The sequence below is a fragment of the Falco biarmicus genome, chromosome 8, assembly GCF_023638135.1.
Source record: "Falco biarmicus isolate bFalBia1 chromosome 8, bFalBia1.pri, whole genome shotgun sequence".
In the NCBI taxonomy this organism is placed as follows: Eukaryota; Metazoa; Chordata; class Aves; order Falconiformes; family Falconidae; genus Falco; species Falco biarmicus.
The window spans coordinates 32,277,299-33,426,439 of NC_079295.1; the positions used below are offsets into that span (position 1 = coordinate 32,277,299).

General features: G+C 42.7%; 10 protein-coding genes across 31 annotated transcripts; 3 read left to right on the top strand and 7 right to left on the bottom strand.

Moving 5' to 3' along the window:
* Window positions 1–1,598: 1,598 nt before the first annotated feature.
* MYLK (myosin light chain kinase) lies at window positions 1,599–218,018 on the bottom strand. Of its 2 annotated transcripts, XM_056348444.1 has the most exons (32): window positions 217,846–218,018; window positions 156,456–156,613; window positions 128,209–128,416; window positions 126,346–126,394; window positions 123,208–123,373; window positions 120,564–120,729; window positions 117,752–117,788; window positions 115,592–116,166; window positions 112,470–112,673; window positions 111,224–111,358; window positions 105,603–105,755; window positions 86,606–86,743; window positions 85,729–85,926; window positions 84,278–84,524; window positions 76,557–76,637; window positions 75,307–76,196; window positions 64,940–65,056; window positions 61,826–61,912; window positions 50,369–50,419; window positions 48,393–48,520; window positions 45,744–45,897; window positions 32,887–33,189; window positions 29,238–29,273; window positions 29,046–29,139; window positions 27,827–28,030; window positions 22,586–22,803; window positions 17,055–17,178; window positions 9,030–9,182; window positions 7,908–8,031; window positions 6,562–6,691; window positions 5,585–5,704; window positions 1,599–3,742 (listed from the first exon to the last, which is right to left on the bottom strand). In XM_056348444.1, exons 1-32 carry the CDS (start codon window positions 218,006–218,008, stop codon window positions 3,495–3,497), a joined length of 5,859 nt encoding a protein of 1,952 aa, XP_056204419.1. In that variant the 5' UTR covers window positions 218,009–218,018; the 3' UTR covers window positions 1,599–3,494. The 2 variants fall into 2 exon arrangements, with proteins under 2 accessions (XP_056204419.1, XP_056204421.1); XM_056348446.1 differs by lacking the exons at window positions 105,603–105,755; window positions 111,224–111,358; window positions 112,470–112,673; ... (6 more) ...; window positions 156,456–156,613; window positions 217,846–218,018 and adding an exon at window positions 99,454–99,554.
* Window positions 218,019–246,176: 28,158 nt separating this feature from the next.
* CCDC14 (coiled-coil domain containing 14) lies at window positions 246,177–256,904 on the bottom strand. 5 transcript variants are annotated; one of them, XM_056350014.1, is made up of 13 exons: window positions 256,710–256,904; window positions 255,987–256,042; window positions 255,031–255,106; window positions 254,310–254,382; window positions 254,076–254,216; window positions 252,803–253,042; window positions 252,619–252,713; window positions 251,260–251,605; window positions 250,407–250,548; window positions 249,727–249,806; window positions 249,069–249,287; window positions 248,855–248,987; window positions 246,177–247,496 (listed from the first exon to the last, which is right to left on the bottom strand). In XM_056350014.1, exons 1-13 carry the CDS (start codon window positions 256,740–256,742, stop codon window positions 246,512–246,514), a joined length of 2,619 nt encoding a protein of 872 aa, XP_056205989.1. In that variant the 5' UTR covers window positions 256,743–256,904; the 3' UTR covers window positions 246,177–246,511. The 5 variants fall into 5 exon arrangements, with proteins under 5 accessions (XP_056205989.1, XP_056205988.1, XP_056205987.1 ...); XM_056350013.1 differs by having other exon boundaries at window positions 251,161–251,605; XM_056350012.1 differs by having other exon boundaries at window positions 249,069–249,284; window positions 251,038–251,605.
* A 37,901-nt stretch (window positions 256,905–294,805) lies between these two features.
* KALRN (kalirin RhoGEF kinase) lies at window positions 294,806–823,104 on the top strand. 9 transcript variants are annotated; one of them, XM_056348127.1, is made up of 60 exons: window positions 294,806–295,193; window positions 462,197–462,271; window positions 474,501–474,615; window positions 501,951–502,143; window positions 506,402–506,914; window positions 530,146–530,268; window positions 538,911–539,102; window positions 545,738–545,869; window positions 551,950–552,180; window positions 577,218–577,340; window positions 602,562–602,753; window positions 617,028–617,197; window positions 623,145–623,319; window positions 634,912–635,107; window positions 640,874–641,040; window positions 647,149–647,268; window positions 650,004–650,222; window positions 653,577–653,726; window positions 654,663–654,777; window positions 657,426–657,541; window positions 658,115–658,237; window positions 660,784–660,966; window positions 662,048–662,166; window positions 663,362–663,428; window positions 664,345–664,454; window positions 666,790–666,859; window positions 668,576–668,665; window positions 673,582–673,674; window positions 674,971–675,082; window positions 676,828–677,018; window positions 677,436–677,537; window positions 678,239–678,381; window positions 680,038–680,140; window positions 720,384–720,413; window positions 721,929–722,175; window positions 761,161–761,444; window positions 762,302–762,406; window positions 768,185–768,315; window positions 771,943–772,009; window positions 773,318–773,421; window positions 775,872–775,941; window positions 776,513–776,599; window positions 777,382–777,474; window positions 778,549–778,599; window positions 778,939–779,016; window positions 779,927–780,112; window positions 783,636–783,807; window positions 788,275–788,402; window positions 789,289–789,536; window positions 792,838–792,961; window positions 794,324–794,383; window positions 805,116–805,143; window positions 805,610–805,781; window positions 807,930–808,051; window positions 809,556–809,687; window positions 811,436–811,600; window positions 812,485–812,563; window positions 813,746–813,946; window positions 814,865–815,003; window positions 817,262–823,104. In XM_056348127.1, exons 1-60 carry the CDS (start codon window positions 295,121–295,123, stop codon window positions 817,805–817,807), a joined length of 8,745 nt encoding a protein of 2,914 aa, XP_056204102.1. In that variant the 5' UTR covers window positions 294,806–295,120; the 3' UTR covers window positions 817,808–823,104. The 9 variants fall into 9 exon arrangements, 7 of the variants coding, with proteins under 7 accessions (XP_056204102.1, XP_056204097.1, XP_056204096.1 ...); XM_056348122.1 differs by having other exon boundaries at window positions 294,809–295,193; window positions 762,305–762,406; window positions 788,164–788,402; XM_056348121.1 differs by having other exon boundaries at window positions 294,810–295,193; window positions 788,164–788,402.
* A 265-nt stretch (window positions 823,105–823,369) lies between these two features.
* UMPS (uridine monophosphate synthetase) lies at window positions 823,370–828,961 on the top strand. 2 transcript variants are annotated; one of them, XM_056350121.1, is made up of 6 exons: window positions 823,375–823,546; window positions 823,825–823,978; window positions 825,587–826,255; window positions 826,949–827,124; window positions 827,637–827,751; window positions 828,555–828,961. In XM_056350121.1, exons 1-6 carry the CDS (start codon window positions 823,403–823,405, stop codon window positions 828,734–828,736), a joined length of 1,440 nt encoding a protein of 479 aa, XP_056206096.1. In that variant the 5' UTR covers window positions 823,375–823,402; the 3' UTR covers window positions 828,737–828,961. The 2 variants fall into 2 exon arrangements, with proteins under 2 accessions (XP_056206097.1, XP_056206096.1); XM_056350122.1 differs by lacking the exons at window positions 827,637–827,751; window positions 828,555–828,961 and having other exon boundaries at window positions 823,370–823,546; window positions 825,587–826,484; window positions 826,949–827,083.
* Window positions 828,962–850,023: 21,062 nt separating this feature from the next.
* ITGB5 (integrin subunit beta 5) lies at window positions 850,024–914,261 on the bottom strand. The gene is made up of 15 exons (XM_056349841.1): window positions 914,008–914,261; window positions 909,800–909,885; window positions 900,674–900,878; window positions 895,509–895,758; window positions 891,260–891,428; window positions 885,057–885,218; window positions 883,475–883,570; window positions 882,346–882,435; window positions 878,611–878,745; window positions 875,150–875,579; window positions 856,917–857,139; window positions 856,112–856,215; window positions 852,503–852,619; window positions 851,169–851,335; window positions 850,024–850,612 (listed from the first exon to the last, which is right to left on the bottom strand). The coding sequence occupies exons 1-15, from the start codon at window positions 914,111–914,113 to the stop codon at window positions 850,517–850,519; spliced, it is 2,436 nt and encodes an 811-aa protein (XP_056205816.1). The 5' UTR covers window positions 914,114–914,261; the 3' UTR covers window positions 850,024–850,516.
* A 10,991-nt stretch (window positions 914,262–925,252) lies between these two features.
* On the bottom strand, window positions 925,253–952,740 carry MUC13 (mucin 13, cell surface associated). The gene is made up of 15 exons (XM_056349446.1): window positions 952,482–952,740; window positions 949,193–949,246; window positions 948,355–948,408; window positions 943,370–943,423; window positions 938,634–938,672; window positions 937,846–937,965; window positions 936,777–936,883; window positions 935,143–935,201; window positions 933,603–933,748; window positions 932,171–932,296; window positions 931,408–931,522; window positions 930,226–930,263; window positions 928,050–928,137; window positions 926,827–927,040; window positions 925,253–926,005 (listed from the first exon to the last, which is right to left on the bottom strand). The coding sequence occupies exons 1-15, from the start codon at window positions 952,537–952,539 to the stop codon at window positions 925,955–925,957; spliced, it is 1,323 nt and encodes a 440-aa protein (XP_056205421.1). The 5' UTR covers window positions 952,540–952,740; the 3' UTR covers window positions 925,253–925,954.
* Window positions 952,741–957,038: 4,298 nt separating this feature from the next.
* On the bottom strand, window positions 957,039–1,016,469 carry HEG1 (heart development protein with EGF like domains 1). Of its 5 annotated transcripts, none has more exons than XM_056349147.1 (23): window positions 1,016,357–1,016,463; window positions 993,345–993,620; window positions 992,081–992,311; window positions 991,411–991,704; window positions 990,551–990,748; window positions 989,744–990,052; window positions 989,021–989,335; window positions 987,618–987,947; window positions 986,402–986,710; window positions 985,415–985,744; window positions 984,433–984,732; window positions 983,555–983,896; window positions 981,185–982,549; window positions 978,834–978,953; window positions 977,070–977,164; window positions 975,695–975,753; window positions 975,110–975,270; window positions 973,231–973,365; window positions 967,713–967,755; window positions 967,564–967,601; window positions 966,933–967,020; window positions 965,325–965,499; window positions 957,039–963,628 (listed from the first exon to the last, which is right to left on the bottom strand). In XM_056349147.1, exons 1-23 carry the CDS (start codon window positions 1,016,439–1,016,441, stop codon window positions 963,479–963,481), a joined length of 5,748 nt encoding a protein of 1,915 aa, XP_056205122.1. In that variant the 5' UTR covers window positions 1,016,442–1,016,463; the 3' UTR covers window positions 957,039–963,478. The 5 variants fall into 5 exon arrangements, with proteins under 5 accessions (XP_056205122.1, XP_056205123.1, XP_056205124.1 ...); XM_056349148.1 differs by having other exon boundaries at window positions 985,415–985,741; window positions 1,016,357–1,016,462; XM_056349149.1 differs by lacking the exon at window positions 1,016,357–1,016,463 and adding an exon at window positions 1,002,979–1,003,370.
* Window positions 1,016,470–1,021,831: 5,362 nt separating this feature from the next.
* SLC12A8 (solute carrier family 12 member 8) lies at window positions 1,021,832–1,076,771 on the bottom strand. Of its 3 annotated transcripts, none has more exons than XM_056350100.1 (14): window positions 1,076,677–1,076,771; window positions 1,072,122–1,072,342; window positions 1,071,176–1,071,322; window positions 1,068,114–1,068,305; window positions 1,064,363–1,064,594; window positions 1,047,246–1,047,359; window positions 1,039,786–1,039,873; window positions 1,038,211–1,038,298; window positions 1,034,945–1,035,091; window positions 1,031,416–1,032,091; window positions 1,030,440–1,030,537; window positions 1,028,087–1,028,204; window positions 1,025,816–1,025,876; window positions 1,021,832–1,023,242 (listed from the first exon to the last, which is right to left on the bottom strand). In XM_056350100.1, exons 2-14 carry the CDS (start codon window positions 1,072,188–1,072,190, stop codon window positions 1,023,077–1,023,079), a joined length of 2,196 nt encoding a protein of 731 aa, XP_056206075.1. In that variant the 5' UTR covers window positions 1,072,191–1,072,342; window positions 1,076,677–1,076,771; the 3' UTR covers window positions 1,021,832–1,023,076. The 3 variants fall into 3 exon arrangements, with proteins under 3 accessions (XP_056206075.1, XP_056206074.1, XP_056206076.1); XM_056350099.1 differs by lacking the exon at window positions 1,076,677–1,076,771 and adding an exon at window positions 1,075,478–1,075,978; XM_056350101.1 differs by lacking the exons at window positions 1,047,246–1,047,359; window positions 1,076,677–1,076,771 and adding an exon at window positions 1,075,478–1,075,979.
* Window positions 1,076,772–1,089,855: 13,084 nt separating this feature from the next.
* On the bottom strand, window positions 1,089,856–1,125,092 carry ZNF148 (zinc finger protein 148). Of its 2 annotated transcripts, XM_056347932.1 has the most exons (7): window positions 1,124,936–1,125,091; window positions 1,103,988–1,104,333; window positions 1,102,648–1,102,773; window positions 1,099,469–1,099,592; window positions 1,098,731–1,098,814; window positions 1,092,731–1,092,849; window positions 1,089,856–1,092,411 (listed from the first exon to the last, which is right to left on the bottom strand). In XM_056347932.1, exons 2-7 carry the CDS (start codon window positions 1,104,315–1,104,317, stop codon window positions 1,090,819–1,090,821), a joined length of 2,376 nt encoding a protein of 791 aa, XP_056203907.1. In that variant the 5' UTR covers window positions 1,104,318–1,104,333; window positions 1,124,936–1,125,091; the 3' UTR covers window positions 1,089,856–1,090,818. The 2 variants fall into 2 exon arrangements, with proteins under 2 accessions (XP_056203907.1, XP_056203908.1); XM_056347933.1 differs by lacking the exon at window positions 1,102,648–1,102,773 and having other exon boundaries at window positions 1,124,936–1,125,092.
* LOC130153799 (translation initiation factor IF-2-like) lies at window positions 1,124,398–1,130,383 on the top strand. Its single transcript, XM_056349140.1, has 4 exons — window positions 1,124,398–1,124,773; window positions 1,124,909–1,125,385; window positions 1,125,727–1,125,812; window positions 1,129,895–1,130,383. Exons 1-4 carry the CDS (start codon window positions 1,124,398–1,124,400, stop codon window positions 1,129,931–1,129,933), a joined length of 978 nt encoding a protein of 325 aa, XP_056205115.1. The 3' UTR covers window positions 1,129,934–1,130,383.
* The last annotated feature ends 18,758 nt before the right edge of the window (window positions 1,130,384–1,149,141 follow it).

The following is a 1,149,141-nucleotide window of genomic DNA, read 5'->3' on the forward strand; positions in this document are numbered from 1 at the left end:
CATTTTGAAAGCCTGGCACTCATTACAGAGCAGAGAGCTATGAAGTCCTGTGCTGTGTTCCTTGTGAGCGAGGAGAAACAGCAATACAGAAGTCTTTGCGTGCCACGCTTACAATCGGCAAAGGTCTCCGTCAACCAGAAATATGCACAGGATGCTTGGGTGCTTGGACAGGCCGGTAATTAAGTAAATTAAGTTTCTGAAAATCCAGAAACCCAACTAATGAAAAACAGCAGCCAGTCCCAAATCTTCCATCTCTTCAGAAGACTGAATTTCACACAAAAGAAATACAAGAATTAAGTGGTCCATCTTGGGCAGCACCAATGTCTTGCATAACCTCTGGTATCGGGCATTGTTTCAACCGTACCACACCCCAAGGGTGGCTTGCTGCAGACGTGATACAAGCAAGACAAGGTTTATAGGAGAGCTATTACCTTTTATTAGACTAATTAGGATGACTGGCAAAATGAGACAGGATTTCAAGTACATAAAATCTCCTCCTTCAGTGAAAATAGAATTCTGTTCTTCAAACAAAGAATGCAAGGTCAAATGCAGGTTGGAGTCAATTGCGCAGAGTTGAATTAGATACCTATCCCATCATTTTTGAAGTAGGGCTCATTGTTTCTTGCATACTAGAAGGAAAATTAATAGGAGGCAGCAGGGAGATGGCAACCTAGTTATATCCTTGGGGGGAAAAAAAATTAGGCAGTTTACAGCCTGTGGGACGTGAAAGGACTAGTAAAGGAGGAGAGGGAATGGAAAATCTGTGCAGGAACACCAGTACTGAGTCGGTGGGTTTTGATACGCAGCACAGGTACCCACTGGCCTTGCCATGCCCACAGACCAGGCCATCAGAGCCGGACCTTGTGCTGCTTTGTGCATCCGCCTACCTGAACAGAAACCAGCAGTCAATGAATAAGGTTAGGTACGTTCAGAAGACAGTAGAGCACACCCTGCAAAGATGACTTTTCAGTTTCAAAGTTTCAAAGGGCTGAAGATCTGCTGGAGAGGCATGTTGCTACAAGCAGGATGTTTCACAGTCTTTGTGTTAGGGAGTTTCTGCGTGGTCCTGCATGGTCACGGTGTCTTGAACTGTACGTTAGAAGTCTGCATAAAGGCATTGCAAGCGTATTTGCTAAAAATATGAACCTTTACTGTTTTTAGGAACATTGGTCTAAGTACATGTCTACATTTAGACTTCCCTGATTTTTTTCTCTCTTGCTCTTGTGGTGTTTCTGAACTGTATGTTTCCCCGCTGTAAGGAAATTCTCAGCTGTAAAAGAAAACCGCAGCTGTCATGGCACCCCATCCGTGGTGACCCTTCTGTTCATTGTGAAGGATGCGATGAGGCTGGAGAGGTGCAGCAGCGCACATGGCTATAGCCAGTGCCAGCCCTGGGCTGTACCTGACAGCATGTACCGTGAGCCTGCACTGAGGGGGTGCAAGTGCAGCAGCACCACAGAGATCAAGGAGGATTCACTGTTGTCACCTCATCCGTTTGTGCGCCGAGCCACACTCGGGACAGAACAGAAGGCTGCTGCTACCGATATGCTTAGCCAAAGTGAACGCAGTGACGCCTGCAATAGAGTATACAAGGAGCATGCTTTGTGGTATTATTTATTTAGGAACTGTGAGTAACTACAGCCGTAGCGTTCTCATCTTTGCAATTCTGATGGTTTAACACACTGGGAGAACATTAGCATGTTTTTATTAAGGTACAAAATACACCCCGTTGTTGCCTAAAACATTTAAAAAAACGTGAGAAAAGCTCTGTATGCTCTAAATCAGATTCAAAACCTTTCTGCATAAGGAATTGTGGCAATACTGTGTTTAGTATAACAAGAGGGTTTTATCAATTGCAAAGGAAAAGACATGCTTGCGATCTGAACCTAGCAGCAAAGAGTAAAGCAGTTAAAAACCATTGTGTCATCCACATTAGTTGAGCTTTGAATGTAGAACAGCAAATCATTTGAAACACATACACAACTAGGTAATACCAAACAACCTAAGGTTGATATCGTACACACCTGTATTAAAGTACACTGACTACTTAATGGTGAGGATTTAAGGTAATTGTTTTTTTTGAAAGAGGTAACCTTTGAAATGCAGATGGTTGCACTTTACACACAAAAAGTGGGCAAGAAAAAGAATCACTTTTGGAATGATACATAGATATAAGACACACTGGTTTTAGATTATGCATATCACCTTGCAGCCTCTGATATTACCTCTGGACAACAACAAAAAAATCAAAAAGTGCCAATACTGTGAAAGGAAAGCAAAGTTACTAAGTCTGAGTGCGTTAACCATTTCTGAGAAAAAAACTGGGGTTTGAACTTCTATGTTTTCTTCTGTTTTTCTGCATTTTTAAGAAATGCAGCAGCCTTACTGGTGCAGGTTGAAGACAAAAACAATCAAGCTCATAAGGTAGAAATAGGTCCTATATTGGTTAAGATTCTTTGGGAACTGCTAAGTATAAAGGAGTTTGTAATCCAGACTACTTTTTGGCTACTCCAAAAATCTGTGGGAGTTTCCAGCTTATCATCAGTTGAAATCTGTTTTGCAATCACCAAGTAAATGCAAGTAAAACTTTAACTGACCTGATATTCCATTCACACACATGCACGTAGAAGTCACTGATTGCGCAATAACCTGTTTTTTCACAGCAGCATATATATGAATCGTGAGTCCTTATTAGACTGACCAGAACAACAGAAAATATGCTCAGTCATTGTGTTTTCAGTCCGTTTCTTAAGTAGACAGCTGAAACTGCACTGAAGTGACAGGTTCTATAAGGGAAAGGTGACAAGGTGTGATCAGCTGTTTAAAAGCAAGATCACAGGTATCTCGGGAAACCACCTGGATGTTTAACTTTAGCCAGCATTACAGTGGCACTAACAGCACATTGAGAAAGGGCAATAAATGTGTTTGAAGTCAGGACTGTGAAATTCTGTTTAAAACAAATGAAAAATTAACCATACCAACATGCAAATTGCAATGCTGGCTGTGTCAGACCTTCCCTTACAGAAGATACCACTCAGGGAGCAGCCTGTTTCTTAGGGCTGGAGAGATTTGCTGCATGTCTGGCAAACGATTCCTTGTAAAGTAGATCTTGGGGAGCCAACTTTGCTGCAGTTTTGGCCGAGGAAAGTGATGGTATAGAGCAACGAGCTCAGTAAACAGAATGTTTTTCTTTAAGATCTTCAGAATATAACTGTAGACTTGTTTTCCACACATTTGATTTAAAAATAGACTGGGCAACTTAGTTGATGACTTGCTTAAAGTAAAGCCAGTCATGCTAGCAACTTAAAATTGCCTGATGGTTTGAATTAATGCCCATACGTAAGGCAAACAGGTATCAACTGATCATGCTGAAAAAACAACCCTCCAAAGACCTACGAATCACACAAGGTGCTTTTGATAGCTTGGTTTTCTGAGCCTTATAAGGAGAGTCTTTAAATACATTTTTTTTCATTTTGTTTTCTTTGAGCCTTGTTTCATTCTTCCTCCTCCTCATCTTCATCTTCTCCTTCTTTTCCCATTGTTTCCACAAGGAGTTCTGCGGTGCATGTGGCTTCCCCAAGGCTGTTAACAGCTTTGCAGGTGTATTTGGCATCATCGTCCCCACATACTTCAGAAATAGTCAAAGAACAGTTCCCATCCTCATCATAATCTATCTGGAAGTGACGGGACTCCTTGACAGGCTGATCATCTTTGTACCACATCACCTCAGGGTCAGGATAGCCTGCAGCAGTGGGGAGAGAGGAGCAATTGCAATGAATGAGTGTTAACTGACCTGTAATTACTTTTAAGGTCTCTTTCCCTGTCTGTATATGGACATGCCAATATACAAATACCTCATTGAATTCCAATTAAAATGATGTGAGGCTTTTTTACTTCACATTTACCTGAAACAGCTTTATAATGAACAGCAAAAAATTGAAAGTTAGCACTGAGGTACTCACTAGATTCCTCTTTCCACTACTTTAGCAGTGACTGCAGACAGCTTTTTTGTGCTTGTCAAACATCAGCCAGCGAGGGACTCTTGACAGCGTATTTGAGGCTTATTTCACATTGCAGCTTTTGTAGAAACCACAGTTCCCAACACCGAGATTTAGATTTTCAAGGATAAGGTGTTTTGGGCTACAACTACAATCTAGCATCCTTCTCAGGCTCCTTTATGGGGCCATTCTGAATCTTCCTCCTGATCTGCTCCTTACACATCAGCCTGTCCTGTACAGGGAGCGTGGCACTCCCGTTTCCTATTTGTGTTTGTTAGGACAAGGGAAGGAGTCTAAGAAAAGCATTTTTATTATGCATGTCAACAGGAGTTCAGGGGCCTTTTGTGAAGCAAATGGCTCTACTGTACTCGAGCAGGGCTGTACAATAAGTGCTGGGGAACAATCCCTTATACAGTACTCTTGGCTGCTGTAACAAATTGAAGGCTTGTTGTGTCAGCCAAGTTCTGGACTGTGATGGGAAGATGACTTTCCACTGAGCAGAAATAAAGTGCAGGAACCCCTGACACACAACAAATGTTACAGCGATACACTGAAAAGTTTGGAACATCAGCCATGGTACATCCATCTATTTTATTCCATGCAGTACTTCTACACATACGCCTCACGCTGAGCATCCATCAGCCACAATAATCCATCCTCGCATCTCTGCTGTGAGGTAGGAAACACAGGCAGTGACAGAGATCAGGCGCACAGAAACAAACAAGCAGAAGGTCAGTGAGGCAGTTTCTGAACCTCATTTTAAGATTAGAAATTGTCTTAACTTGGACACATGCACTACGCTACCCACTCCATCCATTTTGTTTTAACAGCTTTTCTCTTCCCAATTTCTAGTTTTCATCAACAGCTGTGATCCAGAGGCTTCAGTCTCATTTCGATAGAAGTGCTAGCGGTCTTGGCCTTTGGACTGGTAGGCTGACCAAGCCCAAGCTCATTAAGTGCCTTCTCATAAAGTTTTTCTATCTGCATATTCCAGTCTGAGTTTTCTTTCTTGAACTCATGACTTTAAGAAAAAACAAACCAACAATACAGTATTTTCTAGGTGTGACTTTTGTAACCAGCGCAAAGTATCATTACTTCTCATGCAAATACACTGCTAGGGACTTCCTTGCCATTAATATAATACATGTACGGCTTAAAGTTATCTTGAGGTCACCTGAAACTTGCATGTCATTTCAGACAAGTTACTTCCTACTTATTCTGGGTTTCTGGTTACTAGTCTCTAAGAGCATACTCTTGGAATTCATGGTACTACGTTGCATCTTGTTTTTACTGTTTCTACCCTCAAAAATCATCTACTCTTCCCACTTGCTGTTCTGAATTAGTGATTCACACATTGACTCTTGGAGACTTGTGTTCTGTGGCAAGCACAGAACAAGCTCATGCAGTTCCAAATAATTTCTGTTATTGCAACACATTCATACTGTGACATGCATACATTGGTAAAGTGAAATGGCACCAAATCAACAATAAGACAGAAGAAAAAAATTGAAAAAGTTAAACAGCAACACAATGCAGAAAGCTGGCAAGGAAGGAAGGAAAGAGAGAGATATGCTAATTCAAAGTACCTTCAATTTTGCAGTCAAATCTAGCAGCGCTTCCTTCCACAACCTCTATGTCCAGGATTGTTTTAGTAAAATATGGCTTTACATGGGGCTTTTCTTCAGCCACTTCCTCAAGGAAAGCATCTGGAGGAGAGTGAAGAGATAGTTAACTATTTTACAGACATGTTCCCAAAAGATATTTTAATTTTTAATTACCAGATGGTAATGAAAGCATATTTTGCTTCATTTAAATCTGTAAGGCTGTTGGGACAGTGAGGACATTAGCTGCTGAGTTTTGTGCCAATCTTCTGCAGCTGGACAAAGATTCAGGCCATAAATAGAATAAAATCAACATGCAGGCCACCACGCTACAAATCATCTTTAATTTTTCTTTGAATTTGTTTCTAACCTAACCTGGATCAGAGGGGTGAACCAGTTCAACTTGTATCAGGCCCACAGTCTATGTGGATATGTCAGAATGACTTGCTTGGTTTTCAGAAGCGTCAAACATTTGCACCTCCAATTACTACACACCACAAACCCACTTTTCAAATGGGTGCGTAGGGGAATAATGTAGACACATTATGGTTTTTTTTCTTAAATGCCTCTGTCTGAGGAGCATGGTTAATGCGGAGTACATGTCTTGGTTACAGCAAGCGTTAATATTTTATTGCTTACTCGCTTGCATGAGAAGGCAATACATCACTGTAATCTTTGTATAAACATGCATTCCCAAGCTGATAGAAAGTGCAGCTGACAAATCTGCCTTAATTCTTTGGCTTTAAAAAGACAAGTTTACTGCCCATACTTATACTGGGGCATTTTGAATAGCAGAACAATACGAACAATGAATTTTTGATGGATTTCTTAAAAAAAAGAAAAGATACAGACAACAAGTGCAGGAATAACCAACTCGATGATTGGTCTCTAGCGTTTTGCTAAAAGTTTTAGTAAGATTGATTCAGAGAAAACTAAAAATAAGGTGCAGCAAGATTCCTTACCTTCGTTCTCTACTTTGTCTGCATTTATAGGGCTGGTAGGCGAGCTCCCAGAGGCCTTCCTCCCACTCATACCAGAAATCATTGCCATGGACGACAGTCTTCCTATTGCTCGGACAGCATGGCCAGTTTTCTAAGACATAACATAAAAGGCTTCTGATAAATCCAATCCAACAGGCATGTGATTTTCTGTAACAATTGTGCTTCAGACAAATTATCTGGGATCTCTGCAAACCTCACTGGAATTGTTGGACAAACTGCTTATATATAGCTCTCTTGTTTTAGGAGAGACAGAGCAGGCTGGTCTGAATTACCAAATTTAGTTGCAGATATAAACTTCCCCTGATGAACTCATACCTAAATGAATGTCTCTGTTAGCTGCGGATGAAAAGCACTGCACAAGAGGAGGGCCAGCAAAAAAAAAAGCATGTCCTGTTTAACGGGAAGTTAACTCTGGTGGTGGACGGCTCCCTCAGTGCCATATGGGCTGGACTGAGTTTCATCAAGGATGAATAACAAGCTAACACGGAATGAATGAGAAAATACCATCTGGACGATGGAGGCAGACCTCTGACAGACTTGAGAATCAACCACCAGGATACTAAAATATGCTCAAATTACATTGCCTCTAGTATGGACACTTGTATTTTTGTGCTGCTTGCATGAGCTCCTAAGAAACATGTACAGTAGAACGTAAGAGGAAATAGAAAGTAGATTTACATAAATTAATACTTTGTAGGCTACTCAAAAGGCTGGATCCAGGATTTTATACGTCAACTCCCCTAGCCATTAGGGGGGCACAGATGGACCTCCTATGACAGTTCTAGCATTAAAAAAAAAAAAAAAAAAAAGAGCTGTGGAGACCAAATATGTCGAAGAAAAGAATTAAACCAATCTGACAGAATCCATGAGAAGCTTGGTGCTCCAAAGGGACAGAACTACTGGCTTAGGAAAATGAAACTACCACAAAATGAGGTGTCTAGAGAGGCCGGGCAGGTAAGTGTTTTCCTAGTTGTTCAGGTTTGTAAGGGTAACGCAGTCCCCCAGCCCTCAGTGGCATGGAGAGGGCAGGGGAGTGAGACGGTCATGCTCCCAAAAGAATAGGAAAAACTGTGCTTGAACTCATACACTTTTTAGTAGCCTGAAATGGAGCGATCACATGTTGACATATATATGCAGCCGTGCACCCTCCTACTACTCATTGAAACCAAACCTGCTTTACTGCATTCATACCCTGGCCACACTGGAGTTTCCACCAGCACCAGAAACCACCTGGGATGACATTTTTCTCAGAATCATAAACATCAGAAATAAAGAGATTAGTAGGATAACTAGCCCAATTCTGTTACCTGCCATTTTCTTCTGGCCATATATTTCTTCATCCTATCTTTGGAAAGTTTTTTGGCTTCCATGTTTTTGGTGTCTTTTTGCAGCCAAGGGTGCTGAAGACATTGAGTACAATTTAAGCGACTCCTGTTTTTATATAAAAAGACTGGTCAGTGTTGCCATTAATGATAGTTGAACCTACCTGCTTTAACATTATTTTTCGTGCTCTCTTCTGGGAGCTGGTTTTTCTGTTGCCTAAATTTAGCAACATAGATCACATGGCACTGCTTTCCAGCCATGCTTACCTCTTAAGCTCACTTTCACAATTTCTGTAGTTTTTTTTGAGAGAAAACTGTGCATTTTAAAGTGTTAATAAAACATTATAAAACAAAGCACGAAAAGCCATATGTTTTAGGCACGGAACACATACAGCAGAGCCACAGTGGCAGTGATTCAGCTACCTCACGCTGGCAGAACCCTGTCCCAGATCTCCTTTCCTTCACTTAGAGATTCCGCCTTTCCCACCACTTAATACTCTCCTGCACTGCAGCACTGAGCATTTCACAAAACAGAAATGCCTAAATCTCAAATCAAGCCACATCGCCACTTTGTTCATGGTACACAGATAAATAACCCTCTGTTCTCCATCCATCTGTCTGCAAACTCATTGCAAGAAGTACATTTTCTTTCCTTGGTTTGTTCAGTGTCTGCCATAAACAGGGCTTCCAACTCTGATTTTTTTTTCTTGCCCAATTCCTAGATTTATGGGGAAGCTGCCTACTCAGAGGTACTGCACTTAAAAGCAACACATCGAAATAAATCCAGCAAAATTGCAACCCATTTAGTTCAAGACAGAACATAGCATGCAGGAATCTGTGTCACACAGCGGTGAAGATAAGAGTAGCCACACGAAACCTCAGGGTGCATCTTGCCCAAGGAAAGAAAAAAGCAGAATGAGCAGGCGATTATAAGAAAGCGCTCTATTCAGACCCTGCACGTAAAATAAATGAGAGCAGCACACAGAGCTCCTTATAAAGTATTGCCAGAGGCGCCTGCATCAAGGTGGAGATTCCCGGTGGGGAAACAAGAATGACAGGTTCAGCTAATTGCAAACATAGAAGGTGTATCAAGTCCAACAGCTTTACTTCATGTCTTTCTTCAGTAGATTGCTGATAAAGTCCTTGGCATCATCAGAGATTTCATCAAAAGCCTCATCATCGAAGTCCCATGTTGCTGAGGTAACATTGGCTAGGGTTTCATTGTCGTTGTCTCCCATGAAAGGAGAAAGTCCGCTGACCCTGGGGATAGAATACACAGACACAAAACTGTGTCAATTTGCAAATTGTCAGAGAAGTAAACTAAAATTGTCTGTGACATCTCCCATGCTCTGCAGATCTTTATCAGTAAAAGCTCCCTTAAAAAAAAATAAATACTTGAGGCTAACTACGGGTAGTCTTATAGGAAGGAAACTAGAATTTTGACTGTAAAACTGAAGGGAAGATTTTTGCTGTTTCTTTCTTTTTTCCCAAGACATTTTTGAGGAGAATAAAGTGTGAGTGGAGCATACTAGTTGGTTAAATGACTTGTCTAGTTCTGCATAAATACTACTGCAATTTTCCCACCAAATTCAGTTGAACAGATTTTTTTCCCGGTGTTTTCAGAGTGACTTTGCTGCCTTTACTGTCAAACTAAGGTTTTTTGTACATTTTATCCCATTTACAGCTGCAGAGATCACCCAAGAAAGATGCATAAAGAAATCATGAAATCGTGAAATCCACAAGGCCATTTTGTAAACAGAATCACCTTGAATTATACAGCCAGATAAAACCATACTACATCACTGCAGGCTGTAGAGTTATGCAGATGCACCCAAAAGTAATTTGCTCTTTATGTTCTCAATCTGTCATGATGATGCATCAAATGGAAGTAATACTCTTTTATAACCTAAGTTGAGCTTCCAAGGCTTTTTACTTCATATAACTGATAAATTGCCAAAGGCAATTACAGAACATCATGGTGTCATTTTTGCAGAGTATCTTTCTCCTGTTGAGTGTTGCCCTTTATTATACTGTGTCTTTGTGCATCCAGATTCCTGTATATATCACCCTTTCAGTAAAAACTTTCAGGTGAAATGTTGCTTATTCCTTAGAATTAGAAATTATTCAGTTTTCTTGGTCTTCCTGGCATGCAATTTACATAATAATTCGTTCCTCATGAAATTTTATAGACTTTATTTGCTTTCTCTGTACAATCAAGTTTATCAGCTACAACAACCAGTTACATTTCAACAACAGTTTTTTAAAACAGGGAAAAATAAGTGGAACTTCTTAGGGTTCTGAAGGTACTATATGGATATAATACTATATGAATATTGTGATGCTACTGAATATCACAGAAGAAACTGGTAGAAAAAGAGATTGGGATCAAATGAAGTGAACTAGTAGATTAATAATATTAGTATAAACTCCTCCAAAGTTATTTTGCTACTCTTTTGTTACTAATTACATTCAAAATATGATTTGGAATTTGTTCCTAAGGGTTTTATTTCTATAAGCAAAGCAGAAACACACAGTCTTTGAAGCCTCAGACAAAGCAGATACTAAATCTTTTACCATTTCTGGAAGTTGTGTGCAGTACAGCAGAGTCTAGAATCTTACGTGTACACTTCAGAAATTTGCTAGTAATAATACATGAGATGAAGATAAAAGGTTTGTTTCTTCTCAGGCAGAAAGAGGTAAATCAGAATTGAAGGTATTTGCTGTCTTACTTTCCATTATATGGGGTGCATCTAAATGCAACAGTGAAGCATGACTTTATAAATCTATAAGGTGACATATACCACCTTATATGAACATATAACAGGCATAAGCTACAGAAAGCTGAAAGATTAATGTACCAAAAAATGCTTACATAAAACAACTTTACCATGACTGTTCTCTGTCTTTGACACTTTGCTGGAAGAGACAAGGTTTCTGCCTGATAGCACTGAAGCGCTGGTATAGCTGCAGCGCAATGAGAGACTGTTCTGCCCTCATGCACATCAGCCATCACGGCCAGGTTAAATCGTTGAAGCAAAATCTCCATCCTGGAATCTGCAAAGGACTCCTGCAGGGCCTTAGACCTATCTCCACTCCAGTATTTAAGCATTTTCTTATTTATGACAATGTCATTGTTCTCTATAATGTTTTAGAAAGTGAAACAATCTCATCCAGACAGCAGCTGTAAGTTTTGGGTTTCAGATACTGATTGTGAAGGTGTCTCTTTTTTGACTATGTAGTAAGTACAACGAGGTCTCGGCCAGTTCCGTGGCTGCTAAAAAGGCCTGTACAGCGAAGGGTCTGTGAAGTATTTCTTTAGTTCACTGTCAGTATGGGAGATGCAGGTCTTCATCCAGTTAAGCTTCCAGAGGACGCACTTGGGCAGCCAGAGCAATAACAATCCCATTTCCCTTCAATACTTGATCAAAGTATGGCAAAGGTGACTGCTGCATAGTATTGCCACAAATAGTATTGTGCAGCTCTTGTGCTACGTTAGGTAATACTTTGGCCTGTTTCCAGAGAGTAACGCTGCAGTAGTGAGAGCCCATGTCTGTGTTAAAAGACTGCTACAGGTACAGAGACATTGCCTCACGGGGAAACACCACTGCTCCACGCTGCCGTAAGAGGCAGTGCTTATAAAGACGTCTAGCTTTCTGGACAAGGGGATACTGTGTGTGACACATAGCTTTTGAGGGATGAGGATAAGTGGAAGGAGATTAGAGAGGAAAAAAGCACTTTGATTGTTTGGGTTGGCTTTTGGTTTGGGTTTTTGGTTTGGGTTTTTTTGTTGTTGTTTTGTTTTTGTTTTAATTTTAGTTGTTGTTGTTGTTGTTTTAAGAATTGCATGACATAATTCTCTGCTAAAATCTGAAATAGTGTGGTAGGATTGACCCATCACATGCATTTGGTAAATTACCAGACGGGTATCAGTTAAGCCTGCACTCTGTCACTTCCAAGCACCACTGTAACAGTACCCATTTAAACATTTCAATGAACCTATTTTTATACTTCTGAATGAGCTGTTGCGAATTTATAAGGCTAAAATAATTTTCTCTCTCTACCACAGTTTTACACTGTGATTCATTTGCTTTGTCGTGGAAATAATTGTCAGGAGAACTAGATGTGTGTCTATAGTCAGAAAACAAAATCCAGCAGCTAGTGTAAATAATAACCAGAAATTCTTATCTTTAGCACAGATTTCACTGACCTATGTCTTGGCTGTTCATTTCTTAATGGCCATTTAAAGTAATAATGGCCCAGCAACTCTTTTGACAGATTATGGAAACAATTTCTTTTTGGAATGCTGAAGCTAAGTGATAAAGATGAGCTACCACTCCAGAAAATTAATATACTGAGCTTACACTGGAAGTTACTATTAGACAAGCAGCAAGTTGTTTACTGAAAACATTTTTCCAGCTACTTAACCAGGCATCTTCCTGGCATGTTAAGAACCATTTGTTTAGAAAATCTTTCACAGTTTCCACTTCTAAATAAAGAAAAAGATATTTTATCCTCTAGAAGTACCTTAACATTTATTGGGCTGTTCTAACAAAGCTCCGAGTACAGATTTGGAAATTTTAAGATCAAAAGGGTCCAAGGTGGTCACTGGTCTTCCTGCCTATGTAACAAACACCATAGCATTTCACTTGAAAATCTTTGCATTAAGACTGCCACTAATCCAGGAAAGATGAGTTTGCTGCACGTCTCAAAAAATCCAACTTTGAGCATTCCTCTGCAAGCAGTGCTTGCAGCAGCAACTGGTCTGGGCTGATGGCACTGAGCTCCTCCTTACAGTGTTTCCATTGTATTAGCAGTGAAGAAAAGTAACAGATCTTGCTATGAAGAGAACTATCTGCTTCTGATAAACCTGTGCAGGTCATGTCAAATGTGGAGGTCATGTAATAAGGTAATTCTTTTACAAGTGATATCAAATGGTCTCAGGCTACTTTGTGGGGGACATGCGTCCACTGAACAAAACCACCCTTTCCTTAGCTGAGGGCCGACTGACTCCCACACTGGTTGTCTCAAGGAAGAAACAGACCACTGAACGCATGTGAAGGAAGACAGCTCATTGCTGAAGCAAGGGTGTTACTCTGTTCTCATCCTTATTTTATGTGCCAAGTAGATTAATGAGTAATCACAATTTGCCAGTGCTGCTGAACAAATAATTAATTTTCTTTTGAGCAGTACAGTCATGACATTAGAGCCCTCCTAACTTGCTTTATTGAAAGAACAAGGAGTGTCTGCTCATCTTCATATTAACAAGGCTTACATTTTTAATACGACACAGAGCCAAGTGTAAGCCAGCAGCCTGAGTATCTTGCCTTATCAAAGTCCCAAGTCAGCACATCCAAAAGATGAACAATGCTGAAAGGCCTTTCAACCAATCCAAACTGCCAAGCAAGGGAGGAATAACAGCAGGAATGAATAACATAATAGATAAAAAGGAAAGGCAATGTTTGAAGAATCAGGGTGCGTGTTATTAGGAAGGCGCTGAAGGAAAAGAGTATACAGCAAGATCAAATGTGATATTAAAAAACAGCCTAAAATACAGCATATTTTAATATGCGATTGACAGAGACCAACTACTCTGACGAGATATAGACTGCCTGGCACCGACAAAGCAAGAAGGACTGATGGAAGGCAAGTAGAGGTTTGCATCAGCCACAGCCAGTTCCTCACTGAAGGTAGTCAGATTCTGTGGTGACAGAAGGAAAAGGGCTATCCACTTTCAATGTACTTACGCACTGCACTGATATCTTAGACCAAAATTTGGTGTGAATTAAAATCAGAATTTAGAAATTGTTTCAGATTAATAAATAGTGAAAACACTGACTATCCACATGGATCATTAGAAAATAACTAGAAATAGAAAAATCAACAAATTCAGCAATGCCCAGAAGAATAAATGGGGCAGAAGGAGCTGGAAAGAATTCAGGAGGGTTTAACCTTCATTTAGATAAAATTAGCGTAAATGCAAAAAGAAACACTGAAATAGACATAAATGGAAATTATATACACAAGCTATATAATATTTGTGGCCTGTTATTTCGAAGGCAATAGTTCAGCTTAAGTATGTGGGACAGTACTGTGATGCAGAACAGGACAGAGAACAAGATAAAAGTGGAAGATAAAAAACTGAGGTGGAGAACACAAACAGGGAAATTTTAAGGAAGAACAAAGACTGATGAAGAGACAGGACTGAACAAGTTATCCAGAAAGATTATAAAGATTTAATGTGTAGCTTAAAAATGTGGAAAGAGAACCCACGAGCTGTAGGCTGGAATTAAGTCAGTCATGCCAGAAGGAAGACAAATGCAGCACCCCAACAGAGAGTGTGCTGTCTGTACAGAGGGTGTGCTATCTGTACTTATGCCTGCATAGCAGAAGGCTCGGGGAGAGGTTTTGCTGTGGGGTTTTGGAGGAGCACCGTCACCCTGTTCCCTACTAAGATTACATCTCACCCATGTACTATTCTGCAGGGAAGACCCATCACCCACAGAGAACTCTTTAGCAGCTCTTCGCTATACCTTGTTTGTATTCATTGCTGTACAGGACATAAAGTCTCTGTCTAGGCACGTTACAGTCTCTCAGCACTCTAGAATCCTACGTTAAAAGAAGTGCTATGTCAAGTCATGCAATAACATGCTCCCTGCTGCTTCACTTGGGACAGATGATGGATACAGCAGCTTTGGGCCATCAGCCACCTGCAGCAGACCTGCCCTTAAGTCCAGTGCTGCTGCTGTGCTTGCCTCTGCCTTCATGGCCCCCCTCACCGTGGCAGGGGGAGAGGGGATGCAAATGGCCAGTTACAAACACGGTGATGGTACGTGACACACACCAAATGAGTGAGTCTTACACTTGGTGTATGAGATTTGGCAGTTCTGAGCTTATAATGAAAATAGGAAAGCAGAGCTACAACTGAAGAGAGGTTGTAGTTCTCAATGACTTTTATTTGCATTCTGTAATGGTGATGTGATGGTCCATTTTGGATAACGGCTCATAGTTGTGAGTCTGCAAAAATAGCTGGGCTTTAAGGAAGTGAAGACAGATTGGGAGCCTGTCACTTTGGGGTGGAGAGGGAAAGTCCAAGCGATGACTCACAGCTCTTCCCTAATTTCTATTACTTTATTCTTATGGGCAGAAAGACAAAAGCCGATTATTACAGTTAATCATTGTTGTGGCAATAGCTATGCATCACAAAGATCTGTGTTTGGGTAATGTAGTTTTTCCCTCACGAGGACTTAAATGAGCTTAAAGACACCTTAGCAAACAAGTAATTTCATAATATATTTCACAAGGCATATTGGGTCATCTAACTCAAGTGTAACACCACCCCAGTCCCATCAGCTGAACATTACAGCATCCAAGTATCTTGCTTCAGGTAGCACAGAGAAACTGGGCAGAAGCAGTTCCGCCACTTCCAGCAGACTGGTCTTTGCTAAGACATTTCACCTTTTCTCCATCTGTTTCACCTGCTCCCTTTGCCTTGTCTACTCAGACGACGACAGTGTTCTCCAGCACGTACCGTACTAGAGCGGCAGCCCTGGTTGCGCGCCTTCAGAAGCACACGCAACTGCTGTCACCGATTTTTGCCTCGGTTGGCTGACATGTCACTGCTTCTACTATAGACACATGAAAACTCATCATAGACTAGGACAACAAATGGCGGCAAAAGACGTTCAACTCCCCAAACGTGCGTGTAACGCCGCGGTTGATGTTTGTTCCTCGAGGTGTGAGAGGCCTCTAGAGGGCAATGCAGCACCGGTGGAACCGCGGGCTGCCCACCGCCGTGCGCCGCGCCCGGCAGCTCCGCGCCCGGCAGCTCCGCGCCGCGCACCCAGGGCGCTGCAGCTCGGGAGGCCTCAGCAGCTAGAGAAATACATGAATTTGTCATCCGAGTACTGCGTGTGTGGTCTACGTTATATGAACTACAGCCTGATCCAAACGAGCTTTCAAGATCTAGAAAGAAATGCTGGAAGTGAATGGAAAATAAAGGTCCTGGAAACAAACTGCCAGAACAAAGTGACCTTGAAGAGTGTGGCATGCTTCGCATAAGAAACAGAAGATAACAGAAATATTCAGAGTCTTTGCTGGGAGTAAGAGAGGTGATGTAGTAGCTTTTGCACAGGACAAGAAAATCCATTATGTTGCTTAGTTTGGAAATGAGAAGTGTATGAGAACAAGTATAGGCTGACAAGGCAAACAGAATCGCAGAAAGACTGAGTAAAGGTGCGGCAAACAACTGTGCGTTGCCATGTGTCAAGGAGAGGGTAGCCAGGGCAGAGGTGACTCTTTTAAAAAAAAAAGTTATGAGAGAAGCCTTTTAAAAGAATGAGTGCAAAACAGTCTGCCACTTACTATTGCAACTGGAGCAAGGGAGAAAGAACAATGCTCCAAACAGAGCTCTCTCTTTCCATTTGTTTATATGGCATCAAATGCGTAAAGTCACAGCTGGAAGAAGATCGCTTGCTGTTCTAGGAATGGAGATCCTATTTCCATATACGTTTCTCTAGACCCACTGAAGTTCATAGTCACATGTTATCAAATCACATAAAGATGAGCTGGAGCTAACCGTCCTCTAAAATATTTCCATGAACTTGATCCATGCTGCTTATAAAACATATTTATCCAGTGGTTTGTGCTTATTAATAAATTAAAATGCACTGTGAACAGATAGGGTAATGCTGGGATACTTTAGTCTGTCCCATGAGGGATACAATCTGAGTAAGACAACTCCAGAATTTCACAAAAAAATTCTCCCTTGGGAATAAAGGAATGGAAGTCATAAGCTACTAGTGCATGCCCAAACATTCGTCTTTAACATCTAGGAAGGAAAAATAGTTTAAAATTAATAATAAAATCCTGTCACATTGTCTTTTTAAATGAGATGAAGTGTTGCTGATTTATGATGTAAGATGTACAACACTGAAGGGCTGAATTTCCAGAGCTGCTGGTTCTGCAATTTACCAGTTGCACCCTTTAGAGAACAGAGAATTTTTATTAAACATGCTGGAGCTGCTAATTAGACTACAAAAGACCTGGAAATTGGAGAAGAATTCAGAAATTGATGGGAATGTTGTATGTTCAGCAACTGTCAGGATTTGTGTTAAAAGTAGCAAAGGTACTCACAAAATGTAGCAGATAACTCCTATACTCCACATATCTGTTTCATATCCAATAGGTTCATAGTTTATAACTTCTGGAGCCACAAACTCAGGTGTCCCAAAGAGAACTTTCAGAGAACCTGCATTTTCTGTGAAAAGTGGAAGAGAACATCATTAACTTCTGCATGCAGATTTTAAAAAACAATTATTCCCCAGTAACAGGAAAAACACTATTTTCTTAGCCGATACATGCATAGCAATAAAAAATTACTTATTAAACATCCTTAAGTACACAGCACTGTACAAGGCACATAATAAAAATTCCTATTGCAAGAAATTTCCATAAGACAAAGTCTAAGAAAGAGGATAACTTCTAATTTACATTTGGATTACTGAAGTACAGAAGTGTTTGAGCCTCCATCACTTTAGCAGTTGCACAAGAGGACTTCAGGATTCCAGTGTTAGAAAGAAGTTGAAGTTTTCACAAATAATCGTGAAAGGTTTATCAAAGCTCAGAGATTTAGCATTTTATGCTAAAGAGAAACAGTAGTGATAGAATTTTAAGAAATCTATTTTAATCCAACACATTTATCATAGCTTAAACAGGAAAGAAAATCAATACTGGGTTGCCTGTCTCTGAAATTTGAAGTGGCACAGGTCAGTGGTGAAACAAGAAAAGAAGCAGATGATGTGTATCTGTCAGATCACTACCTTGTCAGTAAAACCGGGCTTGCCTACAAGCATATCTGTGGTGCTCCAAAGTGGTGAAGGGGAGCCATGAATGCTTAGTCATCAGCTGTCACCCCAAACTTTTACTCAGCTGGCCTATCATACAGGTGTCCTACGTCTGGCCCTGCTGAGACTCTGTGTGGGTGATTTTAAAGTGATCTACAACAAAGCTACTGCTAGCAATGTAAGATGAAAGAGTAAGGTCGTGGGACACATGAGCTCTCTCTTCACCTTTCTTGTGTTGGCCTACCAGTGTTGCTCTACTGGAAACTAAGGTGGTGAAGGTAGAATAACAATCTGTCCTGAACCTAGTATTCCGGTCTATGCTGCCAGTGTGTAACTATCAGTGATATGTCTAACTTTTAGTCGTAGTGTGAAAGACAACAAAAGTCATTTACGTAGAAATGATTTGACAGATCTCAGTGGGCTCATTTTCATCAATGATCATTGCAAATAGGATGGGAAGAAGAAAAGAATAAACAGGGTCATGAAGGAAGCTAAGGAATGGATTAGGGACTGGGGAAAAAATGCCAACCTCAATAAAAAAATTATGTTATAGGAATATAAAAAAGAGTCAGGAAATAAATTGTTTCTGACTTGAAACAGGTTTGGAATTAGGTTGAAAAACTCTTGTCCAGTCTGCACATGTGCCTGAGCAACCAGTATTTGCCTTAAGTGATATTCATTGCATTACATTTATCTCTTGTGCAAGAGTAGTCTCCAGATTAGGCACAGCAGAATGACATAGTGAGGAACCATTCCTCTCCAAAGCGATTACCATCTAAACAAAAAAAATGTGAATGGGAAGAAAAACAGATGTAACAGATTCTAATCCTGCTCCTGTGAAGGTTACAGAGATATGCAGCTCTATAAGCAAGAGAAGCTTAAAAACCCTCAAACCATGGCAGATCAAAGTTTTAAGAAGACTACAATAGAATCTACTTGTCCACAACACTGAATCTTCACAGAGTATTTTTATTTACCAGAATTTCTTCTACCAAGTTTTGCAACATAAGTGCTGATCCCAATGCTGAATCCACACCTACAGTTACTGCCATCAAAAGCTGTTTAAGCCATTTCATAAAATAAAATCATATACCTAAGCTAGTACTTTTCTGAGGTAGGGAAACCCCCAGCTTAACAAGTGAAAATGGAAGGATATATCAGGTTAATAAATTGCCTTAGTGATTGAACAGCGTGCTTGAGGCAACTTTTAAGCAGTACCACAGTAATTCACCCACAGTCATGCCTGTTTCCCATTTTAAATGCTGTGAAACTTTTTTTGCTCTCCTCAGGTACAATGATGGCAAATTAATTGCAGAAACCTCATTTTCATGTTATCCCTGCTTTCGGAGACCATTCTGTGCAGAGGGTACCCATTTCCAGAGACAGAACCAGACAGAAGAACACCTGGGAGCAGCCCCAGGAGTTCACCTAGATCCTCCCATGAAAGCTCACCAGCATCAAGGCCTTCCTGCCAGATGTCTGACTAGCCTTCAAAAAGCACAATCAAAAGCTATTCCACAACATCCCTACACGCACATAACCAGAGTTTTCTTACCCCAAACAATAGGATTATTTTCCTAACATCCAATCTAAACTGACTTAGCCTAAAACAAGGGCAGTGTCTTCTCCACAGTGACCATGTGAGGGATCACCTCTCCTTTTCCAAGCACAAATGGAGAGCCTGAGATCCTGTCTTCCCATTTGCCTTCTTTTTAAGGTCAACACCTACATCTTTTTCCGGCTGTCCTTACGAAAAATTACTGAAATTTGTCACAAAGAGCCTGTTTTCTAAAAGCTTCATCATGACTGTCTAAATCTCGGGCTCAGATGTTCACATCCAAGACTGGAGGCTTTTCAGTGCATTGTGTGAACTAACATGAGCCACTGTGTATGCAAAAGGCTGGTCTATGAAATGTGCTGCCCATAGGTCAGAGAAATGCTTTTCTGAAAACATGGCATTTGAGTGCAAGCATACAGTGGGAAACAACTGATACAGCGTTTTCTGTGTATAAAAGAAAAGAGAAAAGAATAAGACATTTTCTCTGCATTAATATGTCAAATCTTTACCCAGATGTTTACAAGCTTAGTACACAAGTAGGATCTGTGTTTGGATATCCCTTAGTTCAGATAGAAAGCTGACAAGCTAGCTGGAAACTGTTGCCGACACTGTGTATAATCAACTGATTAAAAAGATATATCTTTACAGTACTCAAAAACCATTCTGTTTTCTTCTCAAGAAGTTTATCTTAAACAATTTGCTACATGTGTTCCTCAGCACACCAAAAAAGGTCAGGAAAATATCCCACTGCAGCTTTGGTATTTCCTGACAGTGTAAGAGAACTAATTAGCTGCAGAAGATGACTGCAGAAGGAGCTGATCCTAATTTCTTTAAAACTGATCAAAATACCGAATAGTGGCATTAGTTTGCACTAGTCACAAAAAGTTAAAAAGTACATCTCAGAAGTTGAAGTGCAAAATCAGCCATCGTTCCCCTCAGCAGTCCCTTGGTTGAGATGTTTCTGCTCAGTCAGGGTCAGGTCCATAGCGCAAGGGCTCCAGTCCCACATATTTCAAAGCCAAAGTGAATTTGACAGCCAATTTGAAAATCACAAGGCTTGAAGGAACACAAGAAATGGAAGAATGTGACCTCAGTGCACCATGTAAGTCAACTGGCAAGAAAAGGGCACTTAGTGTTTATAGCAATTTTTGTAAGTAAATTAAATAGTGAAAATTGGTTTTGGAAAACATCTCAACCAAAATGTGAACGTCTTCATGATCAACACGGTGCTTTTGCTTTATGGGTGTGCAACAGGACTGCGCTTTCTCTTCCTAGGGCAATGCCACATACAATGCCACAGAGTTACGCAGAACGGCAAGCTGATGAAAGAAACAGCAAATACCTATAGTGTAACTTTGCAAGAAATAGCAACATTAAGCCAAATGAATGCACAGTACTGTAAAATCAAAATCAGTGTCAGTGCCCATAGCTCTCATCCTTCTACATCAGAAAAAGTTATATATAGGTTAGAGATTTACTACATATGGCATGACTGTAGCAGCTCACAAGCTAGTGTGAGCCATCCAACATACAGACATGCCGCGAGATTAAAAGAAAAATGCAAAAGCTGATGGCTATGAGCAGCCTACTGAAAACAGGATCTTCCTTTTGCTAAATTTGGGTTCAACTGTGGTTTGAAGTTAAAAATGTAGTCGAAGAAATATCTATAAAGAGGCCATTCTGTGGTTACATTTTCTCCCTCGATGAAATCCACTCAATTCAGCAGTTAATGTATAGTTTTCAGGCTGACAGCTGGAACGTCATGGGATGAAGTCTTTCACATGCCTCTGATAACAAAAAATTCAGCAGTGGAACTTACATAACAGTTCATCTGTTTCCTCAACAACAACCACATCCAGTTCATGCTCCCAGAAATCTATTGGCTCCATACTGATGAAGGAACATAAATGGCAGCAATCTCTTTTTTTTAATGAATGAAATAAACACCTTATCTCTGAGTTCACAGTGTCCATGTGACCAAGATTCATGCAATACCCTACTGGAGTTGAATGTCATCGATGAATCTGAAAAGCAGATTTCTTTTCCCCTGCTCATTCAAAATATCATTTTTTATTTGTTTTAGTGAAATTATGTTCTTGGGTATGCAGTAATCTGTTTCTTAAGTGTCAAAAGAAGTCAAATGAGTAACATGTAGGCAGATAACAAAAACCAGAAGGTATGGTTCCAAACTGTACTCTTACAAAATAATTGTTCTACTTTTTAATAAATATTAAATATCATTTTGTTTAAAAAGGGAAGGCAAAAGGTTACAACTAAGAATCTAGCTGTGGGCCTCTTTCTATAGAGAGTAGCAATTCATATGAGTTGTCCCAATCAATTTAATGACAGAAGAGCCACAAATCTCAGCTCTCCCTGTGTAACGGGTTCATAAAGTATTTTAGCTCCTTCCAATTCCTGGAATTATTTTTTTTTTTCTTGTGGAAATACAAGCTTAAAAAAAAATCAGTGTGTGACGTTGGTATTGTTTTAACAGTAGCAAACACAACTGGAGGGCTGCTTTTGAGCTGAATCAGTGCTGAGCAATATGAAGACAAGAAGCCCCCAAGGTCTTTGGCTTTCAAATTGCATGTTGGAAAGCTTAGACCGAAATGAATAATAGGGAGCAGCTAAAAACTGCTCAGGAAGAGGAGGACCTTGTCAAATTGTCACCCCACCCCATTACCCTTGCATTATTGTGAGGTAATACTATTTTATTAATCATTTTGAGCATGACCAAAACATGTTTAACACGTATGACAATATGCTGCTGTTTAGGATAAGAAATGCTAAAATTAATGCAGATATGTAAATTGCATGTAATTATCCATATCTGAAAGGTTTCTAGCACACCACCTTAATGCTTGCTGTTTAACAAAAGTTTTGAGGATTTGTAGTATTCATGAAGATCAAAGTTTTGGTCTAATTTTTACAGTCAGAGAGTTAGTTTACATTTCTGTAGCAAATGTTAATATTTGTTAACATTACTACTACTGTGTATTTTATCTTGTAATCTACGGGGATACCCTAGCCGTAGAAACAGGTAGATTGTATACACTTCACTGCAAACTCCTCTTGAAGATGAGGTACCAACTCTTGCTCTTGAATGTCATCTTTGTCCCTTTTCTATTTTTTCCTAACTATGTATAGGAAAATTGTCTATTTACTCTTTATACATGAAAGAATATAATAGTAAGTATGAATTACTGCTTGCCCTGCCCTTTCCCTCATGTCACCGAAACAGACATAGGCAGAAAAGTCATTACCTAATCTTCTTGCAAGTCCAAAGTCAATGAGTTTGATACTTGTACCAGTCTTGTTGACACACATAATATTTTCTGGCTTCAAATCCAAGTGGACAATACCCTGCTTATGGATGTACTGAACTCCTTCTGAAATCTGCTTCATGTATTTAATGCACTCTCTCTCTGTCAGTTCAAAGTCTTCATCAATAATTCGTTCAAACAGTTCTCCTCCAGAAACCCTAAGAAAGAATAAAAAGAGGACTTCTGTAGCATTTTCATTTTGGGAGTAATCAAACCATTTCCTTTACAGGAATACACATAGTTCAAGCTTGCAATAGTCACTTCAAGGCACAGTCTAGGTTTTGTCAAGGCACTTTCTGTAGACCCAAGGATCACATAGGAGGAATCACCTCTTGTGTGTGGTATAAATCAATAGATTTTTTCCATTCTGAATCTCTTTTCCAGGTTAGGACTGTGAAACACATACTGTTAGCCCAGGCAGTAGGGATGTAGCTGGATTTACATCCTGCCTTTAGGATTCCATCACCTGCAGCTGGCAGTGAAGTGTGTGCCATGTGATTGTCACCCTGCTGACATGTTTATAACACTGCTCCAGACTCTGAGCTCATGTTTATCACTGGTTCCTTCCCTCCTATGGTCCATCACGACACAAGTGCAGACAATGTAATTTAGAAATAAAGAAAACTAAATCACAGGGGATGGGTCCCAGGAAAAAAGGACAAAACTTCTAGTAGGTGAGAAAAAATTTGGGAAGAGAGACTGACTGAGAGTGACAAAGGCTGAAAAAGGAAGGATTCAAATGGTATGGTTAAGTGGAACGCAAAGCTCAAAGGGTAAATTACTGACCTGGGTGAGCTCAGAGGGAATTTCCTCCCTAGCTATGACAGGACAAGGATATAACCCACAACTCTTTCAGTGCTGGTATTTTTAGCTGATCACCATCATGCTCCTAGTAGGTCAATTCCATTTTTGTGCTTATTTAAGATGTGAAATAGCTGCTCTTTCTAGGGTAGAATCTCCTGGAGTGAACTGTTTGTGGAACTAAAATGGGACATTTTTAACCTAAACTTAATAAAGCAAAGCTTAAGTTGTGGTTTGTTTGTTTTGTTTTAAATACTGAGTAATCACTCAATTGGTTTATCTGCTTACATCCAAAGATGGGAAATACTTTTTTTTTGTATGTGGTGGGTAAATGATCCATACGGAAAGGAGCCAATGGTGAAGAACAGCTTTGCTTTTAGAAATCTATTCTAAATTAAATGCTCCATGGTCTTTATATGGCTTAATATTTTGCAGCATTCATGCTTATTGCCAAATGTAATTGCACATTTCAGATACAGAAACAAAACACACAACTGAAACCTGGCCTTGCGGTTTTTGCAGGTTGTCAGATACATGATTATATCCCTCACGTACCAAACCGAAATTGAAACATCTGGAGTTATGGACATGTTTGTTGCTTTGGCTGTAAGATTTCAGAAAATATATAATTAGAAGCACTATTGCAGTTTGCTATTGACATGAAGATTATAAGAATAGCATATGCTTGACAAACTGAGAAGTTACGTTGGGTAATAGCACATTTGTAAGATAAAGCAAATAATATGGCTATAGCTGTTGAAAAAATGGCTGTAAATCAGAGATCTAGTATTTTCTTACTTCAGTAAAACATTAACCAGTCTGGGGGTGTTTATTGTTTACCTGGAGCATTCTGCAATTCCAAATTATAACCATCCTAATACTAAAAAGCACCAGATTTTTCTTGACTACTTAACACAGATAATGATAATTTATTCTTACTATAAAAGTGCTGTACTTTTCAGATCCCTAAAGTGAAAAATTTTCAGAAATCATACTATTATCTCAAGCACAACTTTTTCACGTATTATTTGGAAATCAATGATGTTTTTCCCCTGGGACATCTAGACACTCTGGTAACATCATTAGATTAAACTGCAATTGCATTTATAGAATGCATATTTTTGCATTTATCTCCTGAGCCAAATCGAGTTTAATTTTTGCCAGGTTAGGAAGCTGAATTGAACCAATGCAGATTAGGTTTTACATATACACAGAAGTTGGTTTTCTGCATTCACTAGTTCAGAATCTAAATGTCATAATCTTTTCTGGATTCTCCTCTTTTCAGTCTTCTGTAGATGAGGTCACAGACAACAATATTCCTGTCTATAGGGTCACAGAATACACATTTAAAAAATACTTTATTATAAGGTTTTGGTCATGAAGGAACAGAGATAAGAATCTGCCTTGGAGTTGCCCAGGCAAATACTCAACTGCATTTTCATAAATCTGCCTTCAAAAAAAAGAAAAACTTCGTGCCAACCTAAATCACACCAAATGAATGGAATTTACTGCTGAAATTGTACTTTAATAATCTTACTTGCAATATAATAATTTTCTTCTAATCTATGTCCAAATAAGATGACTATCTGAGGTATGTAAGAACTTCAAGACACTTAGCTCCCCGCCGGAATGCCATTCACAGCATGCTACTATTCCTCAGATACTCTTTTTCTGCTGAGATGCTTGTGGAACCAGTACATCACTATATTTGAAAAGGAAACGCCTGAGATTTGCCCCTGACTTCCAGCAAATGCTAGAGGGGAGGGTTTCCAGGGAAGAGCATGTCAAGCGAGTTGAATCATTATAATATTTGATTTTAATTGAATGATACAAAATTCTGAATTTATTATAAGTATGAAATTAAACCTTATAAACTCGTGGCATGGCAAATATTGTAAAGAGAGAGGGTGAAGTTCAAAAAGTTATAAGAAAGATAAGGGAATACAATTAAAATGAAAGATTTAGGATGGGTATCAGGAAGACATAGCTCCAGTTTGAGTGGAGGGGGAGTTTCTCAATTCCAGTCACTGCTGAAATCTGGCTTAAAAGGAGACTGGTGGCAAGTGAGCTTGATTTATTTGAAATTCATGCATTTAGAGTCTGATGAGAATTAAGAGAACAGCTTGGATACTAAGAATTTTCAAAGGTATTTCCCACAACTTCTTTGATATGCAAAGAAATATTAGCTTAATAGCTAAACATAAATAGAAATGATCCATCAGTGGCTTTCTTACAATACAAGTGCATTGGCCATGCTGGGACTTTGTCAGCTGGGTAACACATGGCAGTACAGAGGCTACCGAGTCATCTGACGCGAAGGTGTCACACAAGCATCTCACTACCCAGGCCTGCTCCAGACGAGGGACAGACTGCTACTGCTACTGCCTGCATACTGCTTTAAGAACCTGCCCTCCCGTGGCTCTGGACACTGTGGAATTTTCAGTGGATGGGGGTTCAAAAGCCAGAAAAGGTGGTCACCCCAAACTAAAATCACATCCTATTTAGATTAGTTACAAAACAGCTTTAAATTTGATTACACTTCTCTATATTTTTGAAAAGTAAACCCCCTTTGTTGGCAGGGGGGAACTCATGGAGTGTAAAGCCATATGCTATTTAAAACTCTTCATAGATTTCCTTATTTTCCATTAGGTCTGCCAGCTCCCAATTCCAAGCTGAGCAGGGCTCCTTTCCCTTACCATCATCAGCTTGCTCAGCCGCCGAATCTAAAAATAAAAACACCTTCTTGCACTCAAGTTCCATGGATGTATAATGGAGATCCAGTCTCTGAAATCTGCTAGTGCAGTAATAGTTTGCACATAATCCAGGCAAGTGCCGAGCAAGCAAAATAGTCATATAGTCTCTTTTGCTTCTAACAATTTGTATCTTATTCAGCACTTCCAGCCAGCAAGAAAACTGCTTCTCGCAGCAGACAGCACGTGAAGTAGATGTGGCAGCAGAGCAGTGACTGATGTAACTTTTTGGGAAAAACACCAGCACAGATCAGGATTTCATTTTCTTTCCAGCTGCTACTACCACAAGCATGGGATTCACACTAAGCAGGTGTGCTATGGATGATGTAAACGTTGCTCATGTCGGGCATTATTGTTTTTTAAGTCTGACCCTTATTTTCCACCCCATACTGTGCAGATTCTTTTCTTATAATGAATTCTGGTGCATGATCACGTTCTGAACCTTCTTTTTTTTCTAGAAGTAAATATCTACTATCTTTAAATACAAAGATAATCAAGTCACAGCCCTGTGTGATGCTTTACAGCACAGCTTTTGTGGTGCTTTTCTGCTGCTCCCCACAGTGGTGTAGCATAAGTAGCTCAAGGCAAACAATTTCTGGCAGGTAAAAATAAGTGTTGCCACCTTACTCAGCAAGAACAAGACAGCAACACAGGCTGTCTTCAAATTCAGCTTTATTTAATTGTATAGCTTTGGATGAAGAGTGCAATGACTTTACAGTAAATGAGAAATTCCCTTCCACAACTGCAACACCTGGACCATCATGGAGAATCTGTGTATTGACATTAGGGCAGATCAATTCATGTTTAATTAGGTTTTTTGGGGGAAAAAAGTCAGTGTTACCAATCTTCCTGCATCTACTGATCTAGATTTAAAACATTCACTCTGTTCACCTGTGGAGATTTTTTAGACAGCACTCCCGTATTATAAATAAATGTTTGCAATCAGAGTATTCATGTTTTTGCAGGAAAAACACACCAGACTAATCCTTTAAAGTCTCTTAAAAATATAAAAACTGGATATAGCACTTGATTAAAAGCAAAGGGTACCGAATACCTCTTGGGTACTATAAATTTGCCTGGGTTAATTTTTCATGGAAGTTCAACTATTTTGTTAAAATGAGCATAGATGCTTGCTGTCTTTTTCTTCTACTATCTGTTGTGCACCAACATTCAATTCTCTGCAAGATCAGTGTTTAAGTGAAATTTGATGCAAGCTTCTTAAATACATGTTTAGGATTGCCTAAAGAAAATGTTTGGGTTTTTTACCTCCTTAAACTTGGTTTTGGTTCTAAACGCAAGTCCAAATTCAGCTAACTTTTTTACTCTACCCTTCCAAGCTGGCAATAAGAGTGATCTGCAGAAAAACACCACATGTACTTGATTAAAAAACAAACAGACAATAAAGACTGTAACATATCTTCACTGATTTTCAAGATACAGTACAGATTCACTTACACCGTTTAAACAAGTTGGATAAATAACTGGAAAAAAATGCAAGATATGAAAACAATCCAGGCCCTGCAAATCCTGAAGCTTTTGACAGTCGCATGTCTGGGTTAGTTGCTACTTTTGTGTGCACAACTATTTTCAACATTATTGGTTTTGTTAGTGTGACCTGCTTTATACTCACATTTCCAAGACCATAACGATGTTGGCTTTTTCTTCAAAGGCATCTACACATTGGACAAGTTTTGGATGATGTAGACAGTTCATGATGCTGATTTCATCCCTTATGTTTTCTTTTTCCTTAGCAGAATATGCTTTGAAAAATTTTCCTGCCCAAACCTTTCCAGTCTTCTTTTCAACAAGCCTGAAGACTTGTCCAAATTTCCCCCTGAAAACATATAACTATTTTCATAAAACATTTTTGCAATGTACGGGCCACCATGAATAGCAACATTTTACTAAATATTCCAGCACAACCACTCCATTCTGAAATAAGAATGTCGTCATATCAAGTACTGTCCTGTACTGCTTTTGTGCAGAGTAATCTGCAAGAACCTTTGAACAAATACCCCATTTAGAGATACCCCACTATTCCAATTAGCAAGTTTTATATAAGAGGGTTCAAAAAATGGATTCCTACCAGGCTGTAATTCATGTGACTCAAGTCTTTCTGCACAGAATTTTCTGTATGTTGTGCACCTCTGAAGGAGCCGCAGAAAGGACACATCTCAGGTATAGAGCATAGGATATGGGTGAATTCAGAATCTGAATGCTAGAAGCTTCAGTACTATTATTTCACATTGCTGTATATATGTACAGCTCTTCCTCTGTGATGCACTTCTCAAGATTTGTTAATGGCAGCACACAGGATCCCCTGGCCTTCAGCACCACCAGCAGCACAAATCACTGAAAGATTATCATGGCATGCAATTCATATAACCACGAGTTTGAGCACTGGAAAACACAGCCAGGCTAATCACTGACCTTCACTGAGCAATACCACTAATGTTCTTGGGATTATGTCTGCTGTCAACAGAGATTCTAGCCCGTGGGCAGGATAATCTTCTTACCACTAATGGATATAATGGAAATGCAAGTACACAATGTGTACCTTTTTTTCAGCTGGCTTTTAGAACACTGAACAACAAATAAATCCTCTAGCTGTATTCACTTGTGGGCTCTATTTTCCTTGCCAGAAATGCATGTAGTGCCTATTTAAAATTATCAGTTAATAGGAATAAAGGAGGCCAACACATGTTTAAATGTATTTTTACTGCAACCGAGGAGCCCAGCTGGAATGTTGAAAGTACAAGACACCATCAAAGAATGAATGCACATGATCTTTCTAATTGACTGGTAGCCTTGAAAACTCTGTGTCTTCAAAAGCACGATACAGTACTTACGATCCCAGTCTTTCTTCAATATTATAGACATCTGAAACTTTTTGTTCAGTGTTGATAGTAACCGTCCGATAGTTGACGTCTGTTTCTTTCCCTTCTACAAATAAGTATTAAGGACCATGAGTAAAACCTCCATGAAACATGAATGAAAAACACAGATTTACATTTGTCCTGATTAAAATAAGAACTCCTTACCATCATCAGATAGCTCCACTTCATCCTCTTTAAGTTCTATGATGAAGATAAAAAGACATGAATAACTTGTTATATAGGATATGGTACTTACATAAGATAGTCAAATTGTTCACAGTAACATGAGCAACTGGTAGTCCTTATGGCTAAGCAGCAAAAAGCAGACAGGGAGTTTGTGCATTAACTTCGTAATTAAAATCTCATCACCGTGTCTGCAAGGCTATTGACTATCACCATCTGGTCACCATTTCTTAGTAAACCAAATTCATGTGTTTTGCAGTACTTGGCTATTATACCTGCCTACTAGAAACACTAGGATGTTCACAGTCATGTAATAAAAAGCTTTAGGAATGCCTTAGTGAATTAGAAAATATATTAAAAATATTAAAAACAGTAACAATAATTCTTGTTCAATGATATACCCTTTTCTGACTTTTCTATGCATTTTTTGGATTGTAAATTAGTAAAGTGAGTCTGTACATGAGAAGATTTCCTGCAAAGCATCAAGATAAATTTTTCAAATTAAAGACGACTATAAAATTTGGACAGCATGTGCTTTCCTGAGCATGGCTGAATTTTGAAATCATTGAGGTCCAAACGGAGCCTCAGTTCTGCAGGCATACTCAAAGGCAGGCAGAGATGTTGGCAAGCCAAGTGACATAAGACAGAGTAAAAGCTGGCCTGAGTGTCTTGATTTTTATTTTTAATTTTCATGTGCATGAACTGTCAGTAGAACAAGTTTGTATGTTGCTCCTTATGTTGCTTGCAGGTATGAGGGGAAGGGGGTTGTAGCTGGAATGTTGTTATATATTACTTACACTGCTTGGGCTTGCTCCCAAGACCTGTGGCTATGACCAGTAATTTGAGAAATCGCAAAGGTAGTTACACAGCGACAGGTACAATTCTCCCTTTAGCTGCTGAAACTGCACTTTGCCACCATAAAGTGCAAGCCCATCCAAATGATTTATCTCCACTGTATCAACAGATTTATGTTATGGAACATTAATGCGGTGCTCTGGACACTGTTAGGTGTCTTAGAGTATAGAGTTATATGCAGTGGATGAGAAGAAAACAGCAGAAAAAAAGGGTGCAGGGTGAGCAGATACCTGGTCTGATGCATGGGCATCACTTTTTCACATCCAACCCATAATGCTGCATCTGTATTCTGGTAGCAAAGCCAATGAAGTAGATATAATCTGTTACTAAAGCCCTTCTCTTGTTTTTTTCTGGATTTGCAGACCTTCTGTTTCCCAGCACAGACTAGCTGGCGTGCAGCGATTTACCAGAAGGGCAGGGAGGGAAGGGAGCCTTCCCCACTCAGGGGCAGCTGTCCTCAAATCCTCCTCAGCTAGAAACCACACTTGCGTAGAGCACATCACATTTTCCTCCCCTTTTAAGGGCTGCATGAGGGAGCTGATCCCAACCACACTGCCAGTAGTTAAAGTTTGCCAAATACTGATTAGACAAAGAAGTCAGCTCGCAGTTCTGCAGCGACACTTTGGTGAAACATTTTGGTCCACCAGTGGAAGCCTGAATTAGATAAGTGCAACGTGTCTGAGCTTGGTAGACGCTGAGTAGCTGTGCTAAAGCTTTTCTCAGAGTTAACGATACCAAATTTGCCCTAAACATCACGATGCCTACTTTAATCTGTTGTGACTAACAACATTATTTTAGTAGCTGTTTTCTTTAAATGCACAGTGAAAAGTTAGCCATGCCTTTCTTCACTAAGATTATATTGAGATTGCTAATGTGCACTGGCCACCGCAGCATGAAAATCAGTAATCAGTTTTTGTGGTAGTGACGGAAAATCCCTAGTTATTCAGTTAAGTATTTCAATAGATGGCACCTTAAAGTCCTGATCTGAGAGGTGCTGAACACATGTATTTTCCACTGCCTTTAATTAAAGCACCGGTTACACTACACACCTGAAAAATAACACTTTATATGACTTGCCCTTTCTCCACGCTAGCTGCAGTATCAAGAATTGAAACAAGAAGCCCTGGCATTGAAAGCACCAAGTCAACCCACCCTCCTGCAAAAAGAATACATTTTCTTTTCACTCAAAACAACTTTTTTTGTTGTTGGTTTTTATATGTATCACAATGATTCATACACTTTCTAGGCTTTTTGTATTAAATCTAGGTAAGAAAACTCTCAGTCTTTAAAAGAAAAATAGCTTGTTTGCTTTGATCCAGTACAAGTAGTGCCTGCTTTAGGAAAAACAAATATAGGGAACAGTCACGTCCCCAACTCTAGGTGGTGTTCATCCTGCAACTGAAAAAAAGAGGGCATTCAGACACAGGGAGTTTATTATGAAGAGCCAATACTGTCTAGCTTCCTTCAATTTTATTGCTACTCTTAATGTTATTTCCCCTGCTTTAAAGAGAAGCTGCATCTTGATTTAGTTCAGGTTTTAAATCTTTAAAACGGAGGAAAGTAATTTCTCAGAAAGTAATTTCTCAGAATGCATCCAGTTCAGCACTTGAAGAGAAATATGATTTATGCTTGTTTGGAAATGTTGAGAGGCTTACAGAGTTGTGTGATGCTGCACCACTTTGCTATCCTTTTGTCTCACTGTGGCAATAAGAGATAATATCACAAGGATTATGCGACACATTTAAAACTCCAAAGCCCTGCATACATAAGTAAGGAGGGAGAGATACAACACAGTCCACTCCTCAAAAAAAGGAAGAATGGCAAATACATTATTTCTGGTGTGTAGTCTGACTATCAAAGTGATCCTTGCACAGTACATGGATGTGGGTGTGCACAAATATATGCATATAATATACATTTTTGAAAAATTAATGCTGATTTTTGTATGTTTAAAAATTTGGGATCAGTTTCTGATTAGGTTCTAAATTGCTGCAGCTCTTCCTGTTAGTCCTTTCAGAAGATTTTAAGAAAAAAAGAAAGAGCCAAAAGAAACAAAAAAAAATTTTAGAAGTACATGCAACTGGAATTAAAAACCCTAAAAAAATATTTTTAGCACCCATAACACTGCAAAACCAACATGCTGAGTAGGATAGCGTTGGATTCACAAGATCAGTGTACTAGGGGCAACAGGACTGAGGTGCTCAACCATGCTGGGATTTGAAGCATGGGAACTAGGTGTGAAAGGCTAATTCAGTTTTTGCTGCATATTCAGTGCTTGGCTAGCAGCAAGCACATTACATTTTCCAAAAGCAAATTTGGGATAGTGTTTATGGCTTGTTTTTCCATGGTGTGTCCAGTATAAACTGTAATCATTATGTTTCAGGTAAGCCACCAAACATCATTTTCCAGCTGAGCATGGTCTGAATGTGTAACTTAATGTGTGAAAGGTTTCATCTCCCATTACCTGCGTGCTGAACTACGGAAGTCTGTCAGCTAGCACTCACACAGCATGCCAGAAGTCAAATTAGTGGTTGCTTTCATGAGGCAGGGTTTTAGGATCCCTGAAGCCAAGTTTCTGCACTGGATGCATACAAAACTTCTATGCTTAGATGCCTACATGAAGTCTGCAAAGGGACTTGAGCACTCTTACAGCCAGCATAAGCATTCATTGCACAGAGGCGCATGCAAAGGAGTGTGTACAGCTGCCTGACCTCACTGGGGACTGTTAAGATAGAGTTTAATTGAATATAATTTTTTTTTTCTCTTAAAAACTAACCTTCTTGTTTCTCTCCAACTTTTACCAGTTCAGATTCTTGACTAGGCTCGCTGATGCCATACACATTAGCAGCTCGCACACGGAATTTGTACTCCCGGTCAGCCTGCAGGTCCTGCACATTGAAAGAGGTGCTGCGGCAGGTAGTCAGGTCTGTCCATTTGTTATCCACTGAGTTCCAGATCTCCACAGTGTAGGACTGCACCGCACTTCCGCCATCATAAGAGGAGCCATACCATGAGAGAGTGAGGGAAGAACTCCGTATGTCTGACGCACAAGGTGTTCCAGCGGGTGGGTCTGGTTTATCTGCAAAAACATGTGCAAAGCACATTAGATGAAATCGCGCAGGTATGAGGCAGGACTTGCGTTAGGGTATTACTGGCCTCAGCTAACAGCCTTCTTTCCATGCCATTGCTCTGCTTCAGAGGTTTGTACTGCAGGGAGAAGGAACAAATGCAGCACAGACAGACATACATGAATTAGCTAACATGGATGCCAATCCCACATGGCTTGTTCAGTTCCCTGGGCGTCTTGCTAAGCCATGCTGAAGTCTAATGCCCTTCACAGCTATCATTACAGAAACTATGGAGGCTAAAACCAGTCACAACTATGCTCGCAAGTAATAAAACCAAATCTCCAACAATAATCTTGGTGATCTTCCTTAGAGGTTTACCTCTGTAACCGTCACCATAGCTGTGATGATTCTTCTCCAGCTCCATCTGCTTCGCTACTTCAGAGCTACTACTAACCTTTCACAGCCTCAGAATGTGCCACTCATCCAACTATACCTGGGTAGCAGAGAAACAAAACCCAGTTTGTTGGCACAGAAACACAGACCTTGAAGGATGACAATTCAGCTAACAATTTAGTGAACAACTTCACCTATGTGCAGTTTTTGAAAGCCTAGTGCATTTTTTTTGGCGAAAAAGAATTCAACATCATTCAAGTATTGAGATTTTTTAAATCTTGTGCATTTTGGAAATTGTGGGGGAAGTGAAAGATAGAAACTATAGAAACCTTTAACTGTTTTTCCTGTTAGAGGCTTGCCCCCACAGTACTTATTTGCACGAACAGATTCAGTATCACCAGAACCTGGTGTGCAGATGAGCAGCTAACTATGCAAACATGTGATACAATACAAAAACCTTGCAGTTACCTGACTTTTTCAAAATGAAGTTTAACGATTACATAGTCATTGAAATGAATGTTTTCCTAAGACAGAAGAATGTTGACTTTTAAAAAAATTACTGATTAAGAAAATAATAATGGAAGTTAAGCGCTTCAAAAGACTAAAGGGAACAAATATCTTCCTTGGGAATAATCCTCTCAGAAGTAAAACCTACAAAATAATGATGATGTTGATCTGGATGAACTAGTGGCCAAAGGTTGAATGAGAAATCAAAGAATGGGATAAAATGACAGAAGATTAAAAGAAAAAGATAGAAAGTGTGAAATGCTATGAACAGTGGTTACACTGGACAGGGACTGATCTGTCCCGTTTTGCTGGTTAAAATTGCTAAAAGGACATTATCACTTTCTCCTTAAGAAAAGCAGAGCTGGCAAAGCAGCCAAAAAATACAGCCACTTTCTCAGCAGTAAAAATGTCCAAATGCTGGGGAAAACTGCTGTGGACTTTGATCAAAGCTGTAGACTGTATGAGTTATCCCTCCATACTCAAATTATCATTCCTAGGAAAATCGCTGAGCAGACACAAATAACCACAGTTTGCCACAGAGATGCTTTTAGTTCTTGGGCAGAGGCATGTCTCCTCTGACTGCTGTGGTTTTGCTCATAGAGAGGGGAAATGGGGTAGCCTAATCTGATAAAGACTTTTAAATATCAGTTCACTATCTGGAAGATGCACGTTCCGTTGTTCAATGATTTCCCTGAAAAAACATCAGTTATTCCTTTTAGTTTAGTTATGATGGAAAATCCATCATGCTCCACTACTTAAACTTATTAGAAGATACATAAATGGTATGAGGGAGAAGGCTGGGCAGGAGGAAGGGGGATGGATATGAAGGGTTTGCCACTGCATTCAGCATGAGAATGCCCAGGCGGAACAAAAAGAGTGCCAGAACAAAGGTTATCTTTATTCGTTTTGGCAACACTTAAAACACCATTCCGCTAGGAGTCATCATTACACACTGCATCTCTTGTTAAACACAAATTAATTAGAGACCAGATGTCCTTAACCTCTGGAATGGCTTATTGCACTGCTCAGCTGTCACATTTTACTCACCTCATTTTCTGGCAGAATAAAAGGGGCTATTACCAAGCATGAATTTCTAGTATAGATACCACGAACTGAATCAGAGAGGAGTTAAATGTTTTGTCCAAGATTAGAAAGAAAGATTACAGCAAAGGTGAGAACTGAATCTTGGTTTCCTGGTGGCCAAATAGCAGCACCCCTCTTCCCTGTACTAGTCTTGCCCCAGCCTCCTTGGGGCTGCAAGAAGCGAGAATCCAATACTCACACCATTCACAATATCAGAACCCTTGTACAATACCGCAGCAGCCACCAGGGAGCTGGTTGCATGGCACACAAGGACTGTATGATTTTAGTCAAACAGTTTCACTACAGCTTATTATCCATGCAGACCTTGTAGGAAATGATGCTACCTCTGTCCTCTTCAAAATATGTACAGAAGAATAATATTCAGCTCTGTGGTTTTTTTTCCTCCTATATAATCATCACTGCATCATCTCAAGATGCAGATAAAAGAACTTGAGTAAGTAACAGCTGGCTTACCCTAAATCCAAACAGAACAGAGCAGTTGCTGATAGCAAGAGGAAAAAACTTTGAAGAAAAAGCTCAGCCGGTAGTCTATCACCTTACAGAGGCATCTGTTCAGATTTGTCAAAGTAGTGCAGATTCTCTGACATCTGCTATGCACACAGCTTAATCTGGATGGTACGTGTGTGTGTGTGTTTTGGGTTGCTTTATTTTTTTTTAAATTATTAGCTTGCTGTAATGCTCTGCACTGAATTTTGCATTGAAGGAGGAAACAATGCATATGCTTCAGTCTTTGCAGAGCACAGTACCCTGCTTCCCATGCAGGACATGAAAATGCAGTATCTCTCTGCTGACTTTCAACACACTTCTGTTTCCACATGAAGCTCTGGGCATGATTTCTCAGTTGCCTAGGCCACAGTTACCTTAGTCACCTCTGTTTCCATGACTCACCTAGATAACTGCAATCCATTTGGCCAGCACAGTTTACAGAAGCAAGGCTTAGGTATGCGAGCACTGGACAGAAAACATCCATGGCCAGGGGAACATCAGAAGTAAAGAAAATGCTACATGGCTTTAGTCTAATCAGCCTTGGGAATATTTCTACTTTACTGATAAATTTTTCCCAGTAGGCAAAGATGAAAACCTGCAACCCTGGCTGGACTCTCTTGATCTAAAAAGATACATGTGTTTGTTTGAGGTCTACCGTGTGCCGCTGCTTGCAGATCTGCTCAATGTATAAATACTGGAGTAGTTGCTGTGGGAGATCGTAAAAATGAAAGTGTAATCTTTGTTCTTTCTTAATATGACAGATGCATATGTACCATTTTAACGTGCTTAAAAATTGCTTGATATCAGACTGGATGGTATTCTACAGCTCTGCACATTCAAAGAATTTGCAGATGGTGTCTCCATGTGTCTGTTTTGTTTCTCAGCAGTTTATTCTATGGGGATTTTAAAGGTTACCCTTTATTCATCTGTCTGTATTGAAAGCTAGGATATTTTGCCAAGCTACATTCCCTTCTGGAATATGAAATCTCTATCAGCACAATTGACTGCTTCCAATAAAAATATCCAGTGGGTTGAGGAGGGGTGTGGATGTCAAGCACAAATCTCTATTTTGTCCTTCTGTTTTAGTGTTTAGCATACCATTAATGTCCTTGAGCTACCCATCTTCAATATTTCATTTGCATGTCATGTGCAGTCTTTGACACACACAAACACACTTTATACTTAGGCTTATATTACGAGGGCTTTATACAGGCTTCATTGGACCACAACTTTGTTTTTCCTGTTCTAGACCAAACCATAGCCACAAACCAACTAAGGGAGTGCTTCCAAAAATACACTGCTTCCTGTGAATATTTCTATAGGGGAAGCAATTAATCTAAAATATCGAGCTCTAACTTCAGTTTCACTATTATATGCAACAAAAGAAAACATGTCTATATATTCCACCATAAGGAAACTAGGGGTATTCCAGTCTTCGTTAACGTACAGCATACATATAACACCAAAACCAAGACTTAGTTATGCTTTGTGATATTCTAGATTGTCACAGTCAATATCCACACAGTCCTGGTGGTCAGAATCCTACAAACTCCATTGCCTTTGTAGGAGATAGTACTTACAACTCTTTTACTAGTATTTACGATCACCTCATTTGCCTAATTGTATGACTGCTGAGGCTAACAAGATAGTTGGAGGTCGGACAGTTAAGGACTAAGGGGAGCTCAAGCACAAAGCTCCCTACATAATCGCTTTAGGAGTATCAGTCAGGTTGCCCCAAGCTGGCTCCCAAAGCCTAGTGGCAGGCAAAGGAGATGGGCAAGCAGCTAATTTGGCCTCAAGCCTCACTCCAAGACTGTTCTGCACAGCAGCACAGAGACTGCACAAAGTCACTGACATTAGTGGCACAGGGGAAACAGCAGCAGCAACTACTCATATGTGCTATATGCCATGCATAGGGGTGTAAGAGGGGATGTGGAGAGCTCTACTGCTTTCCTCCCATTGTGCTGCAGGAAACTAGCCACAGATTAAAAGAAAACTACTTCCCAACAAAGGGAGACATAAATTACCAATACCCCAGAGCAAGGAGGTCAGATTCCAGTTTATTCTTTGTGGCATGAGTTCCTTAGGGCAGATGTTAAGGTCAAGAGGTGGCCTCACATGAAACGTATAAGCCTCATTTAAGACCATACCAGGATTGACAAATGCACTTCTTATTTACTCCTGAATTGAATTCAGTTGTACTCCTTCCTCAGACAAATTCTCAGAAATACTTTGGTAAACAGGTTTTTATATGCAGCCTGGATTAACCTTTAATTAATTTGTATTTGTACACTCTGAGAAGCATAAAACAAGCATGCTCAGCCTTTAAGCCATTGCTATTTATGAGACAAATTTGACTTGAGGTCCTTGCCTTTTGTTCAGTAGCATGTAACCCGAAATTCCTCCTGATAAGGAAAGGTACTTTTTCTCTTTCTTCGTAGGTGTAGAACCAACAGCTCATCCAGGACACCCACATAACACGGAACTGTGCTATCCAGATCTCACTGCCTTCTCTATGTGGCTCAATTTACAGAGTCCACAGAACACAAGCACCATTCCAGGAGACCAAAAAAGGCAGCAATCTCCTTATCTAACTCTGAGTGCAGGGAAATGGAAATTGTTCTGCTACTTGATGTGAGGGTCAGGCTGAGCCAAAGCAAGGCAATAGGGTTTGCTACACATTAAGAGCTTGCGGGGCGCCAGTGGGCTTTTAAGAAGCAGTGCCATTCCAGTGGACAGCCTCTGGAAACTGAGAACAGTATAACTGCAGCCTATGAAAAGAGTTATTTTTCTTTTATGAACAGAGACAACACTGAAGCAATGCCTCTTAAGTAGTTTTCTTTATCTGTTCTCAAAATTGATTTGGTTTTCTTTCTAAATCCAGTTATCATGTTACTGTATAATACTATTATTAGCTATTGTGATATCTGTCTGCCAGATAAAGAACAGACAGAAAGAAACGATTTAATTCCATTCCACAAGCTGTTTAGCCAGAGAAGGTATTTAATATGCTGCAAAAGCGAGTTGAACACTGTCCATGCCGACAGCACTGGCAAAGACTTCATTTGAAATTCATCAGCAGGAGAAAAACGAAACCATAAAAGGTCATAACTGAACTTGGCATTATTGCTGACGGGGCTTGGGGTCATGGCAGACCTTTCTGCTTTGCTCGGAAAGCTATGCCCTGCAGCTTTTTTTCCAAGGCATAGGAGTGCTATAAGCAGAGATATTATTAGCCCTTAACACGCTGTAACAACCATTAACGCCCTTCTGGCTGTTAGTATACCATAGGTTTAGGATAAAATTAAATTAGAAAACAATGCCTGTGTTTTCCTGCAAAACAACAAAGAGAAGATGATATGAACAGCAATTTACTGCTAATGAAACAGCCTCCCCAGCAGAGCCAAAGACAACATTGACAAGGTTAGTTAGCTCAGGGGACCAGAGTTTGAAAGTCACACCTCCTCTGTAATCCACCCTGCAGACTGCTGCTAGCCTCCTTGAAGTGTGATCCCTCAGCATATTGCCCCTCCTGATAACTCTGACATAAAGCTATTTAAAAACTGCCCTTTTGAGACCTGCAGATAAAGTAGCTTACAAATACTGGAGGCCCAAAGCACCACTTTGTGCTGTTGTTCCCGCCTTGCCAGCCAGGGCAACTGAGGCATAAAAGAGAAAAATGACCTTGCCCAAGGACACGCAGGAGAATGGAGCTGGGAACGAAACCAGAGCTCACCACTCCCATGCACATGGCCTCAGCACAAGAACATCTCCTTCTGCCACAGGCCTAACGGAACTAACAAATATACAGTGCATTCTCAGGAGCCCTTTTTCTAAACCATCTGCTCTTATGCCTGAACCAACAAGCTACTTGAATTACTGATGTGCTACACGTTAGGCATCTGGTTTGATAACTGATTGAATTAGAGCTCCCATAAAGCTGGAATAAATGTTAGGACTAACCTCAGTAAGACTATCAGTAGATTCCAGGACTCCACCAGGGTGAGCTGGGGTCCTTGGAACCTCATGTTCATGTGCAGGAGTCCTGATGAATAGCTTCTTAGTAACTAGGACATTTCTAGCATTTCACAGCATGTAAAATAAAGTAATTTTGTTGTGAGAAATACTGTCATGATCTTTCCTTTTCTTCATCAGAAGAAAGGTGAGGTAAGTTATCGGGAAAAATAACTAAGTGGGGAGTTCTACTGGAATTTCTCCAAACAGAAATTGAAATTAGATGGCTCTTCAAGGAATAAATCTGCATCGGTGTACCAGCACTGATGCATAGGACAACGTAAATTGTTTTTCCTCTATACATTTTTATCTTGCTGTGAAAATTTAGTTTTGATACAGGTGCAGAGTTGCAGCACCAAGCATTAGCAGGGAGGCTGACAGCCGAGGTTACAACGCTGTTGAACTAAAACAGCAGCAACGTAAAACATCTCTTCCTTAACCACCAGTCTAGTTGCCCTTTAACCATGAAACTGGTGACAAAAATCCTCCAGCAATTCAGAGGAATTTAAAAGGCTGAAGGTTAGAGACCGAGTCCACCCACATATTCTTAGGAAATTCACTGCATTCTCGACCCTAAGTGTAAACAAGGAATCACATGGATATTGCAAGATACAATCTGTTTCTCAAAAGAAGATGAAGTTTCAGAAGCATTTGCGTTAGTACTTCTGAGCTGCAGTATTCTCTGTGGAAGGCTCTGTGTTTTTACTGCTTCACTATCTGCTTCACAGATGACTGCACTTACTTTTCCAGAGAGAGCACACAGTTTCTGACCACCGCTGGATCCACTCGGTCTGAGCAGCTAGGACTGAGCCAGATTTCTCAGACACATAAAATGCTGATAGTGCCACTGTGAACTGTTGGTTACACTACCACATTTCCTTGTAACAGTTCAGGGCAGAGAACTAATGCTAATATAGCGTGATGTATGTCACTTGTTGAACCAGGACCAAGCCCTTCATATAAGCAATTAATAATCCTACCGTTGTATTCAATGACTGTTGGAGTTAGTGCCGATAAGTTCTTAAGCTAAACTTTTATTTTCTCATTTTTGCTTGGAAAGATTCTGGTCATACAGGTCCTGCTAAAGGCATAGAAGTTAACAGTTTCCTCACAGAAAGTAACTTCTCCACCCCAGCTAAAGTATGGAATCGTAACCTCATGCAGAGGAACAGTTATTAGTGAATTTGTGTTACACTGCTTGCATGCCTGTGTGCAACATGGTCATATATGTGCCTTTAAGTATTTGGTTTATCACTTTCCAACAGCATGTGAGGATGCAGTACACAGGATGTGCACAAATGCTTAGAGTAACAACAAACTCCACAATTATCTTTAGGCCTCTCAGGGTATAATGATATTGCTCTTATTCTTCTGCATACATCTACCATCTAGCTCGCTAATCACCATGATAATATTTTTTTCATACAATACCACACCATGAACAATAACAATCTGAAGAATTTATAAAAGACAAACAAGGTAGATCAAAATCATCCCCCAGGTAGGTAGTGCATGTGTTTTTACTTCTATGTTAAAAAAAGTAAAAGATATCACTAATATCCAAAGTACTCACCAAATATTAATCATCAGACCCCCCCCCTCCCCCTGTATATTAGGCATGGAAAGATGAAGCAGTTTGCTCCATATCATGAAGGAAGCTTGTGGCATAGCTGCAGAACAGATTACTTCTCTAGTGCCAAATTGTCCTTGTTGAATACTCCGCTATTCTTTTGACTGTCTGCCATAGTATCCAGCTTGAGCCAGTACGAAAACCAAGTTTCTTTTTCAAAAGTGGTTACAGACTGGGGTATTCCTGTCACATAGCTAACATGTTTAGAACATAGATTTGATAAATTTACCCATATACATCCAATGAATGGCATGAAAGGAATGAATATTTCTTCCTGTCACTGTGGAGTGAGGGCTCTACCTAAATCTACTGTGCCTAAATCAGTCCTGTCTCACCCTAAGGTCACCACTGGTTCATTTAATATAGCTTTGGCAGCAGAAGTCCGCTTCAATCTGACACACTGTCTGCTGTAAATCATTAGCTCAGTCTCACATCAGGCCATTTTGACTTTGGAGCAGAAACATGTTGAAAATCTCTCCAGAGAGATCACTCAGCTAATGGCATTGCTTATTTAAGAGACCTAATCATAACAATAGAGAAAAGCTCAACATGGACATTTTGGGACCAGTCAACCCTTTAAAAAAAGACATTGCTTAACTTGGATGTCTCGCTTCTATTGCAGGTCTCCCATTATTATTATTAGGGCATATACAGACAGTTATACAATGAATCAATGTGAAGCTCAAGACTCAGTCCTTGTGGCTCAGTGCAGTTTACTCATCACCACACTGCAGTGCCTGTCAATTAACAAGTCTCCTCCAACCTGATTATGTATCAGTGCATCTGGTGTGTGGACTGCAAACAGCTCACACTGGAGGCTGAGCGTAATGGACATTTTGTTCCTTGATGTTCATTAAAATTGCAAATGAAAAAAAGTCCTTAGAATAAAGTTGGGTTTCTTTCAAGAGCATCTTTTTCCGTGGCCCAGACTGCACTGAATCATATACTATTCAAACTCTTTAAATGTCAGAACCCCTGCTCAGTTCAGTTAAGCTTGCTGTTGAAGTCTGCGTCTGACTGTGAGTCGTTAAATAAAAGACTTTAGGAGCCAAATTCAAAGGAATGCAGGGCAGCTTTTTTTTTCCCTAAAAGTAATTTTCTAAAAGTCATACCCAGCTACAGTGTACAGTCTAGGACTGAGAGTTTAAATCATAGCAGGATCATTTCTGATTTGAATCCTGGCAGATAAGCTCAGTCCTTTTTATCTTCTGGTTAGAGTTTAAGTCATAAGGGTTTGGTTTTTGTCTTTGACAAAGAAAGCTCTTTGACAACCGAAAGTATAAAACCAAGATCCAGGATGGTCTTCCATATCCTCAGGAAGGTCTTTAGACCTTCTGCTCAAAGCAGGATCAGCTATAAGGCCAGACCAGATTGTTCAGGTGCTTACCCAGTCTGAACTTGAATACTGCCAAGGATGGAGACTGCACAGCTTTTCTGGGCAGCCTGCTCCCTGGCATGTGTTACAGTCCAAATTTAATTTGGGAAATGCTTATTGGAGTCTTTCACATGAGGAGTTTGCCCACCAGCATGAAGACTTTGCAATCCACATGGTTGTAAGGAGTAATAATACAAGAAATGTTTCTTTATTTCCATATTTTTTTTATATTTTTTATATTTTTTTATATTTTTTTATATATTTTTTTATATTTTATATTTTAACAAATGTCTGATTTGAGAAAATTCAGAACAGACAAGGCTGTTAGCTAGCCCTTTGAGAAACATAGCTCTAGGTTGGCTCACACACAGTCCTCCAGAAAGCAGATGCTCTGTATTTATAGTTTCCCTCAGTACATTCAAGACTCACTTGCAGACTGTGGTCAGTCAGCAGTGTTTTGAGCACACAGCATATGCATAGATATGCCTTTTATTGGTAAACTTTGAGGGCGGCAGCTCACGCAGAGTTTAGACCTTATTATAAATAGCTGAGGCAAACAGAGCTGAACTCGAGCGCCAGGGCTTTCTGCGCAAATGCTTGTTATGAATGTGGGTCACGGCAGGGAGTGCAGGTTTCTTCCCTGTACTTTGGGTGGAGCAGAGAGAATGGACAGGTAAGAATTTAGGACTAAGAATGAGCTTTGGTAGATTAAGAAGTCTCACATTTCGCACATTCAGAGAAGCTTCCCTATTTTGACTGGAGCAGGCTCCGGAGAAAAGTACCTTCCAACTTTCATGAACATTTAACGTCTTTAAAGGTGCAAATAGCATGAAGGATTTTATCTCAGTGGTGAGATTCCAACCCACTCCCTAGGAGGAAGACATTTATTCTCCCTTTCCCACATTTTTGAGACCCCAGATGGAAGAATCTGGCCTTAAAATGCATATGTAGCAAAGTAGGAATCTTGAGGCTTTGTCGTGCCTTTGGCAGTGCTGACATCAGCGAGATGTCTCACTGAAAAGCTTGGCGATTTTACAAGAGGGAATTTATTCTTTTTAGTTGGAAACAGATAGCTTGTCATCAGCCAAAACACATGGCAAACTCCAGCACATTGTAAGGATTCTTCACCCAACTGTCCCAAAAGCATCTCTGGGAATCCCACTGTTCTCTGGCACATTTCTTATAGAAGAACAAAGCAGGAGGCTGAGATGTAGCTTTATAAGGTTATAGAATTCAAAGACTTTCAAACAAATTAACTCCAAAGGACAGAAAACAGTGACTTATATAACAATGAGTCAAGGCTCATACAGTGACAAGATAATAGGAACTGTTGGCCTCAGTTCAGCTAAAAAGCATCCATTGCGCCCAATAACCTGCTATAGTTAAAAGGCTGCAGCAGTTGCCTAGGAAAGAGTGAAAAAAAGGGAAATGTGAAGAGCAAATAATCTCCTACCATTCTTCTAGCTGCTGATCAGCTGTGTTGGGGCTTTGGAGCCAAAAGCTGTACCCAGAACAATGTGTATGGTGATTATTCAAGGACCAATTTTTCAAAGTGTTAATTTTTTAACCTAGCTATACTTCTGACCTGTACAACGCACTGTTGGAAGGGGTCATACAATTTGCCTATGCATCATGTCAGAAATACTTTTTCTGTTTTCGTCTAATCTTGAATTCTTTGGCACGTTGCTGGAATCTACTTGATACCTATACTCATTCATTCATTTATCTTTTAACTGCAATGAAAGCCACAGATCAGATGAAAGAAATTCATTTAAATAACCAGGAGGCCTCCATTGACAATATGTATAGCAGTATGCAATGGAGGGACATTCACTCTTTAGCAGTGGATATTCTACTTGAAAGTGTGATTCTGCTCATTAAACTTTGTACGTTACTCACTGGATTGCTGGAATGAATTTCCACTCCAACTTGGGCTAATGGTATTTTGCCTCTGATTTCAGTGGTGTCAGATTTTCATCTCTGGCCCTATACCTGCATATCTTTACTTGCTCACTAGCCCATACATCTGTTAGGACAGCAGAGCCAAGGCAGTTATGAGGGTGTGATTTGGATGCAGCCTTACTGGTTGAACTAGAATTCGTCCAAATGCCTGAGCAAGCTCTGCCCTCCCCGCCGCCTTGTGTCAAAACCTTTCTGCAGGCCACAGATAACACAGCCTAGAAACACTCCCATCCTGAAGACTAGTGTTTTAATGAAATCACCCTCTTTGCTCGTAAAACTTCCCTAGATCTCACTGGAAAATATTCGTTGTGTATCCACACCAGGGCAGGTTCATTAGACCTTTCAGAGCAAGATGTCACAGCTCTAGATTTCGTCTCACACTCAAGCTACCTGTCTAGGCTGCAGTTTTATCAGCAAACATCCTGCAACTGTTACCAGTATACAACTGTCTGCAGCTGTCCACAGCCCGCTACAACAAACCTGATGGCCTGAATGTGTCATCTAGCAAGGCTGTTTGAAGCTTTAGAACACACGTGTGTAAAAGCCCCAAAATGAAGGGCTTCATATTCAAAACAGTGCCTTTATTCACTGCTTTTTGTCACTATAAACCAGCAGATAAGGAAAGTAATTTCAGTTAAAAGGATAAAATCTCCAGTCTTCAAGCAACAGGATATTTTCAAATTCACAGTCTAATAGAAACCACCTCAATCCTTCTTGAACTAACAGTTTTAAAATTTGCATCTAGCAAACATCTGGATGCTGCAAATATTAATGGGAAAAAGAAGTGGTATCTAACAAAAAAATGGAGACATGAGCTGTTTTATTCTTGTGGATTTTTTTAGTCTGAGCTATTTTGTTCCTCTATCTGTAATTAGTGATTTTTTCTAAATAAAACACAGTATATTGTTACTGACCTTGCTGATAATTCTTACTACTCACTGTCCAGTCCAGACATTTCTTCAAGTACTAGTTTTTCATTTCAGTTGTCTTATCTGATTGCTTTATTTAATTTTTTGCATGCCATCATATATAAAGCAAATGTAGAGTGATGTATAGAGAATGACTAGATATCTAAAACATTATTATGGACTTACCAACAACTGTAAGGTTGACTTGTGCTTGTCTGCTGCCAAGTTTGTTCTCTACAACTAGGGTATAACATCCACAGTGTTCCTGCTTTGTTGATGATATTGTTAGCTTGCTGCTGTTTTCAGCATTCTCAATTTTAATATATTCATTTTCTTCAATCTGCCAAATTCAAAAGAAAAAAAAAGATTTTGTGGGATAAATTTCTTCACATCTGAAAGAGCTCAAATTACAATACAAGGTTACCATATTGAGTATTATCTGCAGATAACTATTACAGCAGTGAATATGTGCAGCTGGTAGTGTAATCAACACAAAACATCTAAAAATGCAGTGGAACATTATAATGGCTCCAGTCCTGCAAAAGCAACAGGGAGCATTGGTGTTCTGGGACTCCACTAAGGAACAGGAATTTCACTTTCTAACTCCTCTTTGACAGGCTGAAAGTGCCAAGTGTGTATGTAATTGGCAAAAGAACTGTTTGGTCTCACATATCTCGCAGAGACCACAGCAGAACAAGGGTTTAGCTCCAAACACCCTAATTCAGACACCATTTCCCTTTAAAGGCCAATGTGCAAATCATCCATAGCTGTGACTTTTGTCCTCTTGTCCCAAACAGCCTTATTCTGTACTTCCACATAAACCAGGGAAACAGTTTCTTGGGTTTGAACAATTGAAGATGATGTTGACTGGAACGGAGATGTAATGCTACAGCTATGCAGAGAGAGAGATACAAGAGCAGATTTAGCTTTCCTATAGCATTTTTATTTTCTGGAGGCATATTCTGAACTAGTTTTTAATTGAAATAAAGCTATCATAGCATAAATGACAAAGGAGACTTTAATCAGTATTTAATCAGATATTTTAATTAGTATTAGCTGGAGACATGACAGATTATTTAAAAACCTCATAATCCTATACTGCAGTTACAGAAACTGTACACTCTGTTCTTATGAAACAGACAACATAATGTCAATGCCCTTCTTCCTCCCACCACTTCCTTCTTAGATAAGTGACTCTTACAACGTATTCTCAGAATTCATTAAAAATGAAGGCTATTTAGTTTGCCTTATCTTGTCTCATATATTCAGAGAATAAGAAATTGCAAGGCTAAGAGCAGGACTGTCCTTGCTTTCTCCTTAACTGAGATAGAACACATGCACTGCTACATGCCCCAAAGCCTGCTGCCCTCACTTGTCCTCCTACAGTGTTTATGAACCTTCCTGAAGTCTTTTTCTTTCCTCATTCACCTGTGATAATAAACCATTTAAAAATTTATGTCATTTTAACATATGATTTTTTTAAACCTTTAGATTGTCTTATAGTAAGTAACTAAAGAAGAAAGTATAAGATATTAAAAATAACATTTTACAAAGAAAAAAGGTGTAGAATCACAGATTATGGATCTGAGATGGTATTATGAGCTGCTGGTCTCTCATGAAATAAATTTTGCATTTAAAAACGGGCTTGAAATCTATGTAAATAGACTTGTTGTATTGAACAATGAACTCAGAATTCTGCACAAACCAGAAACTCACTTTTGAGGGGTATATTTTACCCACATGTTACAAAATAGCTCAGCAAAACAGGACACTGAATGTCACTGGAACTTCTCAGACCTATTTTTGTAGAAATGAGTAGGCCACTTTTAAGCTCCAATCTTGAAACTAAAGAATTTTAAGAACATATAAGAGATAAGGAAAAAACTACCCTTTCCCCTAAATAAGAGGTTATTTGGGGTTAGCAAAGACAGACTTTGCAATACCCTTTGCACTAGCAAATTGTTTTGAATTCCTTCAATTAAATGCTGACACATCTGGATTTACAGTCTAAACTTCCTTGTAGGAGGAGATGTTTTTATTTATGTTCTATAGAGTGCATAACAAGTTCAGAATGAAATAAACAGAATAGCAGCTACAGTACATATTTACATTTGCTATATCCTAACAGGGCAGTTCATCTTCCAGTTTGCACTCGCACCTTGGGTTACTTGATTTAAAATGGTTTTATTATTTGTTAAAGCAACTCTCTTTAGAAACTGCCCTTAAAGGACACATGTAATAGAGTTACAGGAAATAAATTCAAGTAGAAGGAACTTTAAAACTAGGGGGTGAGAGCACTCACAGCAGCATAATCACTGTTGTGCCTTGTGTGGTGATGTTTGTGTTGTTAGATGTTTCACTCAAGCTTCTTATATGGCATTTTGCCCCTCTGACATAACTTTAGACCAAGCATAATGAAGAAGTAATTTTTGAAGGAGAGATATTTCCTGTGACAGATATTTTTCAGACACCTACGTCTTTCACATCACCTATCCTTTAATTACATGGTCTAAAGTTTTTCTCAAAGGAACAACCGTTTTTAATAGGAGGGGACAGACAGCAACGGGTTTAAACTGTAGCAAGAAAGACTTGAGTTTGGCATTACGAAAAAATTTCTAACACTATGGGTATTTAAGCACTACAATAGGTTGCTAATGGAGGTTGTGAAATCTTCATCATTGGAATGTTTCCAGCAGAGGTGAGGAAAACACCTGGCAGGAATGACATGTACTTTGCCAGTTCCTGGGGGAGGGAGAGGGACAAGATGGGTTGTTGGTGTTCCGTTCCAGCTTTACTTTTTCAATGATTGTTTAAACAGAACAGAAAACAATTTACCTGCTTACGGAATTTCATCCAGGTGCAAGTTATGGGTGCCGTTCCTACCACCTTGGCAAACAATTCCACTGATTCACCTGCACGGACTTTTCTGTCTTCTGGGAACTGAGTAATCTGAGGAGGAGTAGCTGATGAAAATATAAACAAACAAACAAACAAATAAATAATCTCTGTAGGTGACTATACTTTGAATTTTTCTTAAAATTCAAAACACTTAAGTATCTTAGCTCAACAGTTTCAAAACACCATTTGAAATCCACATTAGCAGTTGTCTGTTGCTTGCAATGAAAGTTATGTGAACATTGTTAATTCTACTGTAGATAAGCAACAGCAATCTACCTGTCAGGAGTTTGCTTATGCAAAACTAAGGTACAGAAATCAAAAGACCAAAAGTGTTAAGATCTACCACCAATTCCAAATATACAGCTTATGAAATTTTGTTTTGGGTTTGTTAGAAAAACTTTTTTCTTTTGCACTTTGCATTTTTGAAGACTGGCTCCAGCTAACTTCATATTGATTTGCATGTCCTGAGGGGATCTGCAAACCTGCTCCCTAACATTGTCAACAGCATTCAGAAAATTTAAGACTCAACACCTGCCTACAAAGATTCTTGCTTCATAGCCAGGGAAACATCATGTGAGACATCTAATAGAGAGACAAGGGAGGAAATTTGTCCATCACACTGAATTTTCCTGCGATCAATAACAGATCCTTTTGTTTGTGTATTACAGTTTTCTTTTAAATCTTGCATTCCCATTCATACTCCTCCGTTTCTGAATCAGGTATTTCTCCTGATTTTTTAATTCTTTATTATTTTATTTTATATAAATGTATAAATTTATAATTCTTATAAATTTTATTTTTATTTATTATAATTTTATTTATTGTTATAATTTTTAAATTTTTAAATTTAATTTATAAATTAAATTTATAAACTAAAACTTCCCTCTCACTGTTTGAGTATCAATAGACAGCAGAACATCTCTTGCTAATAGTGCTACTTCCTGACTCTTGGTTGTGATGCTGAGTGTGCCAGACTCCCTGGTAGCTGCTAGGGACAGGTGCCAGAAATATCACAGCGCATACAATTCCAGGATGAAACCTGTTCTGTTGCTTTATAAGAGCAGTACAATAAAAAATAACTGGGGCAGGGAATGAGGGCTGGGGGAGAAGTGGGTTTGAGGACGTATAGACAGAAATGGTAAAAAGCATTCCCTACCATTAGAATGACCTTGCTACCTAACGTAATGTTCCTCTCCAAAGCACAGGGCTACTGGGCGTGAAAAAGTACTTTCTTTTTCTTTTCAATGTAATTGAAACAAAATAGCTCTGCCCCGCCCCCCCCCCCCCTCCCCCTTGTTGTTTGGAAAGTGGGTTTGTTTTGAAAACATCTGAAGGAAACTAGGCTGAAGCACCTATCTGGCACAGAAAACAGCTTGAAGAGTTTAAAAGTCTGAGAAAGTTTTCAGACACTGAAAGCAGGTTTCTACAGAGGAACATTCTGAGTAACTTTAAGTATGGATAGCTTTGACTAGGAGAGTGCAAACACATGATCAGGTTACGATAATGCCAGTTACGAGGAAAAGTAGAATCTATCAGCTTCTTCATGGTAACTACTCATGCAGAGGTGGCATTCTGTGATACATAGAAAAATCTCTTTCACAGGAGGCTAAGGTATATTGTGGATATAGCAAAGGACATGAGTTACAACACTACTGCTGACATGGTAGGATTTTTTTTTTATAATTGCTATAGCTTATTCAATATTAACTTTTTTAGATGCTCATTATTTAAGTCTTAGTGCGGTGTAACCTTAAGAACAAGTTTGAAAAAGGGTCTTTGCTTACCAAGCGTTTAATCACATATGTAAATAAACTTAGTAGGCAAACAGCTGTTCGTAGAAATGCAGTGTCCATTCCTTAAAACTGTATTGGTTTATTATTTATTCCTACAGGATTACACATGCAACAAATTACCTGCTTTTGGAGGAGTCTTTGGAGCTGGTTTCTTCTTCACTGTTGCTTCACCTAGTTAAAAAAAAATAATAAATTCAAAGGTGAGCTTTGGAAGATACCAGACTAATTGCAAAGCTTACTTCCATAGCTATGCTTTGTTGGCACCTGAAAATATATGTTCTTTCAGCATATTTAACTCAAGAATTAAAAATATTTTTAAAAACATTGAATGATCCTCAGAATATTCACAGTTGAAGCCAGAACTTCTAAAAGAATCAAATAAACCTGCCACACATCTCTCATAGTCTGTCTGTTCATTATAGCAGTTTAACTGGGGTCAATTCTGATCAGATTTCCAGCATAATCAATGCTGAATGAGCTCAGTTAAAACTAGGGGGGTTACCACCACATGCTGCTGCTGATACCACCTGTGAGCTAGCAAGGAAACAGCAATATATGGGCAGTAAATACTAGTATCACCCCTCCTCCTCCTCCTTAGGCAGGGACAACTTTTTGCTGTATTCAGAAAGGAAAGAGTCATGGCATCAAAACGTACAGCCCAGAATTTGAAATATGGGCACATAAAATTTGGGAAGACAATGTTCTACAAATAATGAATGGTAAGCAGAAAGACAGTAGAGAAGACAGGTAGATAGAAAACAGCTATTAACTGTTTTTCACAAAACAAGAACTAGGGACCACCAAATTAAATTACCAGGCAGCAGGCATCAAAGAAACAAAACAAATATTTTTAAATATAGCATGGATAATCTGTTCACAGCCAAGTAATGTTTTGCAAGACAGAAACATAAACAGGTTCAAAAGGACAGATTCATAGGAGTTAGGTCTAGTGGTGGCCATTAAATTTAACAGTCTGGATACCTTCAAACCCCTGAATTCCAGAAGTGGAGGGGCTTGTTCCCTTTAGAGCACTTTCTTTTTGTTTGCTATCCTAAGCATCCTCGGCAGAGGAAGGACTCTACTGTGAAAGGACATTTCTTATTCTTTTATGCTCAAGCAGGCAGCTTGACTGAAATAATCTGGCTTTTAAGATGTTATTGCCTCCCACAGAAGCAGTATCTACTAAGTGCTTTTGAATATCTTGCAGAATATAAATAGGTGCCTAGTTATAGCCATAACAGTCTCAAAAGGTTTGAATTTTTTGGTTCATTCTTTACTGAAGTTATTTCAAAGTCACAAGACACTGAGCAGCAAAAAAATCCCCCCGAATCCACCAAACAAATAAAAAGAGTCTATTATTTTACCCCCCTTTGCTGCAGTATGATACCCAGGGAACACATCACCTGATGCCCCATGAATAAGGAGTCGTGAGCTATGAATCCACCATGGGAGTTTAATGTTACAAGCAACAGACAGACGTGAAGATTCATTTTAAGTTTTAGTGTCACTGGAGATAGTAAATGATGCGCTATAAGTTGCTAAAAGACCAAATGCTTTAATAAATAGGTAACGATTCAGCTGTCAACACCAGTGTTTATTCAGTTCATTCTGGAGAATATTTCACTATGCACTGAATATAGAAGAATTTTTTGCCACCTTTTTTATACACTTCCATTTTATAGTAACTTTCTCTCAAAGTTTGCTGATCTTTCATATGCTCAGTCTTTAGTGATTTTGTAGAAACCAGAAACACAATAATGGAGAGGTAGGATATTCTTACAGTACTTACAGCCGGGTCAAAAAAGAATACTTGGATACCGCCCAAGGAAGCCTTTCTTCAATGACAGCTCAACAACTAGTTAAAGTTTAGATTAATACTTATGAGGTGTTTAACCTAGTATAACTGGACCATCAGGGCACAAGCTAGGTATCTGTCCTGCCACGTCTTCTGTGTGGGCTTTACTTCAGGCTGTAGTCACAGTTACATGGATAAAACTACTTATCAGGTGCCAGCTGGAAGGGCTGTAGAGTCTGGCCTATCATCTGCTGTTAAACATCCCCATTAATGGAAATAATCTATTAGTTACTCATTAGATGCATAATCCCATGCAAACGAACTCAGTTATATGATTTAAAAACACATAAACGTTTTCGTATGCACACATGCTGTATTTGATGTCAGATCCTTGGGTCTTTCCTGAACTGAGAATGAAATAACTGGTTACCTCCTCTTGGAGCTATAACTTTTAATACAAGCTAAAGCAATAACATTAATTTACTTCCACATTCCATTAAGCCCCATATGAACAAAGGGCACCAAGGATGAGAAAAAAGCACCGTCTGTCAAATGCCACCTTGGGTTTCAGATACTATTGCTATTTTTCAGAAATATCACTGCAGACAAATAGGAAAAGCAAATTCCTTAATCCAGCATGATTTTCACTTAGTTACTGCCTCTTGGCCTACACTGTATATCTGTTGCTGTACCTTACTTAACAAGCAAGGTGCTAGTGGAGTCATCAGACTCTAAATGCTCATGTTTCACTCTGACTCTTAATATCTCAATATATTTTTTTTGTCTTGGCTGACAATGTCATTCTCTGCCTTTGCATAATACATGCACAGAATGGATATTTATATACTCAGATAACCTGCCCACTTTTCTTTGCCTACTGTCAGCCGCTCTTGGTTCATCATGGAAGGGCCCCCAATAACATAATTTGTTCATTCACAACTACAGTCAGTGACATTCAATTAATCACTGCTAAAGAACAATGTTTCAATACAGGCTAGGATGTATAATGAACCACCAGGTATTATATTTACGCTGTAAGTGGAATAAATGCATGGTGCCCCTCCTGGCCCTGCAATAACGAAGGACTGTGCTTAAGACAGTTCAAAAGGCTCTCACCTCAACGAAGATTTCCATAGCAGGAAAGCAAAGAACACAAACCTATCACCTCATTCAGCTAGGGTACTTCTTTTTATATATAAATACAAACTTTTTGTTTAATTTTTAGTTTTTACCCACCAGGACATTACATTCACTTAACTGAGGATACACAGACTGTCACTGGACTTCATCAAACCATGCAGATTACAAAGGGTTGCTGGAAGGTCTAGCTGAATATCCTGTTTTGCAGACACAAATAGCCCTGAGCTGACATGAAAGACAGGAGCACTGTGGAAGGGGATGAGTACAAGGATGTCTCTCTGGGTCTGTAAAGTAGACTTCTTTGGCCAGTAGTGTGCACTCCACTCTTCTTAGATCTTCCTTAAGAGTACCAGCTCATCACATGCATCTTTTTGAAATGCAATTTTTGTTTGAAAAGCTTCTGGAGACAGCGAAAAAAATCTAATAAGATTACCCAAAGCTTACGAGGTCAAACAACTGTTTTCATTAAAATATTCAAACCTCTTGGGAATGTTAGTTCAAGTCTGCCTCTGCTGCTTTTTGAAAAAAAGACAGTTTGTCTCTCTTTTGATATTTACATTGAAACAGGCTGAAGTTGAAAACCAGCCTGGAAGATAAAGGACATAATATTCCCTCCTTAAATGAATCTGTCTTCCAGAAACAACTTAATGTAAACATCACAGGGCTGGTATTTACATAACTTTATAGACAGGTTTGCCTCTTAGAGAGCTTGTGCCTGGGTGGGGGGACATAAACTAAAAAAGGTAAAGATCCCATACAGGCTGATAGCTGTGGGACATTTGGTTGTGCCGTTCTTTGCCCTGATGGTGAATTAGTGAGAGCAGATATGTTCAGAAGCCTCTAACTTTTTGTTTCCCTTTTTTGGAATTTTACTAAAAATAGGCATAGCCCTCCCCTGAAATGGCTCTCTGCACAACTTGCTTTCATAAAGCATGAAGTAAAACTTACGGTCTGAAAAAAACATCAGTACTCAAGATAGCATTTCCAACCAGTCCGTAATTCCCATTGTCTTTATTGAGGAACATGCCTAAAATCACGTGCATGTCTTCCATAATGATGGATTTCAGGACCTGGTAAACAAGTACAATCAGTACCTAACTCTGTTAACATAAAGAGCAAGACATTTCCCTGCTCCTGTCTGTTTGTGGAATAGCTTTATTTTAGTTCAGGATAGGAGAAGGGCTAATGACTTACTAATGACACTATAGTCATATAGGAAACCATTTTCCCCTCATGCAAAACTTTTCAAGATTTCATCTGAGAGGAACTAAATTTTTTTTTCAGAGTTTCCATTTAGAGAAATTGAAAAAAGAAGTCATGTCTGTAATGTGTCAGATATCATGGTAACAAAAATATAAGGAGATGGAAAACCAGATTCAAGTCTCTGCTCCTTCTTCCCTATCTCACTTGAATGCTTCAGACATGTGGAACATGACATTTTGACGTGTCTCTCTGCCACATGTAAATGAATTACAGTGTAACCTCCATCAGACCCTTCTGGGGATAGATATCAGGATCTGAATCAAAGGTGACTGTTGACTGTAAAGCTTCTCTACTCTCTGCTATGCTAGAAAGCATGGACTGACTGAGACCTAGTGCAGAACTTGGCCTTGTGGTCAAGGCAATGAATTATTCAGTTCTAACCTTGCTTCTGTCACAGACTTCATTGATGGAACAAAAACTTATTACAGGTATTAATTAGCACAGACACGATGAAATAGGAGAAAGATGATGGCTACAACTGTAGTAGAGAAAGACAACACATCATTACTTACCAATTTATTTGTACATTCATGAACCTGTGCTAATTGCGACAGTCACAAAACACCAGTAGCCTGAAAACTTCATCAAGGTTTGAAAGCTTAAACAATTTCACTTCATTGTTTCTCCATGAGCAAATTCCTCGTACTGTTTCCAAATAACTGTTTATTATCTAAATACAATAACATAGAAAGCAACCCTGGCTTAAATTTGATGACAAGCAGAAATTAGAAAACTAAATACCATACAACTCAGTTCTTTGAGTTCATGTGTTTCAAAGCTTTTTAATAGTTGGATTTTTTTTCTTGTCATTAAAAACAACTGTCATTTTGTTGCAGCATCTCATATTTAGTTTCTAAATTGTGCAGAGATTGTCCTCTAACTGAAAAAAAATCCAGCCTCCTCCTTCTCAAGAATAAAAATCCAGGAAATACTCACTCTTGCATCCCAGTCAAGAGAGAGCTAGCATATACTAGCACACTCAGAGCTTCAATAATGCAATATAGTACACTGAAAGTAACAGCATTTGAAAACACCTCTACTGGAGAAAGAAACAATTTCATATCAGTTTAGCAGCACGGTGCTTGAGCAATTTCTGCAATTTCTGGAATTAAAGCAAATCTGAGAAGTGCAGAAGAGATCCAGTATCAAATAGAGCTTATAAACAAATCAGGTCATGTGAATTCCACTAAAAGCTCTGGTGGGAGAAAGAAAGCAATGTTAGTTTCTTAAATATAGATTTAATTTTCATATTTCTCATGTGCTGCAAGAACATCTACAATTAGATGCCAAAATGCTGTGCCCAAGTGTGTAGGAACAAGAATCCAAACTAGGTTACTAGCTTGCTACCCAGTCTATTATGTAGGAAAATGCTGTCAGGTCATTTGGACATTCAGGACCTCCAAATTATTTCAGTGGGAAAAGCTAAGTGTTATATGCTTTTGCACGTTAATTAAGCAATGGGATTTAGGTTCCTTGTTTTATAGAGAAGAAACTGTGGTAAATGCTTCTATTACATGCCTAGATCTGCAATTTCTAGTCAATGACTTAACTGGGAATTAACGATGCATGGCACCTCTTCAGTTCAAGTCCACGTTGCAACAACTGTACTCATTTTTCTCTGTGTGAGACAGTCAATAAACATTTCTGTCTTCTTCTGTCAACATACAGATATGTAGGATGGACTGTATGAAAAACACATGGAAAATACTGTTCTGTGCCAACATTAACTCAGAAAATGTCAGTATGGTGTGAGCTGTATAGTAATTTTGCAGAGATTCAAAATGCCTACCCGTCATTAGCTAAACAGTGCTGAACTGGGCATTAAGGAGAAATCAAGTACACAACAAATTAGTTTCTCCATTGCTGTCTTTGTACAAACAGTAACTGAATTTTCTTTTCATCTCTGGAGGCAACCAACCTTCAGAGTCATCAAGTTAAATCTTACATTGCCTTTTTTACTTCAGCCTAACGTGGCTCTTAGGACTCGTGCCACAGTTATTCACCCTTGGACCCCAGTCTTGAGGAATGAAGTCAGCACTTTTCATTATTCAGAGTTGCAGAGAAATCATGTCTTAAAAATAGCTCATGGCAATTTTATTTACATACACTAGAGGAGGGATTTTTCAGCTTCTCTTGGAAAAAGTTTGGTCAGAGGCTTCCCTACCAATGCAACTGATATTGTTCCAACACACTAAGTGCTTGCACCCCTGCACAAAACGTCGTGGTTCTTCTTGCAACAGCCAAGCGTAAAGCAGCATGGACCTTCTGGGAAATGAATGGGACTGAGAACTGGTTGGAATAGCCTCGCTGACCCTCAAAAGCACCTCAGACTGTCCCAGGGACCAAAGAGGACAGCAACAGCACAGTCACCAGATCACAGCTGCTACTTGGTGCTCTTATTTCTGCAATTAAAAGAACATCTCCGACCTGATCAGTTACTTTCTCAGTAACTGAGTTCTTCCCTTAGAAAGTGGCAAGTTTTATACTGAAGACAAAACAGTCTGACATGAAATGAAGACTCTGAAACTCTTTATATTCATCAGTGCCATGCTTCAAATAATGTTGACAGAATGGAAAACAACAAAAAACTTGAAGTGATTACTGATTTAGTTATCTATTATCTAAAATGGACATACCAAGTTTAATGTTTTAACGACATTTTCTTAAAGTGGTGCTTGCACACTTGGATTCTCTGACTGTTTATTAATCAACAAAAGATTGTTTATTGAAGAGTAAATAACAGAGCTGCATACTAATCACTTGGCCACAGACTCACATTTTTTCCATAGTAATTAAAATGCTTAGAATCCACCCCCCCCCCCCCCCCCGGAAAAAAAACAACAACAACCCACCATGATAAGGAGTCCTGTCTGACATATTTACTTTTATGACATACTTTTCCAGAGATGCCACTGCTCAGACTTGCATTCAAGTACCAGTAATGATGAGAAATTAGATCTGGGAAGATAACAGTGCAGCCTTCCAGAGGATTTGATCTGGACAGTGTCAGTGGTGACATCTTATTAACAACTGTCAGCAAGAGAGTACATCATTACTTAACCAAAAATGTGTTTGACATGAAATCAAACATTTCATATAGTAGCAGATGTAAAAGATTTATATCAGCAAGATACCAAATAATGCTAAATAATGCAATTTGGGATCATTTACTTGAAGATACAGGGAAGAAGTTATTTGATGTAACTTTATTTTTAACTGAGCAAAACTTTCATTTGCAAAACCAAACTCTGTGCTGGGTCATCCCTTCAACATATGAGGTTTAGATATGAGAACAGCAGATTCAACAAGTCTTATTCAGATAAGGGAATCCAGGATATCCTGTTAGGTTTTCATACCACTGGTATGACAGGTGATAATTGCCATCTCTTAATATTTACTGGAATTAGTGCTGTGAATTAGCCATACAAAATACAGTGGGCATTTCTTTCCAAACACTTTAATCCAATGCTTACAATTAGGAGGGTTATCTTCTAAAACATGAAAGCCCATTCTTTTCTCAGTAACAGCAACTGGGATACAGTTTCTTCCTACTATAGTAATGTTATGTTGCATGGCTCAGCCCTGGTGAAGTTTAAAAAATAGCATCTAACTCTTGTAATATGCCATTTCCCTCAGCAAATCTAGGAAAAAACCTTCGGAAAAAAGTCCTTTAGGAAAAGTCATGTTTTATGTAAATTTTTGGCATGTCAATTTAAAAAAGTATCTGTAGTATTTTGGATATCGCATGCAAAATAATCACAAGACAGAGAATCAAGAAAGTTGGGTTTTAGACCTGCAAATGGATGTGCCTGATCTTGGGCTAACTACTCCAGCTATGGTTTACTGCTGTTTTGGTTCTCAGCTTAAGACACATTATGGAGGACAAATATTAGGAAGTGTGGAGCAATAGCAGATTTTTTGAAAAAAAGAATATTTATTTTTAAAACTTCAAATCAGTATTTACTCTTTAAAATCTCAAGCAGCACTTTGATTTTTCCACAGTCTGATGGAACAAAACCATTTATTTAATAGACACTGAAGGTTTTGCAGGTGGCCTTGATAATTGAAATAAGTAATTCCCTTTAAGCCTAATCTGAAGTAACTTCTAATTTCAAGGGGAATTGGGTGCCCAAATCCCTGTACAGCAGATGCTTTCAAAGCTCTCTACAGAAATGCTTAAGTGGTGTTTTTGGCTTAGTAATTCTGTTGCAGGGCTATGTTAAACTAGAAGACCCTTATATTATCCACTGATTGTCTGGCATAGCATGGAGTATGCAGTATAATAAATAATGAAAGGTTCCAATTTTCCACTGCCTCTTCTAGTCTTTTATACGTCTGCAGAAGAAACCTAACACTTTATTATTCTAACTCAGTAGCATTTCATATCCACCCAGCAAAGACACAAGTGACAAAGCCTGAGTCACTACAGTCAGTGAAGAATGAACTATTTCCAACATTAAAAAAGAAGTGTCTTTCCTCCATTCTTCCTCATGATTGATTCCACTCAGATTCAAAGGTGGATCTGTTTGTTAATCTCAGAAACATTATTTATTCTGTTTATCATAGCAGATTGCATTCTGCAGAGTCATAACTATCAGTAAATTCTGGTGACAAAATATTAATGGTAAGAAAAAAGAAATACATCATAATTTTCCTAATTTGCTAGCATGGGAGCAACCTTTCTGCATGTAAACACTGCAAGCATCCATTCAGAGATTTCTGAAACCTTGAACGCAACAAAGCTGCCTTCATAGATGTTTTTCTGAAAACAACTGCTTGTTCTAAACCCGAGTCCACCATGTATTGCATTTCAAAAGAGATAATGCCCCAAAATCTTACTATTGGATTTCTATAGCCTACAAAGTCCAAGCTTCCAGTAATAAAAAATGTTGTCATAATGAGCAGTCAAATGACCTGGGTCAGTAACTTTTCTCACAGTGAGTAATTCTACAGATTAACATACCAAAAAAACTCATTCTCCTTTACAAAAGGAAATCTACTGATCTTTCCTTTCAGGAACTAAAAATTATTTACCTTCCTGAGGGTTTCTACCAGGGCAAAAAACGAGGACCACTTAATAATTTGTCTGAAGGGAGAAAAGGTTGACATAGATTCTAACCATGAAATTTAACTTGTGCTTTCTTACAGAAAAAGTATAGATTATTTTTTTCCTGGGAAGTATTTCTAAAAATGACAGAGAGTATATAGTTTCTGTACCCCATACAGTATATACTGTTGTGAATGAATTCAGTATTCAAAATTCAGAATTTATTCAGTGGGATTATTAGGAATTTTTGTTCTGCAGTTCTTCAACATAATTCCTTACACTCTGCTTGCCGTTAGGACTGTTGGTGAGTAATGTGGCAACAGAGACTAGAAGAGATCAGAGTAAAAATTTATCTCCTTATTAGACTGGGACATCTTAATTCACAGTCATTCTTTAATAACCTTTTTGAGGGAAATACAGAAAAGATGCACAAATATCTGACTTGTTAAACCCACTCTCTTTCAGTTAAGGAACTTTAAAATCTCTACATCTGAAAGGGATTTCAGTTTAAATTGAAACTATGAAGTCTACTGGATCAGTTTTGTATATTTTGCCCCTGACAAACGTACAAATATAACACTCATTTCAAGCAGACAAATACCTACAGTCCTCAGAGACTGAGGCTGAGATGTTAAAAACCACATGTGGAATCCCTGCAGCCAAATCCTTTTTAAATTAAATATGCATTTTTCCAAAGTTCTCCAAAAGCTCTTCCAAAGCCCAGCTTCCTAACATTCTTTTTAGTTACATTGATGTTTTAAGTGTAACAGGAAAGATGTTTTAAAGGTATTTTGAAAAAAGAGCTGATGAGAACTTTAAGAACTTTAAACACTAATACAATATGCCATGGAGCAACCTTAAGAAAACCATTCACCCTCATTTCAACCATCCTTTCCCAATAATTTCTGAAGCCAGAGCTGGTAGCTTCTGTTTTGTTACCTATATCCAGTTTCCATTAAAATCAACATCAAGACAAGCAGTGATTTCAGCAGGATGTGGATCAGGTAATATATCCGCATATTTAGACTTAGTTCCCAACTCACAATTTCTCCTGGGAAAGCTACTATCGATAACACTGCTGGAGGATCAGAGGAAATATTTCTGTGTGTAGGAAATAATATTCAAAACGTTATTCCATGGAGATTTAAATGGCTTTAAATCTTTCTTTTCTATTGATATTCAAGAACAAAATGATTGTTCTTAATTGCTATTATTTACTACATTTGAAGCTCAGGTGCAGAGGTGGACCATGTTGGTGTGACCCGTCCCACACCCCCAAATGATTGGCTGGAGGGAAGGTTACAATGCTCAGCCAGCAATTCAGAAACAGCTGTAGCTCAGGTCATTGCTCTATGCAAGTCAGCTATTCCAGAAGCACAATTATTACCTGTGATTATCAACCAGTAAAAAATTTCACTGAGTCCTGCTGAAAGCAGCTGAAAATGTTCCATGCTAGAAAATCAGGTTGTAGTTTTTGTTTTTTGGGGGGGGTTTTTGTTTGTTTTTGTTTTTTGTTTTGTTTTTGGTTTTTTGAGAGCACACTGGATAAAATACTTTGTTTCCATTAGAACCATGTCTTTACATCTTTTTTAGGAACATGGTGAACATCTTCGATAGGCAACTTTCAGTGTCCAGTTTTTGATAAAAGACTATTTTTATAATATTTATTTTGATAAAAGATATTTTTATCCCATGGACCCTTAGTTTCAAAATACTACTTAGTAGTAGTATTAGGAATTTCTAAACTGGTATTATTGTTCTGCCTTTACCATTTGAATTTTCCCCTTAAACAAATGCATGTATGCAGGGTAGCAAACATGGGAATTTATAGCTGATTAATTATTTCAGAAAGCATTAAAAGCAAGTAAAAGATTTAGGTTTAAAACAAGGAGTGTAAAATTCACCAAACCACTCCTCATCGTCATGGAAAAAAAGGACAGATTATGCTACAGCACATTTCAGTCAAGATCCTTTGCCTACCCATGGTAAGACAGTATATTGTCTGCACGGGACACAACATGGCTTGAACCAAACTACTCAAGAATTTCTGTGCTTTTTGGGAGGCAGCCCAAAATAAATGTGTGTCATCAGTTTATTGCACCATTATGGAAAAATGAGAATACAATGGGCTAGGTCTGACCTCACGGTTTCAGCACGTAGTTCTAATTCCCGCAAGGCAAAAAAATAATTTCTCATGATTTATGTGCAAGGGTTAAAGAAATAACACAAGCTTCCGATACTGTGCCTGCAAACAGAAGGGAATAACCACAGAATGCCAAAGCACTCTTTTGTTTCCACTGGAAAGAAAGTAATCAAAATCACTGTCACTTACTCTCTGTTGGCAGCACAGGGGGAAGTGTGGTCTTAGGCTTCTTGGTCTTCTTCTCAGTAGGCTTTGAGGTCTTTGTGGATGAGGCATCTGCCATCAAAACAAATAATAAAATAGAAATCTTATTTGAAAATCAATAATGAAAAAGCTGCCTATTAAGGTCAGTTTGTTTTGGATTTTTGTTGAAATTTAGAGGAAATTGCTTCCCTTCTGGTTCTTAAGAAAGGTTTTCTTAATGGCCTTGCTGGAGAATGTCACATTCTATAAGGAAAAGGGAGCAGAGAGAGAAAAGCCCTCTATGAAAGCAGCTGCACTGAGAACCTGAGAAAGCAACTAGACAAGAGGTGCCATCTAAGCTGATGGGTCTATTTTAAATGAAAAGGACAAAGTACAATGTGCACAAAGCTGCTTTAGGCAGTGCATGGAAGAACGAAACAAAGGCATATCTGAAGTATCATTTAATCCTAAAAGAATCTCTTGCCATGTCATTTTTCTATTCCATTGTCTATGTGATCTATGTAGGTAAACACATTTTGAAAAGTAGCATTTCCTCTGAATATTTAAATCTTTCCAAGAAGATATTGTTACACATGGGTTCATTCCTGAATAAAAATGGCAAAAAGAACACCACAGAACTCAAATTTGATGAATTTCATTATTCTCAAGGTTGCGCAGCTCATATTCAGCAGCCACTCAGCACTGCAGGCTCCACCAACAGCTAAGAGTCAACACAAGCTCTCTTCCATGTGTATCGCATATGACATAGACATCTATAACTAGAAGGTGCAACCTTTTTTTAGCAATGTTTTCCCGGGCTGAGCATGTCATACATTGCAAATTCTAACAAGCTCCACTTGTTAGATTGTTCGATTCTGACATTTATTTTTGGAAGAAAGATCCCAAATCTGGATTATGATCTCAGCAATAGCTGTATCAATTTATAGCTTTCAAATACTCATCTTTCAGAGGATTTGTACATGAGATAGCGGTTTGGAATTTAATTACCAGAGAAAAGATAACATGAATATTATGGAATCACCTATTTCAGTCACCTACTGAAATACTACTATTTCAGGTGCCAGAGCATGAAAGTTCATCAAAGTTTCCTAAAAGGTTAATGGGAATTTAGAATCTCCTAGCAAGCAATTCAGAGCACAAGGCTGTGCCAGATCTGAGTTCAGACACTCAGATTCTACAGATTTGTCCCTGACCTAATCTGACAACCAAAGTCAAACATTCTTTCAATCCAATTTGAGTCTGTGGGGCTGAAAGGAATAGAATGATATTTATGGTTACTTGTGGAGTCTAAAAATCAGCATCTGGGATGATGACAGCAGACTGCATAGAACAGAGCATTTTTTAATGGTTGTTTTAGACCACAATTCTAATTTAAAAATAACAGTCATCCCCTCTGCTAATCACAGGCATGGGATATCAAATGGCGTCTCTCCTAAATAGGTGGAGCTTGCTGTGGTGCCATTCCTCAGAAACCTCTTCTCATCCATACAAAGCATGCTGGTAGAAATGGAAAAGGCAGATAAGGCAGCCAGTATCAAGGTAAGGAATGTGGTCATTCTGGTGCCCAACATCAAGTGAGCAGTGAGCTTCTAATGCCATGGGGGCCACTACCAGAGTGAGCCCAACACCTGATGTAATGCCATTCACATAATCATGCAATGAGTCTGTCATGAGCAGACAGCCTCCCATGATCAAGACTGCAAGCCAAATTCTACCTTCAGCCTCCGAGAACATGCATTGCCCAGCAGGAAATTGGAAGTGAGAAATATGCTTAGGTAGGCTTCAGGAAGAAAAGCAACTACCTGAAGGAGATCAGAAGACAAAGTCAAAGGAAAAAAACATACAGTTGACTGAGACACTTAAAAGATGCTAAGGCAGCTCTGGGGAACTACTCTGTGCTAAGTGCTGGATTATCTGATCCTTTAATGCTCTGTATCTGTGGTAGTTAAGGTGTTACAGTGTACTAGATTTTGCTTCAAGCCTCTTCTTGATAGTCTTCTTTGAACTTCAGCACTGGTAAAAATTACCACTTTAAAATATAGAAATACAACTAATAGCTTATCAAGTACCTAAGCCAGGCTACATTATGACCATAGTATCACAGAAGGTGCTATTACAGGAACCAATATAATTAATTGTAATTATATGTGTAATTAATTCTTTTTCCAGCTACATGAAGACTGACCCTTACTGGTGGAGTTACAGGATCATATTTTTGTCTCATACTACATTAGGAAAACAAATAATAGGTTTGGTTTTTTTAGACATCCTGCCACAAATACCACATCTATAACTCAGTTGTTAAGGCTTGATACCCAAGATTTAAGTTACTGGACTTGTTTAGTTTTGTGTTCTTTCTAGATACAACGGAAATTATCATGGTATTCAAGAACGAGCTCACCAGAAGGTGAGCTGGTAAGAAGCATATTTTGTTACTTAAAGTTCACAGCAGTTTTAAAAGTCTGTGCTCTCAACCTCATGACAAAATATTTCCCCAAGGCCAAGATTACTTGGCAAGAGTACAGTGTCATCAGCATGACTGAGGCTGAAAACGGGTACCTCAGCAAATTATCCATGTTCTAAGGCTCTGGCATACGAGGGTAGTTAAGCTGCTAATCTGTTTATTTTTGCTTACTTCCACTAGAAAAACCAAATGACCAAACGCCAGTGAATGCAAAGAATTGAAAGTTCTAGACTGAGAAATGTGCCATACATGGCTCTGAGGCAGACTGGTACGCAGACTGGTTGGTACCCAGGCTCACACATCGAATTCTTATGTGCTCTTAAAGAATACATACAGCTCAGAAATAGATCTTCATGGGTTCAACTTACTGCTCTAAAAACATTGCAGGAACCCAGTGAGCAGCAGGAAAACATAGATTAATGCACAAAGCAGCCAGAGCCCTTGGCTCTGTACTGTTTCTGTGCTTATGCTCCTTTATGGTAGACATTTAATTACATATTGACTGAAAAGTGCAGAAGGGAAGGGGGCAGAGTTCTTTTTTGCGTATGTGGTTCATAAAAGCTGGTATTGCAAAATAAAGGGGGGAACAAGGAAGTTCTAAGGAAGGATTTTCCCACATCCAGAAAAGTACTTACCTTCTACCAGCACTTTGCAAGCACATTCGGCTTTTCCTGCTGCATTCTCAGCTATGCATTTGTATTCACCCCCATCTTCAGGCATGGCCTTCTCAATGGTAAGTGAACACAGTGTCCCTAATAGAAGGGGAGAAGAGATGAAATGGGTATTATGTTGCAGTTCACAAAAACCTTAGTGCTATTAAGGAACAGAATGCATCAACTGGTCCAATCCTTTAGTACAGGTGATCTTCACTGCTAGAAAATTATGTTTTGTTCTCAAAAAATTCATCAGAATTGGAAGAATTAATGCTGAATAAAATTAAAACAACGATAAAGTGAATCATATTGCTGTTCCCTGGGATACTCAAAGCTGTTCCTGCAGGGCTAAAGCTGGTAATGGATGAGAGTAGAGATGGCCCAGAGCAGAATCTCTGTTGCTGTTCTTAACAGGGATTAGAAGTCCTCACTCAGATAATTTTCCAAAAGTGCTAGTAGTAGGACTGTAAAAGGGTCCATCTGCAATATTTTAAATCAGCCTTAACTCTAACACTCCCATGAGCATCCACATGTGAAAACAGAACTTCATTTTAGCGCCCCAGTTTAAAAATGGCACTGACAGACATTTTCTTTTTGCTTGATTTACTTAAAAGAACAAGTGTCTGGTACTGTAAAACATCCATTAGAAAGTCCAATATATCAGCAGCAAATTTGTCAGTGCAAAAAATCCATTTCTTTTCAAGCAAAAAAGCAAAAGTTGACTTAATCAGGTTTGCAGAAACAGGATGCGACATAAGTTCTGTAGTCACCAAGGGAAGCTTGGTATTACCCAAGGGAAATACATTTCCTCTTAAAAAATCAAACTCTGTGAACCAAGACAGAAAGTGTTCCCAGTAGCTGGGGGATGAGGAAGAAGAACCATGGTTTACCTAATCCCTTATGTTCACTTGCATAGCTTGGAACAACAAAATACTTTGCTCCCTGGGGAGAACCCCAATTAAAACACTCCAGAATTTCCCCATGCAAATATCCCTCATTAAGTGACGATGAAGTGTGGGTTTGCTTTCTTCTTCCTCACTGGAAAGCCTGGCCTGTCCCCTAAACACAGCCTGAGACATTGTGCACTTCCACCCATTGCTGTTTGCTTGTCCAGAAATGCCTCCACCCTCTGCTTATTTCAGCCATGGTAATACCTTCCCCCCTTCCTTCATTTACCTTTCTCACAGTCTTTTCTAATTAATGGCAAGATTGGATAGATGATCTCTTTTAGACATTTCCGTTGTGTCCTGAGACATAAAGACATTTCCTAGCACCTCCTGCTATTTCCCACATTTCTCTCTATGTTAACTGGCAGCTGCCTTCTGTTTTTCAGTGTCTGATCCCAGGCTCCCCATCAAATATATCCCTTGTGATGTGGCACAGGCACAGGTGACAACGGTCCTTGAAAAGAAAAGCCTCTATCAGAATAGCTTTGGAAGTTTACCGGGTCCCTTTAGAGGCTAGACCTCAGTTCTGACACGGCAATTTACTTTTGGCATTCAGATTTTCCCTCATTGTAAAACTGGATGTTATTATGCAAGACAAATCTTATTAAAAACATATAAATGGTTCCCAACAAATCTGGTTTGCCAGACACACACAAGGGTTAGAAGAAAATTAATTTTTTCCCTTGTCATCATCCTCCACAAAATCAAGAAGCTCTAAATAATGACTATTTTCCCCCTGAGAAACAACACGAAAACTATCTCAGGAGAGGAGCACTGACCCCTCACTCACATGTGCTCAGCTGCCCACAGGGTGAAAAGAAAAGCCATGTGCCTTCCCTGAGGCAACTCTTCTCCATGAGTCAGGCTACAGCCAAAAATGTCACGAGCTACAGTTCCATTCCAAATGGAGGAGGGACACTAGAAAAGTATTCTTGCAGTCATCTAGCAAATATAAATTCACATGTCTCTGCTGTTTAAAGAGTCAATTGTAGAGCAAGCCAAAGAAAACTTCCAGTCTAAGAATTTGTATAAATCTATGTAACATGATTAGAAAGGATCACATATTAGAACCTAAAAATGCTATTGCAAAAGAACATAAACTATGGAACAGACACATACATATAAAAGAGATCTCTGGCCGTCTTACTGCAGGAAAGGAGTCTGACTTGTAAGGATCACTGGATCATTAAGGAACTGGAACAAAGCAGCATTTACTTTAGTTTCCACTTGAGTTTTCTACCTGCTCAAAAGCCCTTCCTCAGCTCATTGAAGACAAACGTGACAGTTATTCCTCACCACTCATACTGTTGCAGTGTTGTCCATACAGCATACTGCAGCAATATAAGTTGACAGATTATGAGAAACAGTTCCTTATGCAGCATATACAAACAGAAACATCCCACCCTAACAACAAATCTTTCTCTGCAATTATGCTAAAATCTAGAAGCAAATCCTAGGGTTTTCTCATGACAATCCACAACTCACCATATGCATGTTAGTTTTGCGTTTAGAATCTAGCCCCGGCCAGGGTGCATGGCAGAGGCCTGAAAGAACCTGCATTTGGCTTTGTCCACTGGAATCACAGTCCTCATGAAATACTGTCAGTCTTACTCCTTCCAAAAAAATACATATATGTGATTAATTTTAATTAAGGTATTTTGTGAGAAGGAGGATGAAGGAAATCTGTTTTTTTCAAGGGCTGCATCCTCTTTCTCCTGACTCCTACCCCCCTGCAGCAGTTATCTGTATCTTATTCCCTTCCACTTCATACTCCCCAGCAGCTATGCTGGAGCAGCACATACAAAGTACATGAGGACTGCTAGGCCTGTTGCTACCACCAGGTGCAATGGTGGCAGTCTGCCTCAGTGGACAGTGAAGGGGAAATGAGATAATTTGGGTGATTCTCCTTTATTTAGCTACTAATTTTCATGAAACTGTGGACTACAAGGACTTAGTGTGAAATTGGCCAGTTGTTCAAAAACGTATTAACCAGGTTGGGTCAGGAGTACAAGGGGAGGCCAAAAGGGCACATGGCTGTAGAAACCTCATTTTATTAGAAAACCAGAAAAAACCCCAAACCTAAACTGGCAATGAGATTTCACAAGGATAGGAAACTCCCCAACAGGCCTGTGTTCTGTGATCTAGAGCTACAGTCAATTCCCGGGGCTAGAAGGCCAAATGTCTTTCAATGAAGTATTTGGTATTTCCTCTGTAAAACTCCTTTATGGCCTGAAACAAGCTTATTTTTTTCATAACTTCAAGAAAGCCCAAACTGGCACAATAATATCCAGCTGGGTATTCTGAATTCCAGCACTTCACAAATCCCAGTCAATTAGAAAAAAATTGTTATCCGTTTTGTCCCCCCATCCCTCTACTTTTTTTGTTTGGAACCAGCCCACAGACAGTCTAAAACCACCGTCACAAAGTGCAGGATTGGAGTAAACATGAATACTGGGATCTCCCACTTCGACTTCAGAACTAGTGCAGCTCTAGAGAAGACCTTAACAGCCACAAAAGCTGACAGTTTACTGGAGTTTCTTGTTTAGATACACAAAGCCTTTCCTTTGCATTTTGAGCTATTAAAGGATTCTCTGACTTACTCAAAAATAGTGCAAGCCAGTTTAAAATATCTGTAGGCTTCTGCATTCTTTCCATGAAACACCACAGAAAGTCAACTTCAACTATAAAACAAATACACAAACCAATAAAAAACAGCTCCTGAGTCTGATTCCCTGCACTGGCATCTATCTGGCCAACATCCTGACTCCTATCCATCATGCAGACTGAAGTTTATGTCTTTCTCATTGGCATCCCATGGGATAAAGAAGTGCTATAGAGTATTTAGGCAATATTAATAAATACTAGGCCCTGAGAAATCGTGCCTAGGACCCATAAAAATTTTGTTAAGGAACTAATTGGCCCACAGTGTTAATAAATCACAAATTGTATGGGAAAGTGCAAATATGTGCTAGCGTCACAGTCATGTTTAAAAACAGCAAGTGGGTTGACCTGGAAAATATTGACTACAGTTACAATGACAACAGGCAAAGTAGTGAAAAAACTCACAGGAGTTTCAGGGAAGAAAAAATGTCAAATTTAATTATTGATAATTGATAGGGTTTTAATGAAAACAATGTAAGAAACCTATGTTAATTACTCATTAGATTACACATTTAACTGGCAAATGTACCTGTATAATGTTTGTGTTATCTCACATTATTCTGCTTGTAATTAATGCTCTATTACTATAGTAATGACGTTAATTTAGGAAGAGTTAGAGCTGCCAAAATAAAGATCTCATGAAGTGACAATAGGACATCAACAATTGTTATGTTTCTGGTGGATTTCTTCTGTGATCAGATTAGGACCAAAGTTATTCAATATTATTGAACAGATATTCAATATTCAATATTACTGAAAAGTTATTCAAGTTATCAGTATCTGTGATGTAGCAGTATTAATAAATTAAAGTTGATCAGCTTAAAGATGATAGAAAGATTGCTGGAAAGGGAAAAGACAGAAAGAGAAAGAAAACAGGTCAGTCTGCATAAGCAATGTCATTTACTTGTTAAGCTGAGTTCTATTCACTCAAAGAAAATGGGCCTTAAGATAATGAAGCGACAACCATCCATGGGCAGCACGGGATGCTCTATTTTCAGAAGGTCTGAAGGTTTAATACAGCAGTAACAAACATGAGCTCCACTGAGGCAGGAAGAGGACCAATGACCTCCAGTAAGCACAGCAATAGGAAGGCGACCTTCATCTCACTGATGCTGATACTGACATACAGTTCTGCTGCCTGTTTTCTAAATAGGATAACTCAACAATCAGCAGCTAAAAAGGAGGTATTAAAAAGAAAACCAAACCAAAACAAAACAAATGCCAGTCCTCCAAGAGCTGGATAAAGTGCATTATGGAGAGAAATTTAGTAGGAGCTTAACTTGCCAAGTTTTGAGGAAAAAAAGATAGAAAGGTATCTTGATTACAAAGCCATTCTATCAAGTACAAGTAGTATATGGAAGAAGAAACCAGATAAATTCAAATTAGAAATGAGACATCGCTTTGTTTCTTGATTTAAAAACTGAACACTTAAAAGAATGATCAGACATTGCAATAATTTACCAGTGATCATAGCAAATTTCTCTCTTTTGCTGTGTTTAAACCTATACTATATGCATTTCTGGAAGAAGGAAGATTCAGACAAAAATGGGAGTATGGAGGGAAATTTTGTGGCCTATGACAACCATGGAGTTTGTGTCAGAACAGATGCTCAGATCATCTCCCTAGCCTTAAAAACTCTGAAGCAGCTTTTTTTTTAAGCTGCAGAATCCATCTACTTTCAGCAGTACATAGAGTTGTGTTAATTACACACCAAACTCTTGCTCAAAGTTAATTAAAAAGAAATCAAAAAATTCATGGCAGATCCTAGTCAGACTGACAGACACAGACTTGCATGGCCGATAGGAAGATTTGGGAGTTATGTTAAGTCACAAGAAAGTTGTTAAGGCATTACTGCTAACAAGATTACCAACTCTCTGTGCTGCCAAGACACTTAGGAAGAAAAAGATGCCGTCCTAAACAAAGCAATACAAACTGTGCATTTTTGAAGCTATACCATCACTGTGACCTTAGCCTATATTTAGTAGTTCCTCCTCAACCTATATAGTCACACAGTACTAAATCTAGCCCAAAAAACCCAGAGTAAGCTGACTTAAAAAATGGCAACATTGCCAGTTTTGACTTATATTCACTGTGCACCTCAATTCTCCAGTCTAGTAAGGATACCAGCTTCCAAATGCCTTTCACTGTTGTCATCCAGAACAACTTTTGTAACCATGCAAAGATTTTCTATCTGGATTTTCTGTCCAAGAGTGAGTCACATAGCAGGACACTAGCACAGGGCACTGCTGTGCCAACTATACAAATGTAAAACAGAATAGTTCCTGCTCTAAAGAGTTCACCGTGTGAGGAAGCTTGTTCTACTCAGTCCTTATATGTCTAACTCCACTGTAATGTCTGCTAGAGCCTTCTTAAAAACTTTTTTCCAAACAAAAAGCCCCCATAGCTTCAAACAAAGAACTCTCTCATACTAAAATCAGCTGCCTCTTAACCATACACCACCTAACCTGCCCGTATAAATACGTAATGCTCTAATTTATTAGTACCCTCTTTTTGTGTTTGTTGCAGTTACCATTTATTTTGAGATTTCACAGGCAAAACCCACATGAATATCTATCCTAGGAAAGCAGATAGCTGCACTCTGACGAGTGTTGGAAAGAAGAAAAACATAAAATCAAACCATTACTAAACTCCTACCAGGTAAGACATGTTCGTAAAGGAAAAATGGTGTAAGAGCTCACTTTGCCATAAAATGATACTTTAACAAACTAACAAATGATTCATGCCAATCCACTGACAGAATACAGGGGAATTATTAAAAGAAATGGAGAAACAAGTATTAATGTTCATGATTTCAAAGGGAAACAAAACAGTATTAATAGTTGAAGGAATGAGATTGATCTTAGATACGTTGTGACAGTCAGTATAATGCTGCCCAGATTCTGACTTTCAATTGCTAATGTAAACTTAAACCTGGAGTAGTAGAATACATTGCAAGCCCTAGACTAAGTACTAGAATACAGCACAAATACTGCATAAATGTACTTGACGGTATTTTTTGGAGCAGGATTTAATTTTTCCTTTTTCAAAGACCCTACTAATCAGTGATTGTTCTGATCCTGGTGTTTGAATTTGGGTTTCTCCGATAGTACAGATATGGGGCGAACATCCTGCCTTCTCTTGCACACTAATGGCTAAACTGCCTTGGACAAGCAATGCACTTGTTAGCCTCTTCAAACGCAGAGGAGATGAGAGTAGAGTTGTTTCTAACAGGTAAAGAGCCTTACTATCAGCTGGGACAAATATGCCAAAGAAAGTTATTTTCAGTGAGTGACTACATAAAGGGACTAGTTAATTTACCTATCCTGTGAACTTGTTACACACAAGTATACTTTTAAGTCTGCCCTTCCTGGCCAAATATGTGACTTGTTTTATCAGGTGGGCATGTTCCTGAAATCAGATTTTATTTATTTATGTTCACAATATATTTGACACCAGAGATCAGCAAACTGCTCTTTCTGTTTTCTGGCAATGATATAGAGGGTTAATATAATTTCCAAAAGAAAAATACATGGCATTCTGCAGGTTCATGTATTACTTACAATTAACAGTTTGTGGGACGGTGGCCCATACTAAGATGGGCTTGTAGTATGGTAAGAAGCTGATAGACATGTCTCACTTTAGATAGAGAATTTTCCAGGATTCAGCTCACTAGAGCAAGTAAGTTATTCTTCTGTGAGATACCTCTGGAAAATTTTCCACACATATGAACCTGTGGTCACCACCAAACATTACAACAGCACAAAACCAGCTGTTCAAATAGCTAAGAATAGATCCAGTCTATCCACTTCCATAGCAGATTTTGTTGCTGAACACAAGAGGAAGAAGATCATACCAAAGAAATAAAAAATGGCTTTTGTGAGATCTAAGCCCATTAATGTGAGCTAGGTGCGTTTGCTCTGAATTCTTCTCCTTCCTCACAGACTCAGCCTTCTCTCAGCTGAGGATGACTTTAGGGGATTATCTCCAGAGCCCATTAAATGCTGCTCCAAGGTTGGCCAAAGGCACTGCTGCTGAGGGACATGACACCTGCGGCTGTGATGAACCTGTCTTTTCAGCATTTGGGGCAAAGGATGGAATCTGGAATTTTGGCACTGGGATGCTGAGTACTGCATCCAATTTTATTGTTGCTTTCTATGTTTAAAGCTGCTCCAAACACATTCTGTGAGGCTAAGCCTTACCGTTTCTCTATTGAACTGTATTTCCTGATATTCATCCTGAATTCATTATTTCTCAATTCTAGACTGTAGCTCTAATTATTCCTTCTCTTCCCATGGTTCCTTCAACTATATATGTGTTCCTAATTAGAGGGAAAGAGAAAAAAAATCAACCTCTAAGAAAACTGGAACTTACTTAAAGTATCATGTGTACCTAGTTCATTGCTTAACAGTTGGCATGAAAGCATCTCACGGGGGGAGAGCAGCCACATACTGTTCTCCAAATGCCAAAGCCAGCAGGTACTGTCAGGAAAAACCCTAAACTGACCATCATGCAATGCATCCCCTCAGTGTACCAAGGGTATGTAGTAAGGTTTGAAAAAAACCAGTTCTAATCCTCATTCCATTTCTTTCCATTAAAGGAGAAAACTGCATGGTTTACTTCCTTGTGTAATATTTCTAAGATCCTCTGCAAATATGTGCAAAAAGAAAGCATAGCTTTGAAGTGCTAATAATACCAACTACCTAAGCATGATACTAGTGTAATAATGTAGACACAACTCAAACATAAGGACAGTTTCTTCACTCCCTGCAAGAAGCTGTCCTGAAACAGTGGATTCCTTAGCCAGTGGTGGCCTTCATTCCTTACCTCTATGGAAAGGGCTGCTGAAGTGTGACATCCTGACAAAATGCCACCTCTGGGGTGTTATGACCAAGAGTGTCACCTAGCCCAGACAAACTGGATGAGACAAGTCACATGCCCTGCTCAGGCAGGTGGTAGAGCATTTTTGCACATGAGAATTGCTTTACTGTGAACACAACTACACTGGATTTTCAGCTTCAGAGTACCATTTTATAAAGCAAATACAAGTTGGGGATTGTAACAGTCAAATACTCAGATTATATCTATCAAGTAAACAGCTCTCAGCAGCACCACAAGACTCAAGCTTTGAGACTTTAGGAGGCTCTACCATGGTCCAGAAGCTTTGCTATAGAGATGCTATCTGATCTACTATGACAGGAAGCATGAAACTTTGAGGTGTATAATTTCTTTTCACTCTGAGCAGCTCCAAGAAAACCCTTGAAAACTTGCTGAGGAACTCCAAGAAAACCCTTGAAATCTTGCTTCCAGTTGAAAGGCTGATGAAACTACAGTCTCTCACCTTCCTAATCCTGTTAGTCCTTTTTACAAGGATAGGATTTCCACCAGTCAACCTTTTGTCATGCATATGACAGTTACCCCTATTCTATATAGTCCCCTCTGGTGAAAATCATCATGTACTCACTCATAAATAAAATTTTTATGCTACTTCAGACATATGCCAGACACAATGCACCTGCTACCATCTCTCTCCACCTACTTACTTTGGTATCTCCTTAATGTAGTACTCAGGTACCTTCCCCGCCCCCTGCCCTCTGCCTGCCCCCCCCCCCCCCTCCCTCCCCCCCGAAGGCAATGTTTCTGATTGCATCCACTTTAAAAGAATCCTTATAGTTCAGTGCTTGGAATACTGCACAAGGATTCACTGGTTCTGGTGATCCATTGTGCATATCCATTTGGTTGTCATTTAATAACACTGAAAACAGTCTGGATTAAGTGACGAAAAACTCATAATTAAGAGTGCAGACCCCTGTGTCAAGCTATAGTTCTTGCTGTGAACATGAATTTTTTTTTACTACAACATGCAAGATTGTCATTCTCCATGTAATTTGCTCAGTGAAGAAGTTGGTTTGGTGGTGGTTGGTTTTTGTTTTTGTTGGTTTTGGGGGGGTTTTTTTGTATTATCAGTTATTCTCTCTGTTTTTGTCCCAAGGAATATATATTTTGTCTAGACACAATATTAACTTTCATACAAAACCAGTTAGTAGGGTTTGATTATCCAGAATGTGGAATATAAAGAAACCAGTTTGACAACAGTAAGTGTTCCCTCTAAGGACTTTTACCAGACTCTGTACTGTTTTGAAATTAGTTACAATTCGTCAGACCAGTATGGTTCAAACATTTCAGTGTCTGTAAAGGCAACAGAATTATCTGTAGTGGGGCATTAAATAAACTGGAAATAAATTTTCAACTCTGATCTTAACTATGTAACTTGAAGTTGTAGTAATGTCTTTCTGTAACACAACCCCTTTCTGGTTCTGTGCCTCTTATAGCAATAAAAAGCCTGAAATATTAAACATACAGAAGAATTAAATTAGAATTTGTAAACCAGCAATAATATTATTCTGTTTTCAATGTTCTAAATCCTTAAAGTTCAGCTTAAATAAACGTCATGTACCAGCTCCTTAAACAGTGTTAGCAATGTAAACAGCATTTAAAAATGCAAGAAGTTCAACTTTATAAAAATTACATCTGCAGGCTGTTAAAGGAGAATCTGCAAGAAATGTCAAACAATACTGTTCCTTGTGTACTCCACTGAAATAACAAGAAAGTTGCATCTGGAAACAGTTACTGGCACAAGACTTAAATAAAGTATTGAGTTACCTTTAATGAACTAAATATTGTTAATCAAAAGCCGGATATACCAATGTGCCATCCAGCTGGCTTGTAATTCAATTAATTTACCTTCTTGGGAGATGACAATGGACTTTGATGATTTGATGACTTTGCTGTCTAGAGTCCAGGTGACAGCTGCAGTGGGATCAGAGGAAATCCGACATTGTAAGACTAATTTTTCACCATCTACTACTTGAGCATCCTGAAGCTTCTCTGTAAAGGAGGGTGCTGTTCCTTTGCTTGCTGGTGGTTTGCTTGCTGTTGGTTTGTTTTCAGCTTTTTTCCCAATTATTCCACCATCCACGACTGCACACCCATGTTCACAATTTCTGTCATTCTTCTCTTCTTTTTTCACTGCTGGTTTGGTAACAGGGGCTTGAGAATTGGGGGTTGCATTCTGGGCTTCAGAATTGGTGCGGGCGTTTGGTGTTGGGGTGCTAGCACTGCCATTCTCTGCAGGTGGCTTTTTCTTGGAGCCCAGCACAGATCTGAAATCTGTAATGGCTGGTTTAGGAGGTGGCACCTTCTCTGGCAATGGGGTTTTTGGGGTGCCTTTCTTGGCCAGCACAGAGCGGAAATCCACCTGCTGAGGAGCATGAACCTTCCTTTCCTCCTCTGACAAGGTCTTGGGTTTGACCTGCCGCTGCAGGTTTGCTCGGAAGTCCATTTGCTCGGCTGGGATTTCTTTCAGTTCCTCCTCAGAAAAACTTTTGGTGCTGACTTTCTTGCCTAAAATATCACGGAAATCAAGTTGCTCAGCTTCCTGCTGCCTCAGGCTCTCCTCTGTGTGTTCCCGAGTTTCCACTCGCCTCTTTAGCACACCTCGGACGTCTTCCTGCTCTTCCTCAGCTGGTCTAGATTCACTGATATTCTTTTGGAAGCCACTTGTTCTACCAAATGTTAGTTTACCATGATCTCCACCATCTCTTCGGTCTCCAGAGCTGGCTGATTCCCTCCCACTATGATCCGAAAAAGAAAAGAAGAGAGAGAGCCAGGAAAGGGGCTGGTTTAAAAATGTCAGGGAACGATCTCAGAGCAGGAACAAAATGTGTTTATAGAAGGGGAGGTTGATTAGAGGAGCACACTCCATTAGTTTGTTGCATCAATGATGACTTCAGGAGCCATATAAGGGCACAAACAAAAAAGATCTTCTCTACTCTGGCTTGGTACGATGTGCTTAGTCTGTATGATGAAAACAATTTGTTGGGTCACATTTGGGGATTAGGTTGAACAGCAGCCAGCCTGGGTCTGTAAGGGCAGGGAATTAACGGAGCAAAAAATAGAACCCACCCATGCAAGTCCCTGGGAAAAATACTCACTCTCTGAGCATTTCTGCTGTGGAAACTGAACTCTCCCGCAGCATCAGAGACACCTGGCAGCTGCATTCTCCAACTTGGTTCCTGAAATATTTAAGTGAAATCAGTAAAGCAGAGGTTCCTTCTTTGAAAACTGTAACTTCCCTGACCTATAGGATTGTGTATTGCACTATAGCAGCCCATCCCCAGTGTGGCATCCTCCTTTCCTATGCTGAGCATTGCAGTGGTTGACTGAGTGCATTTGGTCCCCTTATATTTGGAGCCAAGCTATCTCAAATAGCTTTTACTGATCTGTTGCTGTCTACACTGGGAATAACATACTCTCTGAACAAAAATCAAAGCAATTTACAGAAAGAAACAGCTGCAAACAAACAAGCTGAAGGAAAACAAATACAAAAGCTGGAAAATCAAGGCAGAGGAAGGGTCTGTTTTGCAAAGTTGAAAATCTTTCCAGCTCTGCCTACTGTTTATTTATTCAAACCCAAGCTCTTAAGTTTTCCAGTGTTAAGATATTAAAAGCAGGGTCTCATTTCCTTCCCTCCCCCCTGGCCCAACCAATCAGCAAAACCCATCTACATGGATTGCTCCAGCCTGTACATGTTTATATTAAAAAACATAAAAGTGTCACCATATATGGAACTGAGTACTTATTCTTCCTTTTGTAGAGGAATACCATGGATGCCTTCTGGAAAGGGCTCCCATTAAAGAATTCATTTAAAACGCTCCCCCCGCCCCCACTGCTCCCTCCCTCCTGCAGATATATCATTCTTCTATCCCCAAACAGCTCTTCTCCACTTAAGACAGGAGATGCCAAAAGCAAAATTTAACTCCCCCAGGGCAGCAGTTGTGTAACTGTTGCCACTGCTCCCCTGAGCTGCTGTTAAAAAAGCAGACTTGAATTGATTAAGGACTAGAGATATCTTTTATTAGTGGAAACAGTTCTATCCTTCCCAGTTTAAGCTTGTAAATGGACTACAAACTCTTGGATGATTTTTCTTTTTTTAAGCAAAAATATTTTTTGCTACTGAAAACATTTATTGGACATTAGCAAAACACATGTGCAATGGGGGAAGGAAGGAAAGAGAGGCAGGTTTTCCCAGCTGTATTCTCCTTTTGAAAGACTTGCTGTAAGAGCACCTTCAAGTCTACTTTGCCCTGAAGCTTAAAACGCAGACTCAGGGTTGCCTTTCTGTTTGCCATAAGCAGATTGTCTGGCCTGTTTTTTAGATGGTGCACAGAAATACATTCCTAGATAGGGCTCTGTTTGGGTGAATAAACTATAATTTCACCCATTTGAAACTTGCAATGAAGTCACATGGTAGACAAGATGATTAACACAGATGCAGCACTACGTTATGTCTTTATAACAGCAATTAGCCATCACCTTTTCAGATAGATTTCCCTTGCTTACTGTTGCTTTAGAAAATGAAACAGTGGATCAGCCTAATATGAAAATCAAGCCTTTAACACTAAGAAGAAATTGGTGGGGTTAACCGAAGTAACTGGATTGCAATGTAAAGGCCCTGCTGGTAGGAGCACATCTTAGTTGACCTTAAGACCATTAACAAGAAGCCATAGAAATGTTTTCAGCACTTGATATCCAACCAGTCAGAATATGTACACTAGAAACTGTTATTGGAGGCAATGTGTAAGGACAGCACTGAAAGCCATAACCCTAATTTCCTTCAATACAAAAGACTAGAGATACAACTGAGTGCCAAACAGAAACTGTCCAAATGGCAGAAGCGCATCCATGTCAATGCAGAGAGTACTTAGGTCCTGCCCTTGAAACCTGCCATTCTTACTTCCTCCTATATGTGACCTCCACTTGGAAGCAAGAGAAATGGAAAGAAGGAAAGACAAATGGCAAGATAGAGAACTGCATGTCACCTCCTCCCAACACACTGCTTGGTACCAAATGATGGCAGGGTGCCAACATTGCTGGAAACCTCTCATCTTCAAACAGTGCATTTCAAACTGGTCGCATTTGCCCTGTTGAAACTCATGAATTTTCTTCCTGCTTCTCCGAAGCTTTTAAGAAAAGCAGTCACACTCTGAAACTTCTTATTCACCAGTGCTACAGGGCTGTTAGCAGGCTGTTGGTTCCCAGAAGATACCTCCCTTTTAGGACTTAAAACCAATCCAAAGCTGACAAAATAGGAGGAGCCATGAAAGCTGAAGTACAGACGATTTATAGCATACTTGAAATAGGCAGGCACCACTCCTCAGCTTCTGTCCTGACTGTATGGCAAAAAAATTTGCCCACAAGAATTGTGTCGTCAGTGGGAGAGGTTGAAGTAACATAGACAGCACTCTCCCAGGAGAGCGATCTAGGGATACTGAAAGTGGTTCTGACCACTGTGAAGAATAGTAGCATTTCTGCAGGACCCATTTCTGCAACGCATCTTCCCTCTGCAAATTCTTCACATGTGCAAAGAAGCAAATAAGGAAGGCAAAGTAAACCTCGCTAAACTAAGCTGGTTTTCACAGGGTTTGGAAAATAAAGGAGGGGGTAAGAAAGCAGGAGAGCATTTTGTTCTTTCTATTTTTAAAACCTTGGGAAGCACTTACAAATTATGGCAACAGTGGGACATAGAAGTACCTAGACAGAAAAGTTGTTCACAAAGTAGTTTATTGATCTTTGATCATGATTTCTGATTCAAGTGGATGGCTGAAAACTAGACCACTGGATAGAAACCTTCAGTCTGTGTCCAGTTGATCATATCCCTGTTGAAAAGTGTAGCTTTCTCAGGGAAAGTCCTGCTTATAGTCAAATCAAAGTGAAGTTTGTTACTGATTTTAGGAGCAAAGAGAACATAAATTTGTCTTCTGAATTCAGTTGCAGAGTCTAAAAAGATGAAGTTAATAACACTGACCCACCTTGGAGATCACAAGATGGAAAAAGAGACACAAGCCAAGAAAAATTAAGAAGGACTGGATGGTTTAGACGCTAAACTCAATCAAGAATAATTCTGGAAACTTTGTAAATGTTTTTACATTTACGCAATTTCAGACTCTAGGCAAAGCAAGATACATAGGGGCAGTTAGAAAAAAAATAGAGCTTTGCAGTACACAAACACTACTTCAAGTCTTTCATGTCTCTGCTGTTTTGAAGCCTGGCAATAACAATATTACTTCTGCAACTTCTCCTTATTGGCATTTTATCAACAGAACCCTAGACAAAGAAAGATCTTAGTGGCTCTTTTATTGTGGAATAACAACAGACATGGATAAAACCTATGCTCAGTAGCTATGCTGTAAAGAAGTATCTGGAAGGTTTTTTTGCCTGACTTTTGCAGGATTGTTTTGTAGAATGCCCATGTACAGGACTTATCTTTAAAATGTCAAGGAATAACAATAAAAAAACCCACCAAAAACAAATAAAACCCCAGCTGCAAAGCCTGAAGCAATTTTAAAAATAGCTCTCTGTCCTATTGTGGGATCAGTTTTCCCTGGAATGGCTTTTATGTCCAAAATATCTTGAAATACTAGTTTCTTGGCAGAATTTACTTGAATATTTTCACTGAACCTTAGATGAGACTTATTGTCTGCATGTCGCTAGGAAGCACTCTCTGGAGGAAGAGGAAAAAAAGCATTGTTAATTATAGTGTGGGGTCACACCAAAAATTCCTACTGGTCTACCAAGTGTAAAACAACTATTGCAAAGCAAATTATGTTTTATTAAGAATGAACTGAAAGAGACAAAGAAGTTGATCCCTACCTATAGCTCATGCTTCAGTGTAGTAATTGCAAAGCCTCAGAATGACTTTTTGCAACTTTTTTGTGAGTTACTTAAATGGAAAGAAAGTCCAGACTCCATGAAGTTTAACCCCCCAAAAAACAACTAATCTACTGGATCACAACTTTAGCTGACATAAAGCAGAGCAGCTCTACTAGCTTCAAAGAGGACACACTGATTTACCTCACTTGAGGTGTTTGTCCAAACAAAGGGTTTATACCTGAAAGACCAATAATTTTATTTGCATTTTACAGCATTGAGTGGGGGAATGGAACATAAAGGGGTCATGTTTTTCTTTCCTAAAAATAGGCAATGTGCAGATAGCAGAAAACAAGGTTTGCAAACTGTATTTTACAGAAAGACAGAACTATATTTCCTCTTTAGTGTAATGGAATGTAATCTTACAAAGGCTTTTTATATAACCTGAACTGCAGAGTATTCAAAGCGCCACTGATTTAGAAGATGAATGTTTACCTCTGATTTTAATCAGATTATCAGAATCTCTAAATAAGATTAATCAACACTAACCAAACTTTGTAGAAGATGAAATCCAGGAGAAGAGAAATACTTAATGTCTGAGAAGGCAAAGGTTAACAAAGCAGATGATTTGTTTGAAGAACTGCAGGAGGGTTTCTGAGGTCTCTCATGTTGACTGTACTTTTATAAAGACAAAGGCTTTGCTCAACAGTCTCTGTCCAGTACTCCCAGACTCTCTGCTTACCTTTTCATTTACGATGTACACACTGACTGAAAGAACATGAGAAAGTCCTACTGGGGTAAAAGGATACCAGTGCTTGCATCACTGGAGGGATGCAAAGGAAAGGGGGAGAAAAAGATGTCTGTGGTTTTCTGAGTCAAAAGCCGATTGTTATTTCCCATTTCAATCATGATGGTTTCACAGGTGTTCTGACTGATTTCTTAGCCCTCAGCTGCATGGGCCAGCATTCTGAAGGCTTTAATGTTCACATTTCAACAGATGAACCACAGTCCTGGGTGAATCAGTTTGTTTTATATTTATGCAACACCATTCCTTGTGGCCTGAGCATTAACAGGCTCAATGGAACATTATTAGGACAATTAAAATGAAGAATGCAAGTGTAGAGGAATCAGAGGTCTGCAGAGGTTTAAAACAAAGACCAGCAGAGGCTATAATGACTGCCCTCTTAAAAGTGAGACTTAGTCTGCTGTGTAGTAAAAAGCAAACACATATACTAAATGATGTTGAGGTATGGTAAGACAGAAAAACAACCAGCAATCATTGATGGATCACACTAGGATTACATCGGGCTACACACCCTTGCCAGCTCACTCTGATGAAAGGAGAAAGAACTAGAGAGAGACACACAGATCTTTTGTTAAACACGATTTTTTAAGACCAGAGTTTTAATTTGTGAGCAACCAACACAAAAGAACAATTGTGGAGGTTTTAAGACTGAATTTAGAGCTTAAGAATAGTGGAGAAGAAAATTGGAAAATAATTAACACTGGTAGGAAAACATGCCCAGATTAAATTAAGGGAGTTGGAGAAGGAATGACTCCCTAGAAGCAGCTATGCAACATGCTTCTAAAATTAATACATGAAAAGAAGCTGCACATTTTATTTGAAAAAAAAATGATTATGTTTAAAAACAGCCCACTGTCAACTTCTCTATAAACTCCTCAGTGAATTGACTTGTGGTTTTTTAGTTATTCCATATTTTTAATGGACTTTGTAGGAGTTTTTGAAAGACAGGCACCAAATGCAGCTCTCCTCCTCTCAGGTACCGTTAAGACTGTTTCTGAATATATAAACAATTCTCAATCAAGTATTCAAGACAAATGCAAGCAGTTAGAAAGCTATTTAGACAAGATTATTTGCTGCTGAAAATTATTTTAGCTCTATTGCAAACCTGAAGTTATACAGCTGACATTTGGCTCCTTGGATATTCCTGAGGCAGTTACTTCTCTGTTACTCATAGTATACAAGCAACTGCCTAAAAGCGTATAGCTTTCTGTTCCCCACACAGTAACTGAAATTTTACAAATGACAGCAGGGTAAAAGGAGTTATCAGCATTCCCCTTGCTTTAATTGCAGCATAGCTGTACTCATTATTAGATTAGAAAAAGCCAACATGAATGCACTGATCTTTGAGGGATGCCCAACTATTTCTCCAGTACAAGGATTAGAGAATAACTGGAAGTAACATGTAATCTGCTATGTTGTTTTCTAGCTACAACTTTACTTCTCATCCCACCCAAAAAATTGTTCTCCCTTGCTGATTTTCTGAAATAACTTGTTTTCGAAGTGTACATTCTGTTATATTCTCCAGCTATGATAATGTCAGACTTCCACTTTGACAAATGTCTTCAGTGATGAATTTGGCCTGGTGATCACCAGCTACACCTAATCACTATGGTCGACTTGCTTAAGTCAGTCACAAAAAATCTTCCACAAAGCTCTCTTGGCTCTCCTTTGTGTTTCCTGTTCTCTTTCCTTCTTCCATCCCTGAAATTTTGCTGAAATATCTGATTTTTTTCAGTTTAAGTGAAACCAGCAACATATAAGAGAAGATGCCCATGACCAGAGACACATACCTAAGTGTGGAAATGCACCAGCAGAAGGTAGCAATTCTCACAGTTCGGCCTGCTCTCTCATGTAGAGGTTAGTGACCTTAATGAAGTTGAACTGGCATTTCTAATCCTGCCAGAGGTATTAAGTGTTAAAAATGCCACTGATCCCCCAAGAGATTTTTCTTAGGTGCAAGGATGTATGGAGACATGACCTGTGCAAATCTGCAGTTTGTGAATGCTGGGCTGATTACAAGCAAGCCAATTACTCTGAAATGAGTCACTTCACAATTTATTGCAGAGTATGAAGGGTCTGAATCTACTGAAGAGCTTATTTGCAAAGAGGTCATGGCACATACAGCTCTACCTACATAAATGTTAGTAGTAAGACTTGAAATTAAGCGTAGAAACACTTAATTGTAGGAAATCCTGGTATACAATAGCTATAATTTTCTAAATCACTCTTTTCTGGTGGAAAGTGAGTTCCTCATCTGACTTTAAATACTAAAATATACCGAAGCTAGTTTGTGGGTGCCTGTGATAGTCTATGGAAACATACTTTAGAGCTAGGCTTCTACACAGTGACATGTCCATCATTTGGGCAACACTGGATGGAAAATAAACGATAACTATAAAATATTAAACTCCCTGTTTAGAGGATAAACAGGTTACATCTACTAAGAAATGCTCTCTCTCCCTAAAGTTGTACAGTAAGTTTTCTATAAACACATAGGTGATATGTAATTACACCCAACCTTCACCTTTGGAGGTGGAAAATGCTGTGGCACTTTCTACAAGGTAAAGAACCAACAAATCTGTTTCTTCATTTAAAGGACAGTTATTTTACCAGGAAAAAAATTTTCAAAACAGCGCTTACAAATTTTATAGGAATGACAAATAGTTCAAAGCACCAAAGTGCCTAATTTCAAAGATACACCAGAAAAAGGAGACTACAACTTCCATATAAAATTCAGACATTTCAAACAAGGCCAGGGAACACCTTCTCCCCTATGGATCACAATCTTGCAGAACAGGCCTTCCTGGTCAGATAGTTCCCGTGGAAAGCAGGCATCCTTACAAATATTCAGAGATGGCAAACATGATAAATAGTATCTCCAAAATCAAGACGTTGGTTGTGGTTTCCTTGCTAAAACCCCAAATTGCTTCTCATACTACTGCCACAAAGCTTTGTTTTTCAGGATCACAAAAGGAAACTCTATAGTGCTCTGTCCTTCTTTCTGACCCTTCTTGTGTTTCCTCTTTCCTCTGTGAGTTTTATTAGTTCTTTTCATCCCTCAGAAATACTTTGTTCCTTTAGTACCCCACTGTGTTGTATGAACAGAAGAGAGCTCTTGTCTTCTTCAGGTGGGAATTTCAACTTGAGGGTAAATGTAAGTAATTGTTCCTAGGGAACAAGCTCTTTTCATAGCAGACATACCTGAGCTGAATTTCATACTGCCCTGCATGACGAGACTGCACATTCCTCAAGATCAGTGTGAAGATGTCTTCATTTTGCAGAATTTCACATGCTGTTCCTGGCATTATTTCTTGCCCGTCTTTGAACCAGTGAACAGTGGGGAAAGGATCTCCAGCAATGGCACAGGATATAAGAACACTTTGCCCAGGCGCTGCTGTCACTGATCTCGGTTTGCTAATGAACCAGGGCTGAATACCATCCTGAGGTTCTGTCGTTTACAAACACAGTTTATGAATCAGGAGAAAATGCCAAGCTTGAATGTAACTAATAACTAACTGGTCTCAGGTAAAACAATCACAGACAAACAAAGCTTTTTGAACATGCAGGGTCGAAGTGTTTAATGTGAAAATAAGTCAGGCTCTAATTTTGGAAATAGCTTGTGTCAATACTAAAATTAATCAGTTACTTAGTACTTTCCTGACTTGATCCAGGCTTATATTAAAAGCAAAACAAAGAGACTTTAAAGCTGCCCTAAAAGGAATCTTGAAGATTTGTCCTTAGAGAATATGGGTAGGAATAGCTTTAAGGGCAAGTGACAGTACTATGACTGCTGTGAAGTTGAGAGCTCATGTCATAAATCATCATTAACAATTGCATAAAATTGTGTTTAATATAGAAGACTGACCCTAAGGCTAGATCTCAGGGGAGCTTAGAGAATGGAGCAAGTTCTGAATTCAGAGCAGACAGTGACAACAGGCTACAGATCCACCCCTGGAGGCACAGCTCCCTGAAATCCTGGGGTTAAGATCCTTTACATTAAAAACAATAAAAGCCTCCCATTGATTTCCAGTAATTCTCAGTAATTGCTATGGGAAAATTTTGGCACACAATAAGATTAGATGAAGTCCCCTGTCATGAAGGTAGTGAATGCCCAATCACAGAAAGTTTGTAGATACTTCAGTGTTTACTGCGGGATTTACATCATATGTGGAGATTCAAAGCCAATTTTTTTGAAGCTAGTTCTCAAAATGCAGAAACCATGTGTTCCTGCTACCACTATAATGCTAATATTAAAACCAGGATACCTGGCATACCTGGCTTCTAGACAGCTTTTCCAAATACTCAGGGCTTTAATTAGAAAGAAAAACATCATTAAATGGTTTACATTAAGTCCATAGCTCAGTAAGCCTTATAGTTATAATCTGAAGCTGTATTTAGCAGAAGTTTTGCACTGTCCCTAGGAATAGGACTTAGGAATGCATTTTTGAAATAGTAACATAATGTTCCTGAGTAAGAAGATTTTTTTAAAGTTGCTTCTGCTCAATATCCTTTTTAATTCAGATGTAGAGACTGAGAACTAGCATCCTTCACAAAAGCCCTTATAAACACTCATGTACTTTAAATAGATACTCCTCCAGCACATCGGAATTATTTTCTTTTAGCATTTCCTTAGGGAAAAAAGAACTTTATACCTTGTACTGTCAGTGTAGCCTGGGTTTGAGTTTCTCCCAATTCATTCCAAGCTTCACACGTGTATTTGCCGGTGTCTTCAGGAAATACTTCCTGGATGTACAGACTGTACTCATTGCCTTTTTTCTCAAAGTGGAAATCTTCTGTCTCCTGGATTTCTTTCCCATTGTGCAGCCAGATAATTTCAGGAGGTGGGTTAGCTGAAAAATAGGAAACCACAAAAATCAGACACACACATAAAACCCCACCATATATTAATTAAGAATATTAACAAGGTTGGTTTTTTCTGCCACCTGATTCTGCAATTTCATCTTCAAAACATTCAGGAATTTCATTAATTCAATTGATGCTGTGTAATGTGGAGTAGTTCTAAGTTTGTCTTATTACCATTAAAATACAAATTAATAAGGGATGCATATATACAAGAGAGGGAGAATGAGTTCTAGATCCCACATAGGTGGTTATCAAAGGTTTCTATTAGCAAAGTTCATACCAGGACTGCTCTTTTCTAGAGCACTAATCTTACCCCAGCTGACAGGAATTCAATCTTGTTTGGTTCATGACAGAAGCTATTACAAGTCCACTGTGACTTAGTTTTAATTCAACAGCAGGACCCAATAATAACCTTATAATCATCATTATTATTATTCCAATAAAGAAATACTTGTAAGGGTTTGAACACATTAAATCTGGACAATGTTCATCCACCCTGAAGATCAGATTAGACAAACCTGGCTTTTACTTTTGAAAGATTGACTCCTTGAAATATTGTTTCCAAATGCAAAAACACCTGCTAAAAGAAAAGGCCAGTGGATAAAAAAAGCACCTATTTTGCAGTAGTACAATTTTTTTAAATAATACTGTTCTATAGCTACACACCTGATACCTCCACAGTCATTATCACTTGACTTCCATCCATTACTTTGAGGTCAGTCAGGCCTTTAAGGAAAATGGGTGCAAAAGTCTTGTTTAACTTGGCAGCCTGTGCACTTTCTGTCTTCTTGCTGCTCTTCTTTTCTGTGAAGTCAAGAAGAGGAAAAAAAAGGGGTCTCTTACTGGAATTTTCATGACATCTTAAGTGACCTTGGGATCAAACTGATTTTGAGTCAGTGGTCTAGTTTCAGCTTTCAGAAGGCAAAAATCACTGAAACCACCCAATACAACTGTTTTGCCTTGCCAGTACTCCAAGCAGAAAGTGAAGGAATGGGAATGGAATCATCCTTCCTCCACATATACCCTTAAATCTTTGTTAACAGATATCACAGAGTATCATACAGAAATGTACACTAATTTTCCCCAAGTATACATGTTCAGGTGCAAAAAATGTCCCCAACAATTTACAATCAATATTAGATGCCTTTAATCACTGCTAAATTCACACAAAAATCTTAAGATGTACTGCAAGTTTCTATTCTCATGAGTTAAAAATATAAACCCACAGGAATATAGGCTCCACCACTCCGTATGAAACTGCAAACCATTTAGATTTGTACGCGGCCAATATCAAATGGGTTTACCTTCTCCATACTCCTCTCCTGGATTACACTTAGCCAGCTGATTGATGATAGGAAAGATTGAAATCTGAGATTATCAACATAGTTCACAAAACAAACTAGGGTTGTTTTGATTTTGGGGGTTTTTTGAGGCTGTACAATGACATGATAAGCTCTGGAGTGAAATTAATCACTCTTAAAAATAAAATCTATCTGTGATAGATATGTAATTTCCAGTATCCACAGTGGTCTCCTCTGTCTTGGATTCACCGGCTATGAAGCAAGATCATTTAACTATGACCTATATGGTACACTAGACCAGGAAAGATATTTCTGCTCTAAGAACCTGAGCAAAGACACTTCTGAAACTAAAGTAGTGATCATGACCAAATATAACATGTCATAAATATTTATTGGTCACTTGGATACACTTTTTGTTTTGTTTAGCTGGAGTTCAGACCTCTTATGTCTTGCCTTTAAATTGCCAACCCTACTTTCGGTGCGCACATGAAAATAGCTTCATTTTGCTTATTCCTTCCTTAAAAATTTTCAAAGGTGTATCAAGATGATCCAAAACAATATTACAGCAACACAAAGTGCCAGGCTGGAAAAACCCATGATTCATAAAAGGATGGTGATTAGAAAAACTGAAACCACCTCACTGACCACGTCCACTGAACCTCTGGGAGGCAACAAGTTAAGCTTGTCCCAGGGTTATTTGAGCTCAATGTAAATTTGGAAGCCGCCTGGAGAGGATGTTTTTTCTCTACTCTAGCAAAGCTTTTTCTAGCCAAAATCTTGTCTCCCTGGCTTATGTCGTAGGTCTTTTCCTGGCACTGAGCAGTGAGACATTGATGCATGTGAAAATGGAAATATGGGACCTGACAGACCCACTCAGCCTGGTGTTACGGACTTACTACTCTGAGACGCCTGATTCACCATCAGGCCGCACTGATCAGCCTTAGTGCTTCCTACAGCACCTGCCTGTGACTAGTGCTGTACAGAAAATAGCCAATGAAAAATAGCCAAGAAAATGAAGTTGGGTCAAACCCATCTACAGTAATAAACTGCTGTAGTTCACCATATTCCTCTGGTTTGTACTGTTTACTTAGGGAAACAGCTTCAAACAACTGCTGTACTAAGCAATATCGGCACATGCTCCTTCACTACTCTAATGCCTTGCTGAAAATCACTTTGTGCTTCACACTTGAACAGACTTGGGAGGGAAAGCAGAAATCCATATAATGAGAAAGAGGAGGGAAAGAAGAAGAAGAGGAAAGGAGGAAAAGGAAAAAATAAGAAAGTAGTAAGACAGTAAAGAGGCACAGGAAAAAGGGGGACACAAGAGATGATGTCTCTGTTATCCCTTGTTTTGAAATAATTCATAACATCGCAAATTGAGAAGGCAGATATGCTACAAAAGGAGAGCAGGGAAAGGAAAATAAAAGTTGTGATTCTGGACCAGAGAAACAGACTTAAGGTATGATCAAAGAAGTCCAAGCCTTCAGAGAAGGACAGATAACAAAGAAAAGAGTGGAACCAGTTCGTATAAGAGAGTTAAAAGTGACAAGGAAACAAATTTGCTAGTAGTGGCTCTAACAGCAATTCTCCCAGAACAGACCAAGCTGCTTCCAGCAGAGCCCTGGTACAAACAGCATTAAGTACTAGCAGCACTCCACATCCCTCACAAATGGCTCTTTGCTTTATTAGACTGGCATGCCTGTTCCATGTAGTCTAAATAAATGGATTTCTGTAATCAAGGAAGACAATACAGTATAACAGCCTCAGCTTATTAAAAAGGAATGGGTAAGCAACTACAGAAGGAATAGAGCACCATAATTTCCCAAAAGGAATTTTTCAGCAATGCTAACTTCTCCAAAATATGTGCTGCAGAAATGAAAGTTTCATGTACTAGAATAAAACCACCTTCTTGCAGAGAGCTTCATAAACATTAAAAGGAGGGAAGGAAATAATTAATGGTAATTACATATATGAATCACAAACCCAACAAGATTACAAAAAAGTTAGGTATTAGTTTCTGAAGTTATCTCAGGCAGAGGCATCTGGCACTGGTGAACAGACCTACTGATATGAGTGATAGTAGAAGCTTTATTGGGGTTGCAGGCCTCTACCCCTAGAAGAATGTGCCGCAGGATTAAAGGATGGAGAACAATTACCATTGCTACTGATCAGTGCTCCCTATTTGTAAGTGGAGCTGTCAAATTGAAATGAAGGGGTCCAGAACCTGCCTCACACAAGTCACAAGAATAGCATTTACACTAAATTTAGGCACTCCATATGTTTATGCTGATCTCTTATACAGACCAGTTCTGTGCTTAAACATAAAATTATGATGATAAGTATCAAAACCCAGAAGTCTACAGTATATGAGTAGTCAAAAAATTAAATGGTACAGCTTCAACAGTGCAAGAAAAGTTACTGGAGAGAGGACAGAATTATTTCATTAGGAGAAACAATGTCATCACACAGAGGAACATTAAGATGGGTTATTAAGTCTGAAATATTGAAAACTTGAGCATTACTCCAGAGACAGAAACAAAGCCAGCTTTATATATCAACAATATCTATATCATAACTTTCTGAAGACATTTCTATCCTTGTAAACCTATCACATACTAACGGACACACACTTTGATTTAGTCCTTGAAATATCACCTGATTTCACAATACCTATTACAAAGCAGGAGTAAAAATGCCTCCCTTTCTATTGCTGATGATCTTTGGACCACAGGGGCAGCGAAGGCCTTTCTTTACTACAGATATGAAATCTGTTGTATATAAGAGCTGAAAAATTAGAAGCTATCACAGCTAAGGCAACCAGTATTCCTTTCCAAATGTGCAGCATCCAGGATATAGTAAATCTATGGCTAAATAAACTGACTCCATGGCAACCTGAACAGGCTTTCTTCAAAACACAAGCCTTCTCCCCTACTTTTATTTTTTTTTTAACAGGGATCTCTAATCTTATGCTACTGTTGTTCAGTAGTATATGTTGATCAGTAACATATGTTTATTGTACCAACAGCTTAAGCAGAACATCACAAAAACTGTCAAATGTTCCTTGACTTGGAGGCAACAATTAAAAAGGCTTAAGTTCTAATCCATAAATGCTATTTGTTCATTAAGAAGTCATAGGGATTAATTTCATGGAACATTTCTTCCTTTAATTAAAATTTGATACTGTGAAATTCTAGACTTAGAAAAAAATTAAACTGACCTACTGACAGCTTCAGCTTCTTGCAGATGTTTTACACAAGACAACACAGCCAGTCTAAAACTACATCATTTACTTTTATTCAGTCTTACTCTAAAGTCATTGCATTTTCTCTGAAGGGACCGATACAGTCATGCAGAGGCCAAATTGCAAAGCCTGAATGTTAACTATTTTCAAATTTTTCTGAAGACTGTAAATGCTTTTAGTTGTTTATTTATTACATAGCACTATGCATAACTCAGTGCTCTTCTGATGAAGGCTTTAATGTTTCAGAATTTTACCATGAGATAGCAGCACTGTACATTTTCACAGCTTATTTTAATATACCTAAGGGCTTCTTCAATTTTAGCCTTTACTGCTCTTGTCTGGAAAAACAGCAGTTGATTTGGTTGTGGAGGGTACTTGGGAAAAGAAGGGATGCTGCTCGTTCAGGATCAAGAAAATAACTACTGTTCCTATTTAGGGTGAAAATATATTGTGTGATTTTACTTCCTTTTGGAAATGCTCGGCTAATTATTTTTCCAGGAAAGTAGTACAAGGAAAACCATACACAAAACCCCAGGCACTGCTAGCAAAAAGTAGCTTCAGAAAGCATAACAACCGTAGAAGTTCACATGCCCTGGCCAAAGCTAAGTGCTAGCTAGTCTCATACATACGGAACAAAATCTGTGACTTGCACCAGCAAAGCAGAGGGCAAGGAGATAAGAAAAAAGGACAAAAATAAGCAAGCTGCATGCAATGGAAGGCCAGTATTAGGGCTAGCTTCCCCTAATTCCCACAAAGCCCCTTTCGCCACATGAACTCTGCTGGGGTTCAAAATTCACATGCTGTTCAGGGACAGCCAGCTTCAGCGTCCAAAGCAGGGGAAGGAAGAGAAAGAAGAAAGCATTGGTACAGCTCGCAGCTCAGGTACAGCAAGTCACTATGCTTCCCACTGAACAAGCTCTTTCGTAACACCGCAGGGCATTTTTGCTGCCAAAACTACATACAATAAAAATATGGCACATCTGGAACCAGAAAGGAAATCTGGAACCTAAGGAAAATCTAGTTTGACATTAGCATAAGGGCATGATTTTGTTATATATCTACACATCCTCAAGCTTTAATCAACTGGATGTGAAAAATGGGAGATCTGATCTCTTCCTGTTATGTTAATACGCTTTAATCGCCTATAGCCATTTAACACCTCCCTCACCACTCTTACTTCTTACTACATTCAAGTAGGTGTAGGTTCACCTCTAAGAATGAGAAGAAATATAAGAGTTAAAAAATAGGAGTACTGCCATAGTGACTAAAAGAATTCTACTCCAGGAAGTTAATTTTCTCCCGACCTTTCCTTTCCCTAATCAACTTCTGCTGCTGCAGTGAGTTCTTCCCAGGTGTATCATGTCAAAGCAATTCAGGAGGAGTATCAGGAAGCACTGCATAGGAGTGGGCTTGATAAAACACAGGTACATTTCAGTAACTTGTTTTCAGACCATGCAAATAGTTTATTTTATAGTAGCTTATAAAAGCTGCCACAATTTTTAAAGTTGGTTTCATGCACATCAAATCACGCAAGTTAATACAGAAGACAGTATGATTTTCTCAAAGGCTGCTTATAGAGCACTGAATTCTTAAAGCACTCACAAGATTATGAGATCAAGAAATTTAACAATTTTTGCACAGAGATGTGGTCTGGCATAATAAATAAACCCTGCTGGGGTATTCTCTGGTGAGCAGTGATCTCTTCCTCATTTCAACAGGTTTTTGATAAGGTGTTAACGCAGGGTGATAGATTTAAAAGTCCACGACAATGATCCCACTTGTATAGTTCCTATGGGTTTTGCCTTTCCTCAGGCTTTAGTATTCACGAACGTTGGGAAACAGCAAGATTCAGTGCACAGCTCAGTGGGAAACACAGCCTGGGAGACCAGAAATAGTAACCAAAGCATTTAAAGGGTACCTTATATACCCACATATGTTTTCTACAAAGCAAAAGTAATAAAGGCTTTTCCCACAGCATTGCCTTACCCCTAAGGGTTCATTTTTTTTATTAGACATTCCAATAAGCATCCAAATCTACGTTTAAAAAAAACCACTGAGTGCATTAAATTCACAGAGATTATAAGAATTAAAACTTTTCCAGTTTCTTACAAAAATACAGATTCTCAGCCTGTTTGGGAATGGGAAAAGAGATTTATTGCCTCTGATACAAAACTATTTCTATTAATCTCTTATTCTGTTTACCTGGGTTTGCATAATAATAAGTTAATCTATCTTCAGTGACTATTAACTTGTATTAATAGAAATTTAAGATGATAAAGAATGATTTCCTATTATTTGACTTTTCTCAATCCAGGATTTAAAGAGTTCTTACATAAATTTAACCTCCACATATCTGCAGACTGGAAGTTATTGCAAGAGGAGTCTTACTGTTAGCTGTGGGCCTAAGCCAAAATACACTTGAATTTTTTAAAACCTAGACCTGGATCAGAATTTGGTGTTTGAACACAACTGTAAACATCTTTTTATCAATAAGAAATGGTGAGTTATTGTGTTGAAGGTGTATATGTAAAAGCGGACAATTCATGCTGCACAGAACAGTTAACCTACTACAAATCAATTACACAGTACACGTGCCAGTTTAACTGCAAGTATGCAACCAACTACTTACTTTCTAAGGCAAAAGATACAGGTAAATCTATACACTTGGAGAGAAGCTAAATACAAATCAATAACTGCACTGTGGCATTTCCATTCCCATATTTGCTGTTGAAACTGGAGTGAAGAAAATGCAGATTAGGATGCAAACTTTAAGAAGGTTTCCAAAGACCGGACCTGGGTTTTAACTGTTTTCACTACAGGCTAGGTAACATTTTATGGACATCATCTATTCTAGTGAATTTTCTTGTTCCTTTGCCTACCCAGATGTACTGAAGACTTCTTTTTAATGTGAGCTGCAGAATGCTGACATCTCCTGTTGAAGTATCATGCTCAACAGTGCACAGAATCACACAATAACTGAGTTTGTAAAGAACCTCTGGAGATCGTCTCATCCAGCCCCCGTCTCAAACAGGGTCAGCTGCAGCCCTGCACATATACACCTGCAGCGCAGTTAACAGCTGCACAAGATCAGGGTTACAACTGGTTACAGTTCAAGGACATGAGAGTAGAGAGCTTGCTGCCTTATGTTCAGAACGCTGCAAACAACTTGCACTGTTTACTCTTATAAGAGTTTTAATTATACTTGAGGAATCTGTTTGCCAGAATCATGTGGGTAACTGCCAAATAATGCCTAGTCTGGGCCGTGCGAAAGGACTGCCTCAGCAACGTTTACCATTTATGGTGTTTAAGTATCATTTTGGCTCAGAGGCTAATAAGTCAACTGAGCTGAGGAGAATGCTTAACTCAAAAAGCTCTCTGTGTGAGCAAGCTCAGAGAGAGAAGCAGCAGATTTCACTGAAATCTCTCAAAGCAAGACTCAGGTTCACACACACATCTTGAAAAGTTTCACCTGTCCAAATATTTTCAATGTTAATAAATGCGGCTGTTACCAGATCTCACATTAACAATACTATCAACTCAAAAATAACAGATTTTATAGGACAGAAAATTGGTATTAGGACACTCATCTCATCTGTCTATCTTCCTGTAAAGTATTTTTCTGTCTCAAGCCTGAAGTGATATGGTCAAAATATTTTCTGCAAGTTTTCCAAGGGTTCCAAACTTGATTTATACTGGCATTAAAAAACAAGAGACCTCTATGTTCTTGAGACATAAAGAGACATTCATGTTTTACTAAAGATCTCAGGTTAGTATGCCAGTTTGCAAATTTAGTTCATGAGAACAAGACGTTTAATAACCTAGCAGTGTTCTTTACACACCTACCTCTCATCATTTATTCTTGCAGTTACAATCTGGTTTTGTAAATGGAAGGCAAGATTTAAATATCCTTGGGAGATGCTTTCGCTGAAGAGTTGGGCCAAGTTATAGTCTGGATGCTCTGCCTTGCGTTACACAAAAACTGTTAACCCAAGATTGACAATGCCCTAAGCCTACACTAGTCAAGGTGGCTAGGGATATACAAAGGAGGCTGAGTTCCACTTTATTCAGTCTGGCAATCTATTTATTTTACTAGTCTTCCAGCCCTAACCTACAGCTCCAGGTACACTCCTTCTTCCCAGAGTCTTTCCCTCTGTATGGGCTATCACCAGGTCATCAACATTTTAACCTCTGTTTTGTCTACTCAGTTTGTTCCGCAACCCACAGCATTTGAAAGAGATGCCACCCCAGAAATCCCACTATCAAAAGACCGATTACATCCATAATAATTATGATTTTGGAGAAACAGTCAAAATAGAAGAGAATAGACTATTTCAATTGGAAGGGACCTACAACAATCACCTAGTCCAGCTGCCTGACCACTTCAGGGCTGACCAGAAGTTAACGCACGTTGTTAAGGGCATTGCCCAAACACCTCTTAAACACCGACAGGCTTGGGGCATCGACCACCCCTCTGGGAAGCCTGTTCCTGTGTTTGATCACTCTTTCAGTATAGAAATGCTTCCTAATGTCCGGTCTAAACCTCACCTATGCAGCTTTAAACCATTCCCATGCTTCCTGTCAATGGATCCCAGGAAGAAGAGCTCACCATCTCCCTCTTCACCTCCCCTCCTCAGGAAAAATCTCAATTTGGAGTGCAAGGGACAGAGATACAGAGGAGCCAGATGGGTTCAGGGCAGATAACTTTGCAGCCAGCAGACCAAATTCCTCAGTGACAGTCTCACTGGAAGTGTTCGCAGCAAAGTGATGTTTGCTTTTGCCTTCAGAAATGTCTGCTTTATTAATAACTAACCCTTTTTACATCAAGTAATTGCTCTTTCGTCACTGCCACAGACAGTAACTCCATGGAAGGCCTGAGTGTTTATACCTATCGAATGCATTTATAAGGCATCTCGGCTGGTCCACTGCTAACAAATTCCCCAGAAGATACCTATCTAAGACGGAGAACTGGAGAAAAGGTGCTTCACATATGCTAGATCCAGCCAGGTTAGCTCTGCAGTGAAAATGTGCATACTGCTGAGGCAGAAGTTCACCCTCACATGTGCAGTCTCAATTTTTTGTATGGCTTCCCAGAAGAATTTAACTTAATTGTACTTTCATGATGTACAGAGATACCACTTCCATTAGAAAGAAAAAAAAAAAACGGGCTGTGCATGAGATGAAATGCAGTGTAAGGACAATAGGAACAGGCAATCACATAATTGACAAGTACCCCCGAGGATGTCACTGATATGAAGAGTTACAGCCCCTTCAGCCCTTCCCTCCTCTGGCAAATAAGTTACCTGTAGTAATATCAAAATAGTTCTGTTCACTCTCTTGAGTAAGTAATCAAAAGGTTACCATACTAAGAATGCTTTTAAGGAATCTCTCAAATAAGACCAGTAAGACCCAGCTTGAGACCAAGGAAGCACTGAAGTTAGACTAATATAAGGGGAGGGAAGGAAAAAATACATCAACATTGTATTTCTGGGTCAAAGTTGGTATCAGGAGCTCATTCTAGAGCAAGGCTTGTTTGGCATTTTAGTCCAGAAAAGGTAAGGTTGTTCTAGTATGGCATTGTTTGATGAATTTATATTAAAAATACGTTGTACTAAGACATTACACTGGGGAAAACAAAACAAAACCAAACCCAAACAACCAACAACAACAACAAAAAAGGGAAAGTCTGTGTATGTGGACTGGCAGTCAAAGCTTGACTAACATGAAGCTGCATGTAAACACCTCCAGTAGTATACAGCTGTACAAATTTCCTGCCTTCTGTTCCTTTCCCCTGCTGCAAACAAACGACCTGCTCGTTAGGACTCACACTATACCTGTCATAAGACACTTGACATCTCTGTATTGTTCCAGCATGTGGAAGAGAAACCTTATTCTTCTAAAAGTGAGGTATCTTTGCTTGACAAAATTAGATATGAAGAAGTGCTGCAGCAGGTGTTAGAGTGGTCTATCTGCCTAGTTAGATATATTTTCTGTTCCAAATATTCATACCACAAATTCTGTTACGTGGACATTTTTGCCTTTTAGGGCAAGAGAGCTGCATAGACTTGCAGAACTAGTAAGTACAAGGGAGGACCTGCTAAATTTCAGCATGGGGGCCTTGTGTGTGTTTTTTCAGCTTTGTTTTCATTTTGGTTGGTCATACTAACCCAGGGACTCCATGCTGCAATGCAGTTATATGCTTGAGCAACATGCTGTTAAATTTGTAAGACTAAACTGAGGAAACAAACCTTTAAGAACTTGCCATCCTTACTTGGCTATGTATACACCAGCTTATGTATTTAAAATTTTAGATTTTTTAGTCACCTAACTCAAAGACAGATGCTTCCCTTAGGCCAGCCCATTTCTTCATTACTTAGACCTTCCTTTTCTACAATCCTCCTTCTCCTCCTGCATATGCTATTCATAAAGCAAATCTTTATTCATCACCTTTAAAGCTCTTCTTTTTCTGATGGTGCTGAATATCCCTAACTTAGACACTCACAACTCTTCTCCATGGTCCTCCCATTTCCCTATACTTTTGATAATGGTAGTCACAAAAAAATGTATACAGAGAAGAAACACGCACATCACCCTGCTCTCAAATCAATCCCTTCAGCTCAATGAGTCCTTTGATTAAAAGCCATTTTAAATTTTATTTTTTTTTGTGAGACCCTGACATCCTCTGCTTTTCTGTAAGTACTGGCCATGTACCTGTGCTTATGCAAAAACCTTTCTTTAAGTGAAACTTCCATAAGATATTTGCACTGGAGCATATATATGTTTGTGTACATGTTTTACATCATCTGGTAATGCAAGGTACTCAACAGGCTTCTAAATAGCCAACATGTCTGTTCCCAAATTTGAGAGAGATTAATAGAAAAGGACAAAACTCATACCAACAAAAGTGTTAATTAACTTTTTTTAAAAAAAATTGAAAAAAGTAAACAGAAAAGTAAACACAGATATATCCTTAGAGTCTGTCTTGCTGCCTCTATAATTTCAATTCTAACATTGGGAAACCAACTTGCTTAAAGACCTATTTCACCTTTTGATTTGTAGTTTAAAGGCAAACATCAGTCCTACAGGTACTCTTCCACTTGCGACTCTCACCCTGCCTAAATTTGAAGCACTTAGATATGAAAAGCTCAGATGGTAGAACAGGTCACTTCTAGCACTTAGCCATTTTACTAGTGTTGTGGTTTTAATTGTTACATAACCATTCTACAAACTAAATTTCTTTTTGGTGGCTACTCCATCTAATGTACCGTGACTGATGGTACAGAAGTCGTTAAAATATGCATTTGTTCTTTGTCATTTTTTCAGCAATGTTTGCACAACAGGATGGTGTTTTGATAAATTCAAGTTAATCTAGTAGTCATGGAAAGGAAGCTTGGCAAAGCTAGGCTGGAATTCAATTCATAGATGTAACGTAAGCTGGGTGAATTCATAACCACATGAGAAAAGCAGGAAAAAGGCCAGAAAATGAATGCAGACAGAAATGATGCTTATTGTCAGAAACCAAGTCAATTTTCCTCCAGAAAAACACATGCTACATCAAACTCTCAGATGCTTTGGGACTGATTTTCAGTGATTACTTCTGACAAAGGCTCCTTCCCAACCTACAACTTGCCTAACTCAAATCTACCTGCACAATGGTAATTTCTGGAGAGTTTTATAAATGTAGCTAATCCTACAAGAAAGTCTGATGGCTGACTGTGTGAGTTCCCAATAGCTAATCCACATCAGCTTAGAAACATTATTTGGGGTAACATTATGCCCATGTTTTCAGAATTACTTAGGCATCTGTTCAGTTAACAGGTTTTGTATGTATTTCGATGACTTCCACTTTTCATCTGGAACTTAAGGCATTATAGAAGTTGGCAATCCAAGATGTGACAGTCTGCCCCTTGGCCAATGCAAGGCCATTCCCAAGACTGTTACAACAACCATCTGTTTTCTGTCATTGTGCTACATAATAGCCTCATGTTCACAGCATTTGATCACTTCACAGTTGAGAAGAGAATCAGATGTAGGGGGGGGATTTTTTTTCATCTTTTTTTTTTTTTAATTAAACATTTTTTGTCAGCATCTCATCTTTGGTTTTTGTTTATAAGAAATATTAATGCAGTTCCTGTCATTTAACTTCTGCTTACTCTGCAAGCAGTTATCCCTCATTTGCATCCAAATTTGGTTCCCCTTTTACTGGAAATGAATTATAACAAGAAGCTGTCTTTCGGGAACATTGTTTATATTGATGGCACAAATCCTGTATCATTGAAAACTTCTACACATTTTGCTTTTGTCCTTCATTTTTGGTCTTTGGCTGGAATTGTGTTTCACATTTGGTTCTGAGGTGCTGAGAGAAGGCAATTTTTTTAAAAAAAAGAAGCTTAGTCTTCCAAGGATTACAGCTGTTAGTGGCCTGTACAGAGTGCTGGACTGAGAACTTTGGGACACTCTTGAAAACACTGCAAGAGTTTCTTTGATGCTCATGACAGCTTACCTCTGACCTTTCAATACAGCAACAAACCCCCCTTCCTTTCTCTTAGAGCTCTGAAACCAATTCTTACATAACCAAGTGGTTCCCCCAGGCTACTGGTCTGGAATGCCTTTTGGACATTTAACAAGACTAAACTTGCATAATTTGGAAAGTCTTCTATAGCCCTTTATATTTATATTACGCTTGAAATACAGCAAAATGCTTTCAAATAAATAGTGACTTTGAAAAGCTGTCACAAATATTTCATCACTGTAGGCAAGTAAGACATCATACTTTGTTTACTTTAGGCAGAAAGATATATCTCAGAGAAACAAAGCTGTAGCCTCTCAATTAGGTCTTCAAAGAGAGGCTGCTTATTGCAATGATAAACTTCTTTAAAACATTAGTGTCTAAGAGAGGTCATTCTGACATAGAAAGAAAAACAACCCGTGACCTAAAGATAGCATCTCTCATGACTGGAAGAAAAGATTCCTACCTGAAAGGCTTTCTTCCACCTGGTTATATTTTATGGTCTCACTCACACCAGATGGAAGAGTGACAGGAACAAAACAAACTGGTTTTCCAGAAAGCATCTCCCCTCACTGCTCTTACAAACTGGTTACAGCAGGAACTCTGACAGGCTTTCAGGTGACTCTAATCTGCTTGTCCAACAATCAATGAATGACTACAGTAATCGGATTGTAAGGGCTACAGACTTCCCAACATAGACACTTATGCTGGGGAGGCTGCACTGAAAAAAAAAAAAAAAAGAAAGTGTGAACAGAATGTGGTAGGGGGGAAGGGGGATCAGATATGAAGTCAGGAAATTGCACTGTGGGCAAGGAGGGAGAAATGAGCTCAAGAGCCAATGAGCAGGAGCAGCATTATTTGCTGAGTAGTGTTTGCTCACCAAGGGAGGCAGTATTAAGCCTCTATTCAAAAAAGCAGTGTGCAGAAGTGGTGTGGGGTGGCTGCAGAGCATCAGAGCCCACAAAAGTACCCTGGCTGAAAGCCTATGGTGCTGCTGTCACTATCTACACACTTCATGCCCTCCCTGATGTCAGTCAGTGACACTGCTGCCTAGTGGGAGGAGGCTGGAGAACTCTCAAGGAGCCTGAAATGGGTCAGATATTTTGTTTGTCATCTACTACAGAACTGTAAGAGAGAAAGACATTCTCTTGGGAGTCCGCCCTCATGTAACAAGCACTCCAGCTTGATACCATACCTAGAGAAACCTGAAAAAATCATTTAACTGCCTTTCTCACATGCAGAGTCTGTTTGCAAAAGAACAAAACCTTCCTACACACAGTATTAATTTGGTTTGGCACAATAGATTGAGTCCACCATATGGTCCATCCTTACTCCTGTTCTCCTTCAAGCCTGTAATCTTGTGTAGTACACCCGGGTATTAGCATGAATGTCAGGTGGTTAAATATCCCTTTGACACATCTTTTCTACAGGTGGATCTGACCTATAACACCTTCTCAGCAATTAGCTAACTGACAGAGACAACCGTGTATCAAAAGGCCAATCTTAGGTATGAGGCAGACGTGAAGAACTGTTACTAGGCCTAGAAGCGGGCCTTACCTTCCAGCTATACTAGTTATTACCACTAGTTGTCTTGCCTACGTACTCTGATTGTCACAGCCACTGCAAGACACTAACACTGGCGCACTATATAGGTACATCCAGGGTCAATTAATTTCTCACCTCAGTTTCCTATTCATAAAAATCTCATTAAAATGTTCAGCCACACTGATAAAAACCTGATTAATATTAATATTCCACTTCAGTATCTACAATGACCATCAGTATATAATCACTGCATATTTCAGGTGACCTGAGTGTACCCTGCATAGCCCTGTTAAGGAGCTGTTTGTTGTTTGCGTTCTTGTAAATGGGATGTCCGGTGTATTTAAAAAATGGCTTGTATACTTATTTTCGTATCACAAAACAATATGAAAACTGTAATATTAAATGGGAACACCAACCCAATTGCCTAGCTTGCATATATAATTACAGAAACAACTCAATCATGCACATATTACTTAAAAACTTTTTTTAAAAATTCTACATTGGCCCCAAAGCTTTCCTGATTTTCCTACATATAGAAAATGATGCATAAGTTCAAAAGAAAAAGATTCTAGTATTTGCAGAGCAGCAAACATTTCATTTCAGGAATGTTTATCATTGAATGTTTGGGTAACCTGGACCGTCTTTTTCATCCCTCAGGTTTTCTTGTATTAGACTAATTAATCTAGCATTTTATCCAATGCACCCCACTCACTGGAAAATTTGGTTAGAAAAAGTTCTCATGGTGAAAACATTTGTTAGGCTTGTTCTTTAAAGAAGTGCTGCTCGTTGTCTGTAGTTCATCTCTACCTGTATTTCAGCTGTAAAAAAACACTGTCACAGGGAAGACAGCTGTCAGGATTCAATTTAGTCTACTTAGCCTTTTACAAGGCCAAAATTAGCTTCACCTTGATTAACTTACTTTCTCCACAGACTACCTAATGGATCTATTCCAATTTACTCAGCCTTCAGATCACTTAAATGATCTGGAGATGTTATTTTCTTGTCTTAAATATGCAGAAGACTGAGAAGTTTGAATTTTTTAAGACCATTGCATTTCTTATGCCCCATCCATATGAAGCGTGGGACTTTTCCAACACAGTGCCAAAAGCCTCCTACAAACAGCTTCAGAAAAACCTTCAGTGTTTTTACGCACAAAACCAAGGGAGGACTGAGGTTGCTCAGAGCTAGGCAGAATTTATCCTGCTTAATAATAACGAAGCAAAAGACAACCATAAATGAATCTGAGGCTGATGACTTAGAAGGAATGCTATGCCACAAAAAACTTAGCTAGTTATCCAAGGCCCAGCACAAAGCATGCTGAAAGCATCCTCCCCTCACCTTGTGTTTAACAGGACTTGGAGCAGTAGTCCTTTATAGGGCAAAGGGACTTTAAAATGTTGTTTCCTACAATAACTGCACGAAAGGAAATTTTCTTTGACAAACACAAAGCAACAGATCTTGTAAAGGGCAAAGAATGCACAAAAGATCATCAGAAAACATAATATGTGGCCAGATAACACCTGTAACCTACTAGCAGGTTTAAGTATTATCTTGTGTTAGAATTCAGACATGAGGATTATGTTGTAGTTGTTTTTTTTTTTCCTTTCAAAGTTTGTCACTGATTATCCATGCTGCCAGTATGGGACTTTTCTGAGTTATCTGTGAGATTGATTTAATTTAGATGGTGGAACTTTTTGCTTTTGAAAATAAAACTGAGTTTTACTGTTAAGACAGACAATTCTTTGGCCAAGGCCAATTGTATGAGGTTCAACAAGGTGCAGTGCCGGGTCCTGCACGTGGGTCAGAACCACCCCAAGCAGCTCTACGGGCTGGGGGCAGAGCGGCTGGAAAGCTGCTTGGCAGGAAAGGACCTGAGGGTGCTGGTCGAGAGCCGGCTGAACGTGAGCCAGCAGCGTGCCCAGGTCCAAGAAGGCCAACAGCGTCCTGGCTTGTATCTGAAACAGTGTGGCCAGCAGGGCCAGGGCAGTGACTGTCCCCCTGTACTGGGCACTGGTGAGGCCCCACCTCGAATCCTGGGTTCAGTTTTGGCCCCTCGCTACAACAGGGACATGGAGGTGCTGGAGCGTGTCCAGAGATGGGCAACGGAGCTGGGGAAGGGTCTGGAGCACAAGTCTTATGAGGAGCAGCTGAGGGAACTGGGGCGGTTTAGCCTGGACAAAAGGAGTGTGAGGGAGGACCTTAATGCTCTCTACAACTACCTGAAAGAAGGTTGTAGGCAGGTGGGGGACAGTCTCTTTTCCCAAATAAAAGGCAATAGGACAAGAGGAAATGGACTTAAGTTGTGCCAGGGGAGGTTTAGATTGGAGATTAAGAAAAAATTTCTTCCCTGAAAGGGCAGTCAAGCATTGGAAGGCTGCCCAGGGATGTAGTGGAATCACAACTCCTGGAAGTGTTAAAAAAAAGCACAGATGTGGTGCTTAGGGACACAGTTTAGTGGTGGACTTGGCAGCCCTGGGCTAACTGTTGGACTTGATGATCTTAAGGGTCTTTTTCAACCTAAATAATTCTGATTCACTCCAGGTAAAGTTTCCCCAATGACCACAGTAGATATGCCCCTCCATGAGACCCTTGCTGCATTAGAACTGCAAAGTCAAAAATGGCAATATGAAGTGAAATTTAGACCCAGATAGACTTAAGAGATGTGTCCAAGGAGCACAGAAGCAAGTTAAAGAAAAGAGGAATTCTGACATTGGCCTGATACTGATGCTATGCCAAGAACATCAATTCCTTCTTAGATTAAATACAAATTACTTTTCACATACAAAAGGAAAATATTTCTCTAGCAATGAATGAACAAACTGAGAACTGCATGAAACCTGAAATCATGAAGATAAAAAGGAACTGGAGAGAGATGGGTTACAATTCAGAAACAGTTTTATCAATGTTTGGTCAGGAGAGGATTTTTGAAGTTTTTTCTCTTTCTGCACGTACAGTGATTTCCTGCTGTAATCTGTCTGTAAAAGCTGAGCATTTAGAGAAGCCTCAGCAGCAGCGTTCAGAGTCTCAGGGAACTCTAATGCCAGTAAGCATTTGCTAGAGGATCTGATGGAAAAAATATATGAACAGATAAGAGATTTGGAAATCGCGATTTTAAATTTGGTACTATTTTCAGTAGGCAAATCCACATTGATCTAAGTCTTGAGGAAAGTTACTATAATCCTTATGGCAACAAGAACATAATGAGTTTTAGGGAGGAAGGGAAGGGGACAGCTAAAGCTGAAAAAGTATTGAACACATGGCTTTACAGGCTGTCACGCGTGTCCTTAGTTCTGCTCTTTTTCTTGCACCCACACTCCATGACTCCCAGAAAATAGAATGGGATGCAAAAGGGAGGAACAAATTCCCCCTAATAGTGGCAATGTAGCATTCTAGCCCCAGACTAGCTAAAGTACAGGAGTAATCCAACTCATGCAACAGCCTGAAATAGCTCAGCAGAGCACACAAGCCTAGGGGAAGGCTAGCTCACTATTGTTCCCACGTTAACATTGTATGTCAACCCTAAAATAATTCAGAAATGGTTAGTTAGTAAGAAAGGGGCTGTCTTTTTGGCTTCTCTGTCCCACTGAAGAATCAGCAAGTCCCATGTCAAAGACAGCTCCCTTGAGGTGGAGCACTCTTGATTGCCCCTTAGCTAATGCAGATAAAATGTTTCAGAGAAATTATAAATGACAGCTTTGAGAACAGATTAATTTCAGGCTCATTTTAAATCAGTGTTTTCCTACTTTATGCCTTTTTTTTGGGAGCGGGAGGGAAGGGAAGGAATGACTGCATTTCCAATTTGGTAATCAAGAAATTAACTCATAGGTTTACCAGAATTACTTTGTTTTCATTTTAAGCTTGTCTAGAGTTTTAAGCAGATTCATGCAGACAGAATAGGGGCATGCATATCACTGAAGTGCTGTAGACAAACACCACAGAACATTGGCAAACAAACACAAATCATGCGATCCCAGGGATCAGGGTACATTTCCCACCAAGCTGTGTGTATGAATTTGGAGCAGGTATTATTTGGTCATAGACAAATGGACTAGTCCCCTCGGGAACTGTCACTCAACAGTCCGTTGGACAGGCAGTGCCAAACTATCATAACTTCAGGAAAAAATAATTTGCAGATGAAAAATACCAAATACAGGCTTGATTGTAGGGGGAGGGGGAGTCTGAGGGAGAGAGACTTTTATCTCCATAACATGGAACACCTGTATAAACTGATTCCAGGTGAAATTTTAAGAATAATGACAATAATACTGATTGATATGACCTCACTGTTCAATTTACCCATGGAATTCTATCACCTCTTGTCTTCACTGCCATCTCTGGTCTTTTAAACTGTGTTTGTTCAGATCCTGATGCAGAATTATGGCTTTCATGGACAAATCAGCTGTCTCAAATCAGCACTGAGGGTATCAAATTAGTGATATTTGCAAAGAGGGTGCTCTCAGATTTCAGAGACAACAGATCACCTCAATTGCTTACTGCAACATTCTTCTGGTACTTTCACTGTCAACATTATGCTTATTTAGAGATATACTGATCCTAATTAGCTGATACATATACCTCTTCAGAATTATCTCTAATAAATCCTGGTAGCAAAACAAGAATATTGGCATTCGCTATCATAATTGCAGTCCCTGGCACTGGTCGCTGTGCTCTGCCTTTCAAGAGAAAGGGGTAGCATCTGCCTACTCACCACAATGCACTCTGCCTGGTGGGTGATACTGGTGGTACTGACCTTATTTTTCTTTCAGCAGCGACAGTCCTTTCCTACACTGGTACACCTCTTCCAAAACTTAGCCTCTCTGCTCTGTACCACACTAAGCCCTTCTTGCTAAGGTCACAGCATTACTACTTTTTCCTGAAACATGCATATTACCTTACATTTCATAGTCCTTAAGCACTTAAGTTGCACCCACCTCTAAAGGAGAGAAAAGGTACCCAGCTTAGAAAAAACACAGAACCCATTTACAACCACCTCTCTTAAGGATTCAAGGTTTTTTAGAAAAGATTACAGCTGATATCCTTGCAGTCGTTACAGCAGGTCGAGATATTCACCTTTGACTGTGACTTGAGCACTGCAAGATGCCTGTCCTGTGTTGTTTTCAGCCAGACAGGTATAAATGCCATCATCTTCTGGTAGGGCATCTTGGACAGTCAGTTTTGCAACTCCATCTTCAAAAGTGGAATGGGCATACTGAATTGGCTGGTCTGTAGACAGAAAGGAAGAGAATTGTCTTAATACATCGGCCACAAGTTTCAAAAGCAATTCCTGATTTCAGTGAAATATGGATGCCTAACACCAGCCAGTATATTAAAGTGCAGAGCCAAATCCTGCTCTCTAGCGCATGGCCCCTGCTCTCTAGTGACTACAAACAGCAGCATCCCCAGCACAAGCAGAATATGGTTGTCAGACAAATCTTGTCATTAGGTTCACTGGGTGCTATCTTGAGTAGCAGTGAGAGAAAGAAGGTTTATCTTTGTATTTTGAGTAGATTCTCTTTCAGGTGGGTAAGAAAAGAAATGTCTTCTGTGTATGCTTCAGACATTGTCTCCATCTTGTACTTTGCCTAAAACTAGATATTAGTGTTATTGTCTAGATGTGCAAAACCTGTTGGGCATGGAGAAGCACTTGAAGTCCTCCATCAAGTACTTTGTAGTGGAAGACATTCCAAGAGAGACAGCAAAATCTATGATGGAGCCAAGAGGCTGATTTACACAGGCAGTCAACCTATACTACGGTATGCATAGTCTGGTAACAGAGGTACAGTCTGATCTATGGTGACATGACTATTAAAGAAGAACTATTATTTTAAGAAACTGATTCCTTGAATTGGTTTGGAACATGCTTAAATGTTAGTGTAGACTGGTTAAAGTTGCCTTGCCATTGTTTCAGGAACTGTCATCAATCTCAGCCTTACTTTCTGAAATGCTGCTGCATTCTGTTTTCCCAGTATTAAATAGTTTCCACTACTGACTCATCATTGGTTGCTTTCCCAGTGTATGCAATGCTGAAGAGGGCCTGATATCTGTGCATAAACATCATGCTGGAAAAGGAAATTGGGGTCATCTGAGAGAAGAAGGTGAAAATGCAGAGAAATTGTGCAGAACTAAATCGAAGATATCTGTCACTTGGGAAATCATGGTCAAAAGGAAAGATCAAAATTTATTTCATTGCCAAAATTACTTTAAAAGATTACGACAAAGGCTCTGGGGTTTCTAAGAACCAGCTCTGCACTACGAACAGGATAAATTAAACGATGGAACAGATTTTTCTCTCATCTCTGATTTTCAACACTAACAAAATCAGAAGGCAGTCATTATCTATGCACCATCTATCTGCATATGTAATTTCACTCTGAAATACAAACACGTGCCAAAATCAGCATGATCCAATAATTACATGTATTATAAAATGTGGTGGTTGATCCTGTTTTTCTTTTTTTTCTTATAAGTCATCTGTTTGTTAAGTTAACAAATTTTCTATTGTATGAAAAATGGGTGAACATTTAATCAACTGCCCAGAAGACTCCAATTTCAGAATAAATTCTCTCCACCATCTTCACAGGTCATATATTCTTATTACTTGTTCCTTTGAGCTCCCTTTCACTCAGTTACACATAGACTGTTGTAACTATTAGGTGCAATCACGTATTTTTTGCATGTGGGAATAACATTACATTCAAATATGTACACGTACAGCTGAAAACCCAAGCAGACAAAGCTTTCTGTAAGAGGACATGGCACACTGGACTGCCTTCCTGGTCTGAGTGTAGAATATCTAATCTAACAGGGATCCTGTCTAGGATTCTGACATTGAAACTATTAATGATGCTTAATGGTGCTATGATGATAACTATATCAGAAATACACTCAAGATAAAAGCTGCATCATCAAAAACAGAACAATGCTTTTTTATTTCTGTTGTAAATAAGCAAATGAATAGGGTAAGTGTTCTGTGTGGAAAAAGAAAATGCGCTCTCCTTCACCATGTCATCAACTTTTTTTCAGGCCATCCTCTTTTTCACTCCAGGCCCCAACAAAACTGTGACAATTTTTTAGCTCTGTTCACAAAGTAGTGCATTAATTTACAGAACAACCTTTTCATCAGACCCCAGAAAACAAAACTATATCAGCCCTGAGGAATAATGAGCAACAAGATTCTAAGTTATGTCCATTGTACTTATATTTTGATCTAATAAAAACAACTCTCCCAGTAGTGAAATGTTCCCTTCTCCAGAGGCAGAACAGTCAAATTTCCATGACAGCTTGGCAGCAGGAACAATAACAAAAAATACCTTCCTTCTGGCATGTTATGCCAGAAGAAAGGAAAGTTTACCCTGGCCCATGTATTAAAAGCGTTCTGGAGAGATCAGACAGCTATCCTAAAACCAAATGCTGCTCAAAGAATTGTGATGCTAAAGTCATGGTCATCCTGTTCTTACATTCAGCAGGAAGAGCTTCAATTCAACTCGGGGAAAAAAACCCACATGGAAAGCATCATGAAAAGGAAGATATTTAAAATACAGTCATATAGACCTTATTCCTGCAATTTAAAAAGAAGTTACCAATAAAGTATTTAAAGAAGCTAAAGTAAATTGGAGTTACATACTGAAGTATTGTCACAGAGAGCACATGTGAGAAGTTATTTGTAAGGCTTTGGTGAGACCTGAACTAAAACACAAGAAGTTTACTTTCAGGGAATTTACCAGTAAATCTGTGCAAATTCAGAAAGAAACTTAAAATAAGGGGCAGAGTGAGAGCAACAGGACAAAAGAACCATCTTGAAGAAGTTGGAAAAATGCTTTAAATCATTAAAATAGGGATAAAATCTAAGAAAGAAACTGAAGATGGTAGAGCTGCAGGGAAGAGTAAGAGCTCAAGTAAGAACTACCTGACTGAACTGTGGATTTTATCTGTGCAGTGTCTATGAATATGGAAGGACAACATCCTCACAGATGTTAAGAAGTAATTACAAACAATGCATAGCATACATCACATATTTTTTGTCTTGGTTGACCTGAAAGAGAAGTCAATCTATATAATGACTTGGAAAATGTTTTATATTTGTGTTTAGTCACAGTAGGTAAAAATGCTCAGTATCTAAAATGGTACTTGTATGTAACATTGTACAGGAAGTTATTGCAAGTCTTTTAGTTCTAAGGTGGTGTGGATACCTTGGAGATTGTGGGAAGGCAGACTGGACAGCATACAGGTGGTTCAGTATCAAGAGCTGGCCAGCCTAGGAGAGACTTCTGCTTTTTTTCTATTTTTTGTTTGTTTCTCAAAGCAGCCTTCTGTTCATGTTTCTGATGATTTGAAAGCTTGGTCTTTACATTCATTATTTCACTGAAATATGCATACTTTTCTTACTATTTCTTTCAAAAATTAATTCTAGTTTGCTATCATTCTCATGCTTAGAAGACAATTTGCATTTGATATTTTCTTGTGAACTTCACACATCTTGCCCCATGTGATTTTTTTTTCTATGGAGTTCTGAAAAAGTGCACAGACTCAAGGCTTTTTCTGCTCTTCACACTACCCCAACAACGAGTAGGATGAGGGGGCACAAGAAGCTGGGAGGGGACAGAGCCAGGACAGCCGACCCCAATGGACCAAAGGGATAGTCCATACCATAAGATGTACGGACTCAGCATATAAAACTGGGGGAAGAAGAAGGAAGGGAGAGACACTTGGAGTGATGGTGTTTGTCTTCCCAAGTAACCGTTATGCATGATGGAGCCCTGCTTTACTGGAGATGGCTGGTCACCTGCCTCCCAATGGCATTCATTTGCTTGTGTGCACAGCTTTTGCTTTACCTATGAAACTGTCTTTAACTCAACCCACGAGTTTTCTCACTTTCACCCTTCCAATCCTCTCTCCCATCCCACAGGAGGGGAGGGGGGCAAGTGACTGTGTGGTGCTTAGTTGCTGGCTGGGGTTAAACCATGACATGCTTGGATGCAATATAAACATGGTTATACCTGAACAAGGGGAGTCTCATTTGAGATTAGTGAGAAGAAAGGTCAAATCAGAACAAACATCCTGAAAAAGGCATGGAGGCACAATGCATACTGGAGGCCTACAGAAATATGTTGTTTATTGATCTCTAGGTTGTATTTTTCAGGAGCCAACAGTTTTCTGGTTAGCAAAACAGAACATGGTTACATCAATGGAGAAGCTGTGTCTATGCCCAATGAACTGTAACACAAAGTAATCTGAAACAGGAAGATGCTCTGTATGTGGAAGACAACTGTGCATAACTACATTATTCAATGACTAAGGGAAACCTTCATGAGCAGGGGGTACCCTTGGAACATGAAGATGAAATTACACCCTATGCATCAGAGTTGCTCCTCCTGTGCTGCAAGACACAATTCTTACACAGCAAAACAGTGATTCTAATCACATCTGCAAAGGAGGAACTGCAGAGTAGACTTCAGACAGAGAAACAACTTATTTCCAGCAGAAGAGTGTCAGAGCCTTTACTCACATGTTTCATGTAGTAAATAAGGCAGTGGCCTTTCTGTTCTAGACATGGAGCTACTGGGAAGGGAAACAGACTGGGCTGTGGGAACATACCAATCTCAAGGGCATGGTTCATTTGTCCTGCCACCTTTTTCAATTAACCCATTTACTCTGAACAGCTAAAGAGAAACAGAGATCATATGCAAACAATTAATTTTAAAAACAATTCTGGAGGAAATATCTTTGTGGCAAAGTATGCTGTTCTTTGTCTTTAAGTCATACACACATACACACAGATAGCCTGGGAGAGTCTGCAAAAAAATCAGTTGCCCTTCAGGAGTAATAGAGGTGATCAACATTTAAGCTGAATAAATGTCTAGTGTTTAATAGATATGACTCTAAATGGAAAGAGACCTTAGACAAAGCATGTAGTCTCTGGATCTCTATAATAATTTGGAATCTAAGCAAAACACTGATGTTTGGGCCCAATATTAAGAGAGGACTGTAAGGGAAACGTGCATGTTCAGTTGTGTAATTAGGGCAGGGTTAATTATACAGTCTGATAAAAGAGAAAAATATTTTACTTATCCTCTTTTTTTAGTCAGCTTTGGGCAAGAATTAGAATCTCAAGGAACATATTTCTAGTAACGAAGCAAGCAGAAAAGCTGGATTTTAAGATCTTCAGGACATAACTGCTAATACCAATTATGACCTGTTTGGCTGATGAAAGGATGGAATTGGGCATCGTTTTCCTTCCTACCGTAAAGAGTGATATACTGCACTTATTTTGCTTAGAACTTATTATGCCTGCAATATCATGATGGCAACCCGTTATTCTCAGAGCAGAGGCTAGTGCCAAAGGAGTGGGGGTAGCACAGGGTTCCGCACACAGTAGCAACACAGCCTTTGCTGCAGCGTGGTGAAAAGCTGAGTGTAACAAAAAACCCCCAAAACCAGCTGCGTACAAGCTTGTCACCAGAGCCCCCTGCTGGACATACGGGAGAACTGCAGTAAGAGAAAAAATGCCCAAGAAAGCAACCCTTCGTGCGTGTTACTTGTATGCACACTGATTTTCTTCAAATATTCCAGTGGGTTGTACGACGGTGATTCAGAGTGCTTTGTGCAGTATTCACAGCCTTGCTACGGGTGGCATTCGAGGCTGCGGATGGAAACGTGTGCAAACATGTATTGCAGACCAGGGGGGTCCTTACCATTGAGGAGCCAGGTGATCTGAGGCACAGGTACGCCTGCTACACAGCACTGCAGCACGAAGTCTTGCCCTTCACTCACAGTGCATCCTTTCAAGACACTGGAAAAGCATGGAGCAATCTCTTGGACTTTAGGCCCTTCAAAACCAAAATGAAAACAGTTCATTTAACCCAAATTGACAAAATTATCTTTAGCAATTACTGACTTTTTCTAGGTATGCTTAGGAGACATGGCTGAGCTAACCATAGTGAAATGTTTTACTGGGGAATAGAAATAATTTTGAGCGATGGACTGGTATGAAGAAAGGAATGGTTCCCCTATAAACTACATGGCATGCATTGCCAGCCCTCAAGCTGTATCTTAGGTGGTGGCTTTTTATGCCAGAATCCACTATTTGCAGCCAGGCACTAGAAGTGCACACAACATGTTACCAGAGAGCTCAGCACAAATAGGAAGGGTAATCATTCTCTCTTCTTGTCTGTCTTCTAGTCCCTGTCCCAGATTCCCCTGGCTGGCAGTGAAACAGAGTGACTTAAGGATGCAGTTTACAGGTCTCTCATGAGACAGAAAGAGAGGATCTTGGGTATCCTGGTTTAACCTCAGGCACAGCAAATAGAGTAATGTTGCATAAACATGATCATACCTCCAGGAAAAAGCCTAAAACCAGGTGAAAAGATTAGAATTGAGGACAGGATTTGCTAAGAAGCCAACAAATCTTTCAACCAGACTAGCAAGACAGTGCCTTCAAGCTCAAAATAATTTGTCGTTGGGAGAGGTACTTGAATTTATCAGAACACAATTCTCATTCCTTTCCCTTTTCTTCTTATTCGCTTTACTGCACAGGATTGGTTTGTGCTTGCAAAACATTTCAGATACGCTGTGTTCTATAGAAATGCTAAACAACTCCAAAGAAACGAAACGTAACAACAATAAAATCTTTGGCAACCTGCATTAAATACAAGCATTAATAGAAAACCTCAGTGGAGAACAGGTCTCCTGTGTATAAAACATTCAATGGTATGGCTTTAGCTATACAAACAACAAAAACAAAAGGTCACAATGGAATCTGATGCAAAATGTGGCTTGCCAGCCATCCCACAGCACCTTATTCACAGAGCTAGGAATCAGAATTAGCCTGCATTGACAAGTTGTAATATAAATTTTGTAGCCACCGCCCTCTGAAAGCTTAGAAAACCCCAGCCACAGTTTTCAAAGTGCAGCTCAGTGGGCTCACAAGAGCTTACTTACTTCTGACAGTTAACAACCAGCTGGTGGAAGTCTGACCTTTCGGGTTGAAAGCTGCACAGCTATAAGATCCACTGTGCCCCAAGCAGGCTTTCTTTAACCACAGGCAATGAATCCCATCTTCTTCAAATATTCGGACATCTTCTCCAGCTTTAATTGGTTCACCCTCTTTGAACCACTCCACATCTGGTTTTGGTTTCCCTGAAACTGGACAACGAGGTATTTGAATTTTCATGAACAGGTATTTCCCTTAGTGTAATTCCATTATTTGCTTTAGTATAAAATAGGTATTATTTACACACACATAATTATATAAACCTTAATGAGCAATTAATACACAAAACTATCTTCAAAAAGACAGTTTGATATTTCTGATCTTCCAAAACCTCTTGGCCAGTCTATCTTTTAAAATAACTTGAAAAATCCCAATCACTTCTATCTGAACATTGTTTCTCTAAAAAATACAGACAAAATGGATGTGATGAGATATTAGAGGAGGAAGGAAGAAATGTCTCCCCAGTCCTTCCTACCCTGCTAGACTGGTTTCCCAGAGCACCTAGCAGACCTTTGCAATCCACGGTACCTACCGCTAAGGTTGTTTATTCTGGGACTGTTCAGCTGGGAGAAGAGAAGGCTTGAGGGTGATCTCATCAATGTATATAAATATCTGAAGGGAGGGTGTAAAGAAGATGGAGCCAGGCTCTTTCCAGTGCTGTCCAGTGATAGGACCAGAGGCAATGAGCACAAACTGAAACACAGGAGGTTCTCTCTAAACGTACATACTTCTTCACTGTGAGGGTTACTAATTACTGGCACAGATTGCCCAGAGAGGTTGTGGAGCCTCCCTCCCTGGAGATATTCAAAAGCCACCTTGACATAGCTCTGAACAACCTGCTGTAGGTGATGCTGCATGAGCAGGAGTGCTGAACCAGATGACCTCCAAAGGTCCCTTACAACCTCAAGCATTCTGTCATTCTGGGTATTTTTTTTCCAGACTAGGGTCCAGATGTAGGCAAAGCAAGCAGCTTCCTAGGACAGTAAACTTTCAGGGAGCAGAAGCAAAACAACTGTGGCTTCACTGCCTGCTTTGCCAGTGTCAGAGCTCTAGAGAACCAGATTTGGCTCCTAGTAATGCTGAAGGAGGTCTGGACTTCATAGGGCAGTTGCTGTGATGAGCAAAGCGGAGAGGTTAGGAAAGAATGCCACAAAAAGTCTCCCATCCCATCCTTCACTTACTACAGCAAACAAGGCTTCCACATTGCTGATGTTCCTTCCCAGCTCTACCCATTTCACTACAGCAAGAGTGCTCATGCCTGGAAGAAGTTACAGACGGTAAAAGAAGGCAGGAATATCCACAACAAAGAGATATGATATACTGCAGGAAAGGCTTCTGAATGGAGAAAATAGAAGGATAGGGGAGTGACTTATTAAGAAGAGGAACCCTAAGCTAGGAGCAGGATTTCACCTGATATAAATGACTATAAATAGGAAAACAAGGAATTCCTTGGGTTTTGGGGGGAGGGAAGGCAGTCCCTAAATCCAGCTACAAATCCATAAAAAAAATTTGGAAGGGGGCAGGTTACCATTACACCCACAAATGGGGCAGAAAACTGAATGCCTGTTGCATACATCAGAAAGCAGGAAGTGTCCTTTTTCTGTTAATTTTCTCCACTAGAATCTAGAAGTTATTATTCAGAAAAGATTCTATTTCCTGTTCAGCAGAGAAGGAGCATATTGGAATCCACAGACAATTAGTGCAGAACAGTGGAGGTGGGAGAACCTCCAAAAGCTGGGGATCAAAACCAAACAAGCCCTGAAGTGTCAAAGAACCTGGATGCTTCGTAGCAACTGTACAGACCCAGAAGCATTGCTGATCTGACAGCCTGGCAATCAGAAGCCTCCTTCAGGGTGTAATAACATTTCCATTGTCCATTGCAACCAGGAGGCAGAGAGAGCCTGTGAAAGCAACCTTGGTCACCCTTTGCAGAGAGCATTCTAGGGAAAGTTTCTCAGATCACTTATTAAAGTGCACTAGGGACATTCCACTGTACATTCCCTACAGATGCCTTGCCTTTGCAGACAAGAGTTTGTGCCTTGGGTGCAAAGCCAAACAAAAATGTATTTCAATAAGAACTGAATGATCTCCTCGGTTTCTGTACAGTAGGGACTATACTTCCCTACCAAACCGGATCATGAATTAGTTAAACTTTGCAAAGTGATTGAGAAGCTCTGATGAAAAGTAATCCATGTTCTTAGTACTCATATACCTAAAAAGTAAACTATTCAAAAGATGTCAGGATCTTTGGAGTATTTTCTCCCCACCTTACTGTGTGGGCTTGTGAGATAAATTGTATTCTTTACTCACAATGCAAGAACTATCAAGAAATGAAATAAATAACCATGGTTTTGTTGTGATTTTTTTTTCCTCCAGAGACATAAAAACCAATTTCTCTTTCACTCATGGGAACACTTGGAAGTGTGAATGTTATTTAAAAAAATAGCAGAAAAACGCTTCAAAATTATTGTCTACTGAAATTCTAATTTAAAAAAATCTACTCCCTGGATTCTGCAAAATGCAGCTCCCATTACTCTTCTGAGAGATTAAAATCCAGTCAAATTCTGCAGAACAAACTCTAAACCTCCCTTTTAATTATGACTTTATCATTTCAGCTGTTAAGAAGCATTCAGATCAGCATTGGGTTGACCAAATATGAGGAGTAAAAGTAGATGACACAAGGGAAATGCAGTGACTGATTGTAGTGTCGTATCTAATAATTTTTTTGGCTCAAGGGCAAAATATAACTAATTACAGTTCTAGAAAGTATACCATCCATTTTCTCTCTTGTGCCCTCATATAAGAAGCCCTAACACTACTGCCTAGAACGAGTGCCATTGACTACATCTGGGGAAACACCAGATGGGGAAGAGATGGACGCTATGGCATGGGATGATCTGAAAATTTCAATGTGAAGAGTATTGTGGAAACAGCATGAGATTCTGCATCTATTTCCAAAATGCTTTAAGAGAAGGACATCTTGCAATGAAGGAGGAATTGCTTCCCCGCTTCCATACACAGAAGGGGAACTTGAATAACCCCATGGCTCTGATAACTTTCATCCCTTTACCTTTGCTCTTGAATTTGATCTCCTGGCCTTCTGATGCTTCCAGGCTCTGTGGACAGCTCTCAAACTGAGGGGGAATTCCCAGAGGCTCCCTCTTCTCCTCTGTTACAGCCTTCCGGGCTCCGGATCGATTTTCTGCTTCTCTGCTCCTTGGACTGACCTGCCCTGTCAGAGACAGGGTTTGTTGAGTTGACATCAGGGGCTGCACAGCCCTTTTCCTGTCTTCACCCTGTCTGACGAATGTAGCCTGGGGCTCTGCCTTTGGTTCTGGTTGCAGTTTGACAGCTTGTAGTGTGATGCTGCTTGAAGTTTTCTGCAAGACCTGAAATCCCTTTTTTCCTTCTTTAGGTTCTTGAGGAGATAGTGCATTGGCTTCTTGGAGCTGTCCCAGCTTACTGTCTTTGGCTTCTCTGGAGATATAGAAGGTCTCTTTCTTTGCTGACACCCTGTCTTTGGTTTCAACCATGAGTTCAGTGCTGCTGGATTTCAGCTCCTTAGCAATGCCATTGCTAGTTGCCTGTTTGAACTCTGAATTTTCAATGGCTTTAACAGCAAGTGTTGTTGGTTTTGGTGGCATGCTGAAGGAAAAGGATAAGTTTACAGATATATGACACTGTATAAATACTAATTATTATTATCAGCAATGATACAAATGTACAAGCCCTTAGCCAGAAGGTGAACTAATTAGCCTTTAGTTTCCTTCACGCTGATTAAGAACATGGATGAAAAAGGTGAAGGAGAAAGATTCATAAAAATGTCACCAGTGCTCAGACACTGTCTCAACTGAGGATTTTCTGGATATAAATCCACTGCTCAGATTTTAACATGTTTTGTGAGTCAGACACTAACCTTGCATATGCTACTTTAGACAGAGAGCAATTACGCGAGACCCTGGGATGACCATGATGTAACACTACTTCACGTTTTAATAAATTGAGGCCACGTATAATTGTAGCTCAAAACATCACATAAAATAGCTCCCTAAAGGAAAATGAAAATGTAAATTGTGCAGTGAATTTACTGTTTCTAATTATGGTGTCCTGTAATTCAGGTGATTTCGGAAGAGTACGGCTCAGGAAACTGGACTTCAGTCTAGGGGAGGGAGATGGGGGGGGTTGTCAAAAAAAAACAGAAAGTCAGTTGAATGGATGTAACAATATCATCTACGGTTTTATTAGGAAGAGTTTCTCAGAATTATGATGGATCTGCTGCTCAGCAGCACAAGAGGGCACAAGAGTAGCTGACTAATTGGAGACTTGAATCCGTTTCCTTCACTGAACCTGACTGCCCTGACCACTAAGCTATTACCTGTAGAGCACTGTGTCTGTCTCTCACACTTCCAAAGTATTACTCCAAGGCAGAATTGGAACATATTTGGAATATGGGAAGTAATTTCTAGCCCAGCTCTATTTTGCTATATTTAGTGCCACTGACTTATTCTCTCAGGGAGATTCAGGATATTTAGTGTAGCACTTTCTTCAGCCAGAGTTAAATGTACTAGGGAAATAATACCTATGAGATTTGCAGTTACAACTGCAAGTTTTTTACATTTTACATTACATCTCCCTCTCTTTTTTTTTTGTTTGTTTTATTTTGAATAAAAAAATGGAGGACGCAAAACTACTATGGTCATTTAACTTCAAAAATCTTGATAAAGTCCCAAAATATGATTTTTTGTTTGTTTCTTACTACTTTAACCATACTTCTGTGTGTATTTTCAGACAACAGCAAAGACCATGGCTATACCACATTTTGCTTATGACAGCAAAGAACAACCAGCTCAGTACTGACAAGATGCATGCATTTTTTTTGACTCCAAAAAGGAAATTTGACCAATTTGGTACAGAGTGTAATTTCTCCTCACATAGTTTTTGTTCAGATTATATAACTATTTGGCTACATGGGAACAGTGAGCATAAATCCATCTAAATTTTGCTTTTCTGAAGCAGACTAGAACTCTGCATTTCATAGTGTTGCCACCAGTTCCACCAAGTTATTTTGTAGGAGTCTACCAGGACAGCTGAATTTGACAGTAAGAGAGAAATTCATTCCAGCATTTTCTAACTTCTAAATACAGACCGACCCTCGAAAATTTATCACTTTGTGAGGAAGGCTCATGCTGTAAATGCCAAAATTAGTGCAAGTATTCCAGTAAAAACATACCATGGTGGCTGAGTGTATGTGTCAGTCTTATCTGGACCTGAAATCCAAAAAGAAAAAAAACAGGTAACTTATACATACAATTCTGTACAGTATTCCATAAATTTGAAATATTTTAAGCAAATAATATACTTAAGAACCTTCACTCTTCATATTTTCAATCCACAGAAGTCAAGCTTGTCTATCACCACACCTGAAATTTGATATGGACAACAGCAAGCTGCTCAGCTGAAACACAAAGAGGTCTTGGTGCTTTGAGAACTAAAGGTTCTGTGAACCTCAAAGACTCCTTGTTGGGGAAGAGAAGTAAGGAAGAGATTGCAACTGGGAGGCAGCTCATCAAATCTTATGGGAACTCCACACAGCTTGTAGAAGTGGAGAAAAACAAACCATCAGTACTACACCTGAGCATGCCCACAGTGAAAAACCAAATTAACAGTAGTCAAAACTCCCCAAACCTGAGCCCACCTGTAAACTTTTACCAACTCACTTGCTGTTTAGCAAGTGTTACCATGTTTAACGTGAATAACACAAAAGCTAATACCACATTTCTTCACTTTGCAAGACCACCAGGAAATCTGGGAACACTGCTGAGCTATATTGATTTGCCAAGGTACCTCACCAGCTGCATTGAAATAACTAAGCACATACCTGCCCATAGTCAGTCTCTTTTGTTCGGTCAGTCTCATATGTGTGTAATCCTCCATGCATTCTCCCAGACCTTGACAGTATTTGTTTCTCTTGGGGGCAGCATGAGATAATAAATAGTTGGAAGAACAGAAATACCACTCCAGATTGTGTACCAACCACATCTATCCACTTTTCCCTAGTTAACACTAAAGGATGCAGCTTGTTTTCTCCTGGTCAGATCAAAGTTACGTCTATGCTGTGGTCATCTGTGAGACTAGAAACTACAGTAGAAAGACATGTAATAATGAATTTGCAAGATAATGGATTTTGCAATTCATCAACAAATACTCCATAAAAATGCTTTCAGAGTCTGCCTCAGGGAAAAGACAAAAACATGTGATGGATGATATCCTGATTTCCACTGTGTTTTGCAAGTAAAAATCCACATCTACATGCTTGGACTTACCACACCATTCAGAGTGACCAAAAGAATCTATTTACACACACACACAAAAGTTGCAGTGAGAGAGGGAAATAACCCATTGACCTCACTTCAATAAACCTGTCAATAAACAGTAACAGAAATTCTCCACATAAAAATTAAAGCTGAAAAGAGACTGGATAAATGCAGAAGAGGAAGCTGAATAACGGCTAGTTACAGACAGGACAGTACCATGCAACCCTGTCTATCAAAAGAACATTTTTCCCCTCCCTCTCCACTATCCACTATGGGAACCTGGGGGAAAAAATGTAGCTTTTGGAACAAAATTATCTATATATGAAATTGCATGGATTTAAAAGAAAATGTAGTAATTCTGAGCCACTTGATTGTCTGCTAGCATCTTGCAGCAACTCTTATGAGCTGATTTAATTGATAATGAAAAAATTAGGTATTATATATTGTGGTTAGGTAAGTGGAATCATCCGATTAGTCAAGTACATTGCAAGAGAGTGCCCTTTTTACTGACCTGTACTAATCCAAGAAAGAATGCCCGCATTATTCAGAGATGTAGTCAGCATCTGAAGCAAACATATACCACAACTGACTTTGTGACCCCAGTTCTGCAACATCTCTCAGGGCAGATGTACCCGTTACACAACAGAAAGCTCAACGCTTCAGGGAAGCAACAAAGGATCAAGTTTCATGTTTAAAAAAAGGCTTATTGAAAAAATGGCCCTTTCTATGAAACATCAGCTGAACAGGCAACCTGTAGAAGCTTCTACAATGGCTTCATCAGATTGGAACCTACAGATAAAATGTACAGCTTTAAGTTGTAAAGGCTAGTTGTGATTCTGAGGATCCAAAATGTAAATCCTCTTGTTATTTATATTCTTGATCACTTACAGAGTGACAGCATTGATGTGAACCTAAAAATCTTGCCTCAAAAAATTCACTGCTGGGTGCGCATGTAGCCCACGGATCTTATGACTGCAGCTCAAGCCAGCAGCTGTTGACTTAATTATTTAATTGGGTCTAGTGACGGCTTACCCACTGACTGACAAAATTCCTCTTTAGTGTGGTTGCTGAAGGCTGTTATGATTTTGAGGCTGATGCAAAGGGCACCCTAAGAAGCATCAAAGTCCAAAATGAACTGTATATGATAATGCATATATGGAATAGAACAACCTAAACTATTTATACAAAGACACTTATTTCCTTTAACAGCAGTGAAATAGGCAGGGTTGGGAACTGAGAAGCCTGAATTTTAACCTCATTAAGCTGTTTTTTCTCTCTTACAGTTTAGAGTAAGGGCCCCATTACTTACTTTCCTGGTTCTACAAATACAGATACAATTATGTTTCCCCAAAGGGAGCTGGTATGAATGTTCATCTGGTGTTGGTACTGAACAAATAAAAAATTAATTACTGATTATAATGACAAGTGCAAGGTTTCCATTCATTGAAATTAAAATCTATGTTCAAAACATATGGAGGCCAAAATCTCAGTAAAAGGGAAAAAAAGTTGGTTTTAAAGAAAGTTTTAAAGCACTTGGATAGCCTTTTCCCATTGAACCAAAACAATGTTTTCAGCTGTAGCACACTCCAAGCTGTCACAGTATCATTTAATAAAAAAAGAGGAAGCTAACAGGAAAAGTGAATGCTTATACTAAGAATGCAACAAAAGGCATTTTAAAGGAATGTCTGTGGCTCATTTGTGCTCTCTCCTGTAAGATAGTTGCTGTACCTTGAACGGTGAGCTCTGCAGACACAGATGCCTTCCCAGCGCTGTTTACCACTGTGCATGTGTAAATTCCCGAATCAGCAAGCTGAGCATTTTGGATTTCCAAGAATTGGATGCCTGTTTTCTCAAACATGTTGAAACGCTCATTTTCTTGCAATTGAGTATCACCCTGCAAATATCACAAGACACCATGAGACCGCTTGCTATTGGTAAGAGAAGGGGAGCAAGAAATTTTCTGGTAAAACATCAGGTCGAAATGCCTTTCTCCTCTTCTAGCTAAATTCCTTCTATGAACAATACTCAGACAGCATAAACAAAAAACTGCATCCAAAAGTTCTGTAATTCATATCTGCAGAAGGCTGTTTTCCCCTGAATTTTGCCACCCACTCATCTCAGTTTGTTTTTGGCTTTTCATTATTTACTATATCCATATTTCTAGAAAAATATCTTTTCACTGTATGTGGGCTCAAACCACTTTTCTGTTCATGTTTGTTCCAGGAAGTCAAACATCACGCTTTTAAACAAACAATCCAAGTTGGGGAGTAGTTCTCTATCCCTCAATAGCTCCTTTATGCTGTATCACTTCAGAAACTGGAAAAAAATTCTGCAACAGAGAACCTCATCTCTGGCCAGGTGGAGGTGGCAGAAGGCACTAGACATACATTATGAGAGGCATTGCTGCAATGCTGGAGTTAAATCAAAAGGTACAGCTTTGAGGCCGGAAGAAATGTGTGTAGTTCTATGCTTTCTGTTACATAGACTAGATATTCAGAAGAACATTTTTTGCCCTTAAATTCAGTGAAATAGTTGACTAATAACTCATTTGTGAGCAAATCACTGCTTCTGCTTCAGCTCCAGCCATTAAAGATGAGTCCCTTGCTATCAGGCATAACAGCTTTTCCTATCCTAAGTTTAGGAAGGGCAAGCCTACGAATGTATGATTTGTAGGGCTTTGGTCAGTAATCTTTTGGGAAACATTATAGTGTTTTCAGACACTGTCAGTCCTGAAGTCTCTATCAACTTACTTCTATCTGGGTGCTGTAATTCCTATTTGAATAAAAAAAAGCTATTTCATGTCAGGGGTTTGGTGGTGATACAGTAGAAGCTTCTGTTCTTCACAACTTAACAAGTAAGAAAAGGGGAAAAAACAATAAGCTAAGACATTTACACAAAAGCAGATTCATTAGTTCCAAAAACTGCAATTTTATTTGTTTAGAAATCTTACATGCTGTGTGGAAGGTGACTGTATGCTGGTTCTGCATCAGCTGTATGTGGTCCAGCAGCCATGAAAGTTCATTTCCATGATGCTGAGGCAGAGTTGAAATACCTATCATTCCATCCTGACATGATCAACAGCATTGCAGACCTGAGCTTGTTTGCAGCTAGCCAACATGCATGATTACCTGTTAATCCATGCTTTATGAATAGGGATGCAAAACCACACTTCACAACAAAAATCTGCCAATAAAAATCTGACAAGGAGCAACAACACATTTGCACTTTACAGAGCATGTGCGTCATTAAAAGACAGCTTCATAGTGCTCAAAATAGGTAGTAAAATATTATTATGAATGCCTCACGAAAACCAGTTTAACCAAAAGTAATGGTTTGAGGATACGTTCAAGAGAGTGGACTGACTATCTGCAGGCCAGCAATGGTATTATGACTACTGAATCTCAGAACAACACATATGGCTCTCCTAGTATGTAAAAAGTGGTTAAAGATCTTGTGTATGCTCAAAGGAAGAGCTAGGACTTAAGTCTTCAATGCTTTTTTAACAGTCTAATGGATTTTAAATATTTCTCATTTATAAAGCTCTTTTTTTTTTTTTTTTTTTTTTTTGTAGATGGCAGATGCTCACATTTCCTAATTTTAATGTAGATCTGAAGTTGGTAGCTCAGGTCTCCTTTATTTTATGTCAGACACTTTTCTGCTACTACTGTTTTAGCAGAGGTCAGACTGAAACAGTTGAACTGTTGTTCATCTTCCTTGAATTATTTTTTTTAATTTGCTAAAAACAATCACGCATGCCAAAACCCAATCATATCTGTTATTTCCTAAACAGTTAATTTTCTTTTCAATTAAATTTCATTTCTTTGCAAACTTCATCTTCATTCTAATGTGCAGGTAAAACCCAATGTGAATGATACAGAAAAGGCAGTTTATGACTGAGACACTGACATGGAACTTGGGAAATACAGTTGTAATTTTCACAGCTGTCAGAGTCTCCTCTGTAACCACAGTCAAAGCATTAAATCCTTGAAGACCTTCTCTATTAAACAGAGGTGATGATATTCATGTTTTCTATCCCTTGTCTGTTTCTCTTGTCTGGTTAGTAAGGTCTTTGGGCACGTATGTCCCATACTCACTATTTTTATAATGGAACCTGGATCTTGTTTGGTGCTTTCAAAGTACTTTTTTGTACAAACATTTTCAATGAGATAGATAAGGGAGAAGTTATACTGAGAAGGAATGCTATTCTGTGAGTTTATTCAGCATAAAAATGAGGAAGAATATGGCTCTCCTTGCATGTAAATTCTCACCATGACAATTTGCAGTGGCAAGTTCATTTAATCCTTTCAAATCACAAAATTTTAAAAGAGAAATCAAATGAGAAAGAAAACATTAATGTTTTGGGAAATCATACCTTAAACCAAGTTACTTGAGGCTGAGGTCGTCCTGTTATTTTACATGAGAATCTGCCTGTTTGGCCTTCACGCACAACAACTCTATTCGGCTTTGTAGCAAACTTGGGTGGACTCTCTCCCCAGATGCTTGGCCTGTGCTCCACAGATGGAACAGTAAGTCTTCCCCTGGAAAGGCAATTTACATCCTGGTTTTACAGATGAACTGGAAGCTGTTGTGGTTAGAGCACACTTCAGGAAGCATTTCAGACCAATGATCTGCCAACAAGGGTATATAATTGGTGGTAACCAGGACTGTAGTTACACATTTTTTTTGGCCAGTGAAAGAAATGGAAATGCTGGTGATAACTGCACTTGACTCCTCATGCAACTGAATAGTATGATGCTACACACCCTCATCCAGCATACAAATAATTCACGTAACAGATCCTGGGGACAATTTCAGTTGCTTGTAAGCAGAGCTGGGCAAACCAAATGATAGGAAACACTGCATACATTTAGTTTTTTCCCCTTTTCTGTTTCTTAATTGCCTCCTAACAGATTATCTGTGCATACTACTTCACTGTTCACAGTTCTTTTTCACGTAATTTGTTTTCACATTGAGTGCAATGACACAGTGATTTCTGATTTATGAATCAGCAACTTGGTTTTGTAACATTTTGACATGTCTTGGTAAAGATTTTTGATTTGGGGAAGGCTTCTGTTTGCAATCTCATTCACTACAATGTTTGCATAGCAAACATGAAAAGGATACAAAACCAAAGTACACCCATTACAGGTGAATGTCTGTTAAGTCTAAATGCCCAGCTCTACTTATATGGATAGCACAGCTGGGAAAGGACATGTGGAATGAAACTAGAGTGACATCAGTGACTGCAGTCCAAAACTCCCAGTTACACAGCCGTAAAACATAAAACATCAAGCAGAATTATTGCAAGGAAAAAAAAAAAAAAAAAAAAAAAGGTGCAACTTCAGGTCTATTAACGTCAAAAGAAAACACACACTCTTTGCTCTGAAGCCCTGGTAGAACAAAGGCACAAATTAGCAGATGGTGATTTCCTTTTTTTATTTTTTAACCTTTAATTTCAAGCAAACTGAACAATTTTCAAGGCCTTCTTTTCCAGACAGCCTTTTACCACATGCAAGTAAGATGTGTCAATATCTCACCATCTCTGCCAGATGTCAGATACTAACAGAGACTGCATCGCCTTAGTCGAACGTGCTGCCAAGACATGATGGTTGCCATATAGGCAGCTCGAGGTTTCTGAGTAAGAGATGATACCATAATGAAAGGATTTATATGGACAAGAGGACCAGCAAAAAGTCTTGGGAGAGAAGGGTCACTGTAGCATGTTAAAATGGAAAACAGTTCATCATATAGTTAAATATCTGATAGCTTTTAATGTCATCTTCCTTATGCTACCAGTAAAGAAAAGCATAAATGTGTAGTAAAGAAGCCTTAATGATCACCATCTTTAGGTAGTGTTTCTGTATTTATATATCTATACACATACACTAAAGCATTAAAAGAAAATCACTAGCTACCCTGCAGCTTTATGGCTGTTTCCTAGATATACAGAAACTGAAATGTATAGTTTCTTTCTTTTCCCTCCTCCCTGTTTATGTAAGGCATAAAGTTTCCATACCATAAAATTATTAATACTGAGTAGGAGTAAAACACATAAGAATGAAAAATGAGAACAATCGCTCTATCTCCATGCAATGCAATGGATTAGGATAGCGCTTTAGAAAGTCTGAATGTGTAATAAAACCTAACACAACTTTCTTGCTTTGATTATTTAGCATGCTTATTTCTGTAGCACATTTGTGACATAGACATTATCATGTAAAAGCCTTCCTGATTACTCAGTTTCACTTACTATTTTCACTGTTGCAAACTCAGTTAATTTTGAAACCGAAAACGTATATAAAAACAATATTCATATAAATGACCAAATTAAAATCTTCGGTTTTAACTATCTGTTTTGTGATCACTAGCATAATCAGAAACATATTTTTGTCTACATCCAAGGCAACTAAGTCCCAGGGATATAAATCAGAAATAATTCTGCTTAAATTCAAGCTACTTATGAGGACTTATGAGAATTAATTACTAATTAATTCAGCTGTTGGAAGAATTAGGCCTGGGGCTTTTAAAACAGAGGCATTCACTTAATTGTAAACGATCAATGAAGTGCAGAAAGTACGCGACAGCAAGAAGGCTCCTCTGTGTGCCAGCATAGATCACCCCATGAACCCATTCTTGCTAGCAGTTACTCCAGACTGGAACAGTTCTTTCTTCTGGACTACAGTTTACCCACTGTGTTGCTTGGACATACTGTAATTATATGTGAGAGAATACTAATTTCAGTTGCTTTTATTTCTTACTGGTGACTCTTAAAGCAGTATTTACTCTGGCTTTATAAGGAGACTGTCAGATCATGGAAGATGTGGGGAAGGATTTCTGAATATCAGAGAGTAGAGATAAGAGAGTGCACTATTGCAGCAGAGGAGGGTGCAATACTGTGCAGATACCAAGAGAACGTTCTGTTTTCAGCAGGACTAATTCCTGTCAGTATGAGGGAGCAGTAGCTGTATCAAGCTACTTATGTCTTCCTGACAGCTTCAGCCATTTTACTTGCACAGCAGCTCTCATAGTAGCTATCCTGCTTGGGATAAATGGAGACTTGGACTTGGAGAATTTGAGTTCACAAATACCAAAGTGTGTGTTTTCAGATGTTTCTGTAGCTGGGACTGCCCTGCCTCTCAAAGCCCAGCCTTTCTTGTATTGCCATCTCACAAGTGTGAGCGAATCGCGGCAAGCAGTTACTCTATTCCAATGCAATGCTGTGCAGAGCTGCGTCACCAACTACCAGAGTTTGTTTTCCTCCGTTACCTCTGGTCCTTGCACAGGTAAGGAGCCTTGGGGAAAATTTCCAGTGAGGAATTACTGAGAATAGGACAAGAATCAAACCTTTTTGACTGGTCTCAAAGTGAATCAGAGCTAAAGACAAAATGCCAGAGCCACTTAAAATGGGAAGAAGTGGTTATTTTGTTTAGAAAGGGTCATTTTACTTGTATTCCTACCAAAACATATTTAGGTGTCTGTTAAACAATATCAAAGCCAGTGGGCTTCTTACCCAGGGTTTTTGGTGCTGGATGGCAGGCTGTATTTCTTCAAGGAGTTTCCTGTAAGCATGGGACAGAAAGGCAGGAATCAGAAGTTTTGTCAAGACCATTGGGAATTACAGATACTAAAGACTACGTAAAATATGCATTTCTCCAGGTTTCAAACATAAGGAAGGAATGCAACATCTGCAAAATAAGGTTATGTCATCTGTAGCCCAAAGTTAGGCTCTTCAATTTCAAAAACAAGTTTTGGTAGGGTTACCCTCTAACCACTGGCCTCAGCAGTAACGACAGTGCAGATTATGCAAAAATATTTTTAAACAAGTGAATGAAATAGTGTCTAACTTGTACAGTACAGAACTAATTCAAATTAAGACAGTAAAAAAAGGCGTTTGAATTCTGGAAGAAGTCTTACTTTATTTGGTTTGGTTTTTAGTCCTGTGCTAGCCCTTCTGAAACCTCTTCCGTAAATTGATTCTTTTTGAAGCACAATAGTTCATAGCGCTTGCTGGTGCGAACAACAGGGAAACCGGTACTTTGTGGTGTAAGCTCAGCGCCACCTACTGCACTCATCATTCCTGGTAGCTCTGGCACATCAGAAAAGGGTAGTGACCTGGGGCAGAGCCAGAGTGGTAGCATGATACAAGCAACTCCGATGTCTGTCAAAAAACCCGTTCGTTCCAGAGACTTATAAGAATCTAAATTACTGTCAGATAGGACAGCCATGCAGGACGAAAAGACTAGATTGTGTTTCAGTCACTCATTTTTCCAACTAGCAGCCAGCCCCACGTAGATGTCTTTGTTCTTTGCTGAGAACAGAAAAAAATCTGTGCTTTGCTATCTTGGTGCATAAAGGGATTTTTAGAATAAAGACCATGTAATGCGTAAACTCTGAGAAATTCAGTCATTGTATGCTGCCATGAAATTGCTTTTAAACTGCAGCAAAACCCAGGTCAGAAAAACTGACATTAAAGGAGCTTTAAAAAAAATCCTCCACCTCCATGCATGTTGTCACTCATAAAAGTTGTCATAACTTATAACTAGGGGAAAAAAAAAAGGTTTTGCACAATTTTTACAACAGAAGGCGGTAACAATCATGCCAGATCTATGCATATTTCAGTACGTACTCTGAGGATATCTGTTAGAGATTTTGACTCTGAATAAATGCTGATCGTTTCAGGACTGCTTCAAGAATTCAACACAAAGTTGTGACTTGAGGAGCTTTGATATTCAACAGATCTCTGACATGAGCAAATTGCAAAGAGAGAAGCAGTACAATTGATTTCCATCCTTCCCTGGCTTTGTGTCACTCTTTAAATTTTACATTTGGCAGTTTGCAACTATCTAATATGCAGATGTTCTCTTAAAAATTCCAGGGTTTGATCTTGGCTGTTTCCCGTGTGACATTAAGCATGCAATTACAACCAGGCATTCCGCTTAGCAAATGGAAGCATGCATGGAGAAATCCAGAAACCCATTGCCTCAATGTGCCTATCTGATAGGCTGCGAAGCAACCAAGATCGCCACAGGTTTTACTGCCTGAGAGAAAATGCTAACTCACCAGGCCTTTGTTTCTGTCCTGGGTGGTGGCTTCAATGAAAATTACAGTTTATAGCAAAGTCTTTAAAGCTAGGTCTTTTGTTACCTGGGCATCATCATACACATCTGGAACTGAACACACACTTTATCTAGCTATAGACATGTAGTTCCCTGCAAAACATCTGAAATTATGAAATGCAATTAATGAATCTTACTCTTGCACCAGTGAGAAAGCATGTGTGTACAGTTGTGATTTTAACTAGACAGTTTAACACAGCTTGTTCATTTAATTAAACTGTATATAATCATCGCAACAACAATAAGTATCCTCTTACCTTCCACTGTCAGTTCCACAGTCACTTGACGAACCCCACCATCATTTGCAGCCTCACAGGTGTATTTACCACCATCACCTTCCTGTACACCTTTGATTACCAAGCTGAATATCCCTCGAATGCTGCGGTCCACGATGTAATGGTCTCCCTCTGGGACAGGATGCCCATTTCTGTACCACGTGATCTGAGGCTCGGGGTAGCCTCTGACCTGGAAAGATGTGAGAGTGAAGAAAGAACATAAAAAATGATGTTATTAGGAAGAAATGTTGGACATTTAGCAATGCAGTGGAAAGTTCTTGACACAGGAGCTGTTAAACACATACTCTTTGCAAGCCAAATGGCAGAACATAATGAAACAAAAAAACTCTTGGATAAGTCAAACTGTTAAAATCATAAGACTAGTCAGGCAGATAGACACCTATACAGAGAAGTTTCCCGCTAGAATGGTTTACTAGCAGAAACATTGTGATCATGCCAATGAAGAATCCTGACACCTGGGACCCTGTTGTTCAGAGACTCAAGAACAGTGGTGCTACTACACATCTAAGCATACAAGATTGCAGGGTATAGACCAAAAATTTCTAGCATGGTTGTCAAGGATCAGGCTTATATTGTAAAGCCGTATGGAGCCATCTAGTTTTCAAATGTGCTAAGATACAGTAGCTCCTGACAACTTACAGGCAGGAAATGTAGCCACTTACCAAATTTTCTCTTGATCTTTAAAAGCAGAAGGTAAGTCGCAATTTGAGAAAGTGTCATTAAGGGTCATTCTCATGTTATGCTGGTAGAGGGACTATAAAGACCTAGACATATTCACACAAACACACCACTAACCTAAAGAGCTTTGTAGTCTACTGGGAGCCCAAAGGAGAGTTTTCAACAAAATAAACTAGCCCTGTGCTCTTAAAAAGCAGCCATATTAATATACCCTTGCCTGCTATTGCATTAATGATGCTTTCAGATTTGCAGGCAGATTCTCAGTTGGTATAACTGAGAATGAAGTTATTGATTTCAATTGAGTTGTTTAATTAGAATTTGTGTCTTTCATTACAAAATGGGAAAAGCAGCCATACACCAGTTTCTATCAAAGAATTAACTCCTCAGGCAAAGATCCTTTCTCTGCTTTATGAGGGATGCCATCTTCTTTGAAGGTCACTTAAGTATGTGTTAACTGCTAGAACACTTCCCCAGTCATCATGACAACTCCTGATTAGGGTATTTCCCCCTTCTTTCCTATACCCCCACTCCGGTATGTTAGCTCTCCATCTTCTGATTCTGTGATCCTTTGCCTACATGTCACGAATTAACTGAGTGGATCAAGATGAGCTGGGATGAATAATAGTTGTGGCTGTGTTTGCTCACTGGGAAAGCAGTAATGTTGCATTTTGAACTAGGTTATCACATCTTGGCAACTGAACAGGAAGTCACTCCAACCTCCAGGTGAGCAAAATATTGATGATCTGCCTTGATTTGAAGAAGGCTTGGTTGTGGCTTGCACAAATTCCTCCCAGCATTTTCCTCTCTAGTTTCCAATCTGCATTTCAGGTCTGCTTTTTTCTGACTGCACAGCACTTACTTTCCAAATTACAATCTTTAGCCAACCGACCTTACCCATTCTTAAGTTCTCTTCTTTCAAAACCTTTCATTTTTAATCCAGCCCCACCTCACTCCAGCTGGGTTTCTCATCTGTTGGAGCTTAACCTACAGCTGTCAGAAATTTTTCATTTTCCTTTAATTCCTTGGGTATCAGTTCAGACAAGTTAATTTTGCCAATGATGTGGCAACCCCTTCTTCCTGGCAATACTTAATATATAGATAGAGGACGTTAATGTTTGCCAAGAGCATGAATATGCTGAATAAACTGGACAAACTTTCCACTTCTGGTGCAAACTTCTTAAGTTCTTTCTATCTTTACCAAAGCAATAGCTATGTTCTATGAAGAATAAGTTATGGGAACCGGCACAATGGGTAATCGATTGCTGTTTAAAAATACCATCGCATCTTTCTAAAGCTTTTTGCAGCCATGCTTTCCCTTTCCTGTGCTTTCTGAAAAACACCTCCAACTCAACCATGTCCCCTAACACTGCTGTAGCATACTGATTTAGTGCTGGCTCAAAGGGCAGGCTCCCAGGAATATCTCTCTCAGCACGTCATATTTTCAGAAAAAGGGAGTTGTGAAGCAGCAAGATGAGATTTTTACAGTAGTGTAACCCTTGTTAATTGATAATGTGCTCACTGACTGGTAGAGAAAGTGACTTGTACCAAAGAACTGTTTCTTACTATTAACTTGTCAATGCCCTCATACCTATCTTTTCATTTTAGATTAAGAAACTAACAGAGATTAAGTCACTTACCCCATGTCAGAGAGTGTAATAGAATGGAGCTTCTGCCTCTCATTTTTGCTTCACCAGATTTGCTTTCCTTGAATGTGGAATATTTCAGGCAAAATAGATTTGAAACTGCTATTTCAAGTAATGTAATACAGTAAAATTACAAAGTAGCACGTGAATTTGTGTGAAGAAAGAACCACCTTTTCAGTGTATTACATCACAACCTCTTACTAATATTAGCCTAGCCACATCTGTTTACAGCTGCTGAGATTCTGACCTATGAATACAAGTCATCAATTACACGTCATCTAATATATTTACTATTTTTTCCAGTTCATGATCAGTCCTTCTGGTGTTTTCTGCTACGTATTGTTCAACCCAGCTTCAAAGCTCCCAAGCGTAAACCTTCCATCAGTTATCCCAGGGAACAACTGGGGTTGAAGCAATGCGAAACACTTTCCTTTCATTTTTTGTTTTGTTTTATCATATTCTTAAGTCCTTCTTGGACCACACAAGGCTGTTTTTACGTGACCCTTCAAGGTCTGGTAGACCATTACATATGTCCTTCCAGTATCACATGGCTGAGCCTACATTAAGTATTTTTCCATTTCTTCCATGTGTGTTTATTTTATGCTTGTTACATCTGTATTATTTTGTTCATCCACACCTCTACACCGAGGAAATGCCACACAGAAAATTACAAACACAGGCGATCAGCCAGCATGCCATTTCCTTTCAAAAGGTTGAGTCATACCCTTCCCAAACTCTGTATTTCTTCTCTTTCAATTTTTTTTTCAAAAATGAAATGATGGGAAAGCAGAAGTTTACAGAATTGCTCTGTTGCAAGGATTTATTTCAGGTTTGGGTTTGGAATGTGTTTCAAACTGAGCCAGCCCCCTCTGAAATACATAGTCTTGCCATAAAAGTGTCAGGGACCCTTAAACGAATCACTGGTTACTAGGTTTTGATCCTAATGGATCAATTCCAGAACTGCAGCAGGTTTTATATTCCTCCCTAACCTTTCCAAAGCTCACTAAAAACATCTGCCTTGAATAAATCCACAGCAAAGAGAAATTTATCTGCTTATTTAATGCCCAGCAGCAGAAGCTATAACCTTTATTTACAGCTTGGCCTGTGTGAGTATTGCCAGTTCCAGTGAGGCTACAGCTTTTCTTTCCCTGCTCTGCAACACTAACAAGTGGAAAGTTGACAGCAAGCAGCAAATAACCATTGTATTAGCACAAACATGAGTTTTGAGTTTTGTCTTCCTGGAAAAGTCTGCTAAGGTAAAACAAGCCTTCTGCTCTGTGTACCATCACAGCAAGTGGGAAGAGCTGAGAGAGAACCTGTTGCCTGTGAAACTTGCAGAGCTAAGATTCAGTTCTGCATCTAGGTCTGGGGGAATGCTATTGAAAAGGGATGGTGCTGAGTTTTCAAAGAGAAGAAATAATGACAAAACCCACAACAAATCTACTGAAGCTATACACTAAAGGATAGTATTACTAAAAAATGTGCAGCTATGAACTAGTCCCCATTGTCACAAGCCTAAATGCATTCAGTGACCACTAATGCCAAATATATTCAGTGACCCTTTTACTTGTTTGAAAGTGCAGGAAAGATTGTCTAAAACTTGACCTATATCTATGCTCCATAAAAGAGCTTTTTATACACCAATTTAAAAAAAAAAACCATAGGTTTGCCTACTTAAATGCATCACAATTGCAGTAGCAGTTTGGCAGTAGCAGTTTAGGACAACAAGATGCACTCTCCTGGCTCATGCTTTTAACTTCAAAGTCACATCCTGCTTTGTAATAACTGTTGCTGGCTCTGGTGAGGTTAAAAATGAACACGAACCCACAGCACCCAAAAAGTCAGCCACAAGTGACAATAAACCAAAGCCTAAGTAGTTGTAAAACACTGATGGCACATGTACTATTACTGAATGTTGCTCACTTTCACGTAAACTTAAGACTATTGGAAATGATGGCCAATTTCACATGACATATTCTAGCATTACATTCATTATACTGACTGAGGGGTTTAGTGCTTCATGTTAAAGAATATAAAAATGTCTTGTGTGGCTGCTCAAGGTCAGATCATTACACAAGCAAGGAGATCAGGAAGAAAACAGCTATCAAAAAGATGTCTTTGCAAAATCCCTCCCCCTCAATTACATCATATGTAGACAGGTGCCTCAAAAGTTGTATTAAGACTGGCAATGATACAACTGTTATAAAATTGCTCATGATTTCATATGCTGCAATATGAATTTCACTAATAACTAAATATCCTCTCAAGAGACAATCCTTCTCCCATGAAGTCAGAATTTTAAAACATTCAGATTCTGTCAGCACATAGTGTTCAGTTGTGCTGTTATTTCTGTAGACCACCTTTGCCTTAATTTCACAAAATCCAGAATTAAGACCTATGTATGTATAGTATTAAATTACTAAATAAAAGAATCAGTTCTATTTGGGTGGTTTGATCCATCTAAAGAAACTTGACTTTGAATTTACCTTTGAAAGTCAGAAATATTCTCTATTCAACTTCTTATATTTCACACACTATTGAAAATGTAGCTTTCAACCATTTGCATACCTTGCTGCTTTTTGTGGAAGGGTGTCCTCATTGTAGGCTGTTAAAGAATAACAGGGTACCTAATATAGTAGGTAGTATTTAACATCCTAAAATAAGCAGCTTTGCTGCTCCTGCAGTTAAGTGACACTGCTTTTTGATACCTGGTTCTCAGTTGGAAGAACTCGGTATCCTAACATCCCATTTATATCTGAGGCAGAAAAATACAGAATATATTTAAGTGTATGGATGTTTTTGTTGTTTTAACTAACATGTGCACTGATATAGGGTTATGCAAAAATAAACTTTTACACTTGTCTGGAGACTTTTAGGGATATTCAGCTCTTGAGGCTATTAAAAGTGATGCACTTAGCCTGTATTTCATTCATTGCAACACAGAAAAATAGTTTATTAAAAATGATAACTGTTAATAGCGTAGCTACTGCATTTATAGTTAGACTTTAGTGTCTGGAAGTGTTAAAACAGCATAAAACCAAAGTTTGGGTGACCTAGGTAACAAGTCTTACAAGAATGGCAGTAATGAGAAATGTTTTCTAATGCATAAAGGTACCTGCAAAGCAAAAGAGAATAAACTGCTTCCCACATCCACAATGGATAGGACTTTTTAAGAGAAACTGGCCACTATGTTGGCAGATAATGTCTGACAACAGTAACTTCCTTTATAAGAACAGCAGGTGTTGTGCTTATTTGGCTGCCTGCCTATCTTAACATTAATGAATACCAGAGTGAGGCAACTGTTTAAGAAGTGTTTGTAGACTCCTCTACTCCATGCCCACCTTCAACCAGAAGTCAATCATTTCTGGGAACTACATCTCAGAAAAGGCCAGAGATCAGAAGTTGCAAAGGGATAAAAAAAGGATAGTTGCCAAATGTCACCATTGAGCTCCCAAATATATGTTTTGGGCAGATCATGAGAAGTCACACCAGGAGGAGATGTCAAGGGAGACATGGAAAACCATTCAGAATACCCAACAAACTTTGACCTTTAATCTGCTGCCTGCAAACAAAGTCCTGACACAAAAAAAGAAGGGACTTGGCTAGCAAATACTCATTACTAACAGAGTGTAAACTGTTTACAGCTTTTGCAAAACTTAAGAATATTGATCCGTCAGCTTGTATCAAGAAAGCAGCAGAAGAAATGCGATTTAGGTAGCATGAAGATTCTGTAAGTGCAGATCTACTCAAAAGAAGTGAAGATATAGGAAAAAACAATGTATAGCACTAAAACTTGAATTGTGGTAGAGACTGTGTAGGGTAACTCTTCTTCCAGTGTCTAGGTATCAGCAAAAATGGAATATTATTCACTTGATTGCAAGTTATGTATTAGATCGGCTCATCTGAAGGTCATACAGGTGAAGATTCGCATGCAGCACCAACAGATTCAATCCAGACAGTAACAGCTGTTCTGTGGATGTGATGCATCCTAGGTCCTACAAAGAAAGAGGTGTTTCCCGTAGTCATTAGACTCTAACCAGCATCCTCTACTTTCCTTGAATCAAAAGCCAAGAGTTTTTGGATCTGGACCTTGATCAAAAGACTTGTCAGGGGAATGAGGTACTTGAGAGCAAACTTAGCAGATGATGCTAAGAACTGGATACACAGTAACACATGCTCTGTCCACATGGACTGAGCTGTGCTCTCAAACTAGAAAAAAAGGCATTTCTTGTAATAATTCATACTGATGTGAACTCTGAATGTCATTCTTATGAAAAAAGTACTACAAAACTATGGAAAATAAAACGTGAACATCACGAATACAACCTCACCTAACAGCTTTATATTTTTATTTTAATTTAAATGTTTTTGTTAGTGCAGATGGGAAACACGGCTCTGGCCAGAACAGCTCTTTTATAAGTCTTGTAACAAAGCTTCTGTTAGGCTCAAGCTGCAACAAATGAACAGCAGATGTTCTTGATAAAGGAAAGTGGACATGATACATTGTTAGGCTCCTTCTGACACTTCAAACACACACAAACCGTATCTCAAAAATAGTTTACCCATTTTAAAAGCTTGCTTCTAAAACAGAGAACTTGCCTGGCAAGGTTAAACATGAAAATGTTAAATATTTGGAGACTTAGCTATGAACTTGCAAACAAAGCAAATAACCTACCTCTTCTATGGAGCAGGCTAGAACCTACAATTGCCTCATTTAAAGTGAAACTGGAATACACATTAGAACTAAACACAGCTCACATCAAAGCATTACCTGTTGTACATACAAGACACAATAATGGTCTTTCTGTAAACCTTGGGTATGTTTTTGTTTAAGTGTTGAACTCTGGTACACTACATCTGGTGTTTAGGTTTCTTGTTCCACGTGCATATATTAGTTCTTTGAGCATAACCTTAACTGGAACACAGCTCTGACGATGCAAGTCTTCACAACTGGTGTGTGCAATTATTTATTTCTTCTCCCAAATGGTGTGGAGCAGGGAGAGAGAAATGACAACACAGGCCTTAAAACAGACCATTGCTTTGCAAAAAAACTCCAAAACAAAATCCCCAAACTAAAACCCCAATCAAAGCCAGCAACAATAAAAAAAGATCAAAAGCAGAAAGTGGAATCCAGCATCTACAAAGCACCACCAAATGCTAGAACTCATTCCTCAGGCACCCATACCTGGCAATCACTGCATTCTGTTCTTAGATAATCTCAGACCATGCATAATTATGTTGAGCTCCTTCTCAAGGTTTCACCTACAGAAGTTTCAAACCATACACATTTTGCTTGATTCTCATTTATGGCAATGAAAATAAAACCTCTGCCAAATTGAACTCCTTGGTAGTGCTGATGTTACCATCATGAGTGAAGGAAATCTCATATTCTTTTAGTCTCAAGTAGAAAGATCTTATACCACAGCAGCAGTAACACACAAAGGCTGCAAGGTTTGTCATCATCCCATTTGCTCTGATGGGAGATATGGAAGAATTACCTGGAGATGCAATTCACAGAATTCAGTGCAAGAGTAAGGAGACCCAGAAGGTAAAAAGAGACTTTGCGCTTTCTTCCTATTTATTAAAAGATGTTCCTTTAAAATTACTATTTCAATGCAACTGCTAAGTGTTCCATAAGATGTTTACTTCTTCCTAGTCCCATGGAAAAAACTGTGGCCCAATTTCAGAAGATGGTAAGTAATGTATTGTTCCCACTAACTTAAAACATGGTAGTGAGTGCTGAACCTCTAGCTCATTTTGACTGCTGTACCCAACTATGAGGATAAGAATGAAGAACAGTATACTTTATTTTTAAAAATCTGCTACACCACACCACACCCCCCCATCATAAACATACATGGACTGAGTTCAGATTATGGGCCCTGGATTTAATCTGAAGATCACAGGATACAATTACAGAAATCAGGTGAGACAGAAGCCAGGGAAAAGTAAAGAGTTAAAGGATTCTCTAAATTTTCACATGAGAGACACTTTCATAGAGTTTCACTTTGCCCTGTGGTAATGTGCAAGGGTTTCTGCAAGAGCTCAGCAAAAAAAGACCATTTATCCTAAAAAGTGTGGAAAGATTTGATCACATGGAAGAATAACTCTCTGCCATGCTTCTGTGCTTATTCTCTCCCTGACTTCAGCACTGTCAATCTAGAAATCTGTAACGAAAAGACAAAAGTTTATCTTATACAAAATTCTTTGACTCTGATGAAAACTCATTAGATCTTGCTTCATTAACTCTGCAATGCTCCATTGTGAAACTTTACAGAAATGATACAAATAAAGCTGTTTGGATTTTCAGTCTGAAAATGTCAAGTTATGAGATGGTCACAAAACCAGGTTTACTTTGCATATAGTGAAGATGTAGAGAACGGCTAGAAGTTACACTGGAGCAAGTGTAGTACCTTAGTACATCATTAAGGCAGGCCTTCCAGAATGCATGCAAGGCACGGTCTGTTTTAACCTTGTTCTCTGACATTTTACTGGAGCTTCCTATTTTTTATAATTTGGAAAATAGCAAATAAACATTCTTCATTCACCTCCATGTCATTCATGATTGTATAAACCTGTTTCAAATCCTCGTCTGTTTGTATTGTTCAAGCTGAAGAGCCCTTGTTTTTTTAATCTGTGCTTGTACTAGGAGCTGGAGCCGTGAAATACCTCCAATGATGCTTGTCAAATTTTGTCTTTTCTAGTCTGAGGTAAGGACAGAGCAGAACTGCAAGTAGCATCCAAAATGTGGGAACCCACAGATTTCTAGATTGACACAGTAGATGGTTGTTTTTTTTTTTTTTTCTTTTGAATTTTTTTTAATGCTATTTGTTATTTTTCCCCACCTTGAGCTGACTAGTCAGAGAACTGTTCAGGGCAAGATCTCTCTTTTGAACAGTAAAAGCTACTAAAAATGGAACCAAGTATATTCTATTTTTCTACTTCGTGTTCATCAATGCCTAAAGGCATTTGACCTTTTATAGTCCAAGCACTAAACAGAATAAGAAACTCTTGCAGATGGCATTCTACTAATTTTAATTCTGACTCTTTAAAGTAGTTCTACATTATTTGAAAATTTTGTTATCCCACAATTCAACATCTTTTTGCAGATAGCAAAGGTGCTGAACACTGCACATACTACCACAGTTCTTTAAGGGGATCAACATTTATGATACTCCCAGCAGGGAAGAATTTATGACCTATCCATGGAAGACATGGTCTGCTAACTGAAAAGCAGAGAGCAGCTGCAGATTATTTCTTCTTCAGTCTTCTACATTTAATCATTTTTTTAGACAATTCAGTGTGGAGAGTTCCCAGGGGTGCATGGGAGTATTGGCTTTGTGCTCAGTCACCAGAGTATGGTTGTTTGAATAAAGCATTACTTTCCCAGGTACCATAACATCTACAAGTCCATTTGTCCTAAAGTATTTCTGAAGGACTCAAGTGGAATTTCAGAACAGCACTGGGTGTCAAGCTGCTATGAATTCATTTAATTTCTAAGTTCAAACACCAGCCCAGATTAATGCAGCTCTTAAGAAAATGCTTAAGCCCTACATATGTCTTTTGGAATTAATCAAGTGCATAGGTGGTTTTCCAAAAATAGATTTTATTTCATTTAAAGTATAAGTTTAAATTTGTTAGATTTAAAGTAACATTGTTATAGCAGTCTTTGGACAGCCCCAAAATAACCTGAGTCATTCAGATGAAATACAGAACACTATCAAGGTGGACTCTACACTTTCCAGTATAGTGAACACGAGGGAAACACACTGTATAGAGAAACACATTTCTGTGTAGCTATAATGTCAATCAGCAAGTGAATGAAAGGTTGTAAACCTCTGTTACACTAATGGGGGTATTTTTACACAGGTGGTGCAGTCTCAGAGTGGCAGTGGTTTTTTGATGGAACTTTAATAAATCATTCTACCAGCAGCAACATCTGCCTTTTTACTCTCCCCACATTGTAGCCAGCTGACCTGTAGCCATTAAGTGCATGAGGAGAGTTTTATGTAAACCACCCATACAGCTCACCTGGACCATTTTTCTTCTGCCAATACAAGTTTTCTGAACTTGAGATGGGATTGGAAGTAGACTGAATCTCTGTCCATCTTTAGATCTATATTTATATTTAGTCATTGTCCATTTTTTCCCCTTTTAAAAAAGTTTGTCTAGGTTGACAATTCAAAAGCAGTCAGATGCCATAAACCTTGGATAAAGTCTAGGAGAAAGCCTAGGTTATTTCTCCCATTGCCACCCAGTTGCTGTCCTGGATCCCTCCTACTCACTTGTAGTTGTTGCACATTTTTCTTGAGTTACACTGGCACACAAAGACAACAAGGTCTCTGCAAAGTGGTGAAATCCAAACACTTCATCAAAGGAAGAGCATGCAGGATACAGAGTTATGTACAGACTGAAGACAATTTAAGTTCCAAAATAGGTAGCTGTCATGTGGGAAAGTATCACTGATTCCATAGCTGAGAATCTGAAACATGGAGACATTCGGAGACTTTGCCAAGCTTACACTAAAACGAAATTAACTTTCCATGTTTAGTAATGTTAGATCAAATAATCTGACCATATTTCCTCCTTGCCAACAAATTTGTTATTGCAGCAATCAATGCAGAGACTGAAGTTGCAGCAAAGGAGGGCAGATGAATGACTGAAACCATCAACGTCATATTAACGTGTCTGCATGTAGGTATCAAAGTGCACAGTATTGAGTAACAGTAAAGAGGGTCCAGACAGAATAGGTCCAGAGTCTTGCCACCAAAATGAGAAGCACGTAGAACAGTATTACAAATAAGAGAATGCTAACTCACCACCATAGAAGAATGTGAGCAACATCATAAAATACAACTCTGTCAGCTCTCAGTAATTTCAATACTGCCGTATAGCTCTATGGAAAAGAAGTGTCTGTAGAATGGGCCAATAAGATTTCAAAGGCAAGGGCAAGCACAAGAGCTCTCAACAAGACAGGGAAGATAAACTTTGCAGCCGTCTCTTGGGTGAAACTCTCATCAATTTTAATGAGAATTAAAAAAAAAAAAGCTAACTCCAAAGTGGAAGCTTTTTTTCTTCCCAAGGAGCAACTGATGTTAAGGCCTTTTTAAAAGTGTTAAATTTTATGAGGTACTGAATAGTTTGAATAGCTTAAAATGCCAAAAAAATCAAAGAAATGGCTGATCTGTGTGCATGGTTATGGGTCATTTAGGATTATGCAGTAAGAATGTAAATGAGTTCAAAGGGAAACAACTGTGGCTGCTGAATGGAAAGAAGGCTCTCACTAGTTATTCCACATAGCCCAGTAATCCCCTAAAATGTGCTCTCTTTCCCTGTCCTTCTCTTCCTCCCCATCTTTGGTGATTTTGAATCAAGATGTAAATCAAATATTACTAAACGAAGCAGCTGCCTTAAATCAGTAGCAATGAGTTTAGGAGCACCCCAGAAGCTTCCTGATAGGACACTTTCATTTCAGAGCAGCAGCAATCTTTGCCACAGAAAACAAGATTTTGAAAAATCAGATCGGAGTTTTACTGTGTTGTGAGAGCTGTCAGAATGGGAGCAGTTCATTCATGTCCAACGGGACAGCCTGATTTACGGTGTTTGCTGCTGCTTCTAGTCGGCAGCACTAGAAGAAAGGCTGAAACACGAAACAGTGTAACACAAAAAAAATAGATTGTTGGGAAACTGCTGCCCCTCTGCCCACTACAAAAAGCTTAGCTTTCTACACTTGACAAAGAATTTTACTTTCAGTTGTGAGTCTTTCATTCAGTAACAATTCAGAAAAGCAGATGAAGATTGTTTAGACCAAGCACAAGCACTAGGAAGGCCCCTGACAAGTACAGGGTGAAATTAACACCGTTTTGCCTTGTCATTAGCAAATTGTGTCTATGTCCCCACTTAGAAGGAAAACTGTAAACATTTAGCTGTTTTATCTCACAGGACTGATCCTAGAATCTGGACATGTAGAGCTACAGCTTGAGATTTGGACATCAGGGCAAAAAACTCTGTTGATAGCACATGAAAAAAGCAAAACTAAGCAGCGTCAATTATCTTCAGAGCAATAATTCCTTCATAACAATAATATTCGGGATTTGAATTGGCAGTCACTTTTTAAAGATGACAATCCCCTCTGTTTCATTCCTTTCTCATGGAATGACCATCATTCACTGTAATAACACTTGCAAAAAACTAATTTTTCCATTGCATGTTACTTTAGAGGACAAAGATTTTTATTTTTTTCATTTACTGATGTGAAGTTTCTGTCTTAATAAGATGTGAATTTATTTTACATGCCAATGAATACTAGTGGCCCTATCCTCTTGTAGGAGCTATGCCACTGACCAAAAGAGCTCCGTCATTTCCTAGCTTGATGATGCTGTTCTTAGGAACTCAATACGTGCTATCAATAGGTAAGGAATCTCTATGAATTTACATGAACACACAGAGTATGCACGACCTACTGTGGAAAACTAATAAAAAAAGTAAAAATGCACTTCCTTTCTGTGCCTAAAACACACAGCTACTGGAAAAGATGTTTGGAGCTATGAAATTCATAATTAAGGGCAACAATCCACAACTGGCATGAAAGGTGGTAAACAAAAACTGTGCTCTGAACGAATGTGCCCATACTTCATCAATTTCCAGCCAGACAAGATCTATTTCCTGCAGTGTAGGAGTCTGGCAGTAGCCACAGAAAGTGCTAAAACTGGATTTTGTTGCTGAGTTGACTGCACAGTTGTATGTTCATTTAAACTGCTGATAGTGATGAATGCTGCTGGCAAAGGCAGTGCTCTGGATAGGTTATAAAAATTTTCAACAGTTATTTGTACTGCTTCGTTGGTAATACTACTTGATAGGGCTGGCAAGCACGCTGGGTGTGAAATGTCATTTGTTTTAGATTTCATTAAAAAAATAGGAGTGATGCGATTACAGAGAGGTATAACACACAATGTTGGATTGTGAAGATATGAATACATTAGGCAGCCTAAACACCTAGCATTTCTCACTGCAGTGTTTATTCCACTACGTGCAACTTACTGCTATGCATTAAATAACTAAGACTTCCATACATAAGCTTATTGCAAAACATCAACTACTCATTAGCAACTGTCAGTGATATTTTTATCCTGTAATAACATCCAAAATCCATAAGCTTTCCAGACTTCACACATATACTTTTTAGTAACAGCTTAGCAGAGATAACTCATACAGTGCAATATACAAAGGGTTGTGTTAAACAGTTGCTACTCAGCCCTAGATTTTTAAAAGAAAAACCCCTCAAAGTACTCACTGAAATACTAAGTATAAATTGATATGGCTATACATTTCTAGTTCAATAGTTCAGAATAAATATTTATAGACATGCTGAGTTCAAGAGAAATTTTGTGGGCTTGCTGCTTCTTTCTAATGCTTTCTCTCAAAACTAGAAATTGCTGTGATCTTGGTAAATGCAACACACACGTGCACTCAAAAGTAGCTACATTTGTTTAGGTTGTGGAAAAAGTGCTTACTCTGCATATGCTTTCAATAGAGCTCCACTTAACTGCAGTTGCTGGCATTTCTACTGAGAGATCTGAACAAATCCAACATAATGTTTTCCATTAAACCTATGAGCATGTAATAGTCTCCCGAGCAGACAAAGCTTTGTCTGTGCTTCTGTCCATTAGCATATCCCAACAGGCAAACAAACTAGCTTTTTTTGTCAAGGCACTGAGGACCCAGTTCCGACATTATGTTTTCATTAAGTGATGCTCTTACTCCAACAGCAGTCACCTAGATATTGGTGATATTTGCACCTGTTACAAACCTTCACTTCCTCTTCCAAAATCAGGAGATACATATCTCCAGTAAGAATAGGTTCATGTCTAAGGTACTGGATGGGAATGGAACTCTTGGAAGACAGCAGGTCAGTTCTGAATCTAGGTACGTATTTCTGTGTAATTTTACACAAAACCATAAGTTTCTCTGTGCCTTAGTACTCCACATGCATGTCAAGGTGGGTAACAATGACCATTTCCTCTGTTGGTTCAGCTAGTGTGGCCTGTCTATGTATTAAACACTATTAGGGCTCTAGTTGAATTAGGCTGTTTAAGTGGTACCATGAAATGAGGAAAAATCAATACCAGTTACCATAGTTCTTTAATTTGTGTTTCCAAGATTTTATCATAATTTTTCTTCCAGTGCTCTGGCTTTTAACATAACTTAGTTTTGAAATATTTATATTTGCCTCCCTGTAGAGATGGACTGCTGAGTTATTCTTTAATAAAGAACCACCAGAATTTATATAGACAAAAGAATCAAACTTAAGTATATTGAACTCTCATTTCAGGGTGTTCACAGAAAAGAAAAATTCTTTATTCATTGTTTGCCTGCTGAGTATGGGAATGTGATATGAATGAGTTAGATTTCAGATAGGAGATACCAGCTACTTCAGTGTGCATGGGGGTGCTTTTACAGAGCTTTTACAAAACAGTGTGAGCTACACTAATATGCTAAGCTTTGCAAAAACTATTTAAATAATACACACACCATAACTATAGACTTGTATATTGTAAGACACATGAAAAGAACAGCAACCTCTCAAGCCACATTGCTACAATTTGAGTACTACCCAGCTAGAGGATAATTACCATTCTGATTCAACATAAGTCATGAGAGCACAAAGCTGGATGAAATAAGCTCAATATTTTATCACCAAAAGTTAAGTAACCATGAACAGAATTATTTAATTTGTCAGTCTTTGCTTCTCCATTTTCTTTGGGCTATATGTGCAGATTGTTGTCATCTTTAAATGATAAGTTCTTGTACACATTACACATTAGCATACAGTATGATTTTTAATTAGTATTTTAGTAAGCTCAGCTGTTGTATTTATACTAAACAGTATATTCCACGGAGTAACATATAGTATTTTGAAAAGGTGCAGAAAAGCAAGGAAAATTCAGAATGATAAAATAATTTATTTTTCCATTTCACCTTATTCTGCATGTGAATTACAAAGGTCTCTATATAAGCAATGAAAACATGCAAAGCTGACTTGGAATTTGTACCAGGTTTTAGCCGACAAGGATTGCTTTGTTCTGTCTGGCTGCAGTTTTATAGCAATGCACTGATTCACAGAGAATAAAGCTATCTTCATCATCAGAAAGCCTAGAGAAAGATTTTATATTTTTTTTAATGGAACATTTCCAGGCTTTCACTCTTTCATGCAGAGTGGTGTATATTCTAAAACTCCTCTGAGGAAGAAAGGCATAAGAGATCAGATCATCTCTAGAATCCCACTACAACATATTGTTAATGTGGGAAGGCTAGCCCAGAGGTCAGGTTGCTAACTTCTAAGCCAACAGACATGAATTAATTCCCAACCAATAACCTGGCTGTGAAGTTGTCTAGAAGAATAAATTCAACATATTTAGGCAGACAATTCAAGGCCCTTATACTGGACTAGTCGTCTCAGGGGCAGTCAGGGGAATGCCTTGCTTTTCTGGCTCCAGGTGCAGAGCGCTTTGACACATAACCTCTGACAGCAATAGGAGTAGCAGTGTCTCCCTCATCAAGCACTACCCCAACATATCAATGTCTCTCCTCTTCCAAAGGTTAATTCCTCCACATAAGGGAAGAGCACAGATGTGCATTCACTGAACTATGAACTGGGATGACTTTTGGCTTAAAAATCATGATGAAGGCATATTTGTCACCAGACACTAAACAATGACCGCTGGCAGCTGAGGCACAGAAACGTGCCGCTTCAGGCACCTGCTAGAGATTCAGTAACCTCCAGCAACATGGCCATAATGTCTTACAGACTGAACACTAAAAACTGAACTAAAAACCTATGGAAGGACAATCTGGCCTTGCCTACTTTTGCTCCTGCCTGTGTGCTCTGGTTGGATCCGAAACCTGGTTCATGGCTTGCCATGTCTGGGGCCATCAGTAGACCTTGTTAGAGCACACAGCACTGCCTGCTGTGTTTGGAGCCTTGGGACTGTGGCCCATTGGTGACGGCACAGCTCATGCATGGCTTACTTTCCTTTGGGGAGCAGCCAGCCCTTGCTGCTCCCCGTCAGACAGACTGGTTTCTCTCCATGAATGGGTTGAATTGTACAAGATTCACAGCAATGTTATTTTCTCTTCAACATGCACTTAGATGCTAGGGAGTCCAGATGTTACATGTGAAAAAAAAGTATATTGTCTGGTTTTGCCCAGTAGGTTTCCAAACTTCATGCTGTATCCATGAGTCAACAAAGCCAAGTAACATGTGAAAAGCAGAAATTTTTAGCTTTAGTGTCTAGGTGCTAGAGTAAGTGTGGACTGAGCAAAAACCACAATGCGTAATGATGTTTTGATTATAAACCTTCTCCACATGTGGTCCTCTGCAAAGATTCTGAATGCATCATGCTTGCTGTCTATTAATGACTACTTTCTTTTCCTACAGGGCAAAAGCAGAATTATACCAAAAATTGTGATTTTGTGCCATTTGGTGTAATTTAGGTCAAACTCTCAGGTACAAATTTATAGACAGTCAAATGCATACTTTGCTATTTTACGTGCTCTCATAGTTACATATGGCACTGAACCCCTCCCTGACCTTTGTGGTTTCATCAGCCAGATGAAGGCAGGGTGCTGGCATGAAGATTAAGCCTCAATAATGGTGAGAGATGGCAAATATATTATTAGTTAGCCAAATGCATGTCTGATAAGTATTCCATCTTACCTTTTGGGTCAGCTAAAGAAAGGAAATATGAAGTTATTCCAGCTAGGGGCATATTTCTGTAAGAAAAAAAAAAACCACAACCAAAAACCAACAAAGGAAACGCCCTTTTCTCATTTCATCCCTCTCACACCACTATAAGCTATTGCAGCACAATGAAAAGTTAGTTAACTGCTCACACTATTGCAGTTACTACATCTTCTTTAACCTTTAAATCTATTATGACTGTGAAAGGAGACAAATGCACAAGTCTTCCAAAAAGCAAATTTAAGACTTCATAATGAGAACCTGCAGTCACGTTCCATGTACGACTAAGAACGCTTATTTAAATAAGAAAGCACAATGCTACATGACAAGTTTTACTGCCAGTGGAATTGACCACAACAAAGACTTATGCACTGGCCCAGAGGAGTAAGGGAGACTAGCCTGGAAAAGATGATGATACTTTTCAAATTAAAAGCAGAACTGAAGAATCTAACAAGACTGTTGAAATCTAAGAGATTCATGATTAACCATCATGGGACAAGAAAAATAAGAATTATACTGACCGCTTCTGCCCTGACTTACACAGACTCAGACTCTGAACATACCTTAATTCAGCTATTTAGGATATGCTGATTAGCTAGTTTTATCTTGGGAAACAGCTAGATTTTCTTCTGCTCTCTCAGACATTTTATCTTATCATCCCTAAATAGTGGACTTTATGATTAGTCATGGTATTTGTTCCATCATTACTTTTGTGAAAGACAGAAACTCCTTTACACCACAATATGAACATTTTATATCTCCTTTTCCTCTTCAAATTTGTCAATAAATAATTTAAGAAATTTTTATCTCATCTCTAATTAAGGACTATAGAAAAATAGCAAGTCCAGAAATTCCCACCAATTAAGTAAATTTTCTTCAAATTCAGCCTTAGAGACATCCCTATAGATAAATCCTTAAACAAACACACTTGCCTTCTTTAGCTGACACAAAGCAGCACAAATGCATGGTCTGGCTTCAGCTAAAACAATTCTGGCTTGAGTAGATATTACACAAAATAAGAGGAGATTCTCTTTAGCTCCATACGTACATTAGTTGAAGTGCTCTAAAAAACATTATTATTATTACCATTATTATTTTAAAAATTGGCTTTTGTATTCCTTTAATTACAGTATTAGTACCAAAACAATGAAGAATAGGGACCCAGTCTTTCTGCCATTGCACAGCAGCAGAGAACTGTCTCCAACTGGTTCTAGATAAGTAATTAAGGTGGGAAAGGAGACAGAAAGAAAGCAGGATAAATAAGTGTGATAGTGGCAAATAGCACATTTCTTCCACAGTTTGGGGGTAGGGGGCGTTCTTAAAACAGTCTCAGTTGTACAAAAAAAGTCAACCCTGAGTAACAGCAACTGAGAACAGAGATACTGTATGTCCAGTCTTCCCCAGTCATGGCCTCTTTCCTGCTTAGAAATTTTGTCTGGGTGGAATTTGAGAATATTCAGCATTGTCTAAGATTTCTGAATGTCTGGCTGATGGCAGCAGCTCTGCAAAGGGTCTGACCAAACTCTGCTGCCAAGCATCCAGAAATCTTGGCTGTTGCCTCAGTGCACGCACAGATCAGTTGCATGGGACAATGTACGAAGTCCAGCACTTTTGAGAACCATCACACCCCCTGCACACAGTGACAGGGAGACAGGTATGAAGTGAATTTATGAGTTAAAGAGACAGAGGCAGAACTGGAGCTCACAGACCACCATTCCTGTCTAAAAGCTAGAAATTCCTTGAGCAGCAACTTGCACCCCCTGCTGTTTTTTCTAAAGGACATATACACAAGGCAGGGAAAATTGGTGTCAACACATGAGTCTTTGTGTCAGTTGCTGAAAGGAAGTGTCTCTGAATAATTCTGGGTGTAGGTGTCACTGTGTAGGAAAGCATTTTTGTCGGAATCCCACCTTAACCACTTCCCAGCAGAGCAGCCACTCCCACTTTGCCCTTGTCTAAAGCTGAAACTCTTTTGAGTCACTGTTTTATAAGGCAATGCAGAGTTATGCAATAAAATAACACCAAATAAAATAACGTATGCATTTCTCATGAGAACATGTAAATGGATAAAACCACAGCACTGTGGTAAGTGAATATAACAGGAGGTCAATTACACCAAGGAAGAAAAAAGCAGTAGAAGATGCAAACATAAAAAAAGACATGCAATAAGTTGTTCACAGCCACCTAACTTGTGCTTATTTCCCTTTTATATTTCAGCTTTCTATACCCCAATGTCTGTCTAATACAAAATGTTTCAGTAACTTCTGAGTGCACCACATTTTTCCCAAGAATGCTTACTGGTACATGGAAAGAAAGATTAAATAAAATCTCCAGTCAAACTGATAACTTTTTCAATTCTTTGCTCACAAAAACACACCTCAGTATTTCATATCAGGTTTCTCAGAGTATCACAGTGCATGATAGTTTTACAGATCAGTCCAAGTCCTCTCACAGCATCCACTTTCATCAGACAACTGTCTCCAATGCAAACGTGGATCTTTCCTGAGTTTCTTCCTCATATGGCTCAAAACAGGCAACCCTCCAGAAAGTGCAGATCCAAAACCACTGGCAGCTTTTTGCAGCTAGCTGCCCAGTACATCCAGTAACAAAACCATCTCATGCCAACAGCAAAAGATTTTGTGCCACGTCATCACCCTCTGCCATTATATGGGCTTCTCTCATCTCAGATCCTGCCATCTCTAACCTAGACATACAGTGTAATTAAGCCATACTTCTGGAGTGCCTGCTGACTGAGGCTTGGAAATGGAGCACACACTTGTTGCTTCAAGTCCAAAGCAAAGGGAAGATAACAAAGGTTTTGCCATGCAAAGCTACAGCAGCAGCAACAGTAAACCAAATTGGTTAGATCTCAGTTTTTCCATTAGCAAGTAGTTGAAAGGATTTACACATGCCATGGGAGTGTTTCCCTTAAATGCTTCCCTACACTATCTCTTAACACACCACATAAATGGGTCTCCCTTCCATCTCAGAACAGATGGCAGAATCACTGTCAATCTTCTAATTGCCTCTGGTTTCACATTGCCTGATCCCAGTTTATTTTCTCAGGCACAATATTTCAAAGAGTACCTGTGCAACCAGCGGCAGTAAAAGCATCTCAGAAGTTGGCGAATCGATGCACATCATTGGGCTAAACTGATTCAAACAGATATATAGATAGGGTGTTGCAACAGCAGGGTGGTAGAAGGACAACTGGAAAGCACATTAAAAATGGACAGGATTTGACACTGACCTGGCTTGCCATCAAGCTCCCTTACTTGGAGGGGGATGGAAGAGCAGAACAGTAACTACTCAGTGGGCAACAAACTGAACTAAGAACCTCAACACCTACTTAAAATATGAACTACACATCAATACATGAAATCTAGCTCCCTGGTATTAGAATACCAGACTAGATTTAGTAGTTTGATATCTTGGTTCTGGCAATGGACCATATATGATGGTTCACATGAAGCAGAAAAACAACCCCGTACTGCACTGTTGCCAACCGTGCAATGCTTTATCCAAGGAGAAAAATTCTTTCCTGTCCCCTAGGCAATCAGTTTGTGGTCCTTAGCATGACATGTGGCTGTTCCTCTCAAGCAGAGCTGTAGCACAAGTATTCTTCAGGCTCATAAAATTCATGACCATCAATATTACCCTCAAAAATTATACATGTGTGCAGCCAAAGCAGGTTAACTGCTTGCCGCAATCGAAATTTACGTAATCAAAATCTATGTAAGTTTTGATTTTTACAGAAGCTAACATGGACTAGGGAAACCTGGATGAGAGTGCCAGCATTCACCGACTCCTTATGCAGGCAGTCACAGTGCAGAGCCCTGTTGGGGTCAGTCCATCCTGCTGCTCTATTCACTACACACATCATCAGGACTACAGGGTCCCAGTATTTTTTCATGCCACAGAAAGTGCATCTGCCTTCTAATATGTCCCCAGACACTTGTGAAAGAACTCTTCAGTGCTTCTAAACACAGGAAGAGAACCAGAGGATTAGCTTGCCATCTTAATACACATGTGGCAAGGCTCACAAACCCAAGCAAAAGCTGAACCTGAGCCTTAACACTAGGATGGACCAGTTCAGGCTGAGAGCAATGCTTAAGCTATGAGTATAGGTGGATGCGGAGTGGAGTCAGGACAACATCTAAATAACTGTTAGATTCTACAATGGAGACATATCTTCCCCTCTAAACAGTTACAGTGGGAACTTAGAGCTGCATAAATAAAGTTGTCTAATACTAAGAAGTCAAATTTCTAAATAGGGAGGAGGTCTTCTCAAAAAGAACGCAGTTTGAGACATAACACAGTCTTCAGAATTAAGTCGCTGAGCCCGTAGTCTCTGAGAGACCAGTAAACAGGATACTAAGAGATCAGATAGGCACAAAAACATGTGAAGTTGTGGAAATCTGTGGCCACCCTCTGCCCATCAGAAGAAAAGGAAATTTTTACATATTTGCAAATTCCAGTGAAAAAATCTTTCTAGAGGCTTCTGCCCACCACTCATATTAATACATATTTGCCACGCTCATGAGATTTACAAAAGGTAGTGAAATTCACAGGAATGCTTAAGAGCTTTATTTCCTTTGACTATATGGAAAATGACAGTATTTGCATGCATATTGGTCTACTGTGGTGTTTTGAACCTTGGCTATAGAACAGTGCAGCTAAGTTTCAGAGAGTGAGAGACTGAAACAAATTAAATTTTAAACTAGATATATGGCTAATGATCTTGTACTTGTAGGACAGCACAGCAATGTGCTCTGCGTCATAATTAAAGTATTCCGCACAGTTTCAGAAAGTGAAATATAGGACCACCCAAAGTCTGAAAGAATTTGATAGGATACAGTGCTTGGATTATTAATTGTTCAAATGTTATCAGCAGCATCAAAATACCTTCTTACCTGATAATTTACAGATGCTTATTCAGGTGCTACAGCTGAAAAGGATTTCCCTGTCCTCTCATATGACACTTGCCACAGAAACCCCCATGATATTTGCTACAAAGAAAGGAATCTTTTTCACTAGTATGCCATTGAGCATTATAAAATGCAGTGATGTTCAGATGAATTAGAAAAATAAAGATACATAATCACCATTTAATGTTGCAAAGCACTGAAAGATTCCAGTAATTAATAAAACTGAGAAAGAAACAGCTTAAAACAAAGGCTTGTAACATTTTGGCCTGCTCTTTTCCAAGAGTATCTCAAAGGTTCTGATGGACAAGCTACAATGTCTTAGCACAAGGCAGGAGATTACTACCCTGAGCTGTTCGCCTCACACATGATGTGCAATTGAAGAACAGTATATCATTCAATTCCTAACAAGCTGGGAACCCACAACACAATTTCATAATAATCTGGGAATGTTTCCCTAAAAATCACCTCAGCAATTGATGGATGAACAACTGAGATGCCCATGCAGCAGACTTTTGGGGAACATCTAGGGAAAGTAATCTTGCCTTTGCCTTACTAAGTGGTTCCACACTTCAGCCAGTGCTCCAGGCCAAAAATCGTGCTCATACACTTGAAAGATGATGAGCTAATTTTTTATGCTGAGGTCACGTTGGAAAACTGAGAACTGCAGACAGATATAAATAAACTTGCTGCAATTTTAGTAAGAAAACTAGGGTGGTAGTCGGAGGAACAAAAAAAAAAAAAAAAAAGGATTCCTGTTAATGGCAACTCCAGTTCCTGTCTACCTCCAATTTCCTACATTTATGGGCTATTTCTCAATTTCTGCACTCCCCTTGATCCTCAATTGAAATTTCACACAATTTATCTTACACCCGCTGGAAAGAAAAGTGACAAATTTGACTCTGAGGCCCTTTCTTCCTTGTTCACTTAATGAGAGTACAGGATCATCACAATATCAGATTTATATCCTGTCTTGGATTCTCAAAATATTTGTCCTTTCTGATAAGATAAATTCCACTTCAGAGCAACTCTTTGAAGAAAATCTCCTGTCTAGCCATTTGTAAAACTTTTTGTTTTTCTTTAGCCTGAGTCTAGTTTAATATTTATACTATGTGATGAAGCAGAGTATCAGGAAAAACCCATCAAAACATCTGTAGCCTATTTTTCAGCACAGAAGAACTTAAGTATGTTGAGTAGCTACTTCTATTACTAAATCTTAATAAGTTGTTTTTATTAAGATGGTCTTTCTCAACAGGTCCACCGTTCTTCTGAACCTCTGGAGCATTAAAGTGACAGAACAAGCAATATTGTACTAACCAGCTGATGACAGACCCAGATGACACAAGCTCTGCAGGCTGCTGCAGCTCTCCAGTGACAGTATCCTTTCAAACAGTAGTGTTGCATTCTCCCTCACCCTGCCCATGTTTCTAGACTAGAAGCACAAGCAAAATAGAAATTTGAACCTACCAGTTAAACAACAGCCCCAAACACCATCTCTCCAACTCTGTTACATTATAAAATCGAGCTTCTGTGTTCTGTTGTTTAATAGTCAGTATAATTAAAACCTAATTGTTTTTTTCATAAAACAGTAAGGAGAACACGCTGTGCTCCATTATTCTTATGTCAAATTATCATAATGTAGCTTGTCCCACCCCCAAAAGTAAAAATTCATAGAACTATTTAGGTTGAAAAAGACCCTTACGATGAAGTCCAACCATTAATCCAGGACTGCCAAGTCCACCACTAAACCACGTCCCTAAGTGCCACACTTACATGTCTTTTAAATGCCTCCAGGGATGATGATCCAACCACCTCCCTGGGCAGCCTGTTCCAGTGTCTGACCACCCTTTCAGTGAAAAAATTTTCCTAATATCCAACCTAAACCTCCCCTGGCTCAACTTGAGGCCATTTGCTCTTGTCCTGTTGCTTGTTACTTGGGAGAAAAGACTGACACCCATCTTGCTACAACCTTCCTTCAGGTAGTTGTAGAGAGTGATAAGTTCCCCCCTGAGACTCCTCTTCTCCAGGCTAAACACCCTCAGATCCCCAGCCGCTCCTCACAAGACTTGTGCTCCGGACCCTTCACCACCTTCATTGTCCTTCTCTGGACATGCACCAGCCCCTCAAAGTCTTTCGTATGGTGAAGGCCTTAAAAGTGAACCCAGGATTCAAGGTGGGGCCCCCACCACTGCCAGGTACAGGGGGATGATCACTTCACCAGTTCTGCTGGCCACACTGTTTCAGATACAAGCCAGGATGCTGTTGGCCTTCTTGGCCACCTGGGCACGCTGCTGGCTCACGTTCAGTCAGCTGTTGACTAACACCCCCAGGTAAAGGACAGGAGGGCAAGCTTCCCAGCCACTCTTCCCCCAGGCCTGTAGCACTGCGTGGAGTTGCTGTGACCCAAGTGCGGAGCCTGTCACCAAGCCTTGTTGAACCTCATACAACTGGCCTTGGCCCATCAGTCCAGCCTGTCCCGATCCCTCTGCAGAGCCTCCTGCCCTCTGCACATCAACACACTCCCCAGCTTGGTGTCATCTGCAAACTGACTGAGACTGCATTCAGTCCCCTTGTCCGGATCATCAATAAAGATATTAAACAGAGCTGGCCCCAACACTGAGCCCTGGGGAACACAACCTGTGACCAGCTGCCAACTGGATGTAACTCCATTCACCACTACTCTTTGAGCTCTGCTGTCTAGCCAGCTTTTACCCAGCAGACAGGATGCCTGTCCAAGCCATGAGCAGCCTCCTTCAACATGAGAAATGCCTAACTGCTAAATATGCTTTTATTTAATTCTTATCTTTATGCCCAGCCCTCAGCAATATATTAAACTGTCAGAAGGGCAGGGAGAGGGGAAAATCCCTGCTTGGTTTGCTTCTTATTAATCACTGAAACAGTCTGGTAAGAGGAGAGGGAGCATGAGGACCTGAGTAAAACATACCCAAGTAGGCTCACTACATGCAAGCGCCATAAAGGTATTACATGATGGAGGGACACTTAACACTGAGGAAAAGATGCTCAGTTTAAAGAGAGCTGGGACCAGGCAGGAATCTGTCTCTAGGAGACTTGCCTGACAGGTGAGAAAATTCTCTCAGCAGATGACAAACTCATGGCAAACACTTCATGTCCCCTTGCTCCTTACTTTTGAGAACAACCATGCTTTCTCCAGCTGCTTTTCTTCATTCCTTTTCCTTAGGGTCATCTTGGCTCAAAAAAAGCTTTGGCAGAGATTTTCTCACCTGCAGGGCTTGTCCTTCTCTCCTGTGGCGGACAAAGACAGACTGCAGTTTGGAGGCCAGCTACAGAAATGTCTGAGGAAATACTGCATGAAAATTACAGCTGGGACAGGACAAATGGTGCAGGATTCAGAACTTGCTACTGAAAAAAAAGACTGAAAAGTTCTTCTAGGAACATTTTATTTTACAAGTTGGTGTGCCTACAATTTAAGCCCATGTCTCCCTTGTCACATTTCTAGCTCCCTTTCACCAATACAAACACACTGATGAGGATCTTTAGCAACCCAGCCTAACAAGATTTGTTCAAATGTTTCCCATGGGAGACAGCTGAACCTGGCCAACTTCTATTGATCTTCCACCTGTCCCTGTGCCAGAGCACTTAAAAGAAGACACTGACTGTGTTGCTTTTGTTTGTTGACCTCACTGGACTTTACTGCTACAGTTCTGCTGCTCCAGCCACGTGTGTGCTTTGGCAGAGGGTGAATAACTTCAGAAATGTTGACGTCTGCCCCGTGTTCCCTTAGCAGGGTTTGGAAATCATGGGGCATCTTTACTTTTGGAAAGCTGTGGGGAAAAAATTGACTGAGCCACAAGTGACTCAACAAGCAAAAAGCTTAAGCTAGAAATGTAAAGTATACCAAATTCTTCCCCTTACTAGAAGGGCTACTACAGGAACTTCGATGAGATAAGAGAGCAGGTAAATTTGTACAGCCCATCCCCACCTTCCTTCTCTTTGCTTTGTAATATTCAAGCTTCAAGTATTTAAAGTATATTTGTGCTGCAAGACCAGTCGCCAGGCTTCGATTCTTCAAAGCCTTTCTGACTTCCCACTGACCAGTTCATGTAAAAATATTTTGCCTTGTGGAGAAGCATGCCATTGGCCAGAAATGGGAAAGTGGTGACATAAATGTGGGGCGAAGACTCCATTTTTGTATAGTGCTTCTACAGACACCAGGGAGCAGAGGTCTTGAAGGAAAAAACCAAGAGTAAGATAGGAAACATTCCCTTAACATTCTCCTTCCTACAGTCTTGGAAATTTGTGGGATGCCTTTAATTACATGAACCTTCTTGATTGAGATCAAATTGCAAGTTTGTACCTCTGCCTTCAGATAGGGTGGATTCCAGGAAAATTGGAACTAATTCATAATGATAAAGATTGGCTGGTTTATGTCTTCAGCTGTGTTACATGTTAGTCTCACCTGTGTTGGCTGAGAGGTAAAACAAAGCTCCTCCAGGGCAGCAAGCTGAACTGAACAAAAAAACAGGCAATGTTCCATGCATAGCAAGAGGCTCAGGTGACAGACAGTGGCTGTAATTGCATCATCTTGGTTTGCCAAACCGTTAAGGCAGGCTACTTGCCACAAAGTAATTGCAGATCTCATGTATTTCAGCAAAGCTGTGCTCTTAATGCTTGGCACTTAGGAAAGCACTTTGAGCATTAAAGGTTTATTTCAGCTATATGACACGACATGCATGCAAGTAGTACATTATCATCTCCATTTTAAGACTGAAAAATTAAAGGTTTCAGCCATGCTCATATACCAAATGGGCAGAACAGGAATTTGGATTTTCATCAACTAAATTCAATCCAGGACTTCAATCAAAACATTGTTCCTTCAAGAAACTTAAGCCTGTCAATTTAATTCATATTGAATTTGTGTATTTTTTCCAAGCTACTAAAAAAAAAAACTCAACACGTCAAACTTTACCATTCCAGTCTTCAAAGCAACTGCAAAAAGAGAATAGGTATCCCTGAAAAATTTAACAGAGAGAGAGTTTCTGACTGGTGCCTTAAAATTACAATAAAAGCAAGCTAATTTTTTTACAAATCTTTTGAACTGTTTGATATAAAACTGTTCTTTGGTTTAAACAGTTACATTGAAATTTTCTTGTTTTATGAAAAATGGCAACTTTTCTTCAGAAAGACAAATCCAAGAACTACTTCTGAGTTTTGGTTTTGCACTTACAATATTATATACTCAAAAAAAATTGTTTTCCTGCCCAGTTCCTGTCGAAAAAAATCCCAGTTCCTGGCCTGGGCTTGCATAAAACATAAGATAAATATCAAATGCCCTTTACTGGCCCTCTGTTTAAGTTAAGAATTTCCCAAATTCCTTCTAGCCCTTGCTTTTGTTACAGGAAAGTTGCAGTTTCCTGCCTCTGTCAGACGAGTCCTGCCACTGCAAAGATTAAAAATGGGATCAGTTTGATGATAGAGCTGTCAGCACGCAATCAGAGCATGACATAGACAGAAGGAAGCTGAAAGAGCTGAGAAGGAAAACTGGCAGCTCCAGGAAAAAGATTTCCATTAAGAGAAGAGAAAGGAAGTTCGCTAGAACCAAAAAGAGATCATACCAGGATTGAAGCATGAAAGATGTGTGGATGCCAGTAAGCACAATTCAATGTCCCAAGCAGGAAGGGAAGAGGATAACCTGAGATCCACACTCTGCTACACACCCTTTCAAACCCTTTGGGTTAACACATTTCCTTGAACAAATCAATCTTTCCTCTGAAAACGCTCCTTTTGCTTTCAGATTAACAAGTATAGCAGGTGGTGGAGATACAAAAATGTCACAACTCTCCTTAGAGATTCCTAGCTTGACTACTAGGAAGAACATGCTGTAGCAGGGTCAGATTTGTGTTACACACAAAGCTTCACAAACAGGCAGATGTGGGATGCAGGGCAATGAATATGCAGTAGGAGAATTACTCTCTGATTATAGACAGCTCTTGAAGCAGTCTTCCACTGATATTAAAGCTCAGTGCCTGGCATGCTCAACTAGGTTATACTAAGCACATACTCGGGTTTTGCAACACTCTACTTGGAAACAGACCCATAATGGTCACACTACCTCAGGAGAGTAAACACTGGTGTATTCTTGAGTGAAGGCCCTGTATGACAGAGGCAACTTCACCATTTTTAAGGTAGCTTCAGGAAAGGGCAAAACCACATGGAGAAGTCCTCCGTATTTCTGTTTCTTACCTTCCCCTCAAATCTTGCTGTGGTTCCCAGCTGCACTCTGATATTTCGAGGCGGAAGAGTAAATGCTGGTGCTTCAACAGGGACAGGGGGGCTGAGTGTCAGGGAGGTTTTGGCAACTCGAGTAGATGTCACCAGTTTCACGTCCCCCATGATGTGCGCTGTAAAAGAGAAACAAGTGGTAATATAGAAGTTATGATGATTAATTACTTACATTATGGTAACAGCTAAGAATCAGATCAGAAGCAGATCATTCTGTATGTATGCTATATTCATATACTTAGTTAAGAGTTTTCAGCCTAAGGTGACAAGTGCTATTGTCTGGGTGGGGAACTGAGACACGGGAAGGTTGCCTGGTGTGCCTGCAGTTGCTGTCAGGGTCACAGCCTTGAGCTGAACTCAGTTTGAACTCTCATGTCCCAGACCAGAGCCTTAACCAAAAAGTCATCCTTTACAACTGCATTAAAAGGTAATAACTTATTTCAGGAGGATATTTTCACAGCGTGACTTTGATTTTCCTGGCCTGGAATACACCAAAATCAATAAGTCTCAAAAGCAGAGCCAGCATTAAACAAGTACTTATGAAATAAAGAGAACTCTGTTTGCACTGGATTTAAGTTGCAAGCGGGAATGTGGAAAATCTGATTTTTCATACCATGCTTTCAAGATCTTAAGAAATATCTGGATAACTCCCTCCAAAGTACTGCTAGTACATAACAAATGCTTTTGCAGAAATTCCAAGTCTCTACTGCAAATCTTTCTACAGCAAATATGCTGGTAAAATAGCATGGAGAACAAATTTCATAATGCTACAAAAATGGCATTTTGGAGATCTCATTACAGATATCTGCCTCACAGGTGACTCTTCTGCTACACATTTCATACTTCCCAAGAAAGCAAAAATTATTCTATTTTTGAAAAGTAAAATTTCAGGTTTTCTGGAGAAAAAAATAGTAGTAGCTTTAGTAGCTGACCCTAGTGCTAACTCCTTAAATAATCTATGTAAATTTGAAGCCCCACTGTAAAATGCCTATTTAATAGACAAGTTTAACAAGGAAAAAACACCTGAGAAATGGATTGACCCACCAACAGGTCATGGTGAACCAGTGAAGAACACTGGGCTTCCAGTCATAATCCTCTGCTATACACACCAATCCATAATATATATTATGTTGTATTTATTCATCTGATTCTGATGAATGTTACAATAAATAATAGTTAAGTAAACAGTGAAACTTCAATTTGAACAAAAGAGAAATCAATTAAACTAGGGACACATTATTCCTAATTGTATGAAGGATACTTTTCTTAGAACAGGCTGGAGTTGTTTGAGGAGCAGGGGAACACAACACTCACTCATTTCCAAATAGGACTTACATTCCAACATCACTTATGTGCCACAGTTTTCCACGTAGCATACCTGACATGCTCTATAAACATACAGAAACACCTTCTCTATGCTGATTGAAAACAGTTTAAGAGGGTAGACCCTCTCGTGGAAGTTATTAGTCTAAAAGTTAGATGTTCAATCTGAACTGGAAGTTTTGTCTCCCTCACAGTCAACTGAGGCACCTCCGGAGGGTGTTTTGTTCTAAGATGTAGGAGCCACAGAGCTTCCTCCTTCATAGTATGCACTTGTCAGGAACTGTAGTTTAGAAAGCAAATCCTTCCACGATACCAGCTGATTTATGTATGCACACAGTGTTTTTTTTAAAAAAAAATCTTGGAATCTCCTTCTTCAAGATGATGTGGACTTTGGATTTCTCTGGAATGGTGTCCTGTTGGCATTTCTGTATATCAACATGCAAAAAACCCCAAGAAAATATCATAGCAGTTCTAACAATTGTATTGCTGAGACCAAACACATAAATGGAATAGAAATGTTTCCTTAACTATGATGCAAAAGTTTAAACCGAGAAATTCTGCCTTCCTTTGCACAGGAGTTAAGCTCGCAGTGAATATCTGTATTGGCACCCAGTCACCTCAGAGCACAGCATGTCCCCCTTTCCAGTATAAGCAACTCTTTAAAACACAAACAGACAAAACAACCCCAAAATTATCTCTGCACCTTATCAAAGAACTGTATGAAATCATAATATAGTTCAAATAAGGAAGAAACTGATTGTATTCCAGAGACAAAAGATGAAATCAAAGACTTGGTACTTTTCTAACAAATATACTTGGCACCCTAACAAAAATTGAGTCTCTCACAGCTAGTTACTGTGATGAACAACCATTTGCCTAAAAAAGTGAGAGAATTTTTCTTTCAATTAATTGTTCTTTCATTAAGGACAAGACTCCAAACTCAGTTCACTCAGCTGAAACTGCAGTTTATTCCAGCAGACTTTCAATCAATTATACAGCTCTAAACTGATGCATACTGAGCACACTGAGTCCATATTTACTAGCACATTTAAAAAAAAATATATATTATTTTACAGATTAAGATAAAACATCTTTCAAATCCCAAATTACTGTAAATATCAACTGTGATATTTTGTCACTTTTAGTATACAACATTGCTAATTTTGTATCCACTTATCTCTTCTGAACTGGCCAAAACCCCATTTTAAGTTCTATTTCTAATTTTCTTTTTTTCTCTTTCTCTAAGTGCTTCCTTGAAATTCTCTTTTCCACAGATGATCTTCACTTCTTGACATGCTCAACTAACTTCCCAATCCTCAATTTTTCTTCCCACATGATGTTCCCCTCTGCTAAGCAGCACCTTTCCAGAGCCTATAAATGCCAAAATCTGCAATATCTCTCTAGCTGTGAAACCCTTCATTAACAAATCAGTCTGCCAATACAAGCCTGCAATAAAATTTTCAGACCACCAGTAGTGACAATAACGTGCCAGGCATAATACAGATGTTATGGAAGTCCTCTCCAGTCTGAAGACACTGTAATGACATTTGATTCCATAATAAGCCAGTAACAAAACCTATCCTTCCACACACATCTGTATCAACTTTGCAGAGAGTTTACAAAACCAAAACATCATCAAAACCACACATAACCCATAAATTTTATTTTAAAAATAGTATTGTAAGAGTAGTAACATTCAGAATGCAATTCAAACTTGATATTTACCCATGCAAATGGAACTCCATTTTGGCCAATGCCATTATAACGGCTGAAACAAGCATGAGAAAACTATATGCACTGCAGGTGCTCACAGGATTATTTTGTAGGGACAAAATGCTCAAGTGTCAGTCCTTAGGTACAATGCACTGCTTATGTAGGGTGACTTTAAGGAACTTCTTAGGCATGACACCTGCTTACACACAGAAACCTCCACACTGGAGCTACAAGATCAAACTCACCAACTACCTGAAACAGAGCCATCGGCACATGCCTGGAAAATACACTGCATTCAACATACGCTCATCCTCCAAGCATTACTGGGCTCCGATATATCCGGATTTCACTGGATGAAAAGTCCTGGGCCTAGGAAAGACTGATGAAGACTGAGCTAAAGGTCAACACCAGCTTTGCACTGATTTTTCTAGTTATTTGATCAAGCTCTGCACAAAACAAAATGGAGGAGAAAAAAAATAAAAATAGAGAAATGGTGTGGGTGTGTGTGGGTGTGGGTGTGCAGGGAATGGGAAAAAAATGAAAAAAATCCTGAACAACTAAGCCACTCTTACTGGTCAGGTTAAATTTCTATTGCATATTGGTAAGATGCCAAAAACTGCCAACAAATTGATGCTTAATATAGTGAGACTGTAAAGCACAAAATAAAGTAATAGCTAGTCTTTGCCATAAACACATCTTGCATAGATTTAGGTTTTTCTAAATAAAGTGTCTAAATGGGATTAAATTTACAAGTGAATATTAGCTTAGATCAGCACAAGCAACTTTCTAGCAACACAAGCCTCTAATCATCCTCATACAGAAGTCTGACTTTAATTAGCTGTGTATGGTGAAGATGCTTCTAGTAAATAATTAGGAAGTTGGTTTTTTTTTCCATCTTAGAGGATATTTAACAATTATGTTCCCAAACAAATAATTCCATCTTGTGCAGTCTGGCATTACCACGGAACTACCATGTCCAAATATTTTTAAAGAAATAACATTCCAGAGACCAAATGTTGTTCAAGCTTAAAATTTGATAGACAGGAAGTAAGCAGACATTTAAAAGGTATGGAACGTATCTGATTTTTATTTTTTTTCCCCTTAAATTTAGGTAACTTTCTAGAATGAGCTTTTCCCTAAAATCTTTTTCTTAGGTATTTCAGGCTTGCTGCTGAATAAGATTTCAAGGATGCTATGTGAACTCATAACATTTCATTCTGCATGCAGTGCGCACTTAGACTATGGTCTTTAAACAAAACCAACTGTAACTGAAGTTGCAATACAAACATTGTGGTATTAAACATAAAAGAAAACCACCACGCAAATGTTGGCTTGTATGGTAGTGATGTGGTTAGACAGCATTTCTAATCTGGATTATTTTTTTTTATTCTTAATCCTTTCTAAAAAGCACATAAACCCTTACAAATTCTCACAGTGTGCCCTCTAATCTTTCTAATACCAAAGCAGACTAGTGTGTTTCAAGCATTTTCTACTGGGAACAAATCTCTGTCACTCAATACTCTGCTCACAAAAATAAACCCCAAAAAAGCAAACACTAAGAAATCCACCACTTAGTTTTTTCTCCTTCACTTATTTTGTATAAGTAAATACTTACCATCAGCTTCCTATATAACCATTTAATTATACTAATTTCCTTTTACTGAGTCCTTCCTCCAAGGCAGAAGAAAAATGTAGTTGCATAGAGGGCATGAGTGTGCGTATGAGAAAGCAAAGTTGTGCAAGTGAGAGGAAAATGGAGCTGCCAGCTGAAAAACCTTTACTTGGCTAATTGATAGTGCAACTCCACACCTAAACAGCCCATTTTAATGTGGTCCAGCTACTCTGTTGTTTTCACCAGACTGCCTTTAATAACATCTGAACCATCTCTTGAAATCTGGGTAGCACTCTTTAAATGTAGGAGCAGAAGGACAGACAGCCCAGGGGCTGGAGCATTTGTCTGCTGCTTAGGAGTCCTGGTTGAATTCCCTGCCCCATAATGGGCTGCCTGCATGACCTCAGGCAAGTCGCTAAGCCTCTCTTGCCATGGCTCCCCATTTGTAAAGTGGGGATTATTGTACTTCCTTACCACAAAGAAGTGCTGTGAGGATAACTATATTAAAGGGTAGGAGTCAGGCTACAGTAATAGGGCCACATAAATAGCATAACTAGCAAAAGGCATAAAATTGCTATAAACTTCCAGGAAGCTGGATTTCATTATAGCTTTTTTTTAATGAATCGTGTTTTTTTCAAAAAGCACATATTTTAAAACAGTAGGTAAATTTCTATTCCCCTACACAGACCACTGATTTCAAGAGTTTTGCTAGGGAATAAGTGTTATTCTTCAAATATTCAAAGTATTATTCTTCAAAACCTTCAGTATTTAAGAAAGCTTCTTTCATTTCTCAACTTGCTTGATAGCTTTCCCTTTCCACACACCTTACTTCCTTTCCTATAGTCTCTTTCTTTACCAGAAGGACTAACATGTGGTTACCATACTTCTATACCAATCTGTAAAGGAACACATTCTTCACAGGACTACAGAAATGAATTTTTGCAGCCATATGCCTTGAGACTATCTTTTCAGTCTTGCCCTCCAAGACCACACAAGGAAGTGTCCTGCCTCCTGTCAGCTAGCAGTACCTAAGAAACAGCGTGTAGGGAAAACAATAAACCATAAAGGATCAGCAAAGCTGATGAAGTCATGGGTAGATTTAACAGACGGGAAGAGGTTGGAAACCAGAACAGGAAGTGAGGGACTTGCAACCCCACCCGTTGCAGCCACCTGTTCTGGGAAGCTTCTCCTTCAGCAACTATAACAGGTATTGGCCTCTGGTGAAAGAAGAGCAACAAGATTATTCTGTTGCACATAGGACTAATCTGAACCAGCCACACTAATAATACAAGAGAAAGATCTTTTCTTTTTCTAAGGGAGTAGTAGGATACTGTCCACAAAGTCATACTTTCGTGATGTTCGTATCTTGTTGTGCTTGTGCTCTACTATTTCAGGGTCTTGCTAAGTGTTGCAGTCAAGCAGCACCTCAGAACATGTCCTGACACTATGGGACCAAGTGAAATTTTGTACCAGTCCTGACTCAGCTGGTGTTTCTTCCTCTGTTGTCTCATCCATGAATGATCATCATCATCTCACTCGTTCACAACACAATCAGTTTCTACAAAAGCCCTTTTAGTCACAAAAAAATCATCCCTACACAAATGGGAATTACAGATTAATTTACAGCTTGTGCTAAAGCTTAGGCTCACTAAAATGACAGTAAAAAAATTCTGAACTAAATTACAATTTCATTTGGGATCATCACATCAAAAATTTTCCCACAAGTAAGCAATTTCTTCAAATCCCCCATCATTTCAGTGCCTTGGATTTCACACTCAGCAAGCCAACCACGAGTCTTTGCATTAGCAAGAATCTTGCCTGTACACAGAAAAAGGAAAGAACAGTTTCAAACCGTTCCAGGTGCTCATTTTAATAAATTCCTACTGCAGCCCTAGTTTTATGCTGATACAATAGCATATATTGAAATACTGTCAAGCTCCAAAGAAGATGTAGGTGTGTGAGACTGTGATATAGAGTTGGAGCTACAAAGTATAGTAGCAGCTTTCTGAAATCAAGCTAGGTCATTTTCTTATATAGCACTGTGCAATATCTTCTAGGAGTTTGAGCTACACTGAGATAGAGAAGAACAAAAATGTTTTGTGGCAGGTTTCCTTTAGTCCACTGTATGTCTTGGGCATCCTTGAAAGAAAAAGGATGATTCTTTCCACATACTCTTTCAGGGTTTCTACAATGTTCAGTCCGTAAGTAAAAGTGGCTAACCTGGTGAGACCGAGAACAAACTTCATAATTAATACTCATTTGACAAGTCTCTTATGAGACAAAAAGATAGCCACATGGCTTGTGTGACAGAACTGAATTGGTTTTAGGAGATCAGAGAGAGAGGTAAGAAGAGAATCCATTTGTCTGATCCATAAATTTGATGCTTTTATTATATTTGCAGCATGTGCATTAACCTGAAATGGTTTCCATGGTACAGTCACATAGCTGGGTGAGGAATTTCATCCTTATCTTACATAAAAGCATAACTCAAGATGATACTAAGTGACCTATGTTTTATATAAAGATGTGTTTTGACTACTATAGGCTCTAATAAACCTCTTTATTTATGTAAATCATATTAAGAAATCTAAAAATTAAAAAACAAAAGTTAAAAATTTCCACATGTTCTTATCAAGGAAAAAGAAAACCATGCCCTCCCTAGCCACCTATGTTGCTTAGCAAATAAATCACTAGCAAGGATATGACCTTCTTGCAGTTACAGACAGTTATAAACATCCTCTATTTTTCCTCAATTTCATAGTACTGTTTAGGGTAGTAAAGATACAGGCCCACTGGATTTGTGTATAGATCTCTAACTTCACCTACTGTCAGTAGTCATGTGGCTGCAACAGAACGTGTCTTACGTGAGCCCTGATATGTGCTCTTGCACAATTGTGTCTTAAAGGTTTATTGATGTATTCAAGTAGCTGCAAAAGGTATTTCAGGAACAAGGAAGGATGTGGAAAAACATATAAAAGAGAGAAATTGATGTATACCTTTGATAACATATTCATCTTGATTATAAACAGACATGCTACATTATTCACTTATTCCATAACCACTGAGTATTAAACTTTAAGAAAAAACATACCCATTACAAAGCAGCTGAACATGTGTCTTAAGAATGCAATGACATTTTAAGACTCAAAACCTTGCATGTTTAATTTAAAACATCAGATTAAGCAGCAGCAAATCAGAACAGACCACAAGAAACAGCTTCTTTGCAGCTGTTATCTTAGAAGAAATACAAGTAACTAAATGTGACATGTATTGGGCAGGTTCAGTACAGCATCCATACCTAAAAATTATTTTATAGCAGCAAATTGAAGCCAGAGGGAAACCCAGATGGCAAATAGGATGCAAGTTGATCTTGTTCTTACAGATTTTGAATAGAAACTTTTTATAGAAACATGTTGGTCAGAGTAATTCAATCTGACTTCAAAATCTGCTACAATCCTATTTTATAAGCAAAACTTAAAAAAAAAAAAAAAAAAAAAAGGGCCAGACCGACAGAAAGGTTTTCAGTGTACTAAGCAGCAGGTCATTGGCAATAAAATTCCAGTGGTTTTCCTTTAAAGGATCATTTCAGGTACTCAATATATACCAAAATCCAAAGACTTTAGTCTTGGGAAGGTTTGGACTACAATTCTCAATCTGAATTTCATCATTGACAGCAGCCCTCATAAAGGAACAAACTTCCAATAATACCTTTTATAGTCCTTGAACAAGGATTTTCAGGATATGCAGAGCATGCACTTATATTTGTAAAAAGAGAGATCGTACCAGTCCTCATCTCACCAATAAAATTTTGTACTGAATTTGCACCTTGTAGCTTATGTGTTACAAGTACCAAAAATAACTGGTAGAAGCTGGTGTTTATGATAGAAAAATACATGTGTCAAAGATCATCCAAAATTCAGGAGATTTCTGGGTGTGGATATGAGATATGACCTCAATCACTGGACAGCAGGACCTGGACTAACAGCTCATTTTTGCAGAAAGGAAAACAATTCTTTAAGTGCTGTGCTGCCTTTCAGGATATACACTGATGCAATTAACAGAGAAACCTGTAGGAAGACATTTGTTCCAGGTGATCTTCACACAGCAGATTAGAATTTCCAACCAGTTTCCTCTCTCCAGCTCACAGTCACATGACATCAGTGACTGAACAACCCAGAATACCTGAGGATTAGCTGGGAATCCCAGCTGACCATGGATTTAAGAGAACTTGGGTAAAACATTTGAAATAGACACTCTTGAAATTTAACTTGCAAATCTAGAGTAACTTTTAGTGCCAGTGGCAACCATGTGAAGGTGAAGCACATCAGTATAAGCTGATAATATCATGAAGTTTCAAGTACACAAGCACAAATTTGCAGCTACAGCTCTAGTTCAGACTTAATACTCAACATGTACAAGCCCAAGAACACAGTTTGCTAACAGCAATACTTAGCACTTAAACAATACCTTTCACACAAGCCCCTTAGAAGACATTTATATGTATTGTCTCCCAATTTTGAGGAAGGAGAATGATTCGGTACTTCAATGATTTAGTATAAGACTATAGAGCTGGGAGGCAATTAAAAAAAAAAAAAGTAGTAAAATCAGGATGTCAAAGATCCAAGGACCGAATGAAAAACTGAATCTTTTAAAAAAGAAAGAAATATCTTATTTCCTGTTTATTTTATAAGGTAATTCCTTTCAACTGAGTGCAGGTTTCAGCAAGGCTTCTAGCAAAGGTAACAAGTTTAATTCTGGAGCAAGTCAGCATGAGGCAAGTTTTGAAATGTCTGCCTACCATTTGATTTAAATTATAAGTTTTATAGAAAAAGTCCTTGTTTTGCTATGTCTTAGCAGTGGTAGAACACTATGCTAAATCAGCAGTTTACAGTGAAGTTGTTTGTTGAGCTTTTTAGGTTCCATCTTTCAAAGAGTAACCACAATATTAACCTTCCTTGATGCTGATGCTGTAGGTGGCCAATTGCTATTGCCCATTTCCAAGCCAATAGGGCCATAAAATTGCATGAAAGGTTAAGTCATGGAAGATTTGTGGTTCATAAAACACAATTTTTTTAGTCTCGAGGTTTTGCTTTGTGCTTTAGTTTCATACATAGCCAGAACTCCAAAAAAAAAGACAGACGCAAGTTCGCCAAGTTGTATGCCATTTGGGAAAATGAACACATGCACTCTACTGGCTGACATGTGTGAACCCTGGGGTAATGTTGGAAAGAAACCTGTTGACTTCAGCCAGCAACAGACTGGGCCATGGATAAACGTCACTAAATTTCAAATTATACAGCAAATACTTAATACTAAAGGAATTAGGTTCTTCGTTTGAAAGAGCCACTGATTCTTTATGCTGAGATACGCTGCACAAGGCCACATTCTGTGCAGCCTTCTATTCTATTAAGTCCCATTAACTGTCAGCAGAAAAAACTTAGCCCATAAGTTCTCCTTCGAGTTTATTTTTTCTGGAAACAACAGTTTTATTCGTGTATGGAAGCCAGCATACTCCAACAATCATTGGTTATACGTCAATTCTTAACAATGTATTTGGCACTGTAAAGCAAACAGAAACACCACCTTGCTGAAAAAAGTTATGACCTAGATGTGAGATAGGACTATACAATGATAATATCTTTTTTTTTCTTAACCAACAGAGTTGGTTTTATTTCATAAAAGCACTAGGAAGCATACAAAACTTCTTGCTCACAGTTACAGCATTGACAAGAACATTTACAATTAGACTGCAGAAGAAGTTTTTCTAAGGTAGTAACAGCTTTCAAATTTTCAAGATAAAGCAATGTCTACTAAAGGGAATGAGCTTGTGCTTGGTCCACAACACCCTCACGGGACAGTTTTCTGTGATCTTTTTCCTGTCCCTACTCACAGAAAGAAAGAAGTGAAAGCTTTAAGAACACAGTTCAGGAGAGCTGTACCAGAGATCATCAAGAAGTTAACACAGTCTTCAGATCATGAAACGTGAACCCCTACATACATCCTTTGAGCTGGAGAGTTCTTTTCTGCTTTACCCCGAGTGTCTAGGGTTTAGTAATAATGTAACCAAAGATGATAAACTCCTAACACTGAAGCCATCAGTCTGTTCTCGTAGCTAGTAAGATTTCACATCCAGTGCTGCATGCCGCACTCCAAGCCTGAACTAGCTGGAGACTTTGGAAACAAGCAAACAAGAAGTGGTAGCATTTTTACAAATTCTTAAACAGAATAATTCCCCAAATGGGCTCCACTAGGTGGAGAAGTTAAGTGTTCGAATACAATTACCACTTTAATAGCTTGCTGCAGAGAAAATGAATACAAATTTATTCTCAATGTACATGGAAAATTACATGTGAAGTCATAAGCTTTTAATTGTACCAGGGACAATTTAGACATTGGGGAAAAAGTTTAATAAATAAAAAGTGAAGCAGTCCTGAAAGAGATTGCTCAAAGAGTCTGAAGTCTTCAGTGCTGGAAGCTATACAAATGTCTGTCAGGAATGACATGTACAGTTTAGCCCTGGACACAGGAAAGACCGGATGGCCTTCTGAAGTCCCTTCCAAACCCATGACTCCATGATTCATCTGGCAATTGTTGTTAAATTTGGACCATGACATAGGACTTTCACATGCTGGATATAGGTCAGCAAGACAGTTACTATTCTGTAGAGAACACTATAAATATGAGGAAAAACAATTGTTATAGGGGGGGGGGGGGGGAATCAGCCTATGAAAATGACTACAATATCAATATATAAATCATCAACATTGCAGTGTTTAGCAAGGAGGGAGATGGAATCTGATTTGATCTTACTTAAGCACCGGTTTGCAAATCTCAGCCAAATGTCCATTTCTGATAACAAGTGAACACATCTTTCCTTTGAGACTGCAAAGAGTGGGACATGCAGGCAAATTAATGCTTTTAAAGACACTTCCATTTTCAAACATACAGAAACTTCCCTGTTACATCCCAGCATCTTATTGAATAAAAAAGTCTTTACATACTTTTAAATGAGTTTTTAGATTAGAGAGTTGTGGTAATTTGCTTAGATCTCATCACATTTGTTCAGCTATGCTCTACAAAAGCACACAATGAGCATTCTCAAAGCCACCATCTTAAAAGTGTATGTAAAAAGAGATTCAGATATGAAACAGTGGTTTTAAGACTTCACATTTCAGTGGGGCTGGTATGAACAGAAAAGTGGTTGGACTCTGTCTGAGATCCAGGTCTGCCCTGACTCCCCTGCTTCCAGCTGGGAGACAAGCCCAAAAGTAGCCCATTTTCCTTCTTCTGCATGGAAATTCATTGGAATGGCTCTTCTCATGAAATCTGGGCCCCATCCAATCCTCAGCCTCTCTTTACACAGTATAGCTGTTCAATTAACATATCAGCATTTACTGTATCAGCAAGAAAAAAGGTGGTAGAAATAATAAAATCTTTCCATCATGTCCACAAAGCGAGTTCTCCTATACCATTTAAAAAAAAAAAACCCAACAAAACTGAGCAAGTCAAAGAACTGTGATGTTTTCATGAGCGTGTTCTATAGAGGCTTGATCCTGTCAGTCACATTAACTTGTCTATCACACAGGGAGTAAAAGGTCTAGCTCTCCTCACAGGCAGTGAAAAGATGGGAGGTGAATAACTTTTCATGTCCCTGACAGGCATCAGTGATCCCTAGCCTGGAAAGAACAGAGGGAGGAAAAAAGGAAGAGTTGAGATTAAAAACAAAAGAGAATGAGAAGGAAAAAAGAAATCAACACGAGATTAAAACGACAATTCTGCAGTTCTGAGGATGCAGAAAGGCACTGAGGAGTGGAGAAGAGTACAGTCACACAGACAGTGGGAATATAACAAAGAACATATGAAGAAGGCTGTCAGAGGCCACCAAAATTCAGCTGTGCTGACAGTATGGTTGAGAATCATGATGGTTCTGTTAAATTCTACAGCTTTAACTGAAAGACCTTCAGAACATTTTCTGTAATCCCCTCAATAAGAACCGACAAATAATCCAAGAATGGCTGAGGTTCATACAAATCTCTGTTGACTTTCACCCACAGATTAAGTTGTTGAAGAGTCATTCCTCCCATGCCCCCCTTCCCAATCTTTGTTGTTTGTGAAGTGTCTTACATTTCTCCCCACCCAAGTGTCTCAATCAGTCTGTCTACCTGTCAGTCTAGGGAAATTCTCCTTTATAAGAGATCCCAACCACTGCTCTGGATGCCAATGCTGGAAGTGAGCAGGTCAGAAAGACACCAATTATACAAATGTTTACACAGATGTGAATAAAAATGTGCAGTGTTGATATTAGAAACAGAAATGCATTCTTCGGTTTAAGATGAAACATTAAGGATTTTTTAAAAAAAACACATATGAAAAAAACTAGTTCTTCAAATGTCGCCTATACTTCATATCCATTCATCCATTACTTCTTTCGTATATCTCTTGCATACACAAGAATTGTTCATGTTTTCTCCATTCTCTTTTAAGTTCGTTTTGCATGCAGTTCCTACCAGAGGTGTCTTCTTTAATGACAGATTAAGAGAATCATCCCTCTCCTGCCCTTAAATTACCTACTACCACCACACTGAGATACATACAGCATATTGAAGTCTTAATTGAGATTAAAATATGATCTCTGTCAAATTTATTCTGACAACCAATTTCAGTCATGGAGGACAGGGGGCAGAACCCAACCAGTTTCTGTGTTTTGTTCCTAGTCACATATTTTATTCCAGTATTGTATCCGAGGTGAGCAACAAAGTAATGTCTCACTTCAATTTAGCTGAAGTCAATAGAAAGGCTGGCAGTGTCTTGCATGAGACCTGAGTAAGGAACCAGGTCCAAGGCAAGCTCTTCATTTACAAGCACTTGCCAGGAAACTTCTGTGTGCTTAATACAGAGCTCTGCAGGCTCTGCAAACCAGTTTAGAACCAGGTGCACTTTAAAACTCTGCAGAGAAGCTCTAACGCAGACGTGCCTTATTATATCATTTATCAATTAAAAAAGTAAGAGTATGCCTCAGTTCTAGAAGATATCCATGAAAAAAGGTTTTTAATTAACTTGGAAATAACAACAAAAAAGGTAATCTGATCTTTGATTAGTATCAATAGGATTAAAAAGTTCAAAGAATTTTGTAAAGCTTAGGGAGGGGGGTTGAGAAAGTATCAGTAAAGTCCATCCCATTTTGCCCTTAAGCAGTCTTTTTCCTATATCAGCAACAACCAGAAAGTTACCTTATGAAATTGTCACAGAAAGTGTCAAATTGGAATGAGAATTCTGCAAACACAGAAGTCCCCTTTTAGACAAAAAAATATCCACACTAACTAGAATCTAGAAACTAGCACTGAGGAGGTAAGAGAGGATAGAAAACTGCTTTTCCCAGTGGACCCACAGACACAGCATAGATGCAATTCTAGCAAAGGGCTGTTTGGCCAGTTGCACAAGATTATTTCGTTTTCTCATGAAGATTTATTGGAAAAAGACTGCTTTCATAAAGGCAATTATAAGGATAATCTATATCCAGAATCAGTAAATAGGGAGTAGAAATCATTGCACTGAAAACTGCAAAGGTACACAAACAGGAAGTTCATTGGTCTTGCTGAGAAAATTCTTGGAATATTTGCACCTCATGTGACAGATATCCAAGTCTGCTGATCAAGGAATGGTTAGGCTTCAGTTTTCAAACATGCCTCCAAAATCACATGCAAAATAATTCATCATTGAAAAAAAAACCAAAAACAAACTTGCGTGAGCACACTCATGAAAAGAAACCAACCACCTAAGTACCCAACTATTTCAAGGAGAAAAAGAAAAAAAAAACCAAACAAAACTTAATTGCATCTAAAGGCATCCAAATGAGGATTATTTTTTTCTTTTAACATTAGATATAGTTTCTGAGGAATCTAGCTCTGAAGACTGAGGGATAAAGATAAGATTATTAATACAAATAAGACCATATGAATATATAGGCTAAGTAAGCGTATTGCTAAACAACTCCCGATCAATATAGCAATATTTTGACAAGTAACAGTAAATCCTAAACTCTCAGTAACTATGTATAACACTCACAGCACAGGAAGCCAAGATGGCAGTAAAAGCACAAAGACATTTTTGCATAGCAAGTTAGAGGTCTGTAGTGGAATTCCTACTATGCCACAGCAAAGTATACAGTTTGTATCCCCCAGTCCCAGCAGTGCATTGCCTCACAAGTTCAAACAAAAAGCATAAGGATGTCACTCGTTACAGGTTACAACACAGGAAGACTTCCCCTATGGCTCAAATACTATTCCTACTTTTTCTGTAACCACAATAATTTTGCTACTATTTCCAATGGCCTTTCCCTGCCAATACCTCCAACATTTGCCAGCTAAAAGAAGTATTGCAAAATATTTACTAGTTAATCAAATCACACATTCCCCTGTGCTGCTGCTTAGCCAATGGGTTTTTTTTACTCTATCACTCTACCAGCTACTGAAATGAATCCACAGCTCTGTTAGCTTTTAGACTTTCAGTTTTGGGGTGGGTTTTTTTCCCCTCCATCAGCTTGATCTCTCCCATGCATCTTTGCCATGTCAGCTTCAAACCTGAACAACTTTAGTGAAGACATATAGAGAATCTATAAGAAGCATGACCCAGTCCTAGCGCTGTCCCTGGGCTCTGTGAAACACTTCTGTTTAAGAACTGAGGAAAGGCAGAATGCAAATTGATTTGGAAAGTTTCAAGTTCCCATGTTTATCATCTTTTTCGTCCCCTGCATTTCTTCATGGCAGTATGCAGTCTATTGGAATGCTGAAAGGCTCATCTCCTGCTTTCTGAGGTTTTGTTTTGGTTGGTTTGTGCGTTGTTTTGTTCAGGGCTTTTTTGAGGATGTTTATTATCAAACTTGGAGGGGTTTTTTTTCCTCATTACCTTCTTGATTCCTCACATCACTGCTGAGATTATCTACTGCCTCTTCCTGCCTCCTCTGTCCTCCCACACCAATGAACAATGTTCCAACATCACTGTCAGATGCATTTTAGTTGTATGGGAGTACAGTGGTTTATTCTATGGACACTACTAATGATGGCTGAAACAATAAATGCATGGCTTATGATGCACCAGACTACTTAAAGTAAAAGGTAAAGCATGGAGGCCAGACAAGCACAGGTAAATGATGGGGGTTTTTTATGATTACTATTATGTTACCATAAGGGAGAAGAATGTCATAAGGAGCTAAGTTGTAAGCTGGTATAAATCAGTCTGTCTTCATAGGGTCACAAAAATGAACCAGTTTACACTGGCTAGAGTTTTGGCAGCTCAGTATAAACCCATTAATCATGAACTACAGTTCCACAGTTCTACAAGATCTGCAACCTCAGTAACCTTGCATTATTTATTCTATTTCTTGTCTGGCAGGAAAAAACAGCCTCCAGGAATCTGCCTGGTGAGGTACAGGACAACAGATGATTTCTGCTTCTGAGGCAACAGCCTTATGTTTGGAATGACTAGGTTATCTGAAACCAGAGGCACAGTAGCTAGGCAAGAGTTTTATTCTTTAGATTAAACAGAATGGTCCTGTTTTCAAACAGTGAAGATATTTCAAACCATCTTTTTCATTGTTTTAATAGATAACCTTTAAACAGTGTAATCCAGGCAAATTCCACACAACATCTAGTAATCTAAAGAGAGGACAGGGAGCCCAGACCTCCAGTCTGCTTCTGATCTGGATTCCCTTTCAGTCTGTGAACTTTTCCTGCCTCTGTTTTACCAATGCATTGAGAAAAGAGTGCTATTCATCTCAGAAACTGCTGCAAGAGTTGGGTTTTTTAAAAGTATGTTTGACAACTCTAGAGCAAAACCCTGCTGCAAGAAATCTGTAGGGCCTGAGTCTAGTTTTTAATAATCTTTACTGTTTGCACAGTAACTGCCATTCATGTCAGCTTTGTATGTTCAGGAAAGACAGCCAAAGAGTTTCTACATAAGAAGCCCTTAGCAAGCAGATATTTAGGCATTCAGAAATTCAGATTGGCTATAAAATAGGTTATAGAATTTATGCAGGCTGTCATAAGGTGTCTATTGCAACTTTATGCTTTTTCATTAAAACAAACACCACAATCCACTCTGAAGATTTAAAATGTGTGGCCAGATGCAGTTTTGTTTTGAGGACATTTCAGTCCAAGTGATCAGAGGCAGTGTTGTTACTTATATGTGGTTCTACATCATACATCTGAATGATTTGCCCAACAAGTGATAAAGAAAACTGCTTTTCTAAGATCCTAGAAGATGACATTACACAGTATATTCAGCAAAGCATCAATATTTCTAACACACCGAGTCATGATCACAAAAAGAAAAATAATTCCCTTCTTGAAGATTCAGAAAAGAAAAAAAAGTAAAAAAAGAAATAAAAGCAAAGGGCAATTCCCACAGTCAAGACAGATACCAGAAAGACTTGCTATAGCCCTATTTTCTATTTTAAGTTTTCTGATGGGGGATAACAGCAAGAACAAATAACAGGATGCAGCAGAACTCTAAATAAGAATTGGTTTGTTGGTTTAACAGACAAAAGCATCTTTTTCCTAGCACTATTATCCAAGCCCATGAGGTATCCGAAACAATTATTAATCACTTACTACAAAAAGGTAGTTACTCCTGTGGTGGAAAAGACAGACATTATCTGGAATTATTGGCACTATGAATAAAGAGATGTCTGGCAAAAAATATTAAATAAACCAATTTTTACAGGTTTTTTTGATATCACAATTGGAAATCTTTAGAACAAAATTTGAATAAAGAAGAAAATTGCCCAAATTGAAATCGTTTCTTGTAAGTCTAAAACTTAGGCCAATTTCCTTAGGTTGCCAAACATTTCAGTTACCGTTGCCATCGCTAATCACAGCAAGTCTTTCCTGCCAGTATTGGCTTTTCTCTGAATTTGAAACCCAAGCTTAATGCAAACCCACATCAAGCAGAAATGGGATAAAACAGATGCACACTGAGCCTGTACGGGTAAAGCTGCAGAGATTCTTGCTGCTTTAGTCACAATAATCATTTTTCAGCTGAACAACTGCTGGTCCAATTCAGCAAGTGACTGCTTTGCTCTGTGCCACACAAAGCCACAGGAAAACGAAGCTAGCCTTCTATTTTTATTTTTTTTTTTTTAATGTAGGTTAGCTGGGACACAGCAGCATAGAATCTTAGAAGCTTGTAAAATGAATTAAGCAGACAAATGCACTGTATTTGTTTTCAGTTCAACAGGAGGCTCTAATATTGAATACATATGAAGGAAGAGACATGTTAAATTGAATGAGCCTGGAGGCTTAAAGTGATATTAATTCCACTTGCATTCAACCATGTGAATCCAATGATCAAAGGGATTTAGAAGCAAGAAGGGAATAATGGAAATATCAACACTCAGCAATATTCCGTTGCCTCGGGGCAGCACAGGACAGTAACAGATGTCAGGAGAGCAGCAGGGCTATCTCTTCTCACATCGAAAGGAGACAGGAACTACAGTCACACCAGATTTTCATGCCCCAATCTCAAATCTTCAAGACACTTATGAAAAGGTGCCAGTTGCACTTTTACCCTTCTGCTTTGTAAGCTTAAAAACTTTCTATATAAAGCACCACTAGTGATGGCTAATTTCTCTTAGCATGACTTTGTAGAGATGAGAGAAGAGCACCAAAACACCATTGTAGTGATTGAAAAATTGCAGATAAGTCATTGAAGAGACCAGAGACAGACCTGTTGAGTAATCATTTATTTGAGCAAAAAAAACTTGTCATAAGAGAGCAAGTCTTTGGTTTAAGCTGTTTAAAAAAGCTTTCCTAGATCCAGCATATGTATTATGCATTATCCAGAAGCGATAATGAACTGAACTAGAAATACTAGCTGATTTTAAAATCAGTCAATCAAGATTCAGAGCAACCGTCTGCCAGAAAGTTCCTCCTAGCACATGAGAAATCTTCAGTTATTCATTATTGCATGTTAGCATGCTAGGGGTTCATTTTCAGTCCTGGGCAGAGGGAGAATGGGGGGGTTCTCTTTCCTGTATGCTGGAGCAGAAAAAAACCCAGAAATTCACCACCCAAAGAGATTCTAAATAATGCTTTTCCAAACTAAAAAAAGGATAGAGATAACTTTCAGACTCAATTTCCTTGTAGATAGCAGGTGCTATCTGCTATATTAAATAATTAAAACAAAGTAAGAGACTATCCAGTTGGAAGACTAATGGAATTTAGGGCACCTGTAATTATCAATTTTATTTTTAGACAAAGTAGAAGCTGAGACTGCTAGTCCTGAAGTGACATGCTGCCAAATGATTAAGGATTACCAAGTGGTTATATCATAGATTTGCTTTGCTTGCAAGTGACATAATACAAGGTACCACATACAGACTCTGACACATGATCTTGTGATGTTTGCTCCTCAGGAAAAACATAACAGAAGACAGGTTTTCTATATCGTTGCATAAAGCATGGGGTTTTTCTAGTAGTAGCCTGTCTTGCAAGAGATAGGCTTCAGTGTTTTCTACTTGCTGCAGTGACTTAACTGCTGATGGTTTCATGCCCAGTTACATTGTACCATCACAAGACAGACAACAGGTAACAAAGCTTAAGTGAAGACTGGACCTTTGTCTCATCTAAAGGGCTGCCCGGATTTCCAACAGAGCAGACCCAGATGGTGCCAGTTCCTTGCAGTTCAAAAGGCAAACAAATATTCTTATGTTAAAGGAGGGAAGGAAAAAAAAAAAAAAAGTCACTCAGTAACTAAAAGGAATCAAAGTCAAGTCTCAACTGCAGGCCACTTCTCTGGCAGGCCTGATCAGCTCAGCTTGCTAAGGTTTGTCAGAGATTCTCCTGGCTTCTCCTGTAAGTGTTAGTGTGTAACAGTAAACAATACTGAAGCTTGCACATAAAGTTTTAGCCAAGTTCAATACGATTTCACTTCTCAATCAAACTAATCATGAAAGTAAACTTTCACAGTATTAGCACCTAAATTGGCCTTTACACTCTTGTAAAACGACAAATCAGCTTAAGACTGGTATATTAATTTTTTTTTTTGATTATACACCAGGCCTTAATTCTGTCAAAGAACAGACCTGGTATTGCCAAAGGCTGTACCTTTAAAACAAGTAGTCAAAACTGGTCATACAACAAATAACTTCATACCTAGCTTTAGCATTTAACCTGCCTCAACTTAAAATTGGGTTAATACCTCACATTCAAGTTCTGTTGAGCTGAATGGGAAGGTTCCCCTGACTTCACAGACTTTTGGTCATGCCTTTTGGCAAATTTCATCAATTACACACTTTCAGATTCTTGTGTGCAAGACATCCAGTCCAGAGAAGTGGAAAGTATTCTTGCAGTAACTTAAAATTGTTGGTGATGAAACACTCCTCCCCAAGTGTGTTTGTTTATAAAGGAGCAATTGTTTTGGAGGACTAGGAGGTTTGGATTTTACTGTTCTTAAATGTTTGTTCTTTGTCTTTCTGCTTTAAGTTTTAAAAAGGTGCTAGTGAAAACTTCCCTGATGTCCTGCTGCATTTTTAAACTATCTTAAATTTATTTTGGGAAGGTCCTGTGGTACCTTATAAGTCTCCCAGAGCGTAGAAAGGGATTTTTGTGGGCTTTCTTTTTGCCAGATTTCCCCATGCTGTGTGTATTTTAACTACTACTTTCTTTAGACTTAAGTGCTGCATATGTTTTAACCCTTCTTATACAGAGCTATTGTATCTTCTACACAGAAGCCCCAAATTGTCTGTTAGAGGCAAACAACCTTACATGTCATTTAAATAACTGTTAAGATATCCTTACTGTTCCAACAAGATAAGGATTGTCAGTGTGCAAAATAAACTAACAAACATCTCAAAGATATATAGCTTCAGGAAAAAAGTAAATAATGAAAAATAGATAAATGACTAGTTATAGGTTTCTAACATCTTCAAGCCACCTGTGCTGTTCAAGGTACTTCTTTCCCCATTCTTTGGAGGCCACCTAGTTGATTTTGAATTTTAAAATACTGTAGATTTTAATAATTTTTAAATCATGGGGAAAAAAATCTGGGGGAGATTTGTACTGTTAAATAAATGGAACAGATAAATGCAAACCATATAAAGCATACCAGTTTACCCTCTGGTTTGAAACTACCAGCCATTTTTCCATAGTGCTAATCCTACTCAACACCAGTCCCTTTCCTTAAGGACTTCATTGCAAACTTTGTTGCTTGCTGCACAGCCTTGCACCTACATAAACATTTTTATGAATTTGATGAGTCTATGTAGGTAACTAATCTTAAGTATGCACATCTAGATGGAAATAAAAAAAAATGAAGCAACAACTATGGAACAAGGAGACAAAAATCTTAATACAGCTTTGAGTCAGAAGAAACATGGTCCTGGTCAAGTGTTCAGAAGCAATGTTACTGGCATCTGACAGAACTGAATGCTTTGCAATACTTTTTAATTGATTTAAGCAAACATTAAGGAAAGCAAATGATTTAATGTCATTGATTGATTCTGAATTTACAGGGCATGAGAAGCATCACCGTAACACAGACTGGGGGTGCTACTGACAGGTTTAAGGCTCAGAAACAGACATCTGGTAAAATCGAAGCATATAAACAAGACTAAATGAGACATCTGCTCCAAGCTACTCAGTTCTTCCAACAGGGTGAAACTGGCTTGCATTGTTTACAAATAAATATAATCAGGTAAATCTGTTGTTTGTTAAAGCATTAGGGAAAAAAAAACCTTTACAATGCATCTTGGAGAAAGACCTCTGTTAACTTGAGCTCTCCAACCCAAAGAGCTTGAGGAAACCCATGCTTGCATATCATTTGAGTTTACCTTTTCATTCTCTTCCTGTTTCCTTTTCCACTCTCATGGGTCACTTTATTAGTTATGTTTAACAAGGAAAAATGTTTCCTAGCAACAAAGAACATCATCGCTTCAGCCGTATGCTTACCATTACACCAGAGGCTCCACCAAAAATCATTTAACGAGGAAAAGATTCTAGTGTTTTCAAAATACTTTGGAGACAAACTTATTCATCTACAAAGAAAACATACAAGTTGTTTGTACTACTACATATGTAGTATTCAAGCCTAATGTGCTTAAGAGACCAAACCTTTCTTTAAGGGAATCTGAGTAAGAAATTAAAAGCATGAGCTAGATTTACAGCTGTAAATTCTTCCCTGGACAAACAGCTTTCCTATTAATGCTTCTTCTACAATCACCTGCTTCCTGCAGCGTGATTTAATTGAGAAGACAATTAACCATAGCATAGTGACTTCTCTTGAGCTGAGCCAAGTGCAGTACATTCAACTCTTAAGTACTAAAAGCCAGATTTTTATATAATTTATTTCAAAGAGGTTACTAGCACAAACCAATAAGAAAAAGCAGCACATATGTCTTCCACTGTTTTAAAGAACAATCAAGATCAACTTCAGAGTATTTTCCATCCTAACAAATTGTTTAGTTTCTAGGCTCAGCCCAGCTTTCCGTGCTGCACTGATTCCACTAGACAATCTAGTTACTCTGCCTATCAACTGCTTCAGAGAAAGTACATGATAAATCTCGCTCACTGAGAAAGTAAATCAAAAGAAAAAATAAGATATTCAATAACACCCCAAAAATACACAGGTGAATTTTATGCTAATTAAGATAGCGTATGAACATTCTGGAAGCTTCTATATTTTCAGTTTTGAAGACCTGCATAATCTTTCAGTAACTAGCAAGGATGATGGCACCATTCTGGTTAAGCTGGAGGTGTCTACCACTGTTACCACCTAGACTAGGTCTCTAAACAGTGTCCTCTCTTAACAAGGGACTATACTACAAGTCAATTTGTAAGCGATGAAGACCTATGTATCCTTCTTAACCCCCACATCACAGGAATAAAGATGGAAAAAAAAAGAAACAAAACCCAACTAAGAGACACAATTAAGTCACTGCTGACAGCCCTGCAGCAGAGCACCTCCTTCCTTAAAAGAAGGAAAAGCTATTGACTGTTCTTGGCACAATATAAGCTTCTACTAGGTAGAGACAGAAAAGGAGATATGGAACTTGAACTTCTGAGTTTCTGTGGAGTACCAGGAGCTATCTTGACTTGCCTTCACTCATTACAATTGCTATTTTGTTTCTTGCTGAAAAAGTGTATTTATCACTAACGCAAACTTGACATGTAAAACCACAAATAAATCAGGATTTTACAGCGGTTGTTGAGTATCAAAATATCTGCATTTGATCCTATAGTGATCATCAAGAGATTGGCTCGGTAGTGGAAGTACTGCAGCATCAACAAGCAGAGAAAATAGATTAAGCAATACCTGCTTATGACCTCTCACTAGTGCCAAAACTTGGAAAAAACAATACTAAATAAAAACCTAATGGCTTTAAATGCTGGAAAAATATACTTGCTTCTCTGGAATGAACCTCTAATCCAGACAAAAAATTAACATATTTTGCTCTTGGAAATTTTGGCTGCTCCATCTATATTCATATTCTTTCTTTATGCCTGCAATGACATCATCCAATAATCAGGAAAATGGAAATTTATTGCAAGTTTAATTCACAGCTCTTTAAAGCACTTTACAGAATTAATGAATTTATAGGAATGGGGTTACTACCTTCAAGAGTTTTATACAGATGTTACTTAGAGGTCCAGACACACATGAACAGTGGAAAAAACAGTAAATGAGAATGCAGTCAGTGATGTCCCTTTAACCAGAAGAGGACTATACCAGATCCTTCTTTTTCTTCCTATTAAGATTAAAAGTTTAACCTCGGACCTTTCAGTATCTTAGAAATTAATGACTAATTTTCAAAAATGTTTTAGTCTAGAATTTTCATGTTTAATGCTCATATTAGTTCATTGCTTCTCCTTTTCTTGACTACATAATATAATCTTGTCTATCTAAAATTCTTTGGGGATTTCTGAATCCATTTGAGAAGGATACATTCACAAGAGGGGACTGGAAGGATTACAATGACTTGCATCAGTTTATTGAAAAGGTACAGTTCCTTAAATGTAGTCTCTTAAATAGAGCCTCTATTCTTTATATTGTGCTGTAGGGTGGTGCTTTGGGTGGGCAAGTGGACAGGGAAGGAAAGTCCAAATACATAAAATATAGCAAACTTAATCAGGAATTAATCTGAGCTGAGCCATGTCTGGCAAAAATGTATGCCACTCCCTGTAAAAAAACAAACCTGAACCACTCCTAATCCCCATGAGATTTTCAATAACTAAAAAAAATATTCCCCTGTACACTGAGATCCCCAAACAGACGTTTTATTTCTTCCCTGAAGAATTGTGCAAGAAGCGTTTCCCACTTTAACAGCAAGCCTACCCACAGGAGAACCTCTCCTCCCCTCACATTGGCTCTAAATTACAAGACATCCAAAGTAGACAGCACATAGCCATATTCACAGATAATGTGCCATTGCTGAAATTCAGTGCTTCAGCCATTCTCTTTGCCCCTGCCTAGCTCAAATCTAGACTGGTTTTGGTGCCTTGTTAATAAACTGAGGCTTGGGATTAGCCTAGTGCAGTATCATGCCCCATTCAGAGCCAACTGGTACAGAAGACAGATAGGTACAAACCAACTTCCTCTTTTCCTTTGTAATAGCTAACTCAGCAGTAAAAGGGGGCTGCTACACGTAGAACTCTGCAGAAAAAAAATAACTGGGAAAATAGTGCAAATTCAAATGAGACAGCCTGCCTGGTAAGAAAGTGTCTTGGCTAGGAACACACTATCCTCTATATGCTACTGAGCAATCTGCAAATAGAGAAAACAGATTCATAGTTTAACACCACCCCACCCCCAAAAAAACCCCAACAACAAACAAAAACACACAACAAAAAAAACCCCACCACACAACAAATCACAGAATAATCACTGTTCTTTTTAGTCAAGCCTTGTGATGTTAGGTTTATGATACCCTATCATAGGGAATAAAATTCACCCTAGTGATACAACTATTGGCATCCATCTCCCAAATTGGGACTCAGCAAAATGTTTAGGGTTACAGCTTGTATGCTTGAGCTTTGTGAACACAGATGAAGCAATAAAAACAATGTTTAAAAACACTCTGTATGATCCCTCCCCTCTGAATATTTCCAAGATACACACAAAAAGTCTGCAAGAGTGAGATGTAGAGACTGACAGCATACGTAGAAAAGAATTTGCCACCTCTCTGAAGATGATCTGTTCCCTACAATGCCCAAGAAAACTGATGCGTCCTTCTTCCACGTGTATCAGTAACTACAATCTCTAACTCTTCTATAAATTCTTCTCTTATAGAGAAAATTATATTCTGGTGTGCCAATCACCAGACTATTTAATTTCTATGGGTCTAAAAGACACCAAAGCAATTTCCAATCAAAACAAAGAAGATAAAGTTTATAGCTTCATCCAGGATGATTTGTGTATTTTGGAACAAACACAGTCTCATGAAGTAAGGTTACTTGAAAAAAAGAATGTGTTTACATGAAAAGCACTAGCACAGGCCAGTTTTTCACTCAGTGGTGGAAATACTGTGCTGTTGCTCTTGAAAATTTTGCTTAAAACCTGATTGCTTCCAGCTTTTTCTCTCAAATTCAGATCAATACATTCTTAATTAGACATTATATAGGCTTGTCTAACTAATATAGTGGCAACTTTTTTAAAGATTGCTGATTACTACTGAAATAAGTTGTTCTCCTTGTGCAATACCATGCATGTTTTCATTATCAGTAGCTGACTCCTCAGACAGACTGAGGATAAAGGCAGCTTATTTTTATTTTGTGTTTCAATTTGAGTATGAGCTGAGAAGTGAGGCATTTTGAAGATTACCGGTTTTCCCATAGCCCCGACAGAAAAAGACAGCAGACCTTCCTGTGGTTGACACACCTAGCAGTAGTACTACCCAGCTGCTCTTTGTGGCTCTCTTCACTCAAATTACTATTACTGTTTTTAAAGGTCACAGCTACAGTGGACAAAATAACCCAAATCACCCTTGTTAAGTTTGAGTTTTAGCCAAGTTTCTCCATTTGACACCAAAAATTAACACAAGCTTCCCTTGCTTCTTGTACACAAATCTCACGCTTCAGCATGTTCTGGGCCGACATACACACTTGTGCTCACTCATTCTTAACATATTTGACCTAAGTGAGTTCTCAAAAACTGCAGAAATGGGACTGAAGCTCAAACGTTTGTCCCTGTCCTCTGCTTTAAGGCTGGCTGTACACTCCGGGTTTTCCTTAGCTTACCTGTGCTGCATTACAGAGATTCTAGCCTTCATTTGGCCTAGGAGACTTTCAGCATGATTTACAGGAAGACAGCCTGCTGCAACTCAGGAGTTAAGCGATATGGTACCAATGGAGAGGTTAACTATCAAAGTCACATAAGCTCTTATGAGGCTTTCCTTTGGCACCAGTTATAAGGATGCTTTATAACATATATCTGTCCTCCAAAAATAAGACAACTCTAATTAGCTTCTTAAAAGGTCTTCAGATAGACTATAAACTGGACCACAAACTAGAAACTTGAACTGAACTCAAACTGGCAACTGAGAACTTTTACTGAGTTCAAAGTTTGAAGATATTATTCCAATCACTTTGTCTGAGGTTGGTGGGATACAGCCCAAAGAAATCATGCAAGAATTCCTCCACCTATTTAAGATCCTTTAGAGAAGACATCCAGTCACCCCAAGATGTCTCTAAAGCTGTATTTTTTAAGATTATTAAACATTTTGGCATCTCATTTCCAGTGAGAATTAAACTCTCCTTCAGATTCTGGGTCTGATTCTACTTAGTTGTATCATCAGTGAACTCCTGTCTAGGCAGGTACAATTATAATCAGTCAATTTTTATCCTTATGAAAAGTTAGGTGGACTGAATTTCTTTAGTCTCTGGCTTCAAGGCATTTTACCAGACAATGAATCATTCTTTTATCTCTTTCCTGATTCTTTTCCAATTTCAGCCTCTTTCATGAACGGTGGCTACTAGAATTGGATATGGTAAGCGTATAATGGTCTCTGTGGTATTACAAACAAAGTAGCATCCACACCTCTCTCCTACCTGATGTTTCTTTCCCTTCTCTACATCTCAGATCTCTTGCCTACAGCATCATAATGCCAGTCCTTATTTCCTTTTTTATCCACTACTAGCCCCAAAATGTTTCTAAACCTGCTTTCTCAGATGTAACACCTGATTTTCTGTGACCCACTTTCTGCTCTCATGTACACGATCTAGCAAGTGACTTAAACATAAGATTGCCTAGCAGTAAGATCCAGATTAGCACACATACGTGCTCCTTATATTATTGGTTAAACAACAAATACAAAAACAAACAAGGAAAAAAACCCTGCCCCACTGAGGCTTGTATGGTGTCAGTAAATCCTTAGAATTAACTACTCACCTAGAATCAGAACACGGTGTACTGCAATCAGGGTGCTTCTGATGTGAGGGAATTTCCCGTAAGATTTCAGTAGAAGAAAAGGTCAGGAGACATTAATGCTTTTGTATGTGTTGTATAGAAATAATATGAAACACAGTGTGGATAAAAGTATTGAAATTGATCCATTTCCACTGACTCTTGGAAACTAACACTGGGTTTTTACTGATGTATTAATAAACGAACAAAATTCATCGCTGATGCAATTGATGCTAGTGATAGATTTATTTGGAGCATTTAGCCTGTTAATCACATTAGTGAAGGCCCAGCTGATAGAAAAAACTCCTTGGAGATGTCCGTACTTTCCCTTCCAGAAATACTAAGAAACAGCTAGTGAATGATTTAGGGATTTTCCATACATATAGTTTATACAAATCTTCCATTGCTTCATGCTAATGACAGTCAGACAGGTAGCAAATATCACAAACTGGGAAAGACAATTTCAGCAGGAAAAAAAAAAAAAAAAAAGAGCAGGGATTTTGCTAAAGCTGTTTTCTACTGAAAAGCTTATAAATGGAAACTTATTTGGCATCTTTTATGGAGCCGAATTGGCAGAGTAAGATGGAAAGCAGTTCTGTATCTCATTACTGCCTCTACTATCGCTAGCTGGAAACTTTGGAAAAACAGGCCCCTTTCTGTTTAGATACAACTGTGCTGTTGCTGTACAGTGTCTGGCTTTCTCTTTCCTTCTCCTTAGTACTGTGACATCTGCATAGAAAGGCTCTTTGTCTTTTTAAGGCTTCACCTACTGCTACTTATTCTCTACCTGATGTCTATTTGTGGTATCATAGGCATTTCCTAAACAACAATTACAATGTCAGCAAAAGATGGATCAAGTACCACTACACAAACACATGTAATTAAGTGTTCCTGACTTAATTTCAGTTTAACTTTGTGTAGTACGCATTTTCATTAAGGGAAGATAAATTTTAGTTTTCTAAAAGGAGACTGCAAATTAGTACATAGAAAGAGCTATCCAAGCTTCAGTTGAACCAAAAGAAGGCCTGGATTTAAGGTGAGCATTAAGTGCTGGGAAGAAGTGAGATGTGTAAGAAAAACCTCTGCTTTCATGTCAGGTTTCCCCCCAAAATAAAAGATAACAGGAAAAGAGATCAAAAGCCATAATACATGCTTGAGTGCAGTAGGAGAATCATTTCTAAATAGCTGCATTGATAAAGGAGTTATAACAGCTACTTTAACAGAACAGGAAAGGTGTCCTTCGATCTCATGTAAGCCTAATCAGGGCAGTACAGTATTCTATAGACATATCCAGGCCAGTTCCAATGCAAAAATAGCAACATTAGCATGCTAATCCACCGAACTAAGTATAACTCTTGAGACCTAAGCTAATTTTTCCAGGTGTTTCTTCGCATAAGACTTATCAGCACATACAGCAAAACCATGGACTCAATGTTTTGCCTTGCTCTTCTACCTTTGGAAATGGCAGTTTCCACTCAGGAGCAGCAGCAATCTGAATTCCATCATTACACTGTTTAGAGCCTGACATGGGAAAGACAACACAGTCTAGCAGGCAGAACAATCAGGTAGTAAGAATTCAAACATCTGACACTATTTCCAGATTTAAAAAAAAATCATTTTTCTTTCTCCTTATCTTTGCTTTATGTATTGAAATTCAGTGTAAAGAATCTGTGTGCTTGTACAGAGTCTAGCACAATGGCATCACAAGCAGTCTTTTTTCAGTGTGACAAAAAATACTACATCTTTTGTTTCCAGGTTCTCACAGTAGGGTAGGGCTCTGTCTCACACTTGAAGATGTCTGGAAAATGGAATACTATATCCAGATTAAGACAGAAGAAAACAAAAGCTTGTCAGCCATATAGCACAAAGAACCATAGTCTCTTCACACATCCAGTCTTTAGCTACTCATTTCACAGCTAACACTGGAAATTAGCCCCCCACCATCCTCTTCTCTCTCTAATAAACTGACTGATTTCTCTTAAAGTCACATACACTCAAAGGGCACTTTTGTTACAATTGGGCTGTATGTGTTCAGACAAAACTATCTCCAGTCAGATTGGGCTCTTTAGACACAGTGAGATCAAACAGTTCACAAAATCCTTTGATGGAAATTTAATTCTTTAAAAATATGCACAAGGTAATTGAAAACACATTTTATGATATTTCAGATTATAAACAGTAGATCTCTGGCTGGGTTGAACAAATAGTATTAAGCCTTTTTCTTCCTTCTGAAAAACCACAGTGCTTGGCAGCGTGAGACACTGATGTGTCTCCTGTACCAGTGCAGGGAAACCAGTGTTCATAATGAAGAGCTTGTGTTAGGATACAAATTACACTCCAAGAGAAGAAACTATTTGTAAATACCAGTTATTGTTCATTCAAAGCCATTTTGTCAAACTAGTGTGTTTTTCCAAGGTCTAAGCACAAAGCCCGGTTATTATATTTATCCTCCCTCCACCCTTTCCCTTGCACAAATCTTCAGAAAAACACAAAACCAAGAATGTTTTACTCACAACCTCCAGTTTTATCATCAATCCTATGCACCCTAGAGCACAGAAACATTAACATAATTGTAAGATAAAGGTTCAGAGTATAAAATCCAATTCTACCTTTGCTCGATATTTAAACCACTTTATTACTGTGAAACATTGCTGATAATTCTGTATGCATGCTTTATAGAAACAACAGTTACAGAGGGAGGTACACTGCTTTACCCATTAACTGACACCTCCACACACATCAAAATCTGTTTAGATCCATCACTAGTACTTTGTGCATTTTCTGTATGAACAAGGAAGCGCTGAGCAACAAGTGCCATGGGTGCTTCATGCTGTCAGACTACTCTAATTTTGCTTCTATTTATGCAACAAGGCAGAGCCTTGTGTTAGGCATCAGAGGTACCACCACATAAGAACAGAACTACCGAGGTCTCTTCATGTTCCTCTGAAAAAAACAGGATGTTAATGGGATGGGGTACAGTTAATATGAGGACTGATATGGCAAAACCATTTAAGAAAACAGTGCCTTTGTCACAGTTTAAGCATTTCATGAAAAGGTACAAACTAGTCTGAAAGAGGTAATTTCTAGTCAAAGGGGGGGAAAAGTGCAAAACCAGCCTTAACTTACCCCAAAGGAGTTCAGGAACAGATAAGTCCCACAGAAACTGTGGGAGGTTCTGCTTCAGACTCTGCCTGAATCACACTTCACTATGAACCTTCCAATGCATGGGAAGTGTCTCAATGCATTTAAAAGGTCTATCAATAAGTAATATGAGTATAATAAGCCTGTCTCCCCTTCCTCCCATTCTTGAGGGGAAAGAGGCAAGGGAAATCCAGAACTATCTGGGGTTCCTTCTATGGCAAAGCCACAGAAAAATCTGCATGCTCAACACACCAAGAGTCAGGCTTGATTTGAGTGCACATTGTTCTTCATTATCTGTTGCATTTTTGACAGACTCTGAATAACCCAGTCCCTACACTTTCTCCTCAAACTACAGATTAAACCACTTCAGTCCTAAAAAGGAACAGCTATGAATTTTATTTCCACAGAGTTGACGTTTCTCTTATTTTTCTTCCAAGTCAATGGCCCTTGAAATATATGGGAGTTTTACTCCTGACTCGTAACACAGGCCAAGGAAGGTTTGAGAAGTGGGCCAAGACTGATGTAGCCTTTCACTAAGGTAAAACGGACCTTGTTGCTTGCTTCAGATTCCTCACTGCTGGAGCCACAAATGAGAGAGCAAAGACAAACACTTGGTGAAACGATGGTACTCACCCACTCTCTCTGCTTCCCCTCCTGCCTACTTCTGTTGACAGAAGTCTTTTCATTGTATGGGGGTTAAAGAGAAGCCTGTATTTTATGGGAAATGCTTTCCCCAACTCAGAAGAAACAGATGATATTTGAACTAAGGTTTCCTGGTCCGTTAGTTTGATTAGAACACACAGTGACTGAGAAATCTATGCATCTGAAATGGTAGGGTATCATGCACGCTTCAAAACCATGCTTGTGTTTTCCCCGGGTCACTAAAAGAATGTGCTGCCCTTTGTACAAAAGGAATAAGAAATTAATGTGTGAAGCCTAAAGGCTCCACTCTTCCATAAACCCATTTTAAGGAATTCTTCATCATGACTGAAGCTTTGAGAAGTGAAACGATCCAAAAGGACAGTGAGATCAAACAATAAATCAAACTTTAAAGTGAGAGCGCACTGAAACTGTGCAGGAACTGCAATTCATTGTGAAGGCAGGCATCTGCACCTAGGTAAAACCCAGCAAGCCCGTGGTAAGGCAAACCTGAATAGGCTGCTTATTGTTCTGCACCACTCTCCCTGGGTGAAGTGAAAGTACAGGAAAATGAAGTCTTTCCCTCTCACAACTAAAGATAGAACAATGCATATCCCAGGGTAGCATTGACTTGTTAAACAGTTTCTGCTGGCTCTATTTTAAAGCTCTCAGGACTTTGAAGTGGAGTTGTAAACTCAATTGATTTCAAACAAAAGGCTAATGTAATCCACTTTCAGCACCAGTACCACGCTGGCAGTGAATACATCCTTCTCAGTAATAGAAATTACTTATTAGGGTTTAAAGCAATTCATTTCAGTGTTTTCAAGTCACTTAAGAAGTTGGATAGGAATGATCTTGGCTGAATTCAGCCACAGGGAAACAAAGCCAATCTCTGGACCTGTTTTACTGGTGAGATAGTAAGGGCTCCAGGAACACTGGCATTAATATCTGACACATTCATGTGCCCTTTTTGTCCCAAGCTGCTTTCCAGGTATAGTAGGTTTGTATGTTGTTACACCCAGCCCTGGAATACAGCTGTCTCTGAGGTGGGATACACAGCTTTAGCTATGCAGGGTCAGCAGGATAAATTAGGGCAGTGGTAGACTGCATCAGCTTAAAGAACTGGGCAGCAGTCATATTCAGACGCTGGAAAATTAATGGAGAGTTTGGGAAATACTGGCCACCCTTAAAAATTTTATAACACAAGTCATGAAAATGAACCAGTTTAGGAGTTTGTGGCAACAAGATCAGAAGTCTCCAAGAACAGCCAAATGGAAAAAGATCTAGGAGGGAACTGATTAGAAGAATATGGGACAGATTGAATGGAATTACCAATTGTAGAAGTCTAAGAAAAACAGAAACAAGTGGAACATAGAATAGGTCAAAGATTTTAAATCTTTCCAATAAGTTTCACAGCATTTGGCCCTTTCTTTTGGAAAGTACATGTGATACACGAGGGAAAGTAACGACTCAAGGCAGAATATGAAACTAGGCAGATTTTAAGGTGGCTCTTACACAGTTTTACATATACACATGAAAGCTGCATTGCCTGTTTCGCTGTGTTTTTCAGTTTCTAAACAAAAGGTAGGACAGGTATTAGCAAATCCATTAAGTCAGGATGGAAAAACCTGCAGCATAATTTTGGAAGGCCAGTGCTTGGGCAATGGGCACCCTGGATATTTCAAACCCAGAAGCAATTCAACCTTTCTGGGGTAACTGCAGGCCTGTTCAATGCCCAATGAATAGAATAGAGATAATTTTGTCCAGTAAATGTATTCTGGACTAGATCTTCTATTTGACCTTTCAGGCCTCTTGGCAAAAGTCTACTATGTTATTAATGTCCAAATAGATTTGGACAAGAAGAATCTTCTATTACATATATTAAAATTAATATTCCCATATTGTTGACAGTTTCCGATGTCTGTCCACTCCTGACTTCAGCAGAACTGACTTTCATGAGAATCCAAGAACTCTTCTTCCTAGATAACGTATCTACACTGAATGTCTTTCAAAGCTTTACCTTACTTTCCTCTTCTACCTTGATACCATTTCATTCCAGACTGAAGCACTCTGAGGCTCATGGTCTTTTCCCCAAACTATGGCACTGAAGTCTTTTAATATAACAGCAATTTGAAAAATATCAATAACGATCTGTAGTTAGAGCAATTAAGTCATGCTTGATATAAAAGGAAGAGAAAGGAGATTTTTAGATGCATCTCAGCCTCTCAGAATGGTTATATAGCAGCTGGAGCTGCCTTAAAATAAAACCTCATTCAGTAAATTTCTTCCATGTTCTCTAACTCAGATGAGCACAAACCCATTTTTAAAGGGCATATCAATTCCTCCTGAGCCAGACTACATAGCAACAGCACTCTCTCTTTCAAACTAATCATTTTGTGCTAAATGAAAAATAGAAATTACTCTTTACTTCTGTCAACAACAAAATACAGCATGCATTTCCCTATATCAAACTTCTGCTTACCAGGTAGGAAGCACACTTTGTCTCTCCTTCAGTCTAGATAAGCAACAACCCCACATCCAGCAAGAAGGTAAACCTTTTTGCATACCAAGATTCTCAAAGAATTCAGTGAGCAGGAGACTGCCAGCAGGCAAAGCATGACTAACTCCAGTTGAAATGTCATAACAAACGTCTATTTTGCCCTTTCTCTTTATTCATTTCATACTTTCCATTGTTTACTGCTGCTCATCTGTAGCTGATGTTTCTTTAATTGAGCAGACTTGGGCTGCACAGATACTCGGAAGCCAAGTGTGTAGTTCACCCTGTGCTGTTAAAAGACTGCCCCACACAATGCCTTCGTTACAAGCTCTTCCATTTTTCTAGCTGCTTTGATACACAATGAAACAGTTAATGTTCACCTTCAAAGTTGTATCAATACCCTTTGAATTAGCCATCCATCGAATGAATGAGGATAATTCACACCTCAAGGCTTATTGTTTCAGGCTGCCTGCCAACTCGGGTGGTTATGGCTGCAGCAGTTACCCCACTTTCTAAAAGGTTTCTCCACAACTACAAAAGCTAGAAAGTTAGTTTGAAAACTTCTGGTCATAGAAAATAGAGTATAACTGTGGTATTTGTCTAGCCCTCAGACTTTACCTGGTCCTTTTCAAGGAAGCCTGCCTCACCAGTTTAAAAGTCCTGTGTTTAAATGACAGTTCTTTTGTTTTCCTCAGGACAGTATTTTTCAACATGACATTCTTCTTAGGAAAGCAAAAAAAAAATTTCCTCAGCTCCCTGAAGATGGCTTGCTTAGAGTTGCATAGGTTCACACTGTATGAAAGCTGTATTTTAGTATGCATGGCCAGGGAAGAAAGCAGTCACCTCTGCACCCCCAGAGGAGTGTGAAAGCTGGAATATTACATAAACCACAAAAATAGGCAGTGGGCCAGATAGCAGAAAGGAAAGCAATTCTCATTCCTAAATATCTGCTGGTTTCCTATTGATTGCAGTGGGAAACTTCCAAGTTCCCACTCCCAGTTTCTGGGACAGCAGCAAAAATATACACACTTTCTGAGCACACCACTACAGAGGTTAACAAACCAGTGTGTCCCTGCAGCTTCACTGCACTGGCTCACACATTGCTGATGTGACACTGGCACTGACCTGGAATTCACTCATGGCAGTTACAGGATTAAACAAGCAAAATCCAGAACAAAATCTCATGTGCATTTTGCCTGTGCGAAATACACTTGTCTGTCACTTGTCAGAGGAGCTTTACAGAACTAACAGCTTACAGTGTCACTTCCTTCAAATTCATAAACATGAACCAGAGCACCACACTTCCATCCCTTCCACGACAAAAGCAGGAAATTCCCCCCACCCATTATTTCAAGGGAGGAATATTAAAGCTGAAAGTGGACAAACAGAAAGGTTAGTGGCTGAAAAGAAGCACAGGTCCCAACTGGGAAAGCAACAGATAAATTACCTAGATAACAGAAAATGAATTCAATAAATAGAAGTGGAAAAGGCTTCCAAGACTATTAAAGCATCAGCAAGTGAAGCTGAAGGGAGTGTATAGGTGCTGCAAAAGAGAAAATGGAATTGGGATTAGCACATCACAAAGCAATTGCTCTCATGAAATCCACAGAGTGCAGTCTGAACAGGTAACAGAAGTTCCTCGATGATGCTCTGGCAGACAGGGCAACTATATGCCTTGATATCGGAAGAGAGGAGTACAGAATAAATATGAGGATGTAGTTTGAACATTAAGTGGAATGTTACTAAAATATCATGTCTGTAAATGGAGTCAGACAGCTAGAGATGTTGGAAAGCAAGCCATAAAAGTGCCCCAGTATCTCATTCTTATGCATATCCTATCTCCAGTGACCATCAGTAGCAGTTGCCTTGGGAAAGAACACATAAAGCCAGAGTAAGCTTACAGCAATTCTTTCTCAAATACACCCTCCTGGCTTCTGGCAATCAGCAGTTTATGGACTTAAGAAGCCAGACCATGGTGTTTCATAGTCCCCGAGTTTAACCTCTATGAATTTAACCTCTTCCTGAACCCATTTTGGCCTTCTTGACGTTTTATCGCAGTGAGTTTCGCAATCAATTGCACATGATTATACTAAAAAAAAAAAAAGTTTGTTTTAAGCTTGTCTGACTTTTACTGAGTTCTCCTTTTATTCAAATGAAGCTATGACTGATTATTCCTTGTTTACCTTTACCACATCAGATCTAGTTTTATGACACCCTTAGCCTCCAACCAAGATTTTTTCCAAACTTAAAACTCCTGGTTTACTTTCTGGCCCTATGGGTCATTCCACCCATACCTCCTATTTTTCTGCCCATTTCTGAATCCTTCTCAGGATTCTATCAAGCCTTTCTGAGTTATAGTCAGAGCTGCAAATAAGGTTTTAAAACTGTTATAGTAATTTTTTCTGGTTTATTCTGTATTACAATTTCTAACTTTGTTATTTGGCCACCCTGGAATTGACAATTTGAAAGAACTATCCAAACTAATGACAAAACCACTTCTTCCACATAAGAATTTAAATTACGTTCCCATCAACATATGGTGTGGAGATTCTCAAATCCAGTTTTATTTGTTACTACAATACCATTCTGATAGGCAATCTAGAATTAGCCCAGATACCATGCTCAGCACCACATCTCCCCAGTGCAGTAAACACAAAACACTCAATCCAATTCAATAAAGTTTTTCACACAGAAAGTTGTTCTGGGGAGAAAGCATACCATGAATTAGTCTCATATCATCCCTAGCACTTAGAACATTTGACACAGAGCAGATACAGAAAGCTGCAGAAACCATTCCCTCCATTTCTTAAAAGTCAATCTATAATGAGTAGAAGCCTGAAGAAATGCCGCACGCTCGAGTCTCACCCTCAGCACTCTTGCTTTTTCCCCTTCTCCAAGAGCATGATATAAGGACATAAATCAGTAGCCTCAATTCTTCACACACACATACACCTCCCAAGTTAACAGAAATGATGAAAACCAGCTGCCTTCTAATTTGCCTCTGTTCTAAGTAAGCGATTCCCACACTTATCAATATTTCATCTAGCTATTTCTTGGCACCAACATTTTCCACATCACTTAGAAGTAAAGGGTGACTAAGAATGGGAGGGGAGAACGTAAATATAACCCCCACACAAAAGAAAACCCCTGCTAGTGTCAGGTTTCACAGTGGAATACTTCCTTGGCAAAATTATTGCCTTCAATGATTTTTTGCCCTCACAACATGACTTTAAGTCATTTTCTCATTTTAAGCAACCAGAACAAGCAACACTAATATAGATTCCTTTGGAAGTAGAAGAAAGCTCCTAATTGACTAGCTCTTCAATGTTAACTCAGACAAAGATTGACCAATATTAGCCCACTCTTAAAAAAAAGAGGTAGTCATTCAGTATATACCTCAAAGGGTATGTGCAAAAGGTTGCTTTTTTCTCACCCACCAAGAACCCAGGTTCTGTGCATGCAACACTGTTTCGAAACAACTGGCTCGGGACGCTTCTAAGATACCAACTCTACAGGTTGAATACTGCTTGCCTGGACAGCAAGTGAGAGAAAGTTATTTGCAAAGACTCTTGGAAGGCAGAACTGTAGTTTTATCCCAAGAATAGAATATGCACACACACTCCCTCCATAGCACAGGGAAAGTCTCTGCCAGCTCCCTGGTAACCAACTTGCTGTGTTGTTGACTAGACTATTAGAAAATATTAGATAAAGAAAAGCACAGATTGGCAGTAATGCCCTGGACGCAGAAGACATGAGTTGAGCCACTATCAATTTCTATGAGAAGGGATAACTACAGTGGCCTTTGCAATGGTGCTTCATCTTTCCAGGACAGAGTTCCTCAACAATTTGCTTGCAAAAGAATGGGGCTTTTGTGTTTTTAAGTGGAAACTCCTTAGGCCAGGAGCTGTGCCTGTTGGTGCTTGTACAGCAACATGAACATGTTTCTAATCTTCAGTCTAGATGATCTTAGATCCACACTTTACCAGCTGCTACCAGTGACAATATTCATCTCCCTACCACTCCCCAACCTCCTGTTATTGTATTCTTAACCCTCCCTTCTTACTAAGTACAGCATTCACCCAAGTGCAGGGGGAGCAAATTATTGCTGAAGCTCTCTGAAAAGGCAGGCAGAAAGTTCAAATGCAACTATATTCCTTCTAAAAAAAAGGATTTTCAACTATATTCCTTCTAAAAAAAAGGATTTTCAACTATATTCCTTCTAAAAAAAAGGATTTTCAACTATATTCCTTCTAAAAAAAAGGATTTTCAACTATATTCCTTCTAAAAAAAAGGATTTTCAACTATATTCCTTCTAAAAAAAAGGATTTGCAAGAAAAAGATGCTGCAGTAAGGAACACAACACTGAACAAGATTACTGCTTTTAAAATTATATATGATTTCACAATCTTTAAAGTCAGGAGCACTTGTCTTTTATATGCCAAACTGCTAGGCAGATATTCTACAGCTACTATGTGGAGTTTTAAGAACACGCATCTTTAGGATCACACAATATAGCTGTAGATTAAGAAACATAGGACATTATGATTTCCAGGAAAGATCTACAGACAGAAATTGTTTGTAACATCAGATAAAACCCACAAATGAAAATACGATCAAAATGTATCATTGTTTGCTGAGATCCAGGAAAGTTCAGATTCGGGATGACAGACAGCTTCATAAACTTTAGGTTGGATGAGCTGTCCAAATTTATTAACTATGAACCAGGACCCCAGAGAGACCGAGAGCTTACCAATTTTGAGAGATGCTGTAAGAGGTCCTTATCTTACCCACAGATGAGGATGAAAGAAGGAAAACTAATAAACTGATAACATAATGGCAGAGTCCCAGAAATATTAGCTGGAAAGGTTGTCTACACACCCCTAACACAAAGCAGAACTACCATCAACACGTGATCAGATCAGCTGTGGTTTTGTCTAGCTAGGCAAGCCTCAAATGCCTCTACAAACAGAAGTGTCATAGCATTTCTGGGTAACCAATTCTAGTGCTGCAGTACCCTCCTAAGCTTCAATGTGAACCACTCAAGCTGCAGCTTGTGGACACTGTCCCTCATTTTTCCATCTGCTACTACTGAAAAAAGCTTGGCTACTTCATCTTTGTAACTCCCCTTCAAGTGACTGTAAGATGCTATTTGATTGACAGATCAGTAGCAAGAAGGTACATGAAATTTTTGTAAGTGTCCCACCAGAGCAGGAGAAACATAACCATGAAATCTCTTTGAGAGTGAGACTGAAGAGTCCCATTTTCAGTTTCCCACTAATTTACAGTATTTTATAACAGAATAGTTAAACCAGCATCTTTCATTAAAATAATTTAGTTAGAAGTGACATTTTTCTTTCACGCAATTTAAAGAGAAATAACTTTTGCCCCAGTGTCTGATTCCCAGCTCTCTACTCCCAGGAAGTGAAATAAGAAATATCAATGCAAGCTTTCTTTCCCCATAAGGCAGGGGTGGAAAAAGAGGAAGAATTTAATGAGTATTATCTGCTCTGTTAGCACTCACAATGGCTATGATTGAGAAAAAAAAACACCTCATGAAATACGTAAAAACTGATTTCATTACAAAATAAGTGTTTTCTATAGAAACATCACTAATAAAATGAATCCTCTCTCAAATTAATTATCATCACAGTCTAAGTTATATACTCAAATTTATGCTATTACAGGACATTTGTACTAGCCCATTTCCTTAACCAAAACAGACACACAGTCTAACAAGACTAGTATGTTTAACGTTAGCATGTTCATGCAAAGACACTGCACTTTCACAGTTATTTGTTTTCTTTCCTTCTGCTTCTGAGCACCTTTGTGATGTGTCTTCATAAAGCAGCTATTGAATCAACATACAGAAAACTTACATTTTGCAATATGCATTCATGTTATTTTAAAGGTAAATTTTTGGGCAAACTAATCTATTTAGGGGGGAAAAAAAATCATCCATTTACCTCACCAGAAGCCAAAACTTCCCTAGGTAACTCTCAAGGTCAATGATTCAATGAGTACATAATGTTTCCAATTTAAACTACCTGTGTTCTTAGATAAAACCAGACTAATGATCAGATCCAGATTGGGTGCAAATCCAGTGACTCCATATGCCCTCAAACACTTTGAAAAGAATAATCATGGTAATGATAAGCGCCAGCTGATGCGTCCAAAATATGAAGCTGCTCATGTCTGAGTAAGAGTTTACTAAATGTAGCCATACTCATAAAAATCAGCATTGCCATACTGCCCCAGTCTTCTATGCACTTAAGTCAAGCTGCTAAAGCAGCACAAAGATTTTTCTGTCCTCTTTCTACATAAATTTATCTTATTAGGTTGCTTATTCAGCCTGTACTAAAACTTTCAAGGCCAAGAACTGCTGCACTTCTTAGTTAAATAAAGACTTCTTTAAGAAAATGTATCATAATTTAGACAGATATGTGACTGGTATGCTTTTAATCTTAAAGTATGTTCTATACAGCTGTAACTTAAGGGTTTTGTGCTTTTTCTCAGAGTACACTTAGCTAAGAAAAAAATCCGCAGAATGGCAATTTTAAGAAAAACAGAAGGAAGAAGTCCAACATTTGTAACATGAAACAGCTGTTTCCTAACTAGAGCTTGACCCTGCTCTTCAAAAAGCAAAGCATTAGTTATGAAAATAAGGCGATGCTTGGTGAATTTCTCAATGGATATAGGATGATTAGGCCAGCAGGCAACATTAAATACTAAGTGTTCTGTGCTACATGCATGCTGAGCTCACTTAATGGTTCAGTTGCCACCTTTTTATGAAAGTAAACAGACGTAAAGGAATATGCATATTTGAATCCCACACCGATAAAAAGTTGTGCTTGCTTCGGTATAGGCAAGTAGGTGGTGGTGGGGTCTATTTCTTTTTCTAAAAACGTTTGAACACAGATTTTAACAATTTCAACAGTCAAAGTAAAAATGAGTGGAAAGTGCATGTAAACTGCAGAAAGCAGGAGCTGGAAGAAAGCAGTAGTGTATCGAGCCAACCATTTGTCTAAGCCCTTGTTTTCCCCCCATCACCTTTTCCCAAATCCAACTAACAGGGAACAAGCATCAAACAACCAACAGCCAGTATCCCCATTGGAAGACTGGTATCTTCTATAGAGTTCAGCTGCAGTGGTATTCATGCTCCTTTAAGACTCCGTTTGAACAATGTCACTATGGAAACAGTTCTGTGATGCCCTGCACCTTATCAGGCCTTCCTTATTTAAATTCTTTTCTTGCATCTTCAACAAAGCCATTCATTGAACCTCAGCTAATCCAAGATTCTGTTAGGGGTGAAGTTTTCGTTTGGGGTCTTTTTGTTGTTGTTTTGGTGTGTCCCGCCTCCCCCTTCCCCCGCCCCCCTTCAGTACCCTGCCTCTTCCAAAAGGTTCTCTCCTCTACTAATGCCACCTGACAAGTTTTGTTTGAATCTCATCTCTTCAGCTCCTAGCTCAAAAATACTGTGTCTGTATTTATTGCCAAACAGATTCTGTATTTTTTTATGCCTCCTGACTCCAAGAGACAAAGTTTTCAATGAAAATTCCACTCATTCAACAGCAACTTTTTCATTTTGGTTTTAGCTGCTAGGAATCTGCCTGCATCTACATCAGATGTGCCTGTAATTTCTCTCTAGAGAACTCCTAGGTTAGAGGTATAAAGGGTTACATCTCTGTAATACCAACAGTTTATCAGTTCCAGATGCATACAGAATCCCAAATCCTGTGTTTACAAATTCCAAATATTAGAATACTTTAGGGGAACAGAAAACAGGAGGGGAGCTGGGAAGCTTCAGGGTTGCTTTATTCAGATGAAAGAGGGCAAATCTGGATTTGCCCTCACTGCATTCAAATCTGCTGCAGTTAAGAGCCAGAGCCAGGCTTTTGCAAACTAAGCAAATGATATAGCCTACTATACTACTACTACAGAGCAGTAAGTGAAATGCACGCTATCATCCTCCATCTAAGCAGATATGAGCCAAACGTTATTTAACCTTTGAGTTTTTTTAATATTTCCCATAACTGTAATTTAAAGCAAGGCTACAAGGGACATGTTTAAGGGAAGTCTCTAGTACTTTCCATTGTGTGGGGAGGTGGAGTCTTACCAGCTTGAGTGAGAGTTTCATGAAGAGAAGGATGGGAGTAATAAAATAGAATCATTTTATTCACTTGCTACCTTTGATACTCTGGGTTGGCCGAGGAAGCAAAAGATAAGGCAACACAGTAGCCTAAGATGTGCTGTGGCTCTCAGTTCCCAGGGTGGACTGGTATAAATACAAAGGCAATTGTGACTAACTGTCCAAATGAGCTTCACAATGAAGAACTAATCAAAACCTCCTTATGACTTCCACTGGGACGAAGCAACTGTACATATGCTGATGCTTTAAAAAAAGGTGAAATTGGAAGAAAGCATATGACTCAAACATTCCCCCTTTATATAATTAACTGCATTATTTTTAGGCTTTCATTGAGCAAGCTGTCTGATGGAGGCAGGAGCAGCACAATTCACAAGCAATACTCACTGGGGTTCAGTTACTATTTCAAATGGAAATGAGGACTCACAGGAACCTCATAGCAAATCAGTTTCTTTCATGTTCTTGCTACAGCAAATTTATATTTTCTTTACTGTTTACCACCTAATAGCTTTTATGAGATGTAAAAGACAACACACTGTAGTAACAGATTTTAAGTGATATTTTCCCTGCTGCTTGCACAGCTTGTTTAGGTTTACTGAGGAACAAGTTTGAGATATGACCAAGGAGGAGACCTGCATACCTAAACAAACCTGTTTGTTCAAGTCCTTCAATCCAAAAAGGTAATCAAATTCACATTTTTTCTGTACACCTAACCATGGAACAGCAGCCTTGTTTCCTACTTCCACACAGATCAGGAATTTGCTATTCTACCTTAGCCTATACCCAGAGGAACCACAGCAAAGCAGGTAAGCTCCCTGCTCCCAAGCACGTCATTGCCACCCTGGAGAGTCATGACAATAGCAACATAGTTAGTAGAGAACACAGTTTTCAGAGAGCTTCTCAGATACTTCATGCTAAATTCCACTGATGTTCAACAAAACATATATTTCTGAAAAACGCTACCTACAAAAAGCAAAAAGGCAGACACCAAGTAATACACATTCCAGCTTCATCCTTGTGTATTAAAAGGGAAATTTTTAATCTTTTTATTTATTTATTTGTAGGAACTACCAGACTTGGCACAAAATAAAGTGTTACTTTGTGTTACCCCTTACATTCTCAAACTAATCACTCCTCTTAAGTCATCTATAGCAGCTATTACTCTGCATCATCTCTTGCTACTGAAAGACTAAACACGCTGCTGATTTTCAGGAACATAAAAGTTAGGATTTAAAATGAGGAACTAGGAAGTACCGTACTCATTTTCTTGCCACAGCTCACCTTTTACTGGGTAAGATCAGGGCATTTTCAGGGACCCTGTGCATAAGGTCATCAGTGCCTCTAACCTCTTGCACAGATGGCAAAGGAACACAGCAAAAGGTCAGCTGTGCCTTTGTAAAGGAACAGTTCTACACCCACAACTGCAGTTTTGCAACCTAATTGGGTTAGCTTCCATGAGTACATACCTTGCTGGTTCATTTTATTTCTCACTGTAAACATCCCTCTGCTGAGTTTTAGCCCCACTCTTGATAGCATACTGTTAAAAGAGAGAAAGCAGAGAAAATCAAACAGAAAAATACTGAAATAATTCTGAGTAACAGGGGCCAGGATAACGAAACACATAAAAGTCATGAGTGGAAAATGAACGTGAATACGTTTAGGTTAGAAATCAGAAGAATGCTTCCATCACGGCAGAGAAACAGCTTCCCATAAGAAAGAAACTTAATTCCACTTAAAGTTCAGAATATGAAAGAGGTTATATTGCACAGCTATTGTAAATGAGGCTGGACAAGCCCCCCTAGACCACTGGGTCTCATTCCTTGCAAGGCTAACACTGCAGTTGGATACTTCTGTACACCGCGTTATGCTTTCATTATGTTGTACAGTTCCTTCTGAAATCACTGAAAGTTGTGCTTACATTTCTGAGGGCAAATCTGGGCAATTTGCCTTTAGCCTCATACCACTGAATATACTTCCCTTTCTCCCTCCCTGCCCACAACTTTAAGAATTAAGCTAGGAACATAAATCTCTATTTCAGATTTCCTTGGTTTAGACAGACTAAACCAAAATGCTCCCTGCCCCTCTCAAACGTCTATAGCAATGAACCCATTTTAGAGCAATTTCTTCTCCTATGGATTATACTAGCCAATGAAATAGATATGTATTTTCTCTCCACATTAATTCAATTTTGTAATCCAAACTAGAGAAAGACTTTGGTTGCTTCTGTATTCTTCATGCTGCTGTGGGTCCTCAGAAGACAACTGAAGTGGTGAAATGAATTTGGAACACTGGTTTTCCTCAAAAGCTTTCTCACAGAAAGCTTTAGTGATCCTTCCACTTGAGACTGCTCAGCAGACAGTTGCCATTAATTACTGCATGGGAACACGTGGCTAGATACACAAGACAAATCACACATTAGTGATTTAGTTGATTTAGAACTATGGCAGAAGGAGTTGGCTTTCTCCTGTTGTCTTGTATGCATCACTTCAAATTCCTATAGCATTTTTACTGGCCTGGATATAGATAGAAGCAGGTAGGACTCAGGAGTGAAGCTGATGAATCCCAAGTCACAAACTGACTTTAAGCAAAGTAGGTAAGTGGAGCTTTGCCAAAACCATGAGCCTCTCATTGCTACACCACACATTACTAATCTAGAAGCTGTAGCAAGTTTAAACTCACCATTAAACCTGGGTCTAAATGGAAGCCAGTGTCTTCATGGCCTAGAAGAAAACTAAGTTGATTATTAAGAGGAAAAGAGTTACAGCCTTGCTGGTGCAAGCAGCAGTAAAACCAACTGCCAGTTCTCTTGGAATGAGAAGACATATTGCAATAAGAACCACATTTTCTGTAAGAAATCTCAGAGAGCGTTACTAGCAAGTTGTCTCTAACATCTCAGATTTATAGCATGGCTTGGCTCAGAACCACTGTAATTTCAGAGCTTCCTCACAACAGAAACTGTTATTAAAGTTTGAAATTCTGGCTAAGGCTTTTACCCCTATAGCAGTTTATTATCTCCCTCTCTTCTAGTGCTGGAAGCCCAACAGTACAATGGTCTCCCTAGGTTGTATGTTAAACCACGTGTAATAACAGTTCAGAGCTACAGTACCCACCTTCTAATAAAGCACATTCTGCACAAGCCACCGGGGGCATGTGAGGTCCTGAGGTCAGCAAAACACATCATCTCACTCCATCTTGATCTCTTCTGACATTAAGAGATCAACAGATAAGAAAGGAAAAATTTTGCCCTAGCATGTCCATAGGTAGAATCATGCATTTATGTGGATGTGATGTGAAACAGTAATGCAATGAAGGCCGGAAAAAAAGTCCAGGGAATTTTCCATTTTATTCCTTATAAATTATGACTCACAAAATGTATGTACGCTACTGTTTGCCCAGAGAACAGCTCCTCTAGACACAGTTGAACTAGTTATAAAATGAGTTAGTGATGGTGAAACAACAGTTTGCAAATGCTACCCAGAAAGTAAGCTAATTTTCAGTTTATTAGGATAGGGATTTCCCACTGCATCTGGCCCCCTTCCCCTGAGAGAAATGAAACACTTTTCTAGGAGCAAAAGAACTCAGATCCAAAGGAAGAACTACATTGTGACACTCCCAGTCTCCCAGTTGATTCTTCTGCCCAACAAGTCTGAATTTATATATTGATATATGGAAGAAATCCCCTTGTAATGAAAAGGAGATTAGAGGTTAATCGTTGCTTTAACAATAAAATAAGAAACCACTCACAAACCATTTCAGTCTTATGGGTTAAATGGAAGCAGCTGTCCATGTGGCCATTGTGCAAACAAAAGTGTGTCAAAAAAAAAAAGAGCTATTTCTTGGTGGCACAGAAGAACAGATAGAACACTAGACTGTTGTCACAAAGGGACAGACAGGGAGGAAGGTTAGAAGGGACAGTTCAGTCATTTATTCTGACCCACTGGATTCTGTCAGCAATTCATTTTAACCCCTTCACATCTATATTGATACTATCAGTGCTACATGGGTGAAACAAAAAACCACACAGGAAGACAGTTCCTTAATAGTGGTGTCTCAAGAATTTCTAACAGCTGCTGCCTGCTGCATTGACTGAAATCAAGTCTCTGAATAAATCCTGTGAAATCCAGTATTTTCCCCAAGAAACATGTCTGGGATTATCCCATGAATTCCACATGCACAGGATACATGCAGCTTCAAAAGACAGTTCCCTGCTGACTGAAGGAAGAGCAGGTATTACAGTGCTTTTAAGTCTCTGCAAACAATATAGACATCATACCCTTTACTGTATTACTCTATAGACTCCAATAAATCTGTGGAATTCAGCTTACCACAAGGCTACTGTTTTTCAGAGCAAGTGACCCAATGACTGGTATTTATTTGCCGAGACAAACTCCATTTAAAAAAAAAAAAAAGAACAAAAAAAGAAAAAAAGAAAAAAGCTGTGCTATTCCCCCCTCATCACCACAAAGATGACATCTTGCTGCCAATCTGCCTGCCAGGAAACCATCTTGAAACAATATAAATACCACAATCTATAGGCATCCCTCCAATGCATTAATCAGGTCATCGGAGTTCAATAACTGACAGCATCTTTAAGAACTGGAAAGGATAAAGCTGTGGTAACAAGGCACAGTCAAGATCAGTCCCCAGGGCCCAGTTAGTTCTTAGTCTCCTTTGGTTTATTCCTTTTTCCTTTAAAAAACATACAGCAATACCATTTTTTTCCTCTAGTGTTTGGGTTTAAATTTACTATTTCAGAAAACTTCTAAGTGCAAGCAAGGCCTCTCAGTTTGACACACACACACAATGGAAAACATTTACCACCTCACTGAAGGAAACGCAAGTCCCCTCACACATGAGCCAGGAAGAGTCACAGACTTCTGCCTTGACAGTTGAGTTATCCATATAAACCCTTAAAAAGGCACTGAAAGAAGTCTGGAGATAATTAAGTGGGGCATGACAGTGATTTGAAGATTGGGGGAAATATATGTATATATTTATATTAAATATATAAATATATACAAAAATATATTGCAATTGTAGCCAAAAAATGTACAAAGTTCAGTTTAAGATGGTTACAACGTTTGTTATGAGAGAGTAGAAATACCAGATGCTAAAGTTCTCAGAGAAAGACATGGAAACTAAGGGCTGGAAACTGAAGCTACAGAAGTCTAAATTTGAGGGTGCCTTTCTTCTAAAGCATGAGAGAAGGTATCAAATGAGAAAAAAAATATAAATAAAGCATTGCATGCAATTTTGGTCTCCTATCTTTCTTTCTTAAACGAAAAAGCAGGTGGCTTTCTAGAAGTTGTTTTAATAACACAGCGTATTGAGTATAAGATCAAAAGGCACAGACTTCTGAAAAGCAGGGAGTAAAAGCAAAAGCCCAGGAAATCCCCCCAAATTAAAGAAACAAACAAATCCCAACTATTCAGTTCTATCATTTCAGTATAGTTCTCCATTCAAAAAAGTAAAAATAAATAAATCACTGCACTGGAAGTAAGCAGCTGTTCATTATCTTAGAGTAAACTCTTTGGAGGCAGTGACAAGGTCTTCCTCAGTGTTTGAAAAGCAGCTAGCATAACACAACTGGGAAGTTAATTGTTGCACTACGTAACACTATAATACAAAAGCGAGCACTCTGCTTGTGTGCTGAATTTAAGTTAAACAGAACTGTTTAAAACAGCAGCACCTAGTCCTGACACTAAACTTAAACTCAGGTATTGTTTTTGTAAATTGAAATTCAATATTTGTCAAACAGTTCAAAACTTTTAGGTTTTCTAGTGAGTTGGGGGGAGGGTTTTTTGGTTTGGTTTTTTGTTTTGGTTTGGTTTTTTTTGGGGGGGTGGGGGTGGTTTGGTGTTTTGTTTGGGGTTTTTTTTGTTTGTTTGTTTCCAGAACTCTTTGTCTCCTGTAAGCCTGGAAACTGCAGAGCAGTTTCCCTATAAAACATGTTCACATTCTCTCATTTGAAGATGGAAAAGAGTGATCAACTGTCACCTGGAAAGGGCAAGGTTCAGGGAGTCCATGCAATAAGTTTAAAGGGTGATTTTTTTAGTCTTATTCATTTGTCATGCTACAAACTTCCAACAGTAGCTAGTAATGGCTTCATGTCCAATTTATAAGCATCTAAAACTCTTCTTAGTCTGCAAACAAGGTGTAATAGCTATGAATAACAAGAAGTCAGACTTAACCTTTTAAAACCTTTTATGTTGGGTCTCTCATTGTGGAAAAAATTAGTATTTTGGCTTGCCACTAAATTAATTAGATATTTTTGAGGTAAGTAATCCAGCTGAGCCAACAGAACTAATATTAATGTAATATTTTTGCTCTGTAGTTGCATTAGAGACTCACAGAGAATTGGGTTAAAAAATACACCCAAGAATAATTCTCCAGTGAGCTCCAGAAAGTCTGCATATGAAGCATGCAGTTTAAAGGTATGAACTTCAAGATTTGATAATACCTAATCATTCTTGTGGGTACACTGACATTTATAAGTGACTTTCCCATTTCTATTCCTCCCCCCTACCCCGACACCCAGTACATTAAACTATACATAGACTAAGGCTATGTTATGAGTAATTCAAGTATATTCACTCACAATTTTTATCCAGCAAACTCTGAAAATGATTTTAGTTAGAATAAGACAACCTTGCATTCAGAAATGGAATCAGAAGATTCACCTTGCTTGCCTTTTTTCAGGCCTTAGAAAGGTCCTTTCAGACTTCTTTCCCTCTGATGGTTCTTTGTAAAGCGTTTTGAAATGTAGTGATGAAAGTAATAAGAACTCTGTATTTGACCATACCATTTGAAAAACATTCTAGTAGAAATCCTGCAAATAATTCATTCATTAATGTATTTTTCAGTTAGAAGAACAAATTAATATATTGAAGTTACTGATCCTCAGAATCAGACAAATGAAGTCTGGCTGGAACAGCTACATAAAACTACCAGTCTTACTGTAAAGTCGAAAATGACATCTAGATAACAAGCAAAATCCTTCTGAAGCCTAGCACTGACAACAATTCCACAGCTACATAACAAAGCCTCCACAGAAACAAATGATCACAAAAGATCCTGATAACCACTGAAGTTTCAATTGATAAGAAATCCCTTGAGAATGGATTAATCATATACAGGACTAAGTCTTCTGCATCTTGCAGTCCAGATCTTTATAACACACCACTGTTTCATTTAACATCATTTCCCTTGCATGTATTACAACGAAGTGATGAGATACAGGTTTTCACTACAGATATTATTCTAGTCAGCTTTGATGAAGAAATTTCTCTGGACAATTTCACTTTCTTTTTCTTTGCAGTAACTCTTAAAAGTATACAACACTACTTCATTATTTAGGTCCTCATATGATGAGGAACTCCTGCAACTCATCAGCAGAGTCATCACACTAAGACAGTTTGTACATTTCCAACAGCTTTCTGGTCCAGGCAGATAGTAGTTTCAACAACAAAGCACAGGCACATAGCTAGATTTGAAGCAAGATTGGTGCAGCACTCACAGGTTAAGTAAAGGCTCAAACAGACAAGCTCTGCAAATGTAGGTGATTCTGTTTACAGAATGCAAGGTGACTACTACAGCAGGGGACTGGATGTGGCCCAGAAAAAAACCACAAACCACCATACAATCAAACACTCCAGTCCTATGCTCCTAACTAAAAGGAAAATACGTGACCTTACTGATAGAGTGCAAAGAGAGCACAGTACTAGGTTTATTCAGCTATCTAGGTGTTATTTGTTAATATTAGCTTTGACTAGTTAAGCAATATTAATGAACAGTAACTTGTTCACATATCTTGTTTAAATACTGGCTTGCATCTGCAAAAGCATCCCTTCAAAGTGCATCTGTAAGAATAAACATTGTACCTCTTTTTAAAATGCATGCACGTGCTTTACGTAAGAACAATCTTCCCGTAACTGCACAGAAATTAATGCAAACACACTTCAGCTCCTGTAAACATGTCCACAGAGACCACTCATATAACCACAGAGTATTCTCTTTAGGTTTTTCCATGTCTGCAAAACTGGAAAAGCAAGGCTATCTTCTTCCTGGATGTTTTCAGTGTGGGGGTGGGGGGTGGGAATTTATACATATTCTATCCCAGGATTTCATAAGTGCAAAGTTTTATTCATCACTGCCTATACTGTGTGTAAGCAAAAAGTAATATATGTAGCTATGTAGCTCCATTAGCATCTAGCACAGCTACATGCACAGCTTGTGCCTTTCAATTTTAATAGATGGCTTCCGCAGAGTATTGCAACATTAATAGCTGCCATATATCAACAACACATGAGGACATTTAGAAACACTCAGTATTTGCCCACATGGGAAAAAAGGGACAGTATAGTATCAGGCATTATTCTAGATCCATATACAGTTCTGCAGCAGAAAAGAGACTCCTAAGTATAAGCTACCTAACAGGCAGCCTTTATAGCTTTGTGTTGTAACACAAAGAATGGCACTGATGCTACGGGTGAAACAAAATCAGTGTCCAGATATTCAATTTTAAGAAAGGAAACTGTATAAGGATGTGACAAGAAAGAAAGAGGACACTAAAAAGGAGCAGTTCAAAAAGAAATAAGCCTCAGGGAGAGTTGGGAGAGTACTGCAGGGCATAGGTCAGCTCTTAGAAAATGGATTGCTTAAGTAAAGGCAGGGAAGCCCATAAAACATGGCAAGCCAAATGTAAGCAGGAAATTAAGAGGGCTAAAACACAATCCAAAAAGTGTCTCCAAATGAAGATCATGGTGCTAGTAAACAGCTCTTTAAATATATCAACAAAGGTGTAAAAGGGGAAGACGAGGATGATAAAGCTGTAGCAGAGAAGCTCAATGAATTCTTTCTATCAGCCTTTACTATCAAAATCTTCAGGGAGATTTGCAACAAAGAGTGCAATGGCTGTGGAAATCTTGCAGAGGAGACAGACCAATCTGAAGTAAATTCAGGAAATTCTCGACCAAACAAGGAAGTTGGATGTAAATAAATCACCGGGACAGAACAATGTTCACACAAGTTCTGAAGAAATTCCAATATGAATTTTAAGAAGCACTAGCCAAGGCATGTAAGCCAGCATTATAGAAAGCCTCTCTACTGGAGGACTCGCAGATCCTGCCTGTGTAACTTCCAGCCACAGGAAGGGTTGTGCATGGGAACCACAATGGCAAGTCTGACTACACTAACAGGAAGAGCAAACACATTAGAAAGAATAAGAAAGCAAAGGATGGAGTTTAACAGACACTTTTTAAAATGGAGAGGAATCAGCACCTCAGTCCCTCAGATCAGCACTGGAACTGATGGAGTATGTTCATCAGTGACAAAACTGTGAAAAAGGTTGGCAGGTAGGCTTTAGTGTAGACAAATTCCAAGTAATTCATCAAGGCAGTACCAGCTGTAACCATTCCTACTCAGCAGCTGGAGCCGTCCTTGACAGTCCTATACAGTCATTGGTTCAGCGTTCAGCAGCAGTCAAAGAAGCCAGCAAAATACAGGGCATGATCAGAAAGACAGCAAGACTGCATTTCTGCCACTTCACACAGCCTGAATGCTCCCACAACTTGAGTATTGTTATCTGCTCTCCACATACCAAGGAGGACATAATAATGTTAGACGAGTGCAGAAAAGGGCAACCAAATGGAAATGGAGCAGATACTTTACGTGGGGAGATTAAAAGGGCTGGGATGACTCAGCCTGGAGAGACGGCTGAGGGTGGATATGACCAGGTATAACAAAAAAAAACCAAACAAAAAATAATTAAAAAAAATTATGAGCTGTGGAATACAATCCTACAACACTAAAACAAGGTGGAACTCAATGAAACTAACAATAAATCTATTTAAATAGAAAATACTTGTTTACTTGGCAGGTTACAAGCTTCTGGAACCTACTGTCACACAAGGCTGTGAATGCAAAGGATGCCATGCTTTCAAAAAGGAATTAAACTCCTGGACAACAGGTCCATAAATGGACACTTAAAGGACTAAACATCATGTATGCTCTAATATTCTTAACACAAGTAGGGAGATAAGTGGATCTCAAAAAACAGCTGTTGAAGAATCTTCTGTTAACTTGTCAGATAATGCTGGGCTAACTGGAATGCTGAAGCAGTTTTAATGCTACAGATATTATTTTTTTTAGGTAGGCTTGGTATTTGCACATACACCACCACTACCTGAAGATAAACAATGACCAAGATTCATCAGTGCTTCAGAAAACTACCTCCTGCCACTGTGATAACCGGACTAGAATTCATAGCATGGTTTAATACAGGAATATTGGTTTAGAGATCTGCTATCTGCCAACATGTTGACCATTGTCTCTTAGTATCTGATGATACCTACCCATAAACAACGCAATAAAATGAAATATACAAACGGCTGGTATTCTTCCTCCTGTGTAGCTTCCAGATTAATTTTGTTATTTTGTCTCTTCTCTAACCCCAGCATAGGAGCAAGCTGATAGAAAGCAACATATTCATTACCACTTATGACAGGGGTGGGAATGGGACAGGGACAGATACGAACACCAAACAACAGGAAATAAAACAATGCAGACCAGTTACAGGTGCCAGAGCTTTTTTTTTTTTTTTTTTTTTTAACGCCCTTCCTCCTGAAAGCACCTTTTACATCTATAGACACAGTACAGACACCCATAAGAAATTATTTTACCTACCCAGGTAAACCAAGATTTTAATTTATTTTTTAATTAATGACAAAAGTTTCATTTCAGAAGTGTTTTTTAAATGAATACCATCTTTGAAAATAGTAAGTTATTTATAGCTCAAAAAAATTTAATCAGCAAAGCTGTATTTCCTGTCTTGCAAGTGAAATATAAGCTCGAACAGAAGGAAAAAAAATACCTCACAAGAAGTGCAATTACAGCAAGTTTGTCTTCAAGACAGTAAATCCTTTGTTTTGAGATTCAATTTAGTTCACTATCTTGTAACTGCCAGTTTTAAAAGAATTTTTTTGGTTTTGGGAAAAAAAAACAGCTCTATGCTACACAGATCAAAAACTAACAGGGCTTGACAAACTTAACTCTTATACCCGCTCTTGACATATTATGTCTCAAAACCTTATGCTTGTAATAAAACCAGCTAGAAAGGAACTAGCACTGGAAAGCTAGATAGTGAATTCCGTTAACCACAGAATGCATAACAGGCATGAACAGACATGAAACACCATGAGTATTTCCCTTCATTTGGTGAGAAGTAGGCTATGTTAATGTAGTTCCCTACACCTACACTACATCAATAACCATACATTGTTAACGTAACATGAGTACTTGCCATTCACACAGGATCCTGCACACTGCTCATACATTGATGAGCAAAGCACAATATAATAAAAAAACTCAAAACAATATAATGCCAAGTACTAAAACATATTGACACGTTCATGTTTACTTTTACAGTCTCAAAGTGGTGAAGAGTTTGCAGTTAGAGGATGGTACATTAAGTCTAAGGTCAAGATCATGCATGTGAAGAAAGGAGTAATGTCCTCACTGTTTTACCTGGAAAACAATTTGAATCTCTCTGACTTTCTGTCCTTGGTGTTGAGATGCCATGCAAGTCATTAACTTTTGCAACTTCATTTTCTGGATGTCACCATAGTCCAGTCAGGAGTTGAGCCCCTGCTTCTGTTCAGGCCAACCAGTACCAGCAGTCTGGCCTCCCTGTCTCACCGCCCACAGCTATAGCTTGGAAATACCCTGTAGAAGTAATATCTGACACAAAACTGGAAGTTGTAAGAGCTAAATGGATAGTTTGAGAACAAAATAGTTTTAGTCATCTGACATTAACCAAATAATGGCATAATTTCAGGTAAAATGAAGGAGTAATACTTCTGCTGACTAAGTTTAGATGCTTTTGAAGAAAACCCATATAAAACAGCCTTTTAAACAGCCACACCGACCTTTACTTTGCATGAGATGTGCTTAATCAATCAGTAAGTAGCCCCAGTACCTATGTTCAGGTTGACTTGCTCATGTAACTTGAGTAAAATTCCTCATCGGTTGCAATAAAGCTTTGGTCCCACAGGTCAGGGCTGAGGCAAAATGGAGTAAGTGCTTTTGAGCCTGCCTGGCAGCCGCTCAGGCCAGCCACTCTGCAGGGCACGGCACAGCTCCTGCCTCCTCACCTGAGGGCATCCCCTCAGGGATACTCGCTGCCATCCCTCAGCCGCACCTTTATTCACATCTCTCACACTGACTGGCAGGAGTGAGGTGGGCAGCCTGTCAGGAGGCCGCCAGCCGCCCCGAGCCGGTCCCGGATGGTTCCCGCCAGCTCTGGCACCCAGGGGAGCCCAGTGGAAATGCCACCACACGCCAGAGCCTGACCATCATGCCAAAGCCATCCACCAGAAAAGTGTTTGGACACAAGGTGTTAGGGAAACAAAATGGCAGCTGCTGAGGGGGACACACACTGTGGGGTCCTCCCTGGCAAAGGGGGCAGCGGCACACCCGAGGGACGGCCTGGCTCAGCGCCACCGCGCTCTGTAACCCACAGCGAGCGTGCAGCAAGCGGGGACTGTGAGGGAAAGGGCTGAATAAGTATTTATGCAAGCGACTTCGTAGTTGTTTGTGGTGGTCTTGTTCCTCACTATCTGAATCAGCGATCAGAGGTTTGTATTGATTGCCAAGGAAATAATAACAAAAAAATTAATTCTCTGACGCAAACTGGTCTTGGCAGCAGCACAGAGGTAGCTTGCCACAGACTCTTCTGCAAGACAGAATACTACAGGCTGTTAAGGCACATCCCCGAGCAGGGCTGAAGGGAGCACAGAATGCTAACTCGGCAGCTCCCCTGGGAATGCTGAAGTTCAGGCTTCAAAAACTAGCAGCCTCCTCCATTCAAATGTGTTCACTCACAAGCATGGGTGTTTTCACAGCAACAGGAAAAACTGCTGTACTGCAGAGGAACAGCAAAATGAGTAGGAAGACAGGGAAATTAAGAAAATGAAACAAGCCTTGTTTCACCACTCCCCTGTCAGTGAGAAAGATGCACCCAAATATTCATAGACACGCAAGCCAGGATCTCTTCCTAAAAAACCTGCACGATACACGCTCAGATATTTGCTTGCCTCTTACTGATAGGAGTTTAGTCAGCACTAAATACCTCCAGCTGGTTTCAAGTTACAGACAGGGGAAGTAGTACCATAAAATTCCTCACAGCCACCCAAACCATTACTCTTCTATTTTCTTCCATGTGGGGTCATCACACCCCCTCTGGAAAGCTTAGAGGTATGATACCACTGCAGGCATCTTCAGAGAGAGCCTAACAATGGCGTATTATAAGGCTCGTTGTAACATCCTTTCAATATTCTTAAGGTCCAGTGATTTAGAGGAGAGGGTCTTTTGTGTCTCCTGTCAGTTTCAGGAAGCTCCTGTCACTGGCATGGAGACTGCATATGGAAGAGAGCTGCTAAATAGACCAGTTAAAAGAATATAGGCCCAGTTTCGCTCCCACATTACTGAAAACCATGAATGCTGCAGCTCCGTTGAGGTCAGAGGAACTGCACTGCTGATGCTGGGGGCGAGACACCCATACACCAGCTGTTACATTTCAAAGCCAGGGCTCCCTCTGCCACGGTCTCACAGGATACACCCCCTGAGGCCATCACAGCCAGAACGTCAGCATTTAAACAGTGGCAACATGTGCACAGGCAGGTCCCACCAATCTAACCCACAACAGCACTGGAGTAAACTTACAGTGCATAAAACAGAAAAGGTTTCTGACCTCCAAAACTAGGCTGGACTTGTACTAGTGGTGTGAGGAGGTAGTAACACTTTCAGACACAAGTATTGACTTAATACCTTCTTCACCTCCTTCCACCAAAGTAAAGGAAACATTATTATAAAAGATCTAAGGTAAATAACCTTAGTAAAGGTGGCCATTTTTGACAAATTTCTCTTTCCTGTGTGTTTTAAACTCAGCTTGCTTGTTGCTTTGGTTTTGTAACTTCCCTTTTAATATAAACAGTGCAAGATCATATAGACAATAGTTCCCTGACCTAGACTTAGAGTGCTTCTTACAGAACATGCTCTCACACTTTTTCTTTACCTAAACAGACTGTTAATCCTTGTTCAGGATTCATCTGAATCTTGTTCAGAGACGGTTAGTAATTTTTTTAGATGACACTGATTCCAATTACATGACATAAAAGATATGAATAAAAAAAACTTTCCTTCAGTATTTAGCAAACTGTTTGTGCCGTTATAAGGAATCAATGGCATTATATATTTATTCTGTTAAGAGACAAGCAACTTTGTAAGAGTTAATACTGCAGAAAATATTATACAACTATGGATATTTTGTAATGGGGCATTAAAGCAGGCATCCTGGTTATTTGCACTGCATGTTAACACAGTAATTGTGACTGTCAGTAGATACACAAAATGTCACATCCTTGTCTCACCTTGTTTATCTATTGTTTTGCACCATGTGCATTCATCAAGTTTATAGCACTTAAGAAAGCAGTATCACCTTGAAATCAAATACAACAATGTCCTGATCAGAACTAAGAACTGGTAGCTGTAGTTCCTTTCATTCCTGCTGCTTGCAAAACACAACTCTTACAGGCCCAGAAGCAAATGAGAAACTTGCAATAGTTCCAGGCAGATAAGAACAGCCAACTCGCAAAACAGGGATCTTTTCATTATTTGGAACATCTAAGAGAGCGTCTGTGCCAGACCAAGTACCACCGTGTCTCTCAAGCTACTCAAATCCTGCTCCTCTTTGTAAGGGTATTTGTAACTCAGCCCTTGGTCTCCCCATTACCCACTCATCCTTAATATTTTGCCAAAGTTAACAATCAGGATTGTGATTTTTGCTACTTAACAGCATTTCCCACTGAAAGCTGGATTACACTGGTTTAGACAGTATATAAAAAGTCTTGGGATAAAACTACAGGCTTGGCTGTCAGATTATCCTCTACATAGTTGCAGTATCATTTTTGGCACATCTTTCTGTTCAGATATCATTCTGTCACTCTGCAGATACCCCAGATCACAAGACAGCTGACGAATAACAGAAGCAGCAGTAAGAAGACAACTCAGGGCAGTGGTCTTAACCTGCTGTGCAACAATTAGAAATAAACTGCGGTGGGCGTGTAAAACAGCACACACCATCACTCACTCTCCTCAGCCAGGAGGTCTGCAGCTTCAGACCACCTGTGGACTCACTGCAATTTATCACGTTTCAAAAGAAACTGCAAATGATGCACATGACTTGCAACTAAACCCTCTCTTCCTTCTCCCACAGGTTATATCTTCCACTTTCAAACAGAATTTATGGTCTGTTCTAATCCTTCCTTGATGAAGAAAATAACTGAAAGCACCCCTTGGAGACAATTCTGCATCCTGTGGCACATCAGCTTTATCACAAGCCCTAAAAATGCCTTTGGCACCAGAAATCCTGTGCATACAAAACAGGACTTCAGTCTGAATAATTAGTATGCCATCAGCTGGCCATGGTTTTGGCAAATGAGTGAATTTAATCCAATTATAGCAGAGGTGACGAGGTCAAGCTGACTTACTGAAGAATCACCAGCAAGACTGTCCTCAAAACACAAGACACCACAGTTTGCTAGACTTATTTAGAGAGCTGACACACTGTAGTAAGGTTTAGCAATGCTCAGACTTGTTACAACAAAGGTAAGTGCCAAGAAAGTACTTTGTGCCAGCAAGCAGAAGAGGAAAGGGATTCAGCAAGAGCACACTTTGTAAAGCACTTTGTAAGCCTAAGCACTTAATTGCATTTGGCAAGAGCTGCATCCTATTCCTCTCTCAGAAGTTGTTTTATCTGCAACTTGATGCTCACAGCTACAGCAGTGAATGGAGTGGGGGAGGAGAAGAAACTGGGGGAGCCAATGAGAAGACTACAACTACCAGTCTGTCTTTGCCTAACTACCAAAGCAAAACATGAAATATTGGTATGTGCAAGGGCTGATCTGCACATCTGATGACTCTGGAGAGCTCCCGTGTAGAAGCAAGTGAAGACTGCCTCGCATCCAGGCTCTTTGATCACCTACAGGGGCAGGGAAATTTGTTGTGGAGTTACACACCTGTATTTATACTTTAGCATTTACATAGGAATGGCTTGACTTCCAGACATTCTGAGTGAAACCATATAGGTTAGTGTAAATTTGAAGATACAGCCAGAGTTTTTGTTTCTTTTCCCTGTCTCTGTTTATAACGCAGTATTCACAAATATGTTACGATATGTTAACCCCAACTCATTGTTCCCACATAAATGGAAGACTCAAAGGTAAATAATGCATCAAGCCTCTTTAATTAAATAAGAAGCATGGAGGAGGAGTTTCTGCAGACCCTTTTAAATCTTAAAGCCTGCCAACTGGATGAACAAAAGGTAGATTAGGCTCACATGATAAATTCCAGTAAACCTGAAAAGCCTTTGTTAATAAGTCACTAAGGGAATTTTTTTTCCCCTAGAATTTCTGCTCACCAGAAGTGAGAGTTAAGATTATTCGAGCGGGTTTGGTTTCCAGCAGCATTAAATGGGTATATCCCTCACAGAGCTCTAATCTCCTCATTTCTATAGAACTCAATTCTCCTTTCATTCCTACTAAAGGAGAACCAGTTATTTCTAGCTTTTATAGGGAGCAGCTGCTGAAACTTCAGAGGCAAAAAAACCTTTATGAAATCAGTCAAGATTCCCAGGAAAATTAAACTGAAATTCTATATCAGGTTTAATAGCAACAGCAACAACAGAGGTACAAACATACTTTCATTTTGGTATTTCTTTCATGTAGCAGGTTGCAAATGATCTTTTAAATTTCCATTCATAAGTTAGCATTCAGTAGCTTGTTCACAGAGCTAAATGACCTGTTAGTCTAGCAATTAAAAAACTCCTCTGTTTGTAGAGATGCTTAATGAAGACATTATTAGAGACAGACCTTGCTGTAGCACATTCAACAGACCCTTTACAATTGCCCAGGAAAGACTGAGATTTTAGCAAATTCCATCCTGTAATCACAGACAACATAGACAACATGCAAAGCTGTGATAAATAAATAAATTAATTAAAAAAAAAAAAAGGCCAGAGTCCATCCTACCTGTTTCCATCTGGCTTCACTAATTAATTCTTTTCAGTACTACAGATTAATTGTAACTTCTCTGCATGCAGTGCTGAAATCCAAACAGCATATGTAATCCTAATGTACATTACAGGAGCATTTCTGTCAGTGAAGGAGATGAAGGCAGCTGTACAAGGCTTGCTAAGATCCCACCTGGAACAGTGGATGCCACTGTCATCATTCAGTTCAGAAAAAGTCTTAAAAAGTCTACTACAACAAGTGTAGCAACATGTTTCTAGAGCAGCGAGAGAAAGGACATTCTACCTTCCAATGGGAGGTTTAAAATGAGTAATTTAACATCAAAGAGAGAAGATGGTATTAATCAGCAAAGGGGAAGGAAAAAAATTACCTTTCTTACCTCCTAACTCGTATCTGTGGAGTAAAGTTTGGAAAAGCTATTGAGTACAGCTCTAAACACAGGAAAAGCAAAAAACTGCTTTCACTATGAACTTGACAAGTTTATGAAGGAGAGGAGCAGAGTCTTTTTGCAAAAGCAGGATGAAACTGTCCAGGATGCCTTCCAGGCCATGCTCAGGCCCAAAACAAACTACCTAGAAGAGTCCAACAACCACAGACTGTGGCTTCTAGCTCTCCAGCGTCTAACCAAAAACTTTAGCCGCCTCCCTACATGGCTTTCAAACAGAGCTTCTGAGCACACTTTCTGGATTTGGACATCTATAACTTTAAGGCGCAGCATTTGGAGCCATTCTGAACTCTATTTACATCTGCATTTTGTTTTAGGAGGACTCTGAAAGTCATTTGTAGCTGTTGGTTTATAGTCTTTCTAATACAGTGTATTTGGCCTGCATAAGGATATTGGTATGGATTTTGATTGACTGTAAAAATAGGATCATCGCCCAGAGGAAGTCCTAATAATCTTAAAGGAGGAGTCAGGGACAACACAAAACAGACCAAAACCTGGTGAAAAATCATGTGTCTTAAATTTAACTTAAGCCAATGACAATACGTAATCATTGCTTCAGACTTTATAAATTCCCTTTCAGCATTATACGAGCAAAACAACAGAAGTTCACCGATTTATTTCCTTCATCCTTCCTTGCATCATGTAGTAAGGGAACTAAAGCTATGGAGAGATGCTTGCAACAGCAAAGTATCAGATTTCTAACTTTCTTTGCAGCAGACCTTTTAAGATTTCCCTATTAAGACCAATAAAAATTGGGTCAGTGATATTAACTAGCGTGAGCCTCCCACATTTATATAAAATCCTAGCTGTGATGTATATTAAACCAGGTGGGGTTTTTTTCTGCTCATGTCTCTCTCAAAAGGTGAGATACTAACAATATATTTGCTGCCTATCCTAGTGCTGGTCCTCTGGTGGCAAGCATTCTCTTACTGTGACTAACAAGATTATCCCAGTTATTGCTGGAGTTAAAACACTTGTCTTGTAGCGTCAGAATGAAAAATGTTAAGGATGAGTGTAACACAGGTGTATTATGGAAACGTGTTACAGTGAGCACTATGTTACAAGCTGCAGTGCACATAGTGACTAGCTACAGAAGAAAAGTGTAGTTTGAGGAAACAGAAAATACTGTGGATATGTGCCAGATGAAAATTCACTATTCATGCCATCAAAGAGTTATTAGTAAATTTAATTCTGATTTAAAAACAGAAGGCTCCTAAATTGTGCTCTTAGAGCCTAGTTGCAGGAACACCTCAGCAAATATAAAGTTGCACAGGAAGACATTTACCATATTTGGCAAATAATAAGCAAGTCATTATAAGGACAATGAGAAAAAAAACCAAACAAACTAAAGAACTAAAAAAAAAAAAAATGTGTGCAGGAAGTAGGGGGAGGGAGGAAGTTGTTCTGTTTGGGATTTAAAATGTGAGAAGAATTACTCTTTCCCTTACAGCTTCACTGACAGCAATGGGATTTCCAGCACTTTCACTGAGAGGTGGCATCATTTTGGAGAGTCTTAGCAACTCCATGCTGACCTTCCATGCTTGGAGGGTCAATGCTTGGAAACCCTCAGAAGGAGGGTGCGTGGAACCAGGTATTTGCATTTATCTTCTCAGCTATTCCCTTTGTAGGGAGCATAATCCAGACTTCAAAACATTTTTTCTGCTTCCTGGCTCTGGTAGAAGCATTCCTATGGATTTACTATGCAGAAGACAGGAAGGGGGCTAAAAGGTATCTTTACACTGTAAGTGAAGGGAAGAATTCTATCCTTTCGTCCCTGGTCTCCAGCCCCTGGTAGTGTGCCATGCCACTCCCTTCCAGTTGAGTGCAGGGAGCAGTGCCAGGCCAGAGTCCAGATGCCCACATACAGGAAAGAGGATTAAATGGCAGAGAATCCCAAAAAGCATATTGCCCTATAGCGTGAGGGCAGCACACAGAGGAGCTATTTCACCTCCTCCCCCCCAAGTTAATGATTTTAAGCATTCATCTCCTTCCCCCATCCTCGTGCAGTATAAGTGGTGCCACCAGGATTTATCCTTCTCTGATACCCTAAATGTGCTGCGCAACACAGCACAAATTACTTTGAGAACAGCAGAAGTTTTAAAAAAGCCCCAAAACACCACCACATACATTCTGTCCAAAAAGTGTGAAAGATGCAGATGCACAGCAAAGGAACACTTATCTCTACGTGCACCTCCACATATACACCCTTGAGTTTGAAAGGCTCAGAAGCCCAAGGGAGAGCCAAAGCGATGATCGTTACAGTCTAGGCTATGAATGCTTGTTCTTAACTATCCTTTGCTACCTGCCAGCAGGGAACAATAAAACCATAACAACTCACACATAAAAGATGACAAGTACTTACTACCAGGCTCGCTTGCTCCCGGGTTAAGACGCTCTGGGAGGGGAGCCGTAGGTGAGCACCTCTCCCGGCAGGAGCCCGCCTGCCGCTCCCGCATGGGGCGGGATGGGAGCTGGGTCGAGCCACCCGCAGGGAACCGGCAGCTCCGATGCTCCAAGCCCGGCATGTGCCCGCAGCCCGCGCCGCTGGGCTGGCCGGCTGCAGCGCGGCCACCTCGTCCCTCCGGAGCGGCAGGTTTCCCTCCTCCTTCCCCGCCTACTCTACCGCCCCCTCCGGAGGATGCCCCGGTACCCCGCGCCGGTGCCCGCCCCTCGGGCTTCCCTCCGCGTCCCGGGGCGCAGCCGGCAGGGACGGCCCGGCGGGTCCGGGCGGGTCCGGGCAGCGCCGCCGCAGCCACCGCGCCCCCCCCAGCCCCGGCCCGGCGCCTCCGGCCGCAGCCCACCTGCCGCTCGGCCGGGCCGGCCGCCGCTGCCCCGAGCGCTGCGGGAGGGGGAAGCGGGCAGCCCGCGGGGGAAGCGGTGCCCGGCGGCGATACTCACTGCGGCCGGTGCGGCTGCCTTAACTCCTGCCCTGCGCCGCCAGCGCGGGCTGCCGGCCGCCGCGGAGCCTTATTAGGCAGCGGCCGCGGGGCCGGGGGGAGCCCCGGGCCCTGCACAGTGAGCGGCGGCGGGGAGGGGCCGGGCAGCCCAGCCCAGCCCAGCCCAGCCCAGCCCCGCACCTGCGGAGCGCCTGCCCGCCCGCGGGGAGTGGAGTGCGCAGGGGTGCATATGGGTGCTGTATGAGATGTACACAGAGAGCTGTCTAGGGATGTGGCAACTGTATAAGGTGCCTATGGGGATTGTACACTCTGTGTGTATGGGGACCGTATGGGGTGCACGCATGGGGAAGCACGCAGGGATGTGTTTATGGGCTTGCATGGGATGTGCGTAAAATATGTATGAGTTGTATGTATCTTTTCTGGGGCGGGCGTATGGTTTGCATATGGGGGAAGTGCAGTAGAGGGTGTATGCGAAGGTCGGTATGGGACTTGGATGCGCTGCCTAAGGGGTGTGTTTACAGGAGTGTGATATGCATGGAGAGTGTAGGGGTCTGGATGGAGCTGCAGCCCCTGCCAGCCACTATCCCGACCCACCAATGGGACAGTGGCACTCTCTCAGGCACACAGGGGACTTGGAGCGGCCCCATACCTTCCCCCCACCCCCAGAGCCTGGCTAGGGCTGCTGCACTGGCATGTCTGCCTAGGGACATCCAAATCTGGGGCAGGGGATTTAGTTTAATAACCCATTTACAGTTAATTATGTTAAGTGCTAAAGTAGTGTAGAAGGAAGAGCAGACGAGAGATGGGGACAAACTGACTCCTCTTCAATACTAAGGCCTTAGAACTGCTGTTCTATAACATGGAACTAGGGACCCTGAAAGAGGGGGAGGGGGGTGTAGGGAAACCCATGTACATTGCAAACTTCAAGCCTTTACACACTAGTACTTTTACAAATTTTTATTTACACATTTAAAGAAAACAATCAACTGACTTTGTCTGAAATGGATTTATAGATGGATCATAAACACACATGGGGATAGACACACCAAAAGCCCAGGTTCCATGGATAAAGGCTTTCCTTCATGTCATCTTGCATACTGCTAGGTATCTTAAAATGTGGTTCTGAACTACTACAGAAAAGGGAAAGCACAAGTGCAGAGAACTTGCCTCCTCACCAGGCTCTAAAATAGCTCTAGGGGTGAAGGAGCAAACCACAGTCCAGGCTCTAATTATTTCTCTGTACTTTGCTGTGGCAATGTCAGAAATTTTATATTTGCAGAGACCTCAATGTTTTTCATTTTGATTCCAAGGTGAATTTTTCAGCCATTGACAGAGGATGTGTCCTGCAGCCCAAGTAGGAGGCGGTGCAAGATGCTGGCTTTTCCCTGTACATAGTTTGTGTTACTGAGCAGTTACCAGTATGAGCCCAAGAAGAGTTATAGCTATCCCTTTTGCCTCTTTAACTTCCAGATGCAGTACAAAGTGAGTGAACTAGGAGAAATTGCTGCTGCCTCTTCAAGAAGTTTTCTGCTGGTAATGATACTTTTCTTACTCTTAATTCCCTTAGACTGACCCTTAGCTAGGTAGCTAGGAGCATAAAATGCTTTTCCTGTTTTAAAGGCTCTGGGACTTTGGAAAAAAAAGCTAGAGACCTTTTTTTAAAACAAACAAACAAACAAACAAACCCTGAATCACTGAAACAAGAGTCCTAAAGAAAAGTGACTTAATTTTCAGATGTTCTGAATGCCTCAGTTCTCACTGGCTCTGTTGAACCTTCCTCTTCAGATTTTCTGTTCTGTGAAGTCACAGTGGAGTGTCAAGGAAATTTTAAGAATATCTATAAAATAAAGTAAACCTAGGAGTTGGCACACACACATTTTAAAGACAATTACTAGCCAGTTCACAGGTAATCTGTAAACCATGTAACACCATTCATAGCATCAGCATTCAGCTGTACATATATACTATGCTAATTACATGCAGCCAGGCTGTTACTCCTAGGATTTTTCCTTCTCAATGCATGGTGGGGGTATATTCTGGACTGTAAAGATGTTTCCCTTTAGTCCAAAACAAATGGACATACAATCCTTGACTTGGCTGAAGTGCATGCCTCTCTGTCTATAGTTGATTTCAAATGGCAGTGCATGTGCACAGAGTCCAACAGCTACATACCCACTGGTATATGAGCTGTTAAAAGAAAGGTGCTTGCTATGTGAACATTTTTCTTTCTGCAGATACAAGTTTATTTGGCATTAGAATACGGAAAGAACATGAAACTCTAAGATAGCCACACAGACCCCAGCACGAGATAGCTTTGACCTTCCCATGCCATGGCTGACCAAAGTCTGTATTGGCAACACCTTTTGGGAAAGAGTTTTCTTTTCAACATTTTTAAGTGTTCATTCCAAGAAGCTGCTGCTCTGCATCATGATTATATTTTCTTTGCTGATATCTAGCCTAGCCTTCATGAAACTCCTTTCTTGTAAAAATTCTCATGTCTTACCAGGGAACTGCTGCTCTAGACAATCTTGTAATAGCATCACTGGCTCTGCTTTCAATTTAAAATGATTGCTCAGGCCTTAAACACTCACAAAGAACAAGGCCCAGTGTTGCCAGTGAACGCACATCTGCCTTCAGCTGAGAGGGAGGAGTAGGAGACACTGGAATTGGGATGAAAGCCACTGAGCTACATAAGGAGAGCAGACGGTGGTGCCCCTGCTGGGTTTCAAGGGATTGACTCATTCTCCACAAAGCTCACATATTTTTCTCTCTTTTCTTCCTGTTTTTTTTTTTATTTTATTGCACAAGTCCTATCAAGAAGAAAAAAAAAAAAACAGCAAACAACCACCAAAACCAAAGTGAGGAATCTCCCATCCTAGTAGAAGCCTGTATGACATAACACTTTGTGTCCAGTTACAGGTTCTCCTGAATCCTTCCTAGGACTGCTGATCTAGTTGGACCTTTGTCCTAAGACCCCTCTAGGATGCTGAAAGTCAATAGTGTCACTTCTTTAGATGCTGATCCTAAATCAAATCAAGCACAAGATAATTAATATTCAGATATGACATTTAATGAATGCTGCTGGCTTGGATAATCCTATGCATTCTTAACTGGCTGCTTGAGGGGGTGTTCTTTTAATTGTAAACATCCTTCACACAGCTGCTCCAGGGACGTGTTTAAGAAACAGCGGCTGGCTGTGTTTAAAAGATTTCAACTCATCTTGACCTACATTTAGATTTTTGTTGCTTACAAGCCATAGACTGTAACCAGCACAACCCTCAGAGAGCTTATATAGCTTCTGTAGGACAAGGCACAGGAAACAAATGAAGGATGAAGTTACCCTGCTGAAGTGTTTGGAAAAGTGAGTTACTGAAGCTGAAGGGTTCAGATGATTATCGGGTGATTAGGAGTACAAGGAGCAGAGCTGCATAAAGGGAGTAAAGATAACCTCTCCTTTTGCTGTAAAATCTTTTAGGCTCCTTTCAGGATAAAGTTCAGAAGGTGCCCAAACACAACTGCACTTTTACATGCACGTCTTTCACACTTAAACTTCTGCTTCTGAAATTGCTTAAGTACAGGGCTTGTTCTTGGTATGACCCCTTTTTAAGTAAGGAAACTAGAGAATCAGATGCTTAGGAAGTAACTTTGTTGGGAAGGAATGCATTCATCCATTTCCCAGAGCTAATCCTTTTTTTTTTTTTTTTTTTTCCTCTTTCTAGCATGTGAGCGCCTGTTTTTGCAGAATGTAAGCACTGATTTTAAAAAAGCAATGCTGTTTCTAGCCTCTTGAGATTAGAAGATAATCTTCTAAAAGTGAGCCACTGTAATATCTTCCCAAATCTGCAGGCAGACTAAATTATCATCCCCCATCCTGCTTGTGTCTTTGCTGACCAGGAACATACAAAGCGTTGAGAAGCCTGTGAGTTTCATGCTGCAAATAGAGATTGAGTACTTAAAGAGGGAGGAAGCCAAGAGGTCAGACACAATGTAGTACTAACACTGGCATGCAATGTGTAGGCCAGCATTAGTTCACTCAGCTCAGGAGCAAGAAAAATTAATTAGATGTGTCAGCAAAAGACCAGATAGGCAGTTTATGCCTATCTGGTAACATGTGCCAGTATCCGAGTCTTTACACTTTTAGGTTTGTTGGAAAAAGAAGACAGGGCTGTAAGCATTTGGCTGTTGGGGAAATTACAGATTTAGAAACTCAGCAGCTGTTTTATCCTCTTGTATTTAGAGGTTGGAATAATGTATAAGCTAGCAGCATAAACAAGGAAACACTAGCAATTTCACTGATTGTAATAGCAGCTGAAACGTGCAACTTGTGTTTCAAACCAACAGTCTGTTCAGACTAGCAGACCAAATATTTGGTTAGACTGCAAAAATTCTGCACCATCATTTTTCTAAAGCCACTGGTGGCAGAGAACTTCCACTTTCACAAATTAAAGCATCAAAAACATTAACTATTTCTGACTGTTGCTGAATGAAATCCATCAGAAGAGTACTATTGTTTTTCATGTGAGTCAAGTGATGGATAAAGGGAATCGTTTCTCTGTGTTCCACAAAAAGGCATTGATAAACAGGTACTGACTGAGGCTACATTGACCATCAATGAATGGAACATTATAAAGACAATCAACAGAAAGACAGTATCGCCACTCTGCACCATGCAGTTAGCTTTGTCCTTTTCTTCATGCAATGGAAACAGAGAGTACCTGCACATATGGGGAAGACACAGCTTTTTGTCCTGAAGTTCTCACTTTAGCAGAACTAATTTCAAATTGACTGGGTGTGTTTTTTGTGAAATTTGAAATTGTGAAATGTGAAAATTGTGTGTGAGATATATCAGAGACTGGGAAAAAATCAACAAATATGCTTATTAACCATTTCTACAGAGCACACTTATGTTCTGCTCAAGTAATAGCTGAGAACTAGAGAGCTTCCATTACATATGTAGTTAGTGCCTGTTCCCATTCTGTACAGAGACCAGCCAAGCTTTCTGCAGAGTATAATTTACTTTTATTACAACCTTCAGTCTCTAATCTCAATTTCTAGCCTAAGAAATAAGCACTGGTAATGGCTACATGGCAACATCATGATTACAGTGACACACAATATTCTTGCTTTTTTCTTCTCCTTTTTTTCTTTTCTTTTTCTTTCTTTTTTTAATATGAAGCTTAAGAGTGCCATGCAAATAATTTAACCCTTAGGAATGAAACATAAAACAGTGTGATAGAAACAACTGCTGGTAAGTCTCATATATCACAAATTTGTTACCCTGAAGAAGTAAAGATAATAAATTGAAAATGTATATTTGAAGGTTGCCTAATTCATGGCAATAAAGTTGTTATTTGACAAAGATCAGATTAGGTAACTTCAACAGTTACAGGAGCATAACATAACATTTGTTATTAAAAAATTTTGCCAGGAAATTCAGTTGCGGTTATCAACCAATACTCAAACAATGGAAAAGCAAAAGGACGTTAGAGTTACCTGGAAATGCAACATGTGCCTGACCATGCTCCAGTGCACATTTGGGATTGCCAGCCACCCACAGCAGGAGTTCCACAGAAATAGTTCACCATCTACATTTTGGAAGCCAGCCCTAATTACAATGTAGACATGCTTAGGCTTCTGGATTTATATCTAGATCTCTATTGCCGAGCAGGTAAAAACATGCAACTAGTGGAGGGGAGGGGAATGCTTCATGCAGGATTTCCCCAGTACTTCCAAAACAACTGTATTTGCACATCATTTGTGTATGGCACACGCATCTGAAGATACCATACAGATGTAGCTAGTACAGTTTACAGACCTAGGGAGAAAGGAAATTAATTCTTTACTTGTGCTCTTCCTTCTTTTTCCGTGAGAGAGGAAAGCATTTATTCTTACCAAACATAATGAGAGAAACCAATCCTGCTATATCAGCGCCCTAGCTGAGAGTTATTGTCAGCAAATTCCATCTAGACTAAAAATTTTAAGTCCCTGTGGTGTGTCAAATTTCTGAGACTATAAGTTAAAAATGAGTTTGAGCAGATTAACTAGCTGGGACTTGAAGATAAAGCTGGCTTCTCTGAAAGAAATGTGTTTTGCACAGTGTTAAGTGTGCTTGGTTCCTCTTTTATGCAAAGGAAGCAAAGGAGTTTTGAGAAAAGAGTTTTCAACAGGGTCTTTTTCTTTTAAAACTGTGGAAGGCTTCCAGCCAGTCTGTAGCATTGGCCTGAACTTTGTTTTTCTCCAAAGCAAGAACCCTTTAGTTTTCAGTGGCTTCCACATTTTTTCCTCCTCCTTTTGTAAAATGTGCCAGTGAAGTCAAGTGGGTTGTATTAACTTAACATTTTTCCAAACATTCACACTTAGGACCAAAAAAGGGAATATTTAATAAACATAACCAGGAATATGTTGGAATGTTGATCTTCTGATGATCATAAGAATTTTCAGTCATAAGGTCTAATTAAATATCCCAAGTTGGAAATGCTTCCAGTGACTGTTACGTCTCCTTGTTATCTGGTCAAACATTTTCAAGTCAGCCCAAGAGGCTTCTGTGCCAAAGTGATATTTTTAATGTGAATAACACACATGCACAAGAGACTGCATTAAAATTCATCTAGGGTAGTGACATTCTGGCATCTCAGATTTAATCTGAAAGCATCAACCTATCTTTATGCACAGGGGGCTAACTGGCAATGAAACAACCCTGCAGTGGTAATCGTATGTGTTTGTTTATAACAAAATTTTTTAGTCTAAGAAAAAAAAAATGTCTGCATGGTCTAGGATGGGAATTTGGACTACTATTGCTGACATTCTTGAATTTTGATGGAATGGAATTAAAGAGAAATAAAGACATCATGTGAGACAGTTTTCCAAAAGTACCATGCAATGTTGTTATCCAAGAATGAAGCATTTTTGCCAAGATTAGATAAAGACAACAAAAAAGAAACCCAGAGATAACAAATGAGTAATTAAACACTTCTGATTAGGACCATCAGAATTCCAGTAGCACCCAGATAATCAGACCTGCTTTGTATTAACTGCTAAAACAAAAAAAAACCCAAAAACCAAAAAACATGGTAAGAGACATTCAGTGCCCTAAGGAGCAAATCCTCTAAGTAGACAAGTCAGACAAAGGAATATCATTGTTTTAGAATTAGGGAACTGAGGCACAGAATAATTGTCTTGTCTGCAGCCAGTCTGTGGTAGGACGGTAATTGAATGCAGATCTCCTTACCACATGCATATTCTCTATCTATATTCCAACTGGTCAGCTGAAACAGCCTTTCATTACTGCTCTGTCAACATACCAAGAATTACACAAGACCATGAACATCTCATATGTTCACTTCAAATCCACTTCTTCCACCACAGCATTTAAAAGCATGTAGCCAGTGAGAAAACACATACCGTAGACACAGTAAGTTCTCAAACCCAGAGAGCAGGTTGGAAGTTTACTGTCCAGCTGGAGACTCCCCCCTCTGAAAAATTCCCACTGACTTTCTATGTTGGACTCCAGCTGCCTTTTGCAGGATCAAGTTTTTCTTTAAAAGATCTCTAAAAACATTTCCAGCTTTTCTTCCTACAGATAGAAGGTGAATCTTCATTTACTTAAGCCAACATCTGCCTTCTTACTGTATTCTTACCACACTTTTCCTCATACAGTGAACGGCGCTCACCTGTCCAAACACAGTAAACGTGATCATTCATAAAGTAGGACCACCACAGCACCTTAAGGCAGTAAACGCAATTCTCAGCTCTACCAGCAACCAGCAGAAGCCAGGAGTTAATCTTATTTGTAAGTGTCAATATAGTCTTTGGAGAAATTAAGCAAGGAAATAACTACAGGAAAGTTCTGGAAGACCAAAGAAAGTTACAGTCTGGCCCTTATCTGAGCTCATTGACTTCAGACAAAAGAGGGATTTCACAGTCAAATTCCACTTCTAGGCTGTAACACCAGGAGGACACAAGGTGTTCCCCGGCTCCTTCCAAAACAAACTTTTCTTTTATAGATCCATGAAAATATCTCACCCGGTGGGGCTTCACAGGCCTCCTGCAGTACAAATAGCCCATTACTTAAAGTCAGGCCATTTGCTTTACTAAACACAACCTTCTCCAAAGCATTTTTGTGTTACGCATTTGTGTATTTTATTCATACACAGCTTAACCTGCTGGGAATGAGGGAGGAGAGAGCAATTAGAGAACTAAGTGTGAAGGCCTCCATTTGCTCACAAGACAATCAGGCAGCTATTTAAGATTTTTGGCACATGGGCAATGATATAAACAGCTTTTCAGATGCTTAAAACGAGGAATGGTAATAATAGTAAGTAAAAGCAATAGAGAACATTTTGGTCCCTGCTTCTCTTTGTTTGCAATCTTTGCTTGAAATCTGGAACTTGCTTGATCTCACTCTGCAAGAAAAGAAGCTTGGTCAGCATGAGGCAGATTTTACCAATTAGGAAACAGATCTATGACTCCTTAGAAACCTGGGGGTGCCAGATCAGTATTTGTAGACCTCACAGCCTTTGGGGTAATGCTCCAGGTGCAAGTTTTAACAGAGCGATGCTATAGGATATAGGGATGTCCTACGTCACATTACGGAGAAAGCAGTGGACAGAGAGATTGCCAGCGTAGCTTGGCGCTGCTGATAGTGCAGCCACATTAGAACAGTGCTGTGCCACCTACCTGGTACTTTCCAGAGCAGCACAACCACCACACAGTAAGCAATACATAACAGCAAGCCCCGACACTGCTTCTCTAAAGACATAAGCGACAAAATAATTACTAATAAGCTTTTAAAATCAATTTGTTAATTCGGAAGACTCAGCGTTTGCTGGTGTCTGTGAACACATTCAGATTCTTTCAAGTCATGCAGGTTCTCCAGTCCCAGCGTGTCCCGTGGCAAGAAGCTCCATAATCTAGCCTTGTGCTGAGAAAATGTATTTCAAACAAATATTGACTACTGCCTATCCAATACAGCTTATATGAAAAAGAAACTGAAGAGTAATCTGTGCTGGCTTAAAATTTGTTTCTTACAAAACCACCCAACCTCCTTCCATCTCCTCCCCAAGGAAGGTGAAGGGATGCCTGGAATCTGCGTGCAGGCCTGAGAACTACATAAGACAGGTTCTTATTCCTTTTTGGCAATTGCAAAGCAAGGAGTAAAAAAGGAACGGTTATGTTCTTTATTATAAAATACACAATTAATATATCCTTCTGCTGCCAGCATCTTACACCACCAGAGGAGGCAGGTCTAAAGTATAACTTTAAAAAGCAGAACTGTTTGCCATAGCTCCAAGGCATTAAGATATTACGAACTCTATAATATTCCTGCAAGCAACCTCTTGTCTAGCGGAGGGAGACCACGTTTAACAGTGCCCTCTCGTGACTGATGGAATAAAAAACCCTGGTTACAAACCAGCTGGTCCGCCAGATGTGTTGGTGTCTTACCTTGGCAGAGTGCTTTGAAGAAGATGTAGGGCAGCCTGCAGGTGAGCTAGTTTTCATTATGGATAGAAAATGAATTAACTGTTCTCTAAATAAGACAAATCTCTGTCAAGACAGTTTCCAAAGCAGCAACTGGCTGACAGAAGGGATCAGTGAACTCCATCTACCAGAAAATAACAACAATCAGAGCTTGCTACATGAAAATTATTATTATTCTGTTATCAGTTGCAGAGGACAGTTGCATTTTTAATATGAAACTGAGGAAACATCTTCTTTTTTGAGCTAATGAGCTACTTTGTGTGCCTGCAAGCCTGGCACAACACCATCAGCATACACAACAGCTGAATTTTGTTCCTGGAGTTAGACCTTCCCCTCCATCTTCAGAGGAAGGGTTCCCTTTGCTGGAAGCAGAACAGGGCTCCCCAAGGAGAAGGAAAGTAGACGAAAAGCAGCTGACTCTGCCACGTGTTCGCCCTTAAGCTAAGTACAGAATGACTTCAGAGTGTCCCTGAACTTTTGTGCTGGAAATGGGAAGAGACTGAACAAAAAAATGAGTAAAAGGCCAGGCACACATAGTACCAAAAAGAAATGCAACTACTCAGATCATCTTCCTGGTCCTATTCCACAGACTCTGTATAAAATATGCCGTATCTTCTCATACGTGCTCACAGTTCCGCTCTTCTAGTAGAGTGTCATTATGAATTACAGTTCCAGGAACAGTTTCTTTATACCAGTTATGCTCTTTCTTTCACCCATGCTAGGAAAAATAATCTTTTAAAAATAGCTGCATTGTCTTCCTTGCAGAGAATCTGCAGACATCAATGTTGGCATCACTTTTGCCTGCAGCCCTGCAGTGAAACATGGGATATTCAAGTCACCTCCGATCAAAAGAACCAGTTATGTCATGGGCTGCTTTATACCCTTGTAGTTCCTAAATTTTTGGCAGCCAAATCCAAGCGAGTACACTTACAGTAAACACTCTATTTTCACACAGCACTTATGCAGCTTGGTGTCTGTTCCAAGCTGTGCCAGCTCTGCAGGCTGCCAACCCCAGCCCCTGTGGCTGATCCCCAGCCCAAGCACCAGGACAGTCAGATCCTTGTCACACTGTAGTCTCAGTTACTCCTGCGCATCACAGGATGCATTGCTGGTTTTCAGCAGATAAGCAATAATTCACTGGATACCAGACAAATAAAGATTGGGTTGTTTGTATTTCTTGACAAACTGCAATTTCAGATTCTAGAGGTTTTTTCCTGCTGATTAACACTTATAGGAAACCTTCACCTAAAATTCTCATTCACTGTAACAGACTGTGAAAGTCAAGAGGCCTTTGCCTAATTATTTTCTCTCTGCCTGCAGATTATCTAGCTTCTTCAGAAGAGCTCTGTGGAAAGGCCAGAAGAACACGTGCTTCTGTGAGGGCTGAAAAAATTAAATTTTCTTGGGGAAATTTATAAGAGATCTTTACTGTATGGATTCTTTAATCTCGGACTACATGTGCATTCTTGCAGCAGGCTTCCAGGGCATTTACAGCTTAATTATCTTGTTGTTCCCCACTTCTGTCACATTAGCTTGAAATCGGACAATGAGTTTGAAAGTCATTAAGGGACACAGACAGATACCAGGATCATATAAGCCTCATTTCCTTAATAAACTAAATTAACATTTCAGATGTGTCTGGTTCTCATTGCTTATAGTCTAGACAAAACAGGCATACGCAGGGCAGGCAGGGTCTTAGAGCTGAAATTTATTTTTACCCCATTTTCACAAAAAAGAAATTGTAACTTCACAATTATAACTTCATGGTAACTTCACAAAAATAATTTCAAGTGGTTTTGGGGACAGCTCAAGAGAACGATTACAGAAGTGGCAGCTTTTCATTTCTGTTTCTAGATTTATTCCAGCATAAGACAATACTGGTCAAAAGCCAGGAGTGTCTAAATGCAGTTCTTATTAGGTAGATACCTGCTTCAGACAGCACTGATTGTCAAAGCCATTATTGTTTTTAGAAACAATCTCTAAATTGTGTTTTGGGGTGAACCAATCTTCCCACTGATTCCAGATGACAGGGAAGGAACCAGCACGAAGACATTAAAAGTAAATGTTATATAAAAGTTGCAAATAGATCAGTAGGTGTATGTTGGTGGCAGGACACGAGCAGTAACCTGCAAACTAATGGTAAGTCTGAAATGGAAAAAAGGAAGAGGGAGAAAAGCAGACAAAGGAGTAGCTTTGAAGTACACTCCAATGTCACAGCTGAAGGACTCCATCAGAAATAAAAAGGAACATAGATGCATATTGCTTTATAAGTGCTCATAAAAACTGGATGTGCAGTGAGACAGGTATAATAAGCTGAATGCTGTGAGTTAATCCGTACTTTTTCCGCAAGAGCACTGAAGCTAATACGTACCGGCATTAGCTTCAGTAATTACTCTATGCAGGTGCATACATTTGCTGTGCCTGTAGCCAGCTTTGATGCTGCTCCAACACAAGCTGTTAGCTGGGAAAGAAAGGCAGCTGTGGGTGGGTATTTTGTACCTGGCATTCATTAAGACATTCAGTATATATATCCCTGCTGCAGGAGCTAGAATTTGGCTCTGGTCAAAGTGTGTACTTTGTGGATTTTTTTTCTGGAAGTGCTTCTGATATAGAAAACTGTGACTAATGCTCTTTTATTCCACCGTAAGGATTCACAAAATATTCGTCTCTTAAAAACAATGTTGTTGCTGTAGGATATTTTTGCCTCTACATGCATGCATGTATGAATATACACACGTATATGTGAGTGACTGTCTTTAGCACTAAGACAATGTTTAGTCATTAAGCAGAGGACTGAGATCTTTCCAAGCTTAATCTGAAAAAAGGCTGCTAGTTTGCCTCTCTGACCACCAAAACAGACTAAGATGCCATTGCAATGCAGATGTCAAATCTGATTATTGTTTCAAAAAACAATTCTTTTAGATGAGCTTAAAGTATTTGAAGATTGATGGCTGTGACAGCTCAAAGGGTTAAATAAGTTTTTGGTGAAATACAGAAATAAAGGAGTGGAGTAGAGCAGAAATATCCTAACCAGCAGATTCTTCTAAGTAACACTGTTTTCAAGCTTTCCCCACATTTTCAGATACGTACTAACCACAGCTTACTTACATCACCAGACTTCTGGTGTCATTTCATCAGAAAGGATGTTTCTACTGGAGTGTTACAAAATGGCTACTATAAAGATGAAGAAATAAAACCACCACCACCCAAAAAAAAAAAAAGATTATAGAAAAGGTGTGAGATCCAGGTGAACTAGGGAAACATATGGCTGTTTATCAGTGTGTTTACTGGAACAAGTTAGATTCAGTGTTTCTCCCACACTCAGTAACCTACTTCTGTGCAGAAAGTGTCTCTGGAAAGGTACCTTGATAGTTTTATAAAGCAGGGTGTGGGTTTTTTGGTGTGTGTGGGGTTTTTTGTTTTTTTGGGGTTTTTTTAAGATCTGGAAGTATTTCTGGTACCTCTTAATTATTCTTAAATCGGATTATTGCTCAGACTACTTATCTCACTACTAGTACTAATTTAGCACCCTCATGGGCCACCTTCTCAGACAGGACAAGTGTTCCAACAGAAAGAGCAACATTGCTGACCAACTACAGTTTCTAGATATGGGTGAGAAGCACAGAAAAAGAATGAACATTTCCATATGTGAATAGCAAGTGTCAGTCTCCAGACTTGCCGATTCCCAATGTCTTTGTAGACATTAAAAAAAAATTACTTACAATTTTACCCCTTAATGAAAAAGAGAGGCTTCCTACCAGCTGTCTTTCTCTGAACACATGTAAATCAGAAACACCTCAGTTGAAACACTGAGTTCACCCTGAAACATCCAAAAGGCTGGGGTTAGAAACAAGCAAAAAAGACTGGAAAATCAACCCCCAGATTAAAATGCAGAGAAAAGCCCCTCAACCTATATCTTCTGCTGCCAGATTTTAATTTTCAACTGGATCTATTTGAAAGGTTGATAAGTCGCACATAATAATTTTATCCTGAAATCAAGTTTATTAATAACTTAAATGTGTCTCTCAGCTGAAAATTGGAAATTAGAGGTAGCCTAGTCACATCAAAGTGAAATGTTTTCATTACATCTATGCAGCTGAAACCCCATTTTGATTTCTTTACTGCCGACTTACAGTTTGGGTAGTTTTCTAGATCTCAGCTTCCCTGCTTTTAAATGAAGGTTGTAATAATAATAATAATTACACATATTCTTTGCCTATTTGTACTGGACTTCCAGAACTGAAAGATTTATGCTGTCTTTTTCTCTACATGTATCCCTCATCTTCTAAAAATAAGTTTACAGTCTTTTAACCTCGTAACAATACAAATAATTATGTTGACTTCACAGGAAAATGGCCTTAATTAATTAACAGAATAAGCTAGAGAATCACATTGGACTCCTATTCATCAGTAGATGCATTCAAGTGCTAAATTATTTGCAACAAATCTTGTAATTAAAGATTTAATATTTTCTCTAGTGCAATAGGATTTTTTCTCCGAGAACATTTCAAAATCATTTGTTTTATCTCCAAAGAACTGAGCACATGAACAAATTAGTTTATTCATGGAACTATGGCTTTTAATAAGTTAATCTCATTAATGCAAATGTAACCATAAAACAACAATTAATCAAATCAATCTAAACCCCCATATGCTAAGCAATAAAAATACATGCTTTCATTATTTATTGAAAGCTACCTAAGTGCTAACAGATTGACTGTTGTTAACACACCTCTTCCTGAGGCTTCAGGCTCTACAGCTGCCCTTGAAAAGCCCATTTCCCCATTACACCCAATCTTTATCCAAGGCATCAGCTTTGTCCAGAACTGACTTGGCTTCAGTAAAGCCGAATAATTTTAGTATTTTTATGCACATAATGTCATCTGCTTTTAATGTGGCTATGCACCCATGCAATCTAGAGAGAAGGTAATAAAGAAGGGACAGTAGGATTGTGAAATTATGCATGGTACCACAGAAAGCATGTCAAGCTGTTCCGGTATCTTGCCTGCCAGTACGGGACTACAGAGTATCAACTGAAACTTCAAGGCAACATATTTACAACTGAATGAAATACCACTTATTATCACAGAATATAAACAGCTTCCAGAGGGCTCTGTCTCATATTATTGAAGCCAAAAAGCTAAAAGAATAATAATAAAGACAATTAGCCACCTGTTTGGGTATTAAGAATTTCTCTAGTTTTGTTATAGGTTGTATGAGCACACACAGAATATAAACTCATGGTTCAGGATTTACCACTAGCTGCACAGGAGCACTACATTCAAAGTTCTCTGAAAGACAGGAAACACAGATGCTGTGAAGTTTGGTTCGGCATCACTTCAAAAAAATATTTAGAGGGAGAAAGAACAGAAAAATAATCGTAAATTTACACTATACTGGGAATTGTTGAAAAGCAACTAGAAGCAGGTCTAAAACAAATAGAAGGAAAATGTCATTTTGGAAAATATAAATTATTAGGTCTAAGAAAAAATAAACATCTCAAGAGATAAGAAGGAGCTTGGGAAGCTCCGCTAGTAAAATAAAAGCTTTGCTGAGCAATGTACGAGCAATACGGCAAAAGCCACATACACAAACAAAGCAAACCAAGGAATTCATCCACCACTTCCCATGGGCCGGCAGGCAGGCACCCAGCCATCTTCAGGAAAGCAGGGATCCATCATGTGTGACAGTTACCTGAGAAGACAAACACCACTACTCCAAAAATCCCCCCATTCCTTCTTTCCCCCCCAGCTTTATCTGCTGAGCATGAGATCACAGGGTATCATGGGATATCCCTTTGGTCCATCAGGGTCAGCTGTCCCAGCTGTGTCCCCTCCCAGCTCCCTGTGCATCCCCAGCCTCCTCGGTGGTCTGGTCACTGGTGGGGTGGGGTGGGGTGAGGAGCAGAAAAGACCTTAATGGCATGTAAGCACTGCTCAGCAATAACAACAACATCCCACTGTTGTGGGAATTATCAGCACTGTTTTCAGCACAAATCCAAACCCCAGCCCCATACCAGCTACTGTGAAAATGAACTGTAGCCCAGCCAAACGCAGCACACTCAGGCAGGGTGTCACTGCCCGGGGAAGGGCTGGTTCCCTGTGCGCTGCGGACGGTGGCCTCTGGAGCCCTGTGTTAGTTCTGAGCACTTCTGTCACTGTTCCCAGGCCAGCACCTTGAAAGGGTATCAGAGGAAACTGTGTAGGGGCTGGAACCTGACTCATAAGCAAAGGGGGTAAGTTACTCAACAGTTTGGGTAAATCATGCCTGCTAGAGCACTCAGACAGTCACTAACAATTAGTACTTAAATTGTGTCAGATGATGAGAATCTAGGGCTTCCTGATTGGTTATGTCTCCATTTTCTGTCACTTGCTTGGGGGTATTATTAACATCTGACTTCTCTGTGTCTTGGAAGGTGATGCCACTAGTCCCCAAGATGACCTTTACAGACTGATGAGAAATTATCCCATCTCCCAGCATCACAGATATACCTTGGATTGCAGGCACCCAAGGGCATTACCATTTTAATTAGATTTGATGTTTCCAAAGAAACAGCATACCTCATGCCTGCTAGAGCTAACTGGAATCCTTCGTAGGACCAGGCATGCTTAAACAGAAAACAGAGGCATTCTAGCAACAATTCTTTGAAAATAAAATTACAGAGAAGAAGCCTGAAAGTAATAGAATATAAATTGTGATGACACCCAACTGTGAAGTTGTCCCTCAGGTGTTTCAGTTGACTCAGCCATCCTGGAAATGGAAAGACACATGATCTCACCAGCCAGTGAGGTCATGCTGTCAGTTGTGGAAAGTATTTTTAAATCCTTTATTGGGGAAAAAAAAAAAAAAAAAAAAAAAAAAGGTCTCTATCTCATTGAATTTTCTGTCTCTTTCTCACCCTCTATCTTATCTGTTTTTAGTCCCAGCCTGACTTTCACTGCCATTCACTGTCATTGTAATAAGCTGGACCCAAGCCCTTTCCTTGAGCAATGAGGGAAGAGATGGTGCTCCTAGATATGTATATCTAATAAGATCAGTAGTACTGTCTAACCTTGCAATCCTTAGAGCATTCATTTATGCTTAAATGACTTTTCAGATGATCAGAATGATACCAGGAGAATGGCAAGGCTTTGAAACTCATATAATATAGCAAGTTTTTACTGTATGTATGTCTTAGAAAACCTGGAGCCTTCACTTTGCTTTGAGCTCTTCAGGAAAAATGCATATCAAATGTAATGGTACAGGCAGCAAGTCCAGCATGAGAGCTCAGCGGTGCAGGAGAAAGACCTTTCCCAGGGAGCTCCACCTCTATATGGGAATTTCTGCTGAGAGACCAGATCACAGTCACCAACTCGCACCTTCTCCAGATGTCTAGGGCTTGTCTTTCACCAAAACATATACATGATTTGAAAAGAAAATAAATAGGACAAAAGAATGAATTCTTACAAGAGTGCTTGGTACATCCAATGCTCAGGTAGAAGATGACAGAGTCCCACTGTCAGATAAACCGTACACTCGCAAAAGGAAAAAATTCTTATGAAAAACCCTGCTGAAAACTGGAGCTTAGCAAGAAGTTTAGCAATAATTCCTTCCTCAGCCTAATTAGAAAACATGTGAATAACCAAGGAACTCCACAGTACAAGTAATATAAAGCTGCCAGGAGCTGTTTGCTAACTCCTGGGACCCAATAGTTATGTTGGCATTTACCAGTCAAAACAGAATGTGGTGGAGTGGAAGTGTTTTGATTTACATTCATCTCAACAAATACAGTCAGTACTCTAGGCTTTTTTCTTATTTATTATTTCATAGAAATGGTCAAATAGTTAGCAGAAAGATGAAGGTATAGGGTCCAGAAGTTGGTTACTCTAGTTAAAGCTTGCTTACATTTTTTTTGGCTTGTTTTACAGGTAAAAATTTTCAAGTACTTTCAATTACTTGTTCTGTATTTCTTAGGTCTCTGTTTAATCTCCAAAGCCTTTGTTGAAAATATATACTGTAATGATAACTCTAGTGAAAAGTTGTATATATTCTTACATTATGTATAAAGCCTTTTTAGAGGTATAGTAATATATTTCAATGGCTTAGTTTTGAAAAGAGTAAGAGGAAACTGCTCATTTTGCTCTCGCTGTTAAAATGTATTAGCTTTATACAGGGCTTATGTCTGTCATCAGGGTTAAGGTAGTGATTTCTGTTTATCTTTACGTAGTGACAGAATGAGTGGCTAGGAAAGCAAAGCTCTTACCTTCAAAAAGTCAAAAATAATGCTCTCTAGCTTGTAATAGTGATGCCTCATTGCTGTGGTAATTTTTACAGTATTTCTTTAAAAATGTTTTTCCATTACTAGATACAGCAGGTTATAGCTAGTGCAGAACTGAAAAGGGTAAGAAGAACTTTTGTTTTATTTAAAAACCATGCGTTAGTTTCATATCTCTTTGGACTCTGAGTAGCTTCACTAGTAAGTATCAGTCCTTGATCTGACTGGAAGCAGATCAGGAATGGCTGTGCAAAGGCAGCCCCTTAATGCTACAATAAATGACTGATTTGAGTATGTTTCTTACTAGCAAAGTGCTGCTTTTGTTCCAGAAGCACCAGACACGCAAACCTGCATTTACCACAAAGTATCAAATCTTTGTTCATTTGTGTTAACCTTTTCTGTGTGCAGGGAAGCTCTCCCTTGTAAGAAATGGATCAGGAGATGTCATCTTGGTGCTGATAAAAGAGTAACACAGCGATTCTGAATCAACCAACAGAGCACACATATCAGGTTGTACAGATTTCAGTGGGGTGATTATCACTGGTTGTGCTTTATCTGAGATAAAATATTTGCTGCCTTCAACAAAGGAACCTAAAGAGTATGGATTTAAATCTTTCTCCTTAACTGTTCTGGAACAACCCTTTAAGTTCTTTCCTCCCTTCGGAAAAAGTCACTTTTCATTAAAATCTGGATACCACTCTATTAATAGTCCTAGTATTCTCTAGATCAAGGGAAGCCTTTGGTAAATAGTTTGGGACTGAAGCATGAGAATATTGCCATTTATTATCACTTATGGATGGAGTAGGAAGAACAGAATAACTGCAAGCTTAGTTAAAGCATCCCTTCAACTGTTATTTGCTCTATTAAGTAGTGTAGGGACTGAATAACAAATACACATCCTGATCCTAAAACTGAGATGCAGAGTGCCTTCACAGGCTTGGAGCCTATATACTTACACTGATCTCCAGCACACACACTTTTATGAGTGCTCTTTGGGGAACTTGGTTTGGAAATAGAGTCCCTGGAAGTCAGAACCATGATTTATAATGCACTACCCACAGACATTCAGATGCCATTATGCTAAGAGTTTGTTTCCTCCAGTGGGTAACCGAGGAAGACTCTCATCCCAGTAAGGGTTGCATTGGAAGGAAGATGGGAGCAGAACCATGCACAACATGATATTTGCAAGGAGACAAATATGGCAGGAAGGAAAGGGAGAGGCTTCAATATATAAGCATAAAGCCACAAAGATTAGACCAAGAAATGCACAACTGCTGCAGAAAAAAAATGCTTCTCAGTGTTAACAGAATGTTTCCAGATTTGATCAACCGTAAGTGCCATAATGCACAGAAGGAATGCTTGAATTGTAATCTTGATTTAGTTGTCAATATTTGCAAGACATGGATGGGAACAACAAGACTAGTTAACGCCCCCTTAAACTGTCAGAATAACTCCTTTAAAATCCTGCAAAACCACAAACATGAAATCTTTAATGACTAGGCGTACGACGCAGCCAGACTGTCTAGAGCACAGGCTGAGAATGATCAACTTCAAGCCTTGTGACCCAAGTAATGAATCTTCTTGCAAGCCTTTAAAGTAATCTTCAAAAAAAAAGAAGGCTATTTTTGCTAATTTTTGGAGCCCTGGCTGATTTTTCAGCAAAACCCAGGCACTGTAAAATGACTGTCATTTGCAATCCTCCCATGTCTCTTTAACAGGAAAACTAGTCTTTACATTTAGGCTAGGTATGTTCCTATTTAAAAGGTGAAGAAGCTGCTGCTCAGTTGCTTCAGCAGAGGGGATCCAGCTGAAGAAGCCAAGTGGGGGAAAACAGAACTCTAGGCTTTTAGAAGTGGTCTCTGGATTTTAGAAGCAAAATGTTTCTTGCCGTGGCTTCTGTGGGATGAAATGACTGATGAAACAGTTTATTGGGAAGAAGTGGCCAAATCCAAAGTAACCACTTTCTGTAGCATGGCTGGACGACAACAGCTTTTGTTGTAGCTGGGTAAAACAGCATCTTAGAAATGCCCAGAGCTGTTTACAAAGGAAGAAAATTAAATCGGCATCAGATAAGTTTTAGAACTGGTCCCTTTGTACTGCCATGGTCATGAAATGTAGAAGTCATGCAAGATGATACTTGAAGAGCCTTAAGCAAGAAGGGGCTAGTACTGCAGGCACAGGAATACATCCTACCGCTTTTGGAACCTTTGGTGGAAGTTTCTAAGAAGGCCGACAGAACAGATTTAAAAAACTTCTCAGTAATTTGAAATATTAATGGTGAACATGTGTTGTAACTGCAGTTAATTAAGTGTTGATAAAAGAATCTGAGCATAAACAATTACACACTCCCTCGAATATTTCCTGAGTGGCACTAACAATAGCAGCTCTTCCGTACATGGCCTTAGACAGTCTGCACGAGCAGTGTCTGAGGCTCCTCGGTGGGTTTGTGGTGGTGATTTCTGCTCGCATTTCCACAGCCAGCTGCTCAAGAGAGGCTGTGCTGTGGCAAACGGCCTCCGAGCCTGGCTCTCGACACAGTGCCTTCTCAGGGGATGATCTTAATCCTTTTGCAAGGATTAGGGCTGGGCTAGGAGGTGGCAGAGACAAAAGTGGAGTAAAGGCAGTGATGGCACGCAAGGGAGTGTTTAGGGTGCATTCAGCAGACACAGTGAATGAATGGGGCTGGGCTGGGACTGCTCGGTCCACACGCATGCTGCTGGCTGTTGTCTCAGTAGACGTGGTCAGCATTGCTGCTACACTTGCAGGTAGATATTTGTGACTCCTTGAGGTAGGGCACCTCAGAGGCTTCTTAATCGCAGAGCAGTGGTTGCAGGACCCTGCTCAAGAATGCTCCTGGGAAGAATGAGGAAGCTTCACCAGGCACATGCCTATGTTTGCTCAGTATACGTTACGCTGTGCAAACTGGATTGATGACAAATATGGTTTTTTAAATAAAAGTACCACTTTTGAAAGAACTTGCTTCAAAATCAGATCTCAGCTTGTCATTCCTTAGTCAATGTCTGCTATGAAAGGAATCCCTTAAACTAGCTTCATTGCTTACAGACAGGCTCTACTGCTCCCTTGTATGGAGGGTCATGGTTTAAAAGCTGGACTAGGTGGCAACATTCCTGCGTGCTTGGTGTGAGCAAAGGTGAAAATCAGTAGCCCTTATATTTCAAGCCCTGGCCCTGGGGCCAGTGTGAGACCTAAAAATGCCATGGTGAAAAATTCTTTGAACAGAAATGCAAACTGTGGTTGGAGATGCTAGTGCTAGGGTGACTAGTAGTCACGGTGAACTGCTGCATCTCTGCAGATTAGGAGGGAAGGGGGGTGAAGGTTGAGGGAATGTACGGGAACATCTGCACAGACCAGTAATTCTGTGTTGTCTGTCTGAAGTCTGCGGGGCAGAGCACGGTTCCTGGTCCTGCTTTCCTTGTGGTTCTTGGAAAGGGGGGGCTGGGGCAAGGGTGATGTTGGGATGATCTTAGTTCTGAGACTAACTATGAAAGAGAGCTGGCAATCCCTAGGGGAATAAAGAGAACCTGAAACTGATGTTAAAGCTATTTATATTCTAGATTATGCCAAGAAAAATATTTTACACTTAGCTTAATATCATAATTGCAAGTCCAAAACCATCACTGCTAGCTTCTAAATACAGAATAGAATCTGGGAGGAGGCAGTAAGAAAATATATGTTTTGGCTGTATGATTGCAGCAGAGAAGTAGCCAGAATTTATCATGGGCTTGGACAAAACCAGGAGTCTTAAAAGAAATAATACTTCTAAGCAGTCTTCAGACATGCAAATGCTTAAAGGGCCTATAAACCACATAATGTTAACTGTAGCACAGATGGCCCCTACACTTTAACTAGTTTAAGCTGCCTTTTTCCAGTTCATAAAGCACCATTTCTACGCTGTCTTTGGAGCATGGTGTGAAAACTTCAGTATTGGGTGTTCATGTGCATGCAAAAAGATTTTCAGCATGTGTCATTGCTGGTGAACTTGCAATGCTACTGGTGCCACTCCCTGGCTGGGGGTTGTCTCGTGGCTGTGCTCTGTGACAAAGGCTTGTGTGTGGCCAGGAGAAACCTTTAAGGGTACTACTGGGGAACCTATGGGATAATATTCTCTCCACTCTGTCCTGATAAACAGAGTATGTCTACAAAAGCATTTGGTTTTCAGTTCAGCCTGGTGTTTGGTCTTCAAACAGCATGTGAAATCATTCACTGAAGATGCATTTAGGTATGACCACAGCATCTGTGTAGATCTGAAGTTCACAGCTGACATACCTTGTTTACACATAATTTAATTCCTGGAAAGGATCACCATGTAACTACGGCACTCCTGTCAAGTGTTGGAAGGGAAAACAATGGGGACCATGGGGACCAACATACCTTTGCACAAAGACAATCTGATGAATACCGCTTTCCTCACAGCCGCACCGTAGTTTACTGGGAAGCCTTTGAGGACTCCTGACAACAGGGGATTGCCAGTAACCAAAGGTGTGGAGTGCTTACAGAGAGGCACCTTTCCCTTGCCTACACTGCAGTAACATGAAAAGAACTAAAGTGAATACACTTACAAAGACTCTTAAAGATTGTGGAAACAGTCCATTTTCATCTCAGATTAAGAGAAATCTGGAGACTAGAAACTGAAACAACCATTTTCTTCTCTACCGAAAAGATTTCTCAGTTTATGCACTATGTCGGTGTAATATACCATGTATGCACAAGTGTGTGCCGTTTTTAAAAAAAAAAAAAGCCAAAAAAAGCACATAAACTATTCTTATGCTGAAGAAAGACCAGATCAAATGTAATACAAATGGAGGGCTGGGGGAAAGAACAGGTTGTTCTGTTCAGGCTCCTGTCTGGTTACAGCTCACATCGTAGGAACTGTTATGGAAGTTACTGTCACTCTTGATTTCACCTTAAAAGCAGATAGGCTAAAATAAGCTCAGTAATAAGATCTCATCTGCTATTTGTTTGTCTCCCCTGTACCTCAGGCTCTGCAGGCAAAATCCCTGCTCACTCGTATCGCTAAGGACTACTGAATATCCGTGAATTCGGCTGAAGGCAAATTGACTCTAGGACTTCGTTGTGCAGAGAAATTACTGAAGGAATTCCCTGACTTTTGGGGAAGACAGATACTAATCTCTAACACTATTTGCATTAATCTTGACAAGAACCACTTGAGATGGCCTGCCTGAGCTTAATTGGAAACAAGTCATTAATGTGGGTAGTCTGATCTACCCAGGACGGTTTAGAGCTAAATCTGTGTTTGGACTGACTTGTCTGTCATACCCACTTTAACACCCCAAAGCTGACTTGATATTCTCAGCTCTTGTAGGTTCTGGTTCTGGTGCAGCAATAGATGTGCAGACCTGCCCTGGCTGGTCCATTCAAACTAGAATATTCCTCTGCCTTATTTCAGGAGATCATTGAAGTGACTAAATCTATAAAGTTGGGTTGTTTTTTTAATTTCGTTAATCTGTTTCTCTGATCTAACCAGCCAGATTAACTAGGGAAATGTTTCTTTCCCTTCTAAGGAAAAAAATCACCCTTGTTAAGGATGCCTGCATAAGTCAATAACTTAAGAATGGTGCTTAAGGTACCAGTAGCAATCTCTGTTATTTTGTGAAATGCACCGTGAGCTGGAAAACCTTCCTTCCATACAGAGCTGAATGCTGTTGCCACTTGACCACAAGCGGTGTCAACAGGTAGCTTATTTACACACACAGACGCAGCACTGGCCTTACATCAGCAAATAAGGCGTCTTTGTTCCTTATGAAGGAACATATTTGTCCAAGTCTTTGATTGACTTGGACACAGTCGCAAGGCAGCAATCCTTCGTGTCTGCAGGGAGTTATCGCCATTCCCTGGTTCTTTGGATGAGACACTGGACTATAGACACTCATTGCTCAAGAAGTCAAAGCAGGGAATTATATATGGGTTAAACTCCAGTATCTTGGATTCTGCAGTATTGCCTAATCTTTCTTTTCCACAAGGAAAAGGGCTCACATAAGGAAAAATTACAGTTAAGATCTTGATGAACTGAGTTCCTTTCCACGTCACTGTGAAGTGCAAATGTCAACTTCACAGAACATACTTTGTAAAAATGAAACTCCTGTATCTTCTCTCTGTGGCTACAAGAAAAAGCTACAGGCAGCTACACGACCACTGAAGCTGCAGCTGCTGAGCTGTTCTTTGTAAATTAGTCCTTGGAACAGGACAGATGTTTCACAGCAGCTATTACTGAACATAGAACAATAATTACATGTTGAATATACAAATTTCATATATCCCTTACATTTGGAGGCTGACACAGTGATGGGCACAACCTGAAACCAGCTTTGCTGGCCAAGCTGGAAAGTTCTGCTAAATACTTATTTGGCCGTCTGATCAGCTAGCTACCTGTGATAAACTCCTCAGCACAACTTGGCATCGTAAGGTCCAATTCTAAATCCTTTTAAATACTGAAAATATACTGTAATATTTTGTAACTACTTACAATACAGTGGAAGAAAATCTGAAGCTGTTTTTTCAATGACTGCAGTAAAAAAGCAGGTGTGGAAAGAGCAGACCTTCAGACACAGATGAGACGGTTCCCTTTTGAACTGCCTCCGGTGGCTCTTTACACTCCTGTTACCCTCCCTCATGCAAACATCACCTCCTAGCTACAGAAACCCAGGCACCGCAGCTGGTTGTCCTTTGTGTGATCCTTCAGCTCCCAGTAAGGCCCAAGCTTTTATGAGACAATGTAACTACCTGAATTTAAATACTACCTCTTTTTATTATTTTTCTTGTAAACAGCAGCAACATTCCACGCACAACAGAAAAATGACATGCATAATTGACACTGTTTCCCAGCTCATTACTGTGTTCTCTTACCTCTTCCAAGCTATCCTAACATAACCTTAACAAACCCAGAACAGAAACAGAGCTTGAATTCTGTCACAAATAGACTTTGACTCCTCTGCCTATAGCGACTGTCCCTTGCTGTAGCAATGTGTCCAAAAGCAGAAGTCAAATGAAGATTGCATTGTTCTTATTGGAGTGGTTGGCACCAGTGTTGAGCTTCCACAGGTAAAAATTCAGTCCTGTTTCCAAACAGAGTTACAGTTTTTAGCAAGTGTAACCAGGGTCGGTGAGCAAACAAAGTCTGGTGTTGGAATCTAACCAGGTAGCTCAGTTGGTTGCATCAGACTAAAAAAGTTCTTAAAAGTAGTGTGGTGAGGAATGTATCTCAGCCCATGAAATGCACAGGTCTGACGTCTACTTGCTTGCAACAAGGATGAATCTTGGTAACTCCTAATTTATGCAATGACAAGCACTTGCCATATCCTGACTGGTGAAGAGCAGCAATGTATGCTGCAGTGTGAGCTACACTTGGAGTAAGAAATAACTCTTCAGCTGTTTTACACACCAAAGATAAATATTTCTTTCCACTCAAGTCATTTGGCATCTTATTTACTATGTACTTCCAATGCCGTGCAACTTTGAGTGGTGAAAATACGCATGTGACAAAGCATACAAGTTCTAGGACTTCCTTTACTTTCTGTAGGGATTATTTACTAAATACAACACATTAAAAGAACGAGTTTGTAAGACATATTACTATTATTTGTCTTCTGTTGAGCTTACCTGAACACTAGAGTTACACTGACTTCCACCGTTTCAACACCCCTGCCTTGAGTTGAATCCTGGAAGCCTTTCCCACCTTTCCCACCACTTCCATACTTGATCTTGCTGGCTTTTGCTTCTACAACAGTGCACATGCATAATGCCCGCGTACAGGAAATTTCATATTTCACCTAAAGTTGCTGTAGCTCTGACTGACATGTCTGAGTACAAAACAAAGAACTGTATTAAAGATGACTCCTGTTTCTTCTTAGCTTCTCCTCCTTCTATTTGAAGGATACACATTACAAACCTGCTCGTATCAAATTGTTCCCAAAAAGATTTTCCAATTGTCAACTCATGCTTTGATATAACTAACTTTGTAACGACAGAGGACACAAGTAAGATGGTGTAGCATCTTCCCCCACTGAGATAAAAGCAAATGCAAATGCTCTAAATGCGAGAACATAATTGGGCATCTTGACACCACAGCTGCCTAATGCAGACTGCAACTAGCTTTGGCCAGGACAAATAACCTCCTTCAAACAGAGTAAGTCCTAGCTGCAAGACGACAATTGAATTAGTTTGTCTACTAATGATTATTCTTTCAGTCTTTTCTGAGCCTTCTCTTCAGTTTTAAAGACTGGAACTTATTGTAGCTTCTCTTTAATCCTGTCATTATCATTGTTTACATCTTGCTTTGCTTCTACACTGAAAATGCTTGTAAATATTTAATTAAAACCTGTTCCCTTTCATACCATCAACCTTACTTTGAATCTGAGCATGAGCAGTGTGGAGAGTAGTAAGAAATCCAGGCCAAGCCTCACAAGCATTCTAAATCACTGAAGTCACTATTTAGTCTAACTTTCCCTTTTCAAAGCAGGACTGCCAGCTGGCATCTTCTGTGGTATGTGCTGTCTTCATACCTTTTTATTGCTGTTACCAGTAACTAAAATAATCAAATTAACTGCTCAACAGTACAATGTATGGATAGTGCTCTACTTTTAAAACATGTTCATTCAAGCAACTGACCATGGAAAAAAAAATACATTCTTCAAAGTGGTAAAACTTGAGATTTTTGTCCTACATGGAAGCATAAAAGAAAAGGCCAGCACCAGGAAGCACAGTAATGTTTTCTAGGAAAAAAAAATAAGCAACACTGCAGAAAAAGCAGTCGTAAATTCAGGTCCCTAAGTTGCTGATCTCTTTCCAAAGATCATTTTTTCCCTGAAAAAACATGAGTCATGAAAAGCAGCGTTCAAGCACTGCTAAGGGTGTGAGAGGAACAGAATGGTAGCAGTAAACCAACTTTCTGTACCTGTAACATAAGAACTTGAATGATGCATATTCTTGACCCTGAGGTCTGGAAAGCCCCATTGACACCACCAGACAGGAATCATTCCCCCTCCGCTCACTGTGTCAGAGCCAAGTGGGTGACTCAGTCCAGACTCTCTGTACGTATGACCAATAGATGTTTGACACCTCAGTAACTGTGGTATTTCCATGACTTCCTCACACTGGATATTCTAGTGCTTCGCTAACTGTACTGGTTTGCCAGCTTTCACTAATGCCTAATTTGTCTCCTTTGTGTCAGCTGAAGCCTGTTACTGCTTCTGTTTCTCAGCACCAGCCTGTTCTATGTTTATCCACTGATATTATAGTCTCTTTAGATAAAATCAAAAATTCGTAAAAACTATGACCTGAAACAGAATTGTAGAAAAGGATGGAACTTTCGATGGTTCTATTCTTGCCCTCATCTAGACTCTCCACTTAATCAACTTTTTTCTTCAACTGCAAATGCTCAAAACAGAAGACCGAGTTTTACCAGTGATGAGTGAAAAAGGATTAATTAATGTATTTTATAGGCTCTACCACACACTGCAAATCCCCTGTGATGGCTGCCCTTGGATTTTTTTTTTTTTTGGAACAGCATGATCCTGACTTCGCAATTGTAACTCTCAACATTACTACATAGCAGTTCCCCAGACTCTACCTGTGGAACCTCTTGCCCATGTATGGCACCTTGCAATTGTTCTCCTGCACTTAAGTTCCTCTTTAAAAAATAAAACAACAAATAAAAGCAAAATAACTTCAAGAGACCTACCTAGTCGAGGTAGAACACTTTATATGTTCAAGGCAGCTCCCCTTTCACCAGTTAAATTCCCACTTCTTGATTAAACCCAATTTGGATTAAGAAGCAATGCAGCTGAGTAAGTCATCCTGTTCACCTGTTTCTTTGACGTTGACTCTACTGGTTGCACACCCTTCATGAACCAGAACAAGGAGCTTGTTTCTTGAAACACATGGTCATAACTGAGGAAAATAACTATGCATCTCATTTTGTAACACTCAAATTATAATGAAATAAAATTTATCACACCTGTAACTGACTTCAAACTCATCTCTCAATGCTGTTCCTACCACTTTGAAAAAACACACAGGAAACGCATGTGAGTGTCCTTTATCATTTAATGGAAAAACCATACTGCCAACAGCACACCAGTTTCTTACAGTTATTATGAAGTGCTGTTCTAAGAATTAGTTTTGCAATTACAGGGTATAAACCTAGATCACAGTTTAAAACAAGTTATTTCAAGTTGTACACATCAAGGGAAACAGCACCACAGCTTAAGGAGGAACAAATCCAATCCATAATTTAAACTGCTAGGAAAGAGTCATTTCATACCAAAAAAATACAAATATTTGTATCAGTACCATACTTATTAATATACCTCAGAAAAACCTAAATAATCCAGACAAGTGCACCCCATTTTGTTTCCTCATACTCACTGTTTCATAATGCTGTTTTGCAGAGTTCTTTGTAACCTAGCTATGTTGGCATCCAAAGCTGCTAAGCTATTCTTGAAGTCCTCTTCATCTCGAGAAGTAAATGTTGAGAAAGAGGATGCACTCCACTCAGACTTCCCTGATAGACCATCACAGGAAATGGAACTAAAATCAACTATTCGACTGCCTTTTTTCTGAGAAATTTCTTTTGGAAATAGCATTGGTATGCAAGGGTATGTACTAGGCTGAGGTTGGTCTGGGTTATCTGTGAAGTCTTTTGCAGCTCCGCTTGGAATGCCTTTTGGCCTCATTTGGACTTTGTCTACTTCTGGCTTCACTTTATCCCCTGTAACTTCAAGCGTGTTTTCCATAGTCTTCTTCACACTGTACCCAGCACTTAATTTATCCGCAAGAGTTGGATCCTTTGATATCTCACATTCATTCTGCTGCACAGAGTTTGAGAGCTCACAGTGGTAATCTAACATCTTACAAGCCCCTCTACTTTGGGGTAGCACACCAGTTCTTTCAGAGATTAGCTGCTGTTTTTTAGAGGCACTGCTAGTCAATGGAATATAAACAGTCTCATCCAACTTGTTTTGGTCATCTAGTAAAGTCCCAGAATCACTAACTGTTTCTGCATCTTGCTCCAGTGAGGTTAGTAGTATTTTGGGAGTTGATGTTCCTTTTTCTGGGAATGTACTGTTTATTTTACTTCCTTCAGTTGCAACCTTTTCATAGGCTAGATTTTGCATTTCTAATTCTCCATTTTTATTTGAGAACTGAAGTTCTGTATCTGTCAAAATATGATCCTTTTCTAATTTTTTAAGGTAAGTCATTACTGAAGTACTCCCAGGAAACGGATCAGGTAGCATCTGCTTTTCGTGGTCTTCCAAGAGAGACTTTGAGAGACTTTTTTCAGATTTAGGTCTAATATTGTCTACCATGAGGTCAGACAGAAGCTTGGCCATACTGCCCTGCAAGGTTCTGTTAAGGTAAGATCAATTAATCAGACTTAAAAACGATCACGAAAAAAATAGTTAAAAACTTTTATATAACACCAAAACATTAGATTTATCAGACTGCAGCAAAATTACAATTCTCTTTCTATGTGTTGTCCTACAATGTAGTACAAATATGAACCAATTCCAAGTTTCTTGAATTTCTTTCTTTGGCTCAGTTCAATGTGCCTATAAAGTAACTAAAATAGCACAAGCCAATGAAGTTACTGAGATTATTTTCATTTTGTGTGCTTACAGTACTATAAAATGAAATAAATTGTCAAGAAACTGTTAAAAAGCATATAGAAACAGTTATCAAAATCAGCAAGAATTTCTTCCGAATTATTCTGCCCGCTGCATCTAAATAGAAAATATAATAAAATAAATAATTCTTCTTGTTTTCTGCTTTGTACATCAAAACAACTGAATGCTTAAATGCTTATTGTATATAGCATTTGCAGACACACATGTAATAGGACATCACTATACTACCATCTGGTGGTTAGTACAGTAGTCACAGAAGTGTGAAGTGTGGCTAAACTACTACAGAATCTGAAGTATTGATTAAAAAGATTCTGCTGTTCCAGGAAGTATCAGCTATAAACCGGACAGACAAGTTTTAACTTCCTCCGCACATCATGTCCAAACAAGTTTTATGTACATACCACTTTGCACATGCAAAAAGCTATTTAAGTCCAGCTTGTCACTATATTCATCATAAAAGACCATGACAAAATAAATTCACAGTAATAGGTCTAAAAGATGGTAAGTACCACCACCTTCATCCAGTGATCCCAGAACTCCCACCTTTACCCATAATTAATATTTGGGTATGATCTACTTCAAATGTGTGTACAATTAAAGAAAGGACTGTTCATTCCCACAGGAAGAGCTTGCTGTGGCTCTTGAAGTGAGTTCTTCTCAAAACAGACCAATTTCTGTGTGAAGTGTGAAGAAAGAAAGAAAAACAAAATAATCCCTCCTTAATTCAGGTTAAGAGTTAGTTTCCAAATTCTACAGCTTCACAAGAAATACCAGTAGGCTTACAGGTCTGTGCACTTCCCGTGGAGCTCCTTATTGGCAGGTCTGCTATTAAGAAATAAAACTCTTGACAAGTTATGCCAGATAGCATTTCACTTTACAACAGAACTCAAATCATGGAGCATGACAACTGTGTTTTAATGTTATAGCACCCTTGTAGCAAAAGTAACTACAAAGAGAAGTATTAGCCTACATGACCTCCTACCACCAAGATATTAAGATTACAATAATCCAAAGTATGGGGCTGCAAGGGGAAGAAAAGCAATCTCAAGGGGCAAAACCCCATAGTTTAGCCATTAGTACCTGGTTAACTCACGCAGTCTGTTAACTTCTGCGTCACGCTGACGTAACGTTATGCCCAAAATCTTATTTTCCTTCTCTGAAGCTTCCAGCTTAAACTGAAGGCTCTTCACGTTTGCTAATGCCTCTTCCAGTTCTAAAATGCCAAGAAGAATTTACCTATTTATTTGAAGTTTTAGAACACTGAATGAAGAATGAACGCTTTTAAAACACATACCAATCTTGAGCTTGGTGGAATGAATGTCATAGTGCTGTTTATTTTCAAGCAATTCTTCTTCTTTATCTTGAATATCTTTTGCGAGATGTTTATTTTCTTCTTTCTGACTTTCTATTATTTTAAGTAGTTCTTCATTTTTAGCCTGCAGTGACTCAAGGCCTTTCAGTGATTCTTTCAATTGACTCTGGAGCATCATATTCAAGGACTGCAAAGAAACTACTACCAGAAGTAAAACATGAAAAGTTTAAGCGTTTTGTGTGGTACAGTTTGAATTTCTAAATCAAACTAAGTTTTTAAATAATCTCGGTAATACAAATTTTGCTTACAGACAGAAGGGGTTTTTGAGGCAGCCAGATAGAACTCATGCTTTCTTCTTAATTATCTGATATGTAATCTTCATTTTAAGAGGCACATAAGGAAAAATAATCTGCTCGGCAGCCTGAAGAGCTGAGTCTGACTATGTGGAGTTCAAACAGGCACAACAATCTATGCAAATGCAGCTGCACTGCTAGACGCACAACACTTAGATCAGTTGCCACTAAAGGCCACAACATATACTGGTATTTATTTATGTATCTATATCTTTATATGTCCATCTATTTAAATAAAGCTTTAACAAAATGTCCCTAACAAACATCATTCTCTATTAGTACTTTACATTCATAGTTGCAGGTCTGTCCAGACGTCTTCTCACTTCTTTCTTGTTCCCCGAGTTGTTGGTTTAATATTCTTAGTCTCCTAAATATGAATTGTGAAAAAGCAAAAATTCAGAAAGTTCAGAATAAGTTCAAAACCACTGCATTTAAAATTAGTTCGGTAAGAAGCTGTTACTGAGAATTAAATATCACAGAATGTTTCAGAAATATAAAAAAAGGTCTTAATGCATTTTCTTATATTCCTATATTTCTTCAATACAAAAGACCCTTTACAAGTTCTGGTAAATATCTTTCCCTCTGAACTGCTACCCAGTTATGGATTTGAGAGCTTCCCTGAAATGAGACACATTTTTGCATTTCAGAATACACTATACACAGAATATAAGCAGGCTAACTAGATACTGCAGTTTTTAGAGAGAATGATGATCCCGCCTAGACAATGGCCCAATCATGATATAACTGAGGCTACCGGAATATCAGTATTAACTGAAGTCTTGCTATGTGTTAATTATTTATTTTTAAACTATGTAGTCTTACCAACACATTTTCTGCCATATGTGCCAATGAAAGGGCCATAACACTTACACCATAACAATGATAAAATATGCAATTTAGAACAGACCAGTTAAAGGTGCTTTAGGTGCCTTTGCAGTAAACACAGAATGACTGATGAGTTACTAACCTACGCAGCTGGGCATTTTCACTTCTGAGAGGCTGTAAAGCTAGTGCTATTTCAGCTTGTATATTCGTACTTCCCACTACAGCTGGCAGCAATGATACGCAGTCTTCTATTTCATTCATCAGCCTTAACATTTCCAAATCATCTGCAAATAGTGCAAGAAAAAAAAGATGCCGTAAACATATAAACCTGGAATATGACAGTAATATTTTATATGTGACTAAGCAATCTACAAAGTGATATAGCGTAGTATCTACGTTTTTTTCAAGAAACCCTCATCTTTTTATTTTAATTATATTTATTTATTTAAAAATTTTAAGCTTGACTATGAAAACCAACCTTGGTGGGATTGCTATTGCAATCCTTCTACACTGCTCCCCTTCTCAGCGGAAAAACCACTGTACATGAAATGAGAACAATCTTTACCCTAGTTCTTAAAGTAATGCTAAAATACTCCAAAAAATAATGTGACACTTATCCAGAGTGAAACATGAAGCTATTACAGTTGTGGAAAACCACTCTAAGATGTCATATATCATCTGACACTTCCAGAAACTGAAGTGATCACTCATTTAAAGCAGCTCTTTTGTTATTTCCATGTAATCACTCTACTGCACAATGAAAATGTCCTGACCTTGATCTGTTATCAGTGCTCTGAGCTCTCCCAGAAGACACTTTACAGTCTTAACTTTATGGGCTGTTTCTTCTGGACTTTCTTTTCTAGATTTTAGAACTTTCTTCACAAAACTTGTCTTACAGCTTGTATCCCTCACTGGGGCTGTGTCAAGAAGATTCAACTCTTCTTCGCTGACCAAGTCCTCACTGTGTTCATCAGAAGTATTCTCCTCCTTGTTACCTGAAGCGCTGTGTTTTGCCGGACAATGATGATGGTGCTTCTGTTCAGTCCCGCCGTTCATCTTTTCATGTGATTGTAACAGGGCCAGGTGAGCTTGTATGCATCTTATCAAATCCGCTTCTTTCATTTGTTGCTCATGGTTTGGGGTCATCTCTCTGCCAGAAGATGATGGAATGAATGTAGGCACTGTAGAGTTACTTGGTGCACCTGATGCTATACAAGGGATCACACTCGAAAGAGCAGTGGCAGACTGTATTTGCGCAGCAGGAGCAGCAGAAACTACTGGGGAAACCACAGGTCCTCCCATTTCTGGCACATATTCATTGCCACTGCCTACAGGAACATCCTGCATAAAGAATATTCGTATTAAACAAAAAAGTAACATGATTTTTTTAAATCTTAAAAAAAAATAGCACTACCGTTGTCTGACTCAATGTAGTCTTCATCATTCTTTGCAAGTTATAAAAGTAACTACAGTTCATTAATTGCATAATTTTCCAGTATATTAAGGAGTAATTAAAATGTAAATGTGGTTTAGATTACCTTTATTTTAAATGTTATTGACAACATTAAAGCACCATTCTTTTTCAGCTGTTCTATAAAGAAAAAACCTCAGCAGCATTTTGGTGAGGTTTGGGGTTTTTTTTTGGTTGTTGTTCATAAACACTCATTCCTTGACAGGAAAAGGGAATAAAAAAACCTCACAAAAGACAACACCATCACCTTTCAATATTTTAAGCAGACAAACTTCTTAAAAGGACAGCACTAGCTATACATGGACTGCCTAGAGATGGAAGGTAAGTCTATAGAGTCTTAACAGTTCCAAGGTGCAAGCCTTTTACCACATTTCCCAAGGCAGCAGCTGGAACTCTCCATTAGTTCTATTTTATGCCCTGAATTATTTCAAAATGTGGCTCTAAGATAATACACAGTGTCTGAAGAAATAATCAACTTGATCATTGGTAGGGCAAAGCTACATATGAAACATGATTTCTTTTATGAGGAGTTGGTCAATGATCCTAAAGTGCATTATGGAGAACATAATTATTAACAGTAACGAGTAATCCCCTGCACCTTCCATGTTTGCTGTCCATTATAGAATTCACCATGCAGAAACATGCAGCCAGTTGCAATTACCTCTAATTTCATTTTTTGGTGTCTAAATAAAATGTATTTTAAATAGCTGTAATTCTTCTTGTTATTCTGTTCATCACTATAGGTTGAAATATGCAAATTGTTTTCTTAAGGAAAATTATTACATAATCCCAAGAAGACCCACACACTTGAATAAATGTATAAACAAATTGGCAGTGCTCATTTTAAATGTCTGCTAATAGTCAGAATCAAACTTTTACTTACTGACTGAGTAGATAAGGGATTAGCTGAATGCTGCAAGGACTGAGCTGATGTGGAGGTAGGTAATCGATAATTAAAAGCTGTAACATTTTGACATCCTATAAGAAAACAAGACTCGCAGATCAGGGCAATTTGGGGCAAAACTCATACAGTAAACAGCAGGCTCTACATTAACAGTTCCACTAACCATGATTCGAGGTAGGAAAAGAAGCGACAGTAGGGATTTCATTACTGTTTTGTGGTGGCTGGCCAGTTATCAGAGACATTTGAGTTTGCACATGCTCACACAGCTTCTGATGCATCACAGGAGAGTGCTGACTGCAAAGCACGTGAACTGGTTGAACCATCTGATTCTGTGCTGCACTGGAAAGTTCCTTCTTGGTAGAAGGTGTGGTGAACGAGGCAAGTTTTCTATTTGATACTGGCACTGTAGAGAAAGAAAGAACAAAAAACCCAGCTGAAGTTGCCCATCTTCTCCATCTACATGAACCCTTTGTGCTGGTCAGGCAGACTCTGGCAAGTTCCTTTGAAAAAGAACACCAAAAGATTCTACAGACTAAGATTCTAGTCAGATTTTGACTCACCAGCAAATCAATTCATCAGGTTTTTCCCTCCAGACAGAGTAACCTAAACAAGTTGGACAGAGGGCCAATTCTAAAATGCAATTCTTAAAATCTCTACTTAGCTGCTTTCTAAGCTTTTAAACCATTTGGAATAACCAATACCAAAGCATTCTCCAAACCTAATTTTCTTTATGTTGGGTATAATTAAAACTCCGTACTCTTACAGTGCTGGAAAGATATCAACAATGTGCTCACCTTCTACAGCTCACAAAATAGGCATTCTGCTACACATCTAGTCTACAGGCCCTACCTGTCTACCGGATTAAAAATCACACAAAAGAAGCGGTGTGGAGAGTGAGAAACATTAATAAAATGTGAGAGCAGCTCAGCCTACAGCACTCCATCTACCTTTCCATTCAAGTGGAAAGCCACTAAACCACTTGAGTTCCTATTACTCATTGCAACACTTTCTTGTTTCCAGAAACCAATCCTTGAGAGAAGCCTGGCTGGACACCTAGCACCTGGACAGTTTATAGTTGTGTATCCCAAACAGAGACCAAGCACTGTAATGCTTCACTGTCCAAAAGAAATGGGACATGGGTATTTTCTGTTCCACACTTCCTATCAGCTAAACATGATGATGTTGGTATTTATAGACACACTCAACTTTCTTCCTTGTACATGAAGTTCAAACATCTGTGAATTTTAGTAACTGTTTAGTAAACAATTAAGGTTTCTAAAAGACAATGAGTAACGTCTACATCTTTTTGTGGATCCAGCCCTGGATCAACCAATAACAACCAACAACAATTATCTGAAGCCTTGTTTTATTTCAATAAGTTGAGGAGTCTCTCAATGCTGTTTGAGAAAAAAGCAAGCCTGTGAAAGTTTACTTACCAATTTCTTTTCGGATGTGGGCAGGGGTAATGCTTTTTTTCAACACTTTCTTCTTGGAAGTATTTCCTTTGGTTAGCAAAGGCCTGGAAGTAATTTTAATGGAAGTTGTTTTCCTAGGTTGTTTATGGATAGCCTCCTTTCCTAGTATTAGTCAAAAGAAAAACCAGTCACAAAGCAAATCAAAACAGTCTTACAAAATCTAAAAACATAACTTAAATTTTCAATAGGTACAACCTGTAGCCTCATTTTGTAAAATATTCTTCAGTAAAGCTGCACAACGGTCAAGCCCATTATGGATAATATCAACCTGCACAAAGAATGATGCAGTCAGAAAAACAGTCTCACTGTCTTCTTTCCGTAAACAAAGATACTATTTCAGAGGGAAATGATCCCCACTCCATCATCTGCAAAAGAACAACTGATAACCAGCAAAACTGTGTCATTTTCCATGTATTACTTTGCAATTACATAAAAGTTTGCAAACACACAAATTTTGCAAAATAAGTAAATTGTGTTGTTGCATGCGTGTCCATTTGCTGGATGTTAAGCTATTATCTACCACCTGTTTCTGTTTTGGAGATAACTGACTCAGCACTACACACAAAACAGTGCTGCAGCACTGACTCCATACCACTCACTTTTTGGCACAAAGTCTAACAAACAGGGCTATACTTCTGCCAGAACCAGCCCTTGTCTATGAACTGCATAGTTGCGTTTGCAAAATACATCCTGTGCCTTAATGTGGTTTCTCAGAGCCAAATTCACTGCACACAAAGCCAGCTTGCTGATACCTCAAAGCACAGTACAGACACTCTTGCTAGCTTTGTAGGAGCTATTTCTAGTACAGATGCAGTAGTATTTACATTAACCTGGTTTTCTTCTATTATTCAAAGTATTCCAATTTCTCTTCTCTTTAGAAAACAGGGATGACTGTATTAAAAAGCCATTGAATTACCTCATTGTCAGAGTCAGGGGAATAGAGAGAGCATCCAGACTCTACCTCAGAATAACATCCTTTTCTTAAGCCAATCCTAAAAAAGTCAGATTCACTGTTTATACCACCTCCTTAACATGCAAATTAAAATATCACTTTTATTCAATAATAGCAAACTAAAGCAAATTAATTTTGTCAAGAAACAAAGTAACCTTTTTCTGAAAACTCTGCATTGCTGCAACAAACATGCTCAGCAGATATTAACAGCTTACTTCAAAGCAGAATTCAGTCTTTACTCAACAGTCTTACATAGAGCTAGTAACTATAAAGTCTTACGAGGAGCAGTCGAGGGAACTAGGGTTATTTAACCTGGAAAAAAGGAGGCTGAGGGGAGACCTTCCCGCTCTCCACAACTACTTGAAAGGAGGTTGTGAGGTGGGCATCAGTTTCTTCTCCCAAGTAACAAGCAACAGGGCAAGAGGAAATGGCCTCAAGTTGCACCAGGGGAGGTTTAGACTGGAGATTAGGAAACATTTTTTCACTGAAAGGGTGGTCAACCATTGCAACAGGCTGCCCAGGGAGGTGGCGGAATCCATCCCTAGAGGTACCCATTTTAAAAATGGGTAGGTGCGGTGCTTAGAGACATGGTTTAGCACTGGATTTGGCAGTCCTGGGTTAACACTTGGACTAGGTGATCTCAAAGGTCTTTTCCAACCTAAATGACTCTATGATTCTACAGAAAGGAAATATTTTACTTATAAAACATGCAGAGAGTCAACCCTGTACTACTACATGAAAAATTTCTATTCAGTCTATTCATGGGCTGCTTAGAACCTGGCCATACAGCCTTTCAGCTAAAAATGGCTTCCAATACATACAAAGAATTTTTGGCTAGTTGTAAGGTATGACAAGTATAAGGTTCCCAAACGCTGACATGTACATTCAATCTTAGGTAGTATTCATGATTAAGGTCTTACTGTTGTCTTCCATTTCTTAACTTAGCCGCTCCTGTTAGCCTTCCAGAAGACAGTACCTGCCAATTACAGAAATATACTGTGATTTTCGTGAAGTACTTTCCCAACATAATTGAAGACTACCATTGCCCCCACATTCCAGAACAGCTGCTGAGGCAGATCAGTTAAAGGTAATTTACAGCTCTCAGAGCAAGGATGCAGCCCGCTGCTGCCATCAGGGCCTAAATCTCCCAGTTTTGGTTTCAGAAAACACGCCTTTACAGCATGAAGCTTTATTAATTTCCATAGCACTCTACAGTTACAGTAATTCACGGAAGGCCACAGCCAAGGGCCGACCTACAAAACACACATTCCAGACTGAAGCCAAGTTCGATCAATACACACGTGGCCTTGTGGGATTTCAAGAATAAACTACAGTCGCTACGCAAACCCCGGACAACCACGGTGGAGAAACACTGCAGCGGCAAGCTGCCGTGCCCCTACCGCACAGAGAGGCGCCGAGCCCCGAGGAAGGGGTGTCGGGCTCAGCCCGGGAAGGCAACGGCACCCAGTGCCCAAGGCCCGACTCCCCCTCACGCCGACCGCCCTGCTCCGCACTGCAGGGGGACGCCCCTCACCCCCCTTCAGGCAAATCTGGGCTCTAATGAGGCGGCTAAAGAAAGGCTGAGACCCGACTGGCCGGCAAAGGGGCTCCAGCCGCCCCCGCGCCCCCCGCCCCGCACGCACCTTGCAGGGCCGCGCAGCCCCCGGCCGGGCCATGGCCCCGGCGCCCCGCTCTGCCCCTCCCGCGGGGCGCGCTCCCCGCGCCGGCCAATCCCGACCCTGCTTGGCTGACTGGCGGGGCGGCCGTTACGGGGGGGCGGAGCTAAAGCCCCCTGGCCTGGTCCGCCCCGCTTGGCGGCTCCTCGCTGCGCGCCGGCGGTAGCAGGCGCGGGAAGGGGAAGGAGTTACGTCACGCAGCGCGGTCGGGGATTGGCGGAGAGTGGGCGCGAGGAGAAGAGAACGGGGATGGGCGGGGCTAAGGCGGGCTGTGAGGGGCAGCTGGTTGTCTGCGCCTCTGAGGGGAGCAGCGCGGCGCACCCCTGGCAACGGCCTGTCCGCTTAGTAAGAAGAAATCACCTCACAGACCTGGGTCCTCCTGGCCCAGTGCTGTCCTCCTACAGCGTCGTGTCTGATGCCGTAGGGATCCTTCACGGGCAGAAGTTCCTGTGGGTCAGGGACTCCATGCAGTCATAAAATACATGGAAAAATGGGACTTGCAGATGGGTAGGCCACCCTGAGCGAAAACTGTGACACCTCCATGGGAGGGGTTGCACATAAAGCTACCTCAGGGCCTCTGCTTGGCTATGTAGTTGGTGTCCTGCAAGTCATCAGGGGTGCAAAAGGCAAAAGCAGGCTGGTAGCGGTCAAAGGGAAATGATGATACTTCATACAGGCTAAAACCATCAGTTCTTTGTTCTTCATGCTGGCTTTCAGCTAGTGTTAAAATCTCTGGCAATCCCTGAAAACGTCTGTGTACATGGATTGTAAGGGATGATGCCGCAGTTTTCACACACATACACACAGGCATATTAGTGTTCTGCATACATTTGCTTTTATTAGCTGAATAAATAGACCTTCTGAAAACATGGCAGTGAACGCAATTACATTTACTCAGGCTGAAAATGTGTTTATATTACTATGTTATTAAGAGTACTATAGCAGAAGTGCATATAAATATTAAACATCTGTGCTCTCCCAACGTGTAAATTATACAGGACAAAAATACATGTGGAGGAAAAGGCTCAAGTCATTAATCAGTGAGAAACTGCTTGAATTACAAATAATTGAAGCATATATGTGGTTGTATTTGCAATCTTAATACTTGAGGTGCTGTCCACTTTTCATGAAGCATCACTGAAAATAACAAAAAGCTTATTCTTAAACTAAATAATTTACAGTTTAAGTTGAAATACCAGGGTGAAACAGCAAACTACACAAGAGTGGTATGCTTAATAATGGTGAAGAAATAAATACCCTTAGAACACAGCTTTCGGGGACCAAAGATTTTTGAGGGGACATTCCTCAGATAAAGTAAAACAAAGCTCTTTTGTTTCAGAAAGGAAAGAAATCAAACAAAATTAAGCTAATAAAGGCAAGACAAACCATTTGTAAAACACTCCAGTTTCACCAGAAAATGGGGCTTTTTCAGTACCCAGCAAGGAAAACCAAGTAATGTTCTCATTCAGTGTGAGTTCTGGAAGTCTCCTGCTGCCAGTACTAACAAGGTCTAGTGACCTAATAAAATACTAACCTAGGCATGATCAAACATTAGCAGAAACTAACATTAAGCTTTCCTCTGAATGGGTGTCGTGGTTTAACCCCAGCCGGCAACCAAGTACCACGCAGCCACTTGCTCACTCCCCCTCACCCAAAGGGATGGGGAAGAGAACTGGAAAGAAATAAAAACTCAGTGGTTGAGATAAGCACAATTTAATAAGTAAAGCAAAAGCTGCGCACACAAGCAAAGCAAAGCAAGGAATCCATCAATACTTCCCATTGGCAGGCAGGTGTCCAGCCATCCCCAGGAAAGCAGGGCTCCATCACTTGTAACCCGGGAAGACAAATGCCATAATGCCAAATGTCCCCCCTTTCCTCCTTCTTCTTCCCCCATTTTATATACTCAGCATAATGTCATATGGTATGGAGTCCCTCTTTGGCTAGTTTGGGTCACCTGCCCTGGCTGTGTCCCCTCCCAGTTTCCTCCCCAGCCCTCTCTGGCAGGGCCCAAGAAACTTTAAAGTCCTTGACTTAGTATAAACATTACCCAGTAACAACAAAAACAGCAGTGTCCTGCCAACTTTGTTCTCACACCACATCCAAAACACAGCGCTGTACCAGCTACTAAGGAGAAAATTAACCCTATCCCAGCTGAAACCAGGACAGTGGGTTACAACCAAAAATTAGTGTGTACTGAACAACAGAGTATTTCACAAAATTAGGAGCCTTTTATGAGACAAGTACGCCAAGAATATCAATGATAAATGATATTGATTAAGACTAGTTTGGTAGATGCCCAAACCCCCTTAAATGTACAGTTAAGGAATAAAGCTATAGCTTGGCTAATGGGAAGAGCATGAACAGCTTTTTTTGTGTATCCGCTTATCCTTCAATCTACATATAACAAATAGGAAAGGGGAGATGAATAGCAATGAGTATGTAGTGAAGAATGCAACCTACAGAAAACAGGTACTTGATTTGTAAAAGACAGGTTTAAGGCGCTACTGTGAAAATCAGCAGAGAAACTCTCCAAGACTCATTCTGGCGTTTTAGAGAGCAGGCAGTCTTGTATTGCAATGCTGGGTGCACATGTGAATGGTTTTGCAAAGATGAGTGCACCCATTGCCCGAAATCGTATAGGTTATGTAGTGTTCAAGTTATATGTATTCATTAGATTTCTAAGAAACCATTTATATATTCATGATATTTCCCGGAATCATCATACATAGGCTATGATATGCTAATACACTCTGCCCATGTGCTGCGAAATAAGTCAGTGGTCTTTTAGGGGTCTCTAGCGGTGATCTATAGTCTTCATCAGCATGTCCACTAATTGACCTCAGGGTCCGCGCATGCGCACAAGGGGTCTTCTAGGGAGTTGTACAAATATAACAGTCTTGAGTGGGTTTGTTCGAATTTGTAGCCTTGTCCCTGTTCCTGTTATCTCTAAGAATAAGCCTCAATTCTCTTATTTGTTACTTTCTTGTCTTCAAAGCTCCTTTTATCACCACAGAAGGCCACAGCTGCACATTCTAAAAAGGTTATATTGACCTATTCTTTTAATAAAAGGTTAGTAAAGCAAAAATAAAATACTGTAGGCTATAAAGGGTTGTCCTGATCACAGTAGAAATACTATCAGAGGAAGGAGAAATTTAGTAGAGAACTTTTCAGTTTGATAGGTAAAGATCTAATGATGAGATTAAGATGAATATTAGGGACCCTAGAACTGTGCTGCAATTGTAAAATGAGTTTGAAAATAACCTCCAGAGTGTTGTAGATTTTCAGTGTCTCAGTCAAAGGTAATCATACGTATCGAAAGCTACAGCAGGACTCACTGCGTGGAAGATCCATGATCTGCATGGTTCAGAAGGGATGTCATAAAATTTTGATTTTGTGATGTATTTGGAATGAATGGGTGTATAAACCTTATATCTTCTTCCTGATATGTATATATAGTAGAAAAACACAAACAACTTAGCTTTGGCCTATCTGCCCACATTTAAGTGAAGTATCTTATGTAAAGCACATTAAATGTTCTTCACCTTGAGAAGTTCTCACAAGGACTAGATCATAAAGTTATTGAATTATTACTTGTAGAAAACATTACTAATATTAAAGCTGTTTTGACCTTTCTGAGCTGATGACAGTTTAAATAACAACCCAGAGTTTTCTGAAATCTGGTGACATTATGCTGCAAGTACTTGTGCATGAGTTTTGACTCTCATAAGATGGCGCCACGTGAACATAAAATAAGCAGCACTGCATTGAACCTAAAAAGTGACTCCTTATTTACGTAAGATAAATCAATGCACATTTTTGTTCAAGTAACAGGGCAGTTCCACTAGTATTTCATATAACTTTTGCCAGAACTTGTCTTTTCAGGCAATCCTACTTACAGGAATAATTTTTATTAGTGAAAGTGTCTGTATGAAAATAGTAATTTTTGGCTAGAACTTCATACCACTATTTATTTATTGCTCTACTAAATATAAAATCTACCGTGACATCAAAATAGCCTTTAAAAACACATAGGCTATTTTCACAATATGCAAGTTTAATCGCAGATCTAGAATCTGATGGCTTTAGGGCAAGAGCAAACTCTAACAACAGATGAATTTCTCAAAATGTTTCTCATTTTCATTCTAAATTAAGAAAAGAAATGGAGCAAGAGAAGAAGAGCAAATAAATTATCTAAAGAGAATTGCCTGTAATTAGAGTGTTTGTCCAAATTTCCCATGAGGCAAGTTTTGGAATTAGTACTAGCAGTGAGAGTATTGAAGACAAGGGTCAATGCAGTTTGTCCTACCAAGGTTAAATCTTGCTCAACTCTTGGGTTTTTAGGAACAGATTCATTGATTAGTAAGTCATAATATCTGAGAGACTTTTAAAATAATACTTCTTTTGCAAAGAGCCAGTAGGGCTTTGTCCACAAATTTCTGCTTGAAGCCTTAGCTTTGATTTGAGCTGTACCAGATCATTCAGATGATCTCAGGTCCCTTCCAAGCTAAATGATTCTGTGATTATTATTCAGAAAAATTTGCTTCTACTTTTTTTTTCCTTCAAGTCCACTCGTGGTTACCTCGGTGTCATCTATTTCCTTGCTCACATACATGGCCTAATCTCATCTGAATTAAAGCTTTCAGCTAGAAAATAAAGTCGGTTATACCAATATAATAACAACGCTATAACCAGTGCTTTGCTAATTCTCCAAATGACCCCACATATGAATTATGGAACTATGCAGTCCTCAGTTTGTAAACATTTGCCCAACACTAGTATTTAGGATGACAGAGAGAGGGGTCCTTTCCTAAGATCTGCAAGTAAATCAGTCTCACCAATATATCTAACTAGTCATGTCAGCTCAGTAACCTGGTTATCTTCCACTGATAATAAAATATGATAGAATGGAATGGAATGGAATAGAATAGAACAGAACAGAACAGAACAGAATAGAATGAAATAGAATAGAATGGAATAACATCCATTTTCCTTTCTTTATAAAATGGCTAGAAGAATTGAAGAAGCAACACATTTAAATGCTGTGCGAAGTATCTAGGTACTTTTCTGAATCCATAGTGAAATTTGTGACTGTATTTGCTGGGTTGTCAGCATTAACTGATATGCTTTTACATTCTGGTTTCTTGAGGTTATGTTAGAAAACTGCAGTCTGCTGCCCATATGAATTGACTATCAATTGCCATTAGATCCAAAACCACTACCTGCCTTTTGGTTTTCTTAGTAACTGAAAACACATGTTATGGTAGTAAGTTTCCCTCATATTCTTGGGTTTCTTTGACTGAGATTGTCTGAATATTAGGTAGTGGTGAAAAGATGCTGATCTGCTTCCTTTGACAAAGAAGTTTGCTCCAGTCATCTACATTAACTATACAAATTCAGAGTGTGTGAGGAATAGCAATACAAAACCAGGATACTTGTAATCAGTCAGATCTGCTGAGTGACGCTGGCAACAAAGGAACTCTTTTGGGTTTACCCTTACAGCTATGGCATAGCGCTGCAGAAACAACTTTAGCAAATTGTTAGATGAAGCTTGCAACCTTTGTCCCTGTCTCTCCAGCTGTCTTCCCCAGTGCTTAACCTGTTGCAAATTATCTGGAAAGGGAAAAGCTGGAAAAGAGCCTTCTACAAATATTCTTGCTCCATTGATCCCTGAAAGAATATAGTTAAAGTAATTCTCTTATTCCTAAAAAGGATTTCCTCCTGACTTTAAAAACAGCAGCTGGGTTAGTGGTTAGATGGTTAAAACATGTGATTACTGTTTCAACAAAACCATTAACTCAAAATCACAGTGTACGGCATATTCATCCAGGATAGCATGAAAGTATTAATAAACTTACAGCTTCGATCAGTCTACATGCCAGTGCTAAAAACTTCAGCCACTCAACTTCTTCTATGAAATTTCCAATATTCATTACACTCACAAATAAATTTTCTGGGAGATTCAGTGCCTCCCACATGTGAGCTGGTCCACCTACATGCATTATAGCTGTCCCTTCCATCTGGAGGCAAAAATTATTAACACAGTTATTAGCGCAAATTAAAAATGCATCACAGGAAAATGCATGCTATTTTGCCTCTATTCAGAGGAAGTTTTATGTAATCCAGTATCACACCCAAATTACTTGAATTGGGCTTGACCTAGGCTTTTCTTTTTTAAGTGTGTTGTGATGATTAGGGGCTAGATATATAGGGAGCATCAGTGATATCAGAGACTAACTGGATGCCTAAAGCACATTTGTTGGGTAGAGTTAAGAAAGACTATAGCAAAACCACTCCATAAATAAAATGGGAGGAAAAAGGGGAAGCACATAATGATTACAAGTTATAAAAATACAGATAAAATTAACAATGTGAGTACAGGAAATATTCTGTTACATCTGGAAGGATGTTAATTTTACAAGAGTGTGGCCTGACTATAATTTTAAATGTGTTAGTGGACATTTATTCATGCATATCCTTTCTTTGGCAACAGTGGTATGACTTGGGTGAGCAAGTGATTTGACTACGAAAACCATAAATCTTCAGGGCCAAAGGAAGCACAGCTGAAGAAATAATCTACTTTCTACTATATAAAAACAGCTAATACACTAGTGTTCATCATCTGTTATTTTTATATTAACTATACAGAATGTTTATGGACATAGAGGTGAAAGCAGATTATCCAAACTGAAAATGTAATCAGTATAACAATATTACTGGAATAATAAATATAGTAAATAACAGCCTATGGATGTAAATTATCAATGTTTTGTATATTTGCATCAGAATTGGGGGAGATATTTCTTGCTCTTTGATCCAGGACCTTTAAGAGCTCTGGTGTGATGTCTTTCCATTCTGTCCAGGCATCTTTCCTGATGTCTGGGGGAACATCACCACAGGCCACAACAGTTGTAGAGTAATTCAGATCTATGGCATCAAACTTAAGATGTCAAAATAAAGAAGGCAAGTCTAAAGGTCTCCCGGATTTGATTTCTCCTTCAGCCCCAAGGCTGGATCAGAGATGTCTGTGCCCATCCTGCCAGGAGCTTGTCTAGCCTGCTCTTGAAGACCTCCAGCTTTTCCATGTTTCATTCTATGTGCCATGGCCCTGAGGGCATCAGTGGCCTGAATGGCCCTGGCCAGCCTTCCCTGGCATCATCCCCATGCCTGTCCTTGAGCCAGGACTCTTATTTCAGCGCAGTCCGGGGCCATCAGTCCCTGCCCCAGCAATGCTGAAGGATGTCAGGTTGTAGCTCCACCACAGCCCTGCTCTGCTTGGCCATGGGCCCTCCTGATCCCAGTCTGCTGCCTGACTGCTTGGCTTGACCTTGGACCTGCCTCATCACCAGGAACTTGCCTGATGACATGGGCTTGAGCTGCCTCCCCTGGCCTGCCCTGGTACCTTGCTGGGGACAGTGGGATGGACCCAGGCTGGCAGGTCTCTGCCCTGCCAGTTGTGGCACTGCAGTGGCTCCTGGCTTCTCACCCCTGAGGGAGCAGCTGGCCCCTGCTGCACTCTGTGCTACAAAATCCCTCTGAACAATCTGTTGCAGTTCTTTGCTGCAAAAAAGTTTGTCCTGCTCCTAGTTTAAATCTTCCCTGCTGCATTTTAAGCCACTGTTTTATTTTCTATTCTCCATGAACTTGGAGAGCATCACTTCCCTTTCTTCTTCGCGGTAGTGTTTTAAAAATTTGAAGACAATTACTATGTCACCTTTGATATTCTGTTTTCTATGGTAAACACCTGAAATTGCTCAATCCTGCCTGTGTATTGTGTTTCATAAAATTTTAGTTACTCTTATCTGGAGTCTTCAGCTGATACACATCTTTCTTGAAATATGATGCCCCAAACTGGACAAAACACTCCAGCTGAGACCTTACCCATGCTAACAATAGCAGAAGGATTACATCATCTGTCTATAAATGATACCCCTGTTTATATTTCTCAATACAATATTTTTCTCTTTTGCAACAGCACAGAGTTCTTAACTGATGTTGAACTTGAATTTCACAATAGTCCTCAAAAATGTCTGCAACAGTATGAACTATCCAGCTATTGCTAATGTGTATATTGTTGCTGAATCCTGGCTCGCTGTAGAATATTGCACATTCCCTTTTTGAATGGCTATCTTTCCACAAGATTTTTCTAATTTGTATGTTAAGGGAATTTTTAATCTAGGTTTCATCACCTAGGTCCTTGTGATTAGAATCTGCTCCCTGTAATCTACCCACATGTAGCTGCCTCTACACACTTCTTGTATCAAATACTTTCCCTTGCTATCAGCAAAGTAATTAATAACACAGACATTTCAATTATCATTTTGATTCAATGTCAACAGCGTAGTATGTAGTCAGAGAACATTGTAAGAAAAAGTCAGTGTATTACATCTGTATACCACTTGGTTATTCCAGTTTAGGGTTGCTGCTGCAGTGGATTGGCTTCAAAACATGGCGATGGGGTGATGGAGAAACAAGTTCACAACAAACCTTGTAATTAATGGTACATATCATGCTTATATCATTTTAATAACATTATTATTGAATATTATTTTTGTCAATTTGAGGAATTCGCCAATATTTTAAAAAAAGCCAGAATCTTCTGTCTGTAAAGATTATAAGCTTTGGTTATTTTTCCAGTAAATTAGGTAAAACATGGGCTTAATGCTACAGTCTGTTTAAATGGAATCTCAGCTGGTGTCAGTACAATTCCATTTACCCTAGCTAGGAAGCTGACCTGTATGCTCAGTTTAGTCACTGGGAACTTTCTGAATCTGATTTTATCAGAGGTTCAAGTGTTTTTTTTACTCTTTTTAGACTTAACCTAAAGCATTTGAAATAATTAGGAAACCTGCTATTTATTTAATAGTAGGCTTGGAATTATTTCCTTTACAAACCAAATAATAGTGTTGAAAATGTATCATTAGCTGCTCCCTGAAACAATGTAAGAAATGACTGAAAATAAGCATCTTAGATACGTCTCCTTAGGCCTGGGACTACATCAAAGGATGCAAGCAACAGCTGGAAGATAAAAAGTTGTCTTCATCTTAAATAATTTGGTAGAAGTAGAGTATTGTTGTCTTCACCTTAATTATCTCATCAGAGAAAAACAATTGTCGATGTAAAGTAGACCTTGGTCACAGAAAAGCATTTATCCTCTAAAACAGGGTTCATCCCAACCTGTTTTATAGGATGGGAACTATGCTTCACTTTTTCTCATCTAGTTCCAACAGCGTCTTGGAAAGTCAGCTTTTGATCTTCCCCATTTCATTTCAGTATTTTCAGCTAAAGTTCTCAAGCGATCATTTTTACTTCCATTTATGGAACAACTGTGTAAATCCTTCAGTGATAACCTCCTCCTCATAGTTCCCTAAAGGTTTGCCCGAATACTTACAAAACCTTTCTCAGGATCTGTGTCATATCTCTTTTACAGAAAAAAAATTATAAATAAATCACCTAAAAATCACTGCCTTCAATTTTTCCCAGCCTGGTACTGAAAGTGACTGGAGATCTTTTCCTCTCTCATGACTGTTGTCTTATGATAAATGAATTTAGTGATCTCACTCTGCTTTCTAGTGAATATGTTAGCATAAATTATGACTCCCACGGCAGAGAAAGCTGAAAATATAAAGACTTGAAAACAGATTTTGCTTCTTCTAATATAAGTCATCTCAGATTACTGCTGAGGGACATTGCCTGGCTTAGGCAAGGGAAGCCTGAACTCTTAGTGTCTGTGTTTCTCCATATGGAGAGACATAAAGGAGCTGTATAGGAGAATTTCGCTAAGGCAATTGCTACCTTCTCTGTCCTTCTCCAACAACTTAAATTAGCAATATTGAGTATAAACTCAGACATACTGTAACACTTGTTACTCATGGGACTGGTTGTCTTCTGAGGTCTGTGAGTCCTGCCTCAGGTGGACAAGGGTCTCCTTCTCAGGGCTGAACTAAGCTGAAGTGACCTTATATTTTGGTCATACAGAGAATGGCCTGACATCAAGAGACTGTCCTGACTTTTGAGTAAAACTTACCACATTTTTTTTACCCCTGTTGGGCTTCTGTCATTTTTTTGGGCTTTCCCCCTTCTCTTTGGTTTGATTTCCAGAACTATAACTTAATCACAGCTTTATTTCCTTTTTCATTCTCAGAGATGGAAGTGGTAGCCTCAGTCTTAGCTCTAACTGACACTTTCATGTGTCAGAACATATGAAAGAAGCTTGCTGACCTAAAATAAGCTATTTCTGTGCTCAGTGTGTCCCACTGAATCCCTCACTTTCACTTACATCTATAATCCCATTCTGAGTCCAGTAGTTGTCATCTCCCTTAGTTTATTCTTTTGTTTCTTTGCCTTTTACTTGCACCTGAAGTGTCATCCCTTTGGTTATGGTGGACCTACCTTTACAGGGTTTAGTGCTGGCTTCTTGCTTCCTGTCCCATCAGGATGCAACGGGAATGTCCCACATTAGCAGTGTGACCTACACTATCATGTTGTGAGCTTAGTGAGCACTTCAATATGTATGGGATAGACCTTTAAAAAGACTGGCTTCTAAGTGTGCTTCAATTTTTATTTACCTTAGGCTCAAAACGCAGGCTTCTTCTAAAGATTTCCAGAGCCTGATGTTAAAGAAATGTCCTATTTCTTTAACAAAAAATTCAGGAAGGCAGATCTGATTTTAAATATTTAATTTAGTGTTTGGATTATGTTTCTGCCCAAGAACCAGAGGACGAAACTGAAAAAAACTGTTTACAGTCTTGAAACTTATTCATCTACTTTTGCTGTTCCAAGTGACTAAAAGTGAAATGAATAATAAAAAAAAAAGTGTTATATTAATCTCCCAGGTGATTACTAACAGAAAAAATAGGACTTTTGTCTGAAATTACATCTTGGCCTATCTTTGAAGGTCAGGAAGTGCAGGAGAGATAGCCTGCTGCTTATGGAAATGAAACAATGTCAATATACAACTCTCTTCTTTCAAGCAGGTTTTTTTTTTGCCACAGATACAAGAAGCTAAATAATGATGCTCAATTGTCGTTCACCAAAGCATACTGGGTACTTGGGTTTAGCTAGCTGAAGTCTGTGCTGAACTGGTTGTAGGCTTGCTGAGGGTTCTTGATGGAGTTCTCATGCTCATTTATATGCTCCTCTATGTAATGTTTCAAGTTGTGAATAGGCTTTATATGTTCCAGAGAGAATTGTTGCTAACCAATTAGCACTAATAATATTACTTTCTCTTTCCTATTGATGTCAGAGTAGTCTTCTGTACTTGAATGTGGTGGGAAGAGGATGGGCATCTAAATTACTGAGGACTGGATCATGCTGCCTTGTAGGAAACTGGGAGGAATATAAAACAGAACAAGGTTCCTCCGTTGGAAAAGAAATAGTAAAAGGCCACCTTCGTCTTTCCCCTGCACAGAAGGTGCAGGGAATCCTGTCTCTAACACTTGTAAAGAATCTGCAGGAGGCACTGGTCTCAGCAGCAGTTGGATTTTGTTCTCTTCAGGTTGTCAAAGCACTGCATAAACAACAGGGCGTAGGAGCTTGGTATAAATTAAAATATTGGGTTTATCTTCTTTGTAGACTCCCCATATCACCTGGGGATGAATCTCTGGGCTTCCTCACCTTCAGGATTCTCAGAAACTATTTGAGAGTCACTGAAAATTCACCCTGAATGCATATATGTTATTATTTTTATCTAGATAAACATATTTATTTTTAAACTTACCGCTATCTAAGCTTTAACAGGCAGGTAATTTTAAATCATGTTTTGTGTGCTGTAATAAGGCAGAATATAATGATAAAAACATCATGTTTCAGTCTGTTTTCCCTTTAAGACATTGTGTGATACAGCATTTGCCCTAGGGTTGAAAAAAATCATAGCAGTAATCTAAGTATTGGACAAATTGTCAAGGGAGCTTAATAGCATTTATATCGCAGCTGAGAGGGTGCAAATGCGATAGAACATGGGCATAGTAACTTTTTTTCTGCAGACTGCTAAGAACGGAAACAAAGCTTACGGAGAATGATTTAAATCAATCTGAGGAACTGCAAATACAAACACTTATTCCTTGAAAAAAAATATTAATTTAAACTAGGGCTTGATTAAATAATTCACATGATTTTTGTTATGATTCCTATTTATATTTTATTATTCCTTGCCATAATTTCTTACTGTGCAGAATAGTTCATAATATAGTTCATAGTTCATAATATAGTCCTTGTTTATTAGGAATCTACGGAGAAACATGAATTTTATGATAAAAACAAAAGCTTGATAATGATGAGCAGATCAAGGTGTGCAAAGGTCTCAGAAAACTGCTGTGCAGTAACCAAATTACTGCTAATGGAAGTAAGTTGGCAAGAGGTTGCTATGGACGTGCACGCTGCTAGCGTTAGGAAAACTCTGCTTTTATGCTCCTTCCTCCCCCAATTTGCTCCTAGTGTTTCACCCTTCTTTAATCCATGTTTTTATAAGAAGGTGAGCAGAGAAGAGGGGCTAATCACTCCTTCATGGGTTGGAGCACTTGGATCATTTGACAGAAACAAAATAAAAGCAAACTGCCTGGGCAGTGGAGGCGTGCTGTGTTTGTATCCTGTCTTTTGGAAAGAACAAATAGTATGTGAGAGATATGGGAGAAAGACAATGCAGATGAGTTTGCTGGTTTTGTATCACCATATCCTTAAATACAGAGGGGAGACCTGAATGCTTATTATTTCCCTATTTGTAGCCACAGCCAAGGGAAACAATAGCCTTGCACATACAGCATTGCATATATTGTCTGTTCTTGGGCCTTAGCAGGGTGCAGTATGTGTGTAGGTGGAGGGTTTTGAATACTGAATACATTTTTGAATCTCAGATATTCCCATCTTCATCCCAGGGATACATCTTTCAGCAAGCCTGGGAGGTCTAAATCAATTATTTACTGTAAGTTCCCTGCTTGGTCTTGTTTTTTTGCCATTCAATCTGACAATCTAAGGGCAGCAAAATTCACTTAGGGCGTCTCCTCAGGCTGCAAATTTTTCATTCCCTAATTCTCTGGTGCAGGTGGGATGACACAGGAACAGCATGTGGCCATGGCTGAAGCAAAGTGTGCTCTCACTCATCCTAAATGACACCTGAGCCTTTCTAACCGCCTGCTGCAACACTGGCTGCCTGACACTTGGTAGGAAAAGAAAAAAATGACGGTTACGGCCTGGTTGCTGAATTTTCTTATTTCACGGCCCCTAGACTTACCTGAGTGGCAGGAGGAAGTCTGTTTATCACAGTTCATTTGGATCCTGTCAGTTGTTCCTCTGCTCCAGTTCTCCTGAAAACTCCACGCTTCAAAGAGAAACAGATAATAAAGCAGCCAGAGTGAGTGGTTTTCTCTCTTCTCTCTCTGTGACCCAGCCAGCGTCCAGCAGAGAAGCTGCTATACACCTGCAGCAGGGAAGGGGCACTGGCTGAGACAGCCTCAGGTGTACTCTGCAGCTACTTCCCAGCCAGCTGAGGAAGAGGCAGAATAGGTATTGTGCGATGGGTTGCCAGCTACAGCAATAATGACTGATCCTATCAAAAGCTTCCACTTTTCAACTCATCATCAAATACACATTTTTCTTAAATTGGCACCAAATGGACTACAAGTCTGTAGCAAGGTGAAGACATAGCACCTCCGATGCGCTGATATGCAAACATGTTTCCTTTCTGGCCTTTGCTTTGGGAGATGGGGAAGCAAAGAATGGTGGATAATAGGAGGAGGAGAAAGGAGATTCAGTGAATAAGGTGTGGATAAAAGATGGCATTCTGTATCTTCACAACAGTTCTGTGCACCTACCTCACACAACTGCTCCCTGCCTTTCAGTTTCTCCCTTCTTCTGCCCTCTGTGGAGTCCTTGTTCCCCTTATCTGTATCACTCTGTGTCAGGGAGGAGACTGCAGTGTCCTGCTGCACCTGCCCAGGTGTTCCCCGGCACTGAAAAGAGCAAAACAGCCCACTGGAACATTTTTCCATAGAAGGGTCTGTGGGTGATGGCGTTGCATTGCAGAGTTACAATGTTACATGGCAGCTTGGGGAGAGCGCATCCCTGGGAGAAATTTAATTTAGGGATGTCTGTGGACCATATATCACCCCTTCAAAGAATCCACAGGGACTCAGCCACCAAAGTCCCTGCTGCAATTTCTTTTTGGGCTACTTGACACATGATTGGGAGGTGCAAGAGTCCAAACCATGAGTGCAGTGAAGCCTCCACAACCAGACACAACTGTAGGAACACTGCTGTGCACTGAGCCACAGCAGGTGAAAACACATGGGTCTTAAAAAATCAGCTGTGTGCCCATGTGGTATCAGACTAAATGTATTTGTTCCTGGTTGCCTCCCTAGTCCTCCTCCCACACCACAGCTCACATGAAGAGATTATTTACTGACAGCATTACAGTAGTGCCAAGGGATTGTTGACACCTCTGGTGTCAGAAGTTCAACGAGTACAATAGAGGAGGCCTCAACATTTTAACAGGAGCTCAGACATTCATCTGTGTTTTCTCATTCACAGAGGTTTAAGCTAGCATGATTCCTTTCATGTTTTCCACAGGTTAAGTGCAAACATAAGGAATTACTTGGGTGTGGTTGTTGTGCTGCAACTTACTAAATCGCAGAAATGGTGATGTACATCCAGTTGGTGTTGACACTAGATTTTAGAGCAGTCATATCTATGATTAGTAATTTAATAACAAAAAGAAATAGCCAGAAAAACTTCCAGAACTCCCACTCTATTAAAAAAAGAAAAAGAGGCTGTTTTAAATGTTGCTGAGCACATAATCATTCTGAGACCAATATGTTGACTTTAGACACACAGTATGAGCCAGAAAGCCTGCAAAGGTGATGCTCACAGACTGGCTCAGTCAGCAAGGAATGGGGAACATGCAAATTCGCTGAGACTGTGCCTTGACACAGCTCAACAGCTGAGAGCATCTGTGAGACCTCTCTAAGGCTTCCCAGCAGGTTAGAGGTTCTGCTACAATTACCTTAGAGCGCTTACTGCTTGATGGAAACCTAAAAACATCTCTTACGTATATCTTAGCCTTCATGTAAGCCTGTGAGGTCCAAGTATGCAACTGCTGCCCTAATGAAGGGTTGGACCTTGGTTTGTGATGAGGTCTGTCTGAGCGCTGCCTTGTGCAGAGATCTCACTGTAAAGTAAAGGCCTTGAAACTGTCCCAGCAAAATATGTGTGCTGAGCCAGGAATCTCACACAGACAGATGTCTTTGGGCAATCCAGTGAGCTAAAGGAGGTTAAATGGGTAAAACTGAGGCAGGGAGGATGGGACTACAGCTACATTTTCTTTGCTAAAATTTTAGAAGTTTTTTTTCACTCCTTGCTGTGGCTTTGGTAAAGATACTTTACCTGTTCTAGCCATGATTTCTTGTGTTTTAACTGGGAACTCGCTGGTTGGGGGAATCTTTAAGAAGAAAAGGATAGTTTTGTAAGCCCTTTGTTACAGTAGTTTGGGGGGCACAGAAGTCTGGGGAACCCAGTCTGCTTTCCTTCTTTTGTAGGAAAAGCTTTCAGCTGCTTTTTTTATTTACTCCACTCAGAAATTTGACAAGAAACATGATGGTGAGGTAAATTCCTATTCTACCTTTGTGGATCCCTCTGCGGGATTGCACTGAGTGATTTGGGCAGCCCACAGTGCCAAACCTCTGAGCTATGTGCAGTGTCCACCCACACGTGTGCTGCATGATGAAAACCATTGGCAAATGTTATATTTCTGACTTTTATTCTCCCATGGTGCAGCTTGGTCAGGCCCCTGGTCACCTCACCAACAGAAATCTGCTAGTTTAGATAACATCTCCTGATTTGGTCTGCTTTAGCTGGTTGGGTTTTTTTTGTATTGCTAATGTAAAGAGACTAGAAAGTTACAAAGAGCAGTACATCATGAAAGATGGAGATGCTGTGGGTACATCTACATCTATACATAATTCTAACTAATATCTCAATGAGCAAAATATCTAAAGAATCTAAATTTGGCTTTCACTTTTAGTTCAGGTCCTTCACCACATAACTGGAACTCCAATAATGCTGCATCAGTATACCGTGAAGTGGAAAACACCAACTCAATTTTAATAGAACCCATACTGAAAATTGGAAAATAAGATTAAAGATAATATTTTTGACTTCTGGGATTTATCAGGCTCTAGGAAAAATTTTACATTTTCAGATGAAGAGAAACTGGGAAGCTAGAGCACAAAGACGAAGAAAGATGAAAGCAGTTAAGAAAGGAGGAGGTGAATGAGAGGAAAAAGAGGTGGAAGAATTATGAAAGGGTCAGGTAGCTTACTAGGAAGGTAAAAAAAGGATCAAAGGATAGGAAGCCAAGTACTAGAAGAAAGAATTATAATTTTCAGCAGCTGGGGAGAAGACTAGAATAGAGGAGTCTTAATGGTGCACAGTTGAAAAGGGCAACTGAAAGGTACTAAATCAAAAAATGATAGCAAGACAGAACTTGTGGAGGAAACAGCAAAGAAGACTAAAGAAAAGCAACTGCTAAACGGAGAAGCTTGCTGTCATTTGTATCAAGGGATGGTAGCAGGAAAGCAGTAACAACTTCACCTGTTCTGTGAAAGTGATGCAAAGAGAAATATACTTCAGTATTGTGTTCAGCTGAGACTCTTTGGCAAACTGGTGGAAGCAATTAGCACAGCTTATTAGTTTAGCATTCTTTGAATGCTGCTCTGATGGACCTCTTTTTGTCTAACATATTTACAAACATTTCTTTCAAACCATTAAGTTATAAATCAAGAAATTAATGAGAAAATCCTGGTAAATAAGATCCTGCTTTTAAGGACTTGAGCTTGGTAGCAGGGTCTGAATGATGATCTTCAGGTGGGAATGGGTTGATATTCAGCCAGGTCATCAGGTGGGAATGGCAGAGAATCAGAGTGATTTATCTCATTTTCTGATTCTTTTTTTTTCTGTATCAGCTTTTGTTGCAGTCTTTTTTTCTGTAGATAGAGGGATTTGGGCTCTTTATCATGGGATCCTTTAGCAGAATCCATAATTTCCTTAGAATCCTTGCATTTCATATGCAAGGAATCTAAGGAAATTATGATAAGCAATAAGACTTTCTATGCATGTTTTCTTTTGCGTACAGGTGTGGTTTTTTCCTGCTGTATTTTGCAGTTATTTCTGCATTCTCTACTGTGTGACAATCTTTTGTGAAGGTTTTATCCTCATATTGTCTCAACAACTGATCAAGATTTTTGGCACCTGTTTTAGATTTGGTCCAAGCAGATCAATATAGGGTTGTTCCCCCCTCTAATTTCTATGACAAGAGTAAAAAAAATCCAGAAAAATCAGGCATAGGTACAGTGTTTTCTCTGGAGAAAAGAAAAGGTGTGCCAAGAGAGAAAATGTATTGTTTTAAAATAAGTTCTTCTCACTAAATCATAATTACTGATGAGATTCCACCCTGTTTTCAATGAACTGAATAGCGACATTAATGTTTGCAGTTTTAGTGCCATTAATGCAAATGGCAGAAGACCTCCAGTCCACCCTCCCTCCCTATAGCGTTCTGTTCGCTGATGGGATGATACATCAGCAAAGAAATACTGAAGTCAGCCTGTCACAAAATACTGAAAATTTGATGGAATAAATTATCTGGTCTGCAGGCTGTAGAAAGGCCTCAGTGGTAGTTAAAAAAAAAAAATAAAAAAAAAAAAGTGGCATTGTTAAATTTAGCATCTGCATAGGACTTTCTTCTAAGGGTGTGACACAGTTTTGAACATAACCTGATGTAACGAAATGTCAGCAGAACATGCTTCATAAGAAAACCTAGTTCCTTGAGACACTTAAAAGAAAACTGATTGCAGTGGGGAAACAATGGTGGAGAATCATGCATCCTGAAAGGGGGATGGATATAACAGTCTGAATTCTAAAAATTCTCATACTATTCTGATAGTAAATATCGGCAATAAAATGGGAGGAATTTATGTGTATGTGCTGGAGGTGTTATTTCCCTCCAGTGATGACTCTAATGATTTTTACCTGGTGGGCATTTCAGCAGAGCAATTTGTAGAAGACTTGTATATATGTGTGCACATAGCACAAAGGAAGCTGGAAAACAGTGTAAGAAAAATCAAAACCAGAATTGGTTATTTACTGTCACAAAAAGAATAAGCAGACAAAATATTAAATGGATATACATTGGCAGACTGGAAAAAAATGGCCAGTGCCTTGCAAAGAACCTATTAATTTTCTCTTTTTGACCCCCTTCTGTGCTCACCTCTAGTTGTCATGTGTCTGTCTCAAATCATGAGGTCTCCTGTGCAGATGCATGAACATACAAGAATGCTGACATGGGTTCTCTTTAAACAGTATTAGGAAAAAAAAGTATATGGAAACTTGTCACATGTTCTAGTGAGCTATTGCATGCTGTAGCAAGTTTCTATAACCTGTTGAGATGGGCATGTGGCAACTGAGGCTAAGCATGAAAAAGCCAAGGCTTCTGGCCAGAGGGAGCAGTAGCTAGAGAGTTTTAACAAGGGGTTCCCAAATGGAAGTGGCAACCCGATGGAAGTGCTCTGTAAGAGTAATCTGGGGTTCAGTCCTGCTGCTTATAGGCATCAATGATCCCTTTGGTGCCGTCATCTTCTTGATATCAGGGCTTCAGCCTGGGACCTTATTCATGGGGTTTGTATACTGTGCATGACAGCCTGTAAGTAGGCTATTGTGTTTTCAACTCCCTACTTTGCAATATGTTTTTTCTGAAGTTTAGGTGTCCTTACTGTCCCACATATTACCCAGTATGACTCTTTCTTGCCCAGTTTTGAAACTCCTAAAGTTCTGCAGCCAAGACAGGAGTTTCTTGCTCTACCATGCTGGGGGAAGAATCATGTCCTGTGACAGAGAAGATGACGGGGGTTAAAATGCCGCCTTATTTCCCAAATTAGCCACAGGGATCATTTCAATAAGTGGCATTGTAAATGATAAATTAGAATGACGTCATTCTCATCATGTTATTTTAATGTAATTAAGGCTCAGAAAGACTCTGGAGCTTCTTTGATAAGCAAGAAAAAAATGCAACATGACTACAAACTTTGTAGTGAAAAAATAAAGCCTTGCCTTTCATGACCTTAAAGAGTATTGTAATGAAATTCTTTACCAACTCAGGTACTTACCATAAGAAATCCTTTAGGTACAGAAAGTCTGTCTCCTACCTTTGCCTAAACAAGATGAAATCAAATAACTTTATTTTTTAAGTTTTGTATTAAACCTAAACTACAATTCCCTGGAAGAAAGATGAAGGCTTGAAATGGGGTATGGGGGAAAGGTAGACCAGGGTAGTGCCTGGAGCGCAGCAGGTTGATACGGGGCTGGTGGGCGGTGGAGGTAGCAGTGGGAGAGGAACCCTGGGGTGCCCTGGAGCACAGCCACATGGCAGGGAAGAGAAAGACCACCCCGGTGGGGCAAGTCCTTCGCTTTGAAGATGAAGTGGTAAAAGGGCACAAGCTGGGATCCTGCCTCAGGTGATCCCTGGTGGCAGAGAAGCATTGACAAAAACAACTTCTGCTTAAAAGCAAGGAGACACAAATTTTAGCAATTTCCATCAATTGCTAACAAGGAAAAAGGACAGAGTCTAATACTGATGCCTAAATAACAGGCAAATCTTGCTATATAGCAGTTGTCTGCTAATCAGGAAGGCTACTAAATCACAGCTTTAATTTAGAAAAAGAGCTGATAGTTTTGAACACATAGTGAAACTAGAGAATCATATAATCATGTTGTTACAGAGCTCAGCCCTTCTTTTGTCTGCCCTGTGCTATTTGTCACTTTTCTCTTTTAGATCATTTGAAAATGAGAGCCTGATTTCTCTTCTGGCATTGGACAGGCAATGAAACAAGCCTGCACAAAGCCACTTCATGTAAGTCTGTCGTCACAGATCTGAGATGTGGTCTTGCCATTACTTATTGACACTGGTGAAAAGAGCAGTGTCTTCTGCTTCTCCTGTAAAGCAGCTCTCGTTGTACAAATAACAACATAATGACCACAGGAGGAAATGGCTTGGCTGTGAAAATTGGAAGGAAACTACTGTTGATTGATCTAAAAAAAAAAAAAAAAAAAAAAAAAGGCCACTGTTTGGAGTATTTAGTCTAGCCACAGACAGAATCTCTTTTCTTCTACCTTTTGCTTTGCTTTGTTGGATTTCTTACAGCAAAGAGAGGCATCTCTTTGTTTTAAAGACAAGTTGTCAGTAGCATAGCTTTGCCCACACTGTGCGTTCACCATATATTATGTGTATGTGGGGGAAAGCTATGAAAACATGAGGAATCTGCATATCCACACTGTATGTACCATGGGTTTAGTCTTCATCAAGGACTTCAGAGGAGTATGTCCTCTGTGAAAAGCAAGTGGAGCAAGTTGTACAATGCCAATGAGAGATAAACTCTTTATTGACTGAATCAGATTAGTTAATTTAATTGTACCCATAGTCTGTGAAAAGCTAGTGAAAAGGCGAGTGTTGCATCAGGTTAAGAGAAGGGGAATGAAGCCATGAAAAGGCACAGACTTGATAAGGCATAGTACCGAGTTAAAACAGCAGTTGTGATGACTAAATCAGAGTCCTGAGCTTTGGACATATACCTGACTCGGAGGTTTCTTTTCTTATCACAACAGGCTTCTTTGTGTCTGGAAATCTTTTAAGATTATTATTTGAGAACTATTTCTGAGCAATGAAATGATGCTGGTGCCTGCCCAACCTGCTGCTAAGCTAACAACGAATGTAGAATTCAATCTTGCCATAGCATCGCAGTGTTGTAGTTGTGACGATCCAACCCAAAGCTATAAGCAAGACAAATAATATAGCAAAATGTGCTATATTTTATTAGGTCAAATGGTATTATTGGGAAAACCAGACATATCTGGGGGAATGTAAACCTCTTTTTAGGGAAAAGTATTGCAAAGGCCTGAAGGAAGACTTATGGACCCAAAAGCATATCTGGTGTTTCCCAATTATATCTGCTGAACTAATAAAAGAAATTCCTTGTCTTTGCAGATTGTATCTCTTTTTGTGATAGCAGTGTGATTTAAGATACAGGATCTTTGCTTTTTATCCTACTTGGTTCTGCTTATCCTCTGTGATGTGGAGCTGCCCATTGCTGCCCTACCTTTAACCTACCATGGGAGAAATATCAGATGAGTTAAGAAATTATGGCTGGAGAGAGAGGTTTTAGTAAAAGCTCACTATTTTCTAGCTGTTCTGTCCATTGTGACCCAACATAGTGCAAAGTTTGGAATAACTGTGAGGCTTCAGTAAAAGCCTGAAGCAGGAGAAGCTTTAAGTTAGTGAAAAGCCACTTTAGCATTATATCTTATTGCTTGCCTTTAGATAAGGAATAAACAAAGTGGAAAGGAGGTCCACACAAACACAGAGTTTTTATCTTGCCTCTTTGGATTTTAATGTGTGTTTTCTCCTTATTCGAAATAAATGGCTTTTGCGAATTCAGTCAGTGGTTAAAAATCGAGAACTTTGAAAGCTAACTTTAAACAATAATCCTTGTGTCTAAAGACAAGCACATCTGGATCTCAAATCTTTTTGGCCATGTCATGAAGACAGTTTAGAAGTAAAACTTTTGGAAATATTTCCAAACTTTCCCAAATCTTTCTTTCACACCAAACCCCCCTTTATTCTCTGCAGAAGATGCTTTTTACTTTGGTGTGGTCTGAAATACACAAATATAAAATGCAATTTATTTAATTTTTTACTGTCTTCTTCAATGACTTATTTCCTTCCTTCTCTAAAACTAAAAACCTTGGTGGAGGAAAAAAAAAGTGTAATTGTGTGTGCTCATTAATCCCTGTATCCTAATTATACACAGGGCAGGATAATTGTAGTTTGAACTCAAGGCTGGCTGTACAGGTCTCATTGAATTTTAAAATATGTTTCTGAAAAATGGCTTTAATTAGATTAAAGTGATGGTGCTGCTATTTTGGGTATGTAATCTTCAAAAGCTATTTGTCCGTGAAGATTCAAAAGCAAAAAAAAATAAATGTTTTTGATCTTAAAAAAGAGGGTTTGTCCCCAGAGAAAGCTGTCCTAAGAGTGGTCAATGACACACTTTAAATATGCAGCTATGGTGTTTCTTATTCTCATTCATGATAATGACAAATTCAGAAATGCTTAGAAGTGATATTGAACTTGTGTTCTTTTTTATTAGCTCTGAAGTCTTAGGCTAATGATTCACATTCCTATATTTTAAACTAATGCAGATTTATGGGACTTCAAACACAAAGAGCCCTATGCTTCCTCAAGAAGCAGAGCACAGAGTGAATAAGACACTTGAAACACGCTCCCCAAAGTGCCTGACACATGCTTTATTGCACAAAAGAAAAAAATTCTGTAAAGTTACAGTCATGATTTCAGATTATTAAAGGCTGCATAGTGCAAAGATCTGATCAGTGAAGTCGGTGAGGATTTTTGTATTGATTTCAATCAGTGGTAAAATGAGAAAAGTTTTGTACAACTGGAGTCCAGAGCATGTTAAAACAAATTGGCTGAGGAGCCTTATCCTGCGTTATTAAAATTAGTAGAAAATGAAAGTTATCCATTCCTTCCTGTGAAGAAATATTTTAGAGAAAGTATAAAAACACAATTAACTTTCAAACTGCTCTCTAAATAGCAGGGAAATTTGGAGGTGTATGAATCTACTCTGTTCTGTGGATCTTGAGGATCTTTATCAAAGCCAATGTTGTCTGTGCAAATGCCAACTAAGTCCAGGGGTGATGTTCCTGCCCTCGGCCCCTCCTTTGCTGTACTCCCCTTGTTGCTGATTGCTTTGAGCCATAGCAGGGACCAAGAAAGAGGGAAGGCAATTTTAAATTGCCTCCCAGCAGGAATTTTGTGCTAAAAATCTAGCAGCTACATTCTCGTGCTCCATTACTATAATATTGCAGAAAAGACAGAAGAGGCTTTTTTCTTAAATTACGGATCTCTAGTTGCAAAGGAATAAAGCCCCTGGAGAGAGTAATTTGGTGCTGAGGCAAATTCTTTCTGTCCTCTGTTCAATAGCAATCTATTTTTAGATGGTTTGGATAAAATTATGTTCAGCCTTTTTAGTCTTTGACAGAAGATCAGAGTTTGTTTGAAGACTTTCTGTGTAAGCCTGGCATCTCAGCAATGGGTGCATTTGGTTGCTGAGCTGAGAAATAAGGCCGTTCTGGTAATGGAAGGCTGTGTGTTATTCAATAACCTGCTTTCCCATGCATGTAGAGTTCAGCCCTGCAAATCTCCTCATGAATCACCTTCTTGTTTATTTTCTACTCTCCCTGATTAATTCCCTGAATTCCTCAGTGCCAATGTTTGTAATGGGAGGCTGTTCAGAAGGCCAAAATACCTCTCACTGGGCACTTATTATTTCTGTTTTCCCTTTGCCACTAGGAAGAAAGTGTGACCAGTGGCAGAAAGATTTGCTCATGCATTTATTTTTTTAAGGTAATGGATGCAACTATCCATTTAATGCTTACCTGTGAGCACAGCTAGAATTAAAACCTACGGATACCTTGCTGATTTTTTATTATTAAAAAAAAAAAGGTATCTTCATTGGATATTCTTTCCACTGCAGTGCTAGGGAACATAATAATTTGGTTATGCCATTCTGAAAATATGATTTTTTTGGTGCTGGTTTTTTGATTGGTTGAATTATTTTTAATTACTTGGATTGTATCTCCTGTAATAAGAAAAAATGAATATTTACAGTAGAGGGAGCAATAGCACCATTACTGCTCTATTTCTCCTTGGTTATCTGTCAGTTGTGTTATAGCTTTATATAGCAGATATCTAGAAAAACAACAGTTATCTAGGTGAAATGATGTGGTCTTTTCTGTAGTAAAGTTTCCCTCATGATTCATATTAGCTATTGAGATAATACTTTATTTTATAAAAAGCAGAAAATTTTGCTTAGGGAGTTGTCTTACAATACAGCTGGATGAGCTGAACAGCAATACTGTTTCCACCTGACAGATTTCCTTTTTCAATTGCCATCTTAAAATCATGCTCTTATCAGGAATTTTAAATTATAATCAGTGTATTTGACACCCTCCTTTTGAGTCTTGCAGAATGGTTTAAAACCTTTGTGTGTGTTTGTGCTACCTGTGGTTAACAAGACCCTTCTGGTGTTGCTATGGTAATTGTGAGGTTACAGTATGCACATCCTGGATCCTCTGCACACTCAAATGGGAGTGGGAGAGGTGATGGTGGTTCAGCATCTCTTTGTTCAAGCACATGACCCTTAGGCGGGAGGTAGTCAGAAAAATCAGGAAGTGATTTCGGAAAAGGCATCTTAATACAGGATGTGTCTTAAGGATTCTATTCAGTGCAACGTGCCTTACCGGATATTTGTAATATATACATCAGCCTTCCCAGACTGGACTTTAACTGCAGGTCAAATAAAAATCAATGCCATTACTGGGCAACCCATTTTCACTAATCCTTTGGGTGGTCACTTGAGAAAGATTTTTGTATAGCACAATCTATTTCCTTACATCAAAAAGCTTCTTCAAAAGGAGGAGGAGGATGCATTTGGCACTGATGTGTTAGCTGAAGTTTTTGTGGGAGGCTGCAGTGGCTGCACACCAGTGTAGGGTGCAGGCTGGTGCTTCTCCAGATGCACAGGTCTGGACTATGCAGCTGAGAACAGAAATGTGCCTGAATGCTGGTCTGAATTGCAGCTTCTGCACCATCTTGACTTCAGTGCAATTACAGGAAGGATATTTCTGCTATATGGGTAGGGATTTCTGAACAGATTGGCTCCTGCAACATGTGGTGGCTTATTTAGGGCAGAGATGTGGCACATCATGGGAAGTAGTTCAGAATGGAGGACTAATCTTCGGTAAAAACAGCAGGGTGAGGGGTTTGGCCTGAAAAAAAAAAAAGGAATAAACAAACAAATGTGGATTTTATTTCCGTCATGAAATAGAAGAAAAAAAGAAAGCTGGAAAATCCAGAATTTTCCTGTGGGGAAATTTTGAATTTTGGGAGACTGTTTTTCCTTAAAATGTAATACTTGGATTGAAACTTCCCAGTGAGTTCTACTATTCAGGCTGCAAACTCTTCCGAACCAGGGACTGTCTGCACATACAGTCTAGATAGCACATGTCAAGGTAAAACTCTGATCAGTCTCTAGATATTACAGTAAAAATGAGATATTACAGGGGGAAAAAAAGTAGGAATAGAGCTTTTCTCTGGTGGTCACTGACAATGAATAAATATTGATCTTCAGAGTGCTGTCTTTATGAAACCACTCTTCTTACCAGAAATGCACTTTATAATCTCTTTGGAAGGTGATTAGAGGAGAGAAACAGGAGAGAAAGAAAAAAAAAAGGCTTATGGCTCAGATGATTCCTCTTGGCATTCAAGATGAACTGTCAAAACAATGTAATGTATTGTAACTGACACATTTAAAAAGCTGAATCACAAATGCATAAATGGTTCTTGTTCATGGCATGATTTAAATGGAATGACTCTGATTTTGTTTTATTTAATTTGGACAAAATGTTGCCTTTGCAGAATCATGTTGATGTCACTTCCATTGGCTTGTTAAAGGTTGTTCACCAATGATTCACAGCATCGTCCTTTCATTTCACTTTGACAACCAGCATTGCCTCCATACATGCACACTGATATTGTTTCATTCTGGTATGGTACATCATCTTGATAGAACCATGGAAACATTATTTTGTCTTTATAACGGTGTTATAATTACATCATAATGTCTTGAAGCAATTAGTATTACAATTATATGTTACAAAAAGTGTGTGTGATATGTGCATAGAAGTCTGTGCTCTAGCATTTGTTAGATTGTTCTGGAGTTTGTTTGTAGCCCTCCAAAGAGTGGTAGTTTGTAATAAATGTTTACACACTAATTAGTGTTTGGTTACATTTCAGAAAAAAAAAATAGTTCTACCTTGTCATAAGTAATTGCCTTTCTCTGTGTTAATTCAAAAAGAACTAACTTATTAAAGCTATTTTTAACCTAGAGGATGACCGCAAGGTTGACAATTTATGAACCAATTAACTCTCCACTTTTCTTTAGCACTCCTTGAGCATCTCGGAACAATATGCACTGGAATGAGGGCTCCTTGCCACTCCTATGAGGTAAATAAGTATCACTATAACCATTTTACAGAAGTATAAAAGAGAGGCACAGAACTGTGAATTGCTTGAGGTAATTTTGCAAAGCTATAGCAGAATTGTTACAAGATCCAGAGATGCCTGTGCGTGTAAAAGAATGTCTGTGCGTGCACACACAGCCACTCATATATGTGCAAATCACCCAGAGGCTTTATGAAAATATGGTAGTATTTAAAATCTTATAAATGGAAAAAAAAATAAATCCAGATATTTGTGTTCGCGTTTAGTGTGTTCCTTCTGACCAGGACCAGCCTGTTTCCCCCTTGTGAACAGTGTAACTGGAAGGCAAAGAAGGGCATGGGACTGGGAAACTGCTGGGTCATCCGGCCCTTCCATTTACTGCTGACTACTCTGTCAGCTGTCCAATTTTACTGATCAACCCCCAACTTCATTTTTTATTTAGATAATTTGTATTTCATTAAGATAATAGAGAAGAAGGTGCGAAAACGAGATTTCTAAAAACATGGATAGGAAACTGCCAATTGCAGGAAAGAGAAAGCATTGCCCTAAAGAATCAGAAACTACAAATAAGTCAAACCCTGCAGTTCTCTGTTTGAAATCTGGAAGAAGGCCAACAGTCATTTTGCTGTAGCTGTGAGTATTTCCAAAATGAATAAGGAAGTGACAGCCCTGGAGCTTGAACTGTCTTTCTGTTGACTTCTACAAAAGTTATACTGGGCTCTGAAGAAGTGTGTATCTTTGGTTGGAGGATGGACAGAAAGCAACATCTATTGGGTAGGATCAGTTGGAGGTTTCTGAAACCTTTTCATCGATCAGTTTCACAGAGGCTGTGGAAAACTTTTCCAGAGGGAGACTTTGGAGTTGACTCCTGTTAGTTGAAAGTTCACAGCAGATTCTGAGTCAGTAGCTCCTCTGCCTGATGTTAGTGTCTAAAAATGTCCACCCACACTGTTATGGACAAAACTATAGCATAGCAAGGAGGCAGCTCCACGCCTTGGCAAAATGTGGCAGATACAGTAATTTCTTTAGGGATTTTAAAAAAATATTTTTGTAGTCTTTGGCACTTCTACAGAACAGTGATGGAGTGCCTATGTCTACCAGACTTTTGGCATAATCCCAGTGTGGTGATGCTTTCCTTCCATCCTCTTTGCCTTCTCGTTTATCTCCCACTCCCCACCTGGCTTTGCAGGAGATGGCAAGAGCTTCTAGGAGGAAGGAGAACATGTCAGTGAGCAGTATCAGGCTTATGGTGCTCTTCCCAGGTGCAAGGAGGACTAAAGCAAATGCAGGCACTGCTGATGCAGTGGGGATGTTCAACTCCCTTGCACAGGAGAGTTTGGAAGCATCAGGCTCTGTTTTAAGTGTGGGCTCTTTTGTTAGCACACCATAAACCACAGAAAGTGTTATTGGGCCTGAAACAACAAACCACTGTGTCCCTGGCAAGGAGGGGAAGTCCATCTAGCTTTCCTTTTCTTTAGGGACATATGTTGGAGTATTATTCTTTTTCTAATGTTTTCATGGTTGTGTTTCTTGCACCACTTAATGTATCACAGCAAAATCCCATTCAATATTAAGAATAATCACTTTGTAGTGTAAAGAATATGCCTTTCATACATTTCATAATGATCTAGAAGATTAATTGAATAATGAGGTAGTGAAACCAAGCAAGAAAATATGGAGGACTGGGAGGATGTCCAAAAGGATTTAATACAACTGGATGTTTGGGCAATGTGATGGCAAATGAAATTCAGTGAAGATAAATACATAATAATGCATTGGGGGAAATAAATTAAGCTGCTCATGTGCACTGATGAATTCTGAATTAGCTGCAACTTGTCAAGTGTAAGAACTTGGTGTTACCATGAGTAGTGCAAGATCTAGTAACTGATGCAGAAGAAAGTAGTGGGGGAGATCCTGGAGCACATTAGTACAGGGTGGAAAGATAATTTTCTGAGCAACAGTCTTTAATGAAAACATATAGAATGGAACAAATGTTGATTTTAATTCAAGTAAGAGAAATTGCTCCTGACTAAACTTACTGAAATTCCTATAAGTTTCACAATCTAAATGATGAGTTGCGCTGATAGTAGTATTTGAACCTGGGATTTTCAGCAATAAAAACATCATATACTGATGAGCCTGAAAAGCATTTTGAAGAAATCTGGTCTTAATATTAGAGGGACTTTTGCTTTTCATTTCACTGGGCCTAGGATTTTACTCCAGTTCCACAGTTAAAGTCAATAGTAGACTTATGACACTTATGTACACTACTGACTAAAACTAAAAGCTGTTATGCCGGTGTTGCAGAGGCAAGGCATAGAAAACCTATATATTCTAATAAATTAAACAAGATAATAGCCATTGCCAAATAAATAAAAATATTTAGTAGGGAACTTTAAACTTCATTGCCAAAATAAGTTTTAATTTGGTTTCCCACACTTTAAGTGTATGTGAAACTCTTCTTTCTGTTGACTGGGGAAGAATCAGCCTAAATATGAGTGTATATAAAGGGGCAGGAAGGATGGCCTTGGCAAGAGATTAAAATAAGAGCATTGAAATGCCATTACATATAAACAAATATGAATTCATGGATTTCAAATGATGTTTGACTACGTGAATGATAATAATGACTGCAGTGTTTGCTTTTGTTGCCTAGGAAAGCTGTATATGTTTACAATATTGACATTTGAATCTAAAATTCATTTGTCATGTTGTGCTGCTCCATTTTTTAGCTGATGAAGAGATTTTTCTCTGAGATAAAAGCTTTTCCTGGCATAACTTGCCATCGGATATTGTTTAGCACTTGCAGAACATCAGATTTGGAGCAGGGGTGGCTGGGGTTTGGGTGTTGCTTCTGTGAGCAAATGGGGACAAATGTGGCTGTGGCACAGACTGTGCGTGCAGTGTCGTCTGAAGGGAGTAAACAGAAGCTGGAAGCGGAATGTGTGTCTTTTGGGCACCAAAATATCCTTCTATAGCTCTATACCACCCACCCTAAATGGGAATGTGGAATTCACCTCTGTGCAAAGGGTCTGTCAAGGCTTCTCATAGGAGTAAAATTTACCCTGAAGTATTGTGTCATTCACCTGTAGATTTAAGAATATTTCATGGAACCATAATGAATTCAGCCTTTCTTGAAAGTGAGAATACCCTTGCAGATAGGTTAATTATTATTTAGAGTGGTCATTGTTCTGTGGTATGTCACAGTTCACAGCACAAAGAAACCTTGCATTCGAATCTGAGAATCCTTACTCCCAATATTTGTTTCTACCTAATATATATTTGTTGTTGTGGCTTTGGCACTGGAGTAAGAGTATTTTTTCTTTGACTACATACCAGACTGAATATCGCTGAGCATGTACTGCATGTATGCAGGTTCAGAGTATTTTCAGTAGCCGTAACTGCTCGAGCGGCACAGGCAGTCTGTATTTGTTTCACTTTCAGGGCACTTGGCTTGTCTTTAGCTACCAACCATTTAAAACAAAAGTATCTGAAACAAAATTATTTTCACTTAGAGAGACAAAATGTCAGATTTTGAAAGAAAAAATTTCTGTATTCTTTCTCAATATTTCTAGCAGAATTGTTTCAGTCAGTTTTACCAAAGTTGTGTGTTACAGCAAATTTGTCAGAAGTTAAAAACTGATACTAGCAAAACTCTACCTTGCACTGAAACAAGAAAGGTTGCCCAGCCTTCTCTTTCTGGGTATTTGTTTGTTACCCTGCTGCTCCCTGCTGCTGCCCCAGACAGCTCTACTTAAGAAATAGAGTCCTGATGAAATGAGTTCTGCTTTCTCTAATCACTGACAAGATGGTGTATGAAGGCCTTTGTAGACTTCTGTCTGTGTTACACACCAGGTCTGATGGTAAAATCCCTCTTCTACTAGAACGAAAGAGGCCTAGTCCAAAGTTGCTGCATCTTGGTAGCCAGATGGCCTGTGGCCTATAGCTCGGACTTCTTGCAGCTCTGGCGCATGAGCTGTCTATGAAATAAAGTGTGCTAACATAGCATAGCATAGCATGGGTTTGTCTCTTCCAGATGTTCACCAGAGTACAGGGAAGAGCTGACATGACAGTCAAAGAAAGGAAGATGGTTGGTACTTGTGTACAGTTTCTAGATTCATTATATCAGTCATAACGATACAGAGAGCTTCCTTTTAGCAGATATCAGCATTTCTAAACAGATCCAGATGACCACTGAAGGTTTACCCTTTGAAGGAAGGAGTACTTCAGCTCCAGCAGCTGTGAGGCATTATGTTTTCAAAGATATTCAGAATCATGTGTGGTCCTTAAGAATTTATAGCACAGCTTCCCTGGAGGGCAATTTTGATACCAGCCTTTATCAGACTGACAGGCGGGCCTATAGATATACCTACCCTGAAGGCAGCTCTTCTACTGCAGAAAGTATGTCAACCTTACCTGCTGTCATATAAATGACCTCCCTCTCAGAGCAAGTGTCACAGTCGCTAGGAACAATATTGCTTTGCAAATTGTACCTTCAGATACTGTCTTGCCCCTTCTGCAGAACAGTATCATCTGTGACTTCCCATCTGGTTCCTAATTTTATCTCCTTCTAAGCTCTCAGCTCACCAGATCTGCACTTCTGCATGAATATTGGTTCCATCAGCACTGGAACTAAAAATACAAATATCAAAATGGAAATTTGTACTGAAAACCCAAATTATACAGAGGCATTTGGGCCTCTTTGTGGTACTGAAGTTCTTCCTTGAATGTTCTGCCAGAGAAGCATCTCTTGTAGGGTGAAAAATATATCTGTAGTTATTGGAACTGGCACAAACCTCATCAAGAATCTCCAATATACCATATGCACATTGTCATCCCTGTCTGACTGTCTAGGTCTCCTGGTGAACTATGGGAATCTGTCTCTCTGACCTTCTAACACATGGAAAGTGTAAGATACCTCGAGCAAGATGTGGTGGCAGTAGAGAACTACTTTTAAAGCTGAGAGCTAAACTGGGCTTTGAGCTTTGCGAGGTCTGAAGTGCCAGGTCTGTAATCATTGTGGAGTGGTGTGGAAGGCTGGCCCTCAGCCAGGGAGCCTGGGAAGCACAAGGATGTGGCTGGTTGGACACATCTTCCTCCTTGCCTAGTTACTAGTCTTTGGTTGCAGTCACACGTGCTTATCTTGTACTCCCAGCGTCCCAGCACCTTCCCTACTTCACATTTGCCTGTAGCAAGTCATACTGGCAGGGAGCTGGAGCTACTGTCCATCCTTGTGAACCTCCACTTATAGGCAGCAGAGAAAGAAGACCTGCTATTAGGTGGAAAAGAAAAAGCCAAAGGAACAATAAATGAAGAACATCTGGAAACTCTCCAGCCACAGCTGTAAACCAGGCTGAAAAGATATCTGGGGAAGGTGGAAGATCTGCTCAGCAAGGCTTTTAAAGCTCTCTGGAGAGAAGTAGTTACGGGAAAGCTGGGAGACACTGAACAACCGACCTCTGCTCCTGGTGTCAGGAAGAGTTATGACTGCCCCTGAGATCTAGTGGAAAGAATGGCTGTGCGTGCTTTCCAGGAGCATGGGTAAAAAGTCAAAGTCACTGAATGACTCTGGTGCATCAGATTTGGCCTCAATACCTCACTGATTGCATCCTTCAGCAACACTGATTATGTTTTCAGAAAAAACAAAATCCAAACTGCCACAAAAAAAAGCAGCTGAGGGGCATCTTATAACAGTTCCTCATGTGAGGCTCTGCAGATATGCTTCTCCAAATTTGTAACATGAACAATATTGTGATGTTCACTTAAAATCAAAACGAAATGTATTTGATGAACCTTATTCATTTGAGTAATTGAGAAAAAGACATTCCAGTTACTGGGTGGAGTCTGATGTGAGCATTACAATGTACATTTTCAGTGTTACAGATATTGTAAAGCACTAAGTAGGATAAAAGAGCTGCTACATAGAGGGTCTGTAAAGATTGCTGGCAGGATTTATGAGGACTGTATAGTGTAGTTTGTCGTAAGGAGGTCTAGGGGATTTTAGAAGGTTGTCAAAGATGACACCATCTGATTCAATAAGAATGCATGAATCATTCAATGACCTAAGGATACTTTTAATGTGTTAGCTGATTAATTTTAGGTTTACTAGGGCTTCTTAGGAAAATCCAAAGCCTAAATACTTTAAAAAATGCAGAGATCCAATCATTTAGTTTTCTAACTTTTTATTAAAAAAAATAAAGTCAGCTCACATTGGTTTTAGTTTTGCATACAACACTACTACTTTTCTTTTGTCCCAGGAAGAAACTTCTTTCTCACACTAATTTATACTGGTGAAATGGAAAAGAGGTTAGTATTTATGTCCAACCATGTGTGAAATTAGTATCCTACAAGTGCACTGAAATGAATGCTTGTGGTAATAAAGTAGTAGTCACTGTTTAATTTTAGTGCATGCTTCACCTTAAAATTGGTTTTCTGAATAGCTACTATGTACATTTACATTCTTCCCAAAACACTTAAATATTTAATACTTCCTTTTTCTGATCTAGTTCTGTAACTCTTTCTGCACTGGGCAGAACTTGCCTGGGAGGTTGCATGGAGTTTAGGAGCTCTTGCTAACTAAGTGCTGCTCAGTATTGCTAAGAACCTGGCAAACTTGCAGAATCAGGATTAAAAGTTTGCAGGAAACTTAGTTAGAATAAAATGTTCTAGCTTAACAGTGCTTAGGACTGATGTTCTTTATGTATATGAAGGTACAGTGTTGACTTGGCCAGCACAAGCCTCTCTTTTCTACCCTGCTGTATCACAAGGAGCCTGGCTGAGGGATATCACCTTTATGATCACATTCCTTCCCCCCACCCCCCACCCCCCGGCTTTGGTAACAGAATCTGTGATCTATTAGCACTAGCAATTTATTTAATAGATGTATCCAAATAGTTACTGGGGAGAAAAGGATTTTCAGTCACATTTGACTCTTTCCAGATTCATATCTCTAAACTTGGAGGAAGACCTGTATCTTCTTCTTGCATGTATCGGCTGTTTGCATTTTAAGCTTCTGTGTCCAGAGTGGCAAATGCAGTTCAGTGTCTCATGGAAGAGGCATTTTTGGCTGTCTGCTTATGCTGGCAAACCTCTGCATTGCCACAGTGATAAGACTACTGTATATTTTGTAAGTTGTCTTGCTAATTGTTATCACTTTCTTCTGGATGGGGTGGCGTTTCTGGAGAGGAGTGATTATTGCTCAGCTTTCTGTCCAAGTCTGGGGAAATCAGAACTAATGTCAACTCCGGAAGCAGGAGACTAGATGGCAGCTGAGTAGACATTCCCACTTCAGCTTTGATCCAGATGGGGAGGATAACAATAGCAGGGATGATGCTGGGGCAAGGGCTTTGGCATGCGATTAGACCTTGTTCTATGTCTGCCCCGTACAGCTGTTCCACATCTGAGTGAAGGGTAGAGCTAACCTATGTCTGCGAATGTAGATGTGAGTGCTGCAAAGCCGACCTTGATGTGTATGTGCTGCCTACAGAGTGCAGAAATAATCTTGGGCATATATGCGGGCATTTGAGTCTAAGTATATGAAACATGCCTTCTGCCTCCTCCATCCTGCCCTAGAGGCTTCTCTGCATGTCATATTTCCGGGGACTTGCAGATTTTCCCTCACAGCATTCCTGATAGTCTAGAATATGGATGGAAACTTTCACCCCCTGTGCCTGGTCCCATTTAAAAGCATGGTAGTCTCAGCTCTAATACCTAGACATAGGTCTGAACAAGTCTTTGGGTGTGAGAAGTTCTTCTCACATACCCCAGAATGTAGCTGCAAATAAGGTATTAACCAGGCAGCCTTAGGTGCTTTTAAGACTTACATTTTCCTGCTCTGCGATTGAGGTTTTCTCTTTGATCCTATCTATTAACACTCTGTATTTAGATGTTGCTGTCACAACGAAGGGGAGGGACTTTCTGCACAAATAACGGTCTCTGCAGCACCTTGCAGACTGCAGCTCGTCTGATGAGCCTGGCAGGATGTTTTCTCTCCCTGCCCCTTTCTGAATGAGAACCCTTGGCGCATGTACTGTGTTTTGCAGCCTTGACTCCTGATTCTTTGTGCGTGACACCCAGATTGCATGTGCTTTCTCAGAGTGCTGTACTGTTTCCAGCAGCGTGACTGTCCTAGAGCCTTCAAATACATTCCTCTTGTCTTGGGTCGATGAATTTTACTGATTTCTTGTTGAAATTCTTCTCCCTCCTCCCATCCTATAGTTTGCAAGCTCCTGAGATTTAGCTAAAAAAACATTTCATCTCAGATGCTACCTATTGCCATCCCATTGGAAAACTTGACTGTAGCAAAGGCCTTAAACTGAAAGACTGCATGACAGTTTCTGATCTTTGAGCAGTTTTAGGGGCTGTCACGAAGAAAAGCATTCATACCTAACTAAGTTGTTCGGTGTGGATTGAGGTATTTGTCAAGTAGAGCCATGCAAAAGATTAAAGCAGTATCTGTCAGTGAAACTAGTGTATTTTGGCTTATGTAATTCTACAGGGTTTTGGGTTTTTTCGTATTTTGTTTTTCAAGGAAACTGTAGGTGCCTTCAGCATTATATCTGGAAAGTGAATTATACATTGCAGAAAGTATTTAATTCTATATTTAACAGCTCTTCTTTGAACAACAAAAACTGTAAACTTGTTGCCGGGTCTTGAACTGAAGTCATGGTGGTTCCTAGTTGTTAATGATATTTTACAGTGACAGCCCTGTTCTGCTCGCAATGTTAATAAACATAGTAGCTAGCTTAACGTCTGGGGTTGCACTAAAATTTACTGATACCTGAATGTGGTTCTCCCCGTCATGCATTGCCGTGGTGTGTGCATATGAGAGGTGTGTGCAAAATGTGACAGCAGGACTGTTGCTTCAGTGGTAATGCCATGAAAGCAGTGAATATACTGTGCAGGACTTCGCTGGCCAGTGGAGCTGCAAGCAGAGAAGAACAAACTTGCTGTTCCTTGCACAGCAGAGACAGGCAACAAAAATGCATGGCTTAGTCTTAACATACTTTAATGAAACTGGATTAAAAAAAATCATCTGAACACCTTTACTCTTTAAAAAGTAGAAGTTCCCATTTGTTTCAGAGTATGAGAGATCTGGGACCCTTCTTGTTATAATGAAGTTCTGTGATATAGTTATTTGTTTTCAGAAGATACTAGTATCTTATATGGTCAAATCTAAGTGCCTTAACTTGTTTAATCATTAACCAGGAGCCTGTGTAGGTATCAGGATGGTAGGTCAGCTAAACAAACTGCTCTCCCTCCCCCAGCAGTTTCTAATGCATTTGATTGCAGGTTATACAGACACAGATGTTTTCTGTAGCCTATATAATTTCTACAGCTGATGCCGTAGGCCACGCCTGCAGGGTTCTTAGGCAAGGAGAATATAAATTTCTCTGTCATTGACAATGTTAATTCCCTTTGGATGATCTGAAACCTTCTCTGCTTATAGGTAACTCCTGTAGCTTCTAAGAATGCTCCTGAAGGAGGAATGCTTTGACTCTAAAAATCACCAGATTGTACTAAATCCTGGGTGGATTCAAAGTGCTTTACAAGGAAGCCACGTTCTTCCTAGCTACCAAGGCTTTAGTGCACACTCACAAATCAACCTGTATGTAAGAGTCCGGGGGAGAATGAGGGTTAAGGAGGGAATCTGAGTTGTGGGAAGAGAATATTCAGAGATGAGATCTTAAGATGGGATTTGAAATAATGTAGCTGGCTTATGTCTGGCGGTTGGAAGGCTTTTCTGCATCCTGGTGTGATGTGGAAGGGGTGAATGGTCACTGAAGAAGGTCTGGTGCTTGTACTGTGGTAATGCCCTATTGCTGGTGTTACTAATACGGAGGTGGTCCTGGCATCCTGGTTGTTCTAAGGAGATGAGCTTAGAGGCAGCACAAATGTCCGCAATGAGCTTTGCGAGCCTGGACATAGCTTTTGTGTTGATGTTTTCTGAAGATAGTTGTGAAACGACCCTTTTTATCCATAAACATAAAAAGGTAAATGTCTTCAATTAAAAGCAGCTGGTGTTAGGCTTGGGAAATGGGCAGTAGATCAGAGATCAGAAGGGCTGGAATAAGGCAACCAGGGGGAAACTAAATGCTAGATAGATCTGTATAGGATATTTCCTTCTATTTCTGCTGTCCCCGGGCATGACATATGATTTGCTTCTCAATTCTCTTTCAATTCCAGTAGTAAACAGTAAGGTCAGAGACTATGTGACTGGGATCTCTGTGCTCATCCTGCCAGGTCAATGCCATTTTGACAGCTAAGTTTCTGCAGGGAAATTTTCAGCCTTTTTATCAAGTGCAATATATCTAGTCAGTGAGCATCCATCCAAACCCATTCTTCCTCTACACTCTATTGAGAAGAGATCAGATGGAGCAAACCCGTGGTCCTCTGCTTAAAATACTCTGAGCTGAAACAGGAAAGGTTCTGCCAGCCTCAGCTGCTAACATACCTGACAGACTGAGGTCTGATCCAGAGACTACTACTTACAACCAGTTGGTCTGAGACTTCTGTTTTGGAGTATTTTTTTCTTAAGCTGCACTAGACTGATACTTAGCTCTTTTGAAGTGCTCCAGCGAGTCCCCCTCGTGGTGACCAGGTTCCCAGAGATGTTTTGTCCTTATCTTCTACAGCTGACTTCCTCCCTGTGCATCTATAGAGTCCCTTAAACATCAGAGTTTTTCAGTGGCAAAGGAGTGGTGTTTGGGCACTACCCCTGCAGGATAATGACACTGAGGGCACGAGGACTTGCCGGCTAAAATACTTGTGTTCTTGAGGGTGGGAGATGCAATTTTGCACCAAGGATGGGTTATCCAAGGGTAGTGCAGCCAGAGGGGTGATTGCTCCAACAGTTGCTTTTTCTTTCCAATGGTAGAGGTAGCGAGGACGAACAACTGTGAGTTGTGAGAGTAACTCCTGTTTTACAATGGTCTTTTTAATAGGGGGAACAGCAAATTTCTCCTTAAGCAGGCTGCTAGTTCTAGAGCTGTTACCTGACTGTAGAAGAATGAGGAGCTGGTGAGACTTCAACAGGTGAACAGGAGAAGAAAGAAAAGCGCCCAAATGGCAAACATCTGTCTTTCTGTCTGTGCTTGAAATCTTGATAGCTGGTCTCAGGGAATAATACCCAGCTCAGCTGCTAACAAACAAGTGTTCCTCACAGTGCTCCTTTAGAGACAACAATTGTCATCCCAAATCACAAATATTGGAGCTATGGCAGAGAAATCAAAATTATTTAGCTAGCTGAATCAGTGTCTGAGTGGGGACCAGGGTCTTGGCTTTTCAAACTCTTTTTTTTTTTTTTTGCTCTCTCATTACCTGGGACTGTGAAGGATAACATACGAAGGCATACCTGCAGCAACGTGCAGTTTCATTGATCGTTTCCAAAGCAATTGTACCCCACAGCCCAGGAACAAAAAAAACCCCAAACCCCCGCAAAAAAAACCCCAACCCGCCGCCAAACTCCAAAACAAAGAAAAAATTTGTTTGTTTGTTTGTTTTTTGTTTTGCCGTGTAAATCACACCGGCGTTCACTTTCGCGCGCCGAGTACCTGCCCAGCTGACAGCCGAGCGCTGCGCCGTGCCCCCGCGGTTATTCATCGGGGGAGACATGGCAGCGGCGCAGGCCGGCGATGCTCAGCCGTGCGGCTGCGGAGCGCCGGGGGATAGGGAATAAAGAAACCCACCCCCCGCTGGGGCGCCCGGGCCCGCACCTGTGCCCGGCCCGCTCCGCCGGCGGCCGCTGCATCCCCGCCCCGGGCGCGCTGCTGCGCGGAGCGGCCGCGCCCCGCGGAGGGGCTGCCCCGGCGGTGGGGGGCGCCTCAGCCTCCCCGGCCCGCGGCCCGGCCTGGCTCAGGAAGTGCCGGTAGGGAAGCGGCGGGGGCGGCCGCCGGGGGCCGGGCTGGGCTGTCAGCGCGGCGAGGGGCAGCGGCGGCGCGGGGGAGCGGAGCAGGTCGGAACAATAGCGGGTGGAGGGGAGGGGGCCGGCGGCGAGGCTCGGCACCGGCACCCGCACCCCGCCCCGGGCCGCGCCGCCCAGCGCAGCCCGGGGGCAGCGCAGCCCAGCCCCGGGGCAGCCGCCCCGCAGGCACCGCGGAAGGGATGATCCGGGCGGCGCTCGGCTGGGCTCGCTGCTAAACGCGCCTCCATCCCTCCCTCCCTCCTCTTCTCCCTCCCTCTCTCCCTCCCTCTCTCTCGGCTCTCCTCCTCCCTAACTCACTGGATATTACCAGCCGCCGGGCTCGCCGCCGCCTCTCCCCCAGCCATGAATCCTGCCGAAGGGGCGGCGGAGGAAGGCGCTGTCCCCGACTCCGAGGTGGATGCTTTCTTCCGAACAGGTAGGGGAGCCGCGGCGAACGGGCCGGGGCAGCGCCGGGCCTTGCCTCCGCCGCGGGATGCGGGGCTGGCGGCGGCGGCGCGGGCACCGCCGGCAGCGGAGCCGCGGGGAGGGGAGAGGAGGGAATGGAGGGGGTCCCCGTCTGCCTCCTCGCATTGTCCGCCGCAGCCCCTCGGCTCGTCCGTTCCCCTGTCCCCGCTCCCGCCCCCGGGAGGAGGATGCTACTGCGGGGCTGCGCTCCCGCCGCCGGCCGCCTCGGGAGGGGACCGGCCGGGCCCCCGCCCCGAGCAGGCACAAAAGCCCCGCGGTGATGCTCGGGGAGAGCCGCCGCCTTGTCGCCGCCGCGGGAGGCTGCGCCTGCTGGGCCCCGCCGCCCCCCGCCCCGGGCAGCGGCGGCGGCCGCCCGGGTACCCGCCGGTGTTCGGACGCAGCCGGCTGCCTGCCCTGCCGCCCCGGTCCGCCCGGGCGAAGCGCCGGCGCCCCCCGTGCCGCCCGCGGGTGGGCAGCGAGGCAGAGGCGGCCCGGGCACAGCTCGCCCGCGGCCCCGCTGCCGGCCCGGGGTGCTGAGCTCGCGGGGACGGGCTGGCGAAGTATCTTAGGGCAGGGCGAGAGCCGTGTGGGTCGGTCTCCCGTTTCAGGGGATGCTGGAGTTGAAGTGTAGCTGGGCTACAGCAGAGCGTGGTGTGGGGCCTTCGCTAATGATGCGGTGGCTAATTAAATTCTCTGGGCATTGGGTACGTGCTGGGGGTCCCTGCTGCACCACCCGTTTGTGAAGTGGTGTTTGTGTGGGAGCCCACTGCTCTGAAGCAGGGCTTTGCACAGGGTCAGCATCTCAACAGAAACAACTTGTGGTCTGCCTTCCCTGCCCACCCCCCCCACCCCCCGACAAAATCTGCAGTATTATAGGCTTCTTCACAGATTTTTAATTAAAAATTGTAAAGGATTTAATACTTGTTTCATAAGGGGATTGACCCTTAGAGTCTAGGACTGAAACTTACTGTCATGGCTGTTTGTCAAGACTTTCCTTTTCAGCTGTTTTCCTCCTTCTACCTGCTCATTAGCTACACACAGTGCTTTGAGCTCCAGTTACAAAAAAAAAATAATAATGTAATCACCAAAACTTTAAAATCCTGAAGGCTTGCAGCAGCTCCCTGCTATGATAGACTGTACCCCATTTGTGTGAAAACTCTTTGATCTAGAGGATAACTATAATAAGGTCTGGCTGTGCGTATCTTGTGATCCACAAGCCATTAAGCCATAGGATATTTGCCTGTTGATCGCCTACCTGGTTACAAGCTCATTTCTGAAGTCTCAACAATGACAGATTTGTTTATAAAAAGAAAAATAACCCACCAATTTTTCTTCTGAAAGGAACCTGTTAATTAAGTTTTCCCCCACCTTTTCTTTCTCCCTTCTTTCACCCAAAGCTGAATCATTTCTCTGTGACACTGCCTTCTCAACATAAGCACGTTAGCAGAATTGAATTTGGAGAGAATCAAATCTGTCTATCTTACATGAAAAAAAGTATTCCTAAGTGAGGAAAAAGTACAGGAAGTCATGTGGCTAGCCATTTCTCCCAATCTGCTTCCACCTGAACGTTCACCTGTAGATCCATGAATATGCTTGTCACCTGCCTTATACATTTAACCTGGAGATTTCAGAAAGTCTCCTAACACTTTGGCTTGCTGAGGGGAGAAAATCACAGGAACCTGGACTTGGAAAGGTGCCTAGGCCACATCCTTGTGCTGAACCATACATGCATAGGCCGTCCCTGGTGGTTGTTTCACCTACCTTAAGCTTTGTGGAAGGAGGTGGCAAAATTCTTGTTTCTGTGCTGTTATGTAGCATCTTGTGTCCAAAAAGATGACATGAAAAAACCCTATTCATTTTGGTTGTCAGCTGTTACAACAGCCACACAACATCACTGGGAAGTAGGGGGGGGAAAAAGCATGAGAGCAGACAAGACTCGTGAAATTGCACTGTGTGCTGTTTCCTGCATTGTTTGTGCCACCGTTCACTTCTGGGGTTTGTGCGCTGCTCTTGTGCCTGTCTGAAGTTAGTTTTAATGGATGGCAGAGAGAACAGCTGATGTGGGGCTGAGGAGAACAGCTGTAGACAGGACACAACTGACTCTCCCACTTGTCTTCTTGGCTGTCAATAGCAATTGTGCCCGAGTAAGGACTGTGAGATAGGGTCTGCTCTGTAGTAGCTGCAGAGACCTGCATTGACTTAGCATCCTTCTTCCGTTGATACCAGCGCTTTTTTTTTTTTTTTTTATTCCTTCTGTCCTGATTTATATGCTGAATCTCTAAAGCATAACTGTTGTGGTTTACATACCCTTGAACATTCACATCAAATAAAAAATGAACCTATGTGGTTTAAAGATTAGCTGCTCTAATAGCACAAGCATACACTGAGCTGTCTAAACTCTTCCCAAATTCATAGCCACTACATGAAAAAGCATGAACTCGTTATTCTCAGTGAAAAAAATGGAATTCAAACAACTACTGTCTCACTTGGAGGCTTTTAGCAACTGGCTGGGATTCGCGCTGAGCTGGGAGGATCGATAGGCTGCTCCCTGGTACCAGCAGAGGAGGCTGATGCAGAGAACAGAGCGGCTCCCCCAGCAGCACCCCAAACACTTGGAGGTAGCAGTCCCTTATCAGCTATGGCAACTGAGATAGCAGCTCTCTGAGCTGTACCTGGAAAGTAAAACTGGAAGAATTAACAAGAGGTAATAAAGGAAGGTTTGTTCTGATGCTTACACTGATGAGAACTAGGAAGGACTTTTTAAGAAAAAGCGTGGATTTAACACCTGTGTGGTTGATGCTGGCAGTCAGCTAAACCTCTCAGGAGGCAGGCAGGGTAGGGACTATTCTAATTTTCACCATCAGATACACGCACAGAGTAATTCAGTCTCCTTTTAGAGAATCACTCCCATGTAACTGGCATAAAAATTAACAGGCAGAGGGACTTTAAGGGCAGAAATGACTACTACAGTCTGCAGCTCTGATTTCTGGGATAATGCTGGCTGCTGAATTGAGGCAATAATTTCTGTGCAACATCTATCCCTTCTGTTTGAGCTTATGTTTGAATAAGAAACCAAATCTATGCCTAGGTATGTCTTGGTAAGTTTCATGTCTATTTTGTGGACAAATAAAATATGAGCAAGTTCTCTGGAACTCTGGGTAGTCTATATTAAATGTATACTAAGACTTTTATATTGCGTGGAACTGACTCCAAATACTGCTTGTTTCAAACATAAAGTAAGTCACCTTGTAAAGCATACAAATGACAGATACCCCTTGGATACAGACACAGAAGGGAAGCTTTACTTTTGTGCCGAAGCTGCAGGAATTTCTGCAGTATGTTTTGGAAGCAGGGGTGAAACATGTAAGGAAAACCTTTACCAAAATTTTAAATATTTACAGAGGTCAGTGGCAGAACAATTTAGCAAACTACCAATTACTGGAAAAGGTAATCATCGATATTTCTTATCCGCTAGCAGGTACAGTTTTATTTTCTGATTTATTTTTATGGCACTTAAGTATAACATTGATTATGTCTGATATGAAGATGCTGACTTTGTTATCGATACTTCCTGTGAGTGAGTTGAAAATTGATATTGTTCCATCTCCTTTGACTGCAATGAATTATTCTGTTTGCTTTCTGCTTTCCACCAGGCAGCTATACTTCCAGTTTTGTTCATTTGTGCACAAGTGACTGGCAGCTCCGCTACTTAATAACTTTAAAATGATTGGCAGTGGCCAGGCTGTTTGATCAATAGACGTGCTTGAAATGATGTCTGCAGAGAAGTGCTCCTTGAGGTTGATGGAATCAAGTGTTTCCTCATAGAGCAGATAAATTGATTCAGTCGAGTTGTCACTGGGGGTGAGGTGTTCGTGTGATGCCTGGCTTCCTCACCTTGAGACTTTGTAAGGCCTGGTCTGGTAATGTGTGCTCATAAAGGAGTTTCTGTTGTAGAAAAGACCGTCAGGTTGTGCCTACCACTTGGAAAGCTCCTGAGTTCTTTGAGGTGATGCTGTTAATTAAAATCTCCACTGCTCTCTGGAGGCTTTGACCTCTGACCCTGTCAGGATTATGAGGTTTGTTCCTTTCTTATTGTCTAATGTAGGTGGTTTTTCATGTGATTGATGTGAGGGAGGAGGATGGCTATCATGTGGGGACCCAGATCCTCCTAAGCCTCTTGTCACCGGGTAGCCCAGTGCATGGAGAAGGCTGTGTGGCTCTGCCCTGCTGTTGTCCCATCTCCTCCTCAGGACTCTTGGAGGGAGCTCTGCTAGTCCAGGAATTGGCATGTAGATGTGGCAAAGGATCTATAGGTGAATCAAGAGTTCTTGGTAGGGAAGAGGACAGTCATTCCTATCTCGTCCTACAGACGCTGCTCAGAAATGGGGCAGAACGTGCTGATTTGTGGGGTCTTGTGTAAAAAGGGAAGGATCTCTGTTTGATACTGGAAGGGAGCAATTTACTTTGGTGATTTCTGTTCAGAAAAGCATTTATTGCACATACTTCTTCCTTTCTTCTCACTGAGAAGTACATACAGGGCAATGGGGGTGACAACTGATAGTAATTTACAATGTTCTTCTGGATGAGATTGCATTGTGTTATAGGGCAGTAGGAAGATATTTATTCTCTTGATATTAACTCAATTAACGCTGAACAGAATTACTTCCAGAGGAAGAGGCCTTTCACACCCAGCTTCTGTTTAGAGCTGCTATGCATTGAGGTTCACAATCTTCAATTTCCAGGACACGGTGCAACAGGGAATGTAAGCTTATAGCACAGACATTAGTAAAGTTCACAGGCAATGCAGTAAGGCTTGATACGGCACCTACAGAAGTTATTGGTGGGGGGGAACGGGATGGACGGACCTGTTGCTGACACTGTGTTTTGAGGCTGAAACTGAAAGAAGAAAAGTGCTGTCCCAAAGTCACCAGAGAGGAGCCCTGTACAACCGTCCTAGTGCTTCTGTAGCCCATTTTGCATGTGGCCTTAGATGGCCATGTGTGTTTTGGGATGATGAGCTACATGGATGCAATTGAACATCCAGCTTGGCCAGGCAAACGCAACTATCGCTGTTTCCCAATACCTGCCTCCCATAGTGTATTTTGTCAAGTCCGATGATAATAACCTGCTGGGGAAACATGAGAGTTTAAAAATGGGAGCAGCTTTGATGGGTTTGGTAGGGGGTTTTCTTTGGGTTTCATTTCCAAGCACACCCTCGTGTTAAGAGCCTGCTGGGGAGTCCTCCGGCCAGACAGGTGCTCTGGGCCTTTTGAAGGTGGGGGATGAAGTATTCTGTTGTTTCAGCTGCTGTGACCTTGAGGTCCCTAGGAAGGTTGGTTATGGATGTATAGCAGCTTTATTGCTCCATGGCGACATGTACCGTATAGTACCCAGTGGTATTTTAAGTACTTCATAGTTATATCAAAGAAAATACTTATGGAGTATTAGGCCTTATAAACCCACAGTGCTATGCATTTTATGGCTGGAACTTAAAGTCAGTCATGAAACAACTTAGAAGTATTTGTGCTTTTGTTTGATTTGGACTGGTGTCCTGCTTTTAATATTTCTTTGGATAAACAACTCCCGTTTTACAGCCTTGCATGGCACACGCACCCTGTGTTTAACTGAAGGGACTCTGCCACTTGGGGAATTTTGCCTGGCAAATCTGGCAAGAATAACAGTGAATATTACAGTATACGTGTTGCAAAAGAAAGCTGGATATGAAAAGAGAAGTCAAATATGGTTGTCTGAATGGACAACTCTAAAGTGTGGAGGGTTGTAAAAGAAATATTTTATCCCCCCCCTCCCCCTCCAGTTCTGGGACAGATTGCATTACTGTCGTGCAGATCCAGAGGACTTGAGAGGAATTGTTCGGGAGTTTTCATGGGTGTAACTGAAAACAGAACTGGGCCCAGGCACCACAATGGCAATTGTAAATCTAGGTTTGAGTCAGTAACCTGTGCGATATGTGGCCTGCAATGTGTTCGAAGGGGACTTAGAGCATTCCAGGCTAAAAATGGAGCAATATTTCAGCAAAATATTTAAGTTTTCATGTCTTATTTCAGGTTTGGTTCAGAAGAAACCCTGTATTTGAATCCAGGGCAAAGATTTTTCTCTTTTGGAAGTCATTGTGAAAGTCATTATGTATGCGATTACTGTGGAATAACATTAGTTTCAGTTGCTTTTCACTTACTTTATTTTTGAACTATTCAGTGATGGTTCAAAGTGGTATATTAAAAATATGTGTGTTCAACGCTGGCATGTGAAATACTGTGTGAAACATTTATTGAAGTTTAAACAATTCCTGTTTCCTAATCAAAGGCTTAAGAGATAATTCTGTTTCTCTGTTTAAATATAAATATTCATTTTGCTTGCTCATTTTCATTAACTAGTGCCTAGAATAAATTGTGGTTTATTTGGGTTCTTTCTCTCTTATCAACATGTGTGGCTTTGTTACTAAAATCTAGGATTGTTTTCTGTTTCTTCCAAATTGCCCGATATGATGACTGAGAGCATGTAGGTACATAGGCCTAATTTGTCACATTCCTGCTTCAAGGCAACAAATTGCCTTTAAAACTAAAAATGAAATTCCTTTTTTTGTAACCTTAATTACATGAACCAGCATTTCAGTTTCGCTGATGGAACAAAACTGCCATAATTAGGCAGACTGTAGTTTTTAGCGTAAGGTCACATCATGCTTTGCTGAGAATAATAAGAGGAAATGATCTTCAATTTAACATCTCGGTGACTGGCAGGCCAGCTGCTCTGGTCATTTCTGTTAGTGAAGTGGCCTTGGGAAAAGGGTGAGTGTGTGCTGTTTGTGAGAGAAATTAAATTAGCCTTCTCGCATAATTGGTACCCGTGTAGACTTAGTGGAGTTTTCAGGTTTTTTAAACAACTTTTTTTTTTTTTGTAATGCACATAATAAGCTGTGCTTAAGTGACAGAAGACATGCCTTACCTTTAAAATGGAAAAAAAATAAAAATCATTGCAAGGAAAGATTTGACTCCAAGGTGTTGTGCTCTCCTGGGTGCTGTGAGCCTTTCCTTTGCAAGGTGAGCGCTCAGTAAAACAGTGAAGGCAATAGGTCAGGCATGCTCTGGTGCAGCCAGGATATGAAGAGTGGTAGCTGGCCCAGGTTGGTATGTTACCTGAAGTTAGAATGTACGTAGTGAAAAGAGCTTTGTAAAGGTTCCTTGGTAATATCAGTGTGGCTGGCATGGTTCCTGACTCCTGGAGTGTACCCTGGCATTCCCGCTGTTTTAATGGCAACTGGCAGCCTACACTGGGAGCAGCATGGTCAGCTGGAAACAATAGTGTCTGATTCTTGTTTGTCAGCTGGGACAATAGCCCTGCTGATGGGCTGTGGTAGAGGAGAGCGGGCTTCCTTTGTATGGCAGTGCAGGCATGGCAGATGGCTAATTGGACATGATAAACCACGGGGGCAATGGGGGAGAAAAAGGAGATCTGCAGGGATTATCAGCTTGTATCCCCCATGTTATGGGGAAAAAAAAAAAAAGTATTTTAAAGATGTTATCAACTTTAGCTCTTTGCCATGAATATATCATTCAATAATGAAGAAAGGGAGACATCCTAACTAAAGTCCCTCCTTAGCTGATGTGAAGTCCACTTTATTAGCTGGGAGCAAGTCATATTACTGTATGGGAAGGCAGACAAACACATAGCCCCCAGAGACGCTGACATGGCACTTAGGAAAATTAGCAGTGCATATTTTTCACCAGTCTTGTAAGTGAATGTCAAACTGTTGTGCCAAACAGCATCCAAGTTGAAAACAAAGAGCTTTGCAGCAGTGCTGTTCAGGAGTGGAAAGTTACGCTGTACCATAGTTTGTCTTGATACGAATAGACGTCCATCAATGTTGGAACACTGAAAAGCTAAGTTGATTAATGAAGACAGAATTTATTTGTTTAAATGTGTTTTATTAGACTTAATAGAGTATACACTATGAAGCCAAAACCTGAGGCCCTTGTGTAAACTTTTGCTTATTTAAAGCAGCTTAGTGAAAAATGAAATGCAAGCCTCACGGCTAGGACAAAAAAAACCAGAGGAGTGGAACACTCTCCTGTGAGGAAAGGCTGAGGGATTTGGGGTTGTTCAGCCTGGAGAAGAGAAGACTTTGGGGAGACCTCATTGCAGCCTTTCAATGCTTGAAGGGGGTTTATAAGAAGGATGGGTGTAGACTTTTTAGTAGGGCTTGTAGCGATAGGACAAGGGGTAATGGTTTTAAACTGAAAGAGGTTAGATTCAGACTAGATAAGGTGAAATGTTGTACAGCGAGGGTGGTAAAACGCTGGCACGGGTTGCCCAGAGAGATGGTAGATGCCCCATCCCTGGGAACATTCAAGGTCGGGGTGGACAAGGCTCTGAGCAACCTGATGCAGTTGAAGGTGTCCCTGCTCATTGCAGGGGGGTTGGACTAGGTGACCTGTAAAGGTCCCTTTCACCCCAAACTATTCTGTGTTTCTGAGGTGTGTGGCAGCCCCAGGCAGTTTTCAATATGAGATGTGTAGGCTTAGCTGGTAGCTTCAGTGGCTCTAGGCTGTGGGCTGTGAGCCCAGTGGTGTGCCTAAAGCCCAGTAGGAGCAGGCAGAAGTTCATCCCACTGGATGCATTTTAATTCCTTTTTTGCTCTGCCTAATTAAACAGCAAGAGAAAGCACACTGCAACCTTGGGAGTAATTCTACAATTTTTGTTCGTCTTGCCCTCTGTCTGGAGGTATAAGAAGTAAGGCGGAAGGGAGGTCATGTGCATCGGTGGCTGCTGCAGTGATCTATAGTCATCACTGGCTTTAATTCCCTGTTTTGTAAAATGGTATCAAGTGCCTAGAATACTTCGCTGCTTTAGTGTCTCTCATAATAACGTTATGGTATGTAACAGATATGTTTAAATTGTAGTAAAAATAAATCTGCAAGAGGCTAAAGGTAATAGCTAGCAAGAAAAATGCAGTACTTTGTGGAAGCAGATTTACTTTCTGTGGAAATGTCTGGACTGTGTTTCTCTTCCACTGTTTACTACGGTCTTTTCCCACGGGACAAGTTTAGTGGAATCTCCAGATGAAAAGTTTCAGCGGGTTGCCTTTCGTTTCAGCAGGCCCTTCAAGTGCTGTACCGGTCAGTCTGTGTAGCTCTTGAAGCTATAGGTACAGGAGAGCATTTGAAGGATTGTGAGTGGATGCAATAAAACTTCCAATAGGGCTATCCTCCTGTAGGGCCTATTATATTGTCACCACGTTACAATGGTTCTTTACCAGAGTTTATTATTTGTATTATTGTCTCAGTCACTGATTAGTTGGTTTTGAAGCAGATGCTGCATGACACTGGACAAAAAGATGATCCCTGCCATCACGTGCTTACAATAAATGCTGTCACTGGGTTATGAGTTCATTTAACCAAAGAATTATCTTTCGCTATGCTTTTCTTTTAAAGACACCTAAATGACAAGCCAGAGGAATTAAGGATTCTAGCACGGGGTGTGGAGCAGGGGGAATGGCTGGGAATAGGTACAAGCAGAAAAATAGGGAAGAAATGAGAAAACTGTAGGGAAACCTAAAAACATAGAAGAATGCAACCAAGTCATCTAGCAGAGCACTTCAGAGTTGGAGGGCACTTGGCAGAAAAAGGGATCACAGTCTGCATCCTTCATGGAAGGGAAGCGGGTGATGTCAGTGTGGGGAAGGTCAGAAGCCAAAGGAAATCACATAAATGAGACAGTAAGAGGTTTGATTGGAGTTGAGCTTTTGGGATGGAAAGCCAAAGGTAGATTTTCTGACATGTCAGAGAAAAAAATTGACAAACTTTGGCTGGGCACATAGTGAAAGGAAGGAACAGGCAAAGCCTGTGCATGTACCATGTTCAGAGTGGGGAAGGTAGCCATAGGAGGTACTGCAAATCACAGGAAAAATATCAAGGTTTTCTCTTATAGGAGATGCCCATCACCATCAAAGACCATCATTATCACACTGCAGTCTTTTAATGGTGACTACACCAAATGCTTGTCTTGCTTTGACGCTCTGGAGAGAAGTCATTTCCCTATGAAGTGAAGACACAGCCAAAGTCTTGGGTGTTCTGCTTCACGTTTAATGCCTCTTGCTCAGAGAAATATGTCATGAAGAGCCAGCCTCCTTGGATCTGACTGCCACTGTGTTCACAGCAATTTAACTTTCCTGCTCTGTTTTTCTGTGCTGAGGCAGAGAGTTCAGGAGTGATGCTAATAGAGCCAGTCTGAAGCATTCAGATAAATTTAGCCCAAAGGAGCAAGTCATGCCTACTGGGTAAATAGTAATGATCTTGTGAGCTTCAAGGACTCAGATCTACGGTGTGCGAATCTCCTGTTAACAGCTTGCTCCTATTCAACTCAGTCCTGCTCAAAAGTTAGCTGGGATGTTAAATAGGTCAGCTATCTATTACAGATTCCTGTAATCTGTCTGCTGCTTCAGGTTATTTATCAAATTCCTAACGAGATGGTCTTGAACTATTTGAGGCCAGAAGAAAGTTGTTAACACAGGCCCTGTTTGAAACACCTCTGGTTCTAAAACCGAGCAGAGGGAAAAACCTGTTGGTTAGATGAGTTCAGATCAGTTAACGCTGATCTGTGTGGGTAATTGGAGTTTGTAAAAATGACACTTCCCAGCATGTAAGCCCGTATCGTGGGAAAAGATTATTTTATTTTATTTTTTTAAAGAAAAGCTGCTTTTCCTCATCGTTGACTTGTGCAGTAAGGTGTAACTGGCAGCTTGGACCTGGTTGCTGCAATTGGGATTGATTTCAGTGCTTGATCCAGGTTCAGCTCCATTGTGATCACGAAGAAGATGAGGGGGCTGGAGCATCTCTCTTATGAGGAAAAGCTGAGAGAGCTGGGCCTGTTTAGCCTGGAGGTGAGAAGACTGAGAGGGGATCTTATCAATGTATACAAGTATCTTAAGGGAGAGTGTCAAGAGGATGGGGCCAGGCTCTTTTCAGTGGTGCTGTGACATGATAAGGGGCAAGGTGCACAAACTGAAACACAGCAAGTTCCATATGAATATAAGGAAAAACTTCTTTACTCTGGGGGTGACAGAGCACTGGAACAGGCTGCCCAGAGTTGTGAAGTCTTCTTCTCTGGAGACATTCAAAACCCACCTAGATGTGGTCCTGTGCAATGTGATTTAGGAGAACCTGCTTTAGCAGGGAGTTGGACTAGATGATCTCCAGAGGTCCCGTCTAGCCCTGACCATTCTGTGATTCTGTGATGTTTGTGCATGGGAACCCTATGATGCTCATGTGCAATAGTTCAAAACCAATGGCTGTTAGGTTCTTACTCAGGTAGTCAAAGGACAGGTTTTTACAGCATCCACCTCAGAAGTCAAGCAGTGTTCAAGATGTGCAGGATGAACAATAACTGCTTTGCTTGGCTCAGCCATCCTCAGGTCCCCTTGGTGTGCTGTAGTAATGGAGATAATAGTAATTAGCAATAATAGGCAGAATTAGTACAGCATTTCAGAACACATAGTCACAGTCTTTGTTGTAGAATAGGGAAGTCTCATCAAACCTGTCTATAAAAAGGGGATAATCAGGCACAAAGCTGTACTAAGTGGCTTTCTTGAGGCTGCATGGACTTTGTGCGCATGTTCTTGAAAAACCCATCCCCTGGCGGTGGAGCAAACCCTGACAAAGCACTGCATGCCTTTGCCTTCTGTTGGCAAGGCATGGGCCAGGAAAAGCACCCCAATCCCTTTTACTGTAGGACTGTCAAAGGTCACGGCTGAAGTGACAGGTGAGATCAGAGAGATGTGCAAACACTCGGCTCTTCTTTTAAAACACTTTATATAGGTGTCTATATATGGATGCAGGTGACCTGCTTCAGACAGGTTATACATCTTGGCCTTAGTCCTGGCAATGGGATTAACATACTTTGCCTATGTCCGCACCAGCCAGTCAAACGGTCTTAAGATTTATTTTTTTTTACACTGACCGTATTTTTAAATATACGTAGGTCAGAGCTACATCTGGCATAGAAAATGGCCCTATGCCAGTGGCAGCGGAGGAGCTATAGTAATTTACACAGGCAGAAATTTTGGCCTTATTTCAGCTGACAAACTCCTGTCAGGATGGGACCAAAGAGGACTAGTAGCAGAGTAAGGATATTTCTAATTTAATGTGTTAAGACATCCAGATTTTGCTCATCATGGTGGTACCCCTATGCTAAAAAAACGAGGCACTTGGGGTCTGGGTCCATTCTGCTCGCTATTTGGTGTGGTCCCCTGTGCCTTTTTTGTAATGAGCATGCTGCTGTGAAAGTTACATCTATTAAATGCTAAATGTAAGAGAGATTTAATGGCATGCTATTAAAAAGTTCCACCTACCTAAAAATGCTTTGCTTTCCAGCCCAGGTTTGCTAATATATTCCATATTTCACAGAGATCTCATTATGAAGAGAATGCTGTCAGGAGCCATTTACAGCCCTGATCCTGCTTTTGTTGTCTTTTACGAGTGCCAGATTCCCTTTCGCTGCAGAGCCAACCACTCTGCCTTGAAGTTTATGCTGTGGATGTCTCCCGTGGGCGCATTAGTTACTGTGGGCTTGGGGAACGTACCTCCTGACTGGTTCCACACAGCAGAATTTAACAGAGCTATAACCATCGTATATGATTTCCTTTTCTTGGTCTCATTTTTCCTCATACTTTTTCCTCTTGGAATATATCTAGCAAATGTAAAACCTGTGTGTTGCTATTCCAAATGGGGCCATTCACTTAATGTGGCATTGTCCAGTGTAGAATAAATACCCATGGCCTTCTGAAGAGTGCTGAATTGATTGCACGTACCACCTGTATTTACCAGCAACATTCCCCATGTAGCATGAATGAGACAACTGCAAACAGTTGTAATTAAGTGCTACTCTGAAGAATAATTTTCACACTGACCAGAAATAAAGTCTGATTGCATTTTTCTATGGGAATATATAGACAAAGGAAAGTTTCTTCTTTGGGAGTTATCTTTATATTTCTTTTCTTTAGACAGAAACAGTGGGAGGTATAGCACAGGCACTGGTCACCAGTCCGTGGACTGCAGAGGCTGGTGTGGGAGCTCTCTCTCTCTGTAAATGCCTGTGGTAGGTTGACCTTGGTTGGATGCCAGGTGCCACCAAGCCTCTCTGTTACTCCCCTCCTCAGTAATACAGGGGGTGAGAAAATATAATGGAAAAACACTCGTAGATCAAGATGAAGGCAGCTTAATAAAGTAAAAGTAGTGTGTGGAAGCAAAGAAAACCAAAAGATTTTATTCTCTACTTCCCGTCAACAGGCAACGTCCGGCCACTTCCCAGGAAGCAGGGCTTCAGTATGCATCGTGGTTGCTCCAGAAGACAAACGTCATAAATAATGACTGCTCCCCTTTCTTTCTTCTTTCTCATAGTTTTTATTGCTGAGCAGACCTCACATGGTATGGGATGTCGGATATCCCTTTAATCACTTTGGGTCAACTGTCCTGGCTGTGTCTCTTCCAAAGATCTTGCCCACCCCCGTCCCACTGGTGAGGGGGGGTTAGAAGGTTGGAGAGACACCCTTGATGGTGTGTGAGCACCACTCAGCAGTAGCCAAAACACTGGTGTGCTACCAACACAAGCGCAGCACTGAGGGCTGCTGTGGGGAAAATCAACTCCATCTCAGCCAGACCCAGTACAATGCCACTGCCCGTTCATTGCTCCCTAGACCAGAGCACGGCCCTTACTTTTTGGTGGCTGCATCTCCCCAGCAAAGGCTTCCTTTGGCTCATGTTTACCTGGAAGATTTAGGAAGGAGCAAACCTGCTCCCTGGCTCTTTTTTTCTAGATGTCCCCAACCCAAAGACAGGGGTCTTGTGGAACTGAACAAGAGAGTTTTGTGGGGGGAGTCTGTCACTCCTTTTCCTCTTGCCCTGCTCCTGGGGTATGCAGTGACCTCTGTTTGCACATGAAGTACCTGAATGTCAAATGGACAAGATGGAAGCTTTATACAGATAAAACTCAAAATCTTTAAACTAGTAAGACACTGCGGAGGGCAGACTCTAGTTGCCTAACTAGCAGGCAAGCAAAGTGCACAGGCAAACAAAGCAGGACTAAGCTCCTTTTTTCTCTCTTCCTTTTTTTTTTTTTCTTCCCATCTAACACATAGCTACATTAAAGCTATGGCTAATGACTTCTGAAGGGATCTCCTCCTCTGGCTTCCTTTTTGTTCTTCCAGTCTATGTATCTATTTTCCCTGAGAGCTGTTCCAGGAACTGAATTAAAACCTCCCATGTCATTACTTTTCCTTTTGGTGTGTGGACACTGTGCAAACGGTGGCTCAGGCAGCAGCCTGAAGCAGTTAGGTTTCACAGGAAGCCAACTGGAGCAATCTATTTTTAAAATGTTACTTTGATGAATTGGATTTTATGACCTGATTTCAACTGGTCTTGGGTGCCCACGTGTTGTGCTGCCACAGCGTGAACCCGCAGGAGCATCTCTGTTTGCTGTTTTGCCAGTGCAGTCCTATCTGCTTTCTTTATCAGACAGCAATAAATTGTTCTTTCCATCCGCAGTCCTGCTTGTACTGTGTGTTGATAATGGAGAGTTGCAGATTGTTTGAAAAACTGTGCTTGTCATTTTGCAATTTCTTGGCTGTGCTGTTTCCCTTCAAGTGGTGGAGTCTGGACTTGGGGCCGTCATCTGTTATGAAACACTATTGCATTTTTTTATTTCAAGTATCTGTAAAAAAATATTTAAAAATCCTGCATGACCAAAGAGTTCATGTGTAAGTTTATATGTTTCATCCTTAGCATTTCTATAGAATTATGGATATAAGTACTATGTAAGACCTTAAAGCACCAGAGTTGCAAATACCCACACCTCTCAGCTACAGTAAATGAAACTTGAAGAACCTTGATCTGGAAAGCTGTGGGCTGTTGCAGCATCAATCCTTGATGCCTCATCTGGACCTATCCTTGCACAGGTCCTCTGAACATCTGTGGCACAGAAGCTTTACAGCAGGTCTTTGGCAGGTACTGGCCTGGACTTGTACCTCCTTATAGGAGGCATTCAGCATGTAGGAGTGAATATAAATCTTGTATTCAGTCTCTTGAAACTGTCTTAATATTTCTATTGTGTAATTCTACACAATGTTTCTATTGTGCTGAATTAACTTCAGTTTATTCTCAATCCAGAAACAAATGGGAAAGCTGTAATGGATTGCTTTGGCTTAGGTATTGATGCTCGAGAAAGCTGTGTGTTTCAGTGTTACACTTTTATACATGGCTAAGTAAAAGAATGTGTTAGTGTGGAAGTTTAGGACTTGTCATGGAGGTGTTTATCATACTGTAATCCTCCTGGGATTCTGCTGATAAATGGGATTTTTAGATAGAAAGCTCCCATGGATGGGTAGGTGCTGATGACTCAATGATTGACACCTATCCATTTGAGCCCCTAAGAGGCACTTGGATATCAAAACTGCACTTTTTTTTGAAGTTAAGACTGGAGGTTCACAGTTTTGAAGCTGTTGGTGCAACTAAGGAACCCTGTAAGCAATTTCTGGAAAGGAAGGCTACATTCTTAATATCCTGGCCAGATTCCTCTTGAGATAGCTATTTTCTCTGCTTTTTTACGTTTCTGCTCTGAGGTTATACTTTGTAATGCTAGTGTGCATGAATAGTTGATAAGTTTGACTGTATGAATTGCTGTGTTTTAGTGTTGAGAGGTAATTTGTATCTGTGACTCTTTCACAGGGCTTCAGGATGAAGATCCTGTTATTCTTAGCACCTCCACTGTCTTTGCATAACCTCTCTCACTTCAGGCAACGTAAAACAAACGCAGCTCTGTGGCAGGAACAGCACATGCAGACACCACGTCCAGGCATCCCGTCCTTCCCGCCTGCTATTGAAGTCGTCCGGGAACACACGGGCTTCCCCTGCGTCACCAGCCTGCACCCCTGAAGGAAACCTCCTCGTATCTTCAGCTCTTCCTGTCCGGCTGCTCACAGGTCCAGCACGTCACAGCTTATTGTTTAAGGTGGCAAAGTGCATTGCGATCCTGCAGCGCAAAAAGGGCTGTAAAATGCGAAATGTTACTGTTGTTAAAGAAGTTTATAAGAACAGCACGTGTTGGTCAGACAGAGCTTTCCTATTTCCACCACTTGATAAGAGGCTTGTGAGTGAACACCTGCTGTACGCAAGGAAGGGGAAAGGCAGGCTCCGGTTTCCCTCAGCATCCCAAATCAATGGGTGCTTTTTCTGGTGCTGACTGGAGCTGAGTTTTCAGTATCTCATCCCTCTTCTTCTTTTTGGTGTGTTGTGTTCACATAGGGTTGAATTAGGGTGCAGCAGCTGAACTGCAGGTTTTTCTGACAGGAGCTGTTGACCATCTGCATCCATAACTTTCCTGAGGCTCCCTTAGGTAAAGCCTGGCATGTTTTATCTGACAGACAGCTCGACTGATATTTCTGATGGCTTACTCTGCTGGTGTCAGTGCACCTAGGTACAGCCAGGAACTTTCATCCTAAAGTTGTAGGTATCCCCAAGTTATATTTACAAGTGGCAATGTTGCAATAGAAACGCCTCAGCAGAAAGGCTGGGATACAGGAATGAGCATTACATCCCTGTAAAATGAAACAGTCTTGGGTGGGAACCATAATTTGGATGCAGGAATCTTATGTGCTAGAACAGCATCTTTTACCGGGCTTTTAATTTTATTCATCTCATCTTTTCTGATCTATGCCAAACCAGAAGATTCCTCAATTATTCTTGTTCATCTTTAAATATCAGTTTTCTCCTTGTTATGGAAACTGATCCATTGCAGAACAAGGATTTTTTTGCACTGGAGTAATCCTAAGAGAAAAGATTGCTGCTGTGAAAGCGAAGCCCTTGGTCTTGTTGTTTTGTGTTCCTATTGTCATCCTTAAAGCTCTTCATGTTAGACTGTGAGCAGCCCACATCATCACCAGCTTTCCCTGCTGCTGGAGCCTGCAGTGTGACCATAATCCTGCATTTGCCATCACAGTGTCTTCCCATATAGTGTGATTTTACAAATCTAATGTTGTGCTTTCTCTGCAGGAACATTAGCAACAACAAGATAGGCTGCAAATAGCAATGTTAGCAGAAGAAAGCAAGTATCCTGTTGTTTAACAGTGCTGGACAAGCAGCAATTTATTCTTCACCTCGTAGTACCAAGGTTGTAGTTAAGATTAGTGGATAATGTAAGATTCTGGAGATGAAGGTCCTCCTTCTGCTGTGGTCTGCTGGATGGCATTAAGCAATTAGCGTGGCTCCATGCCTCAGTTTCCCTCTGAGAATTGGGTAATCGGCTGTGGATGAAAAGCCCTATAAAATAATAACGCTTAAGGTAGTGCATATAACAGTTATTAACAGAAAACACTGTCATCATCTCTACTTTATAAATATGAGGAACTGAGGCAGAAAATGGTTTGCCAAAAGCTATTGATGTAGTCAGAGCAAGAGTCCTCATTAGACCTCTGGCACTGGCGGCTGCCTGGCCAGCCTGCAGGCTTCGTGCTGCACAGCACCCTCCTGCCCCTGCCTCCGAGTACCGCAGCGCTGGTTAGGCGCAGAGGACATTGGTGTGTGGAACAGATTTAGGCTCATTCCTTTCACTGTTCTTGCTGAGTGAATTGGAAAAGTAATAAACAAAATGGGTTTTATCAAGGAAAAAGGTTTTAGAGCCCTCCATTTTTTAACAAGCATATGTTAATACTACAAAGTATATGGGACAGCATTGTCCTAATTAGTTTTCTGTTGAAATTAACAGCCTTTGAGTTCAATAGGAACAGATTTAGGCCAACACAGTGTCTTTGGAAAATTCACAGGACTTTTTGCCCTGTGGTTTTGAATATGAGCTGAAGCTTCAACATCATGGAACCTCCTCTGAGCAAAGCTTTAATCTTCATTTAAAATGTTCTCCCTCTTTAAAAGCCAGCTTCTTGGTGTAATTTGAATCCATCTTATTTTAGGGTATATATTTAGTATCCAGCTGATTTTTCCCTCTAAATTTCTTGGATAGCAAGTCCATTAAGAAATCTCAGTGTTGCCAAACCAGTTTAAGACATTTGGAACTTCAATTACCTGCTGAACTCTTAAAAGTAATTTGGTAATGAAAGCAGTGAATGCATTCTGCAGTGTTTAAGGATTGCTTACAGAGATAAAATGGTTTTGGCTGAATGTCAGATAAATACTTTTGTGCTGAAGCATATGTGCAACCATTTTTTCTCCTCTTTTCTGAATGAATCTGAAGAGTCTAGTCCTTCAGAATATCCCCAAACAAATTTTGGATTACTAGATCCTGTGTTCTTAAATGAAGACAATCATTCGGTATTTTGCACCTAAGGAACGTCTTTCATCTCTGGATCTGGCTGTATTTTACAAAGCTAAATACGTTCTGTCTAACCGAACTTCTGTGAAACAAGGAAATATCATTTCCCATTTTACAGCTATGTTAGCCAGCAGGAGGACATGGTCTGGCTTTCATGTTAGGCTGGTAGCAAAGATTGCTGGAAAATGATACGGGATGGCATGCCTAGGTAAGAAACTTGGGAACAGATTCTTGGAGTCTCGCTGTTTCAGACACCGACTCAAATGTAATCCTGGGCACAGGTCTTGCAGGTGAACAAAGGGTGCAAAACTGTTTCCCTCCCACTCTGAGTTGCAGATTATGTTTGCTTGGGTCCCTTGGTGAGCCCTGCCCATGCCTGGGAAGCCAAGCAAGGGCTCTGGTGTGCGAGACAGCAGGCAGCATAGGGGGAGAGAAAGAGCTGAACTGCCTTGCTATTGTACAGGTAACAGATGGTGTTTTGCTTATAGGAGAGAAGCTTCTCAGCTCCTGCAGTGTGCTTCCATTTTAAAATTCATCTTTCTGGAGGTCAGTTGACTGAAACAAAGACACACCTAGCTCTGCTTCCAGAAGTGATTGAAGCCATGCCCTGTACTGTGAGATGCCTGTCTCTGTGTGCGGCTATGTAGTATTAACAAGCCAATCCTATTTACCTGAAAATGAAGAATTTAGTTGAAAAATGAAGACCATTAGTACCAGCTTTTTTTTTTTTTTTTTTAAACTTGTGATAATGGAATCTGAAGCTGAGTGGTTTTTTCTCATGAATCATACCACAACTTTTTACACTCCATAGTTCATCTGTGACACTGAATGCAACCTCATATGCCATTTTTTTCCTGAACAGTATCTACAGCTGTGACCAGATGTGCTGCCTGGCTTGCAGCTGAGCTGGGTTTGAAGGCTTTGAATCCAAGCTAGGCTTAAAGTGGCTGAGCGCTGTCCCCACCGTGGCAGGGTCAGTATCTACAGGTGTAGCTGCACGTGTGCAGTCCTTCTCTAACCCAAATCAGTCAAAATCATCTGGGTTAAAGAAAATTCTCCACGCTTTTAAATAGCAAGCCAACCTGGATCATTTTGACACAACCGGGTTAGGGAGTGACTGTGTACCGATATAGCGACAGATTGGAGGGGGTGGTAACCCAGCTCGGCTGCAGCCGAGCTGTGAGTTGAACCACAGGCTGAATAATGCTAATTGTGGGCAAGTTCAGTAAGCTGCCCTGGCTTTTGTCCTGTACAATAGCCTTGTTTTATAGGAAACAATAAAATACTCTTAAGGGCTAGAAATGCAGCTGATTCCCATGTTTGGCCTCTGATTATCAATTTGCAGACTGATGCCATCTATAGTAGATGTATGTTCCTGCTGAAGGGCCTGGTAGTGGCTGTTTGTTCCCCTACAGGCAATTTAGAGTAACTTCAAAGTTCTTCTAAAATGCACTTGCTTTCATGGGCTGTAAGGAAGCTGCTACCCAGGCAATATTTTCTGGATAACAGCAGGGATTTTCAGATGTTTATGCACATGACTGACACATGTGTAGTCTTTACATGAGCAATGCTCTCTGGGTTTTCTCATCCTTCTAAACATGCTGGTAAGGGGGCAGATACAGCAAGGCTTTCTGCAAAAACTGAATGGAAACATTCAAGATTTTAGTTCATAGAGGACAGTATAAAAAACCCTGTAATGTTGTCTTGGGCAGGTTTGTAAGCGTGTGTGTTTGACTCTGGACTTGACAGTGATCTCATTGATTTCTGCTGTGCTGAGACTTGATTCCTCTGATTTAACATCAGTGCACATGAGTTAGGCTTGCTGAAAGGGCCATTCCTTCTTTCCCCTCAGGGAACCTGTTGGCAGTGGTTGTGCAGGTTGCGTCCACACACTGTGACCTGTTTGCACAACAAGCTATCACTTTGTGTCACTTGCCAGCAGACATTTCCAAGATACCCTCAGCTATAAACAAATGTCTTCTCAGCCCGTCTGCCCTCCCCAGGAGATACAATCCTCTTGTTCCCATAGCGCACGCACTGGATGCTGTGATCCAGCTCCTCACCAGGGCAACATGTTCTTGCCAACATGGGGCCTCTTTCAGCTTCTGGTGCAGGCAACACCAGGGCAATCCTGTATCAGTGTGTAGGCTCGTTCAGGAGAGTTGAGCATTCGTATAAATAAATGTAAGAAGCCCTGCTTCCTCACACTCACAGTGGTTTTAAGGTGCGTGGTGGTGAGGAGAGATGTGCGGGCCATGGGATGGGGTGCGCCCCAGATGCTGGGGCCCATCTCATTGCCTTCAGTAGTCCCATCTGGTGCATGTTGCAGCTGTGCTGATGATGGCATGTGGCAGCTTCATGTCTTCTAGCCCTCAAGCTGATGACAACCAAAGAGAAATGACTTTCCCTTGTCAGTGTTTATTTCCAAATGCATTCACAGTGAGACTCGGTGCGTCCTCTGGCTGTCTGAGGTGAAGGCTTGACCTCTCCTTCTTTCAGGTCTCTTGACATTCACTTGTAAGGAACAGACCTAGATGTTGCAGAATGTTTTTCTGGGTCATTGAATGCATTATATGCTTGTCCTTCACAGAAGAAATACAGTATCTTTCATCTCAACCTGTCGGCTTGTTTTTGTTGGTTTTAATTTAGTTGTAGTTGTTTAAACCAGTCATCTTGTCAATAGGCATTATTCATACAGGGAGAAATAAAGTGATTCATACTGGAAGCATGCTCCCTTGTGCTCACACTCACACAGGGTTGTAGCACAAGGCAACAGCCATGAGTCCAACCCAAAGCGCTGGCTGCTGCTGTGCAATCTGTAGGGCCATTTACACCTGTGGGGACATGATGCAAAATCCCATGGCAGTGCTCAGACACCAGTGTGAGAGACACCAGAGCGGAGTCTGGCCTCAGCTGGTTGCATTTGGCAAATCTGTGATTTCTGCTGTGTTATAAGAATGTGCTCCCAGTCCAGGTCCTTCTGCTTGCTGTGTTATAGCAGAGACATGTCTATATGCAGCTTACAGACTGTCTCCAGCATTTTAGAAACCTCTGTGCAAGAATGGTTTATTTGCATTTTGGAAATGAGCTTGACTGACACAAAAACACAGGAAAAGCTGAAGATAGATTCAGCCTGCTATCTGGTTGCCTTCAAATCCTATACCTGCCTAGAGGCCAGGACTCTGTAAGCTCATGGCTTGAGCTGGAATTGGCTACCTTCAATCTTAAACACTACTTTTCTGCAACAACTATCTTTTACTTGTAGAATTGCAGTCCAATTTCATGGTATTCAGGCTGTTCCACTTACCATTTCTCATGCTTTTTCTATGCTATCACTGCATTCCAGTAGTGCAATGGTCTCCACGTCATCTCATCCTGAAAATTTTGGTGGTAATAATAAAAATGTCCATGTTTATTGATGGTTTCAGGAGAAACCTCTTCAGCTTTCAGCTGAAAAAAGAAAAACAGATCATTTGACATGTTTGGACAAAACCACTAAAAACTGAAAAAAAATTGTTTGAAAACTTCCCAGAAAATTAGAATAGAAATTGTTAGTTCATGAGTGGTTTACGTTTTCCAACAAAAATAGAAATTTTTTTTGGAGAACAAGAGGCACTTTCCTTGGATTATTTTGCTGAGTCAAAGCCATTTTTCAGTGAGAAGAAAGTTTTGCTGGAAACTCCTCATTCAGCCCTGCTCCTCCAAATAGTTGCTTAAGCATCTCTTAAAAAACCATTCTGTTTGCATCACCAGTAAATTACCATGCTTTAATTATGTTCAAAATGAGGCTGGTAATATATTAAAAAACAAACAAGCAAGCAAGCCTGCGACCTGCACGTGCCAGAGTTAATGGAGCTGTCAGCTCTGTTCGTGCCATGGTGATTGATGGGTGCTCTGATGGAGTGGCCTCTTCCCTCTTTCTGTCTTGTCTGCATGTTAATGCCTCCACTCGTTGAATAATGATGCACTTTAATACAGATTTGTCTTATTTTTGTTTCTGAGTGCTGGCAGGCCGAGGTTATGTCTGTGTTTCTCTGAAGCGCCCAGCATGCTTCTGGTCAGTTGGAATCATTCAGCAGGAAGAATTTTACCTGTAGAGGAGTAAGCCCCTGCCTTATGGGAGCACCAACCAGTGAAACCAGTTGCCATGTTGTATTTCAGTGAACCTGCAGATTTGGTACTGGGAGTAGATGGGGTCTATATCTCAGAGCTTATGGGATTGCATGGATGTGTGGGGGTATGCCTGGCATTTTGGCATGGTTTCAGTGTGGCAGAGATGTGGGTTAGAGGGTATGAAGAGCACGCGATGGGCTGTTGGTGGGCTTCTTGCAGGAATTTCTCCAGGCAATTTACAGGGGAGCCCCTGTGCAGAAAGCAGACAGGCAGATCTGTGCTTGTGTTGTACTCATGTCTGCTGAGTCAACGTGTGAGGACTGGTGTGGACACAACCAGTGGAGTTGTATGAGATTGCCTTGTAGCTATTCTGTCGGAGGTATACCTTATGTGATGGATGCACTTGGCTTTTACGCTTCCTGTACAGGCATCTGAAGCTCATGTAAACCTTCAGAAGCAAAGTTTCTCTCTGTGGACATGATTTCTTGTGGAAAGGTGTTCATAATTCCTTCAAAAGAGTCCACAGCTTTTCCTAGTCACAGATCACTCTTTATTCACTTCTCTGTGGCATGAGGGCAGGTAGTCTCCCTGGTGTAATGCAGTTCCAGTTTATCCTACTTGATATTACTGTCTCTAATATAGTTATTTATGATAAGGCCACAGCTCAGCATGTTATTACATTTACAAGCTCTTGATTACATCATTAGCAAAAATAAATATTTTCAAAGACAAGGGCAATTTAGAGATCCTGGTTTAGGTGTAGCAAATTAAGCAGCCAAGGCAGCTGATAATCTGTGTAGCACGTACAAAGACTAGAGATTTAACAGCGTGAGGAAGAGGGCTTCAGGGACCTATGCCACCAGTGCATATGGGATAGTCTCAAAGACTGCAGAAAGACCTTAAGATATTTGGAACAACTACTGCTTGTACAATTACCATGTGTGAGGAGGGTATACGAGAAGCAGAAGGAAACCAAGATTCTCACTAGCAAAACATAGTTCTTTGCATGTTTTTATACTTCTCTGAAATTTTATTTTGGGAGTCTGGTGGGTCAAAGAGGTTCTGGGGCTGCTGTCTGTGTAGCATACTTGGAAATCAGTAGATCAAAGGACAAGTAATTCTTTCAGGATGGCAATTTCTCCCCTTCCTCATTTACTTCAAAGATAAGTCTTGAAATAAAAGAAAATCCCCTGCTCCCATTGACAAATATTGCAAAATATAGCATGAATATATAGTGTTCGGGTGGGGAAACAGCAACGTACCAAGTAGCTGCAATCAGTTTTCTAGCTATTTGGAAATCATGAAGTATCACGGTTCCAGAAGGACAACAGGGGCTGCAGTCTGCAAACTCTGCTCCCTCCTGCTCTCCTGCAGTATTTATTGACCAAACTGTGCAAAGTGCTGTTAGCCACCGAGGCAGTTTAGGATTTGTCTCCCTTGCTTGCTTTGTTTCACTAAGGGCTATGGAGCTTTCATCCCTTCATCAAGCTACTCTGGAGAGGTTTAGTATTGCAAATATGCCAGTGCATGGTACAGCTGTCATATTCCTGCTGCTCGAGCAGAAATTTATGGCAAGGAAAGACAGATACATGTGGTGTTGGGTTATGAGACTGACAGATTTGCTGTCATGTCTCATAGTAGTTTAGGTGAGATAAAGCTGGGTTTTATTTATTTTATTTTGTCATGGAGTGCAAAACTTGAGCAGAAATAAGAGATGTTTAATTTTCCATTGGTGTAAATTTGGAATTTCCCCAAATTGATGATTACAGATGATCAAAAAAAATTAAAGCTTACCTAAGTGACTCAGAAGGAGACAAGGTGCAAGGCAGTGATAAACACAACCACATTCACACTGAGGATGGTATCCCAAGCCTCACATGGGACAATGTGAGTGGTGCTCATCTGCAATGGGGTTATCACAACTTTATTGAAATTGTTTTCACGTGTGAATTGTCTTCCTTCCAGTAGCTGTCAAAATCCTGCCTTGGGTAGCGTGTCAGAGTGGTCTGATCCGGCTGCAGGAGGCCACCCGTGCCAGGTCCCCCGGAGAGTTTGTTACATGTGGCTGATCGCATGGAAAGATGCACTAAGCCACATTAAAATGAAGCAATTAGGGGAAAAAAGTGGAAATTGGGTTTTAAGCCAAGATTTTGAATAGTTGCTACCAACTTCTTAAATTTTCTGGGGTCTGCTGGTAGTTCCTAAAAAGGTGTTCAGAAAACAGGGCTAGTCCATGCTGTAGCATCCTTTGGGGTAGTTTTTGGTTAGTATTTATGTATTGAGGCCATTATGTGACTATTTGTGTGTCAGAAGCTCTTGCCTTCAGCAAACCAAGTAGTGAAATAAAGGTCAGAGTTTCCTTCTCTTCTGCACCTTCACAGTAGGTCCATATGCCCGTAATCTGTCCGCTGAATGTGATTTAGGACGTCTAAGAGGAAAAGGATATTTTCCTGTCTATATGAGTGAATTTTTGTCTCTGCAGTAAAATGGGAAGAATTAAAAGGAAAAAAATCCATTCATTATGTAATTTCCTCTCCTACTTATTGTATTTCCTTTGAAAAATATAATCCATATGACACTTGGATATTACAGTGAATTTGTTTTAAAAATCTTACAGGTGATTCCAAATACTTATTGCTTCCTTAGTGGAAAATAAATTTCTAGAGACTTCTTGGCAAATGTCTTTATATTTTTCTTTTTTTTTTTCTTATTTTTCTTTTTTTTTTTTTTTCCTGCATCATGGTAACACTTCCTTGTCTAATTTATTGTCCAGCTCTTCAGAAAAATAAAAGAATGTAGGAAAGCTGGGTTTATTTGCTCTGCGCATGGTTTGGGCGTCATTCAGCCTTGCTCCTATTTGGATAGTTTCAGCTTTTTAACTTGTTTTCTCTTCCTTTTTGTTTCTATGAGGTTGATTTTTATGCTCCTCAGTGCTTCTTCAGGTATTTCAGTATTCACACAGCAGGGCTGGTCTGGCTAGCACAGCATAAAAGCATGGGCAATTTACTGGCCTTGCTGTGGGATGGTGAACAGAAAGAATTAAGACAAATACTGGCCCTCGTGCTCTGGAAAAGCAGCAGTCTGGAATAGGAGAACAGTAATATCTGTATTTGCATGGCTTGCAGAAGATGTGGAATATAAATCTTATTTATTCTAGGAGTTTTATTTTTGCATTTAAAAAAATTAAATTCAGGCATACTTTTGGTTAGTGGTTGGGGTTTTTTTTTGGGGGGTGTTCTCTTTTTGTTTTTACTTGGCACGCTGGCATGACCAGAGCTATAGAGAGAACATTGAACTGGTTTTGGCATGCAGCATCAGAAAATGTGCTCTGTCCTTCAGGCTGGGATGATTCCTTGGGGATTTCTTAGAAAAGCTGGATATAGTTACAGCCCCATCTACCTGGACATGACTCACACATACATGCATGTTGGAGTGCCTTGCATTAGTGCAGGTTCTGCATTTACCACATTACCAGGGTGGCATGATGCATTGCTACTAGCTGTCTTGTGTAACACTTACCTTCATTCTGTAGAACTTGTGCCAAATGTGTATTTTTTTCTCCTTTGTCTTGCTTACGTCTCTGTATCCCAAGAGAAAAGCTGCTCTGTGTATAGTTCTTAAATAATAGTGCTTTTCCAGTACAGACACTCAGCCCTCTCAAAAGGAGACCACTATTTTTGTCCAAGATAGATGTCCTAAAAAAGGAAAAAAAAATTACCTTTATGATTGCTTTGAAAATCTTGACATTCACTGCCATTTTCTAGTGAATGGATTTCTTAGATGCCTTTGCCTATAGAGGAACCAAAAAATTAATGTCTGCATTATTGGCTTCTTTTTATTATTTGTATATTTTTGGTACCTCAGGAAGAAATTCTGATATTGAGAGAAAAATCCAGAGATGTTTTTTCCTGCTTACCTCTGATGTCATCAAGCTCTGTTGTTTAAAACCAGATATAAAAATGTATTGAACATCTTCTGGTGCCTTTGATTGTGAATTGGCACCAATTCATATTGTGCCTTGAGAGAGGCATCTTGTTGTTAGCTTTCTGAAGGCTAATTTCTGCTTTACCTGGAGTATTTCTTCAGCTATTGCAGCAGTTTATCTATTTTCATATTCTATATTCTGTGATTTTCAGAATCATAGAATGGCTTGGGTTGGAAGGGACCTTAAAGATCATTTAATTCCAACCCCCCCGCCGTGGGCAGGGACACCTTCCACTACGCTGGGTTGCTCAAAGCCCCATCCAGCCTGGCCTTGAGCACTGCCAGGGATGGGGCATCCACAGCTTCTCTGGGCAACCTGTGCCAGTGTCTCACCACCCTCACAGTAAAGAATTTCTTCCTAATACCTAATCTAAGTCTACTGTCTTTCAGCTTAACGTCATTACTCCTTGTCCTGTCACTACATGCCCTTGTAAAATGTCCCCCTCCAGCTTTCTTTAAGGCCCCCTTTAGGTACTGGAAGGCTGCTACGAGGTCTGCCTGCAGCCTTCTCTTCTCCAGGCTGAACCACCCCAACTGTCTCAGCCTGTCTTCATAGGAGATGTGCTCCACCCCCCTGATCATCTTCATGGCCCTCCTCTGGACTCTCTCCAACATGCACATGTCCTTCTTATGCTGGGGGACCCAGAGCTGAACACAGTAGTCCATGTGGGATGTCAAAAAGAGTGTAGGGGAAGAATCGCCTCCTTAGACCTGCTGGCCATAGTTCTTTTGATGGAGCCAGGATTTGGTTGGCTTTCTGGGCTGCAAGCATGCATTGATGGGCCACGTTGAGCTTCTCATCCACCAACACCCCCAAGTCCTTCTCCTCAGGGCTACTTTCAATCCATTCTCTGCCCAGCCTGTATTTGGGGGTTGGGTTTGCCCTGACCCAGGTGCAGGACCTTGCACTTGGCCTTGTTGAACTCCATGAGGTTCACACAGACCCACCTCTCAAGCCTGTCAAGGTCCCTCTGGATGGCATCACATCCCTCCAGCGTGTCAGCTGCACCACACAGCTTGGTGTTGTTGGCAAATTTTCTGAGGGGGCACCTGATCCCAGTGTCAGTGTCACTAACAATGATGTTTGTACAGCGCTGGTCCCAGTATGGATTGCTGAGGAATGCCACTTGTTACTGGCCTCCATTTTGACATTGAGCCGTTGACTCTGAGTGCAACTATCCAGCCAATTCCTTATCTACTGAATAGTCGTGTGAAATCCATGTCTCCCCAGTTTAGAGACAAGGATGTTGTGTGGGATAGTGTCAAATGCTTTCCACAAGTCCAGGTAGATTACATCAGTTGCTTCTCCCTCATCCGTCAATGCTGTAACCCCGTCATGGAAGGCCACCAAATTTCTCAGGTATGATTTGCCCTTAGTGAAGCCATGTTGGCTGTCACCACTCACCCTCTTACTTCCCATGTGCCTTAGCATAGTTTCCAGGAGGAAACTTGCTGGGCATGGTGGTGTCGCTGTCCGTCCTGTAGTTTCCCAGGTCTTGTTTTTTTCCCTTTTTGAAAGTGGGAGTTACATTTCCCCTTTTCCAGTCAGTGGGAACCTCACCATACTGCCATGACTTCCCAAATGTGATGGATGGTGGCTTAGCTGCTTCATCTGCCCGTTCCCTCAGGACTCAGCAGACCAAGAGGAATTGCTGACATCTGAACACCTTTAAGTAAAATATCAAACCTCATGGCTTCGTTCACTAGGCTGCTGGAGTGCACGTATGCTGGCAAGTTTGCTATATTGCTGTGAGCCTTTAATAGCTAACATACTCTGTATCACCAGTTCATTAACCAAAACCACAAAAAAAGCAATCAAAACCTGCAAACTCAGCCCTGTGAGTACCTGAAGTAACCAGCTGTTATAAACACCACATACTGCAATTTGAAAGCAACACATAAAGTTTTCTTCTTCTCCATCATTGTGAAAATGAGTTTTGATACCAGAGCCTTATGGATGCTTAGGCGAAAAGATTCAGATTGCAGTTCCTCATATTAGACATGTAAGTACATTTTGGACTTGTATTTGAGTTAAGACTGCATTTTGGAAAAGAGCAATAACACATCTCTCCCTGGCTTCTGCAAACGAAGTCACTTGCTCAGGAGTGTGAAATAGGTGTCCCATGTTAAGTAGCCAAGATGTTGGCTGTAGCTTTCAGATGTATGAGATGTGGAATAATTTATACTCAAGGTTAGCTGGAGCTTCCCTGCACCCACTGTGGTGGCAGGACTTGTGAGGAGCAGCCGGTATGGTGTGCCGAGTGCTCGTGCAGCACAAACGATGAGGTAGTCTTGTCTGTTCTGGACAAGCAGAGACACAGAAATACTTCTGGTCTGATTCATTAATACTGGCATGTTTGAGCCTCCACACCAAATAAGGCTGTGGTAGCAACAAAAGGTCAATTGTCTGTGACTTGTGCCATCCATGGTTGCTATTATTGCTTAGTTTGGTGATCAGGTGCTGTGATAGACCAGTTCACTTAATGCCTCAGACATGTGGCCTACAGCCCAGTGCAGAGAAAAATTAAGAAGGAAAAATATGGCTTTTTTCTAAACAGTGCAATTAGGAGCACAGAATGACCGCTGCATCTCTGGCAAGTATTAAACAGTTCTGAGACCCTTTTCTGCCCCAGTTTGCTCGTCATGGGGTGAATTCATAACCAGCTAAAATGTCAATGTTGTAAAAGGTTAACACCATTTAAAGAAGCAAGAAGCAAGGCCTTTGTAGGTTATTAAAATGTTAGTTAGAATCTGGGTTCCTGAAACCTCTAATGTAACTGTTTTCAGTTGTCCTCCTTCCAGTGAAGTCAATGAGAGCTTTGCCACTGCCCACGGTAAGCTTAGATCGTTCTGCAGCAGTGAGGAACGGGAAGCGCAGCGATTTACTGAGCCAGCCAGCTCTGCTCCAACCACCAAAAATTCCCTTTCCTCTAGCTGCCTGATCCTTTCTTTCATTGCTGTTCTAGCAGAGATTAAAAGCAGTAGTGTAGCAGTGATATTGAAGGCTTGCTCAAATTCACATCTGTCTGCTGATGTATCAAAGCTCTGTGCCCTGGTATCTGCAACTTTTCCCAAAATTATAAAGTACACACATACAGAGAGGTTTCCCTCTGTCTCTCCCCAGTGCCATCTGGGCTTTGTTTATCTGTGTGTGAAGTGGGGGATTTTATGTGGCCTCCTTGTGGGTAGCCTGGTGAAAGAAGTGGCTTTTGCATCCTGCGATGGAGGCTGTTGGGAAGGCAGCTGAAATGTTTGAGCTTTTATTTGATGTTTTGTGCTCCGGTGAGCCTAAATCTGCTCTGTCTTTCCTCCAGTTCCATCCATTGCAGTTTATTTGCAGTCGTCCACCTACAAAATATTAGCCTGTGACGGTTTACGTGAGCTGAAGCATTGCTCCTGTCTGTAATTTTGCCTTCATTAATTGCTTTTTAAACCAATTGAGGACCAAAAAATAGAAGTGAATGTTCTAAGAGGACATTCTTTGTCCGTGAAACAAGGGGCTGCCCATCTGTCCCTCTCATCATGTCTGCAGTGTTGCCTGTCCTCCTGAGTGCCACTGCCTGTTCTTGCTCTGCAGTGGTTTCTTTCTCCGTGGCTCTGTGCTGGACTGGGAGGCTGCAATAGGAAACTTAGAATTTAAACTTTAAATCACATTCCTACAAGGTAATGATATGGAAATGTGGAAAGTGAACTAATTGTATTTATTTGTTGCTTGTTATTTTTTGACTATGGCCTTTCTATGTTTTGTTTTGGTTTGTTTTTGGGTTTTTTTTACAATGAAATCCAATTCCAGTTTTTCCAAATACTTGAATCTCTAGTCACACTTTCTATGAAGCAGAATATGACGCAAATTGACTGCAAAGGCTATTCTTGCACAAGTTGCAAGGAAACCACATGTGGTCACAAACCTGATCTTACTTGAGAACATTTGAGATGTCACTTTACCCCACACCATCCTGAGCTGTCAGATTTACATTAAAGCTGATAAGAGAAATTTTCTTCACTGGACTTCCTGCTTTGAAAGGAGCTGTATATTTTGCTGACATGGTTTGATTTTGCTGAAATTGTGACAGAAGTTGGACCATTCCCAGGGTCCCTGGTGTGGAGCCAGCCAGCTGTGTGGGCCACTGTGGGGCTGGCGATGTCCTCTTGGGAGAGTACGTGGTGCCAGGGCAGCCGGGCATGCAAACCGCCATAGGGCTGAGGATCCTGGCATCACAGGATCTGTGGCTCAGGAGCAGGCTGCCAAGATGCTAAGGCCCCATTTTTCTTTTGGAAGAAAACCAGGCTTTTAAATACTAAAATCCTGCGTTAGGCAAGAGCATTTCTCTTCCCAGCTCTAGTTATTCCTGACCCAGAAGGAAGATGACCATCCCCAAACCCCTTCTCTCAACAGTTAACTATTCCTCGGATGTTTCCCATTTAAGTATTTGTTTAATGTGCTCCTTAAATCCCAACAGAATGAGATACAGCCCAGGCAGTGCGAGGGAAGTCCGTTTAGTCTGAAACGAACTGTATGAAAACTTCCTTGGTTATTCCATGGAAAAGTTCTGCAAAAGCTGCCATGACTGCTTTTTAATTCTTAGGATCTGCTATGGTGATAAAACTGTTCCTGTTTATGAAGCTGGGTGAAATACATAATATAAACACACACTTTATGTGTGGAGGCTTATCTGGTACAACTGAAGGATGAGGGCTTTGGGCTGGCATCATTTCCCATTACAGAACTGTTTAATACCAGTCCAAGAGGAGACATAACCACAATCAGCAGCAGGTAACAATACAGCAACACTCATTAAAACAGGGTGAAAATTATATATTGATTAGAAGTTCTGTCATGTCCAAGAATGTGACGGATGGTTGATTTGTAGGCAGGGAAAGGTTATTTGCTGTCATTTATTTATTTATTTCAGCCATTAAAACACACTCCACTTGCAAGACCTGGAGAATATGTGCAATAATTAATAAGCTGACAAAGAAAAGAGGGGATGTTGTGTATGTCCTGTACCAAAACACTGCTGAGCCCTGGTGAGTTAATTCATAGAACAGCTGTGAGACGTGGGGGATTATTAGCATCTCTGTTTTACAGATGGCACTGAAGCATGTAGAGGTGGATGAAAAGCTACGATTTGACAGTGGTGGGCGAACAGAAATAGACCCGATTTTCTCATGCTTAACTGTAGGACCTTCTTTCTCCCACCACAGCCTCTTGTAATAAAAATTAGAGCCTGGCTTTGACATGGTCCAAGTTTTACTTGAGCGTTTTGTCTGATACTCTCTGAGTTAGTAGTAAAGGAGGACAGGGGAAGGATTTCACAGAGCTGGAGCCTCAGAGGGATTGCTGGCCTATTAATGGGTTGGATTACAACCAAGAAACCAGTGAGAAGCTGGTCAGCCTGGCTCCCTTAAGCTTTCTCCTGCTGTTGCCCCAAGCAAGCAGAAAGCTGCTGGCTGTGTTAGTGAAATAACCCCACTGTCACCCGCGCAGTAACCTCAGACAGGCTCCGGGAGAGTAACGGTCAAAAAGTTGTCTGCATTTGATGGAAGTGAGAACTGAAAGGAATGTGTCTGCCTATTTTGGCAGCCTTACATGCACGTTTCCTACAGAAAGATGATTTCTCACATGTGATATGTTGGTGCAGGTCATAACAGCCTGAGCCTGCTTTGTTGGATTTCAAAGAAAACAGCAGAAACACTACAGCAGTAATAGCTACCCTTATGAGCATCTGCCAGGCAGTCAAGAAAACCAGGTTTTCAGCACCAAGCCTTCACACTGCTCCAGTAATAGAAGCGCACTGCCCAGAGTCCTCCATGAGCTTACTTGCCTCTTTTTTTCCTCTAAAAGGCGGCAGAACTCCTTGAGACCTTCACTGATGGTGAAGTCGTTACCCTTGTAGTTTGATGACAAGCAGAGCTACTTGCTTGATTTCTTGATGGCAAGTAGTTTGAGACATCAGTCAGATCTGGTTGTATTAGTCATTCAGGTGGGATGTAACCATCTACACCAGCAAGTGTTGAGCTCAATAAATGCATGAGATGGGACAGATGAAGGTGAACGGTTTAGATGAATGACAACTTGTAAATAACAGTAATTTAAGAGTCTCATAATCTCTGGGAATGCATGGTTTGCTCCATGAGCTGATGTGACTGCCTGGCATCACTATGATAAGCTATGCTCTGTGGTTGTGTCGGTTGTGTGTCTTTTTTTTTTTTTAAAAAAAAAAAACAAAAACAAAACAAACCAAAACAAACCAACAAACTCTTTGGGTGGTGTCTGTGTTTCCTGACTGCTGGCATTAGCAACACACAGCTCTGAACAGTCATAAAAATCTAAATAAAGTTATAAATAGAAGGCAGTGATCTCCAGAGAGCTACATGCTAATCTTAAGAAACAACGACTTAACTTTTAGGGAATAACATGTTGAATGTCCCTCTAAACTTGTCTGACTGGAGTGTTTGGCACGTATGAGTGAAGTTCTGATAATCTGCTTAAAGCTGTTGTCTTCACCCATCCATCAATGATGAGACCACTGGGATTCTCCTCTCTTTTCTTTCCTTTTCTTTGTTGTCTTGCAGTGAGTTTCTCTGTATCCTGGGCCCATCTGTCCTTTCTGCCACTGACAGTTTTGGAGGGTGGTTTTCAACAGCTGAAGATCATCTTCATGTCTAAAGACCTGGTGGATTAAGAGCTTTTCAAAACCTTTTAAAAGATCTGAAATTCTCCAAGTTCTAATTTCAGACTTATCTTTTAGGCAATCAGTGATGGATGACATTTCATGTTTGTCATTGTGCCAGTGCATGATTCTAAAAACAAGGTGAGGGAGGTACCCACTCTGCTGTTTTTCTATGAGTATGATATTCTTGATGCCCAGTTTGTCAGCTCCCAGCTTCAACTTTTTAATTTGGAGTTAGTCAAAGTACAGTTTATTCAACACTCTCATTAGGTATTTACATTTATAACTTCTGATTTAAACAGATGCAGCTTGCAAAGAGCCTCAGAGATCTTCAAAGAGTATTTACCAAAGGTCCAAGAGAACAAAGTTCTTCTAATTGTATCCTAAACTCATTAGGGATGTTATGCTGCTGGTTTCATGCTAAAAATATTTGTATTCAGCAAAAGAGACACTTCCAATTTGTACATCTATCGATTCTTACAGAGCACAGTTGTTTTCTCAGGATACTTCTTACCTGCACACTAATAAAAAAAATAAAGAAATAAGCAAACAGGACTTGTAAAATGGACATAGAAATAGAATTTCTCTAAAACTACAGAGAATGCAAAGCCAGCTTGTGTGTGGTCTAGATGGTAATACTGGGTGGTGTAGAGGACTAAATAGTAGTGTGTCAGTTCCTCTGAAATGTCACAAAACAAAGCTACTCTTCTGATGGCAATTTTGGAGAGACTGTTGCCCTGAGTGTAAGTTTTATAGCACTTCTTTAGTGGTTCTTTTTGTCTGTGACACAGTTTTTAGGAAGCCGTAGCTAAAAGTAAGATATAAAGACTGGAAGTGAAACTGTAATGTTCTGGTCTAATTTTAGGTAAGGGAACACGTTTTGGTGAATTTAGAAGATGGAGGTTTCTTGCTGAGTAAACTCAGGCTCTGTAGCAGCACATTGAATTCTGTTACAGCACTGCTCATCTACAGTGAGTCCATTTTTATCAGTTAAGGTGCTGAGTGATATTAGAGCCAAAATTACTGCTCTGGGGATTAAGATGACAGTGCAAAGCTGAAAGGAGTATTTGCCTGGTGTACTTTCAATGAGTATGTGTATCTAAGTAGGGGAAGACAGCTTTCTGTCATTACAGAATTCATGTAAAACAGTTTAGTCTCATTGTGGCATTGCTACAAGAAGTACAAATGCAATTTTGAATGCACTCCTTAGTTTGTGCTGTTGAAAAGTATGAAGGTCAAGATAACCAAAGGACATCATGAGATGATACAGGAAAGATACAGTAGGAGAATATAATTGAAAGCAAGTACCCGATTACTTGTTCCTGTCCGCTTCGTAAGTGGTCAGAGAGGGATGGAGTAATGTCGTTAATGCACAGTCACTATAGTGGTGACCAAGATCCTTCCATACCATGCACTTCATGTTGAATGAGGCACACAAGTTAAAAACTAAAACAAAACAACAGAAGACCCCACCGACTTTAGAGCTGGTTAAAGCAGATTCATTTGTATGAAGTGTTTGGGAATTACAAGTTTTAGCAACAGAAAGTCCTTGCTGTGCTGACTTTTCTTTCTTTTGGTGATACAAGTGAAAATAGAAATGTTACGTAGCACACAAGAAGGACATGACAGAATCCTCTGATTTACAAATGTAGAGCGGCTTATCAGGTTTTGCGTCTTCTGAGCTGAGTAGGAAGGTCTTTGTCATGTCCCAGTGAACCATGTTGTGCTTATCCAGTAATGATTTAAACCAGACAGTGAATACTATGAGGAATTATCTTGAACATGAGAATTTTTCGTCCTTTTACTGGGAAAGCTCAGCAAGCTTTTATTAAGTTTCTGGTGACATTTGAAGGCAACCATCAGGGTGATATCTGCCCTGGGAAAGCAGCAAGGGAAGTTTCAGGAGGAAGCATGCATCTCAGGGAAAGCAGAACAGCATCTGAAGTGCATTGCTTGATGATGCCTTTGGCATATGGCATACTTGACAGGTCCCAATAGACGTCTTCTGAAAATTGGTCCTTTCAGTAGTTATTTTGTGTAAAGGTATAAACAAGGTTTGCTTGTCAGGATTTTACATGTGTTTCTCATAAACTCTGTGTCCAGGTATCTAAGGAACAGTTTACAACTTAGCAATATGTGAGAATGGAAAATATTATTTTTGTTCTAAGTGTTATTGGCGAGGTGACTGAAGCTTCTCATAAAGCATCCAGTGCTTCTGAGGTGCCTGTGTCCCTCAGGAGCCTCCATGCTTGGAAATGGATGTAACTGATGGCTTAGGACTGACTGCATCACACACTCAATAGGAATTTGAAATTTCCATAGGAATTGAAATGCTGTATGTCATTCAAGCTAAACATATTTTGGCCTTTTGAAAGTTTTCAGTGTACACAGGCCGGGTCTGATCCTGCTCTCATTAAGGCTAATGGGAGCTTTGCCATCAATTTAATGGAGTAGGAAAGAATCTGTCACAAGCCGTGCCTATCCAGGCCATGGATTATTTTGTAAAAGTCAAGGCCTTTGCTTTAGTTGCTCTTTTTCTCATTGCTAGGTTTTTCACTATTTACATTCCACGTGTACCTAGAGACCCCGGCTGAGCTTCACTATGCTGTACACTGTACAAACAGGTACTTGGAAGAGAATCCTGCCCCAAAGAGCTTGTAATGTAAACAGGAAGATAAGGGAAGGCTGGCAGGTGAAGGAAAAGGGGTTTGCAGAAGGGACACATCTTGCTTGGAGTGGCAGGCAAGGATGAAGACTGCAGCTAAGTGTCTTTGGTCTAGGTTCTAGTGCTTCCAAGCACACTACTCTGTTCTATGCTGGACTAATTTTGGATCTATTCTGATGGAACTTGAGGGAGTTTTCAAACTGATGTCAGCTTGAGCACTTTGCTGTCTGAAAGTGGCAGGAGAAGGGACAGATGCTTGTCTAATGGGGAATTACAGTGCCTGTTATCGTGGGAAATAGAAGCAACTTATGCCATTTCTCTTTGGCTTATCTGGTTCTGTGAGTAACCGTTTGACTTCTCAGGGAAGCTGTCCTGATGCTGAATTGTTCAGCATTCTGTGTGGTAGAGTGCCAATAAGACAAACACAAGTAAGCTGAAGTTTTTCCTATTGGCTTTTCAGAAATGCCAAAGATCCTTGTTAAAACAGGAGGAAAGAAAGGCTCCTGGAAACAAAAGGCACCATTATCATTAGTCTTAGATGTTTGCAAGGCAGATGGTTTTTGGGTTTCTTTCTTCATTAGCTTGTGTTGGAGAGGAGGAAATGGATATTTTCATTTGGTTCATTACTAGTGAAAGTTCCCTACCTTCATCAACTCCTCTGAAGTTTGTTTCATTTCTGTACTTGTATTTATTTCTCTATTGCTTTGCATATTCACAACTCCTTCAGGAAAGGGAGTTTCTTTTCTGTTGTTTCACGGCAGCAGGTTTTTCCGTGAACCCGCCTTCACCTGCTGGGGGAATGAATTGGCAAAGCTTAACAAGTCCTGGGTTTGTCTCAACTAATTCATCTAGTCTCTTTAGGGCAATATCCCAATATCCCAGCCTTTTTCTGACTATAGGGCAAAAATTTTATCACAGGAGAACACTAATTTCAACTGTGAGCAAAGACTGCATTGCCCATACAAGTATATTTATTTTAACTATGTTGGTGCCAGACTTTGTGCCAGGGTGAAAGGTTAAGTAATGGTTGAAAACTCACTTCCAAAGTTGATGTTGGGGGAAAATTTTCTGCTAAATTTTGAGTGAAATTAATTCAGTCTTGCAATAAGAAAGATTACAAACCAATCTGCTTGCTCCCTGTAGCAAAAGTCGCCAACGTGTACAACATGACAAGTTGGTTATTGCTGTTAGGAGCTTTCTTCTGTATATGATACTGTATATGAGAAATGGAATGCTATGGTGTATTTAAAGGCTATGCTGTAAAATGCATATGCACGGGGGGTAAAATTAAGGTTGCCCGGGCAACCTTAATTCTGGCATTTCCTGATTTTTGAATGCTATTTTGTGCAACCTTCTCATTGCCTCTGAGTGGTGCTTGCACTGTGTTCTATTTATATGCACATGGTATAAACCGAAATAAAGGTTTCGTAATGTTAGTGTTGGATTTCAGCTAGTTATTTGTTCTTCATGCTGGAGTTGTTTTGTGTTTTGGGTTTGTTTGTGAACATTTTAAACAGTTAATATTCAAAGAAAAATGTTACCGCTTTTGTTCTTCCTGTACTGAAGACAGCTCTTTTCATTTGAACCTGTTTGCGCAGGGGTAAATCAGGAAAGAATTTGGCTCAAGTGATTTCTATTTCCTTTGGTATTTTTCTCCCTTGTTTTACAGTAGTTCTGTATGCAGTTTTTCAATGAGCAATATGCTTCTCCTACAGTTTCACTTTACTAGAGAGATCAGGATGGAAAACATAACATCCAATCAAAGTGATGTAATCTCCAAGGGAAAAAGTTTCTTTAGCCTGCTATAAGTAGAAATTACATTTCTTTTTAGCAGGTCTCCTGGATCAAGCTGTTTAGGGCTTCTTAGAATGGAGTGAGCGCATCCAAATGGATTTTCTCCAAAGTAAAATGTTCTCTTTTTTTGGCTGTGCTTTTAATAGCAAAAGTTATTTTAACCCTCATCAATTTCTAATAGGTCAGAACAGTGAAGTTGACACTGAATCATCTGAAAATGTAGCTGATAGGTAATATTAAAATGGGACCGAGGAAACAAGGACTGCAGTGTAACCCATGATGTATGGGGAACTCATGGAAGCAAAGATAAATGAAATGATTTTTATTGGAGGTTAGAGCAGGAAGGAAGCAGGTGGGTAGAACTAACACTAAATCAGGTAGTTCTAAATATGGTCCAGGTTATTTTTAATATTATGCCACTGTTTCTTGTAATGTTGGGGCAAGTGTTTTGATTTCCTGAGGCCCAATGATGGAACAGTCAAACATATGTTTTTTGCAGCCATGACTGATAGTAAAATCAGACTTGCAAGATAACTAAGGGAAGAACCAGGTCAGTAATTAATTCATCTTGACTACCAAGATCAGTAAATCTCATTTCCCTGATGAATATGAGAGATGAGGGCAGGTAAATACCTTCCTAAAGGTGTGGAGGGGTGCAGTGCTGGAGCAGCACGTCCATCCATGAGTTCATGGCTTTCAGCAGCCTGGTGTCCAACCCACTAGACGTGATCTCTTTCTAAAAATGTTTGCTTGTACTGTGATTTAAAATTAGCATTCCACCCCTGCACATCATATGATTTTCTAGCAGGGGTAGAGTGAATATGAAGTGTTCAGGACACTCCCAGTATCAGCTGTTTTCATCTAAGTATGACTAAGGAGGGGTTCGATATCCTTCAGACCTGCTTTCTGGGCTGGAACGTGCTGTTCCTTTCTCCTGTCCTGAGCTTCACAACGTACTTTGGGCCAAAATGTCTGCTGAAGTAAACAGCCAGAGAACCATTTGAGTTTATACAATCCCAGACAGGTCTTCCTCCCAATGGGGGCTGGGAGAGGGTGGGGAGTATTGCACTGTAACTTCCCCGCATCCAAACACTGCAAGCACATGGAGTTTGGAGTTAAGGAAACAGAATAAATCACTATGCTATTATAAGAAATGCACAATTAAATCAATCAATCTCCTTTATACTAATGCCCTGCAATAATACTAAATATGTGATTAAGGCATTTTAGTGGTTGTGGTCCTAGAATAGATGCAACTGATTATAAGGCACATTTGAGTTAATTCTTCTTTTCCTTGTGGTGTCTTGTAAGGCAGATGTTTCCTGCAAGACAGAAGAGTTGAATCCTTGATTTAATTTGCAAAATGAAATTCAGCCCAAGTATTGATTTGCTCCGAGTATTGTCATAGTAAGATCATGCAATGACTTACAGCATTTTGTGCCAGCTTCTTTCTCAATCAAGATCACTGGGAACTTTGTCACCAACTTCCTTGGGAGCAGCTCAGTTCATATGTACTTGTAATGCTAGTGCTCCCAATTACCAGGGCCTGAGGACAAACTGGTCTTGGAGGTGACGGTTCATAGCTTAGAAAGCCAGTGGGGAGAGACAGGGATTTTTTGATGGGAGGTTTTCAGTCACTTCCTGGACCAGTTGCAGCCTCAGTGACATGTGGTCGTCACTGCTGAGCTCCAGTATACATCACAGCTCTTATGGCCAAAGGCCCTTGCACAGATGCACCTCTAGCAGCACAGCTGCCCTCATCCTGCACTGGAAAAGACTAGAATAAATCTGACAAGCTATTTTAGCTACTTTTTTTTTAACTTACAAATGCTGTGCCCACAGCCCCATCAGCACAGTTGTCCTGGTTTAATTGCATTGACACAAAACTTGCATTGGCGCAGCTCTCTGAGCTGGAATGAAGACCTTGGCCCATCTTTGAAGAGCATGGTGTGCAGGTGAAAATATGTGGGCATTTGACACCACCTTTGTGCTACTTTTAGCCTTCATTTCCTGTTTCCTTTTCTCCAGACCATGCCATCCACGGTGATTAAAATACAATTCTTTGTAAAGAAATGACATACACCGGTCTTGGTCTGGAGATCTGCCCCCTGTACACAGTGAAAGTCAGGTCTTGGAGTTTGTTACTCTGCTTTATAGACCCACCACCCCTCTGACCAAAAAACCTGAAACTTTTCCTAGTTTATACACATCAGAGCTACTGTTACCTGCATTTATCTTGCAAAGCCACCTGTAGAAACTCATTATCTTCAAATTTACAAACTCATTGTGTTCAAATTACGCTCCCAGTGATATGTGTACAACCTCAAAGAAGGAAATAGGGTTGGCCAGATGACACAGGAGACATAATTCATGAGTAATTGGTTTACGCAGCACTGGACCTGAAAGGATTTGTGTTATTACTGGTGATGCATGAGCCAGGAAAAAGTGGAACTTGGCTTCCAGCTGAAGATGAAGTTTGCAGCAGTGTTGTTTTGCTTTTAATCTCGATGTCTTGCCGTAGTGGTTCTTAGTAGCTGTACAAGCCATGTAAACCTGTTGGACAGAGTCACCGTGTGGGGCTGAACACCACCACACAGGAAGATGGCAACCCTGAACACGAGGAAAGCTCTTCCTGAAGAACAGCAGTCCTCTGATGAGGAAGACAAAACTCTTTTTTTATTTTTTTTTTATTTTTTTTTTCCCCCACCATGAAAATATGTGATGGAATCTGAAAGCCAGGAATACTTTCCATCTCCTAATTCTCAACTTTCAGATCAACATCAGGGTATGTCATTGTTTGAAAATTAATGGCTTCAAGCTGAGTTTTGTCACAACATCCACAAGTTCTCCTTTACAGTCCAGCAAAAGCACAACCAGCACTGTTTAAGTTGCTGTTTTAGTCAACTCTTCTGGCTTGTTTACTTCAGCATTGTTTGGCTACTAAATGTAACTGTAGGGCCTAAATTTTCACTGTTAACACTCAGGTTTACTCTGTTAGAATTCATTTGAAGCCAGTGATGCTACATTGTCATAAGAATGAAGTAAAAAAGAAATCTCTGGCTTCAATCTAAAGAGTTACCGGGTGCTAACAGTTACGAGGAGAAAGGGCCAATATTTTCAAAGCAGCATCCTAAAAAACTGAGACATTTAAACCCATATATGGCCATGTTGTTAACACATGCCTGCTTTCAGACATACTGGATCTCTGCAGCCCTTGTTGACATAAATGGAGATGTTTGTTGCTTATGCTTATGTAAGGCTGTGGGTCTGCTTTACACATGTGCATGCCCAGCACTGGAGCACCCAGGAGTTTGAGCCGCAGTCTGAACTCCCAGCTGTCTGGGCTGGGTGGGTTTGCCACTCTCTCTTCCTTTTCAATGGACTTTCTGTACCAGCCCTCCAAATTCGTGAGCAGATGAACCAGCTTGGAAGCACAGAAAACCAGACAAGGCTTTCTTCAAATCTCATCAGTACTTTTCCTTACCATCTAGTTTCTAGCTTCCAGACCGTAAGATCAGGGCCAAAGCGGGCTATTGCTGAACAAGATGAGATGGACCCTTTTCTGAAATAAGCTGCTTCTGTTGCCTCTTGAGTGCTCTCAGCCTCAGGAGCAGCAGACAAGGACCATTATTCAGACATGGCTTGGCATGGAGCTGCAGTCACTAAGCTTCCAGGCTGACTACAAGTTGGTTCAGTTGAGCAATTTTATACAAGGCCACTACAATTCTTTTTTTTTTCTTCTTCTGCTTGTAAGAGAATAAAGAATTCAGATTCTTTGAGCTTGAGTGGAAGGAAAATGATACTTTTCTACAGGATTTCCCAAACTGCCATGTAATTCAAATAAATAAGTCTGGATTTGACCAAATTCCCTTAAGAGGCTTGGTGATACCTGAGCCATTGTTTTAACTTAATGCTGTCTGATGGGTTGATTATACTTAATGCCACAATGCTCAGAGGTTTGTTTTATTTGTTACATTGTGGATAAAGAAGTTCCATCTGAAGATGAGGTCCTTTTTATCTCTTTTAGAAATGAACAAGTCCCGTAATTGTTCATTTAACGAGTAACAGTTTGTGGCATGTGTCACTGTACGGGCTTTTCAGGTGCTTTCCAAATTTGCATTTCTGATGAAGGATCTGTATGATTTTGGTATGTGCATAAGGCATGATGATCTTTCGGATTTTTCAATTCTTTATTGCAGTCCCTCCCTCTCTCAGTGGGAGTCAAATTCCTCACTTCCACTGCTGCAAATTTATTGTAAACCTATACAGTATAAACACATCCTTGCTTCCTTGTAAAAGGATGAGAGTCACTGGCATAATGTTCCTTGTCTGTTCTTGGCTAGTGGCATGATTTGCTGAATGATTACCTGTAGCTGTCAGATCTGAATTATATATATTCTTACCCCTTGTGAGGATAAAACCATGGGAAAGTATCAATCAAAATGTTGACTCTGAAACTATTGTTAGTAAACTGAACTTGTTAAAGGGCATCCTGCCCCAATGGCAGGCTTGCCCTTGGGATGCTGGTGGGAAGGAGAGTTTTGCATCACGAGGGCTCTGGCAATCACAGGGTGCTTAATTATAACATCATCTGGCCAGGAAAGAGTGAAACATGTGAAACTGAAAACGAAAGAGAGTCTGGAGAAAGAGGCAATATTGATTCCCTCTCCTGACAGAGGTATCTTATCTGGTATTTCACTGATATTTTGCAGTGATTAAATAGACAGAGAGGATCTGTAAACCTGTGATTTAAGGTTTTTGTGTTTTGAGGTTTTTTAAATATTTTAAAAAAAGGTTGTTGGGGATTTGGAAGAAAGCCTTTATGATCTCTTTAGAAGGGGAAGACTTGGTACTACACCAGCTCACGAGAGACTGGCCTCATGGCATCTCTTTTCCTGCAGAAATAACTGTTAGTTATCTCAGCTGTAGTTTGAACTAACCAAACAAGTATTGCACACTGGGGAACTGCTCTTTCCAGCCTCATTTCTTTCTGTCATTTGTATGAATAATGCCATGTCATGTGTTAGCATAATATACTCCCCATGTTCTTGCTGTATTCTGAAGCATCAACTTTATCTTGCTTTCCCCTCTCTTTGATGGTTTCAGTGCTGTTACATTCCTGGTGTTTCAGATCGTTCCCATATGAGCTAATGACAGCAAGCAAAGTTATAATTCTGATCATTTTATTTATTTATTTACCATTTGGTGACACCAGTAGCCTCCAGGAGGGTCTAAGGTCTTTCCCAGGTTCTGTAGAGATGCCTGCTGCCTAGCATCCAGATTTGAAAATGTGTTTAAGCACCTAACTTTTATTTTACGCTCCTAGATCCCTACTGAAATGAGTATGAATTTAGGTTCTAGACTAATCAGAATATTTAGACTTTTATTTTCCATTTATTTCAGTAGCTAGAGTCTTTATATGTAAAGACTAAGTCAGACAGTAAACGTGAAGTAGGTTACAGAGTGCGTGCTTTAGCCTTTTAAGTTTGCTGGTAACAGTCCATAAGTAAACTCTTAATGAGTCACATGTCAAAATGCCTTTTGAAATCTGTGTTTTGCTGCATTAACTGCTGCAGCTGAGGCACACGACCCTCTCGATGTGGCCTGGCAGCAGAGGGGACAGCACACCGAGTCCCGCTCGTGTTGATTAGGCATGCCCAGAAGTGATATGTCTTTCCTTGCCAAAATTATAACCTCTGCACCTGGCCACTAGTGCTGTTATAACTCCAACAGACACATATGGAGCTAGTTTTCTAATTGGCAACAAAAGCTTATTTTTATTTGATGGCACTTCAGTCCTAAGTGGGGAATATACTATTATTAATAACTTACTGAAAATATTTTGTAGCAAATTTATCACTAATGCAAAATGTATTTTTCTTTTTTTTGGAATACCTTCTCTGATTGCTTGTTGAATACTGATAGGTACGGCTGCAGTGGCCTATGTAGAAACTTGGATTTGTGGTAACAAGGTCTTTGCTGACTTCGAAGCATTTACATTGGAAACTTGGCGGTTTCATTTTGTCGTTATTAATGTAAATCTGAACTGTAACTTCGAGCTATTTGCCAAATGTTTCTCATAGGTACTATTAACCAATAGCTAAATTTGGCAGAGAGGGGGTCCCATCCCAAACCCCCAGACAGCAATGAGGTAGAGGTCATGTTGTCATGAACAGTTGTGTTGCTGGTGTTACGGTGTATATGAACAGCTACATTCAGGGTCCTGTTACATTTAGCAGTTGTTCATTCATGCCTGGGATAAGAGGTGTAACCCTCACCTACCAGGAAGATGTTCATGTTTTAATATACAAGGCATACAAATTGCGGTGAAAAGACATGGCATTCTGAAACCCTAAAAGCTGGCAGGTGACACTCCTGCTGTCTCTCTCTCTCTGAAGCATTTTGTTTAAGACTAAGGGTGACCGTGGCAGGATCAAGAAATTTTGGTCAGTAGCTAACCTTCAAGGGGGGGAAATAGCCCTTGAAGAACAAAGTGCTTATTTAGTCACCGTGCTGTATATCTGCACGCTGCTTCTCAGCAGGTTTTTATTTAGGAAGGGAACATATGGTATCCCTCTGCCCCTGCCTGAATCTATACTTGTAAATTCGTCTTGCCACAGTCTGAATTGCTTGAGTTGCTGCCCCAGTATCTGCGACACCAGGGCCAGGACAGTGTAGCATGTCGTGCAGATGGGTGACCATGCCCCATCAGCAGTGCCTGCCTTTGGCTGGTCTTCATGAAGGCCCTGTGACCCACATTACATGGCACAGATCCTCGCTGGGATTTGCAAGGCACTGGTTATCCATGTCCCTTGGTTTTCAGTAAGATCTCAATGCTTTGCCTTCCTCTGGCTCTCTTGGAAATTTCAGCCTGACTGCTTCCTAAGCTGGGTAGGGGAGCTGGCTCTGCACGCAGAACTGATGTTTCATATCGACAAGGAGGGCTGAGGTGCAAACTAAGTTAAGAAACCTTAGCAAATCTCCACTGATGTTTTTTAGTCCTAGCAAACGCTTAAAATGTCTCAGGCTGCTGCAGGAAGGCACCGAGTTGGAGCTAGTGTATGGCCTTACACCTTTGAAGGGAAATAATAAGTAACTATGCTCAATGAAGTAGCTGATACCCAAACGCAGCTGGTTCAGTGGTTGAGAAGTGCTGTTGAGTTACATACTGAATCCCTTCTGTCCTCTGAGCTGCAAATTCGTTAGCGTTAACTCTCAGTAAGGCTCCTGTGCCATCAGGGGCCTTTCAAAGCTTAGTGCTAGTTTTGATGCCATCACAGCAGGGCAGTGGTACCCACCCCAGCAGCTGGGCATCTGGGGCAGCCTTTTCAAACAGCCCCAACACATGCAGCCCATTCGTGCTGGCAGGAGGAAAAAGCTTGTAAGGTAATGGGTCACTCCTGCAAGCACCAAGTTTAGAGGGTCCCTGTGTCATTACAGATAGGTTTGTTCGTAGACAAAAGAGGTCGTTGTGGAGACCTCCCCTTTCCACAGATGTTACTTTTTCATTAATATCAAAGAGACTATTTGTGCTTCTCAACCCGAACATGGGGCCAAAGCGATAACTACTCTTACTCTTACAAAATTCTTCAACCAGAAAGAGGAAATGTCCAGCTTTGAAAAAACATTGGCATTCCCTTTATAAGAAGAAAGATTTTGTGTTGAAGGAGAAATGAAAAACATTCCCAGACCTGGGTAAGGCTCTTACATAAGCCGTCCTTTCTTTTCAGATGCCCAGCAGTAAATGATGCAAATGAAAAAGATACAGTGTGGGGAGTACTATTTCAGTGTAATCTTCCACCTCACAAATGATGCCTGAATGATTTTATTATAAGAACAACATGGTTTGGGGCACAGTGTCAGAAAGTCAGCTCTTGCCTGGAGCACACATTTGAATGTCAGTAACCCCTCTGTTGCCAATTGTCCAGAGAAATCCCTTTTCCTTATCTTTTAAAACTTTTTCTGGCTCTTTCTGTGCTAAATTCTACCACTGCATTTGAAACAGAGACCCACGCACTGAAAAGCGAGGTGCCCTCATGTGGGCTGGTTTTTCAGTGGCATCACTAAACGGGCTGTAAGTTAGGTGGATTGCTTCTTGTTAGTGTAAGTTAATACTAGGTGTCGGTGTTTATACTGTGACTAGGTCTTACCAGGTTGCGACTGAAAGGCTTTGCCACTGTCCCTTGCGTCAGGAGGGGCCTGCAGGTGCTCTTTGGGAGGGTGCTGTGTTAGGGAGAAGTGTGCAAGGTGGGCTGCAACAGCAGTGTGTGGCACTGCAGGCATGGGGACCTGTAGAGGTACTGCATGAGCGACACTGGGTTTCAGCCTTCCCCCAGGAAGGGATCTTCAGAGAAGTGTGTGCTGTGGTGGTACTGCAGGAGCAGTTTGCCCACGTCAGGGATAAAATACAACCCCCGAGACCATGGTAGGGGGATGAATGTACATCAGTGAGATTTACCTTATGTAGGCATATATTAGACAAACTGTCATTGCTCTGTAGTTTGTGCTGTCCTTCAGGGGCTATGCCAAGGCCTGCTTGTTTTGGAAGAAGGACTTTCCATCTTGACCTGTGTGCGCCAGCTATATTGAGGGATATAATTAATTTTTGGTATGTGGTTAGTGCATAACTTACCTTACCTTCAGGGCAGCATTACAGCCTCCCAACACAGCGTGCCAGATGTGTAACTCGTAGGAATAACCTTCCTTGGGCAAGGTGGGGCCAGTTCACCTGCCGCAGTTTTGGTTGCCCCATACTGCTTCCTGCTGGGACGCTGAGATGCTCAAGTCTCTTGTTCACTGCTTCTCTTCTTATTTCAGAGGTTAAGCTCTCTGGAGTGGATGTTGTCTTTACTGTGCATACGCTGGCCAGCTCGGTTTTGGTTGACAGTTTTAGCTGCTGGCGTTAACACAAGGAAAAGGCAAAGAGCTGCTGCTGGGAGGAACCCAGCCTGTGCCACTGACCCAGAGCAGCAGGGATGGGGGAGCTGCTCTCCCGTCCTCTGTGCAGATCCTGTGGACACTCAGAGGGGAGCAGCTTTCCTCCCCCAGTGCCAAAGAGCTGGCCTTTGTTTTCTGGAAATCAGATAAACCCGGGGGTGGCTGGGATGAGGGAAGCAGCAGCAGGAGATGCGGAGGGGTGGGCAAGGTTTGGCTGGTGTATGGGGAGGGCCAGGAGGGCTCCCAATGCCTTCGGTGGCACGTGGGGAAGGTGGCAGTGGGGCGACTGCTGCAAACTGGAGGGCTTTGGGTGCTGGAGAGCGGATGGGTGAAACGATGATTCAGTGACTGGTTTCTGATATTCAGGCCTGCTCACCTAGCTACTCTAGCTAATAAAAAAAATGATGTTTTCTCACCTGTAATTTTTAACTAAAGTATATTTCCTCCAAAAACATGCTTCCTTTCCCTTTCCACTCTCCCCCTCTGTTCCATGTTCAGTCCCAGGCAGCAACTGATTCCCAGAGCCATGGAGATGAAGCTCTCAGCACTTGCCAGCTTCTGCGCTTTTGGACCTCATGCTGAACGCTTTGCTCTTGGCTGGCTGTGTAGGGTGCAGCACGTTTAACAAGTCTGAGGGCATCTTGCACGACAGGGAAATAGTAAAGCAAAGGAAAGAGTTTTTCTGCCCAGTACATAATTAAACTAGAAAATTTATTGTCACAGGAGGCTGTTGGTATCGAAATTATAAACGGATTCAGAAAGGGATTAAATGAATTAATGAAAGAGAAGTCCAGTAAAAAAGCTTACAAAACAGTTAAATTAGAATTTGTTCCAGAGAAAACTTGTAAACTACTTTTTGCTGGAAAAGCATCCTGGAGAAGTATCACTTGTCAGGTATCTGGGTCTTATATCTCTTCCGTGAGGTTTCTCTAGGTCCATCAGTTCTTCCTTGGGTTGGGTTTAGGGCTGAACAGGTGTAGCACTTCAGCACTGATGTTGTCCAGTATGATGCCTCTTTCTTGGTAACTTAATTCTGTGTGAAGTATGAGGATAAAAAGAAAAGACTTAATAAGATAAACAAAGGTGGGACATGTGCATGTATATTCTCTCTGGTCTCAAGAGACCATCACAGCGAGGACTCTCCCGAGAAACAGAAGCAGGTTCTTGGGACTTGTGGGCACATGAGTCTTGTGGACGCTCTGTTCATGCTCACAGCTCTTTGTGTGTCCTGTGCAAACTGAGCTTTAAAGAGAGCATAGGAGCATTTTGTTTCTACCCTAACTCACTGTACAGGTATTATTTGCAAATTATTTTAAGCAGCAACACATCTGAGAAAATCTGCAAGTTTTTTTTTAGTAACCTGTAAACAAAATTAGAGGCTTAATTAGGTAAGTGAATTAGTTACTCTGGTATTTTTGTTCACCTCTGCTTTTAGACCAGATAGTATTAGTTCTGTAGTTGATATTGCTTGTGTACCTACTTAATTATCATTGTGCCTTATCGGATTCTAAATATGTCACCTGTAGTAATGTGTAAAGGTGTCAGTGTGTTTTCTTTTTTTATCAAGCATGGGACAATACTGCTGTATAAACATCTTGCAATCTTGATTTCCTTTACAACTTCTTTAAGCACTTAACAACTGCAAAACCCCAACTTCAAACACTTCCTACAACTACTTAGGGATTAACTTGAATTAAGATAATTTGAGTGTTGGCATATAACTATGAGTCGGGCTTTAAAAAAAAAATCTTTGCAAAATGAAAGGATTCAAATTTTTTTTCCTAATAAAAACAAACAGCTGTGTCTCCCATATGGTATTCCCTTGTAAAATATTTACATTTGAAAGGCGCCCAGACTCCTTGCAGTAGAATACAATTTAAACAATGAGCAAAAGAGAAAAAAACCCTATTGTTGTCAGCTCGGATCACAAAGGTTTTTAGCATGCACCTACCTCCTTCCAAACTCAGCAGTAGGCTATCATCTGGGTGTTGGAGGATTTTCCTTGTTGAGTAACTCAGTGTTTCCCTTTCTGAAGAAATAATAATTTTCATCAAGGCTCAACCTCGTGCAAATCAGAGAGTGTGTGTGAGGAGGAGGATATTATGAAGAAACTGGGGGGAAAAAACACGGTGAAAGAATGGAATGAACTATTAGTACATGAAGTTTTGTAATGGTTCACTACTCTGAACTGCAGAAAAATTGGCTGTAGGAAAGTCTCCCTGGAAGCACCATTGCTCCTTGGTTAGTGGAAGCAGTTTCCTTGGCTGCGTGGCTGCCAGAGTCTGTCTTTTTCAGCCTACTGCAAGGATAAATGTTAACTTTCCAGCTGGAATTGCTCTGTTTGCTTTCACAGTGAAAACAGAACTAACAATTCTGGTAATGTTATTAAAAAATATTTGTCATGTCAAAAAGTCTTGCTGCCTGTAATTACGTTTAAACATCCCAAACTGAATAGCAACATTCAAACTCAGCTAGAGTATTTGATTAGGCTCGGTTAATAGTTACTAATGGGTGTGCAGCTTTTATGTATGACTCGAGGGAGAGAATGGGGGAATTAATGGCAAGCTTATTTGGAAAGCTGTGAATGACTGAAGAGCTACGAGGTCTTGAACCTCATCCTGTCCTGTGCATGGGGAGTGGGAAGGCCTGTTTCATAAAGCAAAGGGTCTGATTTCACCAGGTGAAGGCAAGATCTTAATAGAAAACAAAACACTTTTTATGTCTGATGAATGCAAGGGTGATGGGAGTTTTTTTTCTTTTTTTTTCTTTTAAAAAAAGTTTCTGTTCTGTCTCAAGACCGCAGCAGTCTCTTTGCTGGCAGAGTTTGCTGTTGACGTTATGCTCTGCAGAGCAAGGGGGACCTCAGCCTGTAGTGTTTCAGCAACAAACTACGATTACAGGCTCTTTCATGGAGCAGGACACATCATCTCCTGAGTCTGCCAGATACGAACAGTAGTTTAATAAGGTTTTGTCTCCTGGGGAGTTGTATTACTAGTAACACCACCAGTACTACTAAAGCAGTACATCACTCCCTAATGTAACCACAGCTTGGATAGTTGAAGGTGCTTTTCACAGGAAAGACTGTTTCCCAGGGCAAGATCTGCCTGCATGGACAGAGATGAGCACTGCCATCATCCAGGGATGCCCACAGCAGGGCGTACACTGGGATGGTGTATTTATAACTGTATTGGTATGATTGGTATAAAATCACATCCCTGGCCGGCAGTCAGGTGTAGAGGAAAATGGGGTGCAGACCTGGCTTTGGTAATTAGAGAAATCTGTGCAGTTCTAATTTTATGTCACTCTTGTTTACCATGGCCCTTTGCCTCCCCTGCCGTCTGTGAAGGTGTAGAAGTGTATTATGAAGGAAGTTGTTTTACCCTATGCAATGCCATTGTGACACCCCAAAGAATTAGTTTCCAGCACGGTTTCATCCTTTCCCCTGGTTTTCCTGTTCTTCCCATTCTGAGTGAGCACTTTTCCAGTTGTAGTAAAAGAGTTATTTTGAATTATTTATCAGCTCCATCCAGTGCATGTTGCTCCTCAGGAATAAATGCGAACTCCTGATAGAAATACAGTTTTATGCATTTTGGCAATAAGCCACAAGATGGTCCAAAAAAAGCTGCATCTTTTTATTATATGCAATGTTTGGACTTTGGGAATAGTTTATATTCAGAAATAATATCTTGCCAGTGCCTTGAGAAAAGCCATGAGACTAAAGAATGTTTGTTTTTGTTGCTTAAAAAAGATTGTAAGGATAATGTTTATGACACATCTGATGTTTGAGATAAACTTGTTATTGGGGTGTGAAGCAGCATACTGGTTTGTTGCTGTTGTGAATGGAGGAATTAAAAGTTCTGGGTTTACAAAAGCTCTTTTTCTTAATTGCAAAAGAGAAAAGAAGTCGGAATACGTGAGCAGGTAATCTGCATGCTAAACCAATGGTGTCTAAGTAAATCCAGATGATGGATTTCTGACATGAGTGCTAGAAACTAGTGACCATTTTAAAAGAATCTCAGGAAAGGCACAGCTATTTTATACTGGAAGGGAAAGCACCTGGCACATTTACATGTATTTCAGAGACGTACATCACCCATCTCTGTTTTTGGACAAGTCTGGAGGAGATGGCAGGAAGATAATAACAAGTTCAAGGGGTGCTGCTTACAGCAAAAAAACCCAAAGCAACGTTTTTAACCCCTTGCTGGCTGCTGCTTTTCTGTTTCGCCATGTGTTGCCCTGGAACAGCTGTCGGCAGCTCCAAGCGCACCATGCTCAGTGCACACAAAAGCTCAGTGACACAGAGGTTATGACCTAATGTTAATAGTGCTGCCATTTATTGTGTGGCTGCCATGGGACTTCCCCTGCTTTGTCTAGGGTCCTGCCTAACCTAATATTCTTTTTAAAAGGCTTCCTTGCACAAGGAAGAGTTATGAAATCAAACTTTCTCTTTTATTGTAGCAGCTTGTGTTTACTCTTGATGCGCTTGCTCAGAAAAGCTATTTTTGTCACCACTGAGGAAAGAGAGTAGGTTCCTGTGCATGCCGTTTAATCAGAGTTTCAAATGGTTGTTTTCTAGGGGACTAAGAAAAAAAAAATCAGGTCAGTAGTCAAGGGATTTTTTAATATTGATGGTGACAGTTTTTATTCTGCAGGAGTTACAATCTAGATAAGAGAGGCAAAAATACTTGGGGACAGATATCTGGCTTTGTAGAGTAAAAATGTTAAGTGTTGCTGCAAGGCTGAATGTAAGTCTTTTTCACTCGAGTGCTTTGCTGTATTCAGTCATACAGTGGTGTAATTTTTGACCATAGATTTTTGCTTTCAAATTTGCCTGCTAGGATCAGTGTGTCTAGTCTATGCACATCTATTTTAAAACTAGCTGTAGTTTGTTACTTCGTACCAACCAGATGATGGGAAGCATATATTTATTACGTACTTGGGGGTGTCTGTTATATTTGTGCAACAATAATGTGAATAAATACAGCAGATCAGCTATGATTAATGATGATAATACTAATTAAAAAAGCAGTCCTTAGATATCTAGAAGATACCTATTTTCTGTCTAGACAAATAGAAGATCTATCTTATCTGCAATAGAAGATAAGTCTCATTCCAAAAGGGCAGCAAGGATGAAGCATTGTCCTCCAGTTCCAAAAGCACACTAGAAACATATGTTCACATTTGTCTGTGGTTATTAACGTATAGCTAACCTGTAGTACATATTTGGGCAGTCCTTTTTGGTACTGTGAAGGGCAATAGTGTGTACACACACTGGCCAATTCATTATAATTAGTTTTGCAAACTGGGAAATCTAGAAGAGCAAAGGTTGATTAAGCACAGGATAATTGGAGCTGCAGAATTCAGTAAAATACTATTAGGTTTTTACTGTGCCCAAGGGATACCTAGGGGAAAAGCAAATTATAGATACGTCATGGTAGAGACAGTGGGATACAGCGCTGTCCAGAATTATTCCCGATGTGTTTATTCCAGTGTGTAGTTAAACTTGCTCTTCAGTTAGATGTAATTAGAAATTCAAGTGCCAGAATGAGTAACGTATTTCAGGTGCTTGTATCTGTTGTCTTTAGCTGGTGCCTAAAACTGAGATGCCTGAAGTAACTACGTCCTTGTTAAAATCTTTGTCAGGTTTTCATTCAGAAAATGATAAATGGATGGGCAGGAACAGGAAACGTTTAAATCCTATAAACATAAAAGCCTCATGTGGCAGCAGAAACAGAATAGCGGCTTTTTGCCAAATGCCTGGGACAGACACAGGGCCCTGAGCACCCCCACATACTTGTGATGCCGGCACTCAGCCACATGGTGAAACTCTAGCTTGCCAACTTTGTTTCATTACTTGGAGAATCTGTTTCAAATTTACGTATAAAAAAAATCCCCCAACCTATTAAATGTGGCTCATTACCAAGTTTAAAGGATATCTGTAATGGATATTTGTCAAACTTGCAGGTAATAGAGGCTACCCTTTGGAGACTTACCTAAAATGACCCTTTCTGTGTTTAAACCATTTGCTACCACCACTGCAAAATGAATTATAAGGATATTGTAAAGGAAACATATTGATTAAAAGACTTCTGGGATCCTTTAGCAGTGGTTCAGGTTTGTCACAATGATGCTGTCAGGTGCCTGATGTTTCACAACTGGATGTTTTGTAGGGGGACACTCATTGTATGTCACCAGAGGTATATGAAAGCCCAGTTTCTAGGGCAGGGGACGCTTGTGTGGCGTGTTGTTCAGCATCAACATACCACCTTTTGAAAAATGGGTTACCAAAGTTGGCGGCAGTTTGTTTGCAAAGCAAATCATAGAAAATATGGACCTCAAGAGGTTGTCTAGTCTATTCCCTACTTCATTTTGGGGACAGTGACTCTTGTGTAGTATCTGGCAGCTCCAGATTTGCAAACAACAGTGTGTTTGCAAACAGTTGATTGGGTAAAATCGAATGCAAAACTGAAGAATTAACGTTTCATTATTTGGCTAATTCAGCTTGTGGCCCAGTGCCAATTAAATGAATTTTTTGTAATTCTGATGCAAGTGATTGGGATGCCTTCATTTCCTGAATGTTGTAATCCATTTATTGTCTCTTTATTCTCTCCTGCTCCATTCTATAGTATTTACTTGCTGCAAGTTTTCAGATGGGATTTTTGAGTAACTGAGAATGGAATGAATAGATCCTGCACCAGAAAGTGGAAATATACTGACTGCTCTGTTCCATCCGTACAGTGATTTATCTCTATTTTCATCTGCAAACCAGCTGCCCCTCTCTAGTTTCTAACTCTGATTCAGTCCTCTTTGCTATTGTTGCAGTAGTCTGGGCCATAAGAAAACTTCTCTTGTGTTTCCTTGCTATCCTAAGACAGTTGAAGTTGTATCATAGCTTTCCCGTTGTGTCCAAGAACAGAAGTTTCAGCTACAGAAATAACCTGAACTTAATTTTTCTGGTTTTTTTTTGTAAATGTAAATCTTGGATGGCTGTTTGCTGAGACCAGCGATCCTTATGGCTATAAATGAGAACAGAATATGGTCCTGCTAGTTTATAGAAAAAAAAAAAGAATAAAGAAAACCCACATGGTTTGGGCTTTCAGTGATGTTATCTTTTGGTTGCTGATCTGTTCAATGGTTTTCAAACTATAATTTCTAAGAAGTTGCTCATAAGGCATCTGCTGAAGGATTTTTGGCGTAAGCAGTTTGGCAAAGTGCTGGTTTAATGGGATCTGTATCTGGGTTCTTGACTGTTACCGCTTCTACTGGCTTATCGTTTCTGTGCTGATTTGTAGCTCTGAGTTGTGGTTCCCTGCAGTAATAACTTTGGCCCTTTCCACTGAACAAATGGACCAGATTCAGAAGTGGAGTTGCAGAGAGTTTGCAAATCAGGGCCACATGTATAGATTTAGTATTTGCAGGAGTATGGATTGAAGGTGCATTTCTGTCAGGGGAAACACGCCAAACAGGATGGAGTCTCATGGAAGCCAAAAGTTTGGGTTCTGCAGTGAAAATGCCCCAGCTGCAGTGATGCTGAAATGACTTGGAAGAACGACTCTTACCTAAGTTGGCAGCAAGACCATGAAAAAAACCATCTCAAAGAGCACAGCCCTTTATGAGAGAGAGGCAGCACCCTGTGAGGTTGTGCAAGCCTCTGAATGAAACAACCTCAGTGATAGCTGCATGCCTTCTTCAAGTATTCTTGGGTTTATAGCAAAATGTGAGAGAAATTCTCAATAATACTGTAGAATAAATTTCTGTCCTATCTGTGTGCAGAAAAAAAGAAGGAATAAAAAGCACTGAACTTTCCTAAACCTCAGAGCATTGTCGTGGCATGATGAAATGGATGATGGAGACCTGTGCATGACAGTTCCCTCTTCTGCATGTTTAGTAGCCACAGGGTCCAATGTGGTGACAACAGGCATTTCCTGGCTGGGCCTGTAATTCTTAGAGTAGAATATTTTCCATGCCTAGAATATGATAAGATCTGAATGTCCTCCTTTTATAGCTGAAGAAAACAGTCATCTGACCAGTCATTTTGTTCACTTAGAAGCTGTGCTCAGCACTTTTAAATTCACAGTTGACTAAGTGATAGAGAATAGTTAGATTGGACTTTCAGTCTTGAAAAATGCATCTTGTGGAAGGGACCACAAGCTGTTTCTGCTTTTGAGGCTCAGGCTACTCAGGAATAGAGAAGAATTCCCAACTGGTACATGCTTCTGTGTGTATGGTATCGAATAGTATGCAAGAGGGAGTGAATCTGCACCAAGAGATGGTTGATGTGGAGGAGCTGATGTTTGCATATTGTGAATTTCAGCTGTTGCGCTTTGGACTGGCCCCATGGATGCCCAGATCACCCATTTCTGGTGTGTATGAATCAGCCACTTGAGCATCATCCAAAAGGATGCACTTTGGGCATCTGTAAGACCCCTTGGCAGCACAAATCAAAGCACAGTAAGTGGGAGCAGTTGGTAGATTTCTTCAAAAGTGCACTCTGGACCTCCGCCGTCATACTAAAGTAGCTGTGCTTACTCTCACCCCTTGCGAGGTGAGCAGCCACTGCCTGCGTGGCCAGTTTCTCACTTCTGTTCTTCTAACCAGCCATAATTATTGTTGTGGCTCTGAGGGATGACTGTATCGCCAAAACTCTCCTCCTTTGTATTGCCTTTCCTCACTGTGATGTGTTTGTCTCTGGCATCACCTGTAAAGCTCCACCTTGCAGTGCAGCCTCTACCATCTGTTACGTGGGCTGTGCTGTGCCCCCTCAGCCAAGCGAAGAGCAGGCACCCAGCCTCCCCCACCTAGCCCCTCCAGCTCCATCTCTCCCAGGGACATCCATGCACACATCAGCACTGTTCCCACTCAAGTGGTTGCTATTTTGGAAAAGAGCAGAGAAGATATCAGCCCCTGCACGGAGCACTTACTGGAAGTGCCTCACTGACTCACAGCAATTACTGGGATATCTGAGGTTAAGGGAGTGATGAGTAATTGAGGTCTTCACTTCAGGGATGCCAAATCCTGTCTCCTTGTTTACCCTATGGAGAGAAGTGATTTGCAAACCTGCATTAAAGAATGTCTAATAGGTGGATTTCACACACACAGACACCACCCCACCCCCCCCACCCCACCCCCTGCCTTAACAAGAGTAGCAGTGTCTCTAAAATGTCCCCTTGCATTGACTGGAGGTATTAGCAAGGGCGGAGGGTTGCAGACTGCATCATCTGTGAAAGGGGTGCAGGGCTGTTCTCTCCACCAGACTTGCAAAAATTGTCCTGTGGCATGATCTTTTCCTGCATAGACCCTGGGAAAGGTGATTTAAGTATCAGGGTCATGCCTAAAATTTACCTGTGGGTCAGCAACTATGGAGCAAGAGCCCAGTGAAACCTGGGTGAAATCAGATTCTTGCCAATAGTCTTCCAAAAATGCCGTGTGCCTCTTTACCAGCTGGTGCTCCATGTCCTCAGCAGACTAACGACTGATGCCTGATAGCAGACATTCCTGGGAATACAAATCCCCACGCTGCCGTGTTATGCATTCATAAGGCAATTATCAAAATGGAGGTGATTTTGCTGAGCATATAATTTGGATGCTGAATAATCTTAGTTAAATGTAGTATCAGTGCTGAGAGAAGACGGTGTTTTTCGTGCCTGAACATCTGTATCTTAAAGCAGAATATAGCCCAGCAGATCTGGTAGCTAAAGCTTGTTAGTACTGTGTACCCACAGTCAGAGTCGATTTACTGCCATCGCCTCACCCATTCTTCCTGAAGCAGGTTCTGTTGTGGAAATGCTTATAGCAGTTTACCTGATACTAGATATTCATATGGATTATTGACTCCTGTGTGCAGTTCCAGCAGATGTACCAGGTGGTTGCTCCTCCTTTTCTTTTTAGACTCAACACGGTTTTACTCCGGGCTTTTCCCCATGTCTATAAAATTCAGAACAAGTTTGGCTGTCATTAGTCTCTTGCCTGCTTTCCATCCCCAACTTTTCCCCTTCCTTTCCTTTGTCACGATGCCTGCTGTGCCATCTCGTCCTGGAGGATGCCTGCCACAAGGGACTGGAGCTGCAGCCTATACACATTTAATTCTTGAACTAAAAATACAGAGATGTCATTTCAGTCACTTCTACCCTGAGGCCAGACAGGCTTGTGGGGATTTTTTATCATGTAATGAAATGCTTCCAGTGACATGGTCTAAATGAAGAATAATATCTTATGCATCTTGTAGAAAAAAATTCAAAACTGAAATGTAACTAAAATTGTTTTTAAAGCAGGACAAATCATGCTGAATTAAAAATACAGAAAATTTCTTTTAAATGCTGTTTTCTGAAGAACGTTGGGTTTGAGTCTGATTCACTGAATTAATGAGAGGCTTTCAGAGATCAATGTCTGTCTAAAAAATATTGGCTTCCAGTTATGTAGACCACATGCAACCTGAAGACCTTTCACTGGAGAACAGTTTCACTTGGTATCTACTCTTTCAAGGCAAGTCAAGCAAAGAAAGCATTGCCTGCATATAAACCTTCATCCCAACCTCTGGGCAGAGTGGATCTGGGACTGAGGAGTGGCTTCTAGTGTCATAGCTTCATCCTTTCTTCTCCTTAGGATCAAGGCAGAGTGAGCTGTGGCAGCTCCTGGGTTTTGTTGCTTTATGGGGCTGCATATGGCATGGGTTCACAAGGCAAACCTTCTCTGGCGTCACATTGCCCAGCACTTTCTGAACTTGGAGAGTGTCTTCTGTCGCACAAAGTCTGAGATCTAAACCCAGAAATGAGCCAGATCAAAGGATTATTGCCTTGGTGGTACTAAGCCCAGTGGTATGCACGGTGGTTTTCTGACTAATTTTTGGGATTTAAACCAGAAGCCTGTCATGACCCTGGGGTTTTCCTCATGCTCAGCAAGGCACGGGCACTGACCCTGGGCAGACCCGGCTTTCTGCACCAGCACCATTCAGCCACAGCCTGGTAATTGTGCAGCCAATTAGTCTTTGTTGCGAGCATCTGCGACAAAATACATTTTGTTTTAATAACAATCATTATTTGAAAAGCCACTAAAAATTAAAACAGATGCAGCCATTATGGAGCTGCTCACATTTGTGTGGCTCTACCTGCTCTCTTCAGTCATGAGTGAAATTGTAGCTTGTTCAGGGAATATGACAGACCCCTAAGTATGGTGATCAGGCAAAATATTTTCACCCGGCTGCCTTCACACAGAGGAGCTCACACACGCCTGTGTTCCCAGTGGCTCAGGGTGAGACAGCGAGCTGACAGATTTCTGAATTCAAAATAAATTCAAGTCAGCCTCAAAGGCAGTGATGGGAGGGAAGCCTGCCTCTCTCTCTCCCCCTCATCCCTCCTGTGAGTATTAAGTCTTGGTAAAATCCCCAAATTAATGCAGGCTATAGTTGTGTGAGCATTTTTGAGCTTTTGAAAAATATTCTCCCAGGAACTCAATTAAAAAAAATATCTTTCCTTCACCTGTAGTAGTGGGAATGTGTTTTCTGGTAATAACAGTACCAGCAGTTACCATTCTTACAGAGACTATCTGTTATTTTCAAGGGAAGAATGTGCAAGAAAAAAATGCATCAGCTGGGCTCTCGTGCAACAGTATTAGAAATAGTTTTTGAAAATTTTGTCTCAAGGCCTGCGATGATATTCTTCCATTTTCTCACTATGCTCATGATCAGGTAATGCTGCGGTGGGTGATGTAAGGAACGCTTATGTCTGCTATGAGAAGTAATGGGGACTTGTTGAATTTCTAGAGAATACAAGACCAGGAAAGGACTTAAATGAGAGAGGGGTTTCAGTTTAGTACCAGTCACACTGGCGTTTTCCATGTTGGCCCTTATTTGCCCAGAGTTCCCTCCCTTTTGGTGCGCAGTCCATGCCATGAGCTCGTACAAACAGCAAGGTCTGTATTCTTCATTTGCTAAGGAGAAAAGCAATAGTATTCTTTTCTTTTTCTAACCTTTATCTTTCACATCAGATCCTTCTTCAGAAATCTCTGTTCCTCGTCTGTTCTTACTGCCTCCCTTTTTTTGACTGTTCCCTGAAGTTACAGACGTACTGCATTGCAGGGGGCACCAGGATATGTAAAAAGAGGGAAACCCATATTGTGATCTTTAGTTGTTCCCTTTCAGTCTCCTTTTCTTGATATTTCAAACTGTGCTGTGTGTCCAGTAGCAGCCAGTTAAGCCAGTGCCTGAGCATTTCCATTAGAATCAGTGGGATGAGTAGTGTCAGGAAGAGCTCATCACCCAAGAAGATCTAAAGCATTACACTGGAGTTGCAAGTTAGATCTCCTTAGGGACCTATTGGCTTTTATTTATGTTTTCTTAATTTCGTAAGACATAATAAATGCTGGTGATATCAGGGAGATGAAGTGAGGTGATAACGCTCCTGAGAAAATGCAAGTGTTGAATTTGTGGTGTCCAGCAGCAGAACATGGAGGTGATGTGATGGAGTTGGTACCAGGTGTGTCCCAAGGGCTGCCTGAAAGGGCTGTCAGCTGCCAGCCTGTATCTCCTGGCAGTACTGCCCCGGTTCAGGGTCTCATCGGTCTTTTATGCAGGGTCTTTGCAGTGGGGAAGAAGCTTCTCCATGGTTTTTGCTCCGGATGTCACTGCTAAAAAGATTATTAAATGACAGTTATTCACTAAAAAAAATTCAACAGAGGAAGAGATGCATACCTAGATTGCATAATTTAGGAAAGTTGGTTAGGGACAGTAGAAAATCTTTTATAACTGTATTAGGAGAGCTTAAAAGTGAATCACCCAGTCCTTCAAAAAAATAATTGATCCTAACCGTAGTTTTGTAGGGGAAGTTGCTAAGTAGAAACTTTTTTTACATTTTTCAAGCGATAATCTTGGATGCAGTCATGTTCATGGACTTGTCCAAAACACAGACAGGCAGTTTCAGAAGGAGATTAAGAGAGCAGGAATTCCTGGCTCTTGTCCCTGTGTTCAGACCGTTTGCCCTAACGGAGAAGAGGAAACCACAACACACCAGGCACTTGAAGTACACTCCATTAAAGAGAATATGAGATGCTTAAATTAGGCCCTATTTCAGCAAGGTGCTTTCAGCGTGCTCTTAATGTTGTGTGATATATGCAGCAACTTCACGTGTTTTCCATAGGGTTCCTCACACTTAATGTTTGCTGAATCAGGCAGATCTTCTTTTAAAACTTGCTAGTTAATTAGCGATCTCCTATTATCTTGTGCCCAGAGCAGTTTCCAAACTGCCATTTTAGAGCCTGTGGGTACAGTTAGCTTAAAGTAATCAAGATAAATGTCAGACTTGGAATGCTAGTCCTATCCAAATTGCATGTTAACTAAAAATACTGTTTGGATAAGCATTATTGAATGCAAATAATTTTAAAGAACTGAACCGGCCTGTGTGTACAATCTGAGACATTAATGATCAGGAAGAAGAGGAAATAAACAAAGAAGTTATTGACATATTAAAGAATAAACCACTTATTTCTGTCAGATTTGTGACAAAAGGTTTTGTAGTAACTAGGGACCAGTATTTTTCTCCAGCTGTTATAACTTAGCTTAAACTTAAGGTTAATTTGTCAGTTAAAGTAGAGGCATAAGATGATGGAGGAAGAGTGGTGATGTGTTTATACTATGCGAGAGAAAGTCTGTGTTCAGTTCTTGTCCTTGCGATAAATGTCCTGTTAGACTGTGGACAAATCTCTTTAAGCTTTGTGTATTTCATTTGTCCTTGGTTGTGTATCCAGAGTTTGGGCTTCCCAGAACAGAGCCCAGTGTGTGTGTACAATTCTAGCACAATGGGCAGGGCATCTGATTATTATATGTAGGTCTTTTCGAAACACAAATAACATGCAATTTACAATATTCAGACCATAAAAATGAGAAAAAAACCTACAATGTTCCCTCATTTGTATTTGTTTGGAAAAAAAAAACCCCAAAATTACTTTCCTGGCTTCATTTCTGTTCTGATACTGTGGTCCTACAAGAAGTGATGTTGTTTCCCAAGGAGGTATGCTGAAGTTCTCCCAGCTCCTTCCCGTTACCACTGAGGTGACCTGCGCTATTCAGGGCTGCAGTGTCAGATGTGGTGCTCTTTTGTTTTACCTCACCATAAACCTAATCTAGATAACAGCCCAGACTGTATTTTGCTTTACAGTATTTGCTGTGATCAATAAGCCATTATTCAAAATGCTTTTAAATATTAACTACCACTGTTATTTAAGGTGAATATTACATGGTAGAAGTAAATACTATCATGTGTGGAGCTGTGAAACAGATGATTTTTCTTTTGTGTATATATTGGACACCATCTTTATATTTCTAAAAGTTCTGCCTTTAGGGAAGATTTGTTCTTAGAATTTGCAGTTATCCATTGCTGTGGTTCTATGTATCTAAAATATGCTTGTTTAGATGGAGAGTATGTGTTTAGATCTTGGGATAAAGAAATATCAGAAGTAGCTTTGAAACTTTCAGCTTCAACAAAACCTACATCTGGAAGAACCGATGGCACTGAGTTTCTATAGGATATTTGACTTGCACATCTTCTTCCCAGTCCTTGTGTAGCAGGATTGAACCAATGTACTGTTGTTTGGTCTTACCTTGAAATGGAAAGAAAAATGGCCACTTGTCATTTGTAAAATTGCCATCTCTGTTGTCTTTCAAATTGGTTGCTGAAGGAGACCTACCCTATGAAACCAATTGCACTTTAGAAGCCCCACAGAGTACAGTCATTAAAAAAAGTTAAAAGATTAATGCCATCTTGTAATAATTTTAATATTTTTTATATAATAGTAAAATTAAATTTGTTTTCTTGGCATTGGTGATGACATAATACTGTTGTGCATTAACTCTGAAAGCATGAGGTTGTATTTAAAGTTCATCTTTATCACATAGGGTTTTAATTTCAGTGAGATGTATTTTCCAAATCAGTTAGGAAGTATGGAAAAATTTACTCACTGGGTGGAATTCATCTATTAATTTGAACTGCAATAGAAGTCTGTGTAGGTGATTTTAATCTGCATGCTACCAGTAGTTCTCGAAGGTGGAGTAAGATGACATTTTATGATTTGCCAAAGTTGTTTGCATTTTTAACAGAGATACATGGCATTACTATGGTTGAGTGAAAGGAACTTGAGGGAATTAAATATGAAAAATTTAAGGCAGAGAGAAGAATGTTCTTTGTATATGTAAAATGACAGCCACCTATCACTAATAGTCAGAAACTGCAGTAGATGGATTTTTTTTATTTCCCAGAGTCTTGCAAAATTGTCCTGGAACTGTCCCAGACTATTCAGGAAATCTTTTTATGGCAAGAAGTATCAAAAGGTACTGCAAATCGCAGACCACTTTTCAAGCTGTCATATTAAGCATTGCTTAGATATAGAGAAGGAGTTTCCGAGTATCCTCATTGTCAGCCTGCCTCAGCCTCTCCAATTGTTGAAGTTTTACTAATGATATCTGTAGGGAAGCCTGACCAACAAAGAGCTCTGAATGCTTCCTTTTCAATTTATACAGCCAACCTACAGATGATCCAAGTGCCATTAGGTCGTGAATATATATTCACAACACACACAAGAAGAGCACTGCATAATGCATAAGGCTGCACATCAGTAGAACTCTTGAATGCCAGTTTAAGCACGAGATATTTTTTTTTCTTTCTTTCTACTAGGACATGAATAGACATTTACAGGTGCTGCAGTATTGGGGCTGTAGCTATCTGGCCAGCAGTATACACCTGCACTAATGCAGAACCTAAAGTGTAATTTGCAGCTAGAACTGGAAAAACTAGTCTCTGGCTTTTGTACCTGTGTATTACTCTGAGACATTCAAGCAAAACTAGCTAAATAATCTCCCCAGAAAAAGCTGCAGATGTAAAAAGGTACTTAGCAATATTCGATGAAAATATAGGAATAAAACAGACACCTAGCTAATGCAGCTTGAAATTGTAGGTCTTCAAGGTTTGCCTGAAAGTCCATTGAACTCAATGGAGGGATTCTTACTGCATTACCTAGGACTTGCATTTGCATGCAAGCATACACCGATATTTTGGAAGCATAAAATATGAATAATTGTCAAAGTGGCACATGAAAATACATTGAACAGTCACAAAAGCTGATGAATGCATTAACAGGATCGTCCACAGATTCTCTGTTTTGTGTTACAGTGGTGGGAGTTTGGAGATAATACTAGGTGAGGTATAATTAAAGGGCTTTTCAATTTAATGCTTCAGAGTTTGAGGTCTACGTGGTAAATTATCAATCATTTAGCCCAGACTTTATTACATGCCCTGTGCAGCTCAACAGCTTCTGAAGAATACTAATATAAATGCTCTGGAATGTAACAATGCAATATTGATTTGATGTATATCCTGTTCAATTTGAAGATGGAGAGCAATGTTAGCCTCTGGTCTTTTTCCTGGTTTCCTGTGGCCAACACGTAGCATGTCCCATCCATGAAGCAGTCATTGAAATCAACAAAGTTTCATGGGTGGAACAAGCGCAGGGTCCACAGTGCTGCTTCCCAAGGGTCTTCCTGGCTTTCAGCAGACCAACACTCTGTTCTGCCATGTGACTAAAGACATTGCCACTGGGGAAAAAATCCCATTCTCTGTTAAACTTGTGTAAACTAATTGACATCACTCAGGCTAAAGGGGTTTTAACTGTATAGGGGAATTAACTGCAGGATAAACTTGGCAAAAATGGGAAAATTATATGGGAAATAATAAATGTTGAGCTTGGGAATAACCGATCAGGTCTTGTGAGCATTTGATGGATAATTTTCATTCATTAGTCCCCTTTTTCTCCCTTCTAAAGATTGGCTATGATGACTTGTTGATTTTTTTTGCTTGTTTGTTTTTTTTTGTCTTGAAAGAGTTCTTCCCTCAGCTGCTGGGATTTTTTTGCTTGTTTATTTGTTTGGTTTTTTTTTTATTTAATTAAACCATGTTGCAAAGGTTCACTGCAGGGAGGAGAGGTAGCTTCCAAATACACTCAGCACTCAGAATAGGTTTTGGACAGTACTTTGCTGAACCGTACATAGCAGGGATGCTCCCTCATGCAGATAATGTTCAGATGCCAATGCAATTGTACAGGTGTGAAAAATGTATCTGTGGTATAGAAGCAGCTCAAACCAGCTGCTCTCTGATAATGTATTTACAGAGTCTTCTTTGGCATTTAGTACCATATAGTATCACTAAGGTGATGCAAAAGGCTGTTGCCTGCAGTTACAATGGCAGTAATGCTCATGGGACTGAGATGATAAATGTTGACTAAAGTGAGTAAATAGACTGGGTAGTGAAGGGCTTTTCTGTGTTTCTTTGTGAGGGGTACAGTAATAATTTGCATTTTATTTTTACTTTGTGGGAAATCTCTAGTTCCTGAGCAAGTATCATTACTGGCATGGCTCTTCTCATGTTGCATCATGAGCTGTTCCTATCAATAGAGTGGGATTTTCAGCATTTCTGTTAATGAAGAGGGGGTTTGAAAACCTGTAGATCTTTTCAAGCAGTGTTTCATGCCCTGCAGCATGCATATGAGTGCTGGGAGTAGACTATGGCAAGTCAACAGGCTTAGTGTGAAATTTTGTGTAATTTACTTGAAATTAGACACAGGAGGTCTTGAGCAAAGAGTCAAGTGTTGAGTAACAGAAACGTCTGTGGGAAATGCAGCCAAACAGCTTTAAGGTGCTTTAGGGGAATGAAGGAGGTTGTCAGCAATTGAAGGAGTTGGGAGGTTTTAATCATTTAGAAATGTGGGTGGGACTGTCATCACCAGCCACTGCTGACCATAAAAGCTCATTCCTGCAGCCCTTAGGCAAGGCTTCCTTGCCTGAAATGGTTGTATAATTACACCTAAAACGTCCCATCAGTGTTAACGTCTGGCAGGTCATTTCATAATGCAGCTTTTGATTATAACTATGTAAGCATCTTTGAGGTCCCAATAACTAAACATTATTATTAGCTGGTGGTTAGGAGCTTATATCTTGTGTTGCCTGTCCGCAGACGAGACCAAATGTATTTACATTTCGTCATAAAGGCACATTATATTGGGATGCTTTGGTAGGCATGTATAGATAGGCTAACAGCTCCCATGCCATAAAGAACCACGTAAAAAGGCTGATTCTTGACATGGCCCACACAGTTATGTTTGATGAACCTGAAAATGTTTTGTACAGAGGGACCTTGCAATGTTTTGTCTAATTGTCACAGAATACTAATGATCTATCCAAGTTGCTGTTGTTTTCCAAAATACAGTGGTAATAATGAACCAGGAATCAAATGTTCCCAGAATCTTGCAGAATGATGTAATATGTTTAAATATGTAAACTGTGTAAGTGACTCTCTGAGTGATTTGAAGGAAGCCTATAAAAAGAAATTGAACATCGCCCTTGGTTGCCCTGCAGCAAGGGCCCCGCTCAGTGTTTTGGTTGCTCAGGGTGGTCAGCAGTGCCCATGGGACATTCCCGGCTGGTGCATAGTGCTCCTCTCTCGATTTCTCAGAAGGTTGCACTGAGGCAGAGATCATGCCAGCTGATGGCTCTTCAGTGTCTGTCATCCACAGGCTGGCTGAGCGGGTGATTTATGTTGTTAAACAGCAGTTTAGGGCTGGTGAGAGCCCCGGCGGCGGCTGAAGTCATTTATTTATGTGTGGAGCTGTCCTGCACACAGCAGCGTGATGGCTGACCTGGCATGAGGAAAAACCCAGGGCTGCCTGCATGGGACCCAGCAGTCCTAGGTGTTCTGGTGACTTTCTGACATCGATGTGTGCCCAGAGGAAGTGGCCAAAGGCCACTAACATTTCTCCCATCCATCCGTGGTTCCTGGGCCGAGCTGGGAGGATGCTGGCTTGGTGGGTCCCTCGGGATGAGCGACTCATGCAGCCTTGAGCCACGACAATGCTTCCAGCTGCCAAAATGCTGTGTAGGGTGGCTGTGGAAATGCTGGAGTTTTCCATGTAAGCAATGGCTGGAGCAGGCATTACATGAATGGCATGGGAGGTATCTCCCAAATGAGAGCAGAAAGTGAGAGGATTGGGAAAGTCTGGAAAACATGGTTGCTATAGTACAACCTTAAGGCAGCACAGGGATTTTGCTCCCAGGAGACCTGAGATTGACTTGAAATGGTGGCATGGAAGTGACTGTGTACTGCTACCAATGCTCTAAATTGTCCCACTCCATCTGAGGAATTGCTGTATTATATATTGTTGTTTGTCATAGCTGCTGGTAAACAGTTTCCTAAGGCAGGAATGGACTGGCAGAATAGTTAATTTATGGGTTGCTTTTTTTCTTTGTCCAGTCCATATTCTGCTTCTTACTGGAAACAAAGTTGTTTACAGTTGGGCTGGATTACCAAATTGCCACTGATGTTATCAGGAGGGATGATTTAGCATTTATTTATACCCACCCATTAAGAAGTGATGGACAGTGATGCTTCTGGCAATCTGCACCTACTATTATTTAAAGGAGCCAGTCACAATTTCATGCAATCATGGCTTCTTGTTGTTGTCTCAGAAAGCAATTAAAAGTTTAATTAAAATCAGCACTGTCTTTATTGGCTACAACTGTAAATATCCTAAAATGATCAGACATGTGTCTGCAGCCTTTGGAATTGTGAATAGTGAACAGTTGCCAAATGCTGAAATGAAGGAAAGTGTTGGCATGCATTTAAAACCCATATAAATGCTAAATTAAATCTTTTAGATTGGATAATAATCTCCATATTTTTAAAAAGCTATTTTAAGTATATCAGTCTCAAAATAAAGCAAGGAGGCAAAGGGAACGGCATATACTTTAGACAGGACAACATTACTCATCAGACTTTTAACTTTAATGATCACAAGGCTTTTAAAAGACTCTCTGTGCAATACTGTAATGTAGACCATATTTTCAGCTGAATATTTAGGACAAATAGAGTCAGTTGCTACAAGACAGAATTAAGCCTCCAAGAATAAGCTTTTGAGAGGCACTGGGACTGCACCACAGTGGGAAGAAACTGGTCACTTCTGTAGTTCTCTTCTCCTCCCCATTACACTGGAGTCCTGAGATTAAAGCTCAGTCGATTGCAAAGATAATGTTTGTTTTTTAAAACTTTAATAGATTTTTGTTGAATTCATGTTTGGTGTTAATTTATGTCTTTAATTTAAGAAGATTTTGGCATATGTTATAGGCAGCGTCTTGTACAGGAGAAACATGGATTTGAGGAAACTCTACCAGCATGGCCTGGGTCTAAGTGAGTGCAGATGTACAGATTTAAACTAGTGTGGATATATGTCGGAAAACTTCCCCTATTTTGCTCATTAAAGGTTAAATCACAGGCTCAGTAACTAACCTCTTCTTGATTAAAGGAATCTGTAGAGCGAAGGAATGTCTGCATTCTTGAGGTGCCAGGCTGTCAGCAAAATGGAGGAAGGAATTAAAAACAATGTAAAAAATATATTTATTTTTTTTAATGTCCTTTCTGTTTCACATCCTTGAGGCCAACCACCAGGCCTGCAGGAGAGGAATGTCCTTTCAAACAGCATCTCAGAGTTACTCAATGGTTCTCACCCAGGATGTAGTAAAAGCCCTTGTAGTCCATGTGGTGGGATTTAAAGCTGTGGGATGCTTGAGTGTTTGCCTTGTTTGTTGTGTTTTTTTTTTCATGCATAAAGGAAACCTCAGAAATGTGCACAATTACTAATATTAAACAGTCAGTGTGTGGTAAAAATAACATTAGATCTTGATGGAGTTATAGCCGCAGTGCTGTTCTCGCTGGTAACAGCCACACGCTCAGCCACTCCACCAGATTACGTCTGCCAAGAAGCTGACTACTCTGCAGTCTATATGTACATAGAGACTGTTACTGTGGACAGAGCTGTTATTAAAAAGGCACAGAAATCATGCTTTCTGTTTTTTCTGTCCCACCCTGAAATTGCCCTCCCAGTGCCCATTGCAGGGTTTGGTTGGTTAAGAACTCAGAAGCACAGAGAGGACAGAGTTTGCTTGGTTTTTTCCTGTACGTGGGTGCTCAGCTTGGGCCTAGCATTTGATTACAGCATGGAAGTGCTGTTTTTTCTATGTTAGAAGGTAATCTTTTTCACCTAATAAGTGACTTGATGAAACAGAGAAGTCCAGATTTCCTTCTGTCGGCTGAGGCAGGCATTCTTCAAGTGTAGTCCCGTTCTTCTGGCCTGCTTTTGTTAATCGTTATCATAAAAATTCCTAAACAGGCCAAACCCCTCATCTTTCAGAAACGAGAGTAGCAACAGTTCTTTTGGTCAGTGACACATAGGAAGAAACATGAAAAAAAATCCTTGACCTGAAATTTGGGAAATGTAGAGGTGCATGTTTTGAAACATGTATAATAGATGTGGCAGAGAGCAAAACAAAACCTGAACTTTAAAGGAATTCAAAATCTAAAACTTAGTTCTGCAGTTTGGACTCTGCACTGGTGAAGTTTTTTCCCAGAGAATGTTGCAAGTGAACTTCAGGCAAAAAATCTGGTTTAGTGTGAACTTGGTAAGCATCAGTGGTGTCTTGGTACCAGGATAAAAGCAGTAATCGTGACAAAATAAGATGTTTGATAATGGAAAACTTAACAAATATCTTGTGTTGTGTGCTTAGAGTTGTAAACATATGTAAATTGAACATCTGTTTCTTATCTTCCTATCAGTCAAAAGATATCGCCAAACACAAGGTTGTTTAGGTGTGGAAGGTTTCACCTTCCTTTCTGGCATGTTATAGGGATTATTTAATAAACATAGGTAGTTGGAAGCCTTATGCAATGTTGTGAATCTCAGTCTTTCAAAAAATTGTGGGTTGAGTTCACCAATACCTTAAAAATAAATGAGATATGCACACAGTATTGAAAGTATTTTCTTGCTTTTTTTATATGTATTCTGGACATTAAGCCTCTAGAATTTTTCCTTTTAAAGTTTACATTGATAATGAAGTTTCAAAGAAAGTTTCAGGAGGCTTCACAGAACTGAAGTTTTACATCATTTTCTCGTATGTGTAATATACGTACTTCCAGATGAGACGCAAATGGCACTTGTTGATATCCATCCAACACAATGCATTGATCATAATTTAATTGTATGTAGTAATATCTCACAGATTTTACTGAGATAAAATTTGGAGTTTGGAAACAAATTAGTCTGGCTTATTCGAACACGTTCAAATAGACACTCCGGGAACCTGCAGAGCTCTGGGTGTTTTCCGTTTCTTGTAAGATCTCCAAGGCCATATTAGAGCAAACTGCATCATTAAAAAGCTGTACAACTGCCACAGTTGTTTCTCACCAACCTGTAATTACAAAGAGTTCCCACCAATTTGCCCCACTGACCTCCAATGAAGGCAAATGAGTGTTTATCTGGCATCGTGTTGCAAACTGTCCTGTGTGTTTCTTGGACATTGAACTTTTATTTCTTTCCGCTTTGTTTCTTTGTTTTTTAGGGAATCATGGGTTAGTAGTATTTGCCTAAAAGTGGTGAAAAACAGGAAAAATAAAAAGTTAAAGAGGAAAAATAATAAAAAAAAAAAGTTAAAGAAGAAAATCCGTTTGAAGCCACTGGGAAATTCCTAGTGTCACTTGAAAGGTCTGTTGTGGGGGAAGATAATACAAAGCCCTGAATTTTTAAAAGTGATTAAGATAAACAAGCAGTGTTTCTTATCCTTGAGCTGGTTACAATCTAATCCAAGCAGCTCAGTGTAAAAGTGCATTTTTGGCCTTAATTGATATTTTTAATAATGTCGGCGCACAGTCTGAGATGATCACATTTTGCTTTGACAGCGTAAAGCATTGTGTAAGTTTTCATCCATACGACTGAACTATAAACATTGCCTTAGCCAGCCCACCAGAGCTTGAACGTTTGAACCGGGAGCCGTCGTGCCACGAGCGCAGGAAGGAGCTATTTTTCTTGCCGTGAGCAGAGTTGTCAGTGGTGGTTTGCAGGGACAGCAACAGGGGCTGGCTGCAAGAGTGTTAGATATATGGGTCTGATCCCATAGACTGGTCCTGGTCCTGAACTCTCAGAGGAGCAAAACAAGTGTGTATGTGTGCGCAAGCCAGGTGGGACTAGACCCTGAGACAGTTTAACTGCCTGTTTGTGGTGCAATTTCAGTATTAACTGTGAAGAGAGAAATTCTTCAAGTACTGATGGATATGAAAGCTCCTGCATGATGCCTGTCACAATATATCCTCCCAGGTTGTTTGCTTGAAGATGGTTTATTTTTTTTTAAAGACTTTAGTAATTCCTATATTTATATGTATATATCATATATATATATAATATTTTATATATCTCTATATTATATACCTATATATTTAACTTATAATTTAGAAGAATGCCTACCTGAGCCGACAGAAGGAAATCTGGACTTCTCTGTCCAGGTTCTTATTTCTTTTTAAGTCTGAGGCTGAAGTTTTTGTTGGAATCCCTATCCGTCAGCAGTGCCTCTTACTACTGGTGGGTTACTCCTCCTGGCCTTGGAGCACGCTCACCTCCAGCCAAACAGGACTTTTTCCAGAGGGTGGTTCCCTATTACTCAGAGTCACACTGCCCTGTGCTTAGAGGGGCAACAAAAAAAGAAGGATCTCCAAAGAAAACACAAATTCTTATTTTTCTTACCCATGGTGCAAATCAAGGCTTTGTCCACTTGTTGCTGACCCCAGGGTGTAGGGAGCAGGTGGCAGCTGGGGAAGCTGCTGGTGGTGCTGGGAGCAATCCAAGCTTCTTCTCTGAGTTTGGATGCTCTTGAAAAGCTTTGGGTAGCAGGCCATTTCCCCCAGACTGCTGCCGCAATGTAGTGGACCTGTCTGCTCTGGACCTGGCTAAAATGATGCTGACATAGGTAGTAATGTCATAAATTACAGAGAGATTTGTAGGCTTTCTGCAGCAATTTCCATCACTTGAGTTCAAATCTTCCATTTTAGTACTTTGGCAGCTTAGCTTCTGAGCTGTCCCCAAACCCAGGAGCACAGAGGGTGAAGCCTACAGGAGGGAAAAACTACAGCTTTTCCAGGCAGCAGTTATGGTTTGATTTAGGGTTGAGGGGAAAAAAGCTCACTAAGGAACAACACCAAAACCAAAAGAAACAACATTGAAAAAAAAAAAAAAAAAAGAGAGGGAAAGGAAGATAAAGCAACGTTCTGTTTGCTTTCAAATTTGTAAAAAATATTTTTAAAAATCAGTATTTCATTATGTTATAAAACCATACCAGTTTTATCTTACTCAATCCATTTTGTTTATTTGTAGTAGGAAAAGTTTTTCCTTGTATTCACTGAAACTAAGTTATTTTTTATTTTGGCGTACTTAGTGTTTACGAGAGTGCAGGATAATGTTGGTGAGAGCCAAGCACCATAAAGAAACATTGCAGGCTCCCCACACCAGCATTCAGTGAGGGCCAGGATCTGAGCCATTTAGGACATTTACTCCCACTGAAGTCATTTAAAGTTCTGCCATCTGGTACCTTCCACCTATATTGTTTTTCCTTTAAATCTATTTGCAGCGTGTCTGTCCTTTTAAAATAAGTTTCTCAATACTTCTCTTTGTTTGCAGAAGCATGAGATCATTGTTTTTGATGGTTAAGAGTTTCAAAAGAAAAAAACCATACTAATTTGCTTCATGTAGCTTGTTTAAAGAAACGAGCAATGACATTCTTTTTATTATTACTGCTTCATCCAAAGTCCATATATCTTTTTTACAGTCTTTGGTGGCCTAAAATTATAAATAACATTTTAAAGTTCGTTTGCTTGTGGGGAAAAAGAAAAACCAACCTTAGGACAAGCTGGCTGTGCAATCTTCAGGCCAAACCTACAGTGTGAAATGACAGAGCTGGGAGCAAACACTGGTGAACAGAAGGGATGCAAATAAGGCACTGTTGGGGTGGGAAGGCACAAGATGAGTTAAGCTCCGAAGATGCTGCTCTTGAGAGTAAATAGGAAATAAGACGTGGAAATACCATACCTCTGTGTCTGTATGAATTCAGATGAAGTTAGTCTTGACCCTTGTCCCCTTGCATCCTTTTCTTCCTCTGTGAGAGGAGAGGAACTGTGGTTGTGGTTGGCTCCATCATGAGAAAACTCAGAGCTCTGAGTGCTGAGCTAGCTTGGATTTTAAGAAAACGAATAGCTTAGATATGTGTGTTTGCATCCAGGGGCTGCTGCTGTGTGTCCCCCCCTTTTACCTTCTTCCACTGCTGTAAAGAACAGGGTTGCTCTGAGTTTCCTCATCGTTCATTGCTCCCAGTGTACAGGTCCTTCAATTCATTCAAAATACGAAGTCAGGAATCCCTCTGGACCAGTTCCTCCTTGCTCAGTTAGGTATGTAGTAAAACAAAGAAAAATTGGTACTATCATGTGCAGTACGGTGCTCGCTGTCTGTGCTGACTCTGCATCACCAGCCAGCTGGCTCCTCCAGAAGAATTTTAGTCCCCTCTGAAACCTGTGAAACACTTCACAAGTTCACACAGCCTCAGTAGCCAGATCTTGCCAAGGTTGGCTGGGATCCACACCACCTTGTGTGCAGTTCAGCATGCCAGACTCCTGAACAGTGCTTATTTGGAGCTGGTTGGTGGTTGTGTATTTACCAAACAAACCTTGTCTGATGATACACATCCTCTTTGTGTATCACTATCAAATGACAAATCAACGTCTCCTTATTTCCCATGACACATATCTGCTCTGGGATGGGGAGCACACAGAACTGTACAGAAATTCAAACTCCGGTGTCCAGCTAAAAACTGTCTCCTCATGTGATCTTCCTATGTCCATGTTGCTGTCTTCCATGCCAGTAAAGAACTCTTTCTACTGTCTTGTAATGTCTGTACTGATCCAGGGAACAGTGGCAACATGACCACGATTTTGACTGCACAAGATCTAATCCTTTGCAACAGATCCTGGTTTACTTCTGTGCAATTGCCAGATCATCAATGAGGGTCAGTTCCCTGAAGATACCCTTTAAGATATGACTTTCCAGAGGGCAAGACAACCTGGACAGCCATCTGAGCAGGAAGTTTATTAGCAAATATGAATCAACTCATAAGTAATACAGGCAATATTCAAACAGGAATGTTCCTGCTTGTAGTGGGTTGACCCTGGCTGGATGCCAGGTGCCCATCAAGCTACTCTATCACTCCTCCCTCCGAAGCTGCACAGGGGGAGGAAAAGTATGATGAAAAGGCTCATGGGTCGAGATAAGAACAGGGAGATCATTCAGTAATTACCATTGTGGGCAAAACAGACTTGATGTGGGGAAATAAGTTTTAAATTATTGTCAGTCAAAATCAGAGTAGTGTAATGAGAAATAAAACCAAATCTTAAAAACACCTTCCCCCCACCCCTCCCTTCTTCCTGGGCTCAACTTCACTCCTGATTTTCTCTGCCTGCTCCCCATCCCAAGCAGCGGCGAGTGACGGGGCGGGGGGGAGTGGCAGTTCTGGTCAGTGCATCACTTGTTGCCTCTGCCGCTCCTTCCTCCTCACACTCTTCCCCTGCTCCAGCACGGGGTCCCTCACACATTCCTCCACAGAATTCTCCAGCAGGAGTGTCCTTCCCAGGGGCTGCAGTTCTTCACGAACTGCTCCAGCGAGGGTCCCTCCCACAGGGCGAAGCCCCTCAGGAACAGACGGCTCCAGCCGGGGTCCCCGCGGGGTCACAAGTGCTGCCAGCGGCCCTGCCCCAGCCGGGGCTCCTCTCTCCATGGGGCCACAGGCCCTGCCGGGAGCTGCTCCAGCGTGGGCTGCCCATGGGGTCACAGCCCCCTGCGGGCACCCCCTGCCCCCGCGGGGCCCTGCCCGGGCTGCGGGGGGATCTGCTCCCCCGGTGCCCTCCGTGGGCCGAGGGGACAGCCCGCCTCGCCGGGGGCTTCGCTGTGGCTGCCGGGGCATCTGCTCGGGCACATGGAGCCCCTCCTGCCCTCCCTCTGCCCTGGCCTGGGGGGCTGCAGCGCCGCTGCTCTCACATACTCTCACTGCTCTCTCCAGCTGCAGCTGCTGCTGCCTGGGGTTCGTATCCCCCTTCTCAAACACGCCACCCCAGACGTGCTGCCACTGTCGCTGATGGGCTCAGCTTCTCACAGAAGCCACCCTCGTAGTCCCATGCTACCAAAACCTTGCCACGCAAACCCAATACACTGCTTTAGACCTTTCTACTAGCAAGGAAACAAAAGATATTGTAATGACTTTTCTGGGATGTCCAGGGCCAGCCTGGAACTTGGAGCTCCTATGTGCACACCATCCCAGTCTAGGGGACTAGTCAGAAACCTCTGACTAAAATGGATTTCACAGCCCTAACACAGTTAAGACATTTCAGTTTTTCAGCCTTTGGTATTTGCACTCTACAGTTTCTTACAATCATGCCTTTAATCCTCGATTTAATATCTTAGAGGCAGGGCCAGGCTCTGCAGCCTACATGTCACCAAATGGATGCTGAATGGCTTTTTTGTAAGAAGGAGCTCACATAAATATTCAAGACATCCTCATCATCAGCAGAAAAGGCTCAGTTATAGAACACTTACCTGGCAAGGTAGGAAAGGATTTCAGTTTGGCTCACCGACACCTTCTGTCTCTGTCCAAAGCACAGAGCCAAAGTATTTTAAGCCTATCAGTGCTGAACAAGTCAGGCCCCCCAACAACATCACCACAAGTTCTATTTTAAAAATGATCTGCTTTTGCTTTCTGTAAAGATAAGAGTTTAATTTTTTTAAAGAAACATGCGTCTTCCAGGGCCCATAACTCAATTTTGATGGGACTTCTGAGACAAATTTTGCAACCAGCATCCTCATTCTTTCCATTCCATTTATAGGTGAATGGGAGAGCCACAAAGTTTTACAGCAGGGCTCTTTTCCAGTCTTTTGTATGCATATATGGCACAGAGGCCTCCCAGATATCTGTCAAAAGTGATCTTAGAATTCCATCCAAACTGGCCAATATATCCATCAATATTCTTTCTAGAACTTGAAGAAACATGGAAAAGCTGAGCTTACAGGACATTTGGGTACAGTGGACTTTATACAGACATGTATTTTAGATCTGCTTTTTGGCTTTTTGCACCTTCTGCAAAAATAATAATAAAAGAAAAGCCCATCTATATCAGTGTAAGGTAAACTAAGCCCAGCTCAGTTTGCATTTTCAAAACATGCTCTTCGCCAGACAGCTTGTGGCACATGTAGATGGTGGGCTGCTCAGAGGACCAACACTTCCCAGGATGTGTGCCTTTACTCCAATGGTGTGCATGACTGCAAAGCCCTTGGTCTGCCTGCAGTGGGTTGTTAGAAATACCTGAGCTAACCTGGGTACCAAAACAGCCTCACTGCAGCAGGGTGGAGTCCCTAGCAGGCTCGTTTCTCAGAAGAATGTAGGTGAATTCTGAGTAGTCATGTATTTAGTGGTTCCAGCACTCAGACTACCTCATCTGCACTGTAGAAATGTTCTGTGACTTCTTTAGGCTGGATAAAGTTTGTCATAATCAGACACAGAAGCAGATGCAATCCTGACAAGCCATAGCAAGTGTGCTGGTAAATAACCATTTAGATTTACTTTGGTAAATTATTAGTTAATAATTTTCTGTTTGTGGAGTGTATGAGTCATGACTGATCTATTCACTACTATGTTGAAGTGTCCTTCCTCCAATCTACAGATGATGGTATTCAAATTGTCCCACAATGAAATTTATTTCAGTGTCCTCTTTTGCTGGCAACTGCAAACGAAGACAAGAATTGTTAGAAGTTAAAAGAGCCTTTGTGATGGTTCAAATTAACAGTTATGAGGTTGGGGGGTGTGTTGGGGTGACTCAAGCAATCTGTAAGAACAACATGCTTGCTTAGTGCCTTTCATCTATGATCTGTGATAAAAATGAAGATTGTTTTCTTGACTCGGGATCAGCTATGGTAAACTCTGACAATGTGTTTGTATGTGCATGAGAAACTGAAAGAAAAAGGAAATTTTAAGAGAAGAAGTTAATGAGTGGAGAGCTAGGAGTTGTGTTGGTTGCAGTACAGTAACCCTTTTGCTTCAGACAGAAGTTTTGGAGACTGGTAAGGGGTAGCTGATTGAAGAAAAAGACAGTGAAGTTATTGCAGACATCCACCAAGTGGGTAACTTCTTTGTTCACGGTGTTGCATTTCCCTGAATCAGTGTGTTTAGTCTCAGTTGTCTGATAACGACTTTGCTCGTTGTTTGAATGAGAAGTGGGGATATTTAATTTGTGTCATCAGAGGTTAGATAATGATAAATCAAGGCGACTACTGACAGGTGGGAATGCTTAGTCATAACCAGCCACTCCTGGAGGCTGTAAGTCTATGATCTATCAGTACGTTTGTTTTCTTACAAGTGATAAGGGAAAAAGAGACCCTCTACAGCAGCATAGATTAGGTATTATTTTCTCTCCTAATGCCTTAAAGTACATCTGATCCTTTTTAAGAACTTGTGTCTACTTATCCTATTTAATTTCATGGAATACTTTAAGCCATTCAAGTTATCCACAGGTAGTACAGAAGGACTGTTAAAAAGCTGATATAAGTGTCTCCCTCGTTGTACTGAGGCTTGGAGGAGCAATAGATGCTGACACTGAGAGAAAACGCCCTGGTATGCTGGATGCATTCATGGCAATTAGTCAAGGAACTCTCAGTAGCAACTTACATTTCTTTTGTCTGTGGCATCTTGAGAATATCCTTTCCCAAAGCAGAATAAATTTCAGGAGGGAAAGAACACTACAAGGAAATTCCAGATATGAAATACAATGTTTCTTCAGTGTTACGGTGAGGAGAATATTTGGGCTTGTAAGAACGTGGAGATTGCAATACTAGATCAGAACAATAATCCCTTTAGTGCAAATTTCTGGGTGGTGTTTTCTGTGCTTTTAATATTCTTTTGCTGTTTCTGCTTTTTTTTTTTTTTTATCCGTGCTTATTGAGAAAGATGTGCATATAAAGCACGTTACAAAAGCAGTGGTGCTATTTTATTTCAGGATGTTACATTTGTCATATAATTATCTCTTTGATGTAACAGTTTTGTAGCACGCTTTGTTTGCAGTGGCTATTGAAAAATGGAGGTTTCTGTCAGCTTGTGTGTCTACTTCTTAATAACTGCAATCTTCTGCCACTGAAATTCATTGTAAAACTAACTTAATCATAGTGGAAATGGGTTTTCACCTAATGTTTGGGTATGTGCAGAAAGATCTAATCATCTAGCTTGGTAAGACACACAGCGAATGCATTGACACAAGGTTAGGATTCAGAAGGAAAATTTCATAAAGGCATTGTTGATTTGGGTCAGGATTTGAACAATGTGAACTGTTTTGAACTGGCATCCTTCCTCCCAAAAGCCACAAAAAAGTTTTCAAGGCCACATGGTTTGTCATGAAAAACTGCACCTGGCTTAGGGACTGCAGTCTGGGGTCCCCTAAGCTAGGCTCGCTTAGAAAGCCACAATAGCCAAAAGAAAATATCCACCATTGTTAGACATTTTCAGGGCAGCAGGAGTAGAAGGGAGTTTTGTCTCTGGGGAGGGAGAATTTGCTGGATAATAGAGGAAGGGGAGCAAATGAAGGAATTACGTGAGGGGAAGAAAAGGGTTAATATATGAGCCTTGTGGTCTCTTTTGATGATGTATTTAGGGGTTCATCACTGTAAAAGCTGTAAAAGGTTGATGGGTACCTGAGCATCCTTTGGCATATACACAGGCTGTGGTGTAGCACTGTATCCAGACACACGCAGAGCAAAGAACTTGTCCTTTGTTACTGTCCTTTGAAAACTTTGCTGTCAAATGGTATTTGGGTTCATTCCTCAGCATTCTCTTTTGCAACCTTAATTAAGAAAAAGTTCAAGGAAAAGCTGTATATACAACCCTATGAAAAAGCCACTGTGGCCTTGAATCTTCCTTTCCTCTTCAGATGTTGCTGGGGACGCATTCCTTCAAATGCTGATATTGCGTTGCTTCCAGACTGATCCATTTTAGGATTGTGGTTAAATATCATATTGTTGAAATTACCGCTGTTGATATTAAATTGGCTGGATGGTGACTCTTGCTTGGGGTTAGCACAAGAATAAATTCCTTCTCTAACGATTGCTTTCAGGTTCAGCGCCACTAACATTGTGCAGCAAATCTGTTCTGAATGTGCTTAACTAAACCTCTTGGCATTAACAGATGTGTTGTTTCCACTGGTGTACACAAAACAGATCTTGCAGAATTTCTTTGTTTTGGGAAATCTGGACTCTTGAAATCAAAGGAGTGAACTGAATATTTAGAATAGATTTATATATGTTTTAATTCTTGCCCTGTGGAAATACTATACTGGCTCTTAGATGAGATAGCTTTAGATTTATGTCCGGTACTGTTGACAAGATGCCTCCTAAAATTTGACATCTCAGTACAGTGCCACATACTATGTCAATGTGGAATATTTTTTACTCATTTTATATTCATTTAAAACCGGTTAGTGCCAGCAAAGAACCCCTAAAAATTAGTACTCTCTGCCAAAGTAAGCTTGGAGCTACACAGGGGATAGAGCTTGAGAAATGCAATGCAACACTCTGCTCTACCGTTTCTCATTTGCTTGTTAGATGCAACATTTCCATCTTGGTTCTTCTGTTTGAGTTGTCTGATGTATGTAGATGTTGCTGCGTATCTGTTAATCGCTTAGAATTTTCACAGCACTGTATGAGATGCAAATATCACCATAAGCCCTTTCTTGGGGATTTCACAGCCTAGAAAATGGGAAAAATCAAATAAGAACCTGAGTCAGTATATAAATAAGTTACCCAACCTAACTCAAGGGACAGAGCAGCCCTATAGAAAGTGTACATCTGTATGTGAAATGTATGTTCTGATCTTGGAAAAGAAATGAGCCTTTCAGAGAGGTCAGTATAAATGGGGAACATGAACTGTCTGTGCCAGTGTCTGGGTGAGGGGGGAACTGCAGGATTTTTTTGTGGGTAGTAGCTGCAGAGCATGAGGCAGAGAGGAACGTGGGACCTGTTTATGCTGCAGTTTCTCAGGCACATGAAGTGTGGTAGGTGGGTGACCCACAGTAGGTGGACTGGTGGGGCATCCTCCTATGATGCTGGAAGATGAGCTGTCCTTGAGATGGTAGGTGGTGGGAAGGCCATGCCTCAGCTCGAGGACAGGGTGGCCATGGTCAGCATTAGGTGGCTGCTTTAGGCAGCGCCCTTAGCCATGGTGTTTAGCTCAAAGGTCTGAAGGAATTTGCAGCCTTTTATCTTCTAGCAAGAGGCCCTGTCTTCTGAATGGAGAAAGGCTGGATCAGAGAGGATCATAAAGCAGAAAGTGATTTATTTTGATGATGACTTTCTGGCTGTTGTTTACACTACTGATACATAAACTCTCTCCTATCTCTCTCCGCTCTTTTGTACCATCTCCTGCAATCTACAGCATCCAAGTGACACTACTTATGTTTATTAAACAAACTTTTATATTCTGGCTCTCTTGCAGCTTGCTTCAGGTCTTACTTTTCTTAATTGAGCCATTAATAGCTTGACTCCAAAGGGGAAATAATCTTTAGAATTATTCCTGGTGCCTATAGGGACAATGTGGGAGTCAATGTCTTACAAAACCCTTCCAGAGACTAACCAAAAGTAATTGCTTAATCAAGGGGGACTCAACATGTGCTCTATGCACACAGAGCGATTTTGGGGTGTTCTTTTAGTAAGGGAGATTGTTTCATGACAAAGGCTCTGCTAGAGGAGTTCACTGAGTGTTAAAAGGTGGCAGATTTGTATTTATAATGTGAAACTGAGTAATTTGCTCCTTTCATTAACCTGTAGAAAGTGCAATTGCCAGAGGTCTAACAAAATCTGCAGAGCTGAGTCCTCTTTAATAATGACCATCAGTTTCTAGTTTTAACTTATGAAAAAGAAACATGATAGTATTATGTGCAAAGCCATTATTAACTCTGTAAGTCTTTGTAATTAATTTTATGCCTTCTTTTAACAGTCTTTTTCCCTTGGTCATTTGCATTATAAATCTTTCCTGCAATGCCATGGGTTTAAATTTTTAAAAGTGAATGTAATTAATGTATACACAAGTCCCTTTGTGTTGTAAACAACGCTAGCAATCCTGACTGAATGACTAAACAGATCTTTTAATTCTTTTGTTGTTACTAGACTACGAAACACTGTCAAGAATTTTAACACCATCATCCCTAGTGATGAATCTGATATTAATTGCTAGACAAAAATTTTCTTAAAGCCTGTTTTCAGTTGTTTATATAGTCCTAGCTAGGTATTAAGAAAGCATAATCAGCTCAGATAAACCGCTGGCATGTTTAGACATACCTGGGACGTGCAAACTGTGACATCTCTATACAGAGCAGGAGAAGATATAGAAAAGGCTTTGCAAAATATAGATAAGCAACTGGAAAAATCCAGGTTGTTTCTTAGCCCAGTTTCTGGAAGACCAACACCATGGTGGTGGCTGAGAGATACTGCCAGTTCTCTGAATGATAATTTTTGAGCCCAGTGAGAAAAGGCTGAGTATGAATCGAGTTACATCATTACTAGACCACAGAGAAGCCCTATTGTAAAGGGTGGCTCTGAAAACCCGAGCCGTAGAGAAGGCTTTGGATCAAAATGTGCCTTACACCCCAGGGAACCCCTCCACAAGACAGAAACCCGTAAGAAATGGGTATAGTTAATACTAGTGTTGATTGTATTTAATTAGATCATGAGGCTGGGAAGCAGTAAATCTGTTTGTCAGTTGGGTTTTATTTTTTCTGACTCTGACCTTGACTTGCTTCAGCTGCCTGGGTAACATTTTTTTAGCCTCTTGGATAATCTTTAAAAAGATTTAAAAGTTTTGCTGTCTGTCCTACTCATGGTGATAACATTATGCTCTACCTACAGAAATGGTATTTAGCCTATGTGTCACACAGACCCACTTTGCAATACAAGTATGATATTCTCATTAACAGGGATGTTCCTGGAGACGGTCTTATTCAGCCATATGAGAAGGGCAGTGTTCCTGAACGTGGAGACTTACAGCTAACTTTGTCCTGCAGGAAGCTTGATCCAGCATTACCATAAGGCCCTTTCAGAAGTTGTAAGGGCCTAAAAAACCCCCAAAGGCTCTTTTTTAACTTCATGTTATTTCTCAGGAAGAACAAACACTAAGCCAGTGTTAAGGTTAGGGTGAAATCTTTCCCAGTTTCCCAGTGGAAGTTTTGCCAATTGCTTTAGTAAACCCAAGCTTTTAACATATTGATTCATTAATGAGTGAAAATCCTCACAAGGAGACTCAAGAAGCACACTTGCTACCTTGAAAGTTCAGACGCAATTTAGACTTTGATGAAAACAAGAGAATGTTAAAAGGTTTGGAAATACCCACTGGAAATCAACAAACCATAAGCCTCTCCCTGACTACAGTTTTCATCCATACTTCAGGCTGTTAACCTAATAGGCACTCATTGATAACAGCATTAAAAACCTATTGATAAATTGATGAGAGAACTTGTGAAAAACGGATGGGCTTGGGAAGACTCCCTTCCCAGCTGCATATCAATCTGCAGATAGTTCCCAGCCTTCCAAGCAAGCAATCCGAAAAGCGGTTTACTTTGAGACATATCAGGATGGAGTTCTAGCAGCTGGAGCTGAGTGAATAATTACTTCAATTACAATGCATTCAGCAAGAGGTCAGTGAATATTTGGTCTAAAAGCATATATAGTACTTAGCAGCTTAAATGTGTGCAGATTTTTCAGCTATGTATATATACAAAGTGTCACTTTGGGCCCGTTGTGAGAAGCTGGGGACAGCACCAGGAGGTCTGGTTTTTACAGGCTTGCTGCCGGTGGTGGTTGTGGTGGGCTGTGGGGCTGGAGGTGTGACGGGGGGCCGGTAGCCACAGGTCAGGTGCTGCTCGCCTCGGGACAGGACTCAGAGAAAACTCAATTGTGTGTCTTGGGTTTGGACTGCAGGCTCAGTGACACCTGAGACATTATGCATTGATACTGCACGTGTGGCTGTGTTGCCCTCTGTTAATATTATGCAAAAACTGCACAAAAATGCTATTAAACTACATGTGAAATTAATTGCAGATAATATGGAGCAGACCCACGAACTGTCTCCATGGTCTGTCTGAGATGCCATGGTCTGGTAACCACAAATACAGATTTATTTCTAGGTCATATAACCCACTTTAGTTGTGACAAGTAGTTAAGGCACCTGACGGGGTGGTCAGGAAATAGCACGTCCTAACTCCTTCATGACACACTTGTCCTATTTGTGAAGTGGAGATATTAATTCTTCCCATCCAAAGACCATGAACACTTTTTCTAGATGGAAAATATTCTTATTTGGAAGCATTTTCCTTTCCTCTTTTTTAGCCTTTCAGTATGAGCATCCCTGTCTGCAAATTCTTTACTGCCTTCCCTGTTTGTCTTTCAAATGGAATGGTTGAGCTTCATTGAGCCTACAGCAGCTGAAGGGCAGCAGGGTGCTGCCCAGGTAAGAGGCCCAGACCTGAACTGCAGCAACTGCACCAAGTTTCCAGTAAGTCATCAAGGAGTCGGTTGTGTGACAAATAGAGCATCACACCATTAAACTTTGCTGCTGTGTGCTGGATTAAGTAGGAGAGTGTGTGTCAGGATGCATCTATTGATTTTCTTGCAGATTGCACAACTTTTTAAAGGAATATATTTTACTCAGCCAGGGTCTTTAAAGATCTGAGCCTCTGCAGTTTAATTCACTTGGCTATTTTTTTTTTTCCCCACTGGAACAAAATCCCATTTGATACCAAGATAGTGAGAACTAGAGAATTGACTGTCTTCCTGTAGTAAATCCTACGGCCAGTCATGCTCTTTCAATAGTGTTTCCCATCTGATATTTTTTTTTAAGTGGTAGTAATTAGACCTGTAATGCAGTCAGATGTTTTATCGATGGTAAACTATGTAAACTAAGCTTATTAAAGTCTCATTCTAAGATTTTTTTTTTCTATATCTTGGTTTGTTTTTTTTTTTTTTTGATGGCAGTTCTCTGCATCACTTCCAAAATTTCCATCTCACTGTAGCAATACCGATTATAATCTGCAGTTGTTTTCTAGTTCTTTGTCCAATTCTTTTCCTTTTGCAGTCCTTTGCAGATCCCTTTTGCAATATCACTGAGTAAAGGACTTGAGTTCAGCTGCTGCAGCTCATTAATCTAAATTTCTTCAGAGCTGCTGCCTTCCAAAGACAAGCCCCATGTTCCTGTGCATATTGCTTCTTGTATATTTTTTCACCTTGTTTTGTAAAAATACATGGGTTTTGAATGGATTCCTTAGCAACCCAGATTGCCGCTGTATTAGACTGTCCTGTCCTCATCACCGCTTGCTACTTGACCAGGCTCAGCATCAGTCAGGCACATATATTAGCAGCAAAGTTACTTCCATCTCATGAACACTGATGAAAATGTTCAGTAGCTGCAAGCATAATAACAATTCCTGAAGAAGCCTCTGCAAACACCCATCCCTCATGTGCAATTCCCCACTGATAAGTATTTTTGAGGTCTGTCAGTTAGCCAGGTCTGAATTCATTTAATGCATCTGTCATGCTAATTTTTAATACAAGTGTTGCACCGCACTAAATCAAACATTTCAGCAAAAGATAAGTGCACTACATCAATACAGCCAGACTTGAGCAACCACTCTTGCAACCTCATTCAAGAACAAAGCCAGGTTTGTTTGACAAGATATTTCAGTGATCGAAGTATGAGCTGAGATATTGACCGTATTCATCTTTATCAGTTGTGTTTTGTATTAACTTTTACATTCATCTGTCTGAGGCCGATGTCAGACTCTATAATTTATAGTCATCCTAACTGTCTGCTTATACTTTTTCAATGTTGGCAGAGCATTAATTCGCTGCTAAAATTTTTTTCTCTGGCATTAATTTGCAAGCCAAACTTCTTAGATAGGCTTTAAGACCTTTGGATCTTGCTGCTTTATGGTGTGTTTTTTTCTTTCTCATATATGCTGCCTGACAATGATTTTTGGTTTTTCATTACCCGGAGAAAGCTTCATCATCTTTACATTATCGGAATTCATTGTCCTGCTTCTTTCAGGGCACAGTGCTTTGTCACTGGTAGCAATTCAACTTCTGATGTCTTACAAAAAGGGCCTGTATAATTGCTAAGATTATAATTGCTGGGATTTCTTTTTCTTTAGAATTTTATATCAAAATTTAAAGTGTACAAAAGTACAGCTGAGGAAGACTAATTTACTGTAGAAAGTAGATGAACACTATTATTACAGAATGCTTGTATCTAAAATGAAAGTTCAGCTTGGGCTTCTGGAGCTGCATGCTGAGTAGTTTTCCCTTTAAAGACTTTTTCTCCTCTTGCAGTGAAACCTTTTCACGTAGGGCTTTGTTTCCTTGAGAAGATTTCATGCTGCTTAATGTCAGTAGATACACCCATGACTAGTCAAGAGGTAGATGTCAGAAAGGCATCCTGCGACGTTTGGATTCCTGAGGCAAGCCGGGTGCCCTGCTCAAGGAAAGGAAAGAAGCTGAATGCTGTCTCATGCAGCAGTCAGTAATTTTCCCTGGTTAAAATGAAGCTTTGAATATAAAGCCTGATACTCCCTCCCCCACAAGCCTAATTGAAACACTTATGTCTTTTGTTTAAAAAGCATAAATCACTGTAATTTCATGTACTTGTACATGGCATAAACCGAAGCTATCAACCTGTTCGTTACAAAGACCTGTATTACTGTGACTTGCTGTTTGTACTTTTAGTCTTTGAGGTTATTCTGATCTGTGACAGCATGGCCAGGAACTTGTGTTTCCTTCTGTCTTGTCCCATCCTACCGTATCCTATCCTACCCAACATTTATGTACTGTGCTCATCATATCCGGAACTGACTGTTTTCCAGTGGTGCATTATGCGATCTGAAGAAGAGCTGAAAGACATGACAGCATTACCACAGCTTAAGGAATTACTATGATTTAATGAATAACTGACTTTGACAGAGATGCTGTGCTTCCAACCTCAACATAAGATGCTATTAACAAAACATGTACAGAAGCCTGGACGTGTCTATTCAAGAAAGGTGCCAAGAAGGGCTATTAGGATGGTCAGAAAGCTGGAAAATATGTATATAGTGACCTCATTGAAAAGATACTAAAGATGTGGCTTGCTTAATTATCTAGAAGAATGAAGACTGAGGGTAGATAAGGTTTGTTTTTCTGTAAATACAGGAGGAGATAATCTGTTACTCCACCACTAAAAGAGGTTGAACTCCATATTCTTGTGTAATCCAGATTGTCCAGGAATATCAAGTCAAGTTAGATTGGGTTAGTAGCTGGTCTTTAAACTTTTCTATGAGTTTTCCAGGAAACAGGAAGCTTAAACTTGGTCATCATTTGTAAGAACATTGTGAAGTGCTTCAAAGGTTTAGATAGATCCTTTCATATCATGGCCAGTGTCTATATCCATCCAGGGCTGGATCAGATGTCTTGGGGTAACTTCATTCCTATGGCTTGCAAGCATCCTGTAAATACTTTTAATGACAGACAAAAGGAAAAGATGGAGGGTCCTGTGACCTACCAAGCACTAGGTATGTGTACCATGGCTTGAATGGTGCATAGGCACGACTCTTTTTCAATGAGCCTGTACGGAACGTGGGGGGTTGTGGAAACCATGGGTGGTTATTATCTGAGAAGGAAATCCTGGGCTGTGGCCAGTCATCATGGACTGGTCCTCTCATTCCTATGCTGCTGGACCCTGGACCCAGGAGCCTGGTCTTCAGAGAGCATGGCTGGTGTTGCTCAGCAAAGGCTACGGTTATGGCTGGTCCTCCTGTACTCCCTAAATCCTTACAGCTCCTACCACCACTGGGAAAACAGCAAAATCAGACACAAAAGTTTCAGTGACAGCAGTTTTAGAGTGTTTTTAATTGTCATCCCAGTTGATCATCTGCCTTCCCTTTCAAAGTTTTCTGCTGATCATTAATTTGATAGATTCAGGATGATCCTGGAAATATACTTGGAAGACTTTTTTGTCTTCTCTTTTGTTTTGTTCAAAGAGAAATAATTAATTCCCCTCCTGCTGAATTCAATTCTGTTGCAACTTAGTTTTTATGCCTCATCTTACCACTTGACAGGCAAATATGTTTGTGTAAGAACTGGCTTATTAAAGTGGGATAGCCCAATAAACCAGAAGTAAACCCACTGAATCCCAGTAATATCCTTGCCTAACAAAAGCCAAATCCCATGCAAGTGTCCTTGTTTGTTGTTCCAGATTACATAAAAGTTGTGCCAGCCAGTGCTGGGAAATAAACTCCTATTTTTCTTCTGATATTTGAGTTTGCAGGTAAAAGAAAAGAGGAAATATTCAGCCCTTTGAACAGGAATGCCATCTAACCTCAGCCTTGAGGTAGAAGCCAAATGTCTGGGTGCCTATCCTGGAGGTCTGCGGCGCGGGGTAATTTCAGGGCAGAAATGATCCAGATTGTTGGGTGCCACATGGCTGGATACTGACCACAAATATTCAGTCACATTTGGATGACCGATGTTTGTGGTGTTCTGGAGGTAGATGTTTCTTTTTGTCTTTTCCTACTGCCAAGGCTTTGTCTTTTTATGAACATCTTTGGTGAGTGGGAGGCAGAGTTGTTGAGTGCAGCAGGTAAGCAGTAATTCCATCATCTGGAGTAGTCTCAAGCTGTTTGGAGAGGATAATGTTCCTTTCTCCTTATTAAATGCTAATACCACATTGGCTTTTGAAAACCTTTCTTTGCTTGGGTGTTTGGCTGGCATCTGCAAATCCTGGTATTGTATGGAGGTGGGCTGAATATTTCAGTAGCTGCAGAGTACTGTGTTCCCATAGCAATGGAGAAACCTTCATACCTTGCACAGGCACTTGCATGATTCACAGTAAGGAAAGGCAATCGAGGGAAAACAGTGGTAAATCCTACACAGTCGTAGTTCTTTGGGACAGTTTGTTGGTTTTATTCCTTGCTGAGGGGGAAATGCTGGTGTGACAGTACTTGATGAGTTGATCAAATCAAGCTGAAAAGGAAGACAGCTGGTATGATTGCATGTACTGGGGTGGTAGTGCTCACCTGGATACATGTTTAGTATCCTGGCTGTCCAGTCCACAGCTGCCAGCAGGTAGGGTGTCCTATTTGTGTCTGACCCCACACTTTGCCAGAGGAGAAGGAATTTGGGGACAGCATTTTCTCTGTAGTGCCATTCTCCACTCACCCTTCCTTTTAATCAATGCAGAGTAAAGCAGCTATGCATTGTGAATACTGATGCACTGAACTATTGAGCGTACAGCTGCATAATTACGGTTATACTAACTTTCAGGAGCAGCCAAATTTGGGAGCGGGTCTGAAACGATGAATTGAGAGAGAGAAATATCTGAGTATACTTTCTATAAAATAATCTTCTATTATTTTTGTACTTTCTTTGCTTGATAAAACACAGAACCAGAGAAACAGAGAAAAAGGGAATCTGGATTGTGTAGCTAGACTGTCTTCTTCTGAACAGTGGGTCTTAACAGATAACCTTAAGCAGGCTGGAGAGTCACCCAGACTTCTCCCTTAACAGCCTCTGTCTCTTTGGGAACAGAGGTCACATCTGTGTCCCCTGGATTTGGAGGCAAGGAGGTTTGCTTGGACAAGGACATCAAGGACTGGATGTACTTGAAAGCAGGTTAGGGCAATTTGTGCCCTGTCAGTAATACAGTGGGGTTGTGCCAGGATGCATTCTTCTGGCTTGCCAGAAAAAAAGCAGCCATGGTTTTTTGCATGTATGAATCTGCAAGAAAGAGCTTCAAGGGCTTCTAGACCACACAACCCTTGAGACCACTATTGCAGTGACCTTTTGTGAAAACCAGGCTCAGAAACGGCTCATGAATGCTTAAAGGAAAGGATACTGTATTAAAGAGTTGTTTAATTAGTATGAACAGGCATATTGAGATCCCCTATCTGGAAGATGAAGTCAGTTAAATTGAAACAGGAAAGATGGGTACCACTTTAGCAGTCAGGGTTATAGAATCTGCAGTAGTTTACCAATGGATGTGGGAAGTACTTAATTACCTGGAATATTTCAATAAAGATTAAGTATCTTTCTGAAATAAGTAATCTAATGTGACCACAGCATGTAGCTTAATTTCTTAAAAACAGCTAGGAAGTTTCTGCAACTTGTCTGGAGTGGTGGATTTAAATTAGTGTACTTGTGACAGTCTCTTCTATTTATGCTTTGATATTTCTGCAGATAGCTAAGTAGTAAAATTAAAGGGGTTCATTAGGCAATTGATTGACACCAAATTCTGGACTTTGTACTTTTAGACCTAAAGAATTCTCAGGGCAAGTTTCAAAATGCTTTTTGACTCAGGCATATTTATTATATATGTCTTACTGATGAAAAGGAAAAGCATGCTGGAGTAAGGTGCCTTGCTTAAGATCACGCAGGAGGGCTGTGACATGACTGAGAGTGGAAAACTGTCTTTATTTGTGAATTATTTGGTTTTCTAGCCCTGAGGAGAGTCTATAGCATCTGTAATGATATATTCTCTTCAGTTAAATTAGCTCAGTAATACTGATACTTGATCTGGTGATCTGGAGACTTAAGATTCCTCTGCCTATTGCTAAGAAATAAGGGGTAAAAAAGCAAGACAAGTCTCATTCATTTTGAAAGTCTCTTTTATTTTGTATCCCAGAGCTGAAAGAAGTGTTTAGCTTGTGAGTTTAAATCACTGTTAGCAGATACTCTTAGCTGGCTGGCTGAAAGAACCTTGACAGAAGTTGTAGTAAAAGCAGATGAAAAATGTTAAATATTTTTCATTCCATAGAACTTTTGACCATCTACGTAGGTTTTCTGATAGATTCTGGCAAAGACAGACCAACAGAATCATCATGTGCTTGCCGTTTTTGTATTTAATAATATGATACTTCCTCTGTCAAATCAGCAGAGGTGATATGAGGCTTTTCCACAGGCTGTTTTCCTAAACAAAAAAATGCACAATCATGCCTTTTTACTACATTAATTAGTAAATAGCAACACAATGGGAATACATATAATGCCTTTTGTCTGTCAACTTTACAATACTTAACATAAGTAGATAACCTCCTAAATTAATTCAGGGGGAGAAAAAGGTGAGGACCACATAACTCAGTGCATCAAACAGTGCGAGAGCTGACAACAGAGTTCCTCAAGTTCTGCTCCACCTGCAAGTGGTTGTCAGCTACCAGTAATCAGTCAAGACTTGTGACTTCTATTTTTATATGACTAATGACAGTGGAGTGTATAACTTGAGCTCATTTTCAGAGCCTGAACCATAAACAATTCTAAGAGTAAGTCTTAAATGTCTCTCAACATCATCTGCTATTTTTAAATAGTTAGGCCCGTTTTCATGTAAATGTTGATCTCTTTGTCTTCTAAGGAAAATAAAATGTACTTTAGGGCTGATTTCAATCTGATGAAAACCAAGGTATCATGGTCAATCCATCTAGCAGAAAGAATATGTTGTTAACTGAAACGTTTACTGTTAATGTCCTCTGATAAGAGGGATGAAATTTAGGTTTTTGAAGAATTTAATCTGAATTTTGAAATGTATCAAAGAGCATGGTGAATCAGAAAAGCTTAACTACAACCTTCTGAAAGTTCTCCTTTAATGTGCACTCTACTGAACTTCTGCTTCTGAAGGTATTCGAGAAGTCTGAGAAGCTGCATTCTCTTTACAGAAACCTCTCTTGATTTAGCCCATGAGCAACTGCTGTGAAGATCAATAGCCCACTGGTGGCAAGTCATGAATTATATTGGCAGGTTTTTTTTAGCGTGAAAGAAAAAAACCCATGGTTTTAAAACAAAACTAGAAGGTTGATAATGCATTTCTGGTACATTAATAAGATTTCCTTAGAGCTTCTGCATAGATATGTACAGACACATTGGTGTAATTCTTAACCAGAGTGAATATTAGAATAAATATTTAATCAAACCACTTATAATGCAAATCATAGAGTGAAACATAAATCTCATGTACAATCTTTCTATTCCTTGTTCTGAATTTTGATGCAATATTATTGACTAATATCAAGTTAAATAATTTTGGCTAGTGTGGCTGGATTTCCCAGAGTTGTATGTACTCTGCCTGTCATTTACCCATCTATGGACATACCTGATTTGCTGTCTTTCCTTCAGGAACAAATAAAATAATAAATACCCAGAATTTTTAGTTTCTCCATCATGAACTTACAATGAGTAAAATAAAAAGTAGAGGCCATGTCAACAGTTTGCTCAGTAATAAAAAGTAATAAAAATAAATAATAATAAAAATAAAAAATCAAACTCAGCTGTAATTAATTGATGTATTTTTTGTCTCAAGTGTCTCTTCAGCAGGTTGGTTCTGGTTTTATAGGCTGGTTGTGCTATGAACAGCATTAATAATATAAACCAATACATAGCAGCATTGTTATTAGACCAAGAGGAACTTTCAGAATGAGTGTTTCAGGAGACTGGGCTGTCCCCAAGCCACCTGTTAGAGAAAGTGGGACAGCCTGAGCATCTGATGTCTGCTGATGTGATACACTCTGAACTCTTTGGTTTCGTAAATTTACAGGCAAGTGCCTCTTCTTCCTTCCCAGCTCTCTGATAACCTGAAGGTGTTTCTGTGGCCTGGTGCCTTAGCTCCTTCTGACATATGAAGTTCCCAGGTGTCTGCTGGCCTTGCAGCAATGCAACTTCTTCTTATTATTATTATTATTATTAGTAGTAGTAGTAGTAATTTGAGACTAAAGTGATTACTTGTAGTCAGTTTCTTGCAGAGGAGGTGCTCTGATCTGTGTCCAAAGTACTTCTGGTTTGGTCCCTTACCCAGTAAGGAGGCAGATGGCCCAAATAGGAGAGGATAAAGAGTTTCTTTCCTGATGTGTTGCTCAAAAATAAACATTTTATGCTGCTTCTCAATGTATTCCCTGCACTTCGTGTTCAGTGCTGTCAGCGTAGTGCTACAGGGGAATGGGTGAAACCTGATTTTTTGTGTGAGAAACTGAACGTTATGTAGAAGGCCCCTCAGTGATCTGGTGAGTGTGTTTGAACATTTTAAGTTGCCCTGGCTCCTTTGCTATTCAGATATTTTAGTGATAAGCATAGTGTAAGCATTAGAATCAAGAAGTTAGAGAGTCAGAAAAGAAAAAGAAGCAGAAGAAGGAATTTTGAGCACTGTGGATAAAGTCAATGCTTTTGAAGGATTAAAAAAAAAATGATGAAGTGGTTTTGACCATAGGGATCTGTATTGGGTGTGCGTGGCAAGGTTTTGGTAGCATGGGACTACGAGGGTGTCTTCCGTGAGAAGCTGCTAGAAGCTTCCCCTGTGCCTGATGAAGCCAATGCCAGCCGGCTCCCAGATGGACCCAGTGCCGGCCATGGCTGAGCCCATCAGCGACAGCGGCAGCGCCTCTGGGGTGGCGTGTTTGAGAAGGGGGATACGAACCCCAGGCAGCAGCAGCTGCAGCTGGAGAGAGCAGTGAGAGTATGTGAGAGCAGCGGCGCTGCAGCCCCCCAGGCCAGGGCAGAGGGAGGGCAGGAGGGGCTCCATGTGCCCGAGCAGATGCCCCGGCAGCCACAGCGAAGCCCCCGGTGAGGCGGGCAGTTCCCTCGGCCCATGGAGGACACCGGGGGAGCAGATCCCCCCGCAGCCCGGGCAGGGCCCCGCAGGGGCAGGGGGTGCCCGCAGGGGGCTGTGACCCCATGGGCAGCCCACGCTGGAGCAGCTCCCGGCAGGGCCTGTGGCCCCATGGAGAGAGGAGCCCCGGCTGGGGCAGGGCCGCTGGCAGCACTTGTGACCCCACGGGGACCCCGGCTGGAGCCGTCTGTTCCTGAGGGGCTTCGCCCTGTGGGAGGGACCCTCGCTGGAGCAGTTCGTGAAGAACTGCAGCCCCTGGGAAGGACACTCCTGCTGGAGAATTCTGTGGAGGAACGTGTGAGGGACCCCGTGCTGGAGCAGGGGAAGAGTGTGAGGAGGAAGGAGCGGCAGAGGCAACAAGTGACGCACTGACCAGAACTGCCACTCCCCCCCGCCCCGTCACTCGCCGCTGCTTGGGATGGGGAGCAGGCAGAGAAAATCAGGAGTGAAGTTGAGCCCAGAAAGAAGGGAGGGGTGGGGGGAAGGTGTTTTTAAGGTTTGGTTTTATTTCTCATTACCCTGCTCTGATTTATTGGTAATAATTTAAAACTAACTTCCACAAGTCAAGTCTGTTTTGATGTGATGGTAGGTGGTGAACGAGCCTTTTGTTGTATTTTCTCTCCCCTGTCCAGCTGAGGGGAATGATGGAGTAGCTTGATGGGCACCTGGCGACCAGCCAGGGTCAACCCACCCGAGGATCTTAGATTCCAGATTCTAATTGTCAAAAGTAAATCTGTGTTTCATGCAGCACAAACATACGGAGCAGCAGTGACAAACAAAAATGAAATCTGCCTCTTGTCATTGAATTATAAATAATATCTAACATATGCATGTAATTACGACCAGGATTATATATACAGAGAGCCAAGGAAGGGCTCTTCTGTAACATCTACGCTTAAAGAATCAGCAAGATCTTTCCAGTCCTGTAGGGATTACATGAGAGCATGTTCATTTTACAAATATGTTTGTGGTCCTAACATGCCAATTTCGATTCCTGTTGAATTATTATTGTCTTACCTCTCTTCCTGACAGATGTTTAACCTAGAGATCTTTAGTTACATTGTCTGCGGGATCTGGAAAACCCAGGAGGTAGATGAAGGGCTAAACTTCAAGGCCAGGTTGTCTTCAGATGCCGTGCTTGTACATACCCCCCTGAACAAAATGCTGACTGTGGCAAGGATTGAGCGAGACTAAAAATGGGAAAGAACAAAACTTGTTGAGAACGTAACCAAAATGGTAGTAAATCCATGGTTAGTTTTGTAATGGCTTTCTTCACTTGTGACCAAATTATTGCATAGTTCACTGTTACTAGAATGGCAACACCTGTACTGCTCTCACAGCTCTACTACTGGTGGAAGTGTCAGATGCAGTGGAGAAAATCCAACTGCCCAGAGAGACAAGGAATGCCTCTCACTTGATAACAGCTGAGTTGCTTATTGCACATATTATTAGTGATACTAATCCCTTAAAAACCGTGTCTATCGCTTGTTCAAGCAGATAGGGAAAGTTCATTAGTTTTCTCTGCCGCTTCTTGGAATAGAATTCAGTTAGTGCTTAGTTCCTCTTAGGAGAGGTGACGAGCTGGAAACTCTTCCCATTAGGTCCCACCTTAATTCACTGCTAGAGAAGTATCTTGCTCTCCCTGATGTCGTGCGCCTCTTGGCAATGCCCCTGGTGTGAGCTGCTGGTCAAGGAATGCAACAGCAGCACAAGGAGCACAAGAGAAGATGGAGCCTTCTACTCCCATTGATTTGGAAAACTGGTCAGATCCTTGCATACTTCAACTCCTGAGTACTTTCACACCAAACTCACTAATGTTTGCAGTTGTAATTTTTGAAAATCAGTTATTTGTTTGCATTTCTGGTCACGATCATGCAAAACAGAAAAAAGTTACAGGTACCTTAGATTTCCTGCCAGGATAAGGCAGGCAATTTTCCCATGCAGCTTAGTTGTAGCTCCTTAGGGACTAATAAAAATTATAGTACTGTATCTTGTTTAAATCATTAAGTAACTTTATCCAGTTTTGTAGAAAAAAATATTGTCAGATTATCTGCCTGCTTTGATGTAGAAACTTTTCCTTGGGTAAAGCTTTTTCCACTGAAATCTTATTCATGTCACTTTTATTATTTTATTGTTTTCACACGTGGACTCTATTATCAGCTTAGGGATGAAATGGTGTTTCTGTATTCCTTTAAATAGAGAGTTCAATGAAAATATTATTAATCTTTCTGGGATATTTACCCAGCATTACGAGGAACATATCTGTGGCGTCAGTGTTAATGATTTTATGTAGGAAGGAATGACATCTCTCTGTTGACCCTAAAGCACTGTGGGTTTGCCAAGTATTGTTTTGCAGCGCAGACTACTACTGATTACTCTGGTCCCATGAAAGGGTGTATTAGCTGTAACATTGATTTTTCTTCTGCTCTTACATAGAGAGGAAAAATGTGTTTGCTACAATTCATTTGAAGGAGAATCAGACAAGTTTTGTGTATTCCCCTAGCCTCAGCTGACAGGGAAGTTTGGGTCCTGCCTTCCTAGGTGATACTAAGGTGGTAGCACAAGAAAGGGTGGATTTTGAAATTGTGGGTTAATGAGCTCCAGGTGAAACTTACTGAGCCTATCCTGCCTTGTTCTACTGGAAACTGAGGCAGAAAAAAGAAAACATTGGCCTTTCCCAGGAAAAAGTAAAAGTCTGGCTCTGAAATGGAGGGTGGTAGTGTAAGCTGATGAAGCGTCCTGGCCAGGACCTGACCACTGCCCACAGTGGAGGACACCAGAGAAATACTTACAGGTGTAACTGTCCTCTGAGCAGATCAATTCTGTAGCTGTAGGAGGCATGACGGACCCCCAGTGCTGCAGTTAACTCTTGTCATGCTGTCAGGCTGGAATCTGTCTCATGAGTTTATTTTTAGAAGTGATTTGACAGAGAGAGAATTCCTGAGACTTGCCCTTTCCTGGTGAGAGGAGCTCTGATTATCCCTTTAGCTGCGGCATTCTTGTTTGGCTGTCTTTAATCTAATCTACCTCTGGAGGCATTTCTGTACTGCGCTCATTACTGTGGTATGTGAGCACTTTGTGCAGTGAGCTGAAGAGCAGAGGGAAAAACAAAAACCTCTGGGCAGGATCCTGCACCATGTTTGGCTTCTCTGTTTTTTAGAGAGATGGTGGGTGGGGAACTGTTGAGTTTGCCATCCCCTTTCTGTACCCTCTGTATCTGGCGCCAAAGCGGTTATTGCTTGCTGTGTTTCCTATCCCACCACCATGTGCTGGAGGACTTCCTATATGGGGGTTTCCACCAGGACCTATAGGCCCAGCATGCTGTAATGACATTGTCTGTGATGGGGCTACTGCAGCTCTTACCCAGATAGTACCCTTGAGTTGCAAACCAGTGATATTCCCCATTAGCAGCAGCATGTTTCCTCCTTTGGACCATTTCAGTGACCTGATTTTTAAGTTTTTTTTGTTTCCTGTGCTTTGAACTACTGATTCTCCCTCCCTTTTCCAGCTTGGACACCAATATAGCTCCCCACAACCTGTGGCACTGCCCTTACAAAAGAACTTTTATCTTTTCCCTCTCATGAGCTTGTATGAACCATTAATTGCCATGCAGTCTGCCCATGACAGGTTTAGTCACGAGGCCTGAGTGTGTGTTTGCTTTGTATGCTTAATACCCACAGTGGGTTTTGTCCTATTCCTTAGCCAGAGGTGAATTGCTGCTGGATATGCAGAGTGGAGAGGAGCCATGCTCAGAAAAGTAGAAACACAACCAGCTCACACACTCGGTGTCAGCTTGACATGTCAGGGTCACATTTTCCTGCAAGTTTCCCTCTCTTATATCCAGAGTGTTAAGAAAAAAAGAGGCTGAAAGATGCTGGTTTGACTTCGAACCTGGGTCTCCAGAAAATGCAGTTAGCTACGCCAACTACCCACCACCTGTCTTCCCAGCTACATCTCCCCATGCAACATTGCAAAGAAACATACTTGCCTGCAATGGTTCAAATTGTCTGGTAACTGCCGAGGTGTTTCTTTTTTCCTCTTTTTGGCAAGGCATCCCTGTGAGGTGGAATACTTCTGTTTTCAGCAGTGATGGAGAGAATAAGAGGTACTCATTCTCCATCTGCTGAGCTCTACTTAAACTGTTATTCCTTCATGCTTTCTCCACCCTTCAAAACATAAAACTGGCAGAAACAAACAAAGCTGTAAAATAACAGCTCTGAATTAATAAAGCTTAATTGTGCCAAGTGCTGTTAAAAAGAGCATTGCCCTCAGTACACTCTTAACACTTCAGCTGTTACGGCTGCTGGGAAAGTTGTTCATTTTTACCTGTATGGATACTGTGGGGTTAATAGACCCCATGTTAGGTCTGTCAGTGTTAAAGTCATTGTCTGGAACAAGTGGAAATCCTGTGGAAGCAGCTATGAATGCAGTTGAGCAGCACAGCTAATAGCCTGGGTGTTAATACCTGGATCTATGGGATTGCCAGTGAAAATACCCAGAAATGGGCTGGGCACAGCTAGGTTACAGAAGAACCTAGTAGGAGCATGCACAGTGCTGCTGGGAAAGGGGTGGGATTTTCACTTGAGTCATCAAAGCTGATGTGCGTGTCACATCTCTTGGACAAGGCTAACTGAGCAGTGTAATGCTGATCTATCACAAACATTTGTTTAAAGTCTTCCAGGAGACTAACCCAAACCCAGGCAGGGGTCCCAGTGCTTTAGCTGACTGTCAAGCAAAACTGCTTTGTATTCATAGGCAGGTAGCAGCGTGTCTGAAAATCTGCCAGATTTTCTATTTAATTATCTATGAGGGCTGTTTCCTGTTTTGCATTCTGTGAGGAAATGCAAGAACAAGCTCCTTCTGCCAGTGATAGGGAAATTCAAGGATGCCTGGGAAGAGGGGCTTTGCTGGGCCTGCAGCTCTGCTGGAGATGGGCAGAAATGTTTTGGCAGGGTCCATACGCAGTCCATGGAAGCTGAAATGTTTTGTGCTAACGTGCTAGTCTCAGGGATATTTTCTAAAGGAAGGATTTGGGAACCAAGGTAGGCCCTGATTGCTTCTGAAAAAAAGGAGAAAGGTCTCCATCACACCTCTCACTTTTTCTACCTTGAAATAGATATTTTGACTGCACTGGTTTTCCTGTAAAATTTGAAAAGGTTTTCAGTCCAATGATGAACTCAAAGAAAAGAAAATAAATGATCCTTTGTCCAGCTCTAGGTTATGTAGGGCAAGGAAAATGACAGGCCAACATATCTGAGACCCTAGAAAGCCCATCATTGTTTTTTGTCAGTAAGAGGATGCATATCCTGTGAAGTACAGGCTGAGAAATGAAAATCTCTTTAAAGACCCATGCTGATTTTCATTGAGGTTGAGGTTGTTTTTTTCTTTCCTGTCCTTTGATTACTAATTGTTGGTTTTCTCTGAGGTAAGAAAACTGGTTGCTCAGAGCAATAATCTCAAGCCTGCGCCTGTCAGATAAAGATAAAGATTAATTGGCTGGAGCGAGAAGGGTGTCTCATTTAGATTATTAGTTTGGTGTTACTGTCATGGGGCTACAGGTGAGACAGCTGCCTGGCTAAATACAGCTGCCTGAAGATCCCATAGCATGACTGTGTTGCTTATAGGTAGCAGTAGGTCTGGAGCTGTACTGCACTTTTATTTGCATGTCACTTTTACTTGCACTAAACATGATTTATTTGGAGCCTGATGGAAATATTAGACAATAGAATAAACTGAAGTTGCCAATGTTCTGAGTTGTTTAAAAATTCATATTAGAGGTCTTAGAGTGCAGTGCTCCCATGAAGCAGTAACATCCATGGATTAAATCAAGAAGAGCTGAGCTCAGATTCCAGAGCCACCATTGGCGTAGTGGATAGTGCTGACAAAATAATTTTCCTTAACATTTTTCAAAGGTGGCTGTTTGCTTTGGGAGCAGAAGCTCATGTGCTGTGTGCTTGGTTTTCAATGCCAGAGCCAGGAACTGGTGCAGATGCTTAGGGCTCACCACTGTTGAGAATCTGTCATGGCCATCCTCATATCTGATGAGAGGACATTAAAGAGTTCAGAGTCATGGATGCCTTTTGAAAACTCTGGTGATGGGCATGTGTAGAACTCAGGTGGTAGCACATGCTTCAGCATCTTTCAGTCCCTCATACAAGTACTGAGGAAAATGTCAGCAAAGATTTTGGTACAGTAAACGAAGTAGAATGATGAAATATGCAGAATCTACAGTGGTTCAGCCTTGAAAGGCTTTGACAATGAATGGGAAATTCAAGATTTAATTACTTATTCAGGCAAACCAGGTTCCTGGTGTACCCTTTCTTTCAAGAAGGGGTGTTAGTAAGTGAGCCTTGGTTCAAGAAATGTTTCTTAAGAATGAGTTATTTGAGTCAGAAGGGAAAAAATAAAAAAGCTTTATGGACATTCAGGGAAACTTAGGCTGAGAGCAGGTCAAGATACAAAGGAGCTACTGCTATACCCTTTCCCTGCAACTTCATACTAATAATTGGAAAACTACATTAGCAGATGCTGCACTTTTCTGAGGCGAGTGAAAGATGCCATAATTAAGGGAGGGCTGATGTATTATTTAAGAGTAATTTGCAATTAGTGTTCCTAAGTGCTGTGCTATATTATTAGTTTCTTCTCTCTGTCTTGATCAAATGCAGTTGGATAATCTGCAAATTAACAATGATGGGAAAATCACTGTGAGTATAGCTCTGGCTCTCTAGACTGAAAAGAACTGGGAGAGAAATTGGTAGTTTACTGCTCTGGTTGCAGAGGGCAGGTGGCAGGGTGGTGGTTATGGGACACTGGGGCACCCATGGGCATGAGAGATTTTGGTGGTCTGGTCTTTTCAATCAGTCCAGAGTTGTGATGGCAGGGCTGAGAGGCAGGGGATTTGTGCAAAGATCCTGTGGGTATTTCTCCAAATACTTCCTTCCTAGCGACAGGATCTCTGCATATCAGGAAAAGCAAAGCTTTGCTGTCAGACCTTCTGGATGTTTGCTGTAAGAGAAACCCACCTGTCCCCAGGTCTCTCATCCCTGCCTGTGCACTGGCCTTATCTCACCTGCTCCTGACTTTATCTCTGTCACTGAATTCACTGAAAAGGTCATAATTATGCTTCAAATGGCCAACAATGACTGGAAAAATGCCCATGGCTTAAGTATTTTCCTTAAGGTTATTGATGTTGAAAGAATGGATGTCTCTTCCAGTGTCCATGCTTTTTCACTTACAGGCTTTGAGACCACAGAAAAGTTTTCCAAACCCTGTTGGAAGCTCTTTCTCCACATAGACAGGAGGTGGCACATGTTGCTACTGTCCCATAATGTCAAATGAACAATTTTCTCAAGCTCTTTGTCATCTTTTTGCATTGTCACATTTTTCTTCGCTTTGGCAGATTTATCCTTGCAGTGGCTATGGCCAAGAATGATCAAATATAATTGATTATTTCAGTCTGTTCCCCACTGTTCGTGGCTTTAATAATGTGATAGTGATATAAAAGTGTTTAACCTGGGAAGTCAGTACAAGGAATTAAATATTTATCGTAGGTATAGTATTCCAGGGAGTGATTCAGAAATTATTAACATGTAGATTTGCATACAGGAGCATTAAGAAACCTCACAAAGTGGACCATTCATTTCTAAAAATATATGCAGAAACATGTTTTGTTTTCAAATTTTCAGGTATATGAGTTTAAATGAAGCCTAAAGAGCTGTGATTGACATGATCCTATAATTCTGTTGGCTTCAATGTCTGATTATGCTACGTATCCCGTAGGGCAGCTATCTGTAAAGCTTTTGGTCTATCTGTGATTGTCAGTCTTGACTGTTTCTTTCTGAATCAGCAGGAGTTTTGAGCGGTACCACTGTGAGCACCTAGTCTTTCAGCTAACGGAGTAACGGTGAATTTGCATGGTTGGAAGCAGTCAAATAGCTGTGGCTTAACAAATTCTAGTTTATCGGGCAAAACATGGTAATCTACTGTTGGTGTGCTCGTAGCTTACTCCACTCACTAACGTGGTGAGCTTAAACCTCTGCGAAACAGCTGCAGATATCCCCTGAAGCACGTTTTCAGCAAATGTCTTTTATTTCAATGCTGGAGTGGGCTTAAAGTGCACACATGGTTATTGCAACTCAGTGGATGGGCAGTAAATTGCTGAGCTTTAATAGCTCAATCATTTTTGGTTATGGGAATGTACCTATGCTTTCTGGTTTTATTAACAGTTTGATTTTTTGTTATAGGCCAAATTTGACTTGGCAATGGCAAGCTGGAAATGCTTTTGATTTTTTTTTCAAAATCAAGCAGAACAACTTCACTTGCAATATTTTAAAATGTTTTATATTTGTTGTCAGTAGTGCTACCTGCCTATATAAGCAGAGCCTTCTAGGATCTCATTTCTTCTGTATGGGCAAAAGAACTTGCTACCCAAAATAGAAAACCAGGAGGATTTAAAACCCGTTTTCACTGAAAGGGTATTTCAATGTCTCCTATGTTTAGGCTGGCAGTAAGTGAGATACACACCCAAGAATTAAAGACTGGTGTTTTTTTTTCTCTAAGCCAGGTCTATTAATGCATTTCACACTGGTCTGGCTTGTAGACCTTGTGCTGAATCCTCCTGTGGACCTGTCAGTTATCTCGCAGAGATCACACACCACTGTCCTGTTGGAGGTTAGGGCCGATGGAGGACATACCTGTTCTGTAGCTCTCAATTATCTTTCCCTCTCCGGAAAGATAGGAAGAGCTGTCTTTGATCCCACAAAGCTCTGCAGATGTTAAAGGGAAGTACAGAACAGAACTGCGCTTACTTACAGGTGTTACACGGTATCTACCTTGCCATCAAGTTTTAACAGAAAACTGTGGCTTTCAAAAAGCTTTTTGCATTTAATGAAGCAAAGAACTGCAGCTGGAGTCCCCCCATCATAATCCTAATAATAACAATTTCCAGCACATTTGCAACAGAGTGGCTAGAGGTGTTTAAGAATCATAACTAGTCAGAATTGCCATCATCTCTTTTCCCTAATATTGCCTTCAAGTTTCTCGTCTCGTGGGGGAGGAGTGGGTAGCTACCAGTGACCGGAGGCCCAGAGGTGCCCCTTATATTGCCTTATTTCCTGTCTTATGAACAGTGGAAGTTCCAAGCAGTGGCTTCTTTCTTTTTAAAAGCTGATTTCCCCTAGAGTTATAAGGTTTATTCATTGCAATAGGCGTTTCTTGTGATAGACTTGGCTTAAATGTCCAAGATCTGTAAATGTCTGATACTTAAATGTTTCTGTTTTCTTTTGTATTTTCAGTGTTCAGAGCACTAATGTAATATGAACCTGGGAGTTTGGTTATTAATAGATACAGGGATGCTACTCTGAGGATTAAATTAGATTCAAGGTACAGCCAACAATGCACATAAATTTTCTTTCTTGTAGAATTCAGGCTAATGAGGAGCAAGCCTGATAGAGAATTGTCATTTTTATGTACCATCTTGAGCATGATGGGGTAGCACGTTGTTGAATCAGCTGTTTTCAGAACCCAGGTATCAATCCTGTGGTGGTGATGAAATTCCATAAAAAGGAAAAATAAAAGAAATGGAAAAGAATAAAACCATGAACTATGAGTTGAAATATTTTATGAAACACGTGCTAAATCTCCCTGCTGTAGGACCAGTGGCCTACAATGGAGCAGAGCACTGGGCCAAAAATAGTAAATCTTAGTCTAAGTGAGTGAGACAATTTTACGCACAGCATGAATTCAGAAAGGGGAGGAAGGGAGGAGGCCATAAGACCAAGACAAAGCTGAGCAGGAACAAAAGAGGTAGCATATGTATGTGAAAGGATGCACTCATAAAAGGGAAGAAAAACTGACACAACGTGAACAAAATAAGATGAACTGCTTTTTTCGTTCTATGGCACTTTGTCTTCAATGTCAAAGCCTATTATACCATTACACCATTTGTGTGCTGAGTACTAAACTGTGCTTTCACTGTGTTATATGTTGTTCCCAGGAACTTTACTACCAATTCTGATCACCCGGAGGCTTGATTTTGCGTTACGTCGGTGACACTGGGGTTAGTCCTGATTTATATCATTCTAATCATATAAAAATCACACACTTCATTGGTAACACTTAGCATATCTTTAGGGTTTATCATTCATTGATCTCAGAGCACTCTGTGGCAGTAAATAATGATCATTTTCAGCATGTGGCAGATGATAAAAAAAAAAAAAAGGAAAGCACAGCGCACTTGCATGTTTTGCCTGTGATCACATGGCATGGTGGGGAACACAACCCAGATCTCCTGATGCCTTGCCTATGAGATCATGCTGCCTCCCTAAATAAAATCAAAATGGAGTTCTGCAGTAAAACGGAATGAATCTGCTCTTGATAGCAGTCTTAGTGAGATCAGCAGTGGGCCTCCACTTAATAACACCATGTTACTGCCAGGTTTACTGGGAACACTATTAGACTTCCTCAATAACTGAGAAGAAAGTGCCTGAGCTTTGGTTCCCATCTGTACACAAAATGCTGTAGCACATCGCAGCAGGAGCACTTCAGCAGGTGAAAAAACAATCAGTCACCTCACAGTTTACATAGCAAACCAAGTATTTGCTATATCCATCCAATTGATATCATAGCCCCCCAAAAGCATTGTTTTTTTCCCCTAAGCTGGCAGTGCCCTCATTCGTGTTTATTTGTGAGTTTCTGAGGCTCTGCTGTCTTCCGTGGGATGCATGTGTATCCCACTACCTCTCTCCCTCTTTTCCTACCTCATTCATAATTGGATAATGTGTTTTTAGTGTTGTGAAACAGAGATTGTGTTTCCACGCTACCAGTGTCACAGGAAGTTCAACCTTTACTAATCAGAAAAGACTGAGTGATTTCACCTGGAAGGGAGTTCAGAACAAGTGCAGCACGCACGGGAGCTCATCTGGTGTCCCACCACGGGGATGTGAGAATGTGGGAGCTGCGTAGCGATGGTCGTTGGCAAGGGCTTTGACCGTGTGGAAAATACATGGCAATAGGGAAAAGAAAAAGCAGTATCCGGCTACAAAGCAGCTGGAATGACTGCTTATGCCTGCCCTAGTCAATCTGCTCAGCTGGCACAATGTTGCTGCTGCATGGTAATGCTTCATGGAGAAATGGAGGTGCCAGGGTCATGTTGCTGAAGGACACTGAGCTCCTGTGTGTGTTCCCCAATCAAAGTTATAAATTTGGGTCTTCAGACTCCAAGGTAAGTGATGTATCCTGTAAACAAAACTATTTATGCCAGTGTTTCCCTTACGAAAAAAATGCAGACAGAAAAAGAGGTTACTTTTTCCCTATTTGTAGGTCTTTCCCTGGAAATCTACTCTTGGATTTTTTCTACCTCTCAAGAAATGCTTTATATCCAAAGGACTGGACAAATGGTCCTAGCAGATGTTTAGGCCACCTTGGTGCACATCTGTTTATTTGTGTTGGACCTGTTGGGCTCTATGTGGTGTGTGGGCCACAGATCCTGCCCACCTGAGGCAGAGAAGTCTTGCTTGCAGAGAACAAGCAGAGACTTCACGGTGTAGACAGGACCCCGGTTCTGCACACCCTTTCCCTGTGTGTAGCCCATGGGTAATCATGGAGGCATGAAGGGCATCAAGCAACCTGACCCCAAGGTATCTGCTGGTGACTTTTGCAGTAAAGCTGCCTGATGTCAGTGCAAATGTAGGGTGCCCTGAATTAAGGTGCAATTTTCTGGGAAATAATAAACTTAGGGGCAGTGGAGCCTATGTATGTGAACGTAAAGTAGTCTGTGATAAATGGGAGGGCAAAGGCATAGTGCTGGTTCACAGAAATGGAGGCTCTGGTTTTGGACTTTTAGAAAATACAACTGTGATTCAACTGTGTGGATCAAGATGTGTGATCCAGTAGAGGAAGGTGTAGGAATCTGATCATGAAGTATCTTAATATCGCAAAATTGACCTGTAATACCGAATTCTTGTGGTGCTATGCAGTGACCCATTGCACTTTCACATACTTCTTCACAGGTGTGCATGATCGTGGCATCTCTCAAGATACATCTCTCTCATGATACCATACTTGATGCGTGGCAAGCTGCTTCTGTAGTGGTGCTTTGCAATGACTGACCATGAGGGCTGTGTTTTCTTAAAGGGTTTAAAAATACGTATTTAATATGTTTGCTTGATGGCAGTGAAATATTTTGATTTCTTTAAAACATCATAATAGGAACAAATAGCAACTTTGAAGTTGGTGTGGAGTTCTGGCCTTCCTCTGCTTCAGTATTTCAAGTTTATACAGAAAAGAAATCCTGGGTTGTCATGGTAACTGCTTTTTCACATGTTCACCTTCTGTAACGTGCCATAAATCTTTCTTATGTGCTAGATGGACAAAGAGAAGATAAGGAGGTAAAATCTAAGCTCAGAGATCAATGTATGGAAAGCTAAGTATAAAGTGTGGTCACATGGAAGTAATTCAGGCAGTGCAGAACACACAAACTGTGCCAATCTATCTGTGCATCTCTCTATTTTAATTAATAATCCTGTCATGGGAATACCTGCTTCATTAGGTTCCCTGTGTTCGTAGGCAATCCAGTAGAACTGAAGTGGTAATGTTATGTGTCTGTCTCATGTTATACATGTTATATATGCCACTGTCATGCAGCTCATGGTTTTCTTAATGAACATTGCAGCCACCTATTTATTAATGGGATTTGCTCAAAGCAGACTGATAAACAGTGTCCGTGATGACCTCTGTGCAAAATCATTACTGCCTTGCAAGGCAGTTGGTGTCCCATAAATCAGTAAGATTATAACTCCCATGTTCTCTACAAAATGCAGCTTCTTGTTTGCTTGGCCAGGCTTGCGCCTTTGTGCTGGGGATAATGCCAGTGAAGGGGTAATCTCCCATTGCAGTAGTAGATTTTTCTGCTAAGTTTTTCAGACATATTCGGCATATAATTTGTAATCAGTGTATAAATCCTAGTGAAGAAAAGCCTTAAAATATAGAGAACTGTGAATCATAACTGGCAAACCTGTCTTGGTCATTTTTGGTATTGAGAGTGGAACACCATTCTGGCACAAGCGGTTTCTGTCTTGAAAAACTTCCAGACGAGATGGAGGCAGCAAACAAAAGCTTTAAGGGTAAAGACAGACACACAGGTGTGAAAGAGCTTGCTGAACAGCATACAGAGGTGCTGCAACATCGCAGGGAGCAGAGGGAAGCTGATCCCTGGGTCTGTCTGGCTGCAAAGTGTCCCCCAGGTTTGTCCTCAGTGCAGGATTCTGTATGTGTTCATGATTTTACATGGCACAGAAAACTGAACTTCTCGGTGTCCCCTAGTGATTGTAACATTGATGTATGCAGCAGGGTGAAGCAGGCTGAAAACTCCAGAGTAAGAATCTTTTGACTGAAAAAATCTGACTTGGCTTATTAGCATTTGTCCTAGATTTCTGTGACATCCTGGATGCTTACAGAGGAATATGAAAAAAAGCAATTCTTGGTCACACACAGTTGTGGTGGAGCTTTTACAAGCATTTGATAACCTGATATTCATGAGGCTCTTGAGCTCACCTCATTTTTTCACTGTTTTTCCTTTGTGGGATATGTGTTCATGGTGAAATACAGCATGGGAGACAGTACATTAAAACAGGAATAACTGGGAACATCCTTCTCTGCAACAGGTAGATCAAAACAACCCAGAACTTCCAACAAAAGCTTGGCTTTCAGTTCTTTTCCTATTTTTACTGGTGGCATGAAAGCCTCGTGAGAAGCTTAATAGAAAGCAAGCACATGTAGCTGTTGAGCTTCATCTCTTTCTTAACAGATACTGAAAGGCAGTTTTGCTATAACTCTGAATTCTTGATCTGTGCTTCATTAGTTTGGTGTAAGGTGAGATCTGACACCTGAAATACTGGTTTCAAAAGCTGTCCCATGTTCCTGTGATGGTCAGCTGCACTACAGCACCACATCGCTTTTCACCAGTGAGATTCCTTCTGCCAGGAAATAAACTGAGTTGAGGAAATTACCCACATATCATACTTACGTTAAAAGTGTTGTAGCAGATTGTAAATATCCATACTATCTTTAGTTATTCTGGACCTAGGGAGCAGCTCAGACAAAACCCTAAGATTCAGACTCTAATTAGTAAAGGAAAAAAAGCTGGACAGCACCTGATTTTGTTTGTATTGATTGCTTTATCCATTAAGCTTACATACAGAAAAGCTTTTGTGAATGAGTATCAGGCTGTAGGTAGGCAGCACGAAATTGCTGCTAGCAGGATGCTTTCCTTATTGCCAGACATGCTATGGATGGGGGCATCAATTGCCAGGAAAGTATCGAGCAGCGAGACAAATGGCTGACCTTCTAACAGGCAGCGTTAGGGACTTGTTATGGACCATTTCCTCCACTTTGGCACCTGTCTTGCCCCCCATCAACACTTGAAACAAAAGTGCCTGAGAACCAGAGCTCGCCTTGACCGCAGGGCTGCTCCTGAAAGAGCAGGGGTCACTTGCTGAGATTGCTTGGGAGCTTCTGTGTGTAAAGAGAAGGAGCTGAAGTCTTCACCAGACCCCAAAAGTCTGATCCTTAAATAAGCGGGTGACAGGTATTAATAATTTAAAACTAATAATAACATGCATTCTAGAGGATAAGGTTGCAAAATGGCAGAGCAGAGGTGATTAGGTCATGACAGACCTTTATAAGCTTCCTGGGTGCTCAGTTTTCTCAACTTTCTATGAGTCTGGGGTCCCAAATGATTTAATTGGTGCCAAAGCACACAGGGTTGTGCTGCAGTCCCAGTCATTCAATGTATTAGAGCATAACGTGGGTTTCCTGAGTTACCAAGGTTTTCCTCCAGTTGAAAACAGGACCTGGAGAGGAGACAGTGGGACTTAACACTTGCCCTGACATTAAGTTGGGATGTGGCCAGAGTACACATCCAGAGGAGCTGGAAAATTTTCCTAGACACCATAGTTTAGATGTGCCCATGTAAACACTGTCTGCTTTTCCTAAGTTATTTGACGGTGTCACCTGGATAAACTTCTGCAATGATAGGCAGTACTTTTGAAACTCAATCTCCAACAGGGGATACTTGCATCCCAATTTTAGGCATTTGATCTGGGTACTTCAGTCAGCAACTTAGGTGATCTGTACAAGCTCACTGGAGTCTCCAGAGGCAATTAAGAGCTTCTAAGCATCAAAATAGAAGCCACTTCTAAAGGGTAGGGGTTTTTTACATGCCTCTTTCTAAATCTGAAAAAATGCAATAATGCTTTTTAACTGCATTGCAGGAGTCTTACAAGAACTCATTCAGTGACTGTTATGAGAGAGCTGGGACAAAAAGATAGAAAACATCTTCACTCTTACTGCAGCTGACTATTGCAGCCAGATGGAGGATAAATCCAGTTAAATATGTCTCAACAAGAAGAGTATTAGGTTCCTAGGTGGTTTGACGTTAGAGGGAGCAAAGCACAAGGTGAAATTAATATCAGAGAAGATGAGGATGTTGACTTTGAACATGTGAAACAGAGTGGAGATGGTGATATTTTTCTAGTGGTTGCATAAAGCTTTGTTAGGAGGTGGAAGTGAGGCCTTCTGTCTAGTTGAGGTCACTCAGTTTCTGCATTAAGAGATGAAATCTTACCCAGCTTCTGACCAGCTTGAAAGGTTTCTTGAAGCACTGAGTATCTCTTCAGCTTGGATTTCATACAGGGCATGACACAGTGAAACCCTCATCTGGGAAGGGATCTTGTGTTGTCACTGTGCATGTAATAATACATGTGCTTCTTGGCTAAAACTTCTTGGGTCTGTTTGCATTTGATTGAACTTTATGTAGAAGTTCCAGATGCATCCATGATTTTGTTAGTAAAAGAGCTAAAACCGGTTTACAGACAGAAGGAATCATCCCCTGTTGTCACGATTCTTTTTAATGCATCAATAAAAGATGATAGAATTTTTTTCTAGAGAACATGTTTTTCATGCACTGGGGTTCACTTGTATTGTCATTTCTTCAAAAGGGAAAAAAAAAGTTTAGTTTGTTTGATTTTGCTGGGTGCAATCATCAAATCATTAACGTAAAAAAGGATAAAGCAGCAATGAAATGGAAATAATTTGAATGAATCATATTTAAAGATTTATCTGCCTTAATACTGTTTCACTGCCTTTTTCTTTTCTAATTCCAGTCTGTGGAAGATTGCAAAAAATGGAAAGCTTTTCTTCTTTCTCCACCTTCTAGAAATCTGTATGGTAGGCAAAATGTATAGGCCCATCCAAAAAACGGTTAATGAATTAGAATCCTATTTGATTTTAAAGACTCCATCAGGAGACAAAGCAGAAATAGTCAATTATGATATTGTGTCTTTATATGTAAATTACCTACCAGATTCCTTCAGAATACAGTTTAGTCCCAATAAAATTATATGCCCATATCCTTGTATATCCAAAGCACATAATATAACCTTTAAACTTTTATAGGGATTAAATGTAAACTTGTTGTATCTTTTGAAGTAACCGTAATTGATTGAGATGACAGAAGTGTGACAGCAATTCCTCTTTTAAGAAAGTAATGTTGCTTTGCATTAATCGTCCTTGGTTGCATGGAGAAGGGTGGGTATGACTTTTCAAATTAAGCAGCCACAGAGAAAATCACTTAGGGATTTTCTTCAAGTAAGTTAATGTTTTGAAAATTATTTTAATTTGAAAGCAAACAATCTTGAGATCTGGGTTGGAGAAGGAGGAGCAATGTTTTATTTTTATTCCCATTTAGTGTTTCAGCCTATTCCTTGCCATTTTTGTTGCACTGAAAAAAATAATTAACTTAATTGAGTTCATTTGGAAATAGTAACAGAAGGATGACAGACGCGTTGTTGCTCCTCTCTCTAATGAGGGAGCATTGTCTCATTCAGTAGCTGCCCAGTGCTGTGCATGCATGGAAGGAGTAGAGCGGTGGTCCCACTCCCTTTGCCTCTTAATGAGCAGAAAACGTCCCCCCACTTCATCACCAGCCTGCAAATAATAGCTGGAAAGATGGTCCTGCTGGTTCCCTGCTGGGAGTGGCAAGGACCATCTCTCTGGTGCCTGTTTGGGGGCTTCGCTCTCTAGGTGTCCAGATTGAACAACTTTTAGTAGGTGAAAATTCACCAGGAAAAATAACTGAGATGGAAAAAGTCAAAAGGGCTGAGGGGGATGTTTTTGTTTGGAGGCAGGAGGCAGATGCCTCTGTCCTCCTGTGCCTCCACTATTGCTGAGCAGCAGGCAGTTGGCATCGCTGCTGTGGGCCCCCTCCAGTCGAGCCTTTCTCTAGCTGTGTGTATTTACAGTCACAAGCTCTTTCTCAGGCTTTTGCTGTGCGTTTGCACACCAACATGCATGCTGGCTCCCGATTTCTGTCTGAGCTTCCAGGTGCAACTGGTCTGTGAATAATAATTCTGTACACCTGAGCAAAAACTTCACTTGGAACAGGAGATTCACCTGGAGGGATCCATCCAGTGTGAAGTTTTTACTTTATGCTGCGATCATGCAGTAGAAGCTGAATAGACAGAAGACTGAAATGATCACTCAGGTGTTTAGTCTCTTTACTTACCTAGGTCATCCTTTTAGAAAATAATTAAATTTTTTTCAGTCAATTTCAAAGATGAAACTGAGGCTCCATTTCTTTTTTGCCTTGCCTGTCTGATCACGGGCATCCAAGGAGACAGCCCAGCAGTCAGGAATGGGTGTAGGGGAGGTGGGGGCTTGTCCTTTGTGGCACATCACCCCCCCTGGGATTCAGGCATCCTCCTCCTCTCGGACTGCAGTTGGGTGGCTCCATTGCCTGTGTTAGGGCAGCAGTGCAAGCTGTGGGTGAAGGCAGCTCCTCTCTTGCATTAAGCCTCACATGAACCTCCAGAGATCCAAGTTTGTCTCATTGTTTATGGTTTCAGTCTGGATGTTGAAAACATCTGCTAACCTGTCCACAGGCATGAAAAAAAAAGGGGGATTTATGTATTTTAGTCAACTTGATTTAAAGCAGTAAGAGTTATTGTCAGACAAGGAGGTATCAGCTTTTCTTCCTTGTCGAGCGAGAACCACCACATGGCCACAGAAGATTGTTTCTGGCAAGCACAGACAAAGTGCAACGATGTGCGTGTTTCCTATGAAACATGGGGGATCAGCCAATGAAAAATGCTGAGCCGTTCTGCAGGGGCAAGGCACGCTTGGCTTTCCTCACTGCCGAGTCCCATACCCCCGGGGTGCTTCAGCTCCTGAGACCTTGGTTTACCACACCTCCCCTGTGAAGCAAAACACAGACACACATGCTTGATGTTAAACCTACTCCTAAGTCTTATATAACTCATTAAATACAAGCATATGCGTTTAAATACTCTCCCGAGTGACACCCTCACAGCACATGCCAGCAAGCACGTATTTAATTTCATGCATTTGGTGAAATGTTGTTTTTGTTTTATTTATTTTTATGCCTGGTGAGAAGGAAAAAAAATATTTATTTGATTTTTTCTGCAACTTTCTGTATAGGGAGTGTTGAAAAAAGGCACTCTACACCATCAGTTAGAGGCTTTTGCTACCTACTAAATCTAATTACTTCCCCCTGTGGTTTTTAAAAATAAGTGGTGATTTCTAAATGAGTGTGGTATATAATAAATTAGGTTCTTTCCATAGTGACTTGTATCTTTAATATCTGGCTACAAGATAAGAGTTGTTAACGATTGGGCATGATGTGTAGAAGATGGTGGATCATTCCCAGTGCCCAGTATACCTTTGACAATGAACAAGTGGTTACATTTATGAGTTAGAAAAGGAACATATATTGCTGCAAATGAGATGCTACCATACAGTCCCTGCTCAGCAGGAAAGGTCCTGCCTTTGCTTGAACGTGGCATGAACATGGCTTTACTGGAGCAAAGCATGCTTTTGAGGAGATTCCTCATATGCTTTTCTTCCCAGTTAACACCGGCTTCCCCCTTGCATGAGCAGTGCTATTTCCTTTTTTAGTCTGAGCTGATCATTACAGATTTAATTCAGCAAAGCTTTTAAGCATGTTCTTAACTTCAGTGTGAAGTTAATGAGCATGCTTTGATGCTTGTGGGTTCGTTGCTGTCCTGCCTGCTCCTCTGATTTGAAACAAGATCAAACTACTGCTGAAGCAGGACTAAAGCTACCATACTTTAGATGTGTCTGGGTCCCGCACTTCCAGGGAGTGTGGGGTGGACCTGCTCAGCATCTGCTGCCCAGCTGTGCTGCATGTGAGTGGCATATCTGGCATGTCTGAAACACCTCCTGGTAGTTTTCTGTCCTGGAAATCCTATGCAGGAGTGTTAGATGCATAAAACTCAACTGTTGAAATTTCAGATCTGCAAGTGAATAGCAGTAGGCCCTGTAAGAGTGGAGGGGAGAGCGTGGTGTCTTAGATCTCACTGCTGGTAGGCCCTCTTTAATATTTATATCAGTGACAGATGAAGAAAACTTTGGCCTAATCACTGGATGCTAGGTATGAGTTGGCAGCATGCCTGTTACTGGGAGTGAGAATGTTAAATTTGCATCAAGGACTGATACAGTTTTAGAGTCATATAAAATTGTTAGTCATCAGGCAGCTGAAAAAGACCACTAACCAAAGTCCTTACAGCCTTTAACAAATGTTAGAAACATCACTGCAAAGCATCCAACCCTTGTACTGGGCATCCTGCCCACAGAGCTTATGGTATTTTGTAAAGGGTGAAAGTGTGATGTGTGAATGTGTCAGGTCTGGTCCTTTAGGCTTTCCTTTTAATGTACATCTGAAATAGCTTCAAAACAGGTCAGTGTAGGTGGACTTTGTGAAACTTCTGTGAGGGAAAGATTGCTCTACCAGGGAAGGATCCAGAGTAACCTGCAAGGGCTAGAGTATACGTAGTTTGGGACCTGTGGTGCTTCAACAAGCAAGTTCAAATGAGAGGGTGCCCATTTGTCTGGGACTCAGGGACTGGTTTGGATTTATCATGTATCTGGAATGTCTGGGTTTCTGGCCTCTGCCAGAGCTTTGGTGTTAATCTAACATAAAATTCGTTCTTTAAAATAATACTGGTATCTAAGAAAGGTAAAAGGAAGAACAACAAAGGAAAAAATATGACCTTTTTGGATGTATCACTGATAAGAGCTCTTGAATTGATAAAGGTGGGCCAGTTTGTATCACCAGAGGTTTTGGCCTAGGGTCTCTAGGGAAAGATGAAACACTTCCACTTTTCTAGAAGCTGTATTGGCTTAGTAAGATTTTTACCTTTATCTTTTTTAAATAATGTCTGCCATGTCTGAAAAGGAATCCCCCTTTCATGGTTTGGCATGAATGTGCAAGGGGGGTTGGTGAACTATGAAGGGACCTGTTTGAAAGTTCTTTTTCTCCAGAAAGCTTTCTGAGGGCTGTGAAGTACCAGACAACATTTTTTAAAATTATTTTTAAATGGTTAAGACATGGACTGGAAAACTGTAGGCTAGTTTACTTAACATCTGCTGTTAGGACAGGAATCTCCTTTGGAAGCTTTCTCAAGCGATGTGGTAAGAAAACACCTGGAAAGGTGTAGCTTCACTGTGGACAAGCAGGGTGAGTGCTGACTGGGGAAGTCATGCTCAGCCGGCTTTCTGGTGACACATTAAGATATTAATGCCATGGCAGAGGAAAAGCATTTTGTAGAACTGCACATAGACCTAATGGTGGTGGGGGAAGGAAGAAGGCAGGTTTTGGAAAAAGGTCTGCCTGGATAAGCAGTAGCAGAGGAACAGCTGTATGCTGCTGGAAACTGGCCTCACACCAACAAAAGGTCATTGTAAATGGAAAATTCAAATTTGAAAGTGGTCAATGGTGTGGAGCCTTGTGGCACAGCTCTGCTCACCCCCACCAGCTGGTGAGGCAGCAGGATGGGTACCCAGGGAGATGTGATGGGAGGCTTGGGGCTACCAGCCTCCCAGACTTCCAGCAGCTGTGCACATGGTGGCCCTGCAGCTGGAAGGCCATCGTGCACATGGGACCGTGCCTTCCCTGGGTTGTCTGCTTGGTATTGAGAGTACGGTCAGTGATAGAAAGAGTAAGACGTTCTCTCCAGGTATCACTGCCTTTATTAAAACAGTGTAAATAATCATGATTCTGGTTTTTGTGGTTCTTTTTGTTTTGGGGGAAGGGGATGGTTCTAGTGCAAAGGTTCAAATTGAGGCAGCGCTGAAACTTTCCTATTTATTTTTGTCATGCTAAAATGAGAAATATAAAGTGGCCATGGTGTCTTACACTCAACATCTATACTGGTACAAATGCATGTAACTGTATACATTCATCTCTTTTGGACACAGGAGGGAATTCTTCTTGCTCATCTTTAAAGGTCATTTTCCCTAGTCTGTCTAATAACAAAATATTAATTAGAGTAACTAATATAATCCTCTTTTATCCCTGAGAGTCTTCTCAAGCCTGCATAACCTTGAAGGCTTAGTGCCAACTTTTAGTGAGTGCAAAAGATGCCTTGGATTTGTGGTTGTGATAAATTCTTGTGCTGTAAGTAAATGAAATGATCAAAATGCACAAGCAGCATCTGACATTAATTGCATGAAATACTGTTCTATTGAGAGTTAAACAGAAAAGAAATTCACTGCTGGAGACTCCTCATCTTTAAGATTGATGATAACGTGGGACAACAGCCTTAAAGTATATTTAAAGTTCATTGAAGGCTGCTGACAGGGGAAGCCATCTCGATGAAATGCACTCTTTGTGTGGGATTTCCTAGTTTCCCAAATGGGGATTGGGCTTAAGAGAAGAATGTGTTAATAGAAGTTAGATCTTTTGGGTTTTCCGTATGTTCTCTGTAATGCCCAGCAAATCTGTTCTGCTGCATCATATTCTCAGATTCAGAAATGAGGTGGTGCAAGTATAGACAGGTGCTTAATGCACTCTATTTAAAAAATGTCATTTCCATTCCTGTTTGGAAGCAAAAGCACTGTGAAGCTTATTAGTGCTCAATTAACATAATATACTGCAGTTATTATTCTCAGAATGATACCAGACATCCCCCTCAGAGGGGGTAAATTGATAACTGGCATTTAAACAAGGCTGGAAACTAGCACTTAATAGTAGGTGGTAAAAATACAGAATATCGTTGTTCCTTTTCTGAGTTCAGTTAAGTCTGGTTGCAGGTGAAGAATTAACCACAGTCTTCCATCTTTTGCTAAGAAAAAGTAAAAAACAAGGAAAACCTTAGGCTGAAATAATCGTTATACTTCTTACCATGGTTTGCTGTCAGTACAGAGCTTAGAGAGAGGAAGGGAAGTTTTATGGTCCTCAGCTTAGTACTCGATGGACATTTATGGCCTTTATTGGGCATTTCTTCTCAGGCCCTGCTCTCATTTTCTTAAAAGACAGGGATAATAATTTTTCAATCTGCTATAATCTCCTAGACCTCTTAAATATGGTCCTTTACCGCTAATACAGGGGGGAAAAGCTTGCTCCAGCTAAAGCCTTAGGCAGAGTCCTCTGCAACATCATGGGGGGAAAGTCCAATGTTACGTTAGTGCCTCAGAAAGAAAAATTCAATGGGTACTATGTAGTCCACAAATCAATATGATTTTCAGGCTTCCAAACAGAGGAAAAAGGAAATATTTCGGTGTTGTAACAAACAGTTTATGTGAAAAATCTTTTGCTCTAGGCATCTCATTCTTTTTAAAAAAATCATTATTTCAAACAGAGGAAGTTTTAAGACATTAAAGTGAATTCTCATGCTTAAAAGAGCGGTTGCCATGGCAGGATGCCAAAGCTGTTGTACGTAGATTGGTGTGCTCCACAGACTTAGCTCTGTGCAGCAAAAGCTCAGGTTGGGAATGACCTGTTGTTTCCATCAGAGAGCAGTTGGGTGGGAGGTTCTTCCCTTGCTTCACCCAGTAGTGCCTCTCTGTTATATGGAGTGCTTACTCAAGTAAGAGCAATCAGCACAGAAAATTTTGGAGAGCTAGCCTTGATTTAAAGTGTAGTCCCTTCTAGAAAATGTCAGCTGGAAAATTTGTCAGTTGGAAAACTGGAAAGTATACAGGGAAAAGAAGCTGGGTTGCGAGACCTGTTAAAGATGTGGGGACTTATGAAACAGAAAAAATGGTGATTGGTCTGAGGGTGTTTAGTTATTTTCATCACATGCAGAACCCAACTAAAATAACTCATTAGGTTATTTCACATCTAACCTGAAGTAATTATGACAAATAGATGGCAGAGAGGAGCTGCCTTCATGGGCCAGTAGTTACCACACTTTCCTCTGCACCACACTTTTCCCAGGTCCTTGTTCACCACACACATTCAGCAAGATGCTTGAGGCCATGCTTACATCCATTACAGCACACTTGAACATATGATTAAGTATTTTATTAAATAGAAACATTTGCTGAATTGAGGCGGTCAGTCCCACATCAGCCCTTACTCTGATTTGCTGCCGGTCACCCCATCCGCAGGGCTGGGTGCCCTCAGCGGGGCCAGTCCCCTCACCGTGCAGCAGCATCGCAGGGTGCTGAAGGCTTGATTAGTGTTTGTGCAATGATCTGAAATCCGTGGAAGCTGTCGCAGGAAGGCAAAATATTACAAAAGATGTCCGTTCTGCTGCACTTGTTAATGGGTTCTGGGATCCCTTGGAGATGGAAAGTCTTACATAAACGTGAAATTTTAATTATTTCATGTAGCATTGCTCATGCAAAGGTACTGCAGACCTGCTTCTATCCGATTAATGTCTGTGGTGTTTAATTTCCACCATGTTTAAGTATCAGTATTGGACAAATTGAAACTACAGAGAAAACCTAATTTGTTGTTTTATATTGATGGTAAAACTCCATTATTAGTTTTTATGTAGCTTAATAAAGATTATGTGCATGTCTTAATTATGCATAAAGCTGTACAATGGAATGGGACATGAGTGTCCAGTATTTCAGTGATTATAATAACAAAGCACAGTGGAAAGAAACATAAATAAATCGGACCCATTTTTAATTAATATCAGCCTCTTTTGAAACATGTCATGCAGGTCTGAGAGTGGTGCTGCCGATGTCCATTGCAGTTTAATAGCCTCCTTTGTGTGGTTCCAATTTGCATGAGATTTACTTGGGAATTGATTCTTCTCCAGTCCTGCTAGCTGCTATTTTGGGAAGACAAAAGGGACCAAGTATGGTTCTGTAGCTCAAGCACAGGGCAGGATTTCAAGAGCTGAACCCCGACAGGCTTTGTGTGGCTGTCGGGCTGCTTTGTTTTCCTGAGATGCTTGGGTCTGAACCCTGAGTTTGTGAGCTTTCTGTCTTACAAAATAGCAATAATAATAGTTCAATTATTATTTCCAAAAATAGAAAGTACAGTTTTCATTGGACCCCAGGCATTTAATAATCTTTTAATATTTCTGCAAGTTTTGAAGATGGGGAATTGCGGCTCCTTTATAGAGTGTGAAGCACAAATAAGTGTCTGTCTAGGCTTCTAACTCCTGCCTTGGCAGCCCTGTTCACAGTGCAAGGAGCAGCGCAGTGCCTGAGCCCTGCTGGGTCAGCTCTTTCCTTACCTGGGAACCTGGCTGCCTCCTCAGGGTCCTGCAGGAAGGGTTTGAAGTGATTTAAATAGGAGGCAAGGGCATATAGGGGGCAGGAATTTAGTAAGGAGGGTGTGACTGTGTATTTGACATACTGCAGTGTAATGGTAGCCCAGAGGGCGGGCTAGAGAAAAGGCTGTAACACTGAGAAATCATCACTGAATTATGCTCATGGCCTTTCCAGTCCCAGGGTGTTGGTATCTGGAGGGAGTGAAGGTGGCTTTGAGCCATCCAAGGATCCTTCGCCCCATCGGCTGTTTGGTTCATGCCACAGGTTGTAGCACAGTACTACGACAGGTCACCTTATTGAAGTGGCTTTTGATGGGCAGCTCACTGCATTTTATTTCCACAGGGACTGCAGTCTTCTGAATTTTTACCTTTGTAACACTGGCTGAAGCTAACTTCTTATGTAGGTGCAGGCATGGCTGTGTGGGCATGTAGCACCAACTTGACAAGCCTGTGAAGGGGTACAGGTACAGTGCCAGCAATGGCACCATCCAACAGAAGATCAGAGGTGGGAAATGTAATTTACACCATAGCCCTTGGCATCTCTGTTGACTTTGCAGGCAAGGGTGCCAAGCAGTGTTGGTGATAAAGTGATTATTGGTATAAAAAGACCTATGTAGCAGCATCAGCACGAAAATATTACAAATTTCAATTGAGTGAAGAGGTAAAATATAAATAAATAGAAAGAAGAGCTCGGCTGAAAAATTGAGGGTGTTGTGACAGGGTTTCTATACAATTTTCAAAGTAGAAACATAACTCTAGCACCACCTGAGTCCCTAGGAGAGGCCAATCCTGCATGGTCCAGATTCTTATAGGAAGCAGAGTGTCAGTGGGAATTGAGATGACACAGCTCCTGGCAGGATGAGGCCAGGAGCTGGCATGTTTCACAAGTGGCTCTTTTTGCTGTTAGCAACCAGCTCTTCTTTGACGAGTAGCAAAATAAAATGAGTGATGTGCTTTTTTGGTTCAAGGAAGAGTTTTCAAACGTGATGGAGAGCTGCCAGGATAAGAGCAACACTCCTCCCTTGCTTTGCTTTTGATGTGCAGTGAAGATGAAGGCATTACCTTGAAATAGTCTCCTGCACTGGGCAAACAGGAGAAGATGAAAGGGAAGAAAAGTGGGAAAACAGCCCTGGTTTAGACCATGGCAAAGGCACTGTGCAGAATAGCCTCTGTAAAATGTGTCACGATAGGAAATCAATTTTGAATTACACTGTGTGACGCATACTGTATTTTCCATCCTTCATTATAATGAGCAAGCACACCCTTACATAATGATGGCTTTTTAAGAGATTGCCTTTGGCTGAATTTATTGCCAGACAGATCTATCCCATGGCACTTAAACTTCATAATGCTATGAAATGTGCAAGCTGGCTGAAGCGGTGGGAGGATGCTTGTAAAACTTCATGCCAGTGAGGGCCATCTTTCTTTTGCTCTTATGCCTCATTGAGCTCTTGTAATGGGTGAAAACCAACACAAATCGATGCCACGTATCTCTTGTAGGACTTGACTTTCACCTCCTTTTTGCTGTACCACAGCGGTATTAATGCTGCTGTAACAGGAAGAAGGGGTTTTCCTTAGCATCGAGGTCATATGTCCATGTAGCATGTCCTGCATCTCTGTACCAGCAAGGAAGGCTGAATTGCTGGCATGGCTGAGCATGCAAAGATGGTGACAATTGTTGAAATATCTCTTTGCACAACACTGGGTAAGGAAGCTTATGCTCTGTGTGTGGAAATCCCCAAATGGTTTGGAAGTGACTTGATGGAAGCTGTTGGCATGTGATGTCTGCAGTTTCATGTTCCTTCTCAAGACGTTTGGGCACATTTTCCAATGTTACCCCTGTTTCGCGGCAGAGCAGTGACCCTGAGTGAGCCTGTTGGGAGAGACAGAGGGGGAGACATGTTTGTCTTCCATGTGCATTTGTTTCCTCAGCTTTGCAGCTGAGGATGCCAACGAAGATGCAGGTTGCGATAGTTGCTTTTTGCATGTGGGCATCTCTCCCTTCCAAAGCCTGTGGATGGATGGATGGGTGGGTGGGTGAGTGGATGGATGGAAATCATTTCATGGAAGCCAGATATTACATGTGGGTAATAACTTTCATGGGCTGGATTTGAACTAGTCTGCTATGGAGGGAGTGCTGTATTAGTAGGTTTCTACCTTCCAGCAGCCAAGCAGATGCACTTCTAGTCTAAGTTGCACTGACCCGACCTCATTGTTTTAGAGTGTATTCATAATTGACTTGACAGATGAGAATTTCAAATTTTCTGTATTTTTGTTACTAACTCTTTTTCTGAAAATAATGTGGTGAGATCCCCTCCCCCCTTCTTTTCTTTCCAGAAACTGGAGTAATATTTAATGAATATGAACTCCCTTTCAGCTTGGGTGACATTTTCAGCAATGCACAAAATGAAACTCAGTGATACATTTACTTCTGGAAATTTTAGCTGGAAATCACTAACCATCCAAAATCACCCTGGAATGTCAGAATGCTTCTCACTGAGCGTGTTATAACCCCATTCGGCTGCATGAGATGCTGATTCACTAAAAATAGAAAAACTGAGGACTCAATTCCTGGTTTTATGCAGTGAATTTAAAAGGTAATTGAATAGAAATGTTTTTGAGTTTCCATATTGAAATCTAAACTGAACTCAAAATTATTTGAAAAATGTTGGTATTTGTTCTACACTAGTCTATTGAAATGAGGAGGTATCTTCTGGGTCTGAGATGCATGAGAGGTGCCCAGCACGGAGCCTTGTCCTGACAGGCATACAGGAGTCCTTCAACATAAATATTCTGTGCAGCCCTGCTTCACTGGCTCTTTAAGGGTTACTTCACTCATGTTGAGAAGGTCAAAACGCCAGAAGGAAATTGAACATAACTTCTTGACATTTGAGATTGTGAATTTTCCTTTTGAATAAGAGCAGTAAATTTGCAAGTTTGTAAAAATAAAACTCTAAACCCTTCAGATGGTTTGGGGTGGGGGGTGGGGGTGCCTAATTAAATCCTCCAGGTCAAGCAGTCCTCGCTTGTCTGGTTTGATTTTGGTGAGCTGCCTGAGCTGGTGCATACAGAAGCGTGCCGCTGTTTGTTTTGTTTCTCAAAGCACAACTGTTACGAATCCCCCAGCGACAACAGTGGACTTGGACGTGCTCAGCTGTGGCAGATTGATCATCTCTGCTTGCCCCTGTGCTACCCTCTGAGTCACTGGCTGTTTGCATAGCGTGCAGGGATGGATATACATCACTTTATTCCTTTGAAATGCAGTAGGCTGGGGGATGCTCAAGTGCAGATCTGGTTTGTACTTGAACTTTTTCTGTTCTCATCCTCCTCCCTGTCCTGTTTATGCCTTCACCTGGTCTCAGCTGGTCCAGAGGGCTCTAGGTTTTGTATTTGTGAAGGCGGGGGGGCAAGGACTTTGGCTTACTCACCAGAAGGACGTGCAGTCTGTGCAAGGCTGGGCTGCTCTCTCCATTGTAACACATGCAAGTTTGTGTGTGTGATCTCTTGATGGGGAAGGAGAGCCACCACCAGCATCCAGCATCCCTCTGTGTGTGCTCATATGAGGTGGCAAGAGAAATAATTCCCATACTGCAGCATAAGGCTAATTAATCACCGTCTTACTGAGAAAGCCATTGAACTTAGGCTTGGGAGTACATCTTGACCAACAAGTTAAGCGTGGCTGAGACTGTTCTTTAGCAGTGAGGGCATCTGGCATGGGGCAGCCCAGAATCTGTACTGATGCCATTGTTTAGTCTCCAAAGCAGGGTGTCTACATGCAAATTGGGAATGGTCGATGGCCTGTTGCTGCCCTGCTTGGAAATTGTTCGGGAAAGTGCTACTCAGCCCAAGCCAAAATCCTGCCAGGTGCCATTTATTCAACAGCAGAGAGCATTGTCTTCCAAGTTACATTTAGTTTACTCATCACATGCAACCTGTGTAGTCTGAGTGAATGACCATGTCACAGGCAAACCATCTACTCCAGCTTCTGGAGGAGGCAAGAGGAGCTGGCTGCTCCCCAGCTCTTGTGAACTCCAGGAGGCCAAACTCCCCTGGCATGTCCTGCAAGGTGGGAAGGGAGACCAGAGTTCTCTGAAGAGAAGCATGAAACCTGGGCTTTGACCAGTCTGACTGGGATCAAAAAGTGCTGCACCAATGCAGAATAGTGCAGCTATTTTATTAGAATTTTCCCAGGGAAGCATGGAGTGGTCAGTGAGGGTGTCTGGAAGCAGAAACGGGCTCTGTTTGATCCACTTGTGTAAACAAGTGGTAAATCTAAAGCCAAATTCAGATCTGCTTTGCAGCATATAATCTCCCTTGGCTTAACCAGGGTTAACGAGGTCTAACCCTCAGCTGGTAATGGTCCCTGAGAGGTTCCTTCTCATCTCCATAATGAACCGCAGATTCTGCCTTGCTCACTAATAATTACTTTGACGACAGTGCTGCGCCCAGATCGAGGAGTTGTTTGTTCTACGTAACAGAACAAGTTTCCTATTTATGTGTATGTTTTACATTGCTATATTTGTTATCACTACACTTATCCAACCAGTCTCTTCCATTTCCAATTTCTATAGGTATCTGCAGTACAATTGTATTGCAGATACAAATATGGCAGTATTTCTTGTACCTCTACTGTCTCCTGTATGGGGTTGCCCCAGATTTTGGATGGGTTTTGTTATCCCTTCCTACACAGGTATGTTTCAGCTTACAGTCACCACTTCATCCCCTAGCCCTTACAGGGTATTTAGTCTGTGTCTGAGCGAAGCAGGGAGTCTTCTTGGCTTCTGGTCTAATGTGGGAGCCTAAGAATATTAGGCACATAAATGGGACAAATATGAAGTCATATATTTTCTAAGAACTATTTCTACCTACTTTCCTGCATGGCGTCACATCTTCCGAGATTTTAACAAATTTTTGTTTTCTTTTCAAAGACAAATATTTCCTTTCCTTTTACATGCTGCATACAGCTTTTCAGAAACATGCAGAGGAGTTTGAAACACCAGCTGTTTCCTTTCAAAATTGCTTTGAAGTTCCCTGGGCCATGTACTTACTTCTCACTTAGCTCCTGGGTAGCTGCAGGGTCCATGCTCCATGCAGACTGCGAGGGAACAGTTTCCAGCCTGTCAGCCTCACCCAAGGGTACCTGAGGCTGCCTTGTCTCCGACTTGTGACAACTCAGTCATCCCAGTCCCACCGTGTTGGAAGGAAGTAACATATGTATGACTGTCATTGATAAAAAATTCCTGTTTCTTGTGCCCTGTGAGATGTGTCTTCATGTTAAAGAGCAGCAAGGCAAAACATTTATTGACAGTTTAAATATACATTCCCATGCAATATGCAGTCAGAATTTGAATAAAAATTATATAGGAGAGGTGGAAATCATCACAGCTGGCCTGTCCCAAAGAATGAAGGGCTACAGCAGAGAAAATGTGCTCAGCCTTCAAAAAGTCTAAAGACACCTGCTGAGAGAAGTCATTGAGGGAATGCAGGAACGGTAATGCCGGACTTGCTCCTGGAAACATCCCATTTCAGTCTTAGGAAGACTGTAAATGGTTGTCAGGATAATGTCCTGACTTGGCCCTGACACATTTGGGGTCATTACTGGGATGCTGGAGCTTCCCCCATGAGCACTACTCCCACGCCTGTGACAGAGACTTGTCTGGTGTCCCCATTGCATTGATGCTGCCCTTGCTTGGACACAAGCAAGTGTCCTGGGGTGATTGTTCCCACAGGGGTGGCCATCCTTCCCTACCAGCTCAGTGCCAAAGTCTTTGTACAACCAAGAGCCTTGAGACATGTTTAAAGCTGAGAAGAGGCAGACTGCAACTTGGTCTCTCCATGAAGGAGACGGCATTGTGTGGGCAGGTGGTGGGGCTCCTGGCTGTGCTGTAAATATTGGACTACATGGTTCAGTCTAATTCCCTCTGTCCCTTCCTTGGTCCCACAGAAACGATTTAAGGTGCTCTGGCTACCCCTGGGCAATTGCAGCTCTGCAGCTTGGCCACCAAAGCCATCCTGGCACCTGAGACGTGTCTGAACATTGCATGGCTTGGCTGTGTCCATGCTGGTGTACCCATCACCACACACTGCAGGAGGTTTTCCCCCTGAATGATGCTCCATCATTAAGAATATTAGCACCAGGTGTAACTATTAAAGCACGTTTATGAAATATTTGTTCTGATGAATTCATAACATTGCTTTTGTTGCTCTCAACAATGGTAATTGCTTCGGTCTCTGGAAAACCCTGCAGCTGAGAGATAACCATGGCCTTTCTACTGCGAATATGCCTATGGGTAACTTTTTACGCGTATGCAGCCTCATTAAGCCATCTGTAGAAAATTAGACTGGTTGCTGCATAATTGTTTGCAGGAACAGGAACTGGGTTCATCGCCTTGCCGACAAAAATTGTATATCTGTCTAGAGACTGATGACTTTATTTTAATTTGCATCAAGGCCATGGTAATGAAGTAGGCTTGATGAAAATGAAAAACAGACTATGAGAACCTGGCATCAATAGTGAACTACTGATAACACGGTCTCATTTTCAGTTCATCCTGAGACTGTGCTGTGCTAGTGCTGGGAAAGTGTCAGCTCCTTACTTGGATCCTGAGAATATCATTCTTTTAAAGATCTACCAATATCAATGTTGTGTTCTCAGTACTTTTATATACAAGTAGTTTCTTTTTAAAGAAAGCATTTATTAGAATTTCCTTTTTTTTTGTTTTCTTTCGGAAAGGAAGGACAGTCCTTGACTTGAACACTTGACTATGCTGGATTGATGGTTTTGTTGCCAGCTTTTCTTCTCTCTGATACTGCAGTTTGCTCATGACATAAATGGGATCATGCTCCTTCCCGTCTCCTACTCTGTGTGTATTGTCTTTAGGGATGGTCTTGTCCTTTGGAACTGTTAACTCCTCAGGTTCCCAGCTAGTGCAAGCAGAGGTTGCCAAAGGAGGGGCTAGCATGTCCCATGTGCCCAGGCTGTTGACCCAAGTGTGCCTGACTTTGCTCACTTGCAGACAAACCTCTAGATGCGAGGCTGCTGGACAGCAGAGCTCATTGCTGTGCTGGTGACCACACTGTCAGGCAACACATGGTGCACTTGGGTCTCTACCATGTCTTAGACACCCAAAGTTTGGTGGCTTACATTAGCCAGCAGAGAAATTTCAAATATATGAATGGTCATTACACTGTCAGCATTTGCCTAATTTGCTGAAAATCTTCATTCATGCCACGGTTGAAAATCTGTGCTGTTTTTCCAAAGTGTTCATTCACCCTCTAAATCAGCATGTGTTGTGCCGTTAGGCCTAAACACATTGGTTTGCCACTAAAGGCAAAACTCCAGGTGGAGGAAACTGAAAGACACCCAAGCAGCTCAGCTCTCTGAAGGTGCTGTGGGTGGGACTGATGGATCCTACTTCAGAAGTTTACAGTATTTACACCTGCATCGTAGCTAATCAGGATTCTCTTTGTTGTTAATTATGAGATATAGACACTCTTAGAGAGAGATGCATCTGATTTTTTTTTAGACATCTCCTTCAAATAAGATGAATTGCCCCCTGTATCACCCCATTTCTCTGTTCTCTCCTTTGATTCTGTTGTAAGCCATTTGCAGCTGATGAAGGAAAACCACTGAATGTTGGCCTTTCCAGTTGTCTTCCAGTACCCTGCTGTGAAGGGGGAGCTTGCACCTGCCGCAGCTCTCTGCAAAGTGAAGGTTCAGCGGGAGCCGAGGACTTAGGAATGCTCTAAAGTGTTAGCTGAAGAGACAGTGATCAATGCCCACAACTGAACATACTCCCAAGCTTGCACAGTGCCATAGGGCTTTACTACTTTCTGTACAGTGCATCTTTGCAATGTACTCTGTTTCCCTCGCTTACTTTTCCCCTGCTTTACTTGATCAAGGAGCATCTTTGACTTGGAAGAAAGCAGTGAGAGACTGCAGCAATCGGCACCCTTCCACTCTATGTGCTATTTACAGCTGATAGAAGCTACTTTAGGTAGAAAAGTCCTAGCTTACATTTTGCCAAAACGCAGAGCCATATATTACAGTCAAGGAAGCAGACATTGCAAATGATTTATTTCATACCATACTCTTGTGAGGCAACCATGGTTGAAGTGTAAGCACACAAACAGGCCAGTGCCATTAGAAGGCCTTAATAAATATTAATATAAGCGTGTGATTTCTGGGTAAGAAAGAGTGACTGGTGAGCAGAGTGCATGCTGATAGCTGTGCACAGATTAAGCCTTTCCATTTGCTGAGCTCATGCGTGGCCACAGAATTACACGGGGAGAGGAGGTGCACCAAACTGGGCAGATGCATCCTTAATGTCATCACGTAGAGACTGTCTAGTCTCTCTAACTAAAATGAGATGTGTCTTTGGGTTTTTTTTTTTACTTTTTGATCTTTTTGTGAGTGAAGCTTGGTTTGATATTATTTAGTAAACTTTAGGACATGATGATTTGCCAAAGTACATAATTTACACCAAATCTGGCAGTTTTTGCCAGCAAGAGAATACATTATACATGTGTAAGTAATTCTATAGCTTCAAAATTATTTTTCATATTTTCAACTTTTAGGCTTTAAGCAATCAGAAAATGTTGAACATCTTTATTTACCAACTTTTCATTCATGAATTGTAACAAACTTGCTAAGAATACAAATTGATTTTCAGTTAAAATGCAGAAAATCTTCACTGTATAATTGTTTTAATATTAATGAGGTAAAGTTACTTCACTTGTGCTGGATGCAAAAGATATTTTTTTTACTAATCCAAGTATACTTGTATTTTAAAATATTTAAATATTATTTCTAGGTAATTAACTAGACCCTTTATTTTTGGACAGCCTGTCCTTCCAAATGAATTAGATCCCAGTTCTCTACACCCATTTCTTTTTCATGTATCAGAAGAAGACAAATCTTCCTGTTTGTTTTCCCATCCAATACTCAGTCTTTTTCTTAATCCTGGGTGAACTGATTACACTGACTTTATTGAACTAAATTAACCTAAACTAAAAGGATCATTCCACTGCGACAGTAAATGCTTGCAAGGGGGGCAGAATTTGGCCCTAGCGATAGATAAAGCAGTATCAAAAGGTAATAGATGTACTAGTTTTTATTGTTTCCAGCACTTGATGATTATTCTCCAAACCTTGACATGTTAAAGTTGTCTGTAAAACTATTTAACTGAACTCATAACTCAGTTGTTTCTAGGTCCCTAATGATCAATTGGGTATTATTAGTTATTGATTCCCAGTGCTGGTTTTGATCTAAAATGAACAAGATTTTATTTTGGAATGGTACATAACACCTTTAAATGAGGTGAAAGGGTTTTTATGTCCAGAAATATAGAGTAAGAGGTCTAGCCTAAGTGAGTAACCATCGTATGATTTCAGAGTTGAATGTAAATATAAACTGAAAGACTTCTAGCAAAGATAACAGTTTAATTTTAATACAGAATTCTAATTATTTATCTTTGAGATTTGTAAAGCTAAGAATTGTTTATACATTGGAAGTCAAATACAGAATAAGTATTATATATGCAAAAGAAAAAGAGACATGTAAATATATTGGGTTGGATTTAGTTGAGAGGGGTTATTAAATTATTCAGTTCTTCATGTGATATTTAGATAAATAAAGTCTAATTTTCCACTATGCAGCTGATCTCATTAAAAGGGGAAAAAAAACCCTTTAATGTTTAAACCATCCTCTAATTCTGAGCAAATCCCTAAGAATGTTCTAAGGAGAGAGAATTCTTAAATCACTGGATTTTGTATCCTAATTAAATCTCTTGACAGCTCTGTGTATTACGTGCAGCAGTGGCTCAGTGCAATACAGGAGGTGGAGTTCAGCTTTTCATAGTTCTCCTTTTTTCCAAAAGAAGGCTCATGTTGCTTTTTTATTCTGTGTACCGAGAAGCCCCATTTCCAGGTGATCCGAGTTCAGTTACTCCTTGGAGGTGTTATGTTTTCTGGGTTTTTTCTTGAGTGGGAAAGGGGGACTGTCCAAAGGAGGGGTGGATGTTGCTAGTAGCGCAACAAATTAGGAGGAGGAGTGGATCCATTTCTGAAGTTGTCTGAAGAATGAAGTATGGGATTTGACTGTTAGATTTTTAACCATAAATGGATTAATTAGAGTGTGACTGAGGTCATGTATAAAAAAGGAGCAAGCTAATTAATTCTGAGCAGTACTCCAAATGCCTTTTGTACTGATGACTGGAGATCAAAGGCTAGAGCAAATTTTTTAAGATGGTATTTCTTTAAGTGAATAAATGAGCCTTACTAAGGGTGGACAGGACATTCTTTTCAGAGGAGCACAGATGATCCAGGTGTATTTTGTAACTGGTTGATATGCTTAGAAGGGTCTGGTTTTTAATTGATACTTGTGTATTCAGATATATTATGCTCCCATGCATTATGGCAGAATAGATTTGTACTTTTGCATTTTTGCAAATTAATTTAAATGCAAGGATTTTTCTCCTATGCCTTGGGCTCAGTTATCAGAGATTCTGGAAATTGTGTTTATTATGGTTAGGCTGTAGCTGCACCATTCTAAGAGTTGCATGTGCCTGAGGGACTCACTCGTCATCCCTTTTGAGGGGTGCAGTCAGGTATTCTCCTATGCTGTGTCCCACTTCCCTGCTGCATGCTCTCCTTTCTTTCTGCTGCTACATGGGAGGTGGCTGTAGATGCACAACCAGATTTAGGTTTTGTGGAAGTTTGTTGAGTCCAAGTTATAGTCATCTTGTATCTCTTTGTAACGTCATTTAGGACAAACTACACCCATGCCTTCTTGTTTTGCACTGGGCTTTTGAAGAGTTACGGGTTCAAGGCAATAGTAATGCACAATAAAAACCATCTCCTGTGATGTGCTGAAATGCCTGTAATCAGCACTGAAGCCAAGGGAAACTACTTGCACTTGTACTAAGCACTCAGCTCAGTACAAAGGAGCCCTGAATGTTGGTGAGGATTAGTGAGTCTAAGTGCCACCTTAGATTTTCTTTAAAATTCCATTACTGCAGCTTTAAATAGAAAGAATGATTTCCCTGAGCAGAACAAGCCAAACCCAGGTACAATCTTGTGAAGTCAAGAGTAGTAGAAAGGCAAGTTTGAGGCAGAAGGACAGAGGTACAGCTCACTGAAAACTGCTTCTCTCTACAGTCACAACAAAGCTGTTAGTATAGTTTTCATATATTGTGTTTGGTGATGTTTTTGCACAGCCATTTCTCGTTTTTTGACCTGATACAGCATGGTATTTAAATGTTGACTTTGGCATTTCCACGTGCTTGTGATGTAAATTTTCTGTGTTGAAGCTGAGGAAATTTTTTTCTTCCAGACAGGAAAAAGGCAAGGAGGGGGCTGCTAATTTTTGACAACTCCATTCTGAAATGAGAGGTATTTCCATTTGGATTGTTAAGTGAACGGAGTAGGTTTTTGTCACTTGTGGGGATGGCATAGACCAAATGATGTCTTGAGGTCCTGTGTTTTGATTTTGCTAACTATGTCATAGAAGTGACCTAACTGTTCAGAGTTACACCATGTAATTAATGAGGTTTATCCCTTTTCCTGTTCTGTGTTTCAGCTACCAAAATTTAAAGGATTGTTTAGGAGTGAGAGTCACTGGCTGATGCCCAGGTGGAAATGCAGAATTTCCTGCTGAGGGTGTTGAAAAGCTGGACAGCAGATGAGGTTTATAAGAAATTGCTCCTGGCAATCTCATTGGTCAGATGTAGTCTGATGTGCAAAGACTTGTGAATGGAACTGAAGGAGGATTTATTGCCCCCCTGCCCTGGACGGCCCAAGGTGGAGTGCTGTTCTCCAGTCTATGGATTGTTTGCAACATCCCTGTTGCTTCACATGCATCACAGCACAAATTGCTTCAGTTTGTAATGCTCTTAGAGAAATAGAACCTTTTGATGACAGTAAACATCACTTGATGGATAATCCGAAAGAGTTTTTATTGACCTTTGCTTCTTTTTATATTTTCTGGTTTGTTTCTTTTTCAGAAAGTTGTGGCTGGGGTAATCCATTGGAGAACTGTACAGTTTCAGAAATGAGAGTAGCAGCTAGCTGGAAGCTTGAAAGCATCTCCTATTGCCAGATTTGACCAGCAGCACAGAAAAAATTGAAATTAGCTGATTCCTCAGAGTTTTTCTCCTCTGTGCAGAATGAGTTGATGTTCAAAGTCTTTCAGTTCTCGGCTTTGGTTTAAGCCAAGAAAGGCTTCCACTTCACTCTTTGCAGATGGGTGCTCTGCAAGCACCTCTTTCTCCACCTCATAATGGAGTACCCAACAAATGGCTGCAGATGTGACACTGGTATTCAGACACTGGTGAGGCCACAGTGCACCACCAAAGGCACCACAGCCTTTGGGACCACGTCGTTTTAAACCTACTCAGTAGCAGAGGGGCTCTTTGAGAATCCAAGCCAACAGCAGAACTCTTAGACTTGAAAAAAATCCTAACTGCATCTAAGGACAGATCTGTGTACAAAGAAGTGTAAACATCACCTTGTGTGTCTTGTCAAAGCCGCTTAAACAGCTTTCCTATAGCTGCAGGCAGTTTCTATTTGGAAGACGGATGACTATCAGCTAGTGCTCAAGCCATATCTGCCTTTCTCAGGCCCTAATTAAATGACGTGATGCCTCACAAGCGTTTATATTTCCAAGTAAAAACTGCTAGAAAGCCTATTATGAGCCAATGAAGAATTCTGTGTAGAGGAAGATGGGATGTATTATGCCTGTTCATAGAAATTTAAACTGGGTTATTCAGAGGGGCGCAGCATGCATACAACTGCATGTATTATGGAACATTATTGCTGTATGTAACAGAAACAAATTCAAGTGCTATTAGATCAAAACATTATCATCTCTGTTATTCTAAGACCAATGGCCAATTTGCCCAGTTCAAGTGCTGTGAAACAGCGCTGGAGCTAGTCTCCAAGCATACAAAGGCATTTGGGTGTCAAAAAGCTGTTTGTGCGCAGTTGCTTGTCACATACTGAGGAACAAGTCTACAGTAAGGTCTTGTATTCAGGTACATAGCATGAGCGAATCCCTTATAAAATCAGGATGGTATTTCCATCCTCTGCAGAGATGTTAAGTGAAAGTACATTAGGGAGCTTGGAGTTATCAGAGGTTACAGTGGAAAAGACAATTTATTTCTGTGTAAGAGGAGAGCGCTACTCAGCCCCTGGCATCACCCATGTCACTCACAACATCTTAATCAGCTGGCAGCTGAAAGGAGTCATGCCATGTATGCAATGCGCCCTGCTGCTGACATACAGCGTTCGCCATCCGGGGAGCGAGAGCAACACACAGTGAGTCCATGTCCTGCAGGAGGCCAGGTATCTCGCGGATATGGATGGCAAAGCAAAAAGCCCCTTCCATGTAAGACCATCTACAAACATTGTCTCTCTCAACATCCAGCAATGTTGTACTTCTTTTATATAGGTTGGTAATCTCACATGTTTATACCATGCATACCTATCTATATGTGTGTGTGCATGTGTGTGTATATATATATACACATATAGATAGGTATGCATGGCATAAACACATGTACATACATGCACACGCTCAGCTTTCTCTGGCTGGCTTTCACAACTCTTGACTTTTGCAAGTGGCCTGTACACCACATTTATAACAGAAGTTATGTTCTTTGATTATTTTTTTCTTGTTATCTGGATGAGTTTCTAAGCAGTGCTCTCACTGCCTTCTCTGAGCCATGCTGGTGACTAGGAGCTCACTTTAACAAGATACAAGCAGAAACCTGAGTTTGATCTATATAGCAAGTAGTTAAAGCAATTTGAGATTATTGTATGGAGGAGGTGATGGTTAATGCAGAGCACTTGGGTATGGCTTTTGAAGCCTGGAGCCTTTTTTGTGGTTTTGAACCTTCTAAATTAATGTAGCATGCAGAATATTTGGTAAGTCTTTGATTTGCAGCCACACAGAAGCAGAAAGAATCGTATTCATTCTGGCTCTGCCTTCTTAAAGGCTGGCACATAAATGGGGGTGTCCTAATTATGCAGGAAGCAAAAATACACCTGCAAATGGCAGTCCTCATTTGAAATCTAGCCCTGTATGAAATGCAAGATGGAAAGGAAATCTAATTTTGTCAGTGAATGGGAAAAGGTGGAACTTAAGTCAGAGCAACTGCTCTTATATGTGCTGCTGATGTTCATCTTTCGTGGCAATAAAATTTAATATGAATATGTTTATTGTTACCTGATAAAGCCAAGCAACATTTTAGAGTGGAGTAAGTAAATATCTTTGATGGATTGTTTTTTCCCATTGGAATGAAATCCCAGTGAAAAATAATAACATATTTAAGGAGTCCTTTGGGACACAGGATGACAGGGCTAGAAAGCCTTCTGCTGTTTCACAGCGGTCTGTAGATAAGCCCACATCTCTCTTCTGACTCTTCATGCCTCTATCCACCTGGGAGGAGGTTTATTTTCAGGACACCACCTCTATTTATATTACTGTCTCTGGAACTATAAGCAGTTGTTGTACTTATGGGTTTTACTTTTGAAACTTTTTGAAACTGTGGACATGAATTAGAGTTGTCTGTCCCTTTGTGGAGTTACCTGGATGAAAGTCCCAGTGTATTTCACACCTCCAACTGCTTATAGAGCAGGGCAGCGTGCATGGCGTGCGTGTGTGCCAGGGGGAATTTTGCAGCTGAGAACTGGAAGCACAGGAAGGTGGATCCTGTTCTCGAGACACACAGGCTGTAGGGGCTGTATCTGCTTCTCCACCTGTGTGCTTCACTCACTACAGGTTCTTCTGGATTTTTTTACTGATGTCAAAAACCTCAGTGACTGTACTCTTCTACCTCTCTGCCTGTAAGACTTAGGTATGGATACAGATCACTTTGAAGTTTTAAGGGTAACTTCACTGACTTCAATGGACATTGACTCGTCACCATCCTTGATTGCTTCAAAACTTTTTGAGATCTTCAAATGAAAAGTGCTAGAAATGTGAACAGTGTTTTCCTTCCTACAAATACCAGAATGATCTTGTTTTGATTCTTAGCGATTTGAAGGGTTGATTCTGTACCACTTGGTAGAACAGCATCATAACCTGTTCCTCTTGATACATAAATGTAGGTAATTTGATTTAAAAACCCTAACAAATACAAAGAACCTTCACTATTAGTCAGCAAGGTGTTAATTAAATAGAGCACATAAATATTACATTGACTGTATCTCAAATATTACAGCTCCCACAAGATAAGCTTCGTTATAAGGACTGACCTGTTCGTCTGTGTGTTGAAATTTTTATAGAATTTTAGCAATGCCTTGAGCAATTACATGGGGGAAGCAGCTTAAGTTACCTGGAGATTTAAGGTGTATTAAAAAAAACACCACCACCAAAAAAAACCCAACAACACAAAAACCCACACACACAAAAGAGAAAGAGAGAAAAGCCAAACCCATTGCTGCAAGATTCATGGAGAGGGAAAATAACAAACAACCAAACCTTTGTAAAAGGAGAAAATTTAATTCAAAGATTGGGCTTGGAGGCAGCAGATGAATGAGATTTATAGTCTGAAGATCTAGGACACCCCTGCATCTCTTCAATCTGGATCACTTAACTGTTAGGAATTTTTGTGCTGTAGGTGGTTTACTATTAGTAAAGACACAGCTAACATTCATGAAGCAACTAAACTGAAGATGCTAAAAACCAGCCAAAACAAAAAACCCCAGAGAAATACCCTAAAAACAGATTAGGGCAGCAAGGTGTCATGCCCCAGCCCTGGCTGAAGGTCAGCTTTGGTTGTGATGTTTTCACCTGTGTCTTGCTGTCTTGCTGCACTTTCATACAAGGTCATTTTCCTGTTCAACTTCTCAGAGACGTCCACCTTCTTCCAGAAAATCTCTGTAGTCTAGAAGGTAGAGATGAAAATCTAAGTGGTCCTGTCTTCCATCTGTCCCTTGCAGAGTATTGTTCTTTGCTGTAGTTATCATTTGCTATTTCATTATGTTAAAACTGCGTTAAGTGGACACACTGCTGGAGATGAAAGTAATTTGGAAGTGCTGTCTTTCAAGGTGTTGAGCATCCTTATGTCCATTAAAGTCAGTGGGAGCTGATAGCACTTAGCACCTCACAGGAGCATTTAACATCCCAGAGGGTTTGAATTGTATATTACAAAGCCCCATAGGGAGGGACTTTGTCATGATTTATTTGTCTTTGAATCTCCAAAGTCCCCTATGGTGCTATATAAATAACAACATGCTTCTGGAAATGCCATTTGCAGCTTTGCATAGCTGACCCACTTATCTTAAACATCTTTGCTTATCTTAAACTTCTTTGCTACTGTTAGGCTTGAGGGTACAATGTTTGTGCTCTCAGTATGCCCTGCAAGGGGTGTGCTGGCAGAGATCTGGGGCACCCAGCCCAGCAGCCTCCCCTTCAACAACACGATGCAAAGTGGCATGGGCCCAGAGGCTTCTTTAAGTTAATTTAACTTCATTAAAAGTTTAGCTGGAAACTAGTTTATTAAAGAGGTGACCCGCAAACACTGAAGAACAAATACTTTTAGGACAGTGATTCAAATGTCTGAAAGACTGAGCAGGTAGGGAGATCCATGGCTTGCTTTCTCCCTGTCTTCATTAATGGACTGCTGCCTTTGGTCTCTGGTGCAAGATGCTCTTCTCGGCTGTCTGTATCATGGCATTGGTGCAAGTACTTGTCCTCCACCACTGAACTTTACTGTGTTTTGCCACTAGTTTTGTCAGAGTTTGGTTTGACTGCTGTAGCAGACTAGCTCACCCTCGCCTCAGCATCCTGCTTCCAGCCTGTGGTGGGGTATCATGGTCACTAAGTGGTGATGTGCGCTTTTGCCTGAGAGGTTGGGTCCCTCCGGCTGATGCACACAAGGTGCATCCCTGCTCATTTCCACAAGCCCAATCAAGCGGATGTGTCCCCAGGTGGAAGCATGTGAGACCCACTGTCTAGACTTGGAGGAGAGGGGAAAAAAAAAAAAAAAATCTGACATCTGTTCTGTGTCAGATGCCCCCCTTATCCTGCTGCTCAGCACATCGAATGAATTACAGATTTACTGCAGAGAATGAAGGCTCCCCCTTTTAACACAGCCCAGTTGATGCAGGTTTTGAGGGCTAATTTGCTAGCTCTTTCAGCTAGAAAGGTCAAATATTCCTTTCTTCATAGCAAGTGAGTCCTCAGCGAGCATACAAATCCTCAGAGCAGTGCTGCTGGTGCATTCATCACTAGAAGCACGCAGGGTGGCAAGGCAGGGTGCTGGCTTCTGTAGGAACTGGGGTGTGTGTCTGTGATATTGCATGTGATGTATCTTTTTTTTAATTTATGTTATGTTATTTTAATTTATTTTTGTATTCACTGCAGTTTCTGCTGACTGCAGTGGGGCAGGGGCAAGATTTCAGGCTCAGCTCTCTGCAGCTCCGAGTGACCCTATGCTCTCAGATAAGTGTCGTAGGTCACAATGCAATTAGAGCAAACTCATTTGCTGCTCACCCACCCTCAGCTCAGGACAGGGCTACCTTGTGGATTGTGGCACAGTAGTGAATGCAGCCGCTCAGGAAGGAGTTTTGCACTTTTTTTGGACATTTTGCATTCCCCAGTTTAAGTTTTCCTGGTCCTTGGTTTATTCAATTTTTTTTTTTTTATTTTATACTCTGCTTTTATTTCCTCCAGGACTGAGTAGAAGTGCTGTTTTCTTCTAGCCATACCAGTCCCACCATTTCAGCAATGGTGGGAGCTCCATAGAAGCTTTTATAAATAGATTACAAGAGGATTGCTCCATCCTAAAGTGCTTTCTGATCAATAGCTATCAAGGTCAGCTATTACTCTGTAGAAGTTTCAAACCTACTTGTTAAATTAGGAAAAATTTTAGGCATGCAGTCTTGGAAGTGCTGCAGATCAGGTGTGTACAGTCCACTGGCAGAAAAAGCTTCCAGTCTATTTCAGAAATACTTACATCTGTTTTTCAGTTGTTTCACAGCTTTTTTTTTTTCTTTTTTTTTCCTCCTGTGTTATTACATGTTCATCACCAATGAAAAAAAAGGAGAAGCTGAAATCCAAAGTTCACTTCTGTGGTCAGGTAATACTTTTTGTCTCATGTGGGAGAGTTTTGCTGCTAAATGCGTTATCTGCTGCAGGAGACAGAGCTGACAGGCTCTGGGCTGGGACTTTGATTGTTAAATCCCACCAGCAAGGTTGTTGATGACTTTGACAGATAGCATGGCTTTTATGTTGTGGCTCAGCTTCACATTCAGATTTTCTTAACCTTGTAACATGAACATCTTCCTCACAAGGAGATGCTCTGACAAGCTGAAATATTTTAGTGATTGCCCGCCACACACACCTGCTTATCAAAACTAAATACTTTTGATTTTCTCCATGATTATGTGATGGGACAGGGAGGCCCGAAAGCTGCACGGCGAGGGTCAGGGGTTTGCTTGGGGATGTCCCTATTGATGAACCAGCCTCTTGCTGAGTGTTTTTTGGAGCCTCATCTTTGACGTTACTCTGTGAGGGAAGTCAGGACCACACAGAGGACACGGGATGCCCCAGGGCCAGGGTGTATCACAGGGTGACATGATAGCCAATGTGTATTTGCAGAAAGGTGGCCCAGGGGTGAACCGCTGTGGGTTGTGCACCTTCCTCCCTGTGCTGAAGAGCCCTGAATAGCAGGAGCTTTTTTCCCTCTCTTATGCAAAGGGATGGGGGTTCATCCATGGATTTTGGAGATGCTTCTCCTCCAAGAGCCTGGCAGCTATCCCCTGCACAACTCTTCCTCTCCCCATGCAGCCATTTCAGCTCCACAGTTTGCACCCTCAGCACAGGAGCCAGGCCTGAGCGTCCTACAAACTCCCCCTTCTCTGCTGTGGCATGTGCATTGCCACAAACGGGGGTAGGTGGTCTGGTCCCCACTGCATCCGTAGGGTATGCATCGGAAAAGCAACAGAATGAGACTGAGGGAAAACCACTACAGTGTGGGGGCTGACCTGTGAAAATAATGTATGAGAGGTGTCATGAGGCTGTCCAGGCTGGTCTAGCACAAAAGTACCTTGAGGTTCATCTCTGCCTGTGATGTTATTTCCCAAGTAGCTCACAGGCGTCTCTAGTCGTTACTTCATGTAGGGTTTTGGAGAAATGTAAAAAGGCTGCTTTTTCTCCTTTTTCTGTATAGGGGATTCAGATCTGCAAAGTACTGAGTTTTCTTTAGGACTCTTTTGTGCCAGTGAATGAATTAGAGAGTTGCGGTGATGCAGCTAATTTATATGTGTTGGATGCTGTAATGTAGAAAAATGCATAGCATTATCCAGTGCAAAGACTGGTGCTTCGAAGTATGAAAGGATCCCATGCAGGGGTTTATGTCCCCACCCAAATGCAGTGTAGGGCGGCACAGCCAGGTAGCAGCTCAGTAGAGTCTTTCCTTCTGCTCCTCCCTTTAAAATGTCAACACTGTGTGCTGCAAAGCCAGATGACAGACCTGATAACTCTGCAGCCTGGCTCCCCAGTGAAGCTGTTCCCCTTATGATGTGATCTCTCTCGTACCATGGGCCAGATCCTCAGCTGGGACAAATCATAACAGTTCCCTAGGTTTCACTGAAATAGTATGAAATTACAGCTGCTGACTCCAGCTGCTGAGGATCCAGCCGGTACCAAACAAAGAGCCCAATGAAAACCTTAGCTCAGAGAGATGGCTGCCAAAAATTCAGATAAACAGCTGTAGATCCAAAAGCAAATCCGGGCTGTGATTTCATTGCTCACCATTGTACCAGTGCTTTAAAACCTGATGTGATAAATGCAGTAAAAGTGCTGGCTGCGCCTGTACAAATCCCCTTACAGACCCAGGGCCTTGCAAGTCTCTGCAGGCATACCTGAAGTCAAAATCTGGGGCTCGGCTTTCTACCTCATGCCTTTGCTGCCTACCGTTGGTTTCTTTTGACAGGTGCCAACTGGCCCTTTGCCTTTTGTCTGGCTTGGGTTTGGTGAGCAACACTTTACCCCCATGCTGTGGGTGGACAGCCAGTTATGATGTGTTTATTCTTGTTGAACTGGTGAAACACTCAATTGGGAGAAAAGCTTGCCAGTCAGTTTTGTAGGGAGGGGAGCATTTCTCATGTTGTGCCATTCCTGATGTAAAATCCACAAGTCCCCTCACACCTGCAGGAGAGGCCCCGGGGTACAGCTTTATTCAGGGTTTTGGAAGATGCCCACCAAGCTGTGACTGAAGGGCTGTGGATTTCAGCACGGCTTTGGTCCCAAAGCATCCAGGGTTTCTGGCAGCAGGCTTCTTCCAGCATCACACTTTATATATATACATAAATATATACATTGGATCTCACTTAGTCGTGAGTGTGTTTCTTTTACAGGAAGGAGGCGATGCACAGAGAGGAAATGTAATGGCTGCATATAGGAAAAATGTTACTTTCTTTGGCTTTAAAAGTTGAGTTCCTACTAACCCTAGGAATATTCCTCCTCCCACTGGGAGAGTCAGGTTTTGTCTGGGTATCATGTCATCTGTCCACATTTATTTTGGATCCAGAAGAAATTATTAAAAGTGATTGAAAAATCAGGCTTTGAAACAGTTGGTGTAGAAGTGTGAGACCTGTCTATCACCTTCCATCAAGGAAGTCTTGGCACCTCTCTCTCCATCTGACAGCTCCCCTCACCCTGCTTCTGTAAAACAGAAGTGCTGGCTGCTTTGGTAGGGGAGCACAACCTCGCTGACACCAGCAGACATGCCATGCTCACCATGTGACCTACTGGCAAGTACTCTTGTTAGAAAACTAATCCTTTTAAAAGAGAATTAAGGAGATTAGAGGCTACCACTGTGCCCTGAAAAGTGTATTGGTCTCTGGGATATGGTCCATAGAAAGTCTTTTTCTACTTTTTGTAAAGGAAGTGCTGTCTTTTCTCCATCATTGGCCTGTTCTATTTTTGCTGTCACCAGTGATGCTTTCTTGGTCAACATCCTGCACTGCCATCAAGGTAGCTGCATTTAGTCCTTTCAGCTAGTTGTTTCCAGCATTGTGCTCACTTTCTTCTTTCTCAGAAGTGAATGACTGACCTATTTTCTCGATTCTTTTTGTCTCTGCATCTAGTCTTCCCCCATGTTGTTATTAGCAATCTGACGTGTCACTCACTAATCTAGGAAAACAGCCCTGTCCCAAAGAGGCATAGACATTTGCCTAAGTGCCTTCTTGAGTTTAGACCTAAATCCAAGGTCTTCTGCTGCCCCCTGACAAGAGAGAGCTGTTTCCAAACTAGGACTCGAGTTGCAAACCTGGGGCTGCTGCATGATCAGTATGCACTCAGTTTGGCAGCCCCAAGCTGTGAGTAGGTTAGAGACTGGGATTCGGAGCTGTTAACTACTCTGCTAAACAGCTCGTAGGCAGCTGAGCAGCTGCAGGATGGGAGCAGCAAATTTGGGCTTGGTGCTGACACAGCCTTTCAATAACCAGATGTCACAGGCACAGAACACCTCTATATGCAATAATATATATATAGCTTTATATACAATAAGGAAAATGAGCCTACATATGTTACTTTTTCCTCTACCTGGTAAGTTACCACATATTTATACCGTCTTCTCCACTTGCTGTCATTGATTATAGAGATGGTACTCGCCTGCTGAAAACCAAGTCGAAGAGACTGGCTTATTTGTTCTGGGTCTGTCTTCACTGTTGTCTCCCTACAGGAAAAAAACATAGATCTGTCCACCGTACACATCCACCTGTGAATGTGTGTCACTCTTTAGTCAAATTACAGCCAGTAACATTTCCCAGTGCTAAGGCCAGGCTCAGGGAGCCTGATGTTCCTCATGCTGTGTCCTGTACCTGGGCTTGCCCCATCTCTTATCTGTTCCTCATAGCGAGTTAAAGGGCTTCCACTGTACAAGTTCTTTTTCAGACTATCATTCCTGCCTTGCTGATCCTCCCAACCCCTTCAGAGCATTGTCTGATTTTAATTGTTCTTGCCCCTTTTTTCTTTTATTTGACATACCTGAGTGTTGCCTAGAATTTCATTAATTTTTCATTTTCTGCCCCCAGGAAATTTCTTTCCATTTTTGGCGTGTTTCCCTCATTCTCCCTGCAGAACACTGAGTCAAAGAAATCATTTAGTTTCCTAGCAATATCCGCCTCATCTGTCATCGAGAGATAAAATTACTAAAACAATGAACAAAAGGTTAAAAAAAACCTGGATGTCTCCAACTGCCAGATTGTATGTCCCTGCAGTCAAATACTGGTCGTGTCTGTATTTTCCCTGTATGCCTTCACATTTGCCTCCTGCCCAGTCCCTCCCCTGTGCTGAAACAGCTTGGTTTGATCTGATCAATCTCTCCTGTCTGTAGAACTGTGTGGAAACCTCGCCTGAAAGCATCATTTTTGCTGATGGGGCAGCTGGAAGGTTTTTTTGGGATGTCCCTCTGTTGACTATTGTTGAAAGGAAGTATGGAGTGGTTTGTAGCACTGGAAGTTTTATTTGGATCCTTGTGAGTGGGAACGGGCAGCACCTTTGCCTTCTCTAAGCATGCAGGTAATGCTCAAAACATTGGGCAGACAAAGCCAAAAGTAAGGAGGAACAAGAAGTGGGTCTGCTTAGTGGAAAAAGAGGAAATTCTTGTTTTATTGTTATTCATACTGTAAATGAAAGTGTCTTTTATTGGCCTGCAGACTATATACAGCACAGTCATTATTAGTGCTGAGGACAAGGATTTGCAAACGGTTATACCTGCTGTCTGTGGGGTACAGAAGCTCCTTTGGGTGGCAGTGACTTACATAGGCAAGATTATGTATGACATATGTATGACATTGTAACTGACAGCTTCATCCAGTTTGCCTTCTGGATCTTGAAAAAGCAGCGGTTACACATGGTGTGCTGCAGGTCCTTGGGGAGCTGGGTGTGGGAGGAGAGCACCAGGGCCAGGCTCTGTCTTCTGTTGGGTGGGTGCAAGCCCAGAGCTCTTGGGGCAGTTGTACGGGATTGACACCTGCATAGCTCAGTTGTGCTTTCTTCTAATTGGGAACTGCTTGAAGATCTTTACATCTGCAGAGGTCTTCAGGTCTCTGAAAATTAACTTGCGGGTTTTTTATAACAAGTGTTAGGTCGTAAGCTAGTAAATTTGAACAAAAAAAATCATCTAAAATTTGTACTGGGGAGATTTTGTTCAACAGAATGAGACTTTCTGATAATTTCAAGCAGCTGTCAGGCTGAAGCTTGCTTTTATCCCAGATGTGTGAATTTCCAGCAATGTTATTAACTGGATTGTTCATCCTCAGTGCTGTATGAAATTCTTTCCATTGAAGGAAACAAATAAATAAAGAAAAGGCTGGGGAGGGGGAGGTTTGCAGGGCATCTTCTGTTTTCCTGAATTGATTATAGAATAAAGTTTCTGACAAAGCCAGACTCTGTGCAGTTCTGTGGATATGTTTCATATGATAAAGGAAAAAAAGGGGGAAACCCTCTAATTCTGTGTCAGTTTTGGGGTAGTTCTGCTTTGGGCTTCTAGTGATTTTGGTGGTTATTGTAAAGATGGAATCCAAAAAGTGTAGAAGTGTGTGATGGCTTCATGACGTGTTAGTGCTGGCCAAAGCCACTGAGTCAGCCCTAGCAAATGGGAAAATGTATTTTTCAAGCCTTGACAGCAAATATCATTGTGTTTTGTGTTTGAGCTGTGGTTCAGTTTACACTCTTTGAAGATCTTCTCCTCTGTGCTCTTCTGGATAGGGATCTTCTCTTTTGGAGAAGAAAAATATTACCAAATCATGACCTTTATTTACAGACTAAATAAATATTGGTAACCATCAAGTTTATAACATGAAGTCAGAGGAAGGACTTGTGTCTGGTCACTGATTGTCCAGAAAGCATGTGTGTGGTCTGTCCTCTACAGCTTGTGGCCATACTCTGTTGGGAATTTGCCAGAAGAATCAGTCTTTTTAAAAATGCATATTTTTCCAAACTGCTAGGGGAGCAGTCCTAGACCACTTTCTATTCCATAACTCAGGCTAGTGAAACACTAAGTTTGTTTTTCTCATTTTAGCTTGATGACCTGTGATGAACAAAAAATGAGCAAGGTATTCCGGTTTATTTCCCACATGCATTTTAATTCTGTATCTAAAGCAGGTTACTCCATCAATTTATATTTTTCTTAAATCAAGAGCTGCTATTTAATTTTTCCAGGTATTTCAGCTGTTTCAAATTTGCTGTTTTAAATGCCCACTAAAGCATCAGAATGACAGTTAGTCAACATTTGGAAGTCTGTTTTATGGAAAATTATGACATTACCAAATTTATTTTCTTTCAGAATTAGAATAAAACCAACCTTGTTTGAATTTCCCTTTGGAACAGAATTTGCAAAGCTAGAGGTGAAATACCACTCCTTCCACCGTAACTGAGACTGGAAGAGGGCTGAAAAAGGCTACAAGAATCAAACCCCATCTACTGACAGCACAGAGGGAACTCTACTCCTTTCTAAAAGACAAGGGAAGCAAAGGGATTGCACAGGAGTCCCGAATTTAAAATCCATCTTCATGGTGTGTGCCCATTATTGCTATTGCTTCATTGCATTTAGCTTCAGCACCCATTAAGGCCCACTCCCCGTCCCCACAAACGTGGTAGATGGGGAGAGGGATCTCTCTTGTTCTTGTGTTTAAATGGAAAACTCCAGTGAACTGTAGTACGCATCACCAGAAGAAAATATATGACTATTTTTACATTTTTATTCGTAAGAATTGGGATTCTAAGGTGACGTTTCTGGTAGTTTCTAATGAGCAGGTTTATAACATGCGGTAGCATATGTATCCTCTAGTATAAAATCTCTACATCATGCTGGGTCAGCACATGACTTCACACTGTAAATGTCATTAGTGCCTTGTATGTTAACAACCCTAATTGTTTTCAGTGATCTGTCATGAATTGCTAACTGAGGACACTAGCTTTTAACAGGAGAAGTTGCACTAATTGCCCAGTTTTCACAGATTGGGTAAAACCTGATGGCCTTTTGATGTTTGTGTGCACGCATACAATCTTTGTTAATGGCATATAGCTCATTTATAGAGCTTTCAGCTGTGCTAGCATCCTCTAACAGAGACTACAAACCTTAGTGGTTACTACTAGTGAGTTTCTGGGAAGAGATAGCCAGATGATAACTTGAGTCTGGCTGCACTGCCGTTATGTTCAGAAGGTCCTGTAAAAAACACTACAGGACGTCACAATTTAGCATTTGTGTGAGTCCTTGTTTAGTTCTGAATTATTTGGGATCTCATTTCTTGGAATTTGGAATCATATTATACAAACACGCTTCAGCCATCAATTCTGCAAATTGGTAGAAGTGGTTACAAAAACCAGTGCTCTGAAGTGGTAAAAGCCTTTCCTTGGTGCTTTAAATGATGTCTCATTTATTTGCAGCTAGTGAAACCCAGCTATAAAAATTCTTTTCTTAATGAAAGGAAATTCTGTAGTAAATAATTCTGACATCTGTAAAGCAATCCAGAATAACAGCCATCTTCAAAGTAAAACAACTTACAAATTTCTGGTTACTAGCAGCTCTTCACTCTTTTCTTCTCAGAGATACAGGATGTAGAAAGCCAAAATAAGTTGCTGCAGATCTGACACTGCATGATGCATTTTTTCAGTTTCAAAATGGGCCATGACAAAAAATTTCAGCATGACTCTGAGCTTCGCTGATGGCATTTGCTGGCTGTGGTGGCTTCAAGTCGCTGTAATAGTTGGGTGCTGCTGTACCTGCATGTTTATTTTCACTTAGATAATTTGCAAGACTCAGGTGATCACTGTTAGCTTTCAGATGGGGTTTTTTTTGAGGAATTACATGCTTCAGGGATTCATATAGGAGGTGTTGATCCCTCTGAAGAGCACTTACTATTATCAAACAGCTTCTAAGGGCTGGTGGTAATTAAACAAGTCTCTGTCTGTTCATATCATTTCTTTGAAGTGATTACTGCAGATTTTAGGTAGGTAAGATCCAAAACCAAATGGAAATGTTTGTGGGGTACACTGATGAAGTGTGAACATTTGTCCTTGAATCACGGGTAGAATTTCTCCATAGGAAGATCTTGGAGATGATCCAGGATGGTAGAGCCATTAACAGATAAAAACGTGCTGACCAGCTCTCTTATTCCTTGAGTACAGCTGATAAGGGATTTTCTAATCTTCATCTCCATAGGCTGTGCCATTACTCTGGACCCATCACCGTAAAGATCTCATGAGAGTAATTTAATGGCAAAAGGGGATTTTGTCCAGAAGAGCAGGATAAACTACTTGGGGGACAGCAAGCATTCCTCTTGCTGAGCAGCTACTAGGGCGAATCCCTCTGCCGCCTGGTTCAGCACTTCCCTACCCTGTGGTAATTTTTTCCTGCTGTGTTGAACCTGACCGTAAGGTCCCCTGAGCCATGCTTGTAACGGTGATTCCCCTGTCCACAGCATCACTCCATGCTGCTCTGTGGTGACCAGTAGCAAAGCAGACAGGAGATACCTGGACCCAGGGAAAGCCCTCCTTGAACCACCTCTTGGGGTCCAGGGATGCCAGAGGCTGGGTTGGGACCACAGAGGGAAGGAGCCAGCAGACAGGCACGTTGTACTGGGCAGCAGTCTGCAAACAGCAACCTGAATGGTTGCAGGCAAAAACCAAGACAAGGTTTGTGGAACTCTTCTGATTTAAAGTAATAGGGAAAAAAAAGGTTCTTTTTGGCAGAAATTTGGATTAAACTCAGTTTCCATCAGCCTGTGTTAAAAGAGCAATCGTGACTCCCTCGTACTTGTTGCATAGATTTTTTTTCCCAATGAAACCAAAAGGTAATGAAAATGTAAGATCTTGTAGTGCTTGTGTTTTGATTTATGGCTTCAGATGGTGAAGGAAGCAATACTGTGTGAAAAAATTATTCCGAGATCAGAAGAAGCTGGGGGGAGGGAGAAAGGAGGGAGACAGGAGGCCACTAAAGAAATTTGCCTGAAGAGGCACCTGAAGTGATTCCTGCTTCCCAGTGGAGGGCTGGGATAAAGTTTGCAGCACTGAAATGCAACTGAGCAGATCCCAGATATATATTCAGCAATGCAGAAAGAAGAGAGAAAAATGGAGAGCAGAAATGTTTTAAATGTGGGGGAAAGGAGGATGTTTGGGGTTTTGGGGAAGAGAGGATTTTTGTGGGTGTTGTGCTTTTGCAGCGGTGGGAATAATGAGGCTGCCTGGTACCACAGCAGGTCTATTGAGGACTCCAGTCTGAACCAGTACTTTAGCATTCATGATACATAGACTGAGCTGCTGACAGTCCATTCAGCAGGGGAAATGAAAAGGACAAAACTGCCCTGTGTTCTGCTCAGCTGCACAGCTCTCCATTTTGGATTACTAAAAAAACCTCGCCCTCCAACAGTAAAAGGAAACTCACATCCCAGTGTAAAGTCTGATTCTCACTAGCAGTGGATTCAGAGAGCCTTGGTTGTATCTGATATTCCAGCTGCTGAAGTGTGGGGTGGGATGCCAGAACGTTATGCTTTCAGAATTGTAGGTTGAAACAGTTTGTCATTCGATAATCTGATCTATACAGTTCTCTTTAATCTCTTTTCCTAGTGGAGTCATTAAGTACATGGGAAAATTTGGCAGACAAATGGTGGAGTGTGATATATCTTATTTTGGGAACTGACATTCATTTTTAATAACAATGAACATTTTTTCCACCCATCACTTTTGTGACTGACACAGAAGATGTAGTAAAACTGTTTAGAAGAAGCTTTAGGTCATTCTGCAGCATTTCCTATATACACGAACAGCTAACATCATTGTCTGGGTAAACCCCTCAGATTTACAGCCAAGTTCTTGTTTGAACTTTCTAAACGTGCTGAAAGATTGATTTTGATGGAAACAGGGCTTGCTTGCAGCACTGACAAAAACATCTATTTGCCTTAGTGGAGCAGGGGGAGGATGCAAAGAGGATCAGATACAGAAGGCTGTGCTTGATATGACACTGGGGATGAGATTTTGCCAGCAGAAGTAGATGTTTTGAGGGTTTATATTTTCAAGTTACTCTGTTGGAGCCTCCCAACAAGAGGCTAAGTTTAGAGCATGGTCATCACTTCTCTTCTTGAAATCTCTACTCCTTAAGAGGTCTCGTGCAGTTGCTAAGAAACTGGGTTCCCCAAACGGACATCCCTTTGAAAATCCTAGTCTATTATCAGAAGCATTTGTGGTATTTCAAAAGAGCCAGGAAATGCTTAATAGTGCTTTTTGTTACTTTTGGTTTGCTGCTATGGGCAAGAACAGGAAGAACCATCTTTTCTCATAGAGACACCTGACATGGGAAATCTGGCAGAGGAAAAGATGTCCATCATCACTGTGCTTAAGAGGATGGTGCTTCTCTCATAATATAAAGAAATCGCTCCACATACACAGGGCCAACAGAACACAGTCACACCTCAGTCAGGTCTCTTTTCCAAACCTGCATGGCTAATACAGGTGAGGGGGGACTGTGGGGACAGAGCTAGGAGCATCTTCATCTTTAAGCTTTGTTCTGCTGTTGCTGCTTAGGCTCTGCTTTTTCACTGCCCTGAATATCTCCATTCCAGACCCAAACTCCTGCAGTGAACAGGCCCAAGGAATAATTTCTGCATAGTAGAGTTGTTCTTGTGGTTACAGTGGCAAAGTGACCAAGAGTTTGGCTCAGACAGGGCTAAAATGAGCACTAGTGATACAGCAGGCTGGGGCAGTCGTTTCTCTTCCTTGGAAGATGGGCAATGGTTCTGCCAAGATTTTTACTGTGGTGGCTTCTCAAGTGCACTTACAGCTGCTTGATTATCTGTACACTCTGAAGAGGAATGCAGGCAGTGTGTTGATCAGCATTGATAACATGCAGCTGTGGCCTTGCCCCAGGGCAGTGGGTTGGTTGACACGGACAATGTGCAGGTGTAGCTCGTTCAGCTAAGTGGTTAAATAGCCCTGAGGATGGTGGGAGAGGGGGTTGGATGGAGGAGGAGCAGAGAGAAGAGTGAGAGAGAGGGGGCATGTGCCCTGAACGAGAAGAGACTAGGAGACAGCAGCAGAGGGGCCGGTGTGAAGAGCGTGTTGGCCTGTGATGGTAAAAGATCTTGTTGCAGCTGGCTAGTTTGGAGAGTGCTGTGACAACGCTCCACTGTTGTTTGATGTGAAGACATCCTCATGTGAGCTGCGTCCAAAATCCGTATCTGCTTCTCCACTCTGTGCTCACAGAAGGAGAAAGGCATCATCACTCTTTGCACTGACATAGTTTTGTGGTTTTCCCTGAGAGAAGAGCCATCATTTGAGCCTGTCACCAGTCTCTACCTTGCTTCATTGTTCATTTAAAGACACGTTATCTTCAAGAATATAAATGAATGGCCAACTTCTCTGATTTATATATGTATTGACTTGGTCTTCTAATGATATGTTTGGTTGCAGTATGTTATTTAGCTGCTAGTTATCTTTGTGTATTGTAGAGAAATTCAGGCCACATTTGCCACTTGGTGAACAGGAAGGCAGGGTAGGAACCAAAGCCTTTTTATTCATGTCAACTTCTTCATTTTTTTTCTACAACAAGTATCTTCTGTTTAAGAAGACAATGTGTGACAGGAATAACATGGGAACAAAGTGATCATGAATTTTCAGCTTGGGCAAGAAATTGCATACTGCCTTTATTCTGGTTTCTGGATTTGGATATTATCTTGTCTGGAAAGGTTTGATGAGGTTTTACTGCCAAATATCAGCACGTTTTTATCAACCCCCACACCCTGTTTTCAGATCACTGTGGAAAAATGGATAGTCAGTCCTTTTTTTGTGTCCAGAAAGGCATTTTACAATGTGAGCAAGCTAGCCTGGAATAAAGAATTATGGCTTGGATATATGTCTTCCTCATCTGCATGAATTTACAACATACATTTGGACTGGCACTGGTTTATAGTCTTTAAAATAGCACTGGGCATTTAACTGAAGAGGACTGACAATATGCAAGGAATAATAGGCTGTGAAAGGAATAATTGGTTATGAGGTTACATTGCTGGAGGATTTTTTTTTCTTTGTAATTTGAGTTTGGGCCTAAGTTAATTTTTTTTCTGTGTATATAAGATAAGCATCAGTTATTGGTCTTGCTTGAAGTGATTTCTTGATTTCATTAAGGGTCCAAATCATCATTTTGGAAAAGGAGAGGCACAGGCCCTGTGCGCAAGTCATATTGTGTCGGGACTGTCGGTCTGTAATGATGCGTCAGCCTCAGACTTATGAATTCCTCCCTTGGTTTCCAGATTTCCTTGCTATACTGGTTTCTTCTCTTTAATAGTTTTTCTTCCCTTTTTTTTTCTTTCTTTTTTTTTTTTTTTTTTTCTAAAACCACTCTCCCCTGTAATATCATCATAGGATGTTCACCAGCTGTTGGGTGTCTTTCACACAAATATGGATGTGGGTCCTATCCATGCAGCTGGAGAAAGCGGGCTGTGAATTTCCTGTTTCCTGTGAGTTGGATATTGGGGCATAGCTGTAAATGATGACCCAAGTAACTCAGAGGTGAGTTACTGGTCTGTTTGTAAGCAGAGAGAAAGGGGAAGAAAAAGAAAGGACATCAGTATTCAACAAATTATTCTGAAAGTTTTTCCCATCATCTTAATTGTTAGTTCCTCATGATTTCCTTCCATAAGTAATTATGAAGGAGAAAAGTCATAAATTATAACTTAATTTGCCCCAATTAATGTTGAATTATCAGTGCAGTTTGCAGAATTGAGTGATTCAACTCTACTAATGGATTGTAGTGAAAATGGGTCTCTGTCACGTTATATAATGCTCTGTTATTGTCTTTAGTTCAGCTCATGAGATGCTAGAAAAATCTCTTGTTTGCGCGTGCTTGGAAGCTGGAGTCTGTCTCAGTTTGACAAGCAAATTATGTGGGTTTTCTCTTCGATGCCATTACCAGGAGTTCTGACAAAGTCCAAACCAGGAAATGGCTGTATTTCTTATTCAAGGGTTATCTTTATAGCAAAAAACCAGCATGGACTCATTACAGATAAGTGTATCTGCTATATCCTTCTTTAAGATCATGATCTTATGTATTAATTTCCAGGACTACCAATTTCCTGACTGTTTGACCAAGATCTGCAAAAGCCATTGATAAGAGTTTATTTCCTGTCGTGGGACTAGAACTCTGTTTTCAATTACCATCCTACAGTTTTATGTGCAACAGATTATTGACTATTTAGAAGACAGGATAAAAAAAAAATCTGTATAAAAATGCAATTCTTTTAACTTCTGCCACATTCAGAATTTCTTCTTTTGACTTCTAATCATGCAATTTAGCAGGATAATATTTTCATTAAAAAGCATGACCGTGTTCCTTTCTCGCTTTCTCTTTTTTGACTTATTGTCCTTGTTTTCACTGATTAAGTGTCTGTTTTCACCGCATTGCGCTTTGAGCTGAAAAGGCCTGGCAGTCTGAACTATCACACAATCTTGTTCTTTTAGGAAAGTCCTATATATTCCATTAAATTCCTATAAATTACAGTTGGGTTAAAGGAAGAACACAGGGTAGTTGGATTACTCTGTTTTCAAATGATAATCTGTATCTGTGGCTTGAATAAAAAAGTATGCAGCTGGAATAAATGGTAAGAGTTGTTTCCCAGATGACACCAGCTCTCTAGGAGGAACCTCCTACAAACAGATATGGCTCCAGCCTGGGGAGTTTGGAGATAAGCATGCCTGTTTATGACTTGCTGACTGGCTTTCTGCACAAGTCCCCTCGCAACAAAATCTGGGTCTTGGCCTAAAAAAGGCCTTGGAATTTGGCCACCTTTGCCAGAAGAGTATGTGGCTAGGACCTGTTGTGGTGGAGATGTATCTGAGATCTTGGACACTTCTCCTGTCTGGAAGAACAAATTTCACTGACAACTACAAGTCTTGTGTGAGACCTGGCTTCCCTCACAGTAGGATGAAGGACAAAGATATCTAGCTATTAGTAACTTCATACAAAATTTCTCTGCTGCCCTTTGCTGTTTTTTCCATGTTTTGGTATGGATTTCTTTGGGCATGTTATCGGTTAGCTGACCTGATTTAAATCACGCGTTCCATCAAACTCGGTATTTCTGGAGTAGGAAGCTATAGTGCCTCTGATGAGTCTTCTCCAGCAATATTCATTTTGGTACAGACGTGGCTCTGGAAGACTGGGAGCAGGGAGGGTCTTTCTTGTTCTGAAGCTATCTTTGGTTTTCAGCCACATGTCAAACACCACTGACTGCCAGCTTCCTCTCCGTGCCCTGCTCAGCACCTCGCTTGCAGCCATAAGGGGCAAGCACTTTAAATGAGAGGTAACTTGATGTCAGTGCTGCTTCAAATGACTCTCACCTGAGTAGAGACCAGCAACTCATTGCTTCAGATTCCAGTGTGTAGGCTTTCCTGTTGAGGACCAAATTTTCATCCTCATTTCACTGAAAATGCCACAAAGAGTTGGGGCGTATGTTTTAAAATTGAAGGTGATTGTTTTGGCAACCAGCTGTTCTCGCTTCTGCAAAAAACATTTTACAAAAGACTTGTGCTTGTTCCCTCACACTGCAGCTCTTTTCTGCAACTGTGTTGGCAGCTTCCAGGCTTGTAGATAGAAAAACTACATGCTCCAGCACCCAGGCGATTAAGTACGTGGTTTCATGTTTTATTTTCAAATCTGCTATTGCTGTTATTTCAAAGCTGTTATTGCTCAGAAATTTGGTGTAGTCATTGTCAGATGTGAGGAAGCCTTGAGGAGAAAGAGATCAGGGCTAACACCCACTCTGCACTTAAATGTCTCTTCCATGACCCAGACTCTACACCTTCTGAAGATCACTACTTGCTGTGGTGAGAATTTCGTATCTAATGAAATGTTTGAAAGCTCAGAGATCGAGCATGTGTAAACAGACTCCTGAGACGAGCACCTTTTTGAAGTAAAAACACCTGTAAGCATCTGCAGTGTGGATGATAAGCAAGCGATTAATGTAGTCCTGGTCTTCGTCAGGGGAGGCCGTGTGGTGCGTGGCACAGGGCTCTGCGCAAGGGACTTATCCTGAGCCTGTGATAACCCCACGTGTGATCTCAACGAGGGACTTGCCTTTCTCATGCTGCTTTTCCTTCACGCACACAGTAGATGCACTTTGCCTCCAAGCATACTGCTCTCCATGGCAGCTGCTCCGGGGTACGCGCAATCCTGCTCGAAGATGTGAGTGTTGAAAGCTCAGGGATGACTCAGACAAGCTGGGTTTCTTTCTGAATGCAGTACTCTCTACTCTTACTTCTCATTTACCCCACTAAAAATTGGCACTTCATGGTGGGTTGCAGCTGAAGGCTTTCACTGGGTCAAAACAGGTGAGTGGGGCAGCTGAGAACAGCTCTCTGTGACCATCATGTGCTGGAAACATCCTTGTGGCTGCGACTGATGTTAAGTTAGATTATACCCAGTGAAGCTGGAGTAATCAGCAGACTAATTACTCAAGACTTTATTTATCAGCAGCGCTAAATGAATGGCACTTGAATATTTTCTCGGTTTTCTAGAGATGGACATGTTTTTTTTCAAGAACAGCTTTACATCTTTCTGCTTCTTAATTTCCCTTTAAGCAAACCGTACAGAGAAAACACCTGCTTACCACTGATGGTAAGAAATTTTCTTGGCCAGTGAAAAGACAGAACGCTGCTTCCAGGCTCTGCAGCTGCAATCAGGAGGGTACGGAAACATGCTGTCCCCAGCACACGAGTGAACCAAGATGCAGGAAAAGCAAGCCATTTGTGTGTGATCACACGTTACATCTATGGCCATGACTCAAAACCAAATGTTTCAGGCTAACCCTGGTAACCATTATCCTTCCATATCTTGGGACCGTCAAGGAAAATGTCAGAGCTTCCTGGAGATCAGAGCTGGCACAGCAAGACCCCAGGCAGAGCTGCATGGAGCTGGGGGAAGGTCTCCTATATTGGGCCCCTTGCAGCTTTTATTGTCTTTGCTGTGACGTGGGTTACTTCACAGGCATTTGGAAAGGGTACACCAAGGAAGAGAAGGCTGTTTCCTTCCAAGGAATAAAAGGCAAGTGTGGGTTCAGTGTTAATGTCCAGAGGGCTCTCTTAAATGAGCCACAAAAAGGGGCTGGGACCTGCACTGATGTCTGGCCATCTCCATGATCTCCTGTTTTTGCAGGAGAATAGGTAAATTAAAGGTTAGAAACATCCCATGTTTATAAGGCAGCAACTGTTTCCTGGGCTAAATGAATTTATAAGCAACTTTTGAGTAAGATACACATCCTGAGGCTTTGAACTAAGGGATTGTCCATAATGGCTTTATTGCCAGATTAATGTGGTATACGTCCATGTTAATCTTAACAGACAGGTATGTGGTCTCCTTTTACTCATCCTAAAATAATTTAATAACGGAAAGATAAAAAATGAAATGGGCTTTCAATATCAATGTAATCAGCAGCTATCAGTAGTACTGCATGCTAGCCATAGCTGTACTCCTGTTCCCTGGTATCCCGAAGGCTCTCTGCATTATAGCTGGTATACTTTAACACCGATTTCTATACCTTATCCATCTTGGTTTGTTTTTACATTTAACTGAGTTCCGAATTTTCTGGATTTCTCTTGGTTGTCTGGAATAATTACAGCTTCCCACAAAATGCTACTTTTGCTTTCAGATATCTGAAGTTACTCAACCTAAATTCCAATTTAATGTTATTTTTCTTGGGAATCCAAGCAGTAAGTGTTCAGATCTGAGTCAGTAATTGTGTGATATTCTGTGCTGTAAATGGCAAGGCAAATCCATTTCTTATTATAAGAAATTAAAATAATTCACAGAGAAACTGTGGGGAAAGTCATACAGAAGTGTGGAACTGAAGGATGGTTTCAGCAGGGTGAATCTACAGTTCTCCAATAACTGCGTTGAGCTACTCCTCTTTGCGTTGGCATTCCTAAGGACAGACACCCAAAGTCTAAAGCCACTAGTATTGGGAGGGCTGCGATTTCCCTCCAGACCAAAGCATTTGATTGCCTACCATCCCATCTGTACAAGGCCCCTTCCCCTCAACATCGAATAGCCCCTGGCTCTCCAGGACTCTGCTCAGCTTGAAGCATCCTGAGAGAAGCTGAGCTCTAAGCCTGCAGGCAGAAATGCTGTATTATCGGTTGGGAATTATTTGCATTCTCAGATGAGAGTGACTCAAATAGCACGAGCTGTGACTACGTGCTGGGAAAATATCATCCGGAGGATGGAGTGAGCCACAAGTACACCCATTCCTTCTCGCTGTTCTCTTTTCACAGTCCCCCTGACTTTCTTGCTTATGAAGGCAAGTCAGCAGTGGCTTATTTGCAGGAGCAACAACCTTGTCTTGCGTGACTATGGGTTTCTAAAATCTCCAGGCAGGTTTCATCATCAGGGGCAAGATCTTGACTGGTACTGGAGTGGTAAAGGCACTAAATAGCCGTGTGATTGAAGGGGCCCTAGAAGGAGCTCCTTAGGAGTGAATATGTCCTAAAGCAGTGCAATTAGTATTTGAGGCTGCACTTTCCTTCACTTTACAGCTGAATACATAAAGAGAGCCAGAGAACAGAAATACATCTCTCAGTGCCGTAACTGCCGTAATTGGCCTGATGTTACATTGATCACAGTGCTCCTTAATCATGAAAGCCAAGTATGGTGCTTTCCAAATCAACAGTTTTACACTTAGCTAAAGATGGTAACATTTGGATTTAATTAAACAACCTTGCTTGTCCTTGTTGGAGGGGGGTAGGAAGGGGAGGAGAGCCACAGTAAAGCTGCAAGGATGGCCTGGCAGGACTGCCCCTGCAAGCATGCACCTCCAGCTTGTGAAAACAATGTGGAAAGGTCAGGTGTGTAAAACTGGCTCATATTTTTGAAAGTTCCTCCAAACTTGTTAACTCAGTACTTCTGTAAATACTGGCCATGTTCATAGCCCTTATTTTCAGCCCACTTCTCTTGTAAGCTCTTATGCATTATCTCTTTGGTTGTCATCAAACATTGTCATTAACTCCCAAATGTGCAAGGCAGGAGGAGGCAAAGCCCAGATCCAGATGGGGTGGTCAGCATTAACGTGGCTGTACCAGGTCATGGAGGAGTGCTCTGTGGGAACTGGTTAATGGGGCAAACATTCTCTTGGTTTGCCCTCAATAAATCTGTGTTTTACATACAGCTGTTACTAAGGCTCCTTCAAATCCTTTGCAAGGCTCACTGCAATCATTATACTGGGGTCCAGAGCAGCACTGGGGGTATAATGTATGTTTGACTGGCGGCATTTGAAACCTTTTGGCACAGGAGCCCAGAAGGTAAAAGCAGGATGTATTGGGCAGACAAAATGGGGAGAAGCAAAGGTGTGGCTGAAGAGCGGAGGTTTGCTGTAGGGAGCTCATAGGGGACATGACAAAGAGTTGAAGGATCTGTGTGTCAACATGATAGGAAGCTAATCCATAGCAAACCAGGTTTCAGGAGTTCCTCTACCCCTAGAACAGCTTGTTTCTTTCATGTGCATAATGATGGCACTCGGATAACCTGATTATGACCTGTAGGAGTTGCCATGAGGGAAACCTGCTAACCCTGACAATGCTGAGGCTTTACAGGCAGCTGGGGAATGGTTGAGTTACACGTACGCACATGTATCTGTGTAAGCAACTTGGCGATGTCTGTAATGCAATAATTTGCAGCTGTCAAATAGTTAATGTAGACTCAGCTTGCAGACTCATAAATTTTAGTTTAACATGCAATTCTGTTCCAACAAGTGTCTATATAAAAATAGCACCTTCCTACTGAAATGATCTGCTATCTATGTGTAATCACATGCAAATCTGATTAATTTGCTGACTAAATTAAGGGGAATGGTTTTGAAAAACGGGTGCCTAAAGTTAGGTACATACTATTTAGGTACCTAAATATGCAGTAAGATTTTAAGTGGTGCTTAAGTCTTATCACTTTGAGTTGCCCTTGGAGTAGCTTTTAAAATCAGATTACCTTTCTGGAGCCCTGAAGCACAGAACTAGTTAAGTGGGTTTGAAAATATTGTCTTCATTTTTATTCCTTATTATCTCTGTTGAAGCTGGAAATACGCAGCCGCTCCAGGAGTGGGTGAGCAGAATTCTTTTTTGTTTCTTTTGCAATCATACGAGCCAAAAAGATGACAACTTAACTTCTAGATCCCAGCATGAGTTTGTAGACCTGGTAGTTGGAAAAACAAACCAAACATCTTTTTCACTTGTAAACTGACTGTGTTTGATCTGGAAATCATTGAGATGCAATAAACATTAACTCCATGATCCTATTTTTATGGAGTCAGTTTTCCGAGTAGAACCACACTTAACAAAACAATCATTATAATTGAATAGCAGTCCTTGTGAAAAGGGCTGGATTGAAAACACTGATGACAGAAGCCTTCTGTTTATCCCTGGAACAGCAGTGACAGTGGTAGCATAAGCTACAGCACGCTATTCCTCAAACAATTGACACTCAAGGGACTAACTGGTGTTACAGCTTCAAGTGCGCTGTTTTGCCAGGTACCTGCTTTCTAGCAGTTGTGGGTGCTCCTGAGCTAGAGGTAGGGTAAGTTGTTGCACAGCCACGTCGCTGAGCAGGTAGTGGTGACTTGGGGCACTGCACTTTGCTGGCACTTCCATAGCTACACTATCGCGAAACACTTTTTGGAAGAAAAGGGGTGAGGATGTAGCTCTGTTGCTATTGCTTATTTGGTCTCTACACATGAGCTCACTGCTGTTTTGTCAATTACTGCTGGCTGCACAGAGCTTGGGCTTCTTTTCCCCCCCGTCTTTTTATGCTGACATCTGTCCTTTGGACATCAAAGTGCAATATTTCAAAGCCGCAAAATCATATGATTTACTGAACACTTAAGAGATGATCTATACAAAAGCTCGCTCCTGGAGGAGGTATTCTTCTGTCGTGATGCATTAAAACAGCTCTTTGTATTTGGGCAATAACAAAGATTAATTTGAAAGTATTAGCTATCATCAGGGCTTGACCTCTTCAGAAAGTATTCTTTAGCGAGGGTTTTAAAGTGGATTTGGAAAGATAATTATTCTTGTCCTCGGGTAGAATCTGGGCAATTTATGTGCTCAGCTGACTTGCCATTTTGGCTTCAGTGGATATTTATTCCCATAATGTAGGATTGCTGTGCATGGTTGTGTTGTGGTGGCTGAGGATGATGGTAATGGGCAGACAAGATATGTGCAGGCAGAGATACTGCTCAGGGTGACATGTCCTTAATTGTCAGTAGTCTTATAGCAGGCAGCGTGCTCAGTACTGTAGCTCTTCAGTGCAGTGGAAGAAGAGACTATTTATCTCTTTGTCTTTCTTTCTGTGTGAGGGTTCACAAAACATTTCCAAAGAAGCATCTCATGGCTGTAAAAAGGTTCTTTGTCTATATCATTTAAGCCAGTATACCACTTGCAAAATTGAAATTTGTACCTCCTGCATTGTAACTTTCTTTCTATAGTATTTTGGTATGCAGTTTTTATTCACAAGCATGTCATTATTCCTTTATCCTGCAGCTTTCATTAGTAGTCAGTATCATGTATCTAAACTTTCTGGAGCTAATGTACACCTTCCTATAAATGGCTATTGCAACATTTGATAAGGCTTCCCAGGAAAGTGGTAGAGGGGGTAGATGTATTTCCACAGGCTGCATTTTCATCAGATCACAAAAGTTAAGCAGGCATTACCAAGAGGATATTTTTCTGGCCCTCTCAGTCCATTGTAATATCCCTGCACCCTGCTGGCGGGCTCTGGGCCAAATCCTGTGGTGGGATTCACTGGATGAGGTACAAAACAGAGATCTCATGAACATTTCCATTATATGTTCCTCAGGAACAAGAGTTCTGGCTGGAAAGTCCTAGCTATTTTTCCAGTGCAGGTTTATAAATGTCAGGTTTATAAAATGTTATTATATATGTCCTGTCTCAACTCCCTGGCCATGGCACCCATGCTCTGCCATCAGTCAGCTGCCATGAAATATGGGAAATGCCATTACGTGTTTGGTTCTCTCCAACCATAGTTGGCTCTGGCCGTCTGTTTTAGGCACTTCTGGTGAGAAACTGCCCTCCACAATCTGTTTGTGCAGCCCTGTACCAGTGGTGCTGACTGGACCCCATAACAAAGCTGCAGGTGGGGCAGGATGCAGACGTAAGAGGGATGGTGAGGAGCATCAGCACAACTACTATTTCTCGTGACTGACACACGCATGTTGCACCAGCTGGTGGTGGCAGAGGGGTGGAAACAGATCTTTTTAATGTGCACCTGCTAATATAAATTAATTATTATAATAATGAAGACAAAGCATGATGTATCTGTTCTCTCCAGCCCATCTTTCATTCTGCCTTTGCTTTAGAAGCAGGCAGAAAAATACCAGTGCATTTCTTTGTTTTCCTTTGTACACTTAATTTGCCGTTTTTATTTTGTCATCGCTCCTAGTGTTGCATTGACTTCTGACTGTGACTTGTCATTTATTCAAAGCTGTATTAACATGGTAGTGCCTAAGAGTTATTGAACAACTAACCTAATGGACAAGTCATTCCAGCAGCAGAGCTGGAGTTTGAAGGAAAAGGTCATGAAACCCTGGGCTGAGCTGAAGGCTGGAAATGCAGATGCAATCTGTCCTTTTATCAGCAAGCCTAGAACCGAAGTGTGATGGAGAGCAGGAATGCCTTGTGTGGGAGGTGTATGCAGATTGGATTTCTCACTGGGCAAAAATATAAAAATAGGTTATTAAAACTGCTGCAGCCAGGGAAGTGAAATCTCACCTGCAGTAGGAGATGTGTGGGAAAGGAGAGGCTGCATTTTCCCCTCGTCTCTAGTTTACTGAAGGTAATAAATGGCCTTCTGTTGACTTAGCTGCGTTGAGATTGGGGTCTGCTCCCCAGTATTGTACTCAAATGAGGCTTGGCAGATGCCTGTAGCAAGATCCTGGTAAAGACACCACAGTTTGCAATAGGTCATCTGTGATCAATGTATAATTCCACTGTCTTTAGGAGATCTTTCTAATGAACTGTGTGGGCTATTACTGACACTTTGCATGTGACAGTTTCTTCCTGCTTGGCGTTGCTGGTTTTTGCGGAGTGTGCTCTTCAGCAAAACTGCAATCAGGAAAACCCTGAAGCAGTAAAATCCCTTCAGAAGAAGGGAAGATGTGTGTGGGAAAAGGATTTCATAATGCAATCCGTGAAATTAAAAAATTATTGCCTATATATTGCACTTCTGTCACCTCTGTTGAAAGAAAAAAATAAGGAGACAATGTCAGGTCTGTGGCTTTTGTATTTGCAACCTGGCAGTGGGTTGGAAAGAGGGGCCCCAAACTACTTCCCTGTGTTTTAGGGATGAGTTGGATGGTCATTCGACTCCAGCTGTCAGGGATCTATAAAGCAGCAGCTTGCACCCTCTGGAGAGCAGTCAGATCTCATTAACCTGTAGCCGGTTATTTGTGCAGCTCTGAGCTCCCCCTTAGTGAAAAGAAGCCAATTTACTCAGTTTAGGCGATAATCTTGTTAGAAATATTTTAGCCCCTTCCATAAAGAAAAGTATGTTTGGGATGAAGAACGTATTTCTGGTAACTCTGGCATCCAGTCTCACAGTCTAATGGGATACGTAAGATGAGATTAAATGTGTATCCTCTGTCTTTGAAGGCTGCCCAGTGGCTTTGTGTAACTCTACCTTCTGGTGAGTATCATTTCAGCAAATTTAAGGACTGCTTGTCCAGGAAAAGATCCAGACAGCTAGTGAGGCTTTAATCCCAGTCATCTCTTTATATGTGTCCTTAGCTGGAACAAACTAAAGGAAAGCTGCATTTTCAGCCCATTGGTGATCCTTTTCTATTCAACATTACAATAACATTGCAGGTTTTTACCACAAAAATGTCAAGCTTCTTATAGCTGTAAGTCTTAGGGCTATAAACATTTATACTAGCATGCTAAAGAGATTTGGGCATAAGGGGCTGTACTGGCATTAGGGAGCAGCTGAAAATATGAGTAGGCTAGCATTAGATTAAACAGAGGCAGGCAGTAATTTAATTGGCATTTATACATTGGGAGAAGGAAAAAATAGTAAGCTTAAAAAAAAATGCAGCTAGGAAGCTTTTAGAAATCAGGGAGGTAATTTGCTTTCCAAAATGATTCACAGCATCTTGTGTTAGCTAATTAACAAAACAGCAGGTTTGTGAATTTAACAGAAGCGGGGTTAGGACTCCGTGGGCTCAGATCTTGTCCATGTGTTTGTTAGGGTTTGTTCAGCCCCCTTGGTGCTTTTGCTCTGCTCTTTGGCATCTGGGGGGCCCGGCCTCTTTCAGGGGGCAGAGTTACAAGTGGCTGCACTCCACGACAGGAGCCAGATGAGGGTGAAAGGGGCAGGTGGAGAGGCAGGAGATTATGCATTGACTGGCATGACTCAGCCATCCATAAAATGATTTTCATTAATGTTTAATGTGTGTCAAAAATGTCAGCATCCGTAAGAGAGGCAGATAAATTATTTAGTCCTGTGAGTGTCTTGCCTTACCCCTCCCGCCGATGTGTGTAAAATGTTTGCCCTGGTTTTGCTTAGATTTAGGATGTTGTCGGGGAAGTTAAACCGATTGCTGTTACAGCCAGAGCATTTCCTTGCGAGACCCTTGGAGGAGCTGCCGCCGCTGCTGCTTCATTAGAGTGGTCTAGACAATCTGAAGTCAGCCCAAGTGGTTATGCGCAGTCCCTGATGGTGGACTGGGGTTGTTTTTAGATGGTTTGCAGAGGAGTAGACCCTGGGAAACTGAAATGAGGACAGGAGAGTGGGGTGTGAAGGAAGGTACTGCTCTCCCAGCAAAGGCTGCAGGGAGCTGCTGTCGGAGCAGCCCAGTATCACAGCATAGCCTGCGAGCCTTCCCTGGGACCCTGTGGGGAAGCACTGCACTTGATGTTAGCTCAGGTGCTCTCTTCTGCCATTCTTGCTGCCCTGTTTTTGCTGGTTTTGTCTGAAGGTGCATCACTCAGAGACCTGTGGCAGCCTGGTCTGGATGCGCTGTTCCCCACGCAGGGCTGGGGACAGGCTCTGCAATCCTGGCAGGGCTCTGGCTGCTCCCCCAGCTACCCCTCCCCAGGGATGGTTTCTACTTGCCTGTCCTGTTTCAAGAGATTAGGGCACGTATCTTGCTTTATTCCTAATTGCGGAATTCATAGACAGGAGGGGAAAACTCTCCTATGAGTTGCAGGTTTGGGGTTTCATTTTATTATTTTTTAAAAAAATCAGCTTAACAGGGTGACACAATAGATGCAAGCTGAAATCGTAAGCCCTAGTGGAAAGAAAGAGGGACCGAAGGCGAAGAGCAAAGGAAGAAATTCATCTGATCAGATGGGATTTGAGGCTAGATGGGAGAGAGGGAAATGTAAATCTTAACTAATAGGGAGGTACTAGTCTGTGAACGTTGGATGAACTACAATAAAAAATAACTAATTTAAACCCCACTCCAACGCTCGCACTAGACACAACCATCCTTCCTGGGCAGGGATCTTTCTGAAGGCAACGGGAACTTTGTCAGCCTGTGCCTCTGTTCAGAAACGGCACATTGAACCCTGTCAGGAAAATTATAAAGAGAACTCTGCATTGAAAGAGAAACTGTACAGTTAGTTTTTAAACACGGGGGCAAATGCAGTTGCTTTATTTGTTTGTGATTTTTTTTTTTTTTTTTTTTTTTTAGGGAAGTCACAGGCCTTCAGACAAGGATCTCAATTGGCTTCTAATTAAAGTTGCTTTCTTACTGTCTGGCATGAAATCCCCCTGAGAGGCAGATGTTTGCAAAGCACACTTGAGGCACTGGCATATGGTCCCTTTGTAAGGCTGGTGTTTCAGCAAAGTGCCTCCTGAATGTTGTACATAATTAGATATTTTATTTTATTTTTTTGTCCTGGAGAAGTTACTGGCGGCTGGGGACCTCCAGGATCTGAGAGGGAGGCTTTCTGAGAGATGGATGGGAAGCCCTAAGCACGTCACTGATACATAACAGGTGCTGGCAGATGCCTTGATGCAGCTTTTTCGAAAAAGCCTGTGAACTAAACCAATGCCAGTTAAAGGAAATTATTCTAACCTATAGAATTCAATAGAGGATGAGACCCTGGGTACCTTGCCTCTACAGCTTCACAGAGGACTTGCATCCTTCCTACAGGAATCCATCAGCAGGTCTAAACTTTTTACAGGATTATAAACTTCTGAGGAATGTTTCCATAAGGAATCCAATTGTAATTGTGGGGGGACTGAAATGAAAATATCCACGCATACTAGGCTTGGGTAGAAACCATGGCCATGCTTAAAATGTGACTTCAGTTTACAAATGGCCCACAGCTCTTTATTGACACTGTAAAGGGCTGTTGCATCAGGGTGGTTACTGATGTGTAGTGCAATCTGCAGCAAGACACTTAATGACTAAAAGCTCAAGGTGCTGAGTATACTGATTTCCCTCTGGGGCAGCACATCCATCCCTTGCACACTTAAGAAATAAAACACGGGATTTCGTGTCAGATGACCTTATTTTTCCAATTTTCTTAACATCTCCCTTTCCTGACCAAAAAGTCCTTTCTGTGATCACCAGAGCAAGGCTTTCCTACTGTTGGTGCCTCATCTTTGCCTATCTATAAAAGTACACTGCAGCAGTTCCCTGCCTCAGAAAGGTTTTTTTGAGACAAAATTAAGTCATGTTTGTGAGGTGCTTTCGAGGTCTGTGGACCTGACTGTGCTTTACTAATGTGGGCAGTCATTATTTCTGTTCTATAGAGAGGAAAACCAAGATCTAGTTCAGTTAAAACAGCTTGTTCAGGATCACAAAGCAATTTAGGAGCAGAACCACAAATAGAGCCAAGTCTTTTTACTAGCAGTCAGATGTGCTATCCACGGGGCTACCTATAATGTCTAATTATTTTTCTAAGGGTAGGAATGGAAAGATCTCAGCCTGATTCCAAAGTCCTGATGAACATGAAAAGGAAATGCATGAAAGATTGACTCACAGTCATTGCATTCTCTTAGCATCTCTCTTAGTGTATGTTTAAAATGAAATTAATAAAATCCCCTGTGGATGGAGATGAAGCAGAGCCTTCGCCACAGATTGTGCATTAATTTGGTATCCTTCTGATGCTTTGAATGGTTCTGTGCCACATATGAAAAGGCAAAGCCTGGCTGTTGGCTTATGTGGGATGCACAGGGTGCAATGTTTTAGGCTTCAGATGCTGAATACAGCTTATTAGAGGGCCACATGTGCACAGAGGCTAATGAATTTGCACGCTTGCAGCAAGCGGCTGTATCTTTCTTGAAGCCTTGCCTATTCTTTGGCGTGCTTTCAAGCTGAAGCTACTGTTTAAATGTGTGGACATTCAAAGGCTGTGCTGGGAGGCTCGATGCTGCCAAGAACCTCGTGGAAGGAATAACAATCTCAGCAATTAGCAAGCTCCCCCAAACCCCCGCCCTGCCTCTCTTGGTGTTACAGGCAGGGGAGGGAACAGGGGTGAGCTGGCAGTGGTTGTTCCTTTGCAGGGATTCAGGCAGTGGGAATCAGAGAGACCGACCTGTCAGTGTAGAGGGGACAGTCTGACAAGTGAGCACTGGCAAAACTTGGAAGTGGAGGTAGCCTGTAGTATTGCCACCCAATAGATGTGACCGAAAGGATGTTCCAGCGATAAGTAGTGGTATATAATTAATAAAAGGAAGGACAGAATAAGGAAACACAGAGAAAATATTAGTCTTGGACTGAGCCTATATATATATATATAAAAAAAAACAACATTCATCTTTTCATTTTCGAATAAATAGAATAAATGCAGCAATGTAATGAGTATAACTCTTTTCTCAGCTGGGATAAAGTGCTTGGCATGTGGTACATGGGATAAAGTCCTTGGCATTGTGCAGTGGAGTTAGTCTTCTGTGCAGAGCATCTATTTGGTGTCCATGGTTCTTGCAACTTTGCAGCCTATAGTGTGATTCTGTGTGTCAGTCTGCACACTAGATCTGGTGGCGTAAAAACATTTACTGTGTACAAGACTAACAGGAATACCAGATATTAGATTCACAGCAGATTTATGGTCAGGTCCTCTATGAGGTACCTGTAACACACTTTGCATACCTGTATATCTATAGTCCTGTGTTCATATACACTTAACATGTGCAGAAATAAGTAGACTTCTACCACAAGCTTAAATGCTATGTAGGTCTTCAATTATATAGCAGTAAGGCCATCATCACAAGGCTACGAGGGTCTCAGGGATTATTTACATTTCTATTGCAGAGCTGAAAGCAAGCTCTAGCCCCAGCTCTGCATGGGGTGAGAAGCACAGCCAATGCCAGCCGTGCTTCCACAGAAAATATCGGCAATGTCTGTGGTCTCCCCAGATGAATGTTGCATGCTGTGGCCATGCTTAGTGCTCAAGGTATGTTGAATGCAGATGACTGTTTGCTACACTAGTTCGTTTAGGAAGGGTGGACATATCAGGAGCACTGAGTGAGAAGTTTTTGCTTGAGAAAGAGAAACGAGGATTGAGGGAGACAGCCACCACGCTTGCCCCAGGGCTGTGGTGCTAGTCCAACCTGCCTTTCATCCTGTCCCTGCCCCACTGTGACGTGCAGTCCTAGGACTATAAATGCTTCTTGTGAGGCCAGGTATAATTTATTGGTTGTTAAGGAGACTAATAACCTTTGTTAGTGAAGTATGTAGCTCTGGGTTAATCATCAGCAATAGTAGTTGGTAATGATACTTACAGATTAATTTTTTATTTTTTCTGGCTGGTGCTGTATTTAGATTCAATTCAGTTCTTCCTTCCTTCCTTCCTCTGTGAAGTCAAAACCTGCTTTTCTGCTGTCAGCAGCAGGGAGGTGTGGTGGGAGAGCTGCACAGGCTCCTGGGGGGGCTCAGGTCACTAAAATGCCCTTTCTTTGCATCAAGGATCAAAGGAGCGATAGGCAGATGCAGAGTGTCCAGCCCCATTTATCTCTGCCAGATGGTGCTAAAATACTAGTCCGGAGCACATGTTGCTTCTATTCAACTAAATACTTGTGCCATGCTGTGGCCTCTCTGCCTCTAAACCAATGAGCCTCGGCCAGCAAAATCCCAGCAGCAAAGGCCCCAGCAGCCCTTGCCTAAGCCGCTCTCCATGGCTTGTAGAAAAGCAGAGAAATTAAACTAGGAAAGCTCACAGCTCTGCGGGGCGAGATAATAGTGTACAGGAAAGGGAGGAAGGGGTTAAATAGGGTTTAGCACACACAAAAAGTAAATATTTGAGGCAGAAATGCAGAAAGAAAGAATAATAGAGAGAGAAGGGCAGGAGGAGGAAGCAAGAAGTGTAAAGAGAAGAAGAAGGAGGATTATATTCTTCCAGAAAACAAAGGGATGGTTGTATGAGAAAAGCATTGGGGAAGCGCTGGGAAAATGAGGATTGAGCTCTGCACAAACTTTCTGTCTGACACTGGACAAGTCAATCTCTCTGTGTCTCAGTTTGCAAAGGCTACAATGGGAATAATAAAGTCTCCTTTGTTCTGCCTTTCTCTGCTCACATCTGACGTCCCTTCTGTTTATAAGTTGTACAAAGCCAAGATGCTACCATACTGCAAACAAAAATAAAATCCACTGAGGGTTTGGTGGGGGTGGTGAAGAGGTGGGAAGGCAGATAGGCTACGGTAAACCTTGGGGATAACTGCTCCAAAAACTGGCGGGGGGTGGGGGAGAATACAGGAGAGGCCTTTACTGAGGGAAGAAGAAAGAAACAATATGGACCAGATTAATCTTGCTGTTGCCTCCTGGACTCCAGTGGAGTTCCTCGAGGGATGGGTTTAGCCCAAGGAGTTCAGTTTTGTTTGGTTAAAGAAACTTTGTGCCAAAGTTTTTAAATAGTCGAATCTGTTCTGAGAACTATGAGAATGTGGGCTGCCTTTCCTGAAACGTTGCATGGGACTTGGGATGAACAACTCCTGCTGAAGGCATCAGGAGCCAAGTGATTAAGCCCCATGCAGTGCTGTGACAGGAGGCCTTCTTCTTGCCTACGCATACTTTTTTAAGTATAGAAAGTATTTCTATATTTCCAGCAACTGATCTTTATTTGAAGCCAAGAACTGTATTTTTCAGATTAGAACTGAAGCTTTTCTAGGAAAAGCCACTCTGGAGCACACCATTGGTCCATCCACCCCAAGACAGTGTCCCCAACAGAGGCCCTGAACTCTGCTTTAAAGAAAAAAAAAATCCTAAAGCCCACAGGGCTTTCTCCAGGGATAATTTGTGTTTCACTCCAAGAGTTAGAGTTTGGCTTTCACTTCAAAGCCTGTAGGCTTATATTCTTTCCAAAGCTATTGCTTATTTTATTAATCTTTACAGTTCCCTGGAGATGTTTGTTGTTTGCAGATCTGTAACCTGTTCGGGAAGCCCCTTGAGCTGCTGACCTCTGCATCCTGTGGCAGCAAATTCCCCAGGTCAACCGGGGCATTTGTCCGGGGAAAAAGGAGGGTTTTTTTTCTCAATTTCAGGTTTGCTGCATTTAACATGGAAGCATGCTTTAAGCTTCCCATCTCACCCAGCTGGCTTCTCATTACAGCATCTTGCCTAAAACTGTGAGCTGCTTCTGCAGTGCAGAGAATTCTTGCTAGGAGATGAGCTGTGCATGTGCAGTGCTGCTTTGCGGTGAAACGTGACTCAACCATACTGAGGATCCACTGTTTTAATTTTTCAGTGCTGCCAAGATTACAAGAATACATTATTCTGTCAGCTGCTTCTGCAGACATGGTGTGTTTTCGTCTCGTATCACTGGAGTAATAAAAGTTTGAGTCCCTGCTGTGTGAATAGCACACTAAGCCAGAACATGATAAAGGTGTGAGGGGCTTCAGGGTGGCTGCGACGTGGCACCGTACTCTCTGTGCCTCTCTTTTGGTAAAGAGGCAATTGCAATCCTCAAGCTTCCTTGCAGGCCATGGTGAAACTTGCAGGTAGAAGGGAAAGAGCAGCATTGTTGTCTAGTCACATGCTTATGATGATGGTGAACTGGCAGACCGGTGCATGGGCAGTGGGCAGAATGGCTCAGTGCCCTTCCTTCATCTGTTTGTCGGCCTTTGTCCTGCTGCTGCAGAAGGGCTTGGTTGTTACAGGGGTAGGAGAGAGTTGTAGGGCAGGATAAGTACAGCCTTTGTCATTGTCTAGTAACAAACTGTCTAGATGCTTGTATAGCTGGGGCTCTGTGGCAAAAAATAGATGGTGCTATGCAGACATGGCTTTGGATCCAGCACGCAAACAAACAAAATAAGTGTATTAGAAACAGCTGGGGAACAGGATGAAAATGAGCATTATTAGGGATATCCTTATAATAACTTAGGGAATGGGGAGTGTATAATTTCTGCATTGGGTCTTCCTGGAGATAGATTTGCTGTTGCTTTTGGAGCCCTTATTACAGCCATTGGTTTTCCCATTTATGCATCCCTTTCCCCAGCTCTTGCTGGAAAACCTGACAGCAGGCTCTGACATGTAGCTGGTAATGCAAAAATATTGTCAGGAGCTGGAGTGACCCCTGAAAGCGGTGGACATGGCCTCATCTGTGGGTCATGAACTGCCACTTTGGTGAGCACGTACATCATCCAGAGCAAGCACTTGCTTTAGCCACTGATCTGCCTTTAAGAGTTTCCTTTCTCATCCCCAGGGAAGTTTTGCAGCTCTTGGGAGTTTTTGTCGATTACTTGGCTGTAGAATGGACTCACAGTTTTCTAATTCATTCACCGTTTTGGAGTGTGACTGACCTGTCCTAGGAGATACTGAGAAAGGCAAAGATACCTTCCAGCAGCTTTTGTGTCTTTTCTTGCCACTCTTACGCACAGTCAGGACATTTGGGCTGTTAGCAGTGAGCCGCTTGCCTGCAGCCTGCTGTAGCTCAGAAGATGACTATCTTTAAGAGTCATACATTTTTCTCCTGGTCTCCATGCATATTACCTCTGTATGGAGGAGATGCAATCCTTCCTTGTGGAAGAGTGTCTGAAATTGTCCTTCAGCCCACAAGTATAGTGGGCTCTTGCTAAGATGTCCTTATTGTGTGTTTTACATGTATGACTACACACCCACTGACATTCTTTTGGTAATATTCACTAAGATTTCAATTGTATAATGTCTACTGCACGGTTAAGCGCCTAAGAATTCACTTTGCTGTTTCCCTGGCAAATTTAGCAAATACTGTCCAAAACTCAGCTTGCACTGATGCTGCTGATCTTTGCAGCTGGAGAAATTTGGCCCAGTACTCCAGTGTCTTAGAGCCATCATGATGTGTCTAGTACGCTGACTGTTCTCGTTTGTTTCACGGTTGGATGAGATGCTTCTATACAAAGCTGCTTAAATTCCAAGTGTTGCCTGTGACTGAATGGTTCCTACCTTTGATGTGAGAGCTGGCCACAGCCTGGGAGCAGAGAAGTTATTCTAGTTAAGAGGAGAAGTTAAAGAGCAAAGTCTTGGATATTTAACATAGAGTACACAACGTCCTGCTTAGAACACAGAAAGTTCAGCAACCAAGACTAGTTTCCCTGGTCCCAAAACACTTTACTGAGACAGAGTACTCTTTAGGGATCTCTCAGGACCATGCTCTTGGAATGCTCAGGGCCAACACTTGGAATTTAAGCAGCTTTGTATAGAAGCATCTCATCCAACCGTGAAACAAACGAGAACAGTCAGCGTACTAGACACATCATGATGGCTCTAAGACACTGGAGTACTGGGCCAAATTTCTCCAGCTGCAAAGATCAGCAGCATCAGTGCAAGTTCAAATTGCAGTTACATTGGTCTTGGCCTTGCATTGAATTACCTCACTCCTTTGTGTGTTGATTTTCACAAGCATAGGCTTAGCTGGTGAGCTTGCTCATCTTCTGGAGGTGAGTGTTGCGGAGGTGACACTGGAGAGCATGTGGGGACACAGAGAAGTAGTTGTAGCCATTGGGCACCATTGAAGAACGCATCTGCATATACAAGACAGTCTTGTTGCACAAGCTGTCTGTGAATGGCACATGCTGCAGCCATGTAATAATAATACTTGAAGATATGCAGGTTCAGCTGCAAGTGAAAATAGCTGTTGTGGTCTTCATCCTGTCTGTCTGATAGGTCTGCATGGATCAAACCACGGTACCTTTGAGGCTGCATGATGCAAGAAATAGGTGACAATATATGGGGGTGGGGTTGTCCCCATTCCCACTTTCAGACCTAGATGGTCAGGTGTCATCTGCGGTGTTCGTTGAGGAAAGTGGGATGGCTGGAGCAAAGCTGCCCTATTTCTAGTCATTCAAGAAAGGTGCTTAGTGAGAAGACTGTCTTGCTCTGGTACCAGTTCAGAAGAATGGTGGTTGCTGCATGTGAAAAGCAGAAAGTAAACCCACAGGGTTTCAAATGTGTTGTAATATTTGGTGAGCTGGAATAGATTTAAGGTTATTTTGAAGATCACTTCTCATGATGGGTATTCACTACCCAGTGATGGGCAAGTTATTTTTCAGACCAATTGCAAAAATGTCCTTCAAACCCACCTTTTGTTTTGTAGTAGCACTGATGGAATAGCAGTGTCTGGCTTGCTGTGGGGTGACCCATTACTGCTGGTCTTTTGCAAAGCAGAAAGATGCTGCTGGTGGCTGAAACTGTCAGCAATTCTTTTCCAGAGGCTTCCAGGAGAGTAAAAATCTGGGACTTCTTTGGTGAGCTTTCAGGAGACATGAAATAGTTTGGCACTTCAGGGAAGATAAATGGCCTGTGCGAGTACATTTAGCATGTAATCAAACAGCATGAATTACATGAGGATGCACCGTGGCTTCAAATGACTCCTTACCCAGGGAAAACTTTGTCTGGCTCATAAGAAGCGTGTCCTCCCTCTGAGTGCATTCCCCACCTTAAGCCTTTCCATCTCCAGCTGTGCTGTGTAGAGCAGAAAGGGAGGAAGGGGAAAAGCATTTTTTAAGACAGCCCCTGTGCAAATCTGCCTCAAGGGCTGATCCCAAAAGGATGTGTATGGGCTGTAACATTCCCTGCAATTTTGCCTGGACTGTATTCAAAACAGTGAAGGGAGGAAGATTCTGGCTTGGTGTGCAAGCTGGGCATCTCCCAGGCTTGATAATATGTATGATCTGTGAAAAATGCAGTGGCTACTTGATGGGAAATTTGTTAACCTTTCAGAACTTTTGAGCTGATTCTCTGTGTTTTCTTTTTACAAACATATCTCTATTGTTGCTAATGCTGTTTGTGTATCAGCTATTTGGGTCGGTTTCTTGGTGCTTTTATGTGACTTATAGACTTTCTCCAGTCTGATTTTGAGAAACATGGAGTGTCTGTGAAGCTGGGAGCAAGGACATGCTCTCTTCTAATGTGGGATTCCATTTTTCCTCTGTTTTGCAGGTTCTTTTCGAAATGATGGATTAAAAGCTGCTGATGTCCTTCCTATACTGAAGGAGAAAGTGGCCTTTGTGTCAGGTGAGCACATCTTTTCTAGATCCCTCCATCCCAGCATGAGACCTGTCTGCTGCATCCCGATCCTTACGGTGCTGCAGAGGCATGAGAGACCACTTTCTTGTTTGGACTTGGTAGTACTTAGCTCTTCTGCTAAGAAAAGGGCTGTGTGCAGAACAGGGCTATCCAGTAATACTCAAAGTGTTGGAAACTGGCCCATATTGATTTTCTTCATATTGTGAGAAACGGGGAAATGGGCAGTACAGGTGGGATAAAGTGCAGCTTTTCAGCTCCATCCCAGACCCGTTCTGTCTCAGCATCCAGGATGGTTCAAGGATCCTGCTTTGGGTTCAAGGTCAGTGAACACCATTAATTCCTGTTTGTAGGAAGCACCGAGACCTGTAAATCATTGGTATTTCATTTGCAATCCCAATCAACTTGCAGTTAAAAGTACCTTTGAAGCTGCATTTACATAATAACTCAGAAGCTCAAAGATCTCCTGCCATCCTGTACAAAGATTTACAACCTTTATTCAGGAGACAAATCTTGAGGACCTGGGGGTGGATGAGGAAAATATGGAGAAGGCTTTGAGAATGGCTGGGATTATATTGTTTCTGGCATGAATTACAACTTGTCAGGGAGAGAGGGAAGAGGAGGTCTGAAGAGATCATAATCTTGCATGAAGTCACTCAAATTGGCAGCATAAAATCAGGGTATTTCCAGAGCCAGCGTTTCTGATGATTGCAAACCATTCAGGCTGCTTTTGGTGATCTTCCCTGTTGCAGTGAGAAAACCTGCATTAAAAATAGCCAGCTCCCTCGTTTGCAGTCTTTGCTTTTTTGTTTCCTTTGTCTCTGCAGTAGTGCTGACTGCAGAGGGGAGGGGAGTATCAGCAAGGCCATTAAGTACCCGAACTCTTCCTCCCTGGCTGTAACCCCCCCCCGGGGTGCTGGAGTGGGGCCCACGAGGACGGGTCTCGCCACTCTGCTGAGCCATGGAGATGCCAGGCAGGAAAAGCTTTTACCTTGAGTAATGGTTGGTGTGACATGTCTTCCCACGTACCAACAGTTAAATGGTCCAGAGATCACGAGTCCAGTGGAGGCTTGGGCAACAAATGATTTGGGGCTCCATAAACGCTAAACTTTCTGACCAATGACTTGGAAGTCCAGGACTTTGAGGGAAGTTTGTGAAGCACCAAAAGCCCCATGTGAAAACCCAAGGCTATCCCAACAGTACTTGCATGCAGGACTACTTTACCTCACACTGATGTCTCATTCTGAAGGTCCTGAAATGTTTTACATGGTTGTTGGCTTTCACTGCTCCAAAGAGGGGAAACGTAGTCATAGAAACACAGCATACCTGCAGATTTGTTCACGACACAAAGTTGAACCGGGTGCTCTGGGGAAGCGAAAGAGAGGAATTTATGCGGGGACTGTACTGGAATTTAGTTCTTGGCTCCTGCTGTTGTTTCACATGGAAATGACTGCAGGATCATTTGGTAATTCGTGGAATATTTAATAATGACAACCTGTCTGGATTGTTTATATAGTCCCTTCCACTGACAGTGCCTGAGTTCAGCTCTGAGCCAGAGGGTCACACACCAAATCATCAGCTCGTTAGATGCTGTCCTGGGCCAAGCTTGCCTTATGGGGGGACCTTAAGCAGCGCCAACATGATCCCCCGGAGCTTCGCACCGTGATCTGCTGCAGGCAGGGGACAGCTCGCTCCTCATAGACTTGCCAGCCTCCAGACTTGTATCTGCTCAAAATGTGCCTATTCCTGACACAGCTAGCTGGATAGCGGTCCTAGGATTTACACCTCCTCTCCATGGCCTCCAAACACAACGGCTACGGGCAACAATTATCAGGAGCCTTTGCAGATAGAATGCTCTGAGCTGCTAGTGTCTTACTACAATAACCCCAGCATCACCCTCCAGCCCAGAGTTTAAGTACGGCCCAGTCTTCCCCTGGGATGTTGTAATAAGGCAGATTAAGAAAAGGATTTGAGCACTTCATCTGATGGCTAAGTTCTTTTTAATTAAAATGGAATAACATCCTAGAGTATGCTTTGAGCACAGAAGAGAAAATGTTTGCCAAAATAGAAAAAACAAATAGCTGGGCTTTGCAAGGTAAAAAAAAAAAAATAAAATAAATTGTTCTGTAGTTTGGACAGACTCTGGGAGCACATTGCGTTTGTAATCAGGCTTCCTCGAGGAACAGGAGAGTTTTATTGAGTCTTCTTTGGAGTTTTATACTACAGTTAATTTTAACAATAACAATACAGTAAAGTTGTCAAGGGGGTTCTCCTTACACCACCAGAATTTATCAGGACCCACACAAAAATCTCAGCTGAACATCTCAGTTACATAGTTTATTTTCTTATCGGCTGTGGCTCACCAGCTTGTTCTTTACTTCTTGAGTTGACAGGAAAGCTGCAGAGAACAAGCTTCTCCAGGCAGGGGCTGTACCATGCTTCGTGTTTCAGTGTTGTGGATGCTCCGTGCCTGGACCATGCAGAGCAGCAGGCAGAACAGGCAGGGAAGTGACACCAGCTGCTGCCTGCTCGAGAGCAGGCACAATAGGACCTGCCTGCACAGCCATGGAATCCTAGAGGAGCACTCAGACTTTCAGAAGTGCACTTAATTTCAGAGTTGAAATACAGTTTTAACTAGCTGGGCATGGATTCATCCAGCCTGAATGCTGCCTGGGGCTCTGTGCCTGGCACTCCCCCTCAGCTGGCTCAGCCAGCAGTGAGCCGCAGGCGCAGGGCTCTGCATCCGAATCCCTGCACCGGGGGAGAGTGGAGGCGTGGATAATGTTGGGAATTTTTCCTGGAACTGGTTATTGATTTCTTCCAGTGATGTCATGTATGAGCTGGACTGAACCCGAGCAAAGTTCATATGTATGTGTGTCTGAACAGCACCTGAAAATCCCATTCCAGCACTTCCAAGCAGAGAGGTGGCCTGAGCAGCCGGGGGTGCCGCGCACCCTGGCCATCACTGGCTGCCTGCTTCCATCGCTGGCCTCGTGGAAGCAGATGAAGCAGGGTGTTGGCGGGCGGGGGGGAGGCTTGTTGCCGAAACTGTAATAAAATCTTGGCTTTGCCTAGGTGGTTCGCTGTGTTGCTTCCAGCAACAGAATGGCTTTGGGAACCATTAGGGAGCGAGCTACAGGCCAGAGACTGCTTTTTGTATTCTGAGAAGGAGATGAGCACAGAGGAGAGGAAATAAAACAGGTTGTAGATTATTTTAGGTTTGTGATTTTTTGGGGGGGGTTTTTTGGTTTTTTTTTTTTTCAGTGAGACATGGTGAAATATTTTGGAAGCTGGGCATATAGTCTTTCCTAGGAAACACAGATGCTGTTTTAGAAGAGTGGTTTAACTTGGGATGTTGTTCAGCTGCTTGATTATATTTATAGGAGATTTCCTATTGATCAGTGCAATACAGGAGGATGTGTGTGAAGCTCTCAGGGGAGGGAAGGAAGCCTGATAGATTGTTCTTTTCCCTGCATGGAGCTTTTCATGCATTTAGGCTGTGAAAAGCTTGTTAATTGACTAATGCCGTGGATCTCGCTGAAAGCATTTGCCCTTTCCCTATGTCCCACCCAGAAATGTTTCTCAGGATCCTTCCCAGTACTTCCCATTACCTGGAGGGCTCAGAAGAGTGGCAGCGCGTGGGCTCCCGCCTGTCTCCCAGGTACTGTCTGCTCATCTGCCAAGGCAGGAGTACAAAGGAGGAGGCTGGCCAGGTTTCTGAGAGGGTGGTTGAGCATGGAGGAATCAACAGCAAAAGGGTGTAATAAGCTGACGATCTGCTGCAGCTGTGAGAAGCAGAGCTCCCAACGTGTGTTCAGCAAAGCGGGAGGCTTTTCCTGTGGTTTTCTGTGGGCTTTGGGCAGCAGAAGGCGTGGGGCAGGGAGAACTGGATGCGGTAACAGTTAGGCCATCTCCATCCTCCAAAAGCCCACTGTCCCCAATCCCACACGTTTCAGAAGCAGCCCATGGGCTGGGTCACAGTGACATCTGAGCCTGGCTGAGAGCTTGAAGGAAAAACAGATTTCCTGAAAGGTCTTTCAGAGGAGGAATTTCAGTGTAAATACATGAAATGAAAGAACAACTTTGCAATTAGTTTTCACTAAATTTAGGCAAGCAGGATCAATTGAAGAGGAAGGTTCAGAGGGGAAGACACTCATCTTCCCAAAAACTTGTCTGCAGATGCCACAGGTCATTACAGGCCAGAAGTACACATGACCACATGTGGAGGGGTATGTTTTTTCTTTTTCTGCGATGGATGCACTTCACTCTTCAGAGAAAGAGTTGAAATTAGACCCTAGGGCCCTCTGGGAACAGGAAGAGTTCAGATCCAGGTTTCAGGGGGTCTCAAATGCTGATTTGTAGACAATGGAAATTCTATTGGTTTGGGAATAGAACTAACCAAAATATTTAATTTTTGAATGACGCAAGCATTTTGTATTTGCACCAAAAGTTTTGATTTGAATTAAAAGTATCCATTCTCCTCTTCCTCTGGAATGGAAATTTCAAATGAAACATCAACAATTCTTCTATATTTTGTTACAGAAAAATGCCTTCCTTTTTATACCATTCCCTGATGTAGTTTGAAATCAAAGGAAGTGCCAAAAAGATGAAATATACTATTAGAAAAACATAGCATTGCTTGACTATTGAATTTTCTTAGTGGTTTTGGGCCATCATGCTTTCCTCTAGAATTTGCTGCTGTGGTGATGCAGATTTTTCTTTGAAGAAGAAAATGAGGAAGTTTAGACTGTAAAGTTTCCAGGTCTGTTGATGAGGCCTGAGCCTGCTGGGGTTTTGTTGTTTGGGGGGTTTTTGGGGGTTTTTTTTTGCTTTTGTTTTTCAAGTGTTAGGTCATTTTTGAGGCTAGAGGAGAGTCTTTACCTATGGGGACTGTTTCAATCTCCTCATTGGGACTCTAAGGTTAAAGCAGAAATCAAAATGTTTCCTGGGATGTCTGATTTCATTTACAGGTTGTAAATGTAGTATGCAGAATCAGTTGCTGTGTTTCTTTCCGTATGTTTTAACTGTAGCCATGGACTAAATTAAACAGTTTCTGTGGATAATACCTAGTTAATGCCAGCACTTACTGTCCTGGCACTTGGACACCAGCAGCTTGCCAAGATCCACCAATATCTCCTTAGAGCAGGGAGATTTCATCTTTATGTACTCCCTTAATTAGCATGTGTGAGAGTAGTGATGCAACCTGTGCTGCCTTGTGGAGAGGCAGGAGGGTTCAAGTGCCGTACAGAGCTGGGCAAAAAATCAACCCAATCAAAATTTCTATCCAAAAAGACTTGCAAGAACTTTTGGGATCACAAGTCATCAATTGAGTGTCATCCAAACGCACTGGACTCTGACCACCTCCTGGACAACAGGTCCGTGTATCCTGTTACATAGGTATAGCTTCTCATTTAAAGACGGGGACTTTCAAAATAACAATAAGAGGAAGGAACTGAGCCTGTGAAGCAAGAAGATATGTATACATTCCATCCTGTTCCAGCTCACTGGGTTTTCTTGTCCTTAAGGACACTGAGCTCCATGCGTATCTCAGCAAAAGTCTCATCTTCATTTACGCAGGCGGTCGAGACTGGTCCTTATACAAAATCAAGACTAGGAGCTTATAAATCAATATAAGGACCCAGGGTGGTGACTGTAGCACCTGAAATAATATGATAACAACCAACAATATTGGTCATTTTGCAGTAAGGTTTGCTCTTCTGTCTCACTAATAAGTCATCACCTCTGAAAACTTCCTTATTTCTATGAAAGTGCTTTGGTTTGTAGGCTTATGGCTTTTTCCAAAGGAATCAATTTTAACTGACAAGAAGCACTGAAATTCAGAACTGGACATTGTCTCTGTGTTAGCAATGGTTGGTTTTTTTAATACTTTTTTTTTTTTTTGTGGGAAAATAAAGGCATTTTATTTGAAATGGAAATACTTAGCTGGAATGTGCCATTTCAGAAAAAATGTCATCTGCCAGTGTTTTCCAGCTCTAGGCTGGATTTATTCTTAAAACCAGAGGGGAAAAAGTCTTCCTAATAGCAATTATGTAAGTCCAATAGCTTGAACTCTCCCCTGAACTTTCATTAATTTGCAGGATCCGCTACTTGGCTGCAGCTACCAAGGACTAACCTGCTGGGGATGTGGCGAACCTGAGCAGCCAGTTATATTAAATCAATATATCATATATTTAATTTTGATGATGAACATCAGAAACATTGCCATTGCTGTTTCTCTGTGCTTATCTCAAATGAGGAGGAAAAACTGTGTGATCAGGGTGAATATGGCCTCTCGTTATTTCTCCTTATTCTGTACAGCTTCTAATGTTATGCCCAGTGGCCTGAGTTTAGGGTGCCTGTCAGTACCACCAGCAGCATGACTGGCATCACCACATGCTCTTTTGTCCCCTTTCCTCCTCCAGTGGCAAGAGGGTGTGCAGCGGGGTGTTTTGTTTTAGAAGATTTGGTGTTTATTTTGTTCAGTTCCTCTTTTTTTTTTTTTTTTTAATATATACAGCTATTCCCATATGTCTGCAATAGAGGGCAAGATTAAAACCTGATTTGCAGCTGGGCAAAAGGCAGCAAGTTTTGTATAGGTGTGAGTAAGGGTCAGTGTTGAAGAGGAGGGTACTGATGCTCCCTCAATAATTCACAGCAAAACACCTTCTTCCAGAGGAAGAAACGCGCTCCTCTGAACTCTCTCTGGAAGTTTTGCCTTTCACAAAAAGCAGATCTTCCTTGGTTTTAATGAGTCTCACTTGTCCAAGTAAACATTTAAAACTAAAGAAGTCTCCCAAAATATTTGCATAAGTCAGCAGAGGTGTGTTACAAGCCACAACATGTGGTCTCTTCATGCAGTGGCTCTGAGTGACTGCAGAGTAAATCTGCTTGGTGGGAAATGGGATCCTACAGTGGTTGTGCGGAGCGTGCTGTCTACAGCCTCTGATCTGCTCTGCCAAGGGATCTTCTGGTGGGAACATACAGCCCTGGTTTTGGATTTGATAACCCTAAATGTAATGTTGCAAATTTTGGCCATTAGGATTTGATTCAGGCAGTTGACTCTGGTATAGGGTGCTGCGAAGAGCAACGCGCTCGAGGATCAGGCTTTGGTAGCTGCACTGCAGCTGTGTTAATTTGCAGGTGGGATTGTTGTGGGAGCTTAAATTTCCATCATTGTTTGACTAGAATCACCTGCTTTGTAACCAGCTGAATTTCAGGGCTGTCACACAGGTAGTTCTATATATGACCCTTACAAGAAATTAGCCCCTCTTGAAGCTGGAGGAGTTTTAGTATAGGGGTCTGTTCACAGGAGGTCTGGTAGCAAGCAGGCTCTCACAGAGCTCAGCTATGGTAGGGAAAGGAATATTATTTTAAGACTGTGGATACAAATTCCTTGATACTTGGCTTTCCTAGGAAGTCTGTCAATTAGATTTAGAAAACCAGAGCACATTGTTTGCCATTTTATTGAGGCGTCCGACATCAGCTGAGCTCATTCTGTCTCCTAGTTCTCATCACTGTCATTCATTTTTTCACCATATTTTTGGACTGAAATACCTTTTTGAGGAGTATTTCAGCTCCTCTGGAAACTCACTTATGGTCTCAGCAGAGTCTGCCACATCAGGATTGATCAGCTTATGATCTGCAGGATCGGATGAAGCAGAGTATTCATTTGAACTGCAGTAGACATCTGGATGGAGGCCAGAGACACTAAGTACTACTGTCTCCATTGCTGATGTGTTGAAGTACCTTAGACAAGGTACTCAGGAGCCTTTATGTGTGTGGACATTTGTTTTTGTGTATGGTTAGGCCTCGTGAATTTGTGCTTATAGAGTGCAAAAGGAAGCAGAGGACTTGAGTCCCTTAAATAGAGATAAATGCAAGCAGGTAAGTATCATGATAGAATGGCTGACAGAACTGGAGAGATGCAGCTTGAAAACAGAGCTCGATAAAATCATTATCTGTCGTATGCAAGAAGTCTGCATTAAAGGAAACTGATAATTTCCTGTCCTAAACAGGATTACACAAAGCTGGAAATTCAGCTTTTTGTGTATTGTCAGGAATGGATGCGCCTCAGGACTTGAAATTGGGAAGGCCTGCATGCAGAGTTCACATTAATAACAATCTGGGCTGGCCAACGTCTTGACTTACCTGTGGGCAGAAACATTTGAGCCCACCACTGTGACGGTTGTCAGTTCAGGCAGCTGCCAGGACAGGGACTTGTGACCAGAGTCCCCTTCCTCTTGCTTGCAGGCTTCTTTAATGTTTTCTTTTAACGTGGTATGCATCACGATGCCTTGTGCCATCACTGCAATATCCCCTGTATGATTTGTGGAGGAAAAAAATCTGTAATTCTGCTTCTGGGAACAAGTGTTGAATTTCACAATGGTTTCTGTATAGGCTAGAAGAAAGGGAGATGGGAAGAACCAACAGGCAAGACGATCAACAAAGGATTTTGTAGGAGGAATGAAAGACATGGATGGCTAAATACTTGTTCTCAGTACTTTGTGCCCTGAAGAACATGTGTTTTCCTGACTCCTTTTTCCAGAGCACTAATAGCTAGACCATCTGTTTGCGCCTCTAAATCAGAGCAAAGCCCATGAAAACCCACCTTGAAAGACAATTTGAAATTATCAGCTGTTTGTTTTAGCATTTAATAACTGTAATCAGCAAACCTAATGACATGTTTGATTATTTCATCCCATGTCTGGGAGCCTGGTGGGAGGCAGGAGATGGGACATATTGATTAGAGCAATTGAGACTCTTTCATGTTTTATTTTCTTTTAAAACAAAGTGCCGGGTATTTCTCTGAAAAGACTGTTCATGTAAAAATGGTGTTGAGACCATGGCCAACTTGGGGCAAGATTAGCCTCTGTGGGTAGAATACTAACAAGCAGAGACAGAGTTTCTGTAATGTTTTTAGTTGTTGACTTTTAGCTTAAGCACTATGAAGCTCTAACACAGTGGACTAAGAGTCAGAAGACCTCATTTCTACTCCTGGTTCTTCAAGTAAATTGCTGTGGGATCCAGGCTGAGTTTCTTCCCCTCGCTGTACCTCACTAGTCCCCTCAGTAAAAAAGGACATAACAATAAAGAAGAGGAAAGGTATAAACTCCCTGTACAGCCAATGCCAAAAGACTTTTTTCTCTTTTAGTGGCCATTGCTACCACCCTGGAGGCTCTGTTAGAGGAGGTGAGGGTCCTAATACAGGCATGTTAGGCATCTAAGGTTTGATGGTGGTAATATCCCATTTGGTTTGCCTAGAAAAGCTGAGATTTGCTTTATAAAGTGCAATGCAAAAGTCACATAGTATTTAAGAGAGTATGAACTCTGCAAGTCTCATGGCGAATTAAACATACCATGGTTTGTTCTGGAAGAAACCTGATGTTTCTTTGTACAGGCTCTTCATAAAATTGTGAATTATGCAGGCATTCATAAAAATTAGGGATTGCTCATGAATAATTTGGAAATGAGTGAAGGTTTTTAATATGTATGATGCACTTGTAATAATAATTTCACCCTATTGCTCAAAGCATAGAGCAATACTTTTATCATAAATGAGAAACATTTGTTTCTAATCTTCACATTTCTTGATATTTGCCCCATGTCTCCTTGTTCTTCTGTGTCATAGGACCAGAAGGAATCAGTCCAGGCACTCATTTTTCCTTCCATCATCCAGAAACCTCCAAGTGGGTCATCGCGTAACCTTCCTCCTCCAGTGAGAATTAACCCATTTTCTCTGGCCTGTCCTGGTAACTTCTGACTCTGTGCTAGAGCCTTATTTATCCTGCTTCCCTGAGGACAGTTTAGATGAGCTGTTGAGGGACAATTTTTATCCTGAAGCAAAGACAGGACAGGAATGTTCTGGACCCTGTTCCCTTTTCTGTAGCTGCAAATCTTGTGTTGCTGTTAGTAAAAGGGTCAAGAATTTTCTGATTTAACTTTTTCAACCTACCGGAATTTAGATATTTCATTTTGTAATATTTTTTTTGGCAGAGCTCACTTCGGTGGAACTGTGGGTGGGAAGTAGGTCCCTGGCCCAGCTACACAATTTTTGGTTTACCAAGCTGAGGTGAATGAGCAGCATCAGTGTGATCAGGGCTGCTGGGCTGTGGGAAGCTCATGGCCCTTCATGGGTGTTTCATATCTTGGGGAATTAATTATATGTATGGGCATGGGTGTCTCCTGATCTCATCTCTTAGTGCTTTTCCACTTTGTAGAAATATTTAAATAACTGAGAATGGAGGAGGAAAGGGAGCCTGACTGAGTAGTGGGTAGCATGTTCTTCTGGGATGCAATTCAAGTTCAGGTCTGTGCTTCAGTGAATATCTGGAAGCTTTTGAAAGCCTTGGTTACATCTTGATATGACGGGAAATTTTTCAAAACCTTGAAAAGCTTCCTGTGTTGAAAAAATATTTCCCTTCAGCTTTAGTTACTAGATTGGTTTGCCGTTCTATAGGCTGGCTTCTTTTCTGTTGGACACATCATGCATGATATAATGGTTTTGGCATTGTTACGGTTTGTGAAATAATCTCAACAAATGTGCTTAAAGTGAGGAAATTTTTATACATATATATGTATATAGGTCTGAAAATAAAAATGAGCTTATTTCCTTGTGAACTGAATCCTTGCTACATTACACCCCCATTCTCATGCTCTGTGGCAGAGGCATGAATCAGCCAAGGTGGTGCTGAATTCCCATGGACCTTCCTCACCTTTGCAGTGTGGAGCTGAAGACAAACATCAGGCAGTGAGATTTGGATGAAGGTTAGGCAGGACAGGTTTTGTACTCCATAAGTATCCCTGGCATCTCTTGTTTGCCTCTCCATTTATACCACTGGACAAATCAGAAATGACCTGGCTCCAATGAAGAGATGCATGATGTAACCCTTGAGGTATATAGGATCTGTTGAAAACTCTGGGATTGATGAACTGTAACACAGGGTAGAACTGGCATCTCTGTCTGTATAGATGAAGTTTATGTAACAAACTAACATGTACAGTCTGTAGTGCTGTAGAAAACTCTTTAGACAGGACAGCAATTTTTAAAAAAATATACATACATACATATAAAATATATATATTAACTACATTGCTATTTTTAGCTGCTTCTTTGTAGCTCTGGTCATGTAGAGAGCCACTTGGTGCTAGAAGGTGAGCTTGTGCCTGTTGTGGCCACAACTGAATGGACAGTTTCAAAATAAAATGGACAAGGGGGTATGTTGTCAGATGGGAGCTGGATCTACAAGTGCCTTCTCTTTTCTGTCAGCAGGGCCAGCTGGAAAACCTCTGCCTTGGGGTACATGGGTGTATCTCATCAGTTTGGTTTCTGGTTGGTCCACCTGCAGGAACTCCTGTTGTATGAGGCGTGTCCTTGAGTCCTGATCTAAATTCTGCCCAGAGCAATTCTTTGTCCTGTGGCGATTCAGGATACCATTTCTCCAAGTACACGTGTGCTCTCCTGCTGATCCTACTCTTACAGCAGAGCCTCTTAGAACTCTGCCTTCTGAATTAGGGTGTTTAGAACCCCTACGGAAGTCATGGCCCCACAGAGTGCAGGTGTCTTGTGTTCAATTGTGACAATTGCTGTAAAAGATGAAGTGCCAGACACTGGCAGTTTAAAGAGAGTGGATTTTAGGACAGGAAAGCTACAGGGGAAAAAAACAAAAATCATTCAAATTGCCAACAGCAATTCTATAAATAGAAAGCATAGGAGGCATGAACTTCTAACCAAATTTTCAATTTCTGATGATTTGCCAGATAGATTAGAACATCTTACTGCATAAACATTACCAGGATACATCGCTTCTAACTGATGGGACATTGTAAAATATCTGGACAGGAACAATACAACTCACTGACTACCAGTGAAAAATACTTTTACTTTCTTGGCGTTAACAGTTTAAAACTATCCTCACAGTAGGATTTCATTAGCATTGCCTACTTGGATTTGCAGTTATATTGGATTTGATGGGATTCGGTGAGAGTCAGAAGAAATGCTAGTAGCAAATTTTTTTGTGTGTTGGTTTGTTTTGTTTTTATTTCCCCCCTTTGGAGCTCCAGCAAATGCGAGCATGTCTTCCTCAATTAGGCAAGCGTGAAAGCTACAAAGAGTGCACGGGCTCTTGAATGTGCCGTAATTTGTGTTTATCAATTTGGTGCACATAGTTTTTTTGACATGTGCTTCCTGCCTGATTTTCTAACAATCCTTTATTTTCCGCAGGTGGCCGTGATAAACGAGGTGGTCCTGTCTTGACCTTCCCAGCCCGCAGCAATCACGACAGAATAAGGCAGGAAGACCTTCGGAAACTTGTGACTTATTTGGCCAGCGTGCCAAGGTAAAGCTAGAAAGAAAACACTTCAAAGCTCAGGGTGGATGGGTGGGTGGGGAACTTGTTCTTGGCGGTTGCCGATTTCCAAGTATTAACATTTAGTACCTTCAGTTCTTGGGATGGAGGAACAGAAGTTTTCACTTCCTCCTCCTGTGTATGCTCTGATGGTTTTTGTTGCACACGTAGCAGTGCAGGAGCCCCAGCGTGGAGGCAGTGTGAGCAAACTTGGGCTTCAGGCTCGTGACAGCAACAAGGAGCAGCTCTCGTTCCCCATGTTTCTGTGTGGCACTTACAGAGTGGAAAAGGAGGAGAGTGCTTAGAGGTCTGCAGTTAAATATAGCAAGCTGGAGAGAGCCTGCTGTGTGCTGTTGCTTTTTTAATACCTTGTAGGAGGTTCAGAAGAGCTGGGGTAGGGGATTGTAGTTGCTGGGGAGGAAAGCCTGCCCTGTGCAAGGAGGCAGATCTTCCTGTTCCAACACTTTCCAGAGCTTTCTCCAGGCTCAGGAAGGAACATGGTTGGACTAAGGGGGAAGCTTTCAAAGAAAGACATTTCAAATAGTTCTATGTGTAAACCAGCACCTTTTCCCGCATTAGTACCTGTGTCCCTCCTCCAACGTGCAGGTCCCCATCCCTTTCCCAAGAATGCTGGGGGAGAGGTCTGTTGCTAGTGCATATTCATCTTTGCAAGCTGTGGGACACAGTTTATAGGGCTCAGTGCCCAGGCAGGTATTTCTGAGCCAATGTTTAATGCCTCTGAGAGTACAAGGCTATGTGCATCCTCATCCAGCTTCCTTTCCCTATTTTCAAGCTTGCCAAATATACTTACCCAGTAACAACTGCACTGGTTATTGAGACAAATGTTATCACAGGGCAAGCGAGCAGCTCAGAAAGGATGTTCAGTATTGCAGTAACACACCCTGTGCCACCTGGATGCTCCTTCTTTTTGAACCCAGTGTATGACCAGTTAAACAGTGCTCACCTTTTGCAAAACGTGAAGTTAAGACCTGAAGGGCAGAGGGTTTGACTGTGTCTGGAAGTCAAGAGGTAAGGAAGGGTCTCAGAAACGCACTCAGTTCCTAAACGTGCAATATGCAGAGAACAATGGTCCCCTGTTTGGTATGGAAGAGAGTTGAGAGCAGTTTGGAGACTCATCACTTGGCTGCAGAGAGCAAGGGACAAACTCAGCAGTGTGCCAGATCTGCCAGTGCGTGTTTCCTGGACTTCACAAGTCCTCTGGCAATACAATTTTTGCTGAGTTGGACTTCTGCTCATCAAGGTTTTACTAATAAGCTGAATTGGTTTGCTTTTCTCCCCATCCTCTCCCCTTTTTTCCTCTAGCCAGCTCTATTTTCAACCATATTGTGTGAGAGATTAAGGACATGCTGCGGGGCTGGGAGAGCAGTAGGTCACTCCCTGGGAGTCTGTGTCCCAGGGCCTGGCAATCCCCTTCCAGCTGCTACAGTAATGAAACTGCTCCCTTACATCTTATCAGTTTTTGCATGGTTGCAAATATGAAGATACGACATTGCTTGAGGTTGCAAGTATTGCACAGCAAAAATTACCTTCTAACATGTCAATCTTTTCTATTAATTGCTCTTCCCTTGTGGAGGTGGCAGTAATAGCAGGAAAGCTCCCTTCTGTTCCCTGATCTTACACATCTAAATAGATTAGCTCAATCTTTGATGCTGCTTTTGGTTGCCTCACTCAGCAATGATTTTTCTTTGATGATGCAGAAGCTGGGGGACAAAGGTGCATGATGAAGGAGCTAATACAAAATGCAGCTGCTTGCCTCTCTAGAAACACTAGAAAAAACATTCCGCCTCCTGGTCTTTCACTGCAAAGATATACCAGCGAATATTCCTTCCTCTGCGATTCAACTTCCCATCATGAAAATGTACCCAGCAGTGAGGGACTGGCTACTCCTGAAGCACTTTCACCAGTTTCCCAAGGATCCTTGCACATTGGTTCTGTGGAGGCATTAACCAGAGCAATGTCTCCTGTTTGGGACATTACACATTGAGAGGTGTGGAGCAGAAAGCAGGAAGAGTGATCAGAGGTCTAGAAAAAGTGGTCTGTCAAGGAAGGAAAAAGGGTAGAGGTTGCTCAGCCAAAAGAACAGAAGAGAGTGAGAAGGGTCTTTGTAAACATGTTGTGATGCTGCAAAAGGAAAGGGTTCATAGGGCTAGGACAAGAAACAGAAATGTTAAAGACAAAGCAAGGGAAGCTTAGGCTGGATGAGAGGAAAAGATTTCTAATGGATTTTCATTAGCACTAGAATAAGTAATCTTAAATTCCTGTCTAACTCTATAAGCAAACCTCTGGCCTGTGTATAAATGTTCAAGGCAGGGGATGATGAATCGGGAGGTGACTTCTTCAGGTTGCTCCTAGTCCTGTTTTGTCTGGTGCCACAGCTGTGAACTCATGGCTGTGGCAGCGAAACATCATCACAAACTTCTTGGGTTTGGCATGCAGGATTGTGTAACCTATGTGGTGTGAGAAAACACTGAAAACTCATTTTTCCTAAACATTTTGTTCACTTTAACTTTCAGACTTACTTTTTGGAAGCAAATACATGGAAGGAGCCATTTGAATTTCTTTCACTGGCTCCCAGTTAATATTTGTTCCAAGATGAGTGCCGTAATGAATAACTGCATCAGCCATCCATTTGTGAAAATAAACAGTTTCATTAGCAGAGACTCTGTACAGAATGTCAGGAGAAACTCCTCTGATGTTCAGAGTGCTGAAAAGGGTAGAGTTTTCTGTGCTAGTTGAAAAACTAGAAATTCTTCTTTAGGAAAAGAAAAAAAAAAAGCAGACTGTAATTTATCATATTGACACCAGTATAATAATTCTTTCTTTATTCCCTGTGCAATGGTTTCTGAGACAGATTGCTATCCACATTGATACTATCTGTCACTTAACCCTTGTTTTATATCGTAATGGAGGGGGCAGAGCCGGCGCGTTGCTGGGAGATTTGAGCAGGTATGAGATTGGTGATGAATTATGATGATGGATTAGGGTAAGTGAAACCAGGGCCATGCTAGCCCTTCTCCAAGTTTCTAATTCAGCTTTCCACAATTCCTTCTTGAAAACCAGAATAATAATGTGGGTTTTCTGAAAGCTGCAATGTGTGTGTGAGTTAGAGCAGAATAGTGAGTGCTTTCATGCAGCTGCGAGCCGCGGCCAGGCAGGTGCCTGCGCTCCACGGGGATCCCTGTGTGGCTGCGTGGGTAAGGCTTCAGATCTCGCAGCGCCGTCTGTTCTTATCCCAAAATGCTAACCTTGCAGTCCGGAGTACCTGGGGTGGCGTAGGAGTCCCGGAAGATTCAAAAACCTGACGCTGCACTCTTGTGTGCTAGGAGGATGTTGCGAGTGGGTATATGGTGCTGTGTGGTGGTTCTTTCAGGCATATCACGAGGTTCTTTTCTCCAAATAGTTCCACTGTAATTAGTTACTAAGAAACGAAGATGCTATTTATTAGAAGTAAAGATAATTGCCACGGATGCCAGGTTTCTACTGCTCTGCCATTTTCTGCTTGTTTTACACTTGCATTAATGCTTTCTGGATAGGCAAAGCAGTATTTCTTGTGAATCAAGATAGCTGCTATTTACCTTCAAATTTAAATGGGATGTAATGTTTAGAAATTTGGAGGGTGTGACTGAAGCTAGGATAACATGGTGTTTATGATCAGTAGAGCCGAGAGAGAATTTTGTGGCCTCACTGAGGATTTTATTTTTTAAGACCAGTGCAGTGCCATCCATTCCAGTAGGCTGAGTTTTGATTTATATGTGTGTAAATGAAACTAGCACCAGACCAATCTCCTCTGTGAGCCCTTTGGAACTAAGAATTAAGTTATGCATAGGCTATAGGAGGATAAAAAGGAGGCAGAATATTATTAGCCTGAGTTATCTCCTCGCATGGTGAAGCAATAAGATGAAGGAAATGTTCTCTGTCAGCTATAGTGAATCTTCCGGCTGAACACATCAATCTGTTTTGGAGCCAAGATAAGCAGTCTTCTGCGCTTGCTGCAGAGGGGGAAACCCGAGATGCCTCGGAGGCCTGTATTTTAAGACATCTACTTTTTATTTGCCCTCTGTTTAAAAACCTTGCTCAAATATTTCCTTATTCTGGGGGACATCCAGGGCTCGTAACAGCAGCAAAATGTTTCCAAGGGACAGCCCTGCATGTTTGAACAGCTCCTCGGAGCTGCCCGAGTTCAGTGAAAGATGTGAGGATCAGTAGGACAACTTAAGTGCCTCTAATAATTAGTTCTGTGACTGGGGCTTTATAAAATTAGAAGAACAAGGCAGGGGATGGCAAAATGTAGCAATACTCACCCACTCTTGGATTTATTTTAAGCTCTTCCCTGATGACCTGTGGTACTGTGTATATTAGCTCCTCTGGCCAGGAGTAGTGTGAAACTCATTTTGTTGATTGATAGGAATTAAACCCTAGAGCTGTACTTTCTGTTACGTGATCCTAGCACAAAAGAAGCTTTTGAGGATCATTTTTTCTGGAGGCTATTGTAGAGCTACAAAAATAACCATGTATATTAAAAATAACACCAGGGACTTCGTACTAATTTTAGTAACTAAATATCTGGTGCCATCTGTAAGATAATTATTCCACCATACACTTGTATCAAAATACCACAGTAAAAAAATGAAGTAAAGCTGATGAGGCTAATGAAGGTTTAGTATTTTCTTCAGATATAATTTCATTACTTTTTTTTTTTTTTAATTATAAGCGTATTTTGGAGAAAGAAGCTCGTTAGGAGTATATAACTGACATGAATGCTAGTGGATTTAAGAGCCCTTTGCCACTCGACAGCCAGTTCAAATCCAGCCTCCTTTGTACGTGGTATTGGTACATGACATTATTAGCACCATCTGTTAGGGCTTGGGGGACTTCTGTGGAAATAGTTGGTGGTCTCACCTTGCCCTGTTAAAAGGCTTCTGACCACATCACTCTGCTTTGTTTCCTGTGTCCCTTTACTAACCACCTCAGGACCAAGTTACATGTTCATCTCTTGGAGATCAGCTCTTCAAAAGAGGATCTCAGATTTCCTTCCAGCTGTGGTAACGACCTGCTGAGACATTTTATTCCTAGATAAGTGGACAGTGGCTATAAATGATGTAAAAATTCTGCCATATATGTCTATAGCTCCCAGCCTGGCAAGCTCCCCTGTTTACTAGAAGCTGCTAGAAAATATGGAATTCCTAGAAGTGCAGAGGGAGCAGCAAGAACATTCAGAGCCTGGGGAGCAGGAGTTATGAGACAAGATTGAAGGTGTTGGGGGTGCTTGGGTTAAAGAGAGGGAAAGTAAAATTTATGTGATTAAGATCCAGCATGCAAGACTGAGCTAAAGGAAATTATTTGGTCTCGGTGTACATGGCAAATGGGACAAAAATAAATGGATTAAAATAATAGACTGAAGAAATGAAGCAGGTTTCTGTAGCATCTCCATCTTGGAGACCCTGTTAGAAGGCGTATCAGGAATGTCCCAGGTGTGGTCACTCCTGCCTTGCAGCAGAGGGGTGAAAAAAACAACCACTCTAGCTCTTGTGACACTGGGATTTTTTTTTAATAGGTACAAGATTTTAATTTTGAAAATTAGTCCAAACCTAAGGTAAATGGGGGCTTTCCATATCAGTTTCCAAATTACTTCCTACTTTCATTGCCTGTTGCTGTTTTCCTGGATAGTGTAAGGACCGATCTCACACAGCTTTGGACCTAAAGCCAATGTCCCCTGTTCCTCTGCCTTCCTGGGAACTGAGAGCACCCTCAGGCTGGTTCCAGCTTGGTTAGCTGCTGAGCCCTGCTCTGCCTTCTAGCTAGGTGACAGTGCAAGTGTTTTCAGACTGTTTTTGTGATGAGCAACACAATTAGCATGATACAGAGCTTTGTGGTTAACGTACTGTGAATTGCACAGCTCAAGTAGCCTTCTTCTAAAGACTAATAAAAGGCAGGGTAACCTGGGCTCTGCATATCACTTCTACCTGTGATCTTCAATATCTTCTATTTGGTCTAGCAGAAGAATCTCTCATCTCTCTCTTGTGAAACAGAGGCAAACGAGATAAACAAAAAGTTAATATTGAGATAAACACATGGAGATTTGATTGTCTTGTTTCAGAACATGAGTTTGGGGACTCAAAATAAAAGTTGATGTTAATTCAAGACTGAATTCCTTATTTGAAACAAATTCCTTAAAGAACATAGAAAATATTTTGCAAATCCGTTTGTAAATTGTCTATCTTATATCCAAAAATATTTGCGCCATATTGGAAGACCTGAAAGTATGTTACTGTTTTTTCACACTGATTTCTTCAATACTTCTATATTCTTAAGTAGTAGCTTGCTCAATTTTGTTATATATTTATCGTATTGCTATAAACAATTGAAATTACAGATTGCCACATACAAAGAAATCAGGATTTCAACTTGTCTGTTTTTAAGCATTCTATTCAATACTCAACATTTGCTTAATTTTAGACTATAAATCTGTAATTGCAAACAGCTAATATGAAGGAATCCCTCATTTATTGTGTCTGAATTATTTCCAAGGCAATTGTTCTGTTTTACAGGGTAGGGGACCTGGTTTTCTCTTACTGCCAACCATGCAAACTCATGCTGAGATTTCAAAGTCATATTGGGTTCTCTTTCATTCATCTAAGATCTCCAACATAAAGATTCTGCAGTAGGTTACTCATTTGAAGATTTAGGATTGGAGAGGTAGCCCTGCAGGCCAGGTTTAATGTACAAAGAAAATGTATGGGGCTGGAAGAGCAGTTCCTTTTTTCCCGGCGCTGTGTTGCTTTTCCAGCCCAGTCAGAGCTCAGTTATGCTTTCTTCATCAGAGTCAGCAGACAGGGCTCAACGAAGGAACACATTGGATGAAATAAAAGGTCACTGTTTTATTTTTTGCTCTTCCCAGGCAGCAAGGCAAGTGTTCGTACCTGGTTCAGGTACAATACTTTTGGGGTTTACTGGTCTGGCCTTTTTTGCTCCAGCTCTACCCTCCCAGCTGTGGGCTGTTTCTGCTCACCACAGGCAGCACATTCAGGCTGTACATTCAGAGCAGCCAGAAGGATGGCAGTGAGAGGGGTCCTTCTCCTCAGCCCCCATCTTGCCAGGTCCACTGCACAGAAAATGGCCAACAGGCTGCTGCTGCTGAACCATAGCTCCACAGCATCACTGCACCTGGTTTATCTCTTTCTCACTGTGAGAGGAAGGACTGGAGGGCTCCTAAAACCCTCTGAGCAGAGGTAAGAGGTGCTTATGGCAGCACTTCCCACCAAAGGCATGGCCAAGGGGGGCTGACCTGCAAAGAGCAATCTCCTGTAGGGATGGTCACCCCTGCCACCAGCCGCATCAGCTGAACCTCCTCAAGGCATCCTGAGGGGCTGGTGGCTCAGGGGTCTGAGCTTTGCTAAGGAACTGAGAAAACCCCAGCTGTCTTCTCAGGGACGCCTCAGGTGCTACTCAGTTCCCCCACATAGGCTGTGGGCTGCTGATCTCTGGCTCTCCCACCAGGGTGGGTACCTGCCTTGTGCAGCTGCCCCCCCGTGTCGCTGTATTTCTGTTAGTGGTGTGGTAGGTGATGTTTGGCTGCATTTCCAATGAGGGAGTTGGGCTTGGAAGGGTTCTGCTTGGGTGTCTCCAAATCTGGGGCAAACAGCAGAACGAACCCCCTCACTGTGCACATCAGCACTGTTGGGATGCAGGAGCCACCGTGACTGAGTGACACCCGGCAGTGTCGGCAGGGTCTGGGGCCTGATCCCGTCCCCTGAGCTGTCTCACGTACAGCTGCGCTGCTGGGCTCTGCTTTTTGAGCTCCATCCAAGCCTCGATCTGGGGATTAGATCAGCATTGTTCCTCCTTGCTAAATGGCTTTTGCATGTTGATTGTACTGGCATTTACTGACTGGAAGAAGGAGCCAAGGTGATGGAGAAAAGGCAGTAACTTGTAAACTAGGATATATCCCACACCCATTCACTGGTGAGGGAGCCAGTGGGCACTGCAGCCTGCTACAAATTTTATGCAGAGCATCATTTTCTCCATCCTCTTCCTCAGTGGCTCTCTGACAAGTGGTTGCTCTGAGAGGTCCGGGCAGCAGCGACCTGGAGACTTCCATGGAGAAGGCAGGTTTGCACTAATGTGAGCGGTAATTCAGAAGAGCTAAAATTAGCAAACAGAGACCTTTTGTGGGAGCGGTGCGCTGGCAGCAGAGCTGGCACCGGCCACGTGTGGTTCCCTCCTGAAGCTGTCAGCAGCCATCTGCAGAATATGCAGCCGTTCAGCCAATCCCAACTTTTCGGTGATCTCTTTCCTACGGTTTTTGCAGAGACCGTAAAATGGTTTTTGTCTCATTCCAGCATGGGTGCTTGTGTTCCTCATCAGTAACTCCAGTACGTGCTACATCCTTTTCACTCTTAGAAATTCTTATAATTTGGAAGCATTTTATGCCACCCTCTTCACAGATGTCATTAGAAGCAGGAAAACAACTGCTGTGCTTTGCAGTCTGCTTTATAATGGGACTATTGTCAAAGGTGTCTAAATGTCAATGGAAAGCTCTTGTAAACGCCTGTGGAGAATGGATGAGACCTTTTCTGTGTGCCAATATGGAGCAAATAATGGGAGACACAGAAGCGGAGTCGTCTCACTCTAGACTGCCTGGTCCTTATCCTCATCAGATGGATGGAGGTGTTGTGGATGCTGCTTCAAAGTCTGGATTCCCCAGTGCACAGCTTGGATAGGACAGATGTGTTTTCAGAAATACATTTTTAGCCTTGTCTCCAAATGATAAAAAGCTTACGCAATCGTGCTGTCTGTCAGTCACTGCTTAAACCAAATCTGTCTGAGAAGACTCTCAAGAACAGTAAATTCCTACAAATTTAATGAGACTAGACAGCCATGTCAAGGAAGGAAATATAATTAGTGTCCAGAGACGGAAAGGTGATCTGAACTCGCCCCTTCTTATAGACTGGAGGTAAAGGGGATATCTCCAGAGCATATAAGAAGCAAATTTGGTATTAAACATTAGAGAATCAATGTGCAAACCACTACCAAGGTTTGGTGGTTCCCATGTTCATAAAAGTGCATTTTAGTTTATGGTATTAGCAAATTGGATCATACTGGAATGGAACAATGACCAATTCATGGTAACATATGGTATTGAGCAGGCTGATACTCTTATAGTATGGAAAGTATGGGTTGGGACTGGCAAAATTTGCTTCAGAGGTTGGGATGCTCAATTCCCTGCTGTTTGCAAAGGGAATTGGTATCCAAGTTTGGTAGGCAGTTGTAAATCTCATCAGTGGTTTCTTCTCGTTTTCCACAAGGTGCTCCTAACCAAGTCAGTCTGTGCTATTTTATGATTTCCTTGTGGATCCTGGCGCTGCTGCAGAGTTCCCTGTGGATCCTGTAACGCTGTGTGCAGCAAAACATAATTGTAACTATGTGGTGTGAGGCTGTTGGGCTACTTAGATTAAGAAGGAGAAAGAGAGAGAGAAATACCTTAAAACAAAATCATAAATAAGAAAAATAATTCTAGAATCTCTCCTTCCTCTGCCAAGAAAAGGCAGAAAAGTAGAAAAGTGTAACTGAAACACACTTTTGGCTCAGCAGATATTGTCTGGTCTGCAGTGTGTGCCACAGTGTACTTTTCTCCTATTAACAAGGGAGCATTGGTTTCCCTGCCTGTGTACACAGGGCTTTATTTTATGTCTAAGTTTAAAGAGAAACCTTAATCTCTGGAGAATTTTCCAGTGATGTAGTATTTTTTTTAAATTTCCTTTTTGGTACTTCACCAGCAGGCCAAAGCACCAAAGCAACTTTCCCTTGTCCTACAGTTGCATTCAGGGAAATACCCTGCACCTCTTTGACATACCCCTGCTACAGTGCAAACAAGAAAAAGTAAGAACCTGCTGTAAGCCCAATGCAATATTTACAAGGGTCATCTTTGCTGAATGGTCCTTTTGGTTAAAGTCATTGAATAGAAATTGTAGTAGAAGAATAGAGCACTGTAGAATAGTTGCATCTCTCTGAAAATTGTAACAGCAGCAGCAGTTAATCTCCCCGCAAATTCAGGCTGGTTTCATATGCCTTTCCTGTGCACTGCTCAAGTGTGTATGTGATGTTCGTATGATGTAGCTCACCTCCATCATCCTGTTACCCATGAGAATACAAGAAGAATTGACAATCTCTACTCTGTGCAGAATTATTAGCACTTAGTCTTTTGCTAGAAGGTTGTGTTAAGTTTGATTGTTTATTTGATGTTGTCATTGAGGATCAAACAAATATAATTTTTTGAAATTTAGTTTGAATGAATTACTCATTAAAAACCTTTGCTTGGTAAAATTCAACCCTTCTTCCTCTCCCAGTCCTAAACCAGGGTACAACATTCAAGTGATTATTAAATGTATCCATTTAAGGAATACAAATAATAAGGATATCAACACAGCTTTAGTATGCAGATGAGTGGGATTCTTAGCAGGAACTGTATGGCATTTTAAAATACATATTGTACCCGTACATGGGGATGTGATACTTTGGAACTCCAGGGAGTGATTTCAAATTTTCTCTGCAGGTTAACGTTCTGCAAAGCATGGTAAATGGCTTTGGTGATCCTGAGGAATGATCAGCAAAACACTTTGTTTCAGGTCAAGAATGAATGCTATGTTCTGAAGTGCTGTTGCGTGGGCAAACATTACATCCCACTAGGAATAAGTTTTTTCCCTTAGAGAACTCCAAATGGGCTTCCTGTAAACGTTTCATCTACACACGTTTCATCTACTGTGTGCTTACACTTTGTATATCACATGAAAAAGGCACAGCATCAGTAATCATGGATGGATACTTTTGTATTCCATATTTTCAAATATTCTTTACATAATATTTATATATATATAAAATTAAAACATATAAACTATACCTCTAAAACTGTTCCCTACCATTCCTTTTTATTTCCATGTTAATTTAATGTTAGTGAAAGATTAGCTGCAAGAAAGGCAGGCTTATGGAACTGATTACTGTTTCTTCTTGGCAAAGGACTAGTAGCATCCCTGGCTAGGACGATTTAATAGGTCTCTTCTGTCTCAATCTTCTGTGATTCAGCAGTTGACCGCCCTAGAGGCCAAAGTCCTCTGCTAATGCAGAAATGCATTTTTTTCCTTCTGTTGTTTTTCTGTCATGAGGCAGTCCTAATTGGAGACTAAAATTGCATTTCCTTTTCAGTAGCCTTAGCAGCTCTGCTTCAACCACCAACTGAGGGCTATATTTATTAGCAGCTCTGTAATCTTTGTAGACGGTGATCAGATGGGACCCTCAGATTTAATTTAGGCCACCCATTTAGGTCACATTTGCACTAAGGTAGGTGCCATCATAGAACATTAGGCAAGACACATGGTCAGAGCTTCCTGAATTTTAGCTCTGGACTCAACATTTTCTCTTTTCCCTTGGTTTAATGGCATAGCCTGAATTTACTGGTGCATACAGGATACACCTCACAACTGTTTGGGAAACGAAATTAGCTGACATTTTTACATCTTTTAGATCAAACCCCCCAAGTAGTTTTATTATAGTTATGCTGCATGAGGCAGAAATAGAGGTCCCTTTACTAGTATGCACTGATTAGACCTCTCATGCCTAGGAAGCAGGGTCTTTAAAGTTGTATTTCCCAATACTGTCTTGGGAGCACTGTGTAAGAAATTGGGCATGTACTGTTTCATCTCCTGACCTTAGAAAATGCACTTGATAGAAGTGTCTCATTACAAATGGACCATTTTGCCGTGGCGTGAGTCTAGGGAGTAGAAGAACTTAGAGAAGACCAAAGCACATCTAAATAAAAACCAGGTTCCTGATGAACTAATGGGTGATCTTACACATAGGAAGAATGGCTGGAAATGCTGCCTTGTTAATAAACTGTTAGTCTAAGAATTAATCAAATAACAATGTTCTTTTTCTTTAAGACCTCTTTTCCCTCCATTCTCAAGACAGAACTTAACTCTTACAACACTGATTAATCACATCCAATTTTGTAGTTGTGTCCCCTTCTTTCTCCGTTCTTCTGTTTCTACAAAATTTGTAATTTAGTTCAGAAACTGCATCTGGAGAAGCAAACGTTTCTGGGATCACAGATTAGTTTAGATTTTGCTTCTCACTGGAGATTTGTGGGTAGGAGCTGCGATTCCATTCCAAAATCTAATTAAAAAGCAGGTACATAGGAGAGTAGCGGACAGTCTTACCCATAGGAAGAATGTCTGGAAGCTCTACTTTTTAAATGAACTGTTAGACCAGGAATCAAATACACAAGCAATATGTGCAGATTTTTTAGGGTTTCTTTCTTCTCCGTTCACAAGGCAGAAATCAACTGTTACGTCATTCCACACTTACCAGGCTTACTGGAAATCTCAGTTTCTCTTTAATTTCCAGAACAGCCACCTCAATGATTTTGCAGTGTCAGATGGTATATGGTAGGTGACAGGAAAATAGGATCAGCTAAAAAGGTTTCCTGGGATTTTCATTTAGAGTGAATTCTATAGGACACTTCATCTCTGTAGTTTTATGGACTGTTAAATTGCATCTGTGCTATATTAGCATCGGCAGCACTTTTCTGATGACTTGTTGGGACCTACTAATTATAGGAAAAAGGGATACATTTTTGTTAGGTAAAATCAACTCAGTGCCTTTCAGAAAGAGGCCGTTTGAGGATCCACCTGCTCTGACTTTGACACTAGGTTTAGAAATATTTGCCTTAGTGAATAAGATGCTATTTGTCTTAATGTTAAAATAAATAATAGATATTTCGTATGTTCCTGGTGGCACGTGGAAAATTAAAGCAGACATAGCTGAATAAGGCACAGAAAGTGGAGCGATATAAATCAAATAGATGTATCAGATACAGTACTAGTGCAAAGTTGTCCTGATCTCTGTTTCTGGGCTTTTAAAATTGGTGACAAGTCAGTATTTCCAGAAGCTGAAGTCCGTCTTGCCAATATTGTGCTCACTTTGCCCGCTTAGAGGTGATTGACTTATAATTATTTTTACAAATGAAAACACATTTTTGCCTTTTTTGTGGGAGGACACAAATGCACAAAAGAACGTTAATTGTGTTCATGCTGCCTTGAAAAGATGCCAAAAGTGAGATGTGTAATTAGGGATTCTGTTGAAAGTCTAATTCCTACACCTGTGAACATTTTTTGGCACATAGCTTTTTAAGTCCTTGCTTTTATTCTTGTATTTCTCATTTTCTTGGCCAAGAATTAAGTTCCTTTTCAAAGGAGATTTTCAAAGATCTTCTGGGGTTTATTTTGTTCTTTGTCTAAGTCCAATACAAAAAAAGCAGTTCCCTCTGCTTTTGTTGTTGCATGAAATACTTTAAAGCATAATAGTAGACTGTTTTATTTAACACCTGATTACTCATGGCAAAGCTCTTGTAAGATCCCTCAGGATGAAAGATGATACGACAGGTTACGACATCATTTTTACAATGTAGGTTTGTTCTTCCAATGCTAAATGTAGTGTACAGGGCACTTTTTGCATCACATAGATCCAAGTATTGGTCAAGTTCTAACACAGCTGACAATAATCTAGTTTAGCTAGGTGGGGCAGAGAGAAATGCAAGGAAGTTGTTATCACCAGATGATATAACAAGATTCTTTTTGAGTGGATTTTAAGGTACTTGGAGCAAATTAAAGTATCGGGTAGTTTTACAAGTGGCTCTGGATTGATTTATCAAACCATTAGTTCTTCCTACCTTTGACAGGTGCCTCCTGTGAAAATCACAGGATTCATCTCTTGGTTCTTCCAGGTTACAGCTGACTTCAACAGCATCTGAACATTCCAGAAATATATGTATCTGCTTTGCAAGCAATCAAGCAAGAAATGTATCTCAAAATAACAGGCTAGGAAGGATCTATCTAGGCAACCATTAACCAAGCCTAGGACTTTTCCACAATTCTCTTAGATCTTACGACACAACAAAGGTATTTATTCATTGTGTAAGTTGCCATAGGCATAAGAAGTAAATCATCAAGGTGGGAACATGCATTCACTGTATTTTCTCTTAGTCGGAAATGAAAAGAGGATATGCATACTTTTTTAGGTTAGCACATTAATTTACTAAAATAAACTTGGAAATTGATGTAAGAGGTCAACCAAAGCAGTAAAAGCCCTGTCTGGCCTGCAAGTTTCTACTTCCTGTGTCCCTTTCCTAATTCTTGTTTAAGTCCTGTAATCTCCCTCCAGAAAAGCAGTCAAATATGTGTGTAAGTCCATCCATATCCAGCAAGTGTAAACGTGCTTCATGCACCATCTTAATTGCTTAATCAGCCTCCCTATATTGTGAGGCACAACCATACAAACAGGAACCAGATGGAAGATATTTTTATCAGACAGATCATAGGATTAAAGAAGCATGGTCAATGAACAGTGCTGTCCTTTAAAAACCCAGTATCAGGATGTGACTGCATCCATGCAGCATCCCCACAATGTGATAATTCAGGCAGCAACCACTGTCTTAAACTCAGACCCAACCTTACCTCTTTAGTTTCAGATATCAACAACCTGTGTGAGCTTGCTTCATGGACAAACCCACACATTGCTAATTATTTTAGGAGAGTTATGTCAAAGAGGGTTGAAAGAGTTATTCACATTTGGAATCAGTAACTTAAAAAAATGCTGGAATAATTGGTTCTTTTTAGATTCATTAGTTTTGAGGGTGATTTTAGCATTGAAATATTATAAATTGGTATAGCATCACTCTCATAAGAGACCCTGTGCAGTATTCTTATTATTTTCAAGTGGTAGGAGAAATTCTGAGTATATTTGAGCTATGTTTTCTATGCAGTTTATAAAGCATGTCATAGCAACAGAGATTTTAATGTTTCCCTTAGTTTTATATCATAAAGCACTTAATATTATGCATTAGGCTAGTGCTCCTGTGGGTTCTACATCAAATCCAAAATAACTGGTTTTGCAATCTTTTCCACTATAGGCTTCTAGTACTAGTTGTCTGATTATGCTGTAATCAGTGCTTTTGCCCCACACATTGAAAAAGGAGCAAAATTCTTGATTATAATTAAAGGTGTATATATTTGGCCAGGTACATGCCTGGTCCTAATTGACAGCCTGAATTGTACAGCATAGTCATCAAAATAGGCAAGAGCTTTTGTGAATAATTCAGGACATTGACAAACATTTTATCTGCAGGTTTGATGGCAAACAGCAATGAAATAGTTAAGAATCCTGGTTAGGCAGTTTGAATTGGCTTTTTAGTTAACACCCCGGTAAGATGGAGGGTACAAGTTCACTGTTCTCCTAGTCCCATTGTTTCTTTCCACTGGCTGCAGACTCAGCAAGACAAATGTGCATTAGTTTATATTGTCAAGACTATCTTTGCAAGCAGATGGGCTGGAAATCTAATTAAAAAACCCAAAAGCTTTGATTCTGGCAAAAAATAGCAAAATCTGTGGGATGACCCTAAATCCTCTGAATTAAATGGACGTTCTATGTCAATGCAGTTCTATTGTCCCACTTTATAAATAAAATATGAAGGGCTCTACTTTCACATAGACCCATAAATGTGCTCATTTATGAGTTTAATAAAGCATGTGTATTCAGTACAATTAGATAAGCATATGTATAGAGCAATAAACGCTCCCTATATAAAATCAGCACACGTGTAACAGATAATATAACCTAGCATGGATAAATAAGCACATGCTTAGATTATTAAGTGATCTCTCTTAAGCTTTTGTGAATTAACCATGAAGCAGCCATGACCATTTGCAATTTGTGGTTCTCCTGCAGTTATGTAACCTACCTGAAAATGCAGTAAATATAATACATTCATTGAAAGAATGCATTAGCCTCAATAAAGAAAAGTACAGTACACTTATTTCAAAGATGAAAAAATCCCAGAGGTAGAGTTGAGCTGTTACTCAGAAATGCAAGACAGCAGGCAAGCAACCCAACTAGGATCCCCTCTCAGTCTCATCCCCTGGACTGCAGTGCTCCAGCCAGATGTGAAAAATGAACAAATGGTGAAGCTATAATTGAAAATACAGTTATATGTGTTATCTGTGTGTCAGGCAGTTATACTTGGTAGGCTTTTCATATGCTGGGTGATGTGTCCAATGTGAGGCTGGAGGTTTGCAGCGCGACTGTGAAACGCTTCTGTTGTTTCTCACCGGTTGTTGTCAAGGGGGTTACTGTGGTGGTTACACTTGCTGCAGAAACCTGCTGCACCAGGCCCGTTTCTGCAGAGGATGTTGCATTAGTTTAACTTGCAATAGGAAACCCATTAATCTGGTGGAGTAGATGTGGCCTGTGACATATCTTTAATGTGTCTCTTCTGGATCAAATGAACCATTCGGTATTAGACCAAATATCCTTAGGTGCAGTGCTCCATGAATCTGCTCTGTGATTTTTATTACAGTGGGCTGGCTGATATCTACAACAAATTCTAAGAGTTTTCTTGACTAGCAGATTCCTGTTGTTCCTATCCTGGCATACGTTAATTTGTCAACCTAATTTTCAGGTCTGGCAGTGGGAAAAGCACCACCTGGGGTGTGCAGTTTCCTGAGATGATGCATGTTCATGTGTGGCACTTGTAGATGGACTTGCCTGTGAAGTTTTATTGTGCATTTGATAGAGAAGCAATATAGCTAATAAGGGAAAAGGAGCAGGCAGTTGAAACCAGGCAATTACTTTTCAGAGCATTTATCTGAGCCTGCTTTACTTGATGAAACAGTTGCTCTGGGTTTTTCAAATTAGCAGTGACTGATGGGAAGAGGTACTGACTGAAGAACTGGGATTAGTACTGGTCATAATGAAATCTTACAGGATTGTAAGAGAAGCAACCTTAAAACTGTGTTTACATGACACCAATATGTGAGTTCCCACCAAGGGAGGGAGAGTGCCTTGGCATGACGGGCTGTAAAACCGAGGGGACTGCACACAGGCATCTGAAGGGGCTCAGTCTCCCACAAAGGTGAGAGCACCTGAGGCTGGACAAATACCTCAGGTGCTCTTGGAAGTCAGGCATAGTGTTAGCTCAGAGACTCAGTCGTGGTCTGCACGATTATTGCCAGATTTTGGTTCCATTACCTGACTGTTGGATTCATCTTTGCTTTCCAGAAGATTTTTGGATCCAGCTTTCTCACTCTGAGGGTCAAAAATATCTTTTGGGTCTTCTATTCCCTTTGACATACTGAGTTATCTGCTTGTTTGTGCTCAATCAGCATCAGTGATTTTGATCTATCACACATTTGTGTCTCCATAAAAATAATAAGGAATACCTCACATCAAGTAGCTTCGTTGGGCAGGCTTTGTTCCTCCTGCTAGGCAGAGTGAGAGAGCCTGGCCTTGCTAGGAGACAAAGTCAGAAAAAATCAGACGTGAGCTGGATGTTTTGAAGCTGGATTGTGAATAACATGTCAGTATCCACTGTTTCTTGAGGACTCAGTGAAAAAGTCTTTTTCTCCTCTCAGTGCCATCATGGTAATTATTTGAAAGAATGAGTAAAGTCTACTGTGTAAAGGAATACACAAAATTTAATTTTACAAATGTATCTTATAACATGGGTTGATTCTGTAGCTTCAGAGCAAGCCCTTCTGGATGTAACACCACAGGCAGTCTTCACCCAGCCTGGCATGGCAGGAAGTATCTATCTGATAAGTGAACTATTTTGGGTAAATCATTGTGCCTACAAAGACTCACTTTGTATATGGGTGGAGGTCAAAAAAAAAAAAAAAAGAAAAAAAAAAGTACCACTGATTTATTGGTCATGTTTGGTCCTTATTGTCCAGCCTGGGGAAAATGGAGGCATCAGCTTTTAAATTGTACACTTCTAAAGAGAACTGAAATTCTTACATAGTGTCTTAGCAAAACAGACTCATTGCAGGGACTGCAGAGTGTTTCTGGGATGTAGCACTCAACCTTTCCTCCCAACAGGTTGTCCTGGTTGTGGCTGGGATAGTGTTAATTTTTTTCCTAGGAGCTGGTACAGCGCAGTGGTTTGGATTTAGTATGAGAACAATGCTGGTGACACACTGATGGTTTGGCCATTGCGAAGTTGTGCTTACCCCAAGTCAAGGGCTTTTCAGCTTCCTGTGCTCTGTCTGCCAGCGAGGAGGGGCACAAGGAGCCGGGAGGGAGCAGAGCCAGGACAGCTGCCCCGAACCAGCCAGAGGGATATTCCATACCATCGAACGTCATGCTCAGGATATAAACTGGGGGGAGTTGGCCAGGGCCCACTGATGATTGCTGAGGGACTGGGTGGGCATCAGTCGGTGGGTGGTGGGCAACTGCATTGTGCATCACTTTTTTTTCTTGGGTTTTATTCCTCTCTCTTTTTGTTGATTCTCTTTTCATTACATTATTATTATTGTTGTTGTTGTTATTGTTCTTAAATTATTATACTGTTCTTATCTCAGCCTATTTTCCAATTCTTCTCCCCATCCCACCAGAGTGAGGAGGGGGTGAGCAAGCAGCTGTGTGGTATTTAGCTGCCGGTTGGGGTTAAACCATGGCACAGATGGATGTGAATCCACTGTGTACCCTTAAATAAAAGGAGAGTGTGGACTCTGGCCAAAACCTTGTAAGCCTCAAAGAATGGTTGTATCACTTCTGCTTAGGAGATAAAAAGTGCAAAGCAAGTCTAATGCTGAACTCTGCACTGCAGATGGGCAGAAGCTAAGTAACTTATTTGTGGAAGAATCTGCTATTTTGAAGTGCAGATTTCTAAATTAGGAAAAATCCAACAGCTTTAGAAATTTCTCACCAAAAATACCTCTAAAATTTTATGTCAATAAAAATATGTTGTTTTGATAATAATTTTTTATGTTGTGTGATCAAAAAAAAAGAAAAAAATGAAAAAGAAAAATTTAATCTGAAAAGGCCTAAAAAGAATATTTTTCTGTTAGAAAAGCCTTATTTTGGTTTATAATTCAGTACACACTTTCATGAGAATTTGCACTCATCATGAAAGATATTATTTTGAATTAATGTGTGATTTCTCATCTTCTCTCCTTAGTTCCTTACTTTAATTACAGCTTTTCTGAAAATGGATGTACATTGCTCTCCTGTACTTCCAGGAGCAGCATATGAGAACTGATGAGTTCTTACTGCAAGAAAGTGGTTTTAGCATCTTTAAAGAGCATTTTTTCCTTTCCTCATCTATGAGCCCAACTGAGCCCTGTGTCCAGTGTGCTAGTCCCAGAGTGGTTATACCTGCTTACATCAGGACTGAATTCGGCATGGTGTCTGCCTCTGGACATATATTGGATTTCACCAGGTGCTGCTGTCTACTGTATAAACCTACATTAATCATTCTTTGCATGAGCTGTACATGTTTGCCATCTTATTTATGCTATAAAAGGTCTTTCCACTATGGGTAACTGCCTCCCACAACGCCTTTCAACGAAATGTATGTATTTGCGATCTGGAGACTTTCCGTTCTGGGGTGACTGTGTTTTGCTATGATGACTGGAATTCCTGGAGCTGTTCACCATGCACCATTCCCTCAGATGTTAAGTCAGTGATGCCTTGAACTGATAAATCAGGATCCCAGATCTAAGACTCCCAAGCAGTCATTGCCCGATGAAGTATCCTTTTCCTTATGTGAAAATCTTGCAGTGTTGACTGTAAACTAAAATTTATACTAACTGCATGTGAAATGGACTTCATGGTCTCCTTGCCTGAACTGCAAAAAATGCTTAAAGTGCAGGCAAAAAGATACATTTATTTTTTAAATCTTACTAGTTCGGCTGTGCTAAGCACAACTATATATATTTATTGCTCACCTGGTGTCCAATGGGTTTGAATTTCCAAACTTATTCTCAGTAGCCCCTGATCATCCAAACCTTTCCAAGAATGGTATGTTTGTTTATATTTCAACACAACTCTAATATTTATTTTTTCCAGCAAATGTCAATAACATATAATTTTCATTTAGTAAAGTGTTTTTGTTTTGTTTCTGCTAAATCATCTCAAATAGAAGACTTTAAATGATCAAGAGATAGTTGAATGGTACTTACTGTTCAAATATTTCTTTGTTGTAGTAACAAATCTTTAAATGTAGCCCCGCTTCAACAAAAACAAAGCCCTGATTAATTTCATATTTATCTCAGCAGCTGTTTCAAGGAAGACCTGCCAGATATTGATCCAAATATAGTAGACATTCAGCAACAAAAGGGGAAGAGGGTAAATGGATTTCTATGAAGGCATCATTTACCAGCAGAAACTTAATAGGAATGTGAAAAATTATAATATTTGTCCTCCAGATTTGGCTTTAACAGCTGCAATCATGCATTCTTGGACACAGCTGTGTTTTATATCTTTGCTATTTGAATGAAGACAGGAAGCTTCTCAAACAGTGTTTATTTGCTCAACTAAATAGGAGGATGAATGCCTGCAGAGCTCTGGGTTCCATTTCTGGTCTGGGTGTAATGATGTAGATCAGGATTTTTACCTGGGTAGAAGACAGCACACCACAACCCTGTGAATCCTGGTGCAGATGCCATATGGGACCTGCACCTCTCACAACAACTCTCAGGATCATGGTTACATATTGGGAAAAGGTTTTCTTACACCTAGCTGGTGTCTGAGTTCTTCCTAGCTTACATCGTTTTACAACAGAATTACTTTGACTTCAGAGCTATTTTTCTTAGAAGTAAAAATCAAATACCAAAATAAGCTGCTTGCTTGAGAATAGCAAGAGTACTCGTTCTGGCACCGGCTAGCTTCTGCCAAAATATTTGGGGTTTTTTCAGTCTTTCTCTTCCCTCCTGTTGACACGGGGCCAGAGGCAGGGGTTGAATGTGGACATTGTGCAGCCCACACATCTGCATTCTTGTGCCATTCGCAATCACACCTCATGTCCCCTAACAGCAGTGGCTGGAAACCAGAGACAGGAGCTTTGTCTCTGACTGGACTTCACTGGCTCCAAGTCTTTTTACAACATGTCACTGAAATTTCTCTGGATGGCTGCTTTATGTCCAGCTCCAGCCAGTGTGAATCTGGCTTCTCTTTCTTTCTTTCTCCTTTTAAAAAAGAAAAGTGAGAATGAGTGATTCCTTTTCAGCACTGAAAGAGAAAAAACAACATTGGGTCACAGTAAGGAAGAAAGGATTAATTGGAAATGGAGGCTCCTCTAATTACAAAAAAGCATTGTGAAACTAAATTAGAAAATTTAGGATTAAGTCTGTCTAGCTAGAGTCTTTTAGGTAGCCAAAGTTCTGTGGTGGGAGCTTTCTTGGAATTGTTGTTCCAAAGGGTGCTCTCAGGCTGTGCATCCTTAACTTCCTTTGCTGGTCACATAAGGGAGATGTGAGGATCAGCAGTTGCAGGTGTCCTCGGATCTTTGAGAAGACAGATTGCCTCATCATGCCAAACAGGCACAGTGGATGTGGGTAACTCAGACTGACAGTGTGAAAGTTCAGGAATATACCTGGTAACTGTGATAATGAGCAAGGTACGTTTTGCTCAGAAGTATTAAATGGAGTGAAATATTTTTTAAAATATTTTTTAAAATAATGCTGATTCAGGATGCTTGACAAACAGGTCTGCTAGAAGGGACTTCGCCTGGTCCTCTAAGAGTGTTGGAAAATGTGTTATTAATATAGATGATTGACTATTTCTATTCTAAGGTGATCTTCAGGCTCAACATTGTAATATAGAACCAAAGCATGGAAGTCAGTAATGATGCTAATGATGAAATTCCTCATCTAGCTTCACTTTCAAGCTGAATAAACAAACCGCAGACCTGACTAAAAATTTACAATTGATCAAAAATATTAACACATATGTTACTGAAGGGATCCTTGGCACATTTTGATACGGGAACTAGGCAGTACAGTTAGTTTGGTCTCAGTATGAAATGAGGCCTTTTGGATAACAGTCTGTGCTTGGAGGCTTTCACATACCCATTTCTGTCCTCTTCCTCTCCCTTTTCCACCCTCAGCTTGTGAATCAGCTGGCTGACTGCAGCCACATTTGTCAAAGGAACAGTGATCTCAAAAATAATTAAGTTCCTGCAGATTTTGTGCTTAAAGATTGATGCCTGTAGAGGTACTTGTTATGCTAAGACTGTCTCCTGACAAGGTTACGCTGACCCTCCTTAAAGGAGATCTTGCTCTCACTGTTAACAAATCAAATTTTGAATGAGATGCTATACGTGTCGGATCTGTGCTTTTAGTGGTCCAACAGGCATACTAAATGTGCTGCTTTGTCATTAACTCATGACTGCAAAATGGGAATGGAGATATTAGGTTATTTCAGCTAATCAAGTGCTGAAGGTTCGAAATGCCAGAAGCTTTGGCCAAACCGTAAGGAGAAAAAATACATATAATCAATGATAGGTATTTGAAAAATTAATCAGAAAGCATGAAGTCCTTAAATTCATTTGGAACCCAGCAAGCCAGCCCTTGCCAAAGAAAATACAATTTAGAATGTGCCTGAATTAAAGAGGAAATTTGAGAAAATAACTCTTATGAAATTACCCTAGAAACCAAAATAGAGGCATTTATTTTGACAAAATTGTCACATCTGCTTCTGAGTTTCGATTTTGTGCTTTATTAAAAAAAATAATCCAGATTGTAAGTATTGTTTTCACAAATATTCTAGGGTATTTTTATTAAACTTAGAGGATGGTCTTTGTCTTTGTTTAAAAGCATTGTAGCAACTGAAATGACATATCAACTATCAAATGTTTTGTGCTCATCATTGCAAATCTAGTCCAGATGAGTGCAGCCAAAAGGCTGATGGATTGCCCAGATACCTTGATCTGAGTGGTTTCTCCAGTTTCTGGTCAAATATCAATACCAGAAAAAATAAAGCACCACAATCAACATTAATTGACATCCTAAAATGATTACTTGTGCATAATGATATAGCATAATTGATGTAGCATCTTGGGAGCCAGGGATAAGGCATGCCATGCTCAGACAGTGTGAAGGAAGCTTGATTACTACTGATGCTTTTCCTGATCAATTGCTAAATTGGGAAGGGTTTGAGTTGTTCCTTTTAAACAATAAATTTAGTAAGCATGGGTAGATTATTCAAAAGGAACCTAGGGTCATTTCATCAATACATGTTGAGGTAACTGAAGAAAAATAACTGTCAGAGATGACAGATCTTCACAGATTGCTCTGACTCACCAGAGTTTATGGGTGCTTCGCTATGTCTACACAAGGCCAGCTTTTTTAGGACCCTATCAAGAGCTGTAAATACTTGGATATTGCAACTTAAATTTGGGGCTTTTTAAGTTTCTTTTTAATAAAATTGCCTGCAAAGTGTCCTCACATTTATGTAAGCCTTTTCTACTTTCACATGTGTTCTGTTGTGTTTTTGTAGACTGTTATTACTCATTATTTTTAATTCATTGGATTTGCATCTATAGTTTCCTGAAGAGTATTTTTTTTTTAATTCATTCTAGATAGCTGAAGCCTGTAGTATGCGTACTTGGAGACCTTCACCAAGGCAGGCTCCTTAGATAAACACAGCATGGCAGATGGTTTCTGCCCTGAAGAGCTTACAATCTAAATAATTTTCTTATCCCCCTCTTCTTTCCCTGAAGTATTAGTACCTGTTTAGTATCTGGCTGCCTGCTCGTATAGTGTAAGTGCTCTCAAAGGTACCCCTCTCCACAGCATGCTCGGCAACTAAAAGTAGAAATAATGAGCAGACAGCTTTCTGGCTTGCAGCAGTTTAAACACTTAAATAATAGGTTTTGACAAGCAGGTTTAGAAATCAGGTGCTAATTTTCTGCAAAAAAGTCAGAGAACATGCGGAATTATCATTGTGCCAGATCAAATTCTGTAGGTGAGACTACAGACCCACAGGACTTGTTACAGGTTAGTACCATTCATCTACCATACAGGTTAGAACCATTCGAGAAAAAAATTGCAAGCAGAGACACTTCTGCAAGACTCTGAGCAAGGTTCTTGAAACAGATAATTTGCTGAAAATTATAAATCTCATCCATTTGTACATTATCTGCTCTATAATTGAAATGATACCCATTTTTTCATTTACTTTATTTGCTAAAAGAAACTTAAATGCCTATGTGACTAATCGAGTAGGGAATTCCTCTTTGTAATTAAGAGCATTGTATTGAGTTTTGTATTATTAGTGAAATAGTTGTTACTTGTTGATGTGCTTTGAACTGAAGAAATCTGATTGTTCTTCCTCTCCTTCTTCTTGATCCCCACATCCTGTCAGTTTCCTACTTGAAAATGTACTAAGCATGTTGAAAATTTGGTCTAGTTACAAGGAGCGTAGATAGTGCTAGTAGGGAATGACTGCTTATTGCCTCTTCCAGGACAAGAATCAGGAAGCATTTGACTCCTACCCATGGGCTGATGTCCCAGCCTGGCCTGCAGGGTCAGTGGCTGCTCTCCTATGTCCACCAGAAAAAGCTGCGGAATTGTTACTCCTTTCTTCTTCTGTTGAAAACATGCTGTAAAGTCTCCAAAAACCTGAAAGTAGAGATTTAGGGTGTTGTGGAGAGTTTTTTCACACATGCATGCTCCTCTGCTTCTCTGCACCTCCAGGGTCCAGAAAGGCTGTAAACCTTCAATGAACACAGAATCCAGCCCACAGTTACATCTCTTCGTTCCATATCTAGAATATCTATCACACTGCAGGCAGAACCTTCAGTCATGTTGATATGTCAACGTGGGTGTCAAGATGGTATCACACTGCCTATGCTCTACAGCTGGGGGCAGGGTGTGATTTTGGGTCTGTTTGGGTCTAAGATTTCAGTTCAGGTTCATAAATGGAAGACTTCCATTGCTCAAGATGTTCCTGTTCTGCTTACTGAAACAGGTTTTTCTGTTGTTCATCAGTAAATTAAGTTATTGGTTTAGATCGGATTTGGTAAGTTGTCAGGTTGGCAGCAGCCATGGGGAGTTGCAATGAGGTTAATGTTGGCTGTACCTTGCTGTGGTTACAGTGGGGGTGGGGGGGTGTTTGTTTGTTTATGTCAGAAAAGACAGATTGCACTTACCTGCTACTGTGTTGGGGCTCTCCGTGTGCCTGTACGACTCCTGGATCTCTTTGTCAAGAGTTTGAAGAAAAATCAATCTGTGGAAAAGTCAGTTCGGTATAACAGGCATTGGTGACTTGGCAGAAGTTACTGAAGACCCTATAAAGCTTTGCAAGAAAAAAATGCAAAACACAACCCCCTTCTGTTCATCTCTTTCTGATTTGATTCTCTGCCACAGCTCTTGTTGAGAAGGGCAAGAAGCAGTAGCACCACCAACAAAGGTTCTTTTACAGCCTTTTTTGGCACTAGTTATTGAAGGATCAGATGGCTGACCTTTCAGCACTAGGTAAAAGGAGAACAAAAAGATCTATATTCCTGACAGTGTTTGGAAGTGCCTGGTCTCCCTAGTTTTTCTTTGCACTGACTGTTGTATGCGGCATGCTCTAGATGTGCCAATAATGTTAAGGCAGAGGACCAAGCTTGTTGGCTTTGACTGCTCCTTCCTGGCCCTGAGTTGAAAGTATTCAAGTTAACAGACTCTTAAAATGGCAAAATCCACTTTGCCATGGAGTGGTCCATCTGTGCACAAATCTTTCTAGACAAACGTAGCATCACCAAGGACTTTTATTTTTAAGTTACATGTGTTAATCCAGTGTGCCTCCTGTGAAGGATACCCCCATCCTTGTCTGAGACCAGAAACCTAGTTGTAAGCTTTCAGTGAGATATATAGGAGCTGGATATTATTAGCAGAAAGAGTCCTTTAGGAATTTAGAGGGGCAGAGTATAGTAAAAGACATCCTGTGTGTTTGTGCACTGAGAGTATTTGTGTGGAGGCTAAACAGTGTCTTACAATTTCTGCATTATATCCATAATTAATAATGCCTGTCCTCAGCATATTTCAGATTGATTCCAGTGATATCAACACTTGCTATTTTAAATTATCTTACATACGTCTTTATGGCCACATTATTGATCCTACTTATGTTGATGGCCAGTTTGCAGAAAGGTCAAAGATGCTATGTATTAAAAATTCATGTATTAAGGAGGTTTTCTTGTTCTGTGCCTCACTGTTATATTCATTATACAAATGTGTTCATGTTCTGCCATGTTTCTCTTCTTTCTCAGCTTTTCTTGCTGTTTTCATCTTCCTTTCTTCCTTCCACACTTACTTTCTTCCAAAAGCTTCTCCTTCTGTGGAAAAGGCTGTGGCCTTCATTCCACCTGAAAAAAACCTAAATAAATTAGATCAGTAGGTGGACCATTTTGGCATTTTTAGTATATCACCAATGAATTTTACTCACTTACCATACCAATAATATTACTGGGGATGGGGAAGGTCACATTTTGTGCAAGTGCTTGAAGCTTAAAGCAGACACCATAGCTCTCAAGACTTCAACACCATGTATGGCAGATATATTAGCTGGACAGCCAGAAGAGCAGACATTTCCTAAATCTCCTCAAATGTTGAATGCTGCAGATGGAGGATGATGGTTTTGAGCTACTTCTTTTTCTGAGGAGCAAAACTATGCCTCTGGAAAAGCTATCCTGAAAGCTGGTCAGATTTGGCTTGAATCAACATGTCCTTTTCATTCTTTCTCCTCGTTTCTCCTGAGGAGAAAGGGAAGACGTATTTACCAGCTAGAGCTTGCTGGTTTTGGGCCCCATGCATTGCCAATGACCAGGCCAGACACTGTCTTGAACTTTTGAGAAGGGAGGAGCACAGGCTGGCAGAAAAGCATGACTGCAGATTGAAAAAGATCCTGCAACATTTGGAAGATCTTCCAAATCAGGAGGGAAAAGGGCCCCAATTTTTACAGTCCACATGCTGAGTCACAAGGACCTTCCCTTCAGGGAATGCTTGCCAGGCACTTTTCTGGAAATTATGCTTTTTTTAAAAGCCCTTAAAAGGGCCTCTAAAAATGAGGGCACCCAATTTTACAAGTGGCCAGTAATGCCAAGGCACAGGACCCTGCTTGTTGGCTTTGGCTGTGGATTGAATTCAGTGTGTTGAAAGGAGAATCTCTTGTATGTACACATAGCTCCTATACACATGTATTTGATTCTGTTTTCAATTGTGTGAAAGTATGTATGTTTTCTGTGAAAATTTGAATTACATGTAGTTGGGAAATTAGAGATTAAACTAATATATACACTGGAATTTAATGTAAATGAGATTATGGTAAAATTAATATAGCCTTTCATATAGCCTTTATGCTGTACCATCTTTTGCCTTTTATTTTGAAGTATATAATTCCTTGATCAGCTCTGAAGCACTGAACACTAGCAACAAAAGTTGAGTCTCAGTGTGACTTTCCACAATATTAATTATTTTGATATGCTTTTATTCCTACAGCGAAGATGTTTGTAAACGAGGATTCACTGTTATTATCGATATGCGGGGATCCAAATGGGATTTGATCAAACCGCTCCTAAAGACCCTTCAGGAAGCCTTTCCTGCTGAGATTCACGTTGCCCTGATTATAAAACCTGATAATTTCTGGCAGAAGCAGAAAACGAACTTTGGCAGTTCCAAGTTCATCTTCGAGGTGAGAGCCACATGAGAGATGTATGGTAAAGCATTTTCTCTGATAAGAAAGTTTCTTCAGGTAGAAAAAAAAATTCCTAAGCCCTGTGACTGAGAAAAAGAAAGACATGTAAGGACTGTGTGACTGAGCGAGCTGATGCTGTGGCATCAGGTTGCCTTCTGAGCACACAGATGGAATGGGATGCATGTTTCACCTCAGAGTCTCACATGCATAGTTCAGTTTGGTAGGTGTTTTGTGGGCTTTTTTTGTGGTATTTGTTTTTGGTGGTGTTACATTCAGTCTTTCCTTTGTTTCTTTTAGAAACAAAACCCCACCAATTCAGTCAATGTACTAAGGACAAAGTTGTCTAGATGTTAATGTACGGGTTTGTTAGTTGACCCCTACCCAGCTTCAGGTAGTGGCTTTTTTTTAATAAAAGTTATTTATGCTGACTTTATTTATATATTATCATTGCTTTGATTTAATTAAAATTTACAATTCAGGGGTAACATTAACAACTCATGTTAATGATAAGGTGCCTCAGGCAGGTTCTTTGAGAAGTAACCAGTATGTAACTGCATAATTAAAGGGAATTTTACTTTGTCATTGGTGAAGACAAACCAGCTGAGTTCTCTCAGTGCGCTTTAGTTTTCTGTGATTTTCAACTTCTTACTCAAAGAGAAGCAAAGCTCAGGTGCATGAAGTGCTCATACATCAATCGTGCCCAGCCATGAGCTAGTTATAATTGGGTTTTTTTTAATTTGATGAGAAACTATTCTATTGTTGGCTGGCTGTCTTGCCAATCCGTTAATTTCAGAGAGACACTCAGATTTTGTATCTCTGGAGCTCAGAAGAGAAGAATGTGGCTGTAGTTCTTAATTTTGACTGCAATGGAGGACTATATTTAAGATACGTTGAAGTCAGTGTGATATAAATATGTCCTTATTTTCAAGCTCTTCTTAAAAGCACTCTTGAATTGCACTGCATAACTAGATTGGTGTTAAGCATTAACAAACTTTTACATTATTATCACAATTTAAGTATTTGGACATTTTCCCCCTCTGTCTCAAAAGAACAGTAAACTCATAAATTTTGCTTTGTTTAAATGAGTCTTTACCTTCCTTGGCTCCCTATGAAGACTCAGTCATCAAAATAACTTCCACTTGCTATGCCCTACATGAATTTGAAAGCAAGGCTGTTGTCGGTATAGGCTGTTGGGGTTTTTTTTACCTCCAGAGATTCCCCACACTGGCAGAGCTGTGGCTGCCGTTACAGTGCAATGAGGTTGGCTGTGCTGCCTGCGGGGAATGAGAGGGAGTAGGGCAGTGGGAAGGAGAAAGGAGATGTAATGGTACAGAAGAATGTGGAGCAGGAGAGAGCCTGTGCAGAGGCTAGTAATAGAATAGTTCATGGGAATAGGGAGCTTCTGGTTAAAATATATATGGGCACTAAGGGGCAGTCCCATGGTAGCCCAAGAAAAGGCAGCTTATGTGTGTATATCCAGCACAGAATTTCAGTCCTCCAATACTTTAGTAAACAAAAGCAAGAGTTCAATTATATATTTTTGTAACATTGGGTTGTTGTTGGTTTTTTTTAAATGAATTAACACTTTCTGGAGGCTTGACTTTTTTATTGTGTGGAGTTGGTGTGCTGATAATGAAGATTAGACTGTGGTCAAGCTATTCTTCATAGTTACAGTTATGAGTCTTGTTTTAAAAGCTCTGGACTAGTTTGCTGTACATGCTGGCATGCATGAAGGGTATTTTCACTTTGTGTGTGTGCCTTCGAGCCTTAGTCTGTCTGCAGGGCTGTTCACATGGGTGTCTGTAATGGTTCACAAATTTTGGACCGCAGGAGGAGAGTCAGTGCTTTCACTGTCTATTGGACCACCTGTGGACACTGATGAGTTCTTCAGTTCTATGATTTTTAAAAGATCTTTTAAGCTGTGGTCTACAGTACAGCAGACCCCCTGCAATATACACACCACAATCCAGGAACTTCTGTTTTAAAGAATTCTTGTGGATGCTGCTGTTTAGTGGTAGGCTCAGGCTCTGCGGCAGCTCATGCTTTCTCGTAAGAACTGTGAATATCAAGTAAGCATTGCAGGTCAGTATGACTCACATTTGATTTATGTGGGGCAGCACACAGGTATCCTCTCTGCACTGAACCATCGTGGTGATTTCCCACCACTGTGATCAAACACAAGGTTCTTGGCAGGAACAGACTGTGGTGGAAGGCCATGGGAGTCTCTGTTGAATTGCCCCATCTGCAAACTCAGCAGTAACCAGTGTCAGTTTTAAGGCCAGATTCTGCTTTTGAGCTTAGTGGAAGCATTATGCATGTGCCAGGGCAGTGTATGACCCTTAGTGGAGGCTGATGATCTGGGTTTTGTGTTGTGAGACTCTGGCAGAATGATTCTGTGTCACAGTCCAGAGAGTAAAGCATGCCCACAGACCATCACACAAAGAAAAGAGAGAAAAAAAAGGGTTTGGTTAACGTATGTGGACTCCAAAGCTTTCTGTCACTTTGAGGAATGGACCAGGCAGCTTAGTTTAGCATTAATGCAGAAGTGCCTGCAAGATTCTTTCTCCTGCCAAAAGGGTTTAAATAGTGGACAGTGCTTTTTACAGTGATTTCTAAAAGAAAGATGGGTGATGCCTGAAAGGCAGTTACTTTGTCTTACCACCTACCTGCCTAACTAAGGTTGTTTTCATGAGAGTTTCAAGAACTCCTTAAAGAAACAAATTTTAATATAGAAATCTGCTGCAGAATTCATGAAATGTAAAGCCCTTTTGCTATATCATCATGTCAAATTCTGTTCATGACAAAGAGCAGTGTTTGCATTAGCTGCATTAGCAGACACACTGCAAGGGGAGTTGCCCAGGTATTAGCTATGAAGTCTTTTCCTGACAGGCAGTTAAACTCTAAATTGAATTATCTTCAAGGGGCCAGTGTCCAGGTCAGGAGGTTTAGCAATTTGAAATCCCTCTGAAGCTACATACTTAGCTTCCCATTGTTTGTTGACTCTTCCCTCTGTCCTCTCCCTTCCCCAAAGCAAGGAGTATTGAAAGAAAGTTTTAAAATAATCTTTCTGCTGTGCATAATTTCAGTGCAACACTAATTTTGATACATTTCAGAATGCCTGATATTTTAGAAGGATACAAATTGGAAGAAAAGCCTGTTATTAACTTTAAACCAGTGGGCAGCCTGCTATTTTGGACGTAATTCAGGATAATGGACAGGACTTGAGGTATTTTTCTTTGTAGATGAGTTTTACAAGATTGCTGTGGTTATTGGGTGCCTCCACTTCTGAAGAGCGCACTCTGACATTCTTTAGAGGCCTGGTCTTTAGGGAACAGATGTGCAGTCACTGATGAACATCACAAGCCTTTAAGGGCTGCCAATTTGTGCATTAACATGACAGCACTGAAAATCTCTAGTAACATACAGAACCCTATGCTCATATTTCAGAAAAAAAATAATTGTGTGAAATAAATGGGAACAGCCATCAGTTGTTGCGTTCTTAAACTGTAATCTGCTTTCCAGGCACCCAGTGCATTTCTCTATCACTGATTACTGAGTCTGAATGAATTAAAACCATCTCTCATTGATTGTGTATGATTCATGAGCAGTACTTTCTATTTGCAATAATTTCTACTTGTTAATACTCCAATGACACTTTACTTTTACATTGATTTTGGCTTAATTACATTAGAAATTACTAATATGAAAGGGAGCTGCCTGTGGCAAAAGCCAACTGGAATAATCTGGAGGAAGATAACAGCATATTCTGTGTTGTGGCAGATCACAATACCTGCTTCAGTTTATATGAATAAAACTTTTGCTGTTTTATAGCCACCTTCCTGAGCATAACACAAGAAGCAGAATCCCTGTAATACCATATACCTGTTTAATGAACAATCGTGTCTAGATATCAAACAGCTGCAGTAAGAAGTCTTCAGTGTCCAGCTAGGTTAAAGTAATCAGTAGCAGAAGAATTCTCATTGTATGTTTTTGATAGTCAGGCCAGCTGAAAAAGATCGACATTATCCCACTAAATATCATGTCTTTTAACAAATAAATAAATCAGTGCCATTAATAGAAATGTTTTCAATCCACTTAATTCATCAAAATCAAACATAGTCGTTGGCATCTTTTACAATGTTCCTTCAATTATGTATTGATGAAGAAAATAATCCCTTCAGGCTATTTATGGATTGCTATGTTATTTCTGATTAGACAGTCATTGATTCAAATGCTGTCATTTTCCCTTCCTTAGACAAGTATGGTATCTGTTGAAGGCCTGGCAAAACTTGTAGATCCTTCTCAACTGACGGATGAGTTTGAAGGATCCTTGGATTACAACCACGATGAATGGATAGAGTTGCGTGTCTCCTTGGAAGAATTTTTCAACAGTGCCATCCATTTATTATCGAGGTTGGAGGATCTCCAGGAAATGTTGGCTAGGAAGGAGTTTCCAGTTGATGTTGAGGGCTCAAGAAGGCTGATCGATGAGCACACGCAGCTTAAGAAAAAAGTGATTAAAGCTCCTGTGGAAGAACTGGATCGTGAGGGTCAAAGGTTATTACAATGCATAAGATGCAGTGATGGTTTTTCTGGTAGGAATTGCATTCCCGGAAGTGCAGATTTTCAAAGTCTTGTGCCAAAGATCACCAGCCTTTTAGACAAGCTGCATTCTACTCGGCAACACTTGCATCAGATGTGGCATGTCCGCAAGCTGAAACTGGACCAGTGCTTTCAACTCCGGCTTTTTGAGCAAGATGCTGAGAAGGTAGGGAATAATCTGTTCCTTTCATACTTTAACCAAGACTTTATCACAAAGACATTGTGACTTTTTTTTCTGTAATTAGCAGCATGAGGTATTCATAACAGGTGTAAATCTCATGTTGCCAATGGATGTACTTTATGTGACTTGTAAACCACATTCACTGAACTAACTGTTGGATGTAGCAGGCATAACAATATCCAAGAATAACTTCTCTATGTCACTTCTGATGAAAGTTAATCTGCTTTTTTGTGTCATAATGGGTACATTTGCTAGACATTAGCACAAGAATCAGGCTTTTTTTCAAGTTTCTTTTTCTAAGCTTATGAATATATTTATCTACATGTCACAGCACCTAGAGTAGAATGATTTTAGGGTTTGCTTCACTATGATTACTGTTTGCACTTCTTGCAAGTCTATGGGAAATTTGTAGTTTGAATCCTCCTAATTGTTATCTCAAACAACATTTTCAGTTTCCCTTTCCTAGGAAATCACAACAGGATTTGCAACTGGTAAAATCTTTAGTAATGGCTTTGTATCAAAGACATGTCCACTTAGTACCCACAGCATGAGATCTCAGCCTGTGTTTAAGTTAAACATATAAACAGACCAAGAGAAAGTATTCTGAAATGACAGCAGCATGCAAAACTCAGTGTGGCTGTTTTGCATTAAAAAGCGCATAGGGACGGCATTTGAATTCATATTTGACACTTAAGTCAGTGGCCAAGATTCCTGTTCACTAGTACAAGACCTTATTTGAGAAATATTTAACATTAAATTATTCCAGAGATAGCATTGCAACTTCATGTTTCTTGGGCATTTGTAATGTAGCGTATCAGCCTGAAAAGTACATAGGGTGTCTCGAAATGAAATACAGTGTACAAAAGTATTTAGAGCAGCAGAAACACAGGTAAGTAACATGGCTTTAGGAAGCTGTAGTTTAACAGGTGTATAGTACTGCACCAGAGTTACATACCCATTCCCTGCCTCTTCAGAAGTTACTCATTCAGGAACCCGTAATAGATAGGGAAGTCCTCCTGCAAGCAAAGCATAGCAGCTTCTCATGTTTGTTGAAAAGACTGGCTAAAAAACAGCCAGAGTTCCCTAACCAGGTCTCATATGCATCACTACCTACAAATGTCAGTAACACGCAGTAAAGCAGGCTTCTTAATACTTGTAGTATTTGTTTGCTGTTTGCCTCTGGAAGCACATGTAGGTACTGATTTTGATGAATTTATTTGAGAAAACTGTATTATGCCAGAGTCTTGGCAGTCTTACTTTCTTAACACGGAAGTGCTTGACATCTTGTGAGATGGTTTTGCGAGTCTTTACTGCACATTTAAAATTCCAGGCTGCAGAGTAAGGTATTCTCAGCGGAAGGTACCGAGCTCGCAGGCTCATGTTTATCTAGTTTCTATAGCCATCAAAAGCACCGGTCTCTGAATCTTCTCCACTTAATGTATGATCCAGTTGTTTCACTAATGTGTCTGCCTTGACCCAGCAGGAATAGCAAAAGAAATGCAGACCTCATCTGCAGAGGATCTCACTGAAGATGCATTTTTTTAATCAACTGCAATTTATATTATTTTTGACACGTCAGGGAGAAGCACATTGCTGAAACAAATATAATCTTCAGTACTACAGAGCAAAACACAAGACATTGGTTTTCAATGCATGTACTAAATATCTCTAAGGCATGCTAGGACTGAAAAGGCTCCATCATTGTATAATCAATCCTCCTGCTGGGAAAACCTTGAATTCAGATGAGTCCCTCTAAAACAAGAGTCACTGCAGCATCACTCAAGAATGCGTAAGAGCAGAGTTTTTCTTCCAAATGCCACAATTTCTTCTTTCTTTTCCTTGTGTGTCACGTGCTATAAGGAGATCACTCACGGCTGTCCTTCCCAGCAGCTGCTGTATTTCAGTCAGTGCTTCGGTTTGGATTTTCAGTTTCTTTGGGATTATTCAGCTGACCACTGCTTAGTAACATAAATTTTAATTTTTATTTATGATTATTATTTGCTAATATTATTAGCAGATTATTATTATTTAGTAAATTAATTTTAATAATAATGTTATATGCTGAAATGGTCTCAGATCAAGTCAGTGCCTGAGAATTTCTTGTTGCCAAGCACTGCTCTGTAGTATTGAAGGAAGTCTCCAATATATTTTTCCTTTTGATCTTCTGAAACAGGCATAAAAGGATGATTTGATACAAGTCTGAGCATTGTGACAGCTAGGTTCTTTGCATGTGTTATTCTGAGGTTGTTAAGTGTAAAGTTTAGGCAAGTCAGCAGATAAATGAAACTTCTGAGGTGAAGAAGAAGCAGTGAAAATATGATTCCTGCCTTTTAAACACTGGCTGTCTCAAGCAATTCCCAACTGACAAAACTGGCATTTTGATCTTCTCAATATTTCTTCTTCATCTACCTCACATTAACTGAACACAGTCTTGCTTTGGCTTCTCTGAGTAGCTCTGCTTGCTTTTCCTTGACTACTACATTTTCCCAAAGAATAGAAATGATTTTGGTTTTTTATACTCTCAAATAAGTGTTTTTAATCTTTTCAGTTTGTGAGTCCCTAAAATTCTTCCAGAGAAGGTTGCAGATCATTTTACTTCATATTTTGCACATGTGGACTGATAAAAAATATTGATGTGCTTATTCTCCTTAGCTGCAGCTCTCTTTGAAGTAGTCTGACCACCTCAGACTGGAAAGTACTTGTCTCATAAAATGTTCAGAGCTAAATCAAGCCTGAATGCCCTCTCCACTGTATAAATAGCCATCACGCTCTCTCTGTGTATTGAATTTTAAAGATTCCTGGTACCTCCATTTGCTCATTGGCACTCTACCTTCTACAGTTAGGTATGGTAGCAGAGCCAGGATAGTCTTCATCTCATGGGGAGAAGCACAGCTCTTTCCATATAACCTGGATATGTCATTTAGTGCTAATCAAATGACAACTCTAATACCCTGTGAAAGCTCAAACTCCAACATAAAATTCTGAATATAAATAAGGGTTTAGGGCCTTTTAAAATATCTCTGTATGCTCATTGGGTGATACTTTAGGAAACCTGTTCTAATAAGGAGAAAATAGACAAGGACTTTCCATTTTCTGGACACCTCTGATTTTAAAAATCTCAGATATCCCTATTCACTGAAAAGTTCTTAAAGATGAGAATAAAAAAAAGGGGGGAGGACAGACACATGAAGCAAAAATATGCAGTATTTTAAGGTAGGTTAATTTTTGCACCCCTTGGTATTAAAATACCCTAGATTTTCAAAGCAAATCAGTTCACTCTCTTCCCTCCTATAGATGCCCTCCATTGGAACATTTATAAATGAGAGGCGCTGCCTGGACACATGAATTATTCAAATTTCTATTTGTAATTTGAATAATTAAAAATAAATACAACTTTGAATTACTATAAAATTATGATTACAACCTACAGAAGGTCTGTATGGTTGTGTGCTGAGCAAATCACATTGTTGGCAAAATAAAAGGAGGGGGTGGCAGTCACAGCCTGGGCTTCTCCCACTCAAATCAGTGGGAGAGAGCAGAGCTGGCTGTGGACAAACTTTGCCTCCAAGTCAGGCTGTTAAGGTTTTATTTTCCTGTGCTGGGGCCGAGGGAGGAAAAAGTTGAGCTATCACATAGGCACAAGCAGTGCAGTGAGATTGAATCCCCAGATGGAGACTGGAAGCTCCCTGAAGCTCAAGTCAGCAGGCAGGTCAGCCATGTGGGGAGCTTTGGCAGAGTGGTGTAAGGAAATTCACATGCTGTGCAGTGCTGACTGTAATGATCTGCTGATAAATAACACATTTCAGTCACTGGTGTAGCCCTGACCCTCACTGTTCAACAAATTTAGTCCTCACCAACTAATATATACATATGTATGTACATACATATATATAATTTTGAAACTAGAACTGAGGCTTCACTGTGTTTTTACTGGGTAACAGGAAAAGTGGTTTTAGCCATCAGTAACATGAAAAAATGTATTCCAGTCTAAATTGAATATTGTTTCAAACAAAAAACCCACAATCAGCATAGATCCAACTATTAGAACTATCTGAGAAATGTTAATTGGTTGGTTGAAATCTGGACAGGGAGAAGAATTCAGGCAAGAGTCCACATGTTTTGCACTTGAGTAAATACCAAAAAAGAGGAAAAAAAATATCCTTACAGACTATGCTTTCCAGCTTTTCTGGAAATCATTTGTAACTGGCACCCAACTTGACTTTTGTAGGAATTTCCCCATCGTTCTCGGTTGGTTCCATATCAATTTTACTGCTGTGGCATGTATGTGAATGAAAAACAGCTATCATGATGTAATCAGCGTTGTCCACGTTAAGTATAAACGATATAGTCATCAGCTGGACTGAACCAGGGATGTCTTCTGTAAACTTGTAACACCAGAGTGAAGAAAGAGCAGGCTGCTGTAGCATCGTTGGGGGCAGAGAAGACTTTGCATGTTAGCTCTGTGTTCACCTCCCCTTCTCCTGGACTTTCTAGAGAGTGCACTACACAAAGGCAAACTCCCAAAGATGGCAGTGGTAGTTAGGAAATGCCACCAGAGAATTTCACTGGAAGCTTGTGGTGGGAGAAACATTTTATTTGGGTAGGGTCAGCTTTGTAGAAGGTCTGGTGGCAAACCACAGGCCACATCTAGTCTTCAAGGAGCAGTGAAGTAGCAGGCTTGCAGTCAAAACCATCTGCCTCATCCATACTAAAGCTTCCCTTTGCAAAACACAGCTCTGCCTGTGATTTTCCTTGTGGAGCAGGCTATGGGAAGCAGTGCTGGCTGATGGGGGCTGCTGTGGTACTGCTATGAATAGGGTGGAATAACAGTTGCAGCAGTTCTCCTCCATCTCACTCACTGTGCAGCTGTGGGTGGTGAGACCATGGCACCAAGGAGCACACACTGCATCCCTCCCTTCTCACACACCATGCTGCTTCAGGCCTCTTCCTCAGTCTGGTCTCCATAAATAAGGGAACTGACATGTTTTTCTACTGGATAGATGCTATTAAACTCAGCCCCATTTAGTGAAATAAGTAATATGGGGCATTTGGTTTCTGAAGGAAGACAATCACAGATATACCAGCTGTATTAGACTCCTATTCCCATTCCTAATAAAAGTTTTGGGAAGACTCCCATTAATTTTCAGCAGAAGCACAATATACCCATTAACGCTTATTCTGAAGTTCCAGATGAAATTCAGGAGTTCCTGATTTAGAATCTAATTCAACACCAGACAGTTAGTCTACAAAAATACAGAGAAGCTCTAGCTCCACAGCAAAGTCAGTGGGAGAGAAGATAGTCCAAGTAGTATATATCATCTGAGTATCTGAACCATGCTCATGCTATTATTGGAGTATTATACCTGATACCTGCCAAAGGTTTATGTTCCTCAGAAGGAAGGATTGCTCTGCAAACTACTCTTGGTCTAAAAAGGTGTGGAATTACTCTGATGGAATTATAGAATGCAAAATGTGGAAATTTACACTGTGCTTTGGGGGGTGGGGGGTGGGGAAGATGGCTTTAAGAAAGAAACAGTGGTATCTTGATGTTTGAGAGAAGGGAAACTATCAGTGCATTTGTGATTCTATGATACATATCCACTTTAACCATTTCATACATTACTTCCCCTTATACTACACTTTACAATTCTGATGCTGTATGTTCTGTAATAAAATACATTACAAATGTGATGATATGATCCTTCTTGCTAGTAGGACGCAGTTTATTTTATTACAGTCCAGTAAATAGGGCAATTGTATCTGCTCCTTTAGTGAAGTGATGCTGTGTGGGGAAGCGTTTCCTAGAAATGGGTCTTAGCTGACTTCCTGAAAAAGCATAAGAAAGATTAAGATTAGCAACATCTTCACCATCTTCTTCATTTCCAATCACCTCTACATTTTCTTCTTCTGGCAGTGTCAAAACACCCTGGAATTGATACGTAAGCAGATGATAAGAGTTTTCCCATTTACAACAAGTCATATTAACCCTTAAGGATTTCTGTAATGCCAAAAGGCATAGCACCTGGTACAGACTCCTCTGAGAAAAAGTCCACATAGTGAAGGACCATTTCCCCTCTCTTATTTCATTGCTGGAAGCACATGGTTTCTTTCATTTGGTCTATGTTTCATATATACAATTGCCTCCAAGATTTCATGTGAAATGTTGGCTTAGAAATTACTGTAAGGGGGATGTGTCCCAGGGAATAAGAGCAGGGAAACCAACGAGGAAAGTACTGAGAAGCTGACGGAGGGAGCTGTCATATGTGAAATGAATACAAAGCAAATGTGTTCTGGGGAGGTGGATAATTAGGACTGGGGAGGAGGAAGGAAGCATATTAAGATGGGAAAGAACCGGAATCAGGATTAATAACAAGAGCATGTCCTTAGTGTCTTGCACCAAGGAGAAATATGTATGCCCCCTGTGCTGTTCACTGCAAAAGGATTTGTTATTGAATGAATGGTATTTAACAGTAATAATCATACAGGCATAATAAGCATGGATTAGACATGGATTTTTGCACAGGATTTAGATTTCATTTAAGTTACATGAACACTGCATTGGTGTACAGAACTCAGCATGCCCTGGATTTTTCCATCTAAGTACTTACACAATGGATATCACAACAGCACAGTAAGTGAGCATCACAGTGAGGAGCTTTCCTGGAGATTTTGAACATGGGGGTGTTGTTAGACCTGAGGTAAGCTCCATAAGATTTCTGCAGTAAAAGGAGTCAATAAGCTTAGTGTCTTCTGCAGAGGGATTTGACTGAGGGTCTAAGTGAGGCTCATGTAAGCATGTTACTTTCATCCTTAGCCCATTTCAAATGTCTGTGCAGAAAAAGGACAGAGGTCTTGGGGTACAGATGCTGACTGGGAAAGGCACTGAACTGGGATCTGTGTTTGTGAAAATGCATGTGTTTGCAGAGAGCTTTATAAGAAGAGTGACCAAGAATTTACTAAACTACAAAAATTTCTTACCCATATGCCCAGGAAAGAGTTGTCAGTGATCACAAGGGCTCAATTTGTTGTTGATAGCTGCTCCTCTCAGCCCAAAGCAGCTGCTTCATCAGGTGAAACAATTCTGTTTCAGGTAGTTTTACCATAGAAGCATTTAGTTTGGAAAAGGCTTTTAAGAACATCAAGTCCAATCATTAATGCAGGACTGCCAAGTCTATCACTACTACATCTTTTAAATACCTCCAGGGATGGTGACTCAACCACCTCCCTGGGCAGCCTGTTCCAATGCCTGACCACACTTTCAGTGAAGAAATTTTTCCTAATCTCCAATCTAAACCTCCCCTGGTACAACTGGAGGCCATTTCCTCTTGTCCTATTGCTTGATACTTGGGAGAAGAGACCGACCCCCACCTGCCTACAGCCTCCTTTCAGAGAGCTGTAGAGAGCAATAAGGTCTCCCCTCACCCTCCTTTTGTCCAGGCTAAACTGCCCCAGTTCCCTCAGCTGCTCCTCACAAGACTTGTGCTCCAGACCCTTCCCCAGCTCCGTTGCCCATCTCTGGACACGCTCCAGCACCTCCATGTCCCTGCTGTAGCGAGAGGCCCAAAACTGAACCCAGGATTCGAGGTGGGGCCTCACCAGTGCCCAGTACAGGGGGACAGTCACTGCCCTGGCCCTGCTGGCCACACTGTTTCAGATACAAGCCAGGATGCTGTTGGCCACCTTGGCCACCTGGGCACACTGCTGGCTCACGTCCAGCCGGCTGTCGACCAGCACCCCCAGGCCCTTTTCCTCCAGGCACTTCCCAGCCCCCTGCCCCCAGCCCGTAGCGCTGCGGGGGGTTGCTGTGACCCATGGGCAGGACCCGGCACTGAGCCCTGTTGAACCTCATACAACTGACCTGGGCCCATCGGTCCAGCCTGTCCCAACCCTCTGCAGAGCCTCCTGCCCTCTGCACATCAACACCTCCCCAGCCTGGTGTCACCTGCAAACTGACCGAGGGAGCACTCGATCCCCTTGCCCAGATCATCGATGAAGACATTAACCAGGACCGGCCCCACCACTGAGCCCTGGGCAGCACCACGTGTGCCCGGCCACCAGCGGGATGTGACTCCATTCCCCACCACCCTGGGCTCGGCCGCCCAGCCAGCTTTAACCCAGCACAGAGCACCCCCACGCAAGCCAGGAGCAGCCAGTTTCCCCAGGTGAATGCTGTGGGAGATGGTGTCACAGGCTTTACTAAGGTCCAGGTAGGCAACATCCACAGCCTTTCCCTCATCCACTAGGCAGGTCACCCTGTCAGGGAAGGAGATCAGGTTCATCAAGCAGGACATGCCTTTCATAAACCCATGCTGGCAGGTCTGATCCCCCAATTGTTCTGCACGTGCTGTGTGATGGCATGTGGGATGATTGTTCAGTAACCTTCCTGAGATAGTTTCCTGGATCCTCCTTCCTTCCCTTCTTGGAGATGAGTGTCACATTTTAGCTGCATCCCCTCACTTGATTGCAGTTTGGTGCTTGAGGTCTCCCTGAGTTCTCTGCTAAAAGCCCAGAAGTCTGGTCCTGTAAAGCAGAGGGTCTTGGTTTCTATTGACATTAATGAAAGACTCACAGTGTCTGCTAAGAGCTCCCACTGACAGATGCTCAGTGGGCCAGTGCTGTTAGAGCCCTGCATCCAGGAGCTGTGTAGCTTCTGTCTCTGGCTCCAGCCTTACTGATGGCATGGTTAGAGACTTTGCCACCTACTTACAGAAATGAGAGCTTATTTCCAGCTGTCGGTACTGGTGCCCCCCTCCAGTATTCCAGTTATGTCAGTACACACTTGCAACATTGTGGCTAGCTTGTTTTGCCAGGGCTTTCAATAGTCCTAAAATAAGAAAAACAAGCTTTGAAAATGTTCCTAACAAAACAGGTTCTTATGTTTAAGCTATAGAAGGAATATACAGATCTCTACATTTATGGATCTGGAATAGATGTTGAAAAGCAACATTTAGTCAAAGTATTTTAAGTTGCTTTAGCATCTTTTTCTCTTTCTTTTCTCATGCATATGGACTCTTGCACAGAGCACATAGTATCTGTTCTCTCCTGAAACCTTGTTTCCATATCTGGCATCTACTCTCTCATACTACCAGTGAAAAATGCTTTCTTTCATGATCTGAAGTTTCCCTTAGCATAAGGTGCCTTTTTTGGTATAGAGGTTCTCACTAGACAACTGTTCTTCCCCATTAATAAAATCAGAACTGGGATCCCAGTGCTGGGAAGGAGAGTCAGCTATCAGTCTAAATAAGCTGCCATTTGAATAGAAGATCATCACTTCATACCATCCTTTGTACCTAAGCCCACTCTGAAACGGAAACAACAAAGAGCACAAGCCCTGTGTTCAACATGAAGTGTTTGCTCTGACAGAGAATTTCTAATACCAAACAGAACACAGAACACGTGCAGACAGGTCCCTAAGTTGTTAAAATGACAGGCACCATCTTACAAATATCATATCTTAAAATGTCGGAAAGATAATTATATAGATGATGTGGAAAGGAGGTTTAAACTGAGACTGAGCTCAGTGCGTAAACAATAAAGTGCATGTTTGTATAGCACCTAACACAGTAACATACTGAATCTGGCTGGAGTATTGGCTGTTTCTAGCAAAGAAATGCAGATTTGCAGTTGAAAAATGCCATTGGAGATGGAAGGGTATGGAAACATTCCTACTGAATACAGATATGTATCCACACATGACTTGGGTTGCTTTAATATAGTACTGGAAATATTCTGCTTCACTTGAGACGTTTTGTGCAATCAAGGACAAAGGATCAATCCAGGAAATTCATATCAAAGGGAGAAACTGTATATCCATTCTTAAAAATCTGTCTATTTCCCCAAATGAACTTATGCCAGTTCTAATCACTTTGATTCAATTACTTCACACATCTTAGAACAAAGGAGGCTGTAATAAATCAGGTGAGAACTGAAAGTATGTAGCAATAACTCCATTGTAACAGCAGTTTGTCATTAATCTTCAATGTTTATTCAAATGTGTTCTCTGTCATGTTTCTTTTTTTTTTTTTTGCATTTTAAAATAATTGAACTCTTGCTTCTGAGTATTGCTTCTCCTTTGTGTTGAAGCACATCAGTGCTCTCTGTCATTCATTAGCCACTATTAGGTGTTCTGATGCAGCTGAATAAACAGTATGATGTTCTGAATGCATCTTTACTGATTTTTTTCTGAAGCTCAGTGGAAGCAAAACAGGACTCAGGCTCATGGATTCCCCAAATTAATGGGTTTTACTGGTCTCATATATTTTTGGGTTGGGTTGGGTTTTTGTGTGTAAACAAACTAAAGAACAAAGTTTGTCTGGAAGCAGAAAAATGTTATAACAAGGGGTCGTTGTGCAGAGTGTGTGTTGACAGATTCCTTGTGATACTGTAAGCATAGATGTCACGTGCTAAAGAGATTTCAGAGTGGGATCAGCATCTTTCACTGTGGAAAGCTCTGAGAGTGGCAGCTAAACTGTGACAAGTCTGCAATTCCCCTCACCTAATCATGGACATGAAAGAATTATTGCAGAACTGTGGGGTAAATCCTCTCCAGCATCTACGAGAATAAATTTCTTACAAAACCCTTCATCTTAAAACAGAAAGGTGAATCCTGCATAGACTGTGTCTCTCAGTTCAGGAACCTGCATGCTGGGACTCGCAGTCTTTGCAGGCTATAGCTCTGAATTAAATATGCAGCTAGCTGACATCTGTTCTGTTTAATATGAAGGAGGCTTCTGACAGGTTGCTAATGCTTTCCACAATTTGTTGCCCCCAATCTAAAGTGAAGAGTTGTCAGAACAGGAAGTAATCACCAAGGGCTCTGTGGGAACTGTTCATTACTTTGACCACTGCTGGTCACACTTATTAAGATCCTGTTCTTGGTATCTGTAGGAAAGAACAGATTTTTGCAATACCAGGAGATCATTATAGAAGTTTTCAACTTCCCTCAAAGCACAAACAGAGCTCATTTCTGCTAATTGGATTGTAAAATCAAAATGTCTTCATTATTAGTTATGTTCCAAAGGAGCTTGTAGCTTTTTCACAGTGTCAGGCTTGTATCCTGCTACTTTCTGATTTATCAGTCAAGGCCGCAGGGGGTCTGCCCCTGTGTACCAATAGCATTGTGAACATTTGCTTTTCTGCCTTTCTATCCACCAGTAGAAAGCTTGGGGACAAATCTAATAACAACAGGACAAATTCACAAGTACGCACCAACTGCTTTGTGCTGCTGCTACAACTGAAAGTAGCTACAAACCCAGTTTTGCCATCTGGTTTGAGGAAGTGTGGGATTGTCTTGCCTGCTGAGCAGAGCAGTACAGGGAACTGGATAAATCTATATCAGAAGTCCTCTTCCTGGTGGATGTTATTCTAGTGGTGGATGTCACCTAACCTTGTGGAGGAGGGGGCAGGACTCCTTTTGGAGCTTACCATTGACATTTCTGTTTCTGCTGCAAGAGGTTTGTTGCTGATTTGACAGCTCTGACAGTACAAACTTCCTCCCCATGACCCAAGTTCAGACTCCACAAGCAAAGCGTATGAGAATCCTCTGAAGGCATTTGTGGTACTGATTTTTCAGATGTGGACAGTTGTCCATCAGGAAGGGCAATCATCTGCCGGAGACTGATTGCTGTTGATCTGGGTTGGCTTTGGAGCAGCAAAATGGAAGTAGAAAAGATGCAAAGTTCAAAACTGAAAATTGGGAATTACAAATGACAGGGATTAACTGCCTTGCCTCCTGTCATGCAGGATGTCTGTCCTGCAGTGGGATTTCTGATTTGATGTGTAAAATAGATACCTCAGTGCTTTCCATCTTCCTTATAAATTCAGTCTGCCCTGTGCTGCCAAATGTGTTTGTTTTTTTCCAGGCAGCTAAATACATTGGCTTCACAGCGCTTGGAATTGAACCTGATCTTTTTGATGGGACTGTGAAAACAATAACAATACCTTGCTCCACTGCTACAGCTAAGGATGAGGAAGGCTTGCGTATTTCCTTCATGCTAAGTGTGCCCTATAGCATAGTTACAGCAGTCTGAGGCCACTTTCTGTCCGATTTGCACCGGATCATCCAACACACTTGTGACCTTTCAGTGCAAGGGGGCAGAACATTAACTGAGTGATGGCGTAGTTCCTGCTTTGTGTTTCCAGAGTCTGGCAGCAGTCACCTCACAGTCCGTCCACTACTGACTGTAAGGAAATGGCTCTGAATCCTGCTGCTGCTGAAAGTGGAACATGGTGTGCTGTGCTATTTGTAGTTTCCTGCTGCCGACACTGGGTACGCAGTTACTATTCCTCTTGCTTCCTCCATGAACATTAGAATGGGTCCAAAAATAATTGAAAGCAGTATGTTCTGACGGAATATTTTTGCATTTGCACAAATTTCCTCATTATTTTGCTTGCCAATTTTGATAGGGAGCATTTTGAGGCTGTTTCAGCTTCTCCAATTTGGCACCACTGGGAGGCACAGGAATTCTCCCCTGATCAGCATGGCAAGAGAAAGTGTTTTGGCATCTGAATACCAACCTCATTTTTAAGTCTTAAACCTCATTTTTAAGGATGAATATAGCATATTATAACCACAGTGTTCTGATTTAACTAATGAGGACAAGAAGACCCAAATGCTCTAAAGGGCAACGAAGACGACACATCTAGAAGAGCAGAAAGAGGCCCACACATACAGAAAAAGAGAAGGCGGCTGCTTTTTTTATTTATTGCTTTGATCCTTGAGAAGGTTAGGTGATAAGAGCCTAGCTGTCAGGAAATAATATAATTAAACTGTGTATGAGGTTCACAGACTTATTGTGCAGCATCTTTCAGATGTAGCTATGTGATTATTCCAAAATTAATGTCTTCCTGGCCTGGCTGAAATGCTTAAATGGCCCATACTTGGCAGAGCTTGGGGTCTTAAAATTATATCCTAAATTAGCCTTTATGTCTATTTGTAGTGAACACATAAGGGTGGGTGTGCGGTTGAGAGGTTACCTGCTAAGGAGCTGGTGATGGTCTTAAGAGGTGAAACCAGGAGCATGGTCTGTGGATTGTTTCCAGGAGTATCGCTGTCACTTTAAGCCAGGTGGCTTTTCTTCTTACATACCATGCACATTATGAAAACTAATTCAGAAATGTTTTCTTGAACCCTCATGTATTGCGAGGCCCCTCCATATTACTTGTCATCAAAATCCTGGATGCCTTATGTCCTGCACAGATGCTGAAAAGGTGTTGCGAGTAAGGCAGTTGAGCTGAGGAATTTTGCTCAGTTTATTGCTAATCACCACAAACTTCTGGTCTCGATTTGGGTATTGAGAGGAAAACATAGGACACAGATTCAATTTCCCTGATTCTTGTTGCGGTTTATACCCAGTCCATCAAAATTCCTCTGGTGGGATGACAGGCAGTGGAGGATGTCTGGGATAATATTTGCAGGAGTGAATTTCTGCTGCCGTTACAGCTATTTTCTGATTCTTAATTTTTTTCTACTGTTGTTCCTTAATGTCCCTGCCCAGCGTGAGCCACTCACTGTCCCTCAGGGGCATCGCTGCCCCCTTTGCCAGGGAGGACCCCACAGCGTGTGTCCCTCTCAGTGTCCCCCTCAGCAGCTGCCATTTTGTTTCCCTAACGCCTTGTATCCAGGCGCTTCTCTGGCAGATGGGTGCTTTGGCACAATGGTCAGGCTCTGGTGTATGGTGGCATTCCTGCTGCCACCCCCCTCTGTGCCAGATCTGGTGGGAACCGGCTGGGACCGGCTCGAGGGAGCTGGCGGCCTCCTGACAGACTGCCCACTGCCCTGCTGCGCACCCGCCATTGCACAGAGGAATGAAGAGTCACCCTCACACCCAGCAGATCAGTGTTCACAATCCTTTCAGCCCTGGGAAATCAGAAGTCACCGTGAGGGGTGAGTTGGATTTTAAGTTTTTTCCCAACAAGTCTGTTGGCTGAAGGAGGTCTTATGTGTCCCCAGGTCAGGACACCATCCCCCCTCCAGTTTGCCAGTGTCAAGGGAAAACATTGAATTGGTTGATTCATGGGATGGGGAAACAGCTGGGAGTGCCAGACATCCCAAAATCCAGAATAATGCTGATATCCTCATGGGTCCATCTGTGCAGAGATCCCAGCTCCAGCCCTGAAGTGTCATGACATGTCGGGAGTTTAAACCCGTGATTACACCACAGCTGTGTCTGTGGGCCTCTCACACAGGTGATTTGGGTAAGGGAAATGCCCCACTTCTCATGCGCAGCAGTAAGCATGTGCGCGGCTGTTTTGCTTTTAATGGCAGCTATTTGGAGTCATAGGAACATTACACGTCAAGCCAGGAATAGAACCAGGGTCAATAATAAAGTCACCAAACTTGTACAGCACTTTCAAGTTAATGAAATTCTATCTCACAGATTCTGAAAACTGAGAGGAAGATCCTTTATCTGGGGAGCCCACTCTGCTTTTTTCATCATTTCCACTGGTTTTTCCATTCACAAGGCTGTTGTCTATTTATCTCTTCTAGTATTACATTTCTTATCCAGCCAATTAATTAATTTGTATGTAGACAGCAAGCAGTTCTTAGTAGAATGCCTGTTCCCAGAAAAGGCCATTTCCACTTTATGGAATAGAAAATCCTTTCCAGGAATACCTGAGTGTTTGATGGAACTAAGTGTGGTGGAAAGGTACAATATTTCAAAAAGCAAGCAAAAGACGCAGATGCATAAAATACACCCAGATACCATTAGTCATATTTATGTGTTCAGTATCTGTAATTTTCTCCCATCTTCAACAATAAAAGTATAGCTTCTCTATTCAGCATTATAGGAATCACATGTCTGTCTTTGTGCATGGTTGTGGCTTGATACCTGTCAGGAAAGATAACCCAGATATCTTACTCTGGCATTTACTAGGAACATTCAGCGTGAGTATTTTGGAAATGGTGTTCTGCTACTAATACAAAAGGTGTTTGTCAAGTCACACATATAGCTAATTGTCTAGTGGGTTGACAGTTGGGCCCATTGTCTGGAATAATTTAATGTGCTGTAGCTTAAATTTACTATAGTGTATAAATCATATGCACCGATATTTATAATGGAAAAACTTTGTTCATGCAGCACTGAGGATACACAAATACAGCTGTGGGGCTGAATCTTCAGCTGGTGTAAATTGGCCTCATTGGAACAGCACCAATTTACCCTGGCTGTGGACCGCGCCGAACACATGTGAAAGGGAAAGATCTGGCAGAAGTTTCCGCTTGTCCATCACCATCTGTAAACAAGAGACAAAACCAAACACAATTTTGTATGTAGGCCCTGGGTTAGCAAAGCATTGAGATGTACGCTGAGTTCTATTTTAAACCTACAAGTACTTCGGTTTAATTAAGGCTGTATTTATAGAGTGGTGATGGGAATTACAGCAGATTGGTAATGTTTTCTGTTGAAACAGTTTTCATCAAATTTGTTGATTCATGACAAAAGTAAAAAAAAAAAAAACTATCCAAGTTTTCTGGAAGTCCAAAATTTATTCTGGGGCAAGTACATTCCTATCTGAGAGAAGACATTTTCTTAGTGACCCTTCATGTAATCAGCCCAATGTCTGGGCCCTGTGAGCATTGATGGGTGTTAATGGCCCTGACCAGCCTCACCTGGGGCCTCCCCAACCCGTGCCCAGGGTCCAGGAGCCCTGTTGCAGCTCAGCTGTGGGGTATCAGCCTCCAGCTTTGCCACAGCCCTGTCCTACCCGTCATGAACCCTAGTGAACCAGGCACTGATCCAGTGATCTTGTGCCATGACCTGGGACCTGCTTCGCCCCTGTGGACCTGTGTTGCAATCATGGGGCTGTGTCTGAGCCTGGTTACCCTCACTGGACCTGATCCTGACCTGCTGATTGACTTCATAACTTAAGCTTGGACTTGTCTTACCAACACAACTTGCCTGATGATCTCTTGATTAAACCTGGATGCTAATAGCCCTCAGGGGCTGTGGGACAGGCTGTGACTAATGAGACCCATCTCACCTGCTGGGTCTTTGTTTCTGGCTCCTCAGCCTTTGGGAGGCAGCTAGCTTGGACAGCCAGCGTCAGCCCACTGTTCTGCTGAATTTAGCTCAGAGGCTTGAGCAGAGGGATTCTTCTGTATCACAGGTAAATGTCCTGATTGTTTAGACTGTTGGCTTTTCTCATGTGCTCCTTTGTGGATGTGTTGCACTTTTGTTGGCCTTTTCCAGATGTAAAGGTGACCTACATATGGCTGATTCCAATTAAACTGTAGTTATGGTTCTTGTCTGGAGGCACTAGGGGACTTTCTTGATTGATTGCTTTTTGTAAAGGTAGCTCATGTGCAACTCTTTCCAGGATCAGGCCCTTCCGTATCAGTATAGACTGTGTGTGTACTGCAAATCTGTTGCATGGTATTCTTTTTTGCGTTCAATTACTGGCTACATTCAGTTGCAACAATGTAAGGAAAATGGCTTAATTTGTCTTTAATTCAATTCTTGTGACTACTTGGTTTCACTTTAAAAGACAGGAGTAGACCCTGTAGCTGGAAACTTGGTAAACCTCAAGAGAGGGACTCTGGCAGTTACTGCTCCATGTGTGTTATTATTTTGTTTGTGAAAACATATGAAAATGAATTTGCTTAGCTGTAGATACCCTCAGAGCAGAACTTTCCACTTTCTGTTGTAGATTAGTCAATTTAACACTGGCTGAGTAGTTTTGAAAATACAAAATGCACATGGGCTCTTATATGGACCTTTCTTTAATAAGCAATGCATGCTTATCTCTAGCATTTTGCAACCTGTGGAACACAGATATTAAGTTCTTTAGTAGTTGGTAAACGTATTCAATAAAACATATTTATTGTCTATAGACTTTAATTTGCTATAGCACTTGCCTTGAAAAATTTTACAGGGTTCACAATTTGGCAAAGATTGGAAAGCACTGATCTGATAGGGATGTCATCTGGCATGTAATTAGTCCTCTACCCTCTACTCGACTACAGGCAAGACATTCATTTAGATTAACACTTTCTTTTCTTTTTGTTAGCAGCATATGGAGGTATAGTGGGAGAATACACTTATGCCTGGTGCATTACATGTGAGACTGACTGGAATTTATTACAAAACCCTGCCTTATAGTTTTTTCCAAGTGCTTTTGGACTTGCTCTTCTTATTTGCAACATAACCTGATCGTGCTTGTCAGAGCAAATCCAGTAAACGCTACTGGTCTTTATTGATAATTATGCAAGAGGCTACCAAGAGAAAAGATAGGTAATGCAGGAGGTACTGATGTTGATTCAGTAGCTGTTGCTCTCCCATTTTTCTATCTTCTTTCCTAAAGCTGATGTGAGAAGCACTTAACGGGTGATCCTAGATGATGTCAGCTAGAGTATTTCCAGCAAAAAAATCAACATTCCACAAAGTTCTGTTGGTACCTTAGTTTGGATAGAAAGGTAACCTTGAACTAGAACAAGTGCAGAGGGAGGCTGTGTATCTTGTGAAAAAATAGAAGAGCTGGGCTCTAGTAAAACAAACAGCAGGGGAGACAATGAACCCTCCCTGTCCACGCTGGAAAAGGTTAAACATCTGGGAGGAAAAATTTTTTAACTTAAAGGACAGTGTTGACCTAAGAGCAAATGTGTATAAACTGGCTGTGAATCTGATTTGGGTCAGAGAGTATACGAAGATTTCCTTAATAAGAGCAAAGGTTTCTGGAACTGCTTCTCATAGGAGGAGCTGAGCTGTGGCACTTAACTGGTTTTCAGGTGCAGCTTCATCTGTTTATGAAAGGAATTTTTATACCGTGGTTCACTACTTCTGGCAGATATTGGACGTGACCTGGGTGGCCCATTGGGACTGTTGTCTTGATATGTATCCTGCATTGTTCTTCAACACAGTGTGGTTATCATTCTGCCCTTACTTACCCATATGAGGTTGATATTTATGGCTCAGAACTTACAGAGAAGATGATTTGCTAAAAGCAGGTTCATAATTAATTCCAGGCCTATCATAGTGTTACATAGATTTGATATTTATTAGCTGTATAAACAATTTCATTAATAAATATATTCCGTTCACTGGCTGCCAAAACCATGAGGGCTGTAATCTTCCCATCAGAACCACTTGGCATCGATTGTGCTGCCAGCTATGTGATGGGAACATCATCCCGTGGTGTTCTGCACCACTGTTTGAGTCCAGTGCTAATGCTCTTCAGCGAGCTTTGACAAAAGCTGGAGAGCAGAGGTTATTTGAAACGATGTTATAAATCTTATTTTCTCTGAGGTGGGGCTGGACTGCACACGGTCTGCATACATGCTGTTCCATATCCGTGTGTTTCTTCTCTGTTCTCAAACAGCTGCTCTTGCCCTGTACTCACTAGCCTGCCAGATGTTACAAATCCAGGGAAAGTATGGAGTCACATTCTCCCTCTGTAGGACTTATTCATGACCAGCTTGAGACCTGCTGTTCGGTCTAACACTTAACCTGGATTTTCTAGTAACTCATCAACTATGATGACAAAACATGAGGTTAAGAACTCGTTGTTGCCAGCACAACTAATGTTGGAGATACGATTTGATACCCCAAGTCTCAAGTGAAGTGGCCTCAAGACCACATGTGTATTAATTACTGGCTCATGTATGATCATTAATGACAGGGTAGATGGTTTAGCAAAGCGTTGGGTGGAGACCCTTTGGATCACTCCCAGTTCTTCTGACTTTCTCATAAGAGACTAATTTTCTTAATTAAATGTAGCACTTAACATTCTTCAGCATATGCATTTGCTTTCCTTTTATGTATTGTTAGAAACAGGGACTACACAAGATAATCACATTGAAAGTTTATCTTCTATTTTAAGTATCCTTAACCCTTTCCCCCAGCTACTTAGTCACTGGAAAACTCTTAACTACTTAATTAGTCTCCAGATTATCTACAGCAATGTGGAGAAGTGCCAGTCTGGGAGACATTGAGGACAGTTGGTTTACGTATTTTAAGTGATATAATGTCCAATCTTAGTTATTCTGCGCTCCTGTTTAGTGTGAATTCATGACGGCAGGAATGATTAGCCGACTTAAGAGAAGAATTAACTCTCTGGCAGTCAGCGCGACTCCAACTAAGAAGTAAGTCAAAGGAATAATTAAAGGTCCATTAATTTGATGATAATCAGTAAGCTAGGTTTTTTAAGGCAGTCTTTTTCATGAATGGGATGAGATCAATTGATGCCGGGCTGTACAGCAATGTTGTAATGACACGGAAAATCTCAGTTAGCTGACACAGTGTATCTGATTTAAGCTGATCTCACAGGGCACCTTATCCAGACTTTGCTATTCATTGTATTAAAACCTCATTCCTTTGTCAGGGAAACTAACTTATCAAAAAATGTTGAACATTATTCTAGAAGCCCAAGTTAGCCCCTTGAAACGGGGGCGGCCCTCTCAGGGTTAAGTAAAACAGCAATTTTTGGGTCATTGCCATGATCACATCCTTAATGGTGTGCTTTAATTAAGCAAACCAGGCAACACACTCACTTCAGGAACACAGGAAGCATCAGTGTTTCTCATGTGGAAAACAAGTTTAAATTGAAAGCTTTCAGGAAATATTGCTAGTAATATTGGCCAGGACAGACAATGCTGACAGAACTTCATATAAAAACCTCCTGACTACACACTGCAAACTCACAGCATCATCACAAGTCACCCAACATCTGGTATCTTCAGAGCCTCAATTTCCAGTCATATTATTATGATAAAATTTTTAAGTCCATTATAGACTTTGTGGTCAAAGATAAAAATTTAAAAACACAATCCATTAGATCTCAAAAGCAAGTAAGACCCCATTCTTATGTAGTTCTTTATTTAAATCCTATAATTGTTAAGCAAGTGTGATCTGTGGGACTGTGTGATGTTTATAATTTCCATCCATCCTTGATTAGGAGGGTGAAAGTACAAAGTTTTTCATGGTGCTAGACCTGTGCCTTGAAGAAAACCCAATACTCTCTTATGGGTACTTGGGGAAATGTCTATAGTTAAGGAAGCATTAAGCAGAAATGCTTGAGGAGTTTTTGAAGGAACCAGCCCTGGAAACGAAAGTGATGTAGACAAATCCAAGCAGTACTTTGCCCAGGCCGTGCTGTTTTGAGGGTCAAGTTAGCATTTCCACACAGCACTGGATTGTGCCATGCCGAGGTACCAACTCATCTGGAACTTTTTTGAGTCTCTCGGATGTAGTAATGCACTGCATAAGGTAGACACGTCTGCAGTCTCGCAAAGGTTGCTGTGTAAAGCAGGAATGATTGTAAATACTGCTTATTATTCATTAAGACTCAAGAGCGATGAATTTTTTTACAGACTAAAGTGCATAATTAACCCTACTTTAGGCTGTAGTGAATCTGCATTTTTTCACTCTGCACTCATTCCTAGGCATCTTGCTTTATTTTCTCTCTGCTCCAAACCACATGAAACTCAAAACTCCTCATTCTCTGGGCTTTCAAGTGAGACTTGAACGAGTTGGGGAGAGACTCCAGACCATATTGATGGGGGATAATTTGCTACAGGCATAGGCCAGCTGAAACCCGAGTAATTTTTTATGGTGAGGATAATAGAAAGATTCAAAGTCTAAACTGAAATTGAATCTCCCAAAATCTGCTATTGTCCATGAACAGAAATTTAAAAACCATACTATTTTGGAAGGTGATACAGATATCATCATTGAGGTCTGTTACTTAAAATTGTGGAAAGTCATCCACACAATTGCTGTTGTGTATTTCAGTTGATTAAACAAGACAAAAAGATCAATTCTCTCTTAAATTTCTTTTTTTATATATAGTTTATTATCGTATTTTAAAAGGAAGAAGCATGGTTTAACTTAACCTAGATTCTTATCCAATAATATGTGTATAGATTAGATAGAGGAAATGCTCCCTATCCACAGAATAATAGATTACTTGTTTAAATTATTTGTCTTAAAAAGATCCTGGTTTGGCTTTGCTGGACATTAAAATAATAGATTTACTGTTTATTTTTAGTGGATTGCTGCCAGTTTTCTTCTCCCTGAATGTCTTCAGATTGTTTAAAACGTTTTAAAATGTTCACATCAAACATATATCTACTTACAAGAAATCTCTGTTGGTTTCTCAGCAGAGATGTAAAATCCTGTTGTTGGGACATGAACTTTGCTGTTATGGAATTTTTATTTCTTGGTTTTATGGCTTTTTTGCTTTAAGCCCACAAGTGTGGCAAATTATTTTGTGCTAATGTTTCTTATTAAATCTTAATAAAGTGAGAAAAAGAAATTCAATGAGAAAGCTTTAGGTGTCTCTTCAGGTTATAGAAAGTTGTTTTATTCTGTTTAATTGGCAATAATGTTTGAAACCCTGAGCTCATCCTTGCAAAAATCTTGTTATTTATACTTTCTGAAAAAATGGTGATAGGCTGATTTTGATCAGTTCCATGGGTACAAATGAGTAAGTAACTGTGTCAATGATATTACTTTGGACTTGCGTCGTCATAAATTGAACCAAATTTGGCCTTTAAGACTATTCATCAACAGAAAATACAAGCTAGCATAGACTCTGTAGTTGCAAGTGTATTTTCATAAATAAAGGATTAAGAAGTCAGGCATACGTGACAGATTTGGGGGAGCAGGTCAGTGTAGTGTGTCTGTGACACTAGAGCACTTTCAATGTTTATTTGCCTTTTGATGAAAGGGATATTCAGTATTATTTCTGTAAATCCACTGCATAAAGCAGTGCACTCCCATGCTGAATCAAGTGCCCAGCATGAGATTCTGAGTTTATTGCAGGAATCTTAGGTGACCCATACAGGGCCTTTCCTCTACGCTTAGGAGCACTGTCTCTACAGGTAACCGACCCTGAGAAACTATGGCAACATAGAGTCCCTGAGCAGTGGGCTCTGAGTGTTCTTCAGCTGTCACAGGCCAAAAATTGTTATTCGGTGCTAAAGAACAGAACAGCTCTTGACTGGAAGATGCGTGAATGTTATAAGAGAGATCTGGAGTGATCCTTTGACTGTAAGGTAATTGCTTAGAAGGTGGTTGCATCACTCGCCTTTTAACCCTGAAACCTTTCTCTTAACACCAGGGACTGTATTGACATGACCTCCACTGCTTCTTTAATTAGTTTTTATTTCCTTATAATTAATTAATAAGTTGTAGGTATTTTATTATGAAAGAGTCCTTATTAATGGACAGTTCTCCAGCTTGCTGGGGTGGAGATGAGGGAATGTGGTTTGAAGGGATTCTGTAACAAAAGTATTGCAGGAAAGAAGAAATCTGAGATTGCTGTGCCTGCAGAGCAGTAGATAGGAGTAAAGAATGAAAGGTTCTTACTTTGAATGAAGTCTCTAGTCTCTAAAACTAGTGTGTTAACCTTTGAATGAATTTAGTCTCTAACACCTAGAACAAACCAAAACAGAAACAGTCTCCTAGCTGACTATCGACAGCTTTTAATGAATGAATATGCGGCAGATTGAAATGTCATATTAACGTGCTATAAAATAAGGAATGCATTTCATCAGCTTTATTCAATATATTTCTATCTGAGTCTGAGGTACTGAACTATCCATTTTGCTTGGAAATACATTTAGAAGTGGGAGAAGTTGAAATGTGTACTCTTTATAGATATTAATAAAATACTTTTTTTTTCTCTCTTCATCCCAAAAATAATAAGTGAAAGGTAGACTGTGTTCTGGCTTTGGAATTGGAAAGATCTAGGAAATGTAAGTGTAGGAAGTCTGCTGGCTATTGAAGTGTAACATTTGGAAACTATGTATAGATGAAAAGGGGGGGGGGGGGCAGGGGGAGAAAATTGCATCAATAATATTTATGGAATCTTTGGTCCATTTCTGGGTTAAGGGTACTTTATGAACTGCTAGATCTTTGGTCAGTGAAGCAACCCCTGATTTTAGGTCCCTCTGCTGCCATCTTTCTGTATATGAAATTCCCATTACTTATAGGAAAAGACTGTGGGATCACCTTACTGAGGAACATGTTTTATGAATTATGTTTCCTGACCCATTGTTCTGCTAATAACAAAATATGGTGATAACTTAAATGCTTCCATTGCTCAACAACAGCTTATTTTGATGAGGAACATAATGAGGGTGGTGGGTTTTTTTTGTCTAGGTTGTGTATACATCTGTCTCAGAACTGGTTTTCTGTATTTCATACTGTCTCTTATTTTTTCATAGTTGCTTTAATACTTTTTTTTCCCCCCCCTCTATCCTATGTGGATACTTCTAGATGTTCGACTGGATCAGCCACAACAAAGAATTGTTCCTGCAGAGTCACACGGAGATTGGCGTGAGCTACCAACATGCCCTTGACCTACAGACGCAGCACAATCACTTTGCCATGAATTCCATGGTGAGTTGAAGGCACACTGTGAACAGCGGGTCTGTGCACGTGAGTGGGGCGAGGGCCAGCACGTGAGGCCACCTCCAGTTCAGAGAGCACTATGGACCTGTGAGAGGTGAAGGAAGGTCAGGCAGGGCTGTGGCAACAGCCCTCTTGCTGGAAAGCAGGGTGTTACTCTGTCCCCTCAAACACTAATATATGGTTATTTCCTTGGCTTAAGAGCAACAAAGTCTGTGGAGTTTGTTTACATTCTGGAGAGCAAATACAATATTTTTTAAGTTTTTGACATTACTTTGACTGGGAATTAATGAGAGCTGTAGGTGGCAGCTTAATTTATGTTTCTCCCCACACACCCTGCTAAGGTACCTTTCAAAACCCTAAAAAAGTGACACTAATCAAGCTGTCAGTTGTGGCCACGGTGGGATTTTGGCTTTTTCAGTAGTTGATCGGTCAGTCTCTTTGAATGCAACTCAATTTACCTTAGTTTTTTTTTTTTTTGGGGGGGGGGCATGACTGTCAGTATACATTTATAAGTGCTTTGCACACTTATTCTTTCCAGGCGTATAAGGTATTTGTCCTGGAAACTGCTCTGCTTTCAGCACAGAAATGAGGACAGAATGTATTGATGTTTTGATTGTTGCACTGGGTTAGAAAAATGCATGCATATACCCCCTGCTGCAAATGCACAGAAGTCCTCTCTGAATGCTCTGTGTCAACTACACAAAAGGTTGCCCTGAGTAAACCAACTGCTGCAGGTGCACCTCTTCACGTTGTGCAGTCAGATTACGGTTGCACTTGGGCTGAGACCTCAAAGGTGGTGGCTGACATTTAAATTGGTGGGTGTAAATCACTAGAGAGCCACAGCCTACTATGCTGCCAAACAGCAAGGTACTTGAGAGCAGTGATCTGAGATGTGAAAAAGAGGTCCCAACTCTTTGCTTTTAGTAGTGTTAACCCTGTACTCTGGCCAAATTCCAGATCAAGTGATTAACTCCTCTGACCTAAACTTCACCCACCATTTCTGGCTGCCTAGGTATTCCTCACTACAGCACTGTGCCGCACTGGGGCATTGCTTAATAGTGGAAGATGAGAAATGTTTATAATGTCTGTTAATGTCTTTATTGTGATTATAATTGAAAGAAGTACTGAAAAACAAGCTCAAGGCACCTGATTGTTTAGCTTGCCATCACAATGCCATCTAGTAAAATACAGGATAGCACAGCCTTTACATAACACTGCTGGTCACAGGATCCCAGCAAATAAATATGTCCTGGAGGTTAGTGCTTTAAAAGTCATTTGGCTTATGAAACATGCAAAGTCCATCATAATTCTTCAGAAAACACCATTAGAAGTGTCAAGCTGGAGCACCTCCCTTTATAATTTTTGTGATACGTCTGGTATTACTTAAAATAACTAGAAGGGAAACATGGAAAGAGATAATTGTTGTTAATAGAAAATTAATGAGTGGCAGGGAGTGTCCAGCTAATGGAAGAAAAAATATTTTCCTCCATTCTTCTTCCATCTGTCCCCAAGTGAAATTTTGGAAATGAGGAATGCAAGGGAGTGAGACATTTGCAAAGATCTTGGGGGAGCTTGTAGGGGCAGGGACCTGTGCTGTGGCTTGTATTGTGAGTATAAGGGTGTTAGCATGCAGGAGACGTCAGCTTGCTGCATAAGGGTGTTGGACTGCATACATTTGTGGTAAAGCATGCAGGAAGAGCAAGAGGAGACTGAAACTGAAATTATTCTTTCCTGACCACAGCCCAACTCCTGTGGTAGATTGCAGTTTTGTCTCTTGGCATGCACAAGAACTATGTGAAGACATTGTAGTAAAGATGAAGCCCTGCACATGTTCAAGGCAAGAGTCAGTGACAGTCAGCAACGTAGTCAGGACAGATTGATTACTTGAATGAAGCAAGAACAGAGGATGTTGGGTGATGACTCTCAGCATATTGGTGGGACGTTACATACCCAAAGGCTACCCAGCAGTCTGAGCCATACTTTGGTTGCTGGAGAAATGGGACTAGAAATAGGGATTAGGTCTGTTTCGTGTAACAGCACTTAAGTGGAGTCTCTTGCTGATAACAGCGAAATTAATGGGAAAGAACCACCTCAGGTAACTGTAGCATCTTGAGGCAAGATATACACAGTCTATATGTTTTGCCAGGTTTTATGATGCACAGTCGGATTATGTGGGTTTTGGGTTTTTTTATCCAATATAGTTTCCTCTAAGTAAATTACAGTGGGTGATTTTAGAAATACATAATCATGTGATTGCTGCTGCACAACTGCCTTCATGCAACTGTCTTATTTTTATGGCAGTTCAGTTGTTCAGGCTACCATTTGATTTCTGTTGGAGACTGTTGGAAAATGATGAGTGCATATTATTTGATAATATTATAGTAAAAGTAGGTGATTTAGATCACTGTTCTAGATGCTATACATTTTCAAAGGAAGAAAAGGTCTTTGCCTTGCAGTCTGTTGCCAGAGTCTCTGCTCCTACAATATTTATATAAACAAATTATTTTGCACATCAAGAATCTTCTTGCATTGTTACCCACTGATAAATATATGTGAAGTTAAGGATTAGGATTAAGCAACATAATGCGGAGGGTGTTAGAGAGAAAACTATAGCTCTGGTGAATTTACTATTAGGTATGTACTCATTTGTGCTTATAATCCAGTATTCCTCAATCTCTTAATGTAATACCCTTGGCTGCAAACAGAAAAATGACAGGAATCCTTTCCTGTTTCTTTACCACACAATGGGGACTTTATAACCCTCAGATCTGTTTTCAGTCAGTCCCAGGTAGATTATTGTGACCCACCCAAGTCTGGAAACTTAAGATACTGGTGAGTTTTAATAAATTAAAACATTCATATCATTCATACCTGATGAGCTTTCAAGCTCTCTCATGCTGATTACAAAACTCAGATATTTAGCTAGATGCTTTGGACTCAAGACATGGAGATTTGTTCAAGAAGGATGACTTTTCAAACCCAGTTAGGTGGTCCTGCCTTTTTTTTTAACATATATAAATCTTTTGGTTTCCGTCTCTTGAGGGTGAACTAGATCACACTATACACTTTTTCTCTGAGAATTTGCTTTATAATTGTGATTTTGCTAAAAATTTGCTTTAATTTAGCTTTTTTTTTTTAATTAGTTCCAGCAACTGTTGAATTGAGAATAGTTCAGCTATCATGAATCTTAGTAACAAAATAATTAAAACTTTAAGTACGCTTATTGGCTGTGGGGCTTGGGGTTGTTTATGGTGTTTGGGGTTTCTTTTGTTTTGTCAATACGTTAAAATCGGTATTGAGAGAATGTATGGAGGAGGACAACGTAGCTGAGGATGACTGTTTTGCAGGGAAAAAATCCTACAAACTTCAGCTGAAGTTGCATTAGATATTGGTTCACTAATCTAATTGGATTATTAGATCACTTATCTAATTGGATTAGATAAGGTGTTTTCAGGAGGGTTTTTTTCATTATTTTTTTCCCTTTACACTATGCCTAGTGTACTTTAAGCCTTGCATAACTAATAATAGTTAAAATACTCTTTCCAGTTGCTCTAGAAAATACAGTCTTCAAATCTTTGTTGGGTCATGTCTTTTATTGCATGCTCTTCCTATAGATCTCTGTAGGCATGCTGTGACCAAAGCTACTTCTTGGAAAAACAATTTGTTACTCTTTTTTTACAATATTAATTATGCCTTTTAAATGAATTATGTGGGATTTGGAGAACTCATGTATTTGAACTAATAAACTGTAGTGTGGGGTTTTTTCTTTCAAATAAGGACCATCGATAATTTTTTCCTGTGATTCAAGGCAGTGCTTGTTTTCACTTCAGTTTCAAAATAAATTATATTAGTCTTTATCACAGCTGTATGATGTTTATACTGAAGAAATAATACTTTTCACAAAGATGAATATTTAGCTTCAACACCTTTTGAGTAATCTCAATCTGGTAAATTTACTAGAGAAAGAAAACCAACAATGTTTCAGTATGACAAAATGTACTGGCTGTAGCTCTACACTTGGATACATGGTATACGTGCTATTTGTTCTGACTGAAGTTACTCGTATTTCCTTTGCTTGGACTTTTTTTATGCCCAGGTCTGTTAACCTCCTTAAAGAATGAGTTACTGCTTTCTGTGGAACATGCATTAAAATGGCAGTGTTCAATGCTGGCATTGCTGCCTATCCTGCTGTCAGGGAGTTAGCTGTCTGATACTATATGGAAATGCATGTTTTCCTAAGAAAGTCACAATATATTTCAAACACAATTATCACGTAAAGGCTAATGATAGCCTTTCAACAGCCAAAGTCTGTTGAAAATTTGCAACATTTATCTTAAATGAATGATAATTTTCTGTATGTAGGCTGAGCTAAAATGCCATCCAATATTATTCTGCAACAGGCTACATGTAATTGGCCTTATTATAGAAACTTAAAGGTCTTAAAGATACCTCATACATTTGTTTTGTAAGTGAAACATTCCGCTTTGGATTTATGTGTTGGGTTCATTTCACAGATGGTTTCTAAACTCACAGTAACATAGTGCAAACTGGGTTGGTTTGTTTTTTTAAAATTATTCTATTTTAAAGAAGTATTCAACAATCTAATTTCACCTTCAATTAATCTGCAAAACCCTCCTCCTGCAGCCCACCTTTGCTGGTTGCATCACAATATCTGAACTGTTCTCTAGGAAATGAGATGAACACAGCCAAGCTCATTGCAGATTTAATCACTTCGCTCTGCTCATTTTTCTTTTGCAAGTGTAAGGTATTTCTTAATACGTGTATTAGAAGAAAGTATTATTCCAGCTAGGAACAAAATTAGGAGGGAAGGTCTCCCAGCATGCCCTCTAGATGATTAGGGCTGAATTAGTGTATTTGCTTGTGGGAAATCATTCCAGAATTGAAACTCCACTACTGTTAGTGCATATTGCTGAGACTAGAGATGTTATCCTACCAAGTGTTAGGGACTTCAGCAGTGATTACTTACACTGGAAGGAACAGCTATGTTAGACATTGATGACCAGAATCAAGGTCTTGTTTAGGTGACAGAAAGGAACTAAGAACTGGTGGTCGTAGAGGGGTATGTGCACTCGCAAGGCATTGCACAAAGCTTTCCTAAACTGTAAAAGAAACTCTGCATTCTGTGGTGCTTATGCACATGTGGGGAAACTTTTGGTTGCCAGTCAATTGACTTCTAGAAGGCAAAAATCCCCCTTTTTGACTAAAATTTTGAAGCCGAAATAAAGTAAATGAAGAATTTACATGGACAGTACTTTTGGAAAATGTGCAAATACATGTAAAATAAAGTTTTTTCAATGATAAATTATATATGTTAGCCAAAACTTGGGTCTTTCCTAGTGTCACAACAACAGAATGTCAACTGAAGTGCTTTTGTTGTTAGTTCTAGATACTGACCTATTGTAGCCATACAATACTGACCTATTTATAGCCATAAATCAGTGATCCCTTGCCGTCCTCCTTGGGGGACATCTCTCAGTTTGAAAAAAGGTGAGGCCTTAGGTTATATTTAAAGTGAGACTCTCTATGAGCCTGCTGGTAGTGGATTTTCCAGCCTAAAGGAAAAATAAAGTCACAGACATTAGCTGTTCTATTTCATTTATTTCCTATTAGGATAAAAAGATTGATATAATACTGACATAGAAAAATCTCAATGCATTCAGTTTTTAGAGGTGAATAAACCAGAGGGAAAGGAAAGTTTAACTGTGAAATGTCAGGAGTTGAATTTTGGCAGCATAGGTTTTTGTTCCATTTTACTTGGAACATCACACGTTGGCAAATAAACATGAAAAAGGTGGCTTGCAATTTTATTCTATTTCAAGCTGGAACAGAAATGTCTTGCATCTTGTGGATTGTGGTCAATTATTTTTTTTTCTCTTGAAACGAAATTCACCTTGAAGCCATATTTCATTTTACCTCAATCCACAACAGAGATCCCATTTTTCCCAGAGATCCCACCTTTCCCAATAATAGTGACACTGGATAAAGGTCCTGAGACTGTAAAATGTGTTAGGTAGGATGCACTATCTTGAGTTCCAGATTTTTAGCTAAGTCTTTGCTCAGTCTCCTTTTACTGTGAGACTTAGGACAAATCTTATGTGTCCAAGCCCCACTTCAATGTCTCTGCTTCACTGAGGTGGTACAGGTAAAGTGGAAATAAAGAGTGCACGTGTCCAGAAGTAGGAGGTATCTCATTTACACTATCTGTTGGAGTTCTACGGAAAGGCACATCACATGTGATATTGCACTTGAATCCATTTATGGCTCAGAAAGCAACAAGGGAAGCGTAGGAGTGTTTCCTGAGCCAGTTCCACGTGGTGTGCTAAGAATGGAGGTGTGACCAGGTGACTCCCAAACTGCTTCTTGCTTTCTGCTGGAAAAGCTGTGGAATTAGTGAGTTGGCTACAGGATGGGTTGGTACTCTTCCATGAAAACTTATCTAGGAAAGTAACATTTAATCTCAAAGAATCCTCATCTCTGTATAAAAATATAATTTTTATTATATAAAAACGTAACAATATATAAATTTCCCTAACTTAAAAAACAGACTTTAAGAACATCTGCTGTATATCAATTAATCTCACATTTACCTTACTACTAGTTAATACATTAGTATATGTAGCTATAGGGAGCCAAGGAACTGACAGTTCTTTTCCTCCATACTCGTTGCATTGCAATGGCTGAGATAATTCCGAAGGGGGGAGATAAATAAATAAAAGCAAGATTAAAATGACTACTTTTTACATGAAATCAAAACTTCTTCCCCACATTTTCTTTTCCTTCAAAACCAGCAAAGTTCCATGTCTTCGTTTGGTGGACTTATCCAAGCTTTAACAACTGTAGTGATGCTACACTGCTTTCCACCAGAACAGCTGACCTGAAATGTTGCAGAATGATCTTGGCTGAGGCTCAGTCATGAAGATGTTCTGGAAGAAAGGCTTAAATATTCAGCCTAAATTCCAGTTTCCAACCTAGAGGGACACCAAGAAGTGTTTGCCTGTGGCTGGTGCCAAAAATTCTAAGTCATGATATCTTTTTTAGTAACTTTAAACTCCAGAACAATTAGAATTAGTTTCTCTAATTGTACTGAAAAAAGCATTTTTATTTCTATAAAATTAATCTGACACTTTTAAGCCAAATCCAATTTTTAAGAAAAGGCTGTATAATAAGGGGGAAAAACAAAACTGAAGGATGGGTATTGCTTTACTTCTGTGTTATTTATGTAACAGCTCTCAGTCATGGTGCTACCAGGGAGAGCATAGTGGCTGTAAGGATTGTGGTCCCATCTTTCCTTCCTTTAGCATACCTGCAGGTATGATGAGTGTACTTTGTAGTTATCCCACACACTTTGCAGACATACTTTGCCCTGCTTCACAACCTTGTTTGGACCTGTGCCTGCTCTGGCAGTGCTCTGTTGTGTTTCGTGTTTGGATTGGCAGATACCTTTCAACATTTTGCTCCCACTCACTATGGTGAGGTCCTGCTCCAACAAACACTTCCACCTCTGATTTATTTGCCCGTGAGTAATAATGTTAAAATCATCAGGGCTGTGGTTGTCCTTGTGCATAAGGGTTTTAAAGATTCTACTCTGAGAAATTCCTTCTGAAATACTTTAGTGAGACAAGAAAGCGGTGCGTCAACATTAGCAAAACATCTCAAATTTTGGGATGCTCCCTTCCTCTGGTGAAGAGGAAAGAGAAAGGAGAAGTGTTTACATCAAATGACATCCCAGAAATCTGCAAGATAGCTGTCATTTGTCTTTTGATGGTGTGTCTTTGTAAGACATTGTCATGATGGCTAGCTGTTTTCAGGTTTACATTCCTATGCAGAACAAGGGTATTTTAATGGAATTACATTGCTATTCACAGTCAGTTTGAGGGAAAAATAACTATCCTTCCACTGCTTCAAGGCTGAATAAAAACTATCATGAAAAATTCTTATGAAAGAACAGAAAATATTACCCTTTTAGTAGGCTTTTTAAATCATTCTAAATTCAGTATATAGTTAAATTGTATCTCTGCTGGAGAACAGCTTAAAATAACCTACAGAAAAGATAACATTTTAACTGAAGAATATAATTTAATAGACATTTCTATAGAAACTCTTATATTTCTATGGAATATCCTTATGAGCTTTTAAATTCTGTAAGACTTTTCCATTTGTTGACACAGTGTGTATGTAAAGGATTGTTCGAGAGTTCTCAGAGGATAGAAAGCAAACATTTCACTTATGAATATGTGGATATAGCATCCAGAAATATGAAGTAATGAAATAGAAATATCAAGAATAAGATAGAAGCAATGAGTAGACCCTAACAGGTGAGTAAATAGCAAAAGTATGGTAAATTAGCTTTACATAAATAAATTAAAGGGGAGAGGGGGAACTAACGGTGTTAGACAATGGCATAGATGTGCAAAAAGATTCCTGAGGGATGTATCTTTAGAGTGGTAGGTAGTATGCCTGCTATTCATGCACATTTAAGTGGGTGGTTGGTTGTTCTCACTGAACTGCTTGGCTTTACTCCAACTGATGGTGGTTGGAATGTGTACTGGAGGCAGAGGGTGGTCACGATTCTTCCTTCTCTTTATTTATGTGTGCTTTTTAATTTTCAGAATGCCTACGTCAACATCAATCGGATCATGTCTGTTGCATCAAGGCTTTCCGAGGCAGGCCATTATGCTTCTCAGCAAATTAAACAAATATCTAGCCAGCTGGATCAAGAGTGGAAGAGTTTTGCTGCAGCTCTGGATGAGCGCAGCACCATCTTAGCCATGTCTGCTGTCTTTCACCAGAAAGCTGAACAGGTGAGCTGCTTTTGCGAGTGGCAAAGTGATTCACTGCTACTTTGATAATGATGCTGCTGCAGTTATTACCTGATGGCTTTTGGCTTACATGCAATGAGGTTAAAAGCCCTGTTCCTAGTTGATCAGTGTCTCGGAAGCAAATAGTAATGTTTCCCCCAAAAGATGGCACATCTTCCCTGAGTAGGCAAGAAAATATTTTTTATGCCCTAGTGATGAAAAAGAATCTGATCATAACTGAAATGCACTGGTGCAGTAACATGCTGCTTCATTTCTATTGCCTAATCAGTGGTGTGAATAAAATCAGATTATGGTCAGGAAAACAGTATGTATCTGCACTAATGTATATGTGATGTGTGCCTTGCGCACGGGAATATTGACACATATGACATAGACCCATACCAGCAGACAATTTCTAGGAGCCAAAGGACATTGCAGTGCTCTCTATAGCCCCAAACTTTTTTAGACCTCACTAAGCAGAGATCTCAGAGACAGCTAGGAATATCCAAGAAAATATTCCATGTCTCTGAACTCTGGTTTGTGTCTTTAACAACTACTGGAATTGTTCCATAATTTTCATAGCCACAAAAGGTTGGAAATATGTCTGTGAATAAACCTTCTACTTTTTTTACACCTAAACCAAGTCCACCTAATGACGTACGTCAATGATCGTACGTCAATTACATTAATTTCCCAGTGACAAACACTGCTTTGGGGCTCTCTTCAGTATTGTTGTGTGCTTGTTTTTCAAAATATTTAATATCAGAGCTAGTAAGTGGGTATGCTTAATGTTTATAGAATGACCCGTACTACAAGTGTCTGAAGAAGAAGTTATGACTGATAAGCCAGAAACTATACCTCATAAGACAGAATATATGTTTGGCTCAAGAGTAAAGATTTTTTTTATTATTATTGTTTGTTTCTGACTGTAGAATTATAATGGATTTTTTTGTATTTTGTGTTTCCTATTGACAACAGGCCATACTATAGAGCAATTACTCACCCTACTGGGCACTTACTCATGTAAGCACACTCAGTGGCTCTGATGGGATGGATACACTAAGATGACCGGTACAAGAATTTCCATCTCCATACAATGGGCACTGTAGTGTTTAGGTGTAGTCTTTATGGTAGTAATTGTCAGGTAGTAATTCTCTTTATGTTCATAAAGAGAAATTGAAAAAGAATCTATATCTAGTCTGTAGTCACAAAGAGAATGTTTAAGGTTTATTAATGAATTAGTTCTGTCTTGTTTATGTTGGTTTGTTAGGTGTTTGGATTTGGTTGGTTTTATTATTATTTTAATGAGCAATCCTCTATTTTTCTGAAGTGTCAGTCTTGTTTGCAATTTATGAGGAGTTGCTGAGGTATTGTATATCATGAAAGGCAATAACACAGAAAGCTGTCTTGTGAAGCTAGAGGTGAATATTTTTTTTGTCTTCCTGCCTTTTGAATGCTGTCAAAGTGCCTCAGCCTTAACTTGAAAAATGGCTATACTAATGGCACTTTCAGCTTTGGGTCTTTTTTTTCTTTACAATTGTATGGGTGGATCTAAAAAATCCAGTCCTGCCCTGGCATCTTTTCATAAGGAACTGAAGTTTGTGCTCTCTGACAGAAGTCAGTCTCTCGTTATTAACAGGCAGGAGACTTTGCTAATTGTGAACAGTATTTGCTCCTCACATGCAATAAGAGACAGTTCAGTGGAAGATAAGTGCTGATATGAAACCTCTAAACTCAAACTGCTGCAAAAAGAGAGATGTGAGAGTCACTGTGTCCATTAGCCAGGACTAAAATTTCATTCTTGCTTTAGTAACTCTGGTAAGATAAACTAATGACTTGAAGGCTAATACCCTAGTCATTTGACCTCTGTATGATATAAAGAATTAGGTGTTGGGGATCTGGCCCTTAACTCAGTCTGTTGTCTATGAAACATTTGTGACTCTTTATTATTTGGCATCGCCTAGGTGGTGTTTGTTGGGTTTTTTAACTCAAATTTGGGTTCATTATTTTACGATAAATAAGGCTTATATCTCTGAAGCAGAGATGTAGCTAAACCCACTATATCTTCTGTCGCAGATCAAATCTTTTTTCACTCTCTTTGTTCTGTCAGTAAAGGTAATGTTGTTGCAGATCCTACGGTTTCTGCCACAGTGTACCTCTGCTTCCCTTATACCAATCTGATATGCAGATTGTCTTTCCTTCTCCAGTGTGATAAGCTGCTACAGTTCATTCCTTCCTATTGATTGAAGTTCTCTCTAATGCCAACAGGAAGCAAGTCTATTAGGACTATAATCTTTCAGCTTTTGGCACACCCCAGCCTGCAAGGAAGTTGTTGGCTTGGGACAGAGATTTATGAAAAGCTCTACAATCTCTCTAACATGCAAGCTGAGCAGGAAGCAACTTGTTTTTCAAGGTCTCTTCCTAAAGACCCCACACAGAAAACTGCACAGAATACAGTTTATCTGGCTTGGAAGGATGAAAGGCTGAGTCAACCCTGCTGAGAATTGAACCTCACATCTGTCCTCACGTGTCTCAGAATAACATTGCTTTTCTGGCTGTTATTGCAGATACATGTGGAATGTTGAATGGGACTTGAATGAGTTCCTGGATCAAAGCTGCTTTTTTTTTTTTATATTTGTTTGTTTTTCTTCTTGATTTTTGTGTGTGTATGTGCATGCTTGTGTCTTCCTTAAATTTTTTTAACACAATTTGTACATACTAAACTATCATCAAGAAAAGGAAAAAAAGGAAGGAAGGAAAGAAAGAAAAAGACAAATCTTGCCAACTTAGCCTTCAGCCAGACTTTCGTCATCATGTATGTTTGATCAAAAGCCAGTAAACTAAACTCCAAACAACCAATATGTCCAGGTCAAGGTGCAACTCAGGATATTCAGTGGAGGTATTTCCCAAATGTACCTTAATTCTACCTGCTACAAATCTCTTGGCTAGTTTCCCCCCTACCCTCTGCCCCATGCTAACATGGAAATACTCTAGTGCAAAAGAGATTCTGTTTCTGCATCTTTAGGTATTTCTGAGGCTATTTAAAGTTGCAGGAGAACATAGGAGAACATGCCTTATCTCACTGTCATTTCAGGAGAACCATCCTAATTTACTCCAGATGAGATTTCAGCCCAGTAACTGCCAGATGGGGGAATCAGACATACCAGGTGTCCTCCCTTTCTTGGACGTGATCTCTGAAAATGTGCTAAAGTGTTCATAAGCAGCTCACCCTACAGATCCTGCCAGAATGAACAAATTAATGTCTTCGATCAGCCAAGACATCTCAACTAATTAATTCTGGGTCAGAGTCTACCCTCAGAAGTGCACAAGCAGAATCACTATTTAAGGTAGTAGGTGTTAGGTGCACATGTTAGACATTTATGCTGATTCTCTGAAAACTGACCCCTGACCATTTGTTTCATATTACCTTACTCCCCAACCAGGAAGACTACTGTTCTTATCTCTGCCTGATCTCCCTAAGCACATCCTGAACTCCCCTATTTGAGGAAAATAAATGAAAAAGAGAGGAAGTGGAAAAAGGGAGGAAGATTTTGAGGAAAGGGAAATCCAGTTGATATCTATAAGATGCAGGGGTAAGACCCAGGTAACATCTGCATTGATAGGAAAATTCCAGAAATAACAACAGGAAATATACAATTAGACTCATACAAAAAATCAGGGCACTAAGAGATATCATTGGTCACTGAGGAAACTGATTTCATGGTTGTCTTTCCACCTTTTCACACAGCAATTCTAGAGTGTGAAAGTACACTAGAGTTTGATTTTAATTTTTCTGGGGCCTAGGAGAATCATCTTGGTTTTCCTGCAGGTTCCACACAGAGGCCTAGCAAGCAATAAGCAAGACTGTGCAAAAAATGTGGAGAAATATGAACTACAAAATGTCTGAGCTGTGTTTTGGAGCAACCATGTGATACAACAGAGCAGTCTGTGGGGAAAGCCAGTGGAAGTCATCTGAGGATCCATTATTACCTGACCTAATACAGAATTTGCAACTTAGGTGAATAAGTTGTGAGTCAGGAGTAGGTATATATCATTACTTCAAAGTTACTTTTGGATAGAATCAGAGGCACAAAGGTACCTTAGGGACCTTTTTATTTTTTAGGAGAAATTTTTCTCAGTCCTTTCTGAAATCTTGAAAAACATGGACAATTATTGGAGCCTTTCATTTCAAATCATATTTAAGCAGCTTTTATGTTCCCTATAGTAGCTATTCTAGTCTGTGGGCTAACTAGAAAGTTAAGCAATTAATTTAAATGGTATTGAGTATCCAATGTACAGTAACAGCTCCTGTTCCAACCTAACAGTTAGCAATTTACAATTTTAAATGGATCAAACTCGGTCAAATAGTGATTTTGTGATACGAGTGTGTTTCTAGCATGAAGTGTTTACATGTAATAATTTTTTTGTATGCCACAGTCTGACAAATAATAAAAATTAACATAGCTTCTTTTTTTGAAAATACCCAAATCAATAGTCTGATGGTATGAACTAACGCTTTGCAAAAATCCTGTAAAAACATTTGCTCTCCCCCCGTGAATCTACGCACACAGCGCAGACCACTATGCACTGTTTCATGGTATCAGAATAGAACACTGACAGGCTGCATTTCGTATAACATTTTAAAACTGATGATGTCAACTGCTCCTGCTAGTGGCAGAAATGAAGTTACTGATGTAATGGATGTGGCATTGTCTTGATGCAACAGATATACAAAAGAAAGATAGATGTGAGACAACAAGGTGGAAATGTGGTTATGCGTGTAGGATCTTCTTGAGACTTCTCCCACCTACTGTGCAAATCACCGTCTGGGGATGTGGCAATCTATGACTAACATGACTATAAAAGCTTGTACTAAAATTGGTGGAATTCAGCATTGTTGATAAGAGCCATAACAGTGTCATTCCAGCAGCAGGAGCACTGGTCTATAAAGTGTAAAGGTCTTTTGTTTACTGTGCAAACCAAAAGGTTCATGTAACAGCCCCAAAAGGCATTGATCTTGGCTCTCTGTGCTCTTAAAACTGCTTAGGAAATTGTGAGGTCCACTACCTTGGCACAAAATACGACGACTTCAGCTTTATGCAGGGGTGTTTGGGGATTTCATTTAAAGAGATTCAACAGATCAGGAGTCATACCAACACAAGAGAACCTGCCATCCTTGTCTTCAGTCTTCTAGAAAGCAGTTTTCACTGGTAGATTTGTACTTTGTAGACATGAACGTTTAGGAATTCATCTTTGTACGCCGAAGTGTTTACAATGCAAACACTTTATAGCCTTGATTACACAGCAGCATAGGGAATAGCTTTACACTGCTAATAAAAAGGGATGCTGATACAGAGTCGCAGTTGAATTGAAATTCTTTGCTTTGAGTCTCGCAGCCTGTCATGCTGTGTGTGCTTTACTAACAAGCCACACGTGAACACTTCAGGAGTGGATAAAGCTGTGATCCCTGCAGTGGTTTTGTGACATTCACCCTACAGGGCACTGCATCTATTGTATAATTAGCTGTTCTTTTTTATAAATAGCCCCAAAGTATGCAGACTGGTTTAACAAAAAGATGGAGAAAGAGGAAATACTAATGAAGAGTAACGAAGTGACGTTAAGTAGTTAGTATGGACAAAATATGAACATTTGAGCTGTGTCATTGAAATAAGCCCTGCTTAAAAGAAAAAAAGGATGGGAACCTTAAAGACTAAATTCCCCTTTTCTTTTACAGAACAGGCAGTACCCGGGAGAGCTTTCCTAATTTGTTCTGTCGAAGTGTATCAACACTGCTCTGGAGGCCTATAAGTGGAAAATATTTTTTTCCATTCTTCTGTTCCCCAAAGCCATTCAGTTTCTGGCTCTCTGTTAAGGCTTCCAACCAAGGTGCTAAACCATCTCAATTGCAATAGTAATGATTTTTTGCTCCCTTTTTGTGGATATCTGCCCACCAGGAACTGGAATGAGACCAGCAGCTCATTTTGCATTGGCTGCTTAGCAGCCCTTGGATGGTAATGGTATCTGATCACTGCTGACCTGGGCCAGAATCAAATGCGTGACCCAGGGGTTTAAAGCCTTGGTATCCTATTAGCAATCCCACTGAGCTGGCCCTGGGTTAGGAACTGCTTGAATGCAAACTGGCTGCCTTTGAAATGAATGTCAGCATTGATTTTAATGAGAGTTTTCTATTGCTCAAATTAGTAGTCTAAGGACAGGTAAGTGACTGAGGGAAGATTGATAGCTGAGACAATGCCAAATACAGCTGGAGCTGTAACTGTGCCCTTTCGTGCTTCACACTGATGTTTTTTTCTAAACATGCTGCAGTCTTGCTTTTGGAATGTAATATTGTAGCTTCCCTACATGGTATGCAAAGACTCATTTTATTTTTCTGAGCTTGGTTAAAGAAGCATTTGTTTTTAATCTGGAAGAAACAGAAAACATTCCTTTAGATCTAGTTGCTCTTCAAGTACTGAGGAGGTGACAGGAATGTGCTGTCCAGGGTGCCCAAAAGGACTCCGTTATAACTGGTACATTTTCCTCAGACTGTGCTGCAGACATATGTGGCGCTCTACAAAGTTTTCTAATGTTGATGAAATGTTCTGTGTCACTGTTGCTCATTGCTCCTGGAATTGTTTCAGTTCCTTTCAGGTGTGGATGCGTGGTGCAAAATGTGCAGTGAAGGAGGCCTTCCCTCAGAAATGCAAGACCTGGAACTGGCCATCCATCACCATCAGACCCTGTATGAACAAGTAACACAGGCCTACACAGAGGTATGTGCTTCCCAGAGAAGAATGTGAGTATCTGTTAAGTGATAACAGATATTTGGCTGCATTTTGAGGATAACTTTTCTTAATTAGATAGGTTCTGCTTTCCATTTCTGCAACTTTTTCAAAGGAGTCAGATGTAATCCCAGGCTATAGGAGGTGACTCCCAGCAATCTGCTTGCAAAGGGGCACAACAGAACAAATCCAAAGGACAAATGCCATACAGAAAGGATGTCTAGAACTAGTGTTGGCACCCCAAAGAAGTGCCACTTCACTTTGTTTGCTGAACAGGTAACCTCTTTAAAACACCAGTAGCTTTACTCCATTTGCTTTCCTTCTGTGAATGAGTCCTGGCTCTAGCACAGGTGTGCTAATGGGAACAGAGGATACCAAGGGCGTCTTCCTTCAATATACAAAGTTACGGATATGTCAGGTCTTTATTACAATGAATGGTGCGAAAGAGTGTGCTTTAAATAGAATCACAGAATCTAGAATCATTTAGGCTGGAAAAGAGCCTTAAGATCATTGAGTCCAACCGTTAACCTAGCAGTACCACGCCCACCACTCCACCACTAAAACATGTCCTTAATTACCGCGTCAGATATATTTGTATATACTGTTGTCAAATACCTCAGACCTAAGTAGGATATGTGTTTTTTTCCTTTAAAAGGGGATGTCGAGGATGCTAAGACTAAAACATGTTCTCTGGAAAGTAAAATTCTTCAGTTGCTTTTTCTCCCATCCAGGCTGCAGCATGAAATAAAAGCTACTGACAAACAGCCAACATTCAGTGTATCTGACCGTGTAGGCTAGGGTCTGTTTAGTCCATTTTATTTTGCAAAAGGGCTGCAGGACCTCCCTGGCATCTGGGAAGACTCCTTTTAGGAATGAGGCTAGTCTAAATGTTCACCCAGGCGTGGGTCAACCTACAAACTACCCTGGAACTGGGAAGCCATCCATATACGTTATCTGTTCTGTTTTGTTATTTACGTCTCCAGGACACAAGTTGTTGGAAAGTAATCCAAAGATCACCTGAATGCTTGATTTTAGTTGTATTTTTCATTTCCCTGTATTTTGCTGTGCTTGACTGTCTCTCCGAGTATCAAGAGATGTTGCTCCGTGCAGGGTTTTCCAAGCTGGACCACAGGACTGTGGTAGTGCTTACTAGAGTTAGTAAGTTACCAAGTGAAGACCGCAGAACAGAACAACTCTCCTCCATGTTCAGCCGTTGCTCTGGTCACCATGTTCTTGAAATTACCTACATTATAAAATAAAAGATAAAAGGATTTGGTAATCTAGGGTTGGTGGTAGGCACTCATGCATACACTGTTGAAGTTGTGCAGATACCTTGATGATGAATGTAAAGAATGTTAGATAGAAATCTGTTATGTTCCAAACACCTGCAAAAATATGGGAGTTAGTCAGTTAGAATGAGCAAGTCTGCGTTGCATTCACAAAGAGCAATTCCTTATTCAATATCCAGGCTTCTCAGGAACAGCCAGTTGTGTGAGCAAACAGAACAGTCCTGTTGACCTCTAGCTGCAGCTGTGAATGTTTTATGTGTCTAGTCAGGTGAAACTAAGTTTTTAGATTGCATTTAAAAATTATTTCTAAAAATTAAGTCAAACTGGTATTGAATAAAAATAATGATAAATAAAAAATGGCATTTTGTTTATCAGTCCCAATCTTAGTTTTTGTGAAATTAAAATCCATTTAAAACTCATAACTAAAAGCAACGTTTAACATCCATATTGCTTTTGCTCATGCTTCTTCACAAAGCTGTACCTGACACAAACACAGGTGTTTAAAACATGTCTATGTTATTTTACTAATAGGTACATTTTTATACAGTACATAGAATTATCAGAAAGGTTACAGTCTGTTATTCCAGAAATGTTCATCTCTTTTCCCATAGCCACATGGTGAGCTGAAAAGCCTTAGGAGTCCTGTCTCCTAGCCACATGCATATTTCTCCAATCTAGATAATGCTCCTTGCCCATAGAAAATGTTTCTTCCCTCCAAGCTCTCTATGGCAGAATGAAAATTGTACCTTTTTCTTTCCTTTCTTTTCCTGCAGAGTCACTGAAAATCTCTTTCTATTTCTATAATTCTAAGAGATTTGGAATAGAATGAACATTCCTTGGAATATCCATTTTATGTGGATATTTAAGAGGATATTAATTAACATTTAATAGGATACACGGGCCTATTATGTTTTGTTAAGGAGTATAACAAAGCAGTTTAGATTCACTGCAGGAACCTAAGAAAAGAAGCCCAAAGAATCTTAGGGAGACTCTTTTTTTCCTATCTTGCCATGGTTGTAGCCATAATTCTTTGCCTTCTGTCCTTTACTGCACTTGAGTGAAGTTCAGAAATAACAGAGGCAGAGATCATGGGCCTGATATGCAGCCCACAGCTAAGCAGTCCTCTCCTGTGGTAAGCCAAGCTGCTGGCAGAGCAGGTTTTCTGTCTTCTGAGAATCAAGTGGTGCTCTTGCTTTTACTTTGGGTAGAGCGGTGCTGGAGAGAGAAGATACGCTTGAGATGTATGCCTTTGGCAGATTCCCCTCTTGCAAAAAGAATTCCTCTAGATATCTGTAGCCAGGGTGGGTTTATGTTGCTTCATCAGTGTTTCTAGTGGATGAGCAGCAGGAGACAAACTTGGGACAGCCCTACTGAGGACTGTACTGATTGGTAAGATAAGGAGGGAGAGGGATAGAGAGAGAAAGGTTTTCTCCAGTCAGTCTTGAGCCTGCTTGGTGGTAGGACTGTCTGATGCTAGAGACATGAAATATTTGCTCTAAAGACTAAATTTTTTCCTACTGCAAATTGTAGCTGTTTCACAGATGTCACCATTAGTCTGGTCACTTGCAAGGCTCTGGAGGTCTTTCTGGCACACTATTTAGGATATCAACAGATTTTAACTTATTCCCTAGCTATATATACAGCATCCATGGAGATTATTCCACTAGTGCAACAAAAACTTATTTTTTTGGTTCACCAAAGTTCACATAACTTCTTACAGAAGCATTTCCATACTGCCCATCCTGGTCCTTCTACCACAAAACCAAAATGCAGAAATGTCACCATATGACAGGAGTGTATATGTGTGTTGTGTCAGATGGTGAGTTAAACCTTCCCAGAGAGTCTAGCAGCAATTCTTTACTTTTCAAAATAAGTGAGAAATGGTCAAATTTGCTTTGACAAATGCAGCACTGACACTTACGCTGCAAGTCATGCTGGGCACAGGTCCATTCAGTTTAAGACTTTTGCAATACTTCTTAAATACACATTGTGAGTGAGACGTAAGAGAAGGGATGCAACTAAGATGGGTTGTTGATGCTTGTCTCCTTGCACAGTCCTTGAAAATTTCAAAAAATTCACAATTCACGTGGAAAGAGGTTGGGAGATTTATTTTTGCAATTATAAGGAGAACATGGAAATGGCTGAAAGAGCACAGTAGGTAGCTTCTCCATTTGTGAAGCGCTTCCTTTCTGAAATCTGTTCATTGGTGAACTCTGACAGCACAAACCTTCTGTGCTCGTTGATTGGGAATGCAGTAATATTCACAACAATAATACTTTCAGAAAATTTGTTCCTGTTCTATGACTTAAAAAGTTTCTTATCATGCAATAGATAAAAGCCTAAATCCTATAGAAGAAAAATGAGTAAGAGGGGGTGCAGAGGTATACTCACTCTTTCCCTTACACAAATCTGGGAGAACATTGCCCTGTCTCAGCTTCGAATGAAGCAGGGTCACATAAGCTGTTGCCTTTGAAACAGCCTTTTTGTTCTGCATTGCTTCTACCACTGAGACTTTTTATTGTAAAGACCTTGTTGGCTGTATTCACCCACTAGTCAGCTCTGGAAGAGCACTTTTTTGTAAGATGACTGAATTTAGTCCAGTGTTTTGATCAGTCGTAATTAGTATACAGAATATTTCACCCAAGGATCTGACCCCTCAAAATGGAAGAATTGCAAAATTATACCTCTGGGAGGCAAAGAAATGACCTGTGGGGCTTGCCCTTGGGAGATGGTATAGGTATCAATAGGTCTGTATTACAGCACAAAGTCTCCAGGAAAGTTGTCCTGAGTAAAGCATGTCAACTAATTGTTTGTGCAATCACATATCTCTTACTGGTAGACTTTTGAACCTTTATTGTTATTTCTGACTTCGCTGTGATTTTTATCAGTGTAAATCAGCAGGGACTGTACCAAAAGAATTGTAACACCACCCAGGGACAGATTCAGACTGACTGTAAGCCCACAGGCCAGTAACAGGCACATAGTGAATTCACACACTGAAGTTAGCCAGTGCAAAGAGTTTCTGGTACAATAAGCTGCTCCCAAGTGTGTGCATAGCCTTGGTTTCTTGTTCCCTGTGATTTAATTGTTGCTGATTATCTTCCCACAGATAAAACAGGACGTAGTATGTCTTGTCTCCTTCCCTGTCTAGAAACTGTTTCTTTCTGCCTAGTTGCTACTGCCACCTCCATAATGTTGCCAAGGTAACACTTGTGCCTCAGTGTTTCCTCCTAAAATCCTCCTTCATACTGCCACTATCCACTGCTGTTGGCGAGTACAATTGTTCCCTCTGTGATCTCAGAAGGCTCCAGCATGTGCAAATTGTTCCAGCTGGTCTTCAGAAGCAACGGAATTTGAGTATGGAAAGCCACTCCCTATGGACTCTCCAGTTATTTCATGATGTAATTCCAAATTGCCCATAATATTTAAAAAAATCTCCAGGGATCTGCCTAAACCCAACTAACAGTCATAAATATGATGAGATTTTTTCTCCCACTTTTGCCAGTATAAGTCTCAAAGGCTGTCTTGATTTCTCTGAAAATGCACCAGATATATGCTGCTACAGCAGACTGGGACGTAGCATGGCTTGCCAAAAGGCACAGGTTTGGGTATTAAAGGATATTTGCTACATATGAATAAGCAACTTATAATAAAGAAATAAATGAAACTTGGAAATCTATGAAACATGTTTTACTTTGACTGATAATGTTCAAAATTGAAGATGGATGAAAAACATTTATCAAGCCGTTCTCTGGCAAGATTGGTGATTGTGATTGCACAGAACTAAAAACACTTTTCAGAAAATCTTGTCATCTCTACTGCAGTTTGTTTCAGAGGGAAAAGAGAAAAGTGGGCTGGGAAGAGGAGAGGGATTCTGATAGTGTCCTCATTTACCATTTCTGTTGAACAAAATATTTTAACTTTGCAATTTGCAACTGAAAAATATTTCAAAAAGTCATTATTAGAGAACCAGTGCATGCACACACTTTTTAATAACAGTTTGGGTTTTATGGTTCCATTTTTCATTTTGCCTCTGCAATATGAAAATGCTTCAAGAATGTTCTAGGGAAAAATCTGGCATTAAAAAATACGGCATTCTGGGTTTTTTTTTAATGCCCACATGCCTTTTCATCTGCAAATGTGTTTTAGTGTGCTCAAAAAAGTTTATACATGTGCAGAGGGCTTTGCATTTGCCAGCGAACTTTGTAGCCCATTGAAAATGGAGACTGTAGGTCCCTCTGAGCTGTTCCTGGGGAGGAAAAGAATCACTGTTGTAAACTAATTTATTTTTCCTTGCCACTGAATGAAATACAGAATCAGAATGTCACACTTCTCAATGTATATACGTACTTGGTAATCCTATGAAGAAAGGACGCTTCCTTATCATACGGAATATGAATGACTCTGCCATCTGTGGTTTTCTTAAAATGCCACCTCCTCACAAAAATAGGCCTGCTATTGCAAATGCCACCTGTCATCAACTAGTATATGTTAAGAATTTTCAGTGCCCAAGTGTCACAGTGTAATATAGTCTTGGGATCTCTGTCTCTATGTACACAGTTCCAGCAGTGCTCCTGCTGAGTGACACAACAGGCTCACAAGGAAGCAAAGGCAACTGCTGAATGTGTAAGTACAAGTCAGAAAGAGCTGTTAGGAGGTATTTCTTCCTTTTTTACTAAAATAAGGAAAACACAGGGGAAAAAGAATCAGCTAGCCTGTTCTCTGCCAGCTATTGGATGTTTAAGTATCAGTGCAGTGAAGGAGACCTATTTCTTCACTCAGGTGAGCCAGGATGGAAAAGCTTTGCTGGATGTCCTACAGCGTCCCTTGAGCCCTGGGAATTCTGAATCTCTCACTGCTACTGCAAACTACTCCAAGGCTGTTCACCAGGTGTTGGATGTGGTACATGAAGTCCTGCATCACCAGAGGCGCCTAGAGAGCATCTGGCAACACAGAAAGGTCCGGCTACATCAAAGGCTGCAGCTATGTGTTTTCCAGCAGGATGTTCAACAGGTAATATCATTACTAAAGGAGATAAAGAGTGGCCCTTACTTTTTAGATATAAAGATGGTTTGGTGACTCATCTAGACTATATTGCCATGACCAAGATTTCACACGTAGCTCTATCTATGCTAGAAATATGCTAATATCATAATGCATCTTCAAGTATCTCTTGGTTTCATGTTGGAAATCATCAATCAGTCCACTGATTACTGATGAGTCCATTCCCCACAAGAATGTGGCACTATTTTCAGTGGCTGATTTTTCACAAGTGAGCAGTTTAGCTGTAGATATATAGATCTACTGTTCTTGTGAAAGTGATGTTTAATAGGAAAAAAAATTTCAACTGTAAGAAACAATTGAACCGTTATGTATTTCACCTTCATATGTTAAAGCAATACAGATACAGACCTTTAGCCATGGTGTGAGATGACCTTTGCGTTATTACCACTTACGGAGTCCACGTACCTGTGTTATGAGTTAGCTGACTCAAAGGAATTGCACACCCCAATGTGCAGAGCCCACCTCACGAAAATATAGTTTATACAGTACAGGCTCACCTCTGAGAACTTAGCCTCCAGGTGAATAACTTTTCTCTCCCAGAGGAATTCATTTGAATACCAGCACAACAGCATAACTGACAGTAAGTATGAGTTGCCATGTTTGTAGCTGCCAAATATGCAAACACATCAACAGATGTTACAGGGCTCTGCTCGTTTAGGATGCTGTGGTTTGTTTAAGGGCCCCATTACAGCCTGAAGCAGATGTTGGTAGCAATATGGTACTTGCTTTAAATGAAGAGGCTGAATGCTCTAATCATGTTTATGGAGCATTCTAATGTCCCTGGGGTTCTTTATGCCATTGCCTTCCTCCAAGTGAAAAATGAGGTGGAGACAGAGCAACAAAGCTGTCACATGCAAAATAGACATGAGCCAGCAAGGGCAGGAGATGGGCAGCTTTGATTCAACATGCAGATTTGTGGTCCTGTTAGTGCCGTAGTTGAAGTGCACCAGCACAGGCAGAACTGCAGTTGTAGATATACTTTGCAAATACATATGACAATTTTTTTGGCAGTCTTGAAAAAATTGTCAGAATTTCTACCTGCTCTTTTTCCTATAAAGCTACACAGATATTCATGTCATATACTGGATCTGAATGTAACAGATGCTTAATATAAGCAACTTCACTTTTGTTGTGTGTCAGTAAACATACTGCATGGTAATGAAATTCATAAGCTATATATTAAATAGCACATGTACTTGGAATTCAGTTAGAACACTCTCTGCAAACTATATAAAGTTAATATGATTTTTGAGTTAAAATCTCAAAAATCAAGGGTTGTAAATTCTGATGGTATTATGCTTCTTCCAATTGTGGTATATGTCAAATATGTCAATGAGAATTCATATTATCTTAGGTGTTCTTCATCCTGTAGGGTGATTTACATTTTTGTTCAATTCTTCCAGCCCCAAACTTTCTCTCTTACATCTTCTGAAATCAGTGGAAGTGCTTATGAGGTTCATTCATGAAAACCATTCAGACTTTCACTTCCCACATATACAAGGCAACGAGGCTGTGTCACTGGTTTTCAAAAGGAACAGGTCTTTTGTACATACTGTGACTTTTGGTGAAAAGAAGCAAGCAGTAAGAGTCACTGGAGTACAATCACTTTAGAGAACATTACTCTGTGTGAGTTCTGTTTGTTGGCAGCACTCTTTCCAAATTTTTCTCTTAATGGGTAATTATTATCTGGGAAGCAACAACTTAATGACAGACATGTTTCTATCCCAGCATACACTTACTGGAGGCATCTCTTTGTCCTACTTAGAAAGTAGAGAGGAAGAGATGAATCATTCTCTTCAATAAACATCTGTACTATTCAAGATAAATGCTTTGTAACTCATAATTGAAATTATCAGCTAAACAGAAATATGAAGTGTAGATTCCATGAGGAGGTGGAAGATATCTGACTATGTTGATGGGTTGTTTTTTTTTTTAAATAATCACCTCCTGTATATCTGTCATGCAATTCCTATTATGCTTATTTTGTTAAATGTCCATCAGTTGGCAGGTGAAGCTGTCTACCTGTATGTTGTCACTAATCGTAAGTAACATTTACCTATAATAATTTGTTGCCTTGTCAAAATGTAGTAACCTTTAACTGAGTTCTTCATGGTTCAAGTCTAAAAAGAAAAGATGCAGGAGAACAACTCCTGACAGGAGAGCCCCAAGTTTACTAGACTTCACGGTCTTCTAGAAAAGTAATGATACAGTGTAGTTTCTCTAAGGAAGGTGTTCCTCTTCCCTTTCCACCCAGCTCAAAATTAAGCATCCTCTCACAGATGCAGTTTTCCCTATCAGGACATCCTGTGGCTCACCTTTTCCAGCTGTTGGACAGTGCAGTAAAAATTCTGGTGAAAGATGATCTCCATGTCAGAACTTACACTCCCTCACATGTTCATCTATACCTTTCTCTTCATGTCAGCTGTCTGTATCAATTTTGTCGTAAAAGCAGATGTGAATCAGGACAGGTTTTGTTGTGTTGCATGTTCTTAATACAGACTCCAGGATTATTTTGCATCCTCTCAGTCTGCCATTAATGGCATTAACAGCTTTTGGTAAAGACACATCTCCATGAAGAGCCTCTTATGAATCCTGAGAGATCAATAATTCCTGACCTAACTGCTTTAGTTAATCTTGCCAGAGGGATCAAGTATTTAGGCACACAATATCAAGCTTTCATAGAGAGGTCTTTGCAAAACTGGTTAGCTGGATGAAGGCTTTATGCAGGCCAAGTGTCTGCCTTTTGGACGGGATTTAAGGGTAAGCTGTGTTAAAACAGGGCTTGTTCATCACATTCCTGGTGTATTCTGCACCATTTGCAAGGCTAGACTACATGCTGTATACATTACTGTCAGGTCAGGGCTGTGTTCTCAGATAGTTTCACACTGTCACAGAAATCCTTTTGATTCTAGCTGGGTTTCAGTTTGAACTTCACAAACCCTGAAAGCACTGAAAATAATGGATTTAAAGAAGTAAAGTAATTTTTATTCTGAGATAGAAAGTCAGACATCCTTATAGTTGTGTCATAACCAAAATAGAGGTTGTACTGTAGGAAAAAAAAAAATTAAACACTATGGCTTGCCAAGTTACAATATTAATGTAAGAAATGTTATGTTATAAAATATCATTAGAAGTAGTCACTACCTCAGACCATCAGACATTTTACAAGATTATTTGCTATTACATCTACGTATTAATACAATTACATCAATTTGCACATGTGAACCAAGGTAAATAATGGTGTGTTAAGGGCAATGAGTTACAAATATATAGCATTTTAAAGAAGGAAAGAGAATAATTGGCATGAAAATGCATTTGCAGCCTTCACAGGAAATGGAGTACCATTCACACAAAAGGGATGGCAGTTAAGACAATTTGTGAGCTGTTCTGAGGCTCTACACAGGCAGGAATTGACAAGGAACTCTTTTACCACCAAGAGTATTTAGGATCATTATAAAAAATGTTGGGTTGCAGAGCGTGTAAAATACTTCATTGCTTCAGGTTTTTTAGAAGTTCCCTATCATTTTAGATAGGGAAGAGCTGTGCTGTTTGATCCTTTTAGAACACAGCTGTGGGAGGAGGTGCTGAGATTCTGTCCTGCAAGGGAGGAAAAAAATCCCGTTGACATTCATACTAATATTCTGTAATTGCTGCAGATGCTTCAGCCCATTTTTGGTAGCTTTTCCTTTTTGCTGATCTCTGCTCTGGGTCTTCCCCTTCTGCAGACTGTTCTCCAGCAAATTAATACCATTTCCATTTCTGCTGAGATTTGAGGTTGTTCTCATGTTGTCTCCAGTTTCTACTGCTTTCCACTGTTACATCCTGATTTACCCTGTCTGACTCTGCGTGCATCTCTCCATTTTAATATGTTCCCTTTGCCCCTGTGAACAGCAACACTCTAAAACAGCAAGGGTAGCATAAGGACTGTACCATGAGCAGATGTTACCAAGCAGCCTTAGAAATAGCTGAAGTAAGTTTAAAGTGCTCATCTTAACCCCATTGCCTCCTCCATACCCTTTGTTTCATATGGGCAAGAATTTTGTCTGAATTCTGTCACTTCATAAACTCATTGAAGTGAAGCTGTAAAGCCTGAAGCATACCTATTAAAATAAAATGAAAACAGAGATCCATCAGATGCATTATTGAAGTGGTCTGTGCAAGCCTTGAACTTGGTATTTTAAAGCTCTTTTGTGGCAGAACAGTCAAACTGGTACTCTTATTCTTCAGGCTTCATTCCTTCTCATGGAAATTCTCAGTCTTTCCATCATTTCCATACATACATACCAATGCTTAGCCTGATACAGGCAGCCTTTCTTTCCACAGATCCACATGATTCTTTCAAGGTCACTGTTGGTGCTGCTTCCTTCTTGCTTCACTTTGGTTGTGATGGGTGCCTGTAATGGAAGACCTGGAAAATAGGTGGATGTAAAGGTTCTGTGTATGCTGGTGGAGTTCCTTGGCTATGTGCACAGCCTCGAGTTAGCTGTGGTGGCTCTGCATGACAAAATGGAACAGGTCCACCATGCCAGATGAAGACCAGTGGTAAACAGCAAGATGACACTAAGAAAGGCTTACCGGCAAGAGGGTAGGCACGTACTAAGGAAACTGGGACTGTTGCTAGACCAGCTGTAGTGGTGTCAAATCATCTTGTTATTGAAAAGGTCAAGCTATATCAGGTTTGGCTCACCTGGGTTTCTCTAAATTTGTGGATCTGCATTCTGTTGGCTTCATTCCCAGATACATCAATGGACATAGCTTTGGTTTCCTTGTGTGGTTATCTGCCTCTGGTGATGGATAAAAAGGCTGTGCAGCTATACTGATATTACTACATTTACGAGCTGCCATTGTTGTGGGAGACTGCAAAGTATTGCAGAGGAAAGGCTGTCTCTCTTCATAACCAAGCACTTTAACTTGTAATGTGTCCAGCTTTTACTAGCCAAGAAAACAGATGAGGGCATCATTTGTATGGAAAAATGTCCCTCCAACATCTATCTGTCTCCATACTCTATCTGAGAATGCTGAACACTTCATGTGATGCATGTGATCTACATAGTCCATTTGCAGAAGAATGCTGGGATATTTGAGGCAGTTCCTGATTCATTTAGCACTCACACATGATTTTAGAGGATTAGGATACATCCCCCCCTGCATGATGCATACACTCAGTTGTTTTGATCACTTCAAGGCAATGAAAAGTTCTCCAACATTCTGTAATTTTCCAACTTGTCGTTGTTTCAAAGACAGAAGAAATCAGGCTATATATCTCCTTTTATGCTTTGTTTACAACAATACCTTCACTGGGTCTTGTAAAACAAGATTTATTTTTAAACATTTCCTAAGAAAAAAGAACATTAGAATCAATTCAAGCTTATATTTACTACCATATGACTTCAGCCAAAGCACCCTACAGAAATACATCACGTTCTGTATGCCATCTCAGCAGATTTAACCTGTAAATAGCTACCACTGATGTTAAAAAAATTACAATTCAAAGCCTCCTAGAGAATTTTCACAGCCCCTTTGCTAAATTTATCAGGTAATGAGATGCACTTAATATTCATCACTTATACGTTTACATCTTCAAAGTATTCCTGCTGTACTTTCTCTCAGCTTAGAAGGTATATGGGACCTTACCAGCCACAAGGTTAAAGTGTTACTTGATAGTGAGTAAAGTTTCTAACTATGATTGTATTGTCCAAAAATATTCATGAAAAAGGAACTCAGGAGTCAATACTGGTAAGACTACTTGGCAACCTTCTCCCAATGGGATGTAACGAGAGAAAACAACCTTTTGTTATCCATGACTAAGAGATAAATACCTCTGTTTCCACTAACCCTGTCCTTCCAGCAATTGTTGAGGCCAGAGTGCCCACACCTGGTTTATTATCTGATATAAATTTCTTACCACACAGTTCTGATAGATTGCCACACAACTTTTACCTACATAAGGACTAAGTAAGATATGCGGGTGTTTCCAAACCCATGTTATATCTTTAACAGCCTCTTATTTAGTACTTGTCTACTTTATTATTTATGCAGTAAAGGGTGGTACATTTGTAGTAAAAGGATATTTTGTTTGTTTCCGTCTACTCTTTGTCACAGACCATGCAATAAAATATCTCAGCAATTGCTTCTTTAGAGCAATTTTCATTCCATTCCTTTTGTTTCTGCCAAAGGAACTGGCATGTTTTCAGGCAGTGTGAGTGCAAGTCTAGGCAATGAAGAAATCTGTGGTCTCACTTATCTTCTGAAGAGGACTAACAAGTAACCAACACTGACAGTGATTTGAAAGTGAAGTGGTCATATATTTGTGCTAATTAGTGCCCTGCAGATATTATGAAATGAATTAATAATGACATGACAATTTAAATAACACAAGGGTTACTGAGCGACTTAGTGGCTTATTTTGAACTGTTAAAAAAAGGACTGTCTTCCTTAATTTGAACCCACAGTGGCATGGGGTTACGCGGGAGTTTCAGATCATTTCTACTAGCTATATAGGTATTTCTAAGCTCTGGTGGCAGCAGAGGGAGTGGTAGAATTGGAGTGCTCTGCACAGCCAAACAACCCTTAGTACTCAATGATCAGACTGTGTTGGATTTGCTGCACAAGGCAGCCGTGCTAGGAAGGAGAATATCATCCACATATTTCTTCAGCTTCTGGTGATTTCATACAGATACTTCTCTGATTCCTTTAGTTTGCAAAGACATGGAGAGTTTGTGGACAGTGCACTCAGGGTTGTCCAACCCAGACAGAACAGTGTTCTTGGAAAAAGAACACAGCTGAAAGAAATGGCATGCATTTTTCCTCTTTACCAGTGCCTCTGGCATAGATATCTGCCCTTCAAAGGGCCACAGCAAAGCTTCCCAAGTGAGGAGTTCAAATACATGGCACTTTGATATTTGAGCATGTTCAGACAATGGCTGTTGGTATAGAGGCTAGGCTCTCTGGTTTTGTCCAGGTAGTCACATTTGCAACCTGTAACCATTGATCAGTGTGTGGTATAAGAACACCTCCGAGATGTCTCGGGCTATCAGCCTAAGAATTTAATTGCTTTAAATACTTCAAATTCATGTGAGAGAGAGAGAGAGCTCTGTTCTGACAATGCTCTTTAAATGTAGATCAGTATTATCTTGTATTTTTTGTGCCAAAACTCTTCACAAAGAACTATAGGTTTAAATTATTGCATTTTAATTTAATTATATTTGTTGTGGAAATTCCTTAAAGATTTCTGATTAATAGTACTCTATCTTCTTCTTAATTTGATTTAAAGTGTGACTTGAAATTATCTGGAAACAACTTGTCTTTCTTCCTCTATATAGTTATTAAGCCAAGCAGACAATTGTTCTTTGTGCTTTTTTTAAAGAGTCACTGATTAAAAAAAATAATAATGATTACTTTTTAATTTACACACAGAGCAGTAGTGCTAGGGATATCAAACTTCAGGGCCAGCTTCAGTTACCAACTGAAGTTTACTTAGCATTGATGTGCAAGCAGTGTGAGAACACTTTGATGAGCTCCACAGCTGTCTTGGGAAATAGGATCTGAAGAAATCTGATCCAGCCAGCTTGATCTCCGAACCTACTGAAGTGAAAAGAGGAACTGAAAAAAAATAAAAAAAATCCTTTGTGCCCCCAAAAAAGTGTTTTTCTTGTTTAGAGCTCTGCCTGTCCTTCAAGACTTAGTCCTTTCAGATGGTCTGTTTTGCTATTTCCTGAACTGCAAATGTTTGGATTGTTACTGAGAGCTTAGGAACCTCTAAGGCGGCTTTCTGAAAACCCTCTGAAATGCTGCTGACTCACTGAGGTTTTGGATCTACCTCATAGCGGATGAGGAGGACATAATCTGTAGTATGAAGAAATGGAGGTGGTCATATAAAGATGCAATTAGATCTCTGTAGGCAGATGCAAATATCCATGGTCTGGATTTATCCTGCCTGTCTTTAGGACAATAACTGAATCATCCAAATCAGGAGCCTAATGCAGTTTCCTTTTATAGTCAATGGAGAGACACTGACATCTTCAGAGAATGACTCGGTCTGTCTAAGATCTGAATTGCACCCTGCGTACTTCCCTCTCTAACTGTTGGCTGTTGGGGAAATAATAATAAGGTATCCTCTTCAGACAAGACCTTTGGTTTATTATCCAATGTTGGGTGAGATGTATTAGGATGCATGAGCCCGATTCTGTGTGGTGCAGAGCACCTCTAAGCATTATGCCAGGCCACTCAGTGCATTTTGATCCAGAAAAACTGCAAACCGCAAGGAAGTCAGTCCTAAGCAAACTGCTAAAATCTGCTGTTACACTCTAAGCAGAATCATCATCCTTATGTATCGTATCCTCATTGTCTATTTGTATCCCAGGATTATTTGCATGTCAGCATCCCTGAAAATACGATGTGTAGTTTATTGTTTCTGAAAGGCATCATTGGCTCTCATTGTCATGACAAAGGAGGAGAAAGAATCAGGCTTGTCTGTTACTGATTAGCCCTACAAAAATAGTGGTGAAGGAAGAGAAATAGAGGGTTTTTTTCCAAAAATATGTATATTTTTTGAAAGCAATTGCTAGAATGAGTAATTGTTACCAAGGGCATGGAGAAAAATAAGGTTTTTGAATAAGCGTAGGCTGGAATGCCAGAAGGCTCTCCCCTGTTACTTTAAGAACTAACAATAACAGTAGTACTTCTTGCTTATTGTGGTTTCTTTCATCTCAGGATTATGGGTTTTCTAAAAGGTTGATGTTGAATGACTTGCCAAAGGTCACTGAAACCTTCGTGACCAGAATTCTTCATGTCAGGATGTCTGTCTCACAAATCCCTGCTCTACACCCTCAAAGTCATTGCTACTCCAGTTTTACCCTTTATGAAAAGGTCTTACAGGATTTATTGGGACTATCTAAAAATTAAATAAGGGTCTGTTATGCTAAGAAATAAGTATGCTATTTTAGGCATTGGTTTAGGAGTCCAAAATAGTCATTCTTCTCTACTCAATTTGTTTCCCTTGATCTTTCCTTCCAATTATCTCCTCACGTGGCCTCCCAGCTTTTTCATGATCCTGCCTGTCACTCAGAATGATCAGTCCTCTTTCATATTGCTTTTGACTGATGGCCCACAAAAGGTGTTTTCATTGAAGTGAGAACAAAACTAGCCAGACAACAAAGAAGGTAATGATAGCTAGTTCCCAAAGTATAACCATAACAATTGCGCTGTGTTTCCCTCCATGGAGCTGCTGCTCAGCCAGCTGGTTACTTCCCCCCTCTGGTAATGAACTGCATCTATGGTTTGAGATTATGGTGTCTTGCTTGGTAGCAGGGCCCAGTTTAGACTGAGCTGATCTGGCACCATGACCAGTTTCTGCTAGCTGCTCCTCTCCATGCTAGTCATTCCCACTAGCTCTTGCTCCTCCTAGCAGCTCTACCTTACTCCGGGCCACAAACTACTTTTACTTGGTGTGTTCCATATAGCTGCGCTCTGCAGCAGCTATTTGCTCTGTTAGCATCTCCTGTTGGCTGTGCCTTGTTTTGGTAGCTGCCCTACCTAACCAACTCAACTGAAGGGTTCTGGTATTTCTGTCCTTAGAAGAGACATTGTGCACTATTTAGGGCTAAACACAGTGTTGTAGCTTACGGGAGACTTTTCAGCAACTTCTTTTGTTTCATGTTCCTCATAGGGAACTCTCACACAAAGTTTCTTGCTTGTTTTTTAAAGTTGTAATCTTTGGATTGTAGTTCTGGAAGCTATTGCCTAGGCTGGAGTGACCCTTCAGGCACATTTAGACAGAGCTGGTTGGCTCAAACTCCTCTATACTGTTACAGCTATAAACTTTCTTTTATGTTACACTATAGTTCCCTTTCAGCAATAATGTCTTTTAAATGTGAAAGCATGCAAAAGAAAATATTCCAGGCCTGTCCATTGCTCTTTTACCTTTCTCCTCCCTTTGTTTTGATAGTCCTTTACTTGTTTCTTTCCTGCCTTTTGGACTTTTTTGAATGGGACGTGTTGAAGGATGGAGAAAATTACTTTTATTTTTGGCTTTAGTAACATACAAAACATTCTGACCTTGAGACAGTTCCCTTCCCAAATAAGGAGGAAAAGTTGGGGGGGGGAGGGGAACCACAAAATGAAACTTTTTTTTTTTTTAATTTCCCTCTCCCTCCAGAAAAAAGTAACTTTAAACAATCAAAATGTGTTTTGGAGTATTGTTTCTGCTTCCTTACCTTCTCAGGTTTTCAAAATGCATGAGGTGTCAGGAAACCAGAAGAGAAGGAATTTCAGGATGAGGATGCCATATTCTGGGAGTCACCAAGCTAGGAGAAAAACATAAGAAAGCAAGCAGGTTTTCACCAAAAACTTTCATTTTTTTCATTTAAAAGGTGCTATTAGGGGAAGCCCTCAAGCACTTCTACCCCTCCTCCTGCCCATGATTCTCACTCCTGGAGTTCTAGGTGGCTCCTCTTCTCCCTTGAACGGCTCAAGGTTGTTTCTTGCTGAAAGGGCTTTTCATAAGTCTTGCCCTATTTGCACCTATTTGCAACCTATTCGAGTTTATGAGTGCAATACCAGTCTGCCAGAGGACTCAGGGCTCAACATCCATTTGTTTGCCTTCCCACAAATAGCTTCTCAGTCCCGTTATCTGTAGCCTCATTTGGTGAATCGGTAAGGTCATTGGCCTTTCACCCTTCAAAACCCTCACAGGATCCATTTCTGCTGTAACATGTAAAAGAAATCAGCCATACAGTTATGGGTGGATTACACAGTGATGCAAACATCCTGGGCTTTTTATTTCAGCTCTGCTGTGTCTTGCATGCTGAGTGCCTAGCCCAGCATGCGGTCTGTATGCTACATGCAAAGCTTCTCATGTACCACAGTAACTTAGCCCTTTCCCCACTTACTTGCAGTACTGAGCTGTGACTTCTCTGCCCGGGGATACCGTGTGTCAAGCGCAGCTGGTTTGCCTGAGCAGTGATTGACAGACAGGCAGTGCAAGCAGATGAGATGCTGAGGTGGCCCTATGGTGGGAGAAATGCTGTGGTGCAGGTTTGAATCCCTGGGGTGCACCCAGTGGCAGAGGAGCCCTGCTAAAATGTCCAACAGCCTTGTGCTGTATTCCTTTCTCCCTGCACACAGCCTGACACATAAGAGTATCTTAAACTGTGAGATGAAGTGGTTTATTTAAAAGACAAATAAGAGATCCCAGGAAAGTCCCTAATGGAGAATAGCCACTTCTGACATTCAGGGTACTTCTTTCATGCTTGTTCCTTTCATGCTTGTTCTACTTCTTCCCCACATGGTTTGCACTTTCATATTTAACCTCTAGCCTGACATCAGGTCAGAGCCCCGTGGCCAAAGGTTCTGTTTTCCTAGATGATGGCATGACGCTCAGCCCCAGAGGGCTGTGACCCTGGGAGGGGTGTTTAAGACTACTGCGGCGCTGTGCCATCCTGGTGAGTTTTTCTGTTACTGGGATAAGACTATGTACTGAGACCCATTTGTCCCAGTTGGGATTTGTTCTCTTGCTAAACTTGTCTTTGCTGTGTGCTGTGACTGTAAGCCTTGTTAAACCAAGATGATTAAATCATCTGCTCCCAACGGTAACCTTAAAGCAGCACTTTATTTAATATCCTGGTCAATCAGCAGTTTTCTCTGTGGTGAAGCAGACAACTCAAGCACAGTAGGGAGCGCCTAGGTGGGGGCCTGGAGCATAGTGTTTGCGTTAAAGACTACTCTGTTGTAAAGCTCATCTTTGGTTTATTAGTCCTTTCTAATTGTTAAATGCCTTTAAAGTTCTTGTTTAAACTAGTAACAGTTTAGATGGGTTGATACTATCAAAATGTAGATGGTACTATCTAAATTAGGAGAACAATCTCAGATTAGTACCGTTCCAGACAGTGACCCAGAGCACTAAAATTAGAAGCTTGCTATTGAGTAGATGAGTGTATTTCCCAAGGTAGGTACCTACCTGACATACCATTATACTATCATACTTCTGCCTACACTAACCCAGTTATGCTCTGGTTACAGCTGGAGCTGAAAAAACATGTAGTAAATTTGTTCATGGTTTGTTTTGTTGTGTTTTTTTCCTGAGTGTTTATAGCTATTGCTGAACATTTAATGGTAGCGGTAATGATTACATTATCTTAGCCTGACATTTACCTATCAGTGGATTTCTCTTTTTGCTTTACAGACAGGGAAACTGAGGCACTGAGAGGAGCCATAAAGCATTAGGGCTGGAACTGTGAAGAACAGTCCTTTTTTTTTCCTGGATCTTTTTCCACATTCTATTAGTTCTGCTTTGTTTCCTCTCTTGAATCCCATAAGCACCTCTGTCACTGGCAGAGTTAAAACCAATTGCTCTATTTACATACTTGCAGATAACGTAGTTTTCTAAAGAGTTTACGTAACTCCTTTTTTCCGCTGCTGTGTACTTGCTCTATTTCTTGGGGACTTTTTATTTTCGACAGTCCCAGTGAGAAAAAAACTTAAGCAAACATATGCAAGGAAAATACTTCACAAGCCACAAAGGGCCACACTTCCAGATGCACAAATTTCTCTATAGAATCAGGATGCTTTACCTCACTAACAGGAAAATCAGTACTGTGATGCTGTATTCATAAACTTGAAGATTAGCTGTGATGATAGCTGTCATTAGTAACAACAACTCGGGGGTCAACACCTTAGAAGTCTGAATCGGAGCTCCCAATAAGAAATCTAAATCAGCTGGGTCCTGCAGGTGTCTCTACTTACTATCAGATCTACAAATGCTGTTTTTCTGTTGGTCTAATGCCAGAAAAGGAAAATAGAGGGTTACTAGAGGTAAGAGGAAACACAAGATGCTAAATAATTACTTGAAGAATTTTAAAAAAACCCAAACAACTAGTAAACATGGTCACAGCATAGTCTGAGCATTGTTATTCAGCATATAAAATGTGATTAGGATATTTGCTTATCTGTTGGTGCTGAAGAGCTGTAGAGATTCCACTGCTTCATCACACATGAGGAAGAAGCTGGGCCAGATATTGAGTGTGCTCAAGTATTTCTCTTCCTGGGAGATCCAGAGCATAAGCTAAAGTGGTGGAAACAACTTTTTGTTTTCATAATTTTATGTTTCTCATAAAGGAAAATGAAAGGGAGGTTTGCTTGAAAAAAAAGTCAAGAGCTTTCCAGGTTGTCTTTGCTTTGATGCCCACTTTGCTGGGGCCAATGTTCCTCCCATCCTCTTGAGCTGTGAGACCTGGGATATTCTTTCAGAAAACTTTACGTCCAAGCAAATAGCCCGGATGAGGGGAGCCAGACCTAAGACTAGAGCTGGCCCCAGCCCTGACTGACCCAGCAGTTGCACCCTGTAAAACTGATCTGAAAGAACAAACAGTGGAAAAGAAATGGACACCTAGGGAAAGCATATTAGCCTCAGAAGGAGCAAAATCACTGTTCTAACTGCTATAGACAGAAACAACCAAAATGCTATATGCTTTAGTTAAGAAAATATTTCTGTATTTCTGAACATTATCATTGGTAAGAGACTGATAGATCTGACTAGTTGTGCTGCTAATTCATTACACTACAGCTAAGTGCCAGCTATGATTTATGTTGGAGAAAAGACTCACAAACAGCAGCACAAGTAGCATAACTGCAAAAGAAATAATCTACCTGCCAGCTTTGAGAAGCCTCATGCAGAGCACAGCAGCATCTTTCTGTGCTGATGCAGAGTACATTTTCTGTGTCTTGTACAGAAAGAGCATGCACAAATGTGGTTATTTATAGCTTCTCCACCCACACACAGCTTTGAAACTTGCTCTAAAAGAAGTTCAGTAATTAAAGAATACAACAGGGGTTTTAACCTGAAGATTATTATTTTTTCTCTTTTTTTTTTATTTCCTTAAAAACAATATTCTGGGAACGTTAGTAACAATCCAGGCATTAAGGAAGAAACATTAGTTCTTCATTTGTCTGTCTATTGTTCTCTTACTTGGAATGTTTTTAGAGAGGCAGTTGCCAAACTTTATCAAGTAAAATATTTAATCAAGAAAATGAAAGATAAGGAGGATACATTTGATGAATGGGAACTCTACCAAAGGAAAGCAATGTTACGTTGAAAGAAGTTCTTTCTCAGGGTAAGAAAGGCATGTGTATTCCCACTCCCTTTTGGGGAGCCTGCGTCCTAGATGAGAACATTTAGTGAAGGAGCAGGTTGGGGCTGCATGACCTCAGCTACTGCCCGGAGGAAATGGGCAAGTACTGCTCTCAAAATGGCCAGCCCACACCCAGCCAACTCTGCCAGAGACCTGAATTGAAAGCACTGTTCCCAAGAGAGAGACATGACTAAATCCTGCATCTCACTGATTACTAAGGCTGGGATCAGCTCTTTTCTTTACATGGAGAGAGGGTGGATGGGGCCAGAACACATCATATTCTCATTCTTCTCCAAATGCATGTCAGTTTTAAACCATCATAATATATTTATAGATGTGAAGAACTGTACAAGTACATAATAGCCATCTGCAGAAAGCAGACACAAGGTTATTTTTGCCATATAAGCATGTGAAAAAGTAAGGAGTTAAGTTGGAGCAGCTGGGTGAGAGACTGTGCACACCTCATCATCACATGAAGTAAGCAGCCGTGCTGCCCGTGGGAGGGTGGCATATCTGGGAGCAAACGAGTATTTTTGACTATTGTAGAGGTCTATAGGTCTGCAGTAATGTGAAAGCTCTTGGAGGGGGGTGGGAAATGGAAGAGCGGCGCTACTGCAAGTTGAGGCCTTAATCAGAAAGTCACCATGAACTTCTGAAACTCTGCTAGAAAAGTTAAGAACAGTCTTGTTGGTCCTCAGGCCATTGCCATGGGAGATATTTAGGATGTCTTCACTTAGTCATGCTGTTAACTCTGGAGCTCTTCTCACAACTTTTTTTGCATACTTTTGCAATAGAAGCTGCTAAGAAGGGGGTAGCCAGGGCGAGTTGTTATTCTGTAGTGATTTCCACAGCAGAAGCTCTTGAACAAGATCCTGCTGCAGGGACTGTCTTGTTTGGACAAACTCCTACAGTCCTGTTTCCAGATGGGCTTGTAGGATATCTGTGGGTGCTAGAAGCAGTGAGGAGTCTGAAGAAGACTATATGCACGTATTTTTACATATTGAGGATTTTTCTGACACTCTAAGAGTATAGCTGTGTGATTTACACAGAAGTGTTCACTAGGATCAGCTGTGCTTTTCAAGGCTGTCTCCACTGCAAAGAACAGAACATGGATGTTCTGCTTTTGGTAAACTAGCGGGGCTTTTAACTAGAGAGGTTAGATTTTTGTTGTTAAAATGAAAGATTGTGCAGAGGTGAAACTTTCACATAATGTCCAGGAAGCTCATAAAAACACCTACACTCTGATTTCATGGGGACTTCTTTTTCTGGTTTAATGTAAACAAGAGAATAAAGGAAGTTTTTTTCAATGTTGTAATTGGCTCTGCATTTAATTCTCCTTGTTAATTTAGTTGCACTATGTAGCAAAATACTGATAGGTCTGTAAGGTTGCTTTTTGCTCCAAGGATAAATGGGACTGCATGCTTTTTGTTTTGAAAAGACCTCTTTAATTACGTGGTGGTATTTGGAATAACTACAGTTAGAGAGGAAGAGGGGGGGGTGATTCAAAAAAATCATACTTAATAGCAGCTGCATTAGTTCTTTGGCTTTTGAAAGAGACCCAGACACAGTTGAGTGCATACATACCACAAGGAAGAGTTGTGGCAAAAAGGAAAGGCAAAATGGAGGTGACAGACTTTGACTGACTTCAGGGAAGGTTATCTATTGTAGCATTTTAAGAGAGATCTTCCTTGAGAAGGGACTGAGGAAGTATCAGAACTCATCTTTCTTGTCCAGTCCTCAGACTGTGTTAATGAGTGTAGCTCTGTTCATTCTATTCCACCTCTTCTTTAAAAAAAAAAAACCAACAAAAAACAAACAACACACAAACAAACAAAAAAAACCACACCACCACCCTCCCCCTCCCAGAAACAGCAAAAAAACCCAAATAAAGCCAACAACAACAACAAAACCACACTTCAGACTGCTTGGCTGGTGATAGTGGGATATGCTGATTAGGTCCCAAGCCAATTTGAAAAAAGTTACTCTTATGCCTGATCATCTGAGCTGAATTGAGAATGAAAGAACTTGGTTGGCTGGCTGTAATATTTCCTGAAGATGAATTAGTCATTGCCACACGGCCAGGTCAAGCTATGGTATTTCAGGAGTTACAGCTATATGTTCAGTGATGAGGCATTTATACCACAGTGAATTTGAAGAAGCTTCCACCTGATTTTAAAGCCCTGCCTTTCAATGGGTTGCTTGCTTGCTTTTGTACAGCTACCGTGGTGTTGTTCACTATTCATGATATGTTCCTGTATTGGAAAAAGTTCCTAGAATCCTCAACCAAATTTGGAGCCACATATTGCTAGAGGTTGCAAAAACTTGAAGTAAAAGGCAGCTTTCACTCCAAACATTTTGTCATCCTTACTTGTTTTGACTGTAAGTGTGGTTAATGTCATTTTAGAAATGAGAATGGAGGCAGGGAAATTGAGTCATTTGCTGAACTGCAGTGCTGGGCATGGAAGCAAATCACTTGAATTCCAGTCTACTTTTGATATTAAATCCTTGTCGATTTTTGCTTATTTCTTAAAACTCTTGCATAATTTCACATGCTTAACCAGAGAGAGTGAACAGAGCACTGTTCCCTTGCACTGCTACTGAACTGCGTTAGCAGAGCTGTCTATGTATGGTAGGAGTGCACTGATGTGCATCAACCTGTGCAGCTTGCAACGTGCTGTCATATGAACTACACTTGTTCAGAAGTTGCTAAATGGGAAATAGAACATACTGTTTGGCGTCTGTCTGGAGGCTCAGATTCTGCTGGATGCATAACTAGCCCCTGCCTATTAACTTTACAAACACGAGGTCTTTGATCCATGTTTACTGAAGTCAGTTGAAACTTTGCTGTGGATGTTGGTGGGAGCAAGACCTGAGTTTTAGAGTGAGATACAGATGTCTCTGAAATTAAAAATAATCTCATGGGAGCCAAAGATGATGTTTCTGGTTTAAATAGGAGGTGTGATCCCCCTTCTTCAAAAAACTGGTTTTAAAAATACATTCCTGTGCCACCAGCTTAAAATTATAATGAATAAAGAAGTGAAAAGGCGAGCTCAGTTTTTATTAGGAGCTAAAAACCACAATGAGAACAGCTGAGTTTTGTTTTGGGTTCTATTATAAACCATTAATAATAGCAGGAAAAGCCAGAGGATAAGTTCTTTTGTATTTTGGTATTTTTTCTCAGCTAGACCTTTACTTGACATTACCCTGCTGTGACAGGGCCAGGGATAGGAGGGAAAAGAAATCTATTTTCAGCAACTATTTGGAATACAACAAAGAAACTGTATTTTAATTTAAATCAGACTTGGTGTGCGTTTTATTCATTAAAGAGGATTAGGATTTATTAAGTCTCCTTGAGTTGGTGTGGAGTTTGGGGGATTTTTTGTTTTGTTTTTCTTCTGATTCTCAGTGTTTGTTCTTGTCTTCCCTGGTGCTGCTGCTGACACCAAGTTCTCCTGGAGGTACTGGTAGCAGGTCAGAGGTTGGGCTAGCCATGCCAGCCTGCACAGAATAGTGTTGTCCAGAAGCAGATGTAATTCCAGTGGATAGAAGTTGATAATCCCACGCTGGCTACTTCTTCCACCCAGAGATTCAGTGGTCTCCCTGGCAAATGTGAACTCTTTATCGCTTAGAGGCCCTTTCCTTTTACCACCCAAGAAGGGGATGGTTTGTGGGTACCTTGAGAGCATGCCTACATTGAATTGTGTTGCTCATAAATGCATATATGATGTGTAGCTTCTAGTTCCTCTGTTGTAAGAAAATGAATTATCTTCTGCCAAGAGATTTCTGTGTTGTATTTGCAAATTCTAGTTCAGCCAGTGTAACTAACTGGGCTTCTACAATTTTGAAGGGCTTTGACAGAAAAGATTTTGTTGCTGTGCAGTACAACAAAACATTTACAACAAGCTTTGGTGGTAAGGTACCTATGAAAGCATGATCTGAAACAGAAACCTTTTAAGTATACTTCCTGGTTACAAAAAGCATGGCTGGCAAAGGCAGAGTTTCTGGAATAGGAGTTTCAGATACGCAAGGCCTTACTGAACATTCATAATAGCAGCTATAGAAAAGGTAAAGATAAGGTTTGAATCTTGTGAGTGGAAATGGTGATGAGACTATAAAACCACAAGTTTTGAAGTGCTGTATGAGTTCCTGGTATCACACCAGAATTTTAGTTAGCCCATAGTATCTCAAGAGCAAGTAATAAAGTGCGTGTAGTGGCAACTTGATACTGTTTGGCTTCCTTTCACTGGCATAAGCCTAGCACATTTTGGAGGCTCTATCCATGTGTTTAAAGTTAGGTAATGCTTATGCACCTCTTTGAAATGAGGCCTCATTTAAAGCTGAATAAATGGGGTTTATCTCATGGGAATTACTCTGGAATTTATTGCAACCCTGCTAGAGTTACCAAAGAGTTAATCTAACCCCTTTGAGTTATGCCAGGTTTGACTGGTTTGAGATCAAGATCTGACTCTTAACTGCTGAAAGTGTAAAATGGTATAATTTGTTTTCAGTTTTCATAGTAACCTAAGAGTCACTATGGCAACAACTGTGGGTATTAGAGTAACAAAGATTAATGATTCCCTCTGCCAAGGCACTTCAGTGGGTCATCTTGCTCAGGAGCGGCGAAACTCTTAAACATGGGCCTGGGTCATATGCAGAAGTCAGGGTGCCCCATCACTGCTAGCACAACATGCTGCATCTTATTCATGCTGGTTTGCTCACTAGCTTACACTTCTCATCTCCCTCCTGTAGGACAAGGTGTATTTGAGCAAGCCTCTGTGTTCAGGCTGACCAGGGAAGTGGTTGAGTCACCATACCTGGAGGTATTTAAAAGATGTGTAGATGTGGCTATTAGGTACATGGTTTAGTGGTGGACTTGGAGTGCTAGGATAACAGTTGGACTTGATGACATTAAAGGTCCTTGCCAACCTAAATGATTCTATGATTCTTATCCAAGTCACTCTCATCTTATATTCATTCATTGCTGCTAAAAGAAATACAGTTTAAAAGATGTGAAAATGCAGAATTTTTCCAACTTCTTCAATAATGGATATAGTTCCTTAAAGTAATGGATTTACTACTCCTTTCACATGTTGTATTAATGTAAAACGGGAGCAGAGCATGGGGATCTGCTAGGAAAGAGTTGGTTCCCAAGGAGATTTTAATTTAAAATCAGATAAAGTTATGAGGTGCTTTTCAGTTTTCAAATTTACTGATTAGGAAAGATACCTACAGAAAGAGGCTTAATTTTCAAAGAGCTACATTGAAAACTCTACCCTTTAAAAACAGTACTCACTGCTTTTTTTAATTTAAAAATCAAATTAACTTTTGAAGCTATTAAAAGAATTGACCTTAACTGCATTAATGCAATCATCTTGCTATATTCCCATCATACAAATTAGCCTAGAGGAAGAGCAATTTTTATCCCAGAACTTTGCTTAATTATTGCCTGATTGCTTCTTCAATCCTTTTCCTTTAAAACCATTCTTCCATTTCTTTCTTTCCACGTTTTCCTACCTTGTCCTGTACAAACTATTGCCATTCCCTGCAAATGGACTTTCAGATATGTTTTTCCCTGACCTCACCTGGGCAATATTTATTTTGCCAGTTTAGGTGTGCCATAGGTCTTAGGCTTCCTACAGGCAAGAGTTCCATCATCAGCAAAAAGGAGTGTGGAGAGGGCTCTGGAAGCGTTTCTCGTTGAAGCATCTGCTTCCTGATGCTGCACTCAGATGAAATCTGTCTGAATTGCCACTATTATTATTTTTGCAGTTACATAGATTGTTCAAAAGGGACAGTTAGGGCTATTGTTCCTCCAGGTAGCATTTTGATTCTTGTGGTTATCCAGCCATATAATGACTGTAATAGCTAGTGCAGTCAGCCTGCCGTAATTGTACTGGAGTTTTATTTAATTGTCTTGGTGACCTGGGTTTGCTGCTTATTTTGTTGGGTGTGTAATTGTTCCCCTGAGGAGATAAGGAGACAGGACACGCACATCATGAGAGAAAGAAAATAATGCTCTTACCACTTTTGATCTTAAACTAGCTGAAATAATAATAATAATAAAAAAAGATATTGATATCTTTTTAACATGTGTGTGTATCCTGCAGCATTCCCACCAATAAATGCTGCTGACATCCAATGTGCTTCTTGAGCATTTGGTTTACATTCTGCTTCTGTTAACAGGCTCCTAGCAAACATTCCATGCTTTCGAGCCTGATGCTGTGTAAGCTTTTATTAGCTGGGAATTAAACACAGAATTATGGATCTCCATCTAGAAAAGAAAGAGAGCCTCCTTCTCACCTCCTAGCCTCACATGCACATTTTCTGGAGTCCCAGGCAAGCTACCATCAGAGTAAACAGAGCAGCTAATTTATTTCCTCCCATGGACATCTTACGGAACTGGGCAGCGGAACAGCAGAAATAGCTACCACAATCAGCTCACCAATAGTGGTTGGGGTCAGTAAGGTGTAGGATGGGAATCTGCCACTGGTGAAGGTAAAATTCCAAGACTACTATCCCCCAATCCTTCCATAACATGTCAGTGAGTTATACCATTTCCTAGGTGATTCCAGGGGCAGCTTCACCCATGCTTGGATATGGGCCTTCAAGTTTGAACTCAGCTGCGTTTTTATGAATGTAGTATTATCTAATGGACAGCAGACTGGATTGAAAATGCTGCCTACAGGGAGAGTGTGTCCACACAGCAGTTAGCCTGTATTTAAATTGTGGTTATGCAGGATCAGGCTTTACTGCGCTAGGAGCTACAAAGCAGGAGGGAGGTCCTGGCCCCTGGCCCGAGCAGCTTTCAAAGTAGTGAAAGTACAGTAGTAAATGCATACTAGAAAGAAAGTTGGCATATGCTGGAGTTAGAAAATATATTTTATGTTTCAAGAAACACCTCAGATGATGGATCTATCTGTAGCACAGTATTTTCATTCCAAAGAATTCATGACTTACAGACTTTTTCTAGCTGTTACAAGAAAAAATAGCTTGGCAATAAAGGACAGTTAGGAAATGTGAAGATGTAATTTGGAAAACACTCTTAACTGTGTTTTTTACAGCATCTTCAAGCTGTTTATGTTTTTAAGGAGTAATTAAATTATTTGAACTAAGCCACTGTAACTTCAATGGCTAACTATATCTCAGAATGTTAATTTTTGACAGTAGAGTAAGATATACAGTCCGTGCTCTAGATTAAAATGCTAAATGTTATCTTGAATTATTACACAGTTATGCTAGTTCTAAAGACATTTCCTTTCTTCAGGGTAAGGGAGAATGTCTCCAAACACACTGACAGGTAGATGTTTACAAGTGCTGGTGATTTCAGGTTTCATTGTGACCTTTCTGAGTTGTTCCTGCATTTGCCACAGACTAATTGCTTAACATTTCTCATTCTTTTCACTGGGGAGTAAGTGCTTTATATCTGTCCGGATTAATGCTCTTGCTGTTCCTTTGCTCACTCAGTTATTCCATACCTCAGCTCATCATTTAGTGCAAACTTTCTGTGCCTTGTATGATGGAAACAAAGACGTGGTATTTCTCCATGTTTGCAAACTATTATGAGCTTATTAGATAGAAAATGCTTTGTATAAGGAAAAACATATTAGCTGCTCATATAAATGCTGAGTATTCTTTTGATAGTTAGGGCTATCAGATTATCAGAGCCTCATGCTAATGTCCTGTCTTTTGCCAACTTCCTGGGGCACCTCAGCAACTCACTTTGTCTCTTTATACATACATACATACATATATATATATATCTCCCCCATGCAAAATGAAATTATAGCATTTATGTATTTCACAGAATGGTTGTGAAAATAAATTCATTGAAGACTGGAGTGGTCAAATATGTTCATGTGGGTTTCAGAGCCACAGAAAATGCTGTTAAGCAAGTTATTTTTAAAAAATTCATGATTTATTTCTTGTGGGAATCATGGCAGAAGTAGAGTTTATGGAACAATTTGAACCAGAACTTTTTAAAGAGCAGATAGGGTCTATGAAATCTGAGGCATGGCACTCTAAGTAGAAAAATGGCGTAGTAAAGTAGTCATCAAATAGGGTGTTACAGCCATGTCATTAGTGGATGGTTTATAGATTGATTTTTTTTTAATCTTGTCTGCTCACTTAGTGTTGATTTGGATATGTTAGTAGTGTTGAAGTGGTTATACAATTCTGTGACATCAAGGGGTATTTTATATCTAATCTTACAAACTAAAGGATTTGGAAACCTAATCAATACCTGTATAGATGACCTCAGAGGGAAGCTTTCAAGTTACAGGAAGGATTTGGTGCATCACCAGATGGTGCCCTTCTGTGTCAGGCAGTACGGAGTAACTGTCCAAATGCAACATGAGACTTTGCTGCAGGAGTTGCCAGCTCTTGAATGAGTCCTGGAACAAAGGTTTATTCCCTATGGATTAATGTTCCAGCACTTTGTTTGTTTGGTTGCTTTTTTTGTTGAGAGTAAAGTGTCCTTATTTTGATGAATACTCTGGCTTAAAATTCATTGCCTTTGTTTTTATCTTTAAGGTAGGCATCAAACATTGTATTTCCTATTTTGAATTGAAGCATGTAACGAAACATCTGTTTATTAAACAGAAGACGCAATCTCTGTCAACAGTCATCTAAGAGTGACTAAAGCAGCCCAATATAACATTGGTTGGGATAACAATTTTATTATTATGCTATTACTACTTTAATGCTATAAGCAGAAAAAAAAGTTATTAGAATAGTTTGCTGTAGAATTAATGTGAGTGGCAATCAGCTATTAATAAACAGAAAGCATATACTACAAACTAACTTCATATAAAACATTGTTTAAATTAAAGCCATTTGCCATTTTAAAAAATAGTATTTAAAAAATAAGGCCTCATTACATGAGATTTTTTTCAAAATTGAATTTTCATCTGGTTCCATCTTTAATAGATAAGTTGACAAATCCTGACAAGAGGAAAGAGGATGTTAATAAATTATTTACAGTTTGTTAGCGACACAAATGTTAGAAGGCTGTTGTCCAATAATTAATGTTATTACCAGTTATATACAGATTCCTGGTCAAGAATATATTGCAGAAGAGCTCTTAGCAAACCAGCTGGCACATGGCTGTCAAAACAGTTTGAAGGAATGTGTTTGGGATTCTCTGCTGAGAGCAAATGGGAGACAAAGTTATCACAGAAAGGGAAGCAGGAAGTGATGATTGAACTGCCAACATACCTGGTTCTGCTTCCTCAACCCCACAGTGACACCTGTGCCAAATATGCGTTGTCCCTGCAGGACATGAAGTGCTTTGATACCCCACTTTGTGAAATTATTTGTACTCTGTGAATGAAAAATACCTTGTAAGCAATTAATTAAAAAAGTTTTTTCCCAGCAAAGAAATAGGGTTGAGAAGTAAATATATGTGTATAAAGCTTTGTTTGTACTTGGAACGTAGAAAAATGTGCTTGGGATCTACAGTACAGAAAAGACTCAAAACCCAGGTCATTTAGATTCTGTACAACCAAGTCATGAAATAGCTTTATTTGCCTGAAAAAAAAAAAAAATAGTCACATCTTTCAGTTTTCCAGTCTTAGGTTTCTAGGCTTAGTCAGCAGTATCTGCTCATTGATCAGCCCCACACATGACAAGTGGCTTCTCGCACAACAGCACCCTCCTGCCTCGGTTCTGTACCCTGGCACCACAGCCTCTCTCAGGCCAAGCTGCCACCACTTTCAAGGCACACTGCAGGCCCTGCCCCGCATCGCTGGTGCCCACACTTGCTGCTCACACCCCAGTGGTGCACAAAGAAAGGATGCAGCTCCAAGGCTATTTGCAGGTGCAGCAGTCTGTGGTAGTGTCCCTATCCTGGGGATGCTTGTGACGTCTTCTCCCTTCAGTGTGACAGAAATACAAGCTGTTGTTTGCTAGCCCAGTAGCAATGAGGATCAAGAACTCGTTGCAAGTGCAAGGCAGCTCCTTGCTGAAGCCCTAGCTGCTTACACAAATAGCAGCACTGATCTAGTACTATTTATTCTCTTAGCCTCTGTGTATTGGGAAAGAGCTGTAGAAAGGGTGGAGATCACATCCTGAAATTTTCCAAGCTCTTATTGTCAAGTTATTTTTTTTTTTCCCAGCTTGTAGTAGACCTCAGACAGATTTGATCTAAATTTTAATGCCCGTGTTATTGTGAGAAGGAGCTCCAAATGGATGGTGCTCATACAGTTGATCTACTTTTAAAAGAATATCCTCTTTAACTCTCAGAATATTGGATCTGACAGTCTGCTTTTCCATAAGGATCTGGAAACTGAATTGAAAGCCTGAAAGACTCGTAGGTTACACACTGTCAATATTTTATGGCCTACAGTGAAGGATTCTTAACATTTTCATTCTAGTTACCCTGATAATGCTTTCTCCCCACATCAAAATAATTTTTAATTGATCCCTCCATCGTACTTTTGGGTTGGCTTAAGATGCTTCCCACTGAGATCTGCTGTGTACGTGAAATTAGCTATCATTGTTTTCAGTTTACACAAGGAGCTCTTAAGAGGAGGGTACTTGCTGTAAAAAATTCCAGATTCCTGATTCCTGTTCACTAAAATTCATTTACGTGAAAGTAAATATTTAATATCTGCCAGGCTCAAATAAATAAGCTACACTTCGAAATAAATTGAATAGTAAAACTCCAATAATCCTGATTTTACCAGTAACATCTATAAACATCTGTATCTTTTATACAGTTGGAGTGGACTTTGACAGATCTTGCATGTGTTTAGCCATAGCAAGCACAAAGCAATACCTCTGCAGCTGTATTATCCTCACCCCGAGAATTTCTCTGTGCTGCTGAGACAGGAGAGGTAATTGGATGTTCTTCTTTTCTGGCAGGTTCTGGACTGGATTGAAAATCATGGGGAAGCCTTTCTGAGTAAACATACGGGAGTAGGGAAATCTCTACACAGAGCACGCGCGCTGCAGAAACGACATGATGATTTTGAAGAGGTAGCACAGGTAAGAGTCCGAATTGGAGATTTTCTGGCTTGATTTTTGTTACTCCTCTTCTATATTGAGAAAAAAAAAATATTGCTGTTTTGGGTCACACTGCTCTCTTCAAACATTTGGAACTGACCAGGAAACTGACCAGGATCCCAGCTTCCAGGGTTGAAAGTTAGCATGCACACTGCAGGATATGGTAGCAGCAGGACTTGCAAGCAGAAAATCACCACATTTTTTTGATGAGAGGTCTCAAAGCCTATGAGAAATTACAAGCAGTTTATGAGATAGTAATGCAAAGTGTTGGGACATAGAGGAGGGTGGTTATGAGCAAGAGTGGTAGAAAAATCAATTTTAGCTCCTACAGTGAAAACTGAGGACCTGGAGAATACAGTGGAAAGCAGCAGCTTGTAAAGAAGCAAGGGAAACACTAGAATGTTTGCAGCAAGGGCAACTGCCCTTTCACTCTATCCAAGAGTACACTGTATTATTTGGGAGGGGGTTTTGTTTGTTTTGGAGTGAGAAGCAATCATTACAAGGAGACGTTATTATTATTATTGTTATTTGTTTTCCTCATAGCACAGTGTAAGCAAGGCTTGTCCAGGAATTTTGGTATAAAGCTAAAAGCTTGTAACTTTTCCTCGAAGCATGGACATAGTAGATGTTTAAAAATACGTCTCATCTTTATTTGTCACAGCTGTGATGGGATGTCTTTGCATACCATTGACAATTCACATAGCCTGAAAGCAGCAGTTCTAGATTGGTGGGTCTCTAAAATTTCATGGGACCACCTGTGGATTTAAGTCTTCTGGTAATAGGCTTGAATTTCTGGAATTACTTTCTGTGAATTTATTAAAATGGACCTTAAGCTTGCGGTTGCAAACCATGGTTCTACAAGGCCTCATCCAAAAGCACAAGTTAGTGGGAGATTTTATCCTGAAATCAGCATAAGGTGCCTTTCCAGAAGCTGGGCTTGAGTCAGCTGTTACTGGATGCAACACTGAGGTAAGAAATGAAAATGATGATCATGTAATATAAAGGAGCTAAAACTAGGTGATGTAATGTCCTTTGTGGAATTAATATTTTCTAAATTTCCTTTCTCTGTGATGCGTCAGCTTCATAATTCCAGCTACATCTCACATTTCCAGATCACGGTTAGCTTTCCTCCCCATTTCTTACCTCCTCTTTGAGTAGTACTTCACTGGAGATGTAGGAAATAAATTAAGAACAGGTGATAAAAGACAGTGGATATGACACCAAGGTGTGTAACTGCACATGGAAACACCTTGCTTAAGGCTTGCACTACTGGACGAAGTAATTTAGAGATACATCCCCTCATCAGGGTTTAGGAACCTTACAGATAGGAAGCATGCATGGGTAGGTACTAGGGCAAGTCACAATAGAATTATGTCACTTAAAGACTTTTCTAACCGCGCTGTTAATCCTCCTTCTGTACTATTTCAGTATGTCTGTCTCTGAATAACTTCAGACACACATCCATTCACTTCATGAGGCCAAATTCAGAGCAAAGAGTGTGTGAATTTAGTTCACTGGATGGCCACATGTGTTCAAATGAAGGTGGGTGTTTGGGAGGAGGATAGAGAGGAAAGAGGAAAGTGTGGTTTACACAGATACAGAATCTCTCAGGTTCCTCTGAATGTGATCCTTTTACATCTTATGCGATAGCATCAATGAGCATCTCATTGCTCTGCCTGGACAATCGTGAACAGTCACAATCAGTCCTTCACTCTGAGTATGAAGTTTATGGTGCCTCCTGAATAGAAATAACTGACACAAGCTGAACCTTGTTACTTCCCCCTGGCTTTGACAGGAATAGTTTTGTGTATTCACACCAGAATACCATTCCTAATTTATGAGGCCTGTCTGCAGTGTGACACTGGAATGTGGTGCTGGTAAATGGACATGGGGACATGAATTGAGGGGAAGTGAAAGGAATCTCAGGCTTTATCTAAGGTCAAAGACTTAAGAATATAATACTCTCTGCTTTGGAAAGAGTAATAGTGAGGGTAAGAGGGTAGACCATAAATTTATCACACCTGCAGTTCTCCTGCAGAAGCTTCTAGTGAGTTTGTGGTTGGGGAATAAATCTCCTCACTACTCTGATTATGACCAGTTTTTATACTTCCTGACTGCCTTCTTGATGCTTAACTCTTTAGAGCTAGTTGGTACTTAATTCTAACTTAAGTTCAGTTATTTGTAGTTTTTCTCAAGATAGCAAATAACTTCACCATGGGTAGGGTGGATAACTGGCATTGCTTGCTCCCAATATAGCCATATAATTAAGCACATTTGCTAAGATCCTGAAAAAAACTGATGGGTTTGCCTATTCCCCTCGTAAGTATGTTAATTATTGGTATTAATGACAATAAAAAGGATTGTGTTTGTTTTTCTTTAAAAAAAAAAAGCATAATACTGACATACCTGATGAGATTGACCGTATATGCAATAGTATTTGCTGTTGGCAATTCTCTGAAAAAAATACTTAGCCTGTCATACAGTATAAATCTATTCTCCAAAATCTACTTTCTTTTGGTGCAGATATATTTGTTCTATTTCAAGAAGGCATTTGCAAAGGTCGGATGAAACAATTTTCATGAGTTTTCTTGATATTTTCAACAGTGGACAAAACAGTCATGTTTTTGAATGCTGCCTAACTACATGTAAAGAAAAGTAGTGTGTCTGAGATTGCTGTGCTGAGAAATGCTCTGATTGACTGACCTGCCAAGGCACTAGATTGAGAGGTGGAATGTGCTGTCTGTGTGTCTGATTAGAAACTCCACAGATTTATAAATCTGGATGTAGTGATTCAATCAGGCATGGGTCAAATAGATCACAGTCCTGCATACAGCTGTGCTTGGAAAATGTCAGTGAATTTGAAAGTGCTGCATTGTGACCAATAGGAAATATAATTTGGGGTCCCTTTCTCTCATAACTGCTCTCAAAACTGCTGTGGCAATTTTTCTGACAGTACTTATTCTATATGGAATGCACAGATGGCATTCAAACACAGATGTTTGAATTTGGATTAAAAAGCCTGAGCTCCTGGGACAGAAGTTGTTAGCTTGTATATACCTGTTACTTTCTCAGCCAGTCCTGATACTGTTCACAGGCTTCCACCCTGAAAATGCCACCTGTAGGCACAGTGTCTACTGCACAGTGAAACTTAGTAGTCAGGCATTATCAAGATATCTCCAAAGAAATACCACTCTGGATGACAGCCTCTTTGCTTGGTTGGAATTCTTTTGTGCAAATCAGATAACCATAGTTCAGTCAATTACAACTGTAAATCTAAAGATAATTTCATTTTAGACTCTCTACCTTATTCAGGGCTTTTATCCTGAAAACCAGTGTGCCTTCTAGTTGGAAAAGCCTCCCAGTGCTTCAGCACTATGAAGTTGAGTTGCACATGTTGGAAACCCTTCTCCGGTTCTCGGTCTATGAAGAGAGGTGCCACAGATCAGCCTCCTCCTTTTTGGCATTCTCAGCAGTCAGAGGTTAGGGTGGCCTCACATCCTCCTCTGCTCACAAAGAGCATCACTGCATTTGTGCTGGTGCAGAATTAGGAAAGATACTGGGGAAGCTGCTTTGTTAATCCCTTGCACTAAGCTGCCACGGGACTGAGTGGTTTTGCGCTTTGAATGATCTAAAACAAGCGTTTCTGTAGTCTTTCTGCTTTTACGAGCTTTTCCATCAGATGTACGGTTAAGATTTCCTGTCGAGCAGGTTTTTCCGCATTTTTGCTCTGCGAACGCCCACCAGTACGTATTGCGACCTGCAGATGGCACTCGCAATGCATTGCAAAAGCCTGTAGCTCTGCTAATGGTAAACAGAGCTGGTGTTTTTAATCCAAACTAGCCAAACGTCGTCGCAAAATGAAATAAAGCAGAAGTGGAAGCTGGCTCACACTCTGTCCCCGTGGTGTTCTCCCACCCCTGACGAAACCCACGTTGTTCAAGGTCACAGAAAAACAACCATCCTTTTTTTTTTTTTTTTTTTTTTTTTTTGCAAAGCTGGGCAGTCCATGCTTTAATGCAAGGTAGATTTGTCATCTGTGTTTAGGGGGTAAGCTGCTCTCAGATCTGTGGAGCTGCTTTCAAGGCTCTTGGGCCCCATTATGCTCACAACTACAAATGCGTTCTGTATTTAGTACCTGTGTGCATGTTTCCATGCAATAGTTGGTGTATTTTTCATGGTAATCCAAAGGCACTGATGTTTGCAAGGTAAAATATCACAACTCTAGCATGCAACAAAGCACGTGTTCTGAGCAGCCTTCATTCAAAATATGTGCCGTCGTCCACCATTATCAAACACAATAAGAAGGCTGACTGGAGGCTGTGGCCATCCAAGTTCATGGGGCTTGTTTGTATGTCCAGTGTGGCAGCTCCTTGTTCGGGTGTTGTGACTAGAGCAGTTTTGATTTAGGTACATGGCTGGATCCTGTGTTCCTGACTTTGCAAGTTTTACAGGATCCATTTTGCCAAGGTATACATGCAATGCAGTGGAATACTCTTGATTTACTACAAAGAAGGAAAGCCAGAGAAAATGGGAGCAAAAATGCTGAGCTTTGCAGTAATGACATTTGGGAAGCTATTCGGTTTTCTGTTCTTGGGTATCTGTGATTGCTTTCCTCCAAGACAATTTTTGGAAGATGATGATTAAACACCTGAACACTGGCTTTGAATGTCAAAGTTAACTTTATGTGTACATATATAGTTTTAAGATTCAGCTCTTCCTTTTATTCTTCTCAGGGAGGTAAATAAATTTCCTGCAGGGGAGGCTTTCAGAGAAGACCTTGAAAGCCAAAGGCCTGTATCATCTACTAGAAATCAAAGAACAGGTGATAATTTTCATCTGAGAAGCAATTTGTGCTCCAGTGTTTCTGTCTGGGGTATTCCCTTCCTCCATCGTACCATTCCTAAAATGCTCTCAGTTCAGAGTTTTCAAAAAGTTATTTGGGATAAAAAGTAGTTTAAGTGTAAATATGTTTAAAAATATGATTATATTGTTTGTCATATGAAATATCCTGTGGATTCAGTAAGAATACTGCAGGTAAAAATGGTATTCTGTGATCTCTCAGCCCCTCATAGTTTTACTTGAACTGCTTTAAAACCAAGTGAGGTAATGGAATAGTCAGTCCAAAGCTGAATTGCAAACAGCTACTTGTTTGGCCTTCAGGATAAAAACCTAGTGCTTTCCCATACAAATTCCAGCTCTGTTGGATGTCATTGTTCTAAAGTTTGGCATAAGGTTCAGTACTGATATAAAACAGCTAGGCATAAATTAGGAGCCCATGTTGATAATGAACACTTAGAGAGTGTTGTCCCAGGATGATTAAATTATTATTACTTTTTAAAATTTTTTTACCTGCTTGATTGTTGAAAGGAAGAGCTCACTGGGCATACTGGATTTTTCCCTTTGTGTTGGTTGACTAAAATCCTTTGTAGGGTGATATACTAGGCCAAAACGGGGAGAAAGCAGACAATTAAACTTGGTAAGAGCTATGCTCAAAGTCAGCAATAATAACTGTGGTTGCAATAATGCCAAATCTTTTTTAAAATATCAAAAAGAATGAGACGGGCAACAAAAAAGCAGCCCTACTCTTATCTTCATCATCCCTTGCATGGTCATTAGCAAGTTCTGAAGCTATAATCTGCAGTTTCCTGTTCACTTAATTTATATAAAAATATTCACATCTACACAAAGAGGAAAAAATGCCCACTGGCAGCAGATTCCATAGGCCTTTGTACTGTGGTGCAGGAGCTCTGGGCTCCAGAACTTTTGGTTTCTTCTCCTGGCTGGCAGCAGGCTGCATCTGGCAGTCACAGGCAGCAGAGAAAAATAAAACTGCCTATATATGGGTTGTCTGTGAAGGTTATCTTGGAACTTCTGGATCTAAAAACTTCTAACAGCATAGCTGAAGAGCCAGATAGTTTATCACGGAAGCAATAGTATAAATCTTGCCTGAAGTCTAGCAGCTTGTGGGTGATTCAGGACATATCTCCAGTGCAAGTGCAGATACTAAAATTGCTCTGCACAGCCTGAGCCAGGAACCAGAAAGGCTGGGAAGGGCTGAGCAGTATAGGTGTGTTAGATGTGATGCTGTGGGGACTTGGCTGCCAGACCTATGTCAGAAACAGGTCTTGTAAGACATGTTTTCCCTGGGGAAGTGTGATACTCTTCAGAGTACGCTGTGGATATCAGTACCATGCTCCATTGCATGATCTAGATGTGCCCATGGAGACTTCATTAGCAGGGGTTGCTTGAAAAGGCTTCTTGGCTGTCTTCTGCAAGCAATGTAATGGAATTGGTGGCCCTTGGTACTCCACGATCTAGTGGTAATGGGGAACCTGTTTTTAGAGATGCTCTATAATGGTGCAGAAATATTCCTGGCAATCACATGGAGAGCTGTGCCTATTGCACCATGTCTCTGAGTTTATGTTTTGGTGTATTTCTCCTCAAGCTAAAGGGGGTTTTCTTTCCTATTTCTTGTCTTCCAAAATCACATGACAGCTGGATCTTTTCATTAAACCGTCTGCAGCATGATTCACAATCTAAATGCTCCCTATAATATCTCAAGGCTTGGCAATGCAATACGTTTTTGACAATTACCAGGAGCTAGCTTCCTATCGCTGGTTTATTTGGGTAGGTTTATTTTTGTATCTTTAAAATATGTTCCTTTAATTTGCCTATAAATGCATAATGCTGTTCCCATGACAGACTGGGAAAGATCAAAGCTATTTAAAAAAATACATATTTTTCATTCTAGATGTTCTGGAAAATGGGATTTTTATTGTGTGTGGAATTCTAAGTTTTTGAATTAATTTATTTTTGAATCAGAAAAGACAGGAAAAGAATCAGAAAATTTTCTAAAGAAGAAAAATCCTGGAATTTGTTTTTTCAAGGCCATAAACTTTTTAAAGAGAACATTGGAAAATTATAACACCAATGTGTTATCTAGCATGCATACTAAAAATATGTTTGATATGGTACTGATATCTTAACCGAATAACTAATACACAGCTGAAACAAAAAAATTTACCATTGACAATCTCTGTGAAGTACGCCCTCTTAGATGGAGCACTGCTGTTTTGACTGACCTGCATATATTAATAAAAAACATTATCATCTATAGGCTTTTGATCCCCTCTGATCATTTTTCTTTGTGCTTTCCTTATTGGCAGGTCAGTGGGCTATCAAACCGTACCTATTGATTCAGGAAGATTAATTGCAGCAATATCCAAATCTCATTTGTAATGATGGTGAACTAGTACTTTTCAATTCAATTCCCTGTAGCTGTTGATAGTGGGGAGGCTCAGAGGGGAGAGAAGTGACACTGTGAATCTGATCAGCATTTTTATTTTCTGATTTTGTCGTAGGGCAGTAGAAGCAGCTGCCGATGGCTGTGCTGCTTCCTCCAGGCCAGCCAGTGGTGTTTTTAGATCCCACATTAGCCACAGCAACTGTATTATGACATTGCTGAAAATCACAAATATGCTGCTTTGCAGACATTTGGTAAAGGATATTTCATGTAGACTAAGCCAATATCAAAGAGATTTGTATTCAGTAACAAAGCAAAATAATTTTCAAGGACAGGTTTTAGGTATTCATTATCATTGTGCAAATGTTCTGGGAATGTACTAACTGGGTCTGATTAATTACTCTGCTGCACAAGATTTAGAACAAAATCACACTTCCAATTTCAGAGAAATTGATTATAATTAACTTGTTCTGAAGAGTGGAGAATCCAGTGCAATGGTTGTATCTACACTGCAGAGAAGCTGCTTGGCAGTGTGGTTGTCCCTTTCTTCTTTTCCTATCACGGGTCCCTCATTGTCCAGATGAAGTATGTCCTCTTATTCCACATCATGCATTTGAATTGTCTAAAAAGCACACTTGCACTATGAGACTATTGCAAATTTATAATGATTATTTATAAATAGAAAGTATTCAAGCAACATTTTATTGCATGTAAACCTATTTTTAAAATGTGTTTCCCTGGGATACATTTCAGATTTCAGTTTCCCCTGTATAGAAATAGGGCAACATCAGTGGATTTATAGAGGTCTTTTGGAAAATACATGTGTGTGAATAGGGACAAAAATCCTAATGTGTATATAAATAATTCACTTGTTGATTCAGTGTGTGTAATCCAGCCATTAATATTGCCCTCCATAACTGTGGTCTGTGAGGTCTGGTTTTGCATAACCAAGCCCCAAGAAAGCACTGGTTTGTGTCAGTATGGAAATGGCATACGGTTTGAGGCATTTAGGCATCTTTGTTTAGTGTCTGATTCAGAGCACTACCACATGCAAAAGCACAGGTTCCTCTTCTCCCTCTCAGAGCTAGGGAGAGAAATTCTACAGTTGGCATGAGAAAAGCAGGCAGAATCAGCCTTCTCATGTCACTACACTTAAAATGAAGCATGTCTGGGGAGAAAGAAATTGTAGAATTCACAAGAAGTCAGGAACTGAGGATGAGGTGTTTCTGAACTGTCAGTGAGTATGTGCACGTGTTTGTTTAGCAGGGTTGCCTATATTAGTATGCAGCTAATACAATAGAAACCAGTATGTGCTCCAAAACAATGACACCGTGTCCTATTAACATGCAACCCTTAATATTATTAGAGTGTTTTGTTCAATGCATAAGGATTGATTTTTTCTGCACAGCGTGGGTAACTCCTCATGGCATTAGTGACATCAACAGCTATATAGGAACCGGGGAGCAGAGCCTGCTTTTGTCTCCCCTGAAGTAATATTAGGTCTCAACACAAAAGTGCACAGTGTAAAAGGGCATTTGTGACTCATTAATATCAGGGAATGGAAGGTGCAGCCTTCACATTAAATGTGTCAGCTTGAGAGCTGAAGTGAATGCATTGAGTCTTTGGTGAAATGAAGGGTGTTTGCATGGAGAGGAGAGGTGGCTGAGAGCACTAGCTTTTGGCAACCGGCTCCCGGTTGTTTTGCCTGTGGCCAGGACTTATACCGACAACCAGAACTTGGATTTGTCAATGCCCACACATCAAAGCGGAGGGCAGGAAGGACTTGAAACCTGCAGTGCTCCACAGTGGGGGAGAGAGGTCTAGTACAATTTCACTGTTACTTTCTGTAGTCCTCTAGGGTTTGTTTTAGGCTCAGAATGGACCTAGCTGAATCCTCTTTAAAATCAGAGGTGTTTTTCCCCCACTGCAAAAGTGGCTCAAACAAATACTGCCCAGCCATGAATGCATTCACACTGTTCCTCCTTTGTAGAAAGTAACCATTTCTGATTCATTTCATGGGGTGTCATGCTGTCCCTCCCAGTTCCAGGTCCTTACCCAAAGGGAACTGTGCCAAACAGCAGTGCCTCAGTGCACACCAAGGGATGGGCTCTGTTCCTGCTTTGCTCCTCTCCATGCACTGAAAATCAAATAGGAGAGAAGCAGCCTTCACAGCAGAGCCAGGGCTGTGCAGCTGTGCTGAAATATCAGTCAACTCACTAGAGTGTGTGCTCCCCCCTGGGACTGGTAATTGGGTCACTGGGTCAGTTAACCATTGTAAACTTAGTTTTCTTGTAGCTGCATGTAAATGTGGGACAGAAAAGAAAGAAGAGACTTCCGAGATCAGAACAGATTCTGATTTGTGTGCTAAAATAGGGACACAAAATAAGGAGATTATTTTGGGATGGGAATTGTGGAAGTAGCGTGAATTACTGCTTGGACCTGCTGGGCATGCCTCCAGGGATGGGGGCAGGTGCCCAGATCCTACTGCTTGGGGTTTGGCACAAAACTGGGACTCAGGGATAATAGGCAGAGGGAGATTAAAAGACAACTCAAAGAGAATTTCTCTGATCTTTGGTTTTGCCTTGTATTATGTCCAGTTGTATCCTTTGAGGGCCTGATTTGGAACTTTTGGAGGAAGGGCGATTGGATAGGGAGAGGAAAGAATTCGGCAACATTAAATAAAGAATACACTAGAAAGCATTCAGGAATTTTTATAGTAAAAAGTTTGGCAGATGTTGACTGTAGAGGCAGTATCTCATATGCCTGTAGTATTCTTGGAAATCTACGATGTGCCAAAACCCAATACATTTTACAGCATGAAGATTTCTGGTGGGAATACTGTTCTGTACCAGATCTTTCATTGTAAGTCATTACTAAGATATATTTTTCTCAGATCATGTGTGGCCACCTAATAAAGGCCAGAAATAAATAAATACATAATATGTTATCTTTCTAAATCTTTGTTGTGATTATTGATAACCTGGATTGAATTTCACACAGTAGAACACATTTTTAAAATGCACACCATATAAATGCTTTCTGACCAACATGAAAAATGTTAGTTCCTGTCTGGAACTTTTTTAAAGTATATGAATAATTGTGGTATAAAATAAATAAATAGATACAATTGTTTATTATGTCCAGGGTAGTGAAAAACCCTGTTATTTTTCCTCATTATAAATATGCACTATATCGCACTAGCTGTTACAGATTCTGGTTTTAAACTTGTCAAGTTTTAGGGAATACAGAGCCCATAGTCCATTTTGCTTTGGTGGCACCTCTGAAGAATTAATTTGATGGGTAAGCTGTACAGACAGTTCACATGTCAGGGAGATAACGATGATGAAAAATTGGTTGATAAATCTAATAAAATTCAGAGATGGTTTCTACTCATTTGAAACAAATTCCAAGGTGTAAACCATGATGGAGAGCTTAATTAATGTTGACAGTGAAGACATTCTGAATCCAAAGGGGGACCCATCTTGTTGACCTCCTCCTAAGGATGCTAAACTGGAACAAGGAGATGAAGTAAAAAGTTACTTCAACTTTAATTAAGCTAGGGAGGGTGCCTTATTCTTGTAGGTGGCAGAGGGGCATTCACCATCAAGTTATCTGAGGTACAGAGAGTAGGGGGATGGGGATAGAGTTATCTGAGTGGTGGGCAGGTGTTGTGTTGCCATTCCTGTTCACAAGGTATATTGAGATATATTGAGAAATGTCCTTCTACCAAATGGAAATAACCAAATTGTCAACAAAACAGAGGTTTTGGTGTTTTTTCTTCATGTGTTTTGTCTTCAGCTGGATGTGTACTGAAGTGTGAGGCTTACTCTAGATGGAAAGACCAATTTTTAACTTAATCTTTTCCACAAGTTAAACTTACTGTTGCAAATAGAAGGGATCCAGGAGAATACCAAGGGACTCCCTGCTTTCCTCTGAGTTTAGAGGGTATATAGACAGTGCTAGCACATAACACCAGCTCAGCTGCACCACAAGACATGATGCCCTCGCTGAGAGCATCTCCCATACTGCTCTCGCCTGGGTCAGTGCATGGGAGCTGATGCAATGCAGTGTCTCAGGGAGGTAATCTGTGTTTCAAAGGAGCAGCAGCAAAAATGTCATTAAATCTCTGCATCCTTCCTGAAGCAGCAGCACTGCACTAACCCTGCTAAAAGACTGTGGCGTATCTTCCTCTGTACTTTCCTGTCAAACATCACTTTGCTTGTCAGAGGTAACCTTTAACTTATGGCAAAATAGAGTTCACTGCAAATCTCGAGGTCCTATGATGCATTCATGGTAGAGTTACCTTTTTGCAGTAGCCTGTGTTGCATTTTTGTCATGTATTACCAGACAGAAAGAATGAGTATTATGTGATGTATATGCAGTACTGTGTTGTGCTCCAGACGGTCTAGTCTTTATAGTTGGCTATATAGGAATTCTTAAGCTGAGAGCTCTGGAGAATTTGGGTCAAAATGTTGCTGAATTTTCTTTTGTTAAACATTATCTCATTCTATAAACAGTCCCATGTCACTCAAAATGTGCTTCAGGAAAGATGTTATAACCTGTCTCTACATTAATGGGAAATAAAGGCGTAGCTGAGTTGTGGTAGTGGCTGGGGGGGGAAGCAGGGAGAGAAAACACTTTACTGTCTTATTTAAAGCAGATTTCATAAAAACCTAGATGCTAGAAACAAAGACAGGCAGTTTACAGAAGTTCACATCCTTGTAGGTTTATTTCTGCAGCAGCACTGCTAGTTGTATTTGGTACTGACTTTTCCCAGGGCTGCTGACAGTCCCAAGCCCTTTAATACTGTCATTGCTGTGTCTTTGAAATCTCCAAACTGTGAGCATGATATTAAACCCAGAATTCCTGAGGTTATATCAATTCAGGAGACCAGCAGGATATGATAAAGCTGTCATGGTTGTACTCATCTCTGCAGGGCTCAGAAAAGATGCGAGCTGAGCCTTTGGGACAGAAACAATACTGTGCCCTCCCAGATTGCTGCTCACCTTGGAGCTGCCACATGTTCCTTTGTTTCTGCACATGTCTTCCCTTTTCCGTCTCTCATAAAGAAGTTGCGGAGTTTTGCTGTGAACTAATCTTGGCATGTTGATGATATTTATCATTTGAGAAGTTTTCAAAATGCTGCGTTTAGCTCCTGACAGTTTGCCTCCTTGTGCTCCCTTGTTATTTCCAGGTTGTTTGGGGTTCTTTTTTGATCGTGGGTCAATTTACATGGTAGCAAGGTGGCTGGGAACAGATGGGGTTCACCTGTCTGAAAGGGGAATGAGAGCTTTAAACTGGATTTGAAGGGGGGAGGGAATAAAACCAAGCTTGTTACAGATGAGCCTGCGCCCGGGGGTGGCATGCCAGGGTTGGAGGTGAGATTGATAGCACAGCTGAAGTGCATCTATGCTAATGCCCGAAGCGTGGGCAACAAACAGGAGGAGCTGGCAGCCATTTTGCAGCAGGAAGACTATGACATTATCGACATCACGGAAACATGGTGGGATAACTGACACGACTGGAGTGCTGCAATGGATGGCTATAAACTCTTCAGAAAGGATAGAGAAGGAAGAAACAATAGTACAGTAGCTCTGTATGTTGGGGAATGTTTCAACTGCCCAGAGCTGAATGATGGTGACAAAAGGGTTGAGTATTTGTGGGTAAGAATTGGGGAAGGCCAACAAGGTGCATACCCTGGTAGGATTCTTTTATAGACCACCCAACCGGGACAAAGAGACAGATGAAACATTCTACAAGCAACTGGGAGAAGTCTCAAGATTTCTAGCCCTTGTTCTCGTGGGGGTCTTCAACCTACCGGACATCTGCTGGAAATATAACACAATGGATAAGAAACAGTCTAGGAGGTTCCTGGAGTGCGTGGAAGATAAATTCCTGATGGAGCTGGTCAGTAAGCCAACCAGGGAAGATGCCCCACTGAACCAGCTTTTTACAAACAGGGAAGGACTGGTGGGTGATGTGGTGGTTGAAGGACATCTTGGGCATAGCAATCATGAGATGACAAGAGTTTGATTCTTAGAGTAGTAAGGAGGGGGATCAGCAGAACTGCTTTCCAGAAGGCTGACTTTGACCTGTTTAAGAGCCTCATTGACAGAGTCCCTTGGGAGATAGTTCTGAAGGGCCATGGGGTTCAGAAAGGCTGGACATTCTTCAGGAAGGTAGTCAAAGGCACAGGAGCAGGCTGACCCCATGTGCTGAAAGACAGGCCGGCTGGGGAGAAGACAGGCCTGGCTGAACAGAGAGCTTTGTCTGGAACTCATGGAGAAAAGGAGAGTTTACCACCTTTGGAAGAAGAGGCAGGCATCTCTAGATGACTATAAGGTTGTTGAGAGGTTATGCAGGGTGAAGACTGGAGAGGCAAAAGCCCAGCTAGAACTCAGGCTGGAAGCTGCTGTAAAAGAAAACAAAAAATGTTTTTACAAATACATTAGAAACAAAAGGAGGGCCAAGCATAATCTCTGCCCTTTATTGGATGCGGCCAGGAACATTGCCACAGAGGACGAAGAAAAGGCTGAGGTACTTACCTCTTGCTTTGCCTCAGTCTTTAACAGTAAGACCACCTTCCCTCTGGGTACTCAGCCCCCTGAGCTGGAAGACCGGAATGAGGAGGAGCAGAATGAAGTCCCCACGGTCCAGAAGGAAATGGTCAGTGACCTGCTGCTCCACTTAGACATGCACAAGTCTGTGGGGCTGGATGAGATCCACCCATACTGAGGGAGCTGGGGGAGGACCTCACCAAGCCATTCTCCATCATTTATCAATAGTCCTGGCAAACTGGAGAGGTTCTAGAATGCTGGAAGTTAGTCACTGTGACACGTGTCTACAAGAAGGGCAGGAATAAGGATCTGGGTAACTATAGGCCTGTCAGCCTGACCTCAGTGCCAGGGAAGGTTATGGAGCAGATCATCCTGAATTCATCACATGGCACATACAGGACAACCCAGGCATCAGGCCCAGCCAGCATGGGTTTATGAAAGGCACGTCCTGCTTGATGAACCTGATCTCCTTCCCTGACAGGGTGACCTGCCTAGTGGATGAGGGAAAGGCTGTGGATGTTGCCTACCTGGACCTTAGTAAAGCCTGTGACACCATCTCCCACAGCATTCACCTGGGGAAACTGGCTGCTCCTGGCTTGGGCGGGGGTGCTCTGTGCTGGGTTAAAGCTGGCTGGGCGGCCGAGCCCAGGGTGGTGGGGAATGGAGTCACATCCCGCTGGTGGCCGGGCACACGTGGTGCTGCCCAGGGCTCAGTGGTGGGGCCGGTCCTGGTTAATGTCTTCATCGATGATCTGGGCAAGGGGATCGAGTGCTCCCTCGGTCAGTTTGCAGGTGACACCAGGCTGGGGAGTGTGTTGATGTGCAGAGGGCAGGAGGCTCTGCAGAGGGACCGGGACAGGCTGGACCGATGGGCCCAGGTCAGTTGTATGAGGTTCAACAGGGCTCAGTGCCGGGTCCTGCCCGTGGGTCACAGCAACCCCCCCGCAGCGCTACGGGCTGGGGGCAGGGGGCTGGGAAGTGCCTGGAGGAAAAGGGCCTGGGGGTGCTGGTCGACAGCCGGCTGGACGTGAGCCAGCAGTGTGCCCAGGTGGCCAAGGTGGCCAACAGCATCCTGGCTTGTATCTGAAACAGTGTGGCCAGCAGGACCAGGGCAGTGATTGTCCCCCTGTACTGGGCACTGGTGAGGCCCCACCTCGAATCCTGGGTTCAGTTTTGGGCCTCTCGCTACAGCAGGGACATGGAGGTGCTGGAGCGTGTCCAGAGATGGGCAACGGAGCTGGGGAAGGGTCTGGAGCACAAGTCTGGAGCAGCTGAGGGAACTGGGGTGGTTTAGCCTGGACAAAAGGAGGGTGAGGGGAGACCTTATTGCTCTCTACAGCTCTCTGAAAGGAGGCTGTAGGCAGGTGGGGGTCGGTCTCTTCTCCCAAGTATCAAGCAATAGGACAAGAGGAAATGGCCTCCAGTTGTACCAGGGGAGGTTTAGATTGGAGATTAGGAAAAATTTCTTCACTGAAAGTGTGGTCAGGCATTGGAACAGGCTGCCCAGGGAGGTGGTGGAATCACCATCCCTGGAGGTGTTTAAAAAACTTATAGATACGGTGCTTAGGGTCATGGTTTAGTGATGGACTTGGCAGTCCTGCATGAACAGTTAGGCTTGATGATATTAAAGGTCTTTTCCAACCTAACTGACTCTATGATTTTGTGATTCTATGAATTTCAGATACCTTCCCTAATTCTTGTAGATCCTTGTACAGTCCATAAAATATTGAAAATACTGACACTGCAAGAGTATTTCATCATCTAATCTTAACATGCTGTTTAGATATGCTTCTCCCAGAAAAGCAGTAGGGTGACAGGAAAAAAACCCCAAATTCCTTTAAGCACAAAATGAGCCTACATATTGAATAGATACTGTTTCTATTCAGGGTGCCTTTAGGTGCCATAGTGAGATATAACTGCTGGCTTTCAAGGCCTGTGAGACCACCTGAGTTAAAACTGTCAATTATTTTTTTTCAATGCAGTCTTTGAAAACTGTTTCTACCAATGATTCTTTATTTTGTAAACATAGTTGTCTGGTTATTAGATCCAGGGCATAATCCTTCCTGGGGCAACACTGCTTTCTCAGCTGGCAACCTTCCTTGGTCTCAGGAAAGATGCCGAAGCTTGGCTTTGTGGAACTAAAACTTCATTCTTGTTCCAAAGGGGTGTTCTTCCAGTTCCTCTGTGGAGTTTTGCAGATCAAAACTTCTTAAATCATGTCTTACAAAGTGTAAAGGGCCATGTATTTCTGGTAAACTGCACCTTCTTCAAGAATGTGTATCAGACTCCTGTGTAATCCTGCGGTGATATGCCCTCTTTATAACATGAAGTGTGCAGATTGCTTCCCTGGAAAGGGAAGGACTGTTTACTTATCTAATATTAAGCAAGTGCTTAGTGGTTTGTTTAATAGAGATCGCACATATATACCAATTAAAACAGAATAGGGAGGAAAGGGGAAGTTTGCCACGCTCCAGGTGAAACCTTTGTTGAGTGTAGTCTTTCTGCTGAACAAAAAGAAGGATATCCCTTGTCTTCCCCCTTGCAACAAAAATAAATTAATCTTGCAACATTAAAAAAAAAATCTCAGCAGAGGTTTGAAAAGTCTAGATCTTTGCCAAACATGCCTTTGAGCATTCTAATTTAGAAGAAAATAGCTCTGGTGGCATTCAAAGTCAAGTCCTTGCAGAGATGGTACTCTTTAGTAGTGATGGAAGAATTCAGTGACACTTAAGCTGACCACACTAAGCTAAAATGTTAGCTTGCTCTTTTTGTGTGCACGCACATGTGCATCTGTGTGTCCTTCCATACTTATTAATATTGGATGTGATGTGTGATATTTGATGGCACTTGAAACATTATTTACTATATGTTTCACTGGCATTGCATTGAATAATGGTTGGGATCACACCAGAGTTAATTACTGTGATTGTGGTAATATGAATATTATCTTATTGATATATGACTACACTTCTGATTGAGGTAAACCATCGATATGATAAAATATACCATAGGTAACTTTTTTTTTTTTAAATTTAAAATAAGCACTCAGTGTGAAATAGCACAAAGAAGAATTCTTTTAGCTAATGTGTTTCCAGCTATTGATTCTAATCTTGCTTATTTATTAGTTTGAAGGTCTAAGGTAGCTTTTAAACAATTTATTTGGGGTTTCAGCATTTGATGTAATGTGTGTCACTATTTTAAATTCAAATAATAAGTTCATCTCAGTTTCTATGTGAATCCTGAGGGAAAATCATAAATAAAAGATGATACATGGAAAAGTATCTGGTTCTTGGCGATGGTTAGTGAGAATGCTGTGTCGTATCCACTTGTCATTCCTGGGAACTGTTTATTTCTCATTCATGCTGAAAAATCCCTTATGCTTTTATAATTCACTGACATCATGGAATTAGTGGAGGTGTAAAGTAGTAATTAGTATCAGCATGGTATTTATTATATATGGCCTCTTAGCCATCTGAAATGGGAGCACACTTCACATGTACCAAATCTGTGGATTTTCCTGAACTGAGCTAAACTTCAAATCATAGAATCATAGAATAGTTTGGATTGTCAGGGACCTTTAAAGGCCATCTAGTCCAACACCCCTGCAATGAGCAGGGACACCTTCAACTGCATCAGGTTGCTCAGAGCCCCATCCAACCTGACCTTGAATATTCCCAGGGATGGGGCATCTACCATCTCTCTGGGCAACCCGTGCCAGTGTTTCACCACCCTCATTGTAAAATATTTCTTCCTTATACCTAGTCTGAATCTACCCTCTTTTAATTTAAAACCGTTGCCTCTTACCCTATCGCTACAGGCCCTACTAAAAAGTCTGTCCCAGTCTTTCTTATAAGCCCCATTTAAGTATTGAAAGGACACAATAAAGTCTCCCTGGAAAATGTCAGTGGGGAAAGTAACAATGGATCAGTAAGTACAGATGCTGAGCCAGAAAATACCTGAAGAAAAATAATTTAAATCATTGTGAATGAACCGTGGTCTGACAATGGGAAGTGAGAGGCATTAAGGACCTTTCAGCCCCATGTATCAGCTGGAAAGATATATTTTCCAGGAGCTGGGAGAGAGGTTTTCTGTGCAGTGCTTGTCACCTGATGCATAGGTGACATTCCTTATCACTCTGGTTCCTAGACTGTGGTTGCAAATAGATGCAGTTCTGATAATAGTAGTAATTTTGTTGAAATTGTCAAGTGGTTGATACTTGGACACACACTCACACATGCTTGCACTCACAAACTTACCTGAGACCCTCATTTATTGAACTACTTAAACAGATTTGATTCATTCATTTAAAGGTAGGCATGTTCTTACGTGTTTGTTGAAAGATGAATGTAACAAGCTGTAATATTTGAAGAGCTCACACCTCAGGAAGGACAGTGCAAGGAGAACTGGGGCAAAATTATGACAAGAAAAACTCAGGATGAATTGCCATATTAAAGGGAAGAACAGTCTGCAGAAGGTGGTGATGGAAACTTCATTAACCTCGATATTTTTTTAAAAGGTTGGAAGTTTCCATTCTAGTGTACGGTAGGGAGCAACCCTGTGCCGACTGATAAAGTGAGTGGCTGCAGGACCTCAGAGGGATTTTCTGCCTTTAACTTCTGTAACTGTAATTCCTGGTAAGTCTGTTTTGAATTAGAGCAATGGAGCACAAGTAAGAATACAGGTCTTGATTTCATTATGCAAAATTCAAATGGAATAAACCACATCTTACATTAGATCATCATATGCACTTAGCCTTTGCCCTGCTTATAGGGAGGAGGAATTTGTCAAAGATGGATGCTTCCTTAAACCCCAGATTTATTTATCAAAGAAATGCTTCATTGTGGTCACTCATTTTTGCTTTAGAATATCAAGTTACTGAAGATGTAATTCTCCACAAAAGCCTGACTGTGAGATTACTTAACCTAAAAAAACCCGAGCAGATTTTAACAAAGTAGCTTGAGTAAAGAATCTGATAACAGTAACTGAGCTTCATAAATCAGGATAACAATAGTTTATAAGTATTGGGAAGAAATGCAGAATCAGCTCCATAATTATCATTTTGTGAATGTGAATCATGCTGTAGTTTCTACAGGGAGGAATAATACCCACTGTCAATGTGCAAGACATGGATACGAGACATCCAGAGTTGAATTTTCAGCCCTTTGCCATTTTTTGTCTCTTCCTGTAATCTTGACTAAATATCTGGGAGGCTAACCCAGTTCTCACTGAAGTCAGTAAGACCCTTTTTACTGTCTTCAGTGAGAGATAGATCAGACTTTGAACTTTGTCTCAGCATCCCATCTTCACAGCAGGAGTAATAATACTGAGTTTTCATCTTTGGTGTTGAGGAGTCAAGTCATGACTCTAAAGAACATAAAGGAGATACCACATCAGAGAAAGCCTAATAAGTCTCCTAAACTTCAGCCTGCAGGCGTAAGGCAGGATTCACATCACTAGTCTTTAGTAAAGAAGATCAGATCTAAGCTAGTCATCTAAGTTCTCTCTCTAGTCAGTACTTACTGGCCTCTAGAGATGCTATCTCTTCTGTGCCTTTTACATGGTAAGACTTAGGTGACAAAGCTCTCTGAATTAATATGAGGAACCTTTGCCTGCAGCTGCCTTTCACAGCCCCAGAACTTGATTAACACAGAGTAAGGCAGACCAGTGCTGCATCATTCCCCTTCAGCATATCTAGACGTCTGCTTAGGAGGTGCAGTGTCTAGGGTATGTAGTTTGTGTTTAATGCAGTAATGTGTCTGATCACCTGCTCTGTTCCCCTACCTCATGTTTCACCTGATGTATACAGCTAAGCATCTTTCACTGGCTGATTGGCAGAGTTCACAACATGCTGGAGATCTTGGAGACAGTTACTATGAAAATCTCTCAAATATGATAAACAGTTGTAAAACACCGTGCAAGGGCAGATTGTTCAGGAAAAAAATTGGCCAGATTTAGGGCACAAACTCTGCCCTGGATTGCCATTAGACACGGCTATTTTCCATGTAACCTGCCTCGAAACATGCAGCAATAAACTATGTACAAGTGAAGCTGGTAGTAGAGGAAAAATGACAGAATCAGTTCCTGAAAATACACTTGAGTTGAAACCAAAACTGCTGCACTAAATTGATTGATGCATTAAAAATGTGGGGAAGGGTCAGTAAAAACACAAATATATATGATTGGTGTTTCCTGGGTTTTGGTTGTTTGGTGTTTTTTCCCTAATTTGGAAAGGATGTTAAGGTACTTGAATGCATCCAGACAAGGGCAGCCAAGCCGGTGCCAGGGCTAGAAGACATGTCCTGTGAGGAGCGGCTGAGGGCTCCGGGTCTGTCTCGTTTGGAGAAAAGGCGGCCGAGGGGCGGCCTCACGGCTCTCTGCAGCTCCCTGCGGAGGGGAGGTCGGGAGGGAGACGCTGATCTCTCCTGCCTGGGATCCAGGGACAGGACACGGGGAAATGGTTCAAAGCTGAGCCAGGGGAGGGTTCATCTGGGCATTAGAAAGGGTGGTCAGACACAGGCACAGGCTTCCCAGAGGGGTGGTCGATGCCCCAAGCCTGTCTGTGTTTAAGAGGTGTTTGGGCAATGCCCTTAACAATGTGTGTTAACTTCTGGTCAGCCCTGAATTGGTCGGGCAGCTGGACTAGGTGATGGTCCCTTCCAACTGAAATAGTCTATTGCATTCCATTTCTAATTTTTTTCTAAATGACAAAGGTATTTGACTTCTTTAGATTGCAATACATATCATAAGAAAGGCAAAATCTTTCTGTTCTGCCTCTAAACTTTTATCGGTCCAAGAATTAACTGATACATTATTCAGTGTTTTTGCATTTAATTTTGCTTTATTTTTATTTAGGAAAAAGTACTTTCAAAGCAGAATTGGGGCCCTTTGGTTAGTTTGTACTGAGCACTGCAGTGCTATTGTCTGTGTAGCAAATAAGGCCAAGCATGAACCGCAGGCAGCCAGTGCGCTCTGATGTTGAGAATCAGTGCAGCTCCTACCCTGGATTAAATTTGGAGAGAACAGTTGATGAAACGCTTCTCTGGCACTAAAATTATGGACAAAATAGTATTTGATTCAACTTTAAGGAAATATTTTAGGCAGTTTGCTAAAAGAGCTGTGTTTGGATAGCGCATTTCCAATGCAGCGATGGCTTCATGTGTGTTAACCTGGAGACACGGTGGAATCCTGGCTGAGCCATCTACCTGGGTCAGAGGTGGAAATGGATCCTAACGTTTTGGCCCTTGATGGTCTGAAATGCAAAGGAAAGCACAGTAAGTGTAACAGTCAAATTTCACATCAGCTTTTTCATAAACCATTTTTTTCAACTTGCTACAGAATATCAAACTCTTAAGAACTAATGAACGAAAGTTACAGGGAATGCTGTTGGTATATATTTCCATGGGATAAGACAACAATCACCTGCCTTCTGATCTGTGGTAGGGATTATTGTATAGGTTTTGTTAGTCTATTTATTTTCTATAATTGTGTTTCTTTTTTGTTATTCGCAAGAAACAGAAGATATATGAAAGCCTTCTGGTTCTGTCTAAAATGAACTCTGAGAGCATCTATTACAGCCATTTCCAGTCTGAAACCTGAAGGGTACAGTTTCATTTTCTTGTGTTTGCAGATTTCATGATTGAAATAGGTGATTATGCAAAGATTAATATAGAAAGATCATTAAGGGATTTGAGATGGTGGTTGGTTTTGTGCTTGAAATGGTGCAGAAGTATGTAATTCCAGTTAGCTGATCACTAAGAATTTCAAGGATTTGCATGAGGTTTCTCCCAGGGGTTAATGCAATGTTAGGAAAGAATGCCATACAACCCTAAAATTTCAGAGACCATATCATTGTATAACTCAGATTATTTTTCTGTGGAACACATGCTATTGTAGTTTGACAGGAACAAATTTCCACAGATACAGAGGAGAGATTCTTCATGGGATCTCCCTTTGGAGGGTTTAGCCATTTTTGGTGTCACCTTTCTCAGGATGCCACTTCCATGCACCTGCAGTTTGCAGAAAAGGGGACAGCTATGATTGTCCTTGTAGGAGAAAAAATTTCCTTCTGTGGTTACATTAGCTCTTACCTCCTTCCAAAGTTTTGAATCCTGATACCAGTTTGGAGATGTACCTAGATCCTGTGCTTCTGGTAGATCCTGCCAGATCTCAGAAGGACTGGGAATCTGAGGTAACCTCTTCTGGCTGGGGGTAGTAGGACAAGGAGGCACTATATGCTTCTCTTCATCGTGAGACTTTATTCTCTTTTGGATTCCCACCCATTCCTGATCCAGGGTTATGTCACACCAAAAAAGTACGAAGTGCTTCAAACAAATGAAATAAGGGTCTCTAATCTGAAGAGTTTACTAAGAAGAGAGTGAGCTCAGGATGAAAATGTGTGACGCACGCAAGCAGTGCAGCATTACAGTACCAACCAGGATGAAGCTCTCAGGTTCAACATATCTTTAGTTCAGCACTTGTAGAGAAATAGATGTGCCTCAAAATATTTGATACATGTAACAACTTCTGATATGATTTATATGCACTTTAATCAAATGAACAGAACAAAAGCAGAGCAGGCCCTCACCAAATAACTAACCTCTAGCTTATTTGGCCTGTGCTGTGTTTATATCTCATGAGACAGTAGATGACAATTCTTTCATGAATACGTCAAACTCTGGAGTTCAAGGCAAGTGTGGTTAACTCCCAAATGTGATTACTTACAAGAAATGTATCTAAATCTCTTAAATCTGCAACAGTGAGCTGGAAGTCTCTCAGCACCAGGCATTCCTTCTGTAATGGCAGGGATAAAGCCATTAGTGTTTTTCCAATCATAAACAGCACCTGTTTTTAAAACACAGACCCTTAGCTGCAAGCTCAGTGGACAAACATAGAAAAGGAGCTGAACTTCACCATACTTAAAATGTGCTGTGTTCAGGCTTCTTGTGCATGACACATTTATGCAAACATGTCCAAGATTAGGTGGGAATGGTTCAGGAAAGTATAACAGTATGCTGATGGTTTCTGGCACAGCCCAGGGGAAACACTGTATGTGCCTCCTTCCACATTCCCCTTTGCCTTTGAGAACCTTGTGCAATACAAAAGGGACTGCTGCAGGACCACTGCATCCTTTACTGTCTGTGCAGCGTGGCCAGAACCTCTGTTGAGGCCAGCCCACATGAATTTTTTACCCGGTCTAGGGCTCAGCTTACACCCTTTTCACCATGCAGTATATTTGTATCTGATCGTTGTATTGGTGAGCTCGCCTCGTCTAGGTGGAATTAGGTACAGCACGTGCTGGAGTCAGTAAACCTATGGTTTTCAGCAGAGATGAACATAAGCGTGTTAGGGACAAAGGCAGTAAAGCTGTATTCATACTGTATTTCAAGGTGTTTGTGTCCCAGATCTGTGCCATAAGCAGAGAGCAAATGCATTTGAAAATATACTAAATGTTATAAATAAAAGCAGAGAACAGCTGTCTCCACAGGGAGCTGCACTGGTGTTTGAGCTGTTGTAGTGGTAATGTGTGAAAAACCCTAGAGTGGAGTAGACTTTGAAGAATAGTGCTAGCTTTGGCATTTTCTCCAAATACTATTGGAAGAGGACCATTCAGAAAGGATGCTGTTAAGTGAAATTGGACCCTAATTCAGATCATATTAAATGGAACATTTTTTACAAATTCTCAGCTAAAGAGGTTTCCAAAAAATGATTATTAAAACATAACATTTGCCGCTGTTAACAACCTAACCATTATAGCAGCGGCCTGAAAGTGAGGGAATAAAAATTTACTGTTGGTAACAAAACTGTCTAGAATATGTTCTTCACAGTCCAAAAGGAGAAATGCAAATACTGTGTATTTATAGTCAACCCTCAGAAACTGGGAAAATGAACAGTGAATGAGCTGGTTTCTTTCTGCTTTTTATAACTGGGAATATTTTCCCCCATTAAACACTTGGAGGCCAGTGAGAAAATTGAATATTTTCTCAAGCAACAGCTATTGACTGCAGCAGGGTATTATCTAAGAACAACATAACTTGATTCATGTCTTTTATATTTGACAGTGTTTCTTTAATGCTCAGAAGTACATGTGTGTCCACAGTGTTCAAAGATGTGTATGCATCGAGTTAATGTATTTTTAAACTGAGAAGGATTCTCAGCAGGATTTTGAAAAGGATAGTGCTACAATTCTGGTTCTGTTGATGCAGAGGTTAAAATTCCCAGTGGGAGAAGTCAGGCCAAAACCAAACATTTCTAAAGATCTCACCCGGTACTGGAAACACCCTTAAGCTGATATCTTTGTCTGTCCTTATTTTTGTTAAGTGTTAAACACCACAGAGCTGTTGGCCTCAGCTTCAGTGAAGAAAGCTTTTCTATGACAGCAAGGGCTGGCTATGTTCAGTTAGCTAAACACAGCTGACAGAACCATCGCTCCGTGGCTATGGAGAAGATGACTGCACTCCCTTTCCATTTCTGCTGTTATTTATGAGACTCTCTCATGTATTAGTTCAGTGCTGTTTTCCAGCAGTGTGGAAGAGGGCAAGAAAGGATAAACAGGTAGTTTGAAAGCTGAGGTAATTCACCTTTGTTCCTCCACAGTCTGGCATGTCTTGGGTACATGGCTTCACTTCTGCATTCTTCAGATCCCTCTCTTTAAAGTGGAGGTAATACATCTCATATCGCAAGGGCTGTGGCTATGGGGTAAATCTATTCAGGATGGTGAAGTGTTCAAATTCTTATGTACTGGAGGGCAGGTATGTGCCTTGGACAAACTGGAAATTATACCCCTCCAAAACAATCTGAGCATTACATACTGAGCTGCAAGCTAATCAGATAGAATTACTCCATTTAGAAATACGATGCAGAATAGTAGATGAGAAGAAAAAACATAGAAGGAACTTGAAGACAGTCTTCTCAAGTTATCTCACAAAAGCCAGTGAAAGGAAAATGGTTTTTGAGGCTGAGATGTCTCTGGCTAACGTAATTACATGCTATAACATGAAAGCCATTGGGATGCCTTTGCAACGAGCCAGTAGCCGACTGTCATGTGAGGCACCATAGGCTTCTGAGGTCGTTAGTCCCACTTGCTTCATTACATTATCTTTGAGAAATTCCAGGCAACTTGGAAATAAACAAGTTCACAGTCCTGCTGCTGTGCCTGGCAGGATTGGGCTGGGGTGGTGTGTTCCAAATAAGAAATTATTTCATGTGTACTCAGGTATTAGTCTTAAGTGGCTTTATACATTCTCCTTTCACAGAGGGCAGTGCTAGTAGGAATTCTAACTTTTGTTTTAAAACTCTGGTAATCACTTTTTCTCATACTTTTGAAAGTATAAACATCCTATTTCAGGGGTTTACTTGCCACAGTTGTATTACTCATACTCCATTTCTTGCTTTGATTGCTGGTAGAATACGTACACCAATGCAGACAAGCTTTTGGAGGCTGCAGAACAGTTGGCTCAGACTGGGGAATGTGACCCTGAAGAGATCTATAAAGCAGCCCGGCATCTGGAAGTACGGATTCAGGACTTTGTCCGGAGGGTGGAACAGAGGAAACTTCTCTTGGACATGTCAGTCTCCTTCCATACCCACACCAAAGAGGTAAGATGTGCATGAAGGAATTTTTCTGAGTATTGCAGACTGCTGCAAGAGGCTGACTGAAAACTCAGACAACAGAGAAAAGGTGTCTTCACCATGCAGGGCTGATACCAGTTCGTTTGATGCATATGATGAACCGTTGTAAAGAGGAAGTAAAATGTGAATGAAATATATGAAAGATACAGTACACTAAAATACAGGAACAACGTTTCTTAACATATTAAGCAGTGCTAAATTCACAACTAGAATGTCTTGTTAAAAATAAGAATTCTCTTGTAAGAACACGAGTTGATATTAACACATTAGGTATAAACATGCTAGCAGTGTGATATGCATCCTCAGAGGGTTTCCAGTTGAATATAATGCTAATTAATGTATCCATTATTATTAAGTGTTACTGGATTTTTTTTTGCATTGTTACATTGTTTAATGAGGGCAGACTTCACTTTTCAAAATTACGGTTAAAGAGCAAAAAGCCACATACTGATACCATGAATCAGTGAGGACCTGAAGAAATGCTGTTTAGTGTAATTGAAAAATATCCAGAGATAAGGCTGCCTTGCCAGAGATACAGAGATACAGTGGACAGGACATCAAATGGGAGGCCACTGGGGACATAATTAAAGCATACTTCACATTTTTCTGCAGACCAAAGGCCATTCACTCATGAGCGACTTTTAAAGATAGGGTTTCTGCTGAGAGACATGGAATTAGTCAGAATGGTTGTTTTCATGCTCTGCAGCATCTGTTTGCAAAGGCACACTTGATCAGAAAGATGCTCTTAGAAGCTGAAAGCTTTGCCTGTGTTCATGGTTTTACATGTTACGAACAAGTTGTGTATAGCAGGCTTCAGCATGTTGGGGAGCCTCCTTAAACAGAAGTTGTGTGCACACGTTCATATATATGTATGTATATATATACACACACACACACATCCATATAGAAGATGGAGTTACAGTGTGGCCATTATAGCTGCTGATACATTAATATTTTTCTTTTACATTCTGCTTCAGCAATACACTAAAATGTGTTTACTTTAAGCTTGTGAGTAGTACTATTGTTTCCAGTGTAGCTCAAATGCTTGCAGAAATGCTGGTTTGCCACAGGGGAAACTTAATTGGTTATTTCCTCAGGCAAAATTATTTCATAACAGTTTCCTACTGTGATTAACCTCACTTCACCTATGCAGGTGGTGACTAGTAACACAAAGATAGGGATGACTCCAGGAAGTTATCAGCAAAATATGTTTTCTATCATCTAATTTCTTCTAATGATTACTGGTACTGTGTAGCTTAATTTGGGTTTGAGAACTAAAGCTTCCCTGTATTAAATGTTTTGGATTGCAGTGCACTATACTCACTTCTACCCTTCTTTAACAAGAAGGGAATTTGCCTGCTCCACTCACCTGGTTTTAATGAGCCCTGCTTTGGTATCTAGAAATGGAGAAATATAAAAATGCACATTTTTTTAACTATTACAAAAAAACAGTCTTTTGTGACAGCTGTTTACTAGATATTGACAGTACACCCTAAATCTCTGCCTCATTGAGGTTGACCCATGAGACAGGTTGGTGTTGTGATGCCTTTTTTGAAAGCTCAGTACTTGCTGTCAGTTTTAGGGAGACCTAGAATGGACAGACTCCGGGTGCCTTTCTCTGTCTCTAGAGGGGAATTGAGGCAGCTGTAGCGTTAAACTGGGATATCAGCAAAGTCAGGGTGAACCCAGGAATCCACCTTCATCAGAATAAATGACAGCCATTGGGTTGGGTGCAAAGAGGCCGCTGAAGTTATAGCAGTCTCCAGCAGGTGCCCAGTGTCAGAGGATGCACAGTAGCTCTGCAGGAGAAAGGAAGCTTTCACTCACTTCTGTGTTAATTCACTCCTGTGGGGGCCAAATGCTCTGATTTTCTGCAGGTTCACTGAATTTCATTGTGTGTCAGCACCTGCCTCCTTCAGTGACACGTTTCTGCACTGGTGGGAGTCACACAGCCCAAATACCTCATTTTCTGCCAATAATAATAAGTGAGGAAATTATTGCTGGTTTAGTATTTGTCTGCCAGCTGAGGAGATCCCCACAGACACAGTGAAGTAACCAAAGACTGCCAGGGGGGAACTGGTACAAAGGGCAAAGCATTACAAGAGAGCATCAGATCTGTATTTGCCTTTTTATGCTATAAATAAATTGGCTCAAGTAGAAATGACTAATTGCTTGGCCTTGCTTAGCCCTTCACATATATTGTAAAATGGGGAGTTAAGCAATGTAATTGTCATTCTTCAACGTGAATATAAAAGAGAGAGCTGGATTCCTCAAAATTGAAGAAATACAAATGTCCTCCCTTTGCCATCATGTCTATGATAGTATTATGTCCTTTCTGTGTTTCTTATCAGCTGATCTCAGTTGGTTCCTCTCTGGGGTCTGCCTAGGAAATGAGCTCAGCCTCAGTGTGACCTCCCAGCCTACAGAGCTGGGCTGGACCAAATGCAGGTTCTTGCTCTAGCCACTTGCCCACTTATCCAGGTCAGATCTGCACCATCCATGCTCATTCAATGAAACTGCTTAAAAATAAATTCACTGCATTTGCTGGGATTTCAGTTCCAAACAGCAAAGATAACATTAGGTTCCAACTTTGAACTTAGGATTTGTCAAGCAAAATTCCCTTTGAGCCAGTAGCGTTTTAGCTAAGTTCAAAGAGTTCACAGTCAGATTTAAATTATAGCAGATGTCAAGGTAAAAACCCCTTTGGTTCAGCAGTGAAATACAGGCAGATCGGAGATCCATTGCTGCTGTTTCACCAGAAGACTTTCCAGTTACAGTGCTGACATACGCCTCCTTGATTTACCTTGCCCTTCCTACACGCCATGCTGTACCTGATGCTGGACTGGGCTATGCCCATCCCGACCCATCACCTAGGAGTGCCTTGGGGCAAGGAGAAAGCAGTTTGGCTGGCATGTTGTTAACAAGTTTAACACCTGACATATTTTGCATTATTCTAGAAGGTGTTATTACTTACTTAATCATAACGATCATTATTGATTTCATCCTTTGTAGTTCTTAAAAACATTTTTTAAACTATTAGCAACTGTTTCTCTTATGTCCTTGGAAACGAGTAACACTCCCCTTCATGTTATCTTGGCAATAATGCAGGAAACTATGGCCCAGGTATATTTTTCATCTAAGTTTCCCAAATTCTCATTATTTCTTGATATATTAATCTACTGAGACAGAACTGGTAAAATGGAGAATTAAGTAGAAAGAATCAGTCTTACTGACATGGGTATTATGGAAATATTCTAAATATCTCTCTGCAACAAACATACCGCTTCTGACAGTCTTCCTAGCACAGACGAATTGCATTTCAGATGTGGTAATTCCTAAACATGGATGAGTACATTGATTGTGAACTTCTCCCTGTTTGACCTGTACTCTGCCTCCCTCTTCATCTCCATCTGTGACTGCTCAGATTCCCAGCACATGGGAAACTTGTAACAGCTCCCATTTTTAAAAAGTGACCTTGTCATAGAAATGTTTCCTTTTGTAATCTGCCTTGCTGGGATTTCTTCAGGACAATATATAGTGTTGAATGAGCAAGTCATTTAAATCCAGATATCTCATGAACAATGAAAGTTAAGAGTGGCTTTTCTATACTACAGCAGACTTGAATCACTGCTCATTTCATGTGAAAGCATTATAAGAGGATTCCTTCTGCTAAACTCTGACTTACACAGTTGAAGGAATATGAAAAAGACTGTCAATTAAGCATAACAACATTTTTTTTTTAACTGGCCTTATTTAGCAATACATGCAATAGGCTGAAATTATGACTTTCTGGTATGGTAAAAACATTTTAGAGGCATAAATTTAGAGCAGTCCCCTAAATGATTGTTAGTGTCATAACTGATGAGTAATGTAGTTGTCCTATTGCCATGCCTAAAAGAGATGCGTGTCTCACTGTCCTGCAGTATTCATTATGCTCTCTTAGTTTATAGTCAATATTTTCATACCCTTTTAGGCCAAGGCATTACCCTGGGAATCAAATCCAATTATCTGTATAGCAGGGTAAAATTATAAATTATTATCAGTGCTTTCAACAGAATTGTACCTGAATAATTTCTCTCAGGATTAAGTGTGATTGAATTCAGGTTTTTACTTCAGATCTGAATTAATTATTGGCAGGATTGTCAAATCTTGCAGTTTTATCACAAATCCTATGACAGTTGATGTTTTTCTGTGAGGTCTCAGCTGCTAGGATCAAATGATGATACAGGATTCTTGGCTATCATTTCATTTTGTTTAAAATAGAATAGTTTTTTAGCCTCCTGGAGAAGAGGTTGCAGATGTGATAAAATCACACCTGGAAGACTCAAAAACCTCAAGGCAAATAATAAAAGCATCTTGTAATTCATTGTCTGAATCTTAGTATTTTACATTGGTCTCACAGTTTTAAACTTATGGTTCTGAAGTGTGCTTTACAATTCAATTGTGTGTAGATACAAGAGTACAGTCACTATTTCCATATCATTAAAAACTTTTTAAATCCTCTTGCATAATTAAATGATGACTTAGCATCTTGTAAATGTCTTTACTTTCCATACCAATTTTCTTCTCTATTTAGCAATTATAGTTTTGCTTTACCTGGCTTAAAGTGGCAGGAAATACTGGTACCAGCAGTTTCTGATACAGCTTCATTGCTGGGAGCTTAAACTACAAGGTAGAAAAGCCTGGGAATTACTTTTGTCAAGTAGGTGTTGAGGTGAGGCTGCACATAGATAGCTCTGTGTGATATCTACATGCAAATAAATTCTTGACTTCATCGGCAGGATTTTAAGCTTTTAGGATTAATTTAGGTGTTTAAGAGCAAGCCTATGTACCCCAGTGTATTCTCCATGTAACTGACATAAAGGTTTGTTGCATTACTTGTTGTATTAGCTGATAATGCAGTTGCTAATTTAAGAACAAGGAACTTCACTGAATTTAGATCCATTTGCAATATATGGGTCTACAAAGCAGTTCTGCAGTTGCTTCATAGTTCTTTGGTGCATGAAAAGCATGTTTTCATACCATCCCTATTTTTCTCATTTTTCGTTGGATTTCAGATCACCATTTTGGGTTGTGTTGACTCCAGTAAGAGAGTAGGAAAAAAGCAGGAGAAGCAGTAGTGTGGTTTCACGTCATGTGCCCTGTGCTTTGCTGGCTGTTGGTAGGTCAGAAGAGCATAGGACGAGGTGCTCAGTGCTTGCAGTTCCATGTGGAGCCTGCTAGGTCTACTTGGCCCACAGAATAACGGGATTAGTATGCTTAGGAAATATTTAACGCTGAGAGAAATAAGCTGCCAATCTCTTAACAGGTTCTTTCTGAACATGTGCAAACTGGTACTTGGCAGGTCTTCTGAGTGACCAAATCTGGGCAAATTTTCACAGGGATGGCATAATGTATATTCTTGACATCAGGGCTAAATCTTGCAAAATTTCAAACCCTTGCTTAAAAGTATTGAGGGTCTGGAGCATCTCATGTGAGCAGAAATAAGACTCCTTTTAAAACACAGGCAAAGTAACTCCTTTTCCCTTTCCTCTCATTCTGAACCTTTCACCTCAAAATTCATCAAGTTCAACCTTAAGCAGATACCTGGTATGGAAAGTTTCATTCTGAACAGTTTGTCTGATAAGGCCATGAGAAACCGAGAGCAAAGTCCTGGACCATTAAGTGTCAGGCAACTTCCTATGTAGACCTTAACTATTTGTGGTCAACACGTCACACTGGTCACCCCACAGATATCATTGGGTACTCAAGTGAGTAATGGGAGTGGGTTTACCTTGCCAGTTAGGAACAGTAACAGTGTTCTATTGCAGGCACTGCTAACAATTTTATTTGATAACTAAGACCTGTGAAATTAGATTCTCTCTGCTTCGGTTGAATATCATGATTAGGAGATTGTTTCAGTGCAAGTCACTAATTTTGACAGGTCTTGGCCCTCACGTTGTGGCAGAGTTGCTGGGAAGCAGGAAGCAGAAAGCTCAAGGGGCTAAGGTTGGCTGCAGTTGACTCTCATCAGAAGAGTTGACAGAATGTATCAGAGTTAATAATGGAGCAAACATGATAGTGGTTCTGGGATATATTGCATAATCCTGTCATTCATTGTAAATTGACCCAGGATTCAAAGTTAATGTTACTGAACTTAATTTGCTGTTTGATTTTAACTGTTTGATTATTAAAATGACATTTCAGAGTAATCACCCATCAGATAATAGAGACTTGTGATGAAGGGGATAATCAGTTTAGCAATTCCACTTGCTGGCAACTTCTGGAAGTCCTGAAAAGGTCTTGTTCTCTGAACATGTCTCCCACAAAGTATTTGTCTTACGCACTTTGACACTACTCCTGTCCTGGACAGTGCTTTTGTTCCTTTTCTCGTATTACAGCCAGATTTAAAAAACCAAAAAGCATAAAACACCAAAATGACCCAAACTGTCTTTCTGCACATAAAATATTCACTGACTGGCCATTTCAAATCTCAGTACTTTTCAGGGTTAGAATGAAGCACTACGTGCCTTGTTCAAAATCTAGAAAATTTGTTCCTTCAATGGATAAAATTAACAGCTGTAATAGATAGAAAGCAGCATACAAAATCAGACTTTTGAAAAAATCTGTCCCCCCTCTCACTGCAGGGATGTGAAACATAAAAGCTTAAATTTATGCCTCTTAACAAATATGAATTGTTTTTGCTAGGAGCTGAATCAGTGTAGTTTGACGAGAAGGAATATTATAAGCAAAGAAATAACAAGACAAGGGGGTGGAAAAAATTGCATTTATAAGGGATTAAGTAAACGCTGATTTAAAAAAAAACAACAACAACAACCAGTACTTGTTTTCTAAATATTCTGATAAACCCATCAGAGGTGGATTTGCAGACAGAGAGCAGAGGCTGTGCGAGAAGTGAACTGCCAGAGCTGCAAATGCAGATAACGCATGCAGTTCTTTACCTGGATGGCAGATTCCTTGGAGGAGACAGATGCGTTGCCAGCTACTGTTATCATTCTGACGACTGGGTCTGTAGAGAGGGCTCTGCTGGTATAACAAGTGTTATTTTTGTGTGAGCTATGTAAAAAGTTCACTTTTGGTTATCAGCAATCAATTACCATGAAGCACAGAATCAAAAGCAAATCCCTCTCCAACTCCAGAGCATAGACTGTGGTTTTGACCAAAATGCAAACATTCACCAGTCATTCGTGCTGATGGTTTCTTTGCAGAGTTAAATCGTGTCTATAAAGCTACCAAAGGTCTGAGAATGAGGAACTAGGACAGCTGGGATGGTGCGGGGTACCCCTCTTTCCTGTCCATTTGTTGTCTAGAAGCAAGGCTTTTTCATGAAAGATTAAGAAGCTGGGAATGAAGAGAGCTGTGGTATCCTGGCAGCACATCCCGCTCTTGAGCAGGGGAGTTTGAAGCACAGCCAGACTGCTAGTGAATAAAACTACCATCTGTGATGGCAAAAACCTGTGAGACAGAACCAAGGTAAAAAGAATTAAATGCTTGTAAATGCAGCCACATAAACCAAATGTCAGGAAGTCAAACTTGCGGCAGAGCAAGGGCAGGGACATGGAAGAGTTCTTTCCATCATTCTGCCGTGGGCTAGCCAAAGGATTCCTATAGACTGCAGTTAAGTTCATACTTTTTGCTGTCTGCATTTTTCAGGTCATTCATCAGCATTTTGACTGACTGCTTGGCTTCACTCAAATGTCACCGTTGGCTTTTGAGGGCCCTGGCATGTGTTTTGCATGTTATGGAGACAGGTCTCCAGCCTGTATGCCTTGCTCTCCAAATAACAGTGGTTTGTGCTGCAACTAGAAGGGTGTTTTATGAGGACCTTTAAATAGGATATGTCAACTCTCATAAAGTACCCTTTTATTAGTCATATTACAGCCCATTTTCCTGATTTTTTTTTTAAAAAGCTGAGGAAGATGAGCTTCTCCCAGCTTCACTATGTGGGCTTGCAGCTTTTACTGCTGTGTACAAAAGCAATAGAGTGCGCAGCCAGTGCCTGTGATAATTTGTGTACTGAGTAAATCTTCATCAAAGCCATACAGTGACACTCCTGTAATTCACTCATCACTCAAGACGCATTCTGTTGCACCTTCACTTCATGTATGCAACAGAGTCAACACAACTAGTTTAAAATGGTTAGTATCAGTATAGTGGTTCAAGTTGATGGATCCAATAAGACTTTTTGGTTAGAGAAAGGTCTTACAGTTTGTTTAATCCTTAGAAAGTTTCAGAATGATTCAGAATTATCACAAGTGATTTATTTCTGAGATTTCTATGCATAGTGCACAAAGTTGTGCAAAAGGCTCAAAGCAGCAGATCAGGGTACGACTGCAAGTGATATGGCCAGTCACTGGGAAAAGCGCAGAGGAAAGAGGCAGTGCAAGTCCCATTTGAGAAGTAATGGAATGTTTAGAACCAGTGAATAATTCAGAAGAAAATGTAATGGTACCTGCTTTTATTTAAGTAAATTGCTGAATTTGTAGTTTGTATTTTACAGCTGTGGAAAGCTCCTGCTGCATTAAATTGTACTGTATTACACTGGTATAAATCTGAGTAAATCTGCTGTAGGAAGAACTTCTCCAAGCCTATTAGCAGTATGATCAAGTGCAGAATTTGATTTGCTTAGTACAATTACTTCAGTTAATTACATCCAGAATCATGACTACAAATAACTAATTTTAAAATTTTACTAGAAGAAGAACATGCTTTTGCAATTCGTGATGGTAGCATAAGTGACACAGAACATGTACATCTGATATAATCCAACTTTCTTTCCTAGGGCAAATAGTCTCTGAATTACAATTACATGACCTTGGGCTGGGGATCTACACACTCCCTGATGGAAGTGTAGATACCCAAATCACAATTCCCTTGCGAGGAGATTATTTTGTGCTATATCAATCTGGTCCATGCAGGACTTGGAAAAAGCATCAGATGTTTAGGTATTGCAAATCCTTTGGCCATAGGCAAGGTTACTAGTTAAAAAGCGTCAGCATACAGAAGCACCAGATGCAGCCCAACCAAGGATGAATGTCAAAAAATTGGCAAGGAAAAGGGAAAAAGCAAGAAGGAGGTTAGGAAGAGATGAGGTGGCTTTTTTCACAAAACGTTCTCTTTCTTTCCACTTGTTGTTTCTTCCCAACCAGTTTGGTGGTGTCTGACAACATTACTTCTTGCAGCAGGGTGTCTCATCAGCTGTATCTTACTGTGGAAGTCACATATTGTGGCATTTCATACGTAATATTTGGTTATAACCCATCTTGTCCCATTTTATTAGGTATGCTGTCACTGTGTGACACTTTGCTAGTGACATGCGGTCACATTACAGCTCATCATTGCATATACATTGCTTTCTATGTTTCTGTTGACGTTTGCATGAGACCTTGAATGTGACTTTGGAAAACGTTGTTGAAATATGCTTCCAATTTATAACAACCATCAGTTCTTTCAACTGAAACAGCACTGGATGCCTTCTAAGTGTGAATAAACATCAGCTGATGAAGATTAATTGTGCTGAAAAGTTTTATTATCTCCACCATGCTAGTGTGGGGAAATGAAGGTAGAAAAGGCCATTTCCTAAAGGCTGCACAGTGAAGCCAGATTCACAACAGCACTTGAATAGGTGCTTAAACTTAAGCACAGTTTAAAATCCTGCCATAAATTAGCCTGAACTTGGGGTCTATGTGACTTCCTAATGCATATTACCAGAAAGCTAGATGTTACTGCTCAGAAAAGGTTTGTATGAGCCTGGCATAGTAGCAGAGGAAAATAGGGTTGATGGACCTTGGACAGCTCTCTCTGGAGCAATTCTGTTTGTGTTTGGGTTTTTTTCTCAACCTGCCCTTGGTTCTCTGCACACTTATATTACAACTTACGGAGTGGAAGCAGTGAATATCAGGTGGGAAAGGAGAGTCCCCATATTCCACTGAATTCTTCTGTGTTCTGCTCTAGCCTTCATTGCCATGATGGATGTTCACTTCACTGAGTTGGCATGAGCATCCTTTTGGGGCCTGCTCTGCAACACATGACACTTCTCTGGCATAGTAAAAGGGTAGAACATATACCCTGGGAAGTTGCTTGTTTCCATTAACAACCCTGTTTTGAACTGCTAGCAAAAAGATATAATGTTAATTCTCATGGATTGAACTGACTGGTTCTTTGCTTTTCACTGGTCTCGTTACTCAGTGGTTTTAAACCGGTTTTGAGGGGATTAAAAGCCATCTCTGGCATTTGCCAATAGCAGTGTATAAACACTGGGTGTTTAATAGTTATTCCAAATACACAGGCAAGATTTTCTTAGCAATCTCTTTAGGGTTTAGATTTTATTTAAAGTTGTCCCTTGCTCTAAGGCAGAGGCTTTAATTTCTAGGTAACAGGCACAGATGTCCTTCAAACCTCCAGTAAGTGGTCTCATTAAGTACTTGAGTAAAATGAAGGGTATTGCATGAGATGAAATAGCTGTGAATAAAGAGCTGTATTGTCTTTTGGACAGAGGGAAACTGCCTGTGTTTTATACCAAAAAAGACACAGAAGTTGTTGCAATGCATAAGAGGTGCCAGATGCTCCCCCGAAAGAAGGGGGGGGAGTCATTCTTCTTTTCCACTGGTCTAGTAATCAGAAGAGAATTGTTTTTCTTGTTTAAAGCCATGGTTACCTTCATAAATAAAGCCTCAATTCTGGAACATTTATGGACCTTCAGCATGGATGTTTTAGGTATAGGTATTTGCCTTGGACTTCTGCGTAGCTGACAACTGTAACATTTTGCATGAGTCAGACTTGTGGCTGGATCTCTCTGATGAACTTAATTCAGGTTTTACACTTATGTGTTAGTATTTCTATATCAAATTAATCACACCAAAAGCATAGATCAATTTGAAGGAAGCACAAAAATTTTTTTTGTGTTATTTCCTCATTTTTTCCAGGATTCTATATTTTTTGTTTAGTACGTTAGGTACTACATTGTAGAGATTATCTCCTTTTCTGGACATGCACATCACTGACAAGCTTAGTAAAAGTGACCACAGCTGGATATGGAAATATTGTATATTTGAAATGCCTGCATGCATCTGCCTATGCCCCCTGTGTAGGATCAAGTGATACATTAGCAGTAGTTTGGGGTATTGTATGTGAATAGGACAGGTGCTCACAAATTCTGCTTGTGCTAAGAATAAAAGAAGAAAGTCAGTTTCTGCAAATATCAGGCAAAAGTTGTTCCATGTAATATGCCAAATTTCAATGAAAACTTGAAACAATTCACTCAGTGTAAGCCAGCTAGCTGTTTAGAGTAGGTCACAGCATGAATTAGGAAATGCACAAGGTATCTGCTTATTTGAGGTTTTAATAGGATTTTTTTAAATCAGTTGAATAGTTGCACTAGAATTAAACATCAAGCCCTAATAGTGACAAACAGGATGTGATTTCTTTTTTGTGATTAACAGCTTTTCTGACTCTGGTTTTGCAGTGACGTGGAGGCATCTTCCCATTTCTGTGGCATTCACAAGTGGGGCTTTGTAGCAATTTATTTCAGGTGCTGTTAATTGTAGTGAATAACCTAAGAGATTTTTGAATCGGGTTCCTATTGTAAAATTGTTCCTGAAAGGTCTCCCTAATCTTATTGACTGATTCTTTGCATTAGGATTTACCAGGGATTGGTGGAGTCTAAAGGATTAAAGGTCAGTGAGTCAAGGATGACCTAGATTCTGATAGATTTATTATGCAAATCCTTACAATCACAGGTCATTAATGGAAACATCTGAAGCTAATATGAGTTAATATATTTCAGTGCTCTCTGAAACTAATGAGTGTTTTGGTTCCAGGTGAGTACGGTACAGTTTATGTTTAAGTATGTCAAGACTGCTTTGATATAGAAGTGTACTCAGAAAGTGACTTAGGATCTCAAATGTCCAGATCCTTTTGGCTGCTTCTGAAAGCTGGGTTCTGGACACGATTTTGAAAACAGGGTTTTCCTCTGAAGTCGCAGTGGGAGATTGGAAACTTTCTTCTCTGCCCTTTCTAACATGATAATTTCAAGAAAACAGCAAATTCCTAACAACAAAGCAAGTTCTCAGTTTCACTTTCATTTTTGTAAAGCAAATTCTCTGGGCTTTTTTTGTTATCTTAAGTGGAAAAATGAAATATGATGAACAGCAAGAAATATTAAAACTACTGACTTCCCAACTTGAAACAGAAGGGTGATTTATACGCATGGCCATTTTTCTCTTCTGTAGTTACGAAGTGCTGTATTACTTGAAGATCTGATAAGCAGAGAAAGTAATATTTCTGGACAGCCTGGTTCTTGCCTGTTACAGTCCAGCTGTCCCTACTGTTTGAGTGGGTGCAGGGATCAGATCAAAAGCAGGAGGATTCTGAATGTGATTTGTACATAAAGGCATTAACGCATTTTCCTTTATGGTGGCTTCCCAAAGTTCAGCATGTGGACCTCAGGCCACAAATTAAAAAGCTCTCTATTTTTTTCTTTAAATATGTTTTCATTCTTTCATTTATTTCACAAGCCTGCCTAGTTATATTTGTTTCTTTTATTAATAGTTGCCTTTTTATAGCATGCCTTTCTCCTGAGAATGTGAAAGTATGTGAATAACCTGAGCAAAGGCATTCCATTTTAGGCCAGTGGTAGGCTAGGCCATTATGATTATGCTGTTTATCCATAAACAGAGGCGTTTACCCAAAATATTCAAAGCTGACCCTGAAAATCTAACTGAAAAGCCTTCAAATTAACCATATGTTTTAAAGATTGTTTTTGCAAGTCTGTCAAGCAAGGAGGCAGTGGCTGAGGTGGGGGCAGAGCACAGGGAGCTGGGCTCTCCCTTTTCTGGTATCATGAGCAGTGCTGGGACAGGGTTTGATTTTTATTATTTTGGTTTAGATCAGGGTGATATCCTTGAAGTCAGTGGCATGTGTATAGTGTAACATTCAATGACTGGCTTTAGGTTTGGACCCCAACTGTGGGAAGCCTTGCCAGCTGGCATTTCAGACATCCCTCTCCTCCTCTCATTTTACATGGACATGCAGAATTCTCAATCTCAGAAAAAAATCCTGTAGGTTGGGGATCTAGTGCACCTCATTTTGAACAGAAACGTTTTTACCAGCTCTTTTTGCCACCCCCACACAACGTCTGTCATCTGCTTCAGGGGGTACCTGTAGGTCCCTTTGAGACAATCTGCAGCCCCCTGGAACGGCAGGCAGAAGTGCAGCCCTGCTACCGCCAGCACTGCTTCCTTTGACATTTCCCAGTGCACTGGTGGAACATTTTGTTTCCTGCTCCTGTACTTCTCTGCTACTTTGCAGAACGTACCAGCAGAAAGTGGGTTAATGGGGCAGGCATGGCACAGAGAAGTCTCTCTGGTGGAGTCATTAGGATTTGCTGGCACACTGCCAGCTCAGTTGGTGCAATTTTATACTCACTTTTCAGAGCAAGCTTAAAGGGGACACCTCCGTTCGCTTTAAGCCTTTACAGCCAACAAGATGCTGCTGAGGCTTGCCTGCCACTGCCCAGATCTCTGATGAACAGCTGGCTGGAAATTCCCATCTAAGCACTTACTCAAATGATTTATTGTTGTTGTTGTTTTGAAATTGATTACCAAGACTATTTAAAAAAAAAAGGATCTGCATGGGATTGATTGGGGATACTGCTGTCTCCTATGTTTGGATTTCCCAAAGTTAAAAAGCAGAGTCTGAGGGGCATTTTGTGGAGGGGGGTGAGTGGTGGAAACCCACAAAACCCCCTAACCCTCCACAAGACCTTCTGGCTGGGAAGGCATAGCTGAGCCCACACAGCTAGACTTCAGCCAGTACCATACATACATACCAAAGATTTTAGGTCTGTTCTGCAACAGGCTTCAGCTGCGTGTGAAATTAATAGCAGCTGATAGCACACAGGTCCTAAAAAGGGTTAGGTTATCACAGCTGTAGGGCACTGTAATTTGTTATTTGTGTAAAGAGTTAATCAGATTTATATAGTTATTGTCACATAATGAACTGAAATGCAAATTAATTTTGGAAAAAAAATACCTGATATTATATTTCTTTTACTCTATTGCTTAAAATAGAATTGCATCAACCAGAATCAATACCAATGTATTATTTTGGTTTTAGAAACTTTAGGTCAGTTTTCATGTGAAACCTGCAGCCCTAGTTAATGCTTACTGATTTGGAATTAGAGAGCAAAAGGGTTAAATCTCAATCCCTCTCTGATTTATATTTCCCTCCCCTCCTTCCCAGCTGTGGACATGGATGGAAGATCTGCAGAAGGAGCTCTTAGAGGATGTCTGTGCTGACTCCGTGGATGCAGTTCAGGAGCTTATCAAGCAGTTTCAGCAGCAACAAACAGCCACCTTGGACGCTACACTCAATGTTATTAAAGAAGGGGAAGATCTAATTCAACAGCTCAGGTAAGCATCTACCTGGAGGACAGGTGTTGAGAAATCTGATGTATGCTGTGGTTTAGGTATGTATAAATAGGGGACTGTATGTTAGGATTAATTGGCAGAGTTTATTAACTCTTTGCTTATTTATGATTCTTCATATTCTGTGAGTATTTTATTGGAATTGTAAGGAGTGATTTGTGTGGACTGATTAGAGTAGTCTGGATTAGCATGGGATCCTGTTTGACAGAGAAATTATTTATAGGCATGGTGAAGTGAATTGAAACAAGTGTTTCAGGTGAATATTTTTAGTTGGTATTTATAGAAGATGGTTAAATGGTTGTGAGCTGAGGCCTTGTGATTTATGTGGTTACTCCTGGTGTGGGAGAAGTATATTCCTCTTAAGATTGTTAGAGGTGTATATTTTATTTACTCTTTCATTTTGTATGCAGCACCCTTCTATTTATCTTTGCCCATGTGGGATTTATTCATAGTGTCAAAGAGGGTCTTATACGGCCAGTTCCACTTGCATAGTGAATTAAAACCAGCTCATTTTGCCTGATTTAAAATACATTAAGAGACTGGTTGCAAGAAGGTGGGGTTGTTTTGGTTTTTTTTGCTTTCTCAGTCTGTAAGTGTAGTAGAATGAATGTGTGCAGAGTAAGCTTACACAAAACTTGTGAGACCTCTCTCATTTGTTCTTATTTGCAGTGATTTTCTGTGACTTTAACTTTTACAGCAGTGGAGTTTTCCTGCCTTTTAATGATGTTACCGAGCTCAAAACAAGGTCCAATACATCACTTACTCTTTAGATCTTTGTGTTGTTACAGAGTGCCCTTATCTACATGTACAAAGTGTGTGCGTTCTGTATACATGTATAATATGCCAGTCTGCCAAGTCTTACTCATTTCACCAGATACTGTCCCAGAGACTTATGTCATCCTCCTCACCCTGAGCTTTCCTAATCTGATGCCGTTGGTTCTCACATGAGAAGTGCAGAAAGCCATGAACCACAATAGGAAAGGGTAATGTGCTCTAGAGTAGAGTAGGTAACGAAGGGTGTTGGTAAAGCTCTGCCCTGAAGAACCTTCCTCAAGTCCTGAGTCTTCTACTACAGCTGTGTGTTGAGCTTTCCTCTGTACTTTTTCCTATAATCCCAGGATACAAATCTTCTCCATTCGCTCAGGGGAGGGGCGGGGGCAGGGGGGAAGATATATATTTGAAAAGGCTTCTAAGTTTTGACTGTCATTCAGCCCTAGGCAGCCCCACAGGAGAGCCTGTGTAACTTCCTAGCCTTACTGTATGTGGCTTACCTGTATCACAGGTGAGAGCAAGGGACCCAAGCTGTGGTATTGCTTGCCAAGATCAGAGTTGGAAAGGAAGGATCAGAAGTAGACATATCTAGGCTCCGTCCATCCATTAATCTTTGCTGATGAGATAAGTAGGAAGGAAACATGCTGTGTTTGGTAAGTGAGCTGCCAGAAGGAGGGGGTTTTAGATAAGAACGTACGTATGGCCAGCCATAACAGGTCAGTCAAAAGTCTGCACAGTTACTTCTCTTTATGCAAAGAAACTTTTTTGAAAAGTTTAAGGCATTTCTAGGAGATCTCAAAAATGACAGTGAAATTCTGGACTAAATATTGGTTTTGTTGTTCATGCCACTTACTGGCATAATATCATTTCAGCATAAACACCCATGGAGAAAAGCCTGAAAGGGACCATGTATAAACCCATCAGGCAGAGCATGGGGTGGTTTGTGGGGTTGCCGAAGATGTTTGTATTGAAGGAGTCCTGGTGCTGGCTGTGGGATTGACCTAGAGGCTTTTTGCCTGCACCTGAGTCAGTACAAAAGTGGTATGTGGAGCTGGAGAGTGGCCAGGGCAATATTTGGAGCTGAGAAGTCAGTGGAGCATCATTATGAATAGCAGTTACTGCAGAAAGGCTGGTTTAGTGGCTGCAAGGTCATGCAGGGGAAGAGGTAAACTGGGAGATGGCATGTGGGACTTCTTTTTTTTTTTAATGTAAACTTAGTCAATTCTTAGTTTCTCTCTTTGAAAAGTAAGGGTGACCTCAGGTTTGAGACTTCTTGCCTTAAATATCTGTGAAATGCCAAGACAGGTTTTGTGGCAGCTGTATTTAGCAAAGAAATGTTTTGGGGGTCTGGCTTTTATCCTGGGCAGTGAGCAAGGTGGAACATGGTGAATGTATTTGTGCAAAGTGATCCCCTGCTTCTGGTAAAGCCAAGACCAAACACAGAGGGAACAGCTGTCTGGAGGACAGAAGCCCTGAATGCACCCAAAGATTTGCAGAGCTGAACTGACAAGACAATCTCTGATTCAAGTGTTGGTTTTGAGCACTCCAACTAACTGCAAAGCCTGTAACGTGATCCTGGACACTTTCAAAAAGAAAAACATGAAACACCTCTGTGTCTGCCTGCTCTAACAACTTTTGTGGCTGCTGGGGAAAGTGAAGAACACAGAGAAAAAGGAAAGGAGGAAAAATTAGAATTGCTACAATATTTCCTTAACATGGCATTGCATTTCACAGTGTGGATCACCTTGTACCTGCTATGAAGAATAGCCGAAGTCTGCAAACGCTACAGTTAAAAGAATGAAATACACTGCTCTTATCAAGCATGTCATAGCACAGGTTAAAGCCAATAAAATTAGTGGGGCTTTGAAAAATTTTACATTTCTTGTCCTTATCTCTGAAAGAACAGATAATGGTTTAGAGAAGATCATTTGTGTAATAGCATTCTGGTTTCCTCCAGATAGCTTAGGAAAAACTCAGCTGCCTGAACTAGTTAAATACAATGCCTGAGACTGCTCTTCCCTGGTCTTCGGGGCCTTCAGTGACTCTGCATCAGGAGACCATACCAGTCAGGAATGAAACAGGTCTGGCTAGCAGCACTGCGTATGTCATGTTTAGCACTGGAAATGCTTTTTTCACTTTTCCTTATCAGTCTTTTACTGAGGTGATCATTGTTCTCAGCAGTCAACATGAAGCAAATCTTTTGAACTGTATCTCTAGCAGTGCTGCTGGGGGGCAATATTTCTGCACATTTGTGAGAAGCAAAACAACAACTTGCTCCAGTGAGATGTGAAAGAACAGGAATGTTAGGGGCAAAAAAAGGACAGTGAAGAGTTATGTATCTTGCCTTCTTTACAGTTAGTTCAGCATATGAGCTTTTGATAATGGTGATGTGTCACTAAGCCCTCTCCCAGTTAAAGCACTGAAAGTGGTTTCAAAAGCACAGCATTCATTCTGAACAAACTCAACAGCAATGCACTAAGCCCAATTTTATGTTCCCCAAAGTTTATTTTGTATTTTTTTTCAATAATTCCCTGCATTTTATAACTCTAATCCATAACCTTTCAGAGACTATTACGGATCTTGTATAAATTCTTTCCCATAATTTCACATCACCAAACAGAACAACAAATCTTGTAGAAGCATCCATTCTCTGAGATTTTTTTTCCTGGAAGGAGATCTTTCTCAAACCAGACTATATAGGGATTGTCGAGGCCTTATCTGAGGAGACACTGAAAAAATATCAGATTCTTACACTAAATTTTTTTTGTTGCATCAGCCACTGAAATGCAAGTGTAGCTTCATTTGAAGAGTGAAAAATTTAATGAAAAATAATTTCTAAAACCAAGTGTGTCTTTAGATCCCATGAGAGATTATTCAACACCAGTCTTGAATAATTCATTGAGTCATTTAGGTAAGATATGAATAGTAATAATCCTGCATTTAAATGAAGACATATTTCATGTGCTTTTATGGAAGACAGGTGCTGACTGAAGGAAACGGAACTTGATTGAATGTGGCCTTAGATTAAGCTGTAGTTTCAAAATCTCACCTTGTTATCTTCATTCACCCTTCCTCTGTACAGCTCTAATGTGGAGTCAGAAAGAGACTTTATGGTCACCAAGAAGGTGAAAACACAAGACTGAGTGAGTGGGACAGAAATCATATCACCTGGAAAGAGTAATATTAGTGTAATATTCCCTTACAAGCAAGAGAAGTCGGTAGTACTTGCTTCAGAGTAATGCTGGACCATCTGAGGTTCAGCGTCTCAAACATAAAGTATTTGAGAAAAAAGGTGAAACACATCCAAAGAGCAAACTACTATGCAGTTAATAGTATTCTGTATTTTCAATTTTATTCTTAGGCTTCAGATGGTGAGGCAAATGCTTGCTCTGTTGCTTCAAGACACATAATGAAAACACAATAACCTGTGTTTTGTTGCCTTAGAACCACAAAGGTATGGTTTAAACTTAGCTAAAATGACTCTGTGTGTCAGTTTAAGGCATCTGCAAGAGGTTATACTTTTTTTGCTCTCAAATATGCTTACTGTCAGTGTTTAACATTTAAATTGACTGTACATTGTTTTGATCTGACTCTATGTGATGATAATTTGCAAAGAGCAAAGCACAAGCATTTCAGTCAAGTTCTGTGTAAAACTACAAATGCTTTGCTAGATATTTATGGAGGGGTAATTCAACCGAGGAAAGGTAAATAAAAACCTAGACATCTGGAACACACTAGCACTCTTCCACAGTGAGGAGACTCCGTGGGCATCTCTGCTCAGCAGCCCAGGTTAGCTGGCCAGAAGAATGGCTCCCAGCTGCATTTGGTCCCTGTGGGACGATGCAGTGACCTGGCAGCATTACCTGACATTTCACATGTCTTCCAATATCAGCCAGTTCGCTGCACACGTGGGAGTTTGTTGGTGCACCAGTAGTCCGGTATGTGTTGCTGGATTTGTAATTGTCTCCTCCCACTTTCTCCAAGGCAGAACCGGAGGCTGATAGGAAATATTGGTGGTAAGACCTGCTGGTTTACCCACTTCATCCTGTTATCCCACCAGTGCCCAGGTCTTCCAACAGTGTATTTGATAGGGTTTTCAGTTGGCTTGGTTTAAGTATGCCAAATAATGCAGCTGCTATCAAGCCTTTGAGCAGGGTGGATGGATGGATATCACTGCATCTAAAACTTGTTTTAGCCGAAGTACGAAAGGTGAGATTAAGTTATGGCTTCAGAGCTTCCTGTCTGGTTCTTGTTAAAGCTGGGGGACCTTTTCTGGCACATTCAAGGATAAATTTCAGCTCTTTATGTCTGCAAAGGCTTTTTATCCATAAAAAATTTGCTGAAGATCTAACAGACGGTAGGTGAGCCTATTCATATGTGTCAGAGCAGAAACAGAAGAGATGTTGTCAGAACTGTCCTGTGTCCATGCTAAGACTTTCAGGTGCAGTAAAATTTTCCTTGGTCCTAACCCACCAGTTAAAGGGCTTACTTCCTTCTGTTGCTTGTATATGGAAGGTGTAGATGGAGCAGTATCTGACCTGTCACAGGCATGTCTCATTTCACTTACCCTAGTGAAAAGACAAGTCAGAGCCTGTCTTACAGTGTTTGAAAGATTTTCCTTCGGTGGAGTTTCTTGCACTGTAATCTGCGTCTATTGCTGCACTATGTAATCCAGAGGAAATCAAGGCATCCTTACCCCTTGGTCTAAAATGCTGGTAATTCCAATTCAATTCATCTGTAAGTAAGAAAGCAAATGCACAAAATTAACTTGTAAAGGTCCAGGTGACTAAATAGCATCTCTGGGCTTGACAGGACTGTAGGCTGGAGCAGGTCACTCTGTAGGATTGAAGGAGATTGCCAGCCAGTCTCCTCAAGAGAGCTGTTGAGATTGATGTGTCATTCTTTTCCCCTCCCCCTCCCAAGTGTGTAAGGCCACAGTGTCACGACACAAGAAAGGATGATCCCCTTGTTGAAACTTTGTGCCGAACTCAGGAGCTGCAGGATTTCAGTGAGTAGAAGAGATGAGTGTTGCATACACCTTCCTTCAGCCCTTTGTGCTTGGGTTTGCTTCTCAGCAGCACGCAGAATCACAGATGTGTAGTTCTTGCTCTTTTGCCTGCCTTAAAGCTCAGCTTTAACCATGCTCTCTGCCTTGCTACAGGGACTCCGCCGTTTCCAACAATAAGACTCCACACAATAGCTCCATCAGCCACATTGAATCTGTCCTTCAGCAGCTCGACGAGGCCCAGGTACAGATGGAAGAGCTTTTCCATGAGAGGAAGATTAAGCTAGACATTTTCCTTCAGCTCCGGATTTTTGAACAGTACACCATTGAGGTAAGAGCTGGCTGCATCACCTGAGGAAGGTAGAGCTGTGGGAGAGGGAATATATGTAAACTCTGTTTGGATTCACCTGGAGCTGTTTGATTGTGCTCAGCTGTCCAGTAAGGAAGAGAGAGAGTTACAACCAGGTTTTAAATTTGGCGTAATGAAGCTAAAAATATGCTTGAGGATATGCTGTTAGAATGCATTGAAATAATTTGTGTCTGTTTAACTATGCTGAGAATCTGCCTGCTTTGCAGAGAAGCTGTGTAAGATGCTCCTGTTACAACTCTATTGACACGAGTGACTCAGGGATTTGAAAGTTCTCTCACTTACTCGTGAGGTTTATCTCTTCAGAGACAAATGTAGATGCATACAGACAGACACTTGGCTGGCTTTAAACCATCAAGTGACAAAGCATTATGCATGAAAGGAAAGGATGTTTAAAAGATGAGCTTTTTAAGCATCACAGTAGATTTATTTAAAAAAAAGGGGGAGGGGGAAGTTGAAGTGTATTTTTATGCTCTTGTGCAAAAAAGGTCTTTCAGTCTGCTTTGTACTTCTGTTTTGAAGTCAAAAGCACTGGATGGAAAACTCATCAAAACATGAATAATTGAGGTATTCTCGGGCAGAGAAACTTTAAGGAGACTCCATCCAATCTCATTAATTAACTGCTGTAATTCTGTTAGGACATGATGCAAAAAGAATGGCATGTAAATTAACTTGTGCACAACATCGATGACAAACGTGTCAGTACTTATGTCCGTTCTGGGGTGTGTTCCTCCTACTGTATCCCACTGATGCTTGTTCAGTTCATGCAGCACCTTTACGTGTTTTATGATGATATATTCCTGAAGGTATTATTTCTAAATCCGTAGGTAATCTCAAGATGGGTACTGGTAATTAATGGGAGCCTTAGAATGCTGTGTTATACTTTGTGTTTATTTTAAGACTCGCCATGATGAATTATAGAGGAATAAAAGGCTGGAAACAGAGATTTTTAGGTGTCTTGATCTATAATTGGATGCCAGAGATAGAAATCAGCAAGGAGTATCTGAGCTTTCCTGTTGTGACTGCATAGTTAGGTATTGTACTGAAGTCTGTTCTATAGTGCTTGTTGTTTACATAAATTAGAATATTGTCATTTTGCTTACCAGTTATATACAGCCCCCTCGAAATTGAGAGACAGTACTCTTTGTGAATATGTGTGTATAAGGATAAACTTATGTATTACATGTCAGATAACATACTTTGCCTTAAGAATGCTGCACTCATAATTCAGGAGCCTGCAGTAACTGCAGCATCTCCTATGTTTAAATAGAAGATATTTTGATACAACGGTGTGGCAGATATTGAACGATTGAGACTTCTACTCTAAATATATAAATGGAGTGTGAATGCATATATTTGTACATACATATAAATAGCATCTTTTAAATAGTTTTCAAAATTTTAAAAAAATAATACAAAAATAAAATAAATAAATTAAAAAAAAGGAAAACCAGTATTGTATGTGCTTCTGGAACACCCAAACATGTCAGTAGGCAGTATACGGTGAACCCATGTGAGTTGCTCATTAAGTTCTCAGCCTATTTTACTGCAAATTCCAGGAATGGACCTAGAATTAGGCTCATTTAAGTAAAGATTAAAAAAAAAATATGAAAACCACCAACAAAACAAAACAAAAACCAACACTGTTTTCAAATTCTTTTTCTTTGTACATAGTCTTCCAATTAAAGATCTCAAAGGCCTTTACTGCCATGGATTACTTCACTGATGGGGCAACCGAGGCATCAGGATGTGATTTACCCTAGTCCCCTCTGTATGTGATGCCAGAGAGGGGAATATTACGTGGATCCTTCGGTTTTGCTTCCGCACAAATCCTACTTCTGTGTATTCATGCACACATTTGGAGTGGCTGTGATACATTAAGATATTTAAAATTGGAAATGTGCTTCAGAGTCTTCTAAAATCAGATTAGCTAGAAAGGATTTTAAAGAAAACCACCACTTAGTTTGTCACTGTAGATTTGCTACTTTTTATAATAAGAACATCTGAATTCCCTCTGTAAGATTAATATTACAAGGAAATCTGAGAAAATATTTCATAGGGAGTCTATGGGTAGCTTTTTTTTATTTAGAAAGTTCCCTCTTTCTGAAAAATATTTTTAATTTTAGAATAATTATGGCATTTAATTTATAACTGAACACACAGTGAAAAATATATCCAGGTCAATATCTTAAATGTTGTAAGTACATTTGGTGCTTAAACAAGAAAAACAGTTTGATGGATAATAAAAAGAAAGGCAATTTGAAATAAAATATTAAATGACACATGTATGCTATGCATTTCAAACAACAGCTGAATTGGCTCAAATTGACACAATAATGATCCTTAGAAAGTAGATTGCAGTCAGTTGCCTCAGCCATATAATAAAGATGCCAAGTCAGTAGGAAACTATTATCAAAATTAACAAAATTATCTCATGCCATTGTTGAGATGCAAAAAGATTTTTTTCATCACCATAATTAAAAAGAATGTAGTATTTCTGATGGTTGATTATTCCAAGCTTTTAAGGGAAAAAGATGACAAAATTTAAAGCAGGAAATTAAGCATTTTATCTACTAAAGACAAGTAGCTTGAGCTATGACTGGAAGTATATTAGGTTTTAATTTCCCATAATAGCCTAGATCCTGCATAGATTAAGAATAGGGAAATGATGTGTACCAGTATGATTGTCAAATGAATTTCTCCTTTTCTAGCCTTAGATAAGCTCCCTTCCATCTGTTCAAGAGCAGTGCCATACTGAACACATCCCTAACGAAACCCCTCTACCTGCTGCAGCCATGTTAATCTCTCTCCTTCCTGTGCTCACACAAACCCTCTGCAAAAAGTGGGCCCTCCACCTCTCAGACTTTTAACATCTTTGTCCTCTTTTTTGCTTCTGTCTTGTCAAGCTTTGAGTTTCCCATTTTTCTTCCTTGGGTCTGTGTTCTCACCCTTAGTTCTTGTGTTCTTGTGCTCCAGGGGATCCCTTATGATGAGGACGCTTCCCTGGGAACTCTGGTGAAAGAAAAAACTTCCATCTTTCTAGTGGAAGCCAGAGGGATGCAGCTGTGGGAGCCCATCTACTTCCAACAGCTTTAGGGAAGGCTGTGCATTAGATCTTCGTCTCAGAGAATAGTTACATCTCACGTTGTGTCTTTCCATCCAGTTTTGGTACCAAATATTTTTGATTCTGTAATTTTCCTTACTGCCCCCTCTCTCTTTTTTTCTGATTAATAAGGCAAACTGAAAGTAGTAGGCATTTTTCAAACTCACAAATGGAAGTTGAGTGATTGGCCTTTATTTTATTTAGAAAGTGTCTGACTGTCATTTGTTCTTTGGAAACTTTCCTACTTGTACTGTTCTCCCCAGACACTGAAGTCCATGCCATAGATCACACAACCCTTTCCTTTGGCATTCCCTCCTAAACTTGCACTGTGCCCATCTGCTTTGTAGCCCTCCCAGTTTTCGAGATTTTCTATAATCTCTGCTTGACAGAGGTTGGAGTCCAGACAAAACTTCAGAATTAATGATTACTGCACAAGCAACACTTACTTCCATCTATTTAAGGCATAATTGGACCTTTTCTTGTACTTCAGTGAAATCTGCCAACTCTTGTTACATTTTGTCTTCAGGAAAAGTATTTTATGTAAAGGGAAGCCACCTGCCTATTTCTTTTGCAGGGCAGACCAGCTGTGTTCATTTAGGACTTCTAAGGACTGCTAAACCGCATAGGCAGCTTTTGTGTTGCGCTTGAGTCAAGGCAGGTTTAGTAGATACGAATTTGGATACAAACCCACAGGCACATAGCATGTGCTGCCTGTTCTTTCTTGCCTTAATCTCATTATATTGACTGATATTTACACGCTGGGTTCTTGGGGTAAATTATGAAATCCAAACTATGACAGCACCTGGAAACAGACATAACAGAAACATGAGAGAGCCTAGCTCTCCCTAGGGGAGGCTGTTCTGCCTTAGGTTTCAAAATCGTAAAATGACAACCCATTCTTTATTTAGGAAGCGTGTCTAACTTTGATGCCTGATATGTTTTATTCCTTTACCAAGTCATTGCGCATTTCAAGACAAGATGGGATCATTAGGATTATATGGTTGGTCTTTCTATATGATACAGGCTTCAATTGAGTTTGTGCAGCCAACCAAGTAACTCGGGAGATTTCATGCAATGTGAGTGTGGTAGCTGATCCACTATGAGGGAATAGGGTGTAAGACTCAAGGGACGATAGCTGGCAGACATGAGCAGCAGTGCTGGCACCACACTGAGCACATTACACATATGAAGCAAAGTCTTATTCCAGAATTATATCATCAGTAAAATCTGTCAAGTATACTTTGTCCCTTGCTTCAGAAATAGTAATTTAAAGGCTTATTAACTGCTGTTTGAGTGAATGCTAATATACAGTAAAATGCTGAGAAAATGCTTAAGAAACAAATGGTAAAATGCACTGAATTGCAACCCCTAACAAAATCACTGCCATCCAGAGTCTTTCTGTGTATTTTTTTTTTTTATGTCTTTGTAGAGAGATGATCAAATTCACCTGTAGGCCTCTATAAAGCTCTGTGACTGAGAACAGGAATGACCTTAGCCCATACCTGTCTGGCAACAGTTGCTGGTTACCTCCAAAGACACATACATCTCCCATTCCCAGAACTTCCCAGCTCCTTCCCTTCTGTGTGTTTTGTTTCCTGCAATGCACATGGATCTGTGCAACACTAGACAGAGCCTATGCACTGTAGTCTCTAGAGCAACGTGGTTCCTAGGCCAAGACATAGTCCTGGAAAGGATTATGAGTGTTCCCACTGCACAAGATAAGTTTGATCTTGTATGCTATTTGTTGTCTTTCAAAAAGCCCCATGAACACTAAAATCTTCACCTGCCGGGTATGTTTTTCCACCATTCAGTCTCTTTGGCTCCATTTCACCTGCTAATTAGATTTTTCAGCCTTGATTTCACTTGCTGGCTCTTCTGGCTGTTCACGCCCATCCCTGAGCATGAGTTTAGAAGGGAACAGGAGCCAGCTTTCACAGTAGTTTACTTCACTGTTATATACAACTCACTTGAGTTTCCCATTCCAGGTTTATAACAGGTTTATAATTTCAAGTGAATTAGCTGCCTTCATGAAGGTACAAGATGTTTAACAACCCCTCACTCACTGGCTTATAGCTGACACTCAGATGTGAGCTTCTTTATTAGAAGTAAGAGTTGCAGAGATCTGGAGATACATTTGAAAGAAAGAGAATGGTGAGAGAAATTTCAGTTTCTTCTGTTCATAAGCTGGAATCCTATAATGCCTCATGCTTACTGAGCTTTTGTTTTTCTTTCCTATATATACCTAGTTTTCAAACTGCTCATCACTTCATTTCAAGAAAGGCAAGCACTTAGCTGCCGTGGGCACCCTGTCTTTTGGAGCTGAATTCCATTGTTTCTCTTGATATTTTGGGGATTCAGGAGCCAAAAGCACTGGAGCAGAATCATCACTGTGACAGCCTTTTCACGCTTCAGTGGCCCAGGTCCCCACTAAGCCAGCATGGCATCTTTCTCTGTTGTCAAAAAAATGAGTGACAGTATTGTCATACTGCATGGCATCAGCTCAAACAGAGGCCTGAGAAGGAACAGCAAACTTTCTGCCTATGTGATCTGTAGAAGTGACAGTGTCATTCACCCTTTCCTACCTACATCTCTTTTACCAAATACCTTCAGTATTAGTCTGCTCATAAATCCACTTACACTGTCGCACCCAGGCTTCTGCTCTTCCAGCCTGCTCTGAATGCTGAAGCAGAGCCAAGTTGCCCCCGCCATCCCTGGTGCCCAATCTCTAGTATGTGCCTTAGAGATCTGGTCCCCCCTACTCCATTATAACCCCTTCTTTTCTGCACTCACAGATACTCCCTCAGCATCCAGGAGTCAGAATTGCCTTTTTTTATTCCTTTCTGGATTATATCTAACCTCTCTTCTCATCCATCCCGACTCTCTGTTCATCCCAGCTGTATGGCTGTCACTTTTTCTTCTTTTGAAATGAGGTAGATATTCCCTTTTCTTGATTCTGCGCTCTGTACAGATCTGCCCTGTGCCTGTGTGACTCTTCTTCCTGTCCTGCCTCATCCTCATGCTGTACCCACTCTTCTCACCTTTGTTCTTCCTCCTACTTGCACCATCATTTCTCTTGCAACCTGCCTCCTACATTTGCTTGTTCTTCCCAAACATCTTTACTCTTTTTCAGATTGCTCTTGCAAACCCACTCTCTTTGTGTTGATAGCTTCTGCTCCCAGGATAGAACTTTCTTTCCCTCCTCCTCATATGCCCTTCCTCAGCCCATACATACTTCAAAATATCAGCTCCTATGTGATTCATTTGCCATATAACATTTATTTTCTTTCGCTTGATTCCTCATTTCCCCTCTCCACCTCATTCAATTGGCAAACAAGATTTCCTGGGTGGCATTAAACAAGATGACTTTAGGTGTCAAACACTGAATTAAGGCCAAGCAAGCAGCAGTCAAGGCTCAGCAGCAGGAGAATAAACCCCAACAACAACAAAACAAAAAAACCCAACAACAAAACCCAACCCAAACCTTAAGATTTAGATATGAAATTATTGCAGATGCAGATTGCCTGCATGGCAGCTGCTGTAGCTCGGATAGCCTCTTTGGCCTAATTCACCAGCAGGCTGCAATGTAGGCATGAGATTGCTGGACGGCTACTGTTGTTACTACCACTGCTATTACTTTTCACCTGCACATTTCTTCTCTATACCTCTCCTCTTTCTCCAGGATTGGAGATGAACATGTCTCTCTCCCTTCAGTCATGTTATCTGCTGATGTTGCAACATGATAAATACAGGAAGCAGCAAATGCAGTAATATTGCAGCAGTGGGAATTTGGGTATATTAAGTTGCTGCTTTAGGAGGATTCCTGCCCAAGGAGTATGTGGTCTAGACTGTGGTCACTGTGTCTGCATGAAAAACAGACCTGGCTGTCATAGTCTGTATATCTATTACAGCCTTGTGGTAGTAGCACAGAGCTCAGCCCTGTATTTGCTCACGTGCCAAAGTTAACTCTTGCATTGCCTCCGCTGCTCTTATAGCTGGTTGGGTTTACTACCAGCATTAGTTCCCCTCCCGTTATCATGGCAGCAGAAGCATCTGTTTTGGGTGCAGAATGAAGAAATGTGCTTTCCAGGCACACTGTCAATCAGTAGCTCTGTCATGTCTTTCTCATTATTACCCTGGGGTCACTTGACCTTTCTTTAGTAATAGGAAGCTGTTTCTTGGCCACCAACTTTATGTGACCCACAAAGGAAGGAGCATGGCTTCTTCCAAGGAGTCAGCCAGAGTGTTGCTGACAGTGAGGCATGCGTGCAGCTTTCCTTGGAACATTGTGGGCAGCTGGGGATAAGTCTGCTGCTTTTGCTGATGCAGACCTGTGCACTGCCACTGTTGCTGCTCTCATGACCCTTCTGCTTTGGTATGATTTCCCTCTCATGCCACAGAAGAACAGAGCAGAGCTCAGGGCTTCTTTTGCGGCAGGTTCTCTTCACTCGGGGCATGTGAGGGATGCTGAGGTCTATTTAGAATCACAAACACTGGGAAATAAAATGAATAAACATAAGAAGTGCTATCAGTTTTTCCCACAAAAAAAATCTAGGAGATGAACAGAGTAAACTCTAATCAGCTATTCTTCTGGGTCAGAAGGGAATTAAATGAGTTCATAGCCAAGTGAGCCTCATTTATGAGACAATTTCTGATGCAGGCCCAGTGCCATTGGCTCTTACCACAGCTTGGGAGGTAGGGCACTTTTGTCTGATGCAGTCCAAGTTTCACCATAGACATTAATGCCTGACCAGTCTGTGAAAGCATCCAAAGTCCTTTTTTCAGACTTCAAAAATGTACATCTGTAGTTAACAGAGCTGCCTAATTACAGCTTATTCCTGAAGAAAAATAAATCTTTTTCCCTGTACCCAAATAAAACTGGTCAGAGATTCAAATTCAGACTCTGGGACCATTTCCAAATAGTCCAGTTTGAAGTATGGGCTTTTGAAGCATTGGCTGTACAGACAGTAAAGGAAATGTCTTAATGAGATATGCAAAGCAACATGGTCTCTAGTATAGGGCACCAGATTGGGATTCAGGAAACCTGGGTTGTTATCACAGCTCTGCTATTGCTTCTTTGCCTTCATGTGCTTTAGATTCCCTTCTAGCCATCTGTTTGTCTCGGTTACTCAGAGCGATGTACCCAGCCTTCCTGTACACACTTCGCCTGAGAAATTTGGTGATGTTCCACCTCTCACTGTGCCTGACTCCTTCCTCTGTTCCCCCTAACCCAGCACATGGGATAATTATCACTCCTTCACTACCCCCTACTCAGAGGCAACTTCCCTCCTTCCTTCCTTCTCCCCTCCATTGGTGGCTGTGCTTCTGGCCCTAGCATAGCTGGCACTGGGTTAACAAGCCCCGCTGGACCTGTCTAACTGTCCAGAGCCACTCAGGTGCAGGCTTGGCAATGTAACATGGAGCACCATGGGCTGACCTTCCATCCTGTGTTTAGCAGCTTGTGTCCAGACTGCCTGTATCGTCCTTTCCTCTTTAACTGGAACCACTAATTTGAACTGGGGAGTGTGGATAATGGAGCAAAAACCCTTTAGTGCCTTGCAGTGGCTAATAGGACAGGTAGATATTTGCGTGCAGCCCCTCCTGTGTGAAGAGCCTGGTGAAAGCTGGTTGCTAACATGAGCATGAGGAACACTGGTTGCCACTTCTCTTGAGTGTTTGTACATGCCTTTCTGCTACAGACCTGTCCTGGACACTCAGGCCCAAGGGGCAAAAAGCAATACAGTCAGGAACAGCTGTTTCCCCATCCTCAAGTGGAAATTATTGTAGATTTAATGATAAAAGCATTGCTGATCAGTGTCCCTTCCACAGTGCAGTGGAAGAGTAACTAAGAGAAACGGCACCACAGCAGAGAGGTTTACCCAGGCAGTTTTGTAGAAGTGCTGGATCTCAGCCTACTTAGGGGAACATTTGTTGATTTATTCATATGTCCATCATTGACTCCCCTAACAGTTCAACCTTTGAAGGGCTTGCGTTTTCCTGTCCTGGACTTGATGTCCATAGATGCAAATGGGGTGGAGAGATTTTGTTTTGATCAGAATCTCCCAGTCGTAGCGTCATGGCTTTCAGAGCAAACTAATGTAATACATTCTTTGATTGATTTAATCTTTTCTATTATTGTCACTTACAAATGCTTTTAGACATCTTCCTGAGTGCACATGCCTGAGAATGTTCACAAGAAATTCAGAAGTACTTTGTGAATCCTCACAAAATTTCAAATAATTACATTTTAGCAGCCTGACAATGCCATGAATTCAGACAATATTTTTAATAGCTCATAAAAAAGAAAATTCTTCTGAATTATTTATATTGCATGCCTTTCCATTAGAAGGAGCAGAAAGGGTTTTGCATTGAACTTTAAGTGTTGTCATGACTGTAGGAGCCTGCACTTACTCTAAATTCCTTCCTTTATAGTTTGAAACAAGGTCAAGACCACCCCATTTCTGATTACTGTTAGCTGAGGATTTGTCTCTAAATGTAAATGTATCTGGCAAAACCCTTCCCCAGCATCTACTTGGACCATTTCTCCATAACTGTTAAATCTGCCAGTAAGTCTCCATAGTCCAGCAACTCCAGCTATGATATGTGAATGAATCAGAGGCTGCTGGAGTCAGGAACAGGGCCAAAGAAACTGTAGAGATAAGCTATTATTTAAAGGTAATTGATTGTAATGTGGAATGGAACAAGCTGAAGAAAAATAGAAGCTCCTCAGGATATCCCCACTCTGCCTCTCACCCTGAGGCTGAGGTTCCAGGTTCTTGGTTGAGAAATCTATTTTTCTGCTTTTCTCAAAAAAGAGCCTAAAGCCTGCTTTTTTTCTCCCCCTTCTGATGCAAAACTGTGGACTCCCATCCATTCTAATGTGAGAAGGGCTGAGAGCTGGTCCGTTTTAGTCGCCTACCTGTGCCTGCATTGGATATAATGTAAGTTTTTCAGAAAGGAAAATAGAATGGAATCTTTTAAATCTTAGCTACTTAGGAAGTTAAGCATCTTGCTGCACACAGGCACTGAAGAGCACTTTTAGTGAGAAGCAGAGAACTTTTCACTACATAATAATGTGCACAAGTGGGAATTTAGAGACCTAGTTTTAGCTCTTCTGAATCTAGCTATAAGGAATTGACCTATGAATCAGAATTAAGGCATTTATTTAATATTTTTAAATACTTTAAAAGAAATTGTATTCTGCACAGTACTAGCCTATATGCATGATTTAATTCCCATTTCCCTTGTCCTCCCTCCCTCATTCATTGTCACTAGCACATTCCCTTTTTTTTTGTCTGCAGTAGCAGAATCTAGATTGAGGTGAGACTGTGCTCTTTGAGTAAAGGCTAGATCTTGCTTTAATTGAACAGCCAAAAAAGTGAAGGACTTTGATATCAGTTGGCTAGTTGTGGGCTAAAATATAAACCACAGAAGATACAGTAAACGGACTGCTAAAATCAACGGACTGCTAAAATCATCAGACTGCATGTTATAATCAGGAAACAGAGAAAGCAACGGAAGATTTTTCATGTTTCCATGAGTTATTGGCAGGTTATGTAGGTCTTTGGTTAGAGCCAGTACCATTCATGATTCTACTGGTGATTCACCTAGCCCTTGATTATGGTGCTTCTGTGCTGTGCTTTCCCCATCTGTAAAAGTGAATTATTTATATTCATCCCCCAGAGAAAGAAGTTATACAGGGCCTTGGGAACCCAAGTCAGACAGAAAGACAGCAGAAAGACCCTTATAAAAGACTCTAAGTCCCTGAAAGCACACAGCATAGGACTCATTGTACAACTGCAATCAGTGCTGTGGGGGTTAACTCACATATTCGTAATAAAATATTTGGTCTCATGTTGCTTTTTCTGTGAAGAGTGTGTAGATATGGTTTAAAATACATTATATCAATAATAATAATAATAATTCTGAAAATATATTAGTTATGCCTATTTTAGGGCTTACTGGAAGCTTATAATTTTGGTTCTATGAAGACAGAGTAAATATCTCCATTTGTAATATGGAACATAACAGTGTGTTGCAAAATGTTTTTAGAAACTTTCAGGCCATTTGGGGATTATGTGGTTGCAGGTATTACAAATTGTTCACAATTCTGTAAGCGTTACTTCATTTAAATTTGAATTTATTCAGAAATATTATCTCTGTCATCTATGTGAATATAATGGGTCTTCTTTTACAGTGCCCTTTGGAATGTGTAAGGGGAAAAGAAGGTGTCAGATTTATTGTTGGACTGATCATCTTTTCATGGATCCTCGCCTAAGCAAAATGTTAAGAGTGATCATTATGTGGGCAGGATCCAGAGTGTACTGAAGCTGTGGTTTGGAGGTTTCTGGATCAGAGCCAAAACATGAAGTAGTTTTGTGATCCAAACACAGTCTGAGAGTAAGACTTTTCAATTGATCTTTAGTGAATACAGTGTCTGTGTTCTGCCCATGTAGGTTACAGCAGAGTTAGATGCCTGGAATGAAGATCTGCTGAGACAAATGAATGATTTCAATACTGAAGACCTCACTCTGGCTGAGCAGCGTTTGCAACGTCACACAGAGCGAAAGTTGGCCATGAACAACATGACCTTTGAAGTCATCCAGCAAGGGCAAGATTTACACCAATACATCATGGAGGTCCAAGCTTCAGGTAAGCAGAACAGTTTGATCTCTTTTTCACATGAGGAAAAAAAAAAAAAAAACCCAAGAAACACCCAACCCCCCCCAAAATGCATATCAAACAAAAATACCCCAATATGTACCAAATGCATCAGCTTTTAACGTAAGTATGGGCAATACCCGTCTCTCCGCTCCCAGAACTGTTCCACGAGTTTGGAGAATTCTTTGATTCAGGATTATGTTTCCAAAAATGCTGCTTCTTTGAGTCTGAGATTCATTGAAGAAATAAACCTGACTTTCAGGTTTCATTCAGAAAGTTTCACAGCTGCAGGATGGAGTTTGTGATCAGTTCCAAAGTGGATAGAGGTGGGGAGGGCAAGAGAAGTTACCCTGGTACGTCCTTGTCCTTGCACCAGCTCAGAAACAAGCACTGAAGGAAACCGTGACTTACAAATACTTGAGCTGGCCAGTCAGAACTCAGGTCTGGATGAAGTCCAGTCATTCTAGACTCCTAAGCTTGTTAACCTTTCTGCAACTAGACTTTATTGAGAAGCAGACTGGCCAGATGTGCTGGCTTCATTCTCTGCAGACGAGTACCTTTCACCTATGCCTCATTTCAGGGTGCAGACATGCCCTAGGGAGAGAGACAAGTGGGAGGGGAGAAAGAATCTAGTTATTCCAGAGCCCTCTGGGAAAGAATCCAAATATGGGAGCCTAGAAGCCAGCCATGAAATGGAACTCTTGTTTCCAGATGGCTCTAATTGGAATTATTTTGTATAAAAAGGGAATATGATAAACCATACTGAAATTTTCCTTTTTAGTGTGCACTTGAAAGTGAAAGGTAGTAACTTGATGTAAAAAAAGAACCTTCTGCACATGCTCTTAAATGACAGACCTGATTCATGTTGATAGGGAATGTGTCTGATACTTTTACTCTGCTGCTCAGCAGTGGGATCCTATTTCTAAGACATCCCATGAGTCAGGATTTTTTTATCATTGCATTTTGCATTTCGAAAAAGAATATCATAATTCAGATTAGTCACTGTTAAAGTCCAGAATTGAATGTTACTTCTAAAGTGGTTTAATCTTCTTAAATGTCTGGAAAGAGTGCAAAGAGAGAGCAATTCCTGTTCTTTCCCTCCCAATCTGCACTTTCAAAGTAAAAAATATTTTTATGGTTTTATTTTTTGGCAAACATCTTACCTCTGGGCACCCACCTTTAAAAAAATCTGGCAGTATTCAGCCTGATTTGGCAAGCTGCACTCAACAGAGGCTTAAGGACTGCTACGAGCGTATGTTGTGAACTAGACAATCCGGTGCATTGTATGAACCATGTGTGCAAGCTTCTATGAGATCTGCCCACGCTACGCCTAGTCCTAAGCTTCAGCACCCTTGCTGTCTGGGATAGAAAACTTGTCCTAATACATCAATTAAGATGCTTGGGTTCTGGGTTTTTTGTTTGTTGTGCTTTGTTTTTCTGTTGTTGTTTGTTTTTTTCTCTTTTTATCCTGGAAGAATCTTAATGTGAGTAGGGATCCATGGGAGGTAAAGAATATGATCCGGAACAACACAGTCAGGAGTCTCAGTGACTGATTTTTAGGGGGGAAAAAAAAATAATCTGTGTTTGTCAAGAAATTAGAAACAACAACTTTTCGACTGTAGACTGACGATTAGCCACTAAATGAAATTACTTTTAAAATGTTTTTAACCAGATTATCCTAGATCACTTCCTATGAAGCCTACTCAATAAAAATCTATTGCTCCCAAAGGCAAGGAAGCAGAAGCCTCAGGGGGTTGTAGAATAACTGTAGTTAATCAAAGGTAATGGTCATGTCTGCCATGCATGGAATGCTAAATGCTGTGAGAATGGCAAAATAAGGGAGAGAGATTGCTCTTGGGAGCCTACTGTTTCTTATTTCAATAAAGGACAGTTATACTTCATAAAAAATTCATTTAATTTTACTCCCTCTTCCTGAATCCTATATCATAGTCATTCGTTGCATAAGTTAGGGGATGATTGTTCTTACTGCCAGAGCTGCAAACTTGCAGGGGTTCTGGGAAATCAGCTGCTATTGCTGCCTCCTATTGTACAGTGTCACCGCTGCTACTATCAAAACTCAGCTGTAACCATACAAGATAACGCCAGAAAAAATGTGATTTGTCAGGGACATTCTACATAACCAGCCACTCTTAAATGACCAAGTTTTTTCCCTTCCCTATAATTCTCTTTGAGCTTTATTCTTTTTGTCATGTCACACAGGAAACTGATTCAATTTTGATCACCCTGGTGTTTGGCTTGGAGGTCTGTAAGCTAGTAAGTCTGTCAGATAAGATTACACCCAGGTTTTTCCATGCATGATGCCTTTTTTACTTGGAAAGCTTGTGTAGGTAGAAAAAGGAGGTTTTGGACATTGTCCCATGATTTTTGTATGTCCAATGCAAATTTGGAGCCATGATTCTTACCAGGCTGTGGAGTGTCTGGAAATCCCTGTGAACTTTGTCATGTTAGTACAATAAATCCAGAGTTCCTGTGATGCACCGTATCAGACTGTGCAGATATTCAAGGAATCCATGCATGCAAGGCATCTATGCAAGTCCAGTATTTCCAAAGCTTCGTACAGCTCAGAGTTATGTTCCTGTAATTCCTTCCACTACTTTAGCACATGTGCATGAGCCTGCTTTGGGTTAGCCTGTTTTCATCATCAGAGTAATTATTCTTCAAAGAAATTTATGTTTTCAGTAGGGGATATGCAAGAACTGGAAGTCATGTCGTGTTTTCTGAAATTTTGCAGTACTTTCAAATTGTCTTTCTGTCTCACTAAGATCCATGTCCTTCGGGAAACGTTTGCATTGTTTTTAAAGGCATTCTAAATTGTTATGACAGTATTGTCAAGAAGACTAGGCTTTTTAATAAGCCAGTAGTTTTTATTTCAATGAACCTGTCTCTTATTTTTCCAGTTTGATTGTAGCTCTGCTGCTGATAGCAAAGGCAAATATTCTCAAAAATGGGTTTTGATTTTTGGGTTTCTAACTTGATATGTTGAAGGGGCCTGGTGTTTCCAGAGGTGGCAGCTTGAACATTTCTGAGAAGTCCGTTTCCTACGGGAAGTTTAGGATCATAATTCAGCAGTGATTTAACGTCTTGACCTAAGCAGCAGTGATGGTGCATTCGTGCAATTCATTAGCATACACATCCTAGTCATTCTGCTTCTAGGTACTAAAAGTAGTTACACTCTAATAGTTGATTAATTGATTGCACAAATTTATTTGATTATTAAAAGTCCATTTGCATTGTCGGTATCATTGTAATAATGGGCACCACAGTTAGGAGTTGCTCTTGGTTGACAGAGCTACCTCTTTATATCTTAGAAGAAAATTGTGTAAGTCAAGCCTGAAATTCTCTGCAAAGCTGATGTTGGGGAAATTTATACAGTCCCTACCTGTTACAGGGAAAATTCAAAGCCATTTTGTTTCCTGGTCGTCAAACTAACATCATTCACAGCTTCTCTCAGCATTGCATGGCTGAAAAGGGAAATGCAAATCTTTTTCATCTTGTTTGTGATGTCATTTATAGTTAGTTATAGCTATAGTTTATGTTGCAAGGAATAGGACAGGAAGCTTTCCTGCCACAGGTTTTTAATATTTTATCCTAACAACAGGTTCAAAACAGCTTTGTACAGGTCAAAAAAGCAATACCCCTTCCTTACACTGAAAAGTGTCTCATACTACAAATAGCTCAGGTGTAACTAATGTATGTTTTGTAGGATGCCAGTTAGTGTGGCTTGGTACTCTTTCCTGTAATATATTGTTAAAAACATTTTCATTTCATTATCCTTCACTTGAAATCTGCTGCACTGGTTAAGACATTAAAAGAAAATGGCAACTAAGTTTGTTTTATCAGAAAATCAGCTGTGCTTTTCTATCAAAAGTCAATGTAAAGATAATATGTATGAAATTATTCTGAAAACAAGGCTTTCTATTTTGCAAACCAATCATTGAGAAGAATAAGTGCTCTCACTGCATGCACTGGCACTGTGGAATAAAACTGCGTGACATATGACAAGCAAGAAAGGGCAGATCATTCATCACAGGGAGTGCAGGCTGACCTTGGATAGCATCCCAGGCAGTTCCCTGGTTGCTGCTGATGAGTTAGCACAATCAAAACCATACCAGCTGAGTGTGCATGAAGGAAAACTGTGCATTTAATATCAAATAGGTGTGGTGAAGTCAAGCATACAAAAAGCCATCATGTCCTGAACATACAGAACCATATGCAGGCTAATTGTAGCAACAAGACCTGATGTCTGGCAATTGAAAGGAACTTCACTCCCCGGAACAGAAACATATATTAAATTTCCAGTTCTAAATGGGAAGCCAGGGGCTATTCTACTTTATTTGGTAATGAAGAAACTGTTTTGTTTTGGCCAGGAAAGCGAATAAGCCAATCGCTTGCATTCCCTTGTGCTTTTTCTGATAAAACCAGAACCCAGGAAAAAGAGTATAGGGTCAGTCATAAGGTCGTCTTTATTTTGTGTACTGTCCTCTGTAGATACAGCTGTGAGAGGGAATGAAAGTCATGAGCCTCTGAGGAGGATAAAGGGGGAAGAAAAGACATTTTCTAAATGGGTTTTAAAAATAGTATCCAAACATTTTGTACAGCAGCTACTAATTAACACATTTCTTTTTTAATGTCCTATTATTCCATGAAATCAAATGGCTTTGGAGAAAAGTATAGTGTTGTCTCAGCATTACTGCAATCTGATTATTTTTATATGAGGTTCCTGATCCTCCCTGTATTGAGGCCAATGAAAAAAATTCCAGTAGACCTCAATAAGGGAAGAGTCAGGTCTTTATTATTTTATAATCACAGGGATTGCAGTAACATGGGATGACATCATATTTCCTGCAGGCCAGACTCTCACAATTACCCTGGTAATGTACCCAGCAATGCTATCGCACCAGTGTAATAAAGAAGGAAGATGTGAAGCTCTGCATTGTATTTCATGTAACCACTACACACAAGGGTTGTAGGGTCGTAATAAAATTCAGGAGGTAGAAAGGGACTCAGGAGGTCTCTGTTACAACCTCCTGATCAAGTCAGGGTCAGCTATGAAATCAGACCAGGTCACTCAGGGATTTATCAATTTCATGCAGGATGCAAGGAGGTGGAAATGTGGTAGTAAGCCACCATCTCCCTCTGCTATGTGAGGGCTGGATGAAAGTCAGTCTGTGGAATAATTCTGAATGAACTATAGGCTGGTTTAAACTAGGCTGTTGTTAATGATCCTCTGAAAGTGCCCAGATGGAAAAAAGAATTACATTATGGAGTTCAACACACTTGTAGCACTACTGTAGACCTGGCAACCAGAGATTACTTCCCCTATTTCATTTTTCTATTTTCTTCCTCATCTTTTCTATTCTAAGTTCTCTTCAACATGCATTTCTAAAGTATAAGTTAATTAATTACTGTAAGAAAGGGAGGGGTTTTCTGTCTTTTTTTTTTTTTTTTAAATGTTCATGCGAGTTTTTGAGCAAGGCTGTGGTGTTAAATCATGTCCTACTAGCCAGATGCTGATGGGTGAGATGAGCAGTGATCACCAGAGAACCACTACCTTGTAGAAAGCTTTAGTGACGCAGAACAGGAAACTCAAATATTACATGTGAGAGAGTTTAGTAAGAAAGAATTACTCAGAGTTGCAAATCAATGTGTTAGGTGGCAAAAAAGTCTGAAGCTTACATTTGTGCAATAACTGAAATTTCAAATAAATGCAATGATCTTTCTCTCTGCATGTTTCAGGCATTGAGCTGATCTGTGAAAAAGACATTGATCTTGCAACACAGGTTCAAGAACTGCTGGAATTCCTTCATGAGAAACAACATGAACTGGAGCTTAACGCTGACCAAACTCACAAGAGGTTAGAGCAGTGCCTACAACTCCGGCACCTACAGGCTGAAGTCAAGCAGGTGAGAATTTTTAACCACACATAAGGTTCTTAAATGGGTTTTCTGCCTTTACATACAAGCAAACGGCTAAACCAGCTTTTGCCAAGTCACATACCTTTAGGTGAACGATCTTAATCCCCATTTCCTTGACAGTACTTGATTTGCTGACAGGTTGCAGTGTGACCCATTACAAATAATGAAGGGCTCTGATCCCTCTAGTGTCGTATATTTGGTTTCATGAATAGTTATGGGAAGTCTGCACAGAACTGACGGTGTAACTTCTCAACTGCAAAAGCTGCCTCAATCTCCATGTGTTCTGGGAATAAAATGATTTGATTTGGGGTCCGTACTTTAGCTGTTGTGGAGAACTGGCCCAAAACAAAGGGTAACTGAGCTGTGAGGTCTAAGTATGACATTACAGCAGTTTCACCTTTTCATGTATTGAAACACATCTGTTTATCTGCAAGAATCTCTAACATCTTCTGGGTGAGATAAAAAAAATCTGTCCGCGGTCTCTAGATCATCGGACTTGTTTAGTCATCTTAGTATTGTTACAGTGCCTTTCTTCCAGATCTCAACCTAGCGTAAGCAATTGTGTTCTGCCTCCCTAGGTTTCCCCTGATGTTTAATTTGGATGCCTCAAATCTCTTTGTTGTCCTTTGCTACACAGGATAGTGCTACACATCCTGCTTCCTAATCCATAGGTGGCTTCACACTTCAGTGTATGTCTGGATTTCAATGGAATGGTTTTGGTTTCATTAGGAAAACCAGGAACACTTTTCCAGACACCTGGAATACTCAGGTTTCCATTTTACCAATACAAATGGGGTGGGGATGGGGGTTGGGGGGGGTGTCCAAATACTACAGGGTGTTCTTGAAAAAGGTTCGCTTCTTTGTTTACTAAAAGAAAAGAGAGGAAGAAAAAGAAAAAAAACAACCACAAATATACTGAGTGCTCAGTACACATGATCATAGTCATTCTTTTTTCAAAAGTGAATATTTGAGTGATGCTTTGTCTGAATTGTTTTATCATTGCTAGCAAAAAATTCTTCATTCTCAGACAACTCTCAGGCTAGAAGCTGGAAGCACCAACACGAGCGCATACATTTTCTTTCAAAGTCCACTTTGAAGTGAATGTTTTGCAACCCTAAATGAAAGTAGCATAGAACTCTCCTATTTTTTTATTTTGAAATGTAGTCATTTTGCATTTCTAATTATTGAAGGCCAGCTCCTCCTGAAGCTTCAGAGCTCTATAGAGTGCTTTGGCTTTCTTGTGAAAGAAAGAAAGAAAAAAAAAAAAAAAGAGAGGCTGTGATATTTATGATCACCACCTTAATATGATTATGCTGTGTATCCTTTTTTCCATAGGTTCCCAAAGTTTTTTACACACTACTTAGCTAAGCCTGGAGATTTATGCAGTAGATTTATGATTAAATAGAGCCTTTCTAACTATGAAGAAAATAGAGAGGAGTAATATGTGTAGCAGAAATACTAAAATGCAGGTTATCGCTATCTGACCAAGTGTCACTAGCCCGCTTGTCCAGGGTGAAGTGTCAGCTGGTCAGCCCTGTGGCTGCTCCTGGAGCAGTACAGTGGCAGTGCAGCACTCTCTGCAGGTACCTGATGTTCCTTGCCTCATTATCAAATGTCTGCTGGGCCTTAACTGTTTTACAAAACAAAATCTAACTGAAGGAAATGGTTATAGGAATGGACTATCTAGTACTTACTGTGAGAGAACAGCTGCTTTGAATTAGTATTTCCTTAATGGAGCTTGAGACCATCAGAGCCTTCATTACTATGTGACCTCTCAGCAAACCAGTAGTGAAGAAACATTTTATTTGTTCAGCTGAATGGTAGGGGCTCCCTTGCTTATTAACCTATAAATTACCATAGCTACAGTTTCCCTTAGAAAGAGGCAAGTTAAAATATATCTGTGCCCTATCTATTTGGTTTCCTGTAGATGAGTCATATTCCCAACCATTTAGTGAAATTGGGAAATATATTGATTTTGGCTTGTAGTTCATCACCAGTCTGGGCCAGATTTCCTTCACTTTCATTTTAGTGCATCTGAGATGACGGATGATCTCATTATGAAATTGCTTTCACTCTTGTGAATCAGTTGAGGTGTGGTTGCCACAAGACACCTACTGTAGCTGTGGTTAAGTTCTGCTGACTTCATAAAATTGGTCAAGGCTGCTACGTGTACATGTGGTTGCATTTTGATATAGTGGCTCATGGAAATACAAAGTCTTTTAGCTGTCTCTATCTATTTAAGTCTCATTTACCAGGGATTTCTGCTTTATATCATATGCACCAAAGGTTCAAATGCCAAGACAATGGGTCGAAGTCTAGGGCCATTCAAGTGGAACAATTCCAGATGAGATGTTCTGTGGACTGCTTTAGAGGGGAAATAGTATAGATCAATGATTCACAAACTTTTTTTATTAAGAAAGCTCCTGCCCAAGACTGATTTCCTCTCATTTGGATCACAGTCATTTCTGTCAGAAACTACAGAGCTTGGATTGCTTACATGAAGGTAATAACAGAATAGAGTTGTGGAGACAATTTAAAAAAACAAAGTCTCTAAATGCTGTACTTGCAGCTGTTTGGCTTCCCTATCCCCTTATTTTATCCTTGTATGTTTTATTTCTCTTTGTGGTAAGTGTTCAACTTGACCTAATTTACTCCCAGATATTCTCACAGTGTCCCATTACACTTACTTTCTAGGTTGGTTTAAAGTGTTTCCTTTTTGTGTGCTTGTTGTCCATCCACTTTTGCCATTTGGCATTAGATTTGCTTTCAGGTGAATTTGCCCAAAGGATGCTGGGAATAGTCACTTGAGAGACACTGAATACTTTTGGTTTTTTCCCCATCTAATGTCACAGGAAGCCTGGAAACCTAAATTTGCCAGAAAGTGCCCTTGCTGGTGGTTGTGGCAGTAAGACCCTCTCAAAGAAGCTGCAAAGGGTCCAGGGATGTGAAAGATTCACTTGCATTGTTTTTGCCTTTTAAACTTAAAAATTGTTTCCGACATAACTTGATGGGTATCATTAGCAAGGCCTTAAGTCTTTTTTAGAAACATCAGGGAAGGTATTCTGACCAAACTACACCAGCAGACACAAACACCATGTGACATAGAGCTCTCCTTTCTTAAGAAAGGCTGCACAAGGGGTGCTTCATTTTTTTAATTTTTCCTGTAACATCTGATTCTGTGCTCAGTGAAAAGTTTCAGACAAAGTTTCAGGGTGTGAATTTTAGAAGAATTTGGTACTATTATTTAATTACATAGGAGCCATATACAGAACCGTAGCCTGTTTAAAGCAAATTGGAGTCAAAAGTGTGAGTTGTTTCAGAACTGTGGTGGTTGCCACGTTAGACAACTCATGCCTTGCAGTGAAATTGTTCTCCAGTGGCAAGTGGCTTTTCTCTAACATGCTGTCAGTGTGTTTCTGCTCCTCTGTTATAAAAAAAAATAAATAAAATAGTTCGACTTTTTAAAAGAGTCTTTGGAGATTTTTTTTAGCTCCAGAATTGTTTAATCACAGCTTCTACAAAGTTGATAACATCTGTAATTTGTAGGAAATGTCTGTTTAAAGCCATCTTTTGCTGTTGGCTTGTCTGTACATTGCCAGATAATGGTGAATCCATTAATATAGGAAATGATCAGAGAAGTGTCTTGGTGCTGTATTAGCAGCTTCTGTACATACTTTAATAAAAAGGTATTAAGCACCATATAAATAGGAGTCAGTTTGTGAGCACATCTTGTACACCAGATAGAAATGTGTAAATGCTCTCTTACAACCATTTCATAGTCTACTTCCAAAGTAGTAATACAATGAAAGGCTCTGCAGATGACTGGTTTTTGCACTTAGACTTAAGAAGCTTTGGATATGCCATGGAAATATTTTCTTACTGTAAACAACACAAACACAAAAGAAGAAAGGGAGAAAAAAACCTAAAAGAACATTACTGTGGAAAAAGCTGATGCAATCCCAGATGAGACACTGACATTTAAGTGTTGACTTCCGGCAGTAGAATGGGGTCATCATTGAAGTTCTTCCAAGCAACATTTGCTTGTGCTTGGGTGCTCACTGGGCCTGGAAGGGGGAGTGTCGGAGCCCCACAGTGAGGGTCTAAACCCACGCTCCGGGGGACGGAGGGAGGGGCACAACTCAGGGATGGCAGCAGCCTTGGTCAAGAAGAGTGCTGCAGGCATTACTGACAAGACGTAGTCCATCAAAGCCTGACCTGAACTGCTTTAGCCTGAATGTTTTTGTGTCAAGAAGACAGTCGTAGAGAGGAACGCACACATATAATTAACACTAGAGGAAACCTGGCTGATTTCAGTTGTGTGGTACCTCTTCCTCCTTACTCAACTGTGTTGCCTATTAGCTTTTCACTAATCAAGTTGCCTGGTTTTAAGACTGAGGTTTCCACTGATTCTTTTTATTATTTAGAGACTCAGATATTTGTATGAAATGTGTCAAAACCTTTGTGGCAGGTTTTGAAAATTTCAGCTCAAATGAAAGTAGTTCCAGAGGACCCTGTCATGCCCTGATTGTATTGTTTAAAGAGGAAAAAAAAAAAAAAAAAAAAAAGAAGAAAAGCTGCTACATTTTGAGCATACATACTCAGTATTTTCTACGCTATAAATGGCCCAAGCCAGGATAGCTATCGTGGTATATAAAACATAAAAGCATATCTTGCTTTATGATGTCCTCACTTCAAGTCTTTCCCAGATACCGTGGTCCTTTGGTTAACTTCAGCTTTTGGTACCGTGTGGTCAGTAATAATATAGGTTTCTTGTCTGATGGATTATAGAAAATGCCAGCCAAAAAAAATTGCCATATGATAACCTGATTTCTTTTCCTTTAAATCTTTGTTGCATTTCCCACAGGAACAATAACACCTGCTGATGAAAGAAAGAAAGCTGACAAATGAAATCTTCCACACTGTTGTACTGAGCAGAATGTAATTTTCTACAAATTAGGGTCAGCTACATGTGTGGATGACTCCTCTTTCTTTCTCCTAAGAAAAATTCATTTTCCTACCCTACAGGGAACTGAATGGCTGTAACTAGGGTGATACATGATGTAGGGATAAAAACCAAAACAACAGAAAATCCCTATATGTTTCAGGCAATTTAATGGATCACTTGGTGAAAATGATGGCACAAAAGGGAAATTACTATGTAGAATATTGCAGCAAAGTCAGTTTTGGAGCTTTGTAAATCACAAGCTAAATTTAGGGCAGTGGTTGGGCAGTTAAGATTTCCTGTGCATCTGTGAATTGAATTCAGCAACTTTCTGGCTTTCTGGAATAATTTGACACCTACACAGGTAGAAAATAGGCTTTGAGGCAACACAGCAAAGAACTTGCACGTGTGTTCTGGGTGCTGATTTTCCAAACACGTGTATTAAAATAGCAGAAAATGTTGCTGCTTAGATGAATATGTACGAGCCTGATAGGTTAATTATGTGTATTTAGGATTTGATTCTGCAGTCATTACAGCATGGATTGCATGTCTACAAATAATATGAATATCCCTGAAATAAAGCGTCTTGACTAAATATAAAATGCAAGACCTGGGTTTTCTTCCTAGCTCTGCATGCAGGTGGAAACTCCAACTGCATCTTAACTCCATGTCACATGAAACCAGTTGTGTCTTTTCCCTCCTCACTCCTAAACTCTGACTTTTGTGTGAAAAACACAGGCAGAAAGGAGTTGTAAGGTCCATGATCCCACTTGGAAATTTGAAAAAGAGAGACATCTTTATGTTTAATTTCAAATCTCCCTCTTTATGCTCAGTGGTTTTGCCCTGGAGTATTTGCATAGGGGAACATTTATTTTTGTGATCAAACCTTGGAAATTAAAGCTGTTTGCTATATGAATATCCATGTAAATATTTGGGATTCTCCAAGCAGCAACTTCTTCAATAAGATCTTTGCCCTCTAAAAATTTATGTCATTAAGGCATTGTCCTAGGATTCCTTTCTGCTCACTGATTCAGCCTGAGACCACACTGGGTAAAGTGCCATTTTGTTAGCCAGGCTGAAGCATTTACTGGTTGGCGACTACATAAACCTTTGCACTGAAACAACCTTTCCATAAACACATCATTTCTTTACAGGTCCTTGGCTGGATCAGGAATGGTGAATCAATGCTGAATGCAAGCCTCGTCAATGCAAGCTCCCTTTCTGAAGCTGAGCAGCTCCAGCGAGAGCATGAGCAGTTTCAGCTAGCCATAGAGGTAACACCAATAAGTTAACTTTGTTTCTCCTTTCCAGGCGAACAGCGTACAAAAGGTTATCTCTTGGGCATCAGTCGTGGCTTGCTTGAAGGAAGGGAAGGAATAAAAGCTTTAGAAAATAGCCTCATCATTAAACTCGTAATGCAGCCAGAGGTTAATAGTGAGATGAATTATTTATCGTTTGTGGCTAATTCTTCTGCTGTCAGATATCAGCCTTTCCATTCATGAAAATGACACGCATCTCCTGATAAATTATTTGGTAAAAAAATAAGATCAAAATTCACAAAGTGATCTGAAAATGGGAAAAGTTTGTGAAGTCAGTTTCCTCCCATGCCCATGATTTGCAGATTATTTCAGAGCATTCATTTATGAATATCTTTGTTACAGGATAATGCTTTCATGTAAAATCTTTGTTTCATTCAATTCTCCTTTTGTGAACAGCAGAAGAGACAGTCATTCAAAGTCACATTCTCAATTGCCTTTGAAGAAGAGGCAAGAGGGGTGAATTTTAAGACTTGCCTGTTAAACTGAGCTTTTGCTCCTACTTGACCTGGAGTAACACATCTTTGACCTGGTCCTTGAAAACTAATTGTGAGCCAACTCATTTGCCTCACTCACAGGTCTGGGACATGGCAGGAGTAATAGCATCTCCTCTGAGCTGCTTTCCTTTGAATGAGAAGGTAGTGGAGTGCTATGGACACCCCTGAGTAGGGCACTATGGGACTTACAGGCTCAGTACTTTATATATCTTTGTCATTGTGAACAAACCCTGCGCTCACAGGGTGTGTTCAGTCCATTGCTAGAAAGGGGGTCCGTTACTTTTTCCTATTCCTGCTTAACAAGGTGTATAACCTGCTTCCCAGATTATGCTAATTGTTAGCTTCCTACAGAGCAAAGAACAAGTTGGTAAATCTCTTTCTGGGGTTCATATATACTTAAAAATAACCAAAACTAAACCAGACTTTAAACTATGAAAATAAGATTTCCATAATGTAGGTTTGAAGAGATGCCTGATTTAGTGAGGGGAAACTATCTTTATGTCTTCTGGTAAACTTTAAATAAGTCAATATACATCGCAGTGTTGCTAGTAAGTATAGAGTTTAAATCTCAGGTAATTACCTGTTTGGATCCAGCTCCACTCACACTAAGGAAGGAGCAGCTGTTGCAGCTCCGAAGGGAGAAGGAAGAAGTTTTCTATCAATTCTGTATGAGCTGGCTGGTACCAAGCTGGGCTGACCACATCTTGGCAGCCGTCACCAGACAGCAGTGGGGAACAAGACACCCGCTGACTGTGTTATTGCTGCCATTGGGGAAGTTGGTTTTTGGGGAAGAACACTGGGGAAGAATACACTTGTATTTGGTGGTAAATGCATATCACAGAGGGAGAAGGTTGCACCACAGTAAGAGGAAAATAAGTTTTCAAAGGAAGAAGATGCTAGGTTAAATATTTTAAGTGCTTAAAGCTCAATATGGAGAAGAGATCAACAAAGCACACAGGGCAGACTGTCCTCTAAAGGCATTCTAGATGTGGAATTGATTTTTCAGTTGAAATCCTTCAAAGTCTATTTAAAACAAGTGTTACAATTCTAACATCAGTAAAGCAGCTGGATATTAAATTTAACCAGTTGTTCTTGAACATCTTCCTAAACGTTTCTGCCAAGTATTAATCCTTTTTTTTTGCTAATAGCTTTCTCTATATTGCATTATTCATCAGTGTGTTACCAGACGATTTCAAGCTTCTTTCCAGGTTCAAGGATTAGATCATAAAAGTATCACATGAGAATTTGTCAGCAGCAGTTACAAATGGGATGCAGAACAGAGGAGTCTTTGGGAGATTTCAGGGCTTCTGTTCAGAAGATTAAAATCAAATATTGGACTAAACCATGCCTGAATACAGTTACTCAGGAGGCTGTGAAGGGCTGGGGGCTATTTTCCTCTCAGGAACCCACAGAGGAAGGTGTAACTACCACTTGGTTACTCTGAGAGAAGCTGGTGTAGGCTGGGGAATAAGGCAGATAATTCAGTCCTGCTTGTAAAGTGGCTACTGACTAAATAGGAGAATGGTGGAGAAAATGGCTTGACTGCCCCCAGCTCTGCCCTTTAAGGTAGCACAGTGTATCTCCAATGTGATTGAACTGACTTTCAGAAATATGTCTTGTAGGGATTGATATTTGTGATATAGTTCATTCCATTTAGTAAGGCGTCTTCATATCTTCTGGGGTTGATGTTTTGTATACTGCAGACAGGAAAATTACACACATGAGTACAGCTGCTGATGCCAGCATACTGCCTGGCAAGAGTCAAATTAGGGTGATCAGGCCCTAAAGACCCTAAAGTTTGCCAACTCTGGTGTTTAGTTTTGTATCTGCAGGTTGTGTGGCATGCAGTCAGCGCTGAGTACAGGCTGGCTGGGAGCTCAGCACAACAGCTGCCCACATACGGGTTGTCAAAATGGATCCACTGGCAATCCCACCCAGGGCTGTTGCCCAAGCGGCAGTAGCTGACCAGTGAGCTAACCCATCTTAGCCAGCGCTTACTTTTCTCAAGCTTTAATAATGTTGCAAATGTGTGTGAATAATTTAAACTAAAATGCTTTGCAGAAAGTAACTGTTAACTGAAGATAACGCTCTGAAAATGTTTCACTCTCTTGCATCTTCATGCTCACACCTCGCTTCACCTTTCTACCATACATCTGGCACATCTATACAACCTCTCTTTCCTCCCCTCATACACAGTCCCTCTTTCATGCCACTTCCTTACAGAAGACACACCAGAGTGCCCTACAGGTCCAGCAGAAAGCTGAAGTGTTGCTACAGGCTGGGCATTATGATGCTGATGCTATCCGAGAGTGTGCTGAAAAGGTGGCCCTGCACTGGCAGCAGCTGATGCTGAAGATGGAGGACAGGCTCAAACTTGTCAATGCCTCAGTGGCCTTCTACAAAACTTCTGAGCAGGTGAGCTGAACAGTATCATATCTGTGCCATAGTGTATGACTGCTGCCTGGGATTTAGCTCCCAGTGTAGAGTGTGAAGAACTTGCTACTCACCAAGATCAGCGCAGAGTGTTGAACTGTTCCAAATGCCTGCTCTGCTAATACCACTAAGGAGCCATGCTCATTCTTCTCCCTTTTCCTTGAGTAATCCCAAAAGTAGAAAGTGTGTGGCTTCAGTCAGCCCTGCTTGCCCTTAAAAGCTGCCCTTTGTCTTTTTACATATGTTTTCAAGTCTTCATCCATGCATTAGGTGCATATAAACCTTTCTGTCACCTGAACAGGGCCAGTGTTGAGCCCTCACGTGACTCCCAGCTGGCAAACACTAATGTGAGTGCACTCCATGATGTAACAGTGCTGGCAGATATGGGCTTTCTCCTCTGACCCTGAGTGCGGAGGGTCTTCTGCCAGCAAGGGATCTCACAGCACTGGCAAAATTAAGTGAAAAGACATTTGCTCCATTGGCATAGCAATGCTAAGCCACACATGGAAACCAAAGTTTGACGTAGTCAAAGTTGTTTCCTTGACAAGTACTGTAACAAAAAACCCCAAAACCAACCAAACAAAAAAAGGCAGCAGTTCGCAGTAACTTTCACCTTAAAAGTTTTCAATGAAGCAATGTAATTCTTGAAGTTTGGTTGTTTCAATTGTCCCCTGTCCAACAGGAAGAATTTCTGAAATCCCACCATTTTTGTTTCAAGTTCTCATGATATCAGAGTTAATTTTGAGGAATAGAAATCTGCCTTTCCTTGAGAACTGCTTGCAGTTAATTACTTTGTGAGCAGTACTAGCCAGTGTTTTCGCTAAAAGTTAAATACCACTATGCCAAAAAAGGTGCCAAGGTATGAAGCAATTTCTCCTAAACCCATACGCAACACAGATAATTACAGCAGCAACCATTATATGTTGACAAAACTTTACTTCATCCCAGGTGTCCATGAATTGCAAAACACATTGCAGTTGGCTGCTGATATGGTGCAATTATTCATCCCTTGCACAAGCAGGTGTCATTTATACTGTAGTCAGTGAGAATTAGTGTCATCGTGTGGATACTCAAATAGCCTTGCCTGATGTAATTTACTGCAGCCAGGCAGTTCATGTTAACACGGACATTGCAGGAACCTGTGGTTTTAACAAAAGACATCAGTGATTTCCATTAAATTTTCTGTTATTATTATTATCACACAGTTAGTTCCTCAACTAGAAAACCAGACATGGGAAGTTTTTTAGCACAACTAAATGTATCGCTGGGGAAAGAGGTTATTTTTTCCTTAACATTGAGGCTGTAGATGATCCTTGGGCCACTTTTAAGTGTCATTTGTTTAATGCATTTTTAAGATTGTTTAAGATTAATTCATTCCTTATAATGAATGTCTTTCACTGTGAGGTGTTTCAAACAGATTTACAGTCCCTGATGCACTCAAGATTGAAATGAATTACTGCTGATGGAGGATTGTGAGAAATGAAAACCATTAAGGGATTCATTAGTGCTTTAGACGGTCAAATGTGCTGGCCAAAATATGCATAGCCAGTAATTTGTCAGTTCAGTCTCTTCCTGTTTCCAAGTCATAGACAAGCATACTGTAGTGTCCACCAGTTCATTCATTAGTTGTGTCTATTCAGCAAATGTTTAGGGTAAAGATCATTCAGTGTTTGAATTCTCATGAACTCACTGCAGCAAGTAGTCTGTCATCTCCTCTTGGGCCACACGACTGATCTACGATCCTTAATGGTCTGCTCCCTGACTGGATGACAGTGGATTGAGTAATTTACTGGATCCTGAATAATCCGAGTATCTCGAAAAAGCAGCTAAAAGGGTGGAGAGACTGTTACAACCAGCCAAAATTTTTCATGCCTGTCTACCCCAAGCACACTATGTTCTTGATATAACTGCTGGAACCCTGGCTTCCAAATAGCCCAGTTTCTCTCTGACTTCATTGACAGCCCACTTGGTATTAATTTCTCTCATCACCTTAACAGAAAGATGATATTTGCATGTACAGGGACCATCCTTTCTGGAAAGATGTGGATCCCAGGCAGTCTTTCTGCTTTCATTTTTTAAGTCACCAAACCCAATAGAGTCCTGAAGTTTTCAAGAAGTAAAATGGAAATGCTTTCATGTGCCTAATAATGCGTGGGGCACTTGCTTTCCAATAAATGCTTGAAAGTGAATGCTGGTTTGCCTCCAAGCAAGAAGATGATTTCAGATTGTCAGATGCTTAAGGTCCTTGAACAGCCTGGCAGCAGGATAAGTTGATCGGTTTCCCTAGGCTCACCCATTTTAAAATGGACTTTGATGTATTCATGGATGGAGTTATATGAAAATGGCCTGCAATAGTGGGGAGGATTGGTGGGTGATGCTGGAGTCTCTTCCACACTATCCACTTAATCATGTGGGGTCCTCTGAATTATAACTGTATTCATACAGAAGTTGCAAGAGTGAGTGAGAAAAGGGTGAACGTGGTTAGCTGGACCCCTAGCAATAACTGCATCTTGAGTAATCTCAGCAGTGGAGTGGGTAGGAAGAGCCCTCTGGGAGAGAAGGAGGAAATTCCAAATGTTCTGGAAAACTTTTGCGATTTTTTAAGTGTCTGCACAGGCCACTGAGAGTATTCTCAGGATCTGCAGTACAAAAGACTCAGCCTTGTCTGAGGCCACTGCATACACAATTTTCAGACTGTGTTGGTTTATTTATGTCATTCCCGCTGTTCTATCAAGATAGAAGATATGTGTGTAAGCCCTGTACATTGGAACACCTGCATCCACCTAGGTTGTGACACTGATTTAATGTCTGCTGGTTGCCACCAGTCTTTACAAAAGCTATATGGGGAACAGCTAACATGCAGCTGAAGAGAATTAGTTCCAGCTTCAGACTTTGTTTCAGGGAAGGATTTAAGCATGTGTTTTTTCTTTAAGTATGTGCTAAGTCCCTTGACTTCAGGGAGATTTAAACACACCTAAAGCACCCTTCCAGAATAGGGATTGTTTCCTGAATGATCGACTGGGGCCAGACTGACCCCTGCCTTGATTCAACTTTTTTAGCTCCCCCCCCCACCCCCCGCCACCTTATCCATTGGAAAAGAAGGATTTATCACCCTTAAACCAGATGAATGGCATCCCACGCAGTGGAGTATGCCTATGGGTAAGAAGAACTGCTAGATCATTCTGTCCAGGGCTTGTTTCATACCCAGTTATTCCTATGCCATGGCCCATAGTCCAAAACATTTAGATTTGAAATGTCATTGGTCATACTTTTCCTAAATATGTTCCTCCTTATTATGACTGTAGCTAACTGAATTGTGCTGTGGGCATGTTTCAGGTGTGCAGCGTATTAGAGAGTTTGGAGCAAGAATACAGACGGGATGAGGACTGGTGTGGAGGTCGAGATAAACTTGGACCAGCAGCTGAGATAGACCACGTCATCCCTCTGATCAGCAAACATCTGGAACAGAAGGAGGCTTTTCTCAAGGTCTCATTTTAGTTCTCTTATAAGTCAGGAAAACTCCCCACTAAGTAGTCAATTTAGAGCAGTGTTGATGAGTTTGAGATGAGGCGCTGAGGTGTAATTTCAGTTCAACTACTGACTGCCTGTATAAACCCTACGCCAGTTTTACACTGTTATAGTAGGGGTAATAAGCATTATCATCAATGCATACCTCAGAGATGTCATCAGGACTAATTAGGTGGTATTGGCATTGCACTTGAAGGATGTTAGTTGTTGTGCTGGTTCAAAGTTCAAATTCTCAAAATTGCATATGATAAGCATTATAAATGATAGGTATCATACGGCATTTTGATGTTGGCTTATATAAACCATCCAGCATTTCAAATTCTGTCCTCAAGGCCAGTAACTGAAGAACTACTAACAATTGAAGCAATTGTGTCTCTGCAGGGCAGCACCAGGATGGAGACAGAGATTTTCTCCTGCCTTCCAGGTGCTGCCTTGTAAGAACTGTGAAGCTAACCAGCTGACAAGTCAAATGACAGCTATCCTTCCACCTTCCACTAAAACTGATATACAAAATGAAACTATGCTTGCAGGCAAGGCTTAAGAAATTATGCCTCTAGATTGTACGTTTTTTGAAACAATGAGTACTTTTCCTGAGAGATGGGTTAAATTGAGAATGTGTGATGTACTAGCTCTTTACAACCAGTTGTTTTATTATTGCCGTTATTTTGCCTTAATATATAAAATCAGCCACTATATTCAAAATTACTCATGTTTTAATATATTTATGAGGCTGTTAGTTTATTAGCTGAGTTTATTGACTCTTAGCTGAAGCTATCACGTTCCGAGATGAAAGAAAACTTCTCCCTGCAAAATAAGTAGAGAACTCCCTTGGGTCCCCTTTGCTTTCTTTGCTCATCTTTACTGATTCTTTTTGGTGGGGACTTTTTTTCTTAGGCCTGTACACTGGCACGAAGGAATGCTGAAGTGTTCCTCAAGTACATCCACAGGAACAATGTCAGCATGCCTGGAGTAGCAAGCCATACAAGGGGGCCCGAGCAGCAAGTGAAAGGTTGGTGCACTGGTGCAATGACAGCATTGAAGGTTTTGTTTGCTTCCCTCTCTGCTGTGTGGTCATCCTAAAGTTCGTGAACATGCTAAGAAGGCACCTTAAGTTTTGTCATCTCTCTCTGTCACTAAAATCATACATAGGCCTGACACCTTTCGCAGTGGTAGCGAGGCCTCTCAGAAAGTGATGCCCCTTCTGCAGGGCATCAGTTCTTATACAGAACTCTGCTGTTGCAAGTGGTAGTGGAGGGAAAAAAGAAAAGGGGTTTGAAACATGGACTTTTTCTGGCTTCTCTTGTCAGGAGAGTCCATGGCATTGTGCCATTATGTAGGTTGTCAGCTGAGATGATCAGACACTCTTTTGCCTTTATACCTAAAAATGAATACATAAGCACATATCGAATACAAGGTCTAGATGCATCCTGTTGCTGCTGAGCACTGGAAAACAATGAACCCCAGACTTGTTCATCCCTAGGATGGATCTGCTATTTTTTTGTCCCTGGAATCCTCTTTGATGTCTGACTGCATCAAATAATCACCAGCAAAAGTACCTGCCTGCAGTTACCTTCGTTTGGTCAGAAGAGCATTGCTTACAATCAGATGATACATCTGAGACGTTTAAAATGTTTTCAGTCCTCTGCTTAATTAAACAGTTGTTAATCTGTGCCTGGCAGTGCTGCAAGGTACTGATAAGAATGAGCAAAGAGATCCTGCAAAAACAAACTATTTTTGTTATTATTATTGGCTTTCTTACAAGCTGCAGAAAGGCACAGGTTAAAAGCAGTGCAGTCATTATATATGTGGGAGGAATGGGAACTTTGATTATACACAGAAGATTAAAGGGGTGCTACTGAAGGGATTATTTTCCTTCCTTTCTTTCAATACCAGTTCTTCAATGCTAACATGACTTTGTTCAGCTTTCCCCCTCTACTGTGTCAAATGCTTCTTCTTGTTGTGGACTTTTGTTCCCTACAGTTGAAAATCATGGGAAAATTAATTAAACCCTGACTCAACAAGCCCTTAAATATGCACCTGATATAAGCTTGTGATTGTTCCTCACTGAGCTTGTTTGAAATGACTCACTTATATAAAAAACAATTTGTGTATTAGTCTTTTTCAAAGCCAAATGTGTAATTCTTACACGTGGTGAGTCTTTTCACAGAAAATCTTTGAAGTGGGTGCTTTAGTTCAGAATAAAAGAACCATTTAGTAGGATACTTATTGTGCTTCCAAAGCAAAGTCATTAATGCAGAACAAAATTAGTTATATTTGGCATAAACTGTTTATGCAGGCACCTGATCTAGAGCACCCATGACAAGCTTCAAGTTCCCTTTGTCATTCAAAGTTCCCGTTGCCCTCAGAAAGGACTAGAGTAGGTTTTGCAATTAAGTATTACAAATTCTTTGGCCATAATCAGTGTCACACTTGTAAATGGGGAGGGATACATCCAAAACTGTTTACTGCCCCAGTGTTGATACATAAGCAATAAATATCAGCCCTATCAGAAAGGGCTTAGGGTGAGAGGGGTTATTAACAGGTGCTGTAAAGGATCCTAAGTGACCGTAGGTGGCTGAGAAGCCAGACTCAATGTTTTAGTATAAAAGAGTGGAGCTGCTGCCAGGTTGTGAGTGCCTAAGCCCTCTCTTGGTGGATGATGTGCTCTGAGGCGAGGACAGGAGGGCTGCCATGCCTTACCTGCTGAGCTCCATGTCCAGGCATGGCTGGGATGGGTGATGCTGCTGCCAGTTGCACGGGACTTAGCTAGGTTTAAATAGAAAAACTCAGGTTTAACTAGGTTGTTGTTAGTGATATAGTGTGAATCTCTTGTACCCTCTCTATGCTCTCTGCATATAATCTTTTCAGTTAAACCCATGGTATTTTTTAAAGAGTTAATTCACACCCTTTCATCAAGTTGTTATAGTCTGACTGAGCGCTTGGGTTTTGAAGGAGAACATGTATGTCCTAGACTCCAAGGAGTAGCAGGTCTCCTGCCAGTTTCTTACTGAATCTGGGTGTCTGTCACGCCCCTGTCACACAGAAAACAGTTTGGAGGACCAATACCAGGCCTCAACCCAAAACCATTGCTGCAGTCACTGCATGGGGAGCACACAGAGGGCTGCCAGGCAGCACAGCTGTATGAGAACCCTTACCAAGTATGTCAGACTGGGGGCTCAGGTCTGAATAAAATTCAATCGTGACCAGAGCTCTACATGGGACAGTAGGCTTTGGTGCCAAGGGCTGCGTAGCCTGTGGCCAGAGCAACCAGCAAGGCAGTAAAAGGGCAACTTCTATGTCAGCCAGTACTAGACCTCTGAAATAAGCAACACAAGAGAACAAAAGGACTAGAAATCATGTTAAATCCCAAACTCTGTTCTAGCATCTTCTCCTTTACCAGACAAACCTGCAACTGCACTTTTTTTTTTTAAGGGTTATTGATTTATTTATTTATTTATATTTGTGTGTGTGTCTGTGTGTGTTTTTTCTTAAGGCAGCCCCTTTGAATCAGTGCTTGTTTTTAGGAACTACAGTCTCAGAGGCTCTGCTCCTGGGAATGCTGTCCAGGCAGAGTGAGCACGTTCAGTTTTTTATGGCTTATTTCTGTATACACTCACAGAATCGCTAATCATGCAGATGTTTTCCTTTGCCCTACAGCCATTCTGAGTGAGCTGCTGCAGAGGGAGAACCGGGTCCTTCACTTCTGGACCCTGAAGAAGCGGAGATTAGATCAGTGCCAACAATATGTTGTCTTTGAGCGCAGTGCCAAGCAGGTAACGTAAAACCCCCACTTTGTCTTTCTGTCTTGGCAGTGTGTAAATATTTCCTGTATCTGTGTATTGCCTCTGTGTGGGGTTCCTGTTGTAATCTCAACCGGTATTTAAAAACTGTAACTTTTGAAAACATGGCAAATGTAGATTTTTAAAACAATTGAAGAAAATTCCAAAATCCAACAATGAACCTCAGTATATTTGCCAGGTCAGATTAATTTCTGGATTTGTTCCTTTGTTTGAAAAAAAGTATAAGAGCAAACTGTTTTATTGAACTATTTCTGAATGAGACAACTGCTTTCACTGTGTGCAGATTTATCCTTGTACAGGTAGAATTCCCTGCATTCCTTTTTCTCCTAGGAAACATACAGCGTCTTTTGTATTCTCTCCCACCTGCTTAGATTACTGTAATCTTTTTATGTGTTCCTAGAAAGTGTCTTGGTATACACAGTATTAAGACCCAATGGATTTAATATGTTATTTGGCAGATATTATTTTTTTTTGTCAGAGAATTAGTTCTTGAAATACAAAGATTGTTTGTTTTGGTTTTCCTTTGGTTGTTTTTGACATTCACAGGCCTTAGACTGGATCCAAGAAACAGGCGAATATTACCTCTCTACTCACAACTCCACAGGGGAATCAGCAGAAGAAACTCAGGAACTCCTGAAGGAATATGGGGAATTCAGAGTGCCTGCCAAGGTAAACAGTGACTTTAATGTAATTATGGCATCTGCATTAGTCTATGTTTATGATCCTGTTTCAATGCCTCAGATCTCTGTAATAATATTCTCTTGATTTTGTATTTTCCTCCTGACGTTCTTGGCCCAGAAGATCAATGTGTTTTGAGAACTGTAATCTTACATTTTTAGCAAAACATAGACACAAAAAGGAGGTTTTCTCCCCCTTGGTCTGTACTGGTTATGCAGCTTTTTTGTTCTGATCAGAAGGAAGGGAACGACCACTTGCATGCAGAGTTCACAGCAGCCTAATGAGACGTAGCCTAATTCCATCCTCAAACAATCATACAAGAAAGGTATAGAGTAACTAATTGTTTTGAACATATCCAAGGTCGTCTTGGATTCCCTGTCTGTTCAGTTACTGCAACTACAATTTCTTTAATTAATTCCAAATTAATTTGGTTGATCACGGTTGATCATTTATCTCCTTAGAAACAATCTGCTGATCCCAACAAAATACTTCAAATAAATGGGGGTTTTAACTCCAGAGTGAACATTTTTGAATACAAAACTGCTTTACCAAGAATCTATTCATTTATATGGAGCAATTCCGAGAAAACTGGTGGGGTTTACAGAGGAATGGTGATTGGATCTGCTTCAGACAAATTAATTCAAACCATAGGTGATTTACAGACAGTGAATCCACGGGGGTATTAACAGTCACTGATAAGGATCTAAATTGCAAAATCGGACTGCAACAAGACCATGGCTTTGGTGTTATGTAGCTTCATTTCACTGTGTACTGAAATTGATCTTCTGTAATCCTTAAATTCCTCATTAGGCTGTCCGTGCTTCCATGGGTTTGATTCACAGGCTTTGTGGTGTTCTTGTCTCCTTCCTTTTTGCTTAGCTTGCATGTTTGTGAAAATGGGAGATAAGTAGCAGTGGGTAGAAGTTAATTTAATCAGACAGAACCTGTACAACGTGCCTTTAACAGTACTTCTGGCCTCCACCCATTATCAGTCTACCTGAAATCATGTTCCAGTTTATAATTTAATTTTGATCAGAAAAATCCTGATGCATTCTGAAGTTTCCAAACTATTTCTACTCTTGACTTAGCCTAGGACTGAGTTTTATACCTTGTTCCTTATTGACCATAACTGGCTGGTCCTTACACTGACACATCTAGTCTTGCTCCCCAGAGCTCTAGTAAATCACTTTTCTACTGCTGCCCTAGAGTATTTTCACTGCCACATGCAATTTGGTAAATGCATGTCACTCCCAGACTGATGTTATTCTCAAATTAAGCTGTAACTGAAAGTCTTCCTGATCCCAATAACTTTCTGGCCAAACCAATTGTTTGCAAAGCAGAATCAGCAGTGGCTTTTGGGAATGAAACACCCTTTAAATATAACAGCTAGTCAGATTTTTCCTTCATCACACCTAGCCTTGCTTAAGTATTCAATTAATTTGTTAAGATGATCTATGATTCAGCTGTTTATTTTGCTGGTGAAATTTCTTGAATTTAGTATTGTATTTGAAATCTGCTAGATGTTTTCTGGTCCGACACACATTTGTCCATTTGTGGCCCGATTGCTGATAATGTCAAGTACCTGCCAACATGTCTTGCTTCAGTCAGCATGGAAAGTTTCCTCCATCTCTGAAAAACAACTTGCCAATACCTCCGAGGATACGACTGATTCTCCTTTTGCTTTTGAGGATTAATATGTGCATTACAGATGGAGTGCAGTCTGTACAGTTGGTATCTCAGTTTTTATAATCATTCTGTATTTGAGTTGGCTCAAACATAAGGTCCAGACACCTTCAGTTCCTGGGATAGATTTGGAATCTAAGCTAATTTATAACTAGCTCCTTTGTGCCAGATTTGCACAAAGTTCCTCAACACAGAAAAACATAATGACTAAGGGGCAATCAGAGCCCAGGTGGTTTAGAAAAGACCTGTGGAAGGTTTGGTGGCTCAGTGTATGTTTTGGAGTTCAGGCTTCTTTTAGTTTGTAGTACTCTAAGTGGAACTAAAATACTGATGGAGGAGTTTATTGTAGAACAGGAATTTGGATTTAAATTCTGCTTGTTTCTGAAACAGAGTAGTAGTGACTCAAACTCACTTCCTGGAATGGTATGTGGTGTATTAATGACCTGCCTGCTCGGGTCTGCAGAACCACCTCAGTATAGATTCAAGTAACTTGCGTATTTTACGAGGTGTGATTTTTTAAATGCTATCTTCTACTCCAAGGCTCACAAAAAATAAGTTTTTGGTTATAGGAAGGAGGCATGTCTAAGTTTCAACGTTTTCCTTATGTGTTTGTGCATGTGTGGTTTCAAAAACTCAACTTCTATCTACTGCAGCTTCATAATCTCCTTATAAAAATGTCATTCCTTTCATGTTTTACTGGGAAAAGTTGAAAGCATCTTATTTTGTGTAAGATTAAGTACAGACAGTCTTTAATGATGTATAAAAAAATAGCAAGCTGCTTCTTACTGCTGTGTGAATTAAAAGCAAAGGAAATAGTAATAATGCAACATAACCAAGGACCATATTTTGGGCAGCAAACAAAGGAGAAAGTGAAGCTCCTCATCCAGCTGGCTGATAGCTTTGTAGAAAAAGGACATATACACGCCACTGAAATTAGGAAATGGGTCACCACCGTCGACAAACGCTACCGTGACTTCTCTCTCAGGATGGGGAAATACCGCTACTCTCTGGAAAAAGCCCTTGGAATCAATACAGAGGTACTGTAAGTCCATGTCCTGCTGGGATTTTATACCAAAGCTGAAAGTCACAGGGGGAGGTGAAGGCTATGGTATAAATGCTGCAGGTTATCGTGTCTGTAAGAAACACTTAAGACCTAGTCAACCTACCTAGACAAGCTCAGAACTGTTTCTGAAGAGAAAAAGGTGTTTTTGTGGTAGATCAGTGGTATGAGGAGGAGACAGGTGAAGATCAGAAAGACTTTCTAAACAAATGTTTGCACCATTCTCCAGGAGACCATACAGCTACTAGGAAGGAAGGGGAAAACACATTAGTTGAATAACAGTCTGTGTTAATTTTAGCATAAACCATAAATTCTGCTCCCACACCATTATTTTGAATCAGACTTGGGCTTGGACTGTAACTTTCCATTCTCTCAGCCTTAACTAACCAAAAAATTGATCCCCAACCTCATCTCTGATCTCTTTTAGGTGAAATAGAGCAACACGAGAAACAAAAATTAGAACCTTCTGCTCCCTGGCCGCAGTATAAATGGGGAGTGCCAGAAGCAGAAACACTTAAAAACCTTTCAGTCAACCATCCTTCAACATTAAGTGTCAAAGAAAGAGGAATAAATTCCCTCACTTGCACCCTCAGGATACCTTAATTATACTGTCCCTTGTAGGGTCTCTGGTTTGCACTAAGTTACTAACCGTGGTCTGGAAAGGTATTTCCATGGCAGCCAGCCATTGGAAGTTGGGCTTGTCTCTGCATAGCGCTCCACTTCATCCAACTGTTTTTGAAGTCCCACACTAGGCAACTAATTTAGACATGAAGGAGTAAGGTAAAATTTAGACATTTGTCATCAATACCTATTCCTGAACAGGAGTAACAGTGACACCTATAACGATTCTCACAGGTGGTGTTTTTTTAAGATTTCTCTTACCTTCTTACCTTCTCCCTTCTCACTGTAGTTCTTCTAAATCACTTTGAATTTTCTTCTTTCTGACATCTTTATCTTACTTTTGTCCCTTCTTACCCATTTAATCTCATAAACATGTTGCATTTTGGACAACAGTAGGATTACAATGAATTTAAAATCTGTACTGTTATTTTTTCTAGGATAACAAGGACCTAGAACTAGATATTATTCCAGCAAGTCTTTCAGACCGGGAGGTAAAGCTACGAGATGCAAACCATGAAGTCAATGAAGAAAAAAGAAAGTCAGCCAGAAAAAAAGAGTATGTCCCCAAACACTCACAGTCTGCCATGACACATTATCTAAGAGTGATTCTATGATATTTGCGTGACTAGAATGGACTGACAGTCCTATAACTCCTTTCAGCTGCAGAGCTATTGAGATAAGCCTACAGATGTGGGGCAGTTGTGACTTGTGGGCTAGAGAATTTCAGACTATACAGGTTTAATTTCTTTTGGTTTTAATCAGAAATTACTTTTGGAAAGGGAAAGGAGTGAGTCAAGCACTTTGATTAGACCCTGATGTCATGGAGACGTTCAGGGGTGTGTATGTGAAAAGTAAAATGAACAGGAAAACATGAAAAGCATCTTTATATGTCTATGAATTATCTGAACTCCAATGACATCCAGAGGAGTTAACTAGGTTTCAGTGACACACGAGTTCACTTGAAGTTAGGTTCAGATTTCAGTGGGTGTACAACTGAAAGAACTGGAAGTATTTCATACTAGAAGAAATATTTGGAGAGTGTTTATTGCACTTAAATCTAAAACCAGTCTAATTTCACAGTATTTTGTCTTAATTTTTGTATGAGAATATTCCGGAAAGCATTTGTATGTACAATCCTTCCCAGCTCTCTGAAATTATTGCTACAGTGCATAAACATGAAAAGAAACTGTTTCTACTTCAGGAGAACAGTGGTTTCACTTGGTCTGCTTATGGCACATTATCAAAACATTGGGCATTTCAACGTTGAGATGCCCAGCCTCAGGCACTACAAACGTGCTTGTTGGGCTTCCAGCAGTTGAAGCCTCTTCAGAGTAGTGGTGTCTCCCAAATCCATCTATATTGCCACTGAAGGTCAAGTTTCAGGGTGACTTGCCACTGACTGCTAGTGAAGGTGCAAGTGTTGTTGTGAATCTCAAGTTCTTACTCCTGGGGAAAAAAAAAATCTGAGAACCATTAACTGTCAAAGATGGTCATGTAGATAGTAAATCACAAGTCAGGGTTGCAGAAATACAACTTAATGGAATTTTATGCAGAAAAGTTATTTAGAAAATACCCCTACAAGAAGCTAGGTTGGTATTTTGTTCATGGAGCTGAAAGGTGCGAGGTAAGGCAGCTGAAGGTTTGGAGTGGAAGTACACTGATTGATTAAGACAACAGAAGGATGTTTTGGTTTTTGTTCATTGTACAAATGCCTATAATGTCCAAAACACCTGAAATCCTGTTTTTTCCAGATTCATTATGGCTGAGCTGCTTCAGACAGAAAAAGCTTATGTCAGGGATTTGCATGAATGCTTAGAGGTAAGTTACGGCCCGGGAAGTCTCCAGTATTTTTAGGAAGGACCTGATATCCTTTGAGGTGGTGATGTTCACTGTACCGCAAAGGCTGAGCTTGACAAGAATGTGTGAGGGTACCACCACTGGTGCCTTAACCACAGAGCTATGTCCTGCTGATGGTGAGAGTTGAGTGGGCAGCAGAGGGACCTTGTCTCCCACTGGCAGAACCATGTCCTGTGCTCCCCACACTTGGCTGTAAATGCACCTCTGGAGACACCACAGTGTGCCTTTATTTACAAAGCTGCGCTCCCCCCTGCAGAGAGAGAGCAATGTCCTGGGACTCAGTAAAGAACAAGATATTTGCACGTAGACTTGAAATTTGTTGGTTTCTAGGGTTTTTTTTTTAAATCATGAAACATTTTCCTAAAAATTCAAATCTATCCCTTTCTCATGCTCTAGAAAGAGTTGGGTTTACAGTCAAATACCTTGCCTAGCTCTACAGCAGCATGTAGAAGGGAACTGTGATATTCAAGGCAAAAAGCAGAGTGTATTCCAGTAAAACCTGTCAGCTTTCACAGTCCTGCAGTTTGAAAGAGATTGTTATGTATCTAATGCTACTGAAGTGGCAAATCCAGCTTATCTTTCAAGTGTTTCTGCCTGCTGTTTTTGGACACCATCAGTTGGACAGCAAAGACAGGTGTTGTTGTTGTGTTTCTGCTTTTTCCTCAGACAACTTCTAAGTGTCAGCACTTTTAATTTCTCTGGAGAGCTTTCTGTGATGTTGAAACTTTCTTTTAATATTTTTTTTTTTTTAGCTTGTTTGTTTAATCTTTAAGTACATAGTTCCCTTGTCAGCCTGTGCCTTTGGCAATAAAGCAGGGAGATCTATTCTTTTTCACTGCATTTATTCAGAAAACTAAGAATTGCTGGTGTCTTCCAGACTTACCTTTGGGAAATGACAAGTGGAGTGGAAGAAATACCCGCTGGGATCCTTAATAAGGAACACATCATCTTTGGCAATATTCAGGAGATATATGACTTTCATAACAAGTAGGTTTTCCTAACAGTTCTGTTAATGTTTACTGACTAAGTAAACCAAAGGCATGTGTATACCTATACATCTGCAGTGAACGCCTACAGTACAATGCACACAGGACTAGAAATAAGTTGATCCGGATTTGCAAGATAATGTTTTATTTCTTGTTTTGTTTTCTTTACAAAAATGAATTTTGTCTTAGTTTAAACTTTGCCTTCAGCTGATTAACAATGTTGAAGTGATATTATACCAATGCTTTGTAGTCCTATACATGCTTTCCATCTCACAGCACTAGATCTAGTCTGGAAGCTTGCCTGTCAAAAATATGATATCTTGGAAAACAGGAGGGGGGAAAAAGGGAGTGGCTGACATAAGATGGGTTAGTAAGTAGCTTTCCTGCTACTTCTTGGAGACTGTATTTAATTTGTGACTAACAGTACTCAATTTTACCAAGATAAGACTGTGTATCAGATCAGATTTCTCTGCTATAATGTGAATGGAATGGTAGTTACAAACAATGTTTAGGGATGCTGAATCCCACAAGTTCAGTCTGAATTTCAAAGTCTTTCTTCAAGTTACGCATCAAAACCAAATCAGTTTGACAAACAAATCAGAAAACCCTTCCCTATTGAAGTTCTGGGAGACTTTCAGTGCTTCAGCCAGATAGATGTGCCATCATACAGACATAAGTATGGTCCAGCAGAGGCTGCCGTATGCATGCTTTTGTGCAAGCAGCTTGAAAGCGTATCAGGTTCGTAGATTCAAGCTATGTATTACGTTAAAAAGGCCTTTAAGTAATAGATGAATCAAGTGCCAGCCCAGAATAATTGCCCCATCATACAGGTAAATATTAGCATCTCATTTAAAACTCTGCTAGGAGCACCCAACTGCCTTCTGTGATGGGTTGGCCCCAGCCAGCAACTAAGTACCACACAGCTGCTTGCTCATTACTCACCCCACCAGGTGAATCAGAAAAAGGTAAAACCCATGGGTTGAGAGAAGAACAGTTTAATAATTAAAATAAAGTAAAATATTATAATAATAATTGTAATGAAAAGGGAAAAGAGAGAGAGGAATAAAACCAAGAAAAACAAGTGATGCCCAATACAATTGCTCCACCTGCTCACCGATGCCCAGCCAGTCCCTGAGCAACCATTGGCCCCTCCCAGCCAGCCCTCCCCAGTGTACATACTGGGCATAAATCCTGTGGTATGGAATATCCCTCTGGCTGGTTCGGGGCAGCTGTCCTGGCTCTGCTCCCTCCTGGCTCCTTGTGCCCCTCCTCGCTGGCAGACAGAGCACAGGAAGCTGAAAAGCCCTTGACTTGGGGTAAGCACGACTTCGCAATGGCCAAACCATCAGTGTGTCACCAGCATTGTTCTCATACTAAATCCAAAAGACTGCACTGTACCAGCTCCTAGGAAGAAAATTAACACTATCCCGGCTGAAACCAGGATACTTTTCTACTTCCCCTCTTTTTGTGGTGCTGTACTTTCTTTTTAGTGACCCTGTCTGATGCCATCTATTATTACTTTCCTTTTTTACTTTCCCTTGCTCCCAGCTACCACCCCTTTAGCCCTCAGTCATGCCCCATAGCTCCCTTGCTGCTGTCACTTCTTTCCCTGTCCCATCCTCCTCTAGCCTGCTGCTTATGTGTAATCCTTTTCCCTCTAAAATTTCTAGCAATGCTAAAATAAATTGTGTCCCCCATCACATTCTCCACAGTCCTGTGCTTTGGCTGGTGATGTTAAGGCACCCCCCAGCCTGATTCAGGGCTTGGGAAACAACACAGTCAGTTGCTTCTCCTTCTGCAACTCCTGTTTCACGTTCCTCTTTCCACCCAGGCATTGCACAGGGCTCCATCTACAAACAGATGTCGCTCATGGAACATGGTGTTGGGAGAGAGTTGATTACAAAAATTTGGGGTGTTTACTACTTACCTATGAAGTGTCAAGCTTGTTTAAATTGTTGTCCTTTGCCCAGTGTGCTGAGTTTGGTGATGGAAATCTGACAGCTTTGGGCTTCTCTTTTTGCTCTTCCTCTGAACCACTGCACAACATCTTTTTGCAGATTCACACTCTGGTTCTTGAATATTACTTTGCAGTCCTGAATACGCTGACCACCTACTAGGGATTGCTACCTTTTCCTTTCTAGTGGAGTCAGGCATGACTGTACTCAAAACCCAAAGCATACCTTGGCAAAGAGAACCTTTTCCATTGGTAGGACACTTGATTAGCCTCATAATCAAGATACAAGTGTTGATCATTAGGACTGATTAACTCATTGGTCATTCTGCTTCCCCTGGGTATTTGACTGTAACTAATTGCATTGGTATCTTCTTTTTTTCAGCATTTTTCTAAAAGAACTAGAGAAATACGAACAACTGCCTGAGGATGTGGGCCACTGCTTCGTCACCTGGGTAATAAGGCTTCTTCTTTTCATTATTTATTCAAATTAATTCCTCCAGCACAGACAGAAACAAGCTGGGAACTGGTGCAAGGGTTACATCTGTAATAAGTGAGTTTAGAAGCTAATCTGGAACTATGACTGTTCAGTCCTTCACCTCTCCTAGGGTTAAAGGTTCCCTCCCTTAACTCTTCTCCTGAGTAGTGGTGTGAAAGCTTTCCAGAGCCTCTCTCCTTGTTCTACACTGACCAACACAGCTTTTTACCTCTGCTGGTTCCTGTGTAAAAGGTCTTCATCAAACCAAACCTGTATTTAGGGTGAAATTCATTTATTTATGGAGGGCCCTGGGATGACAGACAGTTAAATTCTTAATATACCTTCCTTAGAGAATTTTAGTTATGCCACGAGACCTTTATAAAGGCATGAACAACATATTTTATCAACATTTTTCTTCAGAAATTAGTGTCAAATTGCTGAGCCACTGTGCTCTCTCATTCCATTATGCAATGCCAGGATAACTTCCAGCAGGACTTTGAACTCTTGATGCTAAGAGTTTTCGTGGGTGTAGAAGGCTCCAGGAACTGGCTACGATAATTTCTCTGTATAAAAGTTGTTCTCTTTTCAAAATTTTTGCCAGGCAAGTCAGCTATCTTCATGTTTTCTCTGATGGTTTTATTCATATTTCAAAGTTGGAAATTAGTATTTTTAAAGTAATTATGGACATTTTTCACTTGTCAAAAATTAGCATATTTGGATGATTTCAAGTGGGTTTTAATTTAAAAACATGACACAAATATTGAAAAAATGGATTCAGAAATATAGTTTACAAAGAAGAGGTTACATATGTATGAAAGACAGACACATTTATGTATCATTCTGTGCAAAATCTTCATGGTACTTTTAAGATAGTGCCACATCATCTCAGCAATAGTACATGTCCAGAGCCGTGTATATGGTTACACACATACATACAAAGCTGCCTGCCCAATTGCAGGGTCCTGTTATTTAGATACCTGGTATAAAAAATGCAATAGTGGTAAAAGGAAGCGATCTTCCTCTTCTGTTTGCCTGCCTGTCCCTGAGACCAGAGTTCAGTAATATGAAACTGCTCTAAGGCAGGAGTGCACAGATGCTTTTCATTTCCTCTTAAAAATAAATAAATTAGGAAATGAAATGCAAAACACTCCTAACACAACATAAAGTTTGAGCCATTAAAGTCTGAACCAAAGTAGGAAAGGCAAGTCTAGGCCAGGCGTCACAAATCTGAGCCAGTGTCAAGCCAAAAATGTTGGCTCGAGTCAGTTTAAGCCAGGTGAGTCTCTGGCCCAGAGTTTCTGCACAGGCTTTATATGCAAGTAGGTGATAGAGCCAACACTTCATGACTGAGTTTTGAGACCTTCAGACTTTTGGATACAGTCTTTACAACATCATTACAGATGTTAGAAATTATTTTATAGCTGGATTAAAGTTTTAGGCCTTCCCTCTGTGACACTTGCTAATGAAAGCCTCCCATAGCTGTTACAGGCTGCATCTTGTTCCCCTCAGAACTGGTCAGGTAAGGTATGAACTGTGTATAAGTCTTCCATTCCTAATTTTCAATTCTTATGTTGGTTGGGGGGGGGGGGGAGGCACAGTGATCACCTGTATTTATCCTGGTAAGCTTTAATGAAAGACTGTGGGAGCAGAGAAATAGCTTATCTTTCTTTTCCCTTGATGTTTGTTTTCACAGGCAGATAAATTTCAGATGTATGTCACCTACTGCAAAAACAAGCCTGACTCCAGCCAGCTCATCCTGGAACATGCAGGGACCTTCTTTGATGTAAGGAGCCATTGCCATTTTCTGTCAGCATGCATAGTGCTGCTGAAACTCCTCCTCTTTACATCTGAGTAAAGCGTTCCTTCTTGTGCTTTGGCATTTGGGGTTTTCATTACATTGCAGGTATCAACGAAAACTGGTAGGCTGTGGCGTGATGTGTGATCTTCATCAGTGTGGCAAGTCATTTTTAATGGTGACACATTCTTATGGGAACCTTTGTGCATTTTTCAAACTCAATCCTTCCTAAAAATCTGGTTTAGATGTACTGTCCGCTTCTGGGTTTAGTGGTGAAATGAAAAGCAGATCCCATTGTATTTTATGACCTGAAATCACTAAGTTCAAAACAAGATCCTGTTTTCCTGTTCTGCAAATTTTACCCACCCTATTACACAGTTGCTTCATCATATTAGTAAGGAAATCCATTGGCTACAATTAGACTATTTCCATTACAAGGACTACACCTGGTGATAAGCACTTGTAGGCTCCAATCCCAGTTTTGTAGGCTGAGAAAAATCTTTGAAGTGTTTGAGTATGTTTAAGCTTTTCCTCTGAATTTTGGAACCTCATCTATTTTGCCATGCTTGTCTGCTACCTTACAACTTTAATTAGTTGCCTTTCTGAAAAAATACTGAGACCTCTTTTCCAAAGCACTGAAAATCTCTTTACAGATGTAACCACTCAGCAGGATCCAGCCTGTGATGTGGTTGGCAGCTGACATGAATCTTCCCTGGGTTTTGTCTGTGCCAATGGTTATAGCATTTTAATTACACTCAACACCGAAAGATCTCACACGAGCAAGAAGAAAAGTGATGAACACCTTTTTATTTTGCCTTGTGACCAAACGTCTAAAAGTAGAATTGAACTGAAAGGGATTTTCCAGGAGGTGGCGCTTGAGCCTGTTGAATGGTTTATACTGGTCGGTGGCTCGTGGAGGGTTTGAGCCACCTTAGGTGTCGATCAGCGTTGTTTACATAGGTTAAAAGCGTTTCCTCTGCTAAGCTTTTCCACTGCAGCTCTGTATATGGGCTGGAAACCTGCCTGGTGTTGCTTAATAGTGATTATTCATGTGTCAGCATCTGCTGTTTTGCGAGATGTTTTCCTTCCATTGGTGGGAGTTGTCCTGGGCTACCCAGTGATGCCTGTGCAAAATGCAAAAGCTGGCTTTCCCCAGAAAAAATTTTTCTCCAGTCACTCAATGTAAGGTAGTGTGAAGTATGTGTCCATCCTTCTTATCTTGACCTTGGAGTGGCAGTGGTTCAGTGGCAGGCCAGGGGACAGCCTGGCCCAAGGAGTACAGAGGAAATGACTAGTTCTTTTCTTCCAGGCAGAACCTGGAATTTCCTAAAACACCCTGATGATGAGAATGAGTTATCGGGAATATAACCCTTAGTAAGAAGCCTGGTCAAATATCACAAGTGTACAAACCAACCTTCCAATTGCATAAACTATCATGGAAAGCCACCTTTGAGATGAAATCAAGAAGTTCCAGTAATCTGTCTGAACCCTTCAAGTCTATGGAAAATTTGAAGCTTCAGGGCTTATTACAGGGGTTAGCTAATCAGAAGGAGCAAAGATAAGTGGCATATCTTGTTTGAAACTGATGAGAAATTACTAGCTTTGCTGTTGTAGCTGGGACATTCTAAGGATGTAAGTGAAACAATATCTGTAGAGAAAAGCAGTTTCTCTTCTTAGACCAGTTGACACAGGTGGAAAAATTACACACAAAGTCTCAATTGTGAAACTTGCCTAGTTTATCCTATAGCATTATTCTAATAAAGGGTAAAGATTACTGTATTCCCTTTTCCATAGATCTTGCTTTGCTTATAAAACTCAGAAGCTGGTATAGTTATATTAGCTGGAAATTGCATAAGGAATGCAACTAGTGTGCTTAATCTTACAGAACTGTAGTAGACATTTATTGGATTTTTTCACATTTCGTATCTGTCTTGTTCATCGTCTGAGAGCATTACTACATTACTTAAAACTGTATTTTTCATTCAGTAGTTTCAAAGATAAATGATCCCTACCGTATTTGGCAACTTTTAGTATTTGTAATACCATATAGTTCAGGCTAGCAAGTTATATTTTTGACTGCCAACATGTGTTAGCCCTCAGCTTCAGCTGGTAGAAATCTGCATGTTATTGAGGTGATCAATTTGATTTCAGTGTCAGTTATTTAAGTGACCTTTGGCTCTCAGGACAGAGTTGGGTTCAGTCATCTATATGCTTTGCTATTTTTCAATATTTTTTTCCCCTTAAATCTTGGAAAAGATCAGTTATTACATTCAAGAAGCCACAGGGCACCTTTAACTTGCATGACCAGTGTAGAACACGGTAAAGCTCGTTGACTTTAATAGTATTGCAGAACATTGTGTTTCTGCATGGATGATGGTTCTTGGGCAGTTTCTCTACTGAGCTGGGGTATCCCTTAGGAAATGGGCAGAAGCACAAGCAGGGTCTCAGTTTCTCCTTGGGAACATTTTTTTTTCTGAAATGGCTCACCAAAGATTTGTGTCGTGCGTTACAAAACCTAAATGTTTCATGAGAGTTTAGTGGTGCATCAGTCCATGCAGCAAGCCATTGGTCTGAACACCCAGTTCAGGATGCAGTTTGTCCTCCTACTAAACAACACAATTAGATGACTTGCATTAATTTGTGAATCTCTTCAGACATTTGATACAAAATCAGGGCACTTTATCACTGCTTCATGGTAAATTCAGCAACTCTTATGGTATGAAATTGTATTTAAGTATTCCTGTCTCCATGTTGGCCAGCCAAGGGCATCTGAGGGTCCTGTGCTCCCTACACAAGGGATTTTTTTGGTGTTTTATCTGGGATTTTGTCGTTGCACGTAGACTACATGTTGATCCTGTTCTGCAGCTCATCTGGTTTGCAACACAACTGCCAGCCTGTGGTGCCTGCCAGATCCCTTCATTTCTTCCAGGCTCTTGGGACACTTTTCCACACAAGGAGTAACTGAAGTTGTGTGCTGTGGTGAGCCGTGGCACACTATAACATGAGCCAAGCTTGCTTTAAACAAGAAGCAGGGCAAAGTAGAGAGCACAGGGCCCTGTGGCTACCTTGCTTCTGAACCCTGCCAGCAGCTTCAAAGCTAGCTCAGGTATATCTGTGCTTCGTGTTACTTAGAGGTGTGTGAGAAACGTCTGCACTGCCGTGTGCTGCCCTGCACAGACCTCTCTGGTTTCCATCTCCACCCACAGCAAGTCCAGACCTCTCCAGCTGTTACAAAGCCAACCCAAGACACACTCCAGCGAGCTGCCATCTTACTCCAACATTTCAAGGACCAGAGGGAGGAGCTGTAGGGAGAATGTCCCTTTCCAGCAGTGTATTTGTCTGATTGCCATGTAGCAGTGCTGTTGCTTTCCTGCTGCAGGTTCCCATGCAGCAGGGACAGCTGTCACTCTGCCAACCCACTCTGTCTCCACACAGTCTGACCAGGAGCATCCTGGCAGAGCAAGGAATGCCCAAAGGGGAGGCATCTTGCTGGGAGCGTGCTCTGCTCATCAGAGAACTGGGAGGAAGGAGTAGTGCTAAATTCATTACTTGGATCCTACAAAAACAAGTGTACTTAGCCAGCTCCAGGAAGTTCACAGATGTAGCTGAAGTCTTGCTGGCTCCTGCAGTTACTAATTGAGTCCCAGCCACATGCTCTGGAGGCACTGTCCCTGTTTGGAGCCAGCCGTGACTCAGCTTCGTGCAAACACCATTAGCCCCCACACAGAGCCCCTTCCCCTTTTGGTCCTGTTCGTGGCACCAGAGATATTTTTTTTCCTAAAACAAACTTGCCTAGTACAAAAAAAAAAAAAAAAAAATTAACACATTGTGTGAAAAGTGGCTATTTTTGCATCCCAGCATAAATACTGGAGATAAAAAAACCCAGTAACCTCCCCAGTACTCAGCAGAAAATCACTGTATACAGAAACTTCATCTTCTGTAACTTCTTCCCTTTACAACTTCCAAATTACCCACCAGTGGCTGGACTTAAGTCCTATTCCCACTCCCCATCTGCTCCTTTAGGAACCAGTGACTTCCTGATGATGACCAGGAGCAAGGGGAGGCATGCCCAGGGCCTGATAAGAGACAGAAGGAATTCCAACCTGTTCTATTTCAGCAGAGAATCTGCCCCCGTAGTGTGTGAGTTTGAGGTCTTTTAGATGGCTAAATATGTGCATTAGGATCCTGTAGGATTTTCAGGAGCTCCTAACTCTCACTGGAACCAGTTGGAAGGAGGCAGATGGACCCTTTGCAGACTGCACCAGGTGCCTATCTGCAGTGTCTCCAGAAGTTCATGAGCACATCACACTGATCAGCACAGACATTTTGATTGAGATTCGGGTGACAAAACAGAAGTATTCAGTGCTGTAGAAGGTATCCTAAGGTTCTCTCTCCTGGCCCCCAGGTGCCACCTGAGGATAGCATAGGTCTGTCAGCACTGTGTCACACCTGTTACTCATCTGCAGGTATTTCAGCTACCCCAGGGCTTTCAAATGGTACTGGGTCTTTATGTTTTGACAGCTAAATTACACCCTCTGCATGTAATTTAATTTAATGTCACTGCATTTTAATAGAACATTAAGACTGCTTTCAGCCTTCATAGCTAGGAGAAACCAGTTGATGTGACAGATGAGTCGTATTTAAATTGAAGCCTGTGTTGTTTACTCAGCGTAGCCTTAGCTTGACTTGCACAGGGCCCCTGCCGTTTAAGAGGCCTTGGAGGGACTCTGCAGTTTATTGCCAGCCTCTCTGAGACCACAGTTGTTTGCATGTAAGCAAAAGTAAGAGTTAAAAAACTAAACAAAGAAATTCGGAGATCCAGAGCTAAACTTAGTTGTGGGTGGTTCTGTCTGGCAGGGGGTTAAGAGTTTTCCATGATTAACTGCTGGTTTTATCTCTTCTAGGAAATTCAACAAAGACATGGACTGGCCAACTCTATCTCTTCTTATTTAATCAAGCCTGTCCAGAGGATCACAAAATATCAACTCTTACTGAAGGTACCTTAGTGAGCTGTCCAGATCAGTTCGTGCAGAGGAGTTCACAGGTGTAATGTGTTCGCTTATTCTTAAGTGGGCTGCTTTCATCCCCTGTTCCTGACCTGCAAGCTGCTGCTGAGCTGCTAGTCCTGCTTCCCGGGCCTGAGCATGGCAAAAGAGTGGGACATGAGGTTGGGTGTTTTAAAGGAAAAGGCTCACAGAAAGAAAACAAGGAACAGTAAAAAACTGATCACCTGTTTCAACTGGTGGGGTTTATTTGTGTCCAAGTAAATTTAACCCTAAAAAACAAGAACTGGGAAAGGGAAGTTGAAGGAATGACAGAGTTGTTTACTTTCTTTCTTGCTAAGTTTGTGACTGATTTTGATTAAAAGCTTCAATGACAGTGGTAATGAACTTTGAGAAGTTTTGCTAACTTTTGACTGAGACTCCTTCAGTGGTATTAGATTCTGTTTGGAAGCTAACATGTTTGTGTTTGAAAAACAGAGAAAAGCTTCATATACAAAACAAGGATGTCCAAGTAAATATTAATATTTCCCATTTAAAAAAACCCCACCTTTGTTGGTTTGTTGTAAACTGATTACGGGTTTTTGCAGTATCTCATGAGTAAGTGAATTTTAGATCTTAACCACCCACTGTTCACTTCAAAACTAGTAAACCAGAGAGGAAAAAATATCTGGGGCATAAAAGGGAAGAGTCAGATTCTAACTTTGAAAAGCTAGGACCAGATATGATCAAAGGAGTGGTATGCTGTACTAGGAAGGTACTTACTGAGTACCTTCAACATGTTAACAAATCTGTGCTTTGTGCCAGTTTTCTGAAACAACACACGGGTTTACCCTAGCCTAGAGAGTGCTGTGGGGCAGCGAGCCTGCACTGCCCAAAACATCTGCTAAAGGGAAGGCTAAAACACCCTTTCAGTCATCACCCCTTTGGTCTCCCCCTCAGGTGAATCGGACCTCCCTGCCCTGGGCACAGCACACTGCCAGCCCTGCAGGATCAGGCAGGGGTCCTGCAACACAGCTGGCACAGCTGGGCTGGCTGATGAATACAGCACAGGCATGAGCTCCAGAAATCTCCCAAGTGCACAGTCTCACTTGAGAGCACTTTGTTTTGCCTTGTTTTATAGTTATTCTCATTTGATCCCCACTACCTGTAGGCATCCACAGTGGGTTTGGATGCAGTTCAGCTTTCTTGTGTCTCCGCTAGCGAAGCGGTTGCATGTATTAAGTAACAGAACTGGATACAAAGCCAGCATGTTGGTCAGTTTGTTTACCAGTGTTCTGCATTACTTCTTAGGAACTACTGACCTGCTGCGAGGAGGGCAAAGGGGAACTCAAAGATGGTCTGGAAGTGATGCTCAGTGTCCCAAAGAAGGCCAACGATGCAATGCACGTCAGCATGCTGGAAGGTAGCAGATGGGCAGGTGGCCAGGGGAGGGGAGGGACCCGCTGACAAATGAAGCCTTCTTGTAACTTTGTGGGAAGTTAGTACAGGGTGACTGCAGCAATACTGTTGATTGATGGTAATTTTCAGACTTCGTAGCTCCTTTCTGATATTTCTCTAAAAGTCTTGGAAGAATAAAGCTATCTAGGAAGTTCTGGGGGTTTATTTATTTACGTCATGTGTGTATATGTATGTACATACACATAAGTTTGTGTAATAGCATACATAGACAATGTGTATATATACATTTTGTTGAAACATTCTTACTTCATGAAACAAAAGAACACCTCCTAAACCACTATCACTTTAGCTGCTGGCAGCTGTAATGATTATTGGATGAAAACATTTCTAAATACTATCTCAACATTTCAAAAGCAAAAGTTCTAGTTTTCTGTGTCAAAACAGCTTGTGTTTCAAAATGTTAGTATAATTATCCCAAAGATTAAAAAAAAAAAGAGAAAAAAATATTATTAAAAAGTATTTCAAAATTAAAGAAGCAAGTATTTTGATATTTTGAAAATTAAGTCTTATATTGACTTTTTGATGTGTGGAATATTTCTAAAATTTAAAAATTTTATTCTGGGCAGAATGCTTTATTGTGTCTCAAACATTTTCTTGGCCTGGGAAAACCATTTCCAGCCTGGATTGAGTCAGAACCAGGAAACAAGAAGAGTACTAAAACAGTCAAGAAAAAGGAAATGCTGCCAGTAGCTAAGCAGCACGTCAAGACCAGGCAATTAAAACTGCAGGGGGGGAAACTGACCCAGCATAGGTAGCAACACTCTAAAGGTGGTTTTAACCGTAGCGGCTGGTGAAAAGCAAGGTTTCCAAAAATAATGCCTGGATAATCTATCCCCATGAAATCACCAGCACCATGCAATAATAAAGAAGCAGGTATGACTTTGTTAGGGTAGACAAGCACTTGAACAGCTGTCTTCGTATAAAACAATATCCCTGAATATTCGGAGCAGCAACCAGGGCTATTTGCTGCTGTCTCAGGGCTATCTGGCATGAGCAATAGCAGGCTGTGCTGGTAGAGGAGCAGTCCCCAGCTCTGGAGAGAAGTGTGACCCACCATCTGCTGAGACAGCAGCTTGGAGGGCATCTTGCACTAGAGACTCCCTTTTCCCTCAAGCCTCCCAGTTACGTGGAGAGTCCTGTGATCCTCAACCATGTGAAGGCTTTTGATGTGCAGCTTGGAATATGAGAAACTCCTCCTAGAAAGCTTGTTTCAGACACCATACCAATTTGCTCTCATAGACGTCGCTCCCCCATGTCACTGCTGTGGGCTCACAGTCCGTTGAAGGCTGGGTTAAGCACACTTGAAGGCATCATGGTATTATGGGCGCTTCCAGCCATTAGGTTTCTCTGAATTCATATGGATCTGCACAAGATTTCTTGCATTGCAGTTCTCTGTACAGTAACCTCCACTGAAACCTTTATAATACTTATCTTTCAGTAATTACTACTACACTTTAGCAGCAGTCTCATTTAGTACATATGACCTATTTGCCTCTGGTGAAATAATTACATTGTTGCAGTAGGAAAAAAACATATTTTCACTGGGGCAATGGATGCCCATTAATGTTCTTTCAGAATGCGCATTAAAAAAGAGAAACACCCTTTTATTTCAAGTCCTTACTGGTCTGGCATTTCTGGGCATTACTGGTCCCAAGAACAAATACAAGCCAATGTATTTTGTGGTTTTAGGGTTTGATGAGAACCTGGACGTCCAGGGAGAGCTGATTCTTCAAGATTCCTTCCAAGTGTGGGATCCCAAGTCTCTCATTCGGAAAGGTCGTGAAAGGCATTTGTTCCTTTTTGAAATCTCTTTGGTGTTTAGCAAAGAGATCAAAGATTCTTCAGGACACACAAAATATGTTTACAAGAACAAGTTACTGGTAGGTGTGGCTGCAGAGAAAATATTCTGGGTGTTGTGTTTCTTGGAGGTAGAGGTGGGGTATGGGGGATGGCTGCCCTGTCCCCGTGCTGGGTTGGGGATACTCATGCCACCTGCAATGGCTGGCTGTGGGCCCTGCAGAGCTCATCTGGAAGCCAAGCTCGTAGTGAGTCTGCACAGGTTTATGATAGCCAGATGTGAAGGGTGGGTAAGAAATGCAAGGAGGATCACTCAAGCCATTCGCTTCCCTGCCATCCTCTGGTGATTTTCTGTTTCTTTTACCTGTGTGTAGCAAAGCAGACGAGATCTTGCTCCCCTGCCCACCCCTGTATCCCCAGTTCTCCCTACAAATGAAAGTTTTCTGGACACATGTGGCTTCATATATATGAAATCTGTCATCATCTTTCCTCCACACTAGACCTCAGAACTGGGAGTGACTGAACATGTTGAAGGAGATCCCTGTAAATTTGCTTTGTGGTCTGGACGAACACCATCCTCAGACAATAAAACAGTGCTCAAAGTAAGTCTTTTCTATTTGTTTTCTTTGCCTTTAGAGCTTCTAGTACAGGCCTTGGGAGTGCTAAATGAAAGGTCAATTTTTTCCCTCCTCATATTTGCGTGGCTTCCATGTCTGCCAGCGGGGTCATGCCTGCACCAGGAGCAATTCAGTTCTAAGGCCTCAGTATGAACCAAGACAGTGCAGTTGTGCGGCCTTGCTGAAATTGCGTCTCCTCTTGGAACCTGGGTTGAGAAGCTGCATGCTGACACAGGGCACATCTCTAGGTGTTTATCTGGAAGGTGTAATTCTCTTAGCCCTTTGCCACTGGGCTTACCAACAATCAACCTATTCCTCAAACCTCCAGAGCTGACAGCCATTTCTGTCAAGTGAGTTTTGAACGAAGAATTCCTGTTATAGTTATTTTGTCTGAGGAAATCCTTGCACTGATAATCTATTTTCCCTTTACAGAGCACGCTGTATTGCTAGCATTAAATATATTTATCCAGAGTTTAGCTGCTTTGCTGTTGCTTACCAAGTAGGTCTGGTAAAAATACCCTCAGTTCTCCTGGGGTTACCAGGTGCTCCAGCAGCTAAAACAATATAGCAGAGAGGAGAAATAGTTAATCATGCATTTTCATCAGCCAGCCACGATTCTTCTACATAGGAGGTGATATGCTGGGAATATGATAAAGAGTCTGTCTTTCTGCCTTGTGGAACTTTAGGCATCCAGTATTGAGACAAAACAGGAATGGATCAAAAATATCCGGGAAGTCATTCAAGAAAGGATTATTCATCTGAAGGGGGCTCTGAAGGAGCCAATTCAGCTCCCCAAGACACCAGCAAAGCAGCGAAACAACAGTAGAAGGTAACCTCAGTCATTCCATACAACATGAAATAACTAGCCTTTTCTCAACCTGTAGAGGAATGCAGGCAGTGTGTTGATCAGCATTGATAACATGCAGCTGTGGCCTTGCCCCAAGGCAGTGGGTTGATTGACACGGACGATGTGCAGGTGTAGCTCGTTCCTGCTAAGTGGTTAAATAGCCCTGAGGATTGTGGAGAGGGGGTTGGATGGAGGAGGAGCAGTGTGGTCTGGTTTCTGGAGGAAGGAGAAACAGCATGAACTGTAAAATATGACTGATGGCAGTAAAGTCTTGTTGCAGCCTGGTAGCTTGCTTGTGCTGCAACATCAACCAACAGCAGTGCGGTGTCTGTGTGCTTTTTACTGGATTCACTTGCTTTTTCTTACTACAGTGAAACTCAGTTTTCATTGTCTTTGTTTTTTATGTTGCCTTGGCAGAAGTAGCTAGAAAGCTTTACTGTGATATACATACAAAGGTATTTTATTTTAGTACTCCAAAGTATTATAGAGCAATGAACAGTAAACGTTCTTCAGAGTCCAAGGTTAGTTTCTTTCCCAAAGTACAATTTACTTCACATTTGAGTATTAAAAGATTTTTTTTTCCCTGTTTAGCATTTTGAATTGTTTGACAAGGAAAATCACAGCTGGTCATGACAATATATTACTACAATGGAGAATCTGTGCTTCATCATCAAATATAAACTCATTTCAGCCTGTGAAGTAATATTAATTTTTTTGTCAATTTCTTTGAATTCTGGATTAAATAGAAATTATAGAAAATCAGTTGTTCTTTTAGCTGTCATGCTGTTATTCCTAAAAGCCACCTGTAATGTGAGCATCTCTATTTCTTCATCAAGTTTTATCACTTTTTTACTTCAGGCTGTATTATAGAGGCATCCAAAGCATAAGTAACCGAAGTCACCCAGGAGACCTGTAGCAAGGCAAGGATCCAGACGTTTCTTCCTCAGGGTGTGCACCAATACAGGAGTTTTCTAGCACAAAACAGGGAGGCGTTGGGGTTTTTTTGGTTTTAGTGTTTTGTTCTTTTTTCTTTGTCCTCAAATATGTATTTTGTATTATTTAAATGTTCATATTGAGAGACCAGTAAAATTTTAGGGGAACTATATCTATACAGCAAAAGAGAAGAAAATAACCTCTAGCAGACTTATAGAGGTAGACTTGTAGAGCTCTATGCTGTATTTATGTTTGGGTATAATTTTTATGGCTTAGTATTTACATCCTGAAGATGTCATTCCTGTGAGACAAAAGAAATACCCTTTCCTTCAGTATCATCTGTAGCCTGAGCTGAATGGCTTTGGTTAAGGCAGAAATCTAATTGAAGGAAAATTTCTGCCTAACACCCTCATTACACAGTTATTTGTGAACACCAGAGCCTTTTATGCAGTAAATATGCAGGCAATGGCCATTCTGTTTCCAGCAACAACGTTGTGATTATGTGCTAATCCCAGTGCTATGGCTGAGGGTGACATAATTTTAAATTGCAAGCCACATAGCAATATGGACCACATCAGCAAAGTAATTTTAGCAGAAAGCCAGCTCTGGCACACTGACTCAGCATCCTCAAATCCACCTATAAAGTTGTGTCCATTCCAAGGTGGTGTGTTAAGCACTGTTGTTTCCCTATTATGACTTTTACAGAGATGGAGTAGATGACGCAGACAGCCAAGGAGATGGCAGCAGTCAACCTGACACTATTTCCATTGCGTCTAGGACATCACAGAACACAGTGGACAGCGATAAGGTAGGACTGAAATGTGAAAATACGCTGCAGCTGATTGCCCTCAGAAAAGTGTAAGTGAAGAGCAGAATAGAAGGCAAAATAAAGCAACTTGTCTTCTACTGAGTGAGCTGAAACTAATATTGCTCTATGCTAGGCTATTAAAAGCCAATCTGTTTCTGGTAAACAGTACTGCTGTTTTACATGGTAATTTCTCCATTGCAGCAGCTTCTTTGTGGTTAACCCACAGAGGTTGAATTGGCTTTGAAGAAACACAGCTCAGAGCAAACTTTTCTTCCCTAGTAGAACTTGCCCTGTGGGAGCCAGCTTTTGAATGAGCAAACAAATATGTTCCATATTTGCCCTCTGAGCTAAAATCAGCAGTTTGTTGGAGGAAGTACAGGTGCTTACACACCAATTAATACAGCGATACTGGGATCCTGGCTGGTATCTTGAGAGCCTGGGAGACCTATCCATTCCAGTGACTGTGATTCTGGACCCCTCTCCTCGCGGACATATGGTGGAGCATATGGATGGCCCCGAGATGCACTAGATTCTGTTGGAATGCTGCACACTATCAGCACGTATGTACTTGTCAGTTTACTTGTCAGATGATCTGAATCCAAATTCCCAGCTCCACTAGAATGCTTGACTTGGATTTGTCTCCCTGATACCTCCAGCTGCAATCTCCAGCTGAATTAGCAGTTGCTGGTAGGAGTAAATGGGCTGTTAGTAATAATTTACCTTAGCTATGCTGATGAAGTTTGTCATATCCACTGAGAGAATGTTCATATTCTTTTCACGTGTTGTTTTGAAATCATATGTAATTTGCAAAAGGATGAATTCTGCAGTACCATTATGGATTTATCTGTTTGTCAGGGCTTTAATTATGCTGCCATGTACACAAGGTAGAAGGGTGTCTTCACAAAATCAGAGTTCAAGTTTGCAATTGTAAAGTTCACAAGTAAGGTTCAGTGCAGACGTTACTTTGAAAGTTATTTTATTCTGGACTCAGAAATAGGATTTAATTGTAAATAAATTACCTTTGTATAGACCACCTGTTGTATTTATCTTAAAGGCATGTCCCTGTGCTTTTGCATTTTTGACCAATAATGTGCATTAGAAAAGTATTAATCCTCACAATCCACAGGCCACTGTAATGTATGCAAATACTTTGCCCGATGTTGAAGGAGTGTTTTCTTATGTCTTCAATCCACATGGACTTGTTTTCATGTTTTGCACATTTATCATTCCTGAGAAAGGCCCTGACTTGGTAGCGTGCTTGAGCTCATGCTTAATTTTAAACATTTGCATAAGCTTTACTCATTTGCCCCAAGCCCATTGACTCAGTTGCATGAATTTTGGCAGACAGGCAAGGTCTAGGTAAGATGCTCCATATTGTATGCTGTAGCTGCATACAAAGATCTATAGTACCAACAGAACAGGAAACTATCAGGCTGTACCCTGAAAGACAGATCATCATGACAACAGTTGGTTTAAGGATGTGAGATGGGAAAAGGTTGTAGGAATTTCTATCCAAAACCTTGTTGGAACTGAATGGTGAATGTGTATGAGAGAAATTGAGCACCATACAGTATAGGGAAAAAAATGTTAACACTGGGGAAAAGCAAAATCAGTTCTTGGGTTGTGTCATGTTTTTTACTTTAAAGTGGATAGGTTCACTTACTGACTCAAGGTTATCTGTGTGTTCATGTGTCCTTACATACATTTAATGAATAGAAACAAATTCCAGTGTACAGTTAAAGCTTAAATATACTTGTATGTGCTTTATTGAATCTGAGCAACTAGTGTGTCATCCTTAGAGGGAGTTCCTGCGGAACAGTTTCCTTATTGTCACTGATGCTAATGCCAGAATACTGTGGAGAATTTAGCCCCCAGAATGCTGCATTACTCTGTCTTTGCTCCGAGGGAAATTAACTCCCTGCATCGCTTTATAGTTCTCTATCGGTTTTTCTACACATTACCCAAATTAATGACAGATAGAGCTGTGTTTCTCACTTCCCATTGGAGCAGCACGGAGGCACACCTGCGTTCAGTCTCAGTTCAAACATCAGTTCGTGTGCTGCTTGCACAAAGCCCTTAGCACATGTTAGCATCTGCTGCGAGGGGATCCCAAGGCTGTGCAAGGACCCAAGACAAAACTCCTGGTGGTGACATTGTACACATGGGAACAATTCACTATCATTCCAAGTTATTTTACTCTCCAACTTTAAAATGTGATTTTTTTCCTCCAGGGTGTAGGTGAGCTTATCTTCTAGGATGATCTGAGTACATCTTGTTGAACTGGGAAGATTTATCTTCTCACATAGACAGGTACTGCATTATTGGCACGGGAAGACTGTACCATGTCATGCTCTCAAGTTAAGGTTTCTTGACAGAGTTGATAGTGCTCAGTAAACATTGTAAGATACATGTTAAAATTAACTCATGGGGTATTGATAACGGCACTGATAGGTAATGTGTTCAGCAAATAATGGTTTCCCTGCCTATTTAACTCCAGCGTAGTCAGCAGAGTTACTCCCAGGAGTTCAGATGCAGGCTCTGAATTTTTTCACAGCTGGAACCTCTGTGGGTGACCTCTCCGTGTGCCCCAGTGAGATCTTCATCTTGAGGAGCCAAGAGCAAGTGCTCCTACCTCTGAAAACTCTGGCTGTTCACAGCAGCCTCATTTACAAACACATGCAAAGAGCTTTGCAGTGCTAACATGCCAGTATGGCAGCAGATTAATCCTGCACTGGGACCATCGATGTATTAACTCAGTGCCAGAAACAATTCTCAAGTAACATTCAAGAGTTGATATTACTCTCTGAAGGCAAAAGATTTCAAAGATTTAGCTGGTGTACTTTGCCCTTTCCCTAAATCTTGCTATTATGCCCGAGGATCACCTAACGCATTAGTCGGATGTTCAGACAAAAATGCCAAACAACCTTTTAGACAAAGAAAACCACAACCTCTCAAAGATTCCCATTTCAAGTAGCACTTCTGCTTAATAACACTCCTTGTGCCTCAAGTCATCCGTATTTCTTTCAACCTGTTTGTGAGCCAGCTCCTTCTGGGCTTCAAGTAACGATTTCTGTCTCCTCTCGGGATAGCACAGCCCTAGAGCAAAGCTTTACCTTTGCATTTCAAACCCCTAAAAAGGCAGGAGATTTTTTGTTGTTAAGTGGGAAAGAGATAACATTACTGTAAATTCAGCAAGGATTTGGCTTTCTCTCGAGACATCTGAACCTAGCCATAACATTCGTCAGGGGGAGCGTTCCGTGCAGAGGACAGAGCACTTGACTGAGGGCCAGAAAAGCTGAGTCCTAGTTCTGCTCTGTCACTCATGTGTTGGATGCCATCACAAATTACATCTGATGGCACATTGTGCTTGTCTCTTTTTCTGTTTCTTTTTTTTGATTAGGAATTTGGTGGGGAGACAGAAATTCTTGAAAATATTACATTTGTGCATTAATTATAATATTGTCCTGTGTTGTCCCAACACAGAATACAGAACCAAATACAGAGCTAGTTTTGTATATGGATGGGAATTCACAGCAATCTTTATGGTAGCAATCTCTGCTTTGACAATATTCTTAATTACATGCCTGGCTCCAGAAGTGTTACTAAGTCTTTAAATATTCAGGCTTTCCTGGCTGCAGACAGTGGTCAGGTGATTATATGAGACTCTTCAGATTAAAAAAGAGAATTGTCCAAGTCTGCTCAAAAAAAAAAAAAAAAAAAAAAAAAAGAGAGAGATTACTCCTTTTAAATTAAATACCTGTTCAAGCAGCTTCTTATATCTGGATCTTAGTCCTTAATATCTTTAATTTTCTTGGGTTTTTTTCTCTCAAAAATATATAAGGCAATTATCCTGGGATTCAAACATTTCATTTTTATTAAATACTGTATAGTAGAAACACAGACTTTAAGGGCTGTAGGTCTGCATCTTTATAAAAGGAAATAAAGAGAGAATATATAAAAATGTTTATTTTTATATCTGCAATCTGTAACCTAAATTATTTCATATACAGAAAAAGAATTATTTGGGTTGTCCTTGGGTATTATATAAGTATTATATAGAGGGGGAAAAATGGGTTCATGAACTGCACTCACTGCTAAAGACTCAGTAGATGATGAATACTATTACAGTAAGTGTAATCCCCATTGAGCATCCAAGTCAGGTTCTAGGTACCCTACTATACAGAATTTCTTCATCCTTTTTCAAAAGGCAAAGTAGACAGCTTTTTTTCTATACAGTAAGCCCTCTTCAGCATGCTATCTAAAAACCTCTCCTTAGAGAGAAATATTTGCCCTATTCAATTCACAGCAGACAGGATTTCAGTCTTTATATTTGGATTCAAAGCATTGGAGAATTGTGTCAAGAAAGCGCTAGCATGCAGGGCATTCTCATTTGTTAAGCCCATTGATCCATTGGCTTGTAAAACAGCTGTTTCTGGTGATACTGGTCCATCTCCTAATGGCTTTTTTTGTTGGCTTTTGCAGAATGCTGAGGAGAGCAGCTCTCATTTCCTCCTGTTGTTTTTGGATGTGAAAAAAAGCTCTGAAATGATAACAGAAAAGTTTTTAATCTCTAAAAATAAACATACACTACATACTTTTATCTTTTCCAGTAGAAACTGGACTCAGCTCATCTTCCAGCAGTCATGAGACTAAGATCTTGACCTCTTCCACATCAGTGGTGATATATAAAATCTAGCAATAATAATTTTTCTAATTGCAGGTAATTGGTATAAGAAGGAAGATTTTAGAATTAAGTTAACTAGGGGTGGATTCTCTTTTCTTGAAAGGCTTCTAAGCAAGGTAGAATACTTTTTCCCTGTGATGTTGTTACTGAAACAGAAGTTAGGATCTGATGCAGGAAGTACTGCTTCAGATTCTTCTTTAGGAAGAATTCTCAGTTCCTTGGAAGTTTTCTTTCCATGTGGCACAGATACCAGGAGTGCACTTTCTTCCTTGACGCTACTAATCAATTTGGGTTTGAACTCCATGAAGGTGTGCACCAATATGCTGCACGTTTTTCTAAATCTGTAGTGTTTCCTTAAACTATTACCTAGTGTTAGTATGTGCTGATAAAAAAAAAAAAAAAAAAAAAAAAAACAAATGGAAAAACCCACTCATTCAATAGAAAAGGAAACTTGTTCTGTTACATACCTCACAAGGAGGACATAAGGAAAATTACTATGTTTATTAGATGCCACCATCAACATATACAACACAAAGTGGTCAAAATCATTGCTTCCCAGCACAAATTAATCTGGAAACTAAGCATTGAAATTAGAGTGTCTAAAACCACAGTTGAAAAACCAAAGATCCTACTCTGTCGTGGCAGCTTATAACGAAATGAAACATGTTAAGGTGAGTTGACGAACGCTCCCTTCTCTGAAACTGTCGATCCCAGAAGCTGAAGTTCAGCCACTTGCTTCCAGCAGTGGAGTTGGAAACCTGACCACACCAAGTAGGGAGCTCCTGGTTCCTGATGGCTGGCATCATTCCCTAAATGTCACTGGAGGAAAAGTCTTTAAAGTCTTTTCCCTCACACTAGTGTAAAGCTGACCTAACAGCCCTGTGCAGTGCATGCCCCGCTATCCCTGTCACAGGACACAGATCCTGCAAATAAAAAGGGTGTTTCCATGTGGTTTGTGTTGACATGGAGGCATAGGCATTGCAGAGTAGGAACTAGTTGCAAATTTCTATTTACACATGAGCTCAGCTCTCTAGGCACTTGAAAGTGGAAGTAGCCCCTTGGAGCACGCTGGTACTGGGACCATGATCCTTGCTACTGCCAGCATTGCACAGCAGCTCTGCCTGTGTCATACAGCTGATCCCACCAGAGATGTCTCTGATCTTGGTGCTCTGTGCTCTCAGACTGGCCTGGAATCAGCAGCAAGCCTAAAGCTCCTCTCAAAGGTGGAATGACTTGGAAAAGTTTGATTAAAGAAATGCTACAAAATAATGAAATAATAATAATCTTTCAATGAAAATCCCCTTGAAATAAGAATACCAAGATAAAAAAAAAATTAAAAATGTATGTCAATATGAGACATTACTTTATCAAATACAGAAAATACAGACCTGGGATAAAAATGAGAGAGATCCCCATTTCCAGAGAGGGAATTAAAGGCATGGAGAAATTAAAAACAATACCGTAAGGCAGATGTATATGTTATTCTGCTAACAATAGTACTCTTGCTGATACAGAGCTGACCAGTTCATTTCTACTTAGTTTCTTAGCAAGGTAACTGATATACCAAGCAGAACTAAAAACTATATAGCAGATCTCTGTCTCTCTTCAATGCTGTTGTTTCTCTTCAGTGCTATTAAAGTATTCTCTAGTTATATACTTTACTTTCCCAAATATATTTTTTTTGGTGGTGTTGTTTTGAACCCCTGTTACTAGGGGTTTTTTAATCATCTTTATTCTCTTACAAAATTTTTATAGAGGTAGTGATCCAAGCCCTCTATCCCTCTGGCATCATTACGGCAAAATGTTTGCATCCCATGAGCTGAGTTTTGGCCTTTTCCGCCTCTGCCAGTGAGTTCTGTATTGAGCCATGTGCAAGAGACACACTTCTATTGCACTGCTGGAGGAACTTCAAGGGAGGAGAGCTGTTGCATCCCAGCAGTGCTTGTATGTGGTCAAGCCATGTAGCACTACGGACTGGAGTCTATCCAGTACCTGAGCAGTGGGATTGCACTGAATAGAAAACGCCCGTAAGTGGGAAGTCACCCTGGCAACGTTGCTCTATGTTGTAGCTGATACGAAGGAAGCTGGAAGGTCGGATGTAAACTCTGACTATGGCAGAGCTAAGGGAGAGCATGATCATGGGAATATGGAGTAGGTGGTAAAGCAGGTAGTTGCTTAAATACCAAATCTGGATTATTTCTTTAGAAATCTTCCTGTTTTCTAGAGCATTGTGAAAGATGATGCATATAGAGTTGCCTACCAGGTAAGGCTGGGCATTGACTTGAAGAGATTTCTTCCTTCCTCCAACCTATATATTTTACTCTCTGTAAATTAGATTAGATTTAACAACTGAATTTCTAAAGGGCAAAGGAAGGGGTTGATTTGGTCTCGTTTATGTAAGTATTGTTGTGGCTATTCTGCACTGATCCTGCCCAGGCAAGTGATGTGCCAAATTCAGCAGTGCACGGTCTGGAATGCTGCTCCCTTATAGTGACTGATGAATTATGGTACCACAAGCAAAATTAAATTTATGTAATAGAAAATGGCTGCTGACTCTTAAGTGAATTTTCCCTGTGAAGGTATGATAAAGAAGAGTGAATTATGACCCCAGAGGATATATTTCTATTGCTTGAATGCTACCTAGCATTAGTGCTGTTGTCACACTGAGTTCTTACTGCCCTCACTTGTGGAAGAGGGAGGACATGATAGCTAGCAAAGGAAAACCTGGCATAAAACATTTTGGCACTTTAATTAGCCCTCTTGAGTGCTCACTAGCTCTAGGTTGTTAACTTTTTCCCAGATACTGTCATGTTGTAGCAAAATGTTTATTTTATCAAGGAAATAAATTGTTCAGCCAGGAGTTGACATCTCTCTCTCTTTCTGTCTCTCTCATGGTAGTTTCTTAAAATTTCCCTTAGGCTTCGGGAGACTGCCTCTCAACTGCTGCTCTGAATCTTGGCTAGGACCCCTGTAAATGCAAAGGACCCTCTTCCCTCGGAAAAATACAGAAATATATGTACCTTTTTTTTGCTGTGAATGGTTTCCTGAAACTGAGGTCACTGAGGTGACACTTGGACCTGATAAAAGAAGACTGTTTTATCTCTGCTGGCAGTGCCTCCTTTTACATTAATTTGCCTTTCTAATTATTCATGCTCAGTAATATTACTGTGGCACTTTTCCTTGTTTCTCTTTCCTAAGTATAAGTAAGGACTTTCTCTTTGGTTCCTGTATTTCTTATCAGGAAAGCAGCACTGCCAGCATCATGAAATGTTCCAGCTTTTGAATTGCAGGGCTGTACTTGCCTACCTCCTTTGAGTTTTTTCAAGTTTTGGGGGAAAACATACAAACTTGAGGCTCGTGGAATGAGATATAACACACAAAAATAGGCAAGGTTTAAATTACATCTTTAGATTTCCAAATGAGGTCATGATATGACTGAAATGCTATGTGCGCTTTATTTAATTCATTGTGCAAAGTTGCATGGGCACTCACAGAAAACTGTGAACCCCAGAGGTGATCCATGGTTAAAACAAAAATGGATGAATATCTGGAAACACGGAACACCTATGTCCATGGAGATAGAAATCATATTACTCATTAAGTAATATTCCCAGGAAACAGCTTGATAAAAGGCACACATGAAATTTGCCGTGCATTTTAAATATCTCAGCTGGGATTACTGAACCATCCCTTGCTCAGAGAGTCAGTGCTAGGCCTATAGTATAACTTAATCTTTGGGTTTAGGACTTGGATGATAGATCTCACATTGCCTTTTTTATCTGTACGCTGGTCACTATGCCTTGTAGCTTTACAGGAATTTAGCTACCTGCCATCGGCAGGCGGAAACAGTTGACAGCTCTTTTTTTGGATTTATAATGCATGTAGTGCAGGATCTCCAGTTCCATAGCACAGGTATTAATACTGGCACCGCCTACAACACAAATCTGCCAGAACAATTCTGGGGCCTTTGACCTTTTTATCCTCTGATAACTTTTCAGAAAATGGACTTTGGTCTTCCCTGGATTGGAACCATATTTCAAAACAAGGGAAAAAGTGATTCTTACCAACCTTGGTTTTCAACCAGGTTTAATCTTGGCTTGAATTATGTGTGTTATCTGTCTTCTCCAGCACCCATTTCTAAATGTAACAAGTAGATGGTCAAGAGATTTACCTTTGAGAAGTGACCTGTCGAGGGTGCAAGTGCTGCTTAGAGTAGGGACATGTGCTTTCCCTTCTTGCGAGCGAGTATTTGTTGCAGCTGTGGGTGGAGGTAGCTCTAAAGACAGGCTGTCTTGTTTCAAAGAGCTTTCTGAGAAAGGGTGCATGTGTTCTTTTGAAAAACAAAATTAAGACATGAGCAGCTGCTTTTAAAATATGACCCTTGTTGGAAGCACTTGCAAACTTCAAAGTGATTGCTCGGGGAACTTTCTCTTAAGTCCTTACCATGTAGTGGAGACTTGTCCAGTTCTTATTGTACTGTATGGATAGACAGTTTCCCCCCACAGCTACCTAAGAGATGATGACAATGGATGGGTTTCACCAAAGGCCCCCTTTTTTTATCCAGTAGTTGAATTTTAGCAAGAAATCTCCCAGAGACTGGAGTGTTTCACACGACCTTAGCTTAATCACTGTGGAAATTTAGCAAAGCCAAACCAAAGGACATGACGTGGCACAAGCTTTGCAGGGGCTTCTTCCTTTCTCACCTCAAAGGACATTTAAAGTATATATGAATAGTGTCAGATTTTTAGTTATATGATATAAAAAAGTTTTAATCCAAATGTCATTTTCTCTAATGGGCCTAACAGGCTGACTATAGAGAGTTCCTGACTATGGAGAGTTTGCTGGCTGTGGAGCAGCCTGTAGTTTCATTTGATGGACGAAAATGAATGAATATCTGGAAACGTGGAACACCTGTAGTGACCATGGAGATAGAAATGATATTGCTCATTGGGTAATATTCCCAGGAAACACCTTCATAAAAGGCACACATGAAATTTGCCATGCATCTCAAATATCTCAACTGGGATTACTGAAAGTGCCATTTAGCTTTAGTGGGACCTCTGCTCTCAGAATGCTTGGACACAATTCTGTCCCCGAAGGAAATACATTCCTCTGGTGTCTGTGAAGGGTAGCTAGTCAGCACTCACAGGTTTGTTTCTAGACCAGTGCAGAAGCAGCAGATATTTGCTTAATACCTCTCCCAGGTTTTATTTGTAGTCATAAATAACTGCAGATATGAATTCAGTTGGGTGATGGGATGCTGAGAAGAGATCCAGCTGAAAGTCCCTGCAAGTGCAGTCCTAGGAAAAGAGATTCTTCAGAGATTTCTCTTCAGCATTTTCCTCCATGCATAACTAGCAGTTACACCCGGGGCAGATAAAGTATGCTTTACTTCTTTTATAAAGTACATTCTTTTGTAAATTATCATTTCTCTTGTTATCCATTTCATAAAGAGCATTTGTTATTGATTTTTATAGATTTTTTTTTCATTTAGGAAATCAGGATCAGCATTCAGTAGCTTTCAGTCGTCTTCTTAGATCATTTCAATCTAATGCATGTTTTTGATGGGAAAAAAGTAAATCAGTAATATTTGAAAATGTAAGTCCCTCTTTGATAAAACTAGTGTATAGGACTCCTTCAGGCTGAAGATCTCCTGAGAACATTGTAGCTATGAATGCCAAGGGTCAACATACTCACGTGAGGGTATTCAAATTTAATTTCTGTGGCAGCCCAGTTGATATCTCCTTTCTATTCCTGTAAGCAGTGTGAAAATCAGATTCTGTACTAATGTGTTGATGAACACATTCCCATTACAGGTGCAAGGCACACAGCTAAAGGTCATCTTAGTTGATTTGTATCCTAAATTCACTGCAAGTGTGGTATCTGTCAGTCACAAGACACTGAGGAACATGTGATCCTGCTTAGATGGGATGGCCGTAATTTTAAAGTCTGCAGGAATGAGATGCAGAATTCTGCCCTTGTAAAGCTGGTTGAAACTCAGCTGTGGACTACACTATCACATCAAACGAGAGGAAATAAAATCATGCTCCATATCAATAATTCTATATTACCAAACAAAACAAAAAAAAGAAGTGTTTTAATGCCTGCTGTGAAGAAAGAGGATGTTTAAGTTATGAGGATGTTTAAATAAATCAGTTTCATGCAATCAAAATAAGAAGGAAGGAAGTGCAGTAAAATCCTTATCTTTCCTTCAAAGACATCACCAACCCAAGGCATTTTAAAATAGAATGATTCAAATAAATAATTGATTTGCACAGAAGAATTAAAGGATATTCTGGGTTTTAGCTCTAAACAGAGACCAGCTGTCGTTTGACTTTTATACATGTGCTGTGGTTTTCAGAGAATCAGGTGTCAAAGATTTGTTGCCATTTATGTTATATTAGAAACTGAGCTGGACCTCAGATTGCAGAGGAGCTTCTAGGTCTGAATTGATCTTTGACTTAATTAGAAACAGTTTAAATTAATTCATGTTAGTCAAAAATAGTATTTTTTCCAGCAAGATTCCATCTGTAATGTTTAGACAAAAATACTTGTATTAAGAGATCAAGTGGCTGAGTTCCTTTTTCCTCTAAGTACATGCTAATGAGAGTGCAAGCTGAACTGTAAGTCGTTAAAGGCCATTTCCTCATTATTGCTTATCAAAATTAACATTCAGCGACCTGTAAATTATTTACTAATTCCTCCCTTTCTCCTCATGAACAATTCCTTTTCACTTTTGTTCTTGCACTTACTGCACAGCATAGAATGACTGCGGGGCTGTGACACTGATGTTTGCAGATGGATTCTGTGGCAGTGATTCCTCGGGCTGCCTTCAGACTTAATTGCTTTGCCACATCTAATGAGAGTACATGGGCACTTGGCAAGACCTACACCCTGAAAGGTCCGAGCACCACTTTTTAAACAAGCCCGCTCAAGGCATGAAATAGATACTCCTGCCTCAGGGTCATGCAGCTTTTGCAGATTTGTCTGTTGATAGAAGGGAAAAAAGTGTTAATTAGAAGTGGGTAGATTACGTGGTCCTCCCAAAATGAGGACATAAATAGGAAGTCTCAATCAGTATTCTGGGTTTGTCTCTGTAGCCGTTCTTGAGCCAGGCACTAGATCATCTAAAGTGTTAGGCTTAGAAAGAAAGGAGCAAGCAGGATTCAGAACTTGTTTTAAAGAGGTTTTGTGTTGTTTTTTTTATTTCATCTCAAGTTCTACCTTCCATGTTGTCATTAAGCAAGAAGCTGTTCCTCCTCTAAAACTGATCATTCCCCTCCTGTTCTCAAAGAACTTGAGTTCATATTTACTTATCCTGTGGTCGTGTTTTGTGTTGTTTCTGAGGTTTCAGTCTGGTGATTACAGAATGTTTGTTTGATTTGGCTGTACAATATCAAATATATCCCTCTGGAGGAACAATATGTTTTCTTGTTGTCATAGATATTTTTTTTTCCTTTTAGAATTCATCATTTTTGTGTGGTTAATGCTTATTAGCTGTAAAGTGCCAGGTTTGTTCAAGAAATTTAGAAATCCTTGGAACAGTATGGTTCCAGCTATAAAGGGCATACAGGGATAACAGAATAACTGTCTGGAAAGGAAGAAAAGTTTAAGTGAGATCAGAAATAAACGTTAAGATCAAGTCTTTGAGCAACACTTTCAAGTTGATTGATCAAGGACATTAAAGGACATTGGAGATCATCCAAGTTCAAAGTCAGTATTAGCAACAGGTTTTATATTGGAAAAAAAAACTGTGTGTGAAGAAGGGGGACAAAGGGAAACAGTTGCAAATTCCCTTTTTCTTCGTATAGAGGATCAAGTCAGAAAAACACAAATCACAAACAATATTTATAAGAATACCTTTAATTCAGGAGTGGAGGGTTGTACTAGTGTGCAGTAGCTGTTAAGCAGGTGTTCAGATTCTGTTGAAGAGCCCTTTCTTTCATCAAGGGTGTGTATATATATATATATTTGTATGCAGCACAGCCACTGCTGCCTTGAATCTAGTCTGAGTTAGACAACCGGTTGATGATGCTAGGTGTGCTGGTGGTCTTGTCCAGATTTGGCTGACTCTTGGTGTGCTGAATTTATCAGTTCCTGGGGATTCAGCAAGACTGCTTGTCTCCAGAGCTGATCTGTTCTTGGGAGAATTTCATAACCTACTGTCTCAGCTCATACTTTTCCTCTCTTCAGCTTGCTGTGTGCTGGTAACCATTTCTGCATCCAAACCTGTATGTAAAACCTATGTAAAACTCATTCACACATTCTCATGTGGAAGAGGCCTTTATGGCACGGCCACATAAAAAGTGCAATGCCTGATTATGAGCAAAAGGGAGCAGACAGTGAGTTAATTGATTTTAACTCTTCGAGCATCTACCTCATTCTTTCTGTGCTGCCTGGTCAAGTACAGCTTCGAGCATGGAAAACCATGAAGCATCACAAGAACATAGATACTGGACTGGGAGGCAATAGAAGGAGGCAGATGAACATGGAGGACAAGCCACAGGGAAGCACAGAGCTGGGCAAGGTGGCTGAGGGAGGTGAGAGCTTTCATGAGAAATGGAAATGTTAGATGTGGGGGACCGGAGGAAGAGATCACACCACACAATGTATCATTATTTTGTTTTCTCTTTCCCCTTAGATCTCAGTAAGGGTTTAATTCTTCTCTCCCCGAGGTCAAGTAGGGAAGGAAAGGCTTTGAGTTACGGGGAGGGCTATTCTGATTGCTTCTGCTAGTCCACTAATGCACATTCTTTTCAGTGATCTGACGCAATATTTATTCTGGAGCCATGTATTTTTGCTGCAGGATGCCCCAGGAGGCACTTCCCTGCCTTGGAGTCAGCATTCTCCCCACCTTGTAAACTGCACGCATGCCTTGGTGCTGGCAGCCTACAGCTGAGAGAGAGACGTCCAAAGCTTTGCCCAAGCCTCAGTTTCCAGAATCACAGTGCTGCTGCTATCCAGACCAACTTTATTTTTCTGTTTGGATCTTGCATTAATTTAAAACCCACCAACAATCAAAATCAAACACCCTCCTCAAATGTGTGTGGGCGAGAAACAGAGGGGTGTGAAACATGTGGCACTACTCCACAACCCCTTTTCTCCCTGAGTTCATTTTTCCTGACACTACAGCATCACTTCCCGGCCGTACTTGCAAATAAGCAATTATTGAAAGAACATGGCTGGACCACACGTGTGTATTTTCCACTCTCGTGGAGAAAAGCTGTGTGTTGGCTGATGCTTATTTATTTTCACAAGAGGCGGTTGGGTTTGTTGTTCTGTCTTTAGGGCACCATCTCTCAAAGTGCTGAGCCTTCTCAGCTTGCAGAGGCTGCAGGAAGAATTAAGGGTGGGAACCAGCTGTGCCCCACAGGTTTTGGACCTCAGTTGGTGTTACTACTTCTAAAAGTTTTCCAGTGTTGGTATTTGCTGCGTGGTCTTGAGGAGTCAATAGAAAATGACAGCAGGGGGTCTACCCAAGGAAAGGGAACACTTTCCTTAACCAAACCATGTGATGTTCCTTTAAAATTGGAGTTGGAGTCATTAAAACATCAGTTAGAAGTGTAACATTTATATATAGAGAAGAAAATAAATTGAAACACACAGAGAAACTTCAGCTTTCTGACTTGTGGATAATGCATTGAGAGATTTATTTTTTTTTTAATGAATTTAAGTGACTTTCCTTAGAAAGGTAAAGGGCCACATTCTGTATCTCTTGCTGCATATAAAATGGGAAAAGTGGCATTCAGCTGGCTCATCTCTGCCTTCACAGCTAGGCACCGCACATCACAGAGGGTCTTCCACTGTGCAGGCTCCAGTGTGTTCAAGTGCTGGGGCACTTGAAAGGCTGAGAGTACCCTGTCTCTGCTGTCCCCATACCTTCCTGGCAGCAGACCCAGCCAGAGGATACCTTCCCCCAGCTTTGTACTGGTTTAAACAGCTGCTGATGGCAGGGTGAAGGCGCTGAGGGCAGTGGTTTCTGAATCACCTTCTGGCTTTTGTTGCAATGGCTGAGCAGGCTGTGGCTGCATCCCCCCTCCCTCTGCGGCTGAAATATAACAAGAGGTGTAAACCCGGCTTTTGGGGGTTGGTTTTGTGGGTTATCTTTTGAAATCTGAGGTTTCAAACTCTCTCGGAGGTCCTGATCTCAGTGCTACATGCAGTTATTTTGCAGAAACCCTCTTCCAACCCTGAAGTTCTGCTGCCCCACCTGCCTTGGCAGCTGAACCTTTGGTACTTTTTGCTTTTATGAAACCTTGCCTTCCTTGCCTTTCAAGCTTTCTAGGAGAGAAATTGGAGGACAGAGAAAGGACTTTAAATATCAGCTCTTTCTCAACTCATCAAGTTCCTCCTTTATGACCTTCTCATTGTGCGATGCCTGTGTGTTATTTATGAGCACTTGGCCACTCGTTTTCACAAAAAAAGGTAGCATTGTTGAAGCTGAAATGCAGTTAGTTATGTGGTACTGCACAGAGGGAGAAAGTGGACAGCAAGAGCTGTTGCACCAGGTTTGGTAGCTGCTAAGGTCAGAGATGCAAGGCACAAAAAGATAAGTCATTGAAGAAATGCAAAGAAAACAGGATTAAATGTAAGTCAGTTTTGTTTGGTCAGGTCGAGGAAACCACCTCATTGTGCACCCTGTGAATATCTGGCTCAGAGCGTCTTGTGGCTCCACACCACATCCAGCCTTTCAGGAATCCATTGGCTGCTTGGGGTTTTGTTTCAGTAGTAGCAGGATTTGCCCCCAGCCTTTGAACAAAACACTGTGAGGGGGGGGATAAGTGAATAAAAATAGTTCAGTGAGAGCTGGGATAAAGCAGATATCTTCTAAACAAATATACAACTTATTTTCCATCTGCTGGTTCCCAGTCCTTGGTTGCTGTGAGAGAGAAAGAGCAGTGCTGCTGCATGGCAGGAGAACTACGATGTGCCTCCCAGGGTGCAGATCTGAAAGGTGGCCACTTGCATCCATGAACCTGGCATTTTTGTTCATAGGAGTAATTTAGTAACTGCTAAAATTGACCCTAAGGAATGAGGGCTTTCCTTTGCCTTTCTTAATACTACATCTGATAAATTCCCCAAAGAATTCTTCTGGGCATCCCATCCCTATGTAAAGATGAAGGCTAAGTGGCTTAATAGGATAAGTGCTTTATAAAGCAGCTCTGTAATATTTTAGTTGTCTTTTTTTTCATTTCAGTAACAAGCTTGAGGGAAGCTAATGTCCCAGTACACAGGGATTTGCAATCACCATTAATGGAGATAATTCCCCTCATGAGAAACAATATAAAATACCGTCACAAGAGCCAGAACACTTTCTAGGTTTGGTTTTTTTTTTTTTAATCCCAACAGATTGGGTCTCTCTTACTAAATTTCTTTGTGCTGTAGAGGAGAAAATAAATCTATCAAAAAGAAGTTATTTAAAATCCTTAAGATAAACTCTTGATGTGGGACAATAAAGGAGTGATTCTGAGTGTCCCAAGGCAACATCTATATGATCAAGGAAAATGAAACAGTCATGGCAGCTATTAGCAATTTAGTGAGGTTTAAATGAGTTCTGAAAGATGGCAGAATTAGAAAGAGTTTTTACCTTTGTCACATTATCACCACTAACAGGAGAGGTCTTGCTTGCTGTTTGTTCTATGTTGTTGGTAAATCTTGTTTTAATAAATATGCAGACAAGCTGCAGAAGAGCAACTGACTTCAATGGCATGGCATGTCTACCTTATATTCTGTATTCATAGAGCTCAGTCTCCGGCAAAGTGATCAGAATCATTTTATGGCGGAGTAAACCAGTTTGCAGAGCAGTGATGTGATTTGCCAGAGCTCACACTTCTGCCCCAGCATGAGGAGATGTTCTGTTTCACTCCCACTTTGTGCCAAACGCACTGGGCTCCCTTTGTGTGCATCTTGTCTTCCTTCCCTGCTTTCAGTTTCGCCTGAATTAGCAGGCCAAATTTACCTGTTTTCATTATGCGAACTCTAGTTAGCTCAAACCTTCACAGACAGGGTTTGCATTTCTGTGTTTGGAGAGAAATCTGGCCCATTTCAGGAGGGATTAGATAGCTGCTATATCTGGGAACAAATTACCTGCTCAGGGAATATTAGTGCCCACATATTTAAGATCCATTAAAAAGTAAAAGTCAGCCACAAAATTTCTTGATTAAATGCTTATTTTCCAAAGATCGTACTCATTCCAGGCTGGAATTTCAACTCAGCAATTTTATTAAGCATCTTATTTTAGTGGCAAATAAGATTAATTTAGTTTAAAGCCTACCTTTGTGATGGAGTAATTCAGCTTTCTGTAAGTGGGTCTGAACAGCTATGGAAGCAACTAGCAGCAAGGTCAACAAGCCAGGAGAAGAGAGTGTTCCTACTGAATCCTGAGCAACTAACTGATGGGAGGCTTGGTATCCCATGCCAGTGACACAACATGTGACCCATACAGCAAAAATTAGAAGCGGATTTTCTGTTTTTCTTCGGTGGGGAAAGGGCAGTGAACAGTGAATCAGACTGTTTAATATAGTCAACGGTAGACAGTGAACTGTGAGGGGGTTCTTTTTAAATCCATGTTGAAGGTTTTCATCAAGATAAAATTTAATATGAGATTTCTTGCCTTCCTGCTTGAGACAGAGCTGAAGTCATGCTTTTACCTGCATTTAACTGTGTGAAGAGCAAATCACTGTGGCTGTCAGGTTTGTAGAGGCTGCCAGCCACCATTGCTCCACCACAGGGGCTAAAAGAGAATCACTTCTGATGTCCTACTTTTTTTCCAGGTACTTCATGTTCTTAAGAAAGCACTGAGCAAGGCTTGGTGGCAAGGCTTGGTTTGACATTTTGTAGGTGTAACCAGAACTCTGTAAGTGTAGCAAGAACATTGTTTTGTTCCTGGAAGCATTTTTGAGTTGGGGGGAATGAAAAAAAAACCAAAACCCCAAACCTCTCTGGGGCCAAATGCCAGGTTACAAGTGAAGCATGCTGTAAGAATGAAAACATGCAAAGGAAGGATAAGCCTTTAAAAAGGCAATTTAATGTAATTTCTTCTTTCTTTTCAAAATGTGGAGGCAGCTTGCAGTACTCAGAAGCTCTTAGAATCTTGTTTTTCATGTCTTTAAAATACACAGCAGTGGAGATTAGTAAGTTGGTTTCCTTTTTAATGAAGTGAATCTTGGAGTCTGGATTTGAACATTTGCTGCAAACTCTTTTATTTAGATGCCTTCTTTATGGCACCATGCTTGGAATGTTATACATAGCATTATCTGACTACTAACTCTTACAGCAAGATGGATTTTAGGATTAAATAAATTGTGAGCATTCCTTTTAAATTGCTGGAGCCAAAAGGGGTTAGGAGTGTTAGATTATCCAGCTGCAGCCATTCCCCCTGCTTAGCCCAGTGGCATGTTACAGGGGCTGTAGTGGCTGAGCAGGAGGGAAGAAGTCACTGGAAGCAGCAACAGGATGTGGAGCATCGGTTGCACATCCTCTCCCCACCACGTAGGGTGGGTGACCAACCTGCTTCACGAGCAGCAGGCAGAGAGAGGGAACGCTCACCTTGCTTCAGCACAGTATGAGCTCCATGCTGGGCATATATTTACAGGCCTTTGAAGTCGGTCAGATTTGAACCTTTTGTGTTTTATTTATTAAGTTGCAGTCAGTATGCCAAGTTACTTTTTTGCATTGCCAGGTTAGAGACAGCATTACAAGCTGGTGTAATGGGCTAACGTAAGTGATTTTTCCAGGAGCTGTTTGAGGGGGCAGTGTGTTTCCATTGTTCACAGTTATCTTTTTGGTGCAGAAAAATGTGTTCTCTTTTCACCAACTGCAGTAGAGCAAATACAGAACTCACTCCTGTAAAAAGGTTGTGTAAAAGTGCACACGTAAGCTGTCTGGATTCAGCTGTCCATCACACCTGTGTGTTCCCACCTCCACTTTTGCAAACCAGTTTTGAGTCCAGGCCAAACCCTGTCCCTTTTAAGTGTGTGGAGACTGACTTCAGTGGGATCTGAAATTGTCTCCCCTCTCAAGCAGGTTATTGCTTTAAACCTTTACACTTGAAAGCAGAGACTTTTACAAGCCTGATATTGGCTTTGAGATAACACTAATCTTTCAGTCAAGCGAGAAAGACTCATTTTTTCAGATGCAAAGATTAAACATTTCCTTCCTGCTGTCACACCTGTCTCCATTGAAGAGTTAATTGCATAAAGAGTTGCTACCATTTACAGTCAGCTGTTCCTTGGAACAAGTTCTCATCTGTACACTCCTCTCTATCTTCCACTGAATAGTGTTCTTGGGTGATTAAGTCTTATGCAAACAAACTCTTGACTGGTGATCATTTCCTTACCTGATGTCTCATATTCATGTGTAATTCTCCTGTGTGCTAGCAGTGGTTTACTCCAGCTTCAGTTTTTTGAAGAAAAAAAGTGAAATTTCCTACCCTTTATTTCTCTGTACATCTAGGATGTAAGATTCAACTTCTTTGTTGCCAGGAAGTTTGTTCACTAATGCCGATTAGTCAATGAAGTGCTTTAGTCCCACCATCTAGTTTTAATTTCATTCAGTGGTTTGGCTGGATGAAATGACTGGTGCAGTTACTCAGGTCAGTATGGCTCAGTTGTACCTGCATGCACAGACTTTTTTGTCACAAAGTGTAATCAGGCAAAGATATATGGTTTGTCTTGTTTTATTGACTCCAAATACAGCAGAAATCAATGTCAGCTTAAATATCATTGTTGGATAAGGCCTTTGTGTTAATGGGAGAGGAACAGGAAGAGAGAGGACAGGAAGTAATGAGTTGCTCAGTTCCACAGAAATGACAAGAGGTGTGAACTCGATAAGGGAGAACTAGCAGAAGGAGGAAAAGGTATCAGGTGAACCTGTCTCTTGGATCGGTGGATGAATTGGGAATGTTTTGGCAAAATGGGCAATGGGAACAAGTGATACTGTGACTTTCTGGTCAGTTCTGTAGGCTTGAACAGTAACATGACTGTTTTGTCTGAGATTATCTGTAAAATAGAGAGCACAGTGTACTTGTGACAGCCCTTTGGTTTGACCACCATGGTTGGTATTTTGCAAAGATCAGAAATGCTGTCAGGCAGTGTGACTGGGTAGCATGAGGTGGGAATGGGGAATCATGCCTAGAGAGCAAAAAGGTGGGGAGCAGGAGAATGGGAACAACAATAAAGCCTAGAGGCTAAGATGAGGAAAACAGCAGGGAGTTGAGGGCGTGTGGAACAGCCCCAAGCAGTGGATGGGAGTCCCTCATAGAGCAGAAGGGTGGGCAAAGCCAGGTCCACAGCCCTCTGGGCCCAAATGTGCCCAGGTGGCCAAATGTCTTGCTTGTCTGAGAGCATCCTAGTAAGAGCAACACACAGCAAGGGGCCCACTGTGACTTGATTGTCCAGCTGCAGCCAAAGAGGAATCTGACATCCTCCAAAGATACCAGGGAACCTGCTGGCTGAGACTCCTTCTTTAGAAATGATGCAGTATCACTTGAAGTTGCATTTTGTGGTGCTGTGCTAATGTCTTTCGCAGAGGAGTAGGAGAAATGGTTGGAATACTGTCTTTTGGAGTAGGCTCATGGCAAGCAAATTACACACCATGAGTAATGAATGCATTTAACAGCAGAGCTTTTGATTTTATAACACATTCATAACACCTTGGAACACTTTAGTACCTTGTCAACCCAATTAATAAATGCTAAAACTGCCAAAGCAATCTGAACAGCTATTAATCACATGCCAAACTATCCAAGCTCATGTTTTGCTATTACTACAGAGACAGCTAAGAGTAGATTGGGGGAAAAAGCATCTTTAAATGAATAAACCCACAGACAATTGGTTACAGTAAAACCAAAGAATACTGATTCAGAAATCGATACAGAAATAAAACAAGCCATCATACCATAGACTGTCTTGCCTCATAGGCAGTGGAACAGCTATATTAGTGTGGAAGTCACTTATCCTGAAGCAATAAAAAGAGCTTTAACTGACTTGTGCTGAGCAATTGCTGACAGTACTGTTCCATCCCATAGGCTGTGCAGGTTGTTTCTAGAATGTCACAGAAAAGGAAGCATTAGCGAAACATGACTGCAGTGTGCAAGCAGACACGCACCCGTGCTTGCACTTACATACTTGTATTGAGCAACTTCAGGCAACACCCATCGTGAGTCATTTTCAGTCTCTAGGGTTCAAGGCTAACATCAAAGGGTGGGTCAGCTGTCAGGTACAGTTGATCCTTGACCTCTGTTGCAGGACAGCTTTTAAAGACATTAATGTAATGGGACCATTGGCCCTGTCCAGAAGGAATGGGACAAGGGATCTGTTTCAAATATAGCCTGCATTAGCATGTCCATTAGGGAGTTGCTTTCAAGTTTCTGTTCAAGTTCAAATAGAAGAGTGTCTTATGCTATAAGAATTGTCTAACCTACAGTAGTCAAACCTGATGTGGTTTTTAATGACATAGTAATGGGTATCTGTGTTCCTGCATGAGATAAAAATAATACAAAAGATCCTGAGAAACCTTCAGAAGTTGCATTTGATCTAAAAATTAAAACAGTAAGAGGATTCATAAGTGTCAAATCATTACACCTCACCTGTGACTCGAAGAGATTGCATTTCTCAATATCTGCTACATCTCATTTTTAGTTAATACAACTGAATTTCAAACCTGGTATATTGACTCCAGGAACAACAATGAAACTACAAATAAAGAGCATGAGTTAGCGATGGATTTAATCCAGTTCATGTAAGTAATGCCAGTTAGCACCTGTTTATAGAAAATAAAATTAAACTAGCTTGGTATTTTTCTTTATGAGGTTATAATTCAGCTAATAGAGGAAATAGTGTCTCAGTGATATACTTTTGTGGGCGTTTGATCTGGGCCACGTGGTATTTTTACTAACAAAGCAGAACAATAGAAAATAAACATGGCATGTATTAAATGGATTGAAACCTGGCTAGCTGACAGATGGAGATATAAATAGAATTATTATAGGACAGAAAAGTTTATAGAGAAATCCTGAAGAGATTTGTCTTTACCTTTGTGATAGCAGAAATTTTTTAACTTAAATTTCTAAGGCAACAAGGTTTTCTTTCATTTTTTCCACATCTGTTTGTGCTCTGCCCTCTGATACCTTTTGTACCCATTGGGCCAGTTTCAAGCAAATTGATAGAAGCTTCTGATCTCAAAATAATTTATGTGGAGATCAGCATAAGGATAGAGAGAAGGACCCAGAAGCTGCTCTAATAAGGAGAAATGCAGTAGTATGAACACATGTATTTATGGGCACACACATTACTAAAGAATTCACATGGCTGAGAGCCTTCATAGATACTTGACAGAAAAATCTTCTACTGTAGCTGGAGGCTGAGGACACAGCCCAGATCTGTGGGGAGCTGGCCTGCACTGGTTCTGCTCCATGGGGACTGCTAGTTATCCGTGAGAAGCTGAAAAAATGCCTGCGGCTGGGTGAGCAGTCAGGAGGAGAAAGAACAGCCTGATGATCCAAATAGCTTGGTAAGCTTGGCGTAGGTAAACGGGACAAACCCTGATACATGCAGGTGTCATTGACACGGAGGGAAGAATATCTGCCACCCTTGTAGGCACAGGGTTTAGCAATGGTGCTGAGCAGACTGGTGATTTCATGACAGTTGTGGTGGCTTTTAGCTTGTTAGAAATATGCTAATCGAAACTGCTTGTTTCTTGCAAAAAATTAGGTCAAATGCGAGTTTGTATTCAGTCTCATGAAAAGGTGACTGGCACTATCCCTGTTTCTAAGACACAAAAGGGATATAGGAGAGTGAAGCCATCCAAGTTAAACATTGGACAAGAAACAGAGCTGGAGTTAAATCCGAGATCATCTTTGTCCCAGGCAGTAGCCTTCTGCTAGGTTATTTTAGCTTCCATATCTGTATGTTCCCATAGTTAAGCGGCAAACCAATTCATGTGAACATAAAAAAGCACCCTCTTATATGAAAGTTCATAACAGCTTGGGGCACTCAGCACTCTTGAGACACAATTATGCTCTGCTCTGTTGCTAGCTCTTTAAGATCTTAATTATTTTAAAAACACGTCTGTAACAGCATATACAAGAGCAGCAGGGTAACAATAGAAATAAAGTTGTGTTCTTGGTATAAACTCTTTGGTTTGGGGTTTACAATTTATGTGTTCTGGAACTGGATTATTGCCTCATAAAACAATGCATCAGCCTTTTCTCATTTAGTTAGCCATCCATTTTTATTAGGGTGCTCTACAGAACGCCTGCAATAATATTATAAAGGTGCAGAAGGTTCATTATTTCACAAGCGGCTAGCCAAGACCATTATTATTTTTACAACAGCCAGGCTTGCTATTGAAATATAGTTTTGATCATAACCTTTTTTCTTCCTCCCTCTTTCTCTTTTCTCTACCAAAAGCAGAGATGTGCAATTGTTCCATTTCAGACTGCTTTTCCACTGCCCCACAAACATGTCATTTTCAGTGAAATGGATGGATTATAATGGGAACAGATCAGTGATAATGCATTACTGGAATGCAGCCATCCCCAAGAGAGCTTATAATAATATCCAGTCTTCCTAAGCTTTAAAATCTGCAGTTTGGACAGCCTATAGCTCTAATATGGAATCTAGTTCTGAATTTTCCCTGCACTTAGAATTCTTTGATACTCGATTATTGTTTGGGTTCTCCCTTCCCCGTCACGTTGCCATGACAGCTGCCTTGCATAAAATCCAGTTCTCAGACAATACAGCCACTGCTTTAGGCAGGGGCTCCAGGCTCATAAAAGTTTAAATTGTTGCTCAAAGAGATTACTGAATATTAATGACTCTGCTCTGAGCACTGCAGAGAAAATTTTGAAAAATCATGGTAATTAAATAAAAAATACATGCAGGCATTGTGTTCCCTGAATCACGAGTGTTGACACCTGCTGGGAGTGGTGAAGTTCCTGTAAACCTGTAGGAAAAACATCTGTGGGTATTATTGCTGCATATAGTGTCTTTATGCTAATTAGCTATGGTGTTTAATTAGCTGTGGTGGTTTCCCTCCGCCTGTTCTCTGGTTGTAAATTGAACACACTGACCGGGGCTTGCCACTGGGGCTCTAGAGGGTTGCCTTGCCCTGGGCTGGTGCTGTGTGCTGATGCTGTGTGCTGGTGCAGCCTTATGGCCCTGTTGATGAGACCAGTGCTCTGTTTCTGCCACCGGCCTGTTGTAATTTTGTGGGCGCATTACTGGCTGTAAGGAAGATGAATACGGAGCTGCAAATTGCTTGTGCTGAATCATAAAACAGGTCTTGTTTCACGAGCCTGTTAAGCACATGCCCCTAATGTTAAGCATATGCTGTGCTCTGCTCAACAGGAATAAAGTTAGCACTGGCTTGAGGTTAAGTGTACGTTTTTAAGTCCTGCACTGGTTTGAAGGTCTTAAGAGTTGTGAACCTCAATGGGACAATGAATTAAATGTGTTGATTATATTTGCAAAAGTGTTAGCTATTTTCATATTCAGTAATAACATCTTTAATATTACACACCACATTAACAGTAACCAGCTGTCATGCAGCAGGATTTAAAATTATCTTAGCAGGAGTCAAAAAAAGGCATTTTTCTTCCCCAAAGACGATAGGTACACAGTTTGTTTAGCGTTTGCCTCCCTCTGAAGGTGAGCAGTACTACTCAGGACAAGCTCCAAAATCACATCTGTTCGAGAGCAGTATATTACAACCTTATGTGACTAAAATCAGAAGAAACATGTGTACTAGGAAAAGCCTAGCATAGGAAAAAAGCCTCATATATTCTAAGGGGATAAAAATATTAACTCAAACCAGATGCATAAAGGCTAGGGCCATCTTTGTTTGCTACAGCAGATCTTCCAAAATCTGCTTCGTATAGGGGCTGCCTGCCATGTAAGATCTCTGTGCCCATCAAGAAACCTGCAAATACAATGAATTTCATAAAAATCTCAGAAAGCGGCCACTCTGCCAGGCTATAGAAGAAATACAGGCAGTCTGAAGGGGAACAATAATTTCTTTTTCGATCTAAACCTGTTTGTATGTTAACTTCCTCAAATCAGAAGCTTAGCCATCTGTTTCAGTTAATTAGCCTTTGGCTGAAGTTTAACCATTGTAGGAACAAGAGGCAGGGGCATCAGTAGTCCTAGCAGGTTCACAGGGACTGTGCCCATGAGATTGAATTTAACATCGGGCCCCAGTGCTTAAATAAAGGGTGAATTCACATTGCTGCACAGGATCAAATCCTTACTGGCAGTAAGGCTGGTCAGGACGTACAGCTGTAGTGAAACATACTTTGTTGCTCCTTGAAGATTCTTTGGTTTTGTTTCCGCATCCAGGACATGATCCTCTCTGAGGACTGCTGGGTTCTCCCTTGGTGCAGTGAGAATAGCAATGATAATAAATACATTTCAGCCTGCAAATTTGTTAACCTGTTGTTCGTGGCCAAACTAGCCCACCCTTCTCCCGCTTGTGGTGAGCTGTAGGCCTGGGGTAAATTGTAGCAAAAACCAAAGAAGTGTTCACGCAGCTGGGCCAGCCTTTTCCACTGGGGTTATTTCATGTCAATTGCTGCAAAGTAGATATATATAAAATTTATAATGTGTGGGTGCCTTGCACAGAAACTTAGCTTCCTTAGTATTTACAGAATATAAAACAGTCCGTCTTGATTAAGGCTGGGATGAACATTTCTGTCACATTAGGAAGGTAACTTTATTTCTTTCTGCAGCTGCTATTTAAACACTACAAGATCTCTTTTTAATCTTAGGCAAAGTTCAAAATGAGATGTTTCAAACATCTGCTAACTATTACAAGCCATGCCTGCTAGTAGAGGTAATAAATTACAGCCAAGAAGGGAATCAAATGTCTTAATAGTGTTTTTGTTCATTTCTTCAAAGTTTGTCCTCTCCGTGTTATCTGTTCTCTTTTTTAGCATGTTAGTCGAAATGCCTGCAAAGAAGATTGTGCTGTGGGTGAGGTGGGTGGGATCGCAGTGGGATGAGGGTGACACCGTCTATTTTAAGTTAGGGGAAAACCAACAAACAACTTGGCTTCTCTTTTCCAGAGCGGAGGGAAATCTAAATCAATTACAAAAATGCACCCTCTGTGCTACATGCCAAAAACAAGATGGGTGGTTCTAGCAGAATATGGGAGAGAGGGCATTTCGGTTTCCTCCAGAGGGAAGATAACAGATCAGCTTTCTTGTTTGTCATGGAAACCTTTTGTCAACCCAGTAACAATGACGTCAGGTGGCAGTGGCACAGAGACAGGGTTAGTTAATATAGCACACACCTGTTGAACTGCCAGAGGGGAAGGTATGTTGGCTTTTACATTTTCCATCCCTGATTCTAAACTACTTTGGGTGAAGGTTTAGAAAGTGTTATTCAAGTCCCAGGGCAGCTTTCCTGAGCTGTAGGAGATTCATGCTGTGCGCAGGTGATGCTGGAGTTTTCACCCACAAAGAAATCCAGCTAAGAGGTTTGCTCAAGCAATACCATTCTGCAAATGCTCTGCTTTTGGGTATCCTCTTAGGAGGGTGGTGAGAGCAGGACTGTACCTCAAAAGAAGAGCACCAAATTCCTTCAGTGTGTTTGCTTTGCTTGAAAGTAAAGGTTTTGCTAGTGTTTACCAAAGGAGCTTTTTAGAAACACCTATACAAAAGAGGTGTTTATAAAAAACAAACCTATATTTATTACCCCACATCTATAGCTGTAGATTATAGCAATAAGTGCCCATTTTTGGAATGACTGTTTTCCTGCCAATTTTTTTACTGTAATGCTTTCTCATTTAGTGTTCTTGACTGGCTACTTTTTCTTTTGGTAAAGTGAGATTAGATGACTTTTTCACTTCATTCAGTGTTGCTTTTGTGACTACCTTCCCATTTTTAGTAGTCAAAAAATACTTTAACAATTCCTTTAAAAATGAGTTTACTCCTTTTCACAAGAAAAAGGTGTTAGCAGGGGAAGCAGTTAATTTTTGCTGGACTGTTCATGTTTACTACCAAATAATAGATTATGTGTCTGCGAAAGACTTTGAATCACACTGCGTTAATAGCTGATGCAGTTCCTGTTACTATGGCTAAAACATGAATTTATGTTAGTTTCATTTCTTGTCTATGGTAACACGTGATAATTCTAATAAATTAAAGAGTGTCCTTGTTATTGCTAAACAATATGCATAAAACAGAATATTCCCTATCATAAAGTTGGTAAGAGGAGAAGCAAAGCCTATGATATGGATGATGATTCAAATTATATTGGGCTGCAAGGTAGAATTAAGGCTGAGAAAACAAATGGCATAAAATGACATACGGTGATCAGAAAAGGAAAATGGAGTCAGCCAATGTAAATGACATTTGCTTTACAAATAGAAACCAAATGTATGTAGTGGAGCCAGTGAGTTGTAGAAATTTTTGCAAGAGAGAGAACCATCTGGGGCTGCAGTTTTCCAAATAGCCAATGAATTAAGATAAGTGTTCATTTGATAACTGGTGGCATCCTAATAGAGATGGATTGCACCAAATGGCTGCCAGGTTTCAAGGAGGTAGAGAACATAAAACTGGGTGATAAACATTTTTTCTGTAGAGGATTAAATTGTCCTTCATATGAGAGAAATAAGATTTAGTTACATTAGTAGTAGTGTAGTGCATTGCCGTTGTGGTGAGTATGCATAAATACTCTGGAAATATCTACAAAGAACTGTATTTCCCTTTGGCTTCAGTTTGGAAAATGTTGTACGCTCCTCTGCATGTTTTTTTTAAACTCCTTACTGGTGATTTCAGCCTGACAGAAAGGTATTTCATATGATCTAAATCCTCTGTAATAACATTTAATTTTATTTGGGACTTTGTGGCTGGAAGACAAGAAAAAGGCTTTACAGACATTCTTGAAATAAGGCTCAACATTCTTACTACCACTGATCGGGAAACTGAGACATGGTAAAATCTATGGCCCAGCTTTGAAGGTACTCCTCCTGCCTTCATCGTCGGTACCCATGAGACGTGACTGGGGTCTCTGTATTGAAGTTGCCACGTGCTCAGTGTAACGGAGAGAAAATAAATGGAGACTGGGGAGTGGAACCAAGTCTTTTATTTCTCCGTGACCCACATCCCTCTCTCCAGACATAAAATAGCATCCCACCCTCCAAGATAGTGCAGAATCATGCAATCCAATGGTCTCACATACTTCAATGCCTCTCCATTTTTGTGGGCTGCTTCTTGTTTTGTCCTGATTGCAAGTACTCACACCAGTCCTGACTCCTGAAAGAACACGATTTAAATCCTATTGGTTTTTACTGAGCTTGTGCATATGCATGGGTGCTTTCCTGAATTAGACCTATAGCTTGTGCTTCTTGCATCAAACCATAAATTCAGGGGGGATCATAAAACATTTGTTAGGGTGCTGAAATGCTGAAATGTCCATTTGTCCCTCCATTCTTCTTTCAGGCTTTCTGTGCTAAACTGTCTCTTCACATTCTGCAATTCAGGGATTTTTTAAAAAGGAGAAAAATTTTGGCAAAAAAAGACATTTTCCTGATTTATTTTTTTCTCAGTTGTTGCCTCTTCTTTAAAGCCTGTCTAGCCTGAAAGTGGGAGGAGAGGCTGTGCTGCTTCAGCTGACAGAGCACTATTGGGTTTTCAAGACCCAGAAACTCCAGGAGTTTTTGAAAACATTCTGGGTTTGGCCATTGATTGATTACCTACCCTCTCTAACATTAGGCATGAAAAGTAGGTAACCTGCAACCCCAGGGAAGGGGCCTGTCTCAAAGGACTGCCACATCTCCTGCTTCCCACCCCCCGCAGCTGCAGCCCAGCTCTCAGGGGACAGGAACTGTCGCTGTCCCCGCTGCCCCTGCCCTGTCAGAGCAGTCCCCTTCCCCAGCAGGAGCAGGGCAGGGGGTCAGGCTGTCACTGGGGAGCCCAGGAGCTTCTCAGCACAGGAGGGGGGGGATAGCTTGCTGCTGCAGCTGGGCAGTGGTACAGTGGTGGCCAGAAACCTCTGTCTGCCAAGAATGAGCCTGCCTCTGAATACTGTGTCCCCAGAGCTCCTCTGTTTTCTGCACGGGCTTTTCAGACTCACTTTTCAGACTCTTTTTGCTTTTTTCCCCATGCCTCAACGGTGCATATTACTGACAAAAATACCTTTGATATAGGAGAGAGGTGAATTCATTTATCTGCACCTCAGATCAACCCAGACATTCGTTATGATACAATATAGAGCACTGTGATAGAGAGTCCCTTTTTTGCTGAAGGGACAGAAAGGAGAATCAGAAGGAAACGTGCAGGTTCTGGTAAGTTATGTACATGCTTTTAATAGGGTCACTTCTTGCTAAGGGCTTGCATGCAAACTCTGAGGAGGAGATATGTTTTACATTGTGTTTTCATAATTTATGAAATCTATCATTGAAAGAGCCACCAACTCATAATTATAGTGTTGCAACAGTAAAATCCCTTTTCATGCAGTGAAGGCAAGTTCATTCTCTTTTAGTTCAAGCATGTTTTCCGTCCCCTTAGGAGTCATTCTGGCAACCGGAGCATTTCAGTGTTCTTTTTCTTCAGATTGGGTAGGGGTTAATGAGGTTTGAACACACAGCTCTGCTACTGTATTGCCTGGGATAGAGGGAATTGCTTACTTATTATTTATCATGATCATTCTTGTCCAAAATGTGCTGGCATTTTATGAAAGGAAACAAGATGCTTATGCCAAAAATCTTACAGCATATATAAAGAAATAATGAATGAGTGAAACAGAATTTATTAAGAGAACACAATTCTGTGACTGGAAAAGGAGATACTCATCCAAGGAAGTGTCCTGTTGGCTATTCAGTTTAAGTAGGTGTGATAATACAATGTTAGTAGCATACAAACACAAGTATGGCTGTGGATGTTAGGAGTAATAGTAAGTGGAGTTTAAGAAAGTGCAGCAAAAGTTAATCACTTGTTTCCTCGGTTTAGGATTCTCCAGTATGCAGTTTGAGAAATTCGTCTCAAAGTGAATTAAGGTTTATGTGGGAATTGCTCAGCTTCATTACAAGTGCTGATCAGCACTGAGGGCTGTTTATCAACCTGGTTAGTTACCGCTGCTGGTATTCACCATCTTCTTTTGTCCATCCCCCAGGCCCCTGTTTTGTCATCTGTCATCCACCTCTGCAGCCCCAGTTCTGCCACAGCCCTGTGCTTTTCTTCTATCCCTCCATGCATGGACTCCAATTGTCCCTCTCATCTGCAGCTATGATGCCACAAAATCCCTTGCTATTCTGGCTGAAACAAGTCAGATCCACTGTCAAACTCTACAGATTTACTGTCTTTCTGCAATAGAATTTCGTACACAGTTTATCTTTATTTCCCAGTTACTAGCAAAAAACTAGATGTATTTCCCCTGAGCCCATATCTTTCTATCTGCCAATTAAGAATAAGATAGAGATTTAGCCTAGGATTTTCAAAAGAAACCCAGAGGAAGTGTTCAATTCACACTGAACTTCACTCACTTCGGGCTCTATCCCTCCTCTGTGACTCTGAAATCCCCAGCAGTAGCTCTCTTATGTGAGCTGCCCTGAACATGCCCTCCAGTGGCTTTAGAGACATACTGGATATGGTAATGTCAAACATTGTGTCCTTGGATCTCATGCTGAAAATGTTGCGCTCAGCTACCAAAATCTTTTTTTTATCCTGGACACTGTTGCATTTCAAGTTGTCAAACACCCTGAGGAAGTTTTAAGCTCAGTTCACGTCACCTTCCTCTGCATGTGTTGTGTGCAAAAAAGAAATGTGGGTTTGGGGAGCAAAAGAACACATGCGTGAGTGTTGTGGATAAACAGACACATCTGTCTTTGAAAACTGGGGCCTCCGTATTAATGGAACTGAGCCTAGCAAGAACAGAAATTAACATATTCATCCAGGAACCATTTACATGTAACAGTGATTGCACAGGCCAGAATATTTTATCTGAAGCATCTTCCATGAAAGAAATGAAGCAAAAGCCAGGAATGTGCTTATCAATAAACCTTATTATTCGGCTTATCCTTTGATAAATGGACACAGCAAGTTCTTTCAAGCTTCTCTCAATCTTCTACTTGTTTCTACTGGACTTCATTGATCCATATTTGACCCTCCCTGATAATGTGACGTGACAGCAGATGTAAATAGCAAAGTCAATGAGCATTTCCTTTCAGTAGAAACAAAGCAAGTCAGAATGATATCAAACTCTTTGGATTTATATTCTTGTTTGAAGTAGAATTTATTAACTTGTTAGAAACTAAAGCAAAACAAAATAAAACAAAACAAAGGAGTACAACTAATTTTTGGGTTTGTAGTTAAAGAAGAAAATTTTATGGGAGGAGTGTCCTCTGGGCATGCTGCAGTAACTCTATCAAACAGAGAGGCCAGGAATGATAAAATTCAAAACCTGCAGCTGCCAGTTCCTTTGGGAGTCGCATTACAGTAGTACAAGCAACGGTCTTTCTTTTTAAAAAGGGAAGCATACGACTGCAGCCAAAGGCCTTTCCATGCTATTTTAGGTAACCTGATCTGCATAAAGGCCATTGTAATCTCTTGTGCTGCTCAGGTTTTAGGCGATATTTTCATTTCATAATGCTGTTTCTGTGTCCACTGAAAACATCTGCTTAGACGTGCCAGGCTCAATCGTGTACCCTGTTACATCATTTGGCAAATGAGGTCACCTCAAGTAAATAGCAGTATTATGGAGAGGAGAATGAAAGCCCCAGGATTTAACTGTTAGGACTCAAGCTGCAACCCATTGTGATGGTTGAAGATTATGCAGCAATGCTGCAAAGGCTCAGTGGGTGCAGTGAGCAATGCAAGAAACGAGGAGGACTCAAATGCAAGAAAACGTCTCCCTTAAGATCCTTTTTCCACAGCGCCAAACACTGACTGAGGGTATGGGCATGCAACAGTTTTGCAAACTGTCCTGCTCCAAGTGGGCATTGCTTCAAGTACAGCCCATCCATGCAGCCTATTTGCAGCAGCAGCCTGTTTTTATATGGTGATTAATGGGAACACTGAGCTGGAGCGTATCATTAGGATGAGCCTTTAATATAACTATCAGTAAAGCACTGGCATTAAAGAAAACAGCTGGGGAGGGAGGGAGAAGGGTCTGTGGGATTGCCTGGCTGCCTCCTGCTATCTGACTAACTGCAACCCCCTCACCCAGACAGCATCCAGAGTTTACATATCAGCCCCAGCCTCTTAAAGTGTGATTTCAATTTGCCAGAAGTATTACTACTCTGAACTGGTGACGATTCATGGACTGCACTGGGCACAGTAGAGATAGGCACTAGACATCCAGGCTGTGCTGAGCCCGGAACATGCCCAGTGCGGTGCTGGGGCAGGGCAATGCCCTCAGCCATCACACATTCTTTCAGCCTGAAGCCTGCCTGGCGCTCAGCATCATGTCAGTAACATGCCCCAGTTTTTCTAGTATGTACTAAATCCCTCTGAACATTTCTGCCCCATAGTGTGGCACCTGCAAGGGGAAAAGGGGCAGGAAAACATGCCAGCAGGACCAGGTCTTCCTTTGGCAGCTTGGAGATGAACGCCATTCACTGTCATCGTTCCTCCCAATGTGTTTTCTGTCATCTCAAATCTGCATTCCCCTTTGTGTTCCGTTAGACCAACTTACTACTGAAAATCATTAAAAGCAACTTATCCAAATCCACCTTTGAGTTAATTTTGGCCCTGATTTATAGTAATGGGACCTAGGGACCAACAATAAAAAAGAAAAATAGCAGCTATTAAATCTGTTAAAAGGAAGTGGCTTGGAAAAGGAGAGGGATGCCAAGCTGGCCTCTCCAGCAATGACAGAGGGGAGCCAGACTTACAGGACCATATGGCTTAGACATAGTTTGAATAATCTCCTGCAATTAAAAATAAAGCCAGTTTTATATAAAACATCTGTTCTGTGAATTCAACAATTTGGGCAAAAAAAAAAAAAATATTAGGGGGCACTTTAAATCCTTCATCGTGATTTTTGTTTCTCTGTTCAGATCCTTACCCATTTTGAGGAGCTAATATCCCTGAAGGAGCGGTGTTGTGGTTTCCTATGATGCTACCAAGCATCAGTGCAGGCTTTTGCATTTCTGTGTGCTGGGCTCCCCATCCATGCTGCCTTCAGATGCTTAGCTTTCATTGCTAATGTGTGTGTTTTAGGAGAGTCCAGAGCACCTCAAGCAGGTCAGTGAAGATCAGCAGAGGGTCTGCAATGAACAGGCCTCCCCAGAGCTGGGCTGAGACACAGGAAGGCAGTCCTCCCATCAGCCAGCCCTGTGCACTGCTCGGAACGGTGCTGGGAGCTGGGCATGGCTGTCTACTGGGAAGGGTATCTATCTAATGTAATCAGGCTTATATGTATCTAAAACACAATGCTACTTATCCAATAAATCCTGATCCCTGCATGCTAGCAGAGGTAGAGTAAGAGATTGTCCCTTTTCTGCCTTCAAGCACTCACTTCTTACACCGGGACCACAGCAGGAAAGCATAGCTTTGAAGCGATCTGCAACTGTTTGTCTTGGAAATGTCTCCTTTGTATTTGACAAGGCAGGGAAGGGGATAGATCTGTTGCAGGTGTTGTTTGAAATTATATCACTTTTCACAACTCCATTAAAAGGGTAGCTGTGCAGACAGCAACATACCTGTCTAAAATAATTATCCAGATTATAAAGGAAATAAATCTGGGGATATGTGTACCAAGCAAATTTGATCCAGTGCACAAACTGAGATTTGCTTTGTTCTAAAGCATTCCTGGGGTGATCTTATTGTGCTTTTCTTCTGAGTATCTTTTCACTTCCTTCCTAAGAGGGCATCAGTCTGAGGTTTCTCCTCTGGTTCTTGTGAGCTATTGTTCCTAGTTCTTCAGGTAACTATTCTTATTTCAACGTCATTTAAAAGCAGAGATGGCTAATTGGGGACCTGTAGGTCCTAATTATTCCTTGATGTTGATATCAGGGAAGGTATAGGTTCTCTGCTGACAAGCAAATAGCGGGGAAAATACTCAGCTGGGAACACTGGCCAGGGCAGAACACCCTGGTTAGACAAAGACAGATGTACACATTGCCCACCCTTTGCAAGGGCTTATGTGCTTGTCTCTTGTCTTTCTAAAGCTCCTGTTGGATTTGAATTCTTCTTCTGCAGCGGTACCAGGTATGTGATGCAGGCAGCCAGGTTTCTATTTTAAACTCATCAGCTGTGTAGACCTTTTACTGTGCACACTTTGCCTGTGCTGTTTGTACCTGGAGATGTTTCACAAAGTTCCTGGCCAGAATACACAATCAGATTTTGTGTACTTGCTAGCAGCGTCTTGGGAGTTGATGTCTGATGAATGTCTGTTGACTGAAACCCTCGATGTCCCAGGTCAAGATTGTCTGCTTTGCTCAGACTGTGCTGGACGTGTGAAAGCAACTAGTTAGTACTCCCTGATTTGTCTATTCTTGTGCTTTTATTAACCCTGGGTGAGTTTAGAACATCTTGTGGCTGTGAAAGACAGGAGGTGGGGGTTTACCTTGGAGGGTTTCAGCTGTCTGCCTTTCTCACTTTCTGTGACGCTGGCAACAAAGGGTTTTGGAGCCAGTCATGCTGGCTCTGTGTCACTGAAGAAACACAGATGATATCTGCTCTATTTTGTGCTTGTCCAGGGAAGGGAAAGGAGTGGAATTTGGGTACCAGCTCTCTGAGCCAAATGCCATGAGAAAACTTTCAGTCTATAGGATCAAACACAGACTGGTGCCCTGGTTCAGTTTGTTGGGTGAAACAAACTGAGTCTAGTAATCTTTATCTTCAAAAGCATTTTTTATAGTTGGATGTGCTGCTTAATTTGGGTCAACTTAGTCTTATTTTCTGGACAAAAGGCTCCAGAAATAATTCAGACAGCTCCATTCAAGCTGTTCTGCAGATGTCAGCATATGGCAGAGTCCAGAAATGCAGCACAGTCAGGATATGGTCATCTAGTAGGGACTCCAGCAAGAGATACTGGACAGGAAAGGTATGTGCCTTTTGAGACCATAACAACAGATTTCCTTTCCGTTAGCATATTTATACGTCTCATGTGCCATTTCTGTGTCTTCTTCCTGCTGTGGAATAACTTGCTGTGTCTTGATTTATGGAATGCTGCACATCCAGATGCCTCTCTTATCTGCTTGCTGAGAAGAGCAAAGATGATATGTTTGGGCTACAGGCTGTTACCATTATCCTAGCCATGTGTTTGACTTATTGCTTAAATATAGACACCTTCCAGTGGAGCTCAAGCAGTGATCCTCTCTGGTCAGACAAAACAGGAAGAGTGGAAAGCAACAGCTGCATCTTAATGGCAGATGGGTAGGGGGGCCCTGAGGACTAAGCAAGACTCAGAGGTACGGCAGGTATTCTCCACTGAATTCCTGATTCTGAACGCAGTCTGGAGCAATTCTGCTGACCATAACAGGTTATTCCTGGTTCAGCTCATTGTTCCTGATATACAGTCTGTCCCCATAGAAACACCTCTGTACTGATGCTACAAACTTCACCAGGAATGCCAGATCTCTAGCTCAACATCCTTTATTGCTGCAGAGGCTTAAGAGGGAGGAACATGGGTCACTCGGTACTTGCACTCCAAACAAAGCCTGTTACAAAGAAAACGAAAGCAATTCTCTAGTACTGAAATTCCTCAAAGGCTTCTTCTGAATTTGATACCTCTCTCTAACCTCCCAGTAAAAAGAAAATCTCTACAAAATTACATAAGTCTTTGCAAAGAACTCCATGGGGAGTAAGATTTCTCATGCCTGTCCCCACCTAGAGTGACAGTTCCTGGTTCTATTGCAATGCACAGAACCAACATCTAAGTGGTTTTATTTACTTTTTAAAAACCTCTTGATAGGAATGCAAATCCCATTCTTGCTCCCACTGCTGCTCTAACCCTCTTGAAATAGGCTGTTTATGGTGACTAAACATTTCTACCCAAAACTGGCTGTCATCCAAAACCAGATGGGCAAAAAGCCTAAGAGCAACAGAAAACTAGCAATTTATATTAGGACACAGTGCTGCACCACACAGAATGCTTTGTTTAAACTAGCAGAGCTCTGCGTCCTGTTGAATATACGTAAATAACCAGCTAGTGTGAATTTCTACAGCAATGTTGGCATATTTCAAAATAGTTAAATACTCTGAGCAACTCTTCTGACCCTGATAGGTTCATTCTCCATTGCTGATTCTTTGGCTGCAAAGCAGATGTTGGCTTGCGATTTGTACTGCAGATTAAACAACTTCTTACCTACCTGAAATGTATCAGTTTTTACCTACATCTGCAGATGCTGTGCACTGCTGGTTCTGCTTCTGAATGTGATTGAAAACTATACTGAAGGGGAAACTGAAGAATTTTAGGAGCAGAAAAAGGAGATAAATATGAACAAATTATACAGTAATTTTAATAAAAGAGTACGCTGGATTATTCAGTATAGTGAGTTGGGCTAGGCGTGGTTCTTTACATTATAATCTATTTTTAAATAGCTTAATATTGCATGAAAGGATAGTCATGTGCTGTGTACTGACAGAGCATCTTTGGCAGTCGCAAGACCTTAGGCCAGACAAATGACAGTCTGTAGGCTTTGGCAAAGGTGTGGCAGCTTCAGTTTATTGTGTTTTCAGGCAGTGTGATACTCAAAAGGAGTTGATGCAAAGGGGAGATATAGGTAGGTATAATACAATGACATTTATTCTCCTGAAGTAACAGTTGCAAGAAGGATCTGATCAAACTATAAGCATATTTGGAAACGAGGAGCCCAAGGTATAACTGATCTGTGTACTTCATTTGGCAGTGAGTGTCAGTGACTGGCAGTGAGATTGCCTGAGCTGTATTCATTCCTCAGCATCCAGCCCCGGCATTCAAATACAGCACTGAGCCAAAGGAACCGCCCGGGTACATGCAGCTTCTGTCACAGGGCTGGCTGGAAGGAGACAGCAGCATCAAAACCCTGGCTGTGGTCCAGCTCACAGGGACTCCCATGAGCATCAAAGGTAGCTCCCTGACAGAACAGGTAGCCAAGTTGTCACTGTTATGTGCTTTCACATGTCACAGACCACGACGTCATTCACAAGCCTCTAACAAGCTCTAAAGCTCTAAAGACCTTAATTATGAAAGAACTAAAACCTTTGTTATGGCACAGTGCCACAGGAGGGAAGACCAAGCACACCAGTATTTTGCACCCTTGTAGAAACAGACAATTGAAATGCTGCTACATTTGCTGCTACGTTATTCACTCACGCGGATACAACCACCACAGTATCACTATTACCAGTTCACTGCCTCTCAGATCTTGGGGTCATGTTTTAGAAACAGTGTGAGATCCATTGCAAGTTGCAGGATCAACCATTTACTTACCCATTTAAGAAGTGCCCAAGGAGTCCTCCTTCAGACACCCATCTCCCAAATCCTTGTGCATCCTGTTAGAGCGATATTCATTCCCACTTTCTTTTCAACTGGAGTGGATTTAGTACTACTTAAGATCTGTTTTAGAGGGAAGGAAGGGCAGCCTGTGACCTGATAGGTGTTTTCTATCTGCAATATAATGATAAATGTGTCTCTAGTGTTCAGCCTTGCTTCCTCTGGCTGCTGCTTTGTGGCTGCAAACTAAACAGATGCAGCAGTGGACATGCACACATACTGTTATTCAGAAAAGACCATCACATGGTAATCCTGCATGAACTAGTACCTGCTGGTCCCTGGAGCTGCGCTGGCTCCTGTGCTTGGAGCAGCCTGGATGCCCCTGCAGCAGGATGTGACCATGCCTGGGGTCATTTTGGTTGCTCGCCCTTCACCTTCCTGCGGCTGATGGGCACTCAGTTTGGTGTTCCCAGAAGCACAAAGCCTTGTGTGAGTCATGACAAAACTCATTCACCAGAGTCAGCAGCTGACATAAACCGCTCTCATCGATGCTCAGAGGTTTGTGAGCAGTGTCCTGTGGTAGAGAGGGGAGTTTTCAATGGCTGCATGGTTGGGTCCCTGTCTGCACTGATGACATAGGGCAGGGCTCCATTCCAGCTTAGATTGGATCTGGTTTAGAACATCCTGGTCAAAACCACTCAGATACTGAATGCGGAGTGATGCTTCCTAGCCCAGGAACAAGTAAATGCAGAGGATGGGAGATGGTTTGCTGGTGGCAGGCACCATGGAGACAGGCTGGGCTCCTGCTAGCTTCTCTCAGGACATAGAGCATGTTCACTCCAGACTGCTTGAGGCCCTCCTGCTTCCTCATTACATTTTGCTATTTGCTTCTACCCTTTCCTTTTCTTCCTCATGTTAAGGCTATTCATTGCTGTGTAATTCATTAGATTTGTCCCTCTGTCAGGTCTTTCAGTTATGCCTTGTACTCTGCAAAGGCATGTTGCATTGTTATTTTTGTTTTATTGTCTCTCATCGATCTTACTGTGCCATACACAGATTAGACTGCTGTCTGGGTTTTAAATATATCCAGTCAGTGGCTGCAATGGTGTTTTTTATCACAGGAATAATAAAAGTGAACATTACATGTTAAAATATGAAGCCATTTACCTGTGAAGTTCAACCTTAAAGCCATTCTCTATTTTCTTCCTCTTTCGAAACAAAACACAGTATGCGTGAGAAACCAGCAGCCCCCATCTGTGTTCCAATTTGCATGCTCCAACGTAGAGAGAAGCATGATATACTTCTCTGAGATGGGAAAATGATTCTCTAAAAACAAATTAAGTACCTAATAGCTTGAGGGATCACTTCATAGGTGAAAGGATTTCTGCCATCGGGAATCAGATGTATTTGCATTATTCCTCAGTGGCTTACAAATTGTGTATGTATAATATAATCTTTCTAGAGAGATGACTTTGCTGTGGCTTAATTTGGTAAATAAATGTTCTTTGTGGTGTGATGATATGTAAGACACAGATCCCACACGATAAATACTTGGAAGTCCTTGGGCAAAAGGAAGGAGCTCCTTTTCTGTTCCTTGTGGATGGCACCTGAAAATGATCTGCGGGCTCCTGTCTGAGCTTACTGCTCATGCCTATCACCTGCACCTGTAAAAAGGAACGTGCCTAATTCCTCCTGCCAAAGAGGGGGTCTTTCCCTCCCATAAAATGTGTTATTTTAGCACTGACCCCAGCTGGTGGGTTGGAGTGTGGGGAAGCCCTGATCCATGTTTCCATTCTGAGAATGTTTGAGGAGCAGGTGATATAAATTCATATGACTTCCAGGAAGCCAAGGGAGGTTAGCTCCCTCCCTCACACATCAAAGGTAGGCTTCTAAAGCCGGGGCAGGGGGGATGAATAGCTCCCCTGCTGAGGAAGAGTGTGGTCACACCAGGTGCTGAGCAGCTCCTCGAGGGGGTGATTACTTCCTGTTCTCATTATATTAAATGGTTATTTTTAATGAATCAGAGAGAACAGGAGCTCAGGGCTAGATGGTACCTGAGGGTTATGGAGCACACCTGTCTCCTCTAGGATAATGTTTACAGGTGTCGCTGTAATTGAAGCATCTGTTTGTATCACAGATGTTTAGTTATCTGAGAAGGGATTGACAAAGACCTGTGACGCTGATTTCAGGCTAGGTTTAGGGCAGCACTTCCTAGGCTGATGCTCCCTGGGAAGTGCCTTGTTAGTCCCAAACTTCCCCAAGTGCTGTCCTCACCAGGCCTTTTCCCCTGGAAATATTTCAGGGCTGTTTCACCTTTCCTGCTTAAGCAATGAACGCTATTTAATTTTCAAAAATCAACCCATCTGAAGAAATTTTTTTAATATTCTGGAGCTTCCTCTGCCCGTATCATTGGAAGTGGTGGGTGCTGAGATCCTGGCTGAACCAGCTTCTTCGTGCCCAGACAGTGCACATCATACTTAGGTAAGCACTCTAAAGACAAGTTTAGAGTTAATTCTTTATAGCAAATTAGTTTGCTGTGTGATGGCAAACACGGACACCTAGTGGTTGGTACTCGAGTGCAGGGCATGTAGAGGCTTTAAATGAATCTGAGACAGGAATAGTTACAGCAGGGTATTTGTTCGCGTTTCCCCGTAAAAGAATGAGAGATTTTATTATTTTCAGAGTATATAGCACAGGTAGAATAATTTGGGGCATATAACTTTACTTAGGAAGGAGTAGTGGAAGAATTAGGTGAAATTCATCACATTTGGTAAGTGTTATTTACCAAGAAGTAGTATTATTTTTTTCTTGTGTCTTAAATATCTCATACCAAACCAGATCAGATACCATATTGGATCAGAAGGATATTCTACTCCTCAAATTATTCCATAGCAAAGAAACCTCGGCAAATATTATAACAATATCTTATTCTTACCGTACCTATGAATGTTTGTACTCTAGTTACGGGAAGATTATGTCGGCGTGATGAATGGTGGGTTTGCTGGTAAACTGCATAGCTAGGTGCTAAAGAGATCTCTCGTGTGCTTTCATCAACCCACTGAGCTCTTTCTGCCCGGATTAATGCCAGCTTTTGTCTGAATGGCTTCAAACAGCTGCCGTGGTTTATTTTGTTTGTTTATTCTATTTATTTACAAATAATCTTTCAGAGAATTATTTCCTTCTTCTTCCCCAAATCTAGCATTTCGTCTACGGCAGAGACACAGGACAGGTGAGAACCAGTCCTTGTCCACTGATCCCTTTCTGTAATTGTAAATATCACCCCTGTGAATGGGATTTCTTTTACATCTGTGTTGGACACACAAACCCCTATGCCACTGAGTGAGGAGATGGGCTGTCTTGGGCTAAGATAAGAGATGTTGAGATTGTACCAGCTGAAGAGTGACGTCTGTAGAGTGTGGCTCCTCAGGGGCTCCCCCGTTCAAACTGATAAGCAGATCCCAGTTTTCACTGATTTCACAGAGATACTCAACATCTTACAAGATTTCTCCCAATTCAGTTGGATTTACACGTTGCTCCTTTAAAAATATTATATAATATGCTTGGGTTTAGCTTCATATCCTAAGAAAATAAGGTTTATGGTATTATACTGTTTTGAATCAGCTTGTTTACTACTTTCATCTTAATAACTTTTGAATCAGGGAACTAATTTATATCAAATTTGACACCGGAATAAGGACCTCAAAGATTGCTGCAAGCTTCAGGAAAGCAGGCAGCAGGCAGAGGAGAAAGACCCAAAGTAGGGCCCCTAATGACAGGCAGACAGCAAGAAATCCACATTGTAGAGAAGCATTAAGATTCCTCACACCAGAAAAACTTAGAATTATTCTTGCACATTTTCAGACACCCAAGAATCCAACTCTGAGACCCAAATCTGTAAAAAACCAAGCTTCGTTAGCTCTGCTGCTTGTGCAATCACTTCTTCTGGTTTGTTCTGCTACATACACAAGTACTTACATATCCGGTCTCTGGTTATATAGAGAATGTGATTAAACAAAGAGCAGTATTGTTCATCGAGAGCAGCAGGGTGTGAGGCTGAAGGAAAGCAGCAGGTTGCCAGTGCTCAGTACGGAAGTAAGACGATACATTTATACTTAGATACAAATCCTGGAAGTCAGCATATAATCAATCACTCTACGTTTATATATTTACACCTCTGTTTTCCATCAAAGAGCATGGGAGGAGCTTTTCTGATCCTCACCGTCAGGATTCCTGACTATCCCAAGGGGTCCCTAGAGCCAGCTGGGGAAGATGAGGGCATGTTTCTTGTCTTGAAAAAAAAAAAAAAAATGTAGCTGTTTCCTCACTGCTCTGGTGGCACATGGGAATGTGTCTAACTCATGCTGTGGAGGGGTGAGCTGGAATTTGTCCTGCCACGAGGCATAGCACCAAGGCAACCAGTCTACAAAGTCACCCCAGAAACTTAAGCAAGAAAAAAAGCAAGGTTTCTGTTGGACACTCACAGCTAGCATTCAAAATGTTACTGGGTGGGTGGCTGTGACTTCTCATTTCAGCCCAGCAAAATCAATAAGGTAAAGGAAACCAGGGCCACAATGTGCTGAACTTTGACAAAAGAAATTATTAACTTGGCTTCTGAGGCATACAAGTCCTGTCCTTGCCAGTGTAAATATGATGCAAAGATGATTGCCTTCATCCTACCCTCTCTAACTTCTGTTCTTGTTGTTTGTTTTTTGGTTGTTTTTTTTTTCCTGTTGAACCTGGGCAGTTGTCTGGAGGGTGCGAACTAACTGTGGTGCTCCAGGACTTCACAGCCAGCCACAGCAGCGAGCTGAGCATTCAGGTGGGGCAGACGGTAGAGCTGCTGGAGAGGCCGAGCGAAAGGCCAGGCTGGTGTTTGGTCCGGACCACGGAGCGGAGCCCGCCTCAGGAGGGTCTGGTCCCCAGCAGCGCGCTCTGCATCTCCCATTCCCGCAGCAGCGTGGAGATGGATTGCTTCTTCCCTTCAGGAAAAGGTAGGCAACCGTCCGGCAGGTTTAAGACTGTTTCGGATTTCCCCTTTTGTATCATGTAAGTGCGAAGCTGCTTGGGTAGCTCTTGCAGTCGGCATGGGTAAAAGGCTCTTTAGTCATTAGTGAGTTTTGTTACCGGATCTCTGTGAATGGGCACAGCACTAGCCTAACTCCATTTCCATGAATCAATGTTTGTATGTGTGCGTCTTTTGCTGTGTGACAGTCATTATTGTCTCTCAGAGCCTGGATAAAAAGAAGACTTTTAAACAATGAAGGGACAGTTTTCAGTGCCTAAAAGCCTAGAAGGAGGGAAAGTCATGTTGTATATACACCCAGGATGCCCCAAATCATGGATATGTTATTTAATGAGTGCCACAGTGCACACTAGTGCATGGTCTTTTGGTGTATCGTTGCTGCCTGTCTATTATTGCAAAGAAGCCACCAGTGTGTACTGGTACACTCTATTGACTCATGAACTGGAGACATTGTGCGTAATGGCACAGTACAATGGGGAAAGAATCATTTACAACTAGTGTGCAACAAAACACAACCATAGTATTATCCTGAGAGCGTGGGCTTCACCCACAATGAAGGGTAAAATCTTGTTCGTGTCTGTGGTGTCTGTGGCCTATTTAGTTGGTGTTCTGTTCTGAGCAATGTGTGTCCTGCACATAGCATCCACGCAACCAAGCATAGGAGACGCTCCAGACCGATAGTCCAGAACCAGTTCAGTTCAGCATGGCCAGAGCAAACTCCTTTTGGCTGTGCCCCCTCTTTTGGCCATGCACAATGCAAGTAGGTTCCAGGGAGGAAAGGCTCCTGTTATCTCACTTTCGACTTCAAGCCCACAACGTGAACTGGCTTTTTAAATTTTTTTTCCCCCCTCTGCATTAAGGGAAATAGAAGTCGATCCCTTCTTGTTTGAGTAAGTTAAGCTTGGTGGTTTTGTTTGTTTTGAGAAAAAGCACTGAAACCGGACTGTAGTGCGTCCTCTCTCCCTGCCTGCACTCCTGCTGGGGAGGCTGGGCGCGGGGCGCACCCTTGGGACAGAGCAGCGCGGTCCAGCCAGGGTCCGCAGTCAGTGTCCCTTAAAGAGCTCTCTGATCCAAACCTGGGGAAGGAGAGCTCAGCTTTTCCTCTAAGATATGATCCCCTCAGCAGGTCTCATTCCCTTAGGTGCTTCCCCTTGCCCTGCTTTGTGAGAGGGAGGAGGTATTCAGCGTTGGCTGTCCACTCTGTCTGCTGTGCAAACTCCAAACTCATGCGTTTCTTAGACCCGCTGCCGCGTTTCCTCCCTGCCACATGCCTGGGGCCCTTCCCTGCTTCTGCTGCCACAGGAGCCTGTCCTGGTCCTCAGCTCTCTTCTGAGAAGCACTGCAGTTGCTTACAGGCAAACTAAATCTGTGAATAAACAGAAAGTTAAACCTGAAAATCAGCCTGGTCTACGTAAGAGCAGTCACTGCCTGGCATGACTCACAGGAAGCAGAGAAGTGTCTGCTGGGTGCATGGTTCAGCAGCTGGACTTGGGTCCTCTGCCGAAGGACACTGTGAGACACCATTCAAGCTTCATTTGAGTGCACTAAGTTGTAGAGCTTTTCCTTAAATTAAACAAAAATAAAAATTACAGGAATAAGCTGTGGAAAGGGAGGCAGAAAATCCCAAGGAGGGTAGAGGTGAGGTGGGGCAGGGGTTGAGTGCTGGCCGGGGGCGTGGGGACTCTGGCGTGATTGCATGAGCTTCAGGGCACAATTGCACCACAGTATGGCACGAAGGGCACAGTGCCAGGCTTTGGCTGGTGGACCAGAGCTAACTGATGCCTGGGAGCCACCAGGCTGTGTCAGCACAGCTCCAAGCCTGTGCTAGCATGCCTTCACTGCCTGCGGGGCAGGTTATCTCACGTAGCATACTGCGACCGCTTCCAGGTTGGAGCTGGCTCTTGTCCCATCATCTCCAAGCAGGTGCAGAGTGAGTCTGGGGCTAGCTGGCTCCAGCCATGTATTTATTCATGGCCTTTATTTCCTTATATCTCTTTCCCCCTCGGCCTCAGTTTTCTTCCTGCACATACCAAAGCTGTAGCAGGGAGCCTCAGTATTAATGGGATCTCCAGAAGTGCTGCTAGAAATAATAAAAATAACCACCCAATCCACAGTTTTGGCCAGAGTACAGCAAATAGGTTCTGTGTCTAATCAGTTCTCCCTCTATTAAGAAAACAGGAAATTGTTTAAACTGAAAGAACAGATGCTGGGAATAAAGAGAGAGGGGTAAGTTAAAAGTTTAAAGGGAAGATCCAGTAGCCACTGGAAGAGCCTGCTTGTCTCATGAGGTGCTGGAAGGATTAGCATGATAAATGGCTTCTGACTATTCAGATTCGTGTCCTCTACTTCCAGTAGCGTTAGGCATGGTTTGGACTCAGAACCCCTTGGTCCAGGCTTCCAAAATTTCTGGTCTTTTACTACAACCCCGAACAAAGGCTGGCACGTCTTGTATCAGCATCAAATGGTGTCCCCTGCCTGTTTCAAGTATATAAACACACACAGTGCAGAAGAGCAGGTTAATAGCTGAATTTTGCTTGCAATTACCAAGATACATAAATCTTTGCTTTTACAAGCCCTGTAATTTTAAGAACAGAAAGTATCTATACTCAAAACTTAACATTTCTAATAATAGAATTTGCTGTCTATGATAGAAACATGCAGAGTTTTGACAAGTATTAAAACAGTTACATCCACTTAGTGGGAAAGGGCAAATTACTGTGTTTTGTCCTATTATAAGGTACGATGGACTACAAATGGAAATCATGTGGCTCACAGAAGCTACCAACCATCCTTAAAATAAAAGAGTAAGGAAAGTAACATGTCAGAAAACACCTGAACAGATGAAGGATTGAAAGATTTGGTGAGATCACCAGAACATTTTGTAGAGCACCAATGCAAGTCCTCATCAAACAAAAAAATAAGCCTTTTTAAACAGCCTCACAGAAATACACTGGAAATGCAAAACCAAACTTCACAACTGAACATGTCCTCTGGCTTATCCTCACTTTTTTACACTATTCGTTTGGAAATAGGTAATGAATCAAAATATTGCAAAAGGGAAAACATGGTCTGGGTGTAAGAGAATAAATCTGGAAGAGAGCACTTCCTACCTTTTGTAATGAAATATCTTTACAGATTTCTCTTGTTCATTGGTATAAGTGCAGAGACTTGAAGGACTGGTCTCCCAGCCTTCCGTCTGACAGCTGGCTATGTTCCTTTGGAGGATACACATTTGTTTTTTTCATTGCTTGACTACAGCTCAGAGCCAAAGTATAGTCCTGCCTGCCGTTCCTCTCTGACGATCTGACAGTGTTTGCAATTGCCCTCTGTAAAAAGGCAAACAGGTTTCTGGGATTCACCTTTTGCAAGTGATTTACAGATGAATGAGTGAAAGGAACTCTGCAGTCCCTGTTACTGTACCTCGAGAATTTGTGGGATTTTTTTTCTGGCTAGCATTCCTAGGCAGGAAAAAGAAAGACCTGTGACACTAGGAATGAAACTGTTTGAACTATCCCACATGGCTAATTACAGGAAAACTGTGACTTTTATTCCCGTCTTTACCATATAATTGAGCTCAAAGGTATTAAGCTATACATTTCAAATTAAGAAAGAAATCCACGTGGGTGGAAAACAACTCAATGACCTAGCCAACATTCATTAAGCACACTGCGACAAGCATATTCCTGCTGTCAGCCTGTTAGCTTTGACTGAGTGATTCCAAATTTGAATTTGGCCCATGAAATATTTAGATGAACTCTTGATCTTAAAACTCTTGTCTTATCACCCCTCACCCAGCATTTTTCTTGTAACATCAAAGTTGCAGTGCAATTCAAAGAGTAACAAAAGCTAGTTCTTCCAGTAATTTTAAGCAACCTCCATCACCAAAGAGAAAAAAAAAAGTGTTTAAAAAAAAAATAAATAGGGTTTTATGGCACTTGTTTTGGACTGGTGGTATGGGAAGGGATCCCGTTCAGGGCCCCAAACCAGATCCTACCCACAGAATACTTGTGTCCGGTACATACCTCTGGAGGAGAAGAGAAATATATTTTCTTAAGATGCTATGCAAACATCTTGCTGTGCAGGCAGATAGCCACTTAACAGCAGGGCTTTGGTGGCAGCAGTGGGTCCTTGTAACAGAGCAAACTGAGAAATAGTTGGGTCTTTTCCAACCGAAGAGGAAACAGGTCTCACAAGGTGCACGTTAGCAGGGTGAGCATCTCGCCTGCACTTAGCAGATGTGTTACGTTTGCCCTGGTGCCTCAGCTGAGAGCGCACCAGACTCTGGGCAGGAGGGACAGGGGTTTTGGTGCTGCTCAGGTAACAGCTTGTGCGTTTAGGAGGTTGCCTACCTGATCCTACAGCCAGAGAGAAACTGTGGCTGGTAGGTGCGCTGGCAGGCTGGACTGTGAAAGAGGGAAGCAGAATAAGGATTTCACGAGGCTAGTGAGAAGAAGAGGGGTATCAATGCAAAAGAGATCACACTGAGACTTGTGGTTTTGTGACCACTCCTTGTAGGAAAGAGCAGATCATTTAATGGATTAGTTGCAAAGCTGGTGAAGCTAATCCAGCTCTTGTTGGGGCTGGAAGTCTCCTTCCTCCAGTTCTTGATCTCAGAAGAGTGATCTGTGTAGGGAAAAGCATAACTGTTTCTTCCCACGTCTCTGTTTTTTAAGAACATCTTGGATTTTAGTGGGGGAAAAGAGTCTACATTGCTTTTATTGTGTCCCTCTTCCCGCTGAGTATTAAATTGCGATCTGCATTGGCTCATGCACTTTCTCTGTTGCGTTTTAAACAATCTGTGTTGCGAAACACGTTCAGTGGTAATGATTCCTGATGTCCCAGGGGAGCTACGTGAGGACAATTCAGAAATTTTAGTGCACTGCATTAAACCTTCAGTTGCCCTTGTAGAGGCTGAGAAGTTGGGTTTGTTTTTGAAAGTCTTAATTAAGAGCAGTCGATTAAGATGTTTGTAAGGCTCTGAACTAAAGGAAACATTTCATTAAGTAACATAGTTGATTTAACTGGCACATAAACAGGTCATGGGGTTTCTGTTAAGCAAACAATGTTCAGGCTCCTATTGTCAATATAAATATGCAGTATTTAAATAAAAAAACAAAATGCTCACCTCTCCTAATACTGTTCTGACAAGGATGTTCAGAGTCAAAATTTCATAGTATAGGCTGTCTTTCAAGAGAGGTCATGTGGACCCCTCCTGCTAGCATTTAGTGCCTCATGGCATCCTTGTTACAAGTTCAGGACATGGCTTACGTAGAAAAATCACATGAGGAAAGTTTTTGCTGCGTTTTCACTCCTTTTCAATTATGATAGAGCAGCTGGAAACAAGTTGGCTGAACAGTGTGGTGTAACACAGCAGCTCTCTGTGGGCTGCCACCAAGGGCTGCTGGGGCCCAGCTTGGGACTGCTGCTCTGCCTCAGTGTGCAAGTGTGGCTCCATGCAGTTGTGAAAGGAAAGGGAATAGAAAGATGAAAGAACTCGAAACCACTTTGCTATTTCCATCAGGTCACACTTTCCCGTGTGTTGGGGTTTTTTTCTCCACTGTGTCTCCCTCCTCTCTCTCATCAAACAATGGCTGTTTGTCTTCACTTTCATGGCCCTTCACAGCTTCTCCCCACCGTATCATTCCTTTCTGCTTCAGTGGGCAATGTCTGCCCTGGCGCTGGAGAGGTCGTGATGCCTTGTTCCCCTACCTAATGCTGGGATCCCAGACCTCTCTGCTTTCTCCTACTTCATAGTCACCCTGTGGAAGAACTTGATACCCAGAAAGTGTCCATCCTTGGTGTTGTCTATGCTTAGACGGTCTCCTGGACTCCGCTATCTCCAAAATAGTAAAAAATGAACAAAAAATTAGCAACAGTTGGCAACATGGGTGATGAGATCTGATTTTCAGTGTTTCTAAGAGGTAGGCCAAGCTAAGCCTGAAGGGATGAGCCATACCTGTGTAAGGGTATTCATATCACTATGACTGTAGTTCTTCCAGGGATTTTACCTGTTGGGTACATCAGTACATCAAGAAGAAAAAACTATACCAACAAATCCTTGCGTAGTCAAACCCTAGAGGCGGCATCAGTCCAAACACCACCTGAGTAACTCAGTAAGCTAGGCACAGCCTGGCCAGGCGTGGCAACGGCTTGTCCTCCACAGTAAGTTGCAGCAGCTGCAAGTCATGGATGCAGGTTGCCTGCAGGCTGTTGGAGCCATGTTCTAATGGCTTGTGAATAACCATATTTCTCTGACATGATATTTCAATTTCATTATTTTTTTCTTATTTTTGGTATGGCATCACTAGATATTTAAAGCTAGATTCAGCCACGTGGACTTCTTTAGGATATATCAGGTACCAGTAAAGTCAATTATACTTATTGCTTCAGCTGCTTCGTTATCTAATCAAAGCAAAAGGCCTCCAGTGATCTACCTGGAACTTTATTTTTGTGGAGAAGTACACTTTTGATGAATGCTTTGATAAAACAGGAAAGGCTATTCTGGGGGAAGTTGCTTTGCTTTTGTACAGTGGATTTTTATTATTTTAAACACAGGAGTCTTTGTTTAAAAGACAGAAGGCCTGCAAATTTTCTTGTTTACTTTGCCTTTGTTTCCCCTTCTAACGGGGTAAAACTTCATCCACCTAGCACCCTGTCAGCTTAACACCAAATTTCACTGTACAGTGTCCATACTCTTTTTCACACTGAAAAAGAAAAAAAGAAGGGGAAAAAAAAGAAGTGTATGGGGAAGGGATTTAAAATGCTGTGGCCAGCTGAGCTCATCAAGAATGCTGAAGGATTCAGCAGCTGGTCTGGCAGTGAAACTGGGGGAAACTCAACAGTGGTACTGAGGGTGTGGGGAGAGGGATCACAGCTCTAAAAAGGCTTTCTCTTATGGCCTCTCTGGACCTGTTCCCTCTCTTCACTTGCCTTATTTCTGTCTGTCTGAGGCACTGAGAGTATCATTCAGGCAGACATGGGTAAGCATTTTAAAATGAGGCAGAGAAGGAGAATTGAGTCGCTGAGACATAGTCATGCATTCTCCCCGCTCTTTGATGTTTCTCTAAGACTTTCACATCCTACTGAGGTTTGCTTGTAAAGCATTGTTAGAAGGCATTTTCATGCTTCCCCACAGGAAAAAAAACTGTAATGCAGAGTCCCTCCCTGCGACAGGCTCAGGACCGCGTTTCCTTCCACAGCTTCTGTGGAAGACCAGGGTCATAAATTCTCCTTGCCCTCCTGGCTTTCCTGCCTGCCTTCTCAGCCTTCTTTCTTAGGGCCAGCCCGTCCTTTCCAGGGACGGGTTAAGCCAACCCAGTTATTCAGGGCTATGTGCAATGGGACAGGGTTGTGCCCTTCAGTGCAGGTGTTGAGAACCCCAGAGCACCCCTTTCCCTGCCCTGCACAGAGCACCCCCTTTCCCTGTCCTGCAGAGAAGCAAGAACCTCGCTTCTTGGCTGCAGCTCACTCAGACAAAGGGGAGGTGTCAGCCCGTCCCTGCTGGCAGGACCTAGCTGCTTAGGCAGTGGGTAGGTGGGTGGCCACAGCCTTCTCCTGGCCAAGTGAGCCATCTGAGAAGGGACAGTCTGACAGTACTTCAGCTGCGCATACCTGGACAAATGATTGCACTGGTCCTTTTTTTCCCAGCTTGGCTTCAATGACATGCTAGAAAAGGAGTCTTAAATTTTATTGCTCACATATTGATCTCTCAACTGTTGGGACATCGCAAAGGCCAAAGACCAAAGTTCCACACAATTCCACTGAGTAAATACTGTACTTTTAATCCATTATGTGGGATAGTTTCCTGGAGTAATGTGAACTGTGCAGCATCTCGTATAGCCTGGGAAAGACCAGAGCCATTTTCCATACAAAGGACCCTAAGCCAGGGAAGGCCTGTCCTGCCGAGTCCTCAGCTCTCCCAGTGATCCCAGCACATGTCCTTTCACAAACCTTCCCTTGGGTTAGCAGGGTCAGAGCAGAGAGGGGACTTTGAAGGGACTCCACAAAACATGCTTACTGAGCCTGAGCAATGGTGGTTGTACAGAGGAGGGACTCGGGCTCCTGCTGCGGTACTGAGGTTCAAGAGACCAGGTCAAGTATTGTCCAAGGCACTTCGCACAATCACCCAGGGGAGGCACCTACTGAAAATGGTCTGTGATGCCTGTTTCCTTTTATTAACTGCGTAGGAACCTTATAGATGCCTTCTGTTTCTGTTCCTCCTTGGAACTGTGGTGCTTCAGTGCATTGCAGACACCAGAGCAAGCAGGCGGAATGGAGAGCTCTGTTTGTACCGTGAGTTTTCATACTAGCTCTGACCTGAAGCCAGCAGCCATAACATCCCCACGCCTCTGCCCCACTAGTGAAAAAAAAGCAGCCTGGAGGAACAGTATAAAAATAGCCCCTTGAGTAAAATCTATTTCCTCTGTATTTAGTCGTGTGTCTTGAAATACATGTAGCGTGGTGGGAAGGGGGGAGTTGTTCTGTAGCGCTTGGCCCATCGAGCTAACAGGAAGGTCACGCTGGAGGAGCAACGGGACCATGTGGATGGCTTGCGTCTTGTGTTTCCTCTGAGGCCAGACTAAATTTAGCAAATTCGCAGATGGACATCGGACCCTAATCCATCTGGGACTGCAGGGGGAAGAGTGGGATCTGGGTTGTTTGCCTAGGCTTTTTGCTGTGTAACCAGCTTCAGTGAGCCACCATTCATTACGTTCCTCATGGTTTTCTGCTTTGCTCAGTATGCTGTAACTTACTGCCTGATCCTTTTCCCTGAAATGTTTAAAGTTTAAGCATGAAGGAAAAATAAACTGCTGGTTCTGGGCTCATACTTGACATCCCTACTAACTTAATGTCAAACTGTGGACGTACTTCTTTAATAGCATCATCACAAAGGTTGAACCTATAACTGGTACTTGCAAGAATTGCAGTAATGCAAATACTAATGATTGATGATTTTTGCTTCCCAAAAATGTTGCCTCGTCACTCTTTCAGCTTCCAGACAGTTAAAGGGACTAATCCTAAATGCAGTATTTGCACCCTGCAAGGCCTGTACATTGCTGGGTTGGTCCTTCCATTGCTAATCTTAAACAAATATTTTATAAGTGCGTTTTGAAGTAAACTACGTCTGCTAAAAATCCCATTTCCCTGACCAGTCTGAGCCGGAGATAGGCAAACTGCAATGCAGAGCACATGTGTATTAAATAATGTATTGCAAGTAATTGAAATTATGTTTCTATGTATCTGCTTCAGCACACTGCACAGATTTGATATATCGATCCTGACACAAGAAGCTTGATTTTCCTGTCATTTACGCAAGCATTTTGTCAGAGCAGTTATTCCCAGGTTACACATTTTGCAAAAGAGCCTGAACCAATGTCATCTTTGCTTAGTTCAGACTAATCCCAAATTCTAGAAAGTAGAGTTAATGTTATTGCCACTGTGATTGTCTAGAAGTCTAGGGCAGGAGGTTATTTACATAAGTGCCAGTGTATTTTTTTCCATTCATATTAACTGGTCTCACAAAGGTATTATCTCTTCTTACAAATGTTGCCTTTAACTTCAGAATTGTATTTTGCTTTTCTTTAAGGCAGAGTCCATATTTGACTATATTTTTCTTAAATCCATTTAAATAAGTCTCTCACAGTTCAGAAAAGCTGAATAACAGTTTCCTTTTTTATTTTGAAGTTAACCCATTCTCGTCCTTGGGTATTTATTAAAAGATGCTGGTTTACATATGTATCCTGTATTGTTCCTAAATGCACTGAATAATTATTGATTCTGCAGAACTGTCATGCAGTAAAATAAGTAATTTTTTTTTCTTTCTAAAGTTTGCAAAACACAAATTAAATTTTACACAGCGTAAAAATAAAGAGAGATAATTGCTTGCAGATTGCGGTAAACATTGGAAGGGCCTCCAATCTCTCTAAAGGTGTGCCTTCCAACAGAAACAATGGTAATACACTGTCCAGCGCTTCAGGCAATAAAGCAGCCCTGACTACTTCTTTTAAGGAAGACAATTTACAGTTCATGTGTTGGTGACTCCTGTTTTCATGAAGTGAACCTAAGGTTCCAGGTTTCTCACCAATAACATTAAACTGCCTGATGCCAAAGTACATTTTTTTATTGCTCATTGCTTTTGCAAGCCAAGAAGATTACAAGTTAACTAGCAGCACCCAGTGTTCATATTTCACGGGCATTTTTCAATTTTCTAGACTAGGCAGGGACATGGAAATCTTTAACTCTGCCAGGACTCTTACTCAGTGAAATAAGAACATTTTTCCTTCCACTGCCTGCAAAAGTCAAATTAAGTTCCATGCAGTGTGGGGGGATCGGGGTGCTCTTGCTGCAAAGGGAAGCCATTCTAATTCATGAAAAAGCTTAGTAAAATGAAAGTTTTGTGCATGGGTGGCAGGGGAAGGTAGTTCAGGCTTTATACGCCAGTTGTATTCATGGCCATTGCACACCTGTTCAGACAAATCTGCTGTAGTTGTGCTGTGCATACACAGTGCTACTCAACAGGACAACTGCTTTGTACCTAGCCTTCACCTGGGAGCTATACACATTCTGCAGTGGTCAGCCTGCTGCAGCCTTTCCTTATTTTGAAAATGTGTCCTTCTGCACATAAAGATGCAAAAATGCACATCCCACTCCCCATCAGCTTGCTGATTACCATCAGAAAACATGCTACGGGCCATGCAGGCACAACAGAGACAGGACTGATTGCAGCAGCACTGGGGGCTGGTGCTTCTCTGCTGAGCAAAAGATAGTCAGCCAGATGGAAGTACCCATCTTGTCTCACACGGGGAGGCTGAACCTTTTTGAGTATCAGTTATGTGTCCTGTGCCTACCTGAGCAGCTGGGATCTACCTCATGGGTAGATCGTGGGATCCTACCTGAGCATGGGATCTACCCTAGCCATGGGACCAACAAGACCAGGAGATAGTACAGCAGTACAGGTGATGCAAGTCATATACCTTCAGGTTTTTGCAGTAAAATCTGGACAATAATGACAGGAGAACCAAGGCAGATCAAGGAACCAATCTGGGCTAGAATTAACTTTTTTTTCCACCATAGGTTAATTTTAACCTGGATCCATTTGCAGATCAGATTCAATGTGAGGCTGCACAAACGTTTCTGTTGGCACAGGGGAAGTGGCAGGAAGGAGCAGGCACCTGGGAGAGACAGAAAAGGCAACAAAGGGTTTTGGCAGGGCTGTTGGCTCTCAACAACTCAAAGTGCTCATGGAACTATCATGTAATGTTACATACCAAGAGATTGGCTGAACATAGGAATTAAAAAATACTTCATGACATCATGTACTTGTCCCAATCACAGAAAGACAACAGGTTTTTCTGTCTCGCGGTGACTGGAAATGCCAATGTGTAGAAGTCCCGCTTTTGGCAATGTCTGATGGTACCAGGCAGAAGGGGGATTTCTAGAGCATTTGGTTCTAGACTAGCAATGTCTCACTGACGTTCCCAGGAGCAACATTTCTGTACAGGTTATCAGCAGAACTCCTGCCTGCCAGAGAGTTATCATCCTAAAAATGCCATTATTGCTAGTATGTGAACACTAAAGAACAAAAGCAGGCAGAGGTGCTTCATACTGATAAAAGCAAAAGGGTTGTTTTCTAGCCAGTCATTACACCAGCTGATAAAAATAGCTTTAAAACCTTTTTTCCCCCAATTCTGCACACAGCAGGCTGCCTGTTATGTGCCCTTGTTATTTATACCTGCCATAAGCTTCAATAACAGCTTTACAGATTTTTTTATGCTTGTCTTAGATCTGGTATTGTAAATCAGAAAGCTTTGCCATCCTAAACATTGCCTGGTAAGAACTTCTCTGCATTCTTTTTACCCTAGAAAAAAAGAGAAGTGGAAAATACAGTTAATGCAATAATTTGGCCCAAATAAATAAAAACGTTTACAATATTGACATTAAATTTTATTTTAATATTAAATATCCCAATTCCTCCAGAGTGGCCAAACAGAGAAATATTCTCTCTAACTAGCAAATGGTGTGTGCCAGTTTTTTATTTTGTCTTTCAGCTTGCCTTGAACCATAAATGTGTTGAATACTGGGCAGGAGATGGGTAATGAACAGAACTTGCAATTTTCTGCAAAACATCTCAGGGGAATAGACTGAATACTCTTGCATTAAAAAACCAAACCAAACAAAACAAAAAACAAACAACAACAACAAAAAAAAACCACACCAAAAAAGCCCAAAATAGGTGACAACTTACTCTAAGGAGGAGAAATTCCATTTAAAGAGAAAATTAGCTGTGGTTTGTACCATCCAAATAGAACAACAGCAAGCAGTCGAGACTGGCAAGTGGGGAATCCATGTGTTACACTATTAGCCTGTAGTTGCTAAAAACAACTCACCTTTGTCACGCACAAGTGGGTGAGGCTCCTGCTTGTCTTGCAAAGCAGACCATGATGGGCTGAGATAGGCTCATGATTTCCCTGCTGAGGCCCAACACAGTAAGACAGGAGCCAAGACATGTCCAAAAGGCAGCACTTTAATGCTTTGCGTCTTCCATCATTGGGTACTGCAATAACTCCCAAAGATATGTCTCTGCTCTAATGGAGATAAGTGCTTCAGGAAAGGAACACAAAACCTGCTTTCAATTTTTATTTCACTGTTTTCTGCTGAAGGGTTGGGTTTTTTATTCTGACCGGTATTCAGGATGTGTCTACCGTCCAGTGTAGCTCTCCAGCAAACACAATGTGGTACATGGCTTCACTCACTGGACGTCTTACGTTCAGCTGGTTTGTGAGGGGAGGCTCTTTGCTGCAGCCTCATCTGAGCATAACTCATCTGGTGGTACCGCTGGGGGGTCAGGCAAATCCTCTCTGCTCACGCAAAGCCTTGCTGAAGCGGTAGAGCCAGTCCAGGGGCAGGTGAACCTGTGCTGATGTCTTAGAGGAAGGCAGGACTGTACGCCAGCCTCTAACTGTTTTCTTAAGCAACTCACTTTCAGCTGCTGGTTACTGCTTAGCAAGAAGCCATATATATAGTGGAATTGGTCCTGTGCCCAGGAAACCAGAGGAACTGGACAATGTAGGAATCTGTTCTGAGATATCTGAGAGGCAAAGTTAGGCTGGAAGTTGAAGGGGGACATGTTCTGCAGGTCTGTTCTGCTCCGAAGAGTGGATGAAATTCTCCTAGATTATACCTACATGAGTATTTGGGGGGCAGCTCAAAGTTCCTTCGAAACAGACAGAATCACAACAAAGCAAGCACATGTATCTCATTCCACAGTCCGCTCTACAGCCATCCACCTCGTGCTGCTTATTTGATGATCTTTTAAAGACATTTTTGGGGATAAGTTTCCTTTTTTTTTTTTTTTGGTGGGCTCTTCGTTCTTTGTAGGATGCAGAGAAAGAAAAAAAAAAAAAGGTTGTAAATTAGGAAAATTAGGAAAGAAAGTTAGGCTGGTGTCAGTAGGGCACTTTGGATGTTTGGGAGAGGTGGGTTGTGCGGTACATAAAGATGAGGTCCATCGCAGAGAGCAGACAGGTCTGGCCGTGGCCTTTGAGGCTTTACAGTAGAGCTGGTGGGCCAGGCTGCTGTTTGATCATGGCAACTCTACTGAGTTGCCATAAACCCACCCTGTGCTGACGTCTGCAGCAGAGGGATCAGGAATGAGATACTCTAACATTTGGTGAACATATGCCTATGTTGCAGTCCAGCGTGGAGTTTGTGCTGGACTGTCTATATTTCTTGTGTTTGTTTTAGCTAGTTGAGAATGTTCTTTTTTTACCTACCACTGTGCTGAACTGAGGAGCCAAAAACCTCTCCTTGCAGTTGTGCTCCCTTGCGCCAGGAGGGAATATGACTGTATTTATTTATTTATTTTTGATTTATTTGATCTGTTTTAGTACTCAATAAAGTTGTTGTTTTTTCCAACTGGCACAACAAGGCTCTGGCTATTTTTAAAGAATGTGGTTCATTTGATTTAATCTAATGAATGTTTAGTGCTGTTGAAAATAGCTGGAGCCAGAGCCAAGAATAATGTACTGCAATGTGCTGGTTGAGCAAGGACTGCTTCCCTCTGCCAATCTGCTTTCCCTCCAATTGTTCAGATTTACCTGCTTTTGTGAGTAGCATTTGCAGGCAAGACATATTGATTTTGATGCTTTTTAATACTGAATCTAAAGGCCAATAATGTCAGAGCCATATCTTGCCACACTCATTTCAAGACACATCAAACAATAATAACTCTTCTTGTTGTCGAGTGTAGGATGTCTAATCTCTCTTTCAGACCACTTTAAAGGGAATGTGAAATGCAAATATCCTTTTATTGCACACAGGAAAACTGGGGCATGAAATGGTCATCTTTTTCCCCTAAAGTCACCCAGAAAGCAAGTGGGAAAATCAGTAATGAAACTAGTCAGCTAGCATCTACTGGGCTCCTTAAGATGCTGCGTAACTCTTGATTTCTGCATGAACTGAGACAAGACCATAAGCAAGAAACAGGTTCTACTAAGTCTTTGGTCCTGGTGTTTCTCACTGACTGGTTATCGACACATCCATGTTTACTGTCTTGCCTGCACCACCTGAATTGGTCTGCAGAGGTGCCTAACTCTCCCTGTTGACAAAGCTTAAATTTCATACATGTCCTTGCGTTATCTGAATATGTCTCTGCAAGTCATGCCACATGTTTAAATGACGTATTTAAAATTGTATGAATCCATCTTCCTTTCGCCATCTATGAGTTAGTTCTGTAAGGCAGTCGGTTTCCTATTCCTTCCTAAGAAATGAGTAGCTAATACTTAAGCTTCATTGGATTAAAAAAATAAATCGGCCATAATACTTCTTACTCCGCAATAGTGGTGCCCGTAGGGATGGATTTTCTGCAGAGATCACTTTACACCCTAAAGCACAATGTAGGATTGACTTGCATAAGTAACGGACAGATGCTCCCGACAGCTATTACATTATACATCCCTCTATATGTGATGGGGGGAAGGAAACAGCACCTGTTACTATGGGAGAAATGCTGTCGCTGCTGTTCTGCACTACAGACCTCGGCCAGGCTTATTTCACTGTGTTCGTGCTGACCCAAATGAAGCCATGTGAGTTTACATCCACTAATTATTTTGTCCTGTGTTTCCTTCAGATTGGTCCCTCGGTTTATAACCTAAGAAAATGAAATAGCCACTGCAGGTACGGGGGAGCACTGGAGACGGTGCAGGAATTTGTATTTGCCTCTGTCACCCCAAATTTTGCACAAGAGGACTGACTAAAAGTATTAGAACTTATTTCCCCTCTACAGCAAAAGTAATTTCTAGAGGCACTCTCAGGTTTCATACGAAAGCAACTCGTACATCTGCGGACTTTCTGACGGTGTATTTAAGAGCAGAGGCAGAGGAAGCCTGCTTCCTCCCACAATAATGACTTCAGTTCTGTTTTAATTAAGTAAACAGTTGTTCAGAGCTGAGATTGCACCCTAATTACGTTTAAAGTTTGGCCGCAATTTCAAGAGCTACAGACTTGCTTCAAAACCCTCCTGAGCGCCTCACGCTTCGCCGTCTGAGCACCCCGTTACTGCAGCGTCACCCCGAGCGCCGGTACCGCTGTGCCTGTGGCGCGGCGCTCCCCGGGCCCGTGGGCGCTGCTCGGCGCCGCCGCGACCCGCCGCTAGGGGGCCCCGCTGTCCCCTGGCCGCTGTACCCTGCCCGCCGTCCTCACTGCTCCTGCCGCTGCCCCTGCCCGCCGTCCCCACTGCCCCTGCCTGCTGTCCCCGCTGCCTGCTGCCGCTGCCACTACCCACTGTCTCCGCTGCCCTGCTGCTGCCCTACCCATTGCCCCGCTACCTGCTGTCCCTGCTACCTGCTGTCCTCACTGCCTGCTGTCCCCTGCCTGCCGTCCCCGCAGCCCCTGCCGCTGCCCCTGCCCGCCGTCCTCACTGCTCCTGCCACTGCCCCTGCCCCTGCCCGCCGTCCCCCCGCCACTGTCCCCTGCCCACCATCCCCGCTGCCCCTGTCTGCTGTCCCTGCTGCCTGCTGCTGCAGCCCCTACCCACTGTCCCCACTACCTGCTGTCCCCACAGCCCGCTGTCCCCCGGCCGCTGTCCCCTGCCCACCGACATCACTGCTCGTGCTACTGCCCCTGCCTGCCATCCCTGCTGCCCCTGCCCCTCGTCCCTGCTGCCCCCTGCCACTGCCCCTGCCTGCTGTCCCTGCTGCCCCTGCCACTACCCACTGTCCCCACTACCTGCTGTCCCCGCTGCCCACTGTCCCTGCTGCCCCTCGCCCCCACTGCCCCTGCCCTCTGCCTGCTACTGGCCCTGCGCACCTCCAGGCTGCTGCCCCGACATGGGTCCACACAGCGGCCAACTTGCCCGAGAGTCGTGGGGATTTAGGGGTGAAATGCTACTTTTAGGATCTTTCCTAGTTTCTTCAATGAGGATTCTTAAAGATTTTCTTCTGATGGCTTTTTAAACCTGCCAGGAGCAGGGCTGTGGCGTGCTAAGCACTGTGTAAGGAGCGTTCCTGAACTAGAGCCTGTATCACTGCTCTGGGCAGGTGCCACAGGAACAGCAAAATGCCAGTGAAAAGCATCTTCACTTACCCCTTTTTTCTGTTTGCACAAAGCAGGCTCAGGTTAGGTGGGAGGCAGCCAGCCCATAGGGCAGAAGGTGGCCATGGTGTGAGGGAGTGAAGAGAGAGATGCGGTACAAAGCAGAAAGCAGAGAAGTGAAGAGCTGCCTTCTCATGCAAGTCCCCTGAATCACTGGGAGGCCCTAAGCTCATGCCTTCTTTCTGCCTGGCACTGCAGGTAGCTGAAACAGCCACCTGAAGCACTGCTGCCTGGGGCACCGTGGCAGGAAAAAACAGTCTGTAGGGAAAGGGTGGGGGTGTCCTAGCTGGTTCCCAGCCCACCTCTTCCTTCTCCAGCTGCAGCTGCAGTTTCTGCTTCCGGTGAGACATATTATCTCCCAGCTACAGGCAAAAGCCTTGAGTGTGCCCCCGAGAAATTCCCGTGGAAACAGAGTTAAGGTTCTCTTCATTCTTAGGTATTGAAAAGCACCTTGGCGCTCAAGGTCACAGGCAGGAAAATTTTGCATGCTCCAGGCTTGTTGTGAGGTTGTCAGTCCTTCCAGTGAGGCTGTAGTCAGAGAACAGTTTGTATAGCGCAGACACAAATGAAGGAGGAAAGCGTCATATTTGCCAATGTGGTGGACAAAGTCTCTCAGGGAAGGTCTCTGGCACCAGGTACTGCAGTCCTTCTGCCAGGATGGCTCTAGAGTTCACAGGATCCCACCTCACAGCTACAGCAGAAGTCATCCAGCACAGGCCTGCCCTTAGGCAGCAGCACCCACTGCACAGGTTCGACCCAAGGTGGGTTTGCGAACACTGTGCTGAAGCCGCAGCCCTCACCTCCTGTCCAGAAACAGCCCTGGGCTCCACAGGAGTGTTGCTTACCCCAAAGCCATTAGGCAGCAAAACCAAGAGCCTTAGTCCAGATCACTAGCCTGTGGCATTGGTGCAGCCTGCTGGCACACCGAGGCACAAAGCACAGCACATCTCCCCTCCGCTCTTCCCTCTGAATATGTAATTACGCCCGGGAGAAGCAGCTTGTTGGGTCTGGTCAGCTTTCCATGCAAGAGTGCAAAACTATGATGCCGCTGCTCTGGAATCCTGCCCGACCTCTCCTGCCAGCTGCCTCCAGCAAGGTTCGGGAAGGTTTTGGCACCTCCAGTTTTCCATGCTTTAGGTGGGAAATCCTGACAAAACAGGTGGGCAGCTTCCAGAGCAAGCTGTGTTTCTGGCTCTCAGGTGTCCTGGTCCGCGTGTCAGAAGAACACAGCGTCTACCTACGGTACTTCAGGCGCAGGGAACGGGCGGGCAGCGCCACTGGGATCACGACGGGCTGGTTAGCGTTTCCAACTAGGTGTAAAAAGTTTTAGCTGTCAGATGCTAAGGCATGACACTGGGAAAAAAACCCTGGAAAGTTGTGAACCTTAACAAAAACACCCAGCGCTACAGGTTTTCCCTTTTAAAGACTTCGGAGGACCCCCGCTCCACGGCGTATCAGCCTTAGCAGGCTTCCTGCCAGGCGGCGTCTATTTCTCGCTGCCGGCCGCGGACGGCGGCCGGACGGCTGAAGGCAGCGGCTGCAGCAGCTCCCGCCCCCGAGAGCTCGTTTCCCTGCAGCCGGAGCGGGAGCAGCGGGAGCCCCGTCCCGCCGCGCCGGCAGGAGGCGGTGCCAGGGCCGCGGGACGCCCCGCCCCGCGCCCCGCCCCCCGCCCCGCCCCCGGAGGTGCGCGCCCGGCGCGGCGGGGACAGCGGCTGCTGGGCGCCGCGGCCGCTTAGCACGGCGGTTTAAAAATATTGTTTTGGCTTTAGGGCTTTTTTTTTTGTTGTTATTTTTGTTGCGCTCTGTTGTTTTTCCCGAGCGGGCCGGTGGCGCTTTGCCATGAGCGGCCCGAAGGCAGCATGAAAGCGGGCAGGCGCGGCTATCCCGCCCGCTCCGGTGTAGGATGGCTCTTGGCGAAGTGCTGCTGCTGCTGCGCCTGCAAAGGTCGGTGGGGCCCGGGGAGCGGGGCCCGGGGCTCAGCGTGGACCCCGGAGGGCGGCAGCCCCCCGCCGCCTGCCCCCGTGCCGCGGGGACGGGCGGGGGCCGCGGCAGGTGACGGTGGGGGGTGGCCGGGACCCCCCGGCGCGGCCGGGACCCCCGGGCGCGGAGCGGCGGGGCGACCGGCCGCGGGCACGGCGAGGGAGCGGGCTGGAGTTGACAGGATACATTTTATCGCTGCTGGTAGGAAACACCCTGGGACTGTAAGGTCAATAGGGCGGGGAGAAGTATTTGCTTAAGTGAGATTTCTTTTTCTTCTTGTTTTTTTCTTTTTTCCCTTTCGAGTCTTTCTTGGGCTTGAATAGGAGCAGAATGCTTTGAGAACATCTGTTTCTCACAGTTCACAAATCTCGGAATGGTGATGTGGGAAGGTCTGGGGAAGCTGAAACACTGAGAGGGATGTGGGAAAGCCATGGCAGCTAGAGCATCTGCAAAAGGAAATAAAAATCCGGCTTTTACAATGAGCAGTGCGGCTTCGGTGCATTGGCTGAAGGTGCCCCAGCCTGTAGGCTTTATGCTGTGACACGGGCTCTTGAATTTGTTCTGGGCAACGTGAGTTTTTTGAAGATCAGTGTTATGGTATTTCAGTGTTTCCTGCGCTCTGAATGGCCAGGCAACCATGTCCTGAATGAAACTTGGCCTTTTCTTATGTTTTGGGTCCTTTTTTAAAAACTAAAACTTTTAAATGCAGTTTTTTGGTAATTGTGAAACCAGTTCGTACATCCCCAGCTAAAGATGACTTTGAGGACGGGTGGGCTTGCTAATTTCTTGAGGCATATATTTGCAATGCAGGAGCCCTGTTTCCCCAAGTTATTGAGCTAGAGTCACACTTATGTGGTGACAGCAGCAAGCTAGTTGGTGATGGAGTTTGCCATGATTTCCTAAGACGTTGATCTTTTTCAGCCTGGGGAGAACACACTACTTCATGCCAAAGAAGTGACTCTTGAGGTCAATGCACAAAACCCTGCTGTTTTGCAGCCTTTGAAAAGAAACACGTAACCTGGTTGTAGTGGTAGGGCTGCTAACAGAAATGTTGTGGTACTAAATTGCTGGGGAAGCCAAGTCCCTCGGATAGCCTGTGCTTTAATGTGTTGGCCTGTGCAGCAGGCTGGAGCAGTATTTGAGCTCTCTGGCGTGGCTCTGGTCTTTAAAAGGTTATATCAGATTAAAACCTCCCTGTTGCCTGTCCTGCCTGCAATGGACTCTAAAAGGGGGAAGGAGAAACAGCTGGCTCTTCTCTCTCCTTTTGAAATGTTAACTGTGTTTGCAGTTCTAGTTTACTGGGTTAGCAACAAAAGGTGTTGTGTATACCAATCGCTTTACTTCTCTCATGGCCTTGGTAGGAAACTTTGGCCAAAGAGCTGTAAAAGGCTACCTGTTATGCTGTATTTATCAAAGAAAACCGGAAGTAGTCAGATGGTGGAAGTACTCCCTGAATGTAAGCAGGTACCAAACCTGACATTTGATGAGGGGGTTGGGTGCCCCAGACCATAGCACCAGTGCGCTGCTGTGGGCAGCTTCTGTGGCAAGCTTTAATGTGGCAACCAGACCTTTGAAGCTCTGGCTTCATGTATGCTGCATTGTCAGTGGTTATCTTGGCTTCTGGGGAGATGCCGTTAGTCCCTGGGCTTCTCACTGATCTCAGACTTGCAGTGTGAATAGGTGGCTCTAGTTTGCATTTAAGGTGGATGTGAAGCACCTGGGAACTGTTCTCGCTGCTGCCCCAGAAATGACCTTCCCTTGCCTTTGGAAATTTGGCACTTTTTTTTTTTTTTTTTTTTTTTTCTCCCCTTGGTGACAGATGCCTGATGTATCTTGATCTTTTGCAAGAACTTCGTAGGTTTTGTTTTGCCAATAAGAACCGTCCGGTGAGAGAAATTGAGATGATGAGCATGCAGTCTATGCTCAAACACAGGTTGTGTCGGTACAAGCTGTGTCAGTGCTTTTCATGTCATGGAGCTAGGAAGTGATGTGGATGCTTGATATTTAGCAGATCAACAATAATGCAGAGCTGAAAAAACTTAAACCCTGTGTCCCCAGTGTATCATGAAGTACGTACATTTTGTGTAACTGGGCATTTCTCTGAAGGATTCTGACAGATAACTCAAACTACTCTTTGCATCAATCTTAACCTGTCTATTGCAGCAGTAGAGACCTTGATATTGCTTTTTTGCTTGTTTCTTTTAGTAAATTTCTGATCTTGTCAGCTTTGCCCATGGACAAAGTTATTGGGGTCTATCCAGAGAAAGCAACTGACACTTAGTACCATTTGCAGTTTTGCTCTGTCCCTGATAGTCCCCTGCATGAACTAAATAAGGACTACTTGTCTGTTCTGGAGAGATAGGAATCCTAATATAGGAGTGCTTCAGAACAAGAGTCTGTCACTTGCTTTCAGCCATATAAAGGGGTAGCTAAGAGCAGTAGACTTGCACAGCCTTTAGGCCAATGGTCTTAATCAGCCAAGAGTAGGCAAGCGAGGCTTTTTGCTGTATCGCCTAAATGCACAAATGCAAAGTGGCCTAGTGTAAGGGGATGCTTCTTAGTGCTCCAAAACTGGCCCAGAAAGCGCACTGATAAAGAGGGTTCAAAATCTAATGGCCTTCTGATAACTAGAAAGTCATTGAACTCTCCTTAGAAATCAGTCCAGGATTTGCAGTTGAATATACCTTGTTTTCTTTTAACAGGCAGTTGATCTCCCCAGTTTTCTAGGTGGCTCAGATTAGAGGTTCCTTCAAAAGGATCCTGACGAGAGAAAGCAAAGATATCGAGGGTTCCTGCTTTGTGAAATGTCTTTTGTAAAGCAAACGGCCAGCTTCAAGCCTTGAATGTGACAAGGTCAAAGCTTTGTTGCCTTTAAACAGAGTAAAGTCCAGCCAGTGAGTGCCATTGCTCTGCACTACCTTCAGCACAGAGCTCTGAAGCTCAGCAGTGGGTGCATGGAGCTTGGGTCAGGTGGAGACTGAAGGCCAGGCTCTGATGCACAGGGGGCTGTAAAGACCAGTCAGTGACTCAGATTTAACCTAGAAGTTAAGTTCTGTGTGCTCTATTACACCCAGGGCCTTATTTACAGGACATTTCTTTGCTGTAGTTTGGCTCATTCAGTTCTAGCGCAGTGTGGAGCACTCTGGGGTCTCGTTGCTCAAAGTGGCACCGGGAGGGTGGAAAGCACTAACAAGGTGTAGGAAGTGCTGCTCTTCGAGCACAAGGAGAGAGATGTTCCTGTCTACTGGACTTGAGAAGCTGGTACAACTCAAAGAAAAGGGTCTGTGGTTAAAAGCAATCTATCGTTGGCATAATTTTACAGTGCAACACCTTTCACCCTGTTCTAAGTAATACTGCGTGGCTGCAGAGTAGCTTCAGGTGAGAGTATAAAACACTTTTTTACTTGAGGGTAGCCAGAAACAGGGAAGATGGATTTAAGTAGATGCACCATGTTGGCTTCAATAAAGAACATGCCCCCTCTGCCTCCTTGAACCGTTGCTCTTCTGAGCAGACTGCCGGTCGTGTCCAAACATCTCTTTTTCAGAGCACAAGAAACTTAATTTCAGTGTGTTAAAAATGAAAGATTCAGTGGGTTTGTGTCTGTGCTAAGCTCCTGGTAAAGCTCTAAAATTTCCTGTCCCTCCAGTTTCTTCTCTCTCCTATCTTTGCTCTTCATTCTGCATGTGTTTGTATGTTTTCCTGTCCTCCTCTTTCTTTCCTTCCTTTTCCTCTTCTTGCTGTCCTTCCCCAGGTCTGATTTGTTGCTGGCTCAGTCTGGTGAACCTCTTTGCTCTTAAGATTAACAAAGCAAGCTGCTCTTGACAGAGTGGTGGTGACTAATGTGCAGTGAAGGGAGTTCAGCCACCTTGTACATCCTTGCTAGCTGGTCAGAAACAGAGCCTTAACTGGAAGTTAGGCAAACCAGCATCATTACAAGGGCTGTCAACAGCATGTTAATGAAAGTTACTTCTTCATTAGGTAAAAAGTGAGATCTGATGGTGCTTTTTATAGAAGGTGCTGACACTGTGTTACAGCGAGCTGCAGAGCTTTGCTAAGGAAACTGGTACCTTTGTGCTGAGTGGTAGCAAGAGAGTTATCTGCAGTAATATATTTAAGCCCATAACATTTCCTAATTTGAACATATTTTATTTAGTGTTTCAGGCTGAGCCATGGTTACACTGTGTAAAGCATAATGGAATGCATGTCCAAAGCAGTTCCGTCAAAACTGAGGCAGAGGAGAAAACAATAGTAAAATTAAGGGTGTCAACCAAGCTCACTTAGTTTCCTGGCCCTTCCTGAATGAGAAATATGAGGAAACTGTTACCTTCCCCAAATATACTCCTTGGGTGAAGTCCATCTGTTGCTCATTAGTTGTATCTCAGTAGAGTCAAGAGGATCAAGTGTACTGGTCTGTGGGCAGTCTCTCCCTCTCAGACCAGAGTTGTGCTCGGCAGTTTCTCCTGGCAGGTTTCACAAGCAAGTGGTTGTGGTGAGGTTTGGGAGGGTTGTTGTTATTTTCTTCCAGTTCTATTAAGAGAAAACTGCTAGGCCCATGACAGGAACATCTCTTCCAAGTCTTGCGTTTTCCCACCTCTGCAGGCTGAGTCAGGAGTCAGAGTAGGTCATGGCAGATAGTTATTGGAAGGGACAAAAGAGCTGATGAAAATGCTGCTCAGTTGAGCAAGCAGGATTAACGTGACAAGGTGAATACTGTTAGCAAAAAAAATTGCTCTTTTTGTTAGTGTGGAAATGTGCTTTCCCACACCTGCTTTACACTCTCCTGATAGTCCCGAGTTAAGCGTGTCCCAAATGCGTGCCCGACAGTCCCCGTGCCAGCCTTTTGGGGTAAATAAAGACTTACTGGTCTGAACCTGTTAGTGTTTGTGTGCATGGGCATGTCCTCCCTTGAACATGGCTATGAGACGTAGGAGGATTTCAGGAGGGGAAGTCCTGAGGCTGATAAGCAACTTCTGAACATGGACAGCTGAAAGAGCAGCACGACCGCTGCTCTGTTGGCAGGCTTGGGGGAACAGCGAGCTCTTCGTAGGGTTACTTAGTTTTAAGTGTTGTTAAATCCTACCTGTTCACAGGAGGGTTTTTTGAAAGTAGAAACCTTGCTCATGGATACAGTGAGTCTGTGTTACTGCAAAATATAAAGTATCCAAGAGCATAGGAGGTTTGAGGTTTTTTCAAGTGCTGGTTGCTGCATGTGAGTCTCTGCTCACTGCTCTCATCTTCCACCAGCCACTTTGTGTATATCTGATGTTTATCATATCGGTGCCAGTGTTTGGGTTGCTTTAGCAACTTTCTCTCAGTTCTTAAGATCCAAGTAATACTAGCGTGGTAGTGGTTTGTTTTTTTTTTTTTTTTTGGGGGTGGGGTGGGGTTGAAAGTTGCACACATTGCTAGACAGCTAACTCTGTCCATGCAAGCTAGCCCCTCATCCTCCAGCTTTGTGTCTCCCTTATGTGACTGATCTTGGAGCCTTATCTTTTGAGATATAGTTATATACAGGATGTGACAAAAGTTGTACAGAAAATAAACTTTCAGATCTTAATTCATATGTGTAAAATAGATAGCAAGATCTTCTATAAAAATCAGCGTTCAGTTAGTAGTCCAGGGGTGAATGTGTGGTGGGGATCCTTGTTATTCAGACTGCTGCATTGTTTTCAACTTCCATAAATTCATCCAGTTTTAAAAAAACATGGGGTTTGCTTTTATGCAGGCAAAGCTCCTAAACTTTGCATTCATTCCAAGAAGCGTATAAGAATACACAAGGCTTTATTCATCTTGTCAAAAGCCTGAAGAAGGGAGACTTTATTCTAAGGGAGAGAGAACAGATAATTGTGAAAATATAGCTTGGGTAGCTCCCTGTTCACTGCAAAGAACATGGGGTAATTAAACGTGCTGCTTTACTATAAAATAAGTGCCAGATAGATGTATTGTTTAGGAATTCAATGCACGGATGCTCAAATAAAATCTATCCGTTCTGAAGTGAAACAAAAAGGGAAGTTACTTTGCATGACCCCAGAAGGATTTTGGTTTTTTTCCCCAAACCCTCTTATGTTACAGCGTATACCTTGTTAAAACTTGTGTATTAGGAAAAGTAAGCTATCATTTTAAAGTTAAAAAGCCCCAAACCTCAAAATGTTTCAGTCTAAAAATAGCGTCAAGATACTTCTCAAACACACCAGAACACTGTTACATTTCAGTGTAATTCTTGTCTTGTTAACATTTTCAGTTTTGGCAAAAGCTGCAGTTTCTTTTCAAAAGAGAAGACTAGGTTGGGCTGCCAGTGCTTACAGCAGGGATCTGCAGATGTGGGTTTCGATTCACTAAGGAAATCCAGTTCTCTGCCCATTTAGCCACTACGTATCAGTTGCTATTGCAGAACAGTTCAATTGCTTATATTGCATCACACAATTCAATGTCATGTAAAGATACTTTTTAAAACAGCTACAGAAGCACATCTGGCTGTTTTAAGAAAACAAATCTGTAGGCCATCTGTAGGACTTCAGCATTGTAAAGAATTATTAGAAAATACCTGATGAGATGCTCAAAAATGTCCCCCTTGACTAATGTTCTTTGCCGTTAGAATAACCAAAAATTAACCTGTTTGCTTTTAGTTCATGATGTTTCATGTGGCTGATTGTGCTGAAACACAAACCATCCCTTGGATTAAATGTAGTTAGTGCATCTCATTGGGTTTCCCGTTGAGTTTGACATGCCTCTTGATCCGTCAGCCTCTGTCCTGGACTGGTCCCACAATCCTCTCCCTGGCAGACCGAGAACATAGAAATCACACACATCACCTGGGCTCCTTTCAGATAATTAGGACAAAATATGAAAATTTCACCAGTGAAGTCCTAATGAGATGAGACATAGAGCCTGCAAACTGAGTTACAGCAGTTAATAGTAGAACAGCCATGGGAGTTTCTTCTCTTTGACAGGGAGAGAGCCATTATATATGCTTCAGTTCACATACACGTTTGATTTTCTCTAATGCAGCATATGTTATATCACATTGCAGAAAGCCCACTATAGCTCTGGCTAGTTTCTTACTCCCTCACATCCCAATGCATTTCCCAATGCTTATGGGTGCTCCTCTACTATACAGGAACTGTGGTTGCTCAGTACTTCTGGAAAACGTGAAAAATACATCTCTCGTTTTGTGTGTTGCACATGAGTGATACCTATCCTGTTGCCCGTATTGCGCCCCAGTGCACTTCGTTGTTCCATGTGTTACAGCTGTTGCTAGTCCTGGTAGAGCTCAACAACTCTGAAAACTTGGATTCCTGCAAAATTATCTTCAAGGCTGTAGAGTTGCCTAAGGTGGTGAAGCCTGGAAGCCAGGCCTGCTGGGAACCCATTAGCAAACATGATCCCAAGGAACCAGTAAGTGGTTTCTGGTGGAGATTGTTACCAGTTGTATTGGAAGGTTGTAAATTAAACATGGAAATTTGACATTGCTGAATACAGAAAAGCACAAGTACACTCTATATGTCCGTTTTGAGCCACGATCCCTTGTTCACTAGCACAACTGAATTAATAGGGACAGACTTTTTAGTAGGGCTTGCAGTGATAGGACAAGGGGTAATGGTTTTAAACAAAGAGGGTAGATTTAGATTAGACATTAGGAAGAAATTCTTTACTGTGAGCGTGGTAAGAGAGTGGAATGGGTTGCTCAGAGAAGTTGTGTGTGCTCTATCCCTGGCAGTGTTCAAGGCCGGGCTGGATGGGGCTTTGAGCAACCTGGTCTAGTGGAAGGTGTCCCTGCCATGGCAGTGGGGTAGGAGCTAGTTGGTCCTTAAGGTCCCTTCGAACCCAAACCATTTTGTGATTTAGGAAAGAGATGGACTCTTACCCGTGATGAGAAGGGACTGGATTTAATGACTCTGGAGGTGTCTCTGTCGTTATGTTTTCGGGCATTTTTCCATGTTCATATTTCACATGGAGCACAAGGAGAGCTGGGAGTTGCACATCCCCAGCTACAGCTAAATCCACTGGGGTCACTTTTTCATGCAGTTTAGGCTTGCTGACTATTACAGCTACAGAGCATAGCAGCTGAGGATGTGCCGTTATGCTGTGCTGGTTTTTATTTCTCCTCCCTTCATGATACACGTGCAGCTTTAGTGAACAGAGGTTTCCTACATCCCCAAGACACACAGCACAGTCTTAACCTATCCAAAAACACATTACAGTCACTAAGCGCTCTGAAACTTTCTTGAGGTCACGTAGGAAATTGGTGAAAAAATGAGCATCAAATACTCAGCCATCATAGCTTCCAGATTTATATCTGCCAGTTGATTTCAGCCTTTTTATAGGCCTGTGTGTCCTGGAAGCATACCAGGCATACCCAAGATCATCTAGTTCAGTGGCACCAGTGAACTGAGGCCAAAGCGACCACCACTGCACAGCGGTACATGCGATTGCATGGGGGTGAAGGCAGCATCTCGGCGGTTGTGAGAAAGAGAGCATGAACCAGCATGTGTGTTCCTCCTCATCAGCTGGGGTTTACTGCGCTCCCAAATCAGATTTGCCCATGTTGAGCACCCCTGAGGAACAAGGCCCCAGCTGTCTGCTGCAGCAGAAGCGTGTGCCAAGGCAGGCTATGAAATGTGTTGCACAACCCAGTATAATTTAACCACATGCTGAATAAATACACTTTTGAGAACTCTTTTGAAGAGATGTTGCCTAATTAATCCTGCAGGGGGTATAATATGTATATTTTTGAAATCCAGTTTTAGCATCATGCAGTTAGCTTTTATGGCCTGAGGATTCTGATTTAAGACATTCTTTAGTTACTAATGGTAATCTGGTTTAATTAGAAATGCAAATGTATTTAGATCTGAATGTATTGGAGTGGTAAAATGTAAAAAGATGATTCACAGCTAATACTGCTGAAGTGCCTCAAGTCTGGTATTCTTTGTACCTTCTGTAGTTTGAACCCTGAGGATCAACATGATACTCAAACATTGCTCTCAGCTGAAGTATGTGGAGGCTGAATAGATTTTGTTAGGAAATGGAATAAGTATTAATCAACACAGATCCTTTCTAGGTCAGCAGAAGGGAAACCATAGCTTTAGGTAAGGAGGAAAACACTTTGAATATTACAGTAGTAACTTCAGCTCCACAAAAGCAAAGCACAGGTCCTGCCAGGGGGCAGGTGCTGAGCGGACCGCAGCATCTTAGTTGACTTTGTTTTAGTATCGGAGAAATTACTCAGGCTTGAACATCCTGGGCTGCCCAGGGAGGTCTGTAGCTGCTCAGAGCTGCACTGCTGTAAAATTTGATCCGGCAGTGTGTCTAAGAAAAACCTCAAGCAAGGCAAGCCCCAGACAAATGTCTAAAGGCTAATGCTTGCTGAGTATTCACGGCAGTCACTTGTCCTGGAGATATCAAACTATCAGGCAGGTTGATGTCTGTGACAGACATTCTGTCGTTGCAAAATCAAAGAGCCTCTACTGCTAGACCAGTCCAGCCCTTGCTGTTGTGTTCAAATAAGTGTTTCTTTTTCCGAATTACTTTGAAAGGTGGAGCCAAAAGAAAGCAACTACTCAGCAATAAAAAAGACAGCTTATATAATGATAATCACTTATTAGACATGTTGCTTGGTAGAGCGTTTTTATGGCTATATGCAATTAGAGGCAGTAATGCAGCTGGGGATGAAGCAGTGCAGTTCATGCAGTGCACCTGCACATCTCTCCTAAGCTGGATGTAGAATTTTTTCCGTGAGGATGCTGCTAGTAAGGAGCAATGGTGTAGGCACTGTAAAAGCCATGGGAAGCTCCATGTGGCCTTCCAGAAGTCACGATCAATGAGTTTCTCAGGACTAGCCTTACTGGAAAGGCTGGTGGCTGGGTCAAGGCACTTGCACAGCTTCAGAGGGCTGAGACCTTGGCAGAGTGCTGCAGAGAGCCCTCCTGTTCCCATGCAGCAGATGCTCTCTGAGACAAGTTCCCATCCCATCTTTCTTGCTGACACAGATAGAGTGTAGTAGTGATTTTGTCACCTGAAATTTGATAAACTTGTTGACTGGCACCATAGGGAAGGTTCCTCACAGAACTGCTCCCTGCCCTGGAGAACTGTCAGATGAAAAACCAAGGCATAGATCGTGTGATTGAGTGCTATATGGGATGGCAAGTGATGTTCTGATTTTCCTACTTAAGCGCAGCGATTTAAAGCTTCCCACAAGTCTAACCGATAGTCCTGAGCATGCAGTTATAAGTCTCCAAGCTGCTTAGCCATTTCCCTGTGCCGTGTTCAAAGAGCAAAACATCACAAGCACCAGCAGTTCTTATCTGTGTGTTTTATTTCCAAAGCGCTGTTTGCATTTACTTCATTCATTACTTCTTTTATTCCATCCCAACCAGTACCTTTGCTGTGAGATTGTATTTTCCGCTAGTGTTTCTGGAGGACGAGGGTGTAGAGGAAGCTGCTTTGGGCACCAGCCCTGGAGGCTCCAGCTGCAGTGTGTCTGTCGTCAAACACCCCAACCTCGTTGTTCTTGGTGGTTACGTGGTGTCCGCTCTTGCCCTGCACCACTTGCAACTTATTCTTATTCCGTTCTTTTCTTTTCAGGGGCTGTCAGAGCCTGAATAATTTAAGAGTGAACAAATGAGAGACGTTCATGGAGAGGACTCTGTTCTTACCTAGGCACAATTTGACAAGCATGTAGATTGCCTTGCGTTTCCACTGCACCTACCACAACTTTACTAAGAGAAAAGCCCCTTTGCTAGACATCTGTGTCACTCTTGCTTAGTAAAGTTATTCAAGATCAGCGCCTTTGGAATTGGTTGGTAAATGGACAAAGACTTTCTCTTTGCCCGGAGCTCCTGACAGCCTCCAAGTACCAAAGAGAACTGCACAGCACTAGAAAGCAAGAGACAGCTGCTGAATGTTGGAAGCTACTGCATTTGGCAAAAGAAGCTGACGCTAAGATGCACACAGTTGTGTTTGTTTGTTCTGCTTGTTTTCTGTGCTTTCTGAGCCCTGTGTGTGCCTGGAAAATTTAATGACCAATCCTTTTTTTCTCAACATGCAGTTTTTCTTCCTATCCCAAAAAGTTTTGGGTTCTGTTCTTGCTTTTTTTTTTTTTTTTTTTTTTTGCTTCCCCCCCCCCCCCCCTCCAATTTATTTTGTCACCAATACTCCTCTGTTGTTTCCATGAGGAACTGTTTGGGTACATAGCCACAGTTTCATTAGAGGTAGGGAGACATAAATACGATATTCAAATGTCATCATCCTCCCTCCTCTTCCTTCATTCAGCAGAGTGGTCCACCTTGTCATTGAGGTTGCTGGCTTCAAGCATAAGGCAGAGTTGACATTAGCAATGATTTCATTTAACAGAAATTACTTCAAAATTCTTACAGTAGCTCAATTTGGGAGCTGCTGAATGAAGCTGACCCTTGACACTTCACAGAAGAATAAGGCTTGTGTTGTACCAACAGCTGCTTGGAAAGCATGTGTAATAAAGTTTGTTTTTGTGCCCACCACCAGGATAAAAGATGGTATTTGCCGACTCTGGTACCCTTACGCTCCCAGCAGAGCAAAACTGCTTAGATCAAAGTTAAAAAGTCTGCTTCTATGTGGGTGTCTAAGCATTTCACAGTTCCTTATGCTATAAGTAACAGTGTACTTGCAAAGGCCAGCAAATGCTGCTCTTCTTGTTCAGCTTCAAACGTGACATTTCCCCCCCCCCCCCATCATCCCATATAGGTTTCTATAAAGGTTCAGGGTTTAAACATTTTTATGGAACATGCATAAATCCCCTATCAAAATATATCAAGGAGGATTTTTGCTTTGTGTTTGGGACTTTGTTCTTTTTGCTGCTAGCAACACTTATTCTGGAAACTTCAGGGTCGGGGATTTTATTTTTGTCACAGAATGAGGACAGTGTAAATACAAAATGTAAAGTAGAACTTAGAGAAGTGCTTCAACAAGTTGTTCAACTAAACTGAAATAAATGTTGATTTGTTCAAAAAAAAAAAAAAAAAGCAAACCATCAAAAAAACCAACAAACCAGCGTGCCCTTTCTGGATCTTGTTAGTCTTGACTTTTTATTCCTTTCTTTGCTGAAGTAAAATGTGTGCCTCTTGACTTCAGAAATCGGCTCTCCCAGCTGTGAGGCATTATGGGAAAGCTGCTTCGACATGCACTGCCAGCAGATGTGTTTGACTTGCTCTTGCTGTCCTCTGGGCTGGTCTGGGTTGTGTGCTGGGCACAAACCTGAGGCAAGAGAATGGGTGAATGACATTGAGTGTGTAGAAATGCTGTGTCTGGCCTCCAGTTCTGCTGTGTGGAGCCACTGCTCTTTTTCTGAGCTTTTTCCACACCCTTCTATTCAGTAAAAAAAACTATTCAAAAAAGTTGTTGCTTTGTTGGGGAGATAAGTGAGGCTTCCTTGAAGGACTCAATATACCTATGTCATAGTATTTTGGGATAGGAGCTGGCTAGGAGTATCTCACCAGCAGGTTGGTGGATTCACTCTGTGGGTGTTTGTTCTCTTATTACTCCTGTCATGAACTCACAGCTGCTTCTATGAGGGCTCGGTTGAGACTCTGAAGCAGGATGAGTTTGTCAGGCTGATAAATCGAGAGAAGACGGCTCAAACCTTCCACCAGAGAAGCTGTAGATACCCATCACAGTTGTGAGCTGTTATATGAAACACATTTCTGCATGGGGCACCCGGAGAGGAGGACCACAGATGTTTCAGCTGCTGTTCAGGTGGTTGGTGCTGCGGAGCTGAGTTGCACGCTTTCCTGAGAGTCTCTTCAGAGGCACAAGGATGTGTTCTGCCTTTGTGTGCAGCAGCTCCTTGAAATTCTCTTCTGTAGGAAACAAGACCCTGTCCAGTATTCATCTGAGGGCTCGTCTTCCTCTTTTCCCTGCATGCTTCCTGCAGACACCTCTGACAATAGCTTTAGGTCCACATGGAGCAGCAGATAGAATAGATACGGCTTCTGTAGCTGTTCCTCTCACTAGGCACTCTTGGACAGTAACAAAGTCATGTTTTATCTCAGCAGGCTCGCTCTCTGTGCCTTCCCCTTGTGCTGTTTCTCTCCCTGGAGACCCAGCTCACTCATTCAGCACGCTCTCAGGATTTCAGTAACTTTTCTTGCAAGGTCTCTTGAGACCATGCGCCTCTGTGCTGCTTCTCCAGGCTTTCGGTTTTATCTCACTCTTTGAAATTTTCCCAGAACTGCAATGACTTTTCTCTGACCTCCAGGAACTGGAGCTCTTGAGCCCTGACACTCTGACTGGCACAACCAAGACCTGGAGACTACTTTGGGACGTCAGCTTTCCCAGCGCATGCTGGATGAAAGCTGCATCTGAGCAACACCAGCTAAAAATAAAGGCTATTCAACTGAAGCTAATGGCGGGTTGCCATGAGTTATTGCTCATTAAAGTGAATTGTCAGATGCTTAACTTCAGCTAATCATTTCCTGCTGCGAGATCGGCCTGGTATGAAACATACTCAGATGTGGGAAGGGGATTCACAATAACTAAATTTAGCTAAGAGTGTAATTTCCTCGGACTCCCTCTGTAGTTAATGGAAAGAGAGAGGCTCCTACAGGGTGTGATTCCCACTCCCAGCGCCCTTGGGCAGAAATGTGTGCAGCTCCTTGACTGCCAAGAGCAGGAGGTGAGCTGCTGTCTGCCAAAAAATGAGCTTCTCTGAGTGGCGGTGCTTGCCCACCCCAGCTAGGTGAGTACTTGTTTTCCTCGCCTTAGGTTTCTACCTGGAAGTAATGAGCAAGAAGTTGACTATTAAAACCAACAGATAGGTGACCGTTTCCCAAAGGCAAAACCCATATGCAGAATCCCCCAGGAGCATCCCCTGCTTTACAGTGTAGCTAAAGGGAACCTGCAGGTCATCATCTATTTCAAAGCAGCTCCTCTTTCCCATTTCCAAGAAATATCAGCTATTCAATAAAGAAACAGTGCATTCTGAATGTTGTGTCATTAATTTAGTTTTTAGTCCATTTTTTTCCCCCTTTTTGGAAGTTAGTCTTGTTTGCACGTTTGGCAGTGGAACAGAAAGTCAGATTTTGAGTTTTTACATTACAGTGATTGGAAACATTGTCAATTATATCTTCTTTTAGCAGTGTAGGCTACTTTCTCTATTGGGCTAGAAACTTTTGCATAAAACATTTAACTCCATACCACTCTTCTTGGGTTTGGACAGAAGTCATTTTATCCACATAAATGGAATTGTGAGAATCCTGCCAGATTGATTTGTGCCTTTTGATGTTACTTCCAGCTTGAAGCTTCAAATGACACTCAAAGACACAAACAGAAAAGTCAGTTGAAGCTTCTCAATTTTGCTCATTTCCACGAGATGGGAAAGTTAGGGAGAACATTTGAACCTCACAGCAAAATTTGCTTTTAGATTTCAGTGGCATAGTTTGAATGTGTCTTTATCCTCTGGTGTGAAACAGGGACCTGTGTGGTCTCATCTTGTTTTTCCCTCGAGCCGAAGTGCAGGGCGGGTCTGCAGCTGGACACGTGGAGAGCGGCTGTGCAGAGCTGGGAGTATATGGGGAGCCGTGGAGGACTCCAGGGCGAGTTTTGCAATTCCATTGCAAAAGTTTAACATACTTCTAATCTAAAGGGCTTTTCAAGCCAGTTGCCCTCGATCTTTGACATGGCCACTGAAAATTTCCTCGTGTTCACTTACATTCTTTGCTGCAGCCTTTTTCAGAGGCAGTGCCTGAGGAGACAGTGTATCTGTTGGCATTAAAAGTTGTCAGGTTTGATATTTACATTGTTATGAACTAGTGTTTTTACTTGAGGAATAGCTGTAAAGTGATTTTGTATTATCCAAATGTTGTTACCTCCCAAGTTTTTGCAAATCCATGCCAGGTTTTACAGGCAGAATAGGCTCTAACACTAAAACTGGGATCAGTACTGTCATCTGCCTAAGCCACAAAGTTTTGTAACTCTGACTCGTGCCAATAAAAATGTTTCACTGAGCGTGTTTTGGACATTTAATACAAAATCACGGAAGAGAGCAAAGAAGCAGTTTTCATATCATTCTGCCATCTTTGCATCTCTCAAGTAGGGCTTTAGCCCTCAAGCCCATCTGAGGCAGCTCTCACAGCAGCTTTTCCCAAGGGAGAGTATAAAAGCCTCAAGGGGCTGAGAGCGGTGGACTGGAGCCTGCAGCTGGTGTGGTAGAGGAGATGCTCCTGGGAAGGGCAGGAGAGGGTGCATTTTGGTGGTTTCAAAGATTCTTGTTTGTTCAGTGTGAAATACCAACGTGGAGCCTTTGTGCATAGGATGGATCTAGATGACTCCTACTTTCCAAGATTTTCTAGTACAGAAGTTCCCATTCTTCAGGAAATAATAGTTCAAGTAAAGACCAAGTTAGTCTTTCACCCACATCTGATTCAATTCCGTGTTTGTCAGAGATGTTATTTTACAGGAATCACTAAATATGGAAAATGGGCTCTGTCAAGCACAGCAGAGCTAATTTATGTGCTCATCGGTCAAATTGTCATTATTGGCCTTCGTTCATGAGTGGAATTACTTCTGCAAAAAAATTGTTGATTTAAATGCACATGCTAATAGGATTACAGAGTTCGCATTCTGGCTCGTCTTCTTTGACTTCTGTGGAAAAATCCTTTTCTCTCAGGCTGTTTTTCTGGGGCGAGAAATGGAGCCATACATAAATCAGAAGATTCGCTTCTCGCCTAAAGCAAGATCGTGGCCTGCCATAGTCACCTGTCTTCATAGCTATATTCTGTATTAACTTCTGGTTATGGAAGCATTTCCTTCCTGCTGTATATGATCTGTGGTTAGTATGGATCAAAAAGAGAAGCCTGGTGTTTTCTTCTGAGTTGTTCTGAGAAGCCTTTCCCTTTTCCCTGTTAGAAATCTGAGTTCCTGCCGATGAGCCCGGTGCTGCATGAGCCTGATCAGACAGACCTCCCCTCCCATGCGTGCTCTGGGGAACAGGGAGGTAAAAATAAAATGTCTTGTGTTTATGTTCCAGCAGTAATTCCTACTGACTCAAATGGGAATATAACTGTGCCTCTGAAAAGAGCCGATGAGATTTTCTTTTTTCCTTTCGCCCAAGGCTGCGCAGAACTGGAACCTTCCATTTTTCAAGTAAAAGAGCTGTGCTTTTATAGACGTCTGTTTGTTTGAGCAACAACAACAACAAATATTTCAGGCCTCTAGCAGTGCAAAAGCTCTGAATGGTAAAGCTCTTCGGTCTGGCTGAGTATCTGTCACAGTCCTATTGCCAGAAGTTTCTTGGAGGTTTGCTTAGGGGTGTTTCGGAAACCATCATTTCTTCTGTCTGAATGAATGGTTTGGCCAGGAAATCAATCTAGCCACACTAGTCTGCTGACCTCCCTACGCTCATTTTGCTTCACCAAATACCTTTTTTTAGATGCATGTGTCTCGTGATATTTGTGGCAGGACAACTGCTCCCTGCAGCTCTCTGCTGAGCCCTGACGTTCCTGCAGACCTGCTGCAGCGCGGGGGCAGCCACTGCTTTGCTAGTCCTTGCGGGCAGCGGCAGCTGCACCTTTCCCAAAGTGCTCCCTGGCCTCTCTTAAGCAGACTGTGTTTCCAAGCAGCTCTACCAATACAGTTTGCAAAGCACATATGTACTAGTGCTTTGCAAGAAAAGCATGGTAACATGTCCTCCTCTTCCGCTTGATCCACCTGGCATCTGGGTCTCAGGCTAGTATCAAGTGTCACGATTAATGTGTTTGTAGCCGTACGTGCCGCGGAAGCGGTGGAGCTCACACAAGCACAGCTTAGGAGGTTGTCTCCAAGTCTTTCCTGGCAGGTTTTTTGTGTTAAATATTTCTGTCTCTCATTTCGTGAGCTCTGCTCTTCCTTGAGCTCCAGTACTGCCTCCGTGACCATGTCAAGGTGACCAGCTTTATGCACAAAGGAAAGAATTCTCAGCAGGGCTGGCAAATGGCGAGTGTGACTTGCTCACAAATGTATCCATATTTGCAGTTCCTTTAAAAAAGAAAAGGAAAAAAGGTTATGAAGGGGATGGGGGGCAGCGGGCTCTCAGTGTGGTTTTTGGATAATGCGTGTTTGGCAATGGTGGTAAGTGGGATGATGCAATGGGAGAGCTTTGTACGTGTCCAGGGTGCTGGGTAAAGCAAACTCCCCCCGCCTTGAGGGGCTCTCACGATGGCTGAGGAGCAGGCAGATTTATACCAGCCTTTTTCTTCCTTCACCTCCCTCCCTTTCCTTCAGCCAGCAGAGACTGTTACCGTGTAAAGGAAAGATAAGGCCATGTTTCCAGCCCTGGGCTGCATGGGCCAGGCGAAGCACAGGCTCTGTCCCACACACCTTGCAGTGGCAGTCAGGGCAGTTCAACAGACAAGGAGAAAGGAGGAGACTTCATATCTGCCGGGCTTGTGTACAGCGTAGCACAACTGAGATTTAGTAAGCCCTTGGTAAATACCTCTTTTCCTCACCAAAAAGCATGACCTTGAGCAGGAAAATCCAGAGCCTCGTCCAGGCGGGATCGTTGCAGTGTAACACACCTCGCTCTGGAAACCCTTGGTTTGGCTTTTGCTGTGGCTTGTGACTCTGGAGGGCTGATGGTGGGGCTGGAGAGGGGTTCTGGCTCTAGGTTAAGATTTAGGCAAATTTCCTGCAATTGGGCAGGGTGGGCTGTGGGCCAGCTCGGCACTTGGGCTGTTTCTGCCCACCTGCTGCCTTCCCCAGGCTGACAAGGGACAGTCACTGACCATCACTTCCCCGGGATGGCCTCAAGAGAGCTGTGGTGTGAGAGGTGCTGTGTGTCCAGCCGTGCCCCAGCCACAGCTGCGCTGTCTGGGGAAAGGAGCAGGAGCAGCGAGGTGAGGACCTGGCCTTGCTTGTAAAACCAGGGGTGTTTCCTGGTGGGAAGGGAGGTTCCTGCCCCTTCCATCACGAACCTTGGGGCTCCTGGGTTTGGCTCTGCCTCGAGCCTGCTGGGCTGCATCTCAGTAACAAATCCTTGGGGCGGATGGGGTTGTCCCCGGCTCTGTCCAGCCTCCTGTCAGCTCCCTGCCCTTACCAAAAGTTAAATTGGCAATGTGCCGTCAACTGGAGGTAGGGGCTTGGACCGTGTTACTGCCAAGCCATAGTAAAAATCTCTGCACACTAATCAGCCAAGATGTGGGAAGATCAGCTTGTCCTGGGTTCTCCTCAGCCTCCACTGAGCCCAGTCCCCAGCAAAGGCAGCGGGTCTGTGATGCGGCTGCTGGCCCCAAATCACCCCTGGCAGTGGCAGCCTCTGCAGAGCGATCACTTCCAACATTTCTTCTTCCATGACCGCAGCCCGGCTCCCTTTGCGCCGGTAATTCCCAGAGCTAACCCTCCTCCGGCGGCAGCAGGGGCACGGGCACCCGAGGGTACCCAGCTCGGCGCAGCCCCTTGGCGAGGAACCCTGGAGCTTCCCATGCCACCTGCGTGGCTTTCGGTGCTGCTGGGGGGATGGAGGGGTGAGGGCACTTGCAAAATCAGAATCACCATCATGAAACCCTGAATTTTGCTGACGCAAGGTGTGCTGATAAACTCCCAGAACATCACGTGGAACCTGCGAGGGGAGGCTGGCTGAAGCCTATTGATTGGAACGTAAGCCGGCCACTGACAAATATTGTCTTGCGCTAGTTAATGTAACACCACTTCGTGTGCATGAAATAACATCAACAGGAGCTGGCTAGACTCAGGCCTTTTTGTGATAAGACTGCTACTTTGCCCTGGGGTCAGAAAAAACCCAGCAGCTCCACCTGGGATCCGTCCTCCTCCCAGCCCCTCTCACGCTCAGTCCTGTCATCAGAAGACAGATGCTTTGGATTTTCTTCCTGTCTGGGAAATGAACTTTGACTTCTCTAGCTTGTTACAATTATTTCCATATGTTCTAAAAAACTAACTTTTGACTTCAGGTATGTAATAAATTATTGGTTCAACTGAGACTGTCTATGGTTATAAAATATGATAAAATATTATAACTCATGGGCTATGTTTTACAAGCTGGCAGAGAGGGCAGGCTGTGGTCTCTGCTGGGTGCACAGCTGGCTGGCGGCAGCAGCCTTGCCCGGCGGGATGGGAGCTCTGCATGCAGGTAGCAGAAGCTACGTATTCTATATAATGCTATATTCTAAAACAATATAGGTAGCGATTCTCTGGGAGAGTAGCTCTCCTTCAGCATGTGTACTGTCCAGTATCTCTAATGATATTTATTGCTGAACTGAGAATGTCTGGATGCACCAGGCTATTTTCCTGTGTTGTAACTTATGTTTTTGTTTTCTGCTGGGGCAGATGGAAGATTCAGAGATAACCATCTAAAAAACGTGTAATAACATCAGCTGGCTGCTGATGTACACTCTGAGATGTATCTTACAGGAGTGTGACAATTTCTGAATTCTGTAAAAAAAAAAATAATATTCATCTTAAATTGTGTGGGATTAAACACTTGAGGCCCTGATTGCTCCTGGGGAGGGAGTTGCCTTGCCACAATTTCAGGAAGGTGAAAGCAGAGCACTTGTTCCTAAAGGGCAATTAAGAAGTCTTTGAGCAACTTGCTTTGGTTTTAAAGACTTATTGACATTGGCACATCTTTGGTCTGTTGCTTTTGGGGGTGGGGGGGAGGGTAAGGGAGGTCGCACCCATTTCTAAGGTGCTAGTCTGAACATGTGTATTGATAATTGCAGTTGGATACAGTTCAGCAGTATCTCCTGCTTGCATAGAATGGAAATCTTTTTTAATTTTAAGCGTGCCTTGCACCTCTTTCTTGGGAGTTTCCTTTGGTTTGAACAATTTGTAATTGCTCATTCCAGTTTCTTAGTTCTAGGGAAGATGTGAAGTCTTCTGACAAATTGCTTTCAGGGGCAAAGGAGGTAATTTTAAGGTGCTTCAAATAACCTTCAAAAGTTAATAAGTAGTTTAACTAACAGTAATGTCATTGGGGTCCGGAAACAGCTGAAGAACGTTTATGGAATTGGAATCTGACAAAGTGTTGGTGGCTGTCAGGTCTCCTCTAGTAATCTGCTTTTTGTCCTTATTTTCTTCCTGGCAATTCATAGTGAAATCTGTGGGAAGAAGCTGAGAAATTCAGCATTTAGCATGAAATTCAGGCTTTCCTCAAAAACTAGATAACTTTGCTGTCTGCAATCTTTTGTAAAGACAGATAGTGTAGTAGGAAATGAGAGCAGTGTGTAAGACTGTGAAAAATGCCTGTTGCGAGGGCATATTCCTCTCCCTGGTGTGCAACAGAGCTTACACGATGTCCATAGGTCAGAAGGCCTTGCATCAAGGCAGCTTGTATCTTCATGCTTAGGACTGCCAAGCGCTTGATGTGCACTAGGAGAGAGAGGAGGTGCTGGTATGATCTCTCACCTGCATTGTTTTCTTCCAGACGCATATTCGGTCTCTTCCAATGACAATGGCGGCAAGTCTGATTCAGTGGCCAACTTACAACCTCAGCCATCCCTCAACTCCATCCAGAGCTCTCCTGGCCCCAAGCGCTCAACCAACACCCTGAAGAAATGGCTGACTAGTCCTGTGCGCCGGCTGAACAGTGGCAAAACCGAGAGCAACATCAAGAAACATAAAAAGGTGCGAGATGGCAGGAAGAGCTTTGACCTCGGCTCACCAAAGACCGGAGATGAAACCACTCCTCAAGGAGACAGCGCAGATGAGGTGTGTGTGGTGGTTGTTGCAGGAAAGCCTGTATCTCTGATAGTCTCTTCTGTGGTTGTGATTCACGCATGAGTAAACCCAGTTCCCTTAGGGTCTGAAGGGAACAGCGAGTTGTATGTAAAATTGCATCAACCCAAGCTGTGTTGCAAACAGCGTTGTCATGCAAAGAGCAGTGGGATATAGAAGGAATAGCATTTGAAAGTTTGCATGTATTACTGACATTTAACTAGAGGGTTTTTTAGTAGCCTATTAGAAAGCTGCTAAGGATAGAAATGAAGTTATTCTTGAGCAGATCATTTTTTGCTGAGGTTCATGTCACCTTTATCCTACCATGGCAGTGTAATTTCTTATTGAAAGAAAACACTCAGAGAAACAGCTGTGTTTCTGTTAAGTATGCTACATGTTTGTAGCTGCAGTTTCTCTCAGGCATGTTCTTTGCCAGGATGGCTCTTTCCTGATAAAGTGCATAAGGAAATACAAGCCAAAAATGGAGATGGTAAAAACTGAACACAAATAGAGGAACACATTTTAAAAACTGTACATTGAACTTTTCTCATTTAAATTGAAAAATACTTTTCCATCAGCAGACAGACAACTGTAACTGCCCTAGCTTCTTGGGTGACCTATAAACTGTTATTTTTGTAATGCTTAGAATGCACCAGGATTAACTGGCAAAACCTTACATCTTTATTGCTTCTCTTCCATGGTGCTTAGCATTACCTGCAGTTCTCTACAGCCAGTGCAATATTGAGCCAGTAATAGTATCAACAGACCCACAACCCGGTGGTGGGGTTCAGGTATCTAAAAAGATACAAGAAACCTGTCACTGCTTGTAATTACATTTAAATTTTCTTCAGAAGAGCAAGAAAGGTTGGGGCGAAGATGAACCAGATGAAGAGTCTCACACACCTCTTCCTCCTCCCATGAAGATTTTTGACAATGATCCAACCCAAGATGAGATGGTAAGGCCTCCCCTGCTATATCAGTTTGCTGTTTAAGTACATTTCTCACATAGCCATCTCGCAGTGGTCTTCTAGTATTCAGGGCCTAGACTTGGGGTTTTAAGAGACTCCTATATCCAAATCATAATCTAATACCTTTCACCAACTGGATTGACAAATAGTGCTGGATAAGCAATTTAGCCTTGGCATCCCATTTCATGACAGGTCGATGGTGTGCGTGTGTTGTGTGTGGTCAGAAATTCCGTTCAGGCTGGTAACGTGCGTTTGCTGCACCTGTTTTAAAAGTGCCTTTGGTGTCTGGCAGCAGCAGCAGAAATAGCATTTGGTGGCAGCCTGGGCCTGAGGAGTAGGACAGATGCTGGCATCTGTTTAAATCCAGAAATACCACCTTTACTGAGAGTTAGAGAGCCTGTGCTCTCCACTCAGGCTGTGTGTGTGATTGAGGTCCAGGAACATTTTTAGTCTGTGCCCCACCATCCACTCTCCGTTCTGAAGTGCTTTAAAACTTGCAGATGGAGAAGCCTACCCAGAGCTATCATTTGGCATTTTCAGCGTGTGGCTGGTCATCACTGAATGGTCCATCTGCTCCAGGTAGTTCAGAAGCCCACAAGGTATCTGAAGTCCCCCTTAGGAGGGTGAGAAAGGCTTTGGTCTGCCCATCCTTGTGCAGCATGCTGGTGGTGGTATTCTCTGCTGTTAGCTGGGGTCTCTTGAATGTTAAGTCAGGGGTTGCTGTGGTAGATGGTGCAGTGGCGTGCAGAGTCCTTCAGTTGCTCTCTTGGACTTGCGGTGGGAACCTGTGAATACAGCTGTGACAGTGGTTTGCCTTCACAGTCCGCACAGGTCCTGTTGGCATGTGTCCTTCCCCACCCTTTCCTGGTGCTGTCATCTCCCTTGTAGAAACCCATCCTCCTGGAGAGCTGTTTCCTGCTTTCCTGCTGGCATCTGTTTTTAGCACTGCCACTTCTGCATCTCTATTCTTTGATTGTAATTACTGCGTGCAAAGAGGCAAGGATAGGGGAGATTAATAAATTGTCAGAAACAAACCCAACAACCCAGAATGTTCTTGGGGAAGGTTCAGGCAGGAGTTTGGAAATAGAGACAGAAGAACACAAATATTTCTGAGACTCAAGGAGCAGAGTGATGGAGGAAAGGAGCTGGGGGCTTGCTGCTAATTTGTCAGAAATGTTATGACATTGTGGTGGCAGCAAGACCAGAAGGAAGCAGCTGGAGTTGTGGACTCTTGCCCTTTGAGTGCTGCATGTGCTGCTGGCTGTCTGGTGAGGCACGGAGGCAAAAGGTCGGTGAAGCTGAGCCGTGGTGGATCCGAGCCCAGCACAACAGCAGTTGTTCCTGGCTTGTTCCCTGTGGTGTTTAGTTGAACGTTTTGAGGTTAGTTTGCTTTTTGGTTTTTTGGGGGGCTTGTTTTGGTTTATTTTTAAAGAAAGAGAAAACTGCTTTAGCTCGGGTGACTATTTTTGATTTTTAACATGCCATGTGATGTCAGTATTTCTTAAATACATTTCTGACAGTGCCAATGTTGTGGAACTAAACTGTTTTCCACTCCAGATGTCTCGGCTTTATAGAGCATTTTGGCATCCTGTTTCTTCACCCAGTCCTAAAAGAGAAGATTAAATAGAGCGAGTTGCATCTGAAACTCTTTTTCTCTCTCTTTTTCATCCCCTACTCGCTTTTTGTCACGAGGGAAAAAACTTAAGTTCACAGACATGGCTCCTGAATTCGCTGGTACAGGAGCATGCATTAGCAAGCACTGTTTGGGGCATGTTCATGGTGTTAATTTGGCTACAGCGCCCTGCTCATGTCCTGCTACTGCTTACAGGCATGGGCTTAGGTTGGGCCAGCAGCAGCATGGGGAAGCAGCAGTGGTAGGTGGAAGATGTCTGCATGGTGCAGGGGGTGGCACGTTTCCCTAAGCCCATCTGCAAGGCAGCAATAATTGTACCTCACTGCTCCAGGAGGCTCTTATGAAGACAAATTGCAAGATCTCTTCATATTAGAAATTCATAATTTACTTTCTGGGAAACATAAATACCATTTTCCGATTTGCCCCAAACAAGCCAGACTCTCTCATCAGTCACAGAAGAGTTTTATTTAACCATGAAAGACTTGTAGGCAGCAAATATTTCCATGCTCCCTTCAAAATCCTGCCGTTATTTTCTTTTAAGAGATACTGAGCAATTTCAGTGAAAAGTAGTGAGAGCAACAGCTGTTCAATGCCTTTAAAAATCGGATGACCTCTGCTACAATGGTTATGTTTGATGGTTATCATCTATGCGGTTGTCCAGTATCTCTTCAAAGTCCCTATTTTCAGTCTTTTTTTCCCCCCCTAGACATGTCTTTCAGCATTGCAGGTGAAACAGGCTGGCTGAGCTTTTTTGTATTCGATTCCTGCATTGCCAGCCTAATTCCTCAATTACCAGCCTGATTACCTGTAGTTTTTGTTGTTGGTGTAATTAGAACTGTTGATTAGATGTATTATTTGTGAAAGAGGAGACGATGAGTGGCAGACTGTTAATGCTTCTGCTTTGTCAAAAGGCTTCTGGTTGGGATTGGTCTCCTTTGCCTTTTTTTTTTTCTCCTCCTGGAGCTGTGTCACTCAACATGAGCAACCTCCCCAAAGGGCTGTTAAAGAGGTGGCCAGCTGCCTAATTCCTGCCATCACATTTCCATGCCTCGCTCGCCAGCACTATTTAATCTCAGATGCCCGTTCATTGGCACCTGCACAGTGACTCTGCTGAAATACCTGCTCTCCAGAAGACCTTTATTAAGCAGCTGAGAGATGAATAAGCTTTTTAATAATTTTAATGCAGAATTTATAAAAAATTACCTCATGCTTTAGTCCATGTCAGCCTGCCAAAAGCAGGTTATCAAAGGACTTACCGTTTTAGTCAGTGCTTATATTTCGTTCAAAAGAAATGTGCATACAGGTGAGCTAATAAATACAAATTCCCATAGCTATCACATGAGTTTGGGTTTTCAAAGTGAAGTTTCTCAGGACAAAGACCAAGGGGTGAAGAGGCCCACGTAAAACTGAATATTTCACAGAGGCCAGTCTTTGTGGTGCCATAGGGGATGCTTGGGTAGCACACTGAAGAGGTCTCAGGGTTTGTTTTTTGGTTTTTTGTAATTACAAATCCAGAGATTTGTAATAACCAGAAGCTATTAGCTGTGGGTACCTGAATGTAGATACATCCGAAGACATTACATGGTGTCAGGCACCTAAAATTGCATACCTGTGACCAACAGACAGGCATAGAGAAGTGAGACTGAAACTGTTCTAATTAATGTCAATAGGGAAAAGTGGGCATCTCCAAAGAGTGTTTCTGCCCTCTTGTGCCAGGTGCTTAGGGCGGATGAGATACGTAGGGGTGTTTTCTCTCCACTGATTGCAGAGAGGGGAGGAAAAAGTTACATGTTTAGGTGGCTGAAGTTACATGAATGAGTGCGTGTCGTCTGAGTTTATGTAGAGTTGCAACTGATCTGTGGGGAAGGGAGGGGGAATGATTCATTCCCCTCTGCCTCCCTCCCCTATTGCCTGTAACTCCATCTGTACGTTGTACTTAACTTGCATTTATTAAATATGTATGTATGGGGGAGGGGGTAATTTCTTACATCCACAGTAAGAAGATCAATATTCTGGAGCCTGTAAGACCGTAGATGTCCTTTGAAGGAGGAAACAACAGACATTAAGAGTATTGTAGCCTGGCTGCCAATGAACTTCAGTTCTTTGGTGCTGTTCCCTGGTTCCCACCCTTGGAACTGCTGCAGGGAGACATGCAGCCAGAAGGGGATGGCAATTCTGTGCTTGTCTGATATGGCGACACTCACTCACCTGACCACGCATGCAGTCCTCTAACCCTTCTGCTCCCTTTCACGTTCGTTCTCCTGTCTCAGAAGCTGCCTCACTGACCGCTGGTTTCCTACTCCCTTCTCATCCTGCTAACTTCCTTTTCCTTTGCAACCTGGTGTCTTGCAGTCCTCTTCTTTGCTAGCTGCTCGACAGAGCTCCTCCGATGTCCCAACTGCTGCGGATCTTGTCAGTGCAATAGAAAAGTTGGTCAAAAGTAAGCTGGTAAGTTTAGTGTTGTGAAAACTGTGTACACAACAGGCCTAATATGATTCAGGGAAGGGCTTAAAGCCCTTAAAGCCTACCTCTTGTTTCTGGTTTCCTTGCTTTCCACCTTCACCTGCTACGCTTTTATTAATGCTTTGTGCTCTACTTCTCAGTAGAGTGTCTAGCATTTTTGCTCCCCCTGTGAGATGAAGCCTACATTTCACATTGCCATGTAGGCTCTGCACTGCATAGTCAAAAGGCACTTTTGGAGCGGGCTTTGCAGAGCAGGAGCTACTGTACTGCACTCTTTCTGGGGTCTTGTTGGTATTCAAATGTTTTACGCGCTGGGATGTTCTGTTTGGTTTGTTTTAGAACTTGTTCTGAGGCACGGAAGTTTTACTACCCAACGTGTGAATATGGTATTCTGGCTTCCCTGAAAAGACCCTTGAAAGAGTAAAACTGCTTGAAGTATCACAGTTGTGCTTTAAGTTTACAAAGTTTCATGTGTTGCTTTTAATCTGCCTTGTCAACTCTTTCTGACAGGGAGTGGAATAAGCAGTAAAAATGCTCTGGGTTTAATTTGTTCAAAATTTTCAGTATCATGCACTCTCCCTGTCTGGTCCCATGTCTCTTGGACAAGGAGTAAATCCTGTTTCATATCTTGGCTTCTCTTAAGTTTTCCCTTGAACAGTTCAAAATGTTAATATCAACACTAAACCTTTTTTCTACATGTCCCAGGACCTCTACAATTACGTGAATGCTTGCTTTGAGCAAGTTTCACTTAATTACCAAGTCAGGATTAAAGCAGGGTTATGATAAGCCTATAAAGGTCCATTTCCTTATGTATACTGGAAAGGTGAAGAGAGTAAATAAAAAACAAAAAATCCTGCAGTGATCATTATACTACTGTAACCCTGTGCAAGCAGCTTTATCTAGTGAATCATTTCAGAGGGTTTTGGTGTTTTCTTGGTTTAGATGTTGGTATATGAAGATAGTCAGTGTTCATAGGGTGTTTGATAAGGAGTAAGTGGTAAAGGTTCTTTGTGACATGGGAAACCAAGAAAGACATTCCCAGAATATTTACTCAAAATACTTTTATTTCATTAAGGGACTAACAAATTGAAAAGTATTCAATTATTCTGGTTAGATATATTTTCGGAGGATATTTTATTTTCTCTCCCCTGCATGCAGGCTGTTGTTTCAATTGCAATTACTTTCCAGGGATCTGGGGGAAACTCTGATTATTGTGGAATGTTAGTATGTATCCATGTATTTCTGTTACATTTTGTGTTTCACTTTACTATGAAGAATCCCCATTCAGACTTTGGCAGAGAAACACTGACCACAGGTAGCCTAACACTGGTTGTGATTGAGACACCGAGATATTTTCAGGATGTTTTGAAATAACTTGGAAAAGTTTTCTCATTCTGGGGCTACAGGAACATCTTCTTCCACCTTCTAGCACAAGGACATCTTCTTTGTTTTAATGCTTTGCTTTTTTTTTTTTTTTTTTGAGGGGTGGGGGAGATGTGTTGGTCTTATATCAAATTAAAACTAATTTGGTTGTGTTTCACTAAGTCCTGCGGGAAAGTATGGCTGGATGCTCTGCTTGGTTTTAGACTGCAGAACTGACTCAAAACGATAACACTGATGCTGGAGTTCAAGGATAATGTTTATTCTGTCATTTTCTGGGGCTTTTATAGACCCTTGAAGGAGGATCTTACCGAGGAAGCTTAAAAGACACCACTGGCTGCTTAAATGAGGGAATGACGCCTTCAACTCCCCCACGAAACCTTGAAGAGGAACAAAAAGCCAAAGCAATGAGAGGCAGGATGTAAGTTGTCTTGCTGGTTCTTCTTTCTGAAATATGCACCCGAGAAGGACACATAGCTGCACTGAAAGAATACTTTGTAGTCAGTGAATGAGCACAGAACTGAGCGCAAAACTGTGTTCTGCTTGCTTCTGGTTGTTCTTAACCTGTAAAAATACTTTGTAAAAGCACTTGCACACCTGGGAAGTTCTTCATCACCCTTTAAAATGTACAGCTTTTACCCCAGATAGCAAATAGCTGTGGCTGGAAAAGCCTCTGAACAGCTAGACAAGTATTACTGAGACGTTTGCCTTGGTGATTACTGCATTGCCAGAGGTGAAATCAGCTCTCAGAGGGGAATATGTGGTTGACCTTGTTAGCTGCCTTCAAGAAAAAGAACAGAGAATCCCACTACGATTTTTTGCATGAGAGAATATTTTTTGCCTTCATTATTAGCAAAGGAAGGGGCAGATTTCAGGTGCATTTGTGATGCAAATATGCCACTAAAGAGAAAGTTTCATTTGGGAAACCCTCATGGTTATAGTAATGGGAGAGGAAGGAAATGGTGACAGCTCATGAAAGTTGTTTTTTAAAATTATCTGTACACTCCCTTAAATGTAACAAAAATAACACTTATGCCTTAAAAGCTTATCATGATTGGAGCACTTCTTAAATGCATAGTTCAGCTGAAGGACACAGAGAAATGGAGAAACAGAATCAAGAATTGTGTGAAAGAGAGCTGAGGTAGCTGTTTTCTTTATACTGCCTCTTACACTAACAACAGGAACTAACGATCTAATCAAATGGTAGATTGAGGGGAAAAGTAATGCTCCCTACAGTTAGTGTATAGTTTGTGTGGTAAGGTGAGAGGTGGAAGAAGAGCAGCCCATTTGGGAAAGATGCCAAGCAGGGAAGGAAACCAAGTCGGGGAGAACAAGGAGGTAATGAAGAGCACAAGAGGAAGCAGGAGCAAAGCATCACAGCTCTGTCAAAGCTACCATTTGCTCCTACGGTTTGCCGTAGGAAGCCAGAGAAGTGACACAGGTAGGAACCGAAGCAACTCCCAGCAGCAGGCAGGGACATGATGCTCCTGGATGTGTTTCTGAATGGCAGAAGTTATCTCCTAGATAGCCATCAGCCTTCCCACAGGGAACGTCTCTGCCTGTGCCTATCTCCTAAAAGCTCCTCAATATTGAAAGTTCTTGGATTTTTCTGGTAGCATTTCATTAATTAGATAACTGACAACTAACTGCAGTTTGCGGTTTTAGTGCAGAGACCTATGCCACTGTAAGTGTAGGTGCAGTAATGATTTCTAGCACGCAACGCTTCTGGCACGGAGACTGGTAGTGTGTTACATGTAATTAGTGGCTGCCTCTGTCCAGAATTCCTGAACACCAGGATGTTTAGGAGCACCTGCTAGTGGCTTTCAGCACAAAACATCTGTCTCCTTTGCAACTTCTCCAGCTCCTTTGTGTCTCTGCTCCATATCTCTGCGGCTCACTAGGTTTCATTCCATAGCTATATGAGGCAGCTGAGCTCCCAGCTTGAGCTGTGACCCCCCTGTTCCCCACAAAACAGCAGTTGAATTCTTGCACGGGCACAGACAGTAATTTCCTGTGTCTCGGGCAGCACGTGTATGCCAGCAGTTAGCCCTGGTGTTAGGAAGCCCCTATTCCATCAGGCTTGATTGCTGCATTTCTGTGAGCAGTAATGCAGTGGTCTCATCGAGTGGCATTGTTCAGTATAGATTTAATGCAGAGTTAGCAAGATACCCAAATATTCAGACTTAGTCAGAATTGAGGAGGCTCTATCCTTGTTCCAGTTCATGCTGTTTTAAATACAGCTGTGTAGTCAATACCTGCTGGTGACTTACGTTATCAGATGAAAAGATGACTGAGCTTGAATTCTTGGCAATATACATCTTAGTATGCACCTTAAATTTGGCACTACCTCTAAGGTCTTGTGTCAGGTGGGCTTCAGAGAACCAAAAGAGATGGTCAAGGTTGATTTTTCTGCTTGCTAGGAAGAGAGGAGATGGGGAAACACTGGTGCTCAGTTAAACAGTGGAGGTGCAAACCCTGGTTCCTATGAGAGGTGTAAATTTGCAGATTTAGTCTTTTCACCCGATAGACACGGCTGCACTGATTTTTAATTCACACCCGCCTGCCTGCGTCCTGCAGCATTATGTACCACAAGTACCCACTGCTTCATTTTTAGAGCAGGATTTGGCCAGTTGGATCCCTGCAGTAACTCAGAGCAAAGGAGAAGCAGTGGGCAGGTGGGAGAGATTCTCCCCATTTCCCCAGCAGCTCTCTGTGTTCGTGGAGCAACGCGGTGCAGATGGAGGTGGTGAGAGCCATAAAGTAACCTCCCCGCACATCTCCCTGGGCGGAGGAGAGTGGCAAGCCTTTCACAAGGGCACGGTACGTCAGCCAGTGAGAGGGGACTGTACAGCACGCACTTGTTCAGGCCACATGCTGCTGCTTTGTAAAAGAGCAACCTTTTGCCCCGCGCGTGTTTACTACCCAGGCATACAACTTGGCAGGGCACTTCGGAGAGCACAAGCATCTGGCATCGTCACTGCCAGCCCTGGCTTCTGCCAAGGGGGCTGGATTTCACTCTCAAATGAACAAGAAGCTGTTTGACCTCCTCCTGCCACATGTCTTAAGTATCTCCTCTGCTCTCTCTGAGCAAGGGACATGTTGGGAGCGCAGCAAGAGCAGCATTTATTTTCTCAGTAACCTCTCGTAACTGTCTTCCCTTGCAACACCAGTCTGCTTTCTTTTCCTCTAGATATTTTCAACCAGGCTTTTATCTTAGCGCTGTTTGCCCTCAGCCCTATCGTTTCAAGTGGGTCAATCTGCTGATTGATGTGAACAGGGCAGTATTAGACATGAAAGCACTCCTCTATCTTGTTAGCCTCGTTACTGCTGTAGTGAACTTGAGCACAGATGGAGTTTGTCACGTGCCAAGTCTATGTAATGGCGTAATCGAGAGGCAAACTGTCTGCAGCAAGCTGTAACTTTTTGAAATTGTCCTCCAAGGCACATTATGTGATTAGTCAGTTTGACTTACAAAGGAGGGGCTTTTTTAGCTTGCTGTTGTTTACATCTAGCAGGCCTTCATTAGGTGACTCTCCTACCCAGGATTATTAGCTCTGAAATAGGCATAAAGCATTTGACACCCACATGTAGATTACCCAGTCTGAAAGATTAAGCTCTTGGTTGTGACGGGAGAGGGGATTTGTTTTCCAGGTATTTGAAACTTCCAAATCAAAACTTAATTGCTGAATCCTGGGCAAAGCCAGAGGGACAGGGGCAAGAAATCCTCTGCTGCCTACTGCAGAATGGGTCAGGACATCTCTCCATCGTTGTCAGGGGGCTGCATGGGGGGTGGAGGAGAGGAGAGTGGGGAGAGGTAGTTCAAAGCACAGGCAGCTGGACTGTTAGGTGTGGTTAGGAGAACTGAAACTACCCTGACCTGGTGGTTTTGTCATTTACATTCCGCTGAGCTAGAAGAGAATGAAGAGTGAGTTGTGTTATGTGATCTGGGTGACGATGGGGTTTTGTGGAGAGGTAATGTGTGGTTAAAGGATCAAACAGCAACATCAAGGAATATGGTTAAATGCATGTCTGTTCTGTTTAAATTTAGGTTTGTCTTAAATGAGCTGGTACAGACTGAAAAAGACTACGTCAAAGACTTGGGAACTGTTGTGGAGGTGAGCTGAAGCAAACCCTGCCATGCAGAAGGTTTTCCCACTAAAAAGTACCATGCTGATAAGTGACAACAAAAAATACAGCATAAGAAACAAACCGCTTTATTTTATTTTTTATTTTATTTATTTTATTGTGCTCTGCTTCCATGGTCCCCTTCTCATGTTGACAGAAACAAGAAGAAATGTCTCTGGAAACTATTTTTGCTTCTGTCTAACAAACATTGTATTTTAGGTTTCAACTTCAGTGTGCAAAGGTTTTTCTTGGCTACCCTGCTTGTGACAAACTCTGTGTGCTATAGTGTAGTCCTGAGGGCAGTGATGGAGAATAACTGATGCTTCTACCACTTTTGTGCTTTTCTTGCTGTCATATCAAGTAACGGTAACATGCTTTTCTTGAGTTGGCACCTGGACTAAAGCCCTGTGTCTGAGTGCCGGAGTACCTTTCCAGAAGCTGTGTTTGGGTCTGTGCTGAGGTTCATGTGTGGCCTGTGGATTATTGTTTTGCAAAAAACCCTGGAGATAAAATAGAGTTTGGGGCTTGGTTTTTTGGGTGGGGTGGGGTGGGGTTTTTTTGTAAACAAAAGTCATGGTTTTTTAAGCTTCAACTTGTAAAGACCTGGCTGATCCCTAGGGATCACCTGTCAGAGCAAATTCGCAGGCAGGGTCCAGTTTTTTCTCCAGCCAGGACTCAGGGATGGAGGCATGTGTTTGAAGTGCCTTTCGGCAGTGTTTTTGACATTCACTAGTCCAAGGAGAATTATCAGCCCATCTAACAGTGATTTTCAACAGTTTCCAAACTTAAAAACCTTTATATTATCTTCTGTTTACATCAGGCACCATTGGCAGATCGAAAAGCTTACAAAGAAACTCTCAGGAGGTGTGAGAAGTCCTATTCATGTGACTCTTTAAACTTACTGCTTGGCTTTTTTCTCCACAAAATATTCATGGTGATGAGTGGAAGAACTCTGTACAGAGTCTGGCTTCTTCCTCTTACAGAGAAGCCAAGAGCTTGATAAACTACTTTTGTTTAACTTTTATCTTCTAAATGCACTTGTCACTTCAATGACATCTAATAACGGTTTGTATAAGGTAGATACTCAGAATAAATCCTTTAAAGTTTTCTTTTAAGCAAACTATGATTTAAAGTATTTAGATGGGTTTCTGGTTTTAAAGTGTACAAAAGGTATTTTAAGCATTTTCAATGTAAAAAATCCTGACATTAGCCTTCTGTTCTTTGGGAAAATAAAAGAGTGTAATTATGCTCCCCCTCCAAATGAACCCTTTGCTAATCACTGATCATTAATCCTAAAGGGCTTCATGAAAAGGATGGAAGAAAAAGGAGTTTCTGAAGATATGAAAGGGAAAGACAAGATAGTATTTGGCAATATTCACCAGATCTACGACTGGCACAAAGAGTAAGTTTTGGTTTAGTTCCTTTTTAAGCACCTTTCTAACCACTCATCCATAAAGGATTGGGGTATCTGGTGTCTGTATGTCTAAGCTGCTTTTAATTGAACAGCAGGTCATTCGGGGCTGAACTTCCAAAGGACATTACCTCACTTTAAATGGTCTCTGTTGATTTGTAAGTGCTGCTCAATAACTTCACAAACTATGGCTACCTTGAATCTTGAGAACGTGTTCTAATTCATGTGCTTTCAGCCAGTTTCACGATACACTAGATCCTGATACGGGGCTTTGTCTACCCAGTCAAAAATGGCACAATTGCATGATGCAAAACATTGCACTGTCTTACATAAAATCATTTATCCCAGTTAAAAAAAAAAATAAAAAAAACCCACCAAACTTGGATGGGCTATAGCTTTGCACTGCCTGGCTTCAGGGGAGGGTGTCTGTCATGCTGTCTCTGATCACAAATACAGCTTTATGCTGGTTCAAACACCACGCCAGGAGTGCTGGTCAGTGTGACAGAAATGTTGCACACAAGAGAGTCTGCTCTTTGTCAGTGCTGTGCTGCTGGTGGCTCTGCCACTCCTTGCTGGGGAGCCACAACGAGAGGCTCAATGGGAGATAGCTCTGTGGTCCATCCACAGCTCCTGAGCTGCTGCTCATAAGCAGTCCCAGCATGGCTCCCAGAGGGTTGCTGCTTATGGGCTACTTGCTGGATCCTCAGAAGAGCTACAGAGGCTGCCACAATTGTGTTTCTTGGTCACAGCTGTAGGCTCAATTCATCCCACTGATGAGCAGTAGCATTGCTGGAAAGTCATGGTTTCTTTCCTGTGCCTTGTGGTTCTCAGCAACATGAGCATCTTCACGTGCAGCTGACAGGATTGCAAAGGCTGACCATACTACTGGTATTGGTAGTATTTGGCTAGTAGGGTGATCAAATGCAAATGCCTTCAAGATCTTTCTCACCTGAAAGCTCTGACATACTTTGGCCTAGTTGATGCTTTTGACTCTGAGTTAGGAACTCTGTTGCTTGAAAATCTTACTTGTACAAGTAGCTTTTGAAAAACTGATGGAAACAGAAGACATTTCAAATGCTGGGCTGTTTCTGCTGTGACTTGCTTATGAACAATATGGTCATCAGTTCAATTATGCCTCTCAGAAATACTGTACAGCTCCAATTAACTAGAATTTGAGCATGCATAAGTAGACTTGAGCAATGAACACCGGGCTGGATCTTCCTTCAGTTCTGTACATTTCTCTCACCCAGGAAACACAGTATCCTTCCCATTGTGTGTCCCACAGGTGCTTATCTCATGGCCTGGCCCTGTCCTTATGTTCTGACAGGTGCCCTTGTAAGCACAAACCAAAAAATGTCAGAAAAAGCTTCATCATGTATCAAGTTGTTACCAGCAACAGAGTGCCATTTGTTGTTTAAGCGTGATGACAGGAGTTTTCTGTAACACACAGGGAGGGATTCCTATTTTTAGTTCTGCATGTTTAGGTCAAGAAGTCTATTTAAATGCAGATGAATTTAACATTTATGGAGGATTGAGTTATGGAAGCACTGTACCTGATGGTAGCGATAGGGATGTTTAGTTGGGACAGCTGTCCAATGTGCATCTTTTTTTGAGGTTCTGGGATTTCTTGGGACCAGGCCATTGCAGGCATGTCACCAAATATGGCTACTGTAGCAAATCCATGGAGGCATTTGAGACAGAAATCCTGCACTGAAAAAGGGGATGATCGTGGAAAGGGAAATTGTGAGGATTCGCCTACCAGTTAGAAAAACCTACCAGTATTTCTAAAGTTTAGTTTAGCTGCTTTTACCTCACTTTTCCTGGTATATTCTTGGTAAGAACATTCCAGCTAGAATGAATGACCCAAAAGCTGCAGGTCAAGATAGAGATTGTGTGCATGAATTACTATTACTATTATGAATTACAGTATGTTACTAATGGTAATATACTGAAAAACAGTGAAAACCAGAACATACCAAAACTCCACCAGCAAAAACGCATTGATTTGTCTCTTCAGGTGGAAACTTATGCATCTCTTCCACGTTGACCAGTACTCCAGATCTGCTCATGCAACTGAGAACTCCTGGTAGAGCTTCAGCTGAGTTTTCACAAGCCTTTTGGTATATGGAAAAGTTTTACTTCGGGAGTTCTCAGTGAAGGAAAGCAACTCTTGCAATTAGATAGATAGTGGCACTTTTTAAAAGTTTAAACCACTGTAATAGTAAAGAAGAACAGATATTTTGCAAGACAAGACCTCCATATTTCACAGCTCTCATCTAATGTTTTAGAAATCCAACCATTATGGGCTGAAGCCGAGCTTACCTTTTCATTTATTATTGAATAATATAGCTAAAATTGCACTGATATATCTGAAGGACAACTAGTTTGCTGCTGGGATGACCTAAAGAAGTATTCTGAAATGTTGATGTCCTTTCTTTCAGCTTTTTCCTGGCTGAACTGGAAAAATGTCTTCAAGAACCTGAGCGTTTAGCACAGCTTTTTATTAAGCATGTAAGTTTTATTTTGTTACCTGTCTCTAGCATAATTGTCAGTTAGGGTGTGATGACTCCTTTCCAAAAAACATATTTGTGTCGACTTGGTACTTTTACATGCCTAAAATTAAATTTAATCATAAAGTATCCCTATAGTTATGCATCTGCAGTGAGCTGGATTGAACCAAAGCATTAATCATTGCCTTCTTGCAGACTTCTCATTTTGGGGGCAAGATTGTTGTGGCCGAGGACATCTGCCAAAATATAATTATGGCAGGTACTTGCCAACTGCTACAATTGACATGTTCATGTGATAATAGCTAGAGCACAAACCTACAGCAAATCTCAGACCAACCAGTGTGGGGCTGACAACCCCAAGTGGCTGCCCCCACGGAAACCTCCCCTTGCTTAAGGTGCAGAAGTGGAGAGCAGAACCAATTACCGATTTACTTTCCTACTTCAGCAAACTAAATCTTTGATTAAACCAAAAATAAGGCAGACCAAGCAGAACACCATAGCAACTTTCTGCCAGCTTTTAATAGCAGAATAGAACGGTAGCCAATATCTCACCCGGCCTCTTGCTTTCATAGGAGCGGCGATTACACATGTATGTGGTATATTGCCAAAACAAGCCACGATCTGAATATATAGTAGCTGAGTATGAGGCATACTTTGAGGTAAGCATGGCTCATTATACGTTACTGCTACTTACAGCTGTGAGTTGAAGGCAAGTAGACTATTCTGTAACCTGTGGGGTTTGGCTAAAACAAACGTTAGAAGATTTTGATACTGCCCATGCTGCTAAAGTCTCTGCTATGGGGAAAAGTGTTATTCTTTCATTTGTTTCAAATTCTCATACTGTTAATTTCTAATAAATATTTAATCCCGTACTCACTGTCTGTGGGCCTCGGAGTACAACTGCATTGATTTCTGTCCAAAATAAAATAAGACTTTTTCATCTGTGGTCTACAAACAGGGGAGGAGGTAAAAGTTGTTGGAGCTGGGTGGTGCCTCTCATAAATTCCAAATAACTTTGTGTGTTTGAAGGAATCTTTGGGACTAGACACATTTAGATATTAATGTGAAAGAAGCTTGTTTAGCAAGGGAAAAATGTTTCCTTTCACCCAAGGGTAAGAGGCATGCTTTGCAGGACTTGTTTGTGAGCTAATCCCCGCTGCAGTGGGAAGAGTGGTCTCCAGACCTTGTAGTCCTGCTCGGTTAGCTCAGAGGGGGAAGGGATCCCGTGCTTTCCAACGCCTTCCAGCTTGGTCAAGACTTACCCAGTCCTTGCCTAAGTAGGATATGCCGGTTTTTTAAATCCATTAAAATTCCCTCTTGCAAACAAAAGATTAAGAACAGGCCAACTTTCTGTGGAAATAAGTCTCTACTGAGACATTTTATCATGTTCTCTGTTTTACTTTGTTATTGTTTGCAATTGTTTTTAATCCTCAATTTTTAGGAGGTTCAACAGGAAATAAGCCAACGGTTAACCATCAGTGACTTTCTAATCAAACCCATTCAAAGAATAACTAAATACCAGCTTCTTCTCAAGGTGAGTGGAAAGATACAGTTTGGACTAAACTGTAGTCTGCATCTTGCATGAGATGCTGTCGTTTTAATTCAGCCTTGGTTTTAACTTCATCAGATTAAAAGGAAAGAAGAGTCTGCTTAAACATGGGCATACAATGACAGATTACTGTGAAAAATGTCCAGAGAGCAGGAGAGCCACATCTGTAGGAGTAGTTTGCAATTTAGGATGATAAAAAGATTTTTTAAAATTATTTTCTATTGGTTTTTTTTATAGAAGAGTAAAATCCAAATAGGAATTTTCTTCCTTTGAAGTTTCAGAGCAAACTTTCATTCAATTTTTTTACATTGCAATAAGGCACACAGGCGTGTTAGTAAAGCCTGTCTTTGGTGCTGAATGGCAGACTTCTAATAAATGCTATAATGTCCATTTCTGAATATCTCTCTTCAAATTACCTTAAGGAACTTTATTTCCAGAATATTCTGCTGTCTTAAAATTGGGGGAAAAAATTGTGGTGAGCTCCCCAAAGGAGTCTGACCACTCTGGCTTCTGCTGATTTATCCACAATGCCAGTTACTCAGCATTTCTGGAAGTCCATCCGTAGGGTCTCAAGCTAACATCTAGGAGCAGGCGTGGCTGAACCCTACCCTGTCATCCCCAGCAGTACTGGGGCTCTGAGCTGGTTTCTTCTCTTTTTTTGAACTAGTCTCAAGCAGGCTGCCATCAGCCCACAGTTTTGTAATTGCACACTAGCAAAGAGACAGCAGTGTGTTCCCTGAAATGTGAAAAGGAAAAAAAAAATCTTCAAGTGTGTGTGGTCTTGTGGCTTAAGACAGGGACCAACTAAGCATTCCCAAGGGCTAATCCTGGCTTTGTCTTTTTTATATGATGTTTTCAGCAACCATCCACACCCCTTTTCCATATCTATAAAGAGTTTATAATGTTCACAAACCTCTGCAGACGGTTTTATTAATATTAGCAAGGTTCTTCTCAGAAAATCACATGCTGGGATATGTTTTGGGTTTTTTTTTTTTCAACTGGCATCTTCTGTTTTCTCTTCCTGAAGTGCCTTAATGCAAACCTTTCTGCTTTCTTCAGGACTTCCTGAGGTACAGTGAAAAAGCTGGTCTGGAGTGCTCCGATGTAGAGGTACGTTTTCAAGTCCCAACAATAGTACTGTTATCTAATGGCACTTTATGTGGAGGAATGAAAAGCCCAGTATTCCTTTGACAATAGTTGAAGATCCCGCTGGTATTCTAAACATGTTATTGCTCTTAGCTAAAATCTGAAGTAAAAGATGAAGGCACAGTCCTGCATTGCAGGTGCACCATCCTCTTTTAGACATGACTGTACCTCTTCAGCACATGAGGGCCTTGCCATGAATAACTGCTAGCGGTGATTGTGCTACTGAAGTTCATTATTTGACACTTTGCTTTGAGGAACCTTCTGATTCTCTTGTAATAATACAACGTCCTTTTTCCTTAACAGAAAGCAGTTGAATTAATGTGCCTTGTACCAAAACGTTGCAATGATATGATGAACCTGGGTCGCCTGCAAGGCTTTGAGGTATGCGTTTGCATTCTGCTTATAACAACAGCTAGGCAAGGAGAAGTATTTTATCTTTCTATGATTGTCTCTACAACTGGCCCTATTCCAGGCTGTTTATCTAGTGCTTGTTCTTCTCCAGTTGCTGAGTTGCATGCTTTGGTGTGGTTTTGAAGGTGGGGGTGATATACCTTTCACTCCAAACTTGTGACAATCTATCTATTGTTTCTTCAAAATGTGAGGTCCTTAAAAGCTTCTGCAAGCTTGAAGTAGATTTCTTGTCTCTATTGCCAGAGCAAAATAAGTGCTGAGCCAGACTACTCTGCCTGTTAGTAAGGTCACCCTAGCATTAATGTGTTAACAGCTCCCCCTGACTTTGGCAACATCCAGGAGGGGACCTGTGAGTTGTAACCCCACAGGTTACAGCTTGTGGTTTGTAACTAAGCCAACATAGACTTTGGCAGCCCTCCTGAGATGTCTTATCTGCACAATGAAGTCAAGTTTGTCTTACCCTCTTATGCATTGTAGCATTCCTGCAAACAGGTAGGTCCTGGTTTTTTTGAGCCTCCAGAGGTGTTGTCATTGGCTTCTGGTTTAGGGAATGATGGAGAGCTCAAGACCAGAGGCAATCCAAGGCACTACAGTAACAAACTACATAATGGGAACAGTGTCTGAAATTAAGTATATAAAAAATTCTTCTTGAGACCTCTGGCTTTTGGTTTTATGTGCACAATCAGTGGCAACGGGAACAAAGAAAACCTATGTTATTTTTCTTAAACTGAGGTCTTGATTTACAAGATTGCTGCTTTGAAAATTTAGAGGGGATATGTCTCACATGAATTCAGTGCTGCTTGGAAAACTTGGACTGCACAAACCAGCAGATTGTTGTGTGGGATCATGTTTGTAACGTTGGTGCCTTTCTGCTTCTCAGGGCAAGCTGACAGCGCAAGGCAAGCTGCTGCAGCAGGACACCTTCTATGTGACAGAGCAGGATTCTGGCGTTCAGTCTCGACCAAAGGAGCGTAGGGTGTTTCTCTTTGAGCAAATAGTTATTTTCAGCGAACTCCTTAGAAAAGGATCTTTAACACCAGGCTACATGTTCAAGAAAAGCATAAAGGTAAGAAGTAGAGAGGGAGAGGCATATTCTGTTTGATGGTCAGGTAAGGAAATCCTACCAGTTTTCTGTGCTGCGAGACTGGTCCATCCTGTCATAGGTGGACAACAATTTGCAGAAAACATTTGTGTTTACCTTTCAATGGACCAGAAGCCATTTAAGACCATCTCCAAATAAATCACTGGGTGCCTAAATTTACTGGGTAACTTTTACAAGGAACACAGCGAGGGCAGGTCCTCTGTCATTCATAGCTCTGCATTAGCAAATATTGCTACAGAGCCTGCAGTAGTCAAAGGAAGTATACAATAGTTGCTTTTAAGCGTGCTCATGAAAGGTGGGGGAAGGTGTAGTCATCTTAGGCCAAACTCTAAGGCAGTACTAAGCCTCTCTGTGACATTACTGGAAATACTGTCCCTAATCGGGGGAGGGCTTTTAGTACAAATGTGATTGTTGCAAGAAGACAGAACTATTTCAAAAACAAACAAAACCATGCATAGCTCTAAAAATGCAGCTATGAGGAATTATAAAACCAGCTAAATATAAAACACGTTTCAAGAAATTAATTTTGCTTTTAAATAATCTTTCCAGATTGTGGGGCTGGGACTGAAAGTAAAAACTGGAAGTAACCAGGGAAAATACTTGTTTGTTCATTTGTTTAAGGGGGTTTATGCTTGTTTAACAAATATGAAGTTAACATCTAAAATGGTAAGCGCTACACCTCTCCTGGTAGAACAGCCTTTACTGTGCCTGCAGAAAGAGCAAAGTCACTGGTTCATTTGAGTGCCTTGATCATTCAAAAGCTGAGAAGCAAGTCGGGATTGATTTCCTTTTCAAAGATACAGGTTAAAAAGAGATATGGAAGAATGCATTGTGTTTGCTCTATATTTTAAATTATACATTAATATGAAGTAGAAGAGAACAATATCAGGTACCATAATGCATATTAACCATGTATAACTAAACAAATATATGATAAACAGCATATTTATTGAAACGAGGGCAACTTGTTGGCTGACAGAATCTGCAGCATTTACTGAAAAGCCTATATCCATTTGTAAGTCAGCGTATTTCATAGTTTCCAACCAAATAATAAGCTATAAAGGAAAAACCTAAAGTGTACAAATAAACAATCATCTTGATTTAGATGATCAGCTTTGATTTTATCTTATTGCTGATTTAAATCATTATTAAAGTTGGGAGATGGAAATAACATTAATCTTTTTTGCTTCAGTTTATGGTATGTATAACAATGCAGCTTTTATCTGCAGGAAACAATTGCTGAATTGTATATTGTAGATAAAGAGAGAAAAATAAATCTCTTCTAATGTCAATAAAATTAGCTTGCCTCAAGGGCATGAGTTGCTTTTCTAGTTAAACAGCCTATGAAAGTAATACTGTTCCCACTGCCTGAGTTTAAAATTTTTGTGTGATAATTTTCCAGTCCCTCTTTTCTTCCCCTTGGCAAACAGCTCGTTCTCCTGGTGAGTGCCTACAGCGAGTGTAGGATTCCCCGTGGCTCCGTGTGCATCTCCCCCAGCGCAGCGTGGAGCCTGTGTGCCAGCAGCTTTCGCACCCTGCCTCCCAGCCCCTACTTCAGCTTCTGCCTGCTTTTGTATTTCTCTCATGCTTTCCCACAGAGATGAGCTGTGGCCCACAGTGGAGCAGGACCATTCCCTGTTGCAGGACCACCACTCTGTGCCACAGGCATCCTCACCTTGCAGTGGAGCTTCAGCCTGAGCTGGGTGATTCCCTGGCAAGAGGCAGTTTGTCCCAAGGTGTCACATAAGCAGGCTTGCCTCATCACTTGTCTTTCATAACCCTGCCCTAAACGTGGGCATCCAGAATTTGCATCTGATAGGAGTTCACGAGCCAGAGTTTGAGGAAGCTTTACACTGTCAGCTGGGACCAAGTTTATTTGACCTTGGTTCAAGTGCTGACAAGATCCTGCTGGGCAGGTTGAGCCCATCTTCACAGCAGTTACCAGGACTGCCTAGCCATCTTTGGCTGGCTTCGATACCATCTGCAGTCATGCTTGTCTGGTTCTCTGGGAGGCACTCCCTGAGACATGGAGGCTGTTCCCCTGCTGGTCCCATCCTCCCACACAGCAGAAGGACCTAGCCAGCAGTGGAGATCCTATTTCTTTCCTCTGTGTCACAGTCGCTGCTGAGCACTGGAGGCCTCTTCGTTAGAGCAAGAAATGCATATGACTTCGGATGTAGCCAGGCTCCCAAATATTGTTCTCCAAGGTCTGTCACACTGAAACTGTGATAGAAGCTTGAGCATGATGTCCTACATTAGCAAAGAACACTTCTTTATGCACTGATGAAGTTAGTGTTCAGAAATTGCACATCCCTTCTTGGATACTTCTCAGTTGGATGCCTTTCAGACTCTCAATACACCTAAGTGGCCAGCCCTGGCAAATGCATCTCCCTGAGATGCAAATAGGAGGTTAGGGACTCTGACCTACAAGTCTTTTTCCTGGAGTCATACCAGGATTGACTTGCTTGCTTGGGCTATCAACCAGAGGAGCAAGACCTCAGAACAAGAGGAAGAGCACCGTCCAGGCTCGCTGTCTGTCCCTTTCCTTCTCACCATGTCAGAGGAGTTCCTGCGTGTCCCTCTAACTTCACAGGGTCCCCCAGAAGAGAAGGAAGAGGCTCTTTCCATCTTGCAGTTTGAATGCTGGACAGTATTCAGATGTGGAGTGAATCCCTCCATGCCTTGACAGATGCTCAGAGCAATTCGAGATAGACTTCTTCTAGAGGGATGTTATTGCCTTAGTCTTTGGAGCTGTCTACTTTTGATATGAAGACTCTCTTTCTCTCTTTTTTTTTTTTTTTTTTTTTTTTTAAAGGCTATGCTAACATATTCTTATTTACTATCACAGGTATAAGTAGCTCAGGAAAAGTTAAAGTTTTGGGTGTACTTAAACAGAAGCCTCCAAGGGCAGGACAGCAGCCAAAAATGCCATCCATGAGATTTCCAGAGGTCTGTGACTGCAGTCAAGTGAAGTGATTGCGTGCAGATGACTGTAATCTGCTAGAAATAAGAAGATCTGTTGGAACATCAGGGGAGAATTGCTCTTTTTTTCCCAGTATATCCCTGTGCATGGTCCATTCCATTTTTAAAATACTCTGACTGAAACTGACTTAACAATGGAGGATAAGAAATGTAAACACTTCTTTAAATCAAGGAAGGATAGACTATTAACATCTTAGTAGGAACTTTTTAACTATATTTACAGGTTATAGTAAATTTTTAGCACATCAGTCAGGTCTATCTGGCCTTAAAATAGAAGTTGTAATTCAAGACAAGGCAGGCGGATGTCTGGTACATCTGTCAGAGCTTTATTAAGCTTAAGATTTATCTGCCTATATCTAGATGAGGCAAATTCTTCTGATTATGATCTGAAAGTGTGTTACTGGACTCAAATTATTTTCAGGAACTTTTCACAGCAATTTTATTCTGATTATTGAGTAATGTTAACTTATGCTCCATGTAACATGCTTACCTTGGCTTATTTCAGATGAACTACCTTATCATTGAAGAAAATGTGGACAACGATCCCTGCAAGTTTTCTCTAATGAGCCGGGAAACATCAGAGAGAGTCATTTTACAGGCAGCTAATCCAGAAATTCAACAAGCTTGGGTACAGGACATCAACCAGGTCCTGGACACACAAAGAGATTTCCTAAATGGTATGTACATGGTCTTTGCTTTATTTCCCAAACTGTGACACTAAATGGGATTTAGAATCTTTGTGTCACTGTTTCCTCTGTGAGAAAAACAATCCAGCAACTTCTTCTCGTAAGGGAAATCCCAAGTAGGAAACTAGAGCCCATTCTGCCTGTCATTAAGCACTGGGTCAAGTGGTATCCAGAGAGTACATGGGAACGAGTCCTCATAATTTACAGGTGGTCTTTGAAAAGAGACCACCTCAGTGCCACCGTACAGAGCTCTCTGCCCTGCACGCCAGGTCTGCCTGGTGGGAAGGTGAAGAATGGGAGGAGGGCTGGGCAAGCCTGATGGGAACTGCTGTGTGGCCCTGGAGCCCACCGTCAGAAGCTGCTAGAGCCCCATCTTGCATTAAAGACAGCAGGTCATTCTGGCCTGGCTTCATTAGCAGCATCTTGTGGACTGTTTTTGGCAGCCTACCACTCCCAGCTTAAATAGGTGGTGGGTCCCCGTGCAATTGCCGTGCATACATCAGTCAGGTTCATATTCAGGTCTCAGGTTCCTCCACCAGTGACGTGCCTTTGGTAGTACTTTTGTGCAAGATCCTTTTAAAATGCTGGGTTTTCCAGGTCTGTGTCACCTAGTACTTTCCATTCTACAGGGAGATTTTAAATCTAATCCCTTTCCCGGACAATGTCGAAGCCAGGTTGCCATTCTATCTACTCAGTAGCTCCCACTTACTCAGAGCAAGGCTTATCCCCAGGAACCTCCTATTCAACGTCACCATGTACTACAAGCTAAGGACACAAGGTGGGACGAAGGCTGCCTCACCATCAATGCCCTTACAGGTCCACACTCTGCAGGGCAACAGCTGCCTTCAACAAAAACACAAGAGGGCAAGGAAACATCTGCCCCTGGTTTTCCTAGGAACCATGGGAGCTGTGCATGAACACTTGCCTTTCCAAAATGTCAGCTTTCCTTTAGGACTAGATTTGAGGTGGTTAGAAATAATATTTTAAAGTAAAGCTGTGTTTCTAAAAAAAAAAAAAACCCACAAAAAAACCCCCAAAAACCAAAAAGAAACACACATGATAAACAGAAATGTGTATTTTGAAAATACAGAGGAATCAAGTGCAGTTAACAATTTTAGCTTGTTCTTGCTCATGACTGAATGAGGGAAAGAGGAGGAACCTAGGCTAGAGCAAAAATCTAAAAATAGTATCTATTTTGTTTGTTTGGAAGCAACAAAATGGAATCATTACTTTGGATGCTTCCAAAATTGTTTTGCACTCTTCATTTCAAAACAACTTTTTTTAATGGAGCTTATATTAGAAAAAAAGCTCTATATTTTAAGAACTTAATACTATGTTCAATAATGAAACTTATTTGCTTGAATCAAAGCATTTTGGTTTGGCACAATCTGTTAGCTTTTTTGATTTTCAGGTTTTGGTGTTCGATTTTGTGGATTTTTTTGTTGCAAAATCTGAAAAGGCCCTTTCAGTTCGCATAAAAACAGAGATTCCCTTTCCTTCAACATGGAGGGTTTTAAAATTTTCATTCACCTTAGTCTGAAAACAATGGCTGAGCTGAGAAGGGAAGTGTTTCACCTGTGCTTCCAAAATTTGATACTGGAATAGAAAGGGCCTCGTTACCACCACTGTAAAATGATTCCTTAAATACACTGGTGAGATGAGCTGTCTCAGCTTCTCCAGTCTGACCAGTTAGTACCAAAAGTTGTGGCTTTTGTATTGTTGCAATTGGCTTTGAATGAGGGATTACCGGAACAAAAATAAGTTCCACTAATGGTTAGCTACAGAATTTTTTTTAAAATGTGAGAATTCCACAGACACTACTGCAGGGGATTCCTGTCCCTTCCACGTCTTTCTTACTTGTTGTTCTATGTTTGATATATTCACTCTTATCCTCCCAGAGCTTACTGCCCCGTGAGCCCCTTTTTCTATTGAAGCATCTTCATAGCCCCTATTTATCCTATCTGCTGTGAGGCCAGCAAGGAATTTGGTGGGTTAGGAACATAATCGTCAGTATCTCTAAAGCTAGAAGTAAAAATAGATTTATATTAAAACACAGGCTTAAGGATTTACCTTAAACCTATAAATAAGATCCAAGAAAATGATATTGTATCCAGCAGAGCCTGTGCAGTCCAGAACAATTTAAGTGGCTTTTAATATGTAATCTTATTGAGGCTGACTAAGCTTTAAATACGTTCTTTAGCTTTGTGTTTCATTAAAGCAGATGTTTTCTGTCTTTAAAATCATATTAAATCCACACTGAGCCAATGCTGCATAAACTTAATAACAAAATATTCCCTGTGAGTTCTTGCCCAAGCTGTCTCTGATTTTCTGTCTTCAACAGGGAAGCCCTAAAGTATACAGGGCTGTGTACAAAGTGTAGTATTTGCATCCACAGTTCATAAATGTAAAACTTGGGGCAATTACACTGTAGTATTTAAGCCTTTCATGCTTTTCCTCAGAAAAGCAAAAGCTGCTAAGCTTGAGAAACAGACTGTGCACCAAATGATTTGCTATAGTGACTGTTCTTTTGTTTTCTTTTAAGAAGCAAGCTGTAAAGAAAATATGTCACTGATGGATATATTTCATAAGTAAAATGCCATCAATCTATACCTTTTCATCATATTTTGTGGGGGTCTAGAGAAAGAGATAGCATGCAAGTACAGGGACGCTGATTTTTGCCAGAAGCTCGTAATAATACGAGCAGATGTTGAACAAGGGGCTGGAAGCCAGGCATGGCTGTGATAGTTAATGGTGGAATTAGTAGTCACAAGTGGACACTCAACTAAATACCCTTTAAAAACACTGAGAAGGATAGATGGTTTCAAGATAGATTGATAAGCATCCAGATCTTACTGCTAAAGATCTTGCAGCCTAATCTACAGCATATACTAGAGAAACGTCACTGTCATTATCAAAATCATTGTCAAAGCTCTCCCCAACCTTCCTTCTCCTCTGTGCCTGATCTTCATCAGGACCAAACCATTTTCAGCTGCAGCTGAGGTAAGCGAGTACAACTGGTGGTCACTGTGGCATAAATAGGAAGCATAGGAAGCACTTCTGTGACAAGGGACACTGCGTAGGTTTTGGAGCCAAGTAGTCTTCCAGATTGCTACACAGGTCTGTGTTTGTATCCTTTTGGAAAAAATAGCGATCTGGCATCCTCCTTGATTTTTTAAATTATTTTTTAATTACTCTCTTGTTCTTTAGTATCAAGTGATTTCTTGTTGGAGCAGTCCTGCCTTTCTATGGAAAGGGAATGCTGGAGAGTATGCTGTGTGGCGCTGAGCCTTTCTGTTTTTCTTTCCTTTTCCTCTTGTTGGGAAAGACATTCCTTCTGTTGTGGTTCCCTTGTTGGGCTGATGCTGTGACATTATGTCCTGTCTGCCTCTTGCTAGACTAGTCTCTCTGCATTCCAGTAGGTTTAGTCTGGTGCACGTACACAGTATTAACTGACTATAAATCATGCATTAAAGCCTCATGACATGCGAAAAACCAAACCCATAGGTCTGCGGATGGTAGTCTGAGCCTAGCAAATCTGTTCCTTTCCCACTCACTGGGGGTCCTAGCCCTGATCCTTTCTCCTCCAAACGTAAAAAAATCTTTATTTCTTTACCATCTGGCATTTTTATCCTTCCTTTTCCCAGTGTAAGCTCTCTCCATGACTATGAAACATACACTCTCACAAGCAGACTTTTTTTTAAGGCCTATGAAGCTTTTTAGTGTTGCTTGTGGGTGTTTTCTGGAGAGGTCTGGAGTGCTGGGATTAATGTCTTGATGCCATCTGTACTTCCTCACTTGCTGGTCATTTCCAGCAGTTGCCCTGAACCAAAATAGTCAATATAGAAAGCACGTGGAGAACCAAGTTGCTGTGCATCATGTCTGAAGAATATTTAGTGGTCACACTCTCTTGGGAATACACAAATGAGACTTAGGGGTCTTGACCTGTGTGTTCTGATGATAGCAAAATTCACTGTAAATAAGCTGTGCATCTCATTCAAGCTTTCATTTATTCTGACTACAGGATGTGATTAATTTGTGCCGTTTCAAAGAAAATGATTGCAACTATGTGTGCTACAAGTGGCAAATATTTTAACCCACTCTGTTGATTAGAGAAGCTGTTCTCCGCAGCAGCATGGAGTGCTGTGTTCAGTTCACATGCAGTACAATGTAACATGCTTGTGTCCTGTCCAGCCATGAACGTGCCCTGTGCTTCCAGGGGTGGCATCTGCTGTTCCTGTTTGATTTGCAGCTTACGTGTCTGTTCCAGCTGAATCCCCCCCACGCGCTCTCTGCAGCCCTTTGCAATGTCATTGAAAGCATATAGCTAATTCTTGTCCTCTTTTGCAGCGCTACAGTCTCCCATAGAGTACCAACGCAAAGAAAGTAGCTCAGCAGTGCTGAGGCCCCAGACCAGTAGGGTCCCTCAGCCCAACAGCAGACCCTATTCTTCTGTTCCAGTAGGGTCTGAGAAGTCTTTGAAGGCTACAAGCCGTAACCCATCTCTCCCACCCCTGAAGATATCTACCTCCAACGGCAGTACAGGGTATGAACACTCACAGCCCGGAGACAAGTATGAACAAAGCAAGGTACTGCGCTCATCTGATAAAACATGATCTCATAGCCCATTTCTTATACCACAGGTGATCTGTGAAGTTAGTTTTACTTATGCTAACCAGGTCAACAGGAATCAACATATTGAAGCAGTGGTGTAAAATGTGATTGGCATTAAACAGAGACTGCAAAAGCTCTGGCATCTAGACGGGTGGCACTTCAGCTGGGAAATGGAGACAGAGCCTGGAGAGAGGATCGCAGTGGGTTTTGGGCCACTGTGTTTGCAGACCCAGTGAACTGAATATTCCTTTGCAGTACTAGCAGCAGCAATATTCAGGCTTCTATAATATCCGTTAACCACCCATTCCTCAGGAGGTCTGCTCTGGTATAGAAGAGTTTAGACCTTTTCCCGTGCAACAGCTCACAGGGTGCCAGCTGAAGGTTACAATTTGGGTGCGTGTTCACTGTGCACAAAACACCAGAGTCAGCAACCATCAGCCAGCAGTGTTTGGACCCCACTGCTGGCTGCAGTTGACCAAAGCCACTTTACAGTGTGCCCTGTATTTAAGATCATGAGATGTGTGAGTATTCATTCCGCTTCTAATGTTGAGCCTTTGTTGGTCTTTCCCCCTGTATGGCTCAGCACGGATGGTTCATCTGTAAGACCATACAAATGAGAACATGGCAGGGGCACCATCGCTGGCAGCTGTGAGATCTAAGACGACATAGGAGGCTGGTTTGCATCAGATTAGTGCTGCCTTTCAGATCCTTAAAATCCTTTTCTATCAACGTGAACTTTAAGTATTTTGTGCCTTTCTCTCTGGTACAGTTAGGCTTGACATGAAGCAGTGGGATTGCTGCCAGCAAAGGCAGGTTCCTCAGCGCCGCCTGCTCACAGGTTTCTGTTGTGTCCATTTTCAGACTGATTTGGGAGGGTGCAATGGGACCTCTTCCATGGTGGTGATTAAAGATTACTATGCACTGAAGGAGGATGAGATCTGTGTGAATCAAGGAGAGGTGGTTCAGGTCCTTGCTATCAACCAGCAGAACATGTTCCTGGTTTACCAGCCTGCAAGCGACCACTCTCCAGCCGCTGAAGGATGGATCCCCGGCAGTATCTTGGCTCCCCTTACTAAATCCACTACAGATAATAGCGACGGAAGCATCAAGTAAGTGCCGTGTTGGCTTCGCTGGGAGCACTGTGTGGATTTTTTGAGGAAAAAAAAAAAAATAAATAAAAAGAAACAAACCCAAATGGTAGGGAACTCCTGCTGGTTTTTATCTACAGTGCCATTGGAACAAGCTGAATGGTCAATCCGCAGCATCGGGCAGCCATGGTGGATAGCTCGGGTTTTGCTTATTTTCATTTTGTGGGGTTTTGTTTATACTTTGGAGAAAAATAAAACCATAGACAGTTAAAGATATGTTTTATGTTCCACCATTTTACACCAACATGGACGTGCTTGGACTGGACTTATATTTATGTTGTATTAAGTTACTAATCTATATATTGGTTATAACAGGATATAGCAAAAAAAAAAAAAAAAACCAAAAACAAAAAAAAAAAACCACAAAAACATCCAGGCCCCATGTTGGACTGAGGTTCACTTCTCGTGGAGGAGAGATTTTGTTGTCTGTGGCAATTTCCTTGTACAGCTTGTATCTTTTTTTTATTTTGTTTTCTTTTGTTTGGTTTTTTTTCTGTTTGCAGTAACTTTTGTAATATATTTTTTTGGTTTGCAAGACCCCCATCCAAGTACATTCCTGTATAAAGTATTTTGCACTATTTAAAAAAAAAAGAAAAAAAAAGAAAAAAAAAAAGGAAAAGAAACAAACTCACATTGATGAAGTCAGGTTGTGCAATATAATGGATAGTCGCAATGTTCATCATTGTACCTGTAATGTAACTAATTTTAAATGTACTATTTTAAATATGTAAAATAAATTTTCACCATGAGCATGTTTTAATGAGGTAAAAGAACTAGTATGACCCTTTTTTGGTTTGGGTTGGTTTGGGGTTTTTTTGTTGGTTTTTTTTTGTTGTTGTTTATAACTTTTTGTTGCTTATTTAACAAATGTGTGGATATATATATTTTTCTTTTCTGATTTTTAGAAATTTGTCAGTCTGAAATGACTAATGCAAGAAAGTGGTTTTTTGGTATTAAATACAGAAGGTACAACCCTCTTTTCAGTAATACCTGTGCTTTCTTTTAACATCTAAAATGACTAGATGGTAATGCATGACGTATGCCACAAATTGTTACCTTACATGAGTACCTCGAGGCGCAGAATTAAACACAAGGAAAGATTCTGTGACGGATTCACTAAAAATAATAATTTGACCTCTGCTGGAGTTTCAGTTAAGATAAATGATGACTTTACCTGTCAGTCAGTAATGAATGCTACTGTAAATTGCATGTTAAGCCAAAGGAATTGCTTAGCACATCTTTTGCACATCTACCACGGTCATTCCTGGGTTCCTCTCTAACCACAATATGCAACCACGTGCTCTTAGGTTTATCCGTGGCACCAGGCTCCTGGTGAAGACTGATTTCATGGCAGCTGTACAGTCAAATTCTACATCAAATTATGTGGTCGGATGAATTGTGGCCAGGAAGGTGTAACAAAATCAAAAGACACGTGCATTGCACTTCTCTCTTTCTCACTGCAGTAAGATTTAAAGTCTCGTATCATGTTTTCAGACTCAAACAGCTAAAACAACCCTGAAATCAAAAAGATGCTTGAATAACTGAAGTCCTGTGGGTAAAAACTGACCTGGAGCTGGTGTTATCTTCAGCCCTGTCTAGTCTGCCAGATCATATTGAATAATTAATATAAGTAATAAAAGAGTTTCTTCTGTTGACAAATACTGTACACAAAATATGTGGTCGATCCAGTAGTGTTGGCACCATGTATTATTCACTGATAACTCAGGGAGTCCATCAGCCACATCCTTGAGTCTTACCATATCTTAAAGGAAAACTTAACAGTCCTGAAGTGTTGGATAACTTCCCCTGCTCTGCATATCTCGTTTGGACCTCCTCCAGAAATGCCCAAATATCAGACAGCACTTATCTGTCTGGCTGAGACGTGCAGGGTGCTCTGGTGCTCCTTGTGCTCAAACATGACCGCACATGCCAGCTGTTTGCAGTGGAGACGCTAATCCTGTTGTGAAAACAGTTGATACGACCCAGTTCAGTCTTGTGTCAGTGGCAGACAGCTGTTGGGAGGCCATTAGTTTACTTTTTTTTTTTTTTTTTTTAATTTGAGCTATTATACAGCTTCCATCAGGTGCTGAAGTAGAACCCAAAAATGCTTAGGAATCAGCCACAGTGTTCATGGGGGAGCGTCGTCTGTGCGGGGCATCCTTTGAGTCCTACCTTGCTAACATACTGCGTTTTATTGGCATCGCAGGTGATCGTTGGATTACATGCAACTTGCTTTGTAAAATGTGTCAAGGTACTGTAGACATGACATGTGCCAAACATTGGGCTTAAACATGCAAATCAAATTTGCATGACTTAAAGGTGGGCAGATGCATTGAACCTGGATCCCAGCTCATCACACTGCTGTTTTGGTAGCTTTCTGCTTTGGACAACATACCCCTTCCCAAATCCCCCCCAACCTGTCCACTATTTAAACCAAATTAAATCCATATTAAGATGTTTTGGTTTTTTCTTAATTTATGTCTGCTTTGATATGCAATTTCTGTTGTCAACACAGCATTGCTCTTACAAGGGGTGACATGTTCTGTTGTTTTTTTCCAAGAGTGGAGATCATAGGAGCAGTAATGAGGGGTGAAAAATGTACCAGGAATTGTGCCTGCTGTGGTGCTAGCCACAAACCTTGGAGTGACTGATGTTCTCTAATCAGACTGGCAAAATCAAATGGGGAATTCTTGGTCCTGAGGGTCACAGCAGAGCTTGTCGTTCTAGGAGATGACTTATCTCTTGGAAAGTTAATGACGTAGTTCCTATTTGTTGGGCTATTCATGTTCTGAGCAACATGTAGGGAGCAACACCTTGAATTTCTTAAATTTTTAAAATTTGCTCTACTGAGTAATCTATTAATGTATTTACATTTGTTCCACTGCTTTTAACCAACAAGACCAAGGACCAAATTGGCCTTTTAACTGTAGCAAAAACAAAATAAATTTCTATTTGTGGCAATGCAAAACAAAGTCCCTGAAACCAGATGTCCAAGTTCTAGTTGCCTGCTTCCATCATGGACATTTTTTTCCTGCTCCATGCATTTAAACAGCAAGTGTGGCACAACATCTGCTTTGCAGAACCGTTTGGTTTGGTTTTTAACTTCAACTCTCATTGCTCAGTTTGAGATAGGCGTATTGCCGGTGGCTTTCACCTTCTAGGGAATCGCAGTAATCGCAAATGTGGATGCTGGTTCCCCTTTCCAAATCCTTCCTTCCTGCTATGATTTGCTGTTTGATTGCTGCGTTTTTTGGTACAACAGGAAGTCATGTTCATGGCATACCCTGCGCATGAGAAAGCGGGCGGAAAAGGAGAGCAGTGGCAAAAATGAAGCCAATGGGCCACGTAAATCCAAGGATATTCTGGGGAACAAAGTCTCTGTTAAAGTGAGTAAGGCCATCTGAAAGCTGTGTGCTGCTCTCCTGCTTCCCATCCTTTTCACCCCCTATAGCATCCTCTCCTGAGAGAGGGAGGGGGTGGCAATTTTGGGTTTGGTTTTGGTTTGGTTTGGTTTGGGGGTTTTTCCACTTTAGTTATCCTTTTTTTTTTTTTTTTTCCTTTTTTTTGTAGTATCCATTTTAGCAGGACTTTTGCATGCAAGATAAAATGCAGCCTTTGTTTTTAGTTTTCTTTTTCCTGGCATCCTACATGCAAGTAAGTAATCTTCATTAAAAGAGCAACTATATAGATGGTTAAATAACTGTTCTTAAAATTGGGACAGTAGTGATTTACTGACCTCTGACCTAGCCCAATCTGCAGCTCCACCAGAGCAGCTGCAGTGGTGAGAAAGCCACTGGGTGAACCAGTGGCCTCACTGAGGTCAATGAGTTTTCTTTAGGCCAATATTTCACCAGATCTTAAGGTAATGGGTTCTCAACCTTGAGATGGTTAAGGTCTTTGGATTGGGGAGATGGTCTCAATGACCTTTTACTTTCCATGTGACCAGACAGGGCAGAGATGCTGACTCTGTCTCACCAGGAGAGGGTCTCGTGTGTGTCTGTGTGCGTGTGTGTGTGTCTGTCTCTCTCTCTCTGAGATCTCCCAGTATGGAAAAGGTTGAGAACTGTGGGGTTAAGCTCCATCTTCTGCTCGGGGTGCCTGACCGCTGTGCTCCAATTCAGAGGATCCATCCCTAAAAACCGACCATGAGGCCTGCTCAGGACTAATCTGGGGCTTTCCCTCCCAACAGAGGCAAGCAAACACTCGTGATTTTGACACAACCAAAGCCCAGCCTTGGTTCAGGAGAGCACTTGAGCATGTCCTTTGGATCCACCCCTCTCCAGGAGAGCCCATGATTAAGTGTTTTCCTTTGCAGAGGCTTTCCGTCTTGTAAGCCTAGTGGAATAGCCATGGCATGTGCAAAGGGAGGAGCCCTGCGGCGGCACCCCGGGCGCCCCCGCACCCCCCGCGCAGCCGCCCTGCACCCTGCAGCCCGCCGGCCGAGGGCTGGGCGCGGGGAAGCCATTGCTCCAGCATGGTGGCCACAGTTCTTCCTCCTGTTGCTTCCTCGCTGTTTTTACTACCTGAACGACCTACAGAATCACTGCTGCTTCTTTGACAAAAGCATGTCTTTGCCTTTGCTCCCCTTGTTTTGTTGTCGGCTTGTTTTCTGTTGGTTTTTTGAGAGCATTTTCCGTACTGTTACCCATCTCCATGCTGCTCACAACTCCTGTGCTGTTCTGCCCTGTCTAACCAATCTCTCCTCTAATCTCTTGTTCTCTTTCTTCCTCTCCATGCTGCCAAACAAGGAGACAAACAGCTCAGAGGAATCAGAGTGTGATGACCTTGACCCCAATACTAGCATGGAGGTAGAGACAATCATCCTTGTGATTTTGTTTTTCTTTTTCCCAAGAACATGTGCCCATTTTGAAATGTCTTTGCTGAAAGGGGAGCTGGCGGGTCTGTATCACTTGTGGACATATGTGCCACTTCAGTGTGATTCACACAAAGCACCAACTCTGGTTTTGCCAAGTGCTGAACTGGAGTTTGGGCTGCCTTTGTGGTGGGAGCAGTGGAGGAAGCTGAGGAACAAGCTTCTGCTGAGCTGGAGGCTCACGTAGCCACCCTCAGCCACTGTTTCCCACCTGGGACCTTGTTCAGTGAAACAATAATGCATGCATGTCAACCGCTGATAAACCCAGCAGCTTTCTGTATTAAACCCCCACCCTCGCCCTGGCGATATGTGCTGAGCTGCTAGTCAGGCTTGTGTTACAAATCACTGGAGCAAGCGTGGTTGCACCACAGCTAGTGCTTTAAATTGTCTCAGAGGTCAGAAAAGGCAACATTTCTTTTTTCTCCTAGCAGAGTGGGAAATTGCATTTCTATAAAGGTACTGAAGGAGAATGGTAAAACTGGTTGTATGAACGTGCCTGTATCACAGACAAGGCTGATGCAGACAGGTGGACCCAAATGATGATGTGTTACACTACTATTTTTTTCCCAATGTGGAACCACCGCTTCTAGTGGAGTGACAGAGACATGCCTTGCTGAGAGAGCCCAAAGGAGCTTACAATCATAAAAAGTTACATGTCTGGTTCTGCTCCATTAATATCTCGCAGGACCCATTTTTTCCTGCCCATAGTGACCACACCAAGCATTTGTGTACGTGGTACCAAGGTTGAAAGAGCTTCCTACTGGAACAGGCGAGGACAAGATTCAGAGAGACACAAGTGATTTGGTGGAGATGACAGAGCAGGTCATTGAAGAACAGGGATATCTGTGTCCTAGGAGATCTCCGGGATGCTGTTAGCCAGGCTGCACTATAAATATCCCACAAAAGACAGCTGATCTTCCTCCTGAAGGGGAAAAAAAGGAGGGAGAAGTGCAGTGAGATGCACCACCTCAGCTATTAACCTGAAGGCTCTCTTCTATTTTAATTGTGTTGGCACAAGTAAACACATCTTTGAGAAGGGGATGTGTACTAAAAGAAAGCTTTGGGCCCAGCTGGCATCCTGGAGACTGAATGGTCCTTGTGACTAAAGACGCATTATTCTCAGGAGCGTGTTTGCATTTTCAAAGAGCATTTTGACAATCACAGGTAACAACTAGAAGTGTATGTATTTGTTGCAAGGCGGTGCTCAGTTACTGCACTTAAGTCTGTGTAAGCTTTAGATACTGAAAATTGCCCTGTGGTGTGAAAAAGGTGGCTGAGATGCCCGTGTGTTGTACAGAGCTGGGTGAGAATCACCATGCTTTTTGCAGAGAATTTCTGTGTTTTGACTTTGCCTAACAGGAAAACCAGACGTTTTAAAATTGTCAGTGGAAGGTATCCGAGTCCTCACACTGTCAACATTTCTAGTTAGTTCTAACATTCTCCACATGGGCCTTTTCGTTTGTTTGATTTGGGGTTTTTTACCATGGTAGCCTGCCTTTCTGAAGTTCAGGAGGTAAGAGCCTTTCTATTTAAACCAAAAGACACTAATGTGAGGTCTTAGCAATGGTATGAATCTGCTGTTGGGGGAGTGACTATGTGCTTGGTATGTAACTTGATTTACACTCAGAAACCTCATTCTGCATCTCCCAGGTCACTTACTGGAGATGACACTGCGCTGCACTGTGGTCCCCAGGAGCCACAGTGTTCCACATGCTTGGAAAGCTCAAGCCTGCTTCTCAGCAAAGCTCTTCAGGGCTGAGCATATGTTTAAAATGGCAGAGGGAGAGAAAATAAGACTGCAGTTGTGGGGTGACTTACTAAGCTCACGCTGCCCTGCTTGGTGCAGTACAGCCCTGGCTTTGTGCTGATTTTTGTACATCTGCAGCCTGGAGTGAATGTGGTCAGCTCGCTGGTCTGGCTAAGAAATGCTGGGGGGAAGGGATTGCTGATACACAGTGTAAACTAAAGAAAATCATCCAGAGGGAGCAGAGCAAGGGCGGGCTCATAAAATGCTCGTGAAGCCCTAGAAGAGGCCATGGAGAAGTCTAGTCTGTAAAGGTCTGGGGTATTCACTTACTGGGAACCACAGTTGTTCTCCCTTTCCTTCATTATGAGTGTTTTGATGACCCTTTTCAAACGTGTTATGAGGAATGAGCTCTATTAAGGCCTTGGAGCTGAAGCCTTCTCATTAAAACAGAGGCAAGGCAAGGCACTTCCATGGCCAGAGCCTGGTTCAGGGCTTTCATTGGTCTTCCGGGTGTTGTGTTGTAGGCTCCAATAATTGTTGAACAGTGCTGCCCCTCCGCCTCAACCTGTGTGTGCAGTCAAAATCAGCATCTCACCCAGTTCTCCTTTCCCTACTCGACGTGGTCCATCCCAGTGGAGCCACTGGAAAGTTCCCTGGGGACCATGGAGCCAGCGTGACTGGCTGCCTGAGGGCAGGGGAGACCTTGTCCTCACACCTGGCTCAGCTCATGATGGATTTTATAGACACTGGAGTGCTGGTAGGAGAGCTGTGTCCTGGCTGTCAACATTCAGAGGTGCATGAGGCCCTACTTGTGTCGTTAAGGCGGGAGTTGTGTGTGGCTGTTATTACAGCCAGGTAATAACAGGGTGAGTCACTTGGCTTCACTTATAGGACTGTCACCTCGACATCCCTCTTCCTTCCATCGTGCAAGAGAACATGCACCAGCACTAGAACAGACGCAGCAGTCTCTAAATGCAAAGCAGACATATTAATACTTGGAAATATCAGTGCAATTTACCTCCAGCCTACTCACTGCACAAGAAGTCAGTAAGCTGTTCGTAGTGTCCATGAGGTCCCACAGCTATCGTGGTCTTTCAAATCTAGCTTTGCCTGCTATTTATAAAATACCCCATATCTGTTCAGTCCATTTTCAGATTTCTAAAGCACTTTGCCTTTGTTTCAAGGGGAAACATAGACAGGAGGAAATGTGGAGTACACATATAGCGTTGTATGTGTAAACTGGTGACTGTTTAAAAGAGTTTTAAAATGTTTAGATTTTAATGTTTAAAATGCCATTACTGTGGTTTTGCTCACACAGGGACATGCTGGCCCTGGGGAACTTTCCATTCATTGTAACTTTGACTAGATATAGTATCACTTGGTGGGTTTTTCTTTTTTCATTGTTTATTAATACGTAAGGAAAGTACATAAGGATGGAAATTAAATTTGGGGGTTCTTCCCCTATTTTTCTGCTTTGCACTGTTGTTTCACAAAACAGAAGGTGAAAACTCACTTGGTTAGGCATGTAAGGTGTAGGAGCAGGCACTTAAGGAGCATGTGTAACCACGTGAGGGATGGGAGTAACCTATATTTAACAGAGATCGGAGACTCCCTTTCCACATGTCTGTAGCTAATTGCATAGGGACAGGCAACTCCACTTCTGGGAAGAAGGTGTTTGCCCTTGTGAATCAGTAAATATCCACACCCAAGTCTGGGGTCCTGGACAATGACACAACTAATTGTCGTACAATTCTGTGTTGTAACATCTCATGGGTTTTAATATGGCTGAAGTGGTTATAAGTCAACTGTGCAGATCCCATCGGGCTCCTCTCTTGTCTAAGCGAATGTCCTTCCAGCAGTCAGAAGACCTGACTGAGCTAAACCTCCCTAAATTCAGCAGCAGCTCTGCCAGGCTTTGGGGCGGACCTCACATGTAGGGATCTGACGTGGCTGCAGATGCCTTGTTTTGCACAGTGTGACTCCAACTGCAGTGTGTTACAAGTAATCCTGACCAACACACAACTATCGCTGAGAGCCTCGTGTCTGTTCCAGTTTCTTAGCTGTGCAAAGGAGAGATGAAGTCCAGGCCCACCCTGAGCCAGTGGAAGTGCCATCATTAGATTAGTGAGCTGGGCTATTGCCAAGGTATGTAAGTTGGGCTTTGTAATGGTTTTTTTTTTTTCAGTTATGACATTTTAGCATGTTAAGAGCTACTCAGAGACACTTAGAGCAAGATAAGCACTAGGAAACATCCTGTGGGGAAGAATATTGTGTTAGAATCCCCGCAGTGCAAGCGGTGGAGTAAGTCATGGTTTGGTGGGTACAGCACTGGCTCCACGTCAACATTTCAGCTCAGGCCAAGAATTCCCAAGTGCTTCAGGCAAATGCCTTGAGCTGTCCACCTCCAGAGCAGATCTAACACACTGTCTTGGCAAGGTCCCGTACCACGCTAGTAAGAAAGCCTTTCTTGGCCTGTTCCTACAGTATGAACAAGTGCAAGCCTGAGAACTTCCTGTGTTTCTCTGGAATGGCCTCCATGGGCAACACTGCCCTGAGTGACCAGGGATTGCCAAGACTGACCAGGAAGGTGGCTCATCAGGTGTGACGTAGGCCTGAGCTGGCAGCGCAGGTGTGGTAGTTTAGCTTTCTGAAAAGAAAGAAGTGACCTACTTCGTCTGCAGGAAGGAGATACAGTGCTACAACACAGTGCCCGCAGTACCAGAGACATCCCACAGCTGTAGCTGTTGATGACCGCCAGCCATTAGGGCCTTGCAGCAAGAGCATGGTGAGGGCAAGAGGACTTCTGCTTTCACAGGTGCATGTACAATAGTCTGCATCCCTTGTGGCTTCTCCACCAGTCTCAAAGGCTGCTGAACCCATCCATGCTGGGTGCCAGAAGGTATCCCCCATCCCCACCAAAAGGCTGATGCTGTGGGACATTTCATCAGATAACATCCTCCCATTTTAAATCATATTTTCCCTTTGGTAGCATTTATCCATGTGTAGCAGGATCCTTATTTGCTTCTTTTAACAAGAAATTTCTCCTGTTAATTTATTTATTTGGGGGGGGGGGGGGGGGGGGCGGGGAGACTGGTGACACTGTGAGCTTTTCTCTGCAAAAGTCTCAAAGTAGAAGTTGACCTAGTCAGAGATGGATTGACAGACCTTTTCCTACAAGTTAGAGTTGGGTTAATTCCTCTGTAACTCATTTTTTTTCTGAGAATCATTAATCTTTTCTTTTCTTCTTTCCTTTTTTCTTTTCTTTCCTTTTCTTTCTTTACCTTTTCTTTTCTTTCCTCATTTCTTTTCTTTCCTTTTCTTCTCTTTTCTCTTTTCTCTTTTCTCTTTTCTTTTTTCTTTTCTTTTCTCTTTTCTCTTTTCTTCTCTTCTCTCCTCTTCTCTCTTCTCTCCTCTCTTCTCTTCTCTTCTCTTCTCTCCTCTCTTCTCTTCTCTTCTCTTCTCTTCTCTTCTCTTCTCTTCTCTTCTCTTCTCTTCTCTTCTCTTCTCTTCTCTTCTCTTCTCTTCTCTTCTCTTTCTCTTCTCTTCTCTTCTCTTTCTTTTCGTGTGAGGGAGCAAGGAACGTGCTTCTGACTCTGCTACCAGCACGTGCAAATGCGTCAATATTTGATTTTAACTCAGTGAACAAGAAGTGCCATGAGGTGTTTACAAAATGCTGAGCCGCTTGTCTTGGAGTGAACATGCCCTCTACTGTTTAGACAAAGCATGGGTTTTACTACAGAGGGCTTGGTTTGCAGCCTAACCTTATGCTTTAGGGGGAAAAAATTGACTCCTGTTCTTGCTGCACTCCCTTAAAATAGGACTGAAATGTGGCATTGGAAAATTCTGGGCATCCACTGGGACCTGCTGGGTGTTGCGTGTGTCTGGGCTGGGCTCAGGCCTCCTGCAGGGGGGTGGGTTAGGCACGGCGAGGACGTCTCTGCAACGGAGAAGCAAACCCTGGCCAAGGCAGCCGAGCTGCGCTTGCAGAGCATTTCAGGGCTGGCCCTTGGCACTGCGGAATGATTTCTCGTTCCCCACCAGACACAGCACGTGTGGACAGATGAAAGATAAGCTCTTGCTAAGAATTAGGGCGGTTGGAGTCACTTTGCAAGTGGACTGTGCCGCTACTGCTGCAGATGTATTTCTATCTTTATAATGTGAGCCTAGCAAACCAGGGAAAAAGTGGCCCAGTACTGCAGAATGCTGAGTTGCTGGATGCAGCAGCTATGCTGCTTTTCTAAAGCCTGTTACACCGAGTTACGCTGAAGTCATTTAGATCTAAGTCACTTAGATCCCTGCAGGTCCCCAAAGGCATTCAAGTACGCGCCTTGCATGCCTTTCTTGGTTTGAGACCCGAAGCAGCGCTGGCTGGAGGATGGAGAAGCAAGGTCTATTTCTGGGGTTTTTACTGAATAACCCTGACCCGTCCTCCCATATCTTTATCTCCTCCCCCTCCCCCTTCCCTCCAGCTCCCTGGCTTTGTGTTAGTCCCCACATCACTTGAGCAGAGGCCGTTTTGTGGTCTCTGCCTTTCTCACCCTCTGAGGTTTCCTCTTTCACCCATCACCGTACAGGGAACAGAAGCTCTCCTGGCCGCAGAGGGAGCGTTGTGAGTGTTCACCTACCCTGGACCAGGCTAGAGGTATTTCATCTATTGGAAAAAGTAAATCTATCTCACTTCAACTAAATTTATGTTCCTAGGAAAATAGAGCCAGCTGTGCTTCTTACCTGAGGAGCGACTGCATTGCCAGCCGGGTTTCATCCCTTAGGGTGTGTGTCTACCTGCTGTGGACTGATGGAAGATGGTGTGAGAAGGTTTTGCACTGGATAGTTCCATCCCTGTGAGTTTCTTTGCTGGCAGGCCAGCCTGGCAGCCACAGTGGTGCAGGTGGTGTTTGCTGGGATTTCTTCAGGGAGCCCTTCTCAGCGTGAGACCCCAGGCCACCTTCTCCTGCTCCTGGCTGCTGTGGCCGGGGTGCTCAGCTGAGGGCTGGGAGGTCCTCCTGCAAACTGCTACAGACTGCGCAGGGTCTCACAGCTCAGCCTTGTGTCGCTTTTCAGAAGACAAGTAAAACTCCACAAAAGCCACATAACCAGCAGGGTTTTTTCCCACCTGGTAATCTCAAAGCAGTGCAGAGCATTCCCAGAGGGAGTGATGCACAGAAGTCAGGGCTGCTGCATCAGCCCCGCAACCACCACCACTGCCCTTTGGCTTGTATGGGAGCACCCTACGGTGAGCAGGGGCTTAAAAAGGGGGGAAAACATGCTGGAGAGAGTGGTCTTTCACGTCCTTTTCTCAGAGGGAGAAGTCCCTTGGATTTGGAGCCCATTGTGTTGCCCATGTGAGCATCTCTGGCAGCATCATGTGCCACAGGTGCAGCATCCTGGCCCCCGAGCCTTGGTGGCTGCCAGGGAGCTGCATCCCCTGCCTGCAATCCCCTTCCAGTGTACGGCACCTCACTCTGCTTGCCAGCAGCCTGTCCCAGGCCCCTTGCTGGCAGGAATTTCTGCTCTTAGAGCAATGCAGCCTGATTTTTGACTCTTTGTAAAATCTCTGAGAAAAAGAGAATTGGGAGGAGCTACTTGCATGGATTTTAACAGCGTTTCCAGCTTTTTGCACACACCATCATTTTCAAGATGCTCTGGAAGGTGCTTGACAAATTTTTCCATAAGGGAAAACAGCCGTGGCACCAGCAGGAGGCTGTGTGGACAAGCGGTACATGAGCTCCTGTCCTCCGAGGGCTCTGCGGCCAGGCTCTGCAGACGTCCTCTCCACCCACAGGTATTAAAAACCTATTTGGCAAATGAAGAAGTCCCCTCCAAATCCTAGAAGAACTCCGTGGAGTCTGTCATCTCCTGCCATCCATCCTTAGCCTGGGAACCTGGCCGGCATGCAGAGAAAGGTAGCAAAGCCCCAGGGCCTGGGAGCGAACCTGGGAGCCAGCGGAGCTGGATTTGGCTGCAGACCTGGCTATGAATCTTTGCTTTCCTGTTTCTGCCCTTCTCACCCCACCATTTGACCTCCTCCTTCAATGCAGACCAAATCCCGTTCCCTAATTAAGTGATGTATTAAATCACTTTGGTAGTACTTAAACATTCTCGTATGCAAACAGGCTTTTATTTTTGTCTAAACTTAAAGCAGGCAAAAGCTGCAACATGGCTTTGGGGGTGTTGTTGGGTAACATATTATTAATTAACAGGTGAAGCAAAGGAAATGTCAATTTTACCCATAGACTCTTTCAATATTATCTAGCAGTGGTAATTTTCTTTCTGATATTCTCATGGTGAGGCAAGGGGGAAAAAAATTGGTAAGACAATTATTATAAATGATTGTGCCTTGGAAGTCATTAGAAATGTAGCATTATTTATAGATATATCCATTACATTCATCATTGTAGCTGCCTGTTCTAATGGATCCTTTGGAGTTGTAAAATTAATATAGACTGTTAGGAGTGTTTCTTTCTCCTGATCTCTAATCCTACAGGGATGGAAATTGGCGAATAATAAAGGAATCTAGTGCATGCTGCAGTGAAGAATGGGGAGAGCTTAGGAGGGTAGATGTGTATTCCAGTTAAGCCAAAAACTACCGAAATGAAGATGTATGTGCAAATGAGCTGATGCCTGGGGTTACTCAGCTGATAAGTAGACGGGCTCACTGAGTGAAAAGTGGCAAGCAGTGGTTACCCACAGAGAAGCTTTTTCTTCCTTTGATGTGTTGTGTGAGCGATGCAATGTAATCACAAAGATCCACCTCTCCTTTTCCATCTGCACAGGTGGGAGAGATGTTCTTTATCCAGTGCCCTCTTGTGCCCCCATTTCTTCCTGCCTGTGGGATCCAGGGGACTGTATGTGGGTGCTGGACCCTGTGGAGCAGCAGTCACTGCCTCTGAGTCCCTTCAGCCTCTTGGAGGCTCCTGGGGTGGCTGGCCAGAGGTCCGTGTCCTTGTGTCAGTGCCTAGCTGCACCTTTCAGATGGGGCTTTGTGCATCGCAAGTGAAGCCCGGGCCAGGAGGTGCAGCCAGGAGGAAAACCTGACACAGGATCCAAAGAGCCTGGGTCACTCTATCACCCAGTCAGGGTCCTGCCCACTGAGCCAAGCCATGCCATCCCATTGCAGGGGTGGCATGCTCTCTTGCACCCTCCCCAGTGGCAGAGATGCCCCAAACGTAGCTTTGAAAAATAAGAAGCCCTAATTAGAGTAGAAGTGCTCAGAGAGTCCTCTCCAGGATGTAGGCAGAGGCTGGCTCCTTCCAGGAGCTGGGAATGAGATGTTTGAAATCTCAGTGCTCTGGAGAGCATGTGAGAGTCCAAACCATCACACTTTTGGCCACCAGGTTGGCCTTTTGGACTGACTGGCTGCATGCTAGGGACTGAAACCTGCTTTGCCCACAAGCAGCAGCCCCTGCTTGTTTCTGGAATGCAGAGTATAAAGCACTAGTACTGACCAGTTGTTTCAGCTGGTACCATGAATGTTGTGTTCTCTGTGGATGTGTCCCAAAGGATCAAATTCTGCCTATTGCTAGGACAAAGGGTAACTCTCAGTCTCATATGGCACGGAATTTTGTTGATGTAAGGTATGTTTCTATGGGGAAAAAATGAACTACTGTGAGTGGCGAGTCCATGTTATGCCTGGTTCGTTTGGTCCTTCTGGTGGTGATAGGGGAAAGCAGACCCTGTGGTGTCAGTGCTGGCACCAGAGGTTTGCCTGGGGCTGTGAAGGACTGTGGAACCAGAATAAATCTGAATATGCTCAAGTGCTTCCTTGAATGGCACCCTGAGCCATTCATCTTGGAAAACTATTTATAAAGTCAAAGTGTAAATATAAATCTTGAAGAGGTATCTACATTAATTTTAATGGTTATTGCTTCTGCTTTGTGGCCTGGTTTCTGACCGTCTGCAAAAACTCCCATCAGCTTTGGCAGACCATGAATTAGGTCACTGCTTCATTGCTGTCTTCCAAAATAGCTCTGAAATAGATAGTAACAAAGATATTTAAGGCGAGATAAACCACACTGATGTCTATGTGCTTGATAGCAAATTATCAGTTTGAATTTGGATAACAAGGCCTTATGAGATTATTAAAATAGTTAATGAGGCTCCAGCGCCGGCAGCGGCTGCAGCGACACTACTATGTAGTGAGGATCGATTCTTCATGTAAGAACTTAGTCTTTGCTTTTCCCAACTTTGCTTCTGGGGTTACATGAGCAAATTGGCATATATAGGTCACAGACACACAGTAGCTTTTCAAGTCTCTGCTAGCTTGATCAATTAACTAGTTAGATAAAATAACTCTCAGTTATCCAAACCTAGTTTCAAGTTGGAAAGTTTCCAGCAGTCCAACGCAGTGAGTAAAATTTTACTCATTGTGATCGACTGAGAGTTCTTGCAGGACTGATACTTGCCAGTAGGCAAAAATAAGGCCATATTTGTGTTTTAGTGCTTTATCTTTTTTCCCTGAAGCTGAGCAGAAGTTACAAGACATCTTCCCAAAGCTGGTTAGTGGACAGAGTGCTGGTGAGATGCCGCAGGTGTGTGGTGACCACAGGTGCTGCATGAGCTCCACAGGGTCTGGAGCTGGGCACAAACCATCTCTGGGAAGAAGAGTTAATGTCTTGAGCGTTACCACCCAAGCAAAGAGAAAGCATGTCCACCCTCCTCACTCTTAGTGTCGTGCCTGTTACCAGGGATGCTTTATCAGAGTTCCAGATGCCATAGCTTTCATTTGCTTCCCCAGCTGTGCAGGGGCTTGTTCTATTGTCACCAGAGCTTGCTGCACCTGCTGGTTGTTAGAAGTTGCTTGTAGCCCTTGGTCCGTGCTTCTGCGGTTCTGATGAGGTTCACCATCGTACCTTGTGAAACCAGACGTCTCTTTGTCACTGTCCAAAAAAAATAAATGCTTTTGTTTCTTTGTATTTTACAGATAATCAACCCCAATTTCATTCAAGAAGGTGAGTTAAGGACAGCTGTGCACTGACTGGCACGGAGGGGCATGTCAGCAGCTGTGATTTACTCTGGTGCAACAGCACGCTCTGCACCCACCAGCGTTTACAGCAAAGCAGCTCCCCACTGCCCAGTCCCCAGGGAAAGCGGCCTTCCTGCTGGCTGCTTGGCTTAGACAGCCCGGGGCCATGGGCAAGGCTGAGCCCCCCAAATCCACCTTCATAAAGTCTCACCCTCCTGCCAGAGCACAGGGCTGGGGGATGGACAGTCCCCGCCACCTCCTTCTCTGCCCTGTGGGCAGCTGGCTTTTAGTGAGGGGGGAGTTTTGGTAACATAATCCCAGGACCCCCCAGCTGTTTGGTGCCCAGATCCCATAGTTGGTCCTGTAATGTATTCTCTAGGCTTGCATGGGGAACATCCTCACCTGTAGATTAAAAGAAGGTGTCATGCGTGTAACCCCATGTTTTTTTTCAGTGGCTCCAGAGTTTCTTGTGCCATTAGTGGACATTACCTGCCTGCTCGGCGACACAGTGATGCTGCAGTGCAAAGTCTGTGGACGGCCCAAACCAACTATAACCTGGAAAGGACCAGATCAGAACATTCTTGACAATGACAGCAGCACAGCCACTTACACAGTGTCATCCTGGTAAGGTCCTGCCTGTGAATCCCAGCATAGCTGGTCGGGATGGTCACGTTGCCCTCAAATATGGCACCAGTCAGGCTACAATACTCATTAGAAATGGAGTTAATCTTGTCTGGCATGATGTACTGGCCCATTGCTGCACCACATGTCAGCTAGAAAGGGTCAGACTTTGGGGTTTGGGTATCTCTATCATTTCCCAAGTTGACATAGGATATGTCCACAAAGTCTGTTGCTGGCAGACATGAGCTTGCTCCTGTTGACCTCCTGAGCCAGCTGCAAGCCAGAAGCCGGAATGTTTCCAGCTTACTAGTTTGGCTAATACTGCCTTCGTGTTGCTGGGGCTTCTCTGCTTGAACTGATGCCATGCTGACCTTTGGTAGGAACAGGAGTTGGGCAGAGCAAGCCCTCACCAGCTTGCAACACCCATGTCATTGGGTGTTTTCTCATGAGCAGAGGTGGTAACCCCTGTAGTTTTCCTGAGCCCTTCCTCATCTTTTCCTAAAAGAGCCTACATGTGCTCCTGGGAAGGCTACATCTGGCTGTGCTTGGACAAAAAGGTGCTTGTCAAGATGTTCCTGGCCTGGCTAGCAGGGAGGAAAGCCATCTTTACGACAAGCACTGGGAAGATCCAAAAAGATCTGGAGTTGAATTCAGGTCAGGGAACAGCCTGGATGCTCATCTGCAGCTTATATAAGGGATTTGGGGCAAACTGCTGTGGAAATCTCTGGGAGACAATCTTTCATGTAAACTTTTCAGCACTTCTGGCTCAGGGAATCCAGGGAGTACAAAGTCACTGGAAGTTACAAATGAACACTAAGAGAACGGATTTTGTATGTTCTATAAAAAAAATTACGTATGATCAAGAGCTTCCTTCAGAGATCATTAGCTTGTGCAGCTGCCCCAGAGCACCCAAAATTGTCTTTTTAGCCATTACTCAGTAGATTGCTAGTGCCTTATCTTTGGGGTCTGGCTGGAGTTGGGATGAGGGGATATTGCCATACAAGATTCTGTTTTCCATCAGAGTCTTTCGCCTGTGCATTGGCTCCCTGTGCACTATCAGCACTTGTATTGTCTTGTTACTCTTATATATTTTACAGTGGAGACACTGCTTGCCAAGGAGAGGCCCAGCAGACCAGTGGCTGTCTTACAAATCTTGCTGGCATGAGTGGCCAGATTATGGGGGAAGGGGATATTTCTGTCCTGTTTCAAACCAGCACAGTCAGACCAGCAAAGGCCACAGTGTCCAGGCAGTTACACCAGCACCACATCCTTCAGCAGTTTCCGATAGCTTACACATTCAAGAATTAGTTTACTTTAGCCATCAAGGGAATTTATTGCTGGCTCTAAGCTGGGTCTCCAGTACGGCTAAAGCAGTTACACAAGCAAAATCCTTTAATTCAGGCCAACTCCCTTAAATTGCATATTGAAGACTGCAGTATGCAAACTGAAGTGACTATGTACAGACCTGCTATAAATTCACCAGACTCCGTAGAGCTGTTTGTTTTCTCAGATTGGCCCAAAGATTGAGTGTCTCTCATGAACTCAGCACTGGTGTTCTTTATCCCTAGCTGTTGTGAGATGTCTAGCCGTCCCCCTGGGGGCCTGGCAGCCACATTAGATCAACAGCGTGTGTTCCAGGAGTCTGAAGCTCCCCAGAAATGTCAGGCACCCTGCACTGTGTGACCACCTTCTGCATCCGTGGGAAGCACAATTTGTCTGGTGTCTGTTGGACTTAACTGCAGAGGCACGGCAGCTCAGCATCTCCTCAGATAGGAAAGATGTGCTTGGGGAAATCTTTCCAGATATGTGGAGGCTAAGCATCCAGTTCTGGACAGGCACAACAAATGTTCAGCTTCTGGACTTTGTTTGCTGCTTGAGTCGCTAGAGATGCTTCCCCATCTCCTCTGAGGCCACAGCAGACAAGTAGATTTGCCTAGCAGGCAATCTGGACCATTCGGCTTGAAGGTTTCATTAACAGCTTAATCCTGATATATGGGGTGGGGGTTGTATTTGGGTACCAGATTGCTGGAGGGATATTCCTTTAAATGAGTTAACAGGATTTGTGTTTGTAACGAGGCAGGGCAGGAACTGGTATAAGAAGCATTAGCAAGTGAAGCAGCGCTTTATAACGGGGGTTTCCTGCACCCACAGTGACTCTGGGGAGCTGACCTTGAAGATCTGCAACCTGATGCCTCAGGACAGTGGCATTTACACCTGTGTGGCAACCAACGAACACGGAACCGCATCAACCTCTGCAACCATCAAAGTTCAAGGTAGCACATCTGACCTTAACACCCAGGATTTTTCCTGCACTGGGTCCCTTGGTGGGGGCTGGGAGCACACAGGAATAGCCAGTGCAAAGTCAGCCGGACGTGGAGCTGTGCCAGGTAAATTGAGACGTTAAAATCATACAACCGTTCCTCAGCCAAGACTCCCACTGATGGCTGAAGGCATTGCAGACTCTTTGCGCTTGATTAAGTCGTCTGATCATAAGCATCACATCTGGGAAATGAAAATGTGTTGGCACTGGTTCAGCTCCTGCATCCTGTTCGCAGCACTGCTTCCCAGGGGCTTGGTAAGGTCGGCTGGGGGAAGCTGAGCTCCCTCGGGCTGCTGAGCCTCTGGGGATGACCCCCGGGCTGCCCACAGGGAGCTCTGAGCTTCAGAGTCTGCCTGGAGCCGGGGGACCTGGGATCCCACAACACTGATTCTCAGCATCCCTTCCCTGTCGGGGACAGGGGAGGCGAGAGTAAGGTTTGGCCTGGATGAACTGCTCTGCGGGGTTTCAACTTGGAGACGTATCTCTGAGCCTGAATTCTCAGTGCTGCAATTAGTGACCCATCTAATTGTAATGAATATGAAATGATGAGTTGATGCTCGTGACCTCTAGCTCTGGGAAGGGATCTGTTAGCATGAGAGATGAGGGGTGCCTGCTGCGTTGAAGGGGATGGCACAGAAATTAATGTCTAATGAGTGGGTTACAGACGCAAGAGTGTCACAAGCATTTAGAAGTTGATTTGTTCGGTGTCACAAACTGCCCTAGAGATATAATTCCCCCAATTTATCCAAGTTAGTGGCTACACTAACTACTCCTGTGCTGAAGGAGCCCTGAGCAAAGCACAGAACTACTGGTCGTTTGTCAATCTGCTGCCAAACATACCAAGAACACAAAGCGCTCTGAATGCCTTGCTTGTATCGCTTTTGGACACTTCAACAGTAACTGTCTCCCCACCTCCTCACTCGCTGCTTGGTGAAGCCCATAGTAATATTTGTTTTCCTCACTTCCATGGGCTTTGCATCAGGTCTTGAGCTGGAGCAAAAATTAGCAGCAGAAGGTAGCAGGTAAAGAGTCCCTGCCTTCACAGCAGCTGAGCTCAGATGGACTCTCTACACCTGAGGGGTGATTCTCCCAGCCAGTCTCGCAGGGAGCTCTCCGGGGCACCGCAGTGCAGTTGACCACCAGCTGTGGGCAAGAAGAAATCCCCCCCTGTGCTGCAGTACTGTGAGACCATGCAGAGGCAGCAGGGCTTACGAGCAGCACAGTTCTCTCCTAGCTGCTAGTATGGAAGTATCAGACTCACGGTGGTGGGTGAATGGGACAGTGACATTGCCTTTCCTCTGGTTGTGCTGGTAGCCCAGTGCAAACCAGAGTTCTCCTTCTGCAAGGGGCAGCTGCCCCATAGTGACCTGATGTACCTGGTACACCTGATCTGCAGAATAAAGCCCTAGCACTTGTTGATGTGATGCTGGACTTGGTGCTTGTTTTCTCTTCCCAAGGTGTCCCAGCTGCCCCAAATCGCCCCATTGCTCAGGAGAGAAGCTGCACTTCTGTGATCCTACGCTGGCTACCCCCATCCAGTACAGGCAATTGCACCATCTCAGGCTACACTGTGGAGTACAGGGAAGAAGGTAAATGCTTTGAACTGTGCTCACTGGCTGGGAGAATAAGAACAAAGTAAGCCTCCTTTATCGCACAACAAGTCCCAAAAGCATCCATGCCACCACTGGGGTGCCACTAGGTGCTGCTCAGAGAACCCAAAGTCTAAGGCCAAAAGAAGCCCTTCTGTCCTCCAGTCCAACTTCTCATATATTACAGACCTTTCTGTTCCCTCCAGTCACTTACAGCAAGTTAAGTGTGCCAAGCTAAAACATATCCACCACTAAGGCATCCTTTCATCATTTGTGTTTCACCACTACGGTATCCATCCTTTCTGGTGGATGTTTCCTGGGAATTGCAAAATCAAAGTAGCCTCATTATTTTTTTGAAATGGGTAGAGTTGCAGATCCCTGCATACTTTTCAAGCTCAGCTCAGAAACCATTTATTCTTAAATCCAACCATCCTTTCCCCCTGAATAATCAAATAGATATTAAATGCACTGTTTTCCCAATATGCGCAGGCATGTGATCTTGAAAAGGGCACAAATTTGAAATTATTCACATCCCCTTTTGCAAGGTGTGAGGGTCCCTGGACAGTAAACTTTGCCTTAGGTATGTGATCTCTGTTTTTTTCCCCTTCATCCTTCAAAAAATCCTACCTCATGTTAGTAAATGTGCAAACTTAATCACTCCATCACATTAATAACTTCTCTTCTCTGCCTTGACCCTCACTGTGCCATCAGTGTGACTGGCATTTTTGTGAAAGACTAAAAGCTCTTTATTAACAACAGCCACTAGAACAAACAGCAAAAAAGCAGCAGTGCTGTCAGTGTTCAGTATTCCTCCCACTCCAAAGGAATCACTGACTCTTCCCTGTAAAACCAGCCTTGACCTTGTGAGACCTGGCAATCAGAATTTGCCCACAACACACACAACATATACGGGTCATGGCAAATAATGTAAGAAGCCCTGAAATTACTAAAATAAGATAAAATTTTACATATTCTTGAAAGAAATCATAGGCTGTGACAGGGCTTAGTGTCACAGGGGTCCTTTTCTTTTCTGTGACCCAGTGCAGATGAATAAAGTATTGCTTCTTTGGATGCCACAGGTTAGGCAATGGTTAGGTGGGGTTGTTAGGAGAAGGAACACGACAGACATTTCTTTGCTGCAGTCCTGCTCATCTGCAAAAAAATCCATACTAAGCCTCAGAAAGCTGGTTCTCCTCTTGCAGCTCCAGGATTCACTGTAGTCACCATGTCTCCCAAAAAAAGACTTTGTCTGCAAAAGCACTTGGATTGCACTGACGCTCTGTCTTAGCTTCATCTGGGACTGCCTTGTCCTTTTTTTTTTTCTTTTTTTTTTTTTCTGTATTTCTGCTACTGTTTTTCTCATAGCAGAGCTGTCATCAAATCAGTCCTCCATTCCTGCCTTATCACGCTGCCCTCCGACATCACTTGTAGCACACAGCCACAGCTAGACTGCTGGAGCGATCAACCCTGGGCTGTGTTTTTTCTATTGTTATCAGTCAAGTGAGGGGCATTTCCTTCTTCCCTCATTTAGCCAGGCTGGAAGGGGGCTGCAACACAAAATAGCTTCCTGTGGTCCAGTTCTGGTTTAACAGAAATACATCAGTCTGCCATAACACTGTCTTTTAAAAACCCCATGGATTTTAACCTCCCAGAGTACTGCATGAGTTGGGCAGAGAAAGCTTCTGCTCTAAGTTGACATATTGATTCTGTTTCCTTCAACTCTCCTTCTCTCTGACTGTAAAACACAGGCTCACAGGTCTGGCAGCAGTCAGTAGCCTCAACTTTGGACACATATCTTGTCATTGAGGACCTGGCCCCAGGCTGCCAGTATCAGTTTCGAGTGAGTGCCAGCAATCCCTGGGGGATCAGCTTGCCCAGCGACCCTTCTGAATTTGTGAGGCTCCCAGAGTATGGTGAGTGGAGACACTGAGGAGGGCTTGATGCACAAATGTGTCCATCCATCTGTGCAGTCTGTATGGTGTGCTTTGATGGGTCTTGATAAAAACATTTATCCTGAACCTGGAAGGAATACAAGAAACAGCCTTTGAGATGCTCAGAGCCAGCTCCTGCCGCTAGAAAGGCTTTTCAGGTCTGCTCCTCCAGCAGGGCTCACAGCCTCCCTCTGTCACAGAAGCTGTTGCAGTTCTCCAGCAGGTCCCTGCTTTCTATCCCAAGACCACTTCCCTTTATCTCTGGGGTCTGTGTCCTGGTGCCTTTCCAGCAATACCAGCAGCACCAGGGCCTTCTGCTGGGCTACCCAGATGGGTCTGCAAGTCAGCTTGCAAAACATATCCCCCTGAGAAATGCAGCCAGCATAGGAAGGCTGCAACGAAGGTGAGCCCCCAGTGTGCAGTGCTGCAGGAATTTGGGGTACAGCTCACTCATGGTGTTGTGACCAGAGCCCACATTTCCCCATGTTTTAGCAGCTCTGGTGCGTCACTAGGTCTGTGACTGGCTTGGATAGCCTGTGCTGGATGAAATGAGAGCTCACACAGCATGGCTCTGCCTCCCAGTTACACACAGACGTGGCCTTAGACTGTCCGTGTGGCCCTTCTCAGCCCAAAAATACAAGGACAGATTTAAATCCACCTTATCCATACCATCCTCTGGGGAGCTCTGGCTTTTAGCAGTCCAACACATTGGAGCTGTGCCTAAGCAGTATGAAACTGGACTCCTAGTGGTAATACTTGCTGTTTTAAGTAACACAGTCTCACATAATTCTAAAATAGGCCATTTATAGTCCACAGGAAACTGTCTTTAACTTTATGCTTTCTTAATGTGCTTTGTTCTCTCAAAGACTCTGCTGCTGATGGTGCCACTATTGCATGGAAGGAAAACTTTGACCTCGCTTATGCAGAGCTGCATGAGATTGGGAGGTAATATTAACCCTGCTTATCACTGCAATAAAACACTGAAACAATGGCTTGAAGCTTTTTCCTTGGAGGAAATTTAGGTTGCTTTTTGTAGTTAGCCTGAAGACTGCTACTCCTTTCAAAGAGCATTGCCCATTAATTACTGATTAAAATACAGACCGGTTAAAATACCGACTAAATTCTGTTTTTCAAGATCAGTTGGGATTTGAGAATTGCAGTTTGGCAAACTTGTGAACAAATTGGGCAGCCAAATCTCTGACAGCCACTGGTAGCTGTCACTGGTATCTCCTCTGTCATCTCGGATTTGATGTGAGCTTTTGAAGTCATGACAATTTGCTGGTTCTGGATAAACTTAGCCCCAAAGCCTGAGTTTGCCGAAGAACTTAGGCATGTGACTGACTTAAATCACATGCCAAAGGGCTTTGCTGATTGGGAGGGTCAGTTAAACAGGAGCCTAGATAGGGGCTGTATAGCTCTGCGCAGAGGACAGATAAGGAACACAGAAACAATTCAGGTTAATGCAATTAGTTCTTCAGCTCAGAGATCAGAGGTGAGTAAGTCTGGGGCTGAAAGAACAGGAGGCTTTCTGGTTCTGTAGAAAGAAGCATGATGTATTGAGAGGCCAAGTTCAGCCCATGGTTTCACTGAGTAGTTTCACTTTCAGGACCAGTACTAGGCACCAGTCTGCATGAGTTTCCTAAATGCTTTCCTGCCAGCTTTTTAGTTAATTTCTTACTGTGTGCCTGAAACAGTGAGACAAAATGATAGGTTAGTGATTATTTAACAAGGCTTTGCTTTTAGTTGTCTGAGAAAGTTTGGGCTTCTTATTAAAGCAACTGGAGAAGGGAGTCTGCTAAAAAAAAGAGAGAAAACCTGTCAAAGTGGTGGCAACTTGAACCCAGGAGAGATTGTTAGAGGACATCAGTATGGCTGCACAAAGCAAAGTGACACCGTTTGCACTCAGTGTTTGCTAATCCCCAAAGAATCTCTACGCCCAGGGTAAGAGATGGAGGCTCTTAGTTCAAAAAAGGTTATGAACAACTTGTTAAATCTGATTCCTTGTGAAATATTAATGTGCTGAATCAAATAACACTTTGAAAATCAGTCTGTTATCCCACTGACAACTAGGTGTGATTTATTCATGAGGCACCTTCGTTATTCTGTGAGTGTTTTTTTTTATTTCAGGGGTCGATTCTCCATAGTAAAGAAATGCGTTCACAAAGCCACCCGGAAAGACGTTGCTGTGAAATTCATTAGTAAAAAAATGAAAAAGAAAGAGCAGGCAGCACACGAAGCAGCTTTGTTACAGCACTTACAGCATCCTCAGTACATCACTATCCACGATACCTACGAGTCTCCTACTTCTTACATCTTAGTTTTGGAACTGTAAGTACGTGGAGCTTGAATTCAAGTGTCTGGGTAGGAATCACAGCCCTATTAAAGCCAAGGATAAAATTCACCCTGGCTTTAGCAGGGCAAAGAATTTGTCATCTGTTTTTTATAGATTGTGATGTCAAATGAAATAGCCATTTTCTCCAGAGCTTCCACTGCCTCTTCTTTACAGTAAGTAAGATTCAGAGGACAAATAAAACTGCTTTCTACTCCGGTGAAGCTTGGGTAATTGTATCAGCAGTTTGTCCCGTTGAATAGCATCAGATTTACTTGGGCAGTTTTATCTACTTTTTATATTTGAGTAAATGTGTTTCAGCTAGATTGAAGCCTACGCTGTTCTAACACTTCCTGGTGAAAAGCGCTGTTTGGCAACCATGCTGCCGCCCACAAGGAAAAATAGCAACCCAAATCCAAAATGCTTCTTTGTTACAGTATATCCAACAAAGTATATTTGGGGCATTTGATTGTTTATTTATACAGATAAATAAAACTAGGTGGAAAACTTTCATTGGTTTAGTTTTCCCATAGAATGTATTACCAGCCAAAAATGTCAGTGATTTTTCTGCATTATGTAACCAGCTCTATAAGTAAATTGATGAATCCAAATAATTAAGAGGATCTGTTTTCAAAGAAATTGCCTCTGTCTATTGAATCCATCTTTAAGCAAAGGAGTTTACTTTGAGACCGTTGCTGAATTTTTCAAGGACTGGAGATAACAATTAAGGATTAATCATTCTACCACTTCCATGGCCTGCAGTATCTTGAGATATCATTGAATAGTCACCAGATCTTGCATTTTAGTTTCCTCCATTTTTAGGTCATGAAGCTTCCACTGCAATTTTGTTTTCAAATATTAACTGTTCCTAGAGATATTGTGTGATCTTTCATGTGCAGGGGTTGATTTCTTTGTAGGATGGATGATGGTCGTCTCTTAGATTATCTAATGAACCATGATGAACTTATGGAGGAAAAAGTCGCTTTCTATATAAGAGACACAATGGAAGCCTTACAGTATCTTCACAACTGCAGAGTGGCTCACTTAGACATAAAGGTAAGAAGAAAAGAGAATGATGCTACTATTCAGTGCCTTGGTACAGAGAGTTCCCAGCTGCACAGACAGGGAGGAGGCACAGTTTGTGCTGCAAAAAGATGATCACTAAATGGACAAGCACTATCACTCAGACCTATTGACCACAGAAAGGATTCTCTGACCTGCAGCGCAAGGTCTTTTTCTTTGAGATGCACCTGTTTCCTAGATTCACTGGTTTGTTGTCAAGTCCTTTATGGCTGGATTTAATGAAGGAGAAGGAGGATGTCTGAGGCAAAAGTGAGGTGTCACTAGCCCTTGACTGAAGGGGAATTACAACAAAAATCCGTGGGGTATGGTTTGGGCTCACACTTGTACCAGCTTAGCTACCAAGCTTCCTGAGCAGAGCTGGTTTGTGCCCAGGCAGCTCAGGGCAGGTCAGGAGCGTGTCTCTCCCTCACGTCCACAGCAGTGCCCTGGAGAGCCCCAGGGGAGGTAAGGGTGCAGGGGAGCAGGAGGTGGGGAGGGCTGGCAGGGGCCAAGGAAAGCAGCATGCCGCATTGTGCTGCACAGCCTGAGAGGGGAACTGGGAATACACCCAGGGAGAGGTTCACAGGAAGAACAAACTGCATTGTGGAGAAGAAATTCAGGCATTCTTTAATGTCATGCTCAGTTAGATTAGCACAGCTTGTACCTCCTTTTGTTGGCGCACGTGGCAGGAGGCACTGTACTGTCCTGGATTTACATTGTACTTCTGTCCTCGCCACCATCCCAGTTATCTTGGATGACAGAGAATCAGCGATTGAAGTTATGTGTTTTGAGTTTTGTGATCTGCAACATTGATTCTGGTTGCCAGGAATATCAGATAATCTATAATATTTTTCAGGCTTAAATGCCAATTAAAAATGGAGAATGAGAGATTAACTTTCTTGTATAGTGGACAGTCCAGTTCCAAGGAGGTGTCTTCTCAACTCTCCAACCCCCAGGCATGTCAGACGAAGTGATGCTTTCATTCTTCTGATGCCTACTGCCACTGCAAAAAAAAAAAAAGATTCCTTTTGTACAGTACCTTAGGTGAGCATTAGTCCCACAAGGCTAAATCATCCTGGTTTCTTTCAATAAGATTGTATTTTCTGCTGTATTTATAGGACCTGTCAAAAAATAGGTATCAATTGGAGGTAAGAAACCGCAGTGAATTTTCTATTTGATCATAAGAAACTTCCCAGAAACAAGCTGGGAAGCCAATTTTCTGTGACCTATTTACAGTTCTCCTGTACATGAGGGATATACTAAATAAAGCACCTTCTGTTGCTAAGTGGAAGCAGGAGATGCATTGGTAGTGACTGCCATGAACTGTCTTGTCCCAGGATTCTGCTCAAGATCCTGTTGATTTTGTCAAGGCAGGGTGCAAGGAAAAGAGCAAGCGGAGAGACTTGAACAGCAGTGTAGTGAACTTTGCTTTATATATATATATATATCCATGAGGCAGCAGTAAAATATGCATGAGGATGAGGGACTTCTACGAGAGAAAAGTGAGTCTGCATAGGGTGAAAGAAAGAAATTCAGAAATCATCTCAGAGCCAACAGAAGAAGAAAAATCCCTGAGTCCCCAGAGCAAAGTATATAGGCAATGTTCAGCATTTCCCACTGAAAGAGATAGATCTTAAATACTGAAAGGGTTGGTAAAAAGAAGGAAAACCAACTGGGATGAAATATAATTGCACTCCGGCTTGGAAAGCATGACTGTGTGCTGGAGTCTATAAGGGAACTCTGGCAGCTCCATTCATGTCAACTGACAGCAATGGTAATGGTATGCACCAGGGTCCCTCCCAGGATACACGCTGGTGGGAGTAAAGTTGAACATTTACTTCATGAAGAGCATTTCTGCTGCAGGTTATGCACATTTATATAACCAGTTGTCATGTGAACAAATGAAATCTAAATAAACTGATACATAAGTCTTATTAAAATTTAAAAATCTGTCAGTGCTCTTAATCTGGGATTAGTTTGGGAAAAAAAAACTGTGAGTATTTGGGACAAAGTGCAAAATCCCAGTGTGTTGCCCTAGTGCAAAAGGGGATGCTGTCATTGCAACTTCAGCATTGATTTGAGTTTACAGCAGTGTAAGCAGCAGCTGAGCCGGTTCCTTGTCATTCACTCTCCTGATCTCGCACATCTGATTAAATGCGAGTTTTGATTGGCTATTAAACCTAAATGAAATCTACACATTTTATTTGCAAAAATACAGTATAATTAAGTTTTCTTTATTATCTTTTCAACAGCCAGAAAATCTGCTCATTGATTTAAGAATCCCGGTACCTCGTGTCAAGATCATTGATTTGGAAGATGCAGTTCAGATCACAGGTCATTACCACATCCACCACCTCCTTGGAAACCCAGAGTTCGCAGCTCCTGAAGTTATCCAAGGCCTTCCTGTCTCTCTGAGCACAGATATCTGGAGCATTGGGGTCCTCACCTATGTCATGTTAAGTGGTGTCTCTCCATTCCTGGATGAAAGCAAAGAGGAGACTTGTATCAATGTGTGCAGAGTAGATTTCAGCTTCCCGCCTGAGTACTTCTCCGATGTGAGTCATGCTGCCAGGGATTTCATCAACGTTATCCTCCAGGAAGACTTCAGGAGAAGGCCGACAGCAGCCACTTGTTTACAGCATCCGTGGCTGCAACCACACAACGGCAGCTATTCCAAGATCCCACTGGATACCTCCCGCTTGGCTTCCTTCATCGAGCGCCGCAGGCATCAGTACGACGTGCACCCAGTCCCCAGCATCAAGAGTTTCCTGATGAGCAGGCTGAACCCAGGGACGTAATGCCTCCATCGCTGGGGTCCCACACTGCTGGTCCTGAGGCAAGGTGCAGGGAGCAAGCAGGTGCAAAGCGGATCTGTCTGTACATAGTCCCGTATTTGGCGTTAGCATTTCACATGGCTTCCCTAACTGCAGGGTACAAACCATTGCGGAGGTGGCAGCACCTGCCCGCTTCCTTGGGACCAAAGCACAGGGGGTAATGGCAGCGGGTACCTGCTCCCTCCCCTTGGCAGGCTCCTCTCGGGACACGTGGTATTCTTGCATCCACTGCCAAAAAAAGGAACTGTGGGAAGCAAATGCCAACTGGAAATGAGAGCCAGAATTGCAGTTGCCTTAACCTTTGTGAGGCAGCCTTACAAGAAATCCTCTTGATCTTGCTGAATTGAATTCAAAATGTACGAGAGATTAGGAGTAGGATAGTGGGGGGGTGGGGGGTGGGGGGGCGGAGTGAGACTAGGCTGACCTTAGCATGTACTGCAGAACCGGACTGAAGTCGGTTTTTGCTGAAATTGTTGCAAGTCTGCTCCAGGTTAACAGACAGATTTTTCATGCCCCGAATGCCCGGGTCTGCCATGATTGCAGTGGGGACTTTGTCTGCATAGGACATGCAAGATCAGGCTCTAGTCACTGCTGGATCAGCTTCCGTGGTGGCATGGCTTACATACACTCTTGTTGCATGGTAGTGCTCAGACCAAAATCCCCCATTAATCCTTGGGCTTTCTGCTGTGTCAAGTCAACATGCAGTACCTTTTGGAGCTACGATTAAGGCAATGAATTCATTGGAGCATACAGCTGGTTTTGACTAAGCACAATGGGACTATGATGGGTTTTTTAAAAGCATTTTATACACACTGTACAGAAATCTTTTGCAAAACCTGTGCATTGAGAAAAGGCTGTGTCCAATTTTTGCAGTATCTGTAAACTAGATGATGATGATGAAGACATTTTTTTCTATCACAGGTTTTCAGTATACATATATTGTATCATATATATAAATATATATATATATATAAAGGATCTTGTTCCATTTCTAGCTTCAGAATTGCTTGGCCCAAAGTCCATCTAAGCCTTTCAGAGTGTGGTAGGAATGGTGAGTTCATCCTTGTGCTTACAGCTTGAAAATCGTTTTCAGTGTTTAAAGTACGTCATTTGTTTCATTTCCAAACTTGTAAATACCTCTCAGCCCCCGTTAGCACCTCATCAACAAAGCATTCATGAGGATATTTTTATGTCCGAAGCCTAATTTGTAACAAAATAAAAAATATTCACAATTAAAACATTGCTCTCTTGCAAGCCAAGTTGCAACATCATCATATTGATGTTACAGTGATGGAGCCAGCCTTAAGTATAACCAATGCAGGGAGTCTGCAGTGACAAAACCCCAGTTTGTAGGCTGGCCAAATTTTCTTCTCTAGCAGTGGGAGTGGGAGGGGAAACACCTCCCCAGCTAGGTCTTCTCTCTCCTGCTGCTGCACCATAAAACCCTGCAGCCTTGTAGGGTGGCGATCAAGGAGAGGTTTTTCCCACCACCACCCCCGGCATGCGAGGACTTTGTCTTGGTGCTGAGAGACATTGCTGTGCCTGTAATGGAAAATGTCAGTTGTTACCAAAGGTTTTCCTAAGGAAAAGGGCTTGATCTGACCATGGGTGCTCAGTATAGACTCTCTTGTAAGGGCAAGAGTCAAATTTAATTTACCATCCAAGTAACTGCACTGTGAGCCTGCCATGTACCTGCAGGAGCAAAAGCTGTCTCTGCCAGCAGGTAGTGGAGATACTCTGCAAGTACTGTTAAATTCTCAGGGCTCTGCTAGCCCCTTTTTTTGATCCACCTCCAAGCTCAGTTTCACAGCAGGTAGGAGACCTAACCTCTTTGTGCTTGCTCTATCAGTATGCTGGAGTGGTCAGTGTTTTGCTAGTGGAGAAGAAAGGAGGCACAGCCAAAAAAACAACGTTCAGCACTGTGTGCATCTAATACAAGAACAGACCTTGAGGCTGGGGAGCCACAGTCAGAAGTCTGAGCCCAGGTGCCCGAGCAGAGTCAGAAGTGGTGTACAAGGCTGTGTGGCTGATGGAGAGAGATTTGAGACAGAGGGAAGTGGTGGAAAGGCTTGAAAGAGGGGGTGTTCACAGAAAGCTGAACCTTCTGGATCCATGAGAACCTATCTCGGTTCCTCTGTAGTACAGCAGCTAATTTTCTAAGCAATCCAGCAGCACCTCTTAGACAAAGACTCTCATCCTGAGCAAGAGTGTGAAGTATGTGACTTCTTAGCAATGGAAACTTCTTCAGACAGCAGTCATCAAGGGGTGTCTTTAATTAGCACCAGCCTCAGGTACTCTCTCACTACAGGACTGTTTGTACTTCTTCCTATTTGTCAAAGCTGGCTCTTTGTGCTGGATTGTGCTGCCCTTAAAAAAATATTTATGGAAGTGTGGTTTATAAAACCCACAGCTTTTATTAGCCCTGTTAAACCGGGTACAGTTTAAGCCACAGCCTTTCTGCTTGGCATTAATACAAACAAATTCTCGTGTATCACATGAAATCTGGAGTTATTTAGCATTTTATTTTCCTACTTCCTACACTTGCATCTCAAACTGCAACAGCAGACACTTTGGATGCACAGGGGAGAAAAGCTCGATTGTTTAAGAGAGTAGTTAAGCCTCATTGCCATCAAATAACAGGGGGGTGGGAAACAAACAAAAGGCTGAAAGGGAATACGTGTTTAGGTATCGGTGCTCAGGTTCAAAAAAGAGATTCCTTATTAAGGGAGAGCTGGAGGTGCTGAACTCTGAAGATTTTGAGTATTATGGGATTGCTTTCCTTTATGGTTCTGTTTTTTCCATATTCATGTCAAAGAACTCCTCTTCTTCCTGGGCACTGCTCTTCATACAGCACATTCAGGAAAACTTGAACTCGTTATTACTTCCAGATACATTTGTGATGATCAACCATTCTTGCATTTTATCGCAAAGATTTCTTTTGCCTGAATGCTATCAAGTTGACAGAAAATGTTGCTGCATGATAAATACAGAGGAAGTATTCTGACCTTGCTCTCTCCAGGTCTTTTGCAGCCCACCTGTGGCCCCTCTGCAGTTCCAACAGATCCTGTAACTCTGTTGTAAATTGTAACTTTGCTGTAAAGAGATTACAGAAGCTCAGTAAGTAGGCCTGGAGTGAGCCCACTGGGTGGGAAGCTCCACAGCCAACCCCCTTTGCAGCATTCTTTAACTACTGGATCTTTTTGTGTATGAAATATTGCCTGTAACAAACATGTGGTAACGCAGTTTCTCATAGAGTTCTGTTAGGCCTTTACAAAGCTCCCCAGAGAGCAGCTGACTCTGAGAGGAAGATTTCCACCTGCAGCTTTACCACTCAGGGTTTTCCCAAGGTGGCTGAGTGAAGGTGTAGTGGCAGCTGCACCCTCTGGCTTCTGCAGCAGCTTCGTACCAACTAGCATGACCAACAGTAACGCCAGCCACAGAGCACCGCCAGCTCAGCGCAGACTGGCACTGTGCACACAGCCACCACCTTCAGGCATCTTGACCGTGCTCTTACCCTGCACTGACATCAAAGTACACGTGCTCACCGTGTCCGCCAGTGCTGGGCTGGGACTGGCCTGCAGGAAGGCAGCAGCAAAGGTGCCAGTGAAACAGAGCCCAGAGGGCACGGTGACATGTGGCATTCATTATTTAATATGGCTACATTGAAAGAACACACGTGGCAACGAGAACTCACCTCTCTCCCTCTGCTCCACTTCAAGGAGCCGGGCCAGGCAGTTTCACTCCTAGCCATCAAATAGGAAATCTGATTGCCCGTGTAATAGTGTCAGCTCCCATCGGCTGTCCAAAGCACTTGCTGCCCTGTGGGAGATCCCCACCACTCCACACAGCTGCCAACCCCCTACGCATGCTACTACAGGGATGACACACAGCCAGGCCAGGGTTTTAGACTGTAGTATTTCAAAGCAATCCAGGATTTAGAATGTATAAATTTTCTCTGTTCCTACTTGTACCAACAAGCCTTGTTTAGTTTTACTGCCCTTTTAAATGACTATTTTTTTCCCAGTAACATTTATATTTAAAAGCATTTTACTTTTAAATAAAGTTAATGCTGAGACAAAATCTGTGCCCTTGACCGACATTTACAAGTTCTGAGGCTTCAGTGGAGTTCATCAGCATTTCTGAGCATGCTATTAGGCCCGTGTTACAAATACTGTGAAAAAAGGTTAAGCAGAACCACACATTATGACCTGACAATATACAACTGTATTTTAATACCCTTGCCCTGACAGGACTGCATCAAGTCACTGGATAATGTAAATTTCAGAGGCAGATGTAAAGGCTAGTCTGTATATACAGAGGTCTAACAGATAATTAACACGCACAGGGGCCAACCACCTGATTTTATTTCTGTTCCTTTCACTGCAGAGGTAAATTCTCCTCTAACACAGGGCTTGGATTTATTTTCCAGCTCATTCTTTCATGTCCCATCAGAAAATGGTGCTCTCCCAAGGAAACAAAATAAAATCCCATTGTACTAGGCTGACTGCACACTGCCATCAAGTGATGAATTCTCGTTCTGGGATCTGTGTAGTGGTGAATGTTACCATAGCGTCAGGATGCTGAATATTCGCTGTAACTGTAGTCTTTATTATGAAGCTAGTGAAAAAAACAACATCTTCTCTACTCAAGCCATATTTCACCTTCATGTCCAACTTCTGATGCTGGTGCTTTTACTTCTCTTTCTACCAAACTGTTCAGCGTTGCTCTGCCACTGAGATCAATTTGCTGATAACTTTTGGAAGGCAAATGCAACAGAAGGTGCAAAAAACCCCCCCTTACATCTCAGACTTACTTACTGAGATAAGAGCAAACAGCTGGAATATGTAGATGCTTTTCAATCTTTGCAACGATTGACTGAAGGAGGAAAAAAGAAACAGTATTGCTAACAGCTCAGCATTTTCAAGGTGCAAAGTAATTCCACAGCCTTAATTATTTCAGTGTATTGCTGTTCTGCCTTAAATGTATCTTCAGTTTTAATGCGGATTTCATTTTGTATGCACACAATGTTGTTTTGTAAAGGTAAGTTTGTAAATATTTCCTTTGTAAGTCTAACCACTCATGTGTACTGTTGTGAGGTGATTACTTGCTGTCCCATGTTGTTATTCCTGTACTGCGGTATATATGATCACCTACGGATGTAGCTTCGAACTGTACATCTTCTGTCCCCGCATTCCCATAAATAGAGTATACTAATGATTTAGTTTCTGGGCTTTTTTGATTAAACACCGTTGTTGAGAGAAGACCGGGTCAGTCTGATTTCCCACGTCCGGCAGTCCGAGCCCCCGCGGGCTGGCAGCCGGCAGGTGGCCTCGCTGAGGGCGCGTTTCGAGGCCCTGCGGCTCGCCAGCTCCCGGGTCGCCCCGAGCCCCCGCCGCAGCGAGCCCCCGCCGCAGCCCCGGGGGGACGGGACCCGGCCGGCGGGCAGCGGGGCCGCGACCCGGGCTGGGCCTCACGCCGCGGGGGCGGGAAGGGGGCGCCGCGCGCCCGGGCTCCTCCCGCCCCGCCCCGCCGCGTCATCTCCCGGCGCCGGTCGGTGCGATGGCGGCGGCGGGGTGTGCGGCGGCGGCGCTGCGTGAGGCGGGCGCTCTGCGCTTCGGCGAGTTCGTGCTGAAGAGCGGCCGGGCCTCCCCCGTGTATATTGACCTGCGCGGCCTCGTCTCCCACCCGCTCCTCCTCCGCCAGGTGCGGGTGCCCGGCGGGCCGCGCCCGGGGCGAGCGGCGGCTGCTGTGGGCGGGCTCCGCACGGCGCTGGGGCGGTCCGGGGCCGCTGGGCCTCTTGCGGGGCAGGGGGCCTCCCACAGCGGAACGGGGAGGGGGCGGGGGAGCGTTGCCGCCGCGGGGTGGGCTGTCAGGCCCGGGAGGGAGGCGCCCAGGCCTTTGCGCGGCCTGCCCCGGTCATGGCACCGGTTCGGTCACCTCCCGCGGTCTGGCGGTTGGCAATGTTCGGTTTCCCGTCCCAGGTTGCAGATCTTCTCTTCCGAGCAGCCCAAGGTGCCGGCCTGCGGTATGACTGCGTGTGCGGCGTGCCCTACACGGCGCTGCCCCTGGCCACCATCATCTGCGCAGAAAATCAGATTCCGATGCTCATACGGAGGAAGGAGGCAAAAGACTACGGTAAAACACTTAAATCGAGGATTTGTGTCTACTTCTTGTCTTGTCTGGGAAATGACTTTGCATGTTTGTGGTTCTTCTGTTATGTGCAGCATCTCTGTTCCAGTTTAAGGCTACCACTCCAATTCAAAATGCAGCTTTTTTCCCCCTGGAGCATACCCCCCACAGCATCCCAGTCTGAGCAGGCTCTCCCAGCTGGTTGCTGATCAGGCTGCAGCTTGAGTCTAGCTATAGTAGGTTTGGAGACTCTGGAGGTGGGAGCTGGGCAGATGCTTGTTTGTGGGTCTTTTTTGTTTGTTTCTTCAGCAGTGGGTTTTTTGTTTGGTTGTTTTTTTTTCCCTTGGCACCATAACCATGGTTCTGCACCGCTGCCCTCTTCCAAAAAACCAAGATTTATAACTCAGTCTTTCTTGATATGCTGAGCCCAGTGCCACGTTTCACCCCTAAACAGAAATTTTTGCATATTGACTCCAAGAGGAACCTTTCCAGTCTTCTCCGTTTACCTCTCAAACCCCTTTATCTGTCATAACCTGTAGTCCTGTAATCAGTGGGCAGGGTGGACCAGGTGAGAAGCAATCGGTTCTCTATGCAATGAACCATTTATTTGATTTTGATAAAAGAAGGGGGAGAGAAGACTGATGTGTTAACCTACCATAGCAACTGGATTTCTGCATGTGATAAGAGCTGTACTTTTCCAACAGTAATTGTAAAGCATGCTTGTCAAAGTACGCGTTACTCTTATGTCAGTGTGCCAGGCATGAAAACGTTTGCTGTTCTTTCTTATGAAAGACAAGTCAATTGTGACAGCAATTAACTGCCTGGCACAAGGTTTTTGGTGTTACATGGATTGCAAAGCTGTAAGTGTGCTTGTTCCCTAGGCTGTCATGGTCTAAGCACCACACTTGCTGCATAATGTTCTCCTGCTGCTTGCTGCTTCCTGGGAAAGCTAGGCATCCTTTGTTGTTGCCCCCTGGGAGGCCTTTCATGGATGTGTGCCTGTTGATTAGGGCAAAGGCATTTGGGGCTTTACTCCTTGTAATTGTTCTAACAGGCATGTTAAGCACAGAGTACTGCCTGCAGAAAATAGGAAATGAGCTGAAGAGTACCCATAACTTGGCTGTTTTAAAGACATTTTAAATAACTGGAAAAAATAGTTTTGTAATTCCGATCATTCCATTTACACCAGTAATAAACTTCTGTAGTCACCCGAAGATTCAAATTTGTGCAGTGAACAGTATGTCAGTTTCGTTAATGGTGCATAACTTCTGGAAAGATAAAGAAGTATTTTATGAACTTGGAGAAGTAACAGTCTTTATGAATTGAATTACAAGTCAGTGACTGAGCTGTGGTAAGAGCTGTGATAACTGCTGTCAGTTACTAACTAAACAAATTACTTCTCCATACTGGCAGTGAATGTGAAATTCCTGTTCTCCTGAAGTCAGATTCCATTGGACTTCAGGATGTGCTGCAGCATATGCTTGTATGTGGAACAAATATGATCTTTATATTAGCATGGCATGTTCTTGTAGCAAGTTAAGTTTTGATTCTTCAAGATTTTGGGGTCTTTTCAACTTTCTTCATTTAGTGGAGTGTTTGCTTTTTATTTTTAAGGTACTAAGCGGATTGTAGAAGGCACCATTAATCCAGGAGAAACGTGCTTGATCATTGAAGATGTGGTAACAAGTGGATCTAGCGTACTGGAAACTGCAGAAGTTCTTCAGAAAGAAGGGTTAAAAGTCACAGATGCTGTAGTGCTGTTGGATAGGGAGCAGGGTGGGAAGGCCAGGTTAGAGGAACATGGAATTCGCCTGCATTCTGTTTGCACATTGTCCGGGGTGTTGGAGATTCTCCAGGAGCAGGGAGAGGTGGCTGTTGAGATGGTTGAAAAGGTGAAGAAATTCATTCAGGGAAGCATGTTTGAGCCAGTGGCTCAGAATGGTCCCACGCCCGTGAAAAGACTATGTAAAGAGCTGAGCTTCGGTGCTCGTGCCGAGCTGCCAGGGGTACATCCTGTTGCAGCCAGGCTTCTTGCACTCATGGAAAAGAAGCAAACAAACCTGTGCCTCTCTGCTGATGTTACCAGCTCCAAAGAGCTGCTGCAGTTAGCTGCCATCCTGGGCCCCAGCATTTGTATCCTGAAGACTCACGTAGACATCCTGAACGATTTCACCCAAGAGGTAGTAAAGGAGTTGCGAACACTCGCAGATCAACATGAATTCTTGATTTTTGAAGACAGGAAATTTGCAGACATTGGAAACACGGTAAAACATCAATATGAAGGTGATTATCATCAACCTCTATTTACTATAACTTTGCTGCTGGTGTGTGTAACTGCAGCATTGGCACAAGTTGCCAGGAGAGGTTGTGAGATCTCCAGCCATGGAGAAGATTCAAAGGGACAAGGCCCTGAGCAACCTGATCTAGCTCTGAAGTTAATCCTGCTGAGAGGGCATGACCTCCAGAGGTCCTTTCCAACCTAAACCTTTTTATGAATCTGTGGTGGTGCTCAGTAAGTACTTCTGAGTAGTTGTTTGCCATGAGAAAATGTAGCATGGCTTCTTAAGGCAGCCTGCTATTGCATGCTTGTGTGCTTGTTATGGCTTTCATTCAATATTGCTTCTGCAACTGTAGGACTGTTTTTTTTTCTGATTCATACTTCCCATAAGATGTGCATACTGTATTGAAAGGTAGCACCTATGACAGCGGATTTCTTCATAAATGTCTCGGTGAGTATTAAAGGTGACATACTAAGAAGTGTTTGTGAAAAGTAAAACTGAAAGATTACACCTTTTGTGGTTAGGCAGCTGTCAGAACTGTCTGATGAGACTGAACTTGTAGCTATCAAGCTTCAGTAGTAAAACTGTCTTTGAAAATGTGAATGATTTAATGTGCAGCTTGTTTTGTTTAACTCGTGTTTCCTGTTTTAATACATTTCTAGTGATGCTTTGCCTGTCTTCCTATCCATGTTCTCAGGTGGTGTGTTCAGAATCGCATCCTGGTCAGACATTATCAATGCCCATGTGGTTCCAGGCTCTGGAGTTGTGAAAGGTCTGAAGGAAGTAGGTCTTCCCCTCCAGCGTGGCTGTCTTCTGATTGCTGAGATGAGTTCCCAAGGGTCACTTGCAACTGGTGAATACACAAAAGCTGCAGTAAGTGCGCGATTTTGTTTCAGGTTAAAAGCTTGTAAAATGTTGTGACAGGGAGGTTTTCTGTGTTTCTAATATATGCGCTTCCGAAAGTGTCTTCACCTTAACTATTAGTGGTTTTCTTTGGAGACTCAAGAATCAAGCGTGATATTTAAAGGTTGCAGCCTTTAAGGCTAGTCATGTGAGATGGAGTTCATGCTGTGAATTCTAGTAAACATGCCAACTTTGCTGTTAAAGCCCCCTTTTTTTTTCCCTTAAGCAAAAAAGTTCCGATTAGTTTAAATTCAGTCATTATATTATTTACAACATAGAAAGAAACATAACATTCCCATTCCTGGATCGGTGAGGGGTGAGTGAGCTCTGGGTGACTTTATATTGCTAAATAAAGCAAGAACAGGCATTTCATACCCCTGCCTTGCACAGCTCAATGTGTCAAAGGGTGGATGGGGAAACAGATTGCTAGTCAAACTTAGTTTCAGGTATATCACTTGTAACTGTTTACTGATCTTCTTCAGGTACAGATGGCTGAAGACAACTCCGATTTTGTTTTTGGATTCATATCTGGATCTAGAGTTAGTAATAAACCAGAATTTCTTCACTTGACTCCAGGGGTGCAGCTGCAAACTGGAGGTAACTTTTTCTGAAATAATTCTAGCCTGTTTTTAAATACAGTAAGTGATCTAGCCTTCAGTGAAAAAGTGACTTTTGAAGAGGTTTTCGTTGCTGATTTGCTGGTGGGAGGAGTCTCTGTTTGCCTTTATGGACTGCCTTCTGTATTTCTGGGTACGCTGATCCCTTTCCTGGGAGCGCTGAAAGGCAACCAGCAGGCTACGCAGCTTTGTGTGTGTGCTGAGGTCTGTGCATACCAAAGCACAGTCCTTAAAACATATGAGATGTCACATGGGTGGGTTAGATGTACAGCTACTCGGTTAGGAGTAGAAAAAAAGGTTTTTAACAAATACAGAAATCTAACTGTAACACTGTTGATACTGATATAGATGCTGTATCGGTGAACTGGAAATATTATACCGACTAAACAGGTTGTTACTGAAACAAGTAGGGGAGTTGTATTTCTCTGCAATACTTAACTCTTGATGAAACCTGAAGTTTTTACGTGAATGTTCGGGGGTTTTGCCTGTTGTAAGAAGGCTAAGGCTTATTTCAGTGATCAAGATTGATGCTTCTTTATGTAACTCTTCCATCTATTGTGACTGGTAAATCATGAAAAAAGAAGGTCGCGCTCTGTCAAATTTTATTTTGTGTAATGGGGGATTCACTAATTGGAGACAAGAGTTCCTGTTTTTTTGTGAATTGTTAGGATGAGAGCTGGAAGAGCACACCTGGTTTTTGTTCCAGCACCTCTTTTTTAAGCTTTATAGTAGATAAGTTTTGTACGAACTAAAAAGAAAAAAAAAACGGTGTCTCTATTTCAGGTGATAACCTTGGCCAGAAGTACCTAAGCCCCAAGGAAGTTATTAGTGAAAAAGGTTCAGATATCGTTATTGTGGGACGTGGCATCTTGTCGGCTTCAGACTGTCTTCAAGAAGCAGAGAAGTACAGGAAAGCAGCTTGGGAGAGCTACATGAGCAGACTGGGTATTCGTGCAGAAGATTGAAAGCAGACTGCTTTCCTACTCCATAAACAAGGCTGATGGACCTGCAGTCATCGTGAGGCTTCCAGTTAAAGACATGGACAATTCAGCCAACAGAAAACTGCCCTTTTGGGGAAGGATCTGTTCCTAACTGAATTATTTTTAATCACACACACACAGTTCAACTTGTAAATGCTGTGGTTACTTTTTCAGTATTTGAATGTATGAAATAAAAAATTCATGCCCATGCCCAGTTTCTAGCTTTGCTTTTCTCTGCTGAAAAATATTGCATGAAATACTCCAAGGGTATTTGGTTGGCTGTTGTTGCTTTCATTTCTTTTCCGCACCCTCATTCCCTCTGGCTGTGGAAACAGTATTTTACTGTTTAAAAACCCCCACCTGCAGACCTGACCTGCTGCCCTGCTCTCAGAGTATTACTCCACTCTGCTGTTTCCAAGGAACAAGTATGGGTCTTAATCCCACACTGTGAAATTGAATAACGTGTTGTTTAGTAAATATTTTTTTTGCTATTGTTTTCCTTTCATTGGATCTGTAAGTCTTTCTTCTGTGGCGGTGTGAAATGCTTTTTTCAGACCCCCAGTATTATAAAAAGGTATTCTAGTCTGTTTGTGACTGCAGGAATTACTCATGTTACTGTTTACAGGAGCTACAAAGAATTTTTTTCAGAGCAGCTAGTTGTTGTGTGCTTTATTACAGTGGAGCTGTTGATTCCTCAAATGAAAAGTACTTTATTGACTTTTTGTGACAATAGCTAGAGAACTTGTCCTTATTCATCATGAAGAGTGGAAAGTAACTCCTGGAATTACCTTGTATGAGTGGTTTTGATTAGAAAGGATGGAATAACCTTAAATATATCTAGTGTTATGTGTGGTGGAAATCTGCTTGAGTTTTTGCTGCTGTCAAGGCAAAGACAAATGGTGATGCAGTCCTAGACTGTTGCTGTTCCTGTATTGATGCAAAGCACACAGAGAAAGCCATGTCCCTTTGTTAATGTGCTTTTCTGCAGACTAGGAACAAATATATCTAGTGAGAAGACTCTTTTGGCATTAGTACTGGACTCTTCACTAAGCCTTTCAAAATAGGAGCTTGGAGTTATGCTAAAGTTCAAAGGAGGGGTTTTGTTGATTGTTTGTTGGATTAATCTGTGCAGTGTCTATGACCAAGGGACACGGGCTTGGATCTGAGGGCTTTGCCTTATGCTTCTTGTGTTTGTGACATTGTGCTGTGTTGGCAGTCAGACTTCATAAATATACAACTAAAAGACTTCCCTTACTGTCTGGGTGCGTTGTGGACTGATGAATTCTCATGCTTTTTCACTTCACGTGCCCTGGAAGTGTGCTTCTACTCCCCTTGGTGATGGGGCTGCTTGTGAGGCTTAGGAGTTGGTTACTGTGGAGAGAATATTAGAACTTTCTCAGTGTATGTGCTTTGTTATCCTTGGGGTACTGTTTGCTTCAATCGTTGTCTTCTGTATCATGATTGACATCTGGAGAACTCCACGCAGGTAAAGTGGAGGCTCTCTTGGCTACCTTTCACAGCAGGAACTTGAGTGTGTTGTATCTTGTGTAGCCACCCTGCAACAGTCTGTGAGTCATGGTATCTCATATCAACTTCTAAGAAGTTCTGGTCCTTGGGATTTGTTTACTGTCTCGTGTTAATTCTCTCATGGCCTTGAGGCCTGTAGCAGAAGCAAGACTTTCCCGTGTAAACCGTGTTGCAGAAAACTACTTTTTCCACCAGAGGGAGCTGAGACACTTATTTTCTCAGGAGAGTCAACGCCTTAGCTCTTTTACAACTAATAGTTTCCAATGATAATACCAACTCTAGGATGAAAATCTGTCTGGTTGTCAACAAATTGCACCCTTGCTGCTGCCCTCATTTAAAACAGTGGAGCTTACCCGAGAGCTGCCTCAGGCCGGAGTTGAGCACTGCGTGTTGTAGGCTTACTGTTAACGGCACAGGCAGAATGTGGTGAGTTCAGTATTTTCCACTATGTGTGCTGAATTGTGTTAAGTGTGTGGCTGACATCTATGCAGCTAAATCCCTGAGCAGGCTTTTTGGAGAGCTAGTTTATCAGCCCTCTAGCTGAAAAAATAACAACCATATTTGGAGAGATGGATGTGATCTAATATCCAGTTGCTTTTAGAGGATTATGTGCAACTCATTTTCTTGACAAAACAAGCTCTGAGGAACATCGGTTGGAAAACTTCATTTCAGTGTCCCTCATTGCACACTCAGTAAATCACCCAGAAAGAGCTGTATTCCAGTGCTTCATTTGACAGTACGGTTGCAAACATTTCAATTAGTAACACAAAACCACGTTACCTCCTATATGCATTCTTCTGGCAGAATGATTATAGTAAACAAGTGTGTGCACTTTCTTTGAGGCACCTGAAAGTGATTAAAAATCTATTTCAAATTAAGAACAAATGTTAATTTCCTTGCTTGCCCCCGCTGTTCACATTCATTGCATAGTTCCTGCTGTTGGTCCCAACTGTTTCTAACATGGGAACTAGGTCACGATTTACAAAACTCATTTGCATCATAATATATCTGAATCTGGAAGTCTCGCAGTTCATTCTCTGATCTGATCGAGTCTGGGGCAGAGGCATAAGCTTATATTTAAATTACTGGGTTGTCATATGATTTATAGAATCTGGCAAGTAGGCATTTATATGAAATTGTGATTCTTAATCTGCTCTGGAGTATGGATGATAACAGAATGAAAGGATATAGCACTTTTCGTAGTGAAATAAGACTGTGGTCAAGTGTTGTCCGTGCTTGCAGCAGAAAAGGCTGACTTGCTGTTTCTGAGCAGCATAGCAGGGACTGTGTGAGAGACCAGTGCAAGCTGGAATCATTAAGGAATTGTTACGTTGCTGTTGATACTTGTATGTAAAGTTTACTCTGTCTTTCCCAGTTTGTGGGTATCTCTAGCATGAGGCGTGCTGCGTCAAGAGAGCACAGCCTCAGCACTTTAATTGGTGTAACTGCAAAAGTACAGTGCTTTACATGGACTTAAAATTCTTGCAGAATCTTGATAAACCCAGCACCGAATTAAAAGCAGCAGAGTTAAAATTTTTATCCTTAAAAGTTTGATTTGTATGTCACAGTATCAGCATTGCTTTATTAATCAATATTTGACAGGTCGTATTATAGTTTCCATATCCTATTCTATGAAAATTAATCCCAGAAAAATAACTGAATCACTTCCCTTTAAATCTAATGTGGAAAGCCTTTTGCTGTGGATTTTTTAAGCAAGTGACACAAACATTGCATTTAGGGAACAGGACCAAAGGAACACGAAGCACCCAGAGGAAGTTTGTTTCCAGGTCTGACTTTCAGAGGTCACTGTTTCAGGGAACTGTGTTTTGGAAGGCTTGTAACTGGACTGTGGGCTAGACAGGCTGGATGTTTTGTTTGTTTGCAATCGCTCTGTTGGTTCTTGGTCAGTACCACAGTGAAAAGTACAGCTTGAATGCTGCAGCAAATTAAAGCTCAGCCTGGTGCCTGCTCCACCTTCAGGTTTTCCTCTGATTTTTGGCAGACATTTGCAGGCTGGGAGCGGTGACCCTGCCTGCATGTTTGGGTTGACTTTGTCCTCAGTCTTGGTTCTCCTTCTGCATGATCCGTGTCCTCCTCTGAACGTTTTCTCACAAGCTGATGCTAGCCACAGTCAGGCAGTGTAATTGCAGGGCTTGCAGGTGGAGGCTGGCCAGTATGGAGAACAGGAGAAGGCCTGAGCAAGGCTGTCGCAGTGAAATTCTTGCTTAGAGCATGGTCTTCTGAGCAGAAGTGTGATGGTATGCCATAGATTGTGTTTAGCCCAAATAGGTATTGCAGGAGGAGAAGCTAAACTAGCGCAGTTGCTTTTGACCTGTTCCTGAACAACTAATAATGCTGTGTGAAAGTAGTTTTGTATAGCTACTATTTAGACAGGGAAATTGTGGAGTGTTCCCTGCAGCTGATAGTTTCTGCTTTGCTGAGAGATATCATTTTAGGCTGATGATGGGAGCAGCCATAAAGGCAACCTGGTTATAAGGGGGAAAATACTGAACAGAAGAAGGTCTCTGCTCAAATACTGACAGAGAAAATGCCTGCCAGCCTGGGAACCAGAAGCATGCTTGAGGAGTGCAGCTGGCATCTTTGAAGTGCAGCTGGATAACAAGAAACCAGAAACATCCTGAGATACCATTGATGAGTGCAAAAACAAGGAACTGTAACAACAACATTATCTAGAAAGGGGGGGAAAAAACGTCTGGAAAAGGAGAAAAACATCCTGAGAAAGTAAGTGTTGGTGTCTGCCAACGCTTGGCTGTTCTAACTTGGGACTGAAAAACAGTCTGATAAAACAAAAATTGGTCTGAGAGAATAGAAAACATCATCACTTATTGGCTGAGCCAGGTGAAAAATAAAGTTAGCAGCGCCTGTTGGCTGCTCCGGGTGGTGGTGTCCTACGCCCCTTTACGTCTTTGGGGTATAAAAAAGGCTTGCTGAAAATGGAGCCTCTTTCCTGGACATGAACTCCTGTTTCCCATGAGATTTCCTTGGCAGAGCAGACCCTCGAGGGACACTGGGCTGACTCCAGGCTCCATGATGCAGATCACCATCTAAGTAAGACTTTGTCCAGTGTCCATTGGCCCCATTTCTGGGGTGGGTTTGATTAGCCCTGCTGCTGGGATCGGTTTGATGAGCACTTGGTACCGGTAATGGGTTTTAATATATATATATATTCCTGCATGTAATTAATTACTAATAAGTATATTCATTGCTTTACTAGTACTTATTCTGCAGCAATTTGTAGTATTGAAATATAGACTTGCTGCTAATATTGATTGCTACTGCTGTTGAGATAAATGTTTGCTTTCTGTTAGAAATCTGTAGTAACTCATAGTATAGATAAACTTGCCAATTATAACTCCACTTGATAGTAGTAAACTGTAATGAAGTGAAGAACAGCGGCAATAAATCCTCTGGGTCTTTGTGCATGACGGAGTCCTGCAAACCTGCGGACAGTTGTTATCTTTGCACACCCGCAGGCCAGGTCCCTTCTAGTTGTGTTATTAATTAATTAGTGTCAAAAGTGGGGTTCTGTGAAACAGAGGTCATGGATGTCTGGGAGAGGGCAGTAGAAGAGCAGCGAAAATGGCAAGAGGCTAAGGGGTGGAAAACCCCTAGGTGGGATAGGGATTGGGTGTCTGAGAACTGGTTGAATTGGGAAATGCTGCGGGCAGAGTTTCAGAAGTGGCAGGACACTCATAAATGCAAAGCAGAGGATGACAAGGGGGCCTTCATTGGGCTTCTCACGGAGGCTTTGATGGCTGCGGGCGCTTCGTTTCACGCTGCTAGGCAGGAACTGGAAGCTTTGCAGCAAGCTGATGCAGACGTGGGAGCAGTTGCCTTTGAATCCCATAGTTTTGTAACAAACCAATTACTTAAACAATTAGAAACAAACCTCAGACCTCTGGCTATCCAACAGCTGGAGCCAGAGCCTACATGCCTGGTCTCGGAGAGCGAGGTCATTGAAGAGAATTGCATTCTGAAAATGGATAAGGAGGAGGAGAGCTTTGATTCTGGCAGCAGGTCTTCCACCCCCGCTTTGTTACCCAAGCATCATCCAGATAATGCAGCCTCCTTGTACCCTAGCATTAAACCTTTCCCGGTACAACTCCCGGCTCCTGCTGGAGCGGAGGGTGCTCCCCCACTGCCTGGGGTCACAATGACCGCTGTGAATTTTAATGCTGAACAGCTAAGGCAGCTGTCCTTGCAGTATAGCAAAAAGCCCCATGAGGACTGGGTGGGATGGGTGGCGCGGTGCTACCAGCTAGGGGCTGGAACCGTGATCCTTAATCAGACTACAGCCAGGCAGGTATTCCTGGGAGGAAGAATATTTCTCCTAAACCCCAATGCAGGGGCTGGAGTGAATACCTTCTCCCTGTTATCTTCCATAATACATGCTGTTAGAAAAATGCCAGGACCGCGGGGATATCTCCCTCCTGCTCCCTGGAGCACTCCTGATGGGTTTGCTGGCTGGGCAATGAGACTGGCTGCTTGGGATATCCTTAAGGGACAAGGGGCAATACCCCAGGACATGATGGCTGTGACAGCAACAGCAGCAGGGAAACTAAAACTCTTGCAAAATGCAGCACCGGGTGGGCCAAAAAACCTGGCCTTAATGTTACACCATGAAACCTGGGACTGGAACACCATAATGGCCCAAGGGTTACAAAATTGGACAGCCCTTATGGGGAGACAACGAGGACAGGGCAGCACCCCCAAAAAGACATCCCGTAAAAGGGAAGGTCAGGTCAGGACACTAAAGGGAGATCAGAGCTGTAAGAATAAGGAAAAAAACGCTCACAGTGCTGAAATTAATCAATCTGACACAAAGCGACGCCCTGACAAACAGGAGTACAATCTGGCACGGAGATGCTTACAGGATCTCCTGCAAGGAATAGGATTCACAGCAGGCCAGTTAGAGGGGATGCCCATGTTCGTCTTGCAGAGACTCTGGGATAAGCGTGATGAAGGCAGCACCAGCAGCCCGGGGGCAGGGAAGGAGCCAGGTAGTGTTAGTCCCTCTGCTTCCCCCATCCCAGACAACCTTGTTCAGCCCGATCCCCCAACCCCGCTACCTGAAAACGAATAGCGGAGCTCCCAGGGTCAGCCCAGGGAGTCCCAAGGCCCCCTCCCTGGTGTCCACAATTTTGGGAATTAATATTAGCATTCTTGTATACCATTAATAGTGGATGGCAAATACTCTGTCTCTTTTCTTACGCATATGGGAGCCTCAATATCAATGATTAAAGCTGAAGATGCTCCTGGATTAATTCAGTAATCTTAAGAAAGTATTTCTTAGTGGTGATTACCAGGAAAAGATGAGAGCCCCCCATGGCCAGGATAAAATTTTCTCTGCCTGGTAGAAGGACACTGAGACCCATAGTGGCAGTAAGGCTCTGAATTATTTTTGGTATGGATATATTAAAATCCCAGACTATTAATGCACCATTAGGCTCTCAGGTGCCAAACCCTCAGACCCAGAACTGTCTTATCTCTATTGATAAAATGCCTGCTGTGGAGGCTATTGCTTTTCTGCTACAGGCAGCACCCAACTTACTTTAGAAGCCCCTTCACCCACGTGTGACAGTATTGTATTAGCCTTGAATCCTCACAAGGCGTAACTGCTCTCATGCAGGATTTAGGGGTATTATTCAGAAAACTCATTCACCCTATGACTCCCCTGTACAGCCTGTCCATAAGTCTAACAGCACCCAGTGTTTGATGGCAGGCTGTCATAAATTAAATGAAAATACTGGACCCTTACATGCTGCTGTCCCCTTTATTACAAATCTTATTTTTTTCTATTGGATGGCTGCCTTGGATATAAAAGGTATGTTTCCCACAGTCCCGTTATGACCTGAGAACCGAGAGAGATTCGCTTTTACCTGATTACCCCAAGGGTTCAAACATAGCCTTACTTTGTCATACCAGGCTTCAGCTGGGGAATCAGAACAAGCCAGGGGTGACATGCCAGGGTGTATCAATGCACAGGTGACACTGTAAAGGGAGGCAATTCCTCTAGTAAAAGCCAAATAATGCCTGATCGCTCTGGGAACTGTAGGATTCTGGCAAGCATATTTTGCAGTCTGGTATAATTGCTTGACCCTTACGTGGTTTGTTAGAGCTGTGCTACCTGGACAGTGCAGGCAGTTATTCATGAAGATGTTTCAGAACATCAGGCTATGGACTCCATAATACTGAAAGCCTGCATAGAGGACGTATGAGAGAGGGTGTCGGTGGGATGTAGCAATAAGTTCTCAACAAAGCCCAAATAACTGCCGTACCGTTTGGCTGAGAGGAGGGGCAAGGTTCCCAGTCATAGTATTTGCCTTGGGAAAAATCCTTGCTGGCTGCTGCTGGAGCCATCGCGTGAGGTGCAGCTCTAGAAATATGGGCCTGTTCTCTGTTCTTAAAAGAATCGGGGCATCTGCTCCCGTTCGTTGGGTGCAGAATGGAGTGGATCAGTTGGGAGGGACCTACAACCTAGTCCAGCTGCCTGACCCCTTCAGGGCTGACCAGAAGTTAACGCACCTTGTTAAGGGCATTGCCCAAACACCTCTTAAACACCGACAGGCTTGGGGCATCGACCACCCCTCTGGGAAGCCTGTGCCTGTGTCTGACCACCCTTTCTAATGCCCAGATTAACCCTCCCCTGGCTCAGCTTTGAACCATGTCTGTCTTCTAACCATTTAATACATGTGTGTGTATATATATATGTCTGTCTTCCATTTAATATATATATGTCTATCATCCAACCATTCCATTGTGTTTTATTTACTGAAATCCCTTCTTACCAATACTTACAACTACATACTTAAACCATCTTTATACCCAAAATATACATTTAATAATATTAATGAGTTAATGAGAATACACTTTAACTACTGTCCCCTGTCCTTTAACAGAGAGATATTACTCATCTGTTCTGTGGGCTTCCTTCACTCCTCCAGATGTTCACTGGTTACGACTTGGGCCCCATCTGTCAAGACAGGACAGGAGAAGCAGTATGTTCAAGTGTTAGGCATCAATGTCGGCTTGGTTTGGGACATTGTTGCACTTGTCTGGTTCCTTGCAAAACTCAGTCTTTGTCGGTTCAGGTCATTCCTGCTACATTACTTCCTACAACATACAAGTCACATCACAGATTATTTTCCCCCAAAGGTTAAATCTCCTTGAGACACACTGGTATCAGGTCTCCCCATCCTTCCGCATTACCCACCAGGTACACACGGGTCCTTGAGCAAAGACAATCCAAAGCAAAGACAAATGGTTTTGCCTTGTCCCATGGGAGGAGCAATCCACAGAGTCTTCCCCAGCTACTTCTCTAGGTGCACTACAGGGGTTTTGTCTCCTCCCACAATGTGTAGAGGTTTTGTTTGGGCAGGACCAGCACAGTTAACAGATCCTCTGGTGTTAACAAGCCAAGTGGCTTCTGCTGAATTTGTATCCTGTGGCATATGAAGGCGCAAACCAAGGCTGTGGTGCAGCCAGAGACCCTTTATTGTACAGAGAAGCTCATATTTATATCTCTGAGCCCAGATACAAATTCCAGCTGTATGTACCACCAGGCTCAGGGCAGAAACCATTCATGCAGTTACATAGCTATATATCACTACAAACATGCACATACCTTTTTGCTACTAGATGCCCATGTTTATCTTTCTTACTTTCCTTCACAATACCCAGCTGTTCTGTCATCTCCTGCCAGGTTAGACGTTCTCCATGCTCTTCTCATATATCTCTCTTCAGACATTCTCTATCCTCTTCTCTCTTATCTCCCATCAGTAATGGTCAGACATTCTGCATACTCCTCTCACACATCTCTCTTCAAACATTCTCTATCCTCCTCTCCCACAGAATCCCAGTGCTTCCGTGCCCCATTGCTCAATGCTTTCAATATAGCCTTTAAGCAGACCAACTTTTACTAACCTCATCCATTTGCTTGGAGAAATATCCCACTGGTCTTTTTTCATTTCCCAATTTCTGTGTTAGTACTCCCAGTGCTACTTGCAGTCTCTCCTGTGCATATAATTGAATGGGTTTTCTTAAATTCAGCAGAATGCCAAAGCAGGGGCTTCCGTCACCTTTCTCTTGATCTCATAAAAGCTTTTGCAGCACTTTGTTATCCATTCTGATGGGCTTCCGTCACCTTTCTCTTGATCTCATAAAAGCTTTTGCAGCACTTTGTTATCCATTCTGATGTTTCATCAGGTCCTTTTTGGCAGCACGTAAGGGTTTGGCAATCAGTCCAAAATAGGGAATCCATAGCTGACACCAACCACCCATTCCCAAAAATCCCTTTAACTGTTTCTTTGAGCTAGGTACTGCAATTCTGCAAATAGTCTTTTTTTTCTCTCAGTACTTCATTTTATTTTCCTTTTTTCAACTTCAAATTCTATGTACTGAACCTTTTCTTTTCCAGTTTATGCCTTTTGTCTGAACACTTGATAACCAGCCAAGACTAGAAAATAGAGTAAACTGATTCTGGCCTCTAAGCATTCCTCATAGGTGTCAGATCCAATTAATAAATCAGGCACATATTGCAACAATATTATGGTTTTATACTCACTATGCCATTGTTCTGATTCTTCTGCTAGTGCATTACCAAGCAGCTTGGGGCTGGTTTTGAATCCTTGGACCATCCAGTAGAGCTACATTTTCCATCCTGTGGTCAGGTTCTCCCATTCAAAAACAAAAATCACCTGGTTCTGTTCATCCATAGGTATATAGAAGAAAACACCTTTCAAATCCAGCCCTGTAAAATAAGTATTACTGTCAGGGATTGGGGCAAGAAGGGTATACGGCTTTGGGACCACAGGGTGCACTTCTGTAGTCCTCACATTCATTTCTCTTAAATTCTGTACCAACCTACATTAATGAGTGAGGTTTTCTTACCAGTGTAATTGGAGCATTGAACTTTGACATTCCTGTAATTGTCCATGTTCTAAAAAAGAATTGATTACAGACTCTAGTCCTTTCCAAGCGTCCAATTTAATGGGATATTGTTTCTTTCTTACTGGCTGGGCTCCTGGTTTTAGCTTGATCTTTACAGGAGTCACGTTCTTGGCTTGTCCTGCCAGCATTCCTGATGACCATACTGTGGGTGTTACCACATTTAATACTTTGTCTGGAATATCCTTTTCTTCGGCAGGATCCTTTTCAGTTAACAAGCATATCTGGGCTCTCCATGCGTTCTCTGGAGGAATATGTAACTAAACAATCGTCAGAGAAGGCTAATTGAGCATTTAGCTTGCAAGGTAAATCTCATCTGAGTAATGGTAAAGGGCATTCTGGCATATAGAGGAATTTATGAGTTAATTTTGGATTCCCAGCTGAGAGCTCCATAGGCTGTAAAAATGGTCTCAAGGTTCTTTTCCCTGTTACACCAACAACACCTATCTTAGTCTTACTTAATGGTCCCTTACAACTAGTTACTACAGAATGGGTGGCTCCGCTATCAATCAAAAAATCTGTAACTTCATTCCCAGCTTAACTGGAACCAGAGGATCCGCTGGGAAAACCTCTAGTCCCCTTCCGTCTAATCCAGTTTCTGCCATTATTTTGGCTGCCTCTTCTACTTCCTATTTAGCTTTACCAACAAGGTGCAGACGTTCCTTTTTCCAGTGCCCCGCTTGTCTACAATTCGTACGCTGATTCATACCTGGATTGCCATTATTATCCCCTCAACCTGTTCTCCTGCCCCTGAATCCTTCTTGCATGGTCCCTCAACCTCTACCTCCATTCCATCCCTGTCCCTGGCTCAAAGCAGCTAACAGGGAAGCCTGCAACTTCATTTGTCCTCGTTTCTCCTTTTTCTCTACCTCTTCACAATGATTAAACACCTTATAAGCAATTGACATTAACTGCAAAACAGACATACCCACCACACACAAGAACTACAGCATATTTATCTTGCTACATGATTAGCAAAACCCACCTGAATTCATGCTCCTTAGTTATATTCAGGTTGGCCTCGCTTCCTATGTAGATCATCATGCATGTTCTTTGCAGGTGGGGGGGGGGACAAGTCTTTCCAGTCTTAAATTGAACTGGTGGTTGCAATCTCCCCCTGCCACCTTTACCCTTCCCCTACTTACCACAGTTTTTGCTGACTTCAAGGTACCAGACCCTTCTAGGGCAGGATGTTCCCCATCTGTCCATCTTTCAGTTCCTCTTGGAGGGCATAGTCATCAGTAAGGCATGCATTGCTTATGCAAAGCCACCAGGCTTGCACAATGAAGCTATCCATTACTACAGCCTAGGTGCTAACCCAAACATATAGCCACACTGGGGAAATGACTGTAACTGTTTGGGTTGGTAACTCAGCCATGGTGTCCTCAAATGCAGTTTGGGTCCCTGCCTCAACCACAGTCCTCTGAGATACTGAACTGGGGCTTGATAGGCACAGCCCAGAGCCCAGGACAGTGCTAGAAGCTGTGGGTTTTCACTGGGGTAGGCAAGGCACCCTTCTATCAGGTGGCACATCAGTGTGCCGGGGTTGCTTGCCCGTTCAGCTGTAAAGTCCCAGGTTATGGGAGGTGATAACTTCCTGGGAACCTGCCCAAATCCTTCCACACACCCTGCCACCCAGGGACCGGCAGCCTCAGGACACATTTCAGTGCTGCCTCACCCAAAAGTTTTCTTGTTTTATACCAGGATGAGACCAGATTTCACAAAACCCATAATATGCCAACAGTATTAATTAGTAGTATTAAACAACTCACATAAGGGTGAACAAGGACCTCAGGAATCTGTATAATAAACCCACCCACATCAGTCCTGGGAAGGGAGAGATGTATTCCCTCATCTCCGCAAGAAAGCTCCCCCAGCACAGCAAGGCCGGAGGCTCTCAGCCACATCATCACTAACTGTGAGGGCTGTACAATCAAACCTCTCCCTGACGTTCAGTGCAACTCCACCCCGTCTGCCCTGCCTGTCCCTCCCAAACAGCCTTTGGCCCTCCATCCCAGCAGTCCAATTGTGGGACTCATTCCACCAAGTCTCACTAACACCAATGATATCATAGCTCTGGGGACTGACCAGCGCTTCCACTTCATCCTGTTTGTTTCTCGCACTGCATGCATTGGTGTACAAACATTTCAGATGTGCTCCTGGGCTCTCTGTGCTTCCTGGAGCAGCATAAGTGGTTCCCACCAGCACTGTCACCCTCAGGTGATGCCATACCAACCCTTGATTTACCTTCAGCTTGCCTGTCAGTATCCCCTTCCCCCATCGATTCTAGTTTAAAGCCCTCTCAACCAGCCTTGCCAGCTTATACCAAAGATGCATTTTCCCCATCAGGACAGGTGGATGCCATCAGGCCCCAGCATACCTTGTGCCTTGAAGGCTCTTCCATGGTTATAAACCCCAAGTTTCGGTGAAGGCATCTGGTCCTGGGGTCAGGTATTGATATCTTGGGATCTCCTGTTCTTCCAAACTCTCTCCCCATTACTGGGAAGATCCAGTAAATCGCTGCCTGTGTTCCTGCGTTTTTAAGCATTCTTCCCAGAGCCCTGAAATTTCTTTTGATTGACCTTAGACTATTTGTTGCAATATCATTAGCACCCACATGGAAGAGCAGGAGTGGATAATAGTCTGAATGAAGGCTGTACTAAGCTCTTCAGTTGTCTGGTGACAACCCCAATTCTGGCCCCAGGGAGGCAGCAAACTTCCCTGGAAAGAGGGTCTGGTCTGCAAATGGGTGCTTCTCCTCCCCACAAGGGAGCCACTGATGACCGCAGCTCACTGTTGTTTCTTCCTGATGCTGGTCTCAACGCGGGTCTTGTTGCAAGGGGTTGGTCAGTCTGACCTTGGTGAGAGTGCTTGCAAAAGTTCCTCCTCTTCTGTCTCATCATCTGCTTTGTCTAGGGCCTTGTACCTATTCTGTAAGGGCATCTGAGAGGGTAAGGAGCGGTTTCTTTTACAGATTCATGCAGTAACCTTCTTCCACCCCTTCCTATCCCTTGTAATTCTGCCTTTCTCCTAGTACAAAATGGATACTGGACCTGCTTTTGTAGTGGACACGCTGAGTTGCCTTGCATGCAACAGAGATGGCACAGCACTGCTCCATTGGTCTCCTTCTCAAACTCTCAGATGCTCCTCAGTCTGCCCATCTCCTTCTGAAGCCCAGCCACCATGCAGAGCAGATCACCTACCTGGTCACACCTCCCACAGGCTTCCCTGCCTTCATCTCCCTTCATCTCCAGGAACACTGTTTTAGCCTGTTTGAATCACCTGCTCTCCCAGGTTCCCCTCAGGCACTCAGGGAACCCCGCCTCAGCAGTCACAGTCTCACCTTGTCCTCAGTGTCCCTCATGTGTCCCTTTGCCGCTGCTGGCTGCTCCACTGCTGCTCGGACTGCCCTGTCATCTGCTGCATGCTCAGGGCAGTCCGGGAGATGGTGATGCACAGACCACACTCCAGCTGGACCGAGGGGACACAAGCTTACAGGGGGAATTGACAGTCCAGTATGAAAAAGCAGCGGGGTGCTGAGTCCAGTGCTGATGCAATATACGTAATGATTGGAAAATGAAAAGATGGAAAATTAAAAGAAGGTGCTCGATCACCAGGGTGACGAGCATCTCATTTCTAAGTGATGGATAATATCCAATTTACCTAATATCCAAAAGGAATGAAGCGATTTTGTTTTTCTTCCAGGTCGTCGTAACTGCAACATCAGCAAGCAGAAACTCAGATTATTCCTCCTGGATTTTGCTCCGACTTCAATATTCATCGTATTGGCTGAAATGAAACAACGTCACGAGCACTTTTATTTCTTATAATTGTTATATTTTAAACACAGTGATTGGATCATATCAAGTAATTACACTATTGCTTGTTTCCTTATATCAAGGATGGAATAGAGATTGCATTGTTCAATTTATGGACACAATTTCTTAAGCAGGTAACAAATGGTATTATTGGTATTGCTTATACCACCCTTGCTCATTAGATGCCAAATTTTGGTGGTGAGCAAAATCTGTCCATCTTGGTATCAACCTAATCTGGCATACTCACTCCCTGATAGACCAAATTATCAACAACAACTTTTCAAAGCACATATATATGATAAGGTCCTGTGGTGCATTACAGTGCTCCAGGACACAAATTTGATTTGGGTAGCAAAGACAAGCAATGGTAATTACACTTAGTATTACAATCACACCCAAGCATGGTTTCAATGTAAATGGAACAGAACACAAGCTTGTATTACTTCTAGAAATGTCACGGACCTGAAATAATGAACCAGCAATTACAAACAAAGGGGGCTTTAATGGACTCTGGCATCTTACATGGAACATTAATAACACGAATTGTCAAAGGTACTATAATCTCACCAGTCCTAATTCTACGTGCTGTTGTCTACACAGTAATGGTTGGTTTAGTACTAATGATAATTGAGATATACATGGCCCAAGCAACATAGCTGGCTGTGTAGGTCATAACTGTTTTTGGACCCTCCAATTAACGTGCTTAACAAAATGAATTGTTTTTCTGATCTGTGTTTTTCTAATTCATTCTGCAAACATGGCAATGACTCTGGGTGAAGCTGGTGGCCGACGTTTTAACACCTCAGTGGTTCTGGCTTTGCAGCACTAACGCCTCTAAGAGTCTAACACCATGTCAGACAGACACTTGCACCACAGCAGGTCCTGTGCCTTAAGCATTTCAATCTCAGGTTTTGACACTTAACTTTCGTCACAACCATTACCCTGTAGGTAACCAGGGCAGAGTGTCTAACCCCGCAGTTAGACCACCTACATTTCCTAAGTGTGTATGTGAGCTGTTTCCAAATTTGGATGCTGCTGAATTAGAATGAGCTGTTGTTAATGGTTCAACTACACTTGAGATCGCCCAAAATGCTGCTGTGGATGCTCTAAAGAACCTACAGACAGAGATCAACTCAATCGCGCAATTGGCTCCTGTCACAGGTGTATTTTTAAGAGAAGTCATTGTTGTGCCTTTAACTAAAAGGGTTTTATTAATGATTCAATGCTGATCAAATAGTAATTAATGATTGGATGAAAATCAAATGTTAATCAAATTATGATTAAGCAATAACTGAATGTTAATAGTGATTTAACAATGATCTGACAATGATTTAAATGATAATTTAGGTGGTGATTAATGATGATTTAGACAATAATTTAGACAGTGTTAAAATACTACTTACTACACTTCTAATAATTAAGCTGTAGCTGGGTATAGAAATGTCACTAGCACGCAATGTATCTTTAAGCCTAACGTAAAATGTTGCTTACCTTGTTATAGATGTCAGATATAGGGTGAAGGGTCTCAGCCTCGAGGAGTCAGCCTGGGAGGTGTCCTGCCCGAGGGGGGCTGTGCAGCTGCTGCCGTGCAGGGGAGCTGAGCAGGCGCGGGGGGCTACAGGCACCTATAGTACAAACCGACGGACGTGTAGTCAGCCCCCCTCCGTGTAGGTGCAGCTGTGGCAGCTTTGGTCTAGTCACAGCTCAGGCGGGCACTGTTAGCTCCTGGCAAGACATGGCTTGGAGTCCTTTGTCCCCAAGGAGATGTGGTGGGTGCCGTTGTGCCAGCTGGCGCAGCAGGGCTGGCTGCAGCCAGTGACCCATGGCCACCCGGCTGAGGTTTATCTTGTAGGCACGGGTACCTGGGTGTTAACAAACACTGCCTGTTGCTTCTACACTAACAAAGCCAAACAAATGGAACACAAAGTGAATGTTATTCAGCAACACGAAGGGGTACCCAGCTGAGGTTTATCTTGTAGGCACATGAAGGGGTACCTGGGTGTTAACGAACACTGCCTGTTGCTTCTACACTAACAAAGCCAAACCAATGGAACATGCAAGTGTTCATCAGTATTCAGCAACATGTCCACCAAAGAGCCCAAGAGCAGCCCCTGCCCGGAGCATGGGCACAGCGCTTCTCTGAGACATTGGCCCTTCCTAGCTGCAGGATTCATGCTTTTCTGGAGTTTATCTTGTATGAAAGCACCATGTGTATCTCTGTCACCCAAAGCAGTACTGTGTACTTGTGCCTCAACCAAGAAGCCCTCCCAGGAGTTGCAGCGACATTGGGCCTGACATGGACATGACTCTCCCCCACCTCACACTTTAGGAGGCAAGAGAGATGCACCATGCATGGAGCAGTCTCACTCCCAGTGACCAGTCAGTGGCTGTAGGGAGCAGCCATAAAGACCACCTGGTTGTAAGGGGGGAAATACTGAACAGGTGAAGGTGTCTGCTCAGATGCTGACAGAGAAAATGCCTGCCAGCCTGGGAACCAGAGGCATGCTTGAGGAGTGCAGCTGGCATCTTTGAAGTGCAGCTGGATTGCAAGAAACTGGAAACACCCCAAGATACCAGCAATGCAAAGCACAAAACCAAGGAACTGTAACAGCAACTAGTCATCTGGGAAGGTGAAAAGAAGGTCTGGAAAAGGAGGAAGACATCTTGAGAAAGGAATCATCGGCAAATGACAGCGGCTGTTCAAACTGACAGAGAAAAACAGTCTGGAAATAAAAAAATTGGTCTGAAAGAATAGAAAAGATCATCATTTATTGACTATGCCAGATGAAAACAGAAGTTAGTGGCATCTATTGGCTGCTCCAGCTGGTGGTGTCCTACACCCCTTTATGTCTCTGTGGTATAAAAAGGACTTACCTTTTACCCCAAATGGAGACTCTTTCTCTTCATGTCTGTGCAGGAACTCCTGTTCCCCATGAGACTTCGTTGGCAGAGCGGGCCCTTACCAGGGACACTGGGCTGACTCCAGGCTCTGTGTTGCCAATCATCATCCAAGCGAGACCTTGTCCAGGGTTGATTGGCCCCATTTCTGAGATGGGTTTGATGAGCACTTGATACCGGTAACATTTTATATATATCTGTGTGTGTATATATATATACACACACAAAGACATGTAGATATATATAATATATATATATAGGCATGCATATAATCATACCATCATTTAGGTTAGACTAGACCTTTAAGATCATTTAGTCTAACTGTAAACCTAACACTTCCAAATCCACCACTAAACCAAGTACTGAAGCACTACATCTACACATCTTTTAAACACCTCCAGGGGTGATGACTCAACCACCTCCCCGAGCCGCCTGTTCCAGTGCTTGACCACCCTTTTGGTGAAGAAATTTTTCCTAATAGGCACTGTAAACCTCCCCTGATGCAACTTGAGGCTGTTTCCTCTCATCCTAAACAATTTTCAGCTTTACTAGTGGTAGTTCTGTAATAACTTGCAAAACTGAAATATATACTTGCTACTAATATTCATTGCTGCTAATACTGAATTCTAGTGCTGTTGAAATATGTATTTGCTTCATGGTAGTAATTTCTAGTATAGATATACTTGTTTTGCTAATCATAAGTATATTTGCCTTGATTGTGGTGATCTGTAGTAAAATACATTAAAATAATTTAGGAAATAAAGCCTCTGTATCCTTGTCCATGATGTAGTCCTGTGAAACCATGGTTACAACCTTTGCTTACCTGCAGGCTGGGTATCCTTCTGGGTCATGACAGCCAAATGGAGAAGTTCCTGCTGGGCTCCATCCAGCAGACACCAGCATTGACTAGTGGGCATGGAGAAAGGGATGAGCTAAACCCCCATGTCTGTGTTGTGTTGCATTGGTTTGACTTTTGGCAGGCTGGCAGCGAAGAAGAGCTAGAGGAACAACACCCAATTCCAGTTCAATGTGTGTTCAGAGATGGGGATGGTGCTGGGCTATAAGGGCCAGGAGATGCTGCTGGGCTGCAGGTGTAGCCAGTTACCTCGTTATTTCCTCCAGGCATGTCAGTCACCCTCTCCTCAAGACACTAGCTCATTTGCTTTTCACATGGAGAAATGCAAGGTTAAACGGGTTCAAGAGTGTGGGGCTTTCATCTTCCAGAGCTTGGGCTTTGCCTCCAACTATTGAGCACCTTCTTACTCAACCATAAAGGCCAAAGAGGGTGCAAAGAGGGCACACCTCACTCAGGTTTGTGTTACAGCAAAGGGTTACGGTGCATCTCCACAATTAACAAAGCACATAATGCTGCCATTGGCCTCGACTTTTCCCAAGGCATGATACCATGCTCTCTCCCCCAGAAACACCAGCAGCACAGGGGAAACATGCTGGTGAGCCCCAGCCCCAGTGGCTGTGCAGCAGCAGCTACCAGCTGTGGCTAGGGAAATAGGAGGAGCTGATGTTGCAATGGCATCTGGATTCCAGCTTGGCCAGACAAGCACTGACATTTTTCCATCACATGTGAGCCGTTGATGCTTCCTGCTGGAGTTTTCATTCAGGAATGCTAGCTGTGGTCAGGCTGCCTGTATTTAGAGACACAAATAAACTGCTGCTGACTGAAATACACCATTCCCATGACTGTGCTTCTCACTAACCTTGCAAGGGTAAAGACAGATCTGCTTACACAATAAAGCAAAGCCTTGTTTTTAGCATCACATCCTTTTTTTTTTTTTTTTTTTTGGATGCAATATTGCAGAGAAGCTAAATTTGGGGGGGCTGCTTTGTGCTGCCTGGCGCAGTGCCTTGAGCAGCAGGATGCTCTTCACTGACAGCATCAGCCTTCTTCCCTCCGTTTTTTTTACACCAGCTTGTGTGCCTGGCCTGTGTCACCCCTCCCTCACATACTCGCCCCCACACTGCTCCCCTGCTGCTCTGCAGACCAGTTTGCTTCACAGCTGAGTCTCCCCTTGCAGGGGAAGGAGGGCATCTACAGTCCTGTCCCCAGGCTCTTGCACTCCTCTTTTCCACTCTCCCTACCCAAACCACCCCTTAGCAGTGAGTCAAAACTTGGCTCCCTATGGCTACCTTGATTGTTTGCTCTCTCGGCACTAGCCCAGCGAGCTGGGAAATGCCACAGGTAATCTGCAAGGGAAAGGGTGGCAGGGAGACATGCCTGTGCCTTTCCTTTTGGAGTGCAAAGGAAGAAAGCAAAGGGGGTGGCTTTAGTTTTAAACGGCTCGGTCCCTTCCAAATTAACAGCAGCAGAGCTGTATTCACACTGCATTCACAGTGTTTGCTGCTTTGGGTGGCAAAGCTGGTTTAAAACATTCCTGCCCTTCCTTTCCCTCCACTTTCCTTCCTGCTCCCCCTTTCCATGCCTGGGGCAGTATGGCTTGTGTGAGGCAGTCACGTGAACCAAGCTAAAACTTGCTCTGTCTATCTGTGATGATTTTTTTTTTAATTGTTTTCTATTTTTTTGACTGTTTTCTATTTTTTTCTTTTGTGACAGTGATGAAATCTATCTTGCCAGCCTGGTACTAGGCAGTGCGATGATCACAAGAACCAAATTTGCCCCATGAATGCTCCTTCCCAGCTGGCAGCGTTAGTCCCAGGTATTCACTATGCAACATCTCAGCCTGCAAACTTTAGCCTGGACTTCAATATCGTATAGGAAATGTGGAGCTCTGAAGAACCACCCCTCTGCAGTGCTCAAGCCTGCCCTATTGCTCTCCACGCTGCAGGGAGGAGGCAGGGCAGCCCCAGCCCACCCATGGGTGGGTTACACCAAGGCAATGCCAGCATTTAACCAGAGCCTGCCCCTGCACTTGTTTGCAGGATGTATCCACTCCCCGCCCCTGCTAGGGCAAATGTAGTGGAATCAAGTGGGAAGACAGCATACAGGTTTCATGTATTTGGGGTTTTTTACCACACCTGATCAGCGCCGATGCTGCCAATGTGCCACTTGTTACACTCCTAAAAATCCCCGTTTGGTGGTATTTGTAGTATGGTCTGCTGCATTTCTTCAGTACTGCTGGTAGGAGGAGGGGGGACCATAAAGTTCTTGATGGAGAGCTGTTTATATTGAGCAAATAAGAGTTTCTGTTTATAAAGGCAAAACCAAATATATAAAAATAAATCCGGAAGGATGGGCCCATGGCCCTTTTCCAATGAGAAGAGCAAGTCAAAACAATAAACACCATTTGTTTTTGCTTTTCCCTGGCAAGCTTCCTTCAGCTGACTATTGCATGATCTGTTCAGGGCGAAGAGACAAGCAAAAAAGAAGAAAAAAAAAATGGGAAAAAAAAAAACCAGCAGGCAGTAGCAATTGCTCTGGCTTCTTTCTCCAGCTGGCGCTGCAGCCCCGCTGCAGTCTGTGTGGGTTTAAAGCTGCAGCTGTCCCCAGCTCCAGAGGAAAACAATGGGGCTGGGGGAACAGTCTGGGGGGGGAACCCAACAAAACCGAAGTAAAATGTATGTTGTGAAGCAACAACACGGGGGTTTATCCAGCTCCCTTCCCAGCCAAAAGCTCAGGACTCCCCTGCTTGTCCAGCTGGGCTCTGCTGGACCCCACAGCAATAGTCCTCCGGTAAAAGCAGCAGAGGTCTGGCTGTGCTGCTGCGCGCTCCCAGCTGCCCTCCTGCAGGCAGGATCCACCCGGGCCGGACGCCTACTTGCACACCCCAAGGAATGGGTGTTTGATTTATTTTCCTCAGCCTCAACTCCCACTTCCCTTGGGCTCCTACCAGTTTCCCGTCTGTTTAACACTGCTGGCATGGAGCAGGAGCTCCCTGTGGCACTCCCCGCCCTGGGTCAACACCAAGGTATTAAATCAACATACCTTCTGCGCAGGCACTGCGGCTCCAGCTCCTATTTTTATAGCCATGCTTTGACCGATAAGGCTCCATTAATAAATCAATCAGGCAGCACCACTGTTGCTTGCAGGAGCAAGCCCCGGTTTTGGTGAGGGGCTCAACAAGGAAACAATGAACTCTACTCACAGCATCATATATGCACAATAGTTTTATTTTGTTTTTTATATAAAAAAATTCCTAAAGACTGCAGAACTCTTGTATCCTAATTTCTTACACAAATGCTTCCAACGCCCTCTTCTTATTAAACTAATTCCCCCCTAACAACTTGCGATGGTGTGGGTTCCCCTGATTCTTGACCTAGTCCCCCTTTCTAATGGGATATGTCTAAAGCTGCAGTATGGCACTTGGTTGACTTAGTTGGCAGGTTTAATATATCCAGAAAGCTGGGGTACGGAGTCGCACACGGCTCAGAGTCCATCAGCACGGGTGGGGAGCCTGCCTTTGTGTCCATGCCTCCAGAATGAACCAGACTTTTCTCCTTACTGTGCAAATAAAAGGCTTTGGTCATCGACCAGTCCTGTCGTAAAGGATTCTCACCCCTGAAGAGGATCCCATCTTCAAGTGGGGAGGCAGCATGTACAGTCAAGCAATTGTCCACAGCAGTCTCAGGCACTGAGACCCCCTCAGTCAACAGTACCGTTGTAAGACTTGTTGAGCTTGTTGAACGTGAACTCTACGTTATGCGTGGAAATAGGCTTTCGGTAGAGAGGATTGGATGCCTTTGGAGAAATGAGCAGAGACAAAGAACAAACGTCAGGAACAAAGTCCATGTCATGGTGAAAAAGTGTATAAACTCCCTTTCCCGTGCCAATTAATTTGGAGATACTGCTACACTTGGCTTTGACTGAAATGTGCATTCAGATCCAAAGCAGTGGTGTTTGTCCATCAGGACAAACTGCAGGCACAGGTGATGCCCTCAAATGCTGAGCAACCCCACCTAAAGCATCCTGGAAGGTCCCCCTCATAGACCTGACCAATCTGTCTGCCACCACAGTGAGGGCTTGGTCCCCACTCCCCTACCTCCTTCAGCCCTCCCACACTGCTGGGAAACACAAAGGCTGGGTATAATTTTGGTATTGTAACTTGCCAAGGGGAAGGGCAGTGTGATGCGCCAAACCCTGGAGCCCTGCCACGAGATACTGCAGGGCACAGGCAACCACATCCCTCACACCTGCCACCCTTCTCCATCACTACAGAGCTGTTTACTGCTGGCCCATCCCAATAACTGCTCCCCTCCCCCCGCCCCCATCAGCAGCACCCTTGCCCTGGGCTCACCATTTCATATCTGGCCCGGGAACGTTCACTCTGGAATCGGTCGAACTCCCGTCTGTCATGAATGGTGACAAGCAGCTTCCAGAGCGCCAGCAGGATGATGCCGATCAGCACCACACTGCCGATCACTGCCAGCACGATCGTCACAGCGCTGGGGGCTGAGCTGCATGCTGGTAACAATGGGGGAAAAGTAATTAGCTATGATGTGAGCGTATCCCAGATCAGGATACCAGGACATAAAGACCTGGACCACAGCCACTGAGCAAGTGACCTCAGGGCAGTGCTAGCAGCAGTGACTAAATTAAAAAAAGCAACAGTCCTCTCTGAAGCCAAAGGGGTTTTTTCTATTAAATAAATTCCTGGCTAGAGGCAGGTCAAAGGCACAGGTCTCATGGACGTCACTGGAGCCAGGATATCACGTAGCGCTTGAGGGGAAGAGCAGTGCTGCAGTGCCACCATCCAACAGTGACGCTGGCTTTAATGCAGGTGACCCATGTAGGACACAGAGGGTTAAGGTGCCTCTGGCAAAAGCCACCTCAGCTTCTGGCCCACATGGAGACAGGTGATCACTAGGCACTTTAAATAAGTATATTAACTGTTGGCTAACCAACTGGTCTTTCAATTAAGTGCAAGCTGCAGCACAAATAAAACAGAACGTGCAATATCTCAGACTTTCCCATACCGGCCTGTGCCTTGGAGGACCAGAGCAGATTGCGAGAAGCTACTGTTGAGTGCTCGCCAGCTTGTCCTACAACACCATGTGGGGTTTTCTGTGAGAAACTGCATTGCACGTGGTTAAAATAATGCTGAGAAGCACAGCTGTCTGAAACGGCCTGGGGAGGGGAGCAAGGGCACACAACCCTTACACCGCCTGGACCAGAGCTAGCTCCTTGGCAATGCAGAAATCCATAGGTGATGTGGGCTTTCCTAACATCCTGACCTAACCAACAGCAGCACCAGGTGTTCTCTTCTGATATTTTGCTCCCAGTGGCTGTATCTCCAAATCAGTACACGGCATGCTTTTTGCTACATAAATAGGCTGGATTTAATTTCAGCATCCCAAGCTGGCAGAAATCTCTGCAGCCACTTGCTAGCAATGCTGGTGGCTCAGGTGCATGTTTCACTCTGAATCCTTTTTTACTAAGTTGGGAGCATTTGGGGCTGGGATACAGCACTGTAAACCACTTTGTTTTAAATCATCTTGGTTCATCTGCTCATGCATGCCCTCATACAGGCAGTGGAGCCAGCCTTTCTGCAACCCACCAGGCTCCCCAGCAGCCTGTCACCTCTCCTGAGGCAGCCTGTGCTATTAAAAGGAAACCCAAGGGAGAGCCAACCTGGCTCTTTGAGGACGGTGAGGTTGGATTTCCCACTGGCAAGCTCTGAGTAGGTGAACTTCATGACGCAGTTGTTCACTGGGTAGGCGCAGAGGATCGTGTTGGGGTCATCCGTTTCTGAAACGAGATACAGAGTCGCAGAGTTTTATTTTGTTTTTTTTATATTTTAAAAATTCCTAAAGATTGCAGAACTTTTGTATCCCAATTTCTTACAGAAATGCTTCCAACGCTCTCTTCTTATTAAGCTAATTCCCCCCTAACAACTTGCAATGGTGTGTGTTCCCCTGATTTTGAACTAGTCACCCTTTCTAACGGGGTGTGCCTAAAGCTGCAATATGGCACTTGGTTGAATTAGTTGACAGGTTTCATATTAGGAATTAGCACAATTCTCCTCTGCAAGCTGAACAGACCTTCCCACTGGCAGCTGGGAGTGGAGGAACGGGGAGCAAGCCTGGAAAGCGGCACAGTTTGATCACGATCCCTGCAAATTGTAACCGAGCAGTGTCCAGACTTACTGCTGGAGAAAACGTGGCACTCGGCAAACGCTGCATGGCAAACACACAACCTCACACATACACACATTCTTCCTTCACACAAGTCTGCTTTGGCAATAAATGCCATTTTCTTCTTATTTTGTTAAATTTCTTGAAGAGTGGAAGCTGAGGAGAGAGCAAGAGGCAGAGACTCAGCCTGTGAGGACAGGGGCAGGGCCAGCAGCAGCAGCGGCCCACGGCTGGCTCCTGCTCCAGCTGTACCGAGCAGCTCCAGCTCCGGAAACAGCTGAGAAGTTTGTTTTTAAAGAGTGAGATAGGAGAGGAAAATGGGAGAGGAGGGGGAAGGGAGGAGTTGGCTGGGGAGGAGGCTGCGGAGATGGGGGAGTTGCAAGAAATGAGACTACTTGATTCTCACGGCCATCCGGGTGCTGTTTGTTTGCCTGTTCTACACACCGTGCTCTGGTCACTATTAGAGGCTTCCTGGGGAAGGCTGCTTCACAAAAGCAATGGAAAAGTTTCAGCAAAGCCATCATCTGGGGTTTGCAGCTCTAGCTTTCAGGGGTGATTTCAGCAGAGCCACTGCCCTGCATGGTGCAGCCTTGGGGTGTCCCTGCTGCAGAGATGGTGCCTGGAGCGAGATGGGGCAACACCTCCGGCCATGCCAGGTAGCTCTGCAGGAGCACATCTCTGCGGGCCTGCTGGGGCTCAGAGTTTCAAGGGAGGGGAAGGGATCTGGGCATCTGGCAAAGATATGACCTTGGCTTAGGCACCTGGAAAATGCTTCCCCCAGCTCTCCTCCTCACTTGTATGTGTGCCTGTCATGCTGAAAAATGATCGTCTTGATGACCACTGCTATTCCAGCCCCTTATCTCTCTCTTGTCTGTTTGTCTTTCATTTCAGTGCCTTTGACCTGCTTTCAGCAGAAAGATTAACACTCTCCATTTCAACAGCTCTGAGCCCAGATACAACTGCCCCTCTGGTGAGTCCTGACGGGGTTCCTGGTGTGGACAAACCTCAGCTGTTCCTACCTTGGGACAAAAAAACCTGCTCTACCTGCAAGTGGTATCAAAGGCAGGGCTAGAGAAGTGCTGGTTGTTACAAACCAAAATACTAATTAGATTAATATAGATAAAACTTCCATGTTTCTTGACTAATGCCCTTCTGACTTTAGCAGCAAATCTTAGCTCCTCCAAGCCCAGCTGCTCTCATTCCTGTCCTTGCACCATTATTAGAGTCATTATAGTCTTGATAGTAATGATCTCTGTTGGCCTTTACTAGGTTTCAGAGACCAGATGTCCACAGTGAGGTGTGATGGCCCCATGGACCTTTCAGGTCCACTGACGTGTGCTGTTGGCAGGTTCTGCTCAGCACTGGACATGTCATGCTTTTCTCATGTTGAAAGCTCGTCTCTGGAACCGTCAGGAGTGGAAATGTAATATTGCAGAAGTGAAGGAGATCCTGCAGAGTACAATTCAAGTCATAGAAGCTTCCCAAAAAGCATAATTCTGTCTCATGAATCCAACGACAGGTGCCTCTGCTCTACAAAGCTTTGGCTGCTTCATACCCAGTGCCAAAAGGCACTTGGGATCTTCCAGGGTATGCTCATTGTAACTCAGTACTTAAGAAGGTCCCATCCTTCACTGCCAGGAGAATGCAGACCTATGCCTTCTGTGACAAATACCAGCATTTGGCCTCAGCAGGGACTGTTAACAAGTGCTGCATAACACAAAAGCACTTGAGGACCAGGAGTTGCCTGAGTCTGCCTGTGAAGAAGTCTGTAGTCTCCAAGGACTTTCACTAGGAATATTTTGTTTTACCCTTTCCTTTAGCAGCACAGATCTCCAAGCTGCAGAGTGACCTGAGCTCCCAAGAGCTCAGCATCCCCCATAACCTGACAACAGCATTTCAACAGAAGAATAAGCATAATTCCCAAAAAAGGTCTTAAGACAGAAATCTAGCTGTGGTTCTTTCTGAAAACCATGCAAGGGCTTGGAAAACCCCAGCCCAGCCTCACCTCCCTGGGTGCAGTGAGCACAAAAGCTGGCTTTGGCATGGCACAACACCCAGGCAGAAGAGTGCTGCTTTAGTACCTGGTATTTGCTGGCTCCTAAGAAACACAGGCCAAGCAGGCACCAGAAAGGAACTTGGTGTGGTTTGGAAGTGCCTTGTAACCTCTCACAGTGTGCCGGTGTAGGTGCAGTCCCTGCTAAACTGCAGGGAGAACGGAGAGAAAGAGAGCAAGGCTCCCAAAGGGAAAAGCAGGGAACCCCACTGGTGGTAATTTAAAAGCTAGACACTGGATGTGAGAAGAGTCAATGGGAAAAACGTTGCCTGCAGACAGTTTGGCAGGAAGGGAGAGAAAGGGTGAGCAAGGTAGAGCACTTCTATAAACTATGGGGAGAGGAGGAAATGTCAGATGTGGACAGTAACTTATCCCTGCTTGATCTCCATCCCTCCCCCCAAGCAGTATTGCTAAGGCCAAGGTCAGGATTGCAATTAAAGCTGTCATAAGTTTGGAACCCCTCTGCTACCCTAAATAACAACCAGGGACTCCCAGAATGGAGCTTCAAAAGAAAGGAAGAAAGTCATCTGCTGAAGGACACACATGTGGGGTGACCTCCAGAAGAGGATACAAAGGGCAGGAGAGGGGCTTGCCGGGGGGACTGCTAGCAGTAAGTTTCGCTAAAGCAGAACTCATCATCTCCAGAACAGCTTTGCTCTCTTCTTCTTCCTTTGCTCACTTCTTCCAAGATGAATTCTCAGAAGATTAGAGAATGCCTTTTTGGGTGATATGTTGTCATTTTGCACTCTCTCACAGCTCATCATCTACTGTCTCATCTGATCTTATCCCACTCTTTGCTCCTTGCATTGGCAGTAGTGGATAGCTGTGGTAAGAAGTTACTTAAAATCAAAGGGATTTTTTACTTCAGCACAGCTTACAACCCAGACAGAGGGTCACACATACCACATATACACTCTACATACACACATACATTTCTAAATACCAGGTGTTCCCTAAGGCTTTCTTTACAGATATGTCTTGGCCTGGTTAAGAGGAGTTCAACACCACAGTCACTGGCTCCCACCGTGCGCAGTCCTGCTGCTGCTTACTTACCGAGAACATCCACCGTGGTGATGATCTCATCCTTGCAGTGCTTTTGGCAGGTTTGGTTATCAGCCAGTCTTCCTGAGTTAAACAGCTTGCATTCAATGCAGTCCCTGCAGAAAGACACATGGAGGGGAAGATTAAGCACCCATCAGAAACCACGTGAACACAGAGATTCACCCCTCGGAAAGGGACTCCCTGGGTGTTGGGCTGGAGGCTGCACATCAGCACCACAAGGAAAGAGCAACTTCAGGGCCAAGCATCTTCATCTGAAGGATGGATTTATTCTAGCAGTGGATTCAATGAAGGTGCAGAACAGCTGGCAGGTTTGGGGTCCATTTGCCCTTTGGATGTCAGGAGCTGCACATCAGCTACTGCAAAATCCATCCTGCCTGAGATCAGGGCAGACAGCATTGCTGTTCCATGCCAGACTGAGGCTGACGCCGAGGGCGCCTCCACAGCTGCGAGTCAGGCAGTCATCCCCATCCTCCCCTCCTCTGCAGCTTGTAGCTCTCTGGGCCCAGATGTTTGCAGCTCAGGCTGCAGCAGAACTGAGGTTGCCAGGCTTTCCTGCAGCACAGGATAGTGCTGGAAACCAACAGGGACACGAAACTCCAAACCTCCATGAGGACTTGGGCAGCAACACTTGTCGCTCCTCTACCTAGGATACTCTCATGTAGCTTATCGTGGGCTCTGAGCAGTGTAGGCTTGCCTGGGGCTAATCACCCCTGTCCTTAGCTGAAAAGTCTCCCAGGAACCAAAGAGCTGCCCTTCCCACCAGTGAGAAGCCCCTCCTGAACCCCTCCGTGAGTACCTTTTAGTGCTACAGACACCTGGGCAGGTGGGACACTTCTCACACGTCTCTCCAAAAGCCCCCGGCTCGGTGCACTGACACTTCCCACAGATGCAGGTGCCCCTGCCGCTGCACATCTGCCCATCACTGGAAACACAGCTGTCTGTCTCGGTGGAGCAGTTGCAGTTGTCCCCGATGTAACCGGCATGGCACTTGCACTCCCCGCAGTGACATTCTCCATGGCCTGAGAGGAGAGCAGGGAGGAGGTGTCAGCAGCATCCTGGGCCACCGCCCGGCACCGTGGCTGCCCCTGCACAGGGGGGACGAGCAGCCCAGCAGGAAAAGCTGCCAGAGAGACCTTACTTGGCAGAGTAACAAAGAGATGGCAATGGAAAACACCTAAATATCAAATTAGTATCTATATTTAGCAGCAAAAAATACCGGTTTACAGCTCCCCCAACTTCCCTCTACAGTCACTCAAGACAAATGGGCACCTCTCCCTTCCTAGGTGGGACCAGGTGGCCAGAACAGGGGCAAAAACTGCCCTTGGGAGGTACTAACAGTGATGGTGACCATGGGGAGAACAGGGCAGTTCCCCTTGGGCAGACACAGCCTGCAGCTGGGCAAGGTGACTTTCACCCCAGGTCCACGCCAGGAATAACCACCTACCAACCACTGTAGCGCCCAAACACCATTAGCTGGCTGAGACCACATGCTCCATCCAGGCGTCAAACTTGTTACCCTCTTATTTTCCTCTTTCTGGATGAGGGTTCCCAAGCATCCCCCTGTTTTCAAGGTACCCTTTCAGACCCTCCTGGCGCACCCCCATTCAGCGCTTGACAACAGCAAAGAGAACAGCCGAGAGCACATTTCAGCAGCGTGCTGCCACACGCCTTGCTTACCGCAGAGTGAATATTCCCCACGCCTGCCTCTTGGTGCCCACCCCTGTGCACCTGGGCCTTGCACGGCACTGCGCCTCCCACCCCTGCAGAAGATGAGCAGCATCTCTGTCATTCACACCCCGGTGCTTCCTAAGCATTGCTTGGCTTCACTTGTGTGCCCACCCGAAGGCTGTGGCTGTGCTAGGAGGGCCATGGCTAGTCTAGTACCGTGATTTCCACTGCCACTACAGTACCAGAAGTATTCAGGCTGATGAAGGGTCTCTGGCAGCAGCATTTTGAAATGTGCTTCTCCAACCAGATGTGTCCATCTCAGAGGCATGGCACTGGGTGGACAAATACTTCAGGGCACCAGAGGATGTGGCAGTTGATGTGATCTCGCTGCTAAGCCCATGAACCAGACAAGGAGGCAGCACAGCCGGACTGCGACCAGTTTTCTGCTCAGTCTTGCTACAGCATCAGATTTTCCTGGCAGAGCTGCTGCACCATAGCGGGTGGCCCAAGCCTAGCCTTCTCCAGGCCACACCACTCAACAAGGAGTATTCCCTTCCACACTTCCCTGCCCACTGTGGACCCTGAGCTCTGGAGATCAGTATTACTGCTGAGCCCTCAAAACGGTGTAAAAGAGGGGGATCCTGTGAGAGCTTCCACGTTTACTGGGCTGGCTGGAGTTTTGTATGAGTTAGTCTCTTATTTCTCTGTCTGCATCGAGAGATATGAAGATGGGAATGGAACAGTGCTTCCTTGCTGGTTTTGAACCCAGGGTTTAGAAGCAAAAAGCCTAGCAGGTCAACCATTTCATAAGGTCTTTCTACCCTTCTTTACTAATAGTTTTGCTTAAGAAGTACTCCCCAAAACCTTAAAATGCCTTCACAAATTATTAAATTAATAAGCACCATCTCCTGTGTCCAAGCGAGACCTCTACATTCCAGCCAGTACCAGGAAGGTTGCTGGGACCAGCTGAACCTCCCCCCAGGGGCAGCTCGCAGCAGAGATGGATGAAGAACCCGATCCAGTGAGGGCACTCCTTTACTGAAGTAAAGCCATGGGGTTTAGCCATGGGCTGAGAAAGTCAACAGACTTTAAGGCTTTCATTGACGGTAAGTGGAGTGGCTGGCTGCTGGGCATCTGATTTCACAAAGGCATCCATCAGCTTGCTGGAAATACTGCTTGAATTCCTCCTTGGTCAGTCCCTAGGAGAAGGGATGCCTTTGAAGATATAGTTTATAGAGCTGAGGGATTTGTATCTGAGGCTCATCAGCAACCTAATTACAGCTCAGCTTTCCCACTGGAAACAGCCTCAAGCACCTCAGACGAGATAAATTACATACACGCTCCTTTCATCGGCACAAAACTACTGATCTCCATGCCTCTCCCACCACTCCAAAATTACCAGAGAGGCTGTGGATTGTCAAGCTATATTCCTTGCCAAAAGTCATGGCAGCACCTTCTGTTTTACTAGGCATCTTCTAAGTCCCAGCACATCACAAGTTGCCCCCTTTCAGCCTCTTTTGCATTCCCACCATTTGCTTTGGATCCAGCCTGCAAACTCAAACGTTACTAGACAGAGGAGATTATGTTTACAAGATCTCTAGAGGTGACCTCCTTCCCTGCCTACATCTGCTGGAGACTAAAAATCCCTTGCTCTGTTTGCCTTCATGACGACAGCCTCGCCCTTTCCCAGACACATCCATCCAGGCAGGTTTAGTTGGCCCCTTCCCTTCAAAGCTGATTTTGAGCCCGTGGACACAAGCAAATCAAATAGAGTGGCTGGCTTATATTCACAATTAATACAGGCAATCAGGTTCTCACACACAGCAAGTTTCGTGCCTCCCTGGTAATGCATGTGTCCAAATCAGCTGTAAATCATCGTTTTCTTAAACAGGCACTATTTCAAGGAATCCAAAGCAGCCGACATTAGGAATTCATGTAAATATTCTCATGCCTGAATTTAAGCTGTGAGGGTGAATGGAAGAAAGCCAACTGCATTCATACTGCCCCATGGTCCCGATCTGGGTGGGAGTCACTCCCTGCTCTTGGGCAGAGGGGTAGAGCCCCTGTATCATCAACCTTACCTCAGTCCTCCTAGGACACTACAGAGCCCAGCACGAGATGTGAATCCACTGGAGATCTGTCCCTGGACCATAAAATGGTTCAGTTTTTAAAACAGTCAGTGCCAGGCCAGTATAGCAGGCTAGAAAGACTGACATCCCTTCCAGCCCCCGGCAGGCTGGGGATGGAGCCTGCAATTACTGTCCCAGGGAAGGGAAACAGCTATTTCCAAACAATTCATCCTATTAAACCACTGCAACTGGAAGACTTAAGGAACAGCGTCTTAAAGCAAGCAGTTGTAGTTATTAAAGGGGATGAAGAGAAAGCCCTTGTACATGAGGATGACTAAGTATGGGGTGTGAGCTTAAAATGTTGAAATGTGTTTTCTGCCTTAGCCACACTGGCTCAACATTACAAGTCACTGGCTGAAACTCATCATGGGGAATGTGTCAAGAGTGGGAATTTCCATGCTGACCTTTAACAGCAAAGATCTTCACTGCCTGGATCAGCTTGAAAGAGTGGCCACTCCTGCAAGCACCATGAGCTCCACTTCTGGTGCTCTCCATCCATCTCCCACACAGCATGAAGACTGGAGAAATGCCGTGAGCGGGATACATTTATTTCTCAATGAGTCACCCGACTTCTCAACATCCACCTGGAGCACTGGAGATCGGAATCCACTCCGTCCTCTTGCTCAGGACACAGCCTGAGAGGAGCCCTGAGGCAATGTGGCAGCAAGTCTTTTGGTGATGGTGACCCAGAGCTGAGGCTTGCAACACACAGAGTGCTACCTGGTATTTGTGTATTTTGCAGCAAAATGTGCTGCATGTTTCCAGTCACAGCTATCCTATGGTCACACGCAGTGCTGATGGGGTTAAGCAGTCCCTATGTCATGTAAGACCGTGCCTGCAGTAAGCCTTCCACCACTATGTGGATGATGAACCTAGTTTTACTTCCCAGTTTCATTTCCAAGATGAGAACGTGTACTCAGTGAGAGTGTATTTTGAGACATCTCTGCACCAGAAGAAATCTCATGGTGCAGGACATTACCCTGGACTTTAATGCCCTCGAACTCTTTGAGTTTGCATGTTCTCTATTCAAGCTGGTTTGTGAAGCCAAAAGACATTAATTATGTTCTCCAAACATAACAAGAGATGTTTTCTTCTGTTCTCACCCTTGAAATAAGACGAGCTTAGATGTTTAAAAGATCCAGATCAAACTGCGAAATGAAATGCTCCCTCCGAATCTGATAACATACTTTCCAGCCGTCTCTTGATTGTTGGAGGGGCTAACACGAAACACATGTCAAGGAGGCTGCAGAAACACGCTGGGAGGGTGTAGCAGAGGAAAGCGATGCTTCTGTGGGGGGAGAGCAGTTCCCAGACTAAACCTGTACTAGACTGGGATCCAGCAGGGCAGGAGCCACGGGTGCACCACTGCTTGTAGGCACCCTCTTCCCAAGAAGGCCACCAAGACGAACCGAGACCTGCAGCCCAGCCAGCCTCTCCATCTCTCTCCCCGCCCTGAAATACATTCCCATCCCACTGCCGTGCCCTGGCTGGGCTGCACGTCTCATGTCACTCAGGCAGCTTTTGGCAGGACAACCAACTGTCCTCGTTTCACCCCAGCCACCTCTGCCTCTCCCCCTGGCTCGACTGCCCGCCGGGATGACAGCCGCACACCCGATCCCCTCTGCCCTCACCCCAGCACCGCGCAAACCTGGCTGGGCAGCCTGGCACCGGCGCTGTGTGCCGTGGGTCCGGTCCCTGCGTGGGGCTGTTGCCGGTGAGCAGGAATCAGGATAGCAGCTTCTGGCAGAACCCTCCAGCCTCTGACCCTGATTTCATCCCGGGTTTCCTGACAGCAGGCTGCAAAGGGGGACCCTGCAGTGGCCGAGTGTGTGGTGGGACAGCTTGTGTGCCCTCTGGGATAACTATTTGCCTTGTAGGAATTGCCCCAACCACCACTGCACCAAGAGGTCTGAAAAGCAACGTGCTAAAAGCTCTGTCACTAGGTCTTTTAATAGAACGTAATTTTGCTAAAACCCACTGCTTCTGGTGACCACAAAATTACAGAAAAGCACCAGCTTTCTTTTGCAAGAAATAAAAAATGACCCCAGCTTTTACGGAGGGTGAGACAGGGTTTGAAAACAAGCTTCTCCAACACTCATTTTTTTTCCCCACCTTCTAGAAAATTAAATTGATATGCCTACCATACAAAAAAAAAAAAAAAATCCTGATGATTTTTAAGCCAGGTTCTCTGTTTCTGAGCACTTGGGAGGGGAAAGGTCATACTGCATTTTCTTCCTATTAAATCACGCCACTTATTTTTGTGCCTCCGTGCTCACATCCAGGCTTTGGGTCAGGACCTTCAAAATGCTATGCTTTTGTGATTTTCGGTTACTTGAACAACTAGTTTGAAAAAACCCACTGAAACGCCACAGGAAAACCAATTAAGAGAAATAAGTTATGGCAAGAAATTTCCAGATTCCCTGGTGCCATCCCTTTAATGAGCCCTGGCTGCTGTGCCCATCACCCGGAGTCCCAACACAGAAACCACACGTTGTTTGTACTCCCTAGGGGTGGATGCACCAAAAACATCTGCTTACGAGAGAAGAAGTCAAACCTGACCAACACAGAGCACTGCCTGAGTGTTGGTTTTGTACCAGACCAGCCAATCTCCCAGCTAAAGTGCTCAACGCCTGCAGGAGAGGCTCCATGAATGGCACATATTGAGTGGGAGGAGGAAGGGCAGCAGAGGCTTTGAACACTTGGAAAATACAGACCTTTCCATTTGGGAAAGGGCTATGGTAAGACACAGTGCCTGCTTAGGCAAATAAATCATTGACTTCCCCACTAATCGCTTTCCATGACTCAAAGCAGCCGCCACTGCACATCAAGAGGCCAGGCAAGGCGAGGCAGCCTGCCCGCGGCACCGTCCTGCTGCCAGATGGTCAGCACCGGTGGGAAGTCAGGGAACGCTCATGAAATTTTAAATACTGGGGATGGGCTTAGGACCCCTTGCCTGCGGACACTAGTCTGTCAGGGAAACAAGGGTGGCAGGTTGGCAGGAGCAACCCCAACTTCCGGAGCCTATGGAGCATAACAACCTCCTTGTGAAAAGGAGCTTACCATATAAACACAGACACACAAACGTCAAAGGTCCAGTGTTTCTGTGTAAACTGAAATGCACTCACTGACCACCTCCAGTCACTCCAGAGGAGAGCCTGCCCACGCTCACTGATCCACAACGCAATACTGAAACAACAAAACAGACGCTAAAAGGCTTGCGATAAGCAAATAGTGCTTTTCTGTACATTATTTACACCAGACACCATGGGTCTGTACATCTTCCCACTGCATTAATTTCAAAGGTTATTTATATTCTGAAGCACATGGGTTTGGCCAAGAATTGACAAGGCTTTAAATAAGCCTTTATTTCAATAATAGTGCTGCTTGAGTTCACCAGTCATCAAAAATACCATCACAAATGCAGACTAATGAAACCAAAGTTGAAGGAATAAACACACACCTGAGCTGCTGATTCAGCCTTGGGTACCACAAGCCCCACCACCAGCTCCACATTACTGCCAGCATCCCCCACGTTGCAGCACTGTCATTATAAAAAAAACCCTCAGCCCCCCAATTTCTCACTCACTTGGGACCTTCTGGGTTAAATAAGCACTGGGCAGGGAAAACAGGGCTTTGGAAACTGCTGTCTCATGAAGGCAGCTGAAAGCAATCCAGGGCAGGCGGATTTCCTGCAGCAGCTCTGGCCAGCCTTTCCTCATTTTCCTTCTCTCTGCTGCAGAAGGGGAGCTGAAATGCAATCACAAGATACTGCTGATGATCCACCAGAAAGCCAAGACGGGCAGTGAGGACTCATTTCCTGAAGGAGATCTAAAGCTGCATTTCTTAAAATAAAGCCTTACTTAAAAAAAAAAAAAAAAAAAAAAAAGTAAGCTCAGCACTTCACAAATCTCTTGACTTTTGCTTATGTTAGTGCCTCAGCCGAGCCTGCCACACGTGGCCCTTTGGATGGAGACCCAGAGCTGGGAATTGGAGCTTTTAGGTTCTGCTGCTGACTCTGCTACTGATGCAGGGAGCGATACAGGGTGAGGGCTGCTGCCAGATGCTCCCAGAGATGCAGCACTTCAACCCAAGCAGGGGAAACTGGAATGAATGTGCTGGTTCCCTTAAAGCTGTGGGTCCAAATATCATCCCCACCAAACTGGGCACATGCTCATCCTTGTCTTTGTCATCCCTTAAGCACCTGACATGGAAGGCACTGCAGAAACTGCTAATAATTTGTACTATTCTGTAAGCCAGAGAGGAAGGTAGGGGTGTACGGGGGTATGAATCTTCTGGGTTTTCTCCCTCTTGTGTTTCTCTCCAATCCTGTAACTCAAAAAAGTCTCTGTGCCACTGCCCTTTTCTATCAACTTCCATCCCTTCTCATACAGGCATTTATTGGGTGTGAGGGTTTACTGGGTCTGCCATGGAACGCACCAGTGCCTGTTCTACCACAGTGCTCCTCTCTCCAGCCAGCTCTCTGCCCCCCTAACAGATGAGACCTGCTCACAAAACTCCCTCGATGCAGCTCTCCCTGTTTGTTTCCTTTGTCCCCACAAAGCCTGACAAAGAAAACTGCTTGACGAAAACTGGTTTCCATTTGGCTCTCCCAACCCTGTCCAGATACCACCAACACCCATGGGTCCAGGACCAGGAGCTTCTCCCCTACTTACATACTTCTTGGCCCATCTTTTTGCCTAGGTCTGCTTATACAACTCTACATTTAGCCTCCAACTTTTGTCACCGTGAAGACTCTGGAAGATTTAGAAATATGAGGTGACATATGGTGAGCATGCAGTTAGATGAAATGCAGATGAAAGGCTTGAGAAAAGCTATAGTATTGCAACCCTTCCACTGATGTGTGGTGCCTCCAGGAAGGATGAACTTCATCCTCCTGCTCTGGTGCCTGAGCAGGCTCCTACCACCCAAAAAACCTCCAGATTTTTCCTTAAAATAAAACTTGGCTGCAAAACAAAGCTGCATGATCCCAAATGCTTGAACTCCAGGGGCAAATTCTACAGTTTATCCTTCAAATGAAAAGCAGTGTAATTCCCACCCTGTTGAAGCCCAAGTGGGCTAAATGTCCTTTCAGCTGGACCTTGTTAAGAGGATTGGGCTCTGGAGCAGAGAGAGATTCTTTCTTTGCAGGATCCATGCTGTGGGAGCCTTGCCCAGTTCTGTGTTTTGATGCAAACACATAATCTGGTGCAAGTTCACCAAAGGTCCATGGTTTTGGAACAGATTCCTCCCTTCCCAAGGAAGCTGAAAGAAGTCAGAATCTCATTCAAAGTAAGACAAAAAAAAAAAAAAAAGAAAAAAAAAAGAGAGAGAGAGAAAGAAAGAATGAGCCCACAGCCTGTGCTATACTTCCCTTTCAGCTCAAGTATTTAAATTCAATTTTTCAATCCAAACTAAGCAAAAATCCCAAGTTGTCAGTGCATGTCAACAAGAAATACAGAAACCCAGAATTTCACTCACCTGCCAGTCTGAGGCTTTCATCTGCCTCTAAACCCCAAATACAGCATTCAATTCCAAATGTTTATTTCTGTTAATTACTGTCATCAGAAGGACCAAATGCAAATGCCAAACTCAGTGAGACGCTGGCCATAAAGGCAGAGCATTTAAGAGAGTTTGTTCTAAGACCATCTTCTCTCATAGGGGAGCAAGTAGGCAATGAGCTGTGTTTTCAAAGTTCATCTTGCTTTTATTTTGGAGCTTTCTACTTTTCTCAGATATGGGGTTCCCAGCTGTGGGAGGGGGTGGCTGCAGCTGGACGGGGGGGGTTGGGTACATGCATGCACCATCAGATGACACCTCCAGCTGCAACCCACATGCTGTGCCTCTTTAAGAGCAGAGACCCACAGACAGAGCTCTGGCTCCCATAAATGTTGAAGACGTCACTTCTTTATTCTTGAATTCTGCCCTGGCATTTAATGCCTCATTAGCATGCATTAATGCTTGCAAAAGGTCCGCTCAAGGACAAGGAGAAACCCCAGTGAAAAGAGGCAGGAACAGCAGCGCTCTGTGTGGGTTGGTCCTCCAAGGAGCTGCTGCCAGATTTGGGGAGAGCTGCAAGACTTTGACAGCAATGAGGGCCCAGGCAGGGGGAAGGGAGGGGTAAGAAAGGGCAGCCTTGCTCCTTCGTGCCAGAAATGGAAACTCTGGCGAAGCAGTACGCGATATGCTGGGGAAAGAAAGTCCAACTCAATTGCTGTTTCAGTGTGAACAACCAACACAAACCCTCAGCGTGAGCAAGGTAGGGCAGGCAGGGTATACCTGCTGCCAGAAAAACAAAGGATGATGAAGAATAAACACAGCACTGAGCAGAAACAGGAATGGAAGTATCATTTGTGTTCCCATGAGAAATCCATGCAAAGATCATAAAATATCTCAAGTTGGAAGGGACCCATAAAGCTCATCGAGTCCGACTCCCAGATAATCAATTAATATTAACAGGCAAAGATGTAACAGTAATGCCTGGTGGTATAATACCTAACACTGAATTCGTTTATTGTGAAAGAAAACCGGAGGAGCCCACACATCAAACACAGAGCATTCTTGCTAAGAACCATCCACCTGCACTGAAACACAACCACCTCTGACCTGAAACACAGCAGCTGCGCTGGGGGACATGGGAGGTTGTTAGCAGAGCAATCAGAGGAGGAACCAGGCATTTTTACATGCTGCAGCTACAAGCACTGGCCAAGCTTTCACAGGTCACGGCCAGCGGGCAAGGGTCACCCTGTGCCATTTGCCCTAGCCCAGCAGCCATTTGAACCCCTTGGGATCTTCAGCCTTTTGAATGGTCACGGAGCAGGACGGGGAGGCGCACGCTCTCAGCAGAGGGGAGCAGCACATGTCTCAGGATTAAATTGGAAAGAGAACAGAAACCACTGTTAAAGGGGAAAAGATAAATTCAGAGAAGAAGCAGAAGAGAGAGATTGGGGAAGGATGGAAATTATGCCAATCCAGGGGGAAGTGGCTGGGAGGTTTCAGGAGCCTCCCAAGAACCAGAGATACAAAGAAATACACGCACTGAGTCACCCCCACTCCTCCAAAAGGCCACCGAAGATTTGCATGCCAGGCAAATAGTGACTTCATGAAGATCAAATTTGGGATGCAGACACATCCCACCCAGCTCTCAGCCCCTCTCTGCACCGGGGCTATCAGCCACAGCTCTTGGAGATGAGCACACCCAGAACCACATGGGACACGATGATGAATTTGGTAGCTTAAGACAGAGAGACCTCAAAGCCACCTGCAAGGAGTGAAGGAGCTGTCGGGAGTGAGAAGCTGGCTGCAGAGACTCCAGCGAGACAGCATTAAGGACAGGTCTCTTCCGAGACGGTGGTTTATGGAGTGCCTGTCTCTCTTGGCTTAGGGCTGCCAAGAGGAGGGAACATGTGCCCCAGCCAAAGCCCATCGACGCGACCTAGAAAGCCTGCACTGGCAGAGGGTGTGTTTTAAATAAAAATCCTCCCTGGCTCCTCTGTTACGAAAACCAAGCAATTCATTAACACATGGTGACAGATACCAATGGTCAGCAGTAACACCCCAACAAGGTGCAAGTGCCTCCATTTCCCTGCCTGGCTCCAGCCCTCCAAAATAATAGTGATAGATGCTCAGGATGCCCTTTGCTTGCAAGGAGAATTGAAACACTGCTGAAGAGGTATGCGAACAACAGCCAGCCACCTTCACAGCTCCTGGGGAGTCTCCACCCTTTCAAATTATCTGGGAGCCAGGGGCTGAGCATCCCTGCTTCCCATCATAGAAGGTGCCACCCCAGTGTAGGGTACAATGCAAGCATGAGGCACTGTGGGCTGACTACAGCAAGTAAGAACCTCCAGTACACATCCCGGTGGTTTCTCATCCTCTTCACATTGTGTAAAGAGCAGAGAATTTCTCAATTACGTTCCCCATTAAAGGCTGAGAGGTTTCAAGTGTTTGCTTTCAGAGCTCATAGCCCCCAAGCCAAGCACTGCCAGACCCAGCTTTTTGGGAAGGCACCATGGGAAGCAGTCCGGGATGATCCCAGCTCCTGTCACCGTAGTGAGACCTGAAAGCCAGCATCCTACGTGTGACAGCAGCAGAAGGCTCCTCCACAGTTCCTTCCCTGCCTGTGGAAACATTTTCCAAATCACTGTGTGAGCAATCATGCTCTGCCTCCCCAAAATGTTGCAATGGCACAGCAGATCCCACACTTTATGGAAGGTCAAGCATGAATGCAGGAATATCAACAACTGACATCAGAAAAGATCTAGTTTAAACAAATGTGTTAGGGAAATAAAAAAGGCAAAAAAAAAGCTCAAAAAAATAAGAGAGTAATTTTTCCTGATTTGCGGCTCAGCTGTCATTTGTCTGCACAACATCAGACACAGAGCCAAAAACAGAGCCAAAAAACCCCTGCTTGTCTGCAGGGCAAGAGCAGCATCGGTCTGAGCAGGGTCAAGGCGAATTCAGTTGCCTGACTCCATCACAGCCCCCAGCCCTGCCTGCCCCAGCTGACCTGGACATTACATAGCATTAGGCTGACCCACAGGGTGGGAGTAAATGGAGATGACCTAAACCTTACATCTTTTTACACTAATCCACATGATTAAAGTAAGCAGAACATGCCCAGCTTCCCAGTTTAACCCCAAAAAAGGAAGAGGACAGCGGAGGTCCCCCATTTGATTTGTTCCTCAGTATATGTTTGCAGTCTATTCTTGTTGCAGCCAAAATGTTTCACAGGTGGAGGGGAGATGTAAGCTGGAGAGGGGATGCCCATCCAGCAGCAACACCAGGCCCAGGCTCTCCCACCTCAGCTCCTCACTGCTATGGGACACAGCAAGTCAGAGGTTTATTTTTTCTTATTGTTCAGGAGGATTCTTTTGTTTTATGCCATGCAAACGTCTCGGGGCAAGGACTTTGGCTGAGCAGTTTCTGCAGGCAATAAAAGCCAAGGCCAAACAGGAATGCAGCAAGGACAAAGGCTTTTTGGAAGCTCTAGGATAAACATGCAGCCTGACTGAGTCTTGACCACATCTTAAAAGTGAGATGTTACTGCAGTGCCATCTCTTCGTTACTTATTCTGGCCATAAGGTCCCCCTGGGCTACGCAGTGGCTCAGTAGGCAGGAGACCCCAAGATGCCTGAAACCGGGTTTGCTGGCTGCTAAGAAGGAGCGATGGGCACCCTGTGCCCCACGCAGCATGACAGCACTTACATACCCCTCTGTTTTCTAGCTCAACCTCAGCTGGTTTTTTAGCTCCCTGACCTTCAGTGGGGAAAAAGAGACACAGTAGTCCTATAACCCACCGTAATGGAAAAGGGTTTCAGCTCAGAGAACTTCACTAGGTTCAGCTCACCCCAGAACACCCTCCCCATGCTGTCAGCCCTGACAGCACATGCAGCTGCTGCCTGCCCCCCCGCCAAGCCCCCCACCTGCTGCTAATAACTGGCACCACTAACAAAGTGGTGGTTTGCACCACAAGGTTGCATCATGGTGATGCAAGCTGACGCTGCATCCTCTGTCACCAAAATAAGCCTCAGAGATGCTGGTAGACATGTGCTCCCCATCCTCCTCCAGCCTGGGGAGCAGAACAGGATTGACCTAAGGAGCAGCCACCCTAGAGACGGAGCCGCATCTCCTCCATAACTGCATGGCTCACGGCTGCACAAGCACTTAGCAACAACCAAAGGATTATTTTTAACCTCCACATCTCGCAAGGTTATTTCATCTCTCCTCTTCAGGTCCTGTTTTGCTAGGCAGTGCTCAGATTCCACCTTTTCAGAGAAACTATATAAAAAGCCCCAAAATCAAAAACCTAAAGATAACAAGACTTGACATGACTTAAAAGAAAACATTGCAGATGTGGTTTTGTCTCCGTTCCCTATTCTCTTTTCTGCCGCAGGCAACCCTCTTCCCTTCTGGCTACAGCTACATTTGCTTTAATGCCACCACCGCCTTGGCACGGGCACAGGCAGTGGGCACAAGCAAGCTCCTCTTCCTTCCCAAACCACGCTCAACCCATCAGCTGCACCTCAGAAGTTAATAAATCAAATACTACCCATTTCTTTCTTAACAGCAACTTCTGGTAAAAGCTTACCCACTAGGCATTTAGAGAATTAAGGCAAGAAAAAAAAGGGTTAAATCTGGATCACCTTTATTCCCACACCTGATCTTTCAGATACACACCAGCATCCTCTGTCCAGGCACTACCACTGGGTAGGTGAAAAATAACTACAAAAGTAAGGGTGGAAAAAAGTCGGTTTCCATAAGATATGTCCATGGGCACAATGATTTGTAACAGACCCAACCAGAAACCCCAGGGTGAGGATACCAGTAGTGCCATCAAACTGGAGTGCTGCTTTCAATGCACAGGGCCCTATTGCACAAAACTAGGAACTGCCACGCTGGCACCAGAGCCATCACCCCCATCGTCCCCACAGACCTCCCGAAAACACAGTGCCACTGAGCACCGCTACGGCGCCTGGGACAGGGAACGCCAAAACCAAATTGCAGAAACAGGAGTGAGATTTCTAATTTGAGGTTGTTAAACAGAAAAGCCTTACTTCACTGGGCCCTAGTACAGGCTAAAACCTCACAGTGCTTCCCCATTTCACAAAACCAAGAAAGGGAAGTGTTCAGAAATAAATACTGGGGACTTGTGTGTCCTTAGCAGTTTTTGAAGTGGTTTCTGCAGTTGTCCTGGAGTTGTGCTGCATGTAGCTTAGCTGTTCTGTGCGAAATAAGCCACAGACTTTCAATGAGCTGTCACTTCTTAAATCCCATTTCAGAAGCAATTCTGGCACTTGCACGTATTTGCAAATGTGACACCCAATGCCTTATTGCTGACCCAAGCTTTTCATGTCACTAGAAGCCCTGTACCGGCAAGCGAGACCAGACTCCCAGCTCCTACGCACCGAGGCATCGCCATCTCACTGTGCTTTAGCCAGCCATGACCTTTAGTCATCTCTAACCGATAAAGACACTTGCAGATGCTTAAGAGCTAGAGAGAAGTTGCAGGGCTTGATTTACAATTGCAAAGCATTTATAAATCTGATTTATTATCTAATTCTAAAAACACGAAGAGAAACCACAAAAGACCTGATCCCACAAAACTGCACTACCAGCAGTGGCTGTGTTGCTCAGGCAGTGTGGACTTTCAAGACGAGATCCTTTCTGTTTTAGGGGGTGAAACAGCTTGCAGCATGGCAAGTGCTCTTTACTTACACCTCAGTAGCAATGCTCCCGTGCACAGCCACAGTCCTGGGCTGAAAGCACACAAACAACACCCACACAGGGAGTCAAGTAACAGCAGTGATGGTTAAGGGGGAATTTGCCTAGAAACACCAAAATAAAGATGATGTTGTACTACTCTGCATCTCCCCCTTCCAAGGAAAAAATAGGTCTGCAACACTGGAGCTAATGAAGCTTGGCCTCTGGCGAGCCAGTCTCTCTTCATTAGAGGCAAATGCGTGATGCCCTCACCGGGGCCTCTTCTCCCTCTTGCCACCTAGTTTTATGGGACCTTCAGGAATGCAATTAGTGCCGAGATGTTTCCTCCTTTGTCAAACTGCCTGGCAGACAGCCAAGGGGTTCAAAAGCTGCTGGGCTGTGCAGCCAGCTGCCCCTTCCCGACCCCAGCTGCAGGCAGGAGGGCTCTCTCCCCCTCTCCCACAGCCACCTGCATTTCAGAGTAGAGGACAGAGCGATGCACCAAAGGCTTCAATGTAAGAGGGCAATTTCTCCATCCAGAGAAAAACTAGGAATGAAGCATTCAGTGGTTTGGGAAGTGACTGCCTGGTTTATTGGAGCACAACGCTGTGGATAACTCAGTTGCATCTCTTTTGGAGCAACAGAACACTTCAGCAAACTATACTGGATGGCCCTTCCAGAAGCTGGATTAACAGTTTGAAACAGCTACTCCGGAGCTGTTACATTGGACTTGGGGAGCAGCAGAACAAACGCCACTTAGTGACTAAGTGGCATCGACTAGGGATTGGATGCAATCTGAATCAACATTTACGACATGTTATAAATGACTCCTTTCCCCACTCTTCTCACAGATGCAGAAGGCAAACAACCTCCCACTAACTGGAATGAAATTCTTGCTTCTCCTTTAGATGATCTCCCACTCAAAATCTGCTACTCCGCTTCATGGGGGGCTACAAAAGGACAGAAGCTGTAAACAATACCATCTGCAGTCATCTCTCAAACGCTGACAAAGTGAGGTGCCAATATTTATAAATGGACACAGGACTGAAAACAGTTTTGATGGCCAAAGGACTGAATACCGAGAGAGAAGAAGCTCAAAGTTCATTTCAGACTATTTCAACCCCGCTGTAGCTTCCACCAGGAATATGAGATGCCAGAGCACAATCTGCCACCTGGCCTTATGTCATGGCAGTGGCTTGATGGGGACAGCTTCACTTCAGATCAGCAGGGCCACATACATGCAGAATAGTTTGGACATGAGGACTTTTACTTCTCAGCCTGGAAAACTGCTTTGCTCCTCATGCTTCCCCAAACCCCAGGCTCTGTTGGACTGGCTGCTTTCCCACCTGCTCTATCCAGCATGGGCACTCAGAGGTTCATGATACCATCCTGTTCAACAGCTTGGGCAGCCATAAATGCATTTAATGGGGGACATCAGAGCCCATGAGCTAAAAATGAGGTTGGGTTCCTTTGGGGTGAAAACGCTGTTCAAAATGCAATCATCAGAAATGCACAGTGAGAGGCAGTAAGTGCCTTCTACACTACCAGAAGATTCAAACAGTATAAATAAAGCCCTTGAAAACAGTGATGAGTTCCCCTCAGGGGTCCAAGCCAAGCAACTCCCAAGCACAATCTGCAGCAAAACAACAGCTCCCTACACTCTGCTTTACTGGTTTCTGCATTTCCTAAAACCTGTTGGTCTCCCCTCATAGTGGGATTCAGCCTGTGAGAGTGGTGGGCACTCAGATGCTGAGGCCTTTCAGAGACAGATATTGTGTCCAGAAGACATAGGGAGGGCAGAGTGTCATTATTCCTCCTTGCAGGAGCAAAAGCAGCAACTGGATCCTGCACGATCACCCCAGAGGTCATCCTGCACCCAAGGCATGACCCAAACTCCCCTGGCCACCAAGTCTACCCATTCTGGTGGACTGAAATGTTCAGTGCTGAGCTAAACACATGGTCTTTTCCAAGAAGGAACCCATTGTAAGGAAAAAAGAGCACATGTCTGCTGGAAGCCACCATAGAACTGTTTGCTAGGCGCAGCTTTGGGCACAGCACTGCTGTGCGAGCTCAGGCGCATTTGGTAGGCTGGTGAAGGCCAAAACTTCTTGGGCTGACAAAAACACCTCAACATGTTATGTCAGTGGCAGAATGCTTGCTACATCCCAGATGTAGCACTGTAACTGCTGGAACTAAAAAAAAAAAAAAAAAAAAAGTCAACAAACCAACAGCAATAGAAATACCAGGAAGCATACGGAGAATCACCCCACCTCACACAGCCAAGCCAGATTCCATCCCACCCCCAGAGCAAAGAGCCAACCCTTTGTTTTATTTCATAGCTATAAAAAGGACTTTTAAATGACTTCAAAAACTCTGGCAAATCCCAAACCAGCTCTGCTGCCCTTCCCAGCACCAGAAGTCCTCCACAGGGACAGAAGAAAGCAGGTGCAACAGAAGACATACAACTTGCTTGCCTATGGAGCAGCAGGGCTCTGGCTCTGCTGATGAAAAGGAAATTTGAGCAAATGGGTGTCCTTCTCTTGCAGTACTAATCACTACACCAGTAACTTCCAGCCTCTCTTTATGTCATGACTGCTCTGCTTGTTATCAAATTACTCCTTTTGGGTGGGATGATGTTAACAGAGCAATATGGACATATGGAGAACCCCCAGACAGCACTGCTCTTAATTACTTCACACCTGAGTTTACGTCTTCCCTCATCTACTTTCCAAAACCTTTTTCCTGCTTGCCCACCCCTCTTTCCACTCCTGCACCAGCAGGGAGAGCCCCAGACCGGGAGGGCTGGTCCAGTCACTGCGGGATGTGGTACTGGCTTTTCTCACTGCTGTGCTGCGGGGAGCCCCAGGGCAGTGCCAAAACCCAAGGTATCGCCTGCCCCATCCTCAGCAGTGCCGACACATTGCTAGCCTGGCTGCAGGAAAATGAGCACAAACATCCCCTACCCACCTAACAACGCCCCAAAGAGCCAGAAACTTGCAACCAAAAGGTGCTCCATCACTTACTGCCCAGCTCAGAAACATGCAGGGCAAGATTAACAGCAGGGAAAAACTCCACCACTTCCCTGGAGGAAATGTGATCAAATAGCTATTTTTCCAAGCTTACACTTGTTTTGGAAATTTTGTCCAAGATTTTCAGTTAAGGAAATATTTTACTTGCTTGAAAGCAGACAAATTTTAAAGAATCACCTTTTGCTCAGCTCCAACTGAGGGAATTATGTCCAAGGGCTAATCGAGGCAATTACGTGCAAGGTAAATTATGTGAGCTTGAACTGACAAAGAATTAAAGCTACTTTAGCATGCACAGCTAAATAACTCCTCTACTTTTGTTTAAGGAAAGCTGACTGGCTACACCTTTCCCAGTGAATGACTTGTTTTCCCAATGGGCAGAAAGACCTATATTTAAAATACCTTTAGGAATCTTTAACACAGATTTTCTTTAATAAGTAATAGACTGAAACACAACCTCTCCTTTCACCTGTGCTGCACCAGGGGATCACTTCGAATGGTTCATCTTTAAAAAAAGGATTGTTTCTGCCTATGCAGGGAAGGGTGGCACATCCAGAAGAAATCCAACGAAAAAGCTTCAGAGGACTGAAGGCTGTGCCGGCTTACTCTTTCCTAGGGATATACTTCAGTGTGCAAGAAATGTGCATAGTTATGTCAAAATAACACCACCAAAAGCCAAGACCCCACTCACCTCCATGGGACCTGGGCAGAGGACGAGCCTGCAAGAAGAGCGCCTTTCACCCTAATGCTGGAGACTCAGTTCTGATGGGGATAATGCACGTTTTGCTCATTAGCATGGATGCACTTAAACCTCTCCCTCCTTTTTTCCATAAGGAAAAGAAGGAAAGGGCAGATCCCTCCAGAAATTTCCAGGGCACATTTCGGCAGGCGGGGCAGGCGGCAGCCCCTCGCACACCCTGCACGCACCAGTCCAGCAGCCTTCCCCATTTCGGGGTCATTTTCCCATCCCCACGAAGTGGAGGACATGAGGGAGGAAGGGCTCCTACCTGAGCAGAGGACTCCCTTGTACCTAGCGCAGGAGAAGTCATCGCACTCGCAGAAGGGCCCATAGATGTTTCCAAACTCGCTCTCATAGCAGAGGCACTGGTTGCAGCTGCACTCCCCTCTCCCGCTGCAGAGGGGCTTGCCCTCGGCCTCCCGGCACATGGCGTGGTGCATGTCCCCACTGGCACCCTCCTCGCACTCGCACCTGGCCCCCAGGTAGCCGGTGTCGCACTCGCATAGCCCACAGGTGTAGGTCCCATTGCCGCTGCACTTGCCGCTGGCTGGGGTGGCGTGGCCAGTGCAGCCGCAGAGGCAGTTGTAGGTCACCACCACCTCCAGCGTGTCCCGAAAGCCGGCAGGCTTGATGGTGAAGGCGTGGGAGGTGTCCTCAGCAGGGCAGCTCCGCGCCTCCACAGCCACCTCGAAGGAAACCTGGGGGGACAGGTTGAGACGGAAGTTAACACGCATGGCCCCAGAATGGCCATGAAGGGTGTCCCAGGAAGGAAGGCAGGAGGGGAGGGCAAATGTCCTGAGGAAAAGCCATGAAGCAATTCCCTGGAGCTGGGCCATGCTCAGCACATTGAGCTTCACTCCCAGGTCTCCAAACCCCCCACACCCCCACACACACAATCACAAGTCTAGTAAGAGCATCTGCAGCTCGGTGCACTAACATCTGACAGTACCACAAGGGGTTTGGCATCCTTAACGTTTTAAAATCCATCAGGGACCGTTGGTTTCTGTGAAGCAGGAAGGCACTTGCCTGTTCCCATGAAATAAGCAGGGCAAAACTCTAGCAAGTAGCTTGGTTCTCATGCTATTAAAAATAATACACTCTGCTGAAATCAAACACTATCAACGATCTAACTAACCAACCATAAGGGCCCAAGGTGCCTACAAGATCATGGATTTAGAAGGTTTTATGGGAATCGTGACCTGCACACAGACATGCATCAGTCACACAGTCCCAGGCTTTCAGGACGCTGCTAACAGGCCATCTTTGGTGGATACTTCTATTAAGACTGGCTTCAGAAGGGTTATACGTCATGATATGGTTATACGTCACCCCCCTACTCATTTCCTGTTACTACAATCCAGTGTCCGGGGTTTTCTCCTTGGGAAAACCAAGGCTGCCCTATGGCCACTGGCTCGGCCCCCAACTTAATCCGGCTGTATGGTGAGGGTCTCGGGCCCACCAGCGCTGCCTGAAACTGCTGGTTAACAAAGAGGATTAACGTTTTTCCAAGTAAATGAGCCCTTTTCCCAGGCATCAGGAGGGAATGATTTTTCTCTGGAGACATTTGGGGTCACCTTGAGCTCTCACCGCTTGCATCATCCCCCATGCCAAGGGGTGAGTGTGACCACCCCGCTGGGATAGCTGTACCCCCAGGAAACCTCCCTGACCCCCTCCCATTCCCAAGGCCAGAAGCAATTAGGCAACGAGCTCAAATTACAGAGGAGAAGATCAGAAAGCAAGCTAAGGGGATCAAGGTAATCCTGCTCCCTTTCACCTGCTGACACCCACAGCCCCAGGACGAAATGCCAGCAGATTAGGACCCAGTGCCAGCAGTTATCCTCTTTGGGGAAACTTTCTTAGCAGGAGTCAAATCCTGATCCATGTGGAAGTAATGGTGCAGAGAGAAGCTGAACAAGAGAGGATGGAGGAATGCCCCCCCCCCCCCCCCCCATGATCCTGTGCCACGTCTGCCTGTGCAGGCACCTAAAATGGGAGAGGTACCAGTGGCAGCTCCCTGTGGCACATGCTGCCAAGCAGCTGTACTGCACGAGACCCCCCGGTTTGTGCCAAAGCCGGGAGCTCAGGATCAGCCACCAGATTAACTGCTACCTCAGCGGGCCAGGCTTTGCTGTGGGAACAAGGAATGGCAACACTATGGGGATTGCTTTTGCTGCACATCAGAGATCCTGTAAAGTCAGCTAAAAAAGCAGAGGCCACCTCCCTTTCTAGCATTTCACATGATCCTTTTTTGGTGGGGGAAAAAATCCAGCTACTGTTGACTCTTTCAAACTATTTTTATATGCCTCAGTGCTTGGAGCTCTGGTATGTTTGCAGAGTCACTCTTCTCAAATAAGGCAATCGGGCTGCTAACAAACCCGCACCCGCGTCCTCGCAGACAGCAAAAGCCTGGAGAAGGGGAGGAGGTTCCTGCTGGTCCAAGCCCTCCTACAGCCCAGCAACTCGTTTGTCTGTATCAATATTCAATTTCAACAAGCCAAGCTTAGCCTCTCTGGTTTTTTTTTATAAAAAAGCACAGGATGGATTATGCCATGTATACTGTTAGCATTAAGGGGCAAACTAGTCTGTGCTGCCATCCAGCAACGCTAGGTACTGAACAACCAAGGGCAGGGTTGCTGCCTTTCTGTGCACGCTGTCTTTTTTTGCAACACCTCAGAAAATACCCATGACCTCTTCACTCTGAGAAAGACAGGTTTAGATTAGAATCACAGAATCATTTAGGTTGGAAAAGACCCTTAAGATCAAGTCCAGCTGTAAACCTAACACTATCAAGTCCATCACTAAACCATGTCCCTAAGCACCACATCTACACATCTTTTGAATACCTCAGGGATGATGACTCAATCACATCCCTGGGCAGCCCGTTCCAGTGCTTGAACAACCCTTCAGGGAAGATATTTTTCCTAATCTCCAACCTGAACTTCCCCTGGTGCAACGTGAGGCCACTTCCTCTCATCTTAGCACTTGTTGCTTGGGAAAAAAGACCAGCTGCCACCTCACTACACCCTTCTTTCAGGTAGTTGTAGAGAGCAATAAGGTCCCCCCTGAGCCTCCTGTTGTCCAGGCTAAACAACCCGTGTTCCCTCAGCTGCTCCTCACAAGACTTGTGCTCCAGACCCTTCACCACCTTTGTTGCCTTTCTCTGGACACGTGCCAGCACCTCCATGTCCCTCCTGTAGCGAGGGGCCCAAAACTGAACACAGGATTTGAGGGGCAGCCTCACCAGTGCTGAGCACAGGGGGACAGTCACTGCCCTGGTCCTGCTGGCCACAGTTTCTGACACAAGCCAGGGTGCTAATGCTAACCAGGATCCTCAAACAATAACAAGAAAACCTTGAATATTTAGTGGACCAGGAAAAGACCAGCAGGAGCAGCAGTGAAAATTTCACAGGTGAGAGCATCTGGGATTGCAGGAGAAAAAAGCCCATTCCTGACTATAGTGTACCACTGCCTGCTCAAGACCTTTTGGCTCAGGGTGCTGTAGGCAAGGTGCCTGTATTCCCTCTTCCCTTGCAACTGAGTTTGGGCTGATCTATGCCACCCACAGAGTCTCCATGGGTTCCTATATAAACATGGCACAGCATGAGAAAAGCAGAGGAAGATGAGCAAAGCTGTATTTTTTATTGCCCAGGACCACTCATTGAGAGCAGTAAGTGGCTGCATGGAGGGTGAAACAGCCTCTCCAGGGGACAAACCAAAAGACAGACTCACCGTATCTCCTATTTTGAGATCCCCACACTTCCTGAGCCCAGGATAGGACAACCCATCCTGGCATGTGGCAGTGAAGGTCAAGCCGATGTCCTCAGGGCTGTCCCAGACTGTCAGCTCCACCTTGGACCGAATACTCTAGAAATGCAACAGGAAAGCAAACTGTCAGGTTCCCGAAGGCAGGTAGGTTTCTCCTGCTTTAGTCTCTTCTCGTGATGTTTCCAGATGGTGGCTAGGACATCTCTGCACCTATAAGAAAAAAAAATCACCCCTGCACACACATTGACATTTGGGTTTGACTTAACTAGCTCAGGAGACTTCTGATGGGTAAGCTGGAAACACCACCATGAGAAAAAATAAATGAAAAACCTCTTTCTTTGTGAAACCTTTCAAAGTGAAAAACATTTTCCATCAGCGAGGTTTTGGTATGCTCCTACCCCCTTTTCTTCTGCTTTTCATTTCTCCATCCTGCTGCACACAGACTTTTTAAGTCAAAACAAAATGAAGTTTATAAGCATTAATTCAGAATAACATTGTTTTGTTTAATTCTTCCAATGGCTGGAATTGATGTTTTTTGAAAGTGGTGTCCAAAAACAACAAAGATTTTCAAAATGGAGCTTTTTGTACAAATACATTTTTTCCAAAGTCAGCTTGCCAGCTCCATCCCTCTCCCCCTTGTCCCCAGTCTTCACCAATGTTGCCAGATTAAGGAAAAGTGCTAATTCAGACCTCTTGCCAGTCCACGTGATAACAAAAATCAGGGTTCACATGCCAGCAAAGAGCTAACGCTTCTGGAAATGGGCAGGAAATAAATCAGTTTTGGCCCAGTAAATCTAAACAGCCTTTGAGGAAAGTAAGGAATAATTTTCCATGTCTCTTCTGTAAAGGAGAAGCCATTCATGGGGTGGCAATTTGGACCATACAGAGCATCCGTGAGCTGAATGCTGTGTGTGCCGGTAAAGCTGAGCATACTGCTTTGCCCAAAATTACCCCGTAGAAATTAGCTGTCACACTGATACGCCATCCCATCTTCTTGCCCAGAGCATCTCACCTGGGGCATGGCAGAAGACAGGACACAAAGCCAGGTCTTGCGTGGGCTCTCCCTATGCTCTTATACAGATGTCAAGATTTCTTATTAGCCCAATATAGTAATGCTATTAGCCAGCTTGCAATGCTATTATTATTAGCCACTTTGCATCGTTACACAGCAGTACCTTCTCACAGCACCACTAAGGGCAGCTGCAGGATTTTGCTGTTGCATTGTTTGGTGGCCAGGCCCGCTGCACCTTCAGGGACAAACAGAGGATGCTGGAGAGATGCAGAAGAAGGACCTGGCCTTAAAATGGTCTCTGCCTGAAATAAAGCTGTCTGCTATAGCCATGGGGAAATCAAAAGGACGGATCATTTCAGTGTGAAAACAAGGAAATCTTGAACCAGCAGTGGCTCCAGGGATGGCTGATGTGACAGCTACTTGCCATGGGAAACCCATTCGTGGTGTAACAAGAAACACATCTGAGACCTGCCTCATCTGGGTTTAGGAAAGTGCTTTTTAAAGCAGGGTCCCATTTGCGCCCTTCAGTCCAAACCCAGCCCATGTGCCTGGGCAGAGACCCCTTGGTGTTATGCCAGCCTGGGTACAGCCCTCCAGGAGCCTTTCCATCTCCCAGGCATGTCAAGATTTGGGGGAAGGGTTTTTTTCTTAGTGAGGGCAGAGAAAAAAGCAGTCTCCATTCTTTTTTGCTTCACACCCTGCAGGATGAGGGAGAAGCGATACAATACAAGGCAGAAGAAAAAGGGAGATGGAAGATGAAGAGATGGGGGAAAAGGATTTCAGGGGTAATGTAAGCCCTGCACAAGCCTGATGAATGCATTGGTGGAGGGAAGCAGACAAGAGAGCATCAGAGATGGCCAAAGCACTGAAGGGGAGAGGCTGAGCCCAGGCTCAGAGCACCAGCCACTGCCACCCTGCAGGAAAAGACAACTCCTGTCACAGCTGAAGGGTTTCCCCAGGCTGAGAGTTTCTTTTTTGTGAGGGGAAAAAAAAAAAAAAAAAAAGGTTCACTCCCACTTGGGAAACAGGAATTTTAGGCTTCTCCCTCAGCAAGAATTTCCTCCTTCATTTCAGGAAAAAAACAAAGCGACCAAGAGGAGACGGGCTGGGCGGGCGCCAGGTCTCCTGCAGCCCCAGGCTGCCCGCAGCACAGGCAGGAGCTGCCAGCTCCCAGCAGCACTCCCAGCGCTCCCAGCCTGCACCCACTGCCTAGCCCAACAGGCAAGAAACCATCCCCAGTCTCAGCAGCACGTCATCCCGCATAGCTCCTTCCGTGGGGCACCGTGGTCTCAGCATCCTAGTGGTTTCCAGCTGCACCAGAAAGCTCAAGAGCGAAGAGAAGGAGGGAGCTAGGGTGGGGGCATCAGTTCTCCAATGGTTTTTGTCAGCTTGTATCTACTTGCAAAGGCTTGAGGGGTGGTGAAATGGAGGCATGGAAGCATGTTACTTCTGGGAAACTGAGGCAAAGGGAGGTTTTCATGCAGTGGTGCAGAGACCACATGCAAAGTCAACATGGAGTGAAAGTTCATTTCTTTCTCCCTAGCTAAGCATCTTAGCCACAAGACCCTCCTTCCTCAAGGGGACAAACTGGGACAACTGGGCTTTTGTTTTGCAGTATCTCCAGGGCCTCATTAGCAGCATTAGCTGCTCATTGCCTTTCCTCAGAGGGTGAAGCTTTGGGAAGCCCTCTTCCCAAGGACATAACCGAACGCTGCTTTAACTGCAGGGAGCTGCGAGGGCAGCAAAGATGAATGTTACAGGTCATGCAAAACACGGCACAATCCTACAAAACCTCTGGATGTGTAAACTCCTTCGAAGAAGTCCCTTCTCACTCGCTTGCACTAATGAACATAGTACCAAGAAGAAGAGCTTGCAGTCCACCAAAAGCTGCATTCACAGGTCCCATGCGTGAAGAACCCTACCTGAAGGCTGACCCATTATGGGGTCAGATCTCCATGCCCAGCCCCAAAACAGCAATATCTTTCCAGGAGCATGAAGACCTGACCCATAAGAATTCAGAGAGAAATCAACAGAAACACTGACAGCTGACTACCCAACAAACACACAATTTAATCGATCCGCTCCCCTGATCTCCATGGAGATGGACAACATCAGGTCAGCAGTGTAACTGCAGGTCCTTTGCTGGCCTCCATGTGCCCCTTTGCTGGCCTCCATGGGCTCCACTGCAGCAGGGCATCTGCACTGCCAGTGCCCCATAGGTTCCTTTGGGACCAAAGAGACACAGTCATCGATGCTCACAGGGTGCTGAGGACTGACTTGTGCTGCACAGAGACCAGCACAAGGACACGACCTTAGCTGGAGCCTGGTCGCATCCTTGGGAGGCTTCTGACCATCAGAGAGCAAAGAAATAACCCGTTTTACACAGTGGCAGGGTGCTCTGGGAGAGAATGGTTTTAGATTGGGGCTGTATTTTGAGGGTAATTCTGCACATGACAGATGTGGGATGAGATCTCTTCTGTGCCACAGGCTCCCTTGGGTATCCCCATGCTCCTTTCTCACCTCACACACCTTGTTCCCCTCCACAGGGTGGATGCCCCGGCGCTGGCAATGTGCAGGGGATCGGGGAGGGAGGCGGCCAGGCTGGGGGGAGTGTGTTGGGGAGGGGCGAGCTGGCTGAGATCCTGGCGCTTCGCAGGGCAGCAGCTGTGGTATTAAACTGCACTTACATTGTACGCCTTGACGATCAGCTCGATGATATTCTTGGAGTCTTTGTGCAATATCTCCACTGTTGTCCCAGGAATCAAGGCGGTAAAGTTCTTAAAAAAATAATAATAATAAAAAAAAAAGAACATGAAAGATAACTCTGAGATGCAGAGAGGAAAAGCAGAGGACGAGGAGGGACGGACCCTGCACCAGGGACACCAGCCACACACCCTGCCCCATCGGCCGGTGGTGTACACAGCGCGGCTTGGCTCCCGTTAGCAGAGCTTTTGAAAGCAAAGCATTGCTAATGGAACACTAAGCAAAGCTTGTGGCCTCGGGACAGGGACTGATGGACCCAGATCTGCTGCCAGAGGGGGCAAGACCCAGCGGCCATGCGCTCGGCGAGCCGGCCGGCAGGGAGGGAGGTCCAGCTGCCCTGTCTCACCTCAGCCCCACAAGCATCCCCAGGGGAGGGGGTGGGGAATGAGCTCAGCCCAGCGAGCAGCAGCATCTCAACCGTAGCAACGCGGCTGCTTGTTGTTTTTGCTTGAGCCCTGAGAGCCGGAGCAGAGGTTTCAGAAAGCAACCCTGCCTGAAACACCTCCCCTGCATCTGCAGAGGAGCGAAACCCCGCAGGGCAGCACCAGATGCAGGCGAGCCCCCACGGCTCGGGTCATCTTTTCTTTTTGGAGGGGAGAGCGGGAATGGCGAGGGAGTTCAAATTGTATGTGGCGCGTCAGGGCCCTGGACTCCGTGATGGAAAAACACAGCTGGGCAGAAACACTGCACGCGATTAGGTAATGGGATTAAGTCACTGCAGAATGGGTTGAACAGGTTCCTGCTCCCTCGCACGCTGCACGGCTGGCAGCCGTCCGAACATCAAGATTAAGCTGGAGTCTATTTTAGGTCTTCACATGCTCGCTAACATATATATGTTTGCTCTAAGAAGCTTTAGTGCTTTTTGCTGAAAGGACTAGCGGGGAGGGACGGCAGGCTGAGCCTCGCCTGCCTGCATCTGCCTGCCCCTGCCAGCCCCGCGGGCAGCACGTGGCCATGCATGGGGCTGCCTCCGCCCCACCGCACCGCAGGAAGAGGCTTCCAAGAGACACTTAAATCACCTCCCCCCAGCCCAGGCAGCTTGGCGGCTCTTACCTTGTACAGGACGTAATGACTTTTTGTAACAGCAAAAATCAGGTGGATGTTGTTTTCAGCGAGTTTCTCCCCAAGAAGTGCCAGGGAAGGATAATCCTAGGAGCAAAAAAAAGGTCAGAAAGACCAATGGGCAACAGAGAAACAAGACTAATTTCATTGCTTTTCTCCTCCCAACAGCAAAATTTGTTCCAGACACATGGCATGTTTCACTGCAGGATGAAGTCCCTGATATACCAATACAATCCCAACTGAAATAGTAGAAATTCTGTCATCCCTGAAATATTTCTGCTGCACCCCTCACCAGAATATATGACTAGCAACACCATTAGCTACAGCTACACCTGAAACACTGGATTTCTTTCTTTCTTTCCTCTTTCAGCTTTGCCATCAGCAGATACACACATGTAAAAAAACCTGGCTGTTATCCCCAGGGATGTGAGGCAGGGAGATCTAGAAATGCAGCGACTGGAAATGTATGATTTTTCTCCCAAGACAGAAACATCCATTGCCTGCTCTTTCTGCCTACTGGAACCATAAAGAGATTACAATAAGGTCTTTAATTCTGCAGAGTTCCCAGAGAGGATGGCAGAAAGAGATTGTTCTAGTTACCCACAAGCAACAAAATAATGACCCAGGGCTCTGTTTCAAGAGACCAGCTTGAGTTAAAACTCCTGGCTGCTTCTGAAGTGGTGTCCTTGAAAAAAACCCACCTCCTTTACTTGCAGACTGGGACGCTGATTGAGAATCTCTGAGACTCAAACACAGAAACACCAAAGCAGCATCCCCACGCCAGCTCCTCGGCATTAACTCCATGTCACTATGAGGGCTATGTTCCCTTACATATATGTTTGCTAGGATTACACAGGTGGGTGGAAAGAGGGTTTCTCCATGGAGCCTAGCCTCTGGCCATAATGCAGCCATCCAGAAACAATTCCTTTTACAGGGTGACATCCATCCAGGAACAAAAAAATCATAATTAGTGCTTGTGATCTGCCGAATAAAGCACCATTCTGCAGAACGATGTGATAATGAGGCAGCAGGCAAGCGCTCATTCATCCCAGAACTTTCCTCCACTGGGCTTAAATTGAAAAAAAAGGGCTAGTTTGCCTGTTTATTACTAAGACCTATGTTCATGTTGTGCTCAAAGTCTGTGTATAAGAGGAGCATCCTGTTGTGCTTGCTAGTGCAGCCACATGAAGGTGGATTCAGCCTCCCCAGGGAGAAGCTGACAGTCCACTGGACATTCTAGAAAAGGGATGACGTATTTTATGTTTCCTCTACACTTTGCAGGCAAAATCTGATGCTCTTCAGGACGCTGATTTACTTTTCCCTCCTTTTCAATGAGCCCTGAAGGAACTTGCTAAGTTCCTAACTCATTTTTGAGCATCACAGAAGCATTTACTGTGGGGGGATGCCCAAGGGGAACAGCAAACTTTATTTGCAAATTGCAAGACTGGGTGAAACCATGCTGGTCAGGTGTTGTGTTTGCCAAAAGCTGCTGGAGTTGGGGGTGGCTGATGTCCAGAGAGTTCCACCAACACCTTGAGGTCTCCAAGGGCTGGGCCCCCATGTCCCCCCTCACCAGCTGGCTGGATGCGCTGTACTCGTTGGCTTCATTCAGGTGGCACTGGCCATCATGGGGCTGCACCAGCCCCCCTAGCTTCCCATCCAGGGCTATGTGGGGCACATCATCTGTCGTGAAGACCAGCAGGTGAGATGCCTCCTTACGCCAGCCAATCTTCTCCTGGGGGAAAACAAATGCTGTGAGACAGCCGGTCTGCCCCTGCCAAGCCCACGCTTCACCCCTCGCCCTGTACATGGTCCTAGCCATGCCCCTGGCCAGAAGCAGACCCCTTAGCACTAATTAGAAGAGTACCATGCTCCTGCCCACCCATCCCTGGTAATAAAACAGAATTTCAGGGGCCCGTCCAGCATTTCCCAGCATCTCCTTCCAACACACTTACTTAAAAAGGCATGAGAAGGTATGTGGACTGTCCACCAGACCTTCTATACTCAGATCCAAGAATAATAATTTCAGCTTCTTTTATAACCAAAGGAGACCTGCCAACTTCCTCCACACACATTTAATCTGACCTTGTTTCCTCAGCTCCGTGCAGCGGCCAAGGCAACAGCAAGAGCGGCAATATCCCCACTCAGCATTTCCAGTACCACTCAAAAAGGCTGTTTCTGAGCTGTGATGCACAAAGTGAGGTCCCTGCCCATAGGGCTGGCGTTGGTGCGCCCACATGCATGCACATGTATGCACAGGCACTCTGCCCTGGTCCCCTTCTGTGCACATCTTCTGGAAGCCATGGTGCCTCCAAGCCTCCTGCCATTGCCTTGTGCACCACTACGCATGCCCTAAACAGCTCACCTCCCTCTCAACAGCCCAGAAAAGCAGAGTCGCACACAGCTGGAGCAGAGCGCGGCAGGGGGACCTTTGGCAATGGTTGCCTGCACTAATCCGTACATAACTGCCCCACACAGCTCTGCTGTGAGCAACTTCTGTGTTACCTAAAAATATGCTAATTCCAAGCCATGCTCTAGCAATCCCTATGAAAGCACCGAGATGTCAAGCACAGCACAAGTGTCCTCTGAACCCTCTTTGGTCCCTCTGTGCAAGGACAAGACAATATCACTGCCTTTGCATGGAGAGAGATGGAGGGACAGATATTTTTTTTTTTGTAAGTGAAAGGATAATATGTTTCCCTTCCACAAAGCTTCTCCAGATTCCCAGCTTTGCATCAGCCCAATAGCAGATCTGTGCCTACAACAGTACACTAAAGCACTCTGTCGCAATGGAAGTGAAAGGAACCAGAGAAGCTCAAAGGAAATTTTTGGAAACCCTAGCAGTGCAGCACGCTCCCCTGCGCTCACTGCCTGCTCCCACTACCAGCTCATCGCCAAGCAGATGGGCTGAGGTCCCACCTGCCAACCACAGCACGGGGATCCCACCATGGCAGAGGCAGGAGCCAGAAAGCTCCATCTCCTAGAGCTTCCCCTTGGGCTGGCCACCCTGCCTGTCTGCCCTGGGATGCAGCCCCACACCTTCCCTCCCCACACACATCCAGCATTCCCCTCCCTCCAGCCCCCCACTCAGAGCAACACAGCACTAATCCCTTGGGAAAGGATGAAGGGAAAGCTGGTAAAAGCTTACTGATGGGAGCGCAGTGCAGATAAATATACTCAGATCCTCCAGAGCTTACTGTTCAGCTTATTTACGCAAAATGTGAATTTTGCCTTGATTTACAGTAAGACGGTAGCCTATGCACTGCCACAGCCCAGCTGCAAAGGCACTTCCTATGGAAAGCACTGGTGTGGGCAGGGTGAGAGGGCAGAGCAGGCAGAAGGATGTGGAATCAAGGCTGACAGCGCAATTTTCGACTGTAAATGTGAGTCATAGCCCAAAGACTGCTGATCTTTCTGATAAATATAACTCTTGCTTCAGGGACACTATACCAGAGTAGATCTCTTTCTTCCCTAATGCAGAAGGTATTTTTTCTTTAACGGCATTTTAAAGATGCACACACCGCAAATAAGGCTATAGGAAGAAATCTTTGGCAACACACATGCTTTGCCATATACCAGCATATTACAGCCCAGCTCACTAAGCAATGAAGACATTTTTGCGCTGGGAAAAAGCAGTCATTCCACTGAAATGACCCCACTGGACAAAAGGCAAATTCTTCATGCCAAAATGTAATTTCTGAAAAACTCAACTGAAAAGTGATTACAGCTCTAAAAATGCAAGAGGTAGTTCTTGGTCTACTCAGCCACCAGACAGAAGCCCACCCCATTCAGTTTTGTTTGCATACCCAAAGCCGATTTTTTTTTTTAAATGATTGAGGCCAAAAAACTCCCAAAGAGATTAAAAAGATTAATCTGAGTTTCATTTCCTTAGAAATGTGCTATGCACAAAGAAAACGAGCTGCATTCAAGCGGCAGTTATAAAGCCACTTCAGGGGTGATGCTGCTGTTCACCTGCCTGCTAAGCCCATCTTTAAATCACGGGCTGAGTATCCCTTTGCAGACAAACTCTCTGTGCCTCTTACACACACTTTCCCACATAAAAAACATCAAAACCACTTTGGTTGCTCAGGTTCAGGAACTCACTTCCAAAAAGCAATGAGAACTCAATTTTGGTGCCGATATCCAGGCACCGAGAGCATTTGATGCTGCAAAAGCATCAGATCAGGTTGTCTCAGGTGAGGTGGCCAAGCCAGTGCCAATGCAACATCAAAAGAGTTGGAGACTTATGGAAAAAGCACCCAGAGAGGCCAGCACACCAAGGAGTTGCCGCATCTCACACTGCCTACGCCAGCAGCTTCCAGACACTGGAAAATACAGCTCTTCAGCGTGCAGTTTCCACCGCGAAACCCAGAGCAGCACTCTGCTCCGCTTAAAACAAATAACCAAAGGGACTTTAATTTATTTTTACTGGACTGGGATCATTGAACAAAAAAACCTGCACTAACGTCTTCCCCCTCATCTGGTTTTTGATGCTCATGGGATATAAAGGTTTTTGAAAGCAGGGGTGGAACCTGACCCAAAGCAGAGTGAAGGGGGAAGACGTGTCTCCACAGGGCTGGGCATGCTACAGATCCTGCCCCTACTCCCACGACCAGCTGCAGTTGCCTCCCATACCCTGACAGCCCAGCTTCTCACGCCTTACGTCCAACAGCAACTGGCAAAGCTGCTATGGCTCTCTCAGTCCAACCCCAGATCCTATTGAAAAGGCTGCAAAACCCTGCATCGGTATTTCCAAGCCTGGTATTTTATGCTTTGGGTGCTGAACTGCCAGGAGAACCCCCTGGATTCAACAATATATCTAAACCCCCGTCAGTTTTGCAGATGCAGACCTTTTTGGAAGAAACAGATACAGGTGCAAGACAAATATGCCTTAGAGATTAAAAGCCAAAACCTCCTTCATTTGGCTTAGCTCAGAAAGGCACCTCAGTGTCTCCCAGATGTCTTGGCCATCTCCATGTACCAGTGTCTAGCAAGCACCAATCAAAACTGTTTTCAAAAGATACTTTATTTTCTAACCCAGCATTATCTCCGTGCTGCCTTTTTGTATATAAGATCTGAAATTTCTACATACCACCAAGCCATATGACGGTTGCACTTAAAGAATGGCAGAAAACCAAAATACTGCAAATGGAAAAATGTAATTACAGAAGGTTGATTAATATTCCTGGCTTACGATTTTAGCATCAGGATAAAGGCTTATTGTCTCTGGCTCTTTCGTTACCTCCAGAATAACATTTACCATATCTTCATCTTTCAGAAAGGAGCCAAACCCTGGGCCTGCTCGTTAGTCTATTAGCTGTACAAACTTTCCCCGCTCCTTGGGCTGAAAACCAGGCCAAAAAAAGACTTGAGCATTACAGAGCTTTTACACAGCTCATGCCGAAGAAATGCTTGATATGAATTACAGTATAAAAATACCTAGTCAACAGAGTAGGCACTGCTTCTGGCACCTCAGTGCTTGAAGGGGATGAGAAGACCACACTCATGCACCATGGCTTGGAAACAGCAGGGCTTTGCCATGCCATGACTGGCTCTCCCTGGGATGTCCCCCTTGGTGCCACAAACGCTGCTGCTGAGCACAAAATACTTAATAGTCAACATGCTGTATTGCCCTGAGGACAGGGGGCTTTCTAAGGTCATAACTGCCCTAAATCTTGGGTTTTAAATATAGTTGAGAGGGTGAAAACTGGAAAAATCTGGAACATGCCAGTAAGATGCAATGGGGTACAACACTAGTGATGGGGAAACCCTGCCCAGAAGTCACCAAGGTATCTGTATGCTGCTCTCCCTGTATGGGGGAAAAATAGTGCCCGAGTTACTGGGAACTACTGTCTGTGCAGGGTTGAGTCCCCACAATACTTCATTAATCACCGCTGGATGCAAAGAACCATTCACTGCAGCAAAGAGTTGTCCTCATTAGGGAGCAGCACTTCACTGTCACCCCAGGTGACTGCCACCTTCACCGGGCCACGCCACAACCCACGGTAGCCAACCAGTCTGGGCTATCACTTGGCCGCCATGAGGGAAATTAATCACTAAGCTCCTGTTTTGGCTACAGGGCTTGGGAGGTCAATCAGCTGGCCCGAAATTTTGGCTATTCTAGCTCTGGATAGACAGAGCCATCGTTGCTCACGCCTGCTGGCAGCTCCTCCACCCACAGCCAGGCGCCGCCAAGGCAGCACCAGCTACGGTGCAGCCAGTTCTCCCGCCTTGCACACCAGTCCTGTGGGCTTGCTTTCCCACAGTCAAGCTCCAGTAATTAATTAACAGCTGTGGTTGCAGAAATTCCTCTGTCATGACCTCCCACATCATGCCAGGAGCCGTGCAAGTGCACACGCTCACCTCTGCTCACCCTTCCTGGAGGATGATCGGTTCTGAATTTAGATGGTGCCAGCACTTAAATTAATCTTCTGAATTCCAGAGGGACCAGGCTGTGCACTCAAGAATTACGCTTTGGTCCTTATGAACAGTTTCAGACTGGCACAAACGTGCAGAAAATATGCTACTGGTCTCCTGCCTTCCACCAACACTTCCAAAACAAGCCCTTGTGATGCACACCACAGTATTTCTGCACCATAGGGAAAAATTGTCCCATTTTTGCAATAACGTGGTAGAAGGGACTGCAAAAAAATCCACATGGTGAATGGCACAACTGAGTTACCATCCTGAGATGTCCCTGCTCTAACCATGAGAGCCACCTCTCCAAAACTGAGAAGCACTTTATGCCCAGACAACTATTGGGAGCCGCACTGTGCTTGTGCCAACAATAATATCTCCGCCAGGCTGGGAGGGGGAAGATGACTATTGGGTGGCATCAGATCCAATGGGGCAGGTTCAGTCCTGCCGAAAGCACGAAGCTTAAATGAAGCCAGCTCAGGCGAGGGATCTGATTTCCCACAAGCCTGCATCCCATCACTCCTGCAGACAATGCCTGTCTCCCAGCTCCCAAAATCCAGACTCAGAAAAAAACACACCCAACCAAAAGGGCTACACAAGACTGGAGCAAACAAAAACCACACTGTATGTCAAGAGGGGAAAAAGCAACAGGAGCCATCCCTAGCAAACAGGGAAGCTCAGCCACATGGCACAGGGGCACGAACACTTCCATCCCTGACACATGAAGGGTTAATGAGCAACCCACCTACTTGTTCCAGAAAAATCTCCAAGCAAATATCTCCAAAACCATTAAGTATGTGGCTAACATGGCACCAAGCTAATGAACTCTGTCTTTAATTACTGCTAACAGCTCCAGTTTTGCTGACAAAGAGGGAGAGCAGGCTATCAGCGCAATGAGGCAGGATCATCCAGCCCCACACACAGAGGGGGCAGGTACAAGTAACAGGAACCAGCTCCAACCCCCAGCATGTGTCAACTGCTGCAAGATGCATTTGACACACACTTAAGAAACACATCAACCTGCTGCACAGAGGTGTACATGAACCTTAATGGATTTTGTCCCGAGTGCTCAGGGATCGGCACCTACAAGTCTGCGTGATGAAAGCTCAGCCCTACATTTGCAAAACCTCAGTTTTTACCCCTTTAACCATTTTTTCTTTGCCTGATCATATACAAAAGCACATGAGAACAATAGCCCCTACATTTCAAGGCATTTTTCATGGTTTCTGCAAGAAAAAAAATGAGTAGTTGCTTCCAAGAAATGGCATACTGAAGCTTTATCCTGGTCCAAGAACGGAGCAGAAGAAACCTCCTCCTCTTTTGCTTTGCTTTAAAAGCCCAGAAATCAGAGTGACTCACCTTGCACACAGCAGCCTGCAAAATCGCATCGAAACCACCCTCTGGAGCATCTCGGTTGCGGGAAACCTTCTGTTTCTGAACTTCTTCATTGAAACGGTCGACTTTATCCGTTAGGGACAAGAGGTGGCGGAAGCCAAAGGATGGGACACAGCTGGGGAACAGCTTGTAACTGCAGGAGGAACAGAGGGGTGGGTGGTCAGCTGGGAGGAACCATGCCAGCAGCCAAGAGCTGCAGAAGCTCCTAGCTCTACCAGATTGATCTCCAAACTTCTGTTCAGAGTGATGACATACTTCATAGAATCGCAGAATCATTTAGGTTGGAAAAGACTTTTAAGATCATCAAGTCCAGCTGTTAACCCAGGGCTGCCAAGTCCATCACTAAACCATGTCCCTAAGCACCGCATCTACGTGTTTTTTAAACACCTCTGGGGCCGGTGACTCCACCACCTCCCTGGGCAGCCTGTCCTAGTGCTTAACCACCCTTTCAGTGAAGAAATTTTTCCTAATCTCCAATCTAAACCTCTCCTGGTGCAACTTGAGGCCGTTTCCTCTTGTTCTATTGCTTGTTATCTTGGAGAAGAGACCTACCCCCACCTGCCTACAACCCCCTTTCAGGTACTGTAGAGAGCAGTAAGATCCCCCCGGCGTCGCCTCCTCTCCAAGCTAAACAACCCCAGTTCCCTCAGCTGCTCCTCATAAGACTTTTGCTCCAGACCCTTCACCACCTTCATGTTTTGAACACTTCAATTTCTGGCTATTTATCTACAAAACTAAAGTTGAGGCCCCTTTTTTATTTTTTTGCTCTCCACCCGCATGGGTTTTGAGCAGCTGAAGTTTCCAGAGATCTCACCAGGACTGAACATCTCTCCACGTGAAGTTTGAGCAGACACACCAAGCACCAGCCTGCCCTGGGCCATGCAGCTTTGCATTTTCAGCACCTGTAAAGCTGTTTTCACACTGGGAATCCACAGTGTAGGATGCGACCCACCGCGATGCAAAGGGTGCGTTTTGCCAGAGCATCCCTCCCCAGCAGCCCGGGAGGGCGGTGTGAGCCATGTCCCACACCTGCAGACCCAGCAGGCTGGTGTCAACAGGTACCACACAGAAGCATCACTGCCAAGAGCTACTTTTCCCCTATTTTTCAGTACCTATTTTCACTCTGTCATCCAGGTTTCTTGGCAGTATGGGCCACCCTGCACCCACTGCACATGATCAGGCACCTGGCAACTGTCCAACGCGATGCGTTAATAACTAACACCAGCTCATGCATCCTCCCACTCTCCCTGCAAGTGGGTGAGCAAACACCATCTCTGCTTTCCAGAGCATTGCTGGAGCAGAAAGGTAGCAGGGGCACCCTAAGGCAGAGAAATGCCTCGGCAGGCTACTAGGAAAACTTCTTTCTTTGTACCCAGCTATCAGGAGGCAGCTTTGGTGCTCAACACGTGGCCAGGAAAGCTCAGCAGAGCAGCTCCTGTGGTGTGGGAAATCAGCAAGTGTGTGCAGGGGAGAGGGATGAGAAGGGTTAAGAAGAAAATGTGCTTAAAAAGGAGTTGGCCTGGCACTAATTCACTCTTATCTTCAAAGATAAAGCCCGGAGAACAATTAAAGGCCTCTGCTGACACATGACCTACTATGGGTAAGTTATAAGAGGCTTTTTACACAAAGGAGTATTTAAGATTTACCACCGCTGGGAACTCAAATCCCTCACAAGAGACCCCACTGCAGGGATTTCCACCCGCACAGCCAAACACACCCCTAGCCCCGCTGGCAGTTAGAGCCATCCCTTGCCATCAGCCCCACGTTCAGACTTGCATCCCACCCACACCTAGGGCCAAGGCAAGGATTTGTGATGTCTGAAACCTCCGCGCTTAACCCACAGGATACATCTGGGTGCTCGGTTTGCCAGAGCCCCGATGCAGAAAGAAAACACTGACACACTACAGGGTCTCACCTCCCATGCAGATGTATGATTTAACCCTTTTTTGTTTGTTTTACTCTCCAGGTTTGCTGGCAGAATCTGTAGGCGGCAGCAGGACAGACAGCAGGTACGTGACACAAGGGCACACAGCAGCACAGGTGGGCTATCTCAGGCTGTAACTTCCACAAGTGGTATCACAGATAGATGTTCAGTCAAACCCTCTGCCTTCTTTATCTTTTTAAATTTAGGATTTGTTCCCTTCATATTATCTCTCTTGAATGACACCAAGCCCTGGCTCGCCAGGAAGTCCCAGCCAGGAGCAGGGGCAAGCAGCAAGCTGGAGTGAGATGGAGGAGGCACAAGGGATCCCACCCAGATCCCACATGAAAACAGGGCTGCACCCCACCCAGACCTGCAGAATAGCCATCACTATGAAGAGGAGGAGGAAAGGAAAGAGGGAGCCTGGACTGGGGGCAAAACACACCCACTTGCAGCTCATGTTTACTTGCAGCTTCTCGTAAATGGGAGCAGGCCACTGGACAGAGTCTGCTTTGTCACCAGAAATAGCTGCAAACAAAACCACACCTGACAACCCACCTCACTACCACATCAGCAAGCCACTTGGCAGCAGCGACAGCCCGCTCACAGAGAGGGCAGGGGAAGGCGATGCCACCAGAGAACAACTGGGAGCCAGCACCCCTGGTCTGGATGAGGAGGAGACAGATGGCAACTAGAAAGGAGCACCCGGCAGATGAATTGCCTTGGGCTATCCTTCCTAAATGGTTTCCCAAGACCAGGCTTACTTAATGCAACCCATAAACAGAAAAGCAATCACCTGAGTAAACCCAAAAGAACATGCAGATAGCCTGATCACAGTGGGAAAAGCTGAGGTGACAGCTCTGGATGCCCTTTAAGAAAGGGCACTGGCAGTTTCAGGCATGCCTTGCTGCAGAGCTGTCCAGCTCCATCCTCTCCTCCTCTTCCACCCCTCCCCTCCTGCATATTTCACTCAGCAAAAGCCCAAAAGCCACATCACTTCAATTAGATCACACACCGGCCAAACAAAGTTTCTGAGACTTCCCCAGCTGGAGCAAAACCCTGTCCCCTGCCCCCAAGCAACATGGTGTTAGTGATGGAGGGCTGAGGGTAACAGACGTCACTGAGAGCATCCATCTGAAGCCATGCCAGATTTCTGGGGAAAAGAGCTATAAAGAGTGTGGTATATGGTGCTATGGTGGCAAAGCCACCTCCCTGGCCCAGTCAGCATAGTCCCTTTTGGCTATGCTTTATGGCCAAAATGTGAGTTTTCAGTGTTAAAAACCATTTGACTTTCCTCTCTGGACAGAACTGGTGAAAGGAGAATACAGATAATTTTGTCTGGTCAATGGGCAATGAGATGCCAAATGCTTGGTCAATGCCAAAAGCTGGCCTACAAACTCAGAGTTGATGTAAGGTCTCTTTATCTGTCCCATATGGAAAAAGCTCACAGAGTTTGGCATCCACTCGTGCAGTGCTCTTACAATGTAAGTATCCACGAACGGCTCAAAAGTGCGAACCTTACTGCCCTTACATGACTAGAAAGCACCCCAACGATGGATGAGGTGAAGATGGGGACCATCAAGGAAAGTGTCATCAATGACATTCTCCTGTTCTCCCACTGTTGCTGTATCCATCTTTTCATGCCAACATTCAAACCCATCTGAGCCTAGACACCCTCCACTACACCCAGTTTCACTCTGGCATAATCCCTAATTGCATGGAATTGATCCCGGCTCCGGTGGTTAAAAGGCAAACAAAAAGACTCCGATATCAGCACCAAGCAAACCACATCGTCTGTGCATTTTGCAGCTGCCAGTTTGCCACAAATCTCACTTTGCCCAAACACTTCTGTTGGGAAGGACTTACATTGCCTTGGTCACCCCATCTATAACATGGAGACAAAGAGCTTGATTGATTTACTCAAGGACAAACTATGACTCAGAGCTAGGATCAGAAATCAGGAATTTCTGGCTCTGGCTTTTTTTTAAAGCCAGTATAAAAGCCTGCTCTGCCTGCATCCTCTTCAGGTACTTCAAAATAGCTTCAGCCTCCCGATACAACAGTTTCCCATCTCTAGATGCAGAGATCTCCCAATAGACACTGCAAAATTGGAAGTTGTCCTATTTTTAATCACTCTGGAGCATCACAGTGATAGCCACAGCTAATCAGCATTCCCAAAAGCCAAGGCTTACGTGAGGTTCATTAATTAAAGCAAGATTGGGAAGAGAAGACTGCATCCAAAGCTCTGAGCAAACCCAGGGCTTGTCCCTTCAGGGCACACCTACCACTTACCCAATGCAGGGATTGTTTTGGTATCTTGGTGCCGTGTAGGAGAAAGGAGAAATGTTTTTGTCCACGAAAGAGCCAAACCCCAGACGGAAATTGCTAGTGAGCTTTCGCATCTCTTCAGCCAGCTTTGTCCCCAGATTGCGAATATTATCTAGGTCGTCGTTCATGGACAGGGAGAGATCCATCAGGTAGTAGAGGTCCACGGGATAGTCCTCCACTTGCCGAACCTGAACTCGGAAGGAGGTCTGGTCACCTGCACACACACAAGAGTTGACAGCGGTGAAAAGGAAACTCCTAGCACACATAACATCCAGACCACATGCTTTTTTCTTCCTCTTGCAGAGCAGACAGGTCACTTGCAAAAGAAGAGGGTGAAAGGAATAAGCTTAGGAGACTAACAGGAAAGCAGGTAACGACTTTGGGTCCTCTTAAGCTACGTGGTGGACTGGCTGGCAAGAAAAAGACACACCATGGCTCTATTTTACTTTGGAAATATGGGAAAGAGTCTTTCCATCTCAGCTGACAGAACATCTAAAGGGAAACACACAAAAAATGCTGCTGCCCTCGACTGTGTACAGTCCAGGGGTGTTTTCCTAGAAAACTGTAAAGAAAAGCAAGCAGTGAACCTCAAATGGATGTTTCATGGACTACTGAAAGAGGGACCCTGTACATACTTGCTTGGGTATGTCCTCCAAACAATGCAGTCCAAGAAGTCCTGCACAAAAAAGAGAAGGAGGTGGAGTAAGAGAAGGAAGAGTGTCAGGAGAAGACAGTCAGCATGAGATGAATGCAAGATATCCTCGAAGCTGTTCAGGGAAGTCAAGTTCAAGCAGACACAGAAGAAATACATTTGAAAAGGACCTCTCCCCAAAAAAAGAGCTGTGCCACCATGATTCTGAAGAAAGCAGGGCAAAAGGAAGGTGAATTGGAAAAAGAAGGTTGTTAGGGTCACCCGGGGAAGCAGTGAGACAGAGATGAAGCTTCCTGAAGCGATGAACACAAGGGAAGGAGCTGACAGGGCTGAAACACAGGCAGTGCAGACGTGAAGAAGCAGCTTTTCCCCTGACCTTGCCCCTTGCCAAACCGCTTTCACCGAGATGCCCCCCAGCAGGAATGCTGGGAGGAGAGGCCACCACTGGCACTGCCCCCACCTTGAAAAAGGTGAAGCCACTTCAAAGCAAACACAGCTCCATACCAGATGGACCTCAGTGGAGCCAGGGAGGAGGTGGCAAATGTTCATGTTATGCTTTGCTGAGAGAAGGGTTTAAACGGAGACCCAGACTCCAGCACTCTCAGGCCCCAGGCTGGTTTGGAGATCCCATGTCCCCAGCTGCCACTTCAGCCCCTCTTCCAGCTCAGTGGGGTCTCAGACCCAGGGACTTGCCTACTCTCAAGACCAAGCTTCCCCTCCTGCCCACCCCTCCCAGCTCTCCAGGGCCGAGACTGAACTTTGGGCATTGGCAAGTTCTGCAGAACACTGGTGGCTTCCCCTCTTCCTCCCCAGAAATGAAACGCACATTTTTTTAGTATTGTGAAAACATTCCCCTAGCCCTTTTATTGTTCTCCTCATTGTGCGCAGCAGCACAGCTGCTCCCACTTACTTCCAGCTCAACAACACGCAGCAGCATCCCAGAACTGCCGTGCTGGCAAGACACAGCACGGCGGGGCTTTGCCACCGACACCCCCTCCCAGCCCTCTGCAGCAGCTGCTTCAGCCCAGCAGCTCAGTGAAGGAGCTGGGGTCCCAGCACCCAGGGGGATGCACAGAAAAGTCAGAGCCTGCCTCTTTTGCAAACAAAACTGTCAAGGGTTTAGACCTGGGTCTGCCCTTTGCTCCACCAGTTCTCTCTGCACCTCAGCCAGCTCAATGCTGGGGTACCAGAGGAGTCGGCTACAGCTCCTAAACCAAGACCTTCCCTCTTTTTAATGATTTCCCTGCATGAGGGTCGCTTCCAAGCCAGGGCCCCTTTTCTTGCAGGCAATTGTGCCCTGCTGCAGTCTGCTACAACCCCTCCTGGCAAAGGCAGAGCTGCGAGGCACCACGCGCAAGCACGCAGATGTAGGTATTGCCCAGGTATCAGCTGTTGGAAGAGGAAACTTGTCATAAATGTCCCTCCTTATCCTCCCTGGCTTTCTTTCCCAGCAGCAGCAGGGCTTTCCTGGCATGGCGCTGAGACACGGGGTGCAGCAGGATGGAATGCAGCACTGGCTCTACAGTAAGCAAAGCTACAGAGGCGGCCCAACCAAACCAGGGGCCCTGGCACCGTACCTAGCACACGTTTGGTGGGGGAACATCATTCACACAGTGCGAAACCTGTTAGCGCTGCCTGCAGGGTAACAAACCGTGAGGGCAAGCCTGACTAAGTCAGCGCTGCAAGAATGTGTTTAACTCCTGGAAAATTCATTCCCATGCCTATTCTTTTCATTCCTACATATTTTTCTTACTGGAATGCCGAACCCTTTCAGAAAAAGAGGATGCGTCCTTCTGCATTTCCCAACATTTCCATTCCCAAAACACTGTTCTTCTTGAGCAGGTCTTAAGATGGGAAATCCTATGCCCAGAAGGGTATTTGGGATGCTATGATCAAACCTTCTTTGAATAGCTACAAATTTATTAGTCCCTGGGAAGCACCAAAAATAACAGGATCCTGGGTCTGGTTGTTCTTTCATTCCTAACTGCACAGATCGATTATCTCAGAAAAGAATTTGCTATGTACGTAGATTTAGGTGCAAAAAGGTTCATTATTCTCTGTGCACAGTATTACTGTCACACTTCTAGTGGATAATCCAGCCCACTCCTTCCCAACGTACTGTCACCACCATCCCCTCCTCAGGGCTTTTACTGAAAAGTTTTAAACTCAGAACTGAATTCAGAAATATTTCTTGGATACTGTCACACAGAGGCAGTGCAGAAACTGTAAAAACTTCTTTTGGCCAATTTAAGAACATGAACTCGACAATCACACTTATCCAAGAAAAGCTCTTTTTGCTGCTTGGTGAGGCTTATGGCTTGATGGGCAACACATCTTGCATCTATTCATTTTCTTCATTCCTTTTACACTACTCATATTTTTCATTTAACCAGGACACACTGCTTTATAGCTGGACCCAAGATTAAAAAATAATATTATAAAAACTAAATGCTCAATCTGAAAGCTACCCTGTAAAGACATGAATTTAAGGCCTTTGGAAATTAGCTGTGGGCATAGAGATTTGTGGATGTGACTTCTGCCACAGGACGATTAGATCAAACTGCCTGGGTGGGAACGGCAAACAATTGACAATTCCCTCCCTTCTGCTTCTGCTTAGCGGTCTAAGAATAAAAGAACGCCATTGCCACAGACTGCCGCGTGAATTCATCTTTGAAATTGTACACCCTTCATGCCCAAAATTAAATCAACATTGTCTCCTTTTTGTCTTGGGTTCACAGGGTGAAACCCATTCTCAAACTTAAGGATTAATGGGTAATTTAAACTGGGGATGGTGGTACGAGGGTTTAAGAAGCCATCAGCCCTAAGACAGAGGGCTGCCCGTCACCAAAAAAGAGCAAAAATGGGAGATACTACTACAAACATCTAGGTATGTCCCCCCTCCTGCAATGACTCTGATGCTCTACAAGGGGAGCACAGGGAGGGGACCCCCACACTATGTGTGGGAATCACTGCGGGGGGCCTCAGGGCGATTCCTGCAGCTCAGCCCACACCTGGAGGGCTTCTCTGCTGTCCAAGCAGAACTGAAGGTGGCCACGAGCGTGGTCCCCTGTGAGGGTTGGCAGGAACAGTACACCAGCCCCGTGCAGCCCAAAGCATCTGAGAGCACGGCCTCTGGGAAGAAGGTAGATGTGCCCCACACCGTGCCGCAGACTGGAGCAGTGGGCACGTCTCTGGCTGGGAAAAACTGCCAGGGATCGGGAAAGAGGAATTTGCTGAGCACTGGGCACCGTGCATGAAGGAGGGTGTGCAGGAGGCGAGGCGTGGAGGCTGAACCAGCCCTTTCTGCCAGGAATTGCCTCAAGAAACAGGAGTAACAACAACTCCTTTTTTTTACAGGAACAAACCTGTTTCATCAGCCACATGCAGTTGCAGAAGCCCCTCATCTAGCCACGCATCCAGTAGTGACTGCCCTCAGCTATCTACTTTTAAGGCTTTGAAGCAAAATTTCTTTACATTTGAGGGTCTGACTGATGACAGCAGTCATACTGCTGAGGAAGAGTTAATTAAGAGACATGACAACTATCCAACTTGCAGAATTAAACCAAAAAGTCCTGCAGCAATGGGGAGGCTCTGGGAGAGCACTGGTAGTGTGACCACCAGCTCAAACTCCTGTTTTTCTTGGGCAAAACATCGTATTTCATTTTTCTATATGCTCTTGAGAGCTGTCACAAAACTGTAAGCCTTAGAAACCCACACCAATTGCTTATAATGAATTGAGCTTTTATATTTGCTTCTTAACTTTGCAATAAAGAGCTTTTTTTCCCCCCTTCAGAAATATCAGCTGCCAATTTTTTGCAAGAATTCTGAACCCACATTAAAGCCTCCCCCCACCATGCAAAAACTTTTGATAACAAGCATGCTCACATGGCTCAGTCTAGCCATTCCCTTCTAATTTTTAATTAAAAGGAACAGATTGAAGAAAAGTGATGGCTCAGGGGAATGAAACAGGGATCTGGCTACAGTCCAAGGCTTGAGTCACAAGTTCAAATCTCCATCTTCTGCCTTGATCCCATGGCTCTTTTGCATACCGACAGAAAACAGATATGTGCTTTTGTTTCCAATTTATAGAAGGAGCTGTCTCAGTTTAGAGTCAAGCACTGTCAGCTTGGTGAAGGATCTGAAGCTGTTTTAACTCCTTCCATCCAGTGATTACATTTTTAAGCTGAGCAGGTTCCTTCTAAATGCATGCAAGGGTTAAGGCTAGTATTGGTAACAGTTGCAGGTGCACTTTGATTGACTTTGCACAACAGTGTCCTCTCACAGAGGACATAAACCTCAGTGCCAAACCTGTTCGTGATGCACCACCAAAGTTCACAGGCTGTGAAAGGGGCCAGAAGCCCCCTGCTTTAGTGGGCTACAAGGTCACAAGCTACAACACGCTCTTGGGACATCCCGGCCACCCTTTCTCATCCCCATGCATACCCCAGCATAAAGCTCACAGCCATCGGGGGCTCACCAGGACGAAGATTCAAGGCAACCTTCTGAGGTGTGATCTGCGTGACGTCCAGGTGGGTCTGGCCGGAGCCCTTGCTGCTCAGAGGGACATTCTTCACCACACTGATGCTGCTGCTGGGGTTTTCGATGGCTCCCGCACAACCGTTTGCAACCAGGTTCTGCAGGAAGTCGCACCGTGACGTGATGGACTTCGTGCTGCCGAACTCCTGAGGGGGTGAGGAATGGACAAAAGGGAAGGGGAAGGAGAAACGTCAGTCCCACAGCAGGGGCTTTGTTTTGACATGCTGGTGTCTGTAGCAAATAGGAGATGATAAGGAGAAGCTGGTGTAATTTCTGGTGGCCGTACTCAAAAGTAGCCTGCGCTGAATCTTGAGCCTTTCAAAGGGATCAACCAAAAAAGAAATTCTGCAAGGATTTGAAACCTGAATTTGCTCACAGATCACTGCACTTTCTGGTTTTCACCCCAGTCACAGCAGCAGCTACTCCCAGCCCTGATCTGGGCAACATGAAAGCAAGGCAAAATATTTGGGTTGCTGCCTGGACAGCCAACTGCCACCTCTTCAAGGGGAAAAAGTGAGAAGCTGTTATCTTTTGCATGTGATCATCTTAAAGGAGCTTTGCAAAAGACAGAAGAGAGGAGAAGGAGGCGGTACCAAGGGAAGCAGGACAAACCCACCAAGCCAAAGAGCCAGTCAAGATGTGAAGCCAGAGACTGAGGCTGGGTGGCTCCAAGGACCTGCACCTTCTTCCCTGGGTGAGACACCACACATCCCCACACCCGCACCGTCTGTCCCCTCTCCCTCACACCTCTGCACTGCAGGCATTGGCGTGACGCCATCACATGGGGGAACAAGTGACAGCAAGCAGTCCCTGAGGAGGGGCACAGCCGGAGCAGTTTGACTTGGGCAGGCTGTCCTGGGCAGCTTTGTGGGAGAGTAAGGGAGGTGGCAGAGCCTTCATGGGAGGTGGACAAAAGGCAGCCCATGCCCGCTGCAGGTAGCAAGGTGCAGGCAGTGGCTCAGTCCCAGAGGATGGGCTGCCACAGCAGGGAGTCTCCCAGCACCCGTCCCAAGAGCTCCAGCCCTGGATGTGAGCCCCATGCGTGGTGCACAATGCAGCCTTGTGCGGGGCAGGGCTCAGGAATGCGCACAATGCAGCCTTTTGCAAAAAGCCCATTTGTCAGAATGCCTTTTTTTTCTTTTTTTTTTTCCTCCCCAAAAGTGCCAAAGGGAGCAAGTCACATGCCCAAAACTTAGTGGTTTTTCAACAGTCAATTCCTACTTATTTCTGCATTATAACAATAGAGACAACCGCCTTCTGCTCCAGGGTTGATGGACTAAAATTACATGAAAATGAAGAGAAGACGCTCATAGCTCTGCTAGCCCCTCCTTCAGCTGTGCAGCCAAAACCCAGTGCAGGGCTGAATAAATCTCACTTTTTGCTGAAGCTCCAGCATGGCAGAGGATGGAGAGACATCAAGGAAGGAGAAGTCGTCTGACAGATCTCACTTTTGCACCCCATGGGGTGCTCTGGGGTCCCCCAAGGATAGCCTCAGGGTCCAGGGACACAGACAGAGGCTGTTTGCTGCATTTTCTCACTATGGGGTCCCAACGCTATTTGAAAAATGCAAGATTTGCATTCCAGCATTCAGCAGCGGGGTCCAGCCAAGGAGACGGCACGTTGGATGGATATGAACACAAATTTCTTGGAACACATCATGTAAACAGATCAACTTCCAGAAAGGAGGACTGGGACTATTTAAATCATCTCCAGCATGACACAATAAAAATCAGAATCCCTCACAAAACCAAAAACAACGCCCAGCCTTTCACAGCAGCACATTTAGTGCAGCCTTGGAGAAAAGTTTCTCTCAAATGTGATTTGACCTGAAGTCAGTGAAAAGCCAGAGGGGTCCAGGCACTCTCCTGGGCTGGTCCACCCAACAGCAGAGCACCTGCAAGGAAATGATGTCCTGCCTGCTCGGTACCTGGACCACAGCTCCAGGTGAGCACCTCTGCCAGCTCATTTCTGCTGCCACCTGTTAGAAAGGACACTCTTGTGCAAAAACCAACACAAGCAGCACCAGGAGTACAGCCAGGAACCTCTAAGTTATTCCCCCGGAATTAACACTGGAGAGAAGCATCCAAACAGGATGATATTTAGGGATGCTCATGCAATTTAGCCTTTATCAGGCGTTTCCAGGGTCTGCTCCAAAGCCTCTTTATGTGAACAGAAAGACTTGCCGTCAAAGGGCTTTGAATTCGGGCTTAATTTTCTGGCTGGGACTGGGGTAGCAGAACAAGAGCCAGAAGGGGCACGCAGCTCAGGGAGAGGAGGGTGGTGGCTTCCTGCCCCAGCTGCTATTATTTAGTAGTCGAGCTCCTAACACCACAAGAGACAGCTCTGGGTATGGTACTGTTTATACCAACGTTCGTCATCCCAGCACAGGATGAATACAACAGCAGCATCCGCACACTGAAGCCAAGACAGTGCCGGCACATGGGGCAAAGAGCTCATCCCTGTGGGACCTGCCAAAGCTACTCTGGGGCAGGGTGCCCATGCATGCACAAGCCTGTCCGTTTGCATGGTGGCGAGAAATGGTTACTGCTGCAATGTGTTTTTCTGCAGCCTCCGTGACAAAAGTTCTCCAAAGGATGCCCAGGAGACTGGAGGGAAAGCCCCTACACAACTCCTTCTGACAGGAGCTGCACAGAGGTCTAAGGTCAGCAGCACCTCTGCACTTTGCACAGTTCCCAGGTCCCCTGAGCCTAACCCAGCTATTTTATCTTAAACTTTTTTAAAATGGGCCCTGAGGGCTTGCTACAGGGCAGCAGTTGCTGAGCTGGAGCTCTGGTCAAATCCAGGCCTTTTCTTGTTTGGTGAAATGCCACATTACCCGGGGTGAAAGAAAATACCCCCCTTCAGGGCTGCAAACGCCCCAGGGGAGGGGAATGCAGCTCAGCACCCAGGGATGCAGGACTGACCCTTATTTCTGCTTGGGTTTCTAACGCAGGCAGGGTGTCACCGAGCAGGGGAGTGACAACAGCCTCAGGAAAGCCCCAGCAATCTCCGCAGCACCCTGTGAACAAACACCCTCATATGCACCCATAGGTCAAACCCCAAAGCTAAAACCATGGCTATCAGGTACCATCCAACTCAAGCACAAAGTTTTCTGTGACAGAAAAAAACTAGACTCCCAGATGTTAAATGAAAGGAAAAAAGGATGAGCAGATTTGAGGAGTAAAGGGTATTGCACAGGTCCAAACAATTAACGAGCAACCATGTTGAAAGGCAGACCCACACCAGCTCAGACGTGGCACACCGGTTCAAACCCCAATGCCCCCTAAGCAGTGGACATCTCACAACTAGTTAAGCAACTTGATGCCCCCAGATACCTGCCACCTGTAGAAGAATGGCTGCAGAAACATGGCCTTAGAATCTCTGAAGATCTGCACAATCCAGGCCTGGTATTAGAATAGGCCTGTAATCAGAATTGTACTGAAGTTGCTGTGCTGAAGTTAACAAGAAAGGTAGCCTTGAGCTATTCTTGAATCCTGAGACCGAGTAATTATGTTGTGCCAACAGGCCGTGGCTGTAACAGGATACAGCTGCTGGGAAAGCAGGTGTAGGGCCAAGAAAGATAGGGACCGGTATGGGAAAATAGGGAGTAACAAACTACAAGGCTGAAGCACAGCAACACAATTAGCTACATGGATAGAATGCTTATTTTAGTCACGATAATTAGGGGTGTAAGAACCGCGCGCGTTTAGAGACTACTAACCAATTATATTTCTGCTTTACAAATATGCAAGTGTACCGGTTCTATATAAGTAGTGTTAGAAACTAATAAAGTGGAGCAAGATGCATAACTCATATTAAGCGTCTTCTTGACTCCGGCAAACCCTTCTTCCAACAGCCACCCATCTGCCTGCACACCTGTTTCAACAAGAAATGCAGCAGGTACCCCACAGCAAGCAGGAACCACCCCAAACATTGCTTAGTGCCCCAGAGAGGCATCGGTTCGGGAAGATCCCACCTAGTCCTTGTTAGCAGCACTGGCTGCTCGCAGCCCAGTGGGCACTTTGCAGTCTGGCCTCTAACTAACAAGCTCACAAAAGCAAATGCACACAAGCAGACAGAGTGAATGGAGACAACACTGTGACAATTACATGCTCATCAGTTTGACAGTTTTAAGACAAATTGCTTGGTTCATGCTATAAAAATGGAGAATAGCACTGACTGTACCTAACTGACTATATCTAACTCCCAACTAGACATGTCCCTACCATTTTTTGCTTTAATCAGTCCAGCTCTGCATTAATTCAGTCTGAAACATGCCTGCTTTCTCCACTTTAAAAAAACTGACATGTTCCCTCTAGGAACATCCTTGATTTTCTTTCTCATTCTCTAGACACACATTCCCGAGATGTGAAAGGATGGGGGGTACAAGCAACCTGCTGGGAAACAGAGGGTGCCATCCAGGAAATTTCCATCCAATTAATCAAAAACAGAAATTTCAGTTTAATTAATGTAACTTACATGCCTGTCTACTTTGCATGTACACACATGCAGGTAATGCATGGACGAACACACAGTATGCACACACCTAAAAAATAAGAGAGGCCCCTGCACATCGGTAGGTTGCTCCCCAAAGCAGCAAACAGAAGACAACAGCAATGAGATGACATAATTTTTCCCTCCATACTGGTACTGTAGTCGACCGACTCAGTATTAGATCAAACTTACGCATGTACGTGGTTAATAGGTCAGTCAGTTGAAATTTGGACAAAATATGTAAATATCTATCATTGAAAACAAGAAAGAATTTGAAGAACAGAGGATGTAGTTCATCCTTGCAAATAGTTAACAAGACGTGGCCTTGGGAGAAGGAATAGACACCATAAATGTGTCAAGCTAAGAAGTAACAAGATAAGCTCAAGGAGAGCTAAATGGTTAATGAAACCAAAGAGAAAATTACTGGAACTGTGTGGGAACTATCCCAGTTAGCATATTACAAGATCCACCCTCCAACAAAGAAAGCCCCCTCCCCAGAGAATATGCCCAATGAAAAGAAAGAATACTGCCCCTTTACATGGCCCGTAAGAACCCATGAGAATTAAGTGTGACTAAACCTAGTTGTGAACAATTGTTCAAAGTATAAATGTTTATATGCAAAGCATAATAATCTATAGTAATATAATTGTTCAAAGTATAAATGTATAAAATGTTTTACGACAGACGAGCCATAAATGCTGTCTCGGCTCTGTGCAGTGTTGGCTCTTTGCACACTGGGTCACAAGCTCTGTCTGTGAGATGGCAGTGCTCCCAAACCGCCTTGCGGAGAGCATCCCCATTGCAGTCACCCCAGGTAGGCTCACAATGAACACCAGCCCCACGTGTCTATCACACACTACCTGGCAGCTCAGAGGACAGCGCTGATGCCACTTCCAGAGCTCCCCGCTCCCCCCAGCAAGCCTGGCGAGCCCCGCTGAGCCCCAGCAACCTGATGCCATTGCAAAAAAAGACACAAGCAAGCATTCTCCACTCCCTCCCATGAAAACCAGGCTGCCGCAGCGATCACAGCAACCCCATAGGCCAGCGTGCAGTTGCCACCCAGTCTTCCACCAGCAGCGTGTCAGCAATTTCTAGTCATTTCCAGCTTCTTCTGGAGCAGCAGAATCTCCTCAGATTCAGCACGGATGGAAAGGCTGCAGCAGTCTCCATCACCCAAGAGTCACGTATTTCCCCCAGACAGCCCCATTTCAAGGTGAGCTCAGGTGGCAGTTAAGGCCACCCATCACATACCTCCTCTTTTAAGTGCCATTTAAACAGATCACCTCATTTAAGTCCTGCCTTTCCAGGTATTCTTCCACCAGCCAACAAACGCTTCCAAATTTCCAACAGCCCAAAGACTTGTGGTTAGCTCAGCAGCTCCCGGGGGCTCTGGGGCTGCCACATACCAGAAGCTGCTGTCACCAGCTCATCCATCATCACCATCTCGGATGGGAGAAAAGATACAGAACAGAAGCGGAAGAGAACAGAGGCCAATTCAAGCCAAGGGGATGTGATGCACCCTGTACTAACAGGCAGGAGGTGGTAGTCTTGAATTTGTAGTTTCTTGACTACTCAGCTGTAAGCATCTATCTATACACATGCTCTTACCCTCACAATTCAAGGCAACATAAATACAAGGAAACTTATCCCACTCGGAAAACTGTTGGGACGGAGCTCCTTGTATCCACAGAATTGCTTTCACATACTCCTAACCCCTAGCTGCAGTCCCTGAGCGCTCGAGACTTTCTGCTCCTATACAGTCACATGCAGCCTGGATCTGGGAGTGCAAAGGGTGATGGAGGAGGATGCAAAACTGCAGGAGGTCACATGTGACCATCTCTGGGAAACGGCATGGCTTTCCTGCCCAAACTGCTCCTCTCCCACAGCCGAAGGGTCCCTCACAGCATCAGCACCGCTGGGCACCCAGGGGGACAAAGAACAAACAGGTATGATGGCACTGTCAAGAGATGTTATTCCCCAAAGGGAGGAATATTATGTATGAGAAGGTATATGTACACCGGAAGACAAAATAAAAAATATATATAGTGTATATATACTATATATATTATAGGCCTATCTACATTTCCTGTATATATAACATACACACATAATATGTATGCTTCTAGACTTCTACTATATATACACTTCCTAACAAAATTATTAATTGTTGCCTACAAAGATGGCATCAGCTGGCCCAATTTGCTCCCAAACCTGTAAAGTAAATGCAAAGGGAGCAGAAAATACATGCTATTAAGCTGATTTGTGTTTCTACCACAACGTAACCAGCATCTGTGGAAAACACTCCAGTATCTTAGCCCAGATACTTCTTTCTTAAACAGCCCAGATACCTTACTACTTAAACAGAAGCAGAGCTACAGAATTTGACTGGCATATACACTCCCATGTAACACAGACAATGAATGACAGCTAATGGAAATAGCTAAGGAAAACAGACTAAAAGCAATTTAGTAAGAGCACCTGACGAGGCTGCAGCAGAGGGAAGGGAAATAAGGTGGTAAAATGACTATGCAAAGAAAGTAGATATTGAGAGTTTATCATATAACTTTAAAACTTTAAAAAGTCAAAAACCTCTCAATATTTTTCATAGTCCCATTACCTCACCTGATGATCTCAGTTAAAAAGGGATAATTAGAGTTTCAAACAGTAAATTCTAGAAAAAAAAAACACCACCAAACACCACCAGAATTAGAATAAGAACTTATTAAGTTCTAGCATGCAGCATGTAATGGGGACAGCCACTTTTAAACACGCAGCTCTTGGCACAAAACACCTTGAAATGTATCTTTAAATAGCTGCTGCAGGCTAAAGGTCAGGAAGTATTCCAGCACTTCCTTGTAAACACCCATCTTCCTTCTTGTCCCCCCCATTCCATTTAGGAATTATTTTTATTTTTTTTTTGTAACTCTCCTGTTTGCAAGATAAAGAGTCAGGCTGCCAGTCCCATGGGCTGCCATACAATTAGTGGTCACAGTGACCACCAGATAAATGTTTCCACTAGCAGCATTTTGCAAAAAGCTGGGTTTTGATGCCAAGAATTAAAAAAGACAAACAAAAAAAAAATCAAGCTATTGGGTACCCATAGCTTAATAGTTAGCATTGCTGGATCCAGTCTCACCACCACATTAGCTGGCTGGAAGAGGAGCTCTTACAGCTGTTTACAAGATGTCTCAGAAGTGGGATCTATTGCTTTACTCTTTCCCTTCTGCACACCATTTGCCTTGCTGGAAAAAAAACAACCATGAAAGCTATTACGCTGTCAGGTAGCATGGTGTTAGTAGCGTTAGGAGGTTTTCTTTGGAGAGCTGCAGCTGTGCTTACAAGTGAAAATCCAGTAAAACAGACCTGGAAAGCCAGAGGCTGGGGTATCTCCTGAGACCCAGCCAAACTGAGGGGCTTGGGAGCCCCCCTTGCCCCATGTCCATCTCCATGCCCATCTCTGCCCTGAGGGGCTGCGGCCGGCCAGGCAGGGCTGGCAGGAGGAGGGACAGGAGCAGCAGAGAGGCACGTGGGTAGCACCTGCATCCTCAGCTCAGAATCACTGCCTGTAGCTAGAAGTGTGTGCTCAACTCCACAGCTTGCCTCCCCCGAAACAGGACTGGGACAGCCACCCTAGAGGAAAAATGGTTAGCAGGGAATCGGAGAGCATCACTCCTGGCCACGTCCATTGAAATGTTCAAGATCATCCACTGCTCTGGGGTTTCTCACAGCCCAACACTGGTTCCTGGCACAGCAGCTGTGCCTGCAAGTAGGCAGGGTCTTTCCCTGCATCTGTAAGCATCCCTATTTCCCTCTTAAGCACTTGAGACAGATGCAGGCACTACGCAGACAACAGCTATCTGTCTATTAGACATTATAAGGTCTTTTACACATCTTGTTCTCTAGAAATTGTAAGTGTATGTGATAAGATGGATACTTGGATAGAGAGACAGATATTTTCAATTTCTCACAAACTAAAGAGGCTCAATTACATTACGGGTGAGCATCTTCAGCACCAACATAAGGATGCATTTGCATTTCGAAGCACACAGTTAAGCTGCGTAACTTATTGCCATGGCATGGCTCAGATGCCAGAAGCATGGGTTGCCCCTCAAAATGACACAATGGATTCAGAAAGGAGAATTAATCTTTGTTACAGACAAAGCGCCTGTGCCATGCCAGGCCACACAACAAGGGACATGTAGCAGGACACCAGCGGGGGCTCTGGGGCTTTTTAGGGAGAGGGCATTCAAAGCAAGGCTCCCTGCAACACAGAGCCCATGCAGGGACCAAGCACCCACCAAAAACAAGAAGGTAATTGAAGGGACAGAGGAACCAAAGGAACAGTGGTGCTCTGTTGAGGATGTGCAGGGGCCAGCAGGGTCAGAGACTTATTTCCTACAGTGTCAAAGAGCTGAGGAGTTGCATACACCTAAAATAAGCTCAGCATGGAGCACCCACTGCCCTCACCCACCCTTTCTGGCACAGGACGGTGTCAGGAACAGTTGATGTGGGGCATCAGCTCCCTTCCTGCATTACACAAAGCATGCAAGGCAAACGCGGTCAGCCCACCTACCTCCTTGGAGCACCAGGCACACTTGGGATGGATGAGGAGACACTCTTCGCAGGACGTGGCGCTTCCACTGGTGCACAGATTGAGACCTTCAAGAGAGAACAACAGAGAGCAGGGTGGGCTGAATGGTTACAGCACTCCAAAACAGTGTTCAGGGGGTTTCTGAGACACAGTATGTTTAGTGTAAAGAGTAAGTTCAAACAAGAGCAAAAAATCTCCCAGGAGCTTAAAAGGCAGGAGAAGGCATAAATCTCTCTTCACCTGTAAGGAGAGCTTGTTTTCTTTTCTTCCCCCAAGAAAAATTAAAGGGACAGAAACTTGTGTTGGGGAGCTGAGAACTTCTAAAATATAACTCTGGTGATTTTTCTTTCTTCTTTTTCAATGGTTTCTGGTTAATCAGAGTTCAGCTGTTTGTCTTCCTAATGAAATAATTCCATCACTAAGGACAGAAGGCAATAGCTGTTTGACCAGCCTGAAATACGGAGGTGGTTGCCCAACACCACCAACACACCACCCCCCCTCAAGATGTTGACTTTTACAGTCAGACTAGGCACATCATCTCAATTTTTCCAGCTGAATAGGGGGTGGAGGGGGGAGGGCCCTGCCCAAAATTTTCATCTTAAAGCAGCCTTGGAAGATACTCATCTCCCCCTTCCACACAAGTGATCTCCATAGTGGACTCCTGTTAGAGTAAATTACTTTTATTTTATTACAAGAGTCATTTCCACAGGATATCCAGGTTAAGCCAGGCAGCATGTTTGCACTGGGGCATGTCCAGGGCTGGCCGGGGTGGAAGGCACCACGCTGCAGCCGAGGGCTCTCCCTGTCCATGACATCGGCAAGGGCTCTGTGGCCACCAAGGCAGCAGCAGCCAGGGCAGCAGCGATGCTCTTTGCTCCTGGACTGCTGGTGTCCAGCAGCACAAGGGGTGCCGAGCAAGTTTCGCTTGCAAATTCCACAGTTTGGGCTTTGGGCTTTAAAAATAAAGCAGAACCACACGAGCTAAACCGAAGCTAACATCAATGGTATCGGCTTTGAATGCAGCAGCTTGTTTAAGCATGCCTGTGGCTATGATCGTGCCCTTGGATACCACCAGTGCCCCAGCTCCCCTGGCTGTGGCTATTAACTTCTATTGTCAATAACTGATTAAACAAATCTTCAGCCGAGGATTCAGCACAGAGGCTGCACACTCCAAACGAAACGCCTCAGGCTCGGACTCAGAATCTGCTATTTTTTCCAACCCAAATATCAATAAAAGCATTGTCAGGCCTCTATTTTCAGCCAGTTGCATCTGCAGATATCATTGCACCACACTGCTGCTGGCTATAGTCAGCAGATAGCACAGACTTGCCAGTGGCTGCTGAAGAGCCACACTGAGTTTTCTCTGGTCCTAAGAACTTTCTGCCCTAAGAGCTTTGGAAATGGGATTTTTGCTGTATCCCATGTGAATATTGCACAAAGAAATGAAAAGCGCTGGCTCCTGGGTCACTTCCGTATAGGGTCGGGATGCGAGCACAGGAAGCAGTGAATAAAGCTGGACAGCTGGAAGAAAACTTAGCGTGCCCTAGGCTAAAAGCAAAAAGGGGGTGGTAGGTCCTGTCAGTAGTTCTCAGTCACTACCGAGGCATGACTGTATCAGAGCCCTGCACTGAAGGGCCTCTGCTGCCCACAAGGTGGTTAACTCTAACCCGGGAGCACGAAGCCCTGGACTTTCTCTATGGCTCTCATTCAGACAGGCTCCTTGGGCTCATTCATACCGAACAAGAGCCCTCTTTGGGGTTTGGTGTTCGGGTTTTTTGGTTTTTTTTTCCTGGCTGTTACCACATACCCAGGCATTTCATTCCTTGTTCACATCCAGAAGTAACATTCCAGCTCCTAAATATTGCAAAAGCTCAAAACATAAATAGATAACATAAAGTAAAACGTAACTTATTCCACTGAGTTATAATTTGCACAGAGATTAACACTTGCATTTCCAAACCCTACAACACAGCCCAAAGCCTCTCCTCGAGAGCTGTTGCTCTGGCAGTGGTGTGCAAGGTAACACAGCAAAAATAATGGGCTTTATAAAGCAGACACTTGCATTCATAGCTTGGCTACCCAGCCCTGGCTGTCCCACAGCTTTACTTGCCCATCCATATTGAAACAGGATAATATTTACCTCCTTTCCTGACTGCTGGATTTTTGAGAGTCTACTTACTAACGGTAATATCTGAAGGAAAACCAAGGTCTCCTCCTTCCATCAGGTGCCATGCCCAAAGCAGCCCACACTGCTGAGGCCTGGCCACAGGGTGTCATTCCCACTGGTGGCAGCTTTTGGAGTTTCCAAGTATGCTTTTCTTTCCACTTCGGAGCAACACCAAACCGTTTCCAGCATTGTTGTGAAAACAGAGCTTTGTGAGCCCTCTGATTTTGAACTGAAACCCAAGCTTTTTGAGTTGGAGTAAAAACACACAGGATTTTCCAGATGCAAGTCTTTGCTGTGCCTGATTCAGCACAGTCTTTCCTGAATTGGGCAAAGGAAGGACCTGAAGATGCTCATGCTAGTCCAGATCCTTCCAGATGCTGAGGCAAGTCACCCAGTGAAAACGGAAGAAACTCGGTCTGCTCCTTTCATTTAATGAAACCACTCCTGAACATCAACTAAACTTCTTATAATGGGGAAAATTCCATCCAGGATCTAGTGGGGATTACTCCGGAGGAAAATAATCCACCACCTCAGACCACAGGGCTCCACACCACACATCTGGTCCTTCACACTTGCCACTGAGTCCTAAGCCCTGCACCATGTTTCATTTTGCAGAGCAGCATCCAGCAGCACAAAAAGCATCTCCAAATGGCATCCTTCCCTTGGACTGAGCCACAGGAGAGCCCCAAAAAGCAGAGGAAGACCGTGCATCCCACTAGACAGCTCAGATTTTATAACATCAGACTGATGTAGAGCAAGATAGGAAACTCTCATGAAAGTTACTCAACAAAATTACTCATAAAGATGCTCTAGGCAATCAGACCTTATTCCAAACCAGTTCTGCAAGAAATCCTAGTTTGGGCAGCTCCTCAGACTGAGATGAATGTACTGGCCTGCTTGGGGGGAAGAAAAAAAAAAACCAACAACCAACTACAATCCAAAAAAAAAGTGATGTATTTTATACAGCTAAGTGTGAAAAAAGGTCATTTTATTTATGCTTGCAACAAGCATTCCAACAGCCTCACCCTGGTCATGGCCTGCTGCACTACTGAATCACCAATTCTAAGGACCAGATCCACAAAATACATAAATAAAAAAGCTAAACAAACCTCTTCTGAGATTTTGCAGTCACGTGCCGCAGCACTCTGATGAGCCTCTTGTTAGAAAACACATTAAAACATGAAGCACTAAGTACCATAACAGGGGACTTGGGCACTTGGTGTGCTCCCTTCGGATAAAAAAGTTTCCCCAAGTGCTCAGAGAGGAGAGAAACCCCATTTCCAGTAGTACTGGAGCAGAGTCACAAAACTGCAACGAGTGTGCCCAGCAGCTGTGAGAGCATCCCCACTGGGGACACGGGCTGCTCGCGGGGCGCAGCACGAATGGGGGGGGGAACGGGGCAAGGTGGGCGCGGGGGAACGGGGCAAGGTGGGATCGGTCTCTGGCAGGGCGAACGCCTGGGGCTTTTACACTGCTGCACCGCAATCAATTAATACACATTAATAATCAATTAATACACATTGCTCAGACAAACCTCCCCGGGAAGTGCTTTTCCCTGAACAGAAGCGGTTATAGCTGGCTCCATTACAGTATATATAGAGAGAGGTGTATAGATAGCTGTTCCATGCTTTTTACGGCGAAGGTGTAACGCCCCGCACCGCAAAGCCCGGGGATGCGGTCCGTGCCCGCAGCGCTGCCGGAGGGCGGCCGTCCCCCACACCCGCGGCCGGGGGGACGCGGGCTGGGACCCCCGGCACGGCTCGGGGACGGCGCGGGGCGGGAGCGGGAAGCGCAGGGAGCCCGGGCCGCCGGGGCAGGGGGCGGCGGGGGGCGCACAGGCAGCCCGGCGCGGCGGGCGGCGGGGGGAGATGGGAGCGGGGCCGAGGCGGCCGGGAGCGGGGCGCAGAGCGGGGGGGAACCGGCCATGGCAGCGAAGGCGCAGCGCCGCGGGTCGGGGGGACAGCCCGCCTTCCGGGGCGGCGTTCGCAGGGCCCGGGGCGGCGGGGAGCGGAGCGGCCCTTACCTCTGCCGGGCTGCAGCGGGGCGGCCAGGAGGAGGAGGCGGAGGAGGAGAACCGGGGGGGGCCGGCGGGCGGCGGCGGGGGCCGACAGCCCCCCTCGGCGGGGCATGATGCGGGCGGCCGGGGCGGCCGGGCAGCCCTTCCCGGCCGGGCCCTCCCCGCCGCCTTTTGTGCGGCCGCGGCGGCGGCGGCGGAGGAGGAGGCGGGGGCGGTGCCGCGGAGCTGCCCCGGGGGCGGCGGCGGGACGGGACGGGACGGGACGGGACGGGACGGGACGGGTGCTGCCGGTGCGGCCGCGTGTGTGCCCCGCTCCGGGGTGCGCGGCCGCCTCCCCGCCCCGCCGCGCAGGGAGGCGTAACCCCGGCCCCCGCGGGCGCGGAGCGGGCACCGGCGGGCACGGCCTGGCCCACGCACGCGTGTGGGCGCGTGTGCACGGGGACGCGGGCACACATGGGCACAGGCTGCATCTGCACACCCGCTCGCACTCGTGCACACTCGCACACAGGCGTACATGCACGCCCGCGTGTCCATGCCCACACCACACGTGTGCATGCACGCACACTTCATACATGCACTCGCATACACCCACCCGCATACGCGCACCTGCATGCACAGACCTGCACACAGACGCATGCATGTGTGCACACGCATGTGCGTACCTTTCACAGACACACAGATGCACGTACACGGGCACACCCGGCTGTGCACCGACAGGCAGCGGTGCACAGTCAGACCCAAGCACATGCAAACCCACGCACACGCAGACACACATGCCCGTGTGCCCGCAGACACATGGACAACGTGCGCCCTTCCCTCCTGGCTCACAGCAGGGCTCACACTCATTTCCCCACAGGTCACTGGCCGCTCTTACGTGGCATTTTCCTGCTTCAGGGATTTTCTCTGCACAAACAAACTGTGCCCATCTGTTCAAGGGCTCTCCGAGCAAGGGCATCGGGGTGGCAGTGCCCTGCCCGCTGGCTTTTTGGCACTGCCCACACACCCACTGCCTGTCCCTGATGCGACTGGACATCAGCACTTCAGATCTAAAGGAAATGGTGGGTTTATGGCCGTGTTTGGGTTGCTGGGGAGCTTTCTGTTTTTAAAAGAAATCATAAATCAACTGTAGAGCTGATCACTGATTTTAAAGGCAATTTTTAGTAACAATCAACTACCCCTGGCCTGCAAATCCTCATGCTGCTTTAGCATAAGGTCTACTATATCTCACCATCAGATTTTGCTTAGAACACATGCCCTCAATCCCATATGTTACACTGTTGTTCTCAGAAAGAAATTAACTGCAATGTCATCTGCCAAAATTTCCCAATTTCCAACACTGCTTTCATAAACCTCGCTCATTTCTTCAGCCTGTAGGTATCCCGGGGAGATACAAGGTTTGGGTTTAAAGCGACTATTTGTTGTCTTAGGAAATACCCGCCTACAAAAGTTGTAACATTTTAACTATCCTGATGCTGCTAAATCAGGGTCACTCCTACTGTGGCTGCAGGAGCATCACAACCACACATGCTTGCAACCAGTGCAAAAATACAACCAAATGCCTCACCAAAACCACTGCTGTGGTAGGAGTGTGGTACATGGCCCAGGCCGTGACCTGCAAGCTGCCCTCCAGCTGTCGGCTGTGTGTGGGAAAAGGGGCATCAGCAGCTCTCCCTCCTATCCCAAAAGCGTGATCAGGTGCATGCAATCACCATTTATTAATAATAAAATTAATACTGTTGTGTTGTGACTGACCTGGAAATGCAAGTTTGTACCATGTGGGGACTTCAAAGTGGGTTGCTCCTCTGTGGCATATTTTTCATATTTCTGTGAAAAGAAAGAAAATTACATGCAGATCCTGCGTTTGCATGAGATAAGGTACCTGATATGAGCCTTAATGCCTAGAGGAGCCTCGTGTAGACCTAGAAGATTCTTAGAAGGGAAGTCCCTAAAGGGACTCTTTCTTAGATCTTCTGGTCATGCCCAAGTACCCCAAGACACAACCACATGACCTTTATCCCTTGTCCCTGTGTCCTGCCATGCCACCCAAGGAGTGCTGAGGGAAGGAGCAGATGCACAGGGGCAAGTGGTGAATGAGCAAGAGGGAGAAAGGAAAAGCAGGGTCATGGGAGGAAGAAACTACTTGGAGGTAAGAAAACCACTTTGTGAGACTCAGCTGTGGCATCTCAAAAAGCAAAGGAGAGGATCTGTGGAAGAGGCAGGAAACATTCAGAAGGAATAAACTGTGGTGGGACTAGAGCCAGGCGAGGCGTAGGAGCTCACCAGTCACCGGTTATATTTAGCCAGGCTCAGCCGAGGTCAAGTGCTTGCCCTTGCTTTCTGTAGGCGCCTGCAGCATCACCACAAGCACCTGGTGCCCACCATGTCCAGGCTGACTTTGCCCCACAGCCCCCATGAGAAACCCCTGAGAGAAGGAAGAAGGTCAGGAGCTGTTGCTACACATTTGTTGAGCCATTGGCTGTTGTCAGTGCTCAACATCTGCTATCAGTCATGTACTCTTAACATCGTACCTTTCAAGCCAAGCCCCTGTGAAGGTCCTGCAGATTCAAGGCTATATACCTTGTCCCAGTAGACCACCACTGACCAACAGACCGTGCTGTGGACCCAGGGCTCTACAGGGAAAGACCCCCCACAGAGCTGCAGGGGAGGAAGTGCTGCAACTTCCCCAATGCAAACAGCATTAATACCCTTCTCCAAAGCCAGCACTGCACTCTTTCCCCCCCCCACAGCAGCAAAAGAGGATGTAATTGCACTAATGACCAAGCCAGCAGCTGTAACCTCAATAGGGGGACTTTGTGGTAGTTGAACGTGGAGAATGCACCCACCATGGGGTGGGCAGGTCCATGGAGCAAGGAGTGAAGCATCAGGAAAGGTAATGTATGGCCTGAAATGAGGTCCCCAGAGAGGGTGTTTGTATAAATCCTTCCTGTTTGCTGGTGATGATGGTGTTGGACTGCTGTGTGCTGTCTGCTTTTCTGGAGTCCGGGAGGACGGAGTTAGAGTAGATGCCTGAAAAGATTTCCTCCATATATGAAACCAAATAAGCCTTTCATCTTCCTCCTGAGATTCCTTTGTGCTGAATAAAGGACTGGGAAAAAATGCTTTTTGTGCCCATGTGTTAATGAGATTATTAAGGACAAAGAGATCATACAAACCAGTAGAAGATGAGTTTAAAGCAGCACCACAGTTTTGGGATGGGAACTCAAGGAAGGGCTCTATCTCCTGGTGACTGTGAAAGGTTGACCTGCAACAAAGGCACTGCTGATCTCCAGGAACAGCTATCACTGCTGTGTCTTTTCTGCCTTGACCATCATCTCTCCTGTCCTCAAAATGCCGTTGCTGAGGATCACCTTGCCCATGGGACTGAGATCCCTCTGGTTCCCTCAAATGTTTAGGTGCCGCAGAAGCCCTTGAGCTTGGGTTTTGAATATCATTGCACAGTTCTGCTGGAACAGAAAGAGGAAAAACCCCGGGTTGGGAAGACCTGATCTTTGTGCTTGCTTTCTTATCACTTGCATTTTAAAGCTATGGTCAAAGCAGGACATAAACTCAGTGTAATCTGACCTAGGCACGCATTTGCAAGTGATGAAATTGTAAGCTAGTTATTTGACTTTTTTATTATCAGTCAAAACAAACAAAATGCTTTATCAGGGATACTTAGGGTGTTTTAAAGGTAGGTTTTCATCATCATTATCTTCCTTGTGGCAGGAAGAGTGGATAGAAGCATCTGAGTCACTTTTAGATGTCTGCCATGGCACTGAAGAGGTGCTAGATTTTCAACAACTCCTCTTTCTGCACCAGACTGAGCAAAATGCCAGTGCCAGGGCCCCAGCCCACGGCTGCAGCCTGATTCAGGGTGACACTCCACCTCTGCCATAACCTTCCACAAAATATTGCCTTGATCCTGCAGTAAAATCCTGAGACATCTCCAACTTTCTCCCATTTCTAGACTGTGACATAAGTTTAGGGTTGCTACTTACTAGCAGCTCCAGCTGGAAGAGACATCTTCTGACTGGATATAACTCATTATAACCTCATTATTGAATAAAACTCATACAATTACCATATCTGCAGTAAGTTCAGAAGCCATGGGATCTCAGGCACAGCTCTCTAGTGTGCCAGAAAGACCAGTTAAGACAGCCAAGATTACCCATTTCCAGAAGTCACAGTGAAGCCAGTGATGGCTGGAAGAGGAATTCAGATGCAGCCTGGCCTCGGGCACTGCTGGCACACAGCAAGTCCTGAATGTCCCTCAGTCCTTCAGTCCAAACAGCTCTCCATACAACAAAAGATGGGCAAAACTGGAACCTAGATGATGATCAAGCTGGGCTGATTTATGGTTTTAATGAAAAGGAGTTTTGGGGAGCTAGGGACAAGTTGGGGCATAGGATCAGGGATATGAAATAAAAGGCAAACTTATTTGAAACTTGGGGACCTCTACCACGTCACAAACTGTTCTTGTATTAGGAAAACACTTTCTCCTCCTTTACAGTTCCTCATCATGCTGTTTGCTGGGCTGTCCTGGCTGCGCTGAGGTGGGAAGTGGGAGTGCAGAGGCATACGCTGTGCAGCTTTGCCGTCCCCACACTGCCTCCCCCCCAAACCAGCCCACAGATCTGGCTCCCAGGGTTTTCACAGCCATGGAAAAAGTTTGCCTCCTGCTTTTTCTGTGGAAGCTACAAAAGAATTCCAATTCACACAAAATCCTTGTCAGCAATAGTCAACTATTGCATGCCAAAAAATGACAATCATGAATTTCATCCTTTCTTACACATTACGTGCTATCCTCCCAGCTACAGATGCAGTTCATGTTGCTGCTGCCGGCTATAAAAATATGTTTTCACCGTCTGATCATGAATCTCTGTTCTCAGCTACTCTAAAGCAATGCTACTGCTACTGACCTGCTGAGAAGCAGCATTGCAACACTGCTGGGAAACAGAGAACGGCACCTAAATTTGCCTTGCCAAGTTCGGGCCCTCTCCTACATGAAAAAAAAAGGCAAGATTCAGAATAAATCTCTAAGCAAGTCCATGCCTGGAGCTACTGGGCTGGAGAGTAGGGAGGTACACAGGGGAGATAGATTTTCCTCATGCCTCTAAGGTACATAAACTCAAGTCCTTCAAACAGTGATGATGGAGCCACACCAAACCTGGTAAATTTTGGTGTCCCTGCAGCTCTCAGAGCAGGCTGGGGGCACCTGGCTGCCTGAGCAACTATTTTCAGGAGGGGCTCACTGACATGCTGAACTGAAAGGGGTGATGGATGTCTCCAACCACGAGCCACCCTGAAAAATACACCCTGATCCCCAGAATTAAGAAGCATGCAGTCAGAGGGGCAGGTATGGGGATGCCCAAGGCTGTGGCACAGGAAAGGGTTAAAAATTAGGAGCTCACTGGAAACCTGCCTGTGGTCTATGTTAATGGTTAGCCCCAATTAAAATGTGCTCATTACAAGATTTTGCTGCTCGCGTGGCTTTTCCTGCAACTGTGAAGAGCCAGCTCCACCTTGTGGCCCGGGACCCTGCCAAGTCGCAGAGGAGGGAGGAGGGAGCAGGGAGAGGGTTTGACAGCCTGACGGTCCGACCCCACCGCCTTGCATGGTGGATTAAGAAATATCCTTTCTTTCTGCACATCTTGCCTCAAATAAACTGGACCCATTTTGATTAGTAGTCCAGGAGAGCCACAAAAGCCAAGGGTATTTACTGGGTGCATCTAGCAAAAGGTTTCTTGTAAATGAAAAGCCCAAAGAGATTCCCTCTGTATGCATGCATGTGGGGGAAAGGATCATTAAATATGATTTAATATGCCAGCGGATAAAGCCAGCTAGGCTTAGCTCCACTCAAACTTCTGGCAAAATTCCCACTGAATAGAGTAAAATCCCAGGTCCCAAGTGCCTGGGCAAGCAGAGTGCTCTGGAGGTACAAACAGCTTTCCAGAAATACACCCTGGATCTGTGTGGTTTGGGCCTCCCAATGCCCATGCAGCTTTTTCAAATCTCAGTTGACACTTGGATATTTAATCACTATCTGAAATAGATCACTGGACTCCATTTTTTGCTTATTTTTCTGGCAAACGGTTTCTGCCCAGCATGAGCTTGCTGCAGAATCTGTTCACACCAGCCTTGGAAGGACAAAACAGTTGAGAAATTATGAAAAGTCTACAAGGAAAGACCTTGTTTTGAAAAGAATAATGACATACTGTTACACATAGTGCAACACAAGCCCTGTTTCATTTATAGGAATGATATATAAGCCCAGGTCCACCGAGGACCCTTATTCCCATTAATGTCGGTACAAGTCAGGCACAGAAATACCTGCCTGGACTTGACCCCTGATTTCCACCAGTTTAAACATTCCTCTACTTGAGAGGGCATTAGGTACCTTAGCACTATAATAATGTCTTGAATTTATTGACTGTCCCAGATAGGAAACGTTTTTTTTTCAAATTTTTGACTGATTTATCCCATAAAAGGATTTCTATGGATAAAAGAATTCAGAGAAAGCCTTTTTTTTCCAAAGTCTCATTTATGTGGCAGAGTTTCTTCCCCAGCTGCACCCAGCTATCTGTGACTAAAGGAGAGGCAGAGATTCCCTAATGTTTAACCAGGCTCATGTCAGTGGGCATGGGGCAGGCAGCAGTGACACTTGTGAGGGTCTTGGTGAGCCATCTCGGGAGGGCTGAGACCTTTCCTTGCCCTCCCCGCCCCACTGAGACATGATGGACATTGCTCTGGGAAGGTGTTAATGTAATTTTAGAAAGCTGACTGACAAAGCAATGACAGAACTAGGAAACCAGCTGGGACAAAGGTCTGTCAGGATGTTACCAAAGGTATTACTTTCAGAACAGGCAATGAAAAGGAAGAAAATGCTCGGTTGCCATAGACGTCCACCAAAAACAATGCTGGTCCCTCCAGCAACCCTCTCTGGAGCCCTGGGCAAAACTTCCTATTCCTCTCAGTGTACTGTTTTCCCTTTTCCACCTTGTCTGGCCCTGCAAGTCTCCCAGCTCCCCTGGGGAAATCTCTGCCATGTTTGGGCCAGCAGCTGGACAGGTATTTTCTCTCCTCTCCCCTTGATGTTGCCCACCTTGGTGGGTGCCATGGAAGACACCGCCTGGGGACTGGGGACAGGTGGGGCACAGCTCCTTTGCAAGCTGTTTTACTGCCACCAGAAGAGGGAGGGTGGGAGCTGTTGGTCTTAGTTTGCTTTTCCTGGAGAGGGACAGACTTTGCTCTCAAGAGATTGCTCCTTGGAGCTTGTGTGTGAAAGGCAGCACCTTTCAAGATAGAAAGCAGGAAGCATTTTGCATTTTTTTTAGTTATCTGCTTGCAATAATTTTTCCTCGTTTCTTTTATGAGCCTGTTTTTACATAAACAGTGAAGAGGCCAGTGTACAGCACCTTACTCTGCCTCTCCACAGTTTATGAACAGCCTGGGCATAATTAGAGTATGCAAGACATGCTATGTACACACACCCCAGGTATCACCTTTCCAGCCCATGCTGCCTTGAATAAAGCAGGTCAATGAGTTCAGAAGATGAGAAATGTCCCGCTGGCCCAGGCTGTACATCCAGCCCCAGGCTTTGCTCCAGGGGCTGCAACAGGAGAGGCTACCTTGGGGGCCTGGCTCGTTTTGCAGCCCCTTTCTTTAGCACCCCCACTTTCTTATCCTGTTTTTAGAGGGTACATCTCTTTTATGCATTTGCACCCTCGCATTTGCCTAACCTTTTTTTGAACTTGCAGATACAGCGTCCGCAGCTCTCTATGGCAGCAAGTTCAACACTTGTGCCTGTATTTTTATTTTTTTCTCCCTGCTTTACACTGACCTCCTTTAGCTTTGCATACCCCCAAATTCTGGTGGGTGTTTGGCTGTCACCCTAAGTCAATGGCTTTGGACACCCATCAGTGATGGCTTAGTGTGTCTAAGTGACACTTAGTCACACTTAAAGACAGTGAGCCTAAGGGGTGTGGTGGATGACTGTGCCTGGGAACACAGCTGGGTACTGCAGCCCCCAGTACCACTGGGCTGTGCCACTCCTTTGGATCCCCTGGATCAGCATCACTTGATCCTGGTCCCGTATTAACAACCACTTTATCTATTCAACCTTATACCTCCTGTTACCTAGCTATGTCACTTACTTTACTCCTACTACCTCTTTACTCCATGTTACTTTTTTACTTCTGATTGCTCTGGCTCCTTCAGCTGACCCACTGCAGAGTGTGACAGATGTGGGAAGCTCCCCAACAGCTTCAGCTGTAAAAACAACCATAAAGAAATCACTGAACTTCTCTACCACATCTTCATCTTCCCCATCTGCCCCTTTTAAATCCTTGTCATCAGCATTCACACCGATTTCCTAGCTGTCTTTGTGGCTTTGATATATTTAAAGAGCTTTTTATCAGCAGTTAGAGCATCCTTTGCAAGGCAATTTACAGATTCTTATTTTTAGACCTGTTTATTTCCTGTTTAGCTGTGACCTGACATGTTTTATGGGTTTCCCTGTTCTTAGACCACTTTGGGTTCTAGGGTTAGGTTTGGGGTTTTTTTGACTAGTTGCTGCAAAAATCAGTATCTTCAGCTCACACCCCAAAACCAGGGAGAAGTCAATTTAATCCTCGTGGGAACCTTTAATAAGCAAAGCTGCTCTATCTGCAAATATCAGACATAAGGCTTTGAAACAGGCAGCATCATTAGGCTATGAAAAAAAAATACAAAGGGTACAGGGTGAAAAACTGGGAAAAAATAGTATTAATGACCTTGCAGTTGCCAAATGACAGTCCTCTGCTCACAGGGGTGGCAGATGAATGAGTCAGTTCCCAGGATGCGAAACAAGTGGTGGCAGCTCCCTGAAGCCTCTCACCCTGCTGCAGTCATGTCCACTCTCACACTGACGGGTAAAGGTCTCACTCAGCTCCCTCTCCCATGGCCAGTTGGATTTTGAAGGATGGGCAGCTGAAACAAAGCATGAGCCAAGCAGCAGCAGTCATAAAACACCACAAAGAGCTGTTTTCCATGATCACATTTCCCAACAGAATCACGGGTTGCTAATAGCCAAACAGAAGTGAAACATCTGAGAGTTTGCCCTTTCGGTAGAGAATTTCAGTCCAGATAAAATAGCTGTAGCAGCCTTTGAAATGCTAAATAGTAGTAGGCTTACAGTAGTATCTGATAGCCCCTCCCCAGCACAGGCTAAATGAGAACTGGTTGCAGCTGCAGAAATTAGCTTTGAACTAGAGCAATGAAAATTCCTCTGCAGTGAAATGACGCAGACACCTGACTATTTTTGCTGCTTTTATTCTCAATGACAACAAATGACTAGATATCACATTCAATAAAGTTTTACTGCATTAAAGTTCTGTTTATCATTGAGCTTTCACCTGCATTTCCAACCCCTATTGCTTTGCAAAAGAAGAAGAGATAACACTTAAAAGCCGTTTCATGTGCCTCTGTAGCAGGCTACTCTTACATGTGTTTTAAGGATCGTCTCCACTAAGCTGATGGAACCAGGCAATTTACTTCAGTGAAAGACCATGATGCATGGGCTATTGCTCCTGATGCAGAGAAATCTTTTTATTGGATTTCACATAACCCTAATTTTCAGTCTGCCGTAGAAAGAAGGGCGGGAGGGGGTATCCGAGCAAAAGCAGCCAGCTGAACAAAGTAAAAGTCTGAGCATCATGACTTCTTGCCATTTGTTCTGCATGTATCCCACACACTTTTCAGTGTCTCACCCCACTGCAGACTCCCCAGAGTGTTCTGCTGGCAGCAGAACCTCTTCCTGCTGCTAAAAAAATCAGGAAAAAGGGGAAAAGGAAAGGATTTAGCAGAGGGAATAGAAGCAGGGAGGCATCTCCTTTGCCCAGGAAATGGTGGGGATCCACAGGGCTCAAAGTAAAAAAGGAGGGGGCAGCAGGCATGGGGGGGCACACATCAGTGAAACTGTTGGGAAAGGGAGCTGGTCCCCCTTGTAGGGATTTTCTAGCTGGAGGAAGGATAGGGCCTGTCCATCTCTGGGGCTAAGGGTAGCCACCATGCCTTGCTTGGCTCCTCACAGGTGAGTACTCTCAGAGGAAAAGTCAAGAAAATAGGACCAAATCTCCACCGTTCTTTGAATAAGTGTCCTGAATAGCTAAATCCTGCTCACATGGAGTAGAAGTCATCTTGCGCACGTTGAGATGCTCACAAAGAGTGGAGGCCTGGCCTCCTACAGACACCTGCTAACAGCAGATGCTCTGCAGCCAGTGAATGCAGCAGAGGGGACAGGAGACAACTAGAAGAAAGAAACAGCGAAACCCCAGGAAAACAACAGAGAGAAAATTGCACCTTTTCTCACCAGGCTTTTTCTGAACTACTGCTTATTCCAGGCAGTTCAGAGAAAGCAAGGTCTGTCTTCTTTTGCTAGAGAAGCCACCTGAGAAAGATCAGAACCATTTAATTGCTAGTTTTGGACCATAACTGGTGAGCAGGAGCTAGTTTTGATCACTGAAAGCACTGGAACAACCCATCTGCATGCACATCCTTGTAACCTCTACAGCCACGTATGGTGTTCTCTACCACTGACTCCTAAACTTACCATTGACACTTGGTTTTCAGCTGTGTGACATTAACAGACCCATATGCACAAAGCTGCCATCACAGAAAGCAGCTTGTCCCACGTTTTCAAAGGAGAGCCAGCTGCACTAACTACACAGTTCCCACCGAAAACAATCACAGAAAATTGTTGTCAGCCTTACAACAATAAACATTTTAGCTTCATTATGATTTAATGATACTTTTGATTGGAACCTCTGAGTGAACGCTGGGTGCTGATGCAACCAGTCTGTGTGCACTTGCCTTTAAACTCTGTACAAGTTTTATATAAAGTTTAATATAAAATAGTCTCTGGAATTGTAAAAAAAACCCCAATTATACCACTGTGCAGCAACGTAAGAAAGACTTGGTACTGAGAAACAATAATGTTTAATGGGAAAAGTTAATCTGGATATATAAAAACCAAACCACAAAATATAACATGGAATTAAACAATGCTTTAAAAGAACTTAACCTATAAATATATGTACATATTTGTGAATATATATTATATATTTATAAGGAAATGTTATTGCTAGTCAATAGATAATGCACACTTAGTAAAGTATGGTAAAATGTGAATTCTTTTACAGACAGGTTTATTAAGTGTATATTAGAAATAAAGAAAACCCACAACCCTAAGATCATTCAATCTAAACTTATGTAAAATCAATGTAGTGTGCGAGATGGAGAACAGTAGTGTTTGTTTGACGATACTGTTTCTTGTCATTGTATTGGGAAGGAAGGCTGTGTAAAAGGTCAGGCAAGTACCATTGTCTCACACAACGCATGTCAGCAGAGATCTGAACAGAATGCTTTTAGATAGGAAATACTGAGGGGTTGAGGAGGGAAAAAGACTATCTGATATAGTAAAGAAAACCAGGTTAGGTTCTTATGAAACACAGTTTTGCCCTGCCCAAAGCCACGCAGGCTGCCTGCAGCTGAAACAGAGTGAACACAAATACAGGCAAAGCTCTGGGTAGTCACATTTTTCAGCAGCACATATTGCCTGGACTATCTTCCAGAAGAGTTAAAAAACAACAGGGTTAAGATCCTGGTACCATGTCTACACTCACTTTCTTGTCAAAGTACTGACCCTCCTGAAAAGAGTCTAATGTGTATTGGAGTCCACTGGTTCTTTTAAAAGTCCTTTTCGTCTCCCTACCCTCTGTTTCATTTTTCCCTTATTTTAGAGTTGTCCACGTTTTCTTTCAAGCAAGGGTCTTCCTTCAGAAAATCTTCACAGTGTCTGGGGTTATGGACTTTGTTGTCTCTTCTGCTGAAGTAACTGCATTGGTGAGAGGCTGTGAAACTCTTCGGTCTGACCCATTGTCGCAGTTGTCATCCATCCTTCTACCGCTCTGGTCACTCAGTATCTGCTCTGCATCCTAAAGCCCTCAGGCTCCCGTGATACTTCGTACTATAGAGAATTTGGACAAGAAAAGAAAAGAAATAAAGAGTAGCTCTGGGTGTGAAAGCTCCTTTCTCAGACTAGTTCAGCATGGAGCACACTGCACATGACAGCCCTCTCTGTCTGACACACCAGCCCTCAGGGAAAACCCAACAGGCAGATTTTCACCAGTGAAAACTGGGCATCTTTGGGACGTTAGATATGCCAAAATCCACATGAATCTGATCAACCAGCTACCTAAACAGATGTTCTTCTTCTCCTAAGTGGCAGCTTTTTAGAAGCTGGTTGTTGGGGTTTTTTTTCCCTAAACATCTGGTTTCTGTGAGCTAGGCAGTGGCAGAGCAGGTGGGAGGACACCATCCCTCTGGGGCAGCTGTGCCAGCTTAAGCTGACTGAATCTTGCATGAGGCTGCAACTGGAAGCACCGATGCAGCACTACAGCTGGCACAAAGCACAGGCTGCAACAGCCTGTGGCGCTTGCATGCACCTGTGCTGAGGGATGTGTTTGCTTGATGCAGACAAATGTCTTATGACACAGAAGAGTGCTGGGCAGCCAAACTGTTGCTTTGACCCTTGCTTCTCACATATCCCTCCTGTGACTGGAGGATGACTACTGGGGCTTTAGAAAGGTCTTCATAAGATAAATGCTGATCTCTGTGTTAGGGGAATTTTTTTCAGCTGCAGCTGCTGTTGTTTGGGTGCCTTTATATCACTTTGGCCTTCTAGATCAAGGGAGAATGGACACAGTGGAGTTTAGATTCCAACAGCATCTGTAGCCCACAATGCTACAGTTCAGGAACATAATTCCTGTAGGCCTGTGTGAAACTTACCAAATCATCACAATCCCTCTCTGGAAAACGTCTTCTATTTGCAGAACGCATCTCATAGGGGTTGTTTGGCTGGTACCCTGGGTTTGCATGGCCAGAAGTTGTCTGGACTCTGGGGAACATCGTGGTCTGTCTATCATCAGCATCAAAGGTATTTTTTTTTGAATATCCTGACTTTATCAGGCTTTTCTTCTCTGGATCTTTTTTGTGTCTGGCTCTTCAGAGGAAATGAAAAAAACAAAAGGAGGTTTTAAAAGACCTTTTAGTGTGTCTTACTAAGTCCAACTTACTGAGTTGTCCACTCCCACCTTATTTTGAATGCTCGGTCCTGTTCTGAAACATGAACAGATTTTTCTAGCATACTTACTGCAAAACCCTCGTTATCAATGATAGAGTACAAAGTTTGACATGTCTTATCACAGGTGGGGCTAAGTTGCTAGGAGAGGTGGAAAGGGACTTTGGCCTCTTCCAACTAGTTCCTAGAGTGAAGGAGTTTCCTTAACCACCAATAGCTCCAACCATCTATTCAGAGGCAGAAATGAAGAAAAGTTGCCCTTGTGCCTGCAGCCAAAGCTGGACACCCAAATGATGCGTTTGAACTGTCTGTGATCACAAGTCCATCCATCACACACACTCAGCACCAGCTGGTGCACCTGTTGCCAGGCTATGCCTGCTATGGGTGGTCTTGTAGGCATCTTTACCTGGACAGCACTGAGAGCAAAGGCGGAGAAGCTACTTGAGTGCTTCTACACTTATCGTGTGGAAAGAAGCGAGGAGGTGTAACTGCAATTGGGATTTTGCCAGTACACAGGGAACAGCAAACTTAAAGAGACTCTTGCCTGGAAATGCCACCTGTATCGAGCCGAAAGAGGCATGCCAGGTCTGAATTTGGGCCACAGAGTCTTCTGATATCAGCATCCTTCTTCAGTCTCATCCAGATGCCATATCAGTACTGGCTAGAGCAGGATTAGGATTAATGGGTCAGGTGTATGTTTTGAAGACTTGGCTGAAGCTTTCATAGTTGAATTCAGAACAAGAAAATAAATACTTCTGGGAAGAGCACACCGGCAAAACCATATTCCAATGGCTACATGACTTAAATTAACTTGTCTGCCCAACTAGGCATGCAACCACATTCACAGCTCTGCCCCTCCCTAAATTTCTGTTTAGTTCCCTACAAACATGCAGTGATGCAGCTTCTATTCAATTGTAAGAAATACTCTTACCTTACTGAAACAACAGAGATCGCTATCACTAAACATAGGATAACGGCTCCAAACACTGTACCCACTATTATAAGGATGAGTTCACTATCTGGGGAAAAAAACAAAACAAAACCAAACAAGTAGCATTAATTGAAAACTCATGGTAAATATTGAAAACCAAGTCCTGTCCCTGTCCTCTTATGAATACAGAAAGAAAGAAAAATATTATTATTCATTTCCCGTCTCCTGGTGCTGTCTCAGTACAACTGTCTGCGGACACAGAAAAATGTGCATTAGGGAATTGATGGGCATTTAAGACTGTCTCTTCTGGATGGCTATTTTGATCCCAGCTCAGGTGTCTAATCCCATCCACTGTGTGGCTTCACACATAGTTATAGCTGAAAGACAGGAACAACTGGAGGGTGTAGGAGTTGTTTGAAACAGTATTGCTGCTAAAATGTGTAGTTAGGTGTTAAATAGGCTCTTCCCTGCCCTAAGCACATAAGGCACACTGATTTCAGGTGTCTATTATGTGGCATTATGAACACTGCCTAAATATCCCATACATGAATAAATATTTGGCAAGGAAAATTAGTTTTCACTGATCTTGCTGGAGAACAAGTGTGACTAAGGGAGGAAGATATGGAGTCTGTATATCTTCCTTCAACTGTGAATGGAATTGCTTAAACATAGTCTTAGCTCTGTGTAGCCACTGTAAGAAAAAAAAAAAGAAAATAAATAAATTGTATCCTACAGGGCATAATTTCAAGACAAGGGTGTGCAGAGTAAGACAGTCTCTTGAGCTACCCAGCCTTACTGGTGGTACCTACTTGAAGATCCCAGTCTGGATTTGTGAGTTTGCCATTTAATAGACTGAATGCCTGTACTGGAGATACACAACACAAAACCACCAACTGTGCTGTTACCAGAAGAACCATCCAGCACATTGAATCATAGGGACATACGACGGACAACAGGGCATATGATTTCTTGAAAGAACATTATGCCAAACATGTGTAAAAGATCCTTGATTATTGTTCAGCAGACTTTTTACATCAGTACCCACCGAGTGCCACATGGAGAAGATGAGGCTATTAATGGAGTTTATTATTAGCAAGTCCCAAATTTGTGTTTAAATTCACAATGTGTTGATTTTGTGCCAATTTAGCGTTTTCTTTTGCTTTATGAAAAAGGCCTTAAAATCCCCAAAACTTTCTCTCAAAAAACATGTTCCATATGATGAAAAACATCCTTCCTGCCAAACATTTACACCTGGGCACATTCACTGTGCTGCACAACAACTACCACTAGCCAGTCTCCAAAACTTTTAGGCAAAACCAGAAGAAAACCCTTGAAGATCTCATAACTGCAGATACAGGTATGTTAAATGTGTGTTTAAGAATGCAGCAGTGTGAGACTCCGAACGGCCACATGAGAATATACCTTTTCCTTGAATAAAGCCAAAGGAGTTGTGAGAAGTGAAGAACCATAGCTGTTTGTTTTCCAACATGCCTTTCACTGTATTAGATGTTCTGAGTTTAGGCACATGCAAACATTAGAAGACATGACTAATATCCTCTCCTAATCTGTGTGGTGGTGGAAACCGGTGAAGGTGCAGTGAACAGCTGCAAAATTAACTCGGGAGAGGGAAAACAGTTTGGAAGGCCCATCTGGTTAGCTTGTCCGCATGATTACTGTTAGGGGAATACACAGTCGGGGCCATCATCTCTTCACCGGTGTAGAGTACTAGATAGTATGCAGTGCTTGCAAGGTAAATCACAAACGAAACCCAGTGGTTGGACATTAAAGCAGAAACATTTCAAATGAGAGTAACCACTGTTGTTTTAATAGGGAGAGTGATTAATTGCAGGAGAAACTAATCCATTAGTGGTGCTGAGTTCAGCAGTGCATGTCTTTAGATGAGGGCTAAATGCTTTTCTGTGTTTGACTAAAAACTACTTCGCTTAATGCAGAGGTCATTAGAGGAAATGCTACTGTCTGTCTGAACACAAGTTTCAAGAAGGATTTTCCACAACAGTGGAATTTCACTCTTTTTTTTTTAACATTTTCCTGCTATCAATACAGGACGGTGGCACCACTAAAGGCTACTACTGTTATTTTCATTATTGCAGGCAGATTAAACATTACTGGGTATTTTTTCATGCTATAATTGAAAATCAGAAAATCTTGTACTTACTGTCTTTGCAGTTCTCCCCAGAGTAGCCTATAGGACAACTACATGAGAGAAAAGGAAAAATAAAAAAAAAAAAAAAAAAAAAGGAAAGAAAGAAAAGAAACATAATGTCATGAAGCAGATGATCTTTAAGGTCCCTTCCAACCCAAACCATTCTATGATGCTATGATTCAAAACAACAGTATATTTCCACCTTTTATCAGCAATTTCTTCACAGGGTGTGTTAGTTACAGGTTTCCTCTGTAATGCTATCTTAATATTGAATTCTTTAGTTTCATTAGTAGAGTAAAACAATCTGAGATTTTTCAGACTCATTGGTGAGCTGGGCACTCAGAGTTTCAGGTTCTTAGCCTGAAAAATGTTAAAAGCACCTAATTTCTCCAAAGAACTAAGCCCTATACCGCTGAGCCACTTGGTACTGCTACCCACCATCTTTATCAAAAGTCTCAATGTAAGGACTGGCAGATCTTTATCTTCCTCTCATACTAGTTTCTTATATTTAAAATATATTGACTTTATGGTAAGAAGTGTTGAGCATGTAGCAGCAATAATTACAAAAAGAGCTGAATTAATTGATATGGGGAGTAAGGTCCCTCTACTTATCCGTGGGAGCAAAGCAACACCAGCCAATTGCTCAACTTCACCAGGAAATAACACTGCTCTGTTATCCTGAACTGACAGAAATACCCACAGAGAAAACCAAGATGAAATAACATAGGTCTGAAAGTTATCTGGAAACAGAGTCTCCACTGATATCAGTGGAAACATCCCAGAGGTTTGAGGGAATACTTGCTGTAATGTGCATTGCTTACTAAACACTTCATCATACCAGTGCCTATGGCTCAATTACTCTGAAGAAATAGTTTACATTCATGTGGGGAACCCACAAAATAAGCATGAAGTAGTTTATCCTTTTCACATCTGTGAGCCACACAGATGACCTTGGATCTCCTTGACTTTCCTCTGAGATATTATGAGTGCACACCAACAGCTAATGCCAAGCAGTTAAAATGCCGTAACTGGCGACACCAGGGGAATTTGTCCACCTGCTAACCAGCTTAGGCACCTCTCTGGTTCACATTGCTGCAGCCTGTTTGTCTAGATTGAGGGTGACCTCGTGTTAGATGTTCTTCATCCCTATCTCTGCCTAGAACACAGGAACTCAAGAAAGAGCTGAGTACTCACGGTACACATTTTTGATCCTTCTTTTCAAAATCAGGCTTGCATTTGCATGTTGGAACACCATTTTCTTCTCTTACACAGTACTCGTTTTCTTCTGCAGAACAGTCTTTACTGCAATCTGTATTTTCAAAGGGAAAAAAATACAGAGTGAATTGCAAATAGCCCCCAAATCTACATTGGAGAAAATCCTCCACCACCCCACCCCCTTCCTTTTTTGTTTGTTGCACTGTAAACACACACAAGTTTGTAGTGCTTCAAAGCACCAGAATGGCTTTTTTAGGGCTATACATATCTAGAACAGAAATTGAAATAGAAAAGGACACAGGTAATCCAATCCTAGAACCACCAACAAGGGACAGAGCTTTAACAGATCGTTGTAGTGCACCATGAGACTTCCAGTTCTGCCGGTGTCCCTGTAGCTGCCTCCAGGCAGCATGTAGAGTTTGCTCCCAAAATATGTCCTAATAGAGAAGGCTGCGAGTGTAGGATTCAATTCTTAGCAAGAATTTAACAATGCATTTAAAGAGTTGTCGACTCGCTGGTTTCAGTGGTAATTTTCTCAGGCTTTAGTAATTTATTCTACTGGAATAGAATAATGGATGTGTTTAAAGTTAAACATAAGAATGTGTTTCTATGGCTTCCTTAATAAGACACACATTCCCTGATTTTTAGAGTCAGTACATTTGCAGAACACCCTTTTCAAAAAGAGACTGAGACAGGGAATAGCCGGGTTAGCTTTTCAGGGATAAAGTGGCAAGGTTCTTACCTGAACAAGAACGCTCATCCCATTCTGTCTTTGAGAAACTACTTTTGCATGTGCATTTTGGAAACTGACCTTCTTCGCAGTCTGTGGTTTGATCATCACAGAGAAAAACAGCACAATAGGTTGTAGCTTTAAAAAAGAAACAGTCAGGAAGCAAACTGAGTACTAATAATATTGTTTCATAGAAAGCAGTGCAATTGCTCAGTAAATCATAAACCAATTATTTAGCAATCCTGAAAAAAACACTTGTAAGTCCTTTTTGGGGGACATCAATACTGCAGGCATTTGACCAGCCCTTTCTTTTCCCTTGCTCTTTATGAGTTAAGGTCTTGTTCCCATCACATCGTCTGACCTTCGGTTTCTCAGCCTCCTGCAACTGCCTCCCTCCTGCTTCCCAGTCCACAAAGAGGGAAATTCTACCCAAGAGTTCATATTCTGAACACTTACATTCTGACTCTCTTTATATATAAAAAAAACCCCAGCACTATTCCCTCAGTTTTTTCTACAGCTGAACTGTGAGGCCCAGATCCCACACAGTTCTATATAGATATAAATATTTATGGGTATGCAGCTCGTTTCATGAGCAATATTAGTATGCTGCTTGCCCAGCATGTTTAGATCTGTGTCCCAGTGGTGGGAATGGTTTGCACACCTCAGTGGGTGGCATGCAGTGAAGTGATGTGGTTGCACTGGTGCTTTGTGAGCTCTCAGGTTTTTCTTATTTCCCCTCACGTTTAGGACCAACACACAGGGAATGTCATAGTTGAGGTGGATACAGTCACCTTCAGGGACCAAACGTAGGCTATAAGCCATGAAATGGACTCCTTTAATTACTAGTTATACCTTTTGTAAAATCTGATTTCAAAATAGGAGCATATTATAAAAAAAAAGGGAGGGAGAAAAAAATCTGTATTCCATTTAGAAAATCATTTTCCAAGTATTACACTTTCAGTAACACAAGACCTTACTGGTTTAGACCAATGAATCACTTAGGTCAGTAGCTAATCAGTGGGCCCTCATTTCAATTGCCATGGTTAATTATGGAAGCTGAAGTCTAAAGAGAATTTCATCCTATTTTGCCAGTAAAATTCTGGCTTCCTCTCACAAGCACAATTTATGTCTCCATATATTTTGTCTGGATTTTTCCAGCCACTTAATACTCAGCAAGTTAAAATCAACATGCCATTGCTTACTTGGGAATAAGTATTTTCCTTCTCTTCTTTACACAGGAAGCAGAAAGCCTTAATAAGACAAAAAAGCCCAGCAGTGAATGGTTGTCTTCAAAATTACCTAAGATTGAACACTCAGCTCCTAAAAATCAACAAGTCTTATGCTCTGATGGGCTTTGCGGCACACAGAAATGTTCTAACCAGCTTTGAAGATAGGAACCTCTGCTTCTACAGTTTATTTACACCCACAGTAAGGAATTACATACCTGTGTAATGAGAGACATAGGTAAATTTTTCTGTTGCAGTATTTATTGCAGAAGTAACTGTGTCATTGTTTACAGTTGAGTTCTCCGTAAACAGGTTTATCACTGTTACACGTACTGAAACAGCAGCTCTCATTTCTTGTAGAGGTCTGAAACAGTACAGATAGCATCCTTTTAAAGTCTCATATAATCCATCTGGATAGCAAGCTAGGGGCAAAGACAAGAGAAGATTTCTGCCAGACCTCCCTCTCTCCCCTAGCTTCTTTCATCTCATAATGTAGGTAGTTGCTAAGACACCTGAAAAGAAGTTCAAGTCTTGCTTAGGAATACATTAATGACCATCTTTCCAGTAGATCCTGTTGAGTTTAATGCTAACAACATCACTCCTTTGTGTGATGTTAGCTTGCAACTGGTATCTTTTTGTACTGGGCTAACCTCAAGCTGGCTGCAGCGTGGAAGGCATCATCTGTTAAACCCTAACTTTTACATGCTCTCATAAGCCTGTGGTGTCATCCAGTCATGACACGGAGAACCCATTCTGAAGTGTGGTGAGGCTAATTCAAGGTATGACTGCAATGAATTCAGAAGGGTCTGTTTGCAGTGTAGAGCTTTCTATGCTAACTGCATGCTAGCTGGGTTGGGATCAGCAGGACAGCAACATCCCTGGGGTGAGGTGGAGAACAGCACCGACTGCCCTGTTCTTCAGCTGAACTTCGTGCTGCTGGGATGCACACACAAATACCTGTAAGTGGTAGGTTGTTGTAATGCCTTAAGATGTTACTGTGCCCCCTGTATTTGTCACAACCACTCTGCTGGAAGTTACTGCCCTAACAACTCACAACAGTCTGCTTAACTGCTTAATCCATGGGGTTTGCTGAAAGGGTTTACACTGCTGTGTGCACTAGCGTTCCAGGTTTTGCTTGATGTGGGTTAGGGAGCGCTCATAGAGAAGCTAGCAGAGCTCTGGGGACAATAATCTGTAACAGATGGGAATGGAAAGAGAGGGACATCTTACAGTGTCTGCGTAGATCAGCAAAGGACCTATGCCCACAGCTACAGTCACCACAGCCCATTCAATAACATCTCTGCTCAGCCTGCCATCAGGAGAGAGCAGCAAATGCATAGCAAAATGCAGTAACCTTCTGTAACGAGGGTGTTTCTTCAATTGGACTGGGACTCCAAATTGGACCTGTTCATAGGAACCTCAGGTAACTGTTACAATTTCAGAGACAAGTCAGATATCACAGGGACTGCTAGTTATAGCACATATATAGTGCTATACCCTACAAGGTGCTAGAAGTGGGACATCCACTGTGGAGCTGTCTCAGCCAGCCCACTTCACAGACATATTGGAAATCCATGGGGTAAAAATGGGGACAGCATCCCAGAAACTTCAAAAATATGAAAAGAATGTCCTCCTTAAACAGAAGGAATATTGAACTCATCCCATATCCTTTCCTGAACGGAGTACTCCATGGGAAACAGATTAAAATAGGGTGTGTGGGAAGTATGTACTGTGCAAAAACCAAACTGGCAAACTTACTGAATTTCCACGATGACAGTCTGTACAAAGCCTGTTAAACCCTGGAAGGCATTCTGAAACTATAAAAGATAAATTAATTGGAGTTAAAGGCAAGCAGAAACATAGACTAAAATCACGTGAACCACTAAGTCCTCAGCTAGAAAGTTTTAATTCAGAAATTGCTACTATAGGCACAAATAAAGCAAGCAGATCTGTCACATCCATTGCGTAAGGCATTGCAGAAGAGGAGCAGTGGGGTGGTGCTGTAGAAAAAGGAGTATGAGAGGGCACTGGAGGAATGGAGAGACACGAGTTGCATGAGTGTCAGGCAGTTCATTAGGGTTGACTGGCTGGATAGCTACAGGTACTACCTTGCAGACTCATTGCTTAGAAAGGTGTCTCCACAGTACCAACCTACATCCAAGTAGAGAGAAGAGGGAGAAATAGGCATCCTTATAGATGGCATGTGTCTCTAAGGTACAGTGAAGTTGGATTGTCAGGGGTCGGTCTTGCAGGGAGAAGTACAGCACTGATGAAAGCACTGGGGGTTGGATGGGGTCACTGAAAAAGTCACTGTCACAAGGGAACAGCCAGTGGAGGCAGCCACCTCCAACTGCCACACAAGCAGGAGGCACCGTAAGAAAAGGATTAAGAAGTCTAAGGCAACTGAGATGAAAGATAAACTACTCTTCTTTGTAATGAAATGAAAATAATTTTCTATGCTATTTTCATTTTTGCGTACTATTACATATCTATTCTAGTGCTGCATATCATACATATTTGAAGCCATGTCATGAAAAAATGTTGAACAGAAGAATTGAGGAAAATATTTTTAAACATTGTGGAGGGACAATTTTTGATTACTTTCTGATAAAACATTCATAGGAAGCAATAAAATAACATAAAAAAATTGATAACCATTTTTGATGAATTCTGATTAATATTTGAATATTTTTTATCAGCTGTCTGGTAGAGTTGCATACATCTTCTCCCTTACTTCCAGAAAGCAACATAAGCAAATCCACTTGTTTCAACATGGCAGTATAAATTAAACTGTTCATCTTATTTCTCCAGGAAATCCATTACCAGATTTTATCTACAATCATAGAATGCTCGAAATGTGTAATATCCATTTCACTAATAGTATTTAAATATTAATACTGGTGTGCTTATGGAAGAGACTTATTATTTAGGTATTTAGACACAGCTGGACAACCATTCTGAAAACTTTGTGCTGTGTGGAAATGCTAACTTTCTTTAAAAAAAAATATGCTCATTTTTACTCAGTATTACTGAACCCTCAGCAAACAGCAGAGATCAGAAACTAAATGGGTTGGAAAACTTTGCTCAACCCTATGGCTTCTGGAGACAGCATGGTGCTTCCCAGAACAGAAGTGGCACAAAAAATGCGGATGTTACATACTTCAGGTACATCGCTTCACTTCAGTAAGAGCCATGCATGTATCATCTGAGGTAAAAATTTAAGTCTTCTATGAATAGGTCTAAACTAGTGTGAAGCATTCTTTGAAAGAAGTAAATTTCTCAAGCGAAATTATTCTAGGCTCCACATTAAAGGCAGCGTCTATGCCCACTGTCTGCATGACATTCAGGATAGCATTAAACATACAGGGGGGAAAAATACCATCATCACTCACCAATACTGTTATATTTTCGTACACCTCCTCATACTGCGCGGAATTTACAATTTGAAGACTACTACTGTAAAGTCTTTTCAGTGTAATGACTCCTGGGAATATTTTCCCTGGAATGATGAAATTCAAATTATTTGATTAATAAAGAATATTAATTAATTAGAAACCATTCAAGTAAGTTGTGTTTCACATTACAGTTCTTCAGACTTCAGAGATGGGGAAATACAATGCAGAAATCAATCTGCTTTTTATTTTTTTTTTCCCCATATACTGGACAAATCAGTATGGGACAAATGTTTACTCAATCAATTCAGCTACAATGAGGGACGTACTCTGGCTACCTGAAAAGCAAGCAGAATCCTGGGCTCAACCAAACTGGCCAGACTATGAAACTGTATAGTGTGAAACTGTAAGCATGGAGCATGGTCTGAAGCTAACAAAAGACTCCAACTGAGCTGTTACAGCATTTAGTGAGAAAATACATAAAGGACTGCAACTTTGCAGCCACTAAGCAGCTAATGTGGTTCACCATATCTGAGAAAGCAATTCAGTGTCTACCTGCTTCTTCAGGGTCACAAGTAAATTTGAGAATCCTGCTTGCTGGCACTTTGAGATGCCCTGTTTGCTCACATGCTTGGCCTCCAGCAGCATCTCAGAAATGCATTTCAACAGGACTGTGGAGTGTTTAGCCACAGAGAACATCAAAACAGGTGTTCAGAGGTCTTCACAGGTTTGGGTCTCTTTTAAATCCTGACCATTAATATTGATTCAGGTTTATACTTGCATTTTTCTCCTGCTTTTCACTCATTTTAATCCCCAGCAGCCCTGACAGAGAACTCCACCTTCTTTTCCTAGCACATTAACTTCTTTGGCTGTTACTGTTTTGTGAGATAACAATCTAGGTCATTGTAGCAGTGGCTGTCTCCAAAGCAAAGCACTGTTCAGCAGTCACTTTCCCAGACTGATTATGTTTTCAGTTATAACATGAGAACAAGGGATATGGGAAAATAAATTTACCTAGGCAGCTATCTTTGAAGTAACTAAAAATATAGACTGTCCTTCTGCGACTCACCTCTGTGACAATCCTTGTTGCTGTAGTAGAATCCATATTGGCACTGGCAGATAAAACTGCTATTTAAAGCAATACATTTAGCTAATGCTTTTCCACAAGGGTCTCCGCTGCAGAAGTCCTCTGATACAAAGATGAAAAATATTGACATCAGGATTTCTATGAAATTGCAATAGCCAGTTCATATATAAAGTAGTTGATATGTTAAATAGTTTATATATACACTTTTGCTAAGGAAAACTAACAGGTATGTTTGATAGAGTATAGATGCAATTAAAGAACACATGGCTATGTCTTGCTTGCTTAGTGTCTATGTAATAGCTCTTCTCTCTACACAATCCAGCAGGATATCATGGTGAGGACATAGAGTAAGGGTAAAATTCATTGTCTGTCATACTGAGCATCCACAATTTAACTCTTCTTAATACAACTAAAACCAAAACAAACACAAGAAGTATATCAAGGGTTGCCAAATTCAGTGATGAAGTTAGAAAAAGGCAGACTACCACAGCCTGTGTGTCTTCAATACTGTGCTGGTATGTACTTGCCTTATTGTAATACAGTGTCATAGTAGGGTCCTTTACTGCAGATCCATTAATAAAATGAAGGCTCCCAAGTTAATCATCGTAGTATACATACCTCAATAGATATTAGAATATGCTGCTAAGGAATTTGTTGCAGGGCTTGCAGCTGTCACCATAAGATGGCTAATGATATTAACTGACCACTATACCATAACTCTACAGCAGTAAAACTTCACAGGTTTGTGCTGACTGCTGCCTTCTACTTACCTTCTGGAGCTGTTGTTGAAGATGATGCTGTGTCCACTGCTGGAAAAGGGAAAATAACTTGTCAGCCATGTTAGTGCCTTGGTTACACTAAGGCCGTTGAAGGCAGCATGATATGATGCCTCAAAACTTTTCCCAAATCTGCTTCTGCCTTGCCCTGTACTTTAGCCAGTGCCTTGCCCTTATTTCCTGCAACCTGTTGCTCAGTGTGATTTACCCTGCTTACCTGCCTGTAATATCTCTTCTCTGGCAACCTGTCTTTCCACTTGATTTGCCTTCTCTGTAAATTTTCTCTGTCTGAAAGCTCTGCAGGCTCCGCACATCTCTCCCTCTCCCCTAATGGCAAGTTAGTCATTGCTACCCCAAAACCAGGGCAAGGTTCTTGTTTCCACCCCCGCATCATCCTCAGTGTATCCAGAGAATCCTGTGGCTTATGCCTCTGTACTGAGCCAGCCCAGGACCTTTTGCAACTCCAATGTGTTTTAACACTGGGAAGAGTAGTAGCACTACAAGAAAACTTCCAGCTAATCCTTCCTTGAAAATCATCCTGTAAGAAGCTAACCTAGACTTATCTACAGCAAAAAGAAAGAGAAATTTTTTTTTCAAAGATGTGAAAGCAAATAAACCAGAAGAAAGAAATATAGAGAGCACTAGCACATTAGAATAATCTCTAATGTATTTTAAATGCAATTTTTTATAGGGTATGCTATTTGCCTAAAATGGTCACAGTCATATTTTCTTTAAGTAATTATATATTCTGTAAGGATTTTAGAGTATATATTTCATATTTATACATAATGTATCAGTTTATAAGTAATTAACGGTTATATTTCAATATATATTATAAATCAGGTGGTAATTACAGTTCTCTTACAGGTCACCAAACACTTCTTTTCACCCTGCAAGCTTTCTTTCACTTAAATCTATATGTGTGTTCGCATAGATGAGGCAGAGATTTTCTGTGCAAAAGGGAAAAATACAGCAACTGTCATCATACCCCCAGAAGTGAGAAGGAAAATACACCAGGAAGTTCCATTGTCTAGGAGACTCATCTCTAGACACTGTGCTTCCCTGTGTTTCCAGAGTTCCTACTGAACACAAATTCTTTTACGCAGGAAAAGACCCCCAACAAGATAGCAACAAAGCTTGTGAAATCAAGCCCAACAATCTCCCCTTGCAGCAAAGGCCAGCAGGAAAAAGTGGAGAGCAGGCATGGGCACAGACCAGGGGCTTTTTATGTCCCCTGGAACTTCCAGCTGGGATGGGGCTTATATGAGCAGGGACGATTCCTGGGATACACCGCTCCCTGGGACCCAGCCACTGCCCTGGGCACTCAGCCTCATGCCATTATGTGATGCATCTTTCTCCCTGAGACTGAGTTACTCCAGCCTGTCCCCAGAAAGGGATGACCTGTGGCTTTTTGCTCCTTACCTGTAGCTGCTGGGGTTGTTCCAGGCAGGGTAGAATTTGCTTCGGTGCTGTTTCCTGGGGAACGGAAAAGAGGAGAGATGGTAACGCTGCTTAGCCATGTGTGGAGGAAAAGTCTCGTGGCACTCTGTGTGTGCAGGACAACCCCTGAGCAGGTAAGTGGGGGACCTGTGTGGGGCTGAGCAGCCCAAGCCCTGGGCAGCCTTGCCCTGCCCCTGGGCTGTCCCTGGCCGTGACACCTGTGCAGTCTGATGTGTCCACGGCCCCTGCTCCCCACATCCCAGGGCTTGAGGACACGCCACACACAGGCAGTGTATTGGCCCCAGCTGACCACGGCCAACTCAGCCCCCAGCACACGCCTGTGTCCTTGCAGGAGAGCTCCCTCAGCCCGCCCAAGGCAGTGCCACATGGCTGGGACCAGCTACCAGCACAGGTCAAGGGATGCCAGCAGACTGCGTACAGCCAGCGTGATAGGAAAGCGGGGTGCTGGCAAGAAGGATGCGCCTGCCCAAGGCCACCATGGAGGAGGACTGAGCAGGTGAGCAGGCTTCCCCTCCTCAGGTGACCCCAGCAGGAGCTTTGATCCACCTGGATGACGCTACCCAGCACCACGCTGGGACAGGCAACTTGGCCAGATATGGAGGACTCCCAGCAGGGATTCTCTGGGCTCCACGGCCATGGGCACTGACTACTGCCCCATGCCGCTATGTGAAGCATCTCCCTCTCTTCTCTGCCTGTGCTCCATCAAGCCACAGGAACAACTGCCAGCAGGGTGCCATCCCTGACTTGCCCTGGGCACCCGCTCTGCAGGGATCCTCTTGCACCTGGCACTGGTGCAGAAGCAAAGGCAGCAAGCAGGAACAGAGCAACCTCTTCAAATCTTCCCCAACACTTTTCCCTTGCAGCAAAGGCCAGCAGGGAAAGAGGGAAGAGTGAAGAGGATTCACAGCCTGCATGTGGGCACCTTTGCCTCCCCTGGGAGAGGAACCCGGGGAAACCCTCGCAGGGAATCACATCTCTGCCTGGGGGGGCTGCAGAGCTCCCTGAGACTGAGTTACTCCAGCCTGTCCCCAGAAGGGGATGGCCTGCGGCTTTTTGCTCCTTACCTGTAGTTCCTGGGGTTGTTCCAGGCAGGGTAGAATTTGCTTCGGTGCTGTTTCCTGGGGAACGGAAAAGAGGAGAGATGGTAACGCTGCTTAGCCATGTGTGGAGGAAAAGTCTCGTGGCACTCTGTGTGTGCAGGACAACCCCTGAGCAGGTAAGTGGGGGACCTGTGTGGGGCTGAGCAGCCCAAGCCCTGGGCAGCCTTGCCCTGCCCCTGGGCTGTCCCTGGCCGTGACACCTGTGCAGTCTGATGTGTCCACGGCCCCTGCTCCCCACATCCCAGGGCCTGAGGACACGCCACACACAGGCAGTGTATTGGCCCCAGCTGACCACGGCCAACTCAGCCCCCAGCACACGCCTGTGTCCTTGCAGGAGAGCTCCCTCAGCCCGCCCAAGGCAGTGCCACATGGCTGGGACCAGCTACCAGCACAGGTCAAGGGATGCCAGCAGACTGCGTACAGCCAGCGTGATAGGAAAGCGGGGTGCTGGCAAGAAGGATGCGCCTGCCCAAGGCCACCATGGAGGAGGACTGAGCAGGTGAGCAGGCTTCCCCTCCTCAGGTGACCCCAGCAGGAGCTTTGATCCACCTGGATGACGCTACCCAGCACCACGCTGGGACAGGCAACTTGGCCAGATATGGAGGACTCCCAGCAGGGATTCTCTGGGCTCCACGGCCATGGGCACTGACTACTGCCCCATGCCGCTATGTGAAGCATCTCCCTCTCTTCTCTGCCTGTGCTCCATCAAGCCACAGGAACAACTGCCAGCAGGGTGCCATCCCTGACTTGCCCTGGGCACCCGCTCTGCAGGGATCCTCTTGCACCTGGCACTGGTGCAGAAGCAAAGGCAGCAAGCAGGAACAGAGCAACCTCTTCAAATCTTCCCCAACACTTTTCCCTTGCAGCAAAGGCCAGCAGGGAAAGAGGGAAGAGTGAAGAGGATTCACAGCCTGCATGTGGGCACCTTTGCCTCCCCTGGGAGAGGAACCCGGGAAACCCTCGCAGGGAATCACATCTCTGCCTGGGGGGGCTGCAGAGCTCCCTGAGACTGAGTTACTCCAGCCTGTCCCCAGAAGGGGATGGCCTGCGGCTTTTTGCTCCTTACCTGTAGTTGCTGGGGTTGTTCCAGGCAGGGTAGAATTTGCTTCGGTGCTGTTTCCTGGGGAACGGAAAAGAGGAGAGATGGTAACGCTGCTTAGCCATGTGTGGAGGAAAAGTCTCGTGGCACTCTGTGTGTGCAGGACAACCCCTGAGCAGGTAAGTGGGGGACCTGTGTGGGGCTGAGCAGCCCAAGCCCTGGGCAGCCTTGCCCTGCCCCTGGGCTGTCCCTGGCCGTGACACCTGTGCAGTCTGATGTGTCCACGGCCCCTGCTCCCCACATCCCAGGGCTTGAGGACACGCCACACACAGGCAGTGTATTGGCCCCAGCTGACCACGGCCAACTCAGCCCCCAGCACACGCCTGTGTCCTTGCAGGAGAGCTCCCTCAGCCCGCCCAAGGCAGTGCCACATGGCTGGGACCAGCTACCAGCACAGGTCAAGGGATGCCAGCAGACTGCGTACAGCCAGCGTGATAGGAAAGCGGGGTGCTGGCAAGAAGGATGCGCCTGCCCAAGGCCACCATGGAGGAGGACTGAGCAGGTGAGCAGGCTTCCCCTCCTCAGGTGACCCCAGCAGGAGCTTTGATCCACCTGGATGACGCTACCCAGCACCACGCTGGGACAGGCAACTTGGCCAGATATGGAGGACTCCCAGCAGGGATTCTCTGGGCTCCACGGCCATGGGCACTGACTACTGCCCCATGCCGCTATGTGAAGCATCTCCCTCTCTTCTCTGCCTGTGCTCCATCAAGCCACAGGAACAACTGCCAGCAGGGTGCCATCCCTGACTTGCCCTGGGCACCCGCTCTGCAGGGATCCTCTTGCACCTGGCACTGGTGCAGAAGCAAAGGCAGCAAGCAGGAACAGAGCAACCTCTTCAAATCTTCCCCAACACTTTTCCCTTGCAGCAAAGGCCAGCAGGGAAAGAGGGAAGAGTGAAGAGGATTCACAGCCTGCATGTGGGCACCTTTGCCTCCCCTGGGAGAGGAACCCGGGGAAACCCTCGCAGGGAATCACATCTCTGCCTGGGGGGGGTGCAGAGCTCCCTGAGACTGAGTTACTCCAGCCTGTCCCCAGAAGGGGATGGCCTGCGGCTTTTTGCTCCTTACCTGTAGTTGCTGGGGTTGTTCCAGGCAGGGTAGAATTTGCTTCGGTGCTGTTTCCTGGGGAACGGAAAAGAGGAGAGATGGTAACGCTGCTTAGCCATGTGTGGAGGAAAAGTCTCGTGGCACTCTGTGTGTGCAGGACAACCCCTGAGCAGGTAAGTGGGGGACCTGTGTGGGGCTGAGCAGCCCAAGCCCTGGGCAGCCTTGCCCTGCCCCTGGGCTGTCCCTGGCCGTGACACCTGTGCAGTCTGATGTGTCCACGGCCCCTGCTCCCCACATCCCAGGGCTTGAGGACACGCCACACACAGGCAGTGTATTGGCCCCAGCTGACCACGGCCAACTCAGCCCCCAGCACACGCCTGTGTCCTTGCAGGAGAGCTCCCTCAGCCCGCCCAAGGCAGTGCCACATGGCTGGGACCAGCTACCAGCACAGGTCAAGGGATGCCAGCAGACTGCGTACAGCCAGCGTGATAGGAAAGCGGGGTGCTGGCAAGAAGGATGCGCCTGCCCAAGGCCACCATGGAGGAGGACTGAGCAGGTGAGCAGGCTTCCCCTCCTCAGGTGACCCCAGCAGGAGCTTTGATCCACCTGGATGACGCTACCCAGCACCACGCTGGGACAGGCAACTTGGCCAGATATGGAGGACTCCCAGCAGGGATTCTCTGGGCTCCACGGCCATGGGCACTGACTACTGCCCCATGCCGCTATGTGAAGCATCTCCCTCTCTTCTCTGCCTGTGCTCCATCAAGCCACAGGAACAACTGCCAGCAGGGTGCCATCCCTGACTTGCCCTGGGCACCCGCTCTGCAGGGATCCTCTTGCACCTGGCACTGGTGCAGAAGCAAAGGCAGCAAGCAGGAACAGAGCAACCTCTTCAAATCTTCCCCAACACTTTTCCCTTGCAGCAAAGGCCAGCAGGGAAAGAGGGAAGAGTGAAGAGGATTCACAGCCTGCATGTGGGCACCTTTGCCTCCCCTGGGAGAGGAACCCGGGGAAACCCTCGCAGGGAATCACATCTCTGCCTGGGGGGGCTGCAGAGCTCCCTGAGACTGAGTTACTCCAGCCTGTCCCCAGAAGGGGATGGCCTGCGGCTTTTTGCTCCTTACCTGTAGTTGCTGGGGTTGTTCCAGGCAGGGTAGAATTTGCTTCGGTGCTGTTTCCTGGGGAACGGAAAAGAGGAGAGATGGTAACGCTGCTTAGCCATGTGTGGAGGAAAAGTCTCGTGGCACTCTGTGTGTGCAGGACAACCCCTGAGCAGGTAAGTGGGGGACCTGTGTGGGGCTGAGCAGCCCAAGCCCTGGGCAGCCTTGCCCTGCCCCTGGGCTGTCCCTGGTCGTGACACCTGTGCAGTCTGATGTGTCCACGGCCCCTGCTCCCCACATCCCAGGGCCTGAGGACATGCCACACACAGGCATGTCCTCAAGCCTGTCCTGAGGCCAACCCAGCCACCAGCACACGCCTGTGTCCTTGCAGGAGAGCTCCCTCAGCCCGCCCAAAGCAGCAGCTCATGGGCAGGACCTTCTGCCAGAGCAGGCTGAGGTCACCCATCAGCCTGTGAACGTGTTACTCATAGTGGCCTGCTTGGCAGCACTGTTTTGGGAAAACCATGAAGCAGCAGCTGATTGTGCCTGCATGGCAGCACGTGTGGAACACATGTGTGTGCTGTGGCCTCTTCAGTGAGACAAAGGCACCCAGCAGCAGGGAACGGAGAGGCCCAAATCATCACCAATACTTTCCCCTTGCCGCAAAGACCAGGATGGCCAGAGAAGGAAGGCAGCAGAGGAGATGTAGATCTGGAGCTCTGCAACTTCAGCTAGGAGAGGAACCCGGGGAAACCCTCGCAGGGAATCACATCTCTGCCTGGGGGGGCTGCAGAGCTCCCTGAGACTGAGTTACTCCAGCCTGTCCCCAGAAGGGGATGGCCTGCGGCTTTTTGCTCCTTACCTGTAGTTGCTGGGGTTGTTCCAGGCAGGGTAGAATTTGCTTCGGTGCTGTTTCCTGGGGAACGGAAAAGAGGAGAGATGGTAACACTGCTTAGCCATGTGTGGAGGAAAAGTCTCGTGGCACTCTGTGTGTGCAGGACAACCCCTGAGCAGGTAAGTGGGGGACCTGTGTGGGGCTGAGCAGCCCAAGCCCTGGGCAGCCTTGCCCTGCCCCTGGGCTGTCCCTGGCCGTGACACCTGTGCAGTCTGATGTGTCCACGGCCCCTGCTCCCCACATCCCAGGGCTTGAGGACACGCCACACACAGGCAGTGTATTGGCCCCAGCTGACCACGGCCAACTCAGCCCCCAGCACACGCCTGTGTCCTTGCAGGAGAGCTCCCTCAGCCCGCCCAAGGCAGTGCCACATGGCTGGGACCAGCTACCAGCACAGGTCAAGGGATGCCAGCAGACTGCGTACAGCCAGCGTGATAGGAAAGCGGGGTGCTGGCAAGAAGGATGCGCCTGCCCAAGGCCACCATGGAGGAGGACTGAGCAGGTGAGCAGGCTTCCCCTCCTCAGGTGACCCCAGCAGGAGCTTTGATCCACCTGGATGACGCTACCCAGCACCACGCTGGGACAGGCAACTTGGCCAGATATGGAGGACTCCCAGCAGGGATTCTCTGGGCTCCACGGCCATGGGCACTGACTACTGCCCCATGCCGCTATGTGAAGCATCTCCCTCTCTTCTCTGCCTGTGCTCCATCAAGCCACAGGAACAACTGCCAGCAGGGTGCCATCCCTGACTTGCCCTGGGCACCCGCTCTGCAGGGATCCTCTTGCACCTGGCACTGGTGCAGAAGCAAAGGCAGCAAGCAGGAACAGAGCAACCTCTTCAAATCTTCCCCAACACTTTTCCCTTGCAGCAAAGGCCAGCAGGGAAAGAGGGAAGAGTGAAGAGGATTCACAGCCTGCATGTGGGCACCTTTGCCTCCCCTGGGAGAGGAACCCGGGGAAACCCTCGCAGGGAATCACATCTCTGCCTGGGGGGGCTGCAGAGCTCCCTGAGACTGAGTTACTCCAGCCTGTCCCCAGAAGGGGATGGCCTGCGGCTTTTTGCTCCTTACCTGTAGTTGCTGGGGTTGTTCCAGGCAGGGTAGAATTTGCTTCGGTGCTGTTTCCTGGGGAACGGAAAAGAGGAGAGATGGTAACGCTGCTTAGCCATGTGTGGAGGAAAAGTCTCGTGGCACTCTGTGTGTGCAGGACAACCCCTGAGCAGGTAAGTGGGGGACCTGTGTGGGGCTGAGCAGCCCAAGCCCTGGGCAGCCTTGCCCTGCCCCTGGGCTGTCCCTGGTCGTGACACCTGTGCAGTCTGATGTGTCCACGGCCCCTGCTCCCCACATCCCAGGGCCTGAGGACATGCCACACACAGGCATGTCCTCAAGCCTGTCCTGAGGCCAACCCAGCCACCAGCACACGCCTGTGTCCTTGCAGGAGAGCTCCCTCAGCCCGCCCAAAGCAGCAGCTCATGGGCAGGACCTTCTGCCAGAGCAGGCTGAGGTCACCCATCAGCCTGTGAACGTGTTACTCATAGTGGCCTGCTTGGCAGCACTGTTTTGGGAAAACCATGAAGCAGCAGCTGATTGTGCCTGCATGGCAGCACGTGTGGAACACATGTGTGTGCTGTGGCCTCTTCAGTGAGACAAAGGCACCCAGCAGCAGGGAACGGAGAGGCCCAAATCATCACCAATACTTTCCCCTTGCCGCAAAGACCAGGATGGCCAGAGAAGGAAGGCAGCAGAGGAGATGTAGATCTGGAGCTCTGCAACTTCAGCTAGGAGAGGAACCCGGGGAAACCCTCGCAGGGAATCACATCTCTGCCTGGGGGGGCTGCAGAGCTCCCTGAGACTGAGTTACTCCAGCCTGTCCCCAGAAGGGGATGGCCTGCGGCTTTTTGCTCCTTACCTGTAGTTGCTGGGGTTGTTCCAGGCAGGGTAGAATTTGCTTCGGTGCTGTTTCCTGGGGAACGGAAAAGAGGAGAGATGGTAACACTGCTTAGCCATGTGTGGAGGAAAAGTCTCGTGGCACTCTGTGTGTGCAGGACAACCCCTGAGCAGGTAAGTGGGGGACCTGTGTGGGGCTGAGCAGCCCAAGCCCTGGGCAGCCTTGCCCTGCCCCTGGGCTGTCCCTGGCCGTGACACCTGTGCAGTCTGATGTGTCCACGGCCCCTGCTCCCCACATCCCAGGGCTTGAGGACACGCCACACACAGGCAGTGTATTGGCCCCAGCTGACCACGGCCAACTCAGCCCCCAGCACACGCCTGTGTCCTTGCAGGAGAGCTCCCTCAGCCCGCCCAAGGCAGTGCCACATGGCTGGGACCAGCTACCAGCACAGGTCAAGGGATGCCAGCAGACTGCGTACAGCCAGCGTGATAGGAAAGCGGGGTGCTGGCAAGAAGGATGCGCCTGCCCAAGGCCACCATGGAGGAGGACTGAGCAGGTGAGCAGGCTTCCCCTCCTCAGGTGACCCCAGCAGGAGCTTTGATCCACCTGGATGACGCTACCCAGCACCACGCTGGGACAGGCAACTTGGCCAGATATGGAGGACTCCCAGCAGGGATTCTCTGGGCTCCACGGCCATGGGCACTGACTACTGCCCCATGCCGCTATGTGAAGCATCTCCCTCTCTTCTCTGCCTGTGCTCCATCAAGCCACAGGAACAACTGCCAGCAGGGTGCCATCCCTGACTTGCCCTGGGCACCCGCTCTGCAGGGATCCTCTTGCACCTGGCACTGGTGCAGAAGCAAAGGCAGCAAGCAGGAACAGAGCAACCTCTTCAAATCTTCCCCAACACTTTTCCCTTGCAGCAAAGGCCAGCAGGGAAAGAGGGAAGAGTGAAGAGGATTCACAGCCTGCATGTGGGCACCTTTGCCTCCCCTGGGAGAGGAACCCGGGGAAACCCTCGCAGGGAATCACATCTCTGCCTGGGGGGGCTGCAGAGCTCCCTGAGACTGAGTTACTCCAGCCTGTCCCCAGAAGGGGATGGCCTGTGGCTTTTTGCTCCTTACCTGTAGTTGCTGGGGTTGTTCCAGGCAGGGTAGAACTTGCTTCGGTGCTGTTTCCTGGGGAACGGAAAAGAGGAGAGATGGTAACGCTGCTTAGCCATGTGTGGAGGAAAAGTCTTGTGGCACTCTGTGTGTGCAGGACAACCCCTGAGCAGGTAAGTGGGGGACCTGTGTGGGGCTGAGCAGCCCAAGCCCTGGGCAGCCTTGCCCTGCCCCTGGGCTGTCCCTGGCCGTGACACCTGTGCAGTCTGATGTGTCCATGGCCCCTGCTCCCCACATCCCAGGGCCTGAGGACATGCCACACACAGGCATGTCCTCAAGCCTGTCCTGAGGCCAACCCAGCCACCAGCACACGCCTGTGTCCTTGCAGGAGAGCTCCCTCAGCCCGCCCAAAGCAGCAGCTCATGGGCAGGACCTTCTGCCAGAGCAGGCTGAGGTCACCCATCAGCCTGTGAACGTGTTACTCATAGTGGCCTGCTTGGCAGCACTGTTTTGGGAAAACCATGAAGCAGCAGCTGATTGTGCCTGCATGGCAGCACGTGTGGAACACATGTGTGTGCTGCGGCCTCTTCAGTGAGACAAAGGCACCCAGCAGCAGGGAACGGAGAGGCCCAAATCATCACCAATACTTTCCCCTTGCCGCAAAGACCAGGATGGCCAGAGAAGGAAGGCAGCAGAGGAGATGTAGATCTGGAGCTCTGCAACTTCAGCTAGGAGAGGAACCCGGGGAAACCCTCGCAGGGAATCACATCTCTGCCTGGGGGGGCTGCAGAGCTCCCTGAGACTGAGTTACTCCAGCCTGTCCCCAGAAGGGGATGGCCTGCGGCTTTTTGCTCCTTACCTGTAGTTCCTGGGGTTGTTCCAGGCAGGGTAGAACTTGCTTCGGTGCTGTTTCCTGGGGAACGGAAAAGAGGAGAGGTGGTAACGCTGCTTAGCCATGTGTGGAGGAAAAGTCTCGTGGTACTCTGTGTGTGCAGGACAACCCCTGAGCAGGTAAGTGGGGGACCTGTGTGGGGCTGAGCAGCCCAAGCCCTGGGCAGCCTTGCCCTGCCCCTGGGCTGTCACTGGCCCCATGCCTTATTGGTGTCATGTTTTTTCTTGTAGTGCTTTTCCCACTCCAAAACGTTTGGCTCCTTCCCCCCAACAGCAATTTTGTACCCTTCTTGCCTTTCTCCTCCAGGTGATTTTGGCACACCAAGCTGCCAACACACGTTTCTCCTTGCAGGAAAGCTCCCTGTGCCTTCCCAAGGCAGCAGGACACTGCCATTCCTCGCTGCCTGAATAGGGTAAGGGGCATTCCTTTTGCTAGCAAACATGTTGCAGGTTGAGAGGTAGCAGAGCTCTTGTCCAACCTAGTGCCACTGTTGCTGCCTTCTCTTGCTATGTCAATTTGCTTTTCTCATCCCTTAAACAAACAGTGTTTTTACCATCATGCATCTGCAGTAGCTGCACTGATTTTAATTTGATGTTATATGACATTGCACTCCACAGTTAACATGTTCACAGTGACTCTTCAGATTTGTTCTAGACCTCAGCTAAACCCACAAAAAATACTTTTGCTGCAAGGTAGAGATATATTGATACTTTGCAGCTATGGAAGATGTTCTCAGGAAAAGCATCATTTAAACCCCTGTGCGGACTCCTCCATAGCAGCAATGGAGGAACGATTGCCTTTGCTAACACCTTCTCCTATGCTGTAACAAATACATCCGGACATTGAAAGCATTGCAATTTTACTCAAAGAATGCATATCCTGCTAAATTAGCATCAGTGGTATCAAGACATATCCAGGACAATGCTGCCATGTGGTTATGACAGTTTAGATTATTTTTTGCCATTCTTTTCCTTCCTTGTTATAATTCTTTCTGAGGAAAGAGAAACCAGGCTGATATGAGACAAGAGCTGAAGAAAATTTTCCTGACATTTTGGTTTTAGCATTACCTTTACTGTGTTTACTCCTCTAAAGTATTTAATCTGTTTAGGTTTAGGATGTTTATTTTATATTTAAATTGTGTCATTCTTAACTCTCCATATAGGGAACGTTTTGGGATTTTTTTGCCTAGAAGCAAGGAGAACAAATAATAAAACAACATTGTTGATAAGTGTGCGATACTGACAAATGGCCAGTTTGGATCATAAGATCTAAATTTAATCTAAATTAGTTAATATATGAGTTAGGAATAAACATATTTACTCTGAATTAATGTCATTGCAATCATAATTTAATCTAAGTAATTAACAGCAGGCAGATGGAAGACTAATGTATTTGTGGCTAAAATTCTTGGCACTAACACACTCATAGCTGTCATATTAAAAAAATATTGCAAATCTCAACAGGCATTTGAAAAATAGACCCTGCTTTTCAAGAGCTTTGTAGGACTTCGAAAATCCAAAGTGAGGCAAATTCTATAAACTTTTTTATTCTGATCAATAAAGCTGATGTAGAAAAGGCACATCAAAAAGACAGCGCCTGAAGGAATCCGTTAGTCTCCTCTACGTGAAGGGGAAACCTGACCAATTGTACCAGTTCTCTGCAAAGTCTTCTGCCTCCACTGGTCATTGAGTCCTATAGGCAGCAGTATTTGTTCCACAGTCAATGTAAAGAAATCTAAATTCTTCCTATAACAATGATAATATGAATCTATACTGGCCACAGGCCATGGTTTTGGAGCATTGTTTAGGCTGCCTTCTCAAACTGGATGTTGGGGCAGTAATCCCTTACAGAGTTCATCTCTGGTGTACAACAGCTGTTAGCCTTGTAGAGGCTCTGGCTAACAGATGTCCAGGTGTACCCTTTGGACTCAGGGAGCATCACGTTCGTGGTGACAGCAGAGCACATGAGCTGCAATTGAACCTTGCTGACGCGCTCGTCAAGGGTAACCTGAGCAAAGGTGGCTATTTTATGGCTCTCCTTGCCTAGACCCTGCCTTATGTGTAAGGGAACAGGATGTGTTAATAGATTTAGACATTCACTACCAAGATAAAGAAATGGATGTTACAACCAACGTTATGGAATAACAGACATCTGGCTGCTGGGCAGGGCAGGGCCTTTGACAGTACTATTCAAACAGACACATCCTGCAAAGCTTTTACATTTGCTTAGAATGAAAAAGGTTTCTGGGCAGGTCCATCCTGATGCAAAGCCTGCTTCAGTAAGTGAAAGCCTCACATTGCTTTTGGTAGCTCTCGAGTCAAGATTACCCACATCTTGCTGATACCAAACAACTAACAAACTTGAAGATATCTATACTTATAATTTATAGCTAAAAAATGGTCTGTTGCATGTTGTAGACATTGCTGGAAATACATATGTTCACTCAAAGTAGTCAAGAGACCCACAACCATCTGTTACCAGTTGCAAGCTTAACAGCATCAGTGAAGGTCTTAATTTGGCTCATATATCTGTAACTTTATCTCTGTATTAGCCAGGAGTTCCTGTCCTCTCACAGCTTCATGTCACCACAAAACTCTTCGTACAGTTGCCTTAACTCTACTTCTGCTAACACCTTTGCTCCCTCGTACCAGGGAGGGGCACGTCTGAGCAGAGGCTCTGGCCCACTACTACGAAGTTTGTCATGATGCCAGAAGCAGCAGTAAGCAGCTTAAGGACCGACACCTGCCCTTGCTGTTTGAATAGACCACGGCGCAGCCCTCTGCCACCCAAGCTGGTGGGAAAGTTCCCATTAATTATTTTCAACATGAGGGAACTCCACAAGCCAGCTCAGGTGGTGCTGCTTCCCAGACGGACTGTGTAAGGAGCCTCTGGCCGGCAGGCCCGCAGCAGCACTCCTTTCCTTGGGTGCTGGGGTGAAACTGTCGCACCTTTTGTTATGACTGTAACAGAGCTTGAATTACCTGGGTGTAGTGTGCAGGTCCGGAAAACTGCTCTTGGAATAGGCTAAATTAGGTTAATCACAAGCACCAGTGATTTTGCATTGTTCCGTGAACAAGAAAAACTGTTGGCTCGCAGGGACATTTTTCGTTGTTAATTAATCAAAATCTAGACGTGCTGAATTGTGTACCACCACTGACCTCCAGCCTCAGCAGCTGCTGAAAGTACTAAGCAATCCATTCACTGCCACAGAATAGCTACCCTGATAAATCCCAAAACAGAAGATAGTGTTTCTTACCTTTCAAAAGGCTCAACACCAGGCTGAGCAACACAGCGAGGAATACACAGCGTCTCATTGCTGCCTCTGTCGCTGCTGCTACTTGCTGCTAAACCTCAGAGAAAGTGCTTTTGTCTTCTGGTGTCAGCTCATTTAAGGTTCCAGCCACAGGTAGAGTTCAGCCCTGAGCTGACGTCATGGTGGCAAATGGCAAATGATAAATGCAAGCTAGGTATTTCTTCCTCCTCAGGCTGGGAGGAGATTACTGGATCTTTAAGCCATAAATGCTTGAGAGCTGTTGACACAAGGAAGTTACTGCTAAATAAACTGATGTGGGAAGTGAAAGCATATCAGCTATCCCCTGCCAGCTCTCCACACTAACACCTTCAGTGCAAATTAAATGGAGGTTACTGTATAATCTGTTCTTAAAGTGGAAGAAGCTGTCCCATCGTGAGGCATGTTAAGTATGCACTTGGAGCAGAGTACCTGGGATCCACATGCTAGCTTCCCTTGCAATAAATTACAGTACAGACAAGCTCTGTGCCTCAGATTCCAATTGTTCTTTCCTTATAAGCGAAATATTATGCCAAAGCACTTCTTACTGCTCAACAGAGTAAAAAAGCAACAAACATCTGCATCCTTAACATCAGAGAAACAGGATTGACCTTGTCCCTTCCGACAGTGATTACGGCTGGTTTGTTTGCTGCCATCTTACGTGTGTTACGGGCTCGCTAAGGTGGTGTGGCAAGAGAAGGGGGAGCAGGCAGGGCAGCCCGCGGGTGTTTGGGCGGCAGCCCTCCTTTCCTGAGAGGAAGCCTATTTGTGCCAGGGAGATGCTGGGAAGCAGGGATGATCAGGCTGAAGCAGGAAGCCCACAGCAGATCTAGAAATGAGAAATAGCCCAAAAGACCACAGAGCAGGTGACACAGCTGTTGCACAGGGAATATAGGTGGAAGGTAGAGACTTACTGCATTGCAGGAAGCCTCAGAAAACTGCTAGTGGAGACCAAGATGGGAAAAAAAAGATCTCTGCAGGCAAAATCTGGTTTTCCCAACCCTCTTATTTTTAGCTACCTCACCTGCCTGAGTTCTCTAGCTGAATAGTGTGTCTGTTCTGCGTTGTGCTTCAGCAAAATGCACTCCTTTAGACTGTTAGAAACCAGGTGGTCCATGGTCATTTCCAGTTCCTCCTTTTCAGGCCAAGGTATCGTTTCTTTCCCTTCAAAGGTCTGAGTGACCCTGGATCCTGCCACAACTGCCAGTAAAGACTTTCTGTGAAACGAACACAGATTATCTTGTCATTATCAGACATGGACTAGAAGGATGAGCAACCCATTGGTGTCTCCTGCAAAGGCACCTCTCATGGCTGTGGAGCTGGTCTCTTCTGGCAGACTCCAGTGCCAACAACACTGGGTGTCAGGGAGCTGTGGGGCTGAGGGCACTGGGGGACCAGGAGCGGCCAGGGTCCACCCCACCACCCCCAGCCATGGAGCAGGGATGGCCTGCAAGGGAGGCCAGGGTCAGGCAGCCTGGGGCATGCTCAGGGTCCCCACAGCATCCCCTCACTCCAGCCGCCCTCTCAGGCCACCCAGGACCCAGCTCCTGCCCCTGCTGCTGCTTACTCCCCCGCCAGTTGCCCATCCTGGCCGATTCGGTTCCTCCAGGCCCCTCCTTCAGACTCCCTTCTGCCAGGAGCCGACAGAAAAAGGAAGGGTTTGCTACCAGGGCGCTGTGCCCCCCTGCCTCGGCAGCGTCCAGCCTCCACCCCAGGCCACCACCACCCTCCCAGCCTTCCCTTACAGAGGGCAGGAGGCTCCTGAAAACTAAACCCGAATCCTCGTTGGAATGAAGCCCGTCAGTCGTGAGCAGACTGCGCTGTGAGCTGCCGGGGAGACCCAGCGGCCCCGGCCACCAGCCACCCAGGAGCCACCACACACGCTGCAGCTGGAAATCCATGTGCCGAGGAGGACAAACCTGGCTGTGGAGGGTATCTGGCAGAGCTGTATGCCACCGGTCCTCCGGCCATGTCCATCTCCCATATCTAGACTCTTCAGCCATCTCAATATGTCCCGATATTCCAATGCTCCCTCTAGGTACAACTAGACTAATGCAGGTCTTAAAATCTCCCTGTTGGCTCTGAAGCGAGTGTGTAGGACCAGGAGAACTTCCCAGGGTACTATTGAAACCGAGGGTCAGGTCTTCAGCAGGTGTAAATGGTACAGCTTTGTGGGCTACACTGGTATCTACTGGCTGAGTGTGTAGTCCTGCACATTAAAACTCTTTTCTATGGCGAATACACATCAGAAGCTGGTGTATTACCTATATAATTAGAGTTCACTTCCGTTCTTACCTGGATGTTCTTGTTTACCATGATCACAGTTTGGAAGGTGTGAATTATTTGCAATGCAAAAGACACGAGCCTCTCCAGGAAATAATGCACTGATCAGACCTACACTTCCACATACCAGATCTTTTTGACTCTGCTTGCCCCACCCTGTCCCTTTTGCGACACACCAGTGGTCACCACAGACTCTCCTCGGGAAGAAGGAGGGTGACAGGCTGTATGTGCCCCATTGCTTGTCAGTTTGTGGAGGAATTAGTAATTGAGATTTGATGGTTTAGGAGAACAGACATAAAGCAATACCAAAACAGGAAAAATTATGTCATTGAAACGTCAGCAGCTCTAATGCAATTATTAATGAAGTTATTAAACACTTGTTTAAAGCGTACAGTTTAAGCTGTAAAACCAAACTGTTGTGTGTCAAAGCTCAGGTATGGCAATCGAGAACACTGACAAATGATTGTTTACGGAATAAAAACTGTACTATACTTAGCAACACACATAATAGTTTCCTCTTGTCTTCATCTTTATTTATGGCAGGAAAAAGAAGTACCAAAGGTGAAAGACCTTGCTTACCTATTAGAGGGTGCATAGTCCTGTGCAGCCTCGTTATTTAACTGTAAGTTGTGTGTAATCAAGAGGCAATCATGCTGCCAGAAGACATACATTAAAGCAGGAGCAAGTGCCTTTTACAGCTTTTCACATGTGTCTGCTGGATATTTTCTCCCTGTGTATTTTTTCAGTCCTACTCCTTACTAGATTCCTACACATTTGCTATCTCATGTAAATGTGGTTCATCCACTGTATATTACATACACAAGTGGAAAATATGTTGTAATTCTCTAAAAGTTCAAAAAAACCTCCCGAAAGTCTAAACCAAAGTGCTATACCTACAGATTCACCCGCAATCAGGGGAAGCAGTTTGACTTCTTTTCAGGTGGTTCCCAAGCTGGTTGAGGGCCCACACTCGATGGTCTCAGAGACACTGGTATGCAAATCTGAAGTTGGCAGGACTCTTACACATGTTTGTCCATAACTCCAAAGGTCTTTTACCTGGTGTCATGGCAATGTTGTCACCAGTCCTTTTGCACTGCCAATTTCCTTAAAAGATACCAATGTCAGACAGAAAACAGAACAACCTGCAATAGTATTAATAACAAAACTGAGACACTATTAACGGTCCTCTTGCAAATGAACAGGGTCTCAGGATTTTATCAGGTTACTGTCTCCTCTTTTTTCCCACCAGAGTCTTACCAGACAAGGAGCAGGCATATAACACAAATCTGTACTATATCACAGTAGAAAGTAGTATAAAGTTTCAGGATGTAGCAAGCAGCATGTTCTAGACTCACCATTCCTCTGCGAGTGGCACTCCCTTCACCTAGGGCAGCTGCCTAGTGTGGGGTCCTGTGACACTACTGTGAAGGGTGAGGGATATCTTACCATGGGGTGAGCTACCCTCTGCAGGTGCTCGTCTCTTTTCATGGCTACCGGAGGAGCCAAATGGTGCGTTCAAACTGGCCACCTAACTTTTGGTAAAGCAGATGAATCCCACCTTAGTCTCACCCGATTGCTATCGCAGTTGAGTGTTGTACTCCTCTGGAGCAATATATGAAAAGATTGTCCCAGCTGAACATACCTGCCATTACTCCAGAAGCTCTTCCAAATCATGCCTCTGCCCAGCAGCCTGGGCTGGATGTTGTGTTCATCTGGATTCAAGGTACCCTCCTTCTTCCGCTGAGAGACCCTCAGCTGTATATTCCTCACAGTTCCCAGTGGCACTTACTGAGGTAGGACTGATCTGGCTGTGGTCAGGTCCAGCCTCTCGACCTTGCAAACAGCCCTGCTGCACCAACCTCTCCTGAGGTTTTCTCTCCCTTCAACATGCACTCACACATGAAAACATGTAAATTCACCAATCCCCTTGCAATTTCAGCAGGATGAAAAATTAAATTGGAAAAAAATTAAAATTAAACTGAGTTGCGTAACGCTACTGAAATAAACATATCAGAACACAACTTGTATTTCAGCTGAGCAGAGCTTCATTTAGCACAACAGAACTTACCCATTTCCACTGTGATTTTCATTTTAGTTATTCAATCAATAAGCACAACCAGAAGAACAAAATATTCAATTTCTTATTTCCTAGATTAGATTTCTAATTATAGTAAAAACCTTCTAAAAGTTGTGTATGTATCTCTTTACAGGGAAAGCTAAGACAATAAAAAAGCTGAGACATCACGATATTTAGTTTTATTGTATCCTTTTATAATACTGACTAGAACGCCAGATTTAATAATATTGGATGCAGGTATAAAAATAATCCAACCCTTTAAAATTACATTTTGCTACTACAGTACTGTATAATTAGTGGAGGCTGAAAATATGATACAACTTTAAATAATACTGGTTTGGAAAATGTCCTTAGAAACCCAGCAACATGGAAGCAAACATTCACAGATACAGGGAAGGAAACAGGGCAATGTCAAGGACATAAAGGAGGTTTACATTCAGGTTTATAAAAGAAGCACAAACAAATGCTGAAAATTTACCTTTTGAAACAGAGCTCACAAAAGGTAAGCTTTACTACCGCAATTCTGAAAGCTGCTCAAATAAACCATTATGATTCTACACACCCAATTTGACCTTCTGTTAGGAGAAACTCCTGTAGAATTTAACAGGGCTTAAAACAAATGACCGAGTTTAACAGAATTTCCTTTAAAAAAGGAAACTTTTAGGTATTTATTCTGTTGGGGTGGTTTTTATGTTGTTTGTTTGTTTAAGTAAATCCATCCTAGCAGATTTTATTGGAGACCTTTTATGTCAGGTAAAATTTATGTTCAAAAGAAGTGATCAGTTTTTACTGTATTCCACAGGACTTTTCCATATAGGATTTTGCAGATCTGGGGGCTACCTGCTGCAGTCATTAACCCAAGCAAGACTCCCAACTCTTCTAGCATTTTACCAGAATAAAGGCCAGGAGACTTAGCATTTACATCCTACTTTTGAGGAACATCAGGCACCCTCTCTAGGTTTTCCCTCAACGAGGATATTATGCACATGCAACACAAACCAGACACAGAATAGGTGCCATCCCACATATGCCCTTACAGTATAGAAGCCATACTCACCTTAGACATTTACTTCTGCAAAACAAGCAAGTATATTCCTTTCTTTTTTTTTCTTTTTTTTTTTTTTTATTATTATTTCTTACCCCTAATGGATTTCTGTCCTGCTTTTCAATTTCAGCAGTTCAAGGGAACAAAGAGTTAAGTACACATTGTAAAGCTCCTGGAATCTTACACAGTGCATACCCCTTTTGAAACTGGGAGATCTCGCCTCGTTTCTGAAGGGACAAGTAAGAGTGAACAGCAGAGTAGTTCTTATCTGTGACTGCAGCAAGCACCTCTAAGCCCCTAAAAGATCTGACATGATAGGAAACAGGTTGGCTGATCAGTAAAACACCACCACAAAATTCACATTTATTTTCTTCTCGGGAAGGTGTTTCAGATCTTGAACCTGTTTTGTTCAACCTCACATAATACAGGTCCCGCTACAGAATAAGCATACTTTAAAAAAATAAATACAACATGGAAAGGCAGCAACAGTATCACAGAAATAGGCAGAACACAGAGCCACGGGAATGTACATATGACACACAGGTGACCCTGGTGGTGGAATTATTCAGGCCTAAAAACCCCACTTGATTAAAGTCCATAGGAGAGTTACTATAGTTGATGCTGGATTAGGTCCTTTGTGTGTGAAGAGGAAAAAACATTAGTCAGCATAGGAAGAGCATTTAAGTAAAATGCATCTGTTCTTGTTAATTTAAGGAAGAAAACTAAGGTTTAAACATCACTATGAGGGAACGAGAAGTCCAGCTGGATTTGGAATGGGTATGGCCATTGACCAGCATTAGAGACAAGTCCTGGGGAAGCACTTGGTGTCTGCAGCAATTCCCAAGCCCACTCTGCTGCTCACTCAGGTCCTGGCAACAACAATAAGTATTGGCACAAGCAATTCCACAATGACAAACACCTCTCTCTAACTGCAATTTATTGCTATTTTTCAAAGCCTTTTACTACCGCTCAGTGTGGAGGCAAATAGCTTTTAGAAGGCTGGCCACAGCAGGTGACTCAGTGACTGATAGCGGGACATAGGGGAAATGCCACAACAGCAATGAGATTCACTGCTGCCACGTTACCGAATGCTTTAAATATGGAGGGCAAAGGGCATTGAAATGCCCCTGTCCTGTTTTTCCCCCATATAGCCCAATTCAGTGCTGTGAGGTTTCAACATTATGCAAAAGGCCCCTTATTTTTCCAGCGCAGCTGGGAGGGCTGGCCATGGAGAGCAGCGGTGCGTGGCAGGGACACAGGAAGGCTGTGCGCACGAGTTTGAATAATCCCTCGAATCTGCATTTTGCTGCTCTGTTCACTGGGATTGCCTCTCCTAGGCTGACTGCCAGAGGTACTTCTGCGGGTGAGCGGCTTCTGTCAGGACAACTAGCAGAGCATCATAGCAGCAAACGCACACCTCCTACATCTTTTACTATCAAGCAACAGAATTAGCATTTTTTCCAAAGTTAATCAGAAATATCCCACATCACTGCCCATAGGTCCTTGCTGACTGCTCCTCTAGCTTTCCACCACAGCCACAGCAGATTTCTGTGCAGTGTTGATACAGTTTTTCTTCCTTTCCCCACACCTGGCTGAACCACTTGCATCCTCCTTACAAGAAACATGCCACTTCTATCTTAACCCCTTGGACAGGGGACAGCAATTCCCCTTGGCAAAAACATCCAGTGTGCTCAAAATCTGCAATTTGGGGGAGCTAAAAGTAATCTAAATAGTCTAAGAAATAAGAGGCATCCGCATTTGAAAGTGGGCTTGAGGGCACGTGGAGACTTCTCACATCAGTCAGGAGGAACAAGCTCCACTCCACTGCCAGAAGGTGCTTCATTTTTGGCAGACAGAGGATCCTGGTAGCAGCTTTAACAGGCAAGTTGCACAGAAACAGGTCACATCCCTGCTGTGGCTGGGCAAGCCCACTGCTGCTGGGACATAAGCATTAATGTAAGTATCGTAAGTTCTGGCAAGACACACTGCACTGCACCCACCTCTTTTGCCGTAGTGGAGCTGGGAGACAGTGGGGCTTGGGTGAAGGCGGAAGCAACGCAGCATGGGGAGCGGCTGTGCTGGGGGAGAACTGGGTGCCGAATCACCCCAGGCAGCATCTGCTGGTTCCGCAAAGATTTCCTGGTATCACTGTGTGGCAAAGTACCTGCACTCACCCCGGTGCCAACTCCTGCCTGAATCCTCTCCTGCCGGCTGGGCAGGGCCTCCTAGGACACCCAGAGAAGGTGCTGCTGGTCGGGAGAGACCCCTTTCCTCCCTCTGTGGACTATGCATTGGCTCTGCGACTCCCTTCCTACCAAGGCTAACAAGAAGATCAGGCTGCAATGAATGAATTCTCATAAGAAATTTCCAAATGTTTACCTTTTTTGGCAGAGAGAAAATTTCTGTGCATTAAAGTGCTCTCTTTTGGGAAAGGCCAAGTTTTGCAGTCCTCACTCAGAAAATCCTGCTGGGTTTACTGAGACCCTTTCACTTCAGATACAACATTAAGAAGCAGCTGAAAATCATTAAGACATGAAAATTAATTACTTGCAAACTTTTGTGTGATCTCAGTTAGGAATAGTCCTATCTCATTTCCACTCAAATCACTTGCAATTTGCTATTTGCTGTGAGATACAGACCAGGAGTTTTGTTCATATAGTCCATGTTATTCTTTATATAGAAGGATTGATCTGCAATTGTGAGCTGATATTTCCTACTTTGTCCTTTGTACTTGGCACACACAGGTAAATTGCCCAGTCTTTCAACTAACCAAGCAATTAAACATATTTGCCTGTAAGCATGTGCCTGAAGTCTTCCTTACCTGACAAAATGCTGCCATGTGGTTAAATCCTACCATCATTGCTGGGACTCTCCTCCTTCTTGCTAAGCCACTTTAGTAAAAAGGGACAGAGCCCAGTGCTCATCTACATACTTTGGATTTAGATTCAGCATCATTCGCATCTTCTCCATTTCTTTTCTAACACAGACAAAACCCTCCTCCATACCATGGGAAAAAGGCAGTCCTTTCTGTCCTGGGCACTCTCAAAATCAGAGGCAACTCACCCACACAGAAACAACCTGCCAATGTCCTCTTTGATGGATCCCACCGCATAGCAAAGTCAAGCCCTTAGTAACCATAATCCAACAAATCTTGTGCAATTAAGATACCAGGTGCTAATGAAAGGGAGAAGAATATCGTTCATGGACTGGAAACACCGATCCATGTGGCAGGAATCCTAATTCTTGTGCTTTACCTGTTACACTATTTTGGATACTGTAGCTACAGTTTTCCTTAAATATAACTCCTTTAGGCAGCTGTACTTCCCATGAGCATCCAGTCATTTCCTCCCTACAGCTGAGACAAGCCACATACTACCACCTGCGAGGTTGATTATGGATCAGACAGCATGAAGCTGCATGCAACGTCACCATAAGGCAACATAAGAGCAAGGGATACTGCCCCAGGGATCCATAAAGATCTGGGTTTTTGCAAGCCTACACTGCTGCTTCTACATAGTAGATAAGGGGTGAGGCATAAAAAGACACTGTGTTTTTGTGCTATGGCTGCTGCATCAAACTATATCTTCTCAAGCACATTTGTGGTGCCTTTCCTGCCTTGCAGTTTTGAGAAAATAGACGTGAATGTGAGCAGGGACCAGAAACCTCTTATCCCACATAGCTAAAGACTGCCTGCTGCTAGCTCCCCTTCCTCTGGGTAGCTGTTGCACACTTTTGACAGGGAACACAACAGCCTTCAAAGTGCTGGGAAAGGATCTGGGAACTCACATCATCTGTAGGACACAAGTACCTGCTCACTGATGGAGGGCTCCTCGTCAACCCCAGGGTTGCCTCCCGTGAGCAACCACACAACATATCACATCTGAACTGCTGCTCTTACTTGGGGTTAGGCACTTCGGGAGATGCATCCTGTGGCCCTTAGTGCTTCAGTGGGATGAGCTACCTTATGAACTTAGTTGTAGGCACTGTGTCTTTTCAAGCATGGCCAGGAGAAGGGAATATCAGAGGGTATGTGCCCTTCAGAGAAACTAGCTTATGTACGCACTACAGAGATGGTGGGTTAATGGCTAAGGAATTGTGCTATTTGTTACCCTCGTACAAGCAGCCACCTTGAATTAAAAGCACAGTCACATTCAGGGGAAGGATCTGTATTTGGACAGGGTTTGGATGCCTCAGGGTAATACCCAGAAAAGATAAGCAGTAAATATACTTCATTAATAAGATCTCTTGCAACACCCAGCTCAGAATACAGTCCATGAGCTTTCAATCTGATCTTTGGTAAGAAATGTAATAACTTATGTTTTTCAGCTTTTGCCAAGATGATTAGTACGTGGAAGCCTGTCTGGTCTGAACCACTCAAAACTTGGATGGGAGAAAGCAAAACACTCCGACATAAGTGATCTTTGCTCCACTAGGATTGAAAGCATCATGGTTTTCTCTCCTTTACATGCAATTGACTGCAGCGAGCCTTATTTTCCAATGTACTGAAAGCCTCTACAGCTCCTACAGAAGTCAAGGTGGGCTGTGGAGGCTTGAAAACTATGTCCCACCTGCAATGCCCAGAATTCAGATTCCACTTCCCAGCCAGGGCTATAGAATTATTGCTCCTTCCCAAATTCCTCATAAGGAGCATGCTGAATTCCCAGCTCATCTTTTTCTTCCCTGTGAGCAATTATTTAGCATTATATTGCTGTTTCTACACTTAAATCCCTGCAGGGAAACAGAGCCCCATAAGATCCTATATGGAAGCACTATGATGATGCGTAGTAACATCACTTCTGGACAACGCTGGTTGACAAAACAACATACTTGGACTCTTCCCTACATATAGGAAGTTTCCAAAGCGGCACACAGGATCAATTGAGTTTTCTTTCAGGTAAAATTGCAGTGGTATGACTAACTTTTTGGAGATGATCAACCCATGAATTCAGCCAACATGGCCAGGCACCAGGCTTCAGCAAGGATCCAGTCATCTGGAGAACCTCGACCAGTAAGAAGGTAAGGGCCAGAGGATAAGCCAGCTTTTCTGTCATGTATAAAATGGAAAGCAATGCAGCAATATAGAAGGGAGTGCACAAACTTGTCCTACCAGAAGCAGTTGCACAGCAAATCTTTGCATGAAGGTTGGCTAAAAAGACAAGCACGGTCTACAGTGAAGAAGATCTGTAAACAAAACACTCCCTAGTGGTATTCAATGCAGAGTGCTGGGCACAGTTCGTCTGCCTGTACTGATCCATGCTTGCCATGTAGCGTAAAGAGTGAAGAAGCAGCACAGAACAAAACTGGAGTACATGTGTTAACTTCCATCTGGGTCTTTTAGTGATGTGCACCTTGAGCCTCTCCCTCCTCCTCTTCCTTCTCTCTGCTGCTCAGCAAGTATAGCCATCCGTCAGGGCAGCAATGCTCAACATGAAGTTCAAAGTCCTTCCTGTTGAACGGGAAGAGTAAGATTGATGTAGGCTGAACTGCCCAGGAGACAGATTGTACCTGGGGATCAAGGGCCATAAAGCTGTGTCAATCTTCCACTCCCTGTCCTCACTGCTAGAAATAGTCTCTTCTTCTGGTTTCGTCACTAATGAAGGATGGATTGTATTGTCCAGGGTAGATGCATGAATGTCGAGATCCAGGCAAACCAGTGTAGGGAGGATAAAGTCCATTTCTTTCCAGTTCAGGATTTCTCAGTCCAGTCGGCTGTATTAGCAAAAAAGTAAATAAAAAGGGTCTTATTCTCACAGTCATATCCTCCTTCAGGCACCGCCTTACCACCTTTCCCAGCAGTTATTTCAGTAGCTAGAAGGAACTATGTGATCACTAATGATTTCTATAACCTAGAACGATTTTTACCGTGGGAGTTATGCATTGCATGAAGGGATTATTCTGATGCAATCTAGTTTCGACATCTTGCCAATTAGCAGACTTAAAGTTTACCTAGCTTCATCAAGTGCAGTCTAAGTGCACAGTTAATTTTTAATCCAAGAGAATTGTGCTGATGAGTTCAGGTATTGAAACAACTCTCATGAAAAGGATATTTTCCCAGAGCCATCCTTAAAGAAAATGTTTCTAGAAAATTAAAGTTAGTCTCCTGCTTTGAGTATTACCTGGGAGCACCTCTCTCCCCATTAACCACAGGTACCTGCCCTGCCAACACAGACACTTGAATTATATGTCAAATACAAAGTGATCCAACCTTCCTTTCTCTTCCCTTTTCTTACTTAAGTAAAACTCCTGGGGACACTTGGTTGAGGAACTTTGGTGTCTAAGACCAAGACTGTACAGTCCTTTCACCCAGTAAATAACACCAAGCCACCTGCTTTGATCTGTTACAGAACAGATCCATGCAAAGCCCTTATTACCCACTGCTCACTAAAAAGCTCCCCTTTCTAGTTGCCAGCATAATAAAAGTCTTAAAAAATGTTTAGGAAATGCATTTACATTTCCAAATCTCTCATTCATACTGGGGGATTGATTATTATCAGGAAGGAGGATTATTTCCCTTCATGCTGTGCAATGCAGTAAACTTTCTTACTGAAAAACTTAAAATACAAGCCAGAAAAAAAAAAAAACATTGCTCACTGTTCTTTACTCTGGAAAGCGTGAGCCCAGAAGGTGTGTGGTTTGGGTGAAATCCTGCAACCTTCACTTCCATGAGTAACCCCCTAACATCTCAAGGACTTCCAGTATGCTGCTGTAGATTAGTGACAGGTGATGCACCAGCATCACAGCTCTGGATACAGACATTAGCACATGGTACCAACCATGATAGCAGGTCTTCTGCTTGTGTCTTTCTGTTCTCTGCACAACCTATTACTCCTCCACCACTTCTTCCCTGTCACTTGTTCCCTCAGAGCTGAAAGAATGCTCCTTATGCACCCTTCTTGCTGCAAGAAGGGACCTGCACCCTGCAGAGGGGAGGAATGGAAGAAAAGAGTGACCTCTTTAAGAAAAGAATGACCTCTTTTCTACCTCACCTCAGTGACCTCACCTCAGTGAGCAGCATTTTCCCATCTTGGGGTGAAGTCCCCTATGCAGAGGTCTCAAACTCCCAACATCATCAGTGAGGGTGACAAGAGAAAACTACCCACAGGGATCCCTAGCAGTTTGTCCAAAACCTTTAACTGTTCTTCTCTACTCTAGGAATGGTATTTTCGGGCGTATACCAAAACATTTCTAGATATTTCCCTAGCAATCTTCCTAATGACATCTCTTTGTGGTATTCACCATGTGTAATAGCTAGAGTCCATAGGATTCCCAGTGCTTTGCTGTCTATAGAAGTCATTAGCTTTGCTCTTTTATTTTGCAAGAAAGGGATCTGTACTTCCAAAACTAAAGGAATATGTCTTTCCTGTATCAGGCACGAAGAGTTAATAGTTAAACTATAGATAAATACCGAATAATACACATCCGTCATCTGCAACAGGTTCTTGGTGCTTCCATTCTCCTGCATCTCTATGGTCTCTCTGCCCCACTCCTGTGTGCGGGGGTTCTTTGGATATTCAGCATATGGTGACATCTGGAAATCCCCACTCTTGAAAATGAGTTTACTTATGTCATTTTTATTCTTCCTGTTTATAAAAAAAATGAAGGAGAGTGAAAACAGGCAACTGACCCCGTTATCTTGTATTCACTTCTGTCACGATCTCAAGAGATTTACTTCATGTTTTGAACCTTGACTGGGAACAAAGATCACCGCAGAGGGGCTACAGTCCGATCTTTTGCTCGGAGTCAAAATCAGGTATGAGGTCAGATCACACTAGCCAGGGCATTATCTGGTGGGATTTAGGATGGAGATGGCATAACATCTCTAAGCAACCTGTTCCACTGCCTTACTATCTTCTTGGTGAGTTTTTCCCTACATTCAGTTTGAACCTCTCCTGTTCCAATATATGCCTGTTGTCTCAAAACTGTGTGTGTTCACCTAAGTCAATGCAAAAGTCATGGAAATTTAGGAAGAAAAAACCCTGTATGGGAGCCCCCATGCTATTCAAGTCTCCAAGTGCTTAACTATAGCACTTCCAGGCAGTATGTGAATTCCTAAGAAGGAAGACCTGCAAGAGGCCAGTCTGAATGGCACCAAATGCCCTACATGACTACAATGTTGTATGAGTGGGCTTTGGCGACACTTCCAGTTCAAAGCTGAGTACCCTCCAGGAAGTCACACAACCGGCACCCTGGGGCCCGGGGGTGACCTGGCCATCACACCTCCTGGCTGGGGCTTGCTGGGGCTTCCCTGGCTCAAAACACAAGGGAATAAGTGCACACCACTGTGCCAACCAAACCACCACCACGTCTATGTCACTGATAAATCCAGCTGCTGACTTTAATCAGAGAGCTTTGAAATCCTAGATCTGGCGGCTGGAATGGGGGGAGGGAGTGTTACTGCAAGGCAACCCTTTTCATGATATATGAATCACGAAGCAGATCTTCCTCAGCAAGAAAATCTTGCCTCTAGTCTGAAGCTACCGGCTGGTACAGGAACTATGTGTGTACATGCATGTGTGCATCTGAGAGGGAGAGACACAAAATGAGAGCACATGCAGGACTTGTCAGTAAAAGGAAATAAAAATAGCCTTAAATACACTCAAACCCCACTGGAGCAATGGCCAGTAACCCCTCCTGTTGCCTAAGCTTCTCCTTTCTACTTAGCTTGCATTTTTGGAGACTGTTCCCTGGCTGCTTTACAGCTCTAAGTGGGAAGGACTCCTTTGACTCTCCATCCTTAGAGGACATGATTGCCAGGCACATCTTTAAAGATGCCCAGTTTGATTTTTTAGCCTGGTTACCGGGTGGTGGTGGTGGTGGTGGGGGCGGGGTGGCGGGGAATACCCCAAATGAAAGCACAATCTAACACTTCAGTATCTCTGATTAATCCATTTGCTTAGCGATCCTATGTTTTCACCTATGTTTTGTCCTTCAGGGTTCACGTGTGGAGCACTAAGTGTGGTGTAACCCGCTGAGAGGATGCCACTGATAAGCCAGGGCTGGCGGTGGTACCTACCGGCAGCAGGTGACGATCAGTGCTATGCCCATGATGAGCAGAAGTCCCCCTCCTGCAGCCGCGATCACCACAGTGATGAGCTGATATGCTACAGATGGGAAAGACAGACTCACTTAGAAACAGCAATGTAGTTGTAAATACTAATGTAAACACCTCCACAGTCCTCATGCAAAGGGATCAACTGCTTATTTCCCACCTTCCCTCCCTCTGTAAGCAATTTGCCTTAAATTTTCGAGTGAAATGGATGAGTTGGGGATCTCTTGCTGAAGGAAGAACAAGCTATTGTTCCCCCAGGAGACAGATTCACTTCACTGATAGACCAGAATAATTCAAATGGTATTACATGGATTCACCTCTGAGTATCTTGCTTCAAGAATTCCCACTATATGTGCTATCATGACAGGGCATCCAGAGAAAGGAGATCTCCTTTCCTTAGGAAATAACATTAAGTCAACTTTGTCAAAGAAGTTCAACAAAATAATTTTCAACAGAAAATGAAGAAACAAAAAACACTGACAAGAGTAGCATGTACCTACTGCATTTTAGACTTAGTCATTTGCAATTACTTGTTTCAAATCTCTCATTTCTGACACTGTGGAAATTAAAAAAAAAACCAAAATTCAGTACTTACGGTTTCCACAGTTGAATCCACCTAAGCCAAATGGGCAGCTGGTAACAGAAAACAACAGGGAGTTTCAGCGGCTTAGTTGTGCCAACAGGACACCAAAGCAACAATAAGAAGAATGGTGGGGTAGGAGGAGGGCAGAACAGTCACCATACCTCACACAGGTCTCATTTTCCAGTTTATATCCGTCTTCACAGGCTGAAAACAGAGGAGAGAAGGGCCATGAGCACCGCATAGTGGCGCAGGGGCAGCAGCATTTCCCATCACCGCTTCCCACCACAGCCTCACCCCAAACAAACTTGGGGACCAACAAGCTGGTCTTCACTGCTGGCACAGCAGGAACACGGTGCATTTTAGTGTGATGCAATATCTCCTCCGGTTTAAGTGAAACACCGTGCACTGAAATTCACCTCCCGCTGGCTTTGATGGGACCATTTCAGGACTTCCCAGCAAAGCCAGCCTGCAGCCTAGCACAGGGTGGGCAGCTGGTCAAGTAATTCCCAGTAGAACCTCTTCTTGTCCAAATGGAAACCCGCTGCACACTTGTACCGCTTCCCACAAAGCAGCAGTGTAAAAAGAACTGCAAGTGCCTCCAGTTTTTGGTTTGAAATCTCATTTGAACAGTGCTACTTTATCATTGATGCACATTATTAATTACTGTTAAATGTAAGTATTGCAACAAAGTATTATGCAAACACAGTTGGGGTAACCCAAAGTGCTATATTATGTTTTGTCTCGTGTCATCCTTTTTTCTTGTCTTTCAAATTCAGAGCTAAATCAAATTTTGAAATATATTTTACTACAGAATAGAAATTAAATTTACTGGTCTAAAAAACCCAGAAAACTGCTATGTACAAAATATTGGTGAAAAACTGAAACCATTGCTTCAAAATAAAATAATTTCTGTGCTTATCTCATCACCTGATTTATCTGAGAATATTACAATACCCTTCTGATGAACAGCAAAGGTGATGACACATTGGACATAAAATTATAAGCTTCAAACTACTGATGAGATCACTGCTTTTCTCAGCAATAATCCCACCAGAGCTCAGGTAGATCTGCTGCCTTTTGCAGAGGCAGCGAAGGTGGTCGCTCAAAGAATGGAGCAGCAGTGACATAGACGGAGTCACTTTGGGCAGGGGGACAACCAGGACGAGCACGTGCAGCAGTGCAGCAGCCCTTGGGGGTCTGCAAGACATTGCACCGGAGTCTGAGAAACCCCTGCAGCACACTCCACGGGGAATAAAACCAGACTGTTACGTGGAAACAAAAATGCTCATGGATCTTTTTTCCCCTTAAACACTATATGCTTAAAACTGGTGTGGCAGCAGCTCTCAAGCCCTCTTCCCTCTGCCTTGCACTCTAACTGTAGGGATAACCTGCAGCCAAAAGTTCGGGCGCTCTCTAACCCCAGCAGGCACAAGGTGTTCTGCAGGGAGAAAAGAGCGTTTCAGCAGAGGTCCCAGCTAAATCAGAGCAAAACCCTCACCTCCTCCTCCGCTGCTCCCAGTACACCAGATGCCTCTTCCCCTCTGGCACAGCCAGTAACTGTATTTTCAGAAACACTCAGCGCAGGAGGGGAGAAAGTAAGAAAAGGACAAACGTGTAACGTTGTCTGTTAGGGTGGGCTGGCAATATCACAGCAAACCGAGAGAGAGCACTAGTATCTTGCGGCTCTTCCAGCACCAATAACAAGAGATACTGATGCCAGCAGGGAGCAATGTGGTATGACCTCCTCCTCATAATATAGGTCACAGAACTTCCCTAAATTTAATTCCAGTTTCAAATCAAATAATTGAACTGGAGCTACATTTTAGAGAACCATCCAAGTTTGATTTTAATATTTTCAGTGACGGACAATCAACCACAACCCTGGGTCAGATGCTCATAAAGTTAATTTCCCCAGCCATTAAAAACATTCACCTTCTTTCTGGTCTGAATTATTCCAGTGTCAGATTCCAGCCTTTGGATGTTTACTTGCTAGATTGGAAAAGGTTATATGATTACATTTCTCCTTTTCACCACCAAATCACTCCTTTGCCTTTAATAATGTGCACTGAGATCTTTGAGTCTTCCTGGTTATTGCAGCTTTTCTCTGAACGCTCACAGGTTCTCTTTGACCCTTTTGATTTCTGGTTCCCAGAAATAGATGCTGCAAGGCCAGGGATAACAAAACTTTCCCTCTTCTGCCTGCCCGTGACCCCTAAATGCACCCAGGAACTGTATTAGCCTTACAAGCCAGAGCTGGGGACCTCTTTTTACTGGCCAGACCCCCTTCACAGCTCTGTCCAAGTCTCTGCTTTCCAGGAGATGCAACCCACAGTGTGCCTGGCACTCTGCTCTTGGATGCCTCGCCTTGCATGTGGTCATATGGAAATACTGTTTTCCTATATACCATTTACTAAGCATCCCATGTTGCTCAGCATGCCATTTTCCCCACGGCGTGTGGGGATGCAGAGGAGTGATTGCACTCACATCATGAATATTGCAGCTCTAGGCACAGGCTGGCCATGGCAATGGGCACCAACGATGATGTGGGAGCTGATGTCCACAACAGCTGGTCTTGCACCACTTCCTCTGCCCTATAGAGCCCCACTACTCCCCCACTACCTCTTTAACTCTATTTATTCCCCCAGAGCTGGGGATGGGGAGGGTCAGGCTCTTTACAACTCCCCCTCTGCTGCATCTCATCATGATGCTTTTTGCATTGGATTTATTTTTCTCTCTTTAAGATGGTTTCTTTGAAGTCAAGGAGGAGATCAGAGGAAGCTGAACAAAAGTTAAAAGCCTCAGTCAAGTCAGGGCAAGGTAGTAAACCCCAAAGGACCTTTGCCTGGCTCATTCATAACGCTGAGGCATGAGCAAAATGAGGCTGGATGAGTTGCTCCTGTCAGTCACTAACAAACGCAAACTGAAAACATGGAACAAATGTTCTACCAAAGCAAACCACAAGATGAAGCAATAACAAAATCTGCAGTGAAGGGGAGGAGGCATCAACTTGACAGCTCACTGCAGATGCCTTCTCTGCTGAGCACAGCAGCCCCATGTACCCCAGCCCCATGTACCCCAGCCCCAGCCTGCCGCCTGCACGTTGGGAAGGCCTGGGGGAGTCTGCAGGCAGATGCTGGAGCCCAGCCTAATCTCACCCCTCAGCCCCAGCCCAGTAACGTGTGTAGACACGTACACCCTGTGTGGAGCCGTGCCTGGGGCAGGGGCAGCCCTGGGACCCCACTGGCACAAAGCTCTCGGGCCAGGAGGCTATGGGGCAACACAGAGGAAAAACAAGATCCTGAACATGCATCTCTCTGTCTTAAACACGCAATGCTCATCTTTTTTCCTCTCCTCACCCTGCCTTTTCCTGCCACTTTGCTTTCTCCTCTGGCATCTTTCCTGCTCCTTTGAACATGCTCCCAGGAGAGCTTGTGCTGTCACACTCACTCAGCAAGCTTTCAAACATGAGCAGGGAACAGAGGAAAGGCTTAAGTGTCAGGGGCCAAGCAAAGCTATCAAGTTGTGCTTTTCTACTTGGGATTTCTTTGCCTTTCCAAAACAGACTCAAGGGTCTCTTTAGAAACCTGCTTTGCTGCTCCTTGCTTTGCTCCAGAAATAGCATGCCCTTGAAAAGCTGGCACATTGGCTTTGCCACCGTTTCCCTGAAGATACCAGGAAGGTTGAAAACCAGCAACGACCCAGAGACAACCTAACTGCACACTGAGAGGTACCGTGGCGAACATGTCAAAACTCCTGTGGCTCAGAGACCCCAACCTCCCTTTGTGCTGCGGATGCTTTTTTGAGCATGCTCCAGGGGACAGACACTGCCAGGCAGGACGGAACAATCCCTGGGGTCAGGGTGGCCAATGCCTCGTGCCCCAGTGGCTCTCCCAGCCGCTCTCCCAGCCGCACCCGCCTTCCCACGGGGTAGACCGGACAGGGCAGCACAATAGCCATTTCCCTCTTTGCAAATACTATAATTGGAGTTACCACACCACATTTTCACAACCCACAATGAGGGTCGGATGCTCAGGAGACCTTGATTCCTGTTTAGTCACTAAGAGGGCAGAGATTTTCAAAGAGGCTGGCATATTGTGTGCTATATTTATCAGAAAATAGCCCTAAATATCAAATGAGGGCCATAGCCTGGCTTTTGAAAAAGCCTTTAAAAATCCCAACCACCTGGCTTACCCAGATGGGTACAAAGTGATGCTGAAAATCTGTTACCTTGCCATGGTACGTGGCACCATGCTGTTGGTGCTACCCTCATGCCACTGCACTGCCGCCTAAATCCCGCATCAAACGTGTCCCTCAGACACTCTGAGGCTGGTCAGTAAGATGTTTCCACTGGCAGCAGCAAGCTGAAGGTGGAACTGAGCCCTTACCCTGTGCAGATAGGGTTTTTTATATTTTGCATAGCAAACAAGACCTGTAAGTAGCAAGTAACCACATGTACAAGATGTTAGATCTCTTAGCCCTCTGCACCCATCACATCTGAGCGCCCCACAGCCTTTCAGCTATTTATCATCACAACACTGTTTGGCAAGAGACATGAACAAGAAAAACAGAGTAACTTGTGCTGGGTCCCCAGAGTTGATGACGGAGCAAGAACTGGGCAAAAGCCTCTCAGGTTTCAGCTCAGCTCCCCACTCTCTACAATAAGCCCTTCTCTGTCTCTCAAGGGTCAGTGTGGATAGTCAGTATTTCCTAACAGAAATCCTTGTCCCAACATACAAGATGAGGGCAGGGAAGGAAAACACATAGGAGAAGAAAGGTTTTGCCTGCAGCCACAGAGCAGAGGAGAGGAAGGACCATCCCAGAGGCAGGACCATGACCTGGAACCTAGAGATGCCCATTTCTAAGATGTCCATCCCAGAGCCTGCAGCACATGAGTTATTTCCAGGCACATTTTTCTCACTCTCTGATCAGATTTGGAATGAAGAAAGCATGTCCTCCTATTTCAACTGCAACCCAGCAGACACTGCCAGAAGCAATATATAACCACTACTGCAATTCTTATTGATATGTCATCTGAAAACCACATTTCTTCGGAAGCCCTACAACAGCTGCTGGAACTAAGGGATGGACACCCTGATCCTACAGAAGTCATTTTGACCACTGGCAAGCAGACAAAGACCTTGTTTAAAATGCAGTAAAAACAGATTTCATGATCTGAGGAGTAGCTAAAAAATAATATAACCATTAAGCTTAAAATTTATTAGGAACACAGAAGAAGAATAAATTCATAATAATTTTCAGATACTTATTTTTAAAATATTGATGATATATTAGTATAAGCTTGTGAGTTTAAAGCACTTCTCCTAAGTTCGCTGAGAGTTCAGACAAAATCAAAACAGGCAAAGACACACGTCATCTCTGCTCTGTGCCACTGAACTGGAGCCCAAAGCTGTCAGGCCCCTTTCTCCCTCTTCTCAATCACTGTGACTCACAGCGTGCTCCAGAAAGAGATAATATTTTTCCTAGGGAGAGACTGTATCTTCAGTGTCTGCTGAAAAGTCCCCTAACTAAATAAAAGAAACTTGAGCTGCTAATATTTATTCATAATATGGTGCTTCTTGCACGCACAGTGATACGCGCGCACACACACACACTCATTTCCACTGGAAAAAAAAAGTTGAAGCAAAATTCAGGCAAAATACCCTGCATAAAGAGTAATACCTCTGCAGGAGTGGTCCATCTTGTTGTATTTGAAGTACCCACTTTTGCACTGGCAGAGTGCGACTCCATCAAAGTCGGTGCATTCAGAAGTTTCCTTGTCGCACTCAGGGTCTTTCTGCTTGCACAAGCTGCCAACTGTAGGGAAGAGGCGGCCAACATCAGCGTGATTCTCTCTGAACCCAGCCTTATGCTCATTTGCTTTCCCCAGGCATCACGTTCAGCTCATGGGCTGCTTTAGTCCCCCCCCCCTTTTTTTTTAATAATATTTTTTCCATTAGGAGACAGTCAATGTTACACTATGTCACCATTTCTTGCCTATCTACTGCCATTTGTACAGGCAAACAGGGGGGCAAATAAATGTTTCAGCTCAGAGGCAGGAAATTAAAAAGAAAAATTTGGTTTGGCCAAGCTGAAAAATATTCATCCCCAAGACAGTTCAACAAACCAATTTTTAAGTTTATATCAAGCAAAATATTTTGCTCTGCCCAAAACAATTTTATTTTCCATTTCAATATTAAGCACTGGATTTTTTCATTTTTCAAAGAAATAATTTGTCCTTTCATTTACCTTACTTCGAAGCAGTGTTTTATTTTAGAAAGTGAGATTTGTGCAACGAGCATACAGCAAAACCGTGGATAAATGATGGAAATTGTGTCACTGAATTTACATTTTTTACTGGGAGGTCAGACTAAATGGAATGAACAAATGAAAAAATATTTATGAGGAATAGGATTTTATGGAAAATCTGTCACTTATCTGGCACTCACCTTTTATAAACCTCCCCCTGCTGGATTCATCTTTTTTTCTTTTTTTATCTGACGTCTTTTACATAATTACACAAGAACATAATTTGTTTCTTATACTGCTTATTGCAAGTGAGAAGCAGACGTCACCAGAAGCATCGTGTCAGAGGTAACAGCTAGATATAATCTAAGCTGGTCTACCAAAACAGATAAATTCAATCCATGGTGGAGTGTGGCTTTAAAATACGGCATGTTAAAATAAAAACACGTATAAAATTCTCATCTTCATGTTTACTTTGCTAAAATGATCCAATGGGGTTCCCACTACATTCAGGCTAAGCGCTGCTGCCCTTCATTCTCAAAGCCAAACCTTGAAGCCTCACATGCCAAAGTCACAGAGCTCCACATGCAGAAGGTTCCTTGCAGGAGCCCATCTTTCAGGGGTGCTCACTCCCAGTATCCTGCTGGTACCTCTCATGGCTAAATCTCTACTGTTCCCTTGGAAACAAGGACTGGGAGGTGCAGGGCACAGGGCCACCACCACCGATGGGGTCCACCTGGAGAAGGTCCTGCACAACACTCGTGTTTCCACAAGTGTCTCTGCGCTGCACCCATGTTCCCCTTTGGCTGGTAGAGGACTGGGTACAGAAATCGAAAGCTCTCGATTGTGAACTGTTTTTACACCCTGCAACACTGAAATTGGGCAGGCAGGAGCACGGGGCTCCCCGCAGAAGCCTCCAGTAGCTCTGATCAACTGTACGGGGGGGGGTGACTCTTGGCTTTCACGCCGATTCCCCGGCTCCCGGCCACATGTGTAGAATTAAGACTTAAGGTTTTTTGATCTGGCCAGGGCCCGGTGTCGCTTCCCAGAGATGAAAGGCTGCCCTACAATGTCTCTAATCCTGTGCTGTGTGATGTTTTCAGAGAGGCAGATCTCTCACACATGTGGAAAAGATAAGGTTCAATGTCTGCATCCCTTTTGTACTGCAAGGCTCCTAAGATGAATCCCATTTAAATAGGATAAAAAAGATTCAGAGGGGTTTTTCCGAACATCAAAATCTTTCTCCCTGTTATAAAAGCAGCCAAATAAAACATCCCTTTCCCCTCCCGGCCCAGTCCCTCCAGACACTATTTACCTCTGTGGAGTGGTTTCAGGCTGGAGATGAACTGGCAGGCTTCAGTGGGGGATTTGCAAGCTCGAATGTAGCTTTTCACACTGCTGACAACATCATAGAATGTCACGTTGGACGCTAAAGAGAACGTGGATTGCACTGAAACATGCACAAAATTTGTCTCCCTAACAGAAAACAAAACAAAACAGCCCTGAGTACCACAGGTCAGTCTGATGTCATCGTTAGCACTTTATACATAGGACTCTCATTAACACAAGCGAAACAGCCGTGCGTTGTAACAGACCTTAAAAACAGGACAAACTTGCACACAGAGAGGGAAATTTGGGGCTGGAAGGATGCTGGTATCTCACTTTGAAACCAGCCATAAATCCTTCCTGGGCAGCTCACAAGCCTATCCCCAAGGCACTCAGGCCAGGAGGAGGATGCTGGGAGAGCCAGACAAGATGGTCTGGCATTCCCCATGCTCTGTGCCACCACCAGGCTGGATTGATCAAGCCCAGCACTGACTCAGAATGGAGAAAGTGGATCTCACGTTGAATATCCCGAACGCTCAAGTTTCTCACTTTCCCGTGGTAGCCTTAGCCTTACCTGGTCACCTTAACTGTGGAGTGGTGGTACCCCGGCAAGCCCGACAGCGATGCATTGAGCTGCAAGGAAGGAGAGAGCAGCTGTTAGAGCCCCAGAGGATGACGGAGGGAGGCAGCCCAGCAGGATGTAGCACAGGATGGCCCTTCTGGGTCACTGACACCATCCCCTTCATTTGCCAGAGCTGTCTGCTGAGGCCGAGGGGGCTCTGAGTGTCCAGCAGTTCATCTGTTCGATAAGGAAGATGCGCCGTCCTGCTGTCAGCAAGGGACGGCTAAAATCAGCACCGTGCAGTCTTGGACAGGAATGAAGATCTGGCCATTGTGACATGAGCATCTGCCTGGGGCCCCACTGTGCAACAACCACAAAGGCTGAGGGTGAGCCAGGAGCCAGCAGGGAGAGAGCCCCGTGTGAGGCTGTGCTCAAAGCGGCACCCTCAGAGACTGCACATCTTCCAAAGAGCCTCCCTCCCGCTGGATCCAGGCAGTTGTTTGTGTTCACTCCCCAGCACAAACCATGCAGGCAGCATCAAGGTGACTCACTCGAACTCCCCCATCCTTTGGCGACATCTCCAAATCACCTACCCCAAAAAGAGCTGGGCTGAACTGCAGCCAGCCCAGGACCTGCTAACAGGGTGGACTCACACATGCAATGATCTGGCTAAAAAATGCACAGAGATGTACATCCCCATCCCAGGGGTCTTTTTGGAGCAGGTGATGGCACAGCATCTGGGGAAGCCACCAGCTCACCCAGCACTTGCTTTCAGCTGATCGAGGGCCACATGTTTGTGGCAGCATGGCTGGGAAACTCCACCACTAAGAGGAAGGTATGTTTGGGTGGGTGCTGCTGCTGTGCTTCATCCCATGGGGTTTGACTAAGAGCAAGGTGGCACTAGCCACAGTTCAACCCGTCCCAGCACCTGTGAGATTTACTGGTGAAGGATAAAGCCCAGGGTTACTGTTTTAATGCTTGACCTTGGAGGAGCACTAATGCCCCTTCAAGGTCTGGAAAAGGCAATGCAGCCAGGAGACACTAGGAGAGGATGGAGGCTACAGAAGCGTGAACCCAGCCACACAATGAAAAGGGCTTCACAGTTTTCTGGGCAGATATGCTGTCTTAAGACCCACAGGAGCCAAATCTCTCCACTGCAGTCTTGACAGCCTGGGCGGGACAGGGAAGAGAAGTGTGATGAGATTTAAAAGCATACATCTCACCAATCCTACTTACACCAGACCAGGGTGATTCGATGATTTGATGGACAGCTAAATCCATGCTACAGTCTCATTGCTACAGTCTCATGGCTTCCCATGACAACTGCAGGAGGAGCAAAGGGGACCCGTCCCATCAGCGTCGCCAAAGCCCCAGCAATGACACTCACCATCGCCAAGATTTCGCCCTCGATGTGGGGGAGCTCTGTGTACTTCCCATGGGTAATATTAAGCTTCAGAGGGACCTGGCCAATAAATATTCTTACTGAAAAGGAGAATAAGACAACTTAGTCAGAACACACGTGTCTGTGCCGTGTGTAGCTGTGGTTTCATCTGCCTTACATGAGAGACTGCCTGGAAAACCCCTTCACGCAGAGGACAGAAAACTCATGTCTGAGAGTCACTGCCCCAGTAAAGCAAAGTCCCAGACTTGGGATTTTTCCAAAAAGCTGCTGTGATGTTCCCACAGCCCCAGTCAAATTCCAGAGCTCAATGGTGCTGAACAGCCAGCATTTCACCACAGCATTCACACATTTCACATAGAAACACAGGCTACTTTAAAAGGACCCCTGAACACACAGAGAGAGGGGTAGATTTAGTAACAAGACAGTTTCAGGTACCAAAGCTATTTATAATATTTTGGGGTCAATGCATCCAATCTCTCACCCCTCCCTGCAATGGAAGGAAAGCAAATCAGCAAGTCAAAATAAAGCACTGCAGAAAGGACATTTTCATTTTTTCAAATTGTTGGACAGAATGAGCAACGACATCTGAAAAGAGATCCAAAAGATGCATTTTTCCATGCTTAGATTTATATTAGATTCACGGCAGCAGAATGCAATAATCTGAGTTATCCAGACTCAGAGAGATAATAACCCTAAATCTTGTATTAAGTGTCATGAGATACTTGGTGGAAATGAGAACTCAGGTCTCCAGTTTTACGTTCCACCAGCAAAATAAATATGGTTGCAGATGACATTACAAAGCCTCCAATTCTTTCCCATTTTTTCCCATCCACAGAGCCTATCTTCACCACAAATTTTACATCAGAGAGATCTAATGTAACAACTCTGGGTAAGAATAAGATGAGAATTACCTTCACAGTATTTACATAGTCTGCCCGTATCCCGGTTCAAGGCATAATCAAAACAACTCTAAGTTAGAAGCTGACACATTCCAATTCAAAGAAATGTTTCAAAACACCCTTCAGAGACACCTCACCCATGTTTCCTTAGCAAAATTTCCATGCCTGTAATCCTTGCTGATTAAGGGTCAGAAGGAACTCAAGCAAAACAAATTTCCCTTTACAATGGGACATTGTAAATCCTTGAGATTGAGAATCCTCTCACAGAAAGGAGGGGTTCAGAACCTGAGATCCAACTAATAACTGTGCCACATGAAAAATGCTAGAAGGTACGAAACAAGACCTTGATCTCACAAAGGCTTTCACGGCTGCTTAATTTTCTGCACATGGCTGATCCCTCCGAAGCCAGGCTACACAATGGCCTCACTCACATCCCAAGCCAAGCGCTGTCGCCCAGGTTTGCAGGGCTGGGAGCTACAATGAACTGCTTTTGGGGGGCTGTAAGACACATCAGGAACAGAAGAGGCACATCTGTCCTTCACTAACCAGCCTGGCCCCACCGCTCTGTTGCTATGTTTTTAAGAAACCCGCAGCTATGAGCCTGCTCCCCAGGGCAGCCCAACACGACAGGCGTTAGACCCTGCACTGGTATAAACAGCAAAAGGCTCTCATTAGAAGTGGTGGTTGGGAGGAACATTAAGCCCCTGAACTAGTCTGAGCAGAGGTTAATTTATTTTAGAAGATTACAGATAATTATTTCCATCTTTTTCTCCCCTGGTTTTTCACTTTTGTTTTCTTACCTAAATTGCACTTTCGTTTTCTTACCTAAATTGCACTTTCGTTTTCTTACCTAAATTGCACTTTCCTTTTTCCAGCTCATATCCAAGAGGACACTGACAGATATAGGAGCCACGGGTGTTGTTGCAGGTGGCCAGCGCAGGACAAGGGTTGGAAAGACATTTATCAACATCTATAAAAGCAGAAAAAAAATGAGACTATAGTTAAAGAATCATAAAAATCATCAATTGTTGGGCTAAAAAAGGTCAGCTTGGCCTCTCTTCTGTGACCTGCTGAGCATTATCAGATGTTTCATTGCATTATTTGCACTTACTGTTTATCCTGTTCTTAATTATTCTGTCAGAGCCAAAAGAATAAATAGAAATCACATTCTCTTGAATATTCATTCAAAAGCCCTTGGGATCCAGTGTTGATCCATGTTAATATGAACACTCAGCTTGTCTACAGCACTGCTTCTCTGCAGATCTCAGGGTGCTTTTCACAGACAAACAACCCTACAGTTATGGATGGTGAGACCGAAGAAGGGACCTTGACAGCCAGAGCTAGACACGGGAGCACAAGCTACTTCACCAAAGTCCTGTCCTTTTCACCCAAACATTGTTTCCATGATCCAAAGCTAATGCTTGAACACTGGTGCAGTCTGTAGGTTACCCAGTAATGGTGGAGACAGCCCTGGCTGCTGTCACCTCCTTTACCAGAGCTGCAGCTTTCTCAGTGCTAGGTTGGGGACAGCCACAGCAGCAATATCTGTCTGTGCCACCGCTCATAATGCCCTTCCCTCTGGGTGAGCAAGGGCTTGTGGAGCAGACACCCACTGTGAAATACAGGGTATCTGGGAATTAATGACTGTAGGCTCGAATACTTCATAGATTAGCCAACTCAAACTACAAATTCTGGAGAAGATAGCCAATACATCCCTTTGAAAAAAAAAAAACCAACCATGTCCTGCTCAAAAATGCTTCTCTTGCTGTGTTTATGATTCACAAGCACAAGCACATGTCACATGTGTGTGCAAGGGCAGACTGTAGGCAGGACTGTGGACTTGTTGTCGACAAGGCACCACAAGGCCAGCAAGGCAGCTCACACACCACCCGTCCCTATTCTGTGGCTGCAGCGAAGCACTGCAGCAGAGGCAGGAAGGATGGGCTTTGCAGGCAAAGCACAAAGTGCCCGAGCCAAACCCACGTGTGCATTTCTGACGGCGCAGACCAGACAGTCCCGAGCCGAGCTCCACATTGGGACACACCATTTGATGCAATCTCCATGTCTCCACCAGCTTGGCACAGCTGCCTCAGCATCAGTGAGAAGATTTCATGTCTCTGATCCAAGCAGCCAGAAATGAGTGGGCATATTTTAAGACATTGGCTTTCACTTTGCTGTCCTTCAGTTTGAGTTTTGTACAGCGGGGGGGACCCAGGGCAGCTTCTTCTCTCATGGCAGTGAGCACCTACGTACAAAGCACCATGTCCAAGGCAGCAGAAGGATCTTTTGCATTCTGGTAAATGGCAAACCTCAGTATTTAAAGGAAAGAGTAACTTGGCAAAAGTGTGAATAAAGGATATGTTACCTTATTTTTTCTATTAAAGAAATGCATTACCCTACAGTGATATTTTTTTTTTTTGCAAGAAGCCATAGCTAGAATTAAAGCAAATTAGCCTGAGAAATAACCTTTAAATATTTAATTATTGGATGTAATATATACTGTTGCCAGTATTTCACTGACATTAATGCAATTAGCACTCACAATATCCCACAGTGGCAGAAGGGCCAGGCTCCTGAACTTTAAACACACAGTCAATTCCCATTAATATAAAACTTCAGTCAATACATTTACTTGAGAAGATAAGGAGCCTGGCAGTGGTAGTAAATGATTGTAACAACACACTCATCGGGACTATGATACATAGCCTACCAGGAGAAGCAACAGGCCCTTGAGTAGGAGATTATTTAGTGGGGAGAAAATGACCATAGGTTGTAATAACAGAAGGTGTTCCGACAGAAACATCAAGTGCTGGCCAACCTTCTTTCCTCATGAATAAGATAGATATCGATCAATATCAGTTGATATTGTCAATCGATCAACAAGCACAAAATGCATCCTACATTTACCTAGAAGGGCAGCTTTATTTTCTTAAAAATCTCAAATTTCAGCTTAAAGTTTCGATCAGAAACGCTCACCAAAACGTTCACCCTCTTCCAGAAGTTCAGCTTGGTTGTTAAACTCTTAAAAATATCAACATGGAGACCGAGCTCTTATCCTCAAACCCTGCTGACAACAGACCTGTCATACATACATACATACATACATACATAACCCTTTAAAGACCCTAGAAGGGGGAGCCAGGCACTCCTGCCCCCCTCATCCCTGGCCCCACGACTGATGAGTGCCATTAGACATGTTACCTGTTGCTGGAGATGACATCCTCAGCCCAGTCGTGCTGCTTGATGGAGGAATGGTGGTTGGTTTGGTAGCAGCCAAAGTAGTTACAGTGGTCACAGTGGTCTTGCTGGTTGCAGGGGCTTCAGAAGAACTCGTAACAGGGGTGTTTTCCTCAGTGACTTTATGAGGCCTTGCAGTGGTGGGATCCACAGCTTCTGTGCTTTCACCAGTGGTATACATGTGCTTTGTGGCAGTGGGTGTTTGAGCACTGTGGTCTTTCACAGTGCTAGCATCACCTGAGGTTGGCTGGTGACTGGCCGCCGTTGTCAGCACAGGAGGTTTCACCGTGGTCTGTGCCACTGCAGGGACAATGATGCTGTGGTTTGTTGCACTTGGTGAGGAACTAAGGGGTGCCTCCGTTGGTCCAGACCGTGAGGCATCGCTGGCCATGGTGAGCAGTGGCGTTGCTTTCCCGAAGCTGCCCCCCTGGGCAGTGGTGGCTCCCAGAGAGGCAGTCTCCTTTACAGTCGCAGGAGTGGACATGGATACAATGCGTCCACCAAGCTGTTCCATGGGCACCGTAGGGAAAGAAGAGCCAGAGGAGGTGAAGGTGGTGCTATTTTGGGGCTGACGCATGACATTGTGTTTGTTGGTCCCTCTGGGCGAGCTCCCAGCCACGGCAGCTGTGGAGGGCACCTGCCTGACCACAGCTGTAGCTACAGAGGTGCTTGCTTGATCACTATCATTGGACTGCGAGATGGATGTTGGTGATGAAAACAGGGGCAATAAAGATGCTAATGAATAAGATGGGGAAAGCGATGAGGAAGTGGGCAAGGAGGATGACAAAGCCTGCAGAGGGGGTGAAGATGCCAACACAGAGGGCGAGAACGGCTCAGATGGTTCTGATGATGTAAACAGATCAGTTGGTGGTGGTGTTGATGACGGCAAGTGATGCAGCAACGAGAGTGAGGAAGAGGCTGGAAGTGCTGATGAAGACAGAGATGACGGGCTAGTGGTCAGCAACTCAGAGTCAGTGTTGAAGAGAGTTGTGTTTTGTATGCTGCCTGCAGAAGCAGAAGTCAACAGTTTGGAAGAGTGTACCAGCAATGGCTCTGTAGATGGTTCCATGAAACTGCCATCACTGGATACATTGCCCCTCCTGCCCTGTGCCACAGAAGATTTTGATGAATCAGAAGGATTGGAAATTTCAGTAAAAAAGGTGGAACTTTCTGAGGACTCAGCAGAGGTGCTGCTATTCGAGATAGATAGGAGGGTCCTTTCTCCTCCTCTGGTATATGTGGTTGAAATGTACGTGCCATCCGTATGAGAAACCGAGGTCCTTTTCTCAGCATCGACACTACTGACTGGCTGATGGCTACTTGAAAAGCCTGGAGTAAAAGGACAAAATGTATTAGAAAGACAAAGTAATATGAAAGTATTTAGATGTCGTATTAAAATCACTTGCTAAATACATGAAACACTCTGTCTGTGAATTGGCCTGTGCTCTTCTCAAAATTTGGAGCACCATCCAAGCATGGTATCCAATTAGGAGTCTTCTGCACTCCTTACTAGATTCTAAATTGGTAAACTCGGATAGACACAAGGCTCCCATGAAACATGTAGGTTTCTAAAATACTGTTCTTCCAGTATTGCTTTTCTAACGTGATTGAGCACCTACCATTCCATGATATTTTGTGGCAAGCTAAGCAGGAAAACCCATCTGTTCTTTTTATCACTCATAATTTAGAAAACTTATATCCCCTCCCTCTTATACTCCGTTCCCAACTAAAGAACATCCGACTTATTCAGTCAATTTGTTTTTAGACACAGCGAACTTCATGCCTCTGCAGGATGAAATTATTACATTATGTTAATTTGCAGTTTATCATGAACTCATGATTGAAAACTTTGCAGTCAGGAAATCCTAAACAACTAGCACATCAGTCTGCCAAAAATTCAGATCATTCAGCATAAAAGGTGCAGCAAATCTTACATATTATAATACAAATTTCAGATGTACAGCTAAGTTCAGTAACCTTTAAAAGTAAAAACCAGGGTATTGAAAATGTTAATTCTACAATTGACTTAGGTCATCGTGAAACACTCGTGAAAGCATAACCCAAAAGAAACCAGTTGGGATGCAAAAAAATAATGTGGCCATCAAAACAGGAGAGCATCCCTGTTTGGGTTCATGGGTTCCCTTCTGGAACGATTTTCCAGCTAAGTGGGGTTTGGCTTTGAGTTCTTTGATGAAAACATTCTCCTGAGTGAACCTGCAGGTGGCATTGCATGTACTAATGAAGGAGAACTATGTACGCAACACAGGTAATTATACGCAGGACAAAGTGAACTTCCCCGCGCCCCGCAGCGTACACTGGCAGACATGAGCTTACCTGTGAGATCGTTCTGGAAAGAAGAGTCAGTGGGTATCTTGGAAGAATGTGTGAAGAGCGTCTCTGTCGCAAAGCCCGTGAAGCCCACACTGCTGGCAGAGGCATTTGCTGTCCCACTCTGCTCCACGGCCACCAGCTGAGCTGACCCAGGAGAGCTGGCAGTTTCAGCGTAGGAAGTGGAGTGCTCCATGGCACCAGCCAGCGCATCGTCCGACACCGAGTGCAGCATCCTCTCCACACCACCGGCAGATGCGGATGTACCGTATGCAGGACCAGTGACGGGGCTGGACACACTTTCCTTGGCACTCAAGCTGCTTAGGGAGTGGTGGCTGCTGCCCACGGCTGGAATGGGATTGAAAAGCAGGCATCTGATTTTATCATCTCAGAGCAGAGAGCACTTGTGAGCCCTACAATAGTTCTGTTTGCATATGCATATCAATAACATTGTGCAGATAAACACGGATTAAATACAGATTAAGTAGATCTCATATATCTATCACCTTAAATATGGATTTAACACACAAAGCCTACTCCAAAGAAACAGGACTGTCCAAATACAGAAGGACAATCAGTACCATTAGAGTCATAATGGCATATTTATGTTATTTATAATTATTGCCCCAACACAGGCAGGTAGTATATGTGTCCTACAGCAAGAAGCTACACATCGCATTCCTGAGAGTTTTTGTTAAGCATCAACAGCTGTAGTTACACAACTCCAAGGAGCAGAATCACCACCACTTACAAATTCTCCCCACAACACCCACAACAGCTCTGACACGTGTTGGCAGTCATAGCAGCCCCACGGAAGAGGGGAAGGGAGAGGCAGTGGGTTTTTTTCAAATTCAAATGCCATCGCAGAGTTCAGAAAAACTCACTGGAAGGTTCGCTGGTGGCTAAGAAGTAGGTAGAGACCCTGGATGAAATGGTGACCTTGGGCTCTGGGTACCCTGCTCGGCCAGACGAGACATGTCCCACTCCAGGCCATGCCGTGGAGGACAGGAGGGGGCCGGTGTGGGACTCCTCTGCTGTGTCTGGGTGAGACATGGGGCTTTCTGCCGTTGTGCCCCACGTGCCACGGCTAGCTACAGCCTGAGATGTCTCCTTCTTGTGGCTGGAGAGTGTGGTCAAGACATACACGGTCTCAGTAGGAACACCAGAAACTCTTCTTCCTCTCTCTGGAATTGCAAAGCAGAGATATACATAGATATATACAAAAAATACTTATTTTGTATATTAATAATACCTCTGAGGCCTGTATAGGGACTAAAATCTGAGTATTTCTATCTCCACAGTGGAGGTGGCACTTGGTGACCAGCATCACTTATTTGCTAAGTGGTGTTCCCAGGCAATCTGTACTTTAACATCAGAAAAATAAAACAGACTGGGGAGCATGGCATTTCTGAAGGAGAACAGTGGCAGGGAGGTAGGTCCTGCCCTTGAACGTCCTGCAGAAAATTCCCTTGGGTGGACCAGTGGGTTTCAAACCAGCTCTGGTGTGACCCTGGCAGCAGAGCTGAGGCTGAAGCACAATAACTGGGAGATAATGAAACGCAAAAAGTCTGTTGATCCCCTGCCACATCTCATGCTAGGCTCCCCCAGCTTGAGGGCGGAGGTCAAGGCTCCACGGCAGCCAGAAGAGCTGCCTGGCCATCTAGCTCCCAACATGGGAAGCGCTGCCCCAAGTGCTGTGAGGCAAGTACCTCACCAGCCACACAGTGCTCAGATGCCCTTCGCCATACATCTGGCTTACTAAAAAGGCACATCTAGTTTAAAACTAGGAAAGGGAGAGTGGGAGCTCGGACCGGGGGTGAGGGGATGGGATGTCCTCCACACAAACTGGAAAACCACAAGACACACCTGAAGCACTTGGTGAAGGTGAAGGCACTGAAATTCTGGGAGAAAATGCAGGCAGCGGCTTTGTTGGAAGCTCACCAGGTCCAGCACTGCTCTGTGAAGCATTGCTCTGCCTCCCAGGCTCTGCTGCTGATGAGGATGGCAGAAGGACCACGTCCATGGAGCTGGTGTGGGGTGGAGCGGGAGCAGAGCTCCCTGCCATGCTGGATGCAGCACGAGTGTCTGACATGGGTGCTGTGCTCCTCTCCCCACCACTGGTGGTTATCACTGATCTGGGTGTACTGGTGAGAGGAGCATCGGGCAGGCGTCCTCCTGTTGCTGAGGCCCCTTCTGCTGAGAAAGGGCAAAGCAAAATGGAGTTATACACCCTAAGCTAGAAAGAGGTGGGCATGCTCTCTTCCACCACCACCCTTAGGCTGATGGCACAGATGTGACATGACGGAAGATCTAAACCCAGAGAAAATGCTAACTGTGAAGACACAACCCTTGCTGGTGCATGACTCTGCTGCTCACAGGAGGACACCCTGAAGAAGGCACTAGAATAAGTCATGGGGGCACTGCTGGGTTTGCTGCCCTGCCACAGTTTCCAGCACCGCGGTCCAGCTGCGGGGCCCACGTGCCCACACTGCCACCACAGCACCAGCAGTGAGCGAGGCAGGGTTACAGCGGCACCTGACACCCCGACACTCAAAACATAGCACAGCAGGCTTCTATGGCACCAGTAAATATAGCGTTTGCACCCCTGGGTGGTAGTCAGGAATGACTGGTGTGGCCTCCTGCTTGGCCACAGGACTGCTCTTGCGGTAAGGCTGAGTTTTTCTTGTAACTAAATGCAAAAAACCGCTAATGCATTTTTCTCTGGAAGTTGAAATTTCCCTCCATAATGCCCAATGCCATTCTCTAACACCTTCTAGCATGCCCTCACTCCTCCATACAGAGCAGATGTTTGAGATCTACAGGAAGAAGCCCCACAGGACAGTCAGAGCTCACCTGGGGAAGTACTTTCTGAAGCAGTTGGTGAGCTTGTGAGCAAAAGGTCCGTGGATGACACGGTGGCACCTCTGCCAGCACCACCCTGGGCACCCAAAGAGGATGAGGTATGGTCTGGAGAGCTGATGGTTTCTGTACCAGCGGTGGAAATCTCTGTTGTTTGGGCCAGCCTGGTGCTGGCTGACAGAGATCTTAACGTCCTCCCTCCACCCTTGGTGGCTGCTGTGGAAACGGAGGTGCTGTTGGTAGGGAAATAAGTTCTTCTCTCTGTTGACAGGATGCTGAGTGACACATGGCTGCTTCCAGTAGCTAAGACGTGATAAAGAAACAATTTACATTTTTACACATGTGAAATTATAAATAAACAAATGAGCTTTCTTCCAGTAACCCCCAGAGGCAGCAAGTAGAAAATAGAGAAAAGATGTCAATCCAGAGAAAATAGGAAATTTTCAAAGACATGAATCCTTCCTATTGAAATCTGTCTTCTAAAAAACATGGTTTGATGCTGAGAAAAGTGCTAATATAAAAAAACTGTTGAACTTATAATGTTGTGCACTTGATTTCACCATTATGTGCCCGAGTGCACGCCACGCTGCTAGAACAAACAAGTGCTGTAACAACCCAGAAAAGCCTGGAAATCAGTTCAGACAAGGCACTACGCTGGGTGGCATGAAGGCCTTAGAGAAAAAGTTTGAAGAAAGAGGATCAGGGGGATCGCACCACTTCAGCACCGCAGCAGGGTCTGGGACCAAACCGTGGCATAAAAGACCTCAGAGATCACATTCCAAGCTGCCTTAAATTTGTTGAATTCGTTCAATTTCGGGGAAGCAGCATGGTCCAAGGTGTTAGGACAGAGGGCAGGAACTGAACTCCAGTCCCTGGGGCTGTAGGGACATGATCTAACCCTTGTTTGCTTAGTACTCTTGCCTATAAAATAGAGATAACAACTGGAGATAGTAAAAACAGAATCGTGATTTGGAAGTTAATTATTTTTCTTGGCTTAATGAAACTTCCCACACATGTGCCCTTTCTGTAAAAAACCCAAACCACATTTTTTGGTCAAGCAAGAACTGAAATATTTCAGAGACTAAATCACGCTACATCCTTTCAAACAATACATTCTGCATAACAGAAAAGTCAGGCAAGTGCAAGATACAGTAACAGTCCTCTGTTTGCTTACAGGGAAAAGGGTATTTCACTTCTAACTTGAGCTCACCTGGGGAAGGACCTTCCGAAGGGGAGTGAGAGTGCGTTAGCGATGAGTCTGCCACCCTCTCAGTGAAATCCGTGATTTCTCTGGGCCCACGAACTTCGTAGGTGTCTCTCACAGAAGACACGGATGAGGGCTGGATGGTGCCCAGGGTCCTGTACGTGCCAGTACTGGAAGTAGAGACTTCTGCTGCCCACCAGCTGCTGCCTGTGGCCGAGCTCGGGGGCCTCCCGCTGCCAGTGGCCGTGGCTGAGATGAAGACGCTGGTGGGAGAGGAAGCAAGGGGGTTCTTCTCTGTTGCTGAGCTGTTAACTGCTTGGTGGCTGCTTCTGACACCTAAGACACAAGAAAATCAGGTTGGAATTATACATGTAAAGCTATACATTTGAGGGATTGTTTGTGTAATGTACATTTTTATACTGTTCATTAAGAAACTGAATAGACCAAGTTCTCAAGCTCTGCAAAGAGGTGAATCCCTTATGTTCAAGCACATGTGGCTTACAAAAGGCCATGAAATCTCAACTTAAACCCATGGTTTTTAACTGCAGGCCGTGCACAAAACCTGACTTACTCATTTCAGCTCTTTCAAGCTGAAATCAGGAGTGTACACCTGTAACTTCAAGCCAAATCTGGAGGATGAGCTAAAACAGGCCTGGGTTAGGTTTTCTAGTGGCAAGCCAGAGACTCCAGCTGCCACCTCAGCACCAGGCTGATGGCACGGCCATGGGGCTGAGCCCCTCACCCAGCACCAGCCACACAGGGCTGGACACAGCCTCACCCGTATGATGCTCAGAAATGCCCCAGCCTGGTGCTCACCCCAGCCAGCTTTACCCCAAGTCTAGCAGGCATGCTGCCCCAGGGCTCCCCCAGGCCGCACCCCGGCGATGCCAATATTCCACTAGCTCACCAGGAGCAGGAGCTGCACTACCACTTGCAAAGCAATGGGCTTAACTGTGAATTAATGGTGCATGGGGGGTAGAGCTCACTGGAGACCACTTCAAGGGCACAGGGCAAGTCAGCACTGTCGTGGCTGTGGGGACCCCCAAAATGCTGCCTCTCTTACAGACCAGCCTGCATGGCAGATGCTGCGCCAGGCGACAGCTGCAAATCCCCAGCAAAAGTGTCTCTGGCAGGGAAAAAGTACATGCACATATTTCTAACCAGTGGCTGCTTTTCCCAGCATGGGAGTTTCATTAGCAGCGAGGACATCGATGTTTTGCGCTTTTTCACCCAAAACTGCGATCCAGTCCCACCCTTCCCACCAGCCCCGCTGCCAGCCTGATGCAGCCAGTAATAAAAATATCCATGTATCCAATAGTGACTGGTGGCCATATCTGAAGAAAAACAGCACGGGGATGCAAAATCTCACCCAGCCCTGAAGCAGCCAACTTTCAGACTAACAGGTTTACCTCTGGAAGTACTTTCAGAGGCAGAGAGGGAGCTTGTGAGCAAAGGCTCCCCGGGAGGCGACAGGAGATCGGTGTCTTCCCGTGAGCTGTTAGGATGGTGTGTCCTGGCCCCCAAGGAGGAGAAGGTCCTCCCCAAAGAGCTGGTGGGTTTGGTGCTGGTGACAAAGTCGCTTGCCACACTGGCTGTGTGGCCACTTGTGTGGGACCCCGGTGCCCCTGCTGGCACACTGGGCATGTCAGCATCCTGGGTGTCCAAACGCAGGGTCGCCTCCTCTGCAGCTGGGATGTTCTTGGGTTCATAATTGCTGCTAGAGGCTAGAGAAAGGAGAAAAGAAATGTAAAACTGCATACACATAAATGAAAACAGTCGGGTAGGTTTCATCCCTCTATCAGTAGATGTAGTCAACGTGTGTGTGAATATTCAATACGGAAATATTTAATACTAGGAAATCATTAAGACAGGGGAAAAAAAAGGTCTCCATATAGGAACTCCTGAAGTTACTGCTTGCAAAATTCAACTGAAAGTTCAAGGAAAATCTATCCTCCTCTTCCAACAAGAATAATATTTATCCATACTTTCATTTCTGTGAAATGTTTTTAAACGTACAGAATGTGCCAAATACAATATTATTCCTCCTTTCTTTAAAATAAAAAGGATGTATTTTGTTTATAAAGAGTCTTTAAATAATGATCTGAGTTATACAGCTAGCTATCAAAACTCACTCATGGAAGCACTTTCTGAAACAGACGGCGAGTCCGTGAGCAGTAGATCTGTGGTACCTCTGCCACCACCACCTTGGGCACCCAAAGACATCCCAGGGGACCAGGTCTGGTTTGAAGAGTCCATGATTTCAGTACCAGAGGTGGCAATCTCTGCTCCATCAGCCAGCTTGGTGCCGGCTGGCAGAGACCTTAACGTCCTCCCTCCATCCTTGGTGGCTGTTGTGGAAACAGAGGTGCTGGCGGCAGGGAAATCCGAAACTCTTCCCTCTGTGGCTGAGATGTTGGATGGCTCATAGCTGCTTCCAATGGCTACGGCACAATAAAAAAATCTGGATTTATACATATGAAATTATAAACAGATGGATCCATTTTCTTCCCAGATGCTTACAGCGCACATATGGACATTAAGCATAGGAAGTTTTCAATCTGGACAAAGTGCTCTTTTGGAAAGGTATGAATCCCCTCACCACAGGAAGACCTAGCACAAAACTCAGGGCTCAATGCCAGGGCAGCACAGCTCTGTGAGAGCCAAGGTGGCTCGGCCAGCACGAAATCCCACGGGACGAGGACTGCACGGACTTGCCTTTACATCCCACCTTTGCTCTAAGGCTCGTGGAAATCAGCCCAGGCTCTCTTAGTATTTTTTGTAGCTTGACCATGCATCAGACAGCAAAAGGGGGAAACCTGCCCACGGCCATGTTCCTGTATGAGCCTCCAGCTTGCTACACATCCCAGGGCTTAACAGGACATGGGGAAAAATGCTTAAAGAAGCACAAAATAGGGTAAACCAACAAATCATAGACTAACCGAGCTCCCCCGCGGCAGTGCTTTCCAAAGCTGGGTGAGAAGGGGCAAGCTGGTGCTCCATGGAGGGCCTGGGGAAACGTCCCCATGCTGGGGCCACCGAGGAGGGCTTCAAGGCCAGGGGCTGAGCTGCAGAGCCTGGTGCTGTCCTTCTGACACCAGACCTTGGGTCTTCTGCAGCCCTAACGCTGTGCCCAGCAGCTGTGACAGAGAAGGGATGTGTCAACATGAGAACCCTGGAGATGCGTTGGCTCCCAGAATAAGAACCCGGCAACATGGAGGTTTCCATAAGTTCATGTGCAGTGGGGCAAAGTCTCCGTTTCTGAGAACACCAGAAACTGGCTGCTTGAAAAGCAAATGAGGGGAAGCCATGGAGCCCAGGGATCCTGGGTTTGTTGTCCTGTACAGGTCATTGAGGCACAGACATCTCACCCTGTCTAGCCAAGAGCAAACCCACCCCACGTGGCCATGAGCGTGGGTTACCAACCCAACACCCCACCGCAGCACCAGTCGGGGGGGGCACAGCTCAGGTGGGGCTGGGACCCCGCCTTTGTTCTGCAGCTGGCACTGAACCAGGTGAGATATTCTGCAGCTGCAGTTGCCCACCCTGCAGAAAACACAGCGATGAGGCCCAAAGACCTTTTTTTTCTTTTCACATGGAAAATGTTGGGGCTTTTTAGACCAAATTATTTTTCTCATTGCTTTTTCATGTTTTCAGCAGGGAATTTCAGCTAACCATCCAGATAGTAACAAACAGAGAAAAAGCATGTGCAAAACACATCATCTTCTCTGTTTCAAGAAAGAAATAACTACATAAAGGCTTTTTAAAGCTAAAAACAAAACCATAGGCCAGCAAAGCTCACCTCCAAAAGTGCTGTCCATGGCAGGTGATGCTGTGAGCGAAGGGCTTGTGTAGTCCCCCGTGACATCCCTGGGGTGTAGCATGATGTGGTTTGCACCAGGCTGGGTACTGGAAGCCTGGGGGGAGGCCTGGGGCTGTTCTGGAGAGCCAGGGAGATGGGTGCTGGGGAGGGGCTGCAGAGTCCCCCCGCCGCTCCCCAAGGGGCTGGGTGAAGTGGCTGCAGTGCCTGTGGGAGGGCTGCCAGGCAGCTCTGTGCCCACCCAGCCGCTCACCGGTCGAGAGGGGCCACCAGTGCCTGCAAGGCAATGGGGGAAAGCAAATGAGAGGTCAGAGACAGGCTGAGCTGCCCACCCAACATCCTCCGCTGACACTCTCCATCTGCCCCCACAGCCCACAGTCCCCTGGCCTGTACTCTGTCTACAGCAACTTTGCGTTCGGGAGCTGCACCGATTCACTGATAATTTTCAAGGCCAGGAGAAGCCTTACGGATCCTTCTCTCCACCCTTACGCATGAAGCAAGCCAGAAAACTGCCCTGAGCACACGGTGGGGATGGAGGGCTGGACCCAGCACACAAAGCTCTGGCAGTGCAGGAGAGCCAGGCTTAACCAATGCCTAATGTCCCCAGGGAACAGCATCCACCTTGTTCCCAGGCTGAACTGGGATGGCTCACCTGGGTGATGGGTCTCCGTGGATGAAGGCAGCAGCACTGTCCTCATTGAGTTGTCAAACCCCATCACCTCCCAGGCCCCGGGGCGCCTGCCCAGTGTCCTCTCAGGCGAATCAGTGGTGACAGCTGCCAAAACCAGCAGCGTCCCCTTGGCAGCTGCAGGGGTGCTGGGGGAAGCCAGAGCCCTCTTGCCTCTCTCCTGGCTGCCCGCAGCATGGTGTTGGCTTCCAGCAGCTGGAAAGCAATGCAGAGAGAGTCATGTTCCCGCTGGACAAGTTAATTTTTCTCAGCTGGGGTTGCAGCAGCATCACCCGCTGTGGTACCCAGCCCGACCATGCACAATAGGTAGGGTCACAACTGCATCCCCCGGGTTTCCTCTTCTTAACACAGAGCACATGAGAGACTGCTGGGAACAGAGGGTTTCTGTCACAAAAAAAAAATGTGTATTTCAAAATTTGTCGTCATTTGTGTGTGGCAAAAGAAATCCAGATTTTTTTTAAAAAAAGTAAACGTAGAAGGCAGTAAGGAGCTTATGCCAGGACAGCCAGCAGCTGGCAGCTTGGGCATGCTAGCTCCATACTCTAGTCCCTAAGCAGGAAAAAAACTGAGGAATTAAAAAAATCAAAGAAAACCTCTATGCTCCTAACTCAGCAAGACACTTATTTCATCTGGGACTATTAAGAAAAAAACTGAAGGGGGGACAGGGCAATCAGCACAGCCTTGTCCTGCTGCTGTGGGAAACAGGTTTTACTTTAGTGCATGCTTAAAAAAGTACATGGGTTTACTCAGGAACACAGTCCCACCAAATGTGGTAAAGCTTATGAACGACCCCAAAGGTAAGTGTTCACCTGCATGATTTCCACGCGAGAACCTCAGCTACGAATCACAATGCAGTTAGTCAGGTATTTTTAGCTCGGGTAGTTATAATCTAGGTTGGGTTCACAATGGGGTTCAGCTCCTCCTGGGAGGATGTGTGGGGATGCCCAGGGGTCTCCGCTCTGTGCACAACCTACAAGCTCCATGGATGGGCAGGACTCTCTGGGGTGCTGCTGAGTGGTGAAAAATGACAATGGCAGCTCCCAAGAAGCATTTTCATTGTAGCATTGGAAAAAAAAACCACAAAAAACCCCAGCTTTCCTGTGATTTGATTTCTTCCCAAAATCTGAATTTCTAGTCAGTAGGGCAGGAATACTTCTTAACGCACCAGCTATTCTGGGTCCATGGTCTGGGTGGGGCAAACAGGGGCTCTCACATCCATAAAACTCACCAGGAGGATGGCTGCGGGCAGGCAGGTGGGTGTCTGTCCCAGCAGATGGGCTCTCTGGTGGTCCTGCTCCTGGTGGGGTGACATCCCCATCACTGGAGGGGGGACCAATGTGTCCCACGACCTTGCTTGCTGCCGGCACCACACTGTGTCTTGTAGGCAGCAATGCCCGCTCCCTGCTCCCAGCCAGCATTGTTACCAGCTCCATGCTGTCCACAAGAGCACCAGAAGTCCTCATCTCTGTATCTGAACTTCTCGCCTGATGGCTGCTTTCAATGACTGAAAGGAAAAACAAGAAAAAAAACTAAAATCCCATCAGCGCTGGACATGCAGGCTCAGCTTGGACACCGAGGCCAAGCTCTGATCTCATTTACACTAGAGAAAATTTTGCATAATCAAAACACAGACATGAAATTTATTTTTGGATTCACACCAGTGAAAATCAGATTGGTCTGCAAGGCCAAATGCCAAAACCCACCTTTGTGCACAAGGTTAATTCAATTCAGCACCCCCGTGGTTTTTCGGATTGGTTTGTGTGTGTGTGTGTGTTAGGAGAAAAAAAAATCTTTACAGGAGCAAAAAGAGTCTTAAACAAGTAAGCAATGGAGACACATGCAGAGTGGAGTCCACGGGAGGACAGTGTAGGTCTGCAGAGCTGATGGCCAGCTGGCGCCCAGCACAGCCCATGTGCCCCAACCCGAGGCCATAGTGATGGCGCGAGGGACTCACAGCTCTCCCCCTCTCTCTGCTCAGGCCGTGCTGGCTGGATGCCTGACCTTGAATCCCATCGCCTCCAGAGAGCTAGCACGAAGTTGGCCAAGAACCACCAGGCAAACAGGAGGGCTGGCATAAGCCGTCCAGCCACCACAAGGCACCGGGAAGAAGACATCAATGTATGGTGTGGATTACACTGGCCCTCCAGGTGCTGAAGCACCCCAAGGTGATGGACGTTTTGGTGTATCCGACATCAATGTCTACCAGAACATAAGAAACAAGATGAAGTTTGTGCATCATCAGGTCCATTTTCTGTAAGCGAACATGGCCGGAGCCCCTGCTCCATCCTGAAGTGCTTGAGTCTGTTCTCTTGCTCCTGCTGGAAAGCTTGCTCCAAACTCCCACCTCTCCTATCATCCAGAATAATTTTCTCATTTCATTAGAAAATGAATAAATGCATTTATAGAATAAATATTCATTCCCAAGTCAGCATTACCCTTTAGCTTACCTAGCTCTTCCCCTCCCTCCACTTACTCCCCACTGTGCCGATGTGTCACGGCAGTGATCACATCCCTTCTTTGCACAAGTTTCTTCTGCATTTCTACCATCTGCTGTATCTCATGGACCAAAAAATTACTTCTCCCAGGGACATCAATAGGCATTACATGCTTTACAGGATCTCCAAAAGCGCACAGATGGCCGTGTGCATCTCTCGAATATCAACATGTTCCCAAACTGGGCCCTAAGCAAGGACTGAAGTAGCCAACTTCTCAGCTCAATCATTAACACAGACCACCACCAGCAGCAGCAGGACCCGGTGCGGCAGCTGTAGCTTCAGCCTTGGGTCTGCCATCCAGTCTGATGCCGCCTGGAGCAGAGCATCTAGTGGCAGCTGCCATGAGCAGTTCCAGTGAGATTTGCTAGAGGAATTGGGGCTCCAGCCCCCAGTGCCAGCCAGGGCTGCACCAGGACTTCCCTGCATATCGATCACATGACAATCAGAAGCATCCGTCCCTGCCATGTACGTTCCAGCTCTGAGGCCTGGCCAGCACTGCAGCCTCGGATGCTCGTCAGAGCCCACAACAAGTCAAAGCAAGTTCAAATAATGGTTGTGTCACCTGAATTAGCAAGACCCCCGCTTTGCCTATCTTCCTTGTAATCAAAACACAATCTCTGGGCTGGAATAGCCCAGCGCACACTCCACTGTCTGAGCGGGCAAAATGGGAGGCTGGCGAGGGAAATTGGAAAGAAAGTGAGCAAAGTCACATATTTTTGGGAGGGGAACTCCCCCCACTTTGCAGCTCAGAGATCCATCAGGCTATGGAACACGTCCTGCCTGTTACACATATGGCATCTCAAACGGGGCCGCAGATGATACACCAGCAGCAGCTGAAGGCATCACTCAATCTCTGTCCAAAAGGTCTGATGTTGAGGGTTAAGCCTTGCGTGTCTGTCCTTCCCCTCCAAGCACTTTCTGTAAGAAAGCCTAGCCTCGGCAAAACACCCACGGGCACCTACCCCTCCTCACCTTGCCTGTCTCCTTTGGGGTGGCCATACCTGCCACACCAAAAGTGGCAATTTGGGGAGTGGTCTCTTCTATCCATCTGCAATAGTTTCGGTGGGAACTCACCGAGAAAAAAAGAGATATGTAGGTAAGACAGTCCACATTTCATCCTGGGAGTCTGAGCACCACAAGGCCCAAGGAGACAAGAGCTGCAGTGGAGCACGACCCCTCAGATGCCTTTACTGGCAGCTGTGATGCCCACCATGCCGAGCACAGCAGGCAGCCGCTGCCATCCGGAGGCCTGCTGTGAGCCACTCCTGTCCCATCTAACAAGCTGTTTGTTGTCGCCATGTGGACAAGGGGATGCAAAGTCGCAGGGGACACTTGGCAAGCCAATACCCAGCCTGTAATTGTAGCCCACAAGTCCATTTATAGCAGCCCTGATGCTGAAAGATTTGGGTGTGTTGGAGATTTCTCCCCATTCCCCTCTCACTAAAAGCTTTCAGCTGTGCAACCAACCCGTGCTTACTGTGCCTCAGCAGCCAGCTTTTCTGCACAGAAAAAAGGCAAAGCAGCAGATGCTTAAAGAAACCCTTAGGGGACGAGTATAGACAGAGGGAAATTTGCTTTCTCAGGTTGCCAAGTCATTTGTTAACAAGGGCTCTGGCCAGGCATGCTAAAACACATCATGGGGCACTGCAGCAGGCATTTAATTGCCACTTCTTAAAAATAACCCTGGAAATGCCAGCAAGCAGTACCTTCAGCTACAGCCCTTGATAGAATGCAACTGGTTTGAAAGTAAAATGCTGCTGGTTGCTTGTCTGGTCATTGTTTGCCCTGCAAATCCACCTCGGAGTTCTCTCTATCCTCTTTTGGCTCTGCAGAGCTGCTGGGAATAAACCGAAGCAAAACCCTTCCCCTTACCATGGGCACTAGCAAACCTGGCTTTGAGCGCAGTCAGGGAGTAGACGGGCTGAATAAGAAGGTACTATTTACACAGGCTTTTTAGAATCATCAGGCATTTTTATCTCTGCCCTGCAAGGTATGCCAGGTCCTGCTGCAGGAAGGAAAACTACACGCCAGCATGGGCTCAGCTCTGCCATTTGGTGGGTGCAGAGCATGAGCTGTGCTGGAAAATTCAACCCACAGCATGCAGTAAGGAAACTCAAAAAAATCAGTCTCTTCAACAAAACAGACAAGAAATCTCAGCTCATCACACAGCCATCAAGCCTTCCAGAAGTGCCAGATCACTGTAATCTCCTCTTTGACATCCCTGCAGAAATTAGCCTTCAAAGATGACCCTCCTCTGCTGGAGTGAACAGAGCAGATGAAAACTTCTTCCAAAAAAACCATCTGGCCTCCCCTGATGCATTAAAGGCTTAAAGCAGAGCAGCCCTTTAGCTCAGGTACTGATTTGTCACTAACAATTTTGTCACGTCCTAAGCTGCCAGCTGCTTTCCACGGTTTAACTCCACACGACCACAGCTGTCGAGAAATATTTGACTTCCAGCGCAAAACCCTCCTGCCACCCGCCGGACTGGTGTTTTCCTTCCCAGTTAAAACTAGCAGTGATGCTCACCAGACAGGTCGAGGCTCGGAGTTACTTTTTCTTCACAAGCATAACAAGTCCATGGCTTGCTGGGAGCTGAGTTATAATGCAGCCAGGACAAACAGATCAAGTTCCAGCCAATTTCTCAAGGCTTTGGGTTTGCCCCTGGCAGCGCAGCTGGATGTCTACCTTGTCAGACTCCTGAAAAATCCCTTGTGGACCAGTGATTTTCTGTCTCCATCCCAGGGCGCAGCACAGGCACTTCCCTGTCCAGGAGGTGCCTGCTGCTGGGGCAATGTCATGGCAATGCTCAAGGCTCAACCATGGGACAGCACAACACCAAAAAGCACAATGCTGCAAGTGGCTGTGATCACTCACAGACATTTTAGGGCAGGTAGTGAGGAAGGATGTATCCTGCTAACGCCAGGGGAGCAGGATCCCCGCAGACAGCATTTGGCAGGAGCATCACAACCAACCAGGGCACACCACAAGCTATACCAGCCCCGCTGCTTTCCTGCAGAAGGGATTTATCTCCTCAAAGGCCACAAAAAGACTCACTTGACCAAGGAACACAAATGTAATGTGTGTCTGCACACAAAAAAAGCCAAGAGCAGTTGCCTGGCTGCCCAGAGCAGCCCTTCACCCCAGAGCAGCAACTCCTCAGGAGGTTAGCGATTCCCAGGGGACCGTTCCTGGTACAGCCGCCCATGCAGTGGCTGTTTTGCCAGGGCTACAGCCACCGTGGGAGCATCCCGTGGTGAGCAGAGCTCGTGGAAAGCTAAAGCAGGCCCCTCCCGAGGACAGAGAGCTATAATTATAAAGTCCACATCTGTTAACATTGCATAATCTTAACATCATCCGAGGCTCACGGAGGGAAAAAAAAACCCACCTCATCTCAACTTAGAAAACTCCATGCCGGCTGTAGGAAAAGCTTAGAAAGAAAGGCAGACGGCAAGGGAGAAGAGGCAGGGAGCAAAGCCGGGGCTGCCGGCCCCGCAGCGGGTGGCACGGGTGGCTGCCGCTCCCCGCCGGGGTCGAGGCCGGGTCTGTGCTGTGTTTTGAACGGCTGCTGCGGATGTCGGGATCATGGGTGGAGGCCAGTTAGGAGCCAAGTGAGTTTGTGTGAACAAAAGCTACAGCCCTAAATCTGGACCGTCCAGGGCTCTCTGGGATTTTCAATTTCCTTCCTTGTTCTTGCCCTGAAAGAAGCCGTTTGAGGAGGGAGGGGGGAACGGGGGGGCTGAAATGGAGCTTAGAAAAAAAATATTCATACTTGAGACGGGTCAGTTGAGCGTAAACACGCTGATAATATTGCTCAGGGAAGGTCCCTCGTGTGCACTAAGCACTGGAAGAATGTGAGAGGTTTTTAACCACATGCAGTCAACCCTTTTCTGCTAATTCTTTCAATATTAATAAAAGGAATTATTCAGGCTGGATGAAGAAAGGTGGCGAGAGAGGGTGGATGGGGAAAAGAAGCGGTGCGGGAGCCCTGCTAGCACTTCCGACCCTACTGCAGGGCTTGGTTTGGCTGGGGTACCCTATAGACACATCCCCTGGTAGCGCCTTGCTTTGGTCCTCGTGCTCCTCGTCCTCTCCCCACCAGCTGCCAGGTAGAACAGGACAGCAACTCACAGGACTTTAAATCATTTTAAACATCATACAAAGGATTTATGCAGCCACCAACAGTGACTAGAGCTTTAATAAGTCAGCTCGAGAAAGGTGATGGGGGCTTAATGCCAGCAGCAGACCCTGCAAGCTCAGAGTGCCAGGGTCCAGGTGGTTAACACCTTCCTGGCTGCTATGGGTAACGTGTGCCCACAGGGCTGGGGACATCAGCATCGCTCTCAGCCCCTCCTATGCCAGGCCATGGCACTTTGCTGGCACTGCGCTTTATGAGACAAAACCATGCTACACTTCCACACCACCTCCCCTCTGGGACCTGTAAAACTGCAGAGGATGCTAAAGGTCATTTTTGGTTCCTACCATTTTTTTCATGATCCCAGAGCCTGATGCTCAGAGATGCAATAAGCAAAAAAAAAGGATCCAATTATTGCTCTTAAGAGCAGTACTCTAAAGCAGAGAAACAGGTACTCCAAAATAAAGACCACACAAAAACCTGTGGTCCTTTCCAAAAGTGTGGGATGCATGCATACAGCTTGCCTGCAACCAGGGATAAAACCCTGTGCAGGGACAGGATATTGTCCTGCTTATCCAGTGGTTTCCAGCCTCTTACTTTTGGTGTCCTAACATTTCCGCGGGGAGGTGCAGGCCCCCAGATCACCAGCTCAAGCCTACGAAGCCCTGAGCTTCTTACTCATCTTTCTTGGACAGTTTGGGTTCAGTCCACGGATCCCTGGCACTACACAGACCCACACTCCCTGAAAACCACCAGCCCAGGGCTCAGAGCAGCACCTTAATCCTCTTTTCATGAGCTTTTGTTTTTAAATAGCTTTTGGCAACTCAATTGAAAAAAAGTCCTGTTTTATTGTCAAGTCTTCGGAAAACACGTTCAAATGCAAGTCCACTTCCAACAGGGATAAGCTGTCTCATGACTACCCATACGCCTAAAAAAGCCCCATAACCATGCCAAGGCTCCAGTAAAATCCCAACCCAGTCATCCAGCCATCCAGCGAAGAGGGGACCAAGGCTGCGGCCACGGAGAGCTCCCACAGGGTCCCACCAAGACCCACGTCCCTGCTGCCTTCCCTGAGCAGAAAGCCTGAATCAGCCGTATCTGCCTGCATGCTGGCTCGTTTGTGTTCTACCTCAGAAGTGTCCCAGGTGTTAATGTGGGAAAAGCCCCTGCAGCCCCAGGGGGTGCGGAGGCAGCTCTGCCCCAGCACCAGCTGATGGGGCCCGGGTGCACTTACCAAAGGGATTTCTTTCTCACCGTTTTCAGTACACATTAATAAAAATAAGCCAAAAGAAACCTCCTGAACGGCACAGCTCTCTAAGCACTCTCTTCCCCCTCTCCTGCTGCTCTGTGATGCTGAAATGTCTCCAAGCACCCTGCCTGCACCATGGATCCTGAACACTAAATCCCAGCGCCACCGCATGCACTTCAAAAACCCTGCAGGCTTTTCTCTAACGTTCTGCAGAATTGTTACAGAAAATATCAGCCATGCAGCACTTCTCCTTCCTCCTTCCAGGGTTTTTAAAGTCATCTGGAAGCTTTGCTCAATGGGAAGGCAGCAGTACCCTCACCTGCACTGGCAGCCAGAGCAAAAGCCATGCAGCAAGCCGGCCCAGTGTCATTTTAACTTCTGCTCCCATGCGAAGGCAGTGCTGCTGGAGACTGTCAGACGGCTTGGGGAGGAAGTCTCCTGGCAGGGCTCCACCAAAGTGGAGTTGCTAGGTCACTGGAACAATAAAAAGGCAAGAAAAAACATCCTGGCTGCAAAAAAGAAAGGAGCGGGGGGGAAGGAAAAAAGCCATGGCAGTGAGTACAGTGCTGGTTAAGTGGAAAGAACCAGGGTCGGAGAGAGCAGAACGATGATGCTGCTGGCTTTCGTAAGCACGCGACTTAATTTCTAGTGTGAACCTTTCTCCAGAGCTCTCACACAAATAATTCCAGAAACACAGAATCTGACTGCAAGGTAGGCAACTGGTAAAAATCTCACATGGGGCAGTATTTCCAGGGAAGCTAGCCCACTGCTGTTAGAGAGATATTAATTACCCTTTTCATGTTAACCAGGGCATCACAATCCATCATACGACTTTCTCATCCCATCACACGCCCCCAGCAGCTGCCCGTGTTCACTTAAAACTGGTAATGTAAGAAAACTGCCTCCAAGCAGGGCTACACTTTGGCAGTCGGGGGGTGAGCAGCCTCACAAGGTGCAGAGTGCTGTGCAGCCCTGGGGCTCAGGCTCCTCTGCAAGGAAAGGTACTGGCAGCTTAGAAGCTGCAGGATGAAATTTTGCTTTCTGAAAAGTTTAATGTCAAGGCCAGAATGGAGCATTAGCTCATTCTGTCTGACCTCATGTATAACCAATGTCATTCCATGTAGCTTATTTACTCCCTGTGTAAGTTCAGTGACTTGTACTTGACTTAAATGGATCTTGCAGGGAAAAATACCCCAAAATACTGGTATTAGTGATTATTCAGGGTTGTGCTTAAAACTGTGAGAACTATGGGCTGAAGCACAGATTTTTCTCCACAAAACCTCAACACACATCAAAAAGTGATGCCTGGCAGTGTGAAGCATATGTGCAGCAGGAGCCGGCTGCCCCAGGAGTGGAGGACTTTGGCCCTTTGCAGACCCAGGAGAAAACAAGGCAGTATTTTCATGTCGGACTCTGGGAACAAAATGACAGGTCCCTGCTCCAAAGTGTTCTGAGCCCAGGACCTGCTTCCCACAGCCAGGAGAGGATAATAAATACCAGGAAGACAGAGTAGGGAGTAGGAAAAGGGGTGCTGCCATGCTGAGAGGCTATGCCAGGAGCAGCCAGGGCTGCCACGTGTCCCTGGGGGCCAAGCGATGCTGCCCATTGCCGCAGGGTGGGCTTTGGTCCAGGTGCCTTGACCAGAGCCTCACTCCAGCAATGCACTTAAGAAGAGCTCCCTAGGGAACTACTCTCCGTGCTTAACACTAAGCACGTGCCAAAGAGCTTTGCTGGCTGATGGCCACACCAGGAATGATGACCAAGCTGGGAACTGAGCAACTTCTCAAGGACGTGGTGAGGATGAGAAGGATGAAGGGCCCTCTTGGATGCAGGAGGATCACAAGGCCACCAAGGGGTGGATGCAGTTTGGTGACACACAGATACAAGGCTCGCTGGATTCTACCCTCCATGTAGACTAGAAAAATCCAACCTCACCCCAGGGGAAAACTAACGGCAGCCCAAGCCTTACAACCTGCTCTTGCCTCCCAGCTGAAGGTGGGATGCAGGGCACAGTGCCATGCCAGTGGGAACCATGGATGCTCTCATGGCTCCTACTCTTCCAGCAAAGGACAGTGAGCCTTGAGAGAGCACAGAGAAAAATGCAAACAGGCAAAAACTAAAGCAGCTTAAAGGGAAATCCCCAGAAGAGATAAGGGCCCCCACCTCCCTTCCCCCATCTGCTGCGAAAGGATGATGATCTAAATCGCATTTCCTAGATGACACCGCACCGATCTGCCATCGGAAGCAGCGGTGGCCGCGCTCAGGATGGCGCCCAGCCTCCTTCTTCCAGGGCACAAGCCAGGTCCTTCACCATTGGCACCCGCCACCCCATCACCACTGCCACCGTGGAGGAACAGCCTGCCCTGGGGCGGCTGGAGCTGGCATCCCTCCTGCTGCCCCATGCCACACTCCCACAGCCTCTGCAGTCACATGTTTCCTTTCTGAGAACCACGAGGGAGGGGATTTACCATTTCCAGTGCCTTTCTGCACGTTTCAGGGAGGCTGAGAACAAGGCGACGTCTTTTCAGCTGTGTGTGGGTCCCTGCTCTGCAGCAGGCAGCCTGCGGCCAAGCCCTGCAGCCAGCAGTGGAAGTGGGCGATGCAGAAGGGCAGGACTAGGCTGTCACCCTCCGAGCTGTCACTGAGGACACAGTCAGTGTCAGGTCACAGCCTCCCTTGATGCGCACCGGCACAGTGTGCCAAGCAAGGCAGCGCAGAGGATCAAGAGGCCAGAAATCTGTGCCCAGACCCCATCTGCCCACACACTGACCCATATTACCCAGTACAGAGCCACCTCACACAAACTGCCTTGGCACGTTCTTGCCATGAAGTGACCATCAACTTTGGTCTTAACCCAGCACGTGATGTTGCTTACCCAGCACCGTATGATCCAGGGGCACCACCAATTTGCAGGGCAGGATTACAAGGATCTCTGTCTGCAGGGTACAGACTGTTCTCAGAGGCCATGAAATTGCCGATACTCACATTTCCCAGGTCAGAAGCCTCCCAGTCCTCATTTGGCTTTCTTCATGCATCATATTTGCTGCATGCCCCTCAGAAAAGACCATCTTCATGATTATTCTGCACTCTCTGATCAAGTTTCCCTCCTAAAAAGCATCCTTTCAAAGTGCTTTTATCTGCAGGGTTGGCTGCCAGTCTAAAACTGCAGCCCCATTCTGTATTTGCTCATAATGTCCTAAAAAGAATTAACATTTAGATGTTAGTCCTGTAACTGAATCTGAATCAAACAATGATGACTGTTCAAATGCCTAAAGCTACTCAGGGGTATTTTCCTTTAAGCTCTTCCAAGCTTGTACCAGGAGTAAGGAGCTTTCTAAAGATGCTTTTGTGAGCACCAGCTACTGAAACCCTTCTCCTTGTCCCTCCAGACACAGATAGAATTATGCCCAGCTCCGGCACAAAGATAAAGGCTGAATTACAAAAGCAGTATTATGCTCCACAATCAGGGTCCTTGATTCCAATTGACAAGGAAAGCAAATCATGCGCAGTTGGTTTGCTGATGTTTCCAACCCTGGAAATTCATTCCTACCAAAGGGATAGAAATCATTTCAATACAAAGGGTTACCTTTTGTGTTACCTCCCCAGATTGCTAAATCACCTTAACTTGTCAGTTCGTGATCTTACAAGTTATGCAGGGTCACACCTGGCCACCACTTGTATGGGATACCTTTCTTTGCAGAAGGTTTAACTACCAGCTGCTACAGTTTCCTCGATAAGAAAGTGTTCTCTTACCTATAACAGCACGGATGTAGCGGGAGAGCTATTCAGAGATGCTGTGAAACCCTTCTCTGGAGTAAATTTTTTAAAACGTATTAGATAAACATCTGCTGGTGATCCTGCAAGGGAAGAAGCCTTGACATCCCTGGCGAGATGTCTTGAGATCCCTTTCAGGCCTGCCTTGTGCTTTTATAGAGCACTCAAAACCAAAACCAAATGAAAAACCCCTCAAATATCCCCGCTCCAACCTCCACCCCTCCAACTTACACATACTGCAAAGAGTGCTGTCCTCCCCCTGAAACAGATCCTGCCACCCTGGGTGGGCAGCAGTACCCTCCAGCTAGGCTACCACAGAAGGTATCTTTCCAATAATACATTGAAGCCAAAACTTCAGTTTGGTGTGATTCATCCCCGCTTCAGCGAAGTTCAACAGAGCATGATGTTTCACGCCGGTCCTCAGGGCTCAAGAGATTTTTCCACAAAAGGAAGGGTGTTAACGCCTGTGTCCTAACAAGCAGTGATGTGGATAATTGTGCTCTGTAGATCCAAATTCCTCTTGTCACTCCAGATGCAGAAATGCCTTTTAGCATGCTCTTCAAGGAAAAAAGGGCGCGCCTTTGCTACTGGTAACCCCAAGAAGCCTGCCCATCAGTCCAAAACTCCTGCACGGGGTTTCTTCCATGGTCTGGAGATCCCTGAGGGAATCTGAGGGTGGGTTCTGGTAGCAGAAATGACAGTGATGTCCATCTGGCAAGAGGCGAGAGGTCAGACCAATTCCTGTGATGGCCTTTAAAACCTCTGCCATCACAGCAGGCTGAAAAATGCTGAGAAAAACGCCCTGAATGTGTGTGCAACACGACGTCCTCTGGGAGAGGCAGCCTGAGCTGCACCCCTGGGACAACGGTTAACCCTGCCAAGTCAACCCTTCAGGCACAGTTTTTATGCCTTTCTATCGGACCACTGAAAATTCCTCCTCACTCCTTTTCCAGCTGATTTCATCTCAGAGCTAAATTAGCTCAGGGTTAAAAAGAAAAGGGTATTTTCTCCCAGCCTTCAGCTGCAAGATCTTTGCTGCCATCTAACCACTGTGCAAAAGGTCCCTCAGACATCTCCGTGTTTGCCTTGGCGAAAGAACTGTAAAGGTCACGGCGTTTCCAGAGGACCCTTTGCAAGCACCGACTGGGGAGCCCAAGATGGGGTGCTCACGCAGACAGGCAAAGGGAAGGACCTGCAGCATTTTGTTGTGTTGCGAGTGACACAGTCACCCTCAAACAGCTTAAACTGGCCAGACCTCAGCCAGGATGCTGCAAAAGCAGTTTTGAAAGTCCTTCCAGCTTCACATCCTTGCAAAGAATGAAAAGGCAGATGAAGCTTGCATCTCCCAGCGGAGAGTCGATCTGCCAAGGTCAAGGCGCTTGCACAAGGCATTCGGGTAGCGGGACAGAAAACAACTGGGTTTGCACCCAGTCTTCCTGCTGCATTGCCCTGCACTTCTTTGCGCACCCCCTCTTTTCCTAGCAAAGCAAGACTGTTAAGATGGTTGCACTTCTGCAGACAGACTCACAGGCAGAGCCTTGCCAAGCAGGACTGTCTGAAACGGCCCCTGCGTCTGGACTCAAAAGCCTCTGGAGATCAGCTTTGAGCTAGCGGTATTCTTAAATGCAGCCAACCTGGACTTCTTGTGTGTCTCCTGGATTTGCAGCTCACGCTTTCAAGGGCTTTTTATCTACCACCTCAACAGCCAGAAGCTCTTTTTCTCCCCCTCTAAGTGATTCTCCTGTAACAACAACTCCAGGAGTTGGGGTTTTAAGGAAAGACAGCCAAACCTTAGGAGGCTCTCAACACAGATCCTGACTTCTGGCAGCAGCACTCTCTCGCCCACAGCCGAGATGCTGACTGCAGCTCAGGAGATGCTTAAGTAAACGACTGCAAAACTATTTATCAAATTACTCTGAGGCAAGGGCACAGCAGATGCAGAAGCAGATATAACTCTCCTCGACAGCCCTGCCTGCGCAGAGGACAGGCAACGGGAAACACCTTCATCCAAAGCCATGGGAGGGACTGGGGCAGCAGCACCGGAGCAGTGACAGCTTGTAGCATATTTCCTATAAGCACCTGCTTATAGGAAATAGGTCGGGTTTTCCATTTCAGGCACATCTTCAATTATATTTTTATATCTCATGCATTTTATACTGGTTTCTGAAGAGATGAAGCTCCTGAGACAGCTTCCTCTGTCCTCCTCCTACATCAAAACAAATTAGCCTGGATGGCAGACACCTCCAAGACAGCAGGTTCCTACAGGTTTTACAAAGACCAGCACTTTGCTAAAGAAGACTCCAGTGAGTGTCCGACTTAGGAAGCTGCTGCACCCAGACCAAGGAGGGTCCCTGTGGTTTGGTCCATGCCCTGACCGTGGGACCCATATGCACTCAGCACCCACAGAGCTCAAAATAAACCACAGCACACATAAACTACCCATGCTGTGGGAAGCAAACTACAGGTACTGCTCACAGAGTGACTTCATCACATGTATCGCCCTTGCATTGGTTTGCCCAAACACTGACAGCTCTAAAAATGAGCCTCTTTCTCCCCTGGTGTTATACAACCAGACTTTTGACCCCAGCACCCCAGTGACTGGAAACCTCATGTCGTTCTACCTTCCTCCAGTTGATCCCTTTGCTCACCCTGGCTCTGCCTGCCCCTTCTCCGAGCTTTTCAGGACCAGGGGTGACCAGCACCCAGCTGAGATAAACCACAAATTAACAGCAAAGAAGGGATGTGACCCAAGATTCTGAAATCTGTATTATAAACCCCACAGTATTCAGATCCTGCGAGACATCCTTATTTTAAGCAGGAACTGGTTCTTATTCCCTTTTCCCCCTGTTCTCTCCTGAGCACTTCAGTAGACTGGGTCTGACAGCAACGTTACTCTAGCACAGGCAATAGCTATGCTAACAGCTTGGAGGAGCCGAAGTTTACAGAGCTTCCTTTACTCGAGGGAACTGCATTTTTCTAAGATTATATTATTACTTGGGCTGGTCGCTCAGTAATGCAACATCATTTCCCTTTTGGGTGGGAAAGTTCTCTCCTTGTCCTTGGATGCGAATGATTTCAGCCTGAAAGGATGAATGCGAACTCTGCATAATCAAAGAGCCACAAATGAACCATGCCCCTTGCTGAAGCAGCACGAGGTCATGGTATAACACCTGGGCATTAAAAAATATATGGTGATGGGTACACATGCATCAGCTGTATGTATGCAGAAAAGGGTGAGAGGGAACGGAGTTCAGATGGAACAAAACCATTTCCACTTCATAGGCACCCACAGACTTCATTCTTTCACCAAGCCTGTGCTTGTAGCCCTCTTGCATCTGCTCTGGATGAATATCCCAGCAAAAGAACCTCTAATATTTATGGAAACATAGAATTACAATGCAAATGTCAAAAAACTGCTCAGAGAAATAAAAATTTGAATTTGTAATCAGGTCTACTACCACTGAAAATTGGATTCTTTGAGCCTTTTATGCTCAGCTAATCAGGAAAAAGAAAACACATATCATATGACCTACATCTTCAATCAAATGTAAATAACAGGGCCTGTGGTTGGGGTATTAAGGCCTCGTGATGAGCTTGCTCATGAGCTGCAGACTGTGGATTTTGTATCGGACATTATCAAAGGATAGTATGAACAACCAACCTTTAATTCGCTTGGAGCACCTTCTGACCCTCTGGCTGGTCAAACTGCCCTGAAAGCTTCTTTGCACCATTGCAACAGCAGAAAGACACCACGACAGGTGCCAGGATCCGCCCATGCCTCTTTCCAGAGGAGCTCCGTGCATGTCCCAGTGGATCAGCCCAAGCGTGAGCAGTGCCGCTCGCCTGCACAGACGCTCACCCACCCAGACCCTCCTCACCCCCCACACCCGAGAAACTCTCGAAACTATGGGGGGTGCAAAGCCAGGACACAGAGGGTTTACAGTGGCTCCAGATCATTTCCTCAGGGTATTTAGGCAGTTGCAGCTCTGCCCTGAGCATCCCACATGCGGCAGAGGCAGCCACATGGGGTGCAGCGTGCCGTGCCCCCCTCCTGCCTCCCTGCAGCAGCACAGACACAGGCAGAAAGACAGCATTCTTTGGTGCAAAAAGGCAGCAGGCTCAGCCACAACTGAGCCCTACCACCTATCCTTAGTTTGGAAACGGTATGTAGCTACCACCGATGGGAAACCCATAGCGCCAGCCAAGGGTCCTTCCAGCAGCGACTCCAGAAGAGCTGCAGACTTTGGTGGTGCCATAGTCTCCAGACCGCAGCACTGAAACACCATTGCTATGCTGACTCATTTTATTGGCTTGATTAACTTTTTAATTGCAATAGTTCCTTATTCTGGGGTCTTTTTTATTAGCTTGGATAAATGCTTCATTAAAACCATCACAACCAGAGCAACGCTACCGAGGCCTCAGTCCCGCTCGCTGCACTTACCGCAGACGCAGCGCCCGTGGCAGCCATGCACATCCCCCGAGCCAGGGCTGGCCACTGGCATCACCCACACAGCGTGCACCTACAGTCGGCCAGGCTGTGGTCTCCACTTTCACCCGAGGGACAGCTCAGTGCCCAGTTTGGCAGCTAGCAGGACAGCAATCCCCTGCTCCTACTGCCCAGAAAACTCCCGGAATGCCGTTTGCGGGACTGCCTGAAACGCGGCAGGTTTGAAGCAGCAGCTTTCTGTTTTGGATGCACAGGCACAGTCCCAGCCATGGCAGCATCCGTTCGAGTTCTGCACTACAACCACCCCAAGACCAACCACCTTTCTAGCCCGGTACCACATCTCCTCTGCTAAATGACCATAATCCTCTGCCACCTCCAAGAGATGTGGTGGGGATGGAGCCACCAGCCTCCGCACGGCATTCGGTGGCTGTGAAATGCCCCTTGTAAATGAATGGGATGGGGAGGGTGGAGGCAGCACACAGAAACAGCTTGGGAGCTCAGTCAAGGAGGCATTCTGACTGCTAGCTCAAAAACTGGGCTCTATAAGAGCAGGTGAAGGAAGCGAGTTGTCCCAGAAACCCCACACTCCTCTAAACTCATCATTATCTGCAATTTTTGATACTGAAAATAATATTCCCTGAGGAAGACACCCCTGCACCAGCAAGGCTGGCATCAGCCCCCACAGACACGGCAGCAACCACACATCTCCCTTGTCCTCCTAGCCACGGGAGAAAAATAAAGCAAATCAAATTATCCCTCTGAAGTGGTGAGGGCTGCTGGAGCAGAGCGTGCTGCTGCTGAACAGGTGCGGGCTGGCTCTGGCAGTTTGCGACTGGGAAATTAAACTTTACAGAGAGCCCAACAAGGGGCTTTAGCTACGGCAGCTATCCCCTTACCGCTGTGCCCTCGTCACAGCTTGGCGCTCGCGTTCACTGCGTACGGTGGTGTAAATCAATACGCATCACTATGTGCTCCCTGCCAGTCCGGTTACACAATTACCCCTCCGACCGCATTCATTTATCACTTAAATATCACACAAAGCGCTTTTACAAGCTGATACAAACCCAGCCGGTCAGTGCATGACTCTTGTTACCTTCAGGGGTCTGGGATGGGGAATGGGCAGGAAAGCTGATCCCTTATCTCCCTCCTTTTCTGAAATGCGTTTTTGCCCCTTCTCTTTACTTATTTGCTTAATAATGTACTCCAAAGGAGCAGAGCTAAATCTATACAGCTCCAGGGACTTCATGTCTAGAGCGCACTGACCAAATCCACTTACAGCTCACAGGGAGGAACAGTGAAGATGCCCGAGACAGGAAAACCCTGCAGCCTGCAGGTCTTTTGATAGCAACGCAGAGGTGCAGGAGATGATCCTTCCTTGTCCTTGTGCTGCAGGGGGAGGAAGCATCCTTCCTGCACCACCCTGGTCACCTGAAATCATATCAAAGCTAAACAGCAGCATCTTACACCTCTCAGTAATGGTGTGACTGCACAGAGAGCCAGGTTTCCATCACCCAGGAGCCACAAAATACATACGGTGAAATTTGAAGCAGGTTTGCAGGCAGCACCGTACTTTTGTGCAAAGAAGCATCCTCACCATCTTCTTCCCTTGCTCCTAAATCTGCTTCTTCCTCACACAGAAAGTTTCAAAGATAGAAAGTAAAAAAAATAACATAAATAAATGCAAGCTGTTCTGCCCCTCTAAGAGGGTTGCAAAGTTTCTCCTAGCCAGCCAGCCTAAATCTCTGCTGCAAGCTAAGCTGATTCCTTCTCAGGTGATTTCACAACTATTTCCAGGGCTCCCACCGTCGAAGCTACAAACGTAGGCATCACTTGGTATGGGAGAGAGAGAGAAAGGACACAAGGACAGGCGCAGATGGCAGAAAAGCAGAACTTCTCAGGGCCAGCCCGTTGCTGGCAGCCCCGTGCTGTGCTGGGCAGCCTGGCAGGGCACTGGTGCAGGTCAGAAGTAAAGGGAAAAGGGATGCTGCAGAAACAGGGGGACACCCCGGCTGCAGTGACCTTGTTGGGGGCTTGGTGCCACCCCCACTGTCCTCGTGGTGTTACTGGAATTATTCCCATTTTACAGTTGGGAAACTGAGACCTGTGGGAGGACAGAGCTTGTAGCCAAACCCCTGCCCGACCCAGGCTGGTGGCAGACAGTGCCTCCAACTCACTGGGCGCCCACATGAAACAGCAGCCAGAAGAAATTTCACAGAGGGGTTTCAAGACGCTCGAACTTTACTGTCACCAACTTTCTTGCTTCCTACTTTGCCTATTTTTTTTTCCCCCTGTGTTCCTCTCCCCCCGTTCAGCCTGTATTTTAAACAACACACAAAGGCCATCTGTCCTCATTTCTTCATCAGACAAGCCCGTGGTGGGTTTGGCAGGGAGGGGCGGCAGATGTGGTCCAAGGCGCAGGCAGGCCAGGGAAGGCAGCGAGGCTCTGTGGGGCAGCCCAGCTCCCGCCTCGCCCCACGCTTTGTGAGAGGCTCAAAAGCCCCATTTCTACACCCACTGCCTCACCATCTGCTTGCTAAACCCTGCCTGAGAAAGGGCTTTTGCTGCCTAACCTCAGACTCGCTTCAAGTGGAGATGTAATCTTCATTTCCACATAGCGACAGAGTGATGGGTTCACAAGATACACCCCACCCCCCGCTTCAAGCAAGTGTTTTCAAAGGCGAAAAACATCTCAGAGGGGCAGAGGCAGTACCAAGACAAACAGGGATTTCTCAAGCGTCTACAGCTCAACCTGAGAGTGATTCAGGAGATCCCATCAGCCCACGCCCGAAATGCCAAACAATTCCCTTGACTGACAAGCATAGAGCTGTAGCTAACAGCGAGTGAATCGCGGCTGTCAGGACCCAGCGTAATTCATGATGCTGTTTGCTAGGGAGCGAGCTACTGCCACGCTATTTATCACTCCTTCACGATGCATCCCCCATTCCTTCTGGATGGGGCTGACATAATTCACGAGCACCTGTAGCTGCTGAGCATGGGCTGCATGGAGCAAAGCCCAGGCGGCCAGACACTGGTAGCCAGACAAATGGCTTTTCCAGCATGTGGACGGATAGTTCGAGCTTTTCAGACTCTTAACAAAGGAAATGCATTCCTCTACTGACTCTCAGGAGTCATCAAGGTCACAGAAAAAGATGCCAGATCGAAAGCTGAGATGAAATGAAATAGTTTTTTCTGTCCACCAAGAAATTTGCACAGCTCTCGTCAAATAATAGGCGAGCACTTTGCTGGCAAGTTGCAGATTTTATCTTCAGACAGCTGACAGCAGGTAAGGCAGCACTATTCTCTCCCAGTTTGGAGGGCAAACGGACACTTGGAGCACCACAAAGAAGTGGCTGAACTGGGAACAGACCCAAATCTCCTACATTTCAGTTCAGTATCCTAGTCACCAGGCTGCTCTCATGCAAACAGTGTTAGTTAGGAGCTTTCTAATCCTCTGCAGAGTACATTCCAGTTGATATCCCCAACTGTACATTTGGTCTAGTGTGGATACATCTTGCAAAGGCACACCTTGGGTTTGTGAAGAAAACTAAAATGCTATAAATGTAGTATTGTCACATTTCCTGAAAATGTATAACTCCATGAAAATAACTTAACCCCAAGTACCAAAGTATGAGATTCGGTCTATATGAGAAATTAAAAGTTGAAATTTTACAATCCAGCTCAGGCAGGTGATCAATCCTAAAACCTACTTAAAACATACACAGAACTTATTTGACAAATTGGATTTCCTTATACCACCTGCAGACACCTAGCACTTTCTAGAATTAGTCATACTTAGAGCTATGTGTCTTCTTCAGTGAGTAAATGAACCAGTTTACTGGGTGCCAGTGAAAATGAGCCCTGCTTGTTCTGGGAAAAATATGGTTTCTCCTGTGGTGAAACCAAGTTCAGCATCATTTGTAAAGCACCAAAGTAGTCATCGCTCCTGGTAACGATACTGTGGATGCGGCATGCAAGAAAAAATGTGACTTTATACATGACTAATCTGACAGTCTGTAGGCAACAGAGAGAGAGAGGTTATTTATAGAGAGCTGATGGCACCTGTCCCCCCACCTGGATGTGGGTCAGCACCTAAGGCGAGATGAGGGCATGTCCAGAGACAGCAGCAGGCAACTCAGACCCTGAAGACCACCTATGGGAGCCACCGATTTCCCACCTGGAAAGCATTTTGGTGGGTGGATGCAGGCTGGCCGTGCCCCTAGTACCCACCAGCGCCTTCTCCAAGTTCCTCTGTGAAGTTTCCTCCACTCACCTTCGAGCCAGCCCACGCAGCTACAGCGTGTTTACGGTTTCCCACCCACGATTCCCATCCCCATCCTTCGCCCAGCGAAGCGCTTGCCTGCACCACCAGGGCTGGGCACGGGTCAAAGCGGAGAGGGAAGGTGCTGGGGGGGGTTGCACTCCGCAGCTGCGGTGCTGGGGGGATGCTCAGCAGCCCTCTGTCGCGGTGCGGCGGGCAGTGCGCGGGTCCCACCGCCACCAAGCCCCGTCCCCGTCCCCGTCCCCGCGGCGGAGCAGGGCACTCACCCGGGCTGCCGGCGTGTCCCGCGGCGGGAGGCGAGCAAGGGCGGCCGAGGCGGCTTCGGGACGGAGGAGGAGGAGGAGGAGGGGGAGGAAGACGCCGCGGGGGAAGCGAGGGGCAGCGACCCGGCCGCCGGGACCAGCCCCAGCAGCAGCAGCAGGATGCAGGCTGCCGGCATGGCGCTGGGGGTGGAAGGAGGGGAAGCGGGGAGGGGGGGGGGGGGGGAGGGGGGGGGGAGGTGGTTGTTCACATGCCCGAAGCGGGGCAATGAATAACCACGTAAATAGCGATTTTTAATTAATTCACAGTCCCCCCCCCGCGCCGGGGCGGCGCAGAGGGCGGCCGCCCCGGCCTTAGAAGTGCGGAGTGCCCATAGCGGAGGGGGCGAGGGGGGGCCCGGCCAGCGGCGGCAGCAGCCTGCGGCCAAGTGCCGGCGCCCGAAAGTAAAAGGGCAGGCGGCGGAGGCTCCTCCTCGAGCCTGACATCACCCGGCCGCGGCCCGGCACGGCTCGGCTCGGCACGGCCCGGCACGGCCCCCCCGGCTCGGCACGGCCCCCCCGCCCGCCCCGCGCAGCCCTCGGGCCGCCCGCTCCCTCACCCGGCCGTGCGCGGCACCACTGGCAATAACAACAATAATTTAAACGTTATTCTTACTTTTACTTTATTCCTCCTGATGCATCTCCCAGCCGCGCCGGGCGAGCGGGAAACCCCCTCGCCCGCCACCCCGAGCCGCAGCCGCCGAGGGGCGCCCCGCTGCCGCCGCCTTAGCGCCGCCGCCTCCCGGTGCCAGCAGCGCGCAAGTCCCGCGCCCCGCGCAGCGGCGGCCCCGCTCCGCGCTCCGGCAGGGACCCCCCGATCCGCGCTCCGGCAGGGACCCCCCGCTCCCGGCAGTGAGCCCTCCCACCGCGCATCGCCCCACGAAGGTGCTTTGCTCTCCAGGGCTGCCCTGCCTGCCTGCCGTGCCCTGCCTGCCTGCGCTGCCTGCCTGCGCTGCCCTGCCTGCCTGCCCCGTTCTGCAGGCCCCGTGCGATGGCGGTCTGGGGGAGCGGGCCAGAACAAGGGGGCTGCAGTCAGGGCATCCCGCACACCGCCCGGCTCCCGCACAGGGCTACGGGCCACACGGCCCCGTGACCGCCCTGTGACACTCCCATGCTCGTTTTTGAGCTGCGGGGAAACAAAGGCAGCCAGCAATCGAGTCCAGTACCACCTCTCTGGATGCCACCAATACAGCTTCTGAAGCGGCTGTGCCGCACTCTGCAGGATGGAAAAGTTTCTTTCCCGATAAGCATGGTGAGCATTAGATAGCCCCAAATGTAATGCCCTTCGAAATCAAGCCCTGGTTAAATCACTTCAAATCTTTTACTGGTTATAAAGCTAACCTGCTCTCTTTTAAATGCCAGCAGCAGCATTTTGAGGCTGCTGCTTCTTGTGGTGGTGAATTTCCCAGGCTGGGCTGTACGGGAGGCAAAGGATTTCCCTTCATTGTTCTGAAATTCCCTTTCATAATTTCATGCTCCTAGTTCTGCAAGAGAGCACGCTATGGAGCAGCAGGTCAGGCTTTGCCAGGGCTGCTGGCATCCAAATGCTCCGGGTTTAGCATCCCTGCCGAGCTCTCCCTCCCCAGGGAACGTGCACCCATCCTGGGCAGCCTCTCCCCTCGGAGTCACTCCTGGGCCCTTTGCTTTTCCCTGGAGCTAGTTCAGAATCAGGCTTAATTTCTACAGGCCAGGCAGAACCCGACCTTTCACAGCTGGGGCACAAGTGACAATACACCACAGCCAGATCGCTGCAGGCTCGGACAAAGCCCAGATCTGGTCCACAGTCCCCCCACTCCCTGTGTCTCTCTCCATCAAAAGCAGAAGTCGATGGCTGATAAGCACGAACTCTCCTGAAAGCCTCTTTCCACCCAAAAGGTGTCACTGAGGAGCCCACACCAGCATGTTAATGACCTTGGCTCTACCCAGACACAGGACTTGGTCTCCCCCGCTCCTCTGCTTTCCTCTCGACATGCAGGTGCTTTCTGCACCTTCCCACACCCCTTTGCAGTGACGCATACTTGGAAATCTTCACACTGATGCTTGCACAACCACAGATTAAAACCCTGGAAAAGGCAGCCCTTTGAGCCACCTCTCTATCAGTCCATTCCCTATTCTACTCCCTACAACTTTTGCCATCTTCCTGCTTTGAATTTGCTTAAACTCAAGGAACAAGTCAAGCTAGTGTCAGTCTGGGACACGAAGCACAAACAAATCACAATGACACTTTACTTATACAAGCAAGCATCCCAGTCTTGGTAAATGGGGTGACCTGAGTGACCCAGAAGCCACAGACAATTACCACCAAGGTCTGTGATCCATACAGGACAGCTACAGACTCCTTCAGTCTATATCAATGTACTTAATTCTTTATGAAACTGTGTAAAAAAAAAGTTTCCTCATCAATAAGATGGAGAGACCAATACACAGCTGAGTAATGTGCCATCGTGGGATTGAGTTAAAGCTCAGGTGAAGAGCTGTGAAATTTTCTGATACTTTGGGAGATGGCACAGGGAATGTAGAGCCGCAGCTCAAATAACTTGGGAATATCTTTATACATGAAATGCAGGACTCCACATTATCGATTCCTAAGATAATAATTAATATCAGTAATAATTATGATTCTTCAGAAAGTTTTGTTAGTTCCTGGATTTGCCAACCAGCACATCTGATGCTTTCCTACCTCCTTTAACTGTGCAACAGAGGTGAAGCAGGAGGGGCAAAGAAACCCCTCCAAAGTCAGCAATACACCATCAGGGCTGTGCAGGGTAAATTAAAGCCAAACCCAGTGCTGACAAGAAATAGACGCTCTCCTGTCCACTCACTCTCAAGCCTGAGGGCCCTAACACTGAGCCTAGAGATCTCATCCCTCTCCCCTCACCTTTCCCAAAAGACTTCCCCCATGTATAAGCCAGGTAGCAGCTCCCTGCTCCTCCTACATCCTCCCAAGCTGTAAATCCAACCAGCAGGAAGCACAGTATCGAATGCTTTTCCAAGAAAGTCTCCATAAATTTTTTTCTACTGTTTTACTCAAGAGGCACATCAAGAACAGTAGCAGAGCAGGCAAATGCAAAACAAACATTGCTGAAAGAACAACCGGCGTCCCTATCGCATGGCTCCGGCTCCCTGTGCCCCTATGGCGCATCCATAGCACAACCCACCATGCCACACCACGGGCTATAAAAGCAGTAAAGACCCAGAGAAGCCCCCTCAGGGCAGGGGAGGGCAGATAACACCCTTACCCAAATTGCCATTAAACCTGCCTGAGCTGCCACAACACTGCATTTCTGAACCCAACGAGGCACTCATGACCGTGACAGGGGTGACCACGAGGACCACACGCCGGTACACATGGCCAGCAGCAGGAAAAGCCAGGCAAAGGGCCCTGGGCTGCCCCTGAACTGGCTGCGTCCTGGCAGAGCTTAATATAGGTGGAGAAACACACTGGCAGGGCCAGGGGTTGCCCGTTGCAGCCTCCGACGCACATGGCAGCAGTGAGGCTGCTGCCTTCACCAGCCCCAGCAAAAGCCCCACAGTGTGAACCCGTGTGTTCAAACCAGTACTTACCATCAGAAAATAATCCCTCTCCTCTCCTCGTCATGGCTCCAGTCACGAGCAGCACATCATTCACAAGCAACTGGAAAGGAAACATTGATATTCAGGCAGTTTGGGACTTCCCAAATGCAATCCCTTCCCCTCCCAGGTGCCTAATTTGCCAAGGTTTAGTGGCTGTAAATTTAAAGCTACTGTGTTTTCCTGCCATCTTATTTTACTCCCACCTTCACCACTTCATAAGGAATATCCCTGCAGCAAAGGAGTCAATTTACAGTTGGTGCTTCTGAGCTCCAGCTCCAACAGACGCCTGAAAACATGGGAAAAAAATCTCACGTTTTTGGTTTGGGTTGGATTTTTAAAGGTGGATAATTTTTTATCCATGGGAGCTGCAGAGGGTAGTGTGGTGGGGATACCACCCCTGTCACCCACGTGCTGCATTAGACACCGTCCTGGGAGGCTGGGAAGAAGCATCAGTGGTGGGAGGAGGATGCGCTGCAGCAGGATGAAGGTGGCTGCGTGGAGCATGAGCACTTAGTGAAAGCCACTGGTGACTGACTTTTCCTTGCATGGTCCTGGAGCTGTTTACCCCTGTGGCACGACTGCACGCTCTGCTGCCACATCCTGCTAATAATGGTTATAGGGCAGCTCTGGGCTGAGGGCTACTCCCCTCCCTCTTTGAGAGCACAAAACTAATAGGAGATTTAAATGCATGAAAGTGTGCCTAAGGAGTCAGATGGGCCAGGCAAACCCTGATGTAAAATAATGCCACAGCATCCTCCTGAAAGAGGCTGTGACCTCAAACGTCTCCCCAGATTATGTATAAAATGCATTTAATGCTTCCATCTGAAAGCAATCAGCACATTCAACACACAAAGGAGTTAAAAACAAACAAACAGAAAGCTCATCAACCCAGGAAGCCTCTAACACAACTATATAAAACATGATTGATATCATATGCTGATTAATTGAATCCCACCCATCACCTCATTTTGGGGGAAGAAAAACATAGCATGTTTTTATTTCACCTTGATTTCCACTCTCCAGATTGAGGGGCTAGAGACAATGACCAAATTTGCCTGGTTCTGCATTGCTTTGGACTGAAATCACCACAAACCACAGGAGCCTCTACAGAAGAAGCATCTCTGCAGCACTTCGTTAGGATTACATGGACCGGTCCCTTCTCTCCGGTTCTATAGGAGCCTTTTGCAGCCCCAGCCAATGTCATGAAACTCCTGCAGCTCCCTTGAAACTCAGCCCAGATCTGTCCAAATCTTGGATCAGGCTCATAAACCTCAGACAAGTTTTAAGCTGATGATGAATTAAGGTACAAAGTGAATATTTTCTGCTTCGGAATTTGTTATTAAAAGTCGTGAGTTTCCAAAGTGGACAGATAGTTCCTAACCGTAATGAATTACCTTCCTCTTCTCCTCTTGATGCTGTAAGCCATCCATTAACGGAACCCAATCATCCAAAAGGCACTTAGTACCGGACCATTTTTCTTGACATTTTGGGGGGTGGTAGTTTATTGATTAATTTTTACAAGAACTGCTTGCCTTGTACCTCCATTGGAAGCAGCTTGTTCCAGATACTTGAAAATTGAAAGTCAGGATGGATACAGGTCTTGTGATCTCTTCTCATCCTTCACACAAAAATGCACAACAAATTACAATGATGTTGCATTTTGGATCCTGTCACTGGAAATAAACCCCATATTTTCTGGGAGGGGAAAAAAAAATCAGCCATTTAAATCTAGCTGGGAAGAAACAATTCTAAATTCCTGATTTATTTCCTTTAAGACCCTTTTCAAGAAAAAAACTCAAGAAAAACCCAACCCTTTCAGAGCTGAGCAAAACACTGCACAGCAGCACCCTTATAATCCAGAAAGAAGCCTCTGCCAAAGTTTATAAGCAACATTTGAATCCGATAAAGTTACAGGTGCACTCCTTGACTGCTGGGTTCCTGGGAGTGTGCCCACGCTTCCATTCGCTCTTGCACGAGGTGGGCAAATCCCAGGTATAGGGGGTCGGTGCATGAACGTCATGTGAAAAAAAAGCTGTGAGGAGCAGAAGGCGGAAAGGGAAGGAGCCTCTCTTGTGCCATATGGGCTTTAAAGCTATTTATTTCTAGCCAGCAGTTTGCTGCTGGAGCCTCTGATCCATAGCTTTTAAGGCTGTTACTGCTGAGGTCTCACCTCGTCTCAGGTTTAATGGCAGATGCTATGCCAAACCTGTGTCTCGGCAACACGCTGCTGCGGAATATAAGCAAGTCCATTACACACATACCTCTTTTATATGGAGTTACCCAATTTATAGGTTGTCTACAAACTTTTCTCTCTTTTATCCCAGTAATTGCCTTTTCTAAAATTCACCAGGCTTGGACAATAATTCAAATAACCTTGGTTTCACACTAACCTAAATGTTAATCCCAGGCTGGTTCCTGTGATTCAGCAAAAGCCTTCCAGTCTTGCAGGTCTAAGTATGATGTTGTTCAAGAAATTCTGCCTGTCTGACCCGGAGGTGCATGGGCAAGAGCATACCAGCTCAAGGGGCACAGAGAGCCCCCCACACCTAAATTTGGCCACGCGCAGAAGCATCACTTCATCTTTTGTCATTGTTCTTTGCTACCTCAGCGCTGTGGTCTCAACTATCTGCTGTGAATAAGTTACCCTGGCAGGTGGGTGATTATTTTGGCCACTGTACACAACAAAGACCATCCAAGGAAACTCAAAGCTGATCGAGAGAAAGCCAAGACGGGAGAAGAAGAGGCCAGGTTTGAGCTAAGTTCTGGATTTAAGGAGCTTGGTTCTCCCTGTGCATACTCCTAATGGGGGACACAGGCAGATCCAGGGGGATGCTGAGAATTTACACCAACTGAGGAGCTGTCTCCTTATGCCAGTATCACAATAACACTTCACGTTATTCCTGCCAATTCTTAGTCTTGATTATTTGTGCCGCAAGTTTTTTGAGGCAGAAGATTCTGATTTCTGGACCTGTTTAGTGCTGTGGGATCACAAACACAGCATGAGCTTCCAGGCAATACTGCAAGGCAAGTAATAAAATATTTATCCTCCACTGCCTTCTGTCCTTGTATGCTCTGCAAAGGGAGACGACAAAACTAAAGCTACTGATTTACAGTTTGAGTCTTCTAAAGGAACAAACCCGAGCTGTTACAGCCACATCTCTCTCAAAAAACAAATGTCTTCACACCCTGATGCCTTGCAAAATATTTTCGTTTCTTACATAATAATAAAAAACCCCAAAATTTCCAAATTAAAGGGAAATAATTATAGATAATAACAAAGCCTACATGGCTTAGAAGATTAAAGAGCCTTTTCATAACGATGTTAATAAAGCTGCAATGTATATGGGACATGTGATGCTCAGAGCTGAGTCCCAAACCCACCTTCAGGGAACCTGAAGCTTCACAAAAGCCTCAGCATCTGGAGTCAGAGCCTGGCTCCCAGAGGGGTGAAAGCAGCATGTTCCTGCTCACAGCCGCAATCCCCACCTACATCTCTTCCCTTCAACCACTAAATGTGAAGCTGATAAATTCCTACCCCTAATTTCACCCATTATTTTTTTAGAGTGCTACAGAAGCTACAGACATTTTTTGACGCAACACCCCAATTTTGGGCAGTGCGATTGATCTTTTTTTGCTGGAAAAGCTTCCTCAGTGTGCAAAGCCCTGCACATGGCCTGACCTCTCTGAGTCTCCAACCTGACCCAGCCTGTGGGGTCACTGGTGCTAAAACCAGGCTTCCCTCCACTCTTACGCCAGAGCTAATCAACTATGCCAGAGCCGATGCTCCAGAAGCGATCAGCACGTCCCTTTTCGAGCATTAAACAGCGAAGTTGTTCTACTCATAACCTGTAATGGCAGCAAGGAAACTGGCCCTATGCGATGCATTCCTCCCTTGCAGATACAAGGGAGGGAAAGCACCAGGCACCCGTACTTACCGGGCAGTGGAGGGAGCTGGTTCCTGCTGTGGTGGTAGTACCAGTGGAGGAGGTGGCAGAGATTCTCCAGCAGCAGCACGTGGAGGCCAAAGAACAGAAACCCCTGGAATGATGTGCTCTGTTAGAGCATCTCCTCTGCCGCCAGGTCCTGATAGCAGCTATTGCCTTCCAGCACCAGTGCCAGCCCTCCTGCCACCATTTTCCAGAAATACCAGGGCACGACCCATCCCTGCACCCGAGCCCTCCAGATATCCCCTCACTGGGCCCCTGCACAGCCCAGTGCCTTCCCCCAGCAGGCAGTGGAGGCTTTGCCAGAAGACAAACACAACCAAACTCCAAAACTGTTGCAGAGGACATTTGAATGCAAAGGGCTGCTGGAGCTAACGGGGCAGGATGGTGGCGGCAAGGGAAGGGGACAGCTGCTGCAGACTCAGTCAGCTGAAAGCAAAGCTGTTGGGCACCTTCCCAATGCGGCTAGACCAAGGGAGAAGCTGCTTGTATTTCTGGCCCATCACCCCCCAGTTTTGGGGCTGAGCAGGGACCGTGGCATTGGAGAGGCAAACACTACCCCCCACCAAGGCATCTGGCTTCTGCCAGCACAGCTCCCCAGCGAGGTACACAGCCAAGGGACCTTCCCCATCCTCCCTCTCTGGATCTCCTGATTGCTGCCTTATTTTAAGAAGGGAACTAAATTGTTTAGGAGCTAACGAAGAAGATAACACAGGAATTTCTCCCCATTAATCACTTCATGCCATGCTCTGAGGTTTTCTTTTGTTCAAGCTACAGAGAAACACAGGGCTGGGCAATCCCTGTCTTGGGAGAGAAGTCACCCCACAATATTTTGATGCAACAGGACTTTATGAAATACAAGATTTTACAGTAATGGCATTATGGTTGCATATTAAACTGTAACAGGGAATAACACAGCACCATGCAGCCTGCCAGTGGTGGATCAGCACTGAGGAGTGTTTGAAGTTTGCGTAACAGCACTAGCTGCCAAGGGCAAGGATGCTACAAGCACAGGAAGGGCTCTCTGGAGCCACTGGTCCCAGGGAACCCAGGGGAAGCTCCAGCATGGAGCCACATCCCCACAGCAGATCCAGACTCTTCGGAAACCAAAGGCAAAAGGCAACGGCAGGAGGCAACGCTGGCAGAACTGTTTCCAACACAGAACAACCGACTTGAGGTGGCTCAGAGCTGGCCACACAAGCGTAACTTCCCTCTTGCCTCTGTTGAGATAATTAAGGTTGGAAACACTTAATAAAAGACCTGCGACTTTGAAAAATGAATATGCTTTCTGCAGTGTGCCAGGATTGCTCTCTTCTTCATATCTCAGCAGAAAACCTCCTTTGCTTCCCCCTGTAAGAAAACTGGAAGACCTAAAGCTGCAGCTGGCCAGACCACAAGGTGGGACAGAGTGGGACAGAGAGGGTCCCCCCATGGCTGGTAACGCCAGGGCACCAAGTGCTGGCAAGCAGAACGGTGCTCAAAGGCATCGAGTGTGCCCACAAAGAGCATGGAGAGGAGTTCCTGGTGTCTCAAGCTTTTATTGCACAGAAGGAGAAATAATCTAAAGGCTGAAACAATCCGAGATGAAAGGAAGGGGAAGGCGGTGATTTCCCCCTCTTTGTAGCATCAGCAGTGATCTGTGGTGCTGGGGCTTGCCTCGTCCCAGAGCCCTCCCTCGCACCTCTGCGGGTCTCTGCCACGACTGCTGCCTGCAGGCAGGACAGCACTCCGCGCAGGGGGTTTCCCTGGGGGAGCAGAACCAATGGTGATGGGGGTGTCCATGTAAGACCTCACCCCACAGCCACTGCCACTGCCACCAAGCCTAAGGGCTGCGCAGGAAATCCTGCAGCGTCCCCAGCTGAACCTCTCACGTCTCAGATCATGGCAGTGGGAGAAATGGCTCCTCGTGGGTGCTCACTATGGGATGGGCTTTAAGCAAAACGAGCAAAGGTGAGGTCAAATGTACTTTGTTAAGGCATTTCTGAATCATCTGTCCCTTCAGATCTGTCCCAAATGCTCTATTTGGATCCAGCTATGCCATCAGGTTGCAGGTGTCACATCAGAAAGGATGTGGGAAATCACTAGGAACAGTTTCTAAGGCATCATTTCACAGTTTTATAGTAGAGGTCATTACACAGCATTACTGCACCAAAATGTGCGATTCTAGTTGTGAATATATTTCATCATCTTCTCACACTTGCCACTGAATTCTGGCCTATTGTCTAATGCCTTAAAGTACTTTCTAAGACCTTGATAATTGAAATGCTGAGGTAGAAAATTACTGTATTACAAGCAGGCAAATTCATGCCGAGAGGAGAAATGAATTGACCTGGAAGGCCGCACCCATCCGTGGCACAGCCGGGAGCAGGGCGCTGCCTCTTGCTGCCGAGGTCACCACTCCCAGGCACAAAGCATCCCTAGTCACCTAGAAGACATCTGAAATGGGGTGTTGTAAGCTTTTATAGCGGTGATGGTCTTTAGAGCTCAACAGCGCTTATAATTGAATTCTTTAAAAGGATTATACTGTCCTCAGTAACCCTCGTGGCTTCCCTGAACTGGCCCTTTCATTTGCAGTTTTTCCCCCTTTGGGTAAGATATGAAACCCAGCAACATTGTCATTTGCATAAACAAACAAGCCTGGAATATTTAAATAACGATTCACATCCTTTCCATATATATTCAAGTTATTTCACCAGGCACAGTGGCAGCCATTAGCATTTCTAAATGCTTTCTGAAGTGACAGCTTGATTTTTTTTTTGTGTGTCCTTTACTGGAATTGATTCCCAAACTCCTCTCTGCTGATAAGTGAGGACTGGTGATAGCGGTCCCTCGAGGCGAAGTCTGTGTTCTCCTGGGTGAGCTGCGTGGTCTCCATGCCAACTGTTGCAAAGGACGGTGTCACCACGATCTGCTCTCGGGGAGATGGCCTTCTCCTGCAAACAGAGAAGCAGAGGCGCCTGCATCACCCCTTGTTTGCCATCCATTAGCAGCTGTGCTCTCGGCTGTGCAAAGAAGCCTGGGCGCTTCAGGAAGAGGCTAAACCCTTCTCAACACCCTTGGGAGGTGTACAGCAGATCTGAAAATATTTTTCTTAGAAGACACACAAAAAATACACTCCCTTCCCCCAGCACGCACTGGAAAATATACATTTTCTCAACAAATAAGTCTCGTCTTTGGACATTGACTATGGCAAACACTTTCCAGATGGAGCGTGAACCATTTCTGGTGCAAAGTACCCTTCTTATAGTTTCCTAAGCTTTAGTGTACAATTATTTTTGTAATTCTTTTAAATGGAAGAGGAGATTTTCCTGCAATCTCTTTACCCCAGAGGCTGATTTTAAGAAAACCTTATTGCGCATCTGCAAATCAAAACTGTAAGAGCTTGTAGCACCGACTCAGACCTCACCGAACACCTAAGAGCCTGAGAGGTGTCAAGGATCCTTGGCTACCTCCAACTCTCTTGCAATCTAATGGGATTTTTTCTCTAACTACAATTCACTAAAATATCTTGCCTGCATTTCAAGAAATCAGAGCTTAGGAAAAACCTGTAAATGACTTCAGGGTAATTTCTCACAACATAGCAAAGGTGGGCTTCAAAATGACCCACAAAATCCCCAAGCAGAGCCAAAATCATCTTTGTGCCAGCATGAGCAGGAGCCCTGGCATTAGCCGGCAATCCAGCCGGCTGGCTGACCCAGAGATTGCACTGTTTAGGAGAGAGAAATAGGATCAGTTTCTGCCTTGGGCACTTGCCAGTTCCCCACTCAGCCCTCCCTGGCAGGGTCCTTGCTCATCAATGGCAATGGTGGAAGCACCAAGGACTGTGCTGGTCTGGGAACCCACAGGATAAAATGCCCCGGCAACGACAGCGCCTCTACCCATGAGAAGTGGGGCTGCTTCTCCGGGAGGGATAGTTTCTCCTTTTCACACCTGGTAACTCTTCATGAAGCCTCACATCTCCACCAGATTCCCATGGGGAACCTCTGAAAACAGGCAGGAGACAGGGCTGAGATGCACCGAGGGACATCCATAAGGAAAATCCTGCTCTATCATCATAGCTGCGCCACAATAAAATGACCTGCCACAAACCCGCCCCAACACTGAGGTGGAACCAGCCAGGCAAGTGCCTGGGATACGAAGCAGTGGGGTCTGACTCAGCGCCATGAGTAATTCTGGCAGCACTGCAGCATGGCCCCACGTGCCCTTTCCCATCCTCACCTGCTCACCCTTGTCATGGGCTCATGTCCCAGTCCAGCAGATGTTGTGAAAAGGGGCAGGGGAAAACCCCTTATTCCAAACGACATATCCAGAAAACCAAGCGCACACCCTCCACACCCCCCACTCCTCTTTTGGGTAGTCTGCCTAACCTGGGCTCTCGTCCCTAACGCTTAGGCAAGTGTGCAGCTTTGTACCACTGCCATGAGAGGCAGCAGTAGCTGTGTGAACAAAGCTACTCACAGCAAGAGGTGTGCAGGGCAGGCGGGTCCTCAAGGACCCAGTCCCGTATTCAGAGACATCGACTGGTCTGGTAGAGAGGGATGGATGTGATGTGGGAGAACCGACTCATCTGCTCTCGGCTACACCACAGACCTGCAATGGGGACCTGAGAGGTCCTGTCACCCCCAGCTTTTCTCCCAAACCACCTTTGCTACCAAAGGCATGTGGCCATGTTAGAGGGACTGTAGGCAGGGGCAGGAGCTGGCAAGACAGGCATGGGCACGTGCCAACATGCTTAAATGCCTGGACTTTCATTTCTGTTAAAGGAGTCACCAAAGTTGAAGCTATAACGCTCGGCAGCTCGTGTTGTGCAGTCCTTACTAGAGTGTTCACCTGTCACAACAAAAAAGCAACCCAACAGATTGAGAACCTCAAATCCTATTGCATGGCACAGATGGTCACAACCTGCTATGGGAAACCCAAACATGATGGAATTAATAATTAATAGGATTAAAACAGATTAACAAAACTAATTAATAAGCAATCAAACAAAACCTTTAAGGTCTCCTGGGAAGGAAACCCCCGAGAAAACGCTACTGTAGTCCCATGCAAACTCAATACTGAACTGTTCCTTCGCTGAAGACCTGTTTTACTGTATTTGCCCCATAGCTATACCTTTCAGTGGATGGTGGGTGGAAGAAACGGAGTCTCCCATTTCTTATTTCCTACCAGATTTTCCAGTTCAACCTCAGCCACAGAGGCCGGGCACAGACCTTTAGGGTAAGATAAAGCTTCAGGCACCAAGATATGGGTATCAGTTGCCGTGTCCGTGCACCAGGCAGAGGAGGCTCCTGCCACCCCACTTGCATGGCCTGCCATATGCCAGGCTAAAGGGAGCAAACAGTTATTTTTACCATTAAGTAAGAATAACTTTGAGCACGCAAGCAGGGCCAGACAGACTGCTTAAGGTAGTGAGCAAGCCAACTCTTCCACCCATCTCTGTGCACGTTAGTGGGCCACAGGAGCAACAAGCACCGCCTTGGTCACTTGCCAAGTGACTGGTACCAACCTGCACAAGGTGATCAAAACCGACTTAATCCAGCCAAAGAAACTGAAATTTGCTGCTGCTCCTGCAGAGAAAAGGCACGAGAAGTCAGTATGCTGCTAATTATCTTATAATAGCATTACACCATTGAATTTTTTGCATAAAATCTTGAACCAGCTTGCTTGTTATTAGCCTTTAGTACCCAAAGATTTCGTGATGGCGAGAACACTCCTGCAGCTTTCCCACACGCTGTGGCTTTTAAACAATTGTCAAGAAATGAACCCAAATTCCCCATGGAGAACAGCTATCCCTTCCCAGACCAACAGCTTGTTAAACCTCAATAAAGCTGTGAGCAAAGCCCAGGCACCCACTGGGGTACCTTTTCCTCCCTGGACCGCAAAGATCGTTCCCACTGCAGGGATGGGGAGACAGGAGGAGCCATTCAGCTGACCTCCGCCGGGGTGGCTGTGGTCTCACTTTTCATTCCCTCTTGTCTGACCCTGTGGCTGGCTTAGCTTATTACACCAACACTTTTTCCTCCTGATTTCTCTGTAGAGTCATGCATTGGCTCACTGCAGGGGCAGGGAAGTGCCAGAACTGGCAGCAATAGCAGCAGAGGAACTTTGTGGTGAGGGACAGGGAGGAGAACTGAGACCCAGCAGTGCTTGGTGGATTTGGCTTAGGCTGCTGGGGAGCAAGAGAGAGAAGGGCGTAGTTGTCAAAATCTCAGAGCGCTTCTGCCCCCAAGGTCTTCATCTAGTCCTTAACCCCGAGCATCTCTCAAGCCAGTGTCTCCCAATGACAGGAGGGTCGTCCAGTCCTTTGGAGAACAAACTCACAGATCATTGGATGCCTTGTGATCACAAAATAACATTCACTCACAGCCAAATAAAAATCAGACTGAACTTTGAGAGCTCATTTCTTTTTCTTTGCCATGCATTGTTTTACTGTATGCATGGGAAAGCATGTGCAAAAGAAACCAAGAAAAAAATGTCTAATCATGCTGCTTTTTCTCAGATCACCTTCCAAAATCCTTTACACACTGACTGAGAAATTCTTGTTAAGGTCATTTTTGGTAAATATTTCAAAAGCAGAAAACAGGGCTATAACATAGTGAATATACAAAGGCAAAGAAAACTCCAAAGCCTGAAAACATTAACTGTGTTCTGTTTAATATCTGGGGGGCATGAAAAACTTTGTTAAAAGATGTATTTCAAGAGATACAAATTAGCAAGTACTACCTACCAGCACAGCTCTTTTCTACTATCCCATACAGATACATACAAAAGTCACTTCAGAGTAGAAGGAGAATTGCTGAGCTATGTTTCGATAGTTACTGAATGACAACTAGTTTTTGGTTTCTCATTGTCTGGGTTTCTGAAATCTAGAGCCTGCTTAACCTAATGTCTAATAATCTTTCATCAAAATAAACCTGGGTAGCTATTTCTGCATTGCCTAAAAGATGTATGAACTCAGGCTCTTTTGACTTTTCTCATCTTGGACAAAAAACAGCACATCCACGTGTGCAGTTATTTATGCATGCACACACCTACATATGTATGTATGCACCTACATACGTATGTATGCTTAAGTACATGTACGTGCACACTGTGTGTGCATCACTCTCCCCCTTCGGAGACACAGACCAACGCAAACCCCTCCCACGCCCGTGCCAAGGAGCTGTAGGCTCTCACAAGCCACTTTCTGAATGTGCTTCACTGTTCAATTTTGAATTTGTTTAAGCCGATCACATGCACAGACCTTTCCAATGCCCTCTGCCTTGAAGTATTTTCCCAGATTACATTCCCAACATATTCAGCCTGGTTAGTTCTGGAATCAAAAGGTTCTCTTGTTCTGCAGTTATGAATGCTGAGATTTAATGAGATACTCATCATAATCCCCATTTTCCTTGAAGTTTTCTCAGGTGGGTTTAGATCGATTAAGTTTATTAAAACGTATTTACGGCAGATTTTTCTCATTGCTCTGATACATTTACAATCTGCCATCCCTGTTAAGTTCTAGTACTAGTATCTGGATTTGCCATTTAAAGTGCAACATAAGAAAGCAATAAGCACAACAATCAAACTATCAAACCAATGCTAGTTACAGTTAGGATCCAATAAAAAATTAAACAGTCGGAGAGAAAATGTATTAAAACTGGCAGTGAAACAAAACCTCATCATTCACAGTGTCACCTGCATATTAAACACAAGAGTTTCAACTCCTAATTAAGTTAAATTAAAGCTTAATGAATTTTTAAGCAGGTTTAATAATAATAATAAAAAAACAACTCACCAAGGGGGAGTCCTGGGCTCACTTGGCCGATGTAGAAATACAGAATAACCGCTGCACCCAGGCTGACGAGGGTGTAGATCCACTGAATGACAAACATTACAATGAGGGACACGATGGCCTGTTGAAAAGACGTGATTTGAGGTTACCCCAGAGTCCGTAGATAATACAATGATAACAATTTGCCAGTCCTTTCTCTGCAAAGCCCAGGGGCTCCACTGCCCCCATGGCAGAGCTGGCAGCGCAGTGCCCATGGGGGGCTGCTGACCTTCCGCCACAGCCTGACGCCGGGTCAGCAGCTTGTTCCTCAGCCTGGCAAGAGGAGCCTGCAGCTCTGATGGAAATTCTCTAAAACTGAGGCAGTGCTGGGGCCTTCAAGTTGTTATGAAAGCAGTAGTAAATGCTCTTTTTTGTTGCTGTTGCCAGAAATACTGCATCTTCATTTTAAATGCATGCAAAACCAGTGCTTTGATGGCATCTCCACACCTCTGTCTTTCTCAGGGTCTTCTTGGGAGAGAAGACTTGCTGTGTAAGAGACATGCACTGTCAGGACCCAGGAAGCAGCTGCTCAGAATTATCCTGAATGAGTGTTTCCTTGTAGGTGTCTCCCTCCTAGTGATGTCCCGGGATGGGGACACCACAGAGGCCCTCCTTGCACAAGACCTGCTGCACAGCCCAGGTCCTGCCCATAGGAGGAACGATGCCAACTGCAACCACGCAGGTGGATGGATGCTCTGGGGCACTGGTGGCTGAGGCTGGTGGTGCAGCAGGACCCCTGGGGAACCACATCCTCTCCTGCCTGCAAAACCTCCACGGCGCGTGGCTTTTGGCCACACGCAAAGCATTTCCACCCAGTGTTATCTGAAAAGATTTGGGTATGGCATGGCTGAGGTTTCTTGGTAATGAGGTTCCTGTTACAGGGAGCCTCATTTGACCTCACTGTTAAAAGGAGGGACAGCACAGGTTTATGGTGTCATCTTCAGCAGCAGTGAGGTAGCAGTGAAAGTGAGCTACACCGAGTCCTAGAGGCAGCATGGTTCTCTGCTTGAGCTGTTCCAAGAGGAGTATCCAGAGGCTCACCAGCTCAGGAGGCAGATTTGGCCCAAAGCACATACAAACAGGGGCAGGGGTAGCATCTTCATAGCTGAGGTTAGGAACAGCATGTAAAAAGCGAGCTAAATGAGTCCAGGCTGACATAAACAGTGAAGCTCAAAGAGAGAGGTCAGAGGGGAGAGGAGCCAGTGATTTTATTTTGAATCGTTGATCCCTTTTCAGCTCTGCTGCAACCTCCTCCCAAGTCTGGTTATTGACAGGAAACCAAATCTGCTTTAATGAACACATCAGTCATCTCCATAAGCAAATTCCCCTGCGAAGGCAGAGAGAACTGACTGCTCCGTGATGACAAGTGCTTGGGAACCACATTAGTTACCGAGCCCAGAGACAGCTTCATCACGCAGCCTCCTGCAGAAGCCTCCACACCACCCCACCGCTGGTGCTGCGACCCCTTGCCAGGAGCTGGCTGCTGGCAGCCACAGCAGTGACTTTGAAAAGTAGGTGTCGAACTCCATCTGAGGATTACACTAAAAGGGTTCCCTGTGTTGTTTGGGTGGGTTTGTTACATTTTACACACAGCTATGAGATGCCTATCCATGCAGCGCAGCCATATGGTTCATTCACTATGCATATGTGACCCTTTCCTTGTCATCTGCCCAATAATCCATCTTTCCAAAAAGAATTTAAATGTCTTAAACTCCTCAGCGGCTTGAGATAGAAGCTATTTAAAAGTTATTTATTTTTTAAAGTAACATGCTGGAAGAATGCTCCACTTCCCTCCCTCAAAAGATGGAATTTCACAGCTGGGCTGCTGGTATCAGGAGGTCAGCCTTAATGAAACCCCACCCCGAGCTTGCAGAAACTGGCTCATAAATAAAAACACCACAGCTTTGAAGCTGATGCCTCACTCCATCCCATGGCAAGAAAAAGCCAGCTAGCACAGGGTGAAAAGAGGGACCCTGATTTCTTTCCCACCCAGCCATGCAACTCTAAAGTCCTAAGATGACAGATTTTGAATTTGTATCTTTTTGGTTTGGTTTTTTTTCTTGGGTTTTTCTTGGTTTGTTACGTTTTTTTGGGGGGTGGGGTGTGTTCTGCTGTTGTTTTAATTAATATGCCATCTGGCTTTCTTTGAATTTGAATTGCTGGATGCATGTTACCTTGAATACTTAACTCAGGTGACCTGGAATAATAGAATCAAAAGCTGTTTTAAAGCACTAGAGTGTATTTACACTGCAGTAAGTGATGAATTTCCTTCTGCTTTCTACAATCACAAACCAGTGCTCAAAATAAAATTACTTACACCAGCAAAGGAAACCCAGTGATTGCAGAATTTGGAGTAGAAGGATTCTGGTGTTTGCTGAATTCCCAGCTTTGGATTTTGTTGTTTTATAGATGATTCTACAGGAAAAAAAAAAAAAAAAAAAAGAAATACAAATAAAAGAAGAGACATCAGAAAGGAGCTATAGTGTGGGGTTTTTTCTCCTACTTTACATTACCAGATTCCAGAAAACCAAATAAGAAATTCTAGTTGACAGCTGGGTATGGCAGAGTTAGACCAAAACCTCTAAAATGAAAACAGAAAAGTGCAAGGAATAAACCAAAGCTGCCAGCTTTGGTACTGAGTCCATTGGAAAGCCACATCTGCCTGTCTCTGCCTCAGTTTCCCTATTTGTGAAAAAAGAAATAATATTTTTCTCCTTTGGAGGGGTTTATGAAGCTTAATTGTCTAATTGGTGATAAAACACTACAGCACTGAGATGACAAACTCCAAGCAAAGACACAGTATCAAATACTCACATCACCAACAAAACAAATACAGACTCTTAGCTGCAGCTGTCGAATTACAGACTCCATCTGCGGTGTGAGGACCGCTGCATTTTGATAGCCTGAGTTTTAGACTTGCACGACTCCATCCCACCTACCCCACGCCAGGATGAAGGAAACCCCAAGATACACTCAAAACCTTTTTAAGGTAGAGCATTGAGTGTGCATGTGTAGAATAATGAGTATATAGTAAACAACCCTACACTAAATATAGTCCTGCCTGCTTTCCTGTGATTAATCTTCCATAGGAAATTGCATTGGAACTTCTCCTCTGATGCATTGCAATGAACTCTACCCTCACCTGGAATAAATGATATTATTGCTATGAATCACTGAATGACAGCCCTGTATAAAGCTAGTTTCACACTTGCCTTCAGGAAAGCACCAGAAGGACCAAGGTTATAAATCATTCCCCCATAAGCATGGAGCTGTCCATCTCCCACAGCCCTTACCTTCTCCCCTCTGGCCAGGGAGCGCTGGCACCTCGCTACAGAGCTGCTCCCCCTGCTCCAGCAGCCTGGGGGACCACTGGGCATCTGCAGAGAGTGATGAGCATGGATTGGCATCATGCTGACAGCCCTCCTCAGCCAGGTCCTGCCAGCTCTCCTTGCGGGGCTCCACGGTCTCATCCCAGCCATACTGAGCCAGGGGAGCATCATGATGGAGATCCAGGAGAAAGCTGTCGTGTAACGTCTGCTTGGCCGGCTTCTTTGCCTTCTTTTGTTTGAGCTTTTGAGTTAAATTCTCAGCTCCTCCTTTTTTGCAAGTACCTGGCTCACTACGAAATGGTTTAAAAAGCTGGTCCATGTCTTTTCTGAATTCCAGCAAGGTACCATTTGATCTGCTTTGAATTACTCCATCTGCTGCATGGCTGGAAGGCTTGTTGAAAATTAAAGGCTGGGAAACGTGAGCAGGTCTAGCATTTCCCATCTGGGTGTTGTCAGGTTTCTGCTGAACTTTGTAGCTCAAGGAGACTGAGAAATAGGAATAGTCTACAGCAATATATGTCAGCATGAAGTTGATGGTGACAATGGGAGCAAGAACATTCACTTGCCCAATGAAGACGAAAGCCATGGTGATGAGACTTGTTAAGCAAATCGCAGCCACTGAAGTCTTATTAGGTCCTTTCTAGTTCATAAACAAAACAATCTCACATTTAAATCGATAATCATGAGCCTTACCATGAGGATTCCCCACTTGCTCAGCCACCATGGGTGGTGACCTTGGCAGTCTGCAGTACCCCCTTAGTCATGAAATACGTGCATGCATGTGCAAGCAGAAGCTCACCAGCTTAATAAATTCAGGAACAGGCTGGAAGCCAAAAGCTGCTGAGCTCCCACCTCACCTCCAAGCCTTACTCAAGCTTTGCCTTTGGAAAATTCATCCACTCTCACTCCATACCTCCACAGTAAAACAATGCCATTAAAGCAGCAATAAACCTTCAGAGAGATTTGCAGGGCTTATGGGAAGTCTGGCAATAAAATGTGTTAATTAGAGGTAACTGTTCATCTCTAATTTCTCTACAGGACTCCGCATTGCTGCCTACCCAAAAGGCTCCCACATGCTGTCATTGGAAAGGCTTCAACTGCCAGACACAGTCAAGGAAGGTCTGCCTGCATGGAGCAGTGCCACCTTCACATCAGCAGATTCTGGCCCTGCCCTGACACAAAGCTGAGCTAAATCCATGGTCTGCTGAGCCTCTGCACTTGGGCTTTCCCTCTTTTCACCCACCCAGGCCGTACCTGGCCAGCGGCAGGAGGAAAGCAGCAGAGGTTAGGCAGCCCAGGATGCTGGAGGGTGGGAGTCAGCCCCCAGCGATGCCTGGCGTGTGTCGGGAAGGCAGGCAGCCAGGAGAAACACTGCCTGCTCTTCTCCTTTGGGGTGGGGTGAAGGCAGGGAAAGGAGGAGGAAAAGAGAGACAAAGCAAAAGGCACTGGGGATGGAAAGATTTGAGCCATCAGCTCATGAACTTTAATCCCAGGCTAAGGTGCCCTTCCTTGGAGCAGGCACTGTCTTCCTGTATCGGTATCCAAGGAGCCTGTGCAGGCTGCTAAAGACCTCACTGGAAAATATCTTATAAGATATCTTACAAAATATCTTAGGTTTTCACTTACTGCACGTGCTGCTTTAATAAACACACAGCTCAAATGGAAACTATTTCTATTACCTTTGCTCTTATTTATTAATAGAAAAGGGGACCAGTTCTGGAATTTACAGCTTTTCATAATGAAACAGAAATACGTCTCGGAGACAAAGGAACACGGGTCTCAGAAAGCATCTTCAGTATCAGAAAGATGTACGGAGACAGGGAACAGATGGGACAATCCCAGGATCCTCTGGCTTGTGTTTAGCTCTACAGAAAACACTCATGTTCTTCCCATCAGCTGGGGTTACAGTGACTACAACACTTCCCTCAGCCACAGAAAAGAACTGATGTGGAACAGATTGGTAAAGGCAAACTAAATCTATTAACTCCCCATAAACCAAATCTAGACAATTTTCAAAGGTGGCAGAGAGAAGGAAGGAAGAAAAGTGATCTGCCTTTGACATCTCACCTCTTTTTGAGCCCTTCCCATCATGGCACTCTGCCCAGACAGAGTTCAGAACAGAAAATCTGACACAAAGACAGAAAATTCTCAGAGAGGTGAGGGGATCAGCTTTACAGTCAACTTTTTTAAATCACTGAGAATTTCACAAGTGTTGCCAAGGGGAGAACAGCTTGTCCTAGGATCACCTGACAACTCCTTTCAGGAGCTGGAAGTTTTTGCTGTTGTTATTGTTCCTGTTTCCCCTATATTTATTACTTTTTATTATTATTCTTGCTATTAATATGACTTGACTTTTACTTTGAGAAACATAAAATAAAGGATAGAAAATTATCATACTTATAAAATGTTTAAATATTTTAAAATGTTCATAAATACCAATATTGTAAAATATTTTTCTGTATTTACAAGCTGCTCTGAAGAAGCAAAACGTTGTAAGGTTTTTCCAGCCACCTGATACAGTTAGGTACTGTAGGCTACTGACAGTGACGGAATTATTTTCTCTCTATTTACAAGAAGAGAAACCCATTACAAATAGTTTGCTCTGAACATATAGCTCAAGACTACGAAGCCCTTAGTGACTGGTACTTTGATCTCAGTAGAACAACTCATGTGAATAAGGATTATTTGTGAGGACAAGGACAAAGGCCCTTGTCATACTCAAAGCAATACTTGTTTCAAAGTATATCTAAAGATTAGCAGCCCACTAACTTAACCTTTCAAATCTTTGTTTTTATTTTATAGTGTCCAGAAGGCACCTTATCTTACAGAGAAGTGTACTCTTCTCCAGTGCACACAGACCGAACCCACAGCACCACGACTAGTCATGTACTCAGCTATGAGGTTACCAAAGAGGATAGGAGCAGATTAAAGAAAACATGCAGCAAAGAAGAAGGAAAAAAAAAAAGGCACCAGCGTAGGTAAGGCGTTTGCAAAAAAAAAAACACACCCCCCCCCCAAAAAAAAAAATCCAGGCAAAGTTATAAGTGGCTCTTTTACAGAGAACATCTCAAAGAACCAGGTCCAAGGGAGGGAGGGGACCAACAGCATCCCAGGAAGGACTGTCTGTGCACAGGGGCAGGACAGACAGTCCCAGGTCAGGGTGAAGGGGTGGGTGAGTGGGATGCCGGGGTGAAGCAGGGCTGCTCCTGCATGGTGCTGAGCCCCACAGAAGGGCTCAGGGCAGAGGCGGTGCAGTACAGGGGACAGGCAGGGGAAGGACCACAGGCAGCTGGACTCTTGGTTTTTTCATAAAACCACCCATTTCCCAGCTTTTCTGACTGTGCATAGGGTATCCGACCCCAAGTCTTCCCCTCCCTGCATTTCATACACTTCTCATCTTACCCTACAGACACATAGAAATCCTGGCTTCTTAAATCACCAGTTTTCCTGCAGGTGAAGGTTTGACAGCAGTGTCAGAGAAAGCATGACTAACCCCACGTCCAAGAAAGGCGAGCATGGGGATCACATTCTCCTGGGCGATGCACTGTAGGATCCTGGGTGCTCCATATAGCCCTCCCATGCAGGAGGCCAGGGATGAGATGTACAGCCCTAGCAAAAACAAGAAACCCACCAAGGATACCTGGAGGAAGCAGAGAGAATGCAAAGTTGATTATATTGTTCTTTAAAGATGCCTGAGCAGTATTAAATACATGTATTTTAAGAGATCACATATATTTTGTAACATTGCTAAATGAACAGAGCGAGCCCTGGGAAAGCACAATTTAACTGCTCTGTGGCATAAAGTGCAAGCAATTAATACAGGAAAATTATCCCATTAAAGTAATTTAATACTGAACATCCTGTACCAACAGAGCCATTTGACAAGCTCATATCCAAGAAATTCTTTGTCACTTAGAGCAATTGCAGCAAAGCAGCAGCTATTAGATTCCCCTTAAGTGACTGGAAGTGAGTTTATTTCAGGAGGGATCACTTATATACAGAGCACATCATACAGGAAAAGCTGCCCAGGCTTCCAATCATCCAAAACAGGAAGACAAATCCCTGTGTCCCAGAGGGGAAAACCAATCCTGAAAGAAAACCCACAGTAAAACCAAATTGAAATTGCCACTTAAACAAATGGCATCTCAAAAAATATGCTCCGAAGGATATAATAGAATGACCTTATTTTCCTGTCTTCAATGAGAAAAGAATTTCCTTTGGCCAACATGAAACTTCAAAAAAAATCCTTAAAGCCATACTGCTAGCAAGGCTGGGTTTATTACTGGTTTCCAGTGAGCACCCTTTCGCACGGGGAGCATCTCCCACAGGCGTGGAGGGACAGGAGGGCAGCTCACGGTCTATCCCACAGAAGCGAGCACTGGGGTCTCCCTGCGCAGGTCCCCGCTGTCAAAAGCTGCAAGCACAGGCAGCTTATCTAAAAAATCCCACCCAAATACACCATATCCCACAACATGGACACTGTGCAAGAAAGCCTTGAAACGGGACTGCTCCTGGTACCGTGGTGTAACGACGTCAGACACAGCCAAGAAGACTAAGGTCATGGGGCACCTGAGCTGTCCCCAAGTCCTGTGGGACCACACAGGTCTGACAGCCAGCAGCCAGGTACAGGGGAAGGCAAGGCACGGTGGGCAACATCAACACAAAGGCCAGGTGGGGAGAAACCCCCTGGTTTTGGTCCAGATCCATCCTGCCCGTGTTCCACTGAAGCGAGCTGCCGGCGGTGCAGACAGACGCTGGTGGCAGATGTCACTGAATGCGGGTCCCTGCATCCCACCCCTCCTCTCATGGAAAATAAGGTCTAAATGAACATGGGTCCTCCCAGCTTCTGCCCCTGGTGAAGCTAGGTGGCACATGCTTTATTAGAAGGAACTACAAAAACACACATGGCTAAGGATGATTCAAGCTACATATGCCTTTTCCTCATCTATGAAATCTGCACGCAGCAAAAAGGAGACTGGGTAACAAGCCATAAAACGCTTGCTGTTTGGGGAAGGCATGTAAAATTAATGTCATCGTCCAGAACTGTACAAACTTCCCACCACAACTTTTCTTCTCCCCATGAAAATCCACTTGGCTTTGTGAATTTTATCTTGTGGGACAAAAGAAACTTGAGGCAAAGATGAGCAGATACCAGCTTCCATTAAACCAACAGACAGACGCTCGATGGCAAATCTTCCCCCTCCTCTAACCCTGCCCTGCTCTGAGAAATACTTGGAAGCAACAAACAGTTGTGCCAGACATCATATATTATTTTAGCTGCCAAAAATGCTTGCATTTAAATGCACTACTTGACATTCAGATCAGGGTTAGAGGGGAAGAGTCCTTTTTACAGAGGCTGATGAAAGGGTTTGCTGGGGGTTTTGAGCATGAAGAGTGTGAATACTTTATAAGAAATTGGCACTTCGAGCTCATTAGAACTGAAATTACTGAATCTCATTTTTATGTTTACAAAGCCAAACAAGTATTGTAAGTGAGAGAAGCACCCAAGCACTCACTCACCTGTGAGTGACAGAAGGGAGAGTTTGGGTGTGTAATGATCTCTCCCCCCCCTCCCTCTCCAAAGTCATTAAAAGCTAAAGCAGCTCGTAATAACTCAAAGCAGCAACATGAACATTGGGACTCCACAAAAATTGTTTTGTTCCATACTAGGGAAAAGAAAACTGAATTTCCTTTTTTGGGGGGTTTTATTTGTCTATTTGTTTTTTTAAATTTAACATCATTAAATATCCTTACAGTCTTCACTGGAAGATTTTTCGTTTCCTCACCCCAAGGGTTTTGAAGTTAAAACACAGCTTTAATGATCTCTTTTTCTTCAGCTGATTCATTTCAAGCTGATCCTTTTAGTTACTGTACTTTTTGCCCACTAACTCACTGACACACAGAGACACTGCCTTAAAGAAGGCAGGCTCATTCTTTTCCCCCCTGAAACAGAGATGATTTTTTTACCTTAGCAGGAAGCCCCACCAATAACTGGTTTATTTTGGGGGCTGAAGGAAGTCTAGAGCTACAATTACTTAGAAAGAAACAAAGCCAGAGTTTCAAACTTATATTTTAGATTAAAACCATGTTACAAATCAAATAAATGACAAACATCTCAATTTTAAATTCATCACAAGAAGTAGTGTCAAATATGGTGAACCCATGATTTTGGATAATGCTAAATAATAAAAAATTTGCCCTTACACATCCCATTTAAAGTAAGACAATGGCACACCAGAATCTTTTACTCTCTCTTCAAAGGCCTGCAGTGATAAGGTTCATTGCCTGTAACACTACAAACCTCCCTCGTGTATGTACACCCATGTGGAATGTCTTGAGTTTAATAATCCTATTGCTCGCCCTGCAATTACAGCCTGCTAGATATGGAAATGTAAGCTTCGCTTGACTTAGTAAAGATAAGCACTGGGGTTCTTTAGAGATTTCAATTTGGTATAAGCTTTCAGCAAGAAGAAAGAATACATTGAATAAAATACAGCATTTATCATTAGACCACATTAGCATATTTCAGCTCTTAAAGCTATTGCCAGGTGATTATGCCAAGATTCAGCATTACTGGACATGCTGGTGAATGCAAGGCTATTCAAATCAATTGTGCACTGGGAAATCCCCCTGAATTTCAATGAGGGATGTGTACCCAAATTCCTTAGGCTTTCGGAAAAATTCAAGCATTCAGTAAGGCAGATGGCAACCCGAAAGCACCATTATATAAAACAACGCTGAACTATTTGAACAAATTACCTTCTCTGCTATCATGAAGTCATAGCGGAGCGACTGACGGGTACAAATGGCTCCCAGCAAAAAAACAAAGACCATATACAGAAACCACCTGCAAACAATAAAAATAAACATATTTTTTTTCCAGCAAGACAAGACCATTGAGGATTCTGCCTGTTAGCAAAGCCAGGAGACGGTCAAGTACCCACAAGTCGGCTCTTCAATCACTCTGCAGGGGCTGTTCCTGCATGATTTAGCCTCAGGGCTAAATTTAACAGCAGTCCACTTCGTTCCCCACTCCAAGGTGCCAGGGACAGCCGATGGCACAGCACCCCTGTGGGGAAGCTACCTGCACTCTTGATGTGTGCATGGGGGGAACAGCCCAGTCCTGGGGACAAGCTTTTTAGTAGGGCCTGCAGCAATAGGACAAGAGGTAAAGGGTTTTGACTAAAAGAGGGTAGATTTCAGCCTAGATATAAGGAAGAAATGTTCTACAGTGAGGGTGGAGAAACACTGGCACAGGCTGACCAAAGTGATAGTAGATGTCCCATCCCTGGGAGCAATCAAGGTCAGGTTGGATGGGGCTCTGAGCAACCTGATGCAGTTGAAGGTGTCCCTGCTCATTGCAGGGGGGTTGGACTAGATGGCCCTTAAAGGTCCCTGCCAGCCCAATCTATTCTACGATTCTATGACTCTGCAGGCACACAGGTACTCTCACCTGGCAGCAACATGAAACACCACAGCCAGCTTGTTCCACAACCTCAGTCATGATCCTCCTCTGCTGTCTCTGGCCTTTCCAGCACTCAGGTGGAAGCATAAGCTAGTCTGTCTGCAAAGCCCAGACAGCAGAGATGTGAATGACCACAGTCCACCCATCTGTGGTACTTCTGTGTCCTGTGGGATCCCCTCACTTAAAACAAGCACCAAATTCAGCAGGAGTCCTTCTAAATTGTGAAGATCCTTCCTTTCTGTCTGAATCTTGGTACTCAATTAAAAGTAATCATTTCAAAAACAATTTAGGTGGCAACAAAAGCAGGCAGAAAAACCTACTGAGGTGTTGGGGTTTTTTAAAATATGTAACAGTATTTTACTACTGGAAAGCAGCGTTTCCCAGGGGAGAGGACTACTTGGGGATGCAGGGCTCCTGTGTTCCCCTGGTCTTGCAGGCAGGTAGGTAATCTCATATGTCTTGGCCCCATTTTCCCAATCATAAAAATTATGGAGGTTTTTTGTATTTTTTTCTATTTACATAGAAGAAGAAAGCACTTTGAGATCAACAGCAATAAGTGACAAAACCATACACCCCAAGCCTTCGAGAGATTTGCGTCCTGCTCTGGGACAGCCAGGCTGCAGCAGCACAGCCGCCCCAGCACCAGCACACATCCCACCCGGCGAAGGAAGGACTGATCACATCCACATTAATGAACCTCTTTTCTAACCCACCCAGAGTAGGTGGTGGTAATGGATGATAATTTGAACAAAAGCCAGACTTTCATTTTCCAGATGACTGAGTAATAAAAGGTTGATGGGAATATGGAATGGATTGGTCACACCCAGGGCAGACTCCAAAGAGTAAATCTTCCCCAGTCTATGACTTACGAGGTGCCAACAGCGGCCAGAGACCCCAGGGGGATGTTGGTAGCAGGTTTCTGGAGATCTCCACTCATATTGAAGCCAGCCATCACACCTGTATTTTGTAGACATAAATGCAATTTAGAGTCAGTCTAAGTTACGGCATATATAATACACATTACAATACGTAATATAATCTAATCAATCAGTTAATTGATTGTTTCGGAACAGTAACTATATCACTTCAATGCACTGCCACACACACATACTGGCTCACATCGATTGCTTGGTAAGAAACTGCTCAGGCCTTTAATAAAAGCAAGCCACTACTAACACGTCTACAAAGCACCCTTTGTCCAGTCTGAACAATGCTGGGGAGGGGAGGAGGCAGAAATCTGAACAAAACCCATCTTATCTTAATGCAAACCTCACAGAAGACAGTGCTGTCCGATTGTTGAGAAGAAAAGCGCCACCGTTCATCACAGCAGCGCATTCAGCAGGTGGTACTACCCCCCCCAGACCAGATCCATTACAGGTCCCTGCATTCATGGGGGACAACCACTGTTACAAAACCGCCTGGCCTGCCCGTGTTTGATGACAATCACATGCACATTTAGCAGAGGGAATAACAGCGCTCAGCACGTAGGTGGCACCTTCCAGCCAAGGGATCTGCTTTGGCAGGAGGCATTATCTCTACTTTGCAGATAGGAAAACAGAAGCGGTGAGAGGGCAAGTGATTGTCCCAAAGTCATGTAGAAAACACATAGTAAGACTAAGAATAAAGTATTGAACTGTTATTTTAGGCCAGAGTACAGGGTATCATACAATCAGGGACACTCCTTAGCTTAAAAAATTACCATCTAGAGATGCAAGCAAGGGAAACAGGATGGAGCAAAGGATTAGAGGCTCCACATAGAGGCTAGGAACCCAAGGTAAAAACTGATTAAAAGGCTTTGCCCATAGCTGAAGGAGGAGTCATACCAGACTTGGCAAAAAATCACAACTTCTCTTGTCACATTATCCCAAAACTTGCCCTAGAAGGCTTCAGATACCTGCTATAAATAAATAAATTTTTTTAAAAAAATTCTGTGATTTAGAATCCTGATGAGAATTTGGACAATTTGAAGGCAAGACAGAAGAGCCTCGTTAAGATACTAACTGCTGCCCATCACTGTCCCACCCCTCAGATGTCAGACTAACATCTTCATAAGGACGTGTGGGCCAGCAGTGCTCCTGGGATGGTCCCTGGGAGCCAGGGTGAGATCACCACAGAACAATGAGAAGGAGGATGCCAATACCGCGGCACTCACAACATCTGCCAGCCCCGGCAGCAGGGGACCGGCCGTGCATCGGTCTGCCACTCAGCTGCCAAATCCAGCAGTCATTCCTCATTTTCAGAGGGTACAAGAATGACTAAGGCAGCTTCTGAGGCCGCAAATCTGAGTGTCTACAGCTCTAAATCAGCAATAACTCATTGCATCTTAAAGCTCAAGCACTGATTACTGTTTGGGAGGGTTTTCTCCCAAGTCAAAGGACAGACAGGAGCTGTGGGACAAGCCCCAGAGTAAAGGGGACAAAGCCAGCTCAGCCAGATGGATGCCTTCCCTACAGACCTTGCATAGCCACCGATGGACTGCCAACAGGGAAAAACAGTTGGGTTGCTGATCAAGGCACAGGGGCTCATCCCCCTGCTCTGTCCCAGGCTTTACTGTGCATCTTCATAGCTCCATCTCCCCATCTGCTCAGTGGGCATCTTAACACTTCCCTCCTCACTGTGCTGCCATGCGGATAGCCTGTTAATGAGCACGAGGCGCTCACATGTTGCCAAGCACATCAGCTAAGCATCCAGGGGGTTATTTATTTATTATTAATATTTTTTTCCTCGATGATCTTATTTTCCCCCCTTGATCATTCCACTCAGCAGCCATCTTTTCCTGTCCTCCTTCTACATCACAGAGCCAGAGACCCGACAGCGCTGCCTGGTCCCCATGGGCTCCTGGCATTCCTCAGCTCCTGGAAGAGCTGTCTTCCAGATTCAGACCAGATTTGAATCCTTGACACCATACCGAAAACATTACAAATCAAAATGAGTTCTTAATTTTCTCCTGGAAGACTATTCTGTGGACATACTTCTGAACAGCACTGCTAAAAGCCCGTCAATGGGTGCGCTTTTCCCCAGATAAAGCTTCCAAGCACTGTTCAAGCACTGCTCCTTTTAAACAGCTACACAACAGGCTTATCTGGAGCTGAGAAAAGTTAGAAAAGGCAGAAGTCCATGGAAATGGTCACAGACATCATACTAAATGAAGTCTCTGTGAAGCACTCTTCAGTGATATGCTACTTTGCAATTCAGGGGCAAAGCAGAAAGCTGAGAATACTCTGAATTTTTCTTCCAAAGGGAGCAAACTATTGTCAGAAGGACAGCTGTTAATCTCATGTGCCTCTTGGCCAAACTTCCCAAACATCTGGCACCACCTTTAAATCTAAAGCTAAAACTAAAGCTTGAGCTTGACTCACCTCTTCCTCATCCAAACTCCTGCCTCAGCAAAGCACTGGGGAAACACCAAAACGTCGGTTTTTGGACTGAATATGAAAAAAGTCGAAGACACGCGAGTCATCAGCACAGCGATGACTTCAGGGCCCAGGCCACCTCACTGCCTCCCTCCCACGGACCCAGGCGTACTCAGGAGCAGCCAGATGACCTGTCAGAGCCCACATAAACAGGACCTTGAGATGGATGACTGACCTCTTGCCCGGCAGCAGCTAGGGGTCAGACCAAGGCCAGTGCACACCACTACCTTCTGCCAGGACCCCTAGGAGGTCACCAGAGTCTCATGGCTTCCACTGCCAAAGGCCAAGGGCACCACAGAGGGAACCAACACAGATATTCTCAGTCACTCAGGCCAACGCCTCCTCCTCCATGCCACAACGATGCCTCTGACCTGGCTAGCACAGAAGTACTGACAATCTAGTAGTACAGAAGTATGGACAATGCCAAAGCCACCTCCCCACCACCATCCAAAAAGTAATTTTCCACACAGGATGACAGCTGCCAAAAAGCACTGCTGAGAAGGTCTTTTGTGAGCAGCAGTCTAAGCACCCCGCTTTTCAATGAAAGAACAACCTGATTAATTTTCAGAAGAAAACTAAACAATCCCCACCATCCATAAGCCTTGGTTGCCCCCTGCCAGAGAGCTGGTCTGACTTGCTAGTAGCCATAAATAGCCTTTCCAGAGACTTTAGCTACTCAACAGAAGAAAATCTCTACACTTGCATTATAAAATTCAGCAATGTAGAGAAGTCGAGACGTTCCTTTCTCCAGATAGAGACCTGTCCCTAGGGAAACAGCCAGTCCCTTCTGAACTCAAGCAATCGTATCTGCAGATTGTCCACGGAGAAAATTATCCGCCTCTCTGTTTCAATGAGATAGCAGGCTGGATTTTCCACACTGGCTATTATCTCAGAGAGCAGCAGATAATGACAAAGCTTCTGGACAAGGAAGCATGAAAACATGGTCAACTCAGCCAGGAAATTATGGCTGAGACAGTCTGTACATTGCTGCTATTCCCAGCATAATCTGGTCCTGGGCATCATCCAGGCAGTGGATACGTGCATGAGGGGACCACCTACACTGTACATTAGACACAACCATCAGTTCCACCAGCTCAGGCTTCTAACTCCACCAGCTATGCCTTGTAGCTGCAGATATGACTGCTTGCAAACACCCATTGCATTTTCCAGTGAATTCACTGTAAAATATAAAATGGGTTTTTTTCTTCACTCAAGAGATGAAGAATGGAAAATCTTAGATAAGAATTGTAGCTAATTTTTTAAAAGGGCCAAATTCTCCACTGATGTAAGCTGGCACCTCTCCATAGACTCCAATGGAGTTGTGCCAGTTTACATCATCTGATAACTTAGACCAAAACTTCTAAATCTACATGCTGTCATTTTGCAAGTGCCAAATACGGTTTATTTCAGAACTGGTTTCAGTGCGATGATATTTTCCACTAACGCCACTTGAAATGCCGTCTTACTTTCTTGTATCACATGACAACACACTTCTTTCATTAGACAGAAAACCTCGGGGATTTAGTAGAAAAAGAAAAACATTCTCTGCACAACAGATACAACGTTTAACTTCATTTAAAAACATGCATTGATGGTTGTGTGGTTGCTGCTAGGAGCTGAGTGTGGGCAGGCAGCTCCCAAGACTCCTTCCCTGTGCAAAGCCCTGGCTAGATGGATAGGCGAGTGTTTATATATCACAGCACAGCAGCAAAACACGTGCATTAAGACAGTATTTGTAAACACACAGAAAAACGTTTGGTTAATGCACAGAGTTTCTCTAGGGGTATGTTCACATCTTCCATAGTGAGTATGTTAGTCTTTTTGATTGAAGCCAGCAAATCTGAGTCTTCCAAGCCCATGCACTCCCATTTAGGCCAGCTCTAGATGTATATTTTAGATCATCCAGATATTCCTCTATCATTAAATGACAAACTTGCAGGAATAAAGCCAGCTGCACTGCACATCCAGCTGAAATGGTTTAAGCAGCTATTACCCAGGAAATAAAATGGACCAGCCTCTGCTTACCACTGCTCAACCGTAAAACCAGGATAACTTCACTCTTGTTGCTGGAGTCCTACAAATAAAATACAGAGAAACAGAGAAAACAACCCATCCTGGAGCAAAACGATCCAAAGAGGGTGCTTGTAGGAGGCAACATGTCATTACCAGTCTACGGAAGGCTGGGATGAACCCCCCATCACCTCTACCTGAAGCTGACACCCGGCTGCTCCTCCTGCCCGTTCCATCCCAGCAAGGGTCTTTGCTTTTACAGCTACTAGCCTGTATTTCTGAAGTTTCCTTTTCACTGCCATTTCTGATGGAAATGGGTAACTTAAAACCACTTTCCAGTACATCCCAGAGACCAAACTTAAACCAGTTCAGATAACCATTTCAGAGGGAAAGAGCTTATCCTGAAGAGATCAAAATAGTTTCACTTCAAAGAAGAATATTTCATCTCAGAAAGACCCAAACATCGTTTCACAATTTCCTAAACATTTCTTTAGAAAACTTTATCAAAACAGCATCTTAGATTGTAAACTACCATATGCTAAAAATTAAAAAAGAGTAAACACAACATTTAATAATTAAAGATAAACAGAACACTGCTTTGGGTCAAAGAAATGTTTCAGACTGCTTTGAAATAACCCCTCAAAACTAAACAACATACTGTTTCGCTGAAACTGTCCCCAAATTTCTGTTACATCTTAACACAAAGGATTTTGCCTCCAGCACTTTGGCCGGGTCACTGCGGGGCTTCCAGCAGAGGCGGGTACCACCTGGGGACGGTGCTGGGCAGGAGCAGGAGGTGACAACCTGGGAGTGATGTTCACATGTCCCTGTTACTCCTCCTCACGTGGAGGTGCTGACACTGGCACTCACCCACAATCTGCATCACGCTACCTGCCCTGCATCAGGGGTGCTGGCAACCCTATCGCATCTCTCCAGCCCGCTACTAATGTCATGGCCAAACCCATCCCTGAAATGTCATCTCCAATCTCACAGACTGCCTGTCCTGCTGGCAGGCTCGGGCTGTATCCAGGCAGCCCCCACAATGTGGTGGGAAGCAGCTCTGCTCCAGCATGCGGGACCCCAAGAAACCCGGGGTCGCCTCTGCAGCCTGAACATCACACCCCATCATCGGGGAGGAGGCAGGCTAAGCCAGCAGGTGGCAGGTGGGGTGGGTGGAACCAGCTCCCATTCATTGCTCCAGCCTGAGGAGATGTGAGCTTTACTCCCACTTCTGAAGTTTCTCTGGGCTCCCCATTTGTCATCTGCAGCAGAGAAGCCTTGACTCCCATCCGAAAAATTTCTTAATCAGATCACAAGTTCTTCCACGGAGAGCAACGAACACAACCCTATGCTTTATGAGGCTCCTGAACTCCACAGTGGTACAAACAGCAATAACAGGAGCAATCATGATGCTATATGGTACCACTGGCACTGCTACTCCAAAGGAATAATTTAAATCCTGTAAATAACCACGCAATTAAAAAGAACACATGAAAAAGCCGTGCAGCAACCAAAGTAATTATACATCAGCCCAAACTGTATTTTCAGAGAATATTTAACATTACTACTGGTATTACTGCTGCTAACTAACAAAGCAACAGGCTGTCAGGGCTTTAAATATATCTATTAGCTTTGGCATTCTTCCTAGCAGCCAAGCATTAGCAGTGATGAAGAACCATTTAATGTGGCTAATCACGGTACGTTTCTGCACAGCTGTGTCATAACTATTCCTTCTTCTATAAGCAGGGAGCTGGAAATAAATGCTTTCCTGCATCAGAGGCAGGGCTCACGAGGAAGGTCTCCTTCTTTGGCTGGCGGACGTGCTTGGGCCAGACAGAAATGACAAAAAAAGAGAGCAGAAGCCAACTTCTCCATGGTACCGATAGTTCAGGCAGGTGAGTTTTCCAAGAGGAAGTCTGCACGGAGGCAATAGCCAGCCTGATAAGCTGGGAGAGAGGATTTCAAGGGTAAATTTGAAGGCCTGCACTAGGTGCACCCGACAAAGTGACACCCTCTGCTACCAGACCGTTCCTCCAGTCCCATCTGTTTCACAAAACCCTTCAGTTTGTCTGCTGGTACCGCAGCAAATCTGAGAACAACTTCCAGCGAGTTACTTAGAGTTAATCCTATGAAAATTCATTCTGTAATCCAAGGATTCATCGCTATGGAAACTGCTTATAATCAGTACTTTTTATAGCTTAAAAACCCCAGCATCAACAGAAGGTATTGTAACTCCAGTTGATCGCTATTTCTTTCCCACTGGAGATTGCCAGCTTTAGGAAGGTGACATGGATCTTCCTGGTAATTAAAGGGAATACATAACGTGAAAGCATCCAATTAAGCTCATAAAAGTGAGCTCTGCTGACATGCCAAGATGTATCTGTGAGACTATACAGAGCGCAGTGGGTCAGCATCAAGAGCGATGGCATCAGCTCAGCTCAGCCACCTGCCCGTGGTAAGGATGGAGGGAAAGCCCTCCTTGTCTTCTTCCCACCCTCCCAGTGCAACCAAGCCATAAGGCTTAGCTAATAAGATAAATCATGATCAGCCCTTTTAAAAAGGCTTGACACCTCGTGGCCTGACAGCACTGGCCGAGAACAGTGCCTGAGCCTCATCCTTGGCAGGGAAGTATTTACACCACCACGTCAGCCCATAGACTTGACCAGCATTTTCTGACCACAGAGAGACAGAAGAGCATGTTCAAGTGAGCAGGACAAGAATGCGCAAAGTTTGCAACGCTGGAGGAACGCTTGAACATTTTGAATAGGCCGCCTGAATCTGCTGCAGCCAAGTATGGTCCCGCTCGCCCCACGTAGCAGCCCAGAGGAACCCCACCGGCTTCTGCTCATCTCCAGGATGTGGCTGTGGGTCGGGAGGGAAAGAGGGAGGAAAAAACTTAACGGTACCTGTGGCAGCTGGGAAAAACACTCCAAAAACAGTGAAGAAGGACTCCCCCTGGCTGTAGTTCGGCAGCGTGTTGTTGAACATAAGCTCTTCAGAGTAGCCGACAAAGCCATGCTCTGCAAAGACACGGAGGGTGAGAGGAGAACCTCAGAAACCACAGGGACTGCAGGAGACCCTCCCGCCTGCTCTTGGCGGCCACCCGTCCTCTAAGCGCATGCAACAGCAGTGGCTGTTTCCAGGGATACTTGGGAAGGATGAACGCCAATTTATTTGGTGGGGGAGAAGGCTGACAAGAGGGCAGTGCTGTTACGAGGGTGCACATGCCCGGGAAAGGTGCAGCAGTGCAGGCCACCACGTTGAGAGGCACCACCAGGCTGGGTAGCTCTTGCCAAGCCAGAACACGTCGTACCGAGTCCTGCCTGCGAGCAAGCAGGACACCTTCCCGTAAAACTTGCCCACGGAGGAAAACTGCCTGCAGCCATCAGCCTATATTTATACTTATTTATCCATGTCACTTGAATCCTTATCCAAATAGAGCAAAAATATGCTGCCATAAGAAAGGTGCATCCCTGAGCAAGCCCTCGCACCGTATTCTGTGTTTCTGCCAGTCAAGCGTCTGCACAGACAAGACCTGAGATGTGCCCATGCTGTGAAGCTGCTGCCAACGTATCCTCCTTATACGCCGGTTGCCAATGAGCCCGGAGCCACTAAAGCCAGTTGCAGGGTGGGCTCTCCTCCATGAGATGGGTTTCTCAGCGGAGAAGGAATTAGGTGTTCTACAACCACCCACTGTCGTGTTGTGCGCTCACCCTCTGATGCCGCTGCTCTCCTGTTGCTGCACGATCATCCCCAGACCAGGGCAAAACATGGGGCTGTGATCCTGGCCAGCCGCCCGCCTCCCAGATCTTCTGTAGATGTTTATCACAGCGCAACAAGGAGCAAATGCCGAGACCTCGAGCTGTGCCCTGCTCCCCACAGTGACTTCTGCCCAGTCTTTCCAAGGTCATACACGCACAAGTTTTACTTTCCAAACCAAAAGTTTTACAGAAGACGGAAGAGAGGGGAAAGCAATGGGTAGGATATCAACGTCATGCAACTGGTTTACTGGGCATGTAATGGAGGCTCCTGCTCCCTTTCTTCACACTGGAAGGACAGGTCAAATTCTTCCACAAGCATGGATTCGTTAGCAATAGCTGAGCCCATCAGCTGATGTGCTGGCAGGGCATTAATTAGGAAAGGTTTTAGATGCTTATAGGAAGAGAAGGTAACCAATGAAGGCAGGTTAAGGAATTCATGATATGTCTATGACATTAACAATCTTGTTTTCAACAGGCAACGCTGCTCTTTAATGGAGTACCTTAAACCTGTGGAAACTTCTCCTCCCTGTCAGGAGTACAAATGCTTGTGCCAGCTGGGGGGTGGGAGGTGAGCGAAGTCAGATCCTTTTTTTCTCCTGCCACTACAGTCTCTTTCCACAAGACATGTGCCCACAACAACTTGAATTATCTTATTAGCAGGCAGGATGTTGTTAATGGCTGCAACAGGGTGATGGCCAGAAATTTAAAAAAGACTCCATCAAAGCTGTCCCATGCCTCAGAGACAACATTAATGATGTTTGGACAGTAGATTAAATCGGAAAATTAAATCAGAGCTCTAAACACCAGACATATCCATTTAAAGTCTCAGAATATAACTAACCACAAAGCTTTGAAGTTGCCACAGAAGAATCCCATAGATAATCAAAAGTTTCCTACTACATCTGCATTCATTGTGTTGCCCAAACATGGATGGAAACACGCTGATAGAAGAGGTCTCCTGCGGCTAGGCTTTTTAAAAGCGATAGCTATCTTCACTAGGAAGAAGTCCCAGACAAGATTTAAAGGGAATAAGCTCAGCACAACACACTGACCTCTGCATCTCACAGATGTCTGCAGAAAGTGCAGCTTCTGGAGAAATAAAGTGGGGGGGTTGTGTAGGCTGTACATTCCCGCAAGAGCAGACCTGAGCTCCTTCAACTGGAATTCATGCCCGTGACAGCACACCACACGGGCTGGCTGCAAAGCTCCCACCAAACAGCTGGAGGAAAATTTTGGTCCCTGGCCAAGGGCTGTTTTTTTTCACAAATTATGTGCTCCTCATAGAGATGTTACTGTTTAATTAGTAAAACAAAAGGAGTGAGCAAAATATTAATCTCATCCCAAGGAGATCTGCAGACCTGCAACCTGTGCTTGACAGCAGCATCAGCATCAAATACCCCTATGTCACTCTTGAAAAGAAGTTTGTCTCACCAGTTCTCAAAATTCTCCTGAGAAGGGGACTCTAGCCTCTCTTGATGTTTTACTCTCATATTTCCCTGTCTTTATCATTCAGGTTTCCCCTACTGTCTAACCAAAATCACCCTGTTTGAAGTTCATGATGCTATTTCTTGCCTGATCCATGAACTATCTGCATTTTTAAATACCCCATTCTTTCACCTACTGGAAACAGTCCCCATCCTGCAATGGCTCAGTCGATGTGTTTCTGCCAGGCTGTAAAACTTTCTGTTTGTCTTCATCAAACCACAAATCGCCCTTTTCACACCACTACTCCAGCTTGTGCGAGCTCACCTGGAAGTCTGACCCTCTCAGCCAGGCTGCTGAGAGCCCTTCCCAGCTGGGGGGCGTCTGCAAATTGAATCTATATATTGTCTTCTCAATCATCCAAGCAGTTAAAGAAAATATCAAACACCACCAAACTAAACCCAGACCCTTGCAGAACCTCACCACAGCACCCTGCTTTGTAAATGAACCGTCTCCAGCCACTGTCTTCTAACTGGGTTTGGGGCTGTGTAATTCAATGACGGGCTGATCCAAGCATTTTGGGTGCCTTATGTCTCCTTTCTCATGCAAAAGGCCAAGTAAACCAGACTACATAATTTGTGATACTGTTTTGGCCATACCATAGCCAAAGAGAGACTGTGAGACCTATGAGTGCCATGTCTGACCTGCACCTGTGTGCATCTGACCCCTATTAAGCTTAAGAAGCCAAACAATCCCTTGTGCTCCATCCATTCATCTGCTGGTCCCTTTCCTACTTCATTCCCCTAAGAGTGAATCCTAGATGGAAGAGACCAAGCCCGAAACCATGGCAGATGTCACTGGAACCACAGAAAATGACAGCTGTGGACTTGTTGAAAGAGCCACAGGATGCGCCTACAACTCTATCCCACTTCTGCTTCCTTTCCTGGCGGCACTGGTGGGCAAGAGGAAGCCCAGCCATTAAACATTTCCCCTTCGTACAGAACCTTTCTCATCTATGCAGAGCGTTCTTGTCTAATTAAAGTTCATCCAAATGTTACTTGTTATTGCAACTTCATTTCTCAGTCAATCACACACACACACACACACCATGAAGCAAATCTCACATCCCTTTTGATCAGTTTTACACCAGGACTTGCAATCATCATCAATTTAAGCCAGCCATCAGCACGCGACCACATTGCTGAGAACATGCTGTGAGCATCTCCTGGCTGCCCTCATGCCTGTGACCGGAGCGAGTCATCTGTGACCTTTCAGCTGTCATATTAATGGGACTAATTGTAGCTGATGGGGCAATTGGGCTGAAAATCATCCAAAACAAAACAGGAATCAGCAAGTGAGACCAATTGGTTAAACCAACAGAGCACTGGGTCGGTTGTTCACAAAGTCAATTAACCACATCCCATTGAAAGTGCACTTCAAAAGGATGGGCTTCGGAAGGAGGAGGGAAGGAAACACGATAGGGTCTATATTTGGCTCTCTGATCTCCAAACAAGGCAACATCATTTTATTTTTTATTTTTTTTTGTAAGAGAATCTTTTCCTCCAGCTTATTGCTGGGTACATGAGATCCAAGCCAGATTCCTCCCTCTTCATTCGTTATAAAATGTTTGCCTGACAAACTTTGCTCTCAATTAATTTATGCAACCCCACAGCCTCTAAATCCTGCCTTTAATGATCCTGCTCTCAGATGGCTTGCAGAGGGCTGGAGTTGAAGTGCTATAAACAATCTTCCCAGTGTCATGTCATGCTAGAAGGAAAAGAATCCGGTTCCTTCTCTGTACCATGTCAGCCTTATGGGAAATGCACAATGAAGAGCAGTAACAATTTATTTTCATCATTAGATACTCAATAAGGAGCAGGCAAATAATGGGTTTCTCAAGTGGTTGAGCTGAAGTAAATAAACAACAGGGAAAAAACTGACTTAGAGCAACACCTGCATTATTCCTGTGATCTTTGACAAACCAAGTTCTTCCAGTTGTCCATATTAAAATGATGTAACAAACAATAAAAACCACCTAGCAAGTTTCAAATGGAAGGGCTTCTAGGATGAGCACTCTCCATTCACGAGTGCAAGGGAACCAGAGGAGGCTGCAAATCAGCCTGATGCAGGTGGAGAAGGAGATGGAGAAAGATGGTCAGTGTTCCCATGTCCTCCTGTCCACCACGGATGCTTGGGAGGAGGTACCAGCCTTTGCCTGGTTGCCACCACTGCATCCCCCCCTCCACCCTGGCTGGTTTCCATGTTTGAACTTTTATTGCACTTTCTCCTACCTCTCACGCTGTGGAAGAGGATGAAAGCGCTTTTTGACACCCCTTTGGGATACCCCTTAGCTGGGCGGCCCCTCCATGAAGCCCAGGGTTTCGGAGTGGGACTCGGGGAGGTTGGAGAAGGGGCACAAGGCGAAGCCGTGGCTACACGGGGTCAGGCCATTATGCAACGGCACAGAGGACGACAGCGCTGCCAAGTTCCAGGCAACCTGGAGCTCATTACAGATTAGTCAAGCCTTGGCCAAATTCAATAAGCCTGTTCACAAGCTTAAGGTTAAGTAAACCCTGGCACCGAGGTGGGGGTTAAATAATGCAAAAATGGAAAACCACCTTAAGAAATGGCTCCCAGAAGGCTGTCACTTATTGCCCTCTGCTTGTGATTAGAAATTTTAATTATGAAGGTGAATGCTGAAGGCTTGAAATGGTGAGATTTTTTTTTTCTTTTCCTAAATAAGTAAGCCCACGCGTTCCTGCCTGGAAGGTACTTGCTGAGATTTGCTTTCAGAGGAACAGCTGGAAGTGTTTGTCTTGCAGCACATTTCCCAGGTCTGACCCCAGCGTTTTCAGGATCCTGTGTGACGTAAGACACGGAGAGCCAAAGAGTAATTATATATCCTTGGCATAATTATCTCATCTCTCTCTCTTTCCCGTTCCTTCTTCCATCTCTAAACCCTTCTGGCATAAGCTCTGGAATCTAGTCATTCCCCTTGGACACCAGTCCAAGTGCCCACCTGGAGCAAGCTCCTGGTGCAGGTACTGGAGATACCCAGGCAACAGCGTGGACAAAACAGGAATGGTCCTTACAGCCTGGTCCCACAGCTGCCATCCTCAACTGAACACACACCTCTGCAGCAAGAAAAAGTTTCACTCCTCACCAGCCACATGCTTGCATTTTGCTCCTCCAAATTCTTAGACAAGGGCAAGGTACAAGCCCAGGACTTCTGAGCTGTTAACTCCCCAGAGTGGGCAAGTCAAGCCCTGTCAGGTTGGTAACTCTCAGAAACTGTGGTCTATCAGATGGCTGTTGGGTGGCCTAAACCAAATTAATTTCTACAAAGGTCAAAGTGCTCTACAGCAAGGAGGGAGTGAAATTCTTCCTCCAACAGCCCCTGCAATACTAATCCTTCCCTCGCTTACAGAAGAAGTTCATCCACGGGTGGTCTGGTGGTCACCAAACTCACCACCCATAGCCTATCACACTTGCCAAGGGAAAGTCAGGCATGTCTGGCTTTAATGAAGCAACATTCTGATGCCAAACCACCACCAGCAATAGGTTTTTCAGCATCTCAGTGTGCAGTTGCAGACACACAGGATTAACCATCCACATAGAAACTGCAGATGTGAAGAGATGGATGTGAAGCCATGAACGTCATCCAAACACCACGGTCTTTTTATCTTTGTGTTCCGCCCCCCCCCCCCCCCATGCAAACACTGAAACTTAACTTGAGGCAGTCACACTCTGGGCTTTCCCGGCGAAGCAGGTACTCACACGCCAGGGAATGACGTGGGTCCCGCTGACCCCAACCACAGCTCACCAATGCCACGCAGCACACCCAGCGAAGGTCACTGAAAACGGTGCACCTCTCCGGTGAACTGGCACCATCAGAGAGGCATGAAGAGGGCACTGGGATCACCAATAACATTGAATCACCTTTCCCAACAGAATTAAAAAAATCAAAGTGGTGCAATCGCAAGCCCCATGCCTCCGCATCCCTCCGTGCACGTGCTTGGCTCCCTGTGTTTGAGCCTGTTTAACACCACATCAGCCACACATTTTCGATGCTCTCCCAAGGCTGAGCTGCTCCTGCAGCCATGCCTTTGCAACTACCCAGCTCCAGGTCCCGAGGTCCTCCCAGTATTTTTTCCCCAGGGAAGTCCAACGCTACCACTGCTACTCCTGGGTGTTGGTCTACTGCTGCCAGCCTGGTACAGGGCAGGTGGAGGCAGAGATGTAAGAGAAAAATATGGAAGGGTTGGGAAGGAAAACAGTGAGAGGGAAGCAGCACAGGTGGTCAGAGGACAGTATGGTGGTTTTTCCATGCTACCAGTCCACTGCTCAGCTTGCTGTGGGCTGACACTCGGGCTGTGAGATGCATGAACAGATTTTCACCAGAAGGTTCCAGCGCTCTAAGAGACGTCAAAGCAACGTGCGTTAAGAGGCAGAGCTGCACTGGTAGGTACAGAGAATAAACATGACCTTTGCTGAACTTATACAGGCAAAAATGTTCTAACATTTTCCAGGACATCTCCTGCTTCACCTTTGGGTATGCAAGTTTTGGCTGGAAGACTGGGAAGAAACAGAGGGAATAGAGAAGAGCTACATGGGAGCAGAGCTGGAGGAGGATGGGATAGACTGAAGAAACTGATGTCCCTGTCTCTTGTACTGCTGGACTCATCTACCCAGGGGACTACATCTGCCCAACCCAGGTTGCCCTTCTCTGCAGCCCTAGCGCATGTGCCACGTGAGCCAGCATGGATCAGTGCACATTTCCTATGAGCCAGGAGCACGCCTGCTCCGTGCTGGACTTGTGGGCAGCACCACTGCTCTGTGCTGGAGACAGGGCACACGCAGACCAGCCCAGATGGAGAAAAGCAAACACAAGTCTTCTGATACTTAGCCCTGTAGATTCACCCTCTGCATGTCACAAATGACATCATGCCTTGGGTTCATCTTAGTTTCCACAGGCACAGCCTGTCTGCTGACAGCTCCCACAGCCTCAGCATTTCTGTTTTGGGAATCTTAAACTAGGCAAGGGAAAAAATAGAGAGGAATTTCTGTGCTGAATACATGCAGGTCAATGAGTATGCAGTGATAAAAACATAGCTATTATGCAATTAACACAAAGGCATGTGGCCACACTGACAGATCAGTGCAAAAAGACTGCAGAGCATCTGCTCAAGCTGCCAGGGCGCTCCACTCCACCCCAAGCCATGCTGCTGCTGGCAGCCCTGAGCACAAAGTACTGGGAAGAAGGGGAGTCAAGAATGGGAAGGGACTAAATTCCCTCTGTAATTTCATTCCTAAATCCTAGCTGAACACATTTACTATCAAAAGAGCTCAGGGCAGTCACAGACCCCAAGCCACAGAAGCAGGAGTAAAAGCAGCCCCCCTGCCATGGCTGTCTCCCCACATGTCAGGATGGTGTCAGCTGAAAATTAAGTGCTGGGTGCTGTAGCTGGCATCTTCCCACACCTTGCTGGTCACAGCAAGTGGCATCCTCCAAAATGCCAAACCAAAGCTGAGCAGCAAGAGGCAGCCCAGGGTGGGGAGAGGAGCCCATTGCTATTTTTCCACTCGTGGTGAACAAATAAGCTCCTACTTTATCATTAGCGCTAGGGAGATGGTTTCATAAATTAGGACAAACAGCAGCCTTACATTTCAAATTCATCAGAGCTGCGAGCAGCAAGAGGACAGACAGGTTTTAGCAAAAAAAAAAAAAAAAAAAAAAAATCACAAGAGGGGAGGGGAGAGAGAAAGATCAGAGCAATTTAGAAGAAAGAAGGAAAGGAGTTCCCTTGCCCAAGACTTTCTCTGCACCCATAATAAGCCTGGCAAATCCAAAATTACAGATTATGTAAAGTCTGTAATTAAAGGAGCAAAAGCCACGGTTAAAACAATCTAAAAAGACCAAGCCCTGAGAAAGGCAACCCGAATCCCTTATCTTTTGATGGAAAAGAATGTGCTCCCTGAGATTAATGACGTGTTTACCCAAAAGGAAATCACCACCCTTCTGAAGCAGTGAATGTTTGTTCCTCCCGAGCCCCTGTTTTCTGCTCCAGAGCTGATCTCCCAAACCTCCTGTTTAAAATCAACACACAATACAGCTTCCTGCCGCCATGGGCTCCAAGGGATCCCACCACTAACCCCCTCCCAAAACCCACCCTCCACCACACCTGTCCATCCCAGCCACTGCCAGTGGGGGTGAAAACAGGGTGTTTAGAGCACCCTGCGAGCACCAGCATGGAGAAGGGCATCATCCCAACGGCTGCTACCAGCCTTGCTGCGGGATGATGAATCACCCCCAGGTATACATATTTCTCAGTTGAGCAGACAAACTAGCAAGCATGGAGACTGACAGCGCCGTCAAGGGGAAGCACTCACTGCCTGTTTTCCCATCTTGCTCTTCTCTGAAGTCTCCGGACACAGCAGGCAACCTCTCCTCAAGCTTCAGCAGCACACTCTGCAGACTGCCCTGCCACAGGGTGCTCTCAGAGAGGTTTAACACCAGCCGGTGCAATGGTCTGCCATGTTGCAGGAGGCATGGAGGAGCAAGGGATTTGGGCACTGAAAACCCTCCAGCGAGCAAGAAAGCCTAGAGCACGAGCACCGGTGGGGGGTGGGGGGGTAATCTGTTTGAAGAAACCTGCAAAAAACCTGCTCAGTCCTTTGCATACATGATAAACCCAAGTATTCACATTTCCCCCTTTGCTAAACACCCTCCCAGTAAATACACTCCCACTCCATCCCCGATCTCATGGAGCATCCCAGCCACGAGAGCCACCAGGTCACAAGCATCCTCCCCTCCCCAGCAGACCTGCAATAATGGGTGCTGGCCAACAGCTAAAAACAGCATAAAAGGCAGAATAAACAAAGGGAATGCTTCAATCTGTCTCTGACAGATTTATTTATTTATATTTAGCCAATGGGGCAATTTTCATTTGGGGGACACTGTCACCTCTCTTAGACCGTGAAGCAGCCTGTGCTTCCCCTGAGCTCTCCCCAGCCACATCAATCTCCTATGGGATTGAGTTGGGTGGGAGGAAATGCTAATTTCTCCCCCAAGTCCCCATGCACCTGCTTTACCTCCACCTGACCTTCTCGGGAGGATGGAGAGGTAGAAAACCACTGGGGTACAGGGGAATGCACACAGAGCCCAAAAGTGTCCCCATGGGCAGCTCCTCACCACGAAAGCCCAGCATCTCGGCACTGCTTAAATAAAGCAAACCTTAGGAATGTGCCTGTGGAAGTAGCTAGTAGAGCTGCTTGGCACTTATTCTGTCTCTGCAGGTTGGTAGGTTTTAATTATTTTTTGAAAAAAAGCCAAAAAATGAATATTTTCTGCAGGTGGAAAATCTGAAATTTTGGTTAGGAGAAAAAAGGAATAGATTTTAACATGAGTATTTCAACTTCATAAAGCCCTCTTATGTTTTATATTATTTAACGCTAAGCTACAGACCTGCTGTAATATATAAAATCCTTCCATCACTATTTTATTTTTTGATGTGGTATCCGCTACCTGGCTTGTTCAGCGGTATTCAAACCAGCCAGTGGAAACAGTTTTATTCATTACAAAGAGGAGAAGTAAAAAGTCCCTTGCTTCATCCTTTTTCTAGGAAAATAGTTTGCATCAATGGGATTATTATTATTATTAATTACAGAGTGGTATTTCTTGGAAGTCATGCCCAGAGTCCCTGGTTGTGGGAGGCTCTGCAGAACTTCTCCCACGAAAAACCCCAGCCTTGAGAAATCAGAACTTCAGCTGAGTCAAGGCACAACAATTGGAGGAAAACGAGCGGCAGCAGCGATGACACACATCCTTTGAACTCATTGGAGTGACCTCCTTTCTAACTCAGAGCTACTCCATGCATCGCTTGGGACCAAGCCCAATCCATGTTGACCAACTCCCCATCTTTCAAAAGAAGGCAGCTAACCAAAACGTAACATAATGCACCGCACCCTGCCATGGTCTACGGAGTCTTCTGCCATACTCACGACTAGAGCATCCCATACTCCCAACTTACGGGTATCTTATCCAGATGACAACAATGTCTCAAAAGAAACCTGTTCCATTTGTTGCTGGTTTGAATCTGTGTCCAAAACAACAGGCTTATTTTATTTTTAGGAGGTTTTAATTATCCTCTATACAACACACACAGCTATAGCTACAGCTTCAAGTCTAGTTTCAGGCTGGAAATCAAACAGTGTTTGGTTTTGGAAAGGTTGAGCAGGATGTTGGCACCTTAAAGGATTTTTTTGTTGTTTGTTTGAAGCTATTAATTGAATTCAGTTTATACCAGAGAATACATTTTCCCCACTAAAATCACATTTTTCAATTAATACATTTCCCATTTGAGTAGAAAAGAAAACCAGCAAGAACCACCGGCCATCATCCAGGCCAGTGAAGGTACAACTAGGCTAAAATCTCTTTCTTACTACCAAAAAAGGCCAAAAATTGTTAACACAAGGCAGCAGAGATGATGATGAGCAGTAGATAAGGACCCATGTCCCAGGCAAAGTTTTTCTTTCAGCCTAAGAGAGGAATGCAAACTACAAGTGAAGCGGCTGGAGGAAGAATCTAGTATCTAGAAATTATCTTCATAAATTGAATCCCTAAATAAGGAAAGCTGATTCAGGGCACAGCTGAACTGTGACTGGAATTAAACACTGGGGGAATGAAAAAAGAGGAGGTAAAATATCTCTATCATTTGAAAACAATTATGTAGCGGCACCAAAAATAGAAAAAAAAATCAATGCTATTAAATAAAGCTGTCCCATTTAAACACAGCAACAGGGATAGATGGAGAGATTATGGGATGATATATAACTTCCTCGAGCCAGTTAATTTTATCAGGTCTCCAGCATTAAACAAGTTGAACAGAGAGCCCGCACCTGAGGTTTCATGGAGGAGAAGAGGTAGGGAAAGCCAAGGTGAAGGCAGCATCTAGCAGGGGACAAAGCCAGCCAAGGTATTTCAGGATTCATTTACAAGCTCTAGGAAGATGAGCTTAGCATTGCCTCACAGGGCAACAGCAAAGAAATTAAAGGTTAAACCAACTGTGCACAAAATCTGTATAAATCAGGAGCAGTGTTATCTATTAGGCATGTTTAAACCTGTAACGACCTCAGCAAACCCTCTCCTGCTCCAGGGATGGACCCGGGCCAGCCCGGCCCTGATGGCACCATGCAGTGGCACATTGTAGGGTGTCAGAGGGGGCCAGGACCCTCCTCCTCCTCGGCAGCACGTGGCAGAGGGCAGCTCGCTCCCATCCCATACGGCCACTCAGATGGGGCAGCCTGGAGAAGACTGAAGAGGAGCACAAGGGGTCTTCCACGCAAGGTGGCTTAATGCAGAAAGGAAGGACATCAGCTGGTCCCCAAGCCCTTGAGAGACCCAGAGGGGTGGGGTTTGGTTGCAGGAAGGGGGGTTAGCCCGAGATAGCTGTGACTAGAGCAGGGTCCACAAGGATGCAGCGGAGGATCCGTTGCTGGAAATTTTTAAGAGCAGGTTAGATGCACACGGCATCGCCAGCACAGCCCGGTGGGTGCAGCAGGGCAGGGACCCGCAGGCCCTGGGCCCTCCTCCCCTCCTCCTTACCCACCTCCTGAGAGATGCCTCAGGGCAGTGGGTTCAGTGGAACCACAGAGTGGGAGAACAGGGATGCCAAGTCCAGCCCCCAGCGAGCAGCAGCTGTGCTGACAACTGACACCCTGAGCACCCACCGGCAGGCAAGACCACCGCTCCTCAACAAAGTCCTACTACCGGGTGTCCTCCAGCAAGGAAACACTGTGAAAACCTACCTACCAACAGGGCAGCCAAGCGGAACTGCATAGCAAAGTTACATCTCAACCTAATTTATTTATTTTTAATTGCTTTAAATACCTACTTCAGAGAGCCTGGATGGAGTGGTGTAGCTTTCCTCTCACTATCTAAATAAGGGCCCTAACAATGTTATCACTTTTCAAAACACATCTGTCCCGCAGCTCCTAGCCCAGACAATTGGCAGGTAACCAGTTAATAAATGTCTTTGCCAGACTGTTGAATAGGCTGGCCCTGGCTCAAGAGTGATGTCAGGGCCATTCAATGCACTATAATTGGAAAAACCTGGGGAAAGCAATCCTGTGTTTTTTAATAAATAAAGAGCGTATTAGCAGTCTCCTGCTTTTATTCACCCCGGTGTCTACCTTGTTCAGTAGCAAAGTGGGATTTTTTTTCTACTGCCGCTCACTCAGTGATTTCTCCTTGGAATTTGATGCCAGTTTCCAGATGTGTCTCAGGCCAGGAAGTCAGCAATCAGCCTGGATAAAGCCTCTGGGATTAGCTGCAGATCATCTTCTGACACACACATCCTTCCTGCACCCTCTCTTATGAAATTGGGGCACACCCCTTGTGCCCAAAAATAAAATAAAACGACAGAGAGCCAAGCAAAAGCCCCTGATTAGGACGCTTTGATCAGTTTCATATTAAACATGTGGGAATATATTTAATTAATTCTACACACCAAAGCCCCCGAGGCACCGTTTGAGGGATCTTTACAACACCAGAGTGTTTATATACATAAATCACTTTAACAATTGTAGGTTCCCTGTCTGCTGGAGCAGCCCCAGGCGAAGCTCATCTCCCACAGCTCCTCACCAGTGGTACCCACAGGAGAGCATCAGCTCCCGGGCTTGGCTGCAGAACACCCGAGAGGGATGAATCCTCCAAAGGACTCACCCTCGGAGGAAAAAGTGAGGATGATAAATGAGTTCTCTGTGTGCACAACTTTGCAAAGCTAAAACTGAAGCAGGTGACACAAAGGCCACGGTTTGCGTGGAAATTAACCCCAAACAAGCACCCTGACAGCAATGCGCCCTTCACATCTCTCTGCATCCCTAAGAAACCAGCTGCCTGGGTTCCCCAGCCGGGAGGAGATGGGGCTCAGCCCCATGCAGCCGGGCTCCAAGCTTCCCCCAGCCACGTGGTACCATCTGCTACAGGATGAGGAGGGTCCCAGCCCAAGGGGACCCAATTACTGAATTCCTAACAAAATAATTTATTCTCCCCTCTCCCCCAGGGCATTTAGTGTTGTGATTCCTTTCATCTCCCCAACAAAGCACAACCAAACTAACGCCAGCCCTCCCCCAGCAACCACCCCCCTTGCGCTCCCGCAGCCGCTCTGCTATAACGGGGCACCTGAGAGCTGCTGCCAAAACAGGAAAGCAGGCGCCTAATTGAAAGGGAGTATTTGGGAGTCACCCTACACAAAAATTAGCAGAGATATGCTAGGAAAACAAAAGAGTGGGCATTAACAGTGAGCTTATCTTCTTTTTCCGTGACTCTAATGTTCAGGACGTGAAGAGGCCAAAACGTTTCACATACTGTTCTGAGGAGCATCCTCCCCCTTTACTCAGGCTGATTTTGAGGTATGGACCTCCAGAATTAAAAGGCAAATGTATGTGAGCCAAGAAAACCCTGCATTGCTACTATGCAGCTTTGTGGCCAGTGCTGGGTCTTGGTTATGGGTCAGGAAGTTCAGTGCTGCCTGATTTCAATTCACCTGTGTCAGGTTTGGTAAAAACTGTAAGCTGTGCCTAGGGAGGAAAGAGAATACAGAAGTTTTCCATCCCAAGGATGGAGTGCAGGGGTCTCTGGTTCTGGAGGTCTGTCCGAATTTTAAAGGTGAGTGGCCAGAGGCAGCTCAACGAGGCTGGTTTTCAGCCAGCAGAGCACAGGGATGCCCCCCTCCTCGCCACCCACCCCTGGCCAACATCCCAGCCCAGGACTGTGACCTGTCCCCAGGGGAAGTGCTGGCCGGAGCCAAGGGGAGGATTTAGGATTAACTCCAAAAAATCAGACAGTCCCACCCCATGCTGCAGGCAGCCTGGGGAAAGGAGCAAAAGCCCTGGAGGCCTGGCAGAGGGCTCCGCAGCCTGGCCGGGAGCAGGCAGGGCTGCCTGCAGCCTCAGTGGGGTCCGCAGCATCTGGACAAGCGACCCTGAGCAGCCCCTGCCTGCTGCAGCCACCCAGCTCCCCTGGGTGCTCGGGGCTGCAGAAGCCCGGCCGGCTCTCACAGTGGGAGCGAGCCACGGCAATAAAGAGGGGATAACAAAAAAAGAGGAGAAAAAGCAGCGGGAAGCCCTGCTGAGAAGCCCCCTTTTGTGTAAACACGCTCCGTCCTTAGACTAAAAATAAAGGCAAACCACAGGAAGGGAGTGAGTGCTTGGACAATATCCGATTTGGTGTGTGCCTGGGTGTGAGCTGAGGGAACGGGCAGAAGAGCAGGGGACTCCACCCAGCGCAACCACACAAAGGCAGCCGTTTAAGACCTTCAAGATGGACAAGAATTCCTGGAGATTATTTAAATCCAAATAACTGCTGCTTGGCAGATGCACAGTCCTTTGGTATGTGCGCAGCACTTGGAAATGTTAAGTGAGGGAAAAGGCTGCCATGGTGGGAGCAGGAAAGGCAGGATGGCTGCACAAAGCCCATTGTACAGGTTCGGAGACCGAGACCTGAGGCCATGAATTGAAACCCTATAAACCTGTCCTAAAACACAGAAACAACCCAGACAAGATGTCAGCTGAAATCTTTCCAGCGCACGGGTCCATCCTCAAAAATTACCTCTCCCTGCACACTGCCCTTTGCATCTCAGTCACCACTGCAGCCGAAGAACCAAACCCAAAACAACTGCACGTACATGACAGCTGCGGAAAGCTGATCAGTTGACTGCTCACCCCAAAGGGGTCTCAAATGCTTCCCCAGGTGCTGGGCTCAAGACGCACTGCACCCCACCATTGCCATCAGCCAGCTCTTGGGGATGGAGCTTCGCTGACACCTGCACGTCCCACCCACAGCCTCCCTGCAGGAGGGATGCTTTGCTGACGGGTGCAATCGCACCCAAGAGGCAAGCATCCGTCCATGCCGTGCAGAAAGCGTGCAAGGCAAAGTGAGGAGGCTTCTTGAAGCCCAGCGCTCACCGTTGGTGCTGACACACCACTCAGAGGCCTTCCAGGGAAATGCAGGACTTGAGAGGAACCAACCGTGCAGCCTGGCTCAAAACAGTTCTCTCACACGGAAGCGGTCTGTACAAGCAAAAACCTCCCCAGCTCTCCCCAGCCAGCCTTATGGCCACAGGTCCAAACATATGGGCAGTGCTGCTTGGGAGAACTGGCATCTGGGGCTTGGATCTGGCCACCATCAGCCCAGTGTTCTTCCCCACACTGGAAACCCCCTTCTCTTTAGCCAGCCACTGCTAAACTGCAGCATATGCAATGCTCAACCTCCTCGTTTCTCTTCCTTTCCCTATTTTCTGTCAGAAGAAAATGACATAGTGCTCAGCAGTGGAGGAAATCAAAGACAGCTACGTTGACCTCAACTTGGGCACGTTTCCTGCTGACGTTTGTATTCCTTTAATTCCCTCCTCCTGGTCCCATGTTCGTTTTCCTACCATCAGTTCTCACCCCAAGTATTCCTTTTCTCTCTACTATTAGAAAGGTCTCCAGGTCTACATTAAAGGTCCCCTCTGAACACAACTGAAATGCAACCCCCTCCTGTTTCCTTTAGAAAACAACCTCCCGTGAAACAGAGCTGTTCTGAGGCAGGTCAGTTGCTTTCTCTGTGAAACACGCACAGCCGTCCTCACTCCATTCTCATTTGCACGTGTCTGCCAAGACTTTTACCACCTTTCATTTGGGGCATTTCTTATACGCTAAATATAAAACGCAAACACCTTTCCACAAGGCTGTCTCTGAGAGGGCAGCAGCTGCTGGTGCAGCAGCTTCTGTTCCCAGCCCGCTGTCCTTGCACGCCGTACCAGCAGCACGAAGTGACCCAGCAGCACGAAGAGACAGCTGTGCCATGGGCACTGCGAGCACCTCTGTGACTCACCTCCTGCCGCCTGGCAGGCAGCTGAATCCCAGCTGTGAATAAAACCCGAAAATCTTTCCTTTAAATTGACTTTAGCAGGTGGCTTGCAACCCCCTAAGATGCTGCTGGACACAGAGGAAGCCAAGAAAAAGGTGACACCTTCTGTTTACTCAGCTAATTACACTTCGTTTATTACTGGAGCAGCCGCTGTGGCACTCACGGTCCCCTTACACCTTCCACCGCCAACTTCCCACGTCCTGAGATGTTTCCTTGAAAACACCCCTCGGGGATGAGGATGGAGGGAGGGGAAGGGGGCGCAGGGTGCCAGCAGGACTGCAGGTGGGAGCCCTGGATCTCTGCCTTGCCCAAGCTGGAGCTGCCGCTGCAGGCTGAACTCAGGCTGGAGAAGGTTAACGGGGGAAACCTGAACACACTCCTCTTTGAAACCCCAGCAGGCACCTGCCCCAGCCCACGCAGTCCCTCCTTGGCTCCCCAGTGTGGCCCTGGGCAGCAAATCCAGCAGTGTGCAGCCGGGCGCCACAGCCGGGGTCTACGTGACCTCAGGGGTCTCTGGGGAGAGAAGCTCCTAAGTCATAATCCTAAGCAAAGTCATAATCCTCTGGTTTTGTGGGCACCATGCCTAACCTGGAGTTAGACAGCAGAAGGCTGCAAAGAGCGATTGTGAACTCTCTGTTGTTAGAAAACCTCCAAGCACAATGTAAATATAACAAGTGCACACGTGGGAGCTGAGTCAAACACCTGAATTACTAAGACATCTCCAGTCGTACTCTGGAAATACTCCCTGCAAAATAACAGGTCACCTCTAAAAGATCATACCAAAGGACAGGGGACATGTCTGGCAGCGCTGAACTGTACCTCTGCCTAGATGCGTAACGTCACAAAGACACCCAAGGAGAAAACCCCAAGGGATTAACACCTCCGTCAGGTGATGTAATTACCCCATGTAATGAACCCCCAGTTCTACCTGGATCAAGGTGTGTAAAGGACCCAATGACAAAGTCCAGCGTCGAGACAGCCAGCAGGAAGAGCAGCAGGAGCTGGAACCTGATGATCCACTTCACCCCGGCCAGGTTGATCCCCAGCAGGCCCAGCAGGACAGCCAGGGAGATGCCGCGCACTGCCCAGATGTTGCTGAGGCTCAGGACATCTGCGATGGATTCCGCAAAGCCAGTGATGTACATGGCACCTGCAACACACTGAAGGACAGAGCTCTGTGAGTATGGGAGAACAAGAGATCCCCATCCACAGCCCCCATGCTGGGCTGGCCGGGGGGGTCCCTGTTCAGACAGACATTTGCTGTCACAATACAATCTTTAGTGTTACTCTGGTCTACAGGGATTGAACCTTACTGCTGTAAGACAGCACACTGCCAGGGCAGCACACCTACTGCCCGGACAGAGAAGGCTGGGTCTAGGGCCAGCAGCCCAGCAACTTCCCGTGGGCTTTAAAATCTACCCCCATTAATGCTTCAGGAGAAACCACACCGGCTTCTCGAGGGAGAAAACCTTAAGTGTAAGATGAGTCAACCTTAAGTGGCTCCCCTTCTTCTGTTTCTCTGAAGGAAAGGGTCTCAGTTCAACACCTGCCTGGGGAATGGCAGTTTGCTTCCCCCTTCATTGCCTCCCAGGGGTTATTTTTAACTCTGTTTAGTTTGGATGTAAAGCCTGATGTTTCACTGGCTCCCCATCTCATTGCTGGAACGAAGCCTGCACTTTTGAGGAGAGCGTATTGTGCAAGCCATCCTCCCTGAGCTCCCGGGAATGCCGCTGGTTTGTCTGGCTGTGGGGCAGGAGGCACTCTGCCCTGGGTGGTGGAGAGCCTGCAGGATGGGACATCTGCAGCACAGGTTCAGGCTTCAAACCCCACTGCGGGGCAGCAATCCGAAATACCAGGATGTTTCCCTCCAGAGGTTCCCGCTAGCTGACACATCAGCAACAACCCTTTCCAGGGCACAGCATCCCTGGCGAGCCAGGCTGGGGCACTCGGCTTCACGCCAGCATGGGTGCTGTGACCCCGGGGTCCTGCAATCTCACTGTCCCCATCCACAGGCAAGGGACATGCAGCACAGCTCCCACATGACTGGAAAGGAGAAAAATCACCCAAGCCAGCAAGCGCCAGAGCAGAGCCCTGCTCCGCTGCAGATCTCCCTCAGACCACACCAGCACCGCTCCACTGAGGGTGTCCAGGACGACCTGACCCATACCCAGGAGCGGCGGGTTCGTGCACAGGTTTTGGCAAGCCAGGTGCATGGGAGTCACCTGTTCAGATCCTTACACCTAAAAATTGGAGATCCTACAGCAGGATTCACTTCCATCGCAGGCAGACACCTAGCACGGATGGGGTGAACTACACCCCGACAGTCTCTCTTTCTCCTGGCTGGTAGCCCCACTGTGAATGCCTCCACCAGAGAAGCATCAGACTCTTTAAGGTAGCCCCAAATAAGTGGAGATATTCTTATTTACTTGTGTTTAGCATGGCCTACAGCAACACTGAGTGGAAAACACACATCCTACATGGGTGCTCTCTCTGGAAAACAGGTCCCTCCTGAGCTAGTAAAGCACAACACCCCGTGCCTGCACAGCTCTGCTTGGGGCATCCACAAAAATGGCACTTGAGATTTGAAGCCAAAAAAACCTCAAACAGAATCTAATGCTAATAAACACATCAAAACCAGGCGCAGTTCTTGCCTTTCACATGAGGAAAAGCTCTGTGGACAGAAAGCAGTATCACCTAACCCCAACCCCCTGTACTTGACCAACGTCAGTTTTTGAAGCAATTACATTTTCTTAACTAAGTCAGTTTTCTTTCCTTTCACACCAAGGATGGCAATGTTCAAGGACACTCTGAAGGGAGCAGAGCTAAGCAAGCTTCCTGGAAGCCATGCCTCTGATGAGCCATGAGCATCACCAGCAGGATGGAGGAGCTGGGTGCCCCCAACACCCCGCTGCCCCACGCACAGCCACAGCCAGGGCCCCAGTGGCATGGTGATGGGGGCTGGTTTCTCATGAGCCAGCTGTCTTGAAATCAGAACTGAGTTCTAGGCTGAAATTTGCAGAAACCAGTCCCTTACGAGGGACTGGGCAAAGACCATAATTGATTTTCAACACCCAGACAAGCGCTGCCACGATCTTTGCTTTGGGGATTTTAGGGCTGGACCCTGGAAAACCTCTTCTTGCACAGACAGGTCTGACTGCAAACTACTCCAGGAAAGGAGACTGCAGAGAAAAGCAGCAAACCCCAGCTTCATGATTAGAGCTGCGGTGACCAAACACACATTGGTCCCTGGAGGACCCAGTAGAAGCATGCTGCATCATTTAGGGTAATCTGATTAAGTCCCTTCTCTGGAGCATCCCAGGAGGACAGCAAAGCCCAGCTGGGTCTCATCTCACCTTGGCTGATGAAGCAGGAGCCCATCTCTGCAGCAGCCCCAGGGCACTGAGCCACCTCTCACCTCCCAGGGCACCAGCAGCACGAGGCCAGTCATTCCCCACTTGCCCCAGTCAGACCAGGAAACGGGGAATAACCCCATTTCTGGCCGGACTCACCTCGCAATGGAGGTTACAGTGCTCTGTCAGCGCCTCGGAGTGGAGGAGCCGCCTGCAGCTGGTGCAAAGCACGTTGGGCAAAAAGCAGAGCCAAAGAGAAGGGAAAGGCATTGGCTTTTGGGAGCAGGCAAAGCATTCCTAAGTGAGCTGCCAGCTCCCACCCCGCGGCCCCCCGTGCGCACGGGATGCCTGGGCAGGGGCCGGGGCTGCCGCAGCCTGGCTTTTACAACCCTCAGGACAGGCTGCAACCTGATTGCTTTCCCAGACGGGGTCCGCTCGGAGAGCAAGAGTGGAAAATATGACAGGAAGGATTCTCATGTGTGGCCCATTTCCATATCTTGGCTTGTAACTGTGTTCAGTTTGTATTTTATGGGCACTTGCTTTTAATCTGGAGTGAAAGAAGAAGAGGGGATTATTTTTGGTTTGGGGGTTGTTAAGGGTTTTCAAAGATTGCTGTAAGCCAGTCAGTTAAAAACAAACCTCAATAAAAATGTTTCTCTGCTCACCACATTTTTACTGTTCATAACATCTTTATGGGGGGAGGGGGTTAAGTTACTGCAGGTTTAAGAGATTACTTTCCATTCTTTATGTTTACTGCTTGTGTACATCGGCGCTCTACCACCATGACAGGTCCTTGGGGCCTTTCAGAAAACCCAGAACTGTGGATCTCAGCAAGTCAATCAGCTGCGGCCCTTACGCTGCCCAGCTCTCCTCCCACACCAGCTCCCCTTCTCCTGGCTCCCGCAGAGAAGCGGCCAAGGCTTGCCCGGTCCCTAAGGGCACGGGGAGCATGCCAAGGCCAACCTGCCGCCCCACAGCTGTTCGCCATGCTTTAGGTGGCCACCCTGGCCTCTCCCGCTTCGGTTTAATTGCAGTCTCTCGCCAGCAAGGGCATGTCCTGGCAATGTGGGTAATTTGGGATGGGAGGGCATGTCCTGCATGGTTCACTTGTTCAGACATCCAGGTCCTCCACTGCCCTGACCCGTGCTGGGCGGCGTATCGCCACGCATGGGCTTGCTCTCGGGGAGCAGAGCAGGGCTGAATGCTCCCAGTGTCCAGCATAGTGGAGCATTACTCAAATTTACTTCCTGCAGCAGGAAAGCACAGGATTATTTCCTGCATTGTAAAGTTTTTAAGTTTTCTTTCAATAACTTTTTTTTTTTTAATTACCTGGCCAAAAATATAAAGGAGGCCAATGGTCCCCCCTACTTGACCTCCAAGGACAGTAGAAATCATGGAGTAGACTCCTCCACTTCCAATGCTGCACTTCTCACACACTCCAATTCCAGACAAGACTGTCACCAGGGCAACCAGGATGACAAAGGATACGAGAAACATGCCCATTACAATGCCAGTGTTTCCCTGGAATGAAAAAAAAAAAAAAAAAATAAAAAAGATCAGCTCACACCAATTCTGTTGAGACAGAAAAAGGACCTATGCGCTTCTAGTCACTAATGATCTATAAATCTGGAGTCGCTACAGATTAAAAGAAAAACACACACCTACCCCTACTTATCTAATTAATGTAACTGACTGCCAAATTTACAGTTCCTATTAGCACCCCTACCTTGTCCTGGGGCTGGACAGACCTTTGCATGAGCAGGTTGAGCTCCGTCACCGGGCTTCTGCATGAATCACTGACTTCGCTCTCTAGTTCAAAAAGAACAATGTCAAACAATGATTCAGCTGCCACAGGCCAGGGATCGCCGCCTATTTGCATGTTTTAGAATTACATGCTTAAAAAAAACCCAACACTTTCATAACAAAAAGTAATTTCAAAACTGAACCTCTGGGATCTACAACAGTTGATTTCTTAACAGCACCGATCTCGCATTTTAATTTTTCAGAACATTTACCTTTAAAAGCACTGATCCTCCCAAACAACGAAATACCAAAGAACAAAAACTCAAAGGCAGCACAGGGTGTAAGATAAATATCACTCATAAACCAGCACCCACTGGCCCTTATCTGCAGAGGTAACGCCGAGCGGCAGGTGCCTTTTGCTCTGCCTGTACTTGGGGAGTTTTGTGCAGAGGATTCAGCAACCCTGAAAAAAACAAAACCCCTTCCTGCTTGGAGTGAAGGGAGGGCCCTGGGAGGAGCTGCTGCACCCACCACCCTCTCACTCTGGGGTGATGAGCAAAAGCCTCTGAACAAACGCAGCTGCAGGTCCCTGCTGGCAGCTTTAAGGGCCAGCGTAATCCCTGGGTCTGGGGGTTCAGTTTGCCATTGAGGTCTGATTTTCAGAAAGAGAAGGTGTTGGTACCTCCAAAAGCATTTAAGCACCTCTTCTGAGCTAGGGACCTTCCAGCCTTCTCACGCATGGCTGTAATTTATTTTCCAGGGACAAAAGTTTCCCCTCGTGCTCCAGCCCACCTTCCCCTGCTGACAAATTGCTCAGCCTGGCACTCAGCGATTCCAACTGTAGGATCAGAAATCCCCAGCGCCCAGCGCTTCGTTAACGTCTGGCTTCCCTTCCCCTGCCTTGACTCATATTACAGGCCATGTCCACATCCCTCCTTCCCAACCTCGCTCCAGCCATGCTCATTTCTGAGGTCATGCTAGCCTTGACAGGGTTTGTTTATCACCAGCACTAAAAGGCTGCTTCTCAGCTCTGGGGTTGGTTGAAGTCCCAGATCATATTTTTTTTCTTTTCTCTTTTTTATGAAAAAACAGAAACATATCCAGGATGTTGCTATTATCATAAAATCCTATTTTGGTTCAGCATCCTGCTGCCTTTGACAGGGGTGTTATCTGGTCCGTGGGGAACAGAGCCAAGGTTTGCTATAAAAACAGCGCTGGCTGGGTCAGCACCACAGCCCACCACAACCTGATACTCCTTTTTCAAAGGACAATTGTGCTTTTTCTTCAACAGCTTACCCTCAGGTTAAAAGGGTTAATAAATCTGACACGCTTCAGTTAAAAAAAAGAAAAGAAAAAAGAGCACACATACGAAAACACACACGTAGCCCTGGGCTTTTCCAGAATCTGCTGGTGGCACCAGGCTACGGCAGCAGCTAGCTAATGGGCAGTTCAATGGTTCCCACAGAAGAAAGGGTTAACACGAAGACCAAGGAGGAAGGCTGGACCCACAGCAACAATAGCAAGCAGAGAAAGTGAGAAGAAAAAGCCCCCATTAAACACTGATGCTTATTTATGCATGCGTGCTGGAAGGGGTTAGCAAAGCATTACAATAGTTGTTGAACATTTCGGCAAGATTAGGGTCCCCTGGAACTGCAAAGCTTTACCAGCCCTGGCTCTGGAAATTTATAGCAAAAGCCTGACTCTGCAAATGGCTCGACATCTGACTGTCCTCTGCCAGGAGAGCTCCCTGCCAACCCCGACTTCTCCACCCTTCCCTTTTATGCTAGCTTCCAGCTGTTTCAGTTTTTCTTTTATTTACTGGCTTTATTGATATTTGCCTTTGCTCCAGCAGTCACTTGCTTTCAAAGGAGACGTGGAGGAAACAAGATCAGTAGGCAAAGGGAGCCAGGAAAATCATCATGACTTCTCCACCATGACAACTGCAGCTCCCCTCAAAGCCTCCAGCAAAGCAGTTTTCAATGCAAAGCGCAAGCGTCTTCCTGCTCCTTTTGGAAGGTGTCCATCGTGCCTGTGACACGAACTCTGCCTGAAGCTCAGATCCCACCCAGCCCTGGGGGAGCTTTCCTTCTTCTAAGGGGAAATTTTCAAGGGACAATACAATGTTCTGCATCAGGAGGGGAGCAGAGGCGCTCTTCCAGGCTCTGACCCTCAGTGAGATACTATTCTGGATCCACAAGTGGAAGTCCCTCTGACAGCAATGACAATTTCACCTGACTGAGGATTCTCCATGCAAGGCATCAGAGACCCCAACACCGACATGTTTGGAGGAGACCTGTTTCTGTGGTGTTGGGAAGATGGCAAAGTAGCTGTAACTACAGCAATACGCTTCACCTGAAAAGTGGTTATTTTGTCTCAATGATACAACACAAGGGTGTCCCTGTTCATTGGCAAGGTTGGTTGTTGTCGTCTTCTTTTTCTTTTCTAAAACTGAAATAGGAATCAACTTAAAAAGACCACTTCAGCCTTATGTTTTAGTGGAACTTTTTGAAATGCTGCAAAATACCAGAGGACAGAAGCAATGCCTACAATGAACAGCACAGAATCCAAAACACTTGGGTGGTGATAGAGATACAAGGTAAAGAGGAAAATGCCTGTTTAGACATTCAACCAAGTCAGCACACACTCACCACGAGCCATCCTGTCCTCAGGAAAAGAACCACTCCAAAAATGTTGATCATGCAGGAGGTGAAGACGCCATCCCATGTTCCAAAAAGCACCGGCTCCCACACAAACAGCTCGATCTTCCACCAGGGCTTGGTCTGTGTTTGAGATACCTAGAGAAAAGCAAAGCTTTCCATTTTACCTCTCATGTTTTATAGGCAGGCTGCAGAAGTGGTGCAACAGCCAGCCACCAGCAGTGGGATGGCCACCAGCAGCTGCTAAGACACCATCTTGTTGCAAGTTGTCTCTAAAATGAAGGGGCAGAAGAGCTGCTGGGATCCCTGGGCCCTGGAAGAGAGGGTTCCCTGTAATACCCCATTGGTATTCTTGTAGGATAAGCAGCAACAGTGAATTCCCCCTGCTGATGATGTTCCATGAAGCAAAAACACAATTCAAGGGGTCCTTTATGGAGCTTGCAGCTATACGTTGTGCTTCTCCTTCTGTCCCTGCCAAGCACCCCACCAAGACATACAGGGTTCACAATGCACTGGAGAAGTCTCTTAGATGAGATGAAAAACCAGGCCAGGCCAACTGGGACTGACAGAGGAGGTTAAGATGGTCTTCCCATCACACACAGTGATCTCTGATCAGGACACTACCTTTCTAGAGGAGACATGGGACCCTGTTACTCGGGGCACCAGTGAATTTCAGAGCTGCTGGAATGGAGACCTGAAACTTCAGGGCAAGTGCAGTTATCTATTGCAACTCCCTTCTATTGCTCCCTCCCACCCTCTGGAAACCAAGTTCCCTCTCTTCCTTTCTAAATAATACACCTCAGGTTTAGGTAGCAAAAAGGAGGGCAGTTTTGTCCCCTCAGCCCTGTTTAACTGCCACAGAGACAGACCAGGAGGAGGTGCAGAGACCTCAGAGATGGAAACTTGGGCTTTGAAAGGAAATGGCTCTCCGACAAACCTGCTGTGCTTCCTCATGGAATAGCTCTTGGACGTAGCCATCATTTCTGGCACTGTTCATGCTGGACATCACACCCCTTCGCGTTGCCTCCGCCTGCCCAATGCACAGCTTAACACTACAGCAGGCGAGGCCGAGCGGAGCACGTCAGCTGTTCTTCTTGGTCACATTCCTGCAGTGCTGGATCCTCCGCTGCGTAAGATTCATGGTTTTACTGCACTTTACTGTGAAAGCAGAAAAGACAGAAGACACAACTGTTGCTTTCTTAGCCTGCAGAAGCACAAGGCTATCGCCCAGACCGAGCCGGTAGTGGCTCGTAGCAGATGCAGAACCATGGAGTGACAGCACAGCAAGCAGAGCGCAGCGCTCCCCCAGCACCCTCCCAGGGCCTGCCCATGCACAGGCTCTATCATCAGCCCTTGGTGGCCTTTTCTGAACCCCTCCACACCCCTGGCATCCTTAGTACCCTGCAGCACTAGCTCCCCGGCGTGCTGTCTGAGAAATGTATTGCCTTCCATTGGTCCTAAATCCAGTGCCTGGTAATGTCACTTTGCATGCCCCCATGCTCCGGTGACATAGGGCACATGAACTATTTACTTCCCAGCACCACAAACCACTCCACAGCCTTGATCACATCCCCTTCAGCTGTACCTTTTGCAGACTAGAGTCCTGCCAGTGTAAACTCTCCCCTGACAAGCGACCTCATTACCCCACTCTGCCCCTCTCCCAGTATGGCACAGAGGTGGAACTGGAGCAGCTGAATGTGTCCACACCACAGACCCACAGTCTGCATTCCCGATGCTCTCAGCCACATCCCCTGCACCGATGCCCAGGACCTTCTTCATGGTCATACCCACCCCTGGGGGTACAGTCACCTTGTCTGCAGCACCCCGACTTGGGGCTTGTCCCTGCCACAGGCAGACTCTGGCAGTGGGTCAGGCTTAATTCAACACCACGTGTGTACCAGGAAAGCAGCATCAGGCTTTATTTCAGGGATAACTTAGCACAACTTCACAGAAGGGGAAAGCTAGCACAAGCATTTCCCTGTCTCAAAATAGCTGGTTCCTCTACTTATTGGGGGAGTTTTTATACAAAGTTCTCCTCTAATTGTGGAGGGCTGCTTTTATACACCTCCTTCCAGCTGGCTCCAAGTCTTAACTTCCCCCAAATGGTCTTGTGATGGCCATCAGCCATTTACCCTGAGTCTCCCACACCAACCGCCAACAGAGCCTTTCTGGCCGTTCCTCAGCACAGCTATACCATGCCTGGGTAAGACAGAGGGCTGTAGCCAGAGGGGAGCAAGGCATGCTCCACGGATGTGGAGAGGGCGGTTTGCCTGGACCGTTGGCTCTCCCAGGGCTGACAGTTCCTGGCCATTTGAGCTCACATGCTCACAAGAACCAACTGTGATCACACAAGGCTTGTACCAATGGTTGGACACCTTACCTGAGACCAGGAACCAAATTTATCACAGGCGGTGTAGGAATCTCTGACTCCTCATGCTTGCAAGCCACAGAGACAAGACAACCAACAGAAATGTGCTTTTCCTACCACACAGGGATGAAAGCATACAGAAACTACTTTGGGTCACTCAGGATTTCTGCGTCGAGAGCTGAACCTGACGCAGAAAGAGCTGGTCACTCAGCACTTTTACCATCCTGCCTTTATTATTCTCCTTTTAAATACCCAGTAATAAATAACTGATGCTGCCGCTGTTCCAGCACGGTGTTTCAGCTGCAGCAGGTCTCCTGTAGCTGCGGTACAATGCCCAGCACAGGGGGGGGGTTCTTCGCCCTGTCCGTGTGGCTGGTTAAGCAGCACCAGAGCCATAAGAGTTCACTGATTCCCCACTTCTCCCTCCCCTTTTTTTGAAGCAAATAACCCTTCACAATATCACAAATGGCTGCTGTTACAGGGAGATTGGGGCTTCAAGCCGGGCAAAAGCAGCAGGAGCAGATGAACACTAAAGAAGCAAAGCTCATGTTTTTATGCAAATAGCCATAGTAATAAAAAAGGAAGAAAATACACGACGTGAAACAAGATTATAATTGAATAGCCATATTCTCCTAAGATTCCCCAATGCAATCTTTCCTTGCCAGAGATTTCACTCAGTGAACTCCTGCCTTTCACAGCCGCTTCAGCTGGATGTAGGAAGAACAGGGAGGCTGCCTCCCTGCAGCCCCCCGCTTTCCTCACCCGCTCCACCAAGGCAGCCCCAGGACAAGATGGTCCTGACCCCTTGCAGCAGCTTTGGAGCACCTGAAGCTGCTGGTTCAGCGTGCCTGGTGTGGAACCACGGGAAGGTTCGATGAACCCGTATTATCAATCGAAACTTGCAGAATCCAGAAAGAAGGGCTCTGCACACAGATTTCAGACCTGGAGCTCACCTTGCAGGAAACATTACCCTCCCGGACATTTAAAACCCCTCACCTCACAATTTCTTCCTCTTTCTTTTTTTTTCTTCTCAGCATTAAAACCCCTTCTCCCGCCCTATGCTCCCATGTCCTTTCCACCCAGCCCCACTCCCGCTCGCCTCGGTGTAAGAGCTTTCTCCTCCATTGCAGGAAATTGCCTCTCCGCTATTGCTCCTCTGTGGCATTTCCAGCCGCCCAGTATCTTATAACTGAATTCTGCAATTGTTTACATCCCTCCTCAACGGCGGATCCATTCGGCCCTACGAGGCAACCGAAGCAAACACAGGAGGGGGTATAAAGCTCAGCATTGAGAGCTGAACAAACATGCCAGGGCAGCCGCCGCATGCACCGCCACAGCCCAATCCACACGATGTACGTGTTATTTTTGCAATTCAGGGTCTGAAAAGTGGCAAATTCTGTGGCCAGGAGCCTTCCTGTTGCCCCATGCAGCACGCCACCAGTGCAGCACAGTTTCTGAACCGCTGCACAGCACAGAGATGTTTTCAGGCGGCATCATCTACCTGGGTCACCAACTCAGCAGAAGCTTTTCTGCTATATACACCAGTCTGCCAAAAAAAAAACCCAAACAGGCACCATTTTCCTCTAATATAAGCGAGGCTCTAACTCGAAAGTTAATTGATACTACTTTTCCTAAAGTTTCTGCCAAAGACACTAACCAGTCTATAAATCGAAGAAGAATAGTTGCTTTAATCTTTCGATACCATTTAGGGCTTGAGAGAGCAGAAGAGCACTAGCAAACCTCCTCAAAGAAACATTACAAAGGCTCGTCTCCTTCTGCTGCGACACTTCTAGATTTAATTGCAAAACCAGATTCCCACAGATGAAATTTCCGTGCCTTCCGCATCCTTTGAAAGCAATAATGTTTTATTAATTGTCACATTAAAGCCATTTCTGAGCTAAGCGTTGCTGCTCTGAGCTACTCACCAGCTGGCTGGGTTTAAAGAGGGAAGGTTAACGCCTTCCCAAGCCCAACTGCGTGTGGTCCCGCGACCTCCGAAGCCTCATCCCTGCCAGAGGAGGCACTTCCAAGCCTCCCTCCCTCAAGGGACCAAGCAGCCAACAGCACTTCAGTTTTAATAAATCCCCTCAACGCCTCTCTAGGTCAAGTTCTTAAAAACAGCTAATTTAGGGGACCCCGAGGAAGGCAGGAATTAAAAGGGAAACCAAGCAGCCACCAGTGCAACGAAGGTAATGCCACGCATAAGAGCGCCTGGTTATTCCGGGTTATTCTTTTACTGCCAGAGCCAGCACAAACACCCGACCCGTTCTGGTTTTACGGGTCTCCGCAGCGTAACTCCCGAGCCGGGCGTGACAGGCCCGGGCTCCCCCCGGCTGTGACTTCCCGGCGCGCTCGGGCAGCCTCGGTGCCCACCCGGCCGCGCTACGCCGACCTCCCGCAAAGCGCTGCCGCCAAGGCTCGCCCTGCCTTTTGCCTTTCTCCCCGCCCCCCCCCCCCCCCCCCACTTTTTTTTTGCCTTTTCTTTTGCGACTTTTTTTTTTTTTGCCTTTTTTCTCCTTTTTTCTGCTTTTTTTTCTTTTTCCTTTTTTTTTTCTGATTCCCTTTTCTTTCTTTGCCTTTTTGCCTTTCCATTGTCTTTTGCTTTTCTTTTCTTTTTTGCTTTCCTTTTTTTTTTTTCTCTTTTCCTTTTTTTTGGGGGGGTTGCTTTATTTTTGCTTTTCCCTTTTTGCCTTTTTGCTTTTATACTGACTTACTTTGTTCTGATCTTTTTACTTCCGTTTTTTCATTTCTTTTTTTTCTTTTCTTTTGTCTTCTGCTTTTTTTTTTTTTTTTGCTTTCCTTTCTTTGCATTGCCTTGGGTGGTTTTTTTTTTTTTCTTTTTTACTTTTCTTTTTGCCTTTGTATTTACCTTTTTTCCTGTTGCCTTTTTGTTTGTTTCTTTTTTCGCTCCCGCCACCCCCCTAATATTTTTTAGCCTTTCTTTTCCCCGTTTTCGACCCCCCCCACCCCCCACCCCCGAGTGAGCTGCAGCAACGCCCCAGCCGGAGGGAGCAGCGGGCAAAGCAAAGCAAAAGCAAAGCGCGGGGCCGCCCCCGCCGCCCAGGCTCGGCACCCCCCCCGTCGTGGGGGGCGCGGGCACCCCCGCCGCCCCCGCCGCACTCACCTGGCGCCGCCCGGGCCCCCCCAGTTCCCCGCCGGCCGCCGCCCCCCCGCCCGCGGCGCCGCCTCCCGTGCTGGGCCGGCCCGGGCGGCTGCCACGTGTGCCCGGGCGGCGCTGCCACCCCCCGCCCGCAGCCCCCCCGGGGCAAGGGTGCGGGCAGCTGGGGTGTGCGGGGCACAGGGGCGGGGGGCGGCGGGGTCCGCCGACCCGCAGCCCGGCAGGGGGTCGGTGGCACAGCACGGCGCGCCCGTGTACCAGAACCTGCCCGGTCCGCCAGCACCGCCACGCTGCGCCGGCAGGGCGCCGGGCACGGGCCGTGGGCAGTCCCGGTGTAAACGGGGCCAAATCCAGAGCCGGGCGGCCGCCCGCGGAGCCCCAACAGGCGCGGCCTCCATCGGCCCCAGCACCGAGGCAGCCAACATGCCTCCGGGCCACCCTAGTGTGCTACAAGCATCCGCACAGGGCACCCGTGCCCGAGCGAGCCCACGCCATGTTCCAGTGTCCTGCAGAGGCCAAGGGTACGCAAGCCTTTACTCTCGGACAAACACCGCACTTGGGAGAGTGGCAGGAGGGGAAGGCAAAAACTCCAAGCAGACAGATAGGGGATGAAGCCTGGGGAGATCAGCAGGTATCTCCCAAACATATCCCATTCCCAGAATCTTTCAGAAGCTGTCCTCTGGCTCCCTGCTCTTTACGCTCATTACAACTCCCAGGGAACAGGTTCAGCCAGATTCTCTCGCCTTCAGGGCCAGCGTAAAATCTGGAACAAGTATCTATGACTTTGCTGCAGAACCGGTGCAAGGTCACCCGCTGCCAAGGCCTGAGCCCAGAGCCCCGGAGCCTGGCCTGCTTGGAGCCCGGAGCTTGGCCTGCTTGCAGCCCCGGAGCCTGGCCCGCTTGCAGCCCCGGAGCCTGGCCCGCTTGCAGCCCCGGAGCCTGGCCCGCTTGCAGCCCCGGAGCCTGGCCCGCTTGCAGCCCCGGAGCCTGGCCCGCTTGCAGCCCCGGAGCCTGGCCCGCTTGCAGCCCCGGAGCCTGGCCTGCTTGCAGCCCGGAGCCTGGCCTGCCTGCAGCCCCGGAGCCTGGCCTGCCTGCAGCCCCGGAGCCTGACCTGCCCGCAGCCCCGGAGCCTGGCCCGCTTGGAGCCCGGAGCTTGGCCTGCTTGCAGCCCCGGAGCCTGGCCTGCTTGCAGCCCGGAGCTTGGCCTGCCTGCAGCCCGGAGCTTGGCCTGCCCGCAGCCCCGGAGCCTGGCCCGCTTGGAGCCCGGAGCTTGGCCTGCTTGCAGCCCCAGAGCCTGGCCTGCTTGGAGCCCGGAGCTTGGCCTGCTTGCAGCCCGGAGCCTGGCCTGCTTGGAGCCCGGAGCTTGGCCTGCTTGCAGCCCGGAGCCTGGCCTGCTTGCAGCCCGGAGCTTGGCCTGCCCGCAGCCCCAGAGCCTGGCCTGCTGGCCCCTACTGACACCTCTGCAGGCTGAGCAAGAGCTCAGCAAGTTCCCTGGGGTGGTTGCCACCACTACCCCTTTGCCACCAAACACTCCTTTAAGTGATCCTGCCTTCCCACTGGAAGTAATGACCGCAGAAATCCACCAAAAAGTATTTTCAAGGGGCACACCAACACAGTAAAATCACCAAGCACCGCTGTTAAAACACACTTTCAGGACTGCCCAGTGTTGGTCTCCATCTGCTCCTATTTAAGTCACAGCAATTTTTAACATTTTCCCTCTCGGCAAGAGAATCCAGCCAGCAGCATTCCTTCAGCGGGGCTGCCTGTGTTTCTCGGGAGCACACTGCTTTTCCGTCCTTGCCACACCCCACAGAACCACAGACCGACATACACTGCCACTCCTCCAAGGGCAATCACCAAGTGCCAGTCACGTGCAAAGCAGTTTGCTCTCTTTAAAGAATATTGAAAATAAAGATGTAACCCAAATGCAAGAGAAGCGGCACTTAGATTACTCGTAACAAATGTGGAATGGTACAAATTTCCCCAGTGCACACTTGGGATGGCTGCGTGACTCACTGCTGACTCAGCCACCAGCGTGTCCATACAAGCCTTCCTCCACACCGCTCCAAGGCTTACACCACCTTCGAGGAAAACCACTGCAAACCATTTGAGAAAGGTTTTTAGAAGTCCTAATTAAAAAATCTCTCTCCTTCTGCCAAGTACCTTAGCTCTACTGGGGAAAAAAAAGGGGGGAGAAAATGCAACTAAAAGTTAAAATTGTTTTATCAAAGTCCAATTCTTGGGTGCTTTCAGGGCTAGAAACAAATGCCGCGAGTTCCACAGACCAGCAGGAATCCTTTCCCTTAAGTCAGGTAGGTCCTCGGGACCGTCAGATGGACCATCCAAAGCCTGGCAGACCCAGGCACTGGACATCCTGAAATGCGATTTAAGATTTCTGATAGCCTGCACCACGTCACTCAGTGGAAACTGCTCCTGGGGATGGAGTCTAGAGATGGATTTAAGTGAAGGAGGTGACAAAAGTTTGTGTGGGATAGAAGAGGTAAAGGAGAAATCCAGAGGTGACAAAGGCATAAACATGGCTTCCAGGAACAAGGAAAGTAGCACCGCAGAGGTCAGTCAGCAAGAGATACAACTTTGGAAAACCCATAGGTCTGAGCCATCCAGTGAAATGTGGGAAAGACGGATTCTTAGCAGAATGGGTGTTAATTATCACATACCTCATCACCATCTTCTTCAGTTGCCAGACATTTCCATCTCTCCTAATGCAGCAACACACAAGCCCATTTCCATGTACACACAGAGCATGGACTGTGAATAAACTACACAATTTAGCTAATCGCATCACTTAATGAACTACAGACAAAGCCCAGATAGACAGTAAAACAGGCTGTTCCACGTCAGGACTCTGTTCCTGTATCAAACGAAGTGCCAGCCTCTTTCTATTTGAGTTCACTCAGTTGTAAACTGCAAAATACTTTGCTTTTAAAATGCATCTTTACCCGATTTTGTTCAGTGCATAACAGCAGTTACCGGTACAGTACTTGAGCACCACCACAAGCAACATTCTTGCTTCAGTTCCCTAAAACGGACTTCCAGGGAACAGGAACGACTCTGAGAGAGCCAGCACTGCCAAAGCCCATTTCCATGCCCGATGTGGGGACTCATGCTGTCCTTACAACTCATTTCCAAGTAGCTCTAACATCCACCACTGTAGCTACGTGTTTGACTGGGGGACTGATCATCCTGTTTACTTTGATTTGATACTTTCTTTTAAGCTAATAAATGCCATCTTAAGAAAAATCCTCCCAAGTCCTGTTTTGGAGGAAAAGATCACACCGGCACACTGGCATCCTTGCACTTGCTTATCCGTCCTTCTAAGCTGTAACTTTCTTAGGTTGCTCTGATCTGTCTATAATTAGCCATATAACAAAGATCATTTCAGGAACTGGCAAGAAAAATGGAAGAAAACACAGGAATTGAGAGAAAACAGTCAGTCATCCTTTGAGCTTCTGATGACATCCTCTGCTTTGTTCTTACACATTTCTGCATGGTCGAGATTACCTTGCAATTACCCTGAGCATACTCCCAGCACTCGTAGTCGCTGCTTTATCAACCTTTGTGACTCAGACAGACCAATTAAGGAACTGCTGCTCCTGAAGAGCTTTTAGAGTATAAAAATTACACATTTTGAACAGTCATTATTCATATCACAAGACAGAAACTTTTTTTTTAATAAATTACACTGATAAAATAATAGAATCCTCTGGGTTTCACTTAGGCCAGGCTAATGTTTTTGATCTGACAGCAGTTACGAAAGCTCTGTTATTTCTGCCTCTCTGAAATGGCACTAATGATCACATCTGATCATGAGGAAAATAAAGAAAAATTGTATGCAAATAACAGCTAAAATGAACGTGTTCAGTGGCACAGCTTGCACTTCCATAGCTGGGCCAGCTTACCCCTCAGGCTGCGCAGCTGAGAAGGCATCACCTCCTCTGAACAAAGGCAGCTGCATCAAGGTACTGCCAATGCACTGACCTGTGTCAGAAGACATCAGCACAACACTTGGTTTGGGACTAGGCACCCACATTTCTGGCTGAGAAGCTGGCAAGGTGCAACCGCTAGCCAGACAAAAGCCAAGTGGCTTTGTTACCAGCAGGCAGCAGCGAACAACCATCACGTAGGACCATTCCTCGGCTCTCCTGTGTAAGACGGGTAGAGCTGCCCCAGTGGACTCCCACGTGGAAAAAACAGTAGTTACTTGTACACCCAGCAAACATCCAGAACTAAGTACAAATAACGGAAGGAGGAACTGGATCCCATGCTTTTTGCATGACGTGCACGGCTGCCGACTCTGGCGAAAGCGATGTAGCTGGCTAGACTGCGGAGAACGAACACACACACCCCTCACCAAATCACCGTATTTCATTTCTGCCAGCCACTTGTACATGTATGCATTCAACTGCCTTTGAGATTCAAAAGCTAGAGCAGACGCTGCAGCAGGGATGTCAGGCACCTGACGAGCAGCCCTGATGTGAAAGGGGAAGGATGCTGCCGAGGAGGCAACTTACCTGAGCAACCAGGGCAGGGCTGCCGGCTTCTGAAAGGACAGCACACATGGGCTCTGCTTTGACCCCCTGCTCCAGTGGAAGGCTCTCTTTAAACTCTGTATCTTGACAACTCAAGCAGACAAAAAAGCAAGTAACAGTCTATAGTAAACTGTCTTCTGTTGATTCGGCACAAGCAACACAGAAAACAACCAACAAATTGGACACTCTTCCAGACTACCTCCCTAAACCAACCTCCAAATCTGTCTCCTTTCATAAACTGCTGCCTGTCCTGCAGCTACAATATAGTTTCTCTTGTGCAGTGCAAGAACATTATTAATTTGAGATTTTTATTTTTCAGCCCTCTAAATAAACAAATAACCAATAATTTCAACAGAAAACTGTTTTCTTCTCCTAGCAAAAAAAGAATGCTCATTTAATGGACTACTTTTCTCACTCGACACAAAACGTAGGTTCTGGCAATTCTTTTTAACATTAAAATGTCTTCTTTTCAGTATCACTTTGCTATTTGACAATTTTGATCATGAAAGTCAATAAAGCAGAAACTATCAGTTTTGACTTCTTATTTCCACTGCATAATTAAATAAAAATCAGTATAACTAATGAACATAAAGCTAAAGAGAAGCAGGATGGCCGAGTACACAGACACTACTTACTCAGGCATATTGCAGAGCGCATCCACAATTTAAACTATTAAACATTAAACTGTTAAAGTTACTATACTGGCTGGATGTTAACATACCACGTTACGTTCTTGATAGGCCATTTAAAAAAAAATACCAAAACATGCAGACTGGAGTAATACTGAAACAAAGTCATATCAAGTCACGTTGTTTTATTCACGCTATACTTCAGCAGTACGTTAAGGCACGATGAGACAGTAATGCCTATGGCCTCACAGGGCTGAGGGGGACCGAGTCAGGGCACCCTTCCTAAGGCCAACCTCAGGACATCTGCGCTGATTTAATCCTTTACTGCCATGCCTGGCCATCCCTGCTAGGGCTGCTGGCCCGGGGCGAGATGAGAGACCAGAACACGCCTGGAGTGCCTGGAGTGCCCTTCCTCGGCTAGCATGCAAATTCATTCAGCGGGGTTAAACACCCTCAGAAGGGGTCTAGGCTAAAGGCAGACAGCAAGCTCCCCTCCTGCGGCCGCCGCTTCCCAGAGGTGGCTGGGGGAGCGTGCCCAGGGCTCCAGGACCAGGGCTGTACCCGCAGCGGGATGCCGCTGACAGCCCAGGCTCACACAGCTCTTCCCGCACTGCTCCTCTGATCGTGGTGCCAGCCTTAACACAGAACGTCACTAGGTTTTCTTCTCTTTAAAAAGCATCGTGCAACTTTGAACATTTTCTCGCACAAATTCTTATACAAAGTAAAATCAGCAGAGCCGTGGGTTTCACAAAAATTAAGTCTTCATCAGAAGGGACCCGACCAGAAGATTCAGGGAAAACAGTGCCTTTAACACGTGAATAAATAAAGGCAAGAAAATGAAATTATCAGTAATTAATGCTATAGGGCACATTTGTGGTTTTGTAAGTGCATAAATGCTACAATCTTCAACATTTTTTAAATACTTGCTTCAATAGTAGAAAAATCTATGTAACAAATACTCTGTATACTACTGCACACGCTACAAAATGAGGTAGTGCACACATGCCATATTGTCACCTAATAGACTTGAAAACTTTAGTCATCAAGTTCACCTTTCTTGTAACTGCGATTAAAACAAAGTCCGAACTCTCATTTACATGAAGAGTTGCTGGCACTGAATAAATTCCCTTTAGTGCAAACAAAAATCACAAAAGAAAAGCTGGTCTAATACTAGGTGTTTCTACTACAGTGATTCCAGTGCAATCTTCTAAAACAACCAGGATTAAAATTAAGGTCAGGTACTTTGTTTTCTGTAATCAAAGGATGCAAGGAGATCCAAAGGGGAAGAAAACCCAGATGAATTTTGTATGTCTCAAATCAAATATTTAAATATTTCATTTAATTGTTGAAAGTATCCACTTCAGTTCTTGCAGGACATGTATCTTTACCTGCCTTCATCTGTCTCACCAAGAAAGCAGATTCTGTTTCAACTTATCTAACATGAAAAATACTGCTAAGTCTATTCATAAAACAGTATTCTATATTTTTATTTTTCAAACAGCAAGTGACCACATTTAAAATGCATCATTTGCAAATATAAATTATCAGACTATTAGTTTAATTAAAAATAAAGCAAAAACATAACTTCCCTTAGTATCACAATACATAGAAGGGCATTATAAACCCAAGAAGACTAAGTTAACCGTAAGAAAACAATGTCAAAAGTGATGAAACTCATTGTCACTTAATGAATAAATCAATCCTAAAAATACAATACCATTCACCATGATTATGTTAAAAAAAAAAAAAAAAAGTGCAATCTTTCATTGTATTATACAGATAAAACAATCCAATCCTTCATGCCGCATTTTGTAAACCATGACATAAATTACACTCACAGTCAATGAACAGGAAGGGTAACTCCCAAAATATTTTAAGTTGCTTTTAGGGCAGAAATAAAGGCAGAAATAGAATCATTTAAAATATATCAAGTTTAACCAAAAAGTTCATTTGGTCAAGCCTGCTATCCAAATAGTTTTGTTTCCTGCAAAACTATTTTTGACTTTTTTGAATTATGAAATTTAAATGTTTCTTTTACACACTAAATGTAAGTCATGTGTTGAACTACATTAAATCCTTTTATACTTGCATCATTTTTGCCATGACACTCAAACATGTTTCATATACTTACATACACACACACACACACTCTTGCTCACTCGCAATCAGGAAATTCCTCATTTCACAGGAATAAAGACTTGTGTTCTCATTTCTGTCAGAAACATAAGGAATACACAAATTTATACTTTGCAGACTCCTACAAAACCATCTCTCACCTATATACATACTTTTACTGATAGAATTGAGGTTATGGTCTTTTGTCTGATAATAAAGGGACGGAATAGATGTTGTAGAATAAAGAAATATTGTATAATAATTGAAATAAGCTTATTATCTTAAATTTACCTATATGGATTTTTTTTTGTTTTTTTTTTTTTTTTTTTTTTACTAATTGAAATACAAAGAAGGCATATGGACTTCAGGAAAATAACACTATATCAGAAACGCACTGTAACAGTGTTGCACTATATATCATCAGGTTTTTCATAACACAACTTCTTCTGTACACCAGATTTCGTTCTAGTTCCTCTGTCTTCAAATTCATCATATTTCCAGATCCAATTCAGCACTACATAGTATGCCTTCACAATAAAAGGAGGTCACTTGCTTTATTGAATACCAAGTTCCCTTCCAGACAGCATTAAAAGAAAGACAAGACTACACAGACAAAGTCCAGTATAATTCATTTCTGACAATGAAAATTTCAGCCCCTCATACTGTTGCAAAATTCCTCCTACTGAAATGCTTTACTACAATAATAATAATAATATAATAATAATAATAATAAAAAGCATACATTACATATAAAAGATACCAGTGTACTAAAAGTGACAGAAGTGGACTAGCAAATCCTTCAAAGCACATATTATATAAATGACTAGCATTTAAAAACTTTTTTTTTCTATAAAATGTAGGTCATATACATTTAGAAATCAGGGGTGGGGGGGTTCTAAAGCAGTGGTGACTGTTCAAATAGTTATGCTGCTCTGTACAGTCTAATACCTATTCAATTCAAACTATAAGTTTGACGTTTAGTTTATCAGAATAAACTCATCATCTCATAGCTCATTATTTGAAAAGTATGCAACTCAAATGAAGAGGTGACTTGTAAGTTCACTGTTTATCTGCATATGACATAAGAAGAGAACTATTCCTTTCTACTGGAGGCCCAAATCTCATCAGTTCAATATCAGGACTTAAAGACTCCAAAATTAAGTAGAGGAATTGTCAGGAATCAGCACAGAAGCAGTTTAGAGACACAGCTATTCAACTTTTGCAGTCTTCCTCATCTCGCAGAAGTGCAGCCAAGCCATTCATTTCTTAAAGTGTGTACAGATGAAGCCATAGATCTAAAGACTGTCCCCTCTGTGACTGAAATTGTGCTGTGTAAACAATGTTATATACTCCAGCAGGAGGACATTTGAATTTATTTATAAAAAAATGATTAAGAATATTAATTAACTCAAACAAGGCTATTAACTCCCAAAGTTATTTTTGGAACTTATCCTTATGCTACTTGTGAAGTTAGCGCTGTCATGTATTATTGCTTACAAACAGTACATCATCATACGCCTTCTAACAGAGCCGTACTGTGATCATTTCGTATGTATTTACAGGCTTTTTTGTTTGTTTTTAAACAAGCTATAAAAACATTACATACTTTACAGACAATACAAATACTCAAGTCAAACAAATGGAATGCATAACAATAAGAAACGTCATAAAGGAAGACTGACATAAGTCCTTGATTGTCAAGACACATTTATATTTATATATAAACTCTAGCTGTGCAGAATCAAAGATTCAATCATAGGTACATCCTTATTTGATAAATCGTATTTACAGCATGATATTGCATAAAAAAATAAAATAATGTTGTTTACACAATATTACCTTTCCATCCATTGGATTAAGGAAAGCAAGAAACAACTCTTAGAAATGTTTGCTTGCCTCAGTTTGTGTTTCCTACCAAAAGATGTAATTTTAAAAAGGAAACGTAAGGTTTTAGATGCCAAGTAGAGCAAAAGCGACTATAATTTATTTCCCTGACACAAAGCAAATTAAAATTGAACAAAACTTCAAATTTTAACTTAAAGACACGTATTTTCATTAGCAGTAATACTTTCTAGTATTTGTCCTTTGCAAAATGAGCTTTAGCTAAATGCATTACATGCCTAACATAAACATGCATTACCGTAAGTTGAATGAACTTTCAAAGTTACAAGGCTTCATTTTAGTAAAACATCGAACACTAGGAAACTGTAACATTACTCGTTTGCTTCAGTACCAACCATGTAATTTGAAAGTTCCATGTGTACTGATACCAACTGCATAAGCATATTTCTGCCTGTTAAAATTTCCAAAGATTCCCAGGAGTGTTAGGATTTTCCTTGTGATTTGTAATGGTATTAAAACAAGCAAACAAAGAAGAATAAAAACCAAAGCTCTCAAAGCCAAGAAAATTTAGTTAGCAAATATACATACAGAAAGTAATCCAATGCTGCAAAATTCAGAGTGGATTCATCCAAATATTCTGGTTCATCTCAAATAGTTACTACATATGATACAAATACTATAAAAATATTCTGAACAAGCATGGAATATAATGTATCTGTCCAGGTGGAAAGTTTTCATAGGAGAACATGAATACTTTAGAATAAACTCCAAAAGTTACAGTAGAACCCCAATAATTCGCAGCAATGCCTTAGAAACCCTTTATAAATGACAATTTTGAAAATAGTGAAGAAGCAGGCAATAAAAGCAAGGATGTCACGTCACAAAATGTACTTTGTTCATTTATTTTGACAACTGTAATTTAGTTTTCAATACTTCTTCTACCTCCCAGTATACTAAAATAGATTCTGTAGTATACTTGGGTGAAGTAGTACAGTATTACTAAAACGAGACCTCGCTACAGTACTTTTTAGACCATTGCAGAGAGGTGGGAAAGAGACCATCAGGGATGTATAAACCTATCGGATGCTCTGATTAGCGGTCAGCGAATTAGCAAGATTTTACTGTACTTCTCAATTAACAATGAAAAGCTCCCGTCATCCAAAAAATTGACAAGTACAATATAAAAATAATACAAGTGTTATTTCACATGAATACTTTTCTTGTCCTATGTTCTTCTTGAAACACAATTTTCCTAAAGACAACACTAGGAGACACAAGATCATAAACATAGTTCTTTTATCATCCAATTTAAATTGTTTATGTTGTTATTTGTAAACCAACATACAGTAATACACATGGTTAATCCTTCTCCGCAAACCTTGTAATTCATGATTAATTCATTCTCAAATCAAATGAAGAAAATGTAAATGCCTATTAGTATACCATTACAAGCTGATTCCTTCATTGTCTGTTATATTCATGGTAAAACATATCAAAGGATTCATGCTAAAAGGGACACTGTCAAGTAATTTAGGGCCAAAATATGGCCTTTTAATATGTGCGTATATATATATATACACATGTATTGCATATATATATAGTTTGGTAATAAATGTCATCAATTTCCTCTTCTTTAAAATCATCATTGCTCTATCACTAGGAGATATCCCCAAAAAATTCCACCTTACACACACACAGACACACACACAGACACACACACAGACACACACACAGTGCTTGCATGACCTTTCAGTAAGAACGTCTGTTGTTAGCTCTGTGGAATATAAATGCTCACCCCAGCCTTACGCTAACCAACTGAACAGTATCAGTATAAGAACAGAACAGAAAACCAAAGTCGCTTTTTTCCAGTCATACGCGGAAAACTAACAAAAATGAACACTGACCAGATCACAATGAACAGTGTGCATCTGTAGCAGATAAAAGCAGCAAAACATGAGCAGTGGAAAATACTATTAAATAATGTAATTATTAAACAAGCAAGAGATTTTTACATAGTTAAACCTCCCAGAACTACATACACGCTTATTCCAGAACAAAAGGGCATGTACTCAGGAAATCATAGCAGTATATTTGGTTAAGTCCTCCAGTACAGAACGCTTCGAGCATCAGCAGATCAACTACTCACGCCACCACTTTAACTGCACATGTGGAAGAACCCTATGAGATAGTCCCTGTGGGCTAGACGGGGACTCCACAACCTGTCCTAAGGCACAGAGTATAGCTGTAATGGCTCAGCAGCAGGCTAGGGAATGAGCGGTGACACAAGGACTAAGTTCCTCAGGTGACTCCCACTTTGCTCCAGGGAAGAGCAAGTTCCTTTACTCTGTACAATAGCTTGCTCCCTCGAGCACCCAAGCAGCATTTCCTGTGTGTGAAGATGGCATAGGGCAAGAGCTACTCCCTTCTACTCCTCAATCACTTTCTCACAGCAGAGAATCAAGACAGTAACTTGTTAAAATAAAGCTGAGTCAATCTCCTTAGGGAGAAGGAGGTTTATTCCTTTTACCTCCCCATGGGGCCAGAGAAGTGCAGTAATAAGCTAGATTCTTTCTCTTTTTTTTTTTTTTTTCCTTTTTTTTTCTTTTTTGGCTTTTGCTGCTTGTTGTATTGAACAAATAGTACTATTAAAGGCCAATCTACTTGCAAAAACAGGACATTAGAACAAAGATGCCAACACAGCATTATTCAGGCAGCACAAGCTAGGATGTCATGGAAATGAAACGCTGCAAATGAAACATGCGTTACAAGGGGTGGCTTCCTGGGATATAGGGGATCATATGTATTACGTCTGTGCAACACAGAATGGAAGGAAGAAAAACAGAGAGACATGAATCAATTTAAAAATATTCTTTCAAACAAATCTCTTTACATGTATCATTACTAATCCATAAGGAATCTTCCCTTGATGCTCATTCTTCTTAACTTGGGGCCAAATAATTCAGACAAAATTACCAGTAAGTCATAGCACACTGAAACGCCTTCCTATATTATACACAGGGTCAATGAATCAAAACAGAACCTGTTTTCTTATACAAAGGTATTAAGTAAGAAGTTTATGTAAACTGTATTTCTTGTTAATGTAAGAAGCAAGCTATGGATAACAAATACACTTTCTCCCTCAGCTGTACCAAGTGAAGTTAGTGCTGTAATAGCGCTACGTAAGGGAAAAGGGACAGAGTGCGATCAGCTTCCTAGTAAAGAAAATTAAGAAAAGTATCACAACTGCTTTGGGAACAGGTGGGAACCGTTGTAAGCCCTGCTCAAGTCTTTTCTTAAAAGACAGGATATATCTTAGCCCCTTGAGACAGAGTCTTTTCTCCTAGCTGATGGCTTCATCTGAGATACCAGCTAGCAATAGTCCTGTAAAAGGATGTATGCAATCCTATTAAAAAAAACCCAACACCACCATATACATACATACCTATATATATGTGTGTGTGTGTGTGTGTGTGTTTTTCCCTGGTTAATCAGCCTACATTAGGCTTAAACTGCCTTAAACTACCAGACAGTGTCCCTTTAGGGAAGGTGCAATAGAATGAACATACAGTTCAAAAATCTGTAACTTGTTAACTTAAACTACACAATAGTTATGCTACTCAAATCTTACCACCTTAAAAATGCACAAAGAACTACTTATCGTACCATACTGTATACTTGAAGACAAAGTACTATTCAAAAAAACATATTCATGGTACAGGGATAAACTTTGTAGTTTATTCATACTGTGAAATGCAACGAAAACTGATCACTCTCCTATGCTGGAAAAAGAAATCCTGCTCGCTAGCATTATTCAGCTGTTTTGGTTGGTAAAATTGTAATGACTTTCACTAAGTAAACGCTAAAAAGATAGGGAATTTGAATGCCCACTTCTTCAGCTTTCAGGGATACTTCAATAAATTTAATGATCAGAATTGTCAAAATTCAAGACAGAGAATTAAAACAGTTTTTACAGAAGCTAAGAATACCCAATCTCGAGTATATTGAAAATAATTATTGGAGCTGTATGAGATGAAAATGATGCAACCATATCAAACCTAAAAATGTTTTTATTTTTGCAAAATCAAAAACTATCAAGTTGACTAAGTGCTCTGTGTTAACCATTATGAGTATGTATTTAAATCTTGGAATACAGAGTTTGTGTAAGCATTATGCAATTGGGAATGTCATCTACAGAGTACTTTAAACTAAAACTTCAAAATCTTGCTATCTGCGTATGAAAAAGTCATTAAAAAGTTACATCTAGATTCAGCTGTACAAAGAAATACACATTACTTCAGGAATGAAGTAAAGGCTTTAGCAGTTAGGCATTTTGCTTTAAAAAGTGTTTAAAGTATTTTAAATTAATTAGACTTTTAAATAGTAGAGTTAGTCTATCAGCATTCATTTTTCCTCCAAACACAACCCAAGGTAATGCAAAGCAGAAATAAAGGGCAAATGGTCTAAAATTATTTTTGAGAGAAATGGAAGAAGGATTATTTTCCTAGAAAATGCCATCTTTTAAAGCCATATTTGCTTGACTTGGAAACTTGCTATTCTGTGTGTTATTCTGTGATACATGTCGATTCCCTGCTGAAGAGCAATGACTATCCTGACAAGCTTAGAAATGACAATATGAATAGTATCAGACAATAAACTGCCCTTCCAAAGCATAACGGAAACCAGTAAGGAAACAATCATGGGGGGAAGTTTTACCTGGGGATTTTGTTTATTTTCAATTTCATAGAAGGTAAAATATTTTCTGGATTCAAACAAGTGAATAATAAACTGCCTTTGATAGGGGCACCAACATCAGGCAGTTCAATGACTGGTGACTAACCAGAAAAAAAAAGGAAAAAAAAGGAAAAAAAGAAGCAGTTATTGGTCTTGCTAATATCAGCTTACTTTTGTTTTAACATAGCACTCTTAAAAGCTGTACAGAACTCCATCTTACACAGAGCAACCCTCTTTTGACAAATGTGTTCTAAAGTGCCAGTATTATTTACAAAGATTTCTTAGCCAAAAGTCTGGCCTGTTGTGGCATCTGGTGAAGAAGTCATCCCAGCTCTGCTATCATTTACATTCACCAAGGGAAATTCTGGGAAATCAGCACTTGTCCCTGGTCCCCGAAGGTTCACCTGTCCATTGGCAGTGCTAAACTGAGATGATATTCCAGCTCTTGCCCCATGGTACTGAGCTCTAAAGGGTTGCTCAAAGGAGCTAATTTGATATGCTTGGTGAACAGGCTGTGCCTCTGCTTTCTTCTGAGAAGTTACTTGATCCAAGAAGTCCTGTGTAGAGGAGGAAGAAGAATGATTTGCCTCATCACCTGAAAAGGGAAAAGGGTGCTGCGAATCACCAACCATTAGTCCAAAATGAGACTTGTCTGGAGTTGTTCTTAATGGAGAGTTCATTCCCGATCGAAAGCTATTGACTGGTATAGACGTGTAGACCTTCTCCATGGAAGGAAATGCTGGCTGGGTTGTAAGAGTCTGGTTATCAGTCACAAAATTAAGGCTCGGGTTGTTCAAATAGGCATCATTTTGGCTAGTTCTGTCCAAAGCTTGTTGTAAAAACTTTGAATATTCTTGTAACATACTAGCTTTATCTGATGAGGACGCTTGAGAGCTTGTTCCAACTGTCTCAGATTGAGTGACCTCAGATACTTCAGAAGAATTGATTGATATGCTAGAGGTCACCTCAGTGTCAGCCACACTGAAAGATATCTCATGTTGTCCATTAGCCTTGTGTGAATAATGATCTAACAGAGTTTGCAGTACCTCATCTGGAATGACATTTTTGTCATGGTTACCTTTAATTTCAACATTCAGTGCCTGTGTGTCTAATATTGAGGCTGTAGCAGTTTCATCAATGACGCTGGCCACAGCTGCCTGTGTTACTGAAGGCTGAGATGCTATGGTACTTACATTCAAGGCATATTCTCTACTATTATTACTAGCTGCTTGTAGATACCTCTTTTTCTTTAAAAACTGCATTGCATCATCATAATTAGTGCTGCTGTGTACAGGTTTACTGGGCCCTTCCTGTAATGTGTCAACTTGATCAATGTCAGCATTACCTTCAGAGTCCAGTAAACTTTGCTTATCCACAAGATCAAAGGCATACTTTGAAACTTTGTTGTCTTCATATGTAGATAAAGGTGAAATGGTTTGACTTGGCTCAAGTGGCTGTTTCAGACTCCTCTTGCTGTTAACTTTTTTGAGAACGAGCTTAGGTGGGTGTATTTCTCCAGAATTTGCTGCTTCTAAGTGCGTTCCACTGACCGAAGAATGTGGCATCTCAACAGCATATTCCGCTACCATATATTCATCTTTTACTTTAGTACTAGAAGAGTACAAAGGCAAATAGTCATTTTTGTCCTTCTTCTGTTCCAATTTATCTGTACTTTCCTTATCCCCAGATTTTGTTTTCTCCGTTTTCTGCCTTTTCTTCTTTGGCAAGGAGCTGTCTTTCATAGGTGTAGGGAAACCAGAATCTTCCTCTGATGGCAAAAAGCCAACTTTGGTGGCACCTCTGTTCGGTTTCTTGTCACGGTTCTCATGGCACATACGTTTATGTTTCAGCACACGATCAGTCCTGGAGAAAAACTGCAAAAGATTTTTTTCACTATTATTATTGTTGAAAAATAAATATATTCTTACAAGTTTACCTGACAATTCGTCCACTTTACCGATTTCTAATGAAGTGTGAAACAACAGTATATAATCAATAAAATCAAGCACAGACAGTTGTGACTCTGCTCCACCTGTGCATCAAGACCGCCCACCTTAACAGAAAAAACAGTTGTTACACATTTATTTGTATGCACATGACTACAACACCTGGAGAAAGTCCCATCTGTACTACTTAAGAATTGACCGGTGTTCTGTCTTTCAACTGCAAAAAGATTTCTCTAAGTCATCTCACCTGCAAACAATATTCGCACTGGTAAGGCTTCTCTCCACTGTGAGTTCTTTTGTGCCTTTCCATGTGATACTTCTGAATAAACCTCATACCACATTCATCACAACGAAATGGCTTTTCACCTGATAAAAAAGCACACAACAATGTTAATCTAAAAAAATAAATCTATATTCTACCATACAATCACCAGGTCAAATACTACATTCTTTATTAGAAGTAATAAAGAAGAGGACTTTGTCTGTTGCTATTGAAAAACAACACAGGGCTTGCTCACACTTCGTCATTTTCCCAGTAGTTGGTAGCTGATGCCTCAAAATGATTTTAAGCTTTTACACTAAAAAAACCCCAAACTTTAAAACTAAATTCTTACTCCCTTTTTCTAATGTAGATGCAGATATCTGTCTTAAACCTAACAAATGAAGAACTGCAAAGATATCCTCCCCAAACTGCTGCTACACAGTATTTTTTTAGGGCAGACGATTATATAACAATACCTCAGTTCTCTGACCAGCTCATTAACTCAAACTCATCCCTTCTAGATGAGAATTAAGCATTTCCAAGCTTTTAATTTAACATTTTTGCAAAGTGTTCTGTATTTTCCAGATTTTTTCCTTATCCGGATGTACAATTGAAATAACTGTTTGAAAAAAATCCTACTATTTTGGTTAGAACTCAAATTTATTTATTTATAAATTAATTAATTTAACAATATTTTATTTTAAAAATTAAGCTGAAAACAAGAAACCTCTGTAGCTGAACAGGCATTTGCATACTTACAGGTTTTTCTGTTTGGTTGTTTTGTTTGGTTCATTTTTGGGGTTTTGTTTTGGGTTTTTTTGCTTTTTTGTTTTTTTTGGTTTTTTTTTTTACTTTCATAAAATATTTGCTCAGACAACATTCATTGCCCTGAGTTCATCTTCACTTCTCCCCTTATTTTTCCTCACAAAGAAGCCCTGCAATGATCCTTTCAGAACACAAACTAACTCTATTTCTATTGCTTTTAACTTTTGCCTTGCATTTTCCCTCTGATATTTTTATTTCCTAGGTTTCCCTGACAAAACCTAACAATCCCAAGTGCACTGAAAGTTAGTTTTCCTTTTACAGAAGTTCACTGTTATTTAATAGAACTCACCCTGAACAACAGTAATCTTTCCTCTTAATATTTACTGTGAAATCTTTTGAACTGACATAGAGATCAGGGATTGTCTTGGCAGCATCTGTCAACATCCTCTTTGTTCTGGATACTATACTATACCGCACTGATTCTGTGGATATAAACCTCTCTTTTGTTTTCAGAAATACGCAGACTGTTTCTATTTTTCTGAGGTAGTTTTAGTCTTAAAAATTGTTTCAGTAACTGATTTTATTAAATTATTACTAATAATTAATTATTGAAATGTTAATACATTTTATTTTCCATTTAGAAAAGATACTTAACCACATCCTTCTGCAAATGGAAATACAGTACCTTAAAATAAGATGCCAGTACTTATACAAACTAGAATGAGAAATATCTATATCAGTCACACATTTGCTCCTAGTCAGATCATTAATACTCACGAGTTTCAACTTTCCTAATTCCAAGCAATTTCTAAATCTCTGTCTTTGTAAGCCTACGCCCTATTGCCAATTATTAATTCTTACCTCTCCACATAGCTTCTCAGCCAATCCCTTTCTTGGATGAAATTTTTCCAATTTATTCTCTCCTAAATCAAATTATCTCCTCTCCTAATATCTCTCGGCTTCCATCAGTTCTTTTTCTACAGGCTCACAACCTCAGCAACCTAACTCTTCTTTCACATTTAGCCAGAGACTAACTTTTACCATTTCTTGCTTATTAATAACCACCATAAAATGTTTCTTTTTTAATAAATTATAACACCTATCATATAATCCTCTCCAGTACTGTGTATAAGCAAATCCTCCTCTCTGGCCTATTTCCTAACTTTCAAACTCCATTTTCATTCTTCATGTTACCTTTATTCGTTAGGTACCCTTACTACTACGGTGTTTTACTCGCACCAAGCCTGTTGAGACCTTCTGAATCAAATTTCAATCCCCGTCTTCACTTTTAAGGAAGATGAGTCAAGACATTTAGGTTCCATTGTTCTTGTTTAATACACGGGCACTCTTCCATTCCTTAATCCTTGCTACTTACTATTTTCCTTTGCTCCACTATTCTATTTCGTGTTTCTTTTAAACTGCCCCTTCGAACAACTCTCCTTACATTGTCTGGAAGTTTGCTTTCACACTATCTTAGATTTTTGTCTTAGAGAAAGAGGCAGCTGTTTTGGACAAAAACTATCCTGAGCCTTGCAGAAGTCACAGAAGCAAGACAGCTCAGTGTTGTCCTAGCTTTGAAAAGCCCTCTAAGGAGCTACCCCGCTATCCCAGGAAACGCAAAACACTTCTCTAATACACTTACCTTCAGCCTTATTTCTATATTTCTATATTCTATTTCTATAAAAGAATGGTCACAGAGCTCCTTAATGTTTGTCTACTCAAGCTGCCTATTTGCTGGCAGAAAACTCTCCCAGCTACCTAATTCCCACTTCAAGGCTTAAATAGGGCCAAACATGTTCTGAGGTTTTTCACTGTAGAGTATTACCACCAGTGGCTATTTTGGAGACTTTGAGAGTATATACAAAGGCAATGCTGGCCATGCCTCAACAGGAAACAAAGTCTGGGGACATTGCCATCGAATTACTCAGTACAACACAGAAAAATAATATTTTTCAGCAGTATTCCAAAACACTCTGGAAGTAAGCTTAAGAAACACTTTGTGAAACTGATACCACACTTAATTTTTGCTTTAGGCTTCATAAGGAAGGTAATGTTAGAAAAAGATTAAAAATCACTATGAAGATATACTTCCGATAATAATAACTTCCGAGAAGCCTGGAACTTCACATGCCTTTTACAATTTTGTTGTACTTTTCAAACAGGATTTATTGCAAATGGAGGAGATCATTAATAGCAACCTTTTGCTAAGGTAGGGAGAATCCAGGACATACTTTTCTGAAATGTGTTGTTGAGTGGGAAAGAATCAGATGTAGGTAAAAAAAAAGCCAAAGTCAAATAATGCATATAATTATTGCATTGTATTTTAAAAGAAAACAGCCTGTGTTTTGTTTCTATGTTGGAAATTTATTAAAACTGAGCAACAGAACTATTTATAAAGTGTAGTACAAATACTGTGTGTATGAAGGCTGTAACAACTATAAACCTCCAGGCATTTTAGGATCTAAACAGACAAAATACAAATTATAAAATATCAAAGAAGGCAATAAAAAAACAGCGTGTCTGAATAAGAAGGTGCTTAAATTGTTAGCCCCAATGTTGCTTTATTTTTTTTCAAATGTAATCTCATTTTTTGTGTTTAAAATGGAAAGTAGGGTGGGTTACTGAATTAGGACACATGACACATGAATGCATGAGCAGGTAAGCTGTATAGAAACAACTCTAAGCAAAAAGAAAGCAGACATATTTGAATAAAAAAAAATCTTCATGAGTCTCAAACTCGAAAGATGAAAATATTGTGTACGAATTACTCTTCCCTCTCTTAAACTGAAATGGCGATTTTCTGTCATTAGTGAGAAGTTTAGCAGCAGGGTTCTAGCACTGCTGCCCTCCTCTAAGTACAATTATTTCTAGTAAGTGAATTTTGCATTAATGCAATGTCTGCTTTTAGATGCAACTATTTAATTATTTACACAGAATAAGGCTGTTCATTGATTGCTTCCTAACTCCCTCATAACATTTCATTTGAAGGAGTGGTTCAGAGTACTGAATTCAAATCACGCTGGAACTAGCTGGAGCATCTGTAAATTCAAGGCTTCTAACAGGCATAAAATAGGGCTTCTAAGTGTTACCACTGTCTTCAATTGACTTAAACTGGAAAATTTGATAAACATCTTTAAAAGAGGAAGAAACATCCTGTTCTTCATCAGTGTTTTCAACACTGTACAAAAGCTGGTGCTAAAAGTGGTTATTCAGAGAAATAAAAACGCAAAATAAAAAGAAAAAAATATAGTGTTGAATTTATAAGGAATATTTCTTAGAAGAGTATGAATAATACGAAGAGCTCTCCTCTACTTCCATTAAAGTGAAACACAGACTCAGTGCTCATCTTCTGGTGAGAGAATCAAGCTGAAATTTCAGCTTTTCTCCATGGGTTCAGTTATGCAGTCCTGAACAACAGAGTAATGCTACACAAACAGCTAAGGCCCAGGGGTGAATATTGTCATACAGAAGTGAAAGCACAGACAAGTATGTAGAATTAGCTACACTATAGCTGGGCAAAGCCAAAAATTAAGCACCAGTCAATCACTTGCTAACTAAACGGGACTTCAAAAAAGCTTTTTCCACTCCTGGAAGCTGGTTCTTCCATGTTTTCACCTAACCATCTACTAGTTGTCACCTAGGAAAATACCCATAATTCAACAACACAAGCACCATCTTCAATTTTCTGAAAAACAATAAAGCTATACCTCAGGTTGCTGAGGAAAGGAGGAGAACATAGTTATCTAAAAAAGTCAGATAAAAATACGGTTAATTTTGTTACATGGCAACTTTTTCTCTGCTAAACAAACAGTATATGTAAGAGCTGACAAAAAAACCCTGCAGCCCCCCTCCAAAGCTTACAATGAACTCTCACTAGAGCTAGAAGTTGAATTTAAAAGGATAATAAAATCTATTTATAAAATATTTTCAGTTAAGTGTTAATTAACTATATTGCCCAGATTCTGATTTTCAAAGCCACGTACAGGGAATAATCCTCATTTAAAAAAAAAATAATAATCTGAAAAATGTGAAGACTGCACTTAAATTTTTATCTTTGGTGGGGGGACAGACAGATGGAAGAGAATGAATGAGCATTCTTTTCAAGAATAGTATCTACGCAAAGTGGAGGCAGCATGGCTCATCAATTCAGAGCCAGAGGAAAGACTAGGAGCAGAACAAAGGCACTGGACAGAAGAATGGAGAACTCTTCTGTGGCTGACTGGCTGAAGGAAACCTACTTAGTCTGGACTCACGGCAACCTAGGATACAAAAATCCCATAAACAACAGGGCACTTGTGCATGTAACTCCCTGTACACTGCTCTGAAAATTCATTTTACAGTTTTTTCTCCCTTTCAACTCTTACACATGCACACACTGCACTGCGTGTTAGTAGCTTTCATATCCATTTAAAAGCTACAGCCAAGAAACACTGTGCACATTCACCAGCTCTGCTTTTCTGAAAAGGAGGCTGAGAAATTGGCATCTAGTCCAAAGGGACCATATTACAAAATATTTAAAGAGGGACTGAAAGGCCATGCACCAAAATGCCAAAAACCCAATGAAGCCAAACCTGTTAAAGAATGTGGTTTTGTGCGGTGCAAGAAGATTAAAAAAATAAACATGTATAAATTTTAACTCCCTTTGGCTTAAAACTTTGGGCCTTATTTGACCTATATTGCATATTTTTAAACTGAGGCTCTTATTTTTAGAACAGTACTGAATTAAACCTTTTAAAAAAAAAAAAGTGAAAGTGAAGCTGATGCTGATACTAATTCCTTTGGGGTTAGGCATTTTGGCCATTTTAGTCCTGGCACTTTTCCATCAAATTCCAAAATAAATAAATAGATACATAAATCTACTGAAGTGTAATCTGGAAGTCCCCGTTGTCTGAATTAACTTCATACAACAAAAGATAGAACTGTTCAATAAACCTTGACTTTTACGAAAGCACAAAGTTCAGGATTTGCTACTCTGGGGTTACTTATAGCATACTACTTTCAGATTTGCTTACTAGAGTTTACACTCACTTTGCAGCTGAAGAAAAGTGGAGCAAGTTGAAAGCACAAAACTAATTTATTTTTTAAAGTTTTATAACATCTATTAAGTCAAAACAAACTACAACAGGGTTTTAGGCTGCATACTTATTACCAGAAATCTTGCCTGAGTGGGGAAACAGTTTTTAAGCACGCCAGTAAAGATACTCAAGGCACTATACTCACCAGTATGAATCTTCTCATGCCTCTGTAGCAGGTACTTCTGTATGAAACGCATGTCGCACTGACTGCACTGAAATGGTTTTTCACCTTGAACAATATAATTCCACATCCATAAGTTAATAACTACACACTTGTTTCTGATAACTACTTTTGAGGAATATTAAAATGTCTATCAAAAAAACAGCATCTGAGCGAATTCCAAAAACTCTAATACCAAAAAACATTAGCCTTACTAAGTATATGAACTGCAAAATTCTTTCCATGATCCTAAGAGTCACATTAAGTCTAGCACAAAGAGTGATCTGAAATGGCTGTAATTTCCTCATGAACAAGATCAATCATGATGCTGGCATAAGACTGCATTCAGGATACTGGCAAGCTATTATAATGGTAAGTACCTTTATCACTTCTCCGAACCAGAGAGATACCTCATCAGGCAAATGAGCAGCCGGAGCACGTTTTACAAAGGGGTCAATTTTGGCACTTAGGCTACAAGTCAACCCATTACTTTCTGATAAAGAAAGAAAAGAAACCTTGTAAACAGGTCTTCAGTTTATTAAACATATGTTGATTATTTCTTTTTGGTATTCTTTTGACACTTTGGTGCATGGAATCTCTAAGCTTAGATGCCAAGTTAGCTACACTCTTAAAACTGAAATTCGCATAGAGCTGAAAACATTTTTAACATAAGTAAACAACTCTTTACACAGTAGAAAAGACAAATTTGAAGTCAAGCAGTACCTGTATGAATGAAGACATGTCTCTGTAAATGGTAGTTGGTTCTAAAGGCAGCATTGCAATGCTCACAAACATGAGATTTGTGGGTTTTCAGACCAAGTGATCCATCCTCATTTATTGTAAGGATCTATTTTAAAAAGAGTAAGATTTGTTCTCACACTACCCTCTAAAGATGTCTTATTAACTACAAAAAAAAAAACATTAATTTTTTTGATGCAGAAAATTTAAATATTTCAGGTAAAACAATGCTAATTTCTACAAAGCTATGTGTTAGGCTCTTAGTATACATTTCCAACTGCAGACCAATCCAACTTTTGTCTCCTTGTGTATTAAGAGATATTTCAACAGGACAAAGACAAAAGCAGCTCATGGAAAACCAGCTCAGAGCTCCCCTATTCACAGCTGAGTCACTTTACACGCTACTGTTTACTTTGTCTGTCTGTTGGAGAGGATGCAAAGTAATCAAACCACCTCTGGGCACTGAACCATGGATAATCATATTTTAAAGCAAAAATGAAAAGTTATAATCTTTTTTCAAATCACAATTGTAAATGTTTGCTAAAAGGCATTAAAACTTATCCAGGATAGTCATACAAATTCTCTACATCTACACAGTAACAATTGTCTCAGAGGCAAAATTGTACTTTAAAACCAAAACCCCAAAGCCAAACAACCAAGCAAATTCTATTATTATTCTCCCCTTTCAGGATTTTTACTCAATAATGTATTGCTCACTCAATACACATATTAGAGCATCACCTTCACAAATTCAACTTGCCATACTTGCTTTGCTGTCAAACAAGACTGCTATTTTCATATAAAGTTGAAAAAACTTAAATGAAAAAAAATTGCACCATATCTAACTTACTCAATAAAGCTCGTAACATGTTTTCTCTAAAAAAAGAAAAAAAAAACAAACCCCAAACTCTGTACTACCTCTGGCAAAAGAATAAGAAAACCAGTAAACAAATTACATTTCCTAAACTCTTAATTAACTGGAAACAGAACTATAAAGAAGAGCTTAAGTAACCTTAAATAAAACATTTAGTCCCTTGTTATTAACCAAAAAAAAAAAGTCTGCTGGGGAAACACATCTGCAGTTTGATTAGCTATGATGTTTTAGGTTTTATGATAATGACAGTGATGAGAAAGAGAGAGTCAATAACTGAAATAGTATCTCTGCAATAATAGCAAATACTGTAGGATCTACTTAAACAATTTTTAAGTCTACTGCATCAAAACTCAGCAAGAGTGAAAGTCTCAAACTAACAAATTCTTGTGCATTCACTCTGAAGGACAAGCACATTCATACGTTTGTAAGATTGGTATGTTACAGCTCCAGTAAGTCACAGATAGAGACAACTATAAAAACTCTGTTCTGTAACAACATACAGCTAATGAAACACTGACTGGTTATTTAAAATAAATTTAAATACATGTTATGAAATGCTTTCCATATATTGTATTGAAATTTTAAGATAACTGTGCAGAAAATACGCTTAATTTCATGGTTATCCTAAACCTGAGCTCTTCTACTGCATCCATTCATTATACTATCTCTTAAATGAAGAAAGTTAACTTTGTCAGTGCAGTTTGCCTAATAAAAGCAACAAAAAAGCTTGTGCGTGTGTGCATGTGTGTGCATGCATGTGTGTACACGTGTGCAAATGTGTCTGTGTGCATGGAAGAGGGAAAAGCAGACAGGATTCATAAAAGCTAATGACTTTTTATTTATAAGATGACTATATTAATATAAAATATAATTCAAAACGTTTCAGGATGTTAATTGACTTCCATTTGTAAAAGTCCCAGCTGCTGTTTGGATGGAAAATCAACCCCATTACTCTGGGAATACTAACTTAAACTGCAGTAGACTCTCACCTACATCAGTCCTTCAGCTTCTTTCTGCCTTTTTACTCTGACAAGTTGGAAAAAAAGGGAAGAGAGACTGAAAAACAACCTGTTTAATGATTCTCCTATCTTTTGTCTATCTTTTGTCATCTCAAAAGACTAACACTGACAGACTGGGAGATAAAAAGGAAGCATGCAAGTACATGTCTGTAGGAAGAGGGACACACGCCTCTCCTACCTTGCCATGTTTCCATGGAAGTGATCTGTGGATGTACTCAACCTAGACCTCCTTTTTCTATCAAAGGGAGAAGTATCTTGATGCATAGGATTTGGAACTTGCTTCCACACCCAATCTGAAACAATTTCTCAACTTTCCAAGAATACTACAAGTGCAAACTAATTTGGCAGTGCTTTGAGGAGGACAGAGGGCTCCCTCTCCCAGGCCAACAAAAAGGAGGTTTTGGAGTTTTTCTTGGTGTTAGGGTGAATTTTTCCTTCAATTAAATCAACCCATAGGCTGGGGGTTGATTTCAGAGTAAGTTTATTTTAATGCTGCTATGGGATAATATGTAACTGATTTTTGCCTATCAGAGCAGCCTGTATATGTTCTATTTTAAGTCTGAAGATTAATACTGATTTGGGGAATTACTAGAAGATATAACACTGCTGCCTCATGAGGTGAAATGATTCTGGTTTTATCTGAAGTGTGTCTCAATAGAAGAAAATTGTTTTCAGACATACAGGGATACATACTCTTCATGAATGGATCTACAAAACAAATTTTGAAGTAACAAACCAGCAGCTATGGTAAGAATCTTTTGATATAAAGAAATACATATATGAAGATGATTGTGATCACAGGAATATTCCCTACCAGTAAATTATTTTATATATATTAGTAAACTTTTTAGAATTTTCAAAACTACCATTTTAGATTTCTTTTTAAAAACTTTTCACTACTATGCATGAAGCATACGAAATTATCAGGCTCACAGAAAAGCACAGCTATTATTAGATAGATACAGAGTAATGATTTATAAATTGTCTACAAAGCTACTGACTCATAATTTAAAAAAAAATATTTGGAGAGAGAACTGCCTGGAAAGACAGATGTTAAAATATATCAAGGGTTCATGTTGCTAAAAAGAGTTCAAAGAAAAACACTGTTATATCAGGTTTTGTTTTGGGTCTCTGGTGAACTTCAGAACTGCATCTTTACTGAGCAAACAAACAATTTCCAGCCTAACTACTTCAAATGCTAATGAAATTAGTCATAGTCAACCAAATCTTCAGGTTCTTTTAATCTTGGTTTTGCCAAATCAATGTCTTACTTTTGCTGGTGAACGCTGTTTTCTTTTCTTCTTTTTCTGCAAATCTACTGGCTCTCGTATTTGTTTTTTGTCTCGTTTCTGTTGTTCAGATGCATCAGTAAAGGTAATTTCTTGCTTTACACTGATCTGTTAAGATACCAAGTGCCAGTTTCAGGTAAGGTTCTCACTACAGAAAAGCAATTTTTCAATTTTAGAAGATGACAAACTGCTGAAACAGAAAACCTTTTTCTAAGGGAATTATCTTGTGGCTTCATTCTTTCAGAAATTTAAGTGAAAGGAATAATAAGTATCTCAAATAGAAAGGGCATAGTTAATTTCTACAGTGACATTTTGATGTATCCTTTCATTCATCTCCCAAGGTCTTTTTTCCTCCTGACCTGTGGTGATTTTGAGATCAGTTCTTATATTAAAATCACTTCCATCTGTAAAAACATTCAGTTGTTCATACCTATTTTACTTTAGTCCATATTGTTGTCAATGCAAGATTTAACGGAATAGTTTATTATATATTTAAGACAGAAGTATTTTTTAAGAAAAAAAGAACAGTACTAATGAAGTTTTTGGAAAAAAAAAATCTTGATCTAATGTAAACTTTAATAAAAAGCATGATGCTATCAAATTTTTTCTGTCACCTGAACCACCTGATCTACAGCTAGCAAGAGTAGTGTTTTAACAGTGCTACCTTTCTGAAGACTATTCTTCGTGTATAAGGCTATCTACTTATTAAGTCCTGGTAATTATCCTTTATGTTTGAAGGGTAACAGTGATGATGTGCTGCATTACAGACATACTCTCTGTTTTCAAAAGGAAGTCATCTATATTCTCTCTGGGAAAGCTGAGGTACACCTTCTATTAGATATCGAGGAGGGGCATATTTATGGTCATGTATGAAGTGTCACAGTCCAACCTGCAGTGTGAATGCAATTGCTAAGCGTCCACATACTTTGAAAATGTACAAGATGCTTCTTGTAGCAAAAGAAACTAAACAGTACTACGAACAGCATAAACAGTATGCACCTTTTCATAACACTATTTATTCTGCTTTGTAGTTACCCTTGAACATTAAATATATTTAAATGAGCACATTTTAACACATTAATTCTATGGTAACAGCCTACTTATAAAATATTTATAAAACAGATACTTAAAGACTATACTTAATTGGCAAAATCTATCCACAGCCAGAGGCAAATGACATTTTCATAAATAGCATCCATTCATAAATATTTTGATAATCAAAATCCAAACAAGCAATTAATATATTCTTGCCAGAGTAGGATTAGACTACCAGATCAAGCTTCCTACTAATTTCTCCAATATTTCACAAAGAAATTGCTTACAGGGACATTAACAGCATACGGCAGCCCTTGAGGAAGTCTATCTTGCGTATCCATGTCATCATCATTTTTTACCGTCTCCTCATGGACCATAAGTTCATCATGTGAAATCATCTCTTGCTGTCGAAGTTCACTTTCCTGTAACACTTCATCTGTTGCAAGAATTTCTTGGTGCGCCATAGTCCGATCTTGAAGCACCGCCTCTTGCCGTTCTCCCGATACTCCAGACTGGTCAGATACTGCACCCAACCCTACCATAGCCCTGGATGACTGCATTTGGTCTATGCCACCACATTTAAGAAATAATCCTCCCAGCTTGTCTTCAATGTTCATTCTTAAGTGCAATAACCTACAAAAAAAGTTTTAATAGTAAACATCTACAATTGGTGCTCTTGCTTCAAATTTTTTTACTTAAAAACATTTTATAAGAATTCAATCAGTAGGTCAACATACACACATACACACCTAAAACTGATATCCAAATAAAAGCAAAACATTGGATATCTTGCTTCAACATGAAAAGATTATCCTTTCATTTACATGCATGTGTACACAATTGAACACTTTCAAATAAAAAGTTTCAAATCCAAGTGCCTTCTGATCACTGGCAAAATTCTTGTCATTAAATGATAGCTAATTCCTCCTTCTCATTCCTTAGAAAATGTGGTTGGTTTTTTTTCTGTGCGCCCTTTGCACTCTGTTCCTTTTTTCCATTTTGACCATCTTTTACAAACGCCTCTTTCATATTGGTCCTGTTCCTCATAATTCCTTGTCCTTTAAGTGCCCTTTCACTGCTGCTACCCCAAGGCATACTGTAGCTGCTGGAACATCTTAATATCCACAAGTGAGAGAAAACTGAGCTGCATCAAAAGATGCATGGCCAGCAGGCTAAGGGGGGTGATTTTGCCCCTCTACTCCATTCTGGTGAGACCCCAGCTGGAGCACCATGCCCATCTCCAGAGTCCTCCGCACAGGAAAGACTGTTGGAGCAGGTGCAGAGGGGGGCTACAAAAATTGTCAGAAGGATGGAACACCTCCACTGTCAGGAAAGGCTGAGACAGTTGGGATTGATCAGTCTGGAGAAGAGAAGGCTCCAGGGAGACCTTATTGTGGCCTTTCAATACTTAAAGGGAGCTTATAAAAAAGATGGGGACAAACTTTTCAGTAGGGCCTGCTGTGAAAAGACAAGTGGTAATGGCTTTAAACTAGAAGAGGGTAGATTCAAACTAGTTGTAAGGAAGAAATGTTTTACAGTGAGGGTGGTGAAACACTGGCACGGGTTGCTCAGAGAGGTGGTAGATGTCCCATCCCTGGGAACATTCAAGGTCAGGTTGGATGGGGCTCTGAGCAACCTGATGCAGTTGAAGGTGTCCCTGCTCATTGCAGGGGGGGGTGGACTAGATGGCCTTTAAAGGTCCTTGCTAGCCCAATCTATTCTATGATTCTACGAAAATGCAACTTTCTGGCTAAAGGTATATGCCAAATAAAGGCTATAGAGTGGTCAAATCTGGTTGTAAAAACATATTCACTTTCACATCCACTAAGCCAGAGCATTAATCAGGAAATATGAATTCAAGTCAATGTAATGGTATTGCTATTCATGACTGATGGTACACAGACAGATATAAAATAATATTTCAAAAAGTGTCATAACATTATTGGTTTTTAACATAGGGTAGCAGGCTTTTGTGAAGCTGGAAGTGGCAGTATCTTACTCTACTTATTACTATACATGCAAGACAGCCCTAAGACAACTCTTCCCCTTGGTGTCATCCAGTCACAGCAGTCAGCCTCCTTCACCCTATTCCCCCAGCCCATACCTCCTACCCATTCCACAGTGCTCTGGTCTACTCCTTCAGACACACAGCGACATCCTTCCTTCAACCCCTTCCTTCCCGCAGCTGGAGGGCAAAGGCTATACAAAGGCTACAGCAGACACAGGGGTGGGAGCAGCAGCAGAGTCAGACAATACACTGCAGGCTTAGTCAAAGCACAACAAAGGTATCTTGGGGGGCATTACGATAACATCAGCATCTTTGATTTTGATGCATCAGAATTATGATATAGATGGGATGTTGGTATTTTGCTAGTCACCAGCTTCAAATTCCGTCCCCCTACGAATGCAGCATGGTGAAAGGATCCATCTCCACTCAAGTTTTAAGTCAGAGGCTATGCTGCTTTCCCTGCAGCTCTCAATGACAACTCCTAACCAAAGAAATCAAGTCTCTCTGCCTAGAATTGGCAGGGCCATCACCCTGCAGAACTGCAGCACTACAACCCCCTGCCAGTTCAACAGTCTGTCAACACGCAAGAAGACAGGATCAAAGAAATATACATGAAATGCTTACATTTCAGTTTTCCGTTTGATCCATTTGCTCACTTTCCAAATGATTTTCTCCACCAGGAAAAGCTGAAAATTCTCAGTGTACCTTAAACATTTGTGAAGATTTGTTTACAGCAAACTACACTGAGTTTACAAAATAAACAGCAGTCTTTCTTCAGGTGATAACCTAGACTACTTGGTCAGAATGCAAGCCACTAGCAGAAGCAGCTGAAAAAGACCTCCTACATTATACTTTGTTTCAAATACTACTATTCATTAACCTTCTGGAAGTAAAATTCACTCAATTTCTTAAAAACAAACAAAGAAACAAACCAACCCACCACACACCTCAACAAATAAAATAAAAAAAAAAAGCCCATTAACACCTCATTTTAGCAACTCGGGAGTGAAAGAATATTCGTCCCTATTCTCTATCATGAGAGGTTCTAAATTTCTGAATACATCTTATAAAGGCTGACAGGATGGTCTGACTTCTGAGTTTCAAATATTTAAGAGGCATGCCAAAGAAAGAAGCTTTTCAGTCAATTAGGTATTTTTTTTTTAGTAAGCCTTCCTCTGCTGGAAGTCAGGAGGACAGAGTCACCAAGCTAAATCTGCTTATATATGACAACGTCATCAAAATTTTTAATATTCTTCCTTCCTACGTAAGAAGCCCATTCTAGGGACCAAAAAAGCCTGTGACAGGAGCAGAACACAGGAAAAATTACTGTTCAGAACATCTATGCTTGCAGTTTGCCCTTTCTCATTCTTCTGCAATTCTAACATAAAGGTTTAAATCTTACTCCTAATTTTCACAGCATCTGTCTTCAAATATGAACAACAATTCCTTAATGCCTTGAGTAAGCTCAGGTAGTGCTAGGTGACAAGTTTATTCCCAAGTTAATCCATTTTATAATAAAAAAAATGAGATTCCATGCCTTGAAGAGAAAACGCACGTCCAGTACGCCACACAGCCACCTGCAGACATTATATAATCTATGAAGTATTTTTTGGAGGTAACTGGGAAACCATACTGATAGTTTCTCAGCAATAACACAAACAAACAAACAAACAACCTGGCACAGTGCTAAGGTTGTTATTTTTTCCATCAATGCAGATCCCCCAGAGAGATCTTGCAACAACGTCCTAAAAGAAGAAAATGAGGATGAATTTATCATCTTATCTAAGTGGAATATCCTGTGCCAAGTAAGAAATGTGAGAAGGAACTGAAGTTCTTAAGAATCTGTCTCACATGGCGCCATTATGTGATAAGAGATGGCGCAAAAGATCTAAGATTAAGACTGGTTTCTTAGGTTGGCGGGGCATTTTAAATATGTAGCTTGAAAGACAGACTCCAAGGAAAACAAGCAGATATATTAATTTCAACCTTTATCCCAAGTTAATCCATACTCAGGGTACATCTCACACATTGTCATTCACTATGCTTTTGTTTCTCACTACAGAAATATGACAGCATAAGCTTATTGCAGATTCTTTAGAGAAATGACGTGGACAGGTACTAGAATACAAGATCTCAAGATGCTGAAACACATTCAAGGGAGAACAGACAGTATCAAGTGTGAGAACACGGTGGCCCTAATCTGTCTGCTCAAGCCACTGATGAAAACAGCACAGAAGGTTGTTCCACATGGAAGATACTACCATATCATTCTGAAATTAGGTATGAATTGTGGAAATCCTGTATTTAAAGCTATCTCATAGCAAGAAGGTAGGCAGGCAAATGCAGAGAGAGGGACTGAGTGCTTAACAGTGCAGAAGAGCCTGCTGCTCCCACCAACAGAGGCAGGAAGACTTGTGACATACAGAATCTTGGGAGAGCTGGCAAGATAACAGCACGGGCCCAGAAGACAGGCTAGCACTGTACTGGTTATTTATTGGTCTTGTTAGCTCTCTCAGATGTCAGAGATATGGAAACTTTTTCTTTCTTACCCTAACTAGCAGGCTTAGCAGTCATGCAAACAAAAGCACTTAGGGTGTTTTCCAGTCATGATCTTGAGTCATATCAGAAGCTGGTACAGTGAATATACTGCTTGTTAAATCAGGCTTTCAAACATCTAGCTTTTAGAGAAAAATAATGAAAACTCACAGTATTAGGCTGCATATTCTAAGTGATGAAACACAATGTAAGTTATATGACACACAGGTACTATTTTAAGATGAAGAACCACAAACAAAAACAAACTATTAATCCAAACAAGAAGTATCCCAATTGCAATCAATTCAGTAAAACACATGTAATTTGTCAACTGACACCTTTTGGCTCACATAAAAGGAATCCTATAATTTGAAGACAAGGAGAAGCGTTCTTGGAAGAGTGACAGTGTGATAAAGAAAATGTAAGTTAAAAGCATTCAAACAAGCTCACTTTACCAAGCCTGCAAAGATTAAAAAAATATTTTAAGTGCAAGATGCATCTGTGAAATAAAGATCGACTTATTTTGAGATTGTCTTGAGGGGGAAGCTATAATAATAAAAACCACATATTAATACACACAAGCATGTTTCTTGGCATAAGACATTGTTATCCTCATTGCAGAGATGTTTTCCATGGAATTTCAGAACTTCTATCAAGCTTCACCAAATAACCATACGATTTTTCTTTGAATATACAGTTTCTCTATAAACTGACATAAAAAGAGCTGTCAACAAAACCTTTAAAGTATTCATTTTGCTTGGTAGAGGTTCTCCTACCAAGATTTCACAAAAGACATCTACAGGCAGAACATCCTGGGTACACACACTTTTGGGGGGAGGAGAGGGGGAAAGAGAGGGACTGCACAGAAAAGGTCTCACAGGATCGTCCCAGCACCTTCTCTTTTCACACAGTGCTCCACAGCTGCCTGCAGAACATCCACAGCCAGTGAACCATGTTGTTTCATTTCAAAAACTGCTGCTACACCAAACCCTACGGCAGTACTTCAGAACTATTCATTTCAGTAACCCTGACATCAGTTTTTCCAAAGATTACTTGTGCAAAAAGTTGGAGAGCTAAGACAATATTCCTAATTCAAGAAATAGCCATTTAAACAGAAACAAACTAAATGGAAAGCATAACAGCTTTTCCAATTCAGAATAAAAAATTAAAATACAATCAAAAGAAAACATTAATATATTTTTAGGAGTTTGCTGGGATGGTGGCTGCTATGAAGTAAAACTGAAGAGAGACCCTGAAGTGAAATGGCGGAACTTGTTAGCCACCAGAGCACAACACATGGTCCAGCTCTTTTTCTCCATTTCAACTGATGGTAGGGGTAAAGGTTTTTCTGCCTTCTCCCTTCTTTTCTTAAGCAAGTAGTAAAGCATTATTTAATGATCAAGTAACCAGAGATACTAATTGGGTTCACCTTAAAAATGAAATCAGTAAGTGCAGTACTTGGTTGAGTTTCTGTAGTTAGGATTTAAAAGTTTTAAAGACATGAAAAAAGAAAATATGCTTAAGGATTAATAACAGATAGAGAAAATATGAAAATCACCTGAATTTTAATATTCATTGGTAGAACAGAATTAAGCGGTTTTGCTGTTTTTTAAAGATGCACTCTTCCTATTTGTAAATTATACAACGCAAAATGATATCTTGTTGTTTTAAGATTTCTACTTTTTTTAACCATTAAAAAGCAGGATTTGCTACTTTCTATATCCATATCCACTCTACTTCTTTCTACACTAACTTCTTCCTGGTTTTCCAAGGCAAAATAGAATTAAAGAAGGTTGAAGGAAATGGGAAAAGGAAGTTCGTTAAAATGTCATTTTTCTGGCTTAAACCTGAGTTCCTTCTGAAGGATTGTAACAAAAGACTTGAGATAGAAATACTACTTCCATATAGAGCCATAAACTCCCTTTGACCGTATTGTCTAAGATTCAACAACAAGGATGCACAACGGCAATTCTAACGTGCCTTTGGCAACTTGATACTGTTCTGATGAAAACATCTACCTGTAAGACTCGCATCACAAAAGCTGAGACTGAGCTCAGTTCAAGGTATTAAATGGTTTCAGGGTAACCTTATGCTACAAGTAGCCCAGCGACATTATTTTAGTTCCACATTTTGGGAAGTGTGTTTTCATTTGAGGTAAGACAAGGCAAACTTCCTAATGAACCCAAAGCTATAGGATATGTACCTGCACACATCCCTACCACATCCTTGCTTCCACAGCAGCCGCTGGAAGAACGAGTGCATGCAGAGTGCAAATAACAAAGTGCAAACTGTATCAAGGCTACTAGTGCAAAATGTACATACAATAAACTTTTAAAAAGGCAATCTATGGAAATCCCTAAGCATATCTTGCTTCTTAGGACTCATCTCTATGGTCATACTACAATGATTTGTGCTAAACTGTAACCTTAAATGAATACAGTGTATATAAATCTACAAAACTCCCTAAGCAAACATTCTTATTCTAGCACAGAATTGATTTTTCTCCCTTCCCTGTTTAATGTAATTCACTTTGGAAAAGTTTATTCTAAATTTAAAAAAGCCAATCACTATATAATCAGAGTAGTTTTACTGGCACAACTAGTAGAACCTTTCTAAGTAGACAAGTCTCTATAAAATCAACTACAACTGATAGCTACCATGCCAAGATAGGTTCACATTCTTCTTTCAGAAAGTGAAGATTAAAATAAATCCTTTATTAAATTCAGATCAGGTTCGATTAGGTTAAAGCATATAGTGAAACTGCTCCACAAATACAATGTGTGCACACAAACAAACAAGTTACAGTTGCCACACAGACATACCTAACAACTATGCCAAATTTAGATCAAGGGAAAAACTTAGGATCCACAGTCTCAAATACTTTCTTCCTAAAAGGGAGTATAAAAGTCACAAATAATTCTGCAATTCTTAATGCTAATAAAGAAAAAGACAGCAACATGACTTTAAATCATATTTAAAACTACTACTTAAGCACTACCATGAATAAAACTGCAGTCAATGCAATCCTCTCCAAAAGACAGAAAAAATAGAACTTGACAGGTTCATAATGACCACTTAAAAACCCTATCAGACCATGAAACATGTTGAGTATTTTCACGTCAGAAAATATATTTATTTGCACTATTAAAATATAGATATAGTCCAATATAAAAGGAAACACAGCTAGCTTTCACTGTATCAAAAGTTCAATTTTTAAGAAACTGCAGAAGCCCGAAAAGTGAAAAATACCTTACTTACTGGTTCTAAATAAAGAAAATTAAATTAAATTATCTCTTCTCCCTACTCAGAAAAATAAGACAGAGCTAAAAGAAGGATTTAGAAATTAACACACAAGTGTTTGTAAGAATGAATTAAAATGTGTTGACTTGCAAAAAGAAATCAAACCTCAATCATTATGAAAAAGTTCACAGGTCATAAAACCAGCACATTCTAAAATGTAACATATGATACAAACACTCTTAAGACTTGTTACACAGTTATTTCTAAATGTTCCATGTTGCTGAACGCACACCAGCATAGGGCCTGATCCCACAAAGATTTACACTCATACTGAGCTGTGAATAGTCCTATTAGAATCAACAGGATTACTCACAGAAAATCTAGTTATGCATAAAATTTTATGTGCGTGAAAATTTTTGCCACCTTGCTTATGCTAAAAATCAGTATTAGATCATCACTAGCATAACCATAATCTAGTATCAAATATGTATATCAGAAAGCTTTCAGTACTCTATTAACAAAGCCACAGTTACATGTCAAAATCCACAGGGATGCCACAAGTGTAGCGAGCATACTTTAAATACTCCAAAAATCACAGGCAATGTTACTTTTTATCTGGAAAAAAACCCCGTTGATTTTATGGCACTAATTTATAAATTACTAGAAAATAGTTAATTTTGAGAATTTATATAGGAATTTCTACCACTATAATCTCAAAAAAGAACAATACACAATTTCTGCGCTTACATATGACACTCAGGCACTCAAAATTGCTCACTCTGGAGACATCCAGTGAAATTTATATGCAGGAAAGAAAGCACTACACATAAATAAGGCTACCCAGCATCTTCTAAGTACTTCTAGAAGTTTACAACTTCAGTCCAACTGGTTAAATTATTTTTTGAAACTTCATATATCACATATATGCCTCAAACTGAATCTTTGTAAAAATATTTCAGATAACGTATCAAATGTTCTTTCATTTGATTTTGATAACAGTCAGCAGACAAAGCTGAGCCAATCTAACAGCTAACTGTCATTGAAAGGGGCAATCCTGCTCCCTCCCCTAAATGTGAGAGTCTACCCTATCTTGCCTACTCTGATGGCTCATGTCAAGACATACTGGTTTATACACTCCACCAGCCTGGTAAAATTGGGAGTTTTTCCCTAGTTACTAATTTTCTGCCAGTTTAATTCTATGTCTGGATTTACCAGGAAGACAGTGTGTCAGAGGCAGCTCAAAACAGGGCGCAGGAGTGGGCCCTTCCCTGTTCAGCATTCACTGCCTAACTGTCTCAGCCCATCTCATATAATTTCACCTTGAAAATACAAGGAAAAGAAAAACATGTTGCTTTTTTAAAAACTGTGATTTTTTTTTTTTTACATGCCTTTAAATTCCTCGGGTCTTACCACTCCTCTATTATCTGAAAGTATCTGTGAAGCATCTCTTCTAATCACTAGCACTATGCTAGCGTTGCTTTACAGAAGATGACAACCTGATGTTTCTATCAGTTACCCTACGGGCCCAAATGGCAAAGGGGTGTGTGAGTGTGTATATATATATATATATGTATATATAAAACAGAATTTCTGGTGTTTCTTTCCAGATCGCTTTTTAAAAATCCTTACATTATACATACACACTAAAACCCCTGGAAGAATACAAGGAGTTACACACAAACATACAGAAGTTTCAGGGACTACCACAAGTAAAGTACCTTTGTGCATCATAATTTGCCTCTCTAGCCTATTGGCACTGTGATTTTATTTCATTTTAATAAAAAGATCATACATGTCTCTGTGTGTGTGTGTATGTATATGCGTATCTTTTTCTATAAAGCATCGTTTCCTTCAGCACACTGGATGGAATGCTCCATAGAACAAAGTGAAACTAGTAAGATGGTTTGTAATACCCTTGTTCTATTTATTGCAAGGGCTGAAACATGTAAATGAGACACAGCAAACAGGAAAATAAAGTCACAACCATTTAAAAAGTTGAATGCCATCTTGCAAAATAGGATCCTATCTTTGGTCCTGCCAGAGATCTTACCCAAGTCTACATAAGCCATTTCTACCAAACTTTTTTTAAGAACAGTTGATCAGTAATTATATTATTGATTTTATTTATTTTTATTTAATGCATTTAATTATATTATAATAAATAATATAATTATACTTTCCTCATCTTCTGGGTGCTTAACCTGACACATCTGGGTCAGATTTATCCTAAATGCTGAGTATTCAAGGCTGCAATTAAATCAATGACAGCAATACTTTGAAAATACAAATATGAATGCAATGCTGTATATTTTAAAAAAGAAAAAGAAAAAAAAGCTCCTGAAGAGCTCAACAGGCATGCACACCAAACAGAAATTTTCATCTTATTCCCAGACATCAGTTCTCCAGCCATAAAATAAGAAACAACCATTTCCTTTCCCTGAGGCATAGTGACATACTTGTAATAATAAGCAATGTTAAATATAGGTCACAAGGGTGAACTAATCACTTTCCAGTTCTCTTGTTCCTGTCACCAGCACACACAGCTCCCAAGGAGGAGCTGTGCTCCTTTCCAGGGAGGCAGCAGCAAAAGTAAAACGGAAAGGTATGCCCACATCAGTTACTTAGGTAACTACTGTGAGAAGGTGGGAGAGAGGAGTATGGCCTCTCCTGGCACCTAATCACTGATGCAAAAGCACAACCAGCCAGTAAGTTTCCAGCTGAGTAGCCACTTTGATGGAGAATCACTAGAGGAACAGAGGCAGACAGATGCAGGACTGTGACCAAGAAAAGGTAAGCATGACAGTAAGACTGAAGAGAGAAACTCTGGTTACCCCCATGATGTTGTAACAGAACTGTAAGAGATTTTGCTTCTTTTCTCAGCTCTGCCGCTGCTGTTGGGCAAATCTGTTACCTTAGCAAAACATTCCCCATATTTCCACTTCTTTGTCTCCAAAACAGGGGCAATGACCCACCTAGGATTTAGGCGTGAAGAGAGCAGTAGGAACTATCTATGAGGGCCTCACAAGCCTAGTGATAACCATTACAGAAATTTCAGAATTAAATATATTCATTCTGCCTTCAGAGCAGGATTAAGATGAGCACAATAAGAGAATACAGGTTATGCAACAAGAAGAAAGCAAATTACAGAGCAGATGCTTATTCAATGAGCAGCATTTATCCTGTACACTCAAAAAGGTAGGGGCTTCCATGGGGGAAATACTGTATTCATGTATCACAAAAGACTATAATATAATATTAAAGTACAATATATTAGTAATATAGTGAGGATGGTAAAATTAAGGTGACATAGGTAAAGCTCATTGCTACAAATTTAATGTTTGCATGCTTGACTTATACCTAAAACAGTTCTTTCAAAAGCATGCCTTTCTTGCCTGTAATATCTTTACTTCAGCCTCATTGTTTTCTAAAAGACAATCTACACACATTAAAGATAAATAGTAATGACAGAAAAATTCAAGCCAATTACTTAATATATCCACGTAGACTAAGTTAACATTGGACAATAAGCTAACAAAAGTATAATCAAGAAGGTTTTGATCAAAAAACCTTTAAGTTAGCAGCAAAAGCAGCCTCTGAGATTCTGGAAGACATCCCTCATTTACATACATGACAGCATAAGAAAAACTTTTAGGAAAATACCAACACTAATCTAAACCATAGGTGAGAAGGACATGAATAATGATACAAAACAGATCACAGAGCACAGACAGTATTTCTAGATCTTACTTCAGTACTTGAAAGCATTATTTCAACACGGGCTCTCAGGTTGTGAGGGCAATGTAAGCATTTATAAAACAGGAACCATTCTCCTAACTTGCAATTTCAGTTTTAAGACATCGCCATGCACCAAGTACACATTTTTTCCTTAACTTTGTTATGGTAAGCTTATTCAGGGTAAGATTACCTTCTGTGTAAGATCCAGAAACATCTTCTGCAAAATATCCTTGGCTCTCTGTAGACTAACTTTTCACATGGTGATACTGTCAAGGAACATGTTCTCATTTAAACCTGCTGAGGAGTCAGTGTCATACCGCAGCATAACTTCATTTTTAGTGGGTATGTATATCTTTTCAGCTGTGTTTCAAACACACCCTTTAACTACACATTGAACAGTAACCTCAAAAAATCCAATTAGTCTGAAACATGATAGAATGAATACCTCTTTAGTAAAAGATTCACTGCAGACAGACCAAGCAAATCCTATGCTTTTTATATTGTTTTTCAAACACCACGGTGTTACCTTTAGTGGCCATCTTTCTAAGCCACCAGTGAGTGGTCTAGGCCAGAAGATCTGAAAGAGCCCTTCCTAAAGCTCAAAGACTTGGTTGAGCTCTGTTGACTACTTCACTCCTCAAATGCCATAGGTCTGCCCTACCTCAAAAAAATATGAAGGCCTTTCAGAGATCTATTCCACAAGACTAATATGCCTAGTAATTAAAAAATGGGAAACTAAACATGAAACAGAAAATAAACTGCTTCAAACACATAAATATCTACTTCACTTTTGCTAACATGAACACAACACAATAGAACACACACATAACAGCTCATGTTAAAAATAAGCCCGTATAATAACCGCCTCAGGAAAGAAAATAATCACAGGTGACAGTTATTAATCCTAAAGCACCACACATTTCCATAAGGTGTTTGGACCCTTCAGTGATGGCAGCTGTATAAGAATGTAAGAACAGTGAAGTGACAATGATTTAGGTATCGTTAGAAGCAGCATCTTGGACAGTATGTTCTGGTGGTAGCCCTTTGTCTCCTTTAATGCATGATGAAAAACAAGGAGCAGAGGATCTCGTGATGCTCCAGTTAGGGAGCCCACTGACCAACAGTGAACAAAACAAACAAACAACAAAAAACCACAACAAAAAAACATACCACTGTTCTTCAAAGTAGTCAAGCATCTTCATCAAAAATAAGCAGAAGAGTCAGCACATAAACAGACACATGTTAGTATTTAAAGACAGTGTGAAATCAGCCAGAGGGGGAAGGAGTAGAAATAAACTCTAAATTCATGGAAGTGAGCAACTAGGTCACCTTCTCAAAACTCCCTCTTGGAACAGAAGCATGTTACACAGACCATGCTAAGACAACAAAAAAAGTTTTTGAAGAGTACACTTCTGTACAGTTAGGATTTTTTTTCCATGTTGTTGCAACAAATCCACCACCGCCCTACTGATAACCAACATTTGTGGTCAGATTAAATCAACTGAGAACTATTCCTAACCCACTTACATAAAATTCCAGAATTGTAAGTCAGCCTCTTTTAATCTGGCTGATCCTCACTGAAGGAAAAGTCAAATCAAGTAACTACTACATGCATTGTGCTTCTGCAGCATATCCTTTTCAAAAGACTATCCACAAACCCAACAAGAATTCCCAGATGACTCTTCACCTTGATACTCCAAGAACGGTATGAGCAAGGAATCCCGCTGACTTCTACCACATACCCCAAGGTGATCACTCTTCATTACAGTTTTACATTTCTCAAACAATTTTAAAGCACTTAAGCCAATTTTCAGATCAAGACAAGCCAAAACATGAGATGTCTAGAAGCCATTTCATAAGAGCAATAACAACACAGATATCCTGGCCCATTAACTAACACAGAAAATAATCCAAAAAATAAAACTCAGACTTCTCAGGATTGTGCCCTCATGAATAAAAAGATTGTGGAAATTGGATTCTACCTTAATGACTCTGGTACCCTGCAGCTGATTTTCAGTAATTAAGTGCTAGAATACACTAAAACAGAAATTCAGATTGATCAAAAGATATGATTCACCTTTATAACAACTCCTATAATCATTAGGAAAAAAAAATCTTGAAGGTTCTTGATGCCATTAAGTCACAGGTCAACAATTAAGAGCTACCATCTCAAACAGGTCTTAAATTTCTGACAACCCACAGTCAAATAACTTCATGATGAAGCCAAGTCTTAGTAAAATACATTCAATACGGCCTGTATTACTAAACAAGCAGGAAACCAATTCTTATAGGATTCAGTAAAACAAAAACCCAGCATGTCCTGTGTTTATGCTTTCCAGATACTGTTTTCTCACCCAACCACATTAAGAGTCTCAAGTCCTCAAGACCTCAACCCACTGATGATGCTGCATTCACCCAGGTTCCCTCAATGCATGTGTCCCACAGGTAACGGGGCAACAATTTCAGGCACTCAAAATGCAAGCACGAGAGCTGAGACTGCTTTGCTGAACGCGCATCCAACCAAAGATGGGAAAGGAAGAGTTGCCCAATGTTACAGCAAATTTCAGGCATGCAACATGTAATTGCTTTCTGGATACGCAGCCATACTCTCACCATCAGCACAACTGTGGAAAGCCCCACGCCTGTCCTGTGACCTCTAAGGAATGTCAGTCATGGACAACACAAAGACTTACTAGACAGTAAATTGCAAGGTCATGCAAAGAATTGAGAGATTCTTTTCTTTCAGTCTGTCCTTTTACATTGCTGTTCCTTGAAAAGTGACAGCAAACACACTTAAAGCTGACATATTTGATCCAATACAATGTATGTAACACTGAGTATAGGTTCATAGCACGCACCAGAAAAGCCTGAATACACCTGGTTTGCATGATCTACTTTTAACTGACAGATGAAGACAACAAGCCCACTGGTTTTGTCTACAAACTGCCATCTATTCTACATATGCAAGCAATATACTATGACAACTGGATGATCATCCTCTGCATGCTTCTTTTCTATAAACTGTTTTATCCCCCCTCCCAATCGCTAATTTCATGTCACGTATAAATAACTGTGATTAAAAAAATACATTTTAAATACATAAAAATTCTTTTCTACAAGTCATTTAAGAAGCAAACCTCATCACCTCTACCAGAAAAAAGCAACATTAAAGCCAAGTAGCTTTCCCTTACTTCCTTACACTCCCTAACAATACAAGCTTTCCCAATCCCTAGAACACAATCACATAACTTTCACATCTTTTTGCTGACTCAGACAAAAATTTATCACAGAACATAACCATCAGGTTCACCAGTGACAGAGGAAGCTCCTCAGAACAGCAGTCTAATAAAGCTTTCCTCCTTGAGGGATGACAGCAGTCTTTCTCCCATATGAATGATTCATTTTTGTTTGATATTGTTAAAGCAATATTCATGCAGGGCACCTTCACACTAGATTTTACCCCCAGAAAATGGTTATAAGGCTAAATCATAAGCTGAAAACCGATATTCCATGGACACGTCTAGAAAATCTGCAAGTGACTGTGGTCTAAAATAATTGTATCATATCTTGGTACCCTGAGAACTGACCACCTCCCTCTGCAGTTGACCTACTCTGGTCATGACAAAAAAAAAAAAAATTCAAGGTAAGAAACATAAGATTGGCAAAAAGAGAATTAATTGAGTTTACTAATGTTTCATGAAGAACTGTGTTAAAATAAACTTCAAGAACACAAAGGAGATGATTTCTTAAATATAATTATACAGTTACTGTCGGATCTAGAAATGCTTAGTACTACAAATGACCCAACTTAAAAGCCTGACAATTGTCATCCATCTCACATATATTTCGTCTGACAGAGACTCACATATAAGAGCGACCTATGTTAGGAACCACTGTGTATGTGGTCAGATACAAAGGAGAATCGTACTTCAGGAGATCAGCAACAGAGATGATAATTTACTTCAGAGTACTTTTATTTGAGAAACTCTGAAATCATCCACTACACCTGGAAATACTGACTGTTACAATGCTTACAGACTAAAAAATCATCCATGGATCCTGTGAAATGTACTCATTTCTTGGCTTTAATTCTCATTTTTCTCGCTCTTCCCTCCCTTTACAAAACTGAAGAATGTTTGCAATGCAATACTACAGATGCATTGTTGAAAGCAAGACTAAATAGTTTTCACTACCAAAGGAAGTCTGCAGAAAGCCAGTGAATTTATAAGTTGCATACTTGCTTTGCCCCTTCCCAGTAAACTACAGATCACAGCTACATCCCAGGCAGCTAACTCATATAATATGCTGCTTATTGTCTGGCAAAATAAACGTCACTTTACGCTGAACATTTCTCATAGTTGATGACTGGAGATTTAGGCCAGACATCATCATTAATACATGCTACAAGTGTTCTACATATACATATATATATACATATACATATATATCTACATATACATATACATACTTTTTAACAGCATATCACTATTTTCTTGTTTCAAATCTAATCCCAACAACAGAAAAAAAGAAATCATACAAATTTTAAGGGCAATCACATAGTGGTTAAAATTCAGAGAGTATAAAAAAGGACTGTTTCCTCTCTTTTAAAACACTGCTAGCGAACATTCGACTATATGTTAAATCTGCCCAGCAGCAAGATTTCCCACTTCACCTCTTGCACTAAGGTAACATGACCTGGTCATGATGTTACTGACATTGTAAACCTTTCTAGTTATGTCTTTTATATCCATCCTGGGGTACCTGTGTATTAAAAGCTAATAGAGACATTATGGGAAATTATTACAAAAATGTTTAAATACCTGACAAAATTTTTATGAATGAGCATCTTTTTACCTTACAGATGTAGCTGCCATTTGAAACACCTTTAGCGCAGAAGGCTTACCAGCCTCGTATCTGAGCTCACACAGGTATCACAGCAGCTTTACACATTAGTAATATCAAATGTTATATCAAGAAATTACTTTGTTTTACAGACATTGTACAAGCACCTTGATTTTTGGTTTGGGTTTTGGTGGCTTTTTTTTCCCAGTGCAAGAGATCTTGACAGTTTATATTTGATAAGCTGTTCATAAATTATACCCTACTGCTGTTTGCAGGCTGGAACTTCTTCCCACACAGATTTCGTTCTATCATCAGACTGTTTAATTCTGTGCCTATAAAAATGTCATCCTAGTCGTAAGAGAAGAATTAGACAGTACCGTCTTAAGGTTTTCTGCACAACTGTGACATGATGCAGATACTGTAATACTAATATGCCAGCAGAGTATATCAATTGCAGGATCAGGCCAATATACATACCCCATTAATGAGCTATGTATGTCTTGCTGTTTTCCAAAGTGCAATGAAATCATGAACTAATACAAATTAGTAATACATTAACTACATTATAGGATTTGCACTGATACCTCTTGATATCATAGCCCTGAATACATTAACACACTGATAATATCATAAAAGTACACTAAAAATTATTTCTGAGCAAAAGCAGTATTAAGTCTCTATAATATCACCCAAAATAAAATTCTGACAGTATGGAAGAACTTATCAGGAGATTCTAACCTTTCTGCATGTTGTGCTTTCCACAGTCTTTCTAAAAGTCACCGACTTTCCCCTTAGGACACGCTTACAATCAAGTTCTGTGAGAATGTATTATGGATTTTTCCAGATATTTTATCCAATATGCTGAACGATGTATGAAAAATAGCTCTATATGGAGTCAGGGGAAGACCATTTAATCACATATAATATTGGAATGCTCACATATGTTATTGTATTTTAATTTGTACAATGATTTGTAAGTTAAATAGGTTAAACTTATGTCACTTGTGTAGTTTACAGCATTACTGCTGACGTATAAAATATTATGTTCTATGTAGATGATGAAAAAATGTATATTTCATAGGTATACAGAGTACTAATGAGCTAAACAGATGGAGTTGCATTTTTAATTTCACTGGAAAGTACTGAAGTAAAGTAACTAACAGCATTTGTGCAAATGAAAATAAATCTCACAAAAACCTGAATGGATTTTCTTTTGTTAGATAGAGGTTTGTGTTTGGCATATAGCTATGTATTATAGCCAATGGCTGTGTTCTGCTGACATGGCCTGTCAATAGCTATGTCTCAGCTGTTTAAAAAACAGTACGTTAAATGTATAAACTCAGTACTAGTTCTGCATAGATTCCACCACATGGAAGCGAAAAAAGAAAAGAAAAAATGTATTTGATGAATCTCAGTACTCCAAGAAACACTATTTTCCCAAAAGTATTTCTGTCAAGGACACAAACAAATTAAAGTGCAAGTTAATCACAGTAGTGATCCTTCACATAAGCCCTGCAACCTGATAGAAGCAGACACCCATGTCTGCTTACATCCATGGAGACTCTGTGTAACTTCATTTGTCTTTAAACACTCAGGTATGCAGATCACATTGCAAGCTGAAGGCTTGAATTTATTTCATCATAATCGATGCTGGTTTGAAAGGCAGCTATCATTAACATGCCAGTCAAAGGCACAAGAAGTAATTATTTTAAATGAAACGTATTTATTTCTCTGTTAGATCCATTTAGGAGTTTTCAAAGTAAAAAATATTTCCAATGGCATTTACTTTTCATTCCTTGTCCCATTCACTTAATATACAAGACATTGTTAAGTTTGGACAAGAAAGTTGGACACTTCAGTTTCATGTTTAGGGTAACAGCAGTGTGTTTATTTATCAAAGACATTATACCAACATTGTTATTTCTTATTTAACTTTTTTACTTCACACTGAAAAATGTATTTTATATTAGAGCCAAAATTAAATCAAACAATCCCAAATCATTCTCAACACAAAGTGGTTTTAACAGATTAAGGCCCACTTTGTCAGGCTCCTCCATCTAGGCCTCCATTTGTAATATTTACAATGGGACAACAGCACATAGCAGTCCTCACCAGAGGAAGCCTCTACAAAGATCCTAATCACTAAAAACATCATAGATCTCTAGCAGCAGATACAGAAGACAATCCCACTCTGCTTTTCCCCAAAATATTAGAATACAACCAACCCTTCTTCCCCATTAGTACATTTTAAATTGTTTTACCTAAATCCATATACTAACAACCTGAACATGCACTAACAATGCTGAACTTCACTATTTACAAATTTACATTATTGAACCTGTGATGCAAAGAACTCATCTGTAAGTGAGCTAAACTTAGATGCATCATCACCGTATTTCACTAGAGTAATACATTCTTAGTATTCTCGTAGTTCAACTCTAACATTAACAGTATACGAAGTTCTTAGCTAGAAGAACTTCCAACCTCAATGGTTTTACAATTAACACATGTACACTCCACAGAGCTTTAAACCCCCGTACAAATAAAATTGTATACATTGACCTGAGAGGGAAAACCGTCTTTGAGAAGTACATAATAATATTACAGAAGTATGTGTTCCTTCAGGTGAACAATTTAGCCTGCAATGTAACTTGTCAGATTCTGAGTAATTTTTCTTCTGATTTTTTTAATCACTGTGATTCTTCAAGTAGCTACTTACCTACTTGTGATATGATTTCATAATCGATTATATAGTATGGATTTTCCATAAATAGAATGCTTGCATTACAATAAAAATTAAACACGTATGGACAAGAAGGACAATAACAGAAACAGAGATTACATATACATCTGTTCTCCCAGGCCTCAGCCTGAGGAGTGAAGACCGAAAAAGTACATGTGCACATGACAGCGTAAATGCAAGAGGTCACCCTCATCTTTTTTAGCTTTATTCAGTTATATGAGCTCAGTGACTAACCACATGTATATTTGGAGAAGAGGGGCATACAGACATTCAGAACCAACTACAAAGAAAATACTTTTGGAAACTGAATACACGTACATGCATCTGAGTATTCATCAAGGAAGGCCATGACAACAGTTTTCAGGAGATTGTGCAACTGAAAAATTAATTTTGTTGAGTTTTCCTTAATTACTGCAACAAAAGCAGGGTTTTCTTGCCTCTTCTGTGGATCTGTCTGTACCCCTGCACCAGGAGACTGCAGATCCCATGAGATCCACAGGAAAGCTGGCCTCATGAGCTCTAGAGCTTCCCAGCACAGCCAAAGCTTCTGCAGATGACAGCTGTCACTGGACACATGCACGAATCCCAGACACTGGAACACTGAAAAACTAACACTGCCCAAAGGTATGCAAACTTTTTACATAGCAGGATAGATTTTAAGTCTAGATCCTACCATTGGTTTATCTAGTCTGATTTTGAGTACAGCCTAAGATACCTGCTAAAACTGACAGTGGTTCATGCATTTTTCCACATCTTTCCTTCACAAAGCATGCTTCACCAAACTCTGGGAGAACAACTGTTAAAGCTGTACCACTTACAGGGAGGAAATCTGATACTGGCACTCCAAAATGTTCAAGCATGACAAGCCCGGGTACATATCTTTAGCAAGCTTGTAAAGTATTACTGAAACCTGTATATAAGTAAAGCAAATAAACAAAGCAACTGAGATCCTACTCAACAGAAAAACCATAGCCCTCTGTCATCGGTCTTGTACCAATGGCAAAGATGCTGCTCATCAGAAGTAAGACACCTCTCCCATCTAAAACTTCCTGGACCACAATGTCACGTGTACACACAGAGAGAGAGAGAGAGAGAGAGAGAGAGGGGTGATGCTCTAAGTAGACTTTCAAAGCAAGACTAAAGCTGTGATCACTCGATTCCACATATCTACTTGTTTTTATCGTTGTGCAAAAGCCCTCGCAGCTGCTCTGAACAGTTTACAAAAACCAAGTGATCGGAGAGATGATTTACGTTTGTAACACAAGTGTGTTCCCTTTTCATGAGCCGGCTTAGTACAGACATTGCTGCACTCATCCCAGCTGAGGTTTGGCAGGAACTGGGAGAGGAAAGACGATGAAGAGTGAAAGTGTTTAAACCTCAACTAATTTCTCCTCAACTCCTACTGGTCCCCCCTGCCCTCCCAAGCACTTCCAGCCTGGCACTTGTTAGCAGCTCCCGACGCTGCAGAGAGCTCCCGTGCAAAAGCTTCCTCCGAGCAGCTGAGAGGAGACTCGGAGGAGGTTGTTCGAAGAATAAAATTCAACGAAATAAATTTTCACAAGTCGGCACGCTTCAGCTATCTTACACCAGAACAATGGAGCGCGGGCAGCGGGAGGATACGGCCGCCCGGGGGGCCAGGGCCGGCGGCACACAGTGCCGGCCCGTCCGCCCGCCGCTCCCCCGGCCCTTTGTCTGTCCGTCCGTCAGCCGGCCCGCGGGCAGCGCGGCCCCATCCCCGCCGCCCCGCCAAGGCCTGCTTGGCCCTGCCGCGACCCCGGGCTGCCGGCCCGCCGGCCCCGCCGGGGAAGCCCCGCCGCCGGCCGGGAGAGCGGCAGAGAGCTCCCGGCGGCCCCCCCGCGGCGAGCAGCGCGGGAGGAGGGCCCCGCCGCCTCTCGCCTCATCCCCCGCTCGCCGGCCTCTCCGCCGGCGGGGCCAAGCGCGGCCCATGCGGGCGGGACGCGCCGCGCCAGGCCGGGCCCCGCCGCGCCGAGCCGCTGCCCCCCCCCCTCCCCCTGCCTTGCCTTCCCTCTCCTCCTCCCTCCCTCCCGCCGCGCACCTCCCGCCGCCGCTGCGGCGGGCGGGCGGGCCCGGCCGGACCCGGCCAGTTCCCGCTCCCGCCCGCCGGTACTTACCGGCCGCAGAGCTACGAAGAGAAGGCGGGCCAGGCCGGGCCGGGGCGCGGCGGCTCAGCGTGCCCGTGCCGCGGCCCCGGGCATGGCGGGGCGGCGGCGGGGCGCGGGGGAGGGGAAGCGGCGGCGGCGGGGGAGGGGAGGCCGAGGGGAAGTTGGCGGCGGCGGCGGCGGCTCCTTCCTGCTCTGGCGGGGCGAGCGGCGCCTACCCTCAGCCTCCTCCTGGCGGTGACAGCGACAGCCCGGCCAGAGCGCCGCCGCGCCGCGGTGCAGCATGGGAAACACGCCCGGAGGACCGGCGGGCGCCCGGGCGCGGCGGGCCGGCGGCGCGGCGAAGCGGGGAAGAGAGGGGCGAGCGGGGCCGGGCCGCGCCACGTCTCCCGCCGGCGGCCCGGGTGATGCCCGGCTCAGGAGGCCGACGCGGCCGTGGGAAGCCCCGCCGGGCGGGCCCGGGTGAGCGCTGCCCCGCGCCGGCCCTGAGGTGCGGGAGGGCGGGAAAGGCCCTCCGGCCGCCCGGGTTGTGCAGGCCTCGGGCGAGGGGACGAGGCTGGCGGTGCCCCCGCCCCGGTGGCTTCGTTTGCAGTAGGAGCTCTGGGATGAGCGGGGGCCGCGGTCGGGGGCCGGGAGGGGGCTGGAGGACCCCCAGGGCCCCCGCTGAGCCGGGCTCCGTCTCCTGACGCACCCCGCTTCTCCCGGGTGAGGCCAGGGCCTGCGGGGGGCGCGGGCGGGGCCGGAGGCCGCGGGAGGCCCCAGGCCCCCGGTGCTTACCCAGGTGGTGGCTGCGGGACCTCCAGGGCCTCCAAATCCCTCAGGAAGCCCCGAGATGAGTTTTCTGCGCCATAATCTCCATGACCATGGTGTTCTCCGTGACCCCAACGCAGTAAGTGCTTTGGAGAGCCAAACCGGCTTAAACCTTCCTTGGAACCTCTCTCCACCCAAACCATCTGCGCCTTTACAACTTCGGCTGTGTCTTGCTCTTGCATTTCTCCACTTCATCTCTTTTAGGGGTTACCAACTTCTCCACATTTCTCTAAATAATGTTTTTAGCCCAGCAACACACTTAAACACTTTAACTTAATTGCTTTATGCCACTTGCTTATAATTAAGAATGTGCTTAAGCACTCTGCTAGATTGAAGCCAAAATCAGCATAAGCTCTGTTGGGTAAAATTCACCAGTTTCATCGGGCTTAGCTTTGTGAGTCATTCCGTCAGCAGCAGCCCCAAGCTTTTTGCTGCAAGCTTAGTTATTCCCAGGTTGTCCTACAGGATCACCCTGTCTCTGTGACAACGCTTAGGCCCTTCATTCTGGTCCTGTTAGAAGTAAGATGCATCTGCCTGGTGAGTCAGCTTCATGTAGGGTTTCTAGTTCCTTTAACGAGATGCCTTAATGAAGTTCTGCATCCTTATGCAGGTCATGGATTGTGCCATCCAGTTACAGCGTAATAAATTGCATTAAGCAGAAAATATTAGTGACATTAGGACCCAGTCTGAACGTCTGCCCTGACTTCATGCAGTCCATATATTTCAAAATAATTGTGTCGAGTACTCAATCTGTATGAACGGCGGAAGGAGTTAATAAAACATGGTAACATTTCATGCAGTCACCTACAATTTTATATAAAGACAAGAAGTGTCATTTAGCTGCTTGCTGAATAAAATGGGAAACTTTTTAATTTCCAAAAACAGAGTTTTAGAAATTGAGGGAAGTTGTACATTTATGCAGCTTTGATTTTTTTTTCCTTCTTCAAAGACAATTAATTTGGTGACTCTATTCATTTTTACCTGTCAGAAAAAAAAAATTTTCGAATTTCATTAAGTCTGAGTCAGGAAGCTCAGCCACTAAAACCTTAATTTAAAATACACTGAGGATTTAAAGCTTTCTGCAGGGTGAGCACAAGTCTTTCTCCAAGGACACATCAATTGGAACCTGCTTTTCAAAAAATTTGTTTGGCAATTAACAGTGTAACATGAAGAAGAAACACAGTCTTGCATTTAATGCAAAGAAGTAAGACTCAGCATATTTGGCTTCTGTTCATTACTGTGCTGCGATTCTTCTATGACCTTAATCAAGACAAGCTCCAATTTTCAAACATCAGTTTGGGTTAGGGTGGAGTTTTCTGTTGTTGTTTTAAGAGGAACTGAGCACCTACAAATTGTCAAGTTCAGTGAGAAACTTCCAGTGCTTTGTTCATCTGGAAGTCTCCCCCACCAAGGCAGGGGTAGTGAAGGGACAAGTCAGACCTTGCACCTTTGCTTCACTGCCACCTGTATTTTCAAATTATGGTAGCTCCTTACAATTCACACAGTTGTGGCACTGATGTTGTTTATTTTAGTGGTTTGACACACATTTAATATTGTGTTGTTTATTAACATTAGTGTTTGGACATAACAAAATAGAAAATAAATATGTAAAGCCAGTAGCTTGAGAAGCCTAAAGGACCGTTTTTTTTTTTTATGCTGCTCTGTAAATAGCAGACAAATTCTGTTTTTCCCCTAGGGAAAAAAATAATAGTCTTTAATGTAGTCTTCCCTCTCCCTTCTGAATTCCAGAAGTTGCCCACCCATGAGAAACCCTCTAAAAGGCATTTTGTGTGCAGTGTGGAGCACAGTACGTTTCAGGTTTTTTTTTTTAGGAGGGATAAATAATGGAAAATGAAAGGCATTCCCTCCTCCTCGCTGCCCCCTTTTTTTCTCTTCCCTTTTCTGTATAAATCTAGAAACCAAGAAAAAGAGGAAGCACAAGCAGGCTAGATATTAAAAAGAGTGGCTTTTGGGAATCATTGGAGAGTATATGTGTGTTTTAAAAGGTCTCAAACAGGAAGTGGCTTCCGAAATAACTGTGTAGAACAAGCAGAACCATCTCATTTGACCTCCTGCCTGACAAACTGAAGGATTTAATTCAGAAATCTATGCATCAAACCAGTAACTTCTAGTGAAGCAGGAGTTGATCTAGGAAGATCCAGTCTGGGAATTTGAGAGGGAAGTCCACCGGTTATGTAGGTTTTAAAGATGGGCACTTAGCTTAATTCTTAATGTTATGCCTTCATATTTGTTTGAATTAAACTAGCCTGAGCTTCTAATCATTAGTTTTAGCCATTGGGTTTAAGGACCATGTATCAGAATTTTTAACTGTCTTTTTCAGGTCTTGCTTTATGCTTATAACTCTTTTTAAATCCCTTCCAGTTTTTCAAGAAGTATTTTTTTTGTTGTTTGAAAATACTGCTCTATCATTTAGCCCACAGACAGGTAAAACAACAGCTGTAGCTTTTTCCCTCCCCAATTCCATATACCCACACAACCTTTTATCTGTGCCTTTTGGAGTGGTGTACAAAGTTTAGTGATGTGGCCTGTCCTACTGACTCTGCCCCAGGTGAAGTTTCCTTGCTGCTTTTCTGTCCTTCCTCATGTAAAACAAGTATACAATGTGTCCATCTTCTCCCATTCCCTGTGCAGATGTTGCAACTACCAGTTCATAGTCTGGTTCCTTGAAACACACAAGATTGACTTTTCTCCTGTAAAACAAACAAACAAAAAAACCCAAAACCAACTGCTGAACTATGTGTGTCTGTACGTAGTTACAGGATCAGGCCAAAGGAAATGTGGAAAGCAATCTGCATGTCAACAATCAGTTTTTTTACTGAGTATTTTATAACCATGCTAAGTCTCAAAAGAAACAGACTTAAGATTATCAGTGAAGAGTTTATGTCCGTGGTTTATATATGGAGAATGCTGCCTGAAAAATCTTTTTCAAAAAAGTTGTTTACAAACAAAGTTCAAAACCAAGGTAAATCTAAAAGAAAGCATGGGGTGTTAGGATGTGGAAATACACAGTTCATCTTCCCCAAAAAATGTTAAACCAGCCTTTTCTGTGCTTATGGAATCATCAAGCAATTAATATTAATAACTTTGGTAGAGGATGAGAGTAACTTGACTTTCAGAGATAACAGATGTGTTCTCCCCCACCCGCTTGAGTTATTCTTTTAATATGAAAGTTAGTTTAAGCTTTAGTGTCTGTGTCTCACCAGTCTACACACTGGGCATGACCTGCAATTTTGCCTGGAAACCCTTTGACAAAAACAAGTACCAAATCATAACTGCATAAAGGAGCAGTAATCATCATTAGGACTAAACCCAGGATGGAGAATATAAACTGGTTTATTGTAAATGGCTTGTCGCCACAGAAGTGGAGATAAACACAGCTTGGTTCTCATTGCAGATTTATGTCTCATTCCCTGTTCAGCAACAGAGCCAAGCACGTCTAACTTCACAAATGCAACGATCCCATTGAATTAAATGGAGCTATCAGGTACTCAATCAGAAAACTAAATGCCTTCTTCAATTTCTCTCTTCCCCTCCCCTCCTTCCTTCATCTACTAAGGTCACTGTAGCCCTGGATAATACTAATATGTGCCACTGATACAATGAATGATGCTTCAGGAATGCCTAGATGAATGCCTGACATTTCAACAGTGGGTGCAATCAGGGAATGATTGCTATTGTAATACAGAAAATCTCCTTCCACCCATTTTTTCAATTCAAATATTTCACCAGGGCTTTAACTAACACAAACATTCAATGCAGAAAATTAAATGAGTCCATTGTCTGAGCATCCACTCACATTGTCTGTAAATTGCTCCTCTTCACTTCAGCATCCCTGATCAAATTTGTGTTTTAATTATTTTTTTATAGCAGGCTTTCAATTCATGATCCCACATAAACCTGACTCAACTGAGTTTGTGTTGCTCTATATTGCTAGAAGATCCAGAATCAATCATAATGCCATCAGTCACACAGTTGTACAGTATGCTTGTCCTGTGATGATATGGTATGCCTCAAAATACCTGTGCATCTGATGCTTGTAAACAAAAGTAATTAATTATGGAAAATACTGGTCAGAAGGAGAGGGTGCATGCAAGTCACCTGGCTCTTTTCCTTAATTCCTGAAATCTTTTCTGTTCCCAGAGCTGTTCAAAGAAGAACACTGTTCCACCTGAGCCCTGAAAAAGTCTTCATAACAGATTAGTTTCTAATGCCACAGACACACCTGATTCGACTCATTCATTTATTTTACAATAATACAGCAGCTTGAAATGCCTTAAAACTTGAGCTGAAGACATCATAAAAATCCCAGAGAAAATCAAAAGTAATGATTTGATGAGATACATACCTGTCTGAAAAAAAGAAAGATAGCAAGTCAGTGTCAGTCAAGATGGTTTTGCATAGACACAAGACACTGAGATACCTGTAATATGTTTGACTTGGTCCCACATGGCATTCCTGTAAAGTCAGCATTATAAATCTCCAGATAAAAAGAAAAGAGGATGTTTAATGTCTCATGCTGAGACATCTAATAGGCAGAAAAAGCAACAAAAATGATGATAATGTCGTACTTTGCCTAACAAATTGTCAAATCAAACAATGAGACAGAATTTAGAGAACCAATTTCTTTGCCTTAAAACACAAGTTATAAGCAGAGCAGAAAGCCATCTACTCTTAACTTAGATTGGATGTCTACCTAAGACATTTAAGTTGAATTAACTACAGATGGGAAAGTAAAAGGGCCTTAAACCCCAGCATGAACATGTTAGGATTAAGCTTTTTAGAATAAAATATAAAGGAAGCTAGGGATATTTTATCTGTAAAAAAGAAAGCATCCACACAGGGATTTGGTGGGCTTTAACTAATGCAATTTAATGTCATACCTTTATTCATCTTGATCTTTCCCAGGCGTCCCACTGCAGCTGAGTTCTTTTGTTTGAAGTATTACAGTGGATCTAATCAGAAAGATAGCATTAGCTGAACAATTAGGTAAAGGCTTGTCCATATGGGGAGGTTACTCAGTGCAGAGTAACCAGCTACTTCAATATCTACTTTGTGTCAGCACTCTTAGTTTACATTAAAGTGGTTTAGGCTGCATCACACCACCTGACACTCACTGAGAGTTCATACAAAGCAGCTATTGTACTTTAAACTCAGATTCACACCTCTTCACGAGTCTAACATTTACCTGACTAAAAGCAAGACTCAAAACTGGAAGAGCAGATAGCATACCAGACTGTGATGTAGTGATAATGATGGGAGATCAATACTTATTAACCAAAAGTTCAGAGTTAAAACAAGAAAACTAAAAATAGTAATAAAAAATAATAAAAAAAATAGTCTTTTGGAGATGACATGGATCCTGCTTAAAACAACAAAGCCCAAGAGGTTGTACATTCCCAGGGCAACAAGGATCAAGCCATGATGCTAAACGGTACATTTCCATACATTATTTGAGCCAATAGGAAAGCAGGCAGAGTATAGAAAGCTTGAATGTATGAAAGCTAGCAAAGAGGAAAATCTCAAATTTCAGTTGGCAGTGAAGAAAGGGAAAATGAGAAAGACTCAAATGGACCTTGAAGACCAAATGGAAAGAGATTCTTGAAGTGAAGAAGTAAAAAAGCCTTGAGAGCCTGAAATTGGAACCCCATAAGTTAATTGCTCAACACAGAAAAAAAGAAAAGAAAAAAGAAGGGGTTAGGGTTTTGCAGTCTCATAATAAAAAACACCATAGAGTTGCCCTGCCTTTACTGGTCTCCTCTGGTAGTACTCTCAAAAATTCTTTCAGAATAACAAGGAAATGTTGGAACAAGACAGACTATTAACAGTTCTCCAAATCACACTGAGCGCATCCATGACTGTCAGGAGCTGAAACAACTGGGCTGCCAGTGAAGCTGCAGCCACACATCTTTACCTGCAAATTGGTCAGAATGGTCTTTTAAAACATTTGAAAGACCATATTATGGCAAGTGAGGTTTTGTAAAGGAAAGTCAGATCTCACTGATCTCTTAGAATTATTGATTGTATCAGTAAGGTAAGGAATAACGAAAAACTTTGTTTACTTTGTCCTGCAAAATATAAGTAACAATTTACTATGTCAGAATTTGTCCAGGACGGAGAAAGCAGAGAGGAGGGTTAGGTGGTCACTTTTCATCGGGGCATCAGGGTAATAGTGAAGGCCTCTGCCTTCCAACCTAAATCCCTCTCATGCTGTTTGTTACAGCACAGACTGGGAAAAGATGAATGCTAAACTAGGAGATATGATAGATATAAATAGAAAACATAGCTATGAATTAATTAAATTAACCAGGTCCCAGAGGGGAATAAGGGAAACTGCAGAGACCTTCAAAAAAGCTAGATGAATAGGCAACGTAATGGCCTGGGAAGTTCGTTGTATCTACGTGAAGTTACGGATTTAGGAGAAAAGGCAAACTGCTGAGATACCTTCAAAAAAAAAAAAAAAATCCCCAACAAAAAACCACCATGGCTAACATACAGCTTCAGCTGTATAAAACGAGAAGTGGACTAGATGAAATGTCTCTATGGCTGATACAATCTAATTAGTAAACCCTTCTTGAAAGTAGTTATGATTGATTTTTCTTTCAAAATACAAGAATGCATTGAATGGAATTGCCCAGGACTTGTAAAAGACTATTCAGCGGTTCAAGCAGAGGATGAAGGCTGCGAAGTTTTCAGGTCGCATCAAGCTGGAGATGGCTGCAAGAACTGCTGGGGTCCAGGTTCGGGTTTAGCCTCCTCTTGATAATCTAGGAGTAAGCTGGAGAACATGGTGCTCAGCGCAGCAAGGACAGAGGAAAGGACCTGCACCACATCTACGGCCAAGCTACGGGACAGCAGTATTTCAAAAGATGGTTTAGTAGGGCAGTAGGGTTGTTCACAAGCTGGACGTGAACTGATATGCACATCATGCTGCTATGTATAAACTGGCTGATACCTTGTAAGATGCAAGGGAATTGTTACCATTCAGTCTTAACAGCGTTGTTAAGATTTTGGCTAGAAGTATTATGTCTGGTTTGAGCCATGAAGTTCAGGAAAGACATGGCCCGTTCAGAAAGGACAGTAATAATAATAAGAGACCTAAGAAACATGACCAAAAAGGCCTAAATGTACTGCATTTGTTCCCGAGAAGAATGCTAAAGGGGAAACATGATGAGAGTCTTCAAATATGTAAGAGGCCATTGCACAGTCAAGTGGAAAAAGCTGTTTTCCCTGCCCATGGGAAGTGTACAAGAGGTAGATTGCAGCAAGGAAGCTTTAGGTTAGGTGTTTTTCTGTCTTTCTAATAGCAAAGGTCACAGAAGACTGGGATGGCGTGCAGGGCTGTGGAGTCACCAAAGGTCTTTAGAAACAAATTGGAAAATATGCAAGAAATGCTTTAGGAAGTAGCCTATATCATTGCCTTTGCCCCCAAGTGCCACCCAGTCTTATTTTCTGTTGTGCAACAGAAGGCTCAGCAACTCTATCCTTTCAGTGTGCAGATAAAATAGGATGAAGAACAATAAAAAGATACAATATCTTGACATAAATCTGTGGTACAACCTCAAGCAGTCTGCTGTGGTCCAGCCATCTCAAAGAGACTGGGAACTTCAGACGATTCGAAGAGCAACAAGAAGGATCAAGGGCATGACAATTCACAAAAGATTGAAAAGATTGGGATTATTATCTTCAGAGAAAGGCAAGGGAGACAGAATAGTAATAGTAATGTCTGGTTCAGACTTATCAAGAACTTTTCTTCTTCCTTGCTCATACTGTAGAATAAAGGGACCTTCTGTGAACCATCAAACTAAAGGTGGGATATTTAAAACTAAAAATACTTTAAAAAAACCACACCAGAGGAAGCACACAACAAGAGATTAAAATGGGGAGCTTCTCTACTATGGTACATCCAAAGCATTGAGGCTAAAACCAGGATTCAGAAGGAAGATGGCTTACTAGCACAGGTATATGAGACATCTTAAAGTCTTTGAAAAAAAAAAAAGAATTCTGCTTCAGCTTGTCCGACATCAGCCCTTCACACCGCACTCTGTTGTCCCCCATGGGCCCTTTACTGCTGCACTCCATCCCTCCAGAGCTATTCCTTACAGAAACAACATGAGTCACTGAAGGAAGGATGCTTGGCCTTCTGCCACCAGCAGCAGTGCTCCAGCCACTGGGAGGGTGATGGAGGCAAAAGCCACCGAACCCACCCCAGCTGGCAGCCCCCAAAACCACGGGGAAGTCACACCGCTAACCCGGCTAGCTGCTCGCAGTCGCCGAACAGGCACGCAGTGGGGAAAAGCAGCCAAAAAGCCTAAGTTTCAGATATTGCTCTTTTAAAAGACAGCAAAGGCACCAAAAAGGACGACGCTGTCCATCCCAGTAGGGTGGGGGCTGGCTGGCCGCACTTGCGCATCGCTGAAATAACAGGAGAGGTCTGAGCCAAGCATTTTCTTAGATATGTGACATGTCCTGATCCAAAACCATGGCTTTGCCCTAAAAAGTAACTTGAACAGACTTTATAAATCATGGCCTTGTTATCATCCCAAGAAAGCTGAGCGTGGGTATCAAGGAGGTTTATCTAGCTGCTTCTGTGTGTCTGGTTTATCCAGTAAAGAACAAACAGTGACAAAGGATCTCCAGTCCGGATGGCAGCACTGACAGTACCTATAAACAGAAGGGCAAAGGTCCTTATTGCAAAGTCTTACCCAAAATTAGCATAACAAACCTATTCATTACTGAATAACTCCAACCATTAAATTTTCAATTATTTCTACATTTCAGCTAGTGCCTATGAAGAACTGAACTTGAAGGAGATCAGTTTAAGGACGCTCTCAGAGACATGCCGGAAATTTTGCCAGATGTTTGTTTAAAACATAAAACAAACATCAAGAGACCAATTTCTGGGAAGGAACGTGGTGCTGTGTGTGGGCATTAAGAAGAATGTGACCTTTGTAATGCTGATACATCACAGTATTTTACACAAGGAGAGAGGTCCTTCCTCAGCTTCTCTCCATGGGTCCACGTTGGTAAGAAAGGGATGCTGCATGAGGTATGGTTTCTCCATAGATGACTGTATTAGTGGCAGCAGTTGTTTTTTAACGTTAGAACTAGTGATGTAACACCACCGGTCTGTTTTCAGCTAACAGCACTGATGCTGTTTTCAAATTGTACATGACTTCCAACTAGCTTGTTGGAAAAGCACCACCTCTCTCAGCCTCCTAGAGCATCACACCTGGCATGGCATTTGTGAAGCCCCTTTGGCACTGACATAAGCCTCTAAAAGGCTTTGGTGAGGAATAAGGAAGACTAACTGCATCCTGCAGATGAGACCCTGAAGAAGGACAGCACATCCTCACGTTTCATGCCCAGGCAGATTGAGAAAGCCTGGAAGGTCGGTCAGGAGGCTGGCCTGCAGAATGTCAGCCCAGAGAGCCTCCAGAATAGCAATTACTGCCTGCTTGGGAATTCCAGGGAGCTTGGCTGAGCTTTAGGGTCAACATAAAATGAAAGTGGTCAGAAGAACATCAAAACTGTTTGTCTGTGGGCTGGGGATATCCCAGACAATAAAGGCTGTTTGGTAAGTGCTGCTTTCCATCTGCAAAGCAGATGAGAGTTCAATGCTGAGGGTAATTTAAAAGTCAAATAAATGATTTTAAGTGGCTTGTAATAAATAAAAACATGTTTCTTTGTAAACTGCCCATGTTTGCCGGCTGGATGCATGCACACTAAACCAGACAAACAGATGAAGAAAAACTGGTCCCTGGGTGGTAGGAGAGAACTGGCCAGCTTGAGAGGAGCTGCAGTGAATGGTGGAAGAAAATATCCCATCGGTGCTTCAAAGTGCAGGTGGAAAAGGAGCTGGAGAGGGGATGAAAGCACTCAACTGGAGAGAACAAATAGTGACAGTAGACTGTGAGGTAACGCACTGGATTTGTTTCTGGGTCAAAGCTGTGGGGAAAAATGCCATCCCAAGAAAAGAGGCAGCATCCTTTTCCCACAGCCCCTCTGGTGAGCTGGAAAGTGTTGCAGAGCTGCTGGCAGTTGTGCAGTTGGTCCTAACTGCCAGGCAAAGTTAACTCTCGGCTCTCGGAAGCCAGAGACAGAGAGGAAATAGATCCTTATAAAATCCTAGCTGACAACCTTGCCAAAATGGCAATAAATAAATAAATAAATGGGACGGGAGATTCTGCGTCACTCGTTGAATATACAAAAGGGCTAACCTCACAGGATGTCCCCAAATCCATGTATCTCAGGGTGGGAAATAGCTTTATTTAAATAAATAATCAACATGTTATCAAAGACTCCTTATCAAGACCAGTAGATGCAAGCTGACAGGCTGAAATCAATGCCACTTATTGGAATGTGAAGGAATGATAAAAAGCCATGGGTTCCTTTGAAAAAAAATTATATTTAGATGTAGATCGAGGATACTTTCATTTTTACAGCTTGGCCATTTTTTCTATCAACTCAGCATATTTAATTAAAGATATGATAGTCAATCTCATTCCTAACTGCACACAAGGTGGTGGTATTTTGCAGATCGGTTCCTGCTTGGGAAATATATCTGTTTGTAGTGCAGCCCACTTATCTACTAAAATGGCTGCTTTTTCCCCCCCACAGTTTACAGAGAAGTTTACAAAGCTGGAGCTGTCAAAAAATAAAACATCCTGTGCTATAGCTGTGCATACTAATGCGTCGTTTTAATGCTGGTGAATTTTTCATGGAGAAATCAGTAAGTCAATGTCCTTAAAAAGGAAGAAAAACAGGTCTTATTTAGCGCTAAAGTAGGGAAATAAAATCTGTGAGAGACAGTGGGAAAAAACCCACAAAGCAAGTTCAAACCACCATTTTTCTCTTAAATATAATGTGTTATCAAAGGAAGTTATGTTGGTAATACAGAAGGTATCTGACTCACAAAAGAACTAAAATGGTAGGGTGTAGCACAGGGTGAGACAGCATTAAAATATTAAATGCAAAAATAGCAAATGGGCTGGGTCAAAACAGAAAGGGCATTGCTGTGTCTTCACCACAGAAGCACCAATCTTAGGTGTATAAAACGGTTAATATTGCAGCTTCAAAGTTTAGTCTAGTAAAAGATTTTCATAGTTATTTGGAGCTATAGGAACATGTCCTTTGAAGCTAAAATGGAAAAAGGCAAGGGTACAATGATTTCCCTTGACTTTGCAGGAGCAATATGCTGAAGCCAATGACAAACCCCAGCCGCTCACAGCTACATCAGGCTGAAATTCCTACAAGGTAGCAGCTCAGGGTGGCACAGGCCTTTAAAACAACACAGAGCAAGAAACCCATGGTTGCTTTATACGACTGGAAACCGCTAGTAGTCTCAACTGATCAAATCTTTTAAGACATCATTCCTAAGTAATTGGTATTGCGGTATTCCAGCTCCTGCTGGAACTGAAGACCTGCTTGTGCTGAACACAGCGGTGAAAAGCAAGAGATGTCTATCCGTCCTCAAGCCTGTTATAATATGTAAAGCCACCAACAGGAAGATAACATTCTCCATCTCTTGTGGCTGAATTTGCACATCTTCTTACCGTTCCCTGAAAGACGTCTGGGTTTTATAGCTACAACTAAATTACTGAATCAAGGAACGTTAACCTTAAATCACCCACCACAGCTAGGGAATCTGGGGAGGAGAGAGGGAGAGCAGGGAGCTGCTGCGATCCTCCCCTGTGATGTGCCTGACCCTGATCAGCAGCTCCTAGTAAAAGCACCACCTTGCACGGTCAGGCTGGCCCTTTGTGTTTGCATAGTTTCTAGTGAGGTCGTGGCTTTGGTGTCCAGGAAAAAACCCACCTTCTTTGCACGGTGGAAGTTTTTTCAGACCTATAGTAAAGCCTGTAGCAGCAAAACAGCAACACCGAGCAGACACCTAAACAAGTTAGCAAGTTTTTGTGATCTGTCTTAGATGAATGGTTCCCTTTTCTCAGTAGATCTTAAGTTTAAATAAATTTGCATCAGAATGTGAAAAAGAAATCTCAGATGCCCTCTAGCAAATGAGATAGTCGTCATTAAACATTGCACTTCATTTAATTGTCATCACATTGCGAGTAAGAGCAGTCACGCTGGCACAGACTGCAGTTTAGTTGTTCACAAAACACTCAAGCTACAGCACATGCCCCCATTTGATCCCAGAGCCACTGGAGCAGCAGCCAAGCCTTGAAATGTGCTCACAAGCCCTTTTGGAGGAGCGGTATCCCTGGAGCCAGCTTTGAAACACCACAGTGGCCGTTATCCCCTGTACGCTGCTGACTGCACCGTGGCCAGGTCGTCCTGCATCCCCCCGTATCTTGTCATCCCTCCACCTCACCAGTGGTGCCACCACATAGGGACAGGTCCCCTACAGTGCATCACTTCCCTGTAGCCTCTGCACAGGTGGGCACCCCCTTGTGCAGGTGGCTATGGGCCCTGCCTCTCCCCTGACAACTTAAAGCCTTTAAATCACTCTTTAAACTGTTTCCTCCCACATAAACGTTTCAGGCCACACCACAGCCCAACAGAAGCTACCAGCGACCCAGATTTATCCCTTAGGGACCTCTTCCAAGCTGGGAAAGGTGGGATGAGATACCGCTCACTGCCACACCATTAAGTACGGTAACTTGTAGCTGGGTTTTATTCTAGACCCCTCATAAGGTTCCCCGCCTTTGCAATTACTAAAGAACACCAACAGCCAGGGTACAGCAAACGTGGCACCAGGGACACAGGGCCACACCAGCTGCAGCACCCGCTCTGTGGTAGGAAATCAAGGATTTCTGAAGGGGAGCATGAAGAGGCGGCTGCAGCCAGGAGCTGTACCTGGAGCACACGTGGTTTCGCAGGGAAGGAGAAGAGGCAGTAAGGAAAGCAGAGAAACCAAGGGAGACCAAAGCAGGGGCCAGCTAGCAGGCACCTTTTTGGAGATGTCCTACCCCCACCAAGCAGCTGCATAGCAATCTCCCAGCCAGGGACGGTGACAATCCCGCTCCCCAGCAGCTGGAGAGAGCCACAAGCAGCTGGAGATAGGAGGGAAGGAGAAGCCCCTGGGGCCATGTGCCACGCTAGACCAGGCTCACAGGAAAGGAGGCTCCAATGGCAGCTGGCAGGTTTTCCGATCCATCCCACACTTACCCTGGGAATTACCATATCTGCTGCTGGGGAGCACTGGTTAAACTGCTGGAGGGCGCTGGGGGAAAGGAGTTTCGAGTAGCTGCCGCCTGCAGCAAGGCAGTCGAGCACAGAGAACACGACACGGTGGTCTCAGCCCAAAGAGCCTTACCTGCCACCTTGTTAATTGCAAGCTAGTCCCGTGCCTCGCTGCACAACCCAAAGCAGCATCCCATGGCAGGGTTCTCCCTCCAGATTCACAGCAGCAGGCACTAGGCTGGTATGAAATGCAAGTTTAGGGGACCATGATACGAAGAGGGAACTTGTCTCAGGCTTATTTCCTAAAGTGGGGAGGCTGTGGCAGCCACGGCACCAGGCAGTTTGTCTCTCCATTTCCCCTTCCTCCTCCTGTAACTTCTGCCGCCACCCAACAGAGACGGTTTGCACCTCCCTGGCCCAGCGGGATGCTCCAGTGCGTTCCCCATGGAAAGGTGCCCAAGGAGCAGCCATGCCAACCTTTGGGGAAAAGTCTGTACCCTGCAGAGAAGGACTCTCACCAAGGGGTGAAAAACTTAGAAAAAGTCAATTTTGTTCACAGTGCAGTGGGACACTAGTCTGAGCCCCTCTTAAAATAGTGTTTAAGGACACCAACAAGTCCTAGTACATCTCATATTGGCACCAACTGGCAACCATAAATTACTCAGATGTGATCAAAAGACCATGGAGGCTGTCAGTGTCCCATCCAGGGGATGGACAGACACAGAGGAGATAAAGCCCTAGGTACGCCAGGGAGCAACGTGACGGCTCTGCAGCTCCATGGACACCACAGCCACGACCAATAGATATTGCTTGTGCCCATCTGCCTCACCCCTGAGCACAGATGCCCACAGAAATCAGGGACAGCCTTTGCCACAGCACCAGCAGCGTTTCATTAAGTGAACTGCCAGCAACTGGATCTGTTGCTCTTTCTCCTGTTTTGTGCTGTAGACACCCTAAGTGAAGGGTGGAGGTAGCTAACTAGCACGTCCTCATCTTTCTGCTGCGATTTCCGATTCATCTGCCACTAACCTGCATCCTGGCAGTCCAGCCTAGTGGTGCATCGCTATTTGCACTGAGCAGATCCAGGAGTGTGTGGCTGTCGCTAGATAGGCTTCTTCTGAATCGCAGGATTTATGGCTTCATCCATGCCACCAGTGCCACGGCCAGGTGCACGGACTCACCTGCAGCTTAGCTCCCTTGGATGCTCTGAAAAATGACAGAAATAGTAAGGATGAGGCAAAAAGCACATCACGAGGAACTAGGAGATAAATTATCAAATAATTATAGGGGGAAAAGAAATACAGAACCAAAGAAAATGAGGGCTTGACTGTAGCTGACATTACGCAAGAAGAGGGGGGGAAGAAGCATCTCCCACTAGGCTGGAAGAAGCCAGCACAGAGGGCGGCTGCAGAAGAGAGGAGCACCTTGACTGCACACCCTCTGCCCTGGGGTGTTTTGTTTGTGTTTTTTTTCCTAACAGAAAGTACAAGCCCAGACTCTGCTCTTGAAGCTCCTGTTGGAGATGGTCCCCAGCCAAGTGGGAGATCCAAAAAGCCTCTCAGAGCAGCTGGAACAAAGCTTTGCATCTGGAGCCATGTACGATAGAAAAACTCAAATCTGTCTGCTCCAAATGTTGAGGAAGTTTGGATGGGGGTGGAAGCGTGATGGCCAAGATCTGTGTCTCCTCTGACAGGTTAGCCATAAGCAAGTAAGTTATTTCTCTCATTTTAACTCTCCAGGCCCAGAAATGGAAATGGTTTCTCTCATAGACACTGTCCAGTAGGAAAAACTTGAGCTGAAGAATTTTTTTTCATGGTTATAGCAAAAACAATATATCAGCTTGCAAGACAAGGCTAAGATCAAGTGTGTATTGGATAGCTTTTCATGGGGTTTAGATGACACTATTTTTTTAGATGACTTTTTAGGGTTATTTTCGTTTTGTTTCTTTTTTGGTTTACATTTCTTTCACAAACCAGTCTGTCTAGCAAGCATCCCTTCCCTGTGAGTGCTGGTGAGCAGCAGAGGTGGCTCACAGTGTAGTTCCCCACTACACTGACTGCAGCAGAACAGCTGCCATTCACAAATACTTCCCCCGTAATGCTGTGCAGTGGGCAAAGGGTCCCAAATTTAAATTCAAAAAATTCACGATAAGTGGCTTGATTTTCACAGAAAAGCTAAAGGCTAGCTAAGAAAACCAAAGAAGAAGAAACCCAGAAACAGCCATTTACCTTGTGAAAAGCATGTCTTAAATCTTTCTCCCTTTTTTTTTTTTTTTTTTTTTTTGGCTTTGTCTAGTCTAGTTTTGGATTTCTCTGCTGAAACCTGCTGGATCCAAAGGCACTTGTTTGAACAAGGCATACAGCATGGGGTTGCTTCATGCGCTCCCTTCATGGTGCCACGCGCACGGTCCCCAGAGCTGTGCTGGGGGCTCACCCACCACGGGTGACGTCAATAAGCATTTATGCTAAAACGCTGAGATGCGAGAGATTTCACAAACCCGGTTGCAAGCTCTGGGGAGACTAGCTACGATGCAGCTGTGAATTGCACGTTTGCAGAGCCAGCTGGAGAGCGCCCATTAGCAAAGAGCACGGACGCGACGGGGCAGGTAAGCAAGTGCCGACGAGCTGCAAGCAGGGAGAGATCACTTTGCCAAACCGCGTATGAGCTGTCACACACACTCACTGACCCCCCCAGCTGCCCTCCACTTGCACAAGATCCTCCAACCCAAGGAGCAACATTGACGCGGAGCCAGGCAAGAAATGCGGCCAGCGCTGCCGGTGCCAGGAGCCTGCGAGCCGGCCCCGGGCCAGCCTGACAGGCAGCGCTGCAATTTGGCTCCGGCGGGAACAGACGAGCACAGGTAGGGACAAGATTTATTTTTCCTGCTGGAACACATTTGCCTGCAGATCAGCAGCTGCTCTGTGCATGAGTCTAGATACCACCAGTTAACTCTTCTCTGCCAGCCTGTGGCCATCCTGCCAGGCAAAACACCTCTACAGCAACAGCACCCAGCTCTCAGCCAGCATCTGGTTCCTCAGGGGGGGATTACTGTCCTGCCCTTCAAGCACATAAACACAGGTGCCAGAGGCACACTGACCTGCAAATTATTTTTAGCTTGTTTTTTATTATTATTTTTTGAGGGAGAGAGGAAGAAACATAAGACAGGGGTTCCCTTTCCTAGAGAACAGCAAAGCTGGCGTTTCTGGACCAAATCCAAGAAGGCTCTGTAAAATTCCTAGTTTCTAATTTTTACGGACAAAAAGAGGTCAAAATCTTCAAAAGCAAACCCACAGCAATCCACTACAGCTTCTGTTCCTTGTTTAGGGTGAACTGCATGTGAAATCTAATTATGTCTCTGCAGCTCCCTGTGCAGCCGAGGCAGACAGAGAGATCTCCAGGGAGCAATTCCTTCAACCTACCTTAAACACCAACCTTGAGATGTGACCAACTCCTTCTCGCACCCAGCGATGCTACACAGAAATAACTCCAGATCTCACCTTCAGTGATGTGAGTCAGACTACACCTTTACACTTGGTAGAACACTTGTCCTTCCAAATATCAGCCTCTTCAAACACCTGGAGGTAAAGGAACATCTCCGGTGTGTGTTGACTCAAGGGACTAGCAGCAACAATAAGATCAGTCAGTGAGAGGACACATTTTCACAGCTTGTATTTTATTTTCCTTTCTGCCATAATCTGGGGAAAATCTAATAAGTGGATTTAGACTTCCCATACAGCCATGCAACAGTTTGCTTTTCCATTCATTGGATCCAGAAACATCCCTTGTTCAGGGACAGCTACCGAGACACAATCAGAATGTGACACACTCTTACAGCCGGCCAGGGAAGCGCACCTCTTGCTTGCTGCAGCATGCCATATCTCGAACCTGCAGCAGGAGAGGTTCCTCAGAACTGAACACTGGTCACCATGCTACAGGAAAATCAGTGGTTTGGAAGGTAAATGTTGACACAGCAGCTGGAGAACTCTTGGACAACCGAGCTGGAGGACTTGGTGCTCACTTGGTAAGGAAGATGGGGGAAAAAGAAAAGTGTCTGCTAAGGACATGGCTTGTATCAAAGCTAAGCAGGAGTCTCTTCAGTTTTTAAATATGAGGCAAAAGGACAAAGCCCTGTTGGCTGGAGAGTGCAGAGGAAGAGGCAGAAAGGCGAAAGGTGAGAGGAGCAGCACTGCTGAACACGGCTGCTTGACCCAACCTGGAAGGCAATCCATGCTGCCAGAGCTCTTCAGCCACCGCAGAAACCCACTTCCTTCTGGATAACAGAAGAGCATCGCTCTAGGGACACACTTCCTGCCTCTCTAGAGCCGAGACACAAAATGTAATTAAGCTTAAATTTCCAGGGATGGCTGTTTATAGAGCCACCTGTAAAGAAGCAGCGCCATCCATGCCAATGTACATCCAAGGAGACTCGACATGTTGGCAAGGACTTTAGAGGACCCTGCACAACAGGAAGCAGCAGATACCTCAGCAACACCTCAAGACCCTTCCCATCCTTCATTAACAGATAGGAAGAACAGGAAAAAAATATCAGGAATGCAATTGCATTATGAAGTGAGAGATTAAGGTTTTGTGGCACCTTCTTTCCGCAGGAGGGGAGGCTGTGTACTGTGGATGGCCACCATATCAGTAAAAGCCACCCCAATTTTCTGAGCAGCAGGCACAGGCAAACTAAGTAACTTGAAAGGGATTGAACTAGCTTGAAGGGAGGGTGAGGGGGAGCCAAGACGTTCAGAACAAAAGCAATGAAGGAAACCAGCCGGCTGCCTGCACAGTAACGCCACAGAATGGGTAACACGTAAGATCAACTGTTACAACATACTTGAAGGCACAAACTCGGCATGGTGGCCTTACCAACACCAGGTGAAAGGTTCCCATGCCTGAGTATTAACACCAATGGAAGGCAGGAAGGTAGGTGGCAAGAGAGAAAGGGAGGAGGCATCCTCTGGCAAAGATGGTAGGAACCACTATTGAACCAATAACTATGTCTGCCCGCACAGGCAGCTCAATGTGCCCAGGACACCAAAACGTGCCTTCTCATCCCACACAGGCCACTCTCACCTGAGGTGCCAGCTCCCAGCTCTGTCACTCAGGGCTAGGGCTCTTGCATCCCATATGCTGCCCCTCAGATGGAAAAAGCAACCCCAACCCATCTCCCAAGCAGGGCCACCTCCTAACCATAGCAGGGTCATGTGAAAGTCAGTCCTGGAAGCCAAATTTACTAACTCTTCCACAAGCTGAGTTTGTATTTGCCAAACCTGACCTTACCCAAAACTCTAGCTGGGCTTGCAGAGCTCTGTGATTCCTTTCCCTGTGCTTACCTCCAGCCGTGCTACTATTGACAACTAATTTCCCCTCTGTATCCTTATCTGCCTACTGAAAGTGGGATCTTGCAATGCCGAGGTTATCAGCTCCCAAGAGCAGGCTCCTACGGCAGCTCACCACCCTTGGCTCCTGTGAGATCAGACAAATCCCTGGACCAGGAACCTGCTGCCCTGTGGCCCTCCAGAAGCATTTCCATTAGACCCTGATCCCTGTGTGTTTGCCAGGGATCTCCAGTAGCACAGTGCAAAAACCATCCCACTCCAGTGATGGGGCATAGGGAGGAAGGAGAAACTTCACCTGAATAAAGTAACAAATTCTCAAGGACCATCTACTGAGGACCACCACCGAGGCATCTATCCTGCCACTCACACCTTAAACTGGCAGTATGCCCCCCCTCCCTGTCTTACCATCCTTTTCACTGAATTCCAGCCCAGGAAGCTCCATAGTGGACGTCAACATGAGAAGGGAAAAAGGAAATGTTTTCAAATATAAAAGTAACATGAAACGAGCAGCCACTAAATTGCCTTGTAATTGCGATCATTATATTCGTTGGAAGGAAACAGAAAAAGACCCAGCTAAGCACTGTGTATTTAGCATTTTAAAGCTAAAAATAGCAGTAACTACATCAGCAGGGAGAAGGACTTTGAACAAAAAGTGAGTGATCACCAGCAATTATTTCCGAATATATCAAGTGCCACGAAATTGGAAAAGGCAATACATGTTCACATCCCTATTCTGCTTAGAGGAGAAACAGAAACAGGTAAGATATTACGGAGAGGGGAGAAATGGTAAAGCCAACCATAAAGAGAAGTTAGAGGTTATAAAAGTTCAATTATCTATAAGGAAGAGAGATACACTTAGGCAATATTTAACACTGAGAAGGATTTTAGATTTTGAAGGAGGATTCCTCATGTCCTCTAATACTTTGGCTTCCCAGACCACACGGTGTCTCCTGGTCCACAAAATGAACCCCCTGTGCCAGTGAATTCCTGACATTTTACATGGTTCAAAGGTTAAGCACTTCGTATGTCTGAGAGTTTGGTCAAACTTCAGCAACAGCAGAGAGTTATAATGTAATAACACATTAAACTACATAAGGGTATGCTTTTCACTTCACTTAGGAGAACGCTAAATCTGAATCATACTCCACGTGCACTCTTCATCAACCATAGCTGTGCGTTAGCTCCAGCACAGGGAGATAATTTCTCCTGAGTCACACCCAGGGTGCAGCGCTAGACATCAGCTTCCTAATTTAACACCTGTATCTGCAGATCCATATATGGCTTCTTCTCAAGCTTATGCAAGTCCCAACATAAGAGATCTCTGAACCACGGATGATGATTTTCAACAAGTCTTGAATTTCAGGAGAAATTGCACAAGGCAGGAAGAAAGCTAGTATTTTGCCTGTTTATAAGAATACATAGTTAGAAAGATTAGATTGTTATATGCCTGTCAGTCTGAAAGCATTACCTGGGAAAAGAAGAGTTGATGTAGGGAGCCCGTAGCTCTTCCCTGCTGCCCTCGGAGCATCCAGTGTCTGCAGGGCCACCAGAGGTGAGCAGGTAGGAGCCTACCAACACCTTGTTTGGGAGATAAAGCAGACAAATGAGACTGGAAATAAAGTCTACGCTTTCAGCCCCTGGAACAACCATCATGAGATCTGGCCTCTCTGTCACCAGAGAGGTTCAGAGCTGGAATCAGGGAGCACATGCTTCAGACAAAGCTAATTCAAAACAGCACTAGGCAAGGGCAACTTTGCCATCTCTCGCATTGGTGTGCGGCTTACATAAATGGCCACAGGTCATTCTGACCGCGCAGCCAGCAGGACCTCCAAGCAGTTCTTTAAAAAAAAAAAAAAAAAGAAAAAAAAAGATACCGCTAGCTCAAACCTGTGTTTTCAGTCCAACTCACGGCAGCATCTGTGCAGTATGAATGGCACCTGAGGAACCTGCAAATCACAGCATAATACACAGCATTATTAATAGCAACCTGCAGCAAGACAGGAATTCATTGCTAAATCCTGCATGAACATCTGTTCCAGTATAACCATCTCTTGTATTTAGGCATCTATTACACCTCAGCTATTGGGGTGGCACTTGCCTCCCTCCTGCCGCGCAGTTTTATTCGGACCCTGGGAGCCCGTGCTGGAGACCCACAAGAGGGCGGTCGGGGTTGCCTTTTCCCTCTGACTACATCATTTTCCATCTTAGTATCCTGGGAAGGCTCACCACAAAGTCGTTTTTCATCTTCTGTGGCCACGCACAGCTACTTTCTGAAGAGAATGTAATTGGTGTTATCATATGCCACAATATATACAGGTAACAGAAAACGTTTGCTGCAAATGAAGCTATTTACTAATTATAGTCCCTGGGATGTTTTGTGGTACATGGAGCAGCCTGTTATGGAGCTGCATCAGCCAGCAGGCCCCCAGATCACACGGCTGATCGTGCTGGCATTTGTAGGAGCAAGGTGTCCACAAAGTTTATGCTGGGGTTCGGAAGGCTGAAGCTTCTTCTCCTATTTTATTTATTCAGAAAATTCAAAGCGATCATATTAAAAGTAGATAAAAAAATGTGAAAAAAAATTAAATCTCTCCTTCTGAGCTCAAGAGAAATGTTACACCATTATCAGTGTTGACTCAGCTTTAGGACCACGGTCACCACCACAAGTTTCACTCAGACCTAGGTGCTATCATTACACTATCATTAGTATTATACAAGTCTGTCTTCAGCAGCTCTTGAAATTTCTTTTACCTCCCATTTTCACCTCCCTCACTTCCCCCCCCCCCCCCCAAAACAAGGGCCACACAGTGCTGCTTTCCCCTCCTCCCGTACATCCCAGCCCACAGGTACAGAAGCTTTCCATCAGCTCTCCTCTCCGCTTCCCCTGCCCATCCCATCTCTGCTCTTCCTCCTGCCTGTTCACCGCCTCTTACCTCCTTATCCTCTTATGCGTCTCTCTTCAAAACCCCATCTGCCCTCACATGCAGCTTCAGCCCCCCTTGCCCCTCCCAGCACGGTGCCATCTCCCCTTAGCTCCAAATACTCTGCAATACACCGTCTGGAATTGTTTTCCCCCAGATCCACCCAAGATCCTTTCCAATTTGGCTTTGTTTGGTGTTTTAGGTAACTTCTACAACCAGCCAAAGCAAAAAGGTATTTTTTTTCTGAAAGAAGATGCAGCACTGGAAAGGCCAGTCTATGTAAGCCATTCAAAAGCAACTAAAAGAAAGCAAAATTAAAAAGTTACTTGTCTGCATTTGACCCTACAGAAGTCACAATTGCAAATTCCTTTTGCTAATACCGTATCATACCAAGAAGCATCAGAAAACAGCAGCCAAAGACTCTCGATTCTTTGCTTACCCAGGAACTTGACGCTCTCCAGCCTGCCCGAGGCAGGAGATACTTGGTGCAGCTGTGCTGCAGAGGGGTCACACATAAAACCTCCCCGTTTCAGCTGGGGGGGGGGGGGGGGGGGGGGGGAGGGGGGACAGGGACGGGGACGGACGACAACGACTACGATGGAGCCGCTGCCATTTAGAGACATTTCCCTGCCCAGCACCGCTGCAGCCAGCATCCTGCCCTCCCCGGCAGCCACCCACCGGAGGGAAACAGCTCACGTATTACTCCTGTGGCACAGGTGACAGCTTTTGCTGGCGATACACGGGTATTCTGTGCTGGGATTTGGCACCAAAGCCTGTGCTCCCATTTTACTAGCTCTCATTCTGCCAGCTTTGTTTCATTACATTATTTCTACAATAGTCCCGTACGAGGATTTTCATTATGTAGATGGCACCTCCCCACAGAGCTCTAGGAGCAAGTACAAGACAGAGGCACCAGGGGTGTGCAGAACAGCCAGGCAGCATAAGGCAACACAAGTTAGAGCCCTGCCTCACCGTTGTGTAACAAGCGTGGGGAATTAAGACAACTTCCTTCCCTGTAAACCTTTAGGGAACATTAGAAAGTGTTTCTCATTTCTTCAACTGAAAGGCAAAGAATTTCAGTGGTAAGGAGTCGACAGGAAAGTAAGGTCTCTCCTAGTATGCCGTGCTCACAGCCCAGCCAGCTGCTCTGGGACTTTGCTGAGTGTTTGGGCACGGCGGCCTCTCTCCTCTGGCTCACCTGCACGAGGCAAGCTCCTCAGTGTGGACCTGAGCTCCACGAGTTGCTCTGCGCTTGCCAAGGCAGTCCCTGCACACAGCTGCTAGGTTAACTCTGCTTTGGCTGACGTGCCAGATACTGAAATAATACGATGTTTAAAATAAATAAATAAATAGAGTTCATAAAAATACTTCATCTTTCCAGTTCAGCTGGCTCCCTTATTCCAGCTACATTTCAGGAGCAGACAACAGTAGCAACTAAAACGTACTGACACGTCAAGGCACTGCTAGTAACGGGGAAGGCCAGGGACAGCATGAGCAGTAATAACCCACCCAGCAAAGCTTCCTGGGACAGAAGCGACAGCTCCATCGGCACATCAGATGATCCGTGTAGGTAAACTTTTTATATACAGTCATTTTGTCAAGATTAAGTTAAAACGGCCTACCTACCTGCTGTTACTCTCAAAGCTTTCCACCCATTTTTGATGTTTACAAAATAACTGAAGGAAGCTCGCTGAGGCAAAGCGAATCGAGCTGTGGAAGCTAAGCCTGCACTGTAACTGAAAACCCGCACACTTCACAAGAGGGCATTCATCACATGGACTACTAACCACATGCTAACAGCCATTAGCTAGATAATTTCCCTTTATAAAGAGTTAAGAGGGGGAAGGAACCTTCACTGTTTGCTAAGGTCCACGAGTACACAGACCACATGCAATGCTTTGTTGGAAATAGAAGTAAAAGAAATAAAGCTATTGCAAATTATCCTTAAGTCACCCTTCACCCAATTTCTTTCAAACAAAGCAAA

Bases quoted from the DNA above. Each gene is read 5' to 3' on its own strand.
- MYLK (XM_056348444.1), bottom strand. From the start codon at position 218,008: ATGCCGGGCTTGGAGCATCGGAGCTGCCGGTTCCCTGCGGGTGGCTCG. The intron at 84,525-85,728 runs GTATAAAGTTCT...TGTAAACGACAG, and splicing joins GGCTACACTGACAGTACAAG to AACCTCAGGATGGTATTCAG. The intron at 29,140-29,237 runs GTAAGGAGTTCT...ACTTATTTGTAG, and splicing joins AGTGGAGCTATCTGATGATG to AAGGGAAAGAAACAGACGTC.
- ITGB5 (XM_056349841.1), bottom strand. From the start codon at position 914,113: ATGCCCCGCCGAGGGGGGCTGTCGGCCCCCGCCGCCGCCCGCCGGCCC. The intron at 909,886-914,007 runs GTAAGGGCCGCT...TCTCTCTTGAAG, and splicing joins CCCGCTGCAGCCCGGCAGAG to GTCTCAATCTGTGCACCAGT. The intron at 851,336-852,502 runs GTTGGCTCTCCC...CATTGTTACCAG, and splicing joins CACCGTCCTCAAAGAGCCAG to CATGCAGCTCAGCCCCCAGC.
- CCDC14 (XM_056350011.1), bottom strand. From the start codon at position 256,742: ATGGCCCGGCCGGGGGCTGCGCGGCCCTGCAAG. The intron at 254,383-255,030 runs GTAATTCAATGG...TTCTTTGTGCAG, and splicing joins CCCCTGACTCTGACAATGAG to GTTGATATTATCCATAATGG. The intron at 250,549-251,037 runs GTCAGGACATTT...CACTATTTGCAG, and splicing joins AGCACTGATAACAGATCAAG to ATGATTTGGAAATGTTAAGG.
- UMPS (XM_056350121.1), top strand. From the start codon at position 823,403: ATGGCGGCGGCGGGGTGTGCGGCGGCGGCGCTGCGTGAGGCGGGCGCT. The intron at 823,979-825,586 runs GTAAAACACTTA...TTTATTTTTAAG, and splicing joins GAAGGAGGCAAAAGACTACG to GTACTAAGCGGATTGTAGAA. The intron at 827,125-827,636 runs GTAAGTGCGCGA...GATCTTCTTCAG, and splicing joins GTGAATACACAAAAGCTGCA to GTACAGATGGCTGAAGACAA.
- HEG1 (XM_056349147.1), bottom strand. From the start codon at position 1,016,441: ATGTTTCCTTTCCAGTTGCTTGTGAATGATGTGCTGCTCGTGACTGGA. The intron at 989,336-989,743 runs GTGAGTTTTGAT...TCCTTTCTCTAG, and splicing joins TTCAGAAAGTGCTTCCATGA to CCTCTAGCAGCAATTATGAA. The intron at 977,165-978,833 runs GTAAGAAAACGA...TCTCCTTTTCAG, and splicing joins AAAAGGAAAGTGCAATTTAG to TAAGAATATTTATTGGCCAG.
- SLC12A8 (XM_056350100.1), bottom strand. From the start codon at position 1,072,190: ATGTCCAGCATGAACAGTGCCAGAAATGATGGCTACGTCCAAGAGCTA. The intron at 1,032,092-1,034,944 runs GTTAGTCATGCT...TTTATGAACTAG, and splicing joins TCGCCTTTCTTGGACGTGGG to AAAGGACCTAATAAGACTTC. The intron at 1,030,538-1,031,415 runs GTAAGGGCTGTG...TTTTTCCTGTAG, and splicing joins CCCTGGCCAGAGGGGAGAAG to AATCATCTATAAAACAACAA.
- MUC13 (XM_056349446.1), bottom strand. From the start codon at position 952,539: ATGAGACGCTGTGTATTCCTCGCTGTGTTGCTCAGCCTGGTGTTGAGC. The intron at 943,424-948,354 runs GTAAGGAGCAAA...TCCGTTCCCCAG, and splicing joins AACAACCCCAGCAACTACAG to GAAACAGCACCGAAGCAAAT. The intron at 936,884-937,845 runs GTGAGTCGCAGA...TCATCATTCCAG, and splicing joins CAACAAGGATTGTCACAGAG to GGAAAATATTCCCAGGAGTC.
- ZNF148 (XM_056347932.1), bottom strand. From the start codon at position 1,104,317: ATGAACATTGAAGACAAGCTGGGAGGATTATTTCTTAAATGTGGTGGC. The intron at 1,102,774-1,103,987 runs GTAAGCAATTTC...GTATCTTAACAG, and splicing joins CGTATGCTGTTAATGTCCCT to ATCAGTGTAAAGCAAGAAAT. The intron at 1,098,815-1,099,468 runs GTACTGCTTGAC...ATATTGTTCAAG, and splicing joins ACATGTCTTCATTCATACAG to GTGAAAAACCATTTCAGTGC.
- LOC130153799 (XM_056349140.1), top strand. From the start codon at position 1,124,398: ATGGAGCGCGGGCAGCGGGAGGATACGGCCGCCCGGGGGGCCAGGGCC. The intron at 1,124,774-1,124,908 runs GCCGGGCCCCGC...GGACCCGGCCAG, and splicing joins GGCGGGACGCGCCGCGCCAG to TTCCCGCTCCCGCCCGCCGG. The intron at 1,125,386-1,125,726 runs GTGAGCGCTGCC...CGGGACCTCCAG, and splicing joins GCCCCGCCGGGCGGGCCCGG to GGCCTCCAAATCCCTCAGGA.
- KALRN (XM_056348121.1), top strand. From the start codon at position 295,121: ATGAATCCTGCCGAAGGGGCGGCGGAGGAAGGCGCTGTCCCCGACTCC. The intron at 539,103-545,737 runs GTGAGCTGCTTT...GAATTGTTTCAG, and splicing joins TTCACCAGAAAGCTGAACAG to TTCCTTTCAGGTGTGGATGC. The intron at 647,269-650,003 runs GTAACACCAATA...CCTCATACACAG, and splicing joins AGTTTCAGCTAGCCATAGAG to TCCCTCTTTCATGCCACTTC.